The sequence below is a fragment of the Bombus flavifrons genome, chromosome 1 (assembly GCF_040668555.2).
Source record: "Bombus flavifrons isolate JBK064 chromosome 1, iyBomFlav1_principal, whole genome shotgun sequence".
In the NCBI taxonomy this organism is placed as follows: domain Eukaryota; kingdom Metazoa; phylum Arthropoda; class Insecta; order Hymenoptera; family Apidae; genus Bombus; species Bombus flavifrons.
This window is the reverse complement of record NC_138442.1, coordinates 74,861-1,050,035: the sequence shown is the minus strand read 5'-3', so window position 1 is coordinate 1,050,035 and position 975,175 is coordinate 74,861. Positions and strand designations below refer to the sequence as shown.

At 34.9% G+C, this 975,175-nt stretch overlaps 9 protein-coding genes and 3 long non-coding RNA genes across 25 annotated transcripts; 5 read left to right on the top strand and 7 right to left on the bottom strand.

Annotated features, from left to right (window-relative positions):
- Positions 1-1,325: 1,325 nt before the first annotated feature.
- foxo (forkhead box, sub-group O) lies at positions 1,326-297,543 on the bottom strand. 4 transcript variants are annotated; one of them, XR_011174217.1, is made up of 8 exons: positions 295,754-297,542; positions 121,459-121,580; positions 121,183-121,377; positions 117,392-117,507; positions 115,171-115,400; positions 113,519-113,851; positions 110,543-110,864; positions 1,326-1,665 (listed from the first exon to the last, which is right to left on the bottom strand). XR_011174217.1 is itself a non-coding variant. In XM_069121636.1 (7 exons), the coding sequence occupies exons 1-7, from the start codon at positions 296,195-296,197 to the stop codon at positions 110,643-110,645; spliced, it is 1,662 nt and encodes a 553-aa protein (XP_068977737.1). In that variant the 5' UTR covers positions 296,198-297,543; the 3' UTR covers positions 109,376-110,642. The 4 variants fall into 4 exon arrangements, 1 of the variants encoding a protein (XP_068977737.1); XR_011174222.1 differs by lacking the exon at positions 1,326-1,665 and adding an exon at positions 67,371-69,532 and having other exon boundaries at positions 295,754-297,543; XR_011174223.1 differs by lacking the exon at positions 1,326-1,665 and adding an exon at positions 91,348-91,538 and having other exon boundaries at positions 295,754-297,543.
- Positions 58,066-62,091, bottom strand: LOC138181065 (uncharacterized). Its single transcript, XM_081833736.1, is given in 3 exon segments — positions 58,066-58,433; positions 61,962-62,037; positions 62,040-62,091. Coding segments are annotated over 3 exon segments (339 nt in total). The 3' UTR covers positions 58,066-58,222.
- LOC138180702 (uncharacterized) lies at positions 88,399-88,982 on the bottom strand. The gene is made up of 2 exons (XR_011173355.1): positions 88,897-88,982; positions 88,399-88,803 (listed from the first exon to the last, which is right to left on the bottom strand). It is a non-coding gene; the product is annotated as an uncharacterized LOC138180702 (long non-coding RNA).
- Positions 297,544-301,796: 4,253 nt separating the features above from the next.
- On the top strand, positions 301,797-520,501 carry gukh (NHS actin remodeling regulator GUK-holder). 5 transcript variants are annotated; one of them, XM_069115871.1, is made up of 12 exons: positions 301,798-302,668; positions 473,025-473,275; positions 484,970-485,136; positions 485,955-486,155; positions 486,283-486,510; positions 486,580-486,846; positions 487,856-488,303; positions 489,633-490,479; positions 491,092-491,379; positions 514,257-514,905; positions 516,259-516,736; positions 518,626-520,501. In XM_069115871.1, the coding sequence occupies exons 1-12, from the start codon at positions 302,377-302,379 to the stop codon at positions 519,502-519,504; spliced, it is 4,995 nt and encodes a 1,664-aa protein (XP_068971972.1). In that variant the 5' UTR covers positions 301,798-302,376; the 3' UTR covers positions 519,505-520,501. The 5 variants fall into 5 exon arrangements, with proteins under 5 accessions (XP_068971962.1, XP_068971952.1, XP_068971972.1 ...); XM_069115861.1 differs by having other exon boundaries at positions 301,797-302,668; positions 486,283-486,846; positions 516,259-516,679; XM_069115851.1 differs by having other exon boundaries at positions 301,797-302,668; positions 486,283-486,846.
- Positions 373,739-409,708, bottom strand: LOC138181219 (uncharacterized). Its single transcript, XR_011173467.1, has 3 exons — positions 409,609-409,708; positions 373,903-373,977; positions 373,739-373,831 (listed from the first exon to the last, which is right to left on the bottom strand). It is a non-coding gene; the product is annotated as an uncharacterized LOC138181219 (long non-coding RNA).
- Positions 520,502-543,012: 22,511 nt separating the features above from the next.
- On the top strand, positions 543,013-558,725 carry LOC138181211 (aminopeptidase N). Of its 2 annotated transcripts, none has more exons than XM_069115911.1 (12): positions 543,013-543,208; positions 543,639-544,175; positions 544,625-545,071; positions 545,594-545,777; positions 546,057-546,216; positions 551,041-551,122; positions 553,301-553,650; positions 555,279-555,556; positions 556,247-556,440; positions 557,049-557,354; positions 557,454-557,532; positions 557,937-558,725. In XM_069115911.1, exons 2-12 carry the CDS (start codon positions 543,697-543,699, stop codon positions 558,147-558,149), a joined length of 2,772 nt encoding a protein of 923 aa, XP_068972012.1. In that variant the 5' UTR covers positions 543,013-543,208; positions 543,639-543,696; the 3' UTR covers positions 558,150-558,725. The 2 variants fall into 2 exon arrangements, with proteins under 2 accessions (XP_068972012.1, XP_068972001.1); XM_069115900.1 differs by having other exon boundaries at positions 543,013-543,213.
- A 13,181-nt stretch (positions 558,726-571,906) lies between these two features.
- On the top strand, positions 571,907-663,573 carry LOC138181169 (putative aminopeptidase-2). 4 transcript variants are annotated; one of them, XM_069115821.1, is made up of 32 exons: positions 571,907-571,925; positions 578,236-578,354; positions 578,786-579,194; positions 579,492-579,647; positions 580,518-580,986; positions 582,496-582,731; positions 593,727-594,100; positions 597,049-597,329; positions 605,000-605,184; positions 605,853-606,020; positions 606,394-606,546; positions 607,256-607,879; positions 610,655-610,813; positions 612,718-613,192; positions 614,406-614,647; positions 615,251-615,603; positions 615,857-616,134; positions 619,881-620,074; positions 621,098-621,265; positions 623,336-623,479; positions 623,562-623,640; positions 627,223-627,752; positions 629,175-629,333; positions 630,718-631,011; positions 631,210-631,393; positions 632,199-632,355; positions 640,482-640,741; positions 645,456-646,099; positions 647,794-647,961; positions 649,467-649,619; positions 649,704-649,782; positions 663,146-663,573. In XM_069115821.1, exons 2-32 carry the CDS (start codon positions 578,270-578,272, stop codon positions 663,389-663,391), a joined length of 8,106 nt encoding a protein of 2,701 aa, XP_068971922.1. In that variant the 5' UTR covers positions 571,907-571,925; positions 578,236-578,269; the 3' UTR covers positions 663,392-663,573. The 4 variants fall into 4 exon arrangements, with proteins under 4 accessions (XP_068971922.1, XP_068971939.1, XP_068971931.1 ...); XM_069115830.1 differs by lacking the exon at positions 571,907-571,925 and adding an exon at positions 575,124-575,425 and having other exon boundaries at positions 578,789-579,194; XM_069115815.1 differs by lacking the exon at positions 571,907-571,925 and adding an exon at positions 575,124-575,425.
- Positions 585,739-588,905, bottom strand: LOC138190181 (uncharacterized). Its single transcript, XM_069132799.1, has 5 exons — positions 588,870-588,905; positions 588,443-588,722; positions 588,234-588,376; positions 585,983-587,200; positions 585,739-585,915 (listed from the first exon to the last, which is right to left on the bottom strand). Exons 1-4 carry the CDS (start codon positions 588,903-588,905, stop codon positions 586,130-586,132), a joined length of 1,530 nt encoding a protein of 509 aa, XP_068988900.1. The 3' UTR covers positions 585,739-585,915; positions 585,983-586,129.
- A 20,824-nt stretch (positions 663,574-684,397) lies between the features above and the next one.
- Positions 684,398-732,778, bottom strand: superdeath (Suppressor of ER stress-induced death). Of its 2 annotated transcripts, XM_069131779.1 has the most exons (16): positions 732,489-732,778; positions 729,911-729,996; positions 720,000-720,369; positions 712,144-712,442; positions 709,539-709,697; positions 706,230-706,529; positions 705,502-705,685; positions 704,682-704,838; positions 704,524-704,605; positions 702,771-702,954; positions 701,449-701,656; positions 699,907-700,184; positions 698,990-699,189; positions 696,255-696,566; positions 692,673-692,754; positions 684,398-686,349 (listed from the first exon to the last, which is right to left on the bottom strand). In XM_069131779.1, exons 3-16 carry the CDS (start codon positions 720,354-720,356, stop codon positions 686,200-686,202), a joined length of 2,952 nt encoding a protein of 983 aa, XP_068987880.1. In that variant the 5' UTR covers positions 720,357-720,369; positions 729,911-729,996; positions 732,489-732,778; the 3' UTR covers positions 684,398-686,199. The 2 variants fall into 2 exon arrangements, with proteins under 2 accessions (XP_068987880.1, XP_068987870.1); XM_069131769.1 differs by lacking the exon at positions 729,911-729,996 and having other exon boundaries at positions 732,489-732,777.
- Positions 732,779-738,066: 5,288 nt separating this feature from the next.
- On the top strand, positions 738,067-744,391 carry LOC138179668 (uncharacterized). Of its 2 annotated transcripts, none has more exons than XR_011173099.1 (4): positions 738,067-739,406; positions 739,475-739,535; positions 739,966-743,095; positions 744,230-744,391. It is a non-coding gene; the product is annotated as an uncharacterized LOC138179668 (long non-coding RNA). The 2 variants fall into 2 exon arrangements; XR_011173098.1 differs by having other exon boundaries at positions 739,966-743,099.
- A 46,882-nt stretch (positions 744,392-791,273) lies between these two features.
- LOC138181057 (probable inactive protein kinase DDB_G0270444) lies at positions 791,274-793,492 on the top strand. Its single transcript, XM_069115596.1, has 5 exons — positions 791,274-791,516; positions 791,616-791,731; positions 792,034-792,277; positions 792,819-793,262; positions 793,361-793,492. Exons 1-5 carry the CDS (start codon positions 791,274-791,276, stop codon positions 793,490-793,492), a joined length of 1,179 nt encoding a protein of 392 aa, XP_068971697.1.
- A 12,337-nt stretch (positions 793,493-805,829) lies between these two features.
- LOC138181052 (uncharacterized) lies at positions 805,830-806,210 on the bottom strand. The gene has a single exon (XM_069115584.1). The coding sequence runs from the start codon at positions 806,208-806,210 to the stop codon at positions 805,830-805,832; it is 381 nt and encodes a 126-aa protein (XP_068971685.1).
- Between the last annotated feature and the right edge of the window lie 168,965 nt (positions 806,211-975,175).

Sequence of the window (975,175 nt, the reverse complement as noted above, 5' to 3'; positions counted from 1 at the left end):
AAATAAAAGGAAAACCGCAAAAAAGTAGAAAATGTGCAAGTGAATTTTTCGTTTACTCTGTTGAACTGGCCCAACGTGGTATATTATTCGCCGTTCGCGGATTCTACCGTTCGTCGCGGATTCGCAAAAATAAACTGGCGAACGGGAATCACAATCCAACGGCGCGTATATATTATATATATACGAACTATACATATACACGAACACAAAAGAGAAGAAACGAAATCTCGTGGATTTGTCCATAGCGCCGATTTGTCTGCCGTGGGACGATTATGTGTAATGTCTATGCGTATTACGGGCTATCGAGAGATCCGAGACGGAAGTCGAACGCCTTTGTGAGTTGCCGCTAGTTCGCAGCATGCGTGTGTAGCGTCGAACGGAGGAGCACGCGACGATCTTCGTGCCACGTGACATGAGTTGCAGGTTGCAGGCGCAGGTTCTCCTGGTCGTGCACACGCACTCGCGCGGAAGTCACGAGGAAGGAAACAAGAAGGATCTGGAGAAGCTGATCGGAATACTCCAGCGATCGAGAGAAGTCGACGGGATGTTGCTTGTTCACCGATAGCTCGAATGGTGAAAAATTCCGGAAATCGTGCCGATTCGCGCGAAAGAATTTATCATAGGCCAAGCTTTTCATTTTGATGCATACTTTTTGAAATAAAAAGATAGACTTCCAGAATATAAATGATCTTTCTCCCTCTTTCTTAGAAGATACATATACATATATGTCGTGGAATTCGTGCTGGAATATTGTATTTGATATACGTTTATCCTGAATAACAAATTTTGAGGTCACATTATACAGAAGCATTCACATTATACAAAAACATTGTGAGGCGAAGAGATTTTGAGCAAGTGAAGCAATTCTGGTTTCAAAAGAAGTTAAAAAGAAAATAATGAATTTAGATGCATTGATTAAATTCTAGAAATTGTCAGCTAGCAACAGTTTTAATTGCGAAATGTTTCTTTAGATTTAGTTTGTCTCAATCAATGATCAATTTTTGAGTAAATTAGAGTGTGCTCGCAAATATAGAATTTAAAGGCTCAAACCGTAAATCTATGCTGATTCAATCTTCAAGCATAAGAATTCCATCGACTCAACTTCCGGTTACATTTTCCTCACTGAAATGTAATACAATCGTTTTCCACCTATGCTACATCCTCGGATAACGTCATGATTACGTTTCTCATCGTCACAAAACATTAAACTCTAACTATCGCATGGAAAATGTAACAGAAAACAGGAAAACCTTACGTATGTTTCTAATGAGAGGGTCATAAGAACGATTAAAAGTATTTTATAATCGCATATTTTGCGATTCATCGTTATCCAAACGCTAGAACGAAGAAATATCTGGGATCTAGGATTGCGAATCGGCAAAGTCTCATGCTATTTGATGTTTGGAGTGTCGAATTTCTTGCTATGTTTCATTTTCATCTAATCGTTGCATGAAATAGTGGCAACGAAACGACATTGCCTGCTCCCCGTTGTTGATCGCATTTACGGCGTTCTTTTCGCACCACAGTTGCACAGGCGTAAATCGGCATCTTTGAAGTACGTTTGATGGTATGGTACATATCTTGGTTGTGGTCCGGTATAATTATTTCTACATCTTATCACAAGTACTCGTCGATCCTCCAGCTCGTCCTCGACACATGGGATTTCTGTAACAAAAGAAAATGATGATGCGTTAATTTTTTTTTATTATGTACATTCTTATGTACAGGGGCTCACTAAAGTAATTAAACATTTATAGAAATATTTTATGAATATACTACGCGTATTATACAAAATATTTTGAAACTTCATAGTTATTGAAATATGTAAGACTATTATGATTATATTGATAAAATTTGAAAAATATTTGAAAATGTACATAACGTAGGATATTTATTGTACTTGCATTGTATAGAAGTTACAAAAGTATTTAAGCAATCAATTATCCATTACATTAATAATCCTCAATATTTAGTGCAGGTAAAATATTTGATTTACAATTATTATCTAAAATAATTTTATCTAACCAATGTGTCTATGTTCAAATAATTGTATCTGATGAATACGTGAACATTATAGTTTTTATCGTCTATTATAGTAATCGTATTAAAAGAGACCTGGTATTCTGTGAAATAATATCTAGAATGACTTCATTTGTGTAATTTCCGCTTATGATTGTACTAAGTATACTTAATCATATTATAAATAGGTTTTCAATTATAGAGGGGAAAATAAATAAATATGTATCTATAATATACATTACAGTATTGTCATAGTAAATATGATATACAGATAACAAGACGTTCAGATAAAGCTTATTCGAATAATAGAAGTTCTACAGTAATTGTTATATAATATTATAAATATGGACTACAAGATTAGAGAATTCGATATAATAGTTATAATAGAATACCACTTACTGAAACGGAATTTTAGTTAATATCTGATTAAATGAATTCCTGCCGACTGTATCCATTTATTTGAATGTGAGTTCCTATTATATAAATGAAAATAGTGCAGAGAATCAATAACTATTATATGAATTGCTTGTTCCGCAATAGTTTCAATTAAATGGAGTCATATTCTAATAATGATTTCGAAGATGATAATTTATTACGTGAAATATAGGATAGATAAATATTGAGCCAAAGAAGGAAAAAAAATGTTATGACTCACTTTGGTATCATTAAATAACAACAATTATTACAATAGTACAGTTATTTATTTTAGAATCAGTCAAAGTAACTAAATTAATTGAGACAGTCTCACAAATACTAAGGGAATTTTGGATTGGCAAAATGTGATTTGGTAAAATTAGTTAAATAATCTTTAATAACAGTGGGTACTTTCTGTTTATAATTATTTCTAAATATTTTGACATTTGTACGTGACAGTTTCTTTCGTATCTAATCTAACTTTATATGTGTGAAAGCAATATGTTTCTAACATGTTTGTTGCGAATTATCAACTGAATAGCGACCGGTCAGGTCCAACCGATCGGTTGATATCGCGAACCTTGAATGAATTAACGCTCAAGGTGGAGGAAGTTTAACATATCGAGTGCTAGGATAGTTTGGCACTTTATTTGCACTTGTTGTATACAAGCAGAGTTGGATGTTTTGATCACGACCGTTGTAAGATCCTGTTGAGACTGAAGAAGATGCAATTTTTCTCAATATGTTATGTTATGTAATTGTTCTCATTATGTTTGTCCCAATATGTTACTGATATTCCCCCCAACCGCTGAGTCTCCGTCGTACATCGTCCTTTCCGTCCCTGACTTTTCCCAGGTTCACCTGTACTCTCGGGGGTGCATAACCTTCGGTATTGCCAGGGTTTTTCTTAAATTCTGCGTTATCAGGTTAATCGCTCGGGAAGGCAGGCAATTTGAAGTTTCCCAAAACACAGAGGTGTTGTCCGAGTCATAAACGGACGGCTGCTCCAAATCCCGAGCAATGTTTTATGTGTAAAAATGTACACGCATGTACGCAAATGCAAAAGTATATAAAATATCAAAAGCAGAAGACATATTATTACATTCAGAAAATAAAACATTCTCTTATTTGAATTGAGATGCTTTATTTATATTTGAAGAATCATGAATTTGTATAAATAATTGTATCATGATGATGATTATTGATAAAAATCAAATTAATTTATATTAACGGTAATTTTATATAAAAGTAAAAATTCATAATTCTTGTTATTTTCTCTTGAAGTGTATATTTTTAAAATACTTGTTTTATTATATGAAAATAATGGATTTCTTATTTCTAGTGTAATAATTTTCCTATTTCTCTTATTTCTTTCATTTGATATCGAGAGTTTAGCTAATGATAAACTTTAAAAAGTTATTCGTCTGCAAATTTATTTTTACTTCTCTTAAATCGCCGAAATACTCGTATTTGAAGTGGATCTATAATTAGACAACTTCAAATTGATTAAGAGTACCACTTGAATAAATATACATAGTTTGTCAACTTTTGGCGCGAAATTATCAAAGAAATCTAAACTCGAACGATTTTAGAATAATAAATGCTGCAATGATGATAAATACGTTAAAAATAGCTACTCCATTTTAAAATAAACTCGATTTACAACTGTAAACGGTAACAAGCATATCTCATGGAAAACTTCTCGATCGTTTATTTCAACCAATACAAGGATATTGATTAGGGAGTACAAAGTAAGATAAACAGCAAAATATACAGGGTGCATCACCTAACTCGAGTACTTTACATATTTCACTTATTATTAATAATAAGAAAAAATGTTAGACGAAGACATTATTTGATTTGGAAGGGCAAATATGATAGTAATCATAAAATTTTCCTCAATATCACATTTTTCCAGATTACAAAGTCATTAATGCCTTTCTAAATGGGGCTATATATTTTTATTATCATGGCGTCATAGCTGAGATTAAGACCAATCCAAAAACCTATAATATCATGGCATTCATATGAGCACGAAAAATTCAGAGATGTTCAACAATAGCTAATAGGTATCAGCGAATAATGCCATGATTACGATAGAGGAATTAATGAAAAAAAAAACTCATTTCAACAAGTGTTCAAAATGATGACCATCTAATTCAATATATTTCTGTGAACGATTAACATACGATCTTTGGCCATTCCTATAAATTGCTGAGGAATATTAGCACACGCACTTCTAATGTTGTGGAAATATCATGATAAACTGTTTCGTCAATTACATTCCACGGAGAGAAGTGTAGGTGCGTAAGATCAAACAAATACGCAGGCTATCGAAGAGTTGTATAAAGGCCGACCTAACGTTGAGGAAACTTTCTTCTATTCAACATCATTTTGAACTTTGTTGAAGTAAATTTTTCTTTACTGATCTCTCTATTACAGTTATTTTATTATTTGCAGTTATTATCAAACATTTCTAAATTTTTCGCATTTATGGTCACGTGAATGTCATGTTATTATAGGTCACTGAATTAGTCTTACCTCTTACCTCAACTAAGACATCGATGACCTTGAAGTCTCGAAAAATATGACCTTGAGAATAATTTCATGATTGCCAACATATATGCTCCTTGAAATCAAGTAATGTTTTTCCTCGTTTTTCCTCGTTTTTCCTTGTTCGACATTTTTTTGTATTATCAATAATGAATGAGGTATTTAAGATGTTTAAGCAAGCAATTACGATTATTACAATATAAAAAGCTGTTATTTGATAATAAGGCTATATTGGCCATATATTTATATGAACTCTTTTTCTTATTTCGGTGCGCTAAATTCGTCCCAGTTATACCTATCCCTCATATTCAAGAAAATATCCCATATGAACATAGATCTTTTCAAATATTTTTACGATAGAATGTATAATTTGCCTTTTCTTCTATGAAAATTAACTGAAGAACCAATTATTAACATATGTATTTTTCCTTTCCTTTAAAATTTTATACATATTTTCTATCTTCTTAACAACATATAGAATTCACATCTTATATGACAAGGAAAGTAGCTGATGTATAACATTGTAATGTATTAAAAATTTTACTATATATAACATTTAGAATTCATAATTTATATCGAATATTAAATTTTCTCTAAAAATAGGAAATACTTTAAAACACAAGTACATATTGTAGGAAAAAGAGGAACTGCTTAAATACTTCTATAAATGAATTTATAATTTTTAATAACCCAATGAACATGGTCTTTTTATATAAAATATTTTTACGTTGAACTGCATTTATACAAATTACTTTCTAAGTAAATACAATTATCAGCAAAAGTTTTTCAAATTATGGACTCGATTATACGAATAAAGCAAAAATTCTCCAAAATTGTTTAACAACTAGTGCATAAAATACAAACATATTAACTATTCACCGCACGTATATATGTAGATCTAATCAAACAAACAATACGAGAGAATCGTGCAGGACTGACTGTCATACAGTACCGATCAAAATTACTTCTGACTTTTTTCGCTAGATATTAACACCTCTATTTGAATAAACAAATGAATATGACGATTCTGTGTAACATGTTTCGAAGTCATATCGTTTATTCCATTGTTTTCGCTGTTCCGACACGTTAAATGTATAGGTTGATATTTCGAGTTATTTAAAAGTTATTTTCTAGAACTGATATTTTGTTTCTCAGGTAAGTAAAAGATTTTCTTTCCCATTATGTATACTGTACCTAATCTATGAAGTATAATTATCAGTTCCAGCCTGCAATTTTCTTTGTATATTATATACATTATGATCTAAAAATGTTTTCAAATGTTTGTCGTCCAGTATCGACCATCCAACTGCCATCCAGTATAGACTAAATATTTTTATCTGTAAGTTCAATCTGTTGGTAACTGAAATTAAATTAAAAGATGTTCATTTAATCTTCTACCTTTTCCCACAGAAAAATCTCCGAAATTCCAAAACAGAAAGAAGGAAAATGAACAGAAGAAGGCATGAATGCGGCTTTGAAGCTACTTCTCGAAAATAAGATGATCCAGAAGCAAACTGTTGAGGCTTTCAATGTTTCAAAAACGATGAATGTGATGACTAGGCGCACATTCGAATGTATAGATCAAGAAAATATTAATTATTTTACTTGTGATATATGTAAAAATAAAATTTGAATAAAGATGTGTATCTAAGCTGTAAATGTTTCTTTTTTAACATTATTAATCATTTAGGTCGAAAAATCTACTACTTAAAATTAAAATGTCAATCTTTATTATTTAATTTCACAAAATTAATTGCCATTAATTTACATAATTAAATAATTAAATTACATAATTCCGCATAATTAAGTTGCATTTGTACTATAAACTCATTTTGAAAATTTTGATATTTACCGACTAGTCCAAGACATAACAGAAAAACTTACAGCGGTCGGTACTGCACGATTCTCCCCTAGTACTTAAAAGAAAATTAAAATCCCTTAAACAGTCCACATGATCTTCAAACATGTTCATTTTCTCAAAAGCTCTTATAGCATTTCGCAATGTAACCCTCTGTCAAAGACGTCTACTTCTACCTATTCCTTACCAAATCTAATGGATCATCTGATTCGCTCGTGTATTGCATGTTACAGCCAACGACAAAAGAACGATGGAAAAGTTGTCGAAATAGATGCAGCGTGTACGATCGACGAACAGCTTCGTTTAGCGAGAAGCTGATGGACTGACGATGGAAGCAGGGTGGGAAGAACGAGCAGTAGTAGCAGCAGCAAGCAGAAGCCAGGAAAGGGAGACGAGACCCCGCTCGCGTTGCTGTCGTCGTCGTCGTCGACGTCCTAGCCGTGATTTACATGCAGCCCGGAGGCCGTTGTCGCGGTGGCTTTTACCGTTCTCTCCAGCTCTCTGCTCTTCCAGCTTTTAGTCGCCGGCTCCGTTCCTATGTGTGCATCGAACAGTTGTACGTACACGCAAGCAGGCTCTCTGGCCACCTCCGCGAATCGTCGAATCCAGGAATTGGGTTTCGCGTTGGCGCGTCATTATGTTGTTTATGAGCACGGGAACGTGGCGAGACAGCGAAGAAAAAGTGTCCACGAACGCACCGGGCAATATTTACCGGTCAAGCGACACAGTACCAAACCCGCGTTTCAGGATTTTTCCAACAGGACGAGTTTTATACGGCCGGCTGATCCACTTTGCTTTCGAACCACGACCAATCGCCGCGCCGCTTTGGCAGGCTACCAATGAAGAACTCGTCATGTGTGTGTTTCAGTTGTTGGAACCTAACTTACGATTTTTCCTCCTTTCGTTTACCTTTCTTCCTTTCTTTTTGAAATTTTGCTTTTCCATCACCTTTTATCTTCGCCATTCTTTACGGTTTCATCTTCACGTGTCTCTCCGTTTTGGTATTTGTTTCTTTTTTTTCTTTTGTTTTATTCGAATAGACACGAAGGAGTACAAGAAGACCCTATAAAAACCCTATAATGCGAGATGTACACAATCTCATAAAAATATTTGAACGCTTCTAGACACTTTTTATGAATGTATCATGCGCATTATGTGAAACCTTTTTGAAATTTCATTAACACATTAGCACACGACTATCATAATTGCATTGATAAAGTCTTAAAAAGGTTTGAAAATTTATATAGAAATTACAAGATATGTTGTACAAGTACACATTGCCCAGAAGTTACAAAAGTATTTGAACAGTCGATAATCCATTACGTTAATAAACATATTTAACATTTATTGTATGTTTAAGATGGCTATTCATGGTGCATAGTAATTTTTTATTAAATATATGTCTACAATAAATATCTTGTAATTTCTATATATATTTTCAAATTAGTTTCAAATTTTACCAATGATAGTCGTGTCTCATCGTAGTACTAATGAAGTTGCAAAATGTTTTATAAAATACAGGGTGCGTTATGGCAAACAGACGATTTTCAAATGAACGTTACGAAGCAGGCAGTGGGGGTAGATGCTTGAGTAGGAGGGTATTTAACGCGTCAGGCAATATCACTTCATTTGTTATCATGTCGCTGTGGACATTAGAGCACGAATGTTTGTATACGGTAGTTTCGTAAAAAGCGATAAGTTGGTTATTGAAACTCTTTCGTCGGCGTTCCAATATTGGGCGTCATGGAGACAATTCAAGTCACATTACCATCTCAAGGTTGGTAACATCTTTTCAAACAAGAGGAACAGTCATGAAAAAGAAACCACCTGGACTTGTCGCAAAATGCAAGAACTCTGGAGAACGTGGGAAGAGTGAGAGAAGCCATCATACGGAGTCCAACTTGTTCTGCTCGACGACATGCTGCTGAATTAGGAATGAGCGAAAGCACAGTAAGACGAATGCTACACAAAGATATGGGATTCCATCCTTACAAAACGATGGTCGTTTAGAAGTTAAACGAAGGAGATTTTGACAACGTTCAGTCTCCGCCGAGCTAATGCTCGAAAAATTATTGAAGAACATGAGGACGCGACCATCATGATGAGTGATGAAGCACATTTCACATTCGGTAAAGAAACAGAATTTCCTACACTGGGCTCCACAAAATCCTTGTGAAACACCGTTGCATAACCCGAAAGTGGCGGTTAGCTGTGCTATTGGTAAATTTGATATCATTGGCCCGTACTTTTTTGAGGAAAATGGAATCACCGCGACTGTAAACTCAGCTTGATACATCAATATGATCAACAATTTCTTGAAGCCAGAACTATGGAGAGGAAGGATTAACAGACAATATGTGTAGTTTCACAAGATGGGGCCACCGCTCATAATCAAGTTCCTTGGTCTCCTCGGTCAGCTGATTTTTCAGTGTGTAACTTTTTTCTGTGAGATTACCTCAAGTCACGCGTATACGAAGGAAAGCCACGAACATTAGGAGAACTGAAGGACGCCATTCGCCAGCAACTAGGGATGATAAACGAAGAACTGTTGGGGAAGTAGCAGCGAACCTCCCGGAGCGAATATGAAGTTGCATTCACTAAAATGGTCACCACTTAAGTGACATAATTTTTCATACATAAATTCATCGTCTTTTTCCTCTGCAATCTTCATTTCCTTAAAAAGCATTTCATCCCCACTGTTATTTCTCAAATAGTGCCACACAAGGGCAGTAGGAATTTTTTTATCTCGTTATACGAGTATCCTATTGTAGGTACAGGTATAGTAGGTCGTTCTCGTGACTGGGCTAACGAGAGCGTGTGAGTTTTCATGAAGAAGCACAACACGATGAAAACGACGAGATACGCGCCGAGTGGTCTTGAAACTTGCGCAGCAGGTGAAAGGTAAAGGACTGGATTGCGTGGTGAGAAGCATTACAAACGATTACTCCTGTTTCTGCTGTTAACTCTCATGCATGCGGCATAATGCGTTATTAAACAGCTGTTTCGGGGAGTCTAATGGGAAGCTCGCGCAAATTGCTCGTTTGAATCGCGGATGCCTTTTGGTTATTCGTCTCTTGTCGTTCTTTCACGGAATAAATTGTATGGGCGTTGTAAACGGGTTTTTATTGTCGATATTAACGTGTCCAGTTGAATTACTTATGTTGTATTTAACGTGACTTATTCCCTGAGAAAAGCTTATTGTAGTATTTGTTTGAGTTTAAATTCAAAAAATGGAATTGATATAGTTTACTTCTTCATATTCAATGTTGCATACATGCAATATTGTTCTTTCCTAAGTCATTAATTAGACGATTTATTAGTCAATATGTCTTAAACGATAAATGTAGTTGTATATGGTAAATTGGTTTTCAATTTTGATATATTATTTCTTCTTTACAAAACTACCCGAAAAAATATGTTTCTATTATTAATAATTAATAAAAAATAATTTTTATATACGAAAAAGTACACAAAAAGGCACTAGTTGATCAATTTTTGTGTAGTAAATTACATTTGCGTAATTTTAGTATCATAAAACTATTCAATCTATTAAATGCTTTTCTGTGATAAAAAGATCTTAAATGTGTGTAATTTATGCTAAGTAATAACTATAATTATGTTGGCTCCTTTTTGGTGTATGTAAAGTATTACATATAGTATAATATAACTTGTTAAATTTATTTTCAACTTTGTTTATTGTTTACATATTCTTAAATTCGTGCTTTTATTACATTTTGTACACATAACTTCCTTTTCTATTTTAAATGTTAAATGTTCAAATGTTTATTATTTTTAAGAAACTCTATTTTACATACTTGTTTCACCAAAGAGCAACACCAGTTTTCATTTGTTGAATGATAAAACCCATTTTATTAAATAGTATATATTATAAATTATTCATTCAAAAACAAGCATACAATTAATTTTTAAACACTCAAAAAATTTTAAACCATACAGTATACAATCGCGTTAAATTAACCTATTAAAATTATTATTCCCGGTAACAATATTATTCAATAAATCTCATTCGATTCTTTTTATAAAACTTCACACAATGTCATATAGAATTTTCGTATTTCAATAATATACTAATTATACTGCACTACATTGAATATGTCGGCTTTTTAATATACAATTACAACAATGCTAAAAAGTAACAAAGACAGTAACAGAAAATACAGTCCCTTTACTATCTCACAACGTTCATTTCGCTAAATACAGATATGTCTCGTAATTTGCATTGAATGAGTGAAAACTCAGTTAAAAGTTATTCTTGTATCATCACACTCAAGTTCCAAATCTCGGAGCACGTGCACAAATCGTACGAACTAGCAACAACCCATCTACATAAATTTCATATATCATGGATTTATCATTAGTATAACTCTTCCAAAGCCGTTGACATCCCCTTGGTCCTACTTCGTAATTTTATGCTCGCGTTCCTTCCCCAGGCGCAAGCCAGTTTTATTCCCATCGCAGGCTTTGAGTAGCGTCATTCAGGGTATTTGGGCGAAGAAACGAGAAACGACGGAGAAAACCAGAGGACAAATAGAAACAAAGAGCAGAAAGTGAAAGGAATGGGTCACGACTTCGTTGAAATTTTGTGTCAAACCACTTTTCTGCTTGTTGAATTTGAGTCATTTGCCGACAATACAATTATGTACCATGACCTTTAGCTATCAATGAGAATGACGGGGACAATTGTTGGATATAGATTGAGCGTCTTAACGGTAATGAATGAATTGCTAGGATTTAAGATTACTGAATTTACGTGCATGAACATTATTAAGTGGTTCGTGGATTTTTCTACTTCCAATGGTATTAACGTTGGGGTTATAGTATGTGTTACTCTCAATTTTATATTTTGTTAGTATATCAATTTCCTAAATTTCAATTTTCTCATAGTTCAATCTTTAAATTTCTAATTCTCCCTTAATTCAGATCCTAATTTTTCTCACTTAAATTTACTATTAGTATTCGATTTTTACGTTCTGAATTTTCCTATTATTCAATCATTCAATTCTTAGTTTTTCCAAAACACAACTTTCCAATCCTACAATTTTCAATTTACCTAAATCTTCAGTTTCTAATTTTTTCATTTTTCACAATCCATTTCGAAAATAAGTCATTATAAATTTCATTTCTCACGCAATTTCACCTATGTCAACTATATGTAAAAATAGTGCATTAATTTTTTTACATTTTTGTGATCAATTTGTGTGATCAATATATTACTAACTGAACGAATTACTCTTGAAGTTATTCCTAGAAAAGATCTAACAACCATGAATATTGTTCGGATTATCACAGTGATTTTAAGCTTATAAAACATGCTCGTAAAATAAAACATACAGACATTCGGTCTGTCCTTTCTATTTTACTTTCAATTAAATGTATACACGTGGAGTTATAATTTATGCTTGAAATTGTTGTAATTGAATAGAAGGAAGATAAAGTATACGTGATATCGTTTATAAAATGTTCGTGATAATTAATTTATGAATTGCTTATGGTATAATATTACCTCTTAGATTTACTTGATTTACTTAAGTAGTTTTCATTTAATATGTTGCATTTGCTATGACATATATTTAAATTACTCATAAAAATGCAATATGAATTTTACTTTTAAAAAATTGATTTTTGTTTTCATGGTTCAATGTTGATTAAGCATTATTTACTCCCCCCAGAGACTACTGCTAACTCTGCTAGTTTCAAATGATTACTTTTTTAACACAATAAATATTTTATTTTTATCATAGTTTGAACAGTTTCATCTACAATTGACAATTGCTGAATATGTATTTTCAACTATCTATCAAAGAGTCCTATAAATCCGAATAAAAAGAATAACTATCTAAACTAGTTATTCATCTCGATTAAAAACAGAAGCTTCAAAGTCGACGAACCTACACAAGATTCAACAGAATGTATCAAGAGGATGCACGGACAAATATATTTCACGCTTAGAAATTCGATACAGATGAATTTAGATAGCAAAAGAGAAAAGAAGAAAATGGGGGTGGTAACTCTGTTAGCACTTCGCACAGCTAGTCATTCATACATACATACACAAAAGCTTGCGGCACTCTTCGCTCGGGGAATGAAAGATCGGACGTCGATGGTAAAACGTGCTTGCCTGGACTTGCTAATGGATTCCGCACTCTGATTTCACCTTCTTTTCTTTTTTCCCTTTTTTATCTTCTTCCTTTTTTATTTCGTGGTTCCTCTTAAATTCATGTACTTTGCATGCCTTTGTTCAGGTGCGCATACTTGGCGTTCTCGTAGAAAGCTATATACATAATTGAAGAACCTCTAGCGAACCCTTTAACTTCCAACCTTTGCTACACCGCACCGAGAAAACCCGCTTATTGTGTATTTTATAACTGAACGTATTCGACCCTATTAAATTTGCGAGCAATTAAGCGTCCGTTTGAAAAAGGAATCGATATTTCCCGTTTCGTCGTTCTGTTCTACGAAAAAAGAGAAGAAACGCGGAAATAAATTTAACACTATCCTTAGTTTATCATTTATAATATACAGAAATATCTCTGTAGAGTCCCTTTGATATCGAAGGTGCATTTTTTTATAGGTTACATCATTCAAAAGAAATTATTGTTACTTTGTAATTGGTCAAAGAGCACTTTTTGAAATATTTTGGTATCGATGACGAATAATTGGTTCGGTACTGAGATTACTTTTTAGCTGTATCGCTTGTTTTTAAAGCGATTTGGATAATTTAGTGGAAATAAAAATATTGTAATTTTAATATTTAGAATGCCTCATGTAATTGGTATTAACTGCACTTTTAAAAAGAATGCCATGAAAAAGTATGGTATGATATAGAATGAACCTATCGGACTCAACTTCATATATTTTTATGCGTGAAAAAACAGTATTAGTAAAGTACGAAGTGTTGAAACAATAGTAAGATATATTTTTATACATTAAAATCATTAATTTAAAAGTTTTAAGTTTACTAACATTATGAGATATTGAAACTATAATAAATATTTGAATGATCTTTCGTTGAACCCAAGACACTTTTCTATCCTTTCCTTTTCATTATTAAGTATAAGGATTGTATCCTTTTTTTGAAATATTTTATAACAATATTTTGTAACAAAACACGTTGTTGAATATTTTGATATTTAGGAAACAAAGCTACTGTTATTCTATTATTAATTTCCAAGACTCATTATTAGCTTAGTGAATAGTATTATAATATTAATATTAGAATAGAATCGAATAATCATTAAACATTAAGGTTATCATTAAACACGGTACTTTAAAACAATAAAAAATACAAATATCTATGTAACATAAAATAAGTCAATCGTGATTTAAATAAATTTAAAATCAATCGTAACTTCAAATAAATTTTCATAAATACGTCTATCATAAACTAGCTGCCATTCCGATAATATCTAAGTTGTTAACTCCTTTTATGATGTAATTCGCGTGCAGAATATTGGTCATCTTCGAACAATATATTTTTATCCATTCTTTCGATTAAGTAAGAAAGGCAATTCCATCCAACAACCTTCTTGTAATATCTCAAAGCAATTAACTGTCTTTGTATTTAGTAGTTAAACGATACGGAAGTATCGTTATTACGTTAATACCTTGGCTCCGCTGCTAATGCAATTTCCAGGTGGCAATTAGTCATTGATACCCTCTTTTTGGAACATTTATCGGATGCTTTCTACGACTAATCTTCTTAAACACTGTCATTTAACTGGCATGCTTTATAATTGACAGTTTGCAGTTACAATGAACAAATTATAGGTATATATAGTTCGGGTTGCCATATCATATTTCGCGACAGTGCTTTTTAATCGTCCGGATTTCCACGCCAGGTAGTAATAAACCTTATAATTTTTCTTTAATTTATATCAATTCAACATCAATTTGGAATGAGTTTTGCATCATTTGCAAATAAGTTCGTATTATTAGAGACTTGTAATAATAGCACCAGTGTTTCAGTAAGTCACTAATAAATTATCCCTTTTTCAAAGAAATAAGAAAGCTTTATAAAGTTCCTAATAATTAAGATTACAAATAAATATTCAGAACATTGCAAATAATCTTCGTTACTGTTGATTCAGAAATACATAATTTTAAGAATGAAATTTAAATATTTACTGTGTGCGTTGACTCGAATATTTAACTTACTCTTGTATTTCACAATGTGTAATTTAAATTACAATTTTATATTTCTAGTTTGTTTTATTTTACAATTTCTTATTATAACAAAATTAATTTTGCTGGTTTTATTATTTATTTTTTCATAAAGCCATAGCAAAATTTCAAATGCTACAACTAATTAACTTTAATTAAAAACTTCAAACTTTGAAATCATTTTCATCCCTTTTGAATATTTCTAACTATTACCATATCGTTTCATTTTTAATTATATCAAATTATGTAACTAGTTATTTGCTTCCTTCTTTTTGTAACTGTTTTTAATTATTTATATATATGTATTTACTTTTATTCCCATACTAATACTACAAACAATCAATATTATTAAACTTCTGAGAATGTCTTAATGAATAAATAACCTATTTTCGCTTACAACACAAACAATCTTACTTATATCAAGTTATATCAAATATTACTAACATGCGGTTAGAAAAACTAAACGAATCAAAATAAGCAATGTACACTATTGAGAAAGCTAATCACATGTCATTCGATCTTCGTTAACCTACTAACCCATATCAATTAGATATTTCTTATCTATTTCTTAAATTTCTAACTCTAGTTCCGTATCTTAAACATTTATTTAGTATTCACGTCACTGAATTAGTACTAGGTCATTCTATAAGTAATACGATTTTTCTAAAAACTGAAAAAAAAGAATTACATCGATAAAAGGTGGTATTATTCCTTTGATAGGATATTGAAGTTATAGAAATTATTTAATATGAGTTATTTACTATGCCTTCAAATCTAAGTATTATTGAATTATGTTATTGCCAGTAATTAGACTATTTAAAATCAGCGTTAAAAGAAATATTCAATTCTGATGGGAGTTTTGATGGAACATCTAATATTCTCATTCGCAAAATATATTTATAAAATTATGTAAATGAGAAACGAGTAATGTTGCGAATGATTAAAAGGCACAGAATTCAAACATTTCTTCAAAATTAAAAGACTTTTAAATGATGACAATAAAAATGTAGAACTAGAATTATAACAATAAAAGAAATATTACATCAATCCATAATTGCACTTTTGTGTGTTTTTTAAAAACATGTGATTAAAAACAGTCATTTTACGCAGATGAAATTAAAAAATCTACCATTAAAATAACAAAAAACTATACCTTTTTTTTGTTCTTTCACAGTAACCAAAAGTATTTATGAGTTTATGAATTCATTTGATACGTTATATTTTCTGTCTTAATTTCCTATGAACAATTATATGCATCAAACAAAATCAATTCATTTAGCAATATCTGAAGAAATTTCATTCCTTATACGCATTCAAAAAAGCTATCTTTTTTTAGCATAAATGTGTATTATGATTTTGAACTTCAGTACTGAAATATTTGATAAATTAAATATTTATTAAGCATAGAATAGAGAATACAAGTACAAATGGTCACGTAAATCTATTTGTAACTTCGCGAATGAGTCTTCAAAACTTATATACAGGTGTTCATAAAACCATTTGGGCACTTATTGTAGAAATTTTCTACATATTCTATGTGTTATATAAAACATTTTGAAATTTTATTAGCATTACGATGAGATACATCGTGATTGTATTGTTAAAATTTGAAATCAATCTGAAAATATAACATACTATATATGTATATTGGAAGTTACTTGAATTTATATAATAATATAATATATTATTATATATTATATATAAGCTCGAAAACCTTCCAACCTCCACACCATCCGAGTAATGTTACGAATTTCGGCTCGCAAAACGTGATATGATGCCTCCGATAGTGATAAGCCGGTTGATTTCTCGATAAGCAACATTTAATCTCCGTAAGTAAAATACAATAGCGTATTTGGCCACGACGCGACGCAACGAGTTTCATACACGGTCTCCGTACAATATCGCGCGTAGTCCGGTGTTCCGTTGGAGGTTCCAGCATCGAGTTATTAAGCTGGCACCAGCGGCCATGTCCAATACTGGAAAAGTGGTAGAATTTAATTTAAAAAATAGGTTTGTCGGTGGCACCATCGCATAGAGCGCACAGTTTTTTATATTTTTAATTTCCAGCGGAGAACGTCGTTTCTATCTGTCACTGACATACCCTCCTCATCCCTGTTTTGAAATGAACGAAAAAAGAGAGATAGTGGGAGAGGGGGGAGAGAGAAAGGGCATCAGAGCTATTCTGTCGATGTATGATCTGGCCACTGATATATGGCGGTAACGTGAGCAAAAATGCGAGGCCGATTGAATTACATTGAGTTACGTGTCGTTACGCAACGTACCTATGGGCAGAGAGAAGCCTCGGCAAATTTATAGTACGACCTTTTGGTTACGTTTGATTTTGAAAAATCGTCGCCGTTCGAAATTACGATCCCACCCACGCCCCGCGCGTTTTGGCACGTGCGCGTCGACCATATTTATTTGCCCCACGTGTTCTCTCGGGGAACCACTTGCTGTCTCTCTCTTTCTTATTCTCTTTTTCCATCGTTCGGATCATATAATCTCTCTCTCTCTCTTTCTTTGTCGAACATGGACGCGGTGTTCCCGATTTTCGGATGCCCCCGCTTTCCGGCAAAATATGCGGCCCGTGGAAACGACGCTTTATAATATCATGGCTGACACTTATCGTTATGCATTCTTAAGTGATAAATCTCGAACGAGCCGCGGAAATGTTCGAAATTTCGGAGCGAACGCGCGGTCGTCGCGACGCGGATCTTCGATGGTTGCAACTCGGCCACGCGCTGATCTATATCTGTTCGTGAACGTGTACGTCTCGTGCATTTTCATTTCATCAGAAATACTGATATGTAATTGTAGCTTCAGTAAGACGAGAAATAGATATCTGTAGAATATTTTTGGATATATACATATTCATTCTAATTGTAACTGTCTATATAACTTCAATCCTGGCAAAGATAAGAACAAATTTATTATGCTATAATATCATTTAATGTATGTATTCTTCAGTAGGACATATCTAATAATAAGTTGGTATATGTATTTTCGAAGTAAAACGTAATTGTGTATGTAATAACCCGCACAGATCATGTAAACTTTTAGACAAATAAAGAACACATATACACTCTTTCACAAATATTAGGACTTATGAAAAATAAGATGAATATGAATAATCATCAAGATATCATCAAAACCATTAAGAAATCATTAATTATATTATGCATCATTTATGAATAGTTCTATCAGATGGAATATCTCTTTCATAAGCATCACACATATCATTTAATTCTTTTCGAGAAAAGAAAAGCGTTAAATATAGAAAATGCATTCTATCGTTAGTTTACAGATAATACAATTTTTCAATATTTAAGAAAATCAAAAGATCATAATAAAAAAATATCCAAGACGCATGAAAGGATAATTTTTTTCAATATATAAAAAATATATAAAAAATCGGCAGAAACTTTCTAGATAATTTAGAATTTCTTAATAGAAATATATTTTTGGATACATTATTTCTTGTACATTCTTTTTCACTACAAAAGACTGAGAAATATAAAATAGCGGAAATAGTAGGGCGAAAATTATGTAAATTATGTCTTCTGAACTACAATACTAATGATTCGATATGTAAACTAACGATAAGTAAGTTCTTTGGTAATAAAAACGTCTTTGATAATAAAACTTTTGTTACTTTAATATTATTAATAAGTGTTTAATAATATTGAAGTCTATATACATATTATTCTTCTTGCTATAAAAATTTCATTGATGATTCGTTTAATGCTGAAATGATATCTTTTTATTACTATAATAATATTATGAAAAATGAGTTAAAATTTACTACGCATCATTAAGTTATATCCATATCTTCATATTAGAAATTTTTTCTTATTACATCGATAATAATATTGTGATGTAGCATTTCATTAAATTACATTAGGAAAAATAAATTTGCATCAAAATATGATTTGAATGATCAACAGTTATTGAAATCACATGTTCGCGAAAAAAATTCGTCCTACAATTCGAAGGCTGGGACTAGTTTTCCCAAACGTTATCTTCTACAGAGCAAAAATTCGCCTCCAGCTGCTAAGAAATGCTACTACCATCTCATTATACAATCATCTCCGTGCTTATCTGTGGGAAAAATTGTCTTTAGTCCGTATTCTTATGTTGATTCTTCCGTATCTTATATTTGAGAAAAAATATACGCTTAGATTAATCAAGATTTTTCTCGTTATCTTTCATTTTGCATTTATACTTCTATCAAAATCTAACAAAGCATTGTAATTTCATGTTTTATACATATCTAATTATTTTTGCTTTTTTTATTCTTGTCGGAGTTAGATACATATTGAAGGAGTATTTTATTTCCATAATTATTATGCATTATGTGTGAAACAGACTTGAAAGATTTGTGGATTATTAATTGCTAACAATTAAAACACATATTGAACATTGATATCCTCGGTAGGAACCTATTAACCCTAAGTAATAGAAAGAATGATTTGGCAACACTAGATACGTCTATTCTTAAAAATATACAAACGATTAGAGGTTCTAGAGAGAATAACTCTGATTGTGATTGACATGCATAACGCATGAAGGGATGCATTAGGCATTCTGTACATAAGTCTACATAATTTATAGAAAATTTTAATAGTTAAAATAATCTGCCATATCATAAAGATAGTTTCTAATCCTTTCATTACAAATAATAATTGCTGCGATATCCATAATTATCTAAACATTTCTTTTCTTTTACTTCTTCTTCTATTCTTAATTCCATTAAACTGGTCAAGCATCTTTTGCTTTGATTTATTTCAATGATTATACGAATTTGAAAATGCAGGCATTGTATTTGGGTGTACTGGGAAACATGTACAAAATGTTCTTTTAGTTTATTCCACTAAGAACTAAAGTGAAAAAACGTAAATTATGTATTATCAAATATTGTTTTCTCGGGGTATAAAAACTTTAATAGAATAATAAACGTTTTATGAAAGCTCACTGCATAAAGCAGAGATACAAAACAGTGATGATTTATGACTTAAGAAAATATTGTTTATCATAATGTTATAAATTACTCTTCAATTTATACAAACTTTACAAGGCTATAGTAGCTAGGTAAAAAAATAGTAACGAAAACAAATATTGAGCAAGTCTTACAAATTTCTTTTTAGAAGCACAATATTAAAAGACAAAATTTATTAAGATAAATTGCTTACAAAAAATTCCGAATTAAATATTGCATTAACACAACATTGACCTTCAATGAATTAAACAAGTACTCCATTGACTAAACTTCTTCCCTTGGACATTACCAGGAACAAGCGAGGAGAATTTTCCACCTAGATATCCTCGACCAGTAATGCAATTACCAAGCGATAAGAACATAAACTGCTCACCATCCAAAGTGGATTAAAAGGAAAGCGCTCGCTCGCTTGCGGAAGAGAGAGAGAGAGAGAGAGAGGGAGGATAAGAAACAACCATCGTCACCAAACGCCACTGTCCCGATCGTTTCAACCATATACACCTTCACCACGTACCTCTTAAACACATCGATTAATTCCCGCAGCCATACGAGTCACGCGAAAGCGAGCCGAAAAACCGGGATCGGTCGTTCAAGTAACTGTTACCTAGGGACTACCCTCTGAACTTACATATCGCACTATCCGCAAGTGCAAGGACAGTCAACGCCGAAGAAGAAAGAAGGAGTGCGATATCCCGACAATTGAAGATAGAAGGACGTGTGTGCGCGCCGACAAGGAAAGGGAAGAGGGAAAAGAAAGACGTGGAGGGTTAGTCGGTCTCTCTAGCTCAGATATGTGGATGCAGGATAGAAATATGTAAGTGTACATGTGCGCGTACTGCTGCTGGGTGAATAGGTAGGACGATATCTATGGGAGGGGTTGGCCACGTGGCGCCGCGGCGCGCCGTTCCGGCGCCGACGTCCCGCACACCCCGTGAGTTCAGTTTCACTTCAACCCCCAAGCGGCCCAACCAGACGACGGCCGGCTCTCTCGCCTCCAGGATTCGGCCTCGCTGCGAGACTAGGCTGCGTTTTGCGCCGACTGTATCGACCTTATTTCTTCCATATTGCCCTCCTTACTACAAATGTTCTATCTACCATTTTTCAAGATATCACTTATTTGCTGCAACAATAGCATACAGTGGCTTATGATATGAAAGTATTTGACCTGTTACCATAGATAAATTTTATGTTATTGGACGTATTATGTAAAACAGCTTGAAATTTCATTAGCACTTGGAGTGAGGCGCAACTGCATGAATTTATACATTGGTAAAATTTGAAACCAATTTGAAAATGAATTAATTATAAAATATACATGAATAGCCATTCTAAGCATATAATAAGTGTTAAAGGTGGTCCCACTAAATATTGGAGCTTATTATTAATATAATTGACAATTGATTGTTTAAATCTTTTTATTTTAGTTCTGTGCGAAATTTTCTTCAAACATAATAAATGTTTTTATTTGTTAAATCAAAAATTGGACTGGAATATAAAAATTCGAACACCGCAACAAGCTATACTGGCAAGTTGAAAATCATAGTGGTGTATGTGATGAATTTAAGAACTTGGATGTAATCACGTATTGCAACCCCTAAAAGTACCATCCCTATATTTTCATAATTAATTGAGTTATAACTTTATTCTCTGCCGCGATACGTTTCCATGTCTTGGAAAGATATACAGTAGAACTCCGTTTATATGAACTTGTCGAAGGCAAATAGTTTATATACTCAATAGGAAACCATTCATCCTCCTCATCTATTACTTTTCATTCATATTGCAGAAGTTTACATCCAGATAAACAAATTCAACAATCAGAAGTTCATGTAATCGCACACTACATAAACTTTCGTCCAAATAAATGGAGTTCATGTAAATGTATTGCAACGAACCTTTTATAACAATAATCGTGGAATACAATTCTGCGAAAAGTAACAGTGGAATGACTTACAGCACTATTCTCAGCTCTTCAACCAAAGACGATAGTATAGTCGTTGTGTTAACTACTCTAGCCCGACCTTCGACCTATGTGACCAGGATTCCGCGATACATTCGCTTTCTCGTCTGTCAGCGATTCGACGGACGACAGCGTTACGTCGAACGCCAGAGATCGTGACACTCGCCTATTTCTTTCTCTCCTTCTTTCTCCTTTTCTTTCTTCTTCCGAAACTTCATGGAAGATTCTTTGGGGGATGGTATAATCGGTATTGGTATCGTAACTAGTTGGTTGATACGATGAGATAGATGTTTCGCAATGAGACTTGCTCGACCGAGAGAATGATTTCTTTGGATGTTAATGAGAGATTAGGATTGATGGAATTAAGGTGTATATCAAAAGCCAGACATGAGTCACGTGTGTTTTTTTCATATAAGAGAAATTTTAAAACTCAATACCTTGTCAACTTTGTCAATCAGATATCACCAAAATTGTCTTTTTATTGAACTTGGTTGCGAAGTACTTTTGAAAAATATTTACGTCAAAAATATTGGTTTCAACTCTCTTGAAAATATTGATTTTAAACATATTGGTCATCTATCATATTTTAGATGTTATATATGTCGTTTCATAAAATTTTTCCAAAATTTCATGGATTTGCCATCTATTGCTACAAAACTTTCAATCAAATAGATTATTTCTCTTTTTAAGTAATTTTATATTAAAGTTATATGAAAGTTCCCTTAGTTGCATTCATAAAAACATAAGTATCCATAAACATCCACAGTTAGTTATAATATTCTAAATTTAAAGAATGTATGTAGACTTTTGTAACTGACTGTCATTTCACATTTAATATCTGGGCATCAGTCACTATAATTATCCGTTACTTCACAAAAATACACTTCCAAAATATACTATCTAGACGACAATGATTCGATTCGAGGACAACAACGACTCGATTCATCCGCGGATGCGGAGGAACCAAGTTCTATGCAGTATGGCTTAACAAGGAAGACGGTACGGTTTCGAAGTGAACGAAACCGGCGACGGATCGGGCAGGTCGTGGAGTGGCCATCGAAGTGGTAGGTCGGGCTGAACGTCGACTGAAGCCACGAGTTTTCGTGGTCCGCCATCTTTATGGTTACGTCAGCATGTTTCAGTTGCCGGATCTGAAAGTTTTCGCCCGGCGACAAGATATTTCAAGTGGTCGCTCAGTCGCTATCGTCCCACGCTGAAATATTGGACGGCTCTTTCTTGCAGCCGCATATTCTTCTACCACCACCTCTGTTTCCCTCCTACCATCGCATCTCCTCCACCTCTTCATCGGCAGCCTCTCTACATCCAGCACTAGCTGGAATAGCAGTGGAGCCAGCAGCATACCCTCCTAAGAACACCACCCACAGTCTTCGTCATCCACCGTCTCGGGCAACCTTCTTTTTCCTCTTCCACTTTCTTCTGCTTCTTTTCTTCTCTCCCCTCCTATCGTGCCGGGTTCGGGCGCCTTACAGTAAGAACTTCAGAACTTATGAGTCGCGTATTAAGCACACCAAGCCGGCCCATCGTTAACTACCCATGAATGAGTTACGCCCGGTCGACGCTAATTCTCAAATTGTCCAAAAAGAATGGCAAAGTGTCTATTAATCCGCGCAGTTTCGTGCTGAGATCGGAGGACAGTGGAGTGAGGAGTATGGAAGAGCTATGAGGGCCTTTTCCGGTTGGTGAGGATGAGCGGGAATGGGACAGCCGCGAGAGGAATAGGCGTTTCCGGTGAAAAACAACGAATTCGACGGAGAATCCTGCTTTCTGGAAATCTGAACGCCCAATGCTCTATTTCGATCATTCTTTTCCATGATTCTCTCTGCTTAACTCCTATAATTGAGACTTTATGAGAAAGTGTCATGCTACGTACTTTACCATCCTTCTACTAATTAAATTATTATGGAAGATTTTAGCTTCTTGTCTCTTCAATTCCTTTGATGTATTCGATTTGATGCATTTTTAAAATGAAACCATATATAAATTATATACATTATGCTTTAGTAATTAATAGTATGGTATATAAAAGAGAAATTCCATCTTATTTACTTCGTCCATACAAATTGTATAATGATTTTATTTGAACTTTCCTTAACTAAAGAATGTTCTAGTTTAGTATGTTTCTCCCATTCTATATCAGTTTTAACATTAAGCAGAATACATTAAAGAAATGTTGCTCAAATATAATAAATATGTAAAGAAAAGCATTTATGTGACTCCAAAAGATTTGTATTGTTTTCCATATCTTCTTTCGTACGAAAATAGAATAATTATCAAATTGGAGATTCTTTTAATATAGGTATTATTCATACGTCTGATACCTTTTTCCAACGAGAAATTATATTTAAATTATACATCTTGAATTCTTAATAACCATCAGTGGTACTATTGCAGTATTATAAGTACTGTTATACATATAATATGCATATGTTATGAGTGTAATATGGATAAGGAAAAAAGCTATAATGTGTGAGTGTATGTGTGTGTACAAAAGAAATTCCATCTGAATTATTTCGTTTATGTATGTTGTCTAATGATTTAATTTGAATAGCTCTGATAAAATTATTTTGCAGTCTAATAGTTATTTCATTCTGTGCTTTTGGTTTCAATTTTAGGAAGAATGTAGTAGAACATCAAGAAAAACGGTATTCATGAGATTCTAAAAAGTTTGTATCACTTTTAATGTTTCTATGCATGTTAAAATAGAGTAATTAATAAATTACGTCATTATAACATAATTCGTTGTCGTTTCAATTGATAAACTTTAATCACGTACCATTTCACCATTCTTTGACATGAAAAATTAAATACGTTACAAAACTTACAATCTCCATGTCGCGGAGAATATATTTAAAATTCACAGTTCAATATAAAGGGTGGTTGGTAACTGGTGGTACAAGCGGAAAGGGGGTGATTCTAGGCGAAAAAAGAAGTCGAAAATATAGAATAAAAATTGTTCGTTTGAGGCTTTGTTTTCGAGAAAATCGACTTTGAATTTTCGCTCGGTACGCGTGCGGTACGTTATAACGGATCTCACTGTAGATCGCTGTCTCGATGGAAAAATTAAAAAAAAAAATTAAAAAAAATAATTTTTATTCTATATTTTCGACTTCTTTTTTCGCCTAGAATCACCCCCTTTCCGCTTGTACCACCAGTTACCAACCACCCTGTATAACGCAGAATGCCAAAAACATTACTGTATCCAACCCCATAGTGACTCATGAAAGTATTCAGACACTTGTAAAAACCTTCTATGGATATATTGTGTATGTTATACGAAACAATTTGTAATTTCATTAACATTATAACCGTTTTGCGATGATGCTGTTGCAATGTTATTGTTTTTAATCATTGCAAATACAATTTTTGTATTCTTTATCTAATATTGAAAAATAATAGGACATTTAGTTTTATTTGTTCAACTTCATGTTTTTTTTATTCAACAATGATGTACTGTGTGTATGCATTAAAATTCTACCCGTGATAGACCTTAAAGATTAAAACAACTATAATTTTAGAGAAATAGTGCCAAAAACATGCATTTACGGTAAAAATTAATTACAAAAATTTTCATTAAACCTTTTTAAAAAATTCTAAGTCGTACTAAGATTTTGCTTTAACCTCCTATATCTATTATAGTAGAATGGAATTTCGATCGCTTATGAGAAAAAGCAATTACAATTTAATTTAATGCATTCTTGTAGTTTTTGTAATAAGAACAAAGTAATGAAATAATTGTTCTGTAACGTCTATATGTATATGTTTTTTTTTTGATTTCTAACTTCATCAGTATAATCATGATAGTCGTGATAATGAAATTTCAACATGTTTTATATAGTGCATACAATGTATAGCGTGACCGACGTAACTCTTCCACTCTTAATTATTGCCTTATTTGTCACCATACAAACAAATGTTTTGAGAGAAATTATTGTATTTCAAGGGGAAAACTAGATTATGAGAATAAAAGTCATCAGAAGATCATATCTTCTGAGATTTTAGTAATAGTAGCACTTAACACTATTGCATACAACCACTGTTCGGGAATTTCGAATAGAGATAGGAGCCGAAGCTAATAAGAATTCCTTTCCGACGTTTCGTTAACATTGTAGCTAAGTTTTTTAAGGTTAAAGAGAACGTTACTATTAAAATATATACATAAAATATGATCTCGAGATGGTCTTCTCTCTCATAGCCTAATTTCCCCCTCGAAATGCAATAACTTCCTCGCAAAATATTTGTATTGTGACAAATAAAGGAGTAATTAAGGGTTACAGAGCTAAGTTGGACATCCTGTATGCATAAAATTTTCCTATATAAGTGATCAAACGCTTTCGTGAATCACTGTATATTTAAAAATTAGGATATTAAGCTTTCAAAACAGACATCGACACAATTTAGTTAAGCAGGTTGCTAATTATGAGTAATAAATCGCCAGTCTCCTAATAGAAGGGGCTGATCATGGATCTGTTGGAAAATGAAAGAAGAGATACGATCAAGCATTCATGAAGAGGAAGAAGGAGAAGGTAACGTCTCGAAAGAGCGCATAGGCTCGCCATTTGGCTACGGTGAACCGGTAGTGGCGCGACGACATTGGAGGACTAAAACTGTCAGCCTTGACAAATCTACGAGCGTCGCCCTGATAAATTCAATTAAATAATTATACCTCTTCTCGCAGCTTTCCCTTTGCCAGGAGCGCGCTCGCACGACACCAGAGCTACGTTCCTCTTGAGCCAAGCCGAGAGTCTTCGAGACGTCGGAGGGAACACGAGAGAAGCCATTTCTGAAGTTTATAGCCGTTCCTGGATCAACCGGGGCGGATGGGTAAGAAACGCGAAGGGCGGTTCGTCTTAATATAAAGCGAGTTGGTAAGTTTGGTGCAGCCAGCAGAGGCTAACTTATAATGCGATTTGTTTAATCGGCGCCAACTACTTTGTTCCGCCCAGCATTTTCCATCGTCCTTTCAAGAAGAACGAGCAGCTACGGCCTTTCTTCTTCTCGCTTCCTTCTTGCCAGAGACTCCTTCGACTTCTCCTCCCTTTCCCTTTTCGTCTCCCTCGTATACTGGCAATCCCCTGCCGCTACTGTATGCCGCTTCTCTTGAAACGATCCCGAGTATCGAACGGCACCCCCTTCGGCTATCCTTTCTTCGACGGAGTCAAGGGTCGAATGCCACTTGGGCTACGTACACCTAAGTGTGAGCAACTTCCCCCACTTTTCCGATGTATCGAAAGCCACGCTTGCGATTCTGCTACAAGGTTACTTGTTTCGAATCACGGATGTGGATTTTTATGGTATATAGCAGGGATTGTAAATTTTAGTTAAGTTGATACGACAGTGGTGAATGATAGTTCAGGAATTTCTCTGCATAGGCTTGTTTTCAGATTTTTTGGAAAATATGTGGAAAAATATGTTTTGTGATTGTTTGATAGCAGGTGTCAATTGTTGAATTTTGCGTAAAGTATTATGATGTGTCAAAAATTTTGATTCAAATACTTAATCTTTCTATGTCCACATTACTTAAATGCAACAAATCTTTTTTTTACAGTTTTTCTATGTATTACAAATTAATACAAACATTGTAGTAGTTAGAAATGTGGAATATACAAATGGAATAAGATTTATCTATAATTCATTAGAATATACGTACATATGTTCTATTTCGCAATTCCAAATATGTCACCATATGCCAATCGAGAGGATGAGAGAATTAAATAGTTTGAACTTAAGAAATTGGAAAAATATTCAAGCTAATATCATAACTTGCTGTAACCGAAAAAATTCAATTCTCTCAAAACTGAATTTTTTCTAGCCTGTAATAGAAATTATTTCGTATTTATTATTGTTAGTAAAAAGACGTTTTTTAGATACTTTTGTAACGAAGGCATAATACATTAAAATTTGAGACCATGTTTGCCGGAAATAAATATATTTACGTGTAGTTAATTAACAATTTATTAAAGTATAATGTTGAGCATAACCAACATTACACATCAAAGGTTAAAATTACAAATGCGGACATAAACTTCTTTTCTCAACATAAATTTCTTCTTAATTTCTTATCTTAAAATATACATTTTTAAAACCTAAGGTATCTTCTTATATACTTTAATGTACTCGAAATAACGAGCATAAAGTATATACTTAAGTAACCAGAAAATACCCATTCAAGCAATTACCCATGATACAATATTAGAATCTAACGAAGTTATTACTTCTTTGTTATAACATGGACGATTGTTATAATGGATACTATTATAGTAGTTTTAATGCCAGTATTTGATATTCTAAATGTACAATAAATATAGACTGGTATCAACAAGTACCTACATATAATAAATATAACAAGAGAACCAATACCAACTGAGAGTATGCAACATAAGTACATTATGAATAATTTTCAGTGATATTACATTCGTACAAAGAATGTGATTTGATGAATGATTAAATGAACGAAAATCATGCGAATATATTCAACGTCAAATGAAACCTGTTTAATTATAGTACCAAATAACATTTATCATACACTGCATATGAAGTTCGGTATCAATTAACAATAAATTACATTATTGTATAATCGCATCGAAATTTTCTACCTCGATTCTGTTAATTCGTAACTAAATATGAAATCCTTCACGGTGATTAAGCTTCTAACGTTCGCATGTATATTTATGACCCGTTTACAAATCAAGCTAGTCTCGTATGTCGGTGGAATCATCCCTCTTTCTCTTCTTCCACATAGATCTACTCTTAGTCACTCCGCGTTCATCAGTCATTCTCCGACAAAGTTACACAGCTCCTATGTTGTGGTAAAGAAGAGGATTCCTCGAATGTATCGTTCGCGAAAAGAGGAGTCTTTTGTGTATAAGTTATAATCGATGCTATTGAGATTATACTAGAATATCTTCGAAAATATTAAATATATACTTATAGGTATCTATACCATCGCCTATAATTACTTAAACGACACTAATAGGTAATAAATATCTCTTTAATAATTTAAATTTAAGACATATATAATTCCTAGAACTAATAATACAACCAAAGTAATGTCGACTGTAAAGAGTTTTATATGTTAACAATTTTAATAGGAGTGGAATAAAGTATAAAATTGTGTTGTCCGAATAATTATGTGAGGAACGCTGTACATATACAATATATTACATATATATTACATGTAAAGAATAATTTATAGAACAAGAAATGAGAAAATATTCCAAATGCTTTACAGTTAGGATAACTGAACCGTAAATGTATTGGGTTGACAACTAAGTGTGTTCATAGAAATATGTACCTTTGTAGTGTTGTTAGTAATAATATAATATAGTAAATATACAATACTAAAAATATAATAATAAAATAGTAAGTTGAAAGTGTTTTCGAGAATGATTAATATAATATTATATAAATATATGTAATAAATGCAGAAAAGAAAGTAGAAAAGGAGCATTAAAAGCGTGCATTTAGTACTTTTACTTAATATTATTTGTTTATTTACTATTTAGTACTTTTTACTTTTATTTAGTTTAATGCTTAGTATACATGTATACGAAACAATTTCTTTGCTTCGATGGAATTAATTTCAAGACAGTTTTATAATTTTAACTTTATTGCAACACATTGACCTTCACATAACGTATACGTATATATGATAATGTACATTATAACGTAATGTAAATACATTAATAACGTAAATATAGTATATATACTTTTTAAGCAGATCTTTTAGTTTTGAATATTTTTTGAACTGTTTCTTTAGTTTGAAATATTATTGAATTTTATTAAATACAAATAATGCTACTAGATCTCTCTAATTACAAACGAATATTATATCGACACAGCCCCCTTTCTACTCATGGATCTTTTCCAAAGTCCTTTTCCAAAATCTGATATAACATTGTCATATAATAGATGTATATATGTTAATGTATATATATGTATGTCGGGTTAATCGGGTTTGTTGGGTTGGTGCTGGTTCTTGGGGCGCCTTGTGTTTCTTCATTAGGACTAGCCATTATAGTTGTTCAAAGATTTATATTTACAGTAATATGTACAGGAGTTGATTAAACAAGGTTTAACTGTATAACGTAAAGTCACTCTTAAATAAACAATGTTCTCGGGTTTAACGAATCCACGGTCAACGGGACAACTTTTTGAACATTTAGTTATAAGCTATTCTTGAAATGACGTTAGCTATGACGTTCGGTATCTTTTAGACTAATCGTTTTACGTTGTGTATCAACTCTCCAAGGTGATCATACAAATAAAAGACTGACACGATCACACTTGTCAATTGCATATTGATCAGGGTTATCAACAAAATTCCAGGCACCGTTACTAGGCTCGCGTAGAGCCGTTATTGCTCCCGCCTCGGGACTTGTTTGTTAATACAACGTGTGTCCCTCAACATTAGTACTTCTACGTTCATCCCGAGACCGTGGCTACGTTCGGTGACCGGCAGTGTCACCTCAACCTCAAGTCCACTGTTATAATACTATATTGAACAGGTTAAACAAACAGTTTAACCGAAAGTATTGGGAATCTTCCCAAAATTCCAAAAGAAAGGCCCGCTATCCCTACATCTCCGACATGTATATATATGTCTTTCATACGATAAGTTTTACAAACTAAGATAATATCTACCAAACTGATTTTTTAACATAAGCAGGTTAATAATTTTTTATGCAGAATCTCGAGATGTATCTCGACCAATGTATTAAAAAATATATAACTCCATTTAAAAAAACACCGATGATTTTGAAATCACCAACAATATACCGTGAGAAAACATTTCTTATACCGTCTTCGGAACAGGTGGAAGTATTTCCAATTCGACATGTATACATATATCTTTTCTATCTCTTCTATGTATGAAACGGTTTAAAAAATCGGGATAATTTTTTTCGCATCTTGTAGCCGATGCTCTTCCGCCGATCCAGATATAAAACTTTTTTACTTTTGCTTTTTAAAGTGCTTTGCTTTTTTAAAAATCCAATTTTTATATTTGTTCATCAATTAGTTAGGATTTGATTCAGATATCGAAATAAAACCTTTTGCATCGTATAAGGGCAGTCCACCAATCGCCCCGGCTTGTAAAATTCCTCCAATTTGATCATTGTTAACTATTGTTATTGCAAATTTGTGGTTTACCAATTTCATTTACGTGTATTCAGTGATTGCTCTGCAATTGTTGGATTGATATCGAGATAATTCCAAAGCAGCAGCCTGGTAATATAGCCGCAATAGTAATAATAAAGTAATAATAACAATTATTAATAATAATAAATAATAGTAATACGCGTAACATTATAAAGCCTTCGACTCTTCAGAAATAGTTTAAGAAAACGACGACTGTTTATAACCAAGGATAACCCAACGACGCGCAATATTGTGAAATTCGCATACTTTGTTCCTTTCCTTAAACTGTGAGTGCTTTATTATTTTATTGCCTGCGAACCGTTAATCGGTAATTAATACTTGAACGTCGCACGCGGTCATCCAATGACCTGCTGTTATCCTAGTGTGACCGATATGTAGAGATTTCTCCTTCTTTGAAACATGCACTCACGAATCACTTTTTCTCTTCACCGTTTCCAACTTAAGAAAATGCCAAATCAGGAAATTCGAATGTCTACCCTCAGCAATTTGCCTAACTTCAGCCATTGTTCCTATCATCAGTTTGTAGTAGAACTTCATCAAGTAAACACGCATTTTTTTAACCAAGTATACGTATCTATTCTGATTTTGTCCGAAATGTCCTTAAGATTTAAAGAGACTTGATTCCATTAAGTTGCACTCGAGGCAATCGGGTAAAAGTTCGCGTGAACGATTTCTCACATTGCAACAGGCTTCAACTCGTGTTTGCGCCGTAGGAAACATTGTTCTGTGGATTTGTTTGCGAGTATAAGTATTAAGAATTGGAATAAATAGATGGAAATAAATTACCGTCTCATTAATAAAAATGAAAACCATTATATACTGATCCTGTAGTATTGATCGCTTTGCCAAAAAATGTGAAATAGAAAATTTTTTTGCCAAAAAAATATTACCAACATCGAAATACTTTCTATTTATACCTTTTTATAATACCGAAGTAACTTCTATTTTATTTGTATCTTATTTAGACACATATGCTACAACGGTTAAGATTATTAATTCACTTATTACAGAGCATATTAAATATATTGCAACTATATCGAAGGCGGCACAAAATTAAAAATGCTGCTAATATTATAACCATTTTTCATTGTATAACATAAATAATTGCAATGATTGTATTTTAAGCTAGTGATAATGTTATTACATATATAATTCCATTAACCTGTACGCTATCAATACATTGAGCGTAATTTGTATCTGCTCGGATATAAGTGGTGTTTTTCAATTTGGTCACTATTAAAACATGTTCTTGATGATATTGTGTTACAATATATAGCACTTCAATGTAATCGAACATGTAAAATTGTTGAAACCTGGATAATATAAGTATAAATAAATTGAAAATTTTTAGTATGGCATTCAAGCATTGCCATACTAGAAGCATTTTACGACATTTCGCGCCGCTTTCGAGAAGGTTTCAATAGTTTACTATGCTGTTCAGTAAGTATATATGTCTAAATAAAAGACAAATAAGATAGAAATTATTTTACACTTTTCAGCGCATTTCGAAGTTGGTAATATTTTTTGTCAAAAAATCTTTTATATTCAACAGAATATTTACCTCTCCGAATCAATCGATTTGTTCTTTTGGCACATTTGCGTGTCATTAAAAGTAAAGATGATATCGCCGTGTAACAGCATTAGTTAAGAAACGCTGTATACAGGGTGGTTGGTAACTGGTGGTACAAGCGTACGTGGTACGGTGTAATATTTTTAAATTTTTCCATCGAGACAGCGATGTACAGTGAGATCCGTTATAACGTACCGCACGCGTACCGAGCGAAAATTCAAAGTCGATTTTCTCGAAAACAAAGCCTTAAACGAACAATTTTTATTCTATATTTTCGACTTCTTTTTTCGCCTAGAATCACCCCCTTTCCGCTTGTACCACCAGTTACCAACCACCCTGTATACATATAAATACTAAAATTTTGATATAATCCATCATCTTTATTGGAAACTACTAAAGTAAAAGGTATTTAATTCTTGTTTTCATATTTAAAAAGTAATTCACTTCAATGGAACGTTTACATCGCTATATCTAAATTTTGTGATATTTATATTTAGAAATTCCTTATATTCCATATGTCGCCTCATTCATTTGTGAAACATCGCTTGTAAATAATAGGGGAATCGCTGTAAGATGAAGGAATAAGGATTAAAAGCCTAGCAAAGAAAGAAAATCTGAAAAAAATGAGTACCATGAAAAAGAAACCCTGCGGTTGTCACGCTGCCAAGCCAACTGAAACATTTATCATTCACAAACAGCGTGAATCAAGAATCATTCCTTTCTTAACGACCGTTTGTAAAAAGCTAAGGCGTAAGGTTACTTCGGGAAAATGTCGAATTTTTAATTCGTTTCTATCTTTACTTTGCATTCCCATGGAATATAATATCAATTTAGGATATACTTTCTTTAATCAGCCATTAACTGATTTTGTTAAAAATACCATGCTCTAACAGGAATGGTTTAAATGAATCGTGGTGGATACAAGAAAGCAAAAGACATGAACAGAAAAAAGAGAAAATGATGTAACTAGAAAATGTGCCAGGTCGAGACACAAACAAACAGGGATAGATCGTTGTTGCCATGACAGTCTTTTCAGGCGAGGGAGAGCGAATACATCGTTGCTGCTGTGGCTATTGATTCCAAAGATTCCTCGCCCTTTCATTTCCGACAATTACGCAACGATCTTGCTAATTTCGAGCTTCACGAAGCCTGACGCATTCACCGAAATGCGATAGTTCTCTTTCTCGCTTTTTTTCTCTCTTTCTAATTACCTCCAAGAGACAGTAGTTCATTGTTCTGTTGGAACGACTGAAATCTTACAAGTGCATTTTACATTTAGAAAAGAATGTAGTAATTCTATCGAAATTTTTCTCTAAATTGTAAATCATAGATTTATAACAAAGTCAGTAAGAAGGTTATACATATTAGATATTTAGATTATGCAATATTCATTCTCTACACACATCAATTTGTTAAATAATTTAATTGAATTATTATTTCCAAACGACATACGCTTATCTATGAGACAATTATTAATATCGGAAATAATTTCTAACCAAAGGCTTTTCAGGACCAACTTTTTCTAAGCTATTGAAAAAATGTTATTCTATCATTTCATTTTATCAATTATTAAAAATAAGTAGACATATTTTTATAGAAAAAAACATAATGTACTAATATTTAACAAATCAGATTTAGCAATAACAAATAGATTCATCGTTTAATTAACGAATGACTTGCTTAACTATGAGTTAACTGTTATTGCCTACAGAGGACATCTAACGTGTAAGGTCAGCGAAAAGTTAACAGATGTTTGTAAAAATATTTTATATTACATATACATTTATGTACGAACATAGATATTAATTATGCTATACGTATATTAGAAATCATGTAGAATTTATCAAAAACTATTTCGAGCCACATAACCTTTGAATTTTTTAAATCTTTTTATAATTTCTAATCTTTTTACACAAATATGAACTTACAATTTATGTACTTCATGATATCTAAATCCAACTTATAAAGATTAAACCATCTCAATCGAATTTAATGGGAAATAGATAGCACTACAAGCGATATCAAAACGTTGAAAGATAGTTGAATATTCTTAGGGAGAATAATGTGAAAGTTACTCGATCTGACGAGTAACTGACTACGCTTTAAGGACCTATGAGCTTGAATACCGTTTGAAAAGCTTTAAAAGTGAGTGAGTGGGTAAACAACCCCGGCGTTTGTTTACCCTTCTGAGAACGTGGACGAGAGCAGGTTGCTCAATGCCGGAACATCCGTTGATACTTTCGTCTCCCATGACCTATCCCATTTCATTCTCTTCTCGATCTCTCGAGTGTTCTCTTCAAAACTCTCCCACTTGCGCTACGTCACTGCAATCCGTCGTATTCTTTAGTTTATGCAATTATACAGACAAATCATCGACTAACAGCGTTCGTTATTCGGTTAAATATTTCCAGATATGAAAATTAATCAAATATGAGAAAGCGAGTAACATGTCTGTCTTTTACGTTTTCTAAAACTAATTTTGTTGTTGTAAGAAGTGATTGATTATTGTTTTATTATTATTGTTCGATTATTGACAACTTAAACTTTTATCTATCTATTTTCTTTTTTATTATATACAGTATCTAGCCATCAAACTACGACCACTTACAATTTGAAGTATTTTTCAAGCAAAGTTAATAATTTCTGTTTCTTTCCATTGCTTTCATTGCTGCTCATATACATGGTGACCCATTTGAAGTGATACACGAAATTATTTTCTAAACTATTCGTTAATATAAAAAAATGTTTCAATACAAATTTACCTTATTTCAAGGAGAATATCTCATGATGGTCGCAAAACTTATGTAAATGGACGTGCCTTAGAAATTTCAAGGTGATCTTTGTTTTCTTAAGCGAAACCATACGTCTTTTTATACACCATTCGATGCACTTTTTAATTCTCCACAAAAAGGTACTAAGGTATTTGGGTCGAAAAACAATTAGTTTAGAAGATACTTTAACTTTAACATTGTAAAACTTATCGTATAAAGGACAAAACAGAACAAGGAAAGACAATGCAGTACTTTCATATGAGAAATTTTACGACATTTAAGGTTAAAATAAATCGTTTCTCAATCCAAGTACCTTAATACTTTTCTGTATAGAATGTACACAATTAAAAAGTGCATCGAATAGTGTTGCGTGCGAAACGCTCAACCTGAATAGCAGGAACTATCCTGACGATGATATACAATGGCTGTCTGGTCATAAGTGCAGCATCACGAATCACCCTAAGAAAAGTCCCTTTATTAACAATTTTTGACATTCTATTAACACTTTGGACACAATAATCACCGCGATAGGTGGTGGAGCTATAATACAATAGCCAAAATTGGGAGGCGATGGAACGATAAAATCATTAGCGATTGACAAAGGCGATAAGCGTGTGTTCCTCGTTCGACATCTTGCGAGAGAAGAAGAAAAAGAAAAGAGAGAAGAACAAAAGAATATCGTAAGAAGGCTCGCCTGACAATCATAACGATCAACAGCGGCTATGTCGCGACACTCGCTCAGCGCCGTAACTAGTCGCTACGCAACCGCGACCACGATCCACGCAATTCGAGCACGACAAGTCGGATTTTGGTTCGACTACTTAACAAATAATATATAAAAAAAATATATAGTTCCATTTAAAAAACCAAAGGACACTTTGAAATTTCGAAGGCACGTTCATCTAAATAAGATTTATGACTATCACAAGATTCTATCTATCATCTTATCTATCATTTTATCAGAACAACAGTACAAGTTAAAGTACCAAAGTTGCGTTATTTGATATTATTTATTTCTATTTCGACGTAAATTGGAAATTAGATGATAAAATATTTTGCTTATCGAATTTCAGATATTAAATGCACACCAGAGAATTGTCGTTCTAGGTATTACGGCGGTTCAATTGAATTTTATCAAATTTATTCATTTTATCATTACTGATACAGATATGTCACACGCAACCACGTGCAATCTTAACGCATTTGAAATTTTCACTTCCTTAATATTATGATAATTAATCGAATTATCTTACTTAAAAATTATTTTACTATTTTATCTGGTAAAATCCATATCAAAATTAAATCAAATATAAGTATTATAAAAAAATAAACAAGGAAAAATTATGATATAAAAATTATTCTTGCTTCTATGACGTTCTGATAATTTTCATTTATTACGGACTCTGACATAAAAGTCAACTCTAATTTTTTCCTCAAACCTTTACCTTAAATCATATACCTAAGATGGAATTTAAATCGATCGTAAATACATTTGAATTACAAAATTATACCTCTAGCCTCGAATATGGTATCCAAATACCATCCATTCGAATTTCAAAACAGTAAAGTATCTGTCTCACGATATTTAACCTTTTCGCATCTATGGGCGAGATATGTATCTCACAGCGCGATATCGTTTATGCAATGCTTTGGACGCTATATCTCGCTTCTGTTTTTATTATGAGACGAGATATCTTTTTCAAAGACCCTGGTACAAAATTAATTTCCCGAACGTCTCAACAGTAAAGGAGTTAACAATATAGGATATAATAAGTTAAGTTAAGTTAAGTTAAGTTAAGCATACAAGATAGTTAATAATATAGAAACGTAAAAGTTATACTTCTGTTCTACTTTTCTTCTAAATACATATATACATATATATATATATATATATATATATATATATATATATATATATATATATATATATATATATATATATATATATATATATATATATGAAGTAACATTCAGTACCAAATATGAAGAAGTAAATATACGAAATATTTCGTCGAAAATGTTATACGTGCTATATCTTATCAGCAGATACCTACTATTTTTTTAAGATAATGAATAACACTAGTAATAATAACATAAATAACGCAAGAAACATTATATACATACTTTTGTAGATGTTGCAGCTTGAAAGAAACTAATTATATGCTAATATCAATATGTCTGACTTATAAGTATCTCACTAATTAATTTTATTCTAATTTGGAGGGCTGTACTTCAAAATAACTGCATGGTTAATAAGATTGGAGCAATAGCGCTTTGTACATACTGGGAATTTTTTACCAAACTGAAGAATTTAGTTCCATTTATTAACAAACTGCGAATTTTTATGTATATATGGGAAATTTATATATGTTAGGATGTATGTAATACGTAAAAATATATCCAGTATTCAAAGTATAGTACTCGGTATAATATTTGATAGGTGAAACAAGTTTCTGTTTAAATTCCATTTCTGTAATCACATTCATAAAACTTTAAATTTGCATAAATATCCGCACTCTACCTACTACATTTTTAAATTAACAGGCCATATTATCCAGTAACAGCTTGTCCATAGATGTAAAGAGTTTAATTAAGCAGTGCGGCCCGAAAGAGACTCAAGTAAGCCGTTCGAGATAATGCTATAAATTTCGCATGTGACATACAATTGTTAATATTTATTTATAATTAAAAGTTTAAAGTATGTATTTCTTAGATCTAATACCAGAAATGCGGAAAACCTCGAACATAAAGTAATAATTATTTTCATTCTGAATTCTTTGTTATTTTATTACACTGTTAAAGAGCTAACAATGAAAATTCTAATTCCCGAAGCAACTTATGCCCACAACTAACCTAATTTTCTAATTTACCTATTTTCGCGGTTAAAAAGCAACAACTCTTATCATTTACTGTCTATTTTGAATATGTATATATGTATCGCGTACAGACAAATTTGAGAAGCAGACTAATCAGTTTGGAAACAATCGCAGTAATAATTAGTCTCTGAGTAGAAAACACACTTATTAACGAATCGTTCCGTCTACGTGCAGTTGCGCAGGAATCTGGCGAGAGAGCGACGACGACGGCGACAACATCGCGCAAGACGGCGTCGTTAAGGGGACAAGAGGAAGTGTCGCTTAGGTGGCTACCAAGCCAATGTAATTATTTCAAGGCCACTGAATACGCGATCGAGCAAACCCCTCGCATCGGATCATACTGCTCCAGTGATCTTGAGGCGTCACTAATCTCCGATCCTTTCTAGGAAGACACATAGAACCGCCTCGTACGCGTTCCCCGTCGATAATCGTTCATGCAAGCACTGGTAGCGACAAGGGTGCGCATCGTCGAGAGGCAGAGTAATACCGATTTGCCTGGGGAGAGAGTAGCAGAGACACGAGACGAGGCAACAGAATGCGATTCGCGTCGGAATGAGGAAGTGCGCCTTCACGCACCGGTTTCGAGGAATTAACCACCCAAAGATCGCCTGGTCGCGTGATCGTCGCGATCGATTGATAAGCTCGCCTAACGGATCACCCGCACCGACAAGCTATCGATAAGGACAGAAGAGATAAATTTCTTTAGCTGCCTGAGCTTCCTGTTCGCTCTACTCGCTCTCTTTTACGTTTCGCTGCACCTGATACGACGTGATAAAGATCGGACGAAAATTACGCTACGCTACGGTTGGTCTTGAGCGTTTTAACCCTCTATAATACTGTTATATTTCTTTCTAATTTTATTCTCTTTGCAGATCGTTGTATGCAGCCGAAATAACTATTTAACACTTTCTCATGAGGATCACTCGAGCATATTTATATGCTTGTTTATATATATCAGTGCTTTATATAAAATCTTGAAAACAACAAATATCTTTTTCTTTCCATATACGTACACCTCCGTCCATAAGTATTACATGAGACTCTTTATAGAAAATGAGATAAATCTAAGAAAATATTACGGATTTATTAAAATCTTTATGATTATTAAATCATTTGAAACCGTGGGCTATAAGGAATCTATGTATGTATATGTATATTCTACGTTGTAATAGGGATCTCATAAGTAATTAAAATAATTCTTAACTATATTTTTTTCATGAACTCTGTTTCACTTAATTTTGTCATTTGTATTATCAGATATTTCATTGAATTTGTTGTTCTTCGGTCCTATTTATTTTATAAATGTTTCCATGAAACACACCCAAATTTTTGCAGACTTCACTAAAATTCTTACCTACAGAATTTATTTAAAAACCTCCCAAAATATAAGCTTTATGTTTCAACATATATTTAATTACTAATTAATTACTATTAATATATATTTAATTAATAATTTAATTAATATATTTAATAAAATTTTTTAATCACTATTCTTCTGGAATTCTTGCAAATGATTTTCTTTAATTTTTATTGTGTATCGTAGATAGTTGTCTTGTATGAGCACATCACTTCAATCAATTTATCGTTTCTTTACTAAACTACTAATTTACTAATCTAAGTCAATTATCATGTTTTGTATAAAATTAGAAGATATCCTAATATTTATGAACGCGAATGTACCTGTTATTTTAACACATTGCTTCGCCATTAACGATTTGATTTTGTTAACGTACGAATATATGTATGAATCACACTTTCTTTCTGTTTTTCAATTTTGATTATTATAAATAAGGGTTTGAAATATGTATAAAATACTAATTGTGAAATCGTAAGATTAAAGAATACTAATTTTTTAAGTGCTTTACTATGTTATCAAAACAAAAATATATATTATCAAATACTGCAATTTTCGTGAAATATAATAATGAAATGTTATTACATTAATTGTGATTGCATGAAGAATATGAATATTTTAAAAAATCTTAACTATTATTTTTAACGATTATTGTAATATTTAACTTCGCTAAATCGTCGAGCACAGTATCAACTTCTAAAATACGTTAAATACGTCTACGTGTAGTTACAAATTACAAACCCTAGTATGCTTGGTTGAATTTCCACGAGACAGTAATTAAAGGGCAAAATTTCTATCTCGCTGTCTTGCTAAGAGATAATTACACGACTGACCTATTTTTCAGTCGTCATCGTTTAATGTTTCGATATAGCGTTTCTTTCGATTATCAAGATAATTTATTCTCCGTAACTTTTTACTCATATAATAATTTCAGGAAATTAAAGAATAGCTTTAATAATATCTTTATACAATCTATACATGTATGTATATCATGCTTTTAATTTATTATTGTACTAGAATTATCAGAGACATATTTTATCTTTAAGATTAATATTTTATTTTGAACACGTATAATAGAATTTTTGTTAGGAGAAATTGTTTTTATGAAATTATGTGTGCGTAAGTAGAGAAATTACATAATGGAACTTTCCAATTACATAAAATTTTATGCAATAATAATTTAATATAGCAAATGAAAATATTTTAGTGAACTATTTCACAATTAGTAATGAAGAGAGAGATATTTTCGTCTTGCATTGTAGATGTACAATGAAAGTGCTTTTTGAAAAAGAGCGTATGGATCTATAATAAATATTTATATAGGTCCCGAGTGCATTTGCTAGTTAAATAGTTGGATTATTATGAAGTTTTCATGTGTCTTGCAAATACAATTACAACTTTTTCAAAGCCATTATAATTATCGAATCAAATATATTTAATATTAAAAAATTGGAATTAAAACTTATTATAAACAATTTATTCAATTCGCTATTTTATCTTGTGGATTCCGTTTACAGAAAACTTCTCAATTGTATATTTTCCATAAATAATATTCCGGAATTCAATATATGTAATACTAGTTAAAAATAATAATTAGAATTGTGTACTTTTTCCTCACTTCTAGATGTTTTAAAATCAATCCTATCTCTTTCGTAATAAACACAACTATATATACCTATTTCGAGATAGATAACCTGAAACGAAACGCCACATATAACACTGTAAATTACAACAGGAAAATCCTACGTCAAACACTAAGATATATTTGCATCAACTCATAGACGTAAACTATTATACAACCTGTAAAAAGATTCGATCGAACGAGTTACATTCTCAAAAAAAAAAAAAAAAAAAAAAAAAAAGAAAACGAAAGGAGAAAGAGCGAAAAACGGAAAAATGTCGGAGGACATAAAAACGCTCCCGCTGGTGAAACAGTAAATCCATCTGTAACCATCGAGACCGAACTACGGGTAGGATCATCCATTAACCTTTGTTGCTACGACCCGTCAAAGTCCTCGAACGTGAGATTTTACACAGGGATGACTGTTCCGGGGACCATTTTAGCGGCCCGGTCGAGTGAGGAATAGCAAGATACGGTTCCCGTCATTGATGCGTGCCAATCACGGAAACCGGCTGCAGCACGGTCGTCAGCGGTGAAATTACGACGTCGAAAAAAAATACGCATGTATACATACGCACATACACAATACACGCGTACAGAAGGGGGAGGACGGGGATGGAAACTGTCAGGGGTTACCACCGCGACAGTCGCATCAAACAAATGACCCTCCTCAATTTGGCACATTCAGTGTATAGCTTGTTGCGTTTCCATTCATTCCGCGATACCTCATCACTACGTCAGGTTATATACTCCTTTTCTTTTATTCTCTATCCCTACTCTCTTAGACGATTCTCTTACTTTTACTGATACTGTTTCTTTTCACTTGCTTTGTTTGTATAATCCAAGTTTTTTTTCTTATATTATTTCCTCATGTTCTCTTTCTCATTTCTTTTCCTTCCAATTGCGTTTGAATTCTATAGCTATGTAAATACATATGTACATATATACGTCTTATATTTATTTCTAAAACCTTTTACATCTATTATATAGATTTCCCGGACTTTTGAAAAGTATTCTTTTCTTTATATTTTTCTAATTTTTTATCTTAGCTTACATTTTTTACCTGATGGGTTCTTTTATACATACGAGTATATATATATATGTAGGAATGTTATATTATTAGCTTGTAGGTAACAGTATGATTAATACAATATCATTTGCATTCACACGTAATCGAATATAAAACCCCGTTTCTCGTATACGTTACTCACTACTTCTACAACACAACGACACATCTTCACACGACAACGATAAATTCAACTCTGACTCTCTTAACTCTCGTTACAATGTTTTCCATGCTCACTTTTTTCCAAACATACCTTGATAACGCTTACAACACTCTTTGACAACGTCAACACATCTTGACAACGCTAATAAACAAATACCCCTCACGCCACGTCCTTCCCTGATGTCACACTATCCCACATATATATATATATATATTTAGTAATTTATACTATTAGTAAATGGGCAAATTACAGGTTATAGAATAGTGATTTCCTTTTTTTGATCTTATCATTTTTCATTCAAAAAAACAATTAGGTATCTCGTAATACGTAAAATTTACTTATCAAATTTCATTCGCTTTATTACTAAAGCTTTATGTGTTTTATAAAATTATTTTTTAATACTGGTAACTTGTAATCAGCTGATTTATAAAATTTTTACTAGTAATATTAGTTTACTTGTGTAAGATGATCCAGATCTCAATTACTTTTCCTTTCCTTTCTTTCCTTTTCTATTACCCAGACGAAGATCACAAGGAAAAAATACCCCGTTATGTTTCCTTTAAGTATAATTAAATATTTACATAATAAAAATTATGTTTTACAAAAGAGCAATTTTAAGATTCAATATATTATTAATCAGTCACATATTACTAAACTTATCTTTTAGTTTGATTTTTAGATTAAATATCTATTCCTGTCACTCCTTTAAACTCAATAGTTTAAGACTGTTGATTATTGTAATATTAGATATGATTTAGATTTTGACACTTATTACTGAATTTTAAAAGTCTTATGTTTTTGAACTTAAAAAGTTGTTCCATTTTCTTACATATGCATATTAAAATTCTTTTTATTTTAATTTAATTTTATTTAAGCAACAAATGGTATCAAAATCAGGAAGTTAATATTTTCATGATTTCCTTCTTTATTTCTCTTACCATTTTTTATACTTTCCTTTATATTCTTCACCTCTTCTTCTATATCCAAGGTATACATATACTACTAAAAATCCATCTTTCTCTGCACCATTAATTATTTTTCTCACCTGTGACCTTCTTACTACATATTCCACTATATTCCATTTTACCTTTTTATTTTTTTCAAACACTCACTTTATCCTTCTATCTCGTAATTTTTCTGATTTCTAACCCCCATGCACACACGAGCACATACAAATGCAATAATATTCTCATTCTTTAACTACCTACACATTTATTCGCAAGGTTTACGCTCACGCGGGTATTCGTCACGTTGATTATGCGCACACACGCGACACGGAACATGCTTTTCATCCGTTTTCCACAAACCCCCGGTGGACTCGTTACTAACCTATGTACGAGAACGCTTTTCCCACTTATTACGTCTGTCCGCTCATTTATGCTCATTGTACGTACAAACGCACAGGGGACACGCATTTCACCCCACGTATTCTACCACATCGTTTGTTTATATCTTTCATTCACGACACACGAGGAAACATTTACTCTCCGCGGTTCGCCTGTATCGCGTACAAGCGTGCCAATATTATCTCTTCCTTTCTCTGACGTTTTATTTGTCGGCGAATTTATTATTTACATGTTCGTATGAATATTCATATTCGTTTGTTTTATTCTTCCGTTCATATTTATTTACGTCGCATCAGTTGTATTTACACGATTATTAACGACGATTGCTATAGAGAAAAGTGATCCATGAAATATTTACAATGTGTCAAAGAATCTTTTAAAGATTATAACATTCGTGACGATTTATTGTAGCTTAAATTACCTATAATTTTAAAGAATTCTTTATTCTCGAATTTTTTGTTTAATCTGCATCAAATGTATTATGTACGTCTTTATAAATGACATCTTTTTCTAAAATTATTCTCTAAAATAACACCTAAAACTTATTAAGAAAGATTGAAATTATTAAGTATTTACTTACCATATATACTTTTATGTTAGTTATATTATACTTTTATTTACGATTTATTGTTATGAATGCTCTAAACAGTTCATTATTTAATAAATTAGGTATACGCATTTGATTTTCGCTATAAAACAAATATCTCTACAGGGTGACCCATAAGTCACTTTCCTATTTAGAAATTCCATCATTTTTTTTCTATTATATATTGAAAAATTTTGTTTTCAAATTGTTAAAATTTGCTTTTTGCAAATTTATAATGAATAAATTCACAACGGACCAACGAGTAATAATAATTGAATAATTGAATCGCTTAATTTCACGAGCTTCCAATTTCAACTGGTCTTCCCGGTCTACGCTTGATTTTTTGCTGTGGAGATATTTGAAGGATCAAATGTATATTAATAAGCTCCGAACAATACAGCGGATAAAGAACAATATCGAGGAAGAAATTGAAGCTTTGAAGCTGGAAATATTAACAGTTGTGATGTATAACGTAGTGGAAAGAGCTCACGCTTGTGAAGCGGAAAGCGGGGGTCACTCATGCGGCATTATTGTCCGTTTCTGAATTAAAAAAATTCCATTTCATGTATTCTATAGTAAAAAATATTATTAACAAATATTATTATTATTAAAAAAGTTATACAAAGTTAAACGGGAAAGTGATCTGTGGGCCACCTTGTATATAGGTACATATACTTTTATTGAATATCTACCTTATGCTGAATCTTTTAAATTATCATTATTTCATTATTTTAACATACAATACGAATCATATATTTATAATGATTCTTTTTATTACTGTTATAAAACGAATTTCTATTACACTAAGTAATGTTTAGTACTAAATAGATATTATGATAAGTTATCGCAAGATGTAGAATGATATGAATGATTGTTTAATGATTATACATGTATCTCAAGATATTCTACATCTATTATCTAAGAGTTAATTTTATATTTTACAGCTACTACAAAATATAGTAGGAATCATCGTAATCGTTTGACAAACTCGTTTGAAAATGTAATAGATTTATAATGGTTTAATCAAATTAGTGATAAATCGAACGTACATTAGCAAAAGTATCAACATTGTTTCAATTTTGAAAAATTTTGAATTTGCCATTTTTATTACTTCCACGATATGACATGACATACATAACGTATAATATACATTCATTCACATTTTATTATTAATACCTACATACAGTACTAAATACCATTAAATCATGAATATTTTTGACGCAAAACTTATTAAGAAAAGATTTAAATCATTTTTAGCTGCGTAAATACCATAATCTAATAAATAAAAAATATGCAAGAAGGGAAATAAATAAAATAAAGTGCACTTTATCACCTTTGAATTTACATATATTATTTTACTTAAACAATATACATACCACCTTAACTTGTTCGATTATAAGTAACCACATTCCATTTCCTAAATCCTTTGTTGTTATTTCTATACTCAGAGGTAGGATCACGATAGTTATTATTTTATTGAATGGATAAATCTATCACACCGTTATGAGCCAAAAAAAACCTTTATTGCACGCGCTTACAAAAACTAGGGATAAAAAGCAAAAAGGCATCTTAAGCCTATCGATTAAATCCATCGATTGTAACTAGGATTATCTTCTAGTTACTATTTCTTATAACTAACGCATCTGCATATGGGTGGCGAGCGCGAACTCACGTTGTCATTTTCAACATCCTTCAATATATTATCATGTAACAACGCATATGGATATGTGTATATTGTTTAATATAGCTGATACATAATGAGAATGCAATACCAGCATAAATGAATAGATGTAATATCTATATTTGACTATTTTTATTTTACTATATTTGCATGTTGTAGTGTGTAATGTTTCAGCGTTATTCGTAGAAATTACTTTCCATTATATATAGGGTAGATACTATTATGTTAAAAGCTTTAGAAATTATACCATATGCATAAATAACAAGCTCTAATCAGTTTCTCATATTTTCTGTAACTAATTTGTGTCTTCATATATTCCATATGCATATGTATATTATATATACCTATTATATATTGTATATACCTAACCCCAATCATTTAGCAACAAGTTTCTGTTGGCAAATAAAAGAAAGTAAAAAATAAAAAAAATAAATAAATAAATGCAAAAAGAACGATATAATCCCTAAAATTATTCTTTTAACACGTAAATCGTAAATTACAAAATGTGTTTTTTAAAAGTTAACCCATCATGAAAAGATACATAACATAATTCGAACACGTCTTCAAACTACATCTCAAATTATACGAAGGTGATATTTTCTGTATGCTACCGAAATGTGTATTTTCCAGTATTACACCATGATTATATATTGCTAGTCCGCAGGAGCAACAGGAACATCCGGCCGCGACAAGGCTTTGTGTGTTGGCGTTCACGGGAATTGAGAGGGTGGAATGTATGTAGGTACAGGCTCGCGCATCGAAAACACCGAGGTGAAGTGAGCTGCTCGTCGACACCGGCGGTATATACACTTATTTAACGCGTAAACACTCAGGGGGGTTGCCAGAGGAGCAACAAGTGCCCACCGGTGTACCCAGCAGCTCTCGGTTTGCACCACACGGATACAGTCCCGCCCCACACTCACACCTGCCCGTCAAGATGAACGTGCGTTGATACTTTATATGGGTCCGAGGTCCCTCAATAGAATAGGGGAAAGAAGACGGATCGGAAAAGTAGTTAGAATAATAAGAAATTTTCGGATCCGAAGATAATAGAGGTAATCGAGGGTGAGTATAGACGAGATAATGATAATTACTATTGTAATAGCAGAAGTTATTTTATATGAAATATATAAGATAGCGAAGATATTGGAACACTTGTAGAAATCTTTTATGAATACATCATTTATGTTATACGAAACATATTGAAATTTTATTAACACTACTATAAGACACGATTATCATTATTATATTAATAAAGTTTGGTACAAATTTGAAAAAAAAAATATGGAAATTACAAGATATTTAGTATAAGTATATATTGTATAACTAGGGGTAAAAAAAAAAGACTTAAACATTCAATTATCCATTATATTAGTAAACATCGATAATTAATAAGAGCATATTTTTCATACTTGTTTATATGTTTAAGATGGTTATTTATACTGCATACTACTCTTTTACTAAATATATTAATGTGTTTTTAGTATATATATATGTCGGAGTGGCGTTGCGGTTAGGATTGTGGGTGTTTGGTGAGTCTTCATTGAAATTAGCCATCGTTGCGATATAATAAAGACACAGTTTATTAGCACAGGCACGGATGATACAAGTTTAACAATCGACTATGGTGATTAGGCACCCGCGATACTAGTAACAATGGTCTCGGGTTCGATAACGAATCCGCGGTCAACGGGATGATGAACGAACGTGCTCGCGAGGTCTAAGTCTGAACAATAATAATTCGTAAAGACGTTATTCCTTTAGTCGATGAGATCGCGTGAAAGAATGCCTTTCCCGTCCCGATGATGCCACAGAGGAAAACTATATCGGGGTGTGTCTAAGGGCACGAGATCATCGGATTCGTCGAGGATAGTCTTCGTTCAGAGAGTAAGGGAAATTGGCGTTGCTGCTAATTGGTCAATTTCCATATCGGTGGTTAGAAAAGATGCTAGCCGCCCTCGAGGGAAAGTTGCTAGTGGGAGACGCCGTTCGTTGAAAGAAATAGATCTCCCCTATCTTCCCGTAGTTGAGACAAAGACTGTTTATCTGTTCGAAGGACTTTAGGTAACTAGATATTAGTGTTTATAACGGCCCTCGGGCTAGCTGATCACGTACTGTGGAGACACATCGACATCTGGCAATCATCTTACTCGAAGAATAGGAACTGCGTGTGGCCACGGGACAGAGACCGTTGGAATGTTTACTGTCGTGTGTCGCCAGAGATATTTCTTTTAAGGAGAGCTATAGAATTACTTCACACCTTTGTTAGGCAAAGCGTTCATCCCTTGACCGCGGGCACGTTGGCGACCGACTGTCGCCTCGAGCCCAAGCTCACTATCACAAATCTCGGACAATTACAATTAGGTTGAATAACTACAATTGTTTAATTACAGCTATAGTAGGCTCTAGGTTACAATGTTGCGGGATTATCCAGCATTCCAGAGGCTCTCCGGTGTTCTTTCCTCTCCGACATATATATATATATATATATATATATATACTATATATCTTATATCTTCTATATATTTTTTCAGACTGATTTGGAAATTTATCATTATAACCATGATACTTGTCTCATTACAGTTTTAACGAAATTTGAAAATGTTTTTGTATAACATATGCTATATACGGAAATTTTCTACTTTTCGAAATTAAGATCTTGGATGTGCCGAACGTAGAAAAAGACAACGCAAGTTAGAGAGAATGAAGGATTGAGAATCGAAGCGTTCGGTAAGCATTAAAGCTATCAATTGAAACCTTTAACTAAAAGACCAAAATTTTTTATTTTTGATTTATGATCAGTGAAATCTTTCCAACGTGTTTGTTACATTTTTCTGATTAAAATGAGACCACACACGATATAATTTGAAGCATATTTGCTTACTTAATAAATGATAATTAAATAAGTGATAATAAATATCAATAAGTAAATATAATCCAAAGAATTTCGTGGTTGATCTCATTTTAATCAAAAAGATCTTACAAATACGTTAGTAAAGGTTTAATTTAAAACAAGGTCAAAAATAAAAACTTTCACTTTTGTATCAGTACCTACATAATCGCCTCAACGATGCGTCGTCCCCGCTGATTTGACGGGACCCTCCCCGCACTTCTTTTTTGGCAATTATCGGATGTTTCTTATAAATAAAAGTTGGAAAATGCTTGAACAAATTTTGAATATAAAATTTAAATGAAAAATTACACATATCGATAATTCTTTTATATTTTTTTCAAACTTAAGAAATTTCGTAAACAGAGAAATATGCGATTAAAGATGACCCAAAGAACGCAGTAGAGTTGAGTTTGGATTGGGTTCATTATATGGACTGAGAGTTATCTGACTGGCCTATTTGACATAAAATTCTAAAATTGTGAATGAGGAAGCTTATAAATTCGAATTTGTAATTTATCAATTCACTAATATTACTAATTGGCAAGAGTGTCCTAAAATCATAAATGTATTAACTTTCAATTTCTTCATCTTTTTCTCTTTCCTGATTATGGAAGAATTCAAATAACAAATATTTGAAGTTTAAAAGCAACAGAAGTAATTATTTGGTCATTCAGCCATAACAAACTAGATTTTTTATAGTGTGACATGTTTTCTAAATTATGTATGATCGTTTTACCTAATTTTCATTTATGGAAATGATATTTTATAAACAAAAGTGCGATATATAAATGACATCGGATATAGTGAAACAGAAGAATAAAAATTTACAGAATTAGGTGATACTGTAATAAGTTAAAAATATCTTATTACGTAATATAGTGACTTTATTTATTTGATAGATGAATTTATTTACAATGATTGAAACAGGAAACTACGCTATTTCTTAATGCAGTATTGTAATACAACTAAAAGTCTAAATTTGTACAACTACTCACAACTTCTGAATGACAACTCACAACTAACAATTCACAACAACTCGACAACTTACAACTCGCAACTCACTCGCAAACAACTAGCGACTAACTCGCAACTCTCTCGCAACTCAATTGCCTTTCTCCGCCAAAACTCTTTATCACAGTTTTCGTACTCCCACCACACGTACGTGTACCGCAGCCGTCCATGACCAATGATGGTCACGTACGCCTTTTCCAAGTAACTACTTTTCTGAAGGTCCGCGGACATACTGATGGGCCAGATGGCCCATTGGAATTTCCCGACCCCTCTGGTCTGTCAGCACTCCCACTTTTTATCTGCACTGTATTTCATCAGGTTTTTCTTAAATAATCTTCCCATGATACTGGAGTAATAAAAGTGACAATTTTTAACAATCCTGTAAATTTAATGAAATTATATGGTTTCGAAAAAGAATATATTTTCATGTCTTTTATTAAAGTAAATTTACAATAATTTTGAAACTCAATCAGAACAATTAAAAGCAGCAGTACTAAACTGAAATCTTTTGGAATAACTTATTAAAAAGCATGATTATATACTATTAAACATAAATATCTATTAAGGAAAAATCTATCATGTATTTATACTGATGATCTTATTAAAAATGTATTATTTCCAATTATTATTAATTTTTCCGAGAATATATTTTATTATAATAACGTCGGGTTTCATTATCAACTTTGAAATTCACGAAAAATTAATTTTTTATTTTTATTATTCTGCGAGAAAGGGAAACAAATTCCGCAAAAAAAGATCAATAATTCCAACGAAAGGTACGTATCATCCAGTTTCGTGACAGGTGGTTCGGTATATAAATCTAACAACAAGGTACCGTCCGTTACTAATTATACACAATTAAACTAATCTTGTCTTAGCCTTTTCCTCTATTCGTTTTCTCAGTATACGGGAGGTGGAGCGCAAAAACGCGTCGCGCAAGCTTGCGTGCTGTTAAACGCGGATCGCTGTTCAGAGCAGAGATGCCGTTAAACGCAGTTGAATCGCCATGAAAGGATTCTCTTCCTGGTCTTGGCAAAAAGCCGCGTTTTAAGGCTGCTAACCGGACAAGTGGACACGCAAGGACCGACTATACACTGGCCATGCCAGCAGAGTACTTTTGCGGAGCAGAGATACCAGATTCTAGTGGACAGAAGACGATTCAGAACTTCCCTTTCTACGGCGTTTATACGGAAAGAAAGCATCCACCACAGTTTGGAACTTGTGATACATATGAACTTGCATTCTATTCTGCACGGGTAATTCTTCTGATATCATCGTTGCTTTTTTATTATGCTTTCATCTTGTTGACAAATAGCAAGAAACTGTTGCAGCGGAAATTGATTAAGAAAATTTATGGAGGATTTGGAGATGAAATTTATGTTAGTAGTCTTGAAGAAATATCTGATAAAGATGTTGCTATCATTTATACTTATGATTCGATATAATTGGATATAATTCGATTTTGGATATAACATTATAAAGTACTTAATTATATTTTACTACTAAGAAAAGTTTCTTTTTATAAATAATTATGAATAAAAATATTTTAGTTTCCATACACATTACACAAGTTATTAGCAAATATAAATCAATAATTGTTTCTATTACTTTTCAGGCATTCCTTTATCCAATAGAGTGGTGCAAGAAATTTTTGTTTTCCCAATTTCTCAATTTCTTAATATTAAATTAAAACGAGTTGTTGCTGAAGGAATAATAAGTTTGATCAAATAGCTAATTTTTATCAAGTCATAGTATTATAATTTTGCCGTAGATTCAGCTACTATCGTGTATCTAAATATTAAAATATTCATTAAAACGTTCTTAAATCTGCATATTTTCGAAGATCACTCAGGCTCGATAATTTTAATTCTAGAGAAAAAAAATTTGAGAATTGATTTAGTATAAAGAAACTTAAAGTTTAATTACTTCTAGAATACACTGTTGAACTTATGCTCGAATAATATGCTCGAATGAAATGAATAATGTAGCGTTTCTAACAATTAATATTAAATTTTATTGCATATTTGGTGAAGCTGCAAGAAGGCTATTTAATATAAATCTTTGTCAAATAATAAAATGCTAAATTCGGTCAAGTAATACTCCTAATTGGACTTTAAGTAATATAATTAACGAGAAACATCCAAAAATTTACAATAAAAACATTTATTTTCATCTTTTAAGAAAACGATCTTAGATTGAAAAATATCGAAACTCTGCTGGAACATACTGTTTTATTGTATTTGCATCATTCGACCAATATTTACTTTGTACAAAATACTTTCAACCGAATACAACCAAGTTTACCTATGAGTATTAATTTATGTATATATTAGATGGTAAACTAATACACAGCAAAAATGTACTGGACATTTTAAAAAATTATGAAATTTGTTAAACTTACCAATAAACAATTACTTACAATAAACAATTACTTACAATAATACAATAATACAATAAACAATAAATATAATTGTCTTAACATATATGAATTACGAATTTGTCGAAAATTTCTACAAACTTTCTGAATAATTCAATATTTCATGGCAGTATTTCATTCCGTTGAGCTGACTGTTGAAATGTGTCTGATATCTGTGACTCTTGTAAAGAGTTCGTCTTCTAATTTTTTTTATTAGTTTTGCTTAGGATGCATGATGATTAGATAGTATCAGAAACGTTAATTTCCAATTAACGGCAGTCTAAGTGCTGCGAACTCCTTTCTACGTACTCTTAGAGCTTCCTTTACTGATAAGGGAATATATGTTAACTGCTCCAAAGCAAGAATCAAAAGAGTTATGGAACTTTCTAATATGTTCTATTTAAAACATGGATCGTAGAACTCTTTTTAGAAAACTGCTCACATCATAAGTTCCGATGAGAACAGATAAAGAAAAGTTCTTGAAAATAAAATTTTTATTTTGAAAAGAACTCATAATATATAAAAATAAACATTTTTCTACAACTGAAATAAATATTTCACTCATCAATATTAAAAGAATTCTCAATTATTGTAACAAATAATGAATACTATTCAATGAATAGTACTACTACGATATTAAATAATTATTATAGTTAAATTGATATTATGAATATGTTATTTATTTGCAATATTTACATTGCAATATTTCACAGTCCAAAGCTTGTTTGTTTCTCTTTGAAATAAACTGTTAGGATGATGAGGACGTTATTGAATACATATGTGATATTTATATATTGTATATATTATCTATACATTGCATTATGAAATTGCCATGTATTTCAATTTATTTAAATTATAAAAAGATGATATCCAGGTATTATTCTTGACGTTTTCTTTTCTGTCCAATAGTTCTTATGAAAAATTATTCATGTTACTGTTCTCATGTTTTTTATTCAATAAACATACGAATAATATGATATCATATCCTTAAGTGAAAGTAGTACTTAATAATTCGATACTTCTATTTATCTTATGGTACCTTTCTTAATACATGAATTCTAATATAACTTGTCTCCATGGAACTTTTATTACATAGATTGTGAAATATCTGTTTCACGAGAACACTTTTCAAAGAAGTTCTTAAGGATAACATTTCTTTCCATAAAAATCGTACAGAAACAGATATTTTCTTAAACGAAACATAAGTTGGAACAGAATTAAAAAAAAAAAAGAAAGATAATTGTTTAATTCTATTCCCGCTCTAAAGAGTGGCAAGTACCGTTACAAATCAGTTTCAAATTACGTTTTGGAAATACGGAGTTTATAATACTCCGATATGTTTATTTCGGTTTTTATAATACTCGTACATATTTACGCATCCCATATTTGAGAGATGAATTTAAAAGGTAAAAATGCATTCAATGTATATAATATGCAAAAATATAGAAAATATCCAAAGTATAGTATTTGTTATAACATTACGTAGGCGAAACAAATCTCTATTTGCGTTTCATTTTGTCAGATGTTTTTATAAAATTTGGATGAACTTCCGAAATTCACTAATGGCAGTAGCCCCTAACATTTTACAATCTTTACTTAAAAATAGTCTTCTGCATGATCATATTATAAGCCTCGCCAACTTTAAATAGAGAGTTTACGTGTTACTTTTTGTGTTTCGAAACGGAACAGTACCAATAATTAGACGAACGCAGCGCGAACGCCTCGTAATAGATAGTAGAAGAGACAAGAGATTTATCATTCATATAATCCAAAGAATCGATTTCTAAACGGACATCGTTTAAATATTTACGGGGACTTAAAGGTCCGCTCAACTGTTTCTTTTGATAAGAGTGAAACTTTCGGAATATTTACGATTACGGCAATTTCGTACTTATGTAAAAGCTGTTTGAGTTATCGCGTTTCCATTAAAAACTGAAATTGCGAAGCCTGGCCGGTCGTTCTAAAAGCGGTACAGTTTCTTTTTATTCCCGAAGCTAAGAACTGGAATGAAATTCGTTTGAACGAAGTTTAAATTACCCCTTTAGTCCATCCGATCCTCGACCGCGGCAGTCCTGCCTTCACACTAATTGACTTAATTTCTGCACTGATTACGAAGGTTATTTGCAGCTGCTTTAAACGTTGTAGAATTGGATCTGTATCTTTTCGAACGATTCATCCGCGGCCCCATGAAATACCAAATATCTTTGATAGAATTACTTTCATGCCGATACCAGTTTCTCGTCGTTCGTTGCCTTCTATTTTAAAAGGTATTAATGCGAATTAATTCTGTCAGAGGCAAGATCGCAGTTTTATTCGCAACTCCATGGCCAGATAAATGAATCTATATTAGAATGTAGTTCTGAATCTTTTCTTCAAAATTGTATTAATTGTATTTTGAAACAACGGAAAACATCTTATAATATAATTGGTGAAACGAAGGATAAATTTTGCATTGATTAGATAGTCGATTGACAAATATGGTTGTAAAGGTAATCTAATGTTTCTGGTGCGCACTTTAATTAAACCTTACGTAATTTTGACGTTTTAGTCTATGTCTCTGTTCCGCTATAATTTATATTTAATATCATATTTTTATATACTATTATTAAGGTGTTTACGGGCATTGACTTGCTAGAATGTAATTTAATTATAAGATTACAGATAGGTAGATTCTAAACGATTTTATAAAAACTGTAGTACAGAATATTATAATACAATTTTTTTTTTATTTTTTTTTAAGAATTTATTTTTAAAAGTTAATATTCGAGATGAGCAAGAAATAAGTGCCCAAACTTTGATACCGTATTCTATTGTTTCTAATGCTGGAAAAAGATCATATATACATAGATCCAAAAACTCTTCCTCCTCGATATAGAGACACACTTTGTTTACATCGAAACTTTGCTAGAATAGCTGTCAGGTGTGTAATTTCAAACACTGCCATCATTTCTTCCGCTAGAAGTAAATATGTTAGAGCAAGATATGTTAACATTGAAGGCAGCGTGTTTCATAGTATATCAGTATGTATCTGAACGTTTCGTAGTGAAAACAGTGCTATCAGAATGATATATCCTAATTTCGAGTAAACAGATATTCACTTTACGTATAGGCGAGCTAACCGGAACGCCAGAAAAGCTCAGAATCTCTATTAGCAAATATTTCTTGCTAAAAGTACTTTTACTTCGATGCATCGTAGGCTTAGAGAATCTAGACATTCCTTGCTTATTACAATTAACCGAGGGCGAGACAAACGTGTTCGAACAACTGAAGTTGAAAATCAGGTACTTGGACGCGTCGAAAAAATCCAAAACTAAGCACAAGACAGATAACATTAGATATGCAAAATGTTTCTCGTGAAAATATACGGGAAATTTTATGAGAAAATCTGTTGGATCCGCGTAATATGCAGCAAGTATAAGAATTTCTGCCACTGGAGTATCAATCACGAGTAATCTTTTGTCAATGTTACGTGTAATAGTATATTATTTTAGGATATTTCGAAATATTTGTATATAGTCTTCACGGATGAGGCAAAATTTATGCAAGACGCTATTGTCAATTTTCATAACAAACATCTATGGATGAATGAAAATCCACGTGTTATTCATAAATCTAGAGAGCAATAAGTAAAGTATGGGCTGATTATTGAAGACCTCTTTATTGCAGCATCTTTTCTTTTGTTTACATTTAATGGTAAAAATTACACATAATTTCTATAAAATGATTTTTCTACGGTATTAGATGACACGCTGTACGCAATACGCAGTCAAATGTGTTTTATACAGAACGGAGCTTTAGATTTTTATTTGTGGTGACTTCTTAAAAGTTTAGTTTATGATCATAACTCTATTGATAGTCTGGAAATACTCAAAAACGGGATTATTGTTGCATGTGAAGAAATTCGGAATACATCAGAAATTTTTGAACGTTTTCGACAGCCTTTGAAATGTCGATGCGGAATATGCGTTGTTGTAGAAGGAAATCATTTTCAGCGATTAAGTAAGTTCTAAACATTTCTACAAATACTCCATTATAATCGAAGCGTCTATATCTCGGAAAAAAGAATTTCTCGGACCTCTGTTTATATGATCTTTTTTCATCGTTAGGTAGATACCAAAGTTTGGCCACCTATTTTATTGTCACCTTGTGAATACAAGATGAACAACGTAACTTGATCACTTGAATACTTCAATTGTTTTTGATGATAGGAAAAAATGTCGGAGGAAAAGTGTTTGGTCGGAATATTACGATATTCGATATTACGAAGAATAAAAGATTTTTCTCAAGATTATCAATGCTTTTTAAAGTGAAAGTACATGTAATTGTTGTACCATTATGTTTATGTTTGTTGAAAATTAAGAATATTTTCATTCTTTCTTACTGAAACGATTCATAATTACAAGTGCGTTCTTGAAACCTCGTAATAATACTGAATTATGTCTTTTACAACTATAATACTATGTAATAGCGGATATGGAACGTTTCAATGTTCATAAACAATATGCAAAAGATTATACCATTTTAATCATAAAGTAACGTTGTGTTTATGTACGAGTATTTTAGTACATGTGTTTCGCTCTTATTCCCTAAAAAATCTCTAAATTTTTTGTACTCAAGCTCACATGGAGGTCATGGTATATATTATAGGTCATTGGTTTGGTCTTGACGTTAGCTATCTGGTCACGATGATAAAATTACGCACTCTCATATAAAAAAAAAAACATTTCCCGTCATTTGGTGAAGTTAGTAAACTATTTTATACGATTTCTATTCACTTATCAATATCTATGTTAATAGATATAATTTATCGACGTGATAATCGCTTATAAATATCGCTATGTTAATCGATGATGTTTATCTGTCTAAGTGTTTAGAAGAATCTTCTTTATCTGCTTTCTAATTTAGGAACTAATAAATTTAGAGATTAAAGATTCTCAAACAATAGGCATTTTTATAAAGCTTAATAATCGTAAACATTAATTTTACATATCTGTATATTGGCGTTTAAAAATCAATTTTACCAGCTGATAACATTCTATTTTAAAAATCATAAACAATGATCATTGTAGATCCTTTTATTCGTAACTCTATAATTAAACTACATTGATTCTTCATATGAAAGAAAGCTAACAAACATTCCAGACAAAATAGTCTTCTACAATATTTCCAACATTTTATCTACCCGTCAATTAATCATTGATTCATTAATGATCAACATATCTTCAATCAGTTTACATAATTAATAAATTGTGTTTTTTAATAGTATGATTATTCAAATAGAAATAGAAAGAAATTCCGTCTATTTGTCACTATTTCTTCTTTCAGTTTAAAGAATTTGAGATATTTATAACACTGTGATAAATTATTTTCATTTTAAATCGTGGACAACTTTTTTATCTTCTAATGTCTGTAATTTATATAACTTCTATAAAGTCTATAGTATTTTAATACATTTTTTATATCTTAATAAAACAATATACCTTCATATTACTTTATTTACATCGTTCAATAACGCTGTATTATGCAACATTCATCTAATTTCTATTGCTCGATCCTTAATGGGTTAAACGGCGTTACTAGTGAATCTTTCGTTGAACGGGGGGAACAAATCGGTGGCAAGAGGCAACGAATCATTTTAATCTCTGACGATAGAATCTCTCGTGAGGAAGTTTAAATTACGTTCGAAGGAGAGCAGCGTGCAGCTCGTCATTCAACCCCCGCGGCCATCATTGCCTTCTTTAACTTTCACAGAAAGGAAGACTTGGTCTGGGCTGGTAGAACCGGCAGTCAGCCGAGTATCTCTGGAACTTAACTTTCTTCCTGATTGACGTTCGGTTATTGTCGCATTTGCATAACTCACCCCAGCGTCGCGGGTCAGGTTCCTTTCGCGTCTTCTCTTCTGTCGCCGCGTCTCGAGGATGCTAACCAAGAGACAAGGACGTGAGCGCAAGACGGCAGGCTGAGCCAGACGAAGTCAGTAGAAAAGGTCGAGGGAACAAGCAACCGGCGAAGAGAGGAGGAAGAAGGGAAAGACGTCGTCGAAAGAACGGGAGAAGAATGCGGGAACGGCCGCGTGTCAAATCGAATTTGCCTCATTTGCCCTGAGCGGCGACTCTGCCGGCACGAGAATCTATTAGAATAATTTTTATGAATCTAATTTTAAATTCCAGCGAACGAAGTTACTTTACTGTCACGCTGTCAGCGGCTCTTTATTAAGTGGTCCTTCTTGCACAGCCGGTCCACGCAGCCGGAACTCGCAACCCATCGGAAACGAATAATTTAAATAATTTCTCCCGTCTAATTTCCCACCGCGTGGTCAATGTCGCGCGGGGAAACGAGATTTCGCCGATTACTGCCCGGATACGCTCGATTGTATTATTCAAAATACTAGCGATCCGCGCGAACTCGGCCACGCGCAACTGAATCACGCCGCATCGGTTAACTAACTCCCCTCGAACAGTTGTATTCGATTAAAGACCACCGACAATTATCATCTGCTTTTCGCTTGTCACCAAGATGTCCTAACGATTTGACTTACGTTTCGCCGTTTCGTCATAATGTAAAGGAATGTATTTTGAAATTGTTTTGCAACCAAGTTTGATGCTATGGATGATCTTTGCTTTAACCTTCTGTAATGGAACGTTACTAGAAAGTTCGTATACATATATAATACATACATAATATACACATGTAATATGTAATATATATTATTATATGTATGCCATATGCAGGATGCCTCGGTACAGGTAGTACATACAACTGGGAATGAATTTCTGATGAAAAATAAACCATAAATATAACGAACATATAAAATAACGATCTTCTGTTTGCGGTTTCGTTTTCGAGAAAACGAGTTTCAAAATTCTTTGTGAGCGCGTGCTCACAATTTGCTACGCTTTTGATTTAATCGATTATACGCTAGTATTTCCACAATATTATGACGAATTGATACTACATTTTAACGAAATTAAAACTTACATTCACAAAGAAATTGCTGAAACTGTAGTTTATCCTGCCGTAAACAAATTATTGCTCGTTGAATCACGGAAACGTAGATTAATACCAATGAATTTTGAGCCCGTACTTACTCAAATGTATAATTCTTTTTTTTGTAATTTTTGTAATTCACTGTCTGTATGTTCCTTAATATACACAAATTCATTAATGCGACCTTATAAAAAAGATCCTTTGGAATGTGTTTCGATGGTTTTGCAGGCTAAATCACTATTTCACCAAGACCAAGCTTGACATTGTTAATGTTTACATGATCATAGATACCGTAACAAGTTTGGTAATCTAATATCATTATAGTGCGGTTAAGTCGAAAGTGTGGCAAGTGTAGTCATGCACGGAAAATGTTCAAACTTAATTTACTCGGAAACGAAGCCGCAAATAAGAAGTTGCTATTCTATATTTTCGATTTATTTTTTCATAAAGAATCCACCAATGCCCGGTTGTACTACCTATACCGACACACTTTATACTATATAGTTCTATTGGGTTGTTCTATTACCACCTAATGACAAAATCCGCAATCATTTAGTTGCTAACCCAATATATAATACGAATACTACATAGTACTCATGTATCTATATTTTTTAATTCTCCTTTTATCTATTCATCATTGCATTTATAGCGTATATTACACTATTATATTGATACCTAACAATCTATTTATAATAATTATTACTTCATAATAGACTACGATATTTATACAAATTCATAATGTATATATATATAATTTTATGATATGTACATAAAAGAGTAAGACCTAGATTGTGATTTTGTTCATCTATTAAATATTATAAATAATATTATACTTTGAAAGTTTCATATATATTTCCGTATGAATTTTTGTACTTTCATATTGATGCGTAAAAACTCGCAGTCTACTTATATGCAAATGAAACTCTATATATTTATGTTTCAATGTTTATAAGGTAAATAGATGAAGTCTTATCTGTATTCCACACACAAAATTATTAATCCTTTGCTGTTCATCACATCCTTCGTACTCCATTCCTTCAAGAAGGTATTCATAATGTACCTATACTTTTACATTTTCTAATTAAATTCTGATATAACTGGATTAAATATCTTCACATACCTAAGTTGTCATATTTTTAATGAATAAAGTAGTAATATTTTTAAAAAACCGTACGTTTTGTCCATTAAGTGTGAAAGAAATGTGAAATAAAATACAGTCTCATTCCTATATGAGGTATAACCACAAAGAGTTTGGTGTATAATAAGGCATGGTTTACAATGATCAAATTTTTTCCTGAGTTATGATAACAACTGTATTAGTAACTTTAATTTGCTATATATAACTTGCTATGTGCTTTCATTTTCCATTTATTTGCAAACATTAATGTAGGTGTATAACTTCAGTTAATAAATCTTCAATGTATTTTTAATATAAGAATATTATTTATTTTTCAATTATATTCTATTAAATAAGAACTTATCGATTTAAAATAAATAATAATGATAATGAATCAATTATTTGCATTAAATATCTCTAATAGACATACATACACTCTTGTGCTTCAAAACATTAGTTTATTCTTAATTGAACACTTTCGTTATACCTCACGATTTCCTTCAAATTTTTTATTCCATCGTTACTTAGAATGTTAAGAATTTTTAAATAATTTCAAATAGTATCAGTACAGTATAATATTATAATTGTATAATATCATAAGATATCCATTTGTAATTTAAACAATATTAGGATTAATTCCTTGTATTAACATATTTAATACTAATCATGTAAAAATTATATGTTATAATAGTATAATTATATGGTATAGTAGTATTATGTGTATAATTACATTTAAAGGAATTGCTTTAATTAAAACAGTACACGATATCAGTACAACAGAAAACAACTTTACGTAATCGACATTAGAGTGGAAAAGACGTATTTTTATGCGATCGGTATGAAATCAATTTCGATCAATCGAAAAACGAGCTTCTACTATTCTTACAAAGAAAACTAGAAAACAAACTTTAGTAGGATATTATAACAATTCCCAAAATTTCGTTCTATCGCTTTTTCTATCTGCACATTATGAGTATCTATACGTTATTAACTCTTTGACAATACAACGGAAGAGAAATTCAAGTAAGCTGTCAAATATGGTATTATAAATTTCATACGTGAAATGTCATTATAGCGTAATTTACTGCCCATAAAAAGTCGAAACTGCACATTTTTTGCATCTGATACCAGGAATGCAAAAAATCTTAAGAATAAATAAATAGTTATTTTCTAAATTCATCCTGAATTTTTTCTTATTTTATTACATTGTCAGAGGATTAATTTGATCACTAAATCTTTCAGAAATAGAAAGATAAAGAATGCCAGAAAGAGAATACCAAATGTCTCGAGTCGTAGTCGAGTTTTACAACAATCACCAAGAAGCACCTGTGGCAAGTGCAGAAACCCATCCAGAGACCCCATTTTCCTCATTCCGCAAGATTTTCGACGATTCTCGAGGAGCAACGGGCCGTGACGTCGAAGGCTCCGCTCCTCGGAGCACCAATTACGATTACCGAACGACCGTCACTTGCCATTATCGGATAGTTAACCCGGTAAATGGGGGAAAGAATGCTCCTCCTCGAGATGATGATGGCGATGATTTGATTCGCTAGCCTCGGGGAAGCAAGAAAAAATCGCGATAAGGCGCGGACAGCCAGCGAAGCATGGAATTCCACCAGGCAGATGGAGTACCTCGACGCGGCCTATATTCGTGGTTTATTTTAGAACCACACTGAGTCAATCTCGGCTATGCACGCGCAAGCGTCCATCCGATACACCGAGGAACGCGTACACCGATTACAATTCGCTGGACATCATAGGTGCACGCGCCGTAAGCGATCCGCGAACTATCACGTAGAACTTTCTCGTCCGTACTGATACCGAGCGAAAAATCAAAAGGGCCATTAGCATGTTACAGTACATCTTGTAACCATATTACAGGCATTTATGCATTTATAAGATATTTAAAGGGTCGACAATGTGTATGATGCACATACAGTATGTCATATAATAAGTGGTATAATCGAGTAGGAGTTGATTCCACATGAAAAAATAAAACGAAAATATAGAATAAAACTTTTCCATATATGTTTCTTTCCGTAAAGATATGTTCAAACCTAGTTTTTTTTAAATTATGCTCTAAGCAGAAAAATTTTATTTTACACTTCTGACTTATTTTCACACGTAGAATAACTTCCTGCTGATTGCTTATACCTAGTCGATGCTCATTGTCGGCCAAGTTTAAGTATTCGTGACAAATTTTCAAATTGGGTTTTCTCGGAAACGAAGTGTCATGTGAACAAATTTATTGCATATTTCCGATTTATTTTTTCACATAGAATTACCCTCTGTTGGCTTTTATTACCAGTCACATGACACCCGATAATACGTAAAAATATTGTATATAAAATATTTAGTAGAATACTCGTCATAATATTTAGTAGGTGAAACGAATCTCCGTTCAGATTTGATTTTTTTAATTGTGCTCATAAAAATACGAATGTATACAAATTGTTCGACAGTTCGCGGAGAGACGCGTTCGCGATAGATCGCGCCAACGAGAGTCGTAAATTCTCGTTACGATTAGATCATCGATGTTACGAATTGGTCGATCCCTTACTTCGATTAGGATAATAGAGGTAGTTGACTGATTATAACACTGAAGTAACAGGTTATATTATATACTTTATTTCAACAGCTTTGTAGATATAAATAGTTACGCGTGCGTGTAGGTGCGTGTAGACGTATTCTCAGAGACGTGTAAATAGTAAGTTAAAACTGATGACTGATCAATGAACGAAAAACCAGTCAAGATATTAACTGGTCAGCGGATGAAAAACCAGTAAGAGACTTTTTTCGACTGATCTAAGGATGATAAACCAGTGAAGTTCAATGACGATGCTGTCGCAGAGGAAAATTATTGCTGAGGGTTGGTCGCCCCACTACCGATCGCATACGGGTGGAAATGACTGTTAAACATGAGAAAAACTTGACCTTCCTATTTTTTACCTGATTGAACATAAGGAACCTGAATAACCATAAGGAACGTCTCGATTTGAAGATCTTTTATAACAATTAAGGGCCTTGACAGTAAAATAAAAATCCTTAGTTTTATAACAGTTCCTTAGGATTATTGCGGTCCGCAATTAAAACTGAATTATATACAACTGATTTACTTAAAAATGAATTCAAATGAAAAAAGTCGTCTCGTATTTTATTGGTATGTAATTGAAACACAAATAATGTTACGTCGCCTAAAACATCTGCGCTGCATCTCTCGCGACCGGGCAGCCGATGGCCTGCGTAACGTCATTTCGACCCTCAACAAACCTGAGGACCAACCATAACTTTCTCTCTCATTGTGTACATGTATCTTCGTTCAATCCGTCGTCCTGAAAGATTTTTGAGACTAAAAATATTTTCGACGCACATCTGGTTTTTAGAGAGGTCACTCACGAACCACGTTGGTCGGAGGCTTCCTACTCATCACTTCTCCTACGACCATAGGAGAGTCAAGTCGAATACTTCTCCTACATACTACAACGTCGAAGTCTAGCATCAAAATCTATTGTCTATCAAGTATCCTCTAGTGCTACGTCCACTAATATACGAAATTCGATTGTACGAACCTTACTCTATCATTCGTGTATATCTCATATTCGTGCGACAAGTTGTTATTGACGATTTGTATCTACTCAACAGTGTAGTTTAAGTGTTGGAAATATATATTTTATAATTCTGTGAATCACAGTGTTATATAAACTTAATCACCCCTATTATCTTAACGGAAATCAGGGGATCGATCAACTCGTGGTGTCGATTAATATAATCGTAACGGGAATTTACGACTCCCGTTGACGTCTCTCCTCGCGATTGCGTCTCCCCGCGATTGGCCGAATTAACATGGTCCTTCGAGCCGGATTTTGCGCCATTAAAAAGTGCATTGACCAGTGACTATACAGTGTCGCGTGAAATCCACATTCCAACGACTTAGGCAACTAACCAAAGGAGCTGCCCTCGGAAAGGAACTCCTTCCTCGCTCAGCACATACGCGAGCCCACACCGCACTGGAACGAGTAGCTACCGATTCCTAGATCAACGTCCATTTGATTAAGGTAAACTCGTTCCTGCCATTAAACTCAAATATGGCCCACGCTGAACCGATCAGCACACTGCGGCGGAGACGAAGCATCTTAGTCCGCCGACTCGCGACCACGAAGCGTCAACTCGACGAATATGAAGCGTCTGGACGGGTAGAAAAGAACTCCCTCATAGCATGCCGTAACTTCTTCGACGAGAATTGGAGGAAGATAATCGAGGTTCAGGACGAGCTGGAAGCGTTAGATGAGGGGGAAATTGCTCATGCAGACTCTTTATTGCGAGAGCATCTTAAGATTGAAGTACGGATCCTGGACCTCTTTGACCTACTACCATCAACAACCCCTTCGACATTAAAAGCACGCGATTCATGCGTGAAACACCAGCCGACGGAGAATATCGCATCGACTCGAACGCCGATCCCGTCGCACGACATGCGGAGCTCATCGCGTGACACTCACAACGTGTCCCCCATACGCGACCTGACGACGACCACGTTCACATCGTCAACATCACAACAATCTGATTCAACGACACAAAACGCCTTGAATCAGCAAACCGCTCAAGATACTCTGGACCAGAAGGAACTCAATCCCATCCAGGACAACAGCGGCCATACTCCGTCGGCAGAAAACAACGCGTCGAATCCAACGTCGATATCGTCGCCTGACACGCGGATCTCATCGCCTAATCCGCGCGGCACATTGCGTGAAACTCGCACCTCATCGCCTACACGCGTCCTGAAGACAACACTTCACGATTCTCTGGATCAACAGAGAGAGAAAACCTCACCAGGCGACAAGATGTCGCAAACATTCTTTCCGAAGCTGTTACAGGATGGGCGATGCCCTGCAACTGTAATTCAAAACGACGAGAGTAGCGGGTCAAATCCCGTCAAGGATACCGAAGCCAATCTAGAAGCGAAACCTACAGACGACTCTCCGAAATTCACGATGATAGAATTATCTGGGAACAGACGTTCCTTTATCGACACTTCGACGGTTAATAACCTGTCCTGCATACCGTCACACGCAACATTTGGCATAAACATCGTATCGGAGACTCTCATTCATTCTCCGGGACATTCCGTGAAGAGTCCTCACTCTCCATGGCCGACAGGGGCCACAGCTGCGAATAACCCAAAGCGAAATAATATCTACGTTATTGCTACCGTGAATAATTACGTAATTGATATTGATAATTTTCAGAACACTCCTTCGGATCCCAATACCCGGCCACAGATCGCTGCCTCGAACAAGTCTCTGATTTTGCCTTTTGCGGATAATTGGTCCACGCCGGTCCAACCACCACGCATCATCAAGACGGCGCGACACGAATGGGTCAGCGGGGGGAGTCCTGTTCCCCAACCAACCATAGATCTTCTTCACGTTTCCACAACGCATCTACATGCGAATTTCACTTTCCGTTGTGAAATCGGAGAGATATATAACGCCACCTCCTGGGACGAGGTGTTCCACGACACTTCATGGGCCGAGCTGTTTCACGACACGTCCTGGTTCGTGAACTTCAACAGAAACTATCTAGGCAATGCCGAGGACCACGACGATCCAGAACGCAGGGAAGACAACATATCCTCAACGCAACGGCCTCTCGGCCGTATCATCGAATACATTCGGGCGAAGACGGCCTCATCCAGACAATCACAATCCACACGACAACAAGCCTCGCGGATCGAGGTGCCACGCAGCACGTCCTACGCTCGAGCTGACCCCATCCAGCAGACCACGGACAATCAGCAATCAACAAAGCGTTGGGCGGCAGCTCCAAGTAACTCTACCTACCAGAACTTTTGATCGGTACCCTCTCAACGGGGGGAGGATGTTACGTCGCCTAAAACATCTGCGCTGCATCTCTCGCGACCGGGCAGCCGATGGCCTGCGTAACGTCATTTCGACCCTCAACAAACCTGAGGACCAACCATAACTTTCTCTCTCATTGTGTACATGTATCTTCGTTCAATCCGTCGTCCTGAAAGATTTTTGAGACTAAAAATATTTTCGACGCACATCTGGTTTTTAGAGAGGTCACTCACGAACCACGTTGGTCGGAGGCTTCCTACTCATCACTTCTCCTACGACCATAGGAGAGTCAAGTCGAATACTTCTCCTACATACTACAACGTCGAAGTCTAGCATCAAAATCTATTGTCTATCAAGTATCCTCTAGTGCTACGTCCACTAATATACGAAATTCGATTGTACGAACCTTACTCTATCATTCGTGTATATCTCATATTCGTGCGACAAGTTGTTATTGACGATTTGTATCTACTCAACAGTGTAGTTTAAGTGTTGGAAATATATATTTTATAATTCTGTGAATCACAGTGTTATATAAACTTAATCACCCCTATTATCTTAACGGAAATCAGGGGATCGATCAACTCGTGGTGTCGATTAATATAATCGTAACGGGAATTTACGACTCCCGTTGACGTCTCTCCTCGCGATTGCGTCTCCCCGCGATTGGCCGAATTAACAAATAAGTTTACACAAATTTTCTCTATTACCTATTTTTTAATATAAATTGTCTATTACCCATTTTCCAAATAATATATTTAATAGTTAGAATGCTTAGACAGTTTAAAAATTTGCTGTGAGAATGACTAAATATTTGTCGCTATCAATGTCATCGTGGTCGTAACATTAACACATTAAACGCGAGAAACAAATTATCTTGTCATGTTAGCATGTCTTCAACAGGTCCGTAACTAATTAATTTACTACATGAATTTGGCAACTGTAATTACATCTGAAAATATCAAACTTACTTATTTTCATTAAATTCATAACAAGTTGTATAAATTAATGATACATTACTATAACGCTATTAATACACGTTATGTGATCAATGTCATATTGTTAATCGAATATTACAGCCGATAGTTGGATTTGATTCTTGTAACACAAATATATTCATTATTATCTGATTCAATTTCATCTACGACAAGTTTTGTTACAAGTTAATAATATATTTTATTGTAAAAAATGTTGTATATAAACCGTATATGTTTTTGGAGAAATATAGAATTCTAATTAATTGTTCAGCATTTATTCATACACAAATTAGACAATATAATGGATATACGATTTATAATGTATATCAAGGAAAACAGATTACTCGATAGATTAGTATAATATCGATAGTCTTATTTCGCACATAATACATGCTCTCACGCGACATTAAATACTGGCTAAACAAAAATTGTAAAAAAATGTACATGAAGCATAATTTTATATCAGTAGAGTATAAAATATATCTATAATTTAAAAAGTTGAGAGCAAGATGCATAGTGTATAATGTAATATAACCAGAGAATTATCCAAACGACTTATCCAAACGACTTTATTATTTTGATAAATGATAAATGCTTAAATGATAAACATTTTATTCTGAATATTGGAAAAAATATGCTCGCTGTATAACCATGACTACGACCACGACCAAATCGGTAGCTGTGCCGGTCCGCTTCGCGATGAGGCGGTAGGGCAACTGGAAAATAAAAGATAACCTAGATCTAATCCAATACTCCCGACTCAAATTCAGCCAAAGTAAGCCATATAGTTTAAGAGTAGTAAATTTTAGAAAATCTGTCGTCAAAATCCACGAGAACGTTGCACATCAACAGGTTGATCGAAATTTTTTAGGGTTTATTTTCGTCAAAAACAACCATAATTTTCGGTTTCAGTGATTTTTAAAATCTTTAGAAAGTGTCATTGTAGCCGAATATTTTTCGACTCAGATCTAATACAGTAGAGTCGAATTTCTATTGTTAATTTTGACACATAAAATAATCTTCGTATAAATTCTGCCATAATTTCTAAAATCCAAACTATACATTTATTTAGTGTGTCCTCCAAGCACATACAATTTTTCAGTTTTACGAGTAGGAGGAAAATTGAAATATCATGTAAATCTATGCATATTCTATTAAAATTAGCCCTCATATAACTAATAATACTGTACGTCCCAAAGTAACTTTTAGGAAAATTGCTATTGTTAGAAATTCCCTTCCATAAAGATTTATTGGTTAATAGAATTCTATCGTAAGTGGAATTGTATACCAATTTTAAAAATTATGATTAGCCTACATTTTTCCGAACTTGAATATATATAGGAATGTAGTGTAGTATGGTGGACGGATTGCCTGGAAGATATCGGGTGTGTGTTGTCAACGTTGTCATGGAGTGTTGTCAGCGTTGTCATGGAGTGTTGTTAGCGTATTTTAAAAAGAACTGTTGTAACGAAGTTAGTTAGTGACGAATAGTGATTGCGTAAACACAGATTGACGGAGCATCAAACGATATTGTAACAATTATACCGTTAACAAACCTACTAGCGCTATACGATTTTCCTACATATATCATAATCTCAACTATAATATTATTTCGATCATGGTTTAATCAAATCCGTCTTGAAAAAATTAATATATTTACTATTATAATGCAATGATAATAGCATAATTATAAAACTGTATTTATAATAGATAATTACAGTCAAATGATATATTGTAGTATCGGGGGAAAATCCTGAGTAATTAAGGAGGTCTATTTGACCATGGGACATATGCGTGCCAGGTATATAGTGTAATATCGAGAAAAACCCTGTGTAAGTAAGAGGGTCTACTTGACCATGGGACATGTGCGGGCCAGGTATATCGGATACAGGGATACAGGGTATAAAAGGGAGCCGTTAGTGAGTTGATGGGTTCTTTAGTGTTGCCGGTATTGTGGAGCTATTTAGTGTTGCCAACGTGGCCGGAGAGTGTTGCCGGCGTTGTCGGGCGCTTTAGTGCTGTCAGCGATGTCGAAGAGTGTCGTCAGCGTTGTGAAGGAGTGTGGTCGGCGTGAAAGAGAGCTGTTATGACGAGAGGAGTTAGTGACGAATGATGACTGCGTGCATATAGGCTGACGAAGCATCATACTTGATTTTGTGTTGTGAATGATATTGAAATAAATCATACCGTTGCTAAAACTACTGGCACACTATATCTTATTTTCCTATAATATTATATAGTATAATAATAAATATATCATAATAATTATAGTAATATTTATTACAATTATAATAAAAATATAAAATGTAAAAATCTTCTCTAGTGACGTATTTATTTTCATTTTGAAGTAGTTTCTCACCTTGGTTAACATAAACCACAGATCTACATACTATTGAATTTATTACACAAGGGAAATATTTACTTAATACGTATATTTTGCATTAAAATTATTTATCATTTTTGTTTTGTACTACCTTAATATAGGATTAAATTTTTATAAATTTTTGCTTATACTTATCACTATTTTACATTATTTTTACCCATACATCATAGGATTAAGTTTATATGGAACAAAGTTTATATGGAAACTGGAGGAACATTCCACATCTATTTGAAAATTAAAGTTGACTGCAATGTAACAATGTAATAAATAATTAAAAGAAAGAGACTCTTAATCGCGGATTTTAATAATATAAAAACATATAAGATTTTCGTTTGTAAGCAATATAGTTTTCTGATTGGAGCTGAATGTTACTTTGTACCTATGTATAACGAAATTGCGAAACATATAAAAATTTAATTGAGCTGTTCAGTATGAGCCTCTGAAAAACTCGTTTTACAATTTAGTTAAACAATTTAGTTCAGTTTAGTTTATCATTCAATATCATTTAAATTGTTTACGACTATACTAATTTACGTCTTCGTTATATCATTATACCGCTTATTATACAACCCAACCTGTTCATAACAATGATTACTTCCTATTTCAACTATCAAACGGGGAGCTATAACCACCAGTCAAAAATTTTAAACATTTTCATTATCGAAGAAAATTTGAATTTAAGTCAATAGAACAGTTTCTCCAAGAATCCTGTACGCATTATATTATTTAGAGTTTAGAAAGTGTCATTGGTGATATGCGCGCTAATCGCGGCAAACAGATATGTATCACGCGCAGATCGCTGTATGATTTATCGTAACGTGTACATTATAGTGCGTATATTGCGTTCAATCAAAATACATTGACTTTTAGTTAGCTATTATTTCTGTTATTATTCGAGCATATTTTGCTATTCTTCTTATATAGTGTATAGTGGCTAAGATATTAAAAACTAAATATTATTATTAACCTCTTAGGTACGATACGTCACTATAGTGACTTTCGCGGATGTCATCTTATATTACGATGCACCACTATAGTGGCTTTCGCGGATGTCATCTTATATTATGACTCGCCACTATAATGGCTTTCGCGGATGCCATCTTATATTACGACTCGCCACTATAGTGGCTCACTCTACTGACTCATTCGCTCACCGTTTGAACTAAATGATCTTCTTCATTTGTCTTGCTTCACACTTTTTTTGCCCTCACAACGTTTTATAACAGTGTTAATAATATACAGACAGAATATATAGTCTTTATTTTTGATACGCCATTGTCAGGTATCAATTGTTGCTTTTTGTTAAAATAAATATACCATTATTAGATGCTCTTTTTAATATGCCAATCCGTATCCTTATAATTTTTTAGAACTTTCAACCTCAAAATGTCGCTTCAAAATAGAAAACGAGGAGCAATTTGAAAACACCATCGCGCTATGAGTGTGAAAATTGTGATCTGGGTCTATGTGTCGTACGGTGCTTTAAAATATGTCACACTCAATTGCGTTATTAATTATTAAAGCAAATTATTAAAGTTAAAGTATATGCATCATATCTTTAAGAAAAATTATAATGTAATTATCAAAAACTTTATTCCAATGTGCTTGCGTAGAGAACAGTATTGCAGTGCTGTATCGTTTACACATAAGTCGCGTCAAACTCTGCCGTATAAAGAAACAGTCCTGCACAAAATTCAACCGTACCTAAGATGTTAATGAAATCCAAGAACTCTTAGATACTCTAGAAAAAAATATATTAATCTACGTTCAAGATTAACTACGTTTCTGCGACATACCCGCGCATACTCTACGCTGAGATTAGAAATTCTAATCATGCTATTGGAAAATTTAGTAAATGCGTGGCTTAGATTTCAGTCCTCTGATGGTAGGATGGAAAACTACTGAAAGTAGGTTTTTCGGTCTTTTTGTTCATTTATTCAAATCAACTGATTTACTTAATTACTTAATTAAATTAATTAATTTACTAATACTCAGTAACTTTTAAATAAGCTATTTTAAGATTTTTTAAACTGAGGAAGTGTTCTTTCAGAGCTATTCTATACAACAGTCCTTTCTGTTGTTGAGAGGCTTAAACAGCTGTTAATGTATTTACTAAGTTCTACAGGGTGGTTGGTAACTGGTGGTACAAACGGAAAGGGGGTGATTCTACGCGAAAAAAGAAGTCGAAAATATAGAATAAAAAGTTTTCGTTTGAGGCTTTGTTTTCGAGAAAATCGACTTTGAATTTTCGCTCGGTACGCGTGCACTTTATCACGTCTCGTTATAACGAATCTCACTGTAGATCGTTGTCTCGATGGAAAAATTAAAAAAAAAAAATTGTTATTCTATATTTTCGACTTCTTTTTTCGCGTAGAATCACCCCCTTTCCGCTTGTACCACCAATTACCAACCACCCTGTATATTAATCGAAGAGCTTGGAAGGTTGACTAATGCAATCGTTGTGTTCTGAATAACTTTCTTAAAATTGGACTAAATGACTCGAGTTTTTTAAAGAAGTTAGACGAATTAGTTTACTGGATGACATGTAAAAAATTGTTTGAGGAATTTGGAACTAGTCGGAATCGCAAAAAAAAAATAGTTAGTCTTTTTATAACTTTTTAATCAGATCCTGTAATGAAAATTTAAATAGTATGTTTTGTAAATTTATGTCAGTTATATTCACGCTGAAGATTTCATCAAGATCAGTTAACATTTACTATGAACTACAAATGGTTAAAATGTGTTATTTAAATTTTCATTACAGACCCAGATAAAAAGTTGTAAAAAGTGACCCCTACTTTTCTCTTCGCGATTCCGATCAGTTGCAAGTTTTTCAAAAAATTTTTACGTGTCATTTAGTAAGCCAATTCTCCTAATTTCTCAAAAATTCTCAAATGGTTTGGTCCAGCTTCAATCCTTTCGCTTCGGCAGTCCAGTTTGCCGAAGTACTGTCACTGAACAGAAACGCGCGCCAGAAATACGCACAGTGTGCGTGATTGCTGTATATACGTTGTCCTAAGTCTCAAATAACAATAATTCTTGTAAAAACCGTATTTGAAATACCGTTTCACTGTCAATGGATTTAATAGATTTTTTAGCATGAAACAGTATATGACCGTTTGGATGTTTGAAATATATTGCGTGAAACGTTTTGATGTTGTTTCAACAATGTGTAACTTGAAGAAGTGATTAATCCAATATGTCAAAATCAACAGAAAATGTTCTGCCGATAACGAAAAAATATATTATTGACTACAGATAGCACTTGTATATGCACCATTTGGATGCCGGATATGTAGGGTTCCGTATTCAGGAGTCGTTGCGTGGTCGCCGCCTATATACGGCGCTTGAAGCGAAAGAAGTTATTCTGTTTTAGAAGGTGTCTGAATATATGTTAATACCTGCTACTATATCTTACTTTTATTTTTTCTAAGAGAAAATTCCATTGCGTAAATTTTTATAACTGCTTAAATAATTACATGACTCTTATTATACTGTTTAATTTAAAAGCATTAAAATCTGAAACAAATTTAAAAACACTGGTTTTTTACGTTTCCATTTAAAGATTGGTAATTATATGGATACTCGATCTACTCTCAGCAGTTTAATTTTTTGCCACTAGTTGGTGTATCGAAATTCTCGATTTCCCAATACAACGCTCGTGCATATATCTAACAAATACGAATTCACTATCAACTAATTATAAGTCACTTGCGATAAACGAATTTTCCATCGCGTGATCGTAATTGCATCGACGATCTAAGTATAAACTGTACGCTAAACGTGATTTTTCCTTTTGTTCATGATCTGTGAAAATTTCTAGAATGTCGATTCATTTTGAATAATGGAAACGTCCTTTGGATGAATATGTAAGGTTGCGACAAAATTTCTGCAAAACCATGCGTTAAAAATTTTAGATCATACTTAGATACACATTATTGTTCTTAGTTTTATGTATTTTCTATAACTTCATAGTTCTAACTCCTAAACATTTGAAGTACATTAAAATTAAATGCATGTTTCTTGCTTTATAGCGTTTCTAATTTTGTAGTCTGTTCGAGGTTCCGACATGCCGGATCGATGAGTTTTATCTTTTACGTTTTATCTTATGAAACATAATCACGGTCATGATGTAGCAGAAGCAAAAGGAAGAAAAACGCCTCGAAAACTCCTGTAATTCGTTTTTCTGTACCTTCCGTGTTAAATAGACCGTGGTAGTTCAGCGTCGCGCACCACGGACGACCACTACTTTTTCACGTTACCTTACAGATTTTATTTCAGAAGTTTCCCTCCGTTGTGTCGCGACGTTAATTTACCCAACAACGCGAAAACGATACTCAGCTGTTCACCCCTTTAACTGCTACAACCAAGCTTTCAAAACTAATTCTGCGTGCGCTGTTACAATATACATAATACACTGTAAAAGTAATTTCTCATGTTCTCCCTTATTCTTTATTCTTTTTATCAATTAAATAAATAATATTGTTAATTTCATATAATATGATGTATGCATTTCCTTTATTTATTGTTTTATTTTTTATATTACATTATTATTTTTTTGAATAATTACAAACTTTGGAATGTATAACGTATATTATAATTTTAGAACATATTTAATACCCTAATTGCCATTTAATGATTTTTTAAAACCTCATTTATTACTTGTACTTATTTATAAATAGATGTATTTGCTAGTGTTATTAGGGAATGATATTCAATAATTCTTTAAACCGAATCATAGATCTGTTACGTTATTTTGAACTTATGATTTATTCAGAAAAATGAGAAGTGATAGATTGAGAATAATAAGTAATTTGTCTGTTAACTGAAATTACACTGGAATTTAAAATTAATCTACTGGAAAAATTAACAAAGTCCAGAAATAATAAATAAGCAAAGAAGTGAGATCTAAAAATACATGTTTACAAATAATTCATTCGGTTTCGGTGGATACGGCGAAATGTATACATAATTAATCAACACTCTCGAAGATTCGATGATCGTTTTCGCAATTTCGATACTTTAAGTTATTTGTAGCGTAAACTGACTTTCTTACAACTTCTTTGAAATTTCCATAATACGTTATTTAGCATATTACCTATAAATAATTTAATTTTCAGAGAGTTTAGCCTTACCGAAATGGAAATATTCATCTTCAAACTTGAGTGTTGTAACACGTAATTCCTATAGTAAGCCACTGTAAAAATGACTTTTTATTAAATATAGAAAAGCCGTTCTAACAAAGTTGTTAAAAAAATAATATGTTATATAAAATGGCTAGAAGAATCCTTTTTTAAAGAAAGATATAGTCCTCGCATCACCGCTTTCGAATAAAAATAGTGTGAAATAAATAATATCAGTAATTCCGCTGTTCTCACCATTTTTGAATTGTTTGTTAGTATGCGCGCGTATAATGTACAGATAGCCAAGAAATATCTTTCTAGAGGAAGAATCTTAGACATAGAGATGAAGAACATGACTTTCGAGTCCTAGTGAGTTTTACTTTTGAGGGATATTGTCGCGCTACACACACAATAAATTAGATAAAACTAGACAGTATCGATAAAACTCGTATCCTTCGATAAAGCAATAAGACAAAAATCTGATCTCGCGGTACACATCTTCTCCCGATTGGCTGATCACGAGAGGACATTGAGTAGATATCGTGCACAGTGACCTGGTCTACGCACTTTGATTATGTAACACGACCACTCTATCATCTTCGTCAGTCAAGGCGAACTTCGCAGATGCGTAAGTCAATTTTCATACGTATTAAAGCGAGTACAAACTATTTGACTAGAGATAATAGATTGATCGTTAACACGTTTTTCACATACGTCTTGGAGTCAAGTCGCATTTACTCTTAAGATATGTGACACGTAAAAAATAGAACTCGTGAAGTTTCAAACAAAGTTTTTCCAATAATTCATGGTTAAATTTAAATTATGTATTTAAACTTCCGAGGCTTAGATATCATAATAATGAAATTTTAAATAATATAATATATGTAATAAATTATATAAATATTATATGTTATATATATAATATATATAAATAACATAATAAATATATAATTTTAACTAACGTGGTTGGAATAATAATTAAACTTCGTTTTTCTTTTACAGCATATAAAATGTCTGATTGAATGCTATATGAAATAAACATATTGTACAAGTTGATAGGAAACCTTATGCAAAAGTACATCAGAATTATAGAAAAGACTTAAAATAGAAGAATTTTTGGGAGAGTCAATTTAAGCTTGAGTTATACTGACTTGAATATGCATGTATTTATATATTATATGATATAATTCATGTAGAAAAGACAAAATATGATTCTTTACATAAACTAGTAGTGTGAGAGGAGAAAATGAAATTTGGTTACTTAAAGCATAGTTTTAGGCAAGATCGATTACGATTACTCGCTGCGTACATAATTAATTTACGTACGTAGCTATTATAAAATATACAGGTTGTCAAGTAACACTATGATAATTATTGTTTTTATATACATTTTTCGATTATTGCAATTTACGTGATCAGGTTCAAAAAAATACAAGCAAGCAAGTCTTATCTTATGTAGTGAACGTTCAAAGTCAATCTTCTTAGAAATGAACCTTGAATGAAAAAATATTATTGCACATTTTTCACTTATTTTTGTACGATATGTTTGATTATATTCTGTATTGATAATACTCCGAAATTACCAACTCCGAGGCAGGAAACTTTCCTTTAATCCAACCTTATTTATTTATGTTTATGGCTCAGTTTTCTATACTTACTGTCAAATTGGAAATCACGAAACTTGGAAAAAGTTTTTGTAATAATAGATAAACAAAGTATATGTATAAATGCACATAATGTGGAAATAGATTTTTGATGAAAATGAGTTGTTAACAGGTATCATAAATAATGGAAATTCGATAAACAGTGGAAGTGTTAAACGTGCTTTGTGCATACATGAGTTTCAGTAGTGCTTGAAAACACGTTATAAGCAATAGTGAGACGTATTCGAAACGTTCGAGAATAGCACGAGAGAGATTTATTAATGTTGATTTCAAACTATATTGTTATCTCGGGATTAGTATTTTGATGTTTTGTAACGAAATAGTTTGTATAAGTGCTATTCAAACTCTGTTATTTGGAATTTATGGAGATCTCATTTTAAATTTAGCAAACCCTTTTCGGATAGAATTCTGATACGATATTTGTGCAACTGTTTTAAAAACTGATATTAATTACTTTTTCTGTTATTTCACTTTTTATGTACGTATATGCAAATAATATAAATTACTCTGTACGAAACGGTACTTGTAAAATGATTAGAATACACGATAGAGTTACTAATATTAAATAATTCAATATTTCTTGAACAAACGAATGGAGCATGAAAATTATTATGTTCCAAGATACATACGTTGGAGAACAGGGTTTGTATTACCTTCTGTACAAAGTCCACTCAAGAAATGGAACAGGTATTACGATGTAATTTATATTTCGACATACGAAACGAATCTTCTCGACTATTATTATCTCATATACCATATATATCTCCTATTGCTATCTGGAATCATTTCTAAAGCCTTTTTATAACAGCAAGACTTGACTTACGCTAAAGTTATGCTCATATGTACAATTAGATTTGTAAAGACCTACGAACATTTATGTAAATAAATACTTATATGTAATATTTAGTATTTATAATATTAGTATGAGAGAATTCCGGTGCATTATTAATATTAAATTTAGAACATTAATATTAATATCAATTAATATCATGATAAGTATTGGTAAATAGTCAACTAAAACCTGAATATAAATAATACCTTCTGTATTATAGAAAAAGAATATTTTTTACTTTTCTATTTTTATTTTTCAGTTTTGTGCTCGTTACTATGGTTAATATGGCTGTTAAATTTTGGAAAAATATTTCTTCTAAACAAAAACGCTGCAGGAGAAAGATTTTTGGCGTCTCACAAAGACATTTCTTTAATATTATTTTGTTTTTCTTATACATATCGACGTGATGATATTTTTTCTGATGTATGTCACGGCACATGATGTTTACATTGCGTGTTGTTTACATTGCTCGTGGTTACTTTTAGTTCGTAATTTAGAGTTAGTTGGCCGATAACGAGTACCGAGTACAAACGTGTATTTCGCAACTTGTATTTCTAAAATGTTGGATCATATATATTTATTATCTCTTTCTAGAATGTTGAGGGATCATAGAACAACGTTTCAGAATTATTGTGGAATGGAATACAAGAGAATGCAGAAAAATGCAATTAATTCCAAATGAAAAATGGTGAGCAAAATATAAGAAAAAAAATGATTTACGTTGATACAAGAATAAGATCGTGTTAAATTTAGGAAAAAGGAATAGGTATCTTAACTCCTGAATCGACAAAAATCCTTCTTTTAAACCTTCGTTTATCTACAAAGATTCTATGTTCAGCATTTCAGCCGATTCAGAGCACGGACGATTACGGAAGTTTCGCCGTTAATATGTACATAAAAATAATCTTACCCTATATTGCAATAGATAATATAAAAAATTTAATATTAAAAATCATTTAATATTTAAAAGAACTTGAAATGCGTATGTCCAAATTATTTATAATCTAGTTAACTTATATATTTTATCAATATAGTTCTGAGATTCGAAGATATCTTGCAACCTGATTTGGAATATTATATTCCATCAATACTTGTAATCTAGTGTACACAGAGCTTTTAAGGCTTTGATCATACAGACAGCGACGAACGGCAAGAGCGGGCAAACAAGTGACGACACAGCGGCAGAAAATAAATAAAACTCATGGAATTACATGAAATAAGCCATACAGCAATTGAGCAGCAACGCAGTGATGCAGTGACAGCTCTGCCGTTCGCAGCTCTCTGTATGATCAAGGTCTGAGGCATAAGTATAAAATATCGTTATGAGACATGATCATTTTATGAGTATGTACTTTTAGTGAAGTCGATCACTATTACTACTAAATGACAAAATCATTCGGAGATAAGTTCAATGATAAACGATTCGATGATTTAATCAAAAATTAAAATCTTTTTATTGCTTGTTTCTCTGTTCGAAGTGGTACACGTAGATAACGTTGATGTATTTTTCATGTAATTCTCAATTTTCAGAATGAGTTGAAAAATGATTTGTTATTTGTTTTTTTCTATTTTATAATGATTATGTTATTACTTATAATATCTCTATACAGTATATGATATCGATATAAAGGTTTTAGAAGTATGCGCCCGAAAATTAAAAATATTGTAATTACCGAAGATTAATAATAATTATATCGAAAATTAATACCGAAAATTAAAAATAAATTTTACCTAGATTTTTGATGTTAAAGCATTTCTTTTCATGAGTATCCGCAATTTTGAGAACTTATTATAAGTGAAATCTGACTTCATAAGCTACTATTTTTTTCGAAACTTAATTTAATTATTTACCGATTCAAAACTTTGTTTATTTTTATGAATTTTACTATTCTCTCTTCGTATCAGATGTACGAGTGCGTTTATATCTTATAACTGGATTCTATGGAATTCTCCGAAAGCAATGTTCATGTAGAAATAAAACAACCTCGAACATTTCCACCTAAATATACCACATAGCTATATCTATACTCAATCGTAGTGAAGTAATTGTACATTGAAAAGGTTAGTATTTTTACAAGGAAAATATTAACTAGATTCATTTGCAGTAAATGCTTGAATCATCTGTAGATGTATATTTCTTTAATAGAACCACATTTCTGACCTTTTATACCTATACGTTGAACTACACAAGATTTGAAAAATTAACATATCAGATATTATTCTTGAACGTATTTCCATACAAGAATATATAAGATCTGTCTGGAAATATTTCTTTCAATTATCTTTCCTTATCTTCAATAATAAATGAAATAGAATTTAAATGTTCAATTTAAGTGGGACACCCTACGTGTGTGAGTAGCTTTGTATTTTTAGTAGTAATTCTTATAATGAATTATTTAAAAGATATTCAAAAGGTTATTTAAAAGATTTGCAATGTAACTTTTTAAATATAGAATTTAAATAATTCCCTGCTTTACTTATTACTTATTAATATACACATTTATACATATATTTATATGTATAATATAATATTTGTACATTAAAATATGTACAGGTTTCAAGGTATGTTAGTCAATATTGCGATTTGCAATTGTAAAAATATTGAAGCGAATGCGATGCCATTGTACATATGTGTCGAATTAAAGTTTCACATTTAGAGGGTCAAATTTAAAAGTACAACTGTTTCGTATTTCCTCTTTTTAATTATACAGTGTTGTAGCTTCGCTCAGTGTAGCATTAAATTCGAGTAGACGCGGGATACATCATCAATGCTCGTATTACTATTATTGAACAGAGTACTTTACTAGTAAACAAAATTCTACATTTTTACGTGAAAAAAAGGAGATTGTACCATTTGTACTACCTCAGCTTGATATTTTATATTTATCTACTTCATTAAAATGTATTAATAACTTATACAATTACTACATAACTAAACTTAAAAAATAAGATTGTGTCAGTTTCTTATCGCCTTAGCTTGGTACATTATATTTATTTATTTTGTATAAATGTAATAGGGAGGGTGCAGACGATATTAACTTACGTAATTACTTCATAACCATAATACTTAGATTATTCGGTACGTTTATATATAAGGAAATACTTAATTAATTCTAAAGCATCACTTATCGTGTTGACAAGAAGCTTCCCAACAAGATGTTACTCGTTTTACCAAAACAGTTTTCATTAAATTTAGGAACATTTTGCAATCTTAATAATAATAACTTTATAAATAAAAATAACTTTTATTTTTAATAATTTTAATAATAAAAATAACTTTTATTTTTAAAACGACGAAGAATATTATAATAGAACATTTCAGAAGTATTTTCGACATGTATTCAATATCGATCTTATTTAACATGCCATGTTTGTATAATTTTCACTTTCACGTTTCCTAATGTTTTAAGAAAGTAACTAAAATATCGACAATTTTATCAGAAGTTCATAGTCCGGAATAGGATTCCGGAATTCGACATGCAATAATCGCAGCCTATCCGGTTTTTTTAATATCGATACAGACTTCAGAGACTCACAAAAATACCGAGTCCTACAGACTGAAAATCTCTGTCACCTTTCGACCTCGCCGACAATCTAAAAATATATAATACCTACAACGTAAAAAATCATATTTCTACGCCAGAATTGGGCGTAATAATTTGAATATAAGATAACGAATCGTTGTTTGCAAGCAATCAATGCCATCCAAAACAGTTCTTTACTCAAACAACAAGTCCAAGTATAGGACAAATCTATGGAGCATTAGCACACGACTTATTTGTGAGTAATCACTGAGAACCAGTAAATGTTGTAAAACCAGTAACTGTAATCAAGATTTTGAGCTACATTGTTACATTTTGTTAATAACAGTTATAAATAAACATTAATGTTTGAATTTTGTGATAGTAAGATTTCTTTAATTTGGAAGTAATTGTAACGAAGATTTTCAATACCACATATCTATTTCGATATTGCTATAGTACTACATTTTATTAGTAGTTTTATTAATATTCTAATAGTAGTTGTAATTTTGGTTTTGGATGTAAATAGTCTTCGGAAGTAAAAGAACTTATATGTGTGGTCTTAAAATAAATATTAGGCATAATTATATAATATTTACGTAGGTAAACTTAATTTATACTCTGATGGTTACATAAAGCGGAAGAGAGTGACAAATTATTTGTGATAGAGTTGACGATGTTTTCGAATATATTTAGAAAATATGTACATTTTATACACATATATATATACATTTCGCAGAGATTATATAAGTATTTAAGCAGTTAATTATATAACTATTATACTAATAATTTCCCACATTCAGTAAGACTATATTTAGCATTTATATGTTTAAAGTGAATATTCATGCTGCACCTCCACTTGTTTTTTATTTTTTAACTATGTTTGCAACAAATATCTTGTATCTCCTATATACGTTTTTAAGTTGGTTTTACATTTCACCAATATACATGACAATCATGTCTCATTACTGTGCTAATGAAATCTTGAAACGTTTAACATACGTCTATAACACGTCTATAACATACACGAAACGTTTTTTAAGTGTTCAAACACTTTTGTGTGAGCTAGTAAAGTAAGATATAAAGCTTAAAGTTCTTTTACAAAAACGTATGAAATTTTTTTTTTTATTTAATATTTCACATTCACAATTTGTCCAATTTGAACATTTGGTAGAATTTTTTAGCTGTTTAATTATCATGTGAGTGGCTACCCCCAGTGGGGTACCATCTTCGTGTTTGTTAGGTTATATCGTTTATGAAAACACATGAAATGTCATTGAATACTCGAACTACTATTTCCTTTATTCCATAATCTCACAACATTTCAATATCATCTGCAAGAAACAATAACGATTAGTTCGATTCGTCGATCAATCGTCTCAATAATGTCCAATCTGATTTGACGAGGCATTTAAATACTGTGACGAACATCTATGGAAGTTCACTTTTGCATGCGTTTCTGTTCCCTGAATGTGTTCTCGGTCTTGGTTCCCTCGATTCGAAAAGTAGGCCAATGTGTATCGGGTAGCATGGCAAGAGGCACGAAACGTGGTCGACGATATTTCGTATCACCCTTCTTACACGCATCTCGGCGCCACGTCACTCCTATATATTCGGTGACCGGTCGTATCCGCACGAAAACGAGAACTTTCCCGACGACTATCGGCGCGTACGACTCGCATCGCCGACGATGACATACTTTATCTTCGACGGGGGTCGAATCGTGGGATCGTGGCACGAATTTATTGCAACCGTCCCGTCGATTTCACGAAGGACGGATTAATTGGTTCTCAGTTCCTTCCATGAAAGGATATCGCATTTTCCCTCCTTGTTCTGGAAACTGCTCCTCTGTATTTTGAAAGCTATTTATATATTTCAGTCAGTAGTTTAATGAGGAACTCGATTAATTTCCGGCAAGAAAAATTGATTTTATTGCAAGGTTCTTAACCCTATATAGTTAGAATTTTCTTTGCCGTTTAAGAAGGAAAATTGTAGTTTTTTTAAGTAGGTTTTAACGTCACGTCGCATCAACTCCACGTACGTATGTGGTTAATAATGACGATAATGAAAACTGAAAATACTGTGGAATTAGGTATTATTATATATATAACATCGTGTTTTTTCAGAAAGGAAACTGCTTTTTTTTCTCATTTAGAATTTCTCTAATCTGGAATATAGGGTAAAATTCTCTATAATTACGGCATTTCAAAAGGATTTGTTTCATGATAAAAATGATTATAATTAATTACAGTTTCTTGTTCAGATATGAAAAGTATGAAATAGTAACTGTAAACAAATTATTTGTCGTCCCTTTAATGATATAATATTAGCAGAATACCGCGGTATGATAACAGGTAAATGAAAGAAGCTTTCAAAAATATAAATATGTGGAATACATTTAAGTTTAATGACGTTGAATAATGTTTTGTTGTAGTATTATAATTTTTTTAATTTTATTATAATATAGAAACTAATCAAGAAAAACTACATTAAAGTTATCATGAAATCAGACCAGAGCGCAAGCTTGTACTTCAGTTATACTATCAAGACGTTATCCTTAGAATGATTTAATATTTGGAATGTCTTGATAAAAAGGTTTGGTAGAGCACGTTAAGAAAGCGAATAAAAGCTTATATGTAATATTCTTTCTTCAAGTAAGTGTTCTGCTATGTTACTATTTTTTACTGTTCTTTAAATGAAGATATTAACTTAAGTATATAAAAAAAAGTACATTTTGGTAGATAAAGTTATAAGAGCTGGGATAATCTCGTCATTAACAATGAGATGTGGTAATAAGTATAAGTTAAAGTATTTGAACTCGCAGGATTTTCTTCATCATTTGATTACCGCGTGTCATTAAATAATACTAAATTACTGAATAATTACAAAATGGCATACTATTACATTATTATCCTTTTTACTTTATTGAACTTTGAAATGTATATACTTACTATCACTTAATGTATACAAATTATTAACTACGTTTAAACAATATTATTTACTGTTCTATGCGATTTACCAACCAGTACCCAAAAATTTAATAACAAGTTTGTATGAAATCTAACAAATATGGTTATTATTCCATATTAATGACGCCGGTGGCTGATCACGACGAAATTTGGTGTATATCATTGAATGGGATAATAGACATAAAATATAAAATTTCAGTTTCGGGGAATCATTCGTTCCGAAGATACATATACGAAGGTCTCTATATATAATAGACCTTTGATACTATTAGGTAGTTGCGACAGTTTTCAACTGGCTTCCGACGGCCCTAATTTATCTGATCCAAACCAATATACATATATCCCAATTTAAAAAGAACTTGTCGTTTTCTTCCACCATTTAGCATTTTTGAGCTTAATATACATACGCTTACATATATTTATCTGTCAGGCATATACATCATTCATACGCATATTGTTATACTAATTGCTGAACATTGTGTCCAATAATAATAGTGAGAAATTTATTGTGTTATATATGATGTCTCCAAAATCATGGTGTAATCGGCCAAATGGTGATTCTACATGTAAACATAAGTCGAAAAAGACGAATAACATTTTTTCAATTAGGGCTCCATTTTCGAAAAAATTAAGTTTGAAAATCCGTCAGGTACCCGTGTATTAACTACAAGTTTCAAGGTATGAAACTTCTGTGTTTGCTCATGTTTGTATTATAAAACGATTTGCGTCCTGTTATTGCTGTTATCTACGTATTCTACGTCTATACTGTACGTACTATATACAGGGTGGCTGGTAACTGGTGGTACAAGCGGAAAGGGTATGATTCTACGCGAAAAAGAAGTCGAAAATATACAATAAAAATTTTTCGTTTGAGGCTTTGTTTTCGAGAAAATCGATTTTGAATTTTCGCTCGGTACGCGTGCACTTTATCGCGTCTCGTTATAACGGATCTCACTGTAGATCGTTGTCTCGATGGAAAAATTAAAAAAAAAAAGAAAAAATTTTTATTCTATTTTTATTTTATTCAACCACCCTATATATCACTTTACGGACATACAAATGAGTTTCGAAACTCATATGTTGTTGAAAGGTGTCAACACTGTAGGAAGAAGGATAATTTCTTACCTAATGATCAATATGCGACTAATACACCACCGTTTCATTTCGAAGAATGCATTCGCATACAGCAATCTAATTACAAGAGTAATATAATATAAAGCATAGCTGGCGTTTCTTTCAATAATAACAATCGACGCAATATGGGGGTGCAATTTCTACTGGAATCGCGGTTAAAATTGCCGCTTGTTTCGGGGTAATAAGTTTAGCGGGGTCGTTCCAGCGGCAATATTTTAAAGAGGCGATCGTGCATCAGAGTATAGCGGTCTCCAACCGCGGCTAATAATATTATTCGCTGCTGATTATTGCAATTATAACCGTGCTTGCTTTATTTTCGCAATATGCTATTCATGTAACTCAGTCGGCGTCTGTAGCGCATGTATACCAATGCGTATAATACAAATTCTGACTGCCTAAGTATAGCGAACGCCAGCATAAATATAGTTAGGCGCTAGCCGATTAATGTTACTCCGCGATCCGCTAAATAGTACTGATCGTAAACAACGTGACTAATGAAAGTTTAATGGCCTCCTTTCGCGCGACGACGCGACATCGAGATTACTTGTTAGTCGATTATTCGTGGTTTTATATGAATCGAATCGGTGCTACTGAAATTATTGTCGATCTTAATGGGAGAAATATGGTCAAAGTGGAGTAGTACTGGAAAGTCTTAGAACACACATAGTAACATTTTATACAGATATAGAGACCGATGAGAGTCGACGAAATATTTAAACAATATATTTATTACGTTACATATAATTGTTATATGTATTACTGAAGAATTATATTTATTTAACTCATAAAGTTGTGGACTTCATGATAAATATTTTTATAGAACCCGTTAATTTTCATTCAACAATAAGTCATCATATAGATCGTTTTCTATAATATTACACTTGAGTAATAATCATTTAAGGATTTGGGTGAGATGTACTCAAATATCCTAAATTGAAGAAACATGGGCAAATGTATGCTCGTAGATTTTTAGTCAAATTTTGACGCCTTTTGCAAGAACATTCGAAAACAGATAATAATATTCAATTAATCTACCATAATATTATTGAGGGAACTATCATAATACCATTAGGTTGTAACATATAACATGTTAAGTTTTGTTTTAATTTTAAACAAAAACTTATGGTTGATAGTAATATTTAATAATTTAATATCAGAGATATAGTAATGACATAAATACATGATTCAACTATAAGAAATTGTTCAATTTTACTGCTCATATGTACGTATCTTATAGAAGACAATTCTGATAATAAATCATCAAGATACCTATATAAGATAAGAAAGAAAATAATGTATCATACGTATTTATTACCAAAACTTTTTTCGCAGTGTGCGATATAGGAAATTATATAAGACAAATCCAGTACAAAATACGAGTAGACATAAGGCGCTACAATATTAAAGGACTACTAAAAAATACCGAAACCTTTCACAAATCCGAGTGAAACTTCAATTTCCTGTGAGGAAGATCGATTATATTGGTAATTCAGTTGTATACACGCATTAATGATAAAACTTTGAGTCGTTCAACGAGTATCATGGTCCCCTCCGTGAATAGAACCATATCGAACCGAAGGACAACATCGTATTAGTCGCATGATAGAAGTCGCATGAATTAAAGGAAGGGTGACGCTGATAGAAAGAAAGGAAGGGAGAGAGAAGAAGAAAAACATAGGACGTGTGAACACGTGTAGGTTTAGACGTAAACGAAAAGGCGTGAACGCGGATTGGATAATGAGAATAAACGCCTCCTTAAACACGGCCTGCCGTGACAACTATTAGACACTCAATCTTGAATAATTCATTGAAAACGCACGCTCGATTAAGCAACTCCACAAGCCCGGTTGCCCCTCGCAAGAACGAGCGTCGTCGCCCTCCGATTCTCCATTATTTCCCTCCGTGTTGGAGACGTCGCGACGATACTTGAGATACTTTACGCAGACGAAACGTTAAAGGCTTGATTTCCTATGTGTGTCCGACGCGTGAATCTACGTCAAACGCAGTCGTACTCCGCATGTGTACTTTGTACAATCACAATGGAGAATCATGCGTTTCTTTTGGCCACATGTCGGGTAATACGGGTATAAGGTTGCGTCTGACGCGACAGGCGTGTTGAACACACACAGAGGATCTCACCTTTAGTCTCGCGACGATACCTTTTAATTTTTGGGCAAAAAAGAAAATTTATTTAAAACTGCAGTTTTCCTTGTAATCTAAAAAAGATTCAGACCCGAGAGGATTAAGGATAAATATCGCCTATTAGCAATAGTAAACATTTGTATTAGTAATATTCTATTTTGTAACTTTCTTTTTTTCAGACAATTTATATTGTTGAATTTCTTTTTCTAATATCTTGATTATGAAAGAAAATTTCAAGGATTTCTCTAATATCTTTTCATTGCTATTTCTTATATCATTTAGATCCTACAATTTTTTAAAGTTTCAGGTGATAGATAATTGTGCCACTATAACAAACAATTTTATTTTAAATCATGGAAAGTACTTTTGCGCTTCTGAATCGTGTAATGGATTTCCATAAGATATTTATTATTATAATATATTTTTCATATGTAATATAAACTTGATTGAATTTTTTTATAAATAATTGTACTCAATTTTCTATTTTCTCTTAACAACGTAATATAGTATTTGAGAATGTCATTTATTATTATATGGTTCAATGATATATGATTCAAATTACATAAAAGTAATAGCCACACACAAAGTAAAATATCTTGATATTATACAAACACTTGGAAAACTTTCAATTTCATGTACAAAATATAAACATTAGCTGTCGATCGTTATAGCTGAAACAGATACATTTTATAACTTTATTCCTTTTAGTTTGCAAAAAAATTAGAAAGTTTCAATTTACAAAATACAAAGGAATGCAAGTTGAAATCGTGTTACAGAATGAAAACAAATCCCTGCAGCTATCTTCACGTGTACAATGTTAGAGGAAGTTGAATGTCACCACCAATCTATGTACATTAAGTATATAATGTTTTTCAAACTTCAACTTAAATGTTGTATCTGGTATTACAAAGATAATAAATAGTATGAAGAGTACTAATTATTAAAACATTTAATAATTTCAATTGAATGTAGAGTTCGCACAAATACAATATAAGAAAGTTATGTTATATATCAAATTAGATCGACTAATCGAATAACGAAATTGTATAATTTACTCTCAAGAAATCATATCCACGATATTATAATGAACTAATTCATATCATCCTGAATCCTTCATATCTTTTTCTAACATAATGGTTATTTTGTATTATAGGTTTTTCTAGAATTATAAAATCAGCATCGTGTATTTATATTTACAATCACCATTGAGTTTGTCTTAATAAGGAAATCAATGAAAAAGATCTTCGTCTAAAGCAAGGAATTTGATCAAAAAGAATTACAATGTTCTTACCAAAACCTTAATAAAATAAAAAAAAAACAAAATGTTTCTTTACATGCTGAGTTTTATCTCGGCGAATTTTTTTTATTTATCCTTGTACTGTTCTTCTACCATTTTTCCATACCATGCTCTTCCTGGTTGTTTCTTTTTTTATATATATCATATTTCATCCCCTTTCTTCCTGTTTAGTCTGCCTCTTATTTTAATACACGTACATACATCCTTTTTCTTGTATTTACGAACTTCTACAATCAGTGCATGTTCTACACAATATGCATTTGTCAATATATTCATCGTCTCAATTTCTCCCTTCAATTCTTTTTTCACCTTTTATTTCTTTCTTAACTCATATTTTTTTCTCCTTTCCCCTTTATTATTTATCCACCAATTTTTGTCACTATTCATACTACTACGTTCACATCTTCCATTTCCCTTTTTATGCCCTCCTTACTCATGCTCTTTTTACTCTCTTTACCATTGCCTTTTCTCGAACATTTACCGTAAATAAAATATTTGTATTGTGTAAATATATGTATTAGGACACTTACTTTTCCTTTATTAAGTATTTGAAACATCAAGCAAGGTTTGCTTTAACTGTAGTAGTTTCTACAATATTTGTATAGATAAACAGCACATAATTACAATAAATTATAGTATTTGTATAGACAAAAAGCACATTATCGATAGTTTGAAATTTTTTGATTGCAGTTCTTTAAAAAGTTATATGCAACATACTGAACGCACCAATATACACAGTATTTTTCTAGATGATTGTGATTACTATGTTTAGAAAGAAATGAAGTTTACTTCTACTCATTACATTTATTAAGAAACGATAATAAGTTTTTCTTACAATATATTATATTGAGACAATATGGGACACATATAATGTGACGAAAATTACAAATTGATAATAGATGGAATCCAGATATTTATGCAAATTCATATTTCTATGAATATAATTAAAAAAGGAGACCTACAATATGACTGATATAAGTATTTCGTTGTATATTTCTTAAGATTAAATGAAGATTATTACAAATTTCTCGAGAGGAATGGAAATTGTACTTATTTTCAATCGGTGTCAACGCCTAGTTGTACAGTAAGTATAGAAACTAAACAAAAGCACACGAAATAATAAAAAACGAGATTATACTAGATTTAATGTATCGACAAAAAGCTTGCAAAAGTTGTTCTTCCTTAACTGTGCAACTTATTATCATGTATTGTGCAACTCGCTATCATTTATTCTGATCATTCTAAAACTTTTTAATATGAAACAATTTGAAACTTCGAAGATCTTCAAAAACTACTTGGCGAAATTCACTTTCAGAAAATTTCAAGAATTTGAAAAAAGACATAAAAGTGTATGATTGTCATTAAAATACATTGTACTTAAATTTTTCTTAAATTTCCTTATAAACTTTCCGAATAATTGCGAATATCACACAAAACAGTAAAAGGGAGAAGAAGATCATCTTTTCGGAAATGTTATCAGTTAACGCATCAAAATATTAATATTATTTACGAAATTATCACAGTGATTATTACATTCTGTATTCCCTCTCCAAAACTTATAAGAATACCTACCTAGTACTGTCATACCAACTAACCAGAAAGGAAAAAGAAAAAGGGAAGTAGAAAAGGCAACACGGTAAAGGATTAAAAAAGGGAGTAATAAATGGATCGCATTGTTCATGAATCCGGCCGAAATAATTACGTTACCTGCGACCCAGATTGCAAAGACGGACGTTGTAAAAAAAAAAAAAGGAAATTAATAAAAACAAGTAAACAAGACTTCTATTTTCCCGTTCTCAATCAGTGAACATCCTATAAAAGAAATGCGATTGTTGCGTGTTCCCCTCTTCCCCAATCGCGGAAACGTACGGGTTACATAAACGCACATACTCGGTCGTTTGTACAATCTCTGCGCCTCTCTTCCGTTTCGATTTAATCGAGGCTTTTTTCCACCAGGTCAGGCGGATCACGACATTTTCTGTCGACAAGAATGCGTGCTTGCCGGCATTCCTTATTGGCATTACGGAGGAATCGTCGAGGTCGCCTGGTTCGAGTACCACTCCCACAGGGGACATAGGGGAACAGGTACAGAAGGTAGTGTTAGAAGGTGCGGAGAAACGAGTATTGAGAGGGAGCCTACCTTGGCGGACATTTCTAGCGACGAAAGAGGTACTGGTCGGTTATCTAGACGCGAAAAGAGGAACGTGATCGACTGATCGATACAGACTGTATCGCGTTGTAGCTCGACCAGAAGTGGGTTAACAGTCCTTTACCGTATATATGGGACACGGGCACATGACCAAACGTTGCGCAGAAGTAAATCAAAAGTTTTTTCTCCCTGGGGCTGTAACGTAGTTCTATCGTTACTACCGGTTTGCTTGAGTTATCGTCCTCTTGCTGTTACATTCACCGGTTCTTCAGGATCGCCATTGCCTCATGGGTTGCAACCCTTTAATCCATTCCACTTAATACCTCCTGCCATCAGCTCAATGTTTGAGAACCGAATTATATAAGAACGAAACAATTTCCGTTTGTTATATTATTATTACACTATTTTATATATTATGTTATATATTATTACATTATTTGTTTAGAAAGCACACTAATTAATTCTATAAATTAAAAGACAGAAAAAGATAACGACGTTGCAAATACTATTTTTTTAAATTTATCTTAGAATTTGCTATCATTTATATTATCTTGAAATAAATGAACTTATGGAAGTAAGTGATACTTATATTGTTTTTTTTTAGAGGCTCATATATATATAGATAAATGTATTAAATGCAAATGCGCGTTTACATTTTCAGTATTTCGACGATGATGCGAAAGAGTAGTTACGGGAGGAATTCATCCTTTTTGACTTTAACTACAAAAAATTGATAACTTGTACAGTGAAATGTGTTATAAATTAATTGAAATGATCACGATAGCTGTTGGTTCACTGCTTGAGTTGTTGTTATCATATAATTTTCACATTTGACGTGTAATTTATTGTGGAATTTATCAGGTGAGAATATTTCTGAAAAAAAAAGAAAATTTCTGAATGCAAAGGATTTAGAAGACTTACATGGCGTTGAGGAAATCGTGTCCTCATAACTGGTATTCCAACATAAGGGGTAAACCATTTTTCAGTCATCGAATATGACAAATTCCAAATCACTTTAGTTTTAACTGGGAAAAAGACATTCAATGTTTTAGTGCATTGCATACTATCTTAATTTTTATCACAGGTGAAATTTCATGTTATGCGAATTTTACCTTAATATCATCGTCCTGTAATAATACCATTGCAATGTTGCTAATCTTTTTGTTTTTAGCCTAATATTAAATATAATGATAATAAAAATTACATTTATTTGACTTTTCTGCTTTCTAAAATAAAAAGAAATTAGTAGAATGGAATTTTTCTCCTGATATAATTAACATGAGTTCCTCCGGTGATAGCCTGTAATTATTTGTTTGAAAAGCAGAAAATTATCAATGTGTATATTTCATTAACAAGATTATGACACAAAATCATTATTACATATCATTTTTAATTCAGACTTAGTGAGTTCATTCTAAATAGTCTTTACTTATATTACTTAATAGAGTATTATGAATTATGTGATAAACTATGATTCAGATAAATCATGAATGTGTTTAGTATGTAATACATTAAGAGAACTTTAGAATACAATTGAAATGAGAAATCATGCACTTAAGAAATGTTCTACCTAAGGGATGCAATAGGGTTAAGTTGTGGTTCACTTGTCATGCATTCTTTAAGGGGTATATCAACTGAGGGGTTTTTTATCGAAGCCGATCGAAGATTCCTTCAACGGGAAACAATGTTTTTATACGGCGTAGAACGCGTACGATAAATAGATAAGTGCGAAGATCTAATTGCAACCAGGAAGATACATTAAAGGAGGTACATACTTTTTAGGGAAGAGTAATTCCGGTATGGCATTTAAATGTTGTTTTGAAATATGATGATAATAATATGAATTGTGAATGATAAAACTACTATTTAGAGGAAGCTGTAAGTTTTTTCTTAAATTATGTTTTCTTAAATTATTGTACATTAAATTATATTATCAAAAAGTTGTTCAAAATTCTTGAACTAAAGTAACTATGTTAACATTCGTATATTTCCTGATTCCTCCGTCTTATATAAGAAATTCAAAATTTCATTGAAAAATACCAGAAATGATGAAATGTAAATGATAAAACTACATCGAGAAACATGTAACTATTAGAAAAAATTGAGTTGTTGTTCTTTTTAATAATAATAGCATTTATTATATAATCAGTTAACTATTTTCTATTGAAATATCGCAGCAATGTAAAGATTAAATAATCAGTTATAGCATATATAATTTTTGAAGGCTGAAATAATTAACAATATTTACTTAAAATTCAACGCGTATGGTGAACTAATAGCAAATTAATAAAAAATTAAAATTAATAAAAAAGTTTCATTTATATTATGAACAATTGCTTAGTATGGTTTGAACTAAAATATGTAATTATATATATTTCTCGATGCTTTCATTCCACAGAAATTTTATAGTATACAGTTAGATCATCTACCAGAAAGATTAAGGTTAATAACAGAATACTCTGCTTATATAACGAGGCAATAGAAAAGTACAGATTATATAAAGGAAGAAATCAGTACGCTGGAAACTAAGAATATGTAGAATCAATCGATTACATTTAAATTAACTTAAAGACCTTTGCCGAATGTTCAAAATTAGATGCGTCAGATGTTCTATTAAATCAATAATCACAATCAGATCTATTGTATCGTAAATGCATTTAGCGGTTTCATACAAATCCTCATTTGATTATTAGAAATTATAGGCAACTTTTGCCCCCACAAATCATTTACAATAAATCATGCTTTTGATAGTATAGTAAGTGTGTAAATGAATATAATGTGAAATGCCTATTCAAAAATATATTGTTTTTTGTTTTATCGTTATGCCTTTATATTTTCTTTTATATTTGAAACATCATTATGTTGAAGAAGAAATTTTCGTTACTGTTAATGACTGTTCTTACAGCCAGTAATTCCCCTTATGTAGACGCAATATGAATGAGAAGGAAAAGAAAAAGAGAAGAAGAATCATGAATGAAAGGTTGCAATGTTGCAACGATACGCTGGAAGATCTCGTAACACGGGGTGTGAATGAGAATTCAATTAATTCCAAGATCGAATAAGACATATATAATTAACCAAAATTTAAAACTAAAAACATCACAAAACGAAAAAGCATGTAAAGAACGTGTCAGATGAGGATTCATCGACATGAATCCGAAGAGTAGCAGGCAATCGTTGTTCAACAGCTTGGAACAAGGAAAGAACGATCGGTTTGTAGCGATCGAGAGGCTGCATAGAAAATTGCACACAGTGATTGGTCATTAGAAGAAGCTGAAAGTTTCGGTGAACGATCGAACGATGTAGCGTTATTTCGAAATCACGCGGTACATGAGTCTAATTGAACGACTTCCTGCGGCGTCGCGTTAACGGTTAACAGATTTCGGATCCTGACGTGACTCGCGACCGACAATCCGAAACGAAGCGTCGACCAATTTTCCTCGCGTTGGAAAGTTCGAAGTGGGAGCAAAAAGAGCATGCTCGGTGAAAAAGAGCAAGACGAAAGGACAGAGCAGGAGTGTGGAGCCAGTTGGAATGAGATATGTAAAGACAAAGATAGATATCGAAAAAAGAGAAACATCGAGAGCGGAGACGAGACGGAGACACAGTGGAAAGAACGGGAAAACAGAGAGAGAGGGAGAGAGGGGGCGGAGAGAGAGGGAGAGAGAACAGGAGAGAAATGGAGTCGCTAGGTCGAAGTGGCGCGTAGGTAAAGGACGCGGGGCAGAGAGACGCAGAGGAAGGAGGTTGTCTAACAAGGATAGGTGGTGAGGGAAGAAGTCCCCCGGAGCTCTCCTCCACCAACTTTATAATTCTTGCGACGCTTTTGGGGAATGAGATTGTCGGCGTAGGAGTAGGGGTACAAAGGGGAGGTTTAAGGTAGTCTGCTGGCGCCAGTGACGTCTGCCGAATAGCTGCTGACTTCCAGACTCCTGCAGTTTCGGCTAAGTGGTTCCCTTTTGCCCCACTTGAACGTCTGTACACCTTCGACCCGCCTCCCCTTGTACCTATCCACTGTGAAGAATCACCGATTTTTATCGATTCATAACAACACTGCTTCAATTCACGTTTGTGCACCGTACTAGTGCACCGATAATATTGTAAGGAATGAAATTTGCTTTGAAGCATGGACCGACTAGAAATAATACATATACACTGATTCATCAAAGTATTTGATGACAGAACATTTTTGTGCTCATATTGTACGTGTTAAATATAACACTTTGAAATTTCACTACAATGAGACACGACGATCACGATTATATTTCTAAAATTTGACACCAATCTGGAAATGTATATAGGAATTACAAAATACTTATTGCAAACGTATGTTTAGAAAAAAATTAATAGCTAAATAATTAATAAGCTGAGGATAGTGAACTCCTTTAATAACAGGAACGCTCGATAATATTTAATGCTTATACATATGCATGCCAGTTTCTTTATTCCTAAAATATGAAATTAGGATTCACTATAAATACAATGATTTAGTTTAGATATAATTGTGCAAAATTAAAGATTAAGAGTACGAAAAAAGCAGTGTTTTCGTACAATAGATAAAAAAGAATCTTATTATTATTGCTAGTTTGAATAAAGACTGTTGTTTCCTTATAGTATAATGTGTATAATATTTCCATCTTTAATGCTACAAAAACCTGAAAAAGATCTACAATGTGAAAAAGACACATTCACTCCTCAACTAATTTGACTCCTATCAATCATATCTAAAATTCTAGAAAAAATCATCCACAAAAGACTGAAAACAATGGCAGCAGAAAAGAAATTTATTACTCATGCTACAACTCAACAAGTGCTCGGAGTTAATAATATCTTGGCAGGTGTGGAGAATAAAATGTACTGTATAGCAGTATTCCTTGACATCGAAAAACCTATACGATCTGACATCAAGATTTACTATACAAAATAACTTCCCACTGCCCTACTACTGCCTACTCAAATCGTACTTAACCAATAGAACCTTCATAGTAAAAATCCAAGACGGAAGTAGTAACAGGGATTCTTCAAGGCAGAGTGCTAAGACCAATTCTGAATATACCATATATACGCAGATATGTCTAGTACCCATGAAACTAGTCTCTCAATATTTTCTGACGACACGTCCATCTTAGCACTCTGCGAAAGCGCAACAACAGCATCAATAATACTTCACGACACACTGGATAAGATACAAGAATATTTTAAAAGATGGAAGATAAAAGTTAAGAAGGAAAAATCTGACCATATCACATTCATATTGAAAAAGCAGATACCCTTCGGCTACGCTAAACGATAAGAATATACCATAATCGAAAGTAGTAAAATATCTCGGAATATACATACCTAGGTAAGAGACTGACATGTAAACAGTACATACAAAAGAAGATAGAGCAAATGAAAACAACAAGAGAACATGTGTATTGGCTTACAAAGAGACACTCGCAGCTAAATTCTAAAAACAAACTATTAATATCAAGGTTGTCATAAAACCCATCGAGGACTTCGAACAACAGTTGATAGCCACATTAAAAAAGTAGAATCACTGCAGTCGATAATACTTTGTACATCTATGAATGCCTCGTGGTATGTTCGTAACGATGACCTCAGAAAAGACCTAGGTATTAAAACAGTCAAAGAAGAAATAGAATGCTTTGTAAACAAATTTAAAGCTTGACTGGAAAATCATTTAAATAGCCTATCTAGCAACCCGTACACATTAAATTTAGATTACGGAAAGTATAATACCCAAACGACCTGCCCATTACACAGTAATTTAATATTGCTAGCAACAGACTCAAACCCAGACACTGCCCAATGAGATAATCAAACGATCCTACATCATATATCCCACAGCTTAAAAAATTTTTAAGAAAAGTGAAACATGACAAATCATTTAAATCATTCCCGAATTTCACCCAGCAAAATAATTTCACTCCTCATCGCCTAAAATGTTCTCAATACAATCGCCAGCATGTATCAGAAAATAATCAGAACGGTCGTATAGACATTGATTTTCCTAACTTCAAATTTTATCCTACACACGAAGCGATAAATGAAATGGTGCTGTATGAAAAATTTTTACGATATTAACAAGGGTCGCAAGAAATGAAACTGTGCCCTTTTGCCAACAAGGTCTTTCCGTTCCGCTTTGTCAGTGTACTTCGCAGTTTGTACTCTAAGAGTTGATTTGCCTGTGATTACCGAAGAAAAGAAAAGATTACGGGATCCAGTGGGTCAGGCGAGCCCCGCGAATTTAATCTGTAACCAGAGAGAGGATAAATTTGTCGGCACGACAAGCTAAGCTGCGAATAGTTATGAAGTTGAGTCAAACGCAGGAAAACAAAAACGAACAATGCAAAAAGAACATCGATCCGGAACTAACGGAAAACGGCATTCGCGTTTCATACACCGAACAAACTGTAGGAATGCCGGAGGCGCTAATATGCCAGGGCGTAACAGAGGGGGGGTAGTGTGTTTTTTCGCCACGTCCACTGCTGAAAAATATTTTGCTGAAAGCTAATATCTATCCGGTCCGATATTCATCCGTGTAAATACTATCCACGTTCGTAGAGGCAACAAAGTAGCCTCTTCTGGTTTGCCGAATCTGCCGTAGAGTTCAGAAAAATGAACGCGATTCCGCATGCGTCTATGTATCACCATATTTTTCCAGACAGAACACGGCAGTGATGAAACATGTGTTACAATCGGCATGATAACGCAGTTTTGGCTATTCAACTTCCTATTTCCCTTTTTTCTTCTTTGTTTTATTTTTCCTTCTTTAGACAGTGCAACTTTCGTTTGACGAATCACATTTACTTAGAATACAACGAAATGTATACAAGCGTGTGAAAATAAGCTCGAACACTTATATGCATCTTTTATGAATATACTATATTACATGTGCTATATGAAACATTTTTAAATTTTATTAGCACGGCTGCGGGGTTTGGCTATCGTAATTAAATTGGTAAAGTTTGAAATAAATCTGAGAAAATATACAGGAATTTCAAGATACCTAGTGCAGGTATACATTTCGCAAAGATCACAAAAGTATTTAAACAGGCAACTATTTATTACATTAATAATTTCCAATATTATTATTCATAATTTCAAGTGAAACCACATTTACACTTATTATTTACATTCCTCAATACAGTAATCCTATAACTTGATATTTTTATAACACGGTTTTGACACAACACGGAACGAATTAACCGTGTTATAGAAGGATTGACTATATATGTTTGCACTAAATATCTTATAATTTCAGGTTTGCTTTTGTCACAGTTTGGTTTAACCCGACAATGTCATCATGACAGTCCTGTCACATTATAGCGCTATTGAAATTTGAAAACGTTTTATGTAACATCTCCAATATGGAGGTGAAGGCTTTTTATGGTAAATGTTCAGAAACTTTTGCGGGCTAGTGTCTGTGATTTATATGGACTACTAGAAATTTCCAACTTAAGTTATACTTTGATAAGTCAAATGAGGATGTTTTTATGAGAAAGATTCTTATAAGTTTAATTTTTGAATATTATAATATTTCACAGAAAGAAACCGTTTGTATTTGTATAACAATAATATAGTACTTGACCTTTTTGTATGTAACTAAGTTTATTTCTAAGATGGATTTTAGATATCTTCATTGGTCTAGAATTTGCAAATGTGTTTTTTGATGTATTGTACAATGACTACAGAAGTGAATTGTAAATATGGGGTATGCAGGACGATTATGATTGTGAAGAGAAATAGACGTATAAATGTGTTTTAAACTGTAATGTTAATAACCTTTGTTAATGCAATGTTAATGTTAATAACTTTCCTTTTATGTGGGTTACAAGATAAAGAAAGGGATTTATTTTTAACCAGGATTAACATTTGAAATATATTTTTCTGTTTTACAAAAATATCGAATGAATTAATCTGATCATATATATAAGTTATGCTGTGAATTCTATGTGTATTCTATGTGTATTATAATGCATTTACTAATATAATATTATTTAATAATAACTTGACATTCGCATCTACATTTTTAGTATTAATAAACATAATGTTATATTTCTAACTTCTTACATTATTTTCTTATTTCGCTTTTTGTTATATCATTTTTTTATTTTGCAACGTGTTTCTATTTTATTTTCTGGTACTGGAAATTATATACTAAAAGATACAATGTTAATTTATTTGGTTAATTTTTAGAATTGCAAATTAATGTTCAAGGAATCACTCCTTTCCTAAAGACATTGCAAATTCGACCACTAAAATAATGTATACATTAAACAAATATGAATTCGCATCCATTGCTATAACCGAATAAATTGCATTGCATTATGAAAGCACGAACTGCGCCTAGAAATTGCTAAACTTTTAAATTAAAACCATAAGTTAATGCGTTATTTTAAGAATGCCTAATACATTAATGCAATATGCATTAATATCGTTGAGTCAAATAGCACTTGTGGCCAAGTTTCAATGAATTCCTAAAAAAGCTGAACACTCAGAACTGCCTACGACTTTTCATCACTGAAACGAAACTTTTAGCAAATTGCTTTTCCTGTTCTGTTACTTCAGAAGGATAGTAATATGATAAACGAAATTTTGGTTTCTAAATCACGGTAAATCAATTACCTAACGGTTGTAAAATTTTATTTAACAATAAACAATACTCTTTCCTTTCACTTTCTTTCTCTTTCTTATACAGTCGAACTCCATTTATCTGAATTTGTCCAAACAATTCATATAATTGGAATTCATATAATAGGGGCTCACTAATTATCCCCACTACCTACAATTTTTCGTTCACATAACAGGAGTTCAGGTTCAGAGAAACGAATTCATCCAGCAAAAATTCTGTAAATCGGCTATTAACTAAAATTTTGTTTAGATAAATTGAATTCTATTGTACTATATATCACTTTATATCGATATATGTATTTTCTTGACAAAATTTAATTATGAACTATATTAGATGAGTAAAAGTATTCAATGGTTTTACATATAATCATTCATTTTACTCATAATTACTTTTATCCTTAAAACATAATTAGCTTGAAAAATAGTTAAATAAAATCATTTTCACGAGGACAAAATAAAAAATCCAAATATATGTAAAATAAGATTGAAATAGCTCCAAGATCTGAAATTTTATAAGTATTAACTTTTTCATACTAATGCTATGTTATGTGTAACATGTTATTAGATATAAAATCGTAGATAAATCATAGAAAAGCCGTTCGTATTCGTTCGAATCAAATATAACGAACGATATCCTAAGATGCATCCGCTTTTATTCGAAGACAAAGCAACAAATAAAATCATACCACATTTTCAATTTATTTTCATGCAGTGAATTAAACTGTATTGTATTCAAAGCTTAATCATTTTTTGAATGCAATCATTTCAACACGATAACTCAAATCTTAAATTATTCTTTTTAATCAAAATCTACTGAAACGTATGCGACAGGAAAAATAATTTGTTTATTTTAGTTCTTTCGTTATTTGTCTTCGATCGAATAATTTTTTATTCCAATATTATACCTGAATAAATATATTCAGAATTAACTGCGCAAATAATTTTTGAAATATACGAAACGAGAGCGTATAATACGGATCACGAGGGCGAATACTGCGAAAGCTGTAACACGTTCAATTAGAATAATGGCACTTTTGTAATATTATATGCGACGTTTAAAATTCGTGTGTAAAAGTATTACGTATTATTAGGTAAAAAAAGTATATTGATACAACTTAGTTTTGGTATAAATCGAATTCACTTCCAATATGTTAACTTTAGGATACAAATAGTCAAATAATCTATCGATATTATAATTTAATACTCAAAATAATTAATCCTTAATTTTGTGAAACATGTTTCTTTACTTAATATAGATATTAAAATATTTAAAAATTAACCTTACAATATTTTTATTAAATGTAGATTTTATTTAATGTATATTTTATATAGTGTACAGGATCAGTGCTAATGCTTTATTATTCTTTGTTATTATTTTGTGTTCACACTTGAATGAGTACTACATCCGTTTCAGTTTTCTATCATTATCCTTCGTAATATTATTTCACACCTACATTCATAATTTAACATGTCCACGCGGTTTACAAATCGCGAAAGACACATTTTCTTAATTTTAATCATTGTTATAACTTACCAAAGTTTCATAATAATTACCACCTATAGTGACTTATTTATGGATAAACTGATAAGAAAGACGAAAATAAACTAGCGATTATATGGGAAACAATGGAAACAGGCAGTTCTTCCTCACATACAAGATGCGGCCGAAGGTTATGTAGAAGCGGGCACGAGGTGATTCCTTATGAAAAAAACTAAGAAAAAAATATAGAACAACATTTTTTTCCTCTGAAATTTAGTTTTTGAGAAATTGAAATTTGAACATTTGTTAAGTATGCTTATACTTGACTAACTACCGGCTGGATATGAGTAAACAATTAATAGGATGTTATTGTAGATAAGAAAATAAATAAAAAATGTAGAATAAAATTTTCCCGTTTAGAGCTTCATTTTCATGAAAATAGAGTTTGAATATGTTTTGTTAAGAATCGGCTTAGTACATGCGTATAGTAAATTGTCAAATTTATTTTTGTCGGAAACAAATCTTATGAAAACATTTTATTCTACATTTGCCATCTATTCTCACACGTACAATAACCTTCAGTCGATTACTTAGTCCTATCCAGTCCGCCCAATTAGCCATGTTCAAGTATACTTGATAAACTTTTAAACTCGACTTTTACAAAAATCAATCTTCGAACGAAAAAATTTGATTTTATATCTTTTACATATAAGATATATTTTTATAAGAAATCATTTAGTGTCCCCTTGACATAACTTCCAACCGCACCTTTCATGTACAGAATATATACATACATAAAGTTACTTACACTCATATTCTTCCACTGTTTAAAATACTATAACTTTTTTAACATTAGACCAAACGACTTCAGTTCTTTTAAGAAGTTAGATAGATTAGTTTACTGGATCATGTATGAAAAAAAAGTTGAGAAAATTAAAATTGCAATCGGTCGGAATCGCAAACAAAATAATAAAGATTGTCTTTTTACAAAGTTTGTATCTGTCTGCGATTAAATTTTCATAAATTCAAACAATACGTTTTGTGGATTTATGTCAATTATATACTTATATGTTGGAAATCTCATCGAAATCGGTTAACGTTGTTATGAACTAGAGTATTAAAAATGCTGAAAATTGTAGTTTTTCACGACTTTCGGCTTATAACTGTAATAAATTTAAATTCTTACATATTTCGATACCTGTCGCTTGTTTCTGTACCAACCGATTTCGATGAAATTTTCAGTATGTATGCAACTAATATTAGTCTACAAAACGTATTGTTTAAATTTACAGGTTCAAATAAAAAGGTTGTAAAATGTAATTTTTCTTTACTATTATTTTTACTATTATCTTTACTATTTTCTTTACGATTCCGACTAATTATGGTTTTTTCACAATTATTCTTACACATGGTCTAGTAAACTAAACCTTTTAACTTCTCAAAGAAGCTGGAACCGTTTGGTCCAATTTTTAAAAAAGTTATTCTGTTTTAAACAATGGCCAAATATGAGTGCAAGTAACGCTATATCAATAAACAGGATGTCACATTTGAATCTTCCAAAGCAGATATCTCGGAAAATATGAGAAATATAATAAATTGTTTTAAACGATAGTTGTAGCACATTGAGCGGCACAGATTGTACTTTCACGTATTTGACCTTGTGATGACACTAAAATCTTTCATAGAGTAACTTTGAATTTTTAAATTGGAACCTATATTTTTAAGTATAATACATCATCTTACGGTTGACGTCGTATATTTGTAAAACTCTACCTAAATACAAATTTGAAATACCGCCGGCATTAGGGCAACAATACATTGCAAAATGATTACGCGTTCGAACCTTGTACATCATATTGGCTCTAAAGAGAGCAGATTTTGCTTGCATGTGTGTGTTTCACTGCACTGATATGGTTTCTATTGTAATAGCTATTTGAATTCTCGGCCATTGAGATCATCTCGATCACATTCTCATTAGTGCGCAAGTTTATCCGTTTTCATTTGGTAGATTGTTTTATATGGGGCTATTTAAAGAATCATATTTATCAGGTTGAGCCAACAACACTTGAAGATATGAGACGTAGGATTGTTTATACGTACCAAAATCTATCAGCTACAACACTGAACAGAGTAGAAAAATCCTTCCGAAAACGGGTAAACTTATACATTAAGGCAGATAGCCGAAGAGATGTCCTTACCACCAACAAATTCAGGGGAGGTAGTTTCTATATTCTTCACTCAGTTTTATACTTTATATGGATAAATTCAACGTGTTCTTCATTTGTTCTAAAGCGGATATTAAATGACCACGAATCAGAGAATACTTCTTTCAGGATGTAATGTAATAACGTTCGGCTGTATAGGAAAAAAAAAAACTACTAAAAGTAGGTATACAGTATATTCATATAAATATTTTCATCTTATCCATAATAAAAGTACTTATATATAATACCAATTAAAAAAAAATTAGATTCTTTTTTACCATACTTCCTCATCTTAATATAAATTTTTTTCTAGACTCTCCCCTTTCAGTGAGCACCAAAAGGATTAAAAATGACATACAACGCGATATAAGTGATAAAGTTCACAATTTAAAATCTTTTAAAAAATATTTAATGGTACCTCTTTCCGCCACTAATAACCATGTTGTTTATGCAAAGTTAATCTTTGAATAAGGAGAAAAAGTAATCTTTTAGGATAGCAGTAGAAAAAGAAGGCAGGTCATGTTCTGCTTCTTTAACACAGGCAAAGTCTGCACAGCAAAGTATTGTTCCTAAACAAAAGGATGGCGAGAACATTACTTTCGTATCCATTAACGCGACAAGCAGACACAGAATGCTATAATTACACCGCACACTTGTGCATGTCGGAGATTAAAAGGCGGCACGTGTATCGACCGAATAAAAAATTGTGTTAACGCATAGCGGCGAGTAACAAGAAACGATTTCATCAAGAAATCATGTTATACCTTTCTTCTCTCTAATCAGTAAGAGAAAAGGATGGTTATGCAGAAAAATGAGTTTTTAATCCTCCTATTTTACGTGTCAACGAACAATACTGGCGCGTTTTCGCGCCTCTATGCGCGACGAAATCACGGTGGGTTACAAAAACAAAATCGCAACAAATTCCGATGCGCAATCAGCGTACGTGTTCCGAGTAAAAAGCGGCAGAGTCGATCGTAACATAAGCCCCCAATGTGTCATGATTTTCGGAATTATACGAACGCTCGTTTAAAACCAGCCCGATTAACGCGAATCAACTTATTAGTGCTCGATATTCGCAAATCAGAATTACAATTCGTTGGCTCTTTTTCACCTTTTTTTTCATTTCAGTATTCTCGATGAACCTAGCTGACTGGAGCCCAGAGTACAAATCGTTAGCGAAAATCAGCCGTATTTTTCGCACCCCATGTGTTTAACCACCTTTCCTCAGACATCACGCTCTTAATCTTGAATCACTGATTAATCGCCAACGATTGAGCGAACTGTATGGATAGAAGGAATAGAATGAATCCTAAGTTTTGGAAACTTCCATGGTATTTCTCAAAGTATCCTGTTCTTTTATAAAGCATTCTCGCTTCTTATTAAATTCAGAGTATCCAGTGATAATTAAATTGCCTTGATAGGAAGACATGAAGAATGAGCTCCATGTGTCTAATATTATGGAGATGAGTAATTTATAAGTTATATTTGTTTTATTTAATAAGAGAAGACACACACTTTATTTTCATATGATTTATATATCTCTTGCGTTTTTTTTTTTTTTTTTGATTTGGAGCAACGTATTATTTAGTAAAATTTAAGCGAGACGAAAAAGTAAGTTAAATATTTACTAGCTGAAGTAAAGCTAATGTTGGATTTATACAAAGTTTTAAGATTAAAGTTCTTAAATTGCGATATCTACATTATTTAGTAATCGTTTTTGCAACTAATTAATAATATATCTATAGAAGAATACTAGAAATTATGCATTATCATTTTCTAGGAAGATAAATGATACATTTGTTGAAAAATAGAAACTTTCTTTATAATCAAATAATAGGGACTTTCCCCTTTATTGTCTCTCCTATGGGGTTACAGCACTTCCCTTTACCTCTAATACACGCTTTAACACAACTCCATACAAAAGAATTACGCCTTACAAGTATCTTTACATCATACATCATACAAAGTCACGGAGGTGTTTGTACACTTTTAGAAACTTTTGATGTATATATTATACAAAACACTTTGAAATTTCACTAGTAGTATAACGAGACACGACTATGGTGATTATATTGGTAAAATCAGAGGCGTATTTGAAAATGCATATACGCAGAAGTTAGGAGACATAATATATTCATTGAAATATACTTCGCAAAGACTATCAAAGTATGTATTTGAACAGTCAAGTACTCACTATATCAATAAGCCATAATATTTAGTGAGACTACTTTTATCAGTAATTGTATGTTTAATGCCACTATTAGTAGTGGATATACAATAACTTTTTATTAAATGTATGTTTGCAGTAAATGTCTTATAACTTGTACATACATTCTCGAATCGGTTTTAAATAATACTATAATGACTATAATTGTATCTCATTTCAGTCCTAACGAAATTTCAAAAAGTTTCGCATAATGGGCATAATGTATCTATAAAAAGTTCTGTGGTAAGCATTCAAATACTTTCGTGCGCCATGTATATTCAATGTGACATAATGAAAGAGGTGAACATCTTTCTGAACTACATTTTGTTATATTAGTAAGCACTTACGTATTTGAATGTATGGGGTAAAGCTCTCTTAACTGCTTCAGAACCATGGACAAGATATCTCGCGACACAATATCGTTCGTACGTACGAGGGCACAGACGAGTTATTCCGCGACACAATATCGTTTGTATGTACGATGCCACGGATGAGTTATCCCGCGACACAATATCATTCGTACTACGCCACGGATGAGATATCCCGTGACTCTGTCTTTCTGTAATTACAACTCTCGTCCTAATAAACTAACACACGAGATATCTCGTCCGTAACGTAGTACGAACGATATTGTGTCGCGAGATGATTCGTTCGTGGCATAGTATGAACAATATCGTGTCATGAAATATCTCGTCCGTGGTTGGGAAGCGGTAAAAAGTGTTGCTAACTATAAAAATCACATAGAAAATTGTTTCTACATATTCCTTGATGCTTTTCAAACACGTAAAAAAGTTTCTTCGATCGAAAATGTATCACGAAATTTTTTTTGCGACCAGCAAAGCATCGTCTAACAGAAAAAGTTAAACGGTTTGTTTACACATTTTTTCCATGCACGTGTACAAATGTTTTCGACATAATTCGACGGCGAGCGAAATGTAATTGTTATCGAGCCCAAGTCAATACCGATTTTGGACAAAACACAGGTGGATACGCGGTGCTATATAAATGTGGTGGCACGTACGAAACATCATATAAAAAGGGTGAGCGCGGCGGCCGCAGAGAGGACAAGGTACGAGGAAGCGATTTATTAAATACTGTACCAGTGAGCATTGTTATGGCACGGTTGTGCAAATATTATTTTACCTATACGGCGATCAACGTTATCCACAACCGCTGCTCGCTACATGTTGTTATTGAACCGACTTCGAGCTACACACATTAGCGAAGATTTCGGTCGATAGAAAGAAAAAAGGGAAGAAATACATGAACATACAAACATATGATTGGGTAATTTAGTATTTTCCTATTGAAAGATCTCTATGTGCGAAGAAATTGTGGGAAACGAAGCAACATCTAAGCACATGGACGTATGTACAGTAATGTACACTTTTTCACAAGTATTAGCACACCTACTAGTTTTATACAAAATGTGATAATTAATTCAGATTATCAAGGAAGAAATTAATGAATCAGAATTTGGGTGGAGTTGTTATTTAGTACACATATGCAGATCGTAAAAGTTAGTTAAAACTATGTGTAAGAGTTATAATAATATGTATATGTTGGCCACTACAGCCATTATTATTTGAAAAAAATTCGAGATAGATTAGATAAGAAACATCAAAAAATTTATTCGGCATTTGAATTTGCATTGTGCGATCATTTTTGCGATAATAATAAATATTATAATATAAGAATATAAATATCAAAATTGATCAAAGCAATGATTGAAAAATATGACAGGTATGGAGAACGAAAGAATTAATTTTATTACACCAAAAAAATTTATTAAAATACTATTATAATGTATCACATTATTATTTCAAACGAGATATGTAAGAATTATTAAAGGTTTTGACAATTTCTCAATAACTTTCCAGCTTTCCTTAAGTTTTTATAAGTGTTATAATAAGTTCTGTGAATGAGATTGATTAGAAAGTCAGTTTAAAATGCAAATTTTCCTAAACATATATAAACTGAGCGTTTATGGATAGTACTTTACTAATTGATGATACATTGCAATTTCGATTATCAATATACTTATTAATAAAATGATCATTAATAGAGAATTTGGTAATGGCTTCTTGTATTTGGAAAACGAGAATAGAAATTAAAAGAAAAAAAAGAAGTAAAAAAACAGAAACTGTTATATTTTTATCAAAAAATTTCCTGTTCCCGTTTAATATTGATATTTAGAAAATAATCTAACATAAATGAATATCAATATGTATCTCATATGAAAACGAATGATGCTCCATTCCATACAGCTCGGATAATCAAGGGAGAAGTTGTAGCTTGTGAGTTTCTGTTGCACAAACAATTTTTGCAATTTTGCCTACAATAGGCATACTTTATTAAATTCGCTCTTATTTATTTGTTATGTTATCTTAGATATAAGTATGAACTTGTTACTGTTATGCAACAGAATTTCTTAGCATCAATGACCTGCAAAATTACGCTCTTAATTAGAGAATTTAGAGAATTAAAATGTAAGTTACAGAAAGTATACTATCTATTGTAAGAAAATTTGTTGTTGAGAATTTCGTCGGTGTCACATGCGTGATACAAAAATGATTTTAAACATTTCATTTAAAAATTAATGGAGAATAGTAATGTCCTCCATATAGTCCTGATATTGTACCGTCCAATTATCATTTGATCAAATTACAAAGCTAAAAAAAACAGTTTAGGGAAAAAGCACAATATTGGCTCTGAGAACTAAGTATATAAGTAATGGAAAAATATTTTAATAAACAAACACGGAAAATTGTATAGCCTCAGATTATATCAATATTTCGACATATAGTCTCAAATAATAAATGATATTACACTGAATATTAGTAAATTTAATAAACTTATGAAATTAATAAATTTTCATTAAAAGAGTCGTTTCTTTTTCTTCGAAAATCTCGCACAAAGCTTTCCACCTAACTAACCTAATAGATAACATATCCTTTCAGACAAATAGGACAGAAAAACTGATTAGAGATAATTTCTTCAGTGATAATCTTTTAATGATTACATGTTACTGTCTAGCTTCGTTCCTCTCCAGGAAGCTAAAACAGATTATTCTATAATGATTTTGTAATAGCATGTCTTCAATAGTTCTCTTGAGGCTAAAATTTCGATTGAAAGTTAGTAATGAATGAAACTTCTGTCTCTGACCTTTTTCTGAACCTGTCATATGATAAAGTTGTCATAAAATTATATTGTGATCTGATTTATCATTATTTATATGATTTATCATATTATTTTAATTATAGTTATTGTCTTATAACGTATATGTCACATAATGTAATCCATGTTCAACTCCACTGCATTTTCGTTAGAGCAAATATGATTTACAGTGTAAAATATAGTATTATAAGTGAAATAAATATTACAGTTATTATTCATAAAAATATGTTATAGTATACAAATGAGACCTTTCTGCTTTTTATTGAGATTGTTCATCCTTAAATATTGATTTTTCTGTCTGACATGAATTCATGAATTTGAATTATCGACAATAAGATAACTTTGAGTACAGATTTTTATAATCGATGTTTATTGTATTAGTTACACTAAAAAAGTATTATTCGTTATAAAAACGATGAAAACAGGAAGGAAATATTTATTCTACAAACTATAATCATCAATACAAAATAATTTATTTCTATAGATGCCTTTAATTTATAGAAAATAAAATTTGACAATATTTTACAAAAATTAGTTTGTATTTCTCGCGCTTTAAACGTTAAAATCAAATATGCTTTAATCGTTTGCAAAGAATTCAATATACAGGTAGGTTATTATTTTTACAAATATTAGGTATAAACGTGGTAAATATTCATAACGAGACTACAAATAAACATACATCCCCACATGCATTTTACTTTTTTAAAACAAAAACAAACATCGCAAAAATTGAATTTACGCGTACACATTACTATTTTTATAATTCTTACATATTTCTGGTGTATAGTTTGTTAATATAATTAAAATATATGTATTTATAGATAGACGCTTACTTTATTTAAAATTGTATCAATTGGTATTCAGGTTTCAAATTAATAATATATCTTTCAATTAATCAAACCATCTTTAGTATGTGATACTTGAAATTAATTTGATATACAAAATTACATTTTCAAATGTCTTGGGGAACATTTTTGTTATTTTACTGCATTTTGTTTCTTTATTAAATCACTATTTAACTGATAAGCCTATAAAATTGCATTTCTTATCTAAACAACAGATTTCAAGATTGAGCAAGGATAGGGAAAAAGACAAAAGTAAAAGTCATTAACGCAGTAACTAATCAAACTATTTAGCATGTACATATTTTTTATGATCTCAAGTAATTTACGTTATTGTACGATATACTTGGTTTTTTTCCTTTCCTCTTCATCTTCCAATTATTTTTATACGTTTTCATGCATAAAAATTTATGCAAAGTTGTCATATAACTCCATTAAATTTTTCTATGCGACCAACAAAATATTGTTTGCATATGAAGATTGATAAAAAATACTATGAAAGAATTGTGTTCTCTCTTAAAAAATACTTTTAATTAATTTTTAACAATACTATTCAAACTATTAACCATTAAAACAACCCTTAGATTTAGATCTCGGGCTTGCGCGTTATTTCATTTGCGTTTCATCTTCACGCCTCTAAATAATTTCTTGATGCGTAGTCACATCATTTTATGACTATTGATAAGAATAAATGGCGATAGACCCATAACAATAAAAAAATGTATATCTTTATTAGCCTATTAACCGGGCACAATGTCTTAGACATAATAATTTCTTTATTTCGAAGTCCGCCATTTTTTTACATGCTAAAAATAAGAGGTTAAAAATATTCATTCCTGCTGAAAATAATTTATATCGCATTGAAATTCGCAAGGATTTAAATTGACATACACAACTGAAATTTGTCTTTATTCACTTTTAAAGACTAAAGATTTTATTTAAATCTAGACCTCACTCTAACAGAAAGCGGGACTTTTGGCATGTTAATAAAACCTTTAATATAAAATTGAAACGAGAAATGCATATTAATAATTAATCCTTATTTTCTTTAATCTTACATTTTCTAACGATAGAAAAGTATGATTCGAAAATAATCCAAAAGAGGCGTTAAGATCCCACTAACAGGTTAAAAATGAAAGTATTATGAAAGAAATAGCTAGTGTTTATCTCATACGCGGTACGAGTGTCATTTGTGGTAGATATTCTAAAAAATCTACTTTTTTAAAATGTTTTTAATAGAAAATTCCTAGTAATTTTTTACCATTCCTCGTGTTCGACGTATCACAGAACTGATCTGTATAATTCTTTGAAATAAATGATACTTGACTCACCGATGAACTGTCCCTCGGGCTGTCCGTGGAAATTCTCTTGTCCGTCTAGTAATGACGATGACAAGGACGACGGGGGTGTCGAGGGCAGTGGGGTCCACTGCTAGTGAACCCAAGAGGGAGAAGCAGCAGGAGTCGCCGCGTTGGTGCTCACGTAAACTCCTGCGGGCGCGTTTCCAGCCGCCGTGCCAACCACGTTGTTTTGGGACACAGTACCGTTCTGACCAACGTTACTGTCGCTCACTTGGATCGCAGCCGTGCCCATCACACCTTGCTGGAAGTTAAAGTCTAACGTCCCGTCCATTGACAATTCGTGTTTGATCACCTGAAACCGTTCAATGTTCAACATTAGTATAAACCAATAATTATAAGTTTCGTATAATTCACTTTTCATTATCCCCTTAGTATAATTGTAATCAATTGAAACATTTCTTTAAAATGACGAATGTCTTTTTATTTGTCCGTAGCAAGAGTAGATGGAATAATGAACTGATATGAAGATATTTTGCGGAAAACTTGATCAGATAAAGTTGAAAATATACTGTTTTGTGCAGAAGCGATTATGTTTTAACACGATTGGGATCTTAAATATACAACACGAAATGTTCACAATAGCTGAAGACATGACAATTAGGTACTAAGAGAAGACGATTTGACGTTTTAATGAAAGTATAAAGATGTAAGAATTAAATTCGAAAATATATTTACAATATATTAATGAATAGACACAATATACATTATTTTTCTAAAAATATAGGTCGTATTACTATTTTAATTATCCTGTGAAATGTGTTATTTTTATATAAATATATTAAAAATTCATAATTAAATTGCTGCTTGGTAATAAAAAAATACAATTAACAGAGTAAACATACAACTAACAATTAATAGAGTAATAAATGTACGAAAATAAAATTCTTTGTCACATTAATTTTCTTATTTCGCAATAACTGTGTATAAGATACTTCAAAAATTAAAACAGAGATTAAATATGAAATTACATTAGTCTGCGTAATTAATTTTAAATTTATTTGCATAATATTACCTTCTGGAAGCTATTACGCTTACTTGTTAATCAAATAAGATTATTAAGTATTAAGTAAATGTTATTAGAAAATTTAAAATGAATTAAAGTTAAACATTCACAAATTATATAAGGTCATGTAAGTATCAATTAAAGAAATGCAAAGAAAAAATACTTTAAAATTTAAATATTTTAATAAAACTGTAAAGTTTCCAATACTTAACTATTTTCTTGTGAATAATTTTACAAATATTACATTGATCACTAATGGTACTTGCTTTTTATCATTTAAAATCGTATAAATTGCCAGAGTTATTAACAATTACTTTTTGACTTGTTTTTTATTAAAATAAGGCACATATGTATTCTCGTATTTGCAAGAGGCTTGTTTTAAGGTTCCTAGCAAGACGTTGTTTTTGAGACAATCGCTCTAAGGTGCTCACTCTAAGGAGCACGTTTACAAATATGACCTGCTGTTGTAAAGAAAGTTGTGTTAAAAAACGTTGGCTGAGCGTATTTCCTAATAGAAGATTATTAATTTGAAGATATTTCAGCAATTATTAACTTTAAGTTCCACTTTGTCTAATACTTCTTTACGCAAAATTTGACGATTTATCCGAATTTGAGAAAAAATATTAGACATTCTATTTAAAAAACTGAGGGTGACCCTAATATCTCGTTAAAAAAGAAAGGTAGCAAAAAATATATTAGGGCACTGTATGATCTCCTAGATACTATACAACTTCTGTTTGAAATATGTTTTCGTACAACGAATAAATTAGGAGTTATATATTTCATCATGTTAGGAGACTCACCCTCTATATACAGGGTGGTTGGTAACTGGTGGTACAAGCGGAAAAGGGGGTGATTCTACGCGAAAAAAGAAGTCGAAATATAGAATAAAAATTTTCTCTTTAATTTTTTTAAAAATCTACAGTGAGATCCGTTATAACGGGACGTGATAAAGTGCACGCGTACCGAACGAAAATTCAAAGTCGATTTTCTCGAAAACAAAGCCTCTACGAAAAATTTTTATTCTATATTTTCGACTCCTTTTTTCGCGTAGAATCACCCCCTTTCCGCTTGTACCACCAGTTACCAACCACCCTGTATATTGTGTTTCATTGTTGAACGAAAATTTTAGTTCTACGAAAATAATCTTAGTCAAAACTATTTCTCATCATAATAACTTTATCAAGAATATCTTGTTAAGCGAGTAAGGCTATTTTCGCAATCTTTAGATTAAAGTACTTATTATAGGATCATCATTGTTTCTTCAAACAATAAATCATATACCGATATGATTTCGTACGATAACAGCATTGAAGAAGATATTTTGAAGAAGATTGATATCTTTAAGTATCTATTGATTACTTCTTTCATCTATTTAATGAAAAATATCCAATTGGAATAAGGGTGCATCATTCACTCTAGGAACCTAATTTAGATATATCTAGCTTAGAAACAATGTTAATTATGAAATCCACAACTTTATGATTTAATTGGATATCTATAATTCTTGTACGGTATAGTTTCAAATAATACCCACAGCAATTGTATAATATCATGGGCATATTCGTAAATAATATTGAAATCTATTGAACAGAGTTAAAGATACAGTAGTAAAAATAAAATATTTCTTTGCCTTCGTGGAAAAAGACAAAAATTGACATAGCTCATGTTTTATATGAAATCATCAATTTATATGAACATACATCCTCTAATACTAGTGAACAGACTATGGATGTTTATGCAAATTTATATTTTTATGAATTTAATTAAAGAAACGAAACTTAAGCAGGGATTTATAATACTTACTAAACATAATAAATGTCATATTCTGAATATTTTATATATTTTTACAGATTATACGCATTCTGTGTATCTCTGAAATTTCTCATAAACGCATAAACATCCGCGATCTAATAATAAGCAGAATATACAATAAAACATACCTCTTCCACATTACAATCGAATCCACCGTGTAACGATTCGATATTAATGTTTAAATCGTCAAGGAGCGTCGAATTATTGAGAGCTCCCATCAATTGTCCCATCATTGTGCTCGGTGTTGAACCACATGGTGTGGGTGTTTGCGGTGGACTGGATCCCGTTGCTCCTGTTTGCGACTGTTGTTGTTGCTGTTGTTGTTGCTGCTGTTGTTGCTGTTGGCACTGTTGCGTCTGCATCATGTACTGAAGAGTTTGTTGCTGATTGCTTCCTAATGCCGTGGGACTTGGTTCACTCTGCTGATATGACGGCGACATTCCAGCCACTGGACTCAAGTTCTAATATTTTTCGAGGAAAAAGAATATAACCGTTGAAAATAGAATTATTTAACAACGAGAAAGTGTGAAGTTCTTTGTTTTTATACAATGGCAAACTTTGTAAAATTAGTTTTAAATGAAAGATCTGTATCTGAATAACACATTTGAAAATAATAGTATTGATGATAGATTGATAGTTATAAAATCTAATTTCAATAGGTTAGAATAATCTATTACTTAAATTTTTTTATATGGGTTTCAACGTCACACTAACTGCACTTATGAAGTTATTACTGACGACAATGTGAGCGAAGGCAGATTTACTAGTTAGATCTTGCTTAATAAAAGTATGTCTTTCGGAGAGTAGAAAAAGCTTGGAACTTACATTTGAAACCATGTTTTGTTTGTTACGTTATTGAATCATTTAATTACATCAATGTGCTAGATTATCTATTTCTGTGTAGGAGTAAATATTGCAAAATTGATTTTAATTAAAAGTAAGGAGTGAATAATTAGTGTAAAATCAGCATTGATACATGCTTATAAAATTGAATTGTAACAGATAAGACCAATTTATATACCGCTTAAAAATTTTATTTCTAATATTCTTTAATTGTAGATATTCAATTTGTATCATTTTGTTACAAAGCAAACAATACATTGTGTTAAATAGTTAGGAGATTTAATGTATTCAATGTATTAATATTCTCGTTCTTGTTGTAGAATTGGAAATCAAAATTAAAGTAATGAGATTACTTTTCAGAAATAGATTGGAAATCTTTCCAGATTGAAATCAACTTTACGAAAAAAATCTCCCGTCATCTAAGTGGAACAAAAATATATTAAATTTTCATTAAAAGAAATTTTGAATTTTTTCTGTAGTTTCATGTTCAAAGAGTTAAAGTATTCAAACGTTATATTAATATATTCTTAAATATTATTATACATGAAAATAGCAATAATTATTAATTATTGTATAATAATAATGTGTAGTTTGCATAAAAGATATAAAGATTTAGAAAATGATGTATTAAAATTTCCCACTCTAAACATTGGATAAATAAATCAAGTACCTTCAAGAATATCAAATTGGTCATCAAACAAAGACTACGAAAAGTAGAGAAAAATCCACGTTTATTGCCTTTGTTAGTTATGCCATTTGCGACGAACGATATGCATCTCAAAACAATCAACGAAAAAACCTTTAAATCAGCATTATCCAGTCTTTCCTCCTTTCACGGATTACGGGAGTCGGGTTAAAGGCTTTGCTACACTTTGTTCCTCCCCTGTGGCTGAATGTTACTTGCAGCTTGCCATTTCAGACTTCTTTGTTCACTCACCATTTGACAGGCACACGGTTGCAGACCGTGAAGCGGGCATCTTTGCTGATTTCCTGATTGAGGAGTTGGCTGCAGAGCGAAAGAGGACGATCCTGTCGACAGGCTATTACTTCTCTGATATTGGGTCTCGTAATAGGAAGGTGGCGGTCCGGTCTGTTGCTGGTGGCTGGACGGTGATGTTTGGTACATTTGGTAGGATTCCAGTTTCATCGTTTCCGCGAGGCTACCGGCTATGGTCGTGTTCAATGAAAAGAACATGTGTTAATTGTATGTCTATTACTTGCTTTTATACGTGCGTTTCATGCTGTGCTATACCATCAGAGCTTTGGTTCCAAGCGGTATTGGAATATAATGTTATGTCAATCAAAATAGAAGTTTCGAGTTTTGGTGATTTTTGGCTATTTGAAAATGTTTCTCCATGGCTTGAAAACGATATAACTCCTATTTTCTCAACAGTTCATTCTTCGTCGTTTAATAGATTTATGATTGGGAATTTGTTAAGTTTCTATTGTAAATATTTATGGTTCTAATAAGATATTTCTTCTTTTTACTATTACCATCTATTATTTATACTTCTGTTCATAAATATTGAAACATTTAGGCTTTCTTGCACAATAATTTATCAACGAATAATATTAGTAATTTAGCAACGTATAAATTATACAGTATCTACAAAAAGTATTTATACATCGCTGTATTTATTGTAATACTCACATGATAATTAATTAGATTCAAGTATAATAAATTTAGCGATGTTTTCATATGACAATACAAATGTGATATTGTGGAAATGAAATATATATGTACATAGAAATTGATAAAAAATCGCTTCGTTAAAAAATAAGTGTATGCACAAATACTTCTCGTAATCATTGTAAGTTATATTATGTTTACGTCGAACAGGCGATGATGATAATCAGATGATTTGCAATTTGTAAAATTTAGTTGTAAACTTCTATTTGATATATTATTACTAACATTGTTGTTGTTATACAAGAAAGTTCGATTTGTGTTATGTAAAATTTTCCTAATAATATTAGCTCAATTGTGCAAGGGGACACTGGCAGTCTCATGCAAGACGTGATAATTCTTTCCGATTATTAGGGAAATAATTAAACTGTTAGAATTTTATATTTGCACAAGATAACGGTTTGTACAAAAATACGTGGAAAATATTGTGCGAACCATTTACAAGAATTTATATAATTGCTGAGATTTTTCTTGATATATCGAACTTATGACTTCTTTGCAGCTTAAGGTTGCAAACGCGATTTCGTTATTTTCTGATAATTAGTCAAATCCACCTTATTTTCTTCTAATAATGTTCTAGTATTTATGAGGGAAGGTATACATACTTCCGTTTTATTTATATCTGCGAATATATTTGTGTAAATTTGTACTTACAATAATTTACATGATTTCAAAAGTTGATCGACATTGCTTCAATAATTCTAATTTAAGATATACACAATTATAATCAATATAAATTAAGGAAATATTCGTCATTGTAATAAAGAATTGTATAACGATAGCAACGTGCATTTAGTTAATATTTACGATGAAAGTGAAGTGAAGTATGAGATCTGTATCTATGAAATAATAATTAACCATATTGTATATGATATTTTTCACTGTATACAAAATTTTTACATCACTTTCTATACGTCACTATATTCTCAAATTATTCAATTATTTAAAAATGTTATTGTACGGTGTTTTTGATGTCTCTGAAAATTTTGTTTCAAATCTAAAATCGTTTATTAATATGACTTTACAAAAATGTCTTTATGAGTCAATTGATATTCTTACCAATTCTTACTAATTAAGTGTAATTTGTGCAGTTAACGATATATTACAGTATTCATATATCTATATAAAGCAAATATGTAATAAAAAGATAGACAACTGTCAAACATTGTGATAAAACCGATTACTCAATAACCTTGAACAACCAAAACTTGTAGCCTCTACTTTCACATAATCATAAAAGGACAGTATACTGGGATTATAATCAAAATACAAAATTGACTAAAATTACTGTCTAACTCGTAAGAAAGCGCTGAGCTATCTAAGCTTCGCGTGCCAAACTTTCGACATCTCAATCATGCTGGGCGTGTATTGAAAGTGCAGTAGAAAAGAAAAAAAAATAATACTGGTACAAGATAAACGGTAAACGCTGGCGAAAGAAAAAGAGAAACATATATGAAATTGTAGTGCGTACCTAATTGTTCTGGGCTATAAGAGGGTGTGTATGTTGGTGTCCATTCCGGTTTCCCAGGGATCGCCGGGATTGGACTTAATCGACCACAGGATGAGGCATTGCTTGAAGCTCGAGGACTCGAATAAAAAATAGTTCAAATGTATTTTAAATGTGCAGATATCAAAGTATAAACTAATACGCAAGATAGTGAAAGAGGCCACGAATATTAGATTATGTAATAAGTTTATTCCCTTTTCAATGTCATGTTTGGAGGAATATTACTCAATAACAACATTATTTGTGACAATTGCAATGGACAACATAGAACAACTAATATTTATATATATTTCCATAACTATGTTTTAGTATCAGTATCTCTGTTATATTTTTTCGTATTATTATTCTTACTATATTCCTTATAACATAATTGAATTGTTTAATCCATTAAGAATCAAACAATGAAAAAATACATAAATGTTACTGATAAACGTAAATTATCTTACATGTTGCTCTGTTAATCTACGAACTACGATACTTTATAGAACTTATAGAACTTATATAAACGCTACATGAATCAGAGACACGAACAAAGTTTGTGTAAATAATACAGAAAAGTCCTGAATATTTAGCATAAGAATTATTTGTTACAACAAACAGATTTCTTTTAAGATATAGCAAAAATATTAGATTTTGCGATATGTGTGTATGTATTTAAAATTATTGGAAAATTTAGTGCATTATTCATTACTATGTTAATTATTTTAGTATTTGTAGTACTTTTATACAAGCAATCATTAAATACTTTAAAGAATGTAAAAGTACGCACGCACAAACACACACATATCGAAATTTGTTAATAAAAGGACAGACGATAGGATTTGAAGTGATCGTATAGAAAACAAAGGATAATAAAATAAGAAGATACATACACACATCGTTGATCAAATAGACTTTATAACAAACTAACAAACTTTTACATATTTTTGAAGAAACACGGACGGAAATACGAACTTATTACATAATCCAATGATACGTACATATATTCTATGATGTACTTTGCAAAACTATTTATAAAGCAAGAGTGGTGCATTATGTGTAGTTTACGATTAGTACAAAAGCGTAATATAAAATAGTGGTTCTGTACTTTTTGCTAATAGCGCGCATTGCAGCTGATATTTTTAACTATGTGTTATACAAAAATAAATATAAGAATTATATTCAATATCGAGCAATTTGTAATGCAAACAATTTGTAAATAATACGCGATATTTTTTAAAAGTAAGCATAATGAATGAAAAACAGAAAATATATTTACTTTGTATAATACATTACGATTGTGTCTAATTTAAGTATAAATATTTTAATGATAAAAACATTTGAAGTAAACATGAGAGATAAAGTTGCATTAACCTTTCAATTGGATTAACGTTGATTAATATTTCAATAAAACTAATATCATTAATAGTTAAATATCAATTTCAGAATATATAATAATTAGCAAATAATCAATTGATGTTTTCAATTTTGCATGGAATTTTATATCAAATTTAAACAGCAATTTTATATCAAAAGTTGTAAAGTCAAAATGTGTAAAAGATTATTTTTCATGCTTGATTTGCAACATTAAGTTATTTTATTTTATATTCTTGTATTTATTTCTCAAAGTTATATTGAAATTTTTATTTATATCATTAATTTATTTTATTATTATTTTTTGCATATGTACATAATTTATAATGCCATATTCGTCAAACTTTTATTTATGAAAGTTAATTTTATTTCTCTGCAAAAACAGATCATTATATGCGTGAGTGCAATGGCTTTATTTATTAGTATTTATTATTCAGAAAATTGCGCTCATTTAACACTAAAAATTTTAAATAAATACTAAGATAAAAGTATAAAATATTTAACTTGAGTTAACAACAAATAAATATAGTCAATGACATATTGCTTCAAAGTGGTACCTTCAAAATTTCATGTAAAATGTATGTAAAATATTATTTCAGAGATGAATTATTTCAGAATACCATGTATTTCTACTTGTATCAAATGTATTTATGTCAAATTTTGGACTGAATTAGATTGAACGATATAAGTAAATGAAAAAAAGAATGAATGGCAAAATGGTAACTTCAGAAACAATTTTTCTTTAAAGCAGCGATGGAAGTATTTTATAATTTTATATTTTATAATAACTGAAAATGATTGGCACGACTAATTAAATACGATTAACAATGAACAAGATAAATGAAAGAAGAAACGTTCTAAAATTGGGCTTTAAATAAAGCATGTACTTAAGAGAGTAATAGGAAATTCGTTTAGTAAAACATCAGAACATCGCATTAAATTCGAATAAGAAATTTTATTTCAAACTTCATTAATTAAATTTTCAGGCACTTATAAAAATAATTTTAAAATATAACATTGACAAATCCTCATTTTAAGGAAGAACATTTGAAATAATTATCTTTATGAAATTCTTATAGTTTCTCTTTAATTATGATTTGTTAATAGGGTAAAGCGTAGATAAATTGTTAAGACAATAATCTGTTATTGCAATCATAGAATATTTTTAGATATCGAATATAGACAAGTTCCATGAAACATGTTTTACAATTTCTTGCATAAAAAGATTAATCTCCAGGCAACATCTATATTAATAAATTATAAAATGAATCTTATTCTTCGAAAAATTCACGTTATAAAATTCAATTGAAAGGTTAACAACCAATTGGCTAAGATAAGTATTTTCCATTCATTTTTCATTCATACCACATGATAAAAAGTATAATTACTTTTCCGTTATAATATTGAACTGCTTTTATAAAACATAAAGTAATTAGTGATAAATAATAATAATAAATAAGTATTAATTTTTTCATATCTCACAAAATCTGTGAAAATAAAATTAAGTATTAAACTATTGTACATAAATACTTCACACCAATTCTATCATGATGATGCAAATAAATACATTCCTATCAAAGGGAAATAGAATTTTATTTGTTTTTTAACTATAGTAGTGAGATGAGAATGCTTAACTGTCTGATAGGATTCTGAGATATCTCAATAATGAATTTATCTGACTTTAAAGTCATAATTATAGAATTCAATTTAAGGTTGAGGATTATCGAAATATATATCTGTCATCATACGTAAATTGTTAATGTTTATGCAAATTCATATTTTTATGAACATAACTAAAGTTACTACTTTACGTAAGAACGTAAGCAGAAATTCTTATTTTTTATATTAAGTATTTCGTTAATGTGCTAAATTTTTATTTTCCAGTTATTTAGAAAAATTGTAAATATATAAACAAACCAATATATTTGATTGAGTAATTAAAATTTATTTTGTCCATGTTTGCATATTTAGCGTAATGAGCACGTTTATACATACTTCTATAAATATATAATATATATAAAACTTCTATAAATGTATAAATATCCGTAGTCTATTCGTGTACTATTTAAAACCAAGTTATAATAGTTTATAACTTGACTAATATTTATAACTTCTAGGTAGTACAAAATGCCACAATAAGATTTAAGGGTTAAGAGAAGAAAGATTGTTTTAAAAGAAAGAATATCAAAGATAAATGGTCTTGTTTAAATTCATTAACAATAGAATCAATCGTTTCTCAGAGATCAAACAATAGTTCAATACAATAACTAACTAATTTATTATAATTCTTAGCCAAATAGTTCAGACTAAAGCATAAAAGAAGAAAACGATCAAACACGGAGCTACTATAAAATTCCGAATGTAATGAAAATAATGCAAATCAAACTCAAATATAGACATACCGAAAATCAGGTGAAAGTTGAAATCCACTGCCAGGTTGAAGAGGACTATCCGGGAAGAGATCCAACCCCTCATTCACGCTATTACTGGGGCTAGGCGTTGCGTCAGTTTGCAACCCCCCGTTTCTTAGCGCCTCGATCTTCTTCCTCACCCTGCCACGTCGTTTCTCAAATTTGCTAGTCTCCATGGTTATTGCCCTGTGACACATCAACGAAGATCGTAGTCTGTGTGTGCACCGTGACAACGACGAATCATTCACAAAATGAACAACGACTTACCTTCTACGCGACTTGCCTGGTTTCGCGTCGCGATTGATCATCCACCAGGAACTCTTTCCAGTACCCTCGTTCTGCACTCGCATAAATCTGCTGTGTAATGACAGATTGTGTCTTATGGAGTTCTATAAACAAACAGAAATGTGCAAGTTTTAGAGTAAATTCTAGATAGCAAGAATTTAACGCGCATAAATTAGGAAAATTCTCATTTCAAATGCAAAATTGATTTAATTTGAAACTATTACTTGAAACAGAATAATTTAAACGTCTCGTTTTCAAGAGATAGTTAAACAGTACTACTATAAATTACACGATACTTAAATAATTCGTTAAAAATATTATTTGATTGATGATCATAAGCATTTTCTAAACGTATATATTACCTATAAGTAAATATAATCTTACTTAATGATTATATCTAGGAGGAAAGGAATTAATATCTAGATATACCAATTAATAACTAACAATAGTATACGAAATTAAGAATAAAAATATGAAAAATTTAAACGGTCTTATAAAATAGATTATTTATAGCTTTTTCTGTATGAACATCGTGACACAGCACTTAAATCGTATATAATACAGAATGTATCAAATAAATTTTATATGGATCATCTTTCTTCGATAGAATACTTAACCATAACGTCTCGAAAATTCTTACTCATGTTCGAACGTAATAAATCCAAGAGGTAAAATTAAAGGACTTATCATTCGTCGAAATCTTTCCGCGCCGCTTTTACAGCAACTTTATAATTTCAATTTCGCTGAAATTTACGATCACCTAGCAGTACCCACTGCCCCTCCCACGCGATATCTCAATACCAGTTCCCTTTACTGTCTTACTTTCTCGCACGCGTAATGCTATGACCGACGCGACCGAGCGAACTCCACGCGAAGCGTTCGCATTGTCAGATAGAGAGAAAGAGAGGGAGAGAGAGTAGTTTTATACCATGTACAAAATCGATTCCGAAGAGTGAGTCATGAGAGCCACGTTTTATTGTGCTCCGTAGACAGAGACGGTTTAAGCCGGGCTTGTTCATTAGGCAAATTGAATCGACGTAGTCACCCGAGCCCTTCTTCCTCCCAAAAATTTCGGAAAGCTTCTACCCTAATATGAAAGTAGCGTTGAGAAGCGATAACAATTTTCTTTCGTCTTCGTCCCATAGCAGTATCTCCTACGCGAGCGCGTATATGCACAAAGCAGCCCGGAGAAGAAAGCTTTTACGTAAGCAGCCGATGGCACGATACCGCGGCAAATAAAAATTACTTTTGCAAAATTGATGCTTCTTCGTTCTCCGGACGCGTACGAACTTTCCGAAATTACAAGAATCTGCCCCCAGTGCCATCGTTCCGCCAGTAGTATCTGCTAGAAATGCAGATTTTATTCCGCACGATTCGTGATTCGCAATTCGAGCTTCTCGACTTTGTGATCGAATATTATATACAGATAAATTTGATCTGAATTTATAATAAATGTTTCATTGTTAAAAAAGTTTAAGATCTCTTTGTAATTCGTGATTTTTACTGTGTTACTGAAGCAAATGAAATTTGAAGAAAGAAATAATTGTATGTCGTTTTCGAAGATTTAAAGGATTTAAAGATTAATTATTCAATTAATTATTTAATGGATACATTTATTCTTACTAATTTATGTACATTGTATCTAAACAATTGAGATAGTATATTGCAATTTATAGCGTAGATATTTTGTATTTTATATGTAATATTTTAGTCTGATATAAACCATATGCACAAATTTGCATAATGATTACGTATTATTATCATTATCCTTTTAAGTATTCTACTTCTTACTTAGTTTGTTAATATAAATTCTCAATAGTATACAACAAATATATTATCACATGAAAAAAGCTAATTCAACGAGAAATAAATATATAAAGAATATTAAAATTAGATAATAATTTAAGAATGTAATAGACTCCATTACGAAAGTATATAAATATATACGCGTTCTAAGAAAAATTGTTAGCTATTTTGTATCACGAAAAAGTACCAATACTCTAAAAAGGAAATAGCTTTGATACCATTCTACGCTATCCTTCTTTTTCATGAAATATTATCGTGCTCACTTATTTTATTCATTGATATTCACACTTTATTTTCATATAACTTCTCTTTGTACAAAAGCAGCAAACTATAAATTAAACAATATATAGATAAAAATTCCCTAAATATCTATATTAAATTCTATCTACCATATGAAATATCGAGTTACAAATTCGTTAGCGAGACTATATCGCGAAACACATACATATATTGTTTACATGGATTATAATTCACGTAAAATTGGATATCGATCTATGTTCTTTCATTTCACATATATTTTGTTTGAAATAGCATTGAAAGTTATTTAGGATTTTCTTTGCAACGATATAATCAATAAGCACGAAATTCGAAACATTTTCTATTATAAGTTTGGTCGTTGAAACCAAGCTTGTGACGAAAGCTATACATTATAGGTACTATACAATATGATTTTTAATGATTTTGATCTTTGAAGAGGATGCAACTAAACTTGCAGTGTTTTACAAAATCTAATGGAAAAGTATTTTTCAAAAATAGTACTAGAGGCATTGTATCTCTATAAAAAAATATATCAATTTTAAATAAACTGTATTTCTATCAATAAAAAGAAAACTCTACTGAAAAACAAACAAATTCTTCATTTTATGAAATCGGGCATCTCATATAAAGGTCATAAGTGAAAATCATAAACTTTTCTCCTTTTATCGAATAGTATTTTAAAACTCAATACATTGTCAACTCATTTCCATTGTCAATTCCATATCAGACCTATTTTTATTTGATTTTGGAATTAAATATTTGTTTTTGTCATCTTCCTGAACATTAAAAAAACATTTACCAACATAAATTATCCAGACTAATATTAATTAAATCATGCTAACGTAATAACTATGCTAATGTTATTAATTTCTGAGAAAACATTCTGAATTTGTCACCAATTTTCAAACTGCTAATAATATTTTCGAATTTATCAATTTATCGGGTTATTCTCTTGTTTAACCATTTCGTATGAAGATATTTTTTCGTAGTCGCTACTTCGTTGTAGCATAAAAGTAAAAATATCAACAGGAATGGTCCTATTATATTTTCCCATGTGGCCTTCGTATATCGCAACATAATAAAATCATAAAATCTAAATGAAACACTTTCACTCCGAACACAACGATCGTGCATCACGAAACGATTTCACTCTACATAAGATTACCCATCGCCAAAATTTTGTATCCCAAGACACGTTCTCAAGACTCTCAATTCATGGACCCTAAATAACTGAGCTAACTAACTCTTAGTTAGTCGCAATAAAACGGTATCGCGTATCGTACTCGTATCTTGATAGTCTGATTTGACGTTTAAATGGATTCACTGGTGAATAGACCTGCAAACAGTGTAGCTCATTACTTTTATTACACCATAGCGTTTCCTGTCTTTACTGCGGTCACTGCTCTTGTGTCTTGACCGATCGTTCCGTCGGCACAATCGAATACGTACAAAGATTGAAGAACAGCGGATCGGAGAAGCTAAACTCTAAAGTATTTATCGACAGGGTGGTTGCACTTCGCGAGTACCAATGTCGATGCTTTTACGATCGATTCACATCGTTGATTCCTTTTACCTTTTCACTGGGTGACGGACTCGTCGTAGGGTTCTACGATGGCGATCTAGCTATTCGAGTCATCCAGTCGCGGGTTATACAGCGAGAGTTTACAGCCCTATCATTTCCCTGCCTTTATCGGCGGTACACTTGGAAGATGAAGACATTTTTGGCGCCGCTATTCCGATTTTCAAATCGATCCCGACCATTCGAGTCCTGATGGGGACGCGACAAGAAGAGACGAATGAACCGGCAAGAATTTGTTCTTCGGCTTTCCAACAAACCATCTCGCCCCTTTATTGCGGAACATATTATTCTCGTCAATGCTATTTCCTTTCTTTAATTTTTAGTTAAAACTGAATGAATTATACGTAAGAATGTAAGATTTTTAATATGTGATATCAGCGATGACGACGAAGATTGACGAAATTATATATATTATGACAAAGTTGTGTAACATCGTATCATTCAGAAAGGAGAAAACTTTTGAAGTTTGTTCTCTTTTTGTGACACATTAATTTCGAATTAATAACTTAAGCAATTGAATATCGATAAAGCTGAAAACAAAGTAATTATAAATTTTCAGTTTGTAGTATGTACACTGGGTATCTACTTCTTGTTTTCGTTCATGTTCATATATGTAGGCAATTATTATTAAAATGTCAATGTTATGAATATTACGAATACATGAATTAATATTAATATTAGACTTTTTCTTATAACATCAGAATTCTGGTTAAATCATTCTTCATATACAATTATATAATTTAATGTACTTGAATGTAACGTAGAATTTTCAGAATTGTCGGACATATTTTCAATATAATCGAATAATATACCTTTCTTTTGACATTTCAGACGTAACGTACATTACAATATAGATTTTTCATTTTTACAGTCTTTGTATCAAATAATATTTAACAAGTGTACACATCAAAAGATATCGTAACAAAAAAAGAGAATCGAAAATGGGTGGAGAATTGAACAAACGCAACGGGCGCAGCAACAAAAGAAGGAAATAAAAAGACAACGGTTGTCGGGGAAAACTTTTTCTTTGATTAGTACAATGAACGAGAAGTGTAGTTAAAATCAGTCGCGATATGACGGTTGCCAGACTTTGTTCCTGTTATTGAAATATAGAAACGCTTGTGCTCACACATATACACGCGCATGGAATAACGTGTACCAACTCGTAAAAAGAACGAAATCGCCAGACTACGTAGTATCGAGGCAAAACGAAACTTAGATTTTATTGGTAAAATCGATGGCCAGACTTTCAACGTTAATGGTATCCATTCTGTTGAAGACATAACGACAAAAAACTGTGGACTTCTGAAATAAAGCGATCTATACTTTTGCCACGATATATCTGAATGATTCCAGGAATGGTTAATTGTTTAAAGATTGAACATTGAACGAAATGTTGGAAGAGTTCAGTCATAAAGATCTATGAGATACCAAGATGTAAAAACTCAAGATAGGTGTAAAAATCGTGAGTCATTTGAAAAACAAAAGCTTGACACACTACGATCGAACGATTTATAGAGCAGTTAATTAACACTATAAAGATGTAAACGTGCTTATTCCTTGGAGATATTGTGTTACATCATTTAAGACCTAAAAGAAACGTGTTAAAAAAATGACGCGAGTTAGTCACACGTCAACGAAATCAAACAAGTCACGAATCAATAGCCGAGACTCATAAGTTTGATATTGATTAATAGGGTCTAAAATAAGTGGAGTTAAATCGCATTATTGACAACAATAGTAATTTCAACTTCCCTTTTGTTTTAATCCTTTCCCATCTGAAATTTTTGGCTTATGATAAAATTATGTTTCTATTAATTATAAAAATATATTTTTTTGGATAGTTTTGTATAGAAAACATAAACGCACTAGTTGAAATCAATTTTACTCATTGTGTATGATATACAACATCGAGCATGCAAAAATTCCCTTCGATTCCTTCAATTCAAATATTTTTGCCTCCTTATTATTGTAGTTTTAGTAATGCCAATTCTTTTGCAATATTCCATCAGAAGTCATTAATGCACTAAGTAATGCAAAATCTTCCTGTATTAAGTTTTTCTAACTTCGTTCGAAATACAGTTATGATCGAGTTCAGCTACTAGTATTCTATTAGTATTATTTGATATAACAAGTTCATACAAATTTCAAGATCGAAACATTGCCAAAAAGCGACCATCTCGAAAAGCAAGAAGCAGGGTGCTCGGTTGGTGAAAGCTTGATTTTCTAGCATCGGCACCGGTTTAGGCGAATGGCGTAATTTTATGGTGGACAACCTGGTTGCATATCTGGATACTTTTCGCAGCGACGGAACGATCCGGAACGAAAGGGACAAGAAGCCATTCAAGGACGTGCTCTATCGAAGAATTGCTCGTCGATTCTGATGGTCACAGACTCCCGGTACTTTCGTCAAAAACCGCATAAAGTCCGCGGAAACGGCCCCCGTTGCCAAGGCGAAAGGAACGAAGCGATGAAGAGGACCAATCGCACCACGGACAACCGAACCTGGTTATCTCGTTCCCGAATGGACTGTATAACGCGCAATTTATAGAGCATATACTTACTTGTCCTGGTCGTGGAATGTCCACTATCTTCCGCAGGGTGATGCGATAAGCCAATTCGAAAGTCCCTCTCGTTTCTTCGTAACAAAAGTGCGAACCACTGCTCGTTTAAGTATTCGCGCCTGTAATCGACCCCGAATCGATGACCACCGAAAAATTACATACCGTAGAAATTAACCATTCTGGAACGATGCGCTGCACTGCTAAGACAGCGGTATTAACCTCGTATCTTGGTATTTGTTCTTACGAGATTGGTCATTGGCAAATTTTGGGTAAACTATATTGTTCTAAATTCTTTCGATCTTTCATTTTTGTGGTGAAATGCAAAGGTGTAGTGTTGAGTATATAAATAGGCGAATCTAATAGAAATTTACTATTGCATATTATGATTTACAAAAGTGAATTTTATTTATTACTGAAATTTTATTTCTTAACGTAAAAAAGATTCTAATTAATTATGGTTTCTTATTTCAATCCAGAAATTGATAAATTAATAATTAATATAAATAGATCAAGTACATGCGTGTACTGTACAACAACAGTGCAGTAACGTTCTATAGTAGTGTAATGGAAAAAAGAATAAAGTAAAGTAAAGTAAAGTTCCAGGTAACACAGAAGTACATACACACATATATATTTTGCAGAAAGCCAGTATTTTATATGCTTGTTAAATCAATAAAAAATTATGATAGTCTTTTACGTTGTCTATTTTCTAACCTTGTCCAAAGAGAAAGTAAACTGTTCACGTCACGTAATTACATATGCTGTCACATAATTAATATATGATAGAAATCAGAATAAAATATTACGTTATGAAATGAAAAAAGAAGCCTTTTGTGCACGGATGATAAGACGATGCAGAACCAGTGTTTATTTCTAGAAAACTTTTCTAATAGGTAATCACAAATAAGTAGAGAAAAAGAACGAGATTTCTTTGGATCAATTTATTTAATTAATGTTAATTGTACATCTCTTTATTCAGAAATGAAGGATAATAAAAATATTCAAATCGTTGATTAAGATTTATTTTTTTTTTTATTGGTTTGTGATGTGTAATGAAGATTATGATGACTGAGACTAAAGGAGTATTTATGTAAACGTTAATTACTATTTATTATATCTTCCTATTCGAATAGTTTACATTTCGAGTTTAATGTTTTCGAACAAAATTTGTTCCGTCTTAGTACAGTACCTCTCTCAATGAGACCTAGCAGATTATAAAAATGTACCGTAGTTATAAGAATGAACCATTTTACTAGGATAGGACTATCATAATTATCAAATAAAATTACATTATTTAATAAAAATAATATTACGATAACAATAGTGTTGTCTTACATCTTTCTAAATATTAAGCAGTATACGTACACAAACAATATTTTACTAGAAACCTCTAAAAACTAAAAGGTATCATTCAAACTAAAATAGAAAGAAAAAAGGTTCCTTGTTAAATAAGTGAATAATTAATAATTTTCTACTTCAAACTTTAGTTCAAACCAATATCTTCCACAACATATTTTTTTTAGTTATTTCATTTTTCTAAGAAACCGACAATATGTAATAAAATATTTTTAAAAATGTATGATACACAGTCATTGCATAAACTGTTTGACTATCAATAAGAATTAATTAGTGTCCATTGTTGTACAAAAACAGCAACATCCCGGTATCTTTAAATTTAGAAGATTTTTATAACCTCAGTTGAACTTTTTAAACACGTACATATTTTACCTCTTCGATGCAATTCATCACAGAGCATTCGCAATGACAGTGGTCAAGACAAGCACCAATTTGAATAATAAACCACGATCGTTAGTCAAATCTGACACGAATGCTTTAATTTTTCATTCGCATGTGAGCATAAAGATGGGCTGGCTGGCGAGTCTGTCCACGATCGATTCACTGTCATCGAATTCATTTTTAAATCATGTCCACCCATGAGCTTCTATCATTTCTGAAGTTTCTTGCATGCAAGCTCCAACCTTGCACAAGTGCACTATGATTTATTTCGACTAAACACGATTGGATTTTTAACATTGTACAATTGCACGTTTGCACGTTTTCGCATATTTTGACATACTTTAACAGATGTTTTGAGAATAAATTTTAATAAGTTCAGTAAGTTATTTTTTTGTTCAGATTTTCACATCTATTAGGTTGTCCGAAAACTTATAAATCCACCCAAAAACTTTTATTTTATATGTATAGGTATTAAATGTATTAGATACTAAATATTTATTGAATTTATATATTTAATTTAAATTATTACTTATTAAATCTTTTGTAATTGGTTTATTGAGGGGTAAAATATGCCATGTTTGAAATGATCAGGAAACAATTTATTCTTCTCTTCTTCAAAAAGGATAGATTATATTTATATTAATTTAAGAATAAATTATAGAATAGATAGTTATCTAATTAGAATAAATAGTTGTATAATTATAAAATATAGTATACATATGTATATACGACAGATTCATAGGATCTTTTCTGTTCATAAGCTTGCTTAAGAAAAGATATTAAGATTAAGACGCAAGATATGTTATGTAAGCATTATATTTAAAAGCAAACCTTCCCATTTCTTAACAGACTAATATTTTTTAATTGTGTTAACTTCAAAACATGGATACCTAAGTATATTGTATATTACAAATATTAAGGAGTTCTAAAAGTAGATAATTCTTAATTTCTTAGTCGATTTTCCTCATGAATCAAATATTCGATACATATTAGTATTAGGTCCTTTCAGAAAGCTCTTCAATTTTGAATATTGAATAAAAAAGTGATTACACGAAATAAATAATTCCTAATTACGTTTTTAAAAATGCATAGAATCGTACACAAAGAAAGAAATAGAAAAGAGAAGCACGCAAAATATTAAAGCATGTATATAACGATGAAAATTTCGTCAAATCGTAGTGGAACACGAACGGAAGGAAACGGAAACTTGTTTTTAATGCGGAGGATGTGGTTTTTGTCTTGTCAGTATACACTGTCCTTCTAAAACTCTTCTTTATGGAGAGGAAGTAGACACTAAAGTTGCGGTTTGCGGACATTCAAAAACCGCGCGTTCCATATGCAGCACAGTTGTGGTGCTAAACCTCTTCTTTTTTCAGAAAAAGAAAATAGAGCTGTTTTATCGTCGTAAGTACGAAAACAATAGCTCTAAACCACCATCATTTGTCTAAAGGTTTAATTTAATAACTGAATTCCAACAATCATATCTCGAGAACGGCTTTTACAAAAAATATGTTTAGGTAATATTTTGAAAGTAACTTGATGTCAACCGTAAGACGATATACTTGAAAATATAGATTCCAATTTAAAAATTTGAAGTCGAATTTAAAAGATTTCTCAGTGTCATCATAATGTCAAATAGGCGATAACACAATTTGTTACAACTCAATATGCCACAACTTTTATTTAAAACATCTTTTTATATATCTCATATCTTTCGAGATATTTGTCTACGAAGATTCAAATGACATACTCTGTATAGTAACTTGAAGTCATGTAGACGAGTTTCGTAGTTTTATAAAGAAATATTTTATATGTTATATATGTTATATGTTATGTATTTGTTATAGATATATATAACATATTTTTTCCAAATTCTTTATGGTTAAATATTTCCAAAGAGTGAAATAATATTATTATCTAAAGACAGACGAAGGGATGAATTTCCTTCCTTTTTTTACTACCACATAAATAATAAAAATCATAAAAACTGATGATCATGAATATCTTTATTCCTATTTTACTTTGTCTTGTACCTGGAATTTTTAGAATAATTATTCCTGAATAGTGCTGCAAAAAGATCAGTTCTTTGGCTATTTTCTCAATAAGTAACATTTCTTAATTTTAATACACTACAAAACTAATCGTGTTACATTCTTACAAAGAATATTAATGATACACATCATTATGCATAAGATGATATACACATTGATTAATATAACAATTACATTACATGTAATATATGAACATTAAAAGAAAATGTCATAGAAATACATATCGCTGACACTTTTCTGTTAGTCTTATTTTACATCTAAAAAGGGATATTTTAATATAAAATAACTATGAATGATAAGATATACAAAGGTTTAAAATTAAATAACCCTTATAAAAAATAGAAAATGTCACTTATTGCGTTCATCTCCTAATTCCAATATAATATATTGTTCAGATATTATTGTATATACATAGATATTAATGACTAATTTATATGGTAGAATCAACAGTTAAGAATAAAATTCACTTATTTAATCATTCGAAACACTGAAACGTAGGAAATCAAGATAATCTGTCATTGTCGAAGTATTTCCGAAAGCAGTCAGTTTTTATCAGTTCCCCTGCTACAGTAGTGGCGATGTTAACGATATTGAAACACTGATACGAGGGCAGTTTTCAACATCGCTTTGTGTCGCTGACGTTTATGCTCTAAGGTAATTAGATAGTGGCCGACACAAGCGATCGGCCAAGACTACCAACAAGACCATCCCAGCAATCTGCACGAACATCTCGGTACACATTAATTCAATTCCATCGACGAAGTCAATTTCGTAAAAAGCATTTGCTAGGCGATCAATGAGGGATCGATCGCACAACCGCTTACCTGTATGTCCCGTTTACCCTTGTCGTGCGTTGGCCAGGAGATCGCGAAATGATAGAAAACACCCTTCACGTGCTTTTCATTGATTTCAACAAGAGATTTTAATTAGACGGCTCGGCGAAGAAATAAATTGCAAAACTTTTTAGGATGTAAAATCAGTTATGCACTATATGTATCTTGGATCGAACTTTTCTCTTTCGACTTTGAGGGTGTTAGTATCGTTCATTAGTTATATTTTCCTTATTTTGTGAAAAATTTAGGAAATTTAAGAAATGGAAGGTGTTGGAAAACTTTGATCCGTTGTTTAAAGAAGAATTATATTAAATTATATTAAATTATTAAAATTTGCTGCACATGATTTATTAGAGAGATTAAGAAATGTAAGATTCAGAAAACGTGGAAATTTTGAGAACGCGGAGTGTTATTAAATAATGTTCGTTAAGGTTATTAAATAAGATTAATTAATTAATGTTACTAAATAATGCTTTCTTTTATATGAGAAAAAATTCATCAACATAATCATTGAATGACGAAAATAATAGGCATAAATCTTGAGATTTGAAAATTTGAGTTCTATATAAGATTATAACTAGTACTTCCTTAGCTTTGCGAAAAAATAAATTACGAAAAATGAAATATGATTTCAGACAAGTTACCATATTAAAAGTTAATTCGTGATTGTAAAAAATTAACAAAAATATTACTCGATGGATGAAATATTTACTGTGATAGATAATTTAATTAAGCTTTCATCCTGTATGTGGCAATTTAATCCAAAAGCGATTTTTCTCTGTCAGTGTAGTTTTTAAAGTAGAGTACACATTAGATATTAAAAACAAAGTGTCAGTAATTTATCAGTTCAGAACAATTTTTATGAATATGGTATACGAATGTTAAAATTATAATGAGTAATATAACATCGAAAATTTGAATATTTCATGAAGTTAACGCAGTGAAAGAAGACAGAATAGCTATTTTCAATGTTTTTCCATTTACTTTTCAATGCATTGAAAATCTTGTTGGATAGGGTGAAATGAAATTGATGAAACTGTCGCGACGGGAATCATCGAACTGTTGGATTTAATTTAATTTTCAAAGTAAAATCCAAAAATGATACGCGTACGATTAATTTTTACCGGCGTATGCATTAATTACTATAAATTCAATTAATAATCACGTCGATATTACAAGCGAAAAGCCTGCAAAACGTGAAATATTTACGAACCTTCGTAAATTAAGTATAATTACCGTGTACATGTACTCTAATACGAATGCAAAATTTTTATCAGGGCATGAGTTATTAAACTTTTTTCAAATTGATTTATAACATCAAACTTGAATTTTTATTGTAATAAATTAAATAAATTCTACTATTAGTAATTAGCGGATCAGAGATTTAAAAGTATAAATGTAACACCTTTTCTGAATGAATTCTGAATGAATTGTACCAGGCGAGGCACCTAAAACAGGAAACTAATATTAGTGATAGGAAACATACAATTTCAAAGTCATTCAGGTGACCTGTTTTAGATGTTACTCTTACTCTGTATATGATATTATGTATTGTATTATAATCAATCAATTATATATGTATATAAATCAATAATCTTCAGAATGATTTGCCATTAACAAATCCTGCAAAAGTTTCGTTGATTTTTTGTTGCGAATGATATTACCATGAAAGGGTGGTATCATACTACTCAAACATATATAAAAATATATAAGTAGGAAGTAATTAATTTTTAGGTTCTCAGCTGTTCAGCAAAATAAGATTTACTACGAATTTAATGACAACACTTTTTCTTGGAAAATTTATATCGTGAATCTATCAACTTAGTTTAAAATAATTTTAGTTGCAACATAAGATTTCTTTCTTTCTCTCTTTTTCTTTTGCTCTCTGTCTCTGTTTACTCATGTGCTCAAATCTTAATGTATTATATAAACTGTCCAACCGAGTCACCTTTACTTTACTACTCTATATCATTTACAAAAACCAACAATTCGTAAAGAAAAAGTAAATTTACCTTAATTTTCAGCATAAAATCTATCATTACGTAAAATTATTGTATTGTAAGAATTCTAAAAGAGCATCTACAAATAAATATAATACGATATTTGTACTGCCAGTTAGGATTCTGAAGAAACAAAAATCTGAAAATTATAACAACTTCTGAGAAAGTAGTAGCCTATCCCAATTATGAGTACGAAAGCTATATATATTAAATGTATTTAGCATCACAAATCACGCTTCATATTAAATCATCAAACAATCCATCTCATATCAATCTATCAATCAAAGTACAAAAAATATTTGAGAATTGAGCATCATGCAAAATATAATACAAAGAAGCGGCTTCCTATTTCTGTCTTGTCGTTAGAATACATAATACATCATATATACATTCGTTTTCTAGAATTTTTTCTATTTTTATCTACTACTTATTTTCCTACATTCTTGCTTGTTCATATTTTCTACATTCATTGCAAAACATCAAATTGTCATAAGGAATGGATAAGACCTGAACGAAATGAATATTTCGATTTTTTTGTTGTAAAACATCTCAAATCTCAAAATTAGTTGAAAAAACAAAGAATGGATAAGGATTGAATCATCATTAACTTAAAAAATTTTCGAAATCCAGAAGTCATTTCGCAAAATTAGCTGTTTTAAAGATGAGAAACGGAGCTTTCTTAAGGTTAGAAGCGCAAGACGAGAGATCGCGAGTGGAGAGGAACAGCACGCATACAACGCTCGCTGGCGCGTAATTCTGCGACAAGTAGATTCAGTTAATTCGGCCGGAGGTTAGCAAGCTGTACGAGAGAGCGGATTCCATTCGATTGCAACCACTCAAATCAGAAATCTAGACTAGTAGCCAAATGCAAGATCGAACGTTCAATTCCAACTGTCTGTGAACTGGCAACAGTGTCTGAGGGGAGATCTTGAATGAACTGAAGGGGGGAAACAAGAAATACGAAGAAACGGAGAAATGAATAGCAAAGGACAATCACTGGGCTAGCATAGGGTTGGAGCCAAAGACAGAGGGAAAAGGTGAAGTCCGCGCGAAAAAGAGAGGAAAAGAGAAGAAGGGAATAACAGAAAGAGCGATAGAAGTGGGTATAAGAGAGAAACAGTGAGCCAATTCACTAATCCCGATTTCCGATCGCGTACATCGATTCACGTATTTACGTTAACAGTTCCAATCAGTTTCCCCTCCATTTCCTTAGTTTCCGATAGCGAGGAAACGGTATTCCCGGATGCGTTCCACCTCGGATCTTTCATGATCGACCGATTCGTGCTCTGATGTCTGACTCTTTTGCGTAAGTACTTTTACCCGTTTCCTCCTTCCATCTTTTTTACTTTTTAAGGTAGCGACCGCTACACCAATTTTTTCATTTTTGCAATTAGTGAGGATATGCAAGGTTACATATATTCTATGCGCTTATTTATTTTTGCGTATTGCTTTTATTTTAACTCACTATGTGTAACATATTTAAGTACATATTTAAGGTTGATAGTTCTACTATTCAAGATGTTATTGATTGATTTGGATATAGCTTTTTGTTAGCTTAGACTACGGTCGATGTTTTATGATAGATTCATATTTAGTAATAATAAAAATCTGTTGAATTCTAATATGCTAGTCAAAACATAAATACATCTGATTTTTTCGACAAGTTTTCCATGCGAATCAGGAGAAATTTCTTTCTTTCTCTAACTATTTGTAACCAGAAGTTTGCTAGCTGATATACAGGGTGGTTGGTAACTGGTGGTACAAGCGGAAAGGGGGTGATTCTACGCAAAAAAAGAAGTCGAAAATATAGAATAAAAATTTTTCGTTTGAGGCTTTGTTTTCGAGAAAATCGACTTTGAATTTTCGCTCGGTACGCGTGCACTTTATCACGTCTCGTTATAACGGATCTCACTGTAAATCGTTGTCTCGATGGAAAAATTAAAAAAAAAAAAATTAAAAAAAACATTTTTATCACTAACTATACTTAATACTAACTATTTTTTTATAATTTTACTTATAACTGATACACGAATTACATTTCTTTTTATTTGTATTTTATTTGATGAATAATATTCACATTGATTATAAAAGATATTAAATTAAGTTTAAAAATACAACAGAAATTGTTATTATTAGAAACTTAAAATTTCACAAACATAAAATTTGCAATTGATACTTGTAACTAGAAAAGAAAAAATACTGAGAGTGTTTATAAATATGTACTGTCTTCCGATTTTTGATAATTAATAAATTTAATAAATAAATTTATTAATGTTGGAAATATTCTCTACACATTCTGATAGGTATTTAATTCTTAAGTTGTAGTATTTATCAGTAACCTTTCAAATCATTATAATTATAGTATACGTATGTTTCACAAACTTGTGTTTAAAATATAGTATGATTTAATTACATTATTTCAATCACACATTTTGGAATTCTGAAATATTTTAGGTTATTTCTGCGAATAAAAAATTCACGGTAAAATTTGAAATTTTTTATGTAAATGTTTCAACCTAAAATTTACATATTTTCTACGTTCCATCATTATTCCACACTTTTGCATTTGCAATATTCTACTATTTGTTAAAACATACATTCATACGCTTCATTTTAAAAACTAAAATTATGAGCACTGTAAATTTTAGTCTGTAAATGATACTTTATCTCTTTGCATTCTATATGCTTTTATTTTTCATCGTCAGTATTTAAATTTATCAAATCAAAAATGCATAATTTTTTTTCTAGCGCAAAATGTATATAATAACTTATAATTCTGTATTTAGACTACGTCATAGTTTCACACGTAACATCTCGACTATTATGATATATCGATATATCGAAAATTTCTTATCAAATGTATGCTACTGATACAAAGTTTAGGAGCAATATATCACGTTATTCTTAAAGGACACGCTATGACAAAAATCAGTTAATTTTTCTTGTTTGTAACAGTAAATAATAATTTATATGTAATTCGTTTTGCATAATATGTACAATAGTTAAAGCGTGTTTGTAATATGATACAACGTATTAAATTTTATTTTTTATAGTTAATACCAAATTTATGGAAGAAAGTCAATGTGGCTAAATACCTACTATCCAGATTTTTCACGCATGAAATATTTAAACAACATCCGCAATATAGCAAGAACGTTATGTGCTATAAACTGTCTGAAGAAACGATTATACTTCGACAATAATTGAAAAAAGAACTTTTTTGAAAAATTTGCCATATGTTTGTACAATGAAATATTATAACAAAGAAATATAAAAAATATAAAGCCTTTACGCTTATGATCGGTAGTAAATATGACTATGATAAAAAAGGAGAATATTTTTTAAAAAGGCACATCTTAATTCAAAATAAGAAAATAAAAAGTGAAACAAGTAGACGTATACTTATGCACAAATTCATATTTGTCAATATCCTGTTACCATCTCCAAATCAAAAGATAACACAATATGCATATAACGCGAGCCAAAAAATTCAAACTTGGACATTTTCTTGCCACTTATCTGCCACGAGTAACGACATAGATCACCCTGGCGATCGCGGATAAGTATGTCAGACAAAGGTAATTAATATTAACACGCGAACAACCGACATCACCGATGTTGCTTCCAAAAAAGTCGCCACGCGAAAGTCCACAAATCTTCTCGGAAAAGAAACTCGCTGCTGGCATCGTCCGAAGAGGAGAACATTGGTTTTTTCGGCTAGATAAAGAAACATTACATTGTAATCTGAAAAATTCGGCAGTCCGCGTCCTCCTTTGCGGTAATAGATTCCTTTATCGAGTCCGGCTCGTATCAGATCTTCTCCCGGTCTCTCTTTTCCTCATCCTCTTCCTCTTCCTCTTCCTCTTTCTTTCTTTCTCTCTCTTTCTCTCTCTCTCTCTCTCTCTCACTCTCTCTCTCCCCCTCTCCCTCTCTTCCTCTTTCTCCCTTTATCGTGGCTGAAATATCGGCAAATAGAAAAGAGCCGGTCGATATCCAGAGAAGTTGGAAAGTTTATCGTGGCATAGGTGCAGATAATTGATCGAACCTTCCCCGTACTTCTCCTCGTCCACTTGTTTTCCTAACTTTGCTGGTTAGTGGTAATTTCTCGATAGGCCAGCTACCGGCCCGTCCAGGACACTCGCGACCGATCGAGCTTTTCAAAACCAACTTTTGCGGCCGCTTTTGTAAATCGCCCGCCGCGTTGATAATGTCTCGGCAAAAGGTGTCAACGAGGGACCAATTTCATCGAGCTTTTTTTAACAAAGGTAGGAGGAGAACTTGAAACTTTCGCTTTCCAGTGTATTATTAAGGGCAATTTGAGCTTAAAGTTCGAAATTTAAAACACAAGTTGATGCGAAGTATAGAAGTTAAGACAATTGAATAGCGGAAACAGAGTAATAACTGATGTACAAATTTGATTCAAAAACGTCTTCTGTATTTTATGAATACCAAAGTATCGTGTTTAGATTGTGCGTGTTTATGCATTTGTGGAAAATTTTGCAAAAATGCACGTAACGTATATTTATGGAAAAGAATATAAAATGTCCAATGTACAGTACTCGTTGTTATATTGATAATACTTGGCTATTGAATTATGTGCAAAAAGTATGCAAAAAGTTCATTGTTTCAACTAAAATATATTATGATATAAATAATAAATTGCTCTTGACTGCCCATTTTATTACTGAATGCATAGACGGTCATACATGTAATAATTATATAATTTAATCTTTTATTACCATATCATAAATTCACAGAATTTCTTTAGGATATTCTTAGAATATCATCCTTGTACTCTCATCGTCAGGAAATTCACCCCATTTCGATACCACTCAATATATGTGTATTGACGTGTATGATACATGTGTATCATTGTGTATTCATTCTTGACCATTAGATTACCCGATTCGAAAGCAAGAATTGAAAATACTTATCAAAATGAAAATACGAAGCGTATGATGTCACGTTGCATGTAATTAATGCAAGGGGAGAAATAAGCTCAACTGTTGACATATATGTACATACGTATGTACCTGTACAATATCTTACCATTAGTATACTTAATAAACCTTACTATTAAAGTTCTTTATTTTATTAAAAATATGAAAAGCATAAGAAACAAGTACATATATATATACACAATAATACACGCGTTTATTATTATTTACTTCCTCTCAATTATCCCACTTATTTAATTTCCACTCCAAATGATGATTGCCTCAAACTAATATTTTTAATTTACAGTCCAAAAGAAATTTAGACGAATTGCGTTAACTACACTGTGGCGCAATGAGTATTATTTGTCGAGGTAGAAGCAAAAATTTACGAAGACGATCCAGGAAAGGAATCTCATAATCGATCCTATCTATCAAACAATAGCTCAAGTTGAACTACCGGACATTTTTAAAGATGAATATGGAGACATTTTTGTCGCCTGTACACGATACAGGGAAGAGGATATGGTCAGGAGCGGAAAAGGCTTTCGCTCAAATTAGATCCGGGAGTTCCGGGACTGTCGGCGTGCGCCGATTTCCCCACAATTTATACGTGGTAGTATTTTTGTGCAATTTGTGCCGGTTATGAGGACGTGGAAGCACGACGGTTCCACCGTGAAAAATATAGCTGGAATTTATCGCGGAGACTTCTATCCACTTTTCTCTTCCTTCCTCTCCATCACCAACAGAATATCTATTATTCGTCACTGTCCATGGCCTCGGAGTAACTGACCCAGAATAAAATTATAAACCGATTCACCGAGAATCGCGTCTCCGTCTTCCGATTATTTCGAAACATCATACGAATACATCTGTTAGTTCATCGTTGAATAATTCTACCTTGTTTCTTTTTGTCACCGAAATAAATTGTTCAATAGTTTGAAGTTCATCGTTCTTTTAAATAAGCAGATGAGTATCTTTTGAATTAGAAATATGTAACATGCAATCGATATCGAAGAAACGCCTGCTTAAATTATGAGTTTTCGAAAATGATATTCTAAGATAAATGGATGTGCAGGATGAAAATAATGCACTCTTCTTCGAAATAGAATGAAACTGATTAAATTCGTATCATTTAATAGGTATCGTTCAAATTTACAAGCATATGTGGTAGGTACCAAATGTAATAAGATTGCCTGGTTCGTATTTTTGGTAACTTCAAAAAAAAAAAGCCAATGGATTATTGTTGTGAACCTTATTAGTGTTTGTACTTTAATTAAAAATGTTTAACCTTTATTTTTAAATCTCTATCAATTTAATTAATACAGAGTAATTGTCATATAAATAATAACACTTTGAGTGAATGCGTTATATGAATACAGTCACCCACATTAAAACTCGGGCAATCTTCGAATAGAATAACTTCTTTACAATTGGACCAAATGATTTGAATCTTTTTGAGAAGGTAGAAAGATTAGATTAATAGTGACCTGTAAAAAATTTGAAATTGATTGGAATTGCGAAGAAGATGTGAAAGGTCGCTTTTTACAATATTTTATTAATATGAGAGAAACTGTAACTGAGACAATCCTGCAATGGATTAGTTGTTAAAGAATTCTTATCTAGAAAGCATTACGGTATATATTAGCTTCTGTTTCAAATGTTCTTTTAATCTCCAAAATTCAAAATTGCATCAACTATCTCTGTTTTCGTATGATTATAAATACTGGGAAAGCAATAATTGGAAAAGAAAAAGATCAAAATGGACGCTCTAAGGAATGAAGATCTGTAGTATTATTTCAGAGAAATTAAAAAACATTTCCATTCAATATATGAAAGAAACCATTAATTCACAAAAATGTAACGCGGAAAATATTTCTAACTATAGTTTTATTATTTTTGGAACACAAGTCATATACCTATACTATTGATTAAATTGCTTAAATTGATTTACTAAATTGCTAAAAGTGATTTGGGGTCAGTTGATCGGCGGTATCAAATTTATATCACTCGGTTAATAAAAATACCAAGAATTAATGTCCAAACCATTAACAATAGATAGATACAGTTTTTGGGTAGAGTTTAGTATTTAAAAATTCTCTATGTGAACATACGATTCTTAATTTCTGTATGAAAATTTCAAAGTTCTTTTGAATGTTCAATGATTCAATAATTTTGAATTAACAACACTAATAATGAAATATAGGTAATTTTCTATAATAGTTTCAAATTGTTTATTAGGTTCATTCGTTATGATAATATAATTTCAAACAAAAATCATTATCTATATTAAATTTAATTAGTGTAATAATTAGGGATACTTAAGTTGAGAATTTGTGTTATATAAAACATGAAACGATATATAAACGATATAATAGCAATATTTCTTAATTAAAAATGCTTTATAAAAGTCATATAAATGAATAATTTGCTGAAATTTAATTTTACGCTAAGAGTTAATCTGATATAAGTAAATATTCAACACAGAATACAAATGCAACGATTTTCAAGTTCCTAAGATTTGTATTACTTATCTATCTTCTTACTTTCTTTTATATTAATATATCATAAAGTGTAAAACATCGACCGTTTCAATACATTTACGAACAGCGTTGAAATTTCCACGAATCATGTGCTTACGAAAACCGATTTTCTCAGCGAACTAGAGGAATCCTTAACGAGCGAAGAAATTTCGGCGAGCAATTTCAGATATGATTTGACGCGCGTTTTGCGTGTCAAGTTGTATATCCCAGGAGATCATATCTTGCACCAACTGCTTTAATTTATCAGGCCAGTCGAAATATCGTCTGGTCGCGAAGGAAAGAGAAAAGAAAAGAAGAGAAGCGAGCTGTTGCGCGATCGTCTCTGGGATTCTTCCGTCACGGATAATTAACCATTTCACGAAAGATCCTCAACACCGATCAACCGAGTTTAGTTTCGCGGATGATGCATTGCGAACGTTCTCGACAATCCGACATTAACCCAAGCGTCGCGTAGGCGTTAAAAGTACCCATCTTGCCTTCTCATGAATTACTCCTTACCGGCTTGCAACCTAACCTAAAGCCCTTCGAAAGAAGAAAGAACAGCGTCGCCGAAAAGGGGGAAGCCCCGAGAGAAGCTGCGAGGAGAAAATGTTCAAAATGAATTTTGTACTGATAAAACTTTTACAGCTGTGCTCCATTTTACGTACTGAGTTATTCATAACGTATTTAACAGCCGATATATTTTATTACAATCTATATATATATATAAATGCTATTTGACAAATCTCTATTTTTCGGTAAGGAATACAGACCTCATATTTCGATGAAAAGTAGACAAAAACTGTTCGGTATTCATCAAGAACTTGTTTCACCGTATTTATATTCTAATTGTTAAAAAACACTTTTACATAATAAGAAAGAAAATATACGGCAAATTTGTAAGAATTACTTCGATTTATTGCTAAGAAAGATAATTTTATTGGGAAAGTACTCATGAAGATATTCAATAAATAGCGAAAAGTTGCCAAAGGAGATAGTGTTTGCAATAATTTGGTAATTCTATAAAGATACAATACCTTCAAATTTGTTTAACATCTTCGACGAGCGCCGACTAAAGTCAACAATACGCTACGCAATCGCTCTTGCTCGCAGTCGTCAAGTGATCGCCGTACCGAAATACTAAATTTTGCTACGAAGTTCCGAATAATTTAATATTATAGATATCCTATATTTGGTGGAAGTGGAAATGGTCCTATAATCAAATGAAATTTCAAGTTCTATTCAGAATTTTTTAGTTATAAAAATTTCATACTTGAGTAAGATAACGTGAGTCTTGTATATTGATGAAGAGTAGATAAAAAATCTTGAATCTTCAATTGAATGTACAATTTCTTTCATTGGATATAATAGTCACAGACTATCAATACCCATATGTCCCAGCAATACATGTTAGGGCACCTGTTGGTTTTATGTGGAACGTGATAATTAACATAGATTATAATATTATAGGATTGCGTTTTGATACACATAGGAAAAATTTATTGAAACTATTTGCGCGAGTTATAGTAATATAATAAATTATAATAAATATAGGTTGATCTCCACAACTATCATGTCAGATTCAACTATGAAGAATAAAAGGAAACAGTACTGGAAAGAATGTTGGACATATGAAAATTTTTGCCAATAATCTGTATTGCAAATATCCTCTGTATCAATCAATCACCTTGGTTTACGACTAAATTTTAAGATCCTCTTATAAATAGCATTCAATTCCCTTGCAACCTTTATTTGTAGTACAATATCAATGAAAAGGAAATAATTTATACCAGTAATTAATCTTATGAAGAATTGTAACAGATCTTTGAAAAACTGTTTCTTACAGAGATTTTGGACAGACCTTGATTTTCAATTTCGATGTGATCGATGTTTTACAATCCAATGTTTACAAATCTAAAATAAAGGAAAATCTTCATTTTGTCTTAATTTCTTGATGTACGTTTGTAAGTAACTTTTCATATAAATTTAAGTTCTTTCGAATCTCCATATAAGCAGTTGACAAACAAAAAACAATTTATATTATCTTAAGATTAAAGTATTTCTGTAAAATGAATATAAATGACTAACCAAACCATTAGTTAACCACATAAATGGTTAATTGAACTGATTTGTATCAAATGATTTCTATGGGATGTCATTGTACACCTCGATATTGGAAACGTGTGACGTCTTTCATACGTTATTTGACGCTGAGGAATTAACTTACACGTGATTAGGGAAATATATACGTATATTTAAGACAGACAGAATAATTTACATAGATATGTACGAAGTTACAAGTGTAACTTATATCTGAATTTCTTCACATTTTCGATGCCAAAATTTCAATCATTCTTATATAATGACATAATTTAAGTGAAATAAGAAAATAAAAGTGAGATAACAGCATTTTATCGTATATATCCTGTATCTTGTAATTTATAAGTATTCGTCTTGCGTGCTGTGTTTGTTGTTGTGCTTCGTAAATAATAAATGAATTTTACCAGTACGACAAAATTTATTCACCCTGCTCGAAACGAATATTATGCAATATGAAATATGGTTGTGAAAGTGTGAATGTATGATTTCTTCTTCCAACTTTATGCATAATGATTTTCTTCAAGCATTAAAAATTTGTTTTTCATATGTCGTTTTAAATATTATTTCATATAAATCCTATGTCGTTTAAAATTGAATCAATTTAGGTAACTTGAGTAATCTGAACGAAGCTTAACTTCGATAATCTTTTACAACTATTAAACAAGTTACATAAAAAGAACGGTTGTAATTTAGGTCGATAACCCGGAATAAAAAACAATAAATTATTATTGTAAACCTTGCATGCTGTTATCTGTTGCGTGCATCTGTGTTAGATTATCCATGTTATATACATCTTAATCACTTCAGTTAATATAAAGTACTTATCAAATAAATAATAATACCGTAGATAAGTGTATTACGTGGTTCTTTTACTATGACACCGTATCCCCTCATGTTACAATTTGGCAAAGAATTCTTAGCTGCAAAGACAATTGTGGTGTGGTACCATATCCCTTTTAGTTTCTAGATCTGAAACTTCGTTCTGATGTTTAAAATTCAAAATTATGCGAGATGTTGTCATTGCCAAACATATGAAAATATTCGGAAGACGATAACTGATAAAATTAACGCTCTGGAATAACTTGAGTAATCTGAAGGAGGTTTAACCGCAACAGTCTTCCGCAAGTGTCAAACGAATTACGTAAAAAGATGTGTAAACGAAAGCGCGTACGATCAGAAGAACAATTTTATTAAATAAATTGCTCTTGTTTGAGAACTCGGGTGAGCCAACCAATGCCGTGTATCTATCCACTTATCTTCGTTTTTCGCGTCGTCACCTAATCACGGTGCGTGCAACCGCGGTAACGCGTCTGATAATCCGTTACGTAACCGAAACAAGCACCCCGAACACTTATTTCCATTAGATAAACCTATCATCAAATAAAATAATCGAACAGAGTGAATAGATACGCATTTACACATGGCGTATAGTTACGCTTCGAACCTATAAATCAGCAAAGAGGGACTTTTTCACTCGCGCGATATCCTTGTCTAGCGTTAAATCGATTCGCCACGGTGATTTCTTTTAATTAAAGCCTTTCGGCTAATAAAGATCAGCTAAACGATTCGTTGGCTAGGAAACAGACGATATTATCCGTGTACACCCGACGAATGATGCAATAAGTTTGCGTACGAATATGGGCTTTTTAGAACATTCCAAATTAATTAAGCGGTTAAACGGACTTCTATTGGTGTGTTTAACGATGTGTATCTTTGGTGAAGGGAAACATTTAGAGTATTTTAAGAAACGAGCGAAACGAGTCCCGTCATATAAATCAATGAACACTTCGATACATGGCACATATATGTTCGAACTAAGATTTTTTAGCACTATGCGTTGTTAATGCGGCATTAAATATTAAGTCACATTTTCTTACTTTTGACTTAAATTGACTTCAATTTTAGGTAATCAGAGTCAGAAAGGAGTTTGAGAACTAAGATTAAAATAGCAGTAAAATTACTGTTTTTGTATTTATGTTTTCATAAATATTTATTTTTTAATTTTTTAATTTTTATGTGATCAGCTAGAATCAATTAACTTTCAACTAAAGGTAAAATATATATTTAATAATGGAGGCTTTTTATATTCAATATACTTGTATTTAATACTGCAGATACTATACTGTTTAATACTATGTTTAATACCGCATAGTCAAAGAGTATAATTCCGAAATGAAAGAATTACGTGACAGATAACTTGCTATACAGGTGTTGTTCATCCATCATCCCTTTCAGAAGAATACAGAGTAACAGTAATAAATAGATTGCGAACATATATATAAATGCATATTTTTACGAATAATAAATAATTAAAAACAATAGAACTTAGATGCAGAATTGTTTCATCTTTACAGAATTTTATATATATAAACGAATTTCCGTAGACAATACAATTATTCGACAATATAATGTAAAAGAAGCATCAAAAATGGATATTCCGAAATACAATGAGACAGAGAGGATTTTTGTTCAAATATAATTTTTATTACATCGTTATTGCATAAATATTAGGTTTTTGTGTAATAGATGTTTTTGCCGAGATTTTGTCGTTTTGAAATCATAAGCTATTCGACAATTCGAAAAGCTAAAATTTATCATTCCCTTTGTTTGTTTAATACAATATTTTCAAAACAACCACGCTCTACTTGTTTGAAAGTGCAATATGAAAAAGCACAACGTGACAAAACTGTTCTGGTAGAGCAAAAACATCACGTTTTTACAAAACCGAAATCAATAAACTTACACGATTGTAGAAACAGAAAATAAATCGCGAGTCAGATAGTTTTTACTTCAATTATAAATTTTCCTTTTTAAATTAATACCATATACGTCGTAACATTTACTACGTAACGATTTATGTAATATCTATGATTATAGAAGTAAAATATTATCGATTTAGATAATTCTTATGATGATAAGAAATTGAAATAATCATTTTGAAATCAGTTATACCTATTATTATAGTTTATTTAGAGACATTTATTATGCAAGAGTATACACCGCAGTTACAACACATTAAAATAAAAAATGAATATGTAAACCAAATATTAAGCGTTAAAATTGATATCACTCAAATGCTTAATACTTTCATGCTTACGGCATTGTATTTTCACAAGCAATTAACCAACTAAATGATAAATATATTTATATTCCATAAAACTGAGCTTAATTTTAGTGCATTATACTTTATTTACGAAAGCATCAGAAAAATGTATTTCTACTATTAGTAAAATTGCTAACAAATGTTTTCGACAAATTAAAAACACATTTAATCCCGAAAAGGTTAAACATCACACTTTTCCTTCTAATTCATTTCAAACAGCTCCAAATCTCTGGATTCCAAATCTATGATCGAAACGTTAGACATTTCATTCTCTTTCCTTGATCTATTTGATAAGCCTCCTGGCACTCAAATTCAAATTAGACTTTCGGCTTGAATTTGAAATTCTTTCGTTAAAATTTCGATCACGTCAGCGGCTCCGATGTCGACGAAGGGCTTATCGATCTCGTTTCCCCATTGAATTCTTTTCCCCGTGTCATGCAGCGGTGATAACAATTAACTTGGCAGCGAAACGACGGATTATAAGGTCGGCTACGTACGTAGTAACTTCACCCACGACGATTACGGGTTGGCTCGACTGGAGTAAGCCGCGATCAAGTAGCTGGATCTTCGACTTGAATAACTCCGCAGTAAAACGAGCCACGGGACCCTGACACCATTGATAACGATTCCTCCTCTCGTGATCTTTCCATTGCTCTCTCGGATCTCCGCTTGTTCGTTCGCTGCAAGAAATTTCGTTCTCGAGACGAGACGCCGCGCCGTCCGGGAGAAAATGATGTCGGCCACGGGAGATGCCGCATTTTTTCGATTAAAACTTTATTCTCCTTCCCTCTCCCTTGCTCTCTCCCCTTTCTCTTTCTCTCTCTCCTTTTCTTTCATTTCTCAACAACATATATGTATGTGTCGGTCTCTGTCCCTGGCTATTCGATCGACTCTTTTTCTCTCTTGAATCTGGCACAGATACGGATATCCGAAAACCAGCAAAGACAAGATGCTGGGAAAGAAGAAAAAATGAGAAACGGGCACAGGAAGTTGAGAGATACTAAAGTGTTTCGATTTAGCGCATTTTGGCGCTGGAATTGAGAAAATAAAAGAAAGTTTGAATTCGATTTTTTATTCTCACTTATGTATAGTAGGGAAAGGGTAGAATGTATTTAGTGTTTTTAGTGTTTTCTTGTAGAGAATATAAATATAAAATAGAACATAGGAAATATAAACGTAGAGAATATAAAAAGAGAAATGGATAAACAAACTCCTTGATTACAATCGTTCGGTAGCTATAAATGTGATTAACGTCTCTTTTATGCTTATATTTTGTCAAAAATTTTCTATATGTAGAATTGATACGATCATGACGATTTGGTAAATTAGCATTCTGTATTATCAAAAGGAAATTAGAGGGAAGTCGTAATTTTTTGCAATAAAAATTTTCAAGCCTAGTTTTAATAACTGGCGTTAATTACATTGTAAAATTTTGTGATCATGAGGCAGTGAATATTATTTCTTTCAAGTCTAACGGAACAATATCATACAAGGTAACCCTTAGAAAAGCTGCTGAATTACCTATAGTAGTTCATAAGTAGAAGTATATAGCCCAATTTAAAAATTAGCCTTAACTTATTCTTTTCGTTATCAGATTTAATCCAATATAGTTGATCCCATTGTGTTATTGTGTTTAGTGCTAAAAGTAAACTAAAGCATCCTAAAAGAGTTATACGGTTCACTATGGAATTCTTACTTTCTTATTAAAATACTGATTTTTTTACTTTAATATTATCCATTCCAAAGCTACCTATCTTTACTATACAATATTTTAACAAAAATAGAAATATACAATAAATCATGAAGATTAAAAATAGATAATAACAATAACATGGAATATATCGAAACGATAACCGCAACAGATACATCGTCTTCGTTCCATGAGTATCGATCTATGGTATCGATATTTCTCCGCTATATTCTAATTCATTTACTTTATATATATATATCAATACAAATCAATACAAAAGCTTATAAATCAATACAAATTCAACCCTTAATTGGATCATTATAAGGTAGTAGATAATTTATTTTATTTAATTTAACATTATTTAACACGTGGCTGCCAAACCTAATTTTCATCTTCCTTTCTGCGCGTCCCGGCATATAAGATATTGAACTAGTTTATCAAAATAGTATTTTCAAATCATGTTACATCAGTAAGAGATATATTATATCTACTTAATTTATGATATCACAGTAATACTTAAGAAACATGCAATATTTTATCCATTCAAAAATTGCATACAACGTAAAACATATAGCATATTGGTGGAATAAGTGATAATATTAACAATAATATTAATGCATAAAACAGAAATTAACATAATATACCTGAAAATTATTCAATCAACTTCAAATGTAATCCAGACTGTCGTCGGGGCCGTCTAATATTCAACCAGTTATCATCAGATTAGCATGAACAGTCAAACAGAAAAAAAAATCGAAATAAATGCGAATAGCACGAAATATATAAGTCGAAGAAAACTCCTGATGACAAAGCAAAGAATTAGTTCTCGTCTTAGCATAAGGAAACGAAAATGGTAGTTCCGAAAGTTCAATTCGTGAAATCTGACAGATCGAAACATTAAACAATGTTCACGGATACGAGAAAACACGAGCATCTGTAAGATTGTCAGTATGAAAGAGGTAACATCCATTTACCGTCCGAGGAATTCTCAGCGCGCGACAAGTCCTTCCACAGCAGCCGAAAAACCGAACCTGTTTATGATATCCTGGTCTTCATCTTGGTAATTAATAATCGGGGGTCACACCAGAAAATGACGTGCAGCTAAGACGACGCCAAGTCGACGTTGTAAAGAATATTTCCTTTTTTTCAGGAACAAGCTAAGAGAGAGGGAAAAACAGACATCCGGCAACGACATCCTCGGCAAATTAATTTCGCCCCTGCGTTTCTTCATTCCAACTGCACTTGAAATAAGGAGGATCTATTAAATTACTCGCAACAAAGATAATACTGCGTGAATGATTATATTGCGGTGTTATATTTCTAATTTAATTTATTATAGTTGTCATGTTTCCATCTCAAGATATACGCTACTATTTTATTCTTTGCGTTATTTATGTAAATTTTGTATTAAAACAGAATAGATATAGTTATGAACACGTGTACTGTATGTGTATGTAGGTACTTACGACATTGTCAATACGTTATGTGATACTTGTTTATTTGTGTATTCAAATTTCTTAACCTCTTCACCAATGAAATATATATATGAATATACGTTAAAAGGTTCATTAACAAAATTTATGTATTTCCTTTCTATATGACATTACAAATAATAAATGCTATCCTATGCATTGTGTTCATAAGCATATACAGTGTGTGCCACAGTTTTATTATTTTGTATAAACATTGCCAGTGTATTCTGTAGAAAACATAAAACTACTAAAAAGTTACAACAAGAATATGAAACTTAAAGCTATACATACTTATGTGTGTATTTCGAAGTGTCGTTCGCCTTTTCTCAATCTAAAATTGACATCGATGTACTACTGAATTGATTGCAGACGAATACTATGTGGTGTGCTACTCTCTATTAGAGAATATTTCATGATACATATTTTCTAACGGCACTTGTAGAAATTTCAGTATGTAACTCGTAAAAAAGGAATGCACGTCAGCATATTCGTAAATACTTGCGGCATTCTGAAAATCGTCACAAATTACAAAGAAACTGTAACGAAACTATATTACAACAAAGAGTAGATCTTGACGTACATAATTGATACATTTCATACTTTTGTTATAACTCTTTAATGAAGCATCTATAGACCTTTCGCTGTATGACATTTTAATCTTATTTTTACCTGTAGAACACATTGAGAAAGCTTGTACACTAAACTGCGGGACACCCTATGAATTGTTGTCATGAATAAATATGCACTCAATGAGTATGAAAAATTAAACGAATAACAAAGAAATTCCTAATTAATCAATTTCCGATTCTATCAGAAACTCGAATTATAATCGTTGTAGAAAATATTTGATTAGTATTAAGGAAAAGTGAAGAAACACTTCTTTTACTAATTTCACAAAGGTCTTGAAATTAAATACGTAATATATACAATTTTTCTTATTACAGATACTCAATGATAGTCGTATAATTGCTTTTTCTTCATCTTCTTAGTATTATTATTAGCGCATAAATAAATTTTTTGGTACATGCAGACAGTAGTACAACCTGAGCAAAAGATTATTCTAGAAAATAAATCGTAAATAGAATACAAACACAAATAAAAAAGAAACACATTTTATAAATTTTATAATAAAATTAAATAATGGTGCATAATAAATTTAATAATAAAGAATAAAAGGAATAAAATCTTCGTTTGAGGTTTCATTTTTTAGAGAATCAATTCGAAATAGGATTTAGACTAAGTGAATCGTGTTAGATATTATCTAAGTGAACGTATACTCGACAAATTTTCAAACATAACTTTCTCAAAACAGATGTCTCAAATGAAAAATCTATTCCCTTTTTTTATTCATTTCTGCATACAAGATAACATCAATCAATTAGAATATATGAAAGATTACGCCCAGAGATGACAAGAGAGCTTAAAAAGGTCAATCTCGTAGAAAAAGCTACGTAGTTAGAATATACATTTTTTCTTAATATCTGGTATCAACTCTTTCAATCGTAAACTTTCACCAAAAGTCGGAAAACGCTTCTCTGATCACATCAAACTCTCGACAGGATCATTCATATATCTTCGTTGGTACAGCACCATCGATTCTTGCTTGGAGAATCTCTGAGAGAAAAAAACGATCGAATTAGAGAACGAAATCAGGTACCCCTCTGGAACCTTTCCTTTCCGTCTAATCTCACTGGACAAATTACGCGAGTCATGTGCGGAGGATAAGTCGAGAGACGCAAGTCATTAATTGTCCTCCCCCTTCGGTAGAAAAACATGAAGGAGTGCTAATTGATCGTTCAAGTGGGCAAGCTTGAATACTGTGCTGTGGGAACGAATGAGATAGAAAAAAAAACGCTTATGTCGGCGAACAGCCGATTTAGTGTTTTCGCGATAAGCGTGCCGGATCGGCTGCGTAAAAATAGATCGTCTATTACAAAGGGGAGAGCTTTATCGTGACTGCGATAGGACGAGTTTACGGACTGGTTGTGTGCAATAAAGGAACCACGTAGTTTCACGTAGCTTCGCGAACCTAGTGATGCCAGAGATACGTCGCTTGCTGGATGGTTTTCAGCGATCGCGTCCGAACCTCCGAGGAAAATAAAAAATTGCGGAATCCATTAGTCAATGGAATATATGCTACGCTCGGAATTAAGATTTAATTCGATAATACGATAAAGATTGATCCGATGAAGTTGTGGGAACGTTACAGGTGAATTTTTTTATTTTGTGTGTTATATGTACTTGCTTTTATATTAAGGTACAAGGTATAAAATACACATTGAAAACTGTGGATTCTTTACCGGAATTGTATCAGCAAATATATCAGTTTCTTCCAGTATGGCTTATACATACGTATAAAATTGAATACTGTTTTACGCTTGTTTGTTTGAAATAGTATTGAAAATTTGTCAGTATTTTTCAAAATTAGTTATTTCAAAACTACAAATCATATTAATATAATATTTTATGATAACGTTATTATAATTACGATAAGAATACCACTTCTAAAAGTGAACGTGAAACGGAGTAGATATACGAAGATTTCATAAAATCCAGAGCGGATATATTTTTCGACAATAGTATTAAAAACATGATATCTTGATACTCGAGATATGATATCACTATACTTTCATGAAAAGCAAAAGCATATTTATTTTAACCAAAAGAAATATTTTATATTTCTTTTACAATTTCATGCTAAGGTACTAATATAAAAGACTTACATGTACTTTATTCGGTTCAATAAGTTCATTCATAATTTACAAAAGTTGTAAATTATATTGTATTAATCATTTAATGTGCACGCTGGTGACATATAACAACATACTTAATACATCCGACATTTGATAGTTTGTTTATTTTAGTCACCGATGTTTATAGTTAGATAAAAGATATAGAACATGCAAGATATACAGATGTATATATATATATATATATATATATATATATATATATATATATATATAGATATACAAAAGATACATTCTATATCACATGGTATACCTATCACACCCAATTACTTTAGAGATTAAAATATTTTTTAATCCATACGTAACCTTCACTGCAAGGTCAATTATAAAACTGACCTTGAATTGAGTATATAATACTGTAGTAGGCACCTATGTAGAATCTAGTAATAATATATAATATCATAATCAGTGCAATCATTCAGCACAAGAATATGTTGAATGTTTTATTTCCTCCAATGATCTATAAAATTATGTAAAAAATCTTTAACTAAAAATGTACATTACCACGATTAAATAGCTTCAACTAAGCAACGAATAATCGTGTAAAAAAACAAATGTGGAAGAAGGAACGTAACAATAGAATAAATGAACCCAATCTAGTGTTCATATATTCCTCAGTAGTTTTGAATAACTAATTGATTTTAAATATGGAAAAAGATGTGCATTAGGAGAACATCCATGAAAAGACTCATGAAAACAATTCAAGAAAAAATGAAAATCATATAAATTTTCCACGTCGTAAAATATTGAGAATGCGTACATTCAATATTAAAAAATTGATCCTGGGAATATTATTCCGGGAAGAAAATATTAAAGGAACACGTAGTTGTTTATTAGTACATAGAATAACACTGACGACAATTTTTTTTAAATTTACCCCTATAGCAATTATATGCATTGGTATCAGCCGTATATTTTTGTATTATTAAAAAACATTATAATAAAATTTACAAGAATTACTAATATGCAAATAAAAATAGTAAATTCATTGTTATTGTTGACACCAAATTCTTATAAATTTTATATTTAAGACAACTATTTATGAAGCTTTGGTAATCGAATTTACAATAGTTGAATGCAGAGAAATATAGATAAATTATAATAGCGAAAATAAGTTATGCAATGTAACTTTAGGAACGTAATACAATTCAAATTTTCATACACATTAATATTAAATTTATTACTTTAAAATTTTTATTTTACATGTTAAATATTAAAAAATGTATTTTTCACTTTTCTTTTATATCTTTAAAATGTAAGTGGATAAACAATATACGTATCACCATATCGTTCATTACAATCTGCTTTCTGGATAGATCATAACTTTATTACATATCTTACTTATGAAATTTTTGGATGTCTTGAAATATATATATTAATCATGAAAAAGTTTGTAACAAATGTATTTTTCACTTAATACACTGACCGGAAATAAGGATTGATAACGAGATAATTCTCATGAAAGGGAAAGAAAAATATTTAAGACTATCTTCTCTGGAAAGAACATATAAAAGAAACAAGGAAGAAGATTAAATTTGTAACAGATCAATTATATTGTTGTTACAAAATAAAATCAAAACATGAAGCATCAGCTGCTACTACACGTACAAAGGAAACTGAAACTGTTCAATCTAAAAATGATAAGAGGTGTATCTTGATGTGTTCGATAACATTCGAAAATCTCCCAACATCCTATCCGTCAAAACAGAATTAGACCCTCCTTATTCTAAGGACATAAGTCTAGGACATATAAATACGTGAGTTAATGAAAGTGTGTGCATGAGTGCAAGAAGTAACAACTTGTTTCTAATGTCAATGAATATGGCAAAACGTAACAAAGAAAGAATATAAATGAAAAAAGACTTATAAACAAGCCGATTTTATTTATTTTACATAATTGATTCGTTAGAAATCTTAAAAAAAAGAAAAACATTTGACTATACTGTTGTATAGAGAATATCATCCAAAATTAACCCATTTTCCTACATCGTATGATCGTTATTCGCAACGATAACCTATCACCTTCTGTAACTTACTCTCCAAGAGAAGTTTTGAATAAAAAAGTTCAATAAGCGCATTTTATGCGTTTCTTATCGTATTCTTAATTGTTAAGGAATTTCATCGAAATTTATGCAAATGTTTCATAAATTCTTAACATATTATTAATATACATATATTAATGCTGTAATCCGTATGTTTAATTATTTTGAAACTAAAGTATCTAAGAGTTAGGAATACTTCCTTCCAAGAAGAATTTACTTGAAACTAGAAACTAATCTTCATCTGAACATAATAAAACTACAAGAAATTCAAAACATGAAGATAACACATTTAAGTATTTTATTTAATAATTAATACTTTAAAATTCAATTGTTACTTGAAATGGAGTTCTTGTATAATTTTTCAATTAATCTTGAAATTTATTCTTAATTATTCGATGATTAAAAAGATGTAGTGTCCGAGAACACATAAGAAACGCTTGTTTATATTTCTTGACTGACAAAAAGAAAAGGATTATAAAGCGATTTCACTCATTTAATCTTTATATTATCTTCGATCGTGTTACTTTAACTACTTTAATCATGTTTGATTACATATATAATAATGTAGTATATATATGTGATATATATATAATAAGTTACCTTGACATATATATGAAATCGCTTTGTATTGTTTTTTTTTTTTGTCAGTCAAGAAATATATATGTACATTACACGTAGAAGGGCGATCATGATTAAATCAAATAAAACGTCGAATCAAGCATATTGATAATCTTATTCTCAGAAAAAATGTAGGTTAAATTGTTCTTGATTCATCTAGATCCTTTCTTTGAAAGAATTGTAAGCGTAAACTATCACAAATATCTTATAAAGGCTTAGAGCCTTATCGTTGAGATAAAAGACTTGATTACCTACATATATGTTAGAGATATAATAATTGGATATTTTCAAACGTTTCTTTATAAATAGAAAAATCCTACTTCCACAGTTTTTCAACCATTCTATTTTAAATACGATACAATTTTCTATGTACTTCAACTATTGCATTTACAGATATGTATTGTATCATTGTCTTATTGCAATTCATTTTTTCAACAGATTATCTTATGCTTACTGAAAAATAGAAAAGTTTCTTTCACTTACAAGGGATACCATTTAGGTATAACACACCGATTAAAATGGAACTTTACAAATACATTATATATATAATATATATTATGAAGACGAAATGTGGGTATTTCTTTTTGTGGGCAATCAGATCATTACGATTGCAATATAATAAAACACTCAAATTGATGTGTATATAAAAATTTTAAAAATGTTATGTAACTTTACTCAAAATAATAATATACTTATCTAACTTTGTGTTTCCATAGAAAATATCAAATTATAAATTTTAAATTATTTATTATTTAAAGTAAATTTTCACGTAGCTTCAAATTATTCAAGTAGATTTGTAAATTTGTAATCGCATCTATTGGAAAATTTGATCCAATATTAATAATCGAAGAACCAGTATTCGTGCAAAATTAAATTCATTAAATTTATACTTACAATAGTTTTCTACTGGTGAATCTATTCATCTTTAGAAAGGACGAATTTCGAGGAATGATTCAACCTAATTATATTTCAGCAGGTAGCATCAGGTACATTCTTAGAATATACTACAGAAACTCAAAAACCTGTACTGCTCTAATATGTTTTTTTCTATAAATGACTAGCATTTTCGAGAAATAAAACGTCCATTGCATTTAATTTTCTGCTATATGCAAAAAAAAAAAAAAAACAAATCTTATACATATAATTTATTGCAGGAAATAATTTGAATTTTTAGGTCCACCAATTCAATCAAATGATTCTGATTCATCCTACCTCTATCGTTTTTGAGTTTCACAAATTAAAAAACTCGCACTGTCCATGTTTATGCATTTATAGAATATTCAAAGATGCAAAAATGCACACAATATAGATCATAATATGCAAATATAAAGAAAATATCTGAATTAAAGATAATATATTATATTAATAAAAATTTTCTATTTTGAAAATTATATTATTATATAAGATTAGATATCATAATATTTAGGGGAACAAACAAATGAGACAAATGTCTCTTTAAGCTTCATTTGTGGTTCATAAAAGTATGAATTTGCATAAACATTCGCAGTCTAATTTTAGGTAGAAGATAAAACAAAAATTACTTTTTCTTTACATTTTTCAAATCAATATTGTATTCAAATCAATAATATCTGTTATATCTGTTAATTACATTCATAAGACTACTTATAATGAAAGTGCAGATATTTAAACATTTATGGAATAACTAAAAAGAACTACAGAAGTATACAGAATACACATAATTTACAAAGACGTAAAATAATTAACATTATTTATGATATTTAGAAATGATCTCTATTTAGGTTTCATTTTGTTTCCATTGCATTCAAAAATATATAAAATTCTATAAACATGTAAACAAAAGTCTAGTCATTACAATTGCTAATTAGTTGACTAACACGTTGATTGTCGCATGAGGTCCAATTTTTGCCTATGGGTCACAATATTTAATTTTTATAAAATATTGTAAAATATTTATAAAAATGTTAATGTTTTAATAAAATTTTTTAATAAAAATTATTAATTTTTTAATATGGCACTTTTCATTTTATGTTACTTAATCATTTATGTTCTATTAAATTTTTTAGTCCATGATATTTATCTTATTTTATTCATTCTAAAATATTTAAAAATACCGCGACAGTCACCGGTAATCATCGTAACAGCCAATGTATTAATTTGAGACTAGTAGACTATCTGATATTGTAATTAATCGATCAAGGAATTCCTTACATTATACCGCCAATTTTTGCGATAGACTAATTGCTACAACACAGTTTTATGCATTTATGCACGACTTAAGAATGCAAAAATGCACAGAATACACATTATATGCAAAAAAATATATAATTTCATTATAATACAAATTTCTGCGTAAGTTAAATTATTTTAATTGTGTTCATAAAAGTGTGAATTTGTATAAGAATCCGCAGTCTACTAATTACCTATGATTATAAATAAATATACATGTAAATAAATATGGCATACCCAGCTTCACCGTCTATAACCGTAACCCACATTACCTTCTACGAAAGGAATGTGTCAGCGACTTGGATCAGAAGCAAGTGTGAGAAGAGGCGTACAAGAGTTTTGTTAAACCCCGTAACGTCCTCGTGGCAAGAAAAATTACGGCGACACATCGGCTCGTGACAAGAAAGCCGACAAGAAAGTTCACAGGAAATATTACTATCGTCACCGGGACTCTCCAATGTCGATGACATGACATCGAGTCTTGTCCACCAATATTCTGGAACCCAACCCCACCGATTCCATCTGATAAATATCGATCGGCCTGGCTAGCTATGAGATTCCATTTAGTAATGATAACGGGAGCTGGTATGAAGCCGGAGCAGGGAATGAGAAGGGAAAGGAACACTGGTCAGAAGGACAAAAACCGTGGGATAGAATAAAAAAGTATGAAAGAGAAAGAAAGAGATAGAGAAAGAAGGAAACACAGTAAGGGAGAACAGGAAAAGAAACGGGGCGTCGAATAGAAGAAGAGAGAGAGGACAAAGCTTCCAAGTTTTATTTCCACGTATTAGCATAATAATTGCACGACTACACGAGAGTAACCTCAGAGAGAGAATGTTTGTACGGTACTAGCAAAGCCCACGTACAAACACACGGAAATCAGAAGACATATATGTACAGATACATTGGTGTATATTGGTGTATAAAGAGAGAAAGAGAAAGAAAGGAACGGATCGCTGATCGGTGTGTCCTGAGACAGACACGTCGAACTTTTCGGACAATTTCTGCCATCGGGTACCGTAGCCGACTCTTTTTCGGCAGACGTAAAAGAAGGTTACGGCAAACGGAGTTTCGCCGGCTAACCCACTTGCCTGTTGAAACGGCCACTGTCCCGGAAAGCAGTTGCATTTTTCCACCAGACTCGATTCACCGAATGATGGAACGCGCATTCCGTGTTCTGCTTACTCAAACACGTTCCAGCATTGTGTAATTAATGATAATGTTATCAGTAGACTCCCTATACCCCCACCCATTGATAACGGTGCAATGTGTATCGACGGATTAATGGAATATTACCGTTAAAGGAGAATTAATCAGGCTCGAGACTCCTCCCCTCCGACTGTCATGCGACTTCTCGATCTCCGATTTCCAAGCCGTGTTCGCGAAACACGTGTTGCCCGTTATTTTCGTGCGTGACATCGAACATTAAGATTCCAATTGAGAATTCGATAGGTGCAAGTTAGGGTTGGCTCGTGTGAAGGATTGCCTCGATTAAGTGGTACATATTGTATAGCCATTCTGTGAAATCACTTTGCTATATCCTTTCTTTTTAATTCATTTTAAATTGTTCGACATGGTATTATATATATAATTCCACTAAGTAGCTCTAGTGTTTTAAATATGTTTTAGATTTGTTAAATGTTTACATGTTTTATGAGTCATGATGAAAACGTGAATTTTATAAAACCTTTATAAAACTTTTCATTTCACGTTTAACGTTAATACAATGTACATTAGGTTAGAATATTTCAGTTATTAGAGCACATACACACGGCGCGTATATAGCTAGCACACAAAGCTGAAATTAAAAAATCTAGAATTATTGGATTATCAGTTGAAACAGATGTACGATATCTGCCAAAATATTCGTGCCTCGTGAAATTTCTGCTTCAATTTTAGGGGAAATTAATTTAAAGATTAAATCGAAGATAGGACATTGTATTAGCTATGTATGCATAATTGGAATTTTCTATACAAACTTTTCTATACTCCAGCGGATAAGTGAAAAACGTCACATGAACATATATGTATTTGTACCTTAATTTATACGTTATGGGCGGTTAAAGAAAGTATTCGAAGTTTTGACGAAAGAATCCCGAACACAGATTAGCTATGCGAACACGAGGAAGACGCGGAAACGTTGCCGGCGCTGGGACGCGACGGAAATTCACGATTTGTAAGCCACTTGGACTTTCGAGCATCCGAAACGATACTTCATCCGCCCCTTCCCAACGGTTAACGCTGTACTGTGCTTCTTACGAATCGGCCAAGTGACTTGGGCAGGAATTTACCAGGAAAATTCGAGAAATGAGATGTGGTAATGTTCGCAAAATAAGAGCCACTTCAGGAGCCGCTTTCCGGGACACTCGGGACGCACTAACACGAATTAACTGCTTTCCGGGATACACGCTCGATCGAAACGAATTTTTCCTTTTAGTCAGCCTGCGTGTCTCAGAATTACATACAGAACAGCGATGGTCTCAGAACCGTACGTATTCTTAACTATCTCGGGAAAGAAGCATCGACCTCGCGTAAATTAACGGAAGATTAGCGAGAAGATTGCGCATACGCCCGTAGTCGCTATATTTCTAACTGCTTGACGATATTATCCGAAACTTGACTACCAGATATAGAGTACGTAACAAATTGCAAAGCTGCCATCTAAACTTCTCTCTGTCTTTCTCCCTTCCTCTATTTCAATCATATTTCTTTAATCACCTAATCGCGTGAAAGTGCAGTCGCATCGTTGATCCACAGTAATTGCCTGCAATGATAAATCATTTCCGGAAGAACAAGGGATCACACCCTCTTGAACATAATTCGAGGAATCTCGAAGCGTACTCCATCAAAGCGAGCGGGTCATCGCGGACGCGTGAAGGGTTGGCTGGCTCGGCTGGAGCGCGCATTCAAAATCGCAAAGTGCACTGGTGCACGGTGCATTCGGCAAAGGGGTGGTATGGATACTACCATGGATGGCGGAATAAGGGGGATGAGAGAGAGAGAGACAGAGACAGGGAATGGAAGAGAAGAGGATGGCGTGAGCGGAAGATGGAAGTTTCGAAGGTGCAGGAAGGTGGTTGTAGGGGTGAGCTCGCAGACTGGTAGGTGAGCGTCGAGTCGAGTCGAGGGAAGAAAAATGATCCATTAATCTGAAACCCAAAGTCTGGCGGCGCCGGGCGTCGCGGCGGCGGCGGCGGCGGCGGCGGTGGCGGCAGCGTCGACACGGCCGGCTGTGCAGTCGTGGTTTCGACGCTCACGCGCAGACCAACTACAGTATTCGTATCCTTCGTTCCCGACCTCTACACCTTCTCCACCCAGTCTCTCACCCTTAGCCCCTTGCCAGTCCTCCGCGTTCTTTTCGACCCCTTACACCAGTGATCGTCAACCTTTTCTACGACCACCGATCACCATGATATAAAGATCAGATGAGAAAAGCATGAATAATAAAAGAAATGTTAGATTTCTTTTTCTTTAAATTTGTTTATCCCATAACCTGTTAACTGGGTCATTTATTGCATGAAAGAATCTAGATATACTATCGAAAATAAAAGTTAATACAAATTGATCTCAAATATGTTAGTTTTGATTTTCCCAAGTATAAATATTATAGAATTTACTTTCAGCAGAAAGGAATCAATTCGTTAAGACATAGGGGGCCCAAATGAAGAAATTATTGTCTAGGTGGTTAGGAGTCCGAGTGAGATTAATTAACTCGCAACTCTGTCCTTTGGAACTCTGTCCTTGCATTGATTATATTTATTTGGCAAGTAAACATTTTATATCGATGGTGTTACGTAAAACTAGCCAAGCACCAAGTACATTACTATTATGTTATCAAATAATTCTCTACCATGCTAGTTTGATCTAGAGTAGACTTTTCATGTTTCAGAAATAATAATTCATTCAAGAGTATTACGATGGAAATATGCAAAGACATTGCATTTTAGGAATGAACACATACGCATGTATATTTCTGTATACATGTGTATATGTGTACGAAAATGTTTTTAATGACGATCACAGTAAGAGGTCATTGGATTTACAAAATTATACTGAAGTACGATGATATTCAAAGTTTTCTCAAAGTAGTAAAAGCTAAATTCACAGGACAGAAAGTAGTATAATTAAAATTAAATAGTTAAACAGAAAGATTTAAAATGCTTCAATTAGGAAAATAATACAGAAAATTGCTAACAGTAAAATAGCGGCAGTTCTATTTTAACAGCTTATATAGTTTAAAAGAATAGATTGAATTTGGATATTATTTATACGAACATGTATTTATTTCTCTATTCTTTTATTAAAATATCATAGACCAAGATATTATCTGATGAAACAGGAATTTTATTCTTAATTTATCATACGAATAAATTTTCTCTCTGGCTCTTTAATATAAAATTTCATAATATAAAGCTTTAATTTTCTATTTAATAAAAATCCATACTACAAAATATTCTTGACTGCAATAAAATTATTCCGAACGATAAATTATTTTATATTTCATACAAAAATATAATGAAATACTTTCATTGAAACTGTTAACTCAAACTGAATTAGTCAAATAATCATACTAAACAGACAGTACGCAAGATCATATTTCTCGGAACTGAAATTCAACTGATAAATATTTATTGTATAACTGCGATTTAACTTTTCTTGGAAAATAACTGTATTTACATTCAACTGTACACTCATTCTGATTCTACTGCATAGTATGCTACTAAATTGTCGCAATATTATACATTAAACATATATGTCGGGTTTACATTAGAATTAGGGTTAGGGGCGTGAAACGAATCTTTATTTGGATTACACATCCGACATGTATTTTATATATTAAATTATGTAATTATATATTAAATATTGTTTTAATTACACAATTATGAAATGTCTCGATAGGTAATAATATCAAGGTGATAATTAAATAAGTAGAAAAAACAAAATAAAAAATAATTGTCCGTACAAATCGTTTGGTGAAAAGCAATGAACATACAATGACAAATTAAAATTTATATCAATGTACAATAGTATAATAAAATCCAATAGATTTTCTTTCAACTATATTATATGCAACTAACTATATTATAATTTCAGATTACGAAGAAGGCGTCAATAATCGTTTGTAACAGTTCATTGACAAACGAAAACAAAATCAATCCAGCCAAAGGATCAGGTACCATTTTACGTAAGAGTGTTCCACTTCTTGTGCATCTGAATATACTTCTACATTCCAAATCTTCTACAAGATCAGCATACCAAATTGCACGCTTACGATCACAACAATATTAACTGACGAATAATTCAAAGATACATAGGCAAGCATGTATGTAAATAGAAACATTTCTTTTTCAGAACACGCTTGAAATATATACTATTTATTTCTAAGTTAATAGATATTATTATAATATGAAATGAAATATTCTCAACTTGTAATGAATTGAACAGATATAGCGTTTCAACAAAAAAATATATCTAAAATGTGCAAGTAAAACGTAAATTCAGTTAAATTATCAGAAGTATTTTTATCTATTTATAATACTCGACACTGTATCTTTGAATTATCCTTTAGTTGGTATCACTTCAAAAAACCAACCCTCAAGTAAATTCCAAACCTCTAACTATCAAAAGTGCCATTGCCATTTAACTTTAAAATCACAGACCAAGATCAAGAAACATATATTGTTATGCTATGCCTTTTAAAAATAGCTTACGAATTAACGAAATTTTCGCAAACAATACTAAAGGTACAGCTATTAACACAAGCAATATTTCTAAAATTATGTATGGCATAAAATGATATGTTCAGTCCCAAAATCAAATAAAAAATTATGTTCTCCCATAAAAAGTAGAAAATATAACTTATCATGTTCTTACTCTGCACTCTTTCTTATTAGAGAAATAGTTTATAGTTTACCAAAACCAGATAAAAGTTTCATCTTATGCAAAGAAATAAAAAGGGTCTTGATCTAACTATATTTATATATGCCAAATATTATTTTATATGTTCAGAACTATAATTGTTATATAACTTGAAAATTGTTCTTTGCCTAATATCAAAATCAACCATCCAAATCGAACCATCAAAAGAGCCATCATAAGCCTTCTTACTCCATTCCAAAATTTTCCTAAAGCAGATAAAAGAGAGGAAAAAGAGCAGAAAAGATCCTAATCTATGCATATATATATTATACCTATTTATATGTTGACCACTGTATCTTAAAATTGTTCCTTACATATTATCACGTCTAACAATCAGACCTTGATCAAAATCAAAATCTCTAACTACCAAAACAGCCACTCTCATCCATCTTATTCTAATCTGAATTTTTGCTAAACCAGATAAAAAAAAAGAACAAAAGGGGACAAAAAAGGTCGTGACCTACAGACTTTGTGCGTCTCGACATCGACAGGTATATCAAACGACACCCATGTGCGATGGACGATCACGATCGGTCTAGTTGAAGTACACTGGCTTGGCACATATAGATTACGCAGAAATCTTGTTTTCGCATGTGGTATACACACGTATAAAGAGGTATAAAGATGATCTCACCGTCTTCACGAAATCGCGAGATGGAGATATGGGGGGAGAATGAAAGGGTGTGAGAAATGAGAAGCACGGCGGAGGAGGAACAAACGGATAAGAAATCAAAATTCGATCGCGTTCACGTGTTGGGGCGACAGACTACGAGGACAACGTCGACAGCAGCGAGAGCGGTGACTACATTTGAATCCCAACTCGGCAAGACCACGGCGACCATGATCAAAGAGTTTGGCGTTGTTGTCGATTGATGATTGTGCCCCGAAATCGGATGTTCCCCCCTTCGCTCGGTCGACCAGCGCTTAGCTTCTTATCTGCCACTGAAAACGCGCACGTTAATGAGATCGCCTCTTTTTCCGCTCCTCTCCTCTTGCCTTTAAGTTTCGCTAGGTCTTGAACGAGCCCGAAATACATTCTTTGCGGTTTTTATTACAAGAAAATTGGGGATCAGGAACATTTAATATCTTAGGGTAATTTGCAGCATGACTGAAAATGAATATTGATTTTCTCGAGATGAATTTTACTGAGTTGAAGTTTATCGCTTTTAACGATATTATATAGACAAATGAAAGATAGGAGATCGAAACAAGTTTGATAGAGATAATTTTTTTGTAGATGTTAGATTACAGCTCAATGTCTAAATTCTTATTTTGGTTTCACAATTTCTTATGTTATGTTAAAAATTAAATATAGATTAATATGAATGCTGTCCATATGCTACTTTATTAACATGATTAAAATAAAGTAAATAGTAGGCATATATACTACTAATAATTCCTAGATCTTTTTTATACCAAAATTACATAGAATAAGTGCACATAATATGGAAGAGTATACAATATAGAACATGACAAGATATCGACAGATAAGTAATGATAATCAATCAATTGCTTTAACCCTTATTTGATATCGTTAAATCATATGGAACTCACAAGAATTTTGTTTAAGTTGCTTACTTTTAGAGTATTTCATTCCAGTATATATTTTGTACCGATTGTTATAATATTTGCCCGTTATAATAAATAAATTACTGTAATACAGACTACCAATAATAGCTGTCGCGTTAGATATGTATATAGAATATAAATTGCAATTAAATATTCTAAAACCTGATTCAGCTATTGTGGGCACCTTTAACTCAATCATATCAGTTGTAGAATATTAATTATAACATCAGTGTTTTTCCACAAACTTACATTCATATTTACTGAATAGCTATATCTTTATGCAAATGTTGTTTAACGTCAAGTTACAATCATGATTATAATACTAATACGACGAATAATACATGTTGATTCTACTTTGATGCAAATTACATACCACTATCTTAATACTCTTCACCTATCACTGAATTTATGCAACTAAATAACTTTCAACATATTTCCAATAAAAGAACGGCAAAAAATGTATTAGTCATAGATTTCATTAAAAATCATCTACTCACGTAAACACAAGACACAATCGTATTTTTAACACAAGTTGGAAATGCTAAATTAGATAATACATACATGACAATATATACATAAGTGTTATACTTAATAAAATATGCAAGGCTGGTTTCTAATCTCCATCAGTAAAATTGATTCGATAATTGTACTAATTTGTGCACTTGTTAAAAACGCGTAATTCATATTATATAATACAAAAAATCATTTCGTATTATAATTCATAAGTTTCATGAGGTTGGCAAGCGAATATATGAAATAATGACAATAATTCAATGTAAATTTAATCTTGAATTCATCTCTTTTCGTCACTCTGTTGCAACTAAAATCACACGTAAGCTTACGAATTGACTTAGTATTTATGTTATTTTATAATAATTCTTAGCAATCGTCAAACAAACTCGGAGCAACAAAATGTTATATTGTAAACATATTTCGATCAGTGAAAAAGAATTAGAGAAACTTCGTACACTGCGACTAAGCAAAATTAATAAGCCTTTAATACATTTATTACTAAAATATATGACGATTTCTTCTGCAATTACAAATTGTTTCAATCAAAAATATCTTTATCTTAGTAATGCTATTTTGAATACATTCCTCATTATTTTGCCTTCTCTCCCCATGTCATTTTGTCGAAGCACGTAAAAGCAAAAACGTAAAAATTGAAGGGATTGTTGCAACATTTTCCACCAATTTAAGCGAACCAACAAAAATCAACTGAAAATTATTGAAAAGCGCTTTGATAATAATCTATATCAATATTCATAGCAATAAACTTTTGTATTTTTGAATTTAAAACCTGTACCTTTGCTTCTCTTCCAATATATACAACTGAAAAATAGGAACTGCCTTCTTGTAATTGTAAATTCTTCAATATATTACACCATTCCATAATGAATGAATTAATTAGATGCTCGAAACAAAGCAACATATGCGTCTATATCAGCAAAATTATTAAATAAAATTTTCTGTTGCAATTCAAACACAACAGAAGTATAGAATGTATCGACTTCCGCGTTCTAAACGAGCAATTTTTAGGTGAAAGAGGAATGACTTTACTCGGGACGAGTAAACTCAAAGACCGCCAGGTACAAACGGATTAAGAAGCACGAAGAGTGGCGATGTCGAGAACCTGACTCTGTCAATGCAATCACAGCCGATTAATAGAGCGTTCACAGAGAGAAACGCGAAGAGTCACGTTCAGCGAGACAAGAAGCTAAGGAAAAACGTCGAAACCGAAAGTTGGATCGCACGAGCGCGGCTGATATCAAAAAGACGAAAAGTTTTCCTCTCATGTTTTCCTATCGTGTTTTTTTTTCCTAATTTCCGAATGTTCGACGAGTTGAAAATGATCGAGAATGAGGAAGACCGATCGTTGTTTTCTTTATGATGTCCCTCTCTCACCGACCATAAATGGCCACGCTCGTAATTTCAAATAAAAGAAGTATAACGGTGCATCTTAAAAGCTCGGTGTTGCGATTGAAACCATTCACGATGAAAACAGAGAAGACGAGGAGAAGAATCTCGTAGAACAGAGGGAACGTTCAAAGGGAAGGAGAGAGGAACGACTCGACTCGTTGACTATTAGTGGCAAGCCATTACTCCACGACGCATTCATAACAGCTAGGCCACCGTTCTCTCCCTCTATGAGCTTTACTTAGCGGCCAGAGTTCCTCCGACTTGCGAGTCTCGTGTAAGGTGGAAAAGGTGTAGAAAACCAAAAAAGGAGGAAAGTGTTTCTTCAATTCTTCGATGAGAAAATACTAAGCTTCTTCTTTGGAAAGTGTCGAAGAAAGATACCAGTCCACTACAACTTATAATATTTTGACTAAATACTATTAAATTTTTAATATTGAAAAAGTTTACAGTTTTCATGTATTTGAAATTTGAACGAGTATTCTTTTTACTCGAATTATTCCTTTTAATTATTATTCGTTCTTCGAATATTATTTTTAATCGAGATAAATTTAAGTAAATGTAAATTACCTTTTTGTAAAATTTTTACACTTATATAAAGTATGTAATGGAAAACTTTTTGAAAAAGGGGCTTATGAGACGATATGGTGAACTGAGTAAATTGCGTCGGGAGTTTTGTTCTAGTTTTATAATATCAGCTACGATTGCATTAGCGATTATAATGGTTTTTAAAAAAATTTGCTTCTTTTATATTTTGAAAATAAATAAAAATTTCTTAGTAGTCCAACTATTCGAGTGAAAAATACACTCAACATTTATACGTATATATGCTGCATATCCATAGACCCTCATTTTTTGGAAAACTCAAATGTAAATCTTTTTCTGATGATTCGTTGCAACTACTTTTGTACGTAGGATCTATTTTTTATATTATTATATTTATAACATTTTTACTACATAGTTTTTATTTGTAAGTGTTTCGAACGTAGTATTTATGATATTTACACTTGTAAAAGAATTAATTGCGCTACAGTTTAAAAGTATCCCGATGCACGTTTATATTTGACAAGATGTAATTCAGTCATAAAATTGCGAATACAAATATATACAATATTTTTATCTTTTATTATGATTAAAATATGTACAACTGTATTACGAATATATAATATCATGATGATAAAATTGACTTGTGAGAAGCAATATACAATAAGAAAGCCGGTGTACATAATTGCTTTGGAAATCCCTTTCTTTTCGGCTTAATTTCTAAATTGGGACAAAGATTACTATTTTTAGATTATTATTAGGTAGGTATACTAATATAATCGTGTATTTCATTGTAAAAAAAAAATGCCTATATAATATTCTATATATATTGGGTCGCTTGGAAAGACCGTTCCGATTTACATTTCGATTCGACATAAATTTATTGAATTATATAGGTGCAATTTTATTCCACAATCTTTCTGCATCTTTCACACATCTTGAATATTCCATTCTTCCAGAACCATTCGGGCGAAAAACTTTTCAATATGATTTTTTATGTCCACTAAATTCCTTAAAAATAGGGACGAACTTTTCGGGCGACCCAATGCTAAGATTTTTAATAGATAACTTATAATTCGTTTAAATTGTATAGTTCGTTAGCTCTATAAGGAAATAATAAGTACTATAAGAACTATCAACTTCTTAATTTGCCACTGATTTGTACATTTTGATCAAATTCATATACTGTTACCAGAAATTCATTAGATTGTTCGGATACTTACAGACATGATCTGTGCATATACAATTATACATACCATATTATTGTAATGCATATAGAGTCGTAAGTGAGAGAATGTACTGTGTAATCATAAAAATAATTTATCGTAGAATCGAGTGAACGGAAGGCCTGGTTTCCTTATCGAAATTTTAGCAAGATAAGCAGAATCGAAGATATGATATCGAAACACAGGACGAGGTACATTTAGATACTCATATATGTGACATTCATATGGTGATTCACATTTCTCAGTAAACAGAATAATTTTTTTTCTATATAGTTATTAATTTATTCGTCATAAAAAGAGTAAAACAAAAGAAATTTATGTCATTCATCGATGCCTATTTTGATATTAGGGTTGACAACTGTTTGAAGTAGCTAATGCTGATAACAAATATACATATGTATATGTAATGTACCTATATATGTAAACAGGAACTGATTATCTCAATAACGAATAGAATTATTCCCATTGCTTAAAACTCACATATTTTGGAAATAAATGGAAAATGTAGATACATATATACATTGTTAATAATTTTTAGGTTTTTTTCGTATCAATATTAGATAAGGTAAATAAAAGTAACAAAGTACGCCAAGTTACTTTCACCAGCACATATCTCATTACCACATAAAATCCCGACAAATAGTCTAAGGCCTCATCCTGTCGTATTTTTCATTCGCTAACTTAATCACAATGAATTACGTGTCGTTAGGCCTGTTGCCTTTGCACAGCCGAAATGATCGTAGTGATAATAAAACGATGACCGTGCGAAAAGACAGTTCGCGCAGCAACACATCGCAGTCAGGGAGCAATAACTCCTCGAGTGTAACGAAATGCCGATTTCACGTGCAATCGAACACGAGCACGAGCAGAGGACGCGAGAACTTCAAAGAGAAGTACGGTGTCACAGCTATGGTGGTAGCTGTTTAATTTCCAGACAGCGAGGACAATCGGTATCAGGTGCGAATCGCGGCATTCTCGCGACTGGAATCGCTCGCAATTGATCTTTAATTTCGCCTGTTTGCTATGCAGCCCACGCGCGTTTCGTCCATGCGATGCTACGTCCGCGAACACGCGCAAACAAAAGCATCCTCGTAGTAGTTCAGATCGCCCGGAGTGAGTTGACCCTGGCTGAGTCGCAATTGATCTCAATTAGAGTTCCCTCTCTTCGTTTTACTCTATCTATTCTCCTCCTCTTCCTCCACCTCCTCACTGTCTTCTTCGTCTCCTCTGGGAGGCTCGTTCGGCGTGTTTGCAAGTCTCTCTTTCTTGCTCGTGTACCGTAAGCTATGGCAATTTTGTTTCTTTTCCGTTCGCGCGCCCGCGTTCTTCCTTCCCTCATTCTATTCTGTACGCGCGTCCCGCTACGTCCACCTCGTGCATCGTTATGCAATTGAACGAACGCCGCTGTGAAAGAGAGCAAACTCCCGGCACGTTCTGGTCGGCGCAATGCATGTGTCGTTTCCTTGCCCGCTCTTCCTTCGATCGCACTTTAACCGCGCTCCACCGACCCAATCACGACACCGTTAGCTCGCTTCAAGACTTTTCGAATCCATCGTTTCGAAATTCTCTTTATCGTTGTGTGGATTAAAACTAATTATTCACTCTGGGGATATTTGTTTTTATTATTGACCACGGTTGATATGTTCTCGTATATAAAAGCTGCTTACGGAAAGCAAGAATACAATTGGACAGTTGAAGAACACTTTTGACGTTAAATTAATAATAATGGAGTTTAGCAGGTATGGTTGAGCGATGTTTCAATTGATGTATTCAATAAATTATTAGGTTGTTACATTTACATATGTAAAAGTTAGAATAATAAAATCATATATAAAGGAACAAATTTTTAACTTCAAAATCATCATATATAAAATAATTAAAAAAGATTAATAAAACAATTAAAAAGAAAGAAAGTGTTATGATCTTGGGTATGTATAATAATTTAAACTATTCAAAATAATTAAACTACTCTAGCTTACTACTTAAATGATCCTTGACCTTTATACCTTTATGATCTTCCTTATAACATGCCTAAAATGTAAAAGTCCTAAGCACGAAGGTCACTTGACTTGAGAAAAAGGCTTAGAAGTGAGATTGATCGTACAAATCGAATGTTGAACTTCCTCTGGAGATGTACTTTTTGTTGGTTTTGATCAGAAAGATCCGAATATTGTACGCAGGGATTTACATCTAATAGTATTTAATTTTTTTACTATACCGTACTGCAAAAAACATTAATTAATTAACAAACACTCAGTAAACAAAAATAAAAAATTAAGTATAAATACTTAATTTTTATTAATTTGTTTTTATTAACTATTATAAATATGTAATTTATTAAAGTTTGTTGTTAATTATAATTTGTAGGAAAAGATGTTTCGCACAACCCAAAAAACATTTATAAATTAAGATTAGGGATAGGGATGGGTTATAATTTTTGCATACTAGTGAGACATCAACAATAAAATATTTTCTATAACACGTATGACGAAATTTATGAAATCTTCTAAATACACTTTGGTTCAAACAAGTTCAATGGAGAAAAGATTAATTAACAGATTTTGAATGATACCATTTAACTTGATACCTTACTCGACAGAGAAAATAGGTAATGTATGTATATAATCTAGTAAAAAATATATACGATTTAAAATCTACGATCTATATCAAACATCGAAATCTTAAGAATAAAAGATTTCTAAGATTTTTGGGCTGGAATACATGTTATAAATTATAATACTGAAAGTTTAGGAAGTTGAGTAAAAAATATACTACTAATTGTTAAGTAAAATATACTACTAATCTGTAATAATTAGAAAAACATTATTTCTATTCTACCAAATAATTACAAACAAATACAGTATATAAGGAAAGTAACCAACGCGAAAAATCTAATAATTAGTTGCTTTTTTACAGCAAATAATATCTTTACATATAAGTGTGTCTGAACAAAACAAAAGGAAGCAGCGCCGAAGCGAAGAGACGCGGAACGAACTAAACGAGCACTCTCAAATAACATTTTTCGAACGACTGTTGGAAACCGAGTGGAACTCGTTGCCGTATAGTGGATATTACACTGACGACTATAAAAATTAAATCGACAAACTTTTGGCCCTATAGTGTCGGCCATCCAATGGCGTACAGTCGAAAAATAGTCAAACGAACGATAAACCTTTATTACTTCGACAAACCACTCGACCATCGGACGTTTCCATGCGAGTCTCACGATTCTGAAACTTAGGTTTATACTGAGAAATTATCCTGATCGATTGATTATTGATGTTACGAGCGGTCCTTTAAATCTTTGAGTTTCTACTTCCTACAATACGTCACCCATTACAAACTGATATTCGACGAAGATTTAATGGAATTGATAAAAACTAATTTTATTTCTCAAATCTGTAATATTAAAACATATTTTTATATTTTGGTTATGGTACAACATTTGCGTGGAAAAAAATTTAGCTTGTGGTTAAATGAAGTTTATTTGAAACTTAATAGAAAACTAAAATGAATAAATTTATTAAAAATATTGTATTTTTCAATAAAAAAACATAATATGTTCGTTAGTTTGATGAAGTTAATAAGAAGAAGGACAATTATTTTCAAAAAATCAAACATCAAATCGTTACTTTCAGAGTTTAATGATACGATGGCTATATGCTCTAGAAAGTAATTGTTAATCAACTGATATTTTTCTGATTTCACCTGTAAAGCGTGCTGCTACTGGCAATATAACTAATATAACGTATAAAATAGAATGTGTCTAATCATTTTATATTATGTACGTTGTACACAAAATACTTTTATGAATTAAATCTTTTCCACACAATACACATCGTCACTCCAATGCAATAATGATATAGGATTTTTATTTATTCAGAAATATTAGAAATTAAGGTTTCCAATGATTTCTATCCTAAATGATAAGTTTATTGATAGATGGATCTATTTATAATGGATTATACAGGAAACGATGGTTATTTAACGTGAACTGAATACAGTAATGTGCTATAACTATGGCAACTAAATGGGTAATTCATAACTCATAACTAGTAGTTCACAACTCATGACAACTTGGCATCTCAACTCTCGACTCATTTCTTGACTCCTCACAACTCGACTCTCAACCCACGACTCCTCACAACCCGACTCCTCATAACCCGACTCCTCATTGACGAGTCCTCACAACTCGACTCTCAGGTAACGACTGCCTGCTAATTTGTCCTTCTCTCTTAAGCATCCCTTTGTCTTTTTTCATAGCCCCACTACGTACGTGTTCCGCAACCATCCCCGGTCATGATCACGTAGACCTTTTTTCCACGTAACTATTCGACTGAAGGACCGACGACACATCAATGGGCCGCTCTGCCCATTGAAGTTTCCAGACGCTTTTGGCCTGACGGCACTTAGGCCTTTTCGCAATATTGTTTATGGTTCACCCGTTATTTCTTAGGCCATCTGTCTACGATACTATAATGATGTAATTACAAATTTGCAAATTTTAAGATAAATACTGTACTAATTTCAGATATATAGTTTTTCTACTATACAAGTTTCATAATTTTCTGAACATCCCTGGTTACTAGATAGCAATAACGTCGTTATTGAAATATTTATTGTTGCATAGCACTTTGTAGGAATAACAACGTAAGTGTCATTTCATCATTTTTCATCAGTAAAATACACACCATGTTGTTTATCTTAACATTATAAAACATTTCCTTCGTTATTTAATTACAAGTTTTATTAAATGAAATTGGTTTCCTTTGTCTCCTGAAAAATCACTTTCTTGCAGTTGCATCATTGTTGTACTAGAACAGCGATATTTTCTAGTTCAATAAATTTTTGCAACGAACTTTTGTAAGTTTTATAATGTAAATGAGATAGAAAAAATTCTCTAATCAGCTACTCAGGTATTATTACGAAAGAATCACCTAACAATTGTAAAATTCCTTGTAATTAATAAAAAAAATTCATTCTTTTATATTGTAAATGAACTAAGTGCAGTTTATTATATGAAAGAATCAAAAACAAGGATGTACTACAATATAAGAATAATACTATTCATATTAAATTCACAATTTAGCAGTCTAAATTGTTTTGCATAATATTTTATTAACTAATAATCTTAGGCAGCTGACAAATTATCAACTGTAGATTTCTTTCTCGCAATTTTACACTCAATAAGATAATCGAATGACTTTTAATTTGTAAAATTTCATTTGTTTTATTATTAAACCTGTCGCTATTATCTAGAAAAACTTATCGACATTCACAGCTTAGATTATAACTTGTAGAATTTCACTAATAATGTTAGATTGGATAGTACGAGAGATATCCAACATTCAATCGTGTAACGATGTTCAATCATAAATTAAATTGCAACAATAACTAAATCAATTCTTCCTTCGTGAAAAATGGCAATAAAAACTGAAAGGAACAAAAAAAAAAAGGTTAAAACGAGAATTCCCTGTGACCCTTCTAAGGGTGAATTCCACGCGATTCGCGCTGTTGATTATGACAGCGTTAGTAGAAGGGAAGCACTTGAGAAGAGTTGGCGTAAAAGGGTGTAAACGAGGATAGGTGTGTAGAAGAGGGGCAAAGGAGTAAACGAGCGGAATTCAATGAGGTTGAGGAAAGCGAGGTAATGCTAGTCCTAACCCTACCTTATACTACCCACCTGTTGAATTACGTGCAACCGGCCCTGAGTTGACCACCGTGGTTTACCTGCGTGCAACCCGATCCTAAATCATTCTCCGCTCCGCTGCAAATGGAGTTGGAATAATTTAATCTGAAGAACTGTGCTAACGATGCGCCATTAAAATGTCCGCAACTCAATGACCTTTCTGTTAAATGCCCATTTAGCTTTGCATAGCTAGTTAGTACTTAGAACCAACTCTTACATAGTTTTATAGTTCGTAACATAGCATGAATTTATATATTTTTTAGTATTTTCACTTAATTAGTTAGATTTTTTATGTTTCTTACGTTTGATAGTAATTCATGATTGTGCTCTGAAATTATATCTTCTATGTCATAGCGAATTTTTTAACGACAATGCTCAGCATTGGTAGTAAACGATAACAGGGAAGGTCAAGATGTAGAAAATATATAATACGCTTTTTATGATAAACGGTTGTAAATGTTAAAAAAAGTATCCAAACACAAACGAACATTAATATGGGATATGGCTAGAAAATATAGTATACAGGGTTGTTGGTAACTGGTGGTACAAGCGGAAAAGGGGTGATTCTACGCGAAAAAGGAAGTCAAAAATATAAAATAAAAATTGTTCGTTTGAGGCTTTGTTTTCGAGAAAATCGACTTTGAATTTTCGCTCGGTACGCGTGCGGTACGTTATAACGGATCTCACTGTAGATCGTTGTCTCGATGGAAAAATTAAAAAAAAAAATTTTTTTTTAATTTTTATTCTATATTTTCGACTTCTTTTTTCGCGTAGAATCACCCCCTTTCCGCTTGTACCACCAGTTACCAACCATCTTGTATATCAGAGTACAAAGCAAAAGAAATTAGTTTGTTAATTTAATCATTTCTTTGTTGGAAATGTCTTTTAGAATGATACTAAAAATTAATGAAGCCGAATTAATAGCTATTCAACCAAATATGATATGTATATAATGATGATACATTGAAAAATGGAGATCTCTGAGTAAGTAAAGTATTGTATTGAAAATATTGACAGATGGGATGACGAGTAACTTTTCAATTAAGAGATTAAAACATTTAAATAAAAAATCAAAGCCAAACATGGGAAGCACTTTAATTTTTTGTTACATGTTTTATTGATAATAAACATTTAATTATTTATAATAAACATTTTTTTGCTGAATTCGAATTCCCGATTAATGTACACTTTAGATTTGTAATGTTGAACAAAAGTTCAATAACAAATATATATATATGATATACGATCACACACACGCACGCACACACACACGCACGCACACACACACGCACGCACACACACACGCACGCACACACACACGCACGCACACACACACGCACGCACACACACACGCACGCACACACACACGCTCGCACGCACACACGCACGCACACACGCACGCACGCACACACGCACGCACGCACACACGCACGCGCGTGCGCGTGTATATAATATATGACATATTAATTTCTTTCACAGAGAATTGTTTTCTAGAAAATTATTATTTAGTCACTGTGCATTTATCGATTAATTCAATAAATGCAAAAAATCAATATTTTATTCCGATGCCAATTAAAATGTCTTCTTCTAAAATATCTAGTTCTTATAACAAAAGAACAAGTACTTGCCATAGAAAAGATGATTATATTAATATTAATGTATTAAATTTTTCTTTCTAATCCTCCCTTATACTAATACCGATCCATCACAACCGTTAATAACCTAAACTAAACGAAACAAATAGAAACAATGAAACCCAACCTTTAGAATCTGAGCGTCGTCTTTAATCGACGATAGCAGCTATTTAAATTATAATATAATTTGTAAGTGGCTCATTGTTGCGTCTTCTGCTCGCCCATCCACCTTTCTTCGTGCTAACAAAAATTTAAGTACTTCGGCTCGTTCGCGGCAATTCAAGCGAGGATTTCGCAAGTTTTCCCCAGTTGGGAAGGGGGGAGTAGAGCTGCGGCCTGATTACGGTAGCGGCAAAAATGAAATTCTTGAAAAATTATCCCTTCTCCTGGCTGAGTCGCGTGAACAAGACAGCGCGAAACAATTCAATGAAGCGAACCCTGATTAATTGGTTTTCGGCTGGCGGAAAATTAACGTCCACAACGGGCTTTTTCGTTCTTGCGGTCATTACCAACGCGAGCCTCACTACTGGGATTTTTAAGAGGATAATGCCGGAAGGTGAAGGGTGAAACAAGAAGTAAAAGCTTCGGTAGCGCGAGTTACGCGAAGTGTTCATAACAAGATCATTATTCAAACTTTACAGCTGTTAAGAAGGGTGCAAATTTAAACAGACGATCGTCCCCGTTGAGCAATTTTCATGCCCCAACCTTGATTTATGTTATTTTCGTGAATACGTGCATTTTTTATCCTTTTAACAGAGAGAATGTTGATCTTTCTCCAAGTGAAAGCACAAAGTTATCATTTAGTATACTATGGAATATGTTTTGTTGAAAACCCACATCCTTCGAATCGACCAATCTGGAATTATGTTTTTTTCATTCAACTACCATACTCGTTTTTAAAGAGCGCGTATCGTCGTCGTGGAAGAACTTATCGAACCGCAAACGCTCAAGAATATTATCAGGAACGACAGAGAAATAAGACGCTCTTAACCTATTTTAACGACATTCATCAACCGAGAGCATTTACAGAGCTAATAATAATGTCTTTCGTAACAGATACTGACGACTTTTACGAAATTTTAATGTACCTATTACGGTTAACATTTTTTACTTGTTTTTGTTCTGATGATTTAAAGAAAATGACATAATTCTAATACGTTTATCTCATTTACTTGTTTCTTACATAGAATAAAGTATTCAAACTGTTTTGTACTAAAACTATTTCTCAAATTAATTTATATTTTTTAGTATCTAAGTACCTAACAAAAAATCACTTAGTATCTGTGATAATATGTAACCTAACTTAATATAGTTATTTCCAAAATCTTATTTTATTTTAAATTAAAGTTAAATTGAAGGGATTAGATATTAGTTTAAATCATGGCATCTGAATTATAAATTTCTATTATCACACAAATATGTTTTCAATTTTCCGTTTTGAGTTTGTAATGTGTACCTTTTTTAATACTACCTTTCCTTTTATACAAATAGTTTAACAAATAGTAAACAGTAATACATATACACATATATACAGGATATAATATAATAGAATATAATTAGATTAATAATAATTTGACACTTCACATAAAAGAATTATCTATTGTCAATTCCACTAGAAACAAATATTTTTAGTATATCTTAATGTATCTTTAATGTCTTATCGTTGATATTTCTCACTGCTTCATTATTATCAATTAAGGTATATTTAGAATAATTCCACAGTAAACACATTATCACCTTTACAATTCTATATCTATGCAGTTATACATGCACCTCATTTTCCAGGATTGTACTTCCTAAATGTAAGTAAATTTATTAAATAAATTAAATTTGATCAAGTAAATTACAGACGAGCAATTAAATTCAAGCTTCGTCATCAACGAGCGAAATATTCTCATCACTTTATATCTCTGTGCATTTTGTCAGATACGTAATAACATAAGTATTGTATTTGGACATCTAATGGAATTTCATCAAAAAGATGACATTTTTGTCATAGTTTCACTGTTACGATTGAAGAAAGTTCTCGAATTGATAATTCTATATTTATTATCATAACTGAGGTTACTACAAAATCAGTATAATCGTTGTAGTCGTCTCTCCAATGAAATTGCGCAAAATGTTTTATATAATATACGTATACACTATACATGTCAGGTCACAGACATTGGAACACTTATGAAAAATTAAGCGAACTTGAGAAATCATTACGAAATTAATAAAACATTTAAGAATTAGTACTTTATTTGAAACATTAGACATAGACTGTAAAGAACCTCATCAATTTAGTATAATAAAATTGATTTCTTTTCTTCATAGCATTCTTCATCGTGTTTACTCGATTACCTGTAGGTTCAAAACGATTTTATAATACAGATCCAGATTTTGAACAAACGTTTTGCATTTTCCTATCTAATTCACCTCAAATCTCTTTTATAGAATTTAGTTTAGGAAATTATAGAGACGAACACATGAGACGAACCATATAACAATAAAAATAGTTATAATTTACTATATTAACTGTTAAAAATAGCTTAAACGAGTTTTTGACAATTAATTTTGCCTGATATTTATGGATAGTAGCTTTTACAGTAGCTTTTTATAGTAAGTATTCAAATAGTTTCGTGAGCCTGTATCTAACGTTAAATCGACAGGTGTAAAACTGTCAGATAAGAAAACAGGGATCTGATCAATTTCCTGACAACAGCTGTAGTACATTTCGCATAATGCACCGCAGTTGCGCGTCTGCTGGAAGTGCACCGTCACCGATACGACAAATTCGTCGCCCTCTCCTCTACTTGGCACCCTATGATTAATTTAGTAAGCACGGATTAACATGAAGCATTTGCCTGAGTGTCATCGTCGCCGTCGTCACCATGGTCGTCACCATCGTCGTCACCATCGTCGTCACCATCGTCGTTGCCATCGTTGTTGTCGTCGTCGAGAGAATGTATTGGAGCTTACGGCGGTTTGACCGATTCGACGCGTTTCAGTCGATTATCGACGCCACTCCGGAAGAGCTCTGCAGTAATTAAGCCCGATTAAATTTCCTACGCGCCTTGTGTCCGTAGTAATTACGACCCATTCTGCATTCGCAACGAACCAAATGAAATTCATTAGTCGACGATATCCTGTCGGCCTGGCAGTTGAATCGCGTTTCTCTCTTCGTGTAATATGTATGCATGTTCGATCGCTATGTCGAAATGGTAGCTTGGAAAAAAACATTCGTGTACAAAGCCGAAGAACAGACTTGCGCGAATAATAGGCGTTTATCGAAAAATTCCTTTGTTCGATTTAAGTGTAGCGAGTTTTGTGGTCGGTCGATGTTTTGATGAAACGATATAAGATATCGAAAAGTTTCCAGAAAATTATTTTTAATTTTTTTCGTTGAACACACTATCAGAAAAACTTATTCGATCTCACTTATCAAAAAGAAGAAATATCCTGCCGACTCGTATTGTGAAATGCGTGACAAAAGCATACTCGAATAGGAGAAATTACTAACAAAATTCCTGTTTCAATATCGTGGAACTGTGCCTAGTTTCCCCGGACAAAACGAGGCGGACAGATTGGAACACAATAGCAAAACTTTCTTCTCTTACGATTTAAAGGTTTAATTCGCTGTGAAGCAAGAAAACCGAATATCTCGGTCGAAGAACCTTTTGATTCTTGGAGAAAGACTGAGCAATGCCGCACGCGCAAACGTTTCGTGCGTCCGTCGCGTTTTAGAGAAACTTCTAATTGGCTCGACGATGGGGCAACAAAAATTCCATCCATGCTCGGGACGCTCTGGTGAATTTCAAATTCGCTAGAAGCAGAGGAGCAGGACGGATAAGTCTTACGGAAGATTTCGACTATCAAATTCGTGGAAATACTAAATTCCGGCATCGCAATTCGAAACACGTAAAATCACGTAGTATCCGTGAATATTGAACGCACGAGCAAACGCGCTTCCGCGAACAAAACAACCAAACGAAGCGTATGAAGAGAACGGAGTCGGGAGGAATTCAGGAAGCAGCAACAAGTGTGACATCCCCTACCATCTACCTTTTACCTTCCCCGGGCACCTAGCCACCCTTCTCAAGGGGCAAGAGAGCGTCACCCGTGTCGTTCCACCCACATTGCGAGTGGAAGACAAATACTCGTAATCTGGTGTGTTCGTCTAATCGTGTTACAAAGAACCAAATAAACTCTTCTTCTTCGTCTTTGTATTTATATCTTTTATATGTACGCTTATCCTTTTCTGCCGTTTTCTTTTCTTGTTCAAAGTAAAGTGGTGTTATTGTTATATGTATATACATATGTATAAGTATATGTATAGCATTATTTAAAAGATATAAAATGGCCCCTGTTCGTTTCGTGGAATGTGACTTCTGACATTTTTCTATATCAGATATAATAATTCTTCATTTCATACGAATAAAATTTGCACGAGTTATTGTTTGGATAAATTATCACAACTAACTTAAATATCGTGGCGATCGATTTGTGGACCATCCTGTATATGTACTTGATCATTTTTGAAAAATTATGTTATACTTTTTGCACGATCTACAGTTTAAAACAGATTGAGAAGAATTATGCGTTGAAGGGTTCATATTTTCAGTTGTTATTGTCACAATTCACTAATGTGTGTAGTGTGTATATTACTTCACTTCTGAAAATTTTATTATTTACTTTATTATTTTATCCACGAATACAATATGTACCTGCTCGTTGATTGAAATAATCTTATGTCGAAGTTGTTTGAGTCATTTTTCTGTTTCTATATTTTGTTTTGCTCGATCTAAAATACACGATATATTTTTCATTCTTTTGTTATTATATTAAAGACTAATAGTATCTCATAATATACTAATATATGATCATTTACTTAGCTTGAAATATCCTTTCAAGTTCCTAAGCTTATTTTCACTAGTCAAATCACTTTATCTAAAATACTTTGAAAAATTGTATTCATATGAATGTACCCTTTTACTTGATTTGAGAGATGATTTCAAGTTTCAAATGAGGTTAAGGTTTTTTTAATTATTCATTGACAAAAGAATAGTTGTTAAATAATGTTATTTTCAGTTTTCATACTTGATGACATCGATACTCTTAACTTTATATCCAACTCTACTTCATATATATATTATAATGTACGTATCATGTTTTCCCCCGTGTGCTCTTATAAATATATGTAATATATTATATATAAGAGCATACAGGAAAAACATGATACGTACATTTTTGTTAATTGTTTTACTTTAATGTCACTTACTGTCTGAGATAGCTGGAAGGAGAATAACTTGTTACGTTCAAAGCTATAACTCTTCTAAAAATAGATAAATCTATAAAGATTTGCAGGTTGCAAGTGATCAGTTTTGAAATGTTCGATGTGGTGCAAAAATATTTAATCCTACAATCTGTAAAACAAATAAAATAGTAAATTTAATAACATAGAAAGGATTATTTAATTTTAAAAATGCCTTCCATGTTCCTTCTGTAATCTTCAATTATAATATGTATATGTTAATTAACATTTTACATACATACATATTACATATAACACTATTCCATTCTGTTATTACTTGCTTTTTATTGTCAGATTATTATAAATATAATAGGTACGTATGTTTATAAAATCAGGTCACACTCAAACTCAAACGGCTTGAATTCAAGTAACAGGACTAATCTGAACGATCATAAGGAATTGTTTCTTTAAAATGAACTGTTCAAAAATCACTGATCATCGTCAACTCTACAAATTGAAACGTATAGAAATGTGATGTTAAAAACACTGTTTGTTAAATTCACATTGGAAGTTATCATCATCGTGTTTGTATCATTTTCTTGCGATATATAAACTTATGAAAGTAAATTATGTGTTCGTTGAAAATTAATCCTATACTTATGTTATGAAATTAAGGAATTAATAAAAGGAGAAATTGATCGATTTGGCTTCTGAGAAGCTCAGATATTTATTTCAGAAACTGTAAGTCCTAATTTCGAGTGAACATCGACGCACATATGTAGAATTGTTATGAATTTCCATTCTACTGCTGTGCATGCCATATACAATTTTCTGGCCGGTTACAACCTACTCAATCAACGAAGGGCATAAAATCCATCAAATACGTACCAATTATTGTTCGCATTCGCGCGCCCGCGTTCCCTGGCACGTATTATTGTGATTTTGTGCCGGGTACCGGGTCCGCTCATACTTCATTATCATTACAAGTACAACATCAATCGATCTATACCGAATATGTAATATATTCCTGAAATTTGCTCTAATTACTTTCCATTTAAATGTCCCGTCTGGCTCGAAAAATATTTCTGCGACCCGCCGATGAAACGATATGAAATATCGCGGGAGGCATAACTTCATAGCGTTATAAAATCGTCGTATGGTTTTTGAATATAATCCATGATCTCTCTCATTAAAAGTATTTCGTTTAATAAGATGTTTTATTAGCAAAAAATATTTATTTAAAAAAAATGTTTTATCGAATTAAAAATATCCCGGACACCTAGCACCGGCTTTCTGCGATTCTAAATTTTTTTGTCAAAATTAAAATTTTCTAATCTATTTCGTAGTCGTTTCACGATAAAACAAGGAAGCAAACCATTATTGTAAATTCTTTGATATTTCAAATGGGAATTTCGCATAGTTAATTTACGTTTGAAATTAAATATTTATTTACAAAACAAACCGTATCTTAGTATTTTATTAAAAATATTATTTATTGAGTCAAACAGTTTTATGTACTAACATGTCTAAACACTTTTAGAGATTTATCGTTGTACCTGTTTTAAGCTACAGTTATTATATTTATTTTATTACAATTAATATACGTATATACAATAATTGTTGTCATTACGTTCTTATTAAATTACAAGATTTCAAAAAAACGGTTGCTTGTGATGATCATGCTTATTAAATATTTATCATTGTACACTTTTAGAAATTTTTCCATATTTTTTTATCTTAGTGATAAAAAATGTATGTTCAGTCCAAAATTAAATTAACTATTTCTCGCCATTTTTAGAAAGCTCTAAAAAGCATTCACCTATTATTTATCACATTCATCACATGAAAAAACATTAGGAATAATTTTACAAAACGTTCTTTTGCAATTAAAGTGCTAGAAACAATAAACCAAGTTGCGGTATATGTAATACCTTCCTCTTGATTAGTTTGGAAAGTTCCTTAGTTCATTATTATAAAATTAACAAATATTATAGTACGCTTTTCATCTTAATAAACACTTTGGTCGAGAAAAGAATCATCTTTTTCAATTGGCTGTAATTAAATAGAATGTTATGAGAAATATTAGAATGTCACTAGCCTACATTCAATTCAAATCCTTCATCAAACCATTAATATCAAACGTTCTTTCCTCCTGCCAACCATATAGACATTACAAATTATCATCCAAAACATCGAATATCTCGTCAAAGGATAAAACCATTTAATTCAATAATCGTCTAGTTGCACAGATCATTAACAAACTACCCACTGCATTCGCCACGACATGTGCCTATAATTAGCTTGTTAAAAATATACTTCCACCTTCTTAGATATACCAAACTACTTCGAACAGCAAGAATTGGATTCACGAAATAGCAAAGAAGAGCAAGGACGACTTTGGCGCTAGTACGGCGGAGATCAGATGATCTTGTATAGATATACAAGGTGGAAACGATGTCGTCGCGAGGGTTGAAGGCTCGATCGAGGGTAAGGGGCGAGCCATTACTAGGGGTTTGGCCGCATGAGGGGTGGAGAAGGTTGCGAGGACACCAGTTGCTAGGCAGCGCCTCTCAATCAGCGCTTCGCCTCACGTTCGAACTCTGTGTATATCTGGGTGATACATAATGCATCGTTCTTTACCAGGCTGAATTCATCCGGAATTCCTGCCATCACTGACTGCTGCTGCTTTGCTTATTGCTACCTTTTAAAGGGTTCTCGATTCGAGAACACGTCGCAAAAACGATGCCAGAGCTGTCGCGAACTACAAAATTGTAATACGTGGCATATGTTGGCGTCGGTAAATAGCATGTTCTGCCTCGCGGAGGAAACGGCTAGTTTGCACGCTAACGAGAACACGGAGATGAACGGTACTTTTCCTGGAACGCGAGTCACCGGTTATATCGCGCTGGACCTGCGTCACTCGTTGATCGTCTGGATATCTATTTATTGGAACGTATAACCATCGTAAATGGTAAAAAGGGAATTTTAAGAGTTCTGATTTAAATCGTAAAGTGGCAGGCTAGAAGTAAATTTGGTCACTTACGCGAGTAGTCGTGTGAATCGGAACAGAATTTTAACGATTCTGATTCGCTAGATTTGGATACCTGGATTTATACCATTCGTTTGCGAAATAAATCGGCTTTATACGAAGCTGCCTCTTCTTTTGAGACTTAGGAAAAAATTATTAATTTCTGATTTTTCTTACACAAAAATTATAAATGCATAAAAAGAAAATCTGTTATGAGAATTATTTTAAAAACTGAAGAAACACACACATAAATCATATTATAAATTATCAATTAGCAAGAAAGACAACAAAAATGTGGTTAAAAAGCAGAAAACAGCTTCAACCTTTTATTGAGGAAAAAATCTTATTTTTTATGTTAGATCTCTTTCACCAACTCTTAACCCGTATTTACCACAAATCGGTCTCATAACATCGTTGTATGAGTGTGCTATCTATTAAATTATCTAGTTACACATATTACAAAACTATCTGTGATGTAATATTTTTAATATTTTATCATTTGTTCCTGGTATAAATGTAATATTTTAATAAAAGTTTTCTTCAATAAGAAAGCAAAATAGTAGTTAGCGTATATTAGAAATGAACTCTCAAAAGATTTGATCATATAGAACTAACGGGAATGTGTGTAGCGCGAGAGAAGTTGCTCTGGTGCTGTAAATCACTTAAATATTTAATATTATGGTATTAATAATTAATATTTTCGACAGTAAGTAAATTTTTATTTTTTATTGTTCTTCTAATAACTGAAAATACAAATGAAATCTTATAGCAAAGCGTGAAGGGGGCCGGCGAATTATACTGACACATACCTTGCCACGGACGCACAATTATATTCAGAATTCATTGTAGTAGTAGCGATGATTTTACGCAAATATCTCGGAAAGTAAGGCCGACCAGCAGTAACATGTATAAGAAAAAGGTTTAACAATAAATATACTAATTTTTCCTGCATTATTGTTTCGAACTTCCTCCAAATTTAGATTTCAAAATAATTATGTTTTTTGAAACCGTCGCAAATGTGCATGAAATTTTCCAAAATATCATAATAAGAGGTTTAAAATCGTACAATTACATTCTTTTATACCTATATATTATAAAAATATTTGTTTTTACACACATTCCATCTTTTTTAAGCTTTCTTCTGCATTTCTGTTTTTGATAATGAATCTTTCAAAAGTTTTGACTGAAAAAACTATTATATATTAAAGTAGGGACTTTGGTAAGTACCTCAGAAATTTTCCAGATTTTTTGAAAATCAAGAACACTAAAAAAATTAATCGTAAACACAAACGATCCAGGTTATCCGCGGAAGGTACACAAGATATGCTTGACCACGGGAGGTTAGCACTTACAATAAAAATCGCACCGTGATAAGATACTATAGTTCTTGATAATAACGAAATAGTTAATATCCGAATATTCTTTGTGTAGCCTTCAATACGTTTTACCACTTCTAAACTTATAATGAGACATTACTACTTTTATATATTACGCGGTTACATTACCGAAGTTGACAATTCTTATCCTTCCTTTCCTCCGACAGATTTTGCAGCTGCGTGGAATGAAAGAGTAGAAAGAAGGGAGTCATACAAGAGCAAAGAAGAGCAAAAAGTAGCACCAGTCTAATAATCCGTCGAAGAAATACTATTAATTAAGACGTTACACGTTTTTTTCGATTCTTCTTTTTTCTATCGCACGCTCTAGCGGAGAAATAACGGTGCTAAGGCGGAAAGATAGAGATCGCAAAAGCGTTCACATAAAAGTCCACGATGTCAAATATTCATCTCGACAGAGTCGTATCCAACGACATTTTGACGACAGAAGAAACAAACTGTTCCTCGTATTTTTTCCGCACTGTGTTCGTCTCACAATGGATTCTCGCAATAAAGGGAAGAATTTGCTGAAAAGAAAAAGGCAGTTCGGCGCCAGTAACCCTTTATCGATACGATAAATCGGCCCCAAAGGAAAGGATAATCTTAATCGGCGTAAGCACATTTGTAACCCCTAGAATTTGGACAAGAAAGCGAGTATTAGCTGAAAGAAACAGGCCGAAACGGAGAAGAAAAGAGAAAAAAGGGGGCACGAAGAACGGAAGAGGAGCATTCTCTAGGGTATATTAATTGCTTGGGGACTGCCCTTGATGGTCAGCGGCCCACTCGAAATGCAAAGCAGCTCCACTTTAGCATGGTTAATGATCACCGCCAATAGACTCGGGCATAACGAAGCATTCTTAATTATAATGCCGTTGGCTTCAACTTCACTGACCACTTTTAATTCACTTAAGTCCGTTCTGCCATAACAAATTCGTCTACCTGAAGACTCGATCGACGTATCGTTGACGTAGTTGTAATGTGTTTTGCATCGAAATCCTCGATTACAACAATCTTCAGAAATAAATGAAAAATTACACACGCAACACGGAACAGTGTCGAGATTGCTCTGGAACGATGTACATGTCAGGTTTAGAAACAATCTTTCACTTCTCGTTTTGTACTCTATGCATATGACGTCTTTTGGATTAGATATAATCACATCTTTTTTATTTTTATCAAATTTTCCAGATTTGAAGATAGTATGAAAAAATTATTTTGACATGCATGATTTCTCGTGTTAGGATGTATATTATATCTTTTTTTAAGCTTTTTTTTACTATTACTAACCCTTTTCTTTTTTTTTCTTTCACTAGAACAAGAATGAGATTGTGAAGATAAAAATTCGAGACTCGCAGCAGGATTAATATTTACATTTGATTATAGTCGAATACTGCCACTAGATTTAATTTTGAGATCATTTACGACTAGAACTTACTCTTCTTCACTACGAGGAAGGTAGGTGTATATGCATGTGTACATACTATTAACGTAAAAGTCCAAAAGAGGATAAAAATTAAAGAACTAGTTGACGAATTATTAGAAAATTAGAATTATTAGAAAATACTCGGCGAAATTAATTAGGCAGCATAATTTAAAAATTGACATATTTTTAGTCAATGAGGTATGAAATGTTAATATCAATGACTTACATTCCCTTGTTTAAACGTTTCAATCCGGTAATTAAGTAACTATAAATAATTAGAACTACAATTTCACATGATATTTTTACACATGATATTTATCTTGAATAAAACTCGAATAAAATGTAAAAGAAATGGAGTGTTAAAAGCCGACATTATCAGTTGGCGTTGTAATTACGACTGTTTTGTGAATTATATCGTTATTATGCAAATGTCAACATTACAGTAGCCAAAACTTTGAATTTCAATTTGAACTTTATCTAACGAAATAAAAATAAAAGAACAAAGCATAAGGCACTGTAATGTATGGCATCGATCACCTTCATCATTTCATCAATAATTGTCTTCAATTTTGTCATGCTTATTCAATAAATTATCAACTAAGAGTGCAAACGTTTTGGATTTTTTTATAGTTGTAATAAAATATTTATCTATATTTATTAATATTTCTGTAGTGGAATTTTTCTTATTTTAGCGAGGAATTTTTCTCAACTATCGAGACGATCATTCGATCGACGTTCGAAGTAGTTGTGTGTGAGTGAACGCGCGCACGTGATCGAAAGTTCGCATGAAAATAAGCTGTCGAGAAGCGCGCCTTAATTTGATGTCCACAGTGCACGCGCTCCATTGATTATAGTGACTCGAAAGCAAGGACCGACAAATGAGCATCGAGTTCACATAAAGACTCCGGACGTTGGTACAATAAAGCAGCGCAAAGAACCGCCAACAACGAAAGACGACGAATAAAAGAACAGGCAAAACCGAAAGTATACACGTGGGAAAATTATGCGGCAAGTTGGTCTAGCGGGGGGTGATAAAAATAAGTTGTTTCTGAAAGTTCACGTCACGCCACACCGTTACACGCGCCTTTTTTTTGCTCACCGCGTTCGCAACGATAATAATCTTGCCTGATTTTCTCTAATTTTATACCGACCCACGAAATTTATAGTATAGCCGTTCAGTTTCTGCAAAGAAAAAGTAAAAATCATGCGGGAGGCGACACTAAAACATTGAAATTGATGTAGGTTAATTTCTAGAAAATTGTGTTGCAGATGAAAAACTCGACTGTTACATTTCCCTTGTGTTGACTGCTATATAGCCTTTAAATAGGAATTTGGTGTTAATCTTTCTTTTAATAGCAATTACAACAGAATATTAAAAAATGTTTGAGAAATCTTCTAAAAAAGTAAAACATAGAAAGGAGATTTCATATTTTCTTCAATGAAATAGAGATGAATTTCAAGTGCTTGAAGCTTGATGATTTAGTTCAAAAAAGAAATTGAGAAAATAATATTTGAGAGGTAAGAAAGCTTGATAAGGAATGAAATTACTAGTATTTTTTATAGTAGTAGTGATAATCTATTGCGATTAGAACTGATTAACTGATATAATCTTTAATTTTACATATTGAACAGCGTAATATAATCAAGTGTACTTAAACCTATGAATAATATAATTTAGATATATTCATTAATTCAATTATTTCGATTCTTAATTCGTATTAATTATGTGAATATTTTATAAAACAAGCAAAATATTAAAAAAATATTTATTTAATTTGTTATAATATTTATTGTTATTTTATATTATAACATTTGTATAGTATTATAACATTGTAGTATAGTATGTTATTCAATTTGTGTCGTTTTATTCATATATCAATATATTGGTATTATTTAACATCTTCTTCTTCAATTACTTATAATTTACTTTTACCAAAGTAAATTATAATATTAATCTCAGAATAAAAACAAACATATTCTACAAATAATACAAATTCATAAATTTTTTCAATCTAAACAATAACTTTATAACATTGCAAAAAGAAATACTTTAAAACTTATTAATAGCATATGACCACTTGCGATATCTTCCTACAAGAACTTAATAACTACTTAACAATCCTAACCACGTATCATATTATACAGATATCACATTAAAATCGCGAACGACGGAAGATTATGCTTGTAATTTCCCTGATGAGATGTAACGCGTCGCCAAAGTATTCCTGTAAACAAATTTTCGTGCCACTAATTATTCATCAGATAAATGGAAAATGACCCGTTATTTGACGTCTTTTATTCATTTCACCATGCGCTCCGGTGAAATCAGACGGAAAAATCCCAAGCGATAGTTATCGAGATACCTGAGCCAATTGTATGCACGCCACTGATATCTACAGACATTTTCTCTAGATACATCTGTTTATTGGCACACACCGAGAACGAATTCGACACGGGATAACAAATTAATGAGCGTTGAATCGGGAATCAAGCTTTTATCCTGATCACCTCGAAGTATCCATATTCCTATTATTGTTCGTTAATCTTCTGAAAATTTTACTACGCTATGTGTTTGCTCCAGCATCATAAAAAATAGGAAACTGCAGATATTCTATGGAAACGGCAGATTAGGAATTCCGTCTAGTGAAACAAGTTTAAATATCAGCGAATTTTCAATGGAAACCTTTATTTCGTTGTATAATTTTGATCACAGGTACGATTGATATGACCTAATCTTTCGTCGACAGATAAGGTCGACTAAATTTAATATAGGGATACAACAAAGACTGCAAGACCTGGTAACGATTTATGCATTATTCGAGCACCTCGATTCTTTGTTCCAAGGAAGATACTTCAAGCAGCTATGTCTGGACCGGTGTCATCCATTGATTGTCCGTTCATCCGTTTATCGGAACCGATATAGGTTGTAAAGAATAAGAATTTTAGGCGTCCTGGGTTAATTCGTAGAGTGTTTGGATGTAGTTTTTGTTCATTTACGCGAACAGCTATGCGAAGCAAAAGAGAATTTTGATAATTCTGATTGATCGTTTTGGTGTATTGGTTTGCACGAATTGTTTGAGGAGTAAATTGAGCTCACAGGAAGCTGCTTGAAAGAGAATCATTCCTGTTCGATTTTCCTAGTAATACAATTGTATGTGAAAAGAACACGATAAAGAATACAATAAATACTGCATGACTTAGTAACAATAATAGCAACTTTGTGTCCCAAGAAAGACGCATTCCTAGTAAAGAAGCATCTGTTAACGTCGATACAGGCTCGCGTCGCAGCGACTAATCTACCTCGCGGTTTTTCTCCAGCGGAATTATCAATGCACGGTCTCGACGTCGGTCAACCGTCCAATATTATTAATGTAGATCGTACGTCACACGAGCTTTCCTATATTATGCGAATGCCTGTCTCTTCCTATATCAAAAATGTACAGACTTTCGACTAATTACACGATTAATAATGCAGACGGGGTAGCACGTAATGGGGTATAAATTACTAGGGAGTAAATACCATCCGGCGAAATCAGGACTCCTAATCTGCAGATTTCACGATCTAAAACGTTAACCGACAATCTCGATGGCCGTTTAATGACGCAGTCAGGAGAGCCGCGTCGCGGTGCAATTTGCGCCATCTCCGCGGCCTCCCCCCGCCCCTTGAAACGATATTATAAACTATGCACAATCGCGTCCGTGCTGCGCCGATGATAAAAGTGTAATAAATAGTATTATGAATTTCATAGTAGGTTACGAGGTCAAGCCGCTACGGACACTCACTGGCACACATGTCCCAATGGCATTGGCGAAACGCAATTCTCTCATAAACATATGAAAATTTTCGTATTTCAAGTCGGTCTTGTGCGTATCTTGGCATATTTCGATAGCTCGCCACTTTAGCTTGCTGGAACGACGGTCTCTTTATCGAATACTTACTTTTTCGAGTACTCGAATATCAACAAAGATAAGGCGGTATTATATTGGCAGGTCCAAATAAAATGTACCAAATTAGTAGTCATCGTATTATCGGCGCTTTTTGATGATTGTACATTCGCATGCCTATGTGGTAGACAGCAACCGCGATAAATGTTCCACGATCACGATTGGTCGATGGAAAATCAAAACTTCGTTCTCGCTTCATTTTCTCTTTCTCTCTATCTCCTATTCTATCTTCCTCGTGTACACCATATACATTTTTTCTCATTTTTTTTTTTCATTTTGAGTCCTCGTAACGTACGCGTATTTCGCGATTATTACCGGCGATGCAATTTTACGATTTGTATACTTCCATACGTATTCGCACGGACCATTTTCGTGTTCCATTCGCTACTGTGACCATCGTATTTGCATATAAACGAACTATTACCTATGAATTGAGGCGATTCTCGCCCCCCTCTCTCCATTGGGTGGTAAATTTTAATGAGAAAATGCCACCCACTTTGGATGTTAATACAATTAGACGCTTCTTCTTCTTTCCGATCGGTGTTCGAACTAAAAATAAATGTAATTAAGCGGGAAACTAACGGTTCACCTCGAGCTAGTTCTCTTTCGATACTAGACGAACACGCCGGCCTCGAAATCGACTCATTTCAATGAAATAATATTGCTAGGTATTTTCACTAGGCTAAAATCGACCGGATAGACAGATAACTATTTAACATGCATTGAATCGGCAATTATTTCATGCAGCTAGCGTTGCATGTACCTATCGTTTGGGAACTATTCATCTTTACGTGACAGATTGTAATTAAGAAACGCGCGATAAGCAATTAGCATACGGTGTGACTGTGAGAAAGCTATCACGTGCCACGAAATATGCTATGTCTAGGATAGATATTTGGAACTATTTAAATTCATCCGATACCTACCTATAATATGGTTAATACCGTCGCCTGTGAAATAATCGCCGACTTCCATAATTAAAAGAAACACCAATTTTTGTGATTAGAATTAAATTTAAACGAATACGATTAATTGGCGAATAAATTTCCTTTTTTTTCAATTCCAGACAAAATCTAGCCAATAAAAATGGTAGCTTCCAAATTGATAGCTATTTACATTATACGAAATTCGTATATTTACAATGAAACGAGTATATGTACTAATATCATCAATAATTTTTAAATTATGTATTATGATATAAGGGTGTAAAAATTCATATAAGTGGCAAGCATATGCTAATGGTTCCTGTTAATGAATTATAGAAACTATGACAACATCTTCATTTATTTTAACAATTTTCCATGCGATTTACGTAACCATGTGTCATGAAATATTTGCTTTAATGTAACGTAATAAAATGTAAGCACACCCATCATTTTTAAATGTGACTATTTTGGTCTTAATCTAACTAACTTGATTACTGTCAAGGATTTACTTGAAAGGTACTGTAAATTGGAACTATTTCTATAGAAGGCAAAAGTCTTAAGTCCCTTTTTCTAATCCTTAATTGTCATAAATAATTCTGATTATTGTTTTATATTTGTCACATTCTCTAATCATAATCGGTCAGTTTTCTCCTCGTGTTCAATTTCGAAAGCCAATTACGCCAGAGACATATACAAATACAATTTCTAATTATTATTTTATTAGATGAAGTAAAAACAAAAAAATACTGCATTAAATTTTAATTTTAATTTCTATATAAAATAATCTTCACACCCTTATGGTACTAGGTGTCTTAAACACATCCAAATTATATAAAATTCCTAAGAATTTAAACTATAATTTTTAAATTTTAATCTTCAAATTATACATTTTGTAATATTATGAATAATACGTGCAATGAATTTGAAATTATAATGAATCCTTTAAATTATATCTACACCTCAAAAATCTTTTTAAGTATTCATAGTATTCGCAATATTATATCCGTATAGTGTTTAAACCTATACTCTCCAGTTGTTTTTCTCCGCAACCAGTTCTGTACAACAAACGCATTGTTGTATGCAGGAAGTAAATCTTACGGAACACTTTTGCTCCGGGCAAAAATAAAAAGGTGGTCAGTTCCTTGTATTGTCGGAAGTGTTCTTTAAAAAGTGAAAGAAAGATTGCGCTAGAATCATAACGCTGAAGACGTCTCTTTACTTCTATAAATAACTTCTAAAAACGTGCCATATATTTTTATTCCACAAACAATATCCATTAATAAAATATTACATGTGTCTGTTAAATTATTTGCAATTTCGACCACCTTTTTGAGAAGTAGACGAAAGTAAAATGAAATTATTTATTGTATTCTGCACTATGTGTTAATAAAATATCAGAAGATATAAAATGTAAGTATTTGTTCAGTGGGTCTTACAGACTATAGAAAAATGAGAACTAAGAAGAATATTCGATTACAAAGAAGAATAAGATTTTTCGTAAGTGTTGATATATCTTTTTACCTCGTAGGACGGAATAGAATGGAGCAGCCGTTTAAATCGTGTAAAAATACAAAATCTTTACCTTTATGAATTAAAAGTTATTAATTTATATGAAAAACATTATAGACATAAGCTCCAGATAACATGAAGTATAATGTACTATCATTGATAATACGTAAACTATTGAAGATAAATATAGATATAAAATTACAGGAAGAAATATAAATTCATATATATGTATATAGATATATGTATACGTCAAAGCTGTAATAGTAATAACAGTTTTATTTTACAAATTAATAATTGCAAGACAGAATATGTGTATCAGGTAAGAATTTCTCCATATATCCCTTTCTACTGGAAAGTTGATAAATCATTCAAATGTAGTGTAAGAACTATAGAATATAATATAGAATATAAATTATCTAAATATAAATTACGAGAAAGATAGTAATGTCAACGCAATATCGAAAATTCGACATTAAAAATATTCCGATTTCAAACAAAAAATGTACATATGTACGAGTCTGTAATCGAGCATGATTCGTTGTCAAGAAAGTTTGAGTCCATGTCGAATGATGTCTAGGGAAAAGATCTTATCTAAGAAAAATTTTATGATATTTCATTTTACTCTACTTTCCCCTTCAAGAATATCGATAGATCAAAGATCGCTAACTACGAAAAAGATTGAAAGATCGTCCACCGCGATTTCTCTCACGTTTACGGGACGTGAGAGAACGGCCGACCGGATTAATCCTAAAACTAGTCCTCATAGCAAACCCGTACCAGGAAATCCTTTATGCAGAAATCCCGCCCTTTCATTGAAACCCTCCTCATAATGCGTAGACCGACCGACAGGACATTTTCACTGGAAAGTGTGCGAAAAGGGTAAACCACGGTTAGACACGACGGTTTACTCGAGGAAAGGTGCCGATGATCGCTGATTCTGAAGGGTGGATTTTCTATAAGCGTGAACGGCGTTTATATCGACACAATGGATGAACATGCTTCTGTTTCCTTATAAGCGACTTTAAAATGTTGAAATATCTGAAGAGTATTGCATAGCTACTCTCGAGAGAAATTGCAATCTGAGTTGTATCAGGCAAATGAAATAACTCGTACCTCATTTTTGGGTCGAATTAGAAAAAAATGTTAAAAGAAAAAGACGAATGGTTCAAGGAGGTACATTTCCACGACCATATCTTTTTCGCATATGCAATGATGAAAATTTTAGTTGCACTATTTTTTGAAGGTGAAGACATATATTTACACATTATTACATAACGAAAGGAAATGTATCCTACGACTAGTACGGTTCATCTTAGAAATAATATTTCATTTTAAATATTAAAATATTTCATTTTTTCTATACATTACCTTTTTTGCTAGACAACAATATACCAAATAATGAATATATAAAGGAATGAATGCTCATATACTAGAATTACCAAATAGTAAACATTATTTATTCAAAAATTGACTCATCGAATTAAAACTCAATAGGATATTCATCGACATATTGAGTGATTTTCATAAAAATTTTCTCAATATTACTATTTGAACTAATAACGATAATCTTTCTATAGATTTAGAAAAATCGTTATCCAATCAAAAATAAGCAAATGTTTAGATACTTTTAAATTGTAACATACTTTTAGACTGTCGCATTTTACGTTTGTACGAAATACCACCTTTAATCAATCCTACGCGATGACATCTTCACATCTGTCGACTTTGCGAGGCATGTTTCACCCCCGCGTGCAACCCTTTTTCCACGACTTTCGGGAAAATCGTGCGAGCTGATCTGCATTTTTACCGACCATCTGCTTGATTCACTCGTTTCTATTGTTGAAATATATAGCCAGCTGAACCGCGAAGCCATCAAAGGATCCCATTTTGTATTGGGACGAATCGGTTCAATTTGCTCGGTCTCCAGATGAAACCAGTGCTGCGGTGTCTTCCTGCGAATTGGCAGATGCGTTACGCAACAATGCAAACAATTCAGCAAATTGCACAATGACGACTAAGGCAGCCGGTCGCCGGGTTTTTGGATATCTATCTATCAATGACATCAGCTCACAAGAAATGACTCCTATGAGTCGCGTGACTGCATGGAATCTCGCCAATTTCGGCAATGATTATGGATTCCTTTGAAATCGATGGTTTATAAGAGATAATCTTGTTTCAATTTTCCATATGTAAGGATTCAGGAGAGATTAAGACTTTGGACTGTAACCATATGATAAAATATATAGAATATGCACTAATAATTAGTACGTATCTATTTTCTGTATGTCTTTGATTTTTTTAATTTTCAAAAGCGAACAATGGAATTTTAATAAAAGCTTTCAAAGTAAAGGATACGGTTGATGGAAAAGATTTTAAAGGGTCCTAAAAAGAATCTAAAGTTTTCTATTCATGAAAGTCATTTATAATTGCAAGAATGCACTATTTTTCTTTCCGCATAATTGTTGCAGCACTAATTTAAAAAATAATAAATGGTATAAAATTTCATTTGTTGATTGCTATGTAGAGCTATAAATACCAAAATGTCTACTCTTTTAGTAAATAATTTTTTGTCATACTATTAATATTATATAATTTATCTGGCAAAACATGATAGGAAAGAAGAGTATGTATTTAATTGAAAGTAGAATGAACTACAGAAACGAAAATGAATAACTGCTTTCATTGAGTCATTTTTATCATAAGTAGAAAGTACTTATTTGTTATTCGTATATTTTGGTATAAATTGGAAGATGACTTGAATCCACCGGAGCTTGGAATACATAGGATACATTCCCAAGTACGCCATATTTTGTCATCAGTTTGAATATTTTGATATTTCTCACACTAAATCGATGTTGGGTTCAAAAACTTAGTTTCTTCTGTTTCTTCTGTTATAAAGTTTGAAGTCACTTATTAAAGTACAGTCTTAAAGGAAAAACCAGGATCGAATTGTGCATGAATTAATGACATGAGTTTCGTGGTCCATTTACAAGCGATCTGCGAAGAAGCGCGAGATTATCCTGCCATGTTGACTAACGATGAGCTCGCAGTGCATGGGTTACAAAACGTTCAATAAATGGCCAATTAATAGAGATAAATACATTTTGCGCTATGTTATCAATATCAAAACATATAATTGTGAGCGTTGCGTAAATAGAAGTCATTAAAAACTGTGAAAGAAAGCCAACTAGTTGAACACGGATTAATAACGTAATAGGAAATTTTTTGTATCACGTAGTCCTATTGATAACACTTTTTTAAAGATTTACGTCCCGTTTTACACAGCTTATAAAAACATTATTTTTATTTAAATCTAACATATTGTACAATATACGTACATATACCAGTACAATATATATGATATATAATGATATATTTACTTTTTTAACCTTTTGACATTGCAACACTTAAAATAAATTTCACATCATACACATTTATTAATTCCGATATATGTATGTACCTACCAACGTTTCAAACAAATGATTGGAGTGTAATTTTATTATATTCTGTGATTTTTTACAAAATTACCGAATGTAGTAATCTTTGGAACAAATAGCCATTTTGTTGGAAACTAGATAGCAGTAATAAAAAATATTATTTCATATATTCAAATTAGACTTCACTTTGGGTTTGTATTTGTTCTTTACAAGCAGTTGCAAATATATACATATTTTTATATGTGACGCCAGAACTGCAGGAAATCTTGAGGATAAAGAAGCAATTGTTCTCTAAAATGTTTATCTTGAATTCTTTCATTATTTTATTATAAAACAGTAATACACCACTCTATTTGCCTTGACATAGAATACATTAATTTTGTAATAAAATTTTATAGCATTTTATTTTCATAAAAAGTGTGCATGCGTTAAGACAACACAAATATACAACAGAGAGAAAAACAGAGAAAGGTCAATGCTCTCTTTCAAAATTTCATTAAAGGGCAGTTTTACAGCGATTCGACGTTATTAACATTGAACGCAATTTTTCCTCATTTATTAAACGCGACCAGAGCGGGCTGGCTGTCCGTTTATATGAAAAATACCGTGTTTCGCAGAAAACGTTGGAATTTATATTCAATATCAGAATCGGGGGTACAAATACTTGAAAATCATCGGAGCTAATAAATGCATTAACCTTTCTCATTTTGCGCACAATGGACAGCTATTTCAATATGTTTGTAAGTACAATTACCGAAATAAAATATCCACCGTGGCTATTCTTGCGCCTTGTCTTAATATTTTCGTACGAGTTTCGTAGAAGTGCAAAATCAATTGTACAAAATTTCTGAAGATTATGAGAATCTGTGAAAAATATCCGAAATAAATATAAAAATTTCTGAATAATTAAATTCAACCAATAAAATTATATTAAAGGAAATGATACTGTATATGGAATTTCGAATTCTTGATAAAAGTATTAATCTGGATATTTTACAGAAAATTTTTATGAAAATTTAATAGTAAAAAAGCAGTTATGTTAGGTTCTTTATGCTCTTTTCTTTCCTGTTCTTTAGTTTATTAGAATATTAAATCGAAACATATAATTTGTCCTTCGTTAAAAGTTACATTTCTAATACTATTGATTCATGTTAGAACGTGTTTAATCAATTTTTCAGTTTTAACAAAAATCTACATTACCACTTGACAGTATCTAAACGTCTGTTCATATTTGACACGATGTAATTTAACTCTAAAATTATAAGTAAAAGAATCGGCTATGATTTAATTTTTTATTGTTGCTATAAAGAATATAATATGATGAAATTAATTAAAACATAATAGTTATCTAATGAAAAATTAACGTGTATAGATGTGAAATATTATGGATATAAATTATAAGATTTTTGTTCAAGTATTAGATGTTTCTAAACTTCGGAAAAAGAGAAGAAGAAGTCCTTCTACAATGTTAATGGAACCATCACGATTGATTCCTTTACGTCAGAAGTGATACAGTTTAAAATTGTTTCTCAAAAATTATAAAAGCTTTAATCAAATTGATCAGCAAGAAGAACAATGGTCATAAGATAGGGATTAAGCGTCGTTTCTGCTATTTCTCTTTTAACCATAAATTCTTTCTTACGGCACTAGGTGGAAAAAAATTTTTCAAACTGTGTAACTTTTATAGCAAGAGTGCCACATAGATATTTAAAAATTCCACGAATTGAAACGTGGAAACGTTTTATTTTAAAACGTTCTGCTTATATAGTTAGCGTGAAATATGTACTACTTATTTCTAAATTAATATTATTATACTATGGAATGAAACATTAACAAAAACGTCATTGTATATCAATGAGTTGCGTTCACTTTAATACATTATTGATAAGGTTTGCACTAAATAATTAAAATTTATAATCGTTAATTACCAAAGAAAGCGGCAAGTTCTACTTTTGACCATTTAGTTTATATATATGACACTTAATATTGTTACACTGTGCAGTGTTATACCTAACCCTTTCAGAATCACGGAACGAGATGTTTCGCTACACAGTATTGTTCGTACTGCCACGGACGAGATATCTCGCTTGTTTGTTTTTCTGTATTTACAGTTCGACGATCAAGCACCATCGTTGTCTATAGAAAATTACAATCTCAAAATAGGATAGGGATACTTTGCCCAAAGCATGCAATGAGCGACATTCAGCTGATTCAGTTGTCGTCGCTCCTGCCTCTAACACTATTTGACCTAATCCAACCCAACGAGAAAAGATTCTTGTTTCGCTAACGTTACATTTTAACTTCATCAGGGGATTGAAACACATACTCATACTGATACGTATGTGTTCTCTCGTTGCAAACCTATCAACATCCGCATACTTACGAAAAACAGTATGCTTTTCGACAAAGTTATCTTCCAAGAGAAAATACTTTATTTAAAAGATAGCGATAATCGGTACAACAACATATAATGAAATCGGCAAACGAAGTAACAGAATGAGAAACCAAACATGCGCAATGTTTTACACTTTTTATTGGAATAAAGAATACAATTAAAGAATGGGAGAGCGGTTTTTCTAAGGGCGGTCTACTAAAAAATAAGTTTTAAAGGTTCGAGACGTTTATATCTTGCGATACTAACAATAAGCACGACGCACTTCCGCGTCTATGGAAACTGAGCACCTGTTGTCGATGCTTACCCTTACATTATATACTTTGCTCTGCTTTTATGGCACGCGGCACATACCTACGCGCATAGGTAACGGTAGATGTTTCCACCTATACTAAAAGGAGCTTCGAAGTGAAAGGAGACGAGGATACGCCGCGGAACAGTGTTTCTCATATCAAAATGAAAACGCGACCAATGTGTGCAAGCTCAATACGAAAAATTCGGTGCTTTAATTCTACGTTCAATAACATGCGCAATAAACTGCATTTCTCGTTTATATATATCAATCGTTTAAATATACGGAAATATTTAAGACAAAAGAATTGAATAATTTTAGTTCTAGTATTTTATTTGTAGAGTTCCAATAGTGGCGGACAATTTTATTTATGATTGTAGAATTATACTACAAATATAAGTAAATATTATGTAGTGTAGTAAATAGATAAGTATATGAAACAACAAAAATTTGTTTAATATTTTAGGTGATCAAAGAACTGGCGCATATTTTTCAGTTTCTCCATGAATAAACAAGAATTTAACAATAAAAGACTACTCGCTATATAACCGCGAAGGTAAGATTGATTGATAGTTTCTTCGAGAGTATCGTCTCGATTGTTGGATCGGCATGAGCCAATCAAAATATTCGAATCTCTCAGAAAATGTCTTATTCATTACTCATTTTTCTATCTTCCCGAAATCCGAAAAAGATCGTGTACCGTTCACGTTCCTCTGATAAACGCCCCCTTCCCTGTTGTTTCATTCCTACCTACTGATCTGCAGCGATTTGTTTCGTCATTCTGACCGGTTATTCACGAGCAAAGTTTTGTGTTGTCTTGTTACAGCTCATTGAAAATCAAGTTTTCTAGAAAAATTTGAGAAACACTGCGTCCCGCGTCAATAGTATCGTATCGATAGTAACGAGCTAGCTTGGAACGCAGAAATTGTTGTATATTACGCTACATATTTATAATCATACGCAAGGTTATATATATCTAAGCATGCACCTATATATAGGTCCACCTTCAGTCATGTATATGCACGTACACGCATTACGTAAACGCACTTGAGCGATGCGACTACGCATAAGGGTGGCTTTATAAAAAATCCTCTAGGGATCGATGCTGTTGTTGCCATGGATATGGTAATCGCCGTTTAAACATGTCTGCGAGTGTTTTTCACCATGGCGGCGGTCGTTTCTGTGTCACCATAACTTTTAAACTACCTTCCCGCCATCGTTTAAAAATCGAACCGCGACAAGCTCCAACCTTCTGTTTCTTTCTGTCCCCGTTTCTCCCTCGTACGATCATCTAATTAAAAATTTTTTATCGAAGTCAGTGAGCCAATTACACTCACTGATTTTGTTGCTTTTTTCTATATGATATAATAAATCACTGAAATAAAACTAAATTTGTGTTGCATCGAAATATAGAAATACACAGCCACTCACAAGTATCTGGATATTTCAGTCGATCTCTAGTAACACTATGTACATATGTAAATTCTTTCAATATATAAAAATTATTGGTAAATTAATAATTAGAAGCAATAATTACCGCGTGTTCTGATGTTCTATCCCTACTGCAGTTATTATCTATGAACCTAAAGTGTCTATTAAAAACGTAGTAATGATGTTTTTACTATTTATTGTTTTTCTTTATTCTAGTAATTAAAGATAAAAAGTTTGTTAAGTAATAAAATAATTCTACACGGTTTTTCAATTTTATTGTAAAAAATAAGAAAATATGTAGAAAGTTCTTCCGAAGTTTTGTAAGTAAGTTATTAATAGAAGTGAAAATATTTAAGAATTGTAACTTTATGATGCGACCTATGATACAATGTAATATGACGTGCGTGATCGATGAAATGGAACGTTTAATATTTTGTCAAGTATTCCATGAATCAATGACAGCATGTAATACATAACTAATCTCATGTTTTAGGATTTTTAGTACATACGTTTTAGATTATCTGGGAAGTTTATATTGTTCGTGTTATGTTTCGGTTATTTGTTTGGACATTTGATCATTGATGATATTTGAATACATTCAAGCATAAGTGAAAGTCATTGAACGCACATGGAATTCACCATTATATAATCTGAAAGGTCATCTTTTCACGTGTCTTTGAGAAAAGTTTCATTATAATTGGTTGACTTTTCTAAAAGTTACGCTATTTTAAAGACGGAGAGAGATAGAAAGTATTTTCTATATTTAATGACATTTTTTACCATTTCATATCGCAAAGGCAAACATGTCTGTGAAACGGCATATAAGGTATGTAATGTTTATGTTTATCTCATAGAATTGTTCATAAATGGTTCATAAAAGTCTTCGGATAGAAATTTCGATTTTAAAGATTGAAAATATCCTGGAGATACACTTCCCATTCTTGATATATATATGGGAATTAGTAAAAATGTTAGAAATATAAACTTCTGCTCAGAAGGATTTAATCTGTATTTACCTTATTTATCTAAAAATCACTACGAACTTCCTGAATAATCATATTGCAGATCAGACATTTCATTAATCACATGTAATAGCCAGCTGTTTTTTTCATGAAATATTTAATTTCAAGAAATATTTTAACATTTTTACTTTTTATAAAATAAAATTCTTCAGATTTAAATTAATGTTCTATGATTCTACGATTATCGGTTCTATGATTACCAATATTATCTGAAATATCGTCTACTTTGTCTGAAATATTTTTCAACAACATTATTACTTTGTAAACCTTGTTATAATCATCACTAATATTCATGTTTTCATTATTACTTGGTATTTCTGGTAAGTCGAGCGCAAATATCTTTATAATATTGTTAATTCCTTTGTCGCTACTTATACTTAAATAGTTTGGCAAATTAATTTACGTAACGAATCAATGATTTGTTTTCATTTATTACTGATTCTGAGTTACAAATGCTATTGTTCGATAATATAAAATGCGAGATATCAAGTCAACTGTCTTCACCATCTAAATACGAAATACCTAACCAACAGCGATGAGGCAAGTGAGCATTAACAATTCTCTGTACTATTACTGTGTCAAGTAACATAATATTAGAATATTATATATATAATTTAGAATTAATCTTTAGAAATGTAAAGCTTCGTTATTATTCTAAGACAGTAGCATAGAAAATGAAAAGCTCTGCTATAGGATGTAAAAAATCCTCCACATGTAAAAAGCTTAGTTTCCATTTCATATTTATTTATCATAGCTATAGTTTAAAATAATATTCTGTGGCATATACATTGCGTTATTCCAGTATCATCCATTGATAAAAAATATCAACATTTATATAAAATTTTAAAACCTAATCATTATTTATATGCAATTCAACTTGACTATACTGTTTAATTTCCTATATATTTCCTAATTATACATTGAAATTTACAAAGTGCTTGCTTTTAACATTTGAATATTTCTGTTATTATGAATGGGTTGTAGATATTTATGCAAATTTATATTTGGAAATAATTGAAATAATGTATGTATGAAAATAATTCAAATATTGAAAATTGTTCTACCTCCTAAATATTTTAATTAGTACTATGTCTTGAATATTTTATGTATTCTTGTTTACATATATTGATAAATCCCATCAAATTTACCTCAAATTTGTTTAGTTTAAGATAGAAATTAGTTAAAAATTATTTTTATACACACCCAAAGCTCTAGTTTTTGGCTTGTTGCTTACTTCTATATTGATATATCAAATCTTGAATAATCCTAATCTTGAATATTATGTTCATCTTTAAACCTTTTGTAAATAGACAAAAGTCGACAATGCAAAATACATTTGTAGTTATAATATTGTATATACTTGCAATGTAATCATCGGGTTAAATAATTGAAATTTAGGTTAGAGCTTAAACTAATGTGTAGTATGAATACAATCACATTAAACCAAAATTATAATCTCTGCCAAGAGTATGACATTACAAGGCAAGAGGTTAAACCCGTCGAACGTAAATCGGCAAATATGCAAAGTATCACATCGAAGCGAAGACCAATGGACGCACCTTCTAAATTCTCGTAATCCCGAATAAACAATAATGATCTGCAAGATCAAGACCTCGCGTGATTGGCAAGAAAAGGCAAAAATACCACGCAACCTGGCGTGGCGCGTCTTGTTGCTTTTGAACCAAAGTTCCATACGATGATAAAGTTACAGATAGTGTTCAGAAGAAAAGAGGCGGGGCTTAACATTATTCGTTTTACTACGTTGCAAGAACAGCACGACCTTGAACGATGTTAAGAGAAGGCGAAAGCCGGCGAGATCGAGCGACCAAACATTTCGTTCCACCTCGAAAGAGACCCTGTTGCGCCTCGTGTTTATGCTCACGCAGCTAGGAAACGGCCAAATCTAATTTATTCCAGACAGAATCGGCTTCTTATTCGAAAAATTTCATCTTTGGAAATAAACGAATAACTTTTTGTATTCCGTTAATAATTATCAGACCGCAAATCTCTATGTAATTCCATATTCTTATGAACAGAGCTAAACATTTAAGCTGAGATTTAGCTCACTTACTAGACATTATAAATACGATAATTGGGAATTTCTGTATGTATATTTTTGCACATTACTTATATACATTCTGTACATTTTTAGCCTGAGACTAAGTCTCTGTTTAGTAATGATGTAAAACTCCTTTTTAATTTGCGTTTTATGTAAAATGAAACAGATCTATTTGAGATCCATTGAAAATATTCGGTCTATTGAATGTTATAACGGGCGCTTTACTTCAAATATTTTATATATTTTTACTAATCCTGTGCATTTTGTATAGTGTTTTAAATGTTTCAAAAATACATAAACATCCGTGGTTTAGTAATGATAATAACTTTTCCTTAAATGATGATCACAAAATTATTGATTGGATACCATTATAACTTTCTATTATGTAATTCATTAAAAATATTGTAAAGTTTTCTGAAAAAGGGATCTACAGGTTTATAATGAATAAGAGGTGATTCCATAAACAACGAGGTTTTCTAATATAGCATGAATGTACGTGATAGCGCAAATACTTGTAGAAAAGGAGGGGATTAAATTAGTAATTAATGACTAAGAAATAATTCTTTTCCGATACGTACCATCAAAAATTTCATTTTAAGATTTTACACGTGTATGTTTTTCCTAATTAAATGATTGCATTATTATGAGATTTTTGTTTGCTTTGTAAATATAAAAAGAACAAAAATTTTTAAGAGTTGTTATAATTATTAATTCAAACGTAGTTAATATTGCAAAGCTAGAATTAAAGATTTCAACGCAATTTACCATTTTATCTTATGGGCTCTCTTTCCAGAAAGTTTCTCAATTATACTTTTGTGTTCATAATCGCGTCATCTAGTATTCTAGTTCGCCCTGTGATTTTAAGAAATTGGAGATACTTTATTACTAACAATGTTATCTTTTACCAGAATAACGTTTCAACGTAAATTCTATGTATTCAAAATCTATCAAAAAGTCAATAGTGTTTTTAAGAAACATTTAACAATTTTAATTAAACATTTAACTCATTGTGATCTACCCACATATACATATACATACTTAGTTGACAAATAAAAGGAAACTGACATTCCATAACATAATAATAATTTGCCAACTATCTTGGAGATTTTTATTATTTATACTTGTAATATTAATTTTTATATAAAACTTATCTGTCTGTTCTTGTTAACTTGTATGAGATTTCAACTGCTTAATAAAAAAAATTAATAACATTATTTAAGATTATTTGACGTTCCAGCGACAAAATTGCTATAAGGAAGAAGTTGAAAAGTTTGTGGATCCTTGGAGAAAAGTAATAAAATCGAAAACAGATTACGTTTTTCACTAACCAACAATATAAATAAGTCTGTAAATAAGATATAGTGATATTTAGTATATTAGAAACTTTTATTCAATACATCCTTCTGCAATTTTGAAGAATATATTTTTGTAATGCCTATGGTATAAAAACGGCCAGTTTTTTCCAAATCATACCGATTATCGATTGCTTCCGATTTTAGATAGAAGTGAATGTAAACTGTATAGTCATCGAGTTTGACTGTCGAGTTTAAACTTGGTTGTAATTTAATTTGAGTGTAATTTTTATTCACCAGCGGTGCGCGACATCTCGCATATAATAGAACATTGTCCCTTCGTGCGAACATGAATTTCGTCAGCATATAAAGTGTATAAATAGTATGAAATTTACGATGCGGCACACGCTCGTCGCGATGATACCTTTTCTACCATTTAATGCAACATGTTTTAATGTGTAATTAACTGTTAATAAACAAACACTAGAATATTATAGATCAGTTGACGTCCTTTAATGATCGGAACATTCCTAAGTGCCATTTTCATTAAATTAAAGGGAAATTAATCAAAGAAACTGTAGGTTAATTAACTTGTTAACCCTTTCATTCCTGAAGTATTTAACAACCATAAACTGTCTGTAATTCTTTAATAACCAATTCGTATAAATATTTTGACATGTAGAAATGTGGAAGGATTATTTACGAAGGATTATTTGAGTGGAATAAAACTTATCTGTATTTAATAATACAATTAGCTCCTCATGAGAGTACTATTCTGTTTTATAATTCTAAATTTGTAATCATACAATAACCGTGGGAAGAGGTTCATTTGGATCAATCAAAACATCGTTTCAGTCAAATTAGCGATTAATAAAGGCAAAGTAACCAATTTTAGTTCTTTAAAGATTGAAAGACATAATATATTTTTTATATAAATAACGATACGATTAAAAAATGGATGATATTCTAAATAAATAAATTGTTACTGCTAATTGAAAACATTTGCAATATGAAATAGAAATTATATCTTGTCGGTTTTAGTTAACATGTGAAGAAAATTAAAGTATAAATAATGCTTTTAATATTTTCTAACAATTACATATTTTCGTATATTTAATAATGTTAACATTAATGTAAATAATTCTATTGAATTAAATTTAGTAATAACGTGCGTTATGAGTATTCTTATAGCTGGAAATTACATATTCTTATGCTATTATATATCTGTTTACGACGTTTATTCTTATATTTGATAATTTTATGTTTGCAGGATAAATATATTTGTTTAATAACTTCGTGGCTTTGAAATAAAGATATAAACTTTAGTCAATTTGAAATTAAATATTAACATATTTTCTCTGATTCCTTTAATTGTGGATTTTACATCTTTATTGCTCATTAACTTATTAATAACCGTTTTACTTTACCTTATTACGTTGTAGAAGTATTACTCTAGTAACAGATTATGTCTTACAATTGCCACAGATATCAAGATCAAATAAATTTTCTGAAATAAAAACGATTTGATTTACTATCTCTCTTTATTTGTATAATTAATAGACTGCGGATATTTATACAGATTCATACTTTTCTGAGTATAATAAAAAGAAATGTAACCTAAATTGAGAATGTTTTACGTACTAAATATTATAGTGGATACTATACTTTTAGTATTTTATATACTTTTATGTATTATATGCATCTTTGCATCTTCAAATTCTCCATAAATGCATAAAAATCAGCGATCTAGTCATTAAACCTGTTACCAATACTTATTAACGTTATTACGAAAGACATTCAAATTATTCGTGGATGAACTTATGAATCTTTCAATATTAAATACTCATAATTAAAATTGTCGTGCTAAACATAAGTTATAATATCTATTACATCATTTATAATATTGGTTTCCGCATTTTTCAATATTTAAATATTTGACTGTAGTTATTATTCAATTATTACGTGACACCTAACAGGATATCAAGCATGACTGATGCATCTTTCTCTCTGCAATCTCTGAACCTATTAACAGCCGAACCTAATAGTTCAGAAGTTTCATACAAAATTCAAAAATATTTCTTTCTACGATGTCAGCTACATTTTGACTAGCTTGCGACTAAAACGCACAACAACCAATAATTACAGTCAATATCTGAACTTTATTACCAACAGTAATTCCTGTAAATCATATCTACTTAGAAGTATACCTATGCGACGTTCGCATATGAGCCGCAATAAATATGGCCTAAACGAGAAAGCCACTGTGTTATTCCATCCATTATTTAATGCCGGCTTAATGCCATCCATTCATCAGCGAACAATTAAGCAAACAATTAAATACGCTCGTAGCCGAGCGGGTCTCGCTCGCCCACTGATATTTCTCAGAGTGTAACGCCAGCGGCAAGTGTAAACTTTTCCGTGTTAATGTGGCCCTTTCACTCGGGAAACTCGTTATACCGTTCACACGTAACGTTTCCACGCAATCATAGTATGTACATATTCCTGCACGGAGTACACGCCTAATGCGTGGGCTTCGGGTTGCAAGGATTCTTAGAGAATGCGCGTATACGTTACGTATCGATGCTAGAACTTCGTATCGAAACCGCGCTTTCGTTACGCAACCACTATGCGTCGCAAATCCTGATATACGCCTCGTGCACGATCAAAAATCCACGGAGAAAGTTACGAAAAAGGTTCAGTATGCAATTCGAATATAAAAGAACTACACAGGCCCGCGAACAATCCACAGACACTTTATACATATGCATATATGTATTATTCGAATAAATACAATAATTAAAATTCTGTCCATCTCTGATAAAATTAAATATTTGATTAATATTTTAATGCCTTCTAATACTTTTAATTCTCTTCGCCAAATCCAGTGGAATTACGCTAATATGAATTACTGTCAACGTTGAATTAACCAGCACCGGATAAGTTTTACCTGTAGAAAATGCTCGAATCGATCTTATCGCTAACATATGATGTTGACGAAGAATGAGAACAATAGACAGGATCAAAAATGAAATTTCTCTGTTACTTATTTTGGGAGAAGCATTGTCCATTGTATAATTAACGTGATCTTATTACAGTGACGACAAGAAAATTGGAATGATTTGTCTGTGTGTTCCAATATTGTATTTCCAGTTAGATTTTGTATATAAAAGATATTTAAGTTCGTGTTGTTTAAAGTTTAAAGACTTTTCTCGAAAGTTACTTCTAGCAGTAAAGCCCATTATTCACCAAAATATCATAGAGACAAATATTATAATATTGTTCTTATTAAAATATACTGTATAACGCAACTGTAGGATATAATGAAAGATCATTCTCTAAGTAAATGATTGACAACTTACGAATTGTCAAGTCATACATAGGTAGGTTGTCAGAAAATTATGACACCTTAAAGGTTCATGGTAACATGTTATAAAAATTATATACGTTCAATTTCAGTGAAACTCCATAAGTTTCGTGTAAAATATTACCACATATTTTTCGAACTGTACTAGATAAATAAAGCTTAAAAAAGAAAACAATTAGAAAATTTAATTTCCATCGTCTACAAAAACTAGAAATATTTTTGGAACTATAAATCTGTTGTAAATGAACATCAAAATTTCAAACTTTCGTAAAATCAAAGCAACAAAACGGTTTTAAATTCACGTACAAATAGATAGCTCCCGCTTTGATGGCAGAAAGTTAAACGCTGGTTATAGTTTCAGAACAAAATACAATCTGACGCAATTTTCACAAAGTCGCATCATCCAGTCCTGTGTCAACTTCTCTAGTGCAGGCCTACGATTTTCGAACCGTGACGGAATCCGGATTAACCATGCGGTGAATATTTCAAAACTAGGCTGTCCCTGCCATGCACGGTATGGTTAGATAAGTAGTATTCGCAGCGTAAGATGCAATTTTTCAAATTGCGAACCGTGTGCATTGCGACTAATCCATCATGAACGCGTGACCATCTGGATTATTATTCACGCCATTTGCAAACCTGGAGAGAAATAGAAATTCATAAAATAGTAATAAGAATACGTATCTATTAAACGATATATAGCTGATTTCCGCGAAGTGGATGGTTGTGCCTGCAAATAATGAACGTCGCGTGAGCGCGCAGACCAATTATTCCAGGAACATCCGAAACGGAAAGAGTAGATATGATAGAATGAATAGAGTGAACAGAATATGCGCGCTATCATTCAAGAAAGGTAGACTAGGCACAGAAATATACATAAAGTGCTATACATACATTTTGTTCAAAACTATTGCCTGATTGTTTCTAAAAAGACGAAACCCTATACGGAGATGAATAAAGATTCGACATTCGACATTCGACACAAATGCAAGCAAAGCATAATTGAAAGGGAATTGTTTAGAATATAATATATACAATTGAAAGATAAGTGTGTGCGAGAATAAAGAAAAGTCGAAGATTTTTGTCTTAATTCTTTAACTAAATGTTACATTAGAATTTTGAGAAATACATAAGAATAGCACATATTTTTTATCATGACTTTTAGAAGTTAAATTAATACAAATTTTGTAAATTTCTGAATTTCGTTATTCAGCTACGCAATAAATGTATATTTTTCAAAGAGAAAATAATTACTTTCTTCATAAATTAATAAATTAAAGTTGAAGAATATAACTTTCTGTTGGCTCATATATCCCTACATACATATATCTTGATGTCTAATTTTCATTCTGGATCATCCTACTTAAACATTGTCCAAGGTGCGAAATAAAATCTTGTAATCTGTTTAGTCTGTCTGATAAAAAAATACCATTCCTATCTACCATTCGTTCATCAAGCCTATTCTTATTCTACTACGTTAAATGGCAAAGTAGCTTACAAAGAATACGAAAAAAGAAATCAATCACAGCCCACGCAAGAATCATACACTATGCAGAGGAATTCGTAGTATTCGACAAATAGCTTCATAAAACATTGAGGAGATAAATAAATAAGGAAGGTGAAACTCTGAAACTCTAAGATAGTCGCAATGAAAGAAAAATGTGTGAAAACATTTTGAATCGTGTAAAATATGGCTAAAGTAGATATGTGTTTTAACAAACTGTCCTTCTGGTTAATGAAAGAGATAAATCGAATATGGTCCTCATCGATTTAATGAAATTTAATATGGTAATGATCCTATATGTACAATAAACGTAGTCGCGATTTCAACTGCAGTTCTTTTTTTATATATATAATTAAACTTGAGGAATGTATAATTTTCCATCAAAGCATTTGGTAGGTACATAATTCAATTTTACGCTTGTACTATATAACTATATCTTTTTGTTTCAGCGATATGAATCTTTCAATGAAAGTTACTGTGTAGGTGCAAGTAATCAACCAATTACATTTTGAGATTTAAAAAAATCGTATAGTATGCATAGAGTATAACGGCAAACGTAAAAATCGTTCAATTTTTTGCCTTGGGTTCGTATCTAGTTGAATAAACTTCTTTTCAAATTACTTAAAATCTTATTATTATGGAAGTTCGAAATGTTTGATGTACATTGTGTAATGAACTATATTTTTCTTGCTATTAAAATAATGTCAAAAAAAGAATTCGCTCAACTGGATATAAATCCGGAGAAAACATTCGTTGAGCTCGGCAAGGGCCATGTGTGAAATTTCCGTTGTTAGTCGGATTGGCGATGTTAAAGGAATCGCGTTAGTTAAGACATAGCGGAAAGATAGATCAGGCTGGTGATGATGTCGTGCCATGGATATAAACGCAAACTCGCGATATTAGAAGGTGATGGAGCACAATGGAGTAGGACAGAAGGTGGGGACCGAGGAAGAAGTCCAGTGACGTCACGCGCAACCTTGAGCACCGACCTCGGACAACGAGTCGCCTGGTTTATCTATATGCAAGCGACGGTTTTCTCTGTCTGCGTGGCCGCGGCAGTCGTGTGCTGACTGTAAAGGCGCTTGCGCTCTCGCGTGCACGCTGACGGACCGGGGGATACCAGGAGTGAGTGGGGAAAGGCGTGAAAATTCACCTAGACGTTATTCGTACGTGGGAATGAATGTCGTGATTGAAACAGTTCGATAGGTCGCCAAGTTGCTGCGAGGACGCATTCAATTGATATTTCAAATCCACCGAATTAATTATCCGATGCCGCTCCGTTGTGCGCGTGAATCGGTCGTTTCTGACCGTTCATCGGCCGACAGCATAACGTTCGCTAACCGAAAGCCTTCAAAGTATTTTCCAAAAGCGTTTCACATTATTTTAATCGAATCGATATCGGAAGTTTTAGTTGTAATTTCAACTATTATTAAAAAAAAGAAAAAAAAACGTTTTAACGGCGAGTAATGAAATAAGATAAATCGAAGCTCCGTATGAATTAGGAACGCTGTTCTGTTCGGTCTCTTCGAAAGTTTCAAACGATGCGGTGATTCGGTCGGCAGCGATTCAAGGCGATTTAATATGCACAGCGCAACGCCGACGTTTAAGAGAACGGTTTTTACGAGGAATCGCCAGCACACGATGGTCTTTCAAGCGACATAGAGAATTCGCGAGAGCTGCGTGACGTACGAATGAAGCGGCAGTCGCATTCTTCTCGGTGGCCCAGACGCAATAAAAATAATGGCTCCGTACCAGCCAATTTTAATTGGCCACTCCACTACTACACGAGAGCTAATCCGTAATCGAGATTCGTTTTTTTCTTCTTTCTCCTCTCTAGACATGTCTGGTGCGGATCATCATTCGTCTCGCGTCTCCTTCACAAATTTGAAGGTTGGCATAGGTAGCGTTCGAATTTAATTTTGATCGTCCGACAGGCATCTACATACGAACGCATTGTTCGTCGACATATATAATAAAGCCTTTTTACTCGGCCAAGTAATGGACAGTGACGTTGAAAACCGAGCGTATCGATGGATGTCTCTTCTTTAAACAAAGTCAATTTCTATTCTTTTCGGTGCATTTAATAGAGCAATTATCACGGGAGAAACGGACGATGTTTGACGACGCGATTATTGACGATAACCAGATTCGATATTGCGTTCATTTCTTGAAAGGTTATTTTTTCAAATTAATTGTTTTAACAAATACCTATAGTTTCCTAATTTTTTTAAATCAATCAATTTCATCAATGAATCAATAATATATTTCTAACTAAACATCTATGAAAATTAAAAAATAATAGGATGACGATAATGCTCTGTAGACAGATTAGGTTGTTCATGTCCAAGTCCAACTTTTATACTGTTTCAGACTTTTAAAAAATCCCAAGGAATTCTGGAATATTTACCAACATTTCTACTACATTATACAATCGTTCGTTAAGTGAAATGTTTGAAACTTCTTTCAATAACTTCTTTTCCTCAAGAATAAGATTTCGCTTTTGGGTTAATAAATGAATAGTTAAATGAAAAAATATTTGTTATTAATCGTAGGACACAATAAAGTAAAATGACTCTCAATGTGATTCGTTAAATAGATTTGAGATTTTAGTAGATTCACATTTTTGATAAAATTGCTCTCACATTGCCATTATGCTTGTTAATGAATGAATTGATAAAGATAATAGGGGAAAAAATCTCGATCGAACAAATATCAACAGACTATCTTAGTTTTGAGACAACCCGTATCTACGTAACCTTCAATATCGATGCAATTTTTATATTACCGCATCTCCGGAGAAATTAACGCCAGTATCCGAAATTCGAACAAATTTTTCGATAGATCTATGTGCTGAATACTCTTTTTATTCCATTAAATATCAAACAGTGTAAAATTCACACAAACGCAATATTGTCAAATACAGACGAATGACGTGACTCACATTTTGTTCTGTTAAAATATAACAAATACATTACAATAACAAACATTTTATAGAAGTATTACACAAATCTGAAACACAAAGAAAATATCTATAGTTTTAAAAAACCAAGTTTATATATATTATACCAATATAAAAACTACGATGTTTTCAAATTTTACAAGGTTTAAGTATTTAACCATTTGTAATGGAAAATTGTTAGTATATATTACGTATGTCTTATCAAATATTTAGAAGTATCGTCAGTATCATTGTAATATTTTTCAGTATACGTTCTGAAAGTTATATATTCCGGATTTGTAAGAATTATTAATATTCGGATTCAAAAATCTTAGAATAGGGATGCTATTGTTTATAAATTTTTTCAAAATAATTTACGCATTAAATAATTAGGTGAATTAGGAACTATTTTTAACATTCCCCAAACTCTAAAGTTATGTTTCCAGGAACCTTCGTGGCACTTTTTTAAATCTAACTTCAAATAAAAAAAATCACACAAATATTCGGATTATATTATACACAGGAGGGGGCGGCACAAGAAAAATGTATAAACACTTTATCGAAGAGTGCGTACATTTTCTTGGCTCTGTATATTATTGTCACAATAATGAAGTTTCATATCTTTATTATACATGTTTTCAATATTGAATGTACATGATTCGTAGTAAATGTCGCCTTTTTTCTTTTTCTCTTTTTTGATCTCGCTCGACTAGTTACTTTATTCTACCTATATTACGGTAGAAATATTAACACCTGGATCCTCTGAAAAGTAATTTGTCAAGTATGTTGAAAATGAAAAAAGTAGGTTGAAAATTATCGATAGGAAAAAATTAATGATTGGTATTGGCGCGCCAAATTTAAGCTTCAGAAAAACAATGTTCGTCATAACTTGTGGGAATATTTGTTTCTAAAAATCTCCAATGAAGCCGTAGATAATACTGTGACTTAGAAGGTTCCGACAGAAGCTAACTGTACGACTTGTGATCTTCGACTTAGAATATTGTTTGCGATCAAGGAGCAAGACGGATATTGTTATTTTACCAAGAATAAAAGGAATATGATAACCAGAAAAAACAACCGACAGCGAAGTCTCAGTCACGTACGCGCAACAATACAGTATCAGTCGTAAATGCGCACGATGCGATGAAGACAGAACTATAATTCACGTGATTAAAGCTGCACTTTGATCATCTGTTTAGACTGCGTTGCCATTATCGCGAACGATGTATGTACTTCATCGAACGTATCGTTACAGACGCGAGCGCGACAGATTCGCGGGAAGTGCGTAGTCGTAGAGCTTCTTAATAAGTAATAAATTAATGACTGGCAGAATAATATTACGCAACAGAGAAAAAAAGTCATTCATTTTTCTCGTAAAAGGGACACGTAAGTGATCATATTTAACATAACATCTACGCGTTATATTTGTTTGAAAAGTTCCAGCAAATTTTATTGTATTTAGTATTTTATATTATATGACATATATTAGGTGAACGAAATATCAGATTGATAAATAAATTGATAAATAAAATGCGCGTAGTAAAAAGCATTCAATTTGTACTAAATATTAGTAGGGTTGTCTCGCGCGATTAGAAATATATGTATACGAATAAAATATTATTATTACGAAAAGTAATATTATTAGAAAATATTTTTGTATACTTATGATAAGATTGATAGTAAACCAAATGAAATTTTTTCAAATGCAAATCATCCGGTTATCCTATAAACATGAAATCAACATAACACTGTAATATTATATTTAAAAAAGTTTATGACCTATACACTACCTGTAATCTAACCTAATAGATGGGACCTTACGAATATTATTGCATACTTGATAAATTACTGTTCAGATGATCCAGGTGTTAATACTTATATCGTAGTATAGATAGAGTAAAGTAGCTAGTCGCGAGATCAAAATTATCAATACAATTTTCATAGAAACGCGTTGCTTGATTCAAAAGTCGAACCTCTGATATTTCGATCTGATTTCAACGACCAGATCAGTTTAATTAATGAAAAAATCGCGGATAATGAATATTCCCTGGCAGCATCTTTCTTAGACTCTTTGATTGCTGTCCTTGATACGATTAACGAGTCGATCAACGAAACAATCATATGACATTATGCTTGGCGTGGTGAGGTACAGAATCAGGATGATGCACCGGAAAAATCGGTGAAGGTCCTAAAACGAATTCGTCATTCGCGAATGGAAACGAGCGTCAGCTCCCAAAAAAGAATGGGTAAAGTGCACGCGCATCTAACAAAATCTACATGCCGACAGTCGCTATGGTACAACAGAAAAACCGCTAAGACTTCTCGATAGCTTTCCATTTGTATGCTTGTTGAATGTTCCAGGAGAACGGGTTGTACGTTGAAAAGACTAAAACAGTATAGTTATTGAGAAAAGGAAATATTGAACGAACCTGGTATCGGAACGAAACATCTTTTGTTGAGAAGACGCAGACTGCTTAACTTTGCCTAAACGTGATTATGTTATATTTAGATAATGCAAATAAATAAGAATGTCTTCTAGAAAATCAGAATAATTTTATAAGTATTTAATATTTCACTAGTTGACGTATTAATTATTTTGGAAACTCTTTCGCTCAACGTCATTAAGTACATAGATATATATTTATTATTTCTAACTACATTTAGTTAATTAACATAACTTTGTCATTTCAATACTTAAACTACCAATTTTTAATATAAATGACCAATTTGTAAGTATTTATTACTACGAGTACTAATATACGTATACAAGTAGCCAATTTGTATGGTTGTTATTCTATTTTAATGAAAGTTAATACAAATTGTGCCGGAAATACTGTTATTTTAATAATTGCTATAAAACAAAATCTGCAGTTCATCAAATCGACGAATTTAGTAATTTTTGCGTCTTATGCATCCACATTTTAACTGGCCATATTTTCATTGAAATTTTACTGTTTTCGTTTTTTCTTTCCTCTTCCTTCGTGATTATACTTCAAGAAAACTATTTAAATTAAAGATGTAAATGAAAATTAGCGATTTCTACGTTTAGTAAACATTATTTGATATATAGAGTTTATATATATGCCACATCTGTATTCTATATGTACATAATATATTTTTACCTTATTTCATGCTTATAAGTAACCTACCTATCCAGTAACCCTTAAAATTGTTTTCCAGTATTTACTGGCTCGAACTTGAATTTTCATCGAGAATTATCAGACAATTCGACGATTCTCGATTCTCGATGGTAGAAGCACGATTTCCTACAGGAAAATTCGAACGTTCCCAGTGCACGATTGCAAATTCAAAATGCTTCGACGGATTATGTAACGTCGTACTCACGTATTATCTATGAAAGTTGCGGGAACGCGGGTATCGCTCGTATATGATAGATTTCAAAGTTTCCACTAGAACTTATTAAAAAGCTGTAAATCGTTCTGTCTATCGTATCGACATATCAGTGTAATTACAACGATAGGAAAGAGTAAGAAAGCAAGAGGGAGAAACGGAGAGAGAGAGAGAGACAAACAGACAGACAGACAGAGGCAGAGAGGCAGAGAGACAGAGAGAGGAGGAGAAGGAAGAGGATAAAGGAAAAAGGTAGATGTGTATGTAATCGTAATCAGTTCTTATCAACATCGTGTCGCGGTATACAGTGATCAACGGTTTAATTCTCTAGCGATATAAAACCGACGATTCGCGCAATGTCATTTTCCGCGTTCCGACGTTGGTTAAGTAATGTCGGATAGTTTAAATGTGCAAGTCTCAGCAAGACGCGCGAGTCCGTGGTCAAACACAACCACGTATATATATATATATATATATATATATATATATATATATATATATATATATATATATATGTATATCACTCTATGTACTCTACGTACGATCGCTCCTCGTGTTCAAGTAAAACAACTAATACCGCACACGCAATACGAAAGATTACACTGATTAGACCGCCGTCGAATATCGAAGAAACGAATACTCCATGCTGTGAAAATCATGCTGTCCTAGTACAATGTGCAAATTAATCCAGTTTTTAATGAACGTTGAAGAATCCCTGCAAAAAAACACCTCGTCACGTTCTCGATGCGATTCAGTACTCTTTTTCTCTCTTGTTGTTTACCTGTTCTCTTCACTCCTCTCATAAAGGCAAATTTTGTATTCGCACACCGACCGAAGATAATTATTATCGACATCGCCATGACGTTTCTATAATTGATCCAAACAGTATTTCATTGGTATAGGAGAAACAGTGTTGGAAAAATTGCACCGAAACAAGGGGAAAGGAACATAATCAAAGAATTTAACGATGGTCGTTGTACGGTTTTACGCTAAACTTGGAATGGTCGAACAGCCTTGAATCTAAAAAATTCCGACAATTCAACCGCGAGATGTTATTAAAGCGGCTCGTTTTTAGAACGGATGTAATATACATAAATGCATTTTAAATTTAATCGACGAAGGTCGTAAGCAAATGGCTAGAAAAGGCTCGATAAATCCGTGAATACGCGGGCGTTTCGTGCAGGCTTCTTTTTACGAAGAAAAAAGAAAAAAGAACCCACCAACTGCGCAGAGTTCTCGAAATTCTGCAGACATACTGCATAAAGATATGCGACGCACAACTGGGATACGTTGAAAAAGCGCGGCCAGTTTTGTATTCGCCGCTGTAAACGTGTCGCTATACCGAACTGCGTACGACTTCAGAGAACGTATACATACCCGTCTTTGCGTAACAACGCTCGAGGGATAAAAATCTCGGCTAATCGGTTCTTCTCAATACCTACGATAAAATGTACACGAAATATATCAATCGTTTATTGAAAATATCCATTCCAATTTCAAACTACGAATGGCTATCGAGACGAACAAGATTTATCGAGGAAGCCATAAAACATAATTGCAAGAAAAACACGAATCGATCCAAACAAACGCATCTGCCGTACGCTTTCGTTTCTGGCGAATCTGTACCAAAATATTCCCGCAAATATTTTCTACCAACTGTACTTTATCTTTCTATCATCTAAACCGTCAAGCAATTGCAAAGATCTAACGAGAAAAATGTCAAAAATCCATGAAAACTATGTGCAATTATTAAAATGCAAGAGTTTACACCTCGTATTATTATGTTAGATATTATCAATTTTTCTATGTTTTTGATACTTTAATTACGATTTCAGTAGCGTTAAAGTTCTTAAACTCAGTTCTCAAGAACGACTTTTTCGCTTATTCGATCAATATCTGATCCAATGGGATCTATAATACTAGGCAAGAATAAAAATTAATACATAAAAAATATAAGTAATAATTATATCTTACAACAAACTAAAATTCGTGAAACTAAATTTTACACGACAAAGATGCGGCGCAAAATGTCTGATCGAGAAGAACTTTTTCACTTACACTGCATATGACTAACAAAGTAGTAAAAAATATAGACAATCGTTATATCGTATACCAAGTTTAGTGTAACTAAGTTTTTACGATTAAATTTATTTCCATTTGTTCCATTTGAAATTTTTTATTTTCCTATAAAAATAGCCATGACTCGCGTTAATGATATGTTAGGCACTCGTCATCATTTTTTCCAAAGCACTAGTAACGAAAATTCATCGTCTAGTCATCTTCTGAATCGACAAGAACGGTCGAGACGGTTTTTGCGCGTTAACCTTTCGCTCCAGACGGAATATCAACAAAACAGAGAACCACTGGCAGACTAATCATCCAGACCAGTGACGTCATTCTCTTGCGTTGCACCGGCGCGGAGCGGTGCGGCATACGTATCGTTGCACCCATGGTTGCACGCATGCGCACTCGCTAGTCAGCGAATACCGAATTTTGCTATAGCGCATTTGCTCCGACGCGGCGCGGCACGGTGTGATGCGCATAAAACAAGGCTACGAAAAACTCATCCTGTATTATGCAGACTAATGTTGTCTGCTGCTTAACTATTCATATTACTTATTTACTACATTTTTGTTATCTACTACATTTATTCTGTATGTAGAATCATTCTTATATAATCTGTAAGTAATTCACAGATATAGTATCACATAGTAACCAGAATAGATAAATGACAGGTTATGTTAGACTACCGAATGCCGGCAGAAACTCCACAAACTTGAAAATTAAATTGCAAACATGTTACAAAATGTAGCTCTTAATTTTTACTGGAACCAAAGAACTGAATCTGGGCTAGAAGATAGCAGTGAAATGTTAATTAGTCTATTTCTAATAATCTTCTAATAATATATAATATATTTTAAAATTAAAAATTATATAATATATGATAATAATAAATAATAATAATTCTAATCTATTCGGAAATGTCAGATTATAATTTTTCAATTGAAAGACTTAAAAACATACCTTCCTTTACAAAATTTATGACACTTAAAACAATTCCCTATAAATATTATTTTTTACTTACAGTTAGAAAAAGTAAAGGCGACCATTAAATAATATTCTGTAAGAAGTAGAGATTATCTACTTTTAAGTGACGTATTATCTCGTTTAAATAATTTTTATGGACAAGTAAGATTCTAATTTTGAATCTTTGTAACCTAGAAACATAAAAATATCAAGAAACAAGTAAACGAAAAGAATCAAGCCTTGCCAGACAACTGTTCTCAAACCCTGCGCGACAATAAAAAACAACGGTTCCAACTAGGCAATGAAACGAACACGAGGACAAAGACGGCACTTTCAAAATACCAATATAAAAATTGATCGTTCGAGTTGTAATTGCAGATTTCTATAGCTGATCTATTTTTAAATGACAGTTGCAAAGGTAATTAAGCTAAATGATACTTTTATTGGTATTCGCCAGTGCTTTTTTTGGTCTTTTATTTTTTTTTTTTTTTTTTTTTTTTTTGTTCCTTTTTTGTTCTTTTTTCAAGGATATTAAGGCTTGACTGTTGGCTAGGATTTTGTATTATCTGTCCATTAAAAAACCATCAGCAATTTTAGTTAATCCTCGTTAAATATAACGCATTCTTTTATCATTTTTTTTACCGAATTTCTTTCATTTTCACTTCGTAATGAGCGTAATCGACAGAAAAAGATTGAGATAGCTATGTACTGAACTCTGGATAATAGAAGAACACAATAAAATGTATTACAATGTATGCTAGATAAATATGCTTGCTAAATACCGTTTTTGCATATTCAATTTACGTTTCTCTTCAAAAGCATTATTGGCAAATTCAGTAAAAATATATCGTAAATATTTTGCTGTAATTGTGGATTTTTGAAGTAATTTAATTTTAATAACATTAAATATATGCTTTAAATGAATTTCAAACCGGTCATCATAAAGCAAACATTGGTTTTACGATTGTTTATAATTGAAACTAATCAGATATCCGATGAAATTGTCTAAAATATAAAATTGTTATAGCTTAACAGTATATACTTTACATTGTATACTTTAACAGTATACCCTGAAAGAGTCATCAATATTTATATTTCATAAAAAGCAGAAAGTATATCATCTGCTTCTAATATACGAAATGCAGATATCCTTTTCTTAAATCGCCCACTCAAAAGTCTCTTTCATTTTATTATACAGTTAAAGGATTAAATAAATGATCCTATTTGGTAAATTCAACGCTATAGTCTATTTCATATAATCTAACCATGATCGAAATTATCTACGATTGGTTATAGTACACATAACATTGCAAGCTAACTTGCAACGTACTTTTTCGCACGGAACAGTTTTAGCGAATTCTACGTCGTATTCGGCTTAAAAATAAATACGACGAAACGCGCAATGAAGGTAAAGAGGCGACCGCCAACATAGCTTTTTGAGTGGCGTGCCGATTATCTATCTCGAATGATCGACCCTCAAAAACCTTGTCGGAGCACATCTAATCAACGATTACTTCGATTGGTCAGCACAACTACCTGTGGAATGATACGCGAGTTCCAATTTTCGAAATCAAGGCGTCGATTAGACGAAAGATTAGATATAGAAATTTACACCAGAATTAATTTTGTATTGATTGTGCACTTGTAATACTGCTGATGTCCTCATCAACAACTGCACGACGTTGTTTCGATAGGGCTGATGTCGAAAAGCACAACGCTGAGATACAGGCGTAATGTCACAGCTCATCCTGTAAAATGTCAGTTTCGGTGCTAATTCAACAGAGTGATTCGTCGAGCACACGCGATAACGATGCGCGAGCGCGTACTTGCAAATAACAGATCGCGCACATCGCAGACCAAGATATTTGGCACTGAATATCTAAAAATACACACGATCGTATGAGCGGTGTGCTGTCACTAACAATGTAGCGCAGATATCGGTTGTACTATCTACGGTCTAGAGGCCAGTATGTATAATTAGTAGAGACGACCGTTCGATTAAGGTAGCGCCTCGTTTCCTTGCTTCATCGAGTGTCGAACCGTGATCGTTTCTACGCAATCCTTAAGTATATGTCTATGTACTGTTGATTGTTTTTTATTACCGTACAACAAAAACGTTGTTTATAAATTTAATCACATGATAGCAACGCTACTTTACACGTATCAGAATTGCGTTTCTTTGTTTTGCTTTTAATGTTCTTGAATATGCTCCTTCATAAATTGATCGAATAAGGGCAATGCTGCATTCCACGTATCAGAGTTTTGATATATGTAGGTATAAATGTTTATACGATATAGCATCCTTTTAACTAGAACTTTAAATAGCAGGTGTTTGTACACTGATATAAATTTAATCAAATGAGAGCAACATTTCAGGTAAAATTTTTACCATATAAATATATTATATAGATTTCTCAAAAGGTCAGGTGTTCAATAAAATAATTTTTTTACAATTATCTGAATTCTTTTCGACACTTGTTCCATGTTCATAAAAACCATCAGTTATTATTGAAAAATTCATTGAATGTTGTTGTTAGTTTCTTCATTCCTGAATAATTAATTCGTTGGAAAATTATGTAAATCCTTAAAAAAGATAATGTATAAGTATAACATCGAGGAATTAGAAGGAATACAAAGAATTTCACATCCAAATTCACCAAGTTTATTATTTTAAAGTAAGGAAGTATTTGTTTGCATTCGTTTTAGTTTCTTCACATACACATAATTACATCGTACGTACGCAGAACTAATTTGTTCACCTTCTTCATATTTTCCACCTATCTCAAGTGATGAATATGTAATTACAGCTCTAATCATACTCTTACATTTTTTATTGTTGGTTATTTTCACTAATATCTCTTCAAATATTATTGTCAAAAGAATTTTTCGGCTTTCCCTCTTACTTAACCTCCAATGAAAGATAGATAAAATCACTCTTGGATTCTACAAATCCAAAATCGTAAAATTGTAAAATGTTGAACTATGCTAATATATACATTAACTTCTTGAAATAATTTTATGGTTGAACATTTTAAATAAATTTCAAATAAAGTAGGTTTTTAGTTACTTCTACTATATGTTTTGTTATATAATTTATGATATCAAATAGCAAAATTCGTATACTTTTTGGTATTCAACAAACGCGTATTATATCAAATATATTTTTTGAATAATTGAATATTAATTAGAATTTGCTAATTTTAGATAAAAAATTAAAAAAATGTAAGCTTCTTACTAATTTGAAATAAATTTAACGTCTAAAATTTGCTAATAAATGAAAAAATTTGAAAAACAAAATTTCATGTGCACTTATTATAAATTACCATCCTTACATATACAATTATTGAAAATACATACACTGACTAATTAATTATTTTGTCTATTAATTTCTTTAAATAACTACATGTAAACTGATCTAATTTCATGAATTGTACTATCGTGTACTGTATTGTATATTTCTCAAGCCAAATATTTCATCCGATGTTATGAAATAAATAACTTAATATTAGAATCGCAAAACTATTCATTTTTCTTATATGGCAGGATATCCTTTACGAAATGATATTTATTCAAAATTTTATATTCCTCCCATTTTTATTGTTACAATTGAGTCGCGTTTTGTAATGCATACTCGCATAATATGTACGTATTACATGGCATTTATTTTCACCGTAGTAATGTGAGCTTCCCGACAGATTTTTGCAAACGCATGCATATTTAACTCTAGTAAAAAGAATAGGCTATTTTTAAATCTAACATTTGTTAGCAAATTGAAATGAAAACCTAGCAATTAAGACATTGTCTTTAATCTTTGCATTCATAGAATTTTCATAACAGTTCCTCTAAATTACAAACGATGGATTTTGTATGTCAATTAAAATTCATTCACGACTGAATGTCGATTTTATTAATTAGGACACACCTCTTTGAAATTTCATTCGTTGAAATCCATTTCTTTAATTAATGAATAACATCGTTATCATATAGTATGTAAATAATAGAAAAGTACAAAGAGTGAAAACAAAAAAATAACGTGATGACCAAGTTCAACTCATTCAGTTGTTATTAACTATTTTCTATATTAATTAACTAGTATTAATCGATAACTACATTGGGATTGACTTTAACTAAAACCATCTGTTACGCTGAATTATTGGATATGGTGCAATCGTGCAATTACATTATTTATACAGCATCAAAAGCGATGGGCACTGCAAAAGTCTACCTCCAGAATTATTAGACTGTAATATAATAATATAGTAATATATGAAACATCTATTGAAACACATTAAGTTTTCTAAACTACTTAATTTGATCTTTCTAGATTACTTCAAGAAATATATCACTTGTCGACGATGTGATTTAGATAAAACTGCACAACGATTTGCTTTATTCATATTTTATTTATTTATTAGTTGTTATTTTCTTTCGACTGTCTCTCATTTCAAACATATTATTGAAAATCTTTAGTGAGTTCTTTACGATAATAAGATGAATACGAGCAGACTTTAAGTACTTTTCGATTCCAGAAATTAGTAAAAATTTTTCAGGGAAAATAGTATTAATAAACAAACATGTTCTTTGTTCATTTTTTAAATATTTTTTAAGCCTTTAACAATAGAAACACATTTTTTGATTTCCTTATATACGTATACATTAGAAACAAATACATTTATCATTTAGTTAATAAAATGTTTTCTTATAAGGTGTTAAGATACAAAATTCAGTGCTGTTTATATCTAGTATGTACGCAACATCGAACATGAAAACATTACCGATACTATCATTGACAACGAAGAGTTTAGTGTAGTAACAAGGAACATGAAACACAACAATAGGAAAGCGTTAATTGACAACTGAAATTTACCCAGTGGCGCATATGTCGATTGAAATTTGCACTGATGAAAAACAGAAGATAAATATCGTATTAGATCGTCAAGGAAAACAGACATCTCATATAATATTATAACGTAATAGAAAAGTTACGCATAATAGAAGTAATCACATAATATACGTCGTTTTCGCCGGAAATGCAAAAGACTATGGTCCAATCCATGAAAAAACGAACGGCGCGCTCGCGTCAGCATGAATCGTCGCGTTTCTATTAGCATAGTCGTTGTTATTGTGCGTTTAAGGCCAGATGCAGACGAGCGAGTTTTGTCGTTTGCGATATCGCAAACTTGTATGCATTGCCCAACTACAAATAAATCGCACCGCGTCACGGACATGAGGTGGCTCGTATCGGTGTGATATCGCAACGACAAAAGTCGCTCGTCTGTATCAGGCCTAAACACGCATTACGTCGGGCAGAATCGTGTCAACGCGCTACATCAATCAACCAGACACGTTTTGCGTTTTCAATTAGAATCGGTTTTAGTTGTTCGTTATTTGTGTTACGCTTACGTCTAATGGCGCGTTATTTAAAAATGAGATATTCTTGAAGATAGATGTCACATTTCCGGAAGAAAAGTATAAAGTAATGATGCCAAATGCTAATTTTGGAGAGGGTCCTCGAACAGAGGCATCTATTTCATCAGATCGAAACAATGGATCTTGTCGGAAGAAGTTAAATATTAAACCAGATATTTATTAATCCAGAACAGAGTTTAACTTTAGGAGAATTAAACAGTTAGAGTACAAGTAAATCCGAATTTACCGAGTTCACTTAGTCAACTTAATCACCTAGTCGATTGTACTTGAAAGTATCGCCATTTACATCTATTTTCGAAACTCATACTTAAAGATATGTGTTCAGTTTTTCTATCAAGGTACTCAAGATATATCAAGGTATATTTGCAATATACCTATTTTTACTTTCTATTTGTAAAAACCGGTAGACGATTGTGTACTAATGAACAAGACTAGAAGACAATGCATTACGCACATAACCTGTATCCATTGGAAAACTACTTGGCGTCTGAAATCCTCTACTTCCCCTTCTTTCAAGACTCGTTTCTCAGGAGTCCCCTATTCATTTTCGCGCTTGGTCCAATGGAAATAGCCCAACAATTGCATATTTCGCGTCCTTGAAATTTGGTTCGTCACATTCGCCACGGTGGCGGACGAGTACTTCGCTGCTACGAGTAATTTACAATGACGGAATTTCAAGAGTTTCTTCGTTGCCTCGTTATAAATTTAAATCGTCATCAAATTAGTTGTGGGAGAATGCTCGAGTCGAACAAGGTTTCGAATGCGAATGTATATAAAAACACGTATAGTTGGCGGAAGCGACATAGATAGGTCATGAAATGGAGGTAAGTGGTTAAAATTCACGATTTGACTGTAACAAATAATTAGTCATGAAAAGTCAAAATCCTTTAGAGCCAAATTTAGAGCCAAATGGTATCAATTCAGAACCAGTTTTTCCTTTACAGTATATCTGACAAAATCTGTCTTTATGCAAAGGAAACATTCTTATGAAATAAATAGCAAACAACGAAACACTTAAAGATATCAATATTCTTCTTCACCACTGCTATCACACTGAATCATGTCCACATGTGAGCTATTGTTCAAGAAAGTAACGATTGCGATAACCTAAAGTAACTATCTTACTGTAAGAGACACAAAAATACTCACTTGACAAAGATATTCCGATTAAGAATAGTTTTACAAGGATTATTTTCGTAGAATCGATAAATTTCAATTTCATTATAAATGAAGATGTAGGTATGCCCTCGCTCAAATGTCGCAGTACGGTTATTATATCTAATTTAAGGCTGGAAAATGTCAAGTGACAATTAAAAGACGAAAAAATATGATTGATATATGGCAAAAAAGAATTAGTCACTATATAATGTATTAATGTATTAATAATTTTACTGAAAAATGCAAGCAATTTTAATATCATAACCTACATTTACATCAAATACTGCTGTTTTACTAATTTCAAGCGTCAAAAGTATCTTCAGACTTTTGAGAAAGACTGTAGATTGCCCTTTCTGATATTACTTCTATCAGGTTGAGTCTCAATTACTAGAATATATTATTAGCTGAAAAGTTGAAAAATTGAACAACGGTTATTGTTGTGGATGCGCATTTCTGATCGACTGGTCTCCTGGTGTGCAACGGTAAACGACGATCCATAAAATGTTTCTTCCACCTTACTTTGGTGTGGAAGGTTCCATTATCTATGTCTCACAGCAGGCATCGAATGGCAGAAAGGCTCGAGAAAAGCAAGGACAAAACGCAGCGAATTATTTGCTGCATTAATTTTTTTCATGGATGACCGGGGGAAATGATTTCAGGTTTCTGACTCGATGGCATGAACGAGTGCGTTAACATAAACAAAAGTCAATAAATCTCGAACAAGCCAGATTGAGCGAGAAGAGATTAACCTGAATTTTATCAAACGACTTTTCTTTCCATGTATCGCCAATTGTACCGATTAGTATGCTAAATGTTTAATGAAACATGATTAACAACTTAAACACGTCTATGTAACCTGTAACAACACGCGTGTGATTTTTATCCAAGTAGTAAACGCTCGTTAAATTGAAGAACGCAATTACTAGTCATTCTGACTTATCAGCCAGTCAGATCACGATGTTAACTTCACTTCATTTGTCACTGTCTCGACAATTTCGCTGTAATTTCTTTTCTTTTCAACGAATTGCGCTGAGAGGAAAGATTCGATGGGTTTATTGGAATATTTAACTATCGATAACTATATGTTACACAATTTTTTAATGTTTCAGACGTGCGAGAATTGAATTAGACAATTTAATTCTAACCTTTGTTTCATTGTTCGATGAAGATAAAAATTCAGGCTCACCTGCAACAGAAGAAAAGAATAAAATTTAATTTATATACGTAACAAATTAGTATTAATATACATACTAGGTAGACTGCGGATAATTATATAAATTGTGCAAAATGCGAAAATTATATGAACATTTAGAAAAATTAAATACACAAAAATATAAGAAATGTGCATAATATGCAAAACTAGATACAATGTCCAAGATAGAATACTTGAATTAGAATATTTACAAGATAAAATATGTCTCTATAAAGGTTTCGGTTCTTTAATAGCGTTCATAAAAATATGAACTCGCATAAACATTATTCGCAGTACAATAATAATTAACTTTTTATTCCAATTATTACACTAAAGAATATTTGTTACTGCGGTTATCATATTCGCTGGATTATACGATATATAAATCACGGCCCACGATTCAGAATTCATCACTGTCCAAGAGGACAATGTTAATCATGTACGAGGGTGCCAGTGAGTTGGCAAAACCTGAAAAGCCTCGTTCTAGCTGAACACTCGTTAGGCAATATTTCCTCGAGCTCAGGTATTAATGAGAAGAAAAACGGGAAAGAAGCGCGAAGAACGCGTTCTTCGTGGCTGGGAATCGAGTATCGCAGTAATACTCGCTCGAATTCGGGAACTGTGCCAGTTAGAAACGATCGTCTTCCACTTTTCAATTTACAATGTGAGAAAAAAAATCGGAGCTCGACAAGCAAGGAACGCACGTCTCCGCTCGTCTATTCCCCCAAGTGCGCCACTTTCTCTGTAGCATCGAGGGTACTTGCGAGGGGATGTAATCGCATGATAATTTTCTCATGAGTTTTCTTACCCCTCGCGAGAGGACGCACTTGGATCAAGCCCAGTTGGCCGCGATTCTTCGCTTCTCGCTTTTGCCAACAAATACCATAAGGCAGCAGCTCGCTACAAAGCCTTGTTACTTTGCATTAACGCTGATGTTCCCGTCGATGACCTTTTCCCCCGACGGAGAACCTTAGAACTCGTCAAGAAGTAAAGATTTTGAATCGATTTACAGGGGCTCGGTGTTGATATGCCGATCGTATAAAAATAGAAAACGGGGAAATATCTTGTTAAGAGGAGCATCTCATTTTCAAATAATCAACCCTCATACGAAATTCGGTTCAATTTGATTTAGTATGAGAATCAGGCGTTTGAGAAGCTTTTACGAGAACATTTTAGGATTTTGCTGATTCTTGAAGGTATTGTATAAAGAATATATGTATAGGTATGTTATACGTAGATCGCAGATATTTACGTAAATTTATACTTTTGTGAACACAGTTAAAAAAGTGGATCTAAACAGAGATTTGTTTATCTATTAAATATTACAACTAAACAGTACTTGCTATGTGGGTATTTTATATACTTTTATATATTATGCGCATTCTTGCATCCTTAAATTTCCCCAAACGCATAAAAATATGCAGTTGAGTCACATGTAAAAAGATATGTTTGGTTATTTGTGTTATAATACAAAAGATATTCTTTACTTTGATACTGTTTTCAATATAATACTTGAACGATGCAAACAGTTATATAATATATGTAAATATATATTAATATATCAGGAACACGAGGCATTATTTGTTTTGTAATTTAAAGAATGAAAACGAAAGAATTTTACAAAACAGCTCTATAGAGGAAATCGAATTTTCATACTTTAAAGAAATGATCAATACAGGAACAAATTTCAACGAAATTGGCTGCATTCAGGTTACATACAGACTACATACATATACACACAGGAACGCTACAGTCATAGCGTAAAGTTTATATTTTAATTAGCCATTAGAAAAGTGATTGAATAGTTTCGTACTCTTACCTATTATTAACAAAGTGTGCTATACACTATAAAATTATTATAAACAGATATTCTCTATGTTTCTCTTTTCTCTTTATTTGTACTCAAACTGCCACAATATCCTTTAAATATAAGAATGAAAGAGACTAGACCAATTTCAAGGATGAAAATTCACATGAATTACTTATTATTATATTATTAACTATTTTTTCTTTTATCCACATATAATTAAGTTTCAAATCTATCTCGCTAATTTGTTTACTTAACAAGCTGTAATATTGCGACTAATTGTGACATCAATACTGATCCAGTAAAAATAAATAACGATGTATGTAAAATAGTTTCATATGTAAATTAGAACTTCAAACTTAATTTCTTCGGAAATTCCTCGTCATATATTTCGTTCTCTCTCGACACCTGAATCCGAATCTAATGTAATAATATGAAGTTACGCTTCCTCGGTATTAGAGGCTTTACTTTTAAAGCAGTACCAATGTTACAGCAACCTTTTAATTGGCTCGAATGTAAAGTACGGCCCTGAAGTCGAGAGTGAAGACTGTGAAGTGAGGATTAAGTGAAAAATGCAGTACACAGAATTCTTTTTAGACTTTATATGTAAATGCAGTGTAAGAAATTGTTTTACTAAATAATTTTTCGTTAAAGTTGTAGTAGTTTGCAGTAGTTCGTTAGAAATTTGGTTACAGTAAAAGTTGAAGATAATACAGTTTACGAATGCAGAACGATTAATCACTCAGGATAGATAGTCAGCCATTGATTAAAGCTGGTACATAAACTTTAACTTCTGTCGTAATTCTTGGCGCTTGTATAACGAGTTTATACTCAATATCAGAAGTTCAATGACTAGATACATTTGTCAGAGTATTAAAAAGACTCAAGCATTTTAAATAAAACTTCTAAGGCGAATAGCTAATGCATGTTATTCATTACATGCGTTATATATGATATTTCACTAGTATTTGTAATGTACCGAAAAATTTAAACACTAAAAAATCTAATAAAAGTCAAAGCATTTCCTTTCTTATTTCTACTTACAGTGAGCAAATAATAAGAAAACAAGCAAATTATTTCATTGCACACGTTAAGAAATACAGAAAAATCTGTAAAACCTTAAAAAGAAAAACCACGATAATCGTGTAAGATTCACATTCTATTTCTATTAAACACCTGTCGCGTAATATCCTCAAGCCAAAAGGATAAGGTGCATTAAAGCAAAGTGGATGCTTGAGGTTGGCGAGTAAACACTACCAACGGAAACTTTTAATCCAAGTTTCCAGTGGTGCTGGACTTCCGTGCGAAGACGCGGTAAATCAACCCCCGTTTACACGGAGCACTTTGCTTTATTGTTTAAGCTTCACAAAAGAATACCGACAGGCGAGTTGGGTCGAGACAACAATTAAGATGTATGTCATTGCGCGATAGCAATGTTACGGCTATTTTAACAGTCTCATCGTTTCACAAGACACATGCGCGAGCATGACCATTTCCTGCTGCTCACACGCGCAATTTTGTAAATCGCCAGTGACACGCGAATTATCTTACAATCAAAAAATCGCGACATTCGAAGCGACGTGACGACAAAGCTCAGTTAAAAAGACACTATCATAATTCCAAATCATTAAGTTTCACGAGATATCGCTTACAAGCAGTTGTATTTATTAGATTTTATTTATCATCGCATTAATACCGGTTGTGTAATAGACAAAAAGAGCAATTCGAAAGTAGAATTTACGATCAAATTTTTCTCCTACTACTTTTCTGCTTCTTTTTTACTACTATCCTTCTGTAACGAAGTTTAAAAAAAGGATTATCATACGGTGTCAATTATCTAGTTATCATTAGTCAAAACGTATACGAATTAAAATGTAGCAAGGTAATTATATTACACGAATCATGTATTGACTCACTATTGATTTTATTATACAGGGTGGTTGGTAACTGGTGGCATAAGCGGAAAGGGGGTGATTCTACGCGAAAAAGGAAGTCGAAAATATAGAATAAAAATTTTTTTTTAATTTTTTTTTTAATTTTTCCATCGAGACAACGATCTACAGTGAGATCCGTTATAACGATAACGTGATAAAGTGCGTGATAAAGAGCGAAAATTCAAAGTCGATTTTCTCGAAAACAAAGCCTCAAGCGAAAAATTCTTTTTTCGCGTAGAATCACCCCCTTTCCGCTTGTACCACCAGTTACCAACCACCCTGTATATTGAATCATTCAGTGTCTTAGAATCGTAAATTTACTTACAGTCATATACTGTATTCTGTTTTAAAGCTTCGTGTAATGAAAAGAAATTTATGACCTATAATATTTTACTTATGAGTAGAAAAGCTAATGTATATTAATTACTATTTGAATAACAAGTAATACAATATAATGCATACAGTACTTTACGAAATGTGCAGCGTAATGATTTCAAATAATTTGGCACAGAAAGATCATACATGAAATTAATATCAGTTTTCAGCCAACAATGAATCGTATTAATTATCGAATCGAATAATTGAATTAAGTAAATCAGGTATTTATTTCTATAAAAAAGAATGTTGTCTTAAGTTTATACAACGAAACCATATTTTTTTTTCCATAAAGGAAATATTGAGCTGGAAACATATTACGCCAAAAAGCCATGATTTTTTGAATCTCAATCATATTTTGATTTAAATATTTCAAAATGATACTAACAATAGATATTTATCTCCTTAATTTCATCTTTATTTTTTTTTATTATAACGAAAATGATACAGAAGAACATTATTTTACCTAACATACTAAAATAACGAGGATCATGGAAGGGACGATACTGGAGAATGACTGATTTTGAATCTCGTTATCCACGTTACTAGTGAATGTACTAGTTACTTCCATGTACATAGTAATAATTTTGTGGTTTTGAAATATGATATCAACGAATGGTGAATTTATCTGCTGATAACATCCTATAATTATATAAATCCTATAATAAATAACATCATATAATTGTTGTATTTATTTATTTATATCACAACCTGGTCCAAAAAATTGGCCATTTAAAATATTATGTATATACATATACACCAGAAACATGACCACTTTGACTATTGACCAATTTTGCCTCACCATATCGTAGCTCATATTATAATTTACTGTACTGAAAGGATCATTGTTGAAAGAACGATCTTAACCTACCCCTAGCCAGGAAAAATTTCACAAATATGGGCGGAGGAGGAAAGTTCTCAGCGTTAAGATACAGCAAATTTGAACAAGCCTGGCACATATAACGACAACACAGGGATTCTTATGCAGTATATTATCGCGTCGCATCGCGTCGTTCCCAGCCGAAATGCAACAAGTTGCCCATTCGACCCGAATACCTCCGTCTCTTTTTCCCATGCTTTCTCTCTTCCTCTCCTTTCCCAGTCAACCACCACACTAAAATACATTCATAAACGCGTACGCAAGCACACTAACACGATTCATCTATAAACGTGTGACATCTTATACGTATTCCGCGAGGAAACACGCGTGAAAAGCACATTTTATCGCTAATTCACGAGCCACTCTCTTCTTTGTCGAGTGTATTCGCCAAATCATTGTTCAATGAGGTTCTTCGGTTCATTTTTCGCTACCGAAACGACGAACGGAATTTCTTCCCCGAAGACAACGCTTTTCTAACGACCGTTTGTCACGACCCTCTGCAGAAAATTGGCTCTGCATAGAATGATTCACAGAATTGTTCTCTTGCAACGTTTATGTGTTTCGTAAATCAAATTGTTGAACAATCAATGACCGATTTTGATTAATAAATCAGCTACTGTTCGCATGCGATTTCAGAACGAACGATACCTAACTATTTATTATTCATTTTTTATAATCCTAAGTACATTAAATAATAAATTGTTTGCAATTTTATATAATATTTGTATTACAATATCTTTTCTAGCTCCTAATTATCATTGTTTGATATCAATTAATCGTTTCTTTTTCCTACATCAAGGGTAACTTTTAACATTGAATTATAATTGCATGGAATAATACTGAGGAAATGAAATTGCACTAATAATATTAGCTCTTAATTTCAACTACATTACTATGTATGTAATATCATTGCATTCAAAGAATACTGTTAAATAAAATCGTAACAATGGATAGTTAATAAAATTAGAAATTTTTTAAAGTTTTGGTGTAAAATTTAGCCTCAATGTTGTAAGAAGCTTATTAAATTCAAAAGTTAATTGCTCAAGAGGAATACTAATATTTTACAAATTTTTATATATCTTAACTTTAATGATTATGTGCGATTAAAAACTGATTTCACTACGTCTGTTCACATTTTATAATGTCACGTACACGTTAATCTTTACATGCGATATACGTGTAAATAATATAGCGAAACAAAATTATTACTTAAACTTGTAAATTGCATTAGAAATTACTTTACAGATTTACAAGTGATAGTACCATACATTTCACAACGATAATAAAATTTAACCTGGAACAGCTCTACATATTTTATCTAGAATTATATTTCGTCCACGTTGATTATAATTACCATTTTTGGGGATTATTTCGCAAATGTACCTAGTGCTTTACCACATGGAATATCTGACTATTGCTTTTATTAAAATTACATTGAATATCCTGTATTAAATTAAATTTAATATACCCAAATAATACAATCGGTTTAAACATAAATAGAATATTGTACTCGTATCTCTATGACAATGCACACCGAAATATGAAAACCGCAAAACCGCAAGTTATCCTGCAAAGAAGACGGAAAACTGTAAAATCGCCTTGTGGCATGATAATTATATTTCTGTTGCTTTCATCAGTAAGAGCAGGTAAGGGATATTCTATTTACTAATAAAGGTATTTAATCTGCATACATCTTGTCATTTTTTCATTATTTTCATTATCCAAGAATAATACGCCATAGTGTATCTACTACAATACGAAAATATCTAAACACATACACATAGAAATCTTTTATCAATATATTATGTTTGTTATGAAGAACGCCTGGAAATTTCATTAGCGCTGTAATCAGATATAATTATCATGATCATGTTGATAAAATATAAAAGCAATTTGGAAATCCATCCAAATTTAGAAGTTAGAAGATATTTATTGCAGAAATTTGAACTGTAAGTTATTCATTATATGTGTTAGTAAACTACAATACTTAATGAGATCACGTTCAGCACTAATTATATGTATGTCCAATACCTCTGTTCACACGTTGTGTATATCAATTTTTTACTGTACGTTTATAATAAATGCTTTGTAACTTCTATCTACATTTTCGAATTGATTTTAAAATAAATACAATCACGATAGTTGTATCTTAGTGCAGTACGAATGAAATTTCAAAAATTTTGTATAACACACATAACATACTCATACAAATTTCCTATGGTAAACGTTCGAATATTTCTGAATTCACTGTAGATATACATATATCTTGCTGCGAATCTCCGATAGGAAATTTTTTATTTCACATACTACGTAATATTCATACAATTTATCTTCTTTTCTTCGTTATACCTTAGACGAGATAATGTCATAAAAGCTTATTCGTGTTCATGTTCGACTCATGAAGCAGTGCACCGAGCAATTACGGAATTTATCACGGTTAATGGAACGTAGAATAAGTAGTAGATCTTGCAGACTTCCAATCCTTCGTCTAAGCTTCTGCAATCAGGAATAAGACAGAAAAAGTTGTCTGTATCTCATACCAAATAAAGCAACCAAGAGAACTTCGAGAGGCCAATCGAACGCCGAGTACAATGTATTTAATTGCACAAACGAAAAGAAAACAATCGACAGGCAGAAACATCTTAGAAAGCGTGTTTTTCGTAATTTACATTTTCAGATCATATATCGATCATAAATTACTTTGCTACTCGTAACTAATATTCATAAATATTTTCTTCGAAATACATAATTCTTCAACAATTTTTATAGCTATAAAACCAACACAGTGTTGCTACTATTGACGCAACCGTTACCTCATCTTCATTACCTAAAACTTAACTATTAAACTTCTAACAATAGTTACTAATGAAATTGTTGAGTTTGTAAATTTATGCATTCTGACAAAAAGATTTAGAGAGATAAACAAAATAGCATATAATGAAGTTGAAACAAATGTTGGTTATTGGTACAACTAAGAATATTTAATAAGAAGATTTGATAAGAATTTTTGATAAAAGAAGTATGCAGCTTTTGAGAATGATTCGACATATTAGCAGTGGCAAATTCGTTAAAATTTATATTTGTATACGCTTATATAAATTTTTACATCAATATTTAAACTTTATTTGCGAATTACTTTATGAAGCAATAAGAGAAATTATTTGCAGTTGCAATAATTTTTAAATCGACTACAATTTAATATTTGAGAAACAAACTGCTTAGAATAATAAGATTGTCCGAAGCTTACTTTCTTTTTCTGCAGGAGTTGATCTACGTAGTTAATGCCATTTTGACTACGCTGTCGTTGTTTATAACAGGTAAAATAGACGCAGAATACTTCTATCTTGTAGAACAGTTTAATTTAATACGGAAATAATACAGGATTCTTGATGAATTCTTTAGATAACAACCTCTTGCAAAACGCACGCACACGACGTCATAGTAGATACGAAAAAGGAAAGGAAAGAAAGTGGAGATCGCGTAACCTAAAAAGAAAAAAGAAAAATCGAAAGAAAAGTAAACTCTTTATGCCAATTCAGCATACGCGGTGAATTTAATCTCGTTCTTAACAATGCATTATTTGGAACGACTATAATACGTCTAAAATTTACTTTCTAATATTTTCTTTCGCTATCTTTAAACTTAAAATTTAAAAAATTAAAATTATTTGTTAATATTTCTTTTCAAAATTTCTGATAAAAAAGACAATTTTTTTATCAAGTTTTATCCTATTTTTTCCACTAATCCTAATTTATTAATTTTAATCTTAGTTATATCACTTATGATATGATTCAGTTGATGTAGATCAGTTAGCTTAAACATAAGGATCAGTTGATTTGTGTCAGTTATGATCATTAGGTTTGAACATTAATTATGTATGCAGTTGCAACTAATCGAGCTATCGATATTAAATTTTTTTCTTACTACAGACAAAACTAATTTCTTACATATTTTATAATACAATAAAGACACGAGAAATTATCTTAAACGATATGATATTGTAAAATATTAAATTATAAAGTTATTCGATTATAGCTTAAACACGCAAGAAGAACAGAAATATAATGTTTTTTATAAGCAACGTTATCTAATAACACATATCTAATAATATAACTTTCCATTTAAATAACTAAAAATCAAAGAGATTATGTTTAAACGAATGACTCAATCTGATTTTGAACTGGCAAATAATTGTATCCAACGGCGAGCATAAGTGGATTTTCCTAAACCACTCAATGCAATTCTGTATTACTCCCGTACAACTTTATTAACGTTCCATGATTCTCTTCATTCCACATCTCCCTTCTTTTTTTCATTATATATGGCAAGTCGCATAGTAAATGCCGTTGCATGCTATCAATTACAATATCCCTACGTATCGCAGGAATTCCACAGGGACAAAAATATTTCACATAAAACACGGAAGTTGCACTCGTTGTTTCTGAACTGTTTCCGCATTCAAAATTCTACTCGGACATTCAATCATTCGACCAATGCTTCAGGTGTTTCGACAAAACCGACTTTAATATATGCGTATGTCCAAGCTGATCTAATTTTTGTTTTTGAGCTACTTTAAGTGGATACGTAGGTACTAAACGGAATCAAAAAATCGATTTTTCGAAAATACATTTTTTCCAAAATATAATCTTCGTATTATACGGCGATTAATTTTTATATCAAACTGCTTTAAAATTTAAAAAATAGAAGACAGTAAATGATGTCCTGTTTAAAATAATGTCATTGACATATATAGGTATGAAATATAAGAAATAATATATCATTTGAATAACGTTAAATAAATAAAGAAAAAATAATTATATTACAGTCTGTTCAATATACATACCTTCAAATTTTTATATCAATGACTTAATTAAATTAAGAAATACAAATTTAAAGACAATAATTGTTTCACCTATTTTTTGAATATGTTCTTAATAACAAGTTTCTTCATAACGAAAACGACTTTATTCAGCGATAAAGTAACGAAGAATAAGTAAATTAAAGTAACGAAATTAGAAAGTTTAAAATCCAGCCAATTATATGAACATAATATGCACATATAAATTACAGTAGAAATTCCAGAAACTGTAACAAAAATAATGAAAAAACTATTAAACATATTTGGTGAAAATTTACGCAGCCATTTTACATTGAATTATCTAGACTTTTGTCGTAAGATCTTTTTAATATTCTAGTCTTACCTTTCTTATACATAAAAAACATATATCTGGGGAAAAGTCACATTTGAAATCAAATATGATAAAAAGTATATTTGCTCTTTTTTTGTATTAAACAACAGATGATGAGTGATACACCGAAATCATACATCGAAAAATTCCTTCTTATGTTCTTTTGTCAATTATATCTCATCTTGCATTATTTTTTTTTTTACCTCTTTTAATATTTTTCAATAAAACTAGTGTAATCGTTAAACTTAAGTGCTCTCTATTGAAAGACAGAACATTTGCCTTAAAATTATATTTACTTAAAAAAAAAAAATCTCAAAAGAAGACGTACATATTTTCTCAAAATGTACGTAAGCTTTTAAGAACTAATCAAATAGATTAAATTTCTACAAAATTTCATCGAACTCGAATAATTTGCTACTAAAGCTGAATTCGAATATTCAACTAAACGAGAAAGTAAAAGAATTTAAACACTTTCACTTTAGACAAACTTAAAGACTTTAAACACATCACAGTTAATCGATAATTCTAGTAATCGATAAAGATCGAACCATTGGCAATAAAGAAATGCCCTCGGGGCAGGAAATCGAAATATATGTATGTAGCTATTACATAAAATATTTCAGCGGCCGGTTTACTTTTTAAAGACCGCGGAAACGAACGATACCTCGAAGTGGCCACCGTTCACGAAACGTCAATGACTATTCGGTGATAAAGAGCGTTGGGCTTTGAGAATATAATACAGACACGAAGAGAATGCGACTCGAACCAAACACTGGACGTGGCAACGGTGGTCAGAACGATAACCCCTGTGAAGACTCGAGCGATAAAAAGCCGGTTATCTGCGAGCTGGTTATCGTCTTCTCTTTCCCTCTCCCCACCCTTTTCTTCTCACTGTTCTTTCTTCGTCGTTATTCCCCACCAATCACATGCCCGTTATACGCTTACTAGTAATCTGTCCGCCAATCACATACCGTTTGTCAAAGTTGCCGGCCGTTGCGATCTTTTGCATTACAAAGTGTTGACCTTCCGGTTTAGCAAATAGTCTAACACATTTAGTGCTTTTATCCGCGAAGAAAATGAAAAATCATTCCTAAATGTATATCAATCGTACTTGATAACTTGCAATAAGCTGACTTTGTTACTTGAACATTTTTATACCATTTTCATACCATTTTTATTCCATTTTTATTCCGTTCACGGAGAACTTTTCCAGAGTAACTTAAAATTTTGCTGTTTCATGGTTTTAATAATTAGTATATGTATTATTATATGATATTATAATAATATCGTATTAGATTCAATAATACATTATCGATTTTATATTAAATTAAAAAATTTCGGTCGTTTACATGATATTCTTCTAAACAATTTCTGGTATATTTACATTTACAATAAGCGAATATTTTGTTTCAATACTCCAAATGATATAGTATACAGTAATTAAAAATTCTTACTTTTATCAGTTTCATAGAAAAGAAGAATTCAGAGGAATCGATGCAAGTGACAAAATATACGATTTGAGGAAACTGTAGGTGAAGTTAGACATTAATAGAAAAATCTGTATGCTTCCAAATGTTAGAACATATTATTATTATACATATCCATATAGTTTTAAAAATTCATCACAAAGTTCTCTACTCACATGTATATTCTATTTAATTCTTTTTTTTATCTGTGTATATCTGTTTTTGGAAAAGACGTACTTGTATCATTTTTCTACTACATTTTTCAACACATTCCACAATTATGTTGCAAATAACTCGACAATACATTTAATATAATACCTCAGAAGACAAATTACAACTATAATATGCATATTGATATTATTCGAAATACTAAAATATTATATCAACAGACTTAAAATACTATTAAGCATTCTACATGCCGAATGAACGACAACATTAATACAAAAATTAAGTCACAATAGCAATCAAATCACGAAAATCTTGTCGATTGAACATGTATTATACTATATTCCTAGTGTGTATAAAGTAGCACGTAATAATGCGAACAGGAAAAGCAAATTGTACATTATCTCATTATGGTAATCAGAACAAGAAACTAATTAATTTAAAAATTCTTGGTAATTGATGATTTTTAATAGATAGGTACTCGTTAGCGTAATACGTGGCACAACGCTATTCTAAATCTTCTAATATACAAGTACATTAAACTCATTATAACATCACACTAAGGTAGATTCTAGCAAACAATCGATTAACAGATATTAATATTACTTAAATATCGAATGATTAATTCATATCATTATTTAAGTTCGTGCTCATCATTGGCTAAAGCGATTTATAAAAATATTGAGCATGTATGTATATGTGTACTGGAAAAAAAACATAAGGACGTAAACATACAAACGTGAGATAGCAGCAATTGGCAGGACTAATTAAAAATCTTTAATTCTAATATTGTTAGTTTTTCTGTAAAAATTATTTTACAACTAGTCCATACTCTCTTCTTTCTATCCCCATTTAGTGGGATTGGTCATTATAGAAAAGTGTTATTATGTAGATATTATTACGTACTCGTAATTTTTCCTTAAAATTTTCTATATATTTATAGATATATTTCCACTACAATTGTAATTACAGTTATTGATAGGCACTAAAAATCATCTATTGAGATGCTCTATGAATTGTTTAATTATTCGTAGTTAATGGTATCTCGATACGTTAAAGATTGACATTTTCAACATAACAGTATAACAATAGGAATATAATTCGAAAAAGACAAGAAGATGAATGATCATTCTATGACGCAGAAAAACATCCGTAAAGACCACCGTATTTAGTAATACGTTGATTCGTTCATAAATACTACGATTTTCCTGGTAGACCGAATCACGTATATACGTATGTACGTACACGTGAGCGCGATAGATCTGCAGAACGTATTACGCGGATAACTGGCCGATAGGTACAACGTAATAAATATCGTGCTGATTAACAACCTACGATGAAACTTTTATTGCGGCGCAAAGACGGAATTCGATAATCAGCGCCACAAATCTTGCCGGTTAGTTTCTGGATCTTATTTACCCGGCAGGTTAACCAGCCAATTAAACGGTGCATTGTCGAGCTCGTTCGACCAATGAGTTTAATTATACGTTTCAGCCCCCGATGTTTGAGTAATCGCGAGCGCACCTTAATCAATTCACCGATACAACCTTTTACGATTGCGCTCATAACATTATTTTGTCGTAATTCACGTGTGTATGTATCCGAGGCATATTAGTTGCATAAAAGATGAAACAGGAAAAAACGAATTAGAAAGAAAAGAAAGAAGGAGGAGGAAAATGGGGGGGGGAGAGAGAGAGAGAGAGAGAGAAATACAAATACAAACTGATCTTCGTCTAACATAAGAAGCCTAGACGTCGTAGTTTCCGTCGTACTGTCGATATTGTTACTCCCACACAACAAACATGCATGCCGTACGTAATAATCGACACACAATTAATCGAGGTTGTATCATCTATAAATAAATGATCGTATCGACAACGAATTATACAGGGGCGTACGGAAAAACATTAGCGACGCAATTGGTGTCTTCCGTGATTCGGATTCTTCAGCGCGTTATCGATTTATTTTTCGTTCCTGGCATCGCTCGTCGTTACACGCTATCATCCATTCTCGTTGACTCTAGATTAGCGCAAACTACGAGAAAAAACTGATTATTCTGTACATTACATTAATCATGCCGCGTTTGCCCTTTACGTAAAGTGACAAAGATCAAATGTTAAAGGGTCGTATGCATAAGGAATGCCGACGATTTGTTTTATCGAAGCGCCGTCTTTTACACTAAAGCATTTTCGTCATGCTTGATAACTACGCGCGTTCTTTTGAATGATTGGTAGTACGGATTTGTGCTTGATAGCGTAATGGTGAAATAGTTTTTAGGAGAAAAATAAACGAAAATAAAAAGGAATGAATATATATCTATTCGTGCAATGTTTACAAGAGCATATTAGTTTTATTAACTACGCATGACTATTTATACGCGTTTACGAATAACAAACATAGGTACATATATATAGCCAAAAGTCGTGTAATTTTACTTCTATAATTTTAACAATTTGTGACGTATTTTAGAAATTTCCTGTGACGGACACTTGGAATAAATTGGCGCTTAATGTACAAATAAATAAATGGTTTTTTGTTAAATTCGAAAAATGAAACTTAATACTTCGTTAAGTAATAATTTATTTATTATATATATTTAGTTAAAATGTCATACATATATGTATAATGCCATATAGATATACATGTACATGATAAGAAAGAAAGCTTATCATAACGTATACGATTCTCACATTTTATTTTGAAGCGTTCAACGAGAAGAAATATGTATACATATGTTTCGAGTACATGTCCGTATATATATAAGAATCGTGATAAGCTGAATGCTGGTTTAATTCTGTCGAATCATTGGCACCGGCACGGTTCGCAGCATTCGAAAATCGATGACGAAATACATTATACGTATTAAAATTTGTCTTGTGTCGAAACTCCAGCCAATTTGGTAAATCTTACAAATACCTTATCATGACATAGATACTTATTTAAAGCTTATCTATTTTTCAATCATTTCTAACCAAACGTCGCCCAATTTTATTTTTCCGATTAATATTAGTGACTTTTTCTCAATTTTATAGTCATTTGATTCAGTAATTCTTGTTACAATCTTAAACTTCTTACAATCATTCAGACACTTAATCTATGAATGTTTTGAGTTATATAAAAATCTTCTTTAAGAAATCTCTAATATCACTTTTTACATATAATTCAACTGCAAATGTTTATTTACAGGAAATTTTAAATTAAGATACGCAATAGTATATGATATATGGTATATACATTTGCATATATAGTATACACATGACAATAACATATGGTAGATGCATTTACGATATTTAGTGGATGAAACAAAACAAATACTGCTTAGATTTCATTTCCTTAGGTGCAATGAAATATGAAGTTGTATCTACTAATGATATGTATAACGAAATTTTCATTAAAAATAGATCAACAACTTCAGTAATATTTTCATTGAGTTCAAACACAGGTAAAATGACATGTTCAATATGCATTTTATTTATGCATGCCATTGTATTTATGAGTATTTTTCGCGTTATTTAAAAAATTAAATGTCAGGACTGTTAGACACGCTAATTCGCGATAAGATATGAAAGTCTGAAGTAACAAAGTGAAACATCGTATTAAAGACACAGTATCTTCACGTTCGATATTTAACTTTTTACAGAATGTAGCTCAGAAAAGATGCGAACAAACCGTCAAATATAATATTGTAAATTTCATATTTTAAATTATCAATTATCATAGGTAATGTAATTATGATACCAGAAATGCAAGAAATCTTGACAATAGAAAGAAATAATTATTTTCAGATTCGAAATTTTACTCGTATTATTATCAGAGAGATAATAATAGAACTATTTTTAGGATAAAAATGCTTATATCTCGCCAAAGTATTCAGTTTTTCGAAAACTGTATATATGCATTAGCCTATATGAATCCAAGAACGATCTAAAACATTCTCTCGTTACAGTGTAGTTTCGCCTATTGCGGAGTCCAGGAACGCCTAATTATTTTAAGCATCGCAAAACGGCCATTTATCTCTCATATTTAAACCCATCGTCGTTCGGGTCACGTAGTATTGCATCGAGATAACATTTGCCCCACATACAAGCGAGCGTCACTCGATAGTAGAAGTTCCTGGTGAAACTTAATTCTGAGAGTTTATGGTCACGAGAAGAAGAAATCGCTTGAGGAAAGAACAAAGAAAAGATAGAACAGCAACGTGCCTCAAAAATGGAAAAGATCGTCCAGAATGATTCTCGTCGAAAGATTCAAGGTCGCGAGAAGCCAAACTCGAAGTACACAGCTACTATCAGCGTGGCGTATAGGTAGCGATGTCCTTGAATTCTCGGCCCTTCAATTTACATTCGACTCGTAACCAGCCATCGAAGGTCGTATGAATATCTGGCACTGGTGAGTCTAATGCCAAGGAACTTTGTTCTCTGTCCAATGTGTGCTCGTTTGGAGGTAAGGAAACGAGCGACTGGGAATAAATACACCATCGTTAGTTCCGGACACGATTCTTCGACGCGATCAACGAAAATTGACTAATAACGATGCACACAGGAGAAATTCAAAAAAATATAATGGTGGTAATGGAATATAATAATAAATGGTGATAGTCCATGGATGGCATAGCAAGAAATTCTACGAAAATTCTGAAAACGTAATGTAACTTGAAGAAAATAATGTTAGATGTAGGAAAGAAATATGTACTATGTATGTACTTTTAGTTTTATATTTTAAATCTCTCTATGGATAAAACGTATATTTTCAATTTTGTCATTTTCTTTCTGACAGTTCAAATCTCTTATAACCACTGCGGTCATTTTAAACAAATTTCAAAAACAATTTCTTCAAAATAAGACGCCGAACAACACAAATTTTATATCACATTTTTTTATTTACTTTTTCACGTAGACTCTCCTTCTCGCCAATTGTATTACTATTCTCACCTCATCTTGCATATCACAATATGTATCACAATGTTTTTCTTCAGAATGCAAATTATTTTAGCAACCTCAACGGTGTTTTTACTGAGGCAAAATGCAAAGGAAATACAATGTTAAATATGCAATTTATCAGTTGTCATTGCGTTTACGATTATCGTGTGAGTCACATTACAAATAGAATGGTGAACGATATGTAATCTTAAAAATTAAATGTCAATATTATACACACGCTAGATCTAATAACCCCCCATCTGCATACTGCCTTGTTTTCGACCAGTAATATTAAGCATCTTTTCCACATTTATGTTTAACTTTTGTCTTGCTTATCAAAATTAAGGTAACATGAAACAATAAAACCTATTGGATAATATTCTAGAAATTTGAAAGACTTCCGAGAACTTTCCGAGATTTTTGAAAACAGAAGACAGGAAAGGCCAAAACAACTGCATGGACTTGAACGACCTAGTATAGCCACGACATTAATAAAAACAAGATTGCAGGCGGAGGGGTAAAATGTAGCAAAAGGTAATTTAACATTTGGTAACCGAATCGAAATTAATCATTTTATTGGTATATTCTGTAACATTCAATCCTCCTATTATATTATTGCATCGAGGACGCTTAATAATAAAGTTGATATGTGTCCCGCGACAGTGCTTATGCTGATTTCAGACGTATCGTGGCATCTTCGAAAAAAGCAGCAAAATTCTGCGCTGTACCGTTTTAATAATTGTTGCAATTTACAGCGCCGCTTCTCATCGTATCTGCGTCGTGAGCAATAAGCCACGTCAAACAGAGCGCAGTGATAAAACACCGATAACACCGCACGATAACTCTGGCGTCTTGCTACGAAAATTACAGTAAAGTTTAACGAAATGAGCCGCAAAAGATATATCTATGTTGGAGGTTCGTTTCATTTAGTCCCTAATAGACAAAAGTTCACAAAATTACCAACCTGAACATAACATTAATAACACGATGACATTTCGATCGTGATGCTCGCGTACCTAAATTATCCAACTCTTATATGTGCATCATTTTCATTTATTTATATTGAAATATAAGATGGAAAAATTGAATTCGTTTAATAATCGGCATACATGGTTCATTCGTATTTTCATTTCAAGATCTTTATACAATTAATGAAATTCGAACGTTTTGGGAGTTTCGATTTTAGAAATTGTAATATGAGATTTTTATCGCCAGCGCACTGATAATACGATGCTCAGTTTTGTGACAAATTGACCACTCTCAAGATGAAACAATTTGTAATCTTAATTCATTTCTGACTGGATTGAGAAAGGAATTTTGTCAATGATTATACTTACGAATGACACTTAAATCATCGCAAGAAATATTTTATTATAGTTTGTTGCAAATATTTCACTCGTTATTATTAGGCTACAGATGTTCTTGCACTTTTGAGAAATTTAAAGATGTAAAAATGAACAGAATACACATAGTATGCGAAGACGTGTATATTAAATATTCAAAATACAGTATGCGATATAATATTTAACAAATAAAATAAATGTTTTCACAGGTACCATTTCTTTTCTTGTGCTTATAAAAATGTGAATTTATATGAATATTCGCAGTTTGATTATTTTAGAAAAACACTTGTATCTTCAATATCACGATTTACAGTATGAAATTAGTCGAATATAGGACTGATTTATGAATTATCTAAATACACGACTTAAACTTCTGAACTTTGACAATGACATCATACGTTTCCTTTTACTAAGTGACAACGGCACGAAGCCACTTTGAAAATAATCTAATATTATTTTGAACGCAGAAAATAACTGCGAAACACGGACTTAATTAACATATTACAAATCAATTAATATTTCAATAAAAGATTAAGATGTGAGTTGGAAACCATAGGTCTCAAATAAATAGAAAAAGATATGTTTACAAATTATTAACTAACTAAGCAACAAAGATATTTGTTTCAGTGAGATTGGCTTGAAATTTTAGTAAACTATGTTTTCTTTACAGAAATATCAGAAAACATATGTTTCTATTATTAATACTTCGAGAAGACAGATTCTCAAAGTTTAAGAAGAATTAATGAAAGCGATTAATAGGCAGTAGGTTTTGTCGATCTTTTTGTCAAATCTATAAACTTCAAACAACGAATAGAGGGTTCAATTCTATAACTGTCTTGTCATTAACTTCACTGGACACTTCGCGTTAATTGATGCGAATAATTAGAAAACTCGCCGAATTCAAAGAGCGAAGTGAAGATACTCTTGACAGCCCGAAGTGGCTTTTAAACTTCCGCTAATGCAGTCGCTTAATCGCATAACGAAGTCAAGGGTCAAACACGTAGCGAAGTGTGCGAAGTGAACAAAACGCGATTCGCTAACATGTGCGGTGACGTAGATATGTACTTAAGTATTTACGTAGCTTGGTAAACATAGTTCCAGATTCTCTTATAAACGCGAGTATGGTCTCGATAAATACATATTTGCCATTGTAAAGTCGAGTTAAGTACGTGACGAACAGGTATGCTTCAATTTATAGTTTTTATTTCTATGCAAACTCAACGCACATAGGGGGCACATGATGGGACATATCAAATTTTGTTTCACCATTGAATTGATACCGCAATTATACGCAATTCGCTGTTAAATTTAAATCTTTGGACTGTTTTCGTACAAATATCAAATTTTTATTTCAAATAATCCTTTACAATCGAATATTTCCATACCTATAAGGAAAAGATCACGACTGATTACACGTTTTTTACTTGGGGGAGAGGAACGGAAACTAATATTGCATGTATATAAGCCACCATAAACTTAATACATTATTTGGTGTTAATGTATCGATACATGTCATAGCAGATATAGTGATTATATAAGAAAGTCATAGAATGCAATGAGCTTGATATTTGTTGTGAAGGTCAACATTCTTAATAACTTTTTCCTATGTATATTTCCCATGTAATCGCAACTCTGCCTTCGTTTCCGACATATTCACACGAAGCTTCGGAGTTAGTTTCCATTACACTTCATTCTGGCATAATGTAGGTAACCGTATTTTTACATAGCCCAACCTAAACTTAACTCATTGGCGCTAATCATCTTTAATATAAATAAAGAAAGATAAATCAATGGGTTATAGGTTAAGCTAGACTAATATCCGTAATAGCGTTAACATGATTTAATTTTTATTTCATTCGATTTTGTGTATCATAGATTCAATTGCTACGATTTACTATTATTTACATATATAGCTACTATCAAATACTCTTCTGTGTATAACTGAAAAACTAAGATCCCTTTCTATATAATTACCGAATATATTAGTATAATAATAAACAAGATAGATAAGAATTATAAGATACAGACATATCTATAGGTTATATAATTTTACATATTCTGTAGCGTTATAAAGAAATAATTGAAGAAATTAAGATCCCTAATAATATAAAAGTTCAACTTATTATATTTATTAATTGAAGCAAAAATTAAATGATTTTATGTGGTGATAAAAATCTTCTTAATAAAAAATTATTTTTACTAAGCGAAACTGTCCACGATAGATTTTTTACTTTTAAATTAACCCTTACTTCCGAAATGTTTTTACTTTTACAACAAACCGGATCATCAATCCAATTGATTTTTTGATTGAGTTTTTCAATGATTAAAGCTGTTTGCAAAAATGTGCAGAAATTCTTATACAGTGGACCTTCGTTTATATGAACTCCATTTATATGACCGAAATTTTAGTAGTGCCTGATTAACTGAACTCTAACTGAGCTTCCATTATCTAATCTACTGCCGAACGTCACTCCACTTATATGAACGTCTAGTAATACGATGTAAACAGTAGAACGTGCTTCGCAGTCGATACAAGTTTACAATTTTATTATGTTATTTTAAGAGCAAATGTTTCGTGGCATGTATAGGATAGGAGTATGTGAACAAGAATTCCTATTACCTGAATGAAAAATCATAGGTGTTAATAGGGCTATAATGGGGAGAAATAGATGGACTCATGTTATATAAATCAACCTGTTCCCCGATAAGTTTATATAAACGGAGTTCGCCAGTAGCATCTTCAAATCTTTCAAGACCTTCCAATTGAGATGCTTAAAATTATATACCCTTCAACTTTTTTTAGTTAAGTACTTGTTTCCGAGACACTCACAAAATTTTCTTTGCTCGTGAACCAAACACCCCAATTTACGGAGTAAGGATTACTTCCTTTGAAACCAATAAAACCATCTTTGGTATATCCTACTTATGATGTGTAAGCGAAGATAGAAAAAATATTATTATAAATAATATTACAATAAAAATATTGATATGAATATGCACAACATTGAATATACTTTGCATATTACGTATCGTTGAATAATACATTTTTTAATCGTATGAAGAACTTTTAAACTTATTTAGAAAATTTCTGTAATTTTTTAAGTTCTCTTAATAGATATCACTTACTGTAAGTTGTATTATGTAAAAAATATTCTTTGTAGAAAACGAAGTTCATGCCTCATATATATTGTACAAGAAATAATTTATTCTTTCTCCCAAATACTTTCTCTTCATTTTTAGTAATAAGATAGACTTAGCAGAATTATTTGCTTTTATAAATCTGTACAGGGTACCTGTTACATACTACTGAATATACATACATATTACCACCATAATGTGGTGATACGTATGGTATATCATAAACATGTTTTCTTTTATCCCTAATTTTTCTTTATTAGAAGAATTATTTATTCTTCGCCATTCGTCGTAAATATAATAAGTATAATTTTGTTATTATAGATAGTAGAAATAATAGATATTGAACTGATAGAATTCATAGACATAACATGGAATGTAATTTCACTAATTATTTTTCGCAGTTCCAAATTATAATCAGTTCAGTAATAATCAAATTTCCCAGGAATTTGAACGTAAAGCGATTCGAACACGGTTAGATTACAGCGCGAAAAAAAATGAAAAGAAAAGTGAGGCTTAGTGACGCTTAAGTGAAACCGAATAAATTCCGGCTCAGTTCAGAGAGGGATGTATTGTTCAATTTTGAAACAGCAGAAAAGCACAACAACAGTAGGACATGCATGCTGTACGTTACACATGTCGCAAGAAAACAGAGTCATTGGCGTGACATATGAGACGATATCGAAACGGAAATATCTAATAGAAATATAGCGCGCTTCTTTTACATCACTTCCCTTCAAAGGATACAGTTCCAATATGTTTCAGTTTGACAAACATGCGCGTAATACGCACCTCACAGGTGCCTTTCGTTTCATGACATTTCAGGATAATCACAGGTTAAGTAGATCCACGAATGTTAAAAGATCGTGTATAACATACCAATTACGGAACGACATTTACGATTGTTACGATGTTGTTTATAGGCAAATTAAGGTGCAGAATACTTGAAACGGAAAAGATCACATTTTTATGAATGTAGATATAAAACCAGGAAATTAAAAAAAAGTATATACAGGGTGAGTCACTAAGAATGAAACCTGATGCTACTAATTATATGTAAAAATATTTCAAACAAAAGTTAAGTGGTTTCGAGGAGGACATTAATCGGCGCAACTAGTTTTTTTATAGGTGGATACGTAGAGAATATTTGAAGGCTAAATTTGTTTTTTTTTTTTTATGAAATCATATAATCAATGAATTACTGGATACAGTTCGACATTCTCTATAAAAAATGATTAACCTGCCTATGATCTATCTCGAAAAACTATTAATATAATAGATATTTTAACTTTTACTTTATAAAACCTATCGTGTGAAAGAAAAAGAAAGAAGCAAGACACTATCTTTATATTTGTTTTCCTTGTCTTTTGTACAATAGCTTTTACAAAATAAAAGTTAAAATATTTAATATTATTTTTTCATCAATTTAAAATAACTTTTTGTAGAAAACGTCGAGCAACATCAATCAATGTATTAAAGAATATATGATTCCAATAAAAAAGAGACAAATTTAACAAATACAAAAATGCTAATTACATCGATTAATTCTCTTTCGAACTCATTTAAATTGTTCTTAATTTCTTTAAAATATGTTTAAAATATATTTCGATATAATTAACAGTATCGGATATATTATCGGATATTTCAGCTTCCACTTTAAGATGATTCATCCTCTATACAAACTACATTTATACACCGTGGTCCTAAATTCGCGATAGGAGTGGGGCCAAAAAGAACATACGATTCAAAATAAAACAGAATCAAAAATAACGAAATTATTGGTTTGGAAGCTTCATTTGCAAAAAAAAAAAAAAATCGAGGTTTAACTCGAATATACGTGTATTGGAATAAATTAAAATAAAATTGTGGCATATGACAGGATTCTCCTATAAAACGGTCACTGCAGAACTTCAAGTTTATTATAATTTGTTCAACACTATGTATTTTAAGGGATTCATTCTACAAGTATCTAAATGTTTGAACACATGTATATTTGTGAATTCTCAAATCATATTTACAAACATGTATATAATCGATTAACTTTTCTATTTGCGAAGTTATATAAAGATGTCTACATAAATTATAATGCAAGATAAGAAAAAAGGAATCAAACTTAATTCTTTGACATATTCTTGATAAAAATTTATTAATGACACATTAACACAAAGATATTTATGATACATTTTTAATATGATGAACACGCAGTCTTTCCAAGAATCACTGAACGTTTCACAATATAAAATTGGAAATATTCCATTACTATCGAATACATCGTCTTTTTAATTAAAAATCAATTCTTGTTTCCTTTCAAAAGATTTAATTAAAATTAAATGTTTCTACTACTATAATTACATTAAAAATTAGATATGGTAGAAGGATAATACATTATTTTTATTCGATTACTTTTAATTTAAATATCAAAGAAGTATTTATTTATTCATGAGTTCTAAAAAACGATATTAGAAGATAAAATATTTAACCATCCAGTTCTAAAGCTTTATTTTTCATTAAAATCTCATTTTTACATTTCTCAGATAATTCCAGCAAAATTATTTCTCTATCGTGGATCATTTAGAGCATGCATGACAAATTTCAAATCATTCCGAACCTCCTGACGGCGTTATAATAAAAACGGTATTTTTAAGTTATAGTAAGAGAACAAAAACATATATGTAGTTTGAAACTCTGTGTATTCTTCAACAATAATACAATTATGATTCGTTATGAAATTTCCGCAGACAAACAAACTCTAATTCTAAAGAAGCTAATATGGATTTTAACAGAATCTATAGTGCGTCCTCTTATTGAGTGACAGTAAATGAAAATTCACAAGATAAAATAATAATAGTAAACGCAAACAATGACAGGTAATACACAGTTTAATGCGAAAAATTTCCCATGTTTTTAAATTGTCAATCGTTTTGAAGCTACACATATAAATACGATTTCTTAAATTAAACTTATGACCTAAGAAGATTGATATTTTTTTCAGTTACAGTTACTGTCAATGCGAAATTAATATTTTTTCTCTCACCTACTTGTAACTTACTCATATTAAAAACCATAGCTAAAACAAGGCCTCACTAATACTTTATAGTCTTTTGTACTTATATAATTCGCGAAATTGACACGCTTAATGGCCACCGTGTGCCATCTTATTACGGAATCACAAGAAACTGGAGGATAACTGTGGTCGGGCAATTTTCCTGGACACGCGGTCCCGCGTAAAGCAACTCTATAAATTGTGAATCCCTCGTACCGTTTCACCCTCTCGCTCGGACTGCGAAACGTCGCTAATTTGCTGGGATACGAGTGAGTCCTCGGAGCAAGCTCAACACTCGTGACGCAGCGTTCGAAAGTACGCTCGACCTTATCGGCCCCTCCCCCGCCACGGCAGCGCATAAAATGCCGCTCGATGGGCTCGTCGTTTATTTTTGGAACACGCTCGACCTCTCTCGGACTCGGTCTCCTTACTTTTCTGTACTCGCATCGTCGAAAATAGCTTGGCGCAAGGTGGGTATGCGCGAGAAAAGAACGGAATCAGAATTTGCATCTCGACAGAATCTCACCGACGCGACGCGACGCGTTTCTGGCCTCTTTTATGGAAACAAGCGCACGATACGAGTCTCGTTTCTCTTCCCAGCCTGGTCCATTTCAACAAATTTACACTTACGGTAGAACCCCATTCATCTGAACTTAGGGAAACAAACAGTTCATATACTAGAAGCTCGCCAATTCTCCCCGTATGACTTTTCATTCGAATAAGTAGATTTAATCTACAGGGGTTCATTTTCAACAGAATCGTATTTTACTACTTTTAAAAAATTTCTTAAGTTTGAGCAAAATACGTACTTACTTCTCAACTAAAATTTAAGTTCAATTTAAATAAAAGATTCCAATTAAAATTTCGTGCCAACAAATGAAATTCTACTATACAGGATCGGTCCGAAAGTATCGTATACCTAAGTACGTGAATAGATAGTACGTGAAAATATAGAATAAAACTTTTTCATCGATCTACTCAACGGTCTTAGATATCATTACTTGAATTAAAGTCACAAGTCTTTAGAATATTTTTCCATGATTGAACCTGAAAATAAAGAACTTTTCGTAAACGTCAAAGTAGTATCACAATCTCTACAATTACTAAGAGTGCTATTTTTTTTTTTATTACTATTATATTATTATATATATTATATTATATTATTGTATATTATATTACTATATATTAATTATTAGAAGTGCTAGTGTTTGCATGTTAGCATTCGTTTGTATCGTATTATAGATCATATTGTAATTAAATTACATCTTGTCAAAAATAAGTATAGGACACTTTTGTTTTGACCGATAATTCATATCTTTGGTTCGGAGATATAATGTGTACATTCCTAAAACGTCTTTCTCTACTAGTCTTTTGATAATAGTTTTTAAAAAAGTGAACTTAGTAGAGTTTATCGATGGATAATATACGTACATATTTTGTTCCTTAAGATTAACTCCACATTTGGAGATGACCTTTCTGCACCTATTTATTTATTAAGCATATTTTCCATATTTAATTGTATCACTATATCTGTATAAAAAGCTTGCAGATAAAGTTATTTTGCTATAAGCCATTGCTGTGAGATCGTTTAATGATTCTGTTATAATTTAAATGTTAGATCAACTATTACTAGGTAATTAATAAGCTAACATCATGTTAAAGATAATAAAAATGTCTACTTTTTAAATGTTTAACAGGAAAATCAAATAGTTCACATAAAAACAACTATTAAAGGAATATGCCTCCTAGAAACTGAAAGAAAAATTTGAAAATTTACTGTATCTCCAATGATTTTTAATTTAACCTATATTATATTTCCTGTATTTTTCCTTATTAAACACATGTCTGCCTCATGTCTATTGCTTTCGATATCCACCGTAACATTTCATTTATAATTCGACTGTTATCACCTTACTTACAAAATTTCACTACTAATTTGGGGAAAGCAGAGAAACGAATCGTCAACTCACGTGTTTCAAACGTAAATACTTTTACAGAAATATGCATGCTTGCCTCCAATGTTTGTAAAATATATGTGAAGCAAACTCTTAAATGCTTTCAGCCAATAGAATCTATGTAATAATTTTATTATCGATACTCCGTTGTTTATGTTAAAAATTCGATACAATTGTGTCAAATTTTTTGTTTAATTAATATCATTTTTAATAGCTGTTATCCCACATAAATTTAGACTCTGTCTACAATATGTTAGCGACAATTTTACGATAAATTGTACATTAAGATAAAGATAAAACATTGGCTTAACACGCGACAGCCCCTTTTGGTTATCTTTGTTAAATATTTTAATATATTTTTTACTTTTTCTAAGGCCATTTAAACCTCCTTAAAAAGATTAATTAGCATTCTTTATTGCAATATAAAATACAAATTACAGATACATACATCATTTTGTCAAGTCGTTAGGTTACAAATTTTCAAAAATAAATAGACGTCAATAGGAGAATCGGTGATCCCGCATAATTAGTTTCCAAAATAGCACAAGTCTATGATCTAATGACGAAAATATAGAAGAGAAAATACAGGAAGAAACTATACTTATAGGTATATTTATGTACAGATGATAACTGCGAAGATTTAAGAAGACTAATGAAAAGTTAGAGAAGATAAGTAAAGAATTTTGTTACGAATCGCAACTTGTAGATTTTGAAGGCAAAATTATACGATAATAGAAAAAAGAATCCTAACCTTGCATTTGTTTAATTAATTGAATTGTTTATCCCTCAATAACGCCGAAAAGTACATTCAAAATGTAAAATGAAAAGCTCTAGAAAAAAATGAAAGGCAATATCGAAGATTTCAACTACAGAACAAGTTAAAAAGTAAAAAATAACTTTATTATAGAAACTGAGATCTAATTTTGTATCAGCATTGTCCAAGCAAAAATGTCACATACTTGCACTCAACAATAAATATCAACTTCCCATTAACGAGGATATTACTGTTTTTCGCAGGTTTTACGTATGTATATATATCATCTATACTCTTCTTGACGAGAAACTCCCTCAATTACAGTGAGTGTAATAAATCTGCGTCATGCAATTATTACGCAATCGTAGCAGAAAAATTGTGATAATGCATTAAATCGCGATGAATATTTTCAGTGTAGTAACAATACAATTAGCAACTTTAATTAAGTGTTTTTGTCTGAATTTAAGTGTTTCTTGAATTTGACATTATTCATTATTAAATTAAAATTGGATATACATATGGATCTTATACGTACGAAAGAATTTTAAAGTGTGCAAACATTCTACTTTTCGTTTCAAGAACAAGTATGCGTTGTGTTCGAAATATATCTTTATTTGCATTGCGTTTTATTTTTATAATACTATACTATTTTCTTCTACTAACAAATCCATTGATTTCACTTTAGTTCTTGTCCGAATAGATTGGTATTCCCTCCAAGCAAATTTTACAATATCTTATGTCGTAACAAGGTATTTTTTCAGTGTTCAACATTTCTGGGTAAAATGCGCTACTAATTATGAAACAGCTACTTTTATATATAAATACTTATAAAATACAAAATATCATGAATGACTGATAATACAATCAGCAAGAAAGACCATTCTACAGAAGAAACAAACAGGAAAAGTAATATAAAATTTTTCCATTTGAGGCTTTGTTTTTAAAAAAACCAAATTAAAAAAATCATTAAATATATGAACATTTGACTATGTTTACTTGATGAATTTAATTAAATATTACTTGTATTTATTTTATTCTATAATTGAAAGTGTATAACAAGACAAAATATACACTTTATAAGTAATTCATTTAATTGAATTAGAAATACTGAAGTTACATTTCTAATATTAAATTTCATCGATTCATACAGAAATAAGAAAATGTTGTCAGTTTTTGAATTATATAAATTATTAACACACGTAACTCTATAAAGTTACATTTTTTTTGTGTCAAATATATTAATCAAGAAGTTTCTCTAAAGCTTGTAATTTGTTGCACGATGTTATCAATTTCATTTTTTATTTTTTATGATGTATTTTACATTGAATTATTTTTATCTGTAGAAAGAATAACTAAATCTATTTACCATACTTAAAACAGTCTCGATAATAAACTGTGAGAAATATTCTTAACCAAGGAAAAACTGAGTTAAAAATATCTCGGTATAATTTATAGACATGCATATGTATGTTTTAAGATTTGCAATTCTGTACTTAAAAATCGCTTTTGCAGTCAAACATTCAAAAACATCTGTATATGAAGATCATCAAACGAAACTAACTATATTGGAAAAACTCTCACAGGATGTTCATCAGAGGAACAACGCGACACTTACTTAATTATCACAATGCCCGTATCATTTCGCCAATCGCAAGTTTCTTCCTGTCTTTCTCTCTTTCTAGTTGTGGATATCGCGAACATCGATCAAAATATGGATAGTAAGATGGACTACGTGTATCTTCAAAGCGCTTCGATTCTCGGCTATTTTAGGCAATCGAGTCCCCCTCTGAATTCTACGATCGCGAATGTAATCGTTGCGCAAACCCAAGAGATAATTCGCAATTACGCATGCATGATCGGCAGTCCACGATGGAGAATCGCTATACTACTCACGGATCATAGGTTATCCTTATAACTCTACTCTAACACGCAATAGAAGCCGGTCCGTATTTATCAGCCAATATTAAAATGCTATACGTACTTGGAATGCTTCGGTGCTGTTGCGCGAAAGGACTGGAAATTATTTTTCTAAGCCATTTCTGCATCGTACTGCGCGCTGACTTTGTGTTAATTGATCTTTCAAAACCTTTCGTTGCACGCAATAGCTTAACCACAACGGGTTCATCGCGCAAAAAATATGGCCTATACAAGCGAAATGGAAATTTTGCTTTCTATTACTACGAATTTCGCATTTTGAGCAATCTATTGATGAAACACGAGGAAGAAGTATTACTAGAAACAATAGCAAGAAAAGTCTAGTACCTTTCTTGTTAAGTTTCCCGATTTCTAATTTTCCGCTTTATGTTTCTTTCCAAATTTTGATTGGAATACATCGTTAATTTAGAACAATTTCTCAACAAGTTACATGTTATTGGATGTTTCAATTATCATATATTAGATTATACAAGATTCAAGAAGATTTGTATAAACGTCAAGTTATTACGTTTTGATATTCAATTCATATAAAGTTGCGTTTCATTAGGTACTCAAGAAAAATTTGGGATTCTCGATCGATCACTGTAACAAGTTGTTTAATCACGTGGTAACGAACAGAATGTTCAAAACTAATTTGACCACCATTGAATTAATCTCCATCTCTAAATCGGTGAACAATCGATGAAATACAAGGTTAAATTTTTATTATAGCATCGTATTCTACACCTCTTGAGGATAAAAAGTCTCAAGAGAAACGTGGGTCGTAAGTCAACCGTGCTCTTCAAAAGAAGTATCAAAATTACATTAGTTTTCGAACTCCATTTATTATATGCTTACATTTTACACTCAGATGCGGAGAAAATAACATCTATTAACACACGTAGATATCCCATATCCACCACTATTCCACGTCTTCCTTTCATTCTTCCTTTTCTTTCCTTCTTTTTCACTATTTCAGCAGCACCGGACTCGTATTTCTACATTCCGGCCAAGGTTCTCCCCAATATTACACATTGTCTTTAAAAAATGAAAACCATACTCGATCTGATGTTTCAATTGTTCAACGAATGTAACCCGTCCAGCTGAACTATAAACAATTTCTTTTACGACTTTCCAGAGGAAGAAATCGGCATCCTATCCACCGTGATTCAAACATTTCATTCAGAAACCTGCAAACGGGACAACAATGGCGCTCCACCTCACACTCGTCGATCATTTCACCAATTCTTTGAATGGAATATTTAGATCGTAGTGGACAAGATACATATCTGTTGCATAAACGATTTAAAACTTCATTAATTTGAACTCATTGAAGTACAAACAGTTCGTATAATTGGAATTCACTGATTCGAGAATTTAGTTAATTGTAAAGTAACTACAACTTCGTTCCAATGAATGAAGTTCAGATAAGTGGCACTCTACTATGCTTCTCCATGTACGTGACTTTTCAGAAAAAGACTTTTCCTGTATTCAATGGATCATAAATTTCCTATAATATTACTTATTTATATATAATCCATAGCTTACCTTCACAAAAAATATTGTACAATTTATTCGACCAAATTTCCAAACGTCAGGAATTATTATAGTACTAGATACTATCCTGCTACAATCAATAACTGCAATTGTTTCTGTAAAGAGATACACTATCATCCATAAAAACTTGGACACTTTCAAATTATTCCAAATATATAAGCATGCTCCACAAATGACATTCTTTAATCTAATTTTATCTTCTGATCTTATACCAGGTAATCATATACTGTTAGTAGATATCGCAGAAAGTAATAGTTAATCCTTAATGAACATATGTATATCACCTGTGACAATACATTGTAACTTTATCGTATCGGATGTATTAGGTTGTCCGGAAAGTTCGTTTCGATTTTTAAGGAATTTGCTCGACATGAAAGATCATATTGAAAAGTTTTTCCGAAAAACTTGAGAGGTTCTGAAAGGATGGAATATTGAAGTTGTGTGAAAAATGGAGAAAGGTTGTAGAACAACATGGCATTTATAGAATTCAATAAATGTATATCGAACGAAATGAAAATCGGAACGATCGAAAATATTAAAATAAATGTTTTTATGCAAAAGATATGTTTTTGTATCAAGTAATGGTAGTGTAACACTTTTCACGCAAGCACCAAGAAAAGCAACGATCTAACAGCAAGTCATGTGCAAGGCACTGACGCCCCTTAAGAGTTAATGTTAATTAGCATAAATAAAAAAGTAACGATCAAAGGCGAACGAAAATTAATTCTGTAAAGGCACCTGAGTTTAATAACTTTAAATGCAGCTGTTCAGTTTTGACATGACACATTGAAGCAATTGGAATATATGCGTTTCTAGTCAGATTTTAAAAGAATTTTTATGTAGATTTTATAAAATTCTAGCTATTCGTTACAAATAAATTAATGGGATTCGAATGATCAAGTACCTATATGCATATATCGTATAATTTCTTGTTTCGGTCAAAGTTGAGCAGGGTACTTAAAACTAGTTATTGCGAAAATTAATAATGTAGAAATGTCCATTAGACATAGATACATTTCTGATAGATTACGTTATTCGTCCTTTATAGAAGAGCAATTTTAAAATTCAATATCTCAACCAATTCCACATCAAAAAATAGCTTTACACTTGATTTTAAGATAAAATACGTACGTGTTTGTGTCACTTTCTTCAACATTTAAAAATGAACGTATCAATAACATTAATTATGAAGACTTTAGTATTAATCAATTAATCTTGGAATTTATTATTTATTTTTAATAAAGATGTTCGAATCTATCAAATTATTCCTTTCTTCAACTATTTCTTATTAAAATACTTTTTCTTTACATAAAAGTCGGAAAATCAACAAAAACGAGTTTATTATATTTTCCGTGTAATCTTCATACATCCACCCCTCGACCGAATTTCATCAGGTGTCCAAATATTTATAGACAGTAGTATACAAAGTAGATATAAAATAATACGAGCTCCCTCCTAACTGAAAATAAAAGCATTCAGCTGATTCGTTCGGAATTTAATTCGAACTACAGTCATGATAATTAACGATACTCAAATGAGCGTGGCGATTTAATTAAGGTCTCGGGGAAGCACGGCTTTTCGCGACCATCATCTTTACATAACAGTTTTGAAACAGAGTCACATCGTAGCGAATATCGGACCCCGCCTCTCTGCATCTGCATCTGAACGCTTTTAAAAAGTATAGAGCGATTACGCAAGCCAGCGTCCATACGGTACGCCGCGCCGCTTTTATGAGCATAGCTACTAAGTTTAGAGACGACGATATGCCTGTGCGCGGCGTTGCGCGCCGACGCTACTGCCACCACCGCCACCTTCTTCCCACGTTTCCGACACTTGTTGGATAACGAAACACGAAAGCCGTACGCGAGCGCGAGTCAAGCCGAATCGAGCCGAAAACGGCCGAGCATGCTCGTATAGCATTACGATTCCCAATTCCCACTGATTCTCGTACGGGAGAAGAGGCTACGAAAAGGGCGCGAAAGTGACACCTCATTCGACTAGGAATCCCACGCGAAACATACGATAGACACATTTACTGAAATGTAGACGTACGACCGAAACACGCGTTAAGACGCTCTGTGTTATTAGTCAGACGTGTAATGGCTCACGAAAGTGTTCTAACACTTATAGACATTTTTTATATATATATTATATTAAACATTTTGAAATTTCATTAGCAGTGTAAGGAGGCACGACTGTCATAATTATATTGGTAAAATTTGGAACCAGTCTGGAAATGTGTATAGGTGATATAAGATATTTGTTACAAGCATATACATTATACATACATCGAAGATATCACCAATAGGTACCCATCCCTGCTTGAGGAACGTACGAGGGTGTAATTGTTACTTCCTGTGATGATGACAGTTTAAAGAACGTCTGTAATAGCTTTATTGCAGTCTACTTATTCAATGTTTTAAGTAAAACTTTAACATAAAGTTCAAATGAGAAATCTTGTACAATGGCTTATGACAGTATTTAAATATTTATAGGCTTTTCAGTTGTTAAACTTTTAAACTTGTGAACCTTTTAAACTTTTTGTAAGTATGTATGTACATTATGCGTGTTATACAAAACATTTTGGGACTTCATTGTAATGAGATGTGACTAACATGATTGCATTAATAAAATTTGAATCGAATGCGAAAATATAAGTATATATGTATAAAAGTTGCAAGATATCTATAGCAAGCGTATACTTTGCACAGATCACCAAAGTTTTTGAATAGTCAATTATTCTTTATATTGAGTCTTTCGGAAACAACGTAATGTTTTTGGATTCTCCTAAATTAATTTATGCATTAAAAAATTGTCTTCGTGGAATAGAGGATATATCTTTTATCTACCCAAATGTTAAATGTGTATTTCCAATAATTTTTAGAATACTCCTTTCAAATATATATTTATGTAAGAAAATCATAGGTAATATTCTGATTATTCCTAACGATTAATAATATTTCGATTTTTTTTTTACAAATCTTCTTAATACTCAATGTACGTGATTTACGGCAAATTCCATTTTGTGATGATGTGGTAATGTGATTGATAATTGAAAATTGATAAATTTACTCAATATCTTGTAACTGTCATACACGTTTTCATATCGGTTTCAAATTTTAGCAATATAATAACGATAATCGGTCTCATTACATTACTGATGGCATTTCAACAAGTTTCATATAACGGATATAATATATTCATAATAATTTTCTGCGGTAAATATTCGAACACTTTCGTGAGTCATTATACTGCGATCGGCGTTGAATAAATAATTAAGCCAATCACAGGAATAAAATTAGTATAAATATTGGAATGAGTTACGTATTTAGAGCGATGGTCAAGAATCAAAAGGTGGATTTGCTTTTGTTGTACCAACTGGAGAACACCTACGCTCTAAATGTATAACGACGTTTATACTTGGCGATCAGTATGCAATTTACCAAGAGAATCGTACAACCTAATGGATTGTTGTATCCTTCCAAGTTTTGACGTAGACATGTAATTCAAGAGCACCGAGAAATGCTATTCGAGTGGACGAGAATGCATACATGCGTACAGATAGTTCGCATTTAGAGATCAAATTATAATCAGAGATGCGATAATTCTTGCGTTTCGCAATTTAAATGTGAGAATAGATGATTTTTTAGAATAGTATTACATCTTTCTTTGTGAAGATCTTTTTGATCTATAGTCTGCCCAACTAAACGAGACAATAGATATAGATAAATCGTGATTATTGCGGCCACACATCTCGTTGAACAGACTATAGTAATTAATTTGCTAACTGTTATAGAAGGCTTGTTGAAGATTAGGTATGTGTTAATATTTTACAACCTTAATATACGTATGTATATGTTAACTTAATTAGTACATAGGATAATTTTTCAGAAACATGTTCTTGCTTAGTTAATATAGTTAATATAAAATAAATTTTTTAATCTAGTAGATTATATATACTTCTTTGGTTTTGCCCTCAATTATAATTAATCTTATTAAACATTTCGTTAATATAACAGTGTACAACATGAACAGAATATAATATGAATTATATACATTATATTAACATCAAAATCTTTATTAAGTATAAAATAAAAGTAACATTTCATCACTATAAATAATTATTATACTTTACCAAATATGATGTTACTCGGAAAATAGAAACTATATAATACGTTCCAATAAATCTCCCATAATATGTATCCCGTAATAACCTACACTCTCATATACCATTAGTTTCTGTTATTATCCCTCCTATTATCAATCCCAAAATACAAAGTTAAAAGAGATAGAAACGCGCCGCTGTGACGAAAACGAAGAGCAAATGACATCAAGGATTTCCAAACGAGCATAATTATTAAACCGTAATGAGAAACGAACGCGTGTCATGCCCATTACAGAAGCATTTTCAAACGACGACACGACTCGCCTCCTGATAAACTCAACACGAAGCGAAAACATAGATGAACGGTTGAAAAGTTGAGCCTCATGTAAAATTATTGTACGAATTAAATTCGCGGCACCGTTTTCTTCGACGTTTCCATGTTTCCGCGTGGCAGTTTCTCCCGCAAAATTTTACTAAAACTACGCTTCCGCGGATTTATTATACATATTATGTACAGTGAGACACGTGTCACTTATTTCTCGCATAAAACAAGCTGCTCGCCCTGAGGGTACCGAATACTAATTAGGATAAAAACCATTTGACGTGGAAAGTTCCTATGTTCATGGAAAACTCTGTCTCGTCATGATCGATATCACCAACGTTGACAACCCGTACCTGCCATCCGCGGTTACGAAATACATATATACATAGTTGCCAAGTGGTTTTCTACGGTACAACTTTCAATTCTCCTACTAAATAACTTGAAACTCATTTATAGTCCATTATCCAGCGCAGTCCGAAATTTAAAAGAGCATTATGTAAAATGTATCAGTATATATCACAAAGCAATAACTTCATTCGTACCGTTCAATTTGACAGAAAGTAGAATTCCGTAAAAACAAGATATCATAATTGAGACAATTACACAACAGAAATTTAAGTGTGAGAACGCCATCGAATTGTTTAAACTCAAACTTTCATTTTTGACGTAAATATTAATAGGTTTATTATTTAATTGCAGATAAATACATTATTGAGCAAAAGTTTCAAATTAATTGAATTTATATTCAGTTTTTTGGACATATTATCATTCATTCGAAATGCATGTTGTAGAAAAAGAAACGGTAATTATATATGTAGAAAACTGCTGCCATCTTGTATTTCGATGATTCTTTTAAATGTTGTGGAAATCAACATTTTGAACAACTTTTTCCTTTGCATGTTGCCTCGAGACTCTTTCAGTTTTCTAGATACATTTGCAAAGAAATGTCGGTACCATTACAATGAATTTTGTCTGTAATAGTACATCTATATGATATTGATTTGCCGGCCTCAATGACATCTAACCCAAACCTACATAAATCTACATAAACTATAAAGAAATGGTAAGAATTAGGTTTGAGTTAGGCCTCTTTTTCATTTGCTATTAGTCGCGCGACGAAGTCCATTGTCAAATATAGCACAATTTCCATTCGTGCTGCCGCGACGAAGGGTCGCGCCGATTACGAAGTCAAGGCGCAACTCACCATGACAGATCAGTCACATACGACTACAAAGTATATGAAATACATAAATGCTATACCTATATCCAGAACAATCACGCGCGACTGAACGTCATTTTGCTGCTAGAAATGTGAGGACTCGTCACTGAAGACGTTTCACTATATAACACTATTAACTTATAACGCTATATAATATTATACAGTAATGATATATAATAATAGAGCTATAATTAAACATAATATTATAATATATAATACCTTTAATATAAATGATTGATACTTTAATCATGAGAGATTTTCTATCCTGATACTACACGTATGTTGGTTATTAATATTTGACAAAAACTAAAAATTTAATTATTTTATATTCCTCAGCTTTTCCAAAAATATTTTTATCCAATACTAATAGTTTGTCGATATAAATAGATTACTAATATGGTTCCATTAAAAAGATTGAAGCTGACCTTTTTTCGACATCGCGCGCGACTGAGCCGCGATACTTGGCACGACTTGCAGTCGCACGACTAGTCGCAAGTGGAAAAGAGGCCTTAGGCGTTATTTTATCCGGCCGTCGTGAGGTGGCCGGAAACCAACTGCATACACAGTCACGGATGCACAATTATAGGCAGAATTAACTATAGCGTTTTTGTAAATATCTCGGAATTAAGATCGAGCAGTGATTACATACATAGAAAAAAATTGTCTAGGATCATGCCCCGACAACATTTTAAAAAAGTCATCGAAATTTAAGATTCCTAGCAAGCAACAGCTTCCTAAATAATTATCCTTGAATTTTACGAAGGACATAATAATTCCAAACTGTTACACGATTGTATGTAGATATAAATATAGATCGTACTATCTTCTACTATCACGCTATATACAACTTATATTAGTTATATGCAATTTCAATCATAACAATTTTTATGATCTTTTCGTATCGGAATAAGGTGCCATTGTAGGATACAAATGTGAAGATAAAGGGTTATTAATCGATTACATACTTATACCATACAGTGTCTTTCTACCGTAACTAGAACGTACCGTAACGTAGTTTCTAATTCTTCCAATTCCATAGTCAAGAATAGTTACGAAGGTCTCTTCCAATTAAAAATAAATCGTAGAACAAATCACTTAAATTCAAATGTTTGAACAATTTCATTTGCATACACTCATACGTTTCCAGACACTTTGCTGGATTTGTGCTAGCTATATGTGAATATTACTGCCTGAGATCATGAAGATAGTCTTCCTATCACCTTAGAGGAATCTTCTTTATACTACATTAAAAACTAAAAAACCCAAAGATAACGAGCTATTCATACACCAAAATAAATTCACAATTGCCAAACAAATATTGATACGCCGTTACGTTTGTTATAACATTTATTACTACTACCATTCGCCTAATTAATTAAGTATAAATACGTACAGCAAATCACGTATCATTTGATTATATATACGTAGTAATACTTTTTAGTAATAATTTTATGTAATTACATTTTAAAAATGAAATATATAACCTGATAAAAAACGCTTCACTAGAAAAAAGGGAGTATGTGCTAATACTTTTTGTAATCACCATAATTAAATTACATCCTATCAAAGATGAATTAAATTCTAGATAGTCTTGAACAGTTCTGTATACACAAGCTCTAGGAAAATTCCAAATAAAACTCAACTCCTTCTCTAAAAATGACGAACGCTTCTATATTGGTTTCCACTTATCTAAAAATTTGTTGTTTCTAACAATATCAAAAGCAAGTAAAAGAACGTTCCGTTTTCAAAGGAACAAAGATGCCTCAAAGAAAACACGCGTAAGTCGTCTACGGGTTCACGAAACGTATATGCGCCTTTGGACAGTTCGTCTTCGCATTCCCCTCCAACGAGCTCGTAGTTGACTTTGACCCCAAGCAAGCGAACTCGAGCGAGACGTAGGCGCGCGATCGGTGACAAGAGGAACGTATAATTATGTACAGACGAACTGATATATACACAGGCGACTACGTAGATCGGAGCGTGTATTTCCACGCGCATACGCGCCAGCAGCGCGCGAGCGAAGAAGCGAACGAGTCGGTGGAATTGCGACGACCGCGAAGCGTGAGTAGAGAGCTTGGTCGTGCCCCTCTCGTCGCACGCGACGATTGGTCCACTACTCTCTGTCTGTATCTACTGCGGTAGCACTCGACGTATTTACTACGCACCAGCGGAATAGAAGCGATGTACAGTCTTGACAAATAATCCGCAACTTGGCACCGGTGGATACGCATCTTCGGCGCGGTGCGATTGTAGTCGCGGATTGAGCCAATTATAGATCGATCCACTGTGGATCGGAACATACTCCGATTTCAACGGAGGTAAACGATTGCAATCGCAAACTACACTATCGCTCAAAGGTATTCGATCATTTACGGTGGCTCACGAAAGTATTTGAATACTTAATAACAACTTTTATAAATATGTTTGCATTATCCAAAATACTTTGAAATTTCATTATTATTGTAATGACATATGACTACCATGATTATATTTGTAACGAATTTGAAACGAATTTGAAAATACACATATATAGAAATTATAAGATATTCACAATTGCGAACATATGTATGTTGAGTTGTTCCGAAATTGTATCAGCGAAATGTAGGAAAAATTTGAAATTATTGTATCTTTATAGAATTAGAATGTATTGAATAGCTTCGTGATCACTCCCTGTATTCAACACTTGCTGATATTTAGTAGATATTCGATACTTTCCACTGCTCTTATATTCTTATGTTCATTTTATTATAAATCTGTTATTTCATTCACATCATACATGTATATGTCGAGCCGAAAATCATAGCACTGTAAGTCAAAATTTTGAACATTTGAATTTAGTATTTCAACTTTTAAAGGCACCAGTCCATTCGTTTTGCAGTTCACTAAATTACGTTTTTATAATTTGAGAAAATATACTGAATTTTTTATTACGCAGATCGATATTTTATAAAGATAACAGTATTCTGATTTACGCCATAATTATTTTGAGTCTTCGATATGTGTCTTTTAATGTAAAATATTGAACAGAATAAAATTTATTAGACTTTTCGAATAGATACAGGGTGGCAGAGGGTGATACCATGTGAGAAAAATGTGACGCTTCGTTTTTGAGAAAATCGAATTTCAAAATTTGCCAAGTATACCTTAGCTGGGCTACGTATCTACTAGATATGTGTACAGAATCAAGAGATTGTTATACATAAGAAAATAAGAATGTAGAATAAAATTTTTCCGTTTCAAGAAAATAAAGTTTAAACATGTTTAATTAGGAATTGGTCTAGTACATATACATTTCCAAACTTATTTTTTTTTTCTCTCTCAAAACGAAGCATTTTATGAAAAAATTTTATTCTACATTTTTTACTTATTCTCAAATATAGTTTAAACGCTTGTCGATTATTTACTCTTGAGCAATCCGGAAGTAGCCAAATTTAAGTATACTTGTGGAATCTTCAAAATTGATTTTCTCGAAATCGGAATCTTAGATGAAAACATGTTATATCAAATTCTTTTCTTATTTTTTCACATAGAATCTCTTCATCTCCGGCTGTACTACGATTACCGCTTCGCCCTGTATAACGAATAGTTGTCCAATACTTATAACTTATAACCGAGTGTACAGTTCCATTTGTAAATATTAGGACATCTGATAATTCCATATGAAACGTGACAATTAATCTAAATTATTAAAGATATAATTGTTCTCTGATAATTTCGTAGTCATACAAGCGACCCAATATTTGTATATGTATTATATGTATTATATGTGTATATGTATTATACACACTAAAAATTTGCTTTATTTGTATATTGGCAAGAGTTGCAGTAATGTCTATAGTAAATTATAATTATGTTTTGTAACATAAATCCTGTTAACAAAAAATTGATAAGAAACTTCAAAAAATCCACTATAAAGAAGTGTCGAGGTTGATCAAAATATTGATCAAAGTAGTGAGTAAGAGACGTAATAGATATAGATAACAAAAAGCCGGATTTTATTATTAGGTTGTCCGAAAAGTGTCTTCCTTTTCAGGCCCGTCTTTTACAACGATGCATCTTTATACATACAGGAAACGTAATCTGTCGAACTTTGTAATGTTTATCTTGATAGAACAAAATGGATCATACGTAATTCGATAAAATAATATAAAACGAAAAATGTTGTGCATCCATTATTTCCTTATAAAACGAAAGAAACTTTTCGGACGACCTAATATATCGAATTGATGAGATTACTATTGCAATAATAAATATATGGATTATTTATAGTCAAACGTTTCAAAGAGGATGATAATTATAAAATGCCTGAATAATTTCTTGTTAATTTTTCAGGCTTATTTAAGTTTCCGTAAGTTTCGTAAGACCTATTGGTAATATACGTTTTTGCGGAAATTTCAGAATGCTGATTTCAATAATTTAAAGAATGATCGAGACGACCTAGTTACTGATAACGATAAGTTACCATAGGGGAAGTATCTTCGACAGATGTTTGTTACCACAAGCTTATCAGATCGCGTAATAGATAATTAACATATTTATGTAGTAACACTCATGATATATCGACGTAGAAACATATAATTGTATACATTTTCACAAAGCGCCTTATCGATGGTAATTTTTGTTCTTTTCTGTAATTAAGATTTTTATAATTGCGCTTTCGTAATTCTTCTTATTTCTGTCATCCCTTCTTTCTTCTGCTTTGAAGCGACGCCTGGTAGTATACCCAAGACATCCACACGAGAAATACTTATTTCCTACGTTCACACTATATCGAGAATAACGCAGATTTGCATAACCTAGATAAGTGTTTAGTTACACATTATTATACCCTTATATATATTATAATATTATATCCTTTTGACGCGATTACCTCACTTCATGACCGTTGACCGGGGAAATCTCGAAACGTTTGAGATAATCGTTAAATATCGGCGCATTTGTTAAACATGATGAAATTCATCCATATGGCTGATTCGCAATATTCCTCTGCAATTATTTTCATGAATTAGAGACTGTCATTTTTCGTATAATAGCTATATGACAATAACACTCGAACAATTCAGATATTGTATAGAAAAGGTGCTAATACGGTATATTATTATCTTTTGCAGGCGATTCTTCAGAAATTAATGAACTAATTAACTAAAACTATATATGTATTGCTTTAATCTAATACTCGTTTTTTTCTTTCTTATGTCTAAATAACTGAAAATCTTCAGCGAAATAAAAAGTAACTGAGAAAAGAAAGATAATATTATTTGCAAAACTTACTAATATATGCATGTATGAATATAATAATATTTATTTCCACATTCATTTTGAGCTCATAATGCATCCGATTGACATAAAATCCATATCTCATAAAAGTGAATAAAATATGTTAACAATATCCTTTCTAATACTCTTAACTCATTGTCTTGCTCTGAGAGAACGGAATTATTCAGAAAGACTGTTGTGTCTGAATGAAATGAAAATTCTTCTTGATACTGAATTGGATATTACTTTCATTCAGGATTCCAAATTATCATCAAACCTAGGTTTTATTTCTACTTACTATATGTATTTATATTCAATATTTAATATTTATAGTTAAATAAGTTCATGCATTTTATTATTATCACAATATTGCCATATATCACAACTGCTGCCTAATATTAAATATTTAGGAACGACTAATATTCAGAGAAATTAAGAAAGCCCTTGAAGGTGATGTAAATATCTGAAATTATGACACGGAACTAAGTATGCTTGAAATTTATTTGCTTTCACTTTTATTTCGTTATGTGTTTAAATTGCATATAATTGTACAATATATATCCCTTAAAATATATACTCTTTTTATTATGAAGTTTCAACAGTTCCAATATTTGCAGGGTTCTGTACATATTACTATCTTCTCCAATAGCATCGAGTATTATTTTCGCAATATTTATATATTAAGATGAAAAGCTTAAAGAAAAAAGAATTCGTATAGTTCGCCGATAGAAAAACGATATTATTTACAACAAAATATATATAATTACATATACAAAATACATATCATTCATCGCATAATGAATTCGACAAGCGTTGAATCAAGATAGCGAGCATAATTGTAATTGATAGAATCAATGTTTATCAGACCATTATAAATTATTATATCTTCTAACAAACAAGATCGCGGTATGATAAGAGTAACCGCGCACAGGCACTGAAATTTCAACGTGTTACGATATTTGTACAGTTGCTTCGCCACATAATATGCAAAATATGGGCGACCGATTGCCGTCAGTGACGTGTCTTCTGCATTTCTTCGAAATCGTTGAACCTTGCTGCAGTTCGAACTTTTTACGTTCCAACCTAGGTTTTGTTTTATGCGGGGAAAGAGATATTTATTGTTTCAACCTCATAAAATTAATGGTATAGTTGTACCAAGACATAATTTAAGAAAATAACTGGATTGTTATAACTTTTTTGACATCACTGAAACTTATTAGGATTTGAGATTCTATTATAAATAGAACTACATATGCCATTAAAAAAAATACGATCAATTATATTTACTATACCTTTCAAAGTATCTTTTCATATTTTGGATGTATTATAGCGTGTACTGTTTTATATATTAATATTATTCTTAAATCGCCCATCGCCTCGTAAGAAGATTAAGAAAAATATACCAATAATTATTCTTCTTCAAATTTAATGAATTACATTTTTCTACAACTTTTCTACAAATAGAAAATTTTGAATAGAGAAATATGATTCGATCGGAAATTTGCCCAAATAACGCAGCTACGTTAATTTCCCTTTTTGTCTACGCGAAGTTGCCTTGCAAATATCATCGATAATAAACGCGAAAACTTGAACGATAACACGTCAACGAAATCGGTTTGTTAATCTTGTTTATATGCGACAGTATTTTTGTTTGACGAACGAACCTCCATGCACTTGAGTTAATACTCACGCCAGAGGGGAGCAAGAAATGTTTTTAACGAGGTTTAGACAGATAAAAGCAGTATCGGCTAGCTACGCGTACACGTTTTATTCAAACATACGCAAGCATGGCAGGAGTTCGTCCGATTCCCAGTTTCACGAATCTTCCATCCGTTGCGATAAGAACGTTTTGATAGACAAAATACTCGCACTCGGGTGACTTTCTTTATTTCTTAAATTCGACCTAACGCCCGGCCTGATTCCTCTTCATCACTGTGGACGATAATTTCAAATCAGACGTACAGCGATTAAAACAAAAAGAAGAAACGAAGAGATAAAGTTATATTATAGACACTATAACCTTACAGAACGTGTGTGACGTATTTTTTTGACAAAATATTATGAAAATTGTAGTTACGTATATTGTGGATGCTTGTGTATAAAATAAAGTTAATTATGATGAGCAATCGAGATGATATTTTTAATACCTTTCCCATATGCAATTTTGTAAAACAAACGAAATGCATATTAAGATAAGATAGATTTAAGATTTCGTATTCTTGTTCATATTGTATATGTAATAAACCGTCGTCGTTTTTCTTTGAGAAGAATTATCTATTCTATACTCGCTTAATTTTTCTGAAGATACAGAAAATAGATTTTTTATATATGTATATTAAATATTCAAAAACAATACTAATTAAGCCGACTCAAACTACAATTTCTGTATTTTATTCTGCAACACTACACAAATTTAGATTGTAACTTGATCTATATTTTCTCACATGTATATTTTGTTATGAACGAAATACACATATAATTTATTCAATAAATTTTTTTATTAACTAACATTTACATTCGTATATCTAAAAACCTAGATTATGATGCAATCATGGAATGGACAAAATTAAGCTAACAAATAACAGCATATGGAATATATACTATATTTGAACGCTTCAGATTCTTCTTTATACTTGAGTAAATTATGTCAAAAAATATATTGTCTATAGCGTAGATAGTTTACATGAAATTGAATGTTGATTTTATACTCTTACGTTTCATGTTTTTTTTTTTTTTTAATAATGATCGAAGGTAAGGTTTCGTCTTCAATTCGTAATATTATAGTAGAATTAGTCATTTTGTACAAAATATGCAAAATTTGCAAATGATATCAATATGTTCGCTGCTACAATGGATTCAAAGAGAACATCATGTAAAATTATGTTTTGTTCCTCATACATCATATGTTGTTTCTTGTATAACACATTTTTATTAAGTCAATAACTTACTGAGCTTAATTTTTTTAACCAAGTATGTCAGTTATGTATTTATTTATTTCACAGCTTAGATTAATTTTCAAGCGCATAATATGCAGCGCTAGTAACGAAGATGTTTATATTGTTTTTTAAAGTAATGTTACTAAGGAAGCTATTACTTGTGAATTTTTTTAATTCTCTTTTAGTCATAGCTAGTCCTCTAGTCATCAGCTTTAAAAAGTAAACCTGCGAACATTTTATGAAGTCCAAAGCAACAATGTTCTTAAAGAATAGTATTACATAAACATTATATCTGCATAACAAAAGAGTATTATAAGTGTAATGATATACTACTTTGATTAAAAAACTTACTTTGATGAAAGTAAAAGCCTAATTTTATTATTTTAAATTTAAAAAAATTGATACAATTTTATATATTACCTAATTATATTACATATTTATTTAGCTAACGGCTTGTTTGAGTTTCTTCAAAATTCTGTGAGTGATCAGCTTGCAATTGTATACTATTAATTATATTGCGTATAATTACTACGGTACACAAAACCTAAGAAATGAAAAAAGCATTTTACGTAGCGGTATATTTTTTACATTCACTCAACAGTTAATGAAGACCGATATGAATCAAGACGTCTTCTATCACAGAGAAATCATTGTAATGTGGATTATATGTTTTCACGTTAAGAATATTTAGGTATTATAGCTGTACCTCTTCGAGTATGCAGAACGTCTCACAGAAACGCTCATCAGGTTCGTATATCATTCACGTGTAATTCTAGTAGATGGCAAGTCCTGCACAGTGTCATTCTACTACGTATGCCAAGTAGCATAGTGTTACGTGGTCTCCTAGAAGAGTTTCCAATCTTTTCCTACGAACAATACTTCATTACAGTATGCTCAGTTCCACTGAGGTCTATCTTTGACAGATGCTAATCCTTTTCCTTTCTTTTTTTTTTTTTTTTTTTTTTTGACAACCAGCTATTGCTACTCTCCAGAATAATTTTTAGAATTGAAATTAAAATACGCAGTCTATCCTAATATGAAATGCTTAAAAAATGTACCTTATTCTTAAATTCTGTTATCTTAATCTCCAAAATTTTTGTATATTGTGGATACATATTATATATTAATATATCATAGTGTTTTAAAAGGTGGACTCATAGGATAAAGTATATTGATAGAATTGATAATTTATACACAAAATGAATAAAAATTTCATTGTAATTTAAGTATTTGACTAGAAGTAATTTAACTATTGATTACATATAATACGTATAGATATTTATCATAAACATATAGATCCTTCTCTCAGAAAGTAGAATCATTTTTGAGGATGTTTTACGCCATTAAACATAAATATGTAGCTTTTTTGATTAACAAAGATTTCATTTGTCTCAAATAATATATTTAGTCACCTATTAACACCCAAGTAATATACTACATGAAACTAGTAACTAAAGTTATGTGTTCAGTATATCATAAATCATAAAAGTAGAAATGTGAAGGAAGACGAACATTTTATGTTGTACTAGAGGAACATTGCGAATGAGATTGGTGTTGTAAAATTAATAAGAACTAGCGAATGAACACACTATGAATCAGTAACGATCTATCGTAGTAGTTACGCTGCTACGTTTATATGATGCAATAATCAATGTGTAGCTTTCCACGAATTGGAATTTTTCCTACGCGCAATCGTTTTAAGGCAATCGTATGTTTAGTAATCTTGAGTAACAGGATGTCCTTCGAGAACGAATTCGTGACAACTGGAAAGCTAGCAACGAAAGATGATCGGTTCGGTTTCGAGGATGTCGTTGAGTTTCATTGAGGAAATTCTTTTTAATCTTCCAACGCTTTTTCCATATATGTATACTGCATATATTTCGTTAGTTTCTCCAATATCTCATGCGCTTTCCTTCCATTATCAGTTGAAGGATAAATGAAAACGAATGAAAAAATTTATCATTAAACAGCAATGTTACTTTTCAACCTTTGAATGATATCAATGACAAAAATTCCACTGGATTTTACCATATGTAATTTATTCATCGGGATTGCGTAACGAGATTCACTAGAAACTGTTTACTGCCAAGAAATCCTTGTTATCGAATTTGTCGTGTTAAATATTAAACTGTCGGATATTATAATCGTAGCAAACACCAGACGCGATTACCTTGAGAACATTTCAATGGTTATCGATCGCTTGAATCATTTGAAATTACCGAAGAGGGAAAAGTTTCCATAAAAACCTTATTGAAACCGTTAACCCTGTTGATTTTTTGGCTCAATCAAGTTTTTATACTATTACAAATTGTTTTAAGCTTGAGAGAAATACGGAAGAACTCTTGTTGATATACGTTGAGTATAGTGATTTTACTACCATTAGCACTGTAATGAGAGATACGACTATTACAATTGTAGATAAAATTTAAAATTTATTTGAAAGTTTATATAAAACTACACAAGTTACGTTACTTGTAAGCATACACTTGGTAGAAAATGAATATATAAATAAATATATAAATATTATATATATAATATTTATATATTTATAATATATAATATATAAATATATATTATAAATAAACTTTTATGTATAGCACTTTGCTATTTGTTTTGGATGTTACCACTGTGATTACGAAAAGTTTCTTTGCTTATTGAAACAAATGTGAAATTGGGATACAGAAATTCGTAAACGTTCTAACGTTCATCGAACGATCATCATGATAAGAGGTTTATGGGCTATATCTTCTGCAAAACTATCTTTATCCACGTTATCTCTCTAGCAGTACAACAGAATACTTGAACATCTTCGATTTCTATTCAGTACATTTCAATTTTTATAAACAAAGTATTAATTATACATATTACGTAATTTTAACATAATATATACATAATTTATACATATTACATAATATATACATAATTACAATATATAATACAATATAATATAATAAAATATATAGTATATACATAATTTTTATAAATACATCTGTAATTACATTACAGAAGATTTATAATTAAACAGTGAAGTTGTAAATCTTGTAATAAGGATTTCCATTGGACTATATAATTTTCATTAGTCAATAAACAAATATATAAATTACCTTTTGCTATCAAAATGTACAATCATCGTCAAGTCTTCCATTAGAATCATGATAATTTACATTTCCTGTCTTTTATAAAAGAGCAAATTTAAGATTCAGTATGTTGTCAACTAATTCCACATCTTTATATTTGACTTTGGTATTAAATATGTATTTTTGTCACTCTCTTGAACATTCAAGAAGCATTAATAACGTATTAGTAATACAGATTAATGTTAATCACATGAAACTAACACAACAATTAAGCTAATATTATTCGTTTCTTACAAAATACCATAAATTTATCATTTATTTTCGAAAAACTTATATCATCGAAATTATCAGATTATTCCCTTTTTTAACTATTTCATATTAAGATACTTCTTTTTAGCTATTAACTGGCATAAAAATCTTAATATATATAAGAGTGTGGTCTTCATATACCTGTCCCATGTGAAAATCATGACGTTTCAAATACGTTCGAAGTTTTTTTTGCCGTATATCAACTAGGTTCAAGAACGTACTCTTCGAGCGTAGTCGAATTGCGTCACATTTCAATGATCCAACGCGCGGTTGTATGCGTAAGGCGTAAGTGCGTATAAGCCAACACACGCATGCTGTAAGAATATTTTATACGGGACACCGTAACTCGCCGGGAAAAAAAGAGGAATGACGTTCTCCATATAAGAGATAGGAAGAAGGACGAACTGAAAGCAGGGAGGAACGAAGAGGAACGTCCGAGAACGTAGGGACAAGCTGGTCGACCGATGAAGAGAAACGCGAAAGCGATTCAAGAGGAACGAGGAGGCTCGAGCTGCGGCAGAGAAGGGCGATTAAATAGCACGCGAGGTCAGTGCCTCGAATCGGAGATCGGGCCCAATCAGTATGAAGCAGATAAAACTCGTGTTGTAGTTTCCAGCGAGGTCTTTGCTTAATGAACATTGTCGTTCCAAATGAATTTTCACATATAGCTTCTAATAAACGTTTTAATATGGTGAGACCGAAGAATAGAAATTCGTAACTTGGAATTCAACAAATATTCGGCATCAAGATCATAGAAATTTACAATATCTAGGAACCCTTTTATGTTTGTGTATAGCCTAATACTTATACATGTGTGTATCCGATGTTTAGGTACGTGTAATAGTTATTCATGTATGGTGGTTCTTGTGCCTATAAATGAAAGCAAAAGCATTGGTAACAAACTATTTTTATATTCCTATATATCTTTATAAGCTTGGAAAACGTTTAGTTTATCAGAATCTTTCTTATAATAAGTAAATACTATTAAATAAGTAGTCTCTTTTTCATAATTATATTTAATTAAAAAAGTATTATAATTAAAAGAGTAGTATCTTTTTACTATTAGATTAGATAAATGTAAATATAAATATGTGTAACATTGAGTCATATATTGAACTGTGTTTTATGAAAATGATTAATTTTTTAAATACGAAACATATAATTTATATTTTGTAATATAAATGTAATAGAAATAAGAAGTAAATAATTTTATTGAAATTTTTGCATTTTAGTTTTCAATTACTTTCGGGTAAGTTCGATATGTTACTTTCACATGAAAAGTGGAAACTCACTCAACCAATCGCATGTTTTATCGCAACAAGCAGCGTATGATCAACACGTGTCATGGAACGTCACTCAAAGGATTAAAAACTAGATAGTACAATAATGTACCTAATAAATTCTACCACTTTTTTCCGACTTTTAGGTATTTATAATAGATAACTTTCATATTTCGAACTTCCTTCGATGTGTTACATATAATTATCGGGTTATACTGAAAGTATAATCCGGGTTTTCTGTGACATAGGTATTCCAAGCGTTATAAAAATAGAGTCGGATATAATAGGATATGTACATGATCGTGTCTATCGAAACTGATAATTCTTCTATTTGTATTGACGACTAATTTTGTTTTGAAATTAACATACTCTTCATAAAGTAAACATAAAATTTGAAAGGCGGAGCAAACAACCAAAAATTGCATCACTGAGTATTTGAAGTCGTATCTTATGCGCTACATTTCTCAGAGTTATCACCATTCGATTTTTACTTTTTGTCATACACTTGATAATTTCTATACAAAAAGATACAGAAGGTTTTAGGAAACAAGATAGAACTAAGGGGCAGTTTTACAGCAATATCAACAGTTTCTTTCCTGTTAAAACCTTAGATTCTACGTATTTTTCCAATGTATTAGCAAAAGTACATCGAATATTGGAGAATTTATTTGAAGCAAAAATATTCAGTTTCAATCGAATTATTCTCTTTCATAATATAATACATATTTAAAACAACGTGTATGTTCAGAGTAACTTAATATAATAACTATGTAATAACGAATAAAACTCAGAATGCAGATATTTTCCTTGCGGAAGGTAAGTTGTACATCCTTCCACTGACGCGCGTATGTACATTTAGTATTACGCAGAAAAGATTTGCATGGAATCATTGAAAGTCTTCCCCGTGTTTCACCAATGCAGTGTGTCTCTTTTCCAGGTGGTTTATAGAGTCGTCTCGGTCAAGAAATCCTGCTAACAACTCTCTTTCTCTCTCTATACCTTTATCTATGTCTGTCTTCGAGTACACTCCGATCAAGGCCGTTTCCCGGTGCACGCTGGGAAAACTGCTTCTGCTCGCCGCACGATTTTTCATTTATTATATCTCAGCGCGAGTAACGCAACGGAACACTCAGTCTCTTGTAACCGACGTGAAGCAGAAAACCTGAGCTTGGAGCTTTTATCGCGAAGAAACGCTTTATTAGATGCTTAGCCAACGGGCATATAAGGGGTGCGTGGTATTCTTGTAACAACATTGAGATAAACCGCGATACAGACGCAACGTGCAGCGCACGGGTATATACAGAACATGCAGCGTGCAACGTCGTACGCTCATCCGTGTGCACCTTCGCTCGACACGCTGTGTGTATCTGTCCACGAAGCGCAACATACGTAACGAATGTGCGATACTCATTAGGAGAGTCAAGGGTATGTTACGTGAAGAGTGCGGTTACGCTCCGCGTCTGACATTACGTCACTGAATGTGCATCTGTCGGTGAACACGCAACAGACAGCCGGAGTTTAGCACGAAGAACGTACAAGCGCCACCGAAACGCGATACCAATTTGCTCGGCTGAAAGGGAAAACGTTTCTTTCGCTTTTTTCCGAACGTTTGCTCGATTTTCATCGTCAACGCACATGGCAAACGGTTACCGAAACTCCCCTCGATTTCGTTGTTTTTGCTATCCTTGCCATGCCAAGGAGAAAAATCAACGTATTGATTTTGGAGAATTCTTTTTCGATTTGTGTAAGTTGAATTTTGGAAATATAAACAGTTGAATCTCAAAAAATTCTAGCTTTAATCGCACGCCGATGCCTAGAAGTACAATGTACATATATATACAATACAACAAGTATTCGCATATCATTGTAATTTTTATACTATTCGTATACTAATATAGGATATTTAGAAAAGTTTAAAGGCGTTATACCTTCATAAAATTGCTAGGTCATTAATCAATAGATATATGCACTTCCTTTTGGTAATCTTTTGCTATTTAGTGAATAACATCTTGAATAGATCACTTTTCCGGATAATTATCTTTTTTAGGAATGAATGGAAATAGTTTTTTCAAGTTCGTAAAGTATTCATTTTCTTGTCATGAGAAAGTGTTTTTTTTTTTTTTTTAATTAACGTATCGATAAGATGAGATAAATTCCTACTAAACGTTGAATAATTTTTGCCAATTTCTCATCGGAATAGATTTCTTTTCTCTATCATTGATACACTTGACGTTCCATTAGAAGTAGGATTTATTGAGTAAAGTTTATATAGGCATCAAATAATAATATACAGATTATATCAAGATATATCAATCGTCAAAAACAATATGATCTCTTCGCATCTTCCAATAGATTAAATTTTGTAATATGTACTTAATAGTAGGTTCATATGATTACACAAATTTGATAGACTCTGATGAAAGAGAAATTTAATTTCATTAGATCGAAGAATTCGCTTCATTAGAAAATGTACAAATATTTTTCTAACTGGCATCAGTGATTGACACGAGTTTATTTGAAAATTGTTAACTAAATCATGCTTTTCACAGTTATGAACGTCGAACAATAGAGTAGATTAGAAGTTGTAATGAAAATAGGAGACCTGTACAAAACTTTGTTTATTAAGCATTCAGTAACCAACGTAAATTAATGAAAATAAAATTCAAAAGTTCAACTGTTATATTCAAATGAACAACAAAAAAGAAACATCCTCTTTTTTCAGTGTTGTCCTAAGGTAATGTAAACCATATGTATCATGTGATATTAAAAATAATCTAAATTAATATCGGTAGCACTTAAAATTATCAAAGTCTTCGGATTAAAAAAAAAAGTCCAACCATTGCACACCTTGATTTTACCTGATACTTTCACTATGTACTCGATCTTCGTTCAAACACATCAGACTATATTATTCATTGCGACAGCTTATTGAAACTTATGATTATTTCATTAATTGTTGTGGAAGAAAAATTGAGCCGTAGTTTATGAATAGTAGTGAGCCTCAATGATTGCGTACGTACGAACATAACCTATCGCTTACAACTGAAGACACAGTCGAAGCTAACTGGCAACGACTTTCGAAATACTACAATGCAGATGTATATTGTTAATAGGTACTGTTATACATTTCTTCTTGTTCACTACTAAACCATTATGGTACATATTCGAAAAATCAAAAATATATTAAGAACACTTCAAAGCAAAATAAATTTCATTGAAGCGCAAGTATTTTGAGACAGATCTTTGTTAATATTTCAATGTGACAAAAAATAATTGGCAAACAATCATCAACTTTTTTGAATTAGTGGGTAATACAGCTTTCTCCTAATGTTCCTATTTTGATGCTAATAATAATTGCTGCTAATAGAAGTAAATCTTAGAAGTGTACTTTTTCGGAAGTAAACTCTTTGTCTTTGTCGATCATTTATTTCTTGTGTTTAAATATAGTACCATTTCTAATTTGGAATTATAATTTTTTAAGGTAAAACGTTTACAATCCGTTTTTTTTTTAGACAGTGTAATTTAAATATACGTAAATGATTGGAAAATAATTAGAAAGTGTAATGAAACAAATTGTATAAGATATAAATAAAACAATTGTAGATATGTAAAGTATTAAATATTTTTAGATGTAAAGGAAGCCGACTTGGTTAATCTCTCTGTCTGTAATTAACTTTTTTTTCTCAACATCTTATATATTGAGTTAGAAATTATAGAAAATATGCATTGCCATGTTATTTACACGTTAAGAATGGAGCAGTAAAATAATACAAATTGTGTATATGCAATACTCTTAACAAACTTGTATAGATTAATTCACATATTGGTTTTGTCAAAATACAAAAGATATGTTAGAATAATGTGTACTTTATAGATACTCACTACAAAAATCGAAGAAACAAAAGAATTTCCATGATTGTCAAAAAATTGGTTCTTCATAATAGTAAAAATGCTTCAATTTTTTGAAAGTACATAGAATTACAAAATTCAGATGGGAGAAGAAATACTAGTGACGAAAAAGATATTACGTAAATCTCTCAAACTTTCTTTTATAAACGCTAATATTAAAAAGCCGAATGTAATAATTTCAACTGGTTGAAAAAGTTATTCGTAGTAGAATATTGCATTAACGCAACAGTGACCCTTAGTTAAACAAAAAATTTTACCGCATCGATTGTTTACAACTTTGATAAACTCACAACGCATTGTTTCCTATCTAAATATCTCGTTACGTTATGCTATGAAATAACATTTTTGTTAATGTATTCAATGATATGTAAAAATACATGTAATAGATTAAAAAGACAAATATCAATATTCATCCAAATGAGAAAAAAACCGCGCAGGCGTACAGAATCGCGTCACAAAGTAACGGACGTTCCCAATCAGGCCCGACACTTTTACCATATCACGCGAATCTCTGATGTCGCGTTTCAAATGACGTAAGCGTCTGCCGAGTTTCTTGATTACTCGATGGAATATTTTAATTACCGTCTACCTACGTGTTACAAAGTCTTTCGCTTTCAGAATCAAGTTTTCGGATATTATAATGCTGACGACAATCCACCGATACGACGATAAACAACAACTTCACAGGAATCGTTATTAATCGTTTTATAGCCACCCTGCGAATATTAACCGCGGCCTAGCACTGAGAGATAACGAGGACATAATTACGATCGACTTCACTAATCTAGCATTATACACGAACATTCCACGTAACGACCGTGAAACATCGAGCTCGTCGTGAAATACTGTCACGCGAGAGATACTACTTGCTTGATCTCTCGATCGCTTTCGAATACAAAATTCTCGCCGATTACTCGCCAAGCGTCCGAAACGGCGCGGCGCGGCGTGTCGGTAGACAATGCGTGAAAGGCGGTGTTGCGCTTCCGCGAACATTAGACCTACTGGCAAGAGAGGAGCGAAACGATAATTGCACTTATTCGAGGGTGACTCGTGGGAGGAATTCAAATAATAAAAACCTGTCACGTAACGCACACCTTCCAGAGTCGCTGAGAAAATCGCCCGGGACGAGAAATTCTACGAGAGAAAGGTGAACCGCTGTTTTGACGACGGATCGGGCGAGGCTATAAAGCACGATCGGCATTATTCTGTCGCAATTTATGGTAAGTAGAAATCACAGCCTTGCTCCAGGCAAGGTAAATAGAGTGTCGACCACTGCGTTCGGTGAACACTGACAGCTGACGGAATGCGTTTTAGAAACAGAACAGGAATTCGCCTTTATATTCGCCGCGATTTTCTTTTCGTCGCATAACCTTTCCGTGGTTTTGGTTACATTCAAGCTACAGAGACAACGAGCCGTGACTCGCGACGCGTTACGAAACCGTCGTTTTTTAGTTACCCTATAAAATTTATTGTCACTAAATATAAAACAGCCGACCTACTATCGTCGTCATCGCGTTTCCTCGAGGGTTCGCGTTACAAACGTCGCGATCCTTGCCGCCAGACGTTCCCAATCGGGAATATTTTCACTTTTATGGTACTACGAATTTTGACGTGAACTTAGAGGAAACTGCAGGACATTTGGATCAGGAATTTAGTTGAAACTTTGAATGCTACTAAATTTTGTCGTCTTCTTTATAAAAACGCCACGTTATGGGATTAAATACTCAATATTTTTTAGATATGCATTTATGAAAACTTCATAGGTACAAAAATGTACATGTGCATAATGCGCAAAGAGATGTAATTTATACAATATTCGATAAGTGAAGCCCATATTTAATTTTGCACTTGCATAAATGTTCCCAGTCTACCCATGATAGAAGTTTAACTGTAACTTTGTGCCTGTTCAAATACAGTTGCTATCAGACTCTCTAATATATAATTTACAAATATTTTTATGAAGATAAAAGATACAATTCAGCAATTCGGCAGTATTCAAACTTTCAATTAAATGAATGACAATCGAGTCTTGTACTCTATATGTCAGTAACATACGTTTCTTAAGCTAAACGCTAGGTCTAGTAGGACAACATCCAATTCTACTTCGTTGCCGATACATTACAACCTATAACAACGCAAAGGGAAACGCAATTTAAGCTATTAAGGACTAACGTTGCGTTAACGCAATATTTCACTTGCAACTTTTATCGATCAATCTATTTTTCCGAATCTTGTTTTATAACATCGTGATTATGAAAGGGAATTGAATTCCAGGGATTCACATTTCGTTCATCTAAATTCTACAATTTTATAGAGTTTAGAGAAATTAAAGCCAAATGATAAGCTGTTACTAGATCTTTAATATATTAAGACGCTTCTCAAAATTAATGCCTTTGGCCGACAATTTTTGTCCCTTTTGACTTGCAATCGAAGCAGGTGGAAAAGTGGGCGAATGAAAAAAGCGAAGGAAGCTTCTACCGGTCCTGATGGTCGTCGGTCCGAAAGTAAGCGGAGGGAGAGATGACCTCAAGATGATGATATCGGCAACGTGGTCGTCGTAGGGTCGTACACAGAGGTGGCAGAGAGAGAGACAGAGAGAGAGAGAGAAAGAGGCAGAGAGAAGAGTGGCAGGAAAGGAGATCGACAAGGGAGACGCGGCAACGACGCGACGCCAGTGTTGCCTCGTGCAAAAATAACGTGGAAAGCCTGCTTTAAACTCAGCCGACCGCACTTACTCGAAATATACGCAGTGCGCGCCTCCCGCTTCTACCAAATCATTTTTAAATCTCATTGAACAGCAGACGGCTGGGAAAATTCGCATTAATTGCGCTGTGTTTCGTTAATGACGATTGTATAATGTGTAACGTTGTCTAAATATCACGCGGATAAAGCGACGCGGCGTAGAACCGCTTTGATTCTCGACGTTTGCGTACACGCCGTAAATGGACGCCGCGGAAACCGATGCCTCCAAGATCGTTCGGTTAATCTTTGCTTCCAAACTGCCCGATTATTTTTAGAGGAAACTCTATTGGCGTTCCGTTCAGCTGTTTAACGGAAACGATTGAATTAAAGCTGTTCGAATACTTCGGAATTCATAGAATTTGGGGTAAAGTCGTTCACGATCCTTCGTCGAGCGGAACACGATATCCAGTAAAAGTACCAACTTTATTCTGTGAAAGCTTTTTACTCGTACGCTTTTACATTGGATATATATATTTAATTTTTTATTTTTTAATTTTTATTTAAAATTAGTTAATATTTAGCTTTGTTATAAGTTCTGTTACAATACAGTAAAAAAGTAGGTTACGTTATAATATGCAAGTAATTAAAATTTAATTATTTATAACAAGAACGTCGATTTGAGGAATGATCCGTTAATGGGAAATTTGGTATTGTTCCTTGTTATTATTCGAAAAAGATCGAATAATAACAATAGAAACTGAAAGAAATTGTTACTTGAATATTAATATCTATAAAATAGACCAAAATAAATGATCTTTTTTCATATAGAAACAAAATTATTCAAAGGGTGCGTAATAATTAGTTCGAATAATGAAAGTTCTATTACACGTGTAATAACGAAAAAAAATGAAGAATGTTAGTTAAAATTACTATTCTTTCTTGCGATACAAGTTTGGAAAACTACATAACCAGTTACTAATCACGCAGAGCTGCTAAAGAGTTATTTGATTACCTAGATGCTTTTGTCGGAGCTTTATTTGAACTGTATCTGTATTGATATACATCAATAAATTCCTACAAAGAATTCTGTGTATCACATTCCCTTATTCTTTCTTATTTGCTACTCCTAAGAATTCATTACAACATTTTATGGCATATACAATTTCTCACTTTAATATTCGGACAACTTTTAAAACAGAATAACTTTTTTAGAAGTGGACCAAACTACTTTTTTTCAGAAGTTAGAAGAATTAGTTTACTAGATGACGCGTTAAAAAGATCTAGAACTATTGCAACTTATCGACATCGTGAAGAAAACAGTAAATATCGCTTTTTCCAACATTTTTTTCTGAGCTTGTAATGAAAATGTAGCCTGTACATGCTGAAGATTTCATTATAATCGGTAAACACTGCTATGAGGTACAAACGGTAAGAACCGTAAAAAATCACAGATTTTCACGACTTTCGGTCAATAATTGTAAGCAATCTAAAGATTCTTAGTTTTTGCCCGATTCCCGTGGCGTCAACCGGTTTCGATGAAATCTTTAGCATAAGCTACAACCTACAACTGACATAAATCTACAATTATAGGCTCAGAAAGAAAAGTAAAAAACAATTTTTACTATTTTCTTCGCGATGCTGATAAATTTAAGTTGTCCCAAATCTTCTTTACACGCAATCTAGTTAACTAATCCTTCTAACTTTCCAAAAAAACCGTTTTAAGTCACTTAAATTTTAAATATTAAAGTGAGTAACTGTAGATGAATATTTCCGACATATTCAATCATTTGGAAAGATACTGTCGTGATTCAAGTTCCTTTCTTCTGAAGAGTCAGACCAACTTACACAACGTTAAACATTACATAGTGACAAAATACATGAATAGGGGAAGTCGTTATACGAAATTCAGTTGAATATAATTTGGAATTATTACTTAAAATTAGAATTTTAAATTGTTTTATGGATAGTTCCTTTGAATATCGTATTATAAAAACAAAATAGGAATAAACCTATTCATCATGCAGTTGATTGGACTTTCAAGTAGTAAGATTTTTCTTATTTATAGCTGCTCTGTTCCCTCATACAACATGTAATAGTAATATATGTATGTACGTAGTGAAACATCGAATAGTATCTGTGTGATAGATAGTACAGTAAGAAAAGAGTCCTGTACCGACAAAGACATTTGGTGCTTATGTTGTTAGTTCGTATCCAAACAGATTATGAGAATAGTGTTTTGTTCTTTTCTCTCTAAAATTTCTCTCTAAAACACTCATCCTACGAAGAATTGCAATTAGACAAAGATAATAAAAAACGAAAACGTTATGCTGTTGATAAACGGAAGAACTCGCGTATAATCTCTATCAGATAGATATTATTTAAAAGACCAATAGATAACGAAAAAAGATTTTCCTGATATTTTTATAACGCCTGTGTATGATATCAACGTTGTTTTAGAAAAAAAAATAGTGAATTCCACTAAAAAGAGTTTGTAATTCCTGACTACAAAAATATTCTCTGTATATTACGCATATGGGTATGTTTATTCAAACATATTTTAACACCTTCAGGCACGCATTCTATGAGAAGAAAACATTCTTGTCGAGAATGACGATCTGCGTATGAAAAGTAACTTGTTTATACAGATTCGATGCGATAATGAATCATTCAACAGTCACATTGATTAACTCCATCAATTGAAAGATAGAGAAAAATGATACTATTATAAATATCATTTTATCACAATTTATCTTGAAATTTACTATTACTTGTATCATTTCTTGTGATAAATGAATTTATGAAAGCCAGTCAGTTATTTTTTGGCAATTAAATATAAATCGTGTAAAATCGTGTACCTGGATAGCAAAATTTAAAAATTTACAAAAGGTAAAGTTGACCAGTTTGATTTTTACATAGACTCCTTCATTTATTACACTTCTTTTTTAATCGTTGTCCCAAAGTCAGTCTTTATCATTCGAATAACATATCAATCTATCGAGACTATAGAATTTTCACACTTGTATTCACTTAACTGATCCAACAGAATCCTTCATAGTAGAAGACCTCTAATTATTTTGAACAGTGTATACAATATTAACATTATGATAACCGATGAAATTTTTTAAAGTTTTCTTAATAAAGTTCTCTTGCAGATCGAGAAAAATGTTTCGTACCGTACTACATAAAAATAATATATTTGGAGGTACTGAATTTTTCTATAAATATAACAAAAATTCGATTATTAATTAAAATTATGCTGAAATCTAGCTAATTGTCGACTTAAGAATGTCTCCTTATATCCTAAAAAGGTTTTAAAATTTAATTCTATATTATCAATGCAGTGGTTTCCTCAAAAAAATTCATAAGCTGTTCATAGTTCGTGAAAATCAACTGCCTTTAGAGATGATACAAGAATCCATCCTTCATTCTATACAATACTGAAAATTCATAAAAATTTGTATACATCAGTTACTCCTACAGCTGTTGCACAAGAATCCTCTAAGGAGGATACAATTAAGATTCCATATAATATTAAATAGATAATACAAGAGTTCATAAAACTAAATTGCTTTTAGGACTATTATGCGAGAATTTCAACTTTATTTCATACAATACCAACTGATTAATATAAAAATTCATAAAAACTTATAAAAATCATATGGTTTTTGAACTTTGCACAACGAATAACATAAATCAACTTTTATTCATTAAAGAATATGCAGAAGACGATGATGGATAATTCCATTCGCTGGTATGATAGAGCATCAAATAGAAGATTACGGATCAACGTGAATCCGATACTTTCATAATTGTCCAAGCATTTCCTTCGAATTCTTTGTTGTTCTATAAACGCGAAACGCTTTTCACCTCCGTTCAAAACGGCATACAATCTAGAAAGAGTAACGGCGAAATAAGAGGTCATGTTAAAAGAATAATACGTTTAGGGATACCAGGGATTCTCTGACGACGTCTACACGCAGTTGCCGATCGTTAGAGCACAGCTGTCTAATCGTCATGGAAGAATACTGTGTTCAGAGCTTTGTAATGACGGGTACGACTTGTGTAAACGAGTACTAAAACCAGACGGATGAGTGACCTCTGCTGGTTTTCACGGCTCTCGAAGCTTCTTCGCACGAGCTGGAGATTCTACAGCTTTGAGAAATCGGGCTAGACCTGCCTGACGCGGTGCTCGTATTGCTTAAGGGCTTTTCATGTTTCGAACCAAACCGCAGAGACCTTTCCTCTACTTTCCTGTTTCAATAATATCCGACGAGTACTGGCATTCTTTCTGGATATCCTTGACTGCTTTCGAGCTCCAAGGTTGAATTTTCAATCAAAATTTTCAATCCGACTGTAGAAGTCTAAGTAACGAAATCACCACGATTTTCGACAAAATTGACCGAATGTAATAGAATATGACATTACGCAATGAGAAATGAGTTAATAAAAAGAAGAAAATTTTAGAGAAATTGATCGTTATTTGTAAAATGGTGATTAGACTTGAATGCAAGATCTAAATCCATCATGTATATACATGTGAATAATTAATTGGTATTGTACTATAGATTTTTGACAAGATTTTTTTTCGTCCTCCATTACCTTGAAAAGTATAGTTTCAAAAATATATGTATACACAAAATCCTATTTCCGAATTCTCAAAGTTAATGATAACTGAGATAGCTGAGAATGCATGGAAAATGACGCACAATCTTCACATAACTATATGCATACGCAATTAAAATTCATACTAGAATTAATGCAAAAGCGCTTCTTTATTATTCTTCTAATTTGCGAAAGTTTTGCGTGTTTATTAACTTCTTTTTTATCCTACATACTTTACAGCTACGAAAACTTTATTTTTAATTTTCTACATGTTGAAGGTGTTTTAAGGTACCTTTCATTAAAAACACTTTCATTAAACTATCACTATGACTACAGATCATACAGATACAATATTATCTCTGCTATCCTAGTAAACAAATCTTTTAATCACTCTATCTGTCAAAAGATCAGTAGAAAACAGAATTGTACTTTGTACACGATTCAAAAACATTATTTCATGATTTTAAGTAAACATATTAAGTTGACAGTAAATCAATAAATGACAGTATTTGGATTTTTTGCGACATCCTCTATAAGGATCGAAAGTATGTAAAGTTTGCTTCCATTCAAAATAAAGTAAATGATGCGGTGATACAGTAATCGTTGAAACGTTAGGACTCAATCTCAGAATTACAGCCGCCGTACACAATAGTTATGCACGTCGCAGATAATACCGATCTATCCTCGTTTATTTATAATCTTACTTATACACGCGACCAGCCGCGAGTAGAAACACCACGCCGGAGATACAGATATTTATACACAGACATCACGTGATTGCACACTGTTTCGCGCCTTGCAGTGAACTTTGCAGCTACACTAAATGGATTTTTCGCAACCGGCCTCTAACATATATCGCTACTTTTCGAACCTCGAGTGCAGACGTGTTTGCGAACCACCCTTTGTCTCGCTTCACAGTTCACTTGAGAAAACGTCCACCATATTGACAGTTATATCTGTGACGTATCCTACTCTAACGAATCACGTTAATAAATTTTTTGAAAACTTATTGTTGATTGCTGTAAAATTCTCACCATTTGTTTTTTCATGTCTTTATTATAACTTTTTGATAAACGATGCGAATAATTTTTCTTGTTGATAGTAATTTGCGTTTCTATGAATTTTATTCAAACAATGAATTATAGGAAGGAACAATTTTACATCTTCAGTTATATGAAAACTATACAGTAATTTTTTGTATATAATTAATTAAAGTATCTAAGGAAACGTAAACGTACAAGCTTCTCTTCATTTTATTTTCAATTAATTCTAATTCTAAATAACTTCTAATTAACTTTACTTTTTTATATCGATTTTATAACACTATTCGTTACAAACCTTATTCTTGGAAATTCTCTCAAGTAATTAACGGTAAGATAACATTCCTATAAATATTGATATATTTTAAAATATTTATTTCTTTATTTAATTTTAAGTCACTTCAAATATTCTACGTACAGTTTGCATCGTTCATTGCAGTCTCTGCTTTGAGAATTTTTATTTAATCGATCAATTGAATAAACCTATGCACATGCTTATAAAAAAAGTTGACACATTTTAAAATCAAAGAAAAAATCTTCATAATTCATCAAACATTCATTAATTTTATATTATGTTTTTCCTTTCATTCATAAACTTTATCAATTTCTATAGTGTTTACCATAAACCTGTGCGTTGTTTAAAATTGTATTAATCGCATCATATCCGTTTAAAGTACACTTACAATTCGAAAAAAAGGAAAATATTAAAATAAGTCAAATGAAACAAGTACTAGAATAAAAAGGCAGCTCTACTCTCCAATAATTTAAGTAAACCAGAAAAATCAGCTCAAAGTCAATTAAAATCAAATCACTTTAACTAATCACTTGAATATTTGCAGCAATCATTTAAACATTGGAGCTGCCTTCCTATTAGTGCAAACTTCTCAATTATATAGACTACTTTTTATAAATATGTTATGTGCGTTATATGGAATATTTTGAAATTTCATTAATTCTGGAAATTTGAAATGTATATAAAAACTACAAAATATTTAGTAAGTGGAGTATTTAGCAAATACATATATATTTCTCAGAGATCATGGAGGAAATTTAAACAATTATCCATTACGTCAATAAGCCTCGATATTCAATGGGACCATCTGTAACAATTATATTAATGCTGTAAGTACATTAATTGTTTATTAAATATATGTTTTGTAATAAATATCTTGTAATTTCTATATATAATATTAAACATCTATAAGTTGGTTTTGAATTTGATCTATATAATTATGACAGTTGTATTTCACTGCAGTGCTAATGAAATTTTAAATGATTTATATAATACGTATATAAGTTAAAGTTTCCTGTGGTTTATAATGATCAAATTCTTTCGTAAATCGCTGTTTATGTGAAAACCACAGCGCGGTACTTCAAATGCGTTCCAAGCTTATTTACCGTACTCTTTTAATAAATACAATATAAATGTTATATATTATTCATTGATACCTATATTTTGCGGAATATTAAAGTAAACTGAAATTACTTAGATCAGAAGGATATTTGAGACAAACTATATAATTTTCCCTGTAATTTTCCAAATTCTATTAAGAACAAGTTTTAAGTGATCTACATTTGGAAACAGAGTATCTAACTTCGTTATTAGTAGCATAATAAATTGTGAAATAGGTCGTATACTTACATTAATAGTTCGATGATCATAAATTTCTAGGAGGATATAATTTCTACTCATCAAAAGGAAAGTTCGCTCAACTGATGTTAATATTCTCAGTTGTAATAATCATAATTCAGTAGCGCGTGTAGTGTGCATATTGTTTTATTTATGGATGTAATTGTGTTAGTTTTTATATAATACCTTCTCCTTGACTGAAATAACCGTATCACGCGTAGGGCTCTTCGAGTTATATCCTCATTTTTCATACTGTTTCTTGTTGCATTTAGAGCATACAATGATTTTCATTCTTTCATTGTAATATTGAAGACTAATTATGACTCCCTCTCGTTTTTAAATATGTTTATTTTATTAATACAGAAACATAAACTTAAATAACATACCGAAGATTCTTCAGTTATCTTATCAAATTACAATAAATTCCAAAAGAATAAGAATCGTAGAACTGCTACTGATTGACAATATATCAGTACTAGCAAATAATGCACAATAAGTTTTATTATTTTATGCAAAGTTTAAGATTGAACTTCAAAGTGTTGAATCTTAACTTAGTTCACTCAAATAATACTACCTGATTCTAATATTCAACGAAATATAGATATCGATGCGTAACGCAAGCACGTTTGATGTTTATCAATCTAATATCAGATAAATAATATCAAATATTCTTGTCTAACAATAAGGAGGCAACTCCAATATTTATTGACTTGAAATTGTATCTATTGAAAGAGAAAGAAAAGTATAGGTTTTATATCTCTATCCCTGAAATCGCGACGATATAACCGACGAAGCGTCGCTGTTTACCGGGAGCCGTTTTATTTTTCTCGATTTCAGAACTCGCAAAAGTGGTCCGCTTTGAGGGAAAAGTACCACCGCGGGAAAAGTTAACTTCGCCAACTGTTAAACCGCGGTAAATCGATAACATGCTTTTTTTAAATTCCGATGAACGGAGATGTTGCACACGCATCGTTAGAAATCAGACCGCGGCTACACTAATATACACGAAAGACCGCACGAGCAGCCAACTTCTATCAAGATTTCGCCTGCGATTTTTACATTCATTATTCCCTGGCTGAATTCGAACGGGAATTTCGATTCTTCAAGCGAGAAAGCGACTGCATGAAATTCTTCCGATTTCAGAAGGCCAGAAACCGTTTTCCACGTGAAGAACAGTCACGCGTAAAAATCTTTTTATGCCAGAGATTCGATCGAGAAAATAAACAACTAAAATCAGAAGAAGCCGTATGAATGAGTGCGTATGAAACTCACACAGATAAAAGTACAACGCAAGAACGTGTTCCCCTACTCTACCGTTACCTTTCTACATACCGCAAATATATTCTATTCGTTGTATTGTATGAACACTATCGTTCATAAATAGCTTTTTAAACACTTTAATTAATTTATATGAGCAGCTTTTGAATTTTATTAAAATATACAAATTAATAACGAATTAATATAATAATTAGAAACAACACTAACTGCCTTCTTATAATATTTGTTGATTAGAAATTATAATATGTATAATATACAATTTACTAAACATTTTATGGAAGGGTAAAGTAATATTATAAACTGTAATTTATTTAGGACAAAAGAATTACGCATAAATATTTTGTATAGATATTGAATTCTACTAAATTTACTGTATAGAATAAAATTGTACAGTGTAATATACTATTACATATATTTATGTAATAAATGTTATGTACATATATCTATTACTTAAATGCCATTGCTTACATTAACACCATTGGTATTTCTATTAACTGAAGAAAACCATCTGAATATAACTTATAACTCAAACATTAAATAATTACAATACAAACTAGTTCTGCAAAGTTTGATAATTACATATGGAAACTACAGGGAAAGATATGTCACATTTTTGGAATTTTGAAGGAAAGTAATTTTAAAATTCAGTATACTGACAGTTTATCTTATAGTAGCAATACCAAATCTTTGTTTGGTTTCCGGATTAGATATATATTTTTGTAATCCTGTTAAACATTTCAAAAAGATTCATAGTCATAACATTAATTACACCATTGGTTTGGTAAATATGTATTAAAGCGTTGCCTCTTAACCATCAAGTAGTAAAGAAATTAGAAAATAAAAAGGTCGATTTATCATATTTTTTCAAATAATTTTCATATGCCAGATTTATTATTGCATATTGACCTCTAAAAATCTATTTCTGTGGGTCGTAACATTATAAATCATACTAGATAAAAGTGATAAGTCCACTTTTGTACTTTCCTGATTTTAATGGTATCCGATATCCAAAAGAAAGCAATAAATACAACATGGTTATAAAAGAAAATTATAGGTATATCCAATAATATTCGGAATTTTCGGAATGGCACGGACAGGCCCATTTCCCTCATTACGAAATTCCGAATTACCGGTCCTCTCAGGGCAGTAAACGTAATGACTCAAGGCCAGGAAAAACACAGGAAAGGACCAGCTGGAAGGGCACGGTGGAGAGAAGGGATACAATAGCGGGAGGAAAGAATTAGGAACTGGGAAAGGGAGTTTCAACCATCGTAGACTACAGACATAGGACGACAGAGTCCTCACTTCATTAACACACAAGCAACGGAGACTACAGACATAGGACGACAAAGTCCCAACTTAGTGCGGTTAAATGATACAACGAATAAACATAAAGTGTCGTTCACCTCTAACACTCGAGTTATTTCATCTCCTCCACCTTGAACGTTAATTCATTCGAGGTACGCGATATCGACCGATCGGTTTGACCTGACCGGTTGCTCTTTAGTCAATAATATGCAACAAATAAAAAAGAAACAACAAAATTTTAAGTAGTTGACAAATTAGAAGATTTTGTAAAAAACTAAGGATAGTATTGTAATCGATATTTTTGGAATGATCAAGAGAACAGAAAATATAGAAATTCAATGCAATTTAATTTAGGAAGTGTGTCTAATATCTTAAAATTATTGTTTTATTTTAAATGTGCAAGGAAATTCTTTTATTATTTTTAAATTACTCTCTTATATGAAATAAACGAAAATGTGACTCATATCATTTATCATATTCAACCCTTGTACTTTTCATACCATTATCCGTAGCTATGGATCTGTAGCTATGGCCATGAGAATTATTATTTATCCATAATAATTTTCTAATCAGAATATATCTTGATAAAAATTAACAAATGCCTAGATATTTTTTGACCTTTGAATGTATATTCATACCGAGAAATCTAAAACGCCTCGCTGGCGCTTTTCTCTTCCTTCCTCTTTTTCTCTCTTTTCTATCTCTGTTCCTCGTATTCACGGTCAATGTTTTGGTGGTGACGAGAGAATACGAGTTGTCGAATCTCAATTGAATCGCTGCAACCAGTCGCGAGCATAGCCATGTAAACCAACATTGTTTACTAAGAAGCGAAAGCTCATTAACTGACTGACCATGAAAATAGTTGCTTCTAATTGTTCACAGGAAATCTTACATCGATCACTTATGTGAAATAGAACAGTTCATTTCTTGCTATCAATCATGTCTTAAAACCTTACGTATGATATTTCGCTGATTCTTAAAAATTTTTAATCGATTTTAATTCAGAACTTGTCTGTATCTATTATTTTAAAATTTGTATTACTTAAAATCTGACAGATTTGTGCATGGAAAAAGAAAAGAGCACAAGAGAGATGAAACTTTCACATGTTTAGTCAATTCATTTTAAAGCAATTTTTATTTAATAACTTCTAAATTAATGTCTTTAATATTAATTAATATTAATTTTATAAGTTTTATAACTTTTAATCCCTCAATAAACAAATATTTTGTCTTCTTATTATGTGTCATATAAATACTAGTCGCTGTAATAAAAATATTCGACATGCAGGCCCCAGGCGAAAACTTGGATTTTCCATCTTTTATAGAAGACCAATTTTGAAATTCAATGTGAATATGTTATCTACTAATTCCACATCAAAACTATCTTTTTATAGAATTCTAGAATTAATCATGTTGCGTTCCTTCGAACATTTTCGATCAATTCTATTTTTATACCGTTAAAATATACATGTATTAATGTATTTATGTATACATGTATTAATGTTGAAGAAAATATGAAAAACTTATTTTTGATATACTTCAAGATGTTTATATTTTCAAATCTATTAGATCATTTTCTTCTTCAATTATTTCATATTTAAATACTTTTCTTTAATCAGCCAGTCACATTGAAGTTAGAAAATTAACAACGATGAACATATATCTTTTCCACGTGGTTGAAAAGTATATAATTTAATATATTCGCCAATAAATATTCAATTCTGGCTAGATTTGCATGAGCAAATGAAACATAATGCTGACAAATGGTACGAGACACACCCTCCGTTCGTAAGTATCAATTTTGAATAATTACGTCGATGACAAAACGTGATAACTTTCACGCCGCGAAACGTTGAAAATTTTCAATTAATCAGTTTAAAAGTAGAGTTGTTTGGTACTAAGAGCATCGCAAGCATCGCAACAACGCGCATGGCTATTACGTAAGATCTAGGCGGGAACGCGAAAACGGCGGAAAGGTATAGATAGTAACTTTCTGCGATGAATTTTAGTAGTGTCAAATACACTAAAACACGCACTTCAAAATACGCTAACATAAGTATTGCGATACCTATACCTTCTTGCACAATTGAACTCATATTATTAGTAACATTACAGGTTACGAGATGCAAGCTATTAATATTAATAAATAATCTTTTACAAAAATAAGAAAATTGGTAATAAAGCATATGAAATTTTTAAAGCAGATTTTACCAAGTACAGATCATTTGATTATTCAATATGGAGTAAAATTGTAAAACTGTACAAGAGTTTATAACCTACAATATGTAACTTGTCAATTCACTCACATTATTTGTTTGTAAATTACTATAGAAGAGAATCCTGATGATATTTAATACAAATGAAATTCATTTCTAGTCATTTTACTATAAATCAATTATTTGTAATGTAAAAGACTAAATAAAATAAAATTAATTAGAGACTTTCAATGAATGTAACAAGATACCCTAATATTTCTGACCGATAATACAAAGTATATGCGTGTTTCTCAACGAAAAGGAACAGAATATTGGAAAAATATTGTCTAATACAATTAAATTACGGATATTTATGCAAATCCATATTTTTGAATATAAAATTGCAGAAACGAGGCGTAAATAGAGATCCGTTTCACTTTCCAAACATTACAACAAGTACTTTACTTTCGATCTTCTGTGTATTTTTGTATATCAAGTATATCAGTATCCGCACGTCTATGTACATTTCAATTTTCCACAAAGGTATAAACATCCGCAGTCTAAATACAATAGATGCACAAGAAAGAAACTAAAACTAACCTTCCAGCCAGCGCTGCTGTTGCTTTCTCCCTTTTCCCTGAAGTATGGTATATTCTGCATCATCCATTCGTAGATCTGTGAGAGCGTCAACCGTTCGTCGGGGGCGCTGGTAATGGCTTGAGTAATAAGATCGGCATAACTGTGATTTCCCCAGGCGTTTCGTCGGGACGAATTCTTCTTGACCGGAAGCAGGCCAGTACCTTGGCCGAGAGAGCCATGCTGAGGCGGTGTGCCACTTTCGACGCCTTCGACGCCCTCTTTGCTAGCCGCTACGCTCGGTACCACGTTTCCCTCGATATATTCCTCCGGTCTTGGCAGCGGCCACGTGTGCGACCGTGCTCTTGTCTGCGGTTCAAACCCGCTCTCAAGGTCGTATGGTACCCCCTGCTGTGGTTGCAACCCGGTCTTCGACCCCGACGCAGAAACCGGCACCGAGTCCATCATGTTCGTTTCCTCTGTGTACTCCACTTTGATCCCGAGCACCTCGCGAGGTGCTGTGTCTGTTCACAAATATCGCGCTGCCTACCAAGAATCCGCGAAAAGTCGCCGTAACAGTCGATGGTCGCGCTGCGATCGAAACTATCGATATCACTAACACTGCCACTTCTACGGGTTAAGAACACTACGTCGCTAATAACAAATCGAAACCAGAACCAGGGGGAGGTCACTTTTATTTATTTATCTTATTAAGCCCTGTGTTCTTATATTCACGATTTGTCACTCGACTTCCCTTACCGGCGCGCGACCAGAAATAGAATAAATAGTACATGAATGATATCGCACGCACAATATCGAAAGATATATTGTTATTTTCGGAGAAAACGAGATGAAAGTAAACTAACTGCGAGGAAAAGCAGAGTATCACGGATCACTCGAATCGAACTCTCCCGCAGCTGGCAGCGGACCGACCGAGAATACGCTACGATGTACGTTGTTCTGCGTGTCGCGAGCAAGCGAGAAAGAAACTGAGAAAGAGAAGCAGGACGAGAGAGATAGGCGATTACGAGAGAGGGGGCAGACCACGTGGTCAAACTCACTGTTTACAAGCCGCGCCGTCGGTCACGTGGCCATGTTTTGATAAAGAACTTGGCCCACTGCGAGGAGAGAATCTTCGACTTTGTTGCCTGGCGGGTTTTATGTACACAGAGTTGCAAAAACTTTTTGCGTTGAGGGACAAGTATTCGTGTCGTGCCAGTTTCCGTGCACGATCTTGTTCGAAGTGTGTCAGCACAATTTCAATGATCGAAGTAGCGATTATCGATATGCTTCCTTTTCCAAAATGAGTGCCTTCCTTGCTACTTCTCATCGATGTCCCAATCGACTGTCCTACTCTCTTGGTCCTTTTCAGAATAGATACTTTGGACAGTTAGTGCGTTTTTCTTCGAAGTCAAGTAGATCGAAATGATTCATAGGCGTCAGACACTAACGTTCGACCTCTCGTATTTTGAGGGCACGATCGAACTTGTTCTAACAACATTCGTTTGTATTGAGAATGTGGCGAATATTCTCATGAACGGCATGAACGTTCTAAATATGTTCTAAACGTATGTATTTCTGTATTAGATACGCGCACTTTTATTCTTATGAAAATCAAATCACCTTACTCCTTTATACAACTTGCCGGCAATGCAGCGCGGCGAATACTGACGAATTCTTCTGACCGGCAGCCGGAACTGACCGAACGAAGCCGAAGTTACGAGAAGTGAATTCGTGGCGCCTGCCTCCGCGCATTTGAGAGAGACGAGGATAAGACGACGAGCAACGGTACGAATCGGAGAAGGAAGGATCACTGAGAAGCGAGCGAGACCGACTGATCGACCATTCTAATACCCAACAGAGAAAACTGGAGGGAGATCACGAGCATAGCGAACGAGCTATCTGGTGGGTGTTTCAGCGACGTGGGAGGGATAACAGAAAGGTGGGGGCGAAGTAGCGGAATTGGAGGAAAGGAGAAAAACGTGGCAAGTGAGCAAGCTAGGTAACAAAGAGGTTAGCGGAACGGGTGAGGGAGAAAGAGGCAATGATCCGGAATGAGCTGGATAAAGAGAAGAGGGAGAGAGACAAACCAGTGGCGGAGGGAATCAGTGAGGGCAGCGTGGTCGGCTAGCTAGATCGACAAGGTGGGCGGGGAAAGGGGTACGTTATGCCCCCAGGGCCAGATACTGTTCTCCATACTCCATACGTTGTAGCGCGACGCGGCTGCGAGGAGAGGGAATTCGCACGCGGCCACCTACCCCACACTGATGAGCGTTCAATTCTCTCTTCTCTTTTACAAGTTTTCGAATAATTTCACTGGGTATAATGATGAAATCCCTCTCGGATGTTATTCTAGTTCCGAGATAAAAAGATAAGACAAACTTGATAATCTATATTGGCGAGTTCGATTTAATAAATTCACTTTGTGCATTAAACATAGAAGACACCATATCATAGTAATAAATATTGAATTTGTGTTGTTTACAATTTCTTTTTGCATAAATTTTCTTAGCAAGTATTGTTGTAACTATTTTCCCAATAAATATTCTGAACAACTAAATTAAATAAACGCTATGTATAACATAATATGTACTTACATTCACAATGTAATTTAAACATTGTAACAAAATATTTCTAATAGGAAAATTATGGCAACAGTGGCATGATTGTCAATATTGATTTGTCAAGTGAGCTGCCTGTCTTTGAGAAAAACCTCAAATAAAACCAAAATTATCCAATAATTAAATTTTTTCATTAAGAATAAAAAGTAATTAAAGTTTGAATATTACCAAACGATTACCATCTTTAATGGCAGACCGCCAATTTTTATGCACTTCTAAGAAATATATCCAAAGCATAATGCTTTCTATAATTCCCGGTAGGTAAAACAATTTTCAACCGAGATCCTATTTTTTTAATTATATTCTTAAAATTATAGATTTGCATACAAATCCACAGCTCGGTTATCAATAATATCGATATTTACCACTTTCTGAATAAAAATTACAAACCTGACATTTTTCTACGAAAAATATCGTTACTTCTTTCTTAACATCTTCTCTATTTTTTTTTCTCCATAATTTTCACCGTCTTGGATGAGCTATTAATAACTTTAATGCTCTTATTGATTTTTTTGTAATTTCTAGGCTTGAGAACTTTTTTCCTTTGGAAGACTATTTTAATGCCCGTCAGCCTTTAAGACTCTGTATACGTTGTCTCGTTAAGCTAGCTGAAACCTTTGGAATTTCTCATACGATTGAACGCGTTTAAATTCGAGTAACTGAAGTTAATCAAAGCCATTTGAAATTCGTATCTTCGACAATTCGACGAATCTAGATCTATGTAATTGGTAGCTATCTGGTGCTCTTTTTTGCACGTTGATACGCTGACTTTAATACTCAATTCAATTTCACAAGGTACCGTTTGCGAACTTTTAACATCCTACGCCCGACCTTTCGTGGTTTCCCAGATTTTAATGTCAATAACGAAGAACAAAAGTGGAGTACAGAGTTATCGGAAGCTTCCGTTGACCTCTCGCGATAATTCCCAGAATGCATGAAACGAGAAAGGTTAACGAAATGCATAAATTGGGAACTGTTGATTGGAATGCCTTTTTTGTTAGATATGTGATGCATGAAATTTACTCTCTTTTGATATTTAACTGAACTTTGACATCAGTAAAAATTCTGCAACTCCTGTTTCAAAATAATCAGGTGTTATATTCTAGTAATTCTTCTTCGGCGAATCATTAAAATGTCACAATGTTGAAATTTACAAATTCCTGCTCTAAATAACTATTTTATCGTCCCAAAAATTGCTCATCTGTATACAGAAAATTCGAAACATTTTGTTATTTTCGCATCCCATTATCAGAAATTCTTTGTAACTCGCTGAAATATATACACATAATTACATACATGTTATAAATTGTATTTGAACAATATTTATTAAATACCACAAATAGTTAAAATTCTTATATTCGTTCAAGTGAAAAATATTCCAAAACTTCATTCATTGAATATCAATATTGGATTAATACTCCCTCATTTATTGAATTAATATAATTTCTGTAATTCCCTTTTTTTTTTTTTCACAAATCTGAATTTGGCTAAAACTAACTACGTTATGATATCTTGAATAAGTTGTGAAACGAAATAATAAAAACTAAATTTAAATTGGAAAAATGGTTTGAAATGAAAATTTGTCAGTCTTATAGCTGATGCTATTTTATCAAGATAGAAATGCGAAATGTTGGAACGTAATTGGGTCATTTTGAACTTTCGTGCTGTACCACATTTTATCGTGTGAAATCGCACATGCGAAGAAAATTAAAGAAAGAAGGGAAGTTGCTATCCCTTATCCATTAGATCTACCCGAAAAAGGTGAGGTTAAGCTCATACTATCAATTACTTCACCCCAGTTCTAAAGCTTACTTTACACTAAATTGAATCAAGACGCTTGGGATAAAATTTGTTGCAACAATGAATTTGCTTTAGAATAAATTTGTCTGTGCGATTGAAAGATTGATCAAATTATGCATTTAATTACATTTTGATCTAACTAGAACGATATTAATATTCATAATAATAAAAGACGTCGACATCGAATATATTTTTAAAATTTGATTTCAAATATCCTCATTATATGTACAATATCAAAAATGAATAACTCATAAATATTATCTTAAATTTATGAGTATAAAGCATTAATAGGTGTTATATACTTACGCTAATTAAAGTTTGTGGTGTAAATTATTATCGTGTGTATAAAATAATATTTATTATATATTAAACATGTAAAATCAAGTAAACATTACAAAAAAAAAAAACATTATGATACGATGAAAAAATATATGTTTTAGGCAGAAAAAAAGGTTGTACAAAGTTCAGCAAGTTAATACAATACAAATTAATTTTTGAATTTTTTATGTCTATTTAGATGTGTATACATTATAAAGGTAGGAAATTAGATATTGATGGAATAATTTATTCTCACTAAATTCGTGCTACATTGTTCGCCAGATTATGTTTTATACACTTGTGAAGTTCTTTTAATAAAATTTGAGAAGTATAGGTGGACATATTTAGATGTGTTTAGAAAGATAATTTTAAAAGGAACAGAGAAATTATAGTGGAAACATGAAGAAACAAAATAAAATTTTTCTTTCATCAAATAATGATTAATTGCAAAAGAAGAGTCGTTTATATTTTGTTCTACATCTTTTCAATTTCGTTAATAAATTATAAAATTTAACATTAGATATGGAATAAGTTCTTAAAAATAGTAAGTAAACGACTGTATCAATTGTTAATAAATGCAATCTAAGTATTATCATCGACGAGGTATACACGATCGTGTACGATCCTGTGCCTCGTCTGCTTCTATACCCTACTTGTAATTTCACATTTCGTGTTAATTGCAATCACTCTAAACGCTATAATCGTATTCCACGCTAAATCGGTAACGTTGGAAATGATACTAGAATAGTAAGAGGGCTCTAGTGTCACCGAAGCCTAGGACGAAAATATACATATGTTGATATGTTGATTCCGTATTTCATTGGTGGTACAGTTACCGACGAAAAGTGTAATCACAGACTATCTTGTACTTTGTCTGTGCTAATATTCTATTTGAAATTCCATATTCAAATTTAGTTTTACTTGCAATCACTACAAACGCTGTAATCTTATTCTACACTAAGTCGGTAACGTTGGGAATGACATTATAATGGTACGGGAGCTTTACTGACTCTAAAATTTTAAAATTCTGGAACCTGTCACGAAAGGAAGCATTGGGTGATAGCATATATCCTGTATCTCGTATGCGACGTTAGGTTTATCTTATATATTCGTTTGTGTTAACATTCGTTAACAGTCATGCATTATAAGAAAATTGAAACACGTTACCCGTTATACGTTATCGACGTTAGGTACTGGATGTACCGGTTTGCAGCTACATTCAAGTCACTAAAGATGGCTGCCATGAGTGTGAGGAAAGGCGCCTTCGGTGCGTTCGAAATGAATGGGAGTGTAACCGAAGAACGGGTCGGCGACACGACGACAGGCCGGCCGGCACTTTGTATACCGCCGTCGCGTCGTGCGGACGCGTTGTTCGTCTTTCTTTCGTTCGTTTCTCTTTCATAAGAATTCTCTAATTCTCAAATATGACAGTTTTAATCAAAACTTTATTTAAAAATTCATATCTGATATCGCGCATTTTCGTGGTCGTTGGAAAAAGAATCATGGTTTAAAAGAAACTCGCGTAACCGACAAAGTTGTATCAGCCATCCAAAAAAATGCGACTGGGAGTAAGGAGATTCGAATGATAATTGGGAAGTGAAGAGAAAAACAGTGTTATATATTTTCTAATAATAAAAGTGTACAGTGTGTTGAAAATAATCGCCACGTTAAACCTCAAAGTTTAGAAAATGGAGTTCCTACAATCATTGAAAGGAGTTTCGTCTTTTAATACCACCAGAAATCCTTTGCTCGGCTGGATAACTGGCGGGAATGATCGTCCGATAAGCGTCGCAAATTTGTGACGGTAGACCGGGTGTCTCGCGTTCAAGACGGCGCGGCGCAGTGTTTCCACTTTTCGGTTCAAGTGTTATGTGTGAATGTGTATTGCTTGATTTCATTTGAGAAATCATGCCGTTCGTGCTGCGAAGAGTGGAACCGCGTTTTTTGTGTCGCGGACACGTGCCGGCGGGATCGACGTCACAGGGTTGGCCGGTGGGCGCCGAATTGGAGGCGGTGGCGAATGGCGCGTTGACCACCTCGTTGAAGCAACTCGCGTCACTTCTCACCACCGCCGAGGACATCTTCGCCGAACTAACCGCCGAGTTGACCGCCGTTGCCGATAGGAGCAGCAAATTGCGCCAAAAGCTGGACAAGGTCGAAGAACGTCTCGCCATCGTCGACCCGAAGAAAGTACCAGTCCGTAAGTAACACTTGCTCCTCCGTACCTTTGCTTCTGCATTTCCGCTCGCTCTCTTATCGATGCAACCGGTGATCGAAAGCACAAGCGATTCGTTGTCCGACATGAGAAACGAACGAATGCCAGCGTAGTTGGGAAGAAGCATCTGGTCGAGGGATTCTTGGAATTTGTGGAAATACTTGCGATCGAAGATGGATCGAAAATACGTATGTGAAAAGTATATACTATACTCGTGATTTGCAATATGTACGAACGCATGAGAAATTTTATTTCAGAAACGTCGATGTTGAGACAGGAAGTTTAGTTATAGGTAAAAAGTACAGCTGAACGTTTATCGGACTTTGCTACACAATTGTAAATGTTAAGAAGATAAAAATAACTTGTCTGCACAAACACACATACACACATACAATATTAATAATGCGTCAAAATGCAATTTTAACGGCTATCGCAACATGATGAATATAGATCGAAAGTAGATACTATTCTGGAGAGTACATGCAATTCGAAGTACGCACTATCACACACGAAACTGACGAATATGTAGGGTTTACCAAAGACACGTCAGACTATAATAGAGTATTTCTTTTCTCTTCTGTATAAAGGTTTAGAGTAAACAAGAAGTTAACTTGTGCGTCATTTGATATAAATGTAAATTTGGTATAATATCTATATGTAGTGATTCACAAATGTAATTTCAACATTCACCATGGAAAACTTTTATATAGATATATATTGGGTATCTTATATGTATAAGACATCTTAAAATTTCATTCGCATGTATGTAACAAAATATGACTATCATAACTCTATTACTAAAATTTGAAAGCAATCTGAAAATGTATATAGATGTTACGACATATTTTGATTGGCGATTGAAAGTCAATTCTGAAAATTAAAATTAAATAGAATTTAGTCAGCTATCACAGTATATACATGTACGTCGAACTTAAATCGAGAATAAATTGAAAATGGTTTTATAATTACCGTTTTGAGGTTCATTCAGGCGCGAGACGTTTATTCATCGTGAAAGATATTAGAATGTTCAATTCGAAATAGTGATAAGCGGTGCTTTATGCTACGTACGTTCTGTGTAAAGGATCGAATGGCTTTGAAGTTAAAGATCACTTCAGACTACACTTTCATGCATAGATATCCTTTATCGAAGAAAAGTTTTAACGTTGAGAAGTGACGGATTACTAACTGACGATTTATATTTTAATACTCGGATAGTATCTCTTAAATCCCGCATTTTCAGATACAACTATATTTGATACGATTGAGAGTTGCTTCATCACTACATTTATTTCTAGAAATAGCGTAACTTTGATCTGAGAAGTTTTCTCATACAACAATAAATAAGATAAATATTTTGATTATTCCATTTAGCTCATCTATATAAAGAATTTATGGTCGTGGTATTAAAAAGAATTCATAGAGGTACGTGAATAAAAATATACTTTTTAGACGAGAACAGAATATTCGAAATAATAGTATATATATGTAGTTATAACGTGCCTGCAATGTATTAGGACATTTCAATATTGCTTCTGCAATGAATTAAGTTTTGTATTTATTATCTATTAGTTTCATACTATACAGAATTCGTTCTAATGTAGTTTCTTGTTCTTTGAAATAATTACTAAGTTTGGTTTATTTCGAGCTAATAGTTCAGTACCCGAAGATATTTAAACGTTATTAAATGCTTATACTCTTTGCAAAATTCTCAATACCTTGAGGTTTACAATGCCTTAAATAGTGCCTTGAAATATTATTTATTCGTTTAAAAGCAAAAAAGGAACTCTTGTGGAAGAAAAAAGAGTTTGAACGATTATGTATTTAACCGTTTAGCCGTTGCTTAATCAATCAGAGTTAAATGTCTCCCATAACAGAGATGAACGAGGATATCTTATCACTGAATAAATTTATTAAACGAAAATGAATTTATTTCGACGTGCTTCGTTTCTCTAAATTCGCAAAATTAATTTAAAATTGCAATACATTAATTTAATTAATGTGTAATAATTTTGGAGTACGTATCACACGTTACGAGACAATTGTATTTTCATTAATGTGATTGGCAGTTTAAAATATAGTTACGAATCGAATCATGTTTGGATCATCTTTTCAATTAAATAATATGAGTCTTGGTACTTGTAATACTTGACCATTATTGCAAGCATAACCCTGATTTGAATATTAGAAATACAAATTTATTGATGATTAGGAACGTTGCAAAAATCAATAGATGCTTTCTGCTATTATTGCACTGTATTTATAGAGAATTTAAAGTTGTTACATGTAATATTTTTTTTAAATATATAATACATAGAATACTTAAAGTACAGTACTCATTCTAATATTTGCTGAATAAAACAAGTCTCTGTTTAGGTTCTATTCTTTTAGATGTATCCAGACAGATATGAACTTGCATAAATATACGTAGTCTAATTATTATTGTATACAAAATAATTTTTTAATGATCAAAGAAAACAAGTAAAATTTTGCATAATTTTGTACATAGTTATTTGTTTAAAAAAAGAAACTGGCAAAAAAATACATTTAAAACTTTCTTACGAACATCTCAAATAAACTCTTCAGATTTTTGCGTTTCAACATAAATGGAACGTATACATTTGAACGTACATCGAAGAAGATGCAATAAGATATCGTTCCCTTCCGAACAATTCAAACCGATCGTCGTATCTGAACTTTTTGCGTAATCGACTGCTCATCTTCACAGATAACATATCTTTGAATTTTAGAATAATTAAATGAAACGGAAATAACAAATTTCACAGAATTAATTCTCAAAGCAGTTCTTGAAAAAGGATGAAAATTTCTATTTCTACATAAAAGTATTTTATGACCAGTATGTACAATATTCCATCCATATCTATATTAAATAATCGATACTAAAATCGCGATAGTACACGTTGGCTGTATACCAGATTGAAGGAACATTTTTTTCAACGTAAAGTTCAGCCATGTCGGAAGGCTGTGTCTTTATTATCCCAGGCAGAGTCGTTGAAATGCTACAGAAAGAGGAAGGAAGGGGAGGGGGAAGAGAGAGAAAGAGAGAGGGTAGTCGTGCACAATGCACCAAAAGTGCACGGAGCTTGGTTCCTCTACCAAAGTCTCGCCAGCTCGTTCAGTATCCTTCGTCTATACCGACACGCTTCGTGAAAGCAATATTAGTGAGATTGTAAAATAAAGCCTTAAATAAGATTATCAATTGATCATAACTAGAACCGTACGTATTCCACATGCACATTATAGCACATAGCCAGCTATATGACCTTTCTTGCATCCATTTCTACCATCGTTATCAATTCGACGATGAGGTACAAAATCGAAGTTTTCAGAATATGCCCAAGTTCGAAATGAGTTATGACGTTAGAAATAAGTTCTACCTTATAATTCGTCAAATTCTGTTACGAACAATTTTTAAGTTATCTATTTTTGAAAACAGATTTTGTACTAGTAGATTTATTATTAGTGACATAATAAACAGTGAAGTATACTGTGTACATACTTATATTAACAGCTCAACGGCATAGTTTTCTACAAGGATAACGTTTACTCATCAAAAGCAAAAAGTTTATTCAGTTTTAATTATCATAATTCAATAGCGCGTGCATATTACTTTATTTGTGGAAGCTATTTTACTGTTTATTTTATGAATTCTTCTATGATACCTCCTTACTGACTCAAGTTAGTGACCCTATCAGTTTTTGGTATTTTTTCTTGCTGAATTTACAATACACGATATTGTCTCATTCTTTTGTTATTATATTAATAATACTAATTAGTATCTCATAAAATATATCAAATTTGACTATTCCATGCAAAATTCAAAACTGAATTTCGTAATGTTAAAACTTACTTGACTCAAATAACTCCTTCCTTGCTATGCTACGAATGCAACGAAAAATTCTTCCATTTTGAATTAATATTGAACCATTAACCGAATTTACAATCTCGTAATATCGCTTTTACCAAGTATACATTAGAATCGAAGGCAGTGATGCGCCGTCGTATTAGCTCGTCGTATTAGCATTCCATTCGCTGCGAATACATCAGCAACATTACATCGACCGTTGCACTTCCTCAGTAATTTTCTTTCTTCCTACCTGCCGTCGCTGACGACTACGACGAAGACTACGAAGTGCAATCGCAAAGAAAGGGACTCGTTGATTTCACGGTTAGGCCGGGCCAAGCGACTCCAAGGAGAAAGATAAGAAAAGAGGCGATGGTCGAACACAGCAGTCGAGGTGGATGGATGGAGAAAGAAAAAGTGAAGAAAGAGGGGAGAGGGACTGCAAAGTGGCCAGGCGAGGGAAGGGGAGAAAGGGATGTATCGTGGAGACCCACATTACGGGGAAAACGCTCCGGGTTACCTGGCGTACCGTGGGAAACGGATCTCGTTGCCGAAAGCGAGTTTCACCTGAGGAGAACGAAGGATTTACCTGGTGCTCATACCACGATCTTACAAAGAATCCCTTGTTCCGTTCGGCCGCCGCTCTACTCTCTTGCCGGGGATAAGACGAACGAGCTTCCGTCAGATAAAACACCGCTCCTGGGGAACGTTAACGACACCTCAGTCCCGTCAGTCGGTATAATGTCTAATTATCAGGGTTGCTTCCTGTTACATAATTGGGACGAAGAAATCCTCCGGTTGCTGAAATTTATCTACTATTATTCGTCGATGCACTTTGATTTGCACCGGTGGCTATGAACGTAACTTGTAGCATACAGCGTAAAGAAATCTTTGCATTTTATACCTCGATCTTTGAGTGTTTGTACAGGAAAATGTTTTCTTAATGACTTCTTAAGAATCATTGAAAAATTGTTTAGAAGTCTTCGAATTCCAACATTGTTGTTCCTTAGTCGACGTATTTGGCTTTATAATTACTGATAGAAGTAGTTTTGCATTCTAAGGACACCAGATGAAACAGAATAACTTTCAAAAGTAAAGTGAATCAATGAATATATACACGTTTTTAAAGACAATTTTTAGAGAAAGGAGTACAATAGATAAAATTGAGATTAGAATTAAAACACGATTGTAGCTACACTATATGATCAAATATTAGATTCTATGCAAAATTTTGTATATCATACTTCTATAAATTATTAATGATTGATCATTAATTTAGTATACTTTTGTATAGGATTAAATTGAGTATGCGTCAACTTTTTAATTTTGTTTTTGATATTTTACACTCATTTGAAAGCATTAAAGAAATACAGTTTTCATTACACAATTGTTTTATAAATTAAGAAGTTAAGCCTAATGCCTTTTAATTTTACGATTTTGAAGATTTTTTTACATCATGTTTTACTAAGCTAGTTTTATCATAGTAGTATATTTATTTATAATTCTTTTAAATAGAGTTATTTCCTTTAAAAACAATGTTTTATCCATCGGTTTTCATCATAAGAATAGGATGAATTTCTTAATCTTTTTTGTAAATGCAAATTCAGGCAAGAAGAAGAAGAGGAGGAGAAATACTAGATATTCGAAAATTCACAATTTCCACTTACAATTAATGATGTTTAACATTCTTTTCCATTTTCACGATCTCTCCTAATAACAAAAATGGCAGCTGGTTACAATGACTGTTGTACGTAATTATAGAATTTCATAAAGGAAAAGGATATTTAGATTCTCGGTTGGTTTCGTAATTCTATTCGCGGTGAGACGTGAAGTTATGCGCAGACAGCTTGAGGCAGTACCTCGAGACTACCTCGATGCGCGCCAACGATTGTCGGTTTTTTTATCGAGATCAAATATGCCTCGCAGTCTTAGCTATGTACAGACACTGTGAGGCAGAACCGCGAGGCTTTCTCGCGAGGCGTGTCTTGTACTATCTGTACATATTTTAACAACTTCGTTAATAGCATCAATGTTCCAAATAATGTCGACTTGAAGTTAATTAAAGATCTCTTTCTCGAATGGAACCTTTAATTAACCGTCATTTACATTTGCAAGTATCTGTGATGCAACTAAGGAGAAAAGGTAGCAAAAACGTACTGTATGCTAGTTTCGACTGGCGAAGCAACGAACGCAATATTTTTCTCTCTGAATATGAACGATAACCTCGACTTCGTCGTCACGCAATCCGCTCCTTCTCTGACTGGTATTCTCTCTCCTGAGCTCGCAAGAGACTCATCGAACCAAGGAAGCACGTGCTTTCGTTCCGCCACGTTTCGAGCGTGTCCTGTCCTCGAAATACGATCTACAGTGTAGATGTTATAAGTACGGACCGCTCCTCCTTCTGCTGCTTCCGTGTTCTCTTCTTCGTGTGGCTTATGTTGCTGCGCTCCGTCCATATTTTTTCTCCCTTTCCATTCTCTGCCCTTTATTCCTCGCTTGGCTACGATGGAAGAACGTACACCCTCGATCGCGCTAGGTATTACCATATTACCGTTGGAGCATATCAGCCACGTATTACCATGCACGACTGTATTCAGCAACAGCCGGCGGCGTTTCTGTTCGTTGTGTTGCAACGCAGTACGCAAGGCCTACAGGCCGAGAGCTAGACGGCGCGGCGTAAATAACGTCCTACGGCTTCCATCGGCAAACAGCTGAGGCTTCTTCCTACGGTCAGGGCCCCTAACCCCGAGGGATCGCTCGAGTCGAGTCCTACAGGTCTCTCTGGATACGTCTTTCCAGAGACGTTCGCTAGAACAGAGACGCGGGCTGCCTAAGCGGACAGCTGACTCGTCAGGTAGATACCACACCACCGTCTTTTCTCGCCCTACGGCCTCTCTTCTCCAAAGGCCACTCTCTTATACCCTTTAAATGCTCACGGCTCAGAAAAATTTTACTCTCTTGAAAGAGAGACAAAAGTTAGGTAGACAAACGTATCGCAATATCTTGTTATCCAAGAGAACGCGCGTTTATAGGGCTCTTCAAATCAGTCGCATAGATCCGTCGATGGACTCACTGCTGCGCACCGAGAGAACCACGCTATATATCTTTCCCCGCGAACGGCTAAGTGATCGTTTTAATCGAACATCGTGTTGCGATTCATGATCGCGACAGTTTATCGTTACTTGTTTCGATTTTGACGCGAGGCAAGGAATGTATGTTGCCTTCAGCTGTTGACAATTACGTCTAACTTGTTAATTAAATCTTGATATATCGCCACGTCATAATTTCAATATGACGTGGTATTACGTATTTCGCGTGCTTTGTTGTTCTTGAATAGGTATTTTTTTTTTTAATTGGCATAGTCGGAATGATTGGAATGTTTAAGTGTACTTTCTTGGAAGAGTTTGTGCGGCCGATAAACAGCCTAACCTATAAGTCAGCAGATACTTGCTAACTTCGAATATAAAGGCTATAGCTGGAAAATATTATAAGATTGAAAGGGTTTATGTCTAAGCAAATCTATTAGCTTATTCCATTCTTCAACTATTTCATATTAGAATATTTATTCTTATACTTTTATCGCGAGAGATTTTTATATTATATTTAATAAACTAGGTTTGTCATAAGATCTCTATAATATGTATAGTGTGATTTGGTGTTCCTTATATTACATACTGTCGATAGATATTTTATAAGAGTACATAATAATGAATTTGGCTGATATCGAAATCATTTACGATCCATTTTTAAAAGATCGATCTTTCCACCGTGAAGAATGGTACAATAAGAACATGAATCCTATTTAGAGAAAAAAGATCAATTGCGAGATATATATTGTTTCTTTTATTTGGCATATTCTTTCTCACTTAACGATTTATCTTATTAACCAACTATTTTGTAATCCTTTCATAGTTCTATAATCTTATAAGAACTGTAAATCTGTAAGAAGGGTAGACTGTAAAAACTGTAAGAATAGGTTATTATGTTGAGAGGACGGGCATTCTTTCTAAAACAATCTCGTTTACGAAATCTCGTATTATTTTAATAATTTTAAATTTTCATTCACATATTTCATCCGACAACAATATTTAGATCTAATAGATTTTATAATGTTTTGTTAAAAGTTACAAAATTTTTCTAAAGCGTAAAAAGCAATAAATAAAAGCTTAAAAGGCAATAAAGTGGATATAGATTCGTTGATCTATATATGCTCGGCCGTTATCGATGTAATATTCACGTACTACGTCAGCCCACTCCATAACGATTGTTGATTAGTTCAATAAAAGAGTAACTGTTCATACATATGCTGGGAAGTTTGCTTTAAATGACTGCTATATTACATCAAGATCTTGTGACTCGTTCTTGAGACATTCAAAATGGCTAAATGGTTTTTTGATATTTTAAACTTCGTATATCGATTTTGAATTTTCTTACTTCTGATATTTACCATTTGTTACTTATACCATTTAAGTTGTGCTATTTGCAGTCTTCGTTCATACCAATTAAATTTTAAATATTCGATGAATATGTAAATATCGTAGTATTCGCCAACGATGTTCAAATGTGATTCACGGAGGAATAGTTAATAACGAAAGCAAATGATTGTACGTATACAACAATGTCCTAACGTTCATGGAATTACTCTATGCCGGCACTGAAAAGCATCTGCAACCTTGAACTTTCGCATAGGTAGGCATCCTCGCAAGAGATATTGTAAGGCCTGGTGAAATCGTGATTTACGTCTACCAAGAGAACATGGTGTTTAGAGGGAAAAAGAGGCTGGTATAAATATGTCGTTCAGCTTGTTTGTCGGTTTTGAATTAGCATAAAGTTGCGTGTATCGTTTTATATTCTTTACATCTTCTAATGATTTATTATAGCACGATGTTCGATATTGGAAGACTATTTAAGCCCGATTGTTTAGTGACTACATGGGCACAATTATGTAAGCATTTAAAACAAATTATACATTGTCATTGTAATTTAGATAATAAGTATTTTTAAATCCCTTTTATCCAAATGCAGAATATCTCATACCAGTGTGCCACGGAACAATTGAAAATCACGATTGAAAATCATTATTCTATGATTCTAGACGATGACGTTTTATTATATCAATTAATGAACCTTATTGTACGTTATTTCATTTTATAATTTATTTATCGAATCTTCGTTATCTTTTTAATACCTATAATCATTACAAATTTGTTTTCAGAGAAGTCAGTAGGTGCATAATAAGTTTCCAATAATAACGAATTTGCAGCTTTACTTCTTTTATTATCAAATCTCAATTCAAAATCAAGTTTATTTACGTTAGGGGTCTCGGATTAATACTTTTAATTACACATCAATGTCCAGTTCTTTCACACTTTACCGATGTACGAGTCATAATAGGAATCGGCTTACCAGTCTATCGAATGTCTGGAAAATGAGTATCCGTGAAGACTCGGTTAGCTTGACGTAACGGGAAGAAATTAAACGCCACGCTCGGATGAAACGGAAATAGAAAGTTCTTAAGAAACTGACGCCGCTGATCGTGAACGTGGTCACTGGGAGTATAAAACTCGTTCGACACAAACTTCATTCAACATTTCATACGGAGCAGTTTGTAAGCTTAATTGCGGAAAAGCGCGTTCAATCATCTCCAAAAGATGTAAACGTGAGTGAACGCCACCGACACGAGGCAATGAATGTGTATCTACGACATTACATAAGGATATGTCGTAATTATGTAGTCGTTATGTTTGCGTTATACGGTTTCAGGTGTTTCTATGATGGTAACACGATCGTGTTCAACGAAGCTACACACGTTTTGCGTAATTACCGTGCTGCGCTGCTAATATAAGGTGTGCCCTCCGTCGATGGTGTTGCGGATCTTGGAGCAGCCTGCTAGGTGATATAGCATGATACTTCGCGGATTATTAATTTACATTAAATAAGCTGCCAGTCGAAATTCACAATACGGTAATGCAACCGAATGAGATGCTTTCAATCGAGAATGGAATTGGTGCGTTATGAAATTAATACGCGTAGCTTTTATATAATATACATCCATTCATAGAAGTTTAATTACATGCTTTAAACTTTATAATAATTGAACTTAGACACATATTTTGAAAAATAACACAATTTATTACATTTATCAAGCAGGAGACACAAATGCTACGTTTCATTATATACAAGTTAATAGATTCTCATGAAAAGCGTGTCATTCGTTAGAGCATAAATACAGGAACGTACCGACACTAGTGGTTTTCTGTGGAAATTGCAAAAAGTTAGAAAAACATTACCATGTTGTTTAGTTTGATGAAAACCTCCTTTCGATGATTTTAAAGTATGTTGTAAAGCTTATGTATAATTGAGAAAGGGTTTGTGCAGTACCGTATTACGTTGTGCGATTTTATAAATATTTTTATGTATTCTTAACTAACTTTTAGTATCCATATATTTGGTGTCCTTAATTAAATTTTTATATACAGCCATTAAAATAGGTTGATTATGAAAATTCAGTAGCGCTTCACACGGACATTAAAATTAATATATGTAAATGTACCTATAATGAAAAAATGTAATATTTTGGATTTTATAAAAATACGCGCTTTAGGTTATTACTTAATATGTTCTTCTTAAAATTTTATTAAATGGTATTTAGCCTGAATAGCATTCGGCTTTTTGAAACTCTAAGATGTAAATGTATTGATAATAGCATTGAAATACTATTATTCAATACAAAATAAAATCAGAATTTTCTATCTCTGGAAAATATAATCATATATGTCAATAATACATAATGAGATATTTCAGTTTTTCATCTTATTCAATAACCAAATTGAAATTAAAATTGGAAAGATCCAAAATAAGATATAGTACAGAATTAAGGAGCAAGTCATTTCTAAACTATAAGCGACGATGTCTGCCTAACAATTTTGGTTTAAAGGCTTTCAAAGTTTGTTTTCCAAGCATCAAACGATAATTATAATTAGGCTTGTCTCTTTGAAGTTGTACCCCAGATGGAAGATGGATTTCATTTCATGAAAAAATTCATGCTTTTTGAGTTTTGTTCAATAGCGCCTAATCACGAAGAAAAGAATCACAACGAGAAGAGGCAGGGTTGCGTTCCGATATCGGAAACGATCGAACAGTTAGAACTGAATAATTTTCTTGTGCCTTGCAATCTTACGAATCCCTGAAATGCGATAGTATTCTAATTACAGGGATCGAACGATGAAAGCAATCAGTGCGTTTATGTGGAGTTTGCGAATGATCTCCCCAGATGGAACTGGAAACTTGAGATAAGGCGATGAATGGCGATCTTGGTGTTCTCGAAAGAAGTTCATTTACTTTTTTTCTTTTCTAAAAGTAAGAGCAGTAACGAGTAAATGAAATAATGGAACAGCGTTCGTTTAATTTTTCTTTATTTATTAATTTTTATTGGTATTTTCTAAATTATTTTCTGAAGATAAATTGTGGACGAATAGCAATTTCAGTTTCTCTAAGGATAAGAAACTTCTTTTGGAAATTCATTTCATTTAATGATAGTATGTGGAATATTTATGTTAGCGTATAAGATATTTTTTGTCTTGATTAATTTTATTTCTTGGGATATTATTAAAAGTATAATAAATTCGAAGTTTAATTTCTTTAAAAGTCAAAGCAGGTGTGATTTGATTGCAACTGCTTGTGTTGTAAATATTTTGTAAATATTTTAAGATATGCAAAGCCAGTTTATTATTTAATGGAATGGATATGTTTTATTTAATTAAACATACAACTGTATTTATATAAATTGCAATCAAAAATTTGAAATCACACGGCAGACATTCTTTATTATAATTTGTATTTACTCTTTAAAGTAATAGATAGAAAATTATAGATATTAATTTCCAAGTATAACAGAGGAGAGAAAATTTAATAATTTGTTAACGCAAAGTACCTTTTGTAAAAAAATCATTCATGTTAATTTTTCTAAAAAACTAATTATTTTACGCCGAATATGACATTGGTTGAGTATAAAACATCGACAACTATGCCTGAGATAGGAAGAGAAAGTGCATGAATCTAGATAACTTGTTGAATAGAATGTACTCATTATATCTAATTTACGTCGTATTATTGCGCAACAAGTAGCTGTTCAACGAATAATCGAGTAATATTCACATCACAGTAGTTCCCTACCATCATTTTCTTTCCATGTACATCATTTCCTTCCTAAATTTATGCATACCTATTTATTTATGCCATGAAATACTGTGAGGTTCATATTGCTGCACATATTCTGTAAAACTAAATCGGAGTTAGGTCTTAAAACAGTATGAATTAAGTTCTGAATGTATTCAACACAGTTGTCATTTTATCACTGCACAATATTATTATTATTTGTTTCATGATCATATTATTGCCATAATATTATGTACTTATATAATTATTATAGAGAAATAGTAAATTACTTTACATACAGTCAATGAACATCTATTACAGCACAGCAAAGGACATATTCAATCGTCGTTTCATTAATTTAATCCCTTCATAACGTAACATAATAAGTAGGAATCGATAAATGCTATTTTCACATCTTAAATGCTATTACACATTTACTGCAATTATTAAAGTTTATTGTTTTTAAACAGTTGAAAATATGCATTTTTTGCATAGAAATGCAAAAAAATCGTAGCAATAAAAAGATTATTAAATTCTGTGTTTATTCTGAATGTTTCGTAAGATTAATATTAGATTGCGTAACATGTAAATTCATTCGCCTTTCAGTATTACATTTTGAGGAATATCATAGAAGCGTTATTTACGTTAGATCGAATGGACAAGTGTATAAGAGATATGGATAAATATTGTTTATAATTATATCATTTAGTGATAGTAATATAGATGAAAAACGATTATCATGAATGTTTCGTGATAAAATTGTTTGTTGCTGTAATATGTATATTATAGACTTCTTACATAACGCAGCAGAAATAATGGATTTTTTCATTAAATAGTACCTAGAATGTAAAAATATACATTTCAGAACTTCTTTATTAAATTACTTAAAGTTACTATAAACCTGTAGTTACAGTGGACGCGAATTTTCTCGAACTAGCGTTCTGACAAACTCAATATGTTAAAGCAATCAAATACGTACGTACATACATACATAGATTCTTATTAATGTACGAATTATGTCTTCAGACCTTTAGTCTTAATTAATGTCTTCAGATCTTTCAGTTATCAGAGCGATAGTTTGCACGAATTCGCGTTCACTGTAACAACAGCCTAATCTATTATATTTGCAAAGCACAATAGAGCAGAAAGCACATACATCGTTAATTAAAATGATCTTATATAACGACGACAATTTTTGGCGATTTAAAATAGCTTTGACATCTTAATGCAAGAAGAAGTAAGCATATACGGAGGTTACGATAGTTTCATGATAATACGTGTTCGAACAGAAACGTCATTTTCTAACGGATACTTAGACATAATGAAACGTACTGCTCTCTGTGTCCCTTCGGGTTGATGAGATGGCTGTTTGGTTCGTGAGTTCTAAAAGTCAGTTGGTCGATGAGTCGGCCTGAAACCCTTGAACCACATGAACAATACAAAGTAGGAGAACAATCGATCGAACAGTGGCGAAGCTAACGTTTCAAACGACCGCGTACACCCGTCCCTCAATTTACGCGGTACTTTTTTTATGCGATTTTAATTTACGCAACTAGAAAATATATTTTTCTAGAAATTTTAAAAGTAACAAGTGTATACAGTAAGTTATTCGGTGATGTTGAAACGCGTCAATGCTGTGTGAGATAAGGATAAAAGTACATTACGTTGTGCTAGTCATCATCTGCGTATATATTTTTTCTTTTGTACTGACAGACATTATTTATGCGATTTTCATTCGCGTGAAACGAATCCACGTGGGACGGATACTCTGCATAAATTGAGGTACGGGTGTATCTCAGCGATTTCTCTGTTTCGTTGGAAGACGTGTTGTTCGTCGGTCGAAGGCTGCCTCTGTAGAAAAATCGACAATTCGAAGGCGTTAGCGTCTCGTCGCTAAGCATCTTATCGTCATTAGTAATAGCACCGTTCCATTGATTGACGGTGTAGTTTGCGAGCAACTTAACGGGTCGATCGTTCTGGTAGATCTACCATTCTTACTGTTTATCGTTTATAACGAATGAGATATTTCAGTTTTATAATTCGATAAATTACTAAAAGTGAGGAAATTTGTTTTGTAATGGTTTTAAATATGCCAGATTTAAATGGAAATATAATATAATATAAAGCTTATACATATGATTAATTGTAAAGAAAATATTAATGTTTTATAATTTTATAAATTTATTACTATCTCTTCATGTTATATTTTGCAATTTGACACACTCATCAAACATGAATGAATTTAAAACATTGTAGAATGTATCATAAATATTTTCCAAACTTCTATCTTTAATATAATTAACTACTTGCTAAATAAGAGTTTATTATTCCTGAAATAGATACTCGGATAAGAAACTATAGAAATGTTTGAAGATCGATGCGAAAACAAAGTGTTCCGATAGGAACTTGCAATAGGTTATTTAAGTCCGCAAAATCTTCACTTACTATAAACTAGTTGTTGTTTCTGTAGTATCGAAGCTTCGACAGCCGAAGGAATCGGAATGCATAAACGTGCTCCGTTGCAATTTAAGTTAGTTTCGAATCGGTTTTTTCTTTCAGCGTCTCGGATTGTTTCTGTTCGCGAAATTGAATCTGTGACATTCTTATGACAGTAGGATACATCACATTGAATACAAGCATAATAACAATTTTTTTGAGTGCTTAGTGCATACATAACATTTCTGTTATTTTATAGAAGGTCATTTATGAAATAAAAATTCGACGAAATGAAGAGGACTGTATACTTTGAAAAAAATATTTAATGAATATCGTTCGTACTATGCGCTACATTGTGCAGTATACAGGATATCCTAGCTATTGCATAATCGGCAATATGTATATATAATAATAATATTTCATTTTCGAGAAAATTTATTAAATGTATTTAAACTTCGCTAATTCCGAATTGAATAGGGCCAAGTTATCGAAAATAAGTAAAAAATGTAGAAATATGTTTTTGTAAAATGCTTTCGTTTTCGAAAAAATTACAAATTATGTACGAATACATTGTATATGCATGTTTAAACTATTTTCTTGAAAATGAGGTCTTAAACGGAAATATTTTATTCTAAAATTTTTATTACCTCCTGCTGAGTGTTTCTAGTCGGTAATTAGTCAAGTTTATGCATACCGGACTTGACACATTTTCAAACTCGGTTTTCTAAAAAAAGAAGTGACATATGAAAAAATTGTATTCTGAATATATGTGCTGGTGATTACGAAAATGGTGTGCGTCATATATTTTTCGTTTCGAGGTATTTACAGTTTTGTGTTTGACGCGTGAACTGAATTTTGTCGTGAACGACGCAACGATCAACTTAATTCAACGGTTTAATTTATAGTATTTTGCAAAGATGGACTCAGATTATTGTAATGTAAATAGACGCAGCGCAAAATAAACGATGAACCCATTTTTCTTTTAGATTTTTGACTTAGGCCACTTACACAATCACCTGCATATATGTATTTTCGACTTGTCTTTTCATGTAGAATCATCTTGTCGATTGCTGTATACATACGTATGTAGATCATTTGACATGAAAATTGAATGAAATATGAATAGGATGTACATTTTATCATCTTAATTACTATGTTTTAGGTGACTGTTGAGATGAATAATGCATTTTAGATATAAAGTGTGCCATAGAGAGAAAGGTTTATTTGCCTTACATTTATCGTCCATGAGGATGTTGATTAGCTTAATTTGTCCTTGAAGAAAAAAGTTTCAAATGATATTATCATCGTGCAAACGCAATATTAGTATGTCTAACTATAATAACTACTTTATTTTGCCATTAAATTAGTATTTACAACGGATACTAAGAAATACAATAAAGCAGATCAAGTTAAATTAAAAAATAGGTTGATATACAAAAATCATTTTAAAGTTATACTATATAGGAATATTTGTTATTAAAATAATATATTTTGACTGAGGAAATATTTGTAAGGAAATGAAGAATACCTTGCACCGTAATAAGATAAATTGATGCGATTTGAGTGATGAAATGAATATTGTTTTGCTCATAATGTATTATGTGTTTTGGAATTTTTACTTGTAATATGTATATGAAGAGAGAAAGTAAAATATATTTTGGCGTATTTTTAATTAATTAATTCAAATAAAAATGACGAAAATTAAAAACTAAGAAATGTATCAACTTGCTCTAATCTTTCCTATAAACTAAACTCCCAAACAACAATTATTGAAAAATAATATTCACATTCAAAATCATTGAAACTTGCAACTCAAATGTTTTCTGAATTCACTGTTTCTTCCTATTTCCTTTTGTTAACATAAAATTATTGAGAGACACTATTCATATCTAAAAGATCTTAAGTCTTTTTGGTTTAAGCGGAATTTAAGCCCAACTTAACACGTTGACCGCCACGACACCCGTATTCGGGTATCAGCAAAGTTTCTGGTCAGGTCACGTAACCCATATTCGGGTGTCGCTTATTTGACTACTTGCGAAGGCTCGTCGTAGGTATTTGAAAAGATAATCCATAATAATAAATTGTTAATTAATAATAGTTGAATTGTTATAAAATAAAAATACGAAAATGGTTTATTTAAAAAATTATTTAGAATGTAAAACTTTCAAGCATTCTATACATAGCTGAGGTTGGACGGGACAATTTAGACAATAAGTTGTTGTTTTCTTCAAATTCTTTTGTGCCTTTGTTTGGTCCATTCGACGTCTTTTATTTGCATAACATAGTTTGCATGCGCGTCTAATGCTTCTTCCGAAATCATTTTTCCGAACGGCGATATTATGCCGACTCCGTCGAAGACAAGGATTTTTTGTATTTTCAGACAACCTCAATAATTTTGCAACTAATAATTGTCTAAATATTCTAATATTTACATTTTTTCTTGTTGCAATTTTGTAAACCGTCAAAGCGTTTACAACAGAAATTCCCAGAAAGAATTGAATGCCAAGTTTTCTGTAGCATTTGATTCCTTTTCTAATTGTGGTGGCATAAGAAACCATTTGGTCGGAATAATCTATACCACACTTTCCTTCGTTATATTCAACAACAGCTAGTGGTTTTAATGTTGCGATCAAATGAAACGAAAGATTATTCTTGAGATCACCACTTGAGCGACTCGCATTACTAAAATATCGATGGGAGCACCTAGCAGAGAACGCTTGGTACTGCTGTACGCGTGGTCTGACGGAGATTTCTTTGAAAACACGCGTGGCAGTCAACGTGTTAATCCACTGCCAATAAGATACAGTTTCAAAACTTGTTCAGGATTCAAATATATTTTTATATTTTTGTAATCAATATTCAATATTTTTATTAAGTTAACGCACAGTAAAAGAGGATATACTTTATATATTACAATAAAACTTTGGAAAAAGTCAAATGAAATAAACCGTCGAGTTCAGCTCGATATAGGACTGCAAAGAGTTAAAGCTTTTTGTAACTATAAGAATCAAAATTGTCGGGATATGCTCTGCATTTACCGTTTGTTACTATCTCGAGAGGATTAATGGATCTAATTGGACAGTGCCGTAAAAAAGTTGTACAGGAAAGGCGGGGTACGCGAGAGCACGAGGATCTGTCCGATAAACGAGATATTGTGTTTCGTGTCGTAGGTAATGGTAATCGAGGATGCCTCGATAAGGTCGACGAGTGCAACGCAATCGTCCCTTCCCTCTAAAGTCGTTCCATAACGAACTCCGAGATCCTTTAGATGTTCTCCGTCAGGCTGCAAAGTCGCGTTCGCGTACACATAAGTTATTGCGCGCCTCGACCGTAAAACAATGTCAATCCGGCACAATGAAACGATTTCTCAGCATACTCGGAACTGGCCAGCATCGGACCAAGCTAGCAGGAAACTGTTAAAAGTCGCTTAGAAATGATTTACTGGGTCATGGGTTGGATATTTATCGCGGACAGCGTACGGATGTCACAGCTAATTGCGTCTCTCCTTCGCTGTTCGTAAATCCGATGTTCTCTAATCCTTCCAGCGTAAAATTATCTCACATATGCGTTTATTATAATTTTATTATAGTAAAATATGTTTTGGAGTGAATAATTTTTCACTTTTGATGTAAGATGGAGAAATTGTCAAAGTACAGAAATTTTCGCCGATATCAATGATCATGAAATATCCTGTCAAGATCGATATCTCGGATAACCTTTTTCTAGACATATTTTTCTAACCGCCATTCGGTCTCAGATAGTTTCAATTTCGCTTAGTTCCTAAGTTATTTGAAAGGAGCTTCAATTAAATTTACGATTATACTTCATTCTCTAGTGGGCAGCCACGGACGAGTTATCTCGTACTATGCTACGTTACGGACGAGATATCTCGCATATTTGTTTATTAGGACGAGAGTTGTAACTTGCATAAATATCAATCCACGATACCTCATAGCGAATGAAAGGCATATTGTTGTTCAGAACAATTTTATTTATTTTTATTGTACTGTACAAGTAACACATAAGTACATATAAGTATTTAAATGGCGTAGTGCGAAGAATATTGTGTCATGAGACAGCTTGTCCATGGTTGCGAAGTGGTTAAACGATTTTAAATTCTCCCTCACAACACAAATGTAATTAAATTCTTATTACGTAAACTTAACATTAACTTATTGTTACTAGTAACATTAACGTCAAAAGTTGAAAGTACATTAAACTAATCGTAAAACACATTTTCATTTTATTTATGGAATTTTTTTTAATCGTGATATTGATCATTTACTCTTCGTCTCATATATATTTATTGTTCTTATCAAACATCTTGCACATCCATACAAATTTACACACATTGTAAAAAGGTGTAACATAAGAAAAAATATAGTTTCGTATTTTTCAAATCTCTTCTAGCAAATAAATTTTCCCTCTGATAGGGTCTCGTTATTTCTTTCTATTTTGACAAGCGTAGGCTGTGCAATAGTGTGAACAACCTGGATTCGATTGTCATATATCAAGTGTGTGATTACTTTAGAAAATGTGCTGGACTTGTCAGATTCGTCCCTTCTACAATCTTAACGAGCACAAACGATAATATGTAACTATTTGCAGAATCATGCTTATTAGATAAAACTGAACTTGATATCATAATATCCTTTGTTAATAATAAGTACAGTTTCCAATTGCAACCATGGTAAATACAGATCAAAAAGCTAATAAAAGAGAAAGGCTAAAGCTAATTTGAAGTTTACCGTGACTATTAATATTATACTTCGTATCTTTAATATATTCTTGCATACTAGGTGTATTCTATGCATTTTTTAAATTTCTTATATGTGCATAAAAATTTGCAGTTTATTTACAAAATACATAAATGTGCGTAATTAATACTAATATTTTAATGAAGGGAATATTTGATACGAATTTCATCTTGTATAATATGTAAGTGATAAAATATACAGAGGAATTAAATCATAATTACTAACATATCATAAAATATTAGTTATCTCTCCGCCAAAGGGCACATCCGCGTTATCAAGTCAACGAGTTCTACAAACCAGTAAAGGCGTGCCAAGGAAAGATAGGAATATGTACTTAAAGAGTTTCCATCATGAGAGAAAGAACGATAACGTATGTCTGGTTTTATACACGATACATATTGACAAACTTGCACTTCGTTCAATTCAATCGACACGAGCAGTTCAGTTCGGCCTAGCCTAGTTTAACCGATTTCACACTACCAAACATGATAAGAGCGCTCTTGGAACCAACGAGTACCATCGGCTCGATATATACTTGGAACTCGTAATAATTGAACGAAACGATCCCCGATGATTGAAACGGCAAACAGCGTCTCACATCTAATTGTCAATTTGTGTAATGATCTTCAATGGGTTCATTCCTCTTTTACGTCCTGAACATCGTAAAAAGTTTAAAGACTTCATTATTTATATATCATGAAAAGGTAAAAATCTTTTATCTTGAGAACAACATTTTCAGGAGACAGTTAGCTTTGTCACTATATAACTTCTGTTATTATATAATGTTTACGCACATGTAGAAATTTAGTATTGAATTTTTAATTTACGTTTAATCTGTATAAATACATGTGGGTGGTTAATTGAAATAGTTATGTGGAACAAGTCGAACAAATATAGAGGTTAGGGGAAACGAGTAATCCCACTCTCTTTTAAAAATTTTCTCCAAATGTGTTTCTTGTGATTTTTGTTTATTAATAGATGTTTCTAGTAGAGTATTGACAAAGTTTTATCATGCGCCAATAGAAATGAGCATGCGAATTTGGTTTTACTTTGGAACTTGATATAATTAATAATTTGAAAACGTGAGAGACAATAATGACTAGAAAGGTGTATCAGCTTAATATATAAAAATTATTTGTTACAGGTTAATTATTATATATTTATTAAGACATAAATATGACCACGTTTACCTATGAATGTTTCACTCTCTTAGTTATATCCCTTCATAATAATGTCCGATTTATATCTATAGTTTGTAGTCTACGCTACATAATAATTTTGAGAAAATTATACTATCTTCTTCACGATTCCGATCAATTGCATTTTTTTTTAAATTTTGTTAAGCATCATTTCGTAAACTAAACCTCTTAACTTCTCAAAAAAAGAGAAACTTAAATCGTTTGAGGCAATTTTTAAAAAGTTATTCTGTTTTAAATAATGTTCGAATATTAAAGTAACTGTATATACAAGGTGTTCATACGTTTTTTTCATGCTTCTCATATCTATAGAGATATTTGCCTGGAGAAATTAAAATGGGACACCCTTTATTATATATTATTATTATATGTATGTATATATGAGACCTTCACAATCTATTGTTTGAAATGAAATAGTCAACCTTAATGGTTTTGATGACTTCCCAATGATTTTTTGGATTTACCGAAGACGAGATTTCATAATTGTTCCAATACTTATGTACAGAGTTGTACGTACAATATATAATATAGATATACGTTAGAGACAGTAATTAAAATATAAAATCTTAATCTTCTGTAAACCTATAAAATATACAAAATCATACTGTGCAATAGTGTACACTTCTAAACTTTACCTCTAACCTACGAATATCCAATAAAACGCGACGGCGCAGTCGAACTCGCATTGCACTTCACGTATTAGGGTGTGATGTTTCGCCACGATTTATCTTCAACGTGCGAACTAATGCATCGTAAACAGAAAATGTTTGAGGAAGGGGTCGTTACTCCCGCGGGATACTCGAGCTGTACCTTAACGTAGTGTAACGTCTATCAAAAGCAAATAGCTTTCCCGTTATGGAACTAGTGGCTTTGATTGACCTCTTGTCCGAATCTCGTCAAGTTCACTCTTTCAACGTGAAATTGTCCCGTCCCGTTCCGTCGAACAAAAACGAGAAGCGTGAATCTTCCACTTGAAAGCCTGGCTTTCTAGAAGTGGTCAAAGGTCGCGGACAGCTTTAGCAAACGGGCATAGCCAAGTAATGGTGGTTAATAACAGGCTCACGAGACGAGGGCAGGTGCTCAACTCGTCGTGATTAATTAACCAATAATAGACTTTCTTGCTTCCACGCGGCGCAGAACGCTCTGCATTGCGGATGGATCCTCTCACGATAGGGTTCGATAGCGCTAGTGATGGGACTGATACGGCACGTATTAATGATATTCAAACAATTTGGTACCTACAATTCATGAAAGTATTCGGACATTTACGTATTATGTGCGTTATACGAAATTTTTTACAATTTTGTTAGCATTGTGATAACACATGATTATTGTGATTAGTCGTGATCGTAAAATTTGAAACAAGTCCGAAGATGCGTGTAGAAATTCCAAGACTTATTGCAAATGAACATTTAATTAAAAAACTGGTATACTTCGTGAATAGTGGTCTTAAACAAATAATTAATGTTAAGGATGGTTCTATTATAAATATCGTAGCTTACTAATATAATTAGTAATTGATTGTTCAAATATTTTGATTATCTTTGCAGAATGTATGTTTGTAATAAATATTTTGTAACTTGTGTACATACCTTCAGATTCGTCTTAAATTGTACCAATATTATCATGATAGTCGTGCCTCATTGCAGTGGTAATGAACTTTCAAAATGTTTTGTATGATATAATACACTAATACACTGGTACACAACATCTTGTAAAATATAATAACATAATAATATAATATATAATTTCATGAGTAAATACCTATTGTTAGTGAAAGTATCGAAGTCACGAGAACACGTAACAATTTTTAATACCAATACACCTTGGAGTGATACCAATCAATCTAATCCTATAGCAACCGAATAGTTATCGAAGAATCGAATTTTTCAAGTAAATTTATACACACAAATATTAATATTGATAAATCATAAACATTAAGTAACATGTAAAGCTTAATTTTTTTATTAATTATGTAATAATATTGCATTAAATACTGTTAACTAATAATAATTTGTACGTTTTCTACAGAGTAGTTATGTATTTAAGTTATATGTATGTAGTTATGTATTGTATTTGATAAATACAATCGATCTTTTGTTATTGTAGTATTTCTGTCAATATTTTCATGTAATATCAATTGCATATTGACACTTTAATACAAGTTGTTGCGAATTCTCGACTAAGTGGCGATTAGTCAGGTTGCAACTGATTGATTTGATATCGCAAACCTTGAACGAGATTAACGCTCAAGGTGGTGGCAAATTAAAGATGCGGAGTAGTAGATTTATTTGCGCTCTTTAGTATACACGAAGAGAATCACTAGCAAGACACAGAATAATGTTATGTTCAGTTAATTTAGTTGCACTGTTGTAATTGCATTGTTGTGTTGCATTGTTGTAAGACTGTGCTAATAGTGCCTTAAGAAGCTTCGCCTGGTCCTTATATACTAACTTTCCGTCCCCGGGTTTTCCTTCTTAGCATGGTTTTTATGGGATGGAAATCTATTACTTCAAATCTTGGAATTGTGTACTCTCGTGAGCACATATCCTCTGGTATTTTTGTTTGAGACCAGATGTTTACTTTAGAACTGACCCATCGGGCACTTAGGGTGTTTATTAGCCTCTTAATGAAGTTCGCATCGTAAGGTTTACAACTTGGGAGGTAGGAAATTCGGATTTTCGCAAAAAAGGCAGATGTGCTGTCGGAGTCATAAAAGGACGGCCACTCCAAATCCCGAACACAAGTATCAAACCGGTAGTGATATTTTCGTAAAAGTACATCATGTACCGATTCTTCTTAATATAAACAATAACACGAGAAAAGAGATAAGTACATTTTGTTGACTTTTTAATTTTAACACTTAACCAACCGAATAGGGAGATCTCCTCCCCTCTGTGAAGAACATCGCTGCGTAGCCGAACGGAGAGATCTCCCTTTTTGACTTTAGCAACACGCTTTTTTTTGTTGTTATTATCAGTTATTGTTTACATGGAATTGTTCCCAATTAATTGCGCCACTTTTTCTGCTTTTATAAAGTACAGTATATAATAAAATACATCAATTTAGTGGTGTTAACATTAATTAAAAAGTTACATTATCAGTTATGACTAAATAAAGTTATAATCGAACAATACCACACTGTAAAAAAATACTAAAATGCATTATGAATTTTTAATTTCACGTTCAAATCGTGTTATTTATCTTTAGTCATCTTTAATGTTTTTAATTTTTCCTATATTTTTTTATACTTTTAATATATACATTTAATTTGATGTTTTGTGCAAACAATATGTGAAATCGTTAAATAAAATAAATCATTACCGCAAAATATAATTAGCCATTTAAATAATTTTTAGACTTTTTGTTTTTTAAGTAGAGAATATTAGTCCCCGATACTTGGAAAATTGCGCGGTATACAGCGTATAGGATGGCTTGTCCGGGCGCGGTAGAAACGTGTAGCTCGCTGTGGCGCGCGCGGTTGACTAAGTGTTAATATCACTCTATGGTTAATATTATTATGTTATATTATATTAATATATTTTATAATAATATTAATTAATATATCAATATGATTGAATGTGTCAAAGAAACTGTTAGCCCTAGCTCAAGGTATAATTGTTAAGATAAACAATATTTTAATATCATCATATAATATAATATTTCATATAATATATCATATAATATTTTTGTATTATGATAAGCAATATTTCTTAAATTATAAAAAATATGAAAAATGCATATTTAACTTCAAAATTAAATAAGTAGACCATTTTAACCTAATTAATAACGTGTTGAATTTTAAAATTGTCTCTTAAAAATAGGAGATGTGACTTATCGTGTCCTTTCCTTGTCTTTATATAAATTCTATATAACCTTCATATAAGCTCAAAATTCGTAAACTGATATCGACAGGTGTTAACACAGTATCGGTTCCATCACTACGTGCAGCTGAAAATACTCATGTGTTCCCTGAAAATACTCGCACGAAACCGTTATGGACGTGTTCCCGCGAACCATGCTTCGCCGAGGAGTAATTACGATTTCATTTCATAATAGATAGACTCGGTTAGAAATTCTCAAGTAACGCTCTTAGTTGTTACTTGCGGGCTAGAAGAGAGCTTGGAAACTTCCTTGACGCATAGATATCGTGAAAGTTGGCGCATGCGGCTCGTTGTGTCGCGTGGGATGGTAACGTGCTATAAAACTTGGACAGTTTCTGTTGAGAAGGAAACTTGAAATTAATTAACGGCTTTTATATGGAATATGCGGGTTATCGCAAAGCGTCATGGCGATAATAAGGCGGCACAGGTTCGTTTTTGCTTAAAAGGTTCGGAATGATAAATGCTTTGTCGCTTTCATAGTTTGATTATTATCTTGGATATTTTTAGAGCCAGAATTTGTGTAATGTTATTGTAATTTTTGATAGTTTGTGTAATATTCATCGTAGAAGATTATGTAGTCCACGCAGAAGTATATATGGTATTACAAACCGATACAGTAAAACAAGATCATATTTAGAAATAATATGGACATAAGATACATATGTTATTCATAAATAATAATAAAATAACAAGTATGATTTGGGTAGATATTTTGAAATGCCATATCATTTATAATCACTCCACTTTCAGTTGCAAAAGATTGTCTACGGGAAAGATATGTTCGAATACAATTTTGTATAATTGTATAATTATAATTGAATACAATTTTGTATAAATCCAATACATATTCATGAATCTCTAGTAGTACCTTGTCGTTAATTAGATTGATGTATATATTACATATATTACATTTGGTATTTGATATTATAATATACAATAATATTAGCATTATATTTTCTACTACATGCAAAATATGTAATAATTGTTCTAATACAAATTATATAAAAGATAGAATAATTATCAAGCCATTAGCTCTAGCACTTCAGTATGTATAAATGAATAGTGTATGTATAAATATGTCAAAACTTATGTACTTTACAAACAAATAATAGATTTATAGTTCTCGATGAACAGGAACAAAATTAACATCAGCCTTTTAATTCATTTCATAAGTGTATGAAATACAGGATCCCCTATAACGCGAGATATGCGATCTCTTTATACGAATTCAAGAGCGCAAAAAACTATAACTAAATAAATATGTAGTTTTTTTTAATATAACAAAATATTATGTGTTTTACAATAATAACTGCTGCACAATACAAACCGTAAACAACCCCCCTCCTCCTTATCGTACAAGACTTAATGCAAAACTATGCTTCGAGTTAATTTAAAGATGCACGTATTTTCATATCAGAAAGTCGAGTCGTCTCCAGCAACTTTTTAATTGAGTTATACGGGTGCAGTGACGCAATTTTTAGCCCGCGTTATAGAAGTATTGCGTTATAGGGAGTCCGACTGTATTCATGTTTAAAACTATAGAAAATAAGAAACAATAAAAAATATTAGCATTAAAAAAATAAAGAAGGTACAAGAAAAAGCGCCGAGAGAAGTTACCCGTTGTTATGCTGCCTAGTCGTGACAGTACATTGTTATTCCTTACTTCTTTTCATGACGTACGTTTGATCGTTCATAGCGGAATACGGAAACGTACTGACAATTAAACGGTCGCAGGTGCCTCTGCTTCTGCCTCTGCTTCTGCCTTTGCCTCTGCTTCTGCCTTTGCCTCTGCTTCTGCCTCTGCCTCTGCCTCTGCCTCTGCCTCTGCCTCTGCCTCTGCCTCTGCGTCCGTTTAGGACATTCATAGCATGTCACGCATGCGCAGAACGAGAACCTTCTCGTCTCCCATGTTTTCCATGATTTTTCTCGACTTAACTTTCGGGCGGTTACTTTTACGTTTTCAGTACATGAGTGTTGAGACTTACTTATACGATTATGTTCGGGTGAGATCGTGGTGATGCGCGTCTCCTTCCGTCATGGAAAATGTGCAAAGTTCGTTGAAGTATATATTTAGACCATTAGTATATTAGAACATATAGTAAGTCATGCGTCTACGTGCAAATCGTGAACTCACACTAAAATGTTATCGAACGGAATACTGAGTAGCTTAGACCAAGAAAATAAATTCCAATATTTATTTGTATTTCGCACGTACTAGCGAAACTTAGGTTTCATTGTCTTTCATTGTAAGATTTGTTGCTATTATTTTTTTATCAATTTGAAAGCAACTGTATAGTAATTAATAGTAATGAAGCACGTACATGTTTTATATACAAAAAATGATAGATAAGAATATTCAGTACTTAGTACTATGTACTGAAGTACATAGCTTAGAGAATTTCAAAAAGATTTATTAGACAGACACATGTTATATGTTTATGGCTTTATCAGTCAGAATGAAATTGGTTTCAAACATAACTATAAAGTGATAGAAAGAACTAATTTTATGAAATAAAGTAGACAAGTATCAGGTTCAAAGTCTCTAAAAGAAATGTCTGAAATTTAGTGGGGTGCAAGGAAAAACAAATTAAATATTGAAATTAACAGTAAATTCCAAAGAAATCGATAGCATCTCATGTTTATAGGGTATACTTAAAAGAATTTTATTAATGCATTATTATTTATATTATTATACTTTACATATACATATTATTTTTTATTATTATCATCATCTGTTTTCTTACATTAGTTTCTTTACCGTTACTTTTGATCAAAAGTGTCTTCATTTCTTTAATTATAAAAAATCAAATTTATTAATGACTGGTAAATTAGTGGAAATATTTTTATAGCCGTAAATTTGCTTACTATTTTTATTCATAAAATATTACAATATCAATCAAATTTCACTGTCTACTATCTTTGTCTATCACTGTCTACTCTGCTTTGACTCTTTTCAATTAAAATTATAGTAATAATTATTGTACATTGTTACATTGCTCGTCTAAAACCTCCACTCTACTATCTGTAAATAGCGTAGGTCCTACAGGCAGATCAAGTAGATAAATATTAACAAATAAATAATATAATAATATTAATAAATATTAAATATTATATATTTAAATATAAATAATATATAATAATAAATATTAATAAATATTAAATAGTAACCCTCTATAGTTTATTCAATTTTGCCCAATTTCTTCAATTTTTCTTCTTTTAGCAAAGAAATGTTTGAGGTTATAGGTATGCAATAATAAAACTTCGTGGATCAAAGAACGTTATTAATAACACTCATCGCACACAGTTTTCTCGAAGACAACATAAAAGTATTATTGCCAAAAATGCTCGACAATCATCGAAAGATATTTATTTATCCCGCATGCACACATGATTGTTAGGAATATATGGAAACGAGAGGTAGCGACGAAAGTGACTGAACGAGCAGCGTCGCCTGCAATTTCGGGAGACCGAATAAAAATAACACCCGATCTAGTCTAGAAATCCCTCTTTGCCTGGAAATGCTTATCATTCTTTCGACACGTCGCATCGCCGCTTCCTCAACGAAAAAATTCCTAGTTAAGCAGGGGACGAACATGTGACACGTACACATACATGTGTATATGCTAGCGTTCATATATAAGTGCTTGAACACTCTTCGACAATTGAAAATATACAAACTATACTTCTTTCCTATTTTGGTCTTTAATTATATTTCAGATAATCATATACAGTCAATAGATATTGACGCAAAACTAGTTAATAAATAAAAGATAATAACTGAAATTGGATGAAAATAGCCTTCTTGATTACAATATCCTATCTCATAGTTTTTCGTTTTTCGAGATATGTTAAAATACTTCCCTCATACATTTTACCTTTTAAGTAAAGTTATATAAGATATTATAAAATGCAAAATATTCGGAATTGAACAAAGAAAAACAAATATGGCAAAAAAATAACAAAACTGCGACTTTCTTCAGTTCCGAATTAGGTATTATAGAGATTAACTGATTTCAAATGTCTTAAATCTCTGTCTATTCAAAATTTTTATGTTTGAAAGTACATAAAATGTACAATATGTCTCCAGTTTTACTATACAAATATAAATATAGATTTTATGAAATATCTCTAGATCTAGAGCACTAAAATAATTTGTCCTAGTTCAAGTTTAGCAGAGCATTTGATCCTAGCTTCGATAAGAAAAAGTGAACTGACAGTAGAAAAACCTCCTTTTATTAAAATTTTGAAAATGTAGCACAAATATGTCGTTTTTTTTTATCAAATTCCATTCAGCATAAGTGGTCATTCTTTGAAGTATGTATACACATACGTGTTTAAGCAAGCAAGAAATTATTTTATGATAAGAAAGAAGTGGATACGTCTCATTGTATGCAGATTGTGAAATTTTTCAAATCAAAGTGAACATGTAAGAAGTGCGTCTCCTGAAAAGTTTACGACGAGAGGTTTATAGCTTTGGTGCAGGAAATGTGCCCAGGTTTATGACAGAAATCGTAACTGTTTCTGCGCTTAGAATACCATATTGTTCTTTCACGTTGTGAAATAAATTGTTCCCCGTGATACATACATATGATATATACATAATTTATATGAATTTATCATATTTGCTACTTCTAAATATGATTATACTTACGTGATAGAGCCATACTTACGTGATTACACTTACGTGATACAATCTTTTGTAGACAATATATAAAAAATGAATTCTAAATTTAAATATTTCAGATAAAAGTTTAGATATCTATTTAAATGCTTATTATCTATGTACTTTAATATTCGAATTTCCATTTTCACATAGATTATGTAAAAATTGAATTTTTAACTATGTATATTTTTATTCTAATTTATGCAGCAGCATGATCTCTTGGATTTAATTATGGCATTAATCTACGAATTTTGTAATAAATTATTTTAATGAATATTAAAATGACTAGTGTCTTTAGTCTTTTTTATTTTTTAATTAAAATGAATATTTCTTATTATATACATACGGTAAAAAAGATTATTATGGCAAATACATATTTTTAGTTTCTTTCGATTAATACTTTTTTCCGCATCCCTCATTCTTCCTTCTCTTTTCCCACCATTTTTTCTCATCCTTTATGTATGCTTCAAATATACATACAGTACGTTTTCAAATGACATTCGACCATTAATGTTCATTTTGTTTCCATATTAATAACAGTCGTACATTTTTTCGTTCATGAATATTTATTTTCTGTTGCTTCATTCTTCGTCATTTCTGAACTTCGTAAAATTATACGGAAGAAAAAAAGATAAATATTGATGACAGGAACAGTGGTTCTTAAACTTCTTTTAATTAAAACTACGGTGCATTTTAGAAAATATGCAGATATTTAGGCGCACTTTGTATACAAATTCTAAAATTTATTCAAGAGAGACATTTCATTTTATCAAGATTAATAAAAAAAGAAAAAGAAAAAATCTTGCCTTTTCGCATCTAACTTTATCCCGAGATGTATCCGTTGGGAATCACTGTTTGAGAAGAATAGGAATAAATGAAAGTAATAATTTTATAATAATAGAGTACATTCATGTACATATAATTATATTTATGTTTATAAATTCTGAGGTGCGTCATATTTGTAATATAACTGGGCTTTTTATGCTCTATTATCTACACAAAATTAATATTATAGTACATAATATGTATTTAAATAATTTTAAAAATCCATAATTTGTCTATAAAATCGATCTTCTATTTTATACATCCGCAATTCACATTATATTAGGTTGTCCGAAAAGTGTCCTTTTTTCGCAAGCGTGTTTTTTACAACAGTGTACCTTTGTACAAACGTGAAACCAAATCTGTGAAATGTCGTGCTGTTTATTTCAACAGAACAAAATGGATCATACGTAATTCGATAAAATAATATAAAACAGAAAACGTGCGTCTATTATTTCCTCATAAAATAAAAGAATCTTTTCGGACAACTTAACTATACATTGACTATTAGGCACTTACAATATGCGCAAATAGCTGTCTTATAACACACAGGACATCTTTCAAAGGAAAGAAAATATGATTTCGTAAAACTTGCAATAAAACTTGCATGTGCTCTCAGCCATTCTTCGAAAACAATATTGTATAGCTTTGTCAATTTTTGGAATTTAGATATAGGTTCCTCTGCGTAAGTTTTTAAAACTATACCCTTTAAAAAATATATTTAATTCAATTAATAAATAAAATCAATTTTTTCAAAGATCTACACTGTAGTCCGGAGAAAAATTCTTCTAAATGTTCTTTTACTATATGACTTCAGTCTCTATAGCTTCGTTAATTTTGCAAATTTAAGCATAAGGCATGGCACATATACTAAAATTACACTCCTTATGAAAATATTTAAAAAAACATGGATATTTTGAAAGGTCCATAGCAGCATACCCTCTTTAATCATTTTCAAGAGAACCGTGGGACCGTCTTTCGATTTCCACGGGAAACAACCACAAACTCTCGATTAACTTGGAAAGGAAAACCCCGATTCGGAGCACGTGCCCGTTGGTGTCAAGCGAGCTAAAATTAAGCTGGAGAGAGGGTCTTGTTCCCTTCATCGGAATCCCTGAGCTCCTTTTCAGCCAGCTGACAGCCGGAAGTGAGCATAGAATAAGTCGAAGAGAGAAAGAAAACGGTGGAAGAAATAAAAGAGACACTTCGAGGGGTGCAAACTGGTAGACACGTTAAGTATATACCAGTATTCGGTAGTGGCCTACTTCTATTTTCGATCATTATCATTGCTATGAGTGATCCTCTCTTCGTTTTTCATTGTAAGATTCATAGGGGGATTCCAACTTCCAGAATTCCGGTAAAAACTTAAATTCCACATCGATTCATGCACGGGAAACACAATTTGTGATACATCGTGGGAACCGTTTCGTTCCCAATCGTTGGGAATACATACTTTTATATTTCTTCGATTTCGAGGTATAAAGGACCAACTTATGACCAACTGTTTCTTGTGTCAGCTGTGATGTTTCTATTTGACTGATATTGTTGATTTTGAAATGAATTTTATTTACTGTAGACTGATAAATAGTATTTTTTTATGGTCTTATAAAGTATGATTGAAATAACGATAAAAATAATTAGTTTAAGAACTAAGTGAATTATGATGCTAAAGAGTTGTTTGAAAGTTAGTAGATTCTAAAATTTCCAAACGAAATTATACATACATTATTTTCCTGATAAGAATGTGATAAGAGTGTGACAATATCACTCACGAGTGTAACAGGTAGGTTTCTGAACTTAGGAAAAACTATCTGTATTCATTTTTCATGATGAATATTTACTTTCATTAGAAAAATAAATAATAATTGTACAAATATCTCACATTCAACATTATTTATGATCAAAACTTCCATTTAGCTCTATACGTGAAAAATGTTTATTTTATTGATGCATAATAATTAAATGTGTTGAACATTAAAAATATTTCATATGAAGTAAGGATTAGATAAATAAATATAAGGCATTATTGAGATTGGGTAATTAAATAAAAACTTGTTATCTCAAAGCTATTAGTTTATAAAACTGTATAGCATTATTAGGTGTGGTTTCGTAAATTTATGACGTTAAAAATTTGAAGAAAAATTTTGGAATATTTGTTGTAATATTTTTAACAGAAGTAACAGAGAAAACATAACCAAGAGAGTACACAAAAGATACAAGCAGTATTTGTAAATGAGAAAGTTTCTCTATAAATTCCAGTCATCTTTTATTCATTTCGTTGTAAGGGATTAATAGATTTGTATAGAAGTGAAAGCTTAAGTTTCTTCAGTTCAACATCCACAAGGTCTACACCTGAAACGAGAACCACCAGCGAAGACTATACCTCCCTCCATTGTTTGGAAGAATATTGAGAAAAAACAGGCCTACAAAGAGAAGTACGACTTCTACGTAGAGAATCCCAGAAAAATGACTTTAACCTTCAGATACCATTGAACCTGTTTTGCCAGATCGAATTACTCTGTCTGTGGTAGGATTTTGCTTGTTTTCAACGGATACATCAATTTTTGAAAGATTGACCAGTTGGAATTTTTAATACTAAACCTACCGACCGTGTGCGGTCAAAATGACCGGTGATTAAAGAAGTAACAGTTTTTATGATTTAACTTAGATAATGGTTAATTTATAACTAAATGTATTATTTTTATTTTAAAATGTATAATTTTATATATAAAATGATGAACTATCATAAAATTTCGTCCAAATTTATTTTCGTTTAATTTCAATTATAGACTTAAATAGAATTACACTTTTATTTATATAGAGATATATCTTATTCAACTTCGTTGCATTTTTTACAAATTATCTTATTATGAAATTTGCCGCATAAATATTTCCCGCATCTTAGACAAATATTCATAATTTTGTAACCTTTACAATCTTTTACTTGACAAGTTTTTTGTAGTAATGAATCTGATTTTCCCGCGATTCTTTATATAAAAGTAACGTATGCACTAGGTTTATAACAATTTTGTGAATTCTCTGTAAATTGGCTCTATACTGTAGATACCATTGCAAATTCATTGGTTCGCAAACGTTGGCTTCTTTCGCTCTTGTTATCAAATCGTATAAACCTCATAATTTCTGCAGTCATCCCTGCTTATCGTTTTTGAAAAAAATGCAGGTCTCTAAATTTTATTCCACAAATATGAGACATCTAAATCTTTTATATAGCATATAGCATATAGCAGAGCAATAAATGCATCTAGTTTTGTTGCATCTAGCTCCCTCTTAGTCACCAATACTCTAAATTCTTCTTCCGTACATTTTATTATATGATCCCTTATACGGCGATCAATGATAAAATGCCGTCTTTACTTGTGCTTTCATAATATGCCGTTTAGCATATCCCTAAAAATATTATGAACTGACGTCCTGCCAGGTTTGGGACTTGCATCTAATTCGCTCCAAACTGTCCCATCGGGCCCAGTTTCTATACGTTGGTTCTCTACATCAGACTCACCCTTTGCTGTCAACGATAATTTCTTTCCTTTTTGCCCTTACGTAAACGCTTATTTGTAATATTCAACTCTGATTCGGTTGTAAATAGTTTTTTCACGTGTTCTCATGTCGTTTTCAGTTGCTGAAGTTTCTTGTTCATCGCACACTGAACAGTTTTCTTCTACGTCAGTTATTTTCTTTTTATAATTTTTTTTTCGAAAACTTTTGACATTTCTAGGGTAAATATTTATCACAGAATAATACCATGTACGGAATACAAAATTATTGTCAAATTTGATATGCTTTACTTTTTTTTCTATAACAACTTTACGCAAAATGCTCTGAGATGCTCTCTGTCTGAGTTTTAAAGATAACAAGTTTAGATGTCGACTGATTGAGTAACAAACTGAGATGTATTCTGGTCGAAAGGACGATAGCAAGTAGGAATATGGTCTGTGGCGGCGATATTTATACGAAAATATTGGAGGGTGTTGGCCGTTCTCCACCAACCGTTGCTCGAGGGTGGAATTGACCGTTGAGCATGGGAGATACCCGCTTTTCCCGCGTTTTATCTGAATGAGCAATAACCCTGAGAAACTTCTCGATTTTTAAAATGTTTGTAACAACTGACTGTAAAAAATGCTAAGTTTTATGGCGGTTTCTTAGGATTATTATGGGCCTGGGTTGATATGTTTTAACACCTAGTGGCCATCTTGATCGAGGGATGGATTATAGTTTATGACAAGATTACGGGCGTAACAGTTGTTATTATTTGTTATTACTGATTTTGTTTGTCATCTGATCTAGAGATAGCCTTTTCTTCGTACTGATTGCATTTATTTTAAGAGTAACTAAAATATTTTGTCGGCCGGTCAAATTGACTGCCCGCGATAGGCAAGGTAGAATACGATTTTTTCTTAGAAAAGAAAAAAGCAAACTAAAAGTAAGTACTGAAAAATATATCGTATGCATGTTTTAGGAAAAGTCAGAAATTATGAAATTTGAAAATGGTCAATTTGATCGGCGCTGGTAGATTTAGTGTTAATATTAGTACTACTTGGATATAAAAACGTTACATAGAATGGTTGCGACTATTATTGATTGTGAAACATCCTCTTTCTTCCTTCACGATAATCTTTTAATAAGTTTTAATTTTTTTAGAGCTATCTTTTTATTTAAAATTATAGATGTCCATATTTTGGCCATGGGTATAAATATATAATCATGCTATAAAAATAAGTGTTATATAAATATTTTATTTAATGATACATAAATATTTGTCTGTTAAAAATGTTTGCAAGTAAAGGCATTCAATTTTCAAGCCTCTAAAATCCTCTGATAGATTGTGGTAATAAAATAAAAAATGTAAACTTTTCTTAGAGACAAATAACTGGTCTCTATTTAAAGGATAAAACAAAATAAATATAATTATTATTATTCTTTTCAAAACTGCTTTTCTGTAAACGATTATTTCTTAACATAGCTATCACCTACAATTTTATGCTACTATCGTACCCCATAGTCTTACAATGTTACTAATGTCTTCATTGCAATCAGATGAAATGAAAATATAGACATACACACCACAAGCATATTTTTATCTCTGATATATAATAAATACGAGTTGAAGTTTTCGCACAATTAAAAAAGAATCGAATGATCGATAAACATGGTCGAACATAAATGTTAAATACTCATTTTACACGAAAGCAATTCAATATTTTCGTCGTTAAAAATGAATTGTAACATTTCAACCAATTCAGTCGAAATATGCATTACGGATGTGTCAGAGGCAGAGACACAAATTATCACGTGACGTGCTTCTTATAGGCGATGAACAGGAGGAAGGGGCTGCAGGTGACCAGAACCGTTCAGCACGAACTGTAGGAACGTGTTACAGCAGATGTAAATATATGTATATGTATACTATGCACGCTCCTACGTGGCTTGAGTTATCAGGTGTATCCCTTGGCCAACGGACCAAAAACACCTGCTGCCAGATACACGTTGAAATAGAGTCAACGTACGGTGCTCGACCACGTGAAACCACTTTCAACGTTGCATTCTTGACAGCTTATGCACGTGTTCTTTTTCGTATTGTTCGGCGTTTTTCATTACCACTTTGACGATTCGCTTTCTGAACATTATCGTCGTCCATAGAAAATTTATGGTTTGAAAGAGAGTTCTTTTAAAGCGGCGTAATGTGTGTTTCCAAATATTCAACTGAACAAAAGCACGGTCTATGCTTTGTAGGTTTTTTTTTTATTTATTGAAATTTACAATCAATTCTCGCATTGAGAATTTTCAGTAATTTTTCTGGCGTGGCGCAGTGACATAGCTAATTATTTATAATAGTTAATACTTATTATAGATAAGTATAATTTATAAGCAATTGTTATAAGTAGGTAAATATTATTTAATATATAAATAAATATTATTTAGTATAAATATCTAATTAAATCTAGTGTTTAGGTCTAGCGGGTAGTGTCTCTTCAGCCTGCGGATCTGGTCCGTCGTATCAAGTAGTTCCGTGATTAGGGGGTTTCGGTGTTTGTTGACTCTTTTGCTATATCTGTCGCTATATTTTGCTATTTCCTCTTTCACTGTGGGTATCTTGAGGTCGCGATGTATTATTTCGTTGGTAACATACCAAGGTGCATCTATTAGGGATCTTAGCGTTTTCGATTGGAAGCGTTGAAGTATTTCAATGTTAGAGTTACTTGCTGTTCCCCATAGTTGGATTCCGTAGGTCCAGACAGGTTTTATTACGGTCTTGTAGAGGGTAATTTTATTCTGTATGTTTAGTCTGGAGTGTCTGCCCGTGACCCAATAGAATTTTTTTAGTTTGTTCTTCAGTTGCTTCGTTTTGTCTGTGATGTGGTTTCGCCACTAACAAGTCTCCTGTCCAGGGTCATGCCCAGGTATCTGACTGAGTTTTTGCTAGGAATTGTTGTATTGTTGATGGTGACCTGGGGGCAGGTTTGTTTTCGGAGCGTGAAGGTTGCATGTGAGGATTTTTTTTCATTAATTTTGAAGCCCCATTAGTGAAACCACTTTTCCATAGAATCGAGACATCGCTGGAGATTGAATGAGGCAATTACCGGGTCTGTGAGAAGTTAATAGCGCTGTGTCGTCAGCAAATGTTGCTATTGTTATCTCAGTTGATATAGGTAAATCGGCCGTGTAGATGGAGAACAGCAGGGGTCCAAGGACACTACCTTGGGGTATGCCAGATTCTATTGGGAATGTTGAGGAAGTGGCGTCTAAGCATTTGACCATGAATTGTCTATTGGTTAGGTAGGACTTTAGGATGGAGTAGTAGGTGTGTGGTAGGATTTTTTTAAGTTTGTATAGCAGCCCTTCATGCCATACTTTGTCGAATGCCTGTTGAATGTCTAGGAATACTGCTGAGCAATATTTTTTCTATTCAAGGGTTTGGCTTATTATATGGGTTATTCGATGGATTTGCTCTACTGTTGAATGTTGTTTCCGAAAGCCGAATTGATGATCTGGGAGTGTTTTCAGATCCTCTAGGAGTGGAAGGAGTCGATTCGCTAGCATCTTCTCGAATAGTTTAGACAGGGTCGGTAAAAGACTGATTGGGCGATAGGAGCTAGTTTCATATATCGGTTTTCCGGGTTTAGGGATGAGGGTAAACATTGAGATTTTCCAGGCCTTAGGAAAGTATTCTAGGCGAAGAATAGCGTTAAAAATCGAGGTGATGAGTGCAATCCCTTTAATGGGAAGTTTCTTGATTGCTTTATTGCTTATTAGGTCGTGCCCTGCTGCTTTCTTGGGATTTAGGCGACTCATTGATTCTATAATCTCTGCAGAAGTGAAGGGTTCAATAGGAGGAGACATTTGGAAGAGAGAGTGCAGGTATTCAGTGATGTCCGCGGCAGCTTTGGAGGAATGGGGTTTAAATACTTTAGACAAGTATTTGGCAAACAGGTTAGCTTTTTCTATAGGGCTACGCGCCCATCCACCTTGCGGACGGCGGATGCTTTGTAGGTGATGCAACTTTCCATATTATACACGTATTTCGTTTGCTATACCTATATGTGTTTTATGTATTTATCTGTTTTTTATATTCAAAAAATAAAATCTGTTACATTTATTTCACAACAGCTCATTAAATTATTTGTCTGCGTGAACATTTAAATCGTTGAATGCTTACAAGTAATCTCTAAAATCATAATTTATAATACTTATAGATTAAGATAAAATAACATAACCAGAAATATAATATTTCTGATGTAGAAATAGTAATATATACAACCAGAAAGGAAAAAATTCTATTTAGAAAGAAAATAAAACGTGTGGTATGAAATTTCTTTGTCGGAGACGGTATTTAGTGGAAATAGGATCGAGCTATCGATTTCAATGACCTTGAAACATGTTAAGCTGAAGGTTCTAAATAACATTTTCCTATACCTATAACCTATACCTACAAGAGTGAGTGTTTTGTCTAAGATCTGCTAGTGTGGACTCTTCAGTAAGGCTCTCACCTAACAGACCTATACCTTAGACACAACGAGAGAAGACAAAGAGTGACCTATACCTATAATTGTAAAGCAATCTATGTTTAATACTACCTATATGTATTGTTTAACAATTTGTTTTATAAATTTTTGTTCTGTAAACAATTTTTCAATGACGGTAGGTAAATTTGTTATATTTCTTTGAACAATTAAAGATCAGAATAAAATTCAACATTCCATATATCAATTGATTCATCGAAAATCATTTACGTCAGACGCTTAATGACAGCCGGATACTACTTTGGCCCAATCTAAAACTCATTAATTTTTCTCTTTTATTTATACAATATCAAAAATGGTTGTTTCTTTCATCAATAGACTAAATTTAGGTTGCACTATATAAAAATGCTCCAGTGTAATCGTCACTTAAATTTAATTGAATTTTTTTTGCAAATATTTAGAAACTATAGGCGAGCGGCTTGTAATAGGCGAGTTGTGTGTATAGGAAAAGGTTGTTCAGAATATTGATTTTCGTCTCTCCAATCCCCAATTATTACCCTCCAAACACTTTTTCCAGGAAAATACTTTCGTTTAGGAGAAAATCAATTTTGAAAAATGATCGCGTATGTAAATGACCGATTACAGTTTGGCTGTACGCGTCATTTTGTTATCAATTATTCCTGTTCAATTATTAATTAATATTGAGCTTCATTGGGACGTGAAAACTTAGGAATCAAGCAGTAATAAAACTATTTATCACATTTATATAGTTTACTGATTGCGATTTAATAACACGTCTGCATCTTATGGAAGACAAGGGTAGAAAGCGGAAGTCTAACAAACGCGTGAACAGCGTCGATTAAGGCACTCCACACAATGTCCGATCGATAATGTAATCGTTGCCAACTTTTGGAATTTACATATCTCTACAATAATTTTCCAAGTATGTTTCTGTTTGTTTTAGTCAAAGTAACAGAAATATAACCGCACCACTAATTTATAATATAGTCCTCATTTTTTTTTTTTTTTTTAATAAAAAATGTATGTTTATATGTTATCGCAAATAGATTATATGGTCTTATAAAAGATAACACATCAACGCAAACTACTTTATCATGTGCAATTTATCACGAAGGTGGTACCCCACTGGGGGTAACCACCCACATGTTATATTATTACAACACCAAGATATAACATTTTACCAAATGTTCTACTGGACAAATTGTAAAATTTAAATAAATAAATAGAAAAAAATATGCAATTTACATCAAGCTAGAGTCCAACCATTCATTAAATATATTATAATAGCTGTATGTATGAAATATGAATATGGGAAGATAAAAATATATATAATACTTATGTTACCGTAGCTATTTGGTATTGAAAATAACATTAATTAATAAAGTCAAATCTTTATTAATTGAAATCTGTAAGGATCTAATTGTGAAGGAAATTTAATTTAATTTACGACATATATATATCTATAACTTTAATTCTCCACGAGTGAAATGGTAGTACATATGTAAGTAAAGTAAATAGTACCTAATGTAAAGTCACCAAAAATATTTTTGCTCATGTATTCATTAGTCTGTAAAATTATATAAATATATCTTTATTTATATATGCTTTTTTACATACGCCAAATTTGTTAACATTGAAACTGAAGTATCTTTTAAAATAATTACTTTCAAACATTAAATGCTTCAGTACTTGTTTATAGAGAGTATAAAAATACATTTATTGAAATACATACAGAAGAATATAAAAAAAAGATTCATTTAAAAAATTTCCAGACACATTGCCAAGATTATCTTGAGAATTCATTCATTCAGAAGAAAGCATTCATAGAAGAAGAAATATGTCGTATCTGTAAAAATAACTAAAAATCCAAGAAATCCGAGATAAATAAAATACCCTGTGTTTATTCATTAGTTCGTCATATTACGTATTATTGACACACGATTTCATATATTTCGAGCAATTTTAATCTTGCAAAATTGTTGTGACAACCTTAAAGCCTGCCTAACTGTTCTTCAAAGTACGTCGATAGATAGAACACGGGTTCCTCCACCGAAATTTTTCCTCGAATAGTCGAGCGTATTTGGCCATTTAGTGCTTGTTCGATCGGACAGTCAGCCGAGTTCCTGCCACATGTACTCGAGCAAACTTGCGCCGTGATAAACCGAGGGTGGTGAGCAAAGGCTATTTCGCAAGGTCGAAAGGAGGAGTAAGAGAGATCAAAGGAGGGGTAAGTTTGATCACGCGATGACGGCGGCAGCTATTATGACAACGACGAAGATCCAAGGTTATTGACATCTCCTCTGTCCGTAGATTCTTATACATGTATGTACACTATACAGTCGATTACCTCTATTTTGTTCTTCGTTTTCCGTTCGTCGATGTCAGTTTTTACGAAAGTTTGAACGCAGGAAGCCATTGCCCGAAAATATAGTTCTCGTACAAACCGTTGGAGATTGCGAATCGAGTCAATATTTCGCGTTGAAACAGTTATACAGAGTAGAGAGAAACCTTTCCTTCACAAACACAACGCTTGCTTCACTTCGCTGCATTTTTTTTGCCACTAATTGGCAATTTATTTATCTTCACTATGATCATAGCAACGTAGGTTCCTAACTGGCAGATGAATAACCACTGTTCGGACATGGATTTTCCATTTATTTTTTAATGATAGTGGTACATACTATTTCGTTGGTTTTTATTCCTTTCCTCTACTTGAAGACTACAAAGGAACATTAAGATAAATTACATTTTCAATTTTTGCAGGAAAATGATTTAAAAAGTCTATTACACAGTATCCAAGATTGTTTCTTTATTTGGTTTTAAGATTAAGGGGATTTAGGATTATAAGTTTTGTCAGTTCTCTAAATATTTTGAAGATACCGGAAACAATATGACGTTATATAATAACGTTGAAATTACACTTTACAGGTTTCATCATTTATAAGAAACTAATTTTAAAAAAAGATTGAGTTAGAATATGAAAGTTACAAAATATTGATACTGTTGCGTCGGGCGGCCCTCTACCTAGACCAGGCCATACACCGCGGGCCAGACGGACACCAGATGTCCGCTCATCCTTACGGCGTACCCTCAATAGTCTTAAGGACCCGTCATAAATCCGAGTAATTTGCTAGCTAAGGTTCTTCAGACCGAACAAATATTCTTTTAACTATTATTGTTCACTACGGCTTGACAAGGGAAAGTTAGTTTTTCTCACGTACAATGCTTCCTACTAGCAACTTTCTATCGAGGGCGGCTAAGACCTTCCTAATCCACCAACCTTCGTTTAGCCAATCAGAAGCAATGTATACTGTCCTCACTTTCCTGACCAAAATGTCATGAACAAATCTGATAGTCCCGTGCGCTAGACACACCCATCGCTAGCTTTCCTCCGACACAGCATCATCACCTAACTTTACTTGTTTTACACCGCTAGAAAAGTCAACTACTTCTTCTACACCGCTAGAAGGGTCAATTACAACGTTGAAGTCTAACATCTAAATCTAACGCTACGTCCACTAACATACTAAATACAACTATAAGAGCCTTGCTCTATTGTGCATCTATCTTATCTTCTTGCGACAAAGTGTCATTTAGGAATTATATCTACTCAACAATGTAACTTAAGTGTTGGAAATAAAAACCTTATAACTCTGTGAACCACAGTGTTATACTAACTGAATCACCCCTATTATCTTAACGGAAATCAGGGGATCGATTAACTTGTGGTGTCGATTATTATAATCGTAACGGGAATTTACGACTCCCGTTGACGTCTCTCCTCGCGATTGCGTCTCCCCGCGATTGGTCGAAAATACAGATACATATGCATATTTTATCTAATTACTAATATCGAACTATTGGAAACGTTGTTTCAAGATATAATATTAATTTATAATTAATATATAATATATAATTTAATTCATATTATTTATCGCACATCGTATGTATCCAAATCGTATCCGTACAACAAAAAACCTACTGTATAAGGCTTAAACGTAATAAAGAAAATTCCTATAATTAAAATAATAAGGTAATAATTAAAATTCCTATCATAGTTGAGACACTATCCATCATTATTAAATATCTTTTCATATTAAACTACATGAATAATTTTTTATATCCCAGAAAAATGTCCTAAAAATGTTTCTCTCTTATCATGTATGTTGTCAAGCTTCCTTCTGATTCTTTTTTCCGATTCGTCAATTTATGGTCAGGTAAGCGGTGAAGAAAGGCAGCGTGAGTACGAACAGACTGGCCCAAAAAGTGCTTTCAAATAGTGTTTGAATGAACACAAGTATCACGGGGGAACACATTGTCCGTGAACGATGAAAGCGATCGAATATGGACCTCCTCGACCCACGAGGGAATGAGACTTTAATTCATCGTAAATGAAGTGTCTTTCAGTTTGACAATACGGTCATAGGGATCGCTGCAAACACGTCTCACGAGCATTTCCACCCCTCCGTGTCCGCGCAAACCTCAATAGGGGATGCATAATATGCGTCCAGACATAATTACCGCACGTGCCGACCTACATTCGCTTTGTTCCACTTTCCAAGAGTTAAAGACACGCGTCTGTATTCAATTTGAATGAAGGTGCATTCCTGGACTGTTTCGAACGGTCTCGTTTCAACGATTTGTAATTGTATGACGTGCCATGGTGTTACGTTATCGTGTCCTATCTTCCTGATTACGACCAATAGCTGCTTCAACTGTGGAACATTCCTGTTAACCCTTGCTCTTTAATATGATTGTCAGGGTAGTGTTATTGTCGGAAGTTTACTCTGAAATTTCACTCCTCAGTGTTTTATTCTCGTGATACGTGTATTTTCAACAGAAAGCGAGATTGCGTTTGTGCTACGACTATTTATTGATAGGCACAACTGTCATTTCTTTCGATGAATAGGATGAAAACGTTAGAAGACTACTTGTTAGAATATTTTTTTTTAAATATAAAAATATAGTAGTATCATACTTTCTGTGCTATACAAGTACGCAGTATAATGTATTGCATAATATTAACATTATATTACATAAAACCGAGACAAAATGTTTTTGTATTTGTTTATGTGTAATATAATATTCATTTTTCTATGTTAATATGAGTTAGCATAGGAATCTTTTCTGTTCATCCATTAAAATGTCCAAGGAATAATTGAACTGACATTATGCCGGCCATAAGTATTCGGACACCGGATGATATGTAATAAAAATTGAATGCTCTTCGTTATTTCCATTCTTTAATTATTTATTTTATTGTAAATCTGTTATTTCATTCGCATCATACACATAAAATTTGTTAGTTTTTCAATAAATGTAACAAGTACGTGAACAAGTACCTATGACCACCACGTTAATATTATTTTTCCTTTGATTTTTTTTAAACAGGTTTTTTTTAAACAGGTTTGTAAATAGCTAAGGCAATATTTCAAATAGAATAGAAAGACAAGATAACAGGAGTTTACTTTTATTAATCCTTTAGGTAGGAGCATGTGAATAGCGTCGCTTGTATATACCCATAGCTGGGGATAAACGAGTCAAGATCTTAAGTTATGTTTTAAAATATATTAAATTCTCTATTCATGGGAAAATTATGAAACAAACAGTGATTTACATTTACACATTTACTATACGTTTTTTAATTTAATTAATTTAACAATTTTTAAGTTGAATTACACCGCAATTTATTTTTGTTTGTTCTTTACTATGTTGAGATATATGTTAGAATATAGATTTCGTGAGGAAATTGCGGAAATAAGAAGAGATACATAATCCTACATAATAATTTGCACATGATTCGTGTTTCTTTCCTCTCCTTTCTTCTAATTTTCGTTTTGATTTGGAAGTTCGTTGCGTCGTCGCATATACGGTAAGTCGCGACAGTAATATTTAAAAAGTTAATTTTTCTCATATAACATTACCTAGATCGCATTGCAGAAGTATGTATTTGTTTTTGCTTACAAATTTTGTTTAGAGTGTAACATATTGTTAAAAGAAATATAGAAATAAAGCTCTTAAAAATTTATTCTTGAAAATATAGGAATGAAAAAAGTCTTAAAAATTGTTGTAAGAAATATAGAAATGGAAAATTGATACATTGACAATGAAAGTAAATGTATACAGAAGAAAAAAAAGCAATGAAAAATACAAAATTTTAGAGGATTTTGATAGATTGTCGCTAGTATTCTAAGAACGCATAGTGATCAAAAAAATCTCGTATTCTGCAACCTGACACCACCTCACGCATGGCGAATGTCGTTATTCGGAAGTGCAAAAGCAGCACTGCAAGTGTTCCATGCTGTGCGGTCGAAGACATTCCTACGTGACTGAAATTTTGTTCGCCTGCGTTAGCCCCCTCTTTTGTACAGTGTTCCATGTATCCTCGGGGAGTCGGCAACCCTTGTCGCAAAATTTATCGGTCCATAACTCTTCATTTTTTAGAGAACACATGCCGAATCTGACATAGGTACATCTTCTCGGTAGGATTATCACCGATTGTCACTGAATTTTTACCACGGTAACGATCTGTCACATGTTCGTTTTCACAGGTTAATACAGCTAGCGTAGTAATTAAAACAGAAAGAGTATAATGTTCGAACATGTTGTATCTCTTAATATATTGTGCCATGAAATAGGAGATATATTGAAATATTATTGATCGTTCCATATATCAACAACTTGAATTTATCTTATAAGTATAAAATGTACATATATTGTACTTACAGTGAAGCGTGTTTTGTATTCGAAAACTCTGCGAACTAACAAGAAAGACGAGTTAACTCGTTACTGGGAATGTAAATTTCCGGAAATATAATTTCTTTATTTGGGAATTTTCAATCTTAATATGTTGATACATCTGCATTTACACTTGTAAGGATCAAAATCGATCTAATAAAGATTGATTAATTTTTATTAACTCTTAATTCTGCGATTATAAAAGTTTGTAATTGAAGGACGACTCGGTTAGTAAGTTAAATTGTTAACAAAAGAACAATTATCTACTAATTTTCAGGATTTCATGTAATAGAAGTATACTATACTATTTCGAAAAATACCATTTGCTTTATCTGTAACTTGTAAATATAGTGATGAGTATTAATAAGTTCTCGATAACTTATTGACAATTGTTAGTAACATGAAATAATATGATTTTAGTAATACCTGGGAAACATGAAGATATTCGAAATCGTTATTTTAGAGTTTTTAAATTTTGAAATTTGTTGAAGGTTCCGTTTTCCTTTTGTTGTTTTATTCAATACGTCTACATTTTATGGTAATATTGTGATAAAAAGGATAGTACACTTGGCACGAAGGGGAATGATGTGTAGAGGTTGTAACTAGTTACTAAAACTTGAATCTAAACTAATTCATATGCAAAGTAAGTAGTTGTGTAGATGTGTTCTTAAATCGGTGTAAGGTTACAGTGTCAGACTACAAGTTTCATTGTTTATTCTAAATGTAAATTTATAGAATTTCAATGGAAAATGTGTGCATTATAATATATATATATATATATACACACACAATATATAGTATTTATATAAACGATAAAAAAAAGTATATCACGAAAAATTTGTTTCAATAATAAGGCTGAACCATATGTGCGTTGGAGCGACGTCTGTTATAGCGAGCGTCATTTCGTACAGTCAGTGGCGGATCCAAAAGTCTTTCTTGGAGAGTGGAGGGGCGAAATGTGTAAAAGTACATAAGTACATTGTCGAACCTTTAACAAGATCTAAAATTTGCTTGTAATTTATACCATAATATCTCCATCTGAAACCATAATTTAAACAATTAAATTAATATTAACAGTTTATCTAACAAGTTTTTTATAATGTAATAATATTGAGATTCCTACGTTTTATTACTCTCGGGGGGGGGGGGGGCAGTGATAGGGACGATTCCTCCTTGATCCGTTACTGAGTACAGTGCATAAACGTTGCTTCTTGTCGCATTATAACACTCACTAAAAAAATTATTTTAAAAATGCGAACTGACTTCGGAATGCGCTAAAAACTATAAACTAATTTCATTTAAACGAATATGCAACACAAGTTTTTGCAATAACAATAATTTACAATAAACAAATTTTTGCAAACGAGATCACCGCGTAAACGTCCTCTAGAAAATGAAAACTACGTAAACAAAGATATATAAAGGAAGTTTTTTACAATAACAATAGTTTAAACTAAATAAATTCAAAAATTTTTGCAAAAGGTATCGGTGCGGGGATATCCTCTACAAAATATGTATACGTATACGTAAGCTGTATTCAAAGGTATACAATACAGAACGTGTATCTAGTATAAATACGTCGGGGTAAAAGTAACGCAGGTTGCGACGCAGCGTTGACAATGACGCACGCTGCTTGTGTGCGGACTCCCATATAGAACAATATATTTCTACAACGCAGTTCACCCAACGTACGTCGGTCCAACGCTCCTATGACTCCGGCCTATACCTCCGGTACTATTTACCATGATAGTATTTTGTTCACAATGAACATTGCGTCATGCGATGCACTATGTGTCGCAAACCCTTCAAGTGCCTTGTCACGGTTGATATCTTAACTGATGGTTACTGTGTATCGATGCCCCTATCGTCCACCGGCCGCACGTGCAATTTTTATTTCGACCAGAGTATTTCATGTTCACGACCCTCCAAGACCAAATGGACATCTAGGTCAACCGTACTGAAAACACTACACATTCCATTGTGTCGGAACATTCAAATGGTTGCTTGCAATTCGTAGTCAAATTCTGAATACATTGGTTTTAGACTGTTTTTCTGAGAATGTTTTTTTTGTAAGAATTAAAATTGTTTTCGAATGAGATGACTTTCCTCTATTTTGTTCTTTTTTCAAAAGAAAAAATTAGAATTGCAATTATTATTATTACATAATAATAATAATAATAATAATAATAATAATAATAATGATAATAATAATAATAATAATAATATTTATTAGAATAATAATTACCAGTTGAGCTAGATTTTGTTTGCTATCTCTGCTCTTCGTGCAAAGTACTTACACTCTTGTCTATAAATGTTAAAGACACTTAAAAATTAGATAAATCTGAATATCACTAGGAAATTATTAGAACCTTTACAGATCATTATTTCATTTGAATGAACCAATACATTCATTATTACAATTAGTAGTATATTAAATTAAATTTGCTTCTCATCTATATCCATCGCGTCTGTCCATAATTATTTTCATCTATCTTAGCACTTATATCACTAGTTTTCCTATTATATTTATTGTTACTTGGTTCCATGAATACTGTAAATGTAAGAAGTAATCTTTTAAATTTTTTACTCAGAGTTTTACATCCAATTATGCCAATCTTTTTCAATGAAATTTAACTGAGAGTTTTATAAAATCAAATAATTTACAAATAATTTATAATTTATAACCTTTATTGTATATTTTAAATCATCATTATTGAACACGAATCCAAAATTCTGAATAGCCAACGCTTTTTTCAATAATCTCTGTAGATTGATCACCGCAGTTTGGTGTAAACACAACTAATGTTATAATATTCCTAAACGGAGATGTACGTACTTGAGAATATAAAATAGAAAAAAGGATGAAAATTACATTGAATAAGGAAACGAGGTACTAAACTGTTCATTGATTAGTAAACTAGCAATATTTTAGTAATTAATTCTTTTTCGTATAATAAATTATTCTACTAATATCCTTTTGACTCTTTTACACAATTTATGTAATAGTTTCTTCCGATAGCATTTATTTATGTAAGAATTGTAAATTATGCTATTATCATTGTTAGGTACCTGAAGATGTAGTGAAATTATATTTTAATTATTTTCCTTGAGAATCAATATATTTAAAATGAGAGTTTATTGATTTCAAATTAAAGTTAATATTCCTCACAATAATTTGAAGTTCCTATATTTAGTATTCTCTAATAATTATTACTTATTTGAAAATTCACGTTATTTAAATTAAAATAACTGATGCCTTTAAATAAGATTGTATCTCTCATTCTCTTAAATGTACAATTAATTATATTCTAAATTAATTTTTCTCATTTTTAAAGCAGAATCCTTTTCTTATTTAATGATACATTATAATAGAGAGATTTATATCTGAAAAATGTTTCTCGTTTTGGCGCGAGTATTTTCTAGAAAATTAGAAATTTTAGAATCTTTATTATTAAAAATTATAATTGTTGGAGTAGTTCCTAGTAAATTAAAACGTTTCTTTTATGACCAGGAGAAATTCCTTAATGAAGTAAATAATCTCGTACACCGCTGGAAAAATTGTTCTAACGAACTAAAGCGTACAATACATTCAACGAGAACAAGTTCTTAATATAATTAAGAAACTCTCTGCTGCACCGTGAAGATACTTTAAGCATTTCTATACATATATGTATGTATGTACTTACTAACATCAACAATGTTCCCTAAGAAAGTTTCTTAACTCTTTTAGCAACCATGCTGTGTCATAATGTCATAATCATGCTTTATAATCAAGTTGTACAAAGTGGACATTTAGAATTTGCATAAGCTTTTTCGTAAAAGGAGTTGCTTTATGGTTGATGTTAATTGAATAAATAAAATGATCGCTAATTCTTTAAAATATACAATATTTGTAGTTACGAAATAGAATATTGTTATAATCAAAAGTTAATAGAGTTGAAAGTGAGTTTTATTTTCTTCCTGAATAATTATCCTTACATTTTGTTAAATATCAGAATCATTTATCATGTAATAAACAGAGAATTCAAGATGCATGTTTCTGATTGTTATATAAAAATATAATTTGATTGTTGTATAATTGGCATATATAATTCGAGTATAATTTAAAAATTTAAATTTAATAAATGAAACAAATCTTCGCTTAGATTACACTTTTCTTGTTAAGTTTATAAAAATATGAATTGCATGAACACATCCGCGGTAAAAAAACGATACACTTTCAACTTAACAAATATATTTAATTATCACAGATATTTTTATCATTCTTATAAATTGGAATTAATTATTAAAAACCAACGACGAAAAATCCACAAATCAAAAATCTTAATTGTAGCATATACGGTTTTTATATTTATATATTTGTATTTGAAGGATGAAAATATATTTACAAATTCCACAATTTCACATTAAAAATATATACAAAATGAATAAGACTGCTTAATAGAAGTTTGCATTACAATATATGAAAATACATTTACAAACTATAATATAACAAGCAAAAAATTTATAAAAAATCAATAAATCTGCTTCGTACAACGGAACACAATTCTTTAAAAAAATGTAAAACTTCAAACTGTTGCTACATTATTGGAGAAGGTAGACTTTTCAAAGAAACTTCAAAGGGTGCTAGATTAATCCCTTGTTTTGCGAAAAACTATAATAACTGTGTGAGACATGTACGATAGATTATATGCTTGTCGTGACTATATTGAAAAACTCACGTCAAGGAAGTGTATTCTTAATAAAATAATTGTATAACTATCGAACACGTTAACGAACAATGTAGACTGGAAACAGTATAAAGGCATGCTCAGCAGAACTGCCCTTGACGGATGTTCGATCGTGCATCCTGCTAGCAAGAACAGAAAAAAGAAATGAGAGAAAGAGAGACGCATTATCCGGGCAGAGGCCGGAACCCGGAACGGATACGAGCGATTCACCGGGGTCGGTTATAAATGTATCGCACTTAAACATAATACAAAATCGTGCAGGTAACGAAACGCGAACAGCTGTTGGATAGTTCTTTGAAGTGCTGTCTTTGAAACGTCGATCGTATTGTCGCTTGGAAATAACGTCTGTTGTGGTTTGGCAGTGAACGCGCGCTCCTGTGAAAGGGACTTAAATTGAGGGTGAATGGAAGGGAAGTTATTAAACTTAATTTTGTAATGTATATATTTATGTGTATAATACGTATATGCATAAATAATGATTACGTCTTGTTTCACAGGGACATTGATCCTACATGTTTTTTCTCCGTACATGCTAGTTATTAAAAAAATTGGACGTATTTTCATGTATCGAAATTAATAATTTTGTTTAAATTATCGAATTAATCTTGAAAGCTCACGAAGAGTTACATGGCTTACACAAAATTTTTACATTATAAATGTATATCTCATGGTGTTCTAAACAACAATCGTATGAAGATTTCTTAAATAAAATTACTGCAAAATAGACGACCTTGAAATTCATGGTCAATTTTTTTTACCTGCATCGTATTCTACTTATCACGTAGACCAAATTTGTCAAAAGTTCCATGCATCGCAACTCAACTGTTCTCTTGAAAAATGAAATATTGTGGAATATTAATGTTCCATTCGCTCTTACATTGACACTGATTGCAATATGTTTACATTTTGCAGTCAAATACAAATGAAATAATGTAATGCCAATGAGAAAAGAGGAAATTATTTCTCAGCATATAAGTTAGTCTATCTGAAATAGATTGAAGCAACTAACTTCGTGCCGTCACATTATTACAGAATTAGAGTTAAAAGTCTATTACCTCTTCAAGAAAAATCAATCTCCAAATATCCATTTTATATGAATATGTGATAAATATTCAAGTGTGCAAATCATGCAATGGTAATACACATTATTATAATATATGATGTTTATTAATTCCAGTTTTTAATTTTTTTAAATGTTTATTTGTTAATTTAAGATATCAAGCTATATCTTTATTTAAATAATATGTTTTTAATTGTTGTAGTATCAACATTTTGAGTTCGTCTCTTATGCAGATTCTATTATGCGTTCTGCTGGAGAATAAGAATAATTCTATTTGTTATTTAGAATGAATAAGGAAATGTATCTTAATAGTTTGTCAAAATAACATATAACATACAGTACTTACATATAGCGCTATGAATAATTATAGACTCAAGCACATTTTCGGAATTATTTCTTCAATATCTTCAAGAAGCCACTCATGTCTGGATATGTCAAATGAAATTATTCTCGTAAAGAGTATATTAACCGCTGTAGGGTATGAGATGTTACATGACGAATTATTGTTTTTCACAACCGAAATAGAAAACAAAAAGCTAACTTTTCAACAAGACAATACTCTTATTCATACAGCCGTCAAACTACAAAAAAGTGATTCCAAGATTTCAGAATAAAATTATTACGATAGTCAACATTGAGTACTAATACGAACCCGATCGAGAACCTATGGGGAATTCTAATAATAAAAGTTCCAAACTAATAAATGACCAAAAGAGGTTACCATTGAAAATATCGTTAAACTTAGAAAAAGAAGAAAATCTGCGTGGACGAACATTCAAAATGAAACTTTAAATAAGTTAGTAGATAATGTACCTAACGGATTAATGGAAGTAATTAAAAATAAAGAAACATCTACTAAATATTGAATGAAAATGCAACAAAATTAACATTGAGTTTATATTTTTTCACAGCCAAAAACACAATTTTAAGAGAAAATTTAATTTTCTCCAAACTTCAAAAGAAGAAAACTTCTCTTTGTTATATCTTCAGTTTTGTATTATGTTATAATATGAAATTATATAAAAGATTTTGTCAATTTTTGTTTTAATATTATGAAAAATCTAAAAATAAGGTTGAATTTATAATTATTCGCAGCATTTTATATCATGATATTATTAATTTTTTAAGTAAAAATATCGAATTCAAGAGTTAAAACTAATTTCTATTAAAGAGATATATGTTACGATATTTCCACGTTCCATTCTTTAGAACCCGAACAAATGTAACCATTGTTCACTAAATATACTTTCCCTGGTTAGTATAATTTCACAAAAATTTACATTTTTGCTGTAGTTTGCTAAAAAACAACGTATCTAGTATATTGATTTTTAATTGTTCTGTTTCATAATAATTATTTTCGTATATTCTAGACTTTCGAATATCATTACATTTAAGAAATGTTCAGAACTTTCGAATACCTTTCGAAGCATGGAAGGTGTTTAATGATTCCGACCGTATGCTATTAATATTTAATATATTAACAAAGAATTTGAAGTGAAGTGCTATTTGTGTTGTGTACTTCTGATCGTCTTATCACGAAGGGGAATGAGAATATTCGAATTATGTATTCGATTATGCATGAAATGTACGATATAATTAATTTGTCTAATAGTATCTCGTTAACCAGGGTCCATGATAGTATAACCAATAAGGAAACGATTCTATGTGAAAAAATAGGTCATGTACAACAAAATGTATTTATATGATCCATCGTTTTCAAGAAATTTTTTAAGTATACTTGAACTTATAAGTTGAAAATGTAGTCATAGAACGCTTCATCCCGAGAAAAAAACTTTGAAAATTTATTAAGTACGCGAGTACTATGCAAATTCTTAACTAAACTCTTTTAATTTATATTTTCTCGAAAACAAGGCCGTAAGGGAAAAAATTGTACATTTAGAACTTTACATACTTCACTTATTTTCATACGTAGAATAACTTTCCACTAATTGTTATCTCATACCCAGTCGGTTATTGCTCAAGTTCACGTATAGTAAATAAGTATTCAGATTCGATTTTATCGAGAACGAAGCGCCCTTATGAACAAATTTCACTCTGTATTTTCGATTTATTTTCTTACGTAGAATCACCCGTTTGACAATTGTGTCACGATTATTGCCACATTGCCACATTCTGTATATACTTGTATATAGATTATCGTTAATACTTCATGATACTTTTGATGTTTAGTAACAGAAACTTATATTATACATTTCAATTTTTTTGGACCTTTTGGACTTGCTACTTATTAGTCATTTCTATCTTTCAATTCTTTACCAATTTATTATTTCGGGTTCATATCAACGTTATTTTTTTGTGATTTAACTTATTAATAAAATGTCCATAGTCCATAGTATAATCATTAAGTCTGGAGACTGAAAGTGTTATATTTTTGCGTAATGAGAAATAAATATCATTCAATTGTGTTATATTTTTATTTTAATAAATAAATAGAATGCTAAAATAAATATAAGTACAGATGTTTGACTAGTAGAGAAATACTCGTAGAATAGTAGTAACAAAACATTATTACTCTTAAATGTCTATATATATCAGTAAATGTGTTTTATTATTATTTCTTTTATTATTATGTACTATGATAATTTTACGTGTAGCAAAGTTTCAAAAGTTTGGGATATATGTTTAAAGCAATATTCAATAATTGAAGATATCTTTATTATTTATTTCTGAGCTAATAATTATTATGTTGTGAAATGAGATATTTGCAAATTCCTGATGGGTATTTTGACAGGTATTAACAAAAAGTAAATTGAGTAAAACTGTATCTATATATATGTTTACTGCGAATGTAGATATAGTGTTAAAAATATTTTCTCTATTGTGTGTTATATTTATATTGTTTTGTTATTATGTATTATACATAAAATTACTCAAGTCATGGAACACGAGGATTTTTGCATCTGATGATAATACTGCAATATTGTGGAAAGGCGCCGCAGCTGCATTCGTATCTATTATACTAACTGTACCGACGTTAACAGTTAGAGAAACGAGTCGAGTTGTGAGGCGTGCTATAAATCAGGATTTTCATATTAATTTAACTTTGAGACAAGTTCTATTTTGCTCAGTTTCCATGTGTTTCTATAATTGAGACATATATTGCGATTTATGGACTTATAAAATAGACAAGGTAAATCTTTAGTTCTAATCAGGACATGCATATGGGGATCTATCAACCAGCTGTTGCTGATTGTGATGTTACCAAGTAATCTTTCTCTTTTTCCATATTATTACATATAAAATTTATTAATTACAAATATAATCAAATGGGAGTTTATGCGTAACGATAATTAATTCTGTGCTGGGCTTTTTCGCACAATAATTTCTTAAATAATAATATTAATGAATCTACAAGTTACAAATTGTGAATTATAGACTTCTCTTTTATAATTTTATAATTATACAAAATAGAATAATTGGATAATTTCTGGTTTGTAAAAGCTATTTCTAAAATGTCATTTGTTTTGTTACTAGATTGGACTATAAATAGAGTAAGAGGAAATAGTTTGTGGTCTATGGGCCATTCGGTTTCGAGTCTAGGCGAAAATACGGTTTGGTAACTGTCCAAAGAGGTTTACTCCAAAATGAATTGAAAATAATCTGGGTCACAATGTGAGACGAAAACATTAATGCATATCAAACAGTTACATCTTACTTAAGTAACTGATTTATCATGCGTATAATATAAAGCGCTAATTTTATATTTATTTTATTTTATAAAAAAATATATTTTATTTTAAGCCCTTATTTTATATGTGACATATACGAATACTACCAATTGCATAAATGACATGTATAAATGTTACTGCAGGAACAAATAAAATAAAGTAAAAGCAAGCGAAGAGTTTAATTAAAATATGGTCAAATGTTAAATATTTCAAATTGCAAATATTTCAGTATAAAGTATTTTAAGTTGACAAATGTAAGTAGTTAATGCCAATTAAAGTTAATGTAGTTACAGCAAATTTTATCCCAAAAAATTTGAATATTCTCTAAAATAATAGATATGTGAAAATTTTAAGATATAATATTAAGATAGTGAAACAATTAATTTAACAGGGTAAATGTATCACTATCTGTAAGTACGTGTTCCGATAGCTTCCTTTTTATTTTTTATTTTCATTGCAATTATTTTTTGATTAAATGAATGATTTGAACAAACTGTTTATTTTCCACGAGCAATTAAATAGTGAATATTATTTACAATTAGAATTTTTCTTATTTATGTACGCGTAAAAGATTAAGTTGTATTACATAATTAATTTTATTTTCCAAAACTCAGTTTCTCTTGTAATTTCTTTATCTATTTATACAATACAAGGTCAAAATGGAGAGAGAGATGGTAAAAATGATCGTGTATATCTATGTATACCTATAAGTGATTCTTACTCTTCTCCATACAGTAAGTCCTAAAATATGAATCGAAATTATTAAAATAAAAGAACTACGCGAAAGAACTTTTTAATATTTTTTATTTAGAAACACATTCTGCGTGTGTATTAAAATATTATTTTTTAAAACTCTCTTACAGACATTTTAAGCTGAAATGAAATTCATCACGTTCCAAGTAGCACTTCAGCTGGTGATGCTTAATGCTATGTTTGCATTTAGGAGGATACCAAGGGTCGACTTATCACGTAAACGTTATATAAATGCCTGTAAACAGGAAAATTATGCTAGAACGTGTCCTAGATTAATTTTCCAGATATCAAGTTAATGGTCGGTCACGTGAATGCATGTTGCCGTGACTACGATCTTTTGCAGTCCATTGCGTTACATATATTTATTGCTACAAGTGTCATAGTGGATCACTAATATTTTCATTAAAAAACGCGGCTATCATTTATTATTCTGTCAGCTATTTTAATTTCTAATTCAACTTAATACCCTATTTAGGAATATTCTCATTAAGAACGTATCGATAATTGTTTCCACATAAACGGTAGTTTATTAGATCATTCGTGCATAACACCACATGACAGGCTAGTGTTTATTGAATGTAGTAGAAAATAATTGACTTGTGAATTTTGAATATGACACTTAACTTGCTTCTTTTTTCTGCTTATATTATATAACGTTAATTTTGTAATAAATTTACTGACATTGTTATGGTGGATGTTTTCAATATCATTCCGCTAAACAGTATTTCATAATATACATATTCACTTAGTTAATACAGTAGATTACACAACACATTTTATTTTAAATCGAACTTCAGGTGCGTGCAATAAGCATAAAAAAGTAAATTAATGTTGCTATGTATGTATATATTGATATTGGTACTGCGATTTGAAATAAATTAACTCTTAGATTTATTTTATACTTTATATTTTCTACCTTCTTTTGTAACTGTATATTCGATCAGTCGCGGGGAGACGCGTTCGCGAGATATCACATCAACGGGAGTCGTAAATTCCCGCTACGATTATAAGTTGATCGATCCCCTGATTTCCGTTAAGATAATAGGGGTGATTGTTTTGATATAATACCGCGTTAACTGGATGTAAAATATGTATTTCCAACAACTTTATATACAATATGGATAAGACGTTATGTAAGATACAGAGTGATTGACGGATGCGAACCGAGGAAGAGAATTTGACTGTTCTAGAGCTTGAGAAGGAGTAAGTTTCGTTTTCGTGTGATTACGGAGGAAAGCTCGGTGAGGGGGTATCCCTTTAAACTACGAACGCGGATTCGTTGTTCACATTTTTTGTTAGGAAAGTGAGGGTAACGATCCGCGATGCCCATTGGTTATAGCTCACGTTAATGAATGAAAATAGGAGAAGGAAGTCTCCTACACACGTGGCACGTGGGTGACATTGTTCACGGGAAAAATCCAACTTTCCCGTTAGGTAAATACCTGCTTTCTCCGTAATTTGCTGGATCGCGTAATAAACTTAAGGACAATTCCAAGGACCATCCATAGACCGAAGACATTTACCGGGTCGACGACTTTTTCCGTTAAAAAAGATTACTTTAAAAAGTATGTCTTAAAACACATAAGTTAGAAGTTTTGGTTTAGGATGGGTTCCTAGGTTTATTGATGGTCGGAATGACGGTGCGTGGGCCTTAGAGGGCCCGACAGCGAGGGATGGCGTGTGTATTGTCCTACGCGGCGTAACATCCTCCCCCTGTTGAGAGGACACCGATCAAATTCTGGATGTGGGGTCAGATGCGTATCTTGTCCACTTCCTTCGTTCCGTGTGGTTGTCCGGAATCGTCTGGATCGGTTTGAGCAGGTAGGGGGACCAGTCGTTTGACACCACGATCCAGGATACTCGTTGCCGTTTGCACGGTAGCGGTCCTTATGATTCCATTGGCTCCTGGATGGACCTTAATTACGCGGCCCAAAGGCCAATGCATTGATGGGATGTTATCCTCCCTGAGGATTACGATGGTGCCTTCGCGAATGCCATGATTGCCCTTGTTCCACTTGTTGCGGCTGGTCAGCTCGTTGAGATATTCTCGATACCATCTGCTCTAGAAGTGTTGCTTGACCTGGTGAATACGCTGCCAACTGGATAATCGGCATGGTGGAACAGTCCCAATTGTAATTTTCGGCTTATCTCTTGTTCAGATAGCCCTTAAAATATGCTTTGGTCGTTGGAAGCCCATTCTCGGATGTTTAAGCTGGCTGATTGTAGAAGTTCGGTAAGTTCCTTCCTGATCGACAGTACCTCTTCTTTCGTATCAGCTCCGGTGAGAGCGTCGTCGACATAAAAATCGCGCTGCAAAACTGATGACGCTCGCGGGAATCGATGTCCCTCGTCGTCCGCCAACTGTTTTAGGCATCGTAAGACTAGGTATGGAGCTGCAGACAATTCGAACGTTACGGTATTGAGTTGGTATGTTTCGACCTCACCGTTGGAGTTGCACCATAGGATTTGTTGATATTTCCTATCTTCTGGGCGTACTAGGATTTGCCGATACACCTTCTCAATATCACCAGTTAGCACATATTGGTAAGAGCGGAATCTGAGTAAAATATCAAAGAGATCCTCTTGCAACTTCGGTCCTATGTGCAGGACGTTGTTTAAGGAAACTTCGGTTGTGCTGGATGCCGATCCGTCGAACACCGGAGTTTGGTGGTGTCGCTTGATTCCTTTACTATGCCGTGATGCGGTAATATCGGTAATATCGGCAGCCTGTGGATTGACCAGTGGTGACCTTAGTCATGTATCCCAAATCTAAATGTTCCTGAATCACCGCACGATACGCGGATTCAAGTGTTTTATCGCGCTGGAATCGCAAGGGAAGGAAGCTTCTCATTGAATGGTAGAGCGACGATGTATCACCCTTCTCTGTTGCGTCGGACATGGTTTCGGAAACGCTCCTCACATTGTCGTTCCGCTTCTGAAAGGTGTGTGGTGGGCGGTCCCTCGTCGATTTCCCAAAAGCGGGTGAGATCCGCTTGTATTTCCGTTGTGGTCGTATGAAATGAGCGAGCTCTCAATTGAGAGGTTGGGCTCCCCCCCCCCCCCCGATGACCCAGCCGAATCGAGTCTTTTGCAGAAGCGATTCCGTATCATGTGTTGGATGAATTTTAATTTGTCCTATACTTAATGATGCCAATGTTGGTCCCGGGCAAGATATCAATTGGACCAGGCATGTGAAAACTTGGATCGGCTAGTTGGAGGTTCTTGGGTATTTGGGCCATTGAGCGATCTACAGGTTGATCTGGGACTAATGACGTTATTGTAGGTATGACTAAAAAGGTCAACTTACGTTGATACGTGCCTTACATGGAAGTTATCGTGGTCGTGAGGTAGCGCCTTGAAGTTGTCGTCAATGTATCCAGGGCTCCGATTGGGACCGAACATCTCCCCTGCTTTATGCCGAGTGATTTGGCGAACCTTTCGGTGATAAAATTCATACTAGAGCCGGTGTCTAGTAGTGCCCTACCTCGGATTGGTTGTGCCTTGTTATTTAAAATGTTGATCTGCACTGTAACTAACAGATCACGATGCAGTGGGTCGTGTGAAGATGTATTTGGTGATTCGGTCCCGTTTGAAGTCATCGTTTTACACAGTCATTGTGTCTTTTGTTAAGGATGTGACGATGAGAGAGATGCATCGATCCGAAAGATGTATTTCGAGAGTGCCGAGATTCGCGTTTAAGAGAATGTTTTTTTTCCTTTGAAGACGATGGGATAGGTATCCGGGAATGCTCTGTTGGGCGTCTCGAATGATGGGAGGACCGCGGTGCTGGTGATCCAGGTGGTGACTGTTCGTTGGAAGATCGGTCGCTCGGCGACCGACCGCTCGATGACCGACTGTTCGATGACCAACTGTTCGTTGAATGACTGCTAGACGACCGACTGTTCGAAGATCGGCCATTTGACGCTCGTCGCCTGGAATGGGCTTTGTTTTGATGTAAATAGGTATTGTGTCGTTGTTTGCACATGCGACACGAGCCAGCTGAGCATTGTTTGTGAGAATGCCCTTTGCCTAAACAATTAGTACACAGGGAGGCCCTTTTTGCGATATCAAGACGTTTGCTGGCCGATTGTGCTTTGAAGACCTCGCAACCCCTGATTTCGTGTTGTCCTTGGCATATCGGACACGCCAACATCCGATGTGTGGTGGCGAATGTATGTTCTCGTGGCGCGTTCCGACGATGACGGGGGCGTTGGTAGGAATCCCCTTTTATTATTGGTGTTGGAGCGTTCGTGTGATCGCCGTTTGTCCTTGTTTGGAGGAAGTCTATCAAATGGGTATAATCGGGCAGTCTTTTGTTTGGCAATGTGCGATGCCATTGGCGGACGGTGGACTGAGGTAACTTTGAGGCGATCAGGTCGCCTAATTTCTCTAACGCTTTCAAATTTATCTTGAAAGTTTCGATAAGGTCCTCTATGGCTTCAGGCGTTTCTTTCGCCATCTTGGGATAATAGAGAAATGCATGCCAGTGACCCGCGCATATTTGACGATGACAATCAAATTTGTCTCGTCGAATGTTTATGGCGGTAGAGTAATTAGACTCCATGACGTCCAACGACTGGATGGTTCACGCGGCCTTTCCAGTCAATGCTAATCGGAGATAATAGAATTTTTGGAATAGTGTCAGTTGTTCATTCCGATCTATCGTTGACGAGGAGTTGTAAAATGAATGCCAATTCTCGAGGGTGCCATCAAAGGTAGGTATCCGAATATCCGGTAGTTTAAGCGGTGCAGACTCGCGGCAACTGATTCGCCGTTTGTCGATTTCGACGGTGTGGCTAATCGTATGTTGTTTAATTGATTGATTACTCGGAGTTCTAATTTTTCATACTCGCCTGCTATTTCAAAGCCGCGAGCGGTTTCTCCCTCATCTATACCTATAATCTCGTTTTGAATGGTGCGGAATTCCGTCTCATATGTTTCCAGACGATTTTTAATTTGGATTAACTCGCTTTCTTGCGGACAGTCGGATTGTTCGATTTCGTCCAGTTTTTTTGATAAACGTGTAAAGTGACCGGTACAATGGCCTCGGCGTCGGCGCAAGACGGCAAGTTCGTTTCCGGTTGCCATTATTTGTTATATAATTGAGAATGAAATTGTTAGAACTTACTTCTGTTGACGATAATGCAACGGCGGCGGGAGATTGCGTGGATTCACGTGTCACTATATGGTCACTGGTGAGTGCACTTTTCATTGACACTGAATCCGGCTCGAAGGACCATGTATATTCGATCAGTCGCGGGGAGACGCGTTCGCGAGATATCACATCAACGGGAGTCGTAAATTCCCGCTACGATTACACGTTGATCGATCCCCTGATTTCCGTTAAAATAATAGGATATAAACATAGAATAAAAATAGGATAACAGGATATAAAATATGTATTTCCAACAACTTTATATACAATATGGATAAGACGTTATGCAAGATACAGAGTGATTGACGGATGCGAACCGAGGAAGAGAATTTGACTGTTCTAGAGCTTCAGAAAGAGTAAGTTTCGTTTTCGTGTGATTACGGAGGAAAGCTCGGTGTGGGGGTATCCCTTTGAACTACGAACGCGGATTCGTTGTTCACATTTTTCGTTAGGAAAGTGAGGGTAACGATCCACGATGCCCATTGGTTATAGCTCACGTTAATGAATGAAAATAGGAGAAGAAAGTCTCCTACACACGTGGCTCGTGGGTGACATTGTTCACGGGAAAAATCCAACTTTCCCGTTAGGTAAATACCTGCTTTCTCCGTAATTTGCACGAACGCGTAATAAACCTAAGGACTGTTCCAAGGATCATCCATAAACCGAAGACATTTACCGGGTCGACGACTTTTTCCGTTAAAAAAGATTACTTTAAAAAGTATGTCTTAAAATACTTAAGTTAGAAGTTTCGGTTTAGGTTCCTAGGTTTGTTGAGGCCTTAGAAGGCCCGACAGCGAGGGATGGCGTGTGTATTGTCCCACGCGGCGTAACAGTAACACTTAATTTATATAACGTCTTTTGTTCGACCTTCTTTTCTTTTTGTCATTAATTACTACTAAAAATTTTTAATATTCACGATTTTATTAAATATAATATTTATTATAAAACATTTACTGCCTTTCTGTCAAGCATCGAGGATAAAGATAAGGTTTTAAATGTAGTAGTATTATCAGTTATGTTTTGTTTCTTTTTATTTCTGAAATAGTTATTTTGATATTAAAACCATTCATGCAGCACGAACTGAAATAAACAATTATTGAACTATTAGTATGTAGAATCTACATATACATATACTAATCATATATGTATTGATCACGGTGATATGCGTATTAATTTCTACACAAAAATGCATCCTATAAACTTATTGTCCGTTGGCCAAGAAAAACATATATATAATGCAATTGAGAAACGTGATTAAAGTTATGAATATTGATATAAAATAAAAACTGATTTACCTGAACTCTTCGTACATATATGTATACATTTTATATAAGAGGATCTTTCGTACATGTAATAGGAATTCACTGATTTTCACATTCTCTATGACTTTTAAATTAAATAATTAAAATTCACTTTCCAGTTAGATTTAAGCAGTAAGAGTGCAGTTAATTACATAACTATATAGAATTTCGTTATATTAGGATCAACTGAATAACATGCTACTCCATGTAACAACTTGCAACACATCCGTTAACAAAGTTAACAAACACAGCGTACTATCCGTGCAACGAGTGTGATCATAAAGTGTTAAAACAATAGCTAACTAAAAGCAAATGGTTGTACAGATTCTCTCACACTATGATTTGTGGTATATGAAGAAAAGCATAAGAATACACCACATGAGAGACAGAGTAGCTTTGAAAGACAACACGTAACATCTTATTCGAACAGACAATTGTAATTTTTACTATCTGATTATGTAATTAGGTTCTTTAGTGAAAGCATATGGCCAACAGTGGGTGGCTACGTAACGGTTCATCGAGCAACAATTTTGGCCGCCACTAATTAGTGAATCGTAAACGCAACTGAAACTGCTTTTTATCGATACCACACATCGGGCTTATATTTCTGCGCGTAGGAAGCTTTACAACGGCTTCCCTTTCCGGTATCGAAGTGCATCTGCCTAGCACTATTCTCCATTCGATTCCCATAATACAATAACCGTTGATAGCATGTTTCGTTCAATCAATGTTAAAGGAGTAAGTATAGGTTCTTTTTATCGAGTGGCGAACGTTGCCCTCAATGTCATTCGAATCGATACTTCACGAGTATCGAATTATTCTGTTCTTTCGAGTGACTGAAAGTAGCAGGAAGTGAACTTAGGAGAGTGAATTGGATTTCGACGATCAAAGGAATATTATGAATAAAATGTGAAATAATTTGAGCTTCCGAACTTTATTTTTTTCAATTGCCAAAGCTGACTGTCTATATGTTTTATGTTAAATTCTATTGGGAATTTCTTTTCCATATAATTGCTGTGTTTTCTATAATTACTAGTAGTCTTTTAAAGATTATTTTATATTTTTTCATACTAAAATAACTGATCGATTCACTGTTAACGTTAAATTATCGAAGATTTCAGAAACGAAATAAGGATACACTTCATCTATGTATATTAATTCCTCGTTCTAAAGTATTATTACACAGATATCAAAGCATACAAATAATATCAATATAAAATATTTTAAAAACCATATTGTGAAATCTCGACAGAAGAAGATTGAAAGAAGGAGAACGATATCTTTTTATGTTCTTTTCGTAAAGATAATCAAAAGAAAACAAAAGATTTCGTGTTAACAGAAAATAACAAGATTTTTCCATTTTCTTTCAAAAGAAAAATCACAAAGAAAGAGAATTTTTGTGAGAGAAAAAATAAAACAAGATTTGTTCCGCGTTTCATGCCTATTGCATGATTTAATCATACTTCCGCAATTCAAACACGTTTACTCGCGAACAAACGTCGCCGTTCGAGAAACTCAAGTAGAATTGAATGAAATTGATAATTTCTGCATCACGTAAGGTCTGATCAATTTCTTCTCGACGGCGTGATATCGACGAGCAACGTGCCATATATGCAGACACACAGGAGGTTAAATGCACTGAGCATCTTGGTTACAAGGCACGTACAGCCGCTCGTGGGATCCCACAGTTCTTGTATCCTGCATCTCCGCGCATCCTCTCTCTTACATATTCCACTTCAACTCGAGGAATTCGTCTGGAAGGAAGCCTGAAGCTTTTCAAGCCGGATGAACGAGTACGCCATCACGCAATGCGACATCTACTCAGACCACTCGAACCGAATTAGATTAGTTTGCCCGATTAGTGCTCTGAGAATCCGATTGACAATACGTTACTGTCAACATATCAAGTATATACACGCATACGTCGTGATTGAATCGCTTTCTTTTATTAAACATTTGAAACTTCAAACAAGGTTTATTATAACTGTAGAAGTATCTATGATATTTGAAGAGCTTTAACAAACATGATCTATTTGTGTACATGATCTAAACATGATCTTTGTCTTTCTCTAGAAGAACAAAAGAATACTCTAGCATCTTTAATTTCTATTCATACATTAAAATTTCTTTAAACGAAATATTTATTATACTATATAATTCTTATAGATATATCTGCAATTACATTGAAAAAGAAGTCAATTAATTTTTGTGATGTGAGTCCGGGTTTTCATTACTAGAATGCGTTATTATCTAAAAAGTAAAAAAAGCTGACATGAGTCGCTTTGTTATGAATTCTTCACTTGTATAGACAACGAATAGGTAGATGAACTTTTTCAGTAGTGTTTGAAGCTTTTATATGTATACATTGCAATTTTTTCAAAATTTCTATATATATGAGCAAAGTAATAAAATTCATTTCTTCGGAGTTGTTTAATAAAATTTTACACAGTGAGTTATATAAACGACACTGTGAAATAATATCATTTATATTTCAAATTGCATTTTTACGTTCGCATTTTAAGTCCTTAATAACCTTTACGTATGTGAAAAAAGAATGCTCATTGCATTTTGTCTTTTCATTCCAGTATTTGAAGAAATAATAGGATGGAATTCGTTTCATTCTTTGTAATAATTAAACTTGAAAGTATTATATATAAAGTATAAGAGAAGAATTGTGGATAATAATAGAGGCATAATTTTGCATATTTGTTGTATTCAGTTCGAAGCCTCTTAATTTATAATATCAAGCCATACTTACAGCACGAATTATGGTTTTCTGTTTAATAAAAATAAATTCTACTAATAACAAAGTTTGATTTAAACCTTAACTTTGTGTATTTTATTGAAGGCTGTCGGATACAAGTGAGGTATATTCCAATATTTTATATTAGATAGATAAGGTATTATACTGGTAAGTAGATAACGCTAACTGAAGTAGGCAAGAGGTAATCCTATTAGGATTTCTCAAGATTCGAACACCATCTCTCCTCAGGATATTTATCTGATTTTAAAGCAATTTAAGAAAGTTATTACTGACATATGTATATATTTTTCAAACAATCACTTCATCTTCATATTAAACATTAAAAATTAAATAGTGTTTCGTGTTTTGACATAAATTCTTCTTTTTACAATAGTATACGTATATACATGTACATATATTCCACCTACCCGTTATATGTTATATGTTAAATGTTTAAAAAGGCACTAATAGTGAAATAATTAAAGCATATCGTATTATTAAAATTTGCAACATCTGGCTAACATAACGAAAAAGTGTTGATTTTGGTGTTGTGGAAGAAAAAACCAAGGTGTTCCGAGTCGTTGGAGTCGACACCAGTAAGTCCCGATGACTCGGGTCACACGAAGCGATAAGAACGATTCGCGAGTCATGAAACTTGACGCCAACAAGTACTGGTTCTAGCGATCCGATACCGCTGGGTCGTGGAACTTGAGAGCAAAGAGATCGTGGGAGCGAATATCCATCGACCCGGGACTCGTTGATATTGATTCACGGGACTATTGAATCGTTGATATTGGAACTTACAAACTGGATTGTTGATTTAAAATTAAAAAAATATCTTCATATTCCATATTAAATTTTAGTAATTATACACACTTAGAGACTATATATACACTTCGGAATATCCCATATTGAATCCTATTGCTTGTAGATAATAAATTATTAATTTACTGAGGACTTAAAACTTAGAGGCTCGAATTTATTGTAATTTATAGTCTTTTTGCTAATATAGATGAATCTTGGATTTGTTAATTTATTAATAAATAATATTAGTGAAAACAGTGAAAATTTATTGAGTTTTAGGCTTTTATTACACAAACGTTTTTAAGAATTTTATACTTTTATGTCGAATAGAATAAGCTGGTTTGTAATTTATAAAATTCAATCGTAGAACTATGTTTCCTATTATTAAATTTGATATTTTAAGATAATTTATTAGTATACGTAGTTGACGTCTTGTAACTTAAAGAACTTTTGTCAATAATAATTATGATTCAATTTTATAAGAGTGTTTTGTGTTCAAATCCATTTAAGCATACTTGAATAAGGAATGAACAATTGATACGGTTGTAACAATTTCTTAATATTCTTTTATTGAATCATCTGATCATGAAACTTGAATCTCGCGGTAGCCTTTGTTGGTTTCGAACGTACAGTTGATGAGTATGAAACCATACAACTAATTTAATGCTTAAGGATGTAAATAGAGTAATTTGTGGTGTACTATATTTATCTCCCTATATGACACTTTAAAATCATTGTTGATTATTAATTTTCCCAATTTCTGAAATCTGTAGAACATCTTATTACTAACAAGGATTCTGCGAAATGCTTCCACAACTTTTTTCAGGGTTACATTTTATTATATGCAAAGTGGTGGATTCTCATGAAAAGGGTCACTTATTCGAGCATCAACAGAAGAATGTAACGATACTACTGTTGTTGTGCGCAAATCATATGAAATTTGAAGAAGATCATCATTTTGGTAAACTTGTCGAAAAACTCGATTTCGGTAATTTTAAAATGTGTTGTAAAACTCAACATTTCGAACAAGCTCTTCTTTACACATAACCGCCGGTTAGCCTTAATTTTCGAGTTATACGGAAAAATACCCCGTCTCTTGGTCTCAGTTTTTAAGTTAAGTTGGATTAGTAGTACATAATATTAACCCGACCTCCACCGCGTCCCCGCGTTGCAAGGCGCCCCTGCGAATCCTCTTATCGGCATTGATATAAATAATGCTGACTGGTTGCGTTACAGCGCAGTGCCACGACGGACAGATTACTATTACTACTAACTCAATTCAGCTTGAAAACTAAATTCGAGTGGCGGGATATTCTTTCATATAACTCGATCACTAAGAGCGATCAGTCGGTTATGTATATGGGGAAAAATTGTCCAAAATGTTGAGCTTTACAACATACTTGAAAATCAATCGCAGAGAAAGTACATTTCCAACAATTTCACCAAGATGGTAATTTTTTTCCTAGCGATTTCCACACTTCCCTATTAATGCTCTAATGAATGACATCCTTCTCATGAGGATCCATTACTCTTCAAGTAATGAAATATAACCAGAAGTCAAACACTCGTGAGTAATCATGCTTGCTATTGAAAATAATAATTTTTGTACATGTATTAACCTACTAAGGGCCAACATTTCGTTAACGCCACGTTTCATTTGTCATTTATTTAGTCGATTTAATATTGTGACGAAATTTGTTCTTTAGCATTGTGGCTAGGAAAAGGAATCCCAAGAAAGAATACTATCGAACACACTTATAATTTTCTTCTCGTATTAAAATGAGTAGTCCCTGAAGTTCCTTACAAGTCTATAAAACGTGTTTTAAGAATCTACATTACAGGACTTTAGGAAAGAATAAATACTCACGGTTTAGGCTAAAAGTTTTCCAGAGGTCGTGACGCCTTTGACTATTTCAGAGAGAACATCCAACAAACCGAACATCCTTTCACGAAATATCTCAAAAACTGGTCTTGTAAAGTTACAAGCTGATACTTTATGAACCAGATACACGTCATATTACGTCAAACCAAGCATCGACATTCTACACTAGAATGTTTCAGATTTAGTAGCCTTCGCAGAATTCAAGTTAAGGATCGTAACAAAACCAGCAAGCTTAATTGTAGTAAGGAAACTTCTTTTCTAACTCCGACCGATTTCTCAGAAATGCTTAATTGCAAGGTCGTTGATGATAATTATTAGTTTATTCTACATCAGAACTAAGTTAACCTGTATAATTGCAAATTTTGTAACAAAGTATAGTTTCGTGACGATATTGAATACCTCAACATGATTAAACAAAAACAGTGCGACTTTTTCTTACATTTCTCTTTATACTTTAAAAACCACTTATTTTTGGGGAAAAGTTTTGGTAAAATGTTGTAGAAACTTTGTAATAAAATCATCTATAATATGAGACCTATTATGTTACAAATAGGTCAATTTTGAGGTTGTGAATTAATAAAAAATGCAAAGATATCCATTTTTCTTAAATCATTTATGACTTTAATTAAATTGTCATACAGTATCGAGACTCTGTAATAAGTAAGTCTACGTATACAAGACACTAGTCATACCGAAATGGGGTACCAAATGTTGAATCGATCCGTTTTTTTAATTTTCGCACAATCAATTTGCCAACTTACGAAACGTGAAATCTTTAATTTGCAATAAAAATGTATGAGCTTATCTTAATTTTTCTAGGATCAATTGATTCTGATATAGGAATTTTTTATTCAAAAAATCGCTAACGCTAGACTACCAAACATTAAGAGATGCGACAAACGTCATTTTACAGTTTATTACCTACTTGTATTATATATGAATCTTTTTCGTATTGCCTGGATACCCATAAAGGATAGAGAAACGTTTGCAAAGTTGTTCCATTTTCGCAGCGGGTGGTCAGGACATTAGAGGATTTCAGCGCAGTAGGTAGGGCCGCTGAGAGCTCTGCGCACCGTATCTGAATTGACCGCGTGAAAACTATAACTCATGGAGAAATCCCATTATCTCGGCAACTATAACACTTTTAAAGCTATTTTTTTTTTAATTTGAGAGTGATTGAAAAAAAAGAGTAAGATCTATTTTTCTTATTTAAAATTGAAAATAAGAACCAAAACATTTGCTTTTTTTCCATTTAGCGTTGTTGTTAGAATTACATTTTTTGCTACAAAATCATATTGTCGTGAATAATAAATGATTTCTATAATATTAACGTTTAAAAGTTACGTTATTATGTATTTCACTTTTTTTTCTCTATTTCTTTCTTCATTATTATGTTATGTGAAAATTATATTATTATTAGCAATAATTAATAGATTAGTTAGTTACAATAGTGAACTTTGTAATCTTTTATTCCTTACTCTTCCAAAAGAGCGTTTTCTTCTTTTCTTTGACCAATTTTTTAGAGTAATTTTTCTAGATATTTAGAGTATTTATGATAAACTTTTACCAATGAAATAAAGATAGTTTTAACGAAGATCTAATATTTTTCGCTTATTTTTCATCGATATCTGAGATACAAAGTTACAGAAAAACATGTTTCCTACTGATGAATTCGGAATGTTTCTATGTAATTATCGCATATTGGGAAATAATCGACTAGGGGCAATATTTGTTAGAAGTGTTTCATTTTTTTAACAGAATTCATATTTTCCTCCAAATTGCATCAAAGATATAGTAGAATTTATTATCTATTGTTAGAAATTCACGAAACGCTATGAATTCAGCATATAGTAATAAGTACATATAAGTACGTTGTGGATGTCGTAGAAATACATATAATATCAAAAGTATATTAATTACATTAGTATTTAATGACTAAGATAAATCTCTGCCTAGTTTTTGGCTGTGTTCATAAAAAATTAATCAATTAATTTGGCATAAAACTTCACAATAAATCAAATAGTTTTCATCGCCGTTAACATGAAACGAAAAAATCATCAAAATTTTTAGACTATTTCTCATTTCATACAAGCTATACCTCGAATTTACGAAACGATAAAGTCATTGGTATTGCCACTTTTTGTAATTTCAATTTACTTAGTGGACTAAATTTATAATAAGACTGACCCTATAATAGATATATCTATAACTTGTGTGATTTGAAGTACGATTCAATTTCTTGAATGAAGTATTGATAACGGTCGCTTTATCTATGGTATGTGCTGATAGTGTAGGGATGTTGTAAGCAATGAGCACAGCGACGTGTGATAATAAGACATAAGTCAGTCAAGCAAGTATGTATGTAACTATAAATTTTCTTATTAAACTAAATTTCTTGGATTTATGGATCAAGAAATGCTTAAGTACGTGTTAACTAGTATATCCGCAATAAATTATCCAAGTTTAAGAAGTTGCTTAGACGCTGATGCTTAATTATATTGCAAATATTATTTGGAGATTATTAAATAACAGAATTTTATGTCTTTCATAGATCCTCTCTATCCAAGTGGCTAATAAAGAAAAGAAAGGAATGGAGATAATTATTTTAAAGTATAATTGGATAATTATTTTAAAGTATAAAAAAGAATCTTAACATCCTTCTGCCGCTTTATCTAAATTTAAATTAAGAGTATACTGTTGATATGATATCATTAGTTATAATAAAATCTGAATTTTACTATTAAGATAATAATGAGCTGTGGTAACAGGAAATTCTATTCCACAATATAACGTGCACTAGGATAAGTTAATAAAAATTAATTTTATTGCAGTCATTTCGGTAAATTATTATACACTATCTTTAATTTTCTGAGCACTATATCCAAACACCTCATCCACATATATAATATATATACATGACACGTGCGACAATAGGACTATAATTATATATTACGTTTCATTTGATCTCTTGTTTATCCATGCTGTAAAGAGCTATTTGCAAGAAATACTCCAAACAAGCACCGTCTGGATATAGGTAGGCGTTGGATACATAATTTATACTACACTATTAGGGTCTATAGGATTTATTTTAAGTTAGGAAGAGCGTTTGTTGTCTCAGCACGAGCTGCGCACGAGATTCCCCGTTCTTTTTCCTCGCCCTTGTGTTTCTTCTGCACTTTCTCTTTCCTCTTTAAACGCAGCCTGTGGTTTACGTTCAAACCTTACTGCCGTGTCGGGGAAATGTTCCGTCAAAAGATTTTGCCAGGATGCGTTTTATAGCCCTTGAAACGCTTGCAACGAGATGACATCCGGAGATTCAGAAAAAGATCGTCTATTTCTGACGCCAGCCAACAGTAAAATTAATTCTTTGCATCAAGTTTTAAAGATTTACAATTCTTCGCACGATGCATTTAAGCTTTACCCAAGCTAAATTTAAAAAGTAATAAACTTATCCTATTACTTAATCCTTCCTAAAACAAATTATTTTTTGTTTGTGTGAAAGATTGTTTTTATTAATTACTAATAATAGAAACATTTTTTAAATAGTTTTGTAGGAAAAAGTACAGGGTACTAAAATTTGAAACCAGTTTCATCGGACAAGTAACAAAACAAATACATTTATCGTTTAATTAATTTATAACTTATCAAAGTATAATATTGCGTATATACGCAACAATTGAGTATGAAGCGGTGAATCAATGTTGAAAAAGTTATGAAATATAGGATTTTATTCGTAAGTAAATAAATATATCTATTTTCTTATTGAGTATATTAGTCAACTGTTTCTATATTTTTTCATCATAATTGCAGATAGTAAAATTTAATTGTTTCAGTTTTTTTCAAATTTAATATGTTTTATAATTATTTCCATCTATTATACTTCCATTTCATTTTGTATCCTTTCTTAAAGTTAACTACATTTCACGTGGATTCTGTTCATACAAAGAATCAGACTCAACTTTAATGACATTACTTTAATATTAAATATAGACATATGTTTTACATCATTATTGCTGATAGTAATATTTGTGAAATTATTGAACATGTTCAGGGAGTATCAATTGTTACATCATAAGGAATGTTCACACAAATAACCTTTGTCCTAATTCTTATTCACTTTGTATAATTACATAAGAATAAGGCAGTACAATAACATAACATAATACATACAACAATACAGGAACTATAATAGAAAACAACCCATCATTCTGAAATAAATGCATAAAATGCATATAAAATAAGAGAAGGAAAAGATCTCTTACTAATTCTATAGACTTACATCATTAACCTTATTTTAAAATTTGTTTATAATTGTTAACAATTATTTACACCAAGTAGTATTTAGTACCTTTTATATTACGATATTATTAAATTCTTATTAAATTCATATATATTCCAAACTACAATTGTTCATCAATATACTCAATATAAAATATCTCACTTTTTAATTTACTATATTTCACAAATTGTTGATATCTGTAATATTGTATCTTAATACTTTTTGACATAGAATGTTCTTCTATTGTGTTTTGTGTATTGTGTATTGAATGTTGTTCTATTTAAAAACATACAACTTGACCTACTTACGTTCTCTATGCATCCTCATACAAAAAAAACTAGTCACGTCAAGTTATGTCCGCCTCTAGATCATTCAACTTTTATCTGAAATACTCCTCATTATAATCATTAGTTACGCAATAATCAAAACGGTTCCAGTTACATGCGTCATTCTGTATATATGTACTGTAATAATATTAATGTTTATATAGTACTTCTTCAGATTGTCATAAAACATGTTTTGATAAGAGACGATATTTCTTCGTTTGCTATATTTTTGTACAAGTAAAAAAAAATAAAAGTAAGGAACAGAGGGCTTTACAGCATAGGGCTTTACAAGCAGCAGAACGTTGATTATAATAGAACAATTAACAATAAAGATACTATGTTGGAACATTTCATTCGAATATTTCGAAGGTAAAAAGTAAAATACTAACACTGTACAAAGGCCTTACGCAAATGGATTCGGAAAACTTTTACACGTAGCTATTATATAATTAAGTCTAATTCACGTTATATACAATAGTTACACACCTAATTCACATACTTTGGTTGCAAAATTCTAGGTGCAATGTTCGACTCTGTAATTTCACAATCTTAAGAGCATTCGTGTGTTTGTGTTTTTCTCATAAATTTTGTGCTGTGATTTTCCCCACTAGTACGAATCGCTTCGGGTAATTAGTGATGAGCCTAAACAGCAGGTATCGGCTCTTGTAGGAAACAAATTAACCAATTAGGAGACAGGCTCGTACATGAGAACTGAGGAGCCGTAAGATAACCTCGTGTAATTTTCACAGGCTTAATTTTCGCGTTAGTAGTTCACACTGCCCGATAAATGAAAGATAAGCGTAGTAAGTACTAGTCGAAGTATGCTAATTATATAATTAGTGGAAAAAGGAAAGGTGTGTTAGGAATATTGAAATTTTAAAATTTTACTAACGTTCATGATGTATCACGTCCATATGTATTGTTTTCAATTCTTTGTTATGTAATCTAGCTGGAATATTATTTAATATAAGTTTTATTATATTAGCAATTATTTAATACTACAACTACTAAGCACGTTAAAATGTTAGGTTTCAGTTTCCTTTTTTTTTTTTTTTTAGAATTATTATGAATTAGAGACATGTAGATACTTTTGGCAAAATTAAGTTTATCTTATATGGTATATCTAGCTACACATTAGAGACTGTATTTTTCTAGTGTTAACGAGTCTTTGTTCTCTACTTTGCTTTCAATACATTTATCTTATGCAAAATCTCGCTACCATTTATCTTATGTAAAAAATACAAAAAATAAAAAACAAAATATATAAAAATATGTTTTGATTTAGCAAAATTATGCAAGTATGTATTTTGTACTCTTTTGTGGAAATAAAATTTAATATTTTTTAATACTTAGGCAATTAATTTATGAATACTGTACCGTACACATAGGTAATCCTTACCTGAATTTAGGTTTATTAGTTCTCCAATTCCAGAAATTTGATTCTTATATTTCTTTTGTTTAACAAATTTTTCTCAAAATATAGTTGATATTTGCAATTAATTTTTTATATTATAATATAATATAAATATTTCTCTTATATTTTTATATATAATATCTCTCTTTAATTGTTTGTACCAATAAAGAAGTACATATTGTAGGATATGTTGTAACACAGACATTTACTGATCGTTGTTTTATTTTATTTTATTTTATGACTCGTAATCTCTAAGTTTTTGGAGAACTCACATGGATAAAATATTAAGATTCAATTTATATTCTTCAACATAGTAGGTTGTAAACGTATGTATACCATATACCACTATATTTTGTACCCTAACTTGCAAGTTTTTGATTTTCAATGATTAAATTAAAGATTTATGTAAGTTATATGATATATGATTGCGTCATATTTCCTACAATACACAAAGTCCAAAATTTTATTTTACCAGCAAATGATGATTGTTATAAGGTAAAGGTACTTTTTTACTATTTACTTATAAAAAGTGTCCCAATAAGAATTACCGGATGTCTTTTTTTGTAAGTAAGACACTCGTACATTACAAAAATCCTAAATGTTTTTATATCAATAGTATAATTTAATAGATTACAATTATATAGGGCCCTCCAAAAGTCATAGAACGGTCAGATTTCAAAAGCAGAGCATTTGAAAGAAATGCTTCAGACAAAAGTTTAACGTTTTAAGAGTTCTGTTGATTTGTTTGACCTCGAATTTTCTGAAGCGGAATACACCGCTTTTTATCATGTAGTGTTGGATCTGTCGATGTGATCTCTCCAAAACACTAATAGATGGTTTTTTTTAATGAGAATTGTCTGAGTTATGAGCTTTCAAAGATATAGTACTACCAGTATTAGCATTATCCAGCGTGCACCATACACATACACATACCCACACATACGCAAATATACATATATAAACAAAAGGGTATAAAGTGAAAGAAACAAACAGTGAAGATGCATTGGATGATCTTGAATTTCTCTTGGATGTTCACTGTCCCAAATGCAACAATTTTGTTTCTTAACCTAGCCATTAAAGTGAAAATGATTTTCTTCAAGAAATTGTCATCTTTAATTTCAAGTCGATTCAACTAACACAAATGACTTCACCAGTGACATATCGAGTAACGTCTTGCACTGCACTCTCTGTAAATGAGTTTCAAGTCCATGTGACTGTTTTATTTTCTCAAAAATCAAAAGTCATCTTAAGGAACGTCATTTTGATGCTGTCTGGTAGTATTTGGAACATCAAAAAAGTTGCAACCAACCAACTGAAAGTAGTTTTAGTAGAATAATTCCAACACTAATACCTAAAGGGAATTATTTTGAAGGAGACAATGTACATTTCTCTTTAAATAACATAAACATTTTTACAAAACAGCTCTCATTACTTTTTAGACACACCTTGTACACTATTCTGGTCTATATATATATTGGAATAAACTAAAAAAAAATATAACATAACTCTCAGTACTCACTCGTAACAATAAAAAATATTCCTAAATATTCCTAAAATATTCCTACTTCGTAATAACAAAAAAAAAACGCTTATGACCCCACTTTAATAAAAATCCATTCTTATACATATAAGAACCGTATCCAAACCAATCTACATGGACTTACAAAACAATCCATGGAAAGTGTTCATGAAGCACAGTCAAAGTCATAAAGATACACCAATGATTATATATATCAAAATACAAACGTACAAATAGTTATATTTAATTCCATTTCCTACATAGTTTGCTAACCGAAAGTTAAACCACATTGTACATCGTATATATACACACATATATAGACTATTACAACTACAAACGAACAGTTTCGCGTTTAAAATGTGGACGAAGTAGTCGTAAAAATGTTTCGCAATTGGTTGATACAGGCTCAAAACACAAAGTCTAAAAAGCTGACGACTGTCGTAAATGCCACCCATATATGGATTCTTGTCTGCGGCATTCTTAGCTTAGTGAGTATGCGCGATTCAAGCAACATTCTAGAAGTCGTTTCCAACGAAGGTGCAGCCGCCTGTACTCGCGATTCGCGTAGAAAGTTTACGTAATAGCCTGAGAGTTCCTGAATTCTGCTCGACGAGGCATCGATTAAGCGCGGCGCCGTTTCGAAACCAGCTGCATCGTTAAGCCCCGATCACGCGTGCGGTTATGGTTTGCAATTTGCAGAAATATGATTCGTAGAAAAGTCATGAGCAATCAATTGGGTTCTCTTGGCGTCTTGGCTGTACTAACGTTCGGTTCTTTTCTCTTGTTTTTTTCATGTTGCATTAATGGTATCTGAACAAGTTTTCTCGTGTATAATGATTTTTGGAACATATGAAGCATTTCAAACGCGGACTCAAAGGTATAAAAGCATGAAAAATGATACTATTGATATTCACACGGAAACATGTAAATTTGTTATATTTATAATTGGGTTAATTCACATTTTAGTTTATTAGTTGTTAGCAACTGCTTCGTTCATAACATTATAGCAATATAGATATTATTACGGTCATTATACCACATTGAAGTCGATGTTTAATCTATAGACAAAAATTTGTGGCAAATTTAGAGACGCAAGTATGTACAGAATGCACATAATGTTCAAAAATATATAAAATATCCTAGGCAACATATTTGTTATAATATCTCGAGAATACTACAAATCTCTATCATGTTTCTGTTATTGCTTCTTTAATTTTGTTCCTCAAAATATGAATTTGTATAAACGTCCTCAGTCAAGTAATGGCATTATGTTCTTTCAAAGTCAAGGACGTATTTTAGGCTACCAAAATGTTGTTATTATCTGACAAGTATATAGTAAGTAAATTTGAATCCTTAATTCCAGCTTTTGCAATTTTACTACATGATAGGAAGATATACACGGTGGTTGGTAACTGGTGGTACAAGCGGAAAGAGGGTGATTCTACGCGAAAAAAGAAGTCGAAAATATAGAATAAAATTTTTTTCTTTTTTTTTAATTTTTTCATGGAGACAACGATCTACAGTGAGGTCCGTTATAACGTACCGTACGCGTACCGACCGAAAATACAAAGTCGATTTTCTCGAAAACAAAGCCTCAAACGAAAAATTTTTATTGTATATTTTCGACTTCTTTTTTCGCACAGAATCTATATTACCTGCATAAATGTATAACTAACAGAATTGAAGATCAATCTTACATTAATATCTACAATATTTTATTTGGAAAATTTTTTAAAGTCAATGTATTTCATTGATACTGTCTTCGTCGTTATTTTTTCTCGTATCTTAATTTTTAAATCTGACGAATTTTGAAAAATTATGTTAGTCATCTTATGTAAATGTTTCAATAATATCGCATTTACACAATTAATATAGTGAGAAACTTAAATTTCGGTGGGAGTCATGATTTGTAATGAACTTTCTTATCTTGTTTTTATATTATATTGTATTATATTACAGTGTCATATTATATTAATATGAATAATTGATGGATTTCAATTATATTGTGAAAAGTTTCAAACATTATTGCAATCGATATCGACTGTAACGATAAATGATTATAACAGTATATATAATATATGCAAAATAATATCAAATAACACAATATCATTTAAAATGGTTCTGTTATAGAACGGTTCTGTATATATAAAATAAAAACTGATTAGTGTTATTTCTAAATAATTAAAGATCAATTTCTCTTTGATTTATCGTCCTCCCTGAACATTTAAAGCTAATATGACTCAATTAAAATAGAATAAATACCGTATATAATATTCTATAAACCGTTAAATTTTCACAATTGGCAACACTACAATTTGATAAGTATTCTAAGCCTTACTCACAATTAAACTCGTTCTTTATACCGAAATCTAAATTCAGTTAATAACTACACACTAAGCTTATCATTAAATATTCCAATAAAACTCTAACAAATTGTTAGCATTAAGCAGAGATTACATCCTCAGATTAATCTATTTCTATCTCACTACAAATTATAAGTATCAATATCATCGTATGTATCATTAATGAAATAGTAAACACTATGCGGATGTACAGCGTGCAACATAAAATACGCAAGATTATATTAAGATATACGCGATCAATACGATGTGTACGTTGCAGCCAGACAAGAACGTTGGCATCAGCCAAGAATTTTGCTAACGTTCGATCGAGAGTACATAGTAGGATGAAAAGCCCCGTAGATCCGTTTTGCGGAACGATAACAATGCAGCTGAACAAAGTATGTAGTAGGTCTGCATGGTCATAAACATCGCATCTGCCATCCGGTTTTATCTTTCTACGCTTTTTTTAATCCGATCCCCCGTCAGAGGAGGGTAGCAAGCGGCAGACATGGCCAACCCCCTGATTGCGGACCACCGAATGGTCAGCTGCCTTCTGTCTATCCTATACAAAATCGTTGCTCCCGTTATAGTCCTCTCGAGGAAGGGTTGAACTTGGATCCAGGGGTTTCCCGACCTCCCTCGTTCGTGTTAATTACATTTCGCTCAGTGTTTTTCGTCTATTCATCTATGCCGTTTCGTGAATACTTTGTTTCGAATAAACCGTAGCTACTTCGTTTATCGAATGATTGATTGTTTGTATTGGCTTCAGTTGGCCAGGTGGAACAAGTTGAATTCATTAGTTTTCGTTTTCCTCTTCGGATGGAGATGTTTAAAAATGTTTTAATCTTTTGGGAAAATTTAGAACGGCAAAATTGCTATTTTGTAAAGATATAACAATACAACAGTTAGATGGTCCAATCTTTTGTATAAATAGTTTTGAATTAATATAATATTCGATTGTTAACCTTTAATTTGCTGTATTTATATTTCAGTCTATTGTTAAGCTTCTAAGTCTATTGTTAACAATCGGATCTTCTTGATTATCAATGGCTAAAATCGTTGTTGGCATACAAAATGTTCTTTATTGGAAACTTCATGACGAAATTTAAGACAAATTACCAGAATCGGATAAATTAAATATGCTAACTAATATTAAATTGTCCTATTTGTTCTTCATCGATCTGTAAGATTTAATGTTGTTTTGTTAGCAAATGACTCATTTCTTCTTTTCAATTACTTTATTTGTTGCATTTTAAGCTCAGCTGGGAGTAGTATTTCATTTTTGCGCAAAACTACATAATGAACAATCTTAAACAAACGAACCAAACACACAAGAGAATATATCGATTGTCAAAAAATATAACAGATTTTCCGAACAATTTAACACAAATCTTTCATATATTTTAACAAAATAGACGCAACTTTACTATAATAATATTCAATTAGTACAATTAATTCTACCCCGTCTTCAAATTTTATTTTTTCAAAAAACTTTGTCAGAAAAATATATTATATAAAAATATAAAATATGTAAGTATTACATATTAAATATTGAATATCGTAAAATTTAAACTTTTTAATGTTTTATTCAATAATGTAGTTTCTATAATAGCTATTGTAAAAATGATTAAATACTTACACAACATATCAAGGTATCCATAAAACAAGATTTTCAACGTATAGATTGCACGTAGACTACGATAAATGACTCCACGCGCGTTTGTTTAACCCAAAATTACTCTATCCTTTGCCGATACCGACAAAGCAAACACCGATTATAGTCAGAATTTATTGTTTGGTCGCTGAGAACGATGTTATCACGATTGGATCTCTCTTGCGGCATGGTTTTCCACACTCGAATACCACCTCGAAAATTCCTCTTAAATTATGATGCACCGGCGGAATTCGCGTTACAAGAGGTGGTACGTAGCCTTGCTACGCTATAGGGTCGCGGTTCGCAATAAATTCTGTGGAACGGCAATCGCGAGATTCGTACTGTGTGAGCGTAGCCTCGAACATGTTCCGTATATAGTCTTCTCTTTCTCCTTACTTACATACAACTTTTCCATTGAGTTTCGATTTAACTTTCTAATTTCCATTTGCTGACTCGAGTATACGCAATTTAGGTGTAGGTTGTAGGTTGTTTCTATCTTAAATGGTAATGTTTTTATTTGAGTCACACAGATGTCAAATTAACCAACTTCATTTTTTCAAAGTTGTTTAATTTCTTTAATTTTAGTAGCAAATTTTAGTCTCACATAATTAAGCATAAAATGCTTAATTTTTCAAATTATAAACGATTAACTTGGATGTTGAATGAATCAACTTGGATCAATTGATGAATTTGACTTCTATGTAACTCATTTATGGGTTCTATCAGACAATATTTTATTTAAGCAAGTTACATAAAAATTTAGTTTGTCCTTAAATAGGTGGTGATTTCTAATCATTTAATAATTAGTATTGATTGATATACTCAGTCGATATCTTGAAGTAATTCTTATTGCAGTATACTGTATTTTTTCTATATCACGTCCTTATGCATAATATAAATATATTAATATACAAAATATACAATTGTATTCTATCATGGATCGAATAAAATTTTGTACACAATAATCAATCGGAATTTAGTCGAGTGTCTCCACATAAGTGTGCTTTGTAATTCATTAATTCGTGGAGTCTTTTTGTATTCATCAATAATATCCTAAAAATTATGATATGTAATTAGATTTTATAGTTCAGCAAAATCTACTAAAATAAGTAAAAAATGTTTTATGGATATATATCTTACGTACCTTAGTTGTCGAAATATAGATGATTTAGAAAAAATGTTCAATATGTGCGCCTTATGTCTCAATACACGTTTTTGTACACCGTAACGTCGAGTTACGCACTCGTTCGAAAATACCAGGTACATATTCTTGGAATTATCTCAGATCTACTTTGTATCCTCTCTCGCAGATTGTGCATATTGTTTACTGATGTCGCATATTTTATATTTAGAATCTACGCAATGGATTTTAAATGATAAAAGAATTAATTATGAAAGATTTATAAAAGAATTATGAAAGAAACGTGCGTCGAGGTACAAGGCGGGCATTTGGAATATTTTTTTTAATCATCTATGTATATATAACTCAAGAACTAAGATATGTAGGACATATGTTGATATGACAGCTTTTATTTATTTCAGTGTGCAGATTCACCACCTGAAGCATGCACGCATTTATGAATATGTCGATATTTCTACCCCAAAATATAAGATTATTGTCTTAGTATACATAATTCTAAATAAAATATACATATTATTTTTCCCAATTTTTTATTTTCTCTTCAATCAGAATGCAGATAACAAAAACTTTAAATTTTTGTCTCGAAGCGAAAAAATTTGAATTTGATTACTTAATTACTTAGGTTCAAATTTTTTAACTAACAGTTAGATTATTTCTGACACTCGAATAATTAGGTAGTAAGAGTTCCGCTAAATACTTATATGTTATTAGGTATATTCATTAAGACAACAAGGAAAATGAGGATTTTCGTCTGGTGATATTTTAAATGAAAATTTAATTTTTTTCTATGCAAATTAAGATCAAGAAAATATTAATAACAGTTTGTTCTTTTTTATGCAAGTTTTACTTGCTTAGAGCATCTAACGTTTACTTTGCTACTTATGTTTGTTACAATACAATATTTGTGATTCTTCATTTCATCTCTTTCCATGTTCGTTTTCATACAAAACATTAAGGTCTATTACGAATTATCGACTAGTCCCTGAGCGATCAAGGAATCATACTGATGGGACTCTGCGACTAAGCTCGTCGATTCGAAAACTTGGAAGTTATTAGTATTGTAGGAGAATTATAGAATGGATGTCGAAGGAACTGTTAAATTATAAAGTTACTTTTGAAAAAATGAAAAAGTAAAAAGAAATTCTATGTATCCTTTCTTATAAGAACGCAAGAAGAAAGAAATGTTTAAACATTTTTTAAAGATACTAGTCTCCGCGACCTAAATGAACTGTCTCTACGTCGCTCATGTTCCCGTGGTTGCTGAGAACTCGCTGGTTGCAACGACCAAGCGCGTATGGGTTCCTATACTTCATATACCTCAATGAATTCAGTGATCGCCGCCGATTAGTCGACAATACGTGTTGGACCTAATGTACTTGTGTTTTCTACACGTTGATTTCGGTATTCAGATATTATATGTGTGACGTGATATGGTAGAATGGGACTAACGTGCGAAAATAACTTCGCGAAAAAGACGCATTTTAAGTTATGCACTGTACGCACACCGCAGCGATAGTTTGTTTCGTCTTTGTTTTGCGTTTCTAAGTTGTTATTTTCATAGCAAGAGATAATAAATAAAGTTAATATCGATCCTTCTCGTATTTTTTACCAAAAATGTTAAACTCCATCTTACAGGAACGTGTCACCTATAAATTAATTTGGTATATCTATTTCTATATATCGATATATTTAATATGTCAATAATGTTTAATAGAATATTCAATTTGTGGCATAAAACAAGAATTGCTAGTTTAAAATTTATTTATTCAGTTTAAAAGATATAACCCATTCGGGTTGAATAATTTTTCAAAAATATCAAAAGATAGTATGTTAATTATTGTAAAATAAGTAATAACACATTTAATGACTAAACAAAATTTATAACATCCTAAGTATATCATTAGAAAAATCATATAATATTATGTATCATATAATAATAGTATCTAATATATATACAATATATATATTTACATTTATTATCTATATATATAGGTCTCAAATGCATTTATGTAATCAAATAGTTAATATGTTATAAAATTTGTTTAGTTATTAAATGTGCAATTACTTATTTTACAATTACATATATTATATTATATAAATATATTTTCTAATCAAATATATATATTTACCGGTTTTATAGCTTCTCTTTTTAGAAAGCTTCACAACTGATATAATTCTTGTAAGGGTCAGTAATCCTTTGCCTTTTTACGTTTATTTTTCGAACTATGTTTCACAGGAAAAAAATCAATTAGGCGCTGTTTTAAAAGCACCGCCATTTACTGCGTACATAATACAAATATTGAAATATTTATATGGCACTAAAGTTAAATACAGCAGAAACTGAGGAACTTTCCAGTATGATTTAACATTTATATTTTTATTTAAAATTTCAGTTACATGTATTACACCTATATTTTCAATTCTTCTGCTGTCTTCTTCCTCTCTTTTCTGTTTCGTTATTTCATTTTCCTTGAATCTTTTTCCTCTTTTAAAATACTTCTTTCCTCTCACTTTTTTGTTTTTTGTATGACATGAGCTATTTTCTTCTCCTCTGGCTCGATCAGCTTCTCGTTGTGACGACAACCACTTTGCTTTCTCGCGGGAGCAGTTAGTGCCAGCTAACAGCAAAAGTTACAAAGATACTCCGAATAAGGGAATCGCCACGAGAGACAAGTGCGCGACACGGGAATGACCGATGAATCTGGGTTCAACGACCTGCTCCTGGTCAAGGAAATCTTGGAACCATTGCTAATTGCTCGTGGCAACCAATACCAGGTCCTTGTTTTCTGATTAACTAATGATCTAACGGTGATTGGTACATACATTAGTATGACCCGTTTGTTTGCACAATTTTTCACGGTGGCGGTCTGTTAATGCGCATTTAATGCAGCTGATTTAATGAATTTTCGTTTTTCTAACATAGTATTCATGTATTACGTATCATGTATTACAACGAGATTCAATTTAACCACGTTTTGAACCTCTGCAATTTGCGACACCTTGCAATATTTTAGACACTACCTAATTTTAGGGTTATATCATAAAGAGATATAACTACGATAAATATACATATTTCTCTTTCTGCATCATAATACATTTTGGTATTTATGTTATTAGATTTTCCAGTGCGTTCATCATTTTTTCGCTTCATGCATTTCGTGAATCATTTCACGAGTAAATTCAAATTTTCAGCAAACTCTTCTAAAGAGTAAAGACTATCATTTTAAAAGCAACAAGCATGGTACAAGTGCTCTTAAATCAATTTAATCTGAGTTCATAAAATACGAAGCCACTATTAATAGTAATAATCTTAATCTGCAGCATGAGTGATATGATGCGTTTATTTTTATTTTCATCGCTATTATGATTATTTACAAAATTTACCTGTTCAGCATTAAAAATTTTACTCAATATTTCTGCAGGTCTTATGATTTATGCAGTGTATCGAGCATGCGACGAACTTTCTTCTCGGAAGCATCGATCAACAACGCATATGTCCCTTTTTTTCACTATAGTTTGCAGATCATTTGGAACTTCCACGAACATCTTCTTTTTGCCCGAACATTTCAATAATGTATTCGGTTGTCGTGCAAATGGTTTACATAATGGCACTTTCAATACTACAATAATAACAAACTATGTAACTATAAAAATAATGTGCGCATGAATAATTCTTATTACTTCACAAAAAAGAGAAATTTTTATTGTTTCACGTGTAATGGTTGCCGGCCGCTTCGCGTCAGCCGAAAGAGAAGACTATCCAAATCTAAACCTAATACTCCGATGATATTCATTTTTAGTTAAATTGTCATAGACATTCCGTACAGTCTCGCATATGCGGCAGTGCACGGAGCCTTTAAGCTCCGGAAGCTTTATTCAAGCTCGCCCAACTCCCGTTTATATATACTATAAACAAAAGATAAGAGTTAGGTTTCGATTAGGTCATTATATCCGGTTGCTGCAGGGCTGCCGGCAACCAATACTAGTTCGTACGCTGTTATGGACGCATAATTATAGACTGAATTCACGATAGTGATACCGGTAGCTTTTTGCGAATATTTCGGAAACTAAGATCAATCGTCGGCTGCATGTACAGAAAAAAGTTGTCCAAAATGTTGAACTTCATAACATATTTCAAACTCGTCAAAATCGGAGAGGAAGCAGCTTTTCTACAAGTTCAATAAAGGTATAATTCTTCGTTAATGCTTAAGATGTGGAGTTTTTTCTAGTTGTAAATGAAAATAAATGAAATAACATAACATACGTATTGAAAATTTTTGTCTCAAAAATAATAGAGGAAACACAGCCATATGATATATCTGGCGTGTCTAAATTATTCATAACAGCGACTATCATCTGGAAACTATGTAAAAATGCAATGCACACCTTTTTCAATATTATGGAAATGTTTTAAGTTTTACATTATTTAATATAAATATGAAAGTATTTAGAACTGTATACAATGACCGTTTATTATATACTGTATCTTGGTTGTAAGATTATGTTACTCCTTTGCGTAGAGAAAGTTAGGGTAAATCGGTTCACAATTTTTTAAATTATGATATACCTTTCAAAAAATCGGAAAAAATTACACATTAATCACATCATCGTACAAATATAAACGTGCTCATTTAATAATTTCAATATAAAATCCACATTTCAAAACTTTTCAAATTTTTTAAAAATCTATTTTGCAGCCAATAACTCAGAAACATTCACAGGCATGTACGCTATTGGTTAGAATACTCTTCTTTCAACGTTCTAGGAAAACATGCGTACGAGGAAAACGCGTGTTTTTCCATTCTCGTTCCTTTGTTTTTACTTACTTTTACGGGCTCGTTAAATGTTATTACGATTGCCATATGCGGCATTAAATCGCATAAAGGTAGAGCTTAAAAAGTTTTATTAAGGTTGAGATTTTGCTATAATATACTTGAAGAAATATTACGTTCTTATATCGTCAATTAAACGAGGTGGCTAAAGCGTTTCTTCCGTCGAATCATTAAAATGAAACAAGAGGGCATTCACAGCATCGTTTTCATTCATATAAATAAGGCTATAAAGATCAATAGCTGTTATGTCTGTTAAATACAGTAATTAACGACTTGAACTAAATAAACGTTTGCAACGTCTTAGAAGAAGTTTACCATAAAACCATTGAGCGTTAAGTAATTCTTAACAGACAATAAGTACTGCAATCTATGTAAATTTATCGTCCTTTGGATGACTCTGAATTCTATATGTATAAATACATATACATATACATAATTTGATTTAATTTTTGCTTAGAGCTTTTATGTGTTTAAATCAGAACAACATGTATCAGTTTCTTATAAAATGTAATTTAACGTACTATATGTTAAACAGAAAAAGGTGCTGAAATCAATGTCAACTGGAACCGAAATATGAAATAACAGTAAAGAAATTCATTGATTGAAAGTAAGCTATTTCTACTAGCAGAAATTGCAGACTATGGTAAAAATGTTGCTCGCATTATTAAAAGTTTATGATTATTTATCTGGAACCAGGGTATTCGCTTAAGGGTGCCTTTAAATCGTGACCTCAAAGTAATGAGAAATTGTCTCGTTATTGAATTTCAATTTCTGCCAAAGTATAAATACCACAGGATAATCCACGCATCTGCTGCTATGAGTCGTAACTCTTTTCTGTATGCAATTAGAAACAGATGTTGAAAGAAAAAAATAATTGGTTCAAAGAATGTTATTTGTAGGATTATATATTTTTTGCAAGTGTAACGATACATGTGTATTTAAAAATTTTACTAGCTTTTAAAATGAAACGTGTACTTTTTTGCATAGATTAAATATTTTTATCATGCTATGTAAAAAAATTAATTTATGTAAAATGTAAAATGATTAGTTTATGGAATATCTAAAGTAAATTATTAAAGAATTTACTAATAATTAAATTATAAGCATTATATGCATATTAAAAATGCAATAGTTTTTAAATTATTCATCTTTTACCACTAAAACTTTTTGAATCGGACTGAAAAAAAAGTATAACTTATAACAAGAGCATAAATCATATTTTACTAAAGTATCTTTTCCAGATTTGACATGTGCTATTCTTGACATTAGAACTATCAAAATGGTCAAATGACCAATTCATAATTCTGCATAACAATTTTATTTAGAGATTTGAATGCATTTGGTGCATTTTTTGGAGATTTGAATGATTTTTAGTGAAGTACAGCTGCGGGTATATAAATACGAAGTGATTTACTTACTCATGATTTCAACCAATTATTGTATTATGAAAAGTTTGATTTCTTTTTTGCTTTCTATAGTATAATCTTATACAGTATATATACATTATAATCTTCAAAATTTATCTTTCAAGTAATAACTACAAACTAAATTAATTTGAAGTTAATATAAGGTCCTTCCTTATCGATATGCTCGCCACGATATACATGTATCAGACATGTGTATGTAAATATCATCGAGTTAAACGTTGCTTCCATAAAATTTCTACGTTGCATTTATTTTAACTTGTATCGTAAAAGAAATCAACAACCGCTTTATAAAAAATATTTCCACATTTTCAATCTCGAAACGCATCGGGTTATGACAGCACGTGATTTTGCAATGATTATAATCTTTCTTTTCTTATTTTTTATCGTTTTGGATGCCGGTTCTCTAACCCAATCCTGATCGTCGGGTAATTTATAAGCCGCAAAGATTTTTCGAATGAAAGAGCGGCTACCGGTAGCTTATCGATTTCAAGAAGCGATTTGTTCGAAAGCGAAGCCTCGAGCTGTGAGAATTCTTGCAGCGGGAACTCTTTCAGGGTTCAAAGAAGTGGGCGAACCAGTCCGCTTTGAAACGTCGTGTCGGCCGAGGACCCCGATACATACTGCCGTAAACTGTGCGCGCAGTTAGTTGTATATATCCATGACCGCGCACATCCATTGAACGAAATTGTCCGGGTGTACTTTAGAAATCCGATTCTAATGTAGATACCGATCCTACGAACGAGTCGTCAACGCGTTCCTCCAATTTGCGTATTATGTTCTGAAAATTCCTGCGTTACCACCGAACTTCTTTGAAATGATGACGCGATTCGCATTGCTTTTAACCAAGAAATATATAACGCTTCGCGACATGATGCCTTGATTGTTTAAACTGAAACGTTCGCCTTTTAGGGACAAATGGATGGTTCCGCGATAAAATAGCTAGACTGTTACATACATATTCGAAATCTATTTTATGGAGAGATTATTCGTAGCAGAGTGAAAGTATGGTAATGGAGACACTTACTTGTAATAATGGAATTTTTAAATTCGTCTTGAAAAACGCTATTATAGTGTAAGGTTGTTCAGTATTTTGATATTTTATTTAAAGAGTTAAATTGATCTTGAAAGTTTCTCAACAATTATCATTGTATAGTGTCACGTCCCGCGCTGCACACGTGCCGTAACGTAGACTAAAACTACACTGAGTGAGCGTTTCAATTTGAGATTCAAATAAAGTTTAACAATTTGTATAGAAACCAAATTCGAGCCTCACAACCCCCACGGAATAACCCGTCACATGACGACCCCTCCACGGTAGACCTAATTATAAATAAGCGTAGCGACATAGAAGACACAGAGAGAGATAATTCCTTAGTTCAGAGTAGTTAATTCCTCGGTTCTGTGTGATTAGTTCCTCAGTTCTTGGTGATTAATTCCTTAGTTCTTGGCGATCAGTTCCCCAATTCTTGGCAAGTAATTTCTTTGTTCATAGCGATTAGTTCTCAATTCCTTTATCTCTTAATTTCTCAGTTCCTTTGCCTTTCAATTCTTTAGTTCCTTAGTTTTTCAACTCTTAGTTCCTTTAGCTCTTAGCTTTTGCTCTTAGATCTTAAGGTCTTTAGTTCTTTAGTTTTTAGCTTTTAGTTCTTTGTTTCATTAGTTCCCAGTTCTTGTCCCAGTTTCTTAATCGATGTGTTTGTATTTGTCAATTTGTAAATTATTGAAAATCAATTAAATTAAAATCTTGTAATTAATAAGAGAGAAAACGTATCGCGAACGATTGTAACTTCGAGTATTCGAAATCTCAACGACAATTCTGTCAATACCCAATTAGAATTAGAATAAACATTTGTTGTGGAAGATATTTGTCTAATAATATAATAGGATTAAGCGAACATTTATTTTCACCAACCTTGATCCTCTCTCGTGCCAGTACTTCTGCGCGTAGCAGGTTAGCCGAAACGTGGAGTTTAATTGCCAATCGCATTAAACATCTGATAATGCTACCGTTTAATCTAAATTAAAAAATTAACGGCAACACAACCAAAACAAATCAAACAAAAACGTAACAATAGTTACATAACACACAATTCTCTCTTCCTTATTAAATAACTCTTACTATAATCTTTTTTATGTCTTGAACATTAGAATTATCTGATGTTAATACAAACATTGTTGCTTTATAACAAATAAATCATTTATTTGTCATTTATTACATTAGCAGAATCAAAGGCACAATAATTTTGAAAACTTATACAACGTTCGAAAAAATGATATTAGACCTGATAATAACTAGAAATTATTTTATCAAATTAGTTCTCCATAAGCGAACTCATTAACAATCCAAACCAAATTCCGCGCTTGAATTTTTTTCAAAAACAGTTTTTATTTTCATTGACGAAAGTTTCAAACATTTCAGTTGACGTGCCGTTGTATAACGTAGTAATTCACATTCTTTTAAGATTTAGAACAGTGAAAAAATTAGACTTCTATACTAAATGATTTGATTTGCCTGCGGAGTATTAAATGGCATATGTGTATGAAATCGTTGATATATAGTTTCAATAAATGTTTTATTTCTTCGTCATCAAAAAATATTGGCAACAAACTGAAGGATTCGATTTTAATCCACTTGTTAAAATTTATTCTATTTTATTGTAAAGACCAATAATAGAGTATGTGTTAGTAATGTGTGAAAGATATTGAAAATTAAAGAGTTTGTTTTAGTCCTCTTAATTTGATGTCTGTTTAATATTAATATATGTTAATAGTATAAACACGAATATTTTTTTAATGACTCAATATAAATGGTCTTCTATGATCTGAAAGTAAAGTCACTCGATATACGAATAAAGTATATTATGAATAATTTAAATAATTAAAGTACTATTGTAGTCCATTCTTATCGGCGCAGTAGAAAAATCTAAGCAAGCACGTTCATTTATAATAAGTAAATGGAGAATAGGAACTGAATCAGTTGGCGCTAACAACTGTCTGTAAACACACGCAAAATACAGTATGCTGTTAATGATAACTGTTATGAAAGAAGCTATCTGCTGCTTTACAATTTACACTGTTTAAAGTTAATAAAAACAAAGTGGATTATGGTTATAAAAGTCGCTATTTATATTTTACGCGATCAAATTACCTACTTACGAGTGTTCGGGTCTTCGAAATGACACGAAGTTGTACTCATTCAAATTGGTTGCGTGTGAAACAGCCGAACCGCAACGAACAATTTATGGATTTATCACGCAATCCGTACTATGAATAGAATTTCCGATTGAAATAGAGACGTTATGATCAATAATAGAATTCGACGGTGGAACTCGAAATTGTTATTTCGTCGTTTTAACCGTCACTTTTGGCAATTCAGGCCAATCTTTGAGAACTGGAAATTACCACTACCATTATTCTTTTGAGAATTGAGAATTATAGGATCATTATAGAATGCAATGGGAATTATGCTTGTCTCACTAAAGAAATAAGAAAGATAGGGAGAAAATAAGGGCAATAAATGAATAATTTAATGATGACAATTATAGTGTTTCATAATCTTTTTTTAAGTCAACTACAGGTGTCTTACTTTAGGTGTGTACTCGTATGCCACGACCTCTTTAGTAGATTTTGGAATGTACAAAATTAGTCACGAAGTCTATATTCAACAAGAAAGTCGCTTTTATTTCAATAAAATTTAATCCATCCATCCATAAATCAACCAAATTGATTTGGATGAAATCTTTGGATCTATTTGTTAAATTATAAATTAGATGGTTATTGTAGAATTGAGCGGGAACTTTGCTCATTTCTTTGAAAAATATTATGAAAAAATAGGAAGAAAATTTTTATATTTCATGATTCTTTCTTTATTGCAGCTTTATTTTATCAGTGCACTCATATGACACAACCCCTCTTGTAAAATTTGCAATGTATAGTTATAAATTGTTTTAAACCAACCTTCGGAACTGCTAATAATATGACCACTTTAGAATTCAGCGAGAGACGTGCTTATCACTTTGAAGAAACAAAAAAGAAGATTATATACATAAAAAATACTCTAAATAAACATCATATTCACTCCATGCATTCTTGCAAAAATAATGTCACGCAAGAATTATTTTTTATAAATAAATCAGACAAAGTCATAGCGTTCATATAATATCAACCACATTTGTTACTCTTTTTATTTTGTATGAAACAATACAAATTCACATGCATTGCCAGATAGAAAACAGTTAAAGATTGAATTCATCTTTTTTTACATTCGAAACAAATCTACATAAAAAGATAATTATTGTGTATAGTGACGCAACCGTCGGTATTTTATATTTAGTGCTTCTGCTTACACACCGATCATAATCGAGCTTGTAAACTTCCCAATAAATCTCAGATCGTAAAATTTATTGCTCCACAAAATGCAATGAATCAACGATTACGGTTACGAATCGAGAATTCAATCGCTTTTGTGTACGAATAAGCACCGAGGTCAAGTTGTCGATTTTAAGACCAAGTACATCGAAATATCCCGCATGAAGGCGACGTCAAGAGTAAGTTAAATGCTTGTTTTCATGCAAATTGCTGCCGACACGGTAAGAAAAATTATTTGGTCCGTCTCATTCTCTTCAGATCCATCCCATGACACCGAAAATACACTTCTGGCATTTCGCCAAAATAAAGGCATGCGCCGAGGGTCGTTGTTGCCTTGCCCTTTTCATTTTCTTTTTCTTTCGTCTTTTTTGTTCTCCGTTTTGAGAACTTTCTAATTTTCTTTACGTACCCTTCGAGGGAAATTCTCCAAATGCTATTCGACCATTCGTTTGATTCTTTCTTTTTTGCAACTGTGCTACAGCTGGAAACGTAACATCGTAACTTTCTGTAACTTAAAGTATTTAACGTAACTTAAAGAATTACTTGCTACAGAGGTTTCTGAGAATCTACGGTTGTAGAAATAAAATAGTTCTATCGTTGATACAAAGTTTTGTAAATTGACAAACAGATGAATTAGTTTCTATCAAGAAGCGACTATAGAAGTTAATTTTATACGTAATTGTCTGGGTTGATTTTATATTGTTTGAAGTTATTAAAAAATTCATATAGTTCTCTGTTTTCTAACTTATTAATGAATCAAATAAATGAAATAATACATATGAATTAAATAAAGACAATGTAGCTTAAGTATAGTAGTTAAGTTAAATTTAGTATAATAAATATAAAATATGATACACTCAATTCTCTTATAATACAGTACTCTGAAAATACGACTTTGATACAACACGGAACGAATTAACCGCGTTATAGGAGGGCTCACTGTATTGCATATATGTATATATATTATTACATTATAATGTAAATAATAAAGTAATTTTAATAATGATAACTGTCAATGAGAGCTGAACAGTTACTTGCAAAACATTGTCTATCATGTTAGGTTAATTCAAGTTGTTATGTTAAATCCAAGTAATTGAAAAATATTGGTAGCCCAAGACCCTTATTAATTTGTATTGTATTCAAATGAAATACTTCATAAGAAATAACACGGTTAAAATTTATTATAACCGCATAAATTTTGAAATATTAATATGCCTGATTTATCGATATCGATATAAAAAATCTTGGTACTCAGTTTTGTGATTATTGCAAATGAAATTTTAAATAAGAATTGTAATTAAAAATTATAACAACATTAATCAAGTAATCAAATTAAATTTCAATTATAATAATTTTGACTAAAGCTGATGATGTCTTTAAACATGGTTTAATTTAATGAAAAGACTGACTTTTGGATGGTGCAAAACATTGAAGAATGTACAATGAGTGAAATAAACCTAAGCCACAAACAGCCGCCGGCATACCGGAGCCAATTTAAGGTTCGTGAAGGTACTAATCCTTGGATCGCTCTAAGTTCGAAGAAAACGAGACACTTTAACGGCCTTTTGCAATGTTCGAGTTACGTTGTGTTACGAACTCCTTTCTTTGTAGCTTTGTCCCTTAACTGCTATCGAAAGAAATTTCAGGCGTATTGCCAAGCACTACGCCTATTGCCAATAATATAAACCTATAACGATGGCCGTTTGGGCATTCCGTTGAAAATAAAATATTTAATACTTAATTATCTTCTGTATTTTATATAGATATAAAAAGGTACTAAAATAAAAGTTGACGATGAATAAAGTATTTTTGAAAAATATTTATTAAAATCGTGACAGTCATTAGAACCTTTTTTTAAAGGAATTCATATATTTTCTTTTTTTACATTAAAATTAAGAATCATTTAAAAATGTTTAAAGAATTATCTCCTTGTTTGAAAATATCTTTAATATATTTATATAACGTACATTTTATACATGCATTTATATAAATAGATATTTATTATAATTCTAACCATCGGTGGGACTTGGTTTACATTATTTATGATCACTCATCCCTTCACACCATACTCATATTGCCGTCTGATCTGTATTGTACATAGTATATACTCTCTTTTTTCTTATTGATTCTCATCTCCCTTCCACTCTCCTTCTCCTAGACAACATAAAATTACGGAGTATAACGAGAGATGAGAAAACGGACGAGTCAGGAAACATAATAATAATAATAGTAACAATAATTGTTGCTTATCGGCTCTCGCTAATAGAAAATAGTCTTAGTGCGTACAGAGATTTTTCTCATCTTTTAGTTCTGTATTCTAATCATCCTTAAGTCTATGTTCATTTAAGAAGAAGACTTTTATTTTTAGTATTGTTTGTATAAAATAGTATACTAATTTCACCTGTTCTTCTTTGGGCATTAACAATATTTCAGCATGTCCCGTTGTAGTATGGAATCTGTGCGCTGAATGCTATGGACACTTGTACAGTACATGCTCCTTGACTTCTACTTTATAGTTACTACGTATTGTACATTGAACTGCTTCTCTAATGCTATGGAATAACATGTTGTTTCTACCGCTTAAGCTAATTTTTTCCTTTAAGTTAATCTAAGTTTACGTATTACATATATGCAATATGTAATTAATATATATACAATGTATCATATGCAATAATAATATAATAATATATTACATTAAATGAGAATTATATATGCATATAATATAATATAAATAAAATATATATATAAATATATATATATATATATATATATATATATATATATATATATATATATATATATATATATAGATTTTAAATACAGAAATGGATTCTACTAGTTTATTAATTCTTTATTGTATTTGAGAACATTATGGAGCAATTCATGACTCTTTTCACGGTAACAAATTACTCTTCTTTTATTATAACTTAATTTTTATATAAATGAAATAAGTGTGTAAATGAAACAAAAATGAAAAGATGAGAAAAGATTTATAGTTATAAACTGTGAGATACATATGTTATAAATATTTATTACTTGAAGCAAAAACCTGACATTAGAAGCAAAACCTACTTTGCTATAAAATCATTTCGCTTTACTAAAAAAAAAAAATACAAAATTATGTTTATATATGTACGAATACATATCTTGTCATAGTTAGAGACAGTATCTATTTTTCAATACAGGTAATTATATCCTGTAATAATTAGTTAAATAGAATCTTTCGCATAGTATCATAATTTCAGTAGTGTCTTTTCTAATTTTGGACAATTGTATATTTTTAATAAAGAAGAGTACTAGACTTAATTATATCTTCTGATGGTATTTATAGAATTTAAATTTCGTTCATTAATTATAAGTATAATTTTTATGTTAATTAACTTTTTATATTAAGTTTCCCGTTGAATTATATAGAACACATCCTCACAAGAATACATTCATAAATAATAGTGTTGTAAGGCAGTATGTAATAAAAATTATACTGTTAATCAAGAATGTTATTATCTCATATATTTATCTTCTAACATCAACATTATATGGCATCTGAATTTTATATCATTCGAGAATAAAATAATTAAGCGTAAGTATAAACACGCTATTGTTTTGAGTATATTCACTTATGAATTACAAATTTTTATTTAACTGTAATCTATTGAAACACTATTTCGTAAATTAATTAAACCTGTATTATAGTCGTAAAATATAGAGAACAAGATTTCACGAATTTTTACAGATTTCAAGATTTTATATGGTAAAAGTTGATAAAACCTTACACAGCACGGGTATGTTTTTTGACATATATCGCGGAAATGTAAAAGATACTTTCTAAGCTTATGCACTAATGACATGAGATATCAATATTTCATTAAAAATCTATTATTTATTTAATGGGGTATGTAATCATATCGGCTTCAAAAAATCGAAACATTTTTTGCATTTTTTAAAAGTTTGATATGTGTAGAATATTGTGGTGAAAGGTATTCTGGAATTCTAAAAAATGGCGAAGTTATAACACTAAATACGAGTGTCATTTTGTATTTTAGAGAAACATTTACTTAAAACTTTAAATGCGTTTTGTTCGAAATTTTGTTTTTCGATCTTGCATCTATTAGTTCTCCGTATAAACCCTTCATTCGATTAAATTGGGATTTTTGAGAAATTTTTGAGAAAAAATTCTGCGCAACACTATGCATAATGTAGCGTAGAATTTTTTTGATATCTTAATTTGTTGGATTTTTATAAATATATAAAGTTGATTTTTTTCAGCGAAAAATAAAATTTTGTCCTTAATAAGCCGCCTTAGGTTTCAAAATTATGGAAAAACTTTATACTATATTGAAGATAATGTATTTTTGTATAAATTCGTATTACATATGTGCTAACATTACATGTGCTAACATATTTATAATTAATAATCGTGCTTATGTGTGTATGTATTTCTGTTTCAGGTACGTATTTTGAAATTTTCATTCAACACTTTCTTGGCGATGATTCCAAGGTAATGAATAACGGATTCAAGGTAACGTTTTAGTATAGCCGGTCCTTTGAAGTACTCTTACCACAGTGGTTTCTCAGTAATAGTACTTTCGTTAATCTGTTCTCTTGAAACGAATCAAGAGGGTTACATGGAAAATTTTAGTCTTTTGAAATGAATATACCGTTTAAAGTGATACGTGTTACATTAGAGTGTATCTTTTGCGTTTGATGCGATGTACATACCGTTGTTCGTCTTTTCTTTTTTCATTACGGTATTTATGATATATATATTTATATTTTGTTACATCGGTTATACGCAGCTACAAAGTACGTGGTTACTGCGTTGTTAATTTGTTATGAAAGCTGAACACAATAATTCAAATTTATAAAAATGATATACGTATGTACGTATATATGCTCCAAAATTGTTATAAAACTAAAATAGTCGTTCGTGTGCAATTACAGGGTTACACTATCAGGATATCAATGCCTATTAGAAATGCAAAAATTAAATATATAATATAATAATAATAAATATAATAATATCAAAAATTTTAGACAGCTAAAAACCGTTAGAAACTGAGCATTTCCAGAATCCTTATCAACTAACAAAATTGAACTTATTTTATTTATTTAGCGGCTTACTCCAATAATAATATACTGATCCCATACAGTTAGCTTCAAATGAAAACTTTCGTTACGCTTCGCAAACTAGAAAAAAATTTAATAATATGTCTTTATCAAACATGAAAAAATGTATGATTATGCGAAATTATTTTACTCAAGATATATAACTATATCTTAGTCCTTTTTCATTGTTGTAACACAGTTTTGTATTCTTTTTATATTTATCTCGAAGTATACTTTAAAATAAATTCAAGGAATCAAATATTTTCAATATATAATAAATAAGAAAATTCAAAATTTGCTAATTCCGTTTGTGTAGCCATAAAAAATAACCAATATTTGATTTAATATCAATATTCGAAATAATGTTGTAAGGATTGCTATATAACAATTATTTTTTAAAAATTTTATTGATAGAATTATTAGTGTGCAATTTATTTTATAGTCTATGTAATAGTAATATTCCACTCATAGGGACAAATACACTATGAAAAAATTGAAACCAATCTCTGTTAAAATTTCAAACGTTGATCTCATTAACCTTTCTTATTCCATGTCTTGTATTCAAATTGTACAGAAAAGAAATTTCATATTACCATTCAAATCGCACACATACAGACAATAGTTTTCGCAAAACGAAACTATGAAGTACAATATTATCTTTCATAAACAGTTTAAACGTCCTTACAAGCGTCAATTCAAACGAAGAAGGTTCTAGGCCAGAACGGCGGTCAATTCAATTAATCCCACGAACGTATAACGAGCCTGTGAAATGATAACAGTCGCAGAGATAGTCAGCGAGGAAATAAAAAGTGATGCGCGTGTGGGTTAAAAGTGTGGTAAAGTTGGTCGTGGTTAATTTCACTAAATTTCTCGAACTCGAAAAACGACGATCCGTGCCAACATCGTCTAATAACACTCGATCGATTATAATTAGCTTTGGTGGTTATCATACTAGTTTAATAGGAGAGAATACATAATGATGGAACTAACACGGTACATATTGATGGTACTCAAACAATTCGATATCTACAATGACTTACGAATGTATTTGAACACTTCAGTATAAAAAATTTTTATTGGCATATTATGTGCGTTATATGAAACTTTTTGAAATTTACAGAATAAAAATAGTTTTAAACATATAATTAGTGCTAAGGATAATCTCCCTAAAAAATTTGTGGTTTATTAATATAATTAGGAATTGACAGTTCATACATTATACTTTCATGATCTTTGTCTACAGTAAATACTTTAAGACTTCTACATAGATATCTATATTTTCAGATTCGTTCCAAATTTTACCAACATAATTATAACAGTCGTGTCTCATTACAGTACTATTGGAATTTCAAAATGTTTCCGTATAACACACATAATATATTCATAAAAAGATTCTATAAATGTTCAAACGTGTTCGTGAGCCATTGTGAATAAATACTTACTAGGAACATAGAAGCATCAATCAGAATCGAAATTTTCATTTATAAATTGCCAAAGCATCAATGTTCCTTGATACCTACACTCATCTTCGACACAATCCGGTATGAAGACCACAGGAAAAACATAAGTAGATGGAAAATAGTGTTTCGACCACTCGCGGAGAGACGCGATCGCGAAGAAGCACGTCAACGGGAGTCGTAAATTCCCGTTACGATTAGATAATCGACGCCACGAAATGATCGATCCCCTATTTCGTTTAGGATAATAGAGGTAGTTTAATTGAATATGACACTGATATAACAAGTTATATATCACAGTTTAATCCAACAACTTTGTAAAGAAGATAGTTACACTGGTGAGTATGTATAAGATAAGTGAGTGACTGATCTACGGTGGAAACTCGGTTAACAAGATGTTGACTGCTTGAAGTAGAGAAAATCAGTGAGCTTCGGCGATGAAGCTGTGACGGAGGAAAGCTAAGGATGGGTGTGTCCAACACACGGGACCATCGGATTTGTTGGTGCCGATTTTGGCTAATAGAGTGAGGGAAATAGGCTTCGTTGTTAATTGGTTATTTGCTATGGTGGTGGGTGAGGAAGGATGCTCACCGCCCTCGAGGTAAAGTCGTTAGTGGGAGGTCTCACACGTGAGAAACAGAAACTTTCCCGTGTCAACCCATGGTGGACAATAAACTTCGGGAAACAATGCAACGGAAGAATATTTGTTAGTTTCGAAGGACCTCGACTAGGAAATTGCTGAGATTTATGGAGGGTACTTGAGAATATTGAGGGTACGCAGTAAGGACGAGCGGACATCTGGTGACCATCTTGCCCGCGGTGTGTGGCCTGGTATAGGTAGAGTGTCGCCCGGCGTAACATCCTCCCCCCGTTGAGAGGGCACCGATCAAACTTGATATGCGGGTTAGGTGGGTGTGTGCTCCACCTCCTTCGTTGTCAGTGATTGTCCGGACTCATCTCGCGATGATTGACTTGGCAGGGGAACGAGGCGTTTGACGCCGCGGTCCAGGAGGCTCGATGATGTCTGCACAGTCGCTGTACGTATTATGCCATCGGTTCCGGGATGGACCTTGACTACACGGCCCAAGGGCCAGTGCATCGGTGGAACGTTGTCTTCTCTGAGGAGGACGATGGTGCCTTCTTGTATGTTGTGTCCACCCTTGGTCCACTTACTGCGGTTGTTCAATTGATTGAGATACTCCTTATGCCAGCGTTGCCAAAAATGCTGTTTAATTTTTTGGATATGCTGCCATCTGGAGAGCCGGTTGAATGGAGTGTCCCTGAAATTTCGCTCACGCACACTCATTAATGGCTCACCGATGAGGAAGTGACCCGGAGTGAGGACGAGGAGATCTTTGGGATCAGTGGAGATGGGTGTTAATGGTCGGGAGTTGAGAACTGCTTCGATTTCGATGACAAGTGTATTGAATTGCTCGAAGGTAAGCAGTTCATTACCGACGACGCGTCTGAAATGATGCTTGAAGGACTTCACCGCTGCTTCCCACAACCCACCGAAATGCGGGGAATGAGGGGGTATGAAGCGCCATTTGATTTGTTTGTTGGTTAGGAACGTAGTTACCCTCTCGTTGTGATCCTCCGATTTCAGCAACTCGTGGAGCTCTTTTAACTCGTTGTTTGCGCCGATGAAGTTTGACCCATTGTCAGAGTGGATCGTCGAACAAAACCCTCGCCGAGCGATGAATCGACGAAGAGCGGCGATGAAGGATTCGCTCGTGAGATCGCCGACGAGTTCGATGTGCACCGCCTTGACTGCTAGGCATATGAAGATAGCTACATATACCTTGACCTGGCGGCGGTTACGATCTCGTTTCTCCTTAATGTAAAATGGCCCACAGTAATCGACGCCGACGTGAGTGAATGGTCGAGATTCAGTGACTCGAGCCTCCGGCAGGTTACCCATTACGTAGTCGACTTGTGGTGGATGAGCACGAACGCAGCGGACGCAGTTTTTGACCGTACGCCATACTTGACTTCTGCCGTCGATGGGCCAGTATCGCTGTCTTACTGCGTACAAAGTAGCTTGTGTACCTGCATGGAGACTAATCTTATGCTCGTGTTCGATGATCAGTGAAGTAGTCGGAGATTTGGGCAGGATGATTGGATGCTTTTGTGTGAAGGGCATTGGTGCTTGACTCAGTCGGCCCCCGACGCGCAATATTCCTGCCTTGTCTAGAAATGGATTGAGTCGTTGAAGTTTTCCGCTGACCGGCATGTCTCGATTCTTCTGGAGCGTGGATATCTCTTCTGAAAAATACGTATGTTGAAGTAGCAGAATGAGTCTGTCATGGGAAACCTGTAGTTCTTCGGTGGTTAATGGTGTCGATCGGTCTTGTGGTTGTTTCCACCGAAGACAGCGAGCAGCGATGCGGATTAGCCTTGGCCACGATGAAAATCTGTCTAAGAGACTGTTGTTGACAGGAGTAATGGCGAGACAGGTTGCTGCCTTCAGTTCTGGTAAATTGGCCAAAGGTGTTGGCGTCCACATAGGCCAGCATTCTTCTGATTGCTGCAGCCACCGTGGTCCAGTTTGCCAAATGTTAGGCTGTAGAAAGTCTTCTGGTGATTGTCCTCGAGAAACTAGGTCCGCAGGATTGTCGTTGGTGGGGACATGACGCCAATCAGTGAAGCTAGTTTTGTTCTGGATCTCAGCTACGCGATTTGCGACGAATGTTTTCAATGTATGCGGAGACGAATTGATCCACTGGAGAACAATAGTGGAATCCGTCCAATAGACCGTGCGATTCACCTTGACCTGTAATACTTTCTGTATGACTGACATTAGTGAAGTGAGTAGAAGGGCGCCGCTCAGTTCAAGTCGTGGAATGGTCTGTGTTTTGAGCGGGGCCACCTTCGATTTCGCTGTAAGTAGTCGTGTCTGGACGTTTCCGTAATGATCGAGAGACCTCAGATAGACACAGGCTCCGTACGCCCTTTCGCTGGCGTCACAAAAGCCGTGGAGCTCAATCTCGCTGGGTGTTTTGATTATGGTCTTGCGTGGGAACCGAATCTCGTTGAGCAGTGGTAGTTGAGTGTAGTAACGGTTCCACTCGGAATGCAAGTCCGCGGGGAGGGACTCTTCCCAGTCGACCTTCAACGACCAGATACGTTGAAGTATCATCTTCGCTCGTACGATCACTGGCGCGAGTAATCCTAGTGGGTCGTAAATTCTGGCGATCACGGAGCTGACTGATCGCTTTGTAACCCGAGAGGTCTTGGCGTTGGCTTCGACCGAGTAGAGTATAGCATCGTCCCTGGAATCCCAAAATATGCCGAGTGTTTTTAGAGTTTGTGACTCACCCAATCGTAACCTTCGGCTTTTATCTTGCTCGGATAGCCCTTGGAGGATGCTCTGGTCGTTAGAAGCCCATTCTCGAATATTCAAACCGGCGGATTGCAGAAGTTCGGTTAATTCCCTTCTGAGGGATAGCACCTCTTCCTTCGTGTCCGCTCCGGTGAGGGCGTCATCGACGTAGAAGTCTCGTCGCAAAGCCGATGACGCTCGTGGGAATCGATGTCCTTCGTCGTCTGCCAACTGCTTGAGACACCGCAGGGCCAGGTATGGAGCTGCCGATAGCCCGAATGTCACGGTGTTGAGTTGGTACGTTTCGAGTACCCCGTTCTCGTTACGCCAAACGATTTTTTGATATCGTCGATCCTCTGGTCTCACTAGGAATTGCCTATACATCTTCTCGATGTCCCCGGTGAGTACATACTGGTGCATACGGAATCTAAGTAGGATATTGAATAGATCCTCTTGGAGTTTGCTTCCTGTATGGAGTGTATTGTTTAATGATACTCCGGTACTGCTCGCCGCGGATCCGTCAAACACGACGCGGAGTTTAGTAGTTTCGCTTGCTGCCTTGATCACGGCGTGGTGGGGTAGATAATACCCGCCTTCGTCGGTGTCTTCGGGACTGATTCTTGACATGTGTCCCCTATCCAGGTAGTCTTGTAGTACCGCTCGATAATCTGCTTCAAAACGCCTGTCGCGTTGGAATCGGCGGTTGAGGGATGCGAGTCGTTTCATCGCTAGCGCCTTGGAGGATCCAAGCGACGGGAGCCGGTCGTTGAACGGGAGAGCGACGATGTATCGTCCTTCGCTGGTGCGTCGAGTGTGAGCTCTGAAATGTTCTTCGCATAGTCGCTCTGCTTCTGATATGTGTTTGATCGGCGGTCCTTCGTCGATTTCCCAGAACCGCGCAAGGTCTGCTTGCAGAGCCGTCGTGGATGCGTGAAAGGTACTTGTCGCGGTCGGGGAGGTTGGACTCCCCCCGATTACCCAACCGAATCGTGTCTTTTGCAAACGCAAGTCCGGCTGATCTGGTCGCGTCAGATTGATTTGTCCGACGCACATTGACGAAAGGGTTGCACCCGAGCTTAGTAGGATATCGATCGGGGAAGGCACATGGAATCGGGGATCGGCGAGCTTGATATTTCTGGGTATATCAAGCGCCGAGCGATCGATGAGTTGACTTGGGATCAGGTTTGTTATGGCTGGAATGACGAGGAACGTCAATGTGCGTTCGTACTTACCGTCGATGGAGGTAATCGTTGCCCTTATGAATCGCCGAGCCGTGGTCGTCAATGTGTCGAGGACTCCAATTGGGACCGAACACCTCCTTTGCCTTATTCCGAGGATATTTGCAAGCCCTTCTGTGATGAAGTTCATGCTGGATCCGGTGTCGAGGAGCGCACGGCACTGGATCGGTTGTTGGTTGTTGGTTAGCATGTGGACTTGTGCTGTAATCACGATATCGTTGCACAATCCCTCGGAGACTGCTGGCCTGGTATTCTCAGTCCTTGTCGGAGCTTTGGATTTTTGGCGTCATTGTCTGTGAGTACGTGTACGTCTCGGGCTGTCGGGTGGAATAGGGGGCGAGTTCGTCTGGGTTGTCCCTGACTTATGCTTGTTCGAGGCTCTCCTCGTATTTGTAGGTGACGGGGGTGATGTTGTTCTCCTGCTTGACGAGGAAGGACTTCGGCTCGAGGTGGAGGAATTCGACCTCGATGGCTGTTTTTCTTGATGTAGCATCGTGTGGTGTCGACCTCCGCACGTCCGACATGAGCTGGCGTGGCAATCACGCGCTGTGTGCCCCGTCTTCAGGCAGTTCAAGCATAAAGACGCCCTTGTAGCGTCCTTCAAGCGTTTGCTTGCGGTTTTGGCCTTGAAAGAATCGCATCGCCAGACGGGGTGTTGTCCTTGGCAGGTAGGGCATGCCGGAGTAACCTGAGTCGTTGTAAACACTTGCCCTCGTGGTGCCCGTTGACGAACCGGAATGGTTTGTTCCGATGAAACTCCTGATTGCCGAGCCGTGGTAATCGGTTTGGAGCTTTGTGCTAACTTCTCGAGGAAGTCCAATAAGTGACTATACGAAGGCACTTCCTTGTTAGGCAGCGCCATTTGCCATTGTTTTTGGATACTTAATGGTAATTTCGAAAGAATGAGGCAGTTAATAATAGCACTGGTATCGGGACTGGACTGTCCTAACTTATTCAAAGCATAGATATGTTGTTTAATAGTGTGGACTAAGCGCTTTAATTCCCTTGGAGATTCATTGTTTAATTTTGGGTAATCAATTATTGCCATGCCGTGACTGAATGCGACATATCGTGGAGATGCGAAACTCTCCTTGAGGACGGCCATAGCCTCACTGTAATTCATATTGTTAAGGGGTAATGCGTGCAAACAATCCGCCGCTTCTCCCTGCACGGCGGACTGCAGGTAATGGAATTTCTGTATGTCTGTGAGACTAGGATTTTGATCTATTGTGGACAAAAAGGTGTCATAGAATGTGCTCCATTTATCTAAGCTTCCATCAAAGGTAGGAAGCCGAAGATCTGGCAACTTAATCGCAACTGTGTTCGAGGTCGTGTATGAATCCCCATTGGGGGTACTTACAGGAGTCGACTGGGTCGATGGCTGCTCAGCCAGTATCAGTCTTTCCAAGCGAGCTCCCAGGGCTACGTAGATGCGTAACGCTTCTCTTTCCACCGCTACATCTTCTTCGCCATGTTCATTCAACTCGTCGTGGGCAAGTCGGAACCGTTTCCATTCTTCCTCGAGTTGGGTTTGATATTTCTTCAGAAGGCACACGTCAAGCTCTTCAGCTTGCTTATACTGCTCAATGTCGCTTTCCATGGTCTTGATGTTGCCGATGCAATTGGTGCGTCTTTGTCGCATGGAATTGAGCTTTGCTGGGGTCGGCATGCTTAGCGATGTAGACCGACTTACGTATGTAGAACCTTCTCTTTGTTGCTGGATTCAATGTGGACACGTGGCACTGTGTGATCACTTGTAGATTCACTTTTCGTTGGCACGTGATCCGGCTCGAAGGACCAAATGTTTCGACCACTCGCGGAGAGACGCGATCGCGAAGAAGCACGTCAACGGGAGTCGTAAATTCCCGTTACGATTAGATAATCGACGCCACGAAATGATCGATCCCCTATTTCGTTTAGGATAATAGAGGTAGTTTAATTGAATATGACACTGATATAACAAGTTATATATCACAGTTTAATCCAACAACTTTGTAAAGAAGATAGTTACACTGGTGAGTATGTATAAGATAAGTGAGTGACTGATCTACGGTGGAAACTCGGTTAACAAGATGTTGACTGCTTGAAGTAGAGAAAATCAGTGAGCTTCGGCGATGAAGCTGTGACGGAGGAAAGCTAAGGATGGGTGTGTCCAACACACGGGACCATCGGATTTGTTGGTGCCGATTTTGGCTAATAGAGTGAGGGAAATAGGCTTCGTTGTTAATTGGTTATTTGCTATGGTGGTGGGTGAGGAAGGATGCTCACCGCCCTCGAGGTAAAGTCGTTAGTGGGAGGTCTCACACGTGAGAAACAGAAACTTTCCCGTGTCAACCCATGGTGGACAATAAACTTCGGGAAACAATGCAACGGAAGAATATTTGTTAGTTTCGAAGGACCTCGACTAGGAAATTGCTGAGATTTATGGAGGGTACTTGAGAATATTGAGGGTACGCAGTAAGGACGAGCGGACATCTGGTGACCATCTTGCCCGCGGTGTGTGGCCTGGTATAGGTAGAGTGTCGCCCGGCGTAACAAATAGAAAATGTGATTTATCGTATTCTTCCCCTGTAATCTTCATACAGAATTGAAATTCATAATCCGCTATAGATAGATATCAATGCGGTATCAGTTAGTATGTAAGTAGTTCCAACTGTATGTATAGTAATAGAAGCGAGTATGAAAACACCGCGACGCGTTCATCGCGTTCTCTTTTTCCGATACTTCGGCGAGATCTTTGTAGCGAAGAGTGGCGAGAGCGAAAGGCCGGCCACCAACGACGTAACAAGAAAACATCGCGAACGCTCGACGTCGGAGCAAGAACGACGAGGAAGGAATTGCAAATTACGCGAATCGTTAGCGAATCGTGCTTCGCCAGTTGCGCAGCGACTCGTGAGGGGACTTTAAATAAAGCCGCGCCGCCGTTCTTGCCTGTTCGAACAAATTCAACGGCTGACCTCGAAACATACGGTGCACTGTTCAGGAAAGAATCCAAGGATTCGAATGATCATACCGTCTCACGTATAGCTATGTCTTCAAGACTATCCTTCGTCCTTCAGTGATCACGCGATCGCGAGACATTCCAGAAGATCGTAAACAGACGTTCATTCAAGACACTGCCCCGATAGTTTTAAAAAGTCGAATATTTTCTTCATTTTCTTGAAGTTTCTAGAGTGTGGAATATTATGTCAGAGTTTATCGAACACGTTAAGTCCCTTACAAAGATACGTAGATGAATATGTGGATAAATCATATCATGTAGAACGGCCTTGTAGATGTTTAATTTTATTAATTAATAACAATCTTTTATTTCTCTCAAGAAAACATAGTCTTATTAAAGAGTGTTCTTATTAAGGAGTCTTATTAATCAGTGTTCAGATGATCAATATTATTATCAATATTTTACGGATTCATATTATTTCATCTACATTATCCTACGTAAGAGACCCTCTAGCTCTAGACATTTATTGTCAGTAAAATGTTAAGAATCCTGAAATATTGACTATAATATTAACAATAATATGGATCGCCTGGACGCTCTTTTAAATTAATTTAAGTTTTTCTTATATTTTATGTGCTGATTAGATTAATTAGCTGAATAACTAATTGAATGTAAAAAAAAGCTTTTCTTCATAAGTGAAATAAGTTATCTTAAAACTAATTTTATATTTATCTCGAAATTATTCATATGTATTTTTATGTAGACGGCGCAAAATCTTAATAACTACACATCTGATTAAATGTTGTGCTATATCTACTAGATCTATATAAATAAATTATCCTAGCGTGTAATTTTTTCATATCACAATTGAAAAGAATATTGGAAAATTGTTGACACTTTCTTAGAAACTAAACTAAATTACTTGATTTCAAATTGTGTAAATTTAGTAAGTAATAAAAAAATGGATATCTGCTAATAATTAAGTATTTAAAGTGGTATATCTCTACAATCGATTTAGGAAAACAATGTTCGTAAACATGGAACTAGAGATAACATTAGGTTAAATAGTAAGTACTGTTTCTTTCAAGTCAAAAAATAACTTATAAGATCTCAAGTTCACTTAAAGGAATACTTCAAGGCAAGTAAAATAGTAGATTCACATTGGATAAAGTGTTTCGAAATACTTTAATTTAACTGAAAAGAAACTAACTTAAGTGATGAAACGAACTTAGAACTTGCAGGCATGTGTTAAGCTAAGTAGATAATAGATTCACATTAAAACTAGTTTCAAGTTTAAATCCAAGTTGTTTTATACAACTTGAGTAATTAATTAATAACCCATAAAACGTGTTAATAACAACATTAATTACACGAATTAAAACTTCAACCTTGTCAATCGAATAGTTTACGGGAGAGAACAGATTCGCAAACTATGGATATTTATGTAACACTTTCGACGACTTATTGCAAACGAAAGGGCAAAAAGTGGCAAGATGAAAAAAGAACCTTGCTCGGATCAAAGAACCTTTATTTTATAAATATATTTTTTGTGAATAAAAATAAATGAAAATTAGTAGAAACTTATTCATTTTTTAAGAATAATTAATTGTTATTACATATCCTTATTTTGAAAATAATGAATTAAAACAATTAGTTTCACTTAAAATTTCATGACTTTGTCTTCATAATCCGGTATCTAATCACAGAATCATATGAAAGGAGAAATATGTATGAATATTGAAGCTTCGCGGAGTTGTGAATTCGCAGAAAAAGAAATTTTTAAGTTAAAGTTATGACATTTGATCTTGGTCAGAAATTACCGCTTTGCAGATCCTTATGCAACAAGATCGGTACCATCTATAACGTACACGCCAGCCTCGATAGCGTTCACGAAAGTCAAAAATCCCCAATTTCTATACGTCCAATTGCTAATGATCTGGCGACTCGCTGGGACAGACCTCGGCCTAGTATGAGATTGCCTTATGAGCGATTTTTCGGAAATCTAGGAATGCATAACTTTCCTTCTCCACAACCCTACTCCTTCATACCTCCATCAGCTGATTGCCACGCTACCATTTCTGCTTGTCAACCGTCAGTTTATAAACTTGTTACGATCATACACTTATACAGATAGACTGCACGTACCTGTAAGAGGTAGTCAAGAGAATACAAAAGTAAGGGAGTAATCGTGGTACCCCTTCTTCTCTGAAATGTATGTATGGGGGGTAAGAGGGGAAAAGCTTGTTATTATTGATGGTATATGTACCGCAAATCGCCCTTCTATTCGTGTTCTCCCCACTTTTTGCGCAATTCGAGAGAGAGCACGATAACCCGGTCCCAGTACTATCTTTGTCCTTCAATATAGTCTTCAGCTCGTCCGTAAGAACGCGCAGTCTATGTATAAGTTTGTATTTCGATTAGCAATCAAAATTTATTCGAATGACGAATAACAAAAAATACTAAACAATAAGTACAGAATTAATATTATACACTTCATATTACAGTGATGAAAAAATTCATGCATTTGGTTGTTAACATTTGACATAAACACAAAATTTAATGACTTTATTTACGTTCTTCAATAATTAAAAAAATCGTGTTATGTTCTGTTGATTTTAAATAGCTTATATCCATTTAACCATTAAACATTTTAATTTTAAACAATTTTATTCGAATGACGAATAACAAGTATAGATAAATAAAGCATTTGTTATTCATGAGTGACGAATATTTTATTTACTCGCAAAATTTATCCTTTTTCACCATTTTAAGAGTATGAATGCAAAGAGGATTCACTATCTATACGTTACTAATACACAAATCTATATGTCACTAATAGTAACATAAACATTTGCACTGCAAAGTCATCTACTATTTGAACATTGAACACTGAATACTTAACTCAAAACGCAACCCTTGAAACTCACTTGTCAGAAAATAGAAGCGTTGCTGTCCATGGTTATCAGCACAGTCGTCTGTGGTATGTGTATCGCTGTGGATAAAACGAAGATGAGACGTTCTCCGATGAATCATCAACAGAGAATCAGTGTAAATTCGGCTTTACTTGTTACTTGACTAAATTACTGGCTGCGTCTAAAACGATCTTTTAAGGTCATTCACTCTTTTCATGTTTGTAACAACGGGCGATGTCACTTTGGAACCAGTGTCTTCGACTATCATATGAATGATCATGTTGAGAATTCCTCCTTCATTAACACTAATACGGTTACTGAAAAATTGGACGCGGTGTGCAATTTGCAATTCATTTAGAATTTACAGGCAGCACCGTCCAAAGCTGTTGAGTGAGAGGTTCGTTTACCTCTCACTAATATATACATTTCGAGGAATATAAAAATTATTTAAAAAGTATAATATCCATTTACATATATTTATAGAAAAATAAGTTACTCTTTAATATATATATTAAATAATTAATTAATATATATATATATATATATATATATATATATACATACAGGGTGGTTGATAACTGGTGGTACAAGCGGAAAGAGGGTAATTCTACGCAAAAAAGGAAGTCGGAAATATAGAATAAAAATTCTTTTTTTTATTTTTTTTTTTTTTAATTTTTCCGTCGAGACAACGATCTACAGTGAGATCCGTTATAACGAGACGTGAAAAGTGCACATGTACCGAGCGAAAATTTAAAGTCGATTTTCTCGAAAACAAAGCCTCAAACGAAAAATTTTTATTCTATATTTTCGACTTCTTTTTTCGCGCAGAATCACCCCCTTTCCGCTTGTACCACCACTTACCAACCACCCTGTATATATATAATCATCTTAATAATATATAAGTTAATATAATAATATATATAATAATATGCTTTATTATCCAATTTAATACTTCTTTCTATCACCAAATAAATGCATATGTATTCTCATAAACAAGAGGTTATTAAATAAGAGGTTTAATTTTCAGTAATACTTCTTCAAACATTATTGTCAATGGCTGTCCTTGATTCCTTTTCTAATGAAAAATTAGCAGTCTTGAATTTTGCAACATTGATCTGTCCTAACATTTATATAATCTTGTTTAAATATTAAATTTACATTTGCGGTAACTTTAGTGGTATTTTCTCTAAATTTAAACTTATACAAGAAGGTCATACAAATGTTATCAATACACTCGTATATTACATAAAATTCTTTCTTTAATGTAATTAATAACAATTAATAGTACGCAAATACGCTATAAAATGAATTTATGTTCTGAAGAAACATTTTATTTATATCCACTAACTTAATATATGACATAAAGAAGATTTATTTTAAGTGACTTTCTTAAGAATATGTTACTATTCATATGTACATTTTACTACATGCTATAATTTATAAAATATTTGATTATATTTTATCTGTTAAATATGTTAAAGATTATTTTTAGTCCGTAGATATTTAATTAAATGTATGTATTTTGAAAGTAATAATTTATATGCCACGGAGACCTAGACAAATAATTTGAAAATTCCATCTCACCGTTTTGTTATCTTTAACTTGGATTTTTAACTCCTTTATGATACGCTCACAGCAGCAAAAGGCTAGTTATTAGAAAACGTAATAGCTACGAATGACACTAATATTCAGACAATCTAGTTATGGTAATAAATAAATAATGACAATACATAATGGTAATGAAAGCAAGAAATCATTTATTTGGGGTCAAATATAACATTTATTTGCTTATACTTACTTTAGACTCTCGTAGTATAAATATGTTTGCGCAATAGTAGTATGGAGTATTCTGTGTCTATTATACCTATGAAGAAATATAATACTTAGATATGTTACCAAATGTCAATACTACATATTTAACAGAAATTTACTTGTTTTATATTTATAGCTGTTGCATTATATTCATTTATGCAGAATATACGTATATTATATGTTGAAAATGACAACGTGAGTTCGTGCTCGCCACCCATATGCAGATGCGTTAGTTATAAGAAATAGTAACTAGAAGATAATCCTAGTTACAATCGATAGATTTAATCGATAGGCTTAAGATGCTTTTTTGTTTTTATCCCTAGTTTTTATAAGCGCGTGCAATAAAGGTCTTTTTGGCTCACAACGGTGTGATGGATTTATCCATTCAATAAAATAATAACTATTGTGATCCTACCTCTGAGTATAGAAATAACAACATTATATTTAGGACATAACTAGAAGTATACTTAACTGATTATATTGTGAATAGACTCAAGAGAGAGAGAGAGGACGCTTCTAAATCGTTTAGTTCTTCTTCTTTCACAAATCTTTAAACTTTTCCATCATTTTTTAATGACTCGAAATCTGACGTAAACTTTGTTCAATTAAAGTTTCAGATCGTTTATTGTATTTCTTCATATTATACGTACAGAATTATTGTTACAAGGAAATTATTGAACGAATCCAGTATACAAAATTAAATTTTTTATTCGCTAAATTAACATTCTTTGCAACTTCCTTCGCATAATTACCAATTTGAGTGCATTAGAAAGAAACTTTCCAAGCTACATTGTTATAATAGCAGTGCTTAATTAACATCACCTTTCCAGGGTAGTGAAAGCGGAAGAATACGAATTATTCTGTAGTTCGAGAAATGACAAGTATAGAGGAATTTTATGGGAAAGTTGCTTTATCCATGGATACAAGTGTCGAGGTTAATGATGTCCGCGTTCTCAAAATTCAAAACAAGTAAAACTGGTTTTAACGAATGACCTGAAGGTTCAATTATCATTCCTGTAACACTTTTGGTAGGTTGATTAATCGAAGGATTTCGAAAAATCTATGTGTGAACAAATTTTATTTAAATATTTTAAACAAGTTGAAAAAATCCTATTTATTATGTTTATTTAACATATTTAATTATGTAAATTCATAAACTATGTAAAATTAATAAATTATGTAAAGTTCAAGATTTTATGATTAATGAAAATTTCTCAATATTTATTTTGATTTTCTTAAATGTTAAGAAATATGTATTTAGATTCTTTAGTAACTTAAATGTTCTAATTTTCTAGTAAATCAATTAATTATATTATATTCGTTATGTGTACACGCAAGTATAATAAAATTATAATAAAGCTTTTTTCCAAGAGAACATCTCTCTCTCTTATTTACAATGTAATCAAATATTTAAATCTCCTTGTATATTTACATCGAATTATTAACGTATCTACGTAACAATAGATTCTCAACACTAGAAATAAGACATTTTATGAAATGTTATTCTACACAACATATATTTTCCTAAGGCTTGAATTGCTTCAGAAAAGAATAAGTAAGTGTTTTACATCAGAATATCTTACGTGGTTGCATAAACTTTTTACAAAGATCTCTGCCATAAACGATTCTTATAACAATATACATTAATTTTATTTCTTTCACATAATATGTAATCCGATCGAGCGCAAGAATAGCTAATTGAAAGCGTGCGTTAATCATGAAAGTGCTTAGAGTAATATAACTTGCAATGTATTTTCGTGGACGTATTATAAAGTGTAGCTCTATTTCGAGTTTGGTAGTGACTGCGTTCGAAGTGCCACCCCTACAGTTATATTTAACATCCAAGAGGACTTTAAACACCGGAGTCCTCATGGTAACTGGACGAACATCGCTGTTAAATGTTTCAAGCTTTGTCTTAGAAACCATCGACCGCGTATCTAAATGCGGTCGAATGCTTATGCTCGCTTATAGCTTGACGACGCGATGTCAAGGGCCGCTTAATATAGGTAAGCTTACGAGTTCGATGCACCTTTCGCGTATGCACGAATAAACGCTGTCTGGATTCAGGTATTCGGAAGATTATGCAAACACATATGAGCCAGTCTGTCTGGCTTCTCGGATAAATGAAATCTCTGGATCAACCACGGGTGCGTCTCGTTCATTACGCGTGTTTCTTTATGTACAGAGCCAGAATTGTAGGTTTTTGTATGTAAGAGATGTTTACGAAGTTTTCGTTTTTAATGTACTTATTGATTTATTAATACGCTGTATGTAGTGAAACGTAAATTTTAAATAAATTTTTTAACAGATTTTACATTAATTAACATTAATTTAACATTAATAATTCGGCAGATGGACTGTATTCAAAATCAACATCTTTGTTGTTGAATATGGTTTAATAATAAAAATATTTAAATACTTCCACATTGCAAATATTATTATTATTGCAAATATTATTATTATTGCAAATATATAAAAAATATATGTACTTGAAATGAAACTCTTTTGTCTAGTTTTGTCTTCTAACCGTCTAATCTTGTAGTCTTATATTTTAGTTAATTGACTTAGTTAATTTAATGATTTAGTTAGTTCATTGATGAAGGGAATAGTATATATTAGTATAAATAAAAGAATAATAACAGAAGTTATTAAATAAATGTTATCGAGTCCAATAATAGCTATTTAAATAACAAAAAGTTATATGCTGTTTCATTTAAAAAAATGAGCGAGGTGAGATTTTGGGCTTGAAAGATTAACGCAAGAGAAGAAAAAGAACTAATGAATGTTCCCATGCAATAATTTCGAAACGATATTAATTTTTTCAACTGAAAATTAAAGTTGCGATATTAATGAATACGTATTTTGTTCAATCCCAGTTCAATTTTTTATTTTATTAATTTTATTAGTTTTTAATACTATCAAATTTTTTAATATGACATTTGTAAAAATTTATTATCGAATTTAGTTTTTCTTTAATTTAAGTTTTAATATTATTTTCGGACAATAAATATTGTAGACTAAAATAATTGTTATTCATCAATAAAGATTTATATTTAAAAAATAAATTTTAATCTATGAATTTATATTATAAATGCAAGCGTTATATTAATTGTCAATAAACGATCATGATGAAACATTCATAGTGAATCAGAGATTCCTTCTAACATTGGATAATGGAGCATAAAATTTTTAACACACACAATGGCATACATTTGATGTTTCCACCGCTGGTTATTAGCATAGAGCTTAATTTCAATGAACATTTCTCATATAATAAGATATTTAACTTAACTGCCATATATTCTCGTAAAATCAGGATGTTCGTAAAATAAAATTAACAAACATCTTACATGAAGCTTATTGAGAGGTTGTGACACAAGGTGTGAAGGCTACTAGCATCATTACATGATATATAAAGAAATGTCGTTCCAAAATATACTACAGAATCATTACATTTTCCAAGGTGTAAAAAGTTTTTCTCGTTACTTAAATGTAATTACATATAAAGACATTTTACATTAAATTTACTAAATTACAAGAGATATTAAACATTTAAGGAATTGTGCTTTTGAATAATTTACGTAATACAGAAGAAGCTACACTGTGTATAAAAATGAAGCAAATATACAGAATATATAACCAAAGGTTACTAATGGATTTCAGAAGTACGGTCAAGTAGAACTATAGCTTATTTGTAATATGAATAGAATAACATCTGTGTGAGTACATACAATTTATATGTAAAATACTATCTGATAAATAATAGTAAAATAGCAATAAATACTAATTACAAGTAAATAATTATAATTAATATAATGTAAAATAGAAATAATTATAATTACCATCATATATTCACCTAAAAAATGCATTTCAATTGTTATTGGACGGAACATAAACAAATTCATACCTAGGTATATAAAGTATACAGAATAAAATAAAATATTAATAATAACTTTATAATATGTGTAAAAACAGAGATATTTCTCTAAAATCTAATATCTAAGCTTTTAGAATAAAATGTACTAAATTTTGTGGTTGCTTTTATTCATATTGGATCACTTCTTACTTAATTCAAATTCTTTAAGGTACAGAATTAAAATTTTACATAAACGAAGTTAAACTAATTTCAACTCTAATAAATAAATATTAGAAATAATAAATAGCTACCATAATGAAATATTATGTAAACATTGTCTAATATTATGTAATATAAAATAGCTAGAGCATAAACATATATGAATTTTTTTTTGTAGTGCTTGATATATTGTTTTTTCCTTGTTTATTTTAACATTACATAGTTAGGTTCGTTATGAACACGAGTTTCAAACTGAAATTTCTGTGTAATGTAACGTGACCCGCGGTGTCTTCGATGTTATCACTTTATAATTCATGACGGTTGCTGTGCCGCCGGCAGGAGACTCAATTTCGTCGTGCTAACGATTTACGATTGCACGTGCAGGTAAAGTCGAAAGTACCAAGATGCCGGAACACTACGAATATATCCTTATTCTTCATAACCACAGAGCCATCTCTCAAAGAACACAATATTTAAAACAGGACTTTTTCTGAACAATCATATACGTATCTTTAATGGCTCACGATCGGATCTGTTGATCTTTTTTAGTTTGAAACGATAAATGTCGATTTTGAGATTTTTGTCTGAGATATCTTAGATTTATACAGGTACATGTAACTAAAAATGATCGTGTTGAATTTGAGATTTTTAGTAACTCTAATTTGTGACATTTTGTTTAGATTAGTAAAACTTCTTCACATTCAACAAAGATGTCTGCATGTGAAAAAGATATAGTAATTTATTATACTTATGTAAAATTCCGTTCATTCGACGTTTTGTTATATTTAGTTCTATTAGTTTTGTTCCCTTACTTTTGGGATGCAAGATCACAAATAAAAACTATTCGCACGATGTAATTAGCTTAGAAACTATAATTTTTAATACATACATGTTGCGACTTATATTCACATTACGTGGAAGTTCATAATTCGGAAAGTGAAGACGAAGATCATGAAACATATCATAAGAAGAAGGTTGCACGCACCCTAGAAACTGACTTATGCCGATTCAATCACTCTCAACACGCATTAATGTATTTTTCGTGATCTGTAAAGTAATGTGATTTATGAAGTAAAAGATATTTCATTTAATATAGAGGTACTAATTATGTTACTTTACTGTGTAGAATATGAAAAATTTTTTCATATACGTACTAAATGATTTTATGAAGTAAAATTCACCATCTTCGTCAAATAATGAAAGAATAAAACTTCTATCGTTATACCGTACTTCATTTTGGATGAATCTTTATTCGCACAATATTTCCATGATTAACTTTTTATTTTTAATTCATTACGTCAATGACATTCACAATTTTAAAGAGAATAAAATAAAAGACATAAGTTTATCAACATAAAAGAAATGATACAATTTACAAGAAGTTATTATTTCATTATGAGATCACTATTTAACATATTACAGGCGGGCGCGGAGACTTTATAAAATTTAAATGAGATTTATCTACTGAAGAAATTGTAAATTATTGAATTGAACAAAAATCAAGACTGTTTGTTCTTTATTATTATATCGCTGGTAATTAATCTATATATTTATATCTATTATATTATAGTATATATAACTGTTGTGATCAAATAAATATCATTTGCCTTACTGGTATAATTACATAATTAAAGAGCACAACCACAATATGTAATTGGAACACAGGAACATTGTACAATTAATGTTGGTAATTATTTAGAAAGCTACCGCTATCTTAGATTTCGATGATCTTTTAATATGTTACGAGGGACATGAATCTGAACAACTTTTTTTTATACATGTTACCGCACTTCGGTCTTAGCTTCCAAAATACGTACGTATTTGCAAAGAGCTGTCGGTACCATTACAGTGAATTCCATTTACAATTGTGTGTCCGTGACAGCATATGAGTTAGTATCGGTTGCCGGCCGGATAAAATGCCACCTTTCCTAAACCTAATTTGCATCTGTTGTCTGTAGTTTACATAGTTTTATATTTATTTATATTTATTTATGTAGTTTTGGATTAGGTTGCATTTTATTCCGCCATCGCGCCATGACGCGGCTGACAACCAATACTAACACATACATTATCACAAATGCACAATTATAGGCAAAGTTCATTGTAGCGATACCGAATGGTTTTGGCAAATTTCTCGAATATTAAAAGGATCCAGCAGTAACATACAAAGGAAGAAGTTCAAAATGTTGATTTCTACAACGTATTAAAAAAAAAAAAAATCATCGAAATGCAAGATGACGGCAGCTTTTTAAATAATTAGTCGAATTTGTTGTGTTCTAATAATCCATAATAGTATTTTAATTGTATACATATAAAATGTTCCTCTTTGCTTGGAAATATTCCTATACATATATATTTTCTTAAAAACATTTTGTAATCTATCTTGCTAGACATTTGAGATTTTCAGTTCATAATGCAAGGACTCTTGTGGTATTTGGTTACATTAAATAGAAATATAAACGCTTAATGCAAATTGTCGGTGCAATCAACGCGCGCTCAGGAAACCTGTTATTTCTGTTGAAGATACAAGGAGACAGCAAAGGCTTCACAGGCTTCGTAAGCGATACGAAAGAACGAAACCGAGACTTTGCTTGAGTAAGCCTGAATAAACCTTGAGACAACCGGCCAAAACCCTTCTCCCGTTTTCTGTTTCTCCTCTTTCTCCCGTACCTACCTTTCGTTCCGAGTGTCGTCGTCTCTCTTCATCTGGTCAAACCTCCTCGAGTCTGACACGGATCAACCATGGTGTTCTGGATTTCGTTTCCTGCTTACGCCAGATTCTCGGATAAACCAGAGATTACTTGAACGACACAAATTGCTGCGAATCGTTAAACGCGTATTTTACTTAAATAAAAGCAACATAAAAGGATATTTCGCCTATCTTATACCTGTATTTATGCTTTGCACTTGCAGAGGATTGCTTGATTGTTCCAAAATCTAGAAAAAGAAATACAGCAGAATCCTGATTATCATAATACCGATTGAACATTTCACAATTAATATTGTGCATACACAATATGCATACATACGCGTATTGTATACACATATATAATATACTTTATATTTTACCAACTAACTAAATAAATGTATTTGTTTTCTGTTAAACTGGCTTCAAATGTTAGCACGTTACGTTTTTATGTGTACAAAAGTATTGGAAAAACTTGTGTTTCTACTGCTAATAGTTAACAAAAGATCATTTTTTTCCAGAAGCTAACAAAATTGATTAATTCAAAATTTCTTTTGTCTTTTGTAAGAAAGATTAGGAAATAAGGATAAAAACTAAAAGAACAAGAATCTTCTATATCAAAGGTTTTGTTTCTGTTTAACACTAATAATTATGAAATAGTTTAAAATAAAAGATCGTCCCTTATGTGAAAACGTTGAATTATATGAGAGTTATTGGATTATTCCAACGTTTATCATGATTAGTTGAAATAATCAAAATTCCATTGTAAAGAGATTTTGTATTACGACTCAACGATGTTTATTAAAAACAAACTTTGATTTACTTTTGAAACTGGAAAAGAATAATTTTGAATAAATTGAAAATTTTGTTTTGTTTTTTCGGCTGAAAAGAATTATAGTGTTTTTATAGTTATTACGAGAGATACTATTGAATTTGGTAATATCTTCTGTATATGCTTTTTGCTTTCATCAAGAAATAGAAATTTTTATAATTTTTAATGAGAAAAAGAACATTTTTCTTTGAATTATAAAATACTCACGTGTGGTATGCCTATTGTACTATTCAATTTGGAGTATAATAGATGTTTCTATTAAAGCTATCTCAGAAAACTTTAGAGTTGAAAACACAAATTAGTGTATTGTATTAGTGTAGTGTACAAAGCTTCCGGAATATTAATTGAAGTGAATATCACTCTTTAACTTAGGATTTCAATTTTGGAGATTTTAATTTTTATAATATCCCTTTCTATCAAAATATATTATATGATATACATATGACGATTTATTTTATGGGGATTTCCTTATTAATTTGGTTATAATTATTCTTTATTTAAATGTACAATACATTACCATATTAAAAATAAACAATCTGTTGATGATTATTGTCGATTTCAAACGACGCAAAAACATCTGATAGACAAATTCCAATATGAAACTGTTCTTTTTGAATATAACATTGATCAGTTACTGCTTTCTCGTTTTCCTTCAATTGATATTTTGCTAATCTCGTTAAAAAAAATTTATTTTACAACTGCGTTACAATATTCATACACACAACCCAATTTATTTTCCAAAAAATGATTACATAGTCTTTTTTCTACCATCTACAAGGAGGAACCTACCTACGTAAAAAATGGAACAATATATCAATGTTCTTTTACTATAAGTTACAAATCATTACAAGTATTGATTAGAATATTAACAATTAACAATTATATTAACAAGTAACAATTTTATATGTTTTGCTCTCTATTTTTCACAAATGTTACATAAACAACTTTCTAACCAAATATGCCAACAGAAACCAAGAATACATGGCAATTAATACACAGACACCTACTATACAGAAAGTCACATAAATTAGAAAATACAAATAATTTAATGTACTGTACTATCAGTTAGATTAGGATAAAAACATCGATTAAGAGAGCAGTCCTCGACGGTGCGAAGACAAAGAATTCGTCTGCGCATTCGACTTACAGCATTTTATCTAAAATTCGCGATACAGGCACGCCAGCCGTTAATTGGGTGAAAGCGATGCGAACGACCGGACGACGAAATTAATTAAGCGATTAACTTAGGTAGGTCGCGAGACTTCGTTAAGAGGTTAAGTTTCGAAATTGGGGACAACCGAACTGAGGTCAGAGTTCCTAGCTCGAAAGTGACATGTAACTATGTATCGTACGCCCACGCCTGATATTATAATTTAAGACGCGAAAAATACATTTGGTGGGATGTTGTGTTGCAATTGTGTGTGCTCATATTGATCAGCGAGCGATGCGAGAAAAAAATTAGCACAAGGACGCTGTGATTTATCGGCATTTAGTCGCGGGACCGATACGTTCGCGAATAGAGATGACATAAATAAGAATTATCAGGGTAACTTTGATCAAGTGAATCCTACTTTGGAATTGCTTAGTGTATTAGTTGAAGGAATTTTATAAATATTTTAATTTTTTTTAAATATGTACTCACTTATGTTATACACAGATAATTAAAATTATTTCAATAAAAGTAACTAATATTATTAAACATTTTTGCATATTTCGCATATAATGTGCATTTTGTGTATTTTTACTTTTTTAAATTTCACATAAATTTCACATAAGTATCTGCAGTGTCGTAATTATAAAAAGTTTGATATCACAGTCATATTGACTTGTTTGGTAGTCATTTTGTTAATTAAACGGATGAAGGTAATTTTCATATTTCAACCCAATCCAAAGGAGAAATAACGAAAAGCTGATCATTATATTTCATGTCCCCTTTGATTTCATGCAACTTTTATTTTTAACGAACATTTTTTTGAATAGCAAGTATTCGAGCAATTTGAAGTTGTCAAACTCAATGATCATGACAAGTTTGGCTTAGAGGGAGATTGTCATTATAGTATATCTTATACTATAGACATCCGAAATTATAATTAAATATGGTATGTATAAAACTAAGTAATCTTGTTGAAATTATTATAGCAAAAAATACTATAATATTGAAATATTGATAGATGCTATAATATTTGAAAGCTCTTGGGGTAATATAAAAGTTCCAATGCAATAAATTTGCTAAAATTTCCTAATTTCAAAACGTATAAAAACACAGAAAGAAAAAAAATGATTTGCTTTGTTATTAATTAGTTTACATCTGATCCTCAACTTTCTTTCGTATCGTATTATTGGCTTTATAACTTTTTAAAATATATTTGTGACATAAATTGAAGTAATAGTATGAATAATAAGGTATAAATATCATAACACACACACACACACACACACACACACAGAATCTTTTATTCAGAGTTATATGTATATGAATTTACTATTGTAGAATGATACCTAGTCTCGGTTTTTCGAAATACATTTTGTTGTAGCAACTGATATACATAAAAAATTCCGGGCCTATGTAATATTGCAAGCCATTAATCGTTCAACACGTCAACGCAAATATGTCCTCGGCCAACACGAGTAAAAGTAACCATTTATACCTCTCACATGGCAAAAAAGTGAGTAAACGGTCAGTTTCCCTTTTAAGATTATTGATTGAAATATTTGTTTATAGTTGGAACTTTAAGATAGTTATAATATACTATGCGTAATATTTGCATATGAAGTAGACTTCAACATTCTTTTAAACAATTCTTTCGTTTGATTGCAGTACTTTACTTGCGTTTCAAAATATTAATGTTTTATATAGCCTATAATTTTAAATTTCGTCGTATATTTGTTAAAATATATTAAGCGAAAATTATTGTCATGTTAATAGTATCGATGGAGAATGAAAATACATATTCGTATTACGTTCATTATAGCAAATTAGAATTAATGTGTAATTGAATGATTAAAACATTATAATCCATAAAAAATCGTATATTTTATTGTATCATATATTAATCGTATATTTATTTATTATTATATAAAAATTTGCGGGTGTCTATAATATAAAATTATATTCAACTTATATTACATATATTTTTCGATAACAACTCATAATTTGCAGAATAATACTAAAGTTTAACATATGACACTATACAATTTTCTATTTAATATTCATGTTTATATTTGATTATATTATATTTATATTATATTTATATTTATCATATACATAGTTGGTAATATAGTTATTAATAAATAATATAATTTTTCAGAATGAATATTTTTCACAGCAAAAAATTTAAACTTATAGTTTTCTGTTCAACGAATATACGAACACTACAATCTATCATTTGCAATAAATTAGTTTTTTATTACATTTATTTTTACATTGATTTACACTGATTTTCTTCTAATGTAATCTACATACATATTGTATAAAATAACAACCAAAAGAGAGTTAGTTGTAACTGTTACTTAATGGCCAATTTTATGATCCAATTTATTGCTAGTGCACGTATAAGAATGGTTATGATATTTTATGCCTTGGAAACAAGGAAACAGCTTGTAAAAATAAAAAGTCGAACAGCTCGACTTTCCTCAACTCCTTTTATTATCGAGATAAATTTAATCATTTTTCGCGCAAAGAAGCCCCTTTCTTTCGAAAGCACGTAGTCCCTTTGACACTAGATATTTTCTTTAACAGCGTTGTACGGTTTCCTACCGTGCCTGAACCCTTGTAACGGTGAAACAATCACTCTGATAATCGAATATTACGTTTTAACTGTTCTATGACTCTCCATGTTCATGTACTGTAAAAAAGTAATACAATTCTTAATTCTGCTGCGTTCTTTCGTTCATATTCGACCCAACTGCATATTTCTAACTTTAATATCTCCAGCATGAAATATAAAAAACATATTATCGATATATGTATATGTCTCAATCTTATGATAAAATTTTTTCTAATACAATAAAAAGTTATCCTTGTTTGATAAAGTGTTAAAAGCAATATTGAAATATAAAAATTTGAGAATCGAGACAGGGTTTTTAGTGAAAATTTTAATAAAGTTCGAGAGCTATGACAATTTTTTGGTATATAAGTTTAACTAATTGGAAATGAAGTTATCCGAAAAATGTTCATTTGGTATATAGGGAGTTGGGTATTATATAGTGCAAATAATTTGTTTGTAGGTGTAGTGGCGGAACAGATATCACAGTCCAGTTAATTTTTTTTAATGATACTCTGTATTTGTTTTATTTATATTATGATAGCGTTTGTTGAAACTGGCACAATGATAAATTCAATCGCAATCAACAGAATCAAAGATCAACGCAAATCGCTAGCTGAAGGTTACGTAACTCTACCGATTAGCTGTATCAAATGATGACAAATAGGCTGTGCAATATAAATAAAGACCGAGCTTCTTATTTTCCCTTATGCTTCTTATGTTTATGTACCTTTTCCATAACTGTGCTACATATGCATGTATTTATATTCGTACCAGATCGATTCTTCCATTTTTGACCAAATATTCCTTCTGTGAAAATAATGTAAATATAGCGTAACATTATACAGAAATGGATTTTAATTTTCACTTACCACTATTTATCATGTTATGTAATTATCTTCCAACATGTGCATCATCATTAAAAGAACTCGTGTTTATCCATTCCAAAAATGTTCATTTATCACTTTTTAGTATGTTGTCCATTTAAACTCTACTATGGTAATAGTAAGCGTAAAATTACAATGAAATTTGATAATTATTTACAACGTGAGCGACCTCACTAATTTCCATGACCTTAAAATGTATTGCTAAGGTCAACATTCTGAACAACTTTTCCCTGTACACGTTACGTTAATTTTCGTTCGGCGTTAATTTTCGAGATATTCTCTCTCAAAAATATTCTGTTCAATTTTCACTACGATTACATTTCATTCTGGCATAAACGAACGCTTCACGACGTTCGTACATTTGTGTAATTCAACTGATATTTATATAATTCAACTCACATTCGATAATCATTTTCAACTTACATAAGAAAGAAAAAAAATGGATTAGGTTTCTGTTAGATAATTATTCGGCTGTCAGGAAGCGGTCGATAACGCTACTGTGAAATAAGTTAAGATATTAGATAATAAGCCAGATCAATTCATATTAATTCAATTATAATACAATAATGTGCAACTTTATTATTATAATGCAATTCATATTAAACTTTATATTATATAATTGTTACTTGAAATTGTAAACATATTACATTGGAAAAAGGGACGACTAATCGATTATCAAAATCAGACATACTGTCTTTGAAACAGAAACTTTTGTAAATATCTCGGAAACTAAAGCCGACCGATCGTAATATGTATAAGGAAAAGTTGTCCAGGATGTTGACCTTGAACAGCATGTTTCAACGTCATTGAAATCGGTAAGATCGTCCCCTTTGTAAATAATTATCTGAAATTTATTTTGAAATAAATTATTATTTTTATAGTTCGAATATTGTATTATTGCATTTGTCAACAATTTAATGAGACATATTAAATAAAAGTACAAATTTTCTATTTTATTATGCTGCTGAATACGATCTACTAACATGTTTTTGTATGATCCATAGTAGATGTTTTCTCTAAAAACGAACATTTACATTGTTCAAATAACGAGCAAATATGTGTTCCCACAATGTTTATCTATGCACGTGAAATGGTCGCATTGTTTTATTTGTTATTTGGTTTCACATTTTATCAATATAATCATGACTTTTGTCTCTGATTAGAGTGTTAGTGAAATTTCAAGATGTTTCGTATAGCACAAATAACATAGTTCATAAAAGACTTTTACAAATGTTCGAATATTTTCTTAAACCACTGTACGTACTAGCGAATATTACCAAAACAACCATTAACCATTTTCTCACCATTCCTTTTATCCTATATTATACCATAAAACATAACTACTAAATACCAATATGACTCTAACAGACAAGTAATAATCGATAAAAGAAATTCTGAAAACCATTAAAAGAAACAAGTTACATGCTTTCTATCAACGAAAGATTAAACAAAGTCAGGGTTCGATAGAGAAAGCGCCATTGTCACTGTGAAACGAATGGATAGTGCATTTAACCTACAGTGTTTCCGTTATTTGAAAATTGGTTTATCCTCCATCGCGATTCGTAGGCGTTTGCACCTATCTGGGCTACACCTACATTGACAATGGATGAACGTTGGTGAAAAACGAAATAGATAATGGTAGAACGGTCGACATTTCCTGTGCGCCGGTCGTCGCACTGAATTTTTATTTCAACGAGTTTTCGTACGTACGCCTTGCCACATCGCTGTATCGGCGGAAACAATGTTTGTCATGGTAGCAACGACTTCCTTCCGCGATTTATTTCACTCTTGGTAACAAAGCAAACCGTTGATCTGGAAGGCACGGTACATCTATAGCTGCTTACAAACTATCTCGACATATTTATAGATGCTATTCAGTCTTGAAAATATGGCAGCCATGATGAGTGTGCATACTTGATTGGGATTGTTTGTTGTGTAGTTGTATGTAGAGTGTAGGATGGAGTGGTATGATATCACGTTATGGCCAAAGATCTAATTGTTTAGAAAGAATATAATTAAGTTATTAGTTTTTTGGAAACTGCTTTCACTTTGTTTTCTTGAGAATATTAGATTCTTTTTTAAAACGTTACGGTTCATAATTGTTAAAAGTCTTAAAATAAGTCAATCTCTTTCGAAAATCCAAAAACTTAATCTACGATTTCAATTAATTGCTTAATAATCTATTATACTGGCTAATGTGATTATAAATATCAGTTTAAACAGAAACGAAAAGCATAGAGTAAAATTATTACTACTAATAATCGCAACGATTTAAAAACATTTAAATAAACTGTATATGAACTTCACAGATAGCTTGCTACTAATCTATCTAATCGCAGACAAAAATTTTTTGATACTTTTTATCATCTGAGGAACTCTGAAAACGTATTTACGTAATCATGAGCATATTTTAAATTTTCACAATATTTGTTGTAATTATTTCAAAAGCTTAATCACATGGTAAATGATACTATATGAAAAAGTTAATCGATTTCTATTAGAAAATTCAGAATAAAGAAATTGGATAATGTTTATTCATAATGCAACCTCATTTTATTAAAAGACATGATTTACTGTAGTTCCGAATTGCAAATGAAAAGATAAAATTGCATAATGTAAAAGGAACAATTATTATAAATATACATAAACATGAAATAGTATTGCATTGTTTAAGCAAACTATTGGTACATTTGGTTTCAGTGGAAAAAGCCGCAAATTTACCACATTCAGGAATAAAATTTCATTCTTTCCACAGGCGTGTTCCTGGTCTGTTTCTCGTTTTCAGTTTAAATTCAACAAATGCATCCTATTGCAAAAGCTAGAAATTCCAGAGTTACAATTCAATTATTTTCCAATTCTGGCAATTGGTCCGATGTATTGATTTTTCGCGGATATATACGCGATTACAAACGTGTACAGTTCATCCTGTAACAAGTCAGGGAAACAAGGAACGGAAAGGAAATATAAATTGTCCGAGTTTAGGCTGTTGTGATGTAAATAATATAAATCAACGTTTTGATTGCATTCGTTGAAATAGCTTGGATCAAGCGGTATGAAACGACAGCGTATGGAAATCGGATTTATTGCGAATTTATCGCATCGGTTATTTTGATTCAGTCTCAAGTTGTATTAATATTGACTTTTGATTACTCTTGTTGATTAGAAGAACAAATTATGTGCTCACAAATTTCAGAGATTTATACATTGAAAAATTTATTTTTCCAAACTGTGTACTTCTGCAAGCTTTCTATATTTTTAAAATACACGTCTCTGAGATTCCACTCATAATAAAATTTATGTATATTTTTTAATAAATATTTCTCTTAATTGTCTTATTCTAATGTCATAAATTATTTGTTATTTTTTCGGATGTATATGTATCATTGCAACATTTGGACAGATTACATGAAAAATACTTTATAAACGTACACTGTTAAATTTTACTTAAGTTTCGGTACTTTTTAAGCCAAATCACTAATATTCGTATCCTGTTCTAAATATACCAACTATTTTCATATCTTTTGCTCGTTCATATTTTTAATTATAAATAATCTTGTCTTCATTCATTTTTGTCAATTTATCCAACCATCTAAAATACCAGATCTGCTTATGAAACCTGTATCGTAGTCAATTGTCATACCCTCAGTCATATTCGACAATCCATCAATTCTGATAATTTTCTAACCATTTCGTTTTCAAAGATATTCTAACTTCAAAATTAACAGTATCTTTCAATATTTATCTAACACACTTCTACCTCTACATGAAATTACTTGAACACTTACCACTGGAAAATCTTATATCCATACTGTGTATATACGTATATGTGTTTTATATAAAATATTTTGAAATAGCATTATGATGAGATACTACTGTCATGATTGTATTAATAAAATTTAAGAGCAATTTGAAAATATATCCAAAAAATACAACATATTCATTGCAAACATTTATTTAGTAAAGTGGTAGAATACGGCATAAATAACCATTTTAGGTATGTAAATGTTAAAAATGGTTCTACTGAATATTCAGGTTTATTGATCTAATGAATAATTGGCTGTTCAAATGTTTTGTGATCTCAGCGAAATATGTACTTGATCTAAATATTTTGTAGTTTCTATGCACATTTTCAGATTTGTTTTATATTTTATCGATATGTCCATGATAATCGAGTATCATGACAGCGCTAATGAAATCTCAAAATATTTCGTATAATACAAATAACATATTTCACACAATACAAGTTCGAATACTTTCGTCAGCCTGTATATTTATACCTGACTAAATTTCCTCAAACATTGTAAAACTCTACATTAACGTTCTCTATTGCCAAATGGCTACGCTAATAACCAAAATAGGAGAACGAGAAAAGAAAGAGAAAGGGAAAAAGGAAAAGATCTGCCCGTTGACTAAGCAACGATTGATAGTTTCTTCTACTCTTGGGCGAAAGTTCAGCAAAGCGAGGTGAAGGCACGAAGGAAGAATTGCCATGAGTGAACAAGCAGGCCCCAAGCTCCGTCTGCCCACGTATTCGACGTATATTCGTATATGTACATCGCATACATAGACCGCGTTCACGGGTACCTGCATGTATAGAACCGCGGTAACCCATGAATGATATTATGCCTTGCGGTTGCTTCACACCAAGCTCGATCTCATCGTATTATCGTCACCTTCTGAAAACCGGACCGGAGTACCGGTGACCCGTCCTTCTCTTTTCCCTTTTAGGCTGAAAGATTGGGTAATACATATAGTAATCGAAACCGTTTTCTTCGAGAACGCCATGATTTTATCCGGAATTCCTTCCTTTGACCTCCTTGAACGAAACTCGAGACTTTTATCATCAAGTGGAAGGCGTGGTAATATTCCCAACGAGTTAAGGCGGATTTGACAAATTGAATGCTTTTTGAGTTGTGTATCTGGAATTAATGTTTCCTCCTGCTAACGCGAATGGTAATTTAGACAAACTTGACGATTACTTGATGATTAATTCAATATTTTAATATAAGATTGTCAGAGAAAGGACGTATATTAAAATCTAAGTTTAACGCTGCAATTGTGTTGGGTTTTATATGTTAATTTTTAAGTTTTGATAGTTATTACTAATAACTTATTAGTAGGCTGTGAATGTTTATGTAAATTTTCATTTTGATATAGAATCTAAATAGAGATTCGTATTCTATTTTATTTTGTATATTTTACATATTTCTTTCTATATTATGTACATCCCATATATTTTCTAACATTTGAATTTCCCATGAATACGTAAATATTATTAGACTGCGGATATTTATGCAAATTTTATTTTTATAAACACGACTGACTAAGTTATTAAATGTGAATTATTTTTACTTATTTTTGTGTATTATATGTTTTGCATCTTTAAATTTTGTATAAATGTATAACAGTCCGAAATCTAGTTACTGTAGTTTGTTTCTGTTGTGTATGTCTTGCAAAGGAATATTTTAGTTAAAAATAAATAATAAAGTATGATATATACTTAAATTAGTTACTATTAGTTAGATTAGTAGAAAATAGCAGTAAATCAGAGATATTATTTATCATAGAATGGATGATTTTTAAATCTTACTAGATCCTATATTTATGTGATATTTGAACTTTCTTAATAAGTAGTTTCATGTTATCCATTGTATATTAGTATTTATTTCATTACTAAATTGTTAAAACAAAAATTGATTGACATTTTAACTGGTTGATTCTGAAATGTTACGATCCACATTATATAATTCTTTGCCTGTCTTATTCAGTATTTCGAAGTTAGTGAAATATAACCGAAATGCATGAAATACAAAATAAGGACCAGGTTTGTGTACATTACGTTCCACGAAATCGTTCCTGTAGTAAAGAAAGGCTCGGTTATCAGAGTATTAATATTACTAAAAGTAAACCACGATAAGAAAGTTTATCAAAGTTCTTTCACTGATGAGAGCGGTACGCAGGAACTAGGGTTAAGATCAATGATGACTTTTACAGTTCCTCGGTAAATGAGAAATATAATTGATTGAAATTATTTACATCTCATCGGCCTCGTTCTCCAAGTTACTAGTGTTCTCCCGCTACAAATTACAGATCACAATGTTTAGAGTAATCAGAACAAAAGTTTTTAACAGTGTTTCGTGGGATATAATTATACAAAGTTAATTATGAAAAGCGTAATTGTACAAATAAATAAAATGAAGGGACTAATTCATGAGAGTAATGAAAACTCGAATACTAAAGGCAGCGAAGTGACCAACGATAAGGTAAAGGAGAGAAAAAGCTCAAACTCTCCAGATACTTACTAAATAGAACAAAATTTTGGTGTTGTCTATTGTATGCGCAGAATGTTGTATGTGTAGAAATGTTGTTGTTTATGTGACAAAAGGAAAAAAAAAGAAGAAAAAGAGATCTGCTACGTATACGCTCTTAATGCCTGGTGCAAACGAGCAGTATTCTAAAACGCAGTGGCAAATTATCGCGGCGATGACGCTGCAGCAAACTGCTCGTCTGCGCCCTGCCTAAGACATATATGCATAATAGAGATTAGTTACATCATACAGACGTTCGCATGACACTATGTAAATTTAGTAAAATAAAGCAAGTCAGTTATACTCTATTCAGTGAGAAAAGTCAGTAGATGTAAGCAGACGAACGCTACCAGAACAGGAGCGTCTTCACAACTTTCAGATACCGTAACACTTTCTACATGGAATTCTTAAAGTGAGTATAATTTACAGAAAAGTTTTATTAACTCCTTTTATATGTAAAACAAATAATACAATAAATAATATATTTTCAACCATTTTGAGCAACTTTTCGTAAGAAATGAGTGTTTATTATTACTTGATTAACTTTTTTGTTACAATGACAAGAAAAAGATAAACTACGTTTCAGTTCACATCATTATATAAGAATTATATAATCATAATTTATTAATATTTTTCTGACATTAGTATATTTAGACATCATTACATTACTATTTCTTTTACATCGTTTGATGTTTTTATTATTGAGTTAAGCTTTTTTACCATTTACTAAAATAATAAAAAGTAATACAAAGATTTGTTGTATACCCCTAAAAAGAATAAAAAAGGATGTTACGGTTGGTTCAAAGTAAGCTTTTGAAATAGATTTTTTTATATGAATGGATGTACAGTGACTATAAAAACTATTTAATCAAAATTGAATACTATGAATATGAAATGTAGAACCTGATAAAAAAACACTTCATTAGGAAATAAAGGCAAGTACAAATACTTTTTGTAACCTCTGCATAACGAAATTAAAATCTTCATATCGCACCATAATCCGAGCTACGGTAATTAGAATATCAATCCGAGGTCCTTAATACCTAATTATTTCAACATCAAGAATTTTTCATTTTTCACGGAAGCGGATGTTCGATCTGTTTATTATCTATTGTCAATTACTTCTAGTGTGATTAATTTATGCAATTATGGGAAGAGTTTGAGTTAACACAAAGCGAGGCAACCTTGTAAGTCAATGTCTATCATTGTGTAGCGGTTGTCCTGCAATTTACAAGGCTGATTATGATTTGCAGTGTAAATACATTTAGTTGCACTAAATAATTACAAGTAGAAACTACATCAAAACAATTTTAAAAGTTACTTTAATACTTTCTGTAAAGAAAAGCTTTAATATCTTCAAGTTTTCCTGGAACAATGAGAGAAAAAATATATGTAGTACCAAATGCAATGCTACTTAAAAAAAACTTCCTGAACAGAAACTTGATTATCAATCTTGATCGGAAAGAAATAATAGTATTAAATAGAATCAGAATACACCACATGAAATTTAATATGTAAAATGAATTCTCCAATTTGTAATATATACATATATATTACATATATATAGTGTATCTTAGCAAAATAAGATCACCCAAATATTTGACTTATTTACTATCATAGGAAAAAACTTCTTCGGATAAAGTTAAGCTGTTTGAGGGGGCACATGTAATGGTGAACAAATTTTTTTGTCAAGATCATTTTTTTATGAGATTTCAAGATTATCGGTATGTTTTAAGATAGAACTCTATATTTTTTTATTCATCAATTGACACGTTTTTTATTTTATCTATACAAGAGTATCAAAGAGCTTGTGTCTGAAAATGCTTAGTCTAAAAAATATTTCAACTTTAATTTTGTAAAACTTGACCTATGAAAGACAAGAAAAGACGCGAAGGACGTTCTTGTGTTTATATCTTTTAAACTATGCATTTTCCGAAATAAGTACCCTAATACTTTTGTATAGAGAATAAAACTTACAACCATTGATGTAAAAATATACCAATGACCTTGAAATTTCCTAAAGAAAATGAACTTGAGTCTCTTTCCATCATTACATGTTTAACTTTGTCCTGAAAAGTATTCTCATACAGTCGTAAATAAGACAGATATTTATGTGATGAAATTATCTAGCTGAGGCACCCTATATGAAAACCAATTATAAATTAAAAGTATCCTCCTTACAAAATTCAATACTCTATAACAAAATTTAATTTTCCAAAATAAATTCAACGTATTTATTGTAAAACTGAATTAAAAAGAAGATTAGTAATTTAAAACGTTATTGTATCAAAATTGAATTAAATAATTAATAATTGAAATAAATAAAAATCAATCTTAAGTCTTAGTTAAGATCGTGCAAAATCTGATGTCAACTAATCGTTTATTGGTACTTACATTAATTGGTAGGTACTTGATTATGAAAAGACGATGATCGGTATGAATTGGAATGCATTGGAAACTAAGTTTAATAGGCTTTAACGGGACGCCAGGAGGCCGCCGTCGAGCACTTTAAATATGCTGTCAGAGCAATTGGGCTTAATCTCATTTGAGTTTAACGACTAAATGTCCTCGGCTTTTAGCCCTTTGTCTGCCGTGCAGACAAGTGGCATTCACGGGCGCCAGAACTTTATTCGGTATGATCGATCGACGGATCAAGCAATGAAACGGTTACTGTATGGTGTCACACAAAATGACTGCGTGAATAGTTGCTTTGACCGGTTGATGACCAAGAAGCTATTGAAGAAAGTATGAACAAACTACTAATATCGAGATTTTTTTCTTTAAATCCGAATGTATCTGGCAATCAATGGATTGCTGTGGGGAAGGAACTCATCTGACTCCAACTGCTACATAAGGATAGCTCCCTGTATTAAAATTATACATACCATATGTATGTGCTATGTTTAAGAAATGATGATTCCAGAAGGAATTAAAATACTTCTTAAAGTTTCAATGTTTCTAATTTCTTTTGTCCTTATGAAAATGGCAAGACCCTTTAAATTTTCAATACTCTGACTTATAAATTTATAAACACAAAAATATAGATACGAGGATGCTTTCTTTTACATATATTAAACAATATGATTGCAGAATATTTTTTACCAAGAAAAACATTAATTAATTTGTACGGTTGATAAAATACAATATTTTCGAAGAAGGAAAGACTACGGTATAGTCGGTGTCACTGATATAACTTCTTTGAATTATAAGAAAAAACAATCAGTATAGAAAAAAAAGGATTTAATAAAAATTAACAACACATTTTGAATGAAACAAGTTATTGTGAATTTTTATAAAAATAATGGAATCATAGTGAAATTCATATTAAGAATCCTAAAGAGAATTTTGAACTGTGTATTTAAAAAAATATGTAAATTTAACCAACCATTAAGTAGTTTACTATTTCATAAAGATTTTAAATAGTGAAAAATCATAGTAGATTAAACTTTTCCGGTCGGAGCATTTGATACCTAATCTAAACTAATTCATTATTAATATGATATTTTTAAAAGTTTTTTAAAATTTCAGAATATATTTTTAGATGTATGCAATCAATAACTCATCTACTCCGACATACCTCTATTAAATTAATATATAATATAAAATATGTTTTATACATATATCAAAACTGAAAAAGATTTAATATATAAAGGACCACAGAGAATTAATGATACTTAAAGATAATAATGCGAAAAACTTAAACTACCTATAGATAGTAAAATGTATCTATAGGTACGTATGTAGTATTTCTTTTTAAAATAGTAATAATGATTTTTAAATTCTATGTGTTTCGTTCAAAAAGAAAAAGATTCTATTTCTTTAATCAAAGAATTTCAACAGAAATACCGTTGTTGAAAAATAATAGTATAATTAAGTTATAAAGTAAAAGCACTTTGTAAACTTTGATAACAAGAGCAAATGAAACTTTCTGTCGATATTTCGAAATAGGTGAATAGTCGAGTACCAGTTGCGGTTCACCTAAGTAAGCATTAAAGCGTGTCGTGTACGTTACAGTAGTCTTGCGTGCCTGGAATTGTTGCTTGGTGTAACGCTTTGATCGGTGGTTAATGCGAATACGTGTAAAGCTTGCAAGCAGAATTGGTACGGTTGCGCGTGCCGTATCTTTGCTGAATCCTTTCAGCCATTAGCTTATCAATCAGCCAGTAATCGATAAAATTGTGACTGGGAACAAGTTTTACAGAGTCGTCAAACCTTCCGTGATAAACTATTATTAGATTTCTACGCATCTCATTTGCTCTTACAATTGAAATATTTCATTCGAAGCATGACTTGTGCAAACGAAGATAATTCAGAGATGCAAATTACCAACAAGGAAATTATTTTAATTGAAATACAGCAATAAGGTTCATACAAATTATTTTACAACTTAATTATTACGCTGGAAAGAAAAATTTCATTTTCTTCTAATAAAGTGATTTTTAGACGAATTTGTTATTATTGTACATTAATGTATATATAATTCATTAATAGAAGCCATACTGTACTGCTTCTGTATATATATACGAAAAATGTATGTATTGTACATATGCATTTCTTAATAATACCTATTACTTAACATGAAAATTAGGAATTTTATACTGAATGATTAGATATGGTAATTAAGATAGAATACTTCATTGCAACATTTATTAAAAGGATAAAAAAATGTTGACGTATATTATATTTGCAAAATTACAAGTGTTAGTAACAGAGTTCGTATTATTTTATATAAAGTATAAATCGGTTGCTGGCTAACGAATCGTTCTCCTGAAATTTAGGTCAGTATCACAGTATGATAATGATCATTAAGTTTATCTGTTGTGATTAAGTTTCAAAATTTCGTTTGGCCATAATATCAATGGATATTTCCAATAATGTTACCTATTGCTTCCCAATAATATTACCAATAATTAGCTATTTCCCTAATAGATCTCATGGAATAAAACTAATGAACATTGAAATTTATAAAACACATTACTTTACAAAATATTTCATATATGTATCTTTGAATTAGCTGATGAATTAATAGTAAAATATAATACACAACTTTGTTTTCTTATTTCAATTAAAAATAATATTTTAATGGAAAACTAAATTTTGGTTTTTTAAACTTACTGTGTATTTCAAATTGTTAAAAAATAGAACAAAAATATAGAAACAAATTTCCTACGTATATTGCGTTTAAAAAAAAATGACATTAGTATATAAATAGTGGTTGATAATACAATGTTTATGCGAAGACTTATAATAAAAAAAGTATTAACTAATAATAAAAAGAATTATTAACTTTTGAAAGCAAATAATAGAAAAATATAACTTTCATATATTACACACATGTATATATTAACGATTCAAATAAAGTAAATAAAATTATAGCTTATTATCAGTAATATTGCAGGAATTAAAATTTATTACATTTTTATCTACAAGAAATTTTTAAATAATATCAAAAATGTACAATATTTACAAAATCATGGTCATTATTGCAGTCAGAATTTTATTATTGGGCATATCCATAGGGACCAATGATTGATTGTAAACTAACATTTGTTGATGTACCATTGAACTATCTTTGTTGCATTTCTCTCTCTATCATAATCAGATTTTTATAATCATTAATGACACTATTCAGGATCTACGTTACTTGAATCATTGATGAAAGGCCACTTTTGGTCTTATAATCTGCTCTGGGATTATTCTATTAGTGTATTATTTCAGTTTTTTGGAAAAAGTAGAAGGCGTGAGTCTAATAACGAAATTTATTGATATTATACTACGTATACACTTATGTATATATATTTTTTAATTTTCTCATTGTCTTGATTACAACTTTCTGGTATCAGGTGTTCATGCGATTTTTTATATACAAGCAAAACGCGTTTTTTTTAAATAAAAGGAAATATCTTTATTTCAATAATGTATTGTCCATTTTGATTTATAATCTTTTCCCATCTTTCGGACAGTTTTATAATCGCATGTTTATAAAAATCTCCATCTTCCCCCAAAAAGGCATTATACCTAAGTGCTGTTTCAATTGCATTATCTTATTGGCCAACTGGCCAACCGAATTGGCCGAAACACCGATTGGTGTATCATGTATTTTATGTTTTCATTATTTCTTAAGTATCTAAATTTTTCTAAATATCTTCAACAAATTATAATATCTTGCTTTTATGAATGTGAATTTGCAATTTAACAATTGCAATAATGTAAAACTTAATTGTCTAAATCTTCTAAACAAAAGTAGATACTTGTTATGGTTTTTTGAAAAATCTACCTAATTGACAAGAGTAAACAAACGAAAATCGTGATTCCGTCGAGACCCTTGATCGAATCGGTATCGGTACTAAAATGAAATAGCGGCGTTCAACGTAAAACCAGTTTGACGACTTCAAACCTTTCGTCGGTCAGAAGGGGGAGAGGCACGTTTTGTCGCTTCGTAATACGATTTTTCCGCATGAAAGAAACAGGGCAAACGGAAAAAGGCACTTACTGGTTTAACAAGGCGCTCGTAAATTATGAATTATTCAATGATCCACAACCCAAGATGGAAAAGACGATGAACCGAAGCAGTTGCTGACAAGTTTACGTGAACATCGTGTTCTTTGCATCGACTCTGATCGTGAGAACGACGTTAAAACTTCCCGAAGGTGTACATGCTACTTTAATTAACATTACTTAAGACCGGCAATCGGATTTCGAAGATTAATCGAGCGTACTACGAATGGTGCATTTGCGGTTTCAAGCAAAACGTGAATCCCATTATATGAATTATTACAAGCCGAATTGTTGTGACAATACATTGCTTTTTGCTTGTAATAAAGCGATATTTAATCTTCTCAACATTAAACAGTATTACATAAATGTAGTAACTTCTAAATCCAATGCAATTTTATTTTGAATTATGGTGCTGTAATAGGCTTTAATGTATTGTGATATATTACAAATCAAATATTGTTTAATTAATTCTTGAAATAAGAATAAAAGATTAGAATCATGCAGATTTAATGTGAGCTATAAAAATATAGCAGCAAAAAGTAACTTCTATACGAGGTAAGTGGGGAAATGTGAATGAATCTTCGAAATATGTATTGGAATTATGTCGAATTGTTTAATTGTTTAATGGTTAATAGTAACTGTTTTATAATATTGTCGCAGCTACAAGAGCCCATTTACGTTTCTTATGAAAATTCTTGATGAATACTCTAAACAGTATCAAATCTTTCTTGTTTCTTAACGCTGTGTATTCTAGTCAGAACTCAGAAAAATACTCTCGTATTTCATCTTTTCATCCCAGAACGACCCATTTATAAATTTACATACAACAAATTAAACAGAAAATTGAGGCCGCCTAATTCTGTCAATAAATAGATATTGCTACGGCTGATGCGGTACTTGTGGCGAGACCGCAAGGTACATGATCATAATGAAGTTTCCTTTAATTAATTTCTTTTGCTCCTATATATGTATCTCGTTTCAGCGATATCGTAAAAGTAATCAGTCTTGTCTGATGCGGTTGTCATTATGAGCTAGAAATAACGTAGTCTTCGTACTTTAGTTCTTGCTAAAATCATTACACCCGGGACTGACTCACTATTAAACTTCATAAAAATCAGCCACCAACCATATCGATAGAATTTTTGCTTCTTCGGGACTTCCGCCATTTTGTTTCAAAATATCTTGCGTTGGAACTATCATTTCGTATTAAGACGAAAAAAAGAAAATTATATAAATCCTTGCATACGTAAAAAATTTGTAAACAATTAAGTTACAAATGTCTATACATCCTTTCAATTTGAAATATTATGACAATGAGGTTAGGTTTAGTCAATTGTTTGACATATATTTTGATTGAATCTAGACTCATATTTAGACAAATAATATAATTTATCACATTTTTATAAAGAAGAAATAAAAGAATACATTATACAATATCATGGAAGCATATGTACAACTGATATAACAATATGAAATCATAAAAAAATTGACTTACATTGATATTTCATGGGATCTGCGTATTAATAACGGCCTGTTATCTTTTTGACAATACTGGAATTACAGATTTTGTTAATTAATGATGCAATCTTCAAGTGTTTATTGTCTACCAATTTCTGTTTGAAAAATGTTAATTGTATTTAGCAAACTCCTTTCAAGGTCCTTTCATTCTGATACGTAAGTAAAAGATTTTGTGACAATGTATTTTTAGTATCTTTTGATAAATCATTTAATAACATTTAATGACTGTATGCTTATTTTTATGACTGACTGTATACATACGTATATATGCATGTATGTATGTATGTATTTATGTATGTATGTATGTATGTATGTACAGGTACGTCATGCGTTGCTTGCAGTCACGGTAATAACTAATTAGAAAAATCTAATATTATAAACTTTACGTTACATCCAGAAATGAATAAAAACATCAGATTCTTAACACAGTGGAGTTTCCCTTATCTATTTTCTGTATTATATAAAATTATGCAAGTTGTGTCATTAAATTATTTTTAAATTGCTTTTGTATCAATAAAGACATTATTGATTTTTTTTCATTCCATGATGTCTAGCTGGTGATAGATTTTATTGATTTTTATATAGGACAATCAGTAAACAATGTGTTAATGGATACTTATATTTATTTAATTCAAAAATATATAATTATAAATTCTGTATGTTTGATTCCTTCTGATTATTTTTCTCATTAAGGAATGATTTGATGATTAAAGAATGATTGTGTTACATAAAGTAACAAATTTCAATTTAATATTAAAATTCATATAACAATTCATATGTCAAAATACAGAAAATGACGTATGCTTAATATGAGACAATTTAATGTCGAAATTCTACAACGTAGAAAGATTAGAAATCAACGTTATTTTATTACAAGAGTATCAAAAACTATATATAAAGAATTTTTCTATTACATCGAATCAAACTGACTCGTCGAGTCCACAAAGATATACAAAAGCCAACCTACTTTTATCAAAGTAAGTTACATGTAGTTCTCTCCTTACCATTACCAGTCATTACGCTAGGACTACACGGACATTTTATGCACCACATGTTGCACGTTGCGTTTTTTCCGCCGAAGTAGGACCTCGACTGGATGAGCGTTTTATATGCTGCGTGTTACACATCGACACTAAGTATTGTATCGCATTGCCATCGTGTTTTGTCTTCTGCGTGCAACACACGACAGACAGCGCGGCGACACGCGGTGTTTCGAGAGCGTTTCAGAGCGTGGTTTATATAGATAGTTGCACTAAGGTATACAATGCCTATTTCGGCGGAGAAAACGCGACGTGTAATACACGGTGTATAAAACGCCTGTGTAGTCCTAATCTTATAAAGTAACTTAATTTGAAAAAGCATGTTTGCCATAAGAAGCAAAAACTATATTTGAACATAACTAAATCAAATTTACGAACAAGGAGAATAATGCTCATAAAACACATTCAAGTGTATCTTCTTTCCATTTTTAGTTCTTTACGCTTTACGCATTTATAGAATACAGCACAGTGCCACATCAATTAGGAAAAACGAGGTAACTGCTCTCTATAACCCGAATTATCAAGATAAATGAACGAGATTTTCATAATTGGTCGGCGAATGTCTCCGTAACATTTTTATAGTGGCAACTCGATTTTATAGTGGTACTCGAAACTAGTGGTACTAGTGTGCAATATGATAGGAGCATATCCCTGTATGCTATTCCATAAAAAAGGAACGTATTTCTCATTTTATTTTGTATACAAGTGACACAAATTTAACTGAACTAATCAAGAAGCCACGCATTCTCTTGACACACCGCTGACAGTTTCCGATTCAGCTCTAAACGAAGCGTAAATATTTATGTAGCAGCATACGAAAGACGAAATAGAAACGAACGTTGACATGGCGGAAAATTTATTTCATAATTTCCGGTCGAAAGATGCATCCGTTTACACCGGTGCTCACTCGACCTAATTTTCCATTCTTCAACGTGTCTTGAGATTTGTGAGATAAGGATATCCTTCTTTTGCGTCCGGCGCTCGCAGCGCGTTCACGCCTAAAGGCAGGAAACTTGAAAAATCGCGCGTAGTCATTATAAACTGAGGGAACCTATTGAACCTGTTTCACTATTATAAATGGCCGACTAACGAAGCATTCTGGCGTTACGTAAAATACGTTTCTCTAGCCGTGTGTCGGAGTTCGGTCGAAAGCTACTTAAGCCGTCAAAGAGACATTTTCCTCGAACTGCTCGTTAATCGTGATGGTCTTAAGGCATCGGCAAAGAGGGGCAGGCAGAGTCTAAATGAAGGAGAGAGAGACTCCTTTCTTGAATGCGATTCCTCTCGTACTGAATACACGATACCATGTGCACTGTACTCGGTTGCATCAAGGGTCAGTGTACTGTGTGGGCTGGAACTAAAAGTCACGACATACGTATACACTGGCATAATACGTCGAAGATTGTATGTCATCGGAAAAAGGAGAGTTAAGAAGAACGCCGGTATATGCAAGTAACGTTCTCCATCGTGGAATGTCGTCTGTGGCGTTGCTTTCTCACTCTAGTCACCACGTATCAGCATATAGGTACCGTAACATTCGAACATTGTTGAAAATGGGCTTTGGATTTGGACAGTGTCGTTTATCCGTTAGCATTGTCGCGATCCAAGCTGCTATAATGATGTTATGCGTGGAAGAAGTCTCTGGGATTCTTTTCCATGTAAACGCGTATCGAATAATGCTAAGAATCGAGTTTTTCGCTACTAAGATAAAATATAGTAAGGATTATTTGAGTCACCTGAGCTCCAACACCTTACAATTCAATCTTCAATTTTGTATAAAGTAATCAAACTTGTTGAAAAAATGAGGAAAGTTCCGCCAAAAGAAAATATCAAAAACAAGAAAATGACTCTATAATATTAACATTAAACGAACTTCTTTTCTTTTGATGAGTAAAAATTGTATCCTCGTGAAAAACTACTATGTACTATGGCCATTGAATTGTTAATATAAATACACGATGCATTTCACTACTTATTAATAACGAATCAAATAATCCATTGCTACATGTAGATCACCTGAAAGCTATTCAGGACCTAATTTGGCGAATTATATATAAGGCAAAAAATTAACATAAATAACCGTATTTCCTAATAATTTTTTGTATTTGTGTAAAGGAGTTTCGAAACAGACCAAAGCTGTCCGGTGTAGTCAAAGACACTAAGGCTTTCTTTATTTTATTTTTCAGTTTAATACTTATGTAGTTAGTATAAAAAATATAAAACAGTGCATTATCTTTTCAGGTTAAAAATTTCTATAAAATGTACAAAATCTATTTTGTTTGTATTTTTTGTTATTAAGATCCTCCTTGAGTATGGTTGGATCATTTAGAACCTAAAATCTTTGAATGAAATAAAAAGTGAATTTCACAGAGAATATATTAATAATACAGTTGATTTTGTTATCAGAGAATGCTTTAAATTATTAGTTAATAATAAAAGCGATGATAATGATAGTAAGAATAAATATATTCTTTAAATCAACCTTATGAACTTAGTTTCTTGTTTTATAACGTTTCTTGTTTTTCTCGAATGAAATTTCCTTAATTAGAAATGACCTTATCAAAGCTATTTATGATCTACTCTCGTTTCTCTCTTATAATCTTTGTCATTTTAATGGCTCATACATTCTGCTTTTTATCGTATTTTAATATGGTTGAATTATGTAATATGAGTAAATGATTAGAAAGCGATTAACATAAAAAATGGTCCAATGGAAATGTAGAAAATTTCTATCTCTATTGTCTGTTAAGGTACTAACATGGTGCAAATTACAGTCGAAGATTATGCAAATTAATAATAATTTATGAATAAATTGTATATATATTATTACTTCTTATGAATATAATTGATAAATATTTCCTGATTCATACAAATCTGAGTGGTCAAGAAATGTATTTAGGAAAACCAAAACATTTATTTTTTCATTTTTGTTCAAAGTTTATTTATTGTTTTCACGAAATTTCTTACTATAATATGTATATTAGTAATGTGTTTTCAATGCTGCTTCTATCATAACATATCTTACAATTTCTAATTTCTCATGGAATATGATTTCTTGGAAAATGAGGACTTACTTTACTAAATTCGAGAATATTTTACGAAACTTCTCAAAATCGATTTTCTTAATAAATCAAATACATATCTTGCTCAATTATCTTATTCTTAAAATTTATGCTTGCCGTTCTACAAATTAATACGTTCTAAAATTTTACCTGTTGAATATTGGAGTTCGAGTCTCTTGGCCATTAAAAGAAGCGAATTTTTGAAAATAAAAGAACTATTCGCATGAATGAAAAAAGTTTCGGAAATATGATCATAGAAAAGTTTGAATAAGGAAGCCGCCAAATAAAGTGCTAATTTCCCATCTTAAGTTCATATCATACATATCACACTTACTAATATTTATTTCCCATAAAAAATTAAATATCAAAAATGCAGGAAATCTTGATGATAAAGAGATAAGTATCTTCTAAGTAGTTCACTATTGAAACATTCTACATTGTTAAAAAATTAAACTACATTTAAACTTTATTCAACTCTAGCATTACTATAATACTTCCACGCAAATAAACTGCATATTCGAGTGCATCGCCTAGCAGAAGATAATCTATGTGTATCCTTTAACATGAAATTTTTCCTACTACAGGTTGCAATGTAAAAATCGTATACTTGACTCGTTCATGGGTAGGAGAAGGGTTGAGGGAAAAAACGCAAATGAAAAGAAGAAGCCATTGCAGATGTGCATTACGTTAACGGTGTTAACAATGCTTACGCAGGTTGGCTCGTGCACGCATGTATGACTCAGTACACGCGCGCTGCGGTTACAACGAAGAAGGAGCTAGTCCCTGACTTTGTCTTCAATTAACCGAAGTCTAAACAGAGTTAATAGTACAATGCACTTCCTGTTTGCCAGTTGTTGCTGCTGGTTGTTACAATCAACGACGCGTAGCGTCTTCAAAGGGATTTCTTTGTAATTTTCCTACTGGTACCGCCCTCGAACGGCCAATCGCCGCCGGCATTAATTATCGTTTCGATCGTATATGCTTCCTATCGGTCAGTTAGACACGAGTTGTTAATCTTCGACGCTATAGCCGACCAATTTCCCGCGAGATACGTCATTTCATTGCGAAACGCTCTGGGCTCCGTTCGCTTGTTTCGCGGTCAGGCAAGGCCGATCGGGGACGTGATCACTGTTTATTTAATGCGCTAAGGAAATTAATCTTCCACGAAACATGGCTGAATAACATGTTACTCACATGTATACATCGTTTCTTGTTTAATTAATGATTGATTTTTCTGGTTTTGAATTGATGCGCATAGTACTGAAACTTCGCGTTACATGTTACAATATAAGTATTTCACTAAGTGGAGTTGATTGTTGCATCTGTGTTTTCCGGAAGAGTATTTCAAAATGCTGAGCGAGATAAATGATTTATTTGAATTTATCAATATTAGTCGAGTTGTGAAAAATAGACGTGCAAGACATCAAAGTTCTCGTTCTTACGAGACAGAGAAAGATGCGACTGTTCGTCTCTGTTTGAGACATTCATAGCATGTAACACGTGTATAGAACGCGAACCCTTTTGCCTTCCATTTTGATTTTTTACGATTCAATTTTTTCGAGCGGTTTCTTCTATGGTTCCGGTACGTGAGTGTCGAGATCTGTTTATATGATCGTAGTTTGGATCACGGTGGCAGATCTTTCCTCACTTGAAGCTTCCTCATTCACCAGATCAAATACCAGTGGATCCGACCTGCCTTTTGGGGAGTCGTAAAAGAAGTTGTTTACAATTCGGGTGGACGGATTATATGCATTGAACATTTGAAACTTCACACTAAATATGGTTTTCATCATCTAAAGAAAATATGTAATTTTTAGGAGTAGCATAGGAATGCAATAACTTGATGCGTTTTTGTTTAAAACATATGAACCGCAAAACGGCAACTGACACACAACCACTAATAAATGTCAGGCGTTGCTATGTCCAATTCGTATGCAAGTTCGCAGGAGCAGCGACCCGTCGACAGACTTCCAAAAATTCGGGAGTCTTATCTCTATCTTTTTAAGCAGTTTTTTAAACAAATCCAAGTAATATTTTTTCTCATCAATAATTCACTTTCTCATCTCTAAACAATTTTCAGCACATTGTTGTGGTGCAGATGAAAGTATGTACATACATTGTTCCTCCGACGTATACATTTAATCATATTCTATTGCCCAAGGACCGAGCTGTGACTATTTGCATATGAAACGTGCGCACCCAACGTTTATTTATAATGGAAATCTCCTAGTATCATTAACAAAAATTGTTAAAATCAAGAGAATGGTTTTCCTACGAGACTTTTAATTAAGGGCTCGACAATTTCGCGTTTAGTAAGTTAGAACAAAAAGCGATTCACTCCACGTTGCTGGTCGCGTTTCTTTTTCTTCTTTTGGGCGATGGCCCGCGCGTTTCTTAACCCTGCGCTTCATTGTGATGTTATCGGTCGATCTTGGATTTCCAGTCATGTCAACCAGCCAAGCCAGACAATCTGATAGAACCGTATTGTCTCTCTGCTGTTCTCGCTTCGTATAGTTGCACGGTTTGGCTTTTTTAGGTCGTAATAAAACCAGACAGAGTGTAATCAAGATTTATGATACGAAGCATGGCACGGCCACGAGGGATCCAATGATATTGAACTTTCAAGAATGTACTTCTTGGGTAATTATCCGTGGAAATTAATCCTCTACGTGTAATCGTTTGTTTAGTAAAAGAAAATTCATAGAATTTTTGGAAACAATATTTAACGAGAGCCATAACGACGTACATTAATGGATAAGTATAATTAAAAAGTCTAGGATTCTATATTTGCTTTTATTGGATTTCGTTATATTCAATCCTATACTTAATATGTGTATAACTCGATTGGAGATTTTCATGCATTTAATCCCGTTCAGATGCGTCCAGTAATTTAATCGAGTAGCAAGTACTCGTAGCTACTTACTAATGGACGGTTTAAGGTTCTTTGGGATACGTCTGGTAGTTTAGCAAAATAGTTTAGTCGAATACATTCAAATATCTAGATTTTTTGCTCGAGTAGGAAAACAAATGCCTTCCCCCCTCCCCTCCCATTCACTGTTAACCAACCAAACATATCCGGACGCATTTCTTTAGTCGAGTTCATTAATAGCTTGTTACATTTGCGCTAGAATCGGAGCGCTTCCCAAACTTACAGTCCGAGAGCCAACGACAGATGTGTTTGACACATTTCATTAACTTTCTAAAACGGTTTTTCGTAGAATATGTGTCCTAGTTTACAAATGGCAAGTCTGTCATGCGAGTAGGAGGACATGATGCGAGCGGAGTGTTTAAAAAATCTACTTTGAAAAGTTTTCAGAAAGAACCAAATGACAATGGCAAATTTGATCAGTATGTAGATATCTCTAAAGCTTAAATCATTAAAATCAAATAGTAATAAAAGCCGATTAAAGGATGAGATTAGAAAAATAATCGCCTATATTGCGGACGATGATATGTACGCAAACTTTCAATGTTTTTCGTCTTCTACGCCTGTGCCATCTTCTGGAAATTTCCAATTGCAAGAGATTTAAATACAACATGTGACATAAATAGACTATATCCATATATGTAATGTACAATTTTATAATAAAACACTAAACTTTTATTTTTATATAATACAATTTAAATTTATATAATCTGCTAGACGTTATACTTTCTAGATATTATCGACGATCGTTGTTCCTGAAAGCTGCGACAGTTTTTCTAAATTATAAGGAAATGTACTAGCTTTAGCAAAATATCATTGCACTTCATTGCGAAGAAGCCAAAATGTCTAAGCAAACGGTGAATGATCAAGTCATTTACAGAGCATCTATTCGTTCTTGGCAGTTCTGGCATTAGAGCATCACTAAAACCGTGAAACTTAAAAAATAAGAATCTTTTATTCTTTTTACGCATAACATTGTTATTTATAGAATAATTTTTCTTATCTGGCTTAGAAAATTTCCTTTAACGGTATTACATAGGAATATTGATTAAGCCTATGATGCATTATGTTCGTATTTACCAAGATAATATTAAGTAGGTAATAAACAAGGTAATGAAGATTTAAAGCTTTAAACATTTCTTTTGACGGTATTGACTGGAAGTATTACCTCAATTAATAGTATTTCTTGAAGCGTTAAATAGGATTTTGCTAAAAAAATGGAAATTCCTAATACGTTTCTAACCTACGTTTCAGAGTGTGTAGCAAGTTGCAACTCAGTAATAAAGGGCATACTTTAATTTTATAATTTTTATCAGATATATCATACAATTAGTATTTTAGTGCATCTTAAAATTCGAAACAAAGTAAATGAAAGTGATGATGATATAAACCCCACTTTCCAAGATTTATCATAAAATTTAAGATTATCCGCATTTACTTCTAATATATAAACTTACTGAAATAGGTTGTTTATTTCTTGAACAATTAAATATAGTACTATATGTATAATTGAACCAAGATTATTAATATAATTTTATAGTTCACAACTTGCAACTTACTAGTACTAATAAATGCATAGGAACGCATAAAAACAAACAACTTGGTAACGAAAGAAATTAAATTTTACAAGTAAATTCTACAAATTATAAGTTATCTGATTATCCTATTTAACGAGAAGTCTATGATTTATAACGTTTACCAATATTATTAATTGGTAAATTATTACGCAAAGAAATCCAAGTAATGAAATTGAGAAATTTAAACAGGTAAAATTAATCAGTTCTGTTTCTGATTACACTTATCAGCTTGAACATTCAAAATATTTTTATGATTATAATTGAGTACATATTTTACCATTTGCTGTGATTATTCAACTGATAGACAAATAATATACCACAAAATACTAAATTTAAGAAAAGTCCCATTTAATATTAACTATACTATTTCAATACTATATTATACCTTTTACTTACTCCGAATCGCTATATTCTTATACACATTAAAAGCATTAGTATTATTAGTGATAGCAACAATAAGCGGGTGAAGAAAAAAGAAAAGAGACACATGAAACAAAGAAAGAAACAATCATCACGTGCAATTTCTAGGCACCATCTTTTTGTTCCAAGCAATTCATTTTTCTTGGTCATCTGAGCGATTCAAGAAACGATTAAGATTCCAACGAGCTGAATGTTGAGGCGGAGGCAAGGTCACGAAACAGAAGAAAGAATGGTGGAATAGAAAGGACGTAAGGGCGAATGGTTCGTATGCCTAGAAGAGGGTCAGGTGAAACGTCTACCTGTATCTGACAGTTGTATATACAGGTTGGTCTTCGAAAAAGATAGAAATCCATTCGGCCAACAGCGGTAAGTCATTGGTGAATGGCGCGAACAGATCCTCATCATGGAGCGTGCGCTCGCGTGCACGCGTAGTGGGGCCGCGCGGTTTTCGTTTTGCTCGTTTTTCGTGGTCCCTGTCGGGCCTTGCAGGACCTGTACGGGGACTGGTCCGCGATCTACCGTAACCGCATTCCTCCTTACCTCACTTTGCTCCTCACAACATCCCTTCCTCGGTTCGCCTCAGCCGCTTCAGGTGACTCCGTGTTTTCTTTTATTTCTTTCCTTTTTCCGTCTTCTTTCTTCTCTCACAGCTCTACACGCTGCTCTTTTGCTCGTCCCCTCCTCTTCTTTTTCACGAAACCACTTTTCTCGTCGCTTTTATTCAACCGATCGCGATGTTACCTCTTTCTCTCTTCATCAACTTTCTCTTCCAGTCCTCCTCTCCCCTTCTTTGTCCCTTTTCCTTGATGCTTCTCTCTTTTTCAACAAACGCTTCGGACAAAAGAGTTCCGAAGCGTACTTACTGTGAAACTTCCCTGGAGAGACTCACACCGAACTTGTTTTACTCGCAATTACACGGAGCTCCAAAGCCGTACAGCGTGCTGTTTACCTGACTACGAAACTTGGATTGTGCAATGTCCATCACGGAGCATGTATACGTGCTCTTACTATTCGTCAGCATTTTACATCTCGGCATCGGGCGGACGCTTGTTGTTAGTTCTGTCTCCGCGACTCTCACCTCGTGCACGTTCCATTTTCATAGACCTTAATGGTTTGATGTTAAAACGAGTGTTTGATGACGGAGTATTGCTGGAAATTGCAGGTACCATGTTTGAAACTATTAGGCAATGAATTAAGGCGATTTATACGCATATGCATCAACTTCAGAAGTGACACAATTTGAATAATTTTTTGGAACGAAGTAAAAAGCTATTTAAAAGTACACGGAAAAGTTAGTTACGGAACAATTTTCCATTTTTAACTTTGGAAATCCTTATTTGAATGTCATGATACTTTCTTAACACTGGATTGAACTATTTTTAGTTGTATTAGGTTGCTGCCTATAAAATGGTCGACTTCACAAGCGTGAAATATTATTCAGAACGTGGTAACTAAAAGTACCGTTGAGTAAATATTTGTTAGGTCTCAATTTAAGGCTTGTAACTATCCAAGTAGATATAATATGATTAATGTTTCATTTTTAAAAAGGCAAGTTTTTTTATCGGAAAGAACTATGAGTCCACAGTGAATTCAAATGTAGTTTTGTGGAATTTCAAACTTTGATCTAACAACAAAAGTAGCTCGTAATATTTAATAGAGTTTTCCGAAAAGCTACATTAATAATGAGAAAAATTTAAACCGTATTTGTGGGAGATATAAATATCAAAAATAGATCAAACAGTCATTACCTAACAATGATCAAATACAGGTTTTAATTGCAATAATTGTATTTGTAATAACTATAACTTTGTTTCATAATGGTCAAAACGTATTGAATCTGTTAAATTATAATTTAATTATAATTATAATTTAAGCAATATTATTTTGAAGAAAGTTGTATGTATACGTTGAAAGTTTTTTTTATTAAGAATTCGAATACTTCGTTTGTATTGAGCTAAATTATTCTACTTTGTTCTACATCTACTATTATATTATAGGTAACATACTACGAATATACTATATATAAGTAATAAACTACCTATAATAGTAGATGTAGAACAAAGTGCAAATTTCGAGATATTAAGAAAACCACCCTGACTGTTTGGAAAAACCAAATTTATTTTTTCGAATTCTTATACATTTCGAAGTATGTAGAATACCAACTCGTGACAAACTAATTTATCTACATTTAAAAACATGTTACATTATAAGGATACGTATGCAAGAAATTTACTACAGAAAGATTATATTAAAACTTCTTTTATATTTTTCTTGTAGGAATACATTTGATATTTCTCAAATTTTGAAGAAATATTCTGTGCCTATAATGTATTCTACAATGTAGCATAAGACCTTTTTGGTATTGCAATTATTTAATTTTTTAGAAACAATCACAGTTGATCCTTTTTTTTGGTAAAAAATGTCTTCCTTTCATCTGTTGCTATTTTCACAATAAAATTATTAAAATTTTTGAAAATATTTACGCTTCATTTTAAAAAATAGATACTAATTTATGAATTAGAAAAAAATTGTAATTTCAGATGGTCAACTGACTATATGAATAACTTCAACATTTTGTAACATATTTCATTAAACAAAAAATTGGGAAATAAAGATAAAAGCTACAGTAATAGCACATTTAAAATCTTAACTGACTATAATCTCATCATAAATTATTTAGTGATAAACCAATGATACTACTTAATTTTGATTATCATATCCGTGCTGGAATTAATTGAATTATTACTATATTTATAAGTATCTTATAACATTATTTACGAACATCTTATGACAATCATGTATATTTTATGATCGACTTGTAATTCTTGATTGCTGGTTAATTGACGAGACTTAAACAGTAACTGATTGTTGGTAAATGATTTTGCTTTTTATTGTACTAAAATAACAAAATACAAAATAATGAGCTTTGAATAGTTTTCGTTGTTAGGAAATATTACACTAATAAGATGAAAAGAGATTCAATATGATAAGTTGCGCAATACAACAGTATTCGATATTAGAACATTATTATTTCATTAAGTTTATTATATTGTGAATTATATTTATGTATAATGAATCTATTTGTATGCATGCAAATATGTGCTATAATTTCATATCTAAAATCATGTTTAGTATAAACATTATCCTAAATTATATATTTCATTATTAATTTATATTTGTTTATTTATAAAATTAATACTACTGAATCGCAAAAAGAATAAAAGATAAGATGTGTTAAAAAATTGTTCAGAATTTTAATAACTTTTTATATTGTTTATTAAAATTTATTATTTTGTGACTGCTTACTTGTCTCACCAGCATATTCCATTAATTTATAACTAATTTTGAATCGCATAATTGAAAATATGCACTGTTAGTCTCTTCCAATATAAAATAAAATTAAAGATAGAAGTATTCACATAACGAAAAATTCGAGTTTTACGAAACTGGGATAATAAAAATTTGACTATGTTACAAATTAATACTAACCTCAATAAAGAACCGAAAGAGTCATGCTCAAAGTCAATTGGACCATCATTCATTTCACGATCCACTGTAGATCTTCATCAGAAGTGTTAAAAAAATGAATAAAATAAAAAATACATAGTACTTAGTACAATTATATACCTTGATCGGCTCATAACCAAAACGGAATGAAAATTTATGCAATTCTATCTACAAAATATCGCTATTAATCTTCAAATTATCAAAGGTATCTCAGTTCAGCGATTGAAATTCTAAGAAATTATCGATATTCGTGACGAAATTAGTTGCGTGGAATGATTTACGCTCTTCGCGGACCATAAGCGATATCGCTGATTGTAAACCGCTCGATGGTTTCAAGTCTGTGATTAACCAGCTCGTTTAAACGCCACAAGCGGACTATGTATGTACAAATTTTGGATCGTTTAGCTCGACTACTTCCGACAGCTCACAGAAACAAGCTGGGTATGTTTACACTAGTGAGGTGTAATTCCATGTTAACAAAATCCATTCAAAATCTTTAAACGATCGCATTGAAAAGTGCAACTGGCCGGCCGACAAATTTATGACTGCAAATAATAGGTGCCCGCTACATCACTTTTCTTTCATCGTCGTTTTGTGTTAACATTGCTTTTATATTACGGTCATTTGCACCGCAAGTGTCCAACTTTCGCATTACATTACATTATTCATATATTACATTATTTACTTACATCATACCAATGCAAGGGTGCAAGGATGCAAGTGTAACTGCATATATTCATTCATTCAAGAAACATTTTATCGTTACCTTAAAGGTTCGATTCAAGAATTCATATTTATTCTTTTATTTGTTTCCTTTAACATACATTTAAATCTTTAATTTCTTCTTTTATGCACTAAGTGTATGAAAAATAAGCGTAAAAACCACCGTAGCGTGATTCCACACCTCTGTAAAAAAAGTTTGTGCACAGTTGACCTTGAGAATGATTTTCAAGGTCAATATTTTTTTTTATTATATGTCGCAAATAACACGTTTTTCTAGAACAAAAATGTCAAAGTTTCAATAATTCTTAAACTGGCTTTATTCACAATATGTTTACATTCTGCAGTCAAATGCAGGGAAAATAGCAGCTATTTTTATACGTATCATTACCACCTAATGACAAAATCCGCAACCACTTAGTTGTCAACCCAATAGATGCTCCAGTTCCACGATTATATATCCTATATTTTCTTTTTATCTTGTTCCTTTTCTGTTTATTGAAGCAACCCAGAAATCGCATTTCTATATTTCCACCAAGTTGCTCCTCATGATTATGTATTGATTCTATACGGTAAAAACCACATTGAATCGGATATTGTAATTGTTTGAGCAATGTAATCTGTTTACTTAAATTATGAATTATTTCTTCTCTAAAAAAAAAAGATCACATATGAGAAGCAGGTCTGCATCCTATCCACAATGACCCAAACTTCTTATTAAAAAATTAGACACCCGTTTTGTCCAAAAAATTTAAGCATCTTCTAAGCGAAAATTCGCAAATATATTGCACTTTTTATTGATATAGACAAAAAAATAGGGCTAGTGATATGATTTTCAATAATTCCTGCCCATACGTTTATGGTGAATCGTCCTTGATTAAATCTTTCAATCGTTGCATGCGGATTTCTGTAAGTCCAGATGCTGGCATTTTACAACTGACGTGTTACAACTTCAAAAACTGCTTTACAAATGAAAGCAAAAAGCAAAAGCTTCGTCGAGTAGCATAGTCATTTTATCGAAGAATTTGAACGCGGCGAATCTTGTAGAGTCGTGAACCTTCTTCTTGAATGATTCATCGCATTGTCATATGGTAGATTCTCACTCAACGAACTATTTTATGTAAGTTCAATAGTGAATAAGCACGAGATAAGGAAAAGCAATAATTAACCTTCTCATTCACGTGCTTTTTCTTTATTCCAATTGACACGGGGACGACTTGCATTCAGATGTTGCAGTATGAATACTTAATAACCAAATTGTTAATATAGCCGCTGAAAATCGAATTGTCACGGAATGTCTTCTGCATAAAAAGATCTTTCATTAGTCACGAGCTAATCTGTAATTTCTTGTTGCTTTGTAAATAACACGTTAATTTTTCATTAAATGTCAATATAAATGTAAACACATTGTGAATAAAGCCAGTTTAGGAATTATTAAAACTTTAACGTTTTCTTTCAGGAGAAGAAATGATTCGCGACTCTTGGTTGCCTCGAGACTTCTGTTCGTGGGGAGTAGAATGTATTGATTTGGAAAATCATGTTCAAGGTCAATTTGCCACGAATTCATTTTTACAAATCTCCTTAGATCTTGAGGTGTCAAATCACGCTATGGTGCTTTTCTCACTTGTTATACGCCCTGTACGCTGATTAATATCTCCTTTCTCCCATTCGTGGTAACAATAATGTGACATATGCATATAATCGTTAACAAACACGTTTAAAAAGTAATTTCAGAACGTTTTTAAAGAAAATTTTGTTTTCAAGTTAGAATATCCGGAGATAAAATCTTGGTGATTATCAGAAGAATAAGAATAACTAAATCAAAACGGTTAAAAAACGGTTAAAAAGCAGTAAAAGAAACGTAAAAAACGCGCCATTCATATTAACGTAAGATCAATATTTCAAAATATTTCAGTTTTTAAAAATAAACATTCGTTTTATTCACAAAAATACACTACGTACAATACGCTTAGAATATAGATTGAGACTTTGTAATTCACCTTGAGTTATTTTTAAAAAGTTTAGGTTAGGAAACTAAGGGAGAGCTTACATACAATTTCGCTTCGTACATACAATATTATATGACTATCTCAACATGATCATAAACTTCCGATCTATTAGTCATTTTTTTCATATGTTAACTTAACTGTCATATTTCGTATCATACCAACAAGTGATTTACAAGCTATGAAGAGTATATGAATAAACGTACATAAATCACAGGACACTTAGTATAGACATATACAGGGTGGCTGGTAACTGGTGGTACAAGCAGAAAGGGGTGATTTTACGTGAAAAAAGAAGTTGAAAATATAGAATAAAAATTTCTTTTAAAATTTTTTTTCTTTTCTTTTTTAAATGTTTTCATCAAGACAACGATCTACAGTGAGATCCGTTATAACGTACCGCACGCGTACCGAGCGAAAATTTAAAGTCGATTTTTTCGAAAACAAAGCCTCAAACGAAAAATTTTTATTCTATATTTTCGACTTCCTTTTTCGCGTAGAATCACCCCCTTTCCGCTTGTACCACCAGTTACCAACCACCCTTTATATTAATCTTAAAAATTTAAGTTAATATGTACTGGTTATGTAATTAATAATTAATATTACAAGTCTATCTCATTGAAGTTTATGTTTAGAATTTGAAAGTATGTCTTCTGTGACGTATAGATGTGTCTGTACTTATGAATCCGTTTCACATATGACGACATGTGTAAGATAATTCCCTATATTCTATTTTGTCTGTGTACGCGTGCGTGCCATTTTATATTTTACGTAATCTTTAAATCAACCCATATAATACGAGTTACCACTTATCATATTATCACTACACTGCAATTGAACGCATATTCACAAGCGCGTATCGTCTTAGCGCATACGTTCAAAAATCGGAGTTTAATACGCGTTTCTGTCAATGCGACTTGCGCAAGCGTGCGATCAAAGGTACGACTGGTTTCTCTAGCTATCGTAGTCGCAGCAACTCGATAGAATTTTCCTTTCGCGCATCAACGACATAGATCAATGCACAGTCATGCTAATCACCAATCCAGATCCCAACGGAGAGTGCGAATCAGCACATTTGACATTGATACAAAAGAGTCGATTTTGCGTAGTTAGTATTTCAGTTAAGTCAGTAAATCTCCATGTCCACAGAGCCGCTTGGGTAATCATGAATTACGAGTATTCTGATATCTTGGTTTGAGCAGTTTCAGCTGAAGGCAGCCGAAGCAACCGGTGAACCGGCTGTCGTTCTCTGTGAAGGCTCGCGCGAGCGACCCTTCGGGGCACTTTACATAGCCAAGGCTCATCGGTTACGCTGGACCTCCCACAGGCCGGCCAGCTCTTTATCATTGGATATCTACCTTCTATACCACATTCACCTTTTGAGTTTATTCTTCTCTTCGCTTACTAGCTAGTCTCCTTGTCCTCGTTTCATGTTTGTTTGACCTATACATATTTTGTAATTTTGTTTAGGAAAGTTGAGATGAGAAGAGTTTTTCTGTTTTAGCCCTTACATCCAATGGTTGAGTCATATTAGATCCAGATATTTTTAAAACAATTGACAGGAAAATGATCGATCGTATAAATAGGCATGATGTTAAGAATCATAGAATAACTTATCATAAGCATGTTATCAACGTCATAGAAACGAGCAGGAGAAAAATTATAAAAATAATCCTTGAAAAAGAACCCGAATGTGATGTGGATGATATATATGCATTGTAAATGATAATAATTATCACACATTATGTAACAATTGCAATAAATGTATTTATTTGTAAAATTTGAAATTTTGCCCATTTTCATGGAAATGGACTGCGCTTCGCCTGTTAACTGCGGAGTTTGGTTTCAAACATCCCTTACGGGGTGCGTATTTAAAATCAAGCAATGACGAGTATACATGTCGAACGCAGAGCAGGTTCTATTATAAATTTTGCAAAAGCAGTAAAGCAAGACGAGGAATGATTACACTTTTATTCGATAAAAAATTAATAATTCACTGTTGAAAAAGGTATTGTTATTAAAAACTTAAAAATTGCCAAAAAATAATGAAGTAAAGTACACAAAACAATTTGGGGAATAGCCGATATACGCAGTAAAGTATACAAATGGGGATGCATTGGGGAAAATAATCAACTCAATTTATAAAAAGGAATACATCATACGGAACATAAGCGATATACCAAAGGGAATAATGAAATAATCAAACTTTTTTTTATAAAATACGTAATAAGTTTACTGGGAAAATATTTCCCATTTTTTAAATATTAATATTTTAAATATTAATATTTCATATAAAGGAAATGTACCACTAAATGTCATTTACGTTACTTTTTATTACGATTTTGAGTTTTTATAGTAAATGGTAATTTTTTATTTCACACGACGAGTATACACGTCAACCGCACCGAAATACAGTTTTGGATTCACGTATATACACGTTGAACGCAGTTAAATGGTTAGGGGAAAATATTTATTAATATCAATTAATCATTAATTAATTATTAACTAACATTAATAAATACTAAATTACGACATAAAAGTTCCTAAGTGCCATTAAAATGGGAAAACATTATAAAATTCAAAGATTCATATTTCTTAAACTGGAACTAGTAAAATGATGACTTAAACCATTTCCAAAATCACGCGGAATGCATCATATGTACCTTATTTTACAAAAATTCATGACACCGATTATCAAATGATCGATTTGACATGGAGTGGCCCTATATATTCATTTGTCAATTATTTTGTTTTCTTGAATAAACTTAGGCAACTTATAAATTTTATTGTTCCTAAATTTTGTCTGCTCGCACTTTTATTGAGTTTAGATATTTTTTATATTGTTTAGTAGTCGTTTGAAGGTTTGCAGTGGAAATGATGTTAGCGAATATAATGGAGGAGGAAAGTGGTTGCGTGGGTGAAAGGCCAAAGTAATAGAACTCACTATTGGAATTTATGTATGTTTAAATATAGTGTGCATAGAGTGTGTGTATATTAAGTATAGAATGAAATTAAGGGTGTACATTGCAAATCGATGAAGTTCAGAATGTAGCTGTATTATTTAGATTACAGTGTTGAGAATATTAAATAATGAAATGCAGTTTCAACAAAACTTGTATATATGTTTTAAAATATCAGTATTTAATAAAATATCTAGTATTTCATTCTCCTTAATGATTGATACTCTACTGATTGAACATGAATTGCTCTGTAATTAAATTATATTAGATTACTTGTATAGCTGAATCAGATCACCTAAATATGTGTCTTCTTTATGATTGTATGAAAATGCTTTTGAGAACAGAGTTAAGCTATTTCAAGGGATATATGTAATAGTGGGAAGAAATAGAAGTGGGAAGAAGTTTTCACAACTTCATTTTTTGGGAGATTTCAAGGTCATTTGAAAATTGAAGTATTTATATCGGAAAATGCATAGTTCAAAAGATATTTCGATTTTAACTTTATCAAATGTAATGTATGAAAGACAAGACAATCGTAAATACAAGAGTATCATTTTTTATCCTTTGTCTTTCATACGCTAAGTTTTACAAAATTAAAATTAAGATGTCTTTTAAACTAAACATTTTCAGATACAAGTACTTTAATACTTAGGTACAGAGAATGAGAATCACATCCACTGGCGCAAAAAAATATATAGAGTTCTATTTAAAAAAATACCGATGATCCTAAAATCTTCTAAACAAAATGTACTTAAGAAAGACTTCAATATTTTTATATAGAAAATAAAAAAACGCATCAATTCATGGATAAAACAATATAAGATTACATTAAAAAATATCAATAACCTTGAAATCTCGTAAAAATACGATCTTCAGAACAAATTCTTTCCACCATTACATGTACCCCTTGAAAATGTTTAACTTCGTTCTGATAAGCTTTTTTCTACAATTGTGAATAAAGCCGATATTAAGGTGATCTCATATTGCTGTGACATTCTGTATATATTTGTAAGTTACAAATCGGTAACGGTAAAATGTAATCTATTCTGAATCTATTTAATTATCAATTTAGAATACGATATGTTAGAAATATTTTTTTCCTAATATCAAATTTAGTATTGTAATAAAATTAATATAACATCAAATTTACAGAAATCAATTAATTTAAAAGTAATATATTGATGAATTCAATGACATAAGAATGTGATACTGTTTTCTTTTGTAACAAAAAATAATTCTCTGATAGAAACAAATTCATGCCATCATTCGATTTGTTTAATATAAATCAAACTTTATGTTTTAAGTAATAATTATCGAGCACTCTGGCGACCTTTATCTTGTGAACTATTAAATGTAGCTAATAAATATAAACAATAAACATAGTTAATAGAATTAACAATAGTAACGATGGAAACTTAGATTATAAACTTTTGTTAAAAATATTAATCACTTAACATTTTGATATTAATATTTTATATTTTTTTTACTAGAAGTTTTCACTGTACTCTATATCATCGAAAAGTAAAAATGATTAGAAATCTTATCAGAATTTCTAATCTTCTCATAATTATCAATAATCCTCAATAATTTAAACCTTTTTCAACACCGTACTTGCTCTCATTTTCTCAATAAAATTAATAGGGTCTCAAGCATGCAGCCGAAGTTACTGAAACAGTAATACCAATCAATATTATTCGCTGATTTCAATTCTTCATAACAAAGGGAAAAATTCTTTTTAAACCCAAATCGTTAAAAAAATCTCGATGTGAACGGTAACGATAACTTTACACATAATCCTTTTTGATACTGGCATCAGTTGCTCACAGTGTGATCGGATAATCATTTAGAATGCATTGATCCAGTTCAGCGGAAATATTGCGTCAAATATTCAATTCGAGATCTATTATTCAACTGTAGACGCGATTTGTGGTTACTAGCGTGTGCAACTATCACCAGTAGATATATCTACCAGCATTTCCAGTCATATTTCTATTCTCATGACTGAACAACCTGCGCAGCCGACCTTGACTCGTAACTCGCTCTCTTCTGGCGTCTGTAAAAAGTACCATTGCCCAGCCCTCTTTTGCTAACAACCGTACGCGCTTAATGCTGTTCCTCGCGCATTTATCGAACCAAGTACCTAGATTTAATGCTATAGAACCAAGTATATAGTAATTCCTTGACGTAAACAATATTGAATCGTTAAACAATTATATGAGATAGTTTGTGCAATTTAAGAAAGAATAATGTAGTTGTCTTATTTGTCTTGCCGATCACGGACTGTAATTTTTAATTTGTAAAACCTATCCCATGAAAGATGTAAGGTAGCAGTGTTATACGGAAGTAGTTCTGTATTTGTTTTTGTTTTTTCTTTTGTTCGAAACAAAATAAAAGTTCAAATATCTGCTAAACCAGTGGTTTCTCAACATAAATAGGTCCATAACTTTATATAGTAAATGCAAAGAGAGAATTTAATGTATTAAAAATATATGACTCTGTGAAACCAAATTAAGTTGACCTTTATAAGATCGTTACGGTTCCTAATTACAAAAAATTACTAATATCAAATTATGTTCTCCTGAAAACCATTTATCTTTTGTTCGAAAGATATTTCAATGTTATGAATAATCTTGGTTATGTTCCCAGGGATCGATATTATAAAACACAGACTATAATATATGTATAAAGATTCATATGTATAATATCCAGTATTCGGAGAGTTAAAACTACGTACATATTTTTATCTTATTCCCTTGTTACACAATGAATTCTAACAATTATTCAGCTAAGAATATAGTATGGCCGTACGAATAACCGTATACCTTCGTTTGTTAAAGACAATAATTAGCGCGCTCATATATAGTACATAAAAAAAGTTATTCTGTACTATCCTGTGTAAAAAAGTAACGTACCTATCATCCTTTGCAATACTTTCTCTCCTCGTGTTTATTCTTATTAACACAAATAATTTTTTTTTTCGTCTCTATTCACGAATTTCGGGTTTACCCGAAATATGTAAATTGTAATTCGTGAGCTTAAACGTGTACAACTCCTCCAAGTTACAGATTGGATCGGAGGACGGTATTGGAGCCCTTGGAGCCGAACGTGTATCTATTACGTATGCGTTTACAAAGCGTGACACGAACGCCCAAAGCGATTGTGCAATATTACCGTTTTTCCATGGCAAACGTTAACAGAACTCTTAATTCATTAAAATGCGATAGAAGCCTGTTACCTATGTAAAATCGCCAATAATAATGGCTAATGAAACTTGTTCTCATACTCGTTCTGATTGCTTCGTGTATATCTTCATGTATATATCAAATGTCGAATAACCATGTTGTTTATTAAGACTGAGACGTAATAAATTTACTGATTACAAATGATAGATAAATCATATTTAGTATTATTTCAAATTTTTACTGCATATAATCTCTAGAAATTATAGATATTTAGTGTATTTCCTACTTTTTCAATCATTATAATTTAATACTTTTTAAAGAATTTAGATTAACATATTTAAATTGAGAATAAGAATTTATAAAAATGTATTAAAAGATTCAAAGCTATATTACGGAGTTTAAGAGAGTAGGATAATTCGATGTAAGTGGTAGTAAATGAAAAAAGATTCTGAACAATAAATACGTAAAAGGCACCTAATATAAAGGTAACGTTATACATAAATAAATGTATTTTAACTGGTTATAAAGTACACTGAACAAAAAGTTGAAACAAAACTCTTTTGCAGTTTATTGCTCTCTACGTTGCATATAACATTACAGTTTTTACTATTACAATTGGAAAATGTATATGAGCCGTTCAGAAGTCATTGATCAACTTCATAAATTGAAAAATAGAAAAAAGTGATGATATAAACGTTATTTTTTAAAATGGCGTTGACATTTATTGTTATTCACGCAATTTCCTTATGGAAAATGGAATTATTGTTTCTTGAGAATTGATCATTAGTTATATTAACCATGTAATGAAATTGAAAAATTTACAAAAAGTGCAGCTTATCACTTTGGCTTGTGATCACTTGCAGGTGAATAATTTGTTTTCTTTCATTATTTATAGCCACATCAAGAGAATGAAAAGTTACGATTAAAGACCTGATTTTGCAAGTTTATCTAAATTAACATTTTTAGATATTATATTTCAAGTTACTTTATTTGTGTCTTTCAATGAAGTTGAATTTACGTTGTAAAAATGACTTCACTTTACTTCACTGTTTGATTTTTAATAAGCTAACAAAATGCTAATTTTATAAAAATTCATTACCTCCAAGTTTTTTTCAACTTCACTATCAACTTTTGAAATAACTCAATACATACACAAGCTTATGAAAGCATTTCAATAAAGCCGGTCTGTTGAGCACGTGACAAGAGTGGTGATAGTGGTGTTTACACTGATAATTCGCATGATTGCAAACTAGCGGTACTTTCCTGTACGTGTGTTGAGTATGAAATATGAATACTTTCATGATACTTGTGAATACTTTCACGATGAGACGATAGGGAAATGATATTTAAAAAGAAGAACTACAAAAAAGTGAAAAACCGGTCACTGACTTGTTTCGTTACGCAACGGTTTCTGATATACAAGGACGAAAAGTCGATCGGACAGAAATGTATCGATAGATGAGCGACCAATAATCGATAATTTGCGAAAATTAGCGTGGGCACTGTATAACGCTTACATATGTAATACATGCGTGTTAGACGAAGTTGTCATTATCGGCAGGGTTGTATCGAGGTGTGAAGGCATCCTGTTCTTCTTTTTTTTTAATAATTTACACGCGATTTCGGGACATGGATATAGAAGTTTTCTATGATAAGTGTTTAATTTTCGACGAACAAGGCAACAAATAAAATGTTTTGATACAGAAAAGCGGCCTTATGTGACGCGAACATCGGATTCAACAACCGATTCCAACCGAAATCCGTGTTCCCGCGGATTCATCTGCGACACAAGGGAGAGATTGAATGCTGCATTTGTCAAAAGAGTGCGCGACCCTATCGCGTGGCTGGAACAATGGCGATTGATCCTTCGCGTTATTGTGTAAAACAAAACAGAAAAGGAACAACAAGAAGCACACAATACTATAATGGGCACAATCCATCGTGGCACGAAGGAACACGCCTCATTGCCCGGGTGCACGAATCGTTAATCGGCCGACTTCAAAAGAGTCAGCAATTAAACATATAACGAACCTAATCGTGACAGAACGTTGTTTACGTTCGTGCATTGTTTAATTACAATAATCTCCCATGGGCTTATGCGAATGATGAATGATGAAAGCAACAAAGAATGATTCACCTCACGTGAGATTTGATGGAGAAAAATTATCTAATGACACGATTCTTCCATGAATTTCATTGTTGTTGGAAGTACAGAAGTACTGATGATGATAATATTTTCAAACACATTAACGATGTACAATTGATCCAGAAATTTAAGTGCAGCTTATGATAAAACTAATTTGATTATAACAAGGCTCTATGGAATTTTATAGCAAAATTAATGTATTCTATGTCAAGGAGAGCAATTAAGAGTTATTTCAGAGCTCAAACAGAATTCTCACAAAATATTAATATAATCTACAACTAATGATAAGATTGCGCGAATACTGTTTTTCTTTCTTCTTATCTGGTTAAACAATTGAACTAATATTATTAGTGAAATTTTACAAGTTACAAGTCACAAGTTATTAATATTTACCGATTATGTTACATAACAGCAACGAATTTTATAACAAAGAAAATAAAATTTTACAAATAAGTTTTATCAATTACAAATTATTTGATTATCTTTTTTGATGTAAAATTGTGAAATTATTATATCAAAATTCTAAGACTTAGAATTTGTTAATTTGCTAATAATATCAATTGGCAAATTATTGTGTAAAAATATTTGTGTAAAATAATATGTTATGAAATAAATATAATATTACATGAAAATTTGATTTACTTGACGAAGATTTCTGTAAACAACAGTATGTCAATTACAACTAAGAAGTGATCATGTACTACTTATATCATGAAATTTTTTGTGATATGGTAGAATAAGAACTATATGAATACCTACTTACAATAATATTTTACAGTCACTAAATTAGTAAGTTCTTGGAAAGGTACAGAGAAGTATGTATTAAATAATATGTTGCAATTACGTGTTATACACATGTATAACGAAATATATCAATATTCTTTATTGTACTGAATATGTATTTGTGAGGACTATAAATACTTGGTCTCAAGTTTCTTTTTCCAAACTGTTTGCTTACATATTGCTTAATCTGTTTTCTTTGAGATAAGAGAAATTAGAGTTGTTACACTGTATTATGTTTCAATTCGATGACAGTTCTCGGTGTGTTTATTAAACGGCTTAGCTTTTAGTTTGAGGTGTGTCATGGTCGAAAGCACCGGAAACGTCGAATGAAACGTAACCCCGAGGAAAATAAAACATGAGAAATGTTCTTTTGATTTAATTGCTACGACACCGAGATGATCTAAAATTATGGGTAACGTTTGATGCAACATACATTAATAAGGATTATTTAAATTTTAAGCGATACATAAGCTTAGATAATCTTTCCGACACGCCAAAGATCAAAAAATATTATTCCTATGTAATAATAAGTAGAAAAAATATAACGTTACTTAGACCTTATATATTGGACAATTAACTTATTACGATTTTATAGTATTGTACATATTTAAAATAATTCTTATTATCTGTTACAAATTTTCGGTTTTGGAAGTTTTCATCTTCTTTCTAGCAATTTGTACTCTTCATAAGAGCCTATGTGTATTTAAAATATCACAAATAAAATATAAATATAGTGTTTGTACGATATTTACGAGTTTTTACGAGATATTTACGAGATTTAACGATATTTTTCATTCCAATTAAATTGTACAAAAAATCTAGTTATTAAAAGTATGAAAAGAATTTATGCAATAAGTTTACACCAGAACTTCAGAAATTTTATTAGTTTTATCATATACAGTTGCCCAGAAAGTAAATTAACGCTTCTGCTAAATATTTAAATGTAAGACTGTTAATTTACTTTCTGGCGACTGTAGCTTAAGTCATGTTCAATAACTTACTAATTTCTTTTGCTATTTTCGTAATTAACAAGTTTATGCTTTATTAAAATATAACACGAAAATCTAAAGAACAATCAATCGATTACTTTTATGTGTAATAATCCTTACAGAAAGTTGACTGAAGATTAGACTGCAATTATAAATGTATTTTATCTCAAATTCTGCAATATAAACATATGATGAACTGACTAATGTACAATTACAAAGAAATAACAAATTTGGATTGTTACAGAGAGAATTTATCTTAATAAAAGTCATAAGTGAATTGTTTTCTTTTACTTACATACTATCTCACTTTATAGAAATTAAAATTCATATATAAGCAATTACTGATATTTTCATATTCATATTATATAATTATCATATTTTCTTAAGAAACACAATATAATAACAACTTTTGTATCCTTATACAACGTTTCCGGTTTACCTCGAAACGCTGTAATATCTCGAAAAATAAACACCACGAAAAAATGTTTAAGACAAAAATTGTATGTCGAGAGTGATATACTATACTCTTGTCTATTTGGCTTTGCACTTATCAGGCAATGATCTGTGAACGTTGTATTAAAATGTTTAAATGGGAACCTGATTTTTTAAGCCCCTCGACTAGTTATTTCAAATTGAATTAAGTAGCTCGAAGATGGCCCAAGTATCTCGATCAGGCTCTCTTAAGCAAAACCATAACTGCACCGCTCTACCTCCTCCGTGGCAAAAGGACAATATATCCCTCCTATCAAACGACACTAACAAAATAAAAAAAACGTAAGCTAGAAACAGTTAAAATAAACGCAAACACTAGACAGAACGAATCGTTAACAGGCCGTGTAACCACTTACAATAGATTCGCAATATTAGAATCCACAAACGACTCCATGGACGTGACTGAAATACTAACTAACCAACATACACAAAAATATCCCCCTCCTCCACCTATCTTCATTGACGATGTCATCGACATTGAAACAATGATAAAGTCCATTGAGAAAGATATCAACAAAGAGGATTACAAACTAAAAATAAATAATAACCAAATTAAAATTCTGCCGACTAACCCAGACTCCTATAGAAAACTAACAAAGTTACTAAAAACCTTGAACGCTAACTTCCACACATATCGACTCAAACAAGAAAGACCTTTTCGTGTGGTACTACGCAACATCCACCAGTCAGCTAACTTAGACGAACTGAAGTTCGAACTCCTAAATCATGGCCATGAAGTAACAAACATTAGCAACATAAGTCATATAATCTCGAAAAACCCGCTATCCTTATTCCTTATTGACCTAAAACAAAAGCCAAACAATAAACAAATTTACAACATCAATCGACTAATGAACTCAGTAGTAAAATTCGAACCTCCTTTTATAAAAAAAGAGATAGTGCAATGTAAAAGGTGCCAAAGGTATGGTCACACGCAGAAATATTGCAACCATAATTTCCGCTGCGTTAAATATGAAGGTATTCACCCCACTGATCAGTGCACTAAATCTCCAGAAATTCCTGCGAAATGCATCCTCTGTCAAGGAGGGCATCCTGCGAATTATAAAGGTTGCTCAGTCTAGAAAACCTTGTACAAAAATAAGTATCCTAAACCCAGTACTCAGTCCTCAAAAATTCTCTACTCCTTCAATCTCCTATGCCCAGGCAGTTCAAGGAAATCAAAACAATCCGAAAATCCATAGTGACCATTCTCAAAATAGTGTTCCCAGTTCACAAAACACGGATAACTTCTCTAGACTCGGAAAATTAATCGAGAAACAATCAGAACAAATTAATAACTTATTATCATTATTAACACTCATTATGGATAAATTAATACGCCCCGACGCAAACTAAAACCAATTCGCATAGTTCTTTGGAATGCCAACGTTTTAGCTCAACACAAATACGAACTAGAACTCTTCTTAAAACAACAGCAAATTGACGTAATGCTCATATCTGAAACTCTCTTCACTGACAAAAGTTACCTGAAAATAAACGGTTATAAGTTCTACCATACCCAATATCCCAGTGGAAAGGCCCACGGCGGCAACGGAATTATTATCAAAACCAGCATTAAGCATTATGAGCTTCCATCGTTCCAGAAGGACTACCTCCAAGCTACAAACGTGGAGATAGAAGATTGCCATGGTACAATCACCACTTCAGCAGTATATTGTCCTCCTAGACACTCCATTTCTAAAGAAGACTTTGATAACTTCCTTGATGCTCTGAGCAATAGATTCATAGCTGGAGGAGACTGTAGCGCCAAACATACCCAATGGGGCAGCAGACTTATCACAGTAAGAGGCAAAAATCTCTTGAACAGCATAAACACCAACAGACTCAGCTACCTCACCACATATGAACCCACATACTGGCCCACTGACACTAACAAAATACCTAATTTACTTGACTTCTTTGTAACTAAAAATATCTCGCCAAGATATGTCCAAATCAACTACTCGGCGGAACTCTCTTCAGATCATTCCCCCGTTATTGCAACAATTAGCTCAACAATTATCGAAAATTCACCTAATGGCTTTATTCATAACCAACTCACCAATACCAACTCGGAATACTTAAACACCAGCATAATAAACGCTATCCGCTCTTCCACACTTACTACGAATTCTATCAATAAACATGAATACCTCCATCATATATTTAAAAAAATCGCAGAAAAACGTAGACTTAGAAGAGTATGGCAGAGTCATAGAACACCTGACGACAAACGCAAACTAAATAACGCAACTGGGAATTTAACCAAAATTATTAAAAACTATAAAAATGACTGTTTCCAAAAATGTCCCGCCAATCTGTGTCCCACAGCTAAAGCCAACTACTCACTATAAAAGGCTTCCAGGAAACTCACGCGTCCCCCACAAATAATACCTCCAATCCACTGTCCGTAAAGTGGATGGGCGCGTAGCCCTATAGAAAAAGTCAACCTGTTTGCTAATCACCTTCTAACCTATTTAAACCTCATTCCTCCAATATTGCCGCGGAAATAACGGAATACCTGCACTCTCCCTTTCAAATATCTCCTCTTATTGAACCTTTCACTTCTCTAGAAGTTACAGAATTAATCCGTCGCCTAAATCGCAGGAAAGCATCGGGGCATGACCAAATTTGTATTAAAGCAATCAAGGAACTTCCCATAAAAGGGAATACACTCATCACATCAATTTTTAATGAAATTCTTCGCCTTAAATACTATCCTAAGTCCTGGAAAATATCACTGATTACTCTCATCCCTAAACCCGGAAAACCAATACACGAAACTAGTTCCTATCGCCCAATTAGTTCTCTACCTACTTTGTCAAAACTACTCGAGAAGATGCTAACGGACTCCTCCCACTCTTAGAGGATTTGAAAACACTGCCAGATCATCAATTCGGTTTTCGGAAGCAACATTCTACGATAGAGCAAATTCATGGAATAACACATATCAGCCAAAACTTAGAAAAGAAAAAATACTGCTCTGCGGTATTCCTAGACATTCAACAGGCATTCGACAAAATGTCGTATGAAGGACTTTTGCTCAAACTAAAGAAAATCCTACCACACACCTACTACTCCATCCTAAAGTCCTACCTAATTAATAGACAATTCATGGTTAAATACTTAGACGCCACAACCACAACATTTCCAATAGATGCTGGCATCCCCTAAGGTAGAGTCCTCGAATCCCTGCTGTTCTCCATCTACACTGCCGATTTACCAATTTTAACAGAGATAAATATAGCGACATTTGCTGATGATACAGCGCTATTAGCATCCCACGCAGACCCGATAATTGCATCCTCCACTCTCCAGCGAGATCTCGACTCTATGGAAAAGTGGTTCTTTTTGGGGGCTTCAACAATTGGGGCTTCAAAATTAACGAAAATAAATCCACACATGTAACCTTCACGCTGCGAAAACAAACCTGCCCACAGGTAACCATTAACAATATAACCAATGCCTAACAAGGATTTAGTCAGATACCTGGGCATGACTCTGGACAGGATATTAACATGGAAACAACACATCATAGACAAATCGAAGCAACTCAAGGTTAAACTTAAAAAATTCTACTGGCTCATTGGCCGTCGTTACCCACCCTTGAGAGAAAGTTGCTAACGGAAAATACCGGATGTGAGATAATTAACTTTTCCGTATCTTCTCGTAGTAAACAAAAATGTAAAAAACACTAGAAATAGAAGATGTTTGTTTTTGGTCTGAAGGGCCTTAACTATGAAAATGCCAAGATTTATTGGTGAGTCCTTAAGACTATTGGGGGTACGCAGTAAGGATGCGTAGACATCTGGATGTCATCTTGCTCTCGGTGTGTGGCCTGGTCTCTGTTGTGGATTGAGATTTGGTTGATGTTACAGTGGCCTGGTCAATGCAGAGAGTCGCCAGACGTAACAATGTACTTTCAAATTCGACGGAGCAATGCAAGAAACTAACTATATTAACTGATTGTTTTGGAAACATCGGAAACCTATTACTTTGTGTTCAAGTATTGTAGTGCCATTAGTACAATCCCGGACAAAATGATAATACATGTGTGCTATTTTTATATTCTCAGAGACAACTTAAGATGTTTATAAATGTAGCAAATATTGCAATTTAAATATGACGACGTAGGAAGAAGGAATCCGTTACTAAATATGTAGTTGTTCTCTCCAACATTCAAATGATAGCGCATTAACAAAATCTATTTGTCTATTTAAATGTATTTATTTTTATACTTTTCTTAAAAAGAGAATTTACATCGTGATTAACATAAAATGAATAATATGTGGTCAGAATATGTATAATTTTTAAATGATATTCTCGGACAAATTATTATTTTTATATTTTTATTCTACTGTAATAGATTTTTTAATTATTGAATATTATCGTATTGTCTTCCATTCTTTCCCCAACAATTTTCAATTATATTCAAATCTGGAAAGCGTGTAGATTGATATGTTTTCTCTTGCAAGATATGTTTCTACAACCTTAGCTCGATGAACGACAGTATTGTCACACTGGAAAATAAATTTGTTTTTGATAATTCATAGAACGCATTTATTGATTTGTTCTAATTGTTGTTGTAATAATCAAATTTATTTATGTACCATTTTCTTTGACTATTCATTTTCTCTTTGAATCGATTCGGCATCATATCACTGCTATCCATTTGTCGTCGCTTTTTCACCATTCTTCCTTTTTCTAAGTCACGGTAATAGAATTAAAATCCATCAAGGACACCCATATTAAAGTTTTTTCCTCAGTAACTAAAATACGTTTCCATTTCTTCTTCCAGTAAACACGTTCATTTGTGAATGTTGACCGTTGACATTTATGTTGTTTTGTTGGCGCAGGCTTTTGCTTCATTTTTAATCGTTACATAAACTTACACTTCTGAAGGACGCGGAGGACACTTTTGATATTTGGAATAACGCGCATTGCGAGCAATTTCGCGTGATGTTAATGTCGAATTTGAGGCAACAAGTATAATGGCCCGTTTCTTCTGTTCTGTTACTATTGGCGGTCTTCACAATCTTTTTTCTTCTCATAATTTGTAGTCTTTTAATAAATTATGCATTACTTTGCGATTTTACTTAACGATCTTTAATATTAAACCTACCAGCGGCGGTCAAATTGACCGCTCTCGAACTTCTACACAAAGTTAACCATATTTAAACTTTATCATATGGCTTCATAATTTTTGACTTTTCCTAAAACATACATACAATATATTTTTCGGTATTTACTGTTAGTTTGCTCTTTTATTTTCTGAGAAAAATTTGTACTCTGCCTTGCCTTAAAATAAATGCAATCAGTACAAAGAAAAAGCTATCTCATGGTCAAATGACAAACAAAATCAGTAATAACAAATAATAACAGCTGTTACACCCGTAATCTTGTCATAAAACATAATCCATCCCTCGATAAAGATGGCTATCAGCTATCAAGACATATCAACTCAGGCCCATAATAGTCCTAAGGAACTGCCATAAAATTTAGCATTTTTTACGGTCAATTGTTACAAACATTTTAAAAATCGAGAAGTTTCTGAGGGTTATTGCTCATTGCGATAAAACACGGGCAAGCTTTCCCAACTCCACCCTCGAGTAACCCTTAGTGGAGAACGGCCAGCACCCATCAATATTTTCGTATAAATATCGCCGTCACAGACCATATTCTTACTTGCTATCGTCCTTTCAACCAGAATACATCTCAGTTTGTTACTCAATCAGTCGACATCTAAACTTGTTATCTTTAAAACTCAGACAGAGAGCATCTCAGAGCATTTTGCGTAAAGTTGTTATAGAAAAAAAAATAAAGCATATCAAATTTGACAATAATTTTGTATTCCGTACATGGTATTATTCTGTGATAAATATTTATCCGAGAAATGTCAAAAGATTTCGAAAAAAAAAATTATAAAAAGAAAATAACTGACGTAGAAGAAAACTGTTCAGTGTGCGATGAACAAGAAACTTCAGCAACTGAAAACGACATGAGAACACGTGAAAAAACTATTTACAACCGAATCAGAGTTGAATATTATAAATAAGCGTTTACATAAGGGCAAAAAGGAAAGAAATTATCGTTGACAACAAAGGGTGAGATTGATGTAGAGAACCAACGTATCGAAACTGGGTCCGATGGGACAGTTTGGAGTGAATTAGATGCAAGTCCCAAACCTGGCAGGACGTCAGTTCATAATATTTTTAGGGATATGCTAAACGGCATATTATGAAAGGACAAATAAAAACGGCATTTTATCATTGATCACCGTATAAGGGATCATATAATAAAATGTACGGAAGAAGAATTTAGAGTATTGGGGACTAAAAGGGAGCTAGATGCAACAAAACTAGATGCATTTATTGCTCTGCTATATGCTATATGCTATATAAAAGATTTAGAAGTCTCATATTTGTGGAATAAAATTTGGAGACCTGCATTTTTTTCGAAAACAATGAGCAAAAATGACTTTGCTGAAATTATGAGGTTTATACGATTTGATAAGAAGAGCGGAAGAAGCCAACGTTTGCGAACCAATAAATTTGCAATGGTATCTACAGTATGGGGCCAATTTACAGAGAATTCACAAAATTGCTAGTTATAAACCTAGTGCATACATTACTTTTATATAAAGAATCGCGGGAAAATCAGATTCATTACTACAAAAAACTTAAGTAAAAAATTCTAAAGGTTAGAAAATTATAAAAATTTGTCTAAGATGCGGGAAATATTTATGCGGCAAATGTTCATTTGATAATAAGATAATTTGTAAAAAATGCAGCGAATTTGAATAAGATATATCTCTATATAAATAAAAGTGCAATTCTATTTAAGTGTATAATTAACATTAAACAAAAATAAATTTGGACAAAATTTTATGATAGTTCACCGATCATCTTGACAGCACACGGTAGGAATAGGTATACACGAAGTGTCGGTAGATTTAGTTTTAAAATTTTCGAAACAGTTGGGTTTTCAACTTTTGGTTTAACAATTCTTGATATCGCGGTCTCTCTGTCTGCAGCTCACATATCGGCACTTGCATGGTTGTGAGACATGGTACTTGTTATTGATTGCTCGGGAAATCACAAACTACGGGAAGATATCAATACAAAGGTCAAGTATGCTAGCATTTCGCCTTTAGCATTTGTTTCTCTCTTGTCTTTAGTGAAAAAGTCAATAAGGGAAACCTTATTTAATAACAGATTCCTTCTTCTTGGGTGGTGGCATTTACGTTTTACTTTACTGCAAAAATTTATGTTGTCTCTGAGAAATTAAAGACAGCACACATGTATTATTATTTTGTTCGGGACTGTGGCATTATAAGCAGTATCTCATTATGTGATCCCGCGGCGCACCTATATCGGGTAACACTGATGCCGCGATGCCGGCAGCATATCGAACTCGAAAGTTTATATCTTGATAGTTGATGATGTGACAAACATATGATTAATGCCAGTTAAAAGAATATGCAAAAAATACAGGTTTCCATTAAAAAATGTTAATATGATCTTTATAGGATGTTTCAAGATTATCGCAAACAAATAAAAGTACATTCTCTTTAATGTATAGTATACATTAATGCCAAAATCTCAAGACGTATAGTATATTCTCCCCAGTTTCATACAATTTTTGTCTGAAACATTTTTTCGTATAATTCATATTTGTCAAGATATTTGAGCACTTCAAGTTAAACCGGACGCGCTATATATACATCTCAACGAAAATGTGAGAAATAGTTGTCCAAATGATCCTTCTCAAAATTTTATTGTTGTATTGTATAAATTGACGTATTTTAATAACATTAACCTGACTTGACTGATAATTAAAATATTAATAGATAGTATTTTAATATGTTATTAGGGTACACCATCTTATTGGATCAGTAATTCAAAATAGCTCTTGAGTCTTTTTTTTAAGTATAATTTAATTATCTGATTAAACCATTAAATTCATTAATTACTGAAAACAATTGCACGTGAGATCAGATAAACTGTTAACTTAAAATTTTTCAATCTATCCTATTCTATCCTATTCTCTTCCATTCTGTTCTATTCTACTCTATTCTACTCTATTCTACTCTATTCTACTCCATTCTATTCCATTCTATTCCATTCTATTCCATTCTATTCCATTCTATTCCATTCTATTCCATTCTATTCCATTCTATTCCATTCTATTCCATTCTATTCCATTCTATTCCATTCTATTCCATTCTATTCCATTCTATTCCATTCTATTCCATTCTATTCCATTCTATTCCATTCTATTCCATTCTATTCCATTCTATTCCATTCTATTCCATTCTATTCCATTCTATTCCATTCTATTCCATTCTATTCCATTCTATTCCATTCTATTCCATTCTATTCCATTCTATTCCATTCTATTCCATTCTATTCCATTCTATTCCATTCTATTCCATTCTATTCCATTCTATTCCATTCTATTCCATTCTATTCCATTCTATTCCATTCTATTCCATTCTATTCCATTCTATTCCATTCTATTCCATTCTATTCCATTCTATTCCATTCTATTCCATTCTATTCCATTCTATTCCATTCTATTCCATTCTATTCCATTCTATACTATTTTATTCTATTCTATTGTAACTTATTTTATTCTATCGTACATATAATCGGGACAAAGATAAGTGAACAGATAGTGGAAAATATTAATCTCAGTTGTTTACTAAATAATCTATATACTATGAAAATATATATATAATAAATGAAACTTAAATAAATAAGACTTTTATTAAATTTCATTGATACCTATCTTTACTATCTGTCCAATATCTAATTTTTTCTATATATTAATTTTGATTAATTATTATTATTAAAAGAATAAATCTTTTACTTGCACAAATCTTATTTCCATTTTTTTTTAATTCATTACAAAATATATTCAGACGAGATAACAATTTTTTAATTTCTTTGTCTTAATTGTTTACTAGACGCGAAGTAATTAAATCTTGACAAACACGATAATAAACAATGTTGTATAACTTCATAATCTTAGATAATAAACAATGTATAAAAATAAGGAGAAAATCTTACACAATAAACCATTAAAAAACCGTTATTTCGCAGAGTAATTACGTACATCCAATAAGAAAATTTTTATTAAATTTACTGTTATAGTGTATCCTTAGAGTTATCTGATATTATATAATAAAATTTTGCATCATTGAATCAAATATATTAATCGAATTTACATAATGTTATAGCGGAATCGGATATTTGCACGTTCGCGACAAGAACGGAGCATTTTCACATCGTTAACAAACCATCGACGGCGCTGTTCACATCAAACACCAGGCCAAAACCATTGCGGGAATTATACGAGGCTGCTGGTATAGTCGCTGTCAGAAGTTTGGATAGTCTAAGAAGGGATGGAAGCTCTATGGATATGTTCCTCTGCACGCCCGTCCTTGGGAAGAGAAGGCGAGACCAAAGTCTCGACATCGAATCCAGGATCGTAAGTATACATATGTATTCTCGAGTATGTGGATTTGTGTATACCTTGCGTATGTTCGAGCATGCTTACGTGCAGCTGATGTAACATTAAAAACTATTTTAAAAATACTACTTAAAAAATATGTTATTTGAAACGAATTTAATCCTTTTTATTTTCTTTTTTTTTTTATTAACGTGGAGGAAATCCGCACGGACACCAGGTCGCTTCTGGGGAAAAGCGGCGTGGTAGTGCCGGACTCCAACCGACTAAAACCTCCACGATGACCGTCTCGGCTGCGATCGAGAGGGGCCCGGGAACTGGTGTAAGCGATACACCGCCCCCCCGCGCGCTCAATACGTCATCTAATGGAGCGATGTGCGGCCACGTCACACCGCGCCTCGTCGCCGGGGCCGCCGTGCCAGGCAGTCCGGTTCCCCTACCGGGCTGCTCCGCGGCCCCGGGGCGCTGAGCTGCCAACGCCTAAGTTTGCACCCCACCGGGGGACGCGGCGGATCTAGTGCGTCTCACCGAAGCGCGTCCATGACCTCTGCCGCGCCCTCGCCGGTCTGTCCTCTCAGGGTGAGAGTACCGCACCCTCACCCTCTCCGCAGCCTCTTTTCGAAGCATGACTTGTTCACAGAAGGAGGTCACGGTCCTCCTCCTTCTCTCGCTTATCAACAATGCTTCGAGGATCGCCGGCGGCGAAAGATCCCAACCGATTTCCACGATGAGGTCGTGGCGCGGCCGCGCCCACGCCGGACAGTATTCCAGCGTGTGCTGCGCCGAATCCACGCTCGCATCGCAGTGGTGGCAGCGCGCGGTCGCCTCCTTCCCGATTCGGTGCAGATACTCACCGAAGCAACCGTGTCCGGTGAGCACCTGCGTCACCCTGTAGGTCAGGGGAGGCCCACCGCCGTCCAACCAAACGTCCCAATTTGGAAGGACGGCCCCGAGGACCCTTATCCCCGGCGCACCCGCTCTCGTGTCAAGGCTGGCGCGCCATCTGTCGAGCAAAGCTCGCCGAGCCCGAACCCCGACGTCGGCGCCCACCGGGCCCGCCCCGTCCGACAGACCCCGAGTGTGGAGATAAATCTCACGGCACCTCAGGGCCTGCAATTCGAACGGGGGAAACCCGGCGAGCACCGCCGCTGCCGCCGCCGAAATGGTGCGGAAGCCCCTCACTACCCTGATGGCCACCGTCCTGTGCAGCCTCCTGACCACTAGGAGACTGCGACGATTGGTCATCAGGTCCTCCGCCCAGACCGGAGCCCCGTAGAGGAGCCACGATCGCACCACGCCGGCGTACAGCGACGTCGGGCCCGCCCAGCCGAGGCAGTAGACGTCCTAAGGCGTTCGCCGTCGCCTTAACAGACGGCGTCAGGCGCTCGAAGTGAGCGCCGAAGGTCCAGTGGCTGTCGAGGGTCAGGCCCAGATACTTCATGCTGGTTCCGACCCCGATCTCAGTCCCTTCCAACCTCAGGCGGTAACCCGCTGGAGGCGTCCCGTGATCGGCCTTGCGGCAAAACCACATTGCCTCGGACTTCTCAGGAGACACCCTCAGTCCTAATCGCTTGATTTCGGCGACCACGCAGGCCACCGCCAGCTCCGCCAGGCGGACGGTTCTACCCCATGGCGTGCCCCAGACCAGTACCAACGTGTCGTCGGCGTAGCACGCCAGTGCCGAGTTCGGTGGCATCGGCGTCCGAAGCACAGCGTCGTACGCGATGTTCCACAGCAACAAGCTCAACACCGAACCTTGCGGGACCCCGCGGTGTACAGCCTTCCCGGACACCCCTCCACCCCGGACGGTGTAGACGATACTCCGGTCCCGGAGGAAAGCCCGGACCACATCCCGCAGATACGCGGGTACCCGATGAAATTCGAGGGCCCGGCATATTCTGTCCCACGGGATGCTGTTGAAGGCGTTGACCACGTCCAGCGACACGGGCAACGCCACGTAACCACGCCGCTCGGCCCCCTCGACAAGGGAGCGGACACGGGCGACAGCGTCGGTCGTAGACCGCCCCCTCCGGAAACCGAACTGGCCATCGTGCAACCCGGGCACGTTCCGGGACAAATGCGACTCCAGGCGGGCAGCTACCACTCTCTTCAGCAGCTTGCCCGCCTCGTCCAAAAGGTACACCGGCCGGAAAGCGGAAGGCGAGTCCGGAGAGCGCCCCGGCTTCGGCAGCAGGACCATCCGCCCCTCCTTCCACGAAGTGGGGAATTCACCTCGAGATAGGCATCCGTCGAACAGACGCATTAGTCTCGGAGCCAAGACCCCGGCGACGTCCTTCCACAGGCGGGCCGGCACTCCACCGGGACCCGGAGCTTTCCGCGCTCCGATCCTCTCGACGGCCCCGGCCAGTTCTTCCTCGGTGACCCTCGATTCCGGGCTCCAACTTCCCGCAGTGACCCGTGGTTCTTCTTCCAGCGGTTGAGACTCCTGCTCCTCCTCTTCGGTAAAGGTGCCAAGTCCCTCGTTCGCTGCTCCCGGAAACAGGGTGCCGACGACCTCTTCCAGGAACCGAGGGTCCATGCTCTCCGTCAAGGGTGGCGCGCATGGACGGAGTTTGTTCAGTACCATCTTGTAAGGGCGCCCCCCAGGGATCAGAGACGAGGCTGGCCAGAAGCTCGTCCCAGGCCCGCCACTTCGCCTCCTTGATGGCTCGTTGCAGGGGCCTCCGCGCTTCGCGGTAGGCCTCGTACAGATGAGCCACCGTGCCTTCGTCCTCCCGCCGTCTACGGCGGGATCTGGTGTACTGGCGCCGAGCGTGGATACACGCCTCGCGGAGACGAGCGATCTCCTCGGACCTCCAGTACACAGCGCCGGCGCGGCGCGGCGTTCCAGACCGTGGCATACACGAATCACAGATCGCGTGTATGTCGCGTCTCAGCCGGGTCGCTCCCGCTTCCGCGTCCTCGTCGGTCGGGGATTCTTCCAACCAAGCCACGGTAATAGCGGCCGCCGCCATGAAGTCCTCGTCGCGGCGGGTCACCTTCTCTTCTCCTTCCCGGTGGGCCGATAGGCCCGCGCGCACCCGACGAACGGTCGCCCATCGCGCCGCCAAGCGCCACCTCCATCAAGATGTAGAGATGGTCCGAGAGGGTCTCCTCCGGGGAGACCTCCCAACCGGAAACGCGGCGGGATGCAGCGGGGTTTGCCCATGTGAGGTCCACTATGGACTCGCCCCGCCACGCCACGCACGTGCTGGACGACCCCCGGTTCATAAGCCGGAGGTCGAGTGCGGCCGCCCAATCCTGTACGTCGCACCCCCTTCTGTTGGTCCGGCGGGAGCCCCACGCCGTTGAGTGGGCGTTGAAGTCCCCGAGGACCAGCGGCGGGCAGGCGCCCAAACGTCTCGTGCAAGCCGCGAGTCCGTCCAGAAAGGAGGCGTATTCTGCCCGGCTGATGTTGGGCGACACGTAGACGGCTACCACGGCCAAGTCGCCCCATTTCACGGCTACGAACCCCCGTCCCCGCTCAATTACCGAGCTGGAAGGGCTTCCCGCAATCCCAGTCCAGAATTTGGCCACCAAGCCGGTCAGATCTCCAGCGCCTCGTGACGCCTCGGGAATGCAGTACGGCTCAGCCACTGCCGCCAGAACAAACTGCCGCTCCGTCAGGCTCTGAAACATTAAGTCCTGAGCACGGCGGGAGCGATTAAGATTGCACTGCAGGAGCAGTTGTCCTCCTCCCCTTCTTCCGCTCACGTCGGGAAAGGCTCCGTCTCCATAGCCTCCTCCGGGCCGTTCCCCTCGCAGTCGTTGTGTCCGACTTCTCCATCCTCTCTTCCGTCCTTCGTGGGGTCAGTTGACGGCGGTATTGTTTCTTTCCTCGTCACCGCATCCCCACCGTCGCCTGGAACGGTCCTTGCTTCCTGTGCGGCCCTCATCTTACGGGCAGGCGGTCTGCATGCCGGTGATCCCATACGGTGCGACGCGGGCAGTCCCAGGTCCGCGCACACCGGACACGTGGGTACTCGCGCCGAGCAGTCCCTGGCGCGATGTCCTTCCGCCCCGCACCGGTAGCAGCTCTCCGACCGGTCGGCCGTCGATGTGCAGTCCCGGCGCACGTGATCCGACTCCATGCACCTGAAGCATTGGAGTCGCCGCGCAGGGAGAGGGGAAACCCTCGCCGCTGACCAACCTATGTTGATCCTACCTCCTGGTCCGGCATCTCTTCCTCTGCTGATTCTCCTGGCCGCTGTCAGTGGGCAGCGTAGCCATACCGACCCGAGGCCCCGAGGGGCGGAACGTATAACCCCCACGTTGACCTCGTTGGCGTGGCAGTCTCCGGCCTCAGCAACGGCGGCTGCCACCTCATCCTCGGTGACCGAGTCCTCCAGTCTCGTCACACTTAGTTCGGCCGTCCTTCGCGGCACGGTTACCTTGGCGGGCAAATCCTTCAGCGTGGCCTCCATCCGCTCGGCCAGTCGTGATGCTTTACTTCCAGCGTCCTGGCCTGGGATTTCGAACAGCAGTGCCCCCGTGATCGCCCTCCTCGGTCTCAACTCCGTGGTGTCGACTTCGGAGAGCTTGACTTCTCTCTTCACCACTGACATCGCATTCCTGTACGTGAAGCCCGAGCCGTCCCTCACGGTGAGCGACACCGCGGCACACCGTGGGGGTCGGGGAAGGCCCGGCACTTTCTCGCTGTGCGCGTCCCACCCGCTAGCGTTGCGTTTCTTTCCTGCCCCGATAGCTTCGAGTCCCTTGCCGCTGCCCGCTGCTCGCATGGATTCCCTTCCCATGCGGAGGCGCACCGGTGGCCGAGCGGCCGCCTCCGCGAAAGTCCTTGCCCTCGTTTCGCCTCTTCCGGTCGCCGTCCAGGGCGCCAAGGCCCCTATTCGCAATGTCGACGACGGAAGAGACGACGATACCTTTCCCTTGGTTCTTGCGTCCTCGGTCGGCGCATGGACCGTTATAAGAGGTTGCACCGTGGGCTTCCCGTTCTTCCGCCTCGCTCTTCCTCTTCTTCCTCCTACCACGGTGGTGAATCTTGCCTCGTCGGCCGACGACTCCATGGTCGACCGCGAGGTGTCTCTCGCCGACCGCAATCGTGCTTGTACGATTCCTGTGGCGACTCCAGCATCCGTAGCCGGGGGAATTGCCACCCCTGGCATTATTTTTTTGCCGACATTCCTCCAACTTGCGGAGGTACAGGATCTTGAAATCTTCTAGTGGGTCTCGAGATCCTGAACCACCGAATCTATCCGTTCCCTCGCTAAGCGTTTTACGTGCATCACGTGTATTACTCCCCGACCCGTCGGGACAGCGGAGATGACGCGACGCTGACCAGGGGTGTGGGGGAGGTGGGGGAGGGGGACCCATGGCCATTTCCGCTGGGGCCCGGGAAGCATTTTCTTTTGTCCTCCTCGTGGGGGTGATCCCCACCTCTTGTCCTTTGCCATCGTTGTTATCAACTTTGGCTGTCCTCTCCGCGCGATGCTTGGTCAGCCGTTCCACCGTTTCTTGGAGACGACTGACCTCTCCCTCGAGAAAACGCACACTCCTTCGCAGGTATGCGACGTCCTCCTCTTCCTGATCGTGGGTCGGTTCCGCTTCTTTCACGGTCGCTTGTTTGTCGACCAGTCCAGTCCTCACTTCGTCCCTCCGCATGTCGTCGCCGCCGTCGGCACCGTCGCGGATGGTAGAGGCGGCGGCGGCCACGGTGGCAGCCTCGGCGTCGGTATCGGTGTCGGTATGCGTCCCGCGCCTCACGCCCCTCTTCTTCCTTTTACCGGGAGCAGGAAGTAGCGCAGAGTCCGGATCCCCCGCGGGCGCGTCCCCCCGCCGTGTGCGACGTCCCGCGTCTCCGCCGCCAACGGCCGCGGCGGAGGCAGTGTTTTCTGTAGACTCGGCAATCCTGCTGTACGACCGCTTGCCGAGTGTGCTCGCGACGGTCGAATAGGAAGAGCATGACGACATTTCGTCGTCGGATCTCAACCCCCCGCCGCATCCCAGCCCGCGAAGGTCCCGGGCCGATAGTCAAAACGTCGGGTTCCTCCAACCCTCTCCGAGACTCCCCAGTTCACGAGTCCCCTTTGCCAGACGCATGAGCGTGTCCAGGGGCCTGGCGGTTCACCCCCGGACGGCCACGATTGTTCGATGACGACGCAGCGGGGCCCGCTTTACAACCCGCGGCTGCGCCGGTACTGGGGTATCCCTCCCCTGCACCGTAAACGATTCTTAGATTCGTTTTCCTATCCATTGTTATACAAAATTGCCGAGGTCGTCAACAAGGGTTTCCATCCTGGTGCCACTCACTCTTTCGCACCCTGCCCCGGTCAAGGCCGGTGCAGCGTGACGGGGAGCCCCACAAGAAGGTGAGGTGAGTGGTCTTGGCGGATACGGGCCCAACTTCTCCGAGGTTCTCCGCACCGGATCGGCAAACTGAAGGGGGCCAAAGGCGCCGACCAGTCACCGTCCGGCTATAGGAGAATATCAGATTCATCGGGGTTTCCCAGGGCGTGGTCCTACGCCCTGAAAACCCATAGCCGCCTCGTGCTCCACAAACGAATTTAATCTTATAGTATTTTCAGCCTTTATCGTCATTGCTAATAGCCACATACGTGCAGCTGATGCAATGTTAAACACCATTTTAAAAATACTATTTAAAAAATATATTGTTTCAAACAAATAGCTTTTAATACTGCATCAGCTGCACATATGTGGTTATTAGCAATAATGATAAAGACTGAAAATACTGTAGGATTAGATTTTATTATACCACATCTTGTAAAATCGTCGCAGCTTTACCCCTTCTTTATTTTTAAAATTGGTTAAAAAAAATTTTCTTTAAATGACATATGGTGTGTTTATTAAAAAAAAAATCCTTTTTAAAAATTGTACTAATAATTTAACGCAAGTAGCTTCATTTCTGTATATCTTCACGGAGTAAGAAATTCTTTATAAGATACTTTTTGGCTTCTTGCAATGAAATGACGCTAATATAATTATAATCTTTTTTATAATGCATTATTTACACATAAATGTGTTTTCTGACTCTTACATTAAGGAGAATATTCAATAATTTTTATCACCATTCCAAATATATGACACGCGAAATTAAAAAGCATGGATCAACATTTAATTGTATGTAAATCTAGTCTAAGCAATAAAAATTCTTGATTCTTGAAATTTTAGGTAAAGAATTCAAAGCATTCAAATAAACATTTCATATGTAACATAGTACACATATGACGAGTTAATTGAAGATTTCTATATAATTACAAATATATTATACGAAATTAAAAAGGTTAAAATATTCGCCCTCACAGAAATATGAGAACTTTCGTCTGAAGTTTTCATATGTAACAGTAGTGTTATTGAATCATAATGATTATTGAAACTTTGTAACTTCGTGATACAAGTTCGGTTGCGGAAAGCTGCCTATCTATTCACTTACGGTTTCTAATTTTCATATTTATCTTTTAGATGTATTTATTTGATTTCGAGTGGAAAGATTGTTTTTCTTAAAAAGCGATATATATTATAATTTATGTTTGACGAATTTAATACGCGATGCGATGAAATATATATGAAACGCTTTACAATTATTCAATAATTACTATTTGTATTGGTAACTTTTATTTCAAGCTATTTTCCTGTGTTTTAGGAATATGAAACAGTTACCTCAAAATTATTAACCACAACCAGTATACATTTTATCATTAGGAGTTGTAACAATATTTATATCTAAATTCCGTAGTGCTTTATAAATTATCACGAAACTTTCGGCCGAGATATTGTTTCTACTATTTGCATATTTCTTATACGTATACTAATTTCCTTTTTCGTCGTATTACTACTGCAACAATATCATTATTTCATTTCACAAATACAATTGAATAAAAATCTATTTGTTTATTTATTTAATGTTACACTCACCTTAGAGTTATTAGTAAGTACATTATAATACATAATTACATCACATTACACCATAATAAATGCATTCTTTGATTTAGATTATATTATATAGAGCAATAATAATATAAAGATAAAAATATGTAATACATGTACATGCATATAGTATATATATACAGTATATCTGTATGATGATCTTGGAACATAATGGTGAGTTATTTAATGACGCTAGACTTAATTAATTATGTTATAATCCATTACATATATGTATGTATATATTTTGTCCATTCAATTAAAGTAAAAGGTTTTAAAGACAAACATAAAACCCTTATTTGTAAAAAAATGTTCTACAATTAAGTAGAGATGGACAATTAAAAAAATATAATAATCGAATGAATAATATTATTGAAGTTATATAATAAATTAAACAATATTGTACACGGTAAACCTTTGCAAACAATCCAAGACCATTTCTAACGAATTTTTTCTTAAATAATATCATAATAATGTCTGCAAAGGATAACAGCGATAGTTTCATAACACAACGAAACACCTGCGTGAATCACGAACATGATTAGAATGTAGTGGTCAAAAAGGATTGGACTTAACTAGATTACGAGTTTCGTATCTGTAGGACTTGGTATATGATCTTGTTGGTATGATCACATTATGATGGGATGGCCCAGCATAAGCAGGGCTGCCGTTGCTAGGTAGACCCGCGTAGAGCTGACATTGCTCTTGCCCGGGGTTTGATTGTTAATACAACGTGTGTCCCACAATATTGGCACTTCTCTGTTAGGTAAAAACGTTCATCCCGTGACCGTGGCTACGTTCGGTGATCAGTTGTGTCACCTCGGGCCCAAGCCCACCATCACAAATCTCGGGCAAACATAATAGGATTGAATCATAACAACTATATTTAAGTTTTATCATTTAAGTACAGCTATAATAAATAGTCTAGACTAGAGTATTGGGGATCTTCCCAAAAATTCCAAAAGAAAGGCCTCGATGTCTCGTCATCTTCGATATATATATACCATACAGGGTTGGTAACTGGCGGTACAAGCGGAAAGGGGGTGATTCTACGCGAAAAAAGAAGTCGAAAATATAGAATAAAAATTTTTTTAAATTTTGTTTTTTTAATTTTTCCATCGAGACAACGATCTACAGTGAGATCCGTTATAACGTACCGCAAAGTCGATTTTCTCGAAAACAAAGCCTCAAACGAAAAATTTTTATTCTATATTTTCGACTTCTTTTTTTGCGTAGAATCGCCCCCCCCCCCCTTCCGCTCGTACCACCAGTTACCAACCACCCTGTATATATTGGTGATAGAACGAAACGTTCTTTTCTTAGAATAAGATCACCGAACCACGAAAATACAAGTAAAATTCGTCATACACATATATCAGGTCACCTTTTCGTATTTCCGTTTCTGTTACTATAAGTTCCAAGTGGATTTTACGAAATGATATTGCTCCGGAATTTTTTGACCAACTGAGATGATTCCTTTGTATCTCGTAGGGCATGTTTTACCGCTGGTTCAGTTACAAAACCTTTTCGCCCTTGTTTTTTATAAATTGTTCTTTTGCAAAAATCCAATTTTTATGTATGTTCATCGATTAATCAGGATTGAGTTGAGCTACCGAAATGAAACCTTTTGTATCTCCTAGGGGTAGTCCACCGATCGGTTCTGTTTGCAAGATCTTTCTAGTTTGTTCATTGTTAACTATTGTTATTGTAAAGAATTTGTTGTTCACCAATTTCATTTACGTGTGTTCAGTGCTCGCTCTGCAATTGTTGGACAGATATCGACATGATTCCAAAACAGAGGCCTGGGTGAGCGCTTTAAAATTGCGTTTTATAATATAGGCTTCTACTCGTTTTCTCTTCGCAGGAAACATTGTTCTGCGGATTCGTTTTCCGACATAAGTATGGTGTCATTGTGAACTGATATATGATACAATATCAAGTTATAGAAATACCCTTATCTATCACTGTTCAAAGTATAATATCGGTAGCAGTGTACAGCTGGTTTATTCCTTATTCGCATGCGAAACTTTAATCATTAATAGGAATTAAAAATTGATATAAATAATAGATTTTAAATAATAAAATAGGAATAAATTATTGCCTTATTAGTGACAATGAAAACTATTTTACATTGGTTCTGTAATAGTGATCGCTTCACTAAAAAATGCGAAATGAAAGATTTTTTGTCAAAAAACTATTATCGTCCAACACCTAAAGGTATGAAATAATTTATATTTATTTGTATTTTATTTACACACATATGTAACAACGGTTAGATTAATAATTTACTTACTAAACAACATACCAAATATATTGCAACCTTCTGGAAGGCGACGAAAAATTAAAAATGCTACTAATATATAGTCTATTTGCATATCTAATTGTGTAACATCAGTAAGTGTAACCTGTATACTATTAATATGTTGAGTGTAATTTGTATTCGCACGTATATGCAAGGGACATTTTTCAATTTGGCCACTACTGAAACATATTCTTGATGATTTTTTGTTATAATATAATGCAACTTAATGCAATTAAATGTAAATTTATTAAAATTTGAATAATAGAGCAATAAACGAATTGAAACTTTTTACTATACTAGAAATATTTTACGGCATTTTGCATCGCCTTTCAGAAGGCTGCAATATATTTAGTATGCTGTTTAGTAAGTAAATGGTTAATCTAGCCGTTGTTACATATGTGTGTAAATAAAATACAAATAAATATAAATTATTTCATATTTTCTAACGCTTTTTGGAGTTAGTAGTATTTTGTGGGCAAAAAATCTTTTCCATTTATTACTTTAGTTAAACATGCCATACAATATCAAGGCTCTGTGATAAGTATATACTAGTCATACCAAAATAGACGATCTGTTTATTAGTTTTCGCATAATTAATTTGTCTACTTACGAAAGGGAAAATTTCATATTTGCATTAAAAGCGTATAACATTATCGTAGTTTATCCTTCGAACTTGTACGCTATCTAAAAGACCTAGAATGCGCGAATTATATGTTGCCGTAAAAATGTTTCACCCAAAAGTTGCATCATTTTGCAGGAGCCATTGTATAGTATAAGTAGCTTTATTGTGTTGCATAAGGTTACCAAGATAAAAAGGTTAACTTTGTTTGTTTGTTGTGTACAGATACTCTGTATAAGTATCCACTCTGAGAAAGATGGTATTTTGAATATTTCAAGATCAGCTTTATTTTTTAGAATAGAGCTATAAATTTTATACATGAATTAGCAGATCTTTATATTATTTATAAAGAAGTATTAAGACACATAAATTGAAAAATACTTTAATTTTGTAAACCTTGTTATATAAAAGATGCACTCTGTACACTTAAACAATAATCCATAATTTTTGCGAAAATCCACACATCGACACGTCAGTACGTAAAGGGTTGAAGCAGTTGAGTTTCGTTGGTGAGCCACGAACCTATTTGGAAGAATCGAGAACGTGAAAAATACTCAATCCATTTTTAGTTGGTAAGGAGTACATCTCACTAGAGTAGAGAAGGGCCAAACTGAAACGCAATCCGTTCCGTATTCCGTGCGTGAAAGCCGCTTGGTCACGAGGTGACATCCGACAATGCTTGCGCCCACGCAGTGCTGTAGAGCATAAAACATGTTAGTTGCTTTTCTCCACGGCATCAAATTTCTTAGAAACAGAAGCGACATAATAGCAGTAGTAGTTTCCTTGTTGTAATATCGTGCATTCGTTCGTTTGCTTATACTCTCGTTCCTTAACTGTAAGATCGAAGGAGGAAATCCGGTGACTCTGTCTCACATATAATTCGTCATTACAGCCAGCTGCTATCGAGGATCTACGAAGATGGACATCTACGGAAGCGCTCGGAGACGTTACTGTACCACCGGATTGCATGTCCAGAATCCTTGGAGATACAACGACTGACGATGCCGTTGATCACAAGCTCCCTAGCCCCGAAGAACAGGTTCAAGCAATCGCTCTCAAGTAAGCAGGAAATTCACGCCACCGTAAAAGTGTAATGAATACGAGCAAGTCAATTTTTGTCGATTTTCCCGACTGTAAATCTTCTATAGCTTCACGGAACTATGAAGAACATCGAGTTCATTAAGGATTCGTTTCGATAACTTCTTATAGCGACGTTTAATTTGGTTGAACTTCGTTTTAGGGTATCCCGGATTTGTGACTTTTTTTAGAGCACATGTTAACTTTTAACGAATAGAATCCAAAAATACTAATTCTAAGACGCTATTTTGAGTCGTTATTTTGGAAGTCATGTATATATTGTACAAAGTTTATGTGTATTGTGCAGTTTACTTGGACACACATACACATATTTTATGACTTATGTGTATTATTAAGAGCTCAATTAACAGAATGAATTGGTATTGATCTAAATTTGGAATAAGGTTAATTAATATTATTTAGAAATATGTTATCAACGAATAGACACAAGGAAATTCGCGTTCTTCAAAATACTGCTTGCGCAAAAGAGGCCGCTATCATGACGATGATCTAAGTTTGTCAACCAGAGTTTATTGCGGTATGCATGAACTTTATATGGGAGTAACTTTTGAAATAATAATCTCCGCGTCGCATGAAATTAATATTTTTCGATTCTACTTATTAAAGTGACATATGTTATAAGAGACATCGCAAATTCCGTGTGCTCCAAAATTAAGTGTGTGCCTTTAATTTCATTATCTGCGACATCTTTCATGTTTGACCATCGTTAACATCTACATTGACTTTCGAATTTTGATTTCTGGTCCCGGTTAGTAACGATGACACAATGTGTGTTGTAGATTCCCAGCGGAAATCGTAGCGGTAGATATCAGTGGAAGAGGATTCGAAAGAATGTCGATGAGAAGAAGATCTCTGCTGTCTAGTCAAGAAAATCAAGAGACAGCGGTGAAACGACGATCGAGGCCTCGCAGGCCCAGAGGAAAAAGACGAAATACGATCGCTGGTACCGATCAAAAGGAAATTCGACAGGCTATCGGAGAGTGAGTTTATACGTATATTATCTCTACCGTGTTTGATTTTGGCTATTCAGGAGGGGGGTGAAATTATACGTGATAGGAATTGACTAGATCCAAACACGACAGTGCAAATCTTTGGCTTTATTTATAGAGAAACGACTGGAGAAGAAGTGGAAGAGACAATGTCAAATATAACGTCGAGGGCTCATCGATCAGCGAGTACGGATATATTGGGTTCGTCGAAGAAAGACTCGCCGACGGAAAAAAAATCTCACTTCAATACGTTGAAAGCGTGGGGTATGTCCAGATTGAAACTAATCAGTCCGAAATCCAGTCAACAGTCGGAGCAACAGGAGACAAGCGCGTCGAGTACAGAGAGGTCAGAACAGGATCAAGGTCAGTCGAGAACAGCCGAAGAAACAAATATTTACGAAATGGTAATAACCAGGCGCAGGAAGGACAAATCTCACGAAAGGAAGCCGAGTTCCTCGAGCTCGAGCGGGAAGAGCACCTCGAGTATACCGGTATCCGTCCCGAGCACCGACAGACAACCGAGCGTGAAATTGCGTGAAAGCGCAGCCCAAAGAAGAGAAAGACGGAAGGGAAGCAATCGCGACGAGCCGCCTCATTCCAGCTCTGGAAACTGGAGTGCATCCTCTGAAAGCGGAAGGGCGAGTATCGGAAGCGAAACCACCACTACCACACATCAACCGAGGTATGACTGTTGCTCGTTTCGAGATTACGACGCGAGCTAATGCGTTACGAGAAAAACGAAATGATACTTTGGTATTGAATGAGAACTTAGTATTAAAGCTCGTATACCGCAGAAACATCGTTCTTTTAATAGCATAACAGGAAATTGAAAATGGATAATGAAATATACGTATATGTTTTTATCCTTTAGTTATTTAAAGTAAAACAAGTTCTAAATTACACTAAATACTTTTTTTTCGATTATGCTATCAGAAGAAGGTTTCATATTTGTTTGAATTAATAAATATAAGATGTAACTTTTGTGTTCTTTAAAATATATATTAATAATTATAGTTAAATTTATATTAATAGAAACTAATATTAATTTTATAATTATTTTTATAGAGCGCGTATATAAACAGAGCAGAACGATTATAATTTACAACTAATTGCATTTTTATTAGTAGTATGAAATATACATGCAGAATGCATGATTTGATCTCCATAATTTCTGAATATCTTAGTTTGTATGAACGAAATAAGTAGGTTGGTAATTTTTTGTAGAAGCTACCGAGCTGCATCGACTGATCCATTAAGAAGCATATGATTCTATTAAAAAAAAAAAAAACAAATTAATCTATACCTACAAAAAAGTCGAAAAAATAGGATACATTTTTTTCATATAACCGTTCATTTTTGAAACAAAAATTCAGTTTGAAAATTTGTCAAGCATATGTAGTAGTATGTATATAATTTAGTATAAGTATAATTTCCTATTTAAAAATATAACCGTGGCCTTCATAGAGCTTTTCAAGGATTTTTCGTTGCATAATAAAATAAATATCGCTGCGACATGTCCCCTTCGAGCCTTTGACATTGTATAATTGCTTGAAATCGTTAATTGTTTCAAACATTTTTCCGTATCATCTATAGTTTTGAAGCCATTTACACGTTTCCAGATATATAGGACACACTGCACATGTATATTCATATACATATATTAACGATACATATTATCACAATATGTATAGATCGACGACAACTGCTTCAATTGGAACATCATCGACATCTTTGAGTCACGCAAGGCGGTTTAAGGGACGAGATACATCAACGTCATCCTCGGTAACGTCAGAGGGTACATTAACTCCAGATATTATACAAGATATTACCGTGATACCTTTCTCGGACGATGGTGAAACATCATCTGTGTATTCTTGTGATACGGAGGGTTATTACACCTCCTTCCACGTGGACTCTGGCTTAAAAACTCTAAGGGAAGAGGATCCAGCTCCGCAGTGTCCATTGATGAAATCTAACGATGTCAGCTCCGATCCTACTTCACCAGTTGTCGAAAATGAATACGAACTCTTTGGAAGGGGTTCAACATCAACAACGACGAGCTCAGCGGGCACAGTCTGCACCGCTTTAATGGCACCACCGCCGCCAGAAAGGAAATCTAGCCTAACTGTTGTCGCTATGGTATAAAGAAATTTTTGTCTTTATTTTGTAATTTTTTGCTTATTGGCCTTCGCTCGGGGAAGGCTGGATCAAATCTGACACGCGCAGATGTTTCATCTCTATTTCTTTTTAAATTACGTATTAATATTCTACCAAGCTATATTGAGCTGTCATATAGAACAAAAATTTTCTTAATTAGTTCTTCGCTATGCTCTTATAAAATAAAATATTCAATGCTTGCAAAAACAATGATCCAGTTTAGATAGATCCAGATAGTTGCATTAGAATCTATGTACACATATTATAATATTCATTTGATAATTCATTAAATTTCTTTGTAAATTTGTCCTAAAGTTTATGTAACACCAGAACAATTTTTTCTTTAAATTAGAAGCTGTGATCCACTAATGGATGGAAAAATTGGAATAGTAAGTTGAGATGATTGAGAATGGTTGATCATAAGATAAAAATATGTAATGTACGTGTTTTTATATGTGCTTTAAGTAACGATAACTAAATGGTCAGTGAATAACATTTTTGGTACTTTTGTGTTATTATTTTTCTAATATTTATATTGAGTAATGGTGTAAAATTCCTGGTACAGTTCCTGCAATAGATTGTAGTTCGAAAGGTTAAAAAGGATAATAGCCTGTATCAATAACAAATTAATGTACTCATTAAGTCACTTTTTAAGTATGGCCCATTTGTGTATGTATAATTAAAAGTCAGCTCTTAAACAAATTAATTCGTCTTGGTCTATGATGTCATTTTCACGTATATGAGAAATATAAATATTATAATAAAAATTGAGACATTTAGATAATTAATTAACAAAGAATTTACTGAAACAATATTCTGTTCGATAATATGAGTTTTTATTTTATACATTATTTTATACATTTTATAAAAATAGATTATGTATACAGAAATAAAATCTTTTATATGTTATAAAAATTTTAGAAATAAAATATGCAAAAGGGCATATTAATAATATTAATAATAAAATTATTACAGAAAAATTAAATTGCTAATTGCAATTGTAATTAATTGTATTCTAATTCAAAAATATATTATACAAATATATATGTACACATATTATTTAACACAAAGGAGAAGAACTGTTTTGTCCTTTATAAGATATTGTTGCATATATACGAATAATATACTCTATTTGTAAATATATAATTAATGAATTTTGACGAATTACGTAGTCATTTTATAATAGCTAAAAGGATTCATTCTCAATTTTCTCTTTCTTTCTTCTTTCTGTGAATTTTATTTCTTTCAAAATTCATTCAAAAACAATTAATTAAACAATTTAATTTTCATAATTTAAATAATTTTCAATAGGTTCACGGGCCAAACCAGAACGGCGGCGAGTCTCCAGACAGTGGTCATAATACCTCGTCATCGCCTGTGGAATCAGCCTCGAGTCCAGCATGCACAGGAAGGTCATGCTCGGAGTTCGAATATTCTGAATCGAGCGATCTCGAAGGCTGTGAGAGGATCGAAAGAATCCGTTCGAAAACTGCGATCAATACGAGCCGCATACCGTCTATGTGCGTGATTACGCCACCAGGTTCAGACGATGAACATGCAAGAGATTCGGATCAGGCAAGCAAAAATGCCGAGGACGAAAAGATCGATCTGCAAACGGGAAGTTCGGTACTCATGTCTGCCACGGTTGGCACTTCCAAGATGGAAGTGATTAACGGACAGGACAAGAACCTCTATGCCACGATTCAGGTATTATCTTTGCCTACAAACGAGAAATCCACGGTTGGACCGAATCAGGTGGGCAAGATCAATCCGCTAAGCGGGGTTCTAGGCAAACTTCGAGGCGTACTTCCGGGCAGGAAACAAGTGCCAAAGAATACGATGCAAGATCAAGCGAACGCAGACTCCGGCGACTATGTCACCATAGCCGACGTGAGAAATAACAATGACAAACGTCAAGATTCGGCTTCTTGCTCGACTAGCGCGACTCCTGTTCGGTCACCTGTTACTTATGCGAACTCAGATATTTTTAAGAGAGATGCTGAATATGTTAGCTTAAGCGAGTTGCCAAAGAAGCCTGATTCGTCTTTGGAAAGAAAAAGACAAGGTGCCAGGGTTATGTTGGATTCGGAAGGCAAAGTCGTTTATTCATCCGATAGCTTGAAGAGGAGGAAAGGCGCACATACTACGTTTAATCCAGGTTTAATCTATGTTTAATCACATGTTTCATCGTTTGCTGGACATAACAAACTCATTAATATGCTAAAAAATCATAACATTGTTGATTAGTAATAGAAATCTAAAAGATAGTTTTTGGTATATTTCAAACACAAGATATAGCTTCTGTAGAGATAGATATTCCTTCTTGACAATTTGGAAAATATTATATGTTGTATTTCATTATGTATGAATTAAGTATAATATGCATATACAATCTAATATACAGGGTGTTTTGGAACGGGTATAGCTGGATTTCTTATGAAAAAGTAAATCGAAGATATAGCATAACGATATTTCGTTTGCAGCTTTGTTTTCGAGAAAATTCAATTTGAAATTTTGTCGTGTACTTCGCACACAAAGAATTTTCAAACATAACTTTCTCAAAAACTAAACCTTCAACAAAAAATTGTTATTCCATATTTTCGATTTAATTTTGAATAAGAATCCTTGCCCGTTTGCACTACCTGTTCCAAAACATGTTTTAATATAAAACATCTATTCAACTTTACAATCTCGTTGTATTTCTTCTATCAATTACATCTTCAAATATATTTAATTAAATGACTTCCCCTTCCTCTGTATTAAAATCCAGGTCCATTTGTAAGAGAAGGAGTGTCACCAAGTCCATCACCATTATTGCACCGTGCAACGCCGAACGTTCGAGCAGTGACGAAGATCAGCGACACGGTGGATGGCTCAAGCAAATCTACGCCACCTACTTCACCCCAATTAGGCAAGGTGATCATCAGAGCGGCAAAAAGTCCCGATCGCGCGGCCAGTCCGGATTATGTACGAACCCCTACGACGGTGGTTGGTCCAACGAGTCCGACTCCTCATCGACAAGTTCGCGGGGCTTATGTCAACGTGCAAGACGACGAAGGTAAGGCGGCTTCTGATACGAGCACTGACGAACGCGACTGCACTTGCTGTGCTGGTAGATTAGAAGCGCAATGTACACTCGCGATGAATTCTCAGCCTAACAAGTTGAACGCACCACTGACCACCAACGGAACTTCGTTGCTTTCGGCCAAGAGCACCTGTCGAACGACCTCTGGGGCAATAGCACTGGCACCGAGTAACAAGCTGTTAGATCTGAATAAGTCTAAACTCTGCTTTAACAAAACGTTCACAGAGAATGTAATAGTTAGGTCCACCGATGTAATTAATTGCGATGAGAATCACCCACCGATATTCGCTACTGATAGTTTGATTCAAAACGCTCAAAAAGATTATCAAGTCTTGAATAAAGTAAGCACGCCTCAGTTGGCTTCTAAAGCTACAAATTTACGTCTCGACTTTGAGAAATCGGCTCTCTGTCCGAAAAATTTGAGATCGACTGGAAATACTCCGAAGTCGAGTAGGAAGTTGCTAGTGTCTGACTTGGACACGCCAAACTTTCATAGAAAAATTGCGAAATTAAACTCTCAGTGTGATAGCCAAGAGATAGATGTTAAAGAGAATCATAGTCATTTGAGAAATGAAGATAAGTTGTTTTCTACTACATCTGTTATTAGCGAGTTTAGGTTAAACGAAAGAGACGCGGTTGTAGATTCAGATATTGGCGATATATCTGACAATAACAGTTGTACGAAAAGAACTCAGATATTTAGCGGTAGTGATAGAATCGAACGTAAAGTGAAACGAAGTGAAAGTTATCGAATGGCGAATAGTCCCATAATGTTTATTAAAAAGTTTTCTATTAACGGGGAAAAGTCTTCGAAGATTTGTCGAACACCGTCGGAAGAATTGCAAGAGGAATTGTTAAAGGAAAGGATCAATTATCCTGACACAATTTCCAGTCCTGAACCTCCAAACGTAAATTTTGATATGAACGTAACGATCTCGATTCCCGTTACGACTGTTTCAAAAAGTCCTAGGCCCAGACCCATGGACATTGAACCTGCTAGAGTTCTTAAATATTCTGGCAATGACACTGAAATTTGGTAATCAATGAAATTTTTTTATTAACTGTTGACATCTGTTTTTATCAGTTACAATTAAACAAATCAATTTCAGGTATATCGGCTTCTATTCTTATAAGGGCAAATATGACATAATGCGTATAAAGACAGCATAAAGAAATTATGTCTAAGAAATTAACAATAGAATAATGAGCGGAATCGTTTTGTTTGGTTAATAGGTTAAATGGTATTAGTGAAATTATGTTATTAAGTATAATAATTGTAACATTTCTTGATTTTTAATAATCCAATGATTTTGCAATTATGTATCAAACAGCTGTGTTATGTGTTTTATATTCAGAAGGTCATCATTTTTTAAATTTTCAAACATCTTATTGGTAATTCTGATTATAAATAAAATTTTTGACCTATATAAATATCAGAACTTATACAATTCAATAGCTCGAGTACTTTGTATCTGTGATACTATGCAGTAATACATATTGTTAAAAGTAATTGCAATAATAATACTGGTTCCGTTTTGTCACAATCAACGATTTAGGAAGGCTTTTACATTAATAGTGTTTCACCAATTTGAGTTTGTTACTCCAATACAGAAATTTGTATGTACTTGAAAAATCTTTACTAATATTCTTATGAAAATATTTTAAAAAAATTGGATATTCAAATTGTATGATAAATTAGTTCACAATTTTCTTTATACAAGTTTCATGAAGAAGAAGAATATTTTAAAATAAATGACAGACAAGTGCAGTAAGAAACTTTTGATCTGATAAGTTTTATTATCGTAAAATATGTGTTATTAGGTATTTTTCGTGCTACTAGTTACTTTAAATATTACTTTATTAAATTGTCTATGTTATTTAATTATTATAAATATATAGGGTGACTACACATAAACGTTTAGCGTCAAATAGGAATTAATACTAAACCTACCAGCGGCGGTCAAATTGACCGCTCTCGAACTTCTACACAAAGTTAACCATATTTAAACTTTATCATATGGCTTCATAATTTTTGACTTTTCCTAAAACATACATACAATATATTTTTCGGTATTTACTGTTAGTTTGCTCTTTTATTTTCTGAGAAAAATTTGTACTCTGCCTTGCCTTAAAATAAATGCAATCAGTACAAAGAAAAAGCTATCTCATGGTCAAATGACAAACAAAATCAGTAATAACAAATAATAACAGCTGTTACACCCGTAATCTTGTCATAAAACATAATCCATCCCTCGATAAAGATGGCTATCAGCTATCAAGACATATCAACTCAGGCCCATAATAGTCCTAAGGAACTGCCATAAAATTTAGCATTTTTTACGGTCAATTGTTACAAACATTTTAAAAATCGAGAAATTTCTGAGGGTTATTGCTCATTGCGATAAAACACGGGCAAGCTTTCCCAACTCCACCCTCGAGTAACCCTTAGTGGAGAACGGCCAGCACCCATCAATATTTTCGTATAAATATCGCCGTCACAGACCATATTCTTACTTGTTATCGTCCTTTCAACCAGAATACATCTCAGTTTGTTACTCAATCAGTCGACATCTAAACTTGTTATCTTTAAAACTCAGACAGAGAGCATCTCAGAGCATTTTGCGTAAAGCTGTTATAGAAAAAAAAGTAAAGCATATCAAATTTGACAATAATTTTGTATTCCGTATATGGTATTATTCTGTGATAAATATTTATCCGAGAAATGTCAAAAGATTTCGAAAAAAAAAAAATTATAAAAAGAAAATAACTGACGTAGAAGAAAACTGTTCAGTGTGCGATGAACAAGAAACTTCAGCAACTGAAAACGACATGAGAACACGTGAAAAAGCTATTTACAATCGAATCAGAGTTGAATATTATAAATAAGCGTTTACGTAAGGGCAAAAAGGAAAGAAATTATCGTTGACAACAAAGGGTGAGATTGATGTAGAGAACCAACGTATCGAAACTGGGCCCGATGGGACAGTTTGGAGCGAATTAGATGCAAGTCCCAAACCTGGCAGGACGTCAGTTCATAATATTTTTAGGGATATGCTAAACGGCATATTATGAAAGGACAAATAAAGACGGCATTTTATCATTGATCACCGTATAAGGGATCATATAATAAAATGTACGGAAGAAGAATTTAGAGTATTGGGGACTAAAAGGGAGCTAGATGCAACAAAACTAGATGCATTTATTGCTCTGCTATATGCTATATGCTATATAAAAGATTTAGAAGTCTCATATTTGTGGAATAAAATTTGGAGACCTGCATTTTTTTCGAAAACAATGAGCAGAAATGACTTTGCTGAAATTATGAGGTTTATACGATTTGATAAGAAGAGCGGAAGAAGCCAACGTTTACGAACCAATAAATTTGCAATGGTATCTACAGTATGGGGCCAATTTACAGAGAATTCACAAAATTGCTAGTTATAAACCTAGTGCATACATTACTTTTATATAAAGAATCGCGGGAAAATCAGATTCATTACTACAAAAAACTTAAGTAAAAAATTCTAAAGGTTACAAAATTATAAAAATTTGTCTAAGATGCGGGAAATATTTATGCGGCAAATGTTCATTTGATAATAAGATAATTTGTAAAAAATGCAGCGAATTTGAATAAGATATATCTCTATATAAATAAAAGTGTAATTCTATTTAAGTCTATAATTGAAATTCAACAAAAGTAAATTTGGACGAAATTTTTTGAAAGTTCATCATTTTATATACATTTAGTTATAAATTAACCATTATCTAAGTTAAATCATAAAAATTATTACTTCTTTAATCACCTGTCATTTTGACCGCACACGGTAGGAATAGGTATACACGAAGTGTCGGTAGGTTTAGTGTTAAGAGATTTTTTAAAGTATAATCTAGTTAAAAGGATGTAAGGAAAATTATAAGTTTTAAAAAGCATCAGGAAAACATAACACACACTTTCTGTTTATAGATATCATATCTTCCAGTAATTTTTGAACAGAAAATTTGAAATATTTTCTAACTAGCAACAAACCTGAAAATAGATAATGAATTATTTTAGTTAATCTAATTCTGAATTCAAAACAGTAAAACAAGAGAGAGAGAGAGAGAGAGAGAGAGAGAGAAAACTATTTGTCATTACCCAATAACAAAGTAAAAAATGACATTTGTGATATTTATTCATTCTTTTAATTTTATCCTCGTTGTATATATATATATATATATACAGGGTGGTTGGTAACTGGTGGTACAAGTGGAAAGGGAGTGATTCTACGCGGAAAAAGAAGTCGAAAATATAGAATAAAAATTTATTTCTTTAATTTTTTTTTTTATTTTTCCATCGAGACAACGATCTACAGTGAGATCCGTTATAACGTATCGCAAAGTCGATTTTCTCGAAAACAAAGCCTCAAACGAAAAATTTTTATTCTATATTTTCGACTTCTTTTTTTGCGTAGAATCGCCCCCTTTCCGCTTGTACCACAAGTTACCAACCACCCTGTATATATATAAAATACGACTAATTGTTAATAAAAGGTATTTTAAGATTTACCAAAATAGGATAAAATTATATACTTGACAATATTTTGATAAGTTCATTGTTCGATACGAAATAGATGAAAAAACTATACCTATGAAATAAAATTATTTTAATTAATTCCGAACTGCTTCACGTTAATAAACTTATAAAAATTAATCTGTACTTCTCGTACACATAAATATTCTTTAATAGACATTTAATTTACAGTTTATAGACAAAAGCACTTTATATAAAGAAATTAATATTTTTTTGATAGAAATTCTTAAATATAAAAATATCGAAATACTTCATAACTAATAAAATTTCTAGAGTACGTAACCAATACAATTCAATTTTACAAATTCACTAGCAAAAAAACTCGTATTTGGTATCTTCCTGGTACATTAAGAATCAGTCCTGTTGTACAAGTATCTTAGGAGATCCTCCGTTCCTTGTTGCTCGAACAGTTATGTAAATCGCGCATTAGATAATTGCTGAAGCCAGGGCATCAGTGCAGTAAATAGATCGATCAGCGGGAGATCTCATCAAGGACCAGCTGGAGCGGGAAAGAATAAAAGAACGAAATACAAGAAAGTACGTCGATGTGGAAGTTATCAGTATATACACGTATTCCAGCTCTTGATTCTACGAAAGGAGAGTACAGGCTAACGGGAGAGTGTCATTTGCTTGGAGATTAATGAGGGCAAACGGCAAACGATCCGTTCGACGGTTGCGATAACGAGATCGAACAATGTTTTTCCGCGTTAGCGTAGACACGATAGAAAAGTCACGTTTCCTGTATCTACCGACTCATTCGTCCGATTTATCGGCAGCTGCCCCTAACTTAACATTGCGAAACGATAAATACGAATTCTCTCCTTTTGTCGTCTTTTATGACGTACGGAATATTTCAGAGTTCAATAGTTTCGATGATAAAAGCCTATCGAACCAGTCCCAACCGATGTATGTACATAAGTGCATGCTTTTCGCAAGGTTAATAGATAACATTACATGCGCATTTCCATTAGTTTTTTTTACTTTTAACACGCCACGGATTTCCTATTTTTCGTCCATAAGCGACCACCTGATTACAAGTATTGATATCATCAGATAAAGAATGTATCTTCTCCTTGTCGTCTATAGACTCCTCTTTCGTAGTCTTTCCTTCTTGGGTTATACATAGTTATATATAGTTTTCACTTATACATGTGTATACACTTTATGCTAATAGAGTGAGTTCATTTTTCTGCAGAGTTTTCTATCTGCTTTCCGACACTTCTACGATTTTACTCACGTTTAACCCCATTTCTCCTAATTTCTTGATAGGTAAAGGAGTGTAAATTATTGCATTCTGTAATACCACGTTGGATGCAAAATGTGATATTATGCAAGTACAATGCAACTGGTAACACAATACAGGGTGGGGTGATTCATCATAGAGAAATAAGTAAAGGACATAGACTAAATTTTTTTCGTATGTAACTTCGTTTCAGAAAAATGTAAAGATTTGTTTAGAATAGAGAGATGCTTTACTTTGGATATTTTTCATATTCTTATATGTGATGTACATTTTATATAAACTATACAAATAGAGTGATCGATAATATGTGGTAGAGCCGGAAGTGTATGTAACAAATAAAATTATTTTCGAAAAAATTGATTTCAAATATATATAATATATATAAAAAATATTTATAATAAATATGAAATATATATAACTCTGGTAAGTGTTAACAGACCTTGCTGTAGACTAATATCTCTACCTATATTTGTATTTATTGAATTTAATAATGAAGAACACATGATGAAATAGGATACTTATATGTGATAAATTTTATTATTTTAGAAATTGTTGAATTGTTTCCTATTTAATTAAATACCAACTGATAAGTTCATATCCTATTCTTCCTATTAAAATTAAATCTTTCTATTTTAAAGTCATTGAACTTATTATTCTGTTACATTGTGTGTTCTTCACTATTCTATTCGATAAATAAAAATATAATTAGAATTTACAACGAAATCTGCAATGCTTATCAGGCAAATACATAAATTCAGCTTTTCGAAAATAGTTTTATTTTTTCACGTACCATCATCCTCTTTTACATCCTCAGTTACACCAGAGGTCACCCTATATATAATCTATATTGAATACACAACGTGTGTAATATATAAAATAACCAAAGTAAACATTCATTATACTATTTGGTGTGTGATACATATCTCTATTCAAGTTCCATTTTTTAAATTACATATAAATTTCATATTCATAAAAATATAGTGTTATAAAAACATCTCCAATATAATAATTTATATTTATTAATTTTTACTTTGAAGACTTGAAACTTAAGATAAGGCTCAAATATTACTACAAATAAAACCTGCTATTTGTCAAACCAGAACTATAATTCACGAAATGAGTGTAACTTCATATTATAAAGCATATATATATTTTTTTTTCTTCATATTTATATAATATATATATGTATTACGGGGTTAACATAAATAGTTCGGTGATTGAGAGTTCAACGGTTTAAAATAACCCTTTACAATTGCGGTACATTTTCATTAATTCGTTTCATCTTTTCAACCGGAACCTATAATAAAACTAAGATGGAAATTATAAGAAACATCACGGTAGCATAAACGGTTGTTTATGAACCACTGTTGAAACGAATCCTTCGTAAGCAGTCATTATGTTAGGGAAAGGAATTATAGTGCGTTTGATGACGAGTGAATAGGAAATTTTTCGCTTCAGTGTACAGCATACAATAAAGTTAACAGTGGAGACTGATAAGCTGGAAAACTCCAGGGAGCCCCCAATGAAGCCTCACTTTGTTAGCCCTTATCAGCATCATTAGCCGCTGGCTCAACAACTAACGGAATTGCATCAGACGTGATGTTTATCCCAGTTGATAATTCGAAATCGAGATAAATAAAATTCCCTCCTACTCGTAGCAGACGATTCAAATACTTTCGAGCGGATGCCACCATCCTCAGTTCACTTCGATCTGGCCACGTTCACGCCCGGCAGTCGCCTAGCTCTACCGATTAAGCGATCCCTCAACCCCTTCCGAGCTTCGAGCTTTTCGAAGATTTCTATCTATTTCACGAACTTAAGTCATCTGACATTATTATCGGTAGCTGACGTAACTTTTCGTGGATTTTGCAGGCATCTGTCCTCTACCTACCCCTTAAGACCAACTTAATTTAAAAACTAGCACCGTAAATTATTTGTCTATCATAAGAATATGCAAACTTGAAATAAGTCGATATTGAAGTTGTTCACGATTTTCAATGAATGTTCGTCGTGTTATTGTTCGGACATTGTATGGAGGCCTGTGCACAAAGCATCAGGAAGTTGTTAGATCTTCACGCGTGAATGCGTTGGCAGTGAGCTGGGAGGGGAAGAAATTCGCGGTTTTAACAAGTGGCGATGATAAGGCGGTATCAGTCTAGCAACGAAGAGGAAACCTTGTCGCTAGACAGGCAGTCGCCAGCCTTGATAGCTTGAGAGAGAACTGATTGTAAGACGAGTGTGGTCTTTGCGATTTGACAATCGTCTTAGGCTACAGTTGCATTCCAACATGCTGGCGAGGCATTTGCTTTTTATTGCGACCAGACGACATCGTAAGTCAAAAAGTTTCTATTTTTGTTTTTTTTTTTTTGCTTTTTATTTCTAACTTGCCACAATATGTTCTTTAATTTAATTATCGGGGTTTTGTTCTTTTTCTGTTTGAGAAGTCGCAGGTTTTAGTTTGCTTAGGAAATATGTATGTATGTACATGGACGCATTGTTCTGACAGTGAATTATATTTTTTTTGAACTTGTTATTGACATAAGTACTGCCGTTGTAAATAACGCATTTTGCTGATTGTTAAACAATAGATGTTTCATATTCGAGTGTTAATATCTTTTGTTACAATTTATTTTCGTTGGAATTAATTTCAGTAATAAGTGGAAAAGTTTTAAGTTGGCACATAAATAACATAATTTTTCTACCAGATTGTTACTTTTTATTGTAATAATTTTTATTTATCGGTATTTGTGTTTTATTTTATCGTCACTCTTCTGTTGTCGAAAGTTTGTTCGCGAGATATATACACAAGAGTTCGCGTTATATGTATGTCTCCATTTAAAAAATTTCCGACGAAGATTGTTATTACAAGCACATTATGGATTATGCAGAATAAGTACGAATAACAATTGAAACTGAATTTACAAAAAATAATATGTTGCTATAAATGTTTGATTGGTTGCATTTACAATGCATGCATGTTTGGTAACGCATGAGAATAGTTTGGATTGCTCTCATACTCCTGCTATGATTTTAGGATTATTATGCCCCATTTCGTTCTCATTTTAACAAATGAAAGGATTTTTAATGTTTTATTGAAAAAATTTACCATAGCATTGAAATGAGTCTTTCATATATTCTTAAGATTTACAAATATTTTTAATGATATAGAAAGCCAATTAAGTTAAAAACAATCCAAATGATATAACAGGATTAAGCTTAAATCATCTTTAATGTTTTCAAATATCTCTTCGGTATGATGGGATTAATCTATTCAAGTTTCCTGACACTTTAGCAGGTACAACATCCTTCACTATATCTTACATATAAAAATCCAAATCAAAGAAACAGACATTAACTCCTTAATCTTTTCTATCGCATTATTTTGTCAGATCTGTTTTAAGTGCATATATTTTATTTCCTATATAAAACACTTTTATATAAAATAACACGCTCCAACGTCAACCAGCGATACATACATATATATGAGACTTTCAGATGGATTTAAATTTTGTTTTAAGGTGCAAAATGAGTGAATATACAAGTACATTTAACTAACACGCGAATTGACACTTGCACAGTTGATTGGGATTTGTTCGTATCTTCGTTTTTAAAATAATATCGCCTTGCATACTTCGCATCTGTATTTTCTCCATTATTATTTGATTTAGTTTTATTATATTACAACACTATTATATATGCAAAACAATAAAGTTTCCTAACCAATCGAATACTATCATAAACAAAATTACTCCATTTTCTATAATAATTCCTATAAGAGAAATAAGAATTAAAGAACTCAGAAATTAGTTCCAAATGTGGAACCGGTTTACTTTTGCAATAATAATTGTGTTCTGACATTTGTATTTCTTTATTAACGACGTTTAATATGAATGAAATCGATAATCGTATAATATCAAACGATACAATACAAACATTATGTATATCATTAAATAACTATATCAGATGAAGATTTGCTAATATGGCTTGCGTGTGAATAGGATATCTCTTCCATTGATAATTAATCTCTGTTTGTATAATATAAAATAATTTAAATTAGTCTTAGAAATAAAACCTGAAAAAAAGAGAGAATGGAGAAGATTGATTAAAATCAAATATTTAAATTTAATTTCTCAAAAAATATCTACATATTGGTACAAATATATAATTTGTTAAGTCCTTCTCTTTACAAATTTTTTCTGTTTGAATGTAAAACATGTAGTACATGCTAGTGTATACGTTTATAAAATTAGTTATACAAATAATAATATTTAAAAATATTATTGTTACTTGGAAAATATAGGAAATATCATTTAAAGTGAAGCATCTGTTTTAATCCACTTATCAGCATCAAAGGAAATGTATGTTATATCTTCTTTACGAATCTAAAATCTAATTTCATTTAAAGTTATCAAAACACGTGTCAAGCTTATTTGAGCAAATATACGTCTACATATATTTACTGTAAATTATATCATTGCTGAAGTTTATTGCCTATAATAAAATAAAATATTGTCATGTCGCTAGTTGCCATTGATAGTGGCACAATATAAAAAATTTGAAATTTGCTTTTATTGAATAGAAGGTCTACATGATATTTTTATTTTTATCATGTAAAATGATAAATTTATAATTCCATTAGTTTTGCCTCAATGGGAAAAATTATTACCTATGCCGATATCAACCTGGTTTTAGTTTTACAACAGTGACATTTACAGTTGTTTTGTGACACTACAAGTGAAAGGTTTTAGTGCTTTCGCACTAATAGTGGCATATTTTGTGTTAAGTTAGCTTTATAATGTCACTGAAATGTCTCACAAGGATTTCTTTGTAAAACTTAAAAAGTACCTCCTGTAAAATATACATTTTTTGAGTTGTAACATTATCCGTGCCAAGCAGTGATGTTATAAAACAAACTCATTCTTGGCGACAAGTGTGATACATAAACAAACATGAATAAAACAAGTTGCTATCAATGAATGATTAACTTTTATGAATGTTTACGACATTTTATGAAATACAGTGTTTCGTCTTGAATTATGTCCAATACTTTTTACAATTTTTGTGTTTTCTTTTTCTGTTAATATCTACTCCACGAGCAACTTGTTGAAAAGGGATAAATCTAGCGCAAAAATGTAATAATGATGTGGGGGGACAACGCATTCATAGGCGCACGCTTTCAGAAGTTTGATAATTATTCCTGTGAACCTATACTGTATGATTTATACTGTATGATCTATTTATAAATGGTTTTCAGAGTAGAAGAAACGCGTAGATTGTATTTTCACTTTGATTATTACATACATATTTATTAATACAATGATATAAAGAATATACAAAATCTTATGAAGTGTATTTATCTCAATTATCTTCATTATTTCAAGTAATAAATGAAAACTCTACGCAATAAAAAAATTGCATGATTGCGGGCAGGATGTAACATCATGACCAACATCAGGATGTAATCTCATCGGTACCAAGTTATTCGATATCGAATTTTGCATTTTTATTAATTTCTTTTTTCGTTTTAACTAGATTTGATCTTACTGGGCGTAGCTTCGAACATGCTTCATAATGAAAGGAATACAATAAAGAAAGTCGAATATTCCTGAACTGCGGTTTGAAATAAATAGCATGCCTTTTTAACATGTTTAATGCTTATGGTAATAGAAAATTTTCATACAATATCTACCTGTGGTTATATTGAGAAATATAAATTATTATAAAACACTTTTCCATAAATTCACATAAGATCACATGTATAATTTAAAAGTATATGTCCACGTGAATAGGTGTGAAGTGGGGGCAACCTGACCGATTTCAATGATCGTGGAATATGTTGTTACAGTCAACTTTCTGAACAACTTTTCCCTATATGCACATATAACCGCCACAATGCGCCCCTTGGCTTTAATTTTTAGATACTGGTCTGGTCTAACCTATAATCCATTGATTTTTCTTTTTTATTTATACAATATCAAAAACGATTATATTTGTCATTAGTGAGTTAAGCTTAGGTTCAGCTGTATAAAAATGTGGACACCTATTCCAGGATGAAGTGGAATCATAAGTTACATTTAATTGAAAGTTTTTGCAAGTATCTTGAAAACTAAGATCCAGCGGCGCGACGGTTATACGCATGTAGTTGTAGGAAAGTATTGTTCAGGATGTTACTTATGATAACAATTCAAGGTCATTAAAATCTGTTAGGTCTCTGCTATTCCCAATAATTGTCGAAACAATTCTGATTACTTTATGTAAATATTTATTCCAAAATTCAACTGATGAGACGCTTCACATGTACATTGAACAAGAATGGAACTATATAGTATATCACGGAATTTATTACGAGAAATCTAAAACATTTAATCTAATATTACCCACTATCATCGTCAGACAACAAGCATTTTTACAATATAAATGTAACTTTCTTACTCGGCGATGAATTTTACGATAACACCTATTAAACCCATTAAAGTATTTTCAATACTTAGCACTAAATAATGTTCAATATTCAAATAATTTTACTCTCGTAGATTCATATTGTATTTGTAGCTACTTTCGTTTCGTATCACCATTAAATGCCTTTGATTCTAAATGGTTTCAGATTTAAACTGAAAGATTACAATTTATTTAGCAATGGTGTAAGATTTATTAAAGTTTTATAAAATATATTTAAAGATTAGATACAACTTCTGACACATATTCTTTAAAAAATTTTAATTCATTAACGCAAACATTTTTCAGATTAAATCAAATTTCTGGTGCTTTTGTTAATAAGTTAAAAGATATTTATCTACTTCCACATATATATATATATATCAAAAGTGTTTATTTCTAAGAGAAAATTTAAAAAATAAACACAAATATATTCACACATATAAACACAGAAAATTAAGTTTCTAATTTTTAAGGTATGTTCAAAATTATATACATAAGAATAGAAGATGATAAAAATTGATTTTAAATTTAAATACTAACATGCTGGTTGACATTGTACGATATAAATGTAATTTTATTACTCTCGTTTATAATCGGTTTCCTGCTAAGTACTTTTCGAGTTACGTCACGGAAGATAACCATAGGTCACGTACCGTTACTTACAAAAGTGGAATTACTAATCATATCATTTGATAACCGATTAACTTATATGTTTGAAGTAATTTTATTCAACTCAATGGCAAGTCACGTCTAATCGACAATGGAAAGTTTCGTGATACTTTTGTCCTAATTCTATCCTTTTAATATTCCATCGGAATTTGTTTTTTTTTTAAGATTCTAATAATAAGCTACTTTGCAAGATTTATGTATACGATACAGTCGCAATAAACATATCGCATATCACAACAAACATTTTGCAACTATTTTGTAGATGTTGTTTTGAAAAATTTTACAATTTAATTTTTCCATCTACCCAAAAAAATAGAATTTTTTATTCTTTCTACTATAAAAATATTGGTATATTATTGTTTGGTATCATTCAATTCAAATAACTTTTATGGAAAATAATGGTTTCAATAATATTAAACGCACATAAATTATATTTTGCCAAATTTAAATGAATCCTTTATTAAATGTCAAAAGTATGAATGTCATTTTATTTACTATGATAGGTATGTTACCGAAAACTATGAAAAAATTCATTTGTAAATTTTTACAACATTCATTTCTTTGCACATTTTAAAGTACTTATCTAATTACATTAAATATGTAAATACATATATATTTATTTTTCTGTACTTTATTACGTAACAATGAAAAATTTAAGGATATATAATCAAATTATTACGGTATTCCTATATTACATATTTCAAAACTTTATTGACAGGAAATAGAATACTTACTAGTTAGTCAAATAATGTTTTTAATGTAGTATTAGTAGATAGTTTGAAAATAATCGAAAACAAAGGAATTAAATAATAAATAGTATATAACATAAAACAAAATTTAGGAGATATTATGATTTATAGAAATCAGTACGGAGTACCAAACAAAAGCCTTAAACCTACCAAATAAAGATGTTTCATTTTTATCCTCATTTTCAAAATAGTAAAATGTCAGTATCATGAATAAATAAATAGATTGCAAATAAAATTAATTTTCTATCGAAAATGCTATCGAATATCTTTTTGTACTTTTTGTCATTCTGTTTTCACTTTTCAGTATTTCAAAAGAATGATTTTTTATTTTTACTTGATTTTCTCTTCTTGCGTGTTCTAAATAATTTCATACATATTATACAATATTTATATCAAGGCTGTATCATCATTCATAATACCATTGAATAACACTAACCATACAAGTGAATAACACTATGAAATTTCTACAACCAATCTTCTATTAAGGACATCATTCACAAATTTTGGAACAATTCGTTTTCGTGTAATAGTATTATATCTTAGAAAATTCAGTTGGGATTATATGACCAGTAACGTAGTGTAATTGTAATCAAGGCTTTTGCACAATACTGTAGGGTTCTTCATACATACACGCCATTCTTCGCTTTTTCTTTGGCGTATAACATGAAACACGATGATATTAAAAAGAAAAATTCGTAGCGATATCCTGAATACTCCGTATAATTGAAGAAAAGAAATGTTTCATGGCGCTATCATATTACATTCTTGATAATCGTCTTGGCTGCCGCATATATCATAGTAGTTACTGAAAAAGTGGAGCAACATGACATGTTGCTCGATAAAAATGAAATCCACTGTCTGATGCTATAGAAACTTACTTCGTTATTAAATCGTTTCAAAGAAAAATATATCTGTCTCATTAAATTTTATGCTGTAGAATATGATGAACGCAAGGAATAATTAATTGTCGTGTGCAGCATTTATCTATAATTTTTATGTTTTTAACATATGACGTGTATTTACTGCTTGAGTTCTATGAATTGTACCATGAATCATTTATATGAACGTCTAACAGTAAAATTTATTGTAAATTATTGTCTTTTGGAGATACGAAGCAATTTTCGACTATCAATCGTGTTAATGAAAATAATCTCATGATATGCAAAATGTAAATGGACAATAATATTATACATATAAAAAGCTTATTATAAAGATTTTACATAAAAAAATAAATTTAAAAAAGTGGGTTAAAATTAATGTATACGAGACTTGGCTTTTTAACAGCCACGTTGAATACACGAAGAATATTATACATATATGTATGAAAATTAATTTTTTTACTCTCGATTGGACTAATAAGTTACTAATTATTTAAACAGTAAATGTGATTGTTTTTGGTAAAGCTTAATGTGTTATATATTCTTTATAAAATCATTCAGAAAAATATGTTTCTATTACTTATTACCTAAAAACTAAATTTTCTTAAACGGTAAACAAATTGGTTCTGCAAAGGTTAATAAGTTAATCTTGACACACATGCATGACATTTTCGTGTTATACGTGTTATTACACGTATTATAACTATTGCTAGACATCGATGGTAGATACTAAGACAAAATATCGCATTATTAAATCTGTTTAGCAGCTTAAAGGTTATTGATCAATGTCGTTTTTCTTTATTTCTAAAATATTAAAATAATCTGTCAACCATTAGTATCAATCTCATAAAAATCTGCAATAAGTTTAATAACTGTGAAAATAAAAGTGTAATGAAATCCGTCCGTGTAAATAAATAATTTATTAAATTTAGAAATATAGATAAATTAAAAGAAAAGATCGCTTTTAATTTTAAAAAGTGCAACGCCTTCAGGCCACCCGATCAATATCCATTATTAGTTCCTTTAATTTTTATATAGTAAAAGGTGCTACCTGTTCGAAAGCAATGACCGTTGAGAAAAATCTGTCGAAACGAAAAAGGACCTGAGAAAGTGTCGAAACTTAATAGGAGAGCAAAAGAAACATTATAAGAAATTAAGCGGAATATATCGATACTTCGCAGACAGTGTTCACCAGCTGGAGATTATAGCCATTGCCCATCCTGCTGGCAGACTAGATTAAGTTACTATACAACTTTTTCATATATGTACAATAATGTACATATATGTATATATACGTTCTCGTATGTGCTCGTCGTTCTTTTCACCTTTCCTTTTACGAGTCAGAACATATTGGATTACAGAAACTTGCACGTAAACAGTGGATTCGATCACTTTCATACGGAAGAATTGCTTGTTCTGTAAGTATTAGTGTATGCCACGTATATGCATCGAAGAGAGAATTATAGTAAAATCCTGTACACGATATACGGGTAAATAACTGCTCCTGTTATCGTTTTCTGTTTCTTCATCGTTGGTCGAGGTAACGAAACACAATGAAAACAAAGAAATGCAAGGAACACATGCAAAATCAATTGATCAATTATTGGAAATGCAAATTTTATGTGTGAAATACAAAATTGTATCGTATTATGTATTTTTCTTAAACTTTCATTTAATTTGATTGCTTTCTTATGTTGGATTTTTGCAATTATTCATGTTAGAAAAATATCATCGTTGTAATGTAAATATACCAAATCGCATTATATATACTTCTGTTAATACTTACTGGGTGTCATCAGCGTTTACTGTGAATTACGCGCGTCATAATAAGCAGCGATGTATGCAAAGTTAGAACAAGAACAAGAAAAAATATTGTGTAGCAAATAGCAAACGAGTTCAGGTTTCGGCATGTGGTGAAAACGTGTGTGCCTCGACTTTGCCGTGTCGCATGTTAACTGATGCGTGCTCCTTCTTGCCCCTTGTTGTAAGTAGCGCGTAGCACTAACATTCTAGTGACTAACTTCAGATAAGGGACTTCATCCATAATCAATCTTTCATCCGCCATCGGACACTAGGATGCACCGCTTATCAGTAAAACAAGAATATAATATATTGAAAATTTTATATATAGTGTTTTTAAAATGTTTCGTGATACTTTTGGGAGTATATACTAGTAGCTAAAATGATGGAAAAATATCATGTAAATACAGGTCTAGTTGCAAATATTTTATTTTCGAATTATGATTTTTGAAGTTAAATATCAAATACAATTTTTAAAGCAATTAGAAATATTTTTCTTATAATATTGCTTTGCAAATATGATCTTTGTAAGTGACAAGCTTTTGCTATGCTTATATATATTTATTAGAAATTTTAACGAATACTTTGTTTTTATCCGGTTTTATCTGAAAAGTTGTGTAGGATAATCTATAAGTGAAAATATATAAAGAACGTTATGTGAAATTTAGTAAACGCTTTATTATAAAATCTACGTTTCATTCATTTTTCAAAATTATAAGTAGATATTGAACGCAATATAAAACATACGTATATAGTGTATAAGTAGGAAAATGTTTACTTATAAATTCAACTAATTGTATTATGAAAAGCTTATAAAAATTATAAATATATAAGACAAATTCCAAATTTTTATTTTGAAAATAAAATAATTGCAAAATAATTCAGTCGAATTTTGTATAAGATTTTTCCTATCAATTTGCTTGCTAGTCAAAGTTTAACTTTTACAAAAGATATATTTTTATATTTTGTTGTAGAATATGAAAACATAGCTGCAACTATAGTTATTGAATTATTTTAAAACTAAGAACATAATATGAAGGTAACTTATTACAATAAACACGATTGATTTTTCGTATCCTATAATGAAAAATTTGTAGTTACATGTTTCACATAATATTAAATATTTGCTGATAATTTTGCAATAAAATGTTTGCAGCCAAATCTAATGTTTCTTTTATTTTCACTTGATAATTATATGTTTGCAGTTTCATAACAAAAACGTAAAACACTTTGTATATCGAAATACGAGAAAATCCAGAAAATTCGATTTTTAAGACTTTATTATGAGAAACACTAAAATACTTATAATTGTGTAGGTTATGCCATGGCAAAATCATATTGATATTTTATTCGAATATATTCTTTAATGAAGAACTTAGAGAAGTTATAATTGAATAACCCATCCAAGCGCTTGATGCGACATTAAATAATAGAAATTGAAAAAAATAAAATTTTCACTAATATGGATAGTGCAATATAATTTTAAAATGTTTTAAAAACACTTAACTTTACAATTATTATCTGAGTATCGATAATTAATTTGTAATTCATATTCGGGGTCATCATTTTAATCAATGCAGTCAAATAACACACCACCAAATACCGCATATTTTCATATTTCTCTCGCTACAGCAAGAGTTAATCAGCTTGCGACTAATATTTAGAGATCTACTTACAACCTGGGTAGAGGAGCATGCAGTATTTTGTACCGTACATGTACGTATATACGTACTTATGTGTTACTATATAGTGTATAAGGCTAATTCCTTACTTGTGTGCACTTGTATGTTTATAAATGTGTATATTTCTCCTCCTACTTTTTTTTGTATTCGATCGATGATTAATACAGCGCATCTTGCCATTCGAATGTACATACCGAAGAACTATGTCGTTAAACCTTTATGAGAAATGTATGGTGTGAATAGAACTCATTTTTTATAGAAATCATAGTTGCATTTTGTTATTTGTTCTTTCGGCTCACGTTCACGTTTCACCTGTATCGTATCATATATTGTCCATCCTTCACTGTAAATATTGTAGTTCACCTAAAATCGATCAGTTACTCAAGGCTATATTCTCGTCTACGAAGAAACTGGCAATTCTATTTTTTTGCTACAATACCTTCACTTTTGTATTTTATTCGGAGGAGTAGAAAATTTCTGAACTATCGATTCAATAATACTTTTTTAAAATGTTTAGTACTTTAATACTTAAATATAGCTTAAATATTTAATTATTTACAAGTACTATAATTTATATTATAATTTATATTTATATTATAATTTTAAATACAGGCGATACGACGTAACTGTCGCCACGACTTTTCGGATACTAAATTTGACAAAAAAATATTTTGGATAAAAGTTAATCAACTTTCAATCAGCTACAAATTGCGATATAAGAAATTAAAAAAAAAATTGTTTTTTGACGAAAACTCAAGATTACCTTCAATATTTTGAAACGATGTTACGTATTTTTGAATCGATATTGTTGTAGCTTGTTAAATTCAACAAGGTGAACGACCTACTATATCATGACCTAGAAACAACATATCTAAACCTTGAAATATTGGCATAATCAAGGGAAATCTTATTGTTAAAAATTATTTTACGTCGACCAAATCGTACATTTCAAATTGGTGAGCTTCGAAAAGAAAAATGTTAGTCATACGCATATTACAAAAGGAGTATAAACAGCGCGTAAATGTAAACATACATTGTATAGTGTAAGAGTGCGGTCAATTACGATGAATATTCCAATTATGGTTTACAATTTTCTAACCACAATTCCGAACTATACAGTACTTTTGTTTTTTTTTTCTTTGTACTGATTACTGCTGCAATGCCGTCACAACGAATTTCTTGGTATGTTTTGCGACTACGCTGATGTTTATGCCCCTTTTGTAATATACGTATGATTAACATTTATCTGTTTGAAACTTACCATTTTTGAAATGTGTAATTTGATTGAAATAAAATAATTTTTAACGGTAACATTTCACGATTCATGGTTATTGCAAAGACAAAGTATAGTAGGTCGTTTAACTCGTCTTAACATCAACTACGAGAGTATGGAATCAAAAGTACGTAATGTTGTCTAAGAAAATCAAGGTGGCCATGACTTCTTGTTGAAAAAAACAATTTTTTTTTCAATTTCTTACATCGTAATATGCAGCTAACTGAAAGCTGATTAACTTTTATTCACAACATCTTTTTGTCAAATTATCAGCAGTGCCTGAAAACTCGTGACGACAATTATATGGACAGCAATAGTATTTTAATTAATAACATTCTACTTTATGTAGTGCTTTATTGAAAATTTTGAAAAAATTATATTTGGAAATTTGCATTTTTCGTTTACATAATGTACATAAGAGACAAATTTCTACTAATGAATAATGTAAAAATCAATTTTGTTGATAATATAGAATTCAATTTTATGTTACATAATTTTTTATTCTTTATATGTTTGAGGTAATATCGTACAAAATATGATATAAATCATATATATAATAAAATAAATCGATAACCGGTTTCATAATTTCGTCAAACGAAAGAAAAGATATCAAAATAGTTATTCTAATCGTTAAGTTCTAATAGTACGATATTTGTGTATAACATTCTAATAAAATGTTTACAACCAAACTTAATACTTTTTTTTATATTAGTCTTGAAGTTATATGTTAACAGTTTGTCGAGATTCATATATAATTTACGTATACGTTCAGGATTATATCTCAGTGGCCTTGAAAATTAATTGATTTTAGACAGACTCTAGTTATTATTCAACTCCAACCTGTCCCGATACCTATCGTTTACCTTCTCTCTTTTTTTATTCACTCTCGTGTCTATGTTCGCACTCGTGCACTTAGTCTATGTACATATGCATATTAGTTTTAGAGAAAATAAATGCACCTCACACGCGTGTGGCAACCTTGCTAATAGCTCACGTACATATCGTAGTACTATAGTTCATGTTATGGTGAGTACATTTTGATTTTAACTCCATCAAGAAAAACTCGGGTCCGATATATAATGTTCATTATCATCCTTCGAATGTACATTCAATCAAAGAGAATAGTAATTTTCAACTTTTTCGTGGGTACTAACGACACCAAAGTTAAAATATTTCAGGATCACCAAAATTATACAGTAAAGTATTCGAACACATGTAAAGACCTTTTATGAATGTGTTATGTGTAGTATACGAAACATTTCGAAATTTCATTTGCATTGCAATCAGTCCGAATTATTATGATTACACGGGTAAAGTTTGAACTAATATAATAATATATTAGTTATATATTATTTATTTAGTTAGTTATATATATATTATATAATAATATATATATAATAAACCATATATATATATATATATGATTTTTATTTTAAATTATTACAATAATTGTGATATAAATATACACCGTATAATAATGTATAATGATTTGAAGTACTCTCAGAACTATTTTTGGATGGTAACATTTTTATAACCATAGGACGCGTACCACTATTTGAAAACCGCTGAAATAGATTATTCTAGTCTTGTTCTATCATTTTTTAAAATTAAATATGATTCATGGAAATTACGAAGCCGCATTCTATATCGGACTTGAGTAATTGATCGATGAGCTACAGTTTTCTCGTGCTTTTGCCGAATGCTTGCATATGCAAATGTATCTTTGTATCATGCTTGCTTTGCTTTGATCTTACTAACAATAATGCTATTAATGAATTAATTTATCTTTTAATTTAGAGTCATTTATCACGGATTATCTAAAAAATTTAAATATCGTTTGTATTGACGTGAATATATAATATTAGTATGAAAATCCAGAAGATGAATTACGAAAATAATAGTTTTTTGCACTGAATCGAAACTGACGGTAATATTTATTAACGGCAAGATTTTGCAAAAATTTAGAAACAAATAATATGTGCAATTTGTGTAATAATTCGTATCAATTAAGCGAATGTCTAACAAGTAACGTATACGATCTAATTCTATTTAAAGCTTAAGAAAGATCTTCTTAAGTTTTATTCAAATTAGCCAAATTACCTAAAAAACAACTTGAATATAAAATTTGTTATTTAGTTGATTTGGCCTATTCTTTCAAGTTTCCCTGCTGCTCTCTATTAAACAATTTTGTCTTCAAGTCATTTGTATTTCAGTCACTACGTCATTTATATTATGAAAACGTGTTATTTTACTTGACTTCACACATTCTCTGCAGTTTGCAATGAAATTTTAATTCTTACAACTATTTCTTGACTTGAAGAAAACACTTCTTAGATAATGTGCAGTTTATCGTATAAATTATATTTATCATACATTTATACTTCATTTATAACTTCGTCTATATGAATTAAACGAAATTTTAATTAATGCTTTATTAATTATACCTTTACCGATTGATATCTGGATATAAATTTTTACTATACGAAAAATCATAGATAGTAAGAAGAATCAGTAACCTATTATAGTAATTTCATTCATATAAACTCTTTGTCTCTCGATAAATTTGTGCAAATGCAGTTTTACTATGATGTTATTCCTATTTCATGGTTTTCCTACATATCCTTCAGCGTAATTTTAGGTATTTATTTTCAATTAGATGTACACGCACAGTAAGGATATTTATATTCAAATGCCCCTAGGTGAAGAAACTTGATTTATATACATTGCATCTCATAAATATAATTTTTAATTCTCTACAACATGATAAAATCTAATTAAAACTATATGTATATAACAAAGTCAAATAGTAAAAGTTATTGAAAATTAGAAGATAATTAATAAAATATTCTGTTATGCTTGTTCTATTATGAAACTAATATAAATTGGATTTCAATCGCTTTTGTTTGTCTCAGTCGATAGAACTTATCCCTTAAAGAAAATGTGGAGAAAAAAGAAAAAAAAATTGTTTCTCAATACAACTTCAAACATTGCAAACTTCGTTCCTTATCACATTAATCACGACACACAAGAATTAGAAATTTTTTGGCGATTTTATAGCTATGAGACGCAGTGTATGTTATATGTATTATTTCTTTCGCGACAGATTTATACAGGCGAAGTTCTACTGTAATATTATTCCTATTTCGTGTTTCTTTCATCCATCTCCTCCATTTTAACTTTACTTTAAGTCAAATAACTTATCATGTGAAAAGTTTTTGAAGAATTGCGACATAAAACTGTAAAATAATATCGAAAAAGCTTATATCTATACACAATGCTTTTTGTCTATACACAATTATTGTAGATACTTACATGTATAACTAAAATAAAATTCGCATGAAGTTTCAAATGCTTAATGATAAAAAAAATACAAGCTTGAAATTAAATTACTCGAATTTAAATATCTTGAATAATTATTAATCTCAACTACAGCAAGGCGTTAATATCTGCAAAACTCTTATAATTAATCGTTAGATAATACAAAATTAAGCTAAATCTCAAATTGCATTGGGCACGAATAAGGGAAATGATTAATTATTTTGTTTCAGACAATACACTATTGGCAATAGACTCGGTGCCTTCTCATGGGATAGTCCAACCTCCACCTTATATTTCACCTCCTAAACTCGATGAACCTCAGAAGCAGAAAATCCAAGAGATCTTGAAGGCCCCTCCCACATGCCAGAAGATACAAACGTGTGAAAAGCAACAGACGACTGTCAACTATGGCCAACAGTCAGCTCATCCTCCGAATATTTACGCTCATGATCTTCGACGAAATCTGTGCAACAGTAACGATAAATTTTTCGAACAGAGTAAAACATCACATTACAACGACTTGCAACACGACTGTGACCAACGTCAGATCGTGTATATGCGAAATGCCAGAAACCAGCAATACTATGCGTCTGGAAAAGACGTTAGTCGACAATTTTACACGCTACCATCGAGAAGATTACAGAGGGACGTCGAACCACCTCGAAGTGTCACGCCGGATATCACGAGGGGTCTTGGACGGAGTTCGTTGAGTACGATGCATGTGATTGCCAAGCATGGCCAGAAGGTGATGGTAGAACAGGATCCTAATCGCCATGGCTCTCAGATGGAATTGAGTAAAAGAACGCCAGAGATCATCGAAATGGAGAATAGATTAATGCAAAGTCAGGAGCAACAACCGATTGTGGATTTCAGAAATAGGTGGGTAATGGTTAATTGGGTAAATAGATGTGACAATACAGCAGAGTCTTAATTATCGGAATGAAGAATCAACTGGAGATTAGCTCAGTTTGACACGTTATATTTGACATTCGACAATTGAACAAGGATAAGAATTGAAACGAATTCTTACATTTTTATTCACAAGTTTTTATTTTTGCCGAATACCAATACTTACCAAATAGTTCAGAATAAACAATTTTCTCTCATACGAAAACAAAATTACTCGGTTATAATTATCGGAAACGGTCGATTATTTAAACGGTGTGTGTCATGCTTGCTTCGGATAATTTCGAGATTCTGCTATAAATGTTGCAACTAGTACGGAAAGTACAATAGATAAACAATAAATTTACTGCATAAATAGATTTCAAAGTGAATGTTATGATCAGTACAAGAAACACAGTCAACAAACAATCTATAATTTTCATGAATATCTTTATTTTCTATATTTTATATAGAAACTTTTATGTTTAATTTGTTATAATCTACGAATAAAATATTTTTTATATTTCATAATATTTTTAAGTTTCTATATTTTTATAGAATCTTTTTAAGAGTGAATATTTGAAAATGTATATTTTCATTCATTATACACAATGAATGTGACATTATATTACATGTGACATATTATAACGTTATATACATTATAATTCATTAAAGAAGTAATTTACACGGAAGTAAAAAGGATATGAACTATCCGAATGAAATGACCAATAATAATATAATATTTTACTGTATTATTTTCTAAAAAAGAAATTACAAATTAGCAGATGATTGTTAACTTATATAGTGAAAGTAAATAAGAATAAGAAAAGTATTGTATAAAATTTGTTTTAAATTTTGAGGGAAATATGTAATATGATATAAACAATGTGAGATATAGCAATATTGTAAGAAACAGAAGTAAATTTTACTTTCATGACATGTTAAATTTATGAATCGCTTTTTAATGATGTTTTTTAAACATTTATTTAATTAATTATATATATATTTTATATGTATATTTGATATGTATATATATACGTATTTTATTTTATGTGCGTTTTATATATTATATATACAAACTATACATATGTACATATATGTAGTGATATATACGTATATACAAAGTTTCCGGGTCTTTCGCATCTCAGCTCTTTTACAATATCATCCACCAAAAGATTGAAATAACGCAGTAATATTTCCTTAAATTTCCAAACGTATGTAGTAAATGTAAATAAGTTCGTAGTAAGTGTAACTTATCAATGTTCATAACAAGATAATTCAAAGATATCAAAAAGAAACACTAAAAGGAATTCATTCTAAACTCGAATCTTCTTTTTCTTCACCCAGATTCGCAACACCATTAGGGCTAACAGCGCTTGGATATCGATTCTTTGCGTCCTCGCCTGTTCGTGATCCCGTTACGAAGTCTCCTAGTGCTGATGCGTTAAAGTACAATCCAATTTCTCCGATCGGGCACGGCTACGGTAATAGTTTCAAGTCGTCCACGCCGACTGGACGTAGTATGCCAACTGTTGCCGAACGTTTGGCTCAAACCGCCAATAACTCGTTGTCGATGTCCAACTCCGGAAGAAGCACTCCTGTTCAAAGTTCGTCTGGTCGAAGTACACCAACGAACTTGATCCTTTCGCCGACGAAGAGCACCATGTCCAACGAAGAACTGTTCGCTGCAATACATAAATCGAAGAAAAGGCTGAATATTAAGGAAGATAACGAAAATTCCTCTCCCTACGGATCGACCAATTCGTTGGTAAAGATGATATCTGGAAGTGGTAATAGCTGGAGTTCCGAATCACAAAAAACGTCGGTATGTAGAAATATGAAAACTTCTTTGATGTGGTTGATATGCTATATATATACTAAATTACTTGGAAGCTAAATCGATCAACACCATTTCCTATTATTATAATTTCATTATATAAGTACACGATTAATATTCAATTTTCAGGAAAGAAATTACTTACTCTGAGAAGCTCATGTATTCCAAGATGATGAAAACTAAATTCTTTGTATTGGATAATGATATATATATATTAGTGATGACTATGATCTTATTACTCGTTGTTAATAAGGCCTGTTTACCAAAATTGACTCATTTACTGAGTCATATTGCGACATTTTTTCTCAGACATAGATGAAAAAAAGTTTTGCTAATCATTTTTTAAAATATTAAACTAGTCTGATGCACTTTGAGGATCATTGAAATTGCGGTTACAAGTTATGAAATAATTTCTTAGACATACAATAATCTTACTTTTGAATCCAAAATATCTGTGCGACGTAGCAAGGATGTGTAATATAGACAATGCGTGAAAAGTATCGTTACCAAATTTATTTTCTCATATTTGATGTTTTTTCATTATATTACAATAGTATTGTTTTACCCCAACGTTTTATAAGATGAATTGTTTATTCTAAACATAAAGTTACTCGCACAACGCACGATTCAAGTACTCAAAGAACTAAGTCAATATAATTAAACTACATATTAGAAAGTTACGTGTCACTTTTATTAAATCAGTAATACACCCTATAAAAATGTCACGGTATTATTGAGAATAGGAGCAACCTCGTTGTTTCATTGACTTTTAAATATGTTGTCACGCTCAACATTTTGAACAACTTCTATTACATTTACATTTATATTTGCGACTGTACATATAACCTGCGCACTGCTTGGCTGTAGCTTTTAGATATATGTTACTCTGGTTCAACCTATAATCCATTTATTTTTCTTCTTATTTAGTTTAGGTCGGGCTGCATAAAAACGCGGCCGTCTATTATGAGAATGAAGTGTGATCGTAATCTAAACTTAATTGAAGTTTTCTGCGAATATCTCGGGGACCAAGGTGGAGCGGCGGTTTCATGCATCAGAAAAAGTTGTTCAGAATGTTGATCTTGACAACATATTTCATTGAAATCAGTGAGATCGTTCTTATTCCTAATAATTATTACATCACCACATCGTATCTTTGTGTGTAATATATTCATTTACTAACATATGAATAACTTATAATAAAATATGTTGTCCTGATAAAATATCAAAACAACTACGAAGGAGAAAATCGTTTAAATAGTTTCATTATTTTAAATAATTCTGTCACAAGATTGTTTTACTTTTAAAGTCGCTCCTGATCATAGTCTTTTTGACATGAAATACATTACGTTGGGGGTAAAATTCAGTAGAATTTTATTTTAACAACAACAACCTTGTTATAGAATGTATGAAAATTTTTTGACTGACTCTATCTATTTAATTATAATCGTCATAATTACCATATGTTCATACTTTATATGATTTTTACCAAAATTCGAATAGTAGAAATTTGTTAATTCACTGTACGTGTTCCAATATCTGTATTGCTATTCTTATCTTTCTTATTATGCAACTAATTTGTTGCTTTAGTTAAAATTTCCTATCTAGTATTTTTTCCAAGATATGTTGAAATATTTGGAATTCTCTCCATGTTTTACGTTTTAAGTGAAGTCGAGTTGTAATTCGTAGAAATTCGTAGAAATCGTATGGGTTGTTATAAACTAATAATTAAATATTTTTAATGAAATGATGCGAAACAAAGAAGGCTTAAATAACAATACAAGTTTTCTCAAATGTTATGAAATAGTAGATAGAACGTTTTAACTAAGGAAGCCAGTGATATCAATAAAGATCAGTTCATCTTATTCATCCCATTTCAGGCAACACAAAACGTTCAACCATCCTCGCCCGCTACATCGCGACTGGACTTCAAAAGGCTGCTCCTTCAGCAGAGCGTGAAGACCGGACCTGTAAGGGTATCGGCGGCAGAGCAGCTGAAACTATCACGACAGCAGAACCAACAGCAGCAATCATCAAACGTCCAACAAACGACTTCGTTGGCCAAAGTCCTTAGTCCCCGCTCAGTCTGGAGGTTTCAAACGCCACGAACGGACGTATTATCGTCTACGATAATCGAAGACACAGCTGCTGAGGAAAAGGCCATGAAACCATCTCCAGAGAATACTTCTCCCGTGTTAAGACTGAACGTTAGGCGACAATTGGACCTCTGTAGCGATGAAATCAATGAAGATTCCATCGTGTGTAACGACAGATTAAAATTCTCTAATATAGAATCTTCAGATACGAAAGCTCCTGATATAATAGAAACAGAATCTTCCAGTAAAAATGTACAAACAACAAACGCGCAACAAGCATTCACAAAGAATTCCACTGTGAATAACAATAATAATCGTGAGACCAGTGCTTCAGTTCCTTCATTTCCGAGTACTCTACCGTCCGTTTCAATTACTTCAGACACGCATACGCAAAGCAAGACTACCAATTTCACGACTATCTCGTATCCTGTAAATTGTTCACAACTTACCCCTTCGTGTCAGCAAGCGATAAGCGCTTTTGAGTCGAGAAGAATCAGCAATCAACTAGCTAGGGCCCAGTTCTTATCTGGTACATCGACCAATCAGGAACAACATGCTTATACGAAGAATATGTTCCGCGCGAGATCAGAGTCCCCTCAGAATGCTACAATGCAAAACGTCGCTCGTAGTCCTAGTGTTCCGACCCTGGAAACTGCTCTGTGATCGCAATATGCGTATTACGTGTTTGTGTTAGAAGTTTGAAATATTTTGGACCAGACTATAAACCGTTACATAAACCGTTCCTTTCTGTTAACCCTTTGCGCTTGGAAAGTATTTTAACATCTCTTTTTGTCAAGTCGATGATTAAAAATTTCAGAATTTATGAGAAAAAATGTATGATTGCTTTATTTACGTTTGCATCAATTAAGAAATATTAATTAGTATCATTTATTCTTCAATATATTAATGTGTGTATACTATTGCCCGTAGTTCACGAGAAGCTTAATATACAATACTTATGATAGACATAAATGAATGTTGTAATTACGAAACGAATTTGATATTTATTAACCACGTGTACTATAATGAAGACTAAATTATATTCTTTTCTGAAGATTTTATTAAATACGTATTTTATTAAAACTTATGTTAAAAGTTTGTAAGTGTCTTATAACTCACGGAAGGAAGTGTACATTTATATTTTATAGTGTCTTAAAAATAATATTTTCTCAAATTGCCTAAATGATTAGGCGAAATAATAATTATGGAATGAAATTCACTCCAAAATAGATAAATTTCCTTCTACAATGAAATTTTCTTCGAAACTTTTATTAAAAAAATCAAGATAATTATTGATTGTCTAGATTCTTATCGTTATTTGCAGACTTGATTTTTTGTTAAATATAGTGCTTGTAAAATTTACATAAGAAAGAACATATTTTTCAGAAGAAAGAACATATTTTTAAACATAAAATTCGTGATTAATAATTTTGTGAACTGAATACATTTCAACTCATGATATTAAAACATTTGTAAGTGCAAAACGTTAATAGCATCTTTGGAATGTACCTATGATACAATCAATAATTGGTTGATATCGTATTGTTCGTCGATTGTACTTCTGTTGCTAGATGCGAAACTCCATTAAATTTTTGGAGTTATTGTCGACTTAATCACGTTTTTCTATTGTTAAAGAATATTTTATCAATATACAAGTGTGAATTTTGTGCTAAAGTATTTCTTAAAACATTGTTATATATTATATTATTGAAACGAAAGTAGGATTGAAATTGAGATTAGCTGTAGAAAAAAATTATGTGCTTTTATAACCGAAATGTGTCTTCATTTTTAAAAAGTTGATAAAATCTTGATCATTCAAGTATTTCCCATTTCGATTAATATTTATTTCTTTTGTTCCGATTCTTTCCCATTTTGAGCATATCGATATAATGATTATTCTTGATGATTTTAATGATCTAGTGATCAATTTCGATAATAATGATACAATTAATAATTGGTGCAGCTAGAGTACGAAATTTTATTTTCGCTAAGGGACGGCTGGTTTTTGAAGTCAAAGTATCGTTTGAAATACCTCTAATGATGATAATGGTTTTTATAAATTTTGTAAGAGTAAAAAAATAATTTCAGTAATTTCTGTGTAATTTTTATTAAAGTGAAACACGAAGAATACGTAATTTTGAGTAGAGCTCTTCGCTGCCATTGTATTCATATAGAAATTTGAATTATACAAAACTAAATTAAGTGATAATTTAATAATTAATTACCTATTTTATATAAATATACAAAAAGAACACACAGAGGTGTCTTAATTCGAAGTACTTCTGTAATCTGTAGAAGTAAAAGCACAATTATTTTCTAAAGCTAATAGTATCGTTATACTTGTTTCTTATACTTTTGCAAGGGTATGTTTCATATATGTATCTGGTTCATTATAACTTACATTAAATGAACATGTTCCTGCAGATACGATTCAGAGCTATGACTAAAAATATAGAAACCAATTAATATAGGTTAATGCAAAAGTTCATTTGTTTCTGTAAATGAAGTTTCAAGTAAGGAAGAAAGTACTCATACTTCAATTTGTCTTAACAAATATACTTTACTTTGCTATCGTTTTGTCACATAGATCATATGACACTGATAATTATTGCTATTCTTAATTTTTTGTTATTTGAAAAAAGACATACTCCTAATAGTGCGTCTAGAGTTTACATCGATAGAATAAATGCCCGCTCTTCTCCCACTCTAATAAAATTAAGAAATAAAAGTGGAAATGTGTATCTGTTCATGTTTTCTTGACGTTGCGAACATTTGTGAAGATTGCACACATACATCATGAAAGCATGAACAGATTATATTTTTCCACTTTTATGTTTTTATTTTTCTAGAGTGGAAAACGATCGAGCATTCGTTCGCCTGATGTAAATATACTATAATACTTTCCACCCGACCGAATAAAGGAGCAAACGAACTTTTGCGTTGACTTAATGTAATAAGTGATCGTTCGTACTGCACTTGATTAAGAATTCCTTTGTTAGAAAAGTTAGAAAAAGGACAATAATTTGTTAAAACCTATTAGTGTGATTTCAAATTTAAATTAGTATTATACAGTATTGGATAGCTTCATTGACGCGAAAATAGCACGTCGAAACATTGAAAGTTGAACAGAATCGCATAAGAATCGATAATAGCAATACTATTGATTCGTATCGTCGATATTGACTTAAACTGTTAATATCATGTAATTGATATCGGAAACTTTCATAAAATTTCCTATAAATTATTCTATTAATATTTTAAATGCTAATTCGCTGAAAGCAATAAATCACAACGCAAATAATCTTTTCGATAATTTAAAGTGTAATATAAGCACATACATATATCTTATGCTTTGTGCTGACTGTATTGAAGAACATTGGCTGAAGGGAAACTCATAACTAATATATGAAATAAAGACTATCATAAACGTTTGTACATGAACAAATATTTAAGAAGAGCAATCTTAATTCGCAATATTCTTATATTTACAACTATTTGCCATTTAGAAATAGGCTGTATATATTTATGCAGATTCATATTTTTTCAAATACAGGTAAAATATCCCAATTTGAATAAAAGCATGTTTTATTTTCTCTATGTATATACAGTCTAATTATCATCGCGCGTTCATCATTTTCCTGTTTTCTCTTAAATGAAAAACCATGAAAAACCCACAAGATTTTTGTTTCCTTTTCTGTTCTTTTTCTAGGAACAAACATATTACAGGAAGTTCATAATCACTATTTGGTCATTTAATGCAATTTATTCCTAATATATTAATTTATTCTTTATAGAAAAAATATTAGCAAGACCCTAGATGTACGTAGAAGGAGTCTGTAAATAGTACATAATATTTGTAATACAAACAAACGCATTCTGCTTAAAAAAATCGCTTGCTTATCTAGTCGGAGTAGTTTGTCATTCAAAATTCCGAATGTTCTTCGCATTTTTTCTTATTATTCGTAATCGTGGAAATAACGGGCATATAGGAAACGTATTATAGCCAGTCGGCATATAACAGGAATTAAGCTTTATGACTTATCGGATGATGAATAGTAATATATTTAAAGAGGACTAACGCATAGATTTACGACAGAGTTGCCTTAATTAAATTATTGTGAGCTATGTCAAGATGCTCCGTCGAGCATTCATGAAATGAACAATGACGTTAGATTTTAAGCTGAACTTTTGTACTTTGCTCAGAATAAAAAACAGAAACATCCTTTATTGGAGTATGTCATAAACAATTTTTTCACCAAAAAACTCTTTTTTCTATAATTAATATTATTTTTTTACCTCTTCCACTCTTTCCTTTTTCACAAGTAATATTATAATACACAGTGAATGAATTATTACTTTCGACTTTCTCTTCTCCCTTTTTCTTATTTATTACAGTTTAGTATTCCATCAAAATCCAATCTTTGATAAAATCATTAAAGGAAAGAAAATATAATACTATATGTAGCTATGTATGTAGGTATGTAGTATAGTGCAATATCGTAAAATCTAGTCATTTGGAAGGTTTGTACTTTTTAAGTAATTGAGATATCAGCAAAATTATGAATTAACTTTCTCCTCCTCTCTTTGAATTTGAATAAAATACAAGTACAAAAATGATCGATTTATAGTAAAATAGCCCATCACGTCAAAAAATATTTGTATCAATAGTTACTTATTAAAACAATTTAAATTATCATATATTTTGTCCGTTATGTTTCCTATTTCATCAGTGTCATTGTTGAACTTGTGAAAATCTTGCGAAATGTATTTTTGGTAAACGTGTATCTTATAGATTCTGCTGTTGAACAAATCATAGTAGTCATGAGATGGTAAGGACGTATTGGGTGTTGTTACGTCACATGAGACGGTCCGTGCGACGTCTTTCATTGTCCGACAGTCAAAGGCCCACGCACTGTTATACAGACCCTTAATAAACCTAAGGAACCACCATAAACAGAATCTTTTTAACGGAATCTTTAATTCTGCAAGTATTTTCGGTTTATAGCTGGTCCTTAGAACAATCCTTAGGTTTATTATTCGCTCTTATAAATCACGGAGAAATCGGGTAGTTATCTAACGGGAAAAGCAAGTATTTACCTAACGGGAAAAGTTGGTTTTTCCGATGAACAAGGTCACCCACGAGCCCCGTTGGTAGGAGGCTTCCTCCTCCTATCTTCATTCATTAGCGTTGGCTATAACCAATGGGCATCGCGGATCGTTACTCTCACTTTCATAACGAAAAATGTGAACAACGAATCCGCAAGCTTAGTTCAAAGGGCACACCCACACAGAGCTTTCCTCCGTGATAACATGAGAACGAATTTCACTTGTGCTCTGGACTTGTTCTCTAGACTTGACCTCTAGACTTGTTCTCTGGACTTGTTCCCTGGACTTGTTCTCTGGACTTGAGCTATACTACAAAACAGTCACCACATCTCTAGACTTGTTCCACAAACAGTTCGAGTAACAGTAACAGTCAAGCTCAGAAGTAACAATCAGTCACCACAGTCGCCAAGTCGAAGACACTCAATCGACAGAAGATACGTCATCAAAGTCGTCAATACGAAAGGAGTCTTAGGCCGTACTCGGTCGTAGTTTGGCGGGGAGCACGAGGCGGCTACAGGTTCTCAGGGAGTAGGACCACGCCCTGGGAAACCCCGATGCATCTGATATTCTCCTATAGCCGGACGGTGACTGGTCGGCGCCTTTGGCCCCTGCCAGTTTGCCGATCCGGTGCGGAGAACCTCGGAGAAGTTGATGGGCCCGTATCCGCCAAGACCACTCACCTCACCTTCTTGTGGGGCTCCGCGTCACCCTGCACCAGCCTTGACCGGGGCAGGGTGCGAAAGAGTGAATGGCACCAGGATGGAAACCCTTGTTGACGACCTCGGCAATTTCTCGAATAACAATGGATAGAAAAACGAATCGAAAAATCGAGAAAGTGCCGGGCCTTCCCCGACCCCACGGTGTGCCGCGGTGTCGCTCACCGTGAGGGACGGCTCGGGCTTCACGTACAGGGATGCGATGTCGGTGGAGAAGTCAAGCTCTCCGAACTCGACATCACGGAGTTAAGACCGAGGAGGGCGATCACGTGGGCGCTGCTGTTCGAAATCCCAGGCCAGGACGCTGGGAGCAAAGCATCGCGTCTGGCCGAGTGGATGGCGGCCACGTTGAAGGATTTTCTCGCCAAGGTAACCGTGCCGCGAAGGACGGCAGAACTAAGAGTGACGAGACTGGAGGACTCGGTCACCGCGGAGGAGGTGACCCCCTCCCCCGGCCTCAGCAACGGCGGCTGCCACGCCGACGAGGTAAACGTGGGAGTTATAAGCTCCGCTCCTCGGGGCCTCGGGTTGGTATGGCTACGCTGCCCGCTGATAGCGGCCAGGAGAATCAGCAGAGGAAGAGATGCCGGACCAGGAGGTAGGATCAACATAGGTTGGTCAGCGGCGAGGGTTTCCCCTCTCCCTGCGCGCCGACTCCAATGCTTCAGGTGTTTGGAGTCGTGTCACGTGCGCCGGGACTGCACATCGACGGCCGACCGGTCGGAGCGCTGCTACCGGTGCGGGGAGGAAGGACATCGCGCCAGGGACTGTTCGGCGCGAGTACCCATATGTCCGATGTGCGCGGACCTGGGACTGCCCGCGTCGCACCGTATGGGATCACCGGCATGCAAACGCCTGCTCGTAAGAGAAGGGCCGCACAGGAAACAAGGGCCGTTCCAGGCGACGCTGGGGATGCGGTGACGAGGAAGGAAACAATACCGCCGTCAACTGACCCCACGAAGGACAGAAGAGAGAATGGAGAAGTCGGATACAACGACTGCGAGGGGAATGGCCCGGAGGAGGCTATGGAGACGGAGCCTTCCCCGACGTGAGCGGAAGAAGAGAAGGAAGACAACTGCTCCTGCAGTGCAATCTTAACCGCTCCCACCGCGCTCAGGACTTAATGTTTCAGAGCCTGACGGTGCGGCGGATTGCTCTGGCGGCAGTGGCCGAGCCGTACAGCATTCCCGACGCGTCACGAGGCGCTGGGGACCTAATCGGCTCGGTCGCCATATTCTGTGCTGGGATTGCGGGAAGCCCTTCCTGCTCGGTGATTGAGCGGGGACGGGGCTTCGTGGCCGTGAAATGGGGGGACCTAGCAGTGGTGGCCGCTTACGTGTCGCCCAAAATCAGCCGGACAGAATACGCCTCCTTCCTGGACGGACTCGCGGCTTGCACGAGACGTTTCGGTGCCTGCCCGTCATTGGTCCTCGGACTTCAGCGCCCACTCAACGGCGTGGGGCTTCCGCAGAACCAACGGAGGGGGACGCGACGTACAGGACTGGGCGGCCGCACTCGACCTCCGGCTTATGAACCGGGGATCGTCCAGCACGTGGCGTGGCGATCCTCCCGACGGCTCCGGCCAGTGCTTCCTCGGTGACCCCCGATTCCGGGCTCCAACTTCCCGCAGTGACCCGTGGTTCTTCTTCCGGCGGTTGAGGCTCCTGCTCCACCTCTTCGGTAAAGCTACCAACTCCCTCGTTCGCTGCTCCCGGGAACAGGGTTCCGACGACCTCCTCCAGGAACCGAGGACCCATGCTCTCCGTTAAGGGAGGCGCCCATGGACGGAGTTTGTTCAATACCATCTTGTAAGGGCACCCCCAGGGATCAGAGTCGAAGCTGGCCAGAAGCTCGTCCCAGGCCCGCCTCTTCGCCTCTTTGATGGCTCGTTGCAGTGGCCTCCGCACTTCGCGGTAGGCCTCGTACAAACGAGCCACCGTGCCTTCGTCCTCCCGCCGGCTACGGCAGGATCTGGTGTACTGGCGCCGAGCGTAGATGCACGCCTCGCGGCGCGGGGCTCCAGACCGTGGCATACACGAATCACAGATCGCGTGCTTGTCTCGCCTCAGCCGGGTCGCTCCCGCTTCCGCGTCCTCGTCGGTCGGAGATTCTTCCAACCAAGCCACGACTATAGCGGCCGCCGCCATGAAGTCCTCGTCGCGGCGGGTCACCGCCCACCGCGGGAATTTTCTTCTCCTTCCCGGTGGGCCGATGAGCCCGCGCGCACCCGACGAACGGTTGCCCATCGCGCCGCCAACAGCCACCTCCATCGAGATGTAGAGGTGGTCCGAGAGGGTCTCCCCGGGGAGACCTCCCAACCGGAAACGCGGCGGGATGCGGCGGGGTTTGCCCCGTTCGAACTGCAGGCCCTGAGGTGTCGTGAGATTTATCTCCACACTCGGGGTCTGTCGGGCGAGGCGGGCCCGGTGGGCGCCGATTTCAGGGTTCGGGCTAGGCGAGCTTTGCTCGACAGATGGCGCGCCAGCCTCGACACGAGAGCGGGTGCGCCTGGGATAAGGGTCCTCGTGGCCGTCCTTCCAAACTGGGACGTTTGGTTGCACGGCGGCGGGCCTCCCTGACCTACAGAGTGACGCAGGTGCTCACCGGACACGGTTGCTTCGGTGGGTATCTGCACCGAATCGAGAACGAGGCGACCGCGCGCTGCCACCACTGCGATGCGAGCGTGGATTCGGCGCAGCACACGCTGGAATACTGCCTGGCGTGGGCGCGGCCGCGCCGCGACCTCATCGTGGAAATCGGTTGGGATCTCTCGCCGCCGACGATCCTCGAGGCATTGTTGGTAAGTGAGGGAAGGAGGAGGGCCGTGACCTCCTTCTGTGAGCAAGTCATGCTTCGAAAAGAGGCCGCGGAGAGAGTGAGGGTGCGATACTCTCACCCTGAGAGGATTGACCGGCGAGGGCGCGGCAGAGGCCATGGACGGTGCTTCGGTGAGACGCGCTAGGTCCGCCGCGTCCCCCGGTGGGGTGCAAACTTAGGCGCTGGCAGCTCAGCGCCCCGGGGCCGCAAAGCAGCAAGGTAGGGTAACCGGACTGCCTGGCAGGGCGGCTCCGGCGACGAGGCGCGGTGTGACGTGGCCGCACATCGCTCCATTAGGGGTCGTATTGAGCGCGGGGGGGGGGCGGTGTATCGCTTACATCGTTTCCCGGGCCCCTCTCGATCGCAGCCGGGACGGTTATCGTGGAGGTTTTAGTCGGTTAGAGTCCGGTACTACCACGCCGCTTTTCCCCAGAAGCGACTTGGTGTCCGTGCGGATTTCCTCCACGTTAATAATAAAAAAAAAAAAAAGATATTTCAATAGATACTAACGTCTGTGCTCTACAAAAGCAATACCTGGGGCTAATAATGTTATTGCTTTTTATTAGTACTTTGCGCCTTCGCCTATTTTATTTTGATGAAAATGTATGATGAAAAATCAAGGGTACTGCGAATTTATACGTAGTTAAAATACTATGTGCTTCAAGCCACTTACTTAAACATTTTAGGAGACTACTTCTTGTAGATTCATAAAATTCAGAATTAGCCCCTTTGCAGAATTGTACCCATACTCGTAATGCTGATTTATACTGTTTAGTCGTCCTGAGAGCTAAAAATTATAAGATAATGTCCACTGCTGTGATAGGTACATTTTCTTTTAGGAAGGCTTTCCCGATAGTTTACTCACTATTAGACGCAGATACTTTTCCCGAGGATGCGTTTTGTTTTGCACGAAGATAGTATGATTGATTATAACAAATCAATATCTGGTTCAATATAAGGAGTTTGACCACAAGGAGACATATAAATAAACGGTACCAAGGATACTAAGAACTTGACGTGGCCAATCAGGTGCAATAATAATTCCTGATGCTTCGTCTCGTTTAATTACTTAAAAAGCGTTTTCAAAATTAAGCTAAAAGGCGGAAACGCATACCAATCCAATTTTGTCCACCTGACAGTAAATAAAGTCGGTATGAAACCCGAATCTGTTTCGTTTTCAAGCGTAAAATTTGTTACATTTGGCATTCCTTTGTAAAGTAAATAAGTCAAACGTTGGAGTACCACATTTTCTTATAGTAATCTCAATGTAATACTGATTTGGTTATCATTCGCTATCATCACTTTTTATTCTCAACAGTCGCTCTGCCTACTTGCTAATATTGCTGCATTATAGGATGCAAATATAAACATTTTTCTTTTCTCTGCTCACTGCCAAATATCCTTAGCTAACTTATTATATGATGTGTGACATACACCACTCACTATGACATATTATTTATATATGACAAAGCTGTGTTGTTTTTAAGAAGATTTGACCATTTTTTAAACAATTCTTTAACAACTGTAACGCCAATTTAACTGCTAGTAATTCTCAATAACGTAAGTGATATTCTGTTTATCTATCGTCTGAAAAACCGTATGTTTCCTCAAAACCATTTGTAGCTCTCCAACCAGTGCTTGATACATCTGTACTACTTTGAAATCCGCTGTTTTTATAGTATTAATTGTTATCGGTAAATTTTGCAATCATGGCGTCAGATATAGTAAAACTAATTTTGGAATTAGCATTTTTACGTCATATAGTTGAAATTATTAGGCAATAATAATATTTGACTACTGGACAAGTTGAGATTAATTTCTCTATGAATTCTGCAAAATCATATTAAACACAATGTTTTCAACAAAAAGGTCTTTATTCTTCTTTTTTCCTTAGGCAATTGAATTGCATATTCAATCAAATCAATTTTAAACCTAAGAAATTTCCATGCAGTTGTAGGAATTTAATAAAACTTATAATAAGTTAACAGTTTTCTTAACATTCATGTAGCAATTTTCATAATCTTTACTAATGCACATAATATCATTTAGATATATAAACAACATTAAACACTTAGCCCTTATGAATTGAACTACTGGTTTTAGTAATTTAGTGAAAATGTATGGACTTAAATTTAGCTCAATAGGCAAATACGCAAATTGGTATAAAGTTCATAGAAATTCAAAGCTTAGGAATTTTCAGCTCTTTTGTGAATCGGTACTGGATATAATATGCGTCTTCTAGAAAAACTGATTTGATACAAACTGATTTGAAACAAAAACTGATTTGATAAGAATTGTCTTTTGTTCGGTTTGCAATTGTGTAGTACTCCTTTCAAACATATTTTATCAATAGCTTGCCTAAATCCTTCAATTTCTTCCACTGACCCAAATTCTACTGATGGAGTTTTAGTCCGTTTTACTTTTTTATGAAGGACTATTTAACAGAACTTAATATAAATTTACCAGCAGTAGAACCTACATTTATTTGAACCTTATTTGACGTTTCACTTTATTGTATCCCTGATATTGCACCCTATTGTTGAGTGGCTGTTTCGTTCTGAAGGCTGTCCAGATGTCGCATCCTCTAATCCTTGAGACTTAGAAGAGGATTGCTTTTTAATAGAGTTGGCTACTTTATCCATTACTTTAGCTTCTATGATTTTTTTTGGATAGATTTTATCCAAATAGAAACTCTTCTGTTTTTGTCCTCGAACATGGTTTTCGTTTCTTTCGCTACTCCTGCCTTAACGAAACCTTTTCTTCATTTGTTTTGACTATGCACAATTTGTGTGATAAGCTTACCTGTATCATGTAATTTTCCCACGAATTGAATTTTCTCATAGCGGAAAAAAAGCTACTAACACTGCATTTGCTAATCGTCATTTCTTGGTCATGTAGCTACCTCTTGATTATCGATGCTTTAATGATTTTAAAAGGGTTTCCAAGTTTAACTTAGGCTAACAGGATCTTGATATTTTTCTAATAGGCTTTCTTGCTTCTGCTCTTTTTATTCCGTTTGCGAACTAAAATTTCCATTTGTTATGAATGCACGAATCTAATTTTATTTGTAAAACTAAAAAATTAGATTCTAAGAAATCATCACCGAAAATTTCGCAAATTCTTCGTCAGGAAGTACCTTGTTTATTCCCTCAACAGTCATTGGTAACTTCTCTTGGTTATTAGTGTTTTGCTTAATCTCATTGGCCAATTTTAATAAATTTCTTTTATTACTTACCATATGGGGGGGAGGGAGATAAAAAGTTTTATGATCGTCTTAACGTCGCAAACGTGCGTTTATCTTTAAACGATAAGTTAGTTTTCTGGTGTACCTACGTGTTGCGAATATATATCTACATGTGTATCTATAGCAAGATAGGAAAAATCTGATGTTTTCTAATTCGTTATGCGAGCGCACATATTTTCAGAAAGCCTCCTTATTTAATTTTAGTTTTATTTAATTTTCCTTGTTCTTTTGTGTGAACACTTCGTGCGAACATGTATATTCTTATTCTTTTAACCCTCCAATAAATACTGAGTCGTTTTCGAAATTGACTGTTTATGTTTTTGTAGTTACTTGAAGTTTACGAAGGATCGAAAGCTCATTTTTGTTCCTAAAAAGAATTTTACGTCATATTATGTTCGTGATACCAAATTCTGTCAATTTGTATCCTACAAACTACGTAATATTTTTGAATGTAGGTTATAAACGACTCAAGTTGTAGATCGCATTAGTGTTCTAGTTTGAAAGTTTTGCTTTTTCGCGACTTTTGATTAGTTTTTAAATATTTATACACCCTAAAAATAGTTACTCAATTATTAGATCGGTATTTTTTGAAATGCCAGAAAAAATCACAATTTGTTGTGCAAATCATGTATCTTCTACATGACCGGGCGGTTCCGGCTTACGACAAGGCCACCGATAATGCATAAAAATTCAACAATTTTTGATTGTTAAAATAATCATACTTTCCTAAGTCGGAACTGCCTTGTCATTTTTTATTCGATGATCATACCTAATGGTGTATAAATCCAAAGCTACATTCAAATTTTTATTAGGAAATTAGTTATAAAATTTTAAGTAATTCTTCATTTTTCCCTAATTCATGTTCAAATTTTGCTTTACTACAAAAATTAAGTTCAAATATAGCAATAAAAGCTACTGGATGATATTCTAAATACTTGAGAGAGTATCCAGAAAATTGGTCCTTTTAAACTATAAAAACCTAAAAAAGAGCTGTGTGGATTTACACGAAGCAGTATGCAGATGACGTCAAAAAAAATGAAGTTGCAAACGAAGGGTTAAATATCTTTTGAATATTCCGTAAAGCGAATAAAGGAAGGGTTTTCCCTATCATGCGGATGAGTTATTTATAATAATGTATGTTTGATTAATTGGAAAATTTGGGAAATTAAAAGAAATTAATATTAATCGAAAGAAATGAAAAAAGATGGGAATTAAAAGAAAACAGTTTATTTTATTCCGCCTTTGCTTCAGAAGGGCTTTCATTTTTTCTGCTTGATCTGATGCTATCTATTCTTTGTGAATCCTTGCCGTGACTATCCGACTCGAGAGAACCTCCTGGAATGCTAACTCAATAAACCTTTTATAGTTCCTTCTACTATTTTATTCTTCTTGCTTAAGTGATCTAATAATTCTTCGTTACAGTGGTCTTCCGTTTTTCGGTTGATCGCAATACATGCCTGTCTTTAAAAATTTATACCAAGTATGCTTACAAGCCGTTTCTGACCTGTTCACTATTTTTGCTATTTCGGTGAAGGTTTCACTTTGCTTTCACAGTCTTATGATTTGTTCCCTTTCGTTTTCAAGTAAATTCTTTGATTTACCCATAGCCTGTCCCTACCTAAACGAATTTTAAGCAATAAGAGATACACTAAACAATGGTTTTGACATTCCAGAATTACAAGTGCTAAGCGGTAACTAACTGTTGTAACTCCTACATTGTTTGCATTTAACAACTGACGGTATGAGGTTACGAAGGTCAAACATACAGTTATATTATTCCAAAGACACAAACCAAACAGAAAAATTATGCGTATAAGATGTTTGTAATCAGGTTTACAAATCATCGTCTTAAACTTTGTCCGTTACTGTATATTAAAAATTGTGTCTTAAGAAAAAGTTATCTTATCAATTAAGAACCTAGATCAAGTTTTTATAATATCTGTTTTATTATATCTGTTTTATGATATCTGTTTTGTTATCTGTTTTATAATATAGGTTTTATAATATAATATAAAAATACAAAAGCTACGACAGTAACGCTAATACAATTACAAAAACATCTTTGCTGAATTAATCCAATTTCGCATGATACAAAGTATTGAAATAATTTTAGTTTAGACATGGAAAAATTTTGTTTACAAAATTTGTAGGACGTTACAATCTGTCAGTAATAACTATTTTGTGGAAAAAGAATCTTTAAAAATATCAAATTATCTCTATTTTGTTTTAATAATATTCTCCAATCTTTTATTTATTTATTTTTTAACTAACTATTTAAACGACTTTTAATAAGAGATAAAAATTTCTAATAGATTTCTAAGATCATTTCACACACAGAAGTGAAAGGACGAATCTCACACAAAAATGTTTGATACAAGATTTCAATCATTGGATTCTTGAAATCCATGCATTTCTTATTATTACCATATTGATTTTCGCACGCGTTGCGCACGCGTGCAGGTGCGGAACTTATAATGATGCATCAACGAGCTCTTTTTATGTAGGGTGTCTCTTAGAACTAAATCAAGTTACAGCTTTAAAATAATAAAATAATAAGATAGGAGATGAAACAAATTCATTCATTAGACAAAAGTAAGTGGTTCTGCGTATTTTGTTTATGCCTTTTTCAGATATGGAGACATTTTAAAGATTTGGAACTTGTGTTTGGTACATAATGGTATAATTATTACCTTCTTCTTTCCTTGTTCTTTACATGATAAATTTTGCAAAATTAAGATTAACTGTCTAAGTTTAGTGAGAGTTAAGGATTCCATATTATTATTATGCATTCCAAACCAGGATTTTTCAAATCTGAGGTATAAAACAACCTATTTTAACCCTCAAAGAATTCTACGATGAGTTTAAAACACCTCCGAACTTAGGTAGTTAATAAAAATTCGTTTAATTGTATGGAAGTCAAGAGTCTTACTAGGACTTAGAGGGTTAAAACATTTTATAAATTAATCATTCTGAACAAATATTTTATTACTATTGGAAAACTGTGTACATACGCTGTTCCCTAACCATGAAATTAAATATACAAATAAAATTTAAATAGTTGCAAAATATAATTTTACGACATAACAGCAACGTAGAATAATTATTTCAAACTTCGCATAGAAGACGTTTTTTCATACTATAGAATTATTAGAAGGTGCATCTATTAATTAATATATGCAGGACTATACAGTTTAAATTTACAAAATACAGAAGACGCTGGAATCTGTGAAACGCCTCCACTTTCGAATGAGGCATATGCATCATGTAGCGTTCACATTTCACTTTGTGAAACTTCTTCATTGTGTCCAATGTTTGTATCTATGTTTTATTATTCTAAAGCTATAGTTCAGTCCACTTACTAAAAGCATTCTGTATAATACCTTTTCTCGTAGAAAAAGGGTAGTATTTAGTGACAAAATTTGATGCATTTTTTGTGTATTATAATGTTAGATTGCCGATTTTTACATATTTCTGCGAAATTTTAATATTCAAAAATATACAGAATAGTACTCTTTATAATACTTAGTGGGTAAAACAAATCTTAGATTCCATTTGTTTAATTATGCTCATAAAAATATAAATTTTCATAAAAATCCGTAGTCTCGTAATGACAATAATAACTATTATTACAAAACTACTGTGCTACAAAAAAGAATTATTTTTTCACAAAACTAGGTCGTACGCAGCAGCTACTCCATATGACCTGTACAAACATTTGTAAAATTCTACTGATAAATGGGGTAAACTACAGTTCAATGTGTCGATTAGTGATGTCATGGAATCCTGGATAAATCAACCGGGATATCCTTTGGTGACTATCATGTGAAATTACGAAATGCAAACATTTACTGTGTCTCAAGAACGATTTTGTTGGAGACAAAAGCAGTCAATATTCAAATGGTGGATACCATTGAGTTTCACTACAGAAACAATCACGAATTTTTCTAATACAACCGCAACATACTGGTTAAAACCAGAAGACGAAAGTTTAATTATGCCATTACATGTTTCTTCGGATGATTGGATAATTTTTAACATTCAACACATTGGATATTATCGAGTGAATTATGATGAAAACAATTGGCGAATGATTACTTATTACCTGAACTCGAAACACTTTCGGAAGATACACAGAGTGAACAGAGGTGCCCTTATAGATGACGCATTCAACCAGAGCAGGTTATTTGGATTATTGGATTCCATTTAATCTTTCGAAATACTTGATGCAAGAGTCTGATTATGAACTGTGGGTCGCTGCTGTGAATAATTTCAAGTTTTTGAATAAAATGCTGAGCAGTGAAACGAAACAGCGAGCTTTTCAAGTAAGTAGTATAGGATTATTTAAAATATTCAGTGCCGCATAAAATATCGAAGGGAATCCCTGATGGCAGAAATAGACTTTCCTATAACATGTATCCATTTAACCACGCGTTACCCCTAAGGAAATAGGAAATCCTGATGACGCGTACGTTCACATCTACAGCATTAAATATGTTAAAGAACAGTTTGAGGTTCAATGAAAATATAATGAAAATATACAAAAAATTGAACATAATTGATCATAAGATACACCAATAACAATTTGTCTTTATTAGAATTATTTTATATTAGAACCATTTAATATTAGAACAATCCCACGGAACAATTGTATTTTTTAGCAATGAAAGTGTCAAATGTTTATTAATTTTACTTAATAACATTTTGCGAAATTCTTTTGAATCATTTGCTATTGCAGGTATCATCAATTAATCAATTAATTAATTATATCAATTAATTATTATCAATTGAGACATGTTTGCAATATAACATATTGTCGCCTAGAGTTTGTTTGAAAATTGTTAGCAGTTCATTATAGAACAACGTAAAAGTATCAAGGCATTCCATTAGTTTAGTCATAATAAATTAACAAAAAGATACGAAATTAAAATTTATTTCAAATCAGTTTGCATTTATTTTGTAAAATACTTTAACATTTTAATGGTAGCGTTTCGTTTTCATCAGATGATTTTTATGCGCTATGAATTTTTAACAAATGTAGATGAACCTACATAGTACCTATCGCAATTATGTTGCACCAATTAACCACTCAATATGTGCTAAGTTTTTGAATTAAGATGTCCTACTTAGTATCTTCTCATTTTTCGAGATATATTTAAAATTTGAAGTTCCCACGTGTTTTAAAATTATATATGGTATACGAACTGTTGCTAAATAATAAGTGAATATTATATTTTGAATGAGGGAAACCAAAAATGGAACAAATAAAATAAGAACAAAGAGAATAATAAAACTTCAGCTTTTTCTGTTTAAAAACAATAGGATATTTTAATCACGGAGGGTAATCTTCATCTCATATAAAATGTGACAATTGAATCAGATTATCAGAGAAGCAGTAAATAGGTCAGACTTTTTATTCACGCATGGTCAGTCCGAAATATATGTCGGAGTCAGGTTCGAATTTTGGGGGGCGTTCGATGAACCTTTACTTACTTTACCATCGCGGATGTAGCTAATGTTTATTGGTACAAATGTGGACATTACAAGAGGCTATGAGTAATAGCGCCGATAGGACGGTTGAGATGATGGTGACAACGAATTCAGGTTCGATAACGAATCCACGGTCCACGGATGACGAGTGCCAACGTAGTACACGATTCAGATAACTTTTCGATAATTCAATCAGCAATTAGCCCAACGACTAACTAACTAACTCGTAATCCAAAAGAAACTGCCCTTATATCGTCCTTTTCCCACTCCTTCGGTAAATTCCTGTTTTTGAGGAGAGCTGCACAACTATTTTCTACTTCCGTTATTACACGTCCCTCCCGTGACCGTGGGTACGTTCGGTGACTCATTATGTCACCTCGAGCCCAAACCTATCGTCATAAACCTTAAGTGCCCGCATAACTATTTCTTCGTTTATTGCATAAATGTCTATGTCGTAAACATCTGGATTGGGGTATTGGGTTTTTCCGAACATTCTAAAGAAAGGTCCCGATGTCCTTCCATTTCCGACATATATAACAAAAATTTTATTTATTTATTGAAATTTACAATCAATTCTCGCATTGAGAATTTTCAGTAATTTTTCTGGCGTGGCGCAGTGACATGGCCAATTATTTATAATAGTTAATACTTATTATAGATAAGAATAATTTATAAGTAATTGTTATAAGTAGGTAAATATTACTTAATAGATAAATAAATATTATTTAGTATAAATATCTAATTAAATCTAGTGTTTAGGTCTAGCGGGTAGTGTCTCTTCAGCTTGCGGATCTGGTCCGTCGTATCAAGTAGTCCCGTGATAAGGGGGTTTCGGTGTTTGTTGACTCTTTTGTTATATCTGTCGCTATATTTTGCTATTTCCTCTTTGATTGTGGGTATCTTGAGGTCGCGATGTATTGTTTCGTTGGTAACATACCAAGGTGCATCTATTAGGGATCTTAGCGTTTTCGATTGGAAGCGTTGAAGTATTTCAATGTTAGACTTACTTGCTGTTCCCCATAGTTGGATTCCGTAGGTCCAGACAGGTTTTATTACGGTCTTGTAGAGGGTAAATTTATTCTGTATGTTTAGTTTGGAGTGTCTGCCCGTGAGCCAATAGAATTTTTATAGTTTGTTCTTCAGTTGCTTCGTTTTGTTTGTGATGTGGTTTCGCCATGTTAGTTTCCTGTCCAGGGTCATGCTTAGGTATTTGACTGAGTTCTTGCTAGGAATTGTTGTATTGTTGATGGTGACCTGGGGGCAGGTTTGTTTTCGGAGCGTGAAGGTTGCATGTGAGGATTTTTTTTCATTAATTTTGAAGTCCCATTTGTGAAACCACTTTTCCATAGAGTCGGGACATCGCTGGAAATTGAATGAGGCAATTACCGGGTCTGCGTGAGAAGTTAATAGCGCTGTGTCGTCAGCAAATGTTGCTATTGTTATCTCAGTTGATATAGGTAAATCGGCCGTGTAGATGGAGAACAGCAGGGGTCCAAGGACACTACCTTGGGGTATGCCAGCTTCTATTGGGAATGTTGAGGAAGTGGCGTCTAAGCATTTGACCGTGAATTGTCTATTGGTTAGGTAGTACTTTAGAATGGAGTAGTAGGTGTGTGGTAGGATTTTTTTGAGTTTGTATAGCAGCCCTTCATGCCATATTTTGCCGAATGCCTGTTGAATGTCTAGGAATACCGCTGAGCAATATTTTTTCTTTTCAAGGGTTTGGCTTATCATGTGGATTATTCGATGGATTTGCTCTACTGTTGAATGTTGTTTCCGAAAGCCAAATTGATGATCTGGGAGTGTTTTCAGATCCTCTAGAAGTGGAAGGAGTCGATTCGTTAGCATCTTTTCGAATAGTTTAGACAGGATAGGTAAAAGACTGATTGGGCGATAGGAGCTAGTTTCATATATCGGTTTTCCGGGTTTAGGGATGAGGGTAATCAGTGAGATTTTCCACGATTTAGGATAGTATACAAGGCGAAGAATTGCGTTAAAAATTGATGTCATGAGTGCAATCCCTTTTATGGGAAGTTCCTTGTTTGCTTTATTGCCTATTAGGTCGTGCCCTGCTGTTTTCTTGGGATTTAGGCGACTGATTGATTCTATAATCTATGCAGAAGTGAAGGGTTCAATAGGAGGAGTTTAGACAAGTATTTAGCAAACAGATTAGCTTCTTCTATAGGACTACGCGCCTATCTACCTTGCGGACGGCGGATTGGACGGATTATTTGCGGGGGGCACGTGAGTTTCCTGGAAGCCTTCCATAGTGAGTAGTTAGTGTCAGCTGTGGGGGACAAATTGGCGAGATACTTATGAAAACAGTAGTTTTTATAAGTTTTTATGATTTTGGTTAGCTTTCTAGTTGCGTTGTTTAGTTTGTATTTGTCATCCGGTGTTCTATGGGTCTGCCATACTCTTCTTAGTCTACGTTTTTCTGCTATTTTTTTTTATATGTAATAGGGATATTCACGTTTGCTGATGGAAATCTTAGTAGGTGTGGAGGAGCGGATAGCGTTTATTATGCTCATGTTTAAGTATTCCGTGGCTGCTTCGATATCTTCATTAGTTTTTAGTGAAGTTAGGGCTGAAGTTGAGTGATTAAAGACTTCTCTAAAGAGCTGCCAGTTGATGAGTTGGTTATGAATAAAGCCATTAGGTGTATTCTCGATAATTGTTGAACTGACTGTTGTTATCACGGGGGAATGATCAGAAGAGAGATCAGCCGAGGAGTTGATTTGGACGTATCTTGGCGAGATATTTTTAGTTAGGAAAAAGTCAAGTAGGTCGGGTATTTTGTTAGTGTCAGTGGGCCAGTGTGTGGGTTCGTATGTGGTGAGGTAGTTGAGATTGTTGGTTATTATGCTGTTTAGGAGATTTTTGCCTCTTACTGTGACCAGTCTGCTGCCCCATTGGGTATGTTTGGCGTTATAGTCTCCTCCAGCTATGAATCTATTGCCCAGGGTGTCAAGGAAGTTATCAGTCTTCTTTGGCGATGGAGTGTCTGGGAGGGCAGTATACTGCTGAAGTGGTAATTATACCCTGGCAGTCTTCTATTGCTACATTTGTTGCTTGGAGGTAGACTTCCTGGAATGATGGAAGTTCGTAGTGCTTAATGCTGGATTTGATTATGATTCCGGTGCCGCCGTGGGTCTTTCCTCTGGGATGTTGGGTATGGTAGAAGTTATAACCATTTATTTTTAGATAGTTTTTGTCGGTGAAGTGGGTTTCAGATACGAGCATTACGTCGATTTGCTGCTGTTTAAGGAAGAGTTCTAGTTCAAATTTGTGTTAAGCTAGACCGTTGGCATTCCAAAGAGCTATGCGTCTTGGTTTTATTTTGCGTCGGGGCGTATTAATTTATCCATGATGAGTGTTAATAGTGATAGCAAATTATTTAGTTGCTCAGATTGTTTTTCTATTAGCTTTTCAAGTTTAGAGACGTTGTCTATGTTTTGTGAATTGGAGACACTATTTTGAGAATGGTCCCTGTGGCTATTCGGATTATTTTGGATTGTACTGCTTGGTCATAGGAGATTGAAGTAGTGGTGAATTTAGGAGGACTGGGTATTTGATTGGTTAAGGAGAATGAAGTAGTAGTGAATTTAGGAGGACTGGGTATTTGGTTGGTTATCTCTTTTGCTCTGGGTTTAGGGTACTTATTTATGTACAGGGTTTTGTAGGCTGGGCAGCCTTTGTAGTTAGCAGGATGGTCACCTTGACAGCGGATGCACTTCGCTGGGGTTTCCGGTGATTTAGTGCACTGGTCAGTGGGGTGTGTAACTGCACATTTAACGCAGCGGAGGGTATGGTTGCAGTATTTCTGCGCGTGACCGTACCTTTGGCACCTTTTACATTGCACTATCTCTTTTTTAACAAGCGGTGGTTCGAATTTTACTATAGAATTCATTAGACGACTGATGTTGCATATTTCCTTATTGTTAGGCTTTTGTTTTAAGTCGATAAAAAATAGAGATAACGGGTCTTTCGAGACTCTATGCCTTATGTTACTGACGTTGATAACTTCGTGACCGTGTTTTAAGAGTTCGAATTTGAGTTCATCTATGTCTACTGAGTGGTGAATGTTGCGTAGAACCACTCGGAAAGGTCTTTTGTGTTTGAGCTGGTATGATGTATGAAAGTTGGCGTTCATGGTCTTAAGTAGTTTGGTGAGTCTTCTATATGCATCAGGGTTTGTCGGCAGGATTTTTACTTTGTTATTATTTATTTTTAGGTTGTAGTCCTTTTTGGAGGTATCTCTCTCTATGGACTTAATCATCGTTTAAATGTCGATGACATCATTAACAAATAATGATGGGGGAGGGGAATTTCTTTGGGTGTGTTGGTTTGTTGGTGGGTCAGCGATTTCCATGGAGTCGTTTGCAGATTCCAATATGACGTATTTGTTGTAGGTGTTAACTTTGATTGTTGATTGTTCGATCTGGGTGGCGTTTGTGTTTGTTTTTGATGCTTCTATTTTTCGTTTCTTAGAATTTTTGGCGTCATTGGTACAGGGGAATCTGTTGCACTTTCGCCACGGAGGAGGTAGCGCGGAGCAATTATGGGTTTGCTCAGGAGAGCCTGGTCGTGATTCCTGGGCCATCATCGAGCTAGTTAATTCAAATTGAATAACTAGTCGAGAGGCTATGAGGCTAGTATTCGAGTAGAGGTTAGAAGTGTAGGATTTTTTCTCTAAAGGATAGGAAATACTTGGCTGCGTTCACTTTCGACGGATGGGCGACACGTGTTGTTTTATGAACTTTACAGAGCACTAGACACACGTCTGCACGCTTCGGCACTCAACAGCGAACTTGCTAAGGACATTACAAAAAAAGTTAACCTTAGTGTGTAACTCTAGCTGAAGGCTACAAGAAACAGCAATAACAATCTACTTATAGTTCTTGTGTTTCTAGACCTTGTAACCCAAAACAACATTTATATTCAAGGGTACAATAATATGAACCTCTCCTTGTTTTGAATTTATTTGCTTCACTAAATTCTATTTGTTACGCCACGAGGCTTACCACAGGCTGTATTTCTAACCGTCGCTCGCGGTCCTACAGTGTCGCAGACAGATCGTCTTATCTGCCCGACGGAACATACACAATGTATCGACGAGCGTGTCATGTAAAATTGGTACTTGGATTGTAGTAAGAAGGCTGAGTCGTAACCCAACTACTAGTTTTCCTTTATAAAACTTTATTATAAAGTTTAACACTTACAAGAATGACACTGAACCGGAGAAAAGGGGTTGTATGAGTGCAGCAACTAGAAGAAGAACAAGAACTGCCCGAACTGGGTGAAGTCTCGGTTTATATATGTTTTGGTTTTAGGATGTTGAGGGGCTAGGTGTGGGTTGTGATGTGGAGAAGTGTCCGAAGGTCGGGGGTCGATGTCTTATCTATGATGTGGACTAAGGTGTGTCATAGCTTCTGTGTAACCGATGATGCGTCGAAGGTCAGGGGTCGAAGCCTTTATCTATGATGTGGGCTTGGACTCAAGGACAGCCTTGGTGCAGGCTATGATGATAGGTGGTGATGTGTCCAAAGGAGTCCAAAACTCGGGGTCGATATCTTATGGTTGAGATGAGATTGATGTCACAAGCGCATAGTTGTCACCAAGCAGCGAGTTGTAGAAACGTCGATTTTGGTTCGTTATTTTTTCCACACAAGAAGACGGCATACGTGAGCATAGGCGATAACGGTGGCGTGATCCGAGCGTAGTAGGGGTCGTCTCCCAGAAAAGACAACGAAAAGGATCGAAGGGCAATTAGTCCCTTCTGAAGAGTCAAACGTTATACATCGAGAGATCTAACGATTAAAATTAAGGTCGCATAGTCTAACGAATTCATTGAGAGATATCGTAAAGTCGGGTCGACTTTCTGTAACATATTTACTGTATTCATTGTTAAACAATTTGTGGTGTGTTCATCATATTATTGTTAAATATTGCCAAATATATCATTTTATGTTAACCTGTTAATACAGTGTTAAATTCATTGAACTACCCCTGTTGTCTTAATCGAAATCGAATCGTAGTGAGAATTTACGCCTCTCGCTGACGCGTTTTCCTCGCAACCGCGTCTCTCCGCGAACGGTCGTAACACTATTCTCTTCGTAACAGCGGTCACCTGTATACAAAAGGTCACGTGTATACAAAAGAAAAGATATAAGTTTTTCTTAAAGTAGTTACTTCAACATTTTCTTTGCCATTTCATTTGCTACCTAAGTACTATTAGATTCTACAATTTTGAAAAATTTTTAAAAGTTTAAATATTGATAGCACTATGATAAATTCTTTTTCTCATATTATAGGGCTTCTTTTTGTGCTTTCGATTTTTTTAAAGAATGATTGTTGAAAATATTGCGTTACCTCGTTTAACTGATTGTTCTTCGATCGGTTAACTCGATAGATGAGAAATTAATGACTCAAAACCTGACCGAAATATTGTAAGAATTAAACATTAGTACGTACAACTCGAAAAGTAAAACATATTTCTTTCATAGAATAATCACGATAAAATTTATTTACATTATCTACTTTACTAAATCAAGACGGAGAATTACCTAACATAATGTAATAATTCAAGCGATATTGACGATAAGACAGAGCCAAACGAACTGAACTACTAAGAACTCTTATCTTGCTAATATCAATGCTTGTACAAACAATCATATTAAAGTATTGCATTGTAATCCATTGCAGTATCGGCAAAGCCTTAAATTAAAATGCGCGTTTCAGATTACAATTGAATGTTTCGAAGAAATTCCGTGAATATAACAGACCATTTTCTGGTCACTATCCGACGATATAATAACTTCGATCGGGACAACGCGTCAATTGATAAGATTAGAACAATTAGGTATATTTTTGATAATAGCGCGTCCATGCGTACCTTATAAAGCATGAACACTTGTAGAGGTAGGCTTTCATAAGGCAATCGTTGACGTGTAACTACCTAGCTGACATTTTACGTAACCGACTGAGCGATTGATTTGTAAGGTATGTTGAGCTAATGACTGACGTATTTTTCCGATGATTTCGAGAAATTGTTACACAAATATCAATTTCTATATCGATCGAAATATGAAAGTCATAATGATCAGAGCTATTAAAGAAGCTATTACGTTTTCTTCTTATCATTAAATCATTCGATAGATTACGCGTATACGATTCCATCTATATTTCTTACGGTATTATCTTCTCATTCGTATCTTATAAATATTTGCAAGCGAGCTAAAACGTTAGATACGTATGTACATTGAAAATCTATCACAGGTTATAAACGATTCTGGTGTAGTATTTAATTACATACGCCCAAATTAACGTTTCGCGTGATTTACAAGTAAAATCGAGTAAAGAAATTTCATCAACATTCACGGGCCGAAATAATAATATATAAATAAATAATATACTTTACAAAATAGAAAATAAACGAACTGTGGGTCATCCAGTGGATGCGCTTGTTAGCCGAATCGATCCAAAATGGCAAGAATATTGATACTGTTCCTTATCAATCTGATGTTCCCGAATCTTCTACTTGGAGACGTGATCAGCTCTCAAGTCGACGATCCAAGCTATAGACTACCAGTAGAAGCCAAACCAAATTTTTATGAGTTAGATTTGACAGTGAATTTGAATTCAAATTTATCAGAAACAGACTTCAAATTTACCGGTAAAGTGAAGATCGACATTGTAGCTGAAATAGAGGATGCCCGGTCAATAACACTGAACATGAAAAACCTCAATGTAAAGAATATTACCCTGTACGATTTAAATAAAACCGCTATTAAGGTGAATACTGGTGTATATGACGACAAACATGAATTTTTAATTATCAAGCTTGATGACAAGCTTAAGAAGGGAAAGGAATACTTGCTTACTGTGAGCTATTCCGGAGTCGTGAACGATCAATTAAGAGGATTTTACAGGAGCAGATCTGCCGACAAAAATGGCAATCTAACGTAAGAATACCTTCTTATATAGTTCGCAAGTCATCTCTTAGATAAATTTTTCATTTTGTATTCATTTTATAATTTTTCATTGATATTCAAAAGAATTTTGATAATATTGAGTATAAGAACATGATAAATAAAAAAACCAATACAAGAAATAAACGCTGTTAGGTAGTTATATAATATTATTTAAAATTAGTTAAATTATTCATTTTGAATCTAATTGGCCAGAAAATTTTGCACGCCATCATTTCGCTTAACCCCTTAACCTACGATTTACGTTCGAGAATTTACGTTTGGTCCGATCATCTACTGCGGGCTATGCCCGTAATATTTACGTTTGGCCTGATCATCGTACTACGGGCTATGCCTGTAGTTGTAGGTTAAGGGGTTAATAAAGCGTAAAGAAAAATTACGACTGACTGTTGCATTTCGAGAACTTTATTTTCATGTTGCAGATATGTGGCTGCAACTCATTTCGAGCCAACAGGTGCACGATTAGCGTTCCCTTGTTGGGATGAGCCTGCTTTCAAGGCACGCTTCAACATTTCTATAACCCATCCGAAATCTTACCTTGCGATTTCGAACATGCCAGTTGAAGAACTAAAAGTGGAAAACGACATGAAGACAACTAAGTTCAAAACAACTCCACGGATGTCCACTTATTTAGTGGCATTCATAGTCTCCAATTATGAATGCAACGAAGATGGCATGTTCAGAGTGTGTACTAAGCCACAGGCAGTGAATCAGACACATTACGCCTTAGAAATGGGTAAAAAATTGCTAGACGCTTTAAATGAATATACCGCCATCAATTTCACCCATTATGTACCAAAAATGGATCAGGTATCGCTGAAGGACTTTTCGGCAGGGGCTATGGAGAATTGGGGTCTCGTCACTTACAGGTAATTGTTGCAGCCCGTAATCAAAGTTTATCAAGATCACAATTCGATTTAACAGGTCAAAGTTCAAATTTCAACGGCGAACTCATCGAATGTTCGACCAAAGCGTATAAGAATTTTTAGGAACGGATAATGAATCAAACATATAATATACCAGTAGAGTTTTAATGGTGTGCTTTCTTAAAATTAGAAATTTTATTTTTAAGAAAACCAAATGTCATGGCTTTTTGTCTACATGAGGTTTATACATATGCATATCTAGTTTAGAAATCTGATTCATCAACGAATAACGTTTATAATTGCTAAGCTACCGTTAAACACATTCTTTTAAATTGTCCCAAATATAAAGAGCCTCGCTCTAAATTCCAGATTAAGAAAATTCTAAGTGCAAATATCAGTGACAGTAAATAAATTTTAAAAGTAATCATATCTCATGTATAGATCTGCAGTTAATGCAATATTAAAATCTATTTAAAATATATTATATTTTTAATGGCAGACATCAATCGAAACTTTTCATTTTAGGGAGTCCGCTCTCCTTTATCAAGACGGTGTTACCACAACTCGTACGAAGCAAAGTATAACTACGATTATAGCCCACGAATTTACGCATCAGTGGTTTGGAAATCTTGTTAGTCCAGAATGGTGGACGTGGATTTGGTTGAATGAAGGATTTGCAGACTACTTCCAATACATTATTACTCATAAGGTAAGTGTAATAAATGTGTAATAAATGTCTTCTACTTATATTCTATTAATTTGTTATAAGAGAATTGTTATAAACTGGATAATAAATTTTTGTTGCATTCAAAATTTCAATTATCAGTTGCTCATATTTTATATGACTATTAATATAGCTATGCATTCTACGTATGTTTCTGACCTTTACATCAATTAACAACTAATATATCTTTCACCATTAAATTCTCGCCGAGTACTTTAAACGTATTCTTGTATCATATCTAGTACATTTGTAATATATTTGTAGGTACTACCCGAATGGCGATTAGACGAAGTGTTTGTCGTTGACAACATACAAGGAAACGCTTTTATTGCAGATGCAGGCGAAAATCCGCGTCCCATGAACAAGAACGCGAACACGCCTCAAGAAATTAGTAGCTTGTTCGACAATATTGCGTATCAGAAAGGTAAGAGATTTTCTCATTGTTATTAGAAGTAATTCCCAATACATATGTTCGAGAATATTAAGAGCAAAGTTCGACGCAACATTTTTAACATCAGATAAAAAATATAAACGAATACGATGTGAGCTTCAACAGTTTCTACTTATTGGCCAATGTCAAGGGTAAGAGATAATAGGTACCTATCAATATAATATAGGTATCTTATCAATTAATTCATATATTAAACCTTAAGCCTAAACAATATCAGGCAAAAGATAAAAGGTGAGACTTTCGACGATAAATAGTTGGGAGTCGTCCTATAACGGATCTGTTTGTAATTTTTGCAGAATTTAAATTTTTCATATAGAATCATCGAAATAAAATACACACACTATTGCTCATGAAGTACAATACATACACTATAATTCGCGAAAATATATGAACTCGTATGAATATATTATACAAAACAATATATTATACATTTGAAATTTCTTTAGGCATTGTCATGAGATATGACTGTCATGATTATATTGGTACTATTTATAAAAAGATCTTTTGATAAAATATTTAAATAGAAAGTTATAAAATATTTATTACAAGTATAGACTTCGCAAAGATTAACCAAGTATTCCAACAGTCAATTATTCATTACACTGTTTACGCTGTTCATTAATTTTTTACTAGCAATAAGTGTATTTCTTGCAATAAATTACTGCTAATTATACTTTTGAGTTAATTACAAATTTTACCAACATAATCAGGTAGTTATGTTTCATTAATGAAATTTTAAAAAGTTTCGAGTAACGGACACAATATATCCATCCATAATTTTCAAAAATTTTCTACGGCAAGTGTTCACATACTTTCATGAAGCACTTTAAGTATTCGGACACCTTAGCCGATTTGCAACAGAAGAAAATTAATGTTAATAAACTACGTAAGTAAATGAGCAACTTATGATCAAAAACAGCATATATCATCTTCTCATAAATATCTCTCAATAAATAGTAAAATCTAATTATTCTCCTTAAAGTTCACCAACAGTATTGTAGGATCTTTACTACAATTAATTTATTTACAATAAATGGATTAAACAGGTGTTGGTTAAAAAGGAAAGGATGGTTATTTAACGTGAACTATATACAATAATGTATACTATATACTATAATTTAGACAACTAAATAGTTAATTTGCAACTCTCGTCATTACGGATACAACGCTCTCTCTTACGCGGACCACACTCTCTCCACAACGCAATTTGCACTCTGACTTCTCGATTGACACTCTTTGACTTCTCAACTCACACTCTGACTATTAATTCGTCTTTCTCCCTTAGCATCCCTTTGTCTTTTGACAGCCCCACCACGCACGTGTTCCGCAACCGCTCATGGCTATCACGTAAAATCACAAATCACAACTCACAACAGATTATATAAAAATAACAAGGTTGAGCCGAAACACAACTATTAACTTTCTCTTTATTACACTTTATTATGCACTTAATAGTCACAATTGAGTATACACTGAATTGACACGTATATATTACACTTTACTCTAACAACTTTATATAAATTAAGTAGGCGACTGATCTAAGGGTAGAAATCCGGTAAAGAGATGTTAACTGTTCGAAAGATGAAAAATCATTCAAGTTTAGTGACGATGTTGTGGCGGAGGAAAGCTAGTGATGGGTGGGTCTAAGGACACGAAAAGAGCTGATTTGTTAAGGGCAAGTTTTCATTAGGAAAGTGAGGGAAATAGACTTCGCTGTCAATTGGCTGATTTTCTAGGTTGGTGGGTGAGGAAGGGTGCTAACCGCCCTTGAGAGAAAGTTGCTAACGGAAGATACCGAACGCGAGAAAACTAACTTTCCCATATTTTCCCGTAGTAAACAAAAATATAAAGAACACTCGGAATAAAAGATGCTTGTTTTTGTCTGAAGGACCTTAACCATGAAAATGCCAAGATTTATAGTGGGTCCTTAAGATTATTGAGGGTACGCAGCAAGGATGTGTAGACATCTGGTTGCCATCTTGCCCTCGGTGTGCGGCCTGGTCTCTGATGTGGATTGATGTTACATGGCCAGGGTCACGCAGGCCTTTTCCGCGAAACTATTCGATTGAAGGACCGACGGTACATTGTTGGGCCTGTCGGCACTTCGGCTTTCTCGCGACATTGTTTATAGTTCGCCAGATATCTCTTAGGCCTTTCGTCCACGATACTGTCTTAGATTCCCTTTTACGTTTATTGTCTACCACGTGTTAGCATAGAAAGTTGGTTTTCTTCACATCTGGTATGTTCCGTTAGCAACTTTTAGCACCAACCGTCTTATTACCCAATCGGAGACGGTGTCTACTGCCCTCACTTCCTTAACCAAAATTGTCGTCAACAAATCCGATAGTCCCGTGTCCTTAGACACACCCACCCCTAGCCTTCCTCAAACACAGTATCGTCAGTAAAACTCACTTATTCTGTATCTTCAGAATAGTCAACATATCTTTACCGGTCTCTACCCTTATAACAGTCGCGTAATTAACGTATCATTGTAACTAACTCTTACATAACGTGGTTGGAGTGAATTGTGATTTATGTTAATTCAGTGTGTATTACATTGTGCTTGCTGAATTCATAATAAAGTTTAATTAAAACAAAATTAATAGTTGTGTTACGACTCAGCTATTTTATTTCACCAACCAACTCTTAAAATTTACGTGACAATACTACAGTATCTTAAAATTTGAAATATGATAAGAACTATTAGATTCGAATAACTTGAATAAATTATTAGTTGCTTGAATAAATTATATTATAAGTTTCAATTCATTCAATTATATTGTATAGAAAATCGTTTCTATTTCATTTACGACTACAGCTACGGACTACAGACTACATTTACTTATGTATATAGTTTACGGATAAATAAGCTCTCCATAATGTTGTCACGTAAAATAACAAAAAGAAAATAAAAAAAAGAAATTTGAAGTAAAAAATAAAAAAAAGAAACTTTATTTTTCTAACAACAATCCACTTTACAATCCACTTCCGAACTCTAGGCGTGACTTTCCAAGACTGAAGCTCTTACAATTTGACTTTCGAGTATCCGATTACTTTCTTTTGTCATCCCTCAACATCCCCACCGTCCATGCATTTGCTAGGCGTTCGCGACCGTTGCCACGTGCTCTTTTTTCTAGAACCTTCGGTGGAAGGACCGTTGGGATGTTGATGGTTCATTAGGCACTTCAGCGATATACATTGTCGCTGAGTGCCGCCACATCTTTATCTCCATCGTCAGTCCATCGGATTTGAAGTATGCCGGTCGTGACAATGTCTTAGTAAAAATTTTGTTGAAAAATTGTATCATAACCGGTTTCACTCTACAAATCAAATTAGTTGATTGCATATCTATTAGTTATTTATAAGTAACTTTCCTGTCATAATAATATAATACTAATACAGAATGTCGTCATTATTTATTAACACATAATTATTAATTGTGATACTCTAATTAAATTGCAGTATACTTTTGAGTGCTAGTGAAGATACATTAGAATGACGTTGATTATATTTCCTGAATATATTATTAGTATGACAATTAATTGATTAATTATTAATATTAATAATTTCTATGAAGAATAAACGTTCAAAGAGAAGAATAACAACATACATAGCGCAGATCATTGAAACAAATTAATATTTTGTCAATAAAAATATGAGAAATATTTAAAAAAATAAGTACTTAACTTGTCTACATAAAAATTGGAAAAAGTAGGTTTATTGTATTGCATTAAATAAATTATTTAATGATAAAGTCGAAAAGTGTTTTATGAAAATGTAATACTAATAGAATATTTAAAAACAGCAATCTAACAGTAATATAATAATGTAACATTGTAAATACTAAGCTAGCTTTTTAATGGAAAAATGGACTTTAGATGTAGAATTTCTTGAGGATTGTAGATTAATTTATTGACTATCTCTCTGTTCTTATGACAGCATTTTCTCTAATCTAATGGAAATAATTTTCCAAGCTCAAGATGTTAATGTAAAGATGAACATCACAATCGCTGGATCTTCCAAGCAAGTTCTAAAGCATTAGAAAAAATAAATAAATTGGAGAAATCATTAATGGTCAAAATGCGTTATTTGCTAATAGTATTTATAAGTTAAAAATTTGTTGCACATATTGCATACAGAATTAACTGGAAAAGAATCCTACCTACTGTACCTACTGTGCAATATATTGATATTATAAAATCTAAAAAATATAATTATTATAAAAGATTTTTACCATTATCATTTTTGCTTTCCAAGAAGTGTAATCGAATTTGCGAACAAGGATATTTATTCAAAGACTCTAAAATATTATTATAAATATAATTTGCTATCTTACATTGCTCCTTCTAGTTAGAAGATTATCGTATAATTTAAAAAAGAATGGTATAAGTCAACAATGGTCTGCGTAATATACATATTTGCATATGATGGAACAGTGAAGGGTCAAATTGTATATCTTTTATTGGTGAATTTATTCAAACTTTTTAAATAAAACATATGAAACGTACGCGACTCACTTGGTGAAGCATTTCTTAACATGAGAAATGTTTAAATTGAAAAGAATTTTTACTATTTCTCTTTTGCAATCCTTAATAACAATGCAATTAACAAAAGTAAAAATAAAAAAAACAAATTAGATGCATATACAGATGTATATTATTTGATCCTCGAAGAGATCTAGATATTGTTTACATTTGCATGTTTTGAATAATGAATAATAAACATAAATAATCACTATTGAATAATAATCATGAATTATTAAAAACCAATCTCTAATGTATATCCATATCTTTGCAGCGGGGTCAGTTATTCGAATGATGTCACACATCTTGACAGAAAACGTTTTCCACAAGGGTTTAAAGGAATATCTCAAGCAGAAGTACGTATATTTATGTCATTTATATGATACAAATGTCGAGTTCTCGTTGTGGTTAGAGGCGTGTAACGAATTTTCATTTGAATTAGCCATTGTTGTTATACAATATAAATGATATTTACTGGTACAAATATGATTATTACAGAATTTGACAAGTAACCGTGGCGATTAGATACTCAAGATGCTAATGACAATGATCTTAGGTTCAATAACGAATCCACGGTCGACGGGATAGCAAATGCGCTTTCTTCCAAAGTCTAAATCAAACTGAACTTACGTGTCCGCAATTCAAGTGTAACTAAACTTACTTGTCCACAGTACAAGTAGAACTCAACTTACTGCCTTCTCTGTACCTCTCTGTACCCCTCGGATCAACTATATTTTTAAGGAGGGTTATACAACTATTCCATACGTTAGGTAAAACGTCCATCCCGTAACCGTGGCTACGTTTAGCGACCAATTGTGTCACCTCGAGCCCAAGCCCACCGTCACAAATCTCGGGCAAACATAATCGGATTGAATCATAAACAACTACTTCTAAGTTTTATTATTTAAGTACAGCTATAATAAATAGTCTAGTCTAAAGTATTGGGGATCTTCCCAAAAATTCCAAAAGAAAGAGGTCCCGATGTCTTTTCATCTCCGACATATATATATATGTCGGATAGCATCTTTTTCTTACCACCGATATGGAGATTGACCAATTAGCAGCAACGCCAATTCCCCTCACCTTCTAAACGAAGGCTATCCTCGACGAATCCAAGGATCTCGTGTCCTTAGACACACCCCATCATAGTTTTCCTCTGCAGCATCATCGCGACGGAAAGTCATTCTCTCGTGAAGTCGTATTAGCGAGTTACTTAGCGTCTGCACGCTCGGTGGATATTCCACGTTTTAACAAAGAGTCCGACTTAGATTTTGTGAGCATGTTCATCCATCATCCCGTTGACCGCGGATTCGTTATTGAACCTAGGATCATTGTCATTAGTTTCTCGAGTATCTAATTACCACGGTTACTTGTCCAATCCTATAATAATCGTATTTGCACTAGTCAATGTCTTCTCTATTGCATAACGACACTGTGTAATCCAAACGAAGATTCGTTTCACGCTCCTAACCCTAATCCTAATGCGAACCCGACATATGTATATATTGCGGCGTTCATACAAATTAGATCGCTCATTACAACATTTATGCAAAAAAAAAAAAAAAAAGGAAACGTTATCAAGATTTTTGACCAACAAAATCTACAACGTAGATCTTTACGAATTTATATATGTCTACAGAGAAACGTGTATTTGTAAGCAATTGTATAGGATGGTAACGTTTTAACCTCTTCGATCCGACCTTTTCCTATTTTGATTCTATTCTTTTCCCTCCTAGAAATTAAGTACTAAGCTGGGCATGAATGTACATCAAACTTAAAACTTGTATTTTTAAAATTGGGGCCTATGAGATCCAGCAGCTTTTTTAGATGGGACATACATACGTGTTCCAGTAATGATAAGTAAGGTTAAACGCTCTCAACCTTTTATCATTGTATTATGCCCTTTGTTTATTATAATATATATGTATAGATATACATATTTATAAATCTATCATTTCTTATTATACATAATATTTTGTACAGAATATTTTGCAAAGGGGAATTTCGCAACTCATACAGATTGTATTTATCCTTTGTTTTGACATCTTCTCATATTCTGCTTTCAGACATATTGTTGATATTTATATTTAGCATTTTCCGCAAGTCTTCTGATACTACTCCTTTATTGGTACCTTTTTCGCGATTAAAATATATAATTACAACCTCGATTTAAGCATAAAAATGAAAAAACCTAATGGGATATATGTATCCAAAAGAAGCACATGTATTTTCTGTGCTCAATAAGATCAATAAAAAAAAAAAAATGATTTAATAATATTTAAACAAAATAGGTACTTTACGCTATGAACTGAAAGAATACGACAAAAATTTTTAGAGTATCGTTCAATTACTTATAAAAATACGATTTTTGTCATTGTGACTCTACAGTCATATACACTTCCCAAATAAAAATTAAATATTTGTAAACATTTTTCATTTAGAAGACATTTACATATGTTTGTTATTAGTTTTTAAAGTTTTAGTCTTTTGTTTTGCCTACAAATCATATTAACGAGAGATAAAAATTGTTGCAGTGCAGGGAATGTTGCTAATTCGACAAATCTTTTCGAGCATCTTGGAAATAATAAAACATGGGATGGAGCTTCGTTCGGGAAAATCATGGACGGATGGGTGAACAACGCAGGATATCCGGTTGTGAATGTAAAGCGAAACCATGACGATGAAATGCTGTTAAGTCAAGAACGATTTTCATTTTATGAAACTAAAAATGACGCAAACTGGTGGGTGCCTATAACTTACGTCAGCTCGTCTAGCATGAACTTTAATAATACAACTCCAATTATATGGTTAAAACCAGGCCGTAATGAAACGATAAAAGTTAATAAGACAGAAGGATGGATTATTGTGAATACACAGCAAGCAGGTGTGTAATATTGGCTATATTTAAAAATGTCTAGTACAGTAGACTATGATTATCATCATCAATTAATGGGATATTTTGGGGTGATTCCTTGTAAGATTAAAATATAACAATGAAATCAATACATTTTCATTGTAAGGTTTTGATCCTATTTAGTTTTAATATTTATAGAATACGTAATTGAAAATATAACTCTGTTAAAAAGTATGGGGCCATTTCCTTGCAACTAATAAATTACAACAACTAATACTAATACAACAGTAGTAATACATGAAATAACATATTTCATTTTAGGTTTTATTGGGCACTATATTCGTCACATTATCTATGATTTCGCATAATTTCTACCCAACATAACATATTTTCGACCTCGTAACAAATTGAATACATAAATAGTTCCAAAGCGGAAATATACCATATAAAACAAACCATATAAAAATTCAAGAATTCGAAAGATCTAATGAATTTTTTTCTTTATATGGATGAAATACACTGAATATACATATATTAAAATTTATTACTATAGGTTTAATATCAATACTTTTCATTTTAGGATGGAATATGTTTAAAAATAATAGATATCCTGATACGATTAATGTGAAAAATAAAGAAATGGCGCGTTTCATGATTATATATTTCGAATAATCAAGCTTCTGTAGTATAACTATTGTAGTACTAGAAAGACTGAATTAAAAATTCCTATACTCATATACACGATCAAATTACTGATCTTGAAACAAGAATTTAGGAAGTAATATTTAGTCAGTGAATTTTCTAATTCTTTATTTATTCATTGCCTATTTTTCCTCTAACAAAAATTTAATTGTCCATTTTTAATATCATCTTTTGCCCTATAAAACTATAAATAGAATATAAGTGTTTTTTCAGTAAATAGATTTGAAGAAAATTTAATACATAGCTGTTTTGAGACTATTAACTAAAACATATGTAATACAAAATAATTTTAACTTTCTGAATGATAAACTGATGCTTAAGTTACTGCGTAGAAAAAAACAAACTATTTTTATGCAGGGATTTATAATGATTTAATTACGCACCAATAATTGCAACTTAAATTGAATGAATGTTCAATTTCGTAAAATATAGTTGCTGTGAAAACTTATGAAATCTTTACATAGTTAGTAACAACATGTTTATGTAGTAGTTAGAAACAACATGTTTATTATTATGCAGCTTTGTAAGAATTGCAAATTTAAATTTCGAGCTAGGAAGCTTACATATCTTGAAAAGGTGTTCTTATAAATATTTCAATACAATAATAATTATCGTAGCTTTAAATGTCATAATAATTTAATATTTTAATATATAAATCAGACAATTACAACATGTTCTTAATTTATAATTGTGTTATCTGAAAAATCATCAATTTTTAATAGTTTAACTATTTTGTAAAAAATTTCAAATATTTATTATACTGTAAAAGTATATCTCAATGTTATAAAAATATGTGTATGTATTATATTAATAATTAACTAAATTTTTTAAAAAGCGTGCAAGATAATTAAGCCAACCGTTATTATAAATATATCTGAATTGGTCTAATCTTTTGCAAGATGAATAACACATACATACTTTCATTTTTTAATTAGTAGTTGCTCGGTTTGTTTTAGGTTATTATCGCGTGAACTATGAGCCAGAAATGTGGAAACTGTTATCGATGCAGCTGAATTCGGATAACTACGAGAATATCCACGTCGTAAACCGTGCTCAGTTAATCGATGATGCCTTAAACATGGCTCGCACTAACCGATTGAACTATATGGTTGCATTGACACTCACACTTTATCTTGAGAGAGAAACAGATTACGTGCCTTGGCAAACGACCTTCAGGAATATGCAATTTTTGCACAACATGTTACGTACTTCTGTACAATATAATAATTTTATGGTATGCATATATTTATAACATAATACGACTTAAAGAACCGAAATATTTTAATTCATAATTTCTGATATATTTTACTCATATTGGTAATTATATAGGTTATTATATAAGTCCAGCAGGTATGAACTATTTTTCCATAATAGTTATATTAATAACGGCTATTCTATTGGTGATAGAGAAATTGTTTTTAATTATTTCTAATTTATAGAATTATTAATTTAGTTTATTTTAAAAATTAAGTTTTTAATCGACTAAATAATATAGTAGTCATATATTATTATACACATGATAGAAAATGCCTACAAGTGATCTTTTCTACTGTAATTTTTGTCCAATCATTCTATGATAAGTAGACTCCAAATATTTATGCAAATTCATACTTTTATGAACACACCTAAAGGATTAAGACCCAGACAGAAATTTAATTTACCTATTAAATACTAAACAGAGTACTGTACTTTGGATATTTTATCGACTTTTACATATCATGTTCATTCATAATATTTACGGTCTTGCACGTTTTCTATTTTAAAACAGACAATAGGCAATTTTACACAAAAGATAACAGGCAGAAAAGATCGAATGTACGTAATAGAAAGGATGCACATATTATATTCCTTCCGAAAGATCTTTTTACTCTAATGTAACCAATTTTTCTATTTCTGTTTAAATAAAAATTCAAACTCGTTGCAGAGTTATATTCGAAAAATAATGAAATCCGTGACGAATCAAGTGAGGTATAAGCCGTATCAGAAAGGCGAAGAGCTCGATATCGTGAAACTTCTTAGGGTAAACGCAATGGAATGGGCCTGCAGAGCTGGCGTTGACGAATGCAAAGATTATACCAACAGAGAGTTCAACGCATGGTTAAGTAATTCCAGTAGATCGTAAGTTGATATTTTTGCTGTCATTTGTTTCTTTTTTAATCTTCCTTACCTTTTATTGTTAACTTATTCACAATAAATGAAGATTTAACGATGGTGTATATCATTTTCAAATCTTGCGATTATATTGTTTTCCAATTGTTAAACGTAAATGCATTTTATTGAATCATGACGATTGCTATAATTATACGAAAACGTATGTATCACGCGATAGTAAAAGTTAATTAAAGAATATATATATATATATATATATATATATATATATATATATATATATACACATAACATATAAATATATAATATATGATATGTATATAATATAAATTCCTGACTATTCCGTTTTCTATATCATTTCCGATCGCTAGAATATTTCTTATGATTGAGAGAAATGATCGTTAATTAGTGTGCGTTATTCCTGTTTTCAATTATATGCTAAAAGTTTCTTTGAAACATTAGAAACCCTTTTTTTCGATTGAAACGAAAGCAAGACGTTGAGTCACAAAAAATGGAGGATCGAAGCAGGATTAAATGATATTGCCGATATCGAGATAGTCGGTATGTGTAGCGCAAGATGAATTATTTAACAAAAAAAGTAATTACTTTATTTACAGATTTGACATTGACTTGAAAAACAATATTCTCTGCGATGGAATAAGATCTGCAAATAAAAAAGTGTGGAACTACACTCTGACCGAATTGTTGAAAACAAAGGACGAAGTCGAAAAAAAGAGTTTACTTTCTCTCTTGGCTTGTTCCGAGTCAATAAATATTCTGAAGGAATACTTGCACATGTCCATTCAGGAAAACGCAACTGTGACATTTAATAATGCAGTTCTAAATGTAGTGTCTCAGAATGCAAAGGGTGTCAGCATTGCTCTGGAAGTGCTCATTAGCGAAGTTGAGAAGATAAAAAAATTGTAATTGACAATTGGAATTGTTTTCATCGTTGAGAATCCGATTAAATAATATAGAGGTGTGATTGATTCGGTATAATCTACAGAACTTTTTGATTTCAGGAACAAAGCCGAAGACATCATCAAATCGAGTGCTGACATAATTGCAAGCGCAATTACAAATAAGGATCAATTTACGCAGGTACGATAACGTTTAATTAAAATATATTAACTTTAAAACTTTATTTTAATTCTTTTTACTTTAATTAAAAGCATTGGTCGGTCTTTATCACAAAATGAATTTTAACAAAGCCTCTAATGTAATTTTTCTTTTTCCTTATGGAAATATGCTTATTGAGATTTATAATTGCTGATTATATTCCTTCCTTGTGGTTTTCCATTATATAGTAGTAACTTAAACTTCATACTAGTAAATATATCTATAAAAATTATGAAATTTGCTTGGTACTTAAGTAATTAACAATCGTTCGTTTATTAACTTTTGAACGAGTAACCTGTATGTTTGCCTAAGCAGTATGTATCATTTTGAGTAAGTTTCTCCAGTTATAAATAATTAATAGTATGCAATCATTTTTTACTTGACAGTTAATTATGTTTTTGACGAAGGAGAGATTGAAACCAGACACTCTTCAGACTATCTTATTGAAGGCAACCAGAAATTTGGAATGGCTTAACATCCATCAAGAAACCATTGAGAACTGGTTGTACACTCACAGTCACTATTTCAACTCCTCCAGTTCGCTGACGTTTGCAACGCTTCTCATTATATTCTCAATATTTACTACCAGATTTTACTAAAAACTTATTCAGTTGAATTGTAGTTAGAATGTATTCAATTGGTTCATCGAGCAACCGAGGCACATAAAAATACAATTAAGTATTAGAACAAATCGAGAATGATCATCTGTATAGAATGCATTAACACGATCATGGAATCAATGATTCGATAGAGAAATATAATATACAATCCATGAAGATTTGGAATATTTTTATAATTTAATGTGATTGTAGGGAAAGCTATTTGGTCCAAATATATTTTTATATTACGTTAAAAAATATTTAATAAAGAGTGAAATCTTAATGTCGTTCTGGATTTACTTATTTGATTCGTACAAGTTAATCTACTTACAATAATATTAACAAAGAAAAGCAGTATCATTATAACATGAAAAATAAATAGTAACTTTAATCGTATGAATCTGTTTAGAAATATGTTACATATTAAGTAAAATGCATAATTTGTATAGTAAATGTTCTTACACAGGTCATACATTGGTACAATCATGTATGTATATAGGTATTATGTCATTTACTTAGAACTACAGTTATTGTTTAATAACTTAATATTTTGTAATATTATAAATAATATTGTAACTGTATGAATATAGATATATGATAAAGAGACTTAAGAATAAATAAAGTATTGAGTGACTTTTATAATTTTATATGTTCGCCAGGAATAAGACAATATACATGTATACTTTTAACCTTTTGTCTTCATCAGCCTTGTTAACTCTGGCTGATTCCAACTTCTTAACTCTTCAACTCTGGGTACTATTATGGTATAAATGCTAATGTAACGGTCTCTTATACAGAGTGGATCGGCAATTATAAAAATAACCGGGCACGGGATGAATCTATATGAAAAAATAAGTTAAACATATAGAATACAAATTTTTCATATGACGCTTCGTTTCAGAGACAATCGAGTTTGAAAATTTGTCATGTATACTTCAACTGGACTAATTAATACGAGATTATCATACATGTAAAAATCAGTTTAAAATATTAAAGAATATTTTTCCGTTTAAAATCTCATTTTCAAGAAAATAAATTTTGAACATGTTTAATTACGAACTGATCTGATACATACGCATGACACATTTTCAAATTTACTTTTCTTGAAGAAATAAAGCATCAGACGAGAAAATTGTATTCTACATTTTTTACTCATTTTCACATGTAGTTTAAACTCCTATCGACTGTTTATTCTTCTTTAATCCGGAAATTACTCCAAATTTAGATATACTTGTCAAATTTTCAAACTCGATTTTCTTGAAAACGGAGCCTCGGATGAAAAAGCGTTATGCCAAAATTTTTTCTTAGTTTTTTATGTAGAATCACCCGTTGCCCCGTAGTGCTACGATTTCCGTCCTAACCTGTATGATAATAATTACAGCAAGATATTTAAATGAGAATAAATTAAATTAAAAATAAATTAAAAAAGAGAATTATAAAAACGAGAATAAAAAGATTGATATTTTTTAAATAATAATTTGCGGGAGAAATGGATAAAGCGAGGGGTGAAAGTGGTACTTACCTTTGACGGGTAGTCCCTTAGTATATACATTTTTTTCGTTCTGCAAGTGAAATTGATTATATTTGTTATAATTAAAAAATACCTATAATAAAAGTTATATGTGTATAATATATCTTTAATAGAATATGGGAATTGAAGGAGTTTCCGTCGAACCTTCGTAGAGATAAAACGTGTTTACAAGCAAGTGTCAGCAAGTAATAACGGAAGTACAAGCAAAGGTGTTTAAACTAATCTTATTAGAGCAACAGCTTTTTAATTTCATCGTTAACTTAAAAAGAATAAAAGGGAGAACTGCAACTGTCTCTGATTACGGAGACATTTGCAGATATGTTTTTAGAAATATAGCATCGGCGACAGCAAAATTCCATCCTACTACATCCTATGAAAAAATGATGCAACAAGTCCAACATCCTACAAAAGAAATTAAAAGACCTTATAGTGCAACAATATACAGTGATGATAGATAATATAGTCTGCTCACTAGAGCTATTGGGATGAATTTGACCTAATCTAACGGAACTTCCTTGGATAAATCGCTGCCAAATATTGTAAAAAATAAATATTTCGTGTTGCTCCACCTGAAAAGTTTATGCTAAGTTCGTGGAAATTCAATATAGCAAAAATTACCATTTTTTTGGCACATTTTTTGTTAGAATTTAATCTTGAAATTAAGATTAATAAACTGTGGAAGACACAATGTGTGTATTGAAACAATACTATATGATTTTTATTAAACAAAGTTATAGTAAAATACAAGTAAACGTTATGAATGTTGACAGTTGGCTAGTTATTCTCAGACTAAGTGATCCATGGCCCTTGAAAAGATTTTGAATCCCCACTCTCTATACAGTAATGAGTGTGACCTATGTGGATGTCTTTGTGGCGGCACGTGTCACGGAACCTTCCAGCAGCTTCGCGATGCAAAGCGCTATGCCGTCAAAGCGCGACACCGACGTGCCGAATGTTCCGTCCATATCCTTATACTTCTTCCGCCGAATTCTCGGAAGAGCATGCACGCGCTAGCAGCCGCGGTACATCTAACGAACGCACGCTAGTGGGGATAGCGCTGGGCAACGAAGGGAATAATCCGATCGATCGATCACCTCATCTGTACGCGATTAATATCGTTGTATTCCAACATTTTTTAAAATATTTGCTCTAGAAACGCACTTTTGTACAAAAAGTTTCATATATTTTTTGTGCATAGTGACTATAAATTTAAAACAAGGTCAGATAGAACACATGTTCATATAAACCTTTTTCATTATGCATCTTCTTCACTCCTGAAGTCGGTCCCACATATTATGATACATTCTCTATAGAGATAATAGAATATATGTATTCACGCTATGTAAGAATACGATAAAGCATAAAGTAAATTAACTCCACTTTGCGTAAAATAGTAATAAATCATCTAGTTTATTTTCATGAAGTTAATACTATTACAGATAGAAGTAAGTCACAAAAATTTAACTAATTCTTCTTGTCTTCAAAAGAGAAAGACAATGAAAAATCTAAGGCACTATTTTTATACTTGCCTTCCTTTATCCTTCCTAGATTAAATTTTATAAAATACAAGTTAACATATCTGCTAAATTATTAATTTTCCGACATAGATAGGTTGATAACTTTTCACAGAGAATGTTAAGACGGAACGATTAATGTATTAAAGAATATATAATTTCATTAAAAACAGTAAAGGTGAGCTTCATATGTCCTCTATGTTTCTACCTACAATAAACTATTGATATCAAATTATGCGGCCCTAATTTAGCTTTTGCTTGAAACATTTTTCAGTATCATGAATAATCTCAGAGATATTTATAAGTATCGATTTAAATGGAATAATAGAAGCCTTAGAAATGAGTAAAGTTATACTTAAGTCGTAAATTAGTAAAATGTAGAAAAGTTTTTAGTGGATGTTTGAATTGTTCTGCGCGACATATATAAACGAGAAATTATTTTTGATAACCTTATCTGGAAAATCGACAGGCAGGATTAACTAGATAAGGCAAATCTGTTAAGTAGATAATACTTTAATTATCGGTACAATATGCCGTCTTACATCTGGATTAACCAGATTATAAATATCCCTTGTTTCTTTTTAATTAAAAATCCCAGCCTAGAATCAGGCGGTACTCTGCTGGAGAGGCCCCGTGATCGGTTTTCTCAAGGGACAGCTCCAGCTCCAATCCTCTGATGGAGGCCACGCATGCCACTTCTGGGTAGCACGTTAGTGCCGAGTCCAGAGGCATCGGTGTCTGTAGCACCCCGTCATATGCGGGGTCCCAGAGGAGTGGGCCTAATACAGACTCTTGCGGGACCTTGCTGACCACTTCTCCACCCCGGTCAGTGTAGATAATACTCCGGTCCGGGAGATACATCCCAACTACGCCCTAGAAGTAGGAAACTCCAGGGCCCCCTCTATCTTCCCTCAGGGCAAACATGACAGGCCTTAAACATTGTTTCGATTCTGGACACTCGGTCGAGAGGATCGGAGCGCGGAAAGCTCCGAGTCCCGGTGGAGTCCCGGCCCGCCTGTGGAAGGACGTCGCCGGGGTCTTGGCTCCGAGACTAATGCGTCTTTCCGACGGATGCCTATCTCGAGGTGAATTCCCCACTTCGTGGAAGGAGGGGCGGATGGTCCTGCTGCCGAAGCCGGGGCGCTCTCTGGACTCGCCTACCGCCTTCCGGTCGGTGTGCCTTTTGGACGAGGCGGGCAAGCTGCTGGAGAGAGTGGTGGCTGCCCGCCTGGAGTCGCATTTGTCCCGGAGCGTGCCCGGACTGCACGATGGCCACTTCGGTTTCCGGAGGGGGCGGTCTATGACCGACGCTGTCACCCGTGTCCGCTCCCTTGTCGAGGGGGCCGAGCGGCGTGGTTACGTGGCGTTGGCCGTGACGCTGGACGTGGTCAACGCCTTCAACAGCATCCCCTGGGACAGGATATGCCGGGCCCTCGAATTTCATCGGGTACCCGCGTATCTGCAGGATGTGCTCCGGGACCGAAGTATCGTCTACACCGTCCGGGGCGGAGGGGTGACCGGGAGGGCTGTACACTGCGGGGTCCCGCAAAGTTCGGTGTTGGGCCCGTTGCTGTGGAACATCGCGTACGACGCGGTGCTTCGGACGCCGATGCCTCCGAACTCGGTATTGGCGAACTACGCCGACGACACGTTGGTGCTGGTCTGGGGCACGGCATGGGGTAGAACCGTCCGCCTGGCGGAGCTGGCGGTGGCCTGCGTGGTCGCCGAAATCAAGGGATTGGGACTGAGGGTGTCCCCTGAGAAGTCCGAGGCAATGTGGTTTTGCCGCAAGGCCGATCACGGGACGCCTCCAGCGGGTTACTGCTTGAGGTTGGAAGGGGCTGAGATCTGGGCCTGACCCTCGACAACCACTGGACCTTCGGCGCTCACTTCGAGCGCCCGACGCCGTCTGTTGAGGCGACGGCGAACGCCTTAGGACGTCTGATGCCTCGGCTGGGCGGGTCCGACGTCAGAGTGCGCCGGCTGTACACCGGCGTGGTGCGATCGAGGCTCCTCTACGGAGCTCCGATCTGGGCGGAGGACCTGATGACCAACCGTCGCAGTCTCCTAGTGGTCAGGAGGCTGCACAGGACGGTGGCCATCAGGGTAGTGAGGGGCTTCCGCACCATTTCGGCGGTGACAGCGGCGGTGCTGGCCGGGTTTCCCCCGTTCAAATTGCAAGCCCTGAGGCGTCGTGAGATTTATCTCCACACTCGGGATCTGTCAGACGGGGCGGGCGCGGTGGGTGCCAACGTCAGGGTTCGGGCTCGGCGAGCTTTGCTCGACAGATGGCGCGCCAGCCTCGACACGAGAGCGGGTGCGCCGGGGATAAGGGTCCTCGGGGCCGTCCTTCCAAACTGAGACGTTTGGTTGGACGGCGGCGGGCCTCCCCTGACCTACAGGGTGACGCAGGTGCTCACTGGAAGCGGTTGCTTCGGTGAGTATCTGCACCGAATCGGGAAGGAGGCGACCGCGCGCTGTCACCACTGCGATGCGAGCGTGGATTCGACGCAGCACACGCTGGAATACTGCCCGGCGTGGGCGCGGCCGCGTCACGACCTCATCCTGGAAATCGGTTGGGATCTCTCGCCGCCGACGATCCTCGAGGCATTGTTGGTAAGCGAAAGAAGGAGGAGGGCCATGACCTCCTTCTGTGAGCAAGTCATGCTTCGAAAAGAGGCCGCGGAGAGGGTGAAGGTGCGGTACTCTCGCCCTGATAGGACTGACCGGCGAGGGCGCGGCAGAGGTTATGGACGCGCTTCGGTGAGACGCACTAGGTCTGCCGCGTCCCCCGGTGGGGTGTAAACTTAGGCGTTGGCAGCTCAGCGCCCCGGGGCCGCAAAGCAGCCCGGTAGGGGAACCGGACTGCCTGGCACGGCGGCTCCGGCGACGAGGCGCGGTGTGACGTGGCCGCACATCGCTCCAATAGGGGACGTATTGAGCCCGGGGGGGGGGGGCGGTGTATCTCTTACACCGGTTCGCGGGCCCCTTTCGATCGCAGCCGGGACGGTCATCGTGGAGGTTTTAGTCAGTTGGAGTCCGGCACTACCACGCCACTTTTCCCCAGAAGCGACCTGGTGTCCGTGCGGATTTCCTCCATGTTAATAAAAAAAAAAAAAAGAAAGATTCTGGACACTCAAAAGATGGTTACTTTGACTTTCGCATCGGTAATCTAACACAAATGACACAATGAGACCGTTTTATTTTAAATTTGTAGTAAATATAAATTTCATTAACATATTAATGACATGTTTCTGATTAAAATGAGACCAAACACAAATTGTTATAAAGTTTTATAGTAAATTTTATATAAAAGTATATATATGAATTCTATTCCAATAGTAAATTTTAAATATGATTTTAAATAGTCACATTATTCAATTTTATAAAAGTATTATATTTGGTCTCATTTTAACTCAAAAAATCTCACCAAGGCATAGTGTGTTGGTCAGTGAAGAAAAATAAAAAATTCTGAGTGTCAAATCTCGAAATTTTCCTGTCATAAAGTACTAGTAACAAACTATTATTTGTAATATTACTCATAATTTTTACTGAATCTACCAATTTGTAGTTAGAGTTGATACATATAATTTATTGTAAAAATCAACGCACTTTCCAATTTGATTTTCATAAATTATCTTTAATATTGTAGTACCTTTAAAATGGATAAGTAATTATAATGCAATAATAACAAGTTATCCTAATTGTTTATATGAAATAGTACCTTGTAGTACCTTAAATAGTACCTTATAGAATAGTGCTTAATGGTACTTTGTAAAAATACCAAGGAAGTACTTTTTCTTTTCCCTGGAGGAAACCTTCATAGGCGCCCCGCGCCCTCCGGGGAGAGGGCGCCGGGTAGTACCGCCGTACTTGGTGCATGGCGGAAGGGGCCCTAGAACCGCTCATAAGCATATCATCACGAGCCCCCTTCGCGCCGAGTTCACTTCGAGTTATGCGAAAAAGTACCTCGCGAACCTTTAATATTTACCGAACGCTTCGACTCTCAGTCCTTTCTTCTCTTTCACTTGCGTTGTCTTTTTCTACGTTTGGCATGTCTAAGATTTCACTTTCGAAGAATAAAATCGTTTCTAATAATTGCAGAACAATAATTGCAGAACATGGGTCCCAAATTCATGGCTATTATCGGTATTGTTTTTTAATTCCTAGTACACTTGGTCATGAAATATATTCCAAGATATCAAATGACAGAAGGATTAAAGTTAATCAATATTGAAATTTTTATTTATGTTATGAAAGTATTAGTGTATCTCAATAAATGGTAAAGGACATTGTGTTATTTTATATGGTGACCCAATTTGTATATATATTTGTTAAATGCTTTTGCGTTAATCTTTCGTTACTCCAAATTGGAAATTGGAGTTAATTCTAGATTTTGCATAGGTTTAAGATATTCTGCAGTACATTTTTTTCGCCTTTCCATTTTTAGTTCTTTGAATCTTTTTGTCTCCTTTATTTTTGTATTCTTTATTATTTTTTTAATCTTTTTTATTTAGTTTCAACGCGAATGATTTGGATGTGTGCTGTGTGCAGTGGGTCCAGTGCATAATATATGTATCGTGCTTATTATGTACTCTGTTTCCATGAAAACCATGAAACATGTTCTAATTGAGCATTCGTGTCTACTCCGATGCTTAGGCTGATCCACAATATTTGCGTTTGTGTAAAGAACTTTCCTCGTTCCCAGCGATATTTTGGCTAATTTTTAATTGTCAATAATTAGAAAACAAAGCCGAAAAAAATTTTTTATTATTGACTTTCATCTTATTTTAACTTCAAGAATCACCAATTAAATTTTTTACGCCTGTATATTGTGTGTTGTTACTACAAGTCGATAAAATTCTGTCTGATTTTCATTACACTCATTTCATAATGTTGAAGCATAAATACACATCGAATTATAAAGTACTTGTGATCAATAAACATTATTAATTCGCATTAAGATAGATTCTGCATATATACAGGATGAACAACATAACCTGATCGCCTTGAATATCTGAGTTGTTTTGATGATAGGACTCATCATAGCGTGATAGCGAAATTATAACGAAATCACTCCAATGATCTGCAACACAGTAACCTTCATGTGACCTTAAGTACAAAAGAGTTATAAATATTTGCGAGTAGATGCGAATAATAAAATACTACGATGGAGAGATTGCTACAGGAAAATTTATAATTCTTCGTATTCGTCGTATACTTTTTTTTTTGTACGTGGAGAAATCCTCATGGACACTCCGCTGTTGCTAATAATCGCGTAACAGCAGAGTAATGTCGGACTCCTACCGACTAAAACTCCACGATGACTATCCTACGCGTATGACAGGAGTGCTCCCGGAACCTCTTATGAATTAACTTCTGTTGCACCCCCTTCCCGCGTCCTCTTGTTCGAGCCAGTCCTAATAATTCCTGACTATTCAATTTGGCCGGACAGTGCTCCAGCGTGTGCTGCGCTGTGTCCCTGCCCTCTCCGCAGTGGTGACAAATGTCCGTCGTCTCCCGTCCGATTTTCCTCAGGTACTCGCCGAACACGCCGTGTCCAGTGAGCACCTGGGTCATTCTGTACCGCGCTTCCGCGCCTCGATGTTCGCCTGCCTCGTTGATCAGCTGGGATCGCCACTGGTCGCATGCGTCCTCCTTGGCGGTTCCTAGGTCGTTTGGGGCCGCCTGCTCGGTCAAGTCTTCTCCCGGGTCCCATACTCTTCAGCGGGAGTATCTCCTTTTGAGCGCCGGTGCCCGAAGCTCTCACGGGGAGGGGGGGGTCGCCTAGAGCGGTCCCCTAGGTCGCCTAGATCCGGTATCCCCTAATGATTCTGATGGCGGTTACCCTGTGCAGTCTCCTGAGAAGCAGGATGCTGCGACGACTCGCCATCAGATCGTCCGCCCATACGGGCCCCGCACATCACTCGGGACCGAACGACGCCCTCGTATAGTCGGCGCACCGCAACTCCCGCCACGCCGATGTTCGGCAGCAGGCCGCACATGGCATCGGCAGCTGCCGATACCTTCGGAATCAGGGAGTCGAAGTGCCGCTCGAACGTCCAGTGGCTGTCGATGACGAGACCCAGGTATTTCATCTGCGATCCCACCCCGACGGTTTCGCCTGCCATGTTTATGCTTAGACCGGGCGGTGGAGTCCCTCGCCTTTTCTTGTCGTAAAACCAGATGGCCTCCGACTTCGCAGAGGAGACTCTGAGGTCCAGTCCGCACACAGCATGAGTCGCGCAGACCGTTGCGATTTCGCCGATGCGCAATGTCTCGTGCCAACCACGACCCCCGACCAGGACCAGAGTGTCATCCGCATAGCGCACCATGGCCGCGCCCGGGGGCCGACAAGTCGTATACTAGTGTTCACTTACAGTACAAAACACTATAGCGGAGTATAGATATTTAGAGATTTAGTTATAAAATGTGTTCAACATTTAAACGCCTATTGCTTTAATTACATTTACACGCGCGCGCGTTACAGTTACTTGCTGTTCTCCATAGTTGGATTCCGTAGGTCCAGACAGGTTTTATTATGGTCTTATAGAGCGCAATTTTTCTCTGCGTGCTTAAGTTGGAACATCGACCAATGAGCCAGTAGAATTTTTTTAGTTTAGCCATTAGTTGTTTCGATTTGTCTATGATGTGTTGTTTCTATGTCAATCTCCTATCCAGAGTCATGCCCAGATATCTGACTGAATCCTTGTTAGGAATTGATATATTGTTAATGGTCACCCGAAAGCAGGTTTGTTTTCGCAGCGTGAAGGTTACATGTGTGGATTTATTTTCGTTAATTTTGAAGCCCTATTTGTGAAACCACTTTTCCATAGAGTAGAGAGATCGCTGGAGAGAGGAGGATGCAATTATCGGATCTGCGTGAGATGCTAATAGCGCTGTATCATCAGCAAATGTCGCTATGGTTATCTCTGTTAAAATTAAATTGGTAAATCGGCAGTGTAGATGGAGAACAGCAGGGGTTCGAGGACACTACCTTAGGAGATGCCAGCTTCTATTGGAAATGTTGAGGAAGTGGCGTCTAAGCATTTGACCATGAATTGTCTATTGGTTAGGTAGTACTTTAGGATGGAGTAGTAGGTGTGTGGTAGGATTTTTTTGAGTTTGTATAGCAGCCCTTCATGCCATACTTTGCCGAATGCCTGTTGAATGTCTAGGAATACCGCTGAGCAATATTTTTTCTTTTCAAGGGTTTGGCTTATCATGTGGATTATTCGATGGATTTGCTCTACTGTTGAATGTTGTTTCCGAAAGCCGAATTGATGATCTGGGAGTGTTTTCAGATCCTCTAGAAGTGGAAGGAGTCGATTCGTTAGCATCTTTTCGAATAGTTTAGACAGGATAGGTAAAAGACTGATTGGGCGATAGGAGCTAGTTTCATATATCGGTTTTCCGGGTTTAGGGATGAGGGTAATCAGTGAGATTTTCCACGATTTAGGATAGTATACAAGGCGAAGAATTGCGTTAAAAATTGATGTCATGAGTGCAATCCCTTTTGTGGGAAGTTCGTTGATTGCTTTATTACATATTTGGTCATGCCCCGATGCTTTCCTGGGATTTAAGCGACGGATTAATTCTGTAACTTCTACAGAAATGTAGGGTTCAATAGGAGGGGACATTTGAAAAGGAAAGTGCAGATATTCAGTTATTTCCGCGGCAGTTTTGGAAGAGTGAGGTTTAAATACGTTAGATAGGTGATTAGCAAACAGGTTGGCTTTTTCTATAGGGCTACGCGCCCATCCACCTTACGGACAGTGGATTGGAGGTATTATTTGTGGGGGACGCGTGAGTTTCCTGGAAGCCTTCTATAGTGAGTAGTTGGAGTCAGCTGTGGGAGTTAGATTGGCGAGATATTTTTGGAAACAGTCATTTTTATAGTTTTTAATGATTTTGGTTAAATTCCTAGTTGCCATACTGTTATAAATCTACGTTCTTCGGCGATTTTTTTAAATATGTAATGGGGGTATTCATGTTTGTTGATATAAGTCTTAGTAGGTGTGGAGGAGCAGATAGCGTCTATTATGTTTGTGTTTAAGTTTTCCGTGGCTGTTTCAATATCTTCATTTGTTTTTAGGGAAATTAAGGCTGATGTTGAATAATTAAAGACTTCTGTAAAGAGCTGCCAGTTGGTGAGTTGTTTATGAATGAAGCCATTAGGTGGATTTTCGATAATTGTTGAGCTCATTGTTGCTATAACGGGGGAATGGTCTGAAGAGAGTTCCGCCGAGGAGTTGATTTGGACATATCTTGGCGAGATATTTTTAGTTATAAAGAAGTCAAGTAAATCAGGTATTTTGTTAGTGTCAGTGAGCCAGTAAGTGGGTTCATATGTGGTGAGGTAGTTGAGTCTGTTGGTGTTTATGCTATTCAAGAGATTTTTGCCTCTTACTGCGATAAGACTGTTGCCCCATTGAGTATGTTTGGCGTTATAGTCTCCTCCAGCTATGCATCTATTGTCCAGAGCATCAAAGAAGTTATCAAAGTCTTCTTTAGAAATGGAGTGTCTAGGAGGACATTATTTTTAGTTTGTAATCCTTTTTGTTGATATCTTTCTCAATGGACTTTATCATGGTTTGAATGTCAATGACATTATCAATGAAGATAGGTGGGAGAGGGGTATTTTTTGTGTATGTTGGTTAGTTAGTGTTTTAGCACGTCCATGAAGTCGTTTGTGGATTCTAATATTGCGAATCTATTGTAAGTGGTTACACGGCTTGTTGACTGTTCGTTCTGGCTAGTGTTTGCGTTTGTTTTAACTGTTTCAAGCTTACGTTTTTTAATGTTTTTAGTGTCGATTGAAAGGAGGGATATATTGTCCTTTTGCCACGGAGAAGGTAGAGCGGTGCAGTTATGGTTTTACTCAAAAGAGCCTGATCGAGATAATTCAATTAAGTTAATTCAATTTGAAATAACTAGTCGAGAGGCTATATATTCGGGTCAGAGATTAGGAGTGTTGGATTTTCCACTTGTAAGTTTAGAAACACTTGGTTTATGTCTATTTTGATTCACTTTCGACAGATGGGTGTCATGTGTTGTATTGTGAACTTCACAGAGCACTAGACACACGTCTGCACGCTTCGACACTCAACAGCAAACTGACGAGAAATATTGAAGCTCGATTTTCTCGAAAACGAAATTTCATATGAAGAAATATTATTCTCTATTTTCTTCTCATTTTTCATAATTGCTTTGTGCTTGTCTATACATATTTTTCGGCCTTACCACGTGTACATATACATATAAATTCATTCTTTTCAAATTTTTACCATCAATACGTACGTTGTGTCACGTAAATTGAGGGTTGGATGATAAAATAAAAATAGCTGACTCGTAACACAACTATTAATTTTGTTTTAATTAAACTTTATTATGAATTCAGCAATCACAACGGAATACACACTGAATTAACATAAATCACAATTCATTCCAACCACGTTATATAAAACTTAGTTACAATGATACGTTAAGTACGCGACTGTTATAAGGGCAGAGACCGGTAAAGATATGTTGTCTATTCTAAGGATACAGAATAAGTGAAGTTTTACTGACAATACTGTGTCTGAGGAAGGCTAGGGGTGGGTGTGTCTAAGGACACGGAACTATCAGATTTGTTGATGACAATTTTGGTTAGGGAAGTGAGGGCAGTAGACACCGTTTCCGATTAGATAATAAGACGGTTGGTAGACCAGGAAGGGTTTTAGCCGCCCTCGTGTGACCCGGTCTCTGATGTGAATTGATGTTACAGTTGCATTGCGTCGTCGCGTCGCATCGCATCAGTTTAAATAAATATCCCCACAGAAATCAACATAAGACAACAATTGATTGAAACGTCTGTAGTTTGATATGAACTATTTTGTAATTTTCCTACTGAATCATCACTTTAAAAAGTATGCTTAAACATATTATCTCTAATGCTCATATTGTATTGAGACTTTTTATCTAAATGTAAGCATTAATTAATTGCCATAGATATTTATCACGTTATTTTTCCAACGTCAAGAACACACATCTTAATCTAGTGATAAACGTGAAAGAACATTCGAGCTAATAAAACGGCATGATAATACATTTGATTTCATTATTGACATAAGAATACACATTTTTCTTGGTACAATTACGTTTATACAAATGACGCAATTTGAAACTTGATTTTATTAATGGTTCTGTCAGATAAAACTGAAATTTTATTTTCCATAATCGTCAGAGAATTGATAATGTGCATACATTTGATTATGAAACAATTATTTTCAATCTAAAGTGCTTTCAAAGCATATCATTTAACTACGCATTTTCAACATGATTATGCAAGCAATTTTATTTGGTATTAAACAGGAGATTAGTATTGATATCGATATAAAACGAATAATGCAGTAGTAATCTATCTCTTTCATCATTATGCTTTCAAAATTGAAAATACTTATTGCATTGAAATCTTTCAGTATAGAAACATACTTTATGTAATACATTTTAGAATGAAAATTCCATTGTTCTCATCATCAATCTTTTAAATCTTTTTTTGTATTTTCTGGTACTACTTCATGAATATAATGGAAGTATAACAGTTTCGAATATAGGAATAACATGGTTCAAAAGTTATGCCAACATTCATGAGGACGACAGCATCGACAAGTTGACCGGGAAGAAAAAAGTTGCAAACGAATTTGAGATACTACATACGATTGTATGTACTTATATATTCAGCAAATAACGGTAAAATTAATTATCCATTAAAATCCGTATCATTTCGTTCATACAAACAAAAAATCTAAATAAAATTAAATAAATAATTTTTAGTATTTATATACTTATAAATAATTTCAATTGAATGTTAAATCTGCATAACAAATATTTTGTATATCTGAAGATATTTAACATATCTTGAATATACGAAATTTCTAGAACAAATAAATATAGTATTAGAATCGGAGGGTGAACAGTATTGATTTGACTAAATACGACATTATGGTGTTATTATGTGCACTTGTTTGTATGAACATCATGCAAAATGATGGTCTTATTATTAAATATTTTCTACTTTATTATTTATATATTACTCAAATTAATGATTAACATGTTAGTTGCTTTACAGTGAATGTGCACCTGAACTAAATGAATATACACGGTGGCTCACGAATTGGTCGCCATGATATTGCAGGCACAATTTATCAGACTATAATTTAACAACAAATTGTTTTGAATAAAATTTAATTAGTTTTCTATTGGATACAAATTTCAATATAAGAAAATAAAAAAAATTACTAATTACTATAAATTAAATTATTTACAGATACTTTGACTTTTCATTGAAAAATAATTTTTCCTTGGTGATTAAATCTTATATAAAATGTTTTTTGTCAAATTGTCACAAGTGCCTGAAATATTATAACGACGGATTCGTGGACCACGCTGTACACGTAACTAATGTGCTTGGTTAAAATAAATCTTAAATAAACTTGAATAAATAAATCAAATATAGGTAGCTATTGTTTGTAACAAAGGTACATTGTATATTGTATATCAAATATGTCGTACGAAAATACTAAAAACAGAGTATCATGTGTAATGTACTCTTTCTTAACGAACTAATTCATTATTAAAATTCACGTTATCTTTAATAAAATAATTTCTATTCATATATTTCGTTCTTTATCTGTTTTTATCTGCTCTTTCTTTCATATTAATTAAAGACAAATTATGTTACATTTACATATGCAAAGATCAAATCCAACTTAATTAACATTAATTGAGTTTTATTACATTTCAATTCTGCGATTATAGAAATTTCTAATTAAGGATCCATCCATTTTGCAGGTATTCTTTCAAATTACTTAATTTATATGAGTTTAAGCAACTGGAAACTACGTTACCGGCATGAACTTGTTACTTACTTGTTACGGATGAGTGATGAAAATCGGTATAACAAACAGTTGAAATATTGTTTATGATTTATTAGAATATTAGTTTGCAAATAATTATTACAATTCATGTTTTGTATTATTTCTACAAGATACGTATTGTACGGCTACATCGATGGATATCACTTATTAAAGCCTTCATTTACAATTACGCTATATATAATATCGTTTCCTCGTGAACCCTGACTTGTTTAAACATTAGCTTGATTAATTGAACGAGACGTTATAATTCAATAAGAGTTAAGTACAAAGTAGAATTACGTCATTGTAACCAGTTACTCGATAAAAATTCGTCACGCTAATATAACACCAGAAAACGATTTCATACACGAGAAAGCTTTATACCTTTATCGTTTGAGTAAATACAATAGTCGATTGTATAGCTTTAAGGCTTAGGGGATATCACTTAATAATAAAGCATTTCTTTCTATATAGAAAATCAATTGGCAGACATGAAATTCCAGATTATCAATATTTTCCCTCATAATTCGTTGATCAGTCATTCCTCGCATTATAGTTACAAATAATTTTTATCCTGATAACTGAGTGTTTCTTTGATCAGAAAGTTTTATAATCACGGGATTAAAAGTTAAAAAAGATTATGTATTTTATTTTATAAATCAGTAGAGGAACTTTCTGGAATAAGAGTTTATAATGATAAGTTATAGAGATTGTATTGGAAGTTCTAGTTCTAGTTTTTTAATATTAGCTATCCTTGAACTAATAATTACAATAACTTTTGAAAGCCTTTGTTCTTTTCATATTTTAGAAAATATAGTCGGCATCTATTCAAACATACATATATTGATTATAGACCAATAGTCCCTTCTTACACAAAGTTCTTCAATTTTAGTTACGTCAATCTAGTCCTTACAAATACGTATAAATATACTTACATCATTACTTGTAAATTGCTTATAAATATACTTGTATCATTACAAGTATAGGTAATTTATTTTTAAGAAATGAAACGACGACAAAAATTGGGAAATCTTTAATTTTTAACTAATACGCTATTTAAAGTCATACTAATACATAGTACTATAAATAAATTTTTATCCACACTACAGTTGTAATGATCTTTTTATGTTATTAAAGTAGATATACAATGAAAACTATTATTCCTCTAAAACACACATTTATTACAGTAAAGACGTTACATACAGCAAAGTCTAATTAATGGAACGATAGAGTTAAAGAGTAAAACTGAACTTAGAAACGCAATTCTTAATTTAAATTTCCTTTGGATAAATTTTTGCCCATGACACTAATTGATTTTGGTGCATGATTTCAGCTTTTCAGTAATGTTGAAAGATATTTCAAGTTAGAATAAAACTTAAAGAAATTCTTATTGATACACATAATTTCTAGTTTCAATTTTTATGTTAAACACCTTCCTAAAACCACTTTAAATCCTTCTTGTTTGTTAAAGCGATAATGGGATTGAAATATAAAAATTCGAGAATCGTAGTGTTGAGGATTATATAATGGAAAAATGTCCAAAAAATTGACGAGTTGTTAATTACATGTATATATAAGTTACATTGAAAGGAGCACACCTCACCGATTTTAATGGTCTTGTAAGGAATATCATCATACCGAAAATGTAGTAGAATTTTTCTTTCACCGACAGTACTCTTATCACAGCTACGTCATTTGGTTAAACCACACTTTAGGGGATGCAAAATTATTGACTTTGAGACATACTCTTCTATGTACAATTATCGACAAGTTAACTTATTTTCTTCGATTATCAGTTTAAATCATCCTAATGGTAGATTGTGTAATAGAAAAAAGAATAGAACGTTTGAACAATCCTCAAAATATTTATATCTCTGTTAGGTAAAGTCTATAAGTTGATATCAAGGCGAGGATATTATCGTAAAATAAAATAGCAATATTTGACCATTGGTCAGGTCGTCGATAAGATAAGCGATGATGCTACATAACAAATGAGTACACGATTGGTCAAACAAAACAAGTTGATAACGCAAGAGAGAATAGAATGCAAAATCGCATAGAGCCGAAAGATTTGTAGAAATACCACACTTCTTCTCGAATATCGTATATTGATAGAAGTAACGTGTCCCGCATCGTGTCTGGTCGTAAACTGTGTGATCTGTATCCGTAGAGAAGTTGCAATAAACATCGTTATAGCACCAAGTGATTTTCACTTTTCGAAACGGCCACTTCTGCTATTGTCATTGATAGTTTCTCCACGGGACGAATGTGACTATGAAGATTTACCGGTGTAAACGTTAGATAAAAGTAAAACATCCAAATTCGCTGGGAAACGTAAGTTAACAATTTCTTTTTCCTAATTCACAGTGGCTCACCAACATATACGAACAATTGCAGAAATATTTTATGAATATATGAAGGTGTAGACACATATGATTTTTTCGGTCATGGAAAAACCCATTGGTGGTATTGTTGATAAGCAATAAGTCAATAATAGTAATATTGTAGAATTATAACTATTGCAATATATAGATGATAGAGATCTGCGAATTCAAATCTATCGCAAAATACAAATACATGAAACAGTTTTCTTTAAAATATAATACGTCGATTCCGTCGTCTACTCCAGTTGAAAGATTATTTAGTTTCGCTGGATTGATTTTTTGTCCGCGACGGAGTAGTCTAATGATGAAAACATTGAATGACGCACTTCGTTACTTGCGATTAGCCATGCTAAAAAAAAAAAAAAATAAATTCAATTTGAAGGTATCAGGACTCTTGTCATTTTAATATTATCACTCCATAATCTATTTTCATTATCAGAAAATATTTTAAATAAATACTATCTATAGTACAGATTTGAAATATTTTGTTTTATACTTTATTTTGTGAAAATAAACATATTTTATTTGCCGAAATTTAGCTTCCTATCCAAAATAATATCTTATTTGAACTGTAGAATAACGATTACTTAAAACCTATTATCATGTTCTCTTGTTTCCATAAGATAGATATACATTCCATAAAATATTTCTCTTAGTTTCATTGCAAGTTGAGTATATTTTGTAATTATTTGTGTATTTGTGAAGAAAATATACTGAATTTTATCAACTATATTTTATCAAGGTGGTCAGTTATGAATTTACTTCCATCTACGCCACCTATTTGTTATTAATTTTGTGAGTGGTACAATCAATATTGTCAAAACTGCCGAATAAGATGAAGAAAATAATTCCCAAAAAGGAAAAAGAAAATGTCCTTGATCTACATCTACTTAACATCTACTTAAAATTGCAATATAACGTATACAGCTACTAATTAGTTCGATTAATAAATTTATACTGTAGAAGAAGTTTTTTGTATTCGTAAGAAAAATTCCATGATGAAAAAAAGATTTACTATAAAAATTTAATCTACGAATTCTGTAAAGTCGTTTTTATTTATTTAGGAATCTCGGCGTTACAGTTTTTGTAAAAAAATTACGTGATACTTTAGACGAAGTACTATGTATCTAGGAACTCGAACTTGTTAATTTGACTTAGAGGAAATATGTATCGTTTTCTCGTTGTATTAATTGATGATTAAGATAGAATATTTCGCAAGTACACAACTATGAATAAGTGTATTTGGATATAAAATGTTGTTCAAACAAATCGCCTTAATCTAATTTTTGCATTACAGTTAGTGTGTACCGATAAAAATATAAATTAGTATAAATGAAAAAGCAGTAATTGAAGACAAATGAAAATCGCTTCTATGGTAGCACTTAAGTTAAGTGACTTTTAAGTGTATTTGTTCGATATTAATACTCTCTTTTTAATTAGCCCCAGTTGATCTGGAATTTATTTAGAAAAAGCATTAGATAGATTATTAGATTGAAATCTTAGAGTCGAATATGTGTTTCCAACCACATTCTAGGAGTTTATATAGATTCTATGAAGTGTTAGCTATTTATTACAAATAAATATGGAACTTGATGTTGAAACTACATATAATAAAAATATCAATGGTTTGATTGGACTGCCTAAATGTCCAAATACTTAGCCATGGTAATATGTTAAAAATTTGTTATTTTATTCCTATTTTACGTAAAATATTCCATGATAGAATGACAACATGTACTCCCACTCAAAAATCTTGGAACAGTTATATTTGCTTGAAACTGAAGAAAGGTAAATAATTGCTTAACAATATAAAGGGTTTAAAAAGATGTGAAATATTTCGTGCAAAGCGTCTTATTAAAAGAGTCGTATGATACCAGGTTCTGTAAATATGTAAAAATGAACTCGTGAGTTCGAGATATCTCTATTATGAATACAAAAGTGTTAAGGTAATAAAATCTACCAGATTATTTGTCATCATTGTGCATATCTATTCTCTTTATCTTTATTATACATGATAATGTTACACTTATTTTTTTTTGTATATAGATAAGCGTGAATAAATGTAATTTGTCGTGAAAATGAGAAATAATATTTTGAAATGACAAAATATCAATATTTTGTTACATAGTTGTTGCTTCAAATTGTACATACATAATTTTAATAATATTAATTCATAACATGTTGTGTTGATCAAAATAATTGCGTTTAACTTCATTTATTACCTAAATTAATTGAAATATATTTAACCTAGAAAAATTATAGAATATTTACCATGAGTAAACTCTAGCTTAATTAATTATTTCTATTATTGATTAATTTATTATTAATTATATATAAAAAATGCAATTTGTATGTTTAAAAGATAACTGAGTTAACTATGAATTTTAAAAATGAATGCAAAATATGTAGAATTTACGTAGTTTATTTCGTGACATATCTTCCTCCACAAGTTTATGAATTGACGTTTCATTTATTCTTCATTTATTACAATAATAATATTCAAACAAAGTAGAATTAATTTTTGCAATATATTATTTATGTGCTATGTTTTATTATTTTCGTGATAAATAAAAAATCTGATATTTATATATTTAACTGTTATTAATTGAGTACTTGTCACGTTGATATTTAAATATGTATGTATAACTTTCAACTAATTATGAAATGTGTCATTTGTTTATTTTTATCTATTATGATAAATTGCTGTAAATCGATGATAAAATGCACATGTATATCGACATGTTCTGATATTTGATATAGGTTTAATAACAAGAGAGGATATTGTCACGTCATCATGAATTTATTCCGAGACCAATTTTCGATCGTTGTCTTTCTCCTACTCTATGCTAGATATCAAGCAACAAACAACTTTGATAAAGGTAATTGAAATTTAAATAAATAATTTTGCAAAATTTGCACTTTATACAATTTGTTATAGATTTCTAATATTATTGTATGTGTTACTGATAAAAGTAAGTATTTCTTTTTATATTAAATTGTACAAAAATCCATTTTCTCATTCTAATAATTTGATTGTTATTATATTACATTTATATTTTACATTCAGACTATTGCAAGTCTATTTTAACTTATAATTAAACATCAAGATTTATATATATTATATTATGTATTACCCTTACTACACTGTAATTACTAATTTAATTTTAAAATTATTTTGTAATACATGAATAAATCATTTACATGATTTACTGACTAAATACTTAACATTTTCACTATTTTTCTGTCTGTAATATTTTTTCTCAATTAACTATTAATGCTAATAGTATTAAAAATATTTTTTATTGTGTAGCAGCATATGCACAAGATGATACAAAGGAACCTGCCATTCTTGACTATCGACTGCCAAAAACGATCATACCAACGAACTACGAAATTATACTTATTCCGAAATTAAAAGATAATTTTGAATTCAAGGGAATTGTACATATTAGTGCATATTTACAAAAGTCTACGGACACTATAACACTTCACCATGGACAAATGCAGATAAATTTGGTGACCGTTACGATTGATTTTGAGAAAGAAGGAATTACGAAGACCACGTATAATAATAAAACGGAAAAATACGAAATTAAACTAAGCAAAGTTCTTAGTGCAGGAACAAACATTACGATCAATTTTGAATATGTCAGTGCACTTAGGGGCGACATGACTGGATTTTACAAAAGCTCCTATGTCGATGCTAATGGAAAAATTAGGTAAAGTTTTATTGCGCTTCAAAATATATTAATTATCACATAAAAAAGTTATTATATAATATAATACATTATTATATAATTAGGTTGAACGTAATCTATTATTTAGATTTCAAATATATCTCTCCATTTACAAATTAGAAAAAAGTAACTTAAAGTTATAATAATACAGAATTTAATTTAGATTCTACAAAAGCTATTTTCTGCGCGATATTACTCTCTGTTTTAAAAATCTAGCTTTCCGAAAAGAAGAATAAAGAGAACTAGACATACATCGAAATTGTCATTAAATGGTTTTAGGTGGCTCGCTTCCACACAATTCCAAACAACGCATGCAAGACATGCTTTTCCCTGCTTCGACGAACCAAGCTTCAAGGCAACATATATAGTCAGAATTTTGAGGCCTGCAGAATATTCTTGCTTGAGCAATATGCCGCTAAACAGAAGCATAGAAGCGTAAGTAACATTTGCAATGTTACAAAAAAGTATTAAATGCCATAAGATGTTGTTCATTTATACTACCATCTATAAATCATGAGATACATGCTAAAGATAATCTTTAGAAAGAACATATTCAATATTCACTTAATTCACTTTTCCTTGTAATTCATAATTAATAATTATAATATCAACTCACCCACTGTACTAAATATTTCGTCACCTGTAAATGATTGTTATTCGACTGAATTTTTCTAAGCAAAAAAGTGTAAAAGAGTAATAATTTTGTTAGGTTTTGAAGTTTGAGTTTAAAAATAAGTTTGTTTGGCTTTATTCATTGCTGATCACAATAGATATATATCTAATACATAATAATGTAACATTATTAACTTACAATTAGTCATTTGAATAAATTTTTCTATTTTTCTTACTTCCTTATCTATATAACATAGTATCATATTTTATTAGAATACCGCTAGAGTTTTCCTAAAAATTGTCAATTCTAATAAATCATAATCTTTTCTACTGAAAAGCGAAAGAAAATTCTGATTTTAGAGGATTAAATTAAAAATCTAAAATTGAAGAATTGATAACAATAAGGAAACTGCTCCAATAATTAAATTGTATTTATTCAAAAAGAAATAGATGAATAAGTTTCATATTTAAAGTTATTATATCCAAACGTGGAGAGGTGCTTTACTGTAAATATTAGTTAATTATAAAATAGCACATTTTAAAAAGTGATTTGATTTTGATTAAGGTCAAGTTTCCTCCTTACTGCAGCAATTTCTTCAATTCCAAGACAATATGTGACAGTAAATGTATTTATAAAGGTGGATACTAAGGAGTTAGTGCAATTTATTCACATAATGCAATTGATGATTCCAGAAATGAAACAGTTTGGGACGAATTTAAGCAAAGCATCCCTATGTCGACCTATTTGGTAGCTTTCATTATCTCGGATTTCAGCCCCGTAAAAGTAGACAATTTTAAGGTTTGGGCTAAACCAAACGCCACTGATCAAGCTAAATACGCTTTGAACATTGGCATGCAGGGTCTTGATTATCTCTCGAAGCGATTCAAACAAAATTATCAAATTTCAAAAATGGACATGGTGGCTGTACCCGATTTTTCAGCCGGTGCAATGGAAAATTGGGGTCTTATTACCTATCGTGAATCCAGACTGTTATATGATGAACACTCGACATCTGATGTCGCGAAACAAAGCATCGCCTCTGTGATTATACACGAATTAACGCACATGTGGTTTGGAAATATGATTACTCCAGAATGGTGGAGCTACCTGTGGTTGAGCGAAGCGTTTGCAAGATACTTTCAATACTTTGGCACAGCACAGGTAATTGCAATTTTCCATTAGTTAAATTAGTCTTGCAGTTAATTAAATACAATGACTCCAAAATTGATCAAATGTGTTCCCAATATGACCGTTCTTATAATAATTACTATAAAGTTCTTGTAACAAATAAAGGAGGCTAGTCTGTGTGAAATGTTCGTACTTTCTTCTATAAATTGCAGTCTTAGTTTTCTACGACACTAATCATAAATAAGCAAGGGTTTCTTCATTTTCTCACTAATACCAAGTGTGTACTACTTTAGTGTGCTTCAAATAACTTCAAGCACAAGATGTCAGAAAAATTACATTTTGAATCGAGACCCCAAATCGGGTCGTGAAATAACGGGTACCCCAATAAGTTTATAAATCGACGATCTTTCGGAATTCCGACCTGACCCGAAATTCGAGTAAAGCTTTAGTGGGAAAAATAACTATATTCTTAATAGAATTTTCTACATCTTTTAGTAATACAACTTCCTTACGATAAATATCAAATAGTCAAATGAACAAATTTTATTATACTGAGATTTAATTAAACATACGTGTAATCCAAAGCTCAAAGAAATTTTTTCAAAATTTAATTTAAATTGGAATAGAAAATATATCTATTTACTAGACTTATCACTATCTTTAATCGATATGCTATTAGTTGTAAAGTAACAATGTATATTCAATAAAAATTTCGATTATAGTAAAATGTAATAATTTTATTTACAAACAATGTAAATATATGTACATGATGATCAACAGAGTATTGACTGATTTCAATTGAACAACATAGAGTAATATATGCTAAATCATATTTTCAGCCATTTAAAAGAAAGCAATTTTGAAATTTAAAATAGATTATCAATGAATCCCATTTAAACAGACATCTCTCATTTCTACTTGATCTTTGAATTAAACATTTCAAAAATATCAATTAATGACCAGAAAGGTCACAACATTAAGTAACTCTTCGATTTTTCACAAAACTATTTTTCAAAAAACTGTATCTATAAACCTAACAACTTGTTCCCCGTTCTAACTATGTCATGTTAAAGTACATGCTTCTTTTTAATATCAATATTAGAGAAGCAATAAGCCGTACCTTATCATGCACTTCTCGTGAAACCTTCAATTCTCTAAAATTTTGTATCGAAATTAAATAAAGGTTTCAGTTTTGCGTGTTTGTCAGAATAAGTTTTAAAAATGTTTTGTGCCACTCAATTCTCTTCCGTATTTTCGATTTTGATCATGCTACAATATCTAATAAGAATAAGAATTTGTTTAAGACTTGTTCAAATGAGAATGTTCATAGATAGATAATAGTGAGCAGTATAAAAGTTTTAAGAGTCTAACGATCGTGGTATCTTTAAACCATTATATCATTATATCCCATATTTAACTTGTATTATGAAAAATATAGATGCAGCTTTTTTTTCATTTCCTAGTTGTTAAATCCTTTCATTATTCAATAACCTGTTGACTATCCTATATTATTCGTGATATAAGGAATAATCCATTTTGTAGATCGAGAAATCATGGAACATGGAAGATCAGTTCCTCGTGGAGCAACATCAAACAGCTCTTGCAGCTGATGCTATCGAGTCTTCTCAGCCAATGACACGGAACGTCACAAATTCATCGCAAATTAGCGGAGTGGGAGATACTATTACTTACAACAAAGGAGCCAGTATCCTACGAATGATGAATCTCGTTTTTGGATCCGATGTATTTGATGCTACGCTACAAAATTACCTGAACAAGTAATGAGCAATTTAATTATAACAAGTATGGTAAACTATAGAAGAGACTATATTAAAATTATAAATAGTTGTATAAAACTATTAAATAATTATAACTTCGTTATCAATGAGACACGAAGTTTTTAAACTGAGGTGATGGGCGTTATAGGTACTGAAGAAACACTCGAATATATTTAACGACGAATATTTATTAACAATATATTCTGTGTGTACATGTGGTGTAAAACTCGCGGTTACTAATTTCGGTTCGCGGTTTGCGATTACAAGTTCGAACTCTGATCGATGCGTTTCGATATGCGATACAAGTTCGGACGATGGTTGCCTAAGATGTCCAACAACTCGGATCAGTGATTGTTGCCAACTACTACCCAACTATCAGTACGGACTTGCGTCAAACGACTGACTTTCCTTTACGATGATGCTGCATAGGAAAACTATGATGGGGGGGGGGGGGGTTTCCGCGTACGGTCGTAGGCCTCTGTTCCTCTTTTTTAGTATGACGTGCTGGTGGTGATGCCCATTGAACTTTGCAATGGCCACATCACTCCTGGCTAGGTCATCGTCTCGTATCCAATCACCTGCATTTGTGCGCCGATCGGAGGTGAGGTGTCGAGGTTTTGCTGAAGATGGAAGGGCCGTTCCGTGTTTGTCGTAACGGTAGTAGGTCCAGATTTCCACAGATTTTAGATCCGCGATGATCGAAATCTCGGTAGCGCTATCACGGTCACACCTCTTTTCGCTGTCGATCACGTCGGGGTCACCAATTTGAGGGGTTTTGGTGTTGTCCGTGATAATTGTAGCTACTGGCTGTAGATGTCGCTTGATGGGGTACTGCTGTTTTTCTTCCATTTTTGATGCGTAAAAGAAAAATCGGACTCCAAGTCAACGGGATTCGAACCAGGGTCCCGAACGATCGTAACCTAAGGCGCTAACTACTGCGCTGTCGTCGTTTTTTTTTATTTTTTTTTTTTAATGATGTTTATTTAACCCAAGATACAATTTTAGTTACATTTTGGTATTCATAATGAACTGTGAATTTTGGTAATGATGTGCTAGGCAAAGGTACCGATACGCGGGGGTACGACGAAGCCATACTATATTATGTGTCGGCGCTTTACATTTTTTGTGTTTAATATAATTTTTGGGTTTAAGCCGTTGGGGAGCGGAGCTTTTATATGATTTTGTTTTTATTTTTTTTTGTCCTGAAAACTTGGTCGCAAAACAGGACGCTTCGGTAGTCTACTTTTTTGGGTGCTGTGTAACTTTGGGGAGGGGTGAGGTGAGAAGAAGGGGGCGGGGGAGGGGGATGTCAAATAGGTTTATTTACAATATTTACAAATATTTACAGTTTACACCTGTGTTATACGGTGTTAGAGTTGAGTTCTGTCGGTTTAATGGTTTGCTCTCTTGTTTTATTATGGATTCGGTATCCACCAATATTGTTTTGTGTTTTTTCTGTGCTTGTCTTTAGTGTCTTTCAGAGGGAGGGCCATGTTGTATCTCCACCTAGTGTCTGCGGTTTGTCCGTTTAAGTTTTCTTCGTAGAGTATAGTTTTGGTCCCTATTTTTCTTTTTATGTGATAAATTATTGGAATGTTATTTTGGTCTTGGAGGTAGTTTTTTCGTCTAGGTATAGGAAAGCTTCTGGGGGGATGTACCTGTTGCCACAGTGTTTTTGTAATATGCATCATTTGGGAATAAGCAACTGAAGATTAAGCTATTTTCTTGTATCTTTGCCGCTTCCGCGAAGTGGTTTCTTATTAATTTTAAGATGTGACAGTCTATGCGGTGAATGTTGGCTAGGTCGTAGATTATTTTGTTTTTGACATATTTTTTGAATCCGCTGTGTTCGGATCTGTAAGTACTCAAGCAAGCTCTGATGCATTTTCTTTCGAATATGCGAATTTTTTCCATTTGGGAGGCTGATATGTTGTACCAGATTGGGCAGCCGTAGGTTATGATCGGTCTGATTAGTGCTTGGTAGCACAGGATTTTTACTTGGCTGTTGAGATGTTTGGAGTAGAATAATCTTTTTGTTCTCCAGAATACTTTACTGGCTTTGGAGAGTTGGATTTCGATGTGCTGTTTATAGTTTAATTTTTCGTCTATGTTTATGCCTAGGTATTTTACACAGTTTTTGTGTGGTATGAGCTCCCCTTCGTTTACTTTTTCCCTTAGCTGAAATTTTCTACAGTGTTCTCTTTCTATTGGACCGATTTTGCTAGAATTGGGTCTAAACAGTATGGTTTCGCATTTGCTTGCGTTGGTTTTTAGTTTCCATGTGTTGTAGTAATCGTTAATTTTCTCAAAAAGTTCTTGCAGTTCCGTTTTTATTGTTTTGGTTTTGCGGCCTGTTATGTAGATGATTAGGTCATCTGCGAAGGCTATGGAACGTTTATGGGTGGATGTATTGAGATTAAAGAGGTTTAGTAAGTCACTATTGTAAATACTGAAAAGTAACGGGGAATTTACTGTACCTTGTTGCAGACCGTTTTTTATGGAGAATTCTTTGCTTGATGTGTGTGAACCTTCAGTCATTACGAATGTTCTGCTTGTGATCATGTCCCAAACTATTTTGATTAGATATTTGGGAAAGTTTTTCTTGATTAATTTGTATATGAGACCTGGGACCCAGACTGTGTCGAAAGATTTTTCGAGGTCTATTAAGTAGGCAGCTACTCGTTGTTTTGCGTTTAGCGCACAGCAGATGTCCGACGTAAGTTTGTTTATTGCGTGAATTGTGGAGTGTTTGTGCCGGAAGCCAAATTGATTTTCTGGGATTATGTCATTTTTTTTACAGAAGAAGGTTAGGGGGTTGTTTATGATTATTTCAAATACTTTGCTTATGTTGGGGAGGAGACTTTTAGGTCGTAGGTTTGCGGGTGATGAGCCGTCTTTATTTTTTTTTTTTGTCATAGCTATCAATTTGGCTTTTTTCCATTTTCTGGGGAAATATGAGTTGTTTAGTGCATTGTTGAAGAGTACTGTGTAGTTACTTTTTGGCGCTTGAGTAAAATGTTTGGGATGCCGTCGAAGCCGGAGGATTTTTTGTTGTTTAGTTTGGAGAAGATTTTGTTTAGTTGATTGTAATTTGTGAAGTAGTTTATTTCTGGTTCCGGTTGTTTGGGATTGTCTGCGGTGTTTTCGTTTGAGAATGTGCAGACTGTTTTGTTTAGCGTTATGTCTTGTTCCATTTCATTTTTTTTCTATTTATTTATTTAAATTTTTATAATTTGTCCAGTAGGACATACCATTTCATTTTTGAGTTTGTTTGTTTCGGCGATGATAATTCTGTTTAGATGTTCTCGGCCCAGGTGTTCGTTTTGTGTGTGTATTTTGGAAAAGTGGGTGCCGATAATGTCTAGTTTTTCTGTTGTTTTAGCTATTATGAAGTTACCCTAGGTGTCTTTGATGGTGTTGTGTGTCGTTATACCTGCTTCTTGGATGAGGAAGGCTTTTTCTGGGAGTAATTTGAGAGGTGGGATGGGGTTTTGTCCTTTTGGCCTGAAGATTTGATTTATTTGTGGGAACATGTTGGCTGTGTCGTTTTTGGAGATGTTTTTTATTTTGTTTGTCCAGTAATGGTTTATGGAGTTTGCGAATTCTTGTTTCAGATGTGCTTTTATTTTGTATAGAAGGTACTTTAGGAATTCTAATTCTTCTCTTTTGTCGTAAGAATAGTCGTATTTTATATTGTTTATTTTGGGGAGTATGTAGCTTTTGTCTCGTTGTAGTTCTTTTATTTTATTGTTGATATAGGGCACGCATGAATTTTTTTGTTTTATGTTTGGCACAGATTTTTGGAGAGCGATTTGTGTATGTTTTTCTATTTCGTCTATGAATGAGTCGATTTGTCTGTTTGTTAGGTTGACGTTGTTGTAGATCTTTAGGTCGCAGTTCTGTTCGAGTAGGTTTTGGAACTTTTTCCAGTCTACCTTTTTGTAATTGTACCTGGGTGTCTCGGTCTGTGTTTCGAGTATTAGGAAATCAGATGTATTCTTGTTTATCTGAAATACCAGGGCGTTATGGTCACTGTCATAGTCTAAGGTTTTGAGAGTGTTATTTGGACGTAGGTTTTGAAATTTTAGTCGCGCATCTGCTAAACATATGTCCAGGTATGAGCCTCCTTTTGGGTAAGAGGGTAGCTCGGAGCTGTATAAGTTTGTTTTGAAGTGAACGCTTTTATTGTCTAGCCAGTTTCTAATGAAGTTGTCTCTCGTGTTGTTTATTTCGTTTTTCCAACTTGTATGTTTTGCGTTAAGGTCGCCTGCTATTATATAGTAGTTTTCCGGTTTGTTGAGCTGTAAGAGTTCGAAAAGTTTATTGAATTCGTTGCTAAATTCTTTCCGGTTTCCGTAGGTTGCGTAGGCTGCAGTGATAAATAAGTTTCCCTTATTGCTTATTTTTATTTTTATGATCGTTGTTTCTAGGATTTTGAAACTTGTTATTTTGTCATTTAGAATTTTTTTCTATTTTATAGGGTTTTTTATGAGGATTGCTGTTCCTCCTCCTTGGCTGGCGTTCGGTCTGTCTTGTCTTATCATGGAGTAGTTTTTGAAGTGTACTTTGTGTCTTTTATTTAGTTTTGTTTCTGGGATGAGTACGATGTCGGGAGTTTCTTTATTTATTAGGGTTAACATACTGTATCTTTTTTGGTTTGAAATTAGAGAGTTGGCATTTATTGCAATTATTTTCAGATGTTTCAAGTTTAATTTATATATTTTTTTCTGTACTTGTTGGTTTAGTGGATTTTGGTTATTTGTCATATATACTATTGAAAGTGTTGAAGATGGCGTCGATCCTTTCTTCGTGCGTTGATAGTGTTGTTTTTATATCACTTAATTGCATTTGATGTTCTTTTAATGCTTGGAGCATGCTTTTTTAAAAGTCTTCAATAATGTTTATTATGTTTAGGTGGGGGGTGTTGTCGGTTGTAATTGGGCTTTGGCCTGAGCGCGGATCTAAGTTTGTTATTTGTGGTGTGTTTTCGATTATTTGATTTATTTTTGTTTGCTGTTTCACTACGTCAGAGAACTTTAGTTCTGGGACGTATTTATGTCTAATTTGGGCAATTCGTTTTGTCTTTGTTTCTTTGCCTTTTTTGATTTTTTCGGCTAGATTTTTGCGTAGTTCTACGAGTTTGGGGCACCCCTTGTATGACGCGGGGTGTTCGTAGTTTTTGCAGTTTACGCAGAATATTTTGTCCTTACTGACTGCGTCTTCTTTTTTTATTTTGCAGCCGCCTGGACCATGGGGCTCTGTGCATTTTACACAGCGATAGTTTAGGTTGCAGTTTTGTGCAGTGTGACCTAGTCGCTGACATTTATGGCATTGAGTTATGTCATCATTTCTTTTTATTATTTTTCCCCATTTTATCTTAAAATAGTTAAAATGGTTAATTTTTAACAGATTACTTATATTGCTGTGGGGGGATAATTGTATTATATAAATTGGGAGTAATATATTGTTCTCCCTTGATCTTTTTGTCGTAAACCGTGAGACTTTTGTAAATTGGATGTCGTCTATTTGTAAGGATTGTAGGTCTGTGAGTATTTCTGTTTCAGTGTAACTATTGTCTAAGCCTTTTAGCATGTATGTGTGGTGTTTTTCTGTTTTGGGTGTATAGGTATAGAAGGTTGTGTTTGCTGCAAGGAGTGTTTCTTTAGCTTTGTGAAAATCGGGTATGTTTCGGAGGTAGAGCGCATGTTTACCTGTGTGTATTCTTTTAAGGTGGAATTGTTTAATATTTGATACTTTCTCTATGAGTGTTACCGTGTCTTTTGGGTCTTGTATTGTTATGATGATGAGCGGCGGTTTGATTTCCCTTGTAGTGGTAGGGGCGTTCGTACGCTTCTCCGCGGTGTGTCTGGTGGGGTGTCCGTCCGGTGCCCCCCCCCCCCCCGTGGCGATGATGGTGGCGCTGGGCCTCCAGGGTTGTTCGATGAGGCCTGTCGCCCCTCCGGTGATGAATGTTTTGGCGATATGGTGGGACTGTGTTTATCCATTTTGCCTCGTAATGTATCGTTTCTTTTTTTTTATTTGCTCTAACGTCGAGCTCGGCGTTGAGTAGTTTGATGGTCCCTGTTGAGGTTGAGGTTCTGGTTCTAATTGAATTATACCGAATCTATTTTTTGTTACAATCGCTGGAGGTGAGGTTGCTCTTATGGGCCTCATGATTTTGAATCCTACAGCCTTTTCTTCTTGCGTAGAGTGAAATTCCTCGTCCGTGTTTACTAGTCTTTTCGTTCCGGCAACCAAATTTGGTTGTGGGTTGAGTTTCCGCGTCTTCTACGCGGAAAGTCTTAAGCTATTGTTGATTTCTGTGACTGCTTTTTGCGCGATAATTTTTCTTTTTGTTGTTTTTTTTGTTAAGTCTAAGGCGGGTTCCGTTTTCTTGCTTTTTGCTTCATTATCGATGACTCCTATTTTTTTATATACTTTAATTTTTTTTTTTATAATTTTGTTTTTTATTTTTATTTATGGCGATGATGTCACTGCAATGTTTTTCACTTTTTGTCACTTTTTCCTTTTCCTATTTGTGAGTGCTAGATAACTTTGACGCGCACACTGTCAGGACCTAAGCCTGATGTCCCTTTCTGGGCTGAGAGGTCCGTCCTGTTCGGAGGTTTACGGTCAACGCGCGCTGCCGTCGTCCGACACTAGTTAGTGTCGAGTGGTGGCATTTTTTGTTGTGTGCCGCCACAAAACGATAAGAGATAATCAGAGTCATAATGTTCCATTATGTCAATAAGTTCAAGGCTGTATCTTTTATTATTTTCGAAATTAATTATACAATTTTAGCGAAGAAGCTTTATGATATATTCGTTTTTATACCATAACATTTTTTCAGAAATGTTCATCGATTCTTCCTTCGTCTTTTTTTTTTTAACGGATGTCAAACAATTACAGTTATACTAGATATTAAGATACATTCATAACATATATTTCAACATATTCCAAACAATTTACAATTGCAGTAACATATATAAGATCAACTAATAAAATTTAACAGTTGCAAGTGCAATTAAAAAGAAATACGAAATGTTATATTTAATATTTCATTTAAATAATCCTAAATGAATAAAACTAAATGAATATTATTTAAATGAAATATTTAAATAATCATATTATTTAAATATTATAATAATCATATTATTTAAATATTTCATTTAAATAATATTCATTTAGTTCATCCATTAAATTTCTTTTACTTGTCATGCTCTCATATCTATTATTAGTTAAAAATTTTTTTCGATATAAAGTTTTCTTTTCTTTTTTTTTATTTATTGAAATTTACAATCAATTCTCGCATTGAGAATTTTCAGTAATTTTTCTGGCGTGACGCAGTGACATGGCTAATTATTTATAATAGTTAATACTTATTATAGATAAGTATAATTTATAGGTAATTGTTATAAGTAGGTAAATATTACTTAATAGATAAATAAATATTATTTAGTATAAATATCTAATTAAATCTAGTGTTTAGGTCTAGCGGGTAGTGTCTCTTCAGCTTGCGGATCTGGTCCGTCGTATCAAGTAGTCCCGTGATAAGGGGGTTTCGGTGTTTGTTGACTCTTTTGTTATATCTGTCGCTTTATTTTGCTATTTTCTCTTTGACTGTGGATATCTTGAGGTCGCGATGTATTGTTTCGTTGGTAACATACTGTAGGAAGTGGTAGCAAAGCGTGATTTTGGCTCCTTCTCTGACTCCTTCTCCAAAGGTGTGTGTTCGTCGTCGGTGGTCACCACGTTGGCGGAAAAGTCGGTAATTGGTGGTTGTTGCCAGGTGAAAAGAGAATTCGCGTTTCGTCCCGGGACTACCGATGGACTCGTCAGTAAGGCTATGCCCGATAGTCCCTGCCTTAGACGTAGAGGGAGTCTCGCTAGGTGCGGTATTTGTATCGTGACACCGTATATTCGACCGCTAGCGAGACAGACAGACTCGTCGTCGTCGTAGCCCTCTGGTGTTGACGGTTGGTACCCGCGAATCGCCCGGAAGCGTTGATGCCTCGACCTATCGGCTTCCTGTTGGTACCGATCCGCCACAATACCAAGGTGCATCTATTAGGGATCTTAGCGTTTTCGATTGGAAGCGTTGAAGTATTTCAATGTAAGAGTTACTTGCTGTTCCCCATAGTTGGATTCCATAGGTCCAGACAGGTTTTATTACGGTCTTGTAGAGGGTAATTTTATTGTGTATTTTTTAATATTGTTTATTTTAATATGTGAGCCAATAGAATTTTTTTAGTTTGTTCTTCACTTGCTTCGTTTTGTCCGTGATGTGGTTTCGCCATGTTAGTCTCCTGTCCAGGGTCATGCCCAGGTATCTGACTGAGTTCTTGCTAGGAATTGTTGTATTGTTGATGGTGACCTGGGGGCAGGTTTGTTTTCGGAGAGTGAAGGTTACATGTGAGGATTTTTTTTTTCATTAATTTTGAAGCTCCATTTATGAAACCACTTTTCCATAGAGTCGAGATATCGCTGGAGATTGGATGAGGCAATTACCGGGTCTGCGTGAGAAGTTAATAGCGCTCTGTCGTCAGCAAATGTTGCTATTGTTATCTCAGTTGATATAGGTAAATTGGCCGTGTAGATGGAGAACAGCAGGGGTCCAAGGACACTACCTTGGAGTATGCCAGATTCTAGTGGGAAGGTTGAGGAAGTGGCGTCTAAGCATTTGACCATGAATTGTCTATTGGTTAGGTAGGACTTTAGGATGGAGTAGTAGGTGTGTGGTAGGATTTTTTTGAGTTTGTATAGCAGCCTTTCATGCCATACTTTGTCGAATGCCCGTTGAATGTCTAGGAATACCGCTGAGCAATATTTTTTCCTTTCAAGGGTTTGGCTTATCATATGGGTTATTCAATGGATTTGCTCTACTGTTGAATATTGTTTCCGGCAGCCGAATTGATGATCTGGGAGTGTATTCAGATCCTCTAGGAGTGAAAGGAGTCGATTCGCTAGCATCTTCTGGATTATTGAGATTTTCCAGGCCTTAGGAAAGTATTCTAGGCGAAGAATAGCGTTAAAAATCGAGGCGATGAGTGCAATCCCTTTTATGGGAAGTTCCTTGTTTGCTTTATTGCCTATTAGGTCGTGCCCTGCTGCTTTCTTGGGATTTAGGCGACTGATTGATTCTATAATCTCTGCAGAAGTGAAGGGTTCAATAGGAGGAGACATTTGGAAGGGGGAGTGCAGGAATTCAGTAATGTCCGCGGCAGCTTTGGAGGAATGGGGTTTAAATACTTTAGACAAGTATTTGGCAAACAGGTTAGCTTTTTCTATAGGGCTACGCGCCCATCCACCTTGCGGACTGCGGATTGGAGGGATTATTTGCGGGAGGCGCGTGAGTTTCTTGGGGGCCTTCCATAGTGAGTAGTTGGAGTCAGCTGTGGGGGACAGATTGGCGAGATACTTCTGAAAACAGTCGTTTTTATAATTTTTTATGATTTTGGTTAACTTCCTAGTTGCATTGTTTAGTTTGCGTTTGTCATCCGGTGTTCTATGAGTCTGCCATACTCTTCTTAGTCTACGTTTCTCTGCTATTTTTTTTTATATGTAATGGGGATATTCACGTTTGCTGATGGAAATCTTAGTAAATGTGGAGGAGCGGATAGCGTTTATTATGCTCATGTTTAAGTATTCCGTGGCTGCTTCGATATCTTCATTAGTTTTTAGTGAAGTTAGAGCTGAAGTTGAGTGATTAAAGACTTCTCTAAAGAGCTGCCAGTTGATGAGTTGGTTATGAATAAAGCCATTAGGTGTATTCTCGATAATTGTTGAACTGACTGTTGCTATCACAGGGGAATGATCAGAAGAGAGATCAGCCGAGGAGTTGATTTGGACGTATCTTGGCGAGATATTTTTAGTTAGGAAAAAGTCAAGTAGGTCGGGTATTTTGTTAGTGTCAGTGGGCCAGTGTGTGGGTTCGTATGTGGTGAGATAGTTGAGATTGTTGGTTATTATGCTGTTTAGGAGATTTTTGCCTCTTACTGTGACCAATCTGCTGCCCCATTGGGTATGTTTGGCGTTATAGTCTCCTCCAGCTATGAATCTATTGCCCAGGGTGTCAAGGAAGTTATCAAAGTCTTCTTTGGCGATGGAGTGTCTGGGAGGACAGTATACTACTGAAGTGGTGATTGTACCCTGGCAGTCTTCTATTGCTACGTTTGTTGCTTGGAGGTAGTCTTCCTGGAATGATGGAAGTTCGTAGTGCTTAATGCTGGATTTGATTATGATTCCGGTGCCGCCGTGGGCCTTTCCACTGGGATGTTGGGTATGATAGAAGTTATAACCATTTATTATTAGATAGTTTTTGTCGGTGAAGTGGGTTCCAGATACGAGCATTACGTCGATTTGCTGCTGTTTAAGGAAGAGTTCTAGTTCAAATTTGTGTTGAGCTAGACCGTTGGCATTCCAAAGAGCTATGCGTCTTGTTTTTATTTTGCGTCGGGGCGTATTAGTTTATCCATGATGAGTGTTAATAGTGATAGCAAATTATTTATTTGCTCAGATTGTTTTTCTATTAGCTTTTCAAGTCTAGAGACGTTGTCTGTGTTTTGTGAATTGGGGACACTATTTTGAGAATTGTCCCTGTGGCTATTCGGGTTATTTTGGATTCCTTGTACTGCTTGGGCATAGGAGGTTGAAGTAATGGTGAATTTAGGAGGACTGGGTATTTGATTGGTTAAAGAGCTTGAAGTAGTGTAGTGAATTTAGGAGGATTGGATATTTGGTTGGTTATCTCTTTTGCTCTGAGTTTTGGGTACTTATTTGTGTACAGGGTTTTCGATATAATGTGAAAAATCTATTTTGTTAGTAACTTTTGTACACTGCTGTAAATATGTAGCGTATTTTAAACAGAACATCCTATATGTTCAAAACGATACATTTGAAAATATAGTTTCAGATATTACACATTAAAGTAATATTATTAGTTTTTCTATAAATACGAACGTGTAATCTATGTACAACGATTTGCATTCGTTCCAGTAATGCAGAAAAAAAAGTAGCGCGACCACAAAATCTCTGGTCGGAATTTCAAGCTGAAATCAATCGTAAGAACATACAACTTGGTACTTCTGTCGAAGAAATTATGTCCACGTGGACAGAACAAGCCGGATTTCCGGTGGTAAAGGTCTTCATTGAAAATGGTCAGGCTACTTTGCAGCAAGAACGTTTCCTGTTGAGGAATATGAAATCCACACCTATCAACGTGAAATGGTGGATACCCATTACGTGGACTACTCAAGAAAATATGAATTTCAATCAAGTAAATGTGAGGTATTGGTTGAAAGATGATGGCAAAACAACAATTAAACTTAATAAATCTTCAGGATGGGTGATATTCAATGTTCAATCAGCTGGTGAGTATTGCTTATTTAAATTTATATTTTATGTTTTACTAATCCTGCTTCCGAGTTCTTTGTTCTAGTCAAGATACTTCTTTATTTAAAAAATATATTAACAACTTGTACCTTTTTCATTAGTTTTTTGTAAAATACTATGTAACTCTGCTTATGTAGACTATAAACTAAACTAAAAAGTTTGTGTATAGATAGTGCAAAACTTTTAATTATTACTTCCTTATAAAATGGATAATACATCATATTTTATTTTACATAATTAGTTATATTTTAATGTAAATAGTTCTCATAACGTTTACATGTTAGGGATATTATAGCAAAAAAAAAAAAAAACAAAATAGATACATTCCAGGATTTTCGTTTAAAATGTCTTCAATATGCATTCATGTATATATTTACCTATTTATAATGAACCTGTCCATTATTAAATAAATATAAAATATAACAGGATGTTATATACGTATATTTCTAATAACATATCTAAAATTATAATTCATTAAAAAGTCTCAAATGCACTTACTTTCGATAAAACATGATAATCTACGTAACTTAAATAATATGACTGAAGAAATTCAAAGTATAAAACTGATAATATATAATTAATTCGATAATATATAGTACAAATTATATTTACTTCCTTTATTGAAATAATATTTCGTTTGCAAAGACTTAAACGATACAAAAGGAACGAACAATACTAACATTTTTAGATAGCATTTAACAAACTACTTTGTAAAGATTACTTTTCCACTTCATTTATTTTGCACTTTCTGTGATTGTTTCCCTTCTTTGTTTTGTCCATCTGGCGTATTGTAGTAACATCATTCAAATAGAAAGTATTATAGTATTATTACGACGCGTTGATAAAATTAAACTTAATTTTATAGGAATATTTGACGTGAGATTATTATCATAACACCTTATTTTCACACATGTATACGTAAGATATGATTCAAAAGCTAGTGATAAAGAAATTTGTTTTAACGAAATTAGTGAAATATATCTCAAATTTTATAAAAATAGAAATCTTCAGAGATTTGTTTTTGTTAGGTAAAATATACCGTGTTTTATTTATATAGTGATGTTACAAAAATCATAAAATAGAAAACTATAAATTTCTGCAATTAATTTGCAAAAATAAGGGTTCGAGGAGTTTATTTCTAAATATTATTCTTTGTGCTGTTTATTATTATTAACGCCGATATAAATACATAAAAATATATATATAAAGAAATATTTCTTTGCTTAAAGATATTGATAATTAGCCAATATGTGTTCCCTTGTACAATATAATTTATTAGCTAATCATATTATATGCTTTTATTTCACAATGTTGCAATTCTTTATCAAATGGAATAATCAAATTACAAATTATTAGAAAATAATTACAAAAATATTTATTTGTAAAAATTAGTTTCTTTTATCAACAACTTCAATACTGTTGTAGAAAAGAATAGTGAAATTGTAGAGACGTTCCGTTATCTCTGATTTCTATAATATTTTGAATATGTCGTAAAACTCAACATTTTATACACCTTTTTCTAGCTACTTCACAAAAAACTATCGGTATCACTACAGTGAATTCTGCAGATATTTGTAAATACGTGGCAACGTATGGCTCTGTTTAGTTGTCAATAGTCGGATAGAATGACTTAGTCGAAATCTATCATTTATCTTCGATTTATATAGACAAACGAGGGTGGGCTGAGTTTGGATAAAGCTCCGTGCACAATTGCATATGCGAAACATATGCGAAGCATAAAATATGTCTATTATAATCCAATTAGGAACGAATATCATCAACGTATTGGGCTTAGGATTACAAATTAACTTGAAAATATAGTAGGAGATTGAATAATTGATATTATCTTATGAAAGGAATAACCGTTACTATTTTATGCAAGCGTTGCAGCCGCCTCGAGGCGGTCGAGTTAAAATAACTCAACCAACCCAATACATTGATAATATCCATTTAATTGAATTACGAGCAGACATTTCTTACAGTCCCGCACATATAGTTGTGCACGGAGCTTTACCCAAGCTCGTCCATATGCAAAAAATAAAAGCTAGATTTCGGTTGGATCATTATATCCGTCCGCCGCTAGGTTGCCGCCAACCAATACTTTACGTACACTTGACATGGAAGCGCAACTGTAAGACAGAATTCACTGTATTCACTGTATTCTACCGATAGTTTTTTGCGAATATCTTGGAAACTATGACTGACCAACAGTTATATGTACAAAAACAGTCGTTCAAAATTATGCCCCTGATAATATATTAAAAAATTATCGAATTCGGAGAGGACATAGTTTTTCTATAGTTTCATTTTCATTACGTATCTCATATAACTCTATAGTATATATTTTATTTTATTTTATATATCATGAACATATTTTATATTCATTTATCGTTTACATTCAGTGTTAGAAACTACATCGTAAACTATACTTCAAAAACTGTACTTCATGGAAGTATTTGAACACTTAGAAAACACATAAAAATAAAGAGAAATACATAGAAATTACGAGATATTTATTGTAGATGGTACCGCTAAATATCGGGGTTTACTAATACAGTAAATAATTGGCTATTTTAATACCTTTGCGATATTTCTGTAATATATACTTCTATTATATTTAATACAATTTAATATCCTGTAATTTTTATATATAGTTTTAAATTCGTTTCAAACTTTACTAATACAATCATGATACTCGAGTCTGAAAACAATATTCATGAAATTTCAAAAGTTCGTATAACGTACATAATTCATTAATGGTATCTATAAGTGTTCAAATACTTTCATAGTGCTTGTAAGATAATTAAATGAAAAAGTATGTATTAAGTATGAGTATACGAACATTGTTAAGATCGATAAGATCATTGATATGGTACATCCAAAACTTATAGAACCATTATTTCACAAATCAAAATTATTTTTTCAGGTTTCTATCGAGTAAATTATGACAACGCTTCCTGGTATCGCATTATCGATGTTTTAAATAGTAAAAACTATCAGAACATACATGTCCTTAACAGAGCTGCTCTGGTTGACGATTTGTTGAATTTAGCAAGAGCTGGTTTGCTTAATTACCGAACTACTTTGGATGGTTTGCAATATATTACACGAGAAAGGAATTACTTGCCATTCAAGGCTGCATTCTCTGGGATCACGTATCTTGATCAACGATTATCTGGAGATAATGAATATTATAAACATTTCAAGGTTTGTCAACGTACCGTATAGTTATTCTATATTTTTAAACGTATTCACGGCATACTTAAAATATAAATAGGAATGTTCCATGTCTGATGCGTTCTTAAGTGGATAATAATCTTTAAAGTAATCTAAATAATGTCTCCATAGTAAATATGTACTATGGTAATTATTTAGAAAGCTGCTGGTATCTTCGACTTCGATGATTTTTTAATATGTTGTAGAAAACAACTTTTCCTTTGCGTGTTATCGCCAAATTCTTCTAATTTTCGAAATATTTGCAAAAAACTGTCAGGATCACTACAGCGAATTCCACTCATGTATGTGTACTTGTGACACAGTGCACAAGCAGAGCCGACGCGTTGGACGCTTCGCTCGCCGCTTTGCACGCTGTTTAGTGATCTGTTCATATGCATCAGCCATTGATTTCTGTATCTTTGTATCTTACTTTACAATTTTAAAGGTTTTTCCACTTGCGACTAGTCGCGCACGATTTGCTAAATATTGCGACTGCTTACGAGTTGCGCGCGACGCCGAACAAAAATCAATTTGATTCTTTTTAATATAATCATACATGTAGGAAACCTAGAGTGCTAGTAGGTTTGCTAACAGTATGATCGATGCTCCATCAATCTATGTTTACGCAGTTACTATTCGTTACTAATTACTCTCGTTACAATGGTTCTCTTTTAAATACATTGACCACACTTTTTGACAACGCTGACAACGCTCCTTGACAACGCTGACAATGCTCCTTGACAACACTGACAACACACCCGATATCTCCCAGGCAATCCGTTCACGATACTGCACTATACTACATTCCTACATACATTTTTAAACACATTAATCAATAAGTCATTACATGACTTATAAAAAGGCTAGTAACCTATTTATGTCGAGAAATTATTAGTACTGATCAAGAAAATTTTGGGGGAATCTGAGAAACATAAATGAAGTAATTAAATTTTAGATTTTTGTCAAACATTAGCAGCGTCATATGTGTATACTATCATGAAATAAAATCAGAAATAAAATGTCTCATCATTATAACATTAATTATTTATATTAAAGGTATCATGAATTATAATGTTATATATTATTATAGTATTATTGTTATTCGGCCATAATTGTACTACAATATTGTAGTATCATAAACTATCATAATTAGTTTATTAATAATAAATGGATTAAACAGATGTTAATTAAACAGAAAGCAATGGTTATTTAACATAAACTAATCGTAGTAATGTATTATAATTAAGACAACTAGATAATTAATTAACAATTCTCGTCAACGCAAATTTAACTCTCTCTTAACAACGCTAACAACACAGTTTATTGTCCCCCTAGCAACCCGTTGTCTTTTGACTTAGCCTCACAACAAGCAACCGCTTGTTTATAATCTGCACAACACCCCCAGGCCCCTCGTCCATGATACTACAATATTATTGTAGGAATGTTATATTATATAACGCCACGTATAATGACGCCACGTCATTCCCTGACATCAAACTATGCCACAACTTCGGCCATTCTGACAAACACATCTGCCCTTAGATGTGCCCAATATTACTAATTTCACTTGCGCTCCTGATTTCTTGCTTTTCTGCATCGACTATCAACCTCAATGGGTGACGATTATCCTTCGTTGTCTTCAAAATCGTCATCATCTTCAGTATCCTCGTCAAATTCTAATGATTTAACCCATGGCTTCTTATGAGCAGCTGCGGTGCTTGTTTTCTGCGGTCCCTCTTGCTCACTCACTTTCATGACTTCGTAACGGTCCTTGCCCTTTACCGATGTTACTTTGTATGGGCCCAAAAACTTTGGTAGTAACTTTGTACCTGTTTCGAACTGAGTACGTTTAATTGCTACTAAATCACCAATTTTATATTTCGTGGCAGTTTTGCGACGTTTATTGTATGTTCTTTTGTTTTCTTCCTGGATTTTTGCAATATTTTCCTTGGCCTCTAATCTCATCTTCGTGCGATCTTCTTCAAAAATATTCACCAGTTCTTCATCTATCAGTTGCTTTAATTCTTGGTCTCCCTTAAGTCTTATTTGTTCTCCGATTAGTAGTTCAAATGGTGTCTTCTTAATACTCCGGTTATGACTTGCATTTATAATTTGTTGCACTCTGCCCACGTGTTTCCACCATTCCGCTGGATTGCTTATAGAAATTTTCGTTAGAACAGGTATGATTGTTTCGTTCATTCTTTCCACCTGACCATTTCCGCGCGGTATATCCGTAGTAATTAGTATGTGCTCGATGTTTTCCTCTTGACAATAGTCTTTAAATGCTTTCGAAGTGAACGCTGAACCGCGGTCTGACACTAAGCGTCTTAGATTTCCAAAAATTAATGCCTGCATCTTTAGTTTACTTAACGCCTCTTCCGTCGTAATAGTTTTGGTTGGGTATAATCAGGTAAACTTGGTGAATGCATCGATAATCATAAAAATATGGTTATAAGATTTTTTCGTCGACGGCATCGGTCCTAGGTGATCGATATGATATGTATCTAATGGTACAGCTCTTTTTTCTATGAGATATAACACTCCCTCACCTTTCCCTTTCTTCTTTTCTGCCAACACGCACCCTATACAGTTGTTAATTACTCTTTTAACTTTCTCTTCCATGTTGGGAAACCAATAATCTCTTTTGAGCATTATCATCGTTTTGGCACTGCTAAAATGTCCTTGTTCATGTGCTAATTTGATAATGTCCCACTGCATCGATTTCGGCACAACTATTGTCTCACCACCCTCAGTCTCGCGATATAAAACTCCATTTTTCGTTAACGTAAAGTTATTTTCCTTTTTATCACGTACTGCCTCAACTATTTTCTTTATCTCCTGATCTTCTTCTTGTGCTTTGCGAACTCGATCCATCAAAACGCATCGGCTCTCCTGTACTAATAACACTTCTACTGTATTCCGACTAAGCGCGTCCACATAACGCATCGCCGTACCTGGTCTATGCTCGATTATACAGGGTGGTTGGTAACTGGTGGTGCAAGTGGAAAGGGGGTGATTCTACGCGAAAAAAAGTCGAAAATATAGAATAAAAATAAAAAAAAAATTTTTTTTTTTTTTAATTTTTCCATCGAGACAACGATCTACAGTGAGATCCGTTATAACGAGACGTGATAAAGTGCACGCGTACCGAACGAAAATTCAAAGACGATTTTCCCCCCACCTAACCCCAACCTAATCCCAATCACGGCATACGATTCTATGAATTTACGGAAATATCCCGTTAAACCCAAAAAACTCTGTACCTGCTTGGTCGTCTTAGGTTCTGGAAATCTTGACACTGCCAACGTCTTCTGCTGCGATGGTCGAATTTTTCCATTTTCAATGATGTACCCGAGATAATTCACTTGTTTGACTAAAAAACTACATTTTCGCCAGTTAATTACTAGTCCATATTCACTCCCGGTTTTTAATACTTGTCTCAGTTTTTCAATTGCCTCACTCTCGGTCTTTGCAACTATAAGATCGTCCAGATACGCTAACACAATTCCGTCGTAGATTAAAGGTCGAAACACTACATGAACATGTCGCTGAAACACAGCAGGTGAATTGCACAAACTGAATGGTACTTTTAAAAATTCATAATGTCCATCAGGAACCACGAAAGCTGTGTATTTAACACTATTCTCGTCAATTGGGACATGGAAAAATCCGTCCTTTAGATCCAATGTGGAAAATATTTTCGCTTTCTGTAGTCTATCTAACTGGTCTTCTATTAATGGTTACGGGTTCCTATCTTTAACAATTTTTCTGTTTAGTAATCTATAATCTACACACAGTCGTGGTTCATTTTTTTTTCTCTACTACCACAATAGGACTTGCATATTCTGACACACTATGACGTATAATTTTTTCACTTAACCACCGATCGATGATTTTATTAACCTGTTTCCTTTGTTCTGCTGACAATCTCCGTGGGTTTTGGTATACTGGTGCATCATCTTCAAGTATGATTTTCATACGTACACCTGTGTCCTTTGTCTTCGTCACTGTATATTCACTAATTAAATTTTTAATATCGTCTCTAGTTTTTTTATCTTCAATATGGTCCAACTCGACCAGATCTCGGTCATTTTACTTACTACATACGTCTATATTTAACACTTCATTCCATTCACTATCTTCGGCAGCACACTGGTTCTCACGTAGTTCTTTTCTAATTTGTTTAAACTACTTTTTTTTCTCTCTTACTTCCATTTGTTCAGTTAATTCAATACCTAATAGTACATCGTGTCCCAAGAAGTTATCGGGAACTACGTCTAGCGTTGCCTTTAAACCGTCAATCATTGTATCCGTTCTGAATCGTCCCATGGTGTGTATGTCAACGGCGCCTATACTATCGAATCTAATTCTTTTCTCAAGTTGAGGTGCTCCTAAACGCAAATACATACTCATTCTCACTAAATTAAGATCACTTCCTGTGACTATCTTTGCCACTACATTCATGTTAATAATCTTTATTTGCTTGACCCCTTTTTTATTTTCATTCCGCCACCCATCACAACGCGTCTTGTCCTTTAGTATATTTGCACAGTTTGATGAAATGTGTCCGAATTCTCTACATTTAAAACATTTAGGACCTCTCGATTTGTTCGGACAATCGGCAATCACATGTTCTCTATAGCCGCAATTATGACACCTTCTATACTTCACTACACTTCCAGATTGCCTGTTTTTTCTGTTGTCCTCTGCTCTGACCGGTCTCACAGATGACCCTGCTATGCGGGATTTTTGTTCCTCATAGATGATTAGATTTTCCTTTAGTTCTTTCATTGATTTAGAACCACAAAGTATTGATTTATTGACTTCTTTGTCTCTTATTTCTTCTACGATGTACCGCATTTTTGCTGCTTCTTCCATATCCATGTGACTAGCTATTCCAAGCATTTGGTACATGTAGGCCGTACATCCTTCGTCATCTCTTTTTTTCGTCTCTTGAAGTCTATGGTGTATTTCCCAAGTATTCAATTTTTTTGAAAATTTCTTTATTAGTCCTCTTTTTAATTCACGCCAAGTTCTAGCATGGCACTCATAATTCACAAATATTTTTGCTGATCCTCTCATCAGCTTTTTTGTATAAATTACTTTCTGTTCTTCTGTCCACATACACATGCTTGCCGTTTCTTCAAACGTCTTGAACCATTGACTGATATTTTCATTGTTTTCGCCCGTAAAAACTTCTAAGGCGTCTTGGACATCTTGAAAACTTAATGTTGTACGCCTACGTGTCTTTCTACAGCATTTGTCACAATTCTGATGTATATCTCACGCGCTCCTTCTGCGTTCACTTTCACTTTCTTCATCGTCTTCCGTTTCACTTTTGTAGTCAGTTTCTTCCTCAGACGACGCATCTTCTACCAAGGCCGCCTGTAGTCGCTCACGTAATTCAGCTTTTCTTCCTCTCGTCTCTAGCCCCATGCTAGCTAGACGTTCTCTTAATTCCTTTGTCCTAAGCCTCTCGAGATTTTCGCCTACATCTCGATCTCGCTTAGTTTTTGGTATGGTCCACGAACCACGCTTCTCCGCGGACCTTTCACCGTTCGCTTGCTCTTTGAGATTTGATTGACCAGCACTACATGCTCGATTTAGCCTGGCCATCAACACTGAGCCTTGCACCAGATATCGCTAGATTCATCTGAGCAAGCTTGTTTCTTAATTCCTCCATCGTTAGATTTTCCTCACTAGAAAATTGTTCCTCTTCACAATTTGCCATCTTAGACTTTACAATAATGTCTTTGAATACACACGATATTATTCGCAACGGCTAACGATCTTTTATCACACCGCTTCCCAAAATTTTAGATTGGCACGGTTTTAAAAATAAATCCCGGACGAGCCCCCAATTTGTAGGAATGTTATATTATAAGTTTATAGAAAACAGTATGATAAATACAATATCGTTGCACTCTCACGAAATCGAATATAATACCGCATTTCGCGTATTCGTTTCTCACTAATTCTACGACACAACAACACAACGAACTTCACACGACTACGATAAATTCAACTCTGGCAGCATTTTCCATGCTCATTTTTCCCTTAACATACCTTGATAACGCTCACAACACTCCTTGACAACATTAACATATCTTGACAACGCTAATAAACAATTACCCCTCACGCCACGTCATTCCCTGACATCACACTGTCCCACATTATTATAGTATTATTGTTACACAGGGTCTTCGACTAGAGACTTAAAAAATTTAATGGCTAATCCTCGAAGATAAAATGAAATAAAAATCAAGAATAAAAAAATTACTTTCCGGCTTTGCTTTTTAGTTGCTGACATTTAAAATTTAGCCCTGTGTGATTTTTTTGTGGACACCCGCGGGTGGGACAATTGTAGTGCGTGTGTGAAATTTGTATAAAAATTGTTTAGATATGCTGTTATTTGTTAATTAACTATGGAGGCAAAGGATTAGAATAAACATTAATCCTCTCTATTCGAAAATCCCATGAGACGGTTTTCGATATGCTGTTATGGATTTTAATGAGTAGGCAGGAATAACGTTTAATCAACGATTTTTCATACAAGATGTCACTTAGAATGGTTTAACGTTTTCAAATGTCATATGCTTCTTTTCTGCGACTTGTGCGAGATAAGCTGCTGCTTATGCATGCTGCTTATGCATTATGCTTATGCTGCTTATGTTCGATTTGAGCATCCCTGTGCACCCCGCTGCATAGGCTGACCTATGTAATTGAGTTCATGTAAGGAGGTTTGCTAGCGCACAGGGATATCTCGGCTAATATTTAATTGCCAATAATTAAAGAAGAAAGCCGGAAACACAACTTTTTTATTCCTGATTTTTATCTTGTTTTAACATCAAGAATCATCCTTTAAACTTTTTTACACTTGTAGCCGAACACCATGCATACGTAAGAAAAAAATTTATATAGGAAAGTTATTCAAAATATTGACTTCTACAACGCGTCCAAAAATCATTGAAATCGGAGGGTAGTTTATGTTTCAACCCAGTATGTGTTATAATATTCGATTGTTTGGAAAATTCGTAGTTAAATTTTAAAAAAGTTCAAAAATAATGTACGTTTATACATAGAATTAATATTCTTTTCCTGCTTTTTGCCAATGACATTTTACTATAAATTGAGTTTACTGTATATCATAATCGAGTTTTCAAAACTCTTCTTCTTCCCTTATTAGTGATGAATCAATCTAAGTAGTTGTTATAGGTTTTTAATGGCAGTTTTGTGGCATTATACAATTGTGTAAAAATTAAAATAAATAACATGCGGACTATGTTTTATTCGGTGGATATTATAAATGGGATAGAAGTGGCAGAACATCTCATTTAACCACTACTTTTTATTTCAACAATTTGCATTGTAATTTCTAGATGTCTTTCCTAGATTACTGTATTTATTTATAGTTCCTATTTGTTCAAATTTTATGTTTTGCTATATGATAGATATTCATAATAAATAATTCCCTCCCATTTTAGAAAAATATAAGATAAAATTCGTCAGAAACAACAGGAACTTTCCGAATAACTTAATAGGTGAAATAAAGTTCTATTTACAATTAGATTGAAAAAATTTTTTAATCGTAATGGAAATATTCAGACATCCTGCGTAACTCATGCTGATTTTCCAATGATCCCCGCAATTAAATCTTATAGGAATTTGTTCTCGTCCTCATCAAAGATGTATACAAAGATATTGGGTATGTGGACCGTCCAAGTGACGATAGATTAACAGTATTATTGAGAGGTGAATTGAACAAGTGGGCTTGCAACTATGGTCACAAAACCTGCGTGCAGACATTCACTAGAATGTTCCAACAATGGGCAAAATATAACATAACGTAAGGGAATTAAAAAGTTTGTCGATATCATTTAAGCCTGGTACAAATTTAATAAGCGATCTCAAAACAGGTATTTTCGTATAACACAGTCATTAAGATCATAAAAGATGTCATATTATATGAATTTGTGTTACACAAACATACACGGAATTACTGATATAAAATGTAGAATTATATTATTATGAGAAAAATATATCGGTTTTGTACTTTCAAATTATTTTCTTCGTCTTTTTTGTAACTAAATGGATCATCAATACATCAACTTGTACTCAATCACTTATTTTTAATAATCAATAATTAAATGTATAAATAAATCAATGTATAATAATATTATATATAATTGCTTCTATAATAATACTAAGATAAATACAGCTTAATACACTCATTTTTAACTATAGATCGTTCATATCTGAATCTGAATTCTTATCTTATGGTTGCAATCTAATAGAAAATTGTAAAACCTCCAAGATAGTATTTCGATTCTAAAACATATTAACAGTCATATATATTCTTAAACAGAATAGTTATACTAAATTACTAATTAAGAAATAGAATTACTAACTAACTCGAGATTACAATATTTTACTTGTGGCGATAGAAATAACAAAAATGTATATGATTGTGGTGGTAAATTAATAATCAATTTCGCCTATTAATATACCTTTTAGGATTAAACCCAACCAGCGACCTGTCGCATATTGCATGGGCGTAAAATATGGAACGAAAGAAGACTGGGAATTTTTATGGGATAAATATAATAATTCAAACTCCGCAACTGAGCAAGTGGTTATACTAGAGGCACTTGGTTGTACCGAGGATGTTGTTCTCTTAGAGAAGTCAGAATCCTATTCTTGCTTATATTATTAGGCAGCCGATGTTTATGCAAATTGATATTATGGATATCATTAAATAAGTGATATTAAATAAGAACCTAGAAACTTGTTTTGTCCCCTAAATATTGTAACGTATGTTTTAGTTCGGATATTATACATATGTACATGCATTTACATATAATGATATTCTACATGTATATATATGCCCATACAAAAATATATACATGTGTAATATCATTGTATATATATACATAATCCGCATATATAGCATTTTGACATCTTTAAACATCAGAAATGCATAAACATTCGTAGTTTTTTTTATTACACATAGAGATGTATCGTTCAGGGTTCACGATTTTGTTATATTATTTTACAGATACCTGTTATACGCGCTAAAGAATTTCGAAGAAAGTAGAATTCGAATGCAAGACAATTCCGCCGTGTTCTCCGCAGTTCACAGTTCCAGTGCTTTTGGCGCAGAGTTTGTGTTAAATTTCGTCGCGAAACATTCCACTGAAATGATAAAATTGTATGTTCCAAACTTAACAAAAAAATGTATCGTTTCATATCTTCTATTAATGCTACTTACTTGTTGTTATAGTAAATATTGATATAATATAATTTAATTCTACATTTTACTTGTTTGGAAAAGTCGTAGTGTTTCCAGAATTGCTAAAAATGTGCTAACTTGGGAGAAATATTTCTAGGATACTACAATAAATGTAGCAATTAGTGAGACAAATTTAAAACTAATTAATAAGACATTATTAAACTATAATTGGACAATATCCTAAAAATATTGGATCTCATCCCCGGCTAAAATGTTCAACTTCAACAGTTGTTCAACTTTATCAAATTTATCATTTACTCTTTCCACATTTTTTTTTTAATGTCAAGAAATAAAATAATGAGGAGTACTGCAAAACCATTTGAATTAATCAATTACCAAAACGAACGAAAAGCTCTTTAGCAATATAAAATTTAAGTAACAGTATTACGATTTTATGAATTTTTTTTAAATACAAAATTTTTTAAAAACAAAAGTTCTAATTCTACTACCTTTAAGTCTTTCTTCATTTGTCTATGAATTGTTCAAATTAATATCTTATCTTTAAATTTATCTTAAATTGCACTGCGAATTCTCCAAACAAGTACTTTTTAAAATAATTTTTCTTAAATTTCACCATGAATTTTTTAGCAGTCCAATAAATATTAATATAATAAAACACCTGTTTCAGTTATAACGGAACAGAGACAATTTCAAGTATCCTGTCATCAGCCTCGAAACGTTTCTCCACTCAAAAATTAGTGGATAAATTTGAAAATTTGATCAAGCAACACCAAGTTGAATTCAAGAATATCTTAGATTCGTTGAACAATTCATTAGAACTAGCAAAATACGAATTGTCATGGTTGAAGAAGTACACTAGACCAATTATGTCATGGGTAATTGATTTCAATGACAAGCACGGCCAAGATACGGATTATTATCGTCTACCCATGAGCATTACTCCTAACTCTTATTCCATCTGGATAACCACTGATTTAAGCGAACTCGACAATTTTACATTCAAAGGATCAGTGGAGATTAAAGCAACCGTTACGAACAAAACGAAGAATATCACTTTACATTCAGCAGGCTTAATCCATGAAAAAATGTCCGTAGTTGTAGACAGTCAGAATGTTGTTATTGTGAAAACTGATGTTTACGAAAAGTATGATTTCCTAGTCATCGAGCTAGGAAAAGAATTGCAAGTTGGACAAAAAATAGTTACTACGATAGAATATAGGGGATATTTAAATGAGAAAGAAATGCGTGGATTTTATAGAAGTTCGTACATTGATGAAGATGGTCAAACAAGGTAAAGAATTTACTTATACTGTGTTACGACCGATCGCGGAGAGACGCGGTCGCGAGGAAAACGCGTCAGCGAGAGGCGTAAATTCTCGCTACGATTCGGATAATCGACGCCGCGAATTAGTCGTTCCCCTGTTTCGATTAAGATAACAGAGGTGGTTTAATGAGTTTAACACTGAATTAACATGGTTAACATAAACTTGTATATTTGACAATATTTAAAAATAATATAATGAACACGCCACAAATTATTTATCGATTATACAATTACTTTGTTAGTAATTCGACCCGACTTTATAATATTTCTTGATGCATTTGTTAGACTAAGCGACTTTAGTTTTATTCGTCAGAACCTCTCCATGTTTGAATCCTCCAATGACACTGATTACCCTTCGATCTCTTTCTGTCTTCTCTCAGAGACGACCCCCACTACGCTCGGGTCACGTCACCGTTCGCGCCTATGATCACGTATGCCACCTTCTTTGTGTATATGAAATAACGGTCACGTTAAACGAATCGACATTTCTGGAACTCGCTGTTTGATGAATTATGCGCTTGCCGCTACATTGTGTATTTTTCGTCGGTCAGATAAGACGATCTGTCTGCGACACTGTAGTGCCACGAGCGACGGTTAGGAATACGGCCTATGGTAAGCCTCGTGGCGTAGCACATTGCTATCGATAAATATTTAGACACTTGGTGCAATTTGATCGAAAAATTTATATTTTTGTTATATTGTGAAGGTTATAATGAAATAATTCTAAAACAAGGAACACACCTCTATTCTATTTATAAAAAGTATTGGAATATAGTCCTATTTTAATAAACAATTAAGTGTCTTTATCAAATACTGCAAATACTTATGTTTTATAATATTATTATAGTACATTAAAAATATATATTGAAGCTACTCCTAACATTGAATAGACGTAATTTCTGCATATTCGAAGTCATTCAACTCAGCTATCTACGTAGGACCAATTTTCATCCAACCTAAGTGTTGTTTTATTTATACTAGTTGATATATACTATTATACTAGTATATTTTTTTCAACAGCCTCTACTAGTCATTTAACATAAAATCAGTGCTCAATCTTAGATTAAAGAGTTTTACTTGAAATATATTTTTAAAGTAACTTTGTAAAAAAGGAACGTATCTCAATTCGACATTTATTTTCTTTTTATGTATGTTTATTTCTCCGAAACTGTATGACCAATGGGGATGTGTCTTTTTACATCTCGTAGGGCATGTTCTTCCACTGATCCAGCGACAACATTCCTTTTTGCATTTGTTAAACTATTTTTTTGCAAAAATCCAATTTTTGTATATATTCATTGATTACTCAGGATTGAATTACGCTATCAAAATGAAACCTTCCGCATCGCCTAGGGGTAATCAGCCCGTTTACAAAATTTCTCCAATTTGTTCATTGTGAACTATTGTCATTGCAAAGAATTTGGTGTTCACCAATTTCATCTACGTATATTCAGTGATGGCTCTACAATTGTTGGACTAATATCAAGATGAGTCCAAAGAAGCAATCTAGGCAAGCATTTCAAATTGTGTTTTTCAATATAGGCTTCGATTCGTGTTTCCGTCGCAGGAACTATTATTCTGCGGATTCGTTTTTGGGCGAATTATAGAATTCTAGAAATATCCTTTTCTATCATTGTTCAAAGTATATCGGTGACGGAGTACAGTTGCTTTATTCCTTATTCACATGCGGAGCTGAACAGTTTTTTATTCATCAATAAGAATTAAGAATTGAAATAAATAATAAATAGATAGAAATAAATTACCGTCTTATTAATGACAATGGAAATCGTTTTACGGTTGTCCTGTAGTATTGATCGCTCCATTAAGAAATATGAAATAACAATTTTTTCGAAAAGAATGTTACCAAGTTGGACATGCGCTAAAAATCATGAAATAATTTATACTTTATTTGTATTTTATTTAGGCACATACACAGCAACGATTAAGATTACTTTAGTTACTCAACGGCATATTAAACATATTACAACCTTGTTGAAGGCGGCGCGAAATTAAAAACGCAAGTCAGTCATTGTAACGATTGTATTTTGAACTATTGGCAAAGTTGCTGTATATATAATTCCATTAACTTGTGCACTATTAATACATCAAGCGTAATTTGTATCCGCACGTATATTACAAGCGGCGGTTTTCAATTTGACCACTATTAAAACATGTTGTTTGTGACATTGCGTTATAATGCAGTGTAATTTAATGCAATTAAACATGAACTTGTTGAAATTTGAATAATACAAATACGAACGAGTTAAAGATTGAATAATATAAATATAAACGAGTTGAACTTTTCCAGTATGGCGCTCAAGTATTGTTATACTAGAAGCATTTTAAGGCGTATTGCGTCGCCTTCGAAAAGCTTGCAATATATTTAACATGCTGTTTAGTAAGTGATGATGAAAACAAGTGATCCCAACCGTTGTTACAAATACAAATAAAATATAAATTATTTCATACTTCTTAGCACACGTCGAAATCGGTAATATTTTTTTCTCAAAAAATCTTTTACATACATTTGCAATAATATGGACGTGCCGAAACACTTACGGACGAGAACTTATGTACCTCGTATTCTTCTGTTTATGCGCGAGGTTACGGATTTTAAAAAATATTACAATATTTTGTGTAAAGTTGTTAGCTTTAAGTCACTCGATATATGTAAGATCTTTAGTAATATCCCCGATTTTGTTAGAGTTTTGTGTAATGAAAACAATTTTGTTTATTTAACAGATGGTTAGCTGCCACACACATGGAACCAGTTGGAGCTCGAAAGATGTTCCCTTGTTTCGATGAACCAGCAATGAAGGCAAACTTCACAATGAATGTCCTGTTACCACAGAACTATACCGCCATTAGCAATATGCCAGTGGAATATATGCATCAAAATCAGTATGTAACACTTTTTTCTTTAATACTAAAAAGATAGAAATATTTTACTTTTATATGAACTCGTATAATATTCGTTTATGCTCTTCAATTGTTTCACATAAACTATAAATATACCATACTTCAATTTTAATCTATTTACTTTCCAAGAAATAATATGTGACATAAATATTACGGTACTGATCTTCTAAATCTTGATAAATATACTATATTAGACATTATGCCTAATAAAAGTGCAATCACTGTAAATTTCATAAATAATTCATCTGCTATCACTTAATCGCTTGATGATTCCTCTTACCAATTTGAATTAAAAATGTAAAATAAAATTCGTTCGTTTAAGGCTCTGTTTTGAAGGAAATGAAGTTTGAACATGTTTAATTGAAAATTAGCTCGGTACATGTGTAATCGATAAATTTTCAAACTTGCGTTTCTTCAAAAAGAAACTTCCAGTGCAAAGATTTTTATATGACCTTGGTTCGACTCTCAACCGTCGAATCTCTTTGATTTGAGTCGTATCATAAATTTAGGGCCAAGATATTAAATATATATTTGATATTATAATTTTGTTTGCAACAATTACAACGATTACAATATGTGGGGGTGATCCACGAAACGGTTACCACGATATATTTAACTTTATGCTGACAATTAAATAAAAAATTTTTACAACAGAAGATGATTAGTATCAAACAAAGAATTTACTGATGTAAATAAAGTAGTTAAAAGTGCCATTTCTTCATGACAAAAAGGAACCAAAAAAAGGGTATTTTGTAAATAGCAGTATATACATGTACATGCCTCTTGTTATATTTTTATACTATACTACAAAATGAATTCAGTTATGTGGTAACATACAGAATGTCCCATTTGAAGTTATAGCTCATTTAGAAAAAAGTTTCAAATGAAACTTATCCTCTTTCGGAAGGGGAATATCTTATGGTGGTCACAAATCTCCTTTAGGTGGACTTGCTTCCGATTTTTCAAGGTGACTGTTTTCGTCCGTTTCGTGAAGAATTTATCGACCTGTAATATATGATTATGTTCCAAGATCATTCAAAGTAATTTATTGTTGTTTAACGCCTACCTTCGTTGGATGTCCGGAAATTGTCTTTTATCTTCTGTATTCAAAAGAATGACCTTGAACATCAATATAATTATTTACTCTGTCCCTAAATGATAAATCTACCGCCTCGAAAGCGATAGAACTAATTCTCCCAAATTCTTCGCGCTCTCCCAAAATCGTCACTTTGAAATCTCGGAAGCATGTCCACCTAGAGAAGATTTGTGACCACCTTTCCGAAACAGAGTAAGTTTCATTTGAAACATCTTTTTAAACGAGCTATAGTTTGGGAAATAATTGCGTACAAAGCTTCAAATGAGACAGCCTGAATATTATTTCAATCGTCTGATGCTATAATAATTTATAATTTGTTTTTGTATTACCGTCTACGACTATCAGATAACTAAAATGATATTTACCATATCACATATCATATAAATTACGTAAAAGTATGTTAAGAAAGGTACATGGTGCTGTTTGAAAGATATAAAATGTCATCTATCTTTTTATGAAAAGATGATGCTTTTGAAAGTTACTTTTTACATCAGCAAATCCTTCGATTGATACTAATGGATTTTTGCTCGAGAAATGTACATTTATTAAACAATAAAAGGTAACTCAGATAATGGCGACCGATTTGTGAACCACCTGATAGAATATTATTAATTTCACGAAATCAAATAGGTACATAAAAATATTAATATAATCAATATCGTCAAGTATTATCGTAACTCGAGATGAAAGAAATTGTTCTCGTCATTCAAAGTGCAAAACCAATCAGTTAATAGTTGATTAGTTCATAATCGTCAACGATAAAATGAGTCACTTGATCAAACTTTTGCAGGAACGCAACGAAGACAATTATTTTTAAAGAAACTCCCAAAATGTCGACGTACTTAGTGGCTCTGATAATTTCCGACTTTGTTTCGGTGAAAGACGCCGGGGAAATTCATGGAGTATGGGCAAGACGAAACGCAATCGAAGATGGAAAATATGCTCTATCTGTTATGACTCCTCTCGTTAATTTTTACGAGATGGCAGTGAATATCTCATACCAGTTGCCTAAACTCGACATGGTTGCGTTACCCGATTTTGTGTCAGGTGCAATGGAAAATTGGGGTCTATTGACATATAAAGAAAGAAACATACTATATGATCATGATTTATCGACCACAGCGTCAAAACAGAGTATAGTAAACGTGATATCACACGAAATCGCTCATCAATGGTTTGGAAACCTTGTCAGTCCAAAATGGTGGAAATATATATGGTTGAATGAAGGCTTTGCAAGGTATTTCCAGTATTTTGGAACTGAACATGTAAGTATACTTATATGTAGGAATTATGTTGTAAACATTCGACAATATTGATGTTTATGCTACACTTTTAGTTCTTGGAATATATGTATACTAAGTAATGCATAGTTTTTGACGAGGTCAACTATTTGTTTGTTTCAACTATTTTTAAATAATATAAAATATATTGATTCAGATTCTTACTTTAAGATCAGAAATTTTCATATTAAAGTAAACTATATTTTTTGCTGTTATTTATCTTGAAGCGACGTTTATTATACAACAATCTAATATTTTAAAAAATGTTTATACATGTAATATCTTGGACAGACTTCATTTTATAGATAGATATCAGACAGTTAAATCTATTATAATTCTTTTAAATCTAAAGTTTCTTTCTATTTCTACGTCTGATAAACAGAGTATCTCATAAAACATTGAAACAAATTTTAGTCATTATTTGAAAATTGTTCTAAATATTGTGAATGTGTTTCATGTTATAAGGAAAGTTTTTCCGTTACATATATACATATGTATGTAATATTCTCCTGAGGGGAAAAAAGTCTTGAAATTCGATAAAAATTTGTTCTAAATTATATATGATATTATACTTAAATTTTTCACATATATTTTAAACAATGTTTTGAAAGTATTATGTTAATATTTAACTCTACTCAGTTCTTTTTATTTTTTTGTATAATTTAATTAGTTAGGCAATTTAAGTTTCAAAAGATCATTACTTCATTGCTTTAAAAATATGAATTGCAGTATATTGGTATAATTACTAATTATATCAGTGTTCCAATTATAATTCTAAATGTACTTCTATGAATTCATACAATATCAAAAAATTCTCTTAAAATATTCGTCATAATAGTAGGCTTTTAAAATTGAATTCTGACATTTCTTAAAACTTCTTCTTAATTTATCAAATTCGATACTTCTACAATGGTACTTTTGACAAATCACACAATGATTTAGAATTAAATATAAAATATATCTCTTTTATTAGATAACATTAATCATATTTTCTTATTTGTTAATATTTAAACTGCACAAATATCCTGTCTTCAATATGTGTATGTTGTACATTTCCCGAAAGTTAAACATATAAATGTTTCTTTAACAAATTCTTTTTTGTTATCTAACTGATTAACTTATTATTGCATTCCATACTTTTATTTATTTTAGTCATAAAGGTGATACAACATTATTGATTAATAATAAAATTTATTAGGTGAAACTTAATAAATGGTCTTTGGAGGCTCAGTTTGTCGTGGAACAGCTTCATTCAGCTTTTGAAACTGATAGTTCAATATCCACTCATGCTATGACCCATGATGTCTGGAGCCCAACACAAATTAGAGGAATATTCGATTCGATATCTTACGCAAAAGCTGCTAGCGTGATAAGAATGATAGAAAAAGTATTGGGTCGTCGTCCATTTTACGCAGCTCTTGCGAATTACTTAAAGAAACGGTAAGATTTGAACTAACAATAAATAAAAGATAAAGTGATATAGTAGTTTCAAAGACATTTCTTTCTCACATGCAACTGAATCTCTTAACCCGTTATTAGTCAAGCTTGAGGGAGATTCGAGCAAATCGATTTTTTGTATTTAACACCAGAGGTGCAAGAAACCTTAACACTAATATTTGTACTAAACGATACTTGTTAATGATCGAGCTAATAAATTTTTCCCTTTGCTGAAATATGTCGAAAATATCACTTACGTTCCTTTGGCGCCAAGTGCCTCAATTAAATCTTAAATTACCCGTAATTCAATTACATATGTATATATGAATGGACTGATAATTGTTCTCAAGAAAGGAAAATCAATGAATACAATCAATCACATATATACATATGTACTCTACACATAGTCAAAGCTTCATAATTTCCGGGCTGGGAATCTACCTTCGCCGATTGCTAATCATGAATTAAATGAAAATATAATTAAAATAATATAATAAAAATAAGCAAGTACAGGTATAATCATGTTTCAATTTCAATAAAAAAGGACATTAACATTATCGAAAGTTTCTATAAAGCAGGATTTTGATAATATAATTATTCTTTTAGACAATATGATGTAGCTACGCCAGAAGACCTTATTGATGCAATCAGCGAAGAAGTCGAAGATCAGAAAATAAAACATTCAATTCCCGACATTATAAACAGCTGGACTACTCAGCCTGGTTATCCTGTAGTTTATGCTAACATAGATAATAATCGTTTAACGCTGAGACAACAGAGATTCTTCTTGAATCCAGAAGAATCGTCAACTGATCATATTTGGTATATTCCTATCAGTTGGACGAATCTTAACGATTCAGACTTTCAAGACACAAAACCAAAATACTGGTTCAAGAGTGCTCAAGAAAGCATTATATTACCAAGTAGTGATTTCTACTTGCTAAACGTTCAACAATCAGGTAAATAGTTGTACAAATATCCTATTTTGAGAACAATTTTTAAAGGATTGTTTTGAAACTTACTCTGAACAAAATTTATGCTTAATAATAAGCAATTTTAAAACCCTGTTACATAGAAAAAGTTTTATTTCATAAAGTATGACTCAGAATCTTCATTTCTTTATTCATATCTATTTACAAAGACACGCATTTCTTATCTACTAACACATATTTCATTTTTACTTAATAAAAATATAAAGTAAATTGTTTCCAGGGTATTATCGGATAAACTATGCACCTGATAACTGGAAAGACATAATTAAGTTTTTGAAAAGTGATCGATTTAATATAATACACGAAATTAATCGTGCAGCTCTCATCGATGATTTGTTAAATCTTGGCAGAGCAGGATATGTTGACTACTCTACTGTTTTAAGTGCAACACAATATTTAAGCAAGGAAACCAACTACATTCCATGGCGTGCATTTTTCAACGGCTTGACTTATTTGCATAAACAATTTGAAGGAAAGGAAGGTTACAAAGCGTTTGTGGTATGTATTACAAAGTAAAAGGTAAAGGAAAAAAGCAAGAGATGTCATAAAATAATTGAAGATACAAGAAATAAACATGATAAGGCACATATTTAATTTTTTTTATTGTAGAGTGCTATTTAATACGCTATTAATTAATTGCATATCATTAAAATTGTTCTTTTGTATGATTTTATGATGAAATGTTTATATACTTGTCCTAGTCTTATAATATTGCACATAATGTTGCATAATATGCATTTGATTCTTTTTACAAAACATTGTAGATCTATAATTTGATTTTTTTAATTTAATTTTTTTTATATATAGAAGATCGTAGCAGTTTAAATAAAATTTGTGTCATATTACTTAATTATAGCATGTTTAATTTTAATTTGTAGATTCTATGTTTTACGTCATAAATAACATCTGTAATTTTTGCACGTACAGAACAGAATACAAATTAAAACGAAACAAATTCTGAAATTCTGAAAAGTAATAATCTAAATTCTTATCTGCCATCTGTGAAATGAAAGTTAAAAAATTAGCAAAAGAGCTAAAAAATTATCACTGTCCTGCATGATCTTTAGTTTTCGTTGAGAAAATCAAATTTGTAAACGTTAGTCTTGCAGTAGAGAAAACAAGGTCCATTAAATTTAAAATTGGATCGTTTATATCAAAGTTTACGCTAAAGTTCCAGTTATTTGGATTCATGGAAGAACAAATAGTTTCTATAGCTCGAATTCATATAATATGAATTCACATTCAGAAAAGTAGATTCGATTCAAAGAAATCTTGAACATTTAATAAATTGTTCACTAACTAAATTTCCATTCCAATAAGTAAGGTTTAAATAAATGGAGTTTTGCTATATATTACTATAATTGAGTATCAAAGATAAATCTACAAGAAAAATAATTATGTATTTATATTATTTTAATTTTAAGTTGAACGCGGCTTAAGTTGTAGCTTACGATATTATAATTTACGAAATAAATTAATATCTTTGAGAAAATAAAGAAGATTTTCAAAATGTTTTTTTATGATTTAGATATGTCTAAATCTCATTTGAGAGAGCTAATTTAATTCTGTATTGGGAAACGTTACTATAATTAAGATCTACGGACAGCACACAGTTACAGTGTTTGCACTTATCTGGCTTATTTTTAGTTATAAGAGTGTATTAGTTTAGTGTATCCAATTTTAAGTTTGGTGAGAAGAACTTGTTCTTTCTTACTAAAAAGAAGTGCTGGACTTTTATCAAATATATTTCTACCTATATTGAATGGAGGTGCATTTCTCCAAAAATCGTTTTTCTTCACATATCTTTAGAAATAAAAGTCAAGAGGATTTAAATCTGGGAACCGAACAGGCCAAAGTATAGCTTCTCTTCGACTGATCCATCTATTTCTAAAACAGCTAGTCAAGTGCTCATGCACTGCGTTGGTAAAATATGGTGGTGCACCATTCTACATGAATCATCTGTTAATGGATGTGGATTTTCACGTTCCCAGAAACGTTCGTTATGTATATTTGTTATTCCACATTTATAAAATGTTTCCACATCGGTAAATAATATCCTGGCGGAGAAATTGAAGTTGCGTTGGATTTTCCGTCTCATTCATTTGCGAAATTCTTTTCTTCTAAGAAAATTTTCTATTTTTAACTCCTGAACTTTCTGAAAGCTACACAGATGTGGATTTTCCCCCTTCAATACAGACCATGCGGCGTTGTTGCTGATATCTTCTTCAACAGCACTAATGCTTATACTTAACCTGAGATTTTCTTGAATACGATGCAGTATTCTATCTCCCAGATCCGGATCGTCGTGTTGAATTCGACCGCCAGATTTCGCAGGTTTCAATGTACTTGTATGCCGCAATCGTTGAGTTATTTTGCAAAATATTTTTACACAGTATAGTCCTATTAGGATATTCTTCCCCGTATTATCCCCGTTGCGCTTTTGTACTATTGCCGTCTGCTGCACTGTAACAAAAGAGCATATCCAAAAGTTCTCCAAATGTGTATGATATTTTGTAATAAAAATGGCGCTATAAATAATAAACGACGTATAGTACTGCTACACTGCACACAATACTTACTACAGTAACATGCTCCTTTCTGGATTTTTTCTAATTGCTTTCTTCTTAGGTTGTTTGATTGTTTTTATGGTTTTGATTTGCTCAATGTATCCTGATTCATGTTTGTACTGTTGATGTCGATGCCAGAGATGCTATTGGAGCCTTCAGCCTTATCAAATTTTGTTTGTTTGATGGATTTTGATTTATTTCAACTAATATCAGTTTCGAGGACTTCATTAACTGTATTTTCTGTATTTTGGTTTGATTGGTAATTTGATTTGATTTGATTGTGGCTTTTGCTAAATGCCACATTTGTTCGCATAAAAAATATTTAAGTGCTTTGGAGATTGGATAAATCCAGTAAGTGATATTTTCGTATTCTATTTTGATTACATCTAGTTATATGTAAAATCTAATTACTGCTTATGTGTGGAAAACCTTCCTCAATCACACCTGCTCTTAAGAATGCCACTGATGTTTTTTAGCAATGCATGTGAAATCGTTGAATAGACATTGAACAATATGATTCTCTTGTATCTGTGTACCGATACCGAAATCAAGCTTGAAGATTGGAACCATTTATTTATATCGCATTGTAGTTGTTGGTAATTTATTTGGCTAGGTCTCCACTAGCAAGAAAAACGCAAATTCCACCGCTAGAAAATCTTCAAATAAAACGTATATTTCTTGGATTTGTAATTTTGTCAATTACAAATGCATAGTCTTTGATTTGAATTCCATGTTTGACCTCGATAACAATAGCTTGATCTTTTCTTGGAAAGCAGTCACTTAGAACATGACTTTTGCAACTGGAGAGATTGACTGTTGGACATTGAATAGAAACAGTGACTATAGGTAAATAACTTCCGTAGTCAGAAACCATTTCATAATTTTCCTATACTGAGGTGCAATTTATCTTGTACAATGTATTACTTTTAACCATTCGCTGATCATTAATCACTAAACATTTTAGTTTGAAAACCATCTATTATTGTAAAATCACTTCGACACTTGACTGAATGTATAGAACTCGCGGAACGGTTTGTTAATACGTTTTGATTCAACGCGCTCTCCTCGAGACTTCTTGTTGCTTATTTATTATGGACCTTATTATTTTTCTAACGTACAAGTAGGAAAATTGAGAATATTTTCTGTCTTTATCCGGTTATCTGATGTAGACATCAGATCATACCATGAATAATATATATCGTCTCTTACTTTTTATTTCAAATTTGTAAGTTAAAATCAAATGACCGAGATCTACATATGAGTATACAAAAGGAGTATTACAGATAGCATCAACACAAAAATCATTGACACTAACCAACATAGTTCTGGAAAAAGAGATGATATATACAAAAGATATGAACAAATATGATAAAATTTTTTCATTTTGAAATTACATACATATGTATATAAACATTACGTATAAGAATGTTTCTTATGGAATATTAATACTTATGCTTTATTAATCTTTACGATTAGACATTTCTGTAATCTCAACTATCAGCTGTAAAATACGCTATACACCTTAAAATCAGTAAAAATGTAAAAATGTAAATACTTTATTTAATATAAATTTATATAAAATAAAATTATGCCACGTTCAAAGTATATAAATTATAATTAATATATTATTATAATTATCATATTGTATACATTACTTTTATTGCTGTTACATTCCAGCGATATCTAAGCTCGCTCTTAACACCGGTATACAATAAACTTGGATTTGAGGATAAGGAAAATGATGACCACGTCACCTTGTTGTTTAGATCACACATTCGCAAGTGGGCATGCCAAATAAACATAGCAAACTGCAAATCTCGAGCTTTATCTTATTTTAACTCTTGGACCAACAATGAAATAACAATGGCAAGGTCAATATTATTTCTAATTAAATAACGTAATTTTCAAAGAAAGTTTTCAAGTTTACAATTGGATTCCTTAGTATTTAGAAATCCTACATATCTATACAATATATATTACTATATATTACCATATATTAATGAAAATTTTGCATTAACGAACAAAAGTTTACTTTATTTTATACTTATCAAGTTTTATTTCATATATATCATTAATAGAATCATATATTTAATACAAGATTATTTTTATTTTTTCAATTTTATTGCATTAGTTTTCATAAAAATGCACGCACAATAGGATTTTTTATGGCACTTACTTAAGTATAGATTAACAAAATATTATTATTTCAATATTCAACCTAAATATGCCGCAATTGCTTTATACAATTTTGTAAATTAAAGCTACCATTTTTATTTAAGATTTAAACTAAATGAATTAAAATTCTGTGTTACGTGTATCATTTGATAATTAAAAAAAGGATAGAGCGAACAGTATCACAAAAATTGTAAAATATAATGAAATTATCTTAAATATATAAAATATATCTTAAATTAAATTATCTAAAAGTTATGAAACGTTGATAAACAAGTTATATGTATTAGGGATGTTATATTCTTTGGATATCTGAATTACATAAATTTTTTACCATAAATAACTATGCAGAGTTACATTGTTTCGCGCCTTAAACAATTGAAGCTCTTTTTCAAATATCTCAAATACTTTGACATAAGGAGTCTCATTTTGATTATTTGCATTTATTATTTCAATTTGTGTAAAAGTTATATCTGCGACATTTTCACTACTATTAAGCAAAGTGTTAATTTATCGCAGAGCCAAATATAATTTCTTAGATGTGTTCGGTATAGTACAATACATAGTTCTATAATAAAATCAATACAATACTATAATAAATTTTCCTATCTCTTATCTTATTAAGTTTCTTTTTTACAAATACATATAAGGAGGTTTGCGGGAGGTACTACTATATTTACAAACTATGCTAAAACAGATGTTTCATGGATATTATCTTTCAGCTTTCCACCCAATGTTCGTAGTGTATCATATTGCACGGTTGCTGAACAGAACGATCCTGAATCCTGGAATCGTTTGTGGGCACTTTATTCAGATACGACATTTTCTGCACAAAAGTTAATAATTCTCCAATCTTTAGCCTGCGCTACTAAAGACGAGTTTCTTGACCAGTAAGTTTTTATTTATTAATTTCTATATATAAAGCATTGAGAACAAATATGGATTGAGCCCAGTTTTTTCGAATTTGAGTTTATAGTATCAATTGACTTTACTAAGCTATATTAATCATGCAAAAATAGAGTAATTTATGTTTCACAAATCAAATAATAGTATATTAAATAATAGTAATAATATAACGATAATATAACGGAATCATTCAATTCAATATTACTCAATATTTTGATCTCGCGTTTATTTTCAGCAATCAATTACTCAGTTTCATTTTTGTCCTCATGTAATATGTAGAGTATTACAAGAAGTAACGTTTAAGACATTATGATCATATTCTCATTTGACTCAATAAAAAAATTAATATATAATACGAATAGTTGGTTTAAAGATATAATTAATACTAAATAATGTAATAGGTAATTAACTGTTTAAATAATTTTGTGATTTTTGTGAAGTGTATGTTTCCAATTAATATTTTGCAACTCCTGCATACATTTTCAGATTTATGTCAAACTATACAAATGTGACCACGATAATTGTACCATGTTATACAAAATCTTTTATACAATACACAATATATGTATAAGAAGAGTTTCCATAAGTTAACATACGTGTGGTTCTTCGGCATTCGAGTGTATTTTCAATAGTACATTGCGTTATGTTCTAACGCGACATATCAAGAAGATTCCGGTTCATTTTTTCAGGCCAGACCTGAATTTCCTGAAAAAGTTTCAAGAATTTTCAATGTTCACGAAACATCGGAACAAAGGCCAGCATACTATCAAAAACACGTTCGAAATCTAGAGAACCACAAATATGTCATCTAATAAACATCGTGATAGTGTAAAATTTAAAAGTTCTCATAAGTATACAAATATTTTCGTGAGTCATTATTAGTAAGTCTTATAATCAATAATGAGTTCGTAAGTTCTATAATCAATGAAAAGCACAAAAATTTATTTTCACGTTTGTAAAAGATATTCTCGATATCTCTTCCTCCCATTTCAATATAACAGTGTTATAAATTTGTACTGTACTCTATGTACTTTTTCAAAAGAAAACATATTTTTCATGTTTTACATTACACAACATATATGAGAATATTGTAGTAGTATGTCTTTTATTCCATTATCGTATGTTCACAGTTATTATCTGTTGCTAAACCATGAATATTCATGCAAATACATAATTTCGGAGAATGCGAGTAGAGTAATGAAACCTCGATAAAAATTTATATTAGATGATTATAAAGCTGTGTCCTTTATTTCGCATCTTTCGTATTTCAATAATTGTTTAAGTATATGAATTTTTTAAGAAATGAGTTTTGTAGTATATTTTCATTACATTTTGTATTGTAAATGATTTCATTTTCAATACATAGTAATGTGCCTACGCGATTTTATTATACATTGAACGATGTTTCTTTCACTTTCTGTTTTCTTCTTTCTAGTATAACATCGAAAAGATTGAAATTTAGGATACGTTCATTGGATATTTTTTATTTCTTTAGATGAGCACTATATATATGTACATAAACTATACTGCGCTGCTTAGTAAAATTATCCTACCTACATTTGAAACTGAGGAAAACTGAAGTTTTTTGTTGTTTTCTTTTTTGTGCCAGTTTGTTTTTCTTCTTTCAGTTTGCAATACTTACGTCATTATTTTGTAAAACCATGTATAATATATTTGATATGTAAAACCGCGGGGCAATATTTCTATATGTTTTAAAAAATGAGCAAATGCTAAACATTTCAGTTAAAAATACAAAGACATCGTAGTCAATCGAAGATAAATACGTAGTACATATAACATTTTAGATATTTTGTTGTAAAAGCTTGTACAGGATGTTAAAAAATTATTTGCCACGGCTGTCAGAATTTTATTCCTCGTAACGACTTCTACGCAATGCAATAAAATGATTTGTCCTTACACTTCGAGAAGCAGGTCAATTTTGTAGTAACTCTTTTCAAGTGTGAAATAATTTTTGAACACTATATACATATCTCATTGTTAACTCTTACATGTATAGTGTATTACGTTTACTTGTTTATCTTTTTCTTTCTAAGGTTACTTCACACAGTACTCTCAGATAAGCAGGTACGATTTGAAGATAGTTCGAGCGTTTTCACTTCCGTTATCAATTCGGGCCCGAAGGGAGTCGAATTCGTAATAAATTTCATTGTAAAAAATTACGAAAAAATGATCAGCTAGTAAGTAAAGTATTGTAAACTATACAAAAATTATTGGGCTTTTCGCAATAATTAAAATCATTTTGCAATATTTTCCCTACAGCTTCCAGCAAATTTCCAGCGTTAACAGTATCGTAAACACAATTGGAAAACAAGTATTCACGAACAAAATTTATGCAAAGGTAATTTATTCTTTTTGTATAATCATTATATTCGTTCCAAACGAAGCATTCTTTTCAAAAGATTATTATACATAAATACGAGATTTTTATCATAATATTGGATATGCGAATCTTTTATTTATCTTAAGATTCTGCAATCTGTAGCATAAATTTTAAACCAGAGCTGTCTTGCATAATTGAGGTAATATTATTAGAGCCATTCTACAAATTACAAATTACCTGATTATTTTATTTAAGAAAAAATTATAAACTTGTAAAGATTTGTGACTTGTCAAGAATTGTAATTTGTTACTTTATTAACATTATTAATTACGTATTATTAATTACATAATATTAATAATTAGTTAAATTGGTTATGCAAGAATGCTCAGATAGTAATTTTTTATAATTATTTCTGAGATTAATGTCGCTTTCTATAAGTGTGCCTAATTCTAATGAACCAGAGTATATATTCTAATTCCTCAACAAATTTAACATCGTTATTTCACATTCTCCTAATATTATGGATTAAATTTTAATTATTTTTATTTATTATCGACTTTGGACGAACTTTCGGTTTTACATCTCTTATACCTATTTCGCTTCTTATATATCTACCTCCCCTCTTATCCACTCTATTATATTGCACTCCCTTAATTATTCTATCTCAGAAAACTAAAAATTAAAAAAAACTAAAAAAACTAAAAAAACTAAAAACTAATGACTAAAACACTATTGCAACTTTGGGCCTCCTTGTTGTGCTTCCTTCTAGTCGTTCCTCCCCGTTTTGTATTGTCCTTCTCTTCTCTATTATTGCTTTTAGTTCTGTTAGTCCTTCTCCAGTCTCCTTTAGTGTTTTTTCTATGTCCTTTGGTCCTCCCGTTATATCACATTCTTCTATTACATGTCTCAGGTCTTCTTCTTTCCTTTTACATAGTCTGCGTCTTTTTTCTCCCTCTTCTTTCCAGTATTCCCTTGTTTTGGTCTCATTTCCATATCTGAATTTTGCTAATATTTTTCTGTCCTTCCACTTCATCCTCCCTTGTAAGTACTTTGGTAACTCTTCTTTGGCGATTTTTCTGTAATGTATGTTATATTTGGATTCCCTTATCCTTTTCCCCCTCTCTTCTGCTTCTCTCTTTCTTCTTTCTTCTACAATTTGGTCTGCTGTCATCATTTCTTGCTCTTCTCTTGCTTCTATCTGTGTCCCTCCATTTCTCACCTCTTCTAGTCCCTTCTTTCTCCTTCTTGCTCTTTTCTCTTCTTGGCCATTTCCCCAGTTTCTCCCTCTTTCCTTCATAGCTTGCTGCTCTTTTTAATACTTTTTCTTTGATTTCTGTTAGCTTGCATTCTTCTATCAATATATAATTTGGTGTTGTCATATCTAAACCTAAGATCCATTTCACATATCTTCTTTGTATTCTATCCAGTCTTTCTTCCATGTTCCAGGCCCATACCTCTGATCCAAACAGCGCCACGCTTCTTACCAGTGCTCCAAACATCTTCATTCTCCTCTTGTAGTCCTGTTTGAATATTCTTTCTCCCACGCTCCATGTTTTCTTCATTGCTATTGTTGTTCTCTTTTTCCTGTCTTACATGTGTTTCTCATCACTGCCGTTTTTCTCTAGTATGTGTGTAGTATGTTTAAAAATTTTTTGAATCTCTTTAGCATTTCCTTTAGCTCCTCTTCTCTATCCGCCATCAGCACAATATCGTCTGCATATGTCACTGACCATATCTTTCTTTCTCCTACCACTATGCCCCCGGCTTGTCCTTTCCTTAGTTCTTCTTCCAGTCCTGCCACGTAGATGTTGAATAACGTCGAGCTCAACGAGCACCCTTGTCTGACTCCCTTCACTGTCCAAAACTCTTTTGTGTTATGGTTCTTGATTTTCACCACATTTTTCGTTTCTGCGTATATCTCTTTAATCCTTCGGGTTAGTGTTTCGCTAATCCCCATTTTTCACATTTTCTCCTCCAATTTCTTTCTGTTTAGTCTGTCGAACGCCGCTCTTAAGTCCGCAAAGCAGGCATGTAGTTTCCCTTTTTCTCTACTCAACTATTTGTCTATGATATGGTTTATCACAAATACTGCGTTGGTCACTCCTCTTCCTTTTCTAAATACGAATTGGCTCTCTTCCAGTTTGGTTTCAATCTCTGCCTGCAGCCGTTCGTCCAGTGTCCCTGAATAGATCTTGTATGCTGTGTCCATTAATGTTACTCCTTCGTAACTCTTCGCTACTCTCTTGTCCCCCTTCTTGTATATCGGACATATTACTCCTTTCTTCCGATTTTCTGGTATCCCCTCCCCATTCCATATTTTCCTTAACGCCTCCCCCACTTCCTTTGGTGCATACTTCCATACCTCATTTTCTAACCCGTCTTCCCCCATTGCTTTCTTTTCCTTCAAGTTTCTTAGCTGGTAGATCACCTCTTCCTTGTCTATATTATCTTCTCTATCCTCCATTATTTTCTCCTCCGCTCTATGCTCCTCCGTTTTTCTGCCCTCTTTGTGTTCTGTTCCTTCTAAAATTTCCATAAAGTGACTTTTCCATTCTTCTTCGCTTATATCTTCATCTATACCCTCTCTTCTTCTTCTATATTTATTTATGTATTTCCACGCTTCTTGTTCTGTTTTAATCTTCTTTATTTTATCCATTTCTTCTTCTTCGTGTCTTTCCTTTCTTTGTTTGCACCACTGTTTGGATGCCTTTTTTCCCTCTATGAGTGCTTCCCTGTTGCGTTTTCTTCCCATAAACTTTGTCATCTTCCTTCTCATCTCTCTTTTCCTTTCTTTCTACTCCTTGTCGTACCACGCTTTTTCTCCCGTGCCCCATTTCCTTATCTTCACTTTCTTCTTTGACATTGCTTCGGTTATCTTCTTTTTGATTTCTGTTCACATTTCCTCTACTGTTCTGCCCTTGCAGGTCCAGTCTTTACATTCCTCCAAGTATTTTTCCACACTTTCGTTTGTCCATTCCCTTTTCTCCTTCTCTTCTTTCTTTTCCTCATTTTTTCTAATTCCGGCCCCTCTATTTCTATTTCTAACGGTATGTGATCCGACTCTGTCTTTTTCTATTCCCTTTTCCCTTTCCCATTCTTCTTTCTCTCTGGCTCTCTCTCTCTCTCTCTCTCTCTCTTTCCCTTCTTTCCCTTTCCTCTTTCATTCATCTCCTCCACTTGCTTTTCGAATATACCTTTTATTTCCTTTATCATTGCCTCGAATTTGTGCTGTATTTATCCAGTGTATTTTTTAAATGTGCCTTATCTCCAGCTTTACTCGTGTTCCTTGGTCTTCCTCTGTTTGTCGCCATCTGTCGTTTCCCTACCTTACTTTTTTGCCGCGTTTCTGGCTTTCTAACTTCTTTTTTTCTAGTTTTTCTTATTTGTATCTCTCTCTCGTTCCTGTTTTCTTTTTCGCTTTTCTTTTACTTTCCCCTCCTATGCTCACCCTTTATTTTCCCTTCTTCGTGTCACTTTGTGTTTCCTTCTCCTTTTTCCCTTCACACTTCACTTTTTCCACAGAGCTCTCCGTCCGCGTGTTACCCTCGCCCCGAAGCAAACCGAAAATCCCTAAATTTTAACTAATCAATCTTTTCGCAGTATGTCGAGTTACTCAATTTCTTAGACAAGAAACAGCCAATGGAAAACTTCAAGGCTTTCTCGGATTACGCAAAACACGAATTAAAATGGGGCCAAGAAAATATCCCAGGGATATTCCAGTGGATCGAGGAACAATATCCATCGATGAATTATCGTTTGCCAAAATCATTTTCTCCATTAAGATACAATATTACATTGTCTCCATATTTTGCCGAAAACAATTTTATATTTACTGGCAGAGTACAAATAGAAATGGAACGTAACGTAGAATATATATCCCATATAGTCCTTCATTCCAGCAAACTTGAAATCACAGGGCTCTCATTGCAACCGAAAAACTTGACTTCAAACAATGAAAACAGCGTAAGCGGTCTACGACAAAATTATGATACTGAGACGCTCACAATATTCATGAAGAGATTCATTCAAGCTAACGAACTTGTTCTTGATATCATATTTACTGGTAAATTGAACGATAATATGGAAGGATTTTATCGAAGTTACTATATCACCGATGAAGGAAACATTCGGTGAGTAAGGATTTTAGAGTAAGATTTTAAGACAAACAATTAGATTCCGGATATTTATGCAAATTCATATTTTTACAAATACAAATAAAGAAATAAAATCTAAATATTCTAAATCGAATAATTTTTAATATTACCTCTGCTCGGTATATTTGTACCTATTGGAATTTTATACAATAATTGTATGCTGTAAACAATACTTCAATTATTTCATGTTAAATTATTTCTTTTTAGTCACTCAGACGTCAGAAAATGAACAAAAATGGACTTACTATTTTTTCCGTGTAGTTTTCATATATTCCAATTATTAAAATGGAATAAGAGTTTCTGTTTCACAAATAAGTCCACAGTCTACTACAATATAATATATGTATATACAGGGTGGTTGGTAAGTGATGGTACAAGCGGAAAGGGGGTGATTCTACGCGAAAAAAGGAGTCAAAAATATAGAATAAAAATATTTTTTTTTATTTTTTTTTTTAATTTTTCGATCGAGACAACGATCTACAGTGAGATCCGTTATAACCAGACGTGATAAAATGCACGAGTACCGAGCGAAAATTCAAAGCCGATTTTCTCGAAAACAAAACCTCAAACGAAAAATTTTTATTCTATATTTTCGACTTCTTTTTTCGTGTAGAAGTGGTGTACCACCACTTACCAACCACTCTGTATATAATACTAATATATAAAATTATATATATATATATTATATATAATTATTATATATGTATTATATGCATATATTAATATATATATTACAGTATATATCAATATATATTAAAAAAATATATATTAATATATATTAAAATATTCATACACATATTAATTAATTAAATCCAAGTATATTAAATTATGTATTATTTAGTAGTACTTTCAGATTACAAAAATCGCAAAAATTTTATATATTATTATAAAAATGAAATGTGTAGAGTCATGTAAAGAAACGCTTCTCTGGAAAATAAGGGTATGTGCCAATCCACCTTATAACCACTTTATACATAAAATTAACTTTTTATTTATTTCATATAATTAATTAATTCTTGGTTTTATATTGTAATTTCCTATTTTTATTCTAATCTCTAATTTAAAAGATTCTGATATGTAAACAAACAACTCATATAACGGAATTTAAACTGTTGTGGAACTACTGAAAGAAATAAAACGTTATAGTCTGCGCAACGTTTATTTTTAGTAATTATTTGCTTAAAAAAACAAAATGATCAATTATTTCAATAAGATTAACAATTGATAATTTACGTATTTTATACCCAATGAATTATATTTATTTATTTTCCCCAAAATCGAAACAATGTAATGCACATGAAGAATTTATTCAATTACTTCTATTTATATTTTCATGAAGAATCAGTTGTTACTTGTAATTAATTTCTCTAGTTTCCTAATATCCTTTCTTGATTTTAGTTGGTTGGCTGCGACTCAGTTTGAAGCAACTTATGCGAGACAGGCTTTCCCTTGCTTCGATGAACCAGCTTTCAAAGCAAAGTTTGTAATAAACATGGAAAGACCTAAGGATTATAAGGTGCTGAGTAATATGCCTAGAAATTCGCTAATTCCACTGACGTAAGTATGCACAGAAAAATATAAACATCATGATTGTTTAAAAAAAATAGAAGCAATAATGTACTTTAAGAAAAGCGAATATTAAGTCGGAGTCATTTATATACAATAATACCATTATGATTTATTAATACAAAAAATTATAAAATTCTAATATTTTTGACAATGAAAAATTATAAATTAGTTTCATTTTCATGCATCATGCATTGTTGCACATTTTTGTAAATCTATACTGTCCTATAATTTTTATGTAAATATGCATATGCTACGTTGCTAACTACGAATTACATAGCACCAAACAGTGTAAACTCTTAATACGCATTATGTTTTTTTTTTTTAATACTAACATAAAAGCAGTTTTGGTAGTGTGAGATTGAATGAAAGTGTAGTGAATCTTAAAGCTATTTTCCTGTAAAATAACAGGAGATATGATGTAATAAAATATCACGTTCTCTTTTGTACATTTTGATTAAACATTATACGTTAATATTATTAAGATCTACATTAAAGACTAACGTAGTCTTAACACAACATTTAATTTCCAATATTTTTCAGTCAATTTACATTACCGAGTATTTCTTTAACAATGTAATTATAACAAGGAGTTCCAAGGATTTTTCCATATCTTTTTCATCGTTTTCTTCTTTCACTTACCGCTTACAATCATGTGAAGTCTTGTAGAAATCGGTGCATTTATAATTGTACGTTATGATTTTTCTAAATCATACAAATGTTGTTTATATACAACAGCTCATAGAAGTACATAAAATTTTATTAGCATTTATACGGCTATCTTAAATATATGGATGAAATTTAAACCAATCTAAAAATGTATATAGACGTTATGAGATATTTGCTGTAAACATATATTTAATAAAAAATTACAATTCATCATGAATAGCCCTAATATATAATAAGTATTATAATAATGAATAAGTGATAGTTTAGATATTTTTGTGGTTTTTGCGAAATACATATATACTTATACCAAATATCTTGTAATTTATAATAACAGATTCGTTTTAAACTTTCGCAATATAATTATGATAGTCGGGTTACATTACAATATTAATAAGAATGACCCATATAAAACGCATAGTACATATTCATCAAAGGTGTTTACACGTGTCCTTTACTTGTGTGAACCACTGTATATCTCTGATTTGTAAATGAGCTCCTGTAAAGTATCTGCTATTCCAATACATTTTTTATATTTAGATGAAACAATCTGTATATTACTTCACGTTTCTAAATAATATTCGTTTAAGCAACACATTATTCTTCTACTTGGTCTTTGCGTTAATGGATTAATAGATTTATATGATATTTGTTATAATAGGAACATTTCACGAAAATATAATATATACATTCTAACTTGTACTTTCAGTACATCAGATCGTGTTGTAGAAACTTTTAAAGAAACAGTCAGTATGTCAACATATCTGGTGGCATTTGTAGTCAGCGACTTTGATCCTATGGTAAATGCATATTTAAGCGTGAACGTATGGGGTAGACCCAATATTGCTCAGAAAGACTATTTAGCGCAAATCGCAGCAAGGAGAATCCTTGATTACCTTCAGATAGAAACAAACCATGAATATACATTGCCAAAATTGGATTTAGTCGGAATTCCAGATTTCTCAATGGGTGCTATGGAAAATTGGGGCCTTGCTACGTTCAGGTAAATTGTATTGAGTTATTTTAAGAGAATTTGTATCTAAATTAATCATTTATGAAAGGTTCATTTTGTTCAATTTCTAACTGATTCATAAATGAATATAAAGGAATTCATTCAATTCTTTGGTTTAGTGGGTATCAACTTGATCTTATTATCATTAGACTAGATACATTTAATGAAATGTGTAAATTACTCTCACAGAGAGTACGGACTCTTTTATGACAAGAAAGTAACATCAGCTAAACAGAGGGTCTATATAATTACTATAATTGCTCACGAGATCGCGCACATGATGTATGGAAATCTGGTCACCTGCGATTGGTGGGAACACTTATGGTTGAACGAGGGTTTCGCCGAATATATGCAATGGCGTCTTGCCGAAATGGTAAGCCTTTACTGAACATGTTAGATCTCTTTGACGGTAATAAACATTGGACATTCATACACGTTGCTATGAATGTTTCTGGTCTGTTGAATATTATGTGGTTTGGGGGGGGGGTGTTATTTTTTTTATACAAAGTGAGTTATAAATGTTTCAGGGGATGAATCTATACATTAAAATAAATAAAAAGCGACATATGAACATATGTCTTACGTAGTTTTCGAGTTATAGATGATAATTCACTCCGTGACGTATGGACATACATTTATACCGCATCCTGTATATAGTTAAACTGCCATTTTTCTTTGATAGTTATGCCAATATTCAACATATCAACGTGTTAAACTGTCTTATTTTAGGTTATAGTTGCATTTGTAGGACCACAACGGTAAAATTTTTTGTTAAAAAGGTAGTCTTTCAGTTTATAATATGAAGTAACTATTTTTTTAACTATTATATTATATTCTTTATTCATTTTATTGAACACGAAAGTATCTGTGCGTTTTTGGAAATCTTTGTCTCTACATCACTCACACTTCATGTCTCAGTTTGAGATTATCAAATCGAAACAAACGACAATATAACTTTAGCTGCTGTTAGCGATTTAATTGCACTCTTTTTTCAATAGCCTGCATAATGGAACAAGCAACCAATATTCCTATACTAATTTCGGAGGCGATCTGTTCTACATTTTTTTTGGTACAATAAACCCGTAGATAAAATAAATAATTTAATTAAGATATATTTTTTAAACCAAAGATATGGCATGCTCTACTAAAAAATATAACAGTTACAAAATTCATTACAGTTCGAATCAGACTTTGGTTACAACGACTTATTTGTGGTTGATGAACTACAGCCAGCGATGGAAGAAGATGCCTTGCTGTCAACGCATCCCATGAATAATGCAGTTACTACACCTGACGAAATTGAAAAAATTTTTGACGCCATTACTTATGGAAAATGTAAGTAATTGTGAGATTTTTATAGTTTAGAACATGATGAATTGATAACCAGATATTTTTCAAATAATCCCAAGGAATTCTTAATCGGTACATATCGTGATAGGTGTGTTAGAAATACTCAGCTGTTTAACGAACAATAGTTTATTAAAAACAATTTAACAGAAGAGTCAACAAATAACAATTAACAGATACGATCAACAAATAACTATTAACGGTTAACAACTAACAATTGACACCGAAAGTTCAATCGACACGTTTGCTACGAAACGGTACTGAAGACTTTATTATTTAACGGCTCAAGACAGACTGCTTGTCCTTTTGTTTCGGATCGAACGAATTCTTCCCTTCGTTGCCCATCGATATCCCCCACTAGCGTGCGTTCACTAGATGTGCCGCCGTGGTTGGCACGTGTATGCTCTTCCGAGAATTCGGCGGAAAGAGCGTGAAGATATCGATGGCACCAACTTTTCCGAGGTTCTCCGCACCGGATCGGCAAGCTGGCGGGGGCCGAAGGCTATAGGAGAATATCAGATTCATCGGGGTTTCCCAGGGCGTGGTCCTACGCCCTGAGAACCCGTAACCGCCTCATGCTCCCCAATTGTTATATACTTGCAATTATATTAACTTCTGTTAGCTCCACCATCGTATGTAAATTGAATTTAATTACTTCTAATAATTGATAATTAAATATGCAAATAATAATACATTATCAACTAAAGATACAACATAAAAATTCTCATACTAAAATAAAATATAATTGTTTCTATATTTATGTACACTAGGATGAAAAATAATTTGTTAAATAGTTATTGAGTCAGGATCTTTATTTATTAGTTTATTTAAAATGGATTGAACAGGTGTTGGTTAAACAAGAAACGATGGTTATTTAACGTGAACTAAATACAATAATGTACTCTACAATTAAGACAACTAAATAGTTAATTTACAATCCTCGTCACCCTGGTTCCAACGCTCTCTCTCACGCTGTTCTTGGCCAGGATCATGTCACGTAAACTTGAGGCTTAGATGATAAAAACAAGAAGGTTGAGCCGTAACACAACTACTAACTTTCTTCTTTATCAAAGTTTATTATGAATTCAATAATCACAATTGAATATATGACATGTATAAAGCACAGTTCACTCCACAACTTTATATAGAACCTAGTTACACTGACGCGTATATATAAACTAAGTACGCGACTGGTCTAAGGGTAGAAACTCGGCAAAAGATGTTGACTATTCTAGAGATAAAGTAAGGTTTAGTGACGATGTTGTGCCGGAAGAAAGCTAATTATGGGTGTGTCTAAGGACACGAGATGAGCTGATTCGTTAAGAGCAATTTTGGCTAGAAAAGTGAGGGCGATAGACATTGCTTTCGATTGGATCATAAAAAGGTTGATGGACTAGGAAGAGTCTTAGTCACCCTCGAGAGAAAGTTGCTAACGAAAGATACCGAACGTGAGAAAAGCCAAGTTTCCCGTATCCTCCCGTGGTAAACAATAAATGTAAAGGACATTTGAAATAAAAGATGGTTGTTTGATCTGAAGGACGTTAACTATGCTAAGATTTAAAATGCTAAGATTTATGGTGGGACCCTAAGACTATTCAAGGTCTCCAGTAAGGATGTGTAGACATCTGGCTACTATCTTGCCCCTCGGTGTGTGGCCTGGTCTCTGATGTGAATTGAGATTTGGTTGATGTTACAGTCACATAGGCCTTTTTTTCCGCGTAACTATTCGATTGAAGGACCGACGATACATTGATGGGCCTGTCAGCACTTAGGCTTTCTCGCGACATTGTTTATAGTTCACCCGATATCTCTTAGGCTTTTCGTCCACGACACTACATTTTTTTTCTTTTTTTTTATTTGGTAGACTATTTGCAATCAATTCTCATTGAGCATTATAAGTAAATTCTTTTGGCGTGGTACTGTAACTTAGATTATAATAGTTTTGATATAGTATGTTTGATTCTAGTTGAATCTAATGCTTCAATCTAGACGGTATTGTCTTTTTAGTCTGCGGATCTGATCCGTCGTGTCAAGTAGTTGGGTAACTAATGGGCTTTGGTGGTTCTTAACTCTTATATTATATCTGTTCCTGAAGCTGTATATTTCTTCTTTAACTGTGGGTATCTTAAGGTCGCGATGTATTTGTAGATATTTACGTGAAGAGGACGTAGGTACGTGAGGATAGATTCCAACTCGCAGAAAATGAATATTTTCTTTTCGCCGTGTCGTGTAACAGCCTGTGGCCTGACTTTCTCCACCCGTTCTTTTAGCAGGTTCGCAAATTCCGAGTTGGCCCGCTGATTGATTGGTAAAAAGAACTCCGCCGGCAATCGTATGCCGGTGCCATAGATCATTTCGGCTGCCGTTGCGTTTAGGGCCTCCTTTATCGCGCTTCTAATGGCTAATAGTACGATCGGTAGAATTTCGACCCAGTTGCTCGTGTCGTGGCACTTGATTGCCGCTTTAAGCTGTCTATGTAAGCTCTGTACCATCCCATTAGACGCGGGATGATAGGCCGACGTGCGTAGATGGGTGACGCCAAGCAACCGGCATAACTCCTTGAACAGACGTGATTCGAATTGGCATCCCTGGTTGGTTGTTATTTTTAAGGGAACGCCGGGGCAATCTTTGTTTACAGACGGCCAGACAAAGCGTGTCGTCACCAGTTTTTGCATGGCTCGTATCCCCGGATGGGAAAGTCCGTGTAACGACTGAAATACGTTGCGTTGTAACGGTTCAGTACGAACGGCCGCAAGGTTCTGGTCGAAATGTCGCAAAATATTTCCACATCGGAAAATCGAATTTTCTCAAGCCGCAGCGCGCGAGAGTCGGAGTTGAGGATTTGGCGTAGTTCATTGTCGCTTTCTTACGTTGCTGCTAACGTTCGGTGATCTACCGAGTTTTCGACTGCCTCGATACGGGATAGCATGTCAGCTACCTCGTTTTCTACGCCTTTTACGTACCGGATGCCGGTTGTAAACTGTGCTATATAGTCTAGGTAGCGAAATTGTCGCGGCGAACATTTTTTCAGTTTTTGACGAAACGCGTAAATGAGGGGTTTGTGGTCGGTATAGATTATGAAGTCTCTATCCTCAACGGCGTGTCGAAAGCGTTTTACAGCGATGTACATCGCGAGCAGTTCGCGATCGTGGGCACTATACTTTTGTTGCGCGGGTATTAGGGATTTTGTGGCAAACCCTAGCGGCTGCCATTTGTCTTTCTCGCGTTGTTGTAAAAAGGCTCCTACTATGTAGTCGAGCGCGTCTACCGTAAGGCTCACGGGCGCACCGGGTATCGGATGAGCTAGCATCGTGGCGTCCACGAAGGCACGTTTAGATTCTTCGAAGTTGTTTTCCGCGTGTTTGGACCATTCAATGGGCGCGTTGCCCTTTTTCGCGTCTTTTAACAGGTCGTTAAGAGGTTGCAAAATTTTTGCGGCCCTCGATATGAAATGTAGGTAGAAGTTAATCATACCGAGGTACCTGCGTAATTGTCTTACGTTCGCGGGCTTCGGGATATTGATGATCGCTTCGACGCTTTCAATCGGCGGCTTGATTCCGTCGGCGTTCACGGTGTATCCGAGGAATGTGATTTCGCGCGCGCCGAATTCGATTAATGACTACTCCGTAATTATTGAGGCGATTGAATAATGTTCGCAGATGAGGAAATCGTCAATGTAAGCGTGTTGTCGCAATGTTGCAAATTTTTGAGAATATGCGCTCACCGTGTAGATGGTGAGCGAAGTCTTCTATGTGTGGTGGCGTGTACCTATCAGGTATCGTGAGAGCATTTAGCGCACGATAGTCGCATGGTCGCAGGTTTCCGTCCTTTTTCGGCACGACGTGCAGAGGTGATGCCCACGGGCTTTTCGATGGTCCCATCACGCCTTGCTCAATCATGAGTTCAAATTCCGCTTTCACCTGCTTGAGCCGATCCGGTGCGAGGCGGCGGGGTTTGTTGTAAACTGGCGGGCCTGGCGTGGTTTTGATGTGATGTACCACGCAGTGTCGAGCCTTTTCTTTCCGGTAAATCGGCGGACGAGTGAGGCCGGGAAATTCCGCCAGTAGTTGGTGATAGGCTGAATCACCGCAGATGGTTTTTATAGATGAAACGTTGTCCGTGGCCGCTTATCCCTTCGAAGATAACTGGGTCGTCGTATCGAGAAGTCTTCTATTACGTGGGTCCACTAGCAACCCGTAGTGACTTAGAAAATCCATACCGATAATAGGTGTTTGGACGTCGGCCACAATAAAATGCCACTTAAAGGCACGCCGTAGGGACAAGTTAAGATGGATCGCGACGGTCCCGTACGTTGCGATTCGTGTCGCGCTAGCCGCGAGCAACTCGTACTCGCTTTTTTTCGAAGGTTTTTTTTTTTTATTTAATTGTTTACATTCACAATTTGTCCGATTTGGACATTTGGTAGAATTTTTTGGCTGTTTGATTATCATGTGAGTGGCTACCCCCAGCGGGTTACCATCTTCGTGTTTGTTAGGTTATATTCTTTGTGAGATCTGTTGGGTGTTTCCTTTTTAGTCTTCTTTCTATGCTTGATGTGTTGATCGTTTCCGCTGCCAGCCGGTTCGGGTGCGTTGCTACTCTTTCTCTGTACCTTCTTGCGTATCTGCTAATCTCCTCCTTGACCGTTGGTATTCCAAGGTCTTTCCGTATATCTTCGTTTCTGACGTACCATGGTGCATTTACTATTGTTCTAAGAATTTTTGCTTGCATTGTCTCTATTTTGGTTATATGGCTCATTGCTGCTGTTCCCCATATGGTATTCCGTACGTCCAGATTGGTTTTATGATCATTTTGTATATTTTTAATTTATTTTCTATACTTAGTTTGAATTTTCGACTTGTTAGCCAATGCATTTGTCTCCTTGCCGTCTGTATTTTGTCTGTTATTGTTTTGATATGCTGTTTCCATGCGAGTTGTGTATCTATGTGGAGTCCTAGGTATTTGACTTGCCTTGTTAGTAATATGTGCGTGCCGTTAAGAAAGATGTTTGGTGGTTCTGTTTTCGTAGTGTGAATGTAATGTGGTTGCGTTTATCGGGGTTTGCTTTAATTTGTTTATCTTGAGGCCACTTTTCTATTTTTGTGATATGTTCTTGTAGTAATGTGACTGCTGTTACAGGGTTAGTTTGCCTGACTAGTATCGCTGTGTCGTCCGCAAATGTCGGTATTTTGCTATTGGTAGTTGTTGGTATGTTAGCTGTGTATAGTGTGTATAATATTGGTCCTAAGACGCTCCCTTGCGGAACCCCTGTCTTGATGTCTTTGACTTCGGAGTATATGTCCTTGATTTTTATTACGAAGGTTCTGCTGCTTAAGTAGGATTTTATTAATTGGTATATTTGCTCCGCGAATTGTTTCCTGATAGTTTGTAGAAGTCTTTCGTGGTTTATTTGGTCGAATGCTTTCTCTATGTCCATAAAGAGGGCTGTACAGTATTGCTTGTTTTCCAGTGCTAGTATTATTTCGTTGACCAGTCTGTGCATTTGCTCTATTGTGGAGTGTTTGTTTCTGAATCCGAATTGGTGATCCGGTATTAGTTTTTCTTTTTCTATTATTGGTTTTATGCGGTCGTAAATTACTTTTTTTTCGAAGGTCCACGGATTTTGCTGAGCGGGTAGACACAAATGTCGGCGGCGGTGTCTACCAGATACGAAATGCGCGCATTTTTATCGAATACGAAAGTGCAGCGGGATATCATGCGGTCGTCGTTCGCCGCGTTTACGGACGGCTGGCCCCGTTTCCCGAATTCCAATTGCATGGTAAGTTGCATCTTCTCGCGCGTTCCCAAAACGTCGCGTAGCAAAAACATAACCCATCTTGCCAAGGCGGGTCTCGAGATCTCGAACGACGGCGGTATCTCCATGCACATCGCGTTCATTTGCGCTTGCATCTGATTCATCTGCCCTCTCAACGCGTTGATGGCGGCAGCGGTCGAATCGCTCGTCCCGACGTTTTGTGCAGGTGGACTGCTTACCGCTGTTATTCGATCTGTGCTGACCGCGACAACCTGTCCTGGGTCTGGCCCTATGTACACCGCAGGGAAGGTCGCCGGGAGTGTAAGGCGTTTAAGTACGGTTACACTCTCTCTACGTGGCCTTGGGTAGTAGCGCAGACACGATCTCGATGCCAAGGATGAGACTATCGGAAGAAGTTTCCCGGTACTTTGTACCTTGAGGCCCCCGCTTACGTGAGACCCATCTGGAACTGCCGAGCACAGTTAGCATCTTAAGGTGGCGATGTATTGTTCCTTTGGTAACATACAAAGGTGCATGTATTAAGGATCTTAGAGTTCTTGATTGGAATCGTTGGAGAATTTCTATGTTGGAAATACTCGCTGTTCCCCATAGTTGGATCCCATAGGTCCAAACAGGTATTAATATGGCTTTATATTGCATTATTTTACTCTGCATGTTTAAGTTGGAGCGTCTGCCAATGAGCCAGTAGAATTTTTTTAGTTTTGTTTTCAGTTCTTTAGATTTATCTACGATGTGCCGTTTCCATGTAATTCTGTCTAGAATCATGCCCAGATATCTGACTGTATCTTTGTTTGGAATTGGAATATTATTTATGGTCACCTGTGGGCAGGATTGTTTTCGCAGCGTGAAAGTTATATGACTGGATTTATTTTCATTTGTTTTGAAACGCCATTTGTGGGACCACTTTTCCATAGAGTCAAAACCTCGCTGAAGAGTTGAGGAGGCAATTTTCGGGTCTGAGTGGGATGCTAATAAAGCTGTATCATCAGAAAATGTCACTGCAGTTATCTCTGTTAAGATTGGTAAATCGGCAGTGTAGATGATGAACAGCGAAGGTCCGAGGACACTGCCTTGGGGTATGCCAGCTTTTCTATTGGGAATGTTGCGGTTATAGCGTCTAAGTATTGAACAGCCTATTGGTTGGATATGATTTTGATTAGTTTGAACAAAAGTCCTTCATGCCACACTTTGTCGAACGCCTGCTGAATGTCCAAGAATACCGCAGAACAATATTCTTTCTCTTCTAAATCTTGGCTGATTTTATGAGTTAGACGATGAATTTGCTCTATTGTCGAATGTTGCTTCCGAAAACCGAATTGATGATCTGGCATCGTTTTCAAATCCTCTAAGAGTGGAAGGAGTCGTTTCGTTAGCATCTTCTCGAATAGTTTCGACAAAGTGGGTAGAAGACTAATTGGGCGATAAGAGCTAGTTTCGTGTATTGGTTTCCCACGTTTAGTGTTGAGGTTATTCGATGTGTAATCAGAGAAAACTCGTGGATAAATTGTAAGGCAGAAAATATATTTAAATATAAGTGTAATTATAAATAAGAATACAATTTGAGCTGGTCCAGATCCGCACGCTAGCTGTGTTACCCAATAACTGAACACCGCGAAGCCAACGTCGCCTGTCTACAGTTTATGGTCTGACTTCGTCGCAGTCTTTTGTCTACGCGCTGTCGATGGCTTCAGTGCTTGAGAAAACTAAAAAGACCAGATGTAGAGTTTTCTTATAAGTGGTGACCACTTCAACATTTAGGAATAAGAGTAATTAATGATATTTTCCAAGGTATTCAAGGCGAAGAATTGCATTAAAAATGGAGGTAATGAGAGCAATTCCTTTTATGGGAAGCTCCTTGATAGCTTCATTACTTATCTGATCATGTCCCGATGCTTTCCTGGGATTTAGATGACGGATTAATTCTAGAACTTCCAGAGTTGAGAAAGGTTCATTAGGAGGAGACATCTGGTAGGGAAAGTGCAAGTATTCCATTATTTCGGCGGCAATAGTGGAGGAATACTGTTTGAAGACATTAGTTAGGTGACTTGCAAACAAGTTGGATTTTGTATAGGACTACGCGCCCATCCACCTTGCGGACAGCACATACGATACTACATTGATAACAATTCATTAATTTTGCTTTGTCCAGAAAATAATCATTTTATCGTTGAATCTCCTTCTATAAATAAAAATGTATTCATTGTTTAATATAATATCTGCCGAACATTGTCTGCAACCATTACTAATTATCTTTTATTACAATAAAATTCAATTTCATTTACTTCAACCGTGTTCCTAAGAATTAACATTTTACTATTAAAAGTAAATATTTTTATAGCGGCTAGTGTCATACGAATGATACGAAATTCACTGAAACCAGAAACCTTCAAAGAAGCTATGTACCTGTATTTGGACCGACATAAATACCGTACTGTAACTCCAAACGATCTTTGGAAAGCTTTCGATGATGCGATGATGAAAACACATGATTTACACCCCTGGTTGAATATGTCAAATTTCATGTCTGGTTGGACTAATACAAGAGGATATCCGGTTGTCTCTGCGAAGTCAGAAGAACATGCTATAATATTGTCTCAGGTATACATTAATGTCCAATACAATGGAACTTCATAATATAAATTCCATTTGCATAACGAAATTTTAGTAACGCCTGATTAACTGAACTTCAGTGAAGCTCCTATAAGTATATTATCTGAAATATCGCTTAGCGTCAATCCGCTTCTATGAACGAAAATGTAAACAGTAGGAGCACGCATTATGTTACACACTCCTATACTTCGCAGTCGATACAAGTTGAGTAATTATTTACAGAAGAGTACTGCCTGCCGATTTCGATGACCTTGAAATATGTTGTTGGGAACATGATTCTAAACAGGGTGTTCGACTACAGGCGTCAGGAAATTAAGGCAGTCGAAATAAGACGAAAATCAAGAATGTAAAAATTATGCTTTTAGCTTTGTTTTTTAGTTACTGATAATGTTTTTAAAAGTTACACTTCAGATATTGTGGCTGTCCCTAACTAATGTCAAAGAAATTATACAAGGAAATGAAAGCATCAGTCACGTACTAGACGCAAGAAATCGCGAAATTGACATATCACCGGTGATCTCGCGTCATAGTTCGAACGTTTTACAAGTAAGGTAAAAATTTTCGACATTAGATATGATAGTAAAATTTTATTGTACGAATCCAACAGAGTAATGATTCAGAGTGTTATAACAAAAAGGTGTTGAGTGCTGATTTGGGAAGGTTCTTATACTAAGGTTTGGTCCCTCTGGGGGAGGGGGGGGGGTTTCGATGGCTGTGGCATGTAGGATGTTTTGCCTACCCTGTTACTGTTCCTGAGCGTGTGACATCAATGTAGAATGTCGTAAATTTTTTTTCTGTAGGAACTCTTCACTACTACCTTATTACGTAACATGTTTTAGCGATTTTAGAAATTTGATAAGAGAGTAAAATAGTCGTAGAAGGATAGAATCATTTCGAGAGCCAAAAAGAAAAATTATGAAAATTGTATAAACATAAAGTTAGAGTTAATTCTAGATTTAGTATAGGTTTAAGTTATTCTGCTGTACATTTCTTTAGTCCTTTCCATTTTTAGGTCTTTGAACTCTTTTATTTCCTTTATTTTTGTATTCTGTATTATCGTTTTAATCTTTTTTATTTAATTTCAACGCAAGTGATTTGAGCGTGTTGTGTGTCACGCAAAATAAAAAAAAGGCAATCTCCGATGAAAAGAAAAATAAAATATAAAAAAAATAAAAAGAGAATTTATTTTTGAACACTTGGTTTATACTAATTACGATTTGCTTCTGAACTCCAACTGTGACTTTCCAAGACTGAATATCTTACAATTTGACTTTCGATCGGATCTGTTTCTTTTCTCTTTGTCACCCCTCAATATCCCCACTATCTACGCGTTTGTTAGGCGTCCACGACCGTTGCTATGCACGCCTTCTTCTATAACATTCGGCGGAAGGACTGTTGGGATATCGATGGCTCATTAGGCACTTCGGCAATATACATTGTCGCCGAGTGCCGGCACATCTTTATCTCCATCATCAGTCCATCGGATTTTAACTATATTGAACATTTACTGTAATATAAAATCCCTAGAATGCCATTTTCGTTACGACTTTTCTGTGAACAGTCTCGACACTTAAAATGCGTGTGTGATTTTTCAATGACACCCGCGGATCGGATGATGTATGCATTCAAAAACAATCTACTTCCCTACGATTTGTACGAGATATGCTACTGCCCATTTATCGTTCGATTTAAGGATATCTGCGCACCCGACTGGTCAGGTTGACCTACTTTCATTCGCGTAAGGAGATTTGCTAGCGCACAGGGATATTTCGATTAATTTTTAATTGCCAATAACTAAAAGCCGGATACGCAATTTTTGTATTCTTGATTTTTATTTTAGCTTCAAGAATCAGTCCTTAAAATTTGTACACTTGTAGCCGAACATCCTGTATGTTATAAGGAAAGTTGTTTAGAATCATCCCCGTATCTCAAGGACATCAAAATCGGCGGGGAGTATTCACCTGTAAATAATTATTGAAGTTTGCAACATTATTATGTATTTAAGACCAAGTGTTTCTTGGAATCTTCTTATATAAACATGAACTCCTATTGTAATAATGGCAGAGAAACATAGGCGGGCTTTTATTATATGAACGACCTGGTTATATAAATCAATTTGTCCCTCAGCAAGTTATACAAACGGAGTTGTACTTTATCAGACAACTTTTCATAAATATCAAGGCATTTCAAATCTTAAGTAAATTTCCGCTACTGGTACTTCTTATTCGTTAACATCTTTTTCTGCTCCTCTTCTTTTTCTACTCTCGCGATTATCATCTCCTTCTCTTTTTCTATCGCTTTCGCCCGCTCTAATTTACAAGCTACCTTTAGATCCTTATCTACAAATTTCCCTATTTCTTCTTTTTCTTTGTTATTTCTTTGTTATCTCTTTCATCTATATTTATTTCCTTTATTATGTTGCTCTCTCTTCCCTACTGTTTTGTATTTCTATCACTCTCCCCATATCTTTTATCTTTACTTGTTCTGCTCTATTTCTTGCTTCTTCCTGTATTCTTTTTCCTATATTTTTTATTATCTTAGAATCTACATCTTCCTTTTCTTCTTCTAATATTCTTAACATTATTTCTACTGCCTTTTCCAAGGAACCAATTCTTCCATGTAATTGTCCTTTTCCCAGGTATGTTCTCTTTCTTTCAGTTACCTTTCTATTTCCTCTCTGTACTTTCTCTACATTTCTCTCATCTTTCTCATCTCTTTTCTCATTTCCACTAATAGTAACGTGATCTCTTTTTCTTTTGTTCCTTCACCCCTCTCACATTCCTTTCCTTTTGCTCTCACACTTTTTTCTCCTTGATCTTCTAATATATCCTCTCCTCTCTGCCTTCACCCGTCTATCTTCGTTAAATATTCCTCAATTCCCCTCTTTTCTACCGTTATTTTCTGTTCTATTCTGACCAGATTTTTCTCTTTACTGTTCCCTCCTTATCGACCTCCTGTTCTCTTCCTACGGCCATCAGATCCCTTTTTACCAATCTTGTCCCTTCCCTTCCTGCCATTTCTCTGTATCTTCACCTTTTTTCACACCTAACCTTCCTCCTAAACTTTTTCCTTTTCTGCCATTTCTATCTCTTATTTCTATCTCTTTAACTCTATTCTCACTTTCACGTCCTTTACTTTTAATCTATTTAATAACACCTTAAATACACTTCATATGCTCGCACTTGAATTGACGCTCACTTCCCACTTTGAGGTAATAATAGAATATAACACTATAATTTCATTAATTGTTTGTATAATACAATTAATCCTTGTCTTATCTACGTTTGTCGTATATTCTGATCAGTATAAAGTAAAGTTATTTAAGACATACTAACAATAAGTAACTTGCCTTGTAATTGAACAAATTCAGTCATGAATAATTTTTGAGCGATTTATATTTGAAAACAAACTATATATTATTATTAGTACTGCTATATTTATAGGATCATTATCAGAAATATTAGAAATTAGGATTTCCAGTGATTTCTACTCTATATGATAAATTTATTAATAGATGGATTTATTTACAGTGGATTAAACAGGTAACAATGGTTATTTGACGTGAACTTAATGCAGTAATGTGATATAACTAAGACATCTAAATTGATAATTCACAACTCATACCTTTCTCTCGACTCGAAACTAACTCCTCGCAACTAGACTCTCAATTAACGACTGACGATTAATCGTCTTTCTCCCTCAAGTATTCCTTTATCATTCCCCCGTCTTCTCATACCCCCACCACGTACGTATTTCATAACCGTCCGCGATCATAGTCACGTACGCGTTTTTCCGCGTAACTATTTGACTGAAGGTCTGAGGACATATTGATGGGCCACTTGGTCTATTGAAGTTTCCTGACCCTTTCGGCCTGTCGGCACTTACGCTTTCTTGCAACACTGTTTATATTTCGTCTGGTATTTCTTAGACAATCTTTCCACGATACTACATATCGTTATTAGCATAATATTGTATTGCATATTGTTATACATATTATTGTTATTAATGCCGTGATAAGTAGCCAAGTTTTCTACGAGGTTATAAGTTCCAGGTACTCATCAAAAAGTAAGAAGTTTGTTCAAATACTGTTAATATTTTCAATTGTAATTAACATAATTCAGTAGCACGTGCAAATTACCTAACTTTTAGAAATTATTTTGTTGTTAATATCTCTTCGCTGACTCAAATGATCCTATTATAAAGTTATTTGAATCATTTTTTCATTTTTGATATTTTCTTGCTGAGCATAAAATATATGATATATAGACAGTTTGAGGTTAAATAGTTTCGCTGGAATATTTTCTTACAGATTTTGTTGAAAAATTATGCCATAATCTGTTTTACTCTTGCACGTGAAATTATTTCATTCCATACCTATTAGCTATTTGAAATCAATAAAATAATTATACTTATGATATTCTAATTAAATTATATTCTGTTAGAATTACGAAAATAATCGCATACTTTTGAGTGATAGTGCCACTTATAGTAATTCACGATGTGATAAATATTTTTTGTTAAAAATAATTGGCGTTCATCGCACAAAAATAAAAGACACTGGAGTATCTTTTTTGCTTTCCTGGAGAAAGACAAACGTGGATAAAGGTCGTTTTTGTTATGATCTCTTTCATATACTACATATGAATTCTGGGTAACTAGTAGATACCAAAGATCAAACACCTTTTGGAAATAATTTTTGCAGAAAAATTTCTTTACGCCAGAAATTTTCGAGGAATTCTGGATACCCATTACGATGACAACCGCTTCTAAACTGAATTTTTCGGTTACTACGGCCGATACTTGGTTACAAGGATTTCCAATAACCATTCCATACAATTCTCAGGAAGAATGGTTTATTTTGAATATTCAGCAGAGTGGTTACTATCGAGTAAATTATGATACTAAATCATGGAATCGTCTGATCAATGCCTTAAAGAGCGCTAATCATGCACTGATACATGTAACCAATCGAGCTCAAATTATCGATGATCTCTTGAATCTGGCACGAGCTGATTGGATCACCTATGGCCTCGCGTTGAATGGGACAACCTATCTGCTAAAAGAACAAGATTACATACCTTGGAAGGCATTTTTCACTGGAATGAATTTCCTTCTGCAACGATATCAAGGAAATTATGGAGAAAATATGCTGAAAGAGTACATTAGGCTATTGGCAGCTGACAGATTTGAAAGGCTCGACTTCGAAGACAATAATGAAGAAGAATTCCACATGGATCAATTGAACAAAGATTTGATCCTATCCTGGATGTGCAAACTGAATCATACAGAGTGTGTGGATAAGTCTATCCACCTGTTCGCCAAGTGGCGCGGAAATGATACATATACGTAAGATTTATTCTTATTGACAGATTATTTTTATTTTTATCATATAAGGAGAGACAACAATATCCGTACAATCGAAATGTAGAAATAAAAGAAGAAATATTATTTTATTACTATATATATAATAAATAAATAAATAAATAAGTATATTTTTTATAATAAAAGTAATAAATATAAATAAATAAATAAATATATATTTATTATATAAATTTATCATTTATTTATTTATTTATGCTCATATCTTTAAAAATCTGATCGCGAGGTGGTAAATTCTTTTTTTTATCATTATATGAAAAAGTTATCTATTATCTAACGTATCTATTATCTAACGTTTGAGAATCCTGAGGTTTCCACGGCTTGGATTGTTACTATTCATACCATTACAGTTAGCAGTGATACATTTGACACTGCTTTCTCTAACACTGTTTAAAGCTTCCGGAAAAAAGCCATGTTCAGAAAGAAAAGATGGCAGCTTGAAATAGTGTTAGAGGTAGGAATGTTAAACGTATTCAGTGCTAAGAGTAACAATGTGGATGATAACTGATATTTATTATTATGCGACGAAACTAATTATTAATTTGTAAAACATAATGTTTGCATTATAGTTATTTTGTTTCTCTCCTTTATTTCTCTTCTTTTCGGCGAATACACAACTACCTACCAAGTTCTTAACGAAATCTTATATTTTCTCATTCTGTTTTCAAAATTTTGTTCTTTTTATTTCTACATCTTAAATATATGAATTAATAATGTTTTTATCTTTCAATGTATTCAATTAATAGGCTGACAAATGATGACATCTGAATGATATCATTATATTAAAGACCACCTTAGTCGATAAATAATTAGACACTGTGTCCCACGATTCAGCAGCCAAGCTTTGTACATGTATAAATGGATATAATCAAATAAAAGTATTTATCTAAGCGTAGGCCATGTAATGCTTCATTGGAAAATTATAATACAAATACAAAATAGGATCATGTATTGATCACACGCGTTCAAATCAGAAGCCTATAAGCCTTCTAATTAAAAAGACAACGTACTTTTAAATTTTTATACAAATAATTAAATTCTAGAATGAATAATTCAATTGGACATTCTAATAGATTTAGTAAAATTTGATAAAAAAATTGCAACAAATAGATTTTAATATTTCAATAACATTATAAAATTACATTAAAATAATATATATATATATATATATATATATATATATATATATATATATATATATATTATAGGAAATTAAAGCAATGTATTAACAATGTATAATATTGAAAAGAAACTTTATTAAATATAGACTCTGCAATTATTTATTATTCTTATAAGAAATATTTTAAAAGTCGTAAAATTCTGCAGTTATTTCTGCTATTTTTTAATGTTTATTTGAATCTCTTTCTAGAAAATTTCTAGACATTTCACAGAATACAGTACATTGTTTGATAAGTATTGTTTTATATATGCGATTATACAATACTTCGTGTTGATGAAATTCATTTATCAACCTCTGGACGTGTTAAAATGATATAAAATATCATCACGATAAATCTAGATTGTGAAATAAGCTAGGTTATAGATTATAAAGTATACATTATGATATGCATACATTACAAAATAAATTAATATATAGAAACTATTTAATTACATCGGTAGAAAAATAGGGAAACCTATTTCATTCGGGATATAACTTTCAGAATTTCACCAAATGCCAGGACAGCTGTTTATTGTACAGCCATAAGAAGTGGATCTCTAGCAGAGTGGGAATTTCTATGGGATCAATATTTGAAGACAGACTTTGCTTCGGAGAAGAAAGTCATATTAGAGGCACTAGGTTGCTCCATGAACAAAGAAGTATTGAACTCGTAAGTTTAAAGAATACTATATAAACAATTATTACACAAGAAAACTACATAAAGCTTAATTCAGCAAAGATCATAATACATATACATATAATTCAATGGGAAAGTAGCTACAAGCCTCTCATATCAAAATTATAAAATAATTTATCTGACGATTCTTAAACAAATCGTAAGTTAACGAAAGGAATGATAAAACTTATGCTATCTGAATATATTAGAAAGTGTGATAAGTCCATTCGCCTTTCGATATTATTTGCATTTGGAAGAATTTTGTAAACCTATTGTCTATGTTAGTGGCAGTATACAAACATATAACAACTAGTATGCACAAATATTGCTTATACAGCAACTCATAAAAGTTTAAATATTATGGAAAATTTTTATGAATATATTTTCCATATTATACGAAGCATTCTGAGATTTCATTACTACTGTGGACATGATTGCTGTCATGATCGTATTGATTGTATTTGAAACGAATTTGAAATTGTATATAATATGTTAAATTTGTTATGATAGATATCATTATATGTAACGTGATTATTAATATTTATTACCTACAAAAAGCTGAAAGTATTTTTTGTAGCTGACACCAGAATTGTAGGATATCTTAACGAAATTATATTCTAAATCGCACATTTTCAAATATCCACACTTTATCTCACTATCAAAGGGTTAAGATGATGTGAAATGTTAGATATAACATACAATTTCAAAATGTCTTATATAACATACAAATATGAAATAAATAGCTAAATTCCAGTTGAGTTTTGAGGCTATTTGTTTACGTCATCATACACGTGAATGTTGATAGTGATACATGAGGTAAGGAGCTATTAGCTTTTTTTATTTATGCTGTATTTATAAAATGATTAAATCAAGGCTGTTCATCTACGTCATCGAACACAAGGCTGTACCAGAGCTCAAATGAAAAGTCTAGACACAATTCTGAACTGGTGCAACAAGCCAGATTTCAGTATATGATCTGAGTGTATATGATTATACGATTATATGATTTGAGTATAAAAGGTTTATAACTTTTGGTAGTATAGTAACAAAGTACTTGATCTAATTTTTATTATTCATAAAATAATTTATGATTTACAATTTGTATTAAAAATATAAATATGTATATAATTTATGAATATACGAATTGTAAAACACCTAGATTTGTGTTATTTAGTAAATTATTTAATAAACGCTTTTGTGTGATTAAAAATTCATGTTATATACCTATTTTACAAAATTAATAGTTAAAATTAATATAATTTGTTCATTGTTTGAATTAATGAGTCACTGTTGACATTAAGAACATTATATTATTATATATTATATATAATAATATGTTATTATCTTAACATTAAGAATATTATACCTACTAATGATAATGATATTTAAATTGTTCTGCAATCTTCCGAACTGCTTACTCACATCGGCTATCAATAAATAAAAATTTTTAAAACATAGAAATTTTTATTACAATCAACAATCTTTTTATTTTGCTACAGGTATATTGAACATGCATTGACACGTAACTATACCTCTAATATTCGAAAGCAAGATGTTAGCACCGTACTTGCTTCTGTCTACAATTCTGGAAAATTTGGAGTGGATGTGATCTTAGACTACCTAGTTAATAATTATGAAAATATATATAATTTGTAAGTTGATAAATAATTACACGAAACAATACGCATTTAATTAATGTAGAAAAAGAGAATATTATATACTTGTTTTATTTTCAGTTACGAGGACTGGGATGGTGTAGAAGAATTAATCTCTAAACTGGCATCTCATATTTCAGTGAAAGATCAGATTACAAAGGTATATTGATTAACGTTTATTACGAACATACAGCAGACGTTTATGCATGTAAAAGTGCAAAAATTCCTAGAATGCACATGAAGCTATTCTTTGATTCCACAAATAATATCACCTTTTATTTTTACACTTTGAATTTCTAAGATATAATGCAATGGTGACTATTGAAACTTTAACAGTTAGAAAGATTGCAAATAATATTAATATTGAAATGATGAATATTAATGAATCCTAAAGAACGTTTTATCATGACTTGATTTATCATAATGAATTGTGCACATCGAAAACATTAGATAAAAATGTAAGACATGTAGTATAATTGGAAATTATTATGTTATTCACCCTATTCTTCTAATTTATTGGTAGTACCGATAAATTTTCGTTCATTTCGATCACTATAAGATGCTATAGAATAGCGAATCTTAAAGTGACAACTGATATTTAGCATGAAAATGTTAACTTCCTTTTAAAACAGGAATTAAAAAATTATAAGGAAGATAAAACATACTTTTAGAAAAATATACATAAATACTATATATGTCGGGTTCACATTATGATTAGGGTTAGGAGCGTGAAAAGAATCTTCATTTGGATTACACATTGTTGTTATGCAATAGAGAATGTATTGACTAGTGCAAGTATGATTATTACAGAATTTGACAAGTAACCGTGGTAATTAGATACCCGAGAAGCTAATGACAATGATTCTAGGTTCAATAACGTATCCGCGGTCAACGGGATAACAGAATGCGCTTTCTTCCAAAGCCCAATTTGTACTCAACTTGCTTGTCCACGGTACAAGTACTACTAAACTAACTCTTTGTTAAAACGTGGAATATCCACCGAGCGTAAAGACGCTAAGTAACTCGCTAATACGACCTCACGAGAGAATGACTTTCCGTCACGATGATGCTGCAGAGGAAAACTATGATGGGGTGTGTCCAAGGACACGAGATCATCGGATTCGTCGAGGAAAGCCTTCGTTTGGAAAGTGAGAGAAATTGACGTTGCTGTTAATTGTTCAGTTTCCATGTTGGTAGTTAGAGAAGGATGCCAGCCGCCCTTGAGGGAAAGTTGCTAAAGGAAAGCGTCGTTCGTGAGAAAAATAGATTTCCCCTATCTTCCCGTAGTTGGGACAAAGACTGTTTGTTTGAAGGACTTTAGTTAACTAAATCTTAAGGTTTGTAACGGTCCTCAGGTTAGCTGAACATGTACTGTGGAGATGCGTCGACATCTGCTAATCATCTTACCCGAAGAATAGGGTCCGCCTATGGCGAGCCACGGGACAGAAACCGTTGGAATGTTTACTGCCGAGTGCCGCTACAACTATTTCTTTTTAAGGAGAGCTATACTATTACTCCATACTTTTGTTAGACAAAACGTTCATCCCTTGATCGTGGTACGTTCGGCGACTGGTTGTCGCCTCGAGCTTAAGCTCATTATCACAAATCTCGAAAAATTATAATCGAGTTAAGTTATAGCGGCTGAAATATTGGAAGTTTTCCGAAGAATTCCAAAGAAAGGCCCCGGTATCCTTTCATCTCCGACATATATATATATATATATATATATATGTCGGGTTTACATTATGATTAGGGTTAAGGGCGTGTAACGAATCTTCATTTGGATTAGACATTGTTGTTACGCAATAGAGAAGATATTTATTAGTACAAATATGAGTAGTACAGAATTTGACAAGTAACCGTTGTAATTAGGTACTCGAGATGATATTGACAATGATCCTGGGTGTTCTTTGGAATTTTGGGAAATCCCCTTAACTGTTTAACCTAGATTCTACCATAGCCGTAATTGAGCAATTGTTGTCATTCAATCCGATTGTATTTGTTCGGGATTTGTGATAATGAGCTTGGGCTTGAGGCGACAACCAGTCGTGGAACGTAGCCGCGGTCACGGGATGAATGTTTTTACCTAATAGAGTTACAAGTATTCTCGTATTTGGTAACGGGCGCTTTCCTTAGCACACATTCATCGCCATACAGTACCCGGGCTCCCTTTGGGCCATAGGGGTTGGGATTATGCCCAACCATCGCACAAGGCATCCAGTACCTTACTACCTGGATTACCTAAGCCTGGCAGGGGCTGTTGCTCGTCTCAGGTCGAACGGGGCGCTTTCTGAGCCCTTCCGTTTCTCCAGGACGGTTCCGGAGCAGGTGGGACGCTGCTCACCCGCCGAAGGCCATTGGGGGGAACCAAGTACTCCTTAAATCGGCCCTCTTGCTAGCATCTTGGCCATCAACCACTGCCACCACGAGTCCAAACCCATAATTGGTTGAGCTGAGGGGTCGCAACTCCCTCCGAGCTTTTACTCGACCCCCGTGGTACCATCCTTAGTCATTGGTGGGACTATCGTGTGGATGTACGGCCACGTCACCGCCGGCCGGCGACCTGCTAACCGTGCACGGCAGTTCCAGATGGGATTCACGTAAGCGGGGGCCTCAAGGTACAGAGTACCCGGGAACTTATCCCGACGGTCCCATCCTTGGCATCAGGATCGTGGGTGCACTACTATCCAAGGCCACGTAGAGAAAGTGCAACCGTACTTAAACGTCTTACACTCCCGGCGATCTTCCCTGCGGTGTATATATAGGACTCTCGTAAGCGGGATGCTTGTCCCGACGGTCCCCCCTGGCTGCGGGAACGTGGGTTTGCCAGCCCCCATAGACTGACATAAGCAAATCCTCCCTGTGGGACCTATTAGAGGTACAGAGTAATTGTATAACTCTCCTTAAAAAAAAATAGTTGTAGCGGCACGCGACACAAAGCATTCCAATGGTTTCTGTTTCGTGGCTCACTACACACAGACCCTATTCTTCGAGCAAGATGATTACTAGATGTCGATGCGTCTTCACAGTACATGTTCAGCTAGCCTGAGGACCCGCTATAAATCTTAGACAAACAGTCTTTATCCTAACAGTCCCTACATCTATCACCTACTATGGGAAGATACGGGAAATCTGCTTATCCTACGAACGATGCTTCTCGCTAGCAACTTTCTCTCAAGGGCGGTTAGCATCCTTCTTCAACCACCAACATGGAAATTAACCAATTGACAGGAACGTCCATTTCCCTCACTTTTCGAACGAAGGCTTTCCTCGACGAATCCGATGATCTCGTGTCCTTAGATACACCCCATCATATTAGTTTTCCTCTGCAGCATCGTCGTGACGGAAAGTCTTTCTCTCGTGAGGTCGCATTAGCGAGTTACATAGCGTCTTTACGCTCGGTGGATATTCCACATTTTAATAAAGAGTTACTTCAGTATTACCGTAGACATGCGAGTGGAGTACAACTTGGGCTTTAGAAGAAAGCGCATTTTGTTAATCGTTGACCGCAGATTCGTTATTGAATCTTAGAATCATTGTCATTATCGTCTTGAGTATCTAATTACCACGATTACTTGTTAAATTCTATAATACTCATATTTGTACTAGTTAATATCATCTCTATTGCATAACAACAACGAATAATCCAAATGAAGTTTCGTTTCACGCCCCTAACCCCCACTCTAATCTTATTGTGAACCCGACATATATATGCAAACACATGGAATCACGTAATATATAAAATTCTCAGAGTATAGTACTCGTTCATTTAGTGGATCGAACAAATCTCCTAGTAGATTGAGCATATATAATTTTGTAAAAATATAAAAAATTATACTCTAATTGTATTAAATTTTTAACATAATTCACTACGTTTATTTTGAATCAAGTTGGAATGTTACTGGTTTACTAGAAGAATGACACAACTAAAAGTAATGTTTGCAAAAGTTCACGTTGAAACAGAAAATTAAAATAGAAAATTGTTAATAACTTGGTCATTTACCGATGCACGAATTGTTTTCTTTTAAAATTTACCAAATAATTGCATTTTTATTAATTTTGGTTAATATTTGGCTTTTATGTGCCTGAACTAAAACAATGTTTATATATAGATTGTTAAGGTATGGAGAGAATTTGAAGAGGTATTACAAAGAACTTTATTCGAATATGTGCACAATTTTGCTCGCCACGCGAGTTACCCGCCGGAGGCCTAGGGCACGAAATTTCACACTGCACATCGCTCTTTTTTCTGAACGGAGGCCTAGGCTATTGTCACGTAAAATTGATACTTGGTTTGTAAGAAAAAAGAAGGCTGAGTCGTAACCCAACTATTAATTTTCTTTTATCAAACTTTATTATAAATTTTAGCACTTACAAGAATAGCACTGAACCGGAGAAAAGGGGTTGTACGGGAACAGCGACTAGAATAAGAACTGCCCAAGCTGGGTGAAGTCTCGGTTTATATACGTTTTGGTTTTAGGATGTTGAGGGGTTAGGTGTAGGTTATGATGTGGAAAAGTGTTCGAAGGTCGGGGGTCGATGTCTTATTACTGATGTAGGTTGAGATGTGATTGATGTCACACTATCATGCAACGCTCACATACATACTAGGGAGGGGATACACGCTTACAAGGATGTGTCTTCGCTGTACGTTTCCTCGCTCTCGCACGTACAATACAAATATATTATATATCCAACACACCTCCTTGCAATTATATTGTACATTTCTGTTAAGACGTGTTTCTGTATTTTACATTCATCAACAATCTGAATTTTTCGAACTTATCTTCGCATAGCGCTTTTTAAAAAATATCCGCAACACTTCTATCTGTGTTTATTTTAAGTATAGTTATCAGGTTTTCCTTTATACATTCGTGAACATAGTTTTTTTTTATTTAATTTGTACTTCACAATTTGTCCAACTGGATATTAGGTAAATTTTTCGAGCTTGATTGCTAAATAACATGTGGATGGCAAAACCCTCAGCGGGATACCATCTTCGAGTTTGACTATTTTATTTCATTAGTGAGGTCAGTTTTTTTTTTAATATTTGGTAGACTATTTACAATCAATTCTCTTTGAGAATTATAAGTAAATTATTTTGGCGTGGTACTGTAACTTGGATTATAAGAGTTTATAGTATTCTAGTTGATTCTAGTTGAATCTAGTTGAATCTAATGCTTCAATCTAAAGGGTACTGTATTTTTAACCTGCGGATCTGGTCCATCGTGTCAAGTAATTGGGTAACTAATGGGTTTCAATGGTTGTTAACTCTTCTATTATATTTGTTTCTGAACTTGGATATTTCTTCTTTAACTGTGAGTATCTTAATGTCGCAATATATTGTTTCGTTGGTAACATACAAAGGTGCATGTATTAAGGATCTTAGAGTTCTTGATTGGAATCGTTGGAGAATTTCTATGTTGGAAATACTCGCTGTTCCCCATAGTTGGATCCCATAGGTCCAAACAGGTATTAATATGGCTTTATATTGCATTATTTTACTCTGCATGTTTAAGTTGGAGCGTCTGCCAATGAGCCAGTAGAATTTTTTTAGTTTTGTTTTCAGTTCTTTAGATTTATCTATGATGTGCCGTTTCCATGTAATTCTGTCTAGAATCATGCCCAGATATCTGACTGTATCTTTGTTTGGAATTGGAATATTATTTATGGTCACCTGTGGGCAGGATTGTTTTCGCAGCGTGAAAGTTATATGACTGGATTTATTTTCATTTGTTTTGAAACGCCATTTGTGGGACCACTTTTCCATAGAGTCAAAACCTCGCTGAAGAGTTGAGGAGGCAATTTTCGGGTCTGAGTGGGATGCTAATAAAGCTGTATCATCAGTAAATGTCACTGCAGTTATCTCTGTTAAGATTGGTAAATCGGCAGTGTAGATGATGAACAGCGAAGGTCCGAGGACACTGCCTTGGGGTATGCCAGCTTTTCTATTGGGAATGTTGCGGTTATAGCGTCTAAGTATTGAACAGCCTATTGGTTAGATATGATTTTGAGATAGAGTAGTAGGTGTGTGGTAGGATTTTCTTTAGTTTGAACAAAAGTCCTTCATGCCACACTTTATCGAATGCCTGCTGAATGTCTAAGAATACCGCAGAGCAATATTTTTTCTCTTCTAAATCTTGGCTGATTTTATGAGTTAGACGATGAATTTGCTCTATCGTCGAATATTGCTTCCGAAAACCGAATTGATGATCTGGCATTGTTTTCCAATCCTCTAAGAGTGGAAGGAGTCGTTTCGTTAGCATCTTCTCGAATAGTTTCGACAAAGTGAGTAGAAGACTAATTGGGCGATAAGAGCTAGTTTCGTGTATTGGTTTCCCAGGTTTAGGAATAAGAGTAATTAATGATATTTTCCAAGACTTAAGATAGTATTCAAGGCGAAGAATTGCATTAAAAATGGAGGTCATGAGAGCAATCCCTTTTATGGGAAGCTCCTTGATAGCTTCGTTACTTATCTGATCATGTACCGATGCTTTCCTGGTATTTAGATGACGGATTAATTCTAGAGCTTCCAGAGTTGAGAAAGGTTCATTAGGAGGAGACATCTGGTAGGGAGAGTGCAAGTATTCCATTATTTCGGCGGCAATAGTGGAGGAATACGGTTTGAAGACATTAGTTAGGTGACTTGCAAACAAGTTGGCTTTTTGTATAGGGCTACGCGCCCATCCACCTTGTGGGCAGCGAATTGGAGGGATTATTTGCGGAGGACGAGTGAGTTTTCTAGACCTCTTCCATAATGAGTAGTTGGAATAGTTTGAGATGTTTTTAGTTATAAAGAAGTCTAATAAGTCAGGTAGTTTGTTAGAGTCAGTGGGCCAGTAAGTGTGTTCGTTTGTACTGAGATAGTTAAGTCTGTTGGCGTTTATGCATTTCAGAAGATTTTTGCCACTTACTGTAATAAGTCTGCTCCCCCATTGCGTATGTTTAACGTTATAGTCTCCTGCAGCTATGAATCTATTGCCCAGGTTTTCGAGGAATTTATCGAAGTTTTCTTTGGAAGTAGAATGTCTAGGACAATATGTGGTTGATGTGGTGATTGGTCCATGCTAATCTTCTATCGCTACGTTTGTAGCTTGGAGGTAGTTCTTCTGGAATGATGGAAGTTCATAGTGTTTTATGCTGGTCTTGATGATAATTCCGGTGCCGCCGTAAATCTTTCCACTGGGATGTTGGGTATGGTAAAAGTTATAACCATTTATTTTGCAATAATTTTTATCGGTGAAGTGAGTTTCAGATATATGCATTACGTCAATTTCTTGTTGTTTTAGGAACAATCCTAGTTCGTATTTATGCTGAGCTTGACCGTTAGCATTCCAAAGAGCTATGCGTATTGGTTTTATTTTACGTCGGAGCGTGTTAATTTATCCACGATGATTGTAAGCAATGATAGCAAGTTATTAATTTGCTCTGTTTGTTTCACGATTAATTTTTCAAGCCGTGTTTTGTGAACTGGTAGCACTAATTTGTGATTAATCACTATAGATTTTCGATCTGCTTTAATTTCCTTGAACTACTTGTGCATAAGAGATTGAAGGAGTAGTAAATTTTTGTGAATTAAGTGCTTGGTTGGTTAGGTCCTTAACTCTGGGTTTGGGGTACTTGTTTATATACAAGATTTTGTAGGCTGTGCAACTTTTATAGTTCGCAGGATGCTCTTCTTGACAAAAGATGCACTTCGCAAGAGTTCCTGAAGATTTAGTGCACTGACCTGTAGGGTGAATACCTGCACATTTTAAGTAGCGATGATTGTGGTTGCAATATTTTTGCGTGTGGCCGTACCTTTGGCACCTTTTACATTGAACTATCTCTTTTTTCATAAAAGGTGGTTTACTTTTTATTATCGAATTCATTAAACGATTGATATTATAGGCTTCTTTGTTATTTGGTTTTGCTTTAAGTCAATAAAGAATAAGGATAGCAGGTTTTTGTGATTCTATGCCTTATATTGCTAATGTTGGTTACTTCATGGCCATGATTTAAAAGTTCAAGTTTCAGTTCATCTTAGTTAGCTGAGTGGTGGATGTTGCGTAGTACCACACGAAAAGGTCCTTCTTGTGTCAGTTGATATTTGTGGAAGTTGACGTTCAGGGTTTTTAGTAACTTTGTTAGCTTTCTGTAGGTGTCTGGATTGGCCGACAGAATTTTAACCTGATTATTTTTCATTTCTAGTATGTAATCCTCATTGTTAATATCTTTCTTGATGGACTTTATCATTGTTTGAATGTCGATAACATCATTAATGAAGATTGGTGGGGGAGGAGGGTTATTTTGTGTGTGTTGATTTGTTGGTGTTTCAACTACGTCCATAGAATCGTCTGTAGATTTTAATATTGCGAATGTGTTGAAAGTGGTAACGTGGCTTGTTGACAGTTCGTTCTGACTAGTGTTTACATTTTTTTTGACTGAATCAAGCTTACGTTTTTTATGTTATTAGTGTGGTTTGAAAGATGGGATATATTATATTATCCTTTTGCCACGGAGGAGATAGAACGGTGCGGTTGTAGTTTTGTTCATGAGAGCCTGATCTGGTTACTTGGGCCAACTTCGAGCTAGTTAATTCAAATTGAAATAACTAGTCGAGAGGCTATGACTTGGATTAGAGATTAGATGTGTTGGATTTTCCAAGAGTAAGTTTAGAAAACACTTGGTTTGTTTCTGTTTCAATTCACTTTCGACGGAGGGTCGTCACTTATTGTATCGTGAACTTCACTGAGCACTAGACACACATCTACACACTTCGGCAGTCGAATTCTTCGAATTCTTTGCATTGAAGTCTTCCGCTGCGATATATTTGTCACCTAAGGATTGAAAATGCTGTTCCCATTTTTGTGATGTCATTTCGTGTCGCGGTGGTGCATATACTGCCGACATCTGGATGGTAATTGCCGTTAGTTTGTATTGTGTCAGTGGTTGCTTGAACGTGTTCCTGACTAATTTGACTATGTAAGTTGTGTTTGATATCGTTTCTTATTATCACTGCGGCCCCTCCGTGTGCTTTTCCTGAGGGGTGTTAGGTAGATAGATAATAGATGGTGTAATAGGGTATTTACATGTAGCCTTTTGGTGTGAAATGTGTTTCTGAAACAAGTAATATGTCAATATTATTGTTATACAGAGATGTTTTAGTTTCGATGGCCCGTTGTTGTAGGCCATGTTGGAGTTGCAAGCTGCTATTTTCAACGTGTCCATTTCTATTTTTTGCTTAACATGTTTTTAGGTAATTGTAGCATGATTGTAATTTACTGCATTTTGCTCACTCATCATTTTCGTTAGCATTTCAGAGTTTTTGATGGATTACTTGAGCAGTTCCTTGATTTCTGTAGCGTCGTTATTGTTGTTGTTTTGGTTTTGGTTGTTTAAGGGTGGTGTGCATTACTTCGGCCACCAAAGGTGTTGATGTTTCTATGGTTAGTGTTCGGTACGTTTTGTACATTTGGTGTTGGCTCTAGTTCTGTAATTTCTTGTTGTGCGGGATAGTTGCCGTATGTTCTGCTTGGAAGCGATGGAAACAGTTTTCGTTGTAGTTGTTTTCTAACTTCGCAGCCTTTATAGCTTACTGGGTGGTTTCCATTACAGTTGTAGCATTTTACTTTGTTCATCTTTCCTGTGTATGGGCAGTTTGTTGTTAGGTGGTTTTCTGCACATTTGATACACGCCGGATTTCTACTGCAGTAATTTTTTGTGTGTTCATATTGTTGACACGGTGTACATTGCTGTATGTCTTTTTTATAACGAGGTAGCTCAATTGTTACTATTGTATTTAGGATTCCTTTAATATTGAAGATTTCTTTCTTATTTGTTTTAGGCTCGAGTTCTATTAGTAATAGTGGCAATGCCTGTTTTGTATTATATGTGGTTATATTATTTATTGTTCTTGCTCTGTGTCCGATTTTTGCTAATTCCTCACATATATTTTTTGTGTTTGTCTTTGGGTGTAATCCTCTAATTACTATTTTGTTGTTTTTTTTCGATTTGAGCTGGTATGTACGATTCTCAGCGTTTTTCTCCTTTAATGCGATCGTCACTTTTCTGAAGATTTCTGGAGTTCTTGTTTGTACTTCCACTTGTTCTAGTTTCAATTGTTTTATACTGTAGTTTTCTTTCCCAGCAGTGTTGTTCAATAATTCGAATAGTGGGTCTATTATTTGTGCGCCTATGTAGAGCGGTGGTGGTTTAGCGATATGAGTTGTGACCTTTTCTTTTGAGTCCGTATCTGTTTCTTCTATTAGTAAACCGAATGAATTTCGGAGTGGGATATCTTGTAGCCGTTGTTGTTTTTCTGTATGTGATGTTTTCATGGTACTTGGGCCTGATATTATTTTACGCTTTTTGTGCGCTGTCTTCCAGTGTTCATCTTGGTATGATAGTTCGTCTTCGTAGCTTTTTTCTTTTTGGTTTTGAATCGTTTCCATTTTTTCTTTTTTTGCAGCTTCATTTGTTTATATATATTTCTTTTTTGTTCGTTATTTTGATTGGTGGTATTTGCTGTTGCATTTTGTAGCTTTACCATTTTCCAGTGTTTGTTGTGTTTTCGTTCACCTAAGTTCACTGCTTGTCGCACTTTCACTGCAGCACAATTTCTTACGTCTGTCTAGCTCGGCTGCTCAGGCAGAACTTTTTACAGCAAATGCGTTGGTTTTTCTTTCTCCTTGATTAAATTTGTTTCTCATTTCATCTATTTCGATTTTATTTTTCACATATGCTACTGTTTGATCCTCGTCATATATATGCTCCGAGTTATATGTTTAGCATGTAATTCAGCTTTTCCTTTTCTTTCACTTGTGCTCCTGCATTTTTAAATTCATTTATTAACTTTTCAAAGTCGCTAAAGAATGATGCTGAATCACTATACTTATCAAGCCTCATATTTTCCAGTCTATTTCTGCACACAATTTGTAGTGCTGTAGATTCCTTCAAATACATCTCGTCGAACCTTTTCATTATTCCATTTGCTGTTTGTTCTTAAGTAACAAATTCTAACTGCTTATTTGAGATTGCACTCTAAATTATATTTATTGCTTTCTCATCATTTTTATCCCAGTCTGCATTATCTGTATTAGTCTTTACTCTAGTTATGACAGTATCACATCCTTTAAACCTCAGAAACATCGTAATTCTTTTCTTCCATATCCTGTAGTCCTCTCCGTTAAACACCGGTATAGTGATGTCCTTTCTTTCCATTTTAATTTCTTGTTTATTCTCGAACGTTCCTACGTGTTCGAAATCTTTCTATTCTCTTCGAACGTTTCTTCACTTAGTAAAACTCATTCATAATTAAATCACCCGAAGAAATTAGCAAACGAACAGAACCATCTCACACTGCACATAACTCTTTTTTCTCAACGGAGGCCTAGGCTATCATGCGACACTTATACACATACTAGGGGGGATACATACTTGGGTGTGTTTTTGCTCTACGGTCCCTCATTCTCGCACGTACAATACAAATTTACTATATATTCAACATAGATATATATTAATGCTATGTATTATAGGAAAAAGAGCTAATACAATTTCTGAATTATAACATTCTTCTTGTTAAGTAGCAATAATTTATTAGATAGAACAATGACAATTTTATCGTAAAAAAGTTCACTTTTAAAATAAATTTTTTCTGATATTTCAAAGTTAACGATTTTTTAGACTTGTCGCTCTTTATTACATACAGAATGCAAATTAGAAGCCATAAAATTGCGAAAAAGCTTACATAATAATTTGAAAATACAACATAAATACAAGTTTCACGGAAATAGATTTTTGTCAATCTGTAAATTATTTGTTAACATACAGTTAATTGAAACTCATAGTGGTGGTCTAACTTATTTTTTATACACCAGTGGTATAAATTTATTATTGTAAAAACATTACATTGACTCAAAGTATGTAACATTGAAAGAACACATACTGAAGGTATTCGAATAAATAGTACAGAAGATTTTTATGGTTACATATATTATGTGCATCATATGAAACTTTTCTAAATTTTATAAGTACTGTACATTGTGAAACGCGAAGATAATAATTATTATACTGGTAGAATATAGGCCTAATAAAAAACCATTTATTGGAAATATACATTTAATAAAAAATTAGTATAAAAAAATAAGAATTGTCTTTTCTGTTTTATGGAAAGTATTATTGGACTTTATTAAGTAAGCTTTCCTGTATGTGCGTATGCAAATGTTTTCTTCTATTACTATTAATACTTACTATTATACTAATACTTGATATTATTGCTTATTAATATAATGAATAATTGATTGTTTAAATATCTTGATGGTCTTTGCGAGGCTTATTATTAAATATGTTGTAACCACTATACAAGGCATTCGGCTACAGGTGCAGAAAAATTTAAAGGGTGATTCTGGAAGTTAAAATAAAATGAAAATTATGAATAAAAAAATTGTGTTTTCGGCTTTGTTTTTTAGCTATTAACAATTAAAAATTAGTCGAAATAGTTCGTGGGCAAACGTTCTTACACAAACAACTGTAGGTCACCCTATGCAGCGGAATGCACAGGGATTCTTAAATCTAAAGATATATGGCCAACAGCTTACTTCGAAAAAGTCGTAAAGAAGAAGATTATGATGTTTGAAGACGTAAAGTAACTTGCACGACGTCTTGTATGAAAAATCATAGATTAAATTATTTCTGCCTACTCATTAAAAGCCGTAACAGCATATCGAATAGCGCCTCATGGAAGTTTCGAATATAAATCCTTATTCTTCCCTTTTCCTCAAGTATAAATCCTAATCCTTTGCCTGCATAAATAATTAATAAATAATAGTATACAGAAACAATAATCATACAAATTTCATACATACAGCGCGATTGTCCGGTGCCTATAGAAAAATCACATACGCATTAAGTATTCTTGAGGTGCCACTAAATGTGGTCGAACGCTGTCATTAATAAACCACACACATTTCTATAACTTGAACAAGGTAAGCTATTGCCCATGCATCGTTGGAATTGAGGATCCCTGTGCGCCCCGATGCTTAGGCTCGTCTCCTTTCGTTTGTGATTTTTAATTGCCAATAATTAGAAAACAAAGCCGAGAACGCAATTCTTAATTTTCATCTTATTTTAGTTTTAAGAATCCCACTTTAAATGTTTTTACACTCGTAGCCGAATAGCCTGTATATATTTCAGATTCATTATTTTACCAATATAATCATGATAGTGCTGCCTCTCATTACAGTGTTAATGAAATTTCGAAGTGTTTCGTACAATACACATAATATATTCATAAAAAATTTGTACATATAGGTATAAGACTAAATGAATAATGCTTGTAAGGATTGAAATACGCGACTAAATGCAAATTTTCAAAATCTTGGCTTACAACATTATAATTTTCAACTCACGACATAGTAATAAAATTGGATCAAAGAAGAAACAGTATATATTAATGTCTTTATCTATTTATTCATTTTTATTTGATTTACTAACAAAATTTCAACAATATATGAATATAATTATTGTTTTAACAAATATTGCAGCTGAACGAGTTAAGTATCAAAGTGGGCAACATCACAAACATAGTAATAAGCATCAAAGCTGCGAATACATCTGCTTCGAGCAACCTACAATGGTATCGAAATCATTCCAGTGTGATTAATGATTGGTTGCGCGAAATGATTCCTGTTATGCGAGGTGAAAATCCAGCTCCTACAGTTGTTGCGAATAACTTAAGTATAATTTCTATGACAGTATTTTCGTTAATCGCTTACATAATGAGTCAATAGATATTACATACATATGTGTATATTAATAAAGGTATATATCATACTTTCTTCGAATGCACATTAATATATATGCATATTAAACAATTTGTAAACTATATTTTAAATATATTGTGAAATTTAAACAATTAGTATTAACGGTACTATTTTAAAATAAAGTTATGTACATTATTTTATAAATATAACAGTGATTTTTTATTTTCACCTGAATTCTAATTTTCACTCTTCATATTGTAGGACACAGGATAAAGTAAATAACCACAGTATAAACAAACAATAACGATTATGAACTATATTAACGTATATCTCGAACAGGAACATAAGATATAACTTTTAAACAAAAACGTGGTGAAATCTGCTCGACCGTACGTAGCACGTAGCTGCGTCTTATATAGCATTAATTACCGATAGTTGAATCGAATTAATATTTTTTCAGGAACAAATTGATAGTAGAAATGTTTTTGCGGAATCTGATTCCGAGCGATATTTAGAACAAAATAAGCGACTTTGAAAAAATTTTCCACCGGTACTTCTTAAACAAATATCGGTTAAACATAAAAAACATGACTTTCTTTTGCACTTCGCTGTATACGTTAGAAATTGTTTGTCGTGAATAAAAGAGTTTCAGAGGCAATTGTATTTAATAAAATTATCTTTAAAATAAGTCCTATTATATCACGATAAGCCTATTGTTAGGCCGCAAATTAATAAAAAGTGCGAAGAAGTCCGTTTTCTTAAATCGCTTATAACTTTAATTAAAATAGTCGTAGAATATCGAGGCTCTATGATATACAGGGTGGTTGGCAACTGGTGGTACAAGCGGAAAGGGGGTGATTCTACGCGAAAAAAGAAGTCGAAAATATGGAATAAACATTTTCTTTTTAAATTTTTTTTTTTTTAATTTTTCCATTGAGATAACGATCTACAGTGAGATCCGTTATAACGAGACGTGATAAAGTGCACGCGTATCGAGCGAAAATTTAAAGTCGATTTTCTCGAAAACAAAGCCTCAAACGAAAAATTTTTATTCTATATTTTCGACTTCTTTTTTCGCATAGAATCACCCCCTTTCCACTTGTACCACCAGTTACCAATCACCCTGTATAAATAGTCATACCAAAATAGTGTAACATATTTTGAATCGATCCGTTTGTTAGTTTTAAAACAATCGACTTGTCAACTTACGAAACGGGAAATTTTTAATTTGCAATGAAAATATATGATCCCGGTTTATCCTTCCTACGCTTTCTGAAAGACCTGTATTTTCATATTCAAATAAAACAAAAATTTGTTCATTCAATCTGTGGCGGATCGGTACCAACAGGACGCCGACAGGTCGAGGTATCAAAGCTGTCGTAACACCTCCCGGGCGATCCGGGTACCAATCGCCAACACCAGAGGGCCACGATGACGACAATGAGTCTGTCTATTTCGCTAGCGGTCGAATATACGGGCGCATGATACAAATACCGCACCTAGCGAGACTCCCTCTACGTCTAAGGCAGGGTCTGCCGGGTATAGCGAGTTGATCGTAAACCTCCGATCGTAATCCTCCAACAAACTACTCAACGCCGTGCTCAACCTTAGAGCAAATAAAAAAAAAAGACTCATTAAGAGGCAAAATGGGTAAACACAGACCCACCACATCGTCAAGACTTCCATCACCGGAGAGGCGACAGGCCTCAGCGAACAACCCTGGAGGCCCAGCGCCAACATCATCGCCAAAGGGGGGCCGGACACCGATCGGACACCCCAGCAGACACCGCAGATGAACGTACGAACGCCCCTATCGCTACAAGGGAAATCAAACCTCCACCCATCGTTATCTCACAATCCAAGACCCAAAAGACACAATAGCCCTCATGGAAAAAGTAACAAATATTAAAAATTTCCACATTAAAAGGATACACACAGGTAAACATGCGCTATACCTACGAAACATACCCGACTTCCACAAAGCCAAAGAAACACTCAGAGCAGCAAACACAACATACTACACCTACACACCCAAAACAGAAAAACACCACACATACTTACTAAAAGGACTAGACAACAGCTACACCGAAACAGAAATACTCGCAGACCTATAATCACTACAAATAGACGACATACAATTTACGAAAGTCTCACGGTTCACGACAAAAAGATCAAGGGAGAACAACATACTGCTCCCAATTTATATAATTCAACTATCCCCTCACAGCAATATAAGCAACCTATTAAAAATAAACTATTTTAACTATTTTAAGATAAAATGGGAAAAAATAATAAAAAGAAAGGATGACATAACTCAATGTCATAAATGCCAGCGACTAGGGCACACTGCACAAAACTGCAACCTAAACTATCGCTGTGTAAAATGCACAGAGCCCCATGGCCCAGGCGACTGCAAAATAAAGAAAGAAGACGCAGTCACTAAGGACAAAATATTCTGCGTAATCTGCAAAAATTACGGACACCCAGCGTCATACAAGGGGTGTCCCAAACTCGTAGAACTACGCAAAAACTTAGCAAAAAAAATAAAAAAAGACAAAGAAACAAAAGCAGAACGAATTGCCCAAATCAGCCGTAAATACGTCCCAGAACTAAAGTTCTCGGACATAGTGAAACGGCAAACAACAAAAAATAAAACAACCGAAGACACACCACAAAAAACAAACTTAGATCCGCGCCCAGGCCAAAGTCCACCTACAACCGACAACACCCCCCACCTAAACATAACAAACATCATCGAAGACTTTAAAAAAAGCATACTTCAAGCGCTAAAAGAACACCAAATGCAATTAAACGACATAAAAACAACACTATCAACGCATGAAGAAAGGTTCGACGCCATCTTCAACACTTTCAATAGCATATATGACAAATAACCAAAAACCTCAAAACCAATAAGTACAGCAAAAAACAAATAAATTATATATAAGAAACCCCCGACATCGTACTCATCTCAGGAACAAAACTAAATAAAAGACACAAAGTACACTTCAAAAACTACTCCATGATAAGACAAGACAGACCGAACGCCAGCCAAGGAGGAGGAACAGCAATCCTCATAAAAAACCCTATAAAATAGAAAAAAATTCTAAATGACAAAATAACAAGTTTCAAAATCCTAGAAACAACGATCATAAAAATAAAAATAAGCAATAAGGGAAACTTATTTATCACTGCAGCCTACGCAACCTACGGAAACCGGAAAGAATTTAGCAACGAATTCGATAAACTTTTCGAACTCTTACAGCTCAACAAACCGGAAAACTACTATATAATAGCAGGCGACCTTAACGCAAAACATACAAGTTGGAAAAACGAAATAAACAACACGAGAGACAACTTCATTAGAAACTGGCTAGACAATAAAAGCGTTCACTTCAAAACAAACTTATACAGCTCCGAGCTACCCTCTTACCCAAAAGGAGGCTCATACCTGGACATATGTTTAGCAGATGCGCGACTAAAATTTCAAAACCTACGTCCAAATAACACTCTCAAAACCTTAGACTATGACAGTGACCATAACGCCCTGGTATTTCAGATAAACAAGAATACATCTGATTTCCTAATACTCGAAACACAGACCGAGACACCCAGGTACAATTACAAAAAGGTAGACTGGAAAAAGTTCCAAAACCTACTCTAACAGAACTGCGACCTAAAGATCTACAACAACGTCAACCTAACAAACAGACAAATCGACTCATTCATAGACGAAATAGAAAAACATACACAAATCGCTCTCCAAAAATCTGTGCCAAACATAAAACAAAAAAATTCATGCGTGCCCTATATCAACAATAAAATAAAAGAACTACAACGAGACAAAAGCTACATACTCCCCAAAATAAACAATATAAAATACGACTATTCTTACGACAAAAGAGAAGAATTAGAATTCCTAAAGTACCTTCTATACAAAATAAAAGCACATCTGAAACAAGAATTCGCAAACTCCATAAACCATTACTGGACAAACAAAATAAAAAACATCTCCAAAAACGACACAGCCAACATGTTCCCACAAATAAATCAAATCTTCAGGCCAAAAGGACAAAACCCCATCCCACCTCTCAAATTACTCCCAGAAAAAGCCTTCCTCATCCAAGAAGCAGGTATAACGACACACAACACCATCAAAGACACCTAGGGTAACTTCATAATAGCTAAAACAACAGAAAAACTAGACATTATCGGCACCCACTTTTCCAAAATACACACACAAAACGAACACCTGGGCCGAGAACATCTAAACAGAATTATCATCGCCGAAACAAACAAACTCAAAAATGAAATGGTATGTCCTACTGGACAAATTATAAAAATTTAAATAAATAAATAGAAAAAAAATGAAATGGAACAAGACATAACGCTAAACAAAACAGTCTGCACATTCTCAAACGAAAACACCGCAGACAATCCCAAACAACCGGAACCAGAAATAAACTACTTCACAAATTACAATCAACTAAACAAAATCTTCTCCAAACTAAACAACAAAAAATCCTCCGGCTTCGACGGCATCCCAAACATTTTACTCAAGCGCCAAAAAGTAACTACACAGTACTCTTCAACAATGCACTAAACAACTCATATTTCCCCAGAAAATGGAAAAAAGCCAAATTGATAGCTATGACAAAAAAAAAAAAAAATAAAGACGGCTCATCACCCGCAAACCTACGACCTAAAAGTCTCCTCCCCAACATAAGCAAAGTATTTGAAATAATCATAAACAACCCCCTAACCTTCTTCTGTAAAAAAAATGACATAATCCCAGAAAATCAATTTGGCTTCCGGCACAAACACTCCACAATTCACGCAATAAACAAACTTACGTCGGACATCTGCTGTGCGCTAAACGCAAAACAACGAGTAGCTGCCTACTTAATAGACCTCGAAAAATCTTTCGACACAGTCTGGGTCCCAGGTCTCATATACAAATTAATCAAGAAAAACTTTCCCAAATATCTAATCAAAATAGTTTGGGACATGATCACAAGCAGAACATTCGTAATGACTGAAGGTTCACACACATCAAGCAAAGAATTCTCCATAAAAAACGGTCTGCAACAAGGTACAGTAAATTCCCCGTTACTTTTCAGTATTTACTGTTGGAATACAACGATATCAATCGCATGCAGATAAGGTGGTTGATCGTATGGATTCTTCCTTTCGTTGTCCAACGCTATCCCCACTAGTGCGCGTTCGTGAGATGTACCATGGCGGCTAGCACGTGCATGCTCTTTCGAGAATTTGGCGGAAGAAGCTTAAGGATACGGATGGAACATTCTCGATGGGCACGTCGAGAAGCTACTAGAAGGTTCTGTAGCACATGTGACGCCACACAGACACTCACACAGGTCACACTCATTACTGCACACAGAGTGGAGTTCTAAACCTTTTTAAGGGCCATGGGTCACTAAGCAAGTCAGTCTGTGAACAACTAGCCAACTGTCAACATTCATAACGCTTACTTGTATTTTACCTGTAACTTTGTTTAATAAAAATCATAAAGTATTGTTTCAATACTCACATTGTGTCTTCCACACAGTTTATTAATCTTAATTCCAAGATTAAATTCTAACATTTACAATAGTGACTTACTAAACCTCTTTAATCTCAATACATCCACCCATAAACGTTCCATAGCCTTCGCAGATGACCTAATCATCTACATAACAGGCCGCAAAACCAAAACAATAAAAACGGAACTGCAAGAACTTTTTGAGAAAATTAACGATTACTACAACACATGGAAACTAAAAACCAACGCAAGCAAATGCGAAACCATACTGTTTAGACCCAATTCTAGCAAAATCGGTCCAATAGAAAGAGAACACTGTAGAAAATTTCAGCTAAGGGAAAAAGTAAACGAAGGGGAGCTCATACCACACAAAAACTGTGTAAAATACCTAGGCATAAACATAGACGAAAAATTAAACTATAAACAGCACATCGAAATCCAACTCTCCAAAGCCAGTAAAGTATTCTGGAGAACAAAAAGATTATTCTACTCCAAACATCTCAACAGCCAAGTAAAAATCCTGTGCTACCAAGCACTAATCAGACCGATCATAACCTACGGCTGCCCAATCTGGTACAACATATCAGCCTCCCAAATGGAAAAAATTCGCATATTCGAAAGAAAATGCATCAGAGCTTGCTTGAGTACTTACAGATCCGAACACAGCGGATTCAAAAAATATGTCAAAAACAAAATAATCTACGACCTAGCCAACATTCACCGCATAGACTGTCACATCTTAAAATTAATAAGAAACCACTTCGCGGAAGCGGCAAAGATACAAGAAAATAGCTTAATCTTCAGTTGCTTATTCCCAAATGATGCATATTACAAAAACACTGTGGCAACAGGCTACATCCCCCCAGAAGCGTTCATATACCTAGACGAAAAAAACTACCTCCAAAACTACTACCAAAATAACATCCCAGTAATATACCACATAAAAAGAAAAATAGGAACCAAAACTATACTCTACGAAGAAAACTTAAACGGAAAATCCGCAGACACTAGGTGGAGATACAACATGGCCCTCCCTCTGAAAGACACTAAAGACAAACACAGAAAAAACACAAAGAAATATTGGTGGATTCCAAATCCATAATAAAACAAGAGAGAAAACCAGTAAACCGACAGAACACAACTCTGACACCGCATAACACAGGTGTAATTGTAAATAATCTGTAAATATTGTAAATAAACCTATTTGACATCCCCCTACCCCGCTCCCTTCCTATTATCCCCCCCCCCCCCAAAGGCATACAGCGCCAAAATGTAATCTACCGATGAGTCCTGTTTTGCGACCAAGTTTCAGGACAAAAAAAATCAACCAAAAACAAAATTACATAAAAGCTCCGCTCCCCAGCGGCTTAAATCCAAAGAATAGATTTAAAATCACAAAAAATTGTAAAACACCGACACATAATACAGTATGGCTACGTCGTACCGTCGCGTATCGGTACTTTTGCCTAGCACATCATTACCAAAATTCACAGTTTATTTGAATACCAAAATGTAACTAAAATTGTATCCTTGGTTAAATAAACATCATTAAAAAAAAAAAAAAAAGGACTGCCGGGTGTAGCCTTACTGACAAGTCTACCGGTAATCCCGGGACGAAACGCTCATTCCCTTTTCACACAGCAGGACCATCGACGGCCAAAAATTGCTTAGCTTAAACCACAGCGATAATCATTTCTACATCACTGTAAAATGCGATAACCTTCGCACTTTTCATCCTACTACAGTGAAATATGTTTCAATAAAAAAAAGACGTTTCTCTAGGACCAATTGCATCCAAGATAGGTTTTCTTTTAAAAATCGTCAAGGCCAAACTATTAAACGCTAAAAGATGCAACAGACGTCGTTTTGCAGTTTATTATTTGTATTATACGCGGATTCTTTTTGTATCGATGTTTCATATTGATGTCCATAAAAGTTGGAAAACATATAAAGTTGTTCCATTTTTGCAATAGGCAATCAGAGGGCTCTAGCGCAACGCGATAGGATGGAAAAAAACACGCTGTCCCGACAACTATAGTATCTAGCAACATAATTTCATTTTAATTTAGGGCTACTAAAAAAAAAAAAAAAAAAGAAGACAATTCTTTACAATACTGGTTCGCCAGAATACGGAAATACGTCTTAACACTAAACCTACCAGCGGCGGTCAAATTGACCGCTCTCGAATTTCTACACAAAGTTAACCATATTTAAACTTTATCATATCGCTTTATAATTTTTGACTTTTTCTAAAACATACATACAATATATTTTTAGGTGTTTACTTTTAGTTTGCTCTTTTATTTTCCGAGAAAAATTTGTACTCTGCCTTGAGTACCGTGAGCGGTCACTTTGACCGTCCGACAAAATATTTTCGTTACTCTTAAAATAAATACAATCAGTACAAAGAAAAGGCTATCTCATGGTCAAATGACAAACAAAATCAATAATTACAAATAATAACAGCTGTTACACCCGTAATCTTGTCATAAAACATGATCCATCCTTCGATCAAGAAGGCTACTAGCTATCAAGACATATCATCTCAGGCCCATAATAATCCTGAGGAACCGCCATAAAATTTAGCATTTTCGACAGTCTATCGTTACAAACATTTTAAAAGTCGAGAAGTTTCTTCGGGTTATTGTTCATTGCGATAAAACAGGTGAGAAAAGCTTTCCCAACTCCACCCTGGAGTAACCGTTGCTGGAGAACGGCCAATACTCATCAATATTTTTGTATAAATATCGCCGTCACAGGCCATATTCTTATTTGCTATTGTCCTTTCGGACTAGAATACATTTCAGTTTGTTAGTCAATTAGTCGACATCTAAACTTGTTATCTCTAAAACTCAGACAGAAAGCATCGCAGAGCGTTTTGCGTAAAGCATATCAAATTTCACAATAATTTTGTATTCCGTACATGGTATTATTCTATGATAAATATTTACCCTAGAAATGTCAAGACTTTAAAAAAAATTATAAACAAAATTACGGACATAGAAGAAGACTGTTCAGTGTGCGATGAAGAAGAAACTTCAGCAACTGAAAAAGGCATGGAAACACATGAAAAGATATTTACAACCAAATCAGAGTTGAATATTATAAATAAGTCCAGGGCAAAAAGGAAAGAAATTATCGTTGACAATAAAGGATGAGACTGATGTAGAGAACCAACATATCGAAACTGGACCCGATGGGACAGTTTGGAGAGAAATAGATGCAAGTCCCAAACCTGGCAGGACATCAGTCCATAATATTTTTAGGGATATGCTAAACGGCATATTATGAAAGGACAAGTAAAGACGGCATTTTATTATTGATCACTTTATAAGGGATCATATAATAAAATGTACGGAAGAAGACGAATTTAGAGTATTGGGGACTAAGAGGGAGTTAGATGCAACAAAACTAGTTCCATTGGGGCATCCACGTGGAGCAGACGTAGAGAGGACGGAGCCGTGAGCGTGATCGAAATCTCCGGAAAACTGGAGAATTCGGACAAGGAAGGTAGTCAGAGTGAAGGATTAGTGCCAGTGAAAGAAAAGCGAGAGTAGGAACTAACGAAATCTGGTCTGGAAAGACGTTAAAGACGAAATTAAACCGAGTGTGAGGTTATGACGGTGAGATAGGCATATTAGGACGAGTGACAACAGCGCCGCTACACGAGCTACCCGAAGAACTACACGGACGCAGCCATATTGGACAAGTGGCCATTTTTGCGTCCAATGGGGAAAAAGGACGCAACCGCGGGGGAAGATAAGGAGGCAGAGGAAACCGTGAGAGGAGGGGGTGAAGCGGAGTTGGCTGCTGAGCCGACACAGGTCAGCACCAGAAGCATGAAGAAGGCGGTCCCTCCTAAAGAGGGGTTTTCCTACTCCACACCGAAAGCGGAGAAGCTACGGACGGAAGAAACGACGGAGGAAGAGGAAACCCCCGCCGGCAAAGCGCTCGGCCCGAAGAAGAGGAAGGCCGGCGGATCCCCCGAGCTCCCCACGGACCCAGCCGAAGAGATGCGAACATCTACTACGGCGGACATAGGAGCGGAACTGATCCGTCGGGCCTCTGAGATGACCAAGGTTGCCGAGACATCTCGCAACCTCAAGGGCACACAGGGAAGGGAAAACGCTGAAAGAAGCGGCGAGGAACATTGCTGCTAGCGCAACAGAGATGGTGAGAAGAATGGGCCCCGCCTCTGGCGCCCTCATTATAATGGAAGGACGCATAGCGTCACTAGAGACGGAGAACGAGGCGATCCGAAAAGAGCTGGCCTCGCGCCCCACCGCAGAGAAGAGCAGTGAGACAGCGCGTCTCGCCGCAATCGAACGCAAGATGGAGGAGCTAGGACCCTCGTTGCTCCGATTGATGGAAGAACGTCTTCAAGACATAGAAAGAAGGAAAGAAAAGGAGGTCGTTCCCGAGGAGAACACGAGAAGGATAGAGCCTGGAGTTCCAAACACTCCAGCGATCAAGGGAGGTCAAGTGGCTGTCATGGAATGGCAGACCTTCCAAAGAAAAAATAGAAAGAAAAAGGAGGCAGAGAAGAAACAACCTAACTCCCGGGACAGGGGCGAAGATCCTGAGGAAAGCCCCACAGGGAGGATCGGAGAACGCGCGAAAATGGGGAGACAAGCTGCCCCCCTCACTCCACATACACCACGAACATCGGCGGTAACGATCTCACTGAGGGATAAATCGGGCCAATCCTACGCGGAGGTGTTGGCCGCGGACAAGGACAGCGTCTCCCTGGCCGAGATCGGCATCAACGCGGTGAAGATGCGCAAAACCATTATCGGAGGCGTCGTTCTGGAGGTCCCCGAAGACCAGAAGAGGGAGAAGGCCGCTGCGCTCGCAGCACGGCTAACCCGGGCCTTGGATCCGAACAAGGTACGCGTGGCGACACCCTTCCGAGCTGCGGAAGCAAGGGTGACTACAATAGACATATCGGCTACTAAAGAGGAAATCAAGAACACCCTGGCGAAGAAGAGCGGTTGCAAGGCGGAGGACGTCCGACTGGGAGAAATCCGCCTCGTCCGAAGCGGCCATGGATCTGTGTGGATACGAGGCCCGGCCGGTGCAGTATGGAAACTGGCCCAGGCTGGCAAGGTCGCCATAGGTTAGTCGACAGCGAAGGTCGAAGCCATCGAGCGAAGACCTTTACAGTGTTACAGGTGCCTGGAGATTGAGCACGTAAGCAAGACCTGCACCTCCAAGGAGGACAAGGGGCACCTGTGCTATAGATGTGGCAAACCAGGACGAAAAGCGAAAGCATGCACTGCCGCGAGCCCGAAATGCCTGCTCTGCGAGGCGCTCGGAGCACCATCTGTACACAGGATGGGGTAACCGGCCTGCGCACCCCCCCCCCCCCCCGAAGAAAGGAACAAGAGGAACCACCCACGGATCCACAGCCACAAGTGGCAACGAAAAAAGCTCGCCGTCGCAAGGCGACCCTAAGCTTGTGAACAAGGAAGCTGGCACGGAGGAAGCCATGGAAGTGACGACACTAGGTGATTGAAAATGCGCATCCTCCAGACTAACCTGGAAAGGTCAAGACAAGCGCAAGACCTGCTCTACCAAACTATTCGGGAGAGCACGGTCGCCCTAGCGGTGGTGGCCGAACCATACAGAGTTCTAGATGCTCCGGAATGGGCCTGAGATACGGACGAAATGGTTGCAGTCACCTGGACATCAACGCCGGGGGCGTTCGCCCACGGAGCCCTGCTGGAGCGCGGCAACGGATACGTCGCGGTCGAGTGGGCAGGGATGGTGGTGGTGGGTGTGTACGTGTCACCCAACAGCGGATGAACAGCGTTCGAGGATTTCCTGGACGGGGTTGGCGTCTGCGTCAGGCGTCGACTTCCCCAACAAGTGCTCGTCCTGGGAGACTTCAACGCGCACTCCACGGAATGGGGGAACCCCAGGACCACTGCGCGCGGCCGCGCACTGTCAGACTGGACCGTGGGACTTGGACTCCTGTTGGTAAACAGGGGCTTGATCAGTACCTGCGTGGCGTGGAGAGGGAGCTCCATCGTCGACATTACATGGCATTCAGGCGGATTTCAGGCTGGAGAGTGGCCGAGGGGGTCGAGACACTTTCGGACCACCTCTACATATTCATGAAGGTGGACACATCTGGACCTGGAGCGGCGACTGTGGGCAATGGTCGCGGCCCGCTGAGAAGAGGACGCGCGCGCCCACCGCCAAGATGGAAGGTAAAGGAGAGAAACGATGATCTACTCCGGGCGGCCGCTATAGCAACAGCTTGGAGCTGGGAGGCCTCGGCGACGACGACTAAAACTGGCCGAGAATCTTCGCCGAGCCATGACAGCAATTTGCGACGCATCCATGCCACGAGTCCCACCGGGCACGGTGCGAAGCAGAGCAGTCTACTGGTGGAACCCCGACATCGCGGAGCTGAGTGCGAGATGCGTCCGGGCCCGAAGACGGTATCTAAGGGCGCGCTGGCGACGACGCGACGAGGAAGAAGTCTCCTTGCGCTACCGGGCGTACCACGTGCTACGGCGCTCGCTACAAAAGGAGATGAAGAACGCGAAGGACCGTGCCTGGTCCGAACTAGTTGAAACAGTCGAGTCTGACCCATGGGCAAGGCCATACAGGACGGTGACGCGAAAGCTTCGAGCGAAGGGCCCCATGGCAACGATGGAGATGGAACCTGCGCTGCTGCTGCAGATCATAGGACGACATTCCCCCCGCACGAAGATAGTGCAGTAGAACAGTCGCGGAAAACGACACGGCCGATAGAATGGAGAGATGACTGGGAAGTCACAGAGGAAGAGATGTGGGAGGCGACCAGAAGTATGGCCTCCCGCGATGTGGCGCCAGGCCCGGACGAAATCTCGGGCCGGATCTGGAGGGAAGTGATGGGGTTCATGGCCCCCAGACTTCGGCGCCTCTACACAAGATGCCTGAGAGAGGGAGTTTACCCCTTGGCATGGAGGACGGCGAGGCAGGTCTTGCTCCGTAAAGAGGGCCGACCAACGACTTCGCCATCGGCGATATGCCTGCTAGACGAGACAGACAAACTGCTTGAGAGAGTGGTAGCCATCCGCTTGATGCGACACATGGCGGGACAGGTGCCAGGTTGGCACGAAAGCCAGTACGGCTTCCGGAAGGGACGCTCGACGATTGACGCTGTCAGACGCGTGCGGGCACTCTCAGAGGACATGGTTTCCCGGAACGGCGTGGCGCTGGCGGTCTCTTTGGACATCGCCAACGCGTTCAACTTTGTGCCATGGGACAGGATAGTGGCGGCCCTGGAGCACTTCGAGGTTCCCAGCTACCTCGTTCGGCTTCCCGCAGGGAGGACTTGCTTATGTAAATCTGTGGGGGCTGGCAAACCCACGTTCCTGCAGCCAGGGAGGACCGTCGGGACAAGCGTCCCGCTTACGTGAGCCCTCCATGTACACCGCAGGGAAGTTCGCCGGGAGTGTAAGCGTGAGGCACGGTTACACTCTCTCAACGTGGCCTTGGGTAGTAGCGCACACACGATCCTGATGCCAAGGGTGGGACCGTCGGGATAAGTTCCCGGGTAATTTGTACCTTGAGGCCCCCGCTTACGTGAGTCCCATCTGGGACTGCCGATCACGGTTAGCAGGTTGCCGGCCGGTAGTGACGTGGCCGTACATCCACAAGATAGTACCACCAATGACTTAGGATGGTACCACGGGGGTCGAGTATAAGCCCGGAGGGAGTAGCGACCCCTCTGCTTGGCCAATTATGGGTTTGGACTCGTGGTGGCAGTGGTTGATGGCCAAGATGCTGGCAAGAGGGCCGATTTAAGGGGTATTGGCTCGCCCCGAATGGCCTTCGGCAGGTGAGCAGCGTCCTACCTGCTCCGGAACCGTCCTGGAGAGACGGGAGGGCTTAGAATGTGCCCCGTTCGACCTGAGACGAGCGACAGCCCCTGCAGGCTTAGCTAATCGAGGTAGCAAGGCACTGGGTGCCTTGCGCACTGGTTGGGCGTAACACCAACCCCTATGGCCCTAGGAGTGCCCCGGTACTGAGTGGCGATAAATCAATGCCGAGGAAAGCACCCGTAACCAAAGACTGAGAATACCTCGTTCGGCTTCCCGCAGGGAAGTTAGTTCTGAAGTTAGTTCATAAGAGGTTCCTGGAGCACTCCTGTCACATGCGTAGGATGGACATCATGGAGTTTTAGTCGGTAGGAGTCCGACACTACTCTGCTGTTACGCGATTATTAGAACGACGGAGTGTCCATGAGGATTTCTTCACGTACAAAAAAAGAAGTTGCAACAAAACTAGATGCATTTATTGCTCTGCTATATGCTATATGCTATATAAGAAATTTAGATGTCTCATATTTGTGGAATAAAATTTGGAGACCTGCATTTTTTTTCAAAAACAATAAGCAGAAATGGCTTTGCTGAAAATATGAGGTTTATACGATTTGATAAAAAGAGCGAAAGAAGCCAACGTTTACGAACCATTAAATTTGCAATGGTATCTACAGTATGGGGCCAATTTACAGAGATTTCACAAAATTGTTATAAACATGGTGCATACATTACTTTTATATGTCGGAGATGAAAGGACATCGGAGCCTTCCCTTTGGAACTTCGGGAAAATCCCTTAACACCGTAATCTAGATTCTATCATTGGCGTAATTAAACAATTGCCGTCATTCGATCGGATTGTATTTGTTCGAGATTTGTGATAATGAGCTTGGGCTCGAGGCGCCAACCAGTCGCCGAACGTAGCCGCGGTCACGGGATGAACGCTTTGTCTGGCAGAGTCATGGAGTAATTCTATAGCTCTCCTTAAAAGAAATATCTCTGGCGACACACGACAGTAAACATTCCAACGGTTTCTGTTCCGTGGCTCGCCACACGCAGATCCTATTCTTCGAGTAAGATGATTGCCAGATGTCGATGCGTCTCCGCAGTACATATTCGGCTAGCCTGAGGGCCCGTTATAAATCTTAAGATTTAGTTGGCTAAAGTCCTTCAGACAGACAAACAATCTTTGCCCCAGCTACGGGAAGATAGGGGAGACCTATTTTTCAACAAACGGCGTCTCCCATTAGCAACTTTCCCTCGAGGGCGGCTAGCATCCTTTTCTAACCACCGATATGGAGATTGACCAATTAGCAGCAACGCCTGTTTCCCTCATCTTCTGAACGAAGGCTACCCTCGACGAATCCAAGGATCTCGTGTCCTTAGACACACCCCATCATAGTTTTCCTCTGCAACATCATCGCGACGGAAAGTCATTCTCTCGTGAGGTCGTATTAGCGAATTACTTAGCGTCTGTACGCTCGATGGATATTCCACGTTTTAACAAAGAGTCCGACTTAGATTTTGTGAGCATGTCCATCAATCATCACGTTGACCGCGGATTCGTTATTGAACCTAGGATCATTGTCATTAGTTTCTCGAGTATCTAATTACCACGATTACTTGTCCAGTCCTATAATAATCGTATTTGCACTAGGCAATGTCTTCTCTATTGCATAGCGACACTGTGTAATCCAAACGAAGATTCGTTTCACGCCCCTAACCCTAAATTCCAATCTTTCTCCGACATATATAAAGAATCGCGGGAAGAAAACCATGCATGAAACTATCAACAAGTTCAGATTCATCACTACAAAAAACTTGTCAAGTAGAAAGTTGTAAAGGTTACACAATTACGAAAATTTGTTTAAGATGCGGAAAATATTTATGCGGCAAATGTAATAATAATAAGATAATTTGTAAAAATGCAGCAAAGTTGAATAAGATATATCTCTATATAAATAAAAGTGTAATTCTATTTAAGCCTATAATTGAAATTAAACAAAAGTAAATTTGGACGAAATTTTATGAAAGTTCATCATTTTATATACATTTAGTTATAAATTAACCATTATCTAAGTTAAATCATAAAAATTATTACTTATTTAATCACCGGTCATTTTGACCGCATACGGTAGAAATAGGTATACACGAAGTGTTGGTAGATTTAGTGTTAGTACGTGAAAGTGTGTAATAACCATGCGTATCAGCGTACTATAAGCACATCGGACGGAGAAAACAGTGCAAGTTAAACACGATCAAGAGAGTACCGACCCCCTTCCACACTACTCATACGAACTACATGGAGTCGTTCAAAACGTGCAAAAAACACACCAAGTACCTGCTGATAATGGTCGACGCTTCCACAACGTATACGATCATTGAACCAATAAAGAATTTGAAGACGCGGGATACGATAAAAGTTCTTTTGTACTTGATGTGCCTTTTTGGGGTGCCCACAAGGATAATCAGCGATACGAGGCCGAGTTTCACGTCTTACGGTTTCAAAATATACCGGGACACGTACGGTATTAAACGCGTTGTAACTGGCGTTGCGATGTCGAGATCTAACAAACAATGCGGACAGTATAACAAGACGGTCGTTGATGCGCTCGTCACCATCGCCGCAACTAAAGTCCCGCAGCATTGGAATCTTGAGGATAAGAAGGTGCAAATTGTCTTGAATACAGTGCACAACAAGGGCATTAATACAACGCCGATGAGAGTCCTGATGCCCTTTGATGAGCGGACTGTTGGAGGAAATTAGATCTTGAAGTGTGATCCAAGATGAAGTAGGTCGCTTACATTTGACACAGCTGCGAGAAGATATTGCGTGGCATATTACGGAGGGCCAGAGAGCGCAGAAGGCTAGAGTAAGACTAGAGTAGAAAAGACACCTGGATGTATATCGCAGGAGAACTAATGTTGGTACTGCGGACCAGTGAATCTGCCACGGGTGCAGATAATAAGCTACATTAAAAGTTCAAGAGACCATTTCGGATTCGTGCCGTTTTTCCGAATGATCTCTATGACGTAGAGGATATGTGGGGAGGAGTAAAATGGTTTCGGATAGTGATCGCTGCCGATCGGATGAACACGTGGATCACGATACAGGACGACGACGACGATGAGTCCAGAATGATCTGTTGCCCATAGGAATTAATAGCCGAGAAGGCCATCAAGGATACATGGTACATGGTACGAATGCCCTTACATGTATGTTTTTCTGTGTGTGCAGAAAAAGGATTCGTGAGGACCCTATGTTGGATCCCAGCGTTGGAAGTATGGAGCCGATGTTGATGATATGTTGATGACATGGTGGTTACAGAAACGCACACAGGCGTGAAAAGTATCGCGTAATCATATTTAAGGTCTACATGTTTAAGGTCGCCTCGATGATCCAGAAGAAAGGCGCTACACCTGGTTGTTAGAATGGGCGCGGCCAGTCCTGGGAACGCAATCGGGCTAGATCTCAGGTATACGAAGTGGACCCGGCCCGTCTTGGAACACCTAGGATGAAGTCGGCTGACACCGGGTATCAGTTCAGAACGACACGCGGTCGCAGCCGATCTCGGAATATAGCCGAGAGGAAGATGGATTATGATCATGAGATACACTTATAAGAAGATGGGAACCGAATGAACCATCAAGGGTCGTTCGGAAGGAACCATGGCAGTGATACGACAGGTCTCGGACGGATTCGGTAACCTGCATCGGCCAATCGACTGAAACTTCCGTCGCACTACAATCATCACGTCACCGTGCAAATAAGAAACTATTATTTATAGTATCGATAGTTTCCTTGGATTAGAAATGACAATTGCGTTTGTGCAAGTAGCAAGTTCGAGGGCGGACTCATAGTCAGGTTGGACGTATATGACACTACGATACGAGGGTTAAGCTAATTTATATTTTTTTAAACTGTTTTACTTAAATATGAATTCTGTGAAGTGTCTTCTTGTATCACAAATGGTTTCCTTATTTCTTATTTTTACATTCGGTGCGCATTCACAGCAGAGCGATCGAAGATTAGGTAATTTGTAGAAAGTAATCGTTAATAAATTTTGAGTTTTGGAACAAGCGTAGAATAAAATGTTTAATATGTTAAAAACAAAAATTACTAAACAAAATAGAAAGAGGCCTGGATATTCGTAAGAATGTGAACAATTTCTGTTACGTCGGGCGACACTCAACCTAGACCAGGCCACACACCGCGGGCAAGATGGCAATCAGATGTCCGCACATCCTTACTACGTACCTTCAATAGTCATAAGTTCAGACCGAACAAATATCCTTTTTTTTATCACTTTTTAACGACTATTGTCTACTACGGCTTGACAAGGGAAAGTTAGTTTTTCTCACGTACGATACTTCCTACTAGCAACTTTCTATCGAGGGCGACTAAGACCTTCCTAATCCACCAACCTTCGTTTATCCAATCAGAAGCAATGTATACTGCCCTCACTTTCCTGACCAAAAATGTCATGAACAAATCCGATGAGCCCGTGCGCTAGACACACCCATCGCTAGCTTTCCTCCGACACAGCATCGTCACCCAACTTTACTTCTCCTGCGACATCAGGAGGGTCAAGTCAACTACTTGTCCTACACCGCTAGGAAAGTCAACTACTTCTTCTACACCGTTAGAAGGGTCAACTTACAACGTCGAAGTATAACGTCTAAATCTAACGTCTATTAAGTATCTTCTAATGTTACGTCAACTAACATACTAAATTTAACTATAAAAGCCTTGCTCTATTGTGCATCTATCTTATCTTCGTGCGACAAAGTGTCATCTAAGAATTATATCTACTCAACAGTGTAACTTAAGTGTTGGAAATAAAAACCTTATAACTCTGTGAACCACAGTGTTATACTAACTGAATCACCCCTACTATCTTAACGGAAATCAGGGAATCGATCAACTCGTGGTATCGATTATTATAATCGTAACGGGAATTTACGATTCCCGTTGACGTCTCTCCTCGCGATTGCGTCTCCCCGCGATTGGTCGAACATACACTTACAGCTCAATAAGCCGGAAAACTACTATATAATAGTAGGCGACCTTAACGCAAAACATACAAGCTGGAAAAACAAAATAAACAACACGAGAGACAACTTCATTAGAAACTGGCTAGACAATAAAAGCATTCACTTCAAAACAAACTTATACAGCTCCAAGTTACCCTCTTACCCAAAAGGAGGCTCATACCTGGACATATGCCTAGCAGATGCGCGACTAAAATTTCAAAACCTACGTCCAAATAGCACTCTCAAAACCTTAGCCTATGACAGTGACCATAGCGTCCTAGTATTTCACATAAAAAAGAATACATCGGACCTTCTAACACTCGAAACACAGACCGAGGCACCCAGGTGCAATTACAAAAAGACCGATTGGAAAAAATTCCAAAACATACTCGAACAGAACTGCGACCTAAAGATCTACAACAACGCCAATCTAACTAACAGACAAATCGACTCATTCATAGACGAAATAGAAAAACATACACAAATCGCTCTCCAAAAATCCGTGCCAAACATAAAACAAAAAAATTCATGCGAGCCCTATATCAACAATAAAATAAAAGAACTACAACGAGACAAAAGCTACATACTCTCCAAAATAAACAATATAAAATACGACTATTTTTACGACGAAAGAGAAGTATTAGAATTCCTAAAGTACTTGCTATACAAAATAAAAGCACAACTGAAACAAGAATTCGCAAACTCTATAAACCATTACTGAACAAACAAAATAAAAAACATCTCCAAAAATGACTCAGCCAACATGTTCCCACAAATAAATCAAATCTTCAGACCAAAAGGACAAAACCCCATCCCACCTCTCAAATTGCCTCCAGAAAAAGCCTCCCTCATCCAAGAAGCAGGTATAATGATACACAACACCAACAAAGACACCAAGGATAACTTCATAATAACTAAAACAACAGAAAAACTAGACATTATCGGCACCCACTTTTCCCAAACACACACACAAAACGAACACATGGGCCGAGAGCAACTAAACAGAATTATCATCGCCGAAACAAACGAACTCAAAAATGAAATGGAACAAGACATAACGCTAAACAAAACAGTCTGCACATTCTCAAACGAAAACACCGCAGATAACCCCAAACAACCAGAACCAGAAATAAACTACTTCACAAATTACAATCAAATAAACAAAATCTTCTCCAAACTAAACAACAAAAAATCCTCCGGCTTCGACGGCATCCCAAACATTTTACTCAAGCGCCTACCGAACAAAATAAAATGGTACTACACAGTACTCTTCAACAATGCACTAAACAACTCATATTTCCCCAGAAAATGGAAAAAAGCCAAATTGATAGCTGTTACAAAAAAAAAAAAATAAAGACGGCTCATCACCCGCAAACCTACGACCTATAAGTCTCCTCCCCAACATAAGCAAAGTATTTGAAATAATCATAAACAACCCCCTCACCTCCTTCTGCTCAAAAAATGACATAATCCCAGAAAATCAATTTGGCTTCCGACACAAACACTCCACAATTCACGCAATAAACAAACTTACGTCGGACATCTGCTGGGCGTTAAACGCAAAACAACGAGTAGCCGCCTGCTTAATAGACCTCGAAAAAGCTTTCGACACAGTCTGGATCCGAGGTCTCATATACAAATTGATCAAGAAAAACTTTCCAAAATACCTAATTAAAATAGTCTGGGACATGATCACAAGCAGAACATTCGTAATGACCGAAGGTTCACATACATCAAGCAAAGAATTCTCCATAAAAAACGGTCTACAACAAGGTGCAGTAAATTCTTCGTTACTTTTCAGTATTTACAATAGTGACTTACTAAATCTCTTTAATCTCAATACGTCCACCCATAAAAACTCCATAGGCTTCGCAGATGACCTAATCATCTACGTAACAGGCCGCAAAACCACAATAATAAAAACGGAACTCCAAGAAATTTTTGAAAAAATTAACGATTACTACCACACATGGAAACTAAAAATCAACACAAGCAAATGCGAAACTATACTGTTTAGACCCAAGTCAAGTGAAATCTGCCCGATGGAAACTAAAAATCAACACAAGCAAATGCGAAACTATACTGTTTAGACCCAAGTCAAGTGAAATCTGCCCGATGGAACTGGCAGTTTTTCGCGAATGTACCTTTATATACATTGAAAGAAATTGTTCAAAATGAGTTTTACTATATATTCAAAAATCATCAGATTTGGAAATTAGTTAACGTTTCTAACGTAGTTTTGCCCAACGAATTAATTGCGAAAGTAGTGGACGAATAAATAATTAATATTATTTTACGAAATACAATAATCATTACTTCACGCAAGCGTTGCCGTTCGTCACGCGATGACCGGATTAAATACACTATCCTAAACTCAAACTCAATGCATTAATGATATTGTAGCACAACAATACGGTTAAGGTGCTTTCGAGTCTTTAAAAGTAATTTAAGGAGACGTAATATTCACATAGCGGAGGTCTTGTTTTACAAACAAAAAAAAAAAAAATTGCAAGAAAGAGCCATCGATTTGTAATTTCATGTCGGATCTTCTAAAACTTACATCGCCGATGGAATGTACGCGGCATTTTATAGACACAGGAAAAGGAAGTTCTTTTAAGTATTCTGCATAATAAAAAACAAACGTTGAAACAGAAAGTGTGTAACAAATATTTTGTGCATAATTTGTCTCTATAATTTTGTGTTACATACCACAACTTTGGCGATAATTATTGTAACAAACAATTTCAGTTATGATTTCAAAATTTCAAAATTTCGAGTGACTCGTGCTTGCAACAAATAACTTATTGATATTATCAAATTAAGTATAAACGAATAATTACTTTCCTGGAAATTGTTGCGTTAAAGTCAATCATACGGAAATTATAATTGTTAAGGACCATAATTGTTAAGAAACAGTAATGTTTTGAAGCTACCATGATTGAAATTTCATTCCATATAACTTTTGTTTTAATATTACTGTCCTGTAATAATACCATCACAATATTATCATTCATAATTACTGCAAGCAATAATTTTTCGATTCTTCACTAAAACATTTAATTCTTCTTGCTTACCTTTATTAATTTTTTTAATTCGAAAAGAAATGTTACAGTCTACTTATAATAACATGTAAGGGTCATAACAGCTATGATTTTAAATGAATAATAACAAGAAGCATATTTACGATACAAAATTAATTGCAAGAATCTTCGTTAAACCTTCGTGAAGAAATTTAAGTTACGCTAAGATTGTATTTTAACACTGTATAACCAGAATTATGATGGCTTATGAGAACAAAAAATTATGATTTAACACGTTACTGTAGGCTTCCGATACTAATATTTAATATGCAGTTAGGTTTAACAAACATACAGTTCACGAAAGTATTTAGCATAGAATATTAAATATTTATCATAGAAAGCGTCTATTGTGTGTGTAATACAAAACAATTTAACATTTTATTAACAATGCAATAAGACACACCACAATCATAATTATATTGATAAAATGCAGAAGGTATCTGAAATCATGTGTATACAGAAGTTACAAAATATTTATAATATCATACATATCGCAAAAATCATAAAAGTATTTGAACAATTAATCATTCATTACGTTACTTGTAAGTTATAATGAGTGAAATTAGTAAAGTCATCATGAACATTAATTATATGTTTAAGGCCATTATTGCTTTATGCTAATTTTTTATTAAATGTTTGTTTGGAATAAAAGTGGTGCAGTCTCTATATACATTTTCAGATTGGTTTCACATCTTACCAATATCATTACAATAATCGTATCTTAGTGTAATATAAAGAAATTTCGAAAAGTATCGTATAAAATACACAGTACATTTATAAAAATTTTTTATGTTAAGTGTTTAAATATTTCTGTGATGCTAATATCGTCGAATACTGTAGATATGTATGTATGCATAAATGATGTTACTTTTAAATCACATATAGAGGTTCAGACTAATTTAATGAAACAAACTATTACTAAAGATACATTGAAGTCTTATAAGGAAAAATAATTCAACTTATCCGTTAAATAATCTGAAGAGAATATTTAAATTATTAATATACACGAATTTGCGTAAAATACTAAAACATCGACAGAATTTAATCTCTTCTATTCAAATACCTAAATGTTCCATTATACATACATACATTAATACTTAACACGTATTTACAAAATCATGAAAAAACATTTAATATTTGTTTCATAAATTTTAGATATAGGTCGTTTTTCGTGGTTTACGTTTAACCATAGCGACAAAGCGATTATTTTCGTATAAGTAAAATGCTTTCGAATAATCGAACAATGTTTTGAAATATTTCCACGCGTGAGGATGGAGTCCTCGCTTCGACAATTTTAATTGCTCCATTGGACAACGCACGGATATTACAATTATTTATGTAACACTAATCCGCTTCGTTTTATTGTTACGCGGTATTCCTTTTTAGCCAATCTTGAATCGTAATGTGATTGGCTTCCACCCATCGTATGTTCGCTTCAGCTTGTTCTATCGATTGTTGCATTGACCTCGTTGCACTTCCAAACTCCCCCACGTGTTCATTAGTAAATTCCAGCAGCTAAATATCAAGAAATATATTTATTAGAATATGCTTATTTTTAAGAAATTAAATTGATGAACATAAGAATACTTCATTATTAAATCTTTCTGCAATACACTATGCAATATAACATTCCAGCAAACTAACGAGACAAAACTATTGTGTAAGAAAATGTGAAGTTTGAACGTCTTGAAGGGCCGCTTGGCCTTCGTCACCCTCAGCTGTGAAAACAGAAAGCGTCTGGTGGGTCGCTAAAACATTTTGTGACTGCGATGTCTAATATATTCTTTGTACAATCGTCGACGTGCACGAACGTCGAAATAAAGCTACGCGAGTTCGCGTACTAATATTTGTTAGTTTTATGAGATTTTCTATTAGTATATATAGAACACAATATTCAGCTGAACATGATAATATTTTTATGAGCTTGAAGTACTTAATTTTTATTTAGAAAAAGCCATTAAATATCAAATAAACTATTAAATAAGGTAAAAAAGAAACATTTACGACAAAATGAAATAGCAAAATAAAAGTGGGGAAGATCAGAGTAAATAATACAATTCTTAGTTTTCGGTTTTTATAGCTGTTATTCACGAATTATCTTCTTTTAGTTTAATGATAATTCGAGGGGAAATTTTCGAATTAAGCATTTATTTATAATTGTAAATATTACAAAACGAATTCATTAATTAAAATAAATATTATCGTAATGTATCAAACCCTTTGTATTAAATCAAGGCTGAAGGAGAACTTAATCCTAATACATGTTTGTTAGCGATAAAGCATTTTCGTGACGATAGCCCACTGCTATTTAGCGTTATCGTAATTAATGATTGGGCTCAGGACTCAATAACGATCACGGAAGGGTGTTTGAGTAAATGTCTGGAATGACGATAGCCAACGACACGAGATCGCGGAGTTATGAGATGTTGATGGTGTTTAGAGTTTTAAAAGATTTGTGAAATAGTATGCCAGCAAAATGGCAAGCGAATTGACATTGCATTCCTAAGAAATAGAGACTTTGTGCAAAGGATTTCGAGTCGGGAATACTGTGATGCCTTTTGATAAGCGGACTGTGAGGAAGTGTTCGAAGGAACAGAAGTATGAGGATCTTCGTGAATAATTTAAGACGCTCACTTTTGCAATCATGAGACTACTTTAGAGAACAGGATTTTAACACTTAAAACGATCCCTTTCAATATTCGTCGCAGTATTTTTAATTTTCTATGTCTATTATAGCTTCGATAGCCGAGTGCGTCATGAACGCGGCATTTCCCGCCGAGGGCTTCGAGCGCTTCGAGCGCACAGAAGGCAGAAAATACCTTGCGAGCAAGAATGCTGATTGGCAATATTTTGCATTCGGTGAAAACCAATCAACGTGCGTTTTTCGGGATCTCTGTTTCGAGTCTTGTTGGATGCTCGGACGAGTTCAACATCATGAATATCAAAGAATCAGTCTCGTGTAATCGTTCAAAACGATTAGTTCAGCCTCGTCAGTGTCTTTTAATCGTTAACATTTTTCCCACCAGATGTGGAGTAAGAATAGTTTATTCTCTCAAGTTTCAAAGAGGAGAGTCTCACACAATCTCCCTTCTATGATAATATCTTCCCCTCCGGACATGGAACAAAGAATCGTTTCAATCTCTCAGCATTTGGAGAGGACAGTTCTATCTGTATTTGCTGACTCATCAACATCTCCAAATATTTATGGACTCGACTTCAAGCGTTCGTGGAGACAGAATCATTCCAGCAATCGTAACGATCACTTGATAGTCTTCCCAGCTGCCTTTCCTCACTCGTCAGTGCCTCCAATCATTCATAGAGTTCCATCAGTCGAAACGATCAGTTGACAGTCCAGTGCGAGATTTTCAACCGCAAACAATATCTCCAAGCACTCATGGAAGGAAGTAATCGGAGAAAAATCAATGAATAGTTGCGTGCGGGTCTTTCGATTGCAAGCGGCATCGATACGCATTCACGGACGAGTATATCATTAACCATTCGTAACGTTCAGCTGTACATCGCGTCCCAACAGTCACTTCATATCGCATAATTATCCGCTTTCATGAATCTCGTCTCAGCAGTCGGGGACAATTCAAAACCTGCTCATCATTCGGAGTATAATCTTTGGCGTCGTTGATCGCTGTAACTACCATGCAATCAATACTCTTCCTCGTGAGTCAATTACCAAGATTAATTCGGCGGGTAACAAGTTACAGAGCAATGACATCAATATCGGACACGTGCGCATATAACTCGCGCACGTAACTCGCACACGAAACATATTGATGTCAAAGCGTGACCAATGTGGTATGCAATAGCACAAATATTAATGGTATTAAATATTAATGAAAGGCAATACATGTTATCATTTGTGTGATGGATAATTCCACTTCTTGGGTAATTATTTAGAGGTTTGATCACATTTTTGAACATGTCATTAGGAGCACGATTCTGAACAACTTTACATATATATATACATGATAAATGTATTTATTACACCTGCACTGTTGGGCCCTAGTTTCCAAAATATATGTAGAAGGCTGCTGGTTACTACCACAGTGTATTCTTCTTACGATTGTGCGTCCGTAACAGCGTACATGTTATTTAGTATTGGTTAGTAACAGCGAGAATTGGATTGAATGTTATCAATGCATCGGGAAAGGATCTGGGAAAACTTTTTTAACCCGGCCACTGCGAGGTGACCGGCAACGTTTACATATAATAGTAACAATTACTCTGTTTCATAAAATAATATCAATTATTCATTCAAACAAACACTCTACGATAGAGCAAATTTACAGGCTCGTCAACGAAATTTTACTAGCAATAGGAAAGAAACAATACTGTACAGCCCTCTTCATGGACATTGAGAAAGCATTTGATAAAGTGAACCATGAAAGCCACTTACAAACAATCAAAGAACATTTCCCGGAACAAATCTACCACTTACTCAAATCATACCCCAGCAATAGAACCTTTGGAGTAAAAATAAAGGACACATAATCTGAAGTTAAAGACATCAATGCAGGGGTACCGCAAGGAAGTGTCTTAGGGCTAATATTATACGCACTATACACAGCCAATATATCAACAACTACCAATAGCAAAATACTGACATTCGTGGACGATGTGACTATACTAGTCAGGCACATTAATCCAGAAACAGCAGTTACATAATAATGTGACAGGAGCATATCACAAAAATAGAAAAATGGCTGCAAGATAAACAAATAAAAGCAAACCCCAGTAAATGCAACCATATTACATTTAAACTACAAAAATGGAAACCGCTAAATATTCAATTGAATGGCAAGCATTTAACACAAACAAAGTAAGTTAAATACCTAGGACTCCACTTAGACTCATAACTTAGGTGGAAGCAACATATTAAATCAATTATAGACAAAGTACGGATAAAAAGAAGACAGATGTAGTGGCTAACTACTCGAAATTCTAAACTCAGCATAGAAAATAAACTAAAAATCTACAAAACGATAATAAGACCAATTTGGATGTATGGAATACCGCTATGAGGGACAGCAGCAATGAGCCACATAAATAGAATCGTTACAATCGAAGATACTGAGAACAATAGTCAATGCCCCATGGTATGTCAGAAACGAGGATATACGCAAAGACTTAAAAATACCAACGGTCAAAAAAGAAATCGGCAGGTACGCAGAAAAATATATGGAAAGATCGGCAACATATTCAAACCTGCTGGCTGCTGAAATGTACAAAACCTATATAAAAAGAAGACTAAGAAGAAAACACCCCACTGATCTTACTAAAGGAATAAAATAGTCAAACTCGAAGATGGGTATACCGCTGAGGGTAGCCATCCACATGTTATTTAGTAATTAAGTTAGAAAAATTTATCAAATGTCCAGCTGGACAAATTGTAAAGTACAAATTAAATAATAAAAAAAAAATTATTCATTCACCTATTATTTCTACAAATTAACTTCTATTATTTTATCCATTTTAAGTATTGTCGACTGTCACATGATGGCCCGACTGGAATATTTATCCTAAACTCAAACCCAATATATTGATGATTATTCATTTTTAATTGAACCATAACTGATATTTTTTACAATCTCGCACATGCAGTTATGCATAAAGCTTCATCCCAGATCGCCTCACTCTCGTTTATCTACATAAACTGAAGTTAGGTGTTAGGTTTCGATCGGATCATTCTACTTAGTCACTGGCAACTAATATAAATGTCATGGATGCACTATTGCAAGCAGACCTCACCGTAGTGGCATCGATAGATTTTTGCGAATATTTTAGAAACAATAGTAGATTGACAGTTATATGTAAATAAAATGTTATTCAAAATGTTAAGCTTTGCAACATATTCGAAAATCATAGAAACCAGAGGAAACGTACCCGTTCTACAGTTTCTTCTACAATTAAACTATGATCAACTTGTGTTGGGTTTGAGTAACTTTTTTCAATCCGGCTGCCACGAAGAGAAGGGCAACGCTTGCGTAAAATAATAATATGTTGATTACGAAAATAATAGCGCATTGAATAAAAAATAATAACGGAGATCTGTACTGAAATAAAATTTTCGATAAAATTTCATAGAGTCATGCATGTGCAGTTGTAAACGAAATTTTGGTAGGAGCTGTTTGTTTACATTAGTAAAGTATAATATAAAGGTAAAGAGATCGATAGCTGATGAATGTAGACAGATTATAAAGCGGCAAACATGCAGGCTAAACTTGTTTTGTGTCACAGATATACACAGGTAGATATACACAATAGAGGATTGAATAGGCTAGTAACGACAGTTTTTCGCGAATATCTCGAAACTAGAGCTAAGTGGTGGTTACATGTATAGTAAAAAGTTAGCCAGAATCATGCCCTCGACAACATATTCAAAAATCATCGAAGTCGATAATAAGAGCAAATTTCTAAATTGTTACCATTTTTTGTTTATTACGTTACTTATACTTCTATCTTTAAAGTAGAAGATATTAAAATTGCATATAGTTGTGTATGATCCTACTTCTAGGTTCCGCTTTAATTATTGGGACAACGACTAATATGCCCTATAATACCTTGATCGAAAGCTTCAATGTCAAGAATTACGATGAATGTGGACGGAAGTATAGTAAACTCATAGTTTTTGAAATATGTACATATTATAAAAAATATATTAGTACTATTACATTGCACTCTCCTATACATACATATACATATATAACTGTAAAGTTTTTTTTCTATTTATTTATTTAAATTTTACAATTTGTCCAGTAGCACATTTGGTAAAATGTTATATCTTGGTGTTGTAATAATATAACATGTGGGTGGTTACCCCCAGCGGGGTACCATCTTCGTGTTTGTTAGGTTATGTCCTTTGTGAGATCTGTTGGGTGTTTCCTTTTTAGTCTTCTTTCTATGTTTGATGTGTTGATCGTTTCCGCTGCCAGCCGGTTCGGGTGCGTTGCTATTCTTTCTCTGTACCTTCTTGCGTATCTGCTAATCTCCTCCTTGACCGTTGGTATTCCAAGGTCTTTCCGTATATCTTCGTTTCTGACGTACCATGGTGCGTTTACTATTGTTCTGAGGATTTTTAGCTTGGATTATCTCTATTTTGCTTATATGGCTCATTGCTGCTGTTCCCCATAGTGGTATTCCGTACGTCCAGACTGGTTTTATGATCGTTTTGTATATTTTTAATTTGTTTTTTATGCTTAGTTTGGATTTTCGATTTGTTAACCATTGCATTTGTCTCCTTGCTGTCTGTATTTTGTATATTATTGATTTAATATGTTGTTTCCATAACTGTAAAGTGACGCAATAATCGCTTTGCTGTTTTGTACGCAGTCATATATGTATATGTATGTATAGGCAGAATGTAACGTAGTAGTATGCACTAATATATTTTCCTTAATACATATCTCAAAAATTATGAGTTGGCTACATGTTGAATCACTGCCATTATAATTCTTGTGGCATAAGCTACTCGTTGTCCCAATAATTAAAGTAGTGTCGAAATGATAACAAATAACGACACATACACAAAAATTTCACGAGAAGATTTCGATTTAATATATCTGCCAAAAGAAATGAAATAAATGAAGAAAGTTACTCTTTAGGATCATATTAACAAATCATTACGGGCCACTTTTTACGATAATACTTATATTTTCTAGTGAACTGATTTGCAATGAATTTTTATAAATCTGAATCACTAACAAAATTGAAATTCGTTCAGATCTCTGAAATGTCACATTGCAGGCAGAAACAGGATTTTATTACATTTTTTATATTTATTTACATTATTCTATTTTTATTATATTGTGTTATATTTTTGGACTTACATCTTTAAGGTCATATTTGGTGTTAATACCTCTGGTTGCTGATTTTACTATATTGTTCATCGTCATTAATGATGTTCCGAAGCTAAAACAGAGAATAAAGATTTTATTGTAATTATACTTGTAAAATTACTTAATAAAATAAATTATTTGTAAAGTAACGGTTAACAGATATCAAAAGAAACTGATAAAATATGTGTTTAAAATATATATTGTAATTAAGAAGTTTCGTATGATTTAGGAAAAAATGAAATGAATGGTCATTATTAATTTTGTTTTATAGCTTGATTCACCGAACTCGAACAATGCAAACTATTTATAAATTACCTGTTACATATAACAAGATGTATATAATATTAGGCATAGTTGAAAAAGTTTGAAACATAATTAAAAGTTTACTTATAGGAACTACAAGATATTTAATTAAAGTACAATATATATTTCATAGAGGTTATATAAATATTTAAGCAAGGTAATTGTTCATTATAATAATGTTCAGGGGGACTATCTTTAATACCTATTATAGACTTTATTATACGTTTTACTTATTACACGTTTAAGATAGCTATTTAGGATATGTCTAGTACCTAGGCCGGACTATACTCCTATCCCTATTGCAGATAAGATTTTTTCTTGTAGGGCTTTTTTTTTTTTTAAGCAGGGTATATGTTGTGTATACAGAATCTTTTATTTCAATAGATGACATAAAAGAACAAATTAAAGAGAATTCTTTAAGTATGAGTGCTGGACAAATGAACATTGTAATGGAAAATGTAAAAAAAGGAGCGCAAAATGTTTAGAATCCAATCATGGAGAAATTGAGTATTTGTTGTAACCGTTCAAGAAATGTTACATATTTCGACAAGCATTGAGTTTTTCATGACTTCACTCTGTACTTTCCTGGTTGAAACTATAGAAAAGCTACAGTTCTTTCCAATTTTGATGATTTTTGGATATGCCGTAGAAATCAATATTTCGAACAACTCTTTTCTGTACATGTAACTTCCGGTCGGCCATAGTTTCCGAGATATTCACAAAAAAGCTGTCAGCACCATTATAGTGAATTCTGTCCATAGTTGAGTCCATAGTTGTCTGTGCCCTAACGGCCAGATTAAGGTAGCTAACCTAAATCCAAACCCAATACATTGATGATATTTATTTTTAATTTGATTATAGCAAATATTTCTTACAGTCTTGCATATGCAGTTATGCACAGAGCTTTATCCAAGCTTGTCTCGTTTATACATAATATGTTTAAACAGAAGATAAGAGCTAGGTATCGCTTGGCCGTTATACCCGCCCGCCGCACGCCGCCAGACTTTTGGCAATCAATACTAACGCGCACGCTGCCACGGACCCACAATGACAGAACACTGTAATGGTATCGATGGATTATTATGAATATCTCGGAAACTCAACTGTCAGTTACATGTACAGGAAAAAATTGTTCAAAATGTTGAGCTTCTCATACATATTCAACATATTTAAAAATCATCGAAATCGGAAAGGACGTAGTTTCTCTACAGTTTCGGCCTTTTTTATTCCGAATGGCACGAGCAATCAATTAATACAAAAAATTGTAAGTTTAAATTTAAAAAAAGGTGCAATTGCAAACTGCAATTGATATCTTTACAATCTTTTCCTATTTGCAAAAGAGACAGACTTATAATCCGGCCCAGTCTCCAGTCTTATCCTGTATATTGGGTTGTGCAGACATTCATTCGGTTGTTCGTATTGTTTTTATTACAAATTTTTATTAAATAATGAGGTGTACGAAAAAATATTGTTCTTAATTGGATACTGAAGAGAATCAGAAAAGAAAGATTTTCTTCCAGAAAGACAATGTACTACTTCCCATATTTACAAAATATTGAATCTGAGATAAAATATTCACTTCTATCTATTTCACACACCAAATATGTACATATACTATTAATCCAGTTAAATTAGCCTCAACAAAGGCCAAATTCAACATTAAATGATATCTGAAATTTTCTTACGCGAACTGACAGAAATCATGTCCAGGAAAAAATCATATACGTTTGCCATTCGAGATTTCTTGCGCACGAACTTTGTAAAGAATCATCAAAGTTTACGAAAACAGGCTTCTTGCCTATAACAATAAACCTAATAATCAGGTCGCAAAAAATTTCGAATAAAAATTGTAGCCTTTAAAAATATATATCAGATGAGACGTTACAAGATAAGATTGATTAATTCGTTGAGCCATAAATAAATAAAAATGCGAAGTTGAAACTGATGAAAATGTAGCTTTTGTTATTTTTAAAAATTGTGCAAAATTTCTTCTTGAAATGTTTATTAATCTCTACAAAGAGCTATTTAACAACTAAAAAGGTGTCTGTAGAATTCTTTTCCGGGAGAACCACTTATGGTTTCTTTGAGACTTTTGTTTCTCGTGATGAATAGAATACGTCGCAATAGCACAATTTGACCCTGAATTTCAAGATTTAGGTCGTTATTACACAAACTATTTTACAAATCTCCATTAATTCGAAAGTATAGAATTACGCTTAAATCCTCTTTGCACTTACTCTCTTTATACTTTATAACTTGCCAGATTTATTTGAATAAAACACTTTTTGGAACCGCCTTATTATTGAAAACTATTAAAAAATGCGAAATTAAAACATTTTTTCAAATGTAACTTTACAGCGAATTTTTTAAAATTATTTCGACTCTAAATTAATGTAGAACAAACAATTTTTTTCGTAAACTGGTATAAAAATAGCAGTTATTGATTGGTCTTTATGCCGATTTGCTACAATAAAAAATTTAAAGGATTAATCCACTTGTTTAAAAGAAAAAGATTATCTACTTTTCGAAGTCCTTTCTGGACGATTTAATTTAAAAAAATTATTTCATTCTGAAAATTACGTGATAATACAACTCTTAAAGAATAAAAAGCACTCTCGCAGGTTCCTATGAAACTTGTCAAAGTTGTAGAAATTAATTTATACGGGGATGCCTTTGGAATAACTAGTTGCGAAAACAAATAAAAATTTCGGATTAATATTTAATACAGTTCTTTATTATGACAGACACCATATTTTACCAAAATTTGAATTTACGTACTTATCGCTATCAATAACAAACGACTGAAAAAAACGCTGTACAGGTATTATCATATAGATTTTTTCAATATCTACACTTTTCAATTTATACTTCTTTCTGCAAGATTATTATATTTCTTGCGTGTTTTCAACAATGACGCCTAACCGTTCTGAGTTTCAACACAAAACGAGTTTCAAACACATATATTTCATTTCAAATGATCTTACAAACCATTTTGCGCATGAAAATTACTGTTTACAATTTTTCACGATTTTGGCTGTCTTGAAGACTAATTCAACGGGTCTTCAACTTTTACCAATATCATTATAATAGTATAAAGTTTCATTGCTAATGAAATTCAAAATGATTTATATAACATATATAATATGTACATGCGAGATATATAGGTAATATGTGATATTAGTAATATGTGATAAATGTTCAAATATTTTCATGTACTACTGTAAATAACAGTGACTTAAATGATGGAATAAAATATAATAAAAGACTTACTATTCTCGAAGACGAGCCCATTTATTTCTGAGGAAATTAAATGCTAGCGGCTGTCCAATAGAGTTGCTAGCAATAGAATTTAGAACTCGTCCTGCATCTTGCTTCCTGATACCCGAATTTTCCGTAACCATCCAGTCCAAATAACGACTTAAAAGCCAAGTTTCTCTGGTACAACCAAGAGAATGCAGAAGTAAATCCTTCTCAGAACCGACATTGGTTTCTAAGTACCTTTGCCAAGCAAAGTCCCATTCAATTTGTCCTCCAAATCGAATAGCCGTACAGTAGACGACCATTTTCAGATTTGGCGAGATCCTAACAATATTTAAAAGTTTCATTAAGAGATATTACTTCTCTAATATTATCAAATTTTGCAATATGTATTATTATATTGGATCGGAAAAATAGATAATTTTTCTTTGAAATGTCATTTCGGATGGAGTTATCTTTTAAATGAAGTAATATAATGTATTATTTTATTTTTAAAAGAAATTAATTTCTAGTTAAAATGTAACTTTAGAGAAAAATACATTCTTTTGTGTAAATAACTTTATAATAAAGGACGACGCACTCTTAATTTTGAATATCAAAAAATACGATACATAAGATTTCACAATCTTGATTAAACTTTAGAGTAACTTAAAAATAGTAACATAAAGAAATATAAATATAAATAAAAAGAACTTTAAATATGTTGAGTGTCCTGTAAAATGTAATACTATTGAGCAGTATAATAGACTATTAGACTCAGGAAAGATAGGTTGAAAATATAGAAAAAATTTTTTTAAATATATGACTGATATATTTATTATATATGACTAATGTATTTTTTAAAATATATAGAAGGTCATCCATTTAACTCGTAACCCGCGCGAGACCGTGGAAAGTGGCAACATTGATCAATGTTAACAATTGTCAATTGTTGAATTTGTAGAAAGTGATCGTTAATAAATTTTAAATTATAGCATAGACGATGTACATACTAAATCAATTATAGACAAAGTACGGATAAAAAGAAGACAGATGTAATGGCTAACTAGTCGAAATTCTAAACTTAGCATAGAAAATAAACTAAAAATCTACAAAACGATAATAAGACCAATTTGGACGTACGGAATACCGCTATGAGGGACAGCAGCAATGAGCCACATAAATAGAGTCGCTACAATCGAAGATACTGAGAACAATAGTCAACGCCCCATGGTATGTCAGAAACGAGGATATACGCAAAGACTTAAAAATACTAACGATCAAAGAAGAAATCGGCAGGTACGCAGAAAAATACAAGGAAAGAACGGCAACACATCCAAACCTGCTGGCTGCTGAAATGAGCAAAACCTACATAGAAAGAAAACCAAGAAGAAAGCAACCCACTAGCCTCACTAAAGGAATAAAATAGTCAAACTCGAAGATGGTATCCTGCTGGAGGTAGCCATCCACATATTATTTAGCAATTAAGTTAGAAAAATTTACCGAATGCCCAGGTGGACAAATTGTAAAGTACAAATTAAATAATAAAAAAAAGAATATGTTAAAAATGGAAAATGTTGGTGAAAGTAGAGAAAGCGCCATGATGTTTGTACGAATGCGAATAGTAATATTGTATATACATACTTTACTTTTTAAACTACTTTTCAAATAATCATCTTGTGTGGCAGGAGATGGTGACCACGGTGACTAATCGTTTTGTATTCTTGGCAATTTTTGTTTATAACTCCAGATAACTCTAGTTCTAATTCTAGCAACAACTCATAGATAGCAGATATCGATGTATGATTGCAATAGTAAATACACGCGGGTTCCGAGTTAAGTGGGTATATTAAGTGGTATACTTTCAGCTCATATCAATAATAAACTAAGATGATAAATAGTAAAGTAAAAGTAAATATGGACATACATTACCTGATCATTATTTTAGAATACTATTATACTGAATATACTAAATAGTATTAGGTTGTCCCAAAAGTTTATTTCATTTAATAAGGAAATACTAGATGCACAACATTTTTTGTTTTATATTATTTTATTGAATTATATATGATCGACTTTGTTCTATTATTATAAAATTTCTTCTATTATTACAAAATGAATCATACATAATTCAATAAAATAATATAAAACAAAAAATGTTGCGCATCTACTATGTGCATATAAAACGAAAGAAATTTTTGGGACAATCTAATATTATTCGGTATATTAATTCCAAAATAATAATTTGATGATGTATGTCCACATTTATTGCAGTAATAGAGCAAAATGGATCATACATAATTTAATAAAATAACATAAAACAAACAGTGTTGTGCATCTATTATTTCCTTACAATACGAAAGGATCTTTTGGGACAACCTAATATATAATAATTGTACTGATAATTGGTTTCCAACTTTCTCGAAAACAGTGACTTACATATGTATTAAGGAAAGTTTTATTTTCCAAATTACATATGTTACTTACTAGTACTACGTTTGTCAAGGCATTCTTTATACCGAATGATGAAGTTATTGTTTATGAAATAATCAGAATATATTAAACACAATTAATATTATGTATAATATTCACAATGCCGTATGCATTCAAATATCAATTAAAAGGAAATTATTTTCAAACAAAGTTAGAATGCTAATGAATTACAAATATTTTTTATTATTTGTTTTATAAAGGTATAGAGAATTTGTTACAGTACTAGTTTTCATAATTTGACAAATTGCTTAATACATAATATAAGAGGTACTTACGGATTATTTTTATCCGGGCTAGGCGTATTACGCCAATTATAGAACTGTCTGACTGCATTTTGCACACAATCATCATGGCCAAAGTTACATGCCCATGTTAGCACATCGATCCGGGTGAAAACTGTCAACTGAGGATCCCGAGAACTATCCTTAAAACCAACTTGTTTGTACACGTTGTCGAGTAGCTTCAAAATGTATACCTAAAACATTATTTAATGTAACATAAAGAAATATATGTATTTGTTTTAGCACGAATAGAACATTCCATTTAACTACTTTATTATCCAAGAATTTAGTCACACAACATTCAGTGTACTAGTTTCTGTATGTTACAGGTATAAATAAACAACTCTTACATCCATTTGAAATAATGAAAATTTATCCTTTTGGATTATGAATTATATATAAGGAAAAGATTGTGTAGAAATTTTATTTAACTGTCTCCGACTTTATCATAAATAAGTTAATGTATGTTAAAACATAATCATAAATATGGTCCTACTGGGATTAAAAATTCTATCTTTTTTCTAATATCTTTTCATATCCTTGTGTTTAGACTCTCATTCTATCTTAGACATTTTCCCGAGGCACATTTAGTTATATCTGTCTAAAACTTTCTGTAATCGTGCATTTTTCGTGCAGTATACTTTCAAATATTCGGTCATCCCATGTGTTTGTAACATTTAAAATTCAGTCATAGTAAGATACACATCAAATTCCCGTTCATAAAATTATAAAAATTAATTTATTATAATATTTTCAATAGGATATATGACAAAATAATAATCAAATCTTTAAATAGCATCGTATATCATTTTCTAACTTACGTAAATTATGTTTGTGTTCAAATATGAAGGATTCTGCTGTTGTTGTTTTGGGACACTGGTATGGAAGAATTAATAAATTTTTGTATTTACCCGAAATTTGTCGTAACTCGGCGTTTTGACTAGCATGCTATCCAAATAATCCATGGCAGTGAAAGCAGACTTCCAAGGTAAGTACTCAGTTTCGTGAGCTAAATACGATGTGACATCCAACGCAATGGCGTAATCTAGTCTTCCGGCTCTGGCCAAATTAAGCGCATCATCTATTAACTGAGCACGATTGATCGTTGAAATATTTCTAAAGGAATCCTTGTTCAGTTGTTTGATTATCAATTGCCAATTTTTCCTGTCATAATTCACTCTGTAGTATCCTAAATAAAGAAAAATTTCGAAACAAAGGATTAATCGATGTATGTGCTCAATAATTTATATAATATATTAGATATGTGTAATGTATTAAATATATTATACATATTATAGATATTTATGAATTGAATGTACATAAATTAATTATATATTAAATATATTAAATTTAGACCAGTATAATATACATATAAAAAACGAACTTGATGTGAATCTTTATTGTGAGAGACAATAAATTTCGAGTGTCAGAGATGAGTGGAAGAGTTGTGCGTGTGTCTGTGTGAGTGTACTTAAGATTAGGCTATTAGAAGAATACGTGATAACCCATGTTTTGGGATAGGCGTAATAGAATATGTCCTAAAAATGTTTGCGCAGTTTGCTTTGATTGAGTAAACGGAATTAAAAGATGGAGTGTTCTTTCATATTTGAGTCTCTCAAAAGACAAATTGATCGACTCTACCTTTCTTCGATTTTATTGCATAATTACTGTGCAGAGTTGGAAGATGAGCAACAAGACGGCACTGGGTGAAGGGAGGTACTGCTCTTTATCGTTCACTCTCACGCGTTGCTATATTGTTTCATTTCATATACGAATAACCAATCACAGTCGTATTGCATATGCTATTCTTTCTAGGTCCGCACAATACACGGTTAAAATTAAGCAAATGATTTATTTCTACATGCCTATTTATTGCAAGACGATTGTATAAGTAATTGAAAATTCTAATATGAATTTTAAAAAATTCTGTTTTTGAAGATTTATTATTTTTCTCTGCTTTTTAATTTATGAAGTTGATCAATATCATATTGCATTGAAAATATATGTTGTATAACAAAATTAGGTATTGAATAGTAGCGATAAAAGAACACATGAGAGTTTTTCGTTATTTCGTGTCGTGCTATTAAATATTTTATGCTGTGCTGCCTTATACGATCTTCACGTTTCAAAATTATTTTTAGTATATTTAATTCTAATTTTATTAGATCGTGAGGTATTACGTCATTTTTGGGCGTATTTTTATCAAATAATATATGTATTATTCTATATACTATGCCATTAGAATTTGCATATTTTTAATGTAAGAGAAAATAATTAATATTTGATAATGTTGCAAACAGAATCCCAAGAATTTCCATCTCTATTTGAAACAAAAGATGCGAGAATCAAGAAAGCATAAATCGATATTTAATTTTATGTTGGGAGAGAGAGAGAGAGAGAGAGAGAGAGAGAGAAATATTTTTTTAAAAATTATTTCAGAACATGTTCCTTACCAGTTTCTTGAATATTCAAGATCACCCACTCCGAGAAGTTCCAGTTCAAATTCGATAGCGTAATCGATTTTTCTGCTTTCATCCATTGAGAAGGTTGAGTTGTATTGAAATTTAATTGACTTTCAGTCGTATATGTGATTGGTATCCACCATAGTGGTTCAACACTAGATGTGGTCACCATAGTACCATTACGAAGCATAAAACGGTCCTAAAATGAAAGAAGCGAACGAAAACATAACAAACGTTATTCGTGAACGATACATCCCGTCGATTCATTGTAATATTGTATTGAAAGCCACGGATGAAAAATATTATATGATAATTTACATTACCTGTCTTTTATAAAATTTTTAAATTCGCAGTCTTTGGTCTAATTGGTTGCGTTATTAATACCCTGCGATAGTTCGAGTGAGAAATGAAGTGTGACAACCGATTTACTAGTGCTTTCTAATGAGTGAGAGAGCGATAGTGATTACGTTGGTTAAACCAATAAAAGGGCAGAACAACTGCCTTTAAAATCCTTCAACAATGACTTTCCAATTCAAAAAATCGTACTTCATACTCTGCAGTTAAAAAGATCTAACCCCAATCATAGAAGAAAATAGATAAACGATTAAAGACTACGAACAAAAATCGCAAAGTTGTAACTCTACCAACATTATATGCATATTCCTATTCAACAGAAATATTACGGGCGGAGAACGGAGAACAAGGAAATTCACATACAGAAGCATGCCCTTCAATTAAGATCCTAACGGGAAAAGCCAAAACCAAATGGAACAAGAGTTCACAATGTAATTCAGCATTTTGGTCAACAAGTACCATGTAAGAGTGAGAACAGAAAAGAAAGAACTGTAATTTCCTGGCTGAGGACTGGACATACTAAATTAACGCATGAATGCCTAGTCAAAAGATCAGCGCCTGCTCGGTACAACATAGTACCAGACACAGTTCTAACACCATAACATTACATAAAGAATACAGTAAACTACCTTAAAGAAACAAATATATACTCCAAAATATTATCCATCCAGATGCAACATCGTGGCTAATGATCTTGTAATCTATGTGGCATAAAGTGTAGAAAATGAAGAAGAAGAATTTTTTCATTTAACATATTGTCATCAATATTCCACTAAACTATCTCCTCATTTAATTTTGGAATTATGTATATGTTTTGCTACTCAACCGAATACTTAAAGAAATATCAAAAATATTAGCTATGACTACTAAACATTAGACTAATACTAATTAAGTTAAAACAAAGAAATTGGACTTCTTTCTTTCCTGTGTGGTTTCCAATCTTTTTATTTGTAACAAACCTGCGTTAATGTCGCTGAACCAGTGTTATAATCTCGAATAACTGTCACCACTGGAAAACCAGTCTGGAGAGTCCAGGTATCCATAATTTGCTTTATCGTTATCGTTGGATCGAGAACGTTGTCTTTGTGCGCCTGTTTTGTCAAAGCATCCCATAAATCATTTTGCTCGGCACTTCGGTACGCTCTGTTACAAAAGTACGAACCATGATTTTAGTTTAATATATTAATCCTTCGCTCCACAACAATATTTAACAAGTATAAAGTATATCTACCATTTAATTATTATAGATATAATTATCATTAACTGTTACGTTATGTATTCTGTTTCAGATTTAAATAGCGAGACCAAGACATTTTAAACATACAGCATACACGCATACACACATACACACACATTACGCTCATCCCATATACCTCAAAATTATGACCGGTATTACAATCAGTTTTAAGGAAGACGCGACTGCAGTAACGCATTGTGTATAAGACACGAAATCTCAGTTTAGAAGTGAATTGTTTAACCCTTTCGCTTCGGCAATCCAGTCCGCCGAAGTACTGTCACTGAACGGAAACGCGCGCCAGAAATACGCACAGTGTGCCTGTTTGCTGTATATATATTTCCCTAAGTCTTTAACAGCAATAATTCTTGCAAGAACCATATATGAAATATCGTTTCACTGTCAATAGATTTAATAAATTTTTTAGTATGAAACAGTAAACGATCATTTGGATGTTTGAAATATATTACGTGAAACGTTCTGATGTTGTTTCAACAATGAGTAACTTTAAGAAGTGATTAATCCAATATTATGTCAATAAAATCAACAGAAGATGTTCTGCCGATAACGAAAAAGTATATTATTGCCTACAGATAGCACTTGTATATGCATCATTTGACCCAGGATGACCCAGGAGTCATCGTGTGGTATGCGGCACTCGTACCCTTAGGTCATCTCGTGGATGCCGCCTATAAGCGGCGCTCGAAGCGAAAGGGTTAAACACTTTGTTTTGTTTTGTTTTGTTTTGTAATTATTCATTTATCAGATCATTTTATCGCTGGGTTAATTAACTATTTCTGCCTTATTCATTCTCAGACGCCCATAGAACCTATTTTTTCACTTCAAATTCAATAAATTGAAATCGTTTTTGATATATCTATTATTTTTTAACTTTAAGATATATAATATGGAGTAAAAGTAATTTAAGATATTTAAAAAGGCATTAATAATATATAATTGATTATATACATATAAGATATGCCATGTAACGTGCACCCGTGTTCAGGCACTTCCAATAATCTATCAAAAAGCTATTGGAAACAAAAATTATACAGCTTTAAGTCGGCAACACATTGCAATGGACAAATTTCCAAAACATATTTTCTCGACAAAAAGCCAAGGATACTTTTACTGTTTTAGATAATACTATGTATTTCTGACTTCAAAGTGAAATAGCTGATGTCAGGACAAATTCAACAATCTTCTATACTATGATCTTGACATGACCTTGAATTCAGAAATGTTGAGGAAATCAAGAAAAACATTATCGAAAACATTATAAGCTAATACAAGATCTAGATTGATGACACAGAAAATAAATCTTAATCAAAAAGGAAGTGGTTATACTAAATACCTTCTAATCTAAAGTACGTTAACCAACCTTTTGTACAAAAGTCATTGCCTTTTCTAATGCATCCTAATTTGGTCCGAAATCTGAATAATGAACGTGAAAATTAAATTATTATCCTTATACTTACTTTCCATTCAAATAATTCGTTAGACCTTGCTTGAACACTTTGTTAGTAAGAAAATGATCCATCATTCTTATTATAGAAGCGCCTGTTCAAATATTAATGTGATTATATTACCATGTTGTATTATATTATATTACAAACAACACGTCTTTTATTTATACCTTTTTCGTAAGAAATTCTGTCGAAAATTTCACTAATCTCATCGGGATGTTCGACTTCGATCGATATCTGATGTGAGGATTCTAACGCGTCTAAACCAAAAACATTTTGCAGATCATGTACAACGAATTGTTCCAAAACCTTCCAAGTTGGTTCCACCTAGAAAATTAAACCGATAAAATCTATGAAGAATCCTAATTATTTAATCCAAAAGGAAATAAAAAGAAAGTTGAAAATACGTATACTTTATATGGTACTGTCTATTACTATCTATCAAATGGAAATATTTTACTTTTATCAAAATAGAGAAACTTCATATTATTTTAAATCCATTGTTATTACCTAACACGTATTTAATTTAAAAATTATTAATATAAAAGATTAATTAATTTGAAATTATTTTCATAATGACTATTACGTGACCTTTTCTTGTTTTCTATGTAGCAAGAGTTTTTCAAGAATCTTAACAAATAATTTTTCAATAAATGTATTTCATACTATTATTATACGCAATAATTTATTTATGTTTCTGATTTCCTTTTAGAAATAGTTCTATATGTGTTTTATATTTAATGTAGTACTTTATCTATTGAAATATTTTAAACAAAATTGTAAATTCAGAAAATCTGCAAACAAGCAGCATCCCGGAAAGAATATCTAACAATAAAGATTTATACCTAGAAAACATTATATGAAAATATTTCCTAAAATTAGAGATTAGTTGCCGTTATGAGATTACCTGTCGAAGACAACAAAGTATTGTATTTTTCATTCGAAATAATCTTATGGTATTATATATTTTTTTTCGGTTTACCAACTTACTGCATTCACACCGATATATTCTACATAACTGGCAAAGCCTTCGTTCAACCAAAGATCCGACCACCAACTTGGAGTGACCAAGTTACCAAACCATTGATGAGCAAGTTCGTGAGATATTACAGTTGCTACACGTTGCTGATTACTGCTGGTCGAGACACCTTCTTGATATAGCATAGCAGTTTCTCTAAAAATTCAATCATATCACTTACCAAATATCGTAACGAATTTCATTCCATAACATGTTACATGTAGAATGTAAAGAAATTGTTTTGGTGTACACAGAAAATTAATTTCTATAAGAAATAACGAACCAATTAAATAATAAATAATCTCCTTAACAGATTTTTTAGATTATAAGAGTTTAATCAAAAATACTTGGGAAGAATTTAAAAATATTATCGAATATTAATTAATCGGTTTCAAATACAATTCTTCGATATCACTAGAAATAACTATATCCATGCAGTAATTGTGTAATATGATGAATATTCTCTTATAAAGAAATCGGAATATATTGAAAAATAAGATGAAGTAGATAGTTAGTAGACGTTTTAAGTAGATAGAGTATTGTTTCGTGTTTCTAAAAAAAGATAAACATGAACGAAGGTCACTTTTGTTATGAACTCTCCAACTGTCATTCAGAGTATATAGGATTAAAATCGATATGTTTTAAAATACCCTATAAAATACACAATTTAATGATAAAAATGATTGTTGATAAAACTCACCTGCAAGTGATTAAACCCCAGTTTTCCATAGCTCCTGCTGAAAAATCAGGTAGAGCAACAGTATCTATCTTGGGCAAGGGAAACTTAATCTTGAAATAGTCTTCGTAATATTCGAGTATTCTCGGGCCAATGTCTAAAGTGTAGCGTGCTTGCTCGATAGCGTCGATCCGTGCCCAAACTCTAAAGTGTCCAGATTCGGATTTCAGCACCTCGAAATCCGAAACAATAAAAGCAACCAGGTAAGTGGACATCGGCACCGAGCGTTCATAATGGTCCCACACGTATGTTGGTAAGCCAGGCCTGATTACAATTAAAGAAGAAAGATGTATTATACGATACGAAATTAAAGAAGATGTATTATACGATACAAAATTTATGGAAAATATGAAAAAATTAAAAATAAACATGTGAGACAATAGAAATGAATTGTGAGGCACAATAAGATTGTCATGGGGAGAAATTTCACAAATGGATGCGAAAATGCAGGTAAAAAAATATATAAGTAAATAATTATTCATTTCGTTGTAAATTTATAGTATTCAACATCTTTTTCTAGCTCTTCTATCAGTTAAATACTTTTTGCTTCTTCCATCTAAAATTTAGCAACGAACATTTTCCAATTAACATCATACACGAAAATTTGGATCATATAGTTAATATTATATTTTATATATTTTTTGTATTTATTTCATATAAGATCAATTTACATTTATTATAAAATGTAAGTACATATATGAATAAAACTATACCTATATTTAATTTCCTCGTGTATCCTATATTTATATCAGTTTAATCGTGTGATTTTATATTTATACCATGTCATTTTTATTATAATGGGACGGGGCAATGTTTTACGGGATCAAATATTATCCGTTGATAATATTTGAAATTTAGTACTATTTTAATGTAACATTTTTTATTTTTCTTGTTATAATTAAACAATCATATAATTTGATTCTAAGCAAGCATCTCACAACATTTTTAGATGGTTGGGAAATAACTAACTACTTCAAATACATCAAAATTTACCGAGTAATTGTGATAATAAGTATCATTTATGTCACAATAATATTAGAGAAAAATTATATCTTATTGGAGAAAGATATTATCGTATAGATATATAGTTATTATAATTATTATACAGGAGATACTTCTATTAAAGTAGTGAAAATGCAGATACTCTTCTATCACATATTGTTGTGGGCTTGTATCTACGAATTACTACATTTTTTAAGAAGACAATTTTTAACGCAGAAAAACTTTACTACAGGAGTCGTAATAATCTACATTTTTATCAAATTTATTAAATTGTTGGGGATGGAGAACATCCTCCATCTGCACTCTGCACGTTTCTTGAAAAGGACGCAGGAAATAGAAACGTTTGTATCCCAAACATTTATCTAATTGTAAGCAATAAGGAGGCACAATCGCGATTATTCATGATATATATTCGGAGAGTTCCATTCTTGAAAATCTTGCAGAATGACTTTTTCCATATGCATACGATAAATTCTTGATCCATCCTTACTGTGAATTTAAGATTCTTATAATACATGTATAAGGAGCCAAAAAGTCATGATTCTCAGACAGAACGGGCTGAACATCAACTGTGTGACATTGCGTCGCGTTTGTAAGGGTGCCCTCAGACGATCAACAATATTATCAATATTTCAAGGTTCACTACAAAAATGTGGTTTATTAATAAATATCGACAATAGATATTGGTTCTTTTAATTAGGAACCTTGAAGTATTGACAATATATATTAAACGCCCGAGGGCCCCCTAAGACTGTTAAGAGTCAGTGTAGTGAGATCGGACTAAAGTTCTGTTTTCTTGATCAATCGTTAATTCTACAGAATTATTTTGGAACATTATTTTGGAACTGCTCTTAGTTCTCGCATTGTCAGTGCGTAAAATGCCATCTAAATAGTCATGTAACGCGTAATTATACTCCTTTATGCACGACATATGCACACTTGTAACAACCTTTCTGATTTCAACACATATACATATATAGATAACTGTGTTGTCGCGTAAATTCGAATATGATTATTTAAAATCTAACATTCTACCCAGTAATCCTTTACAATATAGTTGGACAAATCCATTAGATATGACTTCCTGTCGACTTCCATTAATTAAAATTACAAGGCCTATACTAATATTGTAATCGTATTCCCTAAAATACCCCCGTCTGTCTTTTGCGTTGTTTGAATCCAGCTCGTAATAAAATCAAGCACATCAGAATGTTTTAGAAAAAAACGAGTAGTATCAAGTTTTTTCAATATTCATTTCATTTTTTAATATTTAAATAATTTAATAAGGTAGAAAATCCAAATCAAGAATATTAGAATCTATAAAAAAGATTCATGAAAAATATATTTGATATATGAAAATGAAATAAAATAATACGTAAGTAACGATCACAAGATTGGCCAAAATTTATTTCCCACCAATACAAATTTTATTATAATGTTTCCGCTATATTGAAATGTTAAGTTATTCTGTTATTCCCTTACTTCTTGATCGTGAAGGAATTTTTTCATTGTCAATTGTATTATGGAATCTAATGGACAAAGAACAGTACAGAACAATTAACTTAGACAACACGTTTTGCGCAAGCAAATTGATTACACAGTTAATAGACAGAGCCTTTATTGGTTCTACAAATTATGTCTATGTTGAAATGCCGCAAGTATTTAGTAAGAATGTTACATCCGTGTCATGTTAAATTGCCAGTCATGCGCATGCTTTGTGTGTTCTATCAGTCACTATCAGAAGATTCGTATAATTGTAACTCAAAAAATTTTTATTTGAAATTTAGGTAATTAGATTATATAATTCATTCAATTCAACGTAGTACCCAATGAAAAAAGATTATTATAATCTATTCAGATACCTAAATCATAATCTTTTTGATCCAATTTATATACATACCACAATCGCGCGCGCGCATGCGCACGCACACATGCATGTGCCTACACATAAAACGTCCTGTTGATCTATAATAATTTATATATCAAAGATTAGACCTTGAAACACAACATTGGGGATAACAAGAACTTATGATTGATTTTTAAAAGTCTAATTACGACACATCTCGTCTACGGAATTGGACAGTCTACATGCAAATAACTTGACAAAATAACGAACTTCTCGAATAATCCTATACATTTAATTCGATTGCGAAAATATCTCATAATATCCAAGTAATCGAGGTAACGTCAATCAACTAAACGGTCCAAATGTATCGCGTGTCTTGCGAAACCGTTTCTTTCATAAACGTGTTAAGTAGTTTAGTCACTTACACTGGCATAGGCTCCCCCATTCTAGGCATGTTCGAGATGGATGACATGTTCTTTGGTCGTGCAATGCTGATCTTGAACGTGGCTTTCAGAGCTGGTTCATCGAAGCATGGAAAAGCACGTCGCGCATCTGTTGGCTGGAATTGTGACGTGGCGATCCATCTGTAACGCAAGATACAGAAAATGTTCACAATAAAGTGATAAATGATCATGTTCGATATATCAATACATATAAAGTTCCCTTTACAATTAGAGATTAATTGATAACAGAATATCATGATTTAAACAGGTAAGAATAGTAAATGAAAACGCAACTTCGAAAAGGAAAATATAAATAATTATGGTAATGTGAGTGGTATATTATAAAGATTAATATCAATAAATATGATTCAGAAAACAACTCTAATTATTGCCAATATAGATATATACGTATGTTCATCGCAAAGTCAAAAATTAAGGCATATCTCTGTGTTCTTCATTTCTTCTATTTTAAGAATATAGATTGCGTACATAAAATATGTCTTTTCATATAATACACTTTCTTTCTACGATTAAAAAAGATAATGTACAAATATTTGTTAGTTTTGTTATTTTATATTTTTGTTTTCATTTATGTATATATTTGTATAACTAAATAACTACACATATATACATATTTGAAATGCTTAAATAATGGAAGAAACCTAAATATTTGGGTTTCGAGTGAGATTAAAACTAGTTAGTACATACATTTTACATATATACATATGCATATATAATTGTCCAATGACGCTATGCACGATTTTTCAAGCACTTCCGATAATCTATAAAAAGGTATTCCTAACAAAAGTTAGTAAGTTTTGAATAAGCATCAAAATTATTTCAATATTACATTTCAGATTGAGTTCCCTAATAAGTTATTGTAGAAAAATAATTGTATATTGTTCTGATGCCGATTCAAATAATGGCTAAATAAACCTATATGGATTCGTCTAAAAAAATGTTACGTTGACATTTTATAGAGTGAAAAACATTTTGGTAACATCTACTATCCCAATTTGTTGAACCACACACCTGTGATTTAACGTCTTGATAAACCTTTCATACGTTAATGTTCCTATAAGTCCCATCTAGGTATCCGAACTCAAGGATGAGCTGCATAGATTACATATATATGTCGGGTTCGCATTATGATTAGGGTTAGGGGCGTGAAAAGAATCTTCATTTGGATTACACATTGTTGTTATGCAATAGAGAATGTATTGACTAGTGCAAGTATGATTATTACAGAATTTGACAAGTAACCGTGGTAATTAGATACCCGAGAAGCTAATGACAATGATCCTAGGTTCAATAACGAATCCGCGGTCAACGGGATAATAGAATGCGCTTTCTTCCAAAGCCCAAGTTGTACTCAACTTGCTTGTCTACGGTACATGTACTACTAAACTAACTCTTTGTTAAAACGTGGAATATCCACCGAGCGTAAAGACGCTAAGTAACTCGCTAATACAACCTCACGAGAGAATGACTTTCCGTCACGATGATGCTGCAGAGGAAAACTATGATGGGGTGTGTCCAAGGACACGAGATAATCGGATTCGTCGAGGATAGCCTTCGTTTGGAAAGTGAGGGAAATTGACGTTGCTGTTAATTGGTCAATTTCCATGTTGGTAGTTAGAGAAGGATGCTAGCCGTCCCTGAGGGAAGGTTGCTAGCGAGAAGGGTCGTTCGTTGAAAAATAGATTTCCCCTATCTTCCCGTAGTTGGGACAAAGACTGTTTGCCTGTTCGAAGGACTTTAGGTAACTAGATCTTAATGTTTATAACGGCCCTCAGGCTAGCTGAACATGTATTGTGGAGATGCGTCGGCATCTGGTAACCATCATACCCGAAGAATAGGGTCCGCCTATGGCGAGCCACGGGACAGAAACCGTTGGAATGATTACTGTCGCGTGCCGCTACAAATATTTCTTTTAAGGAGAGCTATAGAATTACTCCATACCTTTGTTAGACAAAACGTTCATCCCTTGATCGCGGTACGTTCGGCGACTGGTTGTCGCCTCGAGCCCAAGCTCATTATCACAAATCTCGAACAAATACAATCGGGTCGAATGACGACAATTGTTTAATTACGCCTATGATAGAATCCAGATTACGGTGTTAAGGGACTCTCCCGAAGTTCCAAAGGGAAGGCTCCGATGTCCTGTCATCTCCGACACACACATATATATAGACTAAATTGTTTAAAAATTTTCGATAATTTAATCGAGATTACCTTTTGAATAATAATTACGGGACCAAGTTTCCAATTATATCTAAGTAATCCATAAATTGTTTTTAAAATATTTTTGAAGTACGAATTATTTTTAAATTATTTAAAAATTGCCTATTATTTAATTAAAATTAATTATCGAATATTAATTACACGATTAAATTTAACGCAAATTAAACTGTCATGGTTTGATTGCATACGTTTTTGAAATAACTGACGTCTCAATGAACCGTTCCAAATAGATTAGTCAACTGGCAACTACAGATATTGCTTGATAAAGCAGTTTAAATTTACTGGCTACAAATAGCTGTCACCTACACTCTACAGAACAGAATTAAATTGCCGAAGCGTTTACCTCGTCTGACTGCCAACAGTATACGAGCTTCTATAGAAGCCTTGCAAGTAGTCATTCAGATAACCAACAAACTTTAGATGCACCACGTATTGCTTGCCACTCTTCAACGTGTCCGACGTTCTAATCACGTAAAACTGCCGTTCAGTGTCGTTTCTCTGCTCCATGATTTTGATTATTTTCTCCACTTTCTTGATTTCCGAATACTCCTTGATATTTGTGAAACTTTCATTGATATGCATATCCACCGCGTGCAGTGTCACATTTTTCGTGTCTTCCGTAACGTTCACTAGAATTTTTACCTGAAAATATAAAAATTATTTTAATTTCTGCAGTGTTTCCTTAAAAGTAACGCAGTGAGTCATGAATCATGAAAGTGTTTCAACACTTATAAAAAGTCTTCGTGAATGTATTATTTATAAAGAACATTTTGACATTTCATTAGCATTGTATCGAGATGTGACTATCGTGATTAACATACTGATAAAATTTGAAACGAATCCGAAAATATATATACAACTTACAAGACATTTATTCTAATCATACAATCATATTCTAATACTACAAAAATCATCCAAGTCATTAAATTATTCATTAATCATAGATATAGTCATTAATATAATTATAAGTCAAAATATTTAGTGAAATCATCTATAGTATTGATTATATGTTACATAATGGTTCAATTATATGGTATAAGACCTCCACTAGTTGACAATAGAGCACACGCACATACATACATCTAATTTTATTGTTAATGTGGATCCATTAATATTGCACTTATGTATATAATCATTAATAATGATCTAATGATATAAAGATAGTAGACTGTTTCCTATCTTTTTCATTTATTCTTAAGATGATGAAACTAAGAAATTATTTCCAAAAGTTCCCGATATTTATGCATTATACATATATCTTGTAAAGTTCATTCGTTAATTTTTATTTTTGTATAATTATTATAAAGAAACAACACCAGTTCACCAAGGGGTGAACGAGTCACTGTAACTAGAAAGTTTGGAGCGCCATCTACTATGAGTGTAGTTTACAAAACTACAGTGAAAGCTTGCAGAATTTTATGAACTACACTCATAATAGTTTTGTTTACGAACTTGTATAGGCTCCCCATTATTAGTATTTTTGTAAAATATATAATTATTAATATCTATTTTCCTCTTTATATTCATACGTTTAATCCTTTTTATTTGTATAAAATTATTGGAATTGCTATTATAGTGTTATCTCTGACGTCTGGTAAATATGATTATATTGAAGAAGGGAAAATATGACGAGAAAAAATCTCAAACTTTCTGTTTTTACAGGCTATTTCACTCCTACGTGAACTTGTAATCATCGTCCTAGTTTTTAATACTTGTTCTACATCTTCTGAACTAAAATATTTTCAGAGCATCAGGATTCGTCGCTCTTTTGATCTGTTAGGGAAAGAAGAGACAGTTCCTGTTTGATAGTTTCATGATTGTTTCACTAATATTTCAAAAAATTAATATATAGAAGCATTCTTGAGAATTAAGCTTTTGTACAGAAAATAACTTTCACTGAATGCAATTCTTACTTGTTTTCCGATTCGTTAACGAATTCACTGTTTGTTTGTGAGAATATCGTAGGACTTAGATTCATAAAAAGTGCAACTGCTTCATTTAAAAACACAGAAATAAACTCACAAATGCATGTTTCTAGCACGTAGTACGTTCCAAGCCACACTACTTCCTGTCATAAACCGCATTACGATTATAAAATGACACAAAGGCTCCAACGTATTACTAGGATTATGATAATCCCTTACCCTAAATTGAAAGAATTGAATTTAAAATGAAAATTTCGTACTATCTCCTTTATCAAATAAGACGTTGATGGATTTGATCTTTTTTACAAACTAAAAAACTAATCGGCTATATCTGTTTACTAAAACACCTACGTCCTTCGAAATCTCGACATAGTTATTTACAATTGTAATTACTTTTATGGAAAATGTGAATATTGGATTAGAATTATATTTTCTTTACGCTATTGAAAGTGCTTTTTTATGTAAATGTAACAGACGAGATGCAGATTACTTAGTCTTTATTATACTAGAGCGTAACGTATGAAATATTTGTTGTCTGTCTTCGCTTAGAAAAGGAATAATTTTTGTTTTGTATTATAACGCATTTAATAATAGAAGTATTAAGAAGTATTATATAGAAAAATTGGTTTTTCTAACATTGAGTTTGTTGGAATGTATGTTAAATCTCTCTATCAAGAGAGATTACTCTTTCGAGATTCTGAGGTAAGTGCTATACGACCCCTCACAGTTCGCTTACTAAACTGTGTCAATGCCTTTCTCACTCCATGGTCAAATTCTCCAGAGAAAGTGTCTATTTTTTGGCAATGCGATTAAATCCCAACCCATGTAATGCATCTTCTAAACCAGCGCCGTCCAAAATTATCTCCCGAGAGACAAATATCGTCCTCATCATCACTTTAAATGAATACCTAGCGCTTTTTATTCATTAGGATTCGAGGCTCATGTTTGACTTCTTAGGCTGCATATCCATTTGTTGCTTACCACTGCTGCATATTAATGTAGATGGGCAAATATTGTATTATTGTGTATCGAAATGTGGTCCAAAGATACAGAATCGGTTATTTGCCGGTTTTTTGTCTTTATATCAAAGTCCGTGGACATACAGAAAAGTAATGTGGTAAAGCAGTAACGACTGATAGACAAAACAAGTGAATTGTCCTTCCGTATATCCGCGGCCAAAGGGAAGGATGACGAGATATAGTCCACTCAAATCAGCCTCAAAGAAGGCCAAATTCAATATTAAATTTTCTTATGCGATCTTGTAGAAATCGTGTTCAGGAACAAATCCTATGTGTTTAGCACTCAAGATTTCTTGCATAAAATTTGTGAACATAAAATTTGTTAAAAAGTGTGCACAGTTTCATCTTCAAATATTAGTATTTTGCAAAAAACTATTTAACAACCAAAAATACAATGTTCGTAATTCGTACAGCAACTGGCGGGGGCTTTGTTTATTATCGTAAAGCTGTACTATTATGTACAACTAGAAACTAATCGATTTTTTAATTGTAAACTATTTAAAAATAGCACCAAAAATTATACATCATTTTACTTTTTTACAAGTCTATCAACACTGATAGAACACGTTTAGATAACATAGAAGATTCATTTAGAGGATAACATTTGTGGTTAATATATATAGTATATATATATAATACATAATAATAATATTTAATAACAAAGTAACAATTCCATTTTTTTAATGTTCGTTGTAAAAGTATATGGAGGCAATGCTAATGATTATGACCAACAATAAATTAATGGCAGAAGTAAAAAATTAAGCGTAAGCAACTAAAAATTTATGTATTCTGAAATCAACTTATTTTTAAATTATGCTTCTGAATTAATAAATGTCTCAATGAAGTATGCTAAATTAAGCTGAAGATCCACTGAGGTTAATTTAAGCCAATCCAAGCTCAGCCCGTCCAAGCTGCGCCATGTTAAATTGCCATGGTTCTTGACACAGACCCTTTGTACATATCTGTATCAAAAGGTTCGTCTCCGGTTTTACAATGTACAGCAGTGCACATGCGGTTCGGGAAAGCTCCTTGAAGGGCTGCTGCAAATTTATGAAGCGCTCGGCGCATCTGAGTCATGAGATGTGCCGAACATAATACATTATAGTGAAAAAAACAAATAGATTTGGAGTTTTCCAATTGGTAGATCATGGGTCATAAATATGTAAATTAATCGTTATTTACGATTAAAATTTGTTTATTCATTATGCGTGTATTCATTAAACTTTTCCTTTTAAAAATTAGAGTGTTCGGTGGTTAAGGAATTACAAACTATTTTCCAGATAGTTGAATAATAAATACATTGTAACGTCTGAAATACAAAGACAAAAAATACCGCTTCATGTCTTTCCTTGTCTTTTACATGACAAAATAAAGTACGGATACGTATGCAACGGTAATACGTAACGGTGATACGCAACGGTGATACGCAATGGTGATACGCAATGGTGATACGCAATGGTGATACGCAATGATGATACGCAATGGTGATACGCAACTGTAATACACAACAGTGATACGCAACGGTAATACGCAACGATCATACGTAACGATGATATGCAACGATCATACGTAACGATGATATGCAACAAATGGATATGCACCTTTTTAGCATCGTGCGGTTTCATTGATGACGAACGAACACATTACACGAAATAAGAGATGGGATACCATAGTCTTATTATTGACATCTCATAGCTCGATCACTTCGAGTCGCCGGCTCATACATTCGCTCAAGCCGAGTTCTTACTGAGCCTGACCACTCACTCATAAATTTCGGTATGGCTAAGTAGCGGTGGGCTATCTGCCATAATATTGTTAAAGAAATGCATTGTCGCTATCATGTAGGATCTCATTGTAAAAATTATATTTAATATTATTTTTGAAAGCAATATTGTCTTAAGTTATATTAAATCTTTACAAAATATATAATAAAATAAATATTAAAAAAAAATGATACCCCACTACACAAAATGGGAAAAATTAAGAAAACAAGGTGTACAATTGTGTTTTACTCAGAAATGTAAGGTACAGATTCAAATATTTTTAAGAATTTACAGATAAGTTAAAAATGCCGCAATCGAGTGCGCACAGTATTTACAGAGTTCAAGCGAAATTGTAATCATACAATTGGAATAAGTGTTTGAGATACTTTCACGATACGTTAAAATATAGCAGTTAATGTTACGTTGAGTGCAATAATATCAAATTTTCAAACAGAACTATTAGTTATAAATATTTAATCAGTGCGAGTGTCCGACTACGGCAGTTTTAAACTCTATCATCTATCTGTAAATTCGGTAATTTAATATTATCATTCTACATTTAATTATTTAGAAATATCTGAACGAGTATCTTATATTTCTGAGTAAAACACATATCATTTTGTCTTTTTCATTTTTTTAGTTTTCGGTAGTCGGATATCATTTTTAAAAACATTTACTTTATTTAATCTTCCTTAGCTTAATCCTTTTTTTACTGTTTTATAATTATAAATTATTCATCTTCAATTTATCTATTTGCACATATATTATCTATTTATGATATAACTTTCCATTAAATGTCTATAAATAAATGATTTGAAATGTGATAACGAATAATAATTGTTTCTAATGTCATTTTTGGCTCAGTATAGTTCTATTTGTTGTTTTTGTACTCGAAATAGCATTATTTATTAAATATATATGTCGGATATGAAAGGACATCGGAGCCTTCCTTTTGGAATGTTTGGGAAGGTCGCCAATGCTTTAGTCCAGACTTTTTATTATAGATGCACTTAAATAATAAAATTAATTAATTAAAATTAATTAAAAAAAGAAATAGTTGTTTATGTTCTAATCCGAGTATGGGTGCCCGAAATTTATGACAGTGGGCTTGGGCTCAAAGTGACATAACGGGTCGCTGAACGTAGCCACGGGTACAGGAGGGACGTGTACCTAACAGAGGTATGGAGTAATTATATAGCTCTCCTTAAAAACAAAGATTGACCCGTGGGGTACAGAGAGGTACGGATAGGAGTATATAAGGGCAGTTTCCTTGGATTGAGGTTCAGTCCGATAAGTTCTACTTGTACGGTGGACAAGTACGTTGAGTTACACCAGAGTCGTGGATCAAATCGCATTCGTCATCCCGTTGACCGTGGATTCGTTATCGAACCTAAATTCATTATCATCAAACATCTCGATTATCTCATCACCTCTATTACTTGTTAAGCTCTGTAGTAATTACATTTTTATCAGTAAGATATCATCTATAATACATAACAACGATGTCCAATACACCTGAAGATACGTTATATGCCCCTAACTCCAATGATAACCCGACATATATATGAAACATCTGCCGTAAATAGCAAATGATAAATAACAGGATGTATCCTCTAAGATCAACTACCATTGTTTCAAACAAAAGTTACAAATGTTTCGAACAAAAATTAGTTAGTTTTCAGCCCGGTAGACATTTTGATATTAAACATTTTCAAAAATTCGTTTTCGATAAAAAAAATCAGTCACCGTGATTTCTTTAAATGATTTATTTTGGATTTTACAGAGTTGTAGCTAACGTCAAGATGAAATCAACTACTTACTATACTGTGAACTTATTATTATTATGATGACTTTGAACGAGGTAGTTCATTATAACGTGTACTGCAAAAGAATAATATTGTTATTGCTGGATTTTGGAAATAAACTTATTACTTTGACAGTCTTAATTAAATTACATATTTTCTGAATTCTGAATGTAATTTGACTGAAGTAAAGTAATTTTCCATGTTGTTTCTCGTGACTGCACTTAAATTTCTGAATTCAAGGTCATCTCAAGGCCATAGCATAGTAGGCAATCGCTAAATTCGTTAGCTACAACTTAGCTACAACTCTATCAAGTTCACAACATATAATGCCATTTAAAAAAAATGAAGATGACCTTGATTTCTTGTTAAATAAAATCCTATATACTACAGAGCTTGCAGCATTCTCGTAACGTACACGAATCGATCGAAACCTAAGTAAAAATTAGTAAAATTATACATGCTATAAATATATATCTAATAAACACAAACATTCAGGCTAGACACAATACCCTCCTCCTAGCATAGTGGGATAAAAATTGTTTTTTGTCCATTCTTTATTTTCAGAATTAGTATCTGTATCACATACCATTGCAAGAAAATTTAGAAAACCAACGACATATAATATATGCACTACGTCCATCAACGACCTTTTTCAAAGGCAATATTAATATCATAATATTCAATTTAACCGCAGAAGAACTCAATGTAAATTTAAAAAAACTACCCAAATTCGTGTGTATTCATCGCCATTACAAAGAAAATACTAAAAAAATTCCATCACGTTTTGAACTAAAAAATAAAATAAAAATAAAAATAAAAATAAAAAATACACAGCACGCAAAGAGAATGGATGAATGTTAAATTTTATGCATATAAATCATGTATGCAAACGAATAATATGTGTACATTGCTCAAAATTATTAAAGAATTACTACTATAAATACTTGTATTGACAAGTCAAAGAAACAAAATTTATGTTACTAAAGTAAAAAAATCGTATGATAGTGGCAGTGTGATTATAAACTATGAATGTAAATGAAAATTTATATTTTTGTGGATGCAATTAAAGCAGTGGAATCTAAGTAGAAAATTCTTTCGCTCACTAAATAATCTAACGAATAAATTACCTCGGATGTAACTTTATATATTTTTGTATATTATATGCATTATATATATTGTTGCATTTTCAAATTTTCCATAAATGCATAAACATCTACTGGAGATAAAGACCGACCTTAAAACGATTATTAGAAAACAACTGTATACATACATGGATTGGTTATAAAAATCAAAAACACGTGAAAAACGATCGCCTTATTATTCTGGATAGTGCAATTCTTCATATAATGTAAGTAAAGAATATAAACCTAATAAATGGGTGTTATGATTTAAAAAAAATTGAGAAACGCTGCTTTAAACAATTCAACTTTCCTTGAACGTTCAATAAACATTTTTCCTTCATTTAAGAGGTAATCAATCAAATCTTTCTAAAAACAACGTATTTCGAAGAAACGTCAATAAACATTGTAATTTCTATACTGCAACGAAATTAATTCAGATGAACAATCAATCTTCGTCCAATCGGTAATACGTATATATATGTTAATCGAGATGTGTTAATAGAAAGTTCTCGTTCAAGGATACAGTTGGAAACTAGAAAAGAAAGAAAGAAGAAAACAATTCGTACCTCGCCATGAAAAGTAAAATTTCCCACTTGTATGAAAGGTATTAGCTTCAACTCGTACGAATCTGGCACAACAGATCTTGGTAATCGGACGTCCAATTTTTTCTTGTTATACGTGTCCTTATTAAACAGACCACGACCCTCGAATACTGAATTACTGAAGTCACCGCATGGTTTAACGAGCTTTTCCTCAAGGCATGGCGCAAGATGATAGACCAGAAGCCCGGTCATGACCAAAGATATAAGGAAAGCAGCACCAAAAAGGAAAGCGCCGCAAGGAGAGACTGTGCAGCCTCTTTTACGTCCAAACGTTGTTGTGTGTGCGTCCATCATCGCCAAAACCTCGCGGGACTGGGTCATATCACGTGTAAACCTGAAACGACGAAAAGAAAGTGAGAATTTTGGTCTTGATAAGCATCCGATAATACTGTCGTATATAGTGGTACTATTTTTGGCAAAATTAAGGTTAATGTTGGAGAGGAAATTTAGAATTAAAATAGAATTTGAAGGTGAAAGATTATTCAATAATTTATTATTAATAAATATTAATAAATAATTAGTAATAAATGAATATGGATATTTAGAAATATTTAGAAAATATTAAATAATAATTTAAAAGCAGTATCTTTAACTTTATGTTAAAGAAATTATTATTGTGAACTAATTTATTGACAATCATAAAAGATATATTTAAAATTTCAAATGTGTCATTCTTGATTGCGATTAGGCTACTATATGTAAACTTTCAATTTTTTTTGTAACTAACAATTGGTTTTTGTAATTAACAATTGACATAGACATAAAAATATTTTTTATTTTGTATACATATAATACACCAGGCAAATAATGAATTAAAGACTTACTTTAATGCATTAAAATAAAAATTTACAGTAATTATATTTATTATTGGAAATAAGGGCGACCTCACCGATTTCATGACTTTGAAATATGTTATCAAGGTCAACATTCTGAACAACAACTCTTTCGACATATGTACATTACGACAGGTGTTTATAAGCTAAGAAAACAGAATCGCCAATTAGTAATGTACACAACACTTGATAATTTTAAACTGTATCAAACTATATTAATTTATACATAATTAATTTATTATTGATTAGTATTCCTTGTTCTCTTATAAGTCAATATTGAAGTTAAATTCTACATTCGTTCATACAAGCTGTATTCTGTAAAGAATATTTTGAATGCATGTATAAAGAATATTAAGAAAGATTTTCGAAATATGTATTGTATTATACAATGAATATTCGGTGTCTCGAAAATATTCAGACTCTAGTATAATTTTAACTTCTATGTTCTATATCTGAAACAAATATAGACAAGACAACAGAAATGTTTAGCAACACATTGAATTGTATTACATGGATGTCAGAAAGCAAAAAGCTTTTAATTTAAAATAAACCATTGATTAAATATTTAAAAAATTATTGAAATAAAGCGAATTTTCATATCCCAAAAATATTCAGACACTTTATAAATTGAAAAACACTAACAAACACAACAGTTAAAAACACTAAAATGGCAATTTTTGCTAAAAATTTTACCTGATACTCCTTTTGTTCAGTAACATCTTTTAAGCAGTTTAATGTGGTGAAGATTATTTTTTGTTAGTAATCGATGCTATATTTTATTCCTCTATTACTCGAGTTTATCATTTTCCTTTACTGTTTATTATTGTTTTTTACTAATTCCCCAATGCAGTTCATTCCATAGGAATGATCATACTTATGTAAAAAAAACTTGTTATCTTAATTTGATAACATAAATTTTCTAATATCTCCCAATATCCTTGCAACTTGAAAATGCATATTCTTCATCGGTTTATCTTGTAATACTCGGGTAACATTACATAATTAATTAACAGATTTTTTATATTTGATACATTTTAAATTAGTGAATTTTTTATTTCTGACATCTATAGACCGTATTGTAATATGTTATGTTATAATTTTTTAGAATATTTTATGTCAGTAGTCAAAAAAGGAAAACTATGCTGATTTATTGTCGAAGTACTAGAACGTAAATGGAAAAAAATGAGTTTTAAATTTGCGAGAATACCACAATACATTACAAATCAAAGATATTAAATTAAGATAAGGAGTTTTTACAATATGACCGCCTCTACGGAATGAACAGGACTACAGGATTAGTAAGAAACAATAATAAACACTAAAGGAGAATGACAAATTCGTTTAACAGAAGAATAACATACAGCATTGATTACTAACAAAAATAATCTTCTACATATTAAACTACTTAAAACATCTCTTTTTGAGGGTAAACAAAAGGGGTATCGAATAAAATATTAAATCTTTATACAAAATTGCCAGTTTAGTTTTTTAACATTAATTTATAAAATGCTCGAATATTTTCGAGACACGAAAATTCGCTTCTTCTTTCAACTTTTATTTTAATATTTGAATAACGATTTATTTTAAGGCAAAAGCTTTTTGTTTTCTGACATCTATATACTATATTTCAATATATTGCATCTTTGTTATTTTATCTGTATTTATTTTAGATATAGGACATAGAGTTAAAGTTATGCTAATAGTCGGATTATTCGCGAGTATTATTAGTAGTTGAATATTTTTATGATATAACTAATTTTTCTTCCTTTAAAATATTTAAAAACTATTTGACAGTATTATCCAAAAGTCTTAAGGCATTTCATAATGACCTCATAATGGCAACTAATCTATATCTTTAGGAAATATTTTCATATGATGTTATACATGTAGACACTAGATATGAATATTTAGACATTCCCTTTATAGTATTATGTGTCTGTAGTTTTATCTGGTTCAAAATTTTGTTAGATAGTAAATAAACTCCTAATTAAATATATGATTTATTATAGAATGTGCTATAGAAGAAAGGAAGTTCACATTATGAATAAATTATTTGAATCACTAATAAAGGGATGACACAGATATAATAAGTTTATTGAAACATTATTTAACAGGATCCTTCAAAAGGCTTTTGATGTCAAGCGAATAAAAGCAGATTACACAAAATATTAATCATTTCAATGATTATAAAAATGACTGTCTCAAACCATTATACATATATGTAGATATATCGGTTCTGATTGAAATAATTATGAGAACCGAACAAATATTATAACTTTTATGGATATAAGGGTTCTCGCTCACATCGGTTTTGTTTTCGGTTCTTTGGTACCGATATTGCGTAAATTTCATATCGGTTATGTAACTGTCATTTTTAGATTCTGCATCAGTTACAGTTCTATAAGGTCATATAGTACATATCAGCATTCTAATGCCGGTTCGATTTCGGTTCTTATTGATTCATTTATTGATTTTGCGAAAATATTGATATGTATTAAATACATATTACAAGTATGGTATTAAGTATCTTAAGATTGAAATTAAAAAATTTATTTCTATAAATTAGGAATTTTAATTACTTGTAATTTCATTGTAGTGGAGTCTCGTAATTAATATATCGTTAATTATTTTTGCAACTATTTTCAAACGATATGCAGATAAAATAAATTCCCATCCCAAAAATTTATTTCGGCTTTCGCTACTATGTACGAAGTGTAAAGAAAGTAAGTATAAAGGAATCGTAGCGTTACGCTACATTGTACACTTTCGGATTGGTGGAAATTTGAAAAAGAAGTTGCTGTGGAAACGACATTAACCTTGATTATTGCAACGCATTCTACTCATTACGAGGAATAGAAATTTAGAATGTCGGAAATTACCCCTTCTCTCGGAAAAACATGGTAAAATTTTAATGATTCTCAAATTAACTTTATTCGGAACAAATATATACAGGGTCATTGATAACTGGTGGTACAAGCGGAAAGGGGGTGATTCTACGCGAAAAAAGAAGTCGAAAATATAGAATAAAAATTTTTCGTTTGAGGCTTTGTTTTCGAGAAAATCGACTTTGAATTTTCACTCGGTACGCGTGCGGTACGTTATAACGGATCTCACTGTAGATCGTTGTCTCGATGGAAAAATTAAAAAAAAAAATTTTTATTCTATATTTTCGACTTCTTTTTTCGCGTAGAATCACCCCCTTTCCGCTTGTACCACCAGTTACCAATGACCCTGTATATTTGTGCTTATATTTACATTTACTCTTAGTAAGTGAAATAACGTGAATATAGATTCGCTACTCATGGGTCACATCATTCTTAAGATCACTGAACTTCCTTCTTTGTGGAATAAGATATATCCTTCATAATTCGGTTCGATTTGTTCGATAGTAATGCCAAGTCAAGTATACTTTCTATTGCCTACGATACAAAATAAATATTTGCAAAATCAAACAGATTTTTGATATTTTATTGTGTTTTACTTAACTACGATTCCGAATAACTACTAGAATCATCATTGGCGGAAAAGAAACCGGAGTGAAATACATCGAATTAAGCGTCGTTTTTATTATTGAAAGTGAAGAATTACACATAATTTTGGGGATAAGCTTGAGCGAGAAAAAGAAAAAGAAAAGAACAAAAAAAGGAATATGTGCAATACATAATGAGAGATTTGGAATATTAACCTGTATCAATAGATGCTACTTTTTTTTCACGTCACTGTCAATAAAACCAGTTTAAAGAATTTAAGCCAGCTGAAACTTTAACATTTTTTTTTTTTTTTTTTTTTTTAGAGGAAGTGTCATTTACGCCTCATGGTTTCTTTCAGAATTTTGTTTCTTATGATGCGTAGAATACGTTGCAATAATATAAAATTTTGATCCTGAACTTCAAGGTTAAGGTCATTTCTCCACTAGCTTTTTTTCTAAATCTTTATCTTTTATATCCTGTACATATATCAATTTCGGTTTCGGTACTCATCTATTTCGGTATAGCTTTGTCACCGTAATAGAGTAATGCACAAGCTTGGAGGTATCGGAATTTAAAGCCATCCCATTCTCGATTTCGATGCTTTTCAAATATGTTGCAGAAATTAACATTTTGAAGATCTTCTTCCTATACATGTTACCACGAGACTCTCTTAGTTTCCGAGATATCCGCAAATAATCGTCGGTACTACTACAGTTAATCCTGTTCATACCTATCTCTGTCTATTTTTTGATACAGCGACAAGCATAGCCGCCTCGCTCAATCTTCATTTATATAGATACAAACAAAAGAGTGGGGTTAGGTCCCTTGCGATTAGTCCTATAAATTCCATCCGAATATTTTAATATCAAACTTTTTCTTCAATATTAATAGTTTTTTGTCATAAATAGGATACTAACCTTTTGTAAGGAATTCCATGTGCGGTTCTACTAAAAAGAATAAGGTTGACCTTTGTACAATTTCTGAACAATTCTCACAACACATTCACAGAGATTCAAGTGACACGAGATTTACGACGCATGTTAGAAACTTTGGTGTCGCGCGCGACGCCGAACAAAGGTCAGCTTCATTTTCTTATTAGCTTCATATTAAAATGTCCTCAATGAGGACTCCTCACATTCTAGCAGCAAAACGACATTCAGCCGCGCGCGACTGTTCTGCACGCGGGTACAGCACGCGCGACCACTGTCGCGGTGAATCGCGCCTTGACTTTTGTAGTCGCGGTAGTTCGAATGGGAAGTGTGCTATATACGATAATGGATTTTCTAATCGCACAACTGTGAGTCGCGTGCGATTAGTTGTAAATTGGAAAGAGGCTTAAAGAGAAAAGAGGTTAGATGTTTTTTGTCCGATCGCCATAAGGCAAAAACCTGGGAAAATAGTATATTACTCTCCTAGTGGGGAAGTAGTTGTTCAAAATGTTGCTTTCTTCAACATGACTACTAAATAATTACCAACATCCGTTTTATTTAACTCTTCATAGAAAACATAGCTGGAATTTAGAATTTTAATACTATCCTATCACTAATTCTAAAATAATAAATAGTAGATGGTTATCATTGTATTACAATTTAATTTTGAATGTAAATCTTAAAGTAATGTAAATGTAAATTTAATGCTCATACTTGTAATATTTAATACATATGTATTAACATTTTCCCAAAATGAATAAGAGTGAAGATCAATAAGAATCGAAATCAAATTGATACATGTAAGAATACATATATCATGTATGTACGTATTATAGATTATACAATACTGCACCGTAACCAGTACAGAGCCGAAAAATAATAGTTATAGAGTCGATATGGAACCGATATAATATCGATCTTCAAGAACTGAAACTGATATGCGCGAGAACCGTTATATTCAGAACAGTTATAACACCTTTTCAGTTCTTTTAACTGTTTCAAGAACCGAAACCGGTATCATAACTGTTTTAATTAAACTAACTTTTTATAATAATTTTTTTGGCAAACTATCAATAATGTTTGAATTAAGTATTTAAAAAGCAACAACAAATATAAATAACTATCATCTATCTTAATATTCATTTATAAAAACAAAACATTTCCGTTTGATAGATGACCTGAAACTTTTGACATGTAATATTAATTATTTCTAGGTAATAAATACTTATTAAGTAAATTACTAATAATTTTTTAATTAAATACTTTTTAGGACTATCCGATATAAAGTAACATAAAGTAATACTTAATACTTATTAATAGAAACAAACCACAGATGTACTTCCAGTTAATAAGTGACTAAAACTTCTGCATAGTATTGTATATAAACTTTTGAACTAAATTTTTAAAAGTTCAGAACGTTTAAACACTCGTTGTTTGTCATCGAAGAAACGTGTCATTTGTTCGTAAATAATATTGATTTCAATTTGTTTATTCAAGAATTCAGTCACACGTTTTTTCATCCTCACCGGCACGGCGCGGCGTTCCATCCTTCAGACCTACCTATATGTACACACTGTAATTAGCATCTGTGACGAAATACACGAAGGCTGTCATTGGAGCATTGTCCCGGAGAAACTTCCTCTCCGGCGTAAACAGGGTGAAGGCAAGCGATCATTAAAAGTAATTTCACGTTCGGAATAAACACGTCAAGGAAACGCGAGTTGCCTTTAAACGGACGGAAAAGTCTTTCTAATTGGCCGTCGCCGTCGCCTCTTATTGCTAACGGATCAGTTAATAGCAACTGCAACTTCTGTGAAATCGATTTATGGGAATATCGATTGATTCGGTCAATGTAAGCAATTACGACTTAATACTATCACTGTTATGATAAAACTCTGTTGTGTGAACTACTTATTCTACCATTACTACTGAGCAGTCTGCTATTTGGATTTTGTTGACCGAGGTTGCATTATTCAATCGTGTGACTTAAAAATATATATGGATACTTGCGTTATAAAATTGCTACTTTAAAAGCGTAAATGCTTGGACTTAAGTTACAATACATGTAATATGGAATTATGGAATAAAATTTTATGATATAGTAATTGCATGATGTATACATACGTATGTAAATATATTATTATTATGTTCGAATATTTTCATCAAAATATTTTGATGACATAATAAAGAATTATTCTTCCATTACTCTATTATTATTTAAACAACTATATGTAATAAATAAAGAATTTTTGCATTCTCGTTATCTTCGTTGTAAATATATCCCTGCATAACATAATATATTTCTCTTCTCTTCACTTATATGTATATTTATTTAAAATAGCTTAAATTATGTAGGTTTCTGAACATTTTTGCGACAGATTGTAACTTTCACGCGATGTGATACCGATAAACTAACATTAATCGTAAAAAAATATCATAATATATGTATAACTACTCCTATTAATATTCGGAAATCTTTTAGAACAAAATTATCTTTTTAAAATTGGATCAAGCGACTTAATTTCTCTCTACTCTTTTTCCTTTTGAGAAGTTAAAGTTACCAGATGACGTATAAAAATGTTGAAAAAAATGTAACTGGTTGAAATTGTGAACAAAAAAAGAAAAAGTCACTTTCTACAACTTTTTTTTATTTCAGTTTATAATAAAAGCTTAAACAATATATTGTGGAGATTTATGCCAGTTATATATATGCTGAAAATTTTATCGAAATCAGTTAATGTATAGCTGTTATAGATTATAAACGATTCAGAATGGTGAAAACTGCATTTTTTCACGACTACCAGTTTATATCTGTAATAAAATAAAGAATGTAAAGATCTAAGCTGTAAAGATTTCTACATTTTTGAATGCATGTCGCTTGTTTCCGCATCAAACATATATATATATATATATATTTGTTTATAACTGACATAAATCTTCAAAATGCGTTGCTTAACTTTTTATTACAGGCCTAGATAAAAAGTTGTAAAAAGCGCCCTCTACTTTCTTCGCGATTTCGATCAATTGCAATTTTTTCAAAATTTTTTTATACGTCATGGAATAAATTAAAATACGTCATGGAAAATGTTAAGTCGTTTGGATCTATCACAAAAAAGTTATTCTGTTTTAAAGTGTGTGCGAATATTAATGTTAGTAACTATATATAATATACATATAATATATATATATATATATATATATATATATAATATAAATATTATAGAATTAGAAGACTTAAAAATTATCTTATTGTAGTATATTAGTAGAAAACAATGCAGAAATATAACATCATAATGAACAATCAAAATAAAGAATGAGGTTAATACATTGTTAATTACAATAACTAACATTTGATTAAAATTAATTTTATCTAATAATAAATCGACTACAGGCAGTACGGTTAAATGCTTTGACAACTAAAAAAAAGATATGATATACAAAAATTGTTCATAAATGTTTCACTTAAATGTTTCATTTAATTATTAAAAGTATATTATAGTGCAGTTAAGTATAGTATATTATAATATATGGATTTCAATACATGGGCATCAAGCAATATAAGGCAACGAAATGAATTAATAAAAAATTGAATGATAGTATGTACGAGGAAATTAGTTAAAAAAATGTTCTTCATGAATTATATTTTATTATATGTATATTATTATATGTACTTTTCTGAAATGTTTAAAATTAATAATAAGGGCAAAAATTCTATCCCAATTTTGGTTTACTGTTTCCAATGTTTACAGTTTCTTCTTAATATTTTTGGATTTTCTTAGCATCTAACATAGATTACAGTGTCACTAAATGATATAATGATAAACATATTATACTTTGGGTTTCCTTTGTTATGTTTGGGGTATAAATAGGGTAACCTTCAAATTACATACATATTTCAATACAAAGAGGAATTAAGCAATTTAGTAAAAGTACTTGTTGAATAATATTAATTCATTATTATGATATCGTTAAAGTAAAATATAATGTTATTAATATTGAATATTTATTAGGACACATTACAAAAATTACACTTTTAAATTATACGCGAAAATATTTCATATAATGATTATAAAAGCATAATGAATATTAAATTGAAAGCATAAATTTGATAAAAATTAAAGAAAATCTCTGTAGGTATTACTTTTACTTAATAAATTATGCAGTATAAACGAAAAGTATATTTTTCTTTTATTATAACTAAATATATGAAAAATTCCGAAAAAGTAACAGAAATAAATAGAGTTTTCAGGAACCTTTTTCGAAGATATTACAAAAATATTAGTTACTTTTATTGATCAAAAGATTATGTCAAGATGAAGTTCATTAGTATTGAGATACCTGTACCTGAAAACGAGTAGTTCAAAGTTATTTCAACTTTAATTTTGTAAAACTTATCGTATGAAAGACAAGGGAAGGCGCAAGACAATATTCTTGATTTATATTTTCCTTTTTTTTATACATCAGATTTGTAAAGATTAAAGTTAAAATATCTTCTAAAGTATGTATTTTAGGATGCAAAGAAGTACCGTAATACTTTTGAAACTAAAAAAGCGAATCCATTGGTGTATAAAAAAAATATGTATTTCTGTCTAAAAGAAAACCGTTGAAAACTTGAAAAATAATGATTTTGTGGGAAAGCTCACGCATCTCGATGTTCATCATTTTAAACCAAACAGCTTTGTCCTGATTTGTCGTTTGTACACACCGCGACAAAAAGTAGCACAAGTTTCTGCAAATTTTACGTAATGAATGCATCCAATTTTGATGCTCAATAATTTTCGATGTATAATACAGTCTATTACTACAAAAGTTGAACAATAAAGTCGTATCATTTAACTATATAATAAAATAATTGAAAATCAATGGGACAAAAAAGATAGGCATATATCTGAAAAGTTGTAACAATATGTATAAAAAATGATTTTCAATATCTTGTGCTTCCATTTTTCTTTTGTATAATTGCCAACATATGGCTTGATATTTTGCTTCTTAATATATTTTTTACAAAATTTTGTCTATTTATCCCCAATATAGCTTTTTAAGTCTATATAATCTTCAAATCACCTTCTTTTCTCCTATGAATATTTTTTACTAACTGTACTGGATAATTTTCAATTATAATGATATCAGGTAGTCTCTTTGGTCACTCTAAAATATCTATTTGTTTCTAAAATTAGTCTCTTACATATGGTGGAATATGTATAAATGCCTGCATTATACTGTTCAAATATTAAATTTTCACAACTGATTGTAGGTCTGTATCCGCTTATTTGTTCATCTGTTAAATTAATATAATTCGGACTATTTAATTTTCTGTCAGTGAACTTTATTATATAAATCATTACCTATTGACGATATAATACTTTCTCTTTTTATCCAAGTTGCGAAAGCAATATAAAAAACGTCAAGAAAAGACATAAATAAAGTATAAAAGAAAATTATTCTATGCCGTTTTCCATCAATGTGTTCTTGTGCAAAGTGTATGCAATTAAAAATGAGTTTGTTTGTGTGTGATTATTGAGGGTGGTTTTCTTTTACGCTTCACTTTATTCGAAAGTAGGCATTGTTACGTAACGTGTTGCACATTACATACATACATTTATAGTAGCATATGTATATATATGTATGTATATAATGTGCAACACGTTACGTTACTATATATATATAGTCACGTGTATGACAGTTTATCTTATTGTTGGAACAGAATTTGATACTTTTCTTAAATTGGCACATTTATAATGCCAGTTTATTGTTCCCAGTCAATTTATACTTTATTTTTTATTATTTCCTCCCGAATATTGGAATAAATTTTGAATTATTTGTCATTTCCTTCGTAAAATACATAAAATGTTTAAAGCAGAATATCTTATTTCTGTAATGTTAGAATTCTTCCTATTTCACCCATGATTAAGGGGTTTCCACACCGTGTACTGAGAAGTTGATAAAATAACATGATAAATGCACACGATAAATGAGAATAACAAATACAAGATCTACAATAATTGATCTAAGCACATTGATAATTTAATTTAGCAGAAAGAAATTTACAAAGCATGCATTTTATTGCATTGATTTTCAGTCTTTTTGAAATATATTTAAGTTACAGGATCTCTTCTACATTCCTACTTTTTATAGTAATAGATTGCAGCATATAATAAACAACTTTGAATATCGAAAATAGATATATTTATTCTGCACAGATAGTAAGAACATTAAATTTTTAGGGTGTGCTATCAGCAAAAGTAACTGAAATATTAAGGAATCCAAGGTACACAAAACACCACGTTTATATGTATAGTGAATATACAAATACACATAATACACCGTATATAGTAAAAAGAGCCCAATTTTAATAATGCAATTATTTCGTTGCTTTCATTTTCCTTACAATATTGACAAAAGTTATATCACAACTATGATAATAACAATTAAGCTTATTCACACAGATACAAACATAGACTGCCGTAATACTTTCTCATACCAAACACACCAGCAAATGCCTATATGTCAATTATTATGTACGAAATCTTAGCAAGATTTCTATACCGTGTCAAATGTCGCAACAACGATTATACCATTAATTCAAAATGTTCACTTGTAATGTTACTGATATAACATTTTATGCTGCTTAAAAATGTCCTAAATAATTATAAAATAATGACCAGACATTTAACCATATAGATTGGGAGACATCGAGTTGAAAAGATGATTAAAATTTTAAATTACATTTCAAAATTATATTTTTTCTATTTTTGTCTATAATGCTTGTACACAACGTTTCTATTCCAAATTATATTTATAAATTGTAATGTAGAATTTCATTTAGGAAGAGTCTTAAAGAACACTTCTTCCCAAATAAAATTACATTCAAGTACATATCACCTAAGCACAAAACGATTCATATAATTTTCACTTAATTCCAACAAATAAATCGATATAATTCAAACAAAAAAATTTTGTCTCATGATACAATACATGATAAATTCCTCAAATAATGTTTGTTCGTGAAAGGATTCTTAACTTTTACAACTTTAACTCGCTTCAGTAACAAGAAGAATTTTCTACTTAAACTAAACCAGATAATTCACAATGTCCATAAAAATATTTATATACTATTATATATCTACCTTATATTAAATCCACAAATCACGGTTATCTCACATTCTAGATTATAGATTTACAATAACTGACACACAACGTTTCATTTCAAAATTTACCTACCATGAACAGTAAACAGAACGATGCCTAGATTATTGAAGAGCCTGTAAATCACGTGAAATTACTCCGCAGTGATCGAAACTAATTGAAAGTTAAAATGGATACACGAGAGAAACGAATACACACGACCTTATATCACACGAAACAGCGTTCAGCGCGACAAAACTTTGAACATTAGTTTCCGACGAGGCATGCCAATTAACGACGATCATAAAGGTAGACCAGGAGAAACCGACAACGCGTCGAGAACCTGCCGCTCAACTCGATGGTTTGCGCGAGACTGTCGCGGACTGGTGCGCATTCCAGCTTCGTAACTTCCTCGGTCCTCTCTCCTTGCCATCCACGCTTCCTGCTTGGCCCGATCGATTACTCGTCGATCGCTGAATCACCTTAACCTCACATCCTTCCACCTGCATACGGTCCTCCGGATCACACGAAACCGTATACTCGTTGTCCGTCGGATACATGAACGAGATGTCGCGCGTTTTATGATTCATCTACGAAACAATAAAATTCTATCTATCTGAACTGATCGGGAATGAACAGTTCGTATACCGAGAATTCGCTGATTCTTTGAAATTATCTACAGTCAAATAATACCATAATAATACCATGGAATAGTTTGTGTTCAAATATAATGACACGAAGAGATTTAAATATTTATCACATAAAATTTATAGAAATATATAGTGGCATGATACATACAAATATGTATTAAAATATGTATAAATATGTATAAATATACTATTATATGTGAATAAATATATATATTTATTCGTTATGTACAAATATATAATAATAGGAGTTCTTGTTCGGATATAGTAGGTATGCACAAAGATATTTGAACTTTTATTACACGAAAGACTTACAAAAATATCACGTGTGTTATCTAAAATCTTCTTTGATTTTTTGAAAGTAAATTGATGTAATTTATTTTATCAATTTAATTTTATAATTTAATAAAAAATTGATAAAATAAAAAAAGCATATGAGAAATGTGGATAGATTGTGAATATGTTTGTTACGACTGTGGAATTATATCACACCTGTAACTACTGCTAGTAAGTTTTAAGACATGCAATTTATATTTATAATAAGATGATAGTTTCTATGCTATGATTATATTATGTGATTAGATCGTAACAGAAAATAATTTTATTTATCTACTTGTTTTTGAATTTTATGTAGTGAAAGTAAATTGGAATACCTCTAGTCCAAATTATTTACGTCGTAACAAGATCATTACTTTATGTCATTTTTCAATTAGACCAAAGTTTCAGATACCTTTTGTTTTTCACTATTAGTAAGAGTTTGAAATATAAAAGTTTATTAAAATTACGCAATTTTATTTGTTACCATCTTCTGCTATAGTTTTTCATTCGTCTTAAACAAAGTTATATTCTAAATATATTGTACTTTCTCTACTAAAGATGAATGATTAGAATTGATGATTAGAATTATTAGAATGAAATATTAAGGCTTATTACACTAAGGCCTATACTGGATGATTAACCATTAAATACATTTGTCATTTTTACGGAGTATTTGTTTGCAATAAATATCTTATACCTTCTATGTACATTTTCGCATTAATTTCAGGTAATTAATTTATAGGTATTCAAATCTTTTCATAAGCTACTGTAAATGGTTCCAATTACAGAAAATAGAGCAGCAGTTGTATGTATTTCTTTGTTCGTGATGTGTTTTACATACAGAGACATTTTTTAGAAGCTTTAATTACATGAAAACCATTCTGTTTAATTTTGGCTGCTACATGAACGGAAGTATTTGTATAATATCGTTGAATTGTTTGCAAAGGCCAATGATCCATTTTTTAAATAATCTGATCAATGTCTTAACTAAAAATTTAGTATAAGAATGAAATCCAACAAGGTACATCAACTCCAAAATACTCAAATTCATCATATAACTGAAATGTATATTGATTTAATATTCTTCTATTTCTCTAATCTTTAATTTGTATAATTCTTCTAATTCTCTAATTTGTATCTCTCTAATTTTCGTATACGATATTTTATTCAACTAACGGGAACTCACATTTAAATATATGTATTCAATTGACAAGAAATTGGATAATTAAGCACTAACTAAAATTTCGTTGCAATAGATAAATCCAAATAAATAGAATTTTACTGTACATATAGTTTGTTTCATACATTGAAAATATTTGATGAATCAGATGGTGTTACAAGATTCGTTATTCATGAGTTGAAGACACAATTATATTGGGTTGAGTCATGAGTAGTTACGAATGCAAAAAATTGAGATTTCCTGGAAATTTTGATCATCTTAACTTATCCATTATGACCTTTTCGTTTATGTTATATCTAAGAATAAAAGTGTCTGAAAAGTATATAACACTGATCAGGAACATCCTTAATCAATTGATGTTTATGTATATTAAAAGATTATCGTGAGAATCACGTACATCTTATTTTGAAGGAATTTTTTAATAAACATAGGAACAAAATTAATGTAGTTCTGATTCAAAACGGTAAAAGAATCTTTTCGGATTTATAGTATACATTGTTTGCGAACACATAGTAAAAATGAACAACCATAATATTTATGCATATATGAATAAAATCAAATTGAAGATGTAAGAGATGTAAATATTTTTAAGGAAAGAACTTGTAGACTTTATTTTATCGGCTTGTCTGTAATATGCTTAAAATGTTATACCAAATTAAAGATGATGTACTATAAAATATATTTAATATTTGGTAAGTTTGTAACTTTGGATAAAAGGAGTACAAAATAACATAAAGTTGCCAATGTGCAGAAGTTTTAAGATGTTAATTATTCTTGCTAACTGTAAGTCATTATTATACAGGGTGTTCGGCTACAGGTGTAAAAAAATTTAAGGGGTGATTCTTGAAGCTAAAATAAGATAAAAATTAAGAATAAAATAATTGTGTTTTTGGTTTTGTTTTTTCCAGTTATTTACAATTAAAAATTAGTGGAAATATCCCTGTGCGCGAGCAAATATCCTTACAAGAACGAAAGTAGGTGAATCTAAGCACAAGGGTCCTCAAATCGAAAGATACATGGGCAGCAGCTTACCTCGTATAAGTCGTAGGGAACAAGATTATGACGTACGAAAATGTAACTCGTTATACTTACTCATTACAATCCATAACAATATATCGAAAACCGCCTCTATTTTCGAGAGGATTAATTAAATTTTAGAGAAGATTAACATTTCCTCTAATCATTTGTCTCCATAAATAAGTAATAAATAATAGCACATATAAACAATGTTTGTACAAATTTCATATGCGCACAACAAGAACAAAGATCACACACGCACCGCGAAGGTTCAGACTGTTCTTAAAAAAAGTGTGACGAAAATGGCAATCGTTTTACATTACAATAAATGTTCAATATAGCCTTTATTTTCTTGCAAACAAAGTATATAGTACGCAGGATGCATAGAACACGCGTTGTACATACTACACACCCAATCAGTACACACTCTAGTACACACTCGCGTTGGAACTAAATAAAAAACGATTTAAAAAATAACAAAAAAATAACAAAATGAAGGAAATAAAAAAGTTAAAAGAACTAAAAATAAAAAAGCCCAAAAAAGTCTACAACTGAATAACTTAAAGCTATACTAAATCTACAATTAACTCCAAGTTTATATTTATACAATTCTCGCAATGTTTCTGTTTGGCCGCTAAAATAATTCTGTCCTTCCAGAACTGTTTCATCTTCTTACTAAGTTTCTAAAATCACTAAAACATATTACGTAACAAGGTAGTAATGAAGAGTTCACACAGAAAAAAAATTACGATGATGTTTGCTAACGCTTCCGTTTTCTTTGTATAATTCTCTCGAAATCAGCCAATCATGATACCTGAGTGGTTCCTTTTTGAGGCATAGTTAGGTATGCCTATTGCGAAAACGAACAGGTTATTCACCAAATGTGTTTAAAAATGCTAAGAACTGCCTTGCAAGGATTGCAGCATTTCAGCAATGAAAGCGAAATCTTAAAGGAGCTATTCAACGCGGTAAATATAATTTTGCATTTGGTTGTACATTAATTTGTATTATTACACATTACTCTATAAAACGACACCTTTGTAAATTGTGTGGAAAATGTATGTTGTTCACACAAGACAGTGCTCGACCACATTTAGTAGCATCTCAAGAATACTTGATCCTATGCGATTTTTCTGTGAATAATCCCAGACGGGATGATCGCGGTGCATATATGAAATTTGTATAAATATTGTTTATATGTGCTATTATTTATTACTTATTTATGGAAACAAAGAATTAGAGGAAACTTCTCTAATAAGTTAATCTTCTCTAAAATTTTATTAATTCCTCTCGAAAATAGAGGCGGTTTTCGATATACTGTTATGAGTTATAATGACTAAACATAACGAGTTACATTTTCAAACGTCATAATCTTCTTCTCCACAACTTATACGAGGTAAGCTGCTGTCGATGTATCGTTCGATTTGAGGATCCCTGTGTACTTCGCTTAGGCTGGCCTCCTTTCATTCATGTAAGGAGGTTTATTGGCGTACAGGGATATTTCGTCTAATTTTTAATTGTCAATAACTAACAGATAAAGCCGAACCTTTACCTTTTTATTCTTAAGTTTCATTTCATTTTAGCTTCAAGAATTACCCCTTAAATTGTATACCTACACCTTGTATTTACCAAATATCCTGTATTATAAAAGACCTTGAATTTAAACTTAAATTTATAACTAAATACATAACTGAGTAATTAATTCACTAGTCCACTATTTCAAATCGATTAATGGTTTTTAGTGAATTTTTTATTTTACATATGCATAATTGAATATGTTCTTTATTGAGAATCATTTTACCTAAACACGTATACGATCGCGAATAACCAATTTCACACGATACGTGACATTCTCACCAGTTTCCGATATCGCATTCTGTGTGCTGATGGTATCCATGAGTTATAGTGCTTTAAAAATTCTTCAGGACGTGCAACTAGTTGAAACGAAATGTCATAAACTTGTAACAGTTGACGGAATACTCGACGCACAAATATTTTGACATTTAGCATGTGTGGATTAGATTCAAATAACCAACCCACGCACCAAACCGCTGTTAGATTAGTTTCTGGGCGGAAAACTGTTTTCATGAACTCCTACAACCACTCTGTCACGTGACGCTAGGCGATTTACAATTACAATTAAGTGTTTTGGGATATCGAAGAGAGAACTTCGCATGCAATACATTCCACTGAAGAATGCGCTTACGAAGAACATTACCGCTTGAACACACGTAGGAAGGCCAGGACTGCCCGATACATTATTAGTCTGTCATTAAAGGAACAGCTAGAGCACATGACGAATCACATAACACGTTTAAGCTTTAAAGAGATTTGATTGCATTAGGTTAACACAAAGTTAAGCAACACAAACATACAATATAAATAATTAATATGTTTAGCTTAAATTTTAAATAAATGTAGCGTGATGCGCCCACGAACATTTGTGGCCTTCTGTAAATGGTGCAGTATAGTGCGATACTTGTTTTCCTTTCTTTATTTATAAGGTTTTCTTCTGAGCGCTAGTTATGTTGCCCGTTAGATATCACTAGGGCATCAACGATATGCTAAGAAAAGAATTTAGACTAAACGACGAATAATCGCGACATATGCTGTAACAATATTAAATTTTATTTAAACAAAAACTTAACAAAGGTATGATACACGGTACGAAACTTGGTTTAGACTTATGATTACGATAAGCAGGGCGCGGCCATGAGTCGGGTCAAGCACGAGCACGTACTTGAAACGGATTAAACCATGACGCGAAATCGCGATGGGGACCGCACATGAACCGAGCGCGGAATGTGATACGAAAAGCAGTGGTGAGGCGAGTGCGACTCACCATGCCGATTGTTAAATTGGAGTCGACAACGCGTAGACAAAGGCGACGCACATACTTGGTATTCTTCTGAATTTTCCGAGCCTTCGATGATTAAGTGATTAATTGACACAAGCCGAGCGTGGCTCGCCAGTTTATATGCCTGCGTGCTCTTCTTCCATTAGATCCTTTGAATCTTTCGGAATACGCAGGGGTCTGTAGAGGACTTGCGTAGAGGATGTTTGATCGTGAGATTTATTAAACAAGATTGCTCGTTGTTGAAACCGTCGGATATATTTAAAATAAGTGAATAAATTAGTATACAGACAATATTCGCTGAGACGTTCGTACAGTGTATAAGTCGCAAAATAAGATCGCTGATAAATACTCGATAGATACTCGTAAATGCTGATCGATAACTGTTAGATAACTGGTTGATAACTGCTTGATAATTCCTGGATAACTGAATTCTTTTCGATTGCGTCCGTTTATTTATAATGGTCGGGGGAGAGTCGAAAAATTCAAATTCGTCTTTGTTCGACATAGCGGCACATTGTTTTGCCCGGAGTTTATTTATTATTACATTACGTGTATCCTAACGATCTTGATACTCCGAGGCAACACAACAACATGATTTGAATTGTCCTTTACTCATGTGCCGCTACAGGTCTAAACAGTTTGAACGATTAAGATACAAAAAAAGTCAACGGCAGACGTGAAGCGTAAACAATGGCCGCTCACCGATGTTCGCTATGATAAGGTGATAGTCGAAGAGCTATGGCCGGAATTTGCCGATCGGGCCAAGGTACCGACGCCAACACTGTCGGAAACTGCTGAACGAAGCTGTCGATCTCCAGATGTTAAAAAAACAAATGCGACGAGCGAAACGATCGGGCCATAAGAAACGAGGCAAAAACTGTGATAAGGTTTTTACTACCGAAACCTTCTAAGTATAGAACGGTTTAACTTTTCTTGTTCTTAAACAGTGCCCCTTAATCCACTTGAGACCTATGGAAATAGAGTTTATATTTTTGGTTTGTATCGATTTTTTGGTTTTACATGTATAAGACAGGAAACACTGTTAAAAATTTGTTACGTGTAGGCTAAGGGTCAATGTATTATTGACAGTGGAAGACAGGAGATATTTTGTTTGCTACTGCGAGGTAATTTTTTATTAATTGTACGATGCAGTTCATTCCAGGAATGATCATACTTCTGTAAAAGAACTCGTTACCTTAGTTTGATAATGTAAATTGATATGTCCCAATATTCTTGCAACTTGAAAATATATATTCTTCTTCGGTTTATCTTATAATGTTCAGGTAACAGTACATAATTAGTTAAGAAATTTTGTATGTTTAATAAATTTCAAATCACTGGATCTTTTATTTTTGTTATCTATCAACCGTATTATAAATATGTTATGTTATATATTTTTACAATATTGTATGTAAATAACCAAAAAAGAAATCTATGCTGATTTATTACCCGTGTATTAGAAAAAATCGAAGAAAAATGAATTTAAAATTTGCGAGAATACTTCAATATATTACAAATTTAAGTTATCAAATTAAAATAACGAGCTTTTTATAGAATGTCCGGACTAGAGAATAGAGAAGACTGGATTACAGAATTAGTAAAAAAATAATAAACACTAAGGAAGAATGGTAAATTCGACTACTAGAGGAATAAATGTTAGAAATCTCTGTGATTAGCGACTAAACCGTTGGTTTTTTGTTAATGGGCATGAGCTTGTTCAGTCTGTTTATTGCGGCCACGCACGTCCTGTCGAACAGGTTATTGACCGAGGCACATGGTAATCTCAAAAAAAATACAAAATTCTTAGAACGCGTGTTATCTAATGCAAGTTATAATTTTTTGGATTATAAATGCAATCCTTGAGTCAGGAAGTTCTTCGTTGCATCGCAAAAATGGATGGGAATGAGGTTCGAAGTGCTTGATAAAGAGAAGTATAACACGTGGAATTTTAAATGCGTGCGGTTTTAATAAAGACGAATGAATGGAGCGGCAGCTCCATGGTACGTGAGCGGCAGGATTCCCAAGCCGGAATTTATGCAGAGCGGCACAGCATCGGTGCAAGAAGCGGCAAGATAAATCGAGAACGATTTGAGAGCATATTCGAATTTTGTGCTCATTATTAGTCCGTCGGAAATTAAGCAGATAAAGAGATATGAGAATGTAAGAGAGATTTGACTAAAATTAAAGAACATCTATCAATAAAAAGGGCCATCGTGAAAGGTCGTGCTCTTGAATCACTTGGAGTTGCTGAAAATGCAAAATGGTTATGGTGTATGGCGAACGTTTTCGGCGTTTCTTCGACGTGATGGATAAGTTAGCGGAACTGAAAATCAAGATCAATCAAGATTCTATTGGTGGCACTGTCGTATATACAAGTCTGGAAATACCCGCGGTGATGGTAAGGCTTTTAATGATCGGACACTGTTGCTCGATATGTCCCCAGTAAGCCGCTTTAGTCGAAAAGTCAGAATTCATTGTGTGACGTCATCATGTAAAAATAGCCCGTACTCGGTTGTCTCTGTCTTTCTCTCTCTCTCTCTCTCTCTCTCCTTAATGCGGTCGCGTATTCGACTCACGGGCCGAGCAGCAAAAGAGATGAAAGCAAAAAGCAGTACCACAATAATAATAATAGAGACAAAATTTCATCTTAGATATATGATTATTATAATTATATTATTATTATTTTTTGTCTAACTAATGTCTAATAAATATCATATAATATAAATACTTTTTTCATTTTTATTAAAAACCTTTGTAAACTTTAAAATTATATTATAACTTTGATTTTTCAATAAAAAATTTAATAACATTGAAAAATTTCAGTCGTGAATAATATTTTGGACATGATATTATTTACATATATCATAGAAAGTATTAATAATTAAACAATTTTCTAATGAATTAGAAAAAACTAAAAACTAACTTGCTTTCCAATATACGCGTGAAATATAAAAGTATTAAATACATCTATACATATTTGATTTGGAAATTGTAATATTATTAAACTTTTCTGTTGAAAATAGAAATATATGTTTAATAATGATTCAAAATTAATATTCATCTAAACAGCATTTTGCTCTACCAAATAAAATACTGCATATGTATCTACTTTAAATAAATGGTGAAAAATTATGAAAAGTAGTTTTGTCATTGAGTAAGCTCAGTGTTTAATTTCTATTCTTTTCTTTCAATGCTTTTACCCAAGGATGACGTTAAATACGAAATCTTAACTTCACGACCACAAGTTTTTATGGTGGCTAATTTGCAAAGTAGAACTCCCAACATTAAAAACAGATGTGTGTGTACGATCGTGGTGATCATGCGGTTGCGTAACTTATCCTGCAGCTTTGAAAGCTTTCATTGCGCCATGTCTGCCCATGACGCATTGTCATCTCTTGAGACGTTGCAAATTAAAATTGTGGAAGAATTCGATACGTAAAGCAAAATGAACATAAACGTGAAATAAAATGTGATGATGATAGCAAAATAAAAACGTAGAAAAGCGCATCATCGCAAGAATCGTCACGGAAAAGTTGGATTGGACATGGAAAGGCTGATATCGTGAAAAATGATTTCAATGTGAAGTGTTTCAGGTACGGTATTTTCGGATATTTTGTGAAGAATTGTCAAGGAGTAAGAAACCAGAAATGACTGTTCGCCAGTGACACCGATAATTTAAGTTTATTTGCATTTTCAGATGTGTTGGTAAACAATGTTTCGTATTACAATGATAATGCGAAAAGTAACGTTTGGTGTTATGACGGTGGGTGTACATTGCACATGAGCAAGAACGTCAAATTATTTCAAGGGCTGAACATGGATTACATTCTGAGAGTATTGAATCTTACTAACAGTGGCCATGCAAACATAATGGAAAGAGGCATCGTGTCGGCCATCACGAATGTTGATGAAAATAGATAAAAGTTTCATCTCCCGGACAATCAATATTTTTCGATTTTCGACTGAATCTTATTTCGATAAATAGGATTACCAACAAAAAACGCAGTGCCCTTCTATCCGGGAAAGGTCCGAGGTCATTAACCGAGATGGAAGTGTTGTGCTTACCGCGACGTGAGAGAATGATCTTTATTCTCTAACACAATTCTTTGGGAACTGTCAAACGTTGAGTGCCGTAAAGTTTCAAAAGATCCACTTTCATTAAAGAAACATAGGACATGGTCGCTAGGACCATAAAGAGGACAGTCATTAGGAGTCGTTTCGTGTTCTATAACAAATGTGGCACAAGTCGTTACTAAGGGATATTCGCAGCATTGAAGAAATCCCAGCGCAGAAAGGACTGAAAGGTTGCGCGTCTGAGCTCTATAAGATGAACTGTCGCATTTGCTGTGAATCCGGCTATGTGAACTAGCGACAGAGTATTTCAATGGTAAGCTCGATGAGGAGGTCTGCATAAAGATACCAGATCGAATGAAGGAAGTCCTCCAATACATCTTCGAACATAACGAAGAGCAAAGTACAATTATTGCTAGGGACCATGTTGGATGAGATGACAGCGACAACATGGTCTGCCGTATGAAAAAGGCCTTCTACGTTCTGAAATATGGTGGTCGCGTATACACTGCTTCTATCAGAAAAGCCAAGTGAAGCAGCTCATAATCATCGTCAACTATATCAATGACATCTTGATTATGTGTTGCGAATCTAATGCAGCTGTTCGGCAGAGGTTGGTAAGTTTCTTCGAAATAAGTGACCTTGAGGAGATAAAGCGATGTCTCGAAATAAACTTCACCAGAAATGATGAGGGAATTTTCATGAACGGGCATGGGAGAACATATATGTAGGATGTTTTGCAACGGTTTGGACTGTACCGAAATCTGGTATCGACATCCCTGAAGATCGAGGTAAGACTGATCCGAGGTGAATTGTAGTGTGACTTGAACGGCAATCTGTCAAATTGTGCAACGATAACTCCAACGTGCAAGGGTGCAACCCCGTGTTCCATGCACGGGCGAAACACATCATATTTATCACTATTTTGTATTGAAGTCATCAGATCAGATCAAACGGTTTTGAAACACGTCTCATCCAACGACATGCCAGCCGACGTAATGATCAAATCCTACGAAGGAACGAAGTACGAGCGCTGCCTTAATCTTCTGGGTTTAACTGGTAGGCCGAAACGTGAACAAGTGGCTTATTCGAGAGGAAATGTTGTAAAAGTTGACTGCAATTGGCAAACCAACCATGTGTCTTTTATGAATCCGCAAGTGAATTCATCCTGGAAGCCCCCTGATCTAATATTCTTCGCGTTATATTGTATTAGGTTGTCCGAAAAGTTTCTTTCGTTTTAGATGGAAACAATAAATGCACAACATTTTTTGTTTTATATTATTTTGATCCATTACTTTTCTTATCCTACAATTTATATCGTATGATCCCTTTTGCATTACATGCAGTATATTAATACGTGTAATAAAATGTAATATAAAATGTTTCGCATTTATTGTTTCCTTCTAAAACGAAAGAAACTATCCGGACAACTTAATATACACCGAAATTTTATACACTAAGGCAGAACTTTTTCTTATGTTCATGTTCTAGATTTTTTTTTATGTTCTAAATGTTTTCATCTCCTTATCCACTTATATCTTTACGTGTTTATATTATTATTATTATTATTATGCATTTATATTTTTATACTTTTATACGTTTATATCTAGAAGTCCACGAAATTTTGACTCTCTTAGCAACAATAACTTTATGAAGTCATTGTACACTTATTCTATCGCTTAAGAAATTAACAGTTGCCTATCAAGGACATAGGACTTTTCTTGTTTTTAGCTTTCTGTTCCAGTAGTATGTATTCGTCGAGTCACAGCACTTCATAATGGTTTATTGCTTACAACGATCGAAGGGTAACACCCGTGGAATTCTCGTGCAGTCCACTAACGGGTCGCATTGTACACCCCTACGCCTATAATGTGGAAGTGGTCACTTGCAGAAGGAGAATTACTACTCATATTATTATATATAGCCCTTGCGAATTCGGAAATATTTGGATAACCAGCCCACGCGTCTTACTCCCGTCAACACGTCTCGTCCGAAATGTCATCAAATCTTTTTCTCGGACGATTCGTTACTGTTTATTGAGACATACGTACTTACTCAAACTCACGTTCAAACTAAAAAGTCAGAAACATTTCATAGCAAACACGTTCAGTTTATATATTACAATCCACTTAAAATAGATCTAATAGCTTTTTGGACTGGAAAATAATCTTCGTCAGTTTTCCCTTCTTAAGACAAATAACTTTACCTGCTACATCCTTTTGAGCCTAAGGTCTTAAACATTTGATGAATTCTTCGAATTTAGAGCCTCGAACAAGCATAATTTAAAAATGAATTGATTTCAGAAAGGAAATTTTCCTTTGTTTACATTCAATATTTTACTTTTGTCATTAATTTATTATTAATCATAACCATTGACTTTATATGTTCTTATAACGAACATTATGAAAAACATAATTGTTATAGTATTATTAAATAACTAAAGCAACTTTTAAGCATTGTTATTATAATTACGCACTTATTCCTGTCTGTATTATTCAATTCCAATAATTTTTACATTTTTAATATATATATTAATGTAGTATCGGGAAAAGGGCCTAATAAACATCGAGTTAACCATGAACAATGTCGCGAGAGCCGAGGCGCCGTCAGGTCCATAAATGTGTCATCGGTCTTTTCAAGTGCATAGTTTCGTAGAAAAGGCCTACGTGACCCTGGCCACGAGCGTCTGCGGAACACGCGTGTGGTGGGCCTAGGAAAAGACAAAGGGATGCGAGAACGGCCAAAATGCGTGTGGAGAAGTGCAGTTTGAGTTGAGAGGTCACGGAGTGTGAATCGGGAAGTCAAGGCGTGTGTGATAATGATACGTACGACGATGTTGTAATCGGTTTTTGTTACTGAGTATTGCTTATTAAACTACACTAAACCCAAATTAAATCATCATTACTTGTCCTTACTCTAAGATCCATAAGTTACTACATTAATGATAAATGTTATATTCTTATGCACTTGTATCTATTTTATTCATGATCTTATCTATCTATATACTTATATTTTTTCTATTATAAACATGTTTTATCAGTGTTAATGGACCTATAAAAGATTAAATTATGTATAGTTTTTTAAAACGCGTTTTTTAAAACTAGCTTCATTTTTTAAAACTTTACAATTACAAAATCAATTAGTTTTGCGTTGTACGCAAATGATAAAATAATAATAAAAATAGAAGAAATACCCGACATTAATGCTATGCGACTACTGAAAATTGCAGAAATTATGTTTTACGAAGACGTATTTTTAGTTGTTAAATAGCTTTTTTTTGCAAAAACTAATAAATATTCGGAGATGAAGTTTTCCACGCTTTTTAAGAATGACAAAAGCTACATTTTCACAAAGTTTCAACTTTATATACTAAATTTTACATGAATAATTGAGAACTGAAAATAGTGGGATTTTAGATGCCTTTTTTATCATTTCCAGCCCAGTGAATTAACCAATTTTATTGTATGATGCTACATTTGATAAATATTTTTAACACCTACAATTTTTATTCTAAATTTTTTGCGACTCGATTATTAGGTTCGTTGTTATATGAAAAAATCTGTTTGAAGTAACTTGGAAGATTGTTTACAACATCCGCGAAGAAAATCTTGAATGGTAAACATGTAGGATTTGTTTCAAAACGTGATTTCTATGAGTTCACGCAAGAAAATTTCAGATTCCGTTTAATGTTGCGTAAAAAGCTAATTTGATCAGACTAAATAGGGAAGAACGAAACGCGCTCATTGGTCATAAAGCATGATTTACGAGATAAATCCAGACGAATTAGAGCACAACAATAATCCGCATATTTATTTTTTTCTATACACATAACAGTTGTCCACGGTGTTTATGCAGGGTTAATAGATCGTGCATATTTCATCGGACATTACTGAAAGTGTAAACAGATCATGACAATATGCACACGTTCGCCAAATAAATGGCATCATGCTTGAGATGATATCGCTTTGATCGATCGAGACAAGTACGCTTCCATACCGATTGTTCCACTGAGTTTAGAAAATACCAATCCTTGTATATTCAGTATATACATTCACCATATAGTGGAACTCCACTTACTCCAACGAAATTTTAGTTAGTGACCAATCAAATGAACTCCTGCTAAGATTGAATTTACTTGTCTGAACGTGAATTTCTTTTGTTTGAATGAAAGATCATAGATGGTAAAAAGAATCAGTGAAAACTGGAGTTTTCTAAAACCAAATTCTATACAGTGACTGCAAAATATATTGTCACACACTCTCATTTTTCAACGAAACGGCTTTTTCTTTATCAGATTCTATATTTTATTTCATAGTATCAAATTTTTGCAGTTGTATGAAAGTGCTATTAAATGATACGAAATGTAATATACGTGAATTTAACTAAATGGTATCTAAATGCTATAGTAAATATAATTTTCTATTTATTTATTTAAATTTTACAATTTGTCCAGTAGGACATTTGGTAAAATATTATATCTTGGTGTTGTAATAATATAACATGTGGGTGGTTACCCCCAGCGGGGTACCATCTTCGTGTTTGTTAGGTTGTGTCCTTTGTGAGATCTGTTGGGTGTTTCCTTTTTAGTCTTCTTTCTATGTTTGATGTGTTGATCGTTTCCGCTGCCAGCCGATTCGGGTGCGTTGCTACTCCTTCTCTGTACCTTCTTGCGTATCTGCTAATCTCCTCCTTGACCGTTGGTATTCCAAGGTCTTTCCGTATATCTTCGTTTCTGACGTACCATGGTAGCGAATATAATTTTTTTTTTATTTTATTTATTAAAATTTACAATCAATTCTCGCATTGAGAATTTATAGTAACTTTTCTGGCGTGGCGCAGTGACATGGCTAATTATTTATAATAGTTAATACTTATTATAGATAAGTATAATTTATAAGTACTTGTTATAAGTAGGTAAATATTACTTAACAGATAAATAAATATTATTTAGTATAAGTATCTAATTAAATCTAGTGTTTAGGTCTAGCGGGTAGTGTCTCTTCAGCCTGCGGATCTGGTCCGTCGTATAAAGTAGTTCCGTGATAAGGGGGTTTCGGAGTTTGTTGACTCTTTTGCTATATCTGTCGCTATATTTTGCTATTTCCTCTTTGACTGTGGGTATCTTGAGATCGCGATGTATTGTTTCGTTGGTAACATACCAAGGTGCATCTATTAGGGATCTTAGCGTTTTCGATTGGAAGCGTTGAAGTATTTCAATGTTAGAGTTATTTGCTGTTCCCCATAGTTGGATTCCGTATGTCCAGACAGCTTTTATTACAGTCTTCTAGAGGGTAATATTATTCTGTATGTTTAGTTTGGAGTGTCTGCCCGTGAGCCAATAGAATTTTTTTAGTTTGTTCTTCACTTGCTTCGTTTTGTCTGTGATGTGGTTTCGCCATGTTAGTCTCTTGTCCAGGGTCATGCCCAGGTATCTGACTGAGTTCTTGCTAGGAATTGTTGTATTGTTGATGGTGACCTGGGGGCAGGTTTGTTTTCGGAGCGTGAAGGTTACATGTGAGGATTTTTTTTTTTCATTAATTTTGAAGCTCCATTTATGAAACCACTTTTCCATAGAGTCGAGATATCGCTGGAGATTGGATGAGGAAATTACCGGGTCTGCGTGAGAAGTTAATAGCGCTGTGTCGTCAGCAAATGTTGCTATTGTTATCTCAGTTGATATAGGTAAATTGGCCGTGTAGATGGAGAACAGCAGGGGTCCAAGGACACTACCTTGGGGTATGCCAGATACTAGTGGGAATGTTGAGGAAGTGACGTCTAAGCATTTGACCATGAATTGTCTATTGGTTAGGTAGGACTTTAGGATGGAGTAGTAGGTGTGTGGTAGGATTTTTTTGAGTTTGTATAGCAGCTCTTCATGCCATACTTTGTCGAATGCCCGTTGAATGTCTAGGAATACCGCTGAGCAATATTTTTTCCTTTCAAGGGTTTGGCTTATCATATGGATTATTCGATGGATTTGCTCTACTGTTGAATGTTGTTTCCGGCAGCCGAATTGATGATCTGGGAGTGTATTCAGATCCTCTAGGAGTGGAAGGAGTCGATTCGCTAGCATCTTCTCGAATACTTTAGACAGGGTCGGTAAAAGACTGATTGGGCGATAGGAGCTAGTTTCATATATCGGTTTTCCGGGTTTCGGGATGAGGGTAATCATTGAGATTTTCCAGGCCTTAGGAAAGTATTCTAGGCGAAGAATAGCGTTAAAAATTGAGGTGATGAGTGCAATCCCTTTAATGGGAAGTTCCTTGATTGCTTTATTGCCTATTACTATTATTCCCTGCTGCTTTCTTGGGATTTAGGCGACTGATTGATTCTATAATCTCTGCAGAAGTGAAGGGTTCAATAGGAGGAGACATTTGGAAGGGGGAGTGCAGGAATTCAGTAATGTCCGCGGCAGCTTTGGAGCAATGGGGTTTAAATACTTTAGATAAGTATTTGGCAAACAGGTTAGCTTTTTCTATAGGGCTACGCGCCCATCCACCTTGCGGACTGCGGATTGGAGGGATTATTTGCGGGAGGCGCGTGAGTTTCCTGGGGGCCTTCCATAGTGAGTAGTTGGAGTCAGCTGTGGGGGACAGATTGGCGAGATACTTCTGAAAACAGTCGTTTTTATAATTTTTTATGATTTTGGTTAACTTTCTAGTTGCATTGTTTAGTTTGCGTTTGTCATCCGGTGTTCTATGGGTCTGCCATACTCTTCTTAGTCTACGTTTTTCTGCTATTTTTTTTTTTTTATGTGTAATGGGGATATTCACGTTTGCTGATGGAAATCTTAGTAGGTATGGAGGAGCGGATAGCGTTTATTATGCTCATGTTTAAGTATTCCGTGGCTGCTTCGATATCTTCATTAGTTTTTAGTGAAGTTAGGGCTGAAGTTGAGTGATTAAGGACTTCTCTAAAGAGCTGCCAGTTGGTGAGTTGGTTATGAATAAAGCCATGAGGTGTATTCTCGATAATTGTTGAACTGACTGTTGCTATCACAGGGGAATGATCAGAGGAGAGATCAGCCGAGGAGTTGATTTGGACGTATCTTGGCGAGATATTTTTAGTTAGGAAAAAGTCAAGTAGGTCAGGTATTTTGTTAGTGTCAGTGGGCCAGTGTGTTGGTTCGTATGTGGTGAGGTAGTTGAGATTGTTGGTTATTATGCTGTTTAGGAGATTTTTGCCTCTTACTGTGACCAGTCTGCTGCCCCATTGGGTATGTTTGGCGTTATAGTCTCCTCCAGCTATGAATCTATTGCCCAGGGTGCCAAGGAAGTTATCAAAGTCTTCTTTGGCGATGGAGTGTCCGGGAGAGCAGTATACTGCTGAAGTGGTGATTGTTCCCTGGCAGTCTTCTATTGCTACGTTTGTTGCTTGGAGGTAGTCTTCCTGAAATGATGGAAGTTCGTAGTGCTTAATGCTGGATTTGATTATGATTCCGGTGCCGCTGTGGGCCTTTCCACTGGGATGTTGGGTATGGTAGAAATTATAACCATATATTTTTAGGTAGTTTTCGTCGGTGAAGTGGGTCTCAGATACGAGCATTATATCGATTTGCTGCTGTTTAAGGAAGAGTTCTAGCTCAAATTTGTGTTGGGCTAGACCGTTGGCATGCCAGAGAGCTATGCGTCTTGTTTTTATTTTGCGTCGGGGCGTATTAGTTTATCCATGATGAGTGTTAATAGTGATAGCAAATTATTTATTTGCTCCGATTGTTTTTCTATTAGCTTTTCAAGTCTAGAGACGTTGTCTGTGTTTTGTGAATTGGGGACACTATTTTGAGAATGTTTCCTGTGGCTATTCGGGTTATTTTGGATTCCTTGTACTACTTGGGCATAGGAGGTTGAAGTAGTGGTGAATTTAGGAGGACTGGGTATTTGATTAGTTAAGGAGATTGAAGTAGTAGTGAATTTAGGAGGACTGGGTATTTGGTTGGTTATCTCTTTTGCTCTGAGTTTTGGGTACTTATTTATGTACAGGGTTTTGTATGCTGGGCAGCCTTTGTAGTTAGCAGGATGGTCACCTTGACAGTTGATGCACTTCGCTGGGGTTTCCGGCGATTTAGCGCACTGGTCAGTGAGGTGTGTACCTGCACATTTAACACAGCGAAAGGTATGGTTGCAGTATTTCTGCGTGTGACTGTACCTTTGGCACCTTTTACACTGCACTATCTCTTTTTTAACAAGCGGTGGTTCGAATTTTACTATAGAATTCATTAACCGGCTGATTTGGTATATTTCCTTGTTATTCGACTTTTGTTTTAAGTCGATAAAGAATAGGGATAACAGGTCTTTTGAGATTCTATGCCTTATGTTACTGACGTTAATTACTTCGTGGCCGTGTTTTAATAGTTCGAATTTCAGTTTATCCACTTCCGCTGAGTGGTGGATGTTGCGTAGAACCACTCGGAAAGGTCTTTCTTGTTTGAGTTGATAAGTATGAAAGTTGGCGTTCATGGTCTTGAGCAGTTTGGTGAGCCTTCTGTATGCGTCAGGATTTGTCGGCAGGATTTTCACTAGATTATTCTTGATTTTAAGGTTGGAGATATCTCTCTCTATGGACTTAATCATCGTTTGTATGTCGATGACATCGTCAACAAATAGTGGTGGGGGAGGGGAATTTCTTTGGGTATGCTTGTTTGTTGGCGGATCAGCGATTTCCATGGAGTCGTTTGCGGTTTCCAATATGGCGTACCTGTTGTAGGTGTTGATTGTTGGCTGTTCAAACTGGATGGCGTTTATGTTTGTTTTTGGTGCTTCTAATTTCCTTTTCTTTGGGTTTTTAGCGCCATTGTTACGGGGGGATCTGTTGCACTTTTGCCACGGAGGAGGTAGCGCGGAGCAATTATGGGTTTGCTCAGGAGAGCCTGGTCGTGATTCCTGGGCCATCATCGAGCTAGTTAATTCAAATTGAACTAGTTAGTCGAGAGGCTATGGGGCTAGTATTCGGGTAGAGGTGTTCACTTTCGACGAATGGGCGACACGTGTTGTTTTACGAACTTCTCAGAGCACTAGACATACGTCTGCACGCTTCGGCACTCAACAGCGAACTGAGTAAATATAATGGCGTGCTAATATTTTTTGTGACTACTGTAGGTTTGCGAGAGAAAATTTCTAGAGCTTTAAGATTGAACTAGATCGAAAGATCTGAGCATCTTAAAAACAAATAATGTATCTATGAAATCTTGAAAAAAACAGAATCGTAAATAATTTTGTGACAATCAATATTTTTAAAATATTCAAGAGAGTAATAAACATGTATTTAATCTCAAATTAAATAAAAAGCGAGCTTCAATAATATGGAGTTAATTAGATAAGATGGAATAATATGGAATTGGACAGTATCCTGAATTTTAAAATTGCTCTACTATAATACAAACACGATACAATTACTTTTACTGTTCCCTACAGATGAAAGTAGAGTGTAAAATATAGCGATTTCGTAGACCAAACAATGTATGTTCTTCAATCAATCGATCTTACATGATAATATTCGTTTGTTGACTTTAGGTTTCATATCTTTATTATAGTTTTTTTATAAAGTGTTTATGGGCCTATGTTTATATAAGGTTTTTTCTCATTTCTAACCATAGAATATATTGATGAAGTTTGTTTTTTTTTAACTTGGCACACCCTATATACAAAAAAGATAAAATTTATTTTTACTATATAGTTTCGTGAATTCTTCATTAATCTGATATTCTAGTATCCGGAATTATGGAGCATTATTTCATATTTGTGATTATTATTTAAATCACATTTTTACACTTCAGCTTTCAGGAGTTTCCCATTCTTTATAATTAATTCCTTTATTTCTTTTTATGTATAGAATAAAAATCTTCTGTTATAAAAATTACAAATAAACTCTTTCCGTGGATAATATCGTTGCAAAATGTACGATATTTGAGTTAATTTATCATGCACATTTTATTTTAATAATAGACTAGTATCAAAATTGTTTCTTTAGTGTTAAGCAGAATTAAATAAAAATTTTGAATCTGACAACCGTTACAATTTTATTCGAACTGAATCAAATATTGTTTTCGTAATTTATTGGCAATACGATATGAATATGTACACACAAATATAAATAAATATGGGATAAATGTTTGGCATATTCGTTAAAGGAAATTGTTTGATGAAAACTAACATAATTTCAAAAGAGAATACAAATAAACTACAGAAACTGAAAAATGCGTTATCAGGTAAATTATCGCTGATGTTCGATCACTCGCGGAGAGACGCGATCGCGAGGAAGCACGTCAACGGGAGTCGTAAATTCCCGTTATGATTAGATAATCGACGCCACGAAATGATCGATCCCTTATTTCAGTTAGGATAATAGAGGTGGTTTAATTGAGTAGTTACACTGATTCAGCAGGTATAACTTAATGTTTATTCCAACAACTTTGTAGAGAAATGATTACACTGATGCGTATGTACAAGTTAAGTAAGTAGTTAACTTGACCCTCCTAATGTTGTAGGAGAAGTCGCTGACTTGACTTTCCTAATGTCGTAGGAGAAGTGAGGTAAAGTAGCGATGCTGTATTGGAGGAAAGCTAGTCGTGGGTGTGTCTAACGCAAGGGATCATCGGATTTGTTGATGACAATTTTGGTTAGGAAAGTGAGGGCAGTAGACATTGCTTCTGATTGGGTAAAAGAAGGTTGGTGGACTAGGAAGGGCCTTAGCCGCCCTCGATAGAAAGTTGCTGGTAGGAAGCATCATACGTGAGAAAAAACTAACTTTCCCGTGTCAAACCGTAGTAGACAATACTCTTTAGAAGACGATTTAGAAAAGGGATATTTGTTTGGTCTGAAGGACCTTAGCTATTAAATTACTGAGATTTATGATGGGTCCTTGAGACTATTGAGGGTAAGCAGTGAGGACGAGCGGACATCTGGTTACCATCTTGCCCGCGGTGTGTGGCCTGGTCTAGGTAGAGTGTCGTCCGACGTAACAGCTGACAATAAAATTTTTGGCATAAGTATTCTTTAATATTTGGTATTTCTATTATTTAACTCTCAATTTATTTAAGATATATGAAACGATTTATTTTAGATAAATGAATATTTTTCTATTTTTTTAAATCTCAGGTGAACATCATAAAATAGACAATTTTACTTCGTCACTCAATATTTAATCAGACTTTTTCATTAAGGACGCAAAAAATATTCAAAATTATCTCTCTTTAAGAAACATTTATTGTATCTAGTATATGGATTTTTAAAAGTATTTATATATCATGGTTATATGTATACAGTTTTAAAGAATTATGTATTTAATATTTTTTTCATCAAACTTACCTTTTACACCTAAATGTAGTTTTACATATTTATATATATACATAACATATACATAATAGTATACATAATAGTATTATGTACGTGTCATAAGTATGATTCTAAAGTACCGAAAATCTATATCCGTATACATATATGTATCTTGGCAAAACAATGCGTAAGTTACTTTGTTTATATTTTTGCACAACAAACAAAACGCAACATGTTGCGTCTACACAACTTTTATGTATTATTTCATTGCTTGGTTATTTCAATCCATTAAAAATTAAATAAAGATATTCTGACCACGAAAACAAGTATTATCAACATTTACCTGAAATGTCATTTACCCTACAATCTATAAGATCTACTAAAGGATATAAGATGAATCATTCTCAGTGGGAAGTTTTACAACTCTTGAAACATCATCACAATCTTCCCTGATGACATATCTACGTCGAAGCTGTGTACGAAAAAAACTTCATGCATGTGTTTCTGACTTTCCGTATTAACTATTTTTTTATGGAATGTATTTCATTGAACCTATAAATAATTTAATAGTAGTTTTCGTAACGATTCACACAGAAAATTCTGAATAAAAAAGCTTTAATTTGCCTTCATCTAAACAAAAAAGGAATAAATAAAATAAAATATTTTTTGTTGTAATATAAGATTATTATATTATCTTAATATAATATAAATAAATATAATAACATATTTATCTTAATATAATATAAATTTATAATTTTAATATAAACACTTTTATTTTCATGGTATTTGAAGATTATCTATTTTTTATATCGACATATTTTAAGCTTTTTACTTATTAAGAATATAGTGTTAAGTATATAATATATAGTATAATATATATAATATATAGTATTAAGAATATAATGTTAAGTAAGAATAAAAGAGTTCATTAGACAATCATTGGAAAAGCAATAACAAGAGCTGTAGTATAGTTAGCAAGCATTCAATACTCCCGATCAGCAGGAGGTGGGTAATTGATTCAGACCCGTGTTCCTATTTGATTAAAATCTTCTCTGCCACCTGCAGGTGTTCGTGATATACGAATCGTTATATAAAAGCTATACATGTAACGAATCTCACATTTAGATGGAGAAGCAAACAGTTAAACAATCTATTAACAAATGTATATAAAGTTAAACATATTCTAAGAAATTTTTATATGAACGTTTGTGATTTCAATCATTTTGACATTTTTCCTAAATAGCTATAACGTGCTTAAATAAGTAATAGAAGACTTGTATTTGAAGAACACAGATACAAGAAGAATGTGACAAGTCTGTTTAATTTCTTAATTTCGAACGACCTGTTCAGTTCATGAATATAAACTTTCTCAAGTAGGTTATACATCTATGAAATTTTTTAAAAGCTCAAGTAAAGAATTATTTCTTGAACATTCGATAGACTGTACAATTGTATACAGTTACTCATTTTAATATTCGAACATATTTTAAAACAGATACGGCTCAGCGACTTGATTTTTTTTAGAAGTTAGAAAGATTTAGTTTATTAGATGATGTAGAAAATTTCGAAAAAATTGCAATTGATTGAAATCGCGAAGAAATAAAAAAAAATATGTTTTGATACTGTGTTCGAAAAATATGAAGATTTCTGTCAATCATGCTAAAAAATTTTATCGAAATCGCTTGTTGCAGAAATAAGTGACAGACACCAGAAGATGTGAAATGGCATTGGATTTATTACAGTTATAGTCTAAAAGTTGTGACAAACTGCGACTTTTGCTATTTTTAACTGCACATAATTCATGGCAAAGTTAATTAACTAGGCAAGTGCATAAATCGATACACCGGCAAATTGAAATTCAATCATTTTTCAAGTAACAAATATATCTACATTAATTCTTATGAAAAGCGCTATAAAGTAAAATGATGGAAAGCTCAATATTGTATATTACAACATATTTCATTGTTCGACAAAGTTACTGTGGTTTGAGCAGTAAAACATTGCAGAAGTACATTTTACGCATTTTACACAAGTTTTTAACATTTACCAATGATTAATTTAGTTGTCACTGTATGGTTATGAATTGAATAATATGTATGTTTAAATGTAAAATAATGTGAGGCAACATGAGTGTTATGATGAAGTCTAAGGGCGATGTTAGAAAATACAATGACAAAGTGATCCAAAATAAAAATAATAATTGATTCAATGCGAGTGCTTGATAATAAAGCGATGTAATGGAAAATGTGAAAAATAGTATAAAAAATATTCATAATGTAACAGTGAAACATTTAAATACTTATTACAAATTTAAAAAAAATGAAATATTTAATTTCATAAACTATTAAGTTTTTCTGATTTTACCTCACATTCATATAATGACTCCATATATATATGTCGGAGTTAGGGTTGACTTTCGGGGCGTTCGATGAACCTTTACTCACTTTACCATCGCGGATGTAGCTAAGGTGTATTGGTACAAATGTGGACACTACAAGAGGCTATGAATAATAGCGGCGATAATGTAACACCAATCTCATCCCAACCATAAGATATCGACCCCGAGTCTTGGGCACATCACCACCTTATCAATCATAGCCTACACCAAGGCTATGACGCACCTTAGTCCACATCACAGATAAAGGCTTCGACCCCTGACTTTCGAACACTTCTCCGACTACACAGAAGCTATGACACACCTTAGTCCACATCATAGAGGACATCGACCCCCGACCTTCGGACACTTCTCCACATCACAACCCACACCTAACCCCTCAACATCCTAAAACCAAAATATATATAAACCGAGATTTCACCCAGCTCTGGCAGTTCTAGTTTTTGTTCTTGTTCTAGTTGCTGTACTCATACTACCTCTTTTCTCCGGTTCAGTGTCATCTCTATAAGTGTTAAGATTTATAATAAAGCTTGTTACGTCGCCTAAAACATCGGCGCTGCAGCTCTCGCGACCGGGCAGCCGATGGCCTGCGTAACGTCATTTCGACCCTCAATAAACCTAAGGACCAACCATAACTTTTCTCTTTCATTGTGTACACATGTATCTTCATTCAATCCGTTGTCCTGAAAGATTTCTTAAGGCTAAAAATATTTGCGACGCACATCAGGTTTTTAGAGAGGTCCTTGGGTTTATTAGACGCAATTAAAAACATTGAGAAAGCGGGTACGCACCCATAAGGAAAAACCGAACATCTATCTAATAGAACAGGCTGGGTTTTCCCATGCACAAGGTCACTCACGAACCACGTTGGTCGGAGGCTTCTTACTCATCACTTCTCCTACGACTCTAGGAGGGTCAAGTCGCAGACTTCTCCTGCTACATCAGGAGAGTCAAGTCAACTTATTTCGTCAACACCGCTAGGTCAAGTCAACTTACTTCGTCTACATACTACAACGTCGAAGTCTAACATCAAAATCTTACGTCTATTAAGTATCCTCGAGTGCTACGTCCACTAACATACGAAATTCGACTGTACGAACCTTGCTCTACTATTCATATCTATCTCATCTTCGTGCGACAAGTTGTTATCGACGATTTATATCTACTCAACAGTGTAGTTTAAGTGTTGGAAATATATATTTGTCGGGTTAATCGGGTTTGTTGGGTTGGTGCTGGTTCTTGGGGCGCCTTGTGTTTCTTCATTAGGACTAACCATTATAGTTGTTCAAAGGTTTATATTTACAGTAATATGTACAGGAGTTGATTAAACACAGTTTAACTGTATAATGTAAAGTCACTCTTAAATAAACAATGTTCTCGGGTTTAACGAATCCACGGTCAACGGGACAACTTTTTGAACATTTAGTTATAAGCTATTCTTGAAATGACGTTAGCTATGACCTTCGGTATCTTTTTGACTAATCGTTTTACGTTGTGTATCAACTCTCCAAGGTGATCATACAAATAAAAGACTGACACGATCACACTTGTCAATTGCATATTGATCAGGGTTATCAACAAAATTCCAGGCACCGTTACTAGGCTCGCGTAGAGCCGTTATTTCTCCCGCCTCGGGACTTGTTTGTTAATACAACGTGTGTCCCTCAACATTAGTACTTCTACGTTCATCCCGAGACCGTGGCTACGTTCGGTGACCGGCAGTGTCACCTCAACCTCAAGTCCACTGTTATAATACTATATTGAACAGGTTAAACAAACAGTTTAACCGAAAGTATTGGGAATCTTCCCAAAATTCCAAAAGAAAGGCCCGCTATCCCTACATCTCCGACATATTTTTATAATTCTGTGAATCACAGTGTTATATAAACTTAATCACCCCTATTATCCTAACGGAAATCAGGGGATCGATCAACTCGTGGTGTCGATTAGTATAATCGTAACGGGAATTTACGACTCCCGTTGATGTCTCTCCTCGCGATTGCGTCTCCCCGCGATTGGTCGAAATTACATGGTCCTTCGAACCGGATTTCGCGCCATTAAAAAGTGCATTGACCAGTGACTATACAGTGTCACGTGAAATCCACATTCCAACGACTTAGGCAACTAACCAAAGGAGCTGCCCTCGGAAAGGAACTCCTTCCTCGCTCAGCACATACGCGAGCCCACACCGCACTGTAACGAGTAGCTACCGATTCCTAGATCAACGTCCATTTGATTAAGGTAAACTCGTTCCTACCATTAAACTCAAATATGGCCCACGCTGAACCGATCAGCACACTGCGGCGGAGACGAAGCGTCTTAGTCCGCCGATTCGCAACCACGAAGCGTCAACTCGACGAATATGAAGCGTCTGGACGGGTAGAAAAGAACTACCTAATAGCATGCCGTAACTTGTTCGACGAGAATTGGAGGAAGATAAGCGAGGTTCAGGACGAATTGGAAGCGTTAGATGAGGGGGAAATTGCTCATGTAGAATCTTTATTGCGAGAGCATCATAAGATTGAAGTACGGATCCTGGACCTCTTTGACCTACTACCATCAACAACCCCTTTGACATTAAAAGTACGCGATTCATGCGTGAAACACCAGCCGACGGAGAATATCGCATCGACTCGAACGCCAATCCCGTCGCACGACATGCGGAGCTCATCGCATGACACTCACAACGTGTCCCCTATACGCGATCTGACGACGACCACGTTCACATCGTCAGCATCACAACAATCTGATTCAACGACACAAAACGCCTTGAATCAGCAAACCGCTCAAGATACTCTGGACCAGAAGGAACTCAATCCCGTTCAGGACAACAGCGGCCATACTCCGCCGGCGGAAAATATCGCGTCGAATCCAACGTCGATATCGTCGCCTGACACGTGGATCTCGTCGCCTGATCCGCGCGACACATTGCGTGAAACTCGCAATACTTTTTTTTAGAAAATCTCCTGAAAATTTTGAAAAAGTTTCCAAACGTTTAAGAATACCTGTGAGCTGTATTAACCTGTTAGCTGTTGCGACCTCTTTGAAAACTTTGAAAAGTGTGTGGCGAAAAGTAAGTGATGATGAGTATACTCATCAAACACGAAGTATGTGTGGTTAGAATTAAGTTGTACTGAACTTTTTTTTCTTTTTCTTTTTTTTCTTTTTTATACGTGGAGAAATCCTCATGAACACTCCGCTGTTGCTAATAATCGCGTAACAGCAGAGTAGTGTCGGACTCCTACCGACTAAAACTCCACGATGACCATCCTACGCGGATGACAGGAGTGCTCCAGGAACCTCTTACGAATTAACTTCTGTTGCACCCCCTTCTCTTTTTCGAGCCAGTGCTAATAATTCCTGACTATTGAATTTGACGTTAGGGGCGCCATTGCCCCTAACGCTATCGCCCATTCTAGTCGTGGTCCGTTGGGACGGCGATGGAGCGGCTTGTCACGTAAACTTAAGGGTAGGTTAATGAAATAAAATAGCTGAGTCGTAACACAACTACTGTCTTTATTTTCTAGCACAGCATAGGTTTACACTGATCGGAGAGATGTTCACTGTTCGAGGGTTTTGTCTATTTTTCCCTAGGTGTTCTCGTCTCATTACGGAGGAAAGCTCGGTGTGGGTGTGCCCTTTTTAATTAACAACGCGGATTCGCTGTTCGCACCTTCCGTTAGGAAAAGTGAGGGTAACGATCCGTGATGCCAATTGGTTATAGCCCACGTTAATAAATGAAGATAGGAGAAGGAAGCCTCCTATCAACGTGGCTCGTAGGTGACATTGTTTATGGGAAAACCCAGCATTTCCGTTAGCCAAATGTTCGGTTTTCCCATTAGGTAACTACCTGCTTTTCCCGTAATTGGTAGGAACGTACAATGAACCTAAGGACGGTTCAAGGACCATCCATAAACCGATAAAACTTACAGGAATAGACTAAAAGTTTAAGTTTATGGTGGGTCCTTGAGGTTGTTGAGGGTACGCCGTGAGGGCCCGCACACATCTGGCCTCTAATGTCACAGTGGCCTGGTTTCTAATTTGAATTGACGTTACACAAGCCCAGCAGCTCGCACAACGCCATCGTTTGTCGATTTCGAAGAAAACTAACTGTTATTTCGTTCCTGTTTGAGATATTTCGACGTTTAAACACTCTTTTCATTCCATATTACACGCCAAATGTAGTGTACGCCACTTTCAGCGTCGAAACAAGCCCAGAATCGCGCTGAATTCAACCATTTGAAGATTTTGCTTCAGATTTACTGTTAATTCGTTCCTGATGGAGATAATTCGACCTTTAAACGCTGTTTTCACTTCATTTTACACACCGCATGTATTGCACGCCCTTTGTTACGTCGGGCGACACATCTACCTAGACCAGGCCACACACCGCGGGCCATACGGGAACCAGATGTCCGGTCATCCTTATTGCGTACACTCAATAGTCTTAAGGACCCAGCATAAATCCCAGTAATTAGCTAGCTAAGGTCCTTCAGACAGAACAAATATCTTTTTTTCTAAATCGCTTTCTAAAGAGTATTGTCTACTACGGCTTGACACGGGAAAGTTAGTTTTTCTCACGTACGATGCTTCCCACTAGCAACTTTCTATGGAGGGCGGCTAAGACCCCTCCTAGTCCACCAACCTTCGTTTATTCAATCAGAAGCAATGTATACTTCCCTCACTTTTCTGACTAAAAATGTCATGAACAAATCCGATGGTCCCGTGCGCTAGACACACCCATCGCTAGCTTTCCTCCGAGACAGCATCGGCACTGTAAATTCCTGATTCTACAACGCTAGAATAGTCAACATGTCAGTAACGGGTTAGTCAACTATAACAAAACTCTAAGAGCCTTGCTCGATCAACAACTACTATTGTGCCAGTGTATCGCATCTCTATACGCTAACTCATTGTCGACAATATATATCATAAGCAACGGTGTAACTTAAGTGTTAAAAATACAAATTTTATAACCCTGTTAATCGCAGTGTTATACCCCCTTAAATACCCCTATTATCTTAACGAAAATCAGGGGATCGATCAACTCATGGTGTCGATAAGTATAATCGTAACGGAATTTACGACTCCCGTTGATGTCTCTCCTCGCGATTGCGTCTCCCCGCGATTGGTCGAAAATACACCCTTATCATCGTCGGAACAAGGCCAATACCGCGCATAATGCAATCTTTTGAAGATTTTGACGAAAACTAGCTGTTATTTCTCTCCTGTTTGAGATATTTTGATGTTTAAACGCTGGTATCACACCACTTCTCACGCCGAATGTAGTGCATCCCCTTTTCTTAATGAAACAATCCCAGCACCGGTCAAAATGCAATCATTTCAAAATTTTGACGAAAAGTAATTGTTATTTTTCTCGTGTTTGACATATTTTAACGTTTTCACGCTATTTTCACTCCATTTTACACTCTCAATGTAGCGCACGTCTGTTTCAGCTTCGAAATAAGCCCTGCACCGAGCATAATGCAATCTTTCGAAAAACTTGGATGATACCAGCTGTTAATTTGCTCCTGTTTGTGAAATTTTGACGGTGAAATAGTGTTTTTTTGACTCCATTTTACACGCCTAATGTAGCTCATATCAGTATTAGTGTCGAAACAAGCCCAAAACCACGCATAATGTTATCTTATGAAGTACTTGCATGAGATTTGCAGTTAGTATGCTTCCGTTTGAGATATTTTGACGTCAGAATGCTGCTTTCACTACATATTACACGCCGAATGTAGTGCGCGCCTGTTTTAGAGTCCATACCAAGAATTTGCCTAAAATTTGTTGTTATTCTGCTAACAGTGGTAACATAAATATGATAACCCGTAGTCAATTATTGAAGGCACCGTAACCCGAGCGATTCTTTACAAGGAGGAACGTTTACAACAAGGAACGGTCGATTTAGGTGTTTAATATTCTTAATTATTGTGTAAAGAAAACCCGTGTAAATATTTCAACGAATAATTTTCCCATCATTCCAGACGGGAAATCCCGCTGTCCTTCCATCTCCGACATATATAATAATAATAATAAGATATAATGACTCCAAAATTGAATTTATCCAAAAATTATATGAAAAGGAAAGAACGTAATTACATTTTGCAAGTGTATCAATCTAATTTTGAATCAATCTACTATATATGACGGAGATGAAAGGATATCGGAGCCTTCCCATTGGAACTTTGAGAAAATCCCTTAACACTGTAATCTAGATTCTACCATAGCCGTAATTAAACAATTGTCGTCATTCAATCCGATTGTATTTGTTCGAGACTTGTGATAATGAGCTTGGGCTCGAAGCGACAGCCAGTCGTCGAATGTAGCCGCGGTCAAAGGATGAACGCTTTGTCTAACAAAGGTATGGAGTAATTCTATAGCTCTCCTTAAAAGAAATATTTGTGGCTACACGCGACAGTAAACATTCCAACGGTTTCTGTCCCGTGGCTCGCCACACGCAGACCCTATTCTTCGAGTAACATGATTGCCAGATGTTGATGCGTCTCCGCAGTACATGTTCAGCTAGCCTGAGGGCCCGCTATAAATCTTAAGATTTAGTTAACTAAAGTCTTTCGAACAGACAAACAGTCATCACCAGTTCTGCCCGAGCAGCCGAGCTGAGAGGACGTGAAGCAGCGGTGGTACAGTGCGTCATAAAAGTGCGGCAAGTGATAAAAATAAATACACGAACGGTTAAACCCATAGCTAAATGTTGGAAACCTGTGTTTTCCATTAAGAAGACTATAAAGAAAAACAAAATGAAAATAACATCGATAAAGATAATTAATAAAGACGAACAATATTATATAAATAAAACAACAGACACAACAAAACCAAGTCAACAAATAAATCAAGATCAGGACTGCTCAGATACAACTGAAGTGGAAATAGAAACGAACAAAGAAACAACACAACAGGATGGAAGCTGGAAGGTGGCGACCTATAATAAGAAAAAAAATTATAGGTAATATAGAATCAGAAAAGCAGCGATGGCTGCAAGAATTACCATTAAGAGACTCCTTCAGCTCGCTAACGGAAGAAATAGACGATGACCCAACAAGCAAAATCACAACTCAACCAACACACATTACAAAACCACCACCAATATTTGTTGTATTGATAGATTAAACAATATAGCTGAGAAGGAAAATTACATAATGAAACAAGTAAAACTGGAACAGGTAAAAATTCAAACAAACTCTCCAGAAAGCTATAGAAAAGTAATAAACGAACTTAAGGAGAAAAATGCTATATACCACACGTACCAGCTCAAAACGGAAAGGAGCTACAAAGTAGTGATAAGAGGATTACATCCTAAAACCAACATAGAAAAATTAAGTGAGGAACTAAAAAAAATAGGACATAAAACAAGAACAATCAATAATATGACCAGGTATGACACCAAACAACCACTACCATTACTCCTAATTGTACTAGAACCGGGAACCAACAATAAAGCAATATATGAAGTCAAAAAAATCCTAAACACAATAGTAACAGTGGAACCACCACGCTACAAGAAAGAAATACCTCAATGCATGTGGTGCCAACAATACGGACACACAAAAAACTATTGTAACAGAAGCCCGGTATGTGTTAAATATGCAAAAAAACCATTTAACAATACACTGCCCATACACAGGAAAAATTGAGGAAGTTAGATGTTACATTTGTAACGGAAACCACCCAGCCAGCTATAAAGGATGTGAAATCAGGAAACAACTACAACGTAAACTGTTTTCACCACTTCGCAATAGAATAGGTGATAACTACCAACAACAACAAAATACAACGGAAAACAAAGCAACATTGAAAACTCAAAATGAAATAAAATCTATAATCAGAAACACAGACATCCAAGTAAACCGAAGTTACGCGCAAGAAACACAAAATATCAGACAAGAAACGCCCATTAACAATCAGAGTCAAAGCAACAACACCGAAGACGCTACAGAAATCAAAGAACTACTAAAACAATCAATTAAAAATACTGATATACTTACAAAAATGATAATCGAACAAAACGCAACCCACAAACAACAAATGGAACAAATAACACATATGCAACAACTACTCACAAACATGCTGAGTAAAAAATAAGAAATAAAAATGGACACGCTTAAAATAACAGCCTGGAACTCTAACGGTCTACAACAAAGGGCCCTAGAAACCAAAACATACCTGTACAGTAACAACATAGATATACTACTCGTATCAGAAACGCACTTCACTACAAAAAGCTATTTAAAAATTCCGTACTACACCATTTATGACACCAAGCATCCCTCAGGAAAAGCACACGGAGGGACCGCAGTAATAATAAAAAGCGACATTAAACATCACGTGCACAGCCAAGTCAGTAAGGAACATATACAAGCAATCACCGTTACAGTACAAACTAGCAGCAACCATATTCAGTTGTCAGCAGTATACGTACCACCGAGAAACAAAATTACACTTCAAAAGTGGGAAGAGTACTTTCAACGATTAGGTGACAAGTTTATCGCAGCGGGAGACTACAATGCAAAGCACACAATATGGGGATCAAGAATCACTACACCTCGAGGTAGAACCTTGGAAAAGTACATTAGAAACAATAACCTCAATATATTATCCACAGGAAGACCGACATACTGGCCGACAGACCTGAGCAAAATACCTGACCTACCTGATTATGCAGTTACAAAGGGACTAAACGCAAATAAACTAAATATAGCACCCAACCTCGAGCTTAGCTTCGACCATACACCCATAATAATTACATACCGAAAAAAACCAAAACTTCAAAACAATTCAGAGACACTATGCAATAAAACAAGCAATTGGCAAACATTTAAAGAAATAATTGAGAGCAAAATCAACTGCAACATCCCATTGAAAACACCTGAACACATCGAACAAGCAGTAACAACACTTACAGAAACTATTCAGGAAGCAGCATGGGCAACCACCATACCTGAATCAACAAATAGACAAACAAATAGACAAACAGACATCCTCGAAAAAATCAGAGAAAAAAGAAAAGCGAACGCAAAATGGCAAAAACATAGAACAAAAGAAAACAAGAAACACCTAAATAAAATTTGCAAAAGAAATAAAAAACAAAATAAAAGAACATAACAACAATGAGGTCACAAAATTCATAGAGTCACTATCCGCACTCGAGAACACCAACTACTCCAACTACTGGAAAGCAATAAAAAAAATAAAGAAGCCAATAAAACTAGTCCCAGCAATCAGAAAGCAGATAACACATGGGCAAGAAGCAATGAAAAACAAGCGAAAGAATTTGCCAACCACCTAAGCAACACATTTACATCAAATAATATCAATAACAGCAACCTCAATTGTCATACCGACGAGGATGCAGTAACCACTAGTACCTCAACTGACAAACACTATATCATACCTAAAACAACAGCACAAGAAATTAGAAACATAATCGAGAAAGCAAAAAACAATAAAGCACCAGGAATCGACCTAATCAATGATAAAATCCTCCAAAAGCGGTACGACTAATCACAATAATTTACAATGCAATATTAAGAATCCAATACGATCCTAAACTATGGAAACTAGCACAGATCAAAATGCTACCTAAGCCAGGCAAAGACCCACACCAAACAGCACCATACAGACCAATTTCACTACTTCCTGTACTATCCAAAATACTGGAAAAAATAATTTACGCCCGCTTAAAACAAATAATAAATAAGGAAATACTGATACCAGATCACCAATTTGGATTCAGAAACAAACACTCCACGATAGAGCAAATGCACAGACTCACTAATGAAGTAATAACAGCATTAGAAGGCAAAGAATACTGTACAGCACTCTTTATGGACATAGAGAAGGCATTCGATAAAATAAACCACGAAAGCCTTCTACAAACAATCAGGAAACAATTCCCGGAACAAATATACCATTTATTAAATTCGTACCTAAGCAGCAGAACCTTTATAGTAAAAATTATAGATTCATGCTCTGAAGTTAAAGATATCAAGGCAGGGGTTCCGCAAGGAAGCGTTCTAGGACCAATGCTATACACATTATACACGGCCAACATACCAACAATTACCAATAGCAAAATATTGACATTTGCGGATGACACAGCTATACTAGTCAGGCACACGAACCCTCTAACAGTAGTCACATTACTACAAGAACATATCAGAAAAATAGAAAAGTGGCTTCAAGATAAACAAATTAAAGCAAACCCCGATAAATGCAACCACATTGCATTTACACTGCGAAAACAGATACCACCAAACATTATACTAAACGGCACGCAAATAACACAAACAAGGCAAGTCAAATACCTAGGACTCTACCTAGATACACGATTTACATGGAAACAACATATTAAATCAATAATATACAAAATACAGACAGCAAGGAGACAAATGCAATGGTTAACAAGTCGAAAATCCAAACTAAGCATAGAAAACAAATTAAAAATATACAAAACAATTATAAAACCAGTCTGGACGTACGGAATACCACTATGGGGAACAGCAGCAATGAGCCATATAAACAAAATAGAGATAATCCAAGCTAAAATCCTCAGAACAATAGTAAAGGCACCATGGTACGTCAGAAACGAAGATATACGGAAAGACCTTGGAATACCAACGGTCAAGGAGGAGATTAGCAGATACGCAAGAAGGTACAGAGAAAGAGTAGCAACGCACCCGAATCGGCTGGCAGCGGAAACGATCAACACATCAAACATAGAAAGAAGACTAAAAAGGAAACACCCAACAGATCTCACAAAGGACACAACCTAACAAACACGAAGATGGTACCCCGCTGGGGGTAACCACCCACATGTTATATTATTACAACACCAAGATATAACATTTTACCAAATGTCCTACTGGACAAATTGTAAAAATTTAAATAAATAAATAGAAAAAAAAATGTGTTGACCGTTTCCGCTGCCAGCCGGTTCGGGTGCGTTGCTATTCTTTCTCTGTACCTTCTTGCGTATCTGCTAATCTCCTCCTTGACCGTTGGTATTCCAAGGTCATTCCGAATATCTTCATTTCTAACGTACCATAGGGCGTTTATACTATTGTTCTAAGAATTTTAGCTTGCATTGTCTCTATTTTGGTTATATGGCTCATTGCTGCTGTTCCCCATAATGGTATTCCGTACGTCCAGATTGGTTTTATGATCATTTTGTATATTGTTAATTTATTTTCTCTACTTGGTTTGGATTTTCGACTTGTTAGCCAATACATTTGTCTCCTTGCCGTCTGTATTTTGTCTGTTATTGATTTGATATGCTGTTTCCATGTGAGTCGTGTATCTAAGTGGAGTCCTAGGTATTTCACTTGCCGTGTTTGTATTATGTGCGTGCCGTTCAGTAAAATGTTTGGTGGTATCTGTTTTCGCAGTGTGAATGTAATATGGTTACATTTATTGGGGTTTGCTTTAATTTGTTTAACTTGTAGCCACTTTTCTATTTTTGTGATACGTTCTTGTAGTAATGTGACTGCTGTTACAGGGTTAGTGTGCCTGACTAGTACCGCTGTGTCGTCTGCGAATGTCAGTATTTTGCTATTGGTAGTTGTTGTTATGTTGGCCGTGTGCAGTGTGTATAATATTGGTCCTAAGACGCTTCCTTGCGGAACCCTTGCCTTGATGTCTTTGACTTCAGAGTATGTGTCCTTGATTTTTATTACGAAGGTTCTGCTACCTAAGTAGGATTTTATTAATTGATATATTTGTTCCGGGAATTGTTTCCTGATTGTATGTAGAAGGCTTTCGTGGTTTATTTTGTCGAATGCCTTCTCTATGATCATAAAGAGGGCTGTACAGTATTGCTTGTTTTCTAGTGCTAGTATTATTTCGTTGACCAGTCTGTGCATTTGCTCTATAGTGGAGTGTTTGTTTCTGAATCCGACTTGGTGATTCGGTATTAATTTTTCCTTCTCTATTATTGGTTTTATGCGGTTGTATATTATTTTCTCCAGTATTTTGGAAAACACAGGAAGTAGTGATATTGGTCTGTAAGATACAGTTTGGTGTGGGTCTTTGCCTGGTTTAGGTAACATTATGATCTGTGCCAGTTTCCAAATTTTATTAAAGTATTGAATTCTTAGTATTGCATTAAATATTATTGTCATTTGTCTTATCGCTTTTGGCGGGAGGTTTTTTAGGATTTTACTATTGATTAGGTCGATTCCTGGTGCTTTATTGTCTTTGTTTTCTCGATTATGTTTCTAATTTCTTGTGCTGTTGTTTTAGGTATGATGTAGTGTTTGTCAGTTGAGGTACTAGTGGTTACTGTATCCTCGTCGGTATAACAATTGAGGTTGCTGTTATTGATATTATTTGATGTGAATGTGTTGCTTAGGTGGTTGGCAAATTCCTCCGCTTGTTTTTCATTGCTTCTTGCCCATGTGTTATCTGCTTTCTGATTGCTGGGACTAGTTTTATTGGCTTCTTTATTTTTTTTTATTGCTTTCCATAGGGAGTAGTTGGTGTTCTCGTGTGCGGATAGTGACTCTATGAATTTTGTGACCTCGTTGTTGTTGTGTTCTTTTATTTTGTTTTTTATTTCTTTTGCAAGTTTTATTTAGGTGTTTCTTGTTTTCTTTTGTTCTATGTTTTTGCCATTTTGCTTTCGCTTTTCTTTTTTCTCTGATTTTTTCGAGGATGTCTGGCGGAATAATTTTTGTTTGTCTATTGTTGATTCAGGTATGGTGGTTGCCCATGCTGCTTCCTGAATAGTTTCTGTAAGTGTTGTTACTGCTTGTTCGATGTGTTCAGGTGTTTTCAATGGGATGTTTCAGTTGATTTTGCTCTCAATTATTTCTTTAAATGTTTGCCAATTGCTTGTTTTATTGCATAGTGTCTCTGAATTGTTTTGAAGTTTGGTTTTTTTTCTGTATGTAATTATTATGGGTGTATGGTCGAAGCTAAGCTCGAGGCTGGGTGCTATATTTAGTTTATTTGCGTTTAGTCCCTTTGTAACTGCAAAATCAAGTAGGTCAGATACTTTGCTCAGGTCTGTCGGCCAGTATGTCGGTCTTCCTGTGGATAATATATTGAGGTTATTGTTTCTAATGTACTTTTCCAAGGTTCTACCTCGAGGTGTAGTGATTCTTGATCCCCATATTGTGTGCTTTGCATTGTAGTCTCCCGCTGCGATAAACTTGTCACCTAATCGTTGAAAGTACTCTTCCCACTTTTGAAGTGTAATTTTGTTTCTCGGTGGTACGTATACTGTTGACAACTGAAAATGGTTGCTGCTAGTTTGTACTGTAACGGTGGTTGCTTGTATATGTTCCTTACTGACTTGGCTGTGTACGTGATGTTTAATGTCGCTTTTTATTATTACTGCGGTCCCTCCGTGTGCTTTTCCTGAGGGATGCTTGGTGTCATAAATGGTGTAGTACGGTATTTTTATGTAACTTTTTGTAGTTTAATGTGTTTCTGATACGAGTGGTATGTCGATATTATTGTTGTACAAGAATGTTTTAGTTTCTAGGGCCCTTTGTTGTAGGCCGTTAGAATTCCAGGCTGCTATTTTAAGCATGTCCATTTTTATTTTTTTTTTTTTATTTTTTGCTCAACATGTTTGTAAGTAGTTGTAGCATGACTGTGATTTGTCTGAGGACTGCGTTTTGTTCTCTTATCATTTTTGTTAGCATTTCGGTGTTTTTGATGGATTGTTTTAGTAGTTCTTTGATTTCTGTAGCGCCTTCGGTGTTGTTGCTTTGATTCTGATTGTTTGTGGGCGTTGCTTGTCTAATGTTTTGGGTTACTTGCGCGTAACTTCGGTTTACTTGGATGTCTGTGTTACTGTTTATAGCTTTTTGTTCAGTTTGTGCTTTCAATGTTACTTCATTTTCCGTTATACTTTGTTGTGGTTGGTAGTTATCGACTGATTTATTGCGAAGTGGTGGAAACAGTTTACGTTGTAGTTGTTTCCTGATTTCACATCCTTTGTAGCTGGCTGGGTGGTTTCTGTTACAGTTGTAACATTTAACTTCGTTTATTTTCCCTATGTAGGGACAGTGTGTTGTTAGGTGGTTTTTAGCACATTTAACAAATGCCGGGCTTCTGTTACAATAATTTTTAGTGTGTCCGTATTGTTGACACCGCATGCATTGTGGTATATCTTTTTTGTGGCGTGATGGTTCCACTGTTACTATCGTATTTCGAATTTGTTTTATTTCGTAGATTTCCTTGTTGTTGGTGCTAGGTTCCAGCTCTGTTATGAATGAAGGTAGTGGTTGCTTCGTATTGTATTTTGTCATGTTGTTTATTGCTCTTGTTTGGTGGCCAATTTTTGCTAATTCGTCACTTAGTTTTTTTGTGTTAGTTTTTGGATGCGGTCCTCTTATAACTACTTTGTAGCTCCTTTCTGTTTTGAGCTGGTACGTGTGGTATATAGCATTTTTTTCTCTTAATTCTTTTATCACTTTCCTATAACTTTCTGGGGTGTTTGTTTGCATTTTTATTTGTTCTAGTTTTGTTTGTTTTGTTGTGTAGTTTTCCTTCCCAACTATGTCGTTTAGTCGATCTAGAAGCAAGTCTATTATCTGGGCCTCGACAAATATTGGTGGTGGTTTTGTAGTGTTCGTTGATTTTGTTGTGTTTTTGGTTGCTGGGTCGTCTATTTTTTCCATAAGTGAGCTGAAGGAGTTTCTTAGTGGGAATTCTTGCAGTCATCGCTGCTTTTCTGTATCTGAATTTCTTGTTATTTTTCGTTTTTTGTTATAACTCGCCACCTTCCAGCTTTCATCCTGTTAGGTTATTTCTTCATTGGTTTCCATATCAACTTTGTTTGTAACAGAGCATTCCTGTTCTTGGTTTATTGGTTGGCTTGGTTTTGATATGTTTGTTGTTTTATTTATGTAGTATTGTTCGTCTTTGTTAATTATTTTTATTGGTGAGATGTGCTTTTGCATTTTGATTTTGTTTATAGTCTTCTTAGTAGAAGACACGGGTTTCCACCATTTATCTATGGGAGTTGCCGTTCGTAACTTTCTCTTCCTCACTTGCCGCACTTTTTCTGAAGCACTGTTTTGCACGTCCGTTTAGCTCGGCTGCTCGGGCAGAACTCAAAGTATACTTGACAAATTTTCAAACTCGATTTTCTCGAAAATACAGCATTATATAAAAAAATTTTATTCTAGACTTTCACTTAAAATTGTCCCCGATTGTACTATAAGTATCACCCCTTTCTATATAGAATACAAAATATAAAATATGAAATATAAGATATGGTGCAAAAAATGTAAAGTGTGAAATGTAAAATATAAATTATAAATTATAAAACAAAAAATATTGAATTTAAAAAGTTTCCCTACATTAAAAAATATTGTAACACAAAATATTTCATCATTTTGACGTATGTAGATAATCTTCTAAAAGAGCGGATCATCTGCACGGAAGTTCTCGAAGTTTGGATAAGAGCAAATTAAAAATCCTGCGTAATTCGAGCTCCTATGCAGGACGTGCAGATCCGTTTACAGGACCAAGTTCATTGTGGTGTACTCTTACAAAAAACGAGCACCATGACCTAGTATAGTAATATACTCATACTCATTGTCAGTACAAAAAAGGAGATTCATCCTACAGCCACACTCTTGAAATTTTGGGAGGCTTCTTCCGTCCGCACGTGAACTGCTTAGTAAGAAAATCGAAGCCTTTCGTCTTATAAACGAAACCGTCTTATAAATTATTTTTTATGCGATTCTTATTGATCCAGAAAAATCGTTATATTCGAAATCGAAATGAAATCAGTATGTCCATGATTTTCTCTTTCAGATCAAATAATGTAAAGTGAGAATGAAGGAAGTATTATGGATGACAAAAATCTGTAATTATATAACATATTTTAGTATTATACATAGTATACGATGTCGAACATATAAATGAGGAAATACTTATAACTATAAATTCAACTAACTGTATTATGAAAGGTTTAATTTCTACATTTTTTTTATAATATAAAAATATATTGCTTGTGCTTTTGAGCGCTATGAATGAATATAATAGCTTTCATATTTTTATTACCTATTTATTTATCCAAAAATACATCTACATTCCAGTTATTAGTGACTATATTATAATTCATAATCACAGCAGATTAATTATAATTATTATAATACTGAATGCATGTACAGTGACGAGCGTATAAATACTGATAAAGTCAATTGTAATTGTATTATAAAACTTTCTATTCTTATTGTTTTGTAAATTAATTGTTGTAAAATAATTTATAAGGATCAAAAATAAAATATTTGTGCTTTGAAGTAGAACTTTCTAATTTGCATATCGAGTATTAATTAAAAACTATACTAAATTGACTTGATATATGGGCTGTATTTATTTATATTTTTACCAGTGTAAGTCTGTGTTACACTGCTAACAATGTAATCCTTTCGTTGTATATACTTATTTTTTTGTGTTTTTCATACGTCCCATTGTAATCTGTTCTTGAGGTTACTTCTCAAATTATTCTTTATTCGAGGAAATGTTTTAAATAACCTTTAATATTTCTAATAGCTAACGAAGCAAGGCTTTAAAGGATTTCAGATAAGATTGATTGATTTCAAGACCCACATAGAAGTCAATAAATTAAAATAAATTCAAATAAATTGCACATTTAGCTAAGAAAAATATACCAGTATCTAATATTTGTATAAAACATCTTTCGATATTTGTAGTTGACTAAAAATAATTTGAGAACAATTAAGATAATTTCATTTAATAATTAAAATGGATTCCTTTGTATAATACAAATAAATTTTTTGTTCTTCTTGCATTAGTTCATTAAAAATTTCAATTTTACTGTTTCAAACAAATATGTTAGTTTTATAATTTATTCAACATTGACTATAAAATTATTGAAATATTTTATATTTTCTTTTAACTTTCTCATTTCTTTCAACTTTTCAGTCATTTATATTCTTTTAACTGGGACTAGATAGTTTTATATAGCAAACGATGCACCTTTTTATTCTTTAAAAATTCTATAAAAAGATATTAAGATAGTACTGTTCAAAAAGATTAGTTTAAAAGATATTTTATAATTAAATGTGATTATAAGGAAATCATAAACACTGATCTGCGTTTTTCGTTGAGATGTCATGTGGATTTCAAGCAATTCAAACTGCTTCAATGCATGTTATTAGCTGGAATCTTCAATCGTGAATGCAGACTGCTGAAATACCGCTAATTAATGGAAATTCCACATTATAAATTATTTTCACTCAGCATCGCAATCTTAGAGGTTCTTTAACCGAAAAGAATCATCATTCTTTCCATATATTAGATTGCCCAAAAAGTTTCTTTCATTTTATAAAGAAATAATAGACGTACAACATTTTTTGTTTTATATTATTTTATTGAATTATATATGAACCATTTTGCAATAATAGAACAAAATGGATTATACATAATTCAATAAAATAAATAAATTTTGCAGTAATAGAACAAAATGGATTATAGATCACTATATTTAATTACAGCATTTAGGAAAACTTAGTAGTTCTTATATTTTATGATTCTTTAGGTTGTCCTTTATAGTGAGTATTGTGTTAATTTTGCATTGATGTTTATAGATAGAATATTACATTTTAAAATAACTTGCTCCATTGTTGATGTGGCTTTGCTCATTTCATAAAACGGTCAATTTTTTACTTTGAAGGTGCATAAATTATACAGCGAGAGATAAAAACATTCGTAAAATTAGTTTAACACTGATAGGAACAATACAACAATAACAATAGGAATATTTTCTGTGTTATTAAATATAGAAAATAAAATTTGGTAATGTCCATCTACAATATCAAATCATGTCCTCTTTAAGGTTATTCAACTCTTGAGTGGAAAGATTTTTTAACATAGTAAGTAATTTTGTAATAATTTGAAATCATGAAGTGCCTCATTCTACTTAGGAAAGGCTTATCTTACGTGCTGAGGAATAATTTCCTGTTCTCTCATTAATATTACATTACTTACTTTATATGTGACTGTCAAATACAAATATATTGTAAATAATGTCAATGCAAGAAGTAATGGAATTTTAACATTATCAAAATAACAGTTGAATTGCCACCCGTAGTTCGTATGACAACTTTTATCTTCGTGATCAGTAGAGTACAATAAGATATTGATATTGTATTTCAAAGTTAGGGTCAATTTTACGGTAAACTTTTAACATATCTCAATTGTTACAGATGTATTGACTCACGTTGTGGGAATTGTGACAAGTTCAAAACACATTACTACATGTTACGTGAGATCATGTGTTATCACGTTGCATACATCCATGCAACCATGCATACATACAGGGTCATCCACTTAACTTGAAACTCCCATGCGAGAGAACTATGACAAAACTACTACAATCAAATATGAAATACGCCATCTATGAGTTGTCTCTAGAACTAGAGTGACAGGTATTGACTAAGAATAGGATAGAGCATACATGCGATGCAAAAAAATTTCTCACAGATCGGATGTTACTTAACACTCCATATCGATTTAGTATCACATGCGACATTATCGGTTCAGTATAAAGTAAGATACTAGTGCTAATGGAACGGTAGGAATAATAATTAAGTCAATGACTGATATACTTACATCGGGATCGATCTATTCTATATAAATTCTATATATTATATATTCTATATAAACCATTCACACTTAATGAGAATAGCCTTGTCCAAAATGTTGAACTGTATTTTTGCCAAAATTACCGATATCGGAGATGGCAGCTGCTTTCTAAATAATTACAGTATTTAGTCTTATTTTAAATAGAAAGATTTCACAATTTCACTGGTAAAAGTTTAATTAAACAAACAATGTCATCATTGCATTAGTATTGTTTCGTTAATGTTTGAATTCGCATTCATTTCTCTCTCATGGATGTTTTGATAGGGGAAGAAAGGAGGAAAAGAGCATGTGTCGTAGCCATGGACATGATCGTATACACAAGTTTGGAAACTCCCGTGAAGGGAGTAAGCCTCCTAACCGTTTATAAATCTGCCTCCATAAAACGCTCGGATCATGTGGTCGTTAGGATTTGATATTTAGCGCCATCCTTCGATGTACACAACTGTGTACGTTAAAGATGAAGGATATATGTAAACTAAATCTCATAATTTCCCATCATATATGTAAATTAAGTATATATAATATTTCGCTTGTACATACAAGTACATACTGCATCTTTGTTAGAAGTAGTTAACGATTACACAATACTTTTTTTTAGAAAATCTCCTGAAAATTTTGAAAAAGTTTCCAAACGTTTAAGAATACCTGTGAGCTGTATTAACTTGTTAGCTGTTGCGACCTCTTTGAAAACTTTGAAAAGTGTGTGGCGAAAAGTAAGCGATGATGAGTATACTCATCAAACACAAAGTATGTGTGGTTAGAATTAAGTTGTACTGAACTTTTTTTTCTTTTTCTTTTTTTTCTTTTTTATACGTGGAGAAATCCTCATGAACACTCCGCTGTTGCTAATAATCGCGTAACAGCAGAGTAGTGTCGGACTCCTACCGACTAAAACTCCACGATGACCATCCTACGCGGATGACAGGAGTGCTCCAGGAACCTCTTACGAATTAACTTCTGTTGCACCCCCTTCTCTTTTTCGAGCCAGTGCTAATAATTCCTGACTATTGAATTTGACGTTAGGGGCGCCATTGCCCCTAACGCTATCGCCCATTCTAGTCGTGGTCCGTTGGGACGGCGATGGAGCGGCTTGTCACGTAAACTTAAGGGTAGGTTAATGAAATAAAATAGCTGAGTCGTAACACAACTACTGTCTTTATTTTCTAGCACAGCATAGGTTTACACTGATCGGAGAGATGTTCACTGTTCGAGGGTTTTGTCTATTTTTCCCTAGGTGTTCTCGTCTCATTACGGAGGAAAGCTCGGTGTGGGTGTGCCCTTTTTAATTAACAACGCGGATTCGCTGTTCGCACCTTCCGTTAGGAAAAGTGAGGGTAACGATCCGTGATGCCAATTGGTTATAGCCCACGTTAATAAATGAAGATAGGAGAAGGAAGCCTCCTATCAACGTGGCTCGTAGGTGACATTGTTTATGGGAAAACCCAGCATTTCCGTTAGCCAAATGTTCGGTTTTCCCATTAGGTAACTACCTGCTTTTCCCGTAATTGGTAGGAACGTACAATGAACCTAAGGACGGTTCAAGGACCATCCATAAACCGATAAAACTTACAGGAATAGACTAAAAGTTTAAGTTTATGGTGGGTCCTTGAGGTTGTTGAGGGTACGCCGTGAGGGCCCGCACACATCTGGCCTCTAATGTCACAGTGGCCTGGTTTCTAATTTGAATTGACGTTACACAAGCCCAGCAGCTCGCACAACGCCATCGTTTGTCGATTTCGAAGAAAACTAACTGTTATTTCGTTCCTGTTTGAGATATTTCGACGTTTAAACACTCTTTTCATTCCATATTACACGCCAAATGTAGTGTACGCCACTTTCAGCGTCGAAACAAGCCCAGAATCGCGCTGAATTCAACCATTTGAAGATTTTGCTTCAGATTTACTGTTAATTCGTTCCTGATGGAGATAATTCGACCTTTAAACGCTGTTTTCACTTCATTTTACACACCGCATGTATTGCACGCCCTTTGTTACGTCGGGCGACACATCTAGACCAGGCCACACACCGCGGGCCATACGGGAACCAGATGTCCGGTCATCCTTATTGCGTACACTCAATAGTCTTAAGGACCCAGCATAAATCCCAGTAATTAGCTAGCTAAGGTCCTTCAGACAGAACAAATATCTTTTTTTCTAAATCGCTTTCTAAAGAGTATTGTCTACTACGGCTTGACACGGGAAAGTTAGTTTTTCTCACGTACGATGCTTCCCACTAGCAACTTTCTATGGAGGGCGGCTAAGACCCCTCCTAGTCCACCAACCTTCGTTTATTCAATCAGAAGCAATGTATACTTCCCTCACTTTTCTGACTAAAAATGTCATGAACAAATCCGATGGTCCCGTGCGCTAGACACACCCATCGCTAGCTTTCCTCCGAGACAGCATCGGCACTGTAAATTCCTGATTCTACAACGCTAGAATAGTCAACATGTCAGTAACGGGTTAGTCAACTATAACAAAACTCTAAGAGCCTTGCTCGATCAACAACTACTATTGTGCCAGTGTATCGCATCTCTATACGCTAACTCATTGTCGACAATATATATCATAAGCAACGGTGTAACTTAAGTGTTAAAAATACAAATTTTATAACCCTGTTAATCGCAGTGTTATACCCCCTTAAATACCCCTATTATCTTAACGAAAATCAGGGGATCGATCAACTCATGGTGTCGATAAGTATAATCGTAACGGAATTTACGACTCCCGTTGATGTCTCTCCTCGCGATTGCGTCTCCCCGCGATTGGTCGAAAATACACCCTTATCATCGTCGGAACAAGGCCAATACCGCGCATAATGCAATCTTTTGAAGATTTTGACGAAAACTAGCTGTTATTTCTCTCCTGTTTGAGATATTTTGATGTTTAAACGCTGGTATCACACCACTTCTCACGCCGAATGTAGTGCATCCCCTTTTCTTAATGAAACAATCCCAGCACCGGTCAAAATGCAATCATTTCAAAATTTTGACGAAAAGTAATTGTTATTTTTCTCGTGTTTGACATATTTTAACGTTTTCACGCTATTTTCACTCCATTTTACACTCTCAATGTAGCGCACGTCTGTTTCAGCTTCGAAATAAGCCCTGCACCGAGCATAATGCAATCTTTCGAAAAACTTGGATGATACCAGCTGTTAATTTGCTCCTGTTTGTGAAATTTTGACGGTGAAATAGTGTTTTTTTGACTCCATTTTACACGCCTAATGTAGCTCATATCAGTATTAGTGTCGAAACAAGCCCAAAACCACGCATAATGTTATCTTATGAAGTACTTGCATGAGATTTGCAGTTAGTATGCTTCCGTTTGAGATATTTTGACGTCAGAATGCTGCTTTCACTACATATTACACGCCGAATGTAGTGCGCGCCTGTTTTAGAGTCCATACCAAGAATTTGCCTAAAATTTGTTGTTATTCTGCTAACAGTGGTAACATAAATATGATAACCCGTAGTCAATTATTGAAGGCACCGTAACCCGAGCGATTCTTTACAAGGAGGAACGTTTACAACAAGGAACGGTCGATTTAGGTGTTTAATATTCTTAATTATTGTGTAAAGAAAACCCGTGTAAATATTTCAACGAATAATTTTCACACGTCCGAAAATATTAAAGACGAGAATTTTAGAATGTCTAAAACTGTCACCTTGCTTTTATATGTCGGAGATGAAAGGACATCGGAGCCTTCCCTTTGGAAAAATCCCTCGGGAAAATCCCTTAACACCGTAATCTGGATTCTATCATAGACGTAATTGAACAATTGTCGTCATTCGATCCGATTGTATTTGTTCGAGATTTGTAATAATGAGCTTGGGCTCGAGGCGACAACCAGTTGCCGAACGTAGCCGCGGTCACGGGATGAGAGCTTTGTCTGACAAAGGTATGGAGTAATTCTATAGCTCTCCTTAAAAGAAATATTTATAGCGGCACGCGACAGTAAACATTCCAACGGTTTCTGTCCCGTGGCTCGCCATACGCAGACCCTATTTTTCGGATAAGATGATTACCAGATGTCGACGCATCTCCACAGTCCATGTTCAGCTAGTCTGAGGACCCGTTATAAATCTTAAGATTTAGTTAACGAAGGTCCTTCAAATAGACAAACAGTCCTTGTCCCAATTAGAAGATAGGGGAAATCTATTTTTCAATGAACGACGCTTCCCGCTAGCAACCTTCCCTCAGGGACGGCTAGCATCCTTTTCTAGCCACCGACATGGAAATTGACCAATTAACAGCAACGTCAATTTCCCTCACTTTCTGAACGAAGGCTATCCTCGACGAATCCGATGATCTCGTGTCCTTAGACACACCCCATCATAGTTTTTCTCTGCAGCATCATCGCGACAGAAAGTCATTCTCTCGTGAAATCGTAGTAGCGAGTTACTTAACGTCTTTACGGTCGGTGGATATTCCACGTTTTAACAAAGAGTTAGTTTAGTTATACTTCCACCGTAGCCAAGCAAGTCGAGTACGATTTGGGCTTTGGAAAAAAGCGCATCCTGTTATCCCGTTGACCACGGATTCGTTATTGATCCTAGGATCATTGTCATTAGCTTCTCGAGATAATGTGTAATCGACAATGTGTAATCCAAATGAAGATTCGTCTCACACCCCTAACCCTAATCATAATGTAAACCCAATATATATACATAAACAGAAAAGAAATCCGTTATAGCGCGAGCCACAGCTCTGGGCAAGCAGAATTAGGAACAGAAAGCACAATAAATTAACAAACAAATACAGAACAATATTATTGAACAAAATTAAAACCTAACCTAAGAATATCGAAATCGGTACAAAGAACATCGGCGAAATCCTCAGAAGGATATATTTCTCGGAATACACTCATATACCAAGACCGTGCGATGAGCGAAAGCTCTCTTTCTCCGGTAAGGTGATGATGCACATGGACATCCATGATCCTTGCAGACATTACCACAGGCAAACGTATTAGGTTGTCCGAATAGTTTCTTTTTTTATAGACCCGTCTTTTTCAACGACACATCTTTATACAAACATGAAACCTAATCTGTCGAACGTTGTGACTTTTCGGACGACCTAATACTTTCCTAATACTTACAATTACTGGTAATTAAAAATTCCTTTTACGTTTATTGTTTACTACGAGTTAACACGGAAAGTTAGTTTTCCTCACGTCTAGTATGTTCCGTTGGCAACTTTCTCACGAGGGCGACTAAAACCCTTTCTGGTCCACCAACCGTCTTATTATCCAATCGGAGACGGTGTCTACTGCCCTCACCTCCCTAACAAAATTGTCATCAACAAATCCGATAGTCCGTGTCCTTAAACACACCCACCCCTAGCTTTCCTCAGACACAGTATCGTCAGTAAAACTTCACGTATTCTGTATCCTTAGAATAGTCAACATATCTTTACCGGTCTCTACACTTATAACAGTCACGTACTTAACGTGTCACTGTAACTAGGTTTTACATAATGTGGTTGGAGTGAATTGTGATTTATGTTAATTCAGTGTGTACTCCATTGTGATTGCTGAATTCATAATAAAGTTTAATTAAAACAAAATTAATAGTTGTGTTACGACTCAGCTTTCTTTTCTCTTACAACCCAAGTATCAATTTTACTTGACATTTTGGCGATCCGTGCCAGAATCCATCAACTTCAGTGTAAACGAAATCACGATTTCGGCGTACGTGCATCATTGAAGATTGAAGGATCAGCGGACCACTGCGAATCTTTGCTACTACAAAGCCCTGCTGCAACTTTCAACGTTCCACTACGGTGAAACTAGACGAGAGGACTACGGTCAGAGCAAAGCAAGCCTACGAATAAGATTCGGAATCTAGAAACAACCAGAGAGGAAACATCCCAGAGACTCCTCAACGGCCATAGCTACTACGGTAAGCTAGAAATCTGGATTCATTTTTACGTTATCGTACGAGAAAACTAAGTTTCTCAAGCGTTTCGAGCTCAAATTGCAACGATAGTTCAGACCCGATAAGCTCGATTAGAATCATGTCCTCATCACGAAAAGACAAAATCGAAACCATTAATATCGCTTCTACAACCGGAGCTACGGATAATTCGACTCGTGCCGTACTCGACGCGATACAAAAACAAAACGAGAATCTCACCAAGCAAATCGAATTTCTTACGCGACGTATGGAAGAAACACAACGGATAGCTGACACTAAGAACAAGAATTTCACAGCAAAGATCGCTCTAGTAAGGAACGATTTACAATAATGGTTTGACAAAAAAGATAAAAGTTTAGGAGAAGCAGAGAAAGATCATAACAAGAAGGATAATATTTCAATAAGAAATATTTTGGACGACGATGCAAATAAAAAAAACAAAATTGAAATGAAGGAATCAAAGGTAGTTAGCAAATCAACTGCTGAAAATGATACAAAATCAACAGACAACGTTGAACAAAATATATCATTAGAATCCGTACAAAAAGCAAAATATAATGCTTGTGACAGTGCAGAACCAAAAACTTTAACAGATCTTATGTCGAGAAATTTAGATGCTAATACACAAGAGAAGTCTTTAGAAAATAAAGATGACAAAAATTTACCTCCATCTATGTTAGATAGTAGTAAACGGAGTAATCCTTATAATGTTGTAAAGCTTGCTACTTCACCAAAATTTGAAGAAATTGTTTACAATCAAACAAGACAGTCAAATACAAATAAAATTTTGCGAAGCGCATTAAAAACGAAATTAATCGAAGACAAGTTTGAAATAATTAATAAACAAAAAGCATCGGAAGATGTAGAAAATAAATTGACCAAAGAAGAAAAAAGAGGCATTAAACAAAAATCAATTTCAGATAGTGAAAGCGAAACAACTGATGCTCGTCAACGAAAGGCAGTTCTTTTAACGAACACAGCTAGTGATAGCAACAGGTGTAAATCTGTAGAAAATGATAATGCAGTAACGAGTATAACAGCAATTGACGAAGCAAATTTAATCCAACGTACTAGGAATAAAATATCTCGTTTAGTTATAACTATGGTATTTGATAGTCCCTTATCACGTAGTCGGCGATTGAAGAGTTGTGATGATAAAAAGCAACCAGAAAACAAAGGTGCTAATATTGCAAAGAGAGAAGCGAGACATAGAGGCAGACCTAGGAGATCGGGTAAAGTTGAAGTTAAAAAAAATGAAGATACGAGAAAAATCTTACAAAATGAAAAGAGTGGATTAGAAGAACAAAGAAAAGTCAAAGAAAATACAAAAGAAGAAACTGCAGAGACAGAAGTCAATTCAAAAAGTATATTTAATAATAAGTGCGATTTACTTGATACCGAAAGAGCTATTGAAATTAATGATAATAAAAGTAAGTTATCAAAAATAAGAATTGCACTTAACAAAATTGAAGATACAAAAACTATTTTACTGAATAAAAAGAATTCATTAGAAGGAGAAAAAGAAGTAAGGGAAAAGAAGAAAATGTACAGACCGAAATTACTTCAAAAAATATATCAGATGATAAATGTGATTTACTTTATGAAAAAAAAGAATCCATAAACTGCATTAAGAATTTATCTATTTTAGTGAGGAGAAAGAGAAAGGATAGAGGAATTGATCAATAGACTGTAGATTTTGAAGTGTTTATGAAAAACTCACAGTTTTTAATAAAATATTCAATGTAAAGTATTTGTTATTGTTGAGGTTATTCGATGTGTAAACAGAGAAAACTCGTGGATAAATTGTAAGGCAGAAAATATATGTCGGGGTGGCGTTGTGGATAGGGTTGTGGGTGTTTAATGAGTCTTCATTGAAATTAGCCATCGTTGCGGTATAATAAAGATACAGTTTATTAGCACAGGTGTGGATGATACAAATTTGACAATCGACTACGGCGATTAGGCACTCGCGATACTAGTGACAATGGTCTCGGGTTCGATAACGAATCCGCGGTCAACGGAATGATAGATGAACGTTCTCACGAAGTCTAAGTCTGAACAATTACAGATCATAAAGACGTTACTCTTTAGTAGTAGAAGTCTAAGTCTGAATTAGTAGAGAATGCCTTTTCCGTCCCGATGATGCCACAGAGGAAAACTATATCGGGGTGTGTCTAAGGGCACGAGATCATCGGATTCGTCGAGGATAGACTTCGTTCAGAAAGTAAGGGAAATTGGCGTTGCTGCTAATTGGTCAATTTCCATATCAGCGGTTAGAAAAAGATGCTAGCTACCCTCGAGGAAAAGTTGCTGGTGGGAGACGTCGTACTTTGAAGATAGGTCTCCTCTATCTTCTCATAGTTGGGACGAAGACTGTTTGTTTGAAAGACTTTAGTTAGCTAAATCGTAAGATTTATGACGGGTCCTCAGGCTAGCTGAACATGTACTGCGGAGACGCATCGACATCTGGCAATCATCTTACTCAAAGAATAGGGTCTGCGTGTGGCGGGCCACGGGACCTAAACCGTTGGAATGTTTACTGTCTCGTGCCGCGACAAATATTTCTTTTAAGAAGAGCTATAGAATTACTCCATACCTTTGTTAGGCACAGCGTTCATCCCTTGACCGCGGGCACGTTGGTGACTGACTGTCGCCTCGAGCCCAAGCGCACTATCACAAATCTCGGACAATTACAATTGGGTTGAATAATTACAATTGTTTAATTACAGCTATAGTAGACTCTAGATTACAATGTTGCGGGATTATCCAGCATTCCAGAGGCCCCGGTGTTCTTTCCTCTCCGATATATATTTAAGTAGAAGTGTAATTATAAGTAAGAATACAATTTGAGCTGGTCCAAATCCGCACGCTAGCTGTGTTACCCAATAACTGAAAACCCCGAAGCCAACGTCGCCTGTCTACTGTTTATGGTCTGACTTCGTCGCAGTCTTTTGTCTACGCGCTGTCGATGGCTTCAGTGCTCGAGAAAACTAAAAAGACCAGATGTAAAGTTTTCTTATAAGTGGTGACCACTTCAACAGTTATAATATTCAGATAGATAGATGAGAAAAAAACTGAATCTGTATAATTATTCATAGCTTATTGATCAATCATGCGATTCATTCAGGATATTAGAGGTAACTCGAGTTGTAGTAAATGCGACAATTTATTAAAAATGGTATATCTGGTGTACGATACATTTGCACATGTTAAATTATTTAAATAAGTATAAAAATCACGCGAAAAAAAAATCTACTCAAAATAATGTTGAAGTAGTTAATAATAATGAATCATATAGTGAAACACAAAGCTTAAATCAAGATCTTAAGTTCAAAAAAAAAAAAAAAAAAGAGAAAAAAGGATTGTACTGAAAAACAATGTTTTATTAAAATTAATAAAGTGGACGATATTTCTCCTTTGATGAAATGTTATGATGCTATAGCTGAAGATGAGGAAGTAGCTAAAATTGTTTCAAATGATTGTGTAGTATCGTGGAAAGAGGACCTGTGATGGTGCTCGATAATGAATACCACCACTCGACACTAACTAGTGTCGGACGACGGTAGCGCAGTGGTTAGCGCCTTCAGTTGACCGTAAACCTCCGAGCAGGACGGACCTCTCAGCCCGGAAAGGGACATCAGGCTTGGGCCCTAACAGTGTGCGCGTCAAAGCAAACTAACGCTCCCAAATAAAAAAAAAGTGACAAAAAGTGAAAAGGAAAAAAAAAAAGTGTCAAACAGTGAAAAACATTGCAGTGACATCATCGCCGTAAAACAAAAAAAAAAAAAAAAAAAACAACAAAATTAAGGTATATAAAAAAATAGGATCCACCGAAAATGAAGCAAAAAGCAAGAAAACGGAATCCGCCCTAGATCTAACGAAAAAACATTCGATAAAAAGAAAAATAGACACTCAGAAAGCAATTATAGAAATCTGCAACAGCGTTGGACTTTCCGCGCAAAAGACGCGGAAACTCAACCCACAACCAAACCTGATTGCCAGGTCAAAAAGTCGCGTGAACATAAACGAAGAAATTCGCCGCACGCAAGTAGAAAAAGCGACAGAATTCGCAACCATGAGGCCCATAAGAGGAACCCCACACCCAGCGATCGCAACCAGCAATAGATTCGATCTATTGCAAATCGAACAAGAATCTCAGCCCCAACAAGAGGCAACAAATTACCCAACACCGTGCTCAACCTTAGAGCAAATAAGAAAAAAAAACGACTCATTAAGAGTCAAAATGGGTCAACACAGACCCACCCCGTCATCAAGACTCCCATCACCGGAGAGGCGACAGGCCTCAACGAACATGCCCGGAGGCCCAGCGCCAACAGCATCGCCAAAGGGGATCCGGACACCAATCGGACACCCCAGCAAACACACCGCAGATGAACATACGAACGCCCCTACCGCTACAAAGGAAATCAAACCCCCACCCATAGTTATCACAAACCAGGACCCAAAAGATACTGTAGCCCTCATGGAAGAAGTAACAAACATTAAAAATTTCCACATCAAAAGGGTACACACAGGTAAACATGCACTATACCTACGAAACATAGCCGACTTTCACAAAGCCAAAGAAACACTCAGAGCAGCAAACACAACATACTACACCTACACACCCAAAACAGAAAAACACCACACATACTTACTAAAAGGACTAGACAACAGCTACACCGAAACAGAAATACTGACAGACCTACAATCTCTACAAATAAACGACGTACAATTTACGAAAGTCTCGCGATTCACGACAAAAAGATCAAGGGAGAATAACATACTGCTCCCAATTTATATAATCCAACTATCCCCTCACAGCAATATAAACAACTTATTAAAAATTAACCATTTTAACTATTTTAAGATAAAATGGGAAAAAATAATAAAAAGAAAGGATGACATAATCCAATGTCATAAATGCCAACGACTAGGGCACTCTGCACAAAACTGCAACCTACACTATCGCTGTGTAAAATGCACAGAGCCCCATGGCCCAGGCGACTGTAGAATAAAGAAAGAAGACGCAGTCACTAACGACAAAATATTCTGCGTAATCTGCAAAAATTACGGACACCCAGCGTCATACAAGGGGTGTCCCAAACTCGTAGAACTTCGTAAAAACTTAACAAAAAAAATAAAAAATGACAAAGAAACAAAAGCAGAACGAATTGCCCAAATCAGCCGTAAATACGTCCCAGAACTAAAGTTCTCAGACATAGTGAAACGGCAAATAATAAAAAATAAAACACCCGAAGACACACCTCCAAAAACAAATTCATATCATCCGCTCCCAGGCCTATACCCACCTAAAACCGACAACACCCCCCAACTAAACATAATAAACTACTTTGAAGACTTCAAAAAAAGCATACTCCAAGCGCTAAAAGAACAGCAAATGCAATTAAACGCCATAAAAACAACACTAGCAATACATGAAGAAAGGTTCGACACCATCTACAAGTCTTTAAATATCATGTATGACAAATATCCATAAACCTCAAAACCAACAAGCACAGCAAAAAACAAATAAATTAAACTTAAAAGATCTGAAAATAATTGCAATAAATGCCAACTCCCTAATTTCAAATCAAAAAAGATACAGTATGCTAACCCTAATAAATAAAGAAACCCCCGACATCGTACTCATCTCAGAAACAAAACTAAATAAAAGACACAAAGTACACTTCAAAAACTACTCCATGATAAGACAAGACAGACCGAACGCCAGCCAAGGAGGAGGAACAGCAATCCTCATAAGAAACCCCATAAAACACGAAACAATTCTAAATGACAAAATAACAAGTTTCAAAATCCTAGAAACAACGATCATAAAAATAAAAATAAGCGATAAGGAAAACCTATTTGTCACTGCAGCCTACGCAACCTATGGAAACCGGAAGGAATTTAGCGAAGAATTCAATAAACTCTTCGAACTCCTACAGCTCAACAAGCCAGAAAACTTCTATATAATAGCAGGCGACCTTAACGCAAAACACACCAGCTGGAAAAACGAAATAAACAACACGAGAGGCAACTTCATTAGAAACTGGCTAGACAACAGAAGCATTCACTTCAAAACAATCTTATACAGCTCCGAACTACCCTCTTACCCAAAAGGAGGCTCATACCTGGACATATGCTTAGCAGATGCGCGACTAAAATTTCAAGACCTACGCCCAAACAACACCCTAAAAACCTTATCCTATGACAGTGACCATAGCGCCCTAGTATTCCACATAAAAAAGGATACATCGGACCTCCTAACACTCGAAACACAGACCGAGGCACCCAGGTACAATTACAAAAAGACCGATTGGAAGAAATTCCAAAACATACTCGAACAGAACTGCGACCTAAAGATCTACAACAACGCCAATCTAACTAACAGTCAAATCGACTCATTCCTAGACGAAATAGAAAAACATACACAAATCGCTCTCCAAAAATCCGTGCCAATCGTAAAACAAGAAAATTCATGCAAGCCCTATATCAACAACAAAATAAAAGAACTACAACGAGACAAAAGCTACATACTCTCCAAAGTAAACAATATAAAATTCAACTATTCTTATGACAAAAGAGAAGAATTAGAATTTCTAAAGTACCTTCTATACGAAATAAAAACACAACTGAAACAAGAATTCGCAAGCTCCATAAACCATCACTGGACAAACAAAATAAAAAACATCTCCAAAAACGACACAGCCAACATGTTTCCACAAATAAATCAAATCTTCAGGCCAAAAGGATAAAACCCCATCCCACCTCTCAAATTGCCCCCAGAAAAAGCTTCCCTCATCCAAGAAGCAGGTTTAACGATACGCAACACCACCAGAGACACCGAGGGTAACTTCATAATAGCCAAATCAACAGAAAAACTAGACATTATCGGCACCCACTTTTCCAAAACACACACACAAAACGAACACATGGGCCGTGAACAACTAAACAGAATTATCACCGCCGAAACATACAAACTCAGAAACGAAATGGAACAAGACATAATGCTAAACAAAACAGTCAGCACATTCTCAAACGAAAACACCGCAGACAACCCCAAACAACCGGAACCAGAAATAAACTACTTCACAAACTACAATCAACTAAACAAAATATTTTCCAAACTAAACAACAAAAAATCCTCCGGCTTCGACGGCATCCCAAACATCCTACTCAAGCACCTACCGAACAAAATAAAATGGTACTACACAGTACTCTTCAACAATGCACTAAACAACACATATTTCCCCAAAAAATGGAAAAAAGCCAAACTGATAGCGATAACAAAAAAAGATAAAGACGGCTCATCACCCGCAAACCTACGACCCATAAGTCTCCTCCCCAACATAAGCAAGGTATTTGAAATAACCATAAACAACCCCCTCACCTCCTTCTGCTCAAAAAATGACATAATCCCAGAAAATCAATTTGGCTTCCGACACAAACACTCCACAATTCACGCAATAAACAAACTTACGTCGGACATCTGCTGGGCGCTAAACGCAAAACAACGAGTAGCCGCCTGCCTAATAGACCTCGAAAAAGCCTTCGACACAGTTTGGATCCCAAGTCTCATATACAAATTAATCAAGAAAAATTTTCCCAAATACCTAATTAAAATAGTTTGGGACATGATCACAAGCAGAACTTTCGTAATGACTGAAGGATCACACACATCCAGCAAAGAATTCTCCATAAAAAACGGTCTGCAACAAGGCACAGTAAACTCCCCGCTACTTTTCAATATTTACAATAGTGATTTACTAAACCTCTTTAATCTCAATACATCCACCCATAAACGCTCCATAGCCTTCGCAGATGACCTAATCATCTACGTAACAGGCCACAAAACCATGAGAATAAAAACAGAATTACAAGAACTCTTTGAAAAAATTAACGATTATTACAACACATGGAAGCTAAAAATAAACACAAACAAATGTGAAACAATACTATTTAGACCCAAGTCAAGCAAAATCGGTCCAATAGAAAGGGAACACTGCAAAAAATTTCAGCTTAGGGAAAAAGCAAACGAAGGGGAATCCATACCGCATAAAAACTGCGTTAAATACCTAGGTATAAACATAGACGATAAACTAAGCTACAAGCAGCACATTCAAATCCAACTCTCCAAAGCCAGCAAAGCATTTTGGAGAGTAAAAAGATTATTTTACTCTAAACATCTCAACAGTCAAGTAAAAATACTGTGCTATCAAGCACTAATCAGACCTATTATAACATACGGCTGCCCAATCTGGTACAACATATCAGCCTCCCAAATGGAAAAAATTCGCAGATTCGAAAGAAAATGCATCAGAGCTTGCCTGAATACTTACAGATCCGAACACAGCGGATTCAAAAAATATGTTAAAAACAAAACAATATACGACCTAGCCAACATTCACCGCATAGACTGTCACATATTAAAAGTAACAAGAAACCACTTCGCGCAAGCTGCAAAAATTCAAGAAAACAGCCTAATCTTCAGTTGCCTACTCCCAAATGACTCATACTACAAAAACACTCTGGCAACAGGCTACATCCCACCAGAAGCGTTCATCTGCTTAGACGAAAAAAACTACCTCCAGGATCAAAATAACATCCCAGTAATATAACACATAAAAAGAAAAATAGGAACCAAAACCATACTCTACGAAGAAAACTTAAACGGACAAACCGCAGACACTAGGTGGAGATACAACATGGCCCTCCCTCTGAAAGACGCTAAAGACAAACACAGAAAAAACACAAAGAAATATTGGTGGATTTCAAATCCAAAATAAAACAAGAGAGAAAACCAGTAAACCGACAGAACACATCTCTGACACCGCATAACACAGGTGTAATTGTAAATAATATGTAAATATTGTAAATAAACCTATTTGACATCCCCCTCCCCCGCCCCCTCCCTATTATCCCCCCCAAAGGCATACAGCGCCAAAATGTAAATTACCGATAAGTCCTGTTTTGCGACCAAGTTTCAGGACAAAAAAAATCAAGCAAGAACAAAATTACATAAAAGCTCCGCCCCCCAGCGGCTTAAATCCAAAGAATAGACCTAAAATCACAAAAAAATTGTAAAACACCGACACATAATATAGTATGGCTACGTCGTACCGTCGCGTATCGGTACTTTTGCCTAGCACACCATTACCAAAATTCACAGTTTATTATGAATACCAAAATGTAACGAAAATTGTATCCTTGGTTAAATAAACATCATAAAAAAAAAAAAGTGGTTAGCGCCTTAGGTTACGAACGTTCGGGACCCGGGTTCGAATCCCGGCGACCGGAGTCCGATTTTTCTTCCACGATACAGAAATTAGACGAAAAGCGGCCGTACCTGGCAGCGCCATCTGCAGTTTAAAATGTGCGATACTACAATTGTGATAACGGCAATATCAAAGTCCCTAAAGATAATATTAAGAAATTTGAGGAAACCAATGAAATCATTAGTAGTGAATCAAAGATTTCAACTCCTATTATTGAAAATAATTTATGAAGTGCAGAAAAGTAAATGATGGATCAGTGTTTAAATACCTGCTTCAGTTATCATCACCTAAAGGTAATATCAAACGCCAGATAAGATTAAAAAAAACCTACTGAGCACAAGGACGTGCAACTCATATGTTAGAGGTAGTGACAAAATAAACAAGAATGGAAGGTGAAGACTATGTAATAAATTTAGATGAAGAACATACAGTTAAAAGAGTAAAATCTAAAGATATGGTTAATGATATGTTGCTGAAAAAAAAGAAAAAAAAAAGAAAGAAGTTGATAAAATAACAGCAACATGTAGCAGCAGGTGAGAGAAAATAAGCCAAATTTCTGAAAAAGAAACGATGCTCAAGAACTCGAAATTTCTCGAGTGGATATGCTAAACAACAAATTTAATGAACAGTTGAAAGAACGTGAAACAGCAATAGAAGACTTAAATCAAATACTAGAGCATCAATCGGAAATTCATAAAGTTACCTTAAATGAAGCAAGTTCGAAAATAGCAGAACTCTCTGATAAAATTAAGTGTTTTAAAGAAAAGGATAGCCAGATACCGAAACGTAATGAATTACTCGAAGAAGAACGGAATCAATGAAGAAGTTTAGAAAAAACGATTACAGAAAAACTTGAAGAAGAAAAATGCCGTCGAGAAACAGCTGAAAACGAAGTGAAAAAGCTTTCCAAATATAACAAGCAACTTCTAAAAGATTATCAAGAAGTCCATAAAAAAAGAAATACGCTGAGGTTGTTCGTCATAATCACAGGCAAAAAATTAAACATGTACCTCAACTGAAAGATAAAATCAATCAACTCGAACAGGATTTATATGCGAAGGACATAAGAACACAATATATAGAACAACAGCACAAGATGATAGAAAAATTGAGAGCAGAAGGAAAACGTGTGCATAGTAAAGGAAAAAAGAACATATAATGTACCTCCACCAGGGGCGCATGATCCAAAATTAGATAGTAAAATAAAAGGTTTTGTTACTGAAAAGTTAGAGAGATTTCATAACAACAAAAGCATTGCCAGTGCAGAGTGCAATGTATCAATGAGCACTAAAAATGCAAGCAATGTGGCGAATACTTTCGGAACACCACAAGCACCACGAAAACACAATCAAGACCAAACAAGATCAAGTTCAAAAGTGAAGTCACGTGGGCTTATTACTGCTAACGACCAAAAATTGAATTACGATCCCGAGCATCAACTCGCTGATCTTCAAGTAGAATGTTCCAACAAGGACAGGACGACACAAGAGCTCGAGAAGTACATTGAGGACATGAAGGAGAAAGTGCAAAAAGAATGCAACCAAGAATCAGAAGATTCACATAAAAAACACATTCTTATTTAAAAAAAAAGAAAGAAAGATAAAAAAAGATAAAAGCATCAGGAAGAATTAGGTGATATAATAAAACTTCATGATGAAGAAAAATATAAACTGATACAGCATTGGTGTTCTGTAGAATGCCAAACTGCCATAAAGGCTTACATTGATGGAAAAGTGCAGTAAGTATTTAAATGGACAATCCATGACATCTTAGGTAATCGTAACAATCTTGATGTTTTACCATGGAACAATTAGATGAAGTGCACAGTGACATTAATAAAGTAGAATCATCGATAAAAGTAGATGTATCTTCTTCATTAATACCAGAATCAACGACTGATATTGTAAAGAATGTGAAGGATATTCCAGAAAATTAAGAAAATAAGTCACAAGAATGTACAGATAATATAATTCAAGATGTTTTAGTAGTAAATAAATGTGGTGTAACAGATTTAAATAAAAAAAAATTTTTTTTTGAAAGTAAAGAAAGTGCTGAGACAGAGAGCGTAAAGAACACTGCAATTAATGAAGTAGAACAAGAAATAATAAATAAAGACCCACAAATTGATGATCAATGTCAAGAAGTTTCTGAAAATTGTAGCCAAAAAGACAATAAGGAAGTATTAAATCATACAAAGACAGGAAACGATTCTATAACTCCTATTACATCAGGAGTAATTAATGATCTAGAAACTGCAGGTGACATTGATATTAAAGAAAAGAATGTAAGTGTAATATCGGAATATATTAAAGATGTAATTTTGTCCGATTAATTATAATTTATTAATAATGTATTGAAAATACAGATATTAGTTAGACAGAAAAACGATGTTTGATTAACAGGAAAACTAAATGCAACGCTCGTATTTACATCAAATAACTTGACAACTATTTGGTAACTCTCTCTCTCTCTCTCACTAGCAACTCACTAACACTCGACAACACTCACAACTCAGTTCTAACGACTCTATGCTTCGACGTCTCGATCAACTCTGATCCTAGCAACACACTCGCTTTTCGACTCGCACACTCTGACCTCTCGGTCATCGCTCCTTGAACCCGAAACCGTCCTTTTTGTTCTAACGCTGTTTATCGTTTTTCCGCATACCTCTGCAAGAACTAGGTCACTTTAGTCACATAGGCGCTCTTAGATGTAAACAAACCACAAAAAGACGACGTACACGGTGTTTTCTAATTTCAGCCGATCTCCAATCAAAGCTATTCTACGATATTACATAAGTATTAAAGAAGGCACTGATATTAAAGGAGAGGACAAAGGAAGAGTGTAGTAATACTGATGCAAAATATAATGTAGAACAAGAAACAACAAATGGAAATGGCACGACTGAATCTTTTGATAGTTCACATAAAATTAATGTAGAAAAGAAAATTATTCATAATAAAATTGTCGGACATGTTGCTAATACAGAAGGAAGGAATAAATCTATAAATGAAGCAGATAAAGTGAGCATAACTAACAAAAGAAGTGTAATTCAGGATATCTTTGATGATTGGGGTGTTGAAAATGCAGAAGATGATAGTCAGTCTGTGGAAAATGAATTGAAAAGTTTACTAAATGACACAAAAACACGAACTATAGAAGAAAGCACAGTTGTACTGGTTGAAGAAGAAATTACATGCATTGAAAAAGAACCAGTTGTAGATGCTGAAAAGGCTATAGAAGTTGCTAAACAAAACAAAGAAATGCAAGTATCAAACACACAACTGGATAACAATCAAACTATAAAAAAACAACAAGATAGTATAAAATCATTACTCAAAGACCACTAACTCATTCTATATCACAGGCTGTTGGGAAGTCTACAAAAGATTCAACACATGATACTGCGGCATTTAGTCAAACTTCGCAAATTATCCCTATTAATCGTGGTCGAAATTTAACCAGCCAACTTTCACAGGTTGAACTAGCAAAAGCATAACATACCACGACGAAGAAAAACAAGTACAAGTCGAGCCAGTCAGAGTCCAATTCCACCGCTCCATACTGAAGAAACACTAAGATTTTGGAGGACCAAAATCAATCTAAGGAGGGGGGTATGTGACATCAATCACATCTTAATCTACATCAGAGATAAGACATCAACCCCCGAGCTTCGGACTCCTTTAGACACATCACCACCTTATCATCATAGCCTACACCAAGGCTGTGACGCACCTTAGTCCACATCAGAGATAAAATATCGACCCCCGACCTTCGGACTCCTTTGGACACATCATCACCTTATCATCATAGCCTACACCAACTGGAACTATCCGTCGTCGTTGTACAATTGATGTAACGTTTATTAACACAAGTATGGGTCTTACAGAGTAGACAAGTAACTGCGGTGATTAGACACTAGTGACAATGGTCTAAGGTTCGATAATGAATCCGCGGTCAAAGGGATGGCAAATTTACTTTTTCGTTAAAGTCTAAGTTGGATTATATGTTAAAACGTGAAATATTCACGGATCGTAAAGACGTTACTTAACTCGATGATGAGATCGTACGAGAGAGAGTGACTGTCTAGTGAAAACTATGATGGGGTGTGTCTAAGTACACGAAATCATCGGATTCGTGGAAAAAAATCTTCGTTCGGAAAGTGAGGGAAATTGACGTTGCTGTTAATTGGTCAATTTCCATGTTGGTGGTTAGAGAAGGATGCTAGCCGCCCTTGAGGGAAAGTTGCTAGCAGGAAGAATCGTTCGTAAGAAAAATAGATTTCCCCTATCTTCCCGTAATTGGGACAAAGACTGTTTGTCTGTTTTAATGACTTTAGATAACTAAATCTTAAGATTTATAACGGGTCCTCAGACTAGCTGAACATGTACTGTGGAGATGCGTCGACATCTGGTAATCATCTTATCCGAAAAATAGGGTCTGCGTGTGGCGAGCCACGGGACAGATACCGTTGGAATGTTTACTGTCGGGTGCCGCTACAACTATTTCTTTTTAAGGATCACTATACTATTACTCCATACCTTTGTTAGGCGAAACGTTCATCCCCTAACCGCGGCTACGTTCGGCGACTGGTTGTCGCCTCGATCTCAAGCTCATTATCACAAGTCTCGAACAAATACAATCGGATTGAATGACGACAATTGTTTAATTACGGCTATGGTAGAATCTAGATTACAGTGTTAAGGGATTTTCCCAAAGTTCCAAAGGGAAGGCTCCGGTGTCCTTTCATCTTCGACATATATATACATCCCTATTTTGTTAGTCTATTAGTCGCCCTTATTTAATAGTATTTTATATGTGTCTACATTTAGTTAATCTTTTATTAATGTATTGTACCGTGCGTTTGTTTGAGTGTTCGAATCGCCACACGCGTTATTTGCATGTTGTAGTTTTCGTTTTTTTCGTTACGGTACGTGCGGAGCGCGGGACGTGATACTCCCCCTCTAGGGGTTCAAATCTCCAAAGGAAATTTGACTGATCGTGTCTCCGTTAATCTTGTTCTTTTGTGCGATTTCTTAGTTAATTAATGTTGTTAATGCATAATAACGTGTATCATTTCTCAGGGATAAGGTCCGCTGCCTCTTGGCTTCTTATATATTATATGTTCTTCTCCATTAATTCATCAATCGTGAATAGTTAGTAGTTTAATAGTTAATTGCAATAAATTGCAAAATTTTGATTTATTTTTTATTTCTCGTGGCTGACCTCTATTAATTTTTAATATTCTTGTTACCGTATAATAGTGTAATATTATATTATATTAATTATTATTTATTATTTTCTTGTTGCAATCTTCCATTTGTTTTATTATCATCTTATTAAATATTTATTTCTTCATCGAAAATATAATTTATTTTGCAACGTATAAAAGTTACTAAATGCACGTGTTGATCAGCATCACTTCCAAAATGGCCGCTTGTGAATGTTGTGAATTTATTGTTTATCTGTCAATTATTTGTAACTTTATTTTAGTAGATGACGTATAATTGAAATGGGAATAATATTATTTTGTGTTTATTATAGTGTATAAAATTATTGTATGTGTTTCATTGCGCATGCGTAAAAGTTTCTTTGTGCTCGCGACGATCAGCATTAATTCCAAAATGGCCGCTTGTGAATGTTTCCAGTGTTTTATAACTTTTTACCGCTTGTGAATGTTTCCAGTGTTTTATAACTTTTTATTCAGTACCGGAGTGATTATTTATCTGTTACTCATTTTAACTCTGTTTTAGTGCAATTGAAAATTGAAATAACAATATTGTTTTGTGTTCATTATGTGTATGTTTACGGTGTGTTGCTGTAATATTAATAGCACGTGCATTGTGTTTTATTTAATTCCAAAATAATCATTTATTTGTTATTTGTTTCTAATTCTATTTTGGTGCAATTGAAAATTCAAATGGCAATAATATTGTCTTTGTGTTTGTTGTGTATATATACTATGTGTTATTTTAATATAATAGCTTGTGGATTGTATTGCTGCTGAAATCTATAAATTATTAATAGCACTGTTTCACTGGTTGGTTATGAGTGGTTTATATTTATATAGCTTTTGTTTATTTGGTTTACTTTAATATGTGCATAATGTATTGTATCACACAGTCACTATTGCGTAGTATAACCTTACTTCTTTATACCAGATTCAATATAATAATACTATAATAGATCTATACAATATAATAATCTTTTATTTTAATCGTGTTTGTCGATGATACTCAGTTAATCTGTCTTGATTAATTTCTAACCTATTTCTATATTTATTGGCTGTTTCTATTTCCTTCTTATTAGTTTTTCGTTACTTCATACTTGTGATTTGCTGTTATTTCATATTTGTATGGTATAATTTTTAGAGCTAATCCATATATTATTAGTTAGAGCTAGTGTATTGAATTATTATTGTTTATAGGTTCTCCAATTCTATTTTTTTCAACACTGTGTCGCGTGCTTGGAACATTTACACATTGTGTGTTTTGCATTGTCTGGTTCTTCGTTACACTATCAACACTTATTATGAGTACTTTTATTTATCCTACATCTGTAAGTATTAAAATTGCCATTTAATTTGTTTAATTTAATATGTTTATAGTGTACCATGTCAACGATTACTATTGTGTATTATAATATTAATTTCTATATATCAAATTTAGTATAATAATATAATATAGGTAAATGTAATATATTATCCTCTTATTCCAGTCGTTTATGTTGTTGATATTCGGTTAACCTATCTTGATTGATTTCTAACCTCTTTCTATACTTATTGGCCAATTTTATTTTCTTATTAATTGGTTGTTACTACATAATTGTATAATACAGTTTGAAGCTAGTCCATATCTTATTAGTTAAAACTTTGTTCACTATATTATTACTGCTTGTAGGTTCTCCAACTTTATTCTCCAAGTCTGTACACTGTGTCACTCACATTGTGGACATTTACACAGTGCATGTTCGGCATCATCTGGTTCTTCGTTACATTGTCAACACTTATTATGACAACTTTTATTTATGTTAGATCTGTAAGTATAAAAAAATGTCATATTTCGTAAGTATCCGCATAGTAAGATGGTCTGTCCTTTTTCTTGTTTGCGAAGACCGCAGTGTCAACGTTGTGTTATTTTGTTATAATGTCACTAAATTTTTTTTGGTTTTTCAGTTTCCTGTTGCCTTCTTAACTATTCCAATAGTATCTGCATCAATACTCCGTACGTATTCAATTAAATTTGGTAGTAAGCTTCTCATAACTGTGTTGGCTTTTGTGTATATGTGAGTGGTGAATTTCCTACTATTATCAATTTCTATTCCAAAGTATTTTATAACATTCTTTCTTTTGCAGGTTATAATTTTCAATCTTAATATTTATTACCTTCAGTATTTTCGTAACTGTAAGTGAAATGGTCTCTGTTTTTTTTTTTTCATTGGCCAACTGTAAGTCTGTTGTCGAACACCAATTATTGACCGTTATCATCGCTTCTTTTAGTTTAACTTTAATATTAAGTTATAAACGTTTAATATCATTTTTTTTCCTTTTTTTTTATTAAGGCAATTGAGGTTAATCTATCCATTTCTTTCAGCTGACCATCGTATACTGTGTTCTACAAAAGTGGGCCCATAACCAATCCTGTGGAATTTCTGCATATACATTTCTTTCTACGATAATTAATTATGTACAAGTCCCATTGATTTATAAGGTACTTTTCTCTTTTTAATCTCTTCCAATATTTTTGTTTATTTTATTGAAATAACGCATTTTATATTTAAATAGTAGTTAGAATACATAGTAATTTCTTTTTTTTTTCTTTTAGGTTCCACTATCTTCATTATTCGACAAGCAGCGTTATATTAGGTGAAGTAAAAAGTTCTGAGCGCTTTTTCGCTTTATTTCGACGATGAAATTAACATAGTCAAGATTATTCGATTTAGATTAAATATGCGCCGTTTTGTTCGATTACTTTTGTCCATTTTGAAGGCAATTTCATAATTCCGCGGTTGAAGAAGTCCTCGTCCCTATTGGTAAAAAACTTGACCAGCTCATTTTCACAAGCCTCTCTTGAGGCCAGTTTTGTACCATCAAGAAAATTTTGCAAAAACTTAAAAAGGTGATAATCGCTTGGTGCCAGGTCTGGACTGTACGGCGGATGCGATAGAACCTCCCAGCCAAGCTCTCGGAGCTTCTGACGCGTCGTTAAAGATGTGTGCGGCCTGGCGTTGTCTTGATGGAACACAACACCTTTCCTATTGGCCAATTCTGGCCGCTTCTGGTCGATCGCCTGCTTCAGTCTGGTCAGTTGTTGACAATAGAGGTCCGAATTAAGTGTTTGCCCCGATGGGAGCAGCTCATAATGGATGATTCCCTTCCAATCCCACCAAACACACAATAAAACCTTCTTGGCCGTTAATCCACGCTTGGCGATCGTTTGGGCCGGCCCACCGCGATTGGACCACGATCTTTTTCGGCTGTTGTTCTCGTATGTGACCCATTTTTCATCGCCAGTCACCATCCGCTTCAAAAATGGGTCGATTTCGTTACGTCTCAACAAAGAATCGCAGGCATCAATTCGGTCCAAAAGGTTCTTTTGCGTCAATTCATGTGGCACCCATACGTCGAGCTTCTTCTTGAGACCAGCCTTATGCAAATGGTTCCAAACGGTTTTCTGGCTAATCTTCAGTTCCTGGGCAATGGAATAAGTGCTCACATGCCGGTCCGACTCGACGATTTCCATGATTTTATCCACATTTTCGACGATTGGCCTACCAGAGCGTGCCTCATCTTCGACGTCCATATTACCAGAACGGAATCGTTGGAACCACCGCTTTGCTGTTGCATTCGATACTGTACTGGGTCCATAAACAGCACAAATTTTTTTGGCCGCCTGCTCCGCCTTTTCACCTTGGTCGTAGTGGTACTGAAGAATGTATCGAATTTTCTCTTTTTTTATCTCCATTTTCGAACGCTGTAACACACAACTGGCTTCACCGAACACAAAACTGACAAAGAACCTTTTTGATGCGTAATATCACCTTGAAATCGGTGTATACTATGACTCGATGCGATGTGCACATCGTGAGATATGGCTCACTAAAGACATCTAGCGAAAAACGCTCAGAACTTTTTACTTAACCTAATACTATATACTACCATACTACGTTGCCTCTTAAAATCGTTTTGGCTATTGCCTATTTCGGTTGTGTGCTAGTTTTAACTTGTTCAAGTGTACTGTTCGCGGAATCCCCTTCATTTCAATCTTGACGTTTTGATTCTGCAAAATTTCTAACACTTTATCCAGCCGTGTATATTGGTCAGAAAATTTTCCTTTGCTATGTTTCTTTAGTAGATATACCAGATCTCCTACTTTGAAATTTTGCGGGTTGATTCGTCTGTCGTAATATTCTTTTGACTTTAACTGGGATTTCATTAAATTTTCTCTTGCCATTTGCTACACGGTGTTGATTTTATCGAACAGGTCTCTGAGATATTCCGCATATGTTGGTTCCATGTTCTCTTCGATTATCATTTCACCAGTGGGTTCCCTGGCCAAGTGCCCAAAGACTAATTCATGCGGAGAGAATTTCGTTCCTTCGTGTACAGAGGTATTATAAGAAAACATGGCTAATTCCACTTATTCGTCCCAGTTTCTGGAATTTTCGATGTATAACTTGAGATATTCGGTTAACACGTGGTGAGATCTTTCAATTGAACCGCTGCTTTGTCTATGGTATGCCGACGTGGTGTATTGTTTAATGCGAAATCTCTTTGCCATTTTCTTCATTAGCGAAGATGTAAAGTTCGCTCCCTAATCGGTAAGAATGGTGACCCGAATCGGCAAATAAATCGTTTTACGAAAACGTTCGCTATCTCAGCTGAGGGGATCCCTTCTATTGGAATTCCGATCGAATACTTTGTCAATAAATCTTGAATAGTTAATATATATTCATTTCCCTTTTGTGTTCTTGGTAATGGACCGACGATATCCATACTAATTTTGTCGAAAGCTTTGCCCGGTGTATCTGTGAGCACTATTGATTGTTTTGTTTTTATTCTAGTCAGCTTCTTCAATTGGCATTCCTTACAGGTTCTTACATATTCTTAAATTTCCTTCTTCATGTTTTCCCAGTAATAATATCGTATTCTTTGATAGGTCTTCGTTACTCCTTTGTGTCCCGCTACGCATGATTCGTGTTTCTCTCGTATTATATTATTTCATATTTCAACTAGTGATGTGATTACTTCCCCAGTGCAGGTGGTGATAGTTATGGTTTTTCCCATAAATACTCCCTTTAATTTCCTGATTGCGCGTCGCCAGGGTATTTCTTCCAAATTTCCTTTGCTAATGCTAAAGGACGTTAATTATTTTTCGTTTACTACGTCCAGTAAGGATCTCAATGAATTTAGTAAATTTTCTGGCGTTATAGGAATATTTCGGTTTTCCTTTACGGGTAGGAATATGATGTATTTTCCAGAGTCTTGATTCAACCTTGCTCTTTCCAACATTAGGTCTTCATAATGCGGCAGTTTCCCTGCTTCCTTCATTTCTAAGGCTCCTTTATCTATCGGAGCACCCTGTATATCGACGAATATTACTTTATGATTATTCACTCTCGTAACTGAATCTCGCGTTTCCGAAATTTTTAGTTCCGCAAGTATCGTAGGTCTCGCGTCTTTTCGTTGCCGAGTTGCTTCAGAGTCCACCGTAGAAGGCTCTTCCTCACTTGTTGCTTCGATGTCCTCTATTTCTCAATCGGCTACTTCCTCGCCTGTGTTTACATCGATTTCGGCTAATGCTTGGTCAAAATATTTTACGAGTGTTTCTTCTATGGCAAGGTGTTTTGGAGTAAAGGCTTTTCCTTGTTTTCTCGGATCATAAAACTAAGGCAAGACGCGTGGTTTAGCTTCAAATATGGGAGGGTCCTCGGTTGAGATATCCAATTGAAATCTTTAAATGTGGATATCGATCTGGCAAGTCTAATTCTCGCTTCCTGATTGGCAGGCACACCCTTGGTGGGTTTCTAGATAATGCATCTGCGTTTGCATTTGTTCGTCCTTCTTTGTATTGGATATCGAACTCGAAGTCTGCTAATTACAGTTTTCATTTCCAAATTCTCGACGTGGGATCCTTAATGGAATTCATCCATACTAACGGTTTGTAGCCTGTTACTATAGTAAATTTCCTACCATACAGATATGGTAGGAAATGCATCGCGCAGTAGACGATTGCTAGACACTTTTTCTATGGTGGAGTAGTTTTGTTCGGCGGGGTTTTAGTAACCTGGAGGCGTACGCGATTGGTAAATCCTTTCCAATCGGTCCCTGACTCAATACTCCGCCTATTGCGTATCCTGATGCGTCTGTCGTGAGGTTGAAGGGTTTGGAAAAATCCGGATATTGTAGAATAGGTTTTGTCGTTAATGCTGTTTTTAAATTGTTGAATGCATTTTCTTGATTTTCCAATCATTTAAAGGTGATGTCTTTCTTCAATAGTCGCGTTAATGGTTTTGTGATTTTGGAGAAATTAGGTATGAATCTTCTATAATATCCTGCTAGTCCCAGAAATTGCTTGATATATTTTGCTTTCTTTGGTTGTGGAAATTTTGATACTGCTTCGATCTTCTTTGGATCTAGTTTTACATCATCTTCACAGATTATATGTCCCAAATAACTTCGTGTCGTAGGAATTCGCATTTGTCGGGTTGCAATCGCAATTTGGCTTTCCTTAATCTTTCCATTGATTTGTTAAATTTATTTTCGTGTTCATGAACAGATCTTGAATAAATCACTATGTCATCCAAACAGACGAATAGTTCTATTCCTTGCAATCCTGATAGCACTGAGTTCATCAAGCGTTGAAATGTTGCTGTGGCATCTTTTAATCCAAAAGGCATTCTTTTGAATTGAAAGTATCCGTACGGTGTTGAAAATGCCGTTTTGTGGGCATCCTCTTGTGCCATTCGGATCTGGTAGAAGCCTGATACCAAGTCAAACGTGGAAAAATATTTCGCACTTCCTAATTGATCCAATATTTCTGTGATGTTGGGGAGCGGATAAGCATCGCTGATCGTTTTATCATTAAGCTTCCTATAATCAATAACTAATCTCCAACGTTTGTTTCCTTGCAAGTTTGGTTTTTTCGGCACAATCCATAACGGAGAATTGTAAGGAGATGTCGATGGTTCTACGACATAAGTGTCCAGTAATTCTTGAATTTGACGATTTATCTCTTCTCGACGTGCAGGTGGGAAACGATATTGTTTAATATTGGTTGGTATATCATCTGTTGTAATTATTCGATGCTCTAGAATTTCAGTTCCTTCCAGCGTGTCTCCTGGAATATGAGATCTATCTTGATTCCTGCGAATTAATTCTTTGACGTTTTTTCTCTCCTCTTTGTTCAAATGTTCGTAGTAATTCAATTATTTTCTCGAACCCAGTGTTACGTCGGGCGGCCCTTTACCTAGACCAGGCCATACACCGCGGGCCAGACGGACACCAGATGTCCGCTCATCCTTACGGCGTACCCTCAATAGTCTTAAGGACCCGTCATAAATCCCAGCAATTTGCTAGCTAAGGTCCTTCAGACCGAACAAATGTCCTTTTTTTCTAAATCGCTTTCTAAAGAGTATTGTCTACTACGGCTTGACACGGGAAAGTTAGTTTTTCTCACGTACGATGCTTCCCACTAGCAACTTTCTATGGAGGGCGGCTAAGACCTTCCTAATCCACCAACCTTCGTTTATCCAATCAGAAGCAATGTATACTGCCCTCACTTTCCTGACCAAAATATCATGAACAAATCCGATGGTTCCGTGTGCTAGACACACCCATCGCTAGCTTTCCTCCGACACAGCATCGTTATCCAACTTTACTTGTCCTACACCGCTAGGAAAGTCAACTACTTCTCCTGCGACATCAGGAGGGTCAAGTCAACTTACTTCTTCTACATACTACAACGTCGAAGTCTAACGCCTAAATCTAACGTCTATTAAGTATCCTCTAGTGCTACGTCCACTAACATACCAAATTCAACTATAAGAGCCTTGCTCTATTGTGCATATCTATCTTCTCTTCGCGCGACAAGTTGTTATCTACGATTTATACCTACCCAACAGTGTAATTTAAGTGTTGGAAATATATATTTCATAATTCTGTGAATCACAGTGTTATACTAACTGAATCACCCCTATTATCTTAACGGAAATCAGGGGATCGATCAACTCGTGGTGTTGATTATTACAATCGTAACGGGAATTTACGACTCCCGTTGACGTCTCTCCTCGCTATTGCGTCTCCCCGCGATTGGTCGAAAATACACCCTGTTTCTTCTGATTTTGAAATTGCATTGCTCGTCATGCTAGAGAGCGAGGTGAGGTTTTCAAATTCTTTAATTACCATCGTAGGTGTGGTAAATTCGCAATCTCTCGATGTGGTATTTATTATTCTCATATAACCTCGACCCTTATGGTTCCTCACAACTGCATTACCAAAATGGGCTCCCTTAATTGGCTCGATTTTTGGGATAAATCCCTCGTTTATCTCCGGATTTACAATGTTGATTGAACATGGTACCGAACACCGTTTCGGCACGATTATCTTTTCTCTTGTATCGAAGGGAATATAAATGTTTCTCCACTTGATATGCTTTCGCTCGTAATCCAAATGAGCCTTCGATCCTGCGAAAAATTCGGATCCCAAGATTCCATCTTGATCGATCAGCAATGTCATTTATATCAGCAAGTCATCAACTACATAAAAAATAACTTTTTTTTTTATATCTACGTAGAGGAAATCTTCACGGACGCCAGGCCGCTTCTGGGGAAAGTAGCGTGGTAGTGTCGGACTCCAACTGAATAAAACCTCCACGATGACCGTCCCCGCTGCGATCGAGAGAGGCCCGGGAACCGGTGCTAGTGACACACCGCCCCCCCTCCCGCTCAATACGTCCCCTAATGGAGCGATGTGCGGCCACGTCGCACCGCGCCTCGTCGCCGGAGCCACCATGCCAGGCAGTCCGGTTCCCCTACGGGGCTGCTTTGCGGCTCCGGGGCGCTGAGCTGCCAACGCCTAAGTTTGCACCCCACCGGGGGACGCGGCGGACCTAGGCGCGCCTCACCGAAGCGCGTCCATGGCCTCTGCTGCGCCCTCGCCGGTCAGTCCTCTCAGGGTGAGAGTACCGCACCCTCACTCTCTCCGCGGCCTCTTTTCGAAACATAACTTTCGGTTACCAACAATGCCTCGAGGATCGTCGGCGACGATAGGTACCATCTGATTTCCACGATGAGGTCGCGGCGCGGCCGCGCCCATGCCGGGCAGTATTCCAGCGTGTGCTGCGCCGAATCCACGCTCTCATCGCAGTGGTGGCAGCGCGCGGTCGCCTCCTTCCCGATTCGGTGCAGATACTCACCGAAGCAACCGTGTCCGGTGAGCACCTGCGTCACCCTGTAGGTCAGGGGAGGCCCGCCGTCGTCCAACCAAACGTCCCAGTTTGGAAGAACGGCCCCGAGGACCCTTATCCCCTTATCCTCATTATCGTGTCGAGGCTGGCGCGCCATCTGTCGGGCAAAGCCCGCCGAGCCCGAACCCTGACGTCGGCGCCCACCGGGCCCACGCAGCCCGACAGAATCCGAGTGTGGAGATAAATCTCGCGACACCTCAGGGCCTGCAATTCGAACGGGGGAAACCCGGCGAGCACCGCCGCTGCTGCCGCCGAAATGGTGCGGAAGCCCCTCACTACCATGATGGTCACCGTCCTGTGCAGCCTCTTGACCGCTAGGAGACTGCGACTGTCACTAGGAGACTGTGGTTCTTCTTCCGGCGGTTGAGGCTCCTGCTCCTTCTCTTCGGTAAATCTGCCATCTCCCTCGTTCGCTGCTCCCGGGAACAGGGTGCCGACGACCTCCTCCAGGAACCGAGGGTCCATGCTCTGCGTTAAGTGAGGCGCCCATGGACGGAGTTTCTTCAATACCATCTTGTAAGGGCGCCTCCACGGATCAGAGTCGAGGCTAGCCAGAAGCTCGTCCCAGGCCCGCCTCTTCGCCTCCTTGATGGCTCGTTGCAGGGGCCTCCGCGCTTCGCGGTAGGCCTCGTACAGACGAGCCACCGTGGCTTCGTGCACCCGCCGCCTACGGCGGGATCTGGTGTAGTGGCGCCGAGCGTGGATGCACGTCTCGCGGAGACGAATGATCTCCTCGGACCACCAGTACACAGCGCCGGCGCGGCGTGGGGCTCCAGGTCGTGGCATACACGAATCGCAGATCGCAGGTTGCGCCTCAGCCGGGTCGCTCTCCCTTCCGCGTCCTCGTCGGTCGGGGAATCTTCCAACCAAGCCACGGCTATAGCGGCCGCCGCCATAAAGCCCTCGTCCCGGCGGGTCATCGCCAACCGCGGAAGTCTCCTTCCCGGTGGGCCGATGTGCCCGCGCGCACCCAACGAACGGTCGCCCATCGAGTCGCCAACCGCCACCTCCATCAAGATGTAGAGGTGGTCAGAGAGGGTTCCCTCCGGGGAGACCACCCAACCGGAAACACGGGGGGATGCGACAGGGTTTGCCCATGTGAGGTCCACTATGGACTCGCCCCGCCACGCCACGCACGTGCTGGACGACCCCCGGTTCATAAGCCGGAGGTCGAGTGCGGCCGCCCAGTCCTGTACGTCGCGCCGATCAGATCCCCAGCGCCTCGCGACGCGTCGGGAATGCTGTACGTCTCGGCCACTGCCGACAGAGCAATCCACCGCTCCGTCAGGCTCTGGAACATTAAGTCCTGAGTCCGGCGGGAGCGGTTAAAATTGCACTGCAGGAGCAGTTGTCCTCCTCCTCTTCTTCCGCTCATGTCGGGCAAGGCTCCGTCTCCATAGCCTCCTCCGGGCCGTTCCCCTCGCAGACGTTGTGTCCGACATCTACATCCTCTCTTCTGTCCTTCGTGGGGTCAATCGTCGGCGGTATCGTTTCCTTCCTCGTCACCGCATCCCCACCGTCGCCTGGAACGGTCCTTGTTTTCTGTGCGGCCCCCTTCTTACGGGCAGGCGGTTTACATGCCGGTAACCTCATATGGTGCGACGCGAGCAGTCCCAGGTCCGCGCACAACGGACACGTGGGTACTCGCGCCGAGCAGTCCCTGGCGCGATGTCCTTCTGCCCCGCACCGGTAGCAGCGCTCCGACCTGTCTGCCGTCGATGTGCAGTCCCGGCGCACGTGACCCGACTCCATGCACCTGAAGCATTGCAGTCGGCGCGCAGGGAGAGGGGACACCCTCGCCGCTGACCAACCTATGTCGATCCTACCTCCTGGTCGGGCGTCTCTTCCTCTGCTGATTTTCCTGGCCGCTGTCAGCGGGCAGCGTAGCCATACCGACCCGTCGCCCCGAGGAGCGGGGCGTATGTCTCCCACGTTGACCTCGTCGGCGTGGCAGCCGCCGGCCTCAGCAACGGCGGCTGCCACCACCTCCGCGGTGACCGAGTCCTCCTGTCCAATCACTCATAACTCGCCCGTCCTTCGCGGCACAGTTACCTTGGCGGGCAAATCCTTCAGCGTGGCCTCCATCCGCTCGGCCAGTCGCGATGCTTTGCTCCCAGCGTCCTGGCCTGAGATTTCAAACAGCAGCGCCCCCGTGATCGCCCTCCTTGGTCTTAACTCCATGATGTCGAGTTTGGAGAGCTTGACTTCCCTCTTCACCACCGACATCGCATCCCTGTACGTGAAGCCCGAGCCGTCCCTCACGGTGAGCGATACCGCGGCACACCGTGAGGGTCGGGGAAGGCCCGGCACTTTCTCGCTGTGCGCGTCCCGTCCACTAGCGTTGCGTCTCTTTCCTACCCCGATAGCTCCGAGTCCATCGCCGCTGCCCGCTCCTCGCATGGATTCCCATCCCGTGTGGGGGCGCACCGGAGGCCAAGGCCCCTGTTCACAATGTCGACGACGCAAGAGACTACGATACCCGTCTCTTGGTTTTTGCGTCCTCGGTCGGCGCATGAACCGTTGGAAGAGGTTGCGCCGTGGGCTTCCTGTTCTTTCGCCTCGCTCTCCCTCTTCCTCCTCCTATCACGGTAGTGAATCCTGCCTCGTCGGCCGATGTCTCCACGGTCGACCGCGAGGTGTCTCTCACCGACCGCAGTCGTGCTTGTACGGTTCTTGCGGCGACGCCAGCGTCCGTAGCCGGGGGGATTGCTCCCCTGGCATTATTTCTCGCCGACATTCCTCCAACTTGCGGAGGAACAGGATCTTAAAATCCTCTAGTGGATCTTGAGGTCCTGGACCACCTAATCTATCCGAGCGGAAACGGCGCTACGCTGACCAGCGGTGTGGTGGAGGTGGGGGAGTGGGACCCATAACCGTTCCCGTTGGGGCCCGGGGAGCTTTTTCTTTCGTCCCCCTCGTAGAGGTGATCCCCACCTCTTGTTTTTCGCCGTCGTTGTTATCAACTTTGGCTGCCCTCTCCGTGCGTTCCTTGGTCAGCCGTTCCACCATCTCTTGGAGACGACTAACCTCTCTCTCCAGAAAGCGCACCCTCCTTCGCAGGTATGCGACGTCCTCCTCTTCCTGATCGTGGGTCGGTTCCGCGTTTTTCACGGTCGCTTGCTTGTCGACCGGTCCGATCCTCATTTCGTTCCATCGCATGTCGTCGCCGCCGTCGGCACCGCCGTCGGCACCGCCGCGTATGGTAGAGGCGGCGGCGTCGGTATCGGTGTCGGTATCCGTTCCGCGCCTCGTGCCCCTCTTCATCCTTTTACCGGGATTCGGCAGTAGCGCGGAGTCCGTAACCCCCGCGGACGCGCTCCTCCGGCGTGTGCGACATCCCGCGCCTACGCCGCATCCGTTGGCGGCGGAGGCCGTGCTTTCTGTGGTCTCTGTAATCCTGCGGTACGACCGCATGCCGAGTGTGCCCGCAACTGTCGAATAGGAAGAGTATGACAACATTTTGTCGTCAGATCTCAACCCCCCGCCGCCACCGCGGCGCCGCCGCATCCCACCCCGCGATGATCCCGGGCAGACGGTCATAACGTCGGGTTCCTCCGACCCTCTCCGAGACTACGCAGTTCGCGAGTCCCCTTCGCCAGACGCATGAACGTGTCCAGGGGCCTGGCGGACCCACCCTCGGACGGCCACGGTTGCTCGATGAGGACGCAGCGGGGCCCGCTTTACAACCCGCGGCTGCGCCAGTACTGGGGTATCCATCTCCTGCACCATAAACGATTCTTTGATTCGTTTTTCTATCCATTGTAATTATGAGAAATCGCCGAGGTCGTCAACAAGTGACGACCCATCCTGGTGCCTCTCACTCTTTCGCAACCTGCCCCGGTCAAGGCTGGTGCATGGTGACAGAGAGCCCCACAAGAAGGTGAGGTGAGTGGTCTTGGCAAAAGGCGCCGACCAGTCACCATCCGGCTATAGGAGAATGTTAGATTCATCGGGGTTTCGCAGAGCGTGGTCCTACGCCCTGAGAACCCGTAGCCGCCTCGTGTTCCCCACATAAAAATAACTGGATGGCCCGCAACCTCTATTATTGTCTGCTCTAGGGTGACCAGCCTCGTTGCCGTAATTCCTCGAACTTCAATTGATTCTTGATCGTTGATGATTGCTGAATCGAGTAAAGCAGGTTTCTTAATAATATTGATTTTTTATCCGGAGTCTAGTAATAATCTTGCCTTGGTGTTTAAGTCTGGGAGACTATTCGTGCAGTTGGAGTATTTGCAGGATCGTTTAGCTTTATTGAAATAATTCGGAGAGGTCGTCATGCGAATCTAAATCCGACTCTGGGTCATTTTTCTTTGTTTTGTCGTGGACTTCCTTCTCCTTTATTTGTTGACTCTCCACATTTTCCGATTGTTCTTGTGCACGAATGCACGATGGGTTTACCATAGCGTTTGTGGGTTGTGGCACCAGTCTTGCAGGGATCGTTGCCCGCGTTCTGTTTACTGCCGTAGGCGCCGGCCTCCTTGTTGCCGCCTGTATTCTTGGGCGATTCGGAGCATCGTTCCTTCGAAGCTCGCCCCGTTCTCCCGAAGAACGTGTTCGGTTTCCCGATTGTTCCGATGCATAGGGTATGATTATTCCAGCGTCTACTCGGGCTCAAAATTTTTAACAATCTTTTACTAAATGTTCAGATTTTTTGCAATAGTTACATATTATAGCATTTTGTTTTGGAGCGTTTGGACGATTCTGCGACGACGGTACAAATTTTCGATCCTGGCGGCTGTTTCCGATGTTGTTATTATTGTTCAGGGGGCGAGCGTTGTTACGGTTGTAATTGTTCGGAGGTGTCGGTCGTTAGTATCGCGTTCGGTCGTTTGTTCGTTTCAATTCCCTTGTTGCTTTCACGGCTTCGCGGTACGCGTCATCTAAGGATTGGTATCCTGCTACTTTGACTCGCAAATACACCTCGTTTAGGGAGACCCTTAACTAGAGCCTCCCTTGTGTCCCAATCTATCGTATCTTGAACATCTTGGGATATGATGCCATACTCGCATCTTTCCCCATCCATTATTGCCAGCTTGAGATTTCTGACGCGGTCCATATAATCTAATATATCTTCTCCCGGTCGTTGAAAGACCGTCGCTAATTCACCTTTATATTCGTTAACAGTTTTTCCTGGGCCGAATATATCTTTTAATTTGTTCCTGAAATCGTTTAAACTCACTATCTCACTGTCTTCTACGGCGAGAAACGCGTGCCCGCGAAGCTTATTCCTTAATAATTTCATCAACCGAGACTCTTGATGCCTTGGAACCATATATCGCGCTCGCTTACACGCCCTTAAAAACTTGAATACAGACGGCCGGCGTCCGTCAAACACTGGTACCGACTCGATTGCGTCCATTAACTTAATCGGTTGGGAGTTACTATCGGTCAGTTTCGTCTCTCGCCGTGTTATCAGTGATAATGCAGGTATCTCGGTTTCGTTTTTCACCTTACTTGTACGCACGTCTTCCACTAATTTAGCAAGTCTTAGGTTTATGTCGGTCAACACGCAAAAATTTTCATCCCATGCTTTCAATTTTTTTGACAATGTCAAAAGCGTAGCCTCATTCAGTGAGTCTCGTGCGGTCGCCATGTTTTTTGTTTATGTTATTGTAATACGCGTGTGAACTTCAATCCTCTGTGGAAGTCTATCCCACCGCTGCCACCAAAAAATTTATTTAGAATAATTTGTTACGTTCTCAATGACTTGCCACGTTTATTTTCCTTGCTATTATGTCGAATACAATCGTTTTTTATTCTTGATTGATTTGATCGGCTTGCGATTCGTTCTATGCGCGTGTCAGTTTATTGATCGGTTATTTAATGGTCCATATACTTTTTAGTTTATTAATCGATTCTACTCAATATCATTTGGCGTTTCTTACATATATGTCGGGTACACATTGGAATTAGGATTAGGGGCGTGAAACGAATCGTCGTTTGGTTTACGCATTGTCGATAAGCAATAGAGAAGACATTGACTAGTGCAGATACGATTATTATGGAATTGGACAAGCAACCGTGGCAATTAGACACTCGAGAAACTAATGATAATGATCCTAGGTTCAATAACGAATCCGCGGTCGACGGGGTGATGGATGAACGTGCCCACAAAATCTAAGTCGGACTCTTTGTTAAAACGGTGAATACCCACCGAGCGTACAGACGCTAAGTGAGTCGCTAATACGATCTCGCGAGAGAATGACTTTTCGTCGCGACGATGCTGCAGAGGAAAACTATGATGGGGTGTGTCTCAGGTCACGAGATCATCGGATTCGTCGAGGATAGTCCTCGTTCAGAAAGTAAGGGAAATTAACGTTGCTGCTAATTGGTCAATCTCCATATCGGTGGTTAGAAAAGATGCCAGCCGCCCTCGAAGGAAAGTTGCTAGTGGGAGACGCCGTTCGTTGAAAGAAATAGATCTCCCCTATCTTCCCGTAGTTGGGACAAAGACTGTTTATCTGTTTGAAGGACTTTAGGTAACTAGATCTTAGTGTTTATAACGGCCCTCGGGCTAGCTGATCACGTACTGTGGAGACACATCGACATCTGGCAATCATCTTACTCGAAGAATAGGGACTGCGTGTGGCCACGGGACAGAGACCGTTGGAATGTTTACTGTCGCGTGTCGCCAGAGATATTTCTTTTAAGGAGAGCTATAGAATTACTTCATACCTTTGTTAGGCAAAGCGTTCATCCCGTGACCGCGGCTACGTTCGGCGACTGGCTATCGCCTCGAGCCCAAGCTCATTATCACAAATCTTGAACAAATACAATCGGATCGAAAGACGACAATTGTTTAATTACGCCTATGATAGAATCTAGATTACGGTGTTAAGGGATTTTCCCGGGGTTCCAAAGGGAGGACTCCGATGTCCTTTCATCTCCGACATATATATATACACCCCTATTTTGTTAGTATATTAGTCGCCCTTATTTAATAGAATTTTATTTGTGCCTACATTTAGTAAATCTTTAATTAATGTATTGTGCCGTGCGTTGGTTTGTGTGTTCGAATTACGAACGAGACAGGAAGAGACACATGCACCAGATTTGACGTGTAACATACAATGAAAAGAGCGTCTAAACGTCGAAATAGTACAATCAGAAACGAAACAACGCTTAGTTTTCGTGAAAATCGAGTAAAATATTGCATTTTGCGAGCTGCTGTGCTTGTATCGACGCTGAAAGTGGTGTGCCCTACATTTGGTAGGTAGAATGGAGTGAACAAAACGTTTAAACGTCGAAATATCTCAAACAGTAACGAAATAACGCTTAGTTTTCGTGAAAAACGACAAAAGATTACGTTCTGCGGAATGCCGGGCCTGTTTCGACGCTGAAAGTGGCGTGCACTAAATTGGGCGTGTAATATGGAGTGAAAAGAGCGCTTAAACGTCGAAATATCCCAAACGGGAAGGAAGTGACGGTTAGTTTTCGTCAAAATCGACGAAATCATCGCGATTTGCGAGCTGTTCGGTTTGTGTCAACGGTGAAAAGGGCGTGCATTACATTCTCCACGTAAAATGTAGTGAAAAGAGCGCTGAAATGTCGAAATATCTCAAACAGGAAGGAAATGACGGTTAGTTTTCGACAAAAACGACGAAAACATTGCGATTTGCAAGCTGTTGGGCTTGTTTCGATGCTGAAAGGAGCGTGCATTACATTCTGCACGTAAAATGGAGTGAAACCAGCGCTTAAACGTCGAAATATCTCAAACGGGAAGGAAATGACGGTTAGTTTTCATCAAAATCGACGAAATCATCCAGATTCGCGAGCTGTTGGGCTTGTTTCGACGCTGAAAGGGGCGTTCATTACATTCTGCACGTAAAATGGTGTGAAATAGCGCTTAAACGTCGAAATATCGCAAACAGGAAAGAAATGACGGTTAGTATTCGTCAAAATCGACGACATCAACGCGATTTGCGAGCTGTTGGGCTTGTTCGGACGGTTAAACGGTTGTGCATTACATTCTGCACGTAAAATGGAGTGAAAGGAGCGCTTAAACGTCGAAATATCTCAAACGGAAAGGAAATGACGGTTACTTTTTGTCAAAGTCGACGAAATCATCGGGATTTGCGATCTGTTCCGCTTGTTTAGACGTTGAAACTGCCATGCATTACATTCTGCACGTTAAATGGAGTAAAAAGCGCGCTTAAACGTCGAAATATCTCAAACGGGAAGGAAATGACGGTCAGTTTTGGTCAAAATTTACGAAATCATCGAGATTTGCGAGCTGGTCGTCTTGTTTCGAAGCTGAAACTGGCGCGTATTACATTCTGCACGTTAAATGGAGTAAAAAGAGCGCTTAAACGTCGAAATATCTCAAACCGGATGGAAATGACGGTTAGTTTTCGTCAAAATCGACGAAATCATCGAGATTTGCGAGCTGTTCCGCTTGTTTCGAAGCTGAAACTGGCGTGTACTACATTCTGCACGTTAAATGGAGTAAAAAGAGCGCTTAAACGTCGAAATATCTCAAACGGGAAGGAAATGACGGTTAGTTTTCGTCAAAATCGACGAAATCATCGAGATTTGCGAACTGCTCCGCTTGCTAAGACGTTGAAACTGGCATGCATTACATTCTGCACGTTAAATGGAGTAAAAAGAGCGCCTAAACGTCGAAATATCTCAAACGGAAAGGAAATGACGGTTAGTTTTCGTCAAAATTGAAACTGGCATGCATTACATTCTGCACGTTAAATCGAGTAAAAAGGGCGCTTAAACGTCGAAATATCTCAAACGGGAAGGAAATGACGGTTAGTTTTCGTCAAAATCGATGAAATCATCGAGATTTGCGAACTGCTCCGCTTGCTAAGACGTTGAAACTGGCATGCATTACATTCTGCACTTTAAATGGAGTAAAAAGAGCGCTTAAACGTCGAAATATCTCAAACGGAAAGGAAATGGCGGTTAGTTTTGGTCAAAATCGACGAAATCATCGAGATTTTCGAACTGCTCCGCTTGCTAAGACGTTGAAACTGGCATGCATTACATTCTGCACGTTAAATGGAGTAAAAAGAGCGCTTAAACGTCGAAATATCTCAAACGGAAAGGAAATGACGGTTAGTTTTCGTCAAAATCGAAGAAATCATCGAGATTTGCGAACTGTTCCGCTTGTTTAGACGTTGAAACTGGCATGCATTACATTCTGCACGTTAAATGGAGTAAAAAGGGCGCTTAAACGTCGAAATATCTCAAACGGGAAGGAAAGGACGGTTAGTTTTGGTCAAAATCGACGAAATGATCGAGATTTGCGAGCTGTTCCGCTTGTTTCGAAGCTGAAACTGGCGTGTACTACATTCTGCACGTTAAATGGAGTAAAAAGAGCGCTTAAACGTCGAAATATCACAAACGGAAAGGAAATGACGGTCAGTTTTCGTCAATATCGACGAAATCATTGAGATTTGCGAGCTGTTCCGCTTGTTTCGAAGCTGAAATTGGCGTGTATTACATTCTGCACGTTAAATGGAGTAAAAAGAGCGCTTAAACGTCGAAATATCTCAAACGGAAAGGAAATGACGGTTAGTTTTCGTCAAAATCGACGAAATCATCGAGATTTGCGAACTGCTCCGCTTGCTAAGACGTTGAAACTGGCATGCATTACATTCTGCACGTTAAATGGAGTAAAAAGAGCGCTCAAACGTCGAAATATCTCAAACGTAAAGGAAATGACGGTTAGTTTTGGTCAAAATCGACGAAATCATCGAGATTTTCGAACTGCTCCGCTTGCTAAGACGTTGAAACTGGCATGCATTACATTCTGCACGTTAAATGGAGTAAAAAGAGCGCTTAAACGTCGAAATATCTCAAACGGAAAGGAAATGACGGTTAGTTTTCGTCAAAATCGAAGAAATCATCGAGATTTGCGAACTGTTCCGCTTGTTTAGACGTTGAAACTGGCATGCATAACATTCTGCACGTTAAATGGAGTAAAAAGGGCGCTTAAACGTCGAAATATCTCAAACGGGAAGGAAAGGACGGTTAGTTTTGGTCAAAATCGACGAAATTATCGTGATTTTCGAACTGCTCCGCTTGCTAAGACGTTGAAACTGGCATGCATTACATTCTGCACGTTAAATGGAGTAAAAAGAGCGCTTAAACGTCGAAATATCTCAAACGGAAAGGAAATGAAGGTTAGTTTTCGTCAAAATCGAAGAAATCATCGAGATTTGCGAACTGTTCCGCTTGTTTAGACGTTGAAACTGGCATGCATAACATTCTGCACGTTAAGTGGAGTAAAAAGGGCGCTTAAACGTCGAAATATCTCAAACGGGAAGGAAAAGACGGTTAGTTTTGGTCAAAATCGACGAAATTATCGAGATTTGCGAGCTGTTCCGCTTGTTTCGAAGCTGAAACTGGCGCGTATTACATTCTGCACGTTAAATGGAGTAAAAAGTGCGCTTAAACGTCGAAATATCTCAAACGGGAAGGAAATGACGGTTAGTTTTCGTCAAAATCGACGAAATCATCGAGATTTGCGAGCTGCTCCGCTTGGTTCGACGTTGAAACTGGCGTACATAACATTCTGCACGTTGAGTGGAGTAAAAAGATCGCTTAAACGTCGAAATATCTCAAACGGGAAGGAAATGACGGTTAGTTTTCGTCAATATCGACGAAATCATTGAGATTTGCGAGCTGTTCCGCTTGTTTCGAAGCTGAAATTGGCGTGTATTACATTCTGCACGTTAAATGGAGTAAAAAGAGCGCTTAAACGTCGAAATATCTCAAACGGAAAGGAAATGACTGTTAGTTTTCGTCAAAATCGACGAAATCATCGAGATTTGCGAACTGCTCCTCTTGCTAAGACGTTGAAACTGGCATGCATTACATTCTGCACGTTAAATGGAGTAAAAAGAGCGCTTAAACGTCGAAATATCTCAAACGGAAAGGAAATGACGGTTAGTTTTCGTCAAAATCGACGAAATCATCGAGATTTGCGAACTGCTCCGCTTGCTAAGACGTTGAAACTGGCATGCATTACATTCTGCACGTTAAATGGAGTAAAAAGAGCGCTTAAACGTCGAAATATCTCAAACGGAAAGGAAATGACGGTTAGTTTTCGTCAAAATCGACGAAATCATCGAGATTTGCGAACTGTTCCGCTTGTTTAGACGTTGTAACTGGCATGCATTGCATTCTGCACGTTAAATCGAGTAAAAAGGGCGCTTAAACGTCGAAATATCTCAAACGGGAAGGAAATGACGGTTAGTTTTCGTCAAAATCGACGAAATCATCGAGATTTGCGAACTGCTCCGCTTGCTAAGACGTTGAAACTGCCATGCATTACATTCTGAACGTTAAATGGAGTAAAAAGAGCGCTTAAACGTCGAAATATCTCAAGCGGATAGGAAATGACGGTTAGTTTTCGTCAAAATCGACGAAATCTTCGAGGTTTGCGAACTGCACCGCTTGCTAAGACGTTGAAACTGGCATGCATTACATTCTGCACGTTAAATGGAGTAAAAAGAGCGCTTAAACGTCGAAATATCTCAAACGTAAAGGAAATGACGGTTAGTTTTGGTCAAAATCGACGAAATCATCGAGATTTTCGAACTGCTCCGCTTGCTAAGACGTTGAAACTGGCATGCATTACATTCTGCACGTTAAATGGAGTAAAAAGAGCGCTTAAACGTCGAAATATCTCAAACGGAAAGGAAATGACGGTTAGTTTTCGTCAAAATCGAAGAAATCATCGAGATTTGCGAACTGTTCCGCTTGTTTAGACGTTGAAACTGGCATGCATAACATTCTGCACGTTAAATGGAGTAAAAAGGGCGCTTAAACGTCGAAATATCTCAAACGGGAAGGAAATGACGGTTAGTTTTGGTCAAAATCGACGAAATCATCGAGATTTTCGAACTGCTCCGCTTGCTAAGACGTTGAAACTGGCATGCATAACATTCTGCACGTTAAATGGAGTAAAAAGGGCGCTTAAACGTCGAAATATCTCAAACGGGAAGGAAATGACGGTTAGTTTTCGTCAAAATCGACGAAATCATCGAGATTTGCGAGCTGCTCCGCTTGGTTCGACGATGAAACTGGCGTACATAACATTCTGCACGTTGAGTGGAGTAAAAAGATCGCTTAAACGTCGAAATATCTCAAACGGGAAGGAAATGACGGTTAGTTTTCGTCAATATCGACGTAATCATTGAGATTTGCGAGCTGTTCCGCTTGTTTCGAAGCTGAAATTGGCGTGTATTACATTCTGCACGTTAAATGGAGTAAAAAGAGCGCTTAAACGTCGAAATATCTCAAACGGAAAGGAAATGACTGTTAGTTTTCGTCAAAATCGACGAAATCATCGAGATTTGCGAACTGCTCCTCTTGCTAAGACGTTGAAACTGGCATGCATTACATTCTGCACGTTAAATGGAGTAAAAAGAGCGCTTAAACGTCGAAATATCTCAAACGGAAAGGAAATGACGGTTAGTTTTCGTCAAAATCGACGAAATCATCGAGATTTGCGAACTACTCCGCTTGCAAAGACGTTGAAACTGGCATGCATTACATTCTGCACGTTAAATGGAGTAAAAAGAGCGCTTAAACGTCGAAATATCTCAAACGGAAAGGAAATGACGGTTAGTTTTCGTCAAAATCGACGAAATCATCGAGATTTGCGAACTGTTCCGCTTGTTTAGACGTTGTAACTGGCATGCATTGCATTCTGCACGTTAAATCGAGTAAAAAGGGCGCTTAAACGTCGAAATATCTCAAACGGGAAGGAAATGACGGTTAGTTTTCGTCAAAATCGACGAAATCATCGAGATTTGCGAACTGCTCCGCTTGCTAAGACGTTGAAACTGCCATGCATTACATTCTGAACGTTAAATGGAGTAAAAAGAGCGCTTAAACGTCGAAATATCTCAAGCGGATAGGAAATGACGGTTAGTTTTCGTCAAAATCGACGAAATCTTCGAGGTTTGCGAACTGCTCCGCTTGCTAAGACGTTGAAACTGGCATGCATTACATTCTGCACGTTAAATGGAGTAAAAAGAGCGCTTAAACGTCGAAATATCTCAAACGGAAAGGAAATGACGGTTAGTTTTGGTCAAAATCGACGAAATCATCGAGATTTGCGAGCTGTTCCGCTTGTTTCGAAGCTGAAACTGGCGCGTATTACATTCTGCACGTTAAATGGAGTAAGAAGCGCGCTTAAACGTCGAAATATCTCAAACGGGAAGGAAATGGCGGTTAGTTTTGGTCAAAATCGACGAAATCATCGAGATTTGCGAGCTGTTCCGCTTGTTTCGAAGTCTGAAACTGGCGCGTATTACATTCTGCACGATAAATGGAGTAAAAAGAGCGCTTAAACGTCGAAATATCTCAAACGGGAAGGAAATGACGGAAAGTTTTCGTCAAAATCGACGAAATCATCGAGATTTGCGAACTGCTCCTTCTTGCTAAGACGTTGAAACTGGCATGCATTACATTCTGAACGTTAAATGGAGTAAAAAGAGCGCTTAAACGTCGAAATATCTCAAACGGATAGGAAATGACGGTTAGTTTTCGTCAAAATCGACGAAATCATCGAGATTTGCGAACTGCTCCGCTTGCTAAGACGTTAAAACTGGCATGCATTACATTCTGCACGTTAAATGGAGTAAAAAGAGCGCTTAAACGTCGAAATATCTCAAACGGAAAGGAAATGACGGTTAGTTTTGGTCAAAATCGACGAAATCATCGAGCTTTTCGAACTATTCCGCTTGTTTAGACGTTGAAACTGGCATGCATAACATTCTGCACGTTAAATGGAGTAAAAAGGGCGCTTAAACGTCGAAATATCTCAAACGGGCAGGAAAGGACGGTTAGTTTTGGTCAAAATCGACGAAATTATCGAGATTTGCGAGCTGTTCCGCTTGTTTCGAAGCTGAAACTGGCTAATATTACATTCTGCACGTTAAATGGAGTAAAAAGTGCGCTTAAACGTCGAAATATCTCAAACGGGAAGGAAATGACGGTTAGTTATCGTCAAAATCGACGAAATCATCGAGATTTGCGAGCTGCTCCGCTTGGTTCGACGTTGAAACTGGCGTACATAACATTCTGCACGTTGAGTGGAGTAAAAAGATCGCTTAAACGTCGAAATATCTCAAACGGGAAGGAAATGACGGTTAGTTTTCGTCAAAATCGACGAAATCATCGAGATTTGCGAGCTGTTCTGCTTGTTTCGAAGCTGAAACTGGCGTACATAACATTCTGCACGTTAAATGGAGTAAAAAGTGCGCCTAAACGTCGAAATATCTCAAACGGGAAGGAAATGACGGTTAGTCTTCGTCAAAATCGAAGAAATCATCGAGATTTGCGAACTGCTCCTATTGCTAAGACGTTGAAACTGGCATGCATTATATTCTGCACGTTAAATGGAGTAAAAAGAGCGCTTAAACGTCGAAATATCTCAAACGGAAAGGAAATGACGGTTAGTTTTCGTCAAAATCGACGAAATCATCGAGATTTGCGAACTGCTCCGCTTGCTAAGACGTTGAAACTGGCATGCATTACATTCTGCACGTTAAATGGAGTAAAAAGAGCGCTTAAACGTCGAAATATCTCAAACGGAAAGGAAATGACGGTTAGTTTTGGTCAAAATCGACGAAATCATCGAGCTTTTCGAACTATTCCGCTTGTTTAGACGTTGAAACTGGCATGCATAACATTCTGCACGTTAAATGGAGTAAAAAGGGCGCTTAAACGTCGAAATATCTCAAACGGGCAGGAAAGGACTGTTAGTTTTGGTCAAAATCGACGAAATTATCGAGATTTGCGAGCTGTTCCGCTTGTTTCGAAGCTGAAACTGGCGCGTATTACATTCTGCACGTTAAATGGAGTAAAAAGAGCGCTTAAACGTCGAAATATCTCAAACAGGAAGGAAATGACGGTTAGTTTTCGTCAAAATCGACGAAATCATCGAGATTTGCGAACTGCACCGCTTGCTAAGACGTTGAAACTGGCATGCATTACATTCTGCACGTTAAATGGAGTAAAAAGAGCGCTTAAACGTCGAAATATCTCAAACGGAAAGGAAATGACGGTTAGTTTTCGTCAAAATCGACGAAATCATCGAGATTTGCGAACTGTTCCGCTTGTTTAGACGTTGAAACTGGCATGCATTACATTCTGCACGTTAAATCGAGTAAAAAGGGCGCTTAAACGTCGAAATATCTCAAACGGGAAGGAAATGACGGTTAGTTTTCGTCAAAATCGACGAAATCATCGAGATTTGCGAGCTGTTCTGCTTGTTTCGAAGCTGAAACTGGCGTACATAACATTCTGCACGTTAAATGGAGTAAAAAGTGCGCCTAAACGTCGAAATATCTCAAACGGGAAGGAAATGACGGTTAGTCTTCGTCAAAATCGAAGAAATCATCGAGATTTGCGAGCTGTTCCGCTTGTTTAGACGTTGAAACTGGCGCGTATTACATTCTGCACGTTAAATGGAGTAAGAAGTGCGCTTAAACGTCGAAATATCTCAAACCGGAAGGAAATGACGGTTAGTTTTCGTCTAAATCGACGAAATCATTGAGATTTGCGAGCTGTTCCGCTTGTTTCGAAGCTGAAAATGGCGTGTATTACATTCTGCACGTTAAATGGAGTAAAAAGAGCGCTTAAACGTCGAAATATCTCAAACGGAAAGGAAATGACTGTTAGATTTCGTCAAAATCGACGAAATCATCGAGATTTGCGAACTGTTCCGCTTGTTTCGAAGTTGAAACTGGCATGCATTACATTCTGCACGTTAAATGGAGTAAAAAGGGCGCTTAAACGTCGAAATATCTCAAACGGGAAGGAAAGGACTGTTAGTTTTGGTCAAAATTTACGAAATCATCGAGATTTGCGAGATGGTCGTCTTGTTTCGAAGCTGAAACTGGCGCGTATTACATTCTGCACGTTAAATGGAGTAAAAAGAGAGCTTAAACGTCGAAATTTCTCAAACGGGAAGGAAATGACGGTTAGTCTTCGTCAAAATCGACGAAATCATCGAGATTTGCGAGCTGTTCCGCTTGTTTCGAAGCTGAAACTGGCGTGTATTACATTCTGCACGTTAAATGGAGTAAAAAGAGCGCTTAAACGTCGAAATATCTCAAACGGAAAGGAAATGACGGTTAGTTTTCGTCAAAATCGACGAAATCATCGAGATTTGCGAACTGCTCCGCTTGCTAAGACGTTGAAACTGGCATGCATAACATTCTGCACGTTAAATGGAGTAAAAAGGGCGCTTAAACGTCGAAATATCTCAAACGGGCAGGAAAGGACTGTTAGTTTTGGTCACAATCGACGAAATTATCGAGATTTGCGAGCTGTTCCGCTTGTTTCGAAGCTGAAACTGGCGCGTATTACATTCTGCACGTTAAATGGAGTAAAAAGAGCGCTTAAACGTCGAAATATCTCAAACAGGAAGGAAATGACGGTTAGTTTTCGTCAAAATCGACGAAATCATCGAGATTTGCGAACTGCACCGCTTGCTAAGACGTTGAAACTGGCATGCATTACATTCTGCACGTTAAATGGAGTAAAAAGAGCGCTTAAACGTCGAAATATCTCAAACGGAAAGGAAATGACGGTTAGTTTTCGTCAAAATCGACGAAATCATCGAGATTTGCGAACTGTTCCGCTTGTTTAGACGTTGAAACTGGCATGCATTACATTCTGCACGTTAAATCGAGTAAAAAGGGCGCTTAAACGTCGAAATATCTCAAACGGGAAGGAAATGACGGTTAGTTTTCGTCAAAATCGACGAAATCATCGAGATTTGCGAGCTGTTCTGCTTGTTTCGAAGCTGAAACTGGCGTACATAACATTCTGCACGTTAAATGGAGTAAAAAGTGCGCCTAAACGTCGAAATATCTCAAACGGGAAGGAAATGACGGTTAGTCTTCGTCAAAATCGAAGAAATCATCGAGATTTGCGAGCTGTTCCGCTTGTTTAGACGTTGAAACTGGCGCGTATTACATTCTGCACGTTAAATGGAGTAAGAAGTGCGCTTAAACGTCGAAATATCTCAAACCGGAAGGAAATGACGGTTAGTTTTCGTCTAAATCGACGAAATCATTGAGATTTGCGAGCTGTTCCGCTTGTTTCGAAGCTGAAAATGGCGTGTATTACATTCTGCACGTTAAATGGAGTAAAAAGAGCGCTTAAACGTCGAAATATCTCAAACGGAAAGGAAATGACTGTTAGATTTCGTCAAAATCGACGAAATCATCGAGATTTGCGAACTGTTCCGCTTGTTTCGAAGTTGAAACTGGCATGCATTACATTCTGCACGTTAAATGGAGTAAAAAGGGCGCTTAAACGTCGAAATATCTCAAACGGGAAGGAAAGGACTGTTAGTTTTGGTCAAAATTTACGAAATCATCGAGATTTGCGAGATGGTCGTCTTGTTTCGAAGCTGAAACTGGCGCGTATTACATTCTGCACGTTAAATGGAGTAAAAAGAGAGCTTAAACGTCGAAATTTCTCAAACGGGAAGGAAATGACGGTTAGTCTTCGTCAAAATCGACGAAATCATCGAGATTTGCGAGCTGTTCCGCTTGTTTCGAAGCTGAAACTGGCGTGTATTACATTCTGCACGTTAAATGGAGTAAAAAGAGCGCTTAAACGTCGAAATATCTCAAACGGAAAGGAAATGACGGTTAGTTTTCGTCAAAATCGACGAAATCATCGAGATTTGCGAACTGCTCCGCTTGCTAAGACGTTGAAACTGGCATGCATCACATTCTGCACGTTAAATGGAGTAAAAAGAGCGCTTAAACGTCGAAATATCTCAAACGGAAAGGAAATGACGGTTAGTTTTCGTCAAAATCGACGAAATCATCGAGATTTGCGAACTGCTCCGCTTGCTAAGACGTTGAAACTGCCATGCATTACATTCTGAACGTTAAATGGAGTAAAAAGAGCGCTTAAACGTCGAAATATCTCAAGTGGATAGGAAATGACGGTTAGTTTTCGTCAAAATCGACGAAATCTTCGAGGTTTGCGAACTGCTCCGCTTGCTAAGACGTTGAAACTGGCATGCATTACATTCTGCACGTTAAATGGAGTAAAAAGAGCGCTTAAACGTCGAAATATCTCAAACGGAAAGGAAATGACGGTTAGTTTTGGTCAAAATCGAAGAAATCATCGAGATTTGCGAGCTGTTCCGCTTGTTTCGAAGCTGAAACTGGCGCGTATTACATTCTGCACGTTAAATGGAGTAAGAAGCGCGCTTAAACGTCGAAATATCTCAAACGGGAAGGAAATGGCGGTTAGTTTTGGTCAAAATCGACGAAATCATCGAGATTTGCGAGCTGTTCCGCTTATTTCGAAGTCTGAAACTGGCGCGTATTACATTCTGCACGTTAAATGGAGTAAAAAGAGCGCTTAAACGTCGAAATATCTCAAACGGGAAGGAAATGATGGTTAGTTTTCGTCAAAATCGACGAAATCATCGAGATTTGCGAGCTGTTCCCCTTGTTTCGAAGCTGAAACTGGCGCGTATTACATTCTGCACGATAAATGGCGTAAAAAGAGCGCTTAAACGTCGAAATATCTCAAACGGGAAGGAAATGACGGTTAGTTTTCGTCAAAATCGAGGAAATCATCGAGATTTGCGAACTGCTCCGCTTGCTAAGACGTTGAAACTGGCATGCATTACATTCTGAACGTTAAATGGAGTAAAAAGAGCGCTTAAACGTCGAAATATCTCAAACGGATAGGAAATGACGGTTAGTTTTGGTCAAAATCGACGAAATCATCGAGATTTGCGAGCTGTTCCGCTTGTTTCGAAGCTGAAACTGGCGCGTATTACATTCTGCACGTTAAATGGAGTAAAAAGAGCGCTTAAACGTCGAAATATCTCAAACGGGAAGGAAATGACGGTTAGTTTTCGTCAAAATCGACGAAATCATCGAGATTTGCGAACTGCACCGCTTGCTAAGACGTTGAAACTGGCATGCATTACATTCTGCACGTTAAATGGAGTAAAAAGAGCGCTTAAACGTCGAAATATCTCAAACGGAAAGGAAATGACGGTTAGTTTTCGTCAAAATCGACGAAATCATCGAGATTTGCGAACTGCTCCGCTTGCTAAGACGTTGAAACTGGCATGCATTACATTCTGCACGTTAAATGGAGTAAAAAAAGAGCGCTTAAACGTCGAAATATCTCAAACGGGAAGGAAATGACGGTTAGTTTTCGTCAAAATCGACGAAATCATCGAGATTTGCGAGCTGTTCTGCTTGTTTCGAAGCTGAAACTGGCGTACATAACATTCTGCACGTTAAATGGAGTAAAAAGTGCGCCTAAACGTCGAAATATCTCAAACGGGAAGGAAATGACGGTTAGTCTTCGTCAAAATCGAAGAAATCATCGAGATTTGCGAGCTGTTCCGCTTGTTTAGACGTTGAAACTGGCGCGTATTACATTCTGCACGTTAAATGGAGTAAGAAGTGCGCTTAAACGTCGAAATATCTCAAACCGGAAGGAAATGACGGTTAGTTTTCGTCTAAATCGACGAAATCATTGAGATTTGCGAGCTGTTCCGCTTGTTTCGAAGCTGAAAATGGCGTGTATTACATTCTGCACGTTAAATGGAGTAAAAAGAGCGCTTAAACGTCGAAATATCTCAAACGGAAAGGAAATGACTGTTAGATTTCGTCAAAATCGACGAAATCATCGAGATTTGCGAACTGTTCCGCTTGTTTGGAAGTTGAAACTGGCATGCATTACATTCTGCACGTTAAATGGAGTAAAAAGGGCGCTTAAACGTCGAAATATCTCAAACGGGAAGGAAAGGACTGTTAGTTTTGGTCAAAATTTACGAAATCATCGAGATTTGCGAGCTGGTCGTCTTGTTTCGAAGCTGAAACTGGCGCGTATTACATTCTGCACGTTAAATGGAGTAAAAAGAGAGCTTAAACGTCGAAATTTCTCAAACGGGAAGGAAATGACGGTTAGTCTTCGTCAAAATCGACGAAATCATCGAGATTTGCGAGCTGTTCCGCTTGTTTCGAAGCTGAAACTGGCGTGTATTACATTCTGCACGTTAAATGGAGTAAAAAGAGCGCTTAAACGTCGAAATATCTCAAACGGAAAGGAAATGACGGTTAGTTTTCGTCAAAATCGACGAAATCATCGAGATTTGCGAACTGCTCCGCTTGCTAAGACGTTGAAACTGGCATGCATCACATTCTGCACGTTAAATGGAGTAAAAAGAGCGCTTAAACGTCGAAATATCTCAAACGGAAAGGAAATGACGGTTAGTTTTCTTCAAAATCGACGAAATCATCGAGATTTGCGAACTGCTCCGCTTGCTAAGACGTTGAAACTGCCATGCATTACATTCTGAACGTTAAATGGAGTAAAAAGAGCGCTTAAACGTCGAAATATCTCAAGTGGATAGGAAATGACGGTTAGTTTTCGTCAAAATCGACGAAATCTTCGAGGTTTGCGAACTGCTCCGCTTGCTAAGACGTTGAAACTGGCATGCATTACATTCTGCACGTTAAATGGAGTAAAAAGAGCGCTTAAACGTCGAAATATCTCAAACGGAAAGGAAATGACGGTTAGTTTTGGTCAAAATCGAAGAAATCATCGAGATTTGCGAGCTGTTCCGCTTGTTTCGAAGCTGAAACTGGCGCGTATTACATTCTGCACGTTAAATGGAGTAAGAAGCGCGCTTAAACGTCGAAATATCTCAAACGGGAAGGAAATGGCGGTTAGTTTTGGTCAAAATCGACGAAATCATCGAGATTTGCGAGCTGTTCCGCTTATTTCGAAGTCTGAAACTGGCGCGTATTACATTCTGCACGTTAAATGGAGTAAAAAGAGCGCTTAAACGTCGAAATATCTCAAACGGGAAGGAAATGATGGTTAGTTTTCGTCAAAATCGACGAAATCATCGAGATTTGCGAGCTGTTCCCCTTGTTTCGAAGCTGAAACTGGCGCGTATTACATTCTGCACGATAAATGGCGTAAAAAGAGCGCTTAAACGTCGAAATATCTCAAACGGGAAGGAAATGACGGTTAGTTTTCGTCAAAATCGAGGAAATCATCGAGATTTGCGAACTGCTCCGCTTGCTAAGACGTTGAAACTGGCATGCATTACATTCTGAACGTTAAATGGAGTAAAAAGAGCGCTTAAACGTCGAAATATCTCAAACGGATAGGAAATGACGGTTAGTTTTCGTCAAAATCGACGAAATCATCGAGATTTGCGAACTGCTCCGCTTGCTAAGACGTTGAAACTGGCATGCATTACATTCTGCACGTTAAATGGAGTAAAAAAAGAGCGCTTAAACGTCGAAATATCTCAAACGGAAAGGAAATGACGGTTAGTTTTGGTCAAAATCGACGAAATCATCGAGCTTTTCGAACTATTCCGCTTGTTTAGACGTTGAAACTGGCATGCATAACATTCTGCACGTTAAATGGAGTAAAAAGGGCGCTTAAACGTCGAAATATCTCAAACGGGCAGGAAAGGACGGTTAGTTTTGGTCAAAATCGACGAAATTATCGAGATTTGCGAGCTGTTCCGCTTGTTTCGAAGCTGAAACTGGCGCGTATTACATTCTGCACGTTAAATGGAGTAAAAAGAGCGCTTAAACGTCGAAATATCTCAAACGGGAAGGAAATGACGGTTAGTTTTCGTCAAAATCGACGAAATCATCGAGATTTGCGAACTGCACCGCTTGCTAAGACGTTGAATCTGGCATGCATTACATTCTGCACGTTAAATGGAGTAAAAAGAGCGCTTAAACGTCGAAATATCTCAAACGGAAAGGAAATGACGGTTAGTTTTCGTCAAAATCGACGAAATCATCGAGATTTGCGAACTGCTCCGCTTGCTAAGACGTTGAAACTGGCATGCATTACATTCTGCACGTTAAATGGAGTAAAAAAAGAGCGCTTAAACGTCGAAATATCTCAAACGGGAAGGAAATGACGGTTAGTTTTCGTCAAAATCGACGAAATCATCGAGATTTGCGAGCTGTTCTGCTTGTTTCGAAGCTGAAACTGGCGTACATATCATTCTGCACGTTAAATGGAGTAAAAAGTGCGCCTAAACGTCGAAATATCTCAAACGGGAAGGAAATGACGGTTAGTCTTCGTCAAAATCGAAGAAATCATCGAGATTTGCGAGCTGTTCCGCTTGTTTAGACGTTGAAACTGGCGCGTATTACATTCTGCACGTTAAATGGAGTAAGAAGTGCGCTTAAACGTCGAAATATCTCAAACCGGAAGGAAATGACGGTTAGTTTTCGTCTAAATCGACGAAATCATTGAGATTTGCGAGCTGTTCCGCTTGTTTCGAAGCTGAAAATGGCGTGTATTACATTCTGCACGTTAAATGGAGTAAAAAGAGCGCTTAAACGTCGAAATATCTCAAACGGAAAGGAAATGACTGTTAGATTTCGTCAAAATCGACGAAATCATCGAGATTTGCGAACTGTTCCGCTTGTTTGGAAGTTGAAACTGGCATGCATTACATTCTGCACGTTAAATGGAGTAAAAAGGGCGCTTAAACGTCGAAATATCTCAAACGGGAAGGAAAGGACTGTTAGTTTTGGTCAAAATTTACGAAATCATCGAGATTTGCGAGCTGGTCGTCTTGTTTCGAAGCTGAAACTGGCGCGTATTACATTCTGCACGTTAAATGGAGTAAAAAGAGAGCTTAAACGTCGAAATTTCTCAAACGGGAAGGAAATGACGGTTAGTCTTCGTCAAAATCGACGAAATCATCGAGATTTGCGAGCTGTTCCGCTTGTTTCGAAGCTGAAACTGGCGTGTATTACATTCTGCACGTTAAATGGAGTAAAAAGAGCGCTTAAACGTCGAAATATCTCAAACGGAAAGGAAATGACGGTTAGTTTTCGTCAAAATCGACGAAATCATCGAGATTTGCGAACTGCTCCGCTTGCTAAGACGTTGAAACTGGCATGCATCACATTCTGCACGTTAAATGGAGTAAAAAGAGCGCTTAAACGTCGAAATATCTCAAACGGAAAGGAAATGACGGTTAGTTTTCGTCAAAATCGACGAAATCATCGAGATTTGCGAATTGTTCCGCTTGTTTAGACGTTGAAACTGGCATGCATTACATTCTGCACGTTAAATCGAGTAAAAAGGGCGCTTAAACGTCGGAATATCTCAAACGGGAAGGAAATGACGGTTAGTTTTCGTCAAAATCGAAGAAATCATCGAGATTTGCGAACTGTTCCGCTTGTTTAGACGTTGAAGTTGGCATGCATTACATTCTGCACGTTAAATGGAGTAAAAAGAGCGCTTAAACGTCGAAATTTCTCAAACGGGAAGGAAATGACGGTTAGTCTTCGTCAAAATCGACGAAATCATCGAGCTTTTCGAACTATTCCGCTTGTTTCGAAGCTGAAACTGGCGTGTATTACATTCTGCACGTTAAATGGAGTAAAAAGGGCGCTTAAACGTCGAAATATCTCAAACGGGAAGGAAATGACGGTTAGTTTTCGTCAAAATCGACGAAATCATCGAGATTTGCGAACTGCTCCGCTTGCTAAGACGTTGAAACTGGCATGCATTACATTCTGCACGTTAAATGGAGTAAAAAGAGCGCTTAAACGTCGAAATTTCTCAAACGGGAAGGAAATGACGGTTAGTCTTCGTGAAAATCGACGAAATCATCGAGCTTTTCGAACTATTCCGCTTGTTTAGACGTTGAAACTGGCATGCATAACATTCTGCACGTTAAATGGAGTAAAAAGGGCGCTTAAACGTCGAAATATCTCAAACGGGCAGGAAAGGACGGTTAGTTTTGGTCAAAATCGACGAAATTATCGAGATTTGCGAACTGTTCCGCTTGTTTCGAAGCTGAAACTGGCGCGTATTACATTCTGCACGTTAAATGGAGTAAAAAGAGCGCTTAAACGTCGAAATATCTCAAACGGGAAGGAAATGACGGTTAGTTTTCGTCAAAATCGACGAAATCATCGAGATTTGCGAACTGCACCGCTTGCTAAGACGTTGAAACTGGCATGCATTACATTCTGCACGTTAAATGGAGTAAAAAGAGCGCTTAAACGTCGAAATATCTCAAACGGAAAGGAAATGACGGTTAGTTTTCGTCAAAATCGACGAAATCATCGAGATTTGCGAACTGTTCCGCTTGTTTAGACGTTGAAACTGGCATGCATTACATTCTGCACGTTAAATCGAGTAAAAAGGGCGCTTAAACGTCGAAATATCTCAAACGGGAAGGAAATGACGGTTAGTTTTCGTCAAAATCGACGAAATCATCGAGATTTGCGAGCTGTTCTGCTTGTTTCGAAGCTGAAACTGGCGTACATAACATTCTGCACGTTAAATGGAGTAAAAAGTGCGCCTAAACGTCGAAATATCTCAAACGGGAAGGAAATGACGGTTAGTCTTCGTCAAAATCGAAGAAATCATCGAGATTTGCGAGCTGTTCCGCTTGTTTAGACGTTGAAACTGGCGCGTATTACATTCTGCACGTTAAATGGAGTAAGAAGTGCGCTTAAACGTCGAAATATCTCAAACCGGAAGGAAATGACGGTTAGTTTTCGTCTAAATCGACGAAATCATTGAGATTTGCGAACTGTTCCGCTTGTTTCGAAGCTGAAAATGGCGTGTATTACATTCTGCACGTTAAATGGAGTAAAAAGAGCGCTTAAACGTCGAAATATCTCAAACGGAAAGGAAATGACTGTTAGATTTCGTCAAAATCGACGAAATCATCGAGATTTGCGAACTGTTCCGCTTGTTTGGAAGTTGAAACTGGCATGCATTACATTCTGCACGTTAAATGGAGTAAAAAGGGCGCTTAAACGTCGAAATATCTCAAACGGGCAGGAAAGGACGGTTAGTTTTGGTCAAAATCGACGAAATTATCGAGATTTGCGAGCTGTTCCGCTTGTTTCGAAGCTGAAACTGGCGCGTATTACATTCTGCACGTTAAATGGAGTAAAAAGAGCGCTTAAACGTCGAAATATCTCAAACGGGAAGGAAATGACGGTTAGTTTTCGTCAAAATCGACGAAATCATCGAGATTTGCGAACTGCACCGCTTGCTAAGACGTTGAAACTGGCATGCATTACATTCTGCACGTTAAATGGAGTAAAAAGAGCGCTTAAACGTCGAAATATCTCAAACGGAAAGGAAATGACGGTTAGTTTTCGTCAAAATCGACGAAATCATCGAGATTTGCGAACTGCTCCGCTTGCTAAGACGTTGAAACTGGCATGCATTACATTCTGCACGTTAAATGGAGTAAAAAAAGAGCGCTTAAACGTCGAAATATCTCAAACGGGAAGGAAATGACGGTTAGTTTTCGTCAAAATCGACGAAATCATCGAGATTTGCGAGCTGTTCTGCTTGTTTCGAAGCTGAAACTGGCGTACATATCATTCTGCACGTTAAATGGAGTAAAAAGTGCGCCTAAACGTCGAAATATCTCAAACGGGAAGGAAATGACGGTTAGTCTTCGTCAAAATCGAAGAAATCATCGAGATTTGCGAGCTGTTCCGCTTGTTTAGACGTTGAAACTGGCGCGTATTACATTCTGCACGTTAAATGGAGTAAGAAGTGCGCTTAAACGTCGAAATATCTCAAACCGGAAGGAAATGACGGTTAGTTTTCGTCTAAATCGACGAAATCATTGAGATTTGCGAGCTGTTCCGCTTGTTTCGAAGCTGAAAATGGCGTGTATTACATTCTGCACGTTAAATGGAGTAAAAAGAGCGCTTAAACGTCGAAATATCTCAAACGGAAAGGAAATGACTGTTAGATTTCGTCAAAATCGACGAAATCATCGAGATTTGCGAACTGTTCCGCTTGTTTGGAAGTTGAAACTGGCATGCATTACATTCTGCACGTTAAATGGAGTAAAAAGGGCGCTTAAACGTCGAAATATCTCAAACGGGAAGGAAAGGACTGTTAGTTTTGGTCAAAATTTACGAAATCATCGAGATTTGCGAGCTGGTCGTCTTGTTTCGAAGCTGAAACTGGCGCGTATTACATTCTGCACGTTAAATGGAGTAAAAAGAGAGCTTAAACGTCGAAATTTCTCAAACGGGAAGGAAATGACGGTTAGTCTTCGTCAAAATCGACGAAATCATCGAGATTTGCGAGCTGTTCCGCTTGTTTCGAAGCTGAAACTGGCGTGTATTACATTCTGCACGTTAAATGGAGTAAAAAGAGCGCTTAAACGTCGAAATATCTCAAACGGAAAGGAAATGACGGTTAGTTTTCGTCAAAATCGACGAAATCATCGAGATTTGCGAACTGCTCCGCTTGCTAAGACGTTGAAACTGGCATGCATCACATTCTGCACGTTAAATGGAGTAAAAAGAGCGCTTAAACGTCGAAATATCTCAAACGGAAAGGAAATGACGGTTAGTTTTCGTCAAAATCGACGAAATCATCGAGATTTGCGAATTGTTCCGCTTGTTTAGAAGTTGAAACTGGCATGCATTACATTCTGCACGTTAAATCGAGTAAAAAGGGCGCTTAAACGTCGGAATATCTCAAACGGGAAGGAAATGACGGTTAGTTTTCGTCAAAATCGAAGAAATCATCGAGATTTGCGAACTGTTCCGCTTGTTTAGACGTTGAAGCTGGCATGCATTACATTCTGCACGTTAAATGGAGTAAAAAGAGCGCTTAAACGTCGAAATTTCTCAAACGGGAAGGAAATGACGGTTAGTCTTCGTCAAAATCGACGAAATCATCGAGCTTTTCGAACTATTCCGCTTGTTTCGAAGCTGAAACTGGCGTGTATTACATTCTGCACGTTAAATGGAGTAAAAAGGGCGCTTAAACGTCGAAATATCTCAAACGGGAAGGAAATGACGGTTAGTTTTCGTCAAAATCGACGAAATCATCGAGATTTGCGAACTGCTCCGCTTGCTAAGACGTTGAAACTGGCATGCATTACATTCTGCACGTTAAATGGAGTAAAAAGAGCGCTTAAACGTCGAAATTTCTCAAACGGGAAGGAAATGACGGTTAGTCTTCGTGAAAATCGACGAAATCATCGAGCTTTTCGAACTATTCCGCTTGTTTAGACGTTGAAACTGGCATGCATAACATTCTGCACGTTAAATGGAGTAAAAAGGGCGCTTAAACGTCGAAATATCTCAAACGGGCAGGAAAGGACGGTTAGTTTTGGTCAAAATCGACGAAATTATCGAGATTTGCGAACTGTTCCGCTTGTTTCGAAGCTGAAACTGGCGCGTATTACATTCTGCACGTTAAATGGAGTAAAAAGAGCGCTTAAACGTCGAAATATCTCAAACGGGAAGGAAATGACGGTTAGTTTTCGTCAAAATCGACGAAATCATCGAGATTTGCGAACTGCACCGCTTGCTAAGACGTTGAAACTGGCATGCATTACATTCTGCACGTTAAATGGAGTAAAAAGAGCGCTTAAACGTCGAAATATCTCAAACGGAAAGGAAATGACGGTTAGTTTTCGTCAAAATCGACGAAATCATCGAGATTTGCGAACTGTTCCGCTTGTTTAGACGTTGAAACTGGCATGCATTACATTCTGCACGTTAAATCGAGTAAAAAGGGCGCTTAAACGTCGAAATATCTCAAACGGGAAGGAAATGACGGTTAGTTTTCGTCAAAATCGACGAAATCATCGAGATTTGCGAGCTGTTCTGCTTGTTTCGAAGCTGAAACTGGCGTACATAACATTCTGCACGTTAAATGGAGTAAAAAGTGCGCCTAAACGTCGAAATATCTCAAACGGGAAGGAAATGACGGTTAGTCTTCGTCAAAATCGAAGAAATCATCGAGATTTGCGAGCTGTTCCGCTTGTTTAGACGTTGAAACTGGCGCGTATTACATTCTGCACGTTAAATGGAGTAAGAAGTGCGCTTAAACGTCGAAATATCTCAAACCGGAAGGAAATGACGGTTAGTTTTCGTCTAAATCGACGAAATCATTGAGATTTGCGAACTGTTCCGCTTGTTTCGAAGCTGAAAATGGCGTGTATTACATTCTGCACGTTAAATGGAGTAAAAAGAGCGCTTAAACGTCGAAATATCTCAAACGGAAAGGAAATGACTGTTAGATTTCGTCAAAATCGACGAAATCATCGAGATTTGCGAACTGTTCCGCTTGTTTGGAAGTTGAAACTGGCATGCATTACATTCTGCACGTTAAATGGAGTAAAAAGGGCGCTTAAACGTCGAAATATCTCAAACGGGAAGGAAAGGACTGTTAGTTTTGGTCAAAATTTACGAAATCATCGAGATTTGCGAGCTGGTCCTCTTGTTTCGAAGCTGAAACTGGCGCGTATTACATTCTGCACGTTAAATGGAGTAAAAAGAGAGCTTAAACGTCGAAATTTCTCAAACGGGAAGGAAATGACGGTTAGTCTTCGTCAAAATCGACGAAATCATCGAGATTTGCGAGCTGTTCCGCTTGTTTCGAAGCTGAAACTGGCGTGTATTACATTCTGCACGTTAAATGGAGTAAAAAGAGCGCTTAAACGTCGAAATATCTCAAACGGAAAGGAAATGACGGTTAGTTTTCGTCAAAATCGACGAAATCATCGAGATTTGCGAACTGCTCCGCTTGCTAAGACGTTGAAACTGGCATGCATTACATTCTGCACGTTAAATGGAGTAAAAAGAGCGCTTAAACGTCGAAATATCTCAAACGGAAAGGAAATGACGGTTAGTTTTCGTCAAAATCGACGAAATCATCGAGATTTGCGAACTGTTCCGCTTGTTTAGACGTTGAAACTGGCATGCATTACATTCTGCACGTTAAATCGAGTAAAAAGGGCGCTTAAACGTCGAAATATCTCAAACGGGAAGGAAATGACGGTTAGTTTTCGTCAAAATCGACGAAATCATCGAGATTTGCGAGCTGTTCTGCTTGTTTCGAAGCTGAAACTGGCGTACATAACATTCTGCACGTTAAATGGAGTAAAAAGTGCGCCTAAACGTCGAAATATCTCAAACGGGAAGGAAATGACGGTTAGTCTTCGTCAAAATCGAAGAAATCATCGAGATTTGCGAGCTGTTCCGCTTGTTTAGACGTTGAAACTGGCGCGTATTACATTCTGCACGTTAAATGGAGTAAGAAGTGCGCTTAAACGTCGAAATATCTCAAACCGGAAGGAAATGACGGTTAGTTTTCGTCTAAATCGACGAAATCATTGAGATTTGCGAGCTGTTCCGCTTGTTTCGAAGCTGAAAATGGCGTGTATTACATTCTGCACGTTAAATGGAGTAAAAAGAGCGCTTAAACGTCGAAATATCTCAAACGGAAAGGAAATGACTGTTAGATTTCGTCAAAATCGACGAAATCATCGAGATTTGCGAACTGTTCCGCTTGTTTGGAAGTTGAAACTGGCATGCATTACATTCTGCACGTTAAATGGAGTAAAAAGGGCGCTTAAACGTCGAAATATCTCAAACGGGAAGGAAAGGACTGTTAGTTTTCGTCAAAATCGACGAAATCATCGAGATTTGCGAACTGTTCCGCTTGTTTAGACGTTGAAACTGGCATGCATTACATTCTGCACGTTAAATCGAGTAAAAAGGGCGCTTAAACGTCGAAATATCTCAAACGGGAAGGAAATGACGGTTAGTTTTCGTCAAAATCGACGAAATCATCGAGATTTGCGAGCTGTTCTGCTTGTTTCGAAGCTGAAACTGGCGTACATAACATTCTGCACGTTAAATGGAGTAAAAAGTGCGCCTAAACGTCGAAATATCTCAAACGGGAAGGAAATGACGGTTAGTCTTCGTCAAAATCGAAGAAATCATCGAGATTTGCGAGCTGTTCCGCTTGTTTAGACGTTGAAACTGGCGCGTATTACATTCTGCACGTTAAATGGAGTAAGAAGTGCGCTTAAACGTCGAAATATCTCAAACCGGAAGGAAATGACGGTTAGTTTTCGTCTAAATCGACGAAATCATTGAGATTTGCGAGCTGTTCCGCTTGTTTCGAAGCTGAAAATGGCGTGTATTACATTCTGCACGTTAAATGGAGTAAAAAGAGCGCTTAAACGTCGAAATATCTCAAACGGAAAGGAAATGACTGTTAGATTTCGTCAAAATCGACGAAATCATCGAGATTTGCGAACTGTTCCGCTTGTTTGGAAGTTGAAACTGGCATGCATTACATTCTGCACGTTAAATGGAGTAAAAAGGGCGCTTAAACGTCGAAATATCTCAAACGGGAAGGAAAGGACTGTTAGTTTTGGTCAAAATTTACGAAATCATCGAGATTTGCGAGCTGGTCGTCTTGTTTCGAAGCTGAAACTGGCGCGTATTACATTCTGCACGTTAAATGGAGCAAAAAGAGAGCTTAAACGTCGAAATTTCTCAAACGGGAAGGAAATGACGGTTAGTCTTCGTCAAAATCGACGAAATCATCGAGATTTGCGAGCTGTTCCGCTTGTTTCGAAGCTGAAACTGGCGTGTATTACATTCTGCACGTTAAATGGAGTAAAAAGAGCGCTTAAACGTCGAAATATCTCAAACGGAATGGAAATGACGGTTAGTTTTCGTCAAAATCGACGAAATCATCGAGATTTGCGAACTGCTCCGCTTGCTAAGACGTTGAAACTGGCATGCATCACATTCTGCACGTTAAATGGAGTAAAAAGAGCGCTTAAACGTCGAAATATCTCAAACGGAAAGGAAATGACGGTTAGTTTTCGTCAAAATCGACGAAATCATCGAGATTTGCGAACTGTTCCGCTTGTTTAGACGTTGAAACTGGCATGCATTACATTCTGCACGTTAAATCGAGTAAAAAGGGCGCTTAAACGTCGGAATATCTCAAACGGGAAGGAAATGACGGTTAGTTTTCGTCAAAATCGAAGAAACCATCGAGATTTGCGAACTGTTCCGCTTGTTTCGAAGCTGAAACTGGCGTGTATTACATTCTGCACGTTAAATGGAGTAAAAAGGGCGCTTAAACGTCGAAATATCTCAAACGGGAAGGAAAGGACTGTTAGTTTTCGTCAAAATCGACGAAATCATCGAGATTTGCGAACTGTTCCGCTTGTTTAGACGTTGAAACTGGCATGCATTACATTCTGCACGTTAAATCGAGTAAAAAGGGCGCTTAAACGTCGAAATATCTCAAACGGGAAGGAAATGACGGTTAGTTTTCGTCAAAATCGACGAAATCATCGAGATTTGCGAGCTGTTCTGCTTGTTTCGAAGCTGAAACTGGCGTACATAACATTCTGCACGTTAAATGGAGTAAAAAGTGCGCCTAAACGTCGAAATATCTCAAACGGGAAGGAAATGACGGTTAGTCTTCGTCAAAATCGAAGAAATCATCGAGATTTGCGAGCTGTTCCGCTTGTTTAGACGTTGAAACTGGCGCGTATTACATTCTGCACGTTAAATGGAGTAAGAAGTGCGCTTAAACGTCGAAATATCTCAAACCGGAAGGAAATGACGGTTAGTTTTCGTCTAAATCGACGAAATCATTGAGATTTGCGAGCTGTTCCGCTTGTTTCGAAGCTGAAAATGGCGTGTATTACATTCTGCACGTTAAATGGAGTAAAAAGAGCGCTTAAACGTCGAAATATCTCAAACGGAAAGGAAATGACTGTTAGATTTCGTCAAAATCGACGAAATCATCGAGATTTGCGAACTGTTCCGCTTGTTTGGAAGTTGAAACTGGCATGCATTATATTCTGCACGTTAAATGGAGTAAAAAGGGCGCTTAAACGTCGAAATATCTCAAACGGGAAGGAAAGGACTGTTAGTTTTGGTCAAAATTTACGAAATCATCGAGATTTGCGAGCTGGTCGTCTTGTTTCGAAGCTGAAACTGGCGCGTATTACATTCTGCACGTTAAATGGAGCAAAAAGAGAGCTTAAACGTCGAAATTTCTCAAACGGGAAGGAAATGACGGTTAGTCTTCGTCAAAATCGACGAAATCATCGAGATTTGCGAGCTGTTCCGCTTGTTTCGAAGCTGAAACTGGCGTGTATTACATTCTGCACGTTAAATGGAGTAAAAAGAGCGCTTAAACGTCGAAATATCTCAAACGGAATGGAAATGACGGTTAGTTTTCGTCAAAATCGACGAAATCATCGAGATTTGCGAACTGCTCCGCTTGCTAAGACGTTGAAACTGGCATGCATCACATTCTGCACGTTAAATGGAGTAAAAAGAGCGCTTAAACGTCGAAATATCTCAAACGGAAAGGAAATGACGGTTAGTTTTCGTCAAAATCGACGAAATCATCGAGATTTGCGAACTGTTCCGCTTGTTTAGACGTTGAAACTGGCATGCATTACATTCTGCACGTTAAATCGAGTAAAAAGGGCGCTTAAACGTCGGAATATCTCAAACGGGAAGGAAATGACGGTTAGTTTTCGTCAAAATCGAAGAAACCATCGAGATTTGCGAACTGTTCCGCTTGTTTCGAAGCTGAAACTGGCGTGTATTACATTCTGCACGTTAAATGGAGTAAAAAGGGCGCTTAAACGTCGAAATATCTCAAACGGGAAGGAAATGACGGTTAGTTTTCGTCAAAATCGACGAAATCATCGAGATTTGCGAACTGCTCCGCTTGCTAAGACGTTGAAACTGGCATGCATTACATTCTGCTCGTTAAATGGAGTAAAAAGAGCGCTTAAACGTCGAAATATCTCAAACGGAAAGGAAATGACGGTTAGTTTTCGTCAAAATCGAAGAAATCATCGAGATTTGCGAACTGTTCCGCTTGTTTAGACGTTGAAACTGGCATGCATTACATTCTGCACGTTAAATGGAGTAAGAAGAGCGCTTAAACGTCGAAATATCTCAAACGGGAAGGAAATGACGGTTAGTTTTCGTCAAAATCGACGAAATCATCGAGATTTGCGAGCTGTTCCGCTTGTTTCGAAGCTGAAACTGGCGTGTATTACATTCTGCACGTGAAATAGAGTAAAAAGTGCGCTTAAACGTCGAAATATCTCAAACGGGAAGGAAATGACAGTTAGTTTTCGTCAAAATCGACGAAATCATCGAGATTTGCGAGCTGCTCCGCTTGGTTCGACGTTGAAACTGGCGTACATAACATTCTGCACGTTAAATGGTGTAAAAAGTGCGCCTAAACGTCGAAATATCTCAAACGGGAAGAAAATGACGGTTAGTCTTCGTCAAAATCGACGAAATCATCGAGATTTGCGACCTGTTCCGCTTGTTTCGAAGCTGAAACTGGCGTGTATTACATTCTGCACGTTAAATGGAGTAAAAAGAGCGCTTAAACGTCGAAATATCTCAAACGGGAAGGAAATGACGGTTAGTTTTCGTCAAAATCGACGAAATCATCGAGATTTGCGAACTGCTCCGCTTGCTAAGACGTTGAAACTGGCATGCATTACATTCTGCACGTTAAATGGAGTAAAAAGAGCGCTTAGACGTCGAAATATCTCAAACGGAAAGGAAATGACGGTTAGTTTTCGTCAAAATCGACGAAATCATCGAGATTTGCGAACTGTTCCGCTTGTTTAGACGTTGAAACTGGCATGCATTACATTCTGCACGTTAAATCGAGTAAAAAGGGCACTTAAACGTCGAAATATCTCAAACGGGAAGGAAATGACGGTTAGTTTTCGTCAAAATCGACGAAATCATCGAGATTTGCGAACTGCTCCGCTTGCTAAGACGTTGAAACTGGCATGCATTACATTCTGCACGTTAAATGGAGTAAAAAGAGCGCTTAAACGTCGAAATATCTCAAACGGAAAGGAAATGACGGTTAGTTTTCGTCAAAATCGAAGAAATCATCGAGATTTGCGAACTGTTCCGCTTGTTTAGACGTTGAAACTGGCATGCATTACATTCTGCACGTTAAATGGAGTAAGAAGAGCGCTTAAACGTCGAAATATCTCAAACGGGAAGGAAATGACGGTTAGTTTTCGTCAAAATCGACGAAATCATCGAGATTTGCGAGCTGTTCCGCTTGTTTCGAAGCTGAAACTGGCGTGTATTACATTCTGCACGTGAAATGGAGTAAAAAGTGCGCTTAAACGTCGAAATATCTCAAACGGGAAGGAAATGACAGTTAGTTTTCGTCAAAATCGACGAAATCATCGAGATTTGCGAGCTGCTCCGCTTGGTTCGTCGTTGAAACTGGCGTACATAACATTCTGCACGTTAAATGGTGTAAAAAGTGCGCCTAAACGTCGAAATATCTCAAACGGGAAGAAAATGACGGTTAGTCTTCGTCAAAATCGACGAAATCATCGAGATTTGCGACCTGTTCCGCTTGTTTCGAAGCTGAAACTGGCGTGTATTACATTCTGCACGTTAAATGGAGTAAAAAGAGCGCTTAAACGTCGAAATATCTCAAACGGGAAGGAAATGACGGTTAGTTTTCGTCAAAATCGACGAAATCATCGAGATTTGCGAACTGCTCCGCTTGCTAAGACGTTGAAACTGGCATGCATTACATTCTGCACGTTAAATGGAGTAAAAAGAGCGCTTAAACGTCGAAATATCTCAAACGGGAAGGAAATGACGGTTAGTTTTCGTCAAAATCGACGAAATCATCGAGATTTGCGAGCTGTTCCGCTTGTTTCGAAGCTGAAACTGGCGTGTATTACATTCTGCACGTGAAATGGAGTAAAAAGTGCGCTTAAACGTCGAAATATCTCAAACGGGAAGGAAATGACAGTTAGTTTTCGTCAAAATCGACGAAATCATCGAGATTTGCGAGCTGCTCCGCTTGGTTCGAAGCTGAAACTGGCGTGTATTACATTCTGCACGTTAAATGGAGTATAAAGAGCGCTTAAACGTCGAAATATCTCAAACGGAAAGGAAATGACTGTTAGTTTTCGTCAAAGTCGACGAAATCATCGAGATTTGTGAACTGTTCCGCTTGTTTAGACGTTGAAACTGGCATGCATTACATTCTGCACGTTAAATGGAGTAAAAAGGGCGGTTAAACGTCGAAATATCTCAAACGGGAAGGAAACGACGGTTAGTTTTGGTCAAAATTTACGAAATCATCGAGATTTGCGAGCTGTTCCGCTTGTTTCGAAGTCTGAAACTGGCGCGTATTACATTCTGTACGTTAAACGGAGTAAAAAGAGCGCTTAAACGTCGAAATATCTCAAACGGGAAGGAAATGACGGTTAGTTTTCGTCAAAATCGGCGAAATCATCGAGATTTGCGAGCTGTTCCGCTTGTTTCGAAGCTGAAACTGGCGTGTATTACATTCTGCACGTTAAATGGAGTAAAAAGAGCGCTTAAACGTCGAAATATATCAAACGGGAAGGAAATGACGGTTAGTTTTCGTCAAAATCGACGAAATCATCGAGATTTGCGAACTGCTCCGCTTGCTAAGACGTTGAAACTGGCATGCATTACATACTGCACGTTAAATCGTGTAAAAAGGGCGCTTAAACGTCGAAATATCTCAAACGGGAAGGAAATGACGGTTAGTTTTCGTCAAAATCGACGAAATCATCGAGATTTGCGAACTGCTCCGCTTGCTAAGACGTTGAAACTGGCATGCATTACATTCTGCACGTTAAATCGAGTAAAAAGGGCGCTTAAACGTCGAAATATCTCAAACGGGAAGGAAATGACGGTTAGTTTTCGTCAAAATCGACGAAATCATCGAGATTTGCGAACTGCTCCGCTTGCTAAGACGTTGAAACTGGCATGCATTACATTCTGCACGTTAAATGGAGTAAAAAGAGCGCTTAAACGTCGAAATATCTCAAACGGAAAGGAAATGACGGTTAGTTTTCGTCAAAATCGAAGAAATCATCGAGATTTGCGAACTGTTCCGCTTGTTTAGACGTTGAAACTGGCATGCATTACATTCTGCACGTTAAATGGAGTAAGAAGAGCGCTTAAACGTCGAAATATCTCAAACGGGAAGGAAATGACGGTTAGTTTTCGTCAAAATCGACGAAATCATCGAGATTTGCGAGCTGTTCCGCCTGTTTCGAAGCTGAAACTGGCGTGCATTACATTCTGCACGTTAAATGGAGTATAAAGAGCGCTTAAACGTCGAAATATCTGAAACGGAAAGGAAATGACTGTTAGTTTTCGTCAAAATCGACGAAATCATCGAGATTTGCGAACTGTTCCGCTTGTTTAGACGTTGAAACTGGCATGCATTACATTCTGCACGTTAAATGGAGTAAAAAGGGCGCTTAAACGTCGAAATATCTCAAACGGGAAGGAAAGGACGGTTAGTTTGGGTCAAAATTTACGAAATCATCGAGATTTGCGAGCTGTTCCGCTTGTTTCGAAGTCTGAAACTGGCGCGTATTACATTCTGTACGTTAAACGGAGTAAAAAGAGCGCTTAAACGTCGAAATATCTCAAACGGGAAGGAAATGACGGTTAGTTTTCGTCAAAATCGGCGAAATCATCGAGATTTGCGAGCGGTTCCGCTTGTGTCGAAGCTGAAACTGGCGTGTATTACATTCTGCACGTTAAATGGAGTAAAAAGAGAGCTTAAACGTCGAAATATATCAAACGGAAAGGAAATGACGGTTAGTTTTCGTCAAAATCGAAGAAATCATCGAGATTTGCGAACTGTTCAGCTTGTTTAGACGTTGAAACTGGCATGCATTACATTCTGCACGTTAAATGGAGTAAAACGGGCGCTTAAACGTCGAAATATCTCAAACGGGAAGGAATTGTCGGTTAGTTTTGGTCAAAATCGAAGAAATCATCGAGATTTGCGAACTGTTCCGCTTGTTTAGACGTTGAAACTGGCATGCATTACATTCTGCACGTTAAATGGAGTAAAACGGGCGCTTAAACGTCGAAATATCTCAAACGGGAAGGAAATGACGCTTAGTTTTGGACAAAATCGACGAAATCATCGAGAATTGCGAGCTGTTCCGCTTGTTTCGACGTTGAAATTGGCATGCATTACAATCTGCACGTTAAATGGAGTAAAAAGAGCGCTTAAACGTCGAAATATCTCAAACGGGAAGGAAATGACGGTTAGTTTTGGTCAAAATCGACGAAATCATCGAGGTTTGCGAGCTGTTCCGCTTGTTTCGAAGCTGAAACTGGCATGCATTACATTCTGCATGTTAATTCGAGTAAAAAGAGCGCTTAAACGTCGAAATATCTCAAACGGGAAGGAAATGACTGTTAGTTTTGGTCAAAATCGACGAAATCATCGAGATTTGCGAGCTGTTCCGCTTGTTTCGAAGCTGAAACTGTCGTGCATTACATTCTGCACGTTAAATGGAGTAAAAAGAGCGCTTAAGCGTCGAAATATCTCAAACGGGAAGGAAATGACGGTTAGTTTTCGTCAAAATCGACGAAATCATCGAGATTTGCGAGCTGTTCCGCTTGTTTCGAAGCTGAAACTGGCGTGTATTACAATTTGCACGTTAAATGGAGTAAAAAGTGCGCCTAAACGTCGAAATATCTCAAACGGGAAGGAAATGACGGTTAGTCTTCGTCAAAATCGAAGAAATCATCGAGATTTGCGAGTTGTTCCGGTTGTTTCGAAGCTGAAACTGTCGTGCATTACATTGTGCACGTTAAATGGAATAAAAAGGTCGCTCAAACGTCGAAATATCTCAAACGGGAAGGAAATGAAGGTTAGTTTTCGTCAAAATCGACGAAATCATCGAGATTTGCCAGCTGCTCCGCTTGTTTCGAAGTCTGAAACTGGCGCGTATTACATTCTGTACGTTAAACGGAGTAAAAAGAGCGCTTAAACGTCGAAATATCTCAAACGGGAAGGAAATGACGGTTAGTTTTCGTCAAAATCGACGAAATCATCGAGATTTGCGAGCTGTTCCGCTTGTTTCGAAGTCTGAAACTGGCGCGTATTACATTCTGTACGTTAAACGGAGTAAAAAGAGCGCTTAAACGTCGAAATATCTCAAACGGGAAGGAAATGACGGTTAGTTTTCGTCAAAATCGACGAAATCATCGAGATTTGCGAGCTGTTCCGCTTGTTTCGAAGCTGAAACTGGCGTGTATTACATTTTGCACGTTAAATGGAGTAAAAAGTGCGCTTGAACGTCGAAATATCTCAAACGGGAAGGAAATGACGGTTAGTTCTCGTCAAAATCGACGAAATCATCGAGATTTGCGAGCTGCTCCGCTTGGTTCGACGTTGAAACTGGCGTACATAACATTCTGCACGTTAAATGGTGTAAAAAGTGCGCCTAAACGTCGAAATATCTCAAACGGGAAGGAAATGACGGTTAGTCTTCGTCAAAATCGAAGAAATCATCGAGATTTGCGAGTTGTTCCGGTTGTTTCGAAGCTGAAACTGTCGTGCATTACATTGTGCACGTTAAATGGAATAAAAAGAGCGCTTAAACGTCGAAATATCTCAAACGGGAAGGAAATGACGGTTAGTTTTGGTCAATATCGAAGAAATCATCGAGATTTGCGAGTTGTTCCGGTTGTTTCGAAGCTGAAACTGTCGTGCATTACATTGTGCACGTTAAATGGAGTAAAAAGAGCGCTTAAACGTCGAAATATATCAAACGGAAAGGAAATGACTGTTAGTTTTCGTCAAAATCGACGAAATCATCGAGATTTGCGAACTGCTCCGCTTGCTAAGACGTTGAAACTGGCATGCATTACATTCTGCACGTTAAATCGAGTAAAAAGGGCGCTTAAACGTCGAAATATCTCAAACGGGAAGGAAATGACGGTTAGTTTTCGTCAAAATCGACGAAATCATCGAGATTTGCGAACTGCTCCGCTTGCTAAGACGTTGAAACTGGCATGCATTACATACTGCACGTTAAATCGTGTAAAAAGGGCGCTTAAACGTCGAAATATCTCAAACGGGAAGGAAATGACGGTTAGTTTTCGTCAAAATCGACGAAATCATCGAGATTTGCGAACTGCTCCGCTTGCTAAGACGTTGAAACTGGCATGCATTACATTCTGCACGTTAAATCGAGTAAAAAGGGCGCTTAAACGTCGAAATATCTCAAACGGGAAGGAAATGACGGTTAGTTTTCGTCAAAATCGACGAAATCATCGAGATTTGCGAACTGCTCCGCTTGCTAAGACGTTGAAACTGGCATGCATTACATTCTGCACGTTAAATGGAGTAAAAAGAGCGCTTAAACGTCGAAATATCTCAAACGGAAAGGAAATGACGGTTAGTTTTCGTCAAAATCGAAGAAATCATCGAGATTTGCGAACTGTTCCGCTTGTTTAGACGTTGAAACTGGCATGCATTACATTCTGCACGTTAAATGGAGTAAGAAGAGCGCTTAAACGTCGAAATATCTCAAACGGGAAGGAAATGACGGTTAGTTTTCGTCAAAATCGACGAAATCATCGAGATTTGCGAGCTGTTCCGCCTGTTTCGAAGCTGAAACTGGCGTGCATTACATTCTGCACGTTAAATGGAGTATAAAGAGCGCTTAAACGTCGAAATATCTGAAACGGAAAGGAAATGACTGTTAGTTTTCGTCAAAATCGACGAAATCATCGAGATTTGCGAACTGTTCCGCTTGTTTAGACGTTGAAACTGGCATGCATTACATTCTGCACGTTAAATGGAGTAAAAAGGGCGCTTAAACGTCGAAATATCTCAAACGGGAAGGAAAGGACGGTTAGTTTGGGTCAAAATTTACGAAATCATCGAGATTTGCGAGCTGTTCCGCTTGTTTCGAAGTCTGAAACTGGCGCGTATTACATTCTGTACGTTAAACGGAGTAAAAAGAGCGCTTAAACGTCGAAATATCTCAAACGGGAAGGAAATGACGGTTAGTTTTCGTCAAAATCGGCGAAATCATCGAGATTTGCGAGCGGTTCCGCTTGTGTCGAAGCTGAAACTGGCGTGTATTACATTCTGCACGTTAAATGGAGTAAAAAGAGAGCTTAAACGTCGAAATATATCAAACGGAAAGGAAATGACGGTTAGTTTTCGTCAAAATCGAAGAAATCATCGAGATTTGCGAACTGTTCAGCTTGTTTAGACGTTGAAACTGGCATGCATTACATTCTGCACGTTAAATGGAGTAAAACGGGCGCTTAAACGTCGAAATATCTCAAACGGGAAGGAATTGTCGGTTAGTTTTGGTCAAAATCGAAGAAATCATCGAGATTTGCGAACTGTTCCGCTTGTTTAGACGTTGAAACTGGCGCGTTTTACATTCTGCACGTTAAATGGAGAAAAAGAGCGCTTAAACGTCGAAGTATCTCAAACGGGAAGGAAATGACGGTTGGTTTTGGTAAAAATCAACGAAATCATCGAGATTTGCGAGCTGTTCCGCTTGTTTGGACGTTGAAACTGTCGTTTATTACATTGTGCACGATAAATGCAGCAAAAAGAGCGCTTAAACGTCGAAATATCTCAAACGGGAAGGAAATGACGGTTAGTTTTGGTCAATATCGACGAAATCATCGAGATTTGCGAGCTGTTCCGCTTGCTTCGAAGCTGAAACTGTCGTGCATTACATTGTGCACGTTAAATGGAATAAAAAGGGCGCTCAAACGTCGAAATATCTCAAACGGGAAGGAAATGAAGGTTAGTTTTCGTCAAAATCGACGAAATCATCGAGATTTGCGAGCTGATCCTCTTGTTTCGAAGTTGAAACTGGCGTGCATTACATTCTGCACGTTAAATGGAGCTAAAAGTGCGCTTAAACGTCGAAATATCTCAAACAGGAAGGAAATGACGGTTGGTTTTGGTAAAAATCAACGAAATCATCGAAATATGCGAGCTGTTCCGCTTGTTTGGACGTTGAAACCGTCGTGTATTACATTGTGCACTTTAAATGCAGCAAAAAGAGCGCTTAAACGTCGAAATATCTCAAACGGGAAGGAAATGACGGTTAGTTTTCGTCAAAATCGAAGAAATCATCGAGATTTGCGAGTTGTTCCGGTTGTTTCGAAGCTGAAACTGTCGTGCATTACATTGTGCACGTTAAATGGAATAAAAAGGGCGCTCAAACGTCGAAATATCTCAAACGGGAAGGAAATGACTGTAATTTTTCGTCAAAATCGACGAAATCATCGAGATTTGTGAGCTGTTTCGCTTGTTTCGACGTTGAAAATGTCGTGCATTACATTGTGCACGTTAATTGGAGTAAAAAGATCGCTTAAACGTCGAAATATCTCAAACGGGAAGGAAATGACGGTCAGTTTTGGTCAATATCGACGAAATCATCGAGATTTGCGAGCTGTTCCGCTTGTTTCGAAGCTGAAGCTGGCTTGTATTACATTCTGCACGCTAAATGGAGTAAAAAGAGCGCTTAAACGTCGTAATATCTCAAACGGGAAGGAAATGACTGTTAGTTTTGGTCAATATCGACGAAATCATCGAGATTTGCGAGCTGTTCCGCTTGTTTCGAAGTCTGAAACTGGCGCGTATTACATTCTGCACGTTAAATGGAGAAAAAGAGCGCTGTCACGTCCCGCGCTCCGCACGTGCCGTAACGAAGATACAAAATTACTATACGCAAATCAGCGCGAGAAATATTTGAATACACCAAGGAACACACGCTACTACAAAACAAAATAAAAAAATTAACAAATGAGGGCGACAAATAAATCCAACTATCAGTATAAAATAAAGTAAATAAAATCAATTAATAAACTGGGCTAGATACGAACCAATCAAATAAACCAAGAATAAGAAGGATTATATATGACAAATTTGCAAAATAAAGGAAAAGGAGCAACAAGAAGATATACTACAATCAATCAACGAAGACGGAATATGTAAAATACAAAAGAAAGAATTTAAATCAGTAAATAAAATTAATTAATGAATTAAACGAGTCGCGAACCAAACGAGTAAATCAAGAAATAAGAATAACTACAAAAGGAAAATAATTGAAACACCAGGAATATATGTGTATATAAATATATTTTATTCAATCAACGCAGCAACAACTTGGAGAGTTACATATAAATATAAACATATATGCCGAACATGTAATAACCATGAAAATATTAGAAACAATACTTCCAATACTATACTAATAATACAAATCCAACATTACCAAACTATAAATATATGAGTATATAAAATCAATGAACTTATAGTCTAACGAATACATAAAACATACAATATTGCATTATTAAAGAAATAGAGGTTACATCGTCAGAAATATATATATATGTGTGCGCACTCTACATTATTAAATTAAAATTATTAATTTAAGATACATACTTAAAACTAGCCAACATTCGGGTAAAATAATTATAAAATGAGAACTACATTACGTAACATGCATGTCTATATATATATAAATATATAAATATATAATCTACACTCTAAACCAAACTACTACTAATAATCTAAATGAATATAAAAGAAATAGAACACACAACGCAACACTAGGGACTAAGTAACAACCTATCGACAGGCTAAAACGTTCAAAATAATTGACACCGCAACGACTTGAAGAATTGGGTACAGAGATTCTACTGTCAAACACAAATATGTGGAAAACATATTAAACACACGATAATCTAGAAATAAAACTTTAATACTATGTTGTCACAATACAAAATATATATGTATATATGAAATCAAATGGTTAACAGTCTAATGAATACATAACCTAAAATACACAATACTACACTATTAAAGAACTAATATAAAAATCACATTGATGGAAATATGTATATGTGTGCACATTCTATACTATTAAATCAAGTTAACAATCTGGTAAACATAAAATACATAATCAAAACTCGTGATCATTCTAGTAAAGAATTACATATGAAAATTATACTACGAAACATGCATGTCTATATATATATATAAAATCTAGATTTTAAACCAAGCTATTAATAATCTAAATTAATATAAAAGATATAGAACATACACATAGCACTATTGAAACTAACTAACTACTTGTTAGCAAATCAAGCGATTAAAAATAATTAACACCGCCTCGACTGGGAGAATTGCGTACAGCATAAATATGTAAACCATATCAAACACATAATAATCTGGTAAACGATAGAAATAAAACTCTCAATACTACGTTGTCACATTACAAAACATATATGTATATATGAAAACAAATAATTGACATATAACCTCAAATACACAATTAAAGAATTTATATGAAAAGTCACACTATCAGAAATATATACATATATACTTATATGCGCGTGTGTGTATGCGTGTTCTATTCTACTAAATCAAAATTAACAATCTAGTAAACACGAAATAAACAATTAACATTTCACTTCGTATGAAACTACACCACTACAAGAAACATGTATATGCATATATATATATATATATATACGTTTGTGTGTGTGTTATATTATTGAACACTATAAAATAAACTACTTAGCACAATAAATAACACTATCGAAAAATTACAAAACATTAGTCACATTAAAATGACACACAATATAAATATATATATATATATATATATATTCACATGAACAATACTATTGTCATTTTAACAATAATAATAACAATAAATATATAGTCTAATTGCGGTAGAATAAGGGAAAACGAGCGACAGACAGAAAAATCAGTTCGATAAAACTAAAGACCCGCCACTGTAACCTCACTGATGACATTTGCGAGCAGCCATGTTAGATTTATACGCGCACGTCGGAACACACGCAATAATTATACACATTAGATAAATACAAAATACAATATTTCTCAATTCAACTATACGTCAAAACGCCGAAACAAGATTTACACATAATCGATAAATAGATCCGAGATCAATAGAAGTCACTGTATGCGAGGGACATTCGCGGGCGGCCATTTTGGAGCATGCGTGGACTGATTCGTACGTGTTACAAAAAATAATAATAATAAAATTATACTTTCGATAAAAAAAAAGAAAAGAAAAGGAAAAGGAAAGAACAGCGAAAATAAATATTTAATACAAAATGGAACGTCGTGCCGAGGTAGCAATAAATAAAGACACGGGACAGGAATGCCGGGGATTGGTGGAAATCAGCCGCGAGAAATGAATCATAAAACACATTGTTAACAATTTTATTATGCGAAAATTACTTTGTATAAAAAATATATATATATATAATCGAGTAAAAAGAAAATATAAAACTAAACAAATATATTTAAAATGTATAAATAAATAAATATATATATATATATATAACTAACATATGAACGGGGTATATCCAAAGCGGCAAAATCGAAATCAAGAAGCTTCAGGATGGAACTGCCAACGCGTCATGCGCTGAATACATCGTTCGGAACCACACACGGTTCTTCGGAATCCCACTTTCTCTTGCGCTGAAACAACAAAATAGGAAAAGAGATCAAAACCACGAAAACAGCAAATATCGAAAATCAAATTAAATCCCGGAAGCAACCATAGCATGGAAATATTCTTCAAAACCAAACTCACGGAAGATAAATCAGAAGAAATCCTTATTGCGGGAGAGTGGCGGATCGCGCGTGTTGCCGGAGCAAGTGTCGATATAATAATGAGACTCTAGCCACCGGCCCTTCCACGCGCCGAAGAACAAAAATTATTCCCACAGTATTAACATAAAAATTCTCGAGAAAAGACTAGACCAGCATGGAAAGCTCCAAGCCTCCTAGACGCTACCTCAGCAGAAAATAGAACCGATGGGAACTAAGTCGAAATACAGATTTTTGCATTTTCTCACGTACCCGCGATGGGAATCTGGAAGTTAAAAGACAAGATAACGAAGCAAAGGAGACATCAACGATTACAGAATTTGCATTCTCTCACGTACGAGTTCGGGAACCCCAAACTGCAGCATCCCGATTCCCACGGAAGCGAGCCACCAGTTGACCGCCACCCTGTGGGGGATGTTATTATAAATAAACGAAGCAACACAGAACATCGTCCATTATTTTGTCGCTAATTGTACGTTACGTTTCAGTCCATTATTTTGTCGCGAATTGTACGTTACGTTTCAGTCCATTATTTTGTCGCGAATTGTACGATACGTTTCGGCTTATTATTATATTGTCAATTCTACGTTACGCCATAAAATATATTGTCGTCTATCGCGCATTGCACCTCGACGGTCTCTTATTAATTGCTCAGTTTAAGTCACAATTAAATTAGAAATCTTTCTAAGTGTTCATTTCATTGGCGAGATTTAAAAACATCTTTATAAATAAATATATTTATACCCGCGACGTTAATCCGAATAAATAAGCCGCAAGCTAATTCAGAGTGTATTTCTAATCAAAAATAAATAAACTAAAGTTTTAATAATAATTATACCTGAGTCGAATAATTAAATCAAATAACAAATTCACCGACGACTATTACGAGCCGATGGCCCCTGACGGAACATGGTAAGAGTCTCAATTTTATAAAATTTCCTTCTTCTCTAGTAATTTCGCCACATCCAGGAACCGAATCCGATTTACTTATCATCAATTAATACATTCAATTTCGTTTCAATTTTGAGAATAAACGAAGGGTCATTCGCTGCGTAGGCTTGCGAAAACGGTGTCTTCAATTACTGAAACACTCATTGATCTTCGCATTCCTCCTCCCACTGTTGGCAAAACATTGCCCGTCTTTGGGCAAGGCTTGCGAAATCACACGAGTCTTACGCAGAGAAGACTATCAAATTAGATCTAATAGACCGATATTTTCATTCTTGCCATCGTTGTATACGATTATAAAATAGAATAATTCCCTTCTGAATCTTAACCAAAGGATCATTCGCTGTGTTGGGTTGTGGATAACGGTGTTTCGACTATCGAACCATCTATTGATCTTCGCATTCCTCCTCCCACTGTTGGCAAAATACTGCCCATCTTTGGGCAAGGTTTGCGAAATCACACGAACCCCACACAGAGAGGATCATTGAAATCACTTTCTCGTGAACACTCAATTCGGAAGGCAAGAAAATCGAAACGGTAAAAAATCACCCTAACAAATGAACTAAGGTCCAGTTCAATGATAGATCCATTGGCGAAATTAAGAGAGGAGGAGAAGGAAACGTAAAGATAAAATTTGCATCAAACGAAGAAAATTCAAAATCTTAACCAATCCATTAACGCGAACACTCTTGTTTTACCGTCCCTAAAACGCTATATATATATATATATATATAACAACTTGAATAATTCCATATTCAAATTTAAATAAATTCTATACAACGAAATTGAACCGAACTCTCAAATAATTCCTACATACAGATATATACATACACACATATATATATATATATATGTCGGGGTGAGATTGGAATTTTGGGCGCGTGACAATTCTTCACGTGAGTTATCCATTGTTTAACACAACTAAGATTATATTTTCACGTATACACAAGTCTATTACAAAGATTAACAAATAATAAGTCTAGAGAATAATAAATTTAACAAATAATGAAGTTAGCGGAAAATATATTGAACGAATAATAAATTAAGCGAATAATAAAGTTAGTGGATAATAAGTTGAACGGTTAGTAAGTCTAACAGATAATAAAGCTAATGAATAATTACGTTTAACGGATAGTAAGTTCAATGAATAATATGGTTAACAAACAATAAGTTAATAATCGTTATAAACAATAATTTGAGTTCAAACGAATCCACGATCAACGGGATGACTCCTTACTAAGCGTAGACTGATCTTAAGCACAGAAACACGACGTGTCACTCTCTAAAGCAGTCACAAGACGAATGCCAGCCTCGTCGAGATCATTCTCGCTGTACGATTGCATTTTGTTTTTCTATACCCGTTTGGAAGCATCGAGAAGGTTCCAAACGCCGTTGTTAGGCAGACTCGTTGGAAGCATCGAGAAAGTTCCAAACTCCGTTGTTAGGCAGGCTCGTTGGAAGCATCGAGAAAATTCCAAACGCCGTTGCTAGGCAGTTTCTGCCTGAATACATCCCGTGACCGTGGCTACGTTCGGCGACCAACTGTCGCCTCGAACCCAATCTTGATATCACAAATCTCTCACAATTACAGCTATGATAAAATCCAGGCTAGACTACTAGAAGATGTTCCCAAAGTTTCCAAGGAACGGCTTCGGCTTTCCTTTCATCTCCGACATATATATATATATATATATATATATATATATATATATATATATATATATATATAATTTTAAATAATTCTATACTGAAGTTTAGATAAATTCCGTGCGACCAAATCGAATACTTATTTTTATCCAACTTTAATCCTCTCCCGTGCGAGTATCCCTGCACATAGCAGGTTAGCCGAAAACGTGGAAATTATTTATCAGTAGCCTAACACTAGTCAACGCTATCCATAAGTAATTAATTTATCAATAGATTATTTCGAAAATAAGTACAAAGAAATTTTTCTATTCGAAACAGTCCTCAGACTGTTTCTGGTGGCAGCAACTACCGTGTGAGAAATATTTCTTATACAGTCAATTAAATTTAAATCTTTCCCTTCAGATTAAATTAAAATCAAAAGTTTGAATTGACTTTAAACGAGTACGTAACAATAAACTTTCAACTTAGAAATAGATTTTAATCGAAAACCTTGATTCAATATCTTAAATATAATTATATCGTGTAAATTTTCCCCTCCTGACGAAACTCAACTAAATCGAACTAAATTGAATTAAATTAAATTAAAACAAAACAAAATAAATTAAAACAAACACAAAAAACTAATTAAAATTAAAACAATAAAAAAAAAAATCTTGCGAATTCAACGGTTTAAAATCAATTCAAACAAACAGGAACGTAACAGCGCTTAAACGTCGAAATATCTCAAACGGGAAGGAAATGACGGTTAGTTTTCGTCAAAATCGACGAAATCATCGAGATTTGCGAGCTGCTTCGCTTGTTTCGACGTTGAAACTGGCGTACATTACATTCTGCACGTTAAATGGAGTAAAAAGAGCGCTTAAACGTCGAAATATCTCGAACGGGAAGGAAATGACGGTTAGTTTTCGTCAAAATCGACGAAATCATCGTGATTTGCGAGCTGTTTCGCTTGCTTCGAAGCTGAAGCTGGCTTGTATTACATCCTGCACGTTAAATGGAGTAAAAGGAGCGCTTAAACGTCGAAGTATCTCAAACGGGAAGGAAATGACGGTTAGTTTTTTTGAAAATCGACGAAATCATCGAGATTTGCGAGCTGTTCCGCTTGTTTGGACGTTGAAACTGTCGTGTATTACATTGTGCACGATAAATGCAGCAAAAAGAGCGCTTAAACGTCGAAATATCTCAAACGGGAAGGAAATGACGGTTAGTTTTTTTGAAAATCGACGAAATCATCGAGATTTGCGAGCTCCTCCGCTTCTTTCGACGTTGAAAATGTCGTGCATTACATTGTGCACGTTAAATGGAGTAAAAAGATCGCTTAAACGTCGAAATATCTCAAACGGGAAGGAAATGACGGTTAGTTTTGATCAATATCGACGAAATCATCGAGATTTGCGAGCTGCTCCGCTTGTTTCGACGTTGAAAATGTCGTGTATTACATTGTGCACGTTAAATGGAGTAAAAAGAGCGCTTAAACGTCGAAATATCTCAAACGGGATGGAAATGACGGTTAGTTTTGGTAAAAATCGACGAAATCATCGAGATTTGCGAGCTGTTCCGCTTGTTTCGAAGCTGAAACTGGCGCGTATTACATTCTGCACGTTAAATGGAGTTAAAAGAGCGCTTAAACGTCGAAATATCTCAAACGGGAAGGAAATGACGCTTAGTTTTGGTCAAAATCGACGAAATCATCGAGGTTTGCGAGCTGTTCCGCTTGTTTCGACGTTGAAACTGGCGTGTATTACATTCTGCACGTTAAATGGAGTTAAAAGAGCGCTTAAACGTCGAAATATCTCAAACGGGAAGGAAATGACGGTTATTTTTTTGAAAATCGACGAAATCATCGAGATTAGCGAGCTGCTCCGCTTGTTTCGACGTTGAAAATGTCGTGCATTACATTGTGCACGTTAAATGGAGTAAAAAGAGCGCATAAACGTCGAAATATCTCGAACGGGAAGGAAATGACGGTTAGTTTTGGTCAATATCGACGAAATCATCGAGATTTGCGAGCTGTTCCGCTTGTTTCGAAGCTGAAACTGGCTTGTATTACATTCTGCACGCTAAATGGAGTAAAAAGAGCGCTTAAACGTCGTAATATCTCAAACGGGAAGGAAATGACGGTTAGTTTTGGTCAATATCGACGAAATCATCGAGATTTGCGAGCTGTTCCGCTTGCTTCGAAGCTGAAACTGTCGTGCATTACATTGTGCACGTTAAATGGAATAAAAAGGGCGCTCAAACGTCGAAATATCTCAAACGGGAAGGAAATGAAGGTTTGTTTTCGTCAAAATCGACGAAATCATCGAGATTTGCGAGCTGCTCCGCTTGTTTCGACGTTGAAAATGTCGTGCATTACATTGTGCACGTTAAATGGAGTAAAAAGATAACTTAAACGTCGAAATATCTCAAACGGGAAGGAAATGACGGTTAGTTTTGGTCAATATCGACGATATCATCGAGATTTGCGAGCTGTTCCGCTTGTTTCGAAGTCTGAAACTGGCGCGTATTACATTCTGCACGTTAAATGGAGAAAAAGAGCGCTTAAACGTCGAAGTATCTCAAACGGGAAGGAAATGACGGTTAGTTTTTTTGAAAATCGACGAAATCATCGAGATTTGCTAGCTGTTCCGCTTGTTTGGACGTTGAAACTGTCGTGTATTACATTCTGCACGTTAAATGGAGTAAAAAGAGAGCTTAAACGTCGAAATATCTCAAACGGGAAGGAAATGACGGTTAGTTTTGGTCAATATCGACGAAATCATCGAGATTTGCGAGCTGTTCCGCTTGTTTCGAAGCTGAAACTGGCTTGTATTACATTCTGCACGCTAAATGGAGTAAAAAGAGCGCTTAAACGTCGTAATATCTCAAACGGGAAGGAAATGACGGTTAGTTTTGGTCAATATCGACGAAATCATCGAGATTTGCGAGCTGTTCCGCTTGTTTCGAAGTCTGAAACTGGCGCGTATTACATTCTGCACGTTAAATGGAGAAAAAGAGCGCTTAAACGTCGAAGTATCTCAAACGGGAAGGAAATGACGGTTAGTTTTCGTCAAAATCGACGAAATCATCGAGATTTGCGAGCTGTTCCGCTTGTTTCGAAGTCTGAAACTGGCGCGTATTACATTCTGCACGTTAAATGGAGAAAAAGATCGCTTAAACGTCGAAATATCTCAAACGGGAAGGAAATGACGGTTAGTTTTGTTCAATATCGACGAAATCATCGAGATTTGCGAGCTGTTCCGCTTGCTTCGAAGCTGAAACTGGCGCGTATTACATTCTGCACGTTAAATGGAGTGTTACGTTCTTGTTTGTTTGAATTGATTTTAAACCGTTGAATTCGCAAGATTTTTTTTTTTTTTTTTTTTTATTTGTTTTAATTTTAATTTGTTTTTGTGTTTGTTTTAATTTATTTTGTTTTGGTTTAATTTAATTTAATTCAATTTAGTTCGATTTAGTTGAGTTTTGTCAGGAAGGGAAAATTTACATGATATAATTATATTTAAGATATTGAATCAAGGTTTTCGATTAAAATCTATTTCTAAGTTGAAAGTTTATTGTTACGTACTCGTTTAAAGTCAATTCAAACTTTTGATTTTAATTTAATCTGAAGGGAAAGATTTAAATTTAATTAACTGTATAAGAAATATTTCTCACACGGTAGTTGCTGCCACCAGAAACAGTCTGAGGACTGTTTCGAATAGAAAAATTTCTTTATACTTATTTTCGAAATAATCTATTGATAAATTAATTACTTATGGATAGCGTTGACTAGTGTTAGGCTACTGATAAATAATTTCCACGTTTTCGGCTAACCTGCTATGTGCAGGGATACTGGCACGGGAGAGGATTAAAGTTGAATAAAAATAAGTATTCGATTTGGTCGCACGGAATTTATCTAAACTTCAGTATAGAATTATTTAAAATTATATATATATATATATATATATATATATATATATATATATATATATATATATATGTAGCGTTTTAGGGACGGTATAAAATTGAGACTCTTACCTTGTTCCGTCAGGGGCCATCGCCTCGTAATAGTCGTCGGTGAATTTGTTATTTGATTTAATTATTCGACTCAGGTATAATTATTATTAAAACTTTAGTTTATTTATTTTTGATTAGAAATACACTCTGAATAAGCTTGCGGCTTATTTATTCGGATTAACATCGCGGATATAAATATATTTATTTATAAAGATGTTTTTAAATCTCGCCAATGAAATGAACACTTAGAAAGATTTCTAATTTAATTGTGACTTAAACTGAGCAATTAATAAGAGACCGTCGAGGTGCAATGCGCGATAGACGACAATATATTTTATGGCGTAACGTAGAATTGACAATATAATAATAAGCCGAAACGTAACGTACAATTAACGACAAAATAATGGACTGAAACGTAACGTATAATTCGCGACAAAAAAAATGGACGATGTTCTGTGTTGCTGCGTTTATTTATAATAACATCCCCCACTGGGTGGCGGTCAACTGGTGGTTCGCTTCCGTGGGAATCGGGATGCTGCAGTTTGGGGTTCCCGAACTCGTACGTGAGAGAATGCAAATTCTGTAATCGTTGATGTCTCCTTTGCTTCGTTATCTTGTCTTTTAACTTCCAGATTCCCATCGCGGGTACGTGAGAAAATGCAAAAATCTGTATTTCGACTTAGTTCCCATCGGTTCTATTTTCTGCTGAGGTAGCGTCTAGGAGGCTTGGAGCTTTCCATGCTGGTCTAGTCTTTTCTTGAGAATTTTTATGTTAATACTGTGGGAATAATTTTTGGTTCTTCGGCGCGTGGAAGGGCCGGTGGCTAGAGTCTCATTATTATATCGACACTTGCTCCGGCAACACGCGCGATCCGCCACTCTCCTGCAATAAGGATTTCTTCTGATTTATCTTCCGTGAGTTTGGTTTTGAAGAATATTTCCATGTTATGGTTGCTTCCGGGATTTAATTTGATTTTCGATTTTTGCTGTTTTCGTGGTTTTGATCTCTTTTCCTATTTTGTTGTTTCAGCGCAAGAGAAAGTGGGATTCCGAAGAACCGTGTGTGATTCCGAACGATGTATTCAGCGCATGACGCGTTGGCAGTTCCATCCTGAAGTTTCTTGATTTCGATTTTGCCGCTTTGGATATACCCCGTTCATATGTTAGTTATATATATATATATATATATATATATATATATATATATATATAGTTATATATAACTATATATATATATATATATAGTTATATATATATATATATATATATATATATATATATATATATATATATATATATATATTTATTTATTTATACATTTTAAATATATTTGTTTAGTTTTATATTTTCTTTTTACTCTATTATATATATATATTTTTTTTTTTTTATACAAAGTAATTTTCGCATAATAAAATTGTTAACAATGTGTTTTATGATTCATTTCTCGCGGCTGATTTCCACCAATCCCCGGCATTCCTGTCCCGTGTCTTTATTTATTGCTACCTCGGCACGACGTTCCATTTTGTATTAAATATTTATTTTCGCTGTTCTTTCCTTTTCCTTTTCTTTTCTTTTCCCTATCGAAAGTATAATTTTATTATTATTATTTTTTGTAACACGTACGAATCAGTCCACGCATGTTTCAAAATGGCCGCCCGCGAATGTCCCTCGCATACAGTGACTTCTATTGATCTCGGATCTATTTATCGATTATGTGTAAATCTTGTTTCGGCGTTTTGACGTATAGTTGAATTGAGAAATATTGTATTTTGTATTTATCTAATGTGTATAATTATTGCGTGTGTTCCGACGTGCGCGTATAAATCTAACATGGCTGCTCGCAAATGTCATCAGTGAGGTTACAGTGGCGGGTCTTTAGTTTTATCGAACTGATTTTTCTGTCTGTCGCTCGTTTTCCCTTATTCTACCGCAATTAGACTATATATTTATTGTTATTATTATTGTTAAAATGACAATAGTATTGTTCATGTGAATATATATATATATATATATATATTTATATTGTGTGTCATTTTAATGTGACTAATGTTTTGTAATTTTTCGATAGTGTTATTTATTGTGCTAAGTAGTTTATTTTATAGTGTTCAATAATATAAAACACACACAAACGTATATATATATATATATATATGCATATACATGTTTCTTGTAGTGGTGTAGTTTCATACGAAGTGAAATGTTAATTGTTTATTTCGTGTTTACTAGATTGTTAATTTTGATTTAGTAGAATAGAACACGCATACACACACGCGCATATAAGTATATATGTATATATTTCTGATAGTGTGACTTTTCATATAAATTCTTTAATTGTGTATTTGAGGTTATATGTCAATTATTTGTTTTCATATATACATATATGTTTTGTAATGTGACAACGTAGTATTGAGAGTTTTATTTCTATCGTTTACCAGATTATTATGTGTTTGATATGGTTTACATATTTATGCTGTACGCAATTCTCCCAGTCGAGGCGGTGTTAATTATTTTTGAACGTTTTAGCCTGTCGATAGGTTGTTACTTAGTCCCTAGTGTTGCGTTGTGTGTTCTATTTCTTTTATATTCATTTAGATTATTAGTAGTAGTTTGGTTTAGAGTGTAGATTATATATTTATATATTTATATATATAGACATGCATGTTACGTAATGTAGTTCTCATTTATAATTATTTTACCCGAATGTTGGCTAGTTTTAAGTATGTATCTTAAATTAATAATTTTAATTTAATAATGTAGAGTGCTCACACATATATATATATTTCTGACGATGTAACCTCTATTTCTTTAATAATGCAATATTGTATGTTTTATGTATTCGTTAGACTATAAGTTCATTGATTTTATATACTCATATATTTATAGTTTGGTAATGTTGGATTTGTATTATTAGTATAGTATTGGAAGTATTGTTTCTAATATTTTCTGGGTTATTACATGTTTGGCATATATGTTTATGTTTATATGTAACTCTCCAAGTTGTTGCTGCGTTGATTGAATAAAATATATTTATATACACATATATTCCTGGTGTTTCAATTATTTTCCTTTTGTAGTTATTCTTATTTCTTGATTTACTCGTTTGGTTCGCGACTCGTTTAGTTCATTAATTAATTTTTATTTACTGATTTAAATTCTTTCTTTTGTATTTTACATATTCCGTCTTCGTTGATTGATTGTAGTATATCTTCTTGTTGCTCCTTTTCCTTTAATTTGCAAATTTGTCATATATAATCCTTCTTATTCTTGGTTTATTTGATTGGTTCGTATCTAGCCCAGTTTATTAATTGATTTTATTTACTTTATTTTATACTGATAGTTGGATTTATTTGTCGCCCTCATTTGTTAATTTTTTTATTTTGTTTTGTAGTAGCGTGTGTTCCTTGGTGTATTCAAATATTTCTCGCGCTGATTTGCGTATAGTAATTTTGTATCTTCGTTACGGCACGTGCGGAGCGCGGGACGTGACAGGAGAAAAAGAGCGCTTAAACGTCGAAATATCTCAAACGGGAAGGAAATGACGGTTAGTTTTGGTCAATATCGACGAAATCATCGAGATTTGCGAGCTGTTCCGCTTGCTTCGAAGCTGAAACTGTCGTGCATTACATTGTGCACGTTAAATGGAATAAAAAGAGCGCTCAAACGTCGAAATATCTCAAACGGGAAGGAAATGAAGGTTTGTTTTCGTCAAAATCGACGAAATCATCGAGATTTGCGAGTTGCTCCGCTTGTTTCGACGTTGAAAATGTCGTGCATTACATTGTGCACGTTAAATGGAGTAAAAAGATCGCTTAAACGTCGAAATATCTCAAACGGGAAGGAAATGACGGTTAGTTTTGGTCAATATCGACGACATCATCGAGATTTGCGAGCTGTTCCGCTTGTTTCGAAGCTGAAGCTGGCTTGTATTACATTCTGCACGCTAAATGGAGTAAAAAGAGCGCTTAAACGTCGTAATATCTCAAACGGGAAGGAAATGACGGTTAGTTTTGGTCAATATCGGCGAAATCATCGAGATTTGCGAGCTGTTCCGCTTGTTTCGAAGTCTGAAACTGGCGCGTATTACATTCTGCACGTTAAATGGAGAAAAAGAGCGCTTAAACGTCGAAATATCTCAAACGGGAAGGAAATGACGGTTAGTTTTCGTCAAAATCGACGAAATCATCGAGATTTGCGAGCTGCTTCGCTTGTTTCGACGTTGAAACTGGCGTACATTACATTCTGCACGTTAAATGGAGTTAAAAGAGCTCTTAAACGTCGAAATATCTCAAACGGGAGGGAAATGACGCTTAGTTTTGGTCAAAATCGACGAAATCATCGAGATTTGCGAGCTGTTCCGCTTGTTTCGACGTTGAAACTGGCGTGTATTACATTCTGCACGTTAAATGGAGTTAAAAGAGCGCTTAAACGTCGAAATATCTCAAACGGGAAGGAAATGACGGTTAGTATTGGTCAAAATCGACGAAATCATCGAGATTTGCGAGCTGTTCCGCTTGTTTCGACGTTGAAACTGGCGCGTATTACATTCTGCACGTTAAATGGAGTTAAAAGAGCGCTTACACGTCGTAATATCTCAAACGGGAAGGAAATGACGGTTAGTTTTGGTCAAAATCGACGAAATCATCGAGATTTGCGAGCTGTTCCGCTTGTTTCGAAGCTGAAACTGGCGTGTATTACATTCTGCACGTTAAATGGAGTAAAAAGAGCGCTTATTAAACGTCGAAATATGTCAAACGGGAAGGAAATGACGGTTAGTTTTGATCAAAATCGACGAAATCAACGAGATTTGCGAGCTGTTCCGCTTGTTTCGAAGCTGAAACTGGCGCGTATTACAATCTGCACGTTAAATGGAGTAAAAAGAGCGCTTAAAAGTCGAAATATCTCAAACGGGAAGGAAATGACCTTTAGTTTTGGTCAAAATCGACGAAATCATCGAGATTTGGGAGCTGTTCCTCTTGTTTCGAAGCTGAAACTGGCGCGTATTACATTCTGCACGTTAAATGGAGTAAAAAGAGCGCTTAAACGTCGAAATGTCACAAACGGGAAGGAAATGACGGTTAGTTTTCGTCAAAATCGACGAAATCATCGAGATTTGCGAGCTGTTCCTCTTGTTTCGAAGTCTGAAACTGGCGCGTATTACATTCTGCACGGTAAATGAAGAAAAAGAGCGCTTAAACGTCGAAATATCTCAAACGGGAAGGAAATGACGGTTAGTTTTGGTCAATATCGACGAAATCATCGAGATTTGCGAGCTGTTCCGCTTGCTTCGAAGCTGAAACTGTCGTGCATTACATTGTGCACGTTAAATGGAATAAAAAGGGCGCTCAAACGTCGAAATATCACAAACGGGAAGGAAATGAAGGTTTGTTTTCGTCAAAATCGACGAAATCATCGAGATTTGCGAGCTGCTCCGCTTGTTTCGACGTTGAAAATGTCGTGCATTACATTGTGCACGTTAAATGGAGTAAAAAGATCGCTTAAACGTCGAAATATCTCAAACGGGAAGGAAATGACGGTTAGTTTTGGTCAATATCGACGAAATCATCGAGATTTGCGAGCTGCTCCGCTTGTTTCGACGTTGAAAATGTCGTGCATTACATTGTGCACGTTAAATGGAGTAAAAAGATCGCTTAAACGTCGAAATATCTCAAACGGGAAGGAAATGACGGTTAGTTTTGGTCAATATCGACGAAATCATCGAGATTTGCGAGCTGTTCCGCTTGTTTCGACGTTGAAACTGGCGTGTATTACATTCTGCACGTTAAATGGAGTTAAAAGAGCGCTTAAACGTCGAAATATCTCAAACGGGAAGGAAATGACGGTTAGTATTGGTCAAAATCGACGAAATCATCGAGATTTGCGAGCTGTTCCGATTGTTTCGACGTTGAAACTGGCGCGTATTACATTCTGCACGTTAAATGGAGTTAAAAGAGCGCTTAAACGTCGTAAAATCTCAAACGGGAAGGAAATGACGCTTAGTTTTGGTCAAAATTGACGAAATCATCGAGATTTGCGAGCTGTTCCGCTTGTTTCGACGTTGAAACTGGCGTGTATTGCATTCCGCACGTTACATGGAGTTAGAAGAGAGCTTAAACGTCGAAATATCTCACACGGGAAGGAAATGACGGTTAGTTTTCCTCAAAATCGACGAAGTTATCGAGATTTGCGAGCCGTTCCGCTTGTTTCCAAGCTGAAACTGGCGCGTGTTACATTCTGCAAGTTAAATGGAGTAAAAAGAGCGCTTAAACGTCGAAATACCTCAAACGGGTAGGAAATGACGGTTAGTTTTGGTCAAAATCGACGAAATCATCGAGATTTGCGAGCTGTTCCGCTTGTTTCGAAGCTGAAACTGGCGTGTATTACATTCTGCACGTTAAATGGAGTAAAAAGAGCGCTTATTAAACGTCGAAATATCTCAAGCGGGAAGGAAATGACGGTTAGTTTTGATCAAAATCGACGAAATCAACGAGATTTGCGAGCTGTTCCGCTTGTTTCGAAGCTGAAACTGGCGCGTATTACATTCTGCACGCTAAATGGAGTAAAAAGAGCGCTTAAAAGTCGAAATATCTCAAACGGGAAGGAAATGACGGTTAGTTTTGGTCAAAATCGACGAAATCATCGAGATTTGCGAGCTGTTCCGCTTGTTTCGACGTTGAAACTGGCGTGTATTACATTCTGCACGTTAAATGGAGTTAAAAGAGCGCTTAAACGTCGAAATATCTCAAACGGGAAGGAAATGACGGTTAGTATTGGTCAAAATCGACGAAATCATCGAGATTTGCGAGCTGTTCCGCTTGTTTCGACGTTGAAACTGGCGCGTATTACATTCTGCACGTTAAATGGAGTTAAAAGAGCGCTTACACGTCGTAATATCTCAAACGGGAAGGAAATGACGGTTAGTTTTGGTCAAAATCGACGAAATCATCGAGATTTGCGAGCTGTTCCGCTTGTTTCGAAGCTGAAACTGGCGTGTATTACATTCTGCACGTTAAATGGAGTAAAAAGAGCGCTTATTAAACGTCGAAATATGTCAAACGGGAAGGAAATGACGGTTAGTTTTGATCAAAATCTACGAAATCAACGAGATTTGCGAGCTGTTCCGCTTGTTTCGAAGCTGAAACTGGCGCGTATTACAATCTGCACGTTAAATGGAGTAAAAAGAGCGCTTAAAAGTCGAAATATCTCAAACGGGAAGGAAATGACCTTTAGTTTTGGTCAAAATCGACGAAATCATCGAGATTTGGGAGCTGTTCCTCTTGTTTCGAAGCTGAAACTGGCGCGTATTACATTCTGCACGTTAAATGGAGTAAAAAGAGCGCTTAAACGTCGAAATGTCACAAACGGGAAGGAAATGACGGTTAGTTTTCGTCAAAATCGACGAAATCATCGAGATTTGCGAGCTGTTCCTCTTGTTTCGAAGTCTGAAACTGGCGCGTATTACATTCTGCACGGTAAATGGAGAAAAAGAGCGCTTAAACGTCGAAATATCTCAAACGGGAAGGAAATGACGGTTAGTTTTGGTCAATATCGACGAAATCATCGAGATTTGCGAGCTGTTCCGCTTGCTTCGAAGCTGAAACTGTCGTGCATTACATTGTGCACGTTAAATGGAATAAAAAGGGCGCTCAAACGTCGAAATATCACAAACGGGAAGGAAATGAAGGTTTGTTTTCGTCAAAATCGACGAAATCATCGAGATTTGCGAGCTGCTCCGCTTGTTTCGACGTTGAAAATGTCGTGCATTACATTGTGCACGTTAAATGGAGTAAAAAGATCGCTTAAACGTCGAAATATCTCAAACGGGAAGGAAATGACGGTTAGTTTTGGTCAATATCGACGAAATCATCGAGATTTGCGAGCTGCTCCGCTTGTTTCGACGTTGAAAATGTCGTGCATTACATTGTGCACGTTAAATGGAGTAAAAAGATCGCTAAAACGTCGAAATATCTCAAACGGGAAGGAAATAACGGTTAGTTTTGGTCAATATCGACGAAATCATCGAGATTTGCGAGCTGTTCCGCTTGTTTCGACGTTGAAATTGGCGCGTATTACATTCTGCACGGTAAATGGAGAAAAAGAGCGCTTAAACGTCGAAATATCTCAAACGGGAAGGAAATGACGGTTAGTTTTGGTCAATATCGACGAAATCATCGAGATTTGCGAGCTGTTCCGCTTGCTTCGAAGCTGAAACTCTCGTGCATTACATTGTGCACGTTAAATGGAATAAAAAGGGCGCTCAAACGTCGAAATATCACAAACGGGAAGGAAATGAAGGTTTGTTTTCGTCAAAATCGACGAAATCATCGAGATTTGCGAGCTGCTCCGCTTGTTTCGACGTTGAAAATGTCGTGCATTACATTGTGCACGTTAAATGGAGTAAAAAGATCGCTTAAACGTCGAAATATCTCAAACGGGAAGGAAATGACGGTTAGTTTTGGTCAATATCGACGAAATCATCGAGATTTGCGAGCTGCTCCGCTTGTTTCGACGTTGAAAATGTCGTGCATTACATTGTGCACGTTAAATGGAGTAAAAAGATCGCTTAAACGTCGAAATATCTCAAACGGGAAGGAAATGACGGTTAGTTTTGGTCAATATCGACGAAATCATCGAGATTTGCGAGCTGTTCCGCTTGTTTCGACGTTGAAACTGGCGTGTATTACATTCTGCACGTTAAATGGAGTTAAAAGAGCGCTTAAACGTCGTAAAATCTCAAACGGGAAGGAAATGACGCTTAGTTTTGGTCAAAATTGACGAAATCATCGAGATTTGCGAGCTGTTCCGCTTGTTTCGACGTTGAAACTGGCGTGTATTGCATTCCGCACGTTACATGGAGTTAGAAGAGAGCTTAAACGTCGAAATATCTCACACGGGAAGGAAATGACGGTTAGTTTTCCTCAAAATCGACGAAGTTATCGAGATTTGCGAGCCGTTCCGCTTGTTTCGAAGCTGAAACTGGCGCGTGTTACATTCTGCAAGTTAAATGGAGTAAAAAGAGCGCTTAAACGTCGAAATACCTCAAACGGGTAGGAAATGACGGTTAGTTTTGGTCAAAATCGACGAAATCATCGAGATTTGCGAGCTGTTCCGCTTGTTTCGAAGCTGAAACTGGCGTGTATTACATTCTGCACGTTAAATGGAGTAAAAAGAGCGCTTATTAAACGTCGAAATATCTCAAGCGGGAAGGAAATGACGGTTAGTTTTGATCAAAATCGACGAAATCAACGAGATTTGCGAGCTGTTCCGCTTGTTTCGAAGCTGAAACTGGCGCGTATTACATTCTGCACGTTAAATGGAGTAAAAAGAGCGCTTAAAAGTCGAAATATCTCAAACGGGAAGGAAATGACGGTTAGTTTTGGTCAAAATCGACGAAATCATCGAGATTTGCGAGCTGTTCCGCTTGTTTCGAAGCTGAAACTGGCGTGTATTACATTCTGCACGTTAAATGGAGTAAAAAGATCGCTTAAACGTCGAAATATCTCAAACGGGAAGGAAATGACGGTTAGTTTTGGTCAATATCGACGAAATCATCGAGATTTGCGAGCTGTTCCGCTTGTTTCGAAGCTGAAGCTGGCTTGTATTACATTCTGCACGCTAAATGGAGTAAAAAGAGCGCTTAAACGTCGTAATATCTCAAACGGGAAGGAAATGACGGTTAGTTTTGGTCAATATCGACGAAATCATCGAGATTTGCGAGCTGTTCCGCTTGTTTCGAAGTCTGAAACTGGCGCGTATTACATTCTGCACGTTAAATGGAGAAAAAGAGCGCTTAAACGTCGAAATATCTCAAACGGGAAGGAAATGACGGTTAGTTTTCGTCAAAATCGACGAAATCATCGAGATTTGCGAGCTGTTCCGCTTGTTTCGAAGATGAAACTGGCGCGTATTACATTCTGCACGTTAAATGGAGTTAAAAGAGCGCTTAAACGTCGAAATATCTCAAACGGGAAGGAAATGACGCTTAGTTTTGGTCAATATCGACGAAATCATCGAGATTTGCGAGCTGTTCCGCTTGTTTCGACGTTGAAACTGGCATTCATTACATTCTGCACGTTAAATGGTGTAAAAAGAGCGCTTAAACGTCGAAATATCTCAAACGGGAAGGAAATGACGGTTAGTTTTAGTCAAAATCGACGAAATCATCGAGATTTGCGAGCTGTTCCGCTTGTTTCGACGTTGAAATTGGCATGCATTACATTCTGCACGTTAATTCGAGTAAAAAGAGCGCTTAAATGTCGAAATATCTCAAACGGGAAGGAAATGACGGTTAGTTTTGTTCAAAATCGACGAAATCATCGAGATTTGCGAGCTGTTCCGTCTGTTTCGAAGCTGAAACTGGCGTGTATTACATTGTGCACGTTAAATGGAGTAAAAAGAGCTCTTAAACCTCGAAATATCTCAAACGGGAAGGAAATGACGGTTAGTTTTGGTCAAAATCGACGAAATCATCGAGATTTGCGAGCTGTTCCGCTTGTTTCGACGTTGAAACTGGCATGCATTACATTCTGCACGTTAAATGGAGTAAAAAGAGCGCTTAAACGTCGAAATGTCACAAGCGGGAAGGAAATGACAGTTAGTTTTGGTCAAAATCGACGAAATCATCGAGATTTGCGAGCTGTTCCGCTTGTTTCGACGTTGAAACTGGCGTGTATTACATTCTGCACGTTAAATGGAGTAAAAAGAGCGCTTAAACGTCGAAATATCTCAAACGGGAAGGAAATGACGTTTAGTTTTGGTCAAAATCGACGAAATCATCGAGATTTGCGTGCTGGTCCGCTTGTTTCGACGTTGAAACTGGCATGCATTACATTCCGCACGTTAATTGGAGTAAAGAGAGCGCTTAAACGTCGAAATATCTCAAACGGGAAGGATATGACGGTTAGTTTTGGTCAAAATCGACGAAATCATCGAGATTTGCGAGCTGTTCCGCTTGTTTCGACGTTGAAACTGGCATGCATTACATTCTGCACGTTAAATGGAGTAAAAAGAGCGCTTAAACGTCGAAATATCTCAAACGGGAAGGAAATGACGGTTAGTTTTGGTCAAAATCGACGAAATCATCGAGATTTGCGAGCTGTTCCGCTTGTTTCGACGTTGAAACTGGCGTGTATTACATTCTGCACGTTAAATGGAGTAAAAAGAGCGCTTAAACGTCGAAATATCTCAAACGGGAAGGAAATGACGTTTAGTCTTGGTCAAAATCGACGAAATCATCGAGATTTGCGTGCTGGTCCGCTTGTTTCGACGTTGAAACTGGCATGCATTACATTCCGCACGTTAATTGGAGTAAAGAGAGCGCTTAAACGTCGAAATATCTCAAACGGGAAGGATATGACGGTTAGTTTTGGTCAAAATCGACGAAATCATCGAGATTTGCGAGCTGTTCCGCTTGTTTCGACGTTGAAACTGGCATGCCTTACATTCTGCACGTTAATTCGAGTAAAAAGAGCGCTTAAACGTCGAAATATCTCAAACGGGAAGGAAATGACGGTTAGTTTTGGTCAAAATCGACGAAATCATCGAGATTTGCGAGCTGTTCCGCTTGTTTCGAAGCTGAAACTGGCGCGTATTACATTCTGCACGTTAAATGGAGTAAAAAGAGCGCTTAAACGTCGAAATATCTCAAACGGGAAGGAAATGACGCTTAGTTTTGGTCAAAATCGACGAAATCGTCGAGATTTGCGAGCTGTTCCGCTTGTTTCGACGTTGAAACTGGCATTCATTACATTCTGCACGTTAAATGGTGTAAAAAGAGCGCTTAAACGTCGAAATATCTCAAACGGGAAGGAAATGACGGTTAGTTTTGGTCAAAATCGACGAAATCGTCGAGATTTGCGAGCTGTTCCGCTTGTTTCGACGTTGAAACTGGCATTCATTACATTCTGCACGTTAAATGGTGAGAAAGAGCGCTTAAACGTCGAAATATCTCAAACGGGAAGGAAATGACGCTTAGTTTTGGTCAAAATCGACGATATCATCGAGATTTGCGAGCTGTTCCGCTTGTTTCGAAGCTGAAACTGTCGCGAATTACATTCTGCACGTTAAATGGAGTTAAAAGAGCGCTTAAACGTCGAAATATTTCAAACGGGAAGGAAATGACGCTTAGTTTTGGTCAAAATTGACGAAATCATCGAGATTTGCGAGCTGTTCCGCTTGTTTCGACGTTGAAACTGGCGTGTATTGCATTCTGCACGTTACATGGAGTTAGAAGAGAGCTTAAACGTCGAAATATCTCACACGGGAAGGAAATGACGGTTAGTTTTCCTCAAAATCGACGAAGTTATCGAGATTTGCGAGCCGTTCCGCTTGTTTCGAAGCTGAAACTGGCGCGTGTTACATTCTGCAAGTTAAATGGAGTAAAAAGAGCGCTTAAACGTCGAAATACCTCAAACGGGTAGGAAATGACGGTTAGTTTTGGTCAAAATCGACGAAATCATCGAGATTTGCGAGCTGTTCCGCTTGTTTCGAAGCTGAAACTGGCGTGTATTACATTCTGCACGTTAAATGGAGTAAAAAGAGCGCTTATTAAACGTCGAAATATCTCAAGCGGGAAGGAAATGACGGTTAGTTTTGATCAAAATCGACGAAATCAACGAGATTTGCGAGCTGTTCCGCTTGTTTCGAAGCTGAAACTGGCGCGTATTACATTCTGCACGTTAAATGGAGTAAAAAGAGCGCTTAAAAGTCGAAATATCTCAAACGGGAAGGAAATGACGGTTAGTTTTGGTCAAAATCGACGAAATCATCGAGATTTGCGAGCTGTTCCGCTTGTTTCGAAGCTGAAACTGGCGTGTATTACATTCTGCACGTTAAATGGAGTAAAAAGATCGCTTAAACGTCGAAATATCTCAAACGGGAAGGAAATGACGGTTAGTTTTGGTCAATATCGACGAAATCATCGAGATTTGCGAGCTGTGCCGCTTGTTTCGAAGCTGAAGCTGGCTTGTATTACATTCTGCACGCTAAATGGAGTAAAAAGAGCGCTTAAACGTCGTAATATCTCAAACGGGAAGGAAATGACGGTTAGTTTTGGTCAATATCGACGAAATCATCGAGATTTGCGAGCTGTTCCGCTTGTTTCGAAGTCTGAAACTGGCGCGTATTACATTCTGCACGTTAAATGGAGAAAAAGAGCGCTTAAACGTCGAAATATCTCAAACGGGAAGGAAATGACGGTTAGTTTTCGTCAAAATCGACGAAATCATCGAGATTTGCGAGCTGTTCCGCTTGTTTCGAAGATGAAACTGGCGCGTATTACATTCTGCACGTTAAATGGAGTTAAAAGAGCGCTTAAACGTCGAAATATCTCAAACGGGAAGGAAATGACGCTTAGTTTTGGTCAATATCGACGAAATCATCGAGATTTGCGAGCTGTTCCGCTTGTTTCGACGTTGAAACTGGCATTCATTACATTCTGCACGTTAAATGGTGTAAAAAGAGCGCTTAAACGTCGAAATATCTCAAACGGGAAGGAAATGACGCTTAGTTTTAGTCAAAATCGACGAAATCATCGAGATTTGCGAGCTGTTCCGCTTGTTTCGACGTTGAAACTGGTATGCATTACATTCTGCACGTTAATTCGAGTAAAAAGAGCGCTTAAACGTCGAAATATCTCAAACGGGAAGGAAATGACGGTTAGTTTTGGTCAAAATCGACGAAATCATCGAGGTTTGCGAGCTGTTCCGCTTGTTTCGAAGCTGCAACTGGCGTGCATTATATTGTGCACGTTAAATGGAGTAAAAAGAGCGCTTAAACGTCGAAATATCTCAAACGGGAATTAAATGACGCTTAGTTTTGGTCAAAATCGACGAAATCATCGAGATTTGCGAGCTGTTCCGCTTGTTTCGACGTTGAAACTGGCATGCATTACATTCTGCACGTTAATTGGAGTAAAAAGAGCGCTTAAACGTCGAAATATCTCAAACGGGAAGGAAATGACGGTTAGTTTTGGTCAAAATAGACGAAATCATCGAGATTTGCGAGCTGTTCCGCTTGTTTCGAAGCTGAAACTGGCGCGTATTACATTCTGCACGTTAAATGGAGTAAAAAGGGCGCTTAAGCGTCGAAATGTCACAAGCGGGAAGGAAATGACAGTTAGTTTTGGTCAAAATCGACGAAATCATCGAGATTTGCGAGCTGTTCCGCTTGTTTCGACGTTGAAACTGGCGTGTATTACATTCTGCACGTTAAATGGAGTAAAAAGTGCGCTTAAACGTCGAAATATCTCAAACGGGAAGGAAATGACGTTTAGTTTTGGTCAAAATCGACGAAATCATCGAGATTTGCGTGCTGGTCCGCTTGTTTCGACGTTGAAACTGGCATGCATTACATTCCGCACGTTAATTGGAGTAAAGAGAGCGCTTAAACGTCGAAATATCTCAAACGGGAAGGACATGACGGTTAGTTTTGGTCAAAATCGACGAAATCATCGAGATTTGCGAGCTGTTCCGCTTGTTTCGACGTTGAAACTGGCATGCATTACATTCTGCACGTTAATTCGGGTGAAAAGAGCGCTTAAACGTCGAAATATCTCAAACGGGAAGGAAATGACGCTTAGTTTTGGTCAAAATCGACGAAATCGTCGAGATTTGCGAGCTGTTCCGCTTGTTTCGACGTTGAAACTGGCATTCATTACATTCTGCACGTTAAATGGTGTAAAAAGAGCGCTTAAACGTCGAAATATCTCAAACGGGAAGGAAATGACGGTTAGTTTTGGTCAAAATCGACGAAATCGTCGAGATTTGCGAGCTGTTCCGCTTGTTTCGACGTTGAAACTGGCATTCATTACATTCTGCACGTTAAATGGTGTAAAAAGAGCGCTTAAACGTCGAAATATCTCAAACGGGAAGGAAATGACGCTTAGTTTTGGTCAAAATCGACGAAATCATCGAGATTTGCGAGCTGTTCCGCTTGTTTCGAAGCTGAAACTGTCGCGAATTACATTCTGCACGTTAAATGGAGTTAAAAGAGCGCTTAAACGTCGAAATATTTCAAACGGGAAGGAAATGACGGTTAGTTTTGGTCAAAATCGACGAAATCATCGAGATTAGCGAGCTGTTCCGCTTGTTTCGAAGCTGGAACTGGCGCGTATTACATTCTGCACGTTAAGTGGAGTTAAAAGAGCGCTTAAACGTCGAAATATCTCAAACGGGAAGGAAATGACGCTTAGTTTTGGTCAAAATCGACGATATCATCGAGATTTGCGAGCTGTTCCGCTTGTTTCGAAGCTGAAACTGGCGCCTATTACATTCTGCACTTTAAATGGAGTAAAAAGAGCGCTTAAACGTCGAAATATCTCAAACGGGAAGGAAATGACGGTTAGTTTTGGTCAAAATCGACGAAATCATCGAGATTTGCGAGCTGTTCCGCTTGTTTCGACGTTGAAACTGGCATGCATTACATTCTGCACGTTAATTCGAGTAAAAAGAGCGCTTAAACGTCGAAATATCTCTAACGGGAAGGAAATGACGGTTAGTTTTGGTCAAAATCGACGAAATCATCGAGGTTTGCGAGCTGTTAGGCTTGTTTCGAAGCTGCAACTGGCGTGCATTATATTGTGCACGTTAAATGGAGTAAAAAGAGCGCTTAAGCGTCGAAATATCTCAAACGGGAATTAAATGACGCTTAGTTTTGGTCAAAATCGACGAAATCATCGTGATTTGCGAGCTGTTCCGCTTGTTTCGACGTTGAAACTGGCATGCATTACATTCTGCACGTTAAATGGAGTTAAAAGAGCGCTTAAACGTCGAAATATCTCAAACGGGAAGGAAATGACGGTTAGTTTTGGTCAAAATCGACGAAATCGTCGAGATTTGCGAGCTGTTCCGCTTGTTTCGACGTTGAAACTGGCATTCATTACATTCTGCACGTTAAATGGTGTAAAAAGAGCGCTTAAACGTCGAAATATCTCAAACGGGAAGGAAATGACGCTTAGTTTTGGTCAAAATCGACGAAATCATCGAGATTTGCGAGCTGTTCCGCTTGTTTCGAAGCTGAAACTGTCGCGAATTACATTCTGCACGTTAAATGGAGTTAAAAGAGCGCTTAAACGTCGAAATATTTCAAACGGGAAGGAAATGACGGTTAGTTTTGGTCAAAATCGACGAAATCATCGAGATTAGCGAGCTGTTCCGCTTGTTTCGAAGCTGGAACTGGCGCGTATTACATTCTGCACGTTAAGTGGAGTTAAAAGAGCGCTTAAACGTCGAAATATCTCAAACGGGAAGGAAATGACGCTTAGTTTTGGTCAAAACCGACGATATCATCGAGATTTGCGAGCTGTTCCGCTTGTTTCGAAGCTGAAACTGTCGCGAATTACATTCTGCACGTTAAATGGAGTAAAAAGAGCGCTTAAACGTCGAAATATCTCTAACGGGAAGGAAATGACGGTTAGTTTTGGTCAAAATCGACGAAATCATCGAGGTTTGCGAGCTGTTAGGCTTGTTTCGAAGCTGCAACTGGCGTGCATTATATTGTGCACGTTAAATGGAGTAAAAAGAGCGCTTAAGCGTCGAAATATCTCAAACGGGAATTAAATGACGCTTAGTTTTGGTCAAAATCGACGAAATCATCGTGATTTGCGAGATGTTCCGCTTGTTTCGACGTTGAAACTGGCATGCATTACATTCTGCACGTTAAATGGAGTTAAAAGAGCGCTTAAACGTCGAAATATCTCAAACGGGAAGGAAATGACGCTTAGTTTTGGACAAAATCGACGAAATCATCGAGAATTGCGAGCTGTTCCGCTTGTTTCGACGTTGAAATTGGCATGCATTACAATCTGCACGTTAAATGGAGTAAAAAGAGCGCTTAAACGTCGAAATATCTCAAACGGGAAGGAAATGACGGTTAGTTTTGTTCAAAATCGACGAAATCATCGAGATTTGCGAGCTGTTCCGTCTGTTTCGAAGCTGAAACTGGCGTGTATTACATTGTGCACGTTAAATGGAGTAAAAAGAGCGCTTAAACGTCGAAATATCTCAAACGGGAAGGAAATGACGGTTAGTTTTGGTCAAAATCGACGAAATCGTCGAGATTTGCGAGCTGTTCCGCTTGTTTCGACGTTGAAACTGGCATTCATTACATTCTGCACGTTAAATGGTGTAAAAAGAGCGCTTAAACGTCGAAATATCTCAAACGGGAAGGAAATGACGCTTAGTTTTGGTCCAAATCGACGAAATCATCGAGATTTGCGAGCTGTTCCGCTTGTTTCGACGTTGAAACTGGCATGCATTACATTCTGCACGTTAATTGGAGTAAAAAGAGCGCTTAAACGTCGAAATATCTCAAACGGGAAGGAAATGACGGTTAGTTTTGGTTAAAATAGACGAAATCATCGAGATTTGCGAGCTGTTCCGCTTGTTTCGAAGCTGAAACTGGCGCGTATTACATTCTGCACGTTAAATGGAGTAAAAAGAGCGCTTAAACGTCGAAATGTCACAAGCGGGAAGGAAATGACAGTTAGTTTTGGTCAAAATCGACGAAATCATCGAGATTTGCGAGCTGTTCCGCTTGTTTCGACGTTGAAACTGGCGTGTATTACATTCTGCACGTTAAATGGAGTAAAAAGAGCGCTTAAACGTCGAAATATCTCAAACGGGAAGGAAATGACGTTTAGTTTTGGTCAAAATCGACGAAATCATCGAGATTTGCGTGCTGGTCCGCTTGTTTCGACGTTGAAACTGGCATGCATTACATTCCGCACGTTAATTGGAGTAAAGAGAGCGCTTAAACGTCGAAATATCTCAAACGGGAAGGATATGACGGTTAGTTTTGGTCAAAATCGACGAAATCATCGAGATTTGCGAGCTGTTCCGCTTGTTTCGACGTTGAAACTGGCATGCATTACATTCTGCACGTTAATTCGAGTAAAAAGAGCGCTTAAACGTCGAAATATCTCAAACGGGAAGGAAATGACGCTTAGTTTTGGTCAAAATCGACGAAATCGTCGAGATTTGCGAGCTGTTCCGCTTGTTTCGACGTTGAAACTGGCATTCGTTACATTCTGCACGTTAAATGGTGTAAAAAGAGCGCTTAAACGTCGAAATATCTCAAACGGGAAGGAAATGACGCTTAGTTTTGGTCAAAATCGACGAAATCATCGAGATTTGCGAGCTGTTCCGCTTGTTTCGAAGCTGAAACTGTCGCGAATTACATTCTGCACGTTAAATGGAGTTAAAAGAGCGCTTAAACGTCGAAATATTTCAAACGGGAAGGAAATGTCGGTTAGTTTTGGTCAAAATCGACGAAATCATCGAGATTAGCGAGCTGTTCCGCTTGTTTCGAAGCTGGAACTGGCGCGTATTACATTCTGCACGTTAAATGGAGTTAAAAGAGCGCTTAAACGTCGAAATATTTCAAACGGGAAGGAAATGTCGGTTAGTTTTGGTCAAAATCGACGATATCATCGAGATTTGCGAGCTGTTCCGCTTGTTTCGAAGCTGAAACTGGCGCCTATTACATTCTGCACTTTAAATGGAGTAAAAAGAGCGCTTAAACGTCGAAATATCTCAAACGGGAAGGAAATGACGGTTAGTTTTGGTCAAAATCGACGAAATCATCGAGATTTGCGAGCTGTTCCGCTTGTTTCGACGTTGAAACTGGCATGCATTACATTCTGCACGTTAATTCGAGTAAAAAGAGCGCTTAAACGTCGAAATATCTCTAACGGGAAGGAAATGACGGTTAGTTTTGGTCAAAATCGACGAAATCATCGAGGTTTGCGAGCTGTTAGGCTTGTTTCGAAGCTGCAACTGGCGTGCATTATATTGTGCACGTTAAATGGAGTAAAAAGAGCGCTTAAGCGTCGAAATATCTCAAACGGGAATTAAATGACGCTTAGTTTTGGTCAAAATCGACGAAATCATCGTGATTTGCGAGCTGTTCCGCTTGTTTCGACGTTGAAACTGGCATGCATTACATTCTGCACGTTAAATGGAGTTAAAAGAGCGCTTAAACGTCGAAATATCTCAAACGGGAAGGAAATGACGCTTAGTTTTGGACAAAATCGACGAAATCATCGAGAATTGCGAGCTGTTCCGCTTTTTCGACGTTGAAATTGGCATGCATTACAATCTGCACGTTAAATGGAGTAAAAAGAGCGCTTAAACGTCGAAATATCTCAAACGGGAAGGAAATGACGGTTAGTTTTGGTCAAAATCGACGAAATCATCGAGGTTTGCGAGCTGTTCCGCTTGTTTCGAAGCTGAAACTGGCATGCATTACATTCTGCATGTTAATTCGAGTAAAAAGAGCGCTTAAACGTCGAAATATCTCAAACGGGAAGGATATGACTGTTAGTTTTGGTCAAAATCGACGAAATCATCGAGATTTGCGAGCTGTTCCGCTTGTTTCGGCGTTGAAACTGGCATGCATTACATTCTGCACGTTAATTCGAGTAAAAAGAGCGCTTAAACGTCGAAATATCTCAAACGGGAAGGAAATGACGGTTAGTTTTGTTCAAAATCGACGAAATCGTCGAGATTTGCGAGCTGTTCCGCTTGTTTCGACGTTGAAACTGGCATTCATTACATTCTGCACGTTATATGGTGTAAAAAGAGCGCTTAAACGTCGAAATATCTCAAACGGGAAGGAAATGACGGTTAGTTTTGGTCAAAATCGACGAAATCGTCGAGATTTGCGAGCTGTTCCGCTTGTTTCGACGTTGAAACTGGCATTCATTACATTCTGCACGTTAAATGGTGTAAAAAGAGCGCTTAAACGTCGAAATATCTCAAACGGGAAGGAAATGACGCTTAGTTTTGGTCAAAATCGACGAAATCATCGAGATTTGCGAGCTGTTCCGCTTGTTTCGAAGCTGAAACTGTCGCGAATTACATTCTGCACGTTAAATGGAGTTAAAAGAGCGCTTAAACGTCGAAATATTTCAAACGGGAAGGAAATGACGGTTAGTTTTGGTCAAAATCGACGAAATCATCGAGATTAGCGAGCTGTTCCGCTTGTTTCGAAGCTGGAACTGGCGCGTATTACATTCTGCACGTTAAGTGGAGTTAAAAGAGCGCTTAAACGTCGAAATATCTCAAACGGGAAGGAAATGACGCTTAGTTTTGGTCAAAATCGACGATATCATCGAGATTTGCGAGCTGTTCCGCTTGTTTCGAAGCTGAAACTGGCGCCTATTACATTCTGCACTTTAAATGGAGTAAAAAGAGCGCTTAAACGTCGAAATATCTCAAACGGGAAGGAAATGACGGTTAGTTTTGGTCAAAATCGACGAAATCATCGAGATTTGCGAGCTGTTCCGCTTGTTTCGACGTTGAAACTGGCATGCATTACATTCTGCACGTTAATTCGAGTAAAAAGAGCGCTTAAACGTCGAAATATCTCTAACGGGAAGGAAATGACGGTTAGTTTTGGTCAAAATCGACGAAATCATCGAGGTTTGCGAGCTGTTAGGCTTGTTTCGAAGCTGCAACTGGCGTGCATTATATTGTGCACGTTAAATGGAGTAAAAAGAGCGCTTAAGCGTCGAAATATCTCAAACGGGAATTAAATGACGCTTAGTTTTGGTCAAAATCGACGAAATCATCGTGATTTGCGAGCTGTTCCGCTTGTTTCGACGTTGAAACTGGCATGCATTACATTCTGCACGTTAAATGGAGTTAAAAGAGCGCTTAAACGTCGAAATATCTCAAACGGGAAGGAAATGACGCTTAGTTTTGGACAAAATCGACGAAATCATCGAGAATTGCGAGCTGTTCCGCTTGTTTCGACGTTGAAATTGGCATGCATTACAATCTGCACGTTAAATGGAGTAAAAAGAGCGCTTAAACGTCGAAATATCTCAAACGGGAAGGAAATGACGGTTAGTTTTGGTCAAAATCGACGAAATCATCGAGGTTTGCGAGCTGTTCCGCTTGTTTCGAAGCTGAAACTGGCATGCATTACATTCTGCATGTTAATTCGAGTAAAAAGAGCGCTTAAACGTCGAAATATCTCAAACGGGAAGGAAATGACTGTTAGTTTTGGTCAAAATCGACGAAATCATCGAGATTTGCGAGCTGTTCCGCTTGTTTCGGCGTTGAAACTGGCATGCATTACATTCTGCACGTTAATTCGAGTAAAAAGAGCGCTTAAACGTCGAAATATCTCAAACGGGAAGGAAATGACGGTTAGTTTTGTTCAAAATCGACGAAATCATCGAGATTTGCGAGCAGTTCCCCTTGTTTCGAAGCTGAAACTGGCGCGTATTACATTCTGCACGTTAAATGGAGTAAAAAGAGCGCTTAAACGTCGAAATATCTCGAACGGGAAGGAAATGACGGTTAGTTTTGGTCAAAATCGACGAAATCATCGAGATTTGCGAGCTGTTCCGCTTGTTTCGAAGCTGAAACTGGCGCGTATTACATTCTGCACGTTAAATGGAGTAAAAAGAGCGCTTAAACGTCGAAATATCTCGAACGGGAAGGAAATGACGGTTAGTTTTGGTCAAAATCGACGAAATCATCGAGATTTGCGAGCTGTTCCGCTTGTTTCGAAGCTGAGACTGGCGCGTATTACATTCTGCACGTTAAATGGAGTAAAAAGAGCGCCTAAACGTCGAAATATCTCAAGCGGGAAGGAAATGACGATTAGTTTTGGTCAAAATCGACGAAATCATCGAGATTTGCGAGCTGTTCCGCTTGTTTCGACGTTGAAACTGGCGTGTATTACATTCTGCACGTTAAGTGGAGTTAAAAGAGCGCTTAAACGTCGAAATATCTCAAACGGGAAGGAAATGACGGTTAGTTTTGTTCAAAATCGACGAAATCATCGAGATTTGCGAGCAGTTCCCCTTGTTTCGAAGCTGAAACTGGCGCGTATTACATTCTGCACGTTAAATGGAGTAAAAAGAGCGCTTAAACGTCGAAATATCTCGAACGGGAAGGAAATGACGGTTAGTTTTGGTCAAAATCGACGAAATCATCGAGATTTGCGAGCTGTTCCGCTTGTTTCGAAGCTGAAACTGGCGCGTATTACATTCTGCACGTTAAATGGAGTAAAAAGAGCGCTTAAACGTCGAAATATCTCGAACGGGAAGGAAATGACGGTTAGTTTTGGTCAAAATCGACGAAATCATCGAGATTTGCGAGCTGTTCCGCTTGTTTCGAAGCTGAGACTGGCGCGTATTACATTCTGCACGTTAAATGGAGTAAAAAGAGCGCCTAAACGTCGAAATATCTCAAGCGGGAAGGAAATGACGATTAGTTTTGGTCAAAATCGACGAAATCATCGAGATTTGCGAGCTGTTCCGCTTGTTTCGACGTTGAAACTGGCGTGTATTACATTCTGCACGTTAAGTGGAGTTAAAAGAGCGCTTAAACGTCGAAATATCTCAAACGGGAAGGAAATGACGGTTAGTTTTGGTCAAAATCGACGAAATCGTCGAGATTTGCGAGCTGTTCCGCTTGTTTCGACGTTGAAACTGGCATTCATTACATTCTGCACGTTAAATGGTGTAAAAAGAGCGCTTAAACGTCGAAATATCTCAAACGGGAAGGAAATGACGGTTAGTTTTAGTCAAAATCGACGAAATCATCGAGATTTGCGAGCTGTTCCGCTTGTTTCGACGTTGAAACTGGTATGCATTACATTCTGCACGTTAATTCGAGTAAAAAGAGCGCTTAAACGTCGAAATATCTCAAACGGGAAGGAAATGACGGTTAGTTTTGGTCAAAATCGACGAAATCATCGAGGTTTGCGAGCTGTTCCGCTTGTTTCGAAGCTGCAACTGGCGTGCATTATATTGTGCACGTTAAATAGAGTAAAAAGAGCGCTTAAACGTCGAAATATCTCAAACGGGAATTAAATGACGCTTAGTTTTGGTCCAAATCGACGAAATCATCGAGATTTGCGAGCTGTTCCGCTTGTTTCGACGTTGAAACTGGCATGCATTACATTCTGCACGTTAATTGGAGTAAAAAGAGCGCTTAAACGTCGAAATATCTCAAACGGGAAGGAAATGACGGTTAGTTTTGGTCAAAATAGACGAAATCATCGAGATTTGCGAGCTGTTCCGCTTGTTTCGAAGCTGAAACTGGCGCGTATTACATTCTGCACGTTAAATGGAGTAAAAAGAGCGCTTAAACGTCGAAATGTCACAAGCGGGAAGGAAATGACAGTTAGTTTTGGTCAAAATCGACGAAATCATCGAGATTTGCGAGCTGTTCCGCTTGTTTCGACGTTGAAACTGGCGTGTATTACATTCTGCACGTTAAATGGAGTAAAAAGAGCGCTTAAACGTCGAAATATCTCAAACGGGAAGGAAATGACGTTTAGTTTTGGTCAAAATCGACGAAATCATCGAGATTTGCGAGCTGTTCCGCTTGTTTCGACGTTGAAACTGGCATGCATTACATTCTGCACGTTAATTCGAGTAAAAAGAGCGCTTAAACGTCGAAATATCTCAAACGGGAAGGAAATGACGCTTAGTTTTGGTCAAAATCGACGAAATCGTCGAGATTTGCGAGCTGTTCCGCTTGTTTCGAAGCTGAAACTGTCGCGAATTACATTCTGCACGTTAAATGGAGTTAAAAGAGCGCTTAAACGTCGAAATATTTCAAACGGGAAGGAAATGACGGTTAGTTTTGGTCAAAATCGACGAAATCATCGAGATTTGCGAGCTGTTCCGCTTGTTTCGACGTTGAAACTGGCATGCATTACATTCTGCACGTTAATTCGAGTAAAAAGAGCGCTTAAACGTCGAAATATCTCTAACGGGAAGGAAATGACGGTTAGTTTTGGTCAAAATCGACGAAATCATCGAGGTTTGCGAGCTGTTAGGCTTGTTTCGAAGCTGCAACTGGCGTGCATTATATTGTGCACGTTAAATGGAGTAAAAAGAGCGCTTAAGCGTCGAAATATCTCAAACGGGAATTAAATGACGCTTAGTTTTGGTCAAAATCGACGAAATCATCGTGATTTGCGAGCTGTTCCGCTTGTCTCGACGTTGAAACTGGCATGCATTACATTCTGCACGTTAAATGGAGTTAAAAGAGCGCTTAAACGTCGAAATATCTCAAACGGGAAGGAAATGACGCTTAGTTTTGGACAAAATCGACGAAATCATCGAGAATTGCGAGCTGTTCCGCTTGTTTCGACGTTGAAATTGGCATGCATTACAATCTGCACGTTAAATGGAGTAAAAAGAGCGCTTAAACGTCGAAATATCTCAAACGGGAAGGAAATGACGGTTAGTTTTGGTCAAAATCGACGAAATCATCGAGGTTTGCGAGCTGTTCCGCTTGTTTCGAAGCTGAAACTGGCATGCATTACATTCTGCATGTTAATTCGAGTAAAAAGAGCGCTTAAACGTCGAAATATCTCAAACGGGAAGGAAATGACTGTTAGTTTTGGTCAAAATCGACGAAATCATCGAGATTTGCGAGCTGTTCCGCTTGTTTCGGCGTTGAAACTGGCATGCATTACATTCTGCACGTTAATTCGAGTAAAAAGAGCGTTTAAACGTCGAAATATCTCAAACGGGAAGGAAATGACGGATAGTTTTGTTCAAAATCGACGAAATCATCGAGATTTGCGAGCTGTTCCCCTTGTTTCGAAGCTGAAACTGGCGCGTATTACATTCTGCACGTTAAATGGAGTAAAAAGAGCGCTTAAACGTCGAAATATCTCGAACGGGAAGGAAATGACGGTTAGTTTTGGTCAAAATCGACGAAATCATCGAGATTTGCGAGCTGTTCCGCTTGTTTCGACGTTGAAACTGGCATGCATTACATTCTGCACGTTAAATGGAGTTAAAAGAGCGCTTAAACGTCGAAATATCTCAAACGGGAAGGAAATGACGCTTAGTTTTGGACAAAATCGACGAAATCATCGAGAATTGCTAGCTGTTCCGCTTGTTTCGACGTTGAAATTGGCATGCATTACAATCTGCACGTTAAATGGAGTAAAAAGAGCGCTTAAACGTCGAAATATCTCGAACGGGAAGGAAATGACGGTTAGTTTTGGTCAAAATCGACGAAATCATCGAGATTTGCGAGCTGTTCCGCTTGTTTCGACGTTGAAACTGGCATGCATTACATTCTGCACGTTAATTGGAGTAAAAAGAGCGCTTAAACGTCGAAATATCTCAAACGGGAAGGAAATGACGGTTAGTTTTGGTCAAAATAGACGAAATCATCGAGATTTGCGAGCTGTTCCGCTTGTTTCGAAGCTGAAACTGGCGCGTATTACATTCTGCACGTTAAATGGAGTAAAAAGAGCGCTTAAACGTCGAAATGTCACAAGCGGGAAGGAAATGACAGTTAGTTTTGGTCAAAATCGACGAAATCATCGAGATTTGCGAGCTGTTCCGCTTGTTTCGACGTTGAAACTGGCGTGTATTACATTCTGCACGTTAAATGGAGTAAAAAGAGCGCTTAAACGTCGAAATATCTCAAACGGGAAGGAAATGACGTTTAGTTTTGGTCAAAATCGACGAAATCATCGAGATTTGCGAGCTGTTCCGCTTGTTTCGACGTTGAAACTGGCATGCATTACATTCTGCACGTTAATTCGAGTAAAAAGAGCGCTTAAACGTCGAAATATCTCAAACGGGAAGGAAATGACGCTTAGTTTTGGTCAAAATCGACGAAATCGTCGAGATTTGCGAGCTGTTCCGCTTGTTTCGAAGCTGAAACTGTCGCGAATTACATTCTGCACGTTAAATGGAGTTAAAAGAGCGCTTAAACGTCGAAATATTTCAAACGGGAAGGAAATGACGGTTAGTTTTGGTCAAAATCGACGAAATCATCGAGATTTGCGAGCTGTTCCGCTTGTTTCGACGTTGAAATTGGCATGCATTACAATCTGCACGTTAAATGGAGTAAAAAGAGCGCTTAAACGTCGAAATATCTCTAACGGGAAGGAAATGACGGTTAGTTTTGGTCAAAATCGACGAAATCATCGAGGTTTGCGAGCTGTTAGGCTTGTTTCGAAGCTGCAACTGGCGTGCATTATATTGTGCACGTTAAATGGAGTAAAAAGAGCGCTTAAGCGTCGAAATATCTCAAACGGGAATTAAATGACGCTTAGTTTTGGTCAAAATCGACGAAATCATCGTGATTTGCGAGCTGTTCCGCTTGTCTCGACGTTGAAACTGGCATGCATTACATTCTGCACGTTAAATGGAGTTAAAAGAGCGCTTAAACGTCGAAATATCTCAAACGGGAAGGAAATGACGCTTAGTTTTGGACAAAATCGACGAAATCATCGAGAATTGCGAGCTGTTCCGCTTGTTTCGACGTTGAAATTGGCATGCATTACAATCTGCACGTTAAATGGAGTAAAAAGAGCGCTTAAACGTCGAAATATCTCGAACGGGAAGGAAATGACGGTTAGTTTTGGTCAAAATCGACGAAATCATCGAGATTTGCGAGCTGTTCCGCTTGTTTCGAAGCTGAAACTGGCGCGTATTACATTCTGCACGTTAAATGGAGTAAAAAGAGCGCTTAAACGTCGAAATATCTCGAACGGGAAGGAAATGACGGTTAGTTTTGGTCAAAATCGACGAAATCATCGAGATTTGCGAGCTGTTCCGCTTGTTTCGAAGCTGAAACTGGCGCGAATTACATTCTGCACGTTAAATGGAGTTAAAAGTGCGCTTAAACGTCGAAATATCTCAAACGGGAAGGAAATGACGCTTAGTTTTGGTCAAAATCGACGAAATCATCGAGATTTGCGAGCTGGTCCGCTTGTTTCGACGTTGAAACTGGCATGCATTACATTCCGCACGTTAATTGGAGTAAAGAGAGCGCTTAAACGTCGAAATATCTCAAACGGGAAGGATATGACGGTTAGTTTTGGTTAAAATCGACGAAATCATCGAGATTTGCGAGCTGTTCCGCTTGTTTCGACGTTGAAACTGGCATGCATTACATTCTGCACGTTAATTCGAGTAAAAAGAGCGCTTAAACGTCGAAATATCTCAAACGGGAAGGTAATGACGGTTAGTTTTGGTCAAAATCGACGAAATCATCGAGATTTGCGAGCTGTTCCGCTTGTTTCGAAGCTGAAACTGGCGCGTATTACATTCTGCACGTTAAATGGAGTAAAAAGAGCGCTTAAACGTCGAAATATCTCAAACGGGAAGGAAATGACGCTTAGTTTTGGTCAAAATCGACGAAATCGTCGAGATTTGCGAGCTGTTCCGCTTGTTTCGACGTTGAAACTGGCATTCATTACATTCTGCACGTTAAATGGTGTAAAAAGATCGCTTAAACGTCGAAATATTTCAAACGGGAAGGAAATGACGGTTAGTTTTGGTCAAAATCGACGAAATCGTCGAGATTTGCGAGCTGTTCCGCTTGTTTCGACGTTGAAACTGGCATTCATTACATTCTGCACGTTAAATGGTGTAAAAAGAGCGCTTAAACGTCGAAATATCTCAAACGGGAAGGAAATGACGGTTAGTTTTGGTCAAAATCGACGAAATCATCGAGATTAGCGAGCTGTTTCGCTTGTTTCGGCGTTGAAACTGGCATGCATTACATTCTGCACGTTAATTCGAGTAAAAAGAGCGCTTAAACGTCGAAATATCTCAAACGGGAAGGAAATGACGGTTAGTTTTGTTCAAAATCGACGAAATCATCGAGATTTGCGAGCTGTTGCCCTTGTTTCGAAGCTGAAACTGGCGCGTATTACATTCTGCACGTTAAATGGAGTAAAAAGAGCGCTTAAACGTCGAAATATCTCGAACGGGAAGGAAATGACGGTTAGTTTTGGTCAAAATCGACGAAATCATCGAGATTTGCGAGCTGTTCCGCTTGTTTCGAAGCTGAAACTGGCGCGTATTACATTCTGCACGTTAAATGGAGTAAAAAGAGCGCTTAAACGTCGAAATATCTCGAACGGGAAGGAAATGACGGTTAGTTTTGGTCAAAATCGACGAAATCATCGAGATTTGCGAGCTGTTCCGCTTGTTTCGAAGCTGAAACTGGCGCGAATTACATTCTGCACGTTAAATGGAGTTAAAAGTGCGCTTAAACGTCGAAATATCTCAAACGGGAAGGAAATGACGCTTAGTTTTGGTCAAAATCGACGAAATCATCGAGATTTGCGAGCTGGTCCGCTTGTTTCGACGTTGAAACTGGCATGCATTACATTCCGCACGTTAATTGGAGTAAAGAGAGCGCTTAAACGTCGAAATATCTCAAACGGGAAGGATATGACGGTTAGTTTTGGTTAAAATCGACGAAATCATCGAGATTTGCGAGCTGTTCCGCTTGTTTCGACGTTGAAACTGGCATGCATTACATTCTGCACGTTAATTCGAGTAAAAAGAGCGCTTAAACGTCGAAATATCTCAAACGGGAAGGTAATGACGGTTAGTTTTGGTCAAAATCGACGAAATCATCGAGATTTGCGAGCTGTTCCGCTTGTTTCGAAGCTGAAACTGGCGCGTATTACATTCTGCACGTTAAATGGAGTAAAAAGAGCGCTTAAACGTCGAAATATCTCAAACGGGAAGGAAATGACGCTTAGTTTTGGTCAAAATCGACGAAATCGTCGAGATTTGCGAGCTGTTCCGCTTGTTTCGACGTTGAAACTGGCATTCATTACATTCTGCACGTTAAATGGTGTAAAAAGATCGCTGAAACGTCGAAATATTTCAAACGGGAAGGAAATGACGGTTAGTTTTGGTCAAAATCGACGAAATCGTCGAGATTTGCGAGCTGTTCCGCTTGTTTCGACGTTGAAACTGGCATTCATTACATTCTGCACGTTAAATGGTGTAAAAAGAGCGCTTAAACGTCGAAATATCTCAAACGGGAAGGAAATGACGCTTAGTTTTGGTCAAAATCGACGAAATCATCGAGATTTGCGAGCTGTTCCGCTTGTTTCGAAGCTGAAACTGTCGCGAATTACATTCTGCACGTTAAATGGAGTTAAAAGAGCGCTTAAACGTCGAAATATTTCAAACGGGAAGGAAATGACGGTTAGTTTTGGTCAAAATCGACGAAATCATCGAGATTCGCGAGCTGTTCCGCTTGTTTCGAAGCTGGAACTGGCGCGTATTACATTCTGCACGTTAAGTGGAGTTAAAAGAGCGCTTAAACGTCGAAATATCTCAAACGGGAAGGAAATGACGCTTAGTTTTGGTCAAAATCGACGATATCATCGAGATTTGCGAGCTGTTCCGCTTGTTTCGAAGCTGAAACTGGCGCCAATTACATTCTGCACTTTAAATGGAGTAAAAAGAGCGCTTACACGTCGAAATATCTCAAACGGGAAGGAAATGACGGTTAGTTTTGGTCAAAATCGACGAAATCATCGAGGTTTGCGAGCTGTTAGGCTTGTTTCGAAGCTGCAACTGGCATGCATTACATTCTGCACGTTAATTCGAGTAAAAAGAGCGCTTAAACGTCGAAATATCTCTAACGGGAAGGAAATGACGGTTAGTTTTGGTCAAAATCGACGAAATCATCGAGGTTTGCGAGCTGTTAGGCTTGTTTCGAAGCTGCAACTGGCGTGCATTATATTGTGCACGTTAAATGGAGTAAAAAGAGCGCTTAAGCGTCGAAATATCTCAAACGGGAATTAAATGACGCTTAGTTTTGGTCAAAATCGACGAAATCATCGTGATTTGCGAGCTGTTCCGCTTGTTTCGACGTTGAAACTGGCATGCATTACATTCTGCACGTTAAATGGAGTTAAAAGAGCGCTTAAACGTCGAAATATCTCAAACGGGAAGGAAATGACGCTTAGTTTTGGACAAAATCGACGAAATCATCGAGAATTGCGAGCTGTTCCGCTTGTTTCGACGTTGAAACTGGCATTCATTACATTCTGCACGTTAAATGGTGTAAAAAGAGCGCTTAAACGTCGAAATATCTCAAACGGGAAGGAAATGACGCTTAGTTTTGGTCAAAATCGACGAAATCATCGAGATTTGCGAGCTGTTCCGCTTGTTTCGAAGCTGAAACTGTCGCGAATTACATTCTGCACGTTAAATGGAGTTAAAAGAGCGCTTAAACGTCGAAATATTTCAAACGGGAAGGAAATGACGGTTAGTTTTGGTCAAAATCGACGAAATCATCGAGATTCGCGAGCTGTTCCGCTTGTTTCGAAGCTGGAACTGGCGCGTATTACATTCTGCACGTTAAGTGGAGTTAAAAGAGCGCTTAAACGTCGAAATATCTCAAACGGGAAGGAAATGACGCTTAGTTTTGGTCAAAATCGACGATATCATCGAGATTTGCGAGCTGTTCCGCTTGTTTCGAAGCTGAAACTGGCGCCTATTACATTCTGCACTTTAAATGGAGTAAAAAGAGCGCTTACACGTCGAAATATCTCAAACGGGAAGGAAATGACGGTTAGTTTTGGTCAAAATCGACGAAATCATCGAGGTTTGCGAGCTGTTAGGCTTGTTTCGAAGCTGCAACTGGCATGCATTACATTCTGCACGTTAATTCGAGTAAAAAGAGCGCTTAAACGTCGAAATATCTCTAACGGGAAGGAAATGACGGTTAGTTTTGGTCAAAATCGACGAAATCATCGAGGTTTGCGAGCTGTTAGGCTTGTTTCGAAGCTGCAACTGGCGTGCATTATATTGTGCACGTTAAATGGAGTAAAAAGAGCGCTTAAGCGTCGAAATATCTCAAACGGGAATTAAATGACGCTTAGTTTTGGTCAAAATCGACGAAATCATCGTGATTTGCGAGCTGTTCCGCTTGTTTCGACGTTGAAACTGGCATGCATTACATTCTGCACGTTAAATGGAGTTAAAAGAGCGCTTAAACGTCGAAATATCTCAAACGGGAAGGAAATGACGCTTAGTTTTGGACAAAATCGACGAAATCATCGAGAATTGCGAGCTGTTCCGCTTGTTTCGACGTTGAAATTGGCATGCATTACAATCTGCACGTTAAATGGAGTAAAAAGAGCGCTTAAACGTCGAAATATCTCAAACGGGAAGGAAATGACGGTTAGTTTTGGTCAAAATCGACGAAATCATCGAGGTTTGCGAGCTGTTCCGCTTGTTTCGACGTTGAAACTGGCATGCATTACATTCTGCACGTTAAATGGAGTTAAAAGAGCGCTTAAACGTCGAAATATCTCAAACGGGAAGGAAATGACGCTTAGTTTTGGTCAAAATCGACGATATCATCGAGATTTGCGAGCTGTTCCGCTTGTTTCGACGTTGAAACTGGCATGCATTACATTCTGCACGTTAATTCGAGTAAAAAGAGCGCTTAAACGTCGAAATATCTCAAACGGGAAGGAAATGACGGTTAGTTTTGGTCAAAATCGACGAAATCATCGAGGTTTGCGAGCTGTTAGGCTTGTTTCGAAGATGCAACTGGCGTGCATTATATTGTGCACGTTAAATGGAGTAAAAAGAGCGCTTAAGCGTCGAAATATCTCAAACGGGAATTAAATGACGCTTAGTTTTGGTCAAAATCGACGAAATCATCGTGATTTGCGAGCTGTTCCGCTTGTTTCGACGTTGAAACTGGCATGCATTACATTCTGCACGTTAAATGGAGTTAAAAGAGCGCTTAAACGTCGAAATATCTCAAACGGGAAGGAAATGACGGTTAGTTTTGGTCAAAATCGACGAAATCGTCGAGATTTGCGAGCTGTTCCGCTTGTTTCGACGTTGAAACTGGCATTCATTACATTCTGCACGTTAAATGGTGTAAAAAGAGCGCTTAAACGTCGAAATATCTCAAACGGGAAGGAAATGACGCTTAGTTTTGGTCAAAATCGACGAAATTATCGAGATTTGCGAGCTGTTCCGCTTGTTTCGAAGCTGAAACTGTCGCGAATTACATTCTGCACGTTAAATGGAGTTAAAAGAGCGCTTAAACGTCGAAATATTTCAAACGGGAAGGAAATGACGGTTAGTTTTGGTCAAAATCGACGAAATCATCGAGATTAGCGAGCTGTTCCGCTTGTTTCGAAGCTGGAACTGGCGCGTATTACATTCTGCACGTTAAGTGGAGTTAAAAGAGCGCTTAAACGTCGAAATATCTCAAACGGGAAGGAAATGACGCTTAGTTTTGGTCAAAATCGACGATATCATCGAGATTTGCGAGCTGTTCCGCTTGTTTCGAAGCTGAAACTGGCGCCTATTACATTCTGCACTTTAAATGGAGTAAAAAGAGCGCTTAAACGTCGAAATATCTCAAACGGGAAGGAAATGACGGTTAGTTTTGGTCAAAATCGACGAAATCATCGAGATTTGCCAGCTGTTCCGCTTGTTTCGACGTTGAAACTGGCATGCATTACATTCTGCACGTTAATTCGAGTAAAAAGAGCGCTTAAACGTCGAAATATCTCTAACGGGAAGGAAATGACGGTTAGTTTTGGTCAAAATCGACGAAATCATCGAGGTTTGCGAGCTGTTAGGCTTGTTTCGAAGCTGCAACTGGCGTGCATTATATTGTGCACGTTAAATGGAGTAAAAAGAGCGCTTAAGCGTCGAAATATCTCAAACGGGAATTAAATGACGCTTAGTTTTGGTCAAAATCGACGAAATCATCGTGATTTGCGAGCTGTTCCGCTTGTCTCGACGTTGAAACTGGCAAGCATTACATTCTGCACGTTAAATGGAGTTAAAAGAGCGCTTAAACGTCGAAATATCTCAAACGGGAAGGAAATGACGCTTAGTTTTGGACAAAATCGACGAAATCATCGAGAATTGCGAGCTGTTCCGCTTGTTTCGACGTTGAAATTGGCATGCATTACAATCTGCACGTTAAATGGAGTAAAAAGAGCGCTTAAACGTCGAAATATCTCAAACGGGAAGGAAATGACGGTTAGTTTTGGTCAAAATCGACGAAATCATCGAGGTTTGCGAGCTGTTCCGCTTGTTTCGAAGCTGAAACTGGCATGCATTACATTCTGCATGTTAATTCGAGTAAAAAGAGCGCTTAAACGTCGAAATATCTCAAACGGGAAGGAAATGACTGTTAGTTTTGGTCAAAATCGACGAAATCATCGAGATTTGCGAGCTGTTCCGCTTGTTTCGGCGTTGAAACTGGCATGCATTACATTCTGCACCTTAATTCGAGTAAAAAGAGCGCTTAAACGTCGAAATATCTCAAACGGGAAGGAAATGACGGTTAGTTTTGGTCAAAATCGACGAAATCATCGAGATTTGCGAGCTGTTCCCCTTGTTTCGAAGCTGAAACTGGCGCGTATTACATTCTGCACGTTAAATGGAGTAAAAAGAGCGCTTAAACGTCGAAATATCTCGAACGGGAAGGAAATGACGGTTAGTTTTGGTCAAAATCGACGAAATCATCGAGATTTGCGAGCTGTTCCGCTTGTTTCGAAGCTGAGACTGGCGCGTATTACATTCTGCACGTTAAATGGAGTAAAAAGAGCGCCTAAACGTCGAAATATCTCAAACGGGAAGGAAATGACGATTAGTTTTGGTCAAAATCGACGAAATCATCGAGATTTGCGAGCTGTTCCGCTTGTTTCGACGTTGAAACTGGCGTGTATTACATTCTGCACGTTAAGTGGAGTTAAAAGAGCGCTTAAACGTCGAAATATCTCAAACGGGAAGGAAATGACGGTTAGTTTTGGTCAAAATCGACGAAATCATCGAGATTTGCGAGCTGTTGCGCTTGTTTCGAAGCTGAAACTGGCGCGAATTACATTCTGCACGTTAAATGGAGTTAAAAGAGCGCTTAAACGTCGAAATATCTCAAACGGGAAGGAAATGACGGTTAGTTTTGTTCAAAATCGACGAAATCATCGAGGTTTGCGAGCTGTTAGGCTTGTTTCGAAGCTGCAACTGGCGTGCATTATATTGTGCACGTTAAATGGAGTAAAAAGAGCGCTTAAGCGTCGAAATATCTCAAACGGGAATTAAATGACGCTTAGTTTTGGTCAAAATCGACGAAATCATCGTGATTTGCGAGCTGTTCCGCTTGTTTCGACGTTGAAACTGGCATGCATTACATTCTGCACGTTAAATGGAGTTAAAAGAGCGCTTAAACGTCGAAATATCTCAAACGGGAAGGAAATGACGGTTAGTTTTGGTCAAAATCGACGAAATCGTCGAGATTTGCGAGCTGTTCCGCTTGTTTCGAAGCTGAAACTGGCGCGTATTACATTCTGCACGTTAAATGGAGTAAAAAGTGCGCTTAAACGTCGAAATATCTCAAACGGAAAGGAAATGATGATTAGTTTTGGTCAAAATCGACGAAATCATCGAGATTTGCGAGCTGTTCCGCTTGTTTCGACGTTGAAACTGGCATGCATTACATTCTGCACGTTAAATGGAGTAAAAAGAGCGCTTAAACGTCGAAATATCTCGAACGGGAAGGAAATGACGGTTAGTTTTGGTCAAAATCGACGAAATCATCGAGATTTGCGACCTGTTCCGCTTGTTTCGAAGCTGGAACTGGCGCGTATTACATTCTGCACGTTAAATGGGGTAAAAAGAGCGCTTAAACGTCGAAATATCTCGAACGGGAAGGAAATGACGGTTAGTTTTGGTCAAAATCGACGAAATCATCGATATTTGCGAGCTGTTCCGCTTGTTTCGAAGCTGAGACTGGCGCGTATTACATTCTGCACGTTAAATGGAGTAAAAAGAGCGCCTAAACGTCGAAATATCTCAAACGGGAAGGAAATGACGATTAGTTTTGGTCAAAATCGACGAAATCATCGAGATTTGCGAGCTGTTCCGCTTGTTTCGACGTTGAAACTGGCGTGTATTACATTCTGCACGTTAAGTGGAGTTAAAAGAGCGCTTAAACGTCGAAATATCTCAAACGGGAAGGAAATGACGGTTAGTTTTGGTCAAAATCGACGAAATCATCGAGATTTGCGAGCTGTTGCGCTTGTTTCGAAGCTGAAACTGGCGCGAATTACATTCTGCACGTTAAATGGAGTTAAAAGTGCGCTTAAACGTCGAAATATCTCAAACGGGAAGGAAATGACCCTTAGTTTTGGTCAAAATCGACGAAATCATCGAGATTTGCGAGCTGTTCCGCTTGTTTCGAAGCTGAAACTGTCGCGAATTACATTCTGCACGTTAAATGGAGTTAAAAGAGCGCTTAAACGTCGAAATATTTCAAACGGGAAGGAAATGACGGTTAGTTTTGGTCAAAATCGACGAAATCATCGAGATTAGCGAGCTGTTCCGCTTGTTTCGAAGCTGGAACTGGCGCGTATTACATTCTGCACGTTAAATGGAGTAAAAAGAGCGCTTAAGCGTCGAAATATCTCAAACGGGAATTAAATGACGCTTAGTTTTGGTCAAAATCGACGAAATCATCGTGATTTGCGAGCTGTTCCGCTTGTTTCGACGTTGAAACTGGCATGCATTACATTCTGCACGTTAAATGGAGTTAAAAGAGCGCTTAAACGTCGAAATATTTCAAACGGGAAGGAAATGACGCTTAGTTTTGGACAAAATCGACGAAATCATCGAGAATTGCGAGCTGTTCCGCTTGTTTCGACGTTGAAATTGGCATGCATTACATTCTGCATGTTAATTCGAGTAAATAGAGCGCTTAAGCGTCGAAATATCTCAAACGGGAATTAAATGACGCTTAGTTTTGGTCAAAATCGACGAAATCATCGGGGTTTGCGAGCTGTTCCGCTTGTTTCGACGTTGAAACTGGCATGCATTACATTCTGCACGTTAATTCGAGTAAAAAGAGCGCTTAAACGTCGAAATATCTCAAACGGGAAGGAAATGACGGTTAGTTTTGTTCAAAATCGACGAAATCATCGAGATTTGCGAGCTGTTCCCCTTGTTTCGAAGCTCTAACTGGCGTGCATTATATTGTGCACGTTAAATGGAGTAAATAGAGCGCTTAAGCGTCGAAATATCTCAAACGGGAATTAAATGACGCTTAGTTTTGGTCAAAATCGACGAAATCATCGTGATTTGCGAGCTGTTCCGCTTGTTTCGACGTTGAAACTGGCATGCATTACATTCTGCACGTTAAATGGAGTAAAAAGAGCGCTTAAACGTCGAAATATCTCAAACGGGAAGGAAATGACGCTTAGTTTTGGTCAAAATCGACGATATCATCGAGATTTGCGAGCTGTTCCGCTTGTTTCGAAGCTGAAACTGGCGCCTATTACATTCTGCACTTTAAATGGAGTAAAAAGAGCGCTTAAACGTCGAAATATCTCAAACGGGAAGGAAATGACGGTTAGTTTTGGTCAAAATCGACGAAATCATCGAGATTTGCGAGCTGTTGCGCTTGTTTCGAAGCTGAAACTGGCGCGAATTACATTCTGCACGTTAAATGGAGTTAAAAGTGCGCTTAAACGTCGAAATATCTCAAACGGGAAGGAAATGACGGTTAGTTTTGTTCAAAATCGACGAAATCATCGAGGTTTGCGAGCTGTTAGGCTTGTTTCGAAGCTGCAACTGGCGTGCATTATATTGTGCACGTTAAATGGAGTAAAAAGAGCGCTTAAGCGTCGAAATATCTCAAACGGGAATTAAATGACGCTTAGTTTTGGTCAAAATCGACGAAATCATCGTGATTTGCGAGCTGTTCCGCTTGTTTCGACGTTGAAACTGGCATGCATTACATTCTGCACGTTAAATGGAGTTAAAAGAGCGCTTAAACGTCGAAATATCTCAAACGGGAAGGAAATGACGGTTAGTTTTGGTCAAAATCGAAGAAATCGTCGAGATTTGCGAGCTGTTCCGCTTGTTTCGAAGCTGAAACTGGCGCGTATTACATTCTGCACGTTAAATGGAGTAAAAAGTGCGCTTAAACGTCGAAATATCTCAAACGGGAAGGAAATGATGATTAGTTTTGGTCAAAATCGACGAAATCATCGAGATTTGCGAGCTGTTCCGCTTGTTTCGACGTTGAAACTGGCATGCATTACATTCTGCACGTTAAATGGAGTAAAAAGAGCGCTTAAACGTCGAAATATCTCGAACGGGAAGGAAATGACGGTTAGTTTTGGTCAAAATCGACGAAATCATCGAGATTTGCGACCTGTTCCGCTTGTTTCGAAGCTGGAACTGGCGCGTATTACATTCTGCACGTTAAATGGGGTAAAAAGAGCGCTTAAACGTCGAAATATCTCGAACGGGAAGGAAATGACGGTTAGTTTTGGTCAAAATCGACGAAATCATCGAGATTTGCGAGCTGTTCCGCTTGTTTCGAAGCTGAGACTGGCGCGTATTACATTCTGCACGTTAAATGGAGTAAAAAGAGCGCCTAAACGTCGAAATATCTCAAACGGGAAGGAAATGACGATTAGTTTTGGTCAAAATCGACGAAATCATCGAGATTTGCGAGCTGTTCCGCTTGTTTCGACGTTGAAACTGGCGTGTATTACATTCTGCACGTTAAGTGGAGTTAAAAGAGCGCTTAAACGTCGAAATATCTCAAACGGGAAGGAAATGACGGTTAGTTTTGGTCAAAATCGACGAAATCATCGAGATTTGCGAGCTGTTGCGCTTGTTTCGAAGCTGAAACTGGCGCGAATTACATTCTGCACGTTAAATGGAGTTAAAAGTGCGCTTAAACGTCGAAATATCTCAAACGGGAAGGAAATGACCCTTAGTTTTGGTCAAAATCGACGAAATCATCGAGATTTGCGAGCTGTTCCGCTTGTTTCGAAGCTGAAACTGTCGCGAATTACATTCTGCACGTTAAATGGAGTTAAAAGAGCGCTTAAACGTCGAAATATTTCAAACGGGAAGGAAATGACGGTTAGTTTTGGTCAAAATCGACGAAATCATCGAGATTAGCGAGCTGTTCCGCTTGTTTCGAAGCTGGAACTGGCGCGTATTACATTCTGCACGTTAAATGGAGTAAAAAGAGCGCTTAAGCGTCGAAATATCTCAAACGGGAATTAAATGACGCTTAGTTTTGGTCAAAATCGACGAAATCATCGTGATTTGCGAGCTGTTCCGCTTGTTTCGACGTTGAAACTGGCATGCATTACATTCTGCACGTTAAATGGAGTTAAAAGAGCGCTTAAACGTCGAAATATTTCAAACGGGAAGGAAATGACGCTTAGTTTTGGACAAAATCGACGAAATCATCGAGAATTGCGAGCTGTTCCGCTTGTTTCGACGTTGAAATTGGCATGCATTACATTCTGCATGTTAATTCGAGTAAATAGAGCGCTTAAGCGTCGAAATATCTCAAACGGGAATTAAATGACGCTTAGTTTTGGTCAAAATCGACGAAATCATCGGGGTTTGCGAGCTGTTCCGCTTGTTTCGACGTTGAAACTGGCATGCATTACATTCTGCACGTTAATTCGAGTAAAAAGAGCGCTTAAACGTCGAAATATCTCAAACGGGAAGGAAATGACGGTTAGTTTTGTTCAAAATCGACGAAATCATCGAGATTTGCGAGCTGTTCCCCTTGTTTCGAAGCTCTAACTGGCGTGCATTATATTGTGCACGTTAAATGGAGTAAATAGAGCGCTTAAGCGTCGAAATATCTCAAACGGGAATTAAATGACGCTTAGTTTTGGTCAAAATCGACGAAATCATCGTGATTTGCGAGCTGTTCCGCTTGTTTCGACGTTGAAACTGGCATGCATTACATTCTGCACGTTAAATGGAGTAAAAAGAGCGCTTAAACGTCGAAATATCTCAAACGGGAAGGAAATGACGCTTAGTTTTGGTCAAAATCGACGATATCATCGAGATTTGCGAGCTGTTCCGCTTGTTTCGAAGCTGAAACTGGCGCCTATTACATTCTGCACTTTAAATGGAGTAAAAAGAGCGCTTAAACGTCGAAATATCTCAAACGGGAAGGAAATGACGGTTAGTTTTGGTCAAAATCGACGAAATCATCGAGATTTGCGAGCTGTTCCGCTTGTTTCGACGTTGAAACTGGCATGCATTACATTCTGCACGTTAAATGGAGTTAAAAGAGCGCTTAAACGTCGAAATATCTCAAACGGGAAGGAAATGACGATTAGTTTTGGTCAAAATCGACGAAATCATCGAGATTTGCGAGCTGTTCCGCTTGTTTCGACGTTGAAACTGGCGTGTATTACATTCTGCACGTTAAGTGGAGTTAAAAGAGCGCTTAAACGTCGAAATATCTCAAACGGGAAGGAAATGACGGTTAGTTTTGGTCAAAATCGACGAAATCATCGAGATTTGCGAGCTGTTGCGCTTGTTTCGAAGCTGAAACTGGCGCGAATTACATTCTGCACGTTAAATGGAGTTAAAAGTGCGCTTAAACGTCGAAATATCTCAAACGGGAAGGAAATGACCCTTAGTTTTGGTCAAAATCGACGAAATCATCGAGATTTGCGAGCTGTTCCGCTTGTTTCGAAGCTGAAACTGTCGCGAATTACATTCTGCACGTTAAATGGAGTTAAAAGAGCGCTTAAACGTCGAAATATTTCAAACGGGAAGGAAATGACGGTTAGTTTTGGTCAAAATCGACGAAATCATCGAGATTAGCGAGCTGTTCCGCTTGTTTCGAAGCTGGAACTGGCGCGTATTACATTCTGCACGTTAAATGGAGTAAAAAGAGCGCTTAAGCGTCGAAATATCTCAAACGGGAATTAAATGACGCTTAGTTTTGGTCAAAATCGACGAAATCATCGTGATTTGCGAGCTGTTCCGCTTGTTTCGACGTTGAAACTGGCATGCATTACATTCTGCACGTTAAATGGAGTTAAAAGAGCGCTTAAACGTCGAAATATTTCAAACGGGAAGGAAATGACGCTTAGTTTTGGACAAAATCGACGAAATCATCGAGAATTGCGAGCTGTTCCGCTTGTTTCGACGTTGAAATTGGCATGCATTACATTCTGCATGTTAATTCGAGTAAATAGAGCGCTTAAGCGTCGAAATATCTCAAACGGGAATTAAATGACGCTTAGTTTTGGTCAAAATCGACGAAATCATCGGGGTTTGCGAGCTGTTCCGCTTGTTTCGACGTTGAAACTGGCATGCATTACATTCTGCACGTTAATTCGAGTAAAAAGAGCGCTTAAACGTCGAAATATCTCAAACGGGAAGGAAATGACGGTTAGTTTTGTTCAAAATCGACGAAATCATCGAGATTTGCGAGCTGTTCCCCTTGTTTCGAAGCTCTAACTGGCGTGCATTATATTGTGCACGTTAAATGGAGTAAATAGAGCGCTTAAGCGTCGAAATATCTCAAACGGGAATTAAATGACGCTTAGTTTTGGTCAAAATCGACGAAATCATCGTGATTTGCGAGCTGTTCCGCTTGTTTCGACGTTGAAACTGGCATGCATTACATTCTGCACGTTAAATGGAGTAAAAAGAGCGCTTAAACGTCGAAATATCTCAAACGGGAAGGAAATGACGCTTAGTTTTGGTCAAAATCGACGATATCATCGAGATTTGCGAGCTGTTCCGCTTGTTTCGAAGCTGAAACTGGCGCCTATTACATTCTGCACTTTAAATGGAGTAAAAAGAGCGCTTAAACGTCGAAATATCTCAAACGGGAAGGAAATGACGGTTAGTTTTGGTCAAAATCGACGAAATCATCGAGATTTGCGAGCTGTTCCGCTTGTTTCGACGTTGAAACTGGCATGCATTACATTCTGCACGTTAAATGGAGTTAAAAGAGCGCTTAAACGTCGAAATATCTCAAACGGGAAGCAAATGACGCTTAGTTTTGGACAAAATCGACGAAATCATCGAGAATTGCGAGCTGTTCCGCTTGTTTCGACGTTGAAATTGGCATGCATTACAATCTGCACGTTAAATGGAGTAAAAAGAGCGCTTAAACGTCGAAATATCTCAAACGGGAAGGAAATGACGGTTAGTTTTGGTCAAAATCGACGAAATCATCGAGGTTTGCGAGCTGTTCCGCTTGTTTCGAAGCTGAAACTGGCATGCATTACATTCTGCATGTTAATTCGAGTAAAAAGAGCGCTTAAACGTCGAAATATCTCAAACGGGAAGGAAATGACTGTTAGTTTTGGTCAAAATCGACGAAATCATCGAGATTTGCGAGCTGTTCCGCTTGTTTCGGCGTTGAAACTGGCATGCATTACATTCTGCACCTTAATTCGAGTAAAAAGAGCGCTTAAACGTCGAAATATCTCAAACGGGAAGGAAATGACAGTTAGTTTTGGTCAAAATCGACGAAATCATCGAGATTTGCGAGCTGTTCCCCTTGTTTCGAAGCTGAAACTGGCGCGTATTACATTCTGCACGTTAAATGGAGTAAAAAGAGCGCTTAAACGTCGAAATATCTCGAACGGGAAGGAAATGACGGTTAGTTTTGGTCAAAATCGACGAAATCATAGAGATTTGCGAGCTGTTCCGCTTGTTTCGAAGCTGAAACTGGCGCGTATTACATTCTGCACGTTAAATGGAGTAAAAAGAGCGCTTAAACGTCGAAATATCTCGAACGGGAAGGAAATGACGGTTAATTTTGGTCAAAATCGACGAAATCATCGAGATTTGCGAGCTGTTCCGCTTGTTTCGAAGCTGAGACTGGCGCGTATTACATTCTGCACGTTAAATGGAGTAAAAAGAGCGCCTAAACGTCGAAATATCTCAAACGGGAAGGAAATGACGATTAGTTTTGGTCAAAATCGACGAAATCATCGAGATTTGCGAGCTGTTCCGCTTGTTTCGACGTTGAAACTGGCGTGTATTACATTCTGCACGTTAAGTGGAGTTAAAAGAGCGCTTAAACGTCGAAATATCTCAAACGGGAAGGAAATGACGGTTAGTTTTGGTCAAAATCGACGAAATCATCGAGATTTGCGAGCTGTTGCGCTTGTTTCGAAGCTGAAACTGGCGCGAATTACATTCTGCACGTTAAATGGAGTTAAAAGAGCGCTTAAACGTCGAAATATCTCAAACGGGAAGGAAATGACGGTTAGTTTTGTTCAAAATCGACGAAATCATCGAGGTTTGCGAGCTGATAGGCTTGTTTCGAAGCTGCAACTGGCGTGCATTATATTGTGCACGTTAAATGGAGTAAAAAGAGCGCTTAAGCGTCGAAATATCTCAAACGGGAATTAAATGACGCTTAGTTTTGGTCAAAATCGACGAAATCATCGTGATTTGCGAGCTGTTCCGCTTGTTTCGACGTTGAAACTGGCATGCATTACATTCTGCACGTTAAATGGAGTTAAAAGAGCGCTTAAACGTCGAAATATCTCAAACGGGAAGGAAATGACGCTTAGTTTTGGACAAAATCGACGAAATCATCGAGAATTGCGAGCTGTTCCGCTTGTTTCGACGTTGAAATTGGCACGCATTACATTCTGCACGTTAAATGGAGTAAAAAGAGCGCTTAAACGTCGAAATATCTCAAACGGGAAGGAAATGACGGTTAGTTTTGATCAAAATCGACGAAATCATCGAGGTTTGCGAGCTGTTCCGCTTGTTTCGAAGCTGGAACTGGCGCGTATTACATTCTGCACGTTAAATGGAGTAAAAAGAGCGCTTAAGCGTCGAAATATCTCAAACGGGAATTAAATGACGCTTAGTTTTGGTCAAAATCGACGAAATCATCGTGATTTGCGAGCTGTTCCGCTTGTTTCGACGTTGAAACTGGCATGCATTACATTCTGCACGTTAAATGGAGTTAAAAGAGCGCTTAAACGTCGAAATATTTCAAACGGGAAGGAAATGACGCTTAGTTTTGGACAAAATCGACGAAATCATCGAGAATTGCGAGCTGTTCCGCTTGTTTCGACGTTGAAATTGGCATGCATTACATTCTGCATGTTAATTCGAGTAAATAGAGCGCTTAAGCGTCGAAATATCTCAAACGGGAATTAAATGACGCTTAGTTTTGGTCAAAATCGACGAAATCATCGAGGTTTGCGAGCTGATCCGCTTGTTTCGAAGCTGAAACTGGCGTGTATTACATTCTGCACGTTAAATGGAGTAAAAAGAGCGCTTAAACGTCGAAATATCTCAAACGGGAAGGAAATGACGCTTAGTTTTGGTCAAAATCGACGAAGTCATCGAGATTTGCGAGCTGTTCCGCTTGTTTCGACGTTGAAATTGCCATGCATTACATTCTGCACGTTAATTCGAGTAAAATGAGCGCTTAAACGTCGAAATATCTCAAACGGGAAGGAACTGACGGTTAGTTTTGGTCAAAATCTACGAAATCATCGGGGTTTGCGAGCTGTTCCGCTTGTTTCGACGTTTAAACTGGCATGCATTACATTCTGCACGTTAATTCGAGTAAAAAGAGCGCTTAAACGTCGAAATATCTCAAACGGGAAGGAAATGACGGTTAGTTTTGTTCAAAATCGACGAAATCATCGAGATTTGCGAGCTGTTCCCCTTGTTTCGAAGCTCTAACTGGCGTGCATTATATTGCGCACGTTAAATGGAGTAAATAGAGCGCTTAAGCGTCGAAATATCTCAAACGGGAATTAAATGACGCTTAGTTTTGGTCAAAATCGACGAAATCATCGTGATTTGCGAGCTGTTCCGCTTGTTTCGACGTTGAAACTGGCATGCATTACATTCTGCACGTTAAATGGAGTAAAAAGAGCGCTTAAACGTCGAAATATCTCGAACGGGAAGGAAATGACGGTTAGTTTTGGTCAAAATCGACGAAATCATCGAGATTTGCGACCTGTTCCGCTTGTTTCGAAGCTGGAACTGGCGCGTATTACATTCTGCACGTTAAATGGAGTAAAAAGAGCGCTTAAACGTCGAAATATCTCGAACGGGAAGGAAATGACGGTTAGTTTTGGTCAAAATCGACGAAATCATCGAGATTTGCGAGCTGTTCCGCTTGTTTCGAAGCTGAGACTGGCGCGTATTACATTCTGCACGTTAAATGGAGTAAAAAGAGCGCCTAAACGTCGAAATATCTCAAACGGGAAGGAAATGACGATTAGTTTTGGTCAAAATCGACGAAATCATCGAGATTTGCGAGCTGTTCCGCTTGTTTCGACGTTGAAACTGGCGTGTATTACATTCTGCACGTTAAGTGGAGTTAAAAGAGCGCTTAAACGTCGAAATATCTCAAACGGGAAGGAAATGACGGTTAGTTTTGGTCAAAATCGACGAAATCATCGAGATTTGCGAGCTGTTGCGCTTGTTTCGAAGCTGAAACTGGCGCGAATTACATTCTGCACGTTAAATGGAGTTAAAAGAGCGCTTAAACGTCGAAATATCTCAAACGGGAAGGAAATGACGGTTAGTTTTGTTCAAAATCGACGAAATCATCGAGGTTTGCGAGCTGATAGGCTTGTTTCGAAGCTGCAACTGGCGTGCATTATATTGTGCACGTTAAATGGAGTAAAAAGAGCGCTTAAGCGTCGAAATATCTCAAACGGGAATTAAATGACGCTTAGTTTTGGTCAAAATCGACGAAATCATCGTGATTTGCGAGCTGTTCCGCTTGTTTCGACGTTGAAACTGGCATGCATTACATTCTGCACGTTAAATGGAGTTAAAAGAGCGCTTAAACGTCGAAATATCTCAAACGGGAAGGAAATGACGCTTAGTTTTGGACAAAATCGACGAAATCATCGAGAATTGCGAGCTGTTCCGCTTGTTTCGACGTTGAAATTGGCACGCATTACATTCTGCACGTTAAATGGAGTAAAAAGAGCGCTTAAACGTCGAAATATCTCAAACGGGAAGGAAATGACGGTTAGTTTTGGTCAAAATCGACGAAATCATCGAGGTTTGCGAGCTGTTCCGCTTGTTTCGAAGCTGAAACTGGCGTGTATTACATTCTGCACGTTAAATGGAGTAAAAAGAGCGCTTAAACGTCGAAATATCTCAAACGGGAAGGAAATAACGCTTAGTTTTGGTCAAAATCGACGAAATCATCGAGATTTGCGAGCTGTTCCGCTTGTTTCGACGTTGAAATTGCCATGCATTACATTCTGCACGTTAATTCGAGTAAAAAGAGCGCTTAAACGTCGGAATATCTCAAGCGGGAAGGAACTGACAGTTAGTTTTGGTCAAAATCGACGAAATCATCGATGTTTGCGAGCTGTTCCGCTTGTTTCGACGTTGAAACTGGCATGCATTACATTCTGCACGTCAATTCGAGTAAAACGAGCGCTTAAACGTCGAAATATCTCAAACGGGAAGGAAATGACGGTTAGTTTTGTTCAAAATCGACGAAATCATCGAGATTTGCGAGCTGTTCCCCTTGTTTCGAAGCTGCAACTGGCGTGCATTACATTCTGCACGTTAATTGGAGTAAAAAGAGCGCTTAAACGTCGAAATATCTCAAACGGGAAGGAAATGACGGTTAGTTTTGGTCAAAATCGACGAAATCATCGAGGTTTGCGAGCTGCTCCGTTTGTTTCGAAGCTGAAACTGGCGTGTATTACATTCTGCAAGTTAAATGGAGTAAAAAGAGCGCTTAAGCGTCGAAATATCTCAAACGGGAAGGAAATGACGGTTAGTTTTGGTCAAAATCGACGAAATCATCGAGATTTGCGAGCTGTTCCGCTTGTTTCGAAGCTGAAACTGGCGCGTATTACATTCTGCACGTTCAATGGAGTAAAAAGTGCGCTTAAACGTCGAAATATCTCAAACGGGAAGGAAATGATGATTAGTTTTGGTCAAAATCGACGAAATCATCGAGATTTGCGAGCTGTTCCGCTTGTTTCGACGTTGAAACTGGCATGCATTACATTCTGCACGTTAAATGGAGTAAAAAGAGCGCTTAAACGTCGAAATATCTCGAACGGGAAGGAAATGACGGTTAGTTTTGGTCAAAATCGACGAAATCATCGAGATTTGCGACCTGTTCCGCTTGTTTCGAAGCTGGAACTGGCGCGTATTACATTCTGCACGTTAAATGGAGTAAAAAGAGCGCTTAAACGTCGAAATATCTCGAACGGGAAGGAAATGACGGTTAGTTTTGGTCAAAATCGACGAAATCATCGAGATTTGCGAGCTGTTCCGCTTGTTTCGAAGCTGAGACTGGCGCGTATTACATTCTGCACGTTAAATGGAGTAAAAAGAGCGCCTAAACGTCGAAATATCTCAAACGGGAAGGAAATGACGATTAGTTTTGGTCAAAATCGACGAAATCATCGAGATTTGCGAGCTGTTCCGCTTGTTTCGACGTTGAAACTGGCGTGTATTACATTCTGCACGTTAAGTGGAGTTAAAAGAGCGCTTAAACGTCGAAATATCTCAAACGGGAAGGAAATGACGGTTAGTTTTGGTCAAAATCGACGAAATCATCGAGATTTGCGAGCTGTTGCGCTTGTTTCGAAGCTGAAACTGGCGCGAATTACATTCTGCACGTTAAATGGAGTTAAAAGTGCGCTTAAACGTCGAAATATCTCAAACGGGAAGGAAATGACCCTTAGTTTTGGTCAAAATCGACGAAATCATCGAGATTAGCGAGCTGTTCCGCTTGTTTCGAAGCTGGAACTGGCGCGTATTACATTCTGCACGTTAAATGGAGTAAAAAGAGCGCTTAAGCGTCGAAATATCTCAAACGGGAATTAAATGACGCTTAGTTTTGGTCAAAATCGACGAAATCATCGTGATTTGCGAGCTGTTCCGCTTGTTTCGACGTTGAAACTGGCATGCATTACATTCTGCACGTTAAATGGAGTTAAAAGAGCGCTTAAACGTCGAAATATTTCAAACGGGAAGGAAATGACGCTTAGTTTTGGACAAAATCGACGAAATCATCGAGAATTGCGAGCTGTTCCGCTTGTTTCGACGTTGAAATTGGCATGCATTACATTCTGCATGTTAATTCGAGTAAATAGAGCGCTTAAGCGTCGAAATATCTCAAACGGGAATTAAATGACGCTTAGTTTTGTTCAAAATCGACGAAATCATCGAGGTTTGCGAGCTGATCCGCTTGTTTCGAAGCTGAAACTGGCGTGTATTACATTCTGCACGTTAAATGGAGTAAAAAGAGCGCTTAAACGTCGAAATATCTCAAACGGGAAGGAAATGACGCTTAGTTTTGGTCAAAATCGACGAAATCATCGAGATTTGCGAGCTGTTCCGCTTGTTTCGACGTTGAAATTGCCATGCATTACATTCTGCACGTTAATTCGAGTAAAATGAGCGCTTAAACGTCGAAATATCTCAAACGGGAAGGAACTGACGGTTAGTTTTGGTCAAAATCGACGAAATCATCGGGGTTTGCGAGCTGTTCCGCTTGTTTCGACGTTGAAACTGGCATGCATTACATTCTGCACGTTAATTCGAGTAAAAAGAGCGCTTAAACGTCGAAATATCTCAAACGGGAAGGAAATGACGGTTAGTTTTGTTCAAAATCGACGAAATCATCGAGATTTGCGAGCTGTTCCCCTTGTTTCGAAGCTCTAACTGGCGTGCATTATATTGTGCACGTTAAATGGAGTAAATAGAGCGCTTAAGCGTCGAAATATCTCGAACGGGAATTAAATGACGCTTAGTTTTGGTCAAAATCGACGAAATCATCGTGATTTGCGAGCTGTTCCGCTTGTTTCGACGTTGAAACTGGCATGCATTACATTCTGCACGTTAAATGGAGTTAAAAGAGCGCTTAAACGTCGAAATATCTCAAACGGGAAGGAACTGACGGTTAGTTTTGGTCAAAATCGACGAAATCATCGAGAATTGCGAGCTGTTCCGCTTGTTTCGACGTTGAAACTGGCGTACATAACATTCTGCACGTTAATTCGAGTAAAAAGTGCGCTTAAACGTCGAAATATCTCAAACGGGAAGGAAATGACGCTTAGTTTTGGACAAAATCGACGAAATCATCGAGAATTGCGAGCTGTTCCGCTTGTTTCGACGTTGAAATTGGCATGCATTACATTCTGCACGTTAAATGGAGTAAAAAGAGCGCTTAAACGTCGAAATATCTCAAACGGGAAGGAAATGACGGTTAGTTTTGGTCAAAATCGACGAAATCATCGAGGTTTGCGAGCTGTTCCGCTTGTTTCGAAGCTGAAACTGGCGTGTATTACATTCTGCACGTTAAATGGAGTAAAAAGAGCGCTTAAACGTCGAAATATCTCAAACGGGAAGGAAATGACGCTTAGTTTTGGTCAAAATCGACGAAATCATCGAGATTTGCGAGCTGTTCCGCTTGTTTTGACGTTGAAATTGCCATGCATTACATTCTGCACGTTAATTCGAGTAAAAGGAGCGCTTAAACGTCGAAATATCTCAAACGGGAAGGAACTGACTGTTAGTTTTGGTCAAAATCGACGAAATCATCGGGGTTTGCGAGCTGTTCCGCTTGTTTCGAAGCTCTAACTGGCGTGCATTATATTGTGCACGTTAAATGGAGTAAATAGAGCGCTTAAGCGTCGAAATATCTCAAACGGGAATTAAATGACGCTTAGTTTTGGTCAAAATCGACGAAATCATCGAGAATTGCGAGCTGTTCCGCTTGTTTCGACGTTGAAATTGGCATGCATTACATTCTGCACGTTAAATGGAGTAAAAAGAGCGCTTAAACGTCGAAATATCTCAAACGGGAAGGAAATGACGGTTAGTTTCGGTCAAAATCGACGAAATCATCGAGGTTTGCGAGCTGTTCCGCTTGTTTCGAAGCTGAAACTGGCGTGTATTACATTTTGCACGTTAAATGGAGTAAAAAGAGCGCTTAAACGTCGAAATATCTCAAACGGGAAGGAAATGACGCTTAGTTTTGGTCAAAATCGACGAAATCATCGAGATTTGCGAGCTGTTCCCCTTGTTTCGAAGCTGAAACTGGCGCGTATTACATTCTGCACGTTAAATGGAGTAAAAAGAGCGCTTAAACGTCGAAATATCTCGAACGGGAAGGAAATGACGGTTAGTTTTGGTCAAAATCGACGAAATCATCGAGATTTGGAGCTGTTCCGCTTGTTTCGATGCTGAAACTGGCGCGTATTACATTTTGCACGTTAAATGGAGTTAAAAGAGCGCTTAAACGTCGAAATATCTCAAACGGGAAGGAAATGACGCTTAGTTTTGGACAAAATCGACGAAATCATCGAGAATTGCGAGCTGTTCCGCTTGTTTCGACGTTGAAATTGGCATGCATTACATTCTGCACGTTAAATGGAGTAAAAAGAGCGCTTAAACGTCGAAATATCTCAAACGGGAAGGAAATGACGGTTAGTTTTGGTCAAAATCGACGAAATCATCGAGGTTTGCGAGCTGTTCCGCTTGTTTCGAAGCTGAAACTGGCGTGTATTACATTCTGCACGTTAAATGGAGTAAAAAGAGCGCTTAAACGTCGAAATATCTCAAACGGGAAGGAAATGACGCTTAGTTTTGGTCAAAATCGACGAAATCATCGAGATTTGCGAGCTGTTCCGCTTGTTTTGACGTTGAAATTGCCATGCATTACATTCTGCACGTTAATTCGAGTAAAAAGAGCGCTTAAACGTCGAAATATCTCAAACGGGAAGGAACTGACTGTTAGTTTTGGTCAAAATCGACGAAATCATCGGGGTTTGCGAGCTGTTCCGCTTGTTTCGACGTTGAAACTGGCATGCATTACATTCTGCACGTTAATTCGAGTAAAAAGAGCGCTTAAACGTCGAAATATCTCAAACGGGAAGGAAATGACGGTTAGTTTTGTTCAAAATCGACGAAATCATCGAGATTTGCGAGCTGTTCCCCTTGTTTCGAAGCTCTAACTGGCGTGCATTATATTGTGCACGTTAAATGGAGTAAATAGAGCGCTTAAGCGTCGAAATATCTCGAACGGGAATTAAATGACGCTTAGTTTTGGTCAAAATCGACGAAATCATCGTGATTTGCGAGCTGTTCCGCTTGTTTCGACGTTGAAACTGGCATGCATTACATTCTGCACGTTAAATGGAGTTAAAAGAGCGCTTAAACGTCGAAATATCTCAAACGGGAAGGAACTGACGGTTAGTTTTGGTCAAAATCGACGAAATCATCGAGAATTGCGAGCTGTTCCGCTTGTTTCGACGTTGAAACTGGCGTACATAACATTCTGCACGTTAATTCGAGTAAAAAGTGCGCTTAAACGTCGAAATATCTCAAACGGGAAGGAAATGACGCTTAGTTTTGGACAAAATCGACGAAATCATCGAGAATTGCGAGCTGTTCCGCTTGTTTCGACGTTGAAATTGGCATGCATTACATTCTGCACGTTAAATGGAGTAAAAAGAGCGCTTAAACGTCGAAATATCTCAAACGGGAAGGAAATGACGGTTAGTTTTGGTCAAAATCGACGAAATCATCGAGGTTTGCGAGCTGTTCCGCTTGTTTCGAAGCTGAAACTGGCGTGTATTACATTCTGCACGTTAAATGGAGTAAAAAGAGCGCTTAAACGTCGAAATATCTCAAACGGGAAGGAAATGACGCTTAGTTTTGGTCAAAATCGACGAAATCATCGAGATTTGCGAGCTGTTCCGCTTGTTTTGACGTTGAAATTGCCATGCATTACATTCTGCACGTTAATTCGAGTAAAAGGAGCGCTTAAACGTCGAAATATCTCAAACGGGAAGGAACTGACTGTTAGTTTTGGTCAAAATCGACGAAATCATCGGGGTTTGCGAGCTGTTCCGCTTGTTTCGAAGCTCTAACTGGCGTGCATTATATTGTGCACGTTAAATGGAGTAAATAGAGCGCTTAAGCGTCGAAATATCTCAAACGGGAATTAAATGACGCTTAGTTTTGGTCAAAATCGACGAAATCATCGAGAATTGCGAGCTGTTCCGCTTGTTTCGACGTTGAAATTGGCATGCATTACATTCTGCACGTTAAATGGAGTAAAAAGAGCGCTTAAACGTCGAAATATCTCAAACGGGAAGGAAATGACGGTTAGTTTCGGTCAAAATCGACGAAATCATCGAGGTTTGCGAGCTGTTCCGCTTGTTTCGAAGCTGAAACTGGCGTGTATTACATTTTGCACGTTAAATGGAGTAAAAAGAGCGCTTAAACGTCGAAATATCTCAAACGGGAAGGAAATGACGCTTAGTTTTGGTCAAAATCGACGAAATCATCGAGATTTGCGAGCTGTTCCCCTTGTTTCGAAGCTGAAACTGGCGCGTATTACATTCTGCACGTTAAATGGAGTAAAAAGAGCGCTTAAACGTCGAAATATCTCGAACGGGAAGGAAATGACGGTTAGTTTTGGTCAAAATCGACGAAATCATCGAGATTTGGAGCTGTTCCGCTTGTTTCGATGCTGAAACTGGCGCGTATTACATTTTGCACGTTAAATGGAGTTAAAAGAGCGCTTAAACGTCGAAATATCTCAAACGGGAAGGAAATGACGCTTAGTTTTGGACAAAATCGACGAAATCATCGAGAATTGCGAGCTGTTCCGCTTGTTTCGACGTTGAAATTGGCATGCATTACATTCTGCACGTTAAATGGAGTAAAAAGAGCGCTTAAACGTCGAAATATCTCAAACGGGAAGGAAATGACGGTTAGTTTTGGTCAAAATCGACGAAATCATCGAGGTTTGCGAGCTGTTCCGCTTGTTTCGAAGCTGAAACTGGCGTGTATTACATTCTGCACGTTAAATGGAGTAAAAAGAGCGCTTAAACGTCGAAATATCTCAAACGGGAAGGAAATGACGCTTAGTTTTGGTCAAAATCGACGAAATCATCGAGATTTGCGAGCTGTTCCGCTTGTTTTGACGTTGAAATTGCCATGCATTACATTCTGCACGTTAATTCGAGTAAAAAGAGCGCTTAAACGTCGAAATATCTCAAACGGGAAGGAACTGACTGTTAGTTTTGGTCAAAATCGACGAAATCATCGGGGTTTGCGAGCTGTTCCGCTTGTTTCGACGTTGAAACTGGCATGCATTACATTCTGCACGTTAATTCGAGTAAAAAGAGCGCTTAAACGTCGAAATATCTCAAACGGGAAGGAAATGACGGTTAGTTTTGTTCAAAATCGACGAAATCATCGAGATTTGCGAGCTGTTCCCCTTGTTTCGAAGCTCTAACTGGCGTGCATTATATTGTGCACGTTAAATGGAGTAAATAGAGCGCTTAAGCGTCGAAATATCTCAAACGGGAATTAAATGACGCTTAGTTTTGGTCAAAATCGACGAAATCATCGAGAATTGCGAGCTGTTCCGCTTGTTTCGACGTTGAAATTGGCATGCATTACATTCTGCACGTTAAATGGAGTAAAAAGAGCGCTTAAACGTCGAAATATCTCAAACGGGAAGGAAATGACGGTTAGTTTCGGTCAAAATCGACGAAATCATCGAGGTTTGCGAGCTGTTCCGCTTGTTTCGAAGCTGAAACTGGCGTGTATTACATTCTGCACGTTAAATGGAGTAAAAAGAGCGCTTAAACGTCGAAATATCTCAAACGGGAAGGAAATGACGCTTAGTTTTGGTCAAAATCGACGAAATCATCGAGATTTTCGAGCTGTTCCGCTTGTTTCGACGTTGAAATTGCCATGCATTACATTCTGCACGTTAATTCGAGTAAAAAGAGCGCTTAAACGTCGAAATATCTCAATCGGGAAGGAACTGACGGTTAGTTTTGGTCAAAATCGACGAAATCATCGGGGTTTGCGAGCTGTTCCGCTTGTTTCGACGTTGAAACTGGCATGCATTACATTCTGCACGTTAATTCGAGTAAAAAGAGCGCTTAAACGTCGAAATATCTCAAACGGGAAGGAAATGACGGTTAGTTTTGTTCAAAATCGACGAAATAATCGAGATTTGCGAGCTGTTCCCCTTGTTTCGAAGCTGAAACTGGCGCGTATTACATTCTGCACGTTAAATGGAGTAAAAAGAGCGCTTAAACGTCGAAATATCTCGAACGGGAAGGAAATGACGGTTAGTTTTGGTCAAAATCGACGAAATCATCGAGATTTGCGAGCTGTTCCGCATGTTTCGAAGATGAAACTGGCGCGTATTACATTCTGCACGTTAAATGGAGTTAAAGGAGCGCTTAAACGTCGAAATATCTCAAACGGGAAGGAAATGACGCTTAGTTTTGGACAAAATCGACGAAATCATCGAGAATTGCGAGCTGTTCCGCTTGTTTCGACGTTGAAATTGGCATGCATTACATTCTGCACGTTAAATGGAGTAAAATGAGCGCTTAAACGTCGAAATATCTCAAACGGGAAGGAAATGACGGTTAGTTTTCGTCAAAATCGACGAAATCATCGAGGTTTGCGAGCTGATCCGCTTGTTTCGAAGCTGAAACTGGCGTGTATTACATTCTGCACGTTAATTCGAGTAAAAAGAGCGCTTAAACGTCGAAATATCTCAAACGGGAAGGAACTGACTGTTAGTTTTGGTCAAAATCGACGAAATCATCGGGGTTTGCGAGCTGTTCCGCTTGTTTCGACGTTGAAACTGGCATGCATTACATTCTGCACGTTAATTCGAGTAAAAAGAGCGCTTAAACGTCGAAATATCTCAAACGGGAAGGAAATGACGGTTAGTTTTGTTCAAAATCGACGAAATCATCGAGATTTGCGAGCTGTTCCCCTTGTTTCGAAGCTCTAACTGGCGTGCATTATATTGTGCACGTTAAATGGAGTAAATAGAGCGCTTAAGCGTCGAAATATCTCGAACGGGAATTAAATGACGCTTAGTTTTGGTCAAAATCGACGAAATCATCGAGAATTGCGAGCTGTTCCGCTTGTTTCGACGTTGAAATTGGCATGCATTACATTCTGCACGTTAAATGGAGTAAAAAGAGCGCTTAAACGTCGAAATATCTCAAACGGGAAGGAAATGACGGTTAGTTTCGGTCAAAATCGACGAAATCATCGAGGTTTGCGAGCTGTTCCGCTTGTTTCGAAGCTGAAACTGGCGTGTATTACATTCTGCACGTTAAATGGAGTAAAAAGAGCGCTTAAACGTCGAAATATCTCAAACGGGAAGGAAATGACGCTTAGTTTTGGTCAAAATCGACGAAATCATCGAGATTTTCGAGCTGTTCCGCTTGTTTCGACGTTGAAATTGCCATGCATTACATTCTGCACGTTAATTCGAGTAAAAAGAGCGCTTAAACGTCGAAATATCTCAATCGGGAAGGAACTGACGGTTAGTTTTGGTCAAAATCGACGAAATCATCGGGGTTTGCGAGCTGTTCCGCTTGTTTCGACGTTGAAACTGGCATGCATTACATTCTGCACGTTAATTCGAGTAAAAAGAGCGCTTAAACGTCGAAATATCTCAAACGGGAAGGAAATGACGGTTAGTTTTGTTCAAAATCGACGAAATAATCGAGATTTGCGAGCTGTTCCCCTTGTTTCGAAGCTGAAACTGGCGCGTATTACATTCTGCACGTTAAATGGAGTAAAAAGAGCGCTTAAACGTCGAAATATCTCGAACGGGAAGGAAATGACGGTTAGTTTTGGTCAAAATCGACGAAATCATCGAGATTTGCGAGCTGTTCCGCATGTTTCGAAGATGAAACTGGCGCGTATTACATTCTGCACGTTAAATGGAGTTAAAGGAGCGCTTAAACGTCGAAATATCTCAAACGGGAAGGAAATGACGCTTAGTTTTGGACAAAATCGACGAAATCATCGAGAATTGCGAGCTGTTCCGCTTGTTTCGACGTTGAAATTGGCATGCATTACATTCTGCACGTTAAATGGAGTAAAATGAGCGCTTAAACGTCGAAATATCTCAAACGGGAAGGAAATGACGGTTAGTTTTCGTCAAAATCGACGAAATCATCGAGGTTTGCGAGCTGATCCGCTTGTTTCGAAGCTGAAACTGGCGTGTATTACATTCTGCACGTTAATTCGAGTAAAATGAGCGCTTAAACGTCGAAATATCTCAAACGGGAAGGAAATGACGGTTAGTTTTGGTCAAAATCGACGAAATCATCGAGATTTGCGAGCTGTTCCGCTTGTTTCGACGCTGGAACTGGCATGCATTACATTCTGCACGTTAATTCGAGTAAAAAGAGCGCTTAAACGTCGAAATATCTCAAACGGGAAGGAAATGAAACTTAGTTTTGGTCAAAATCGACGAAATCATCGAGATTTGGGAGCTGTTCCTCATGTTTCGAAGCTGAAACAGGCGCGTATTACATTCTGCACGTTAAATGGAGTAAGAAGAGCACTTAAACGTCGAAATATCTCGATCGGGAAGGAAATGACGGTTAGTTTTGGTCAAAATCGACGAAATCATCGAGATTTGCGAGCTGTTCCGCTTGTTTCGAAGCTGAAACTGGCGCGTATTACATTCTGCACGTTAAATGGAGTTAAAAGAGCGCTTAAACGTCGAAATATCTCAAACGGGAAGGAAATGACGCTTAGTTTTGGACAAAATCGACGAAATCATCGAGAATTGCGAGCTGTTCCGCTTGTTTCGACGTTGAAATTGGCATGCATTACATTCTGCACGTTAAATGGAGTAAAAAGAGCGCTTAAACGTCGAAATATCTCAAACGGGAAGGAAATGACGGTTAGTTTTGGTCAAAATCGACGAAATCATCGAGGTTTGCGAGCTGTTCCGCTTGTTTCGAAGCTGAAACTGGCGTGTATTACATTCTGCACGTTAAATGGAGTAAAAAGAGCGCTTAAACGTCGAAATATCTCAAACGGGAAGGAAATGACGCTTAGTTTTGGTCAAAATCGACGAAATCATCGAGATTTGCGAGCTGTTCCGCTTGTTTCGACGTTGAAATTGCCATGCATTACATTCTGCACGTTAATTCGAGTAAAAAGAGCGCTTAAACGTCGAAATATCTCAAACGGGAAGGAAATGACGCTTAGTTTTGGTCAAAATCGACGAAATCATCGAGATTTGCGAGCTGTTCCGCTTGTTTCGACGTTGAAACTGGCATGCATTACATTCTGCACGTTAATTCGAGTAAAAAGAGCGCTTAAACGTCGAAATATCTCAAACGGGAAGGAAATGACGGTTAGTTTTGTTCAAAATCGACGAAATCATCGAGATTTGCGAGCTGTTCCCCTTGTTTCGAAGCTCTAACTGGCGTGCATTATATTGTGCACGTTAAATGGAGTAAATAGAGCGCTTAAGCGTCGAAATATCTCAAACGGGAATTAAATGACGCTTAGTTTTGGTCAAAATCGACGAAATCATCGTGATTTGCGAGCTGTTCCGCTTGTTTCGACGTTGAAACTGGCATGCATTACATTCTGCACGTTAAATGGAGTTAAAAGAGCGCTTAAACGTCGAAATATCTCAAACGGGAAGGAAATGACGCTTAGTTTTGCACAAAATCGACGAAATCATCGAGAATTGCGAGCTGTTCCGCTTGTTTCGACGTTGAAATTGGCATGCATTACATTCTGCACGTTAAATGGAGTAAAAAGAGCGCTTAAACGTCGAAATATCTCAAACGGGAAGGAAATGACGGTTAGTTTCGGTCAAAATCGACGAAATCATCGAGGTTTGCGAGCTGTTCCGCTTGTTTCGAAGCTGAAACTGGCGTGTATTACATTCTGCACGTTAAATGGAGTAAAAAGAGCGCTTAAACGTCGAAATATCTCAAACGGGAAGGAAATGACGCTCAGTTTTGGTCAAAATCGACGAAATCATCGAGATTTTCGAGCTGTTCCGCTTGTTTCGACGTTGAAATTGCCATGCATTACATTCTGCACGTTAATTCGAGTAAAAAGAGCGCTTAAACGTCGAAATATCTCTAACGGGAAGGAACTGACGGTTAGTTTTGGTCAAAATCGACGAAATCATCGGGGTTTGCGAGCTGTTCCGCTTGTTTCGACGTTGAAACTGGCATGCATTACATTCTGCACGTTAATTCGAGTAAAAAGAGCGCTTAAACGTCGAAATATCTCAAACGGGAAGGAAATGACGGTTAGTTTTGTTCAAAATCGACGAAATCATCGAGATTTGCGAGCTGTTCCCCTTGTTTCGAAGCTGAAACTGGCGCGTATTACATTCTGCACGTTAAATGGAGTAAAAAGAGCGCTTAAACGTCGAAATATCTCGAACGGGAAGGAAATGACGGTTAGTTTTGGTCAAAATCGACGAAATCATCGAGATTTGCGAGCTGTTCCGCTTGTTTCGAAGCTGAAACTGGCGCGTATTACATTCTGCACGTTAAATGGAGTTAAAAGAGCGCTTAATCGTCGAAATATCTCAAACGGGAAGGAAATGATGATTAGTTTTGGTCAAAATCGACGAAATCATCGAGATTTGCGAGCTGTTCCGCTTGTTTCGACGTTGAAACTGGCATGCATTACATTCTGCATGTTAATTCGAGTAAAAAGAGCGCTTAAACGTCGAAATATCTCAAACGGGAAGGAAATGACGGTTAGTTTTGGTCAAAATCGACGAAATCATCGAGATTTGCGAGCTGTTCCGCTTGTTTCGAAGATGAAACTGGCGCGTATTACATTCTGCACGTTAAATGGAGTTAAAGGAGCGCTTAAACGTCGAAATATCTCAAACGGGAAGGAAATGACGCTTAGTTTTGGACAAAATCGACGAAATCATCGAGAATTGCGAGCTGTTCCGCTTGTTTCGACGTTGAAATTGGCATGCATCACATTCTGCACGTTAAATGGAGTAAAAAGAGCGCTTAAACGTCGAAATATCTCAAACGGGAAGGAAATGACGGTTAGTTTTGGTCAAAATCGACGAAATCATCGATATTTGCGAGCTGTTCCGGTTGTTTCGAAGCTGAAACTGGCGCGTATTACATTCTGCACGTTAAATAGAGTAAAAAGTGCGCTTAAACGTCGAAATATCTCAAACGGGAAGGAAATGATGATTAGTTTTGGTCAAAATCGACGAAATCATCGAGATTTGGGAGCTGTTCCTCTTGTTTCGAAGCTGAAACTGGAGCGTATTACATTCTGCACGTTAAATGGAGGAAAAAGAGCGCTTAGAAGTCGAAATATCTCAAACGGGAAGGAAATGACGGTTAGTTTTGTTCAAAATCGACGAAATCATCGAGATTTTTGAGCTGTTCCTCTTGTTTCGAAGCTGAAACTGGCGCGTATTACATTCTGCACGTTTAATGGAGTAAAAAGAGCGCTTAAAAGTCGAAATATCTCAAACGGGAAGGAAATTGGAGTAAAAAGAGCGCTTAAACGTCGAAATATCTCAAACGGGAAGGAAATGATGATTAGTTTTGGTCAAAATCGACGAAATCATCGAGATTTGCGAGCTGTTCCGCTTGTTTCGACGTTGAAACTGGCATGCATTACATTCTGCATGTTAATTCGAGTAAAAAGAGCGCTTAAACGTCGAAATATCTCAAACGGGAAGGAAATGACGGTTAGTTTTGGTCAAAATCGACGAAATCATCGAGATTTGCGAGCTGTTCCGCTTGTTTCGACGCTGGAACTGGCATGCATTACATTCTGCACGTTAATTCGAGTAAAAAGAGCGCTTAAACGTCGAAATATCTCAAACGGGAAGGAAATGAAACTTGGTTTTGGTCAAAATCGACGAAATCATCGAGATTTGGGAGCTGTTCCTCTTGTTTCGAAGCTGAAACTGGAGCGTATTACATTCTGCACGTTAAATGGAGGAAAAAGAGCGCTTAGAAGTCGAAATATCTCAAACGGGAAGGAAATGACGGTTAGTTTTGGTCAAAATCGACGAAATCATCGAGATTTGGGAGCTGTTCCTCTTGTTTCGAAGCTGAAACTGGCGCGTATTACATTCTGCACGTTTAATGGAGTAAAAAGATCGCTTAAAAGTCGAAATATCTCAAACGGGAAGGAAATTGGAGTAAAAAGAGCGCTTAAACGTCGAAATATCTCAAACGGGAAGGAAATGACGGTTAGTTTTCGTCAAAATCGACGAAATCATCGAGGTTTGCGAGCTGATCCGCTTGTTTCGAAGCTGAAACTGGCGTGTATTACATTCTGCACGTTAAATGGAGTAAAAAGAGCGCTTAAACGTCGAAATATCTCAAACGGGAAGGAAATGACGCTTAGTTTTGGTCAAAATCGACGAAATCATCGAGATTTGCGAGCTGTTCCGCTTGTTTCGACGTTGAAATTGCCATGCATTACATTCTGCACGTTAATTCGAGTAAAATGAGCGCTTAAACGTCGAAATATCTCAAACGGGAAGGAGCTGACGGTTAGTTTTGGTCAAAATCGACGAAATCATCGGGGTTTGCGAGCTGTTCCGCTTGTTTCGACGTTGAAACTGGCATGCATTTGTCGACGTTGAAATTGCCATGCATTACATTCTGCACGTTAATTCGAGTAAAATGAGCGCTTAAACGTCGAAATATCTCAAACGGGAAGAAAATGACGGTTAGTTTTGGTCAAAATCGACGAAATCATCGAGATTTGCGAGCTGTTCCCCTTGTTTCGAAGCTGAAACAGGCGCGTATTACATTCTGCATGTTAATTCGAGTAAAAAGAGCGCTTAAACGTCGAAATATCTCAAACGGGAAGGAAATGACGGTTAGTTTTGGTCAAAAATGGACGAAATCATCGAGATTTGCGAGCTGTTCCGCTTGTTTCGAAGCTGAAACTGGCGCGTATTACATTCTGCACGTTAAATAGAGTAAAAAGTGCGCTTAAACGTCGAAATATCTCAAACGGGAAGGAAATGATGATTAGTTTTGGTCAAAATCGACGAAATCATCGAGATTTGCGAGCTGTTCCGCTTGTTTCGACGTTGAAACTGGCATGCATTACATTCTGCATGTTAATTCGAGTAAAAAGAGCGCTTAAACGTCGAAATATCTCAAACGGGAAGGAAATGACGGTTAGTTTTGGTCAAAATCGACGAAATCATCGAGATTTGCGAGCTGTTCCGCTTGTTTCGAAGCTGAAACTGGCGCGTATTACATTCTGCACGTTTAATGGAGTAAAAAGAGCGCTTAAAAGTCGAAATATCTCAAACGGGAAGGAAATTGGAGTAAAAAGAGCGCTTAAAAGTCGAAATATCTCAAACGGGAAGGAAATGACGGTTAGTTTTGGTCAAAATCGACAAAATCATAAAGATTTGCGAGCTGTTCCGCTTGTTTCGACGTTGAAACTGGCATGCATTACATTCTGCACGTTAATTGGAGTAAAAAGAGCGCTTAAACGTCAAAATATCACAAGCGGGAATGAAATGACGGTTAGTTTTGGTCAAAATCGACGAAATCATCGAGATTTGCGAGCTGTTCCCCTTGTTTCGAAGCTGAAACAGGCGCGTATTACATTCTGCACGTTAAATGGAGTAAGAAGAGCACTTAAACGTCGAAATATCTCGAACGGGAAGGAAATGACGGTTAGTTTTGGTCAAAATCGACGAAATCATCGAGATTTGGGAGCTGTTCCTCTTGTTTCGAAGCTGAAACTGGCGCGTATTACATTCTGCACGTTAAATAGAGTAAAAAGTGCGCTTAAACGTCGAAATATCTCAAACGGGATGGAAATGACGGTTAGCTTTGGTCAATATCGACGAAATCATCGAGATTTGCGAGGTGTTCCCCTTGTTTCGAAGCTCTAACTGGCGCGTATTACATTCTGCACGTTAAATGGAGTAAAAAGAGCGCTTAAAGGTCGAAATATCTCAAACGGGAAGGAAATGACGGTTAGTTTTGGTCAAAATCGACGAAATCATCGAGATTTGGGAGCTGTTCCTCTTGTTTCGAAGCTGAAACTGGCGCGTATTACATTCTGCACGTTAAATGGAGTAAAAAGAGCGCTTAAAAGTCGAAATATCTCAAACGGGAAGGAAATGACGCTTAGTTTTGGTCAAAATCGACGAAATCATCGAGATTTGCGAGCTGTTCCGCTTGTTTCGAAGCTGAAACTGGCGCGTATTACATTCTGCACGTTAAATGGAGTTAAAGGAGCGCTTAAACGTCGAAATATCTCAAACGGGAAGGAAATGACGCTTAGTTTTGGACAAAATCGACGAAATCATCGAGAATTGCGAGCTGTTCCGCTTGTTTCGACGTTGAAATTGGCATGCATCACATTCTGCACGTTAAATGGAGTAAAAAGAGCGCTTAAACGTCGAAATATCTCAAACGGGAAGGAAATGACGGTTAGTTTTGGTCAAAATCGACGAAATCATCGATATTTGCGAGCTGTTCCGGTTGTTTCGAAGCTGAAACTGGCGCGTATTACATTCTGCACGTTAAATAGAGTAAAAAGTGCGCTTAAACGTCGAAATATCTCAAACGGGAAGGAAATGATGATTAGTTTTGGTCAAAATCGACGAAATCATCGAGATTTGCGAGCTGTTCCGCTTGTTTCGACGTTGAAACTGGCATGCATTACATTCTGCATGTTAATTCGAGTAAAAAGAGCGCTTAAACGTCGAAATATCTCAAACGGGAAGGAAATGACGGTTAGTTTTGGTCAAAATCGACGAAATCATCGAGATTTGCGAGCTGTTCCGCTTGTTTCGACGCTGGAACTGGCATGCATTACATTCTGCACGTTAATTCGAGTAAAAAGAGCGCTTAAACGTCGAAATATCTCAAACGGGAAGGAAATGAAACTTAGTTTTGGTCAAAATCGACGAAATCATCGAGATTTGGGAGCTGTTCCTCTTGTTTCGAAGCTGAAACTGGAGCGTATTACATTCTGCACGTTAAATGGAGGAAAAAGAGCGCTTAGAAGTCGAAATATCTCAAACGGGAAGGAAATGACGGTTAGTTTTGTTCAAAATCGACGAAATCATCGAGATTTTTGAGCTGTTCCTCTTGTTTCGAAGCTGAAACTGGCGCGTATTACATTCTGCACGTTTAATGGAGTAAAAAGAGCGCTTAAAAGTCGAAATATCTCAAACGGGAAGGAAATTGGAGTAAAAAGAGCGCTTAAACGTCGAAATATCTCAAACGGGAAGGAAATGATGATTAGTTTTGGTCAAAATCGACGAAATCATCGAGATTTGCGAGCTGTTCCGCTTGTTTCGACGTTGAAACTGGCATGCATTACATTCTGCATGTTAATTCGAGTAAAAAGAGCGCTTAAACGTCGAAATATCTCAAACGGGAAGGAAATGACGGTTAGTTTTGGTCAAAATCGACGAAATCATCGAGATTTGCGAGCTGTTCCGCTTGTTTCGACGATGGAACTGGCATGCATTACATTCTGCACGTTAATTCGAGTAAAAAGAGCGCTTAAACGTCGAAATATCTCAAACGGGAAGGAAATGAAACTTGGTTTTGGTCAAAATCGACGAAATCATCGAGATTTGGGAGCTGTTCCTCTTGTTTCGAAGCTGAAACTGGAGCGTATTACATTCTGCACGTTAAATGGAGGAAAAAGAGCGCTTAGAAGTCGAAATATCTCAAACGGGAAGGAAATGACGGTTAGTTTTGGTCAAAATCGACGAAATCATCGAGATTTGGGAGCTGTTCCTCTTGTTTCGAAGCTGAAACTGGCGCGTATTACATTCTGCACGTTTAATGGAGTAAAAAGATCGCTTAAAAGTCGAAATATCTCAAACGGGAAGGAAATTGGAGTAAAAAGAGCGCTTAAACGTCGAAATATCTCAAACGGGAAGGAAATGACGGTTAGTTTTCGTCAAAATCGACGAAATCATCGAGGTTTGCGAGCTGATCCGCTTGTTTCGAAGCTGAAACTGGCGTGTATTACATTCTGCACGTTAAATGGAGTAAAAAGAGCGCTTAAACGTCGAAATATCTCAAACGGGAAGGAAATGACGCTTAGTTTTGGTCAAAATCGACGAAATCATCGAGATTTGCGAGCTGTTCCGCTTGTTTCGACGTTGAAATTGCCATGCATTACATTCTGCACGTTAATTCGAGTAAAATGAGCGCTTAAACGTCGAAATATCTCAAACGGGAAGGAGCTGACGGTTAGTTTTGGTCAAAATCGACGAAATCATCGGGGTTTGCGAGCTGTTCCGCTTGTTTCGACGTTGAAACTGGCATGCATTTGTCGACGTTGAAATTGCCATGCATTACATTCTGCACGTTAATTCGAGTAAAATGAGCGCTTAAACGTCGAAATATCTCAAACGGGAAGAAAATGACGGTTAGTTTTGGTCAAAATCGACGAAATCATCGAGATTTGCGAGCTGTTCCCCTTGTTTCGAAGCTGAAACAGGCGCGTATTACATTCTGCATGTTAATTCGAGTAAAAAGAGCGCTTAAACGTCGAAATATCTCAAACGGGAAGGAAATGTCGGTTAGTTTTGGTCAAAAATGGACGAAATCATCGAGATTTGCGAGCTGTTCCGCTTGTTTCGAAGCTGAAACTGGCGCGTATTACATTCTGCACGTTAAATAGAGTAAAAAGTGCGCTTAAACGTCGAAATATCTCAAACGGGAAGGAAATGATGATTAGTTTTGGTCAAAATCGACGAAATCATCGAGATTTGCGAGCTGTTCCGCTTGTTTCGACGTTGAAACTGGCATGCATTACATTCTGCATGTTAATTCGAGTAAAAAGAGCGCTTAAACGTCGAAATATCTCAAACGGGAAGGAAATGACGGTTAGTTTTGGTCAAAATCGACGAAATCATCGAGATTTGCGAGCTGTTCCGCTTGTTTCGAAGCTGAAACTGGCGCGTATTACATTCTGCACGTTTAATGGAGTAAAAAGAGCGCTTAAAAGTCGAAATATCTCAAACGGGAAGGAAATTGGAGTAAAAAGAGCGCTTAAAAGTCGAAATATCTCAAACGGGAAGGAAATGACGGTTAGTTTTGGTCAAAATCGACAAAATCATAAAGATTTGCGAGCTGTTCCGCTTGTTTCGACGTTGAAACTGGCATGCATTACATTCTGCACGTTAATTGGAGTAAAAAGAGCGCTTAAACGTCAAAATATCACAAGCGGGAATGAAATGACGGTTAGTTTTGGTCAAAATCGACGAAATCATCGAGATTTGCGAGCTGTTCCCCTTGTTTCGAAGCTGAAACAGGCGCGTATTACATTCTGCACGTTAAATGGAGTAAGAAGAGCACTTAAACGTCGAAATATCTCGAACGGGAAGGAAATGACGGTTAGTTTTGGTCAAAATCGACGAAATCATCGAGATTTGGGAGCTGTTCCTCTTGTTTCGAAGCTGAAACTGGCGCGTATTACATTCTGCACGTTAAATAGAGTAAAAAGTGCGCTTAAACGTCGAAATATCTCAAACGGGATGGAAATGACGGTTAGCTTTGGTCAATATCGACGAAATCATCGAGATTTGCGAGGTGTTCCCCTTGTTTCGAAGCTCTAACTGGCGCGTATTACATTCTGCACGTTAAATGGAGTAAAAAGAGCGCTTAAAGGTCGAAATATCTCAAACGGGAAGGAAATGACGGTTAGTTTTGGTCAAAATCGACGAAATCATCGAGATTTGGGAGCTGTTCCTCTTGTTTCGAAGCTGAAACTGGCGCGTATTACATTCTGCACGTTAAATGGAGTAAAAAGAGCGCTTAAAAGTCGAAATATCTCAAACGGGAAGGAAATGACGCTTAGTTTTGGTCAAAATCGACGAAATCATCGAGATTTGCGAGCTGTTCCGCTTGTTTCGAAGCTGAAACTGGCGCGTATTACATTCTGCACGTTAAATTTAGTAAAAAGAGCGCTTAAACGTCGAAATATCTCAACCGGGAAGGAAATGACGCTTAGTTTTGTTCAAAATCGACGAAATCATCGAGATTTGCGAGCTGTTCCGCTTGTTTCGACGTTGAAACTGGCATGCATTACATTCTGCACGTTAAATGGAGTAAAAAGAGCGCTTAAAAGTCGAAATATCTCAAACGGGAAGGAACTGACGGTTAGTTTTGGTCAAAATCGACGAAATCATCGGGGTTTGCGAGCTGTTCCGCTTGTTTCGACGTTGAAACTGGCATGCATTACATTCTGCACGTTAATTCGAGTAAAAAGAGCGCTTAAACGTCGAAATATCTCAAAAGGGAAGGAAATGACGGTTAGTTTTGTTCAAAATCGACGAAATCATCGAGATTTGCGAGCTGTTCCCCTTGTTTCGAAGCTGAAACTGGCGCGTATTACATTCTGCACGTTAAATGGAGTAAAAAGAGCGCTTAAACGTCGAAATATCTCGAACGGGAAGGAAATGACTGTTAGTTTTGGTCAAAATCGACGAAATCATCGAGATTTGCGAGCTGTTCCGCTTGTTTCGAAGCTGAAACTGGCGCGTATTACATTCTGCACGTTAAATGGAGTTAAAAGAGCGCTTAAACGTCGAAATATCTCGAACGGGAAGGAAATGACGGTTAGTTTTGGTCAAAATCGACGAAATCATCGAGATTTGCGAGCTGTTCCGCTTGTTTCGAAGCTGAAACTGGCATGCATTACATTCTGCATGTTAATTCGAGTAAAAAGAGCGCTTAAACGTCGAAATATCTCAAACGGGAAGGAAATGACGGTTAGTTTTGGTCAAAATCGACGAAATCATCGAGATTTGCGAGCTGTTCCGCTTGTTTCGAAGCTGAAACTGGCGCGTATTACATTCTGCACGTTAAGTGGAGTTAAAAGTGCGCTTAAACGTCGAAATATCTCAAACGGGAAGGAAATGACGCTTAGTTTTGGTCAAAATCGACGAAATCATCGAGATTTGCGAGCTGTTCCGCTTGTTTCGAAGCTGGAACTGGCGCGTATTACATTCTGCACGTTAAATGGAGTAAAAAGAGCGCTTAAACGTCGAAATATCTCAAACGGGAAGGAAATGACGCTTAGTTTTGGTCAAAATCGACGAAATCATCGAGATTTGCGAGCTGTTCCGCTTGTTTCGACGTTGAAACTGGCATGCATTACATTCTGCACGTTAATTCGAGTAAAAAGAGCGGTTAAACGTCGAAATATCTCAAACGGGAAGGAAATGACGGTTAGTTTTGGTCGAAATCGACGAAATCATCGAGATTTGCGAGCTGTTCCGCTTGTTTCGACGCTGAAACTGGCATGCATTACATTCTGCACGTTAATTCGAGTAAAAAGAGCGCTTAAACGTCGAAATATCTCAAACGGGAAGGAAATGACGGTTAGTTTTGGTCAAAATCGACGAAATCATCGAGATTTGGGAGCTGTCCCTCTTGTTTCGAAGCTGAAACTGGCGCGTATTACATTCTGCACGTTTAATGGAGTAAAAAGAGCGCTTAAAAGTCGAAATATCTCAAACGGGATGGAAATGACGGTTAGTTTTGGTCAAAATCGACGAAATCATCGAGATTTGGGAGCTGTTCCTCTTGTTTCGATGCTGAAACTGGCGCGTATTACATTCTGCACGTTAAATGGAGTAAGAAGAGCACTTAAACGTCGAAATATCTCGAACGGGAAGGAAAAGACGATTAGTTTTGGTCAAAATCGACGAAATCATCGGGATTTGCGAGCTGTTCCGCTTGTTTCGACGTTGAAACTGGCATGCATTACATTCTGCACGTTAATTCGAGTAAAAAGAGCGCTTAAACGTCGAAATATCTCAAACGGGAAGGAAATGACGGTTAGTTTTGGTCGAAATCGACGAAATCATCGAGATTTGCGAGCTGTTCCCCTTGTTTAGAAGCTGAAACTGGCGCGTATTACATTCTGCACGATAAATGGAGTAAAAGGAGCGCTTAAACGTCGAAATATCTCAAACGGGAAGGAAAAGACGATTAGTTTTGGTCAAAATCGACGAAATCATCGAGATTTGCGAGCTGTTCCGCTTGTTTCGACGTTGAAACTGGCATGCATTACATTCTGCACGTTAAATGGAGTAAAAAGTGCGCTTAAACGTCGAAATATCTCAAACGGGAAGGAAATGATGATTAGTTTTGATCAAAATCGACGAAATCATCGAGATTTGCGAGCTGTTCCGCTTGTTTCGACGTTGAAACTGGCATGCATTACATTCTGCATGTTAATTCGAGTAATAAGAGCGCTTAAACGTCGAAATATCTCAAACGGGAAGGAACTGACGGTTAGTTTTGGTCAAAATCGACGAAATCATCGGGGTTTGCGAGCTGTTCCGCTTGTTTCGACGTTGAAACTGGCATGCATTACATTCTGCACGTTAAATGGAGTAAAAAGAGCGCTTAAAAGTCGAAATATCTCAAACGGGAAGGAACTGACGGTTAGTTTTGGTCAAAATCGACGAAATCATCGGGGTTTGCGAGCTGTTCCGCTTGTTTCGACGTTGAAACTGGCATGCATTACATTCTGCACGTTAATTCGAGTAAAAAGAGCGCTTAAACGTCGAAATATCTCAAAAGGGAAGGAAATGACGGTTAGTTTTGTTCAAAATCGACGAAATCATCGAGATTTGCGAGCTGTTCCCCTTGTTTCGAAGCTGAAACTGGCGCGTATTACATTCTGCACGTTAAATGGAGTAAAAAGAGCGCTTAAACGTCGAAATATCTCGAACGGGAAGGAAATGACTGTTAGTTTTGGTCAAAATCGACGAAATCATCGAGATTTGCGAGCTGTTCCGCTTGTTTCGAAGCTGAAACTGGCGCGTATTACATTCTGCACGTTAAATGGAGTTAAAAGAGCGCTTAAACGTCGAAATATCTCGAACGGGAAGGAAATGACGGTTAGTTTTGGTCAAAATCGACGAAATCATCGAGATTTGCGAGCTGTTCCGCTTGTTTCGAAGCTGAAACTGGCATGCATTACATTCTGCATGTTAATTCGAGTAAAAAGAGCGCTTAAACGTCGAAATATCTCAAACGGGAAGGAAATGACTGTTAGTTTTGGTCAAAATCGACGAAATCATCGAGATTTGCGAGCTGTTCCGCTTGTTTCGAAGCTGAAACTGGCGCGTATTACATTCTGCACGTTAAGTGGAGTTAAAAGTGCGCTTAAACGTCGAAATATCTCAAACGGGAAGGAAATGACGCTTAGTTTTGGTCAAAATCGACGAAATCATCGAGATTTGCGAGCTGTTCCGCTTGTTTCGAAGCTGGAACTGGCGCGTATTACATTCTCCACGTTAAATGGAGTAAAAAGAGCGCTTAAACGTCGAAATATCTCAAACGGGAAGGAAATGACGCTTAGTTTTGGTCAAAATCTACGAAATCATCGAGATTTGCGACCTGTTCCTCTTGTATCGAAGCTGAAACTGGCGCGTATTACATTTTGCACTTTAAATCGAGTTAAAAGAGCGCTTAGACGTCGAAATATCTCAAACGGGAAGGAAATGACGCTTAGTTTTGGTCAAAATCGACGAAATCGTCGAGATTTGCGAGCTGTTCCGCTTGTTTCGACGTTGAAACTGGCATGCATTACATTCTGCATGTTAATTCGAGTAATAAGAGCGCTTAAACGTCGAAATATCTCAAACGGGAAGGAAATGACGGTTAGTTTTGGTCAAAATCGACGAAATCATCGAGATTTGCGAGCTGTTCCGCTTGTTTCGACGCTGAAACTGGCATGCATTACATTCTGCACGTTAATTCGAGTAAAAAGAGCGCTTAAACGTCGAAATATCTCAAACGGGAAGGAAAAGACGATTAGTTTTGGTCAAAATCGAAGAAATCATCGAGATTTGCGAGCTGTTCCTCTTGTTTCGAAGCTGAAACTGGCGCGTATTACATTCTGCACGTTTAATGGAGTAAAAAGAGCGCTTAAAAGTCGAAATATCTCAAACGGGAAGGAAATGACGGTTAGTTTTGGTCAAAATCGACGAAATCATCGAGATTTGGGAGCTGTTCCTCTTGTTTCGAAGCTGAAACTGGCGCGTATTACATTCTGCACGTTAAATGGAGTAAAAAGAGCGCTTAAAGGTCGAAATATCTCAAACGGGAAGGAAATGACTGTTAGTTTTGGTCAAAATCGACGAAATCATCGAGATTTGGGAGCTGTTCCTCTTGTTTCGAAGCTGAAACTGGCGCGTATTACATTCTGCACGTTAAATGGTGTAAAAAGAGCGCTTAAAAGTCGAAATATCTCAAACGGGAAGGAACTGACGGTTAGTTTTGGTCAAAATCGACGAAATCATCGGGGTGTGCGAGCTGTTCCGCTTGTTTCGACGTTGAAACTGGCATGCATTACATTCTGCACGTTAATTCGAGTAAAAAGAGCGCTTAAACGTCGAAATATCTCAAACGGGAAGGAAATGACGGTTAGTTTTGGTCAAAATCGACGAAATCATCGAGATTTGCGATCTGTTCCGCTTGTTTCGAAGATGAAACTGGCGCGTATTACATTCTGCATGTTAAATGGAGTTAAAGGAGCGCTTAAACGTCGAAATATCTCAAACGGGAAGGAAATGACGCTTAGTTTTGGACAAAATCGACGAAATCATCGAGAATTGCGAGCTGTTCCGCTTGTTTCGACGTTGAAATTGGCATGCATTACATTCTGCACGTTAAATGGAGTAAAAAGAGCGCTTAAACGTCGAAATATCTCAAACGGGAAGGAAATGACGGTTAGTTTTCGTCAAAATCGACGAAATCATCGAGGTTTGCGAGCTGATCCGCTTGTTTCGAAGCTGAAACTGGCGTGTATTACATTCTGCACGTTAAATGGAGTAAAAAGAGCGCTTAAACGTCGAAATATCTCAAACGGGAAGGAAATGACGCTTAGTTTTGGTCAAAATCGACGAAATCATCGAGATTTGCGAGCTGTTCCGCTTGTTTCGACGTTGAAATTGCCATGCATTACATTCTGCACGTTAATTCGAGTAAAATGAGCGCTTAAACGTCGAAATATCTCAAACGGGAAGGAACTGACGGTTAGTTTTGGTCAAAATCGACGAAATCATCGGGGTTTGCGAGCTGTTCCGCTTGTTTCGACGTTGAAACTGGCATGCATTACATTCTGCACGTTAATTCGCGTAAAAAGAGCGCTTAAACGTCGAAATATCTTAAACGGGAAGGAAATGACGGTTAGTTTTGGTCAAAATCGACGAAATCATCGAGATTTGCGAGCTGTGCCCCTTGTTTCGAAGCTGAAACAGGCGCGTATTACATTCTGCACGTTAAACGGAGTAAGAAGAGCACTTAAACGTCGAAATATCTCGAACGGGAAGGAAATGACGGTTAGTTTTGGTCAAAATCGTCGAAATCATCGAGATTTGCGAGCTGTTCCGCTTGTTTCGAAGCTGAAACTGGCGCGTATTACATTCTGCACGTTAAATAGAGTAAAAAGTGCGCTTAAACGTCGAAATATCTCAAACGGGAAGGAAATGATGATTAGTTTTGGTCAAAATCGACGAAATCATCGAGATTTGCGAGCTGTTTCGCTTGTTTCGACGTTGAAACTGGCATGCATTACATTCTGCATGTTAATTCGAATAAAAAGAGCGCTTAAACGTCGAAATATCTCAAACGGGAAGGAAATGACGGTTAGTTTTGGTCAAAATCGACGAAATCATCGAGATTTGCGAGCTGTTCCGCTTGTTTCGACGCTGGAACTGGCATGCATTACATTCTGCACGTTAATTCGAGTAAAAAGAGCGCTTAAACGTCGAAATATCTCAAACGGGAAGGAAATGACGGTTAGTTTTGGTCAAAATCGACGAAATCATCGAGATTTGGGAGCTGTTCCTCTTGTTTCGAAGCTGAAACTGGCGCGTATTACATTCTGCACGTTAAATGGAGTAAAAAGAGCGCTTAAAAGTCGAAATATCTTAAACGGGAAGGAAATGACGGTTAGTTTTGGTCAAAATCGACGAAATCATCGAGATTTGCGAGCTGTGCCCCTTGTTTCGAAGCTGAAACAGGCGCGTATTACATTCTGCACGTTAAACGGAGTAAGAAGAGCACTTAAACGTCGAAATATCTCGAACGGGAAGGAAATGACGGTTAGTTTTGGTCAAAATCGTCGAAATCATCGAGATTTGCGAGCTGTTCCGCTTGTTTCGAAGCTGAAACTGGCGCGTATTACATTCTGCACGTTAAATAGAGTAAAAAGTGCGCTTAAACGTCGAAATATCTCAAACGGGAAGGAAATGATGATTAGTTTTGGTCAAAATCGACGAAATCATCGAGATTTGCGAGCTGTTTCGCTTGTTTCGACGTTGAAACTGGCATGCATTACATTCTGCATGTTAATTCGAATAAAAAGAGCGCTTAAACGTCGAAATATCTCAAACGGGAAGGAAATGACGGTTAGTTTTGGTCAAAATCGACGAAATCATCGAGATTTGCGAGCTGTTCCGCTTGTTTCGACGCTGGAACTGGCATGCATTACATTCTGCACGTTAATTCGAGTAAAAAGAGCGCTTAAACGTCGAAATATCTCAAACGGGAAGGAAATGACGGTTAGTTTTGGTCAAAATCGACGAAATCATCGAGATATGGGAGCTGTTCCTCTTGTTTCGAAGCTGAAACTGGCGCGTATTACATTCTGCACGTTAAATGGAGTAAAAAGAGCGCTTAAAAGTCGAAATATCTCAAACGGGAAGGAAATGACGGTTAGTTTTGGTCAAAATCGACGAAATCATCGAGATTTGGGAGCTGTTCCTCTTGTTTCGAAGCTGAAACTGGCGCGTATTACATTCTGCACGTTAAATGGAGTAAAAAGAGCGCTTAAAAGTCGAAATATCTCAAACGGGAAGGAAATGACGGTTAGTTTTGGTCAAAATCGACGAAATCATCGAGATTTGCGAGCTGTTCCTCTTGTTTCGAAGCTGAAACTGGCGCGTATTACATTCTGCACGTTAAATGGAGTAAAAAGAGCGCTTAAAAGTCGAAATATCTCAAACGGGAAGGAAATGACGGTTAGTTTTGGTCAAAATCGACGAAATCATCGAGATTTGCGAGCTGTTCCTCTTGTTTCGAAGCTGAAACTGGCGCGTATTACATTCTGCACGTTAAATGGAGTAAAAAGAGCGCTTAAAAGTCGAAATATCTCAAACGGGAAGGAAATGACGGTTAGTTTTCGTCAAAATCGACGAAATCATCGAGGTTTGCGAGCTGATCCGCTTGTTTCGAAGCTGAAACTGGCGTGTATTACATTCTGCACGTTAAATGGAGTAAAAAGAGCGCTTAAACGTCGAAATATCTCAAACGGGATGGAAATGACGCTTAGTTTTGGTCAAAATCGACGAAATCATCGAGATTTGCGAGCTGTTCCGCTTGTTTCGACGTTGAAACTGGCATGCATTACATTCTGCATGTTAATTCGAGTAAAAAGAGCGCTTAAACGTCGAAATATCTCAAACGGGAAGGAAATGACGGTTAGTTTTGGTCAAAATCGACGAAATCATCGAGAGTTGCGAGCTGTTCCCCTTGTTTCGAAGCTGAAACTGGCGCGTATTACATTCTGCACGTTAATTCGAGTAAAAAGAGCGCTTAAACGTCGAAATATCTCAAACGGGAAGGAAATGACGGTTAGTTTTGGTCAAAATCGACGAAATCATCGAGATTTGCGAGCTGTTCCGCTTGTTTCGAAGATGAAATTGCCATGCATTACATTCTGCACGTTAATTCAAGTAAAATGAGCGCTTAAACGTCGAAATATCTCAAACGGGAAGGAAATGACGCTTAGTTTTGGACAAAATCGACGAAATCATCGAGAATTGCGAGCTGTTCCGCTTGTTTCGACGTTGAAATTGCCATGCATTACATTCTGCACGTTAATTCGAGTAAAATGAGCGCATAAACGTCGAAATATCTCAAACGGGAAGGAACTGACGGTTAGTTTTGGTCAATATCGACGAAATCATCGGGGTTTGCGAGCTGTTCCGCTTGTTTCGACGTTGAAACTGGCATGCATTACATTCTGCACGTTAATTCGCGTAAAAAGAGCGCTTAAACGTCGAAATATCTCAAACGGGAAGGAAATGACGGTTAGTTTTGGTCAAAATCGACGAAATCATCGAGATTTGCGAGCTGTTCCCCTTGTTTCGAAGCTGAAACAGGCGCGTATTACATTCTGCACGTTAAACGGAGTAAGAAGAGCACTTAAACGTCGAAATATCTCGAACGGGAAGGAAATGACGCTTAGTTTTGGTCAAAATCGGCGAAATCATCGAGATTTGCGAGCTGTTCCGCTTGTTTCGACGTTGAAACTGGCATGCATTACATTCTGCATGTTAATTCGAGTAAAAAGAGCGCTTAAACGTCGAAATATCTCAAACGGGAAGGAAATGACGCTTAGTTTTGGACAAAATCGACGAAATCATCGAGAATTGCGAGCTGTTCCGCTTGTTTCGACGTTGAAATTGGCATGCATTACATTCTGCACGTTAAATGGAGTAAAAAGAGCGCTTAAACGTCGAAATATCTCAAACGGGAAGGAAATGACGGTTAGTTTTCGTCAAAATCGACGAAATCATCGAGGTTTGCGAGCTGATCCGCTTGTTTCGAAGCTGAAACTGGCGTGTATTACATTCTGCACGTTAAATGGAGTAAAAAGAGCGCTTAAACGTCGAAATATCTCAAACGGGAAGGAAATGACGCTTAGTTTTGGTCAAAATCGACGAAATCATCGAGATTTGCGAGCTGTTCCGCTTGTTTGGACGTTGAAATTGCCATGCATTACATTCTGCACGTTAATTCGAGTAAAATGAGCGCTTAAACGTCGAAATATCTCAAACGGGAAGGAACTGACGGTTAGTTTTGGTCAAAATCGACGAAATCATCGGGGTTTGCGAGCTGTTCCGCTTGTTTCGACGTTGAAACTGGCATGCATTACATTCTGCACGTTAATTCGCGTAAAAAGAGCGCTTAAACGTCGAAATATCTCAAACGGGAAGGAAATGACGGTTAGTTTTGGTCAAAATCGACGAAATCATCGAGATTTGCGAGCTGTTCCCCTTGTTTCGAAGCTGAAACAGGCGCGTATTACATTCTGCACGTTAAACGGAGTAAGAAGAGCACTTAAACGTCGAAATATCTCGAACGGGAAGGAAATGACGGTTAGTTTTGGTCAAAATCGACGAAATCATCGAGATTTGCGAGCTGTTCCGCTTGTTTCGAAGCTGAAACTGGCGCGTATTACATTCTGCACGTTAAATAGAGTAAAAAGTGCGCTTAAACGTCGAAATATCTCAAACGGGAAGGAAATGACAGTTAGTTTTGGTCAAAATCGACGAAATCATCGAGATTTGCGAGCTGTTCCGCTTGTTTCGACGCTGGAACTGGCATGCATTACATTCTGCACGTTAATTCGAGTAAAAAGAGCGCTTAAACGTCGAAATATCTCAAACGGGAAGGAAATGAAACTTAGTGTTGGTCAAAATCGACGAAATCATCGAGATTTGGGAGCTGTTCCTCTTGTTTCGAAGCTGAAACTGGCGCGTATTACATTCTGCACGTTAAATGGAGTAAAAAGAGCGCTTTAAAGTCGAAATATCTCAAACGGGAAGGAAATGACGGTTAGTTTTGGTCAAAATCGACGAAATCATCGAGATTTGCGAGCTGTTCCGCTTGTTTCGACGCTGGAACTGGCATGCATTACATTCTGCACGTTAATTCGAGTAAAAAGAGCGCTTAAACGTCGAAATATCTCAAAAGGGAAGGAAATGACGGTTAGTTTTGTTCAAAATCGACGAAATCATCGGGGTTTGCGAGCTGTTCCGCTTGTTTCGACGTTGAAACTGGCATGCATTACATTCTGCACGTTAATTCGCGTAAAAAGAGCGCTTAAACGTCGAAATATCTCAAACGGGAAGGAAATGACGGTTAGTTTTGGTCAAAATCGACGAAATCATCGAGATTTGCGAGCTGTTCCCCTTGTTTCGAAGCTGAAACAGGCGCGTATTACATTCTGCACGTTAAACGGAGTAAGAAGAGCACTTAAACGTCGAAATATCTCGAACGGGAAGGAAATGACGGTTAGTTTTGGTCAAAATCGACGAAATCATCGAGATTTGCGAGCTGTTCCGCTTGTTTCGAAGCTGAAACTGGCGCGTATTACATTCTGCACGTTAAATAGAGTAAAAAGTGCGCTTAAACGTCGAAATATCTCAAACGGGAAGGAAATGATGATTAGTTTTGGTCAAAATCGACGAAATCATCGAGATTTGCGAGCTGTTTCGCTTGTTTCGACGTTGAAACTGGCATGCATTACATTCTGCATGTTAATTCGAGTAAAAAGAGCGCTTAAACGTCGAAATATCTCAAACGGGAAGGAAATGACGGTTAGTTTTGGTCAAAATCGACGAAATCATCGAGATTTGCGAGCTGTTCCGCTTGTTTCGACGCTGGAACTGGCATGCATTACATTCTGCACGTTAATTCGAGTAAAAAGAGCGCTTAAACGTCGAAATATCTCAAACGGGAAGGAAATGAAACTTAGTGTTGGTCAAAATCGACGAAATCATCGAGATTTGGGAGCTGTTCCTCTTGTTTCGAAGCTGAAACTGGCGCGTATTACATTCTGCACGTTAAATGGAGTAAAAAGAGCGCTTTCAAGTCGAAATATCTCAAACGGGAAGGAAATGACGGTTAGTTTTGGTCAAAATCGACGAAATCATCGAGATTTGGGAGCTGTTCCTCTTGTTTCGAAGCTGAAACTGGCGCGTATTACATTCTGCATGTTAATTCGAGTAAAAAGAGCGCTTAAACGTCGAAATATCTCAAACGGGAAGGAAATGACGGTTAGTTTTGGTCAAAATCGACGAAATCATCGAGATTTGCGAGCTGTTCCGCTTGTTTCGAAGATGAAACTGGCGCGTATTACATTCTGCACGTTAAATGGAGTTAAAGGAGCGCTTAAACGTCGAAATATCTCAAACGGGAAGGAAATGACGCTTAGTTTTGGACAAAATCGACGAAATCATCGAGAATTGCGAGCTGTTCCGCTTGTTTCGACGTTGAAATTGGCATGCATTACATTCTGCACGTTAAATGGAGTAAAAAGAGCGCTTAAACGTCGAAATATCTCAAACGGGAAGGAAATGACGGTTAGTTTTCGTCAAAATCGACGAAATCATCGAGGTTTGCGAGCTGATCCGCTTGTTTCGAAGCTGAAACTGGCGTGTATTACATTCTGCACGTTAAATGGAGTAAAAAGAGCGCTTAAACGTCGAAATATCTCAAACGGGAAGGAAATGACGCTTAGTTTTGGTCAAAATCGACGAAATCATCGAGATTTGCGAGCTGTTCCGCTTGTTTCGACGTTGAAATTGCCATGCATTACATTCTGCACGTTAATTCGAGTAAAATGAGCGCTTAAACGTCGAAATATCTCAAACGGGAAGGAAATGACGCTTAGTTTTGGTCAAAATCGACGAAATCATCGAGATTTGCGAGCTGTTCCGCTTGTTTCGACGTTGAAACTGGCATGCATTACATTCTGCATGTTAATTCGAGTAAAAAGAGCGCTTAAACGTCGAAATATCTCAAACGGGAAGGAAATGACGGTTAGTTTTGGTCAAAATCGACGAAATCATCGAGAGTTGCGAGCTGTTCCCCTTGTTTCGAAGCTGAAACTGGCGCGTATTACATTCTGCACGTTAATTCGAGTAAAAAGAGCGCTTAAACGTCGAAATATCTCAAACGGGAAGGAAATGACGGTTAGTTTTGGTCAAAATCGACGAAATCATCGAGATTTGCGAGCTGTTCCGCTTGTTTCGAAGATGAAATTGCCATGCATTACATTCTGCACGTTAATTCAAGTAAAATGAGCGCTTAAACGTCGAAATATCTCAAACGGGAAGGAAATGACGCTTAGTTTTGGACAAAATCGACGAAATCATCGAGAATTGCGAGCTGTTCCGCTTGTTTCGACGTTGAAATTGGCATGCATTACATTCTGCACGTTAAATGGAGTAAAAAGAGCGCTTAAACGTCGAAATATCTCAAACGGGAAGGAAATGACGGTTAGTTTTCGTCAAAATCGACGAAATCATCGAGGTTTGCGAGCTGATCCGCTTGTTTCGAAGCTGAAACTGGCGTGTATTACATTCTGCACGTTAAATGGAGTAAAAAGAGCGCTTAAACGTCGAAATATCTCAAACGGGAAGGAAATGACGCTTAGTTTTGGTCAAAATCGACGAAATCATCGAGATTTGCGAGCTGTTCCGCTTGTTTCGACGTTGAAATTGCCATGCATTACATTCTGCACGTTAATTCGAGTAAAATGAGCGCATAAACGTCGAAATATCTCAAACGGGAAGGAACTGACGGTTAGTTTTGGTCAATATCGACGAAATCATCGGGGTTTGCGAGCTGTTCCGCTTGTTTCGACGTTGAAACTGGCATGCATTACATTCTGCACGTTAATTCGCGTAAAAAGAGCGCTTAAACGTCGAAATATCTCAAACGGGAAGGAAATGACGGTTAGTTTTGGTCAAAATCGACGAAATCATCGAGATTTGCGAGCTGTTCCCCTTGTTTCGAAGCTGAAACAGGCGCGTATTACATTCTGCACGTTAAACGGAGTAAGAAGAGCACTTAAACGTCGAAATATCTCGAACGGGAAGGAAATGACGCTTAGTTTTGGTCAAAATCGGCGAAATCATCGAGATTTGCGAGCTGTTCCGCTTGTTTCGACGTTGAAACTGGCATGCATTACATTCTGCATGTTAATTCGAGTAAAAAGAGCGCTTAAACGTCGAAATATCTCAAACGGGAAGGAAATGACGGTTAGTTTTGGTCAAAATCGACGAAATCATCGAGAGTTGCGAGCTGTTCCCCTTGTTTCGAAGCTGAAACTGGCGCGTATTACATTCTGCACGTTAATTCGAGTAAAAAGAGCGCTTAAACGTCGAAATATCTCAAACGGGAAGGAAATGACGGTTAGTTTTGGTCAAAATCGACGAAATCATCGAGATTTGCGAGCTGTTCCGCTTGTTTCGAAGATGAAATTGCCATGCATTACATTCTGCACGTTAATTCAAGTAAAATGAGCGCTTAAACGTCGAAATATCTCAAACGGGAAGGAAATGACGCTTAGTTTTGGACAAAATCGACGAAATCATCGAGAATTGCGAGCTGTTCCGCTTGTTTCGACGTTGAAATTGGCATGCATTACATTCTGCACGTTAAATGGAGTAAAAAGAGCGCTTAAACGTCGAAATATCTCAAACGGGAAGGAAATGACGGTTAGTTTTCGTCAAAATCGACGAAATCATCGAGGTTTGCGAGCTGATCCGCTTGTTTCGAAGCTGAAACTGGCGTGTATTACATTCTGCACGTTAAATGGAGTAAAAAGAGCGCTTAAACGTCGAAATATCTCAAACGGGAAGGAAATGACGCTTAGTTTTGGTCAAAATCGACGAAATCATCGAGATTTGCGAGCTGTTCCGCTTGTTTCGACGTTGAAATTGCCATGCATTACATTCTGCACGTTAATTCGAGTAAAATGAGCGCTTAAACGTCGAAATATCTCAAACGGGAAGGAACTGACGGTTAGTTTCGGTCAAAATCGACGAAATCATCGGGGTTTGCGAGCTGTTCCGCTTGTTTCGACGTTGAAACTGGCATGCATTACATTCTGCACGTTAATTCGCGTAAAAAGAGCGCTTAAACGTCGAAATATCTCAAACGGGAAGGAAATGACGGTTAGTTTTGGTCAAAATCGACGAAATCTTCGAGAGTTGCGAGCTGTTCCCCTTGTTTCGAAGCTGAAACTGGCGCGTATTACATTCTGCACGTTAATTCGAGTAAAAAGAGCGCTTAAACGTCGAAATATCTCAAACGGGAAGGAAATGACGGTTAGTTTTGGTCAAAATCGACGAAATCATCGAGATTTGGGAGCTGTTCCTCTTGTTTCGAAGCTGAAACTGGCGCGTATTACATTCTGCACGTTAAATGGAGTAAAAAGAGCGCTTAAAAGTCGAAATATCTCAAACGGGAAGGAAATGACGGTTAGTTTTGGTCAAAATCGACGAAATCATCGAGATTTGCGAGCTGTTCCGCTTGTTTCGACGCTGGAACTGGCATGCATTACATTCTGCACGTTAATTCGAGTAAAAAGAGCGCTTAAACGTCGAAATATCTCAAACGGGAAGGAAATGAAACTTAGTGTTGGTCAAAATCGACGAAATCATCGAGATTTGGGAGCTGTTCCTCTTGTTTCGAAGCTGAAACTGGCGCGTATTACATTCTGCACGTTAAATGGAGTAAAAAGAGCGCTTTCAAGTCGAAATATCTCAAACGGGAAGGAAATGACGGTTAGTTTTGGTCAAAATCGACGAAATCATCGAGATTTGGGAGCTGTTCCTCTTGTTTCGAAGCTGAAACTGGCGCGTATTACATTCTGCACGTTAATTCGAGTAAAAAGAGCGCTTAAACGTCGAAATATCTCAAACGGGAAGGAAATGACGGTTAGTTTTGGTCAAAATCGACGAAATCATCGAGATTTGCGAGCAGTTCCGCTTGTTTCGAAGATCAAATTGCCATGCATTACATTCTGCACGTTAAATGGAGTAAAAAGAGCGCTTAAACGTCGAAATATCTCAAACGGGAAGGAAATGACGGTTAGTTTTCGTCAAAATCGACGAAATCATCGAGGTTTGCGAGCTGATCCGCTTGTTTCGAAGCTGAAACTGGCGTGTATTACATTCTGCACGTTAAATGGAGTAAAAAGAGCGCTTAAACGTCGAAATATCTCAAACGGGAAGGAAATGACGCTTAGTTTTGGTCAAAATCGGCGAAATCATCGAGATTTGCGAGCTGTTCCGCTTGTTTCGACGTTGAAACTGGCATGCATTACATTCTGCATGTTAATTCGAGTAAAAAGAGCGCTTAAACGTCGAAATATCTCAAACGGGAAGGAAATGACGGTTAGTTTTGGTCAAAATCGACGAAATCATCGAGAGTTGCGAGCTGTTCCCCTTGTTTCGAAGCTGAAACTGGCGCGTATTACATTCTGCACGTTAATTCGAGTAAAAAGAGCGCTTAAACGTCGAAATATCTCAAACGGGAAGGAAATGACGGTTAGTTTTGGTCAAAATCGACGAAATCATCGAGATTTGCGAGCTGTTCCGCTTGTTTCGAAGATGAAATTGCCATGCATTACATTCTGCACGTTAATTCAAGTAAAATGAGCGCTTAAACGTCGAAATATCTCAAACGGGAAGGAAATGACGCTTAGTTTTGGACAAAATCGACGAAATCATCGAGAATTGCGAGCTGTTCCGCTTGTTTCGACGTTGAAATTGGCATGCATTACATTCTGCACGTTAAATGGAGTAAAAAGAGCGCTTAAACGTCGAAATATCTCAAACGGGAAGGAAATGACGGTTAGTTTTCGTCAAAATCGACGAAATCATCGAGGTTTGCGAGCTGATCCGCTTGTTTCGAAGCTGAAACTGGCGTGTATTACATTCTGCACGTTAAATGGAGTAAAAAGAGCGCTTAAACGTCGAAATATCTCAAACGGGAAGGAAATGACGCTTAGTTTTGGTCAAAATCGACGAAATCATCGAGATTTGCGAGCTGTTCCGCTTGTTTCGACGTTGAAATTGCCATGCATTACATTCTGCACGTTAATTCGAGTAAAATGAGCGCTTAAACGTCGAAATATCTCAAACGGGAAGGAACTGACGGTTAGTTTCGGTCAAAATCGACGAAATCATCGGGGTTTGCGAGCTGTTCCGCTTGTTTCGACGTTGAAACTGGCATGCATTACATTCTGCACGTTAATTCGCGTAAAAAGAGCGCTTAAACGTCGAAATATCTCAAACGGGAAGGAAATGACGGTTAGTTTTGGTCAAAATCGACGAAATCTTCGAGAGTTGCGAGCTGTTCCCCTTGTTTCGAAGCTGAAACTGGCGCGTATTACATTCTGCACGTTAATTCGAGTAAAAAGAGCGCTTAAACGTCGAAATATCTCAAACGGGAAGGAAATGACGGTTAGTTTTGGTCAAAATCGACGAAATCATCGAGATTTGGGAGCTGTTCCTCTTGTTTCGAAGCTGAAACTGGCGCGTATTACATTCTGCACGTTAAATGGAGTAAAAAGAGCGCTTAAAAGTCGAAATATCTCAAACGGGAAGGAAATGACGGTTAGTTTTGGTCAAAATCGACGAAATCATCGAGATTTGCGAGCTGTTCCGCTTGTTTCGACGCTGGAACTGGCATGCATTACATTCTGCACGTTAATTCGAGTAAAAAGAGCGCTTAAACGTCGAAATATCTCAAACGGGAAGGAAATGAAACTTAGTGTTGGTCAAAATCGACGAAATCATCGAGATTTGGGAGCTGTTCCTCTTGTTTCGAAGCTGAAACTGGCGCGTATTACATTCTGCACGTTAAATGGAGTAAAAAGAGCGCTTTCAAGTCGAAATATCTCAAACGGGAAGGAAATGACGGTTAGTTTTGGTCAAAATCGACGAAATCATCGAGATTTGGGAGCTGTTCCTCTTGTTTCGAAGCTGAAACTGGCGCGTATTACATTCTGCACGTTAATTCGAGTAAAAAGAGCGCTTAAACGTCGAAATATCTCAAACGGGAAGGAAATGACGGTTAGTTTTGGTCAAAATCGACGAAATCATCGAGATTTGCGAGCAGTTCCGCTTGTTTCGAAGATCAAATTGCCATGCATTACATTCTGCACGTTAAATGGAGTAAAAAGAGCGCTTAAACGTCGAAATATCTCAAACGGGAAGGAAATGACGGTTAGTTTTCGTCAAAATCGACGAAATCATCGAGGTTTGCGAGCTGATCCGCTTGTTTCGAAGCTGAAACTGGCGTGTATTACATTCTGCACGTTAAATGGAGTAAAAAGAGCGCTTAAACGTCGAAATATCTCAAACGGGAAGGAAATGACGCTTAGTTTTGGTCAAAATCGACGAAATCATCGAGATTTGCGAGCTGTTCCGCTTGTTTCGACGTTGAAATTGCCATGCATTACATTCTGCACGTTAATTCGAGTAAAATGAGCGCTTAAACGTCGAAATATCTCAAACGGGAAGGAACTGACGGTTAGTTTTGGTCAAAATCGACGAAATCATCGGGGTTTGCGAGCTGTTCCGCTTGTTTCGACGTTGAAACTGGCATGCATTACATTCTGCACGTTAATTCGCGTAAAAAGAGCGCTTAAACGTCGAAATATCTCAAACGGGAAGGAAATGACGGTTAGTTTTGGTCAAAATCGACGAAATCATCGGGGTTTGCGAGCTGTTCCGCTTGTTTCGACGTTGAAACTGGCATGCATTACATTCTGCACGTTAATTCGCGTAAAAAGAGCGCTTAAACGTCGAAATATCTCACACGGGAAGGAAATGACGGTTAGTTTTCGTCAAAATCGACGAAATCATCGAGGTTTGCGAGCTGATCCGCTTGTTTCGAAGCTGAAACTGGCGTGTATTACATTCTGCACGTTAAATGGAGTAAAAAGAGCGCTTAAACGTCGAAATATCTCAAACGGGAAGGAAATGACGCTTAGTTTTGGTCAAAATCGACGAAATCATCGAGATTTGCGAGCTGTTCCGCTTGTTTCGACGTTGAAATTGCCATGCATTACATTCTGCACGTTAATTCGACTAAAATGAGCGCTTAAACGTCGAAATATCTCAAACGGGAAGGAACTGACGGTTAGTTTCGGTCAAAATCGACGAAATCATCGGGGTTTGCGAGCTGTTCCGCTTGTTTCGACGTTGAAACTGGCATGCATTACATTCTGCACGTTAATTCGCGTAAAAAGAGCGCTTAAACGTCGAAATATCTCAAACGGGAAGGAAATGACGGTTAGTTTTGGTCAAAATCGACGAAATCATCGAGATTTGCGAGCTGTTCCCCTTGTTTCGAAGCTGAAACAGGCGCGTATTACATTCTGCACGTTAAACGGAGTAAGAAGAGCACTTAAACGTCGAAATATCTCGAACGGGAAGGAAATGACGGTTAGTTTTGGTCAAAATCGACGAAATCATCGAGATTTGCGAGCTGTTCCGCTTGTTTCGAAGCTGAAACTGGCGCGTATTACATTCTGCACGTTAAATAGAGTAAAAAGTGCGCTTAAACGTCGAAATATCTCAAACGGGAAGGAAATGATGATTAGTTTTGGTCAAAATCGACGAAATCATCGAGATTTGCGAGCTGTTTCGCTTGTTTCGACGTTGAAACTGGCATGCATTACATTCTGCATGTTAATTCGAGTAAAAAGAGCGCTTAAACGTCGAAATATCTCAAACGGGAAGGAAATGACGGTTAGTTTTGGTCAAAATCGACGAAATCATCGAGATTTGCGAGCTGTTCCGCTTGTTTCGACGCTGGAACTGGCATGCATTACATTCTGCACGTTAATTCGAGTAAAAAGAGCGCTTAAACGTCGAAATATCTCAAACGGGAAGGAAATGAAACTTAGTGTTGGTCAAAATCGACGAAATCATCGAGATTTGGGAGCTGTTCCTCTTGTTTCGAAGCTGAAACTGGCGCGTATTACATTCTGCACGTTAAATGGAGTAAAAAGAGCGCTTTAAAGTCGAAATATCTCAAACGGGAAGGAAATGACGGTTAGTTTTGGTCAAAATCGACGAAATCATCGAGATTTGGGAGCTGTTCCTCTTGTTTCGAAGCTGAAACTGGCGCGTATTACATTCTGCACGTTAAATGGAGTAAAAAGAGCGCTTAAAAGTCGAAATATCTCAAACGGGAAGGAAATGACGGTTAGTTTTCGTCAAAATCGACGAAATCATCGAGGTTTGCGAGCTGTTCCGCTTGTTTCGACGTTGAAACTGGCATGCATTACATTCTGCACGTTAATTCGCGTAAAAAGAGCGCTTAAACGTCGAAATATCTCAAACGGGAAGGAAATGACGGTTAGTTTTGGTCAAAATCGACGAAATCATCGAGATTTGCGAGCTGTTCCGCTTGTTTCGACGCTGGAACTGGCATGCATTACATTCTGCACGTTAATTCGAGTAAAAAGAGCGCTTAAACGTCGAAATATCTCAAACGGGAAGGAAATGAAACATAGTGTTGGTCAAAATCGACGAAATCATCGAGATTTGGGAGCTGTTCCTCTTGTTTCGAAGCTGAAACTGGCATGCATTACATTCTGCACGTTAATTCGAGTAAAATGAGCGCTTAAACGTCGAAATATCTCAAACGGGAAGGAAATGACGCTTAGTTTTGGTCAAAATCGACGAAATCATCGGGGTTTGCGAGCTGTTCCGCTTGTTTCGACGTTGAAACTGGCATGCATTACATTCTGCACGTTAATTCGCGTAAAAAGAGCGCTTAAACGTCGAAATATCTCAAACGGGAAGGAAATGACGGTTAGTTTTCGTCAAAATCGACGAAATCATCGAGGTTTGCGAGCTGATCCGCTTGTTTCGAAGCTGAAACTGGCGTGTATTACATTCTGCACGTTAAATGGAGTAAAAAGAGCGCTTAAACGTCGAAATATCTCAAACGGGAAGGAACTGACGGTTAGTTTCGGTCAAAATCGACGAAATCATCGGGGTTTGCGAGCTGTTCCGCTTGTTTCGACGTTGAAACTGGCATGCATTACATTCTGCACGTTAATTCGCGTAAAAAGAGCGCTTAAACGTCGAAATATCTCAAACGGGAAGGAAATGACGGTTAGTTTTGGTCAAAATCGACGAAATCATCGAGATTTGCGAGCTGTTCCGCTTGTTTCGACGCTGGAACTGGCATGCATTACATTCTGCACGTTAATTCGAGTAAAAAGAGCGCTTAAACGTCGAAATATCTCAAACGGGAAGGAAATGAAACTTAGTGTTGGTCAAAATCGACGAAATCATCGAGATTTGGGAGCTGTTCCTCTTGTTTCGAAGCTGAAACTGGCGCGTATTACATTCTGCACGTTAAATGGAGTAAAAAGAGCGCTTTAAAGTCGAAATATCTCAAACGGGAAGGAAATGACGGTTAGTTTTGGTCAAAATCGACGAAATCATCGAGATTTGCGAGCTGTTCCGCTTGTTTCGACGCTGGAACTGGCATGCATTACATTCTGCACGTTAATTCGAGTAAAAAGAGCGCTTAAACGTCGAAATATCTCAAACGGGAAGGAAATGAAACATAGTGTTGGTCAAAATCGACGAAATCATCGAGATTTGGGAGCTGTTCCTCTTGTTTCGAAGCTGAAACTGGCATGCATTACATTCTGCACGTTAATTCGAGTAAAATGAGCGCTTAAACGTCGAAATATCTCAAACGGGAAGGAAATGACGCTTAGTTTTGGTCAAAATCGACGAAATCATCGGGGTTTGCGAGCTGTTCCGCTTGTTTCGACGTTGAAACTGGCATGCATTACATTCTGCACGTTAATTCGCGTAAAAAGAGCGCTTAAACGTCGAAATATCTCAAACGGGAAGGAAATGACGGTTAGTTTTCGTCAAAATCGACGAAATCATCGAGGTTTGCGAGCTGATCCGCTTGTTTCGAAGCTGAAACTGGCGTGTATTACATTCTGCACGTTAAATGGAGTAAAAAGAGCGCTTAAACGTCGAAATATCTCAAACGGGAAGGAACTGACGGTTAGTTTCGGTCAAAATCGACGAAATCATCGGGGTTTGCGAGCTGTTCCGCTTGTTTCGACGTTGAAACTGGCATGCATTACATTCTGCACGTTAATTCGCGTAAAAAGAGCGCTTAAACGTCGAAATATCTCAAACGGGAAGGAAATGACGGTTAGTTTTGGTCAAAATCGACGAAATCATCGAGATTTGCGAGCTGTTCCGCTTGTTTCGACGCTGGAACTGGCATGCATTACATTCTGCACGTTAATTCGAGTAAAAAGAGCGCTTAAACGTCGAAATATCTCAAACGGGAAGGAAATGAAACTTAGTGTTGGTCAAAATCGACGAAATCATCGAGATTTGGGAGCTGTTCCTCTTGTTTCGAAGCTGAAACTGGCGCGTATTACATTCTGCACGTTAAATGGAGTAAAAAGAGCGCTTTAAAGTCGAAATATCTCAAACGGGAAGGAAATGACGGTTAGTTTTGATCAAAATCGACGAAATCATCGAGATTTGGGAGCTGTTCCTCTTGTTTCGAAGCTGAAACTGGCGCGTATTACATTCTGCACGTTAAATGGAGTAAAAAGAGCGCTTAAAAGTCGAAATATCTCAAACGGGAAGGAAATGACGGTTAGTTTTCGTCAAAATCGACGAAATCATCGAGGTTTGCGAGCTGTTCCGCTTGTTTCGACGTTGAAACTGGCATGCATTACATTCTGCACGTTAATTCGCGTAAAAAGAGCGCTTAAACGTCGAAATATCTCAAACGGGAAGGAAATGACGGTTAGTTTTGGTCAAAATCGACGAAATCATCGAGATTTGCGAGCTGTTCCGCTTGTTTCGACGCTGGAACTGGCATGCATTACATTCTGCACGTTAATTCGAGTAAAAAGAGCGCTTAAACGTCGAAATATCTCAAACGGGAAGGAAATGAAACTTAGTGTTGGTCAAAATCGACGAAATCATCGAGATTTCTGAGCTGTTCCTCTTGTTTCGAAGCTGAAACTGGCGCGTATTACATTCTGCACGTTAAATGGAGTAAAAAGAGCGCTTTAAAGTCGAAATATCTCAAACGGGAAGGAAATGACGGTTAGTTTTGGTCAAAATCGACGAAATCATCGAGATTTGGGAGCTGTTCCTCTTGTTTCGAAGCTGAAACTGGCGCGTATTACATTCTGCACGTTAAATGGAGTAAAAAGAGCGCTTAAAAGTCGAAATATCTCAAACGGGAAGGAAATGACGGTTAGTTTTGGTCAAAATCGACGAAATCATCGAGATTTGGGAGCTGTTCCTCTTGTTTCGAAGCTGAAATTGCCATGCATTACATTCTGCACGTTAATTCGAGTAAAATGAGCGCTTAAACGTCGAAATATCTCAAACGGGAAGGAAATGACGGTTAGTTTTCGTCAAAATCGACGAAATCATCGAGGTTTGCGAGCTGATCCGCTTGTTTCGAAGCTGAAACTGGCGTGTATTACATTCTGCACGTTAAATGGAGTAAAAAGAGCGCTTAAACGTCGAAATATCTCAAACGGTAAGGAAATGACGCTTAGTTTTGGTCAAAATCGACGAAATCATCGAGATTTGCGAGCTGTTCCGCTTGTTTCGACGTTGAAATTGCCATGCATTACATTCTGCACGTTAATTCGAGTAAAATGAGCGCTTAAACGTCGAAATATCTCAAACGGGAAGGAACTGACGGTTAGTTTTGGTCAAAATCGACGAAATCATCGGGGTTTGCGAGCTGTTCCGCTTGTTTCGACGTTGAAACTGGCATGCATTACATTCTGCACGTTAATTCGCGTAAAAAGAGCGCTTAAACGTCGAAATATCTCAAACGGGAAGGAAATGACGGTTAGTTTTGGTCAAAATCGACGAAATCATCGAGATTTGCGAGCTGTTCCCCTTGTTTCGAAGCTGAAACAGGCGCGTATTACATTCTGCACGTTAAACGGAGTAAGAAGAGCACTTAAACGTCGAAATATCTCGAACGGGAAGGAAATGACGGTTAGTTTTGGTCAAAATCGACGAAATCATCGAGATTTGCGAGCTGTTCCGCTTGCTTCGAAGCTGAAACTGGCGCGTATTACATTCTGCACGTTAAATAGAGTAAAAAGTGCGCTTAAACGTCGAAATATCTCAAACGGGAAGGAAATGAAACTTAGTGTTGGTCAAAATCGACGAAGTCATCGAGATTTGGGAGCTGTTCCTCTTGTTTCGAAGCTGAAACTGGCGCGTATTACATTCTGCACGTTAAATGGAGTAAAAAGAGCGCTTTAAAGTCGAAATATCTCAAACGGGAAGGAAATGACGGTTAGTTTTGGTCAAAATCGACGAAATCATCGAGATTTGGGAGCTGTTCCTCTTGTTTCGAAGCTGAAACTGGCGCGTATTACATTCTGCACGTTAAATGGAGTAAAAAGAGCGCTTAAAAGTCGAAATATCTCAAACGGGAAGGAAATGACGGTTAGTTTTCGTCAAAATCGACGAAATCATCGAGGTTTGCGAGCTGTTCCGCTTGTTTCGACGTTGAAACTGGCATGCATTACATTCTGCACGTTAATTCGCGTAAAAAGAGCGCTTAAACGTCGAAATATCTCAAACGGGAAGGAAATGACGGTTAGTTTTGGTCAAAATCGACGAAATCATCGAGATTTGCGAGCTGTTCCGCTTGTTTCGACGCTGGAACTGGCATGCATTACATTCTGCACGTTAATTCGAGTAAAAAGAGCGCTTAAACGTCGAAATATCTCAAACGGGAAGGAAATGAAACTTAGTGTTGGTCAAAATCGACGAAATCATCGAGATTTGGGAGCTGTTCCTCTTGTTTCGAAGCTGAAACTGGCGCGTATTACATTCTGCACGTTAATTCGAGTAAAAAGAGCGCTTAAACGTCGAAATATCTCAAACGGGAAGGAAATGACGGTTAGTTTTGGTCAAAATCGACGAAATCATCGAGATTTGCGAGCTGTTCCGCTTGTTTCGAAGATGAAATTGCCATGCATTACATTCTGCACGTTAATTCAAGTAAAATGAGCGCTTAAACGTCGAAATATCTCAAACGGGAAGGAAATGACGCTTAGTTTTGGTCAAAATCGACGAAATCATCGGTGTTTGCGAGCTGTTCCGCTTGTTTCGACGTTGAAACTGGCATGCATTACATTCTGCACGTTAATTCGCGTAAAAAGAGCGCTTAAACGTCGAAATATCTCAAACGGGAAGGAAATGACGGTTAGTTTTGGTCAAAATCGACGAAATCATCGAGGTTTGCGAGCTGATCCGCTTGTTTCGAAGATCAAATTGCCATGCATTACATTCTGCACGTTAAATGGAGTAAAAAGAGCGCTTAAACGTCGAAATATCTCAAACGGGAAGGAAATGACGGTTAGTTTTCGTCAAAATCGACGAAATCATCGAGGTTTGCGAGCTGATCCGCTTGTTTCGAAGCTGAAACTGGCGTGTATTACATTCTGCACGTTAAATGGAGTAAAAAGAGCGCTTAAACGTCGAAATATCTCAAACGGGAAGGAAATGACGCTTAGTTTTGGTCAAAATCGACGAAATCATCGAGATTTGCGAGCTGTTCCGCTTGTTTCGACGTTGAAATTGCCATGCATTACATTCTGCACGTTAATTCGAGTAAAATGAGCGCTTAAACGTCGAAATATCTCAAACGGGAAGGAACTGACGGTTAGTTTTGGTCAAAATCGACGAAATCATCGGGGTTTGCGAGCTGTTCCGCTTGTTTCGACGTTGAAACTGGCATGCATTACATTCTGCACGTTAATTCGCGTAAAAAGAGCGCTTAAACGTCGAAATATCTCAAACGGGAAGGAAATGACGGTTAGTTTTGGTCAAAATCGACGAAATCATCGAGATTTGCGAGCTGTTCCGCTTGTTTCGACGCTGGAACTGGCATGCATTACATTCTGCACGTTAATTCGAGTAAAAAGAGCGCTTAAACGTCGGAATATCTCAAACGGGAAGGAAATGAAACTTAGTGTTGGTCAAAATCGACGAAATCATCGAGATTTGGGAGCTGTTCCTCTTGTTTCGAAGCTGAAACTGGCGCGTATTACATTCTGCACGTTAAATGGAGTAAAAAGAGCGCTTTAAAGTCGAAATATCTCAAACGGGAAGGAAATGACGGTTAGTTTTGGTCAAAATCGACGAAATCATCGAGATTTGGGAGCTGTTCCTCTTGTTTCGAAGCTGAAACTGGCGCGTATTACATTCTGCACGTTAAATGGAGTAAAAAGAGCGCTTAAAAGTCGAAATATCTCAAACGGGAAGGAAATGACGGTTAGTTTTCGTCAAAATCGACGAAATCATCGAGGTTTGCGAGCTGTTCCGCTTGTTTCGACGTTGAAACTGGCATGCATTACATTCTGCACGTTAATTCGCGTAAAAAGAGCGCTTAAACGTCGAAATATCTCAAACGGGAAGGAAATGACGGTTAGTTTTGGTCAAAATCGACGAAATCATCGAGATTTGCGAGCTGTTCCGCTTGTTTCGACGCTGGAACTGGCATGCATTACATTCTGCACGTTAATTCGAGTAAAAAGAGCGCTTAAACGTCGAAATATCTCAAACGGGAAGGAAATGAAACTTAGTGTTGGTCAAAATCGACGAAATCATCGAGATTTCTGAGCTGTTCCTCTTGTTTCGAAGCTGAAACTGGCGCGTATTACATTCTGCACGTTAAATGGAGTAAAAAGAGCGCTTTAAAGTCGAAATATCTCAAACGGGAAGGAAATGACGGTTAGTTTTGGTCAAAATCGACGAAATCATCGAGATTTGGGAGCTGTTCCTCTTGTTTCGAAGCTGAAACTGGCGCGTATTACATTCTGCACGTTAAATGGAGTAAAAAGAGCGCTTAAAAGTCGAAATATCTCAAACGGGAAGGAAATGACGGTTAGTTTTGGTCAAAATCGACGAAATCATCGAGATTTGGGAGCTGTTCCTCTTGTTTCGAAGCTGAAATTGCCATGCATTACATTCTGCACGTTAATTCGAGTAAAATGAGCGCTTAAACGTCGAAATATCTCAAACGGGAAGGAAATGACGGTTAGTTTTGGTCAAAATCGACGAAATCATCGAGAGTTGCGAGCTGTTCCCCTTGTTTCGAAGCTGAAACTGGCGCGTATTACATTCTGCACGTTAATTCGAGTAAAAAGAGCGCTTAAACGTCGAAATATCTCAAACGAGAAGGAAATGACGGTTAGTTTTGGTCAAAATCGACGAAATCATCGAGATTTGCGAGCTGTTCCGCTTGTTTCGAAGATGAAATTGCCATGCATTACATTCTGCACGTTAATTCAAGTAAAATGAGCGCTTAAACGTCGAAATATCTCAAACGGGAAGGAAATGACGCTTAGTTTTGGACAAAATCGACGAAATCATCGAGAATTGCGAGCTGTTCCGCTTGTTTCGACGTTGAAATTGGCATGCATTACATTCTGCACGTTAAATGGAGTAAAAAGAGCGCTTAAACGTCGAAATATCTCAAACGGGAAGGAAATGACGGTTAGTTTTCGTCAAAATCGACGAAATCATCGAGGTTTGCGAGCTGATCCGCTTGTTTCGAAGCTGAAACTGGCGTGTATTACATTCTGCACGTTAAATGGAGTAAAAAGAGCGCTTAAACGTCGAAATATCTCAAACGGGAAGGAAATGACGCTTAGTTTTGGTCAAAATCGACGAAATCATCGAGATTTGCGAGCTGTTCCGCTTGTTTCGACGTTGAAATTGCCATGCATTACATTCTGCACGTTAATTCGAGTAAAATGAGCGCTTAAACGTCGAAATATCTCAAACGGGAAGGAACTGACGGTTAGTTTTGGTCAAAATCGACGAAATCATCGGGGTTTGCGAGCTGTTCCGCTTGTTTCGACGTTGAAACTGGCATGCATTACATTCTGCACGTTAATTCGCGTAAAAAGAGCGCTTAAACGTCGAAATATCTCAAACGGGAAGGAAATGACGGTTAGTTTTGGTCAAAATCGACGAAATCATCGGGGTTTGCGAGCTGTTCCGCTTGTTTCGACGTTGAAACTGGCATGCATTACATTCTGCACGTTAATTCGCGTAAAAAGAGCGCTTAAACGTCGAAATATCTCAAACGGGAAGGAAATGACGGTTAGTTTTCGTCAAAATCGACGAAATCATCGAGGTTTGCGAGCTGATCCGCTTGTTTCGAAGCTGAAACTGGCGTGTATTACATTCTGCACGTTAAATGGAGTAAAAAGAGCGCTTAAACGTCGAAATATCTCAAACGGGAAGGAAATGACGCTTAGTTTTGGTCAAAATCGACGAAATCATCGAGATTTGCGAGCTGTTCCGCTTGTTTCGACGTTGAAATTGCCATGCATTACATTCTGCACGTTAATTCGAGTAAAATGAGCGCTTAAACGTCGAAATATCTCAAACGGGAAGGAACTGACGGTTAGTTTCGGTCAAAATCGACGAAATCATCGGGGTTTGCGAGCTGTTCCGCTTGTTTCGACGTTGAAACTGGCATGCATTACATTCTGCACGTTAATTCGCGTAAAAAGAGCGCTTAAACGTCGAAATATCTCAAACGGGAAGGAAATGACGGTTAGTTTTGGTCAAAATCGACGAAATCATCGAGATTTGCGAGCTGTTCCCCTTGTTTCGAAGCTGAAACAGGCGCGTATTACATTCTGCACGTTAAACGGAGTAAGAAGAGCACTTAAACGTCGAAATATCTCGAACGGGAAGGAAATGACGGTTAGTTTTGGTCAAAATCGACGAAATCATCGAGATTTGCGAGCTGTTCCGCTTGTTTCGAAGCTGAAACTGGCGCGTATTACATTCTGCACGTTAAATAGAGTAAAAAGTGCGCTTAAACGTCGAAATATCTCAAACGGGAAGGAAATGATGATTAGTTTTGGTCAAAATCGACGAAATCATCGAGATTTGCGAGCTGTTTCGCTTGTTTCGACGTTGAAACTGGCATGCATTACATTCTGCATGTTAATTCGAGTAAAAAGAGCGCTTAAACGTCGAAATATCTCAAACGGGAAGGAAATGACGGTTAGTTTTGGTCAAAATCGACGAAATCATCGAGATTTGCGAGCTGTTCCGCTTGTTTCGACGCTGGAACTGGCATGCATTACATTCTGCACGTTAATTCGAGTAAAAAGAGCGCTTAAACGTCGAAATATCTCAAACGGGAAGGAAATGAAACTTAGTGTTGGTCAAAATCGACGAAATCATCGAGATTTGGGAGCTGTTCCTCTTGTTTCGAAGCTGAAACTGGCGCGTATTACATTCTGCACGTTAAATGGAGTAAAAAGAGCGCTTTAAAGTCGAAATATCTCAAACGGGAAGGAAATGACGGTTAGTTTTGGTCAAAATCGACGAAATCATCGAGATTTGGGAGCTGTTCCTCTTGTTTCGAAGCTGAAACTGGCGCGTATTACATTCTGCACGTTAAATGGAGTAAAAAGAGCGCTTAAAAGTCGAAATATCTCAAACGGGAAGGAAATGACGGTTAGTTTTCGTCAAAATCGACGAAATCATCGAGGTTTGCGAGCTGTTCCGCTTGTTTCGACGTTGAAACTGGCATGCATTACATTCTGCACGTTAATTCGCGTAAAAAGAGCGCTTAAACGTCGAATTATCTCAAACGGGAAGGAAATGACGGTTAGTTTTGGTCAAAATCGACGAAATCATCGAGATTTGCGAGCTGTTCCCCTTGTTTCGAAGCTGAAACAGGCGCGTATTACATTCTGCACGTTAAACGGAGTAAGAAGAGCACTTAAACGTCGAAATATCTCGAACGGGAAGGAAATGACGGTTAGTTTTGGTCAAAATCGACGAAATCATCGAGATTTGCGAGCTGTTCCGCTTGTTTCGAAGCTGAAACTGGCGCGTATTACATTCTGCACGTTAAATAGAGTAAAAAGTGCGCTTAAACGTCGAAATATCTCAAACGGGAAGGAAATGATGATTAGTTTTGGTCAAAATCGACGAAATCATCGAGATTTGCGAGCTGTTTCGCTTGTTTCGACGTTGAAACTGGCATGCATTACATTCTGCATGTTAATTCGAGTAAAAAGAGCGCTTAAACGTCGAAATATCTCAAACGGGAAGGAAATGACGGTTAGTTTTGGTCAAAATCGACGAAATCATCGAGATTTGCGAGCTGTTCCGCTTGTTTCGACGCTGGAACTGGCATGCATTACATTCTGCACGTTAATTCGAGTAAAAAGAGCGCTTAAACGTCGAAATATCTCAAACGGGAAGGAAATGAAACTTAGTGTTGGTCAAAATCGACGAAATCATCGAGATTTGGGAGCTGTTCCTCTTGTTTCGAAGCTGAAACTGGCGCGTATTACATTCTGCACGTTAAATGGAGTAAAAAGAGCGCTTTAAAGTCGAAATATCTCAAACGGGAAGGAAATGACGGTTAGTTTTGGTCAAAATCGACGAAATCATCGAGATTTGGGAGCTGTTCCTCTTGTTTCGAAGCTGAAACTGGCGCGTATTACATTCTGCACGTTAAATGGAGTAAAAAGAGCGCTTAAAAGTCGAAATATCTCAAACGGGAAGGAAATGACGGTTAGTTTTCGTCAAAATCGACGAAATCATCGAGGTTTGCGAGCTGTTCCGCTTGTTTCGACGTTGAAACTGGCATGCATTACATTCTGCACGTTAATTCGCGTAAAAAGAGCGCTTAAACGTCGAATTATCTCAAACGGGAAGGAAATGACGGTTAGTTTTGGTCAAAATCGACGAAATCATCGAGATTTGCGAGCTGTTCCGCTTGTTTCGACGCTGGAACTGGCATGCATTACATTCTGCACGTTAATTCGAGTAAAAAGAGCGCTTAAACGTCGAAATATCTCAAACGGGAAGGAAATGAAACTTAGTGTTGGTCAAAATCGACGAAATCATCGAGATTTGGGAGCTGTTCCTCTTGTTTCGAAGCTGAAACTGGCATGCATTACATTCTGCACGTTAATTCGAGTAAAATGAGCGCTTAAACGTCGAAATATCTCAAACGGGAAGGAAATGACGCTTAGTTTTGGTCAAAATCGACGAAATCATCGGGGTTTGCGAGCTGTTCCGCTTGTTTCGACGTTGAAACTGGCATGCATTACATTCTGCACGTTAATTCGCGTAAAAAGAGCGCTTAAACGTCGAAATATCTCAAACGGGAAGGAAATGACGGTTAGTTTTCGTCAAAATCGACGAAATCATCGAGGTTTGCGAGCTGATCCGCTTGTTTCGAAGCTGAAACTGGCGTGTATTACATTCTGCACGTTAAATGGAGTAAAAAGAGCGCTTAAACGTCGAAATATCTCAAACGGGAAGGAACTGACGGTTAGTTTCGGTCAAAATCGACGAAATCATCGGGGTTTGCGAGCTGTTCCGCTTGTTTCGACGTTGAAACTGGCATGCATTACATTCTGCACGTTAATTCGCGTAAAAAGAGCGCTTAAACGTCGAAATATCTCAAACGGGAAGGAAATGACGGTTAGTTTTGGTCAAAATCGACGAAATCATCGAGATTTGCGAGCTGTTCCGCTTGTTTCGACGCTGGAACTGGCATGCATTACATTCTGCACGTTAATTCGAGTAAAAAGAGCGCTTAAACGTCGGAATATCTCAAACGGGAAGGAAATGAAACTTAGTGTTGGTCAAAATCGACGAAATCATCGAGATTTGGGAGCTGTTCCTCTTGTTTCGAAGCTGAAACTGGCGCGTATTACATTCTGCACGTTAAATGGAGTAAAAAGAGCGCTTTAAAGTCGAAATATCTCAAACGGGAAGGAAATGACGGTTAGTTTTGGTCAAAATCGACGAAATCATCGAGATTTGGGAGCTGTTCCTCTTGTTTCGAAGCTGAAACTGGCGCGTATTACATTCTGCACGTTAAATGGAGTAAAAAGAGCGCTTAAAAGTCGAAATATCTCAAACGGGAAGGAAATGACGGTTAGTTTTCGTCAAAATCGACGAAATCATCGAGGTTTGCGAGCTGTTCCGCTTGTTTCGACGTTGAAACTGGCATGCATTACATTCTGCACGTTAATTCGCGTAAAAAGAGCGCTTAAACGTCGAAATATCTCAAACGGGAAGGAAATGACGGTTAGTTTTGGTCAAAATCGACGAAATCATCGAGATTTGCGAGCTGTTCCGCTTGTTTCGACGCTGGAACTGGCATGCATTACATTCTGCACGTTAATTCGAGTAAAAAGAGCGCTTAAACGTCGAAATATCTCAAACGGGAAGGAAATGAAACTTAGTGTTGGTCAAAATCGACGAAATCATCGAGATTTCTGAGCTGTTCCTCTTGTTTCGAAGCTGAAACTGGCGCGTATTACATTCTGCACGTTAAATGGAGTAAAAAGAGCGCTTTAAAGTCGAAATATCTCAAACGGGAAGGAAATGACGGTTAGTTTTGGTCAAAATCGACGAAATCATCGAGATTTGGGAGCTGTTCCTCTTGTTTCGAAGCTGAAACTGGCGCGTATTACATTCTGCACGTTAAATGGAGTAAAAAGAGCGCTTAAAAGTCGAAATATCTCAAACGGGAAGGAAATGACGGTTAGTTTTGGTCAAAATCGACGAAATCATCGAGATTTGGGAGCTGTTCCTCTTGTTTCGAAGCTGAAATTGCCATGCATTACATTCTGCACGTTAATTCGAGTAAAATGAGCGCTTAAACGTCGAAATATCTCAAACGGGAAGGAAATGACGGTTAGTTTTGGTCAAAATCGACGAAATCATCGAGAGTTGCGAGCTGTTCCCCTTGTTTCGAAGCTGAAACTGGCGCGTATTACATTCTGCACGTTAATTCGAGTAAAAAGAGCGCTTAAACGTCGAAATATCTCAAACGAGAAGGAAATGACGGTTAGTTTTGGTCAAAATCGACGAAATCATCGAGATTTGCGAGCTGTTCCGCTTGTTTCGAAGATGAAATTGCCATGCATTACATTCTGCACGTTAATTCAAGTAAAATGAGCGCTTAAACGTCGAAATATCTCAAACGGGAAGGAAATGACGCTTAGTTTTGGACAAAATCGACGAAATCATCGAGAATTGCGAGCTGTTCCGCTTGTTTCGACGTTGAAATTGGCATGCATTACATTCTGCACGTTAAATGGAGTAAAAAGAGCGCTTAAACGTCGAAATATCTCAAACGGGAAGGAAATGACGGTTAGTTTTCGTCAAAATCGACGAAATCATCGAGGTTTGCGAGCTGATCCGCTTGTTTCGAAGCTGAAACTGGCGTGTATTACATTCTGCACGTTAAATGGAGTAAAAAGAGCGCTTAAACGTCGAAATATCTCAAACGGGAAGGAAATGACGCTTAGTTTTGGTCAAAATCGACGAAATCATCGAGATTTGCGAGCTGTTCCGCTTGTTTCGACGTTGAAATTGCCATGCATTACATTCTGCACGTTAATTCGAGTAAAATGAGCGCTTAAACGTCGAAATATCTCAAACGGGAAGGAACTGACGGTTAGTTTTGGTCAAAATCGACGAAATCATCGGGGTTTGCGAGCTGTTCCGCTTGTTTCGACGTTGAAACTGGCATGCATTACATTCTGCACGTTAATTCGCGTAAAAAGAGCGCTTAAACGTCGAAATATCTCAAACGGGAAGGAAATGACGGTTAGTTTTGGTCAAAATCGACGAAATCATCGAGATTTGCGAGCTGTTCCCCTTGTTTCGAAGCTGAAACAGGCGCGTATTACATTCTGCACGTTAAACGGAGTAAGAAGAGCACTTAAACGTCGAAATATCTCGAACGGGAAGGAAATGACGGTTAGTTTTGGTCAAAATCGACGAAATCATCGAGATTTGCGAGCTGTTCCGCTTGCTTCGAAGCTGAAACTGGCGCGTATTACATTCTGCACGTTAAATAGAGTAAAAAGTGCGCTTAAACGTCGAAATATCTCAAACGGGAAGGAAATGAAACTTAGTGTTGGTCAAAATCGACGAAGTCATCGAGATTTGGGAGCTGTTCCTCTTGTTTCGAAGCTGAAACTGGCGCGTATTACATTCTGCACGTTAAATGGAGTAAAAAGAGCGCTTTAAAGTCGAAATATCTCAAACGGGAAGGAAATGACGGTTAGTTTTGGTCAAAATCGACGAAATCATCGAGATTTGGGAGCTGTTCCTCTTGTTTCGAAGCTGAAACTGGCGCGTATTACATTCTGCACGTTAAATGGAGTAAAAAGAGCGCTTAAAAGTCGAAATATCTCAAACGGGAAGGAAATGACGGTTAGTTTTCGTCAAAATCGACGAAATCATCGAGGTTTGCGAGCTGTTCCGCTTGTTTCGACGTTGAAACTGGCATGCATTACATTCTGCACGTTAATTCGCGTAAAAAGAGCGCTTAAACGTCGAAATATCTCAAACGGGAAGGAAATGACGGTTAGTTTTGGTCAAAATCGACGAAATCATCGAGATTTGCGAGCTGTTCCGCTTGTTTCGACGCTGGAACTGGCATGCATTACATTCTGCACGTTAATTCGAGTAAAAAGAGCGCTTAAACGTCGAAATATCTCAAACGGGAAGGAAATGAAACTTAGTGTTGGTCAAAATCGACGAAATCATCGAGATTTGGGAGCTGTTCCTCTTGTTTCGAAGCTGAAACTGGCGCGTATTACATTCTGCACGTTAATTCGAGTAAAAAGAGCGCTTAAACGTCGAAATATCTCAAACGGGAAGGAAATGACGGTTAGTTTTGGTCAAAATCGACGAAATCATCGAGATTTGCGAGCTGTTCCGCTTGTTTCGAAGATGAAATTGCCATGCATTACATTCTGCACGTTAATTCAAGTAAAATGAGCGCTTAAACGTCGAAATATCTCAAACGGGAAGGAAATGACGCTTAGTTTTGGTCAAAATCGACGAAATCATCGGTGTTTGCGAGCTGTTCCGCTTGTTTCGACGTTGAAACTGGCATGCATTACATTCTGCACGTTAATTCGCGTAAAAAGAGCGCTTAAACGTCGAAATATCTCAAACGGGAAGGAAATGACGGTTAGTTTTCGTCAAAATCGACGAAATCATCGAGGTTTGCGAGCTGATCCGCTTGTTTCGAAGCTGAAACTGGCGTGTATTACATTCTGCACGTTAAATGGAGTAAAAAGAGCGCTTAAACGTCGAAATATCTCAAACGGGAAGGAAATGACGCTTAGTTTTGGTCAAAATCGACGAAATCATCGAGATTTGCGAGCTGTTCCGCTTGTTTCGACGTTGATATTGCCATGCATTACATTCTGCACGTTAATTCGAGTAAAATGAGCGCTTAAACGTCGAAATATCTCAAACGGGAAGGAACTGACGGTTAGTTTCGGTCAAAATCGACGAAATCATCGGGGTTTGCGAGCTGTTCCGCTTGTTTCGACGTTGAAACTGGCATGCATTACATTCTGCACGTTAATTCGCGTAAAAAGAGCGCTTAAACGTCGAAATATCTCAAACGGGAAGGAAATGACGGTTAGTTTTGGTCAAAATCGACGAAATCATCGAGATTTGCGAGCTGTTCCGCTTGTTTCGACGCTGGAACTGGCATGCATTACATTCTGCACGTTAATTCGAGTAAAAAGAGCGCTTAAACGTCGAAATATCTCAAACGGGAAGGAAATGAAACTTAGTGTTGGTCAAAATCGACGAAATCATCGAGATTTGGGAGCTGTTCCTCTTGTTTCGAAGCTGAAACTGGCGCGTATTACATTCTGCACGTTAAATGGAGTAAAAAGAGCGCTTTAAAGTCGAAATATCTCAAACGGGAAGGAAATGACGGTTAGTTTTGGTCAAAATCGACGAAATCATCGAGATTTGGGAGCTGTTCCTCTTGTTTCGAAGCTGAAACTGGCGCGTATTACATTCTGCACGTTAAATGGAGTAAAAAGAGCGCTTAAAAGTCGAAATATCTCAAACGGGAAGGAAATGACGGTTAGTTTTCGTCAAAATCGACGAAATCATCGAGGTTTGCGAGCTGTTCCGCTTGTTTCGACGTTGAAACTGGCATGCATTACATTCTGCACGTTAATTCGCGTAAAAAGAGCGCTTAAACGTCGAAATATCTCAAACGGGAAGGAAATGACGGTTAGTTTTGGTCAAAATCGACGAAATCATCGAGATTTGCGAGCTGTTCCGCTTGTTTCGACGCTGGAACTGGCATGCATTACATTCTGCACGTTAATTCGAGTAAAAAGAGCGCTTAAACGTCGAAATATCTCAAACGGGAAGGAAATGAAACTTAGTGTTGGTCAAAATCGACGAAATCATCGAGATTTCTGAGCTGTTCCTCTTGTTTCGAAGCTGAAACTGGCGCGTATTACATTCTGCACGTTAAATGGAGTAAAAAGAGCGCTTTAAAGTCGAAATATCTCAAACGGGAAGGAAATGACGGTTAGTTTTGGTCAAAATCGACGAAATCATCGAGATTTGGGAGCTGTTCCTCTTGTTTCGAAGCTGAAACTGGCGCGTATTACATTCTGCACGTTAAATGGAGTAAAAAGAGCGCTTAAAAGTCGAAATATCTCAAACGGGAAGGAAATGACGGTTAGTTTTGGTCAAAATCGACGAAATCATCGAGATTTGGGAGCTGTTCCTCTTGTTTCGAAGCTGAAATTGCCATGCATTACATTCTGCACGTTAATTCGAGTAATATGAGCGCTTAAACGTCGAAATATCTCAAACGGGAAGGAAATGACGGTTAGTTTTGGTCAAAATCGACGAAATCATCGAGAGTTGCGAGCTGTTCCCCTTGTTTCGAAGCTGAAACTGGCGCGTATTACATTCTGCACGTTAATTCGAGTAAAAAGAGCGCTTAAACGTCGAAATATCTCAAACGAGAAGGAAATGACGGTTAGTTTTGGTCAAAATCGACGAAATCATCGAGATTTGCGAGCTGTTCCGCTTGTTTCGAAGATGAAATTGCCATGCATTACATTCTGCACGTTAATTCAAGTAAAATGAGCGCTTAAACGTCGAAATATCTCAAACGGGAAGGAAATGACGCTTAGTTTTGGACAAAATCGACGAAATCATCGAGAATTTCGAGCTGTTCCGCTTGTTTCGACGTTGAAATTGGCATGCATTACATTCTGCACGTTAAATGGAGTAAAAAGAGCGCTTAAACGTCGAAATATCTCAAACGGGAAGGAAATGACGGTTAGTTTTCGTCAAAATCGACGAAATCATCGAGGTTTGCGAGCTGATCCGCTTGTTTCGAAGCTGAAACTGGCGTGTATTACATTCTGCACGTTAAATGGAGTAAAAAGAGCGCTTAAACGTCGAAATATCTCAAACGGGAAGGAAATGACGCTTAGTGTTGGTCAAAATCGACGAAATCATCGAGATTTGCGAGCTGTTCCGCTTGTTTCGACGCTGGAACTGGCATGCATTACATTCTGCACGTTAATTCGCGTAAAAAGAGCGCTTAAACGTCGAAATATCTCAAACGGGAAGGAAATGACGGTTAGTTTTGGTCAAAATCGACGAAATCATCGAGATTTGCGAGCTGTTCCGCTTGTTTCGACGCTGGAACTGGCATGCATTACATTCTGCACGTTAATTCGAGTAAAAAGAGCGCTTAAACGTCGAAATATCTCAAACGGGAAGGAAATGAAACTTAGTGTTGGTCAAAATCGACGAAATCATCGAGATTTGGGAGCTGTTCCTCTTGTTTCGAAGCTGAAACTGGCGCGTATTACATTCTGCACGTTAATTCGAGTAAAAAGAGCGCTTAAACGTCGAAATATCTCAAACGGGAAGGAAATGACGGTTAGTTTTGGTCAAAATCGACGAAATCATCGAGATTTGCGAGCTGTTCCGCTTGTTTCGACGCTGGAACTGGCATGCATTACATTCTGCACGTTAATTCGAGTAAAAAGAGCGCTTAAACGTCGAAATATCTCAAACGGGAAGGAAATGAAACTTAGTGTTGGTCAAAATCGACGAAATCATCGAGATTTGCGAGCTGTTCCGCTTGTTTCGACGCTGGAACTGGCATGCATTACATTCTGCACGTTAATTCGCGTAAAAAGAGCGCTTAAACGTCGAAATATCTCAAACGGGAAGGAAATGACGGTTAGTTTTGGTCAAAATCGACGAAATCATCGAGATTTGCGAGCTGTTCCGCTTGTTTCGACGCTGGAACTGGCATGCATTACATTCTGCACGTTAATTCGAGTAAAAAGAGCGCTTAAACGTCGAAATATCTCAAACGGGAAGGAAATGAAACTTAGTGTTGGTCAAAATCGACGAAATCATCGAGATTTGGGAGCTGTTCCTCTTGTTTCGAAGCTGAAACTGGCGCGTATTACATTCTGCACGTTAATTCGAGTAAAAAGAGCGCTTAAACGTCGAAATATCTCAAACGGGAAGGAAATGACGGTTAGTTTTGGTCAAAATCGACGAAATCATCGAGATTTGCGAGCTGTTCCGCTTGTTTCGAAGATGAAATTGCCATGCATTACATTCTGCACGTTAATTCAAGTAAAATGAGCGCTTAAACGTCGAAATATCTCAAACGGGAAGGAAATGACGCTTAGTTTTGGTCAAAATCGACGAAATCATCGGGGTTTGCGAGCTGTTCCGCTTGTTTCGACGTTGAAACTGGCATGCATTACATTCTGCACGTTAATTCGCGTAAAAAGAGCGCTTAAACGTCGAAATATCTCAAACGGGAAGGAAATGACGGTTAGTTTTCGTCAAAATCGACGAAATCATCGAGGTTTGCGAACTGATCCGCTTGTTTCGAAGCTGAAACTGGCGTGTATTACATTCTGCACGTTAAATGGAGTAAAATGAGCGCTTAAACGTCGAAATATCTCAAACGGGAAGGAACTGACGGTTAGTTTTGGTCAAAATCGACGAAATCATCGGGGTTTGCGAGCTGTTCCGCTTGTTTCGACGTTGAAACTGGCATGCATTACATTCTGCACGTTAATTCGCGTAAAAAGAGCGCTTAAACGTCGAAATATCTCAAACGGGAAGGAAATGACGGTTAGTTTTGGTCAAAATCGACGAAATCATCGAGATTTGCGAGCTGTTCCGCTTGTTTCGACGCTGGAACTGGCATGCATTACATTCTGCACGTTAATTCGAGTAAAAAGAGCGCTTAAACGTCGAAATATCTCAAACGGGAAGGAAATGAAACTTAGTGTTGGTCAAAATCGACGAAATCATCGAGATTTCTGAGCTGTTCCTCTTGTTTCGAAGCTGAAACTGGCGCGTATTACATTCTGCACGTTAAATGGAGTAAAAAGAGCGCTTTAAAGTCGAAATATCTCAAACGGGAAGGAAATGACGGTTAGTTTTGGTCAAAATCGACGAAATCATCGAGATTTGGGAGCTGTTCCTCTTGTTTCGAAGCTGAAACTGGCGCGTATTACATTCTGCACGTTAAATGGAGTAAAAAGAGCGCTTAAAAGTCGAAATATCTCAAACGGGAAGGAAATGACGGTTAGTTTTGGTCAAAATCGACGAAATCATCGAGATTTGGGAGCTGTTCCTCTTGTTTCGAAGCTGAAATTGCCATGCATTACATTCTGCACGTTAATTCGAGTAATATGAGCGCTTAAACGTCGAAATATCTCAAACGGGAAGGAAATGACGGTTAGTTTTGGTCAAAATCGACGAAATCATCGAGAGTTGCGAGCTGTTCCCCTTGTTTCGAAGCTGAAACTGGCGCGTATTACATTCTGCACGTTAATTCGAGTAAAAAGAGCGCTTAAACGTCGAAATATCTCAAACGAGAAGGAAATGACGGTTAGTTTTGGTCAAAATCGACGAAATCATCGAGATTTGCGAGCTGTTCCGCTTGTTTCGAAGATGAAATTGCCATGCATTACATTCTGCACGTTAATTCAAGTAAAATGAGCGCTTAAACGTCGAAATATCTCAAACGGGAAGGAAATGACGCTTAGTTTTGGACAAAATCGACGAAATCATCGAGAATTTCGAGCTGTTCCGCTTGTTTCGACGTTGAAATTGGCATGCATTACATTCTGCACGTTAAATGGAGTAAAAAGAGCGCTTAAACGTCGAAATATCTCAAACGGGAAGGAAATGACGGTTAGTTTTCGTCAAAATCGACGAAATCATCGAGGTTTGCGAGCTGATCCGCTTGTTTCGAAGCTGAAACTGGCGTGTATTACATTCTGCACGTTAAATGGAGTAAAAAGAGCGCTTAAACGTCGAAATATCTCAAACGGGAAGGAAATGACGCTTAGTGTTGGTCAAAATCGACGAAATCATCGAGATTTGCGAGCTGTTCCGCTTGTTTCGACGCTGGAACTGGCATGCATTACATTCTGCACGTTAATTCGCGTAAAAAGAGCGCTTAAACGTCGAAATATCTCAAACGGGAAGGAAATGACGGTTAGTTTTGGTCAAAATCGACGAAATCATCGAGATTTGCGAGCTGTTCCGCTTGTTTCGACGCTGGAACTGGCATGCATTACATTCTGCACGTTAATTCGAGTAAAAAGAGCGCTTAAACGTCGAAATATCTCAAACGGGAAGGAAATGAAACTTAGTGTTGGTCAAAATCGACGAAATCATCGAGATTTGGGAGCTGTTCCTCTTGTTTCGAAGCTGAAACTGGCGCGTATTACATTCTGCACGTTAATTCGAGTAAAAAGAGCGCTTAAACGTCGAAATATCTCAAACGGGAAGGAAATGACGGTTAGTTTTGGTCAAAATCGACGAAATCATCGAGATTTGCGAGCTGTTCCGCTTGTTTCGACGCTGGAACTGGCATGCATTACATTCTGCACGTTAATTCGAGTAAAAAGAGCGCTTAAACGTCGAAATATCTCAAACGGGAAGGAAATGAAACTTAGTGTTGGTCAAAATCGACGAAATCATCGAGATTTGCGAGCTGTTCCGCTTGTTTCGACGCTGGAACTGGCATGCATTACATTCTGCACGTTAATTCGCGTAAAAAGAGCGCTTAAACGTCGAAATATCTCAAACGGGAAGGAAATGACGGTTAGTTTTGGTCAAAATCGACGAAATCATCGAGATTTGCGAGCTGTTCCGCTTGTTTCGACGCTGGAACTGGCATGCATTACATTCTGCACGTTAATTCGAGTAAAAAGAGCGCTTAAACGTCGAAATATCTCAAACGGGAAGGAAATGAAACTTAGTGTTGGTCAAAATCGACGAAATCATCGAGATTTGGGAGCTGTTCCTCTTGTTTCGAAGCTGAAACTGGCGCGTATTACATTCTGCACGTTAATTCGAGTAAAAAGAGCGCTTAAACGTCGAAATATCTCAAACGGGAAGGAAATGACGGTTAGTTTTGGTCAAAATCGACGAAATCATCGAGATTTGCGAGCTGTTCCGCTTGTTTCGAAGATGAAATTGCCATGCATTACATTCTGCACGTTAATTCAAGTAAAATGAGCGCTTAAACGTCGAAATATCACAAACGGGAAGGAAATGACGCTTAGTTTTGGTCAAAATCGACGAAATCATCGGGGTTTGCGAGCTGTTCCGCTTGTTTCGACGTTGAAACTGGCATGCATTACATTCTGCACGTTAATTCGCGTAAAAAGAGCGCTTAAACGTCGAAATATCTCAAAAGGGAAGGAAATGACGGTTAGTTTTCGTCAAAATCGACGAAATCATCGAGGTTTGCGAACTGATCCGCTTGTTTCGAAGCTGAAACTGGCGTGTATTACATTCTGCACGTTAAATGGAGTAAAATGAGCGCTTAAACGTCGAAATATCTCAAACGGGAAGGAACTGACGGTTAGTTTTGGTCAAAATCGACGAAATCATCGGGGTTTGCGAGCTGTTCCGCTTGTTTCGACGTTGAAACTGGCATGCATTACATTCTGCACGTTAATTCGCGTAAAAAGAGCGCTTAAACGTCGAAATATCTCAAACGGGAAGGAAATGACGGTTAGTTTTGGTCAAAATCGACGAAATCATCGAGATTTGCGAGCTGTTCCGCTTGTTTCGACGCTGGAACTGGCATGCATTACATTCTGCACGTTAATTCGAGTAAAAAGAGCGCTTAAACGTCGAAATATCTCAAACGGGAAGGAAATGACGGTTAGTTTTCGTCAAAATCGACGAAATCATCGAGGTTTGCGAGCTGTTCCGCTTGTTTCGACGTTGAAACTGGCATGCATTACATTCTGCACGTTAATTCGCGTAAAAAGAGCGCTTAAACGTCGAAATATCTCAAACGGGAAGGAAATGACGGTTAGTTTTGGTCAAAATCGACAAAATCATCGAGATTTGCGAGCTGTTCCGCTTGTTTCGACGCTGGAACTGGCATGCATTACTTTCTGCACGTTAATTCGAGTAAAAAGAGCGCTTAAACGTCGAAATATCTCAAACGGGAAGGAAATGAAACTTAGTGTTGGTCAAAATCGACGAAATCATCGAGATTTGGGAGCTGTTCCTCTTGTTTCGAAGCTGAAACTGGCGCGTATTACATTCTGCACGTTAATTCGAGTAAAAAGAGCGCTTAAACGTCGAAATATCTCAAACGGGAAGGAAATGACGGTTAGTTTTGGTCAAAATCGACGAAATCATCGAGATTTGCGAGCTGTTCCGCTTGTTTCGACGTTGAAACTGGCATGCATTACATTCTGCACGTTAATTCGCGTAAAAAGAGCGCTTAAACGTCGAAATATCTCAAACGGGAAGGAAATGACGGTTAGTTTTGGTCAAAATCGACGAAATCATCGAGATTTGCGAGCTGTTCCGCTTGTTTCGACGCTGGAACTGGCATGCATTACATTCTGCACGTTAATTCGAGTAAAAAGAGCGCTTAAACGTCGAAATATCTCAAACGGGAAGGAAATGAAACTTAGTGTTGGTCAAAATCGACGAAATCATCGAGATTTGGGAGCTGTTCCTCTTGTTTCGAAGCTGAAACTGGCGTGTATTACATTCTGCACGTTAATTCGAGTAAAAAGAGCGCTTAAACGTCGAAATATCTCAAACGGGAAGGAAATGACGGTTAGTTTTGGTCAAAATCGACGAAATCATCGAGATTTGCGAGCTGTTCCGCTTGTTTCGAAGATGAAATTGCCATGCATTACATTCTGCACGTTAATTCAAGTAAAATGAGCGCTTAAACGTCGAAATATCTCAAACGGGAAGGAAATGACGCTTAGTTTTGGTCAAAATCGACGAAATCATCGGGGTTTGCGAGCTGTTCCGCTTGTTTCGACGTTGAAACTGGCATGCATTACATTCTGCACGTTAATTCGCGTAAAAAGAGCGCTTAAACGTCGAAATATCTCAAACGGGAAGGAAATGACGGTTAGTTTTCGTCAAAATCGACGAAATCATCGAGGTTTGCGAGCTGATCCGCTTGTTTCGAAGCTGAAACTGGCGTGTATTACATTCTGCACGTTAAATGGAGTAAAAAGAGCGCTTAAACGTCGAAATATCTCAAACGGGAAGGAAATGACGCTTAGTTTTGGTCAAAATCGACGAAATCATCGAGATTTGCGAGCTGTTCCGCTTGTTTCGACGTTGAAATTGCCATGCATTACATTCTGCACGTTAATTCGAGTAAAATGAGCGCTTAAACGTCGAAATATCTCAAACGGGAAGGAACTGACGGTTAGTTTCGGTCAAAATCGACGAAATCATCGGGGTTTGCGAGCTGTTCCGCTTGTTTCGACGTTGAAACTGGCATGCATTACATTCTGCACGTTAATTCGCGTAAAAAGAGCGCTTAAACGTCGAAATATCTCAAACGGGAAGGAAATGACGGTTAGTTTTGGTCAAAATCGACGAAATCATCGAGATTTGCGAGCTGTTCCGCTTGTTTCGACGCTGGAACTGGCATGCATTACATTCTGCACGTTAATTCGAGTAAAAAGAGCGCTTAAACGTCGAAATATCTCAAACGGGAAGGAAATGAAACTTAGTGTTGGTCAAAATCGACGAAATCATCGAGATTTGGGAGCTGTTCCTCTTGTTTCGAAGCTGAAACTGGCGCGTATTACATTCTGCACGTTAATTCGAGTAAAAAGAGCGCTTAAACGTCGAAATATCTCAAACGGGAAGGAAATGACGGTTAGTTTTGGTCAAAATCGACGAAATCATCGAGATTTGCGAGCTGTTCCGCTTGAATCGAAGATGAAATTGCCATGCATTACATTCTGCACGTTAATTCAAGTAAAATGAGCGCTTAAACGTCGAAATATCTCAAACGGGAAGGAAATGACGCTTAGTTTTGGTCAAAATCGACGAAATCATCGGGGTTTGCGAGCTGTTCCGCTTGTTTCGACGTTGAAACTGGCATGCATTACATTCTGCACGTTAATTCGCGTAAAAAGAGCGCTTAAACGTCGAAATATCTCAAACGGGAAGGAAATGACGGTTAGTTTTGGTCAAAATCGACGAAATCATCGAGATTTGCGAGCTGTTCCCCTTGTTTCGAAGCTGAAACAGGCGCGTATTACATTCTGCACGTTAAACGGAGTAAGAAGAGCACTTAAACGTCGAAATATCTCGAACGGGAAGGAAATGACGGTTAGTTTTGGTCAAAATCGACGAAATCATCGAGATTTGCGAGCTGTTCCGCTTGTTTCGACGTTGAAACTGGCATGCATTACATTCTGCACGTTAATTCGCGTAAAAAGAGCGCTTAAACGTCGAAATATCTCAAACGGGAAGGAAATGACGGTTAGTTTTGGTCAAAATCGACGAAATCATCGAGATTTGCGAGCTGTTCCGCTTGTTTCGACGCTGGAACTGGCATGCATTACATTCTGCACGTTAATTCGAGTAAAAAGAGCGCTTAAACGTCGAAATATCTCAAACGGGAAGGAAATGAAACTTAGTGTTGGTCAAAATCGACGAAATCATCGAGATTTGGGAGCTGTTCCTCTTGTTTCGAAGCTGAAACTGGCGCGTATTACATTCTGCACGTTAATTCGAGTAAAAAGAGCGCTTAAACGTCGAAATATCTCAAACGGGAAGGAAATGACGGTTAGTTTTGGTCAAAATCGACGAAATCATCGAGATTTGCGAGCTGTTCCGCTTGTTTCGACGTTGAAACTGGCATGCATTACATTCTGCACGTTAATTCGCGTAAAAAGAGCGCTTAAACGTCGAAATATCTCAAACGGGAAGGAAATGACGGTTAGTTTTGGTCAAAATCGACGAAATCATCGAGATTTGCGAGCTGTTCCGCTTGTTTCGACGCTGGAACTGGCATGCATTACATTCTGCACGTTAATTCGAGTAAAAAGAGCGCTTAAACGTCGAAATATCTCAAACGGGAAGGAAATGAAACTTAGTGTTGGTCAAAATCGACGAAATCATCGAGATTTGGGAGCTGTTCCTCTTGTTTCGAAGCTGAAACTGGCGCGTATTACATTCTGCACGTTAATTCGAGTAAAAAGAGCGCTTAAACGTCGAAATATCTCAAACGGGAAGGAAATGACGGTTAGTTTTGGTCAAAATCGACGAAATCATCGAGATTTGCGAGCTGTTCCGCTTGTTTCGAAGATGAAATTGCCATGCATTACATTCTGCACGTTAATTCAAGTAAAATGAGCGCTTAAACGTCGAAATATCTCAAACGGGAAGGAAATGACGCTTAGTTTTGGTCAAAATCGACGAAATCATCGGGGTTTGCGAGCTGTTCCGCTTGTTTCGACGTTGAAACTGGCATGCATTACATTCTGCACGTTAATTCGAGTAAAAAGAGCGCTTAAACGTCGAAATATCTCAAACGGGAAGGAAATGAAACTTAGTGTTGGTCAAAATCGACGAAATCATCGAGATTTGGGAGCTGTTCCTCTTGTTTCGAAGCTGAAACTGGCGCGTATTACATTCTGCACGTTAATTCGAGTAAAAAGAGCGCTTAAACGTCGAAATATCTCAAACGGGAAGGAAATGACGGTTAGTTTTGGTCAAAATCGACGAAATCATCGAGATTTGCGAGCTGTTCCGCTTGTTTCGAAGATGAAATTGCCATGCATTACATTCTGCACGTTAATTCAAGTAAAATGAGCGCTTAAACGTCGAAATATCTCAAACGGGAAGGAAATGACGCTTAGTTTTGGTCAAAATCGACGAAATCATCGGGGTTTGCGAGCTGTTCCGCTTGTTTCGACGTTGAAACTGGCATGCATTACATTCTGCACGTTAATTCGCGTAAAAAGAGCGCTTAAACGTCGAAATATCTCAAACGGGAAGGAAATGACGGTTAGTTTTCGTCAAAATCGACGAAATCATCGAGGTTTGCGAGCTGATCCGCTTGTTTCGAAGCTGAAACTGGCGTGTATTACATTCTGCACGTTAAATGGAGTAAAAAGAGCGCTTAAACGTCGAAATATCTCAAACGGGAAGGAAATGACGCTTAGTTTTGGTCAAAATCGACGAAATCATCGAGATTTGCGAGCTGTTCCGCTTGTTTCGACGTTGAAATTGCCATGCATTACATTCTGCACGTTAATTCGAGTAAAATGAGCGCTTAAACGTCGAAATATCTCAAACGGGAAGGAACTGACGGTTAGTTTCGGTCAAAATCGACGAAATCATCGGGGTTTGCGAGCTGTTCCGCTTGTTTCGACGTTGAAACTGGCATGCATTACATTCTGCACGTTAATTCGCGTAAAAAGAGCGCTTAAACGTCGAAATATCTCAAACGGGAAGGAAATGACGGTTAGTTTTGGTCAAAATCGACGAAATCATCGAGATTTGCGAGCTGTTCCGCTTGTTTCGAAGATGAAATTGCCATGCATTACATTCTGCACGTTAATTCAAGTAAAATGAGCGCTTAAACGTCGAAATATCTCAAACGGGAAGGAAATGACGCTTAGTTTTGGTCAAAATCGACGAAATCATCGGGGTTTGCGAGCAGTTCCGCTTGTTTCGACGTTGAAACTGGCATGCATTACATTCTGCACGTTAATTCGCGTAAAAAGAGCGCTTAAACGTCGAAATATCTCAAACGGGAAGGAAATGACGGTTAGTTTTGGTCAAAATCGACGAAATCATCGAGGTTTGCGAACTGATCCGCTTGTTTCGAAGCTGAAACTGGCGTGTATTACATTCTGCACGTTAAATGGAGTAAAAAGAGCGCTTAAACGTCGAAATATCTCAAACGGGAAGGAAATGAAACTTAGTGTTGGTCAAAATCGACGAAATCATCGAGATTTGGGAGCTGTTCCGCTTGTTTCGACGTTGAAACTGGCATGCATTACATTCTGCACGTTAATTCGCGTAAAAAGAGCGCTTAAACGTCGAAATATCTCAAACGGGAAGGAAATGACGGTTAGTTTTGGTCAAAATCGACGAAATCATCGAGATTTGCGAGCTGTTCCGCTTGTTTCGACGCTGGAACTGGCATGCATTACATTCTGCACGTTAATTCGAGTAAAAAGAGCGCTTAAACGTCGAAATATCTCAAACGGGAAGGAAATGACGGTTAGTTTTCGTCAAAATCGACGAAATCATCGAGGTTTGCGAGCTGTTCCGCTTGTTTCGACGTTGAAACTGGCATGCATTACATTCTGCACGTTAATTCGCGTAAAAAGAGCGCTTAAACGTCGAAATATCTCAAACGGGAAGGAAATGACGGTTAGTTTTGGTCAAAATCGACAAAATCATCGAGATTTGCGAGCTGTTCCGCTTGTTTCGACGCTGGAACTGGCATGCATTACTTTCTGCACGTTAATTCGAGTAAAAAGAGCGCTTAAACGTCGAAATATCTCAAACGGGAAGGAAATGAAACTTAGTGTTGGTCAAAATCGACGAAATCATCGAGATTTGGGAGCTGTTCCTCTTGTTTCGAAGCTGAAACTGGCGCGTATTACATTCTGCACGTTAATTCGAGTAAAAAGAGCGCTTAAACGTCGAAATATCTCAAACGGGAAGGAAATGACGGTTAGTTTTGGTCAAAATCGACGAAATCATCGAGATTTGCGAGCTGTTCCGCTTGTTTCGACGTTGAAACTGGCATGCATTACATTCTGCACGTTAATTCGCGTAAAAAGAGCGCTTAAACGTCGAAATATCTCAAACGGGAAGGAAATGACGGTTAGTTTTGGTCAAAATCGACGAAATCATCGAGATTTGCGAGCTGTTCCGCTTGTTTCGACGCTGGAACTGGCATGCATTACATTCTGCACGTTAATTCGAGTAAAAAGAGCGCTTAAACGTCGAAATATCTCAAACGGGAAGGAAATGAAACTTAGTGTTGGTCAAAATCGACGAAATCATCGAGATTTGGGAGCTGTTCCTCTTGTTTCGAAGCTGAAACTGGCGTGTATTACATTCTGCACGTTAATTCGAGTAAAAAGAGCGCTTAAACGTCGAAATATCTCAAACGGGAAGGAAATGACGGTTAGTTTTGGTCAAAATCGACGAAATCATCGAGATTTGCGAGCTGTTCCGCTTGTTTCGAAGATGAAATTGCCATGCATTACATTCTGCACGTTAATTCAAGTAAAATGAGCGCTTAAACGTCGAAATATCTCAAACGGGAAGGAAATGACGCTTAGTTTTGGTCAAAATCGACGAAATCATCGGGGTTTGCGAGCTGTTCCGCTTGTTTCGACGTTGAAACTGGCATGCATTACATTCTGCACGTTAATTCGCGTAAAAAGAGCGCTTAAACGTCGAAATATCTCAAACGGGAAGGAAATGACGGTTAGTTTTCGTCAAAATCGACGAAATCATCGAGGTTTGCGAGCTGATCCGCTTGTTTCGAAGCTGAAACTGGCGTGTATTACATTCTGCACGTTAAATGGAGTAAAAAGAGCGCTTAAACGTCGAAATATCTCAAACGGGAAGGAAATGACGCTTAGTTTTGGTCAAAATCGACGAAATCATCGAGATTTGCGAGCTGTTCCGCTTGTTTCGACGTTGAAATTGCCATGCATTACATTCTGCACGTTAATTCGAGTAAAATGAGCGCTTAAACGTCGAAATATCTCAAACGGGAAGGAACTGACGGTTAGTTTCGGTCAAAATCGACGAAATCATCGGGGTTTGCGAGCTGTTCCGCTTGTTTCGACGTTGAAACTGGCATGCATTACATTCTGCACGTTAATTCGCGTAAAAAGAGCGCTTAAACGTCGAAATATCTCAAACGGGAAGGAAATGACGGTTAGTTTTGGTCAAAATCGACGAAATCATAGAGATTTGCGAGCTGTTCCGCTTGTTTCGACGCTGGAACTGGCATGCATTACATTCTGCACGTTAATTCGAGTAAAAAGAGCGCTTAAACGTCGAAATATCTCAAACGGGAAGGAAATGAAACTTAGTGTTGGTCAAAATCGACGAAATCATCGAGATTTGGGAGCTGTTCCTCTTGTTTCGAAGCTGAAATTGCCATGCATTACATTCTGCACGTTAATTCGAGTAAAATGAGCGCTTAAACGTCGAAATATCTCAAACGGGAAGGAACTGACGGTTAGTTTCGGTCAAAATCGACGAAATCATCGGGGTTTGCGAGCTGTTCCGCTTGTTTCGACGTTGAAACTGGCATGCATTACATTCTGCACGTTAATTCGCGTAAAAAGAGCGCTTAAACGTCGAAATATCTCAAACGGGAAGGAAATGACGGTTAGTTTTGGTCAAAATCGACGAAATCATCGAGATTTGCGAGCTGTTCCGCTTGTTTCGAAGATGAAATTGCCATGCATTACATTCTGCACGTTAATTCAAGTAAAATGAGCGCTTAAACGTCGAAATATCTCAAACGGGAAGGAAATGACGCTTAGTTTTGGTCAAAATCGACGAAATCATCGGGGTTTGCGAGCAGTTCCGCTTGTTTCGACGTTGAAACTGGCATGCATTACATTCTGCACGTTAATTCGCGTAAAAAGAGCGCTTAAACGTCGAAATATCTCAAACGGGAAGGAAATGACGGTTAGTTTTGGTCAAAATCGACGAAATCATCGAGGTTTGCGAACTGATCCGCTTGTTTCGAAGCTGAAACTGGCGTGTATTACATTCTGCACGTTAAATGGAGTAAAAAGAGCGCTTAAACGTCGAAATATCTCAAACGGGAAGGAAATGAAACTTAGTGTTGGTCAAAATCGACGAAATCATCGAGATTTGGGAGCTGTTCCGCTTGTTTCGACGTTGAAACTGGCATGCATTACATTCTGCACGTTAATTCGCGTAAAAAGAGCGCTTAAACGTCGAAATATCTCAAACGGGAAGGAAATGACGGTTAGTTTTGGTCAAAATCGACGAAATCATCGAGATTTGCGAGCTGTTCCGCTTGTTTCGACGCTGGAACTGGCATGCATTACATTCTGCACGTTAATTCGAGTAAAAAGAGCGCTTAAACGTCGAAATATCTCAAACGGGAAGGAAATGACGGTTAGTTTTCGTCAAAATCGACGAAATCATCGAGGTTTGCGAGCTGTTCCGCTTGTTTCGACGTTGAAACTGGCATGCATTACATTCTGCACGTTAATTCGCGTAAAAAGAGCGCTTAAACGTCGAAATATCTCAAACGGGAAGGAAATGACGGTTAGTTTTGGTCAAAATCGACAAAATCATCGAGATTTGCGAGCTGTTCCGCTTGTTTCGACGCTGGAACTGGCATGCATTACTTTCTGCACGTTAATTCGAGTAAAAAGAGCGCTTAAACGTCGAAATATCTCAAACGGGAAGGAAATGAAACTTAGTGTTGGTCAAAATCGACGAAATCATCGAGATTTGGGAGCTGTTCCTCTTGTTTCGAAGCTGAAACTGGCGCGTATTACATTCTGCACGTTAATTCGAGTAAAAAGAGCGCTTAAACGTCGAAATATCTCAAACGGGAAGGAAATGACGGTTAGTTTTGGTCAAAATCGACGAAATCATCGAGATTTGCGAGCTGTTCCGCTTGTTTCGACGTTGAAACTGGCATGCATTACATTCTGCACGTTAATTCGCGTAAAAAGAGCGCTTAAACGTCGAAATATCTCAAACGGGAAGGAAATGACGGTTAGTTTTGGTCAAAATCGACGAAATCATCGAGATTTGCGAGCTGTTCCGCTTGTTTCGACGCTGGAACTGGCATGCATTACATTCTGCACGTTAATTCGAGTAAAAAGAGCGCTTAAACGTCGAAATATCTCAAACGGGAAGGAAATGAAACTTAGTGTTGGTCAAAATCGACGAAATCATCGAGATTTGGGAGCTGTTCCTCTTGTTTCGAAGCTGAAACTGGCGTGTATTACATTCTGCACGTTAATTCGAGTAAAAAGAGCGCTTAAACGTCGAAATATCTCAAACGGGAAGGAAATGACGGTTAGTTTTGGTCAAAATCGACGAAATCATCGAGATTTGCGAGCTGTTCCGCTTGTTTCGAAGATGAAATTGCCATGCATTACATTCTGCACGTTAATTCAAGTAAAATGAGCGCTTAAACGTCGAAATATCTCAAACGGGAAGGAAATGACGCTTAGTTTTGGTCAAAATCGACGAAATCATCGGGGTTTGCGAGCTGTTCCGCTTGTTTCGACGTTGAAACTGGCATGCATTACATTCTGCACGTTAATTCGCGTAAAAAGAGCGCTTAAACGTCGAAATATCTCAAACGGGAAGGAAATGACGGTTAGTTTTCGTCAAAATCGACGAAATCATCGAGGTTTGCGAGCTGATCCGCTTGTTTCGAAGCTGAAACTGGCGTGTATTACATTCTGCACGTTAAATGGAGTAAAAAGAGCGCTTAAACGTCGAAATATCTCAAACGGGAAGGAAATGACGCTTAGTTTTGGTCAAAATCGACGAAATCATCGAGATTTGCGAGCTGTTCCGCTTGTTTCGACGTTGAAATTGCCATGCATTACATTCTGCACGTTAATTCGAGTAAAAAGAGCGCTTAAACGTCGAAATATCTCAAACGGGAAGGAAATGACGGTTAGTTTTGGTCAAAATCGACGAAATCATCGAGATTTGCGAGCTGTTCCGCTTGTTTCGAAGATGAAATTGCCATGCATTACATTCTGCACGTTAATTCAAGTAAAATGAGCGCTTAAACGTCGAAATATCTCAAACGGGAAGGAAATGACGCTTAGTTTTGGTCAAAATCGACGAAATCATCGGGGTTTGCGAGCTGTTCCGCTTGTTTCGACGTTGAAACTGGCATGCATTACATTCTGCACGTTAATTCGAGTAAAAAGAGCGCTTAAACGTCGAAATATCTCAAACGGGAAGGAAATGAAACTTAGTGTTGGTCAAAATCGACGAAATCATCGAGATTTGGGAGCTGTTCCTCTTGTTTCGAAGCTGAAACTGGCGCGTATTACATTCTGCACGTTAATTCGAGTAAAAAGAGCGCTTAAACGTCGAAATATCTCAAACGGGAAGGAAATGACGGTTAGTTTTGGTCAAAATCGACGAAATCATCGAGATTTGCGAGCTGTTCCGCTTGTTTCGAAGATGAAATTGCCATGCATTACATTCTGCACGTTAATTCAAGTAAAATGAGCGCTTAAACGTCGAAATATCTCAAACGGGAAGGAAATGACGCTTAGTTTTGGTCAAAATCGACGAAATCATCGGGGTTTGCGAGCTGTTCCGCTTGTTTCGACGTTGAAACTGGCATGCATTACATTCTGCACGTTAATTCGCGTAAAAAGAGCGCTTAAACGTCGAAATATCTCAAACGGGAAGGAAATGACGGTTAGTTTTGGTCAAAATCGACGAAATCATCGAGATTTGCGAGCTGTTCCCCTTGTTTCGAAGCTGAAACAGGCGCGTATTACATTCTGCACGTTAAACGGAGTAAGAAGAGCACTTAAACGTCGAAATATCTCGAACGGGAAGGAAATGACGGTTAGTTTTGGTCAAAATCGACGAAATCATCGAGATTTGCGAGCTGTTCCGCTTGTTTCGACGTTGAAACTGGCATGCATTACATTCTGCACGTTAATTCGCGTAAAAAGAGCGCTTAAACGTCGAAATATCTCAAACGGGAAGGAAATGACGGTTAGTTTTGGTCAAAATCGACGAAATCATCGAGATTTGCGAGCTGTTCCGCTTGTTTCGACGCTGGAACTGGCATGCATTACATTCTGCACGTTAATTCGAGTAAAAAGAGCGCTTAAACGTCGAAATATCTCAAACGGGAAGGAAATGAAACTTAGTGTTGGTCAAAATCGACGAAATCATCGAGATTTGGGAGCTGTTCCTCTTGTTTCGAAGCTGAAACTGGCGCGTATTACATTCTGCACGTTAATTCGAGTAAAAAGAGCGCTTAAACGTCGAAATATCTCAAACGGGAAGGAAATGACGGTTAGTTTTGGTCAAAATCGACGAAATCATCGAGATTTGCGAGCTGTTCCGCTTGTTTCGACGTTGAAACTGGCATGCATTACATTCTGCACGTTAATTCGCGTAAAAAGAGCGCTTAAACGTCGAAATATCTCAAACGGGAAGGAAATGACGGTTAGTTTTGGTCAAAATCGACGAAATCATCGAGATTTGCGAGCTGTTCCGCTTGTTTCGACGCTGGAACTGGCATGCATTACATTCTGCACGTTAATTCGAGTAAAAAGAGCGCTTAAACGTCGAAATATCTCAAACGGGAAGGAAATGAAACTTAGTGTTGGTCAAAATCGACGAAATCATCGAGATTTGGGAGCTGTTCCTCTTGTTTCGAAGCTGAAACTGGCGCGTATTACATTCTGCACGTTAATTCGAGTAAAAAGAGCGCTTAAACGTCGAAATATCTCAAACGGGAAGGAAATGACGGTTAGTTTTGGTCAAAATCGACGAAATCATCGAGATTTGCGAGCTGTTCCGCTTGTTTCGAAGATGAAATTGCCATGCATTACATTCTGCACGTTAATTCAAGTAAAATGAGCGCTTAAACGTCGAAATATCTCAAACGGGAAGGAAATGACGCTTAGTTTTGGTCAAAATCGACGAAATCATCGGGGTTTGCGAGCTGTTCCGCTTGTTTCGACGTTGAAACTGGCATGCATTACATTCTGCACGTTAATTCGAGTAAAAAGAGCGCTTAAACGTCGAAATATCTCAAACGGGAAGGAAATGAAACTTAGTGTTGGTCAAAATCGACGAAATCATCGAGATTTGGGAGCTGTTCCTCTTGTTTCGAAGCTGAAACTGGCGCGTATTACATTCTGCACGTTAATTCGAGTAAAAAGAGCGCTTAAACGTCGAAATATCTCAAACGGGAAGGAAATGACGGTTAGTTTTGGTCAAAATCGACGAAATCATCGAGATTTGCGAGCTGTTCCGCTTGTTTCGAAGATGAAATTGCCATGCATTACATTCTGCACGTTAATTCAAGTAAAATGAGCGCTTAAACGTCGAAATATCTCAAACGGGAAGGAAATGACGCTTAGTTTTGGTCAAAATCGACGAAATCATCGGGGTTTGCGAGCTGTTCCGCTTGTTTCGACGTTGAAACTGGCATGCATTACATTCTGCACGTTAATTCGCGTAAAAAGAGCGCTTAAACGTCGAAATATCTCAAACGGGAAGGAAATGACGGTTAGTTTTGGTCAAAATCGACGAAATCATCGAGATTTGCGAGCTGTTCCCCTTGTTTCGAAGCTGAAACAGGCGCGTATTACATTCTGCACGTTAAACGGAGTAAGAAGAGCACTTAAACGTCGAAATATCTCGAACGGGAAGGAAATGACGGTTAGTTTTGGTCAAAATCGACGAAATCATCGAGATTTGCGAGCTGTTCCGCTTGTTTCGACGTTGAAACTGGCATGCATTACATTCTGCACGTTAATTCGCGTAAAAAGAGCGCTTAAACGTCGAAATATCTCAAACGGGAAGGAAATGACGGTTAGTTTTGGTCAAAATCGACGAAATCATCGAGATTTGCGAGCTGTTCCGCTTGTTTCGACGCTGGAACTGGCATGCATTACATTCTGCACGTTAATTCGAGTAAAAAGAGCGCTTAAACGTCGAAATATCTCAAACGGGAAGGAAATGAAACTTAGTGTTGGTCAAAATCGACGAAATCATCGAGATTTGGGAGCTGTTCCTCTTGTTTCGAAGCTGAAACTGGCGCGTATTACATTCTGCACGTTAATTCGAGTAAAAAGAGCGCTTAAACGTCGAAATATCTCAAACGGGAAGGAAATGACGGTTAGTTTTGGTCAAAATCGACGAAATCATCGAGATTTGCGAGCTGTTCCGCTTGTTTCGACGTTGAAACTGGCATGCATTACATTCTGCACGTTAATTCGCGTAAAAAGAGCGCTTAAACGTCGAAATATCTCAAACGGGAAGGAAATGACGGTTAGTTTTGGTCAAAATCGACGAAATCATCGAGATTTGCGAGCTGTTCCGCTTGTTTCGACGCTGGAACTGGCATGCATTACATTCTGCACGTTAATTCGAGTAAAAAGAGCGCTTAAACGTCGAAATATCTCAAACGGGAAGGAAATGAAACTTAGTGTTGGTCAAAATCGACGAAATCATCGAGATTTGGGAGCTGTTCCTCTTGTTTCGAAGCTGAAACTGGCGCGTATTACATTCTGCACGTTAATTCGAGTAAAAAGAGCGCTTAAACGTCGAAATATCTCAAACGGGAAGGAAATGACGGTTAGTTTTGGTCAAAATCGACGAAATCATCGAGATTTGCGAGCTGTTCCGCTTGTTTCGAAGATGAAATTGCCATGCATTACATTCTGCACGTTAATTCAAGTAAAATGAGCGCTTAAACGTCGAAATATCTCAAACGGGAAGGAAATGACGCTTAGTTTTGGTCAAAATCGACGAAATCATCGGGGTTTGCGAGCTGTTCCGCTTGTTTCGACGTTGAAACTGGCATGCATTACATTCTGCACGTTAATTCGAGTAAAAAGAGCGCTTAAACGTCGAAATATCTCAAACGGGAAGGAAATGAAACTTAGTGTTGGTCAAAATCGACGAAATCATCGAGATTTGGGAGCTGTTCCTCTTGTTTCGAAGCTGAAACTGGCGCGTATTACATTCTGCACGTTAATTCGAGTAAAAAGAGCGCTTAAACGTCGAAATATCTCAAACGGGAAGGAAATGACGGTTAGTTTTGGTCAAAATCGACGAAATCATCGAGATTTGCGAGCTGTTCCGCTTGATTCGAAGATGAAATTGCCATGCATTACATTCTGCACGTTAATTCAAGTAAAATGAGCGCTTAAACGTCGAAATATCTCAAACGGGAAGGAAATGACGCTTAGTTTTGGTCAAAATCGACGAAATCATCGGGGTTTGCGAGCTGTTCCGCTTGTTTCGACGTTGAAACTGGCATGCATTACATTCTGCACGTTAATTCGCGTAAAAAGAGCGCTTAAACGTCGAAATATCTCAAACGGGAAGGAAATGACGGTTAGTTTTCGTCAAAATCGACGAAATCATCGAGGTTTGCGAGCTGATCCGCTTGTTTCGAAGCTGAAACTGGCGTGTATTACATTCTGCACGTTAAATGGAGTAAAAAGAGCGCTTAAACGTCGAAATATCTCAAACGGGAAGGAAATGACGCTTAGTTTTGGTCAAAATCGACGAAATCATCGAGATTTGCGAGCTGTTCCGCTTGTTTCGACGTTGAAATTGCCATGCATTACATTCTGCACGTTAATTCGAGTAAAATGAGCGCTTAAACGTCGAAATATCTCAAACGGGAAGGAACTGACGGTTAGTTTCGGTCAAAATCGACGAAATCATCGGGGTTTGCGAGCTGTTCCGCTTGTTTCGACGTTGAAACTGGCATGCATTACATTCTGCACGTTAATTCGCGTAAAAAGAGCGCTTAAACGTCGAAATATCTCAAACGGGAAGGAAATGACGGTTAGTTTTGGTCAAAATCGACGAAATCATCGAGATTTGCGAGCTGTTCCGCTTGTTTCGACGCTGGAACTGGCATGCATTACATTCTGCACGTTA

What these genes read in the sequence shown, in the direction of transcription:
- foxo (XM_069121636.1), bottom strand. Translation starts at nt 296,197, where the DNA reads ATGATGGACTCGGTGCCGGTTTCTGCGTCGGGGTCGAAGACCGGGTTG. An exon ending in AACCGTGTGCCTGTCAAATG is followed by an intron (nt 113,852 to 115,170) that starts GTGAGTGAACAA and finishes GAAAAATATTAG; the next exon opens with AACTTGAGTCCAGTGGCTGG. An exon ending in TCGATTGTAATGTGGAAGAG is followed by an intron (nt 110,865 to 113,518) that starts GTATGTTTTATT and finishes GAACGGTTTCAG; the next exon opens with GTGATCAAACACGAATTGTC.
- gukh (XM_069115851.1), top strand. Translation starts at nt 302,377, where the DNA reads ATGCCGTTCGTGCTGCGAAGAGTGGAACCGCGTTTTTTGTGTCGCGGA. An exon ending in ACTACCACACATCAACCGAG is followed by an intron (nt 486,847 to 487,855) that starts GTATGACTGTTG and finishes CAATATGTATAG; the next exon opens with ATCGACGACAACTGCTTCAA. An exon ending in ACATACTACGTTTAATCCAG is followed by an intron (nt 490,480 to 491,091) that starts GTTTAATCTATG and finishes ATTAAAATCCAG; the next exon opens with GTCCATTTGTAAGAGAAGGA.
- LOC138181211 (XM_069115911.1), top strand. Translation starts at nt 543,697, where the DNA reads ATGGCAAGAATATTGATACTGTTCCTTATCAATCTGATGTTCCCGAAT. An exon ending in CAATATTGCGTATCAGAAAG is followed by an intron (nt 546,217 to 551,040) that starts GTAAGAGATTTT and finishes ATATCTTTGCAG; the next exon opens with CGGGGTCAGTTATTCGAATG. An exon ending in GTTGAGAAGATAAAAAAATT is followed by an intron (nt 557,355 to 557,453) that starts GTAATTGACAAT and finishes TTTTGATTTCAG; the next exon opens with GAACAAAGCCGAAGACATCA.
- LOC138181169 (XM_069115821.1), top strand. Translation starts at nt 578,270, where the DNA reads ATGAATTTATTCCGAGACCAATTTTCGATCGTTGTCTTTCTCCTACTC. An exon ending in AATATTATAAACATTTCAAG is followed by an intron (nt 597,330 to 604,999) that starts GTTTGTCAACGT and finishes TAAATCTTATAG; the next exon opens with GAATTTGTTCTCGTCCTCAT. An exon ending in GAATATATGCATCAAAATCA is followed by an intron (nt 610,814 to 612,717) that starts GTATGTAACACT and finishes AAACTTTTGCAG; the next exon opens with GAACGCAACGAAGACAATTA.
- LOC138190181 (XM_069132799.1), bottom strand. Translation starts at nt 588,905, where the DNA reads ATGAGGCCCATAAGAGCAACCTCACCTCCAGCGATT. An exon ending in CAACCTCACCTCCAGCGATT is followed by an intron (nt 588,723 to 588,869) that starts GTAACAAAAAAT and finishes GGATAAACACAG; the next exon opens with TCCCACCATATCGCCAAAAC. An exon ending in CCTTAAAAGAATACACACAG is followed by an intron (nt 588,377 to 588,442) that starts GTAAACATGCGC and finishes CACTCCTTGCAG; the next exon opens with CAAACACAACCTTCTATACC.
- superdeath (XM_069131779.1), bottom strand. Translation starts at nt 720,356, where the DNA reads ATGACCCAGTCCCGCGAGGTTTTGGCGATGATGGACGCACACACAACA. An exon ending in ACGAATTATTTGAATGGAAA is followed by an intron (nt 702,955 to 704,523) that starts GTAAGTATAAGG and finishes CTTTTGTAACAG; the next exon opens with AGCGTACCGAAGTGCCGAGC. An exon ending in CCAAATATGACCTTAAAGAT is followed by an intron (nt 686,350 to 692,672) that starts GTAAGTCCAAAA and finishes CTTGATATTTAG; the next exon opens with CTGCTGGAATTTACTAATGA.
- LOC138181057 (XM_069115596.1), top strand. Translation starts at nt 791,274, where the DNA reads ATGAGCACTAAAAATGCAAGCAATGTGGCGAATACTTTCGGAACACCA. An exon ending in TTGAGGACATGAAGGAGAAA is followed by an intron (nt 791,517 to 791,615) that starts GTGCAAAAAGAA and finishes TAAAAGCATCAG; the next exon opens with GAAGAATTAGGTGATATAAT. An exon ending in TACATTGATGGAAAAGTGCA is followed by an intron (nt 791,732 to 792,033) that starts GTAAGTATTTAA and finishes TTTTTTTGAAAG; the next exon opens with TAAAGAAAGTGCTGAGACAG.
- LOC138181052 (XM_069115584.1), bottom strand. Translation starts at nt 806,210, where the DNA reads ATGGAGTCGGGTCACGTGCGCCGGGACTGCACATCGACGGCAGACAGG.